The sequence below is a fragment of the Lethenteron reissneri genome, chromosome 38, assembly GCF_015708825.2.
Source record: "Lethenteron reissneri isolate LAM-NWPU_2019-01 chromosome 38, ASM1570882v1, whole genome shotgun sequence".
In the NCBI taxonomy this organism is placed as follows: domain Eukaryota; kingdom Metazoa; phylum Chordata; class Hyperoartia; order Petromyzontiformes; family Petromyzontidae; genus Lethenteron; species Lethenteron reissneri.
This window is the reverse complement of record NC_083816.1, coordinates 1,775,694-2,929,126: the sequence shown is the minus strand read 5'-3', so window position 1 is coordinate 2,929,126 and position 1,153,433 is coordinate 1,775,694. Positions and strand designations below refer to the sequence as shown.

The following is a 1,153,433-nucleotide window of genomic DNA, read 5'->3' as shown; positions in this document are numbered from 1 at the left end:
TCCTCGCTGCGTTTCGACATCGCGGAGTGTGGCACTGATTTCGGATTGATTGGTTACCCCAGTCGCGGAGTTAAGTACACCCCTGGGAAAAAATAGTGTCCTAGAAATAAAATATTTAATTGCCTCGGTCATTTTGTATTCAGGATCATATGTTCATAAAAATTATTTATCGATTAGTTTTTTAAAACTTAAACAGTTTTTTTGGAATTGGGCAGTTATCATTGAATAAGAATGTTTTTTTGCCCAGAAATAAATTGAAATTCAAAACGATACTAAATACAGATAGTAAAGTTCGTACACGTGAACCATGTAAATATCAATGAATAAACACTGGAGTAATGAAACGAGATGCAACGTGTGATTGATCCCCCACACAACGGGAGAGTTGCTCTATCCACGGCTTGCAACACTTCGCTGATTGGCAGTGGGGATGAGTGCACCTCCCATCTCTTCCCAAGCAGCCGGCAAGCGTGAAAAAGTATTCGCCAGAGTGACAAATAGACCTCGGCAAGGTAAAAGGTAAAACAACGAGCCTACCTTTACCCTACCTTTTACCCTTGCCCCATACACATTACCCGATTGCAGGGTAATTACTGGGGTACTACTACACATGAACAAGGCTTATAACGGGCAAATGCTAGGTAGAGCGCTTTATTCATATAGAATACACTAGATGATTCTATTTTTAAATGGAGGCCACGGACTGCGCCACGGAGCTTTTAGCGAGCGGTAAACAAAGTGTTTACAGGGTAACACTTTGCGCTACCTTTACCCTACCACCCTTTAACTTACCCCTTGGCATGTCGACTCCCTTACCCTTTATCTTTATCCTTTTACCCGGTAAAAAGGGTAAATTATAGTAGTAGGTTTTTACCCTTTAAACTGGTACAAAACTGACACCTTTATACAAGGCATCATGTTTGCAATAACCGCAACACAAGCAGCCAAAATGCAAACAAAAAGAAACAACTCTGATAATGGTAATAATATGCACTCTCCTTGAAGTTGATTGGTCCACACCCGAGACAGCTTTCCTTAGAGCCGTCTCGGGTGTGGACCAATCAACTTCAAGGACAGTGCATATCATTACTATCAGAGTTGTTTCTTTTTGTTTGCATTTTGACTGCTTGTGTTGCGGTTATTGCAAACATGATGCCTTGTATAAAGGTGTCAGTTTTGTACCAGTTTAAAGGGTAACAACCTACTACTATATTTTGCCACTGGTAAAGGAGGTCTCATAGTGTAAAGGGTAAATTACTTTACCTTGCAGAGGCCTAGTGACAAAGATCCTCTCTCTTCACCTCATGGAAATGCACGTGGCCCACGATGCAGTCTCTCCACACAGGCCAACCACTGTAGACGTATTTATTTTAAGTAGCTCTTCACCCCGAGTTGTTCCCTGACCTGGATGGTGTTGATCTCGAGTTGATGTTTTTGATCCCGAGTAGTTTGTTTATCCCAAAGTTGGATCTGCGACCCGGATATGAACTTACAACTTTGTGAGTTGATCACTCAGATTTCTCACCAACCCAGATAACCTTTTATTCACGGCAGTTGCCTCGTATGCAAATATATTGATGAATGTAACTGCCTCAAAAGGAAATAAATAAAATATTTATATGCGATCGTACTTCCGCGGTGATTTCCGTAACGTGCCGATCAGGCCCATCCCTCAAACTATCACGGTATGCGTGCCACCAGCTATACTGGCTCTAGCATACTTTATTTATATTAATATATACCATCGCTATGGGGTCACAGACTTGCCAGATAATGATCTGCGATGGTCTCTCGCTTCTCTAAGCACGGCACATATACCGTACATCGGCGGCCGCTAGGGTTAGGGTTGCATGCACCCTAGTTACATATTTCAATTTAGTCAGTTCAACACGTAGTAGGCTTTCGCGACCAATATTATCCAAAATAGAGTGTTTTTGGGGGGGGTTAGATCGCATAAATATAAATGTGTCGTTCAACCCGCCAATTCGTTACTAAATTTTTATTTAAAGTTTCGTGACTGCAGGGATTCATATTTTTGGTTCTTTCGGTAAAGTCACGTAGAAGGGAAAAAAAATCTATTTATATATTTTTATTATTATAATAAAAATATAAAACAATATTTTTTGTTTATATTTTCATTATTTTATTATTTCCCTTCTACGTGACTTTACCGAAAGAACCAAGAATATAATTCGTTACTAGTTCAGCACTAACCGGTGTGTTGGAGAGTAAACCCACAACATTTACGATACGAGTACCTGGTGACGTTTTGCCGGTAATTACAACCAGCCTCATCAGGCGGCGGCTAGAGTTGTGGAGATACAGGATACATTTTCCACACGTGACAAAGTGAATATGCGCGAATTCCCCACCGATTGATTTAACTCCTTGTGTAGCTGCCTCAAAGCATGGTCATATCTATTTATTTTTTCTATGCGATTACATATTTGTTTACAAAAAAACCCCCAACTATTCGAATAGCTCCAGTCCACGTGGGTTATTTGACCTTGCCTGCTCTGTGCAAATGCTTTGCCTACATAACATGTTGACTCTGGTTCTCCACTCTGATTGTGAGAGATTTGAAATGCAACAGAGTCTACACTGCCCATGAACACTTGAACTTTTTTTTACAAACATACAATATTTTAAACACACATACATATGTAAAGGAGAGCCGACACTAGGTTGCAGGGGGCTCGTCTTTTAATCCTTTTCTCCCATCCACACCTGTCCCCAGCCGTCCCAATCTCGTCCCCGCTAAAGGCCCCTTCTTCCCTTCTAGATTTGAAGCTTTCGTGACTGCAATGATTCATATTCTTAGGTTTTTTCGGTAAAGTCACGTAGGTAAAACATCAAAATTCTCCCCTCATATCTCCTCGATTACCTCTCCCACTAACCCTCCTATTGGTGGGAATCGTTCCCCTGACACCCCTACACATACATAACCAGCGTGGCAGGTGATGCAACTCTGATTAGCACATTTGGCTAAGTATGGTGCGAAAGAAGTTCAACATATACAGACACATAACCAGCATAGCTGGTGATGCACCTCCGATTAGTACGGTTGGCTACGTACAATGCAAAATAAGTTCAACACACATACCTCCGTGGGTTAATGCTCATGTGAAGAGGCTCCGTTTTCACGGAAGAAATACCGTGGCCAAAGTATTGTGCTGACAGTGCAGAAGTTAAAAAAGACTCTGGACGTTTAAACAAAGCTAAATACCGCACGCAGTATTAATCAACATACAAATATATTTTTTAATATTGCTGTTACGTGTGTGCGCGTGATTTGTTATGAAATCATGAAACATGTAATGCATTCGTGTCATAAACTTAACTTGTTATTATCTGAAGTCATGTACATTTAGCTAGGATGTTTGCGACGTTACCTAATCTAGAAATGGCACAGACCCTATTTATTTTGGGAATGCTATTTCACGCGACTTCCGAAACACTAGATACATTTACAAAATAGAAATAGATAAATAAATAAATGTTCCTTGAGTGGACGTCATCCCACATATCCACAGAGCCACATTGCAGCCTCTTTTGAATTTTAATTTGCTGATCTCGTCATGGAACATAAACCATCATCCTCGCAGCGGCTTTTATCTGACCATCGAACAAAGACGGTCATTGCATCGTGCGCGTTCAGATGCGCTTCTGTGGCCGTCTGGGACGCTCTTCCTTCCGATATTAGGAAGCCACTGGAGCGATGCACTTTTGAATCTGGATTTGAAAACGAATTTCTTTAGAACTGTTTTTTTGTGTTTAGTTTGCTGTCCTTCGTCTGCACCTCTGATTAGCAGGGTAGGCAGGATACGGTGCGAAATAATTTCTACATACATACATATGTTTGATCTAAATACATGTGTTTGGTTAGCAAGAATGTATGGTGTAATTTACCATTGTGTTTGAAAATTAAATATCATGCCATATAATACTTGCGTCGAAAGGGAAATTCCACGTGTACATCCCCATGTCAAGGCAAACAACGAATTCATGAATAAGATTGCCTTCAAAAGAGAGTATACGTAATAATATTTTATTATGTTGCTCTAAGAGAATGTAGTTATCGTAAAGCTGACACCATCATCCTTATTTTTTCTCTTCTTAGTTCTTTCGGTAAAGTCACGTAGAATGGAAACAATAAAAATAATAAAATAAAACATCAGGTGAAGACCAGGTCTGTCGGGGAGACGCTGTCTGCCCGACAGACTTGGTCTTCACCTGATGACGGCTGCTTGCGTTGTGGCCGAAACGTCGTGAGAATTATTTTATTATGTTTTATTCTATTATTTTTATTGTTTCCATTCTACGTGACTTTACCGAAAGAACCAAGAAGATGAATCCCTGCAGTCACGAAAGCTTTAAATCGAAAAAATCCAGCCCTTATTGTGCACGCTCACCCTACCCCTCCCCTTCCACCCCTACGACAACCCAAAGCAGCAAAACTCCGTGTCCGGAAGAAAGGGGAGGAGCCTAAACAGAAGGAGGCGGGGCCTAAAGAAGAAGGCGGGGCTGGGCCTAAAAAAGGAAAGGCGGAGAGCCGGACGGAGGGAGAGACGCTGGGGGCCTAAATCAGCATGGGGAGGGATCTTAATCAGGAGGGAGTGGGGACTACGGAGTAAAGGAAATGAAAGGAGCGAGGCTTTCAGAGGAAGGGGCTGAACTTACAGTTTTGAACATTCCTGATGATTTCAGGTAATCGACACACGTCGAGTCGAATGTGCAGCAGGCAGCAATACCTTCGGTGATGCAGATGCAGTCGCTGGCCAACTCAGTACTGTTACATGTCTGGGATGGGAATGGCGAGATGTTAAATACCTCGCCTGGTATACAGGAGGTTGTGGGTTCGATTCTGAGTTTGAGTGTTCTCCCCGTGGTCGCGTGGACTTTTCTCCGGGTCCCTCGGTTTTCCCCTCCACATTTAACCTACACGCGTTGAGATTATTTGGCTGCAATAAATTTCCACACGAAACGCCACTTTGTTGAGCTATCATTTGTGACCAGGGCGCTTCTGAAAAAGAGCTGTATAGGTCAGTGGGCCTTACCTGGTAAAATAAATAAGTATAACCAGTAAAAACAAAGTTTTTCACTATAAATCCTTTATATGCGTGGCGGCTAGAGTCCTCTCGTCCTCTGGCTTGAGATGGCTGCCAGCTATTGGTCAGATGATTGCATTGCACCATTAAGCAATTGGTAATTAAATATAATATTTTTGTCCTAAAAAGTGTAACATTTAGGAAAAAAATTTGTCACGCACAACGAGTCTGTGTGGAAAATGTCAGCTCGGTTGGATCACGGGAAGTGGGTTAAAAAACGACCGAAAGATTTGCACGGTCCTAAGCAAGCAAGCGAACTTAATATAAAGGATTTAAAAATAGTTTAGTTTAGAGCTAATGAGATGTGAGGTGGGCGAAGCTGTGCTTACCTGCATTACAATAAACGTTTGATACTGAATTATCATCAGGTCCCATGGTGTGAAGTGCACACCGTCTTTAACTCTTAGCCGCTCTATCTCTGACCACTTCAGTTACGTGCTGTGAAGGGCCATTGTCTGAAATGTGTTTTGATGGTGTTGCGTTCCAAAATAACTGAGGTTGATGTTTTATGCTGCCGTTAGCAATGACTTCGCAAAACGCCGTGTTGACAAGTCAATGTAAAGAGCACATGCGGGTGAAAAAGCGTCGTGAAGCCAGCAGTTTAGTTGTGAACCTTAACACAAACTATAGACTCACAAGTTCCATGGCATGGTGGATGGGATCAAATGTGAGTTTCCAAGCCTCTTCCAAGCCTACCTGGCCACTGAGGCGATAGAGAATGGATGCCCCCATAGAAGAGGGAAATTATCTGCCAACGATGACTTTAAATCCGGGCCAGATTCAATAAATGTCATCATCATCATCCCCATCATCGCTTCCTCGATAATTGTTTAAACAAGCAGCAGCTAACGAGATAACATCACTCTCACGAGTTTGAGAACTCAACGGTGGTCTTCCAATGGTGCAGTTCCCTCTTGTTTACATACTGAGCTTCTTATGTAAATGTAAATATCTGAATAAGGAAGCAAGTCACAAAAAGCAACAAGAACGAGACGCCCGAATGCGGAATTTCCCACTGCCGGTTCAAGGCTACCAATAAAAGTAGAACTATGCCATACATATTAAGTACGAGCTCTTTTGTTGACAAAGGGAGATTAATCAATACATATTTTGTTCTCGCTTGATTTAGAGTTAACCTTTGACCGTTGTTCGAATCACACTTTGTCGTTTACTTGGAGCCATATGATGAGTATAACGAATAATTTACTTGTGACCCAACATTTATGAATGAAACACGGTCTAACTTCGTGACAAATTACTTATACGTATACTAACGCCAGAGCTGGACTGAACGTTGGGCTACTTGGCACAGACCAAGGGCGTACACATTTGGCTGCTACAAATGATAGCTGAACGCAGTGGCTTGTCGTGTGCTATAAATGTCCACACGATACGCCACTTCTCTGAGCTATCATTTGTGGCCAAGTCGCTTCTGAAAAAGTGCTAATGGGCTTTCTTAAATGTCTAATTTGTGATTTTCTTTTTCTAATCCACGTGTTCCCGTCCGCGTCTGTCTCTCAGTGCAATTCCCATCTTGTTGCTTACTTATATAATATTAATAATAATTTATTTTCCATGTTCTTTGGTTCTTTCGGTAAAGTCACGTGGATAGATTTTTTTAATAAAGTGAATTAAAAAATAATAAAAAATAAATAAATACAAACCCACTCATGTAGACTGTAGTCTAGTTCTTAATTGAAGTGAGTGTACTGACAATCTATAATGTGGACTGTAGCCTGGTTATTAAGTTTTCTGAGTGTACTGGCAGTCTATAATGTAGACTGTAGCCTGGTTCTTAACCTCTGTGAGCGTACCAGTAGTCTATAATTATAGATTGTAGACTGGTTCTTAACCTTGGTGAGTGTACTGGCAGTCTATAATGTAGATTGTAGCCTGGTTCTTAACCTTGGTGAGTGTACTGGCAGTCTATGTCGACTGTAGCCTGGGTTTTAAGCTATAGACTGCCAGTACACTCACCAAACTTAATAACAGGTTACAGTCCACATTATATATTGCCAGTACACTCACTCCGATTCAGAACCAGGCTACAATATACATTAGTGTTATTTTTTTTCACTTTATCTTTTATTGTTCATTTTTCTTCTATCTACGTGAATTTCCCGAAAGAACCAAAGAATATGAATTCCTGCAGTCACGAAAGTTTTAAGTCGAATTAATTTTTATTTTTCGTGACTTAACATTCGTTTTTTGTTGCACTCCTTATCGTTTTTTGTTGTTTGCTGCTGTAAATTGCTGACCCGCCCATACTGGACATCTGTGAAAAAAGCTTCTTAGCTCATCGGATTCCTCCAGTCTAAATAGTCTGATGATTCTGAGCAGCTAATATGCATTCACTGAATACGCCCTCCGTTGGGCGCATTGGTCTGCTGTATTTGCTCTTAGTGATCAAATTTAATGTCAAGAGTACAGGAAAACTCGCTGTTGCTCATCTCCTTATCGCATCATCTTCGGCGTGAAACGGGTGCAATCAGGCGCGCCGAAGGCATATTTGGGGTCCCTGGCGCATAATGTTTCCTGTGGGTCCCCATCATGCAAATACAAATTTTGTAACTTTGGGGGGGGGGGGGGGGTTGCTGATCTTGGTACAGCCGCACCGTCGCTGTACTGCCTCTTCAGCCCAGGGTGCAATGTGGCACGCGGTGTGAACACAGTGGTGGTAGCCGGTATTGTTTAATTACATAGCGACTACACAGCGAAAGTGTCCGAAACGGGCAGATTCACCCTTTACATATGCATTAAAGTGAGCGCGGATACATAGAATACATACGCGTATCGATAACTTTGCAACATTTTAGCCGCAGACTGCAGATGTCCGTACACAGGCGCGTGTCGTCTGGCGTAGCGAGCGAGATACGGTCCGAGAAAATTGCTCGGTAAGCGAAGCTGAGCAAATGCTTTGCCTACATAACATGTTGACTCTGGTTCTCCACTCTGATTGTGAGAGATTTGAAATGCAACAGAGTCTACACTGCCCATGAACACTTGAACTTTTTTTTACAAACATACAATATTTTAAACACACATACATATGTAAAGGAGAGCCGACACTAGGTTGCAGGGGGCTCGTCTTTTAATCCTTTTCTCCCATCCACACCTGTCCCCAGCCGTCCCAATCTCGTCCCCGCTAAAGGCCCCTTCTTCCCTTCTAGATTTGAAGCTTTCGTGACTGCAATGATTCATATTCTTAGGTTTTTTCGGTAAAGTCACGTAGGTAAAACATCAAAATTCTCCCCTCATATCTCCTCGATTACCTCTCCCACTAACCCTCCTATTGGTGGGAATCGTTCCCCTGACACCCCTACACATACATAACCAGCGTGGCAGGTGATGCAACTCTGATTAGCACATTTGGCTAAGTATGGTGCGAAAGAAGTTCAACATATACAGACACATAACCAGCATAGCTGGTGATGCACCTCCGATTAGTACGGTTGGCTACGTACAATGCAAAATAAGTTCAACACACATACCTCCGTGGGTTAATGCTCATGTGAAGAGGCTCCGTTTTCACGGAAGAAATACCGTGGCCAAAGTATTGTGCTGACAGTGCAGAAGTTAAAAAAGACTCTGGACGTTTAAACAAAGCTAAATACCGCACGCAGTATTAATCAACATACAAATATATTTTTTAATATTGCTGTTACGTGTGTGCGCGTGATTTGTTATGAAATCATGAAACATGTAATGCATTCGTGTCATAAACTTAACTTGTTATTATCTGAAGTCATGTACATTTAGCTAGGATGTTTGCGACGTTACCTAATCTAGAAATGGCACAGACCCTATTTATTTTGGGAATGCTATTTCACGCGACTTCCGAAACACTAGATACATTTACAAAATAGAAATAGATAAATAAATAAATGTTCCTTGAGTGGACGTCATCCCACATATCCACAGAGCCACATTGCAGCCTCTTTTGAATTTTAATTTGCTGATCTCGTCATGGAACATAAACCATCATCCTCGCAGCGGCTTTTATCTGACCATCGAACAAAGACGGTCATTGCATCGTGCGCGTTCAGATGCGCTTCTGTGGCCGTCTGGGACGCTCTTCCTTCCGATATTAGGAAGCCACTGGAGCGATGCACTTTTGAATCTGGATTTGAAAACGAATTTCTTTAGAACTGTTTTTTTGTGTTTAGTTTGCTGTCCTTCGTCTGCACCTCTGATTAGCAGGGTAGGCAGGATACGGTGCGAAATAATTTCTACATACATACATATGTTTGATCTAAATACATGTGTTTGGTTAGCAAGAATGTATGGTGTAATTTACCATTGTGTTTGAAAATTAAATATCATGCCATATAATACTTGCGTCGAAAGGGAAATTCCACGTGTACATCCCCATGTCAAGGCAAACAACGAATTCATGAATAAGATTGCCTTCAAAAGAGAGTATACGTAATAATATTTTATTATGTTGCTCTAAGAGAATGTAGTTATCGTAAAGCTGACACCATCATCCTTATTTTTTCTCTTCTTAGTTCTTTCGGTAAAGTCACGTAGAATGGAAACAATAAAAATAATAAAATAAAACATCAGGTGAAGACCAGGTCTGTCGGGGAGACGCTGTCTGCCCGACAGACTTGGTCTTCACCTGATGACGGCTGCTTGCGTTGTGGCCGAAACGTCGTGAGAATTATTTTATTATGTTTTATTCTATTATTTTTATTGTTTCCATTCTACGTGACTTTACCGAAAGAACCAAGAAGATGAATCCCTGCAGTCACGAAAGCTTTAAATCGAAAAAATCCAGCCCTTATTGTGCACGCTCACCCTACCCCTCCCCTTCCACCCCTACGACAACCCAAAGCAGCAAAACTCCGTGTCCGGAAGAAAGGGGAGGAGCCTAAACAGAAGGAGGCGGGGCCTAAAGAAGAAGGCGGGGCTGGGCCTAAAAAAGGAAAGGCGGAGAGCCGGACGGAGGGAGAGACGCTGGGGGCCTAAATCAGCATGGGGAGGGATCTTAATCAGGAGGGAGTGGGGACTACGGAGTAAAGGAAATGAAAGGGGCGAGGCTTTCAGAGGAAGGGGCTGAACTTACAGTTTTGAACATTCCTGATGATTTCAGGTAATCGACACACGTCGAGTCGAATGTGCAGCAGGCAGCAATACCTTCGGTGATGCAGATGCAGTCGCTGGCCAACTCAGTACTGTTACATGTCTGGGATGGGAATGGCGAGATGTTAAATACCTCGCCTGGTATACAGGAGGTTGTGGGTTCGATTCTGAGTTTGAGTGTTCTCCCCGTGGTCGCGTGGACTTTTCTCCGGGTCCCTCGGTTTTCCCCTCCACATTTAACCTACACGCGTTGAGATTATTTGGCTGCAATAAATTTCCACACGAAACGCCACTTTGTTGAGCTATCATTTGTGACCAGGGCGCTTCTGAAAAAGAGCTGTATAGGTCAGTGGGCCTTACCTGGTAAAATAAATAAGTATAACCAGTAAAAACAAAGTTTTTCACTATAAATCCTTTATATGCGTGGCGGCTAGAGTCCTCTCGTCCTCTGGCTTGAGATGGCTGCCAGCTATTGGTCAGATGATTGCATTGCACCATTAAGCAATTGGTAATTAAATATAATATTTTTGTCCTAAAAAGTGTAACATTTAGGAAAAAAATTTGTCACGCACAACGAGTCTGTGTGGAAAATGTCAGCTCGGTTGGATCACGGGAAGTGGGTTAAAAAACGACCGAAAGATTTGCACGGTCCTAAGCAAGCAAGCGAACTTAATATAAAGGATTTAAAAATAGTTTAGTTTAGAGCTAATGAGATGTGAGGTGGGCGAAGCTGTGCTTACCTGCATTACAATAAACGTTTGATACTGAATTATCATCAGGTCCCATGGTGTGAAGTGCACACCGTCTTTAACTCTTAGCCGCTCTATCTCTGACCACTTCAGTTACGTGCTGTGAAGGGCCATTGTCTGAAATGTGTTTTGATGGTGTTGCGTTCCAAAATAACTGAGGTTGATGTTTTATGCTGCCGTTAGCAATGACTTCGCAAAACGCCGTGTTGACAAGTCAATGTAAAGAGCACATGCGGGTGAAAAAGCGTCGTGAAGCCAGCAGTTTAGTTGTGAACCTTAACACAAACTATAGACTCACAAGTTCCATGGCATGGTGGATGGGATCAAATGTGAGTTTCCAAGCCTCTTCCAAGCCTACCTGGCCACTGAGGCGATAGAGAATGGATGCCCCCATAGAAGAGGGAAATTATCTGCCAACGATGACTTTAAATCCGGGCCAGATTCAATAAATGTCATCATCATCATCCCCATCATCGCTTCCTCGATAATTGTTTAAACAAGCAGCAGCTAACGAGATAACATCACTCTCACGAGTTTGAGAACTCAACGGTGGTCTTCCAATGGTGCAGTTCCCTCTTGTTTACATACTGAGCTTCTTATGTAAATGTAAATATCTGAATAAGGAAGCAAGTCACAAAAAGCAACAAGAACGAGACGCCCGAATGCGGAATTTCCCACTGCCGGTTCAAGGCTACCAATAAAAGTAGAACTATGCCATACATATTAAGTACGAGCTCTTTTGTTGACAAAGGGAGATTAATCAATACATATTTTGTTCTCGCTTGATTTAGAGTTAACCTTTGACCGTTGTTCGAATCACACTTTGTCGTTTACTTGGAGCCATATGATGAGTATAACGAATAATTTACTTGTGACCCAACATTTATGAATGAAACACGGTCTAACTTCGTGACAAATTACTTATACGTATACTAACGCCAGAGCTGGACTGAACGTTGGGCTACTTGGCACAGACCAAGGGCGTACACATTTGGCTGCTACAAATGATAGCTGAACGCAGTGGCTTGTCGTGTGCTATAAATGTCCACACGATACGCCACTTCTCTGAGCTATCATTTGTGGCCAAGTCGCTTCTGAAAAAGTGCTAATGGGCTTTCTTAAATGTCTAATTTGTGATTTTTTTTCTAATCCACGTGTTCCCGTCCGCGTCTGTCTCTCAGTGCAATTCCCATCTTGTTGCTTACTTATATAATATTAATAATAATTTATTTTCCATGTTCTTTGGTTCTTTCGGTAAAGTCACGTGGATAGATTTTTTTAATAAAGTGAATTAAAAAATAATAAAAAATAAATAAATACAAACCCACTCATGTAGACTGTAGTCTAGTTCTTAATTGAAGTGAGTGTACTGACAATCTATAATGTGGACTGTAGCCTGGTTATTAAGTTTTCTGAGTGTACTGGCAGTCTATAATGTAGACTGTAGCCTGGTTCTTAACCTCTGTGAGCGTACCAGTAGTCTATAATTATAGATTGTAGACTGGTTCTTAACCTTGGTGAGTGTACTGGCAGTCTATAATGTAGATTGTAGCCTGGTTCTTAACCTTGGTGAGTGTACTGGCAGTCTATGTCGACTGTAGCCTGGGTTTTAAGCTATAGACTGCCAGTACACTCACCAAACTTAATAACAGGTTACAGTCCACATTATATATTGCCAGTACACTCACTCCGATTCAGAACCAGGCTACAATATACATTAGTGTTATTTTTTTTCACTTTATCTTTTATTGTTCATTTTTCTTCTATCTACGTGAATTTCCCGAAAGAACCAAAGAATATGAATTCCTGCAGTCACGAAAGTTTTAAGTCGAATTAATTTTTATTTTTCGTGACTTAACATTCGTTTTTTGTTGCACTCCTTATCGTTTTTTGTTGTTTGCTGCTGTAAATTGCTGACCCGCCCATACTGGACATCTGTGAAAAAAGCTTCTTAGCTCATCGGATTCCTCCAGTCTAAATAGTCTGATGATTCTGAGCAGCTAATATGCATTCACTGAATACGCCCTCCGTTGGGCGCATTGGTCTGCTGTATTTGCTCTTAGTGATCAAATTTAATGTCAAGAGTACAGGAAAACTCGCTGTTGCTCATCTCCTTATCGCATCATCTTCGGCGTGAAACGGGTGCAATCAGGCGCGCCGAAGGCATATTTGGGGTCCCTGGCGCATAATGTTTCCTGTGGGTCCCCATCATGCAAATACAAATTTTGTAACTTTGGGGGGGGGGGGGGGGGGTTGCTGATCTTGGTACAGCCGCACCGTCGCTGTACTGCCTCTTCAGCCCAGGGTGCAATGTGGCACGCGGTGTGAACACAGTGGTGGTAGCCGGTATTGTTTAATTACATAGCGACTACACAGCGAAAGTGTCCGAAACGGGCAGATTCACCCTTTACATATGCATTAAAGTGAGCGCGGATACATAGAATACATACGCGTATCGATAACTTTGCAACATTTTAGCCGCAGACTGCAGATGTCCGTACACAGGCGCGTGTCGTCTGGCGTAGCGAGCGAGATACGGTCCGAGAAAATTGCTCGGTAAGCGAAGCTGAGCAAATGCTTTGCCTACATAACATGTTGACTCTGGTTCTCCACTCTGATTGTGAGAGATTTGAAATGCAACAGAGTCTACACTGCCCATGAACACTTGAACTTTTTTTTACAAACATACAATATTTTAAACACACATACATATGTAAAGGAGAGCCGACACTAGGTTGCAGGGGGCTCGTCTTTTAATCCTTTTCTCCCATCCACACCTGTCCCCAGCCGTCCCAATCTCGTCCCCGCTAAAGGCCCCTTCTTCCCTTCTAGATTTGAAGCTTTCGTGACTGCAATGATTCATATTCTTAGGTTTTTTCGGTAAAGTCACGTAGGTAAAACATCAAAATTCTCCCCTCATATCTCCTCGATTACCTCTCCCACTAACCCTCCTATTGGTGGGAATCGTTCCCCTGACACCCCTACACATACATAACCAGCGTGGCAGGTGATGCAACTCTGATTAGCACATTTGGCTAAGTATGGTGCGAAAGAAGTTCAACATATACAGACACATAACCAGCATAGCTGGTGATGCACCTCCGATTAGTACGGTTGGCTACGTACAATGCAAAATAAGTTCAACACACATACCTCCGTGGGTTAATGCTCATGTGAAGAGGCTCCGTTTTCACGGAAGAAATACCGTGGCCAAAGTATTGTGCTGACAGTGCAGAAGTTAAAAAAGACTCTGGACGTTTAAACAAAGCTAAATACCGCACGCAGTATTAATCAACATACAAATATATTTTTTAATATTGCTGTTACGTGTGTGCGCGTGATTTGTTATGAAATCATGAAACATGTAATGCATTCGTGTCATAAACTTAACTTGTTATTATCTGAAGTCATGTACATTTAGCTAGGATGTTTGCGACGTTACCTAATCTAGAAATGGCACAGACCCTATTTATTTTGGGAATGCTATTTCACGCGACTTCCGAAACACTAGATACATTTACAAAATAGAAATAGATAAATAAATAAATGTTCCTTGAGTGGACGTCATCCCACATATCCACAGAGCCACATTGCAGCCTCTTTTGAATTTTAATTTGCTGATCTCGTCATGGAACATAAACCATCATCCTCGCAGCGGCTTTTATCTGACCATCGAACAAAGACGGTCATTGCATCGTGCGCGTTCAGATGCGCTTCTGTGGCCGTCTGGGACGCTCTTCCTTCCGATATTAGGAAGCCACTGGAGCGATGCACTTTTGAATCTGGATTTGAAAACGAATTTCTTTAGAACTGTTTTTTTGTGTTTAGTTTGCTGTCCTTCGTCTGCACCTCTGATTAGCAGGGTAGGCAGGATACGGTGCGAAATAATTTCTACATACATACATATGTTTGATCTAAATACATGTGTTTGGTTAGCAAGAATGTATGGTGTAATTTACCATTGTGTTTGAAAATTAAATATCATGCCATATAATACTTGCGTCGAAAGGGAAATTCCACGTGTACATCCCCATGTCAAGGCAAACAACGAATTCATGAATAAGATTGCCTTCAAAAGAGAGTATACGTAATAATATTTTATTATGTTGCTCTAAGAGAATGTAGTTATCGTAAAGCTGACACCATCATCCTTATTTTTTCTCTTCTTAGTTCTTTCGGTAAAGTCACGTAGAATGGAAACAATAAAAATAATAAAATAAAACATCAGGTGAAGACCAGGTCTGTCGGGGAGACGCTGTCTGCCCGACAGACTTGGTCTTCACCTGATGACGGCTGCTTGCGTTGTGGCCGAAACGTCGTGAGAATTATTTTATTATGTTTTATTCTATTATTTTTATTGTTTCCATTCTACGTGACTTTACCGAAAGAACCAAGAAGATGAATCCCTGCAGTCACGAAAGCTTTAAATCGAAAAAATCCAGCCCTTATTGTGCACGCTCACCCTACCCCTCCCCTTCCACCCCTACGACAACCCAAAGCAGCAAAACTCCGTGTCCGGAAGAAAGGGGAGGAGCCTAAACAGAAGGAGGCGGGGCCTAAAGAAGAAGGCGGGGCTGGGCCTAAAAAAGGAAAGGCGGAGAGCCGGACGGAGGGAGAGACGCTGGGGGCCTAAATCAGCATGGGGAGGGATCTTAATCAGGAGGGAGTGGGGACTACGGAGTAAAGGAAATGAAAGGGGTGAGGCTTTCAGAGGAAGGGGCTGAACTTACAGTTTTGAACATTCCTGATGATTTCAGGTAATCGACACACGTCGAGTCGAATGTGCAGCAGGCAGCAATACCTTCGGTGATGCAGATGCAGTCGCTGGCCAACTCAGTACTGTTACATGTCTGGGATGGGAATGGCGAGATGTTAAATACCTCGCCTGGTATACAGGAGGTTGTGGGTTCGATTCTGAGTTTGAGTGTTCTCCCCGTGGTCGCGTGGACTTTTCTCCGGGTCCCTCGGTTTTCCCCTCCACATTTAACCTACACGCGTTGAGATTATTTGGCTGCAATAAATTTCCACACGAAACGCCACTTTGTTGAGCTATCATTTGTGACCAGGGCGCTTCTGAAAAAGAGCTGTATAGGTCAGTGGGCCTTACCTGGTAAAATAAATAAGTATAACCAGTAAAAACAAAGTTTTTCACTATAAATCCTTTATATGCGTGGCGGCTAGAGTCCTCTCGTCCTCTGGCTTGAGATGGCTGCCAGCTATTGGTCAGATGATTGCGTTGCACCATTAAGCAATTGGTAATTAAATATAATATTTTTGTCCTAAAAAGTGTAACATTTAGGAAAAAAATTTGTCACGCACAACGAGTCTGTGTGGAAAATGTCAGCTCGGTTGGATCACGGGAAGTGGGTTACAAAACGACCGAAAGATTTGCACGGTCCTAAGCAAGCAAGCGAACTTAATATAAAGGATTTAAAAATAGTTTAGTTTAGAGCTAATGAGATGTGAGGTGGGCGAAGCTGTGCTTACCTGCATTACAATAAACGTTTGATACTGAATTATCATCAGGTCCCATGGTGTGAAGTGCACACCGTCTTAACTCTTAGCCGCTCTATCTCTGACCACTTCAGTTACGTGCTGTGAAGGGCCATTGTCTGAAATGTGTTTTGATGGTGTTGCGTTCCAAAATAACTGAGGTTGATGTTTTATGCTGCCGTTAGCAATGACTTCGCAAAACGCCGTGTTGACAAGTCAATGTAAAGAGCACATGCGGGTGAAAAAGCGTCGTGAAGCCAGCAGTTTAGTTGTGAACCTTAACACAAACTATAGACTCACAAGTTCCATGGCATGGTGGATGGGATCAAATGTGAGTTTCCAAGCCTCTTCCAAGCCTACCTGGCCACTGAGGCGATAGAGAATGGATGCCCCCATAGAAGAGGGAAATTATCTGCCAACGATGACTTTAAATCCGGGCCAGATTCAATAAATGTCATCATCATCATCCCCATCATCGCTTCCTCGATAATTGTTTAAACAAGCAGCAGCTAACGAGATAACATCACTCTCACGAGTTTGAGAACTCAACGGTGGTCTTCCAATGGTGCAGTTCCCTCTTGTTTACATACTGAGCTTCTTATGTAAATGTAAATATCTGAATAAGGAAGCAAGTCACAAAAAGCAACAAGAACGAGACGCCCGAATGCGGAATTTCCCACTGCCGGTTCAAGGCTACCAATAAAAGTAGAACTATGCCATACATATTAAGTACGAGCTCTTTTGTTGACAAAGGGAGATTAATCAATACATATTTTGTTCTCGCTTGATTTAGAGTTAACCTTTGACCGTTGTTCGAATCACACTTTGTCGTTTACTTGGAGCCATATGATGAGTATAACGAATAATTTACTTGTGACCCAACATTTATGAATGAAACACGGTCTAACTTCGTGACAAATTACTTATACGTATACTAACGCCAGAGCTGGACTGAACGTTGGGCTACTTGGCACAGACCAAGGGCGTACACATTTGGCTGCTACAAATGATAGCTGAACGCAGTGGCTTGTCGTGTGCTATAAATGTCCACACGATACGCCACTTCTCTGAGCTATCATTTGTGGCCAAGTCGCTTCTGAAAAAGTGCTAATGGGCTTTCTTAAATGTCTAATTTGTGATTTTTTTTTCTAATCCACGTGTTCCCGTCCGCGTCTGTCTCTCAGTGCAATTCCCATCTTGTTGCTTACTTATATAATATTAATAATAATTTATTTTCCATGTTCTTTGGTTCTTTCGGTAAAGTCACGTGGATAGATTTTTTTAATAAAGTGAATTAAAAAATAATAAAAAATAAATAAATACAAACCCACTCATGTAGACTGTAGTCTAGTTCTTAATTGAAGTGAGTGTACTGACAATCTATAATGTGGACTGTAGCCTGGTTATTAAGTTTTCTGAGTGTACTGGCAGTCTATAATGTAGACTGTAGCCTGGTTCTTAACCTCGGTGAGCGTACCGATAGTCTATAATTATAGATTGTAGACTGGTTCTTAACCTTGGTGAGTGTACTGGCAGTCTATAATGTAGATTGTAGCCTGGTTCTTAACCTTGGTGAGTGTACTGGCAGTCTATGTCGACTGTAGCCTGGGTTTTAAGCTATAGACTGCCAGTACACTCACCAAACTTAATAACCAGGCTACAGTCCACATTATATATTGCCAGTACACTCACTCCGATTCAGAACCAGGCTACAATATACATTAGTGTTATTTTTTTCACTTTATCTTTTATTGTTCATTTTTCTTCTATCTACGTGAATTTCCCGAAAGAACCAAAGAATATGAATTCCTGCAGTCACGAAAGTTTTAAGTCGAATTAATTTTTATTTTTCGTGACTTAACATTCGTTTTTTGTTGCACTCCTTATCGTTTTTTGTTGTTTGCTGCTGTAAATTGCTGACCCGCCCATACTGGACATCTGTGAAAAAAGCTTCTTAGCTCATCGGATTCCTCCAGTCTAAATAGTCTGATGATTCTGAGCAGCTAATATGCATTCACTGAATACGCCCTCCGTTGGGCGCATTGGTCTGCTGTATTTGCTCTTAGTGATCAAATTTAATGTCAAGAGTACAGGAAAACTCGCTGTTGCTCATCTCCTTATCGCATCATCTTCGGCGTGAAACGGGTGCAATCAGGCGCGCCGAAGGCATATTTGGGGTCCCTGGCGCATAATGTTTCCTGTGGGTCCCCATCATGCAAATACAAATCTTGTAACTTTGGGGGGGGGGGGGGGGTTGCTGATCTTGGTACAGCCGCACCGTCGCTGTACTGCCTCTTCAGCCCAGGGTGCAATGTGGCACGCGGTGTGAACACAGTGGTGGTAGCCGGTATTGTTTAATTACATAGCGACTACACAGCGAAAGTGTCCGAAACGGGCAGATTCACCCTTTACATATGCATTAAAGTGAGCGCGGATACATAGAATACATACGCGTATCGATAACTTTGCAACATTTTAGCCGCAGACTGCAGATGTCCGTACACAGGCGCGTGTCGTCTGGCGTAGCGAGCGAGATACGGTCCGAGAAAATTGCTCGGTAAGCGAAGCTGAGCAAGCAACGTTTCAGCCACAAAATGTTCCAACTCTTGAACAACTTTTTTCTTTACACGAGATACAAATACCCGTATAATTTTAAAATAAATGAAATTAAACATCAAATGTAACACTTATCACGCGTTAACCACAGTGCAAGATCACCCCCCGTATAGTCTATGATATCACCTTCTCTCTCTCTCCACTCAATCACACAGCCCTATCCTGCTCACTCTCTCTCTCTCGCTCTTTCCACATCAAAGATCTCCCGTGTAGCCTTAGCAGACTGTTGGGGCAAGTGCTGTTAGGTTAAGTAGCGCAACCGTTGGGACGCACGACGACGCTCGGAGGGTTGGCCCGTGGGCCACTCGATGTCGAGGGGGGCGAGCAGCCCCCTTGCAAGTGAAATTGTTCAGAAAACCCCCAGAAACATTCCGCGGTCAAAATATATTGACGACGCCGGGTCGAGGGCCGTGGAGAGGATTCTCGTCTTCTTGGTTCTTTCGGTAAAGTCACGTAGAAGGGAAATAATAAAATAATAAAAATAAAACTAATTAAAATAAAATTATCACGACGTTTCGGCCACAACACAAGCAGCCGTCCTCAGGTGAAAAAACAGAGCTGTCGGAAACACAGCGTCCCAATGATTATCGTGTTATGAACACGCGAGACCGCGACCACCACAGGGTTACGATTTTTAGCAAGGTGTTTTTTGTGTAAACTGTGTTACTGACGTGAGGTTAAATAAATAATGATAGTTTGACAGAAAGGTCACGGAAGCGGTCGGGGGGGAGGAGTACCCCACCTGGAAATGGACCTATCGTTGAATGTACAAACTTTGTTCGAACAAAAAAACCCAGCTAAAAATATAACTCTTGAAAAGTAAAATAAAGCAATGGGCTAATTCAAGTTACATCGCTCCACGTGGCGATTTTCAAAGGCAAGCAGGGACACGGATAAGCTCATGTGATTCTACAGCCACATCGAATATGTTTCACTTCATTCGAATTTCACGACCACCGTGACAAAGATCTCAGGAGGAGGCTGTTAACATGAATCCTGGGTCTTGACTTAAAGCTTTCGTGACTGCAGGAATTCATATTCTTTGAGTCTTTCGGTAAAGTCACGTAGATAGGTTCAAAGAAAATAACAAAAAATAATAAAAACAAAACTACGACGATTCGATCGCGAACAGTCGGTATATTGAATAAAAAAAAACTTTAGTGTACAAAATACACACTTTCACGTCGTTAATATGAGAGTGTGTGGCAGGTCAAAAGGATTCTGAATATAAACGATACTATTTTTATTTCACCAGGTAAGGCCCACTGAGAAGCGACCAAGCCACAAATGATGACTCGACGAAACAGCTTATCACGTGGGAATATAGAACAGGCAAATGCTCTAAACGCATTGTTTTTTATATGTGGAGGGAAAAACCGGAGGGTCCTTGAGAAAAATCCACACGACCACGGGGAGAGAGACACGCAAACTCCAAATATACAACAGGCGTCGGGGGTTGGGCTCGAACCCACTTCCTCCTGTATGCCAGGTGAGGTTGTTATCATTTGGCCACCGTGGCGTCCTCTGGCCACCGTGGCACCCATGCTGTGTGCAGCATGTGTACCATGTGTTGTGAAGTCTTAAGAGAAACAGGATTTTGCAGTAATATTGAGCATTTAACATGACCAGGGGTGAAGTGGCAGCCTGTAACCTGGACGTAACATAGCTCGCGGCTGTGTCTCGGGTCACGAGCGGTATTGAGGGCGATTTGCACGGTCACCTGCCGAGATGTCGAGTATTCACGTACGGCTGGTGGTGGTGGCGGCTCACCGTTCTGGTCGGGTGTTTTCTTTCCCGCACGAGAAGCCACTTTGTTGAGCCATCATTTGTGGTCAGGTCTCTTCTGAAAAAAGAAGCTAATAGCTCAGTGGGCTTTACCTGGTAAGATAAAAAAAATATCTTCTTGGTTCTTTCGGTAAAGTCACGTAGAATGGAAATAATAAAATAATAAAAATAAAACATAATAAAATAATTCTCACGACGTTTCGGCCACAACGCAAGCAGCCGTCCTCAGGTGAAGACCAGGTCTGTCGGGGAGACAGCTTAGTTGTATTTGTGTATTTACATTTAAGTGATTTGTTTACCTTTCCTATCGTGTTTGCGCATTGTTTATTGTTGCGTGTTGTAACGTTCTGACTTTGTGCCCCTAATTGGACATTTGTGAAAAGGAGCTTTATAGCTCATCGGATTCCTCCTCCAGTAAAAATAAATATCCCGATTCTGTGTCACGATGCCGTCGGATCTGTTGAATATTCCTCGCACGTGCGCGCATGCTCTTCAATCAACCAGCCAGGGTATACGTAGAAGCAGATGGGACAGGGCACGGGTGATACGTTTTCTTCCGTTTGATCCACATTCTTCTCTTCCTCCGTTATTTCTACTCGTCTCTCTTCCACTTCTCTCGTGGTTGGCACCATCGCCACCTCCTCCTCCAACGGCCCTCTGTTGGCTGCAGCAGGACTTGCAAAGGGTGACGAGCCAGATCTCTTCCTGAGTGAGCTTCTGTCATGACCCATAGCATTCCCTGGAACAGGTTAAAGTCATGGAGGGGTCAAGGCAGGTTTCGCTGCTGTGTCAAAGTGCAACTATATTGAACTCTCATTGTCGTAACAATTGTCTCAGACACCTGTACAGGAATTTCGACCACAGTATGCTCGCATTAGCATCATCATCGTTGTCATCCTCACGTTGCTGGGTTCTTAGAGAAACAACGAATGTGACTTGGCAGTCAAAGACCACCCTACAAATATTTGATACATTAATCGTGACGAAATTGCAAAACTTTACCATGGGACTTTGTTGCATGACACTGGTGAGACGAGGTCATAAAGTTTCAAAGACAATGCAAAAATTATCAGAGCATGTTTGTTTGCATGTTCACCACAAATACGCGTGGTTAATGCAGACTTGATTCCGAGCAAAAAGGTTTCTATTTGGTCATAATATAGGTGTTTGGGTCAGATCGCGTTATTTATAAATGTGTCGTAACCCTCCACCACCCGACACGGCCAAACAGTAAAAAATGTGTCACGTTTTTCAAAGGACAAAATAATTCACGTCTTTAGCCCACCGGTGTGCTGAAGAGAGAATCAACAGCATTTTTAATTTTAAAATGCTGTTGATTCTCTCTAAATTTTAAAATGCTGTTTATTCTCTCTTCAGCACACCGGTGGGCTAAAGAAGTGAATTATTTTGTCCTTTGAAAAACGTGACACATTTTTTACTGTTTGGCCGTGTCGGGTGGTGGAGGGTTACGACACATTTATAAATAACGCGATCTGACCCAAAAACCTATATTATGAATAATATTGGTCGCGAAAGCCTACGTGTTAAATTTTCTATTTGGTGTTTGAACATCTTAAAACAACTCCTGTTTTATTGCTATAAAGGGTAACACCTATTCTTGTTACAAAACTTTGTTGAGAGTATTGGTGTAACGATGATGAGTCAAAAAAGCACATCCACTAATTGTTTTCACCAGCAGCGTAGCTCCTGTATGATACCCGGAGTACTTCTCATCATTCGTAGCCTACCCAAGGCACTGAACGTGAATTTCCACAAGTCCCTCTCTGTAAAATAAATAATTGGATGAATGATCTGCTCAACTGGTTTTTGATTACCACTGAACTGGCAATGTAAAACCCACGAGATAATTGACCTGATGGTGAATTTCCAACCATTCTTGTTCCAGACCATACATTCTATTTGCAGACCAATGTACATATTATTATCAACTGAAGATGATGACGGCTGTTAGCTTGTACAGTCTGTTCACCTATGACGCCGCGTGTTTTCACAACTCGAATTTTATACAACGCAATAAATGTATTCGAGATTTTTTTTGTTTATAGAACGCGGATGCGAATTGGATAAAACGCAATTTCAGTGAACGGAACTACGTTGCGCGAGTAGGAATAAGCGGATGTACGGCTGTCTCGGCGTAGCATCACACGAGGCGGGATACTGCTGGATGCTTCTAGATGCAGCCTGCATACGCATCTCGCGTGTTATCGCGGATGGTGCTTTACCCTATATTAGATATTATTTATCATAACGCAATTTTGCCGTAATGCGGTGTTCTTCGGGAATGCAACTTCTGCGTTAGAGTAGAACAGGCTGCATACAAAGCCTGATGAGATGCATCATTTTTCTACTGTTATGACGGCCCCCAAAACTTTAACCCTGATGGAAGTACGCATTTCCAACTCGCCACAGTTGTTTAATGATAATTACTCGAACGTGGCGAACTGCTCCTCTCGATTGGCAGTCCTGAGGCAGGAGCCATGAGTTCAAGTTCCCCACGTGGAGTCAAATGTATCCTCCTCCGATTAGTACGGTTGACTATGTGCGGTGTGAAAGAAGTTAAATATGTATACATTCACAGCACAGGTCCTGCTATGCTGCTACAGGGACAGCTCGTTGGATTCACCCGGAATGCGCGATTGAATCGCACACTATCTGGCACTTGAACTTCCAACTGCTTGGCAATTACTCTTTGGTTCTTTCGGTGAAGTCACGTAGAAAGAAAAATAAATTAAATAATAGCATACGACGTTTCGATTGCACACACAAGCAATCATCATCAGGTACGAATGAATGAGAAAACAAACGTAGTATACTTAGAAATATAATGCAATACAACACAGAGAGTTGGCTAACACAAAAGTCAACACCCTACTTAGTTGAATACGTTCTTCCAAAGATTGCTAAATTTGAGAGAGAGACAAAACACAGACACGGGGACACATAGACAGACACACAAGCAGAGAGAGATAACACAGAGACACATCGAGAGAGACACACACATAGGCACACAGAGAAACAACGCCTCTATGTCGAGGCTTTAAATATAGAGAGAGGGGGGCAGAGAGAGAGAGGGGGGGGGGTAGAGAAATTAGCATGTTAATGAGAGACTTGGAGCCTTTGTAACTGCAGAAAATACTAGAGCGACAACACACGGACACACACAGAGAGAGAAAACACACTTAATCAAACAAACTTAGTACAATTTGGAAATGTAATGCAATGCAACACATAGAGTCAGTCAACACACAATTAACGCATAGCCTGGTTGATTACGTTCTTCCAGAGATTGCTAAATTAGAAGTTAAGTGTGAAATTTTGAGACAGAGACAAGCCACAGACACGGAGACACAAAGACAGACACACAAGCAGATAGAGACAACACAGAGACACACACAGAGAGAGAAAACAAACTTAAATCATCCCCGTAGAGGTGATTCAAACTTGATTGCGAGCTTTCGTGACTGCAGGAATTACTCTTTGGTTCTTTCGGTAAAGTCACGTAGAAAGAAAAAATAATTAAATATGCTATTAGTATAATTAGTATAATTTATTTATAGAACCAAAGGGTAATTCCTGCGGTCACGAAAGCTCCAAATCAAGTTTGCTTGGCAATTGTGAGTCATTTTATGTAGCTACAGCACCGCTCGCCCAGGGCAGTATTATTCACCTATTTTCACTGAAAAATGTATGAACAATCTCGGAATGAAATATAAACCATCCAGCCCCTTCATCAACCTGCACTGACCAGCATGGGGAAGTATGGCTGAGCAAACAACATGAACGACACGCTTGCTGTATACACCATACCACTAGTTCTGTAACAGGGTAAAACTATTATACGCCACTAAACGAATGTTAAACGAGGGGGCACTTTTAGCTTTTTAAGATAATGGCACGACCCAGGCGACTGTGTGTGTGCCTGATCCTTGCAAAGTGTAATTAGGCAAATTTCCCACCAGATGGTGCAGCCTTTCACACTTGGTGTACACTAGAATATAAAACAATTGTAATGTATTGCCGCCCTGTGTGACTCCACTGCTTGGGATGAAAGCCTCCCTACGCTGTGTTAATCACGGTTTTTTTTTAACCAACCCACAATGTTCAGTGTGGGTTGTTAAGACATTACTCACCCTTGATATTAGCCAAGGCCGGGATTGGATTTAAAAATAAGCAATTTTTTTTTTATTTTAGCAGGTAAGGCCCACTGAGCTATGTAGCTCTTTTTCAGAAGCGACCTGGCCACAAACGATAGCTCAACGAAGTGGCTTACCACGTGGAAATGTATTGTATCCGAATACTCTAAAACGAATGTTTCTAAATGTGGAGGGAAAAACCGGAGGACCCGGAGAAAAATCTACATGACCACGGGGAGAGAGAACGTGCAAACTCCAAATATACAGCAGGTGTCAGGGTCGGGATGGAACCCACGACCTCCTGTATTCCAGGCGAGGGAGTTAACATCTCGCCACTATGGCAGCCCATATGCTTTAACGACTGTGCCACTGCTCCACTGCTCCACCCCCAGAGTATATTACACTACAGTATTTAAAAATATCACCGCATAAAACACTTCAGTTTGTAAAATAGGATTTAATCTATCGGAAATTCATGTGAAAGAAATATACAGTAATGCACCAAAAGGAAAGTGTTATTTTGTTGTTGTTACCTAATTTTAATGCTGCAGCCAAACTTTGCCTGGGATCTTTATCATTCACCGCCCATGTTTTTGCGGGATTTTTCCAAGCTCTGATCCCACGTTCAGCTGGCACATCTGGTACGAACACTTCTAATGCAAAACACACACACACAAACAGCAATGTATATAACTCAGCCGGGCTGGAAACAAACACCAAGCACCATCTCTTATAATGCGCACATATGGTTAAGCTGTACCAAGCATTTGGTTTGGATGTAAAATAATTTGTGTACAGACTGGCAGCACCCACCCCAATTAGTCTTACACCGCCCATTTCCATGAACCACGAAATCAGTCGAAGTGCAGTCATGTCACCCCCTGCCCCAAACGACACGCAAAATAAGCGCGTATCATAGATCAAAGCAGGCTGATTGGGGTTTAAGGCACCACGGTGGAGAGATGTTAACTACCTCGCCTGGTATACAGGAGGTTGTGGGGTTGACCCCGACAATAACGCCTGCTGTATATTTGGAGTTTGCGTGCCTCTCTCCCCGTCGTCGCGTGGATATTTCTCTGGGTCCTCTGGTTTTTCCCTCCACATTTAGAATCAACATCATGAGTTGAAGAGTATCTGGCTGCTATACATTTCCACATGATAAGGCCACTTTGTTGAGCTGTCATCTGTGGTCAGTCGCTTCTGAAAAAGAGCTAAATAGCTCAGTGGGCCTTCCATGGTACAATATTTGTTTGTTATAGTTTTTAGATGATGCTTTGCAAAGTGTAATTTAGTAATTCTCCAGAAGGTGATGCAGCCTAACAACGTGTGCTGTGCATTATATAGCTATACAATGCACAACACGTAAAGTTTCCACGGCTAATATCGTGATAAAAAATTGAATGTTTTGAATTAGCCCACAAAGTGCCGACAACAACACTCTTCTTCGCGTTTGACGTCTGACCTTCTGGATTTTGTCCTGATGATGTCTGACGTAGTTTCAAATGAAACTGCTACGTTTGTTCGTGAGAATTGTTACATTTGTAGCGACATCGTGAATGTCACTGTGTAATGCCGGCTCTAGCGAGGCACGGCGTGCGATGCATTATCATCGCAGACACCCCGTAGGTGGGTGTAGTACCAGCCCTAGAGGGGGCTCGGTGAGCGCTGGGATAGCGCTCAGTGGCACCACGCGTGGCGTGCAGTGCTGACTCCTACAGCAGGGAGTGTGGGAGTGTCAGCCATATGATGAGGTTACCCTAGGCCATGGCACTCTGGTTGACCCCGGAAGGCACGTGACAAGTAAGATCTACACAGGGGCCCCCGGCGGGGGCTAAGGGGTGGTCACGTGTCAGGGTGAGATCCTACGGGAAGGGTCGAGAAACGATAAGAGGTTTCTCGAAGGTGGTCATGGCCAAGGGCGGGGCCGGCCACGACCCGGGAGCATATAAACCGGGTCCCCACAAGAACCGGAGTTCTAGCATTGCTGTTGTCATCTGAAGATCTACGATCTACGTTCTACGTCCAAAAAAAAGTCACCAATACGTGGACGAGTACCCAAGGTCGGGTCCTGTCCAATGTAGCTACTCCCAGTAACTAGCGTAGTTGGCCTGGTGGTCCACCACCACAGGTTATCCGGTCAAAGGGGCAGTGACCCCTTTGTGTTAATGTGTTGGTGTTAATAAATATGTGTTGCCTCCAAGAAGTACGTCTGCGACTCGGTTGAATCTATTACACATTTAAATGCTTGCGCACGTGGAAATTTAATTGCTTTGGTTGTGTCTGGAGGTGGAGGGTGCTGACGACACAAATATGGCGAGGTCGTTTAGGTGGCCGAAACACAGCAAAGAAAATTAACTGATTCAAATATAATGCCAAAAAATGAAATATATATTTTTACCAGACTTCACAGCTTCTTCCAGACCACCGATGGGTAATTGCGCAGTCACTCCTGGCGATGCTGATGAGGCATTTACCCATGCCGTTCCCGTCATTTGAGGATTCTTGATTATCTTTACGTACACTGTGAATACAGACACAATGGCACAGGAATGCAGTTGGGCAGAACAAAACACAGCAAGCACCAGCTCGTAGAATTCACGAATATGGTTAACCATCAAACACCAAGTTGGCCGGGAATTACCCATCGGCATGGATATTACTTTTGCACCCCACTCCTATGAATCGCAGAACTCGAGTAATTATTAAAATTAGTCGCCATCCAAAAACCCTATTTGCATGTCTTTATTGGCTACCAATTAAACTAAACTATTAAATATTGTTTAATTTTACCAGGTAAGGCCCATTGAGCTATATAGCTATTTTTCAGAAGCGACCTGGTCACAAATAATTACTCAATGGAGTGGCTTATCATCATGTGGAAATGTATTGCAGCCAAATACTCTGAACGCATGTTTTCTAAATGTGGAGGGAAAAACCGGAGGACCCGGAGAAAACTTCACGTGACCACGGGGAGAACATGTAAACTCCAAATATACAGCTGGTGTTAGGGTCTGAATAGAACTTCCGACCTCCTCCATACCAAGCAGGGTAGTTAACATCTCGCCACCGTGACGCACTATTTGGTCAGGAGCCAACATTTCTTGCGTGGGTTTCCTTTTGGGGCTGGCTGAGCGGAAATAGATATATCGGGGAAAGACCTGCCCATCTCGCGAAAAATCTTACAAATGCAGCTTTTTTTTTAAACTTCCAAATCGAGTTGGCATATGCCAAAGGACCACTGTTAACTTCCCACTAAGTGGTGCTCCTTTTATCCACCGCAGAGGAACGAAGGGCTGAGTTCTGGACATCATTATAACTTGCAACCTTTCGCTTGTAAGCTGAGTGCTCTAGCTTCAGTTTCAACTAGCTGGATATTATACTGGTAGGAACCTCCTGGTTACACCAGCCCACAGGGGATTATTGTGTCCGTCCGTCGTGCAGAGAGGGGCTGGGTGGGGAGGGAGGGGCTGGGTGGGGAGGGGAGGGTGGGGAGGGGCTGGGTGGGGCTGGGTGGGGAGGGCTGGGTGGGGAGGGTTTGGAGGGGCTGGGTGGGGAGGGTGGGGAGGGTGGGGAGGGGCTGGGTGGGAGGGGTGGGGCTGGGTGGGGAGGGGCTGCTCACCCCGTGGTGCCCTTATAAAACTCAACGTTTAACCTATTCACGCCGACTTGTGCCCGCCCTCACAGTCGGGCATATTTGCGGAATACACCACGCCGTCGTTGACCCTGGCCATTGACCGAGCAACCCAACGTTCCTTCCAGCTCCCTCCGCAGGAATGTGTTTTTTCTTACTGCTGGATTCAAACCACAGGTCTGTGCACTCGTAACCCAACGTCTGCCCAGGTAAGATCACGGGCCTTTGCGCAACACACAGATAATGTGACAGTATAACAATGCTTATAATCATGCGCGCAGATTTTTCAGAAAGTGCAGAGGTGGTACCATTTTCTTCGTGTCCAGAATCGGTTGGATCATCACGGGCATTGTGGATCAGGACCGGAGGGCTTGGGGCGACAGTGTTCGGGGGTCTCAGGGTGCCCATGTCTGTCTCAAATAACAACACGAACGGTCAACATTAACACGATCAGTACTTTGTTTTTTTAATAGCTTTCTTTATTTTAACAAAGTCACTTTGCATTATGCCTGTCAATTTTTTTTATATTTCTGTTGGTTAAGGTTTGCCGCAATATTGCTTCCAGATTCTTACAGCGTGGCCATTCTCATTGTAAGGCAACATCTCAGTGGCGTGATGTTAACTACCACGCCTGGTATGCAGAAGGTCATAGGTTCAAACCCAACCCTGACGCCTGCTGTATATTTGGAGTATCATGTTCTCCCCGCGGTTGCGTGGATTTATCTCCGGGTCCTCTGGTTATTCCGTCCACATTTAGAAAACATGTATTTTGAGTATTTGACTGATATAAATGTTCACGTGATAATTCCACTTCGTTGAGCAATCATTTGCGGCCAGGTCGCTTCTGACAAAGAGCTATATACAGTGAGGAAAACAAGTATTTGATCCCCTGCTGATTTTTTACGTTTGCCCACTGACAAATAAATGATCAGTCTATAATTTTAATGGTAGGTTTATTTGAACAATGAGAGACAGAATAACAACAAAAAATCCAGAAAAACGCATGTCAAAAATGTTATAAATTGATTTTAATGAGGGAAATAAGTATTTGACCCCTCTGCAAAACATGACTTAGTACTTGGTGGCAAAACCCTTGTTGGCAATCACAGAGGTCAGACGTTTCTTATAGTTGGCCACCAGGTTTGCACACATCTCAGGAGGGATTTTGTCCCACTCCTCTTTGCAGATCTTCTCCAAGTCATTAAGGTTTCGAGGCTGATGTTTGGCAACTTGAACCTTCAGTTCCCTCCACAGATTTTCAATGGGATTAAGGTCTGGAGACTGGCTAGGCCATTCCAGGACCTTAATGTGCTTCTTCTTGAGCCACTCCTTTGTTGACTTGGCCGTGTGTTTTGGGTCATTGTCATGCTGGAATACCCATCCACGACCCATTTTCAATGCCCTGGCTGAGAGAAGGAGGTTCTCACCCAAGATTTGACGGTACATGGCCCCGTTCATTGTCCCTTTGATGCGGTGAAGTTGTCCTGTCCCCTTAGCAGAAAAAACACCCCCAAAGAATAATGTTTCCACCTCCATGTTTGACGGTGGGGATGGTGTTCTTGGGGTCATAGGCAGCATTCCTCCTCCTCCAAACACGGCGAGGTGAGTTGATGCCAAAGAGCTCCATTTTGGTCTCATCTGACCACAACGGGCATGTATATGTGCTTTCTTGAGCAGGGGGACCTTGCGGACGCTGCAGGATTTCAGTCCTTCATGGCGTAGTGTGTTACCAACTGTTTTCTTGGTGACTATGGTCCCAGCTGCCTTGAGATCATTGACAAGATCCTCCCGTGTAGTTCTGGGCTGATTCCTCACCGTTCTCATGACCATTGCAACTCCACGAGGTGAGATCTTGCATGGAGCCCCAGGCCGAGGGAGATTGACAGTTCTTTTGTGTTTCTTCCATTTGCAAATAATCACACCAACTGTTGTCACCTTCTCACCAAGCTGCTTGGAGATGGTCTTGTAGCCCATTTCAGCCTTGTGTAGGTCTACAATCTTGGCCCTGACATCCTTGGAGAGCTCTTTGGTCTTGGCCATGGTGGAGAGTTTGGAATCTGATTGATTGATTGCTTCTGTGAACAGGTGTTTTTTATACAGGTAACAAGCTGAGATTAGGAGCACTCCCTTTAAGAGTGTGCTCCTAAGCTCAGCTCGTTACCTGTATAAAAGACACCTGGGAGCCAGAAATCTTTCTGATTTTTTTGACATGTGTTTTTCTGGATTTTGTTGTTATTCTGTCTCTCACTGTTCAAATAAATCTACCATTAAAATTATAGACTGATCATTTCTTTGTCAGTGGGCAAACGTACAAAATCAGCAGGGGATCAAATACTTTTTTCCCTCACTGTAGCTCAATGGCCCTTACCAGGGAAAATAAAAATAATTTAGGTTTAGTTAAAAGTGGTCTCATTCTATTGACTCCGAGCGTTGGGTGGCATTATGTCTGTGAACCAACTCAGTTTGTGATCTCTCCAGCGAGAGATAATGTGCATTGGTCACCTGGTTGAGTCCATTCTTTGATCACCTCCTCATAATCAGAGCTGGAAAGTAAAATATTTCAGATCGTCACTTTTTGTTGCGATTGATACAAGCCGTCTATCCACAACTATTACAGTATTAGCACTGCCCACGACCATTTGAGCATGGAGACACTTTGAACTTAGAATAGAAGAGTACTCAACACATTCATCAATAACACGACGTGGCCTTAAAAGAAGATATATCTAACTCTCCTGTTTCCCGTCCAAGGACGGGTGTATTGCAGTAAATCTGAAACTTGCAAGCGAAAAGCAGACCGCCACGTGATATTCATTGCATCAGTGCGTGTGCAATTTGTAAGGGCGCGGTGACACAGACCTATTTCATTTAAAGGTTATAATCCCTTGTTCATCATGACGTCATTTCTACTTTGATGCCTCAAAATCGTGGCGGAGATCGCGTGACGTGAGGGTTCTGCCTTTGTGGTGAGGGTTGTTAAGTTGACGCCGAGGGGTGGGGAGGAGGCGCCTCGGTCCCCCATGTTGAGTGACGTCAGCCGCTAATTTTATGAATGGGGGGGGTGTCCATTTGGAGGACGTCACCTGTTTATGATCATTAATGAGGGGGCGGGGGTCCATGTGGAGTGACGTCACCTGCTCATGATTATTAATGAGGGGGGCTGGTCGACGTGGAGTAACGTCACAAGCGATACGCACAGGCATTGTGAGATAAAAATATTCTTTTTAATTATTTTATATATTTTTTATAATTTAAATTTCTATCTACGTGACTTTACCGAAATAACCACAGAATATGAATTCCTGCAGTCACGAAAGTTTTAAGTCAAAATTCTTGGTTCATTATAGTAGGTAATAATAATTCGAGGGGGTGTCCATTTGGAGGACGTCACCTGCTCATGAATATGAATGGTCTATGTGGAGTGACGTCACGAGCGTTACGGACATTCCTGGGTGATTATAGTAGATATAGGCAACGTTTCAAGGCAATGGCCCTTCATAGCACATGGTGCCATGGTGGCGAGATGTTAACTACCTCCCCTGGTATACAGGAATTAGTGGGTTTGATCCCGACTCTGACGCCTTTATATTTAGAGTTTGCGTGTATTTATCCCCGTTGACACGTGGATTTTTCTCTGAGTCCTCCCGCTTTCCCCTCCACATTTAGATACATGATTTTAAAGTATTTGGCTGCTATAAATTTCCACGTGATAAGCCACTTCGTTGAGTTATCATTTGTGGCCAGGTCGCTTCTGAAGAATAGCTATAAACAGTGGCTCAGTGGGCCTTACCTGGTTAAATGGAAATAGTTTAACCATTACTCGATTTTTATTTTACCAGATGAGGCGCACTGAGTCATATAGCTCTAATTCAGAAGTAACCTGGCCACAAATGATAGATCAAAGAAGTGGCTTATCGTGTGGACATTTATAGCAGCCAAATACTCTAAACGCACTTTTCTAAATGTTAAGGAAAAAATCCACGTGACCACAGGGAGAGAGACATGCAAACTCCAAATGTGCAGGTGTCAGGGTCGGGATTGAACCCACGACCTCCTGCATACTAGGCAAGGTAGTTGCTTGTACAGAATAGTCACATGGTTAGCGGGTTTGCCAATGAGCCAGTTTTCACAACGTCCAAAAATACCCAAATATATTACTATCAAACATTACAAAAGTGGAATTATTAACAATTGCCCAATGCGTGTAGCTATTGACTCAAATCGCAAATGTTAAAACCCAATAATTCCGACGACCAAAACATCATTGTCTAATCATTTTCGTAGTCTTCGATGTTACAATTGCAGAAGAGATCATTTCATAGCAATGGTCCGTCACTTTATTTTAAGCAATGGAATTGGTTCATGATATGTGAAGTAATAAACACGAAACCAAGGTTGTGTGTAAGGATGCTCACCTCGGGAGCGGACTGCTATGTGGTCTGCTCCCACGTGGCTCTGAAATACCAAAAACATTTTCACCTTATGTAGATGTATATAGCAGCACATTCTTCCAAGGCACTTAACAACAATTCCAAAATTGTACATAAGATGATAGTGGTTGAAATGAAAAGTAGGGTTATTATTAAAAGTAGGTGGTGTAGTTATGGTGACAGAAGAACGGGTGGGAGAGGTTAAGGAGGACGGGTTGTGGTAGTGATAGGGGTTTGTGATAGGGGTTAGTGATAGGGGTTGGGGTAGTGATAGTGGTTTGTGATAGGGGTTGGGGTAGTGATAGGAGTTAGTGATAGGGGTTGGGGTAGTGATAGTGGTTATTGATAGGGGTTGGGGTAGTGATAGGGGTTTGTGATAGGGGTTGGGGCAGTGATAGGGGTTAGTGATAGGGGTTGGGGTAATGATAGTGGTTAGTGATAGGGGTTGGGGTAGTGATAGTGGTTTGTGATAGGGGTTGGGGTAATGATAGTGGTTAGTGATAGGGGTTGGGGTAGTGATAGTGGTTTGTGATAGGGGTTGGGGTAGTGATAGTGGTTAGTGATAGGGGTTGGCGTAGTGATAGTGGTTTGTGATAGGGGTTGGGGTAGTGATAGTGGTTTGTGATAGGGGTTGGGGTAGTGATAGGGTTGGTGAATGAAGGTGTTAGTGATAGGGGTTGGGGGGTTGGGGTAATGATAGTGGTTAGTGATAGGGGTTGGGGTAGTGATAGTGGTTTGTGATAGGGGTTGGGGTAGTGATAGTGGTTTGTGATAGGGGTTGGGTCAGTGATAGGGGTTAGTGATAGGGGTTGGGGTAGTGATAGGGGTTTCTGATAGGAGTTGGGGTAGTGATAGGGGTTAGTGATAGGAGTTGGCGTAGTGATAGTGGTTTGTGATAGGAGTTGGGGTAGTGATAGTGGTTTGTGATAGGGGTTGGCATAGTGATAGTGGTTTGTGATAGGAGTTGGGGTAGTGATAGGAGTTGGCGTAGTGATAGTGGTTAGTGATAGGGGTTGGGGTAGTGATAGTGGTTTGTGATAGGGGTTGGGGTAGTGATAGTGGTTTGTGATAGGGGTTGGGGTAGTGATAGTGGTTAGTGATAGGGGTTGGGGTAGTGATAGGGATTAGTAACAGGGGTTGGGGTAGTGATAGTGGTTAGTGATAGGGGTTGGGGTAGTGATAGTGGTTAGTGATAGGGGTTGGGGTAGTGATAGTGGTTAGTGATAGGGGTTGGGGTAGTGATAGGGGTTTGTGATAGGGGTTGGGGTAGTGATAGGGGTTTGTGATAGGGGTTGGGGTAGTGATAGGGGTTTGTGATAGGGGTTGGGGTAGTGATAGTGGTTTGTAATCAGGGGTTGGGGTAGTGATAGTGGTTTGTGATAGGGGTTGGGGTAGTGATAGTGGTTTGTGATAGGAGTTGGGGTAGTGATAGTGGTTTGTGACAGGGGTTGGGGCAGTGATAGGGGTTAGTGATAGGGGTTGGGGTAGTGATAGGGGTTAGTGATAGGGGTTGGGGCAGTGATAGGGGTTAGTGATAGGGGTTGGGGTAGTGATAGGGGTTAGTGATAGGGGTTGGGGCAGTGATAGGGGTTAGTGATAGGGGTTGGGGTAGTGATAGGGGTTAGTGATAGGGGTTGGGGTAGTGATAGGGGTTAGTGATAGGGGTTGGGGTAGTGATAGTGGTTTGTGATAGGGGTTGGGGCAGTGATAGGGGTTAGTGATAGGGGTTGGGGTAGTGATAGGGGTTAGTGATAGGGGTTGGGGTAGTGATAGGGGTTAGTGATAGGGGTTGGGGTAGTGATAGTGGTTTGTGATAGGGTTTGGGGCAGTGATAGGGGTTAGTGATAGGGGTTGGGGTAGTGATAGGGGTTAGTGATAGGGGTTGGGGTAGTGATAGGGGTTAGTGATAGGGGTTGGGGTAGTGATAGTGGTTTGTGATAGGGTTTGGGGCAGTGATAGGGGTTAGTGATAGGGGTTGGGGTAGTGATAGTGGTTTGTGATAGGGGTTGGGGTAGTGATAGGGGTTAGTAATAGGGGTAGTGATAGTGGTTAGTGATAGGGGTTGGGGTAATGATAGTGGTTTGTGATAGGGGTTGGGGAAGTGATAGTGATTTGTGATAGGGGTTGGGGTAGTGATAGTGGTTAGTGATAGGGGTTAGGGTAGTGGTTAGTGATAGGGGTTGGGGTAGTGATAGTGGTTAGTGATAGGGGTTGGGGTAGTGATAGTGGTTTGTAATAGGGGTTGGGGTAGTGATAGTGGTTAGTGATAGGGGTTGGGGTAGTGATAGTGGTTTGTGATAGGAGTTGGGGTAGTGATAGTGGTTTGTGATAGGGGTTGGGGTAGTGATAGTGGTTTGTGATAGGGGTTGGGGTAATGATAGTGGTTAGTCATAGGGGTTGGGGTAGTGGTTAGTGATAGGGGTTGGGGTAGTGATAGTGGCTAGTGATAGGGGTTGGGGTAGTGATAGTGGTTAGTGATAGGGGTTGGGGTAATGATAGTGGTTAGTGATAGGGGTTGGGGTAGTGATAGTGGTTTGTGATAGGGGTTGGGGTAGTGATAGGGGTTAGTGATAGGGGTTGGGGTAGTGATAGTGGTTAGTGATAGGGGTTGGGGCAGTGATAGGGGCTAGTGATAGGGGTTGGGGTTGTGATAGTGGTTTGTGATAGGGGTTGGGGAAGTGATAGTGGTTTATGATAGGGGTTGGGGTAATGATAGTGGTTTGTGATAGGGGTTGGGGTAATGATAGTGGTTTGTGATAGGGGTTGGGGTAGTGATAGTGGTTTGTGATAGGGGTTGGGGTAGTGATAGTGGTTTGTGATAGGGGTTGGGGTAATGATAGTGGTTTGTGATAGGGGTTGGGGTAATGATAGTGGTTTGTGATAGGGGTTGGGGTAGTGATAGTGGTTTGTGATTGGGGTTGGGGTAATGATAGTGGTTTGTGATAGGGGTTGGGGTAGTGATAGTGGTTTGTGATAGGGGTTGGGGTAATGATAGTGGTTTGTGATAGGGGTTGGGGTAGGCTTACTCGTAGGGAGTCAGAGACAGGGAGTAACAGTCTCAGGATGATGGCCCAGGAAGAAGAGATGGGTGTTGTTTTAAGGGAAGCAGGTTAGTGAAGAATATTGTTGTTTGTGCTGCAGGCGGAGTAGGTTCCAGTAGAGGGCAGCGAGAAGGGAGAATGAACGATGAAGCAAGCCTGGGCGCAGGACGAGGGAGGCACAGAGAGGCACAGCAGATATTGGGAGCGTAGAGTTCGGGATGGGACGTAGTCAATTTTGGGAGAAGCAAGATAAGGAACTGAAAAAAACCGACATTTAATTACGCACTAATGGGCATTGCATTTAAGGGCGGAACGGAAGCAGGTTTGTGAAGATGAAAACATTCTAATTGCACGTAATTTTGTAGGAATTACGAGTATGTTTACCATATTTTGATGGGTGGGTTTCCAGGCGGACCATGGGACCCTGGCCAGGAATTTCTGAGACAACAATACAAGTTAAAAGAAACAATTTGACGTCATTACAATTTTTTATTATTCAAGAAGCAGATTAGGGGCCGTCCATAAATGACGTCACGCGATTTTGGACGATTTTTGACCCCCCCCCCCCCTTCGTCATAAGGCGTCACAAAAAGTCAGACCCCCCCTCAAATATGACGTCACAAAGCTCTGCCCCCCCCCCCAAAACCATATTTCCATTTTGAAAATAAAACATGCTTCAAATTGCTTTAAACTATAGTCATTATAGTGCGTATTTAATGTGGCGCTGCACTCTGATGTTGTAGGAGTGTTGTTATAACAATTAATGTTGTTATAACAATTCTATATTTATTGAAAGTTGCGCATTTTGATTTGACATTTCTCAACCTTCCCCCCTCGTCACACATCGTCAAAAATGTCTGACCCCCCCCCCCCCCCTAGGTGCGTGACGTAATTTATGGACGGCCCCTTAAACACTTGTTATGACATCTTATGGGTCTGAATATGTGCAGTAATCACCTGGTAAAGGTCGAAAAGCCAATGGAAGTGTCCCACAGCCTATGCTCTGACTTCTTGACCTGCAAAGCAACATCATGGACAGTTACCATGACTGGGTATTCCCCAGGTATTGTTTTGCACTTACTATACCTGGGGGGAGCGGTGGTGCAGCGGTTAGCGCTACAAACCCGGTGGCCCGAGTTCGATTTCCCGCTTACGGCCAACACCAGTGATGATTATCCGAACCGGTCATGGGCCTCCCCTCGTTCGACTCAGCCTCAAGGTGCGGAGTGTGTAAACATCGCCACTGGGGAGACAAAGGCAGCCGGGGGCGATTGTTGGCCACCCAACCCCTCGTGTGTCGTGCCGGCCTCCATAGGTGCTCGCTAACAGCACCTTCCCTAACAGTCTGTCTTTGTATTGCACTTGAGTGAATCACCTGCCACCAAAGAGAGACTTGCTTACTAGTGAATAAATGGTGGAATCATCTCAGCCTCGTTTGTGTTCGTTCACAAAGTTCATCCACGGCACCACAGAGGTACAACATACTTCTCTTTCGGCTCCACTTTTGAATTCCCTCCCATCGTCTCTCTTCCCAAGGTTGCTATGACCTTGCTCAGTGAAGGAATGTCTCTCACTCTTTACCCTGTTGCACCTTTGGTGTTTTCGGCCTTTGGGTTTCTGCCCAGCAACCGTCATCAAAATGTAAAATGTATTGGCTTAGCAACTGCAAGTCTAATCCAACTGGACAGCAACAACAACCGACATTCGCCACTAAGTGGCGGTGACGTAACCACGGTGCTTGTGTCATGCTAGCAGCTAGATGCACTTTGAGGCCACTGGACAGGATATTATTGATACGTTTTTTGTTATTCGTTTAACAGTAACGAGGAAGAAGCAGAGCAACTGATTTGCGTGGACATGTTGTAGAAAGTGTCGTATTCACAAATAAGAGATTACATTCCACCCGTGTAGATTCTGGACTTGAGTCTTATGCAGACATCGCCAAGGAACATTTTTGGCCTGATGTTGGCCATAATTTCGCTATTTCTCAGTGGAACGATGACCGATTTCACAAGCACTCGGTCCGCCCCCCTCTCCTCCCCCTCATTTCACATTTTGCAATTCAAACCACGGCTGATTTCACTTCCAAATGAGCCCATTCCATCACCGGAACGTTTACACGTGACCCCGTGTGACCAAATATTCAAGAAGGTAGCAATTGTGTGCTTCTGACCTGTACTTCAGTGTTAAAATGTATCTGTTATCCACAGCAACTTAACAATGAGTTTTTTGCCTGCGGTAATTTCAGATTTTCTTTGTAAAATTACATTTCAAGAAGCAGTCACCTGGTTTTTAACAAGAGAATACAGCATTGTAGGTCTATTGCAGCTTTTACGGCCAACAGCGAATCCATTCCACTGTGTTATTGTAATATCGGAAATTTACCTTGGCAGAGTTGAACCTGATGCAGAATGTCCTGAAATGATATACAGCACAGTAATAATTTGACAAATTGCTTCCAAATATGCATTATTAAACAAATATAATACATATTCTTGGTTCTTTCGGTAAAGTCACGAAAGAACCAAGAAGAATACATTTAAAATGTTCTTGCTGTGGATTTCACACCTGATCATGATTGCTTGTGTTGCAGTCGAAACGTCGTGAGAATTTTTATTGTTTTATATTTATATTATTTTATTATTTCCCTTCTACGTGACTTTACCGAAAGAACCAATAATATGAATCCCTGCAGTCACGAACGCTTTAAATCGAAAGATAATACAATTTATTATACCATTATTTGTTCTAAAAAATTAATTAATAAATGCACAGCTGTTTGCAAATGCACTCTGGATGAAGGCCTCCCCACGTCGTGTTGATCATGGGGCTTGTTTTGGGGCCTTACTCTACTTTACGAAAGTGTAAAAGTTATCTTCTTGGTTCTTTCGGTAAAGTCACGTAAAATGGAAATAATAAAGTAATAAAAATTAAACATAATAAAAGAATGTTTATAATAAAAGAATGTTTTATTTTATTTTTTATTATTTTATTATTTCAATTTTACGTGACTTTACTGAAAGAACCAATAATATGAATCCCTGCAGTCACGAAAGCTTTAAATCGAAATGTAAAAGTTATGTTAAACACTTCCATTCATCGTTCCGCATAACACTACAATATGCCTTTTTTTTCTTCATCCAAACGGCCAAATCTGCTCCAGAGTTTTCTTGCTTTGAGTGAAGGCTGCTGGATAGCGTGCATTTAGAGAGCCACAGACTAAACGGTATTGTAACTAATTGGCTCACAAGTGAAGACATCACATTTATCCCTCGATTTAAGACCGAAACTTGAGGAGTTATCTACAACTCTGGCTGTCCGCCTGATGATGTTGGTTATAATTACGGGTGAAACGTCGTACTCCAATTATAAATGTTGTAGGTTTAATGTCCAACACACAAGCCGTGTGCAGAACTAGTAACGAACTGGCACGTATTGTTTACGTGAAAAACCTTACTACTTGGCTGTGTCAGGTGGTGGCGGGTTTAACTGACACATTTATATTTACACGATTTAACCAAAAAAAAATCTATTACGGATATTGTACTATTACACGGAGAGACCGATTGGAGTCTTTTACTCTGAGCAAAGGGGTTCGCTTAGCATACATTAGCTGAATAAGCCCTACAACTATAGGCCCCAATGTTTCCAATTTCGTGCGATTATCTGTGACGGACATGAGAAGTCAATGTCACATATTGCGCGTGGCACTCTTAAAACTATAATTTGCACTTTCCTGCAAACTTTACGCACTACACGACAGAGGAATGTCAGCTTAAGACAGGTTAAATATCACGTGCCTGTGACAGCTGACTCGGCAGGACACTTCACCACCTAGGAAATCATATGCACTCATTAATACGCGTAAGTCCAGTCACAACGGTAGTATTTAATATACTATATGAAAAAAGGAACTGCATTGTGCCATGTGAATGTGGGAATTCCCATGGCTATCGAAGGCAGCCCTGGAAGATGATATGGCAAGACCTCTTTTAGTGCCACTTACTACTATTTTTATTTTGCCCGGTAAAGCCCACTGAGCTATGCAGCCCTTTATCAGAAGCGACCTGGCCACACATTTTATCTCAAGAAAGTGGCTTATCACGTGGGCATTTTTAGCAGTTAAACTCGAAATGCATGTTTCAAAATGTATAGAAAAAAACTGGAGGATTTGGAGAAAAATCCATGCGACCATGGGGAGAGAGAACATGCAAACTCCAAATATAGAGGCGTCAGGGTCAAGATCGAACCCACGACCTCCTTCATACCACTGTGAAGCAAGACGGCGTGCAATTATGATTAATCCACCTGAAGTATTTATCCGGGGGGGGTGGGGGGCAGCCAGGGGCTTGAACCACAAACGTTCGCAAAAGCGGCAAATCTCGCTCCCGCTGGGCCATGCGACTTGCCCGTGGTGTAGCAAGCAGCAAGCGGGAATTTAGATTTGTGGTGGCGGACACCATGCAAAGCAACCGCACGCGTATTTACCATGAGCTGCTTCTGAAGATCAAATTGATAGTGCTGCAGATGCCTGCGCAGGAAAAAATAAAGATCGGCTGTTAATTGACACCGCAGAACGGTGGAACACCTTTTTAAATGATAAACGGACGATTGAATTAGTTGCATGCAGGAACAGCCATGGAGTGTCGGGGGAGGGGGGGGAGTTGAACCCTCAGTGGGGGCCGCTTGAGGGGGGTGGGTGCTTAGCCCCCCACTACCACCCCCCCCCCCCTTAAATTTTTGCAATAAAGCTTAAAAAAAATATTGACAGAAAAATTAGCACTGAAGCGATGGGTATCCCAGCCTTTCACCTCATTGGCATATATAATAATTTTTCAACGGTTGTTTAACTATTGGTTGTATCATGCCCCCTCTGAGTTTGTATGTGCACCCCCTCTAAAACAAGTCACACTACAGGGATGTGTACGAATATCTGATATAAGTCTTTTGTATAAAACTGTCCATTTCCAGCAATTGGCCTATAGATGACTGTGATTTTTGTTTAGGTATATTGCTGTTGTGAGCTTTATTTTTCCCTTACCCATTTGGCTGTTAATGTCAAAACATGGAGCAAAGCATTTCATATTAATTTTGGAGCCTCCTTCGTTGGGCCACACATGTGAAAAAGAGATACCACTGGTTTGTATTTATGTTGATCTTCTTTCACACCGTACGTAGCCAACCGTGCTAATCGGAGGTGCGTGGGAAGGACAACAAACTAAACACAAAAAGCAGTTTTAGAGAAATTCGTTTTCAATATATATAAGTGTATAAGTTCCAGTGGCTTCTTAATATTGGAAGGAAGAGCGTTTCAGACGGCTGCAGTGACCGTCTATGTTCGATGGTCAGCTAAAAGCCGCTGCTGCGAGGCTGACCGGAGTTCGCGTGATGGTTTATTCTCCTTGCCGAGACCAGCGAGGTGTTGTGGTTCATTTGTGGCGAGCGCTTTGTCTGGTGTAATGAGTTTTACCTGTGATTGCAAAGCATGACCAGGTGGTGGCATGGCAAGAGCGCTCGACTCACTTTCACAAGGGTGTAAAGTTCAAGGTGCGGTCAGAATCTTTATTTATACCGGAGGAATCCGATGAGCTGTGAAGCTCTTTTCCACAGATGTCCATTTGGCCGGGCAGTTGACTCGATGAGGTACCCTTTTTGAGTACCACTTTGAGAGTGAGAGAGAGTCATCGGTGGAAATTGCACATTCCTATGTTGGGGGCGAATATCCAAAGGACAACCGCTATTGGCTTCCCCACAAAGTGGTACCCATTTTATCGACACAGGAGGGATGATGGATTGAGTCAACGCCCAACCAGCATTTGAACTCTTCTACCTTCTGATTGTGAGCCACTACCCTCCACTGCTGAACCATGGCTCTGAATCGGTGGTGGTTCGTTCACTAATCCGATGGTCCCATTGGACCTGTGAGTTGCCGTGTTTTAATGGTAAAATGTGAGTTTGATTGTTTTACTGGAATTCAGTTGGCTTGCTGATGTCCGCGTTTGTACCACCCTTTGGGCGTTTTCTTTCTGTAAAAAACAATATCGACAGTTTTAGCGCGAGCGCGATGCAATTGTTTTCCATCCCTTTTAGTTTCACTCTCAATGACGTACAACAACACAATGGTACGTCATCAGCGCAACTCGTATGGGTCAAGTAAAATGCAAACGTACACTTGGCGCTGTCCAAAATATTTCACAGCACAAGTTCTGAATACGTGTTGCGTTAGCCTTACACAGTACGGTAAAAGCCAAATACTCATTGTAAACGCTGTTGTAATGTTGCTTTCAGTTGATACTTATATTACTTAACAACAGTGTTACTGATAATTGGTTCTTTACCCTTCTATCTGGCAACAAACTGACACCTTTGTTGCCAGATAGAAGGGTAAAGAACCAATTATCATATTTTTACTGGCAAATGAGGTTCCCATAACAGTGTTACTTTGTTAAAAAAGTGGGAATTTAAATGAACATCCGCCAAGTTTGATTTCTGTTTAAAACCGTTACATGGTCACTGGATTATGAACCGCGTGACAATTCCCCCCAAACCAAATCCGTTAGATTTTTCATGAAATCAGAAACCGCGTTGCAGTGACTCACAATCGATTTTGCAAAGCGAGTCTCTCATGCGTAACACCTGTACTGTGGTGCAGTACCTTGCTTCTTCATGACGGTATACTTGGGAAGAGCGTCCACGAACATCTTGAATTCGTTTTTGTGTTCGAAATACAAGGCCACATTCTCACCCTGAAAAAATAAAATCAGTGAAATCGTGCAAGTAAAACAGGACACACAAAGGTTGAATTCAGAACAACGAGAATAAGTTCCTGTATGTCCCGTTGTTAAATAACTTCCGGACGAAAGGCCTGCCATGTCATGTGGGTCATGGGGGAAGTTATTTGTTTGTTAACAATACTTCCCCATGCTGTTCAGTTATCACCTGCTACTCATGTTTACCATCGCTGGGAAGCAAATTCCGGCTTCTGGCTTCATTACACTGTGAATCAAAACTAAACTTCGTTTTTATTTTGCCAAGTAAGGTCCACTGAGCTATATAGCTCATTTTCACAAGCGATTTGGCCAAAAATGATAGCTTAACGAAGTGCCATATCATCACGTGGAAATGTATAGCAACAGCCAAATACTCTAAACGCGTCATGTTGATTCTAAATGTGGAGGGAAAAACCGGAGGACCCGGAGAAAAATCCACGCGACCATGGGGAGAGAGACACACAAACTCCGAATATACAGGCGTTATGGTCGGGATCAAACCCACAACCTCCTTCATTCCAGTCGAGGTAGTTAACATCTCGCCACTGTGGCGTCTACTGCTCCATCCATTTGTACCCATTACATAACTAAAATAACATAGGTTGCTTGTCTATACGATTCTTTAGACGGTATTGTGTTGATGCATGCAGCACCCTCATGAAACACTCATCTCTGTTGTGCCACGTTCCTGTGGCAGGGGCCAGTTTCACTGTTGCCTTGTTCTCCCACAAAGTGGTACTCATTTAATTGACTTTGAAGGGATGATGGATTGATTAATCCCCCAACGAGGCGAGGCACGCAATGAATGCAGATTACATTTTTATTTGAACGGGTAAGGCCCACTGCGCTATGTAGCTCTTTTTCAGAAGTGACCTGGCTATCACACATGATAGCTCAACGAAGTGGGAAAAGCCGAAGGACTCGGAGAAAAATCCATGCGACCACGGGGAGAGAGACACGAAACTAAATAATATACAGGCTGCAGTGTCGGGACCTCTCGTATACCAGGAGAGGTAGTTAACATCTCGCCACCGAGGTGCCCGGTTCATAAAAGAGATGTTGTCTCTTTTATGAACCGAACCGAGATGTTGTCTCTCTCGGCCGAGATCGGTGCATGGAACATAGTCATCAGTAACGGCATTCGCAATGTTTAGAGGACAAGCTTGCTGTGATGCACTTACTCCTTCTGACTTAAATTGCAGGAGTCGTTCGTCTTTTTGGTAAAAAATGTCCTTCGTCACTTGGCAGATGTAGCCCTTGGGCATGTTGAGCTATGGGGTGGAGGGAGAGATGTCACAAAGAATGAGAACGAGGAGACCACGCTTCAGTGCGAGAAAGTATCCATGTGCTCAGACATACATTCGGGAAATACTCGTCTGGTGATAGACTTGAACCAACTGTGGACATTCCACCGTGTCATCATGGGGGCCAGCCTCTCTATAGAACAACCACTGTTCCCACACAGCCGTACTTATTTTATATGACCCCAGTGGAATCAACGGCGTGAGTTGAACCACGACCAAGGTTTGAAATGGGAACTCTATGATATTTCCAAATTGCGAATTTGAGCACAATGGCGCCACGGCACCTGTTGTGAAAATGTATTCATCATCGTCATCGTTGCCATCAGCCATGATCGATCCACTGTTGGATAAACTTTTACCCCCACATCTGGGGGGGTTCCACTTTCTATAACTTTTTGATTTAGGCCTTCTTAAAGGCTCTTATAAGTTAGCTGACGGACATACGTTACGATGGGCTTTTATAATAGAAGTCGGATAATAAAACGGTATTCATCGTAGGAATGAAGAGCTTAAATCACCTTGTAGAGGGCGACGAATTGAAAGTTGCCTTTTTTCAAAAGGCAAATCCTCCCAGAATCCAGTGTGTTCCACTGTCCAGAACATTCATTCAAATATTTACCACATGCCGATTGTATTACCTGCAGAAACAAAACCCAGAAAAATCACCGTTACAATGTGAGGATGACAAGTGCACAGTCTACACTGACACAGATACGCATGCAGAGACACACAGAGATGGAGACAGCGAGACATGGAGATACGTAGACGCACACATAAATACATAACACAAAGGGCTAATATTTCGTATAGCCTTTAAGAGACCGCCGGGGATGGCACGTACTGCTAGCGAGCACGGAGACATAGCCTCGGAAATACACACTGGTGCAGATGTAATAGTGTTCCAGAAGACTTGGACGCCGGGGTTGGAGGCACACGTATTTATTCCGTGTCGGTACAGCACAACACTGGAGGGGGTATCGGCCCCCTCACCCGTTTAACTGGGGATACACTCTCTAGCTACGCCTAGCCTACCCCTGGGTCCTCCACTAACGGGCTAGGGGAGGCTAGCTAGCCCGACACTGGTAAGTCGGGCTCACGGTACCCGGAATCCCAGACCAGCTCTTACAAGAGCACCGGCTCTGGCTCTCGGGACCACGCCGCTGGCTCGATCCTGTTCGGCCCTGATAAGGGCGGCGATCCAGGGGAGTCCAGGGCTCTATCTACGACGATCTTCAGTCTTCACTGGTTAGCTTCAACATCTCTCCCTGAGCCCTCCGGCTCATCCCCTTTTATACCAAAACCCCCGCTGAGGGGTGGGGCCCCGGGGGATCCCAGCTCCGAGTCAGCCCCCCAGGCTGCCCGATGCGGACGTCGCTGGGAGCACCTTCCCGTGCACCGACATAGCCACGCCCACTGTGTTTCTTTCCCATCTGATCCCATTGTATAACAGCCCCTCCGTAACACCCCTACACAGACACTGAGAAACGGACGCACACAGAGACGAAAGGGAAGGTGGCACTCGCTAGGAAGTACGTTGATGCAGAAAGAGGAACACATGGATCAGAGAACTTACACAAGTTGGACTCATCATATTGACTGTTCGGAAAAGTAAGTGGGTTTGGGACAGGAAATGTCAATGGAAGATACGATGGATGAGATTAACATGAATTAGACTAACAATACGTTGGATGAGACTAAGATGCATGAGGCTAACCATGGATGAGATGAACAATGGATGAGACTAAGATGGATGAGACGAACAATGGATGACACTGACAATAGGATGGATGAGACTAACAATGGATGAGACGAACAATGGATGAGGCTAACAATACAATCACTTGCCTCGAACAGTCTGTTGAGGCTATTTGGAGGGGTACCTTTGTTTTTGTACGTGATCGTGCGTCCTGGTGACTTCATGCTGCCCTTTAACGGACGCAAGCTCGGCTCATCTCTACCCTAACGCCCTCCCGTGGCGTTAGTTTTACATTTCAGTGAGCCCAGCCCTTGGGTCAACGTGCTGTTAGCGAGCACCTATTATGGCTTGCTAACAGCAGCAAGCCATAATACTCACTTTGGACACCCAAATAATGATGATCTGAATTGACTCATCACTGAAAATCGAACTCGTAAGTGTGCTGAGTAAAAGTCAAGCGCGTTAACCACAGTGCCATCCAGTGCAGAATACAAGGAGAAACAGTATAGCCCAAGAATAGTACAAAAGTGAAGGGTTAGTTGGGTTAGATTGCATAAATATAAATGCGTTTTTAACCCACCACCACCCGATACAGCTAAAGAGTACGGGTTGTCATGTAAACAGAACATGCCAATTAATGACTACATCAGCACACCGGTGTGTTGGAGAGTAAACCCACAACATTTACAATTTGAGTACGACGTTTCGCTGGTGATTACAACAAGCCAGGCGATTTGCTGGCAGACCTTACTAATTGGCTGTGTCCGAGGTTGGTGGGTTAACAACACATTTATATTACACGATCTAACTCCAAACCCCCCTCTCCCCTTTATTATGGATAATATTGGTCGCGAAAGCCTACGTGTTACAATGAAGAAGAGCAAACTTTAATAATAGGTAACTTATTTTGGTTTACCCACGGGTTAATAAAATCCAGATTCGAAGCCGGGACTCAGGCGGCGTCAGCTCAGCACTCGGCGCTACGAGCCAGCAGGCCACCTCCGCCTGCAGATAGTCTACGAATGCAGTGTTGAATTACACTCACGACACCGCGTTTATGCCTTCTTCTTCTCTTTTACACCCGGGTCAATTACATTACAGTCGTTATAAAGTCACTTACTTTGCAGTCGTGTCCAAACAGAACTTGGATATCTGCAATTTCCACGTGATTGAGCGCCATATCTACTTCGAACTTGCTTGCACTGTGATGTTGCGACTACCCCGGCATACCCTGAGTACTGTTTATGATTTAAATATTTATTTTAACCAGTTTCCTCGAGACGAAAATAGAATAACGTTGGGTTTGGCGTGGAGGATGTTAACGACACATATTTGCATGCAGGTTCGGCCCCATAGTTCAAAATACCCGTGCTTATCTCTCCACAATGTGGGGGTTTTGCATACTCAACAGTATCAATTGATACTCTCATCTTCGATATTTTCAAACGGCACCAATTTATCTTCTTGGTTCTTTCGGTAAAGTCACGTAGAAGGGAAGTAATAAAATAATAAAAATAAAACATAATAAAACAATTCTCACGACGTTTCGGCCACAACGCAAGCAGCAATTTAGTATAGCACAGCTAAAGTCGAGCTCGGTTCAATAGCAGTGAAGCAGCGTCACTGACATTCTGGATTCCAGGACAGTCAATGAAGAGTCCATCGACTGTCTCTGTCCTCCAATGAGCGTGGGGCGGCAACTCGTCTGGAATGATGAAGCTGAACCAGCGGTGGGAATTCGGAGATAAACGTCCCGTCCATCATTGCCATTGTCAGACCAGCGAAGGCAGTCGAATGTCACAACGATCGTTGTTGACCTCCTTCGAAGCTGCCTTCGTTGTATCCACCACCTCAGAGGGATAATGGGCCGAGTTCATCCCAAAGTGGCGTTTGAACTCACAGGGTTGATTGTGAATTGAGTGGTCTAATCCCAGCACCACCATGTATAGCATAGCATAACTCACTGTTAAACATGATTATCACTGAGTTTGACTTCTTTTGTTAGATATTTATTACACTGAACATTGCCCTTTATTGTGTTTAAAACGCTGCTTTCTACTGCCGGTCTCCTTCCCAGAAGAGACCTCTAAATTAGTGGTTTCCCACTGGTTAAAAAAAAAATTGTATCCATTTGGGCAGCCAAACAGAGCTGTTGTGGCGAGTGTTTGACTCAACGATTGTAAGATAGCGATTGCTAATCCCTGGCTATTTCCGGCTCAGCCCATCGCCACCTTTTTGGAGCGGATTTATAAAATAAATGACACATTTTTGGTGAGTCGAGCGGTCGTTCTATGGAATGTGGAATTTTCACAGAGATGAGCACTGCTCCACTGGAAATTTTTTCTTGGACACATTTTAGGTTTTCAGCTGATTCTACACACATACACAATGCAAAATGTGCAATTTACCATCATAGTTAAAAGTCAGACATTTATTTTCAACCACGTCATCAATTATGTGGTGTGGCTATTGTTTGACCACTGGTCATACTGGTTTTGTGACATGCTTGCTGCCGCAAGAATGCTTTTCGTGGTTGTAGTTGTTGAACTCGTTCTTGCTAGAAATGCCAGAATTCGACATATGTATTTCTGGAAGCAGAAATTAGTTAAAATGTTAGATTTCCATGTCTTTCTGTGCTTGTCTAAACGTTCCTATCTATCTCTCCTTGTCTGCCTCCACGTCTTCTGTTTGCCAGTCTCTCTCTCTCCTTCCCTCCCTGTGATCCTCGCTGTGCCTCTGTTTCCCCTCTCCGTGTCTCTTGGTCTCTCTTCCTGGCCCTCTGTGTGTGCCTCTCTGTCCATATTGTTTTATCTGTAACTCTGGCCCCTTCTCCTGTCTCCCTTAGTTGTTTTTCATACCCTGCGCCTCCGCATCTCGCTGTCACGTATCTTTCTCTGCGATCCTCCCTGTCTCTCTCTCTCTCTCGCTTGATCGGTCGTTGCCTCTGCCACGAGCACAGCGTGTGGCAGATTGATGCAATTGGTGAACCTGGACTCTTGGGGGCCTCAGTCTACCACCACATGCTCTGCTCGTGTCAACCTCGCACTCGTATGTGTGTGTTCTTTTAAGATAGCTGTGCTGGGAAATCTGTGCGATGTCCTCCCAGGCAGGCCTGGACTGGCCATAGGGCAGCAGTCCATGGGGCAATTTCCGATGGGCCGGTCTGTGTGGGGCACGGGGGGGGGGCAATGCCCCGCCCAAACTGGACGCCTTAATTAATTTATTTTAAGTCGCTTACAATTAAAAGAACAATATTTTAATTAATTCATTATTCATTATATGCACCCGCGATTCCTCATGTGAGCGACAAATATAGAAGTCAAACTCCGGCTAAGATTAAATCTGTTAGATACAGTGAGTACTAAGTCAGTGTCAAAAATATCACGTCAAATGTTGACATAAGAGACAATAAATATTCTTTCTGAGTGCACAGCCACGACTGTAATGTTTATTGTGAACGAACCTTCGCTTAATCAGAAACATAAAGCGTAGCGTTTTTCAAAATACAACGGTTTGTTTTGCTCTCAAATGTAATAAGCCAGTTTAATTGGAGACGTTGAACATTCAGAACCAAAAGTAGAGGACAATAAATACAGCTGATCATCGATTAACCGGCTGCTTCCAGCATTATCCGGCGGTCCCGGGCCGATCCGGCGAGACCGGCAACGCTTGATTGTTTAAAATATATGGACCCGATTTGAAATCGCTATATCTCTGCAACCACGAACCGCACATGAATGAAACTCGTACCACGTGAAATGGCGGGCATAGAGTTTCAAATGATTACTGCTAGATGCCTCTCTCAGCGCACAAACAGCCCCTAGCCTCAGTCATTCGCAAGACACACTGCCTCAACGTTGGATAGGTCGCGCGGGACCCCAAGACTTGGCGCTACACTCTTGGCCCCCAAGATCCCCAGACATCACACCCTGCGACTTTTTCTTGTGGGGAGACGTCAAAGACCGTGTCAGTTTTTGTGCCACCATTAGCGGCTAATCTGGATGACCTCAAAAACAGAATCACGGCAGCGGTGACTTCAGTGTAAGAAGACACTTTGAGAGGCGTTTGGGACGAATTCAACGATCGTCTCGATTTTGTCCGTACAGCAGGTGGAGGGCACACAGAGCATTTATAAAATGGTAAGACTTGATAACTCATTAAACCGTTTGTAACTTTTTGTGTAATGTTGCCATCGTGAAATATACTGCTTTGAAATTGGGTCCATCATTTTCAACACCCTGTATATATACATTATACACTTCATACAACTTAAACAATTAAAATAATGCACGTATATAGATCACCCCATATACAGTAAATGCAATGTTTAATTTGTGTATATTGTAAGTTTACTTGTGCCAATGTCACAAGTAACAACACCTAAAAACAATGTCATACACGAATGTAAGCGAGACAGGTTTGTCACGTAAACAAAACGTGCCAATTATCTACTGCTTCAGCCCACCGGTGTGTTGGAGAGTAAATCCACAACATTTATAATTTGAGTAACGACGTTTATTATTCTGGCAAATCGCCCGATGATGCTGGATGTAATTATCAGCGAAACGTCGTAGTAGTGACTAACTGATGATGATAGTAACTAACTGGCACGTTTTCTTTACGTGAAGAACCTTTCTGGCTATGTCGGGTGGTGGAGGGTTACGACGCACAAAAACCTTTATTATTAATAATATTGGCCGTGAAAGCCTACGTGTTAAAGCCATGTAAGTCGTATGATCAGGCCTAATGGCCAGGATGGCGCGAACGGCAGGCTGCTTTGGAGCCGTTGTCGTTTTTTTAGATGCGTTAATCTGACATCCGAGTTAAAGGTGGCATTTCAAGAATCAAGTGCAAAGCGCCGGCAATGCTACGAGCCAGAGTGTGTGTGTGATGTGGCTGAAGTTAACATTGGGCAAATGTGCCGTAAGAGCCTGCAAGGAAGACGGTTCATCTCTGTGATGTAGGAGTTATTTTGCTTCGATGGAAAGTGCAGTTGGGCATCATTTAATGCAGAGAAAGTTAATCCCATAGTGGGTGCAAGTATTAACCCCCCAGAACATGCCATTTAGGTTGCGTTCTTTTTTCGAAAAATGCGTGCCAAGTTTGGAAAATGTAGGAAACGAAGTTCCAGTCTACCACCTCTCTGTGGTGATGTCCCGTTTGGTGGTGATTCAACCATGGGCATGTCACGAGGATTGTTTCCTCTGTTGCGTGACAGTGAGTTGTCTCTCGTCAAGATCATGGCAGGTAACTCCAGCTTATGTTCGTATATATCTTCCATGTCAATATATATTGGCTCCTCTTCTTCGAATTGTATATAGATAGTCCCTTTAACAGTGCGAAATCTTAAGGAGTTTGGCATTTCGGACTGTTCCTAGTATAATGTGTAATGCTAACAAATACAATCTATGTATGTTGGCTACATACCGTACGCAGCCAACCTGTGTTAATCAGAGGTGCGGGGGAAGGGTAACAAACTAAACACAAAAAGCAATTCTAAATAAAAACAATTTGGAAGGAAGAGCTTTCCAGACGGCCGCGAGAAGCGCATCTGCAAATGCGCAATTCTTCACGCATCTGAAAATGCGCAATTCTTCATGCTAGTCTGCAAACATAAATAACATTTTTTAATAACAGAGGTCAATAAAAATGTAAACACCCACAGATTATTATTTTTTATCTCCATCGACTTATGATAAAGATGAGCCGTAGTTTTACCCATAGTCATTAAATTATGATCTCATTCATGAAAGACTGCCATCAGCAAAAAAGGCCTTTGGCTGGTTCTGAAAATACCAAAAGGTAAGTGAGTTCAGACGTGTATACAATGCTGCAACAATACATCGAATATTGATTCTCTTTTGAAAGAAAGCTTCCCTTTCGCAAATCGGGGGATGCCTGTACAGCGAATGTGTGCACACATGGGCAACATACACGTGTTAACACACCTAGAGATGGAAATACACGCAGAGATACACACGGAGAGAAGTACACACACACACACACACGAAGACAGACATCCAATGATAAAGACAATCCAAGAAGAATGTTACTGAGCTGGTATAGTCTTAACCAGAGCCGTCCCTCGGGGTACGGCGAATCGGGGCGACCGCCCCGGGCCCCGCGCTTTGGGAGGCCCCTCGATTCGACGTCACGCGATGTCAGATGTGACACCTCTGGTGGGGTTTGCCCCGGGCCCGAGCACCCCGCCCCCCCCTATGGACGGCCCTGACTACGGCTACCATCAGTGGCGAGTGACATCTGAACTGGTTCGGCCGCTCCCACTTCACAAACTGGCATTGCCCAGTGATCCCACGTGTAGCCTCAACAGAAGTGCTGGGGCGAGTAGCACCTATGAAGACCGGCAGAGCACACGAGGGGGTGGGTGACCATCACCATGTCTCCATGGAGGCGATGTTAACACATCGCATCAGGTACTGTACTAATTTGAGGCTGAGTCGAGCTAGGGGAGGCCAAGGATCAGTTCAGATAATCGTCATCGGTGTTTGTGGCTGTGAGTGGGAATCGAGTCGAGACACGGAGATACACAGAGACATGGAGACACATACAGAGCACACGGAGATACACACAGACACGATAACACACACAGAGATACGGTGATACACACACAGACATGGAGACACGGAGATACATACATGGAGACACACAGAGACACGGAGATATACACAGAGACATTGAGATACATACAGACATACAGAGATACACAAAAGACACGGGGGCACACACAGAGATACGGCAACACACACAGACACGGAGACACAGAGACACACACACGGAGACAGATACCACAGTGCCGGATTCTACCAGTAACAAAAGTAGCTACATATGTAGCTACGGGCCCCGCATATTCAAGGGCCCCACGCTAAATGCTTTCAAGCTATCAATTCCGGTTCAGTGATTCTGCACTTGCTCTATTACTATAGTACTATACCGCCTTCAACTTTTATGAACGACTGGGTGTTTAAGGTTAGCGATTTGTCTTAGTATCTGGCTGTATAGCAAATGACAAAATACAATTACTTTACTATGCAAGTAAAACAATTGCCTTTTCATATTAATTTATTGTTTTTATTTAGGGTCCCTTTGTAACACGGAGACACTCGCAGACACATGAAGACCCAGAAACACGGCGGAGACCAAAGTAGAAACACGATCCAGGAAGAATGTTACTCGACTGGTTGATTGAAATGGTGATACGTTACTAGATTACACGATTCAAAAAATTTTCCATCCGAATCGCAGCGCATATTTTGAAAGAAAAAAACCATCGTCATATCACGAAACATGAAATGACAAAATAGCGATCGATAAAATTGAAAATAAATAGCGAGTACAGCCACAAATATACTGCAGTGCTTTCACGCATGTTTTCCGGAGTAATCATATGGCGGTGTGACAAGTGTTATGATTTTATTTATTTTGCAGAGCTCTGTTATTTTTTCGTCATGTGTTGTGTCACGAATGGCAACGTCTCATGATGCCACAATTAAAATACTCACGGGCAGGCTTGTGTTCAGTGAAACCTATTCGTCTTAATCCGAGCTGTTCTTCACTCAACGAAGTACTGCAGAAATAGAGACGTTCCTGGTTATACACGCCGAATTATAATATTGATAACAATACAATCGTAATAATGCAAACGCGTACAGCGAAGCACAACACAGTTCAGTAAAAATTGCGAAAATTTATAGGAAACTGATCATACCACGATAGCCAGCCAAAGCGTAGAACTTAAATGAACATTGTTTTACCAAGTAAGGCCCACTGAGCGATATCGATGTTTTGCAGACGCGAGTTGGCCGCCAATAATAGCTCAACGAAGTGGAAATGTATCGCAGACAAACATTCTAAACGCATGTTTGTTAAATCTGATACTTTCCAGGGTACCGTCTACACAACCATGCATTCCCATTAAAACCTTGTACATTCCCTCTTTGTCTACACCAGGGTTGGGGAACGTCCGGCCCGTGGGCCGTATAGGGCCCGCGAAATAATTTGGTGTGGCCCTGCCAAGGCAACCGCAGGCGGGACTCGAAATTCAATAAATCTGGAAAAGCAGTTGCGAGTAGCAACATCATCAATAGCAGTTAACATCACACGCCTCGCAAAAGAGAAGCAGTTCCAGCCATCACATTAGGGGCGAGTTAATGAAATGTTTGACCAAATATAACAGGCACATTTTTAAGTTGATCATTTTGTATGGCCCGCGAATGATGTTATACATATCCAAATGGCAGAGGTGGGACAAAGTTATTGTTATGCAAGTCCAAGTCGAGTCTGAAGTCATCAAATTCATGACTCGAGTCTGACTCGAGTCCAAGTCACATGACTCGAGTCCACACCTCAGAGGTGGGACAAAGTCATTGTTATGCAAGTCCAAGTCGAGTCTGAAGTCATCAAATTCATGACTCGAGTCTGACTCGAGTCCAAGTCACATGACTCGAGTCCACACCTCTGCCAAATGGCCCTTGGCAGAAAAAAGGTTCCCCACCCCTGATCTACACACACATTACATTCTGCCTGAATCCAAATTGCCACAGACATCCTACAAGTGGTGCTCATTTAATTGACTTAGATACCTGAACCCTCAGAGCACTTGGACCATTTTCACTCCACGGCACATTGCTCGAGCTTGCTCCATCTCTTGCTATACTGTGCGTCTGCGTTGTGCGGATGGTCATGTGGTGGCAGTGTGCGCTGCCGGCCGTTTTCTGCTGCATCGGCCACTGAACAAGCACGGGGAAGAGAGTCCCATCTCGTCCGAGCTGTGTGACCAGTGGACGTTCTTTTCTTTTCCGAGAAATTCTCAAAACGCCGGCTGGGCGCACACTGAGACTTTGGTGTGCAGTGGACAAATCGATCGCGAAGCACCGCTGTAGCCACGGTGCCACAGGCATCATCCACGTGCATCTCTCCTTTCTGATGACCCCCTCTATCTACAGCATCAGCAGCAGCAGTACATATCATGACCATCATCATCAAGTGTCGGTGTAAGCTACACGACTCACTACAAAATGCATTCCGTGCCGACCTACGTGCTGTATACAAATCTTCAACCGACCTGTTTGCACTCGCGCGGTGTCCTCAGTGTCTTGCTTTGACCGATCATCGCTGACTTGAAGCCTTTTTATATTTTTTGTGACGCACTAAGAGCGGTGCTCCGAGGTGCTTTTCTCAAAAATGCATCAAAATATGTCAGCAATGACTGGAGGGAAATCACCATTCAAATAAGCACATGCTGTGATATAGATCACAATTGTTCAATAATTGAGAGATTTTGTCAACGCAATGCTGGGTGAAAGCCTCCCCACACCCGGGGCGTTGTATGACCATAGTTCACCACGCTGGTCAGGATTATGTTGTTGAATAGGGTTCAGATAAGACTTACCACTGATTCTAGCTATCGCCTGAAATGGAACTCAGGTCGCCGGATTATTATTGCAGGGCACCACTGCTCTACCCACATTATCAGCCATGATCAGTCCACTGCTGGATGAAGGCCTCGGCAGGCTCTCGCATGCGTTACGTCCCTTGTCCAGCCCAAGCCCATTTTTATTAATGGGCGAGATGTCATTAATCTGCGCATGTTGACTCATCCAGTGGTTCTCAACCTTTTGTAAATGTATGAATAGTGAACATCAATATTTTAGTTTAACACGTAGGCTTTCGTGGACAATATTATTCATAATAACGGTTTTTGGGTTAGATCGCGTTATTTATGAATGTGTCGTAACCCTCCACCACCCGACACGGCCAAACAGTAAATTGCCCGATGAAGCTGGATGTAATTACCAGCGAAACGTCGTACTCAAATTGTAAATGATGTTGATTCACTCTTCAACACATAGGTGGGCTAAAGTAGTGAACTCTTTGTCTTTTGTAAACGTGATACATTTTTTACTTTTTGGCCGTGTCGGGTGGTGGAGGGTTGCGACACATTTATAAATAACGCGATCTAACCCAAAAACCTTTATTATGAATCAATATTTTAACCAATTGTCCATTTTGTGCGGTATATCCGAAGTAGCTGGTAACTGCAAGCGAATAAAAAAAAACTCTACGGATGCCCGGCACGCGTCACGTAATTTGTTAGCGTTCGCTGCTTACTCTTGCAAACCACATTGTTCACGATCAATGAGTTTAGAAAGGTCTTTTACATCGTTCTTACTTACCATATGGATTTTAATTGTATCGTAGTTATTTTATATTGGCAGATTCATACGTGACTATTCACCGATGACTCTCGTGCATGATATAATTTCACACATTTATAAATCACCTCACCTACCCTCAGGGGATCCGCGTACCACCCCCCCCCCCCGGCTGAGAACCACTGCTGCTGTAAGAACCACTGCTGTAAGAACCACTGCTGTAAGAACCACTGCTGTAAGAACCACTGCTGTAAGAACCACTGCTGTAAGAACCACTGCTGTAAGAACCACAGCTGTAAGAACCACTGCTGTAAGAACCACTGCTGTAAGAACCACTGCTGTAAGAACCACTGCTGTAAGAACCACTGCTGTAAGAACCACTGCTGTAAGAACCACAGCTGTGAGAACCACAGCTGTAAGAACCACTGCTGTAAGAACCACAGCTGTAAGAACCACTGCTGTAAGAATCACTGCTGTAAGAACCACTGCTGTGAGAACCACAGCTGTGAGAACCACAGCTGTAAGAACCACTGCTGTAAGAACCACTGCTGTAAGAACCACTGCTGTAAGAACCACTGCTGTAAGAACCACAGCTGTAAGAACCACTGCTGTAAGAACCACTGCTGTAAGAACCACTGCTGTAAGAACCACTGCTGTAAGAACCACAGCTGTAAGAACCACTGCTGTAAGAACCACTGCTGTAAGAACCACAGCTGTGAGAACCACAGCTGTAAGAACCACTGCTGTAAGAACCACTGCTGTAAGAACCACTGCTGTAAGAACCACAGCTGTAAGAACCACAGCTGTAAGAACCACTGCTGTAAGAACCACAGCTGTAAGAACCACTGCTGTAAGAACCACAGCTGTGAGAACCACAGCTGTAAGAACCACAGCTGTAAGAACCACTGCTGTAAGAACCACTGCTGTAAGAACCACAGCTGTAAGAACCACTGCTGTAAGAACCACTGCTGTAAGAACCACAGCTGTAAGAACCACTGCTGTAAGAACCACAGCTGTAAGAACCACTGCTGTAAGAACCACAGCTGTAAGAACCACTGCTGTAAGAACCACAGCTGTGAGAACCACAGCTGTAAGAACCACTGCTGTAAGAACCACTGCTGTAAGAACCACTGCTGTAAGAACCACAGCTGTAAGAACCACTGCTGTAAGAACCACTGTTGTAAGAACCACAGCTGTAAGAACCACTGCTGTAAGAACCACTGTTGTAAGAACCACAGCTGTAAGAACCACTGCTGTAAGAACCACTGCTGTAAGAACCACTGTTGTAAGAACCACTGCTGCTGTAAGAACCACTGTTGTAAGAACCACTGCTGTAAGAACCACTGCTGTAAGAACCACTGCTGTAAAAACCACTGCTGTAAGAACCACAGCTGTGAGAACCACTGATGTAAGAACCACTGATGTGACAATCACTGCTCCTATCCATGTGATTCTCTTTTTGTATCTCAGTTTAATTCCCAGCATGCATCTCTCCATGCATTAGTTTTTTTTATTCTTCACGAATGCCCGTGCGTGTCTGAGCCATATGGCTTAGCAGGTATTAGACACTGATTAAAAACACTTTATTCTGTATACACTAATTGGTATGTTACCTTTAATTGCCGAGTTCAGCTTTCAAAAAACACCCCAACCTGCTCTGCTCCACCTATTCAGACCTTTACGAACTCGGTCAGCCTTCGATAGCTGTCCCAACTACAATACTCTCCTGATTTTTATTCCAGTTGTTTCAGTTTTGACAGATTGTTGAGTTAACCTGTTGCACAGCACCTTTGGTTTTGCTCATATCCATACTGAGCACCATTTCGCAGCGTTCACTTATTCAGCCCCCGGCTCCATGTCCAGCAGTTTGTTCCCATCGGACGTCACGATGGCTACGTCATCGGCACGTCTATGGTGTTTTTTCTCCTGGCAATATCCACGCCGTTGTTTATCTGGCCCGGTGGTTCAGGGGCTTAGTCAGTGCCGGATTCTCCCGGGAGCACAAGTAGTTACATATATAGCTACGGGCCCCGCACTTTCAAGGGCTCCGCGCTAAATGCTTTCAAGCTATCAATTCTGGTTCAGTGATTCTGCACTTGCTCTATTACTATAGTACTATACCGCCTTCAACTTTTATGAACGACTGGGTGTTTAATGTTAGCGATTTGTCGAATTATCCGGATGTATAGCAAGTGAAAAAATACAATTACTTTACTAGGCAAGTTACAAATTTGTGTTTAAATATTTACGCGATTTATGTATATATTTAGGGCCCCTTTATAACATATGCTACAGGCCCCGCACGAGCTTCATCCAGCACTGGGGTCAGGGTGAGTTTATCGCAATGGGAGGGTGCCAATCCCCTCGTTGGCGGTTTGATTTGCCTGTCCCCACCCCCTTCCGTCATTGAGGATTGCGGAATTTCCACCACTGCCTCGACACAAAAGACGATTGCCGTCTCTGCTCAATACATCACTTGCTCTGAAGACTTCCTGGATAACATTTGTTATCATGTTACAGTGTATCATCCATTCTTTTCCCATTAAAATCGATAGTCCCATATAGTGTTAACATTTTTTTAAGCACGCTGTATATCTCCGATTCCAATGTTTGAATGTTGTCGTGAGTATTTTTGGAATAAGTGTGTCACCCCATCAAGTTCGCCTTTTTTATTTCTTTCCAAAAGCATTTTATTAACAAAACGATCCAGCTACACAACACAGAGGATATGAAAGGGGGTTGACCCGAGTGCAACACATTACAGATTAACAGTGCAATAGAAACATGGTTAAACCGCATGTTTTATTCAAATGTGTTAATAAACTCGACAACCCTTTGGTATCTTCTAAGCTCTGATACCTCTTTAGGAGAAGAAGGGAAAAGGGAGGGGAGGGGAGTGCCTAAATGCCCTCATGAATGCTCTTAAGAATAAATGCCCACTGGAGGAGAGGGAGTGAAGGGCTTCAATGTTTGGTGGTATGCGTCCTCCCGGCGACTTAGTTTGGCACTTAGATGCTCTAGAGCAGCAATTTTTGACAATGTATTGGCCCATTCCTGCATTGTTGGGGGAGCGTGCTCTTTCAAGTCGGCTATAATGGTGCGTTTTTGCCATAACATTGAAATTTTGAATAATGTATTTGCCTCCCTGGAAAGGCCTTGAGGTTTCAACCCCAACAGGCGAGGGTCAGATGGTTGTTTTGTGAGTGTTGTTAAAGTAGCAAAGTGATCATTTGGAAAGAAAACTTGGTAATGTTTGGACATTCCCAAAAAGGCAACGTCTGTGTGTTTAAGGGGTGTCCAGGGGGCACCGTAGGCAGTTGGGGGGACGTTTGTTTCGTAGAATTTGGCTCTTCTTTGGTTCGTTAAGTAAGAGCCATGGAGAAATTTAAGTTGGGTTATGGTTCGCCTTTTAACATGTATGTATTTTGGCACTTTATGCAATCATGGTGCGGCTGTTCCGTTTTTTGTAAGCAGTTTGTATTGTTTAAACATGTTTTTCATTTAAGCTTTGATGTGTGAGTGCTGGAATGACTACATTAATTTCTACGGAGTTAAATGCTTTTTTATTGCTTACAAAAGCAAGGAACATTGCAAATTAAATGAATTAGCCATTTGCAGAATCGGATAAATAGCATGTATTAGGGATGAGTTTTGGATTTAAAAAAATCTAATTTTTAAGGATAATTTCCGATCTTTGCCAGACGATTTCCATCAAGCCCTGATGTGATTTGTCTTTGTGCAAACTTTTTCCGATGTTACCGAGTTAGTGACGTCGCTTTCCGTGTTATGGATCAATCCGATACAACACTTTTGTTTTCCGCATCATCCGAAATGTTGTATCTAGGCTTGATTTTCAAATTTTTCCAATGAATCTCAAAATCTGGAGCACATCCCTAGTATGTGTGGTTGATGGTAGAACTTTTCAGAAACCCTGGTTGCATCTGTGGGTAGTTGGCTAATACATGTTTTTAAAAAAAAATTCTGGTCTCCAGTCACGAGCAATGAATATGCATGTGATAGGAGGCTAAATGATTTGTGGATATTAAAGTCAGTGTCATCACCCCTTTCAATTGTCAATTTGGTCGTTTTTTTTAAGGGTAAAGTCCGTTTTTTTAAGGGTAAAGTCCCTAGTAGGGTATGTTCATATTTCCCCCTCCACCAGTGCATGTTGGGTGATGGTGGCTATTTTTAGGTGGAATGACAGTTTTTTTCCTGTTCAACTTTACAAATGGTCCCACGGGGGTTACCCATGGCTACAATTTGAATGTAATTTATTGAGGTTACCCGATGCCACATTAGCTTGGACAATTGGGAATTACCCTATCGTGATTTCCTCTTCATAAAAATATTTGCATTTTCCACTCGGCTTCCACACAAAATGATTTTTTCCTCATTCATTCTTCCATTAAATGAAGGGATTAAAACCAGCTTACATATCTACAGATCCTTCATCCTCTCGTCACACTCAGATACATGTGTTGATGAAGGACACCTGAACCACAGCCCCGGGACTCCAGACCTAAACCGCTGGAGCCTGAATCCTGGAGCCCAAAATACGGAGTGTGGAGCCCACAGCCCGGAGCCTGGACCTCCCGGATTCAGGTTGGGTGTGAGAAGGCCTTCATCCAACAGTGGACTTACAAAGGCTGTACATTACTGTAACACCTAATATATAATTATTGTCATTGACAAATACTGTACCAAATTTGTTCAGCCTGTGTATTTTTTATTTGTGTTAAAGTAACTCCTGTTTGACAGCTGAGGTCTCACTCCGAATCAGTCGGGCGACATTTTCTTTTCATCGGCTGCGGTATGCTGTGTGGAAGATACCCGGTCTGTTACTCCACACGAAGCTCCGGGTCTTCTTGGCCACAGTCATGCCCTCCCTTCTCTATGCTTGTGAAACGTGGACCTCTCTTGTGCAATATCTGCGCCGGTCAGAAACATTCAGGCTGGCCTGCATAAGATACATCCTGGGTTTAACCAGGCTGGATTGTGTGATGCGCTCACAAATCCTCGAATATCTGCACACATTCCCATCAGTGAGCTCCTCTGGCAGGCAAGGCGTTGTTGGCTGGGTCATGTAGCCCGCATGCCCAGCCACCGCTTGCCCAAGCATCTTGGGCAAACTAAACCGTCATGACACGGGCTGGATAAGAAATATACTGATGCAGTACAGCAGGATGTGGAGCTGAATGGACTTGCTGATGACTGGTACCAGCGGTGCAAGATCGACATCTATAGAGGAGGCTCGTGAAGGACGCTACTGGTCAGTTGGAGGCAGTCGCCTCCGAAAAACAACGGAGGAGCGACGCTCACAATAACGAGCGGAGCGCCGGGTGGCTAAAATACAGCAAGTTGGCAGATTAGGGGTCACATCTGGTGCATTTGCCAGTCATCTCAGTCAGTCAACCCATAAACCCATGGTACCTGGGTCTGTCCCGTGACTTCTTTCAGCGAGCCTTCGACACTGCACGTGGACTCAAAGTGCACCTGGCCTGGCACAGGCGCCGTGGTGACGTCATCGCCACTTAGTGGCGAATGGCAGTTGTTGTTGAGGTGAAAAAAAAGTCAATATTTTTTGAGAGACTGCTTTGTAGATAAATACATTTAAATGCCACCCAGTCCTGTTGCCACGATACCACTGCCATGAGAGCTGAGTAAGGGAATGATGACCAGATAAATGCCAAAACATGGTCATCATCAACCATGATCAAGCACTGCATGGATAAAGACCTCCCCACATCGACATCGCTCCTCGTGGTCTTGGATGCCACCATCCATTTCAAGGGCGTTGTGTTCTCTCTTGGCTGCCCTTACTTGGTGGTGGGTAATTGTTTCCACTGTGGCTAACCACTCTTTAGCCCTCCGGCTAGCGGGACCTAGGGGAGGCTGACCCGACCCAGCCAAGGTTCTCGGGTCTCGACCGCTGGCCCACACAGACCCGGCCCTGAGAAGGACGTTGGGTCGGGGGATGCTCAGGGTCCTAGCCTATTGACCACTGGCCTCACTGAGCCAGGGCCCTTATAAGGACGGCGGGGCTTGGGGTCCAGGGTCCTATCGTAGGTAGGCTTCTGAGTCTTCGGCTTGAGGCGGACTGACTTGAGCCGCTCTGGGTTCGGCTTTTATGGGGCTCCCAGTGTCACCCCGCCCCTGGTCACGCCCATCATCTTCTGGAGGGACCTGGATTGTTGCGCAATCCCGCCCAGCCCCCCACACGGGGGCCTGGGGTGTCCCCCTCCGGTTCCCAACCGTCCCCCCAGGATGCTGACCCACGAGACCTGCTTAGCACAGGCCGGACTCGGTATTGCCCCCAGTTGGCCCCTGACTGGAGGTACCTGCTCAACCATAGTGGTGGCGGCGTATTACGCCGCCACCAGTCAAAGATGATCACACTCAGTATGGTCTGGTAACAATAAAACTCACATTTTACTGGTAGGAACCACCTGGTTCCACCAGCCCACAGGGGATTATTGTGTCCGTCCGTCCGTCCGTCGTGCTTCCAAAAATGGGAGGGGTGGGGCTGCGTGGAGAGGGGAGGGTGGTGAGGGGCTGGGTGGGGAGGGGCAGGGTGGGGAGGGGAGAGTGGGGAGGGGCTGGGTGGGGAGGGGAGGGTGGGAAGGGGCTGGGTGGGGAGGGTGGGGCTGGGTGGGGGGTGGGAGGGGTGGGGCTGGGTGGGGACGGGCTGGTCACCCCGTAGTGCCCTTATAAAACTCAACGTTTAATCTACTCACGCCGGCTGGTGCCCGCCCTCACAGTCGGGCATATTTGCGGAATACACCACGCCGCCGTTGACCCTGGCCATTGACCGAGCAACCCTACGTTCCTACCAGCTCCCTCTGCAGGAATGTGTTCATTGTTTTCTCATTCGCTGGTTCCTCATTTTCCGTCGTCACAGTCACTACAGATGGTGAGGAAACGTATTTGAGTTGAGGGGGCTGGGGGCACGGAAGCCTGCGGGGGTGCGTGACGTTTCGGGCAATGCCCCTTCTTCACAGCATATCAGGGTTGTAGGTAATTTCAAACCTGTGTTAGAATTCACATGTAATATTTATATTTTTTTGTAAGGATCATTAAACGTTGCCTTTTACAGACTTTTATTTTTCAAGCAGCGTTATCGACGACCATGTTGGGTTGTTCTTGTTAATATGTTCTTGTTAATATGTTCTTGTTAATGTTCTTGTTCATATGTTCTTGTTAATATGTTCTTGTTAATATGTTCTTGTTAATATGTTCTTGTTAAGTTCATGTCCACCATTGCCAACGCAGTCAATGCCCCCCCCCCCCCAATTGCATTGCCCAGCCCCAGATGAAAGGCAACCCCGTGGCGTGTGGCACGGTTATCGACAGAGCTCGAGTGCTGTTGACGAAAGAAACTCACTACTCGACGGGACGTCTGCCCAAGAAACATTACCAGGCTGCAGCGTGTAACATTGGTTGGCAGGTGTCGTGACGGGCACAGTAACACCCCTGGCCGTGTCCGTTCCACTGTCGGAACGTGCCCCCCCCCCGTATGTGTCTTTGTGTGTGTGGTTTTGTTGTTGTGTGCGTGCATGCTCCGTGTGTGGGTGTGTGCCTGCGTGCCCCGTGTGTGTGCAATTGCGGTGAGTCATTAAGCACCTTCAGACAAGCAAGCCAGCATCAAGGACTCAAGATAAGTGAAAATAATACTTATTTTTTTCAAGTTACTTTATGTTGTTTTATGTACGATACAGCATTTGTGACAATATAACATGCACATGTACAATATTTCTTCTTTATGAGATTAAAAATTATTCCCCCTTTTTGTCGTACTGTAACACATTTTGTAACACTGACCGTATGCGCATTTCAATTCAGTACATTTTATTGTGTTCCGAGTTACGAACCGTTCGACTTACAATCGGGTCTCAGGAACGGAAACCCGTTTGCATGTCGAGGACTGCCCATTCTCACGCATGGTGGGGATTCACCAACGGTGGAGCAACAGGGTTCTGTCAAAATTCGGGCAATCTATATATATAAAATCGCAAATCTGTCTGTCTGTTTGTCTGTCTGTGTGTGTGTGTGTCGCCGGACCATACGCAGTTTCATTAGACGAAATGTGAGGGATTTGCGAGACGCGATTGGTCCGTTTGGTTTTCCACGGCGGTTGCCCCTAGCAACGGGTAGCGACGCATTCGCTGCGGGGTGGACGCCATTTTTAATTCCCGTTAAAAATATGCGCACGCATTAACACGCGACTCTGAGGTAAATTCATCAAAGTTTCACGTCCTCTTCACTCCCCCCCCCCCACCCCAATGTGTGCAATTACTATTATAGGGTCGGTAGATAATACAATTATAGCGATTAGACAGTATTAGTGTAGCGCGGGGGGGGGTTAACGGCCCCGGTACCCAGCCTCAGCCGGGTGGGCAATCTAGGCGAGGCCGGAGGCTCTGCACGGTACTAGGCCTCGACACCCCACCCGTGTTAAGCGACGACTTTGTGGTATAAACTCGATATACCCAGCATTGCCCGGGGGGAAAATACATTAAAAATCTTCTGAAAACTTTCAAACATTACATACCAATGAAAAAACAACTGTGTAATTACTTTTTAACCCGACGCGCCAAGAATCGATTCTTTAAATGTTCACTGTACAAATAGTCATTAAGCTGGGTGAGCATACTGGCAGTCTATAATGTAGACTGTAGCCTGGTTATTAAGCTGGGTGGGTGTACTGGCAGTCTATAATGTAGACTGTAGCCTGGTTATTAAGTAAAGTGAGTCAATTTGTAACACGTAGGCTTTCGCGACCATTATTCATAAACAACGTTATTGGGTTTAGAGCGCCTTATTTATTAATGTGTTGTAACCCTCCACCACCTGACACGGCCAATCAGTAAAAAAGTGTCACGTTGATAAAAGACTAATAGTTCACTGCTTTAGCCCACCGGTGTGTTCAAGCGTGAAACCACAACAATTACCATTTCAGATGAAAAAACAACTGTGTCATTACTTTTAAACACGACGCGCCAAGAATCGATTCTTTAAATGTTGACTGTACAAATAGTCATTAAGTTGGGTGAGCGTACTGCCAGTCTATAAGGTAGACTGTAGCCTGGTTATTAAGCTGGGTGGGTGTACTGGCAGTCTATAATGTAGATTGTAGCCTGGTTATTAAGTAAAGTGAGTCAATTTGTAACACGTAGGCTTTCGCGACCATTATTCATAAACAACGTTATTGGGTTTAGATCGCCTTATTTATTAATGTGTTGTAACCCTCCACCACCTGACACGGCCAATCACGGCCACCACCGGTGACGATTATTTGAACCGGTCCTGGGCCTCCCCTAGGTCGACTCAGCCTAAAAACGAGTAACTGGTGTGGCGTATGAACATCGCCACTGGGGAGACAAAGGCGGCCGGGCATGGTGGATCCAAGTCCCGGGCGAAGCCGGGTAGTACAGCTAGTGGGTATTTAAAATAATAATGTAAATGGATTATGAGACAAGCTGTATATATTGTACTAGTACGGAATCTAGATTTACGATGTGACGTATTAGTGTGATTATGCCCATTTGGCCAGCGAGAAAAAAATCATTGGGGTTGCCGAATATAAGACTTAACGCGTAAATAGGCAATGAAGCATGCACATTATAGGTAATAACAGGGGCGGTTTCTTCATTAGGGCGATTGGGCGACGCACCACCAATGTCATTCAACCACAGAGTCACGCTAGCCGTCACTGCCAGCCTCTGGATATAGTCCAATCAGCGTCATGCTACGTTCTGTGGAGTACCGCCTCTTTTGGGGCGATTTCACTCCGGCTGAGAATCGCCCCGAGTGGCCCCATAGACTTGCATTCAAAGATGTTTTTTTTCGAACGGGGGCGCTCCAATGCATTCTCTATGGCTTCCGGGAGGGCGAGCCCTAACGTGCTTACGTCATCATACGTGCTTACGTCATCATACGTGCTAACGTCATCATACGTAAGCACGTTTCATCCAACAATATAATTTATCGCTACCTAGTGGAATCTTTAATAAAATAAACTTGAGTGGTTTGTTTTAATAGTGAGTATATAAACAAACAAGATGTATTGTAAGAGTCACTTTATTTTTCATTAATATTAAAGAAGTGAAGTTGCCTTTACATGCTTAAGCTGTTAATTTATTCATTGCATGGGTGGACCTTATCCTTATCAATCATCCAGACATTTGCCCCCCCCCTGAGAGATTTTGCAGGAGCCGCCACTGGGTAATAATATATTTAAATTATTTTTTTTATACTCTGATCACATTTGCAATTTCCCCAAGCAGACCGGCCCAACCGGCTCTCGGAATAGACGGGCCCACCAGGGATTTGCCACCTTGGACTGCTGCCCAATGGCCAGTCCAGGCTTGCCGCGGCGCACCACTTATTTGACGAGGTCGGCAGAGCCGCAGACTCGTGCCTCCTCAATCGTATTCTGTCAAACGAAGACCGCATTCCCTATCCACTGCTTGACCCCCCCCACCAGGGTCAAGAGAACTCGTTACTTCGTGAGCGCGCCTCGTCCCGTAAGACCTCTCTACCAGGAGACCAGCACTGCATTGGTTTGAACTATTATTAATTTAGGTTGCTCAGATAAGGGTTACAACCAATGATATGAGCACTTTATTGTATAAATCAGTACGATCTTAACCACCTCCCTTTCCTTTCACCCCTTTTAACGATGTATTGCTTCCCTCACCAATTTCCCCCGATATATTTTTACTCTTGTATTGTTGAATTGATTTATGCAGCCGCAGTGTGCCCGCTGCTTTTAATCACTTGCGTGTGAATAAACGAATATATATTGTATTAAATATGCAAATGCACAGCACACTCCAAAGGCACAGCCGGAGTTAGACAGCTTAAGTTGCGCAGCAAGAAGCTTGGATGTCAATTTTCCAGAGAGCCCCCATCAACTGTGTTACTTCAATGGTGTCCAGCCACAGCTTGATGGACACGTTCAGCAAGAAGATTGTTGAAGTTCCGCCGTTTCCTGCCTGAAGACGTACAGGTTTTCCAACACAGCGGCTACCTCAAAACAAAAAACACAAGAGAGGGCAGTCCTGGGAAAACCAGAGGAGGTGGCAACCCACGATCTTAGTGGCGATGATGATAATGATGGCTGGCAGTTATAATGTCGATGATCATTGGTTAACAAGGAGTCAAATCATCAGCTTTGGTAAAGTCTTCAGAATCTTGTTGAGGCCACCCCCCCCCCCCCCCAATGTTCTGCCGAGTGGTGTTGAGGGAGTTTCTTGAGGTGAAGCAAGTGGAGAGAAAGAACCACGTGCTTGGTTGTCCCGGCCTCCTCAATGACGCCTTTCATGCTGCACGTCCCATAGTCGAGGTTCGAGGGATACATGTAGATCGCAATACTGGCTCGATTTAGCAGCTAACATCAGAGGGTCTTTAGACACAGTTATAGGACACCATATTAAGAAAGCTGGGCGAACATTTACAAGTGGAGATGAAAAGTCAAACCCCCTCTGAGAGGTCGAGAAGCTATTTTTTTTTATGGTCAGACTTCATGGCACGGCCACGGCCCGCATGTTTGAACTTATATGCGGGAGAAACCGTTTCACTTTCTTCACCCTTAGTGTCGGCATTAACGTACCCGGCAGCGTTCACTGGTATGTTTGGAGAAAAGACTGGGTGTGGACAACCCTTTTTAACGTAAATGGGTTTTTCGTGTCTGCGTGGCGGATAATTGGGGACAGAATATAATGGGGATTCGTCACTGCGTGTGGGTATGTCAAGGCTTTTGGGCTTTTGCTTCGACAAAGGGGCACGTTTGTCTTCGTTTTTGCTCAATTTGTTTGTAGTTTGGGGATTGTATAATTCGTTAGATTTGTCATCTGGCAGCGAAAATCTGTGCTTTAGAAGCAAGTTGCTGTATCTGTCTATTTCCTCATAATCTGTAGTTTCATACATATGGTCACTCACGTCAGAAGACGATGAGTCATATTTTGAAACATTTGCTTTAGCATCCCTGTCAACACCGTATGCGTCTTCTTGGAGTGATGTGGTGGATCTCTGTTTCGCTTTAACATCCACATTTGCAATTAGGGCCGTGAGCGTGTGGTAGCAATGTGTGTTTTCGCTTGGCACCGTGGTGGAAGGCACATGTTTGAACTTGTCTTTTTCCACCACGCCTATGTTTTTCGTCTCACCTGGTGGATTGATATCTGGTTGTGAAGCATTATTATTTAGTTTAGAATGTAAAGACTCCTTTGTGAGCTCTTTGATATTCGTTTGCTTCGCATCAATGTTGTGACCTGTATCTCCACTGGAAAACATCCTGATGTATATAGCATTCTCCACTGTTTCTGAAGAAGTAATTTCATGCAAACTAGCATAAATTGGATCTGAATCCTCTGACAGGTGTAGTTTTTGTACATTGGACGTTTCAGACATGTTGTGGCTATTCACACATGGCCGTGGTGTTCCGAGGGTGTATTATATATCCGTGGAAGGCAGGTAGGTGTTATTATAGGCAGATGGAATATGGTCCGGAAAAAAAAAATCAGACGAAACGTGGCACGAGACTGAATCTTTGGCCAACAGCAATCTTGATCCAAAACGATGAAATTTCTTCAAGGTCAGTCTGAAAATAGAATTCACAGTATGAATATTATTTTAACAAAATCACACGTGGATATGGCAATATTACATTTATCTGATGTATACCTCGCAGCAGTTTTAGTTGATAGGAAAAAAATATTCACCAACACTATACCATTATTTCAAAATGTATGCATTGCTTTGGTCTATTGGTGTGCCATGGCTAGTTTATAAAATGGGTTTGTAAATGGGCATGGTTAAAAACGTTCCGTTTTCTTCATAGATACATGAATGGTCCATCAGCTTACGGGTTTTCCAGCCCAGTGCTCCTCAGAGGTATATCTTTGAATTAGCAAACTTGGATTGCATTTCACATTTTAAGCTTCATCAGCAGATTTTTAAAGCAAATATTGCTGTTGCCAGATGTTTAGACTCCATCTAAACAATGAGGCCCTGAGTCAACACAGAAAATAAAATACCCCCGGTTTACGTTGGAGATGCGTTCCTGTCAGGTGCGACGACTAATATCGAAACGACGTCGATCTAAGCGGTTTACAGGGTAGGAGGGATGGAGGCGAAGGCTGAGCGGCGACACGTAACGAGAAAGGACGCACGATGCTGTCAGCGACGTGAGTGTGAGGTTGAGGGGACGCAAATCGGGTTGCGGTGTTAATAATAAAGAAACGACGTATTTGCGAAATGACGTAAAAGGGGGAGACTTAAAATCGGGGTTTGACTGTCATTTATGAAACAAAGTATAACGAGTAACATACACGCATTACGGGTAGCAGGCATAAAAATAAAACATTTACAAGAATAATTAGAAGACGAATTAGGGGCCGGCCATAAATGACGTCACGCAGCTAGGGGTGGGGGGGGTCAGACATTTGTGACGATGTGTGACGGGGGGGGGGGGGGTGAGAAATGTGGCGTCACATCAAAATGCGCAACTTTAAATAAATATAGACAACACGTTCTACTTAATTAAATATACTTTTTTTAATAAATGTTTTCTCCTACAACATCAGAGTGCAGCGGCACATTAAGTACGCACTACAATGACAATAGTTTAAAGCGATTTGAAGCATGTTTTATTTTGGGGGGGGGGGCAGAGCTTCGTGACGTCATATTTGAGGGAGGGGGGTCTGACTTTTTGTGACGCTGTGCGATTTCTTGTAACGAAATAACAATAGACTGAATGTAATATTTTTACTGGGCAAATCATAAGTACAAGAACTCGGGGAAGACAGGGAATGAAGTACATAATACAATTTAAAAAGTAGCGTGACTAGCATGGCGGCAGGGTGTGCCATCGCCCCCACCTGATGGCCAAAACTGTGATTTGGGGTCTCCTTGACAACCACCGTAAGATCTGTTTTCAACAACAGTGTAAAAGAACAACATGACTTATTTATAACGCGGTTTAAATTTATTTTTTATAAAAAAAATGCTTTCATTCACATTTCACGTTTTATTTTAATTTTATTTAAGCACTAACGTTTGGCTTTCGCAAAGAGAGTGTGTGTTTCTATGTTGTTGTTGAGGAGCCGGCGATATATAATAACCCTGGTGCGACCGTGTCAGACAAATCAAACCCACCTGACCGATTTCCGCAGCCCCTGAGTTGGCAATGTCGTTACCACGCCACTGAATTTGAACAATTGCATGCTGCCGGGAGTGTCTCATTCAAGGTTGTTTGAGTAAATATCATGGAAGTGATCACGAATGTCTTGATAAATCTCTTACACCGCGTCAAAAGCCAAGCAGCCGAGCTCTGTGCATGCATCAGCTTGTTGATAACATGGTGTGGACACTGTAACACCTTGGTGATAAGCGATCGGTGGTTGTCCTACGGGCAGACAGTCCATCATAGAAATGTTGAATTTCCGCTTCTGAGTTTAGGCTGCCAGGTAAAAGATTAGCTCCATGCCAATGTTAGGCTTTTTGTTATCATATTATAATGCACTCTACAGTTTTTGGGGAACAGTGGTGCAATGGTTAGTGCACTGCGTCATGAACCCAGAGACTTGAGTGATATTCCCTGTCACAGCCAACAAATCGTCTTGGCCCCCTTCATCAAGCGGTATGTCTATAAACAACCTCCGCGATCAATGCCTCATGGGTATGCTTTCGTCAAGTTGTAATCCTATAATCCGTGATGCACCGTGGAGCTCCGTCCCAAAATGCAAGGTGACAAACATTGTGTCGACAACGCTGTGCCGCAGATTACGGGAGAAATTAGCTGCGCGACTCCGTTTCTACCGTAAAAAATGTCAGAAGCAAAACCCTTTCAAAACCATTTAAACCAACTGATGCATAACCGGGTCAAGCGGTTTTGTAGTGAATGGGAACCACACACAAAAACCACCCGGTTTGAAATTGTCACCAAAGATCGTGGGTTGCCACCTCCTCTCGTTTTCCCAGGATTGCCCTCTTTTCGTTTAAGGTCGCTGCTATCATGGAAAACCAGAACATCTTCCTGGGATATTTATAGTCCTAGTTTTGACAGTCGCCTAATGATACTATACGATAAGTCCACACTTAACGTGTGGTGTTCACACTATAACGCGTTTCCGCTCTAACGCGGTTCTTCCATTCGGGACCGCTTATCGCACCCAACGTGGAATGCGTACTATTGTAATGCAGAATGCGCCCGTTATAATGCGATTTCTGAACGGTTTGCCGACTAACAACTTTTTATAACTGCGCCGCTGAGCGGTATAATTCAGTACGCAAAATGACACACTAACGCGGCGGCATAATTTCAGTTATTTGTCCCGCCGTCTCACTGTGTGCGTACATCGTATCTTGCCAAACCTTTTCGTGCCACTATTTATGGGGAAATTGTTTTCGCTTAACGTGGACATTTTCAAGAACGCATCTATCACGGTCAACGAGGACTGACTGTACTCATCTCAAGGCATGTAGTTATCCCCTCTTCCTATATCATAAGGCGTTCTTCTTCACTGTTTAATTGTACCTTAAAGGTGGAAGCCCTATTATTACCATCCATAGATTTAGAAAAAGTAGACAAGAATGTTAAACCCCGAGCCAGATGGATTTTTCACATATTTTTCATTTTCGCACTGTGGGATGCATTTTATCCATAAGGAAAGTCCCTGCTGACTTCCCAAAAAGTGGCATTTTTTCATGAACCCCTGAGAGATGATAAGCCGAGTCGATTCTAGCAGCCTTAATCCCATTGCAAATCAACAGCCAGCCAGATACAAGATGTATAATCATGATGTACATACGAAGAACAATTACAATGGAGCGTTCATCCTCGTCGTCTCTTAAAGAAGACGGAGGAGGAACCCAGAGTGTAGAATTACAGTGTTAGACCACAGAGTATTTCGTGTTGTGCAGAACTGTAATATTTGTACCGTACAGCTGTCAAGATGTCTTCGTGACCCAAGCCGTTGATGACAAAACCACCACCTTCATCCGCACCTTGTCAAAGGCCCTCTGCCTTCCACCACATCCAAAAAGCTGCTGTGCAGGAGACACACACACACGACGCATCCAACTCTTGACCTTAGGTCTTCCCATATATTCTACTATGCTTATTATACACTGGACCATAACTCAATTCAGTTGTATAGTTTATACACGAAGATAAAAAATAACGGACAAGGATCCTCCCTATAGCCTTTACAGACTGTTGGGGCAAATGCTGTTAGCGAGCACCTATGAAGGCCAGAACGGCGCACGAGGGGTTGGGTGGTCAGCACCATGCCCGGCCGACTTTGTCTCCCCAGGGCTGATGTTTTTACACCGCACAAGGTGCTCATTTGAGGCTGAGTTGACCTAGGGGAAGCCCAGGACCGGTTACAAATATTTGCCACTGTTGTTGGTCGTGAATAGGGAATTGCCGGTTTCGTAGCAGTGTACTACTCTCTCCGGACACGTGATCACCCCCTAGTCCGCCACCTATGTGGACACTTGTGATCACGTGTCTACGGGGTCAACCAGAATGCCATGGCCCGGGGCAACCCTGCCCCTGGGCTGACGCTCACCCCCTGCCCCTCGGGGGAGCACCCACCGCATGCTGTGCGTGGTGCCCGCACTATCCCAGTGCTCGCCAAGCCCCGCTAGGGCTGTGTCACACACAGCCACCCACAAGGCGCTGTCCCCGCTAGGGCTGGTGTCACACACAGCCACCCACACGGCGCTGTCCCCGCTAGGGCTGGTGTCACACACAGCCACCCACAAGGCGCTGTCCCCGCTAGGGCTGGTGTCACACACAGCCACCCACCCACACGGTGCTGTCCACGATGTAGGAACATCGAATGGAACGACCCTTCCGGGCCAGCACCATACAGTGACATAGCCGATGTCACTAAACATGTTCACCACATATAAACTAACGCATTGTTTTTTTTATTTTAACAGATAGGGTCCACTGATCTACACCTGTATAGCTCTTTTTTAGAAGCGACCTGGCCACAAATGATTGCTCAACGAAGCGGCTTATCAAGTGGAAATATATAATAGTAGCCGAATACACTGAACGTAGTACCCTGGTTTACGTTGGGGGATGCGTTCCTGAATATCGAAACGACGTCAATCAATCAAAGCGATACACACGGGGTAGGTGCTGGAGCCAAAGGCTGAGAGGCGACAGATAGCGAAAAAGGACGGACGGACGACGCTGCCAGCGACGTGAGTGTGGGGTCGAGACCACGCAGATCGGGTGACGGTGTTAATAATAAAGTGGCGACGTATTTGCGAAACGGCACAAAAGGGGGAGATGTAAATCGGGGTATTGCTGTATACACACATAAGTACTTGCAAACAAACACGACTGATGTATTACATGGCACCTGCAGTATGACAGCCAAACGATGTTGTTCATGCTCACGGCCAATACCAGTGATGATTATCTGAACCTGTCACGGGCTTCCTCCCCTAGATCGACTCAGCCTCAAATTAGCACATTATGCGGTGTGTAAACATCGCCACTGGGCGAGACAAAGGCGGCCGGGCGTGGTGTTGGCCACTCACCCCCTCGTGTGCCGCGCCCGGCCGTCATAGGTGCGACTCGCTAACAGCACTTGCCCCTACAGTCTGTTAAGGATACACGGGGTGATCTTCGTCTTTGTGCGCTACGTGAGTGGCAACACTTATCACGGCCGGTACCTTGCGGGTCTCCGGGTCTCCGTGTCTCCGCGTCTTCGTGTCTTTGTTGGTCGGAGCTTCGCAGGAGATGTCCGCCCCCCCCCCCCCCCCCGTGAACAGCACAGAGATTCTTCACTCGCAGTGCCGCCTTAGCGCAGGTGAGACTTATTGCGTTCGGCGTGCGAAGAGTTGACAGATGCGCGTTGCCCACGATGGGAGTCACTGGGCATCTGTCGAGGCTGAGGAGTTGCTGTGTGCTGGTCACGACCCCCCACAAAAAGGAGGATGTAACTGGATTTTTTTGTTTAAAACCGCCCAACCGGTTTCTCGAGGAAAATACCACACGGGCAATTGTTGTGTTTTACCTACGTGACTTTACCGAAAAACCTAAGAATTTGTAACAGACTGTCGGGGCAAGTGCTGCTAGCGAGTAAGCACCCCCTATGAGGGGATAAACACGCACTTAGGAGTATTTGACTGTTGCTATACATTTGCACGTGATATGCCACTCTGTCGAGCTATCATTTGTTATAGCCAGGTCGCTTTTGAAAAAGAGCTATACAGCTCAGTGGCCTTTACCTGGTAACACACAAATAGCAGTCATATATGTTTTTTAGGGTGGCCAGCACCACACCCGGCCGCATTTGTCTCCCTCGTGCACCAGGTACTCATTTGAGGCTGAGTCGACCAAGGGGAGGGCCAGGACCGGTTCGGATAATCGTCACCATTGGTGGTCGAATTGAACCCGGTTGAAATGTCCAAATGATGGGGCTACTTAGGTGAGCTGTTATTTGTGGCCAAGTCACTTCTGAAATATAAGTTAATACCTCATTGGGCTTTGCCTGGTAGGATGGGGATGGTTTAGTATTATTTGTATGTGTTTTCTCGGCCTCGCTTTGCGCTGCATTGTACCACTTATCCCAGTAGTTAACCTCGCATTTAATAAACCTTCAGAGCCAGGGTGAATATCCGCCTCCAAACGTATTTAATGATTAGAACGAGGTAAAACTGATGGAAAAAGACAGTACAAAATACAGCATCTGTTAATACTTGGAATATCAATACAATGAATGAACACTGCAGCATCATAACATTGTCTTAGATAACATGAAACTCAACAATAGGCTACTGGATGGACCAGGCACCTACAGTAGCACTGAATAGCTACACAAGAGAGTAAGCTACTGTGTGAAATAAGGTCACATCGTGCTATCACCATACTGCACTCTAAATATACATGCTGCATATAACACTTGTAGAGTAGTAGTCGGGGACATTACGTCACGCTCACCTTCCGGTGCGCAGTGGGCGGGGGGATGACGTCATGTCTCCCTGGGGTACTTAAGCTGGGTCCCGGGACGGAAGTGGGGTCATTGTGGGAGCCCGGGAACGTGGACGGTTGAAGAGTGGACCAGGGGTAGGGCTCACGGAGTCTGAGATGAAGCCGGCGATAGCGATAGGAGCTGGCTGTTCTCCTCGGTCGGTCGATGTCGGCTGATCCCTGGGCCGATGCAGAGGAGAGAGCCTGGGAAGCTAGCCGTGCTACAGAGCAGACAGAGTGTGGGTCTGGGTGAAGGACCGAGCATAGAACCCCTATCCCTTGGGGACAAGTGTTAATTCCCAAGCCAACTTCAGGCGTAAGCCCTTAATAAACATCTGGCATAAAGCCCCTACTGAAGATCTGCCTCCGAGTCATCTTTTTCACCTCAACATACTGAACTGTGGATGAGATACTTCTTCATCCTTGCTCTCAAGAACGCATTAAAGTTACATGGGCACAAGTCTGGCTCGACTGATCGTTGTTAACTCGGCCTCATATTTATCATAACAATTTAACAGCATCATAAAGGCATTTATAGCATTTTAACAGCAATCCTAACATTATAACAGCATCCCCAGTATTATGAGAACGGACTTACAGACAATGCTTCTTAAAGTCCCACATGGAACAGATGCGCCTGTCTTAACTGAGACTCTATTTGTGCCTCCATTTTGTACTCTGTGTAATGGCTGACATGGTTGCCTCGTGGCTTAGAGAACCTTAAATCGTAACTTCCTGGTCACGTGACCAAACTCAACACCATATCAGGAAGCTCCTGTGTAAACACACCCCCATATCTGCCGTGGGACAGAACATGCATGTTTTGGTGATTTGTTTACCTTTGTATTTTTGCACTACTATCGTGTTTTTGTACTATTTGTTGCGTAACGTTCTTACCCCGTGTCCCTACTGGACATCTGAACAGGAGCTTTATAGCTCATCGGATTCCTCCGGTATAAATACATATTATTTCTAGGGTTTGTAGCACTGTGCGCTGACCACTACACTACTGCTTCCCATATCACACATACTCTTGGTAATATTAGTTTGATTGCAAATGTCACAGACACATCTATAGCAGAGAATGTGAGATGTTCACCACCTACCTATATGTCTTTTGCACGACTCATTGTATTACAGTATTTTTTAAATGGACTTATTCTCCATTATTTCTCACGTTAGCCAAACAGGTTGGATTGAATATATGGAACCTACACTTTACCCCGCCATAATCAATATTTGACCTGTTGGATATGCAAGGGTGCTTATCCAAGTCTCTTTATTTGTTTCAGAATCAAACCTGGTAGCTCTGGATTGTGAGTATAGTTGGCTAGCTTTTGTGATCGGGTGGCTCCAACTAAACACGTGAGAAGCTAGGATGTGCGACAGGACTTTCCACTTATACTTGTGTGGTGGTGTAACGCGTGCCAAGGGGGTAATTGTAAACACGTGGGGTCGTATCGGGACATGCTGGTGTTGCTGGGGGACAACTGGTGAGACGGAGACGGCCCGTTAGGCAATTATGGATGCAGGGCAGTGATTGGCCGGTTGTTGTTGTCAGGGACAAGGTGGCGCCTGTAAGTCTGGGAATGGGAACAGGTGGCGGCGGGGGCCGGGGGCACGGGGCGTTGGGGAGCCGCCAGCTAAACACGTTCCTTCGGAGTGGGCAGGTAGGAACTTGGTTGGACAGCGCATTCGTGCACGACAGACAGACAAATAATCCCTGGTGGGCAGTGTGGAACCTGTTGTTCCTACCTGTATGTATAAAAGATAACTTGACTTTAGGTAGCCAGGCAGACAGCCCCCTTAACTATCGCCCCCCCCCCCTCCTTTAGGCCCCTCCCCCCTTAGGCCCCTCCCCTGACCCCCTTTCCCTTAGGCCCCTCCCCTGACCACCCGCCCCCCCATATTCTCAGGCCCCTCCCCTGACCCCCCTTCCCTTAGGCCCCTCCCCTAACCCCCCTTCTGTTAGGCCCCTCCCCTGAGCACCCCCCCCCCATATTCTTAGGCCCCTCCCCTGACCCCCCCTCCCTCAGGCCCCTCCGCTGACCCCCCCCCTCAGGCCCCTCCCCTGAACCCCCCCCCTCAGGCCCCTCTCCTGACTCCCCCCTTCCTTAGGCCCCTCCCCTGACCCTCCTCCCTTAGGCACCTCCCCTCTCCGTACCCGGCAGTAGGTCTCCACCAATCAAAGAGCTGTTTGTAAGGTCTCCACCAATCAAAGAGCTGTGTGCATTATATATTTATTTATGTACGACAGACAGACAGTCAGACAGACAGACAGCTAAATAATCCCTGGTGGGCAGTGTGGAACATTGTTCCTCCCTGTATTAATTGGAAGTTAATAGGGATGGGGATAAATACAGGAGCATCCGAGTAAGACAGGGAGTTGTGCTAGGAACTGGACGGTCGGAGCAGAAGGAGAAGTATAGGGTAGCAGTGGAGTGGAAGAAGAAGTATAGGGTAGCAGTGGAGTCGAAGAAGTATAGGGTAGCATTAGAGACGGAGATGAGGAAGATATGAGAGGTAGAATAGGGTAGCGGTGGAGCAGGGGAAGAAGATGAGACGAGAGCTCGGAGTGAGACGGAGAAGCCGAGAGAGAGCGACAGTCAGAGTGAGACGGAGAAGCCGAGAGAGAGCGACGGCTGGAGTGGGATGGAGAAGCAGAGAGGAGAGTCGGGAGAGACGGAGAGAGAGAGGGAGGAACGGAGCGAGCGAGGCCGGCGGAGCGTGGCGAGCGAGCGGAGAACGCGCTGGAGAGTGGTGGCGAAATGTGCTGAGTTTGATAAGATAAAGTGACGACAGAAAAGGAAGACGTTGTCCGTAAAGTTCAGCACTACACTTGTACGCAGTATCAAAGTACATATTGCAATGTCTTGGGGAATTCCCAGTGGCTTTAAATGTTAGCATGGAATCACAACTCATACCTCCGCAAGGCTCTCATTGGAACGCCCAACGTTTAAATTGAGTATGCTATGACAAGTTAGTATTCTTTGAATGTTTGACCATGCAAGTGGGGCAATGTGGAGTTGCATTTTACAGGCATGTTGAGTTCCATTCGTTGTAACATTGTCAGGATTGTAGGTCACATGGTATGTTGATCTTCTTTTGAACCGTATGTAGCCAACCATGCTAATCGGAGGCGCAAAGTGCAATCGTATATTGCATCGAGTGCCTTTGCTGAAGGCACTTAACATAACTTCTAAAACGGTATAAGGGCTGAGGAATGAGTGACTGTGATCGAGAGTAACTTGGGAAGAAGTGAAGGGTTGAGGGGAGGGTAGAGGATGGGCAATGGAGAAGAGGTGAGCTTTAAGAGAGGAACAGAAGGAGGTTAAAAGGGGTGGGGGAGAGACTACTTATGTACAGGGAAGTTGATTTCGGTGGGGGGTTGGGGGGGGTCAAGGAGGGAGGGCCGGAAACGAGATTAGGTAAAGCGGGGAGAAGCAGAGAGAAGATGGGGAATGAAGAGGACGCGAGGAAGGGGACGTGGACCGAGATGAGAGAGGCGAGACGAGGTGGAGGAAGGCAATAGATAGATTTAAACACCAACGTTTATTTTTTTTAAAGACTGGTGTAGTAGACGGGAAGACAATGAAGTCGGTGGTGAAGAGGTGGGAATTAAAGGGGGGATTGAAAACCCGTGCCGACGAATTTAGAATGTGTTGGGAGGGGAGTGAGAACGTAGGCAGGGAGACTAAGAAGAAGAGAATTATGGTGCTATAGCTATGAGTCAATATAGCTTCCCCCTGTGCTCAGACTAAGGACCATTACCTGAAACATCTGATGATATATTTCTTTGTTAAAAAAGAGTATTCACGATGCGAGTGGTGAGTTTTTATCTATTTCACAACTCTGACATCTAAGAGTTTACAAGCCACTGGTATGTATCCGTTGTATGGTCCATTAGGTGTCTAAAGGTACACGATAGTGGTGGTGCAGGCTTGTTGCGGTGCTCATGTTTTACTACTTTAAACAGTATACTGTACTTTGTATACACTTTGGTTCTTTCGGTAAAGACACGTAGAACCAAAGAGTATGGATTGTTGCTGTCACGAAAGCTTCAAATCAGTCTACTTTGTCTTTATTATATTTTCTGTTTAACTGTACTATCTTTGACATCTATGCTCCCTTTGATTTTCCAACGCGTACTGACCAGTGTGGTGAAAATATGATCAAATATCTCCCACGATCTACATGGTGTGCGGAGGCCCTCATCCAGCAAGTGGATCGACAAAAAATGGTGGATCGCACAAACTGTTGCGAACTCCCTTCCCGTGGGCGTCATTACAAAAAAGTGCAGACATTATTTGTTCCTATTCTTGGGCCTTTCGGTAAAGTCACGTATTGTATTGCGATCGAAATGTCGTAGTTTTTAGTTATTTTTTTTAACAAATCTACGTGACTTTACCAACAGACCCAAGTATATGAATTCCTGCAGTCACGAAAGCTTTAAGTCATAATTTTTCCCTTCTGTATAGGATAGAGCATTGCCCCCTCGCACGCGGGAGTTTTCTCCAGGTGCTCCGATTTCCTCTCACATGCAATACCTCTCATTAATTGACTGAAAACATCTTAATATACAGAAGACGGTAGAGGCCTGGTTTAATTGTTGATGCCGGCTCACCATCTGGCTGTCACTCAGGTTATCTGGTCCCTCTTCGATCTTGGGACGCAATCGTCATGAACGGCGCTATTTAAAACTAAACACTTATTTTGGACACATAAATCACACATTGACCATGTCACGTATGCACACGATGTGTCCTAATCATCCAGAAAGCAATCAAAGTTTATTTTTTACACCACATCTACGTGTTTTAACACAACACATGCTATGCAGATTACTTGGAGAATGCTAATGAAATATCACGTTTACATTAGTTGTTTCAAACAATTTCAAATGTACGTATGTATGTTGAACTTCTTTCATAGGTATACATCCGTGCTAAGGACAACAAACTAAACAAAAAAAGTAGTTATCAAGGAATTAGTTTTCAATCTAGATGATTTTAAAGTGCATAGCTCCAAGTGGTTTCCTAACATCAGACGGCCGCAGAAGCGCATCTGAAAGCGCGCGATGCAGAGTAAATTAGTGACACGTGATTTGAGTGTCAAATAAAGATAATACATCTAAAATGCTTATTACAGAGCAGCTCGTGTATGTGTGAAACTATAAACGGTAAAGGTTTTGCTCGTGCCAATGCAGGAGGAAGGGCCTCCACGAGGAGTCGTTTGGTCTACTTTCCCACGCTCGCCAGACATCTCGGAAGAGGGGCGAGTACCCACACTTTACGCAACCACGTGCGACCTTTTGACCGACTGACTGTTGTCTACCCAACCGCTGGGTGGACAGAGGCAAAGGGCATTTTGGAAACTTGAACGATCGCTTCAGCTGCCAGGCTGGTAGATGGGAGAGCCGGACCTGTGGACTGCAAGCCGAGTGTAATAACCGTTTACGACGTTAAATATATGAATGCATGCGGGGTATACGGAGGTGCGGGCTATCTGAAATTTGTTTTACACAAAACGCTATTTTTGTGGGGTATATGCACCTGCGGGTTATATGCATATGTGGGCTATATGCGGGAAAATAGGTACATATTTGAAATGAATGGATAGCGTGATGATGCCCCACAACATTGCAGAACATCGCGTAAGCATTGGCACAGAGATGGACATCGAGCAAAATGGCGTTGTTGGGCCACTCGTGCACCAATGAGTAAAACAATATCAGCATAGGATTGGTGGCGATATTACGGCCAGAATACAGCAAAGATTGGGCCAATTAGTCTTTTTTAAGTTTCTGAGCACAGGCCGAAGTTTCGAAAGCGTCAAGGATCCAGCAACAAAAATGCTACACTACACACTATACTACAGTGTACATCGCAGTAAATTCATATTGTTATCCACAGATATTTAGAATAACAGGGACATTAGCGTACAGCACAGTACATTAATCGAATTATATACGATCACCCACAGTTTGTTTTTTGCGTAGATGCAAGGGGTCATTTCTAGGCGTGGCAACTCTTCGTTCACAACATTTGCTTATCCGTTAGAAGGTTCCGCGTCGACTCGGTGGGCCAAGATGAGTCCCCGTGTAGTGGTAGACGAGATGAGAGGAGGGCGTGCGATGCGAATGTCCCTTCATCGTTAACGCGGCAGACAACTTTTCGTCTGTGGGCTCAGGAGGGTTTTGAACGAGAGGCAGCGGGGCCGTACCCATTGCGACAAGTCTGTTTTGACTATTCTCCCCCGACGAACACGTGTTAAGTGCGTCCGCTCTTTCGATCGTTTCTTGAGAATTCGAGACGTTTGTTATTTTGGTTTCATTCTTTTCCCGGGCACCACCGTTGTCGCGCAGATGAAGCTGCCTTGTAATATTTTCATCACGGTTCGTGGAGTAGTGCATTTCTTCTACTTGAGTAGAATTATTGCCATCAAGTGTAATATTAATGTCTTCATTTGACATGCAATTTACATGCATTCTAGTTGTTTTTGATATGTTCCAGATATATTTGAAGACGGTTTAAATCTGTGGATGGCAGATATGTTCTATGTTAGTGGATGGCAACTTGCAGAGTCCAACAATGCGACCAGGATGAAACACTGACCCCTTGGTAACCACTCGTTATGGGGGTAGGGGAGATAAGGGGGATGATGTTTCTTCAGATGTTCTGAAAAGATAAAGATCGCACCACAGGTTGATGATAAGCATAACGTCAACGGACACCAGGGCTGGTTTTAATTCAACTGGCTACCTGAGCAAATATGATAATTGCGTATTGTAATATCAACAGAGTACAACAGTTTGAAAGCTATCAACAGTTAAATGATCGTCATGTTAATTCCGTGCATTCACCCACGACAGTCTCCTCTCAATCTTGATTTGAAGCTTTCGTGACTGGAGGAATCCATACTCTTTGGTTCTTTCGGTAAAGTCACGTAGGTAGAAAAATAAAATAAATTACGACGTTTCGGGCGCAACACAAGCGTCCATCATCATGTGGGAAAGCATGGTCTGCTGCTGAAACGTCGTGATTTATTTATTTTATACCTACGTGACTTTACCGAAAGAACCAAAGAGTATAGATAGTCTCCTCTCTCTCAAGGTGTTTCTTTAGCAAGGAATGTATAACCGATTTTTTTTTATATAGAGTGTTCTGCCACTCATAAATAAAATGTCAAACCATAAAACTACTTGTGGTAGGGTTTCTCCTTCCATTTTCAAGTCGCTGTTACCACTCAGGGTTTTGCACCTTTATTGGCCTCCGCTGTAACTATACCGTGCGTTTCCAAATGTCTCCGCGATCCAAAGGCAATGCTTAACTCTGAGCATATATCTGCTGTGAAATTTTGCTCTGTTGGATTTCCCATGCGGAGGTGGATCTAGAAAGTTCCCAGAGGGATGGGTGGGTGGGGCGGCGATCCAGAAAATTCAGGCTTGTTAAATGCGGACCTACATTAATAATAAAACACTAGCTGTACTACCCGGCTTCGCCCGGGACTTGTATCCACCACGGCCGGCCGCCTTTGTCTCCCCAGTGGCGATGTTAATACGCCACACCAGTTACTCGTTTGAGGCTGAGTCGACCTAGGGGAGGTTCAAATAATCGTCACCGGTGGTGGCCGTGAGCGGGAATCGAACTCGGTTCGCCGGGTTTGTAGCGCAGCGTAGCGTTAAGCACTACACCCACCGCTCCTCACACACCACACACGCACAGACACACACACAGACACACACACAGACACACGCAGACACACACAGACAGAGACACACACACACAGACAGCACGCTAAGCACTACACTACCGCTCCCCACACAACACACATGCACACACACAGACACACACACAGACACACACACACAGACACAGACAGCACGCTAAGCACTACACTACCGTTCCCCCTACACAACACACGCGCGCGCGTCCATAGGTACACATACACGCGCTTGCTGCAGACACACACGACTTTGAGGGTGCTTACGGCAGTAAACGACTGAAATAATAAAGCGGCAATGGTGCGCGAGGAACGCCTTAGACCTGCAACACATTTGTGTAATGCGAGCGTAAACACACAAACACATACAAACACATACACACACATACATACACACACATACACACAAACACATACACACACATACATACACAGAAACACATACACACATACATAGACACACACATACATACACACAAACACATGCACACACGTACATACACACATACATACATACAGACACGCAGACATACACATAAAGACATACAAAAAAAACCACATACATACACACACACATACACACAAACACATAAACACACATACATACACACATACATACAGACACACAGACATACACATAAACACACACACACATACACATGACCCGGCTTCGCGGGGGACTTGGATCAACGATGCCCGGCCGCCTTTGTCTCCCCAGTGACGATGTTCACACACGACAGCAGTTACGCGTTTGAGGCTGAGTCGACCTAGGGGAGGCCCAGGTCCGTTTGAAATAATCGTGAGCGGTGGTGGGCGTGAGTTGGAATCGAACTGGGGTCGCTCAACCAGCTTAATGACTATTTGTACAAAGAACATATAAAGAATCGATTATAATAAGCAGGCTACAGTCCACATTATAGACTGCCAGTACACGCAGTCAGCTTCATAAGCAGGCTAGAGTGTACATGATAGAGTGGCAGTACGCTCAGTGAGCTTAATAAGCAGGCTACAGTCTACATGATAGACTGGCAGTACGCTGACCCAGCTTAATGACTATTTGTACAGTGAACATTTAAATAATCGATTGTTGGCGCGTTGGGTTTAAAAGTAATATTAATTGCACACATTGTGGTGGGGGTGGAGTGAAGAGGACGATAAACTTTGATGAATTTACCTCAGAGTGGCGTGGTGGGTGTCGAGGCCTAGTAGCGTGCAGAGCCTGCGGCCTCGCCAAAATTGTGCAGCCGGCAGAGGCAGGGTACGGGTGGCGTGCCTTCCCCCCCCCCCCGCTCAGCGCTCCAACAATACTGTGTAATGGCTATTATTGAATTATTTACGGAGCCGTTGGCAGGGGCAACCGCCGTTCAATGAAACTGCAGCCCTTGGCGAAGGCGTCGCTAGCCGTTGCCAGGTCCAATGAAAGCGGCGAAGGCGTCGCTAGCCGTTGCCAGGGGCAACCGCCGTCCAATGAAAGTGCGTATGGTCCGAAATCCACACACACACACACAGACGGACAGACAGACATGCACGATTTTATATATATAGATTTATTATATTTTCTACAGTAAATACCAATAATGTCCCATGACGAGGCGGCTCTAAAAAGTTTGGGGTCTCTAAAGTTGTGGTGGGCACGGGGGGGGGTGTAGAGGGGGATTACCCCCTCCCCCTGGGCATACCACTGTTTTCATGTGTACATTGTTGAGCTGTTCACCTGCCAATCATGCCATGACAATCAGCACAACACTAAGTATTCATTGAAGTGGTATTTCCTCTGGAGTTTTATTTATTTATTATAACATTCTCGGAAAATCCGTCATCGACATGGCATCGTAAGATACATTTTCTTGGCCAGTATTGTATCGTGTAACAGTGAATTTGTGATGCCTCGGAACACATTGATTTTTAGAAAAATATAAAATACATTTTGAGAAACCATATTCAGCTTATTTGTTCAAACCAAGGGCTGCTACACACCCCTGTTACATACCTGTGAACCCCTTGTCAGTGCGTACCTTATTACAGACTCATGCAGACCGTATTGGTCACCCCGTACCCTTAGAAATATCAACGTTCATCCTACAAAGTCCCATCACAAGGATGAAACACAAACAAACGTCCGCACCCATCCTGCGTACTGCCCTTGAGCATAGGTCGGGCTCTCCCACTCTTTCAAATGTCTACCTGTCGGCGTCGCGCATGTCGCCTTCTTCGCCGCAGAAAGTAACGCTGCCAGTGTCGCTGTGCTGTACCGTGGCTTGTGTTTGGAAAACCGGACGTGGAAATGTAGCTTGTGCGCATGATCTGTACCAAGAGCCTCTTAATTCTGGATCAAATTTGTTGGCTGCTACGGGGATTGCTACGCTCCAGAGTAAAAAAAAAACGCTGACCCACGATTTTTTTATTTAGTGGTACAATCTTTTTTGCCCTATTGAAATGGCTGTACGCCGTATGGACCTGAGAACTAAATTTCCCTGCACAAAAATACGGATAAACCTATGGGTTGACAGGTATGCTGTTACTAGACCTGAATCGGTATTGAAAATTACATATTCCTATTAAGAGGGCACTTCAATAATGTTGACCAAATTTGTGAATGTCCACAGCATATAACCGATGTTTCCAACCTCATAGGGTTGATTGGCTGAGTCTATTCACAACAGGGATTTAAACTAAAAGTCTTACGATTGAGGGAGATTAGCTCTAACCATGCTACAACCAGCTGGACAATCATCTTGTTATAGGTTGTCGTGGGCAGTAGAGTGCAGCTCAGAAACATCCTTTGCTGTAGTATACCTCTCTGTGTTGCTGACCCGGATTGACCAGCGTGGTGAAGTATGGTCAAATAACACGGAAGACGTGGGGATGCTCTTATCCAGAAAGTGGATTATTGAAAAAGCTGTAAATGCGTCAAAAATCAAACAGACACATACAATATTAGCCTTTTCATTAAAATGTATAAAAGTAATGAAATCACAATTCCCATCTGCCTATCTGTCTTTCAGCACTCTGGCGACCGTAATTCTCAATTTTTTGTTCTTAAATAGAACACTTTTGTCAGTCTAATGAGAATATTGTTTGGTAGATGCCAACCATCTTGAAACAAAATGGCGGCCATTTGGGCCCTCAAATGCAGGAAGGGGTGAAGTCAACTTCGACTCCTAGAAGAGCTTTCAATAAATACTACATTTTGAACGAAGAAAGCCCCCGAGAACTATCTCGTAACTGCTATTCTGCTTTTCTGGTCTAGGCCCCCAAAATACACCTTCATCTATTGTTGAGATAACAATGATTAGAGTATAAAATTAATTGGAGTAGGTAATGCTTGACAACACTCAGAGGAAGTTCCATTCTGGTTACATAAATAAGTACATGCACTTGTTTAAGGTGAAACATTATTTAACAAAATGTTATTAAAATATATAACATATCAGAGAGATTAACACAGCACTTCCTTCAGGATATATTTTACAAATGCCACTTGAACTGGCAGTTGTAACTGTAATCCCGTACAATGTCAACAATGTTAGGTATTGCATCTTACGTTATTAGGTTTAGAGTTATTCATTTCTATACTCGCGTGCAACAAAACGTGACGTCAACGACCAGTGCCTATGTGTTAGCAAGCACATTCGGAGTAGCTATACAAATAACCAGTAACCCCAGTCGGCTTCACATATACACACACACAAACATGATAAACATTATTTCGTGAAGATGTGTTGGCAGTGGTGTACACGTACTTTTATAAAAAAAAAACTCAACATTTTTGTCAATAACCCTGCCTTTAAAGAAAATAATATATGTAATAGGTGTAGTTGGTAATAGCCTTTCTTCATCAGCACTGGACGTATATAAACTACATAAATCATGTGCTTTGAAGAAGTGCTATTGCCCAAAACTTCATATTTATTTATTTAAAGGTCGGGTTATTCACAGACATGTTGAGTTTTAAAACAATATGAGGTTAAGCTGAGATAATTAATTGCACACAAACATTATCATTATTATTAAGCCGAGGTAAAATTGCACACAAAGTTACGCGTTGTGTACGTTATATCTGTAATGTTCAGTGTGTTTATACAATTCTGTGATCAGTATATATTCAAATGTAACACAATGAAGACGTATAAGTAAAAATTAACCCGTAAAAACAAAGTTTTTCACTATGAATCCTTTATATGCGTGGCGGCTAGAGTCCTCTCGTCCTCTGGCTTGAGATGGCTGCCACCTATGGGTCAGATAATTGCCTGGCAGCATTAAGCAATTGGTAATTAAATATAAAAACAAATTTCCTAAAAAGTGTAAAATCTAGCAAAAATTTTCACGAAAATTAATTGTCACGCACAACGAGTCTGTGTGGAAAATGTCAGCTCGATTGGATCACGGGAAGTGGGTTAAAAAACGACCGAAAGATTTGCACGGTCGTAAGCGCGCAAGCAAGCAAGCAAGCGAACTTAATATAAAGGATTGAAATAATAAAAAACGACCGAAAGATTTGCACGGTCGTAAGCGCGCAAGCAAGTAAGCAAGCAAACGAACTTAATATAAAGGATTTAAAAATAAAGACGTACCAAAGTTACATATATTAAATTTCGATTTAAAGCTTTCGTGACTGCAGGGATTCATCTTCTTGGTTCTTTCGGTAAAGTCACATAGGAGGGAAATAATAAAATAATAAAAATAAAACATAATACAATACAATTCTCACGACGTTTCGGCCACAACGCAAGCAGCCGTCCTCAGGTGAAGAACAGGTCTGTCATTCAGACGCTGTCTTTCCCTTCTATGTGACTTTACATATATATTGTAAAACAGCTTGTCAAGTGCAATTTATCACTCAAACCCATATGTATGTTTTCTTTTATACTTCCAGTTGACATTTACAAGAGCACTCTGGATACAGCACTCCTCAAACAACGCGGCGTATAGCCACATTGTGCCCACTCACCTGTCTGCCCTGACTTTATTCTCTCATGGTCGGCGGTGGCGTCTTTGAGGGCCTCACTCAGCAGTGGATTGACAAAGGGCTCGAAATTGTTTTAATTTAGATCTGCTCACCACAGCCGATTGCTTCCCCACGATTTGAGAGGTACGCTTCAATGTGCCACTGTTCTTAGGCACTGCAATACATGGGCACTGGCTCATGCTAATATTCGTATGGCGTGGAAACCAGTGACCAACCAGAAACCACGTCATTGTTTTTTTTTCATTCGGGCAGTGTCAGCCCCCGTCCGCGTGAACACGGCTACGTCAGCTCCATCGCTGTCACTGCCCACGCAGGGAGGGATGGAGTGGCTCCATCTGACATTGGTCGCAACCTACCGCTTGCTCAGGGGTCTCCCACCTACTCCTCTGAGAAGCAAAGTCCACTACACAATAAACAAAAAAATGAGTTTACGCTTCGTCGTCAAGCATACAGCATTCTGGGATTGCATCATTTTCGCAGCATCGATCCATTATGACACGCAAATTCTGGCTTCTCATCGGTAGCCAGGCTTGCTTGAACCAATGCTTCTTGACCGTTTCCAAGGAACATGGGTCCTATTTCAACGCCAAATTGTATAATACATAACGCAACATAATAATTAACATCACTTCAGCGAATATAAGTAACAGAATATATAAAAGCAGAAAACATATATGCAATATATCTATCTAGCCCAGGGGTCGGCAACCTACGGCTCCGGAGCCGCATGCGGCTCTTTACGGGCTGCTTCTTGACGATATGTACGTATGTACAGTATGTACTCAGATGCATTGCGGCTCTTGAAATACTGAATTTTGTACCGAATTGGAAAGAAATGGCTCTTCTTGTTATTTTGGTTACCGACCCCTGTTCTAGCCTTTTGTGAGACCAGGGACTTTCCCGGCATAGCCCACAAACAAAACGTGTGGTATGGTCACCGCCCCCATTACACAAATCGTCTCAGGAAGCCCCTAGACTCCTAGAGATGTCACGTGTACCCACCAGGGGTAAACATAGCACAGGTTAGGAACTTTGGATGACATGAACAATCTCATATGCATGCGTTTAGATTACTTACATCAGTTGACTGCTTTATATTTGAACACGATAAGCAACTTCGTTGAGATATCATTTTAGCCAGATCGCTTCTGAAAAAAGTTCTAAAACTCAGTGAGCCTGACCTGGTAAAATAAAAATAAACATATTTTCTTTTTACTTTACGATGAAGCTCCTACAGATATTGCGTGTAACCTATCGGGGTAAACATACCACAGCTCAGTGGGCTTTACCTGGTAAAATAAAATAGTTTCGTTTAATTTGTATATTTGTTTTAGTGATTCGCTTACCTTTCCTATACTCTTCACTCCTATCGTGTTATTATATTGTTGTTGTTGTAACGTTCTGACCCACCCCATCAAGAGCTTCATAGCTCATCGGATTTCTCCAGTATAAATAAACATTCATATTCTGATAATCTGAACCCCCCCCCCCCCAAGGTGGATTGGTGGCATAAAGACGGATCACACACAGAGAGCAGTAATCCGTGAGTAACAACACAAAGTGGAAGGACAACCATTGTGTGAAAGCACAGAGACAACGGAATCATCAGCATTGGCTCAAAACAGAAAATATGGCTCAAGTAGACCAACGTTTTGGACAGTGGCCCTTTTTAGGGCAGGCAAGGTAAGAGCCATTTCCCTACATTTGTAGCTACGTGTTAATACTGTATATATGAACATATATGTACGTATGTTACAATGACAATGGTTATCCGTTTTTTTCAACAATATAAACATGCAAGTAACGTTTGCATGTTGATCAAAGGAAATGCATACCAAGGTGTTCAAACGTGTGCACTGTCACCCCCTAGAAATGAAATGTGGTAATCCCCCCAAGGTTAAAATAAAGTCATGATAATGTGATCTCCATTCACTCGTCAAACACCGGAGATAGATCAAGATGGAACATTCTCACTCAAATCTAAAGAGTCGTACACTGAGTTCGCAGAGCATTCCAGTCTCTGATAAACAAAAAAAGACGTGACGATCAGTGTCAAGTTCAAGCGAGGGTGTGTACACTATATGCAAATCCGTTTTTGTTTTGGATACACCATTCATGCCCTGTCAGTGCAGGTCGGTGAGTACACACTGCACCATATATTGGCGGGACATCAATCTTTCTGAAAACTCAACGCATTCGTCAATAACACTGTGGCATTGGAAGGACATATAATAGATAATAGGTGACGTTTTGGGGCAATGGCCCTTCTTAATAGCAAATATTGCAAATAATAGAGGCCAGAGAAGTAGAAGCCAGAGAGGAAGGGTAAATATTATGTTTGCATGTTTTGCCACAAGTACGCACAGTTAATGCAGACTTGATGTCTTTCAAAACGGTGTCTAATTGGTGTTGAACATCGTAACACCTGCGGTTTTCACACCTGATGATGATTGCTTGTGTTGCAATCGAAACGTCGTGATAATTTTATTGTTTTATTTTCTATTCTTTTGTCATTTCCCTTCTACGTGACTTTACTGAAAGAACCAAGAATATGAATCCCTGCAGTCACGAAAGCTTTATATCGAAATTTAAATCGTAACACCTGTTTGATTTCCACAAAGGGTAAAGCCTATTCTTATACTTTTCATAATTTTGATACTATCAAAAAGGTCCCATAGAGAGAATATTCTTTGAAGACTGCACTATACACCATGGGGACTGTTACGAACAAGGCATACCACCCATGAAACTTGGCAATCACAAAAGTTATTATTAATTCTCATATCCTAAGGAGTTACAAAGAAGACCTCCAACTTTTTAAAGGAACCACGCCTATGTGTGTTAAACTTTTTTCGCACCGTACGTAGCCAACCGTGCTAATCGGAGGTGCGGGAAATGAGAACAAACTAAACACAAAATAAGCAGTTCTCAAGAAATTAAATTTAAATCTAGATTTAAAAGTACATTGTTCCCAGTGGATTCCTAATGTCGGGCGGAAGAGCGTTCCAGACGGCCACAGAAGCGCATCTGAAAGCGCCACGCGATGCAGTGACCGGTCTTTGTTTGACGTGTGTTCCGCAGCAGCAAACACCTCAGGGATCTGCTGGGGCACAGATCAATGTGAAACACCAGCAACACTTGTTTGTTCACTTAAGCCGATACACCAGATCCTCCTTGTTCATGTTTTTGTTTGTTGCGGTTGCGCCCGAGTCAAGAGCCGCATGGCTCACAGGGCTATCTCCATATATATAAGGCAAAGTTGTGATTATGTGTCTGTTCAAAATGTTTAGCGTACTTCCCGACATGCAACAAACTGCAAATTTGCCATGTGGGTACTCTCCAGACTGTACACCATGCAAAAATGATAAAAATACACTTTTGTTTTGGGGGGGGGGGGGGGGGGCTCAATAATGTATATATTTTTGGCACGGCAAGTGAGCTGTGACGTCAAATCTGTCACGTGACCCGCGCATGTGGAAGCGTCATGCATTGTTGTGTAGTGGCTAGTGCGCCGCGCTACGAACCCCGCGACCCGAGTTCGATTCCCGCTCACGGCCACCACCGGTAACAATTATTTCAACCGCTCCTGTGCCCTCCCCTAGGTCGACTCGGCCTCAAACGAGTAACTGGTGTGGTGTGTGAACATCGCCACTGGGGAGACAAAGGCGGCCGGGCGTGGTGGATCCAAGTCCCGGGCGAAGCCGGGTAGGACAGCTAGTACCTAATACATGAAACTGAATAATTTTGTGGGTGGGGTAGAAGCCAGTGGCTGGGAATCCAAAGGAGATCATCAGGTTCACACGGCGTAGTGCAATAACCGCAGCATCCACACCTTGCCCTGAAACAATGTGTGGTGATGAATGTGTGGCGGCCTTGGATACCAATAACTCTTCTCTCACATCCGTAAACAGTGAAATCAGATATCGAGCGTTGTATTTTCGGGTACTTCCCCTGTTCAATGACCTTTGTAATTGTTAATGCATTAAACATCAGATGCCATTACGCCTCTCATCGATGCGAGCTCCCTCATATGCTCATTATATTGTTTTGCAGTTCAAGTTAACGCAGGAACACCCAAGTAAATTTTCTTTGAGTGTTTGACGATTAATTTTTGGCACATCATAAAATAAATAAATAAATGTCATTAAAAAATGTTTTTTTTACCAGGTCAGGCCCACTGAGCAATATAGCTTTTTTCAGAAGCGATCTGACCAAAAATGATAGGACAACGAAGTGGCTTATCACGTGGAAATGTATAGCAGCCAAATACTAATTTATTTGAGCTAATTTACTCGTACAGTAGAATTGGGTTCATGTCTGTGGGTTTCATGAAATCATGTTTTGCAGAAGCATCTGTTAAGCAAGGTGAACTCTGGGCAGGTTTTGAAATTCTGAGTCAAACCAGCACAGTCAGGCCTGTTGCGTGAACTCTACAGTTATTTTATTTCTATTCATCATTTATTACCCACAATCCACGACAACAGAAATGTCTTGACAATGTCAGAGCTCATCGTGGCTTTATACCGATACAGGTTTTCGTTATCATCTCAGCTGTACGGTCCTAATGACTGTCAGACAGATGAAGTTTTAAGGATTAGTTGAAGAATGGAGCTCAAAGCAAGAAGGTTTGAATGATGATTAATGAATTTGTATCGAGCACCCTGGGCAGATCCCAAGGAGAGAGATCGGAATGATTCGGCAGAATCTCAGGTCACATTGCTCACTAGAATCAAGTGACAAGGGGAGAGGAGAATACCACGGCCCCATTCATAGGAATATGAAAAGCTGAGACCGCTGCTCCCTGTACCATAGTTTTTGTGGTGTGTATATTATCTGTGAATCACCTTCTAGATTCATCTTAGTAGGAGGTTCTGTATCTACTGTGGTAAGTCTAGGTCTCTAGGGAGAGGAGAATACCACGGCCCCATTAATAGGAATATGAAAAGCTGAGACCGTTGCTCTCTGTACCATAGTTTTTGTGGTGTGTATATTATCTGTGAATCACCTTCTAGATTCATCTTAGTAGGAGGTTCTGTATCTACTGTGGTAAGTCTAGGTCTCTAGGGAGAGGAGAATACCACGGCCCCATTAATAGGAATATGAAAAGCTGAGACCGCTGCTCCCTGTACCATAGTTTTTGTGGTGTGTATATTATCTGTGAATCACCTTCTAGATTCATCTTAGTAGGAGGTTCTGTATCTAATGTGGTGAGTCTAGGTCTCTAGGGTCACGATTCAATATTTAAACTGCCAGTTGAAAAGTGTGGAAGTTGTGATTTGAGTTTGTCCTGGGATAACACGTCTGCAGACACTCAAGGTTTACACTGGGAGTGAACAGCATCCCATTTGGCTCTTCTCTGTGTATGCCACGTCAGGGAAGCCTACTGGCTGTGACAACGCGTTATTAACACGGATCTCTTTTAAGATGCAACAACAAAATGTTTGCGATTGTATTACCCACACTCTACCAGCACAACCAGGGCCACCCAGAGAGGGAGGCGATCTGCCTCAAGCCCGTACAAAAGAGGGGCCAACAACAGGCCTATTTTTATTTTGCCAGGGGGACCCATGTGGCATTTGACCCACACTTCTAGCAGTGAATTGAAAATGGCTGAAGTTTTTTTTTCCCCAAACGTTCATCTCAATGTAATTGAACGCATACCTCTCTATGAATATTGCTAACTTTTAAGTTTTTGTGAATTTGTCACACCACTTGATTTCCCGCAAAGTAGTTTTTAAATTACAGGAATTGAAGTCACCTCTATAAGTTAGACAGCGAGTACCATAAGCATGACTCGTTTAAATGGACGAATCATTACATTCCTAGAGAATGATTTTACGTGAATTTTTAAACAGCTAAATTAAAAGTACAAGTATTTGTATAAAGTTTGATCCTAGGTATTTTAATATTAAATGGTGGGGTCGATTTGCCTTTACACGTGTGTAATGACAGGGTGACACCTGCCGGCCTGTAAGGGTAATTACGGTTATAGCTGCATTCCATAATGCCATATGAAGGGGCGTATCTGGAGTAAAGGTCAAGCTCGGAGTCAGTCGAAGCTCCGGAAGCCATCCCGAAGGGTCTCGAAGGTTTTAGAAAAGGAGCGTGGACAGAGGTGGAGCTTAGCCACACCAGGCTGATACAAGGAGCACCAAACCAGAGCTTCGGAGCTGTTAGTGTGGGGTCTGGGTCCTGGTTGCGTCGCTGCTGTCGTCATCTCTTCGTCCTCCACCACGTGGCTGTTCTTCTGTGAGACCAGCTCCGTCACCGCCGCTTACGCTCATCAAACAGCCCGCGTAGCGCATGACGGAGATGGGCTTTGTGTTTGGACAGCCTAGGTGTAGCCGCGTTACGAAGTGTATCGCCCTGTGTGCTCTGAAGAATAAGAAGCCTTCTGCTAGACGTGTCGAAAGTCGCTCACTACACATAGTGTTTTAACACAAAGACGTAGCTCAGAAGGTAAATAACGAAGTGACACGTTCACTTGTTTGTGAAACTTAACAGCAGTCTAGAGGTTGTGACGATGCTCAAGACAAGGATGTCAATTACAGGTTGCTGGAGAATGTGGCAATTGCTCTGCTTTCTCAAGGTGTTGTTCCGTGATTCTGATAGCATAATTGGGATGTAATGGGTAAATATAAAGAAAATGACCGCATATTAAATAAACATAACAAATAAGGCTTTATTTAATATTTTATTCAACATATATTACATGGGTGGGGGGGAAAAAAACCTGTGTATATTTCTGAACAGCTTTTCAAGATAAATGTGCATTTAGGCTGCTTAAACACAGCACATTGCACCGGTACTTTTGATGCGTTAACGAACCATTCGTGAGTTCACCACTCGCTCACAAGTGTTGCAGTACCGTGACAAGAGTCCACACAGCAGCAAAATACTCAACGTTTGCATTATATACACCGAGGTATACACAATTCTGATATGCACACAAATCATTGTCAATGTCGGAGCACGAGAGAAAACGCTTGCCATTTGCATCATTCGTGTTGAACACCAATATTGGCTTTTGAATCGTAGTGTGTTGTACGAACGATAATAAAATATTTCCTTGAATACAAATAGGATTTTTTTTACAATATTAATATATGGAAACTATAGATGAGAGGACATGTTACATTTACAAGAGCAAATCTGTAGAATTCGGATTCTAAAAAAATATTATCCGGAGGCATATTTCCCTGCAACATAAGTGACCAGGGCAAGTGCAGACAATGAACACATGGCCATAAGATTAGATAATGGGATAATATATCAGAAAACAGTCCACTGAAAGTAGCTATTTTTAAAAGTACGGGTGCCCTGAATATTTGCATCTCTTTTAACTTCGGCCGAATACTTAATTTTTCAGTAAACATATGAAAAGCCTTATTTTTGGACGGTGGGCTGCTCTTGATAAACACCAAGGTTTTTGGTGGGGGTAGAACGACGGGAGGAGGTTAGCATGGGGAACAGGAGTTGGGAAAACAATGATCCCTACCATTAAGTCTAGATAAATAAAACAGAGAGATTGAGACAGTGAGAAAACGGCAGAGGCATAGCGACAGAAGGATATAGGGAAACTGCAATGAAGACACAGAGACAGATATAAAGACATGGAGACAGAGGGATAGACAAAGAAACAGAGGGAATCGGAGACACCAAGGGAGATGAACACAAAGAGGGACAAAGATGGAGAAAAGGACCATTCGATGAAGATTGAGACAGAGGAAGTGAGAGACAGAAGGGGTCTTGGAGACAGGCAGTGAGAGAAAGAAACAGTGAGATACCAGTCAAAACAAAAATAGATTTCAAATAGGCCACATACATAACTTGCCATCTGATATTTGGCTAAATAGTAACATGTGCTATTTGGTACATTCCTAGTTCAAATGAAAGCAAGTGGTAGTTTCTTGAAAGGAGTCTCATTACACGATCACAATTAATCACGAGTTAGCAACCTAGTTGCAAATAGAGGCTCAAATTCAATCTGATTTAGCTTATAAAAAAGTGGAAACTTAGTCTAGAAATCAAACAGAAGATATGTTTAATGTTTTAAAACTATTAATGTATTCAAAGGATTACAATCTCTCTTTGACTTTTTTTGGAAAAAAATCCCATTGCAGTTTATGTTTTTACTTCTTTCTCACCGTACGTAGCTACCAGCACGGTTATTGCTCTATTCTGTGGCGACTCACAAGCTCTTCACACAACACAATAACAGCAATGACAAGTTGGGTTTTCACAAGTAGGAACTCGGGTGACGATTGTTCTTTTAAGCAATCAAGCACAAATATCGCAGGCAAAGCACTATGTTGGTCTGTTTCTAAAACCAACATTTCCCTCATTCCTTTATCCCATAAGCCATGAACATGTCTTGAGCATCATGACAATAACATCACATTAGCCTTTTCTATTTTCTCAGAAATTCCTAATCGCTATATCACGAGTAGTATCGGTCTTAATTTATTTCTGAGGAAATGTTGAATGCAGTGTGATCATGTACAGGTTCTTGTGCATTGGCTGATCAGAAAATCAAGTTTGACTGTTAGTGTAATGAAATAGTGACCATTGTTCTATAGCACATACTGAAAGGGGTGAAATCTAAAAAGTGTAACAGTTTGAATGAAACAAATATTGGAAAAATTTTGTCCAACACTAAAATTTTTTGAAATGTTGAACAAATTTTGTTATTATGTGATGTCACATGCCAGAGAGTACAAGATTGTTCCACCGCTGGATGACACTGCAACTCAGTAGTTTGCGTGTGATGCGGAGAGAGGGCAGCACACTCTCTTGCAGCCCATGTGACCAGACCATGAATCACAGTCGTTATGAAGTAACATTCACGGTGAGCACTGCACACTATTCAAGTGAACCATGAAGCTGCTCGTCTTCATTGATTGCCCTGAGCCAGTGATGGAAAATAATCAACTTGTGAAACGATGAATAAACCTGAATCGTTGAGGAAATCACAGTTTGCAACACAACCAACCTTTTATAACTGAGACACAACATTTAAATTAATGTCAAACTTGAACGGTAATGTTCGTGATATTTTGACTTGAACACTGAATTCCAGGCGGTCTCTTGACTGCGACTATGGTGCGTTCACTGGTATTGCCCGTAGCGTCCCAGATCTTGCTCCGAGCTTCCTTTTGATGGCAGCTGTGAAGGGTCATCTACAAACTGGGGAGGCCCTGTAACATTGGAAAAGTATACTTGTACTAATAGGGTTTTCCTCCTTTTTACTGGCAACAAAACTGACACCTTTTGCAGGGAATCATGTTGACATTAACCACAATACTTGCAGTCAAAATGCAAACAAAAATAATACTCTGATAATTTATGCATTGTCCTTGAAACTTATTGGTCCACACCAGAGACAGCTTTCCTTAGAGCCTAGTCTCATACGGTGTTCAACCAGATGACGTCAAAAGGCTCCCTAAGGAAAATTGTCTCTGGTGTGGACCAATGAGTTTCAAGGACAATGCATAAATTATCAGAGTGTTGTTTTTGTTTGCATTATGACTGCAAGTATCGTGGTTAATGTTAACAAGATTACTTGCAAGAGGTGTCAGATTTGTTGCCAGAAAAAGGGCAAAAACCCTATTAGTATATTTTGGTACTGGCAAAGGAGGCCTCATGATATAGAACAATACTTGTTGTCACACATTCCACTGCAACAGAATTACCGCTCAAAGAACTGAGAAGCACACATATGTTGGCATCAGTATCCGCAGGAGTTTTGCAGTCCGAGTGTGCTTGCCCAGCAGGTAGGCATGCCACATTAGAGCAGCAATTCTTAAGCTTTACTGTAGCCTTGCACACCTTTGCTTCTCAATCGTTAAAACATTTATAATGTCAAGAAATACATAGGTTTCATGACACAAATTAGTTGTACTTACGTGCCCAAGCTTAATTTGCATTTTGATTATTTACCTTCTAAAAAAAATCTGGCATGTCTCGCATCCCCAGAAAAGGCATCTCGCATCCGACAGGAGGTGCGTGCACCCGAGGTTAAGAACCACTGCATTAGAGCCTATATCCAAGTTTATAAAACCTGATTTGGATTTGTATATGAATTTTTTTTATATGAATTTGACCTTGTATCGTTTTAATCCTCGTAGAACTTAAAACGAAATCACCAGCTCTTACAAATGATTTTGGAAAATGTGCTGATATTTTCCTCTCTGTGAAAAAGTTGAGCCACATTACTTCGATGAATACTTGGGAATGTACATCATAGACCATCAACTGACACCCTTCAGTTTTCAAAGCTGGCTTCACTAAATTGTTGACACAAGTATCAATTATTTTAAAATAGTGAGGTCATCAGACTAAAGCCACCAAATGTACGCCACGTAAGAATTCCTGTTTTATAATTGTCAAGCTCATTTAGCTTGAAGGCAGGATCACTGCCTGGGCATGCAAGACACCTTCATTAGTATTCGACGTTTGTGACATCTGACCACTTCTTATATTTATTAATATGATGTGGATTGTCAACAAGTATTATTCATTAATTATTATTTATATTCTTTCAAACATTTGGAGCAGTACTATGAAGACGTTTTATTATGTTAAAGCTCCTTACATGTAACTCCAAATTATATTCCATACAGACCATTACGAGAAAGCCATGCACTCCCTCTGCTGGGAAAATATATTAACTGAAGTGCCACCACTAATTCAATGCACGCAAATGCATTGTGTGCAGGTGGTAGTAATGAAGAGCGCTCACCATTTTGGTACTGTTGTGCTGTGTAGCGGGTGAGCATAATGCCAACGCCTTCTATGAGGGCAAGGAGGACGCCTCCCATCACCGCTGAGCCCACCATGGCGACCGGGCCACCTGAACACAAGTCATACAACAAGGTGGGAATTTGAGAATGCGTTTCCCCCTTTTTTCTGGCAACAAAAAAAAACTATTCTCATATTTTGGTACTGGCAAAGGAGGTCCCCATGATGAAGGTGGGAATGTGTATTTTCAGTTTCAGTCATATACTTATAATGGAGTTTGAATTAAAAAAATAAAACTGTGTAGGTGCACCAAAAGACAAACCATGCACAACTATGACCAATTTGTGTATTGACAAGACAATCCTGTACACAATTCTCATACAAGGACGGCAAAGTTTCTCTGCCCTATCATCACTGGACGAGAAGCATTTTGTCTCTCTTTCTGAAGTTTAACAGGGTATTGAGAAAAAACAATGCTTGGCCTTTGAGTATGGCATAGGATGCTAGGAATTTAATGGCATGAAAGAGGAAGTAGATTGGAATAAACCAAGGCAAGGAATGTACTGTTGATGTAAATGAGAAGAACAAGATTTGATAGATGAAGTGCATTTGCAGGATTGGGTGGGGGGGGGAAAGTTAGTGAACCACTATAGGTTTATCCCCTTGAGCTAAAGCCAGCTGGTAGGTTATCACGGGCCAGGTGTTGACCGTATTAACTGAAATAGTTGTGGGGATCTAGCATAAATAAGTTATCGTGTGATTTGGTAAAACCAAAATCATTGACCATGATGACCCACTAAATTTGAACCCTACACAAATGCCTGTGTTACAAAGGTTAGGGTTAAGCTTGGTGTTAGCGAATGTTGCGTGACAGTGACTGTGAGATCCAAATGTAATGTCATGGTTGTGCATGCATTTACCTTACACTGCCACCTCGTGGGGTTTTCAAGAGGCTAAGTGGTATCTGAAAGGGTTGTAGTCTAGGTTCTGGTACTCCAAATATGCAGGTCAACAGCTAAAGGACACTGTCCTTTATTAGGTAATTGTTATCCAAAATAGTGCAATATAGCCCAGGGTAGTCATAGCATTACCAATGGGGGATAATCCTCCAATAATCTAAAGGCGCCCACAAACTCTGGGAGATAAACAGCTGCCGCTCAGTTTTCTCACCTAACCCAATCAAGCTCATCTTGACGTGACTTGTGAGAATGAATGTATTTGGAATTTGCTCTAGAAATAATGTGACCACATAAACCACGTTCCGCATTTAACGGCTTTTTTTTAGGAACCCCTGAATATTGATGAGAAAAAAATGATCAAACATTGCACTCCCAAAGCTCAACAACTGAACAGCATGCAAAGCAAAGTTGACTTGTTGTTAGCTGCATCCCCACGCTGTGCGGAAATGTCAGGCAGTCCCCATTCAGTGGTCTCTTACTCCACTAAACCTCCCAAACAAGATGTTATATTTACCTTAGTATTATGTACTACTTATAGACTACATGAGTCTGAACATTAATTGTTGAGCAGTCAATAGAAAATAAATCCGCAAATAACTTAAATTTGGTCTTGACTTCAAGCTTTCGTGACCGCACGAATTCATATTCTTTGGGTCTTTCGGTAAATTCACGTAGACGACCGCTTGTGTTGCGGTAGAAACGTCGTAGTTTTTGTTTTTGTAATTTTCTTTGAACCTATCTACGTGACTTTACCGAAAGACCCAAAGAATAGTTAAATATGGTCTTCATGGAAATAATTCTGGTTTTGTTAAGAAAGTGGATATACAGTAAACCCTCTCAATGCGAGAGTTCTGGATGCACGAGTTTTGCAAATTCGGGAGTTACTAAATGTATACGAATTTCCTATTCGCGACCCACCGAACTCCGTTATTCACGAGTGTGCATAGTGTCAGACCACCGATACTGGGGAGGTGTGCGCAGAATGTGGTTACATTTGAATCTGTGAAGATTTGCCATTCCACCGAGGCTGCCCGATAGTCCTAAAGTCCTGCAGTAATCCCACTCTTGTGCATGTTTACTTTATACGTGCTACTTACAGCTGACTCGTTCATATATTTTTGTATAAACGAGTCGACTGTGAGGTCCATTCAAAAGAACGCTAATGCAATCAGGGAAAGCGTTGCGGTGAGCGCTCCCCAAAGTGCTAAAATGATAACTGTGCATTGTCATCAAACACTTACAACTCCCGAGGAGTCATCCTCCGAAATTTCTCACCATCACCACCACCTTCATCGTCGTCAAATGATGATCAAAGGTAATAAAACAACATATTGTTCTTTATAATTCATTACTTATTTATTGTAGAAATTGTTTTAAAACATTTTACCATTTCCCCCCTATGTATACTCGTACGAAGAACGTAACCCCATTTTTCCGCATTGCAATGAGGTTTCTGCATTCGCGAGCGTTTTCAAGAATGTAACCCTCGTGGATAGGGAAAGAGTTTACTATACCGGGTCAGCCCTGCCCTGTGAATTAGCCAGATACACTGAGGCCATAATCTTTGTGGGCGGCGGGGGCAAAGCAGCTGCTGCACTCACTGCGGGAGGCAAGCACGGCGCCCGTCAGGGCTCCGCTGGTGATCGAGTTCCACGGGTCCTCCTTGCCTCGCAGCTTCACCAGCCCACAGTCGATGGTGGAGAAGAGGCCACCCCACACTGCGAAGCTCCCTGAGGGCACGGTGGACACATTTTAGGCAGGCCTCCACTGTAAGCAGCCGTATAAACACAATACAATTTGGATCAATAGAGCGACCATATGTGACCCCTACTCGAGACAACACATGAAACACTCAATTGAGACTGAGCGAGTAGAATGTACCGCTGAGAAACATGCTAAAATACTTCGGAGCCTGTTTTATTGTCAGGAAAAATTGTATAATTACATAATCTGACTGGATTGCACTGAGGTTAGAGCCCTTGACTCACTTGGAAGGTTGTGAATGAATTACATTCCCAGCCAGATCTTGACTCGGCTTATCATCTCTCGATAAAAAAAAATCACTTGATGGAATTGTAATAGTGGTCTATGAGAGAGATAAGTGGTCGCCAATGGAATGTCAAGATTTCCAGCACTCGCTCATTTCACCGTCCCATTGCTCAACTGAGTATGCAGACACTTTAAAAATACATTTTCCTCCTTAAGGAAATTGAATGAATATATAAATTCGAATAAACAATTGCACAAATGTTTTGGTTGATTTCAACTGCCAGATAGACAAATTGTTTAACCTCTACCTTGAATGTGGCACTTAGGCAACCAATCACCTCTTCACTCTTATTGGATGTGGAAAACCTGAGCTTATTTTGCTAAAGGTTGGTCCTGCGATTACCAGATGAAACAGGCTGACATTGTATGCTGAGTGGCCGTAATATGACGTATCAAGAGAGGGCACTGTAATGCAATCGGAGGCAAGGGAAAACATGAACGTAGCAGCAGGTAAGGAAGTGGCCAATTCTTCCTATGGCGCTAATGTTTAATTGAGTTTTACATTTACGCATGGATTAGCATTTGGGTGCATGTGTTGGCCCTGTGAGTATTCTATTTAAAGAGCATGAGGGTAAACAAGCTCCTCCCTTGTCATTAAAGCAAATTTGTTGGCTGCCGATATAATACGGATTGAGTTCAAAATCCTGGGCATGGCTTGCATAGCATCCTAACCTGGCACTACGCTTAAACATCTGAATGTGTTGACATCTAACGTTTTGCCCTTAGCAAAGCAACAATAAGTTTGAGGATTTCATATTGCACACCCTCATTAGTCCAGTCCAGTCCATCGCGAATGCACACTAATCACACGTGTAAGTCTTTGGAACAACACTGTTTTAAGCCTACTGCAAAATTGGCTCAAGCTAATTTATACCCGATATTAAAAGGGGTCAGTACATTATCGTCTTGGTACAGCTCCTGCCAGATAGGTGCTGTGGCTCACAACTCACAATTAGAATGTTGCAGTTCTATGCTGTTTGGGGGCTTGTCCCAGCGTATCATTCCCGTGGGTTTATTAAATAAGTAAAATGTTGTCGTAAGTCAAGAATGTATCCCATGAAGTGACTGGCTCCCTCCTAACATCGCATTTTGTTATTTTCTGCCACTGGCTCCAAGCCATGAATAGAGATGAGCACATACCATGCTTGCCATTGTGGAGAAACACTTTTGACGACTGTGATTGGAGGGTGTTATAATGAAAAAGCCATTTACACTGAAAAATAACAGTCACACTAAAAAAAATGGTTTCATATTAAAATTATATTTGAGCAAGTTAACGTCCTTTCCAATATATGATAATTCCCATCCGCCCACCCTGAGACAAAACGTGGGACAGCTGGTGATTGGTCAGATGGTTTTGTGCATGCAAAAGGGTATATTCTGAAAACTAAAGAGTACCGTGGGCAGTGTACTGGCCATTACATTTTGCATAGGTTGTACAAAGAATGTTAAAGACAATTATGTGCTGCTGTTAAAAAGTCCAATCTGAATGAGTAGTGCAACAAACCGTGCCTCTCAACTAACCTCCAATCTGAGGAGCTCTCAGCTTCATGGCACTCATACTGCCTCGCATTCTCTGCCTCATACCCTGCACAAACACACAGGGCACAGCAACAACATTTAACATTTCAATGGTCATTTGCATAAATCGTAGGTCATCCCCATCATTTAATTACATTCACAGAAACTGCAGGCAATTACATTTTTTATGCTTAACTGACCAAAATGGTCATTATAGCAATTAGATATGTTTATCTTTACCATAAACTAAATACTCTTATTTACCAGGTAAGGCCCACGGAGCTATACAGCTCTTTTTCAGAAGGCACCTGGCTACAATTGATAGCTCAATCAAGTGGCTTATCATGTGGAAATGTAGAGCAACCAAACACTCTAAATGCGTTTTTCTAAATGTAGAGGGAAAAACCGGAGGCCCCGGAGAAAAAACCCAGCCCCACAGGGAGAACACGCAAACTCCAACTATACAGGAGGCAGGGTTGAGCCACGACCTCCTGTATAACAGGTGAGTTAGATAACATCTTGCCACTGAGGTGTGATAACCACAGGGAGCCTACTATCCTACTATGACAATTGAATGTTACCTTTGCTTTAGTATTCTAATGGCTCAATTGATGCAAATTGCTACAGCCCCCTGGTAATGTCACATCACCAATTTGCACTGTTGTGCTGTAAAGCACACCTACTTGTAGGACCCTGTGTCATATGCAACAGTAGATTATTGTATACTGGAGTGATGATATACGATGGATACCTTAAAAAAGGAATGCATAATTTATTTTTGAATCAATTTCTTATTTAACATTTCGGCAACGTACGGTGCATAAGAAGTTAAACATATACACATACTCTTTGGTTCTTTCGGGAAAGTCACGTAGGTATCAAATAAAATACGACGTTTCGGGCGCAACACAAGCGTCCATCATCAGATGGGAAAGCACCTGATGATGGATGCTTGTGTTGCGCCAGAAACGTCGTTATTTATTATATATGTTATACCTACGAAAGAGCCAAAGAGTATGGATTCCTGCAGTCACGAAAGCTTCAAATCAAGATACACACATACGTAGATATTTAATGGACCATCTTGAACATGTATACTCTTTAAACACTAGAGGGCAGTCTTTACTCGTCAACTCACACCTGACCGAGGCATTTGCGTGACATTCACTCACAACTCATATTCAAATGACACTCAACGCTCGCACGAACCAAACATGCATCCATCACCTTCAACCAGAAAATGTAATGTCAGATTTAATGCTTAAAGTGGCACAACTATATGAAGTGCATTGACGTGCTTTGCTCTTCAGGCAGCAAACTACTTAGTGCAATAAGCACTTGGTAAAGTGTTTTGCCTTTTTGTCAAAGAACATATAAAATACCATAGGTTCTTAAATTCCAGTCAGAATACACTCAACTATATTACACAAATATATTGCTCATGATCCCTTACTGAGTAATTGTTTTCAGGTCTCCCTGGAAAGTTATCTTTGTCACAACCGATCATTCGATTAAAAAGAAAGGAATGGACAATTTCATTGCAATGACAAAACCGACTGAAAAAAAAGCGTTCATGCATTCATTCATTGTTGCATGTATTCATCACCATCAATTCTTCATATGTGGGGTGGAAATGGAATGATCAAAACCGTGGAACATTGTGAGCAGCGTAGCAATTGTCTACGTTTGCGCTTTTCACCACCTGGTGCCCGCCACAAGGTCAGATCGTTCCGCAGGCAATCCTACTGTTTTGCCGAGGGACGGCACACGTACCACAGGCGCATTTCGGAAGCCCTTGATGCACTGAAAGATGCCTCCCCCGATGGCACCCATCGTGAAGGCCCCTCCGCAGTCATCCACGATCCGCCACGGGCTGCCGATGGCAGAAAACGTCACTCAAACACAGGCACGTGATGGCTGTAACGATGGCAAGGCAATGCGAGGCTAAGGACTGACATGTAAATAAATGCAGCGCTTACACCGTTGCATACAGTCAAATGTACTAAAGTTGTTTGAAATATTTGAATATTTGCCAAAAAAGAATCCAATACAATAGTTTGAACGTTTAAATTAGATAAACATTTCGACAGGAATTTTATGATGTAGCGTAACTATGGTGACAGTTTTATGAGCAGAGTTCACATATCCACATTCCTACAAATATCCTCAATAAAATATGCACATAGTGTACTATTTAAATTATAACTGGCAAACTTAAGACTTTGCATTGTTGCAAAGAAATTACTTTTTACGAATGGAAGCTGGTATACCTTAAGAACATTAACAATCCTCAGTTTGGCTAATGAAATGTGATGAATGCACTTAAAAAGTGATAAACTATAACGCAACTCACTCACATCTAACATACATAATTCGACTATAACTTATAATTTCAAGGTCATATACACTTTCAAGACCATGATCTTACTTTGATTTTGATATTTGATTGCCTTTTGCAAACTGGAAGTAAATATTCTGATGAGGCTGGTCCATGGAATTGAATCTGAAGCGTGAATTCTGGAAGTACGGTGATACAAAGTGATTTTTTGTATCTGCACCGGGAAGGTCAAGTTGGTTTTATCAAATCGCAGAATCGAGCCTTCAGGGGAAAACGACATCAAATTTTGCTCGGAGCCAAGTATTGGGGAAAAATATCTGATCAATGCAAAGCTGGGTCTGGAGACTTCAATGACACTAAGTTAATCCCCTTGCCATTTGGAAGCACAGTCTGTTAATCCGAGTTACGGCACATCCTGATTGCCACTGTCGACCCAATTGTACTGTTCCCTGTCCCCTGAAGGCTCTTGTCGTAAAGGAATTGTGGTGTGATTATAGTTTTTTTGGTCGGGGGAAGAGAATTTCAACACCGAGTGTCAGAGCAAATACGCACTGCTGGTGCTGAAAGATCCCACATTCTATTTTCACTTTGGTTCCCTGGTTCACTTATCTCATTGCCAAGGGATGGTATTATTTCCCTCGATGGAAAAGCTGCGCTTGAATTGATCATAAGTATATATGTTATACATGAACAACACATGGAGGTGAAATTCAATTCCAATGTGTGCAGGGATGCAGCACATGTCGAGCATTTAATGAATAGGCATGCACCTACGTGGCAGCAGGAGTCGACCAAGCATTATCTTTATATATTAGAAAAAGTTTGCTGGCTGGATTTCTAACTGAATTCTTGACTGGCGCATGGCCAAGTGTGCGGTGGTGACACCACCGTTCACATCTGCACGTAGACATCGCCTGCATCCCACAGTGTTGAGCCAGGTTCGTGCGTCGTGCTGATGTCACACCGCCCCCCGACCACCCTCCACACGAGCCGTGTATACCAAGCAAATTGAATAGAGGAGACAGAGGCAGGTGATGGAGGAAAATAGAGGAAGAGGTGGAGAGGAACACAGATGAGAGGGGAGGGGTGAAAGTGCAAGGGCATGAAACGGAGAGGACAAAAGAGAGAGAAAAATGGAAAGAGCGAGGGAAAGCGCCACGCCGTGGGAGGGAGGATTAGGGAGAGGCAATAGAGATTGAGATGGGAAAGGGGAAGCTAGGAATCAGGAGAGGTGAGAGAAAAAGGGAGAGATAGGGGGGAGGTAAGTGGATGAGGTACAGTGGAGGGAGGAGAGGAATACAGAGGGAGAGGTAGAGGGGACAGGAATAAACAGCTATAGAGACAAAGCCAGAAATCGAGATAAATTGGAATATACGGTGGATAGAGAGGGGACTGAATAAAAGATAAAAACAAGTTTTCCTGGCTAACTGGGAGGGATGTGGTCACAGCAATTCAAATTATTGAGCCATCTGCTGTTACAACCACACTTGCCAGTGGCATTGCTCAAATCACACTATGCTGGAAGCGTATCACGTTACACGAAAGCAGGTTATTTTTGCACCTTCACATCGAGCATGTGATGCACGTAAACACACAGCTGACAACAAAGGGTGTGCAAAAAAATCAAGACTCATGACGCTTATGTATCAATTTAAACTTTGCAAGTTATACATTTTTGGATATATCTTACCCATAGTTTTGAACGTCAAGTGACTGTACAACAAATGCAAGTATTTTTAATATTTGTTAAATGTTCCTATGATCACTATACACTTTTTTGTAATACTTCAATATTTTACTTAAATATGGAGGCTCAGAATGTATGTGCTATGAAGATGGGTCATTGCCCAAAACGTTGCATATTATATAGTTTCCTTTTAAGGCAGTGCTATTGACGAATGTCGTTTTCCGACAGCGAAGGTGTCTCACCAATCGAGATGAGCATCCCGTCCATTGCTCAGTTGAGCATGGACACACTCTGACCTTGAATATGTTTGGCTCGTGCTGTTACTGTGGTAAGCACTCCCACTCCCTGCTCTTGCATATTAAGTTCATTACACTTTAGACATTTGTGATTCACCTTGCCAACCGTTCAGTTTGTACTTAAAACCCCTAATTTGCAACAGTATTGACGATTGTATGTTGGGTTCTGGCCAAAGGCACGTTCTCGTCCGCATACAATTTATAAAAGTAGTAATAAAAAAGTGGCGGTCAACAGTCACAGTATATCAGTGTTTCAATCCTACTAACAAGAATTATCATTGTGTTTGCGGACGTGAAAATAGGGGTGTGGTTACATCATCTACTGGTCCAAAAATAACTTAAGTCTAGTCTCCTTGAGATTGGATTTTGACCGAAATATTCGCGAACACAAATTAGGTTAAAACTGATGCTTTACACACCATTAGCTTACAGTGCCTGATAGGGATATGCCTGCCTGCTTGTGTTCACAAGCAATTAAAAATACACAAGATACAAATTAAAAGCTATTTTGGTGTTCATGGTATATTGACCCACAGCCTAAACATGAACAGCATATCAGAATAATCATCCACACCAATTACTGACTTTATATCCCCCTATCCATAACTATAATGAATATGAAAATATCAAAGTTATTTTAAAATCAGTCATCAAATGTTGAGACTTTACTTTGCTAGAGGAATGGGGTTTTCCGATAGTGGCTCTCAGCTTCCAATCGGATTGGGTGCCAGCCCATAAAGTTTAGACTTTTTGAATTTAACATTCCCACAAACTATTTTAAGTGTTATACATAACTGCTAATGACTATTATAAACTACAATAATCAAAAGCCCCTTGTCTGCGATGCACCTGCATTCTATGTTTTAATAAATGTAATGTACTCTTTGTAATTTAGTCATGTAATGGATTTTCTGCCATCTTTTTTAAAACCCAATATGCACTTCGGAGTAATGGTTTTGCAGTTACAGCAATGTCCGACAATACCCAGGTTACGTACTGCCCAGTAATATCTGGGCTTCATTATTGTATAACCTGGAGATTGTCGAAATAACCATTGCGACAAGCTCTTGTCTTTTCATAGTGTGGCACAGATATTTTGCACAGCAAGCGGCAAACTCACCGCTCCACACTGTGTGTGTGAATGCAATTCCTATGGCATGAAATATTATTGTAGTCAATGTGTAATGTAAGACATTGAATGGCTGATGAAATGGCAAAGGTGAGAGTGAGGACGACCAACGTGGAGCTGATATGCACATGTGCAGGAGATAGTGCTATCGTAGGATCATGAAGGATGGTAAGAGTATAAGGAGGCCTTCATCCAGTAGTGGATAGAAAATGGCTGATGATGTGACAATGATCATGAATTAGAAGTACTGATCTCATATTGCTCGTAATGTACATGCTGCCAGTGTTAACAGCCAATTAGTAATAGTTGAACAAGTGTCATGATTTGCTTACCTTGGTGGTTTTATTTCTGAATCTAGAGGATGTACTAATTACGCGGAAGATAAAATGTCTGGGCATATTGGTGCAGGTAGTAAGATATAAAAGACAGCAAAAATAAATAAAAGTATACGTATGAAACCTGGGTAACAACGGCAGGGCTGTATGGACAACACACTTGTATGCTAAGAAAACAAGCTAATATTCTGCTAGTTACGGAAAACAGAGAAATAAGGTTTGACTGAAAAAGAAAGGGAGATATTAGACACAACTTTAAGATGGAATGAACCTCGTGGAAGACATGCGGAATGCAGACTTCTCCAGGATGGTCATGTCCGAACAATGCCACCAAACAAGAATGCAGCGAAAGAAGAAACATGGCAATGCTGGTAGAAGTAATTAGACTGAGGATGAACAAGAAATAGGTGGAATAGAGGGCCAGGAAGAGGTACTGTGATGGAGCAGCAACAGGGAAACATCAGCAACAGATGGGACAAGATCGTGGGTCGGCTGAATCAGAATATGTATTGACACTGGAGGAATCCGATGAGCTATGAAGCTTATTGTTTTATTTTTATTATTTTCCTTCAACGTGACTTTACCGAAAGAACCAAGAAGATGAATCCCTGCAGTCACGAAAGCTTTAAATCGAAATTTATGAAGCTTTTCTTAACAGAATTTCCAAACCCGCGGCTCTTTAAGGACTACTTCGGGACGTTCGTAATTAAGGGCCGTCTCGTATTCACCACACGCATTGCGGCACTTGAAAAATTGGACAGAAATGTCTCTCATCTTTGTTATTTCCATGTTGATCGCTCAGTGGAGGACTGCTGCGGGAACGTCATGGACCCGGACGCCTCCATAAAGGGGCTGGGACAGAGAGAGATTCGTAAAAGTACGACGCGGTCAACCATAGGGGTCGTCCATAAATGACGTCACGGGATTTTGGACGATTTTTGACCCCCCCCCCCCCTTCGTCACACGGCGTCACAAAAAGCCAGACCCCCTCAAATGACGTCACAAAGCTGACCCCCCCCCCCAAAATATATATATAAAACATGCCTCAAATCGCTTTAAACTATTGTCATTGTAGTGCGTATTTTATGTGGCGCTGCACTCTGTTGTAGGAGAAAACATTAAAAAGTCTATTTAAGTAGAACTTGTCTATATTTATTTAAAGTTGCGCATTTTGATGTGACGTCACATTTCTCACCCCCCCCCTCGTCACACATGTCTGACCCCCCTCGATGCGTGACGTCATTTATGGACGGTCCCTGATCATTGCCTTTACTTTTTTCCATTTGCGACTGCAACACAAAAACAACAATCCGACGAACAGCAATTACGCCACAGTGCGTTTCTTTTTCGATTTAAAGCTTTCGTGAATGCAGGGATTCATCTTCTTGGTTCTTTCGGTAAAGTCACGTAGAAGGGAAGTAATAAAATAATAAAAATAAAACATAATAAAACAATTCTCACGACGTTTCGGCCACAACGGCTGCTTGCGTTGTGGCCGAAACGTCGTGAGAATTGTTTTATGTTTTATTATTTTATTACTTCCCTTCTACGTGACTTTACCGAAAGAACCAAGAAGTGCGTTTCTTCTTTTAATTTGGATCGAAAACTAATTTCTTTAGAACTGCGTTGAGGCAACGGCTGGCTACGTACGGCGCGAAAGAAGTTCTTACACGCAACACTGGGCACGCGTTACAAACGTGACAACATGAAACAACGCTGACATCGACCGCACGCCGCTGAACTTGGCAATACTATCGACGGTATCGTAGCTACGACAGCAAGAACACTTAGAGAGAGAGAAACGCGTTGACATTCGCCACTCATTGTCACCGAATTATCCCCCAGCGTCTCATTTGGTACCCCACAGCGCTCAGTGCTGCAACGTGCGAGCGTTTGTTTTCATCGCGACGCGTTAACACGATCGTTGTTGTGTCTTTTTTTTAAACAATCGCCGCTGCTGTTGTTGTTGTTGTTGTGTTTGTCAAAAGTTTCCTCGTTACCACGGCTCCCTAGCGTACTCCTCCATGGCGGCCCTCACGTCGATTCCTCCTTCGCGATTCCCACACAGCGCGAACTTCGTTGAGGAATCGATTCCTTGTTCTGTGACCCTTAATTTGTCTAATTCTGTCTCCTTCGTTACAACGGCCCGCGTGTAATATAGGCATATAATTAGCGTATGTTGTATGCAAGATAAATTATCGATTTTTTTACGCGCACGAGTCTAGACATTGTATGGTGAGCTAAAGAATCGACTTGTTTTGGAATCGTTAAATCGATGTGGCTTGCCCACGGTGACGTCACGATCAGCTGAGCTTGGAGAAATCCGATGAGCTGTGAAGCTATTTCTCACAGATGTCCAGTACGGGCGGGTCACAAAGTTACAACAACAAACAATACAAACAAACAAAAACTATCAGCGTACAAAGTATGGGAAAGATAAGCTCATCACCAAATATAAATAAAGTATATAAGATCAAATTGCATCCAGCAGTGGATTGAACACGGCTGATAATCTCAGCAATGTCTGGGCTCATGCTGGGTGTGTTCGAGTTGGCTGTGAGAGTTTGACCCAATCTGGTGTTCAGTGGCCCTGAGTTGATGGCATGAATGTCGTGCTTCATCATGAATGTGCCATCAGGGTACATATGCAACTCGGAACACATTCCTGCGGAGGGAGCTGGTAGGAACGTCGGGTTGCTCGGTCAATGGCCAGGGTCAACGGCGGCGTGGTGTATTCCGCAAATATGCCCGACTGTGAGGGCGGGCACAAGCCGGCGTGAGTAGGTTAAACGTTGAGTTTCATAAGGGCACCACGGGGTGACCAGCCCCTCCCCACCCAGCCCCACCCCTCCCACCTCCCACCCAGCCCCACCCTCCCCACCCTCCCCACCCAGCCCCTCCCAACCCTCCCCACCCAGCCCCTCCCTCCCCACCCTCCCCTCCCCACCCAGCCCCTCCCCACCCTCACCTCTCCACCCAACCCCACCCCTCCCATTTTTGGATGCACGACGGACGGACGGACAACATAATCCCCTGTGGGCTGGTGGAACCAGGTGGTTCCTACCAGTATAAATATCAACGTTCATCCTGTACACTACACTATACACTACTACACACCTGTCAACCCCTTACCAGTCCCCCCTACCCAATTACAGACCAATTCAGACCTTATTGGTCACCCCGTGCCCTTATAAATATCAACGTTCATCCTACAAAGTCCCATCACAGGGGAGAAACACAAATAGACAAAAACACTTTTCGTTGTTGCCCCTATTGAAACGGCTGTATGCCATATGGACCTGAAAACGCAATCTCCCTGTACAAGATTACGGGATAAACCGTGATGGGTTGACACGTATAATGTTGAGTCAGGCAAAGGGAGTGGGATGTGGTTACACTCGTCTAAAACAATTCAACAAGCAAAATTAAAATCGGTTTTCATAACCACTCAATTTCCTCTACAGGGATGACTCAATTCGCAAACGCGTTTGCGAATTTCCCCGTACCGACCCCCCACATCCCTCTTTGCCCACGCGGCACCCGTAGCCAACCCCGTGGGGCCGAGTTGCCGAGGCGCAGCGCGGTTTTTCATCATCGACGCGGTTACTCTGCATCAGCGCAATGCCTCTCCCGCCCGCGTTACTGGCTCGCCTGGCCAAACGCGGCCTGCTCAAGAACGTGCTGTCAGGTGAGGCTGCAATTGCCCCCGCTGCTGGGGACGTGGCTTTTATTTTTTGGACGCAGGCCTTCACGGGGGTACCGGCCTCGGCTAGAAGGCCCTGCCGGTGGGGAGGCGACTTGGGGCCCAGCAGAAGAACCCCGACCCCCCCCCCCCATCTCCGTTGTCTTGCGGCGCCGTGTGATGTAGGGAAGAGCTCAGTGTTGGATTAATCCAGCGTGGTCCTCAACCCCCGTCAGGCTACGGTTTGGATACCGTGCAGGATAAATTACGAATGCAGGGGTCAAGTAGCCTGTAGGCTTACTCAATGGAGTGTCACGACACCAGATCCTGCACTCGATCAATACTAAGCAGCATATGGAGTTATCATACTGACTTCTCAACACGTTTATGCAGCGAGTGCCGCTATTGTATATATATAACATTTCTGGACTTTCTAACAATGCAGCACATACTGCTACTTTTTTAAGCTTTAACCTATGGCGGATTTTGTCTCTCGTCCAAAAACAGGAGGGGGTGCAGGGAGGGATCGGTGGTCTTGATTGTTGATTGGGGACTAAAAGGTTGAGAGCTGCTGATTAAATCAATGGGAACACACGCTGCTGATGAGACGTTACAACCTTTCTCTAATCAAGAAACGTATTAATTTGTATTCACCGCACCTTTAATATTTCGCTCTGTTTCTTGTCACTAAGGGTTTAGAGCAGCGGTCGGGAACCTATGGCTCGCGAGCCATATATGGCTCTTCTGGTGACGGCATATGGCTCCCAGACAATTTTGAGTTGAAAAAAATAATAATAAAATAAAAATAAAATCAGTTTGGAACTGATTTTAAAATACTTGTGATATTGCTTAATAATACTGTGTCATTTTAAAGTAAACAGAAATTAGTTTTGAAGATAAAATTTCTCGGGTCACGGGTCCCGTGACCAGAAATCGCATTAAAAGTAAGACATTTAATTTATTATACGTTAAAAATACTATATGGCTCTCAATGAAATATATTTAGAAATATTTGGCTTTTATGGCTCTCCCAGTCAAAAAGGTTCCCGACCCCTGGTTTAGAGCCTTTAGCCTGTGCTCAGCATGCGTGATTTTTAAACATCACTGCAGATGGCATTTTTTTATGATGGGACAAAACTATGTTGACGCAAAAAGAAGTGGTTAAAAGTTGACTGTCAAAAGAATAACTTTTAATCGGTAACACCAGATAAAGTAATTTGGTATTAGCATGGCTGGTTTCTATAAAGGAATCATGGCAGTTGATTAAGAGTAATGGAAGTCAATGAATGTAAAGTATCCGAGGTGACATCCACTGAGAATATTGAGTGATGTTGAGATGGTAACGATGTAATGATAATAATTTACAGTTTTTCAAATCCACTATGGGATGAAGAACTTGCGCTTTATAAGTTAAGGGGGTTTATTTAATCATTCACCATCAGCTATCAAGCTGCCGAAAACCACTTTTGCACTTTTTATTGGTAGGAATTTGTCAAAATTTGTGCTGAAAATCTGGGCCAAATTTTATATTTAGTAATTGGACACATTTTTTCACTCGCTCAGTGACTTATTTGATGACGTCTCTGTATTGTGTAGTTTCTGAATATTAAGCGTATTGTATGTTTTGTTTATAGAAGCAGATGAAGAAATTATAGCAGAAGATTACGATGAAAATGAAATTGATTATGAATCTACAAAGAATGAAAACTTACCACTCAACTGGTACAAAGTAGTTGACCCAGACAGGTAATTATATTCGTTCTCTTACCATAATACTATTTATTGCTATAAAATACCTCCTTAATATTAATATTGGTGATAAGCTGTTGCCATGACACTGGTAGATAAGTTCTGCTTGTGTAATTAACAACGATACTGTGCATTTCACATTTCCATGCAATATTGGCTAATTACAGATGCAAACACTAGAGGCAGCATTAGCATTATTGCACAAGCACAACAACAAATGTTACATTCATAATTAAGATTTCCTTTGAAAAGCAAATAATAATACACTGATATTTTATGCTATTGGAGCATATGTTTCTTATAAGGAAGTGGTAATGATGAACACGGAGATTGTTTATTTGATTTTAATTACTCTTATGCTCTTGCGTAGACTTAATATACATCTTCCTTTCATTGCATCCATTTGTTTTACATTGAATAATCTTGAAATACATTTATAGGGTACATTTCCAAATTTTTGGCTCTGGCATTGGAAAATAATGAACTAATAATTGATGTGACATAGTCTTTACATCCACTTTAGGGTAGTAGTAGTAGTAGTTTTACAAGTGCATAACTACTAAGCATATACTTTCTGAAGGCATAGACTTATACATTTTGCAATGTCTTTTTATTGGCAACTCTTGTATATACCAGAGTTATATATAAAACGTACTAATATATATAACGTGTAAAAACCCTACATTATTTCAACAGCATTCCCAATTGCGTCTTGTATCGTGTCCTATGGCAAAGTGTATGTAAATTACCCAAAAACATATCGGGCAAACTGTTTGTTCAATACTTTCGTAAACAACCATTAACAACAGCCAGGATTGCTGATTGGCTTTTTCCATTAACGCTCTCTCTATCGTTTATAATGAAGACATGCTGATAAAAAGACATGTACGTGTGTGCGTTTATACTAATGGGTGTGAACTTGTGCAGCCGCTTGCCGTACTACTGGAACGCGGAGACCGATATGGTGTCGTGGCTGGCCCCGGCAGACCCCCTGGCAGTTATCACCAAGGCAGCCAAAAAGATTCCAGGCGATTGGTTGAGTATTGCATTGCCTACACTCTGCATGCACGCACGGTTATTACCCTTTTGTCAAGGAACACAATCAAACTGAAAGAAAACTTATTATTAATTCTAAAAAGCCACAGGCACATTGTTAAAATGTAGAATAATACATTTTTGTAGGTTAATATATTTTTTTATATATAAATGGAACTGACTTTCCTATAAAGAGTATTGAATCTGAAATTCACAATGAAGAGCAATGTAAGTGTACACATTTTAATTTCGTTTAGGGAGTAATTTTTTATAATAAATAGAAAATTATTTAGGAAGTTCAATGCTACCTTAATTTTTACTCCAGTATTTATTAGCGAATAGTTTTTAAATTGTAGTATGGTAGTTCCACACTATGTACATGTTATTTACTGCTGTGAAATATTTGGATGAGGTATTCTACAATTATATGTTAATTGTGCTGTTGGCATGTATACACAGTCCACATTTTTTTCCACTCAGTATATTGTTGCTAGAATATAGCCACATAATTTCTAATGACCAGAGATAATGTCACATGCATTTCCAGTCTTATACAGTCGTTCATCTCTACAGATTAATGAGTCATTTTCTCGTAATAAGCTCAAACCCAAACCGAGTAAAACCCAAATCTGTGCCGCCTTACACCTGAGAAACTGGGACTGTAGAGCGACACCTCAATGTCACCTGGGGAGACTAGAGCCTCGAACACTAGTGTCACCCAGTGTACCTCGGGGTAACACTGGATCGTATACTCAGCTACAAAAAGCACACTTTAAATACCAAAGCCAAGGTGCAACATACGAAACAACATTCTGCGAAAGCTCGCAAATTCAAAGTAGGGAGCACATTCATCCACTCTACGTACCACTGCCTTAGCACTTTGTTTCTCTGTGGCTGAATATGCATACTCTACCTGGGGATGCTCAACTCACAGTAAACATGTCGATACCACCCTAAATGACACGTGCATAATCATATCAGGGTGCCTGAGAGGCCACCCATTTTCCCTGCCTGTATGCACAATCTGGTATAGCGTCCTCTAACATCAGGAGTAGGGTAGCAGATGACCACGAACAGAAAGTCATGGGGTGGGACGTCCGTCATCCGCTACATGGCCATCAGCCAGCACACTATCATCTGTCATTGAGAAACAGCTTATTGTGCTCCACTGTACCACTGACCACATCACTGGAATCTGCCAGAACTTCCCTCTGGCAAAAAGAATTGGAAAAAGCAGTATTGTTACTCACGCGTACAACTCAAAAACAGCGCACTATCAGAGTATTGAGCTTTCAATACTCTGATAGTGCGCTGTATTGAGCTCTCAATACTCTGATAGTGCGCTGTTTTTGAGTTGTACGCCTTTCGGCGTCATCTGGTCCAACACCAATGGAGACTAGGCTCTAAGAAAAGCTGTCTCGGATGTGGATCAATCAACTTCAAGGACAGTGCATATCATTATCAGAGTTGTTTCTTGTTGTTTGCATCTTGACTGCATGTGTTGTGGTTATTGGCAAACATGATCCCTTGTATAAAGGTGTCAGTTTTTGTACCAGATGAAAGGGTAAAAACCTATTACTATATTTTGCCACTGGTAAAGGAGGTCTCATAGTGTAAAATCTGGTAGTCTGTTTGCTTCGGGTAAGTGATCTGTAATTTTGGTCACTACACAAGTATTCAGCTACGAATAAAAATAAACATGTAGACTACTATCTCTATCCTGATTCTATTTTCCATATCGGTGCATACCCAAGCACATTGTTGGCCTTACCACTGATTCGTCTTTCTGCCTTAACAAGCCAATTGATTCAGATGGGCAGCCAGCTCCAATAATGTACAATTCCTTAAAAAGGAATGCCTACCCTAGGAACCACGTGTCACTGTTTCATAATGATCTATGCCAGCCTGGTTTCCAGTTAAATGGAAGTTTTTCATCAATGCCATGTGACCTCCACTATAACGAAGCATTTCGCACCACGTCTCACCCCTTTGCGTTGCTTTTCATTGTTGAATTTATAATTTCCTGAAATGTTTTTTTATTGTGTTCAACTCCACGCTGGACCGTTTCACTTTGCTATCCTGCAATTGTCGGTACTCAAATTCAGAGTTCAAGATCACATTTAATAAAAGTGTAAATATGTTCTGTAATATTTGGACTTGATATCTGCACTGTAATATGAGTGCTTATTTAGCATGATATTTGCTACTTTATAATCATAGTTTTTCGTTGAGCAGTTAACGAAATTACAGTTAGTTTCGAAGCTAGTCTTCCTCAAATTTGAGCGGCTAATTAGGAAATAGCTGGCAAAAATATATTTCACACAATTAGAATGTCTGGGGCCGCCGAGTAGGTTAATCACATCCTCACAATTTCATGGTTATCGCCACACAAAGGCATATGTGAATAATCTCACGTGATCTGTATCGTTATTTTTACAGCAGGTTGGTATGCCCTTTAGTAAATATTTCCAGTTATTACTGATGGGCTGCAGAAATTGAATGAATAACTGTTGACCTACTCAGTAGATGGATCACCATCCACTATATAACTCTGATAACCTGAAATAAATGAATGAACACAAGCAAACAATTCGGTTGAATTCCATGTTCTTATGTTTGTTCTGGGGATGACCAATGGTTGCATCTCAGAAAATAATTGGTTTATCTACCCCATAGGGATAATTGCACTAGTTGACCCGCAACTGGGCTTTGAAATGAAACTTCTGACTCAAACTAGTATGCTTTTCTCGCTCACCACTAATTTGAGTCTAAAAATTCAAGTTATTCATCGTCAATTCAACTTAATATCTAGTCAAGCACACTTTCGCTTGGCCAGTTATTAAATTAAATTTTTATTTTTGACCCACAAAGATACTTGGGGATAAGAAATATCATATAACCTGTAGACACTGAATTTATTACACTGATCCATTCCAAAGCAGTTAATGTCTATCCCCTTGACCCATTGGAGGATTAAGTGTAGTACAGAAATTGTGCTTTTTTCCAATGTAGTTTAATCATTTAATGACATTAATTAGTCTTTGATATAAAATTATTTAAATATCCTGTCATATATTAATAGAAACTCAAGCACATAGCATGGGAAATAATTGACCCTAATCCTTTTAATCCATTCGAGCCTCTCAAATCACATAGTTTGTCTCCTAATTTTTCATATGCCCGGTTCCTCTTTCCTTGATGATGTACTCTAATATGCCCGCTTTAATGACCTTTGTGTGTTAAGTGGTATTAATTTATCATAGCCAAAATGAAACATGATGTGCGCTCCTCATTTATGAAAGTTAGATTTTTTTTTTAGCTTGGCACTATAAATAAGGCGGATACCTCATTCATCTGTTGCACGAGGAGCAGTATCAGTGGTTTTGTCCACTTTGCTTTGAACCCAGCCACCTGAGTTAGATTCCATGGCTTGCAATATCTGAACCTGTCCTGACCTCCCCTTCACTAACTCACACTAACCTTGGTGAAGTCTGGTCAAAGAAACTCCCATTATGAACAGAGCATGCGGAGGTCTTAATTCAGCAGTGGATTGATAAATGGCTTTTAATTATAAGATGGTAAGCATAAAACAATTATATCTAATCTAGTTAATAATACTCATTTAATTGGATGCAATTACTACCGTAAACACTTGAATAAGTACATTTGAGAGAATAGCGATAGACATTAACAGGTACCAGTAAATTTCCATTAAACCTTATTCATCTCTCTATATACGTAGTGAAACACAATCCTTGTGAAGATATTACCTCGTGTATAAAGGAATTGGCACCACAAGAGGGAACTACAGGGATGAGACTCCAGTCTTATGGTGCTGAATATGAACGCTAACAGCACCAATACATGGATGAAGCCCTAACCCTACAGCTCGTGGGTGTGATGTGAGTGCGATCAGTGGACAGACACCTGGCTGTCGGTTAAGGGCAGTTAAGGTAGTTAAACAAAATATTGAAAATGTTACCGTTTTTTTTATCTTACCGGAAATGGCCCATTGAGCTATGTAGCTCTTTTTCAGAAGCAACCTTGCCACAAATGATAGCTCAACGAAGTGGCTTACCGTGTGAAAATGTATAGCTGCCAAATACTCTAAAACGCATGTTTCATACTGTGGAGGGAAAAACCGGAGGACCCGGAGAAAAATCCACACGAACACAGGGAGAACATGCAAACTCCAGATATATAGGCGTCGGGGTTGGGATCGAACCCATGACCTCCTGTATACCAGGCAAGAGAGATGGCATTTCGCCACCGCGGCATCCAGGGGGCCAAGGGCAGTGAAGGGAGTTAAATTAATTGAAGGGCAGATAAAAAGGAGTGGAAGGGCAGTGAGAGTTCAGTTAAGCCAATATATGCAAATTGCCAATGCTGTGCACTGCTTGGAATTAAACCTGCGTAACCTGGATTGTAATGTCTTACGTGGACCACTTTTTATACCACTTGGCTAACACTCGAGTGCACACATACAACATCTGCCATTCTTGACTAAGTGTCAGTGATGCCAGGATGGAAATCGTGCTAAGTTATTTGCACGTGGCTTGGCAAAGGCCTCCTGACAGGTCACAAAACAAATCCAGCTATTTTGGGCAAACAGACTTCATTGATTGATGGATGCGCTACCCATTCTACCAAATGTCTATACGGTAGACACAGTTGTGAGCATTGCTTTGCTGCCTTGTATTGCTGATTTATGATTGCCATCATTGGCTGTTAATTAGTGTAAGTCATGTCCCTCCTACACAGTCAAACCCACGAGTGGCAGAAAGTGGTAAGTCCACTCTACACCAGTTCCTCCTATACTAAATCAGTCCATCTCTTCTCTTGCCTGTGCCTACTTGTCACCGAGTCTTTAATGTCACCAACAATATTACAGACTAATCAGACTTTGAACCGTGTGCAAACTGGGCTGGTTATTATCTTTCTTGGCCCGTGTTCTCCATTATAGGCTTGATTGTGATTCAACGGTGCTAATATTTGTTGCAGAGGAGAAGAAGGAGGAGGTGGTAGCGATGACTGCTCTTGTGGAGGCACAAGAACGGTCGTCACTGCTCGACTTGGACAGCAGGGACGAGATTCCGAGAGCTGCCAGAGATCGACGACTCCAGCGGAGGGAGGAGGCCGCCCCCTACCAGAAAGGCAAACGTGGTGAGGCTTTGCTGGCACGGTAAACTTCATTTCCCGTGACTCCCCATCCCTCCCCACATTACTCTCACACACCACTCACGGTGTACTGTTAGGGTTCTCAACCCTTGTAATGCAGCAATATCATGTCCCTGTGGTGTAAATTTTACATTCTCGTGATGGTCGCCACCAGTAATTCAGTACGACCGCCTTTGTTATCTTCTCGCAATATGGTACTCACTTTATCAACACTGGATCAATGGTAGACTTAAGTCGATCCCTGACAGGGATTTGAACTTCCAACCTTCCAATTGGGAGTCAAGTGCTCAGCCACGGTGCCACACACCCGGATAGCATTAAGAGTCGTGCAATACATTTCATCATTTCAAACATTTTCCCCAATGCCTTCTGATTATGCACACACATTTTGAAAATAGCCTGGTGTGAGTTGTTAGAAAAAACCATTCCAGTTCCGTCAATGGACTGCATGGAAATCATGAAGCACGAACATTTGGTTAAATATTAATATTTTATTATTCACATTTGATGGTGTTGCAGGTCGGGATAAAAAAGAAAAGGAAGAGCTGGATCCAATGGATCCCAGTGCTTACTCGGACGCTCCACGGTAAGATCCTCAGTGCAATCAATGTTTCGAAAAGCAACTTCACAGCGACACACCCTACCTTAAATTTTGCTGTGGATTTCACACCTGATGATGATTGCTTGTGTTGCAGTCGAAACGTCGTGAGAATTTTTATTGTTTTATATTTATATTATTTTATTATTTCCCTTCTACGTGACTTTACCGAAAAAACCAAGAATATGAATCTCTGCAGTTACGAAAGCTTTAAATCAAAATGTACACCCTACCTTGTACCCAACGATGTCGTCATCATCATTAGCCATGATCTTTGACCAGCTATTTGGCTACTATAAAGTTCCGCATAAGCCACTTCGTTGAGCTATGATTTGTGGCCAGGTCACTTAGAGCTATATAGCTTTTTTTGCTCCCGATGCCAATATGATACAATCCTTCTCGCTCCGGCATTTGAGCCAATGTCATCACTCCATCTCCACGGTAGCCATCCTCTTGGGTGTGTTCTCTCCTTTGGCGGCCGTTCATTCACAAATCTTCCCCATCAGCCAACGTTCCTTCTTTAGCAATGTCCTGCACAAACTCACTAACTCTCAAAATTGCAATACAATGTCTGGTAATGTCCACTGTTCCCCGATCCACACATTTATCTTGCCACCTCTCAGGGTAATCCCAAGCATGCTCCCCTCTCCATGCTTCTTTGTGTAATTTTCAGATTTTTTGTTCAGTATCAATGTTTATGATCCTTGCAATATACAATTTAGGAGTTGGAAAAAGGAGATGTGCTCTCAACAAGGCTATTCACAGTGACATTATAAGATGGCAAACTTACTGTGCGACAGTGTGTTAACCACTTCACCTTGGCTGACAACACAGTCCTCGTAGTAAGCTATGAACTACAGGGTACGATTGAAGAATGTAACAAAGAAGGCTGCAAATTTGTGCTCAAGACAAATGAGTGAACCCAAAGTGATGTACATAAAGTAGAGGCCGACCGAAATTCGGTTTCGGCGCCGAAAGTTGGCAAATGGCCTCTTTCGGCATACTTTCGATTTCGGCCGAAACTCAATTTTTAACTTTCGGTTTCAGCTGAAAGTAAATTTTTTACTTTCGGTCTGGTTTCAGTTTCGGCCGAAACTGATATTGACTTTTAGTCGTCATTCGTCAACCGAAGATCTATTTTTAGAATATACGCTCGTGCTACGTCTATCACTGCCTATCGGCCGGTCAGTCGGCGCTAGGCAATCCTTTGCGATAGGCTGCAAACACACACACGTCAGCAGCAGCAGCTTGGGAGCAAGGTTACAGCCGCAACCATGGTCTGCTAATGTATATACGACCGATCAACAGATGGCAGCCTGCATCTCCATCCGTGGGTGGAGCCTCTTTGGCGGGACGACAACAAAGTGCCTCTGTTGTCTGTTCCCAGCCGCCTGCCCGCCTTGGCTTATGTGTTTTGCGTTCGCTTCAGTCTACACGCGTGTTGATACCGAGATTGGAAATTCGGTTTCGGCGCTGAAAGTTGGCAAATGGCCTCTTTCGGCATAGTTTCTGTTTCGGCCGAAGCCAAAAAGTTAACTTTCGGTTTCGGCCGAAAGAAAATTTGTAACTTTCGGTTTACCAGAAATTCAGTTTCAGTTGGCCTCTAACACAAAGGTTGCTATACAATGCTTGAGCAATTTATTGGGATCAAAATTCTAAAATGAAGGGGGGGAACAAGAGCAGGAATGGAGTGCTTTTGGAAAACCAAAAAATGCAACATACTAATATTCATATTACCTGCTATGTCATATCAATCAGGAACATGGACACTCACAACAATATGTAGGATGTCAAAATCAAAAGCCAACAAGGGGGAATGGCAATATATTTCGTGCTTCATTATAATCACACAGAAACAAAACCAATACCATTGTCTTTCCACCCTTGAATAAAAGACGATAGGCTGTTAATATAATTTTTTCTGCGTCAGTCATGGGAGTTGTTTGACTCTACTTGACCACACTGGTCAGTGCAGGTTGGTGAACTGGGTGCCCATGATCAGTTCAGATATCACTCGTCACTGTTGTTGGCTATGGCTGGGTATCGAACTCAGGTCGTCGGGATCATAGCGCATTGCTTTACCCACCGTGCCACCGTTCTCCCATCCCAAGGGGCTCTTAGCTGTGAGTAACTAAAGGACTTGTATGAAAGATATATGTGGCGGCTGTTTTGTAGATTAATCAGTGTTTATTTTTGTTAAATATAAATTGTGTAAATAGAAAATCGATTGCGAACATAATTTATACGTGTGATAAAACGATCTGCATTGTCGTAATCTTTTACTTAATGAAACGGGGAAGCTACATAATGCAATGAATGCATGTAGTCAATATTATAAAGAACATTTGCGCAAGCTCATACATTTTGCTCAATCTGTTTTTGCTGCCCACGTCAGTTACTGAACACATGAGTAGGAAATAGGTGTATAAATAATGTGCAAAAAAATATTTGACTTCTTATCAAATGGCAGCACTACAATACCAACCCTGACGCCTGTATATTTGGAGTTTGCATGTTCTCCCCGTGGCCGTGTGGATTTTCTCCGAGTGCTCCGTTTTTTCCCTGCTGTATCTTTCCACGTGATGACGATTGCTTGTGTTGCGATCGAAACGTCGTGATTTATTATGAATTTTTCTACCTACGTGACTTGACCGATAGAGTATTTGGCTGCTATGAATTTCCACATGATAAGCCACTTGTTTGTTGACCTATCATTTGTGACAGCCGGGTCGCTTCTGAAAAAGAGCTACATAGCTCAGTGGGCCTTACCTGGTAAAATAAAAAATAGTTTAGTTTGTGTTGGTGCTATTCAAGGCAACATGAAAACCCATTTTTTTTATTTTCAGCACGGCGCGTGTTCGACGCTTTTGTTTGCTTCAGCTAACGATGCCTCCCACGGAGAAGGCGCTTCAATTATTTTTCGTAGAAACAGTGCGCTGTGCTTATAATTGAAAGGACTGATTAAATAGGTGAAAAAATTGTTGCATTGATTTTTTTTCCCAAGATGCCATAGAAATAGCAATTCTGCCACGTATTTTAAATGCTTTGCAAATGCATTATTAGTATACTCACTAGCGGTTCCTAGCTGATGAGATGTTAACGGAATGCGAGACAGCATTATGCTGTGTTTAAACATGTCACGCTCCAACGTGCAGCTGTAAAAGAGACCTACATTTATTTTGGCACGCTAGGCGTAAAAAATATATATTTAAAGAAGTTTGTAATATGTGTATTGTTTTTACATTTTCCTTGATGTGCAATTAATGTAAAACGTGGATTATTTTAAAACGCTACATGCTTATTTTGCTGGTCTTACAAGCACTTAATTACCAGAGCGTAAATGTGAATGAGGCAAGTGTATTTCACTTTGTCATGGTGCATTCATTTTGTGATAAAATATAACCGTGTGTTGGAAACTATTCCCTGGAAATGATATTCCAAGTTATTGCAGCTGTATAGGCCTCATCGTCAGAGGCTAAACTAAAAGTGGAAAGGTTGGACGTTTAAATCCTACTCAGGGTACTACTTGGCCCATTATCTTTCCATGGTTGATAAAATATGTACCACTGTGAGGATAGCACGCTAACTATCCCTGCCATAGAAATGTGACATTTTCCCCAATGGCCCAGGACTGTCAGTAGAGATAAGTCCCTTAAAGGTTTTTAAATGTTGGTTCAATCGATGGGTTGTGATCGGATTGTATTGAATTGCACCCCATCGATCGCAAGCTGTGTTTTAAACATGCAATACAATCGAGTGCCACAGTCGGTGGTAGGGAATTGGGAAAACTAAAAAAGACATACACAAGCATGTATATACACATTCACATGCATTCACATGTGAGCATATACACACGCAAAAATAACAACACTAAATAGCGGCGACATCACCACAACGCTTGTGCTAGGCTAGGTGCACTTTGAGGCCATGTGAAGTGTCAAAGGCTTATTGAGAGGAGGCCAAGGGTTATGGGTTGATTGACTGAGATCCGATGCACCATCTGTGCTCTTTGCTGTGTCACCCTGCTGTGTTTTATCCGCAAGTTGGCACACGTATCCACACACACACACAAAGTGCATGCATACATCCACACGCTTGCTTGTACACACATGCATATAAACTTGCACGCAAAAAGATCCCCCCATACAGCTATACATACTGTTGGGGCAGTTACTGTTAGCGAGCATGGCATGTGAGCGGATGGTGTTGCCAGCACCACACAAGACCACCTTTGTCTTCCTCATCTTGCCACCATGGGGCGCCACGGTTGCGAGATGTTAACTACCCCCCCCTTGCGATATAGAAGGCCGTGGGTTCGATCCTGACCCTGATGCCTGTATATTTGGAGTTTTCATGTTCTCCCCATGGTCGCGTGGATTTTTCTCCGGGTCCTTTGGGTTTTCCCTCCACATTTAGAAACATGCATTTCGAGTATTTGGCTGCTGTAAATTTCCACATGATAAGCCACTTCGTTGAGCTATTATTTGTGGCCAGGTCGCTTCTGAAGAATACCTATATAACTCAGTGGGCCTTACCTGGTGAAATAAAAAATAGTTTAAATGTTTACACATTGCACCAGGTACAATGTGTAAACATTTAATAGGTTAAATGTTTAATAGTTTAATTGTTTACACATTGCGCCAGGTACTCGTGTAAGTCTTGATGTGTTCCTCCTCCTCCTGCCCTTTAGCGGTAACTGGAGCGCTGGGCTCCAGAGGAAAGGGGACGCCAAGACAGGAGCAGACACCACCGCGTCGGGGCCACTCTTCCAGCAGCGGCCGTACCCCAGCCCGGGCGCCGTGCTGCGTGCCAACGCAGAGGCGGCAGTCGCGGAACAAGGCCGCCTGAGCACACCCCCCCCCCTGTGCAGCGGGACGCTGTCACCCCGCCGCAGGTCCCCTCGCTCGCCTCTCGAGTTGTGCCGCGAAGCTTCCGGGCGTGGCAGCGTTCACGGGTTCGGGCTGCTGCGTGTCGAGCGTTTTGTTCGCTCGCGCTATTTTTTTTTCCCACTCGTGCTGCTGCTGCTGCTGTTGCTGCTGCCGCCGCGATCGCTGTCGCCGGAACCCCACCGCCGCCTCGTTACGCAGTGCTGGCGGAAAGCAGTCCGTAGCCAAAGGTCGAGAAGAAAGAAATGCTCAAGACGCAGGCTGACCCGGACAGCATCTGTGAAAAAGAGCTTCATAGCTCAACGGATTTCTCCAGGATAAATAAAGATTCCGATTCTGGCTGCGAAAACTCGCGCGTTACATCGACATTGACAAACCCGAGCGTCGTTGCCATTAAACTCTTTGTGGTGGTCAATCACTGCATGGAGAATTGGCTAGAGGATTTTTTTATCGGTTGGCTGTTTTTTTTCTTTGTAAAGTATGAGTTTTTTCATGATAAAAATTACATTTGTGCATATATTTTTTTATCTTTAGAGTCGGGAGGTGGGGGAAATTGAGTGAATATTTCAAATCTAGTTTGGGATTTCCTGTAACGTATGTTGCACTGTGAAACTCCTGCATGCAGCAGATTTGTCATACATACAAGTAGAGAAAACTAAGTTTAACACAATATGAAGAAGTTCCAGCTCTAAACGTATTTTAAACGTGCTAAACAATAAAAACAGCATCAAATGTATATATTAGGAACTGTTTTGGCAATAAAAAAAATCCTTCATACATTTGTTTTTTTGTGAATGTGTTTTGTTATGGAATAGATTTTGTTTTACCAAAGCAAGGATATGTTGCAAGGATGATAGGCTGGAGTTTGAACCATGATGCAGATTGTATCTTTACTCTAGTAGTCGTGTACTAGGACCACGACACCACCCAGCCAGATCTGATTTGTATCAGTGCATGATAATTAGAACTGGTTGGTGTGTGTGCTCAGAATTTGATTTGTTGTGTTATGTACAAGGGCGGTACAAAAAGTTCTAGGCCTGATCTAAAAGGAAGCGGCAGAGAGCATTTGTTCTTGCAGCTGCTTATTTTACATGTTGAGTATACTCAGGCCACCAGGGAATGATGTTATGTATAAGTTTGTTACTTATTTGTGCAATACTGCAAGTAGACCATAACGGCTTCTGAAAATCAGAAACTCAAGCATCGTACTGTTTGAATTTTGTAGCCAGGGAAAGTAAACCCAAAGAAATGTTAAGAATGCGCGGCTCTGGGTCATCTTATGTTGGCCTGATTTTGTCGAATAGGGTAACAAGAAAAGTGTAACAGGTGATGTAAAAAATGAATGATAAAATATATTTGAAAGAAAGCACCACGCACAGCTCGCTCACACCCACCATACATACATGAAATAAATACTGAGAGGTGAGGTAGACAGAGAGGCACAGAGATGAAGTCAAGCAGATAAAGACGCTGGGTTCACACTCAGGAGCGTCTGGACCAAGCTGGATGTGCGCACACGAGGCCCACACCAACCACCGTACAAACGAGGCTGTTCCATTCTGTTGAAACAAATACGTAAAAAGTAGTACAGGATTTGGCTTCGAGTCAACAATGTCTAGATAATGTATGAGCAGTATTTATCTGAATATCAAAAAGTGCCCTTCGGTGCACACCATATAATAGTTCAGACATTTTGTATTTATCCTTAACTACCTGTTATATTTACCATCATATAATAGTTCACAGACGTTTTGTGTTTATCCTTAGCTACCTGTTACATTTACCCTCCATATTTTTTTCAAGGTTGAACTTCGAAATATCCATCACGTACTCACGTTTTACAGCGGTACATGTGGCAGATTTAGAATGTGTCTACAGCAGTTGAGGCACATTGCAGTGTATGCTGATGTATTAAAAACACTGCACACGACCCATATATATTTTTACAACGAGTCCTTTGTGGTTTTTCTGCTGACCTTACACGCCAAGGTGCTCGCGAACAAAATCTTATCGCGTACCGAGCCACTTTAGGTTGAAAGCGCTTTCATGAGAGCATATTTCTGGCCGTGGCGCGCACACATCACGGAGTCTTACGTAGCCATTTCCCGGCCAATCACAAACTATGTCGCGTCTTAAGTTCCCCACGGATCATAGAAAAAGTGTGGCAATGCGCTTGCAATCTGCGCAATATGTTGCTTTTACACAAGCATGTATAATGGTGGGGAAAAAACCCCCACGTTTCCACCACTTGTCAGGATATTTCAGTATGTCAGGGAATAGAAATCAATCGAAGCTTGTATCGTCGATGTCAAATTGTGATTGCAGCGTTGTGTCTCGGCAACCTCACAAGGTCCGACTGCCGAGGTGCCCGCGGTTGTGCTGCTGTGCGTTTCGGGTTGTGCCGCGTGTTGCTCGGCACGATGTTCCAAGCCCGTGGTCGGAGTTTTCCTCCAGACGCTGCGAGCTTCTTCCCCCACGTTCTGCAGAGAAGCTCTCGCGAAAGGGACAACAACAAAACAACTGCAAATTATACCCCTGAAACCGTGTTCTTAACGGGGCCTGTGAAAGCAGCAGCCGGGGTTTGAGATCTAATATGACGCAACATCATGGCACACAGTGCCGAATTCTCCTCGTAATAAAAGTAGCTACATATGCTACGGGCCCCGCACTTTCAAAGGCCCCGCGCTAAATGCTTTCAAGCTATCAATTCCGGTTCAGTGATTCTGCACTTGTTCTATTACCATAGTACTATACTGCCTTCAACTTTATGAACAACTGGGTGTTTAAGGTTAGCGATTTGTCGTATTATCTGGCTATATAGCAAATAAAAAAAATACAATTACGTTACTATGCAAGTAAAACATTTGTGTTTTAATATTTCAGTGTTTTTTTATATAGGGCCCCTTTATAGCATATGCTACAGGCCCCGCACTAGCTTAATCCGGCACTCATGACACACTTCACTTAGATCGTCCTCTGCACAACAGCAGGTGTTTGGCTCAGACTCCCTCCACCAAGGCCGTAGCCTTGGAGTGAACATCGAGGGGGACCAAATTTTCCAAGAGGTCCCCCCTCCAGAAAAACATCTACGTTTGAAAACTAATTTCCTGCCATTTCCTGCCTAAAATATTACAAAAAATTTCACTAACACATGGGGTGGATTTATTTATTTATTTACAATAATATCTAATTGTATTATTGTATGTAATGGCAGAGATTAGGGATTCATAAAGTCCAGTACAACCATAACTACAATCATATAAACAGAAATATATGCATTGTTATATGAAGACAAGTCCAGATATTGTGGCCAAGGTTTAGCAAATTGTTATTTTTATTTACATAACATCGCAATAATTATTTTTAAAAATATTTTTGAGCATATTTGATTATTGGGGGGGATGTGTCTCCCCAATATATATTATAATGACGGCCTTGCCCTCCACCCTTGCCCGGTATTGAGCTTGCTGCGTCGTTTTACTATCGCTCGGCCCCACTTCCTTCTAGTGGTCAAGCGGCATTTTTTGTTCTCCCTTATGCCTCTTAGCCTCTTTCCCCAAAAATCCGTCCCTCGCTTCCAGAACGTCCTCCGTCAAGATGTCACCTCTATCTGAGAATGTGTCCAAGCAACGCGACTTCTTCTTTCGTACGGCGGCTGATGTAGATGCAGAGCAACGACTACAATTTCACATTCGGGTGGTCGAGACAAGATAACTGCGTCAGGAGCAGCGAAGTGTATCGTCGCCGTTATGTCTCCTTCATATGTGTGGATCCGACATTGCGTCGTTATATGTTGCATGGTCTGCTCTTGATGACCACAGTTGCACACCGGACAGCTTTTCATTTTCAACGTGTGCATCAGGTATCCGCATCTGCCAACTCGAGTTCTCTCCTCCTTAACCTGCTTTAGAACTTCCTCATTAAATTTCGATTTAAATCTTTCGTGACTGCAGGGATTCATCTTCTTGGTTCTTTCGGTAAAGTCACGTAGAATGGAAATAATAAAATAATAAAAATAAAACATAAAATAATTCTCACGACGTTTCAGCCACAACGCAATCAGCCGTCCTCAGGTGGAGAACAGGTCTGTCGAGAAGACAGAGTGACTTTACCGAAAAAAACAAGAAGATGAACTTCCTCATTGCTCTTTCTCCCCACCCTCCTGATTTTCATCGTTTGACACCACAATCCATATCTCTGTGTCTTCGTTAATGTCCGCGCTTCTGCTGTATACAGCACTAGACTCAATAGTATCTTCCATGATCCCAGACCAGATATTTAACTTATCGGTACCACTTGAAGTGATATAACTTTATTTATTTAGGTGTTCAATAACAGTGACTTATGTGATATTTGTTCTTTGGCCCAAAGACCACTTTAGGTCTATATGTGGTGGCGAGCTGTTAACTACCTCGCCTGGTATACAGGAGGTCGTCGGTTCTATCCCGACCCTGACGCCTGTATATTTGGAGTTTGTATGTTCTCCCCGTGGTCGCGTGGATTTGTCTCCGGGTCCTCTGGATATTCACTCCACATTTAGAAACATGCGTTTAGAGGATTTAGCTGCTATACATTTCTACACGGTAAGCCACTTCGTTGAGCTATTATTTGTGGCCAGGTCGCTTCTGAAGAAGGGCTCATAGGTCAGTGGGTTTTACCTGGTAGATAAAAGTTTGGGAAAATAAAATAACGTTGTATTTTGTATGTACACAAATGTTTAAAAGCCATCGCAGTATTCTTTGGGTCTTTCGGTAAAGTCACGTAGATAGGTTCAAAGAAAATAACAAAAAACTATGGCGTTTCGATCATCAGGACCGCTTGTGTTGCGATTGAAATCTCCCAGTTTTTTGTTATTTTCTTTGAACCAATCTACGTGACTTTACCGAAAGACCCAAAGAATATTAATTCCTGCAGTCAACGAAAGCTTCAAGTCAAGATTTCGCCACCGCAGTCATACCACAGTGGTGTCACTGGAGGGCGCTATGACGTCATAGCTGACAGTCCAGTGACGATGATCTTCAGATACTTTGTGCTCACAGATTAATCTTCAAACGCGCGTCGTCTAACGATCAGTGCGTGATTCACAGTGATAGCTGTGTTTACACATAGATCAGAGTTGTCTTTTGGTGAACCGAGCGAGAGCCCAAAGAATGCATTCCCTCTGTTTCAGGAAAACTGGGTACAACACAAGGCAAGGCAGTGTTGATATGTTGTTGTATTTTTGTAGAACATTTTCATACTAAATATCTGCCCTACTACTGGCAGACATTGGTCAGGCCTTTGCAAATTTTTCGCATAGTAGAAGTCTATTATTTGACTTCAGTTTAAATATCAACAGCAGCGCTCCTTGCTTTATGCAGCCGGTATTTATATATTTAATAGTGCTTGAATTGGTTAAATATCGTACATCATTGTTATTGTAACTGCTAATACCTCAATAATTATCATATACAATAAGACATTCACAGTCCCTTGCGAAATCTGCTGCTTGATGATGGCATTTGGTTTAACACGTAGGCTTTCGCGACCAATATCCATAATAGAGTTTTTTTGGGGGGGGGGGGGTTAGATCGCGTAAATATATAAATGTGTCGTTAAAACCCGTCACCACCCGACACAGCCAACTCGTAAGGGTTGTCGTGTAAACGGAACATGCCAATTCGTCATTAGTACAGCACACCGGTGTGTTAGTATGACGTATCACCAGTAATTACAACTCACTTCATCAGGTGACAGCCAGATTTGTGGAGAAGTCTTACTGTTTCCTTCCTTATATATACGCTGGTCAGTGCGGGCCGGCGAAAGCGATGCACCTCAGGATAGTTTCAGATATCACTTGCCGCTGATGTTAGCCGTGAACCAGGAATCAAACACGGGTCGCTGGCTGCCGAATCGTTTGGGGGCACTGCACCCAGAAAACGACATCGCCATCATTATAGTTGGATGTCAAAACATCTTTAATTTGAAATCCAGTCTGCCTTGTGCTCAGTCAGCAGATGGCGCCTCTGGTCCAGTCCTGTACGTGCTCGTTAAGAACATTCTTTGCATCATACCCTGGGTCCGATGCCACTGCTAAGGTCACACACACATTGTTGTGCGCAGTCAAGCCGCAGCCGCTTGGCTTCCACGTGTTCCAGCCTCCTAAATCACGGAGGAACCAACGCGACCCCCCCTCCCCGCCAATATTACTGCCTTCAGATAAAAGTGGTTCCTAACGCCCTGGGGTTGTGGCGGTGAGGGTATCCAGCAGGGATGCTGGTAATGCCATTTTCAAACCACTGAACGTGCGACGTACGTGCCGGACCTAACAATTCTCAATCCTTCCTCGGGGCCCCAGAAAAGAGAGAGGAGGAGGAGGAGGCACACGCAATATAACACAGATAATAATGATTAATACATGTGGAAAATCGTGCTACTCTTAGGGGCCGTCCATAAATGACGTCACGCACCTGGGGGGGGGGGGTTGTCAGACATTTTTGACGATGTGTGACAAGGGGGGGGGGGGGGGGGGTCCGAAATGTGACATCACATAAAAATGCGCAACTTTAAATAAATATAGAAAACACATTCTACGTAATTAAATATACTTTTTAATAAATGTTTCTCTGACAACATCAGAGTGCAGCGCCACATTAAATACGCACTACAATGACAATAGTTTAAAGCGATTTGAAGCATGTTTTTTTGGGGAGGGGGGAGGCAGAGCTTTGTGACGTCATATTTTAGGGGGGGGGGTCTGACTTTTGTGACGCCGTGTGACGATGGGGGGGGGGGGGGGGGTCAAAAATCGTCCCAAATCGCGTGACGTTCATTTATGGACGGCCCCTTATCGCGCAAGGCTCTGAACACGCAAGGGTGCGGTGTGGCACAGACAGGCACAGTCTGTCAGCGGGAGGCGATGTTGCCACGTAGCGTAGCGGTGATCGCACTGCGCGCTATGAACCCGGCCACCCGAGTTCAATTCCTGCTCACGGGAATCGGCCAACACCGGTGACGATGATCTGAACCGCTACTGGGCCTCCCTTAGGTCGACTCAGCCTCAAATGAGTACCTGTTGCGGCGTGTAAACATCGCCACTGGGGAGACAAAGGCGGTCGGGCGTGGTGTTGGCTACCCATCCCCTCGTGTACCTTGCTGGCCTTCATAGGTGTTACTCGCTCATAGCACTTGCCCCCACAGTATGTTACGGCTATAGGGGGATCTATGTTTTTGTACATAATAAGATTCTTACACATCCCCCCACCCGTGTTCAAATGATCGCATAGCATCAAGCGCAGACATCATTTGTATTAATCTAAGAGTTGGGATACAAATTTCCGTATCTCTAAGCACTGCTGGGCTTACCAACAGTTTTCCGTATTAAACCGGAATTGTCTTGAATACATAGGATATATATATTGAACTTATTTCGCACCGTACGTAGCCAACCGTGCGAATCGGAGGTGCGGGGGGAAGGACAAGAAACTAAACACAAAGTTCTAAAGTAATTCGTTTTAAATCTAGATTTAAAAAAACTCCAGTGGCTGCTTAATATGGGAAGGAAGAGCGTTCCAGACGGCCGCAGAAGCGCATCTGACAGCGTGCGATGCAGTTGCTGCTGCTGCAGCTGCAGCGAGGATAACCGAGGGAGTTCGCGTGATGCTTTATGCCCATTCATTCTCACGCGCGCCCGTCCTTCCCGATGCTTAGGGGCAGTCCATCTTCAAGCATGGCTCGCCTGCTGTATCTATGATGCAGTATGACCTTTCGTCACCGATTTGACGGTACCACCAAAGATATGTATCCCGGCGAAGTAAACAAAGCATGGAATTACATTAAAGAGATAAATATATCACCGGTGTATGTGGTGTATGACAAGTCACGGCGCAGCCCTGCAATTGCTCGCTCACACCACTGCCGTAGGAAGGGCCTCCCACTGGAGCGGGGCTCTAGATAGGCCCTCTCGATGGTATTTGGCCTACTCTTCCTCACTGGCCCAGCTATCTTGGAAGAGATGGAAGCAGTAGCCACACTTTACCCACCACACACAACCCGCTGATCGACTTTCTGGGTAGGCAAAAGTGGGGGGTGGGGATTTAATAACCGGCATTTTCCGGCTTTCAAGTCCAGTTTGCAAACCATTACATCACGATAGCACCCTCCTATATAATACACAGTGCGTGTACATTCACGTGTCTATACTCTGTTGTACTTTACAATGTTTTCCAAGTGGATTTTGACTGTAATGCTGGAATGTCCCCGAGGGTTTACTATCGTGCGTTCTCAAATATGGAAAGTTGTTGTTGGCAAGAAACAAGATGTTCCTATATTCACTTATCTCAGAATTTAAAGTAAATATTGCGTGCTTTGAAGCCAACTCAGGCAGAGCTATGTCCTGTATTGGAACGCAACATTCGCTATTGCCTAACCTCTCATAGTCACTGTTCAACAACAACAACAACAAAAAAGTGGTGGCGAGCAACATTACATCCTTCCCTTAAAGATATTTAAAATATGACCTTTAAGTTGGATTCCAAACGTCTACGGCTTCTAACGTGAGGACATTTCTTGTTCTATCGCATACGCACCATGACTTAAGGCTTTCCACGGTGAACGGCATACACATTTAATATCGATGGAACGAATTTAACATTTTGGGTGAGCCCCAGACTATGGCACACGCATACAAAATACAAGTTTTCAACTCAATATCAACTTCAAGACCTTATTCGACCGAAGTTCATGGTATATCTACCCCCCCCCCCCCCCCCGAGACTTTAATGCGTATTTGTTTAATATAATTCTGGCAGGCCATGATAGAAAATATTGTTTACAACACGGGCCCAGCGGTGTCTGGGGTTCAAATGGTGATCCAGGTCCGACCCATGCCTGCCCTGTCTTCCATATAAATAGGCTCTTCCTAGTTCATCGAAAATCATGAAGCTTTGTTTTCATTTTAATGGTGTATGCCACTTCGGGTTATTTTAGTAATAAAGTGAATTTTTCGCAATATCATTCATCGGCGTTATTAATAGGCTGACACAAATTAGCACCCTCCGATTAGCACGGTTGGCTACATATGGTGTGAAAGACGTTCAACATACACGTACACACATACGCCCTGAGTCAAATGAGCACTATACAAAACTCATCTCTGTTGATGGTGTTGAGTCTTAAGCAAGGGTTAAATCCATTTTTTTCCAGACCTGAACCTGTGGTGAAAAGTACACATTCTTATGGTGGAGGCGAGTCTATCCAAGAGAGAAGAACCACTTTTAACATTGTAATTTTCCCAATGTAAATGTGTTTTGTTTTTCTTTCTTGGAAATATGTCCCCGTCTCCCAAGAGATAACAACCCCCATAATTATGATCAAATTTTTTAGGACACTTGTATAACTTGACAAAATAAAACTCTCTCAACTTAAATGTTTTAAAAGTGTGCAGGAGGTGTGAGATATTTTCCAGTTACATCCACCGTGCACAAATTAACAGCTCCATCGATTGGGCATTTGTCGGACGGATAATAATGGATGAGCTAAAGGCTTTAAAAAAACCACACTGAACATGAAACATGGCCAAAGCCGCTCCTATTCTGTGTGTAATGAATTTCGCTCCCTGGGGCGCTTACTCTGCCCTGTGGGTGCCATGTTACTGCCCTCATGTTGTTATCCAAAGCACGATCAAAAGCACGGCTACACTTCTCGTCACAGCCGCAGACCTCGGATCTAATGCTTCTGCTGTTCACCTCAGACCTAATGCGTCTTCTGTTGACAAAGACAAAATGTTACCGCGTGGAAACTTTTCCGTTAACTTTGCTCACGTGAACGCCACTAAAGTGCCAGTCACAACGGATGTTTTTTTTTTAAGTGTCGATTTTGAAAAAATATATAGATTGTTTAATTGCAGCTGGACTCTAAACTTATTATGTCTGCGCTATTACAGGCCGTCACCAACTTTCGTAGAATGTAATGATTGCAATTTTATTAACACACTATTAACATCATGTATTATTCGCATTTTCTGTATTGTACGGTTTCTTCTTTGCATTTATTTCCAAATTGAAATTAATACATGGTGCTTCAATTATCATCGTCACCATAACCAACTTTGATTTGAACTCTGGTATTTGTGAACAGGAGCATAGATTTTTGGTATTTAATAATGGAGAAAATATTATTATGTCATCTCGTACTGCAAATTTGGCCATGGCATTAACGCACAATATATTACCCTTGTAAACATGGCAATGGAATTTTAAACAAATCACGCAAATTGGCATCCTGCATGCCTATTTGAGAATGTCCCTCCAGGTAATTAAATAGTGCATGATGATGATGTATTGAATAGTGCGAGCCACGTTTTTTTTTCAATCCGATTTTAAATTCGCTGAGAATAATTCTACGCACAGCAATTTTGAGATGAAATGGTGTGCAATAGGATTATAAACTCCAATCGTGCGTTGTGGCGTGTGACGCACTGTCTGCGAGACACAGAGCGCTTTGATCCTTCGTGTTGCAGGGCGCCTGTTTGCGGACAGACCCCATAAGGTTACGAAACTATAACATTCAAATCCTGACAAATCTCACGATCACATTACGGCTCCTCTATTTATCTTTTTTGTGGCCTGCAATCCAATATCATACGATCAAAAGTTGCTGTGCGTGCAAGTTTTACGATGGTAGGTTAGTCACCAATCATTTCATTGGAAATATTTATTTTTTCATTCCATCTTTCCTAACAATCGCCTATGGCGATTTCATCACGTTTATATATTTTTTCGGTGTCGGTGAGATCCATACGTTTGTAAACCTTTTAAGACTTTAAGCATCTACACGGCTTAAAAACCGACAAGGGAATTTCGATTTTATGCTGCTTGTTTACAAACTTCATGGGAGTATGTAAGCTCAAGTTTGAACACACGCAGCGATCCGTCGTTCTTTATTTTCCTGGATATATTTTCCTTCTTACGGATTTTTCCCTTGACAAATTGTGCAAAAATGTACAGTGTGCGACAGTGTTATTGATAACATTTTGCCAAGGAGGTCTCATAGCCATTCATTTTGGCCAGGAATTCACCACACAAATTAGCATTCCCCAAACTTTACAACCTTGGCAATGTATTATTAATCTCATGCTTGGTTTTTCCATTTTAAAAAATACCTTTCCATAATGGTAGTACATCACGTTCCTGTATGTACATATGTATGTTGAACTTCTTTCGTACCGTACGTAGCCAACCGTGTTAATCGGAGGACAACAAATAAAAGACAAAAATCAGTTCTAAAGGAATTATTTTTCAATTAATATGACTGTGAATCTCTTCACATACACTAACAAATAAAAATGTAACAAAAGCCGACGAGTGACTGATGAAGCACGGGAGAGACGTTGCACCGTGAGACGAGAAAGAGGAACAACACGGTGTTAAGAAATGGAAGTGGGATTTAGCCAGAACACGTCGATCAAAGGGATGACGGCCGATTATCGAGACGTGATGGAGTTTCGGCTGCAGAGAGGCAACTATCCTAATAGGATGGCCTCCGCGGAGATGGAGCCAGTGAGAGCAACTCATGCGCAGGAGTCAGATGGATTGTTGCACCACAACATCGGGACGGAAGGTGGCAATTTGGGGAGGCCTTGATCCAGCGGTGGATAAATCGCGGCCGCTGAGAATGCGCGCATTAATATCTAGACACACTTGCAAGGTGTGCAAGTGCTTTGCTAACAATTGTAATGTGGTGAATTATATTATGACTTGGCTATCAATTCAGCCCATCGTAAAATAAGTTATGTTTGGGACCGTTCTTGACTGTATCAAAGTACAAGAATAGGTTTTACCCTTTCTGGCAATAAAACAGGTGTTAAGATGTTAAAAAACCAAACAGAAGCCTTTTGCAAGGAATCATGTCTGCATTAACCACACATACCTGTGGTGAACATGCAAACAAAAACATGCTCTGGTAATATATGGCAATGTCTTTGAAATTGATTGGTCTACACCAGGGACAGCAGCCTTCTTTAGGGCCTCGTCTCAACCAGTGTTAGGCCAGAGAACGCCATAAGGCGAACAGTACATGGTTGTATGCTCACCACAAGTACTGTGTTTGGTTAATGCAGACATTGATTCTTTGCAAAAGGTTTCTGTCAGGTGTTTGAACATCTTAACACATCTGTTTTATTCCCAGAGTGGGTAAAACCTATTATCAGGCTGGGGCCTGCACTGTGACATTGGAATTTCAATCACGGGGCTCAAGGCTGCTAAAAGAGATGAGCACCACCCCATTGTTCTATTGAGCGGCGAGACACTTGGACTCTTTGTACATTTCCGCAAGGAAATGTACAAAGAGTCAAATAGCGTCTGCTCGCTTTGCATCCGAACCAAAGATATGCAGCAGCATCTCACTCATTTGATGCTAAGCTGCTGATCATTTATGATAACTTCACGTGCAATTGCATTTTGATCGTGCTGTATATCCGTGTCTGATAACACGGTGACACAATAGCCACCATATATCTTTAACATTTCCGCATCTTAATTGTAATTGTACTATAATCGGTCTAAAACTAAACTGTCTGAGCCAACTTACACCACAGGATATTTTTATTGAATATTTATAGATGCTCATGCAATATTTTTTACTTCAATTTCCGACGGCTGTTTTCATTCTGATTTCCATTTGCTTCGCGGCTCGACTTATTTTACTTGTTTATACTTTTGTCATTTTGGTGAGCTCGGTCACTCTTGAAAACGAGACTCTCCTTGTCTCTCGAGTCCTAATCTGGTCAAACAAATAGTACTTGCTTTGAATGTTCAAAGTTCCCCATGAAAAACTAATTTATTTTCCAAGTTTTGCTTTGTACATGCCGATTTTTATAGAGCCAAACACATATGAGAGTGAGCCAAACGTGAGCTCACTCAATGCCCTTTAATGATCTATCATACTGGGTACAATAGTACGCATCTACGATGAGCACGGTTGGTTATGTACTGTGTGAAAGAAGTTCAACATACACACAAAATACCCAGACTGCAGTCCCATCAGCTGTGTAGATTAATGAGTGGTTTGTCCTTATTCAGCTTGACCAGCCCTCACAGCTAGGCTTTATGTAAATAAGCATTGCATTGAGTTTTTATTTTATTTAATGTGACGAGTCATGAATGACTGGTCTGAAGTCGTCAGCACACGGAAACCTGGAGGTCCTGGTTGACTGTATTCCAGATTCAAACCCACAACCTCAATGGTTGTGGGCTTTACTCTCCTCACATGGGTATGAATCCCATGAGCCACTTTACCTGCAAACACAATATTTGTACATGTATGCATGTTGCTTAACTGTGAATAACCCAACTAATAAGTGATATCCATTGTCATTTAAATGACTACGTTAACCACCCCCCATCCCCCCTCTGGGCTTTGCACCTGATTGGTTCACAAGTGACAACATCAGGTGTATCCCTCTATTTAAAACCGAATCGGGAGGATTTCTCCACATCTCTGGCTGTCGCCTGATGAGACTGGTTGCAATTACCGGCGAAACATCGTAATGTTGTGGGTTTACTTTCCAACACACCGGTGTGCTGAACTCGTAACTAATTGGCACGTTTAATTCACGTGACAAACCTTGCTAATTGGCCGTATCGGGTGGTGATGGGTTTAACGACACATTTATATTTATGCAATCTAACCGAAAAAAAACCCCTCCATTATGGATATGTACATTTATGTAAAATAAAACAACTGAATTGCTGTCAACATGGGACAAACACTGTCCATCATTAGTTAGCGCCGCTGCACGGAGCCAACAACAGTTCACATCCTGCAGCCAAGCAGCAAAAAATCTAATGGAAATTACCAAATGCATTCCAATCGCTGTCAAGTGGAAGCCAAAAGTGACGTCACATCATTTGTTAAGGGTGGTTCTAGGTATGTGCCAGTGTTATTACTCAAATCCGCGATGAGGTCAGGTGACACAGGGTGTCGGGACACTGACCTTGACACGCTGCTTGAGAAGCCGGGCACTGCAATCGAGGTTATCCAGCCCAGGATTAACCTGGGCGTTCAGGAGTAGCGAGTAGAAAGTTTCAGTCCGTTCAGCAAAGGTTGGCGCTCTGCACGTGATCTGTAATCCAGCACTGCGGACGCAGCAGCGAGCGTTGGTGGATCACCGCATATGTGACGAATGTTGCAAATCTCCCTTTGCGCAGGCCTCAAAGCGCCATATCCTAACTCTACAGAAGACTGCGGTACAGCAAGGTGTGGACTAATAGTGTGGACTAATATCATCTGTTCTTTATGGAATAAAGCGTTGCCCCCTCGCACGCGTGGGCTTTCTCAGGGTGCACGTATGAACATTAATTGGCTGAAGACATCTTAACACATAGAGAACTGCAGAGCAGTTGTTGGCAGTGCTGGCTCCCCACCTGGCAGGCTTCCAGCTCGGTCTGCGGCTCCTCAGCGATGGTGAGATGCAATCTGCATGAACGAAAGCGCTGTATATACGTACAACTAATTACATTACTTTTAAAATGCAATTTGCGTGTTCACTCGATTTTGTTACATTCCAGCTCAGATAATACACATATGGTTTTTACTCTCATTTCACTGGTAAACAAGATAGCTCTGTAACAGGCCATGTGGGAAAGTATGCCCCTTACTGTGCCGATAAACCAAGGTTGGAATTAAGTGATTTTAGAAGTGATTCTGTGATATCGTTTTGTGAGAGGAATACATGGATATTTGGTTTTAGGATACGATGCTTATATCACAAATTAAAATCAAGGGGAAAAAACTAAAACAAACTAATTAATTTTCGATTTAAATCTTTCGTGACTGCAGGGATTCATCTTGTTGGTTCTTTCGGTAAAGTCACGTAGAATGGAAATAATAAAATAATAAAAATAAAACATAATAAAATAATTCTCACGACGTTTCGGCCACAACGCAAGCAGCCGTCCTCATGTGAAGAACAGGTCTGTCGAAATGTCGTGAGAATTATTTTATAATGTTTTATTTTTATTATTTTATTATTTCCAATCTACGTGACTTTACCGAAAGAACCAAGAAGATAACAAATTCATTTGCAACTAAATTTCAAGACAATGTATATCACCTTTCACGTCGTTATTGTCAGGCAGGTCTCATTTACAATTTTGTTATGGATCTGTAGCTTAAACAACACATTGATAGAATGTAGCAGATGGGCTACGGTTGTGTCTGTGAAACCTATTGAGCTGATACGCTCATGTGGAGCTAATTCGAATATTATTCAGGAGCCCATGGCAGTCTCGTGTTTATTGTTAAAGATGGGAACAGCATGCCAAACGATGTCTGTTGAAAATAAAATCCTCAACGTGACCACGTTAACAGTGTCACAACGAACCTTCATTTTTAGTAAAATTCTAAGTCTGAAATAAACATTGCATTGGTTAATGCAATACTCGTGACATATCTGCGTGTATGTGTGTTATGTATGTCGTGTAGCGGTTAGCGTGCTGCGCTAGAAATCCGGCGACCCGAGTTAGATTCGCGCTCACGGCCAACACCAGTGACGATAATTATCTGTACCGGTCCTGGGCCTCCCATAGGTCGACTCAGCCTCAAATTAGTACCTGGTGCGGTGTGTAAAAAACATCACCACTGGTTCAGACAAAGCTGACCAGGCGTGGTGCTTGGCCACCCACCCCGTCGTGTGTCATGCCGACCTCCATAGGTGCTACTCGCTAACATCATTTGTCCCAACAGTCTGCTGTACATGCTTCATGTTTGTACGAGTCATATTGTTTACAAGAATACATAAGTGCCTAACCATGTTGTTTGCCAAATTTATTTCAATAAGCTATTTGTGCATTCTTGATTTCGAATCTTGCACAGCGTGTGCTCCGTAAAACGAACTTGACTCTGCGTTTGTGAATATAACCGTCTTGTGGTCGCTAGAGAAGTCGTGTCCATTACCTCCTAAACCATTGCTGGCCATGTGTTCCTAACCTCATCCCACAGATGTCACTCCTAACCATGAAAACTCTGTCCCTGAACGACAATCAAATCACTTGATTCCGTTTTCCTAACTCTGACATATTCTCCGCATACTAACCAGATCCATAGACCTATTCTCTCACACTAACATTTAATCTGTTTACCTTTCGTATATTATGGCAACGCAGTGGCGAGACCTTAACTGTCTTCCCTGGTATGCGGGAGGTCGTGGGTTCGATCCTGACCGTGTGACGCCTGCTGCTGTATATTTGGAGTTTTCATGCTCTCCCCGTGGTCGTCTGCTTTTACTCCAGGTACTCCGGTGTTTTCCCTCCACATTTAAAAAAACACACGTTGAGAATATTTGTATCTATGTTAAACTTCTTTCGCACCGTACCTAAGCCACCTATCATCCGTCACTTTGTCGCACAGCTGGTGACCAAATGAGGTCAAAGCCAATGCAAAGCCGTTGACGCGTCAATCTGTGATAAACACCCAATGTGTTACTTTATAAACGATAAAATTGACTCAGAGCCAAAATAACGTGCGTTGCTGCAGTTGAACGTTTTTTCCCGGAACTTTAACAAATGGACCAAACCGAGGTCAGCGCTGCTATGAATCTCGATCAAAAGCCATTGCGTTGCGCCGTATTCGAAGCAGAAAATTGTTTCCTGACTGCCAGCTGACAATTACAGTTCTCTCACGTCCACTCAGTGGGACTCCGCGAGTCAAGGATGATGTTTTTGTTGTTGATGCCAATGCCACGTGCTGGGAGGGTTTTGTGCCGAGGATGATCCATAGGTGAGTGCACTCACGGTCAAACCACGACATGAGCTCTCTTAATAGTGGACAACGCCGATGAATTATGTGTTTCATTTTGTAGGTCTACAAGTATGTGTACACGCAGCTTTATGAGCCCATTAAGCTATCTACCCAGATGGTTGGCACTGTAGGAGAATGTTCACCTCACAATAAAAACACGTGCTTCTATCACCGGTTCAAATTCCGATTGCGGCTGTCGACTCAGCCCATCATTGTTCTATGGCTGATAAAATAAGTACCACTTCACGAGAATTGAATCGTGGTTGACCCATGCAGGAGACTGTCGCGCGCGATGGGGTCGTGGGATTTTCACCACAATCGTGCAATGTTCACATGGCCACTAGTAACTGGGCTCGATGGCCCAGGAATGACCCACTTTTTGTTGCAGGATCAGCATCATGGCAAAACACCTCCCGGTTTAAATTTGCCCCACAAGCAATTGATCTGTATTGAAACCCCATCAGAGACATCGCACGGCAGACGGGGCTACCCCCCTTGGGGGCCGTCCATACATGACGTCACGCACCTAGGGGGCGGGGGTTCAGACATTTGTGACAATGTGTGACGACGGGGGGGGGGGGGGTGAGAAATAAATGTTTCTCCTACAGCATCAGAGTGCAGCGCCATATTAAATACGCACTACAATGACAATAGTTTAAAGTGATTTGAAGCATGTTAAAACATAATTGGGGGGGGGGGGGGGCAGAGCTTTGTGACGTCATATTTGAGGGGGGGGGTCTGACTTTTTGTGACGCCGTGTGACTAGGGGTGGGGGGGTAAAAAATCGTCCAAAATCGCGTGACGTCATTTATGGACGACCCCTTACGCTGTGGACAATTCAGAATGTCTTGCGGCGGTCACCACTCGCTGCACAGGAACACCACCGCCCCCACTTGGATCATTCGCCGGCACGCATCTCAGCCAATCGCCGTGAGGGCTTCTCCTGAAGCCCCACCCATTGGGCCACTCCCCAAACTCGACGCGGACACCGCTGATCAACTCCCCGCCGCCACGCAGCAGAAAGAGGCAGCATGACCTGGCTTTGTGGACTTGGCCCCTCCCCTCCAAACTCTACCCCTCTCTACTGTCTATGGCTGGGGTGTCTGGAAGTGATTTAAAAAAATTAAATGTTTCAAACAAACATTAGATCCAGGTTTAGGTTTCGGCTGGGCTATGCCAATCTAACACGCATTAATTCACGTGAGTGAATTTTCCACAGTTCACAAAAAGCTGCACCCTCAAGGTGAACTTACTGGAAGAATGCCCTGACCCCAAACCGTGTGAAGTCATCTACCGGTCTGGAGGTCAACCAGGATTGCTAGCTTTCCTGGGTTTCTCAGCATCGTCCTCTTTTTTTGAAACAGCTGTTCTGGGAAATCTGTAAGTCTTCAAGTCCCCCGAGGAGCATAACGAAAAACAACCCCTGGTTATTGCCAGTTGTATCATAATGCACCGCTCAAGACATTTCATTTGCATGTAGTTCTCCCCTCTCCTGATATTGCGAGAGTTATTCTTCCCACAATATGTCCCAGTTTTTGTTTTAATATACCCCACAGGTGGCAAACCCTATGCCGGCCCAGGTAAAGTGTGCCGCTCCCTTATTCAATTAAGCTCCTGGGCCTAATTCCCGAGCCCACGTGGTGTCGGGTCGGCCGAGTAATCGCCGCTGTGGGAAGGTTGGCGAAGCCAGCAAGCCCGGTTCGCGAATCGAGGCGACACGCTCCCCATCGGCCGTGGAAATGCTGCATCACTCTCATGCGGTTGTCCTTCATTGCAAGGCCCCGCAGGCCACTGGGGGCCCCTGTTGGCCTTTAGTGCGGCCCCTGACGTGCGCCCCCCCTTCCCCCAACAATACACAAAGAATGACAACACCGCCCATCATCATCATCGTGCTGCTGTCAAACCCCAATGGTTTATGGTTTCAAATGTGTGGCGCCCCTCACACTGATGATGTCTTATTGTCAAAATTCCCCTCCCCCCCTCTGAAAATGAGTGAAGACACACTTCTCTAGTGCATTGCCTGTGGTCGAGCCTGTATTCGTTGCACCGTAAGGCAGTGCACCAACCATTATACATCACTGCTCTTTACACGCATAGAACACGACAGAAAAAAACTCTTAAGGTCCCAGTTAAATGTGTAGTGTAATAGCGCTGGCTGGTGGACAACAATGGCAACTGTGGTGGACAGACAGGACACACGCCGGTGAGCGTGAGCATGGGTGTGTTGGCAGAGCAGAGGAACTGGGGCAAGGGTCACAGAGGAGCCCATCTGGAGGCCCCTGGAACCTGCTAGCGGGTTCGAGAAGGTAGGCGCAGTCAGGGCGGGGCCAGGCCGCGCTGGGAGCATAAAAGGAGCTGAGAGCGGGGGGCTCGAGGCTGCCGGTTTTGGGAGTGGACACGTCTCGTCGTCGCTGTCGTCTCGTCGCCGTCGTCGCTTAACGTCCCCGCTAGATATTGCGCTACGAAGGAGAGTAGTTGGCTGTCTCAGTCAGCGCCGTCAATGTTAGACGGCTCGTGTTGTGTACAGGCTAGGCTGAGCTACTGTGGAGAGTGGGTGGACGAGACCGTGAACGTTGTTAATAAAGAAAGTGTTTCCTAGAAACTAAATCTCTGAATCGTTGACAGTACAAATGTATAGATGGACTCTCTTGGAAATCGCTAGAACTCTAATTGGCAACTGTTACATTTTTGTACAGCGCACATGAACACAGAGCTATGCTACAATGCGGATGAAAGATAACATTGGGCGTTGTTTGTTTGTTTAATGCAAACGTTATATTTGTTTTTAAAGAAATAGACTATAATGCAAATTCGTGAACTTGGTTATTCGTAGCGTGAACACAAGAAAATCGCTGGTGAAGAAAACAGTTAACAATTTGGGGGGTGGGAGACCCCTATTTATTGTATAAACCACTTAAATAATCTCTTCCATGTGTGTATACACAGTACTACCGGTATAAATTTCATATGTGTATGTCCCAAGGCTGACTTGCTTACCTTTCCTATACTTTTCACGTCTATCGTATTTTTTTGTATCGTTTGTTGTTGTAACGGACATTCCCCCAGTGCAAATAAATATTCTGATTCTGACATTTCACCAGATTTTTTTGTTTAAAATTCAGCTTCAACAAGCGGCTTCTCCCTCCCTCTCTTTCTCCCCCTCTCCATCTCCGTCTCTAAAGTTTTGAGTAAATCCCAGTGCAAGGAGAGGGACACCCATTCAGCCAGGGCCCTCCCGTCGTAGGCCCCCCAGGAGACATCCTGGGGGCCCACGTGGGGGGGGGGTATCTGCTTTACCGGCCGTTATTTATGGCAAAAATGGTCGCTCGAGTTTTGCTCATACAAGGTAAAAACGCTTGGCCTGAGTGGAGAGCAACAAAAACGCACACACACAACCCCCCCCCACCCCCCCCCCCCCCCGGGGCGGACTTATTTGGAAATGTTGTTTTTGCTCGTGCCGCCGTTTAGCCAAAAGGAGGTGGCTTAAGTGATATGTGTAGGAAAGTTGTTTGGAAGAAAAAAACCGTTCCACATTAGTTCTCACTTGGTATCCATATATAGTCCGCTTTTACTGAGTGAGATTTTCAATATCCCTCGGGTGACTGTCGCTTGCATCGCGATGGTGGGTCCGTAGGTGTGATGCATTTGATCGGCCGATGGAATGGTCCCATCGACCATTCCGTCATTTCTGCTTAACCGCCATGCGAGACCGCAGAGAACCACATCGCTGAATCATATCAACACACCGCTGATGCCTTTTTTTACGTGCATCATTTATCGGAAATATTTTTTCTCTCCGATGCGTTTTCTAGGTTGTAACCGCGTGTTGTTGCGCACGGTGTCCGACGTTTCGCTCCACGTGCTGGCAACTTCTTCAGCGACGCGTAGCACATCCTAAAACACGCGTTCGAAAGCGGTGTAACACAACGGTACAAATCAACGCAGTGGTTCTAGAAAGGTTAACTGGTGCTTGATGAACGCTTTATAAGGATACATTATTTACATTTCTTTGTTATTCTACTCCTGGATGAAGGCCTCCTCGTGTCATTATGGTCATGGGGTGGGGGGGGAATGTGGGGGGGTTGTTTACCAAAACTTCACCATGCTGGTCAGTGAGGGTTGGTGAAAGGTGTGTCTCGGTATGGTTTGGATGTCAATCGCCACTGATGTTAGCCGTCAATCCGTGACCGTATCTTGGATTCACGGCGTTGTGTGCAAGCTACCAAACTGCCTCCACCCACACCACTCCCCTGCCACTGATGACATCTATACACTACAGGAAAAACATCATAACCACCGTATAGCCTAGGCAGGCTGTTGGGGCAAGTGCTGTTAGTGATCGTCTATAAACTAAAGCAATTTTTTTTTATTTTGCCAAGAAAGGCCCACTGAGCTATACAGCTCTTTTTTTTTAAACGACCTGGCCACAAATGATAGCTCAACGAAGTAGTTTATCACATCTATTTTTATAGCAACCAAATACCTATGAAGGCTGGCATGGCACACGAGGGGGTGGGTGGCCAGCACCACGCCCGGCTACCTTTGTCTTCCCAGTGGCGATGTTTACATACCACACCAGGTATTCATTTGAGGCTGAGTCGACCTAGAGGAGCCCCAGGACCGGTTCAGATAATCCTTATTGGTGTTGGCCGTGAGCGGGAGCCGATCTCGGGCCACCGGGTTCGTAGCGCAGCATGCTAACTGCTACACTACCGCTTCACAAAGACAAATATCCCCCATATAACCTTAACAGACCTTTAGGGCAAGTGCTATTAGTGAGCCCCTTTGAAGGTCGGCACGACACACGATGGGGTGGGTGGCCAGCATCACGCTCGACCGACTTTGTCTCCAATGTGGCGATGTTTATACGCCACACCAGGTACTCGTTTTAGGCTGAGTCGACCTAGGGGAGGCCCAGGGTCGGTTCAGATAATCGTAACTGATGTTGGCCATGAGCGAGAATCCAACTAGGGCTGCAGGGTTCATAGCGCAGCGTGCTAACCGCGACCCGACCGCTCCATAAACACACACACGTGTGCACACACAGCAACACCCTCGGCATTGTAAAGAATGCCAGCTGGCCAAAAGGTTGTCTCTACACTTCTCAACCTTCATCCTCTCCCTATAAAGATAATTTAAAACGTATTTCTTTCTTTCTTGCGTGAGCACTGAAGCTACAAGCATTTGCCATTTACTGTGCAAATTCAGGGCATGAAATTCATAAGACTCGATCTTTGACCCTAAAATTACTGATCTGGATGTGGTGTCAGAGGCAGCTTTGGGTCCCTGCAATTCTTGTAGACATAGGGCACTGAATATGGCCTTCTGGGACTCGTGAATAATTCAGATTTCCCTCTTGGTCGTGCCACAAATTACCCAAACTCTCACATCCCTCCATGTCAGTCTCCTACAAGGCACTTGGTGGGATTTATTTCCTTCTTCAAAGTCAAAATGTTTTGGTGGTGCCTATCTCGGTGGCCCAAGCCAAGAGTGTAAATTCCCTTGCCGATGTCCCGCAAAAGTGACACCAGTTTCATTGACTGCAGTAGAATGATTAGATGGTGCCACCCCACATATATGATTGGCACTTGCACTCTTTGTATGTGTAGTGATGTCAAATGGATCACTACGGCGCGTAGCGCCAAGTGCCGTAAACATGGGCACAGAGGCTAACACACCGTGCAGTACCACTCAGTGGGCCACTAGGGGCATGGTACTGGATGCGAGCAGGAGGAAGCCAGATGAGTCCTACCGACAGAGTAGGGGATAGCAGCCTCCGCCAGCGCCGCAGGTAATCGCCACATAGTCGGTCAATGGGAGAGTGTGGTGGGGGCGGCTGGCGGTAGGGAGGCATGTTAGGACGAGTCACCCCGGCACCGGGTTAAGCACGTGATGGGCCGTGGTGAGGAAAGTGGGCCAAGGGTGAACGAGGGGACACGGGAAGAGTAGCTGAGAAACGTCTAGAGAGTTCTCGAAGGGGGCGTGGTTAAGGGCGGAGCCAGAGAGGGAACAGGTGTCGCGTAGCCTGGAACCGTCGGGAATATTCCAGAGGTGGGCGCGGCTGAGGGTGGAGCCAGGCCGCGCCGAGAAGGATTAAAGGGGAGCTCCGATCACATATCGGGGCTGTCTGCAGGTGAAGAGGATCTCAAGTGCTCAGTCTCTGTCTTCGACATCGTGGGTCAGACAGCATGCTGGCTGCTCTGACCAGATTATAGTTATCCCGTATGCGAGGGGAATAGGTGTATTGTGGTCCTGTGTGTAACAGTGTTACGTAACTGTAGAATAAAATCTTGACTTAAAGCTTTCGTGACTGCAGGAATTCATATTCTTGGGTCTTTTGGTAAAGTCACGTAGATAGGTTCAAAGAAAATAACAAAAATAACAAAAACTTTGACGTTTCGATCGCAACACAAGCGATCATCATCAGGAAAAGGAGGTGTCGACCGCTTGTGTTGCGATTGAAACGTCGTAGTTTTTGGTCATTTTCTGTGAACCTATCTATGTGACTTAATCAAAATACCCAAGAATATAATTGTAGAATAAACGTTGTTGCCTCCTAAATAGTGTCTCTGAAATGACTCACTACATATGTACGTGTGTTGAACAAAGCTTCCTCGGCAGGGAAGCTTTCTTTTGTCGGTGTTAGAGAAGTTAGAAGGCGCAGGTAAGACGTTTGCCCAACAGAACTTTGCCGAACTAACCTTGGGCTGTGTCGGATATATGTACGTATGTTGGACTTCTTTCGTACCGTACGGAAGCCAACCGTGCGGGGGGACAGGAAGAAAAACAATAGTGACCTGAAGCACCCAGAATACGGTTCCACCTGGCCAGATTCGTATTCGTATCAGTCAGGGGCGGTTTCTTCATTAGGGCGATTGGGCGACGTACCACCAATATCATTGAACCACAGAGTCACGCTAGCCGTTACTGCAGCCTCTGGATATAGTCCAATCAGCGTCATGTCACGTTCTGTGGAGTACCGCCTCTTTTTGGGCAATTTCACTCCGGCTGAGAATCGCCCCGAGTGGCCCCATAGACTTACATTCAAAGATGTTTTTTTTCGACCGGGGGGCGCTCCAATGCATTCTCTATGGCTTCCGGGAGGGCTCGCCCTAACGTGCTTACGTCATCATACGTTAGCACGTTTCATCCAACAATATAATTTGTGGCCACCTAGTGGAATCTTTAATAAAATAAACTTGAGTGGTTTGTTTTAATAGTGAGTATAGAAACAAACAAGATGTATTGTAAGAGTCACTTTATTTTTCATTAATATTAAAGAAGTGAAGTTGCCTTTACATGCTTAAGCTGTTAATTTATCCATTGCATGGGTGGACCTTATCCTTATCAATCTTCCAGACATTTGCCCCCCCTGAGAGATTTTGCAGGAGCCGCCACTGGTATCAGTATAGCTTAAATTACTGTATTGATTATATGGACTCTATTCGAATATAAGGCTACCTCCCCCTTGCCCCCTCCCCCTCCCCACATATATCATCCCTTGACCACTAGCGCTGGCCCTTGTGAGTTTCTTTGAATTCCGTGGGGTAGAAACCAGCTTGGCCCAAACATTTACATCGTCACTGGAAGCAAAAAGAAAAAATAATTTGGGCAAACACCTACATTTCCAATTTCACGTGTCTTACCACGTTTAAATGTTGTATGAGTATGAACCCCGTATTATCATATGCAATATGTGTGCGTGGCCATGAAAGTAGCTCGGCTGATTAATATTCTAAGAATTGATGACTGAGGTGACTGGGTAGCTTGGATAACGCTCTGCCTGTGCCAGAGCCCTGAGCCAACACTGCTGTCGAAATATTTTTTAACAAAGGCTGACTAAAGACGCATTGTAGACATTTGTTCCTCATCACCTCATACTCCCCGGCCATCCCTGTCTTGTTTCCTAGCCACTCGCCACGTCTCATGCATGACTATTTATGTCCAGAGTAGTTGGGTCCATTATTTATCAACTCTTCCTTTCAAGTCTGACGTTAAATAAGTTTGATTTGTGTCTGATAAGTTCATTTCATATCAGCAACATTTTCACCTTTACACTTATAAACCGTACCGCCAACACCACATTTATACATTACAGCAATCGGATAAACGATGTATTCCAATGCTATGATGGTTAAGAATCTGCAGTATGAATGGTTGATATCCACGTGTCACTCAAAGGCTTATACAGAACCTATGTGTAAATTGCATGAATCCCTGATTCTTTGATTTTTTTCAATAAATGAACACAAATGCAAACGTGGCATGTGTTTTAAATACTTTATTTCTACGTTATTAATAAGTACTTGTGAGATTTCACTCTATCGACAGGGACCCAGAGTAGATTAGATCTAGTTAATAATACTGTGAGTTATAATGAGCATTAGAATTTGTTGGATGTTCGTTTTAAAATACATTCTCAGATAGTCTTGAACTCTTTGGCAACACAGAATTAGTAACACCTTTCAGAATATGTATGGCCATGTTTAAACGGTGCACTTCATATTTATCCACGTAACATATATTATTTACATTAACATTTCATGGCGTATAATATTTACATGAAACATTTGGTTTTTGGCAGGAAAGATGAGTGGTCAGCAAGCATGCCCTTGTTCTTACAGCCCCGTGCGATGCCTTGTGGTGTCTGGTTTTAGATACAAACGAGTGCGTACCGACTTGGTGAGAAGTAAACGAATTGGCGGTCCGATTGGGAGTCACTCCCTGCCTCAGGAACATGAAATTTACGCCGCTGACTCCGAAATAAATACCACCCCCCACACCACCACCATCTTGAGCCGTGAGACAAAATTGTACTTTTAAATGACTTGTCCTCGTGCCACGTTCAAGGTGCGGCCCTCTGAAGTGTCCTGCTGGTGGAGGGGCTGCCACTCGAGGGAGCTCTGGTGAGCCACTCAAGATTACATTTTTGCATGTTTGTACGTATGTTGAACTTCTTTCGCACCGTACATAACCAACCATGATAATCGGAGGTGCGGGAGGAAGGACAACAAATTAAACCTTAAAAGGGCAGTTTTAAATCAATGAGTATTTTTGGCCTACTCTTCCAAGCTGCCCAGACTTCCTGGAAGAGGCAAGAGGAACCATATTTTGCCGCACCACGTGCAAATCGCTCTCCAGAATGAACGTGAAGGCCCTGGGAAATTATCCAGATAATTGAACTGCCCGCAACCGAATGCCATTAGGGGTGGATCAGTGGGCGCAGTGGGCGCAGTGGTTCGCGCTGTGAACCCGACGGCCCCGAGTTTGATTCCCAGGCAAGGCTAACATCAGTGTTGATAGATGTTTGACGTCAAATGCACCGGCGAGTGGTGGTGAAGTATGGTCAAACAACCCCACCAATGGCAAATCCGATAGAAGGCAATGGATTGACAAAGGCGTTGTCATTATATCCACATGGGATCGTTAAACTCCTGGTTGCTTGACTCAATTTGAAAAATGTGAGTTCATATTCTGGGTGAGGGTGAGCTGAACGCACGGTGCTTCCATGGTCACTGAAACTGCCATGTGAATGTGGAAACCATACTACCGTGTGTCAAGGCTACCATCAAAAAAGGATATGTTGAGTTTAGAATTAAAATATGTCGTCTACAGTATGTTCTCCTATACAAACAATTGTAAGGAGGCTGTGAATTGGATATAACACGACTGAGTAAACGGAACTACGTCGCACAAGTAGGAATAAGCGGTTGTGCGGCTGCCTCGGCGTAGCATCATCACACAAGACATTGGAATTCTGCTGGATGCTTCTAGATGCTACCCATGCGCCCCAGAGTATGCATCTCACGTGTTATCGTGGACTGTGTTTTACCGCTATATTATAAATTATTTAATATAACACGATTTTTCCATAACACGGTGTTCTTCAGACACACAGCCGCTACTGCGTTATAGGTAAACAGGCTGTAGCGAGCTGTCGTTGTGATATTTACTCAGCCGTTTATTATAATAGACGTTCTCTTTCTGAATGAATTCTATTCTGGCTCTAAATGAAGGAATATTGGAATGAATGAAGACAATTTGCATTTAACCAAAGGCTGCGTCTCAAACTTGTGAACCAAGTTAACGTTCCAGAGGCCGGATGTTTCCGTACATTTTGATAAAAATCCGTGGGTCAAACTTCATCCTCTTTGACACGGAGCTATTTGCCGTTTGTAGGGCACGAAATAATGTGCCCGCAGGGTCTGGGGAAATGGGTGTGGTTGGGTTGTCTGGTGGCTTGTCAGGATGGGGTGGTTGGGTTGTCTAGTGGGGTGGCTGGTTTGATATATGGGAATTTGGGTTGTCTGGTGGGGTGGCTGGGTGGTGTGGCTGGGTGGGGTGGTTGGGTTGAAATGGGGTGGCTGGAATTGTCTGGCGCGGTGAGTGGCTGAGTTGATATGGGGTGGTTTGGTTGTCTGGTGGGGTGGCTGGGTTAAAATGAGGTGGCTGGGTGGGGTGCCTCGGTTGAAACGGGGTGGCTGGGTTGTCTGTTGGGGTGGCTGGGTGAGGTGGCTCGGTTGAAATGGACTGGCTGGGTTGTCTGGTTGGTTGGCTGGGTAGGGTGGCTGGGTTGAAATGGGGTGGCTGAGTTGACTGGTAGGGTGGCTGGGTGGGGAGAATGGGTTGAAATGGGGTGGCTGAGTTGACTGGTAGGGTGGCTGGGTGGGGAGAATGGGTTGAAATGGGGTGGCTGAGTTGACTGGTAGAGTGGCTGGGTAGGGAGGCTGGGTTGAAATGGGGTGGCTGAGTTGACTGGTAGGGTGGCTGGGTGGGGAGAATGGGTTGAAATGGGGTGGCTGAGTTGACTGGTAGGGTGGCTGGGTGGGGAGAATGGGTTGAAATGGGGTGGCTGAGTTGACTGGTAGAGTGGCTGGGTAGGGAGGCTGGGTTGAAATGGGGTGGCTGAGTTGACTGGTAGGGTGGCTGGGTGGGAAGGCTGGGTTGAAATAGTGTGGCTGAGTCGTCTGGTGGCCGGTTCGTTCGCCACTGCCAACCAGAAATCCTCGGCCGAACTATAGCTGACGTACATTGTGTATCATAGGGGATATTAAAGGTCCAAGTTCCACATATAATGAGATGATAAATAAATATAAGTATCTCCATGGTCGAATGAACACGTGGGAGTGCCCTTCTCTGGTGGACGTTCTGAGAGAATTATGGAAATTCTGAATGACGGAAACTGGTTATAGAGTGCAACCACCAAAGCCGCTAACTTTTATTTATCAATTCATATATTTTTTGTTTGATTGCAGAAAAATAATAATATTATTGTGGAAATTTGGACCTGATAACCTCAACATTCCTCTCGGAGAATGTTTCACGGCTCAAGCCTATATGGAACATGGTTAGAATTAGCATCAAAGATCCCCCGTATAGCTTTAACAAACTGTAGGGGCAAATACTGTTTGCGAGCACCTATGAAGGCTGGCACGGCACACGAGCGAGTGGGTGGCCAACACCACGCCTGGCCGCCTTTGTCTCCTCAGTGGCGATGTTTACACACCACACCAGGAACTCATTTGAGGTTGAGACGACCTAGGGGAGACCCAGGACCGGTTCAGATAACCGTCACTGGTGTTGGCTATGAGCTGGAATCGAACTCGGGTCTCCGAGTTCGTATCGCAGCACACTAACCACTACACTTCCGCTCCCCTTAGTGTCAACACTTGCTTCATGTCGCTCACTGGGTTTATTTCATCCCCCGGTTAACTAAAGGATACAACAACTTGCCGTCAGCTATCACTGTTTAAAATATAAATACTCTTTGGTTCTTTTGGTAAAGTCACGTAGGTATAAAATAAAATAAATCACGACGTTTTGGGCGCAACACAAGCATCCGTCATCAGGTGGGAAAGCATGGTCTGCTGCTGAGGCAGACTTTTTTTAAAGGTTTGAAATGGGCGTAGCCCAAGGGTCATAAATAAGTGGCCAGGACTAGTGTGATGCCGCCGCCACGAAGCCGCTTGGCGGGCGCCCCATCTACAACCTCGCCACCACCAAGCGACGGAGCCAGCCCCGCTTCCCCCTCACCTCACTTCACATAAACACACCCGCACGCATTCCCCCCCCCCCCCCCCATAGAGCTCCGAGGGGAGGTCACCTGGCTGACCGGTTTTCACCCGAGAAGCCCTTACCGGGATAATCTTCATGGTTTCCTGCGGCCAGGGAATTGGACGACCTCCCCCGATGCTGATTTGCACCACGGCGCTGTGACCGGCATTAAGATTGCATGGTCGCGGCGAGGGGCCACTCGGCCACCGCGGTTGAAACGCACCCCACGCACGCACGTATCGACGGGGCAGGCAGAGGGGCATAAGAATAGGACTAATTTGAATACGCGCCGCGCATAAGCATTGTTATGGAGGAGCATAATTAGAATAAGCGCCGCAACACGCAGCACATCTTATTAGCATAACAAAGGCGCCCCGGAACTGCCGCACTGGCGCGCCCATTGTTAAAGAAAAACTGGGAGTGCATAACAACAGGCGGGGCGGCATCTCTTTGATGTAGAGACAATAAAAGGGGGGCGCAAACGGGTAGATATCTCTCTTGCTCCGGAGACAGGCCACGAGACGCTCTCCAGCCCAGCGACTCGGACGTCCGTGCGACGCATCGAGGTACGCAGTGAGGACGGGATCAGCGGAACGCCGTGGGTACCTAATCATGAGTAAATGGAAAGGGGGTATTGGAAAAGAGACTAGAGAGTCCGCAGCCACCTAGAACATATCCCTCCGATAGATCGGGTACAGACCCAGGGACGATAACGTAGGCCTGCCACGCCGATCGATACTGACCCAACAGTAAAGCGCAGTCGCCGAGAATAAACCATTAATAACCCAGCGCAGCCTCGAGTGGTCTTACGAGTGAGTGAAGCGCGTGGTGCTGTGTGCAGGTGTGTGCGCTCGTAGCATGGGGGGGGGGGTCGGTGCGTCCACAGGTACCCGCTCCATCTATCGCCGCAGGGCCTCGCGTGGTGTGAGGGCAGCGTCATTCGCCCTCTGACCCCTGACCCCCGTTCAGAGCGTGTGATTGGTGGAGAGACAACGCAGCGTTTACAGGTGAACGAGAGCGGGCGGCGAGCTATGCCTCTCACACGAGCTCGCGGAGGGGCGGACCAGGGAGGGGAGCCGTCGGGCGATGAGCCCAGCGACGGCAGCAGCTGGTCGCAGACCAGCGAGGGGTCAGCAAATGGCGGAGCCCCTGCCATCGGCACGCAGCAGGGAGAGACCTCGGGGACCAGCGGCCCCAACACTAGTGATTTAATGTGAGAAATTAGCATGTAACTGTAAGATAGGAGGAGAGCAGCCTCCTGGACGAAGGCACGGAAGTGGCTATGTTAATGTGAAAGATTAGCATGATGTTAATGTGAGAAATTAGCATGTAACTGTAGAAAAGGAGGAAAGCGGCCTCCGAGACGAGGGCACGGAAGTGGCTATGTTAATGTGAGAGATTAGCATGAAATAACAGCTGACATAGGCAGGTAGGCTGGAAACATCACAGTCAGTTAAGACTTTACCTGGTAAATAACGTCCTTCCAATGATTGCTCAGTTTGTATCTATCCTCTCGGTCGAAGTTGTGTCTGTGTTTATATATCTGGATGGCTTCATGAACAAATCTCTGAAGGTAGCCAGTAGGTTTGCAGAGTACCTTCGTCTTGGAAAAATCTATTTCGTGTGAGCCCACTGCGTTAAAACAATGATTGGCAACCTCAGAGGTATTGGTCCTGCCGTGTTTCAGATCTGCCTTGTATTCACGGACACATGTCGTTTCGTTTCCCCAAAGTAATATACTGCCACAACCACAACTCAGTTTGTAGACACCAGATGGGATTAAATCACGGATTTTGTGTACTGTGTTGAAACGAACCTGGATCTTGTGTTTGCTTAAGATTTTGGAAATATTTTTGGTAACGCCTGCTATTTATGACAAAGTGATGGTTTTGGTTGGATCCTCAGAAGGTTGTCTCCCCACGGCTGGGAGGCAGCTTTGCGGATTGTACGGTCCGAGTATCCGTTCATCCTGAGGGCTTGGTATACGTGCTCTAACTCGCTAGCTAGGTTGTGCTAGTCGGAGATGCAATGGGCCCTATGGTGTAGTGTTTTGATGAGGGAATTCTTCTGGGCTAGATGGTGGTGGGAGTCAGGCTTTAGATAGGCAACCGTGTGGGTGGCTTTCCTGTATTATATGACCCTTAGGCTACGCCCATTTCAAACCTTTTAAAACAGTCTGCCTCAGCAGCAGACCATGCTTTCCCACCTGATGACGGACGCTTGTGTTGCGCCCAAAACGTTGTGATTTATTTTATTTTATACCTACGTGACTTTACCGAAAGAACCAAAGAATATGGATTCCTGCAGTGACGAAAGCTTAAAATCAAGATTACAATAAAAAAATGTTTGTGAAATTGCTACCCCCCTAAATTGTGAGGCAAATGATCTGCAACAGTGCCACCTAGAGCCACATATCACAATACCTCAGTGTGTTCCAGCGTCATTATCTACGTAAAAAAAATTAACTTACACGACCGAGTTGTTGACGTTCGCCCTTTACAGGAGTGATGGTTTTTGTGACCGCATTGTTCACTACCATTGCTGACCACCTCAATCCCGTTGGGCCCGTGACGCCTTTGGAGGCTGTGCTGTAGAACAAGTGCAAGAAAATGCTTCGACATTCACACGCTTCCTGCCGACTTTGAAATGCACTCTCTCTCTCCTCGTATTTTAGTAACTCAATTTCTGGCAGCCAAACTCCTGCGGTAGTTGCAAAAGCGATGTGCCCAATGCCTAAGCTGTTCTCTAGTTTGTATGAGGTGTCCTATATTCACCAACATTTATATTCCCACGAGGGAGGTGAAATAATACATTGTGCCTTATTACCGCCAAGAGGCTTGGCTTATGAATCCATTCTAGACCCATTGTCACCTTAAGGAGAGTTTAATAATACACTGTATATATTACAGAAGTCATTTCCTCCTCTGGATCCCAGTAAAAGACCTCGGATGATTGGGATACAAAGCACATATCCATACTTTATAGAACCTCCTAATTGCTATTGAAATTACACTATCTCTGATTGATAATCCCACCTCCGAGGCATATAATAGGGCTCAGAAGATAGGCTTGAGCAATTACCATGTAATAGCATTGATTATTTGAGAGAAAGAATCAATTGGCTCCATCATTACATTATTCAGCGTGATAGAATGTATAACATTTTAAGAATTAAGTTTAAATTCACATAATCTCACCGAGACCTGCGAGGGCACTTGACTCACAATCACGAGCGTCTGAGTTCAAATCCTGCTTGGGGCTCAGTCAACCCGGCTGATCGTCAAACCTTCCAGGGCTGATAGAAACGTGTTCTATTCCAGTCGGACACCAATACAAGCTTGCATGGATAAATTGGCTCCTACCATAGAAATATGGATTTTCTTCCACTTGCTTGAGATGAAGACTGCCCTATTGCTGATTTGAGTATGGAGACACGGACGATGAGCCCGAATAAAATGCTCTACATCTAAGTTGCATTAATAATTTGTATTTCTGGATATTAAATTACAAGTGTAATGTATGCAAAGATGGATCTAAGCCTAAAATGCACATCTGCTCACCAATCAGCGGCATAAAGTAGCAGCAAGTACCATCGCTCATGGTCAACAGGTCATCATGGACACAACAACTGATCTCACCACAGCTCATCACTTATTTTTGATAGATCCCACAGCCATCACAAGGTGAACACTCGACCTTTAGCTAACTATTAGCTATTTTTATTTTACCAGTGTAATGCGAGCAAGGATTGAGGGGGGCGGAGTCTGGGTCACGTGAGGAGAGGGAGGAGTTAGGGTCACGTGGGGGAGAGGGTTTAGGGAGAGAACCGGAAGGGGATCGAGGAGTTGAGACGGAGTGAAACGGGAGGAGGCCACGCTGGGCAGTGCGGGGAGGGTGGCGCGATCGCCACGTGTTGGGAGACCTCGGCACCGTCGGCCATCGGTGTCAGGGCGCAGAGGGCTAGCGGGCTGTGGAAGGCTAGCTGCAGAGCGGAGCAGCAGGGTAGCTGCAGAGCGGAGCAGCAGTGAGGCTGCAGAACGAAGCAGCAGGGTGGCTGTGGAGTGATCGTCGGAGGAGACGCGGGCCTGAGCGAGGACGCCGTGGGAGCGAGATTTACACAAACCCAAATAAAGGACAACGGAGATCGACACTGAGAAAGAGTCCTTTATTACACCAGCTAAGGCCTACTTACCTATATAACTCTTTTTCAGAAGGGACATGGCTGCAAATGATAGCTCAACGAAGTCGATTATCATGTGGAAATGTATTGCAGTCAAACGTATGCTTCTAAATGTGAAGAGAAACACCTGAAGACCTGGAGAAAAATTCACGCAACCACGGCGAGAACATATAAACTCCAAATATATAGGCGTCAGGGTTGGGATCGAGCTCACAACCTCCTTCATACCAGGCAAGGGAGTTAACATTTCGCCACCATGGCAGGATGTTAACAAAAAGTAACACTTCTCATAAAGAACAAGGTATTTTCATGTTCTCCCCGTGGTCGCGTGGATTCTTATCCTGGTCCTCCGGATTTTCCCTCCACGTTTCGAAACGTGCGTTTAGAGTATTTGGCTGCTATACATTTCCGCAGCAAAAGTCACTTCGTTGAGCTATCATTTGTGATCGCCAGGTCGCTTCTGAAAAAGAGCTAGGTAGCTCAGTGGGCCTTACCTGGTAAAAAATAGAATAATTTAGTCTTTAATTTTAATAGCTTATAGCTTATTGCTGATCTCTTGGTGCCAGTCCACTGCCCGTCTCAGCAACTTGCCCTCCACTTTCCTAAACAAATGCTCCGGCAATCACAATCTCATGTTGATTACTCCTACACTCGAGGTCATGCTACGTTCGTCCTCCAAACTCCCCGAGCTGCTTGCCCTTGTCTGCGATGATATTCCGAAACATGCCTCCACCCATTCTTAAAGGTCACACACAAGCGTTGAAAACAAAACATTCGGCTACTAATTGCTAAGCCCCAGAAATGTTTTGCCGTCGGCCCACTGACACTTCACAGTCACACGAAAACTACGAAACCCCTTAACCAATTGGCTATGAAATCACACAGGTTGCAAATACTAATCGCCACGTGTGGACCGTTTTTTTTTTGGGGGGGGGGGGGAAATATTGAGAAGAACCAATCCCAACATTTAAAAAAGAAAATACATTTTCGTTATTCTGCTGACAGCGTGATGTCCTCACATATCAGTGCGGGGTTTTGGAGGGAGGGAGGGAAGGGGTGGTGGGTGAAAATCAAGGTCAGGATTTGCACGGTGGGTTACTGTCAAAAGTTCAAAGTCGCTTTCTATATCTTGCCGTGAAGTTTCTAAACATCGTAGTTTTTTGTTATTTTCGAACCTATCTACGTGACTTTACCGAGAGACCCAAAGAATATTTCTAAACATCCTCCAACAAAGCCGGATTCTTTTTTTCCGGTTGCCCCTGCGTCTAATTACGAGATGTTGTCTTATGTCCGGTTTTACTTTCGGATTTACAGAACGGGTCCCAGCTGGCCTCATGCTCCAATCTGACCACGGTCGTTGCAGGTTGTCGCTGTCCGCGCTTTGCGCCAACGCCGCCGTTATACGTCTAAGTTAAACAAACTTTTTCTCCACGGTGCATATCAATGATGTCGTTTGATCTTTTTCATTTCGCTGCCCTTGTTGTGTTTGTTACGCTACCTGTTATATAAATGATGATGAATGCTAGATGATGACCGATATTTGACACTCACGACAGTGGCAGCCAACAGAGGTAACATTCCCAAGAGGACATCCCACACGGAGACGGAGTGATGGAAGCAGCTCGGGTGCAGCTGCCGAACAGATTGTTACATCGCAAAGCCATGAGAGATGGTGACGGCTTGGAGAGGATTTCATTTACTAGTGGATAGATTATGGTTGCTGATGATCGTGAGGATGTTTTAAATAGAGTGTACACGAGGAAATATAAAAGTAATGCGTGTAAAGGGTATGCGTGAATGGACCCGCCACAGCTGTGTTGGGACACTGTTGGCAGGTAGCTCGTAGGGCATAACAATTTACATGTCCCCGGCGATTTGATGAATTGTCGCAATTAAGAGGCGCGATTCAAATTCAAGTCAACATTTTCTTCGCATCGCAGTGAATGGTAGCACCATACCGCTCGTGACTGCACGGTTGACATGAACCCGGTTACCTACAACACATGAACATAATCAGCCATGATCAATCGACTGCTGGATGAAGGCCTTCCCATGCAGCTGCCACCTCTCGTGATCATATTAAGAGGCCACTGGCATCTATGCACTTTTTCAATCGTTTCTTTAGAACTTATTTTTGTTTCTTAGTTTGTAGTCCATCCCACGCACCTCCAATGAGCACGGTTGGCTACGTACGGTGCGAAAGAAGTTCAATGTACATGCACACATGCTGCGACGCAACGGTCCACCTGCACACGAAGTGAACTACATGACCCAAGGTTTGTTCGGCGAAGTGCTGTTGGGCAAACATGTAACGTGCACCTTTTGGCACGGCTTTTAAAAACAAAGCTTCCCTGCCCATACCTGCGAATTATTTGACCGTATGCGGTAAATGCATCCTATTATCCCCACGTCTAAGTGGAGTAAAATCACGGGTAGCTGTGTGAATAACAGGTTGCACGATGTCGCTGTGGATGCCATGTGTACATATGCAGTTATACGTACACACAGTACCTGTAGGGTGCATCTGTATTGAAATACTTTGTTTTTGTATCTCCTTGTTTATATGAGCAGCTGCTTATTCCTTGCAGAACCCTTTTACCGCGCTCACCATCATGCACCCTACATTTCCCAGAGATACCATTGTTGCTTGACACTCGAAAAAACACACCGCCCTTGTATGCAATTCTAGGTAGCGAGGGCTGGCAGTAATACGCCATCCAAAATTCCATACGCTTGGAAAAGCCGCATTGAGAGTTAGTTGCAAAAGAGAAGCTAGTGAGGGATGGTACTGGACTCCATTGAGAACAGCTAGAAGGCATTTGCAGGAGGCGGGGCTGATTTTGTCTACGTTTTTTTATTATTATCCATCTTCCATACGTAAGTTGATCTGCCTTTACAGCGTACGTAGCCAACCATGCTAACAGGAGGTGCGGGCAACTTCCAAGTTTCTTCCGTGCCAATCCTCCAAGTTTCTTACCCGACCCTGCATCTTGCACAAGACCTTCTTCTTGCACCAAAACTCAGAGGCCTGCAGCTTCCTTTCTCGTTGCTTTACTAAAGCCTGGGTGGGCACTGTCATCCATACAGAGTGATTCATGCATTGCTCCTGCCTTAAACACCTTCAACAGCTGTCTCTTCGCACGATAGTTGACCCCACTGTGCCATTTTAAGGTGCTTGATGTAGTCCTTCTGTTTCCTACTGCCCATACATGCGTTGTGTGTTTGTCCTGGCCGTGTGTGTGTTTACATTAATGATAACAGCTTGCAGCGCTTTGTCAGTCCCCTGCTGGACGAAGGCCTCCCCTGCCCAATCCCCCAGCTGTGTTGGCTGTTGTTTGCAGAGCCTGATAATAAATACACAAGGGGAAATGAGAGGGCTCGTCTGCGGGGGATATTGTAACCGCACGTTTGTCGTAACTGAAGCACGCCCATGCCTAACGGGGCACATTTTTCTTAGGCTCTATTTGTTTGACTGACCATACTTCACCATGCTGGTCAACCTGGATTAGACATCGGGTGTTCTAGGACCGGTTCAGATAGCACTCACTGCTGATGTTATCTGTGGCTGGGAAACGAACTCATGTTACAGAGTTCATAGCGCCATATAAAACCTCTGGCCTACCCAGTGCCGGATTACCCTAGTAGCAAAAGTATCTACATATGCTACGGGCCCCGCGCTTTCAAGGGCCCCGCGCTAAATGCTTTCAAGCTGTCAATTCCGGTTCAGTGATTCTGCACTTGCTCTATTACTAGAGTACTATGCCGCCTTCAACTTCTATGAACGACTGGGTTTTAAGGTTAGCGATGTGTCGTATTATTTGGCTGTTTAGAAAATGAATAAATACAATTACCTTACAGAGAAAATAAAAAAAAATGTGTGTTTTAATACAGCTTAATCCGGCACTACCCAACGTTAGAAGGGGCCCCTTTTTGTGGCAAAAATATCGCGTCATATAATCACCCATTGATGGTCCTAACCCAACGGCAAAAAAATCCGCATCCTTTGAAGGACCCTATAATCTCCCGAGGACAATTATCTCCTGACTTCTCCAAAGTGGTCCTCATTTTTCGCTGTCAAGCCCCAGAAAGGCGATGAAGAGCAAAACTGACCCCTGACTTGGATTTGAAACTCCAGACTTCCAATTACGTGTCTGCTGTAGCACCACCCAGCTGAATGTGATTACATCTCGCGTCGTGTGCTGTACATGTAAGTATTCGCGTGCGGTAGATGTTAGTATTCGCGTGCGGTAGATGTTAGTATCCGCGTGCGGCAGATATTTAGTGTGCGCGTAGCATGGACTCCAATTAATTGGCATGCAATTGAGACAAAAAACAAATCGCAGAGCAGAAAATAAACATTCAGGGCCACAGGTACATGGACAAAAAAATAAACCTTCACAAAACATTCGCCCATCAAACGTTTGTGTAACTGCTCATGTGGCCACGAGTGGCTTAATTGGGTCGATTGTTGTTATAGTTCCCATTGATTTGTCAATACACTGCATTTTATTTATACACGTAAACATATTTCTCATTTCAATTCCCCTAATGAGACACTCTCTTAGGTTGTGTTGACGGTGCTATGTGCATAAGTTCGTATCTCCACATCCACATCAATACAAGTCGAGTTGGCGAAGTTTGGCTCAGCCACAGCATTGCGCTTTGGTACATTGTTGAAATACATCTATCATTGTAAATCATCTTCTTTCATCTGGAATTTTATATAGCGCTTTTGTCAAAGCGCTTTACAAGAATTCTGAATTGTCCATTAGTGATTGGCTGATGGGGAAAATGGATGGGGTTTGAGTGTTGGGGAGGGGTGGCAAGGAAGAGTGAGGATAGCAAGGGGAAGGGGGAGGATGTTTAAGGTTTTAAGGATGCGGGCAGGAAGTAGTTAGAGGGATCCGCTATTGAAAAAAGACGAGTCTTAAGGGAGGAACGAAACATTGTTTAGTTAAGTTTCCTTTTGGTGCGGTGTGGGAGTTTTCTCCAATAGAGGGGAGCCAGGAGGGAAAAGAAGCAGAAGCTTGACTGAGAACAGGGAGCGGGGGGGGGGGGGGGGCACAGATCATATTTAATCTTGTTATGATATTATTATCATTGCCCACTATGCGATCGATATAATGAGGGCCATTTTGCGGGAATTCAAACGTGATTTTATGATAAATATACTTGTCTCTGCCATGGGAATGTGGAATTTACACCACTTGTTTAGGGCTGCCAATAGAGATGAGAATTTCGATTAATTAAATTATTTTGCTGTTAGAAATTTCCACGTGATAAGCCACTTTATTGAGATATCATTTGTGGCAAGGTCGCTCCTGAAAAAAAAGTTAAAATCTCAGTGGACTTTACCTGGCAAAATAACATGCAGTTTAGTTTTATTGTTTATATGTTTGTAAGTGATTTGCTAACCTTTCCTATACTTTGCATTCCTATCGTATTTTTGTCTTGTTTGTTGTTGGAACGTTCTGACCCGCCCCTACTGGAGATCTGTGAAAAATAGTTTTATAGCTCATCGGATTCCTCCAGTATGAATAAATATTCACTTTCTGAATAATTTGCTTTAACTTTGACTTGACGTCATTGTCTTTATACTTGTGTAGCCGATGTGAGCTCACCTGCGATTAATCACACGTATAATTATGCACTTTGCTTATTGCTATGGAGAGCCAGCTGCATTTTTATTGCTATAAATCAGTGATTCTTAACCTTTACTGCAGCCTAGCAACCCTTTGATTCTCAATCGTAAAAAAGTGTATTACCTACTATAATCACCCAGTAATGTCTGTCCGTCCCGTGCGTGACGTCACTCCACATGAGGCCCACCCCCTCATTGATATTCATGAGTGGGTGGATTTTTACACGAACGCAGAGGAAGGTCGAGCTGAATAAAATAATTTATTACGCAAAGTCGCTTCAAATATGACGTTTCTTTACAGAAAGTGACGGTAAAAAAGAAATGTATGCAGCACAATGCTACATCCGTGCGTGACATCACTGCATTAATATTCATGCCCGCGTGGAAAATGACACTAACTCACAAGGTCGCGCACTCCACATGCCGCACCCTTCCCCTCATTAATAATCATGCGCGGGTCACGTCACACCACATGCCGCACCCCTCCCCAATAACAATTAGAGGGTGACGTCACTCCACATGAAGCAAACACCTCCATCATTAATAATCATGAGCTGAACAATCTTTCTATTGAATATTTCAGATTTACTGCAATATACATCCGTCCTTGGACGGGCAAACAAGCTAGTAATGTTAATAAACACATAGGGTTTGATGAAACAAAGTTGTTGTACTTAGATACCCGTGCGAAATTTTTCTTTCAACGATTTACCTTCTAAAACATATTCTGCCCATGTCTCGCACCCCCAGAGAGCGCATCTCGCATCCACAGGAGGTGCGCGCACCCCAGGTTAAGAACCACTGCTATAAGTGAAATAAGAATAGATTTGACCCTTTCTGGCAATGATCTATTCTTACGCGTGGTTAATGCAGGCTTGATTCCTTGCAAAAGGTTTCTATTTTGTGATTGAACATCTTAACACACCTGTTTCATTGTCAAAAATGGTGAAATCTATTATATTTATTTTCATACTTTGATACTGGCAAAAAGGTCCCATTTTAGAGATGTTAACTACCTCGCCTGGTATGCAGAGGTCGTGGGTTCAATCCTGACCCTGACGCCTGTAAATTTGGAGTTTCCATGTTCTCCCCGTGGTCGAGTGGATTTTCTCCAGGTTCTCCGGGTTTTCCCTCCACATTTCGAAACGTGCGTTTAGAGTATTTGCAAGCTATATATTTCCACATGATAAGCCGCTCCGTTGAGCTTTCATTGGTGGCCAGGTCGCTTCTGAAAAAGAGCTATTTCACTCAGTGGGCCTTATCTGGTAAAATAAAACGAGTTTAGTTTTACTTTAGTTAACATTCAACTGTGTCTCTTAGGCCGTAAAATATTTCTGCACCTGGCACGCAACATCCAGTTTACTTCTCGCGATGGCTGCGGCTGCTACAGTCAGATGCCGAATCCAGTCTACAAGCGACCTGGAAATTATTGGGTGAGAAAGTAAGCCCTGGACTTCCTAAATATTTGGTGAGGTAATCAAAATTACCCATTTTCGCCCACCCTCTCCTGTCTATGTACATTCTCACCACTGTCTTCATTAAAAACTAAGCCGTAATTAATAGACGTATGCAGTTTCCAGCAGATGTGTGCATAGCCAAGACTGGGCAGCTCTCCAGGCTTTTGATTCACGCTCTTGTTATTTATCTCTCATTTTCCTCAATTATTTATAAACAAGCAAAGCACAACATAAACATACACAATCACCGATGGGCCACACTGGACATGGAAAGCTTTTCCATCATATTTGGACGATAATGAGTTGCCATACAATTTTATTCAGAAACAAAAAGCAAGTGACAATTGATTTGGCTGAACCTCCCAGTCAGCATCTCCCTGTTAAAAAGTCACTCAGTGCAACGTCCCTAAATAAGTACAAAAAAAGTCAGAGCGTACTTCCTGTGATCTGTGCTCATCATCATTGGCAGCCATGGATCAGTGGAAGAAATGTCACATTATGGCAGGAGCAGATCCTTCCATAGGCCAATCAGATTTAACTTCTCACAACGATGCACTTATTTTACTCAAAAAAATATGATGGATTCTAGATGTGAAGCTTTCGTGACTGCAAGGATTCATACTCTTAGGCTTTTTTGGTAAAGTCACGTAGGTAAAAAATAAAAATAATAGAAGTAATAATAGAAATAAAACAAGAGATGATGGAGGTAGTCACGTCTGTACAAGGATTTGAACTCCCCTTTTATTATTATTTAAATTTAGTGCTCTGTCTATTGTGCTGCCCGGGAAGGTTGGCAAATAATGTTTGTAAACCCAAAATATTATCTCATCTCAGGCCCAGTGTGCCATTGATTGAGGTTTGTTCTTTAGCCATCGACTGTAACCACGACGTCAAATTTTACAACCGTTTTGATAGGTCCCAGTGTGGGCTGTTGGACAGCTGGAAGCTTTAATAGAGGAGTAGATGTAATTTGAATTCATCTGGCACGGGCCATGCAGCCCACCTGCTTAGAAAGGACACAGCAATCGCAGCAACACAAACCCAGCAGCTGGCCAGGGCACGACCTTTCTGATTGCAATGACGGGGACTACGCTGACATTTCAGGGCTCCAGAATGTGCCCCCTCGTTTAATAATAATAATAATAATTCACTATGTAACACAATTTTTGTTCCTGGGTACTAAGTGTTATTTTTTTTGGCTATTATTCCCCACAAACGTTGCTTTTGTGGCCAGGACTTTATATGAACGAAAGACACAAATGCACACGCTTTCTCATTGAAAATAGGTAACTTTCAAAATATCACTGCCCTGGTCACAAAAGCAAAGTTTGTGGGAAATAATTGCCATTTTCTGTACTTTTGAGGCATACGCAATTAGGAAACAACACTTACTACCCAGGAACAATTTTTTTGTTACACTGTATAATTTATGCAAATGCTTATTGCGCGTAATGACTTATCGTAATGTTGCTCGCTGAAGCCTTAATGATTCAAAATCAGCGGCGAGTGTGATTTTTGGTTCCTATCGTTGCAAGTTTGAAACATTCAGACGTCCGTAGCTCTCTGGAATGAACCTCCGGCACTATTTGCAGTCTTCTCATTGGCTTCCACGACGTGTGGCGTTTCGCAATCTTAAGGAAAGTATATTGCTCGAGGTGTTCTGGTAATATATCACAGGCATTTTTTGCGCCGGGGACTACTAAGTATATTCAGCCAATGTCAAAGAGTTTCCATGCTTCAGTTTGCATTTTTGCTATGCTTTTCTCTATGTTGTGGCCCAAAACTGGCTGTGGAAATTCCACATTCTCATGATGGAGGCCATGAAAAATACAAACAATTCAATGTATTTCCTGAAGTGATGGACTTATTACAGCCCTGAGCCAATGATGGTAGCCACTCTATCCATACGACAACCAGTGCAAGTGAACACTTTTGTGAGATGTACAACCCTGCCGAAGATATGTGTCAGACGGTGCTGTGGCAGGGTGCTCGGCTCAGTTGTGAGGTCATGGATTTAAATCCTGATTGTGGGTTGACTCAACTGGCATCCTTCTGCGGTAAATATATTCAGTCCCCACTTTGTACTAAAGTCAGCAGTGGCCATCCTATGGAGAAACTGGTCGCTGCCACACGAATGTGGAATTTCCACCACCGGCACGTGACCACCAGTGGGGATGAGCGCCTCACGATGCTTGCTCGGGGAATTCAGATCTGACTTTGACTCGTGGTGAATAAGGCACTGAGAAAATTCACGAACGGAATACAAAAAAAGTCACGAATTGCACATTTCACGTTGACTTGACACATATGGTGCAGCTGAGATCACTAACATTGCAATCCATAAAACAAGCCTGCTGTAAAACCTGAGTGAGTGCTTCATGAGGTAGAATATTTCTTGAATGCAGCGCTGTTATTATTATTTATAAGCCATGAGCCTATACACATTGTGTATATAAATGGCAGTAAACAAAAGCAGTGCTGCAGTATTTAAAGAATTTCTTTACACAGTACTGCACATTGCTGCATTGTTTACATTTCATCTGATGTGTGTATATATATCTGCCAATTATATTGCTTTGCCAATGTGATTCATGTAGGTCTTGACATACTTGGCGGGTATAGATCATGGCTCACTCGTACAGCTCAAACGGCTATTGCAGATTTCTCTTCACTCTTGCACTTGCCCTATTCTCTCTCTCGTCGTAACAAGCTGAAGCTGTCGTGGTGTACGAAACTAAACATTTTATTTTATTTTACCAGGTAAGGCCCACTTAGCTACGTAGCTCTTTTTCGGAAGCAACCGAGGCATAAATGGCTTATCATGTAAACATTTCGAGCAGCAAAATAATCTCAATGCGTGTTTCTAAATGTGGAGGGCAAAAACCGGAGGACCACGGAGAAAAATCCACGTGGCCACAGGGAGAACACACAAACTCCAATATAGACAGGCATCAGGGTTGGGACCGAACCCACGATCTCCTATATACCAGGCGAGGGAGTTAACATCTCGCCACCGCGGTGCCCTGGCTGGCCCACTGGACTTGCAATACCTGGGATCGATCTCGCAACTCGGAAGTTGAAATAATGGGATGAGTATATTTTTGGAATAACCATCCACCTGTGCCCGCCCAGCAGAATGAACGGGTGCACTCGTTGATCAACAGGTCGCATTCGGTGGGTTTAAATGCAGGTACTTCCAACTCTTCCAAGACATCTGACAAGTGTGGAAGAGTAGGCAAACATACTGTCTAGATGGGGCTCTCTAGTGTTCCTTTTAGTGGAGGCCCTTCCACCAGCAGCGGCACGTAACCTGGCCGTCAGAAAAAAACTGTGATCTACCCATTTACACCACTGGGTGGACAGAGGCGGTGGGGGTGTGTGGCGATTTAAGAAATGTGCCCCATTGTTTCAACTGCCGCGCCGGGAGATGGAACCGGTGACCTCAGGACCGCAGAACCCCGAGTGCTTGCCGATGCACCCGCGAGGCCATCCCCTTGCGCCGATCTAAACACTGGCACCGTATCCTCGGGTCGGCAATTGGAGCGGGGGTTCTTCACCTGGCGTGCACGCATTCCCTGGGGGTGCGAGATGCCCTTTCTGGGGGTGCGAGACATGGCCAGATACATTTTTTTTATGGTAGATGGTCGAAACACAAATTAAGCACGGGCACGTAAGTACAACTAGTTTGTTTAATCAAACCCCTATGTATTTATTAACATTATATATATATTTTACGATTGAGAACCAATAGGGTGCAAGGCTGCAGGAAAGGTTGAGAACCACTGCACACCTGTCAACCCTTATTCTTGTACAGGGAAATTTAGTTTTCAGGTACATATGGCCTCCAGCCGTTTCTATGCGGCCTTTGTAGGACCAATAAGTTCTGAATTGGTCTGCAATAAGGTAGGCACTATACTCTTTGGTTCTTTCGGTAAAGTCACGTTGGTATAAAATAAAATAAATCACGACGTTTCAATCGCAACACAAGCAGTCGTCCTCAGGCAGAAAAAATATAATCCAGCAGTGGAACTGCTGAACCAGCGAGAGAGCAGCTACAACAAGGCTATACATGTGGCGATGGGCAAGCAAGCGGGGTTTGAGCTGGAAAGGAATTCCACCCCCGGACGCAAGCACCTCACTGATAAGGGGTTGCCAGGTATGCCACTGGTTTAGGGCGGTGACCGCTTTTCTCGCCGCAGACAGAAAAAGAGCTGGCCGATCGATCTCTCGTGTCAAAGACTACACAGCGACTACTCAGATACAAGACGACCACCCGAGACACCAGAGGACACTCTTACCATCTCTTTCAAATTCTGTTGTGAGGCACGGCGCAGGCGATAAGTGAAGTTGTGCATCACACAATATTTAGTCCCATGCATTTTATGCACGATGTAAACGAAATGCATTGTACAATGCTATTTAATGTGGCCTAATGAAACACGCTGATATTGTAACGAATGAACGTATGTTGAACTTCTTTTGCACCGTACGTAGCCAATCGTGCTCATTGGAGGCGCGGAGGAAGGACAACAAACTAAACACAAAAATGCAGTTTTTCAGCAATAAGTTGTCAATCTAGATGATGATTTAAAAGTGCATAGCTCCAGCGGCATCCTATTGCCGGAAGGAAGAGCGTTCCAGACTGCCGCAGAACCGTATCTGAAAAGCGCGCGATGCGGTGACCCATCTTTGTTCGACGGCTCGCCAAAAAGCCGCTGCGATAAAGGTTTGAGCCTCAGTGAGCCTTAAGTGTAAAACTGCATGGCATGATCGTGTGAGACACACTGACCTGCAGGGCAACAACGTAACTGTAGGAGACAGTTCAGTGAGTGGGTTACTTGACTCTCAGTGTGGGGTTTAAATGCCCTCCCTGTATGAGTAGGTTTCTACTCCTAGTCCAGTTTTCTTAAATCCTCCACATTCAAAATTTTGACGCTAAACGGAACTTCCCAAACATCCTAAACAAAATCATACAGGGGACAAAATATATCGAGTGATTCAGTGCATCTTTCTTGGATTAGAGGCCTATTATTATAAGAGTACATACATCGTTAGTGTAAACGGAATGGTTGAATGCACCGAAGTGAAAATCATTACAAGAATATCTATAGCCGGCAAAATTTCGCGCATTTAGGATTGTATTCTTCTCGAAAATAGCCGACCCGCTCCATCGAAACTGATTGCCAGGCAACGAATGGACTCTAATTCCACCAAGTGGAAGGACAATGCGAACAATCTCTCCATGCCACGGGCACATCGCTTGTCGGGGAAATGTGACGTGGGGAGGGAAGTCAACGGGGGGGGGGGGGGGTGGCTTCCACTCCCGCTGGCACGTGAACCATTCATCACTGTCGAGTACCCGTCTCGCTACCGAGCGCCACGTGCGCATTGAGATATCACTCACAACGAGCGGGCCAGGTGCATCGTCCACCAACAGTGGCGTGAGGAATCCCGCCGGTAAACAGAGAGGGAGGAGGAGGAGGAGGCGCGTGACGACTTTGTGGGGCAAAAAACGAGCGCCCTTCAACCCACCCCGTGCCCCTCGCGTTCGTCACAAACGAGGCGGCGATGCCCTGCCAACCTCCAACTCGCCCACCTACACTCGCACCTACCCACCCCCGCTGCGGAGAGCTTGCCATCACACCGGTGGCATAGAATTTCGCGTGCTCGCGGGGGGCCAATCGCAGGGAGAACATTGGGGTAAGGCAATCGGGTGGCCTCCGCGTTCCTCTCTCTGTGTGGATGTTTCAAAATCCTCTCTCGGATTAAAAATATCCACTGAGCGGTGGTGACTGGTACGATACAGTGTGGGGGGGAGGGGGGGTTGGGGGGACTGTGGAGATGCTTGCTCGTCTTCGTGAAGGCTTGAAGCCTGGTGTCCGTTTGCGGATCGTTGCGACCGATGTATCGTCGTCGACGGAGAAAATGAAAGGCCACGCAGGGTTCCTTCTTCCGTTGCTCGCGTTTTCCTCCTTTAGCTCACGCGGTGCTTAATCGAGGCGTAATGTCCCCTGCAAAGTGGACATCCCAAAAGCCTGCGCGGCATGGACTTACACAAGAGCGGTCATTTTCGTCGCCTAATGTCGCGGGGTCCGGTGCTCGACAGCGCAGTGCCGTGCACTCCTCCTAAAGGGCTTCGGTGAGTGGAAAGGGACATTCTGTGAACTTGGGTGAACTCGGCGGTCGTCCCCCGAGGAGGCAAGGCTCTCGTCTTGCACCGCACAAGGTCCCTCTGCTCACGAGTCTCGTCACGTTGTGGAGGACTTGTGATGTGGATATAATTACTTTCCACCCCCTGCCCCACAAACGAAGTGGTATTTTTCCCAGTTGCCATGTTGAACATAACTCGGGTTAGGGCAGGTGCCCAATTAATGGTCGCCCCCTCTTCCGTCCACAGCACCCCCCCCCCGCTGCCCACCACCGTTCTGCCACCAGCCCCCTCCGCCGCTCCTGACGAAATAAATTGCATTCGAAGATCGATATCGGCTGCAACCTCACATTTATTGACATTCGGTGGTATTTGTCAAAGAGTCAAGGAGAAGGACCTTGAGTGGCCTTTCCATTTTTTTCCCTTGCAAATTGTCACCAACTGACAGACGGAATTCTAATGATGCACTTTGCCGTGATTTCCACACTGCTTATGAGTGTGGCTCAAGCCTAGGCAGAAGGTCACGTGACCCAGTTACTATTCACCAGGAAAGGTCCACTGAGCTATATAGTTATTTTTCAGAAGCGACCTGGCCACAAATGATAGCTCAACGAAGTGGCTTATCACGTGGAAAGTTATAGTAAGAGCCAAATTCTCTAAATGCACGTTTATAATTGTGGAGGGACAAACCAGAGGACCCGGAGACAAATCCACGCGACCACGGGGAGAAAGACACCGCAAACCACAACCCACGACCTCCTGCATACCAAGCGAGGTAGTTAACATCTCGCCAAGCAGCTAGTCCTCTGTATCAATTAACCACTTCCACTTAGCTTCAAATTACCGATGACCATCCACGGCTGGAAAAGGGGCTTATTGAATGGCTTTACGCACCGCAAGATCGCCATCATCATTATCATCATCATCTATGGTCAGTCCATTGCTGGATGAAGGCCTCCCTGCCCCAAGCCGTAGCTACCTATCACAATCCAGCTGCAAGATAAATCCTCGAAACTTCCCTGCAGTTTTTCTGCAGTACGCTATGGACCCAGCTCGATTCCCAGTCACGGATATCATCAGTAGTGAGTGATATCTGAATCAGTGCTAATCCCCCCCCCTCCTCTCCCCCACTGTTCACCGACTGGCATTGACCTGTGTGGTGAAGTATGGTTAAACAACCCCCATGACAAGCCCACCGTGGGAGGAACCTTCATCCAGCAGTGCATTCATGAATGGTTGCATAAAAACAAACATTGATGTAAATTGTTCATTGAACAAGATATGATGGTGCTTCAGCAATCTAGTGGAGCTGTCCATGTAGCTCAGTGGTAGAGCGAGCAGCTTACGATCCTTAGCTTGTGAGTTCACATCCTGGTAAGGCATTGACTCAGCCCATCACCCCTACGTGATCAATAAAATAAGTGGCACGTCGTGTCTAAGTCAAACAGTGATTGAACTATGGATAAACTTGACACCCTCCCCCAGGAATGTGGCATTTCTAGAGCTGGCTCAGTATTGTCAGTAGGTGATGTGTACCTCATCAATGCTCATTTGAGCAGGACATTACTTTGAGGTTTTAAAAATTACAATCCAGGACAGTGATGCTGCGGTATAGGTCTCCACTCTTAACGCTGCTATGTAGCTCTTTTTTCAGAAGTGACCTGGCCACAAATGATAGCTCAATGAAGTGGATTATCACGTGGAAATGTATAGCAGCCAAATACTCTCATCGCATGTTTCCAAATGTGGGAGGAAAACCCGGAGGACCCGGAGAACAATCCATGCGACCACGGGGAGGACATACAAACTCCAAAAATGCAGGCGTCAGGGTTGGGATCGAGCCCACGACCTCCTGTATACCAGGCAAGGTAGTTAACATCCCACCACCATGGCAGACAAACAGTGATGTTTTTCAAACTCCAAATGCGGCCAGCCAACAGTCGTAAATATATCAGCATGCACAAAAAAAATAGGAAACAGCAAACTTTTTATTTCCAGAAACGGACAAATTTGATGTACTGACAAACAGCGTCGGATACACATACTCTGCTGGTGTGCGCTTATTTATTTGCGCCATCGCCATAAAATGTATTCAGAGAACATTATTGAATGTAATAAAATACGAATGTAGGCTCTTGCCCCTGTAGTAACAGCGGGGGGGGGGGGGGGTTGGAAATAATTGCTTCCTTCTGTGTGGTACTTTGAGATATCTGTCACTGGTTTGACAGGCATGACCAACAGCTGTTCCCCTCTGTAGTCTACATTAATTGGCTGACATGTTTCGTGCAAGCCGCCTGCACGTCTAATGGAAAGCTTGCCATATGGAGGTTAAAACACGTGACGCCTCCACATTGTTTTGCATTATTGGCTCGTATAAAAAACGCCTCTAAAAATGTTGTTTCAAAGACCCCCCCCCCCGACACGTATTGATTGATGACATTTTGCACTCATTTTCCTCAACGCAGGGAAAGAGAGATGGGCAAGGGTGCAGCCCTGCAATCGCTTTGCTCACGCACTGCTGGCAGAAGGAATTTGGTCTACTCTACCGCGCCGTCCGGATATCTCTTTAGAGAGAATGGTGCTCTCAGTACAGTTAACAGTTTGTTGTCCTTTACCCCCGATTAGCATGGTTGGCTACGTACGGTGCGAACAAAGTTAAACATATCTCCCTATTATGGCATACACGTTATTGTGTTGTGAATTACTACATTTGGCTATTGGTTGTAATGAAATCCAAATCTTTTACCTCCAAAAAAAATCCAATTATATTCGAATTCACGAGAGGAGTACACTTACAATTCTCTTATGTGAGCATTGCAACATGAAATATTGTCAGAAAACTCTGCAACAATTGTATTATTTTTTCAACACTTGGTGATACACGAACATGTTTGCCCTCGACAGTACTCGAATACTAATGTTGGTTTTTCATTGCGTGTCAAGATTACTATTATTATTCTATGCTTCTTTCGGTGCAGTCACGTAAATAGAAAATAAAGTGAATAAAACATTTTTCCTTAACTTTATTTTCATTTATTATTTCATCGTTATTATTTTTTCTATCTACGTGACTTTACCGAAAGAACCATAGAATATTAATTCCCGCAGTCACGAAAGTTTTAAGTCAAAATGTCAAGATTATTGTTAAGGAAGGAGAGTACTGCTCTGAGATGTTTTGCAGAATTCGTTCACGGGTATTTTGGCACGTGGGGGGAAATTGAAGTACCCAGAGAACGCCGATGCACATGCAGAGGTGCCCACTCCACGCAGATGGATTCGCGTTGATTGCCTAACTGCCATTTGGTCATCTTGAAGTCGAAGCTTTCCACACGTCAGGCGGTCTCCCATCCAAGAACAACTCATGCTCACTTTGCTTACGAGCTCTGGTGAGATTGACGCATTTGTGGGTGCTTCGTGCAGAGGTGGATTGTGTTCATTGTGTGGTGGCATTCAGATTGAAAGTTTTGAGTCTTCAGCGCGTAAAGATGGCGAATTTAAAACAATCAACTGACGATACTTGAGAACCTGGTTTAATAATGGGCATCTGGAATAATAATGGGCATCTGGAATAGATGCAGTTCAATAGACGTGAAATGCGGTCAGTCTACCTGAATTAGTAAAAGTGTGACGTAGTGTTAACCATAATCGGATCTATCCAATGTGTAAGGGTGCCACGGTGGCGAGATGTTAACTACATCGCCTGGTATACAGGAGGTTGTGGGTTCGTTCCCAACCCTAGTCCCTGTATATTTGGAGTTTGCGTGTTCTCCTTGTGGTCGTGTGGATTTTTCTCCGGGTCCTCTGGGTTTTCCCTTCACATTGAAAATCAACATGCGTTTAGAGTATTTGGCTGCTATACATTTCCGCACCATAAGTCACTTCGTTGAGCTATCGTTTGTGATCGCCAGGTGGCTTCTGAAAAATAGCTAGATAGCTCGGTGGGTCTTACCTGGTAAAATTAATGGTAATTGGCAATTGTTTTACTTGGCCAATATTTAAGTTATACGTGCATCATGCAGTCCGCTTCTAAAAGAATATGAGCTCAGGCTTTATGGGCTCCTTAATTCGTTCACCCGCACCTGGCTGAGTTCATTTGATGTATCCAAATGATCAGCATAGAGCATCAACAGCAACTTAATTGCACTTTGAAGTCAACATAAGCTTATTTTGACTTCAACTTTCGTGACTGCAGGAATTTATATTCTTGGTTCTTTCGGTAAAGTCACGTAGATAGAAAAAAACTAAATAAATGAAAAATAATAAAATAAAAAACTTGGAAATTATAAAAGCAAAAAACCACGATAAAAATAAAAAATGAAAATAGTAAAATAAAATAAGTTTAAAAAAAGAATACATTGAAAATAAGACATTTTTATTTTACTATTTTTCTTTTTCACTTTTTATTGTGAATTATTGCTTTTAATATTTTCAATTTTTTATTTTATGTTATTTTTTTTATCTACGTGACTTTGCCGAAAGAACCAAACATATCAATATAAGCTGTTGCATTATCACGTCCTGCTCAAGTTTTCCAATGGCATGTTAACTTCAACACAATGTGATAAGAGATGTTCGCTTATAAATAGCATTGGCATTTCCCTGTCATCATTGCAATCATTTATAATAATGCTTACCAAGGTCACGTTATAAAAAGTGCCCTCATCCAGCTACGTAATGCAAGCTAGCTTATTCACCAACAAGGACCTTATGCTGTTTATCCTTAGATGGCATAACATTGGCGGTGGCTCTGACAAAATAATGGTAGCAACAGAAGTGTAAGAATCAACATAGCTCTCCGAATAAGGCCATGTGCAGTGCAGGCACATTAGACATTGCTCACTTGAATGATGATCATGTCCTCAATCTCGGGCAACAGTATGCCAGACGACAAAGCCAAATCAAATATAGATTTCTGGCTAGAGTGTGCTGTTGCTGGTGCGCTTTGGGCCGTACACGAAAACTGGACTCTTATATGGCAAATTGGTATGAATACAGCTGAGTGGCAAAGTCAGAAGTTCAAATACGGGTCAGAGGTTGACCTCTCTGGGTCAATAAGATCGATACAACTGTGTGGGAAGCCAGCAGCGGCTGTCCCAAGGAAGGCCTGCTTCCCACCAGATGAATGTGGGATGTGGAACTTCTCCCCGGCCGTGCGCCACGAGTAGAGATGAGCACCGGGTAGTGCTTGTGTGGGAAGCGAGACAATTGAAAACGCTTTTAATAAAAAACAAACATTCCAAGGTAGCATTTGTGAATCGTAGCTTACAGTGGAGGTGTCCATGACAAGATTGGCCAATGCAAGGCGACCTGTTGGGGCGCCACGGTGGCGAGATGTTAACTACCTCGCCTGGTATGCAGGAGGTCGTGAGTTCGATCACGACTCTGGCGCCTGTTGTATATTTGGAGTTTGCGTGTTCTCACCGTGGGTGGTTGTGTGGCTTTTTCTCCGGGTCTTCCAGTTTCCCCCTGCAAGTTTAGAAGCATGCATTTAGAGTATTTAGCTGCGATACATTTCCACGCGATACGCCACTTTGTTGAGCTATCATTTGTGTCCAGTTCGATTCTGAAAAAGAGCTCTATAGCTCAGTGGGCCTTGGCTGGTAAAATAAAAAAAGTTCATTTAATAGAGTAGTTGTATTGTGTTATAAAGGAGTAAATCTGGCTAGAGGTGCCACATTGTTTGTTTGCTAGTTTTAAGAATTGAATTGTATTCTGTAGTTTATTTTTAGACCCATGCAATATTGGCCTGGCGCGAACATATTCATTTTACCTGCAACCTTTGCAGGTGTCACTTCTGCCCTGAACTTGTCCAGATCTTTCTCAGACGTGATATTTCGTATGGCACCTACTGCGCGGGCGGGCAGAGGTGGGGGAAACTCAAGAGTTTTTACGCATCGATTGCATCGCATCGAACTTGCGTAAGCTCCCTGCAAATACTGCTTGCCTTTCAAAGTAGCCCAACCGTTTCAGACTTCAATCATCATCATCATCAGGCGCTGTCCACACAACTTCCTCCCACCTCTTCGATCGTTAGCCACCTTCTCTGCCGCGGCTGTCGTTCGATCCCCGATGATGCCGAGTTTCTCTGCTCGCTCTGTCCTCCGATTAGGCTCTCGGTCAGACAATTGCATGTATTACTGTGCTCAGTTATTTGCACGTGGGCAGCTTTACTAGGATTCTCGTGATAATTTGTGAACCATTTTTCCCCACATTAATTTCAAACATTTGACAGAATAGCCATAACTTGTGTCTACGGTTGCCTTCTTCTTCCAAATGGCTGATGTTGATGCAGAGCAATAACTTCAACTTCATATTCAGGTGGTCAAGCCAGATCACCGAGTCACGAGCAAGCGGAGTGGTGTATCTCTGTGATGTCTCCTTCGTATCTGTGGGTCGGGGCATTGCGTCGTTATACGTTGTACGGTCTGTTCTGGATGACCCACAGTTGCTACACGACTGGAGAGTTTTTAATTTTCCATTTTTCATCAGGTATCCGCATCTGCCGCCATGGGTTGTGTCTACTATACAGTGCTGCAATGTTATTGAGGCCTGATATTGCCAGCCGCCACGCACACAGTCACAGGCAAATGCCAAGTCAACGTGTATCTGCTCAAACGAGCATAGGGCAGCGTGAGCCAGTCCTAAGACAGAGTGAGTCCTTACTCAAGCGTGAGACAGTCCTAAGGCAGAGTGAGTCCTTACTCAAGTGTGAGTCAGTCCTAAGGCAGAGTGAGTCCTTACTCAAGTGTGAGCCAGTGCTAAGGCAGGATGAGTCCTTACTCAAACATAGGCCAGTCCTAAGGCAGAGTGAGTCCTTACTCAAGCATGAGCCAGTTCTAAGGCAGAGTGAGTCTTTACTCAAGCATGAGCCAGTCCTAAGGCCGGGTGAGTCCTTACTCAAGCACATCCACTGTTGACTTCCTGAAAAGCAGTTACTTATTTATCGATGCCGAATAGACAGTATGATGGACTGCAACCTTCTGACTCAATGGTGCCCCTTGCCACAGCGCCGCATTCTATTATTTCTTAATTTGTTATTTATTCATTTGTATTGTTCATTTTTTCTCTGATGTGTTACGTCTGTCATGGAAACGGTGTGTGGTTCTTATTGATGAAACCCGACTTAAGTGCTTCTTAGCTCACAGGGTGCTTTAAAATAAACTGAAACTATCAATGACACTGCCTTACAATAAACTTCCAACATGAGAGGGCATGTGGTTCTCAGCCAGTGATGAACTTACACATTCTGATGGCCAGTGGCAGTTCATTCATATAACCGTTGTTGTTGATGATGGTAATGACTACGATATATGACTCACCCACACAGCTGACTATTTTGTGGGAGAGAAGATATGCACAAAACTGCCTCGACCGGGAAATTGAACCCAGTAGTGGAAGTTTGTGAGTCATTAATTTTTATTTTACACTCTGATGGCACAGTAAACTATTTAAATAATAACTCTTCTGGGATGATTTCTTCCTGGATACAAATTAAAGATCACTTTTAACAATGGCAAATTTACACCTTTTGACTTCATAGTCCAAAAGGGAATCATTTGTGGCTGCCTTTACACGAAAAGTCAATGCAGAGAGATCCATTTTTAATGGCACATTGCGGTGTGTGTGCTGCTTCACCGCTGCAAGACGAGTTGTCCTATAATCACATTTGTCTTTCAAATGAAAGAAGGGTTCAACCCCAGGAACACATTTCACGCTGTGCCCTTATCCTAACATTCAGTGTAAGGTGTTCTGTATTTAAACAAAACTAGCTCAACTGGCGAAGTGCTGGTCACGGTTGGTAACTTTGGCGAAGATGAGACATTGGAGACAGTGGTGGTGTCAGCCCATTGCGGGCACTAAGAAATACGTATTCTTGTGACAGAAGACATACAGATGTGGTAAGATAAGCGTAGACAAAAAAATAGACGCGTGGTGAGATAAGAGAAGAGAGATTCAGACAAGATGGAGTGCACAGAGATGTGTTTGCTTTTTTAATGTGAATTAGCTGGTTGCGTTTATTAGCATTTGTATTTGAGCTGATATTCGATGCATCCACATTTTTTCATGAAAGCAGGCACTCTTGAGCTGTTTGAGGCGTTTATCATTTGCTTGTGCCCAGTGCCACCACCGATTGTCAGGTAAGGAGGCACCACAGTGATTTCGTAAACATTTCACCACCAGTGATTTCGAAAAGTTTATTGGTTTAGCCATGTTTGTTTGTTGTAGTACGGAGTTAGACTGATGGCCTTAATCTAAGTTGTCTTGTGGTTGTTGTTGTTTGACTTGCATCCCACTGGGATTTTTGCACACAGTGTTGGTGTACGGTGCTTTTTCTGCAATATTTTTCTGTCTTTTCTTGGATTTTCTGTTGGCACATAGTCACATAGTCACTTTAAGATGCTTTCTTGTTCATGTTTTTGTTTTTTGTTTGTTGCAGGTTGCACCCGATTCAAGAGCCGAATGGCTCACAGGGCTATACCAAATAATTTAAACTAAAACATAATAGGAATTGGTAGTTGTCAAATAGAAAGTACGCTCCCCGCCATAGGAACATGGAATGTCTATTGGCTCAGGAACGTAATTAAGCACTGGGAAAAGCTCAAGGGGCATGAGGGCATTTTATTGGACAAGAATGGAATTATTTAATAGTGGTGTGTGCTTTGTAACTCAGACCAGCCCAAAGTAGTGTTGTAGGATTAAAACGATTTATCAAATGCATGAAAAAATTAACAGACACACACGCATGCACATGCGTAACTGATGATGAATTGCTTTCCAGATGCGTTTTGAAGAGGCCAGCTGTGGTCAGAATGTCAACTCTCTGCTAGCGAGAGGGAAAATAATTGCTCTAAAATATTACTTTTGGTCAATGTACACTTTGGTCTAAAAGGTCCTCATGATTATATATTCCATCAAGACCCATAACATCTTCTGATCTCCAACTGCTCAGCACTCCCAGTTCTAGGTTGCACTCTTATGGTGATCGGTGCTTTTGTTAGCGTGGCACCCAAACTGTGGAACGCTTTTCCACTTGAAATCAGGCAATCGGAGTCGGTGGATATATTGAAGTCTGCTTTGAAACCCATCTCTTTAAAGTGGCCTTCCCTCTTTAGTTTGGTCGGTTGCCCTGGTTCTGTTTTTGTTTCCAGCATTTCAAGCATTGCGCATTGGGGTCCTAGGATGGAATGCGCATTATGCATTCAAATTATTATGATTACCAGGCTTTGGGTGGTGTTCATCTTCATCAGTGGTCCCGAGCGAGCGGTGGAAATTCATCTTTCCTATGGCAGGGACAAGTCTGCCTAAAGGACAACCTCTACTGACTCCCTTGAAAGACGCCACGTATCGACACAATATGCATACACTCACCAAATACTCAGTAGTCATTTAAGTCTGAGTCCAATGTTGGTGATTCTGTAGGCCAGTGTTGGATACCAATGGGCACTGGTGTTTTGCATGGTCAGGAACTGAACTCACAGGACTGTAGCACAGAGAACTTACAAACGAAACTTTTATTTAATTTTACCAGGTAAGGCCCACTGAGCTATATAGCTGAACTGGCTACAAATGATCGCTCAACCAAGTGGCTAATGACGTGGAAATTAATATCAGCCAAATACTCTAAAAGAATGTTGATTACAAATGTCGAGAGAATAACCAGTGGACCCGGAAAAAAATCCATGCAACCACAGGGAGAACATATATCTAACTAGCCTTTTGCCCATCCAAGGACGGGTGTATTGCAATAAATCTGAAACTTGCAAGCGAAAAGCAGACCGTGACGTGGTATTCATTGCATCAATTCGTGTGCAATTAGTAAGGCCGCGGTGACACAGACTTATTTCATTTAAAGGTTATAATCTCTTGTTCATCATGACGTCCTTTTTACTTCTATGTTTCAACAGCGTAACGGAGATCGCGTGACGTAAGGGTTCTGCCTTTGTAGTGAGGGTTGTAAGTTGACGCTGAAGAGGGGGGAGGAGGCGCCTCGCCCCCCCCCATGTGGAGTGACGTCACCCGCTAATTATTATTAATGGAAGGGGGGGGTCAATTTGGAAGACGTCACCTCTTCATGATTACTAATTATTAATGATGGGGGGAGGGTGCTACATGTGGAGTGACGTCACCCGCTCATAATTATTAATGAGGGGGGGGGGTCCATGTGGATGACGTCACCTGTTCATGATCATTAATGAGGGGGGCTGGCCGACGTGTAGTGACGTCACGCACGGGACACACAGACATTCTTGGCTCATCTATATATATAAAATCGTGCATGTCTGTCTGTCTGTGTGTGGATTTCGGACCATACGCACTTTCATTGGACGGCGGTTGCCCCTGGCAACGGCTAGCGACGCCTTCGCCGCTTTCATTGGACGGCGGTTGCCCCTGGCAACGGCTAGCGACGCCTTCGCCAAGGGCTGCAGTTTCATTGGACGGCGGTTGCCCCTGCCAACGGCTAGCCACGCCCTCGCCGCTTTAATTGGACGGCGGTTGCCCCTGGCAACGTGTAGCGACGCCTTCCGCGCGGAGTGGACGCCCTTTTTAATCACTCTACAAATAGTCATTAAGCTGGGTGAGCGGACTGCCAGTATATAATGTACACTTAAGCATGCTCATTAAATTGGGTCACTGCACTGGCAGTCTATAATGTAGACTGCAGCCTGCTTATTACGCTGCCTCAATGTACTGACAGTCTATAATGTACACTGTTGCCTGCTTATGAAGCTGAGTGGGTGTACTGACAGTCTATACTGTTGACTGTAGCCTGGTTCTTAAGTTAAGTTAGTCCATTTGTAACACGTAGGCTTTCGCAAACATTATTAATAAACACCGTTATTGCCTTTAGATCACCTTATTTATTAATGTGTTGTAACACTCCACCACCCCACACGGACAATCAATACAAAAGTGTCCCGTTGATAAAACAATCATAGTTCACTGCTTTACGCTACCGCTGTGTTCAAGCGTTCAAACTGGGGAGACAAAGGCGGCCGTGCGTGAGTGGTGAGGGAGGGAGAGTGGTGAGGGAGGGAGAGTGGTGAGGGAGGGAGAGTGGTGAGGGAGGGACTCAGCCGCAAAACGAGTAACTGGTGTGGCGTTGAACATCGCCACTGGGGAGACAAAGGCGGCCGGCCGTGGTGGATACAAGTCCCGGGCGAAGCCGGGTAGTACAGCTAGTCTACATATATATAAAATCGCAAATCTGTCTGTCTGTCTGTGTGTCGCCGGACCATACGCAGTTTCATTGGACGGCGGTTGCCCCTGGCAACGGGTAGCGACGCATTCGCTGCGGGGTGGACGCCATTTTTAATTCCCGTTAAAAATATGCGCACGCATTAACACGCGACTCTGAGGTAAATTCATCAAAGTTTCACGTCCTCTTCACTCCCCCCCCACCCCAATGTGTGCAATTACTATTATAGGGTCGGTAGATAATAAAATTATAGCGATTAGACAGTATTATTGTAGCGCGAGGGGGGGGGGGGGACGGCACCCGTACCCAGCCTCAGCCGGGTGGGCAATTTAGGCGAGGCCGGAGGCTCTGCACGGTACTAGGCCTCGACACCCCACCACACTATAGGCCGTACATACTACTGCACAGCGGCCGAGGAGATCGTGGCTGGGGGGGGGCAGGGGTAGCAGCCCATCTGTGTATATATGTAAGGTTATTAAGAAATATATGTTTCACCCGGGCAACGCCGGGTACTTATGCTAGTTATAGTAGTAAATATACAGCAGACGTCAGGGTCGGGATGGAACCCATGAACTCCTGTGTACCAGATGAGTGCGATAACATCTTGCTACTGGGATAGCAACCACTATCCACACTTACACAGTCACTGCTCACAAATAACACTTTTCATAGGAGTATGGTATACTTGCATGGCCACATGCTGTGTAATCCATTGCTTCATTATCAATTTAATAGGAGTTAAAAATGCATACAAATCCAAATAAAAGTTTTGATCGCCATATTTTATACATACGAAGTTTAACACACAAAGCGCACGCCGGTAATGCTGCGCTAAATATTTCATGAGGCGATTCCCATTTGCTATTTGCCCATTGTCGAGGAGAATGTCAATGGGTTTGAAACCAAACGTGCCGCAATGGCTTTAGTTAAATTGACAGCGGAGTTATATTTGTCTGCATTTTTAAAGCCGCCGCACTTTTGCACGGGAAAGGTCACGGAAACACCACAACACGGCCTCTCGCTAAGCCTTTGCAAAGTGCAGACTGATCAAGGATTATCCCTCGCTCCCTCCTCCCCAGCACCTCTGAATCTGCACAGTCAGCATCGTCTAATGATCCGTTTGCTTGGCAGCACGCTCGCGTCCAATTAGTGTGGATACGGTGGGAGGAATTCGTCTCGGAATTAATTCAGCGCCCATCCCTGGGAGCTTGTCTTACCGAGACGCTATCTTTGATCATCTGGAAGGAAGACTTGAAAGCTGCTGCCATTTTTTGGGACTGCGACGATTTCTAACACTCCGCGGATGCTTGGGACTTGAATTCACGGGGGGTGGTGTAATGAGAGCTGTCTTCATTTTGTCATTCCCTCGCCGTGGTATCCATCGCTCCTGCTGCTATGTACACAAAGTTAAACACACGTTAAGTTCAGGGCGGCGACTCGCAGGGAGAGAGCTTGGCGGTGCTGCGAAAAGTGCTTGGGGTAGCAGTGTCGCTGGCTTGTACCGCTGTGGGACCTCTCAAGCCAATCTCACAACGTGTGTTGAATGCACAGCGAGTGGGATGTGATTGGACGCCTCGCGGGGATACGGCTCCTTGTCAACGTGCATGATCCAACAGTGCTCAGCATTGCAGTCCACATACAGGCAGCCACAGTGATTAAATGGGGTTCTCAAGTGTGTCAATTTGGATGGTCAGCAATGATGACACGAAAAAAAAAACTTAATAAAATATATTTTTTATAAAGTTTTTTTTTTTCTGAATGAGGCTGAAAGCGTTATATTATTAGTTATGTCGGTCTGTCTGTGTGTAGCTTGGGGTCATAATAACTCTCGCAAAGATGATTAAAAACACATGAACTTGCTTCTGGAGCAATTCAGACATGTTGATCAAAGCATTTTGCACAACTCGGCAATGAAAAAAACCAGTGCTAAGTAATTAGTTTTTGTCCAAGGTGATGACAATGGAGAAATATATGGTGATATATATATGGTGGTTAATGTGACAAAACAATAGAAATGACAATTGGATAATGGGTTAGCAAGATACATTAATTATTCGAGTGGGGCGACACAAAGGGTTTTTTAAATGTTTGCTGTATTTACATAAGTATAATAATCTTTGACGCGTAGGCTTTCGCGACTAATATTATTCATATTAAAGGGTTTTTTGGGTTAGATCGCGTAAGTATAAATGTGTCATTAATCCACCACCACCACCACCCGCACACAGCCAACTTCCTAAGGTTTTGTGACGTTAACAACACGTGCCAATTAGTTACCACTTCAGCCCATCGGTGTGTTGGAGAGTAAATCCAGTACTCAAATTGTAAATGTTGTGCATTTACTCTGCAACACACGGGTGGGCTGAAGTAGCCACTAATTTGCACATTTTGTTTATGTAACAACACCTTCTGGTTGGCTGTGTTAGGGTGGTGGTGGTGGTGCATTAATGACACATTTATACTTACCCGATCTAACCCAATTTTTTATTATTATTATGTATAATAATCTTAGAAACTTACAATTCAGAAATGACACATGCCCGCATAGTACAGTGTGTGCTGAGCATAATCATTGACATGAGTAGTATCCCATTGATAATTTGAAGGTGTAATGTCTTTGGATTAGTGGGGGAGGATATAAGAGATTCTCTATTCATTCTGTATTGATTCCCCGGAGTGACCTGGGTCACTCTTGCAATGAGAGTATCTTGGTCCCTTGAGTTGTCACGTGGTTAAACAAATAAACTTAACCTGATTTGTTTATTATATTGGTCACATATCCAAATCTCTTTCCCAATATGGACCGTGCAATGACATGCAGTCACAACACACAAGTGGAAATCGTAATTTTTCATAGATTTTCTTAGGTTCGTTTTCACAGGAAAGCTTCACTGAGTATCATGACTCTTTTTCAAGAGGGTCCTGCCAAGTTTTTGGAGTAGGGGCCCATGATTGTTATGCAGTAGTGTAACATGCGTGGGGGCAGGGGGTAACTTGCCACCCCCCCTAAGAATGGAGGTCACACAATCCAGCTCTCTCTTGCTAGACTTGCAGGGGTGGCCAACCTGTAACGGACCATGAGCGACAAAGTACTCATGAGTTCTGCAAAGAGCGAAGCGTGTCTATATTTTAGCAGACAAGTACGACGTTTCGCCAGAATATTCTGGCAAATCGCCCGATGATGCTGGATGTAATTACCAGCGAAACGTCGTACTCAAATTGTAAATGTTGTGGTTTTACTCTTGAACACGCCAGTGGGCTGAAGTAGTAACTAATTGGCGTTTTGTTTACGTGACAAATGCCTTACGAATTGGCTGTGTCGGGTGGTGGAGGGTTACGACACATTTATACTTACGCGATCTAACCCATAAACCTTTATTATTAATATATCATACAACTACGTTATGCCCCTTCAATAGAGCCGCATGTCAAAATCTGAATATTTATTTATACTGGAGGAATCCGATGAGCTATAAAGCTTTTTTACAGATATCCAGTCTGGGTGGGTAAGAACGTTACAACAAACAGTACAACAACATGATAGTATGATAATTGGTTTTTTACCCTTCTATCTGGCAACAAACTGACACCTTTTTACAAGGAGTCATGTTTGCATAGACCGCAATACCTGCAGTCATAATACAAACAAAAGAACATAACTATGATAATGGGCACTGTCCTTGAAGTTGATTGGTCCACACCCGAGACAGCTTTCCTTATAGCCTAGTCTCACATGGGTTGGACTAGATGACGCCAAAAGGCCCCAGGCGAGTTATCTGCTCCAGCATGGCGGCCGCTGCATATAGGAGCTCTGCCAGTCGGGAGTGGGCTAACGCCAACTCATCAGCCGACGTCCCGACCCTCTCCAACTGCCCTGCAGGTGGTGGAGCCGGCAGCGGTTGGCCAGGTACGTCGGCGGCGACATCTTGCACCACCTCTCCCTCGCTGTCGTCCTTTCCGGGGTCTTGGGCACGAGTCGTCCGTCTCGTATCCATGCTTTCGACCACTTCTGATGCCAGATGTAGTGAGTTCCAGGGAGACTGACGACGGAGTCGAGGCACACTCTTTTATTAAACTCAAGGACAGTACAAAACTTGAAGGGGTAACGGGCCCCTTCACCCGTACTAGATGGGAAACCACCCCTAGCACTAATTTCCTTGTCCAGTTCCCAGTCCTCCTCTAATAGTGCTATGGGAGGCTGTCTGATCCGGCCCTGGTAAGCACGGATCCCGGCACCAGCTAAGCCGGCCTTGCCCTTACAAGAGCAGAGGTCTGGAAGCTCTTGGGGCCGCGCCGCTGGCTTGCCCAGCTCGGCCCTGACAAGGGCAGCGAGGCAGGGGAGTCCCAGGGCCTATTCTGCCGGTCTTCAGACTTCACTGGTAAGCTTCTTCCACACTGGCCCCGAGCTCTCTGGCTCCCCGCCTTTTATAGGGATTCCCTCCGAGGGGCGGGGTTATGGGGGATCACAGAGCCCCCATGGCCCCCCAGTGGTTAACGGAATGCGGACGTGGGTGTAGACACCCGTGTGTGGGTGCAGACACCCTTATGTTTTCTGTCCGTCCTTTCTCCTCGTAATAACCCCTACACCGATATAGCCTCTTGTTGCAGCAGCCCTTTAGCCCACTTCAGCAATTGTTTCTTGCTGTGGCTGTCCCACCTGATGACGGACGCTTGTGTTGTGCCCGAAACGTCGTGATTTAATTTATTTTATTTTATACCTACGTGACTTTACCGAAAGATCCAAGGAGTAAAGATAAAGAGCTGCATCCTGCTCAGGAGACGCCGTTTGGCCACTGCTTTGCTACAATATCATCACATTCACGTGACAAACGTGGAACATCCACTGCTGGCCTTGAGCTGCTGATGGAGATGAGCACCACTGCAGGATTCATCGAGATAGTAACACCTCGACCTGTGGGACTTTGAACCATTGCATATTGTAATTGCTTATTCCGATTAAAGTTTCTGTTTGCATTGTATCATTATTGACTTGTTTCTGCTTCAGGTGATGAACGAATTGTGGGGAGATTCTCTTTCCTTTGATGGGAATGTTCATATTGGTCACGAGCGCAGGTTGGCATCATGAACAATGTCGTGGCCACGGGACATCGTAATACAGGGAAGCAGTCGCATCACAGGCAGGCACACCTGTCCACAACATCGTGAGCACGTTTAGGTTGACAGGAATCTGCCAGAACTTCCCTCTGGCAAAAAGAATGGGAAAAATCAAGTGACAAAACTGCTGAATGGAGCCGGCGAGGAATCATCCCCCAGTGAAGAGCTCGCGTCTGGCTTCAATTACAAATGGCTCACATGACGGAACCTAAACAGACTGTGAGTGGGTTTCGGCAGATGCAACTCTCTCATTAAATCATGGGGTGGGGGGGGGGGCTTCTACACAACCGACCAATAAACTTGCCAGGAAAAGCAAATCATGGATCGTCTGCTGAGATGCCCTGCAGCGCCAAAATGCACGCCCCAAGGTCTGGCAATGCCAACACCAGAAGCGGTGGCCTGTGCAGAATATTGGGAAAAGACCCATATAGGTTGGACAGGAGACACGACGAAGAAGCTGACCTGTAGGGCAATGGACACCACTGGGTTGGTCTCCTCTCAAGCAAGCTGGGCGACTACGGTGCCATGGCAATTGTGTGCACCGATGCGATGCCCATGAATAAACACCAACAAACATGGCTCTTGAATGATGGGCTCACATCCACTGTAAAAACAAACAAACAAACAGTGGTTTTCATGGTCATAGAATGCACACAAAATGAAGAATAAAAATAATATTTGAAATTAAATAAAATGTTTATAAGAAAAAAATTGAGGGCAAATGTTTGTGACAGAGTAGGGGCAACTGCTACAAGGTGCTGCTGCTGGAGAAACCGAGGCTTCGGCTTGTGTGTAGAGCCATCAAAGGGGATGGACTGAAAACTACTACTAGTTTTTATTTTACCAGGTAAGGCTCACTGAGCTATAGAGCCCTTATCATCATGTGGACATTTATAGCAGCCAAATACTCTAAACGTATATTTCTAAACTAGCTTGTTAGCCCGTCCTAGGACGGAATATGTAATTATAAAGATGTAAGTATACATTTTATTGTGTGATAGCAAATGTAGGTACGAAAAGCTTGGCGTAACATTGTTTTTGTGGCAATTAATAAATGAAGTCAAGGAATTTCTCGGTATACGATATGTTGTGTGAATCTCTTATCACTGTTCTAAAGGTTTCCCTGCAGTTGGCTATCCTTGATGAACACTTTGATCCTCTGAGGATCAACAGAGCGACGTACAACTGTCTATGGGAAAATATGGGTTCTTTGAGATAAATTCCCAAATTTTCAAAAGTATGACCCTGCGACTTGTTGAATTTCATCGCATATGCTGGAATTATGGGAAGTTGTCATCGTTTATAAAATGTTCTTTGTGCCTAAACAAATTCAATTACTTTCGGTGCAGTGCTTTGAGACTTACTTATGTTGTGCTGCAGCTTGCCGGAGTAGCAAACAATTTGAATAGGAAGCAATGGTAGCAAAACAGCAGAGAAATGTTTATTTGAGCATATTCTTGGTTCTTTCGGTAAAGTCACGCTAGAACGGAAATAATGAAATAATAAAAATAAAACATAATAAGATAAAATTCTCGCGACGTTTCGGACACAACGCAAGCAGCCGTCCTCAGGTGAAGAACAGGGCTGTCGGAAAGACAGCGTCCTAATGAACACTAATAAGCTTGGCAGCGTATTTTTAAGCTGGGTCGGAGGAAGAGAGAGCCTTGACAAAGGAATTTACATATCAACAGAGGAATTTAGCATATTGATGACAAATGCAGATATGGGATTAGTCACTACTAGTGGAATGTGTAGGTGGTGGGGGGTCTCAAAGTCATATTATGCTAGTGTATTATATAGCTTAAAATGACTTTGAGAGAGGAGCACTTAACCCAGTTGCGACAGGTGTTTTCGAAAATTGGGACACGAACCTCAAGTTAAAACCCTCCAAGTGCCATCTGGATCGCCCCTTCATCATGTCATTAATGCGTCGGCCCTACCTGTATGGCCGCGACTTCACTGTTCGGACGGATCATGCGGCATTGCAGTACTCACCCCGCATTGACCAGGCGACCGGTCAGATGACCCGATGGTTGGAATGGCTGCAAGAGTTCACGTATCGAGTGGTGCATCGGAAAGGAGTCAGGCGTACGAACGCCGATGCATTGTCCAGACTGGAGGCCCCCGTTAAGTGCCCCTGCGGCGACGGATCCACGAGCTGTAGACCGCCGGCCACGGCGCAACTCGAGATCGTGGCACTGGTTTCCACCAGGGACACGGACCGGGCGGCGCCGCCGGTATCGCATGATAGCGACTTGGGGCTCACCCTGCGGGAATGGAGGGACCGGCAGCAGGCAGATGGGGCTTTGGCACTGCTTGACCGGCTGGTGGAGACGGCACGCGCTGATGATCTCCCCACGTCGGGGAAGTTTTTCCTCATGTAGGAAGGCTTGTTGATGCGCTGGGATGCGATTGTGAACCGTAAAGTCCTGGTGGTGCCCTCTTCCCTGCGGAGTCAGCTATTCTCCGATGTTCATGCCCGACAGTTACTCTATCTAGCATGCTTCTATACTTCATGTAACGCGGTTTGCACTTCACTTTAGTTCAGTAATGCATCTTCTGTGCATGAAGATGTTCACGTATCCAAGTGGGATGTGCGAAGCGGGATTGCGTACACACGGATTTCTGAAGATAAATGTACAAAGATTGCCCATATAGCCTTAACGAACTGTTGGGGCAAGTGATGTCAGCGAGTATAGCACCTATGAGGTAAAGGTGCAAAGACAAAGATCCCCCGTATAGCCTTAACATACTGTAGGGACATTGGCTGTTAGCATCTATGAAGGCCGGCACAGGCACACGAGGGGGTGAGTGGCCAACACCACGCCCGGCCGCCTTTGTCTCCCTATTGGCGATGTTTGCACATCGCACCAGGTACTAATTTGAGGCTGAGTCGACCTAGGGAAGGCCCAGGACCGGTTCAGATAATCGTCACTGGTGTTGGCTATGAGCTGGAATCGAACCCGGGTCGCCAGGTTCGTAGAGCAGCGCGCTAACCGCTACACACAGCCCCATCTGAGCTTACTGTGGCCCAAATGTCCAGAGCGGTTCAGATGTCTTGTGACTCACATTTATTTCACTAAAACGTAATATATATTTTTAAGTAAGGTTTTTTAAAAAACATAAATGAATATGCAAAGGGAGAGAAAAAAAATGTTCGGGGTCGATTAATGGGGGGGGGGGGGGGGGGGTCACCGGACATTCCAACTCCATACACACGGGAGAGAGGAACGTAGCTGGGGCTAGGCTAACTTTGAGATCCTTCAACAAGCTTCACCTGAGGATGGCAGCTTGCGTTGTGGCCGAAACGTCGTGAGAATTATTTTATTATGTTTTATTTTTATTATTTTATTACTTCCCTTCTACGTGACTTTACCGAAAGAACCAAGAAGATGAAGGTAAGGTAGTTTACCCTTTTTACCGGGTAAAAGGGGTAAAGGATAAAGGTGTCAACATGCCAAGGGGTAAGGTAAAGGGTTGGGTAAAGGTAGCGCGAAGTATTACCCGGTAAACACCTTGTCTACCGCTCGCTAAAAGCTCCGTGGCGCAGTCCGTGGCCTCCATTTAAAATTGGAATCATTGAGAGTATATTCTATATGAATAAAGCGCTCTACCTAGCATTTACCTGTTACAAACCTTTTTCATGTGTAGTAGTACCCCAGTAATTACCCTGCAATCAGGTCATTTGTATGGGGTATAGGTAAAAGGTAGGGTAAAATAGGCTAATTTATTTTGACCTTTAAACTTTTACCTTACCTTGATGAAGGGTAAAAGGTAACGGTAGAGTGATTGTATTGTGGGAAGGTAACAGATAGGGTAAAGGTAGGCTCGTCGTTTTTACCTTTTACCTTGCCTTGCCGAGGCCGAGCTGGGGCTGGATACTGTCGCCGCTGCTGCTGCTGCCGTTTCTGATGCGGATGGTGATCCTGATGATGCTAGGCGAGGTATGATGATGGTGGTGGTGGTGTTGTGGTGAGCCTGGGAGTTGTAAATGACAAGTGCACATCGAACCCTGTTGTGGTAGTCCCCCCGATGGCTCGAGGAAGAGAGAGACCCCCTTTTTTTGATGGACTAAGTTGTACTCCTGATCGAATCTGAAGAGCATCATGAAACTATATGATGCATATTTCATGCGGCATTATTGATAAATGTGCTAATACTAGGGTTCGAGAAATCATTTTGCGTTTGATACCCAGAAAACATGGCATCATATTGCACGTGTTACATATTTAGAATCGGTATTGTGTCTTTGAGACCTTGGCGAGGTTCCTGGATTCCTTGGACAGTGGACATGTGGTTTTTAAACGTATGCTTCAAATTCCTGCGGTCTTATCAAATTAAACGACGTTCACGGTTGTATAGGTGGTACTATTGTTGCCAAAGCTTTTCGGTATTAAAATGACAATATATATCCTGAGATTGAGGGGTGCTTAATCCAAATTATACGTTTTAATAACTCAATATTTCAAGTTACTTTTTGTAAGAGAAAGTGAACGAAGCCGCTGCTCTCAGTTACTCTATACACACAGGAAGTACAGTATTTACGTGTGTGTTTAGTTTGTTGTCCTTCCCCCGCACCTCCGATTAGAAGGGTTGGCTACGTACGGCGCGAAAGAAGTTCAACATTTCTGCAGTACTCTTTGGTTCTTTCGGTAAAGTCACGTAGAAATAAATTAAATAATAAGAGAATACGACGTTTGGATTGCAACACAAGCAACCATCATCACGTACAAATGAATGAGAAAACAAACATAGTGAACTTGGAAATATAATGCAATACAACACAGAGAGTCGGCCAACACCACAGTCAACGCCCCACCTGGTTGATTACGTTATTCCAAAGATTGCTAAATTTGAGAGAGAGACAAAACATAGACACGGAGACACAGAGACAGACATACAAGCAGAGAGAGACTCACACAGAGACAAACATAGAGAGACACACACATAGGGGGCCGTCCATAAATGACGTCACGCGACTTTTGACGATTTTTGACCCCCCCCCCCTCGTCACACGGCGTCACGAAAACTCAGACCCCCCCTCAAATATGACGTCACAAAGCTCTGCCCCCCCCCCCAATAAAACGTGCTTCAAATCGCTTTAAACTATTGTCATTGTAGTGCGTTATTAATGTGATGCTGCACTCTGATGTTGTAGGAGAAAACATGTATTAGAAAGTCTATTTAATTAGGTAGAACGTGTTGTCTATATTTATTTAAAGTTGCGCATTTTGATGTGACGTCACATTTCTCAACCTCCCCCCTCGTCACACATCGTCACACATCGTCACAAATGCCTTTTACCCACACTTTATCCCACCGCACGTGACCTGCCAATCAAACTTGCTATGATTGTACGCCCATTTATACTGATGGTTGGACAGAGGTGGGAGGGATTTTCGAAACTTGCCATTGTTTAAATTGCCACTGCAGGAGATCGAACCTGTGATGTCTGAATTGTAAGTCCCGAGTGTGTCAAACATTGCACCGTGGCAGCATCAGACATAAAACATATATATCAACCACTTGTGTATGATGACCTTAAGAATCGATATTCACGAATTGATGCACTGTTTCACTCACAGTCTTTAATTGCCTGGAACTTAGTCTTCTGGAATCATGTTCTAAGCAATAGTGTGGCTCCTTCTTCCTGTAGTGTTTGAGCTGCGTAAGAGTGAAGGTCTCTTGCTAAGTTGAGGGGTGAGGCAGCTCAGAAGGCATGCTTGTCCCTAACGTGGAACAGGTTGTCGGCCCGATGCCAAGATCTGTGACATTGTGCACGAGCCTGAGGATGCTCTGCTGCACAGCAGAAAGCCTGGATTACTGAGAGGGTTTACATCAGGGCGTGCGTGCTTTAACAGCACCTCCGCTTATAACGGTTGGCTACGTACGGTGCGAAAGAAGTTCAACGTACCTTAAATGTGGCTGGTGAGGACCATGTGATGATGATGATGATGCAATTGAAAAGTGCAGACAAGTATAAGTGTCTTTTTAATTATCTTCCTGTTACCTACAACACACCACTCTGGCTCACTGATGAGTGCTCAGAGTACAAATCCAAATCAACAGTCAAGGTATAATTATGTATTGAATCATTGATTAATTTTGACTGTTGAGCTTCACAGTACATGCACAGCTTACGGAGGCCATCATCCAGCAGCGGATTGATCATGGCTGCTGCTGATCATGGTAATCCATCGGATGTGGTGACATTGAAAGGAGATGGTAAATCAGAAGTTTTTTTCCCCCTTACACTGTGGTCCTTATTTCCCTTACAATTTGTTTCAAACTCAAGACCATAATCTGACGTGCCAGATTTGTTTTTTTTTTCTTCTAAAAAGTTGTTTGGCGATGCTGCCGCGTTTTGGCAGCAGTGCACAAAGCATAGTGAACAACAACAAAAACTCAACCCATTCGTCGATAACATTTATTGGGAGCAGTGTTATTTACGAGTGTGAGCTATATATATAATGATTGGCTGCTACAGTTAACGAATATAATCTTGAAAATGGCCTTTAAAATGCAATGTTAACTTTGTGTTCCTTTTAATATTTCATGAGACAACTTGTTTGGAATACCGAAAACAAATCACCCTCCGAAACAAATATCTACACAAACCTGTGACGGTTCCAAATGCAGCTTTCATGAAATATGTTGCCACTGTGCAGCTGGCGAGACAGGAGGTTCGCCAATGAGCCACACGCACAGTCAGTTGTCTGACTCCCACAAAATGCCATCATCGTCCAGCCATGGTCCATCCACTGCTCGATGAGGGCCTCCCCAAAGCTCGTGACCCAGAACCTGCACACGAGCTAATTTCATTGGTCCGTCTCCTCGTTCGGCGCACTCTTACACGCACGCGTTCACTCCAATTAATTATCCGTGGGGAAGAATGTCACGGATAATAGGGGGATCGTTCTGCAAAGCAGGATGAGACAATCCACGGACAGTCTCGAATAATCGCAAGAATCGGGCCACGGATAATGAGAGATTTTGCAAATGGCACATCTTCTTGTGGATAATTGGAGTTGCGGGTAGCAGTTTCGTGCGTGATGGAAGTTGCTGGATATTTTCAGTCACAAGGCAACGTTAATTGTAATGGCCGTCGAGTTTTAACGTCCAAGCTTTACAACTCTTACTCAAGATAAGACATTAACTCAGTGTTATATATAACCATTTTTATTATTGTAATTTACAAAAAGCTAGTGCTACAGGCAGTGCATTTAATATATTTTTAAAAGAGTTAATACAATGAAAGTGTATTGTTTTAAGTACTCTTTAATTTTTACGACACCGTTTATTGCAAAGGTTTTTGCAAATCTAAGGCGCAATGTCAAAATTATACTGTTGGTATTTTTTCTTGCGGAAAAGTGCATTTAGGCGTTGCAAAATAACTACATACGTGCTGTGTTATTGGTTATAAAATGCGAAATGCAATGTATGGCATAACTGCAGCATTAGCTCCAGATACCGATGGAGTTGGCAACATAACACATCAGACGTGAAGGTCAAACGAGAGCAGACGATACAGCCCCCTCGGCCAGAGTTATGATCACAACCACCCCATTCAGGAACGGTTCATTCTGTGTATTAAAACTTGTTAGCGACTGCGGAGCGCGCCATTTTCTCGAAGGCGTGTTGTTCAGCCGTTGGTGCGGAGGCATCGTGGCAGACACGGTGAAACTAAGACGGTAGTTTTTCTACACGAAGCGCATTGCAAATCTATACTGGTAGTAGTGTGCCCTTTGTTTAATGCCAAATAATGTTCCTAAAACTCACGGCAGTTTTGTGGCATGTTTCATTCGGTCTTTAAATGCTGAAAACCTACAGTTCGATGTTCTATTCTAAACAAAAGTGTGAAATAATGGTGAAACGTGTGTACACCAGATATATATAGTATGGATCATAGGCATTTGAATTCACAAAAAGGCTTAAATTTCGGAATATTTATGATGTCGATACATTGTATTCCTACACGTAATACTATTCTTGATTAAAATTATTTGTATCGATGTCTCATACCAATATTTTCCCCCACATCAAGTGACTGCCATGGCCTCGGTGAAATTACTTCACTCCAAATCCGATTTGAAAAGAGGTGAGAATCGAGTTCGTGAACTGAGTTCAACGCTTGCTCTGTGTGGAATCATTCTTGGTCACAGACACGGAGTGACCTTTGTGTCAACATTATCCACGCTAATTTAGCATGAGAACTTAACAACCGCTTACAATATAGCTTTCTAAGGATACCGAAAACAAGCGTGTAACTACATGCAGACTCATGTGGTTAACTGTTTTGACAATCACTGCAGTACATGTCACTGCCGTAGCTTATGCTGCTAACGAGAACGTTTCATCCAGCGGCATTATTATAGGTACGGTAAAAGCGGATGATATTTCTTCAAAAGCACAGTAACATTTAGCGCATATACAAACAATGTACACCCGAAGCTCCTTCAGACGGCTTCGCAGAAGGACATTCGAAAGCTCTCGACCAGATTCAAACGAGCTGGCTTCACGGCGACAACATCGTAACAATGTGTCTTCATTTGGGGTGAAAACGACCCCCTCGACACCGAGTAGAATCACGTGTGCAATAAAACCATCCTGCTTACATTCACGGCACATTAAGCACGACAACGTATCCCTCGTGTGTAAATAAAAAAAAGATTCCACAGCTCTGTCGGGCGGCAACCGAGTTTGAAAAGCGGCAGAGGAGGAGTTTCGGCGTGTTTTGTTTGTTGTACATCATTTTAAAACTTCCACCTTTTTCCCTTTGAGTCTGCTCTGTGGTGCCAGTTCAGCTTCATCACTGCAGAAGTTTGGGTACTTCCACCTTCATGAAAAAGACAAAGAGAGAGAGAAAAACAACGTTATTTGCTGTGTTTATGAACACCTGACATCAGAGGTGCATGCGGCATAATTTTTATTCTTATCAGCTTCAATATATATGGACGTATTGGCGGTACACCGGTGCAGCATAACACACCGGTCCTCATAAAACAGTCTACAATCTAAATTTGAATCGGCAAATCTGTTTATCAGTCTTTGATCGACCCTGTCGCCAAGTTTATTCAGTCTACTGAGACTTGCTAAAAAATGTCAATATTGGCTGTTGATTTGGGTCCTTAAATCGAGGAACTGTCCGACCAAGTCAAGGGCACGAGGAGTCAAATCTGCCTTTGGAACACGGATCAGCCGATCGTCATCAGACTGGGTGCTGCTCAATGGCAACAGACTGCGAAGCGTCGTGTTCACCTGCTCATATAAACCATGGGTGGGGAACCTTTTTTCTGCCAAGGGACATTTGTATTTTTACAACATCATTCGCAGGCCATACAAATGTATCAACTTAAAAATGAGCCTGTTATATTTGGTCAAACATTTAATGAACTCACCCCCTAATGTGATGGCTGGAACTGCTTCTCTTTGGTGAGGTGTGTGATGTTAGCTGGTATTGATAATGTTGCTACTCGCAACTGCTTTTCCAGGTTTGCTTCTAGATATAATTAATTTTGAGTACCGCCTGCAGTTGCCTCGGCAGAACCAGACCAAATGATTTTGCGAGCCTTATACGGCCCGCGGGCCAGACGTTTCCCACCCCTGATATAAACATTCGTCTTCCCACTGCTTCGACATCACGAGAACTGATTTTGACGAACCATCACCACCCCGCAAGATTTTCTGACCGGGGTTGCGAATCGCGGTAACATAAATAATTATTGCGAAAGATTTGCTTTTTTTTCATACAGCACACCACCGGTGTACCGCCAACACCTTCATTTGGAAAACAGGGCAGGAAAATTTTTATCTTGTAATATCCCATTTTTTTTCATGTCCATGTGTCCTCCAATTAGTGCACTTTATTTGCTGGCAATCTGTAATGGTTATTAACGAATGCATGTACATATACCGGTGGTTGATGATCAACGATTAAATGTTCAGCCTAGATAGATGTCCTGGATACTGTGTCCATGCAGCAGGCGTACAACATTTAAATGCATTCTAATGCATAGAAACATCCTTAAAGTTTACAGCGTGAAGAAACATTCCTGGAGAAGCACTCATTATGTTTTCGTATCAATTGGCATAACTTGGTATATCAATAGATACAGGTGCAGCCCTGCAAATGCTTTCTAAACTCCACCGCTGGTGGAATGATCTCCTCTGGAGAGTATTGTTATCTACTCTTCCACACTTTAACACGTAGCCTTTCACGACCAATATCCATAAGAAGGTTTTTTGGGGGTTAAATCGCGTATATATATAAATGTGTTGTTAAACCCGCCACCACCCGACACGGCCAATCATTAAGGTTTGTCACGTAAGCAAATCGTACCAATTCGTTACTACTTCACTACACCGGTGAATTGGAGAGTAAACCCACACGATTTACAATTCGAGTACAACGTTTCGCTGGTGATTAAAACGAGCTTCATCAGGCGTTTAGCCAGAATTTGGTCTTCGCACCTGATAGGCTCACAGCGATGACATCACCTTTACTCTATTTAAGACCGAAACAGGAAGACGTCTTCACAAGTCTGGCTAATCGCTTGATGAAGCTGGTTGTAATCACCAGCGAAACGTCGTACTCAAATTGTAAATGTTGTGGGTTTACTCTCCAACACACCGGTGTGCTGAAGGAGTGACTGATTGGCACGTTATTCCACACTTGCTGGATGTCTTTTAAGAGGAGAGAATGCCCACACTTTTACTCCACTACATGCGACCTGTTGATTCGCTAGTTGTGGTGAACCCATTTACACGGCTGGGTTCACAGAGGCAGGGGAGGGGGTGGAGGTGGAGGGGGGAGGGTGGAGAGGTGGATTTGTCAAAACTTTCCCCATTGTTTGAGCTACCGCACCTGGAGATTGAACCGATGACCTGTGCATTGTAAGCCCAGCGTGCTACCCACTAGACCATGGCAGCATTTATACCAGAGCAGAAGTAACGTACGTCCTTACACCACCTACAAGACGCATTGTTAAGTGTCAGGTGATTTTAATGGTGTTATATTTATACTGAATATCAATCTCTTGCACCTCAGCAAGTCCATCACCTGACATCACCCAATCTCACTGAAGTTCTCATCCAGTACGTTTCACTCGCTTGCGTCATTCTCAATATCTCCTGAAGAAGGCGAGTCAGCTGAAGCATTGCGATCTGCCTTTCCTCTTGAGCGATGGCAAAAAGCACCTGTATATTGTTTATGATTAATCTGGTTGTTCTTTTAATATAATTTGATGCTAAACTACTTTTCTTGACACCATGAACAAATACTGTACCAATATTGCGGTTAACAGATATTTGCAGCAATTTGAGTTAAATCAACAGGAATTTTTGTTGAATTGTATGAAGAATTATACATCTCTCATACAGGATGGTGTTGAAGTCCTATACATTGTAGTTATGCTTAACTGTGTAAATAATATTTATATTTTACGTTACTGGTCATCAAAGATTGCTAGCAAAGTACACCATTGTCAGTCATTGGTGCTGGATCAGACAGGTTTATATGTTTTTTTATGACTTCGGAATGTCTTGCGATATTTTCGCGATATGCTGCCACATATAAAAGATATGAAAAAATCAATTGCAACAGCTCCACTGTCATCTCCGTGACTTGTGGGGCGATTACATAAACACATCCCCTGTTTAACCCTGAGGTGCAACATCTGAGACCCAGAGGTTACTACCCAAATTGGGAAAACAATGCTGCAATAATAAGTTGATTTAAAAAAAAGTACTGAACACAGGCCCCAAGGGCCTATAGTAAGTGCTTAATTTCAGCCGGAACAGTTAGCAACTCAGGCCTAGGAACAATTGTGACACATCGCATCCATCTAGCTTTACACGTTATAAAACTATTCATGATACAAATTCATGATACAAATATAGAGTATAATAACATATAGGATTATTATATACAGCCTTAATTTGATCTCGAGTGGCAGTGACTTATGCTGATAATCCCTAATCCAAGCCAGCTTAACATTAAAATTCCTGCTATTAAATTCAAATTTCTGCCATTAAAGATTTCCCTGCTAGAACGAGCATTGGTGATCGTCTTCAATGATGGGCCTCAGCCAGTGGTCGAAATTCCACAATCGTAAAAAAAAGTGTTTTATTCAGGAAAGGCCCACGAAGCCCTAAATAGCTCTTTTTCAGAAGCGACCTGGCAACAGATGATAGATCAACGAAGTGGCTCATCATGTTGAAATATATAGTAGCAAGATACTCGAATATTTGGCTATATATAGAGTATAATATCTTTCTAAATATGGATGTTTCTAAATGTGGGGAGAACTTGGTAACTCCGAATATACGTATAAACACACACGAGTAGATGTAAAGTTCAGTGAAACGTGTTCATCTGCTTATACAACGCCTGCAGAATGCATTTATTAAATCTCCGCTTTGGGAAGTTAGTGTGGCATTTCACAGCGCAGTATTTGATATTTGCGTTATTCTTTAACACATCCTTGCCGTGTGCCAACATCTCAATTTGCTGATTAAACAGGAGGTGATTGGGCATGGTTGCCACTTTTGCTCAAACAACTTTGAAACTCATTTTTGAAAGTCTGTAAACACTTGAGGAACATCGCATCACAAGTATGTTCGCAGTTACCCTGATTGTTCTTGGAGAATGTGACTTATGTTCTTCATGAATACATGTTTCAAAGCATAAACAAATTTGGCCATTTGAAAATGATTGATAATTAAATGATAAAAAACGAAACATACCAACATTTGTTATTTCAAATAGGTGATGGGAAATTAAGGAACGTTGACATAGTTGGTACAATTTACATATATAACGCGGTACGTAAATGCATGCAAAGGCAGAGATCCACATAGCAGCCTTTCATATACTGTAGTATTGCTGGGAAGAGTGCTGTTAGCAAGCATGGATATTGTGACCAGAATCCTGCCTTTCCACATATGTCTTTCCAATCATCATCATCATCAATCTACTGCTGGATCAAGGCCGAGCTGAGTGATATCCGTCTCTGTCGGCCTTCTCAAGACCAATATTAAATAAGGCGTCTTGCAAGATTGTTGCTGCTCAAGCCAGCAAAGGGGTGATACACATATTTATTGGCAACCCTGAGCCAGTGGTGAGATTCCACATTCCCCTGGCAAGGACCAGTCCCGTCCAGTACAACCAGGGCCAACTCCCCAAATATCAGTTCTAAATGTATCTGCTCCTGATCGAGGATAGGATGGGTCTGAGCCCTGATCAGGATTTGGAGTCCCAATGTTTTGACCATGAGTCAGGATCTATAATTATTGTGCCACCTAACATGTAAAAAAAAATAATGAAATAGGGTAACGCTGCTTTCACAGGCGGTGGATTACTGCGGTTGGTGCAGCTTACAACAGAGAGTGGCTCGCGTACACACCGCAGATTCTTCCAGGAGGCACGTGGATGGTCGGGGGGGGGGGTTCCATAGAGGGTAAAGATAATTGATAGTTTCATTAGTGCTGCGCCAATTCACACGTTATTTTTAGGAAATGTGCGAGGCGAGATGATCGGGCTCTTTGTCAGTGATAAGGTGAACTTAATGGTAGAATTGCCTTTTCCCCATTTTATTTTTTTACAGCGTACGCCTCATTCGCAGTTTTTATTTTATTTTATTACAAAGAAACCTTAATGAGCAGCGTTGGCAATGGTGGACTGGAGGGAGGAAAAATACAGCCATAATGCCACGTTACATGAATACATAAGCAGACAAAGCTGTCTCTCCATGTATAAATATGACATTTTTTTTTACATCCGCCCATCCTTTAGGCCCTTTGGACCAATTGTTACCCAGAACCATTTGTTTAAGCAGGTACATTATGGAACAGTTTCAGCTTCCGAGTCTCATCCGTAGCCAGGCCAGTTCATTTAATTATGTTGCGTTGTCTGATGCTATCGGCAAAAAACATGCACGGACACTTTTTGGCCCGTTCAGTGCAAAAACCTTGTTACGTGCCATCATGGGGTAATGTGCAGTGGTCCATGTTCTCAATGCAATGCATGTATAGGAGCTGCATGCATGGCTCTCTGTGTCGGCCTATGGCTCTCTGTGTCGGCCTATGGGTCTCTATGCGAGTCTATGGGTCTCTCTGTGCGGGTCTATGTGTTTCTGTGTGGGTCTATGGCTCTCTTTGCGAGTCTATGAGTCTCTGTGCGAGTCTATGGGTCTCTATGCAGGTCTATGGGTCTCTCATCTCTAAAGCCCTTCTTATTGCGCCATCTTTGTCTCTTCTCAGCACAAAATAATATATTAATAACATGCCCAAGCCATCTTAGCCTCGACTCTCTTCGATTCTAGTGAGTATTAGTAATCCCCGGCAAGGCTTTCACTTCTGCATTCCACCTCCTTTCCCTTAGAGATATCCCCAACAGCATTCTCATCTGTCCTTTTCAAGCGTGATCGTACGCCTTTAGGGCCCAAACTCAGTCCATCAATAATATAAGGATCACGTTTGTGGGCATTCGGCAGTGGTGATTTTACGGAGAGAGAGATATTGTGGATTATTCTCTGCTGTCTCGGGGTCCCCAATGCAACTGAGCACCATCCAAATTTGGTCTATTATTTTGAGTATACAATGTCGGTCTTATGCAATACAGAACATGCGTTATTTCCGTGACGGCAGCGTTTAATATAAACGTCCGTGCACATGCACACGTTCTTATATCCACGATTGAACGTTCAGCCTTCCGTTGACATAAAGTCACACGTAGAGGATTCGCATGATTTTCAGCTTCAGAAATGTGCACAGAATGTGCTGCGTTTGCGTTATTGCAAAAACGCACTATGGGGGAGCGGCGATGCAGTGGATATGGACACTGCGCTATGATCCTGGTGACCTGTGTTCAATTCCATGCAATGCACGTCAGTAGCAAGTGGTATCTAACCGGTAATGTGTAGGCTTCCCATACATTTAATAAACGCTCTATATGAGTATGCCCCGCGTGTGTATTAACACTGGTCCACCGACGTTGCAGGGTGTCATTCACCACTGCGATAAACTATGCAATTACTCCGCTCATTCTCGACATCTCATTTTCATCGGGCTTTTCTAGCATACTTGGCTACGTACAGTGCAAAAGAAGTTCAATATACATACACACGATACCTCGGTGGCCCTCTTGGACAAGGTCAATTCCTTTGATGCCAATCCGCCACTTTTCTTGACCATTAGTCACCATCCCATCTCGCGACGTTTCCTGCACAAGCTCACTGACTTTTTTGGTTACCAGTTTGGATGATATCTCTGACCAGCATATGTTCTCTAATCCACGTGCTCCCCTTTCTGTCTCTCAATCTAATTTCAACTGTGCATCTCTCCGTGCTTCTTTGTGTGCTTTGCAGTCTCTCTTCCATTGTGTTGTGGCTGTGAATGGCCGTGTTGGTGAACCTTGACATATCAGGTAGTATGCTTGGATTCTTAACATTCTGAATCTTATTTTGTTTATGCCTTTTTAAATACAAACATTGGAATGGATGCATCAGAGATGCGCATTTTTGGGTGAAAGTGTTTCTGTGTTTTGTGTGTATCTTGTGCGCGGTTGCTAATGAACACATTATTGAATGGGCTGTTGAGAATAGGTTACTTATAAGCTGCATTGAATGGCTGAACACGTGTGCCTAATTAGAGATTTATATCAACCAAATGCGTACACATTCACATTGGATCGAGTAAAGTATGGACCAGAGGTCTTCGACATAAATGAGGAGGGAGCTTACCAATGGCGGAGCCAGGATTATCAGGTAGGGGGGGGGGGCAACCCCTCTAGCAATTAAAAATGATAGAGGAGTTGTTTGTCAGTAAGGACTTGTCCCTTGTTTTTTATTCGATGCGTGTGCGGCGATGGCGCAGCCATCGATCGAGGTCGAATTCGAACCGCGTTGTGTGATCGGCATCGCGCTCGCTGAAGCTGAATGCCTTCAGGCAAGTCGTGTACTGTATACGCAACTGCGCACAATTCTGAGTCACTTATAACTGCTTTGCCGTTACTTATTGCCAATTATGGACTCAGACTATTGTCCTATCATCTCATAAAGTCCCTGGCACTTAATAATATGCTACACAGTGGCAGTGGGGGTCGCAAAATTCCGATTTATTACTAATAAACCCCAATGATCCGATCGAAATTAGGGATTTCGATGGGATCATTGGGGGGGCACGTGCCACCCCACCCCCCACCACTGGCACCGCCAGTGGAGCTTACTATGAATGTCCAAGTCAAAGTTCGAAAAAACAGGGGCATGTAATGTGAATGTATGCCAATGCAGTTTAATATTCATTTGGGAAACTTACTTGCAATATTTTTAGTGAATGCAGTTCAATCCAAGTGTAGCATATACACATCCCAGAAAGGGCCAATGATTGAATGTGACGTGGCTTTGCCTTTATAAAAACTGTTTACCTGTGCCGCTGTTGTATGAAATTGCACTCCAGTAGTGTCACACTGGTCAGAATACTTGACCCATAATCTGAAGGTCAAGGGTCAACTCGGCTTAACATCCTTTTGGGGATCAATAAAATGCCTACCACTATGTTAGAAGCCAACAGTGGCTGTGCTGTAGAGAGATCGGTTTGTACCGAATACGTATGTATGCACGTTGAACTTCTTTCGCGCGTGCGTAGCCAACCATGCTCATCGGAGGTACGGTACATGTGGATTCCTAGTGCTGGCTCGGAGCCACCGCTGGAGATGATGAGCACCACGCCACTGTTAGTCTGAGCAGGGGCCCACTTTCGCTCTCTGACATATTTGCTCCCGTAGGGTTTTGCGGTTGTGCCACACAGCTCTTTCGACGTGTTTCTGGGTTTTACCGCGTGTTGCTTTGGCACGTTACCGTGAGCCTGCTCGGGAAGTGAAACAGCTCGTGGAGGGCAACGTCAGACCTCGTGCTGAACATCCACGCAGCACGGCCCATAAATGCACCGGAGGGCTCGATCGCTCTCGGGCTAATATTTGTGACACATGACAACGAGAGGCTTTGTGAAACAAATGCGATATCAAACACATTTTAATACAGCTATATCAGGAAAAAGCACAAAATAATTCAATTAAGTTACCCCACTCTGCATTTGTGTTTATGTATTCATGCTTGCTTTCCCATGAGCTCTATATACCATTTCGTTCTTCAAATATGTATGTTGCTTCTTCCGTCCAATTATATTCCAATTGTGTTTTTCGCCACACAGGCAAAACGTAATGGTCGTATATATGTTCCAAAAACCCCTTTAGACGGCAGAGCTTCTCATGCCTTGGTGGCGACTAACGCCTCAAGAGATATGCTGACTTCACAGAATTATATTCCATCACATTTCTTCAATGACTCCTTTCATCGCAATCCCACGGTGGCACCCTTTCATGGTGTGCAGGTGGCAAGATCACTTTTATTTTATTTTATTTTGCATACACAATTACATTTTGCTACAAATCCGGTGACCTAGTTTGATTCCTGCCCACGGATAACATCACAGGCAAGTTATATCTAAACTCTTCCTAGAACCTTCTTCGCCAACCGTTGCTGGACAGTTGTGGTGAAGTACGGCTAAACACCCCCATAATCAATGACGTGTAATATATATATAACACTTTTTAATTCTTATTATTTGACAAATAACATCAGTTTTTTTTCCACGCTCAACCAAGCAGTGGTTCGTGATTTCCTCCACTATCGTGGTCGGGAAGTAGTGACGAAAATTTTATCAAACAAACTCTCAATGTACTGCCACTAAGCATTATGTGTAAGTAACAATTACATTTTTTGGCAGGCAAATGTTGCTGGCCACTTGGCCTATTTGGGCCTGTGTTCCATAAGTGTATCTGAAAATAAAATAATGTTGTACCTCCACATCATAAAAAGAAAATCATCCATCAGCCTATGAGATGTCCAAGCTCGTTTTTGTCCAGCAATGTTCAAGTAATCAAACTCTAGAGAAAGTTTGAATGGGTCATGAATTACATTAGTTCTGAAGGGCCTCAGGCTAATGGACTAATCATTCTTATTTATGCAGAGTGGTGGACAACAGATAGGTTATAGCTGTTTCAAATCTTATGACTTTGCAATTGTAAGTCAGCTACTCTGGGTATAGTGTAACCCATATTAGCTCGTGTTTGTTCGACTGTCAAGAGTGCTGTTTATTGTCTGGCCACTTGGTGTTTTGGATTTAAGACGCGCACTCGACAACCCTCAAATATTGTCCGTTTTAACTTTGGGTAATAGCCCAACATTCAAATTGGCAAACCCAGCAGTGCTGTTCCATTTACTTTACAATGTGCATGAGCTGTGACCCAGCTATACCCACGCTCACCTTCTTGAGCTGCTTGATGGAGCAGCACTTTATAGCATCCATCAGCTGGTCGTGTGAGTTGGCCTGTGGGGTTGAGGGCCTAGAATCCTCCTGTTGCTCCTTCTTCTCCACCTTCTTCGACACAGGGCGCAGCGAGCCCTTGAGCGAGACCAGCTGTTTTGACTCGCCGTTGCGAGGGTGCCTGCTCTTGTTGCTGCCGCCCTCCTCCGTCTTACTCTTCTTGCCCTTCTTGCTCTTGTCCTGCTCCTTGATGATCTCGGCAATTTTCCGCGTGGGCTTGGCTTGCACCTTCTGCTGCTGCTGTGCAGGCGGTGGCGGAGGAGGAGGTGGAGGCGGTGGAGGAGGAGGAGCAGCAGGAGGAGCAGCAGGTGGAGCAACCCGAGGTGTGGCCGGTGCCCGCACCTCCGTCTTCTGGGCTGCACTCTTCACCTCTTTCTTGGCAACGAGGGGCGAGGGGCACGGAGAGGTTTTTGGGGACGGCAGAGGTGACGCCTTCGGCGACGCGATGTTCAGGTGCTTGTTGACGGGCTTCGGGCTGGCGGACTTGTCCTGCTGCTTCTGCTGCTGCTGCCCTTGCTTCTGCTCCTGCAGCCTCCGCTGCCGCTGCTTGTCCATGTTTCTGCTCAGAATGCCTGTGACGGTCATCCTGGGACCGCCCAACTCGAAGTGGTAGCCCAGCTTGAGGAGGGTGTCGTTCTCACGCAGCACCTTGGCGATCTCCATCTCCGCCTTGCCGCCGAGGATGTGGCGCTGGTTGTGGAAGCGGAGCTCGGTGAGCGTTCTGTTGACCTGTAGGGCCTTGATGATGGCCAGGATTCCCTTTCCGCTGACGTAGTTGGACTCGATGTTGAGGCTTATGATGCTCTCGTTCTCCGCGAGCATGGCGCCGAGCGCGATAGCCACGCGGTCGTCGGCCCGCGTGTTTGCCAGGCTGAGGGAGCGCACGGTGCCGTTTCGTCCGCAACGCCTGCGCGAACTCGATCATCGTCTCGGCCGTCACGTTGTCGACGTTGTTGAGGTTCACCTCGATCGTCTCGGGGTCGTTGTCGCGCACGCGTTCCAGAGCCTCCTCAGCCACCGTGGGGTTGCCGTTGGAGCCACTGGAGCTGGGCGCCTCGCTGGCGGGCAACGGGGCCACCTTCTTAGCTACGCCGGGCTTCGGCGTGGCTGCCACTTGCTTTCTCTCGGGCGTCGGGTCAGCGGTCTTGGCAGGGGCGCTCGCCTGCTGCACGGGCGCTTTTGCATGTGGCTTCACGAACTCTTCTTCCTCGGACGTCTGTTCGCTCGCCACCCCTTCGTCATCGTCGTCGTCATCATCATCGTCGTCATCGTCATCGCTCTCGTTTTTGTCACTGCTGTCTTCGTCCGCTGCGCATTGATCTTCCGCGTTTTCCGCCTGCTGCTGCTGGGGCTGATTGTCCTGTTTCAGTGACATCGTGGGTTTCTCTTCCTGTTTGTGGTTGTCCACGTCATCGTGACTGTCATCGTCATCTTCTGAATTCTGAAACGGGGTGATATGAGAGTTTAGACTTTAGAGACAATCATGATCTTAGACTTTAGAGACATAATCATCATCATCCTCAAGGTGAATCGATATTAAGCATTTAACCATGTATATATTCGTACATTACAATAGTTACTCTTTGGTTCTTTTGGTAAGGTCACGTAGGTATAAAATAAAATAAATCACGACGTTTTGATCGCAACACAAGCGGTCGTCCTCAGGCGGAAAAAATATAATCCAGCAGAGAAACTGCTGAACCAGCGAGAGAGCAGTTACAACAAGGCTATACATGTGGCGATGGGCAAGCAAGCGGGGTCTGAGCTGGAAAGGAATTCCATCCACAGACGCAAGCACGTCAGTTGTGTTAATGGGGGGGATTAGGTAGAGAGGGGTTAGGGAAGGAGATTAGCATGAATGAGCATCCGTCGCCGCATAAGAGTATCATGCCCGCATATGCGCACAACAGCAGTGTTAATGAGAGATTAGCACCATAAGAGTGCAATCCAAAGGCCATGTGAGCATGAGAGTGCGTTCATCCTGAGGGCTTGGTGTACATGCTCCAACTCACTGGCTAGGTGGTGCTGGTCGGAGATGCAACGTGCCCTATGGTGTAGTGTTTTGATGAGGAAATTCTTCTGGGCTGGATGGTGGTGGTAGTCAGGCTTTAGATAGGCATCCGTGTGGGTGGCTTTCCTGTAGACCGAATGTCCCAACGAGCCATCAGGTCTCTTCTATCAAATTCACCATGGAAGTGGAAAAGGATGGCAAGCTACCATTCCTGGATGTTTTAATCGAGAAGAGACCTGATGGCTCGTTGGGACATTCGGTCTACAGGAAAGCCACCCACACGGATGCCTATCTAAAGCCTGACTACCACCACCATCCACCCCAGAAGAATTCCCTCATCAAAACACTACACCATAGGGCTCGTTGCATCTCCGACAAGCACCACCTAGCCAGTGAGTTGGAGCACGTACACCAAACCCTCAGGATGAACGTACTCTCATGCTCACATGGCCTTTGGATTGCACTCTCATGTTCATGTCCTTTGGATTGCACTCTCATGGTGCTAATCTCTCATTAACACTGCTGTTGTGCGCATACGCGGGCATTATACTCTTATGCTGCGACGGACGCTCATTCATGCAAATCTGCCTCCCTAATCCCTCTCTCCCTAATCTCCCCCATTAACACAACTGACATGCTTGCGTCCATGGATGGAATTCCTTTCCAGCTCAGACCCCGCTTGCTTGCCCATCGCCACATGTATAGCCTTGTTGTAACTGCTCTCACGCTGGTTCAGCAGTTCCTCTGCTGGATTATATTTTTTCCGCCTGAGGACGACCGCTTGTGTTGCAATCAAAACGTCGTGATTTAATTTATTTTATACCTACGTGACTTTACCGAAAGAACCAAAGAGTATGTATTCCTGCAGTCACGAAAGCTTCAAATCAAGATTACAATAGTTCCTTTTGTAAATCATATATGCGTGGAATGCATGTGAGAATCGATTATTAACAACGTATTAAAATTGATTGCAAATGATATGTCATGCTTACATTTGGGGTAATTGAGTGAACGAAACTGGGTAAAAAAGATGGACGAGATTATTAAAAACTAAACAAAAAATTATTTATCCCTGAATCAAGTCGCGACCTCAAATTAAAACAATTCACCGGAGCTACCAGGTTGGGCCCAATGAGCTATATAGCTATTTTTCATAAGTAACCAGGCCACAAATTATAGCCCAACGAAGTGGCTTCTTATGTGGAAATGCATAGCAGCCAAATGTTCTAAATGCGTAGATGTTGATTTGAAATGTGGAGGGAAAAAGCTGAGGACCCGGAGAAAAATCCACGCGACCACATGGAGAACATGCAAACTCCAAATATACAGGCATCAGTGTCGGGATCAAACCCACGACGTCCTGCATACCAGGTGATGTATTTAACATCTCACCACCGTGACGTTTCATGTGAAAACGTTAGCTGTATTTACAGTAAAATTTTATTTCAGAAATATAAGTTATTTAAAGTTGCAGTAACGACCATTGGATGGTTGTATGTTAATGGTTTTGTGTGTAACGTGTTTGTTTAACTTATGGCATCTCGTTAATCTGCATATGCTAAATTTTTGACACATTTGCTTTACATTTTCTGTTGTTCTTTAGAGAAAAATGCTCAGTTCGAATAATTAGTTTTTTTATTAAATGACACAAGATAATTGTTTAATCGGTGTTTAATGAATTTCTTCTTTGTTTTAATGAAGGCATACATTTTATTCATTCCATTCCCAATTGTGATATTTAATGCAGTTTTTCATTTCAGATCCAATGCAGTTGTCTCTCCCTGTGATGCTTATTACTTAGAAACATAATCAAAAGGTTGAGAGTTCAAATCTTGGTTGGTGGTTTACTCAGTCCATGATTCATGTGTGGTTGAATCCAGTGTTGTGGGAGAATCATTGCTGTGGAGAATTTTGCATATGTGAAAGAAGAGTAGACTTTACCAATTAACTGGTGTTTTGTGAACATTGCAAATTTTAGGTAATTGCATTTCTGTAAAATGGAAGTTTTTCAGATTTTTTTGGGGTGATACGGGCACACAATAATCCATTATTACCAATACACTTAAATGGATAACATCTAAGTCTTATTAAACAGTGCATGGAGGCAGACATTATAGGGGACCGATAAAGATAAAATATTAATTGCAAACATATATTTGATTCTTATATACATGATACACACATTGAGTAATGCATTTCATGGACTAATTACAATGTATGGTATTGTGACCTCCACATTGATATTCCAGGCTATTTGTAATACCGAGTTGTGACCAAATGATGATATCACGAGACATCCAATTCTGGCTCGGCCAAGCAAGGCGAAGGCCAGGGCTGATGAATGTGGTCATCGCATGTGGCATGAGCCAGTACAATGTGAGGACGGTGTGATCACTTCACCGGCCGAGTGTGTTCTTTACGCACGATGCGCAGTGGAAAAACAAAATGGGGCATCCAGAGGCAGGTTGCCTCAGCACGGCCCAGCGTGGCTCGGTTGTGAAGTGGAACAGAGATAATAATTGTGCCACGGGGAGGTGGGAGAGTTGCATGGCAGGATGATTCTTTACGTATCTAATTAATCCCACTTAATCATTGACCAACCCGTTTCCCACAAAGCAACAGTGGCTGACCTATGGAGGGACTAGTCTTGTTAGCACAGGAATGTAGAATTTACAAACGCTGACTCAGACACTACCAACAGAGACGAGCATAACCTTGCACTTACTGAAGCGTAGGGACACTTAAAAAAAACCCAAGGGTAATATATTTGCTAAATGTTTATATGAAATAAATTTCTGTAGCCTTTGCAAGCTTATGTGTATTTTGTCGGACGTAATCTTGTGGCCAGAGTTGTTGATGACATTTATGAAAAAAAGGTTTGAGAGTAATTGCCCTGGGCTCCAGTCAGCCTGGCACAGCGAGTCCAGTCGAACCTATGTTTTGGTCAGGATACCGCAATGTGCTGTGGCTCGAGAGTTGGCTATTTCCGGCATAAACAACAAATCCAGACCAGCCAAAACCCAAAAGCAGACCGGCCTAAACCGGCCTCGCTTTACGCAAGGGAAACTTTTTACGGCCGACATTCCAGGTTCTGTTGGACATCTCGCTCTGGCTCACGTTAAAAACGGACACCGCAACTTGCCTTTTGAAGGAAAATATTTATCAACAAATTCCTCAGTAATTTTCCAACGACCACGCTTCGTGAGGTTAACACCAAAGTGGGCATCTATTTCATAAAATAATTTAAACCAAGTATTCAGTCTCAGTCAAACGTTTTATTGAGGGGGAAAAGAGTTAAAACTTAAGATTGTTTTTATGTAATGCTACAATGTCACTCATTCAGTGATTTAAAATTAAACAAACCCTCTGAAATGTTTTTGAAAAAAAAAAATGTTGCCTAAAATGGCCACAACACCTTCCAGCGCGTCGCAGAAATGCTTTTTTGAACACTTGATGGGTTTTCGAAAAGGGCTTGTGAAACGAGCGACGTTCAGGAGGATGTGTAGCTTGTAGAGGTTTTAATGGCCAGGGTATATCACGGAGCCAGCACTGCTGTGATCACGACTTATGTTAGGAACACGGTTAAGGCCCAGTGTTATTATTAACATAAGAGACAGCATTTGGGATACTGTTATAAGTGTTAGAGTTATGTATGTATGCATGTCATACGTAGCCAACCGTGCTAATCACAGATGTACGAGTAGTTACGGCAGAATAACAATGACGAGGCCAGTGCTGGATTATCCTAGTAGCATATGCTAGGGGGCCCACACTTTCAAGGGCCCCGTGCTAAATGCTTTCAAGCTACCAATTACGGTTCAGTGATTCTGCACTTGCTATATTACTATAGTACTAAGGTTGGCGATGCATCGTATTATCTGGCTGTATAGCAAATGAAATACAATTAATTTACTATGCAAGTAAAAAAATTGTATTTTAATATAAATGTTTATTTATTTATTTAGGGTCCTTTCATAACATATGCTACAGGCCCTGCACTAGCTTAATCCGGCACGGGAGGAGGCGATATATAAATTATTTATGAATGATATATAATGTATATACAATCGCTGCCTAATTTACAGTTTAACTTTAAAGTATGAAAGCAGAGCAGAAGCAACAGGGCCTGCAGGACACTGCCAAGGAGTAAGGTTCATGGCCTCACACTGATTTATTTCATTAGGCAGGTGACGATGCCGCCAATTCATCACTAAAACAATATCCTTGTGCTCATGAGGCATGCATTGCATTGTGTGTCTAAAGAATTTGTCACTTAAGAAGTATTCAAATTACATTGCAATGTTGCACTTGTGCATGTGTGTACGTTGGACTTCTTTCGCACCGTACGTAGCCAACCGTGCTAATCGGAGGCGCACATTTAGGGTAATATGGCTAACAGAGCGCGGAAAAACAAAACATGAAACACGCGAAACCAGGACGGAACGAGATGGGGAATTTTTTTTTCTTGAATCGAATCATGGCCCAGAATGGTCACTTGTGTTTAATCGCTTGGGAGGGTGACCTGTTACACCCCGGCACTGTATCTTAGCCAGCCCTTTAAAACCTTTCCCTTTCCCATGTTTTTCCCAACATTGATCTTTTCTCCGTGTTTGTTTTTTCCAAAATTAGCCCGCCGTGACACCATACCTCCCCCCCCCCCCCCCACTGAGTCTGTAGCTGAATCTTGATATGTAAATCGCTCTCATAGTCCCTGTACGTGGTGAGGTCCCACCATGCACACAAACAAACAGATGCACAGCTATTTTTATCGAGTGTACACGGGTCCCTGAAGGATGTCAGGAGGCCCACGATATCCCTGCTGTGTGGCAGCACAGTGAGACATGTGCCTCTACTGTGTTGTAGCGGCTTCTGAATGGCATACACGTAATTCAACTTCATCATCGTCCATTATCTATCCACTGCTGGATGAAGGCCTCCACAAGTCGTCGCCATCCCATAGTCACGCGATGCAACAATCCATCAAGGTCCTGCACACGAGCCGATATCGTCGCTTGATCTCCGCATCGGATGTCCCTTCAGGCATGAATTAATTCCAAAATGTCATCCTGCTTTGAATTAGCATTGTTCTTCACTCATCTCTTTTGGGGGGGGGGGGTCCCTGAACTCGATGTGTTATTTCTACGTTTCTATGACAGGGGCAGGTCTGTCCATTTAAGCAACCGCTGCTTACTAACGCCGACTGGATAATTGTTATGTCATTGGTGAATGTAAAATAGCTTTGTTGTTTATAAGCCGAGGTTGGGATGAGCTTTCAGATTGTCTTATATTGCTTCAAATCTGGATAATTCTTGTTTTTCATTCCCTTGGCCATCTACGGGTCTAATTTGATGTCATTTACATTTATTTTACTGTTCCTGCATTTACCAGAGAGCCGAGTAAAATCCATTTCACAGAACCTAAACCCACACAATCAAAACAACGTCTGTAAAATCCAGACGATGTTTGCGGTGCCCGATTTGGTTCTGTAACTCGTTTACATTAACTCTTCCTCAAACAAATGCAACTGGCCACATCTAGATTCAGGTATGTAATTCAGCACGAACACATTCCTGCGGAGGGAGCTGGTAGGAACGTTGGGTTGCTCGGTCAATGGCCAGGGTCAACGGCGGCTTGGTGTATTCCGCAAATATGTCCGACTGTGAGGGCGGGCACAAGCCGGCGTGAGTAGGTTAAACGTTGAGTTTTATAAGGGCACCACGGGGTTACCAGCCTCTCCCCACCCAGCCCCACCCCTCCCACCCTCCACCCAGCCCCACCCTCCCCACCCAGCCCCTCCCCACCCTCCCCACCCAGCCCCACTCTCCCCACCCTCCCCTCCCTCCCCACCCAGCCCCTCCCTCCCGACCCAGCCCCTCCCTGCACGACGGACTGACACAATAATCCCTTGTGGGCTGGTGTAACCAGGAGGTTCCTACCAGTAATATTGTTTTATAGAATGTGTATTTATTAGCTAAGTTGGCGATTAATCTTCAGAGTATCTGCTTTATTTTGTTTCAAATACCGTTTTACTCTTTTCAATTTTAAATGTGAATTTTAACATCCACTGAAGCTCGATTGACCTTCAATTACGTAAAACTATTTTGCAAGCTGGACTTGCATTGCAGAGGTCACCAGCTTAATTCAATCTCCTTCGTTTTGCCCAACCCAGCACTCTAAATAGGTTCAGCACGATAAGTCGATCTACAAGGTGTAGATTAAATGTTTAGGTTACCATAACTAGATGCTGCAGTCGTTAATGTGTATTTTTGTTATCAGTTGCGGTGAAATAGCAATGAAACACAATGTTGGATAATGCCTCATAAGAGTAAACACGATGCCCCAAAATAGTGTCAAGAGTAAACATTTTCTTAATTGCTATTACGAGCATTTTTGCTAATGTTTGAATAATACGCCCGGATGTTAGCCGCTGAAAGTAAACAATTTACACGCAGTGTACACAATGTTTTGTTATTGTTAGGGTGAGGGATAGACAGATGTAACATGTGACCTGAGGAGCCAAAGGATTCCCACTGCCGTCCAGTAATTGTTGCGGCGGGTTACCAAAATGCCACTTGCGCTCGATGTTCCCGTGAAAGTTCGCTAGGAGTAGGCAGCGGAGTGGGCCACACACTGGGCTTGCAATCTAGAATTTGCCCGTTTTGGATTTAATCTCCCGGCTCGGCTGTTGAAGTAACTGGCGAGTTTGTCCACCCCGCAGTCTAAATAGGCGCACCACAGATCGGCACAACACTGGGGGAAGGGCCTCCAACACTGGCGGAAGGACCTCCACTGGAGAGCGCCTCTTAGGGGGTATTTGGCCTACTCGTCCACGTTGGCCAGAACCTCCTGGAAGAGTTGGAAGCAACCACCACACACTCTACTCCACCACACGTGGCCTGCCAATCGTCCAAACTGTGGCGCACCCGTTCATACAGTTGGGCGGTCACCAAGTTATTTCAACTGCCGCATATCAAGTCCACTCGGTGACCTGAATTAAAAGTCTAGCGCGCTAAAAGCATCGCACAGTGGCAGCATCCTTGTCTGTGAACTTGTTGTACAATGAAGTTGAATCTAATACTAGAATGGAAATATTTCAATACACGCATGGTTGATTGTCAGGCACCTCGGTGGCGAGATGTTAACTACCTCGCCTGGTGCACAGGAGGTCGTAGAATAGATCCCGACCTTGACACCTGTATATTTTGCGTTTGCATGTTCTCCACGTGGTCGCGTGGATTTTTCTCTGGGTCTTCCGGTTTTCCCCCTCCACATTTAAAATCAACATGCGTATTTGGCTGCTGTACATTTACACGTGATAAGCCACTTCGTTGAGCTGTCATTTGTGGCCACGTCGCTTCTGAAAAAGAGCCACATAGCTCAGTGGGCCTTACCTTGTCGAATTAAAATAGTTTTTTTAGTTTTAGATAACCAAGGGCGTCTCAATGACCAAGCGGCATGATGTCATTGTCATTTGAGCCTGCCTGGTTTTAACAGCATGTGTTGGTCGTTGTACATCATAGTGAGTATATCTTAAATTAGAATGGAGGGGTCAATCAAAGAATGGATTTTCAGAGTATTGGGTTACGACCCAATGCAATATAACATTTCCAGAAGTACCCATAAACAAATTGTCTTCTTAACTGCAGTGCAAAGAAGCATATATCTTTACAATCAGTACTTGACATGAATATACATAAAGTACGACAATTAATCTAAACCATCTGTTCATGCTGGTTTGTTATGGCATGTTGCAGAGATAAGCAACTGATTTGTGGAACCGCAACACAAATTATGCTTTGATGTCTGGGTACTTCAGACATTCGACGGCGTTTGCTTTCAGAATTACTTAGGTGCCGCCCTTCATTGGTTTTGTTGGGCAGAAGTTAACTGCTGCACTTTGTTAGATGAATGTCACGTATATATATTATGCATGTTTAGACGGAGATTTCAAATTGATAGGAGAGGTACCGTGCTGCTAGTGAGCATTGGTCATCTGTAAAGCTTAGCATCATGGCACACGGATGGGTGTTGGGAATAACAACATTATAAACATTGTCTGTCTTGAGCTGATTTTGACCATACCTCTGCACCAGTGACTTATTTTAGGCTGCATTGACCTAGAAGGGGGCCCCAGGTTACATGAGTTCAGACACCAAACGGCACTTTGTTGTAGACGTCTATATATTGAAGTCAATGAAATTGCAGCCCGATGCATAACCACGATGAAACAGCCGCATACGTGTACAGTATATGGCATGTAAAATTAATGCATGGTAATAAATTATTAAGTTAAATACATTATTAAGAACAATTGCACCAACCATTTTTTTACGTTAGTTTTAAAGTCCCCCGCCTTGTTTTTTGGGTTGTTCGGCGCGCCGAGTGGCGTGGCCCTCCAACGAACTGGAGAAGCTCTCAGCACGTGGAGTAAAACGTCAGACAACGTGCCGAACGGCACGCGGTACAACCCAAGAACACATCAAAGGGACATACAGAGTGACCGCGAAAAGTGCGCAGCCATCATTTTAAAATCCCTTGCTATTACGCGAGTCAGGCTACAGTAGTTCAAGCGCATGGCTCACAAATCAGAAAGTTCAAGTCGCGGTTGAGGATCGACTCAGTCTTTCATCACTCTTCTTCTATCACTCATCCATCGCTACTGCCATGGTTACCATTCCTGCGAACTTCATTCATCGATTCCCTCCTCCCGTGTCGCTCCCTGACACCGCTCGACTTCGCCATTCCCTCCCATCGTTGCTTTGCCTAAGGTCTCACAACCTCGCTCAATTCAAGCAATATAAAGGTTGAACCTTTTTTGGCACAGTACGTCGTCAACTTTGCTAATTGGTGGTGTGGGGGGAGGAGGACAAAAAACGAAAGCTCTTATCTATCACAACTTCGATGGTGATGTTTGTTTTTGGCCGCTTTATGTTTTAGGCTTTGGGGTCTGTACTCAACAAACTGTGTGGATGGGGGGGGTCACCATTTTGTTTGAAGTCAGTAGCGGTTGCCATGTAATTTGACTTTTCTCCGCCATCACAGTTTGGGAAATGCCATCACTGGCTCGAGAATATAAAGAGGAGGAGAGCATGGCTTCATGATGTTTAGAGTGGCAACAACGCCTTAAGGTGACATCGACCAAGCAGATGGGGCAACGAAGTCTGCCCCGTTTGCAGGAGCTAGATCGATCGTTGCATTGTGAGACCATGAGAAAGAGCAACAGCTAGGGCAGCGGTCGGGAACCTATGGCTCGCGAGCCATATATGGCTCTTCCGGTGACGGCATATGGCTCCCAGACAATTTTGAGTTGAAAAAAATAATAAAAAAAAAATCAGTTTGGAACTGATTTTAAAATACGTGTGATATTGCTTAATAATACTGTGTCATTTTAAAGTAAACAGAAATTTGTTTTGAAGATAACATTTCTCGGGTCACGGATCCCGTGACCAGAAGTCGCATTAAAAGTAAGACGTATTTAATTTATTATACGTTAAAAATACTATATGGCTCTCAATGAAATATATTTAGAAATATTTGGCTTTTATGGGTCTCCCAGTCAAAAAGGTTCCCGACCCCTGAGATGGGGGATGCCTTCATCCAACAGTGGATAGACTGTGGCTCATGATGACGATAATGCGTGTTTGTGTGTATATGTATTTTTTACATGGGAGACGGTGCTGAAAGTTGCCGTTAGAAAATGGGTTATGGCTTAGTTGCGCAATAAATATTCTACGAAACAGTGGTACATTAATACGGTGCTTAGTATTACACTGTAAACTTCAGGACATGATTTGTGAATAGAAATTTAATGTGTAATAGATGTTTATAGTCCGGGCTTCAACCTGGTTCACCCATAAGTTATTTCCATATCATTGCTGTGTAATGAGATACTACGTTACAGACATCCAGCTGACCTGGTGTCAGAAGAGAAGTAGCTGTGAATTCAGGGCCCTCCAGCTGTTTGACGCTGCGCTGTGGCCGCTGCCGCTGTCTATTACGTGGGGGGAGGGGGGGGGGCAATCGGGTGACTCTTGACTCTTAGAGCCTGTTAAAGAAGGAGGCTCTAAAGGTGCACAGTGGGCGGCGATGTTACTTTTCTAGTTGCGTTGATTGCATCCCAGGAGCGTTCCCTGAAATAAGGTGCGGGGTAAAAGCTGTTAATCACACGAAGTCCCCTCCAGACAAAAGATCGTCACTTGCAGTGGGGAATGACTCCACTTTGATGAACGGCAGGAACTAATTCTGGGTTTTTTCTTCACTATCCTCACATTACCAGAACTAAAAATACTCAAAGGCCACTTAGGCACTGTGGCTAGAGCGCTTGTCTTACAATTGGAAGCTTTCGAGTTCAAATCCCATTTGGGGGTTAATCCAGCCCATCGTCTCTCAGGGTTCTTGGTGCAACAACAACAAAAAACCCTACTTACCTTTTCATGCGAAGAACAGATGGTGCAAATGATACGGTCTGGGTCACTTAAATCACAATCTCATTAATCTTGTTTGCACATTGAATATAAGCCACGGTCATTAGGATTTTGGTGGCAGGGTATTTCAAGTCCCAGGTGCTCTCTACAAAAAAAGTGTAAAGGTGTCGTCCTTAATTGGCATTCTCACGCCACTGCTGGTGGGAGGGCCTCCACTAGAGGGAGCTCCAGAGAGCCACACTGTTGAAATAATAGTGGTTTGCGTTCTGAGATTAAAGCAGCATCTCAACTCGAGTTTGCCATTGATGTTCATAGTTTAAGTTCCAGATAGTTGTACACACACAAACAGCAATTGCACAATCGTTTAACATGTACAGTAATCTGACTTCTCTACAGATATGAAGGTAAGTTTGCGTTAATCTGGTCCGATTGAAGTATAGTTAGAGCACTTCAAAATTGTAAGTTTGCGATATCAAATCCCAGTGAGGAATCGACTCGGCCCTGATCCTTTTCCAGGATTGATACAATGAGTAACACATTTGCGGGGCATCAACAGTGCATAGAGATTGGTCCCTGCCATAGGAATGTGGACTTTCCATCATCGATTAAGTGCTACCAACATGGATATGCTTGTTTAGGCAGGTAGATACTTTTACGTTGACTTAGCCCTACTGCATTATTATTATATACAGTATGCACAGAAAAGTGGAACTAAAATATGTGCGGAGAAGCATCAAGATATGCGTGCTTGGAATTATAGTGAGAGACAAAGGAGGAATGCATACGTGGATTCGAGAACATATGCCGGTTAAAGACACCATTATGTTAAGAAAAGTAAATGGGCTTTGGCAGGATGCATCACAATAAGGGGTCATGGCCAGTGGTTATGAAAACTGACGGGAGTGGTATTCAAGCGACAGGACACAGATCTGAGAGTACATCCACAGTGAATATACGCAGCAGTGAAATCGGCTCATGCTGGTGCTGGGTGGAGTGTCACTGCGAGGGATCACGGGAAGTGGTGGCAGCTTGGAAGACCTTCATCCAGCAGTGGATTGACCTTGGCTGATGATATAGAAATGAGGTGTGCAACAGCTACACAGGGCCGTAGCATATTAAATTGTCCAAGAAAGGGCTTCATTTAGCAGAATACTGAGAAGGACCGATGAGAGAATGATGTCATCGCGGAAGAATGTAGTTTATACTTAAGCTAAAAATTAAACTTTTTTTTATTTTACCCGATAGAGCCCACTGAGCTCTATATAGTTTTTTTTCAGAAGCGACCTGGCCACAAATGACAGCTCAACGAAGTGGCTTATCACGTGTAAGTTTACAGAAGCCAAATACTCTGCACAAGTGTTTCTACCTCACCTGTACCATGTGCGCTATTCATCAGGAGCTAGCCTTTTGCAGGTTACAAATTATGTCGCTTGATAAAATTGAGGCCGCCCCTCCAGCCCCGAGCAAACGCTTCTCGGAGATGAAGTTACACAAGGAGGGCCCATGAGGTGGTGGGGAGCCGCACTTTGTTGACCTGCGTCCGTGGGTGGCAAGAGCCCGTAGAGCCCGTTCCCTGCCCAGAATAATTGTACTCATTATATCATTGAGTTTGCACCACCCCCCTCCCCCCGAGAGAAGGACACGTTATTTCAGCTCGATGGGCACCCAAGCTTCAAAACACTCGCTCCGCAGCGCGCTCCCTTCACTGCTTGGCAGAGGAAAAAGAAATGAAACCACATGTTTCAAATATCTTACCCTTTTTAGGGTTTAAACAGAAATGAAGCGATGAAGCCGTCTACCACATTGTTCCACAAAGGTGATTTATTCCAAAGCAACCGATTGGCGCTGTACGCTAGTTGTTTTAAAGAAATATCCCCTTTTACTGGGACCCGTTTATGCGGTCAGTGGACCTTAAAATCGCTCCTTTAACTGCCGGCACGGTCCTGTACTTATGGGAGACGATGTGTGTGCTGTGCATCAGCTATCCAGGTGGCACTGTCACAGCGGCATATCGTCTTGCAGCTGGAGGCTGTCTGTGAGGTTTAATCGAGGTTAGGGGTCGCTCCAGCCCATCGTCTCTCCGGTGTGATAAAAAGAAGTACCACTTAAATTGCCCTTGTAAAAATGGTTCCCCTTGCCTTGTGAATGTGGAATTTACACTACTGGTTGGTGCCTACCAATGAATGAGTACCACCTAATGTTCCTTTGATCATGGGGAGGATATTTATAATATTTTCTGTAATAGAGGTTTTTGGGTTAGATCGCGTATATATAAATGTGTCGTTAAACCCGCCACCACCCAACACAGCCAATTAGTAAGGTTTGTGACGTAAACAAAACATGCCATTTCGAGACTAATTTAGCGCATCGGTGTGTTGGAGAGTAAACCTACTATGAGTACGACGTTTCACCAGCAATTACAACCAGCCTCATCAGGCGACAGCGAGAGTTGTGGAGAAATCCTGTTTCGGTCTTAAGAGGGATAAATGTGATGTCATCACTTGTGAGAAAATCAGGTAAGAAGACCCGAAGGGGGGGGGGGGGGGTTATGTATTCATATAAATTACAATGGATCTCTATTATTGGTTGGGTTATTCACAGTTAATCAACACATTTCTAATATTGGCAACACAAAATCATAAGTTGTCAATATCATTAATCATTCTTTATATAACCAGCTGAGAGCCTATTCAGATGAAATATATTTTGCAAGGGAAATGTGGTTAATAGCAGCAATGCATTGGGAGGTTATTATAATAATTATCTTAAGATTGTAATGATTTAAGAATTACCATGTTGGTGCAGTATTTAAACGACAGTTCTGAGGCCATGGCATTGTGGCTCAGTACATCAGATCTAGAATAGCCCGGTGAAGTTTTGTTACACATTCAGTAAATTTTTCATTATCGGTGCCATATTTATTCATTGTCGATTCACTAACTCATGAAAGCCTCCAAACAGTATCACCATCCCTCATGGTCGGTTATAAAATGATATTTGATAGTGATTACTTTTCATATACGTGTATTTAATAGAATTATTCTGAAGGCGATGATTAATCGCACTGAACATTTGGCTAAGGCATTCCAGTCTTGTCTCCTTGGTGTATGTGAACCAACCCTGCCTGCCTGCTGCTGGCTGAATCTTAACAACCCAAGTGAGGGCTCGGCTCATGTGCCATATTGTGAGACTCGAAGCCCACCTGATTGACGACACGTGAATAGATCTATGCGTGTGATTGGTGACTGGATGGCCGCGTATGAAATCGCTCTTGGTTTCATTCCTGCCATTATACAGAGTGGTCCCAGATGTCTTGTGACCCCCATTTGCTGTTTCATTTCTGTTTTCCAACCTATTGGTATGCAAACATTAAGTTTTAGAAGATTAAATGGTGGGGGGGGGGGGGAGTGGGTCACAAGACATCTGGACCAACCTGTATATCTGGCCCACAGCAAACTCAGATGGGGCTGTGTGTGTGTTTACCTTTAATTCATAGGTGCTCGGTAACAGCACTTGCTCCAACAGTCTGTTAAGGCTATACGGAGATCTTTGTCTTTGTACCTTTATCTCATATGTGCTCGCTAACAGCACTTGCCCTAACAGTCTGTTAAGGCTATATGGGGATATTTGTCTTTGTACCTTTACCTCATAGGTACTCGCTAACAGTACATGTCCCAATAGTCAGTTACGGCTATATGGGGGATTTTTGTCCTTGTACCTTAATCTTCGGCAATCCGTGTGTACCCAATACAATTTTGCACATCCCACTTGGATATGTAAAAGTAGAAATATATTTATAAATGATAGTTACAGCATGCACATAGATGTGTAGTGACATATATGGGGTCACTACGGTGCTTGGCGCCAGTTGCAGTTCCAAGGAGAACCAGGGTGTCAGCGGCGTGTGCTGGGGCACCAAGGAGAGTCCATGAGGGACATGGCCCTGGTGACTGCAAAGGGGGGGCATGGGAGGACGTAATAGTCTGGGTGAACCCGAGAGGGCACGTGACCGGACAGAAGAGGAAATGGGACACGTGGTGTAGGGTCCTCGTTCTTCTGGTAAGATCCAGAAGGGGGCGTGGCCGAGGGCGGAGCCAGGCCACGCTGAGGGGCATAAGAGCAGACTCCCGAGAGCGATCTGGGCTGTCTTCTGGGAATCAACTCGCCGTCTACGTCTCTTCGGTCTCCGAGATTCGTAGCTTGTTAGACGTGGACCAGGCAGTGTGTTAACTAACCTGCTCCGGTTATATAGTTACTCCGTGGTGGTTACTACTATGTAGTATCCTGTTGTGTGGTTAGGTAGTGGACCAGAGTAGAGAGTTACCTGTGTTACGTTTATGTAGTTACCCTGTTGGGGCATCAGAATAAACGTGTTGCCTCCAAGAACAAGTGTGTGTCTCAGAGAAACCACTACAGATGCATTACTGAACGATAGTGAAGTGCAAACAACTTTAAACATGGGGAACAGATTTTGCTACCCAGTACTTGACTTTAGAAGTCAGCGAAGTTACGCAAGGTTAATACTGCACCACTGCGGCGGGCGCTGACACAGCCTTTCGGGAGCGAATTCACCACTTGTTGCAGACGTTCACGGTCCGAATTGGGCAGCCGCCCGCGGTTATCACTGCGCGTTTAGCAACCGATTTAATACTCTGCACCGTCCACTTCACAGTGGACGTTAAATCATCCCCTGACATTCGCGAGAGTAGGCCATCGTGTGCCCAGGATGAGTCCAAACTTGCCAGATTCTAAAATTACGCGCGCGCACAATACTCGGCCGGTATTATGCGTAGCAACCTTCAACCCCATCACTGGCAGACTGATGCCCCAGGTCGCTCTTGCAAATTAGACCATGCTGGTCTCTTGAGTTCTCACCTGATTAAACAAATACATCCGAACGTATGTATGCTGAACTTATTATGCACCGTATGTAGCCAACCCGCGGATAATCGGAGGTGTGGGGGAAGGACAACAAACTGAAGAAAAAAAGCAGTTAAAAAATAGTTTCGAATCTAGAAACGTACAAAGGTCTAATTTGGAAAAATCTCTATAGACCCGACAGTTACACCGTGCAGAAATGTTGAACTGGGTGTGGACGGTTAACCGGTTAGGACAGATACGCGATGGTCAGATACATGACCTTGTGCTGTACAGCCAAACCTACACTCATGTAACTCACGTGTCCTGGTAAACAGATGATGTCCAGTTTCAAATGGTCCTGTTCCAAGTCTGGAATCACATAAAACCTATTCGTGTAACATCTGGTTGCTACTAATTAATGTTTTGCTCAAAGTTGTTTTTCCAAGTGTAATAAATGCCTTGACAGATTGGAAAACTAACTGCAATTAATGGACGTAATTAATCTCACACTACAGTATTTGAACCTAAAATAACCGATTGTTGTTTTTATGCCGATTGCTCAAATATATACTGAAGAAAAAATAACGTTAACTATAGTGTCAAATATTTTAAGGTAAAATAAAGTTGAGTGTATGTATGTTGAACTTCTTTCGCACTGTACGTAGCCAACCATGTTTAATGGAGGTGTGGGGGAAGGACAACAAACTAAACACAAGGAATGAGTTTTCAATCTATACTTAAAAGTGCATAGTTCCAATGGCTTCCTCATATTGGAAGGAAGAGCGTTCCAGACGGCCACATAAGCACATCTGAAAGCACGCGATGCAGTCTTTGTTCGATGCCCAGCCAAAATCCGTGTGATTTTGGCTGACCATCACGACACATGCCAAATACTTTTGCACACGATACAGCATTATGGGAAAACCCAAAGCATCATGCAAACAACCTTCAAACGTAGAGGCTTAAAGGGCACCGAATGTATGACAGGGCAATGAGCCAGCACCACCGGGCTTCTGGATTCAAATTCCAGACAGCCATCCATAATCCATCCAGGTTCACAAATTAAGGTGCAGCGTGGTGCTATTTTAAGCACATTCCCGCTGGTTGTTGCGCGACAAGACAGTAGTGTAATTGAGCCCTTCGATTAACTTGACTTAGTCCAGCCTTCGAGGCGAAAACTGAGTAAATATGTTGTGTGACTGAACTGCAGCGAGACCGCTCTTGACAAAGCACGAGGGAGCGCCGTCTGCGTTTGGCTAAGAGAGGGTTATTTTGGGTGGGGGGGGGGGGTCCAACAGGATTTCTGTGGCGTTATTCTCTTGGGCCATTCCGTGATATGATGTGAAGTTTTGGCTGTCTGACGGGAGTTCATTGTGTCCTTTGCTCTGTGATATGAGTCTCATCGCGTGATTATGGTATGAACGGCAATAAAAAAAAGAAAATACTCTGGTCTTATTTGGTAATTATTTTTGCTAACAACGAGAAGCTTCCTGTTATGGATAGTGCCCCCTAGCAGAACGTGTTTAAATGCACTTCGCGTTCATGCCGCCATTTTGAGAAAATCTCCATTAAAACTCTCCATTAAAAGCCCACTCGCGGCAAAGACGCCAATTTTAGTGCATGCCTCCGATGAGCACGGTTACCTATGCACGGTGCCAAAAAAATTCAAGGTACGACCAGCTTAAGGAGACATGATCATCCGAATGAAATAAATTCAACCTTGCTGGAGTGGGGTTCAGACTTTCTCTTGGACAGCCTCTGCTCACCCTCAGCCAAGTGCTAGAGCCTCACCATGAATGTGAAATTCAGAAGAATGATTGGCTGAGTCCAACTGTAGCCAGGATTTGAACTTTGCGATTTCATGACTGAGTTTCCTGCTGCGTGACCAACTGAGCCATGCCTTAGCCTGACACGCTCGGGCACCGTATTCAATAAGCCAGGCTCAAATTTGACACATGTTGGGTGTTTAGAAGAAGTTCAACATATGGACATACGTGCACCTCCTCAACTTTGACATCACCACCATGGCAAAGTGAGTGCCATATTGTGGAGTTGTCATCGATCCTGAGATCCATCGTTATCTTCTCACACATCATGCCTCCACGTGCCCGACCATCTCTCGCATCCATTATTTGCTTACCCCCCAGCTGCCCACTAGTAGCCCCATCAATGCCTTCACCACCACCCCAACTCAACCACTGCAACTCTGCCTGTACAACCTCCCCAATTTCCCCATCTCCAAATTCCAGGTGATCCAAAATGTAGCTGCCAGCCCTCTCTCCCACACACTCTTCAGATTAATAATTAGATTATTTCAATTATTTGGCTGCTATACATGTCCACGTGATAAGCCCCTTCGTTGAGCTACAATTTGTGGCCAGGTCGCTTCTGAAAAAAAAGCTAAAAGCTCAGTGGGCTTGTTTCGTGATTTGTTCACCTATCCTATACTTTGCACTTCTGTCGTGTTTTTGCATCGTTTGTTGAAGCTTTCTGACCCGCCCCTTACGAGACATCTGTGAAAAAGAGCTTCATAGCTCATCGGATTCCTCCAGTATAAATAAAGATTTTGATTCTAAATCGAGACCACATCGATCACCACTGATACTCCGATCCCTTCATCGGCTCCCAATCCAATCCCAGATCAGTTTCGAGTTCCCACATTCTTCAATGTCCTCCACACACTCGTCCACTGCCTACCTCTCCCCTGCCATCTCACTCTACAGTACTGCCCTCTGCACACTCTCTGCTCCAGCAAGCAAGGATTCTGTTAGAGATCCCAGTCAACCTTCATTCGGTGAGCAACACTCGGTGGGAAGTCAATATGTATGTGCGTTGAACTTTTTCTGCACCGTATGTATCCAATCGTGCTAATCAAAGGTGTGGGGAGGAAAGACAACAAACTAAACACAAAAGCAGTTCTAGGGAAATGAGTTTTCAATCCAGATGATTTAAAAGTGCATAGCTCCAGTGGCTTCCTAATATCGGAAAGAAGAACGTTCCAGACGGCCGCAGAAGCGCGTCTGAAAACGCACGCGATGCGGTGGTAGATCCTGTGGTAAGATCGGCTCCCACCATGCGAGTGTTGAATTTCTTCCCATTGACTCAGGGCCACAAATGCAGATGTGCCACTGAATTGCTCTTTTGGAGCAGAGGGCACTTTGATGTTTTGCAGGAAGTGAGCAGTTAACCCCCACTGCAAAAAGTTTTTTTGTTGAGTGAACGGACAAAGAGGCTGCTCAGTCACGCACCTACTCTGGAGAAATGTGCTATTCAATAATCGTATTTGACATGCGCCCCCATTAGTGTGCATGTGCACTGGAGATGTTGAGGACATTAATATTGCTAATGAGTAGTACGTACTGTATGTTGAACTTCTTCCGCACCGTACGTAAGCCAACCGTGCCAATCGGTGGTGTGGGCACTGGCGGAGCCAGTGGGGGGTGGCATGTGCACCCCCAATGATCCGATCGAAACCCCTAATTTCGATCGGATCATTGGGGTTTATTAGTAATAAAAATCGGCATTTTGTGACCCCACTGCCACTGTGTAGCATATTATTAAGTTCCAGGGACTTTATGAGATGATAGGACAATAGTCTGAGTCCATAATTGGCAAGAAGTAACGGCAAAGCAGTTATAAGTGACTCACAGAATTGTGCGCAGTTGCGTAATACAGTACACGACTTCCCTGAAGGCATTCACCTTCAGCGAGCGCGATGCCGATCACACGACGCGGTTCGAATTCGACCCTCGATCGATGGCTGCACCATCGCCGCACACGCGTCGAATAAAAAGCAAGGGACAAGTACTTACTTACTAACAACTCCTCTATAATTTTTCGTTGCTGGAGGGGTTGCCCCTCCGACCTGAAAATTCTAGCTCCGCCATTGGGTGCGGGGATTATAGTCGAGGTGCATCACTCACGTGCTATTTATTTTGTGCACTGTTAAAGCATAGGGGTGAGGGAAGGGACTCTGTTGTGAACACCGAATGGAACATTTCTCAAACTCTAGACATTACATGTAAACATAGACACGGGCAGTAAAATTGTGTCATATTCTGTTTACGAAATGGACGAGATGAGATCCCGGTCATTTCGCATCCATATGCACAATGCAGTTGTGCATCTTATACGTACTGTCGTTATATATTTTAAGCTTTTACAAAAAAAGAAAACATTAAATTGTCTCTTATATTAATGCCCATATTTTCCCATGCGCAAAGTCGTGTGCTCTGGATTGCTCGACGCAAGTGTAGTGCTTCGTTCATGCTATAAGGGACTTCAACATCCTAATCGTGAGTCCTTCCCTAGCGCTCTCTTTTGCTTTAAACAATATATTCTTCCAGGCGGGAGTACCCACACCTTACCCCCACTGCCAATCGATTAACCGTGGTGCACCCATTGATACCGCTGAATGGACAGAGGCGGGGCGTTTCAAGGAACCTGTCCATTGTGTAAACTGCCGCTCTGGGAGATATAACCATTGCACCACAGGAGCAGCATTCGTTTTTATTATGAAGCGTCGATTTCATGTTGGGGAGTCAGGGGACAGTCTAGTTACAAATCTATGAGATAAGAGCTATCTGCCATTGGGTTGCTTCTTCCTTCCCCAGTGCTCCTTGTTGTGTTTGGCTTGCTGTCCTTACACGCATCTCCGAGATTATCACGGTTGGCTACGTACGGTGCGAAAGAAGTTAAACATACATATGTACGACCCAGGTTAAGGAGAGATCAACACCCATATGAAACAAATTCAACCTTGCAGGAGTGGGGTTCAGTGTTCCTCTTGGACAACCTCTGCTTACCGCCAGCCAAGTCCTATCGCCTCACTATGGATGTGAAATGCAGAAGAGTGATTGGCTGAGTCCAACCGTGGCCAGGATTTGATATTTGCAATTTCGTGACTGGGAATGTCTGCTGCGCGAGCAGCTGAGCCATGTCTTAGCCTGGCACGCCAGGGGACCACATTCAATAAACCAGGCTCAAATGTGACACATGTTGGCTGTTTACAAATGCATATATGTCAACTATATTTAGATTTCCTTTTTCGCTAACATGGCCAAACATAATTTAAATATACGGTCGTGCCATATATTTGAACGTGCATGGCACACGCACACTCTCTTTTATTACACAAATAGTCGGTCCAAACAAATACGACACGGAGAGCTGTGCACACAGAGACCCTACGGAATATTAAAATGCAAATTCTGGCTCAAATGCGTTTTTGATATGTCCCAAAGCATTCCGGTAAGCAAGCACACACATGGAAAAGCTAAACAAATGTGGGCGGAGGATTGGTTTAATACATGAGGGGTCGTTGCAAGGTTCTGAGAATAATGTACCAAACGAATGGCACAATGTACGGATATGGTGTCGGGTATATATGTAATCCCAATGTATCCTTTAAAGTAATATATATTTAACAAATGTGCACATTAATACTCGATGTTAACGCCTCGGAAATGTCAGACCACATTCCTCAGCGTACATTTCATGCCCCGTGTTTCAAACAAAACAATGTACTTCCCCTTATATGGCCACTGGATTGTTCAGTGATTGGCAGGCTAAAGAAGTTAACAGCTCGCTTCCTTCTTCTTCCAGCTAACAATATCTGCAGGGAATAACCAAAGTGTGCAAACTTCAGTGCAGAGCACATTAAAGACTCTGTCATGTGATTTGCCGGCACGTGCTCGTTTCTTATCGCTAAATGGCACTTGACAAGTGTTCCTAATTAGATGATACAAAGGCAGCTGCGTGATCCAGAATGGCTGACTCGCAATCAGAATGGTTCGACTTCGAATCCCTTTGTGGTTGGTAAAATCAGTGCCATGTTGAGGACAGTAGTTGTCCATTGACAAGAACGGTCGCGCTGATCAGAGTCTGGAATTCCCATCGCGAACAGGGACAAGCACCGCCGCACGCTCAATTTAAGCACGGTGACTTCTTTACCTTTGAAAGTGAACGTCGAAACTTTCGTTTAGCTCCTTGAAAAAAAAAACGACTGAAACCCCTCTCGAGAGAGACACAGACTTCCATGTCACCTCTCGACGCGACATCTCAACCCGGTCGAACGAGCGCCGCGTCGAGGGGCTTCGCCAGCGGCTCACCTGTCCGTCGAGCAGCGACGCGGGAAGGTGCTCCTCCTCCAGCATCTTCTTGGTCTCCTTCTCCCAGTAGGTGAGGAGGCCCTTGCGGCTGTAGTTGCCGGTCGGTGCCTTGTTGGTCGCGCTCTTCTGCCTGTGGCCCAGGGGCAGAGACTCATCGGGGTCGATGCTGTCCAGCTCGCGCTCGAGCTCCCGCAGCTCCTCCGGCGACAGCGCAGCCAGGAGCTCATCCTCGTCCACCTCCTCGTACTTGTCCAGCTCTTTGCGGTACCCGAACGACATGGCCGGCGCGAGAGTCTCGCGAACCGACGTGGCTGCTGTGAAGTGAGTTGGTTCTACTCCCTGTGCGCGGTCCAGACAAGAGGTGCTCTGCCGTGTGTGTGTGTGCGTGCGTGCGTGAACGCGCGCGCGTTTGTGTTGTCGTCGTCGTTGGGATGGCAGCGGCTAGCAATCGAGCAGCATCTTTCAGGACTGGGATGATCGCAGTGCCCGCCAAAAAGAGAGAGCAGGAAGCACGAGATTTATTTCCCCCCCGTTCGGCAAAATCCGTTCGAAGTTCCCAAGAAGAAATGAGTAAAAGCCACGGGTGTGGCGGGGTGGGGGCTGGTGGCTGCAGGGAGCAGAAGCGCCTGCTCACACTGGGAACTACCGCGGCAAACGTCGTTTTCGTGCAAGGATCTGGGTTCATATACTGCCTGGTTCCTAATAAGGCTGGCAGATGAGGTCATCGCTCTGAGCGTCACTGGCAGTGGCCACGGATCGCACCGTGGAACGCCATGGAACGCTCGTAAGCTCTCCGTAAATAACCCCCTGTACAGGAATGCTCTCTATCCGGCGACCATCACACGCGCATGTCAATTTGCTGACGTAAATGTTTAGACAGCCGTGTAATTTGGTGGGGCGCCAGAGGATTAATAAACAGAGGGGCGCTCGAAGGTGGAGAAGGCCGTTTGTATTCGTTTAGGGGGCACGTTATTTTTTTTATAGTGCCCCCCATGCTGAAGCCGTACGAAGTTGTTCAGTCAATTAGGAGAGGGTTCCCGGGAAACGGTGGCGTTAAGGTAAAATCGTAGTTGATCAATTTCTACTAAAGTGAAAACTTAACTCCACACCTAAGTTTTGGCACACAGAGAATAGTATCAGGAATATAAATTTTACTTAAAAGTGTATTTTATTTTATAAACGTATGTATGTTGAACTTATTTCGCAACGTATGTAGCCAAATCTACTTAATGATGACAGGTTCTTACTGTAGGCTTAATTCCACTTCACAATTGCCGTGTATATATGTGTGCATTTAAGCAGTGATTTATTTTTTACACGTTCACTTCTACTATGCCTTAGCACAAGTCAGCACGGCACATAAGCGCTGCAGGAGAGAGTCTGTTACTCTTTTTAAAAGGGGCTTCAGCCAAGACCAGCCAGGGGCTTTGGAAGAGATGAAGGCGCACACACTTTTCCCAGCTATGAGTGCCCCATAAACCAACTGACAGCCATATCCCTTGCCCGTTCACTCTTGGGGTGGACAGAGGACTTGCTGAATGGAGACACTTCATTGTGTACGCTTGCAAATGATGTGAACGGGAATATAATATAGGACCCCTTAACTTTGGGTCTGAGCGATTGACTTTGGTGTATGATCAGTGATTTCTTACCACACACACACACACTTGTGTGTATGTATGCCGAACTTCTTTCGCACCGTACGTATCCAACCGTGCTAGTCACGTGCAAAGGCACACACAGGTTTATACATCCAAATCGCCCTTTTGCTTTAAACCCTGTATGCAAGTGAACACGCTTTTAGTAATGACTTGTTTAGGTCAGCTAGAGCGCAAATGAGATGGTGTGGTACTGGTATTGAGACCTTCACTCTAGCAGGTGTTAGATTTGATTAGATTTGCCGAGAGGAGGCCCAGGGATGGCTAATAAACAAATCGCCATTGGTGTTCTACAGGGTCAGAAATCACAAACGTTAATGTGATCGTAGCCGAGTGCTCTAATACTCAAAGCTAATGCTGAGTGCACATACACAAACACTACGTCTCTGCTCATTAAATGTACATACTGGAAGTGAATACATTCATATATATTAGCCAGGTGTCGTGTGTTGGTTGAGCATTCCACTCACAATTGGACAAGTTGTTTGGTCAAATCCAACAGGCGGGGTCCACTCAGACCAACATCCCTTTATGGTCAATAACATAAGTGCTACTCTGTGGCAGTCCAAAAGTGGTCATTCTTAGGACGGACCTGTGCTCATTATGGAAACGTGGAATTTCCACCACTGAATACAATATGAAATGAGCACTGTTTTCTGGTACTTGTATGAACCAGAAGACATTCACGTAAAGTATACCACATGTAAATAAAAATAGCATGTATCATGTCATAATACAAGTCTCATGTCGGGCAACACAACCTCCAGGTGAAGTTAAACCATCACGCGAACTCCACTCATCCTTGCAGTAGCGGCTTTTAGCTATCCATCGAACAAAGACGGTTACCGCATCGCACGCTTTCAGATGCGTTTTTGTTGGACGTCTGGAATGTTCTTCCGATACCAGGAAGTCACTGGAGCTATTCCCTTTTAAATCTAGATTGAAAACTCGTTCTCTTAATACAGTTTCTATGTGTTTAGTTTGTTGTCCTTCCCGCCGCACCTCCGATTAGCACGGTTGGCTACGTACGGTGCGAAAGAAGTTCAACATACATATTGAACCCTTGCACCCCCATGGCAGAATGCATACATGGACAATCATTCGTGCGTCCGCTACTTATTTAGTGATCATGACGAGTGCCCGATCCGGGCACGTTTGAGAGCCGAATGTTGAATGCAACGGCTACTCTGCCACCGGCCTTACAACAGCGTGAAGCAGACATTGCTAAAGTTTGTCGATGAGACGTTTACAAGCGCCTCGTTGCACATACATACATACATAAAGAAGATCAAAGTACGTACATAAATACATGAAAGACAACTGCAGGCACAACCTCTGGGCTGCCAAGAGGAAAAAATATAACATTAAAAGTTTTAACCAAAAATGGACTCTGCTGTAATTACAGCAGCTCGCACGAGGTCACACACGCGGGGAATTTGTGCCCAGTGTCTCGACATTCTTGGCTATTGCCTCTTCTCCCACTCTCTGGAATGTCTGCGTGAAGATAAGAATTACATGTTTAGTGCCCTTGTAAATATTTCAACATTAATATGAAAAAAAATATTTCATGGTATTTTACTATTTCCAGTAAAGGCATCTGTCATCTTTTGGAAGCAAGTTATGATGGCTTTTAATGGAAGTGATTTTTATTATTTTTACTTTCAGAATTTAGTTTTATTTGTCAAAAGTTATTTTATTTTTCAATATTTTGTTTTTGTTACTGGCAGTATTTAAACATATATTTTTAATATATATATATATCACAGTGTGAGGACGCCTTCATTCAGCAGTGAATAACAAAGGGCTGTGATGTACTAATCGCCCCTTTAATAATTCTTGTTGTTATTTTCACAGACTGCTGGATATAGCTGACAAGTTTCACACCTGTAATATGTCTCCTGTCAAAAAAAACCTTGTCAGCACCTGGGTCATGATTTGTGGAAGGCTCACGAATATAACTGCAGTCTGCTCACCGCCACGGTGTAATGGTTAAACATAGGTGATGTGTCTTTATCATTATTACGCACGTTTCACGCACGGCAGCAACTTCACAAATGCAGGAGGTAATGTAAATAAGTCATATTTAAAAATGCTTTTTTTTAAACACGTTTTAATGAAATGTACCGTACTCGCAATGGCAAAATTCCACGACTCCATGAAGTGGCCCCGAAGCTTGCCATAACGTGGTGATTTACAGCCAACGTCAGTTGACCCTGGACAATTAGACCCAAGCCGAAACATAACATATAAAAAAGATGGTTTAAAAAGATTTTTTTATTTTAATGATAGAATATAGTATTGTCATGAGTATGACATAAGTCTACCAAGTTTGCAGTCGATACCACATTGGGAAGTGGGTTAAAATTGAGTTGCAAGATTTGAGGATACGACAATAATAACGACAACAACAACAGAGTGAGTGAAATAAAAGCGTGTAATAATAAAAAATATCACCTACAGTTGCTGTATTACAGGCGGCAAAGACTCCCTTTAGCCCCTTGAGCGGATGTGAAACGAACAAGGATGACTGTGGAATGGGGAACTGTCATTCACGTGTAATGAGACGCAACAATTTGAAAAACAACTCTGCTTTTGGGTTGTAGATATATTTTTTTCCCTCTATGGAACTTTAAACGGTATTTTTGTTCGTGTTAATCGTGCCATCAACCAGTTGCGATCCATAAAATTAACGTAATAAAAAATCCAATCCAAGTTGTTATCTTTAGCTCCGTGAAATATTGATGCTTCTCCGGAGAACACCACATTCATCATTGCACGGAACGAGTTGTTACTTTTGCAAAAGCTTTTCACGTCGTGCTGCGCGGCTCTCTGATGTGTTTTCGGGTTGTACCGTGTGATGTTCCGCATAATGCATGAAGTTTTTTTCCCTGCACTCGAAGCTTCTTCAGTGAGGGGACTATTCAGGAAACGTCGGGCATAATGCTAAACAACACGCAGAACAACCCGAAAACACATCAGAGCGTTGTTGTGTGCGTGCTTTGCTGCAGCACGAACTTATAATTATATATATATTTTCATATTACCATACATGCACTTTGGCTTTAACTAATTCTACAAGCACACACATTGTCAACACTTTCGACCATTGCCGTAAAAATCATCACAATTTATTTCTCCAAAACCTATTGTGTAATCCAGACTTGAAGGTCGGATTCGTGGACCACACAGATATATGGTCGAGACGTCCCGCTACAGGCTAATTAAATGTCTGTAGGAGGCAGTACAGCAAGTAAAAATGTGGACAATTATGTACCCAGGATTGCCTCACTTAGTCTCAAATCTCTTTCAGGGGGGAACTGTATTTTATTGTTTAGCCACTTACCACAGTGTTTGGCATACTTACAATAATAATCAGAATCTATGTAAGTCCAGGACAAATCCGATGAGCTATGAAGCTATTTTAACAGATATCCAATAGGGGAAAGTCAGAAAGCGACAAGGGGGTAACCCTCAAAACTCTGCACAGATGGAGGAACAATCCATGTTGGTTCTGCCATCTCCTTGGATGTCTCACAGCTCAATCCTCATCACTGCTGTCCACCGTATTAGATGACTGCTCCACCACGCCCGTTGCTCAGTGTGTCAGGGTGCAGCCCCTTGTCGGCTGAGCAGCCCGACCCTGGAACAGCCGGATCCTCCCACCACTCGTACACTCGTGCCTCTCCATCGGGACCTTCCCAGATTGTGGTGTCGCCGAAGCCGCCTTTCATTTTCGGCCTGGTGCATCCATGATCTCCACTCCAACACCTATATTCTAAACAGACCCAGAAATTTGGCAGCGTTAGCTGCTCCACTTGATGATGGAAATGGTGTTCAAACTTGTTACATACGGGGATGAAATGAGCGATTATTATCGATGTTGTTTTGAAATGTCGGCAAGATTTAGAAATATTCGGTTATATTTTTAGAGATCCTGAGCGAACTTTATACAATCAGTCCACTGAAATGAACTCATTCTGCCTAGGCCCTAACTATGGCCTGGTCTTTATTGAGTCAACACATTGGACAATGCTGCTTCAAAATGTCACGAAAATAAATATTCATGTTTGACTAGGAAGTGCCTGTAAAGTGCACAGATCTAAGCGGCTTCATATTATCATGCCTCCTGATGTGAATTGTTAATTATTTTGCTAAAAATATTTAAAAGTTGTAAGAGCAGGCGATTAGGAAAGGTACAGTGTATACCCTAATCTAAAAATCCAAGATAAGCCCATATGTGGTGAATCTAATTGCCCGAACACAAGGACACATTGTGTTGTGCGTTAATTGCATTTGGATTAAAGATAATTTATGTTCAAGTAGCTCATAATTTTTAGCTGGTCTTAAAGTTAATTAATTTTCACGATCATCTAATGGTAAACTCAGGCTAGTGAACGGCGAGTGTCTCTATTGATAGCAAAGAATAATGCATTTTATTGTCAGTTCAATGTCCTATTCTTAATGAAGTGAAAGCTAAAATGTTAACTAAAATTTAAAATGCTAACATATTGCAAGGTAATGCTCATCTTCACTGAGATACCCTTTGGCCAGTGATGAAAATTACACATTCTTATGCTGGGAACAAGGCTTTCCATAGTAAAAACCACGGTTAACATCACCAAGTGCTTCTACGCATTTGTATCACCCCTGCACAGATGATGGACCAATTTGACCTCTGACCCGAACTGGACTGAATGTAAGATAAATCACTCTGGCACAGTACGATGTAACTGCATTCTATGTAATGTAGTGACAAAATAATGACTTTTTAAAAATAATGTATTTTGATTACCGTAGACATACAATTTTTGTTATTGTATCCTCTGGATTATAAGATTCTTTGGAAAGTAAGTCAATCCTCTGACCTATGCCCAGTGTAAATTAAGTTGCTTAAATCTGGTTACATACATACATACAGCTACCCAGATCATGACGCACTCAATTTTTACTTTGGTTTACAGATGGGGGGGGGGGGGGTGCATCTTCTAATATGGAGAAATATGGTTTGGTTGTTTTTGTTAATGCCCGCTTCACAACAAACAGTGCCATAGCAATTCCTGACATCAAATTAATGCAGATGAGAGTCACACCGATGATATCCGCACGGCGTGTCCCGGGAGTGAGCGTCGCGATCTCTAGGCGACCGCGGCTACAAAAACAAAAATATTAAGAGATCCCCCATGTAGCCTTACCAGACTGTTGGGGCAAGTGCTGTTAGCAAGCACCTATGAAGGCCGGCACGGCACACTAGGGGTGGGTGACAAACACCACGCCCGGCCGCCTTTGTCTCCCTAGTGACGATGTTTACTACACACCACACCAGGTACTCATTTGAGGCTGGGTCGAACTAGGGGAGGCCCAGGACCAGTTCAAATAATCGTCACTGGTTTTGGCCGTGAGCGGGAATCAAACCCGGGTCGCCAGGTTCGTAGAGTAGCGCACTAACCGCTACACCACCGCTCCAACAACAACAACCGCCATTCGCCACTAAGTGGCGGTGACGTCACCACGACGCTTGTACCAGGCTATGTGCACCCTGAGGCCACGTGAAGTGTCAAACGCCCGCTGGCAGGAGGTCACGGGGCAGACCCAGATGCCACAGGTCGACTGACTGAGACGACTGGCTGATGCACCACCTGTGCCCCCTACTGTGCCAACTTTCTGTTCTTTAGCTACCCGGCGCTCCGCTCGTTGTTGTGAGCGTTGCTCCTCCACCTTCCGTTGTGGTTGCACCCGATTCAAGAACCGAATGGCTCACAGGTCTAAACCAAATAAATGAAAACTGAATTAAAAAAAAAATGTTGTTAAAGGGCGACTGCCTCCAACTGCCCAGCAGCGTATTTCGCGAGCCTCCTCCACAGGGCTCCCTACACACAGACACATACACGCATTCGCACTCACGCGCGCGTCTCAAGGTTCTGTCCAGTTCATCTCTCTGCAATCGGCCGTTCCCCGGCAACGATAAAAAATAAAAAATAAACAAATATCCCCGTACAGTTCGGTGGTCTGTGTAAACTATGGAATGTTTTTTTCTTTTAACCAAGTAAGGATTGATTGCACGAGAACATTAGTTTTAATGTACTTTAGAGTTCCCTGTTAATGTAGCATTATCATTATTTTAATTTGTTCATGAAGCCATCCATATATAGACACAGACACAACCGACAGGATGGGTACAACCTCAGCAATTATTGGAAAGACGTCATCAACCAGTTTAAGTCATAACTGGCTGTGACGTTCTGATCCTGTCACCTTCCGATGTCAGTTTTTTTACTTTTTCCCCATGGCTTCGGCTTTCCGATTTTACATTAACAGGTTGAATTTCTCGCGCCAACGTGGTCACCTCCGTGCGCCGACCTCGACGTGGCGGTGGCTCTGCGATCTTACATTTACATGCTAATCTCTCACATTGACATGCTAATCTCTCACATTAACATGGTAATCTCTCACATTAACATGCTAATCTCTCACATTAACATCACTAGCCCCGCCCACTTCGTTTATGACCCTTGGACTACACCCATTTTAAACCTTTAAAACAGTCTGCAGTCAGGAGCTTTCGCCCTCTATTTTCCTCCTGATGACGATTGCTTGTGTTGTGATCGAAACGTCGTAGTTTATTTATTAATTTGAACCTATCTATGTGACTTTACCGAAATACCCAAAGAATATGAATTCCTGCAGTCACGAAAGCTAAGTCAAGATTGCATGTATTATCAGCCGTTATCAATCAACTGCTGAATGAAAGCCTCCACAAGCCTAATCTAACCTGGCTAAAGATGCATCGAAGAAGCTTGGTGTCCTATCCGTGCTGAAGCCTCGCTCACTCTGAACAATGATTTCTGCTGCTGTATAAGGCAACACACACACACATTTAGCAGAGGTTGGCATCCTACTGCTGTCACAGCCTGGGGTGGGGCCCCCAGCCCCTACCTCTCGCTGCACAAGAAAATTGAGGGCAAAGCGGCCAGGGTGATTGATGATCCAGCACTTGCCAGTTCACTCAAGGCACTCGGTGTCAAGATGCTAACCTCCTCGCCGGGTATAGGGAGGTCGTGGGTTTGATCCCGACCCTGATGCCTGCTGTTATATTTGGAGTGTGCGTGTTCTCTCTCTCCCCGTGGTCGTGTGGATTTTTCTCCGGGTCCTCCGGTTTTTTCCCCACCAACATTTAAAATCAACGTCACGCGTTTAGAGTATTTTGCTGCAAAACATTTCCACGTGATAAGTCACTTCATTGGGCTATAATTTATGGGCATTTCGCTTCTGAAAATCAGCTATATAGCTAAGTGAGCCTTACTTCGTCAAACAAAAATAGTTCAGTTTAGTTTTTACTCGCTCGCCGGCTCACCTTATCACTATGCTATCCCTACTACCATGGTTACCGTTCCCATGAACTTCATTTATTGATCCCTCTACCCGTGTTGAGGACTCAGCCTACCAGACACCGTTTCATCTCACCCAGACTGATTTTAACCACACTCCTCCTCTTGGAAATCTTCTTCCATCGTCGCTTTCCCAAATCTCGTATGCACGTACGTATGTTAAACTTCTTTCGCACTGTACATATCCAACTGTGCTAATCGGAGGCGCAAGAAATGATAATTATGATAACCTCATTACAACTTCAATGGTGCAGTTTGTTTCTGGTCGCTTAGCGTTTTTGGGGGCCTTTGGGTCTGTGTTCAGCCACTGTGTTAGAAAACAAAAACAGAAAAACAACCCATCCCCATATTCACGATCCTGCAATCTCACGATCCACCTCATGCCTGCGGAGCACTCGCTGATTGAATTGCTCGATCTCCCCTGGTTGTCCACTCTCAATAGGTGCTCCCCCTTCCTTCGGCCGCATCGTCACCGCACCGCGTTTCGCTGGACCGCAGCTCTGAGAATGAACACACATGTCGGCGTGACTCCATTGCGGCGGACGGCAGTCTCCGTGCAGAACACGTGGGGAGGTCGAATCCCCGTTGCGCAGTTGCGCTCCGGTGTCCGAAGTTTCGGATCCACGCGCCGTGACAGGTCGGACGTCGTGCCAAGCGGCACGCGGTGCAATCCAAACGCACGACTGTGAGACCCAACACGGCGGTGTTGAACTCATGCTTTGTTAACTCGGCAGCCACACGATAATTCTCCTCCCTGTCCACCCTCGCACAGCATTCAGTGGATTCCCTCAATTCTGGAGGAACATGATTTGATTCAAGAATCGATCCTTTTTTTCTCGTCTCATTCCTCCCGTCACCTTCGCAATGTTCCCTCATTCACTGGCTCGTATAATTTCGTTCCTTCAGTTAGCCTATATGTAACATTGGCATACCATTTGCAAATAATTAGCTTAGAAAACACAGGTAACGGATTCTCTCGCCTACGCGTCGATGAGTTCGGCGTGAGCGAGGGAATTGATTTTGATGCATTAATCAAAGCAGACTTCCACGCCTACTCCCCCTTGTCCTTGCTTCCCTGAATGTTAACACAGAGTCTGCAGTGAGCATACGCGCTCGTTACCGTATTTAAACATCACGCATTCATTTGCTATACGGGTATTTGCGTGGGCAGAGACACACAGCGGCCGGGGGGGGGAGGGGGGGTCAAAACGCGTTCTGGCTCCACTCGTCAATTTGTTGAACTATCATTTATGGCCAGATCGCTTCTGAAAAATATCTCGGTACTCTTTATCTGGTTTTAGTTGTATATTTTTTTCAATGATTTGTTTACCTTTCCTATTCGTTGCACTCCTATCGTGTTTTGTTTTCAACAAACAAAACAAAACTGAGTTTTGTTTGTTGTTGTAACGTTACAACTAGGCCCGACTGGACATGTGTGAAAAAGAGCTTTATAGCTCATCTGATTCCTCTAGTACTGTATGCACACCTGTCAACCCCTTATCAGTGCTTGCCTCATTACAGACAATTCAGACCTTATTGGTCACCCCGTACCCTTATAAATCTCAACGTTCATCCCACAAAGTCCCATCACAAGGGAGAAATCCCAAAAATAGATGTGTTTCTCTGAATAAGAAATACGGGTAAACCGTATGGGTTGACAGGCATGTGTTTACATATTCAGATTCTGACATGATCTCGGGTGCCAAGGTATGTACGCACGTATGCATGTAGAACTTCTTTTGCACCGTACGTAGCCGACCGTGTACATCGGAGGGGCGTGCAGGGGAAGGACAACAAACCAGACGTGTGTGAAATCTTGATTTGAAGCTTTCGTGACTGCAGGAATCCATACTCTTTGGTTCTTTCGGTAAAGTCACGTGACTTTACCGAATATGTGTGTTGAACTTTTTTCGCACCGTACGTAGCCAACCGTGCTCATCGGAGGCACGCGGGGAGGACAACAAACTAAACGTGTGTTTAACTTCTTTCGCACCGTACGTAGCCAACCGTGCTCATCGGAGGCGCGCGCGCGCGGAGGAAGGGTAACGAACTAAACGCACGCGAAAAAAAAGGGGTGAAGAGAGACGCTGCAAAGTGGCAGGAGGTAGGGCGTCGAGAAGCGCGAGGATGAGACGCGCGCGGAGTGCGGGCTGCCGGGGTTAAATGAGGTTGCAGAAAAGTATGCGAGGATGGTTTCTTGGCGGACGTGGGGAGTGGGGGAGGGGGGTTTGCTGCTGTGGTTCACGAGGTCATTTGTGCGAGAGCGTTTTCACTACCTCTGACTTATCAAGCTCGACGCGTAGCTTACGCGCACGGCTGCGTCTTTGGTTCTAGAGTTCACGCGAGGGCATGGAGTGCTTGCTGTAAGCCAGGGGCAAGCGATCGCGCTGCCAGCCAGCTCCGATTTCAACTCCAGTGCTCTGCACTGATGGCTGCCCCTGTATATACGTACGCACGTCTTTTGCACAATACGTAGCCGACCGTGTTCGTCCTCGTGTGATCTCTACAACCAAAGGCGCAACGTGTGCACGATGCCATGCCCGTTAGCAACAACGCATCGGGGGGGCGGGTGGGGGGTGCTGGCAGTTTTTTTTATTTCTTCTTCTGAACGTGATGTTTTATGCAGCCACGTGGCCTTGCGGTCTTGGCAATTTCAAGTGGACCAGCCTGTTCAAAGCTTTGGTTTGAGTCCCGTGAACGTGCGGTTAAGGTTCAGGTGCAGACCCTGCAATAGCTTACTGCAAGCCAATGCTGGCAGAAGGGCCTTCCCTAGACGGAGCACCAGAGAGCCCCTGTAGGGCTTAGTTATTGTCTCAACATTCTGAGCCGCGCTGTTGAGATCATAGGGGGATGAATTCTGAGAAAAAAATTGCTTTTCAACTCGCGTGTGCCAATTGATGTTCATTGCTTGGTTCCTAATGCCTGCGCGCACACACATCCATAATTTCACGATTGATATCTTACACGCAGCAGATGAAGAGGTGAGACTTTTTTCAAATAATTTCATTGTTATCCGATTTGTCGAATAATAAAACAGCTAATCGGTAGAATAATCGATAGTGTAAATCATTGCTCATCTATAAATGGATTACTACCGTTATCCAATTGTAACTGGGCTTTCCAATGCTCCACAAACATGTGACTCAATCAATCAATTATTATAGATTTGAAGCTTTCGTGACGACAAGGATTCATATTCTTTGTTTTTTTCGGTAAAGTGACGTGGGTAAAAAAGATGAAAAAATGAAAACAACTACATTTTCATTTATTTTATTTTATGTTTTACCCACGTGACTTTACCGAAAAACACAAAAGAGCAAGAACCAATCAATACTTTATTTATAACCCCTTGATAGGCATGATTAACTTAGTGTCTCGGTTGCCAATTTGACCTGAGTAATAAATAGTCGCCTTTTATTTCATTATAAAAAAACAACAACCCATAATGGCCTGTTGAGAGACATTTTCTCACATAATGGAGGAGAGCTGAGGCTCGATCAACAGCAGCGTGGAAGCTGAGAAGTTTCTATGACACAATCCAGACTGCCATTGTCACATTCCAACCCCTAACTTCGTGAGGTGGAGGGCAACCTCTTTGCCAAGACGGTTTGACATGATGTATTGTTTTCAATATTTCTATTCATCGGCACACATTTATGTTTCACAAGGCGGACACTTGCAAGCTATTAACGGCAGTAGTCCTGTGAGCACATCAGATGCTTGTGGGCTTTGTTGTAAGTTACACGCACTTGTCACAGTGTGTTGTTTTTGTTTAAATTGGAGAAATGCGTGGCAGTTGCTGGGCACGCCTCCTCCAAATTTACCGATCTGTTTGGAGACGCGCGAGTGGGGGGGGGATGCGGGATAGGCCGGGCCCGGTGGTGCAGTGGGTCAATGAACTCGTCTGACATTTGAGCAAGCGCCATTGAAATCTGGGTGAGAATACCAAGCGCCTACCCGCTATTGCACTGCAGTCTCAAGTGTAGCAAGTTAAACTATTTAAAAAAACTTTTTTTTCTTTTACCAGGTAAGGCTCACTGAGCTATACAGCTTTTTCAGAAGTGTCCTGTACACAAATGGTAGCTCAAAGAAGTTGATATTTAAAAGTTGGTGGTCTCAGCCCAGGTACCAACGACTACACCCAACAGAGATAATGTCAGCACTGACATTTTGTTTTTGGCTTATCATGCTTCTAAAGGCTTGACACAAGAGATGGTTGACATTTGATGAATCGGGACCGTTGTTTAAAATTGGTCTCTTTAAGAGACAGTTTTATATACAGTATGTATTAAAAAGTGCAATGGCAGTTGTGCATTTGCACACATAAAAACTCGTCAGACGCATCAATTATACTGCCCTAAGAGAAGAACGTATAATAGGTGATGTTTCAGTACATATTTAGCAAATATTTAAGAGACACAGTAATTAGTCTCGTGGTGAAATGTGTTTGCTCGCCCCAACCTCCAATGTGCTTTGACTCTCCAATAAGTTCACAGCAACGGGATACATTTTACACCTGACGCCTCGACTCATGACGTCATGAATTTGATTCAATAACCATTCACGACAATCTTATCTGCCAAGTGAAAGAGTAGGTAGACTTGTGTTGCATTGTTTCTCTGCTTCCGTTCCCGACGGTTGACCATAACGAGACCCAATTCCTGCTACTTTTGTTGGTGCTCGGAATGCGTTGGCAGCATCGCCCAGTGTTGGAAGGGTTTCTCAATCGCGACTTCCGTTTTTGTTGCACTGCGGGATGAGGACTTGCTGTACCAGGGTCACAGTTAAATTCTGTCCGTCCGGTTCATACATTTACGGTATTTGACGCCGCAATAAAAGCACGCGTCTTCATGGTGATGGCTTGACTGCATCCCGAACGCTCCTGTGCTGGAATGTACCGAATGCAGAGAGGCAGCACACATTTAATTCAATAAATCACCCCTCAGATGTTTGTTGTGACCTCATTTGGAATTCGGAGAGCTTCTCCTAACTCTTAAGAGTCTGTCGTCTTTCTTACCCGAGTTATTGTGGTTGGGTCGCATCTGAAAAGAGGGTTATAGCTCAGTGGGCTTTACGTGGTATATAATAAAAAATATATAGTTTAGTTTATTCGAAAACCACACTCATTCGCCGCATTTCACACACGCAAGTGCACATCCCAGAGGTCGCAACGGGTACCCGATACCCGTACCCTACCCGATACCCGGCTACCCGTACCCGGCCGGGTACGGGTATCGGTTTGCGACCCTGGTGGGGCCGAGTACGGGTACGGGTAGGCCGTGAGTCACTGGTGAGTCACCGTTTGTCACTCATTTCGGGTAGGGTACGGGTAGCGTACGGGTACTCGTACCCGGCCGGGTACGGGTACTCGTTTGCGACCCTGGTGCGGCCGGGTACGGGTAAGGAATCAAAACCCGTTTGCGACCTCTGGCACATGCACGATGATTTGTCAACTAGTCCTAAAGAACGGTGGGTGGAATTTCGAATTGTTCTCGGCGAGGACGTATTTAGGCCGTAACGGCACACAGGAGCGTGGTGTGTTCCGGCGGTTTGTTTTCCCAGTGCTCGTGAATCGCACGACTTGCTAAATGTTACACTCACTCAAGACCGAGTCGACCCAGGGGAGGCCTCAGTGGATGGGTTCACGCACCACGTGCCACCTATACCGGAACGTGTCCTGGCGTCAAACGCAGGTGGTCGGTGTCCGTACTGCCCGGCTACACGCGCGGACGCCTACGCAGATGCGCACATGGGCATGTTCTCCATGGAAACGTAAAATCGCCTACCGCGTGCTTGTGATAAATACAAATCTATTTTAAAATGTGCCGTCATTTTGATAATAAGACCCCACACCATGCAATAATGAAGAAGAATATGCATTGCTACCTAATGAGTAGATGCTTGGACTAAATTGTGCACCGTAAGACAGCCTTTGATATATATTGTGTGACGATGCTTTGCACACATAAACAGGTTGAATGCACGTAGCGTAAAGCTGAAGAAAAAACATTTAGTTTTATTTCAACATTGATTTCCTCTTCTAAGTAACAAGTATTGTAACTTCTTGCATGAGTGCTTGCCACATTTACAATTGAAACTAAACTCTTCAGCTGCCTTAATGAGCTCTCACCTGGCTGAATTATAACTATAAGTTCTGAGGATGATATACCGTATTAGTCATTCTACTTTGCGTGCAGTTTAATATTAAACGACGAATGAAATCTGGGGTTGTCTGTCTAGTATTTGATGTCGTCATCGCAGTTGAGCAATTATTTCGATATTCTTGCTTTACCGCTTTTTAGCATTTGTTTTGTAAAAGCGTGACATTGTAGAACTCTGCAAAGTAGGTCGGGTAAGGTCAAGTCACGGGGAAATCGTGCTCCGGCATTGTAACTCGTATTTGAAACCCTCACTCCCAGTTCCTTGTTCATTGTTGACGGTGAGACATTTTCACGGCTCCCCATTTTGTAATTCACGCCTGCACCAACATTGGTTCTGTCACAATTTGAACGATTCACGTTGCTATGACGACTTTAACAACTGCACCAAACACTACTGGATTGCCATTAAAGCACTTCTACATCAGAGTGTGGCGCATCTGAGAGCACGCAGAGGAGATGGAGCGATGAAATCCGTTGATGTGAAGGTGCTGGGTGGATTGTTAAATCGTAGGATCTTGATATGTAGTGGTGGGTCGGGGAGTCCTTCATCCAGCAGTGGATTGACCATGCTCCATGCCGATGGTTTTTAAAGAGTGGAGTTCAGCAGGTTATATAGTGTATGTGTTGCTTCTGTCCAGTTTTTTTTTTTTGGCTCCGAATGTTTGCCCTGTCCCGTGTTGTAATGCCAGTGATGGGAAAAGGCTCTTCCTTGTAAAGCCACGGGAACACACAGGGCCACTTCATATCTTCAAAGTTATTTGGTAAGCGCTTTTGATTTTTTTTTGCAAGTCGTCGTAGTGCAGGATTGCAGGACATGCCATGGGCTTAACAAGGGAGACTTGTGTTGCAGTTGCGCAGCACAGCAGAGAAAAAGCGTGGCATGTGTCTTTCCCCGCAGCTCACTTGCGAGTCAAGTGCCGCTATACGGCTTGCAGAATTTTAACGTTCTGCCCAAAATATGTACATATATAGTATCTGCGCCCGTTTTGGATTAAAGTAAAATGATAATACTATACATTTCTACTGTCTGTCAATTTGAGTTACTTAAGCGGAGTATTTATAAGTACTGTGTAAGAATACATTGGCCACATCACAAAGCAGATGTTTTTGTTTTGTTTTTTAACCGGCCAGACAAAATGTGTTCATAATCAAAAGGCTCTGTTGCACGCATCAATGAAGAACAGAATCAAATCAAAGTGCCTCCCTGCTCCTATTGCGTCTGTTCTCCTATAATGCGGTAGTAGTTACGTTCCTGAGGGCAAAACACTGTCCGCGATAAACGTGAGATGCATACGCAGGCTGAACAAAGATTGAGGTGCGTGGGTAGCATCTAGAAGCATCCAGCAGCATCCCACCTTGTGCGATGATGTTTCGCCCGAGGCAACCGCTTATTCCTACTCGCGCGACATAGTTCTGTTCACTTGATCGCGTTATATCAAATTCGCATCCAAGTTACACAAAAATGTGTTACCGAATACATTCCTCACGTTCTATCCAATTCGCGTTATGAAAACAGGCGTTATAGGAGAACAGGCTGTACATGCGGACCACTGCTAACCTCCCATTTTCACTCTGATTCAGTGGTGGATATTTCCACATTCCTGTGGGAGGCCAATTTCTTCATTTGACAACCATTTTACCTTATAATGGCGATTGTATTTGTTTGGCTATGTGGGGTGGCGGGGGGGGGGGGTGTCTCTTGCGACGGAAATGTGACTGGATTCAGTACGTCGCCTCACCCAAATCATCTATTATGAATCGTGACAACTGCTGCTGACTCCCCACATAGTAGTTGCTCGCTTTGTTAACTCTGGATGGATGGACGATGAGCTGGGTCTGCGCTGACCAAGAGATTTCAACTCGCCCACGTCCCATTGTGAGTAGAGAGGGATATGGCCACAGCGCCGCCCCCCACACTCACGTGACACTGAAATGGACGGGAATAGTCCATAATCCTGGATTCAAATTGATAATCCACCAATGACCTGGGATTTCCATACAGAGAAGGAGCATTGAGACACTACGCAGGGTTTAAAGATGATTTTGTTTAATTTGGGGGGGGGGGGGGAGAAGCAAAGCTGGATTATGAACATGGCCAGTGGGGCCAGTGCCCCGTATCCTCAGACTGCCAGGGGCCTCCAAGCTTCAGGCCACGCGCGGTGCGTGGCCCAGGATTTCCGAAGGAAGTTGAATGCCAGGGCCCTCAGTGCGCACAGAGCAAGCTGACCACTAGGCCCCTGGGTGCTTATAGCGTGAACTCACCACTAGGGCCCTCCCAGACCCCTCAGCGTTTACAATGTGAGGGCCCCCAGACCCCTTGGTGTTTAAAACGTAAGCTGGCCACGAGGGCCCCGAATCCCCTGGGGCTTAAAACGTAATCTGACCACTAGGGCTCCCGAGCCCAGCAGTGCTAACAATGGGAGGCCCCTCGATGCTTAAAGCGTGAGCTGACCATTAATGCCCCTGGGCCCCTGGGTGCTTACAGTGTGAGTTGACCACTAGGGCCCCCAGGCCCCTCGGTGCATACATCGAGCGTAAAACCTAGGCCCCTTGGTACATATGTAGTGACATATGACGTCACTGTTTTGTCGGGTCTGTATACACATGACGGCACTACTATGTCGGGTCTGTATACACATGACGTCACTACCCTGTTGGGTCTGTATGGGTGACGTCACCGCCTGTTTGCTATGGAGGCTGTTGATGGGTGCCACGGGGGTTGTGTCGGGCCATGGCACTCCGAGTGACCCCGGCTGGACACATGATCGGATCCAAGAGAGGGGCCGGGGGCTCTGGGGGATCCTGGGGGTCATGTGGTCAGGCAGTGGAGCCTTCTCGATGGTTCGAGAAGGGGGGCGGGGTCAGGGCGTGGCAGGCCACGCTGGAGAGGCTTATAAGCGGGCAGAGCACAGAGAGCGGGGCTGTTGGTGCCTGGGATGAAGCCGTCTCACGAAGACTCTGAAGAAGCCTCCAGCCGTCGTGGCCAAGCAGAAGGCCTCCTGGCTTGGCCACCTCGAATAGTATCCGAGTGTAGGACTGTGGTCACCACCCTAAGTGTAGTTGTGTTGCAGTTGGGCTGCAGCTGTGTTAAATACATAGTGTTGCCTCCACACGAGTGTGTGCGCTTCATTCGAACCATTACACATACAGTGCATGCTTAAAACGAGAGCCTCTCGGAGAGTGCAGTGCTTCTGTACAACTGAGCCACTGGTTGGCACGCTACAATATGCTGTGACATGATACAATATTCACCAACAAGTCAGTTCATTCTGCATAACAGGACAGTTTGAAGGGCGTCATATGGCAAGCCATTCGTTATTTGACTTAGCGTAACTAGCTATCCCTTTATTTTAGCAGCTGTCCATTTTCCCTAGCTAGCTGCCCATATGATGCAGCTTGTTAGCAGAAGTTAGTTAGCTAGCTACCATTTTTGCCAGCTAGCTGCCCTTACAACCAAATTAGCTGCACTAAAAAAGCAAGTTAGTGAGACTGAGGGCTCATCGTTTGTTGAGAGCTTAGCCGTTGACAAATTATGAAAAATACACTACGGTTTTGTGAAACTATAAAAAATGCTAAAAGCTATATTTTTTCATACACTAACGCATATATAAGATACCCAATCCATACTTAAATATGAAGGAAACCCCCATTCGTTTTTTTCATAGACCGTCTGTTTTTAGATCCACGGAAGTAGATCATGCTAACGTTGACATACAAATTGTCGACAGCTCTTACAAGGTCTTTTTTTCCCCTCCCCATCGATGGGGTGTGGCCTATGTGCATAGTCTCCACCAAGTTACTTCACTAACTTATCAGACACCTTTGTTGGTTGTTGAAAAAAAAGTTATCTTTTGAATTTCAAGCTACATAATTCTCTCTATCAGGCAGGTATATAAAACATTTCTTGGTAGGAAAAGCCACAGACATGCCTGTTTTCTTGCTTTGATACGCTACAGTAATATATTCAGACTTTTTTCATCTTTTTCTAAAACAACAGCCTTTTTAAAGGCTATTTCACCAATCCCTCCTATGGGCTATTTTCTAACAGCCTTTTAAAGGGTTCGGGTTATTTTCTTTTAAGTGCTTATCTATTTTTCTTTTATCTACTCAAAGCTGCCTTTATATACAAGTAGACTATAAAATACTACTGTAATTGGTTCAACTGAGTCGCAGATGTAGATTTGGAGGCAAAACATTTATTCAATTGCAACACAAGGAGTAACGTTCCCCTTAACAGAATAACAACTTATGGTGGTGACCACCAGGCTAACTACACTAGTTACAACGTAACTGCTACTACAAACCGGGACCAATAGCTTAGGCCCGGGTCCACGTGTTGGAAACTCGTTGAACAGAGAACGTAGATGAAGAGTTTCTTCCAGGATGAACAACAACCCTGGAGCCTCTCGGGACCCGGCTTATATTCTCTGTCGCGTGGCTGGCTCTGCCCTTGGTCACGTCCACCTTCCAAAATTCCCGGGAAGGGTCTGGGTCCCAATCACGTGACCACCCCTAGCCCCCTCCTGGGGCCCCTTAGTAGATTTAACTGGTCACGTGTCTTGAGTTAACCAGAGTGCCATGGCCTTCGGCCGGCACCCACACACCCTGTCTTGTAGTGTCGGCACTGCACGCAAAGCGTGGTGCCATCTAGAGCTATTATTCATTCTAGATTTGAAGCTTTCGTGACTGCAAGGATTCATATTCTTAGGTCACGTAGGTAAAAAAATTTAAATTAATAAAAGTAAAATAAAACAAAATAAAAATCACGACGTTTCGGAAGCAACACAAGCCTCCGTCTTCAGGTGGAACCGTCACAGCCACGACAGCTGTATCAAGTAAATGAGAGATCACAAGAAATACCACCCCGTATATATAATGGTTGAGGGGGGAAGGGCCAGGAACGGCGCACTTTTTATTAATATGGTAAGGTGAGGCTCAAGCCTAAGAATAGACTGCATAACAGAGGACTGAGCCTTTCTAGGGCTGGTACTACACCCACATTACTGTTGTATCTGGCGATGTCGCTACACCGCACGCCGTGCCCCTCTAGGGCCGGTACTGCACCCAGCACGTTGACATCCAGTGATGTCACGACACTACCTCTTGATTGTATTTTCCAACAACAGTATTTGAAGGGTGTTGTCATTATTATTATATATTAATTCAGTTATTATGAAATAAGTATTAAGATATGCTATAAATATATTCATATATATCGCATACTAGTTCTGAAATATGGATACTAGTTCTGAAATATGGACCACAAACTTTGGAATAGTGCTGCTTCCAAAAGGAAAGCCAAAAAAGAAAAGCAGGCAAGAGAGGTAGTTTTGCTTCAAAGTGTTCCACTCATTGCCAACTTTCAAAAACCATATGATAGTAATAATGATGACAGCAGCACTATTGTCAGCTATGAGGAAGGAACTAGCTAGAGGAAGGAACTACTAGTTAGGTTTCCAGTATTGTTGTCACTCTCCCAGAGCCATCCTTTTAACGTGAACCCTCAACCTGCTAATGGTATACAAAAACCATCATTTCCATCCCAGGAGCAGTTGGGCAGTTCACATGAATCAAATCAGCAACCAAGCCATTCCTGGTGCTATGAGATCACTGACCCTGCATTATGGCAAAGTACTTCCAGTGACATTGTTAAGTCAGTGCTTATTGAAAGAGGAGCAGTCCTCTTCCAAAACCGCAGTGAAAAATACCCAGCTTCAGTCCGAGGTAGAGCGCTTGTTGGAAAGACTAGAAGTTTCAACAATGAACTTCTGAACTGTAAATTGCCAAATGGGCAGAAGGCTTCTAGACATGGCTACTGTACTCGCCCTCAACAGGTTGTGTGCACTGTTTTGCATGCAAACTGTACTCCAGCAAGCTCAGTGGCTTTAGTCAGGGGTTTAGTGACTGGAAGCACTCTGAAAGAATAGGGGAACACGAAAAGAGTGAGAACACAGATCACGCATGCTTGCCTTGCACGAGCAGACAAAGGGCAGTGCTTTTGATGCAGATCTTATGCAGCAACTTGATGGGGAACGTAAAAAATTGAGGGACATTTTGAAAAGAGTTGTAGCAGTGATCAAGTTCTTGGGTGAAAGAGGACTTGCTTTTTACTGGAGATGATGAACGGTTTGTGGCAACCCATAACGGTAATTTCCTTGGCATCCTAGAATTGCTATCACAATTTGCTGAACATATTAAAAAGTTTGGCGGAAAAGGAAGAGGCACAATGTCCTATTTGTCATCGACAATATGTGAAGAACTCATTGAGATAATGGGTCAAACTAGCCAAACAATCGCAGATGAGATTCGGGATGCCAAATATTTTTCAATAATTGTTGACACCACCCCAGACCTGTCACATGTGGACCAATTGACGTTCATATTCCGGTTTGCTAACAGCAGCGGGAATGTGGCGGATCGATTCCTGGGCTTTGAGCCAATTGAGAACCACACTGGTAAAAGTTTAGCAGACTGTGTGACTTTGATGGTGGAGGGCCTTGGGTTTGACCTCTCAAACTGTAGAGGTCAGTCATATGACAATGCAAGCAACATGTCAGGAAAATACAATGGGCTACAGGTCCACCTGAAACAAACAAAAAACTCTGATAGAGTATGTGCCTTGCGAAGGGCATTTACTTAATGTAGTTGGTTCAAGTTTCATTTGTTAGGTATAGCCTTGTGAGCCATGCGGCTCTTAAGTTGGGTGTAACCGCATCAAACAAAATTTGAACACAGAATATTCAAAAGCGACAACGTGCAACAGAAACATCCTGGAATAAACCAGCAAATATTCCAAAATTTAAACGCTGTGTGCAAAAATCACAATGTGGTGCAAGCCAACAACAACCATAAGATAATTTAGATTAACCATATGTTTTCGAAGCACCAAAATAAAGCTATAAAAACAATGTAACAACAGTAATCATAGGAACTGTTATTTAAATTTAACAATGAACGATATGCATAGCACGTACGATCAAACCTGCAGCCATAGCTGGCAGCACGACACTCCCAGTGTATGATGTGTGAGTCAGCGGTAGCGTGAGTGAGTGTATAATGTGCGAGTCAGAGTATGATGTGAGAGTTAGCGTATGATGAGTGAGTCAGTGTATGATGTGTGAGCGAGTCAGCGGCAGTGTGAGTGAGTGTATGATGTGCGAGTGAGCCAGCGCACGATGAGTGAACCTGTGTATGATGAGTGAATGGGTCAGTGGTTGTGCGAGTGTATGATGTGTGAGTGAGTCAGTGTATGATGTGTGAGTGAGTATGATGTGTGAGAAAGTCAGTGTATGATGTATGAGAAAGTCAGTGTCGGCTCCCTCTGTTTGCACCGTCGGCCTCTCCCCGGCTCCATCGCCCCCCCCCCCCTGGCTCCGTCGGCTCCCCCCCCCCCAGCTCCATCCGCCCTCCCGGCTCCCTCGGCCCCGTCGGCTCCATCGGCTCCCTCGGCTCCATCGGCTCCCTCCGTCGGCTCCCTCGTCCCCCCCCCCCCTGGCCCCCTCACAAACGGCCCCGCCAGCCGCTGCTGTGAGTGCCCCGGGAGCGCCAGCGCCTCAGGCGGCCATCTTGCTGAGTGTTACTCGAATTATGGCCGCTGGACTATGTGCTAAATTGGACACCTTAGAGATGGAGTTCATGGTACATTTCTGGGACGTCATACTTGACCGGTTCCACGCTACAAACATTGACATCTCTGTAACAGTACAGCTGTTGTCTTCGTTGAGAAATTTTGTGGCAGGACAGCGAGACCAGTTGGAAGCTTTTGAAAGGGCAGCCTTAAATGTGACAGGTGTCTCTCAGTCATATGAGCACGATCTTCAGCGAAAGAGGAAACACAAAACATTTGCAGATGAGAGCTCAGAGCCAGGTGTGACACTTGAGGGGAGGGAGAAGTTCAAAATATTAATATTTTATGTGGTCATTAATAAGGTAGTAACAGGGGCGGTTTCTTCATTAGGGTGATTGGGCGACGCACCACCAAAGTGTGAAAGGGACTTTTTCAATCACATTCAAAATCTCATTCAACCAGAGTTACGCTAGCCGTTACTGTGCCTCTGGATATAGTCCAATCAGCGTCATGTCACGTTCTGTGGAGTACCGCCTCTTTTTGGGCGATTTCACTCTGGCTGAGAATCGCCCAGAGTGTTCCCATAGACTTACATTCAAAGATGTTTTTTTTCGAACGGCGGGCGCTGCAGTGCATTCTCTATGGCTTCCGGGAGGGCTCGCACTAACGTGCTTACGTCATCATATGTAAGCACGTTTCAGTCAACAATATTATTTGTCGCCACCTAGTGGAATCTTTAATTAAAGAAACTGAGTGGATTGCAATAATAGTGAGTATAGAAACAAACAAGGAGATGTATTGTAAGAGTCACTTTATTTTTCATTAATATTAAAGTAGTGAAGTTGCCTTTACATGCTTAAGCTGCTAATTTATCCATTGCATGGGTGGACCTTATCCTTATCAATCATCCAGACATTTGCCCCCCCTGGGAGATTTTGCAGGAGCCGCCACTGGGTAGTAACATGCCTTGAACATCGCTTAGATGCTTACAAGCGTTTGACCAGTCTCTTTGGAGTTCTGTTTATGTCAGATCAGGTGTCTAACAGTGATGTCAAAGTGGAAAAGGTAAATGCACTCTCCGCTGCATATCAATCAGACCTGGACATGAACTTTGCCAACGAACTCATCCAATTAAAGTCTTTCATGTCTGACTCTGTGGGTGAGAAGTGCCCAACTAAATTGCTTGAGACGTTGCAGGCACTTATTCTGCAGTCAGTGTTACCCAATGTTTTTGTGGCACTTCGGATTTGTCTAACTTTGTCAGTGACAGACTGCCAGGGTGAGCGGACATTTTCCCTTTTAGGCAGAATAAAAAATGAGCTGCGGAGTAGCATGTGCCAAACACGTCTCAGCTCATTGTCACTCATGTCAATAGAGTCAGACCTTGTCAGACAGCTCGATTTTGACGATCTAGTGGATTTTTTTGCGAGGAGGAAGGCAAGAAAGACACCAATATAGGAAAGCGGGGGGGGGGGGGGGGGGACTCCAAAAGACATGTGCCCAGGGGCCTCACGGGTCCATGATCCGGCCTTGGGGAGAAGGCAAGAGACCAGCAATAGAGTATCAGTCAGAAGAGTGATTCGGGTCACCAAAATGACAAAAGCAAGAAAATAAACAGAGCAAAGTACGGCGAAGGAGCAAAGTAGCGCCGAGAGCGTGTCTGCCGCATTGGTATTGTTAAATATGTACCCATGTAAAATCCCAACCTTCACATTGTGACCATTAGTCACATTCTATTGCTCTTTCCTCTGAAAGGCCATTACCAAGAAAATTATCTTATTATATATTTTTCTCAGTTATAATTAGGTACGTAACAATGCCTCAATTTATCAATTTAAATTAATTCTTATGCTCATGATACATCCATTGAATCATGCGTGCCAGCATACATTATGTGCAATTCATGTAAATGTGAGGCAAATGATATGCTAATGCTATATTTAGGTTGATGGAGAAGACAAAACTGCACCAATGAAACATAAATAATGACAAGCTATACTTGTACATGTAGAGCCCTTTGTCAATCCACTTCTGGATGAGAGTTCCCTCGCAGATGTTTCCTGCTCATGTTGGTTACGTGACCAAATGTCAAAATGCAGGTCAGTGTGGGTTGTCAAGGTAGGGAGCATAGGCATGGAAGCATAGAAGTATAGCACAACAGTGGATTTATTGGCACTGCCCAGGATGCAATCCAACCGCACAAGCCGTGCAGCAACCTGCGTGCTCCGTCAACCGGTCACGCACTCTGCAGGTTTTGAACCCCTCTGCTAGGGCTTCTGAGACCTGATGAGATCCGAGTGATTTCTGGGTGATTTTTCTCATAAGATACATGACACTAAACATGAAGAATGTCATTGACTTTTGAATCGTGACCCTGAATTGTGATAATTCATCCAATTTGCTCGGGAGGTGAATCATTGCACGACTTCTAATGAGGTTTTTATTTTTCACCATTTGTGGGAGAGACTTTGAGGCCACGCTTTCACACTTTTTACCAATGCAATCCCGACAACTGCATTTGATGCTTACACATAATTGTTTCTCTGCGTTCCCCTACATTTTTACCTGAGCTTCCATTTTGTTAAAATAATAAATTAATCTTGCGTTAAACACAAATAAGCCGCATCTCAACGTTAAACAACGTATTGAGCAGTGCGCTTCAAAAAGCATTCTTTCGTGTAAATACTCTGTGTAGATAGCAGCCATCGTTAATGAGTACAAAGTGCATCGCTATAATCTGGAATATATTCTAAAATACTTAACAAAATATATATTTTATTTTACCAAGTAAGGCCCACTGAGCTATGTAGCTCTTTTTCAGGAGCGACCTGTCTATCACAAATGATAGCTCAACGAAGTGGCTGATCACGTGGACATTTATATCAGCCAAATATGCTAAATGCATGTTTTGAAACGTGGAGGGAAAAACCGGATGACCCGGAGAAAAATCCACGCGACCATGAGGAGAAGGACATGCAAACTACAAATATACAGGTGCCAGGGTTGGGATCGAACCCACGACCTCCTGCCTACCAGGAGGGGCGAGATAACATCTCCTAGAAACCCACGTAGACGCATAGCCTCACAGAGACCCATAGACCCACAGAGTCTCATAGACCGACAGAGACCAAAATAGATCCATACTCATAAAAACCCACAGAGACCCACACAACAGGCATCGTCAGGGTTCGGAATCCAACCCACGACCTCGTGTATACTAGGAGAGGGAGACAACATCTCGCCAAATACACAAAATTACAAACTCAATATTCTACCGACGTGGCTCGTCCTTTTACAAAACCTAAGGATATTGCGGCAGACGAGTGAATTCTCGCCGTGAGGGTGGCAGCTCCTACTTTAGAATCTCCATTCACGTCATCAGCCTCGCCAGTGGGTAAGAAATATCGCGCGTCACCACGCTTTCCCCCTGGTAATAAATAAAGGTTTTAAAATATCCCACAATTCACCCTGTGGTGTCAATAGAGCAATGCTGACAGGCAGTTGATATCGGGCACATTAATTCGCCATATGAATGTGTGGCGGACCAGCGACAGCGGGGGAGTTGGCAGAGTTGTGCTTAATGCACTGCGCTCTGATCGCTGATACCCAGGTTCGTTTTACTCGTCAGGCACATCGGTAGTAATCGTTTTGCGAGTCTAAAAAGAGGATACTTAAGATTTATCCAGTCCCAGAATGAGCACCCGATGGAAATCTGTTAATATCAACACTTGGGAGACAAAGTCAGCCAGGAATTGTGCTGGATTTAACCCTTTCACCTTTTCGTGTGCGATGCAAACTTTGTACATTTATACAATTTGTAATTATATATCGCAGCAGCTGCATCTCAATAGGTTTTTGCTAACAGCAACTGCCCAATGAAAAATGTATGGACTAGCTGGTGTGTCCTTGTGTGTGCGCTTTGCAACAATGGCACCGTATAATACATTTAATCAGAGACGCTGAGACGACTGCTTGTGCTCGCCGTGTGCGGTACACATAGCTGGGAGGTGGTGGCTATGCACGTGGCCTGTAATCCAGCACTGTGGAAGCAGCAGCAAGGGTCGGTGGATCACACACATGTGAAACTCCCTTCCCGTGGGCGTCGAGATGCCATACCCTGGCTCGCCAGAAGAAGGCGGCACACAGCAAGTGGACGAATCGCCATCTGTTTATATCTGTGCGGGGATAGAGTGTTTCTCTCTCGCACGTGTGGTTTTTCTCTGGGCGCTCCGGTTTCCTCATACCCGTATGATCTATCGTTCAATATGAAAATGTCTCAAAAAGAAAACCTAATGAAGGACCCTCCTGACAAGGGTTCTACGAGTCAGTTTGGCTTTCCCATATAGTATAAGTATTAATATATATTATACAATCCTATGGACACCGCATAACCATGGCAGATTCAAGATATTGGTATTTACCAGATGAAATATGTGGTTTTTGTTTACATTTCGGGACCACCACCACTCCACTTCCACCCTGGGAAGTTTCTCAATCCGGCTTCTGCTGCAAAGTCCCCACATGACTGTTGCAACTGTTTATTTTGCCGATGCCAGATTGTGATATGCATGCAAAGAAAATCTCCATGCACAGATGAGCTGACAAGATGTGGTGCGTTGTTACTGGGAGGAGTGGATTTCGCTATCCTGCCCGTGCTCCCTACCCAGCGTGACGGGACGACACATTCCATTTCACGTGGCTAGGTAGAGCTAACCATTTAACACACACACACACAATTACAATTTACTCTAATTTACAAATGTCAAAATATTATTGCTAGTGCCCATTAAAATAACATTATATTTTTTTATCTTGTCCAAAAACGGTAATTGAATTTCAGGATTTTTTTTCCGGATAAATGTATGTTCGGAATGTTGGGAAACTTCTCGTGTTTTAACGGATTTGCATGTAGGGGACAACGGAAGTGTGTAGAGAAAGGGCTTAACAAACTCAAACACCTACCTTGTAGTTGTTGTCATCGTCATGCATGATCTATTCACTGGTGGATGAAGGCTACATAAAGTTGTCGCCATCCTTCAAGGTCTCATGATGCAACGATCCATCAAGCTCCTGCACATCAGCTGATCTCAGTGCTCCATCTCAACGATGATGAAGGGATGGGACCAGACGTGGTTCCCTTCTTCAGCTGCCACTCTGTCATCACTATCGACCACAACCACCATCCCTTCTGACAATGTGCCATGACCAAGCCCACTCTCTTTTAATGGCCAATATGATGTATGTGATTGTATTTTTTATCCTCAGGTAATTGCAAGCATTCTTATTTGTGCACTTTTCAAATTTGGTTCTATTTTGTTTCTTGTGTAAACTGAAAAAAAGCCAATTTTTATATTACCAAGTAAGGCTCACTGACCGATATAGCTCGTTAGCAGAAGCAACCTGGCCACAAATAATATCTCAACGAAGTGGTTTATCGCGTGGAAATTTATAGCAACCAAATACTGTGAACTTACGTTGACCCTAAATGTGGAAGGAAAAACCAGAGGACCCAGAGAAAAATCCACACAGATACCGAGAGAAAACGCAAACTCCAAAAATACAGGCATCAGGGTCGGGATCGGGATCGGGATCGAACCCACAACCTCCTTCATACCAGGCGAGGGAGATAACATTTCGCCACCGCGGAACCCCAAAGGAATCCCCATCCCCACCATGCCTATAGAAACCCTTGTGCAAACCCCAAATTGTCGGATAATTATTAAAGCAGGGGGCATTTCTGGAGGATGGCCACTAAACATCTCCCGCTAGTGGAGGCCCTTCTGTCAGCAGTGGCATGAATAAGCACTTGCAGGACTGCAACTTTACCAGAAGCCATTAAACATCATGCGACATTTACATGAGAAGGTTCCCGCCAATATGTTGGTTTCCCCCAAATTGGTACCAATTTTATTGATCCCAGAGGGATGATGGGCCGAGTCAATCCCCCGACAGTATACAGATCGCATCGAAATAATGGGAACAGTTATGGTACTTCCCTTTCAGGGAAATAATTGCGCTGACGTAATTAACGTTGGCAAAAGAAAGGAAGTTATTATTGGTGGACACATTTATCAGTGGAGTTTTAATTACCGTGAATGGCAGTTAAACCGACCACATTTTTCACGGTGCCGTATGCATAAACTCGACGGGGTCTTCTTCACGACAAATAAAAAGTAAAACAAAAGGTTGGAGAGAACCAAGGAAATTGGAAACCATAAAGCAGCCCTCAGGCCGAGCTCCCCAGCACAGAAGATACGCCCACGGCCGTACCGTGCGTGTGCTCATCTACCTTTGAAATGGCACACAACAGATATAAACTGCAAATTTTTCCTCTAGTCATCGTAGTGACGGCGTCATGTGTAATTATAAGCAAGATAGTGGTTATTTAGGCTATGTGGAGCAAATATAACTACTCGGCAATTAGCGTATGTGAGCGAGAATGACTTTTTACATATGCTTGGTGGACATTTTACGCTGTTGTAATTACAAGTGAGGACATTTGTCGCAGTTTTACGTCGACACAATGTATAGGTGACTTTTAAAACAAAGTGTGGCTTCGTGTTAATGCACGAAGCTCAGCGGGTAATTATTTCGGAGGCGAATGAGCACACAGCCAATAATTAGTTCGTTACTATTTTTCAAAGGGTGTAGCAGAATCTTGGATGCATTAAGTAAGTAAAACATTAAACTGATCCGATTTGGAATCTGACACCAACATGCCTTGTGATGTACTCCCTTGCATAGAAATTTGTAATTTACCCCAATAAATTTTTTCTCCCCCTCCTCATGGCCATTGAAGAACAACTGTTAAGAGATTCAGGTCTAAGTGATGCAGCCATGCAGTTGCTTTGTTTGAGAGTTTTTTTTTTATGGGGTGCAATTGTGAACAACAGTAATATCAGACATCAGTACATCTCATCGGCGTGATCATTGGTTCACTGCGGCTCAAAGACGCAGTCCGTTACAAGGCGTGCGGTGAGGTTCAGGAGATGTCCATGTGCTCGGCATTTGAAGGCCCGAAGACCAGAATCGGTGATTTCGCCGACAATGTGTTCAGGGAGGCAGCTCCATATCCGTACAGCGGAGTGAAGGGAGCTTCTGTCCAGGTAGCATGTTCCGGCGAATTGCAGATAAGACCACGAGTACACATTGGCCTACTTTTCTCGAAAGACGTCACAGGCTCTTGAACGTCCACTGTGAAGAGGACGGCCGTTGAATTTATGGTGATAACACCTGCAGCGATGATATACCCACTGTGGTGCTTGCCGCTGCTGGTGCTGTAATGTTGTGCAGTTTGTATTATTCACATCAACGATATGTCTTGGTTGCGTGTTTACTCTACGAGAAGCAATTAAAATGTCACGTTTCTCTTGTCTGGGCTGTTATTGCTTGTTATGTAAACGTGTTTTATATATATATTCTGCTTTTGTTATTTTGTGACCAATGTTCTTAATAAAAAAAAAAACACTTCTTACAGACAGCAGTGTCTTGTTCATTTCACTTTGAAAAACAACCCTGGGAGGGACACCCCCAAAACTGTCTGCAATAAGAATATTTGATCACAAACGCCACACCGAGGCACGTGGCTTGTGCCTTCAAAGTGATCAAAGTGCATATCAGTACAACCCTCTGAATTGGGACTAACACTGGCATGAAGCACGGTCTCCCTGAGCGATTTGGTCCACCGGATTCTGAAATCGTTCTCGTCGCACCGCTCGGTATGTGGCTGGCAAAAATGAACAATCCCTTTTGAAATGACACTTTCAATCTCTCAATTAGTGCTGCGGTGCTGAAAGGAAACAAAAGCAATTTGTTTTTGGCTGATTTTAAAAAAAAATTGTTAATGCAAAAAATGCCAACGTGACTACGGTCATCCTAGTGCAAGATTATCCCAGTCACGTATATACTGTACACGCGCGTCGCAATGCTGATTCTTTCCTTCACAAGTCTCCGTGACAACAACGCCTCCAACCGCATTCCCGGCGCCAACTCACAGCAGGCGACGTTTAAGTTGTCCCTGAATGGAAATGCAGCATCTGTCATTAGTGGCCTTTAAGAAATACCAAAGCCGTTTACAATGAACGTAAATAAATTTCAGCCGTTCCCAATCCAACCGACGGATGAAGGCTTCGCGCCGCGGTGGTCATGTGCTTTTTTGTTTTTAATCATACTTCCCCGCGCTGGGCAGTGCTGGTTGGTGAAGTTGGGGGGCGGGGGGGTGGTGGCAACTCCTGTTCTGATATCACTCACCATGACGGAAGCCGTGGCTGGGATTTAACTGGGCTTGTCAAGTTCGCTTACCGCTGTACCACCACTGATTGCCAATATATTACAGGCATTAAACATATAAAGAGAACAGATTCGTGGTTTAGAAAATGTGACCTTGCGCCGTGCTGAATATGTATCAAAGTGTGCGCGTGTGAATGCTGATTATCATTTTTTAAGAATAAAAATACCAGGACGAGAAATATGAATAAATTCATTCACAGCAAGTGTCCGCATGAGCTATGAGCTGCCGCAAGCTGACTCGCTCGAGTCATATTTCATATTCAGAGGATTCAGCGGAAAATCGCAAGGCTCGAGGTGCCACACCAGTGTCGTATTATCCTTGTCGCAAAAGTAGCAGATCCTACGGCCTCCGCACTTTCAAGGGCCCCACGCGAAATGCTTAAGACCGGGAGCAAGAGCAGAGCCTCACCATTCTGGCGAATTGCCCGATGATGCTGGATGCAATTAACAGCGAAACGTCGTACTCAAAAATTGTAAATGTTGTGGTTTCACGCTTCAACACACCGGTGGGCTAAAGCAGTAAACTATTTGTCTTTTGTCAACGTGACACTTTTTTGCTGATTGGCCGTGTCGGGTGGTGGAGGGTTACGACACATTTATAAATAACGCGATCTAACCCAAAAACGTTGATTATGAATAATATTGGTGGCGAAAGCCTACGTTTTAAACTGCTTTCAAGCTATTAATTCCGGTTCAGTGATTCTGCAATTGCTCTAATACTATAGTACTATACTAGCATAAGTACCCAGCGTTGCCCGGGTGAAAAATATATTTCTTAATAACCTTACATATATACATAGATGGGCTGCTACCCCCCCCCCCCCAGCCACGATCTCCTCGGCCGCTGTGCAGTAATATGTACGGCCTATAGTGTGGTGGGGTGTCGAGGCCTAGTACCGTGCAGAGCCTCCGACCTCGCCTAAATTGTCCACCCGGCTGAGGCTGGGTACCGGGGCCGTTACTCCCCCCCCCCCCCCCCATCGCGCTACAATAATACTGTCTAATCGCTATAATTTTATTATCTACCGACCCTATAATAGTAATAGCACACATTGGGGTGGGAGGGGGGGGAGTGAAGAGGACGTGAAACTTTGATGAATTTACCTCAGAGTCGCGTGTTAATGCGTGCGCATATTTTTTACGGGAATAAAAAATGGCGTCCATCCCGCAGCGAATGCATCGCTACCCGTTGCCAGGGGCAACCGCCGGACCAATCGCGTCTCGCAAATCCCTCACATTTCGTCCAATGAAACTGCGTATGGTCCGGCGACACACAGACAGACAGACAGATTTGCGATTTTATATATATAGATAAACTGCCACGATTTCTGTCTGAGACCCTGCTTCCATTGACTGGCAAGACCACCTCTTCTTCTTTAGTGCTGCCTAACGGCTTGTGCGACTTCACGATGATATTGGTCCCGGTCTAGCACGGCGTGTAGAGTTTGTGCTGTTGTTAATTGTAGCCATGTTTTGATGTTACTGAGCCATGTTGTTTTTGGCCGTCCTGGTCGTTTTTTCCCTTCGATTTTTCCTTCCAGGATTTGCTTTAATAGCTGGTATTTGTGGTCGTTTCGGGCAATGTGGCCTAGGTAGTAACACTTCCTGCTAATGATGGTCTTCAGCAGTTGCCTGTCAGTGCCCATATCTTGCAGAACTTGTGTATTGGTGGTTTTGGCTGTCCATGGGATTTTCAGCATTCTTCGATACAGCCACATCTCGAAAGCTTCGAGCCTTTTTGTTGCTGTTGTTGTCAGTGTCCACGTCTCTACTCCGTACAGCAAAATTGACCAGATGTAGCATTTCAGTGTGCGCAGTTTCAGTGATGTACTCAAGTTGCGGTCTGCAAGGAGTGTTTTCCATTTAATAAATGCTTGCCTTGCTTGTTCAATTCTGCTCTTGATTTCGACTTCATGGTTCAACTGATCGTCAATGATTTCACCAAGGTATTTAAATCGGTGTACTTGTTCCAATTTTTCGCTGCCAAGCTTGATTGTTATTTCGCTTGTAGTTCGGCTGACCTTCATAACCTTTGTTTTCTTTTTATTAATTCGTAAGCCCCATATTTGACTCTCTGTGGCAACCTCGTCCAAGATTTGTTGTAGGTCTTGTTCCGAATCGGCCAGCAGTGCAGTGTCGTCGGCATACCTGATGTTGTTGATGTATTGTCCATTGACTTTAATACCAATGTTTTTATCTGCTAGTGTTCGATCAAAAATCTGCTCTGAGTAGATGTTGAAAAGACTGGGTGAAAGTGGGCAGCCTTGTCGTACACCTTTTTGTATTGGTGTTGGGTCTGTCAATTCGTTGTCATATCGGAGTTGGGCTGTTTGCTTCCAATAAAGAGCAATGATGAAGTTGATGTCGTTTTTATCTAGTCCCAGTTGTTTTAATAGAGCTGCTAGTCGGTCGTGGTCGACTGAGTCAAAGGCTTTCTCGTAATCTATGAAGCAGATGTACACTTCTTTCTGATGTTCGTAGCATCGCTGTAGTAGTATCTGTAGACAAAAGATTGCTTCTCTTGTGCCTAGTCCTTTGCAGAAGCCAAACTGTGTGTTCTTCAATGCATTTTCGCATGTGGAGCGTATGCGCTGTTGGATCACCTTCAGGAAGAATTTCAGCACGTGGCTCATCAAGCTTATCAGTCTGTAGTCCTCGCATTTCCGGCTTGTTGCTTTCTTTGGTATGGCCACAAAGATGGATTGTAGCCAGTCGGATGGAATTTTATTGCCATTGTATATTTGATTGTACCAATTAGTCAGTTGTCGTATGTTGTTACTGTCTAATAGTTTGAGCAATTCTACATGGATTGTGTCGGGCCCGCACGCTTTGCCTGACTTAGCTGTTTTGATTGCATGTTCTACTTCTGATGTTAAAATGTGTAGAGCGTCTTTCGACATCTGTTGGTCTTTATCTGCAGGTGTTCTCGCGGCGCCATAGAGCTTGTGTATATAGTTTGTCCAGGTGTCCATTTTTTCTTGTTTATTTAGGATTGGTTGGTTGTTGTCCGCATACAAGATAGCTGTTGGGGCTGGTCTGTAGATGTTACCAGCTTCTTTGAGCTTCTTGTGCAGAGTAAAATTGTCATGTTTTTTAAATTAGTTCTTCAATCTTGGTGCATTGTTCTTCCATCCACTTTTCTTTCACCTGTCGGATTGCTTCTCTGATCTTCTGTTGTATTTGTTTGTACTTCTCCAAGTTGTTATTTTTTGTACATTCTTCGTTTGCTCATTAGATCGAGAATACAATGTGTCATCCATCGTTGTTTCTTTTTCGGTGGCTGATGTCCCAGCATGACTTCTGTTGTTTCTGTGATGCATTGTTTGAACGAGCGCCAGTACTCCTGAACATCTGCTGTTTCTGTTGTTATTGAGCGGATGCTATCATTGAGATGTTGCTGTACTTGTCTTTTATCGGCGCTGTTCTTCAGTTTCTCCAGGTCTGCTTGTCTCGTCTTTGTACATGGTGTAATGCGGGCGTAAACGACCTCCCGGATGTGACGTCACGGGGGGAGGAGTTACGTCACGTGGGGGAGAGGGTTCAAGTCTAAAAGGGGAGAAACCGGAAGAGGAGGGGGAGTTGTTGGAGACTGGGATAGAGTAAGGCCATGCAGGGCGGAGGTTGGAGGGGTCGCGAGATCGCCACACACACGGAGTAGGGCTCGGCACCGTCGGCCAGCGGTGACCGACCCTGGAGAAGCGGGGAGCAGCGGTGGGGCTACAGTGAGGGCAGCCGGGGGTCTGCACAAGAATATCAGCAGCGGGACTGCTACGGAACAGAGAGAGGCTACGGGAGCGACGGCAGCCTCGGGCTGCCAAGCGGAGAGTCTCTGGAGGAGAGCCGTGTGGGAAAAGTATACGAACCCGAATAAAGGACACCAAGACAGACACAGTGGTCAAGTCATTTATTACAATTGTATTGATCGCAATTTGAGTCTTATTGTAGCTGTTACTGGGTTATGATCTGACGATATATCGGCTCCAGGGTAGGTTTTTGCTGTAATCACACTGGACTTAAAGCTGATGTTAATTAGGATATAATCGATTTGGTTCCTGACGATGTTGTTGTCGGAGTCTTGCGGCGAGGTCCACGTGTACAGTCGTCGAGGTGGTAATTAGAACCACGTGTTAGCAATACTGAAACGTTCTTCTTGGCAGAATTGAACCAGTCTGTCGCCTCGTTCATTCCTTGTTCCTAGTCCGTGTTCTCCGACAATGTTCTACATTCGACCGTGGCCAACCTTGGCGTTGAAATCGCCGAGGATTATAGTGATGTCTTGCTTCTTCAGCGGCTTCAGCGTGTTGGTTAGTTGCTCATAGAACGATTCGATTTCATGATCTTGTTTATCTGCTGTTGGAGCATAAACCTGTAGAATGTTCACGTTGACTTTGTTGCCTGCTAATTGTAGTAGTGCTATTCGTTCTGATACTGGGGTAAAGTTGTTGACTTTATTCGCTAATTTCTTGTGTACTATAAAGGCGACACCATATGTTTGTTTGGTGTTTTCTTCTCCTCTGGAGCAGAAGATGTGGTGTTCGCTCGATATAAACTTTTTTGTTCCAGGCCATTTAGTTTCGCTTAGACCGATTATGTTGATTTTAAGTCGATCCATTTCTTGTATGACATTGGCTAGTTTTCCTGCTTGAAGTAAACTTCTAACGTTCCAAGTTGCTACTTTGAAAGGGTTCTTTGACACAAGCTCGGAGATTCTTAGCACCCCTGTCCTATTTAAAGGACGCCGATACTCAGGGCCTTTGTTGATTTTGCTTGTCATCATTGAAGTTTTCAAGGGAGAAATAATCCAAGTAGTTTCCCGTTGCTTTCTTTGATCACAATTTATTTGAAAAGGTCATGTGGGGACCTTTCGAAACGGGTTTTGTCTGACGTCTCCACTGAAGTCTTCCCGCCTTGGGTGACCCTTCTGAGAGCACTAGGCTCTCGACGGTATAGCAATCAGCTTCTCAGACGTACACAAACTCTCTCGCCGCATTAAGGCACCGTTTCTCGAGACCACCTCAGCTGCACTTAACTCAGCTCACTTGGTTTCTCTAATCAAAGACATCTCACTGTCTCCAGAGGATTTGCTTGTCAGCTTCGATGTAGTCTCTCTGTTCAACAAGGTACCTGTGCATGACACCATTGCGATCATTGAAGACTTGGTCCAACAGGGATGTGCCACCTTTGGTGAGGTACTGCCTTACCAATACTTACTTCACCTGGAATGGTACATTCTACAAACAAGAGGAGGGTACCCCAATGAGTTATCCCTTATCGCCAGTGGTAGCAAATGTTTTCATGGATAAATTGAGACAGATGCCATCCAGACATCCATCCTACGTCCTTCCTTGTGGAAGAGATACGTAGATGACACGTTCGTCATCTGGCCACATGGCCAGCCAGCACTAAACCAATTCTTCAACCACATCAATTCTATATACCCAACCATCAAATTCACCATTGAAATGGAAAAGGATGGGAAGTTACCATTCCTGGATGAATTTGATCGAGAAGAGACCTGATGGCTCGTTGGGACATTCTGTCTACAGAAAAGCCACCCACACGGATGCCTATCTAAAGCCTGACCCCCACCACCATCCAGCCCAGAAGAATTTCCTCATCAAAACACTACACCATAGGGCCCATTGCATATCCGACCAGCACCACCTAGCCAGTGAGCTGGAGCACGTACACCAAGCCCTCAGAATAAATGTATATTCTGACCATACAAACTGCAAAGCTGTCTCCCAGCCATGGGGAGACAACCATCTGAGGACCCAATCAAAACCATCACATAGCAGGGGTTACCAAAAAGATTTCCAAAATCTTAAACAAACACAAGATCCAGGTTCGTTTCAGCACACGACACAAAATTCGTGATTTGATCCCATCTGTAAAGGATGTGATTCCTGACATGCAATATCTTGGTGTCTACAAACTAAGTTGTGGCTGCGGCAGCATTTACATTGGGGAAACGAAACGACATGTCTCGGACCATGTTCGCGAACACAAGGCAGATCTGAAGCACGGTAGGACCAATACCTCTGCCGTTGCGGGATCATTGTTTTAACGCTGTGGGCACACACGAAATATATTTTTCCAAGACAAAGGTTCTTTGCAAACCCACTGGCTATCATCAGAGATTTGTTCATGAAGCCGACCAGATCTATAAATACAGACACAACTTCAACCGATAACATGGGTACAAATTGAACAATCATTGGAAGGACGTGATTAACCAGGTACAGTCTTAACCTGCTGTGACGTTTCCATCCTTCCTGCGATTTTAGCTGACTCTCTGAGTTGCATTATTAGGTTGGATGTCTTTGTATTGACGGGCTGGATGTTCTTCTCGCTCAGTCACGAATGCTGCGACATACTAGGCAAGTCACCGATGCTGCAACATAATAAGCTCGTGCATTGACATGCTAATCTCTCACAATACAATAGCCACTTCAATAGCCTCAGGCAGATCATATCAAGCCCCACCCTCTTACCTTGAGGCTGCACCCATCTCAGGCCTACATAAGGCATTGTTTCAGTAGCTTTCTCTTTCTCACCTGAAGACGATCGCTTGTGTTGCGATCTATTAATTTTCTATTTACGTGATTTTTCCGAAAGAACCAAAGAGTATAGTACTATACTGCCTTCAACTGTTATGAACGACTGGGTGTTTAAGGTTAGTGATTTGTCGTATTATCTGGATGTATAGCAAATGCAAAAATACATTTACTTTACTATGCAAGTAAAAATATGTGTGTTTTATTATTCATATGTTTTTTTTTAATTTAAGGTCCCTTAATAAAATTTGCTACAGGCCCCACACTAGCTTAATCCGGCACTGTGCCACACTAGTTGCAACCAGTAGATAATTCTTAGAGTAGTGGTAGGAAAAATCCCAAGCCGCCTTGCTGATCTTCCTTGTTAATAGCCAAAGTCAACGTACACTCCGTGCCTTGAGCACACATAGCGCATTGCTCGTCTGCACTGGTGGCCCTGAGCCAGTGTTGATAATTCCACGTTCCTGTGGTGGTCCCCACGGGATTTTGCACGGGATAACCACCGTTCGCTCTTTATTACAAAGCGATGCTAATTTCATCGGCAACAAAAGGGATGATGTACCCGAGTCAAACCCCCCAGCGGAGATATAAACTCAACAACCTTCCCTTTGCGAAGCGAGAGCTCTGCCAAAGTGCCAGTCTTGTTCAGCGCCACTTACATTAAACGGAGACGAACCATTTCACCGGATGAAGCGAAAACAACTTAAACGACACGCGCTCGGGAAAACGTATCGCCGTTGCCCAATGTAGCGTGGCCACAGAAACAAAACTAAAGCTATTGCTCATGCAGAGCACATTGCGGCCCTTTCACAACCCCTCAAACGGTTCCGCTTGTAAACATTACCCGGGCGATAATTGGGTAACAATAAGATTAATAGCCTGCAAATGAAATTTGGCACGCGGCTCAATATGCACGGAGCATTGCAAAGGGGGCCCATTGATTGCATTGCAATCTGCGGGGCCATTGCTGCCCTCCGGTCGGGGGGGCGGACGCTTGAATCGCCCCTGCAGGTCTCACCCACCGCAGCAATCACGGGACGACCCCCAACGTGACCCCCCCGCTCCCCTCCCCCCGGTTTCCTCAGCCCTAGGCCATACCACTGGGAGATTTACTTTTGAATTCCGAATATATTTGGCCCTCCTCTTGCCAAACACTGCATGCAGTCTCCTTCCTGCGAGGCACACTCGCAATACAGATGAGTGAATTAAGAGCGTGTCCGTGCGTGCACGTGTGTGCGTGTGTGGTGATGGTAGTGTAGCGGTTAGCGGCCGCACTGCGAACCCGGTTACCCGAGTTCGATTCCTGCTCACGGAGGACACCAGTGAAGATTATCTGAACCGGTCCTGGGCCTCCCCTAGGTCGACTCAGCCTCAAAGGAGTACCTGGTGCGGTGTAAAAACATCGCCACTGGGGGAGACAAAGGCGGCCGGGCGTGGTGTTGGCCAACCACCCCCTCGTATGCCGTGCCGGCCTTCATAAATACTTGCTAGCAGCACTTGCCCCTCCAGTCTGTCCAGACTATACAGGGGATCTTTGTATTTGTGGTGGTGGCGCCAAACAGTCAATGCCGCGGTTCATGCGCTACATTCTGAACCCGTTGACCTGAGCCGGTCTTCCAGTAATGGTCAACATCAGTGGCAAATATCTGAACCAGACCTGGGCCTCTCCTAGGTCGACTCGGCCATATACGGGTACCTGCTGTGATGTATGAACGTGAGCACTGTGGAGACAATGGTGGCCCGGCGTGGCGCTGACCACAACACCGCCTCGTGCGCCGTGCTTTCCTTTATTGTGGCTCGTGAACAGCACTTACTTATGTTAGGCTATGCGGGAGATATGTCTTTGTTTGTGATAGGGAGCAGTGGTGTCGTGGTTTGTGCACTATACTAGGAACCCATTGACCTGAGCTTAATTTCCAGTCATAGCTGACATCAGGTGGTATAATAACCTGTCTCGGGAATTCCCCTTATATAGACTTAGCCTTAAATTATTACCTGGTGCAGTTGGGAGACACCAACAGTTTACGCAGACAATTAGGATGACCATTATTTGTAACAACAACAAAAGTTAATGCTGTAAATAAGTGTTGGCTTGGCCGATATCTCTATTTCCACTGCGTATGGCAGAATCATTACAAAAAGTGCCTGCAGGCATTACGAAGAGTGTCTTCAACGCGTATGTGAATTTGGGACCGGTGAGAGACGTGGCGAACTGACATCGTTTTTTTTAGGTGCTGGCCATCGAACGAAGACGGTGGTCACCGCATTGCGTGCGCTTTCGGATGCGCTTTTGTGGCCGTCTGGAATGCTCTCTCTCCCGATATAAGGAAGCCGCTGGGGTTATGCACCTTTAAATCACCTGGATTAAAAACGATTTTCTTTAGAGATAGTTCTTGTGTTTAGTTTGCTGTCCTCCCTCACCTCTGATTAGCATGGTTGGTTACGTACGGTGCGAAAGAAGTTGTACATACAGTGAGGGAAAAAGTATTTGATCCCCTGCTAATTTTGTACGTTTTACCACTGACAAAAAAATTACCAGTCTATAATTTTAATGGTAGGTTATTTGAATAGTGAGAGACAGAATAACAACAACAAAATCCATAAAAACGCATGTCAAAAATGTTATGAATTTATTTGCATTTTAATGAGGGAAATAAGTATTTGACCCCCTCTCAAGCAGAAAGATTTCTTTCTCCCAGGTGTCTTTTATACAGGTAACGAGCTGAGATTAGGAGCACACCCTTAAAGGGAGTGCTCCTAATCTCAGCTTGTTGCCTGTATAAAAGACACCTGTTCACAGAAGCAATCAATCAATCAGATTCCAAACTCTCCACCATGGCCAAGACCAAAGAGCTCTCCATGGATGTCAGGGACAAGATTGTAGACCTGCACAAGGCTGGAATGGGCTACAAGACCATCGCCAAGCAGCTTGGTGAGAAGGTGACAACAGTTGGTGCGATTATTCGCAAATGGAAGAAACACAAAAGAACTGTCAATCTCCCTCGGCATGGGGCTCCATGCAAGATCTCACCTCGTGGAGTTGCAATGATCATGAGAACGGTGAGGAATCAGCCCAGAACTACACGGGAGGATCTTGTCAATGATCTCAAGGCATCTGGAACCATAGTCACCAAGAAAACAGTTGGTAACACACTTTGCCGTGAAGGACTGAAATCCTGCAGCGCCCGCAAGGTCTCCCTGCTCAAGAATGCACATATACATGCCCGTCTGAAGTTTGCCAATGAATATCTGAATGATTCAGAGGACAACTGGGTGAAAGTATTGTGGTCAGATGACACCAAATGGAGCTCTTTGGCATCAACTCAACTCGCCGTGTTTGGAGGAGGAGGAATGCTGCTTATGACCCCAGAACACCATCCCTATCGTCAAACATGGAGGTGGAAACATTATGCTTTGGGGGTGTTTTTCTGCAAAGAGGACAGGACAACTTCACCGCATCAAAGGGACGATGGACGGGGCCATGTACCGTCAAATATTGGGTGAGAACCTCCTTCCCTCAGCCAGGACATTGTAAATGGGTCGTGGATGGGTATTCCAGCATGACAATGACCCAAAACACACGGCCAAGGCAACAAAGGAGTGGCTCAAGAAGAAGCACATTAAGGTCCTGGAGTGGCCTAGCCAGTCTCCAGACCTTAATCCTATAGAAAATGTGTGGAGTGAGCTGAAGGTTCGAGTTGCCAAACGTCAGCTTCGAAACCTTAATGACTTGGAGAAGATCTGCAAAGAGGAGTGGGACAAAATCCCTCCTGAGATGTGTGCAAACCTGGTGGCCAACTACAAGAAACGTCTGACCTCTGTGATTGCCAACAAGGGTTTTGCCACCAAGTACTAAGTCATGTTTTGAAGAGGGGTCAAATACTTATTTCCCTCATTAAAATGCAAATAAATTTATAACATTTTTGACATGCGTTTTTCTGGATTTGTTGTTGTTATTCTGTTTCTCACTGTTCAAATAAACCTACCATTAAAATTATAGACTGATCATTTCTTTTTCAGTGGGCAAACGTACAAAATCAGCAGGGGATCAAATACTTTTTTCCCTCACTGTACATACGTACATGAAACACATGTCGTGGTAGATGTCAACCGGGTCATTATTTAATAACCAGTTGAGATTCACTATGAGGTCTCCTTTACCAGTGGCAAAATATAGTAATAGGTTTTTACCCTTTCAACTGGTACAAAACTGACACCTTTATACAAGGGGTCATGTTTGCAATAACCACAACACAAGCAGTCAAAATGCAACCAAAAAGAAACAACTCTGATAATGATAATGATATGCACTGTCCTTGAAGTTGATTGGTCCACACCCGAGACAGCTTTTCTTAGAGCCTAGGTCTAACACCAATGGACCAATCAACTTCAAGGACAGTGCATATCATTATAATTATCAGAGTTGCTTCCTTTTGTTTGCATTTTGACTGCTTGTGTTGTGGTTATCACAAACATGACCCCTTGTATAAAGGTGTCAGTTTTGTACCAGTTGAAAGGGTAAAAACCTATTACTACAGTTGAGATTAAGTTGAGAATTTTTTTTTTTGCAAAGGGAGAACTGGAACTGCACATCCCCAGTTTACGCCAGGGATCCGATCCTGAAATGTGGCATGACGAATATCGGAAGGACGTCAATCCGAGAGATTTTTTCCACGACAGCTAAACAAAGACAACGAAGGGTATGGTGAAACTGTCTCTTAACACGCGCATCTTCATCCTAGACGTACCTACAACGTTCTATCAAATCACTAAAAATACTGTACTCAACGCAAGCGTAAAGCAGCTAACTGGGGTACAATAATATACAGTGCACTGAACATAATAACTAAATTTCCGTACGTAAATAATATATTGTGATCTTCGGTGCAGTGCATGCACGACACCAAGTGGTTCGTGTACAGGGTAGGGGATGGAGGCGAAGGCAGAGAGCGACGGATATCGAGAAAGGCTGTGCGGACAACGCTGTCAGCGACGTGAGTGCAGGGTCGAGGCGACGCAGATCGGGCAGCGGAGTTCATAATAACGTGGAAAACACTCCTTGCAGACCGCAACTTGAGTACATCACTGAAACTGCGCACACTGAAATGCTACATCTGGTCAATTTTGCTGTACGGAGTAGAGACGTGGACATTGACAACAACAGCAACAAAAAGGCTCGAAGCTTTCGAGATGTGGCTGTATCGAAGGATGCTGAAAATCCCATGGACAGCCAAAACCACCAATACACAAGTTCTGCAAGATATGGGCACTGACAGGCAACTGCTGAAGACCATCATTAGCAGGAAGTGTTACTACCTAGGCCACATTGCCCGAAACGACCACAAATACCAGCTATTAAAGCAAATCCTGGAAGGAAAAATCGAAGGGAAAAAACGACCAGGACGGCCAAAAACGACATGGCTCAGTAACATCAAAACATGGCTACAATTAACAACAGCACAAACTCTACACGCCGTGCTAGACCGGGACCAATATCATCGTGAAGTCGCACACGCCGTTAGGCAGCACTAAAGAAGAAGAGTACTTGTGAAGAGGCACAAAAGGGGGAGAAGTTCATCGGGGTGTTACTGTATTAATAATGCGGCAACATTGCACATGCTGTAATATATGTATATGTAATGGGTTCAACTGAGTTGCAGACGTAGACTTGGAGACGACATATTTATTCAGTTCCAACACAGAATAACAACCTAAGGTGGTGACGACCAGGCTAACTACACTAGTTACAATGCAACTGCTACTACGGACTGGGACCCATGACTTCGGCCCGGGTCCACGTGTTGGAGACTCGTTGAACGGAGAACGTAGACAAAGTTTTTCTTCCAGGAAGAACAACAACCCTGATCCGTCTCGGGACCCGGCTTATATTCTCTGTGGCGTGGCCAGCTCCGCCCTTGGCCACGTTCACCTTCCGTAATCCTCGGGAAGGATCTCGGTCCCCTTGCCTCCTCTTGGGCCCCCTTTGTCAACTTAACCGGTCACGTGTCCTCCGGGGTCAACCAGAGTGCCATGGCCTCACACAACCTCATCCTTTGGCCGACACCCACTGTCATGTAGGGTTGGCACTGCACTTAAAGCCTGGTGCCATCTAGCGCTATTATTCAGCGCACACCGCACCCCTCTAGGGCTGGTACTACATCCACATCATTGTGGTATCCGGCGATGTCACTACACTGCACGCCGTACCCCTCTAAGGCCGGTACTGCACCCACAGCCTGTTGACATCCAGCGATGTCACTACATATATACAGGGTGCTTAAAAAAATGTTAACACTTATACAGGGCTATCGTTTTAATGGAAAAAGAACAGATAATACACTGTAACATGATAACAAATGTATACTCTTTGGTTCTTTCGGTAAAGTCACATAGGTAGAAATGAAATAAAATAAAACAAATCACGACGTTTCGATCGCAACACAAGCGAACTTCATCATATGGGACAACCACAGCAAGAAAATTCTGAAGTCGGCAGGAGAGCTGCCATGGCAAGAGGTTATATAGGTAAGAGAGGGGGGAGGAGGCAAGGGGGGAGAGAGAGGGGGGGGGGGTAAGGGGAGGGGGGGCCGCGTTAGCGCTAGGGGAAAAGGACGTGAGGCTGGGGGGGGGGGGGGGACGTGGGGCGTGGGCAGGGCTAGCAGTAAACCGGCAGGTACGATGGAAACAACAACAACAACAAGTTAAGGCATTACTTGGTTGATAACATCCTTCCAATGATTGTTCAATTTGTATCCATCTTCTCGGTTGAAGTTTTGTCTTTGTTTATATACCTGGATGGCTTCATGAACAAACCTTTGATAGTAGCCCGAAGGTTTGCAGAGTACCTTAATCTCGGAAAAAACAATATCATGCGAGCCCACAGCGTTATAACAATGGTCAGCTACGGCAGAGGTATTGGTTCTGCCATGTTTCAGATCTGCCTTGTGTTCACGAACACGGTCCGAGACATGTCGTTTCATTTCCTCAATGTAACTGCTACCGCAGGTACAACTCAGTTTGTAGATTCCAGGGTATTGCACGTCAGGAATGACCTCCTTCACAGATGGGATTAGATCACAGATTTTGTGTACTGTATTGAATCGGACCTGGATCTTGTGTTTGTTTAAGATTTTGGAAATGTTTTTGGTAACACCTGCTATGTATGGTAAAGTGATGGTTTTGATTGGATTCTCAGGAGATTGTTTCTCAATGGTGGGAGAAACAGGTTTGCGAATGATGCGGTCCGAGTACCTATTCATCTTGAGGGCTTGGTGTACGTGTTCCAGTTCACTGGCTTGGTGGTGTTGGTCGGAGATACAGTGGGCCCTATGGTTCTAGATTTGAAGCTTTCGTGACTGCAAGGATTCATACTCTTAGGTTTTTTCGGTAAAGTCACGTAGGTAAAAAATAAAATAAAAATTAATAAAAGTAAAATAAAAAATCACGACGTTTCTGAGAAAACACAAGCTTCCGTCTTCAGGTGGAACTGTCACAGCACGATTGCTGTATCAAGTAAAGAGAAATTCCAAGAGACCCGACCTTGTATATATACTGGTTGAGGTGTAGTGTTTTGATGAGGAAATTCTTCTGTGCCGGATGGTGGTGGGAATCAGGGTTTAGATAGTAATCTGTGTGGGTGGCTTTCCTGTGGACAGTGTCACAACGAGCTATCAGGCCTCTTCTCAAACAGAACATCCAGGAATGGTAGCTCACCATCTTTCTCCACTTCCATGGTGAATTTGATGGATGGGTGTATGGAATTAATGTGGTTGAGAAATTGGTTCAATGCTGGCAGGCCATGTGGCCAAATGACGAAAGTGTCATCTACGTATCTCTTCCACAAGGAATGATGTAGGGCGGATGTCTGGATGGCATCTGTTTCAAATTTCTCCATTAAAATATTCGTTATCACTGGTGATAAGGGGGAACCCATGGGGGTACCTTCATTTTGTTTGTAGAAAGTACCATTCCAGGTGAAGTAAGTGTTGGTAAGGCAGTGCCTAACCAAAGTTGGTTTAATGCCTCGACACAGAGGCGTTGTCTTTCTGTCTATGTGTGTCTCTCTCTGCTTGTGTGTCTGTCTATGTGTCTCTGTGTCTGTATTGTGTCTCTCTCTCAAATTTAGCAATCTTCGGAAGAACGTAATCAACCAGGTATGGTGTTGACTGTTGTGTTATCCAACTCTCTGTGTTGTATTGCATTATATTTATAAGTTTACTATGTTTGTTTTCTCATTTATTCTTACCTGATGATGGTCGCTTGTGTTGCAATCGAAACGTCGTATTCTATTATTATTGAAGTTATTTTCTTTCTACGTGACTACCTAAAGAACCAAAGAGTAATTTCTGCAGTCACGAAAGCTTCGAATCTAGTTGTAGTCTCAGAAGTGTTAACACTTTTTTGAAGCACCCTGTATAAAATGCATAATTACCAAGACTGCTACATAATGGTATACTTTTACAAATTATCAACAATGGGTCAACTAGGCGCTCGTAAACATCTTATTGACACACTTTAGCAATGCGCGTAATGTCTGCTTCACGCTGTTGTAAGGCCCGTGGCAGAGTAGCCGTTGCAATCAACGGTCACTGAATAAATAGCTGAGGCACGAATGATTGTCCATGTATGCATTCTGCCATGCGGGTACAGGGTTCAATATATAGTGTATGTATGTTGAACTTCTTTCGCACCGTATGTAGCCAACCGTGCTAATAGAAGGTGCGACCGAAGGATGACAAACTAAACACAAACAGCAGTTCTAAAGACATGAGATTTCAATTGAGATTTAAAAAGTGCATAGCTCCCAGTGGCTTCCTAATATGAGAAGGAAGAGCATTCCAGACGGCCGCAGAAGCGCATTTGAAAGCGTGCGATGCAGTGACCACCTTCTGCGAAGGTGAGCGGTGTTTGTGTGATGGTTTATGCTCCTCGATGAGATCAGCAAGGTGTTGTGGTTCATTTGTGGCAAGCCCTTTGTGTATCTATAATAGAGGATTTTTGGGTTAGATTGCGTAAATCTGTAAATGTGTCGTTAAAACCCACCCGAAACAGCCAACTAGTAAGTGTTGTCACGTAAACAGAACGTGCCAATTCGTCACTAGTACAGCACGTCAGTGTGTTGGAAAGCCAAGCCACAACATTTACAATCTGAGTAGGACGTTTATTTGTGTATAATGAGTGAGACCTTATAATGTATTCGTTCGATAACTGAAAGCACGATGTATTTCGCTCTGAAATTACTATATCCCCAGATGAAGATGTTTCCCCACTCTACAATTTCTTGGCGTCTCATAATACCTGGATGTCAAGCTGTGGATAATGAATAATAATTACCGCATGTTATATACTTAAACAGTGCGTCATTTGTTTTATGCTGCACGAAGGCATTTGAATTAATACACTTTTTGCTTTGAGTAATTATTTCTCTTACGTAATTGACAGACCCTTGTCGATTAGCTCAATTCAGTCACGTGTAGAAGGCTTCCCCATGCTGTGTTGGTCATTGGGCTTGTTGGGCCATACTTCACCACATTCGTCTGTGTGGGTTGGTAAAGGGGGAAGCCCGGATGTCACTCGCCACTGATGTTGACCGTAATTGATCTCGGATTGCCGGGTTCGTAGCTGCTCCACCAGACTATCTTGCAATGCAGAAACAAGGTTAATTTATACACATTTTACGAGCGATCAATTACTGCTTAAAAGTTATTCGTTTCTGTGTACCTGAAAATATACACAACAAATTTTTATTAACGGTAAATAAGCCAGTGTCGATATGTTTAAAACATTGGCGGTAACGTATACAAATTCTACGCCAGCCATGGATGTTCCACATTCTTTAAACATCTAACCAGTCCATTCATAAGACACCCGCCCACCTTTAACTTATCACAAACTGGTACTTCTCGAGCCTGGAGAGATGATTGGCTGTGTCGATCTCCAACTGGGATTCTAAGTCAGGCCCTTGTGCGTGCAAATGCAAGTATTGTATTGCAATAAATAGTATCTATATCAAATATCATGGTTCCATTGTTTTACAACATGAATATTAATGCTTTGAAACATTGCAGTGCTTAAATGTGCCTGGGTGCATCTTATTTAGGGCTCCCAGAACTCCATGTACTTAAAGCTTTCATATTCAAACTCAACAACCTGTGAAAGTAAAATATTCCTGCGGCTGTCTCAGCACCATTACAATATTAACTTAAGATGTCAAACGTGATTGGTAAAACCCACACTCTCTCCTAAGTTCACTTCTCCATGAGTTATTTCCGAGCGCTGCACGAAAATGCTCAGATGAAGGTCATGGGCTCCATTTATGCAGCTTTTTCAGTCTCGAAATGAAATTGACGATTTGAGTAAAATGTATCAAACTATTACAGTTACAATGAACACACCGGCTGGCACATCTCCACGTCTTGCACGAGAGGGGTGCACGCATTTGTCCAGCTCTCGTGTCAAATACATCGGCTGGATGAGGGGCCTCCCCATGCCACATCGGTTATTCGATCATACTTCACCACGCTGGCCAGTACTGGTTGGTGAAAGTGGGGGCATAAATGTAGGAGCATAGTGGAGTATGACAATCGCTGCCCACAGCAAACAGATGAACAATGCAAATAGTTTGACTTACATTAATGACGGTCTATATATCTATCTAAAGTCATCGTCATCATAACTGAGGCCTGATGTCCATGCCAGACACGTTCTGTCTTTCCTCATCTGCAGTCTCTCATGGAGATGTCCCGTCCAACTGCCCACCGACTGTCTCACCCCTGTCCCTTCGACTCATCCCCTCTCCCTCCTATTCCCTTGCAGAATCACGCTCGCCACGTCTCCAGCTGTAAGTGTGACCCTCTTAGGATATGTCCTGCTTATGCCACCTTTCCGTCTCATCAGACTTCTCAGTAATTCCTTCTAATATATAGTGTTGTGGTCCTATTTGAGGCGACGGTGCTCTCTTTTCAGCGAGTTGAGAGCAAGACTACACTTATGGAGGTAGAACTTAGGGTGAATGAGTCATTGCCTTTTTTTAAATGTCTGCTGGGAACTGCGAATGTGTGCTGTCTGCTCTGAGTTGTGCATTTCAGAGCCAGAAAAGGCAATTCTCAAAATAATTCCATTGTGTACCAATTGCTCAACTCCAAACATTTCTTTATTACATTTCACTTATTTGTCAAAGCAAATATTTGCCAATGTATAACAGTGGTATTTCGGTCACCTTTTAAAAATATATCATGCATTTCAATGGGCTACTTGGTTAAAGAAAGGACATTGATTTAATCACTCGACAATAATTTTGTGTCTTTATCCGGGAATGCCTTACCTAGGTATTTTTCACGATGGTTGGTGCATCACGATGCTTGGGCGGTTTCCTTTTTAATTACTTTTTAGTGTGAGCGTTATTTGTTTGCACCTAAGGCCTCTCATATCAGAATCAGAATATTAATTTATACTGGAGGAATCCGATGAACTGTGAAGCTATTTTTCACAGATGTCCAGTCGGGGCGGGTAAGGACGTTATTTTGCAATGTATTGCACGTAATTCTTATAATTACACCTATCATTGATCTTTAAGAAAGCCTCACCGAGTCTCACGACTCCTTTTTTAGGAGGATCCTGGCAACATTTTTGTACAGTAGAGGCGATGAACGCTAGGTTCGAGCGCTACGTACGAGCCAAATTGAGTAATCTGTGGGTACATTTTTTTCGATGCCAGCACAGAACGGCCTACTCTTGCGAATGTCGCCAATGGAATCTTTAACATCCCCTGTGAAGCGACGGCATTATTAATGAGGGTAGCCGCTGGATTAAAACCTGTGAAGTGGCCTGGCCGCCGATCCATGTTATTCCTCACTCGATGATAATGAACTTTATCATTTGAAATGTACTGTACATAAGTTTAATTCCCCTATGACTGACACCCAAATCATAACAATAACAGACATTGAACCACTAAAAATACAAACACAATATTAGAGAAATGGTAATAATCTGGCTGTGTTGGTATTGACCAATAGTCCCCAACAATTTGTCAATGCTGTTTCCCTGCACCCGATTTCAAATTCCAAATGTTCCCTTTACCAATTCCCCAACCCGACTCCAATCTCTCCTCCAAGTCTCTCAACCTCTATCGTGTCCCCCCCCCCCCACCATGAAAATTATATTACGTCGAGAAGTGTAAACGATGTCATATTTTCGACGCTCCAAATACAACACAATTATGACAGTCTTAATACAATACACGAGCGTAAGTGACGTCACGATTATAACAATCAGAAGTTCGTGAATTCAAATCCCGTGTCGAGGTTGGAGGGGGGTGGGGGGGATGGCCCAATCCATCATCCTACTGGGGTTAATAAAATCAGTACCGCTTTGTGAAAAGTCAGCAGTGGTCATGTGGATGACTGCTTATGTCATGGGAATGTAGAATTTCCCCCAATGACATCATTGGGGATGAGCACTGCCCCATTTTTCAGTTGACAAAGGGAGGTACTTCGTATTATCACGTCAAAATGTATCCTTCAAGCAGTGGATCTTAACTTGCGGTGCACGTAACCCCCTGGGGGTGCGAGACGTGGCAGATATTTTTTCGAAGGTAAATAATCGAAAAGACAAATTAAGCACTAGCACGTAAGTACAACTACTTTGTTCAATTAAAACTATGTATTTATTAATATTTTATTTTACGGTTGTGAACCAAAGGGGTGCAAGGCTGCAGTAAAGGTTAAGGACCACTGCCTTAAAGTCAGGCATTAGGTTTTTTTCCTCCCTTGATTTCAAATGACTTGGTATAAAGTAGTCTGATAAGTTTCGTTAAGGTGACCTCATCATGAAGGATAAAAATAAAAACAAACACAAACAATATAACCAAAATCAATAAGTGTATCCAGTCGGGGGAAGTCATAGGTTTTATGAATGGTGTGGGCTCTGAGCTCATACAAGACATGACAAAACTCCTGCAAACCACTCACTGGCAAATGAGTAAACTAGTTCCACGAACCTTAAAAAAAAAGACAATCGCGTTTTATTGTTGAAAATATCAATGGCATTATACGATTCATAGAATGATAATTCCTCACGTTAAAATTATGTAAGCTGCCAAATACTAACTCTTGTACACTAAATGTAATATGTAAAATTTAGCACATTATCATAGCTTCATCAAAAGTAACCTTTTCAAACCTTCCACAATACTCAAGCATGCATGAGTTGTAATTTTAATTAAAACATATTCTCAAAGTTTCAGATTTGTTATATGGCACCACACACAATTGCCCATTCTTTTTAGTGTCAAAGTCATAAACAGTGCATTCAATAATCAAAATAATTTACGTTGCTGTCACGACGCCATGCCATTGCTTCCTTCTATTTGCTAGATCTCACACTTGCTGGACAATTGACATATAATTTCGAAGGTGTGCTCGTCCAGAATTCCAACATCTGCCTTGAGATGTTTTATTTTGTTTGTGGACATTTGGGTTCCAATTACATCGGCTGTCTGGGTGACCTACTCTCCTTTATTCCGCATGTGTGCTCCATGCTGTGCCCCACAGAAATAACAGGATATCTGTGAAATGAAATCTTAAAACATTGTACAAAATGTGTTCAGTGGTGGCTGTGCTAACCACTAAACCACCGAGCAACCTTAATATGGTAAAAATCCCCAAAGAAAAAAACTTCTACTTTTAACAAAATACCTTTTTCTTAGCGTTTCTAGGGATATATATCAAACACAATGTCATGGAAATTAAATTTTAGATATTCATTTTTCAAACTTTGCAGTTGCAATGCCAATATAAAGTTAAAATGTGCACTCTCAGAACATTCTTTAATGTATTGGCGTGTGTGGGTGTTTTTTGGGAAACAATAACACAATCAGATTTTTTAGAAAACAGTCAATATAAAAATATTGAAGTTTTGCTTTTATTAAGAGCATTCGTTTTGTGCTCAGGGTATTAAGTGAAAAAAATATTTTCAAAACCAAAAGGTAAACACTAAACGCGTTCTAAATCTTGTATATTCGATAAATATATATCCTTTTACCATTGCATAATTAATGTAATTGCATATATTTTCTTACACTTAAACGTCAATGGCTTAGAATAACTGTTTAATATTAAGAAGCTGTCTCCATTTTTACGGTTCTGATTCTTCTTACAGGATAGCAGCTGAATAATTGAACACAAGGCAATGGGATTTTATCACAATAAAAAAATAAATACACGTTGAGCTGAGCTGGCAGCGTGGCTCGGTGGAGTTACTGCTCTGTCAGGCTCATAGAGAATCAGCCACAGCTGCGGTGCTTCCACCTCGACTACAAGAATGACCCCCACGCTGGGCAAGCCGATTGTCTTAGCCTGATGTCCAGCGACGATGCAACAATACACACGTGGCCTGCATGTGGAAACGTGGATTCCGACACGGAAGTATGCATGCTGGGAATTCAACGGAGAGACAGAAAGAGAAACGCGGGAATCATGTTGATCTTGCTGACTATTAAAAAAAAGTGGGCCTCGGCAAGGCACATCATGGAAAGGATTGAACGTATGTTGAAATTCTTCCGCACATTACGTAACCAACCGTGCCAATCGGAGGTGCGACCGAAGGTCGAGGCTGGTGACAGAATGGCAGCCAAAGAACGAAAAACATCCAGGAGGATTTCCATCGCAGAAGTGGCGCTCTTGGGCATCAGCTCATGCGCAAAAGCGTGACGGATCATGGCATTTCAGGACCGTTAGAGATGGCGATGAGTTGGAGAAGAAGTGGATAATGAACGCTGATGTAATGGAGTAGAGCCAAATCAGGGCTGCACTGTCACTGTAGAGGTTCACGCGAGGCTGTGGGCATCACCTTCCAATGCCAGTTGTAGTTCCCGCGCACACACACACGGACACGTGGGAACAAAGCAGGGAAAGCTGCCCCCTCGCCTGCCAACTTCGGATTTTGGACAATATGTTGTGCCCCCTTGGTTAATAGCCTTCGTGAACCACCTCGCCTTCTCAACATTGATCCCACAAATGGCTACTTGCCACCCAAACTTCGAAACGAGTCTCGCGGGCACGCAGCGACGTCAAAATGCATCTCTATTTAACGGGCGCTGAGAAATAAAAGTGGATTTTGTGATGGCACCGAGGGTCGTTGCCAGGTTCTCGCAAAATTGGCAACAGGGATAAATTGACAAATTTCACGTTAGGGCTGCGAAATGAGTGGCCAGTAGCTTGCGGCAGACGGCCCGCTTGGGCATTTCCCTGTATAACTTGCCTGGCAAGATCATAAAAAAAACCAACGTAATTACAGTTGTATCCGGTAAACACACAGAGTGCTGTGAAATAAAAATTCAACTTCTGCTTTGTATGTGAACCCGGCATTTAGTAAGGTCTTAATTTCAGCTGGAGCTATCCAGGACTGAGCTGCAGAAAATAATACCCCGACCCACGCCACCTCCGATTAGCACGGTTGACTACGTACGGTGCGAAAGACGTTCATCATAATACTTGTACCTCCGCACTTTCAATCAGGGTTTTTGTGGCCGCAGGAAATTTTCCATGATAAGTTAAGCTCCGGTAATTATGAACCCTGAACCCATTGCAAAATGTTTGCAATCGAATCATTCCCAACATTATTCTGCATTAGGCTATTATCATACGTAGCTATTATGCATTGGGCAAATGTTTGTTCGTGGAATGTAGTTGCTGTGACTCGTAGGCAGTGGCCATGCTTGTATTAGCAAGGCTCTGAACGAGTACCCAGGAAAGTAATTCACTATCCGACCACTGTAATGCATTAACATGCCCCGTAGCTACAGCCTGTCCATGGGTTGCTCTCTTGCTTGTTTGTTTTATCCAGTGGCTCAACAATTATGATTCGTGCATACTCTTAGGTTTTTTCGGTAAAGTCACGTAGGTAAAACATTAATATAAGTAAAATAAAAAATTACGACGTTTCGGAGGCAATACAAGCTTCCGTCTTCAGGTGGAACCGTCACAGCACGATTGCTTTGTCACCCCGAGTGCTGTGACGGTTCCACCTGAAAACGGAAGCTTGTGTTGCCTCCGAAACGTCGTGATTTTTAATTTTACTTTTATTAATTTTTTTACCTACGTGACTTTACCGAAAAAAACCTAAGAGTATAAATCCTTGCAGTCACGAAAGCTTCAAATCTAGAAATGATTCGTGCAACCAGCTGAAATCGGCAATTTGCAATGTAGAGCCCTTTGTCAATTCACTGCTGCATGAAGCCCGAAGCAACAGCCAAATCGCCCCGTGCCATGTCCATCATGGACAAGTGCACTGGAGAACAACGGGACGATCAGAACATCGTATTTACTGTTATCACATCACAGTGCAACAACTACACTATTTACTAATATTCTTTTAACCAGGTAAGGCCCCCTGAGCTATGTTACTCTTTTTCAGAAACGACCTGGCTATTACGTATGAAAGCTCAACGAAGTTGCTCATCATGTGGAAATTTATATCAGCCAAACACTGTACACGCACGTGGATTCTAAATGTGGAGGGAAAATCTGGAGGACCCAGAGAAAAATCCACGCCACCACCACGGGGAGAGCATGCAAACTGATGGCCTCCTTCATACCAGGCGAGACAGATAACATCTCGCCACCATGGCGCCCCTATGGTTTGGAAATGCATTGTTGATACCGATCATAAACTGATTTTAAACGGGGAGTATATAAAATATGCCCCCTTTTTATTAACTGCACCGCATATGCATGTATTTATCCATAGGTATACATTCTAAGCATTTGAGCTCGCCTTGATGTACCTTTTCAGCTCTAGCTATGTTATTGTGGTTTAATGAGAGGCATGTTATCTAAATAAGACAATTCAGCTTTTTCCAGCAAACAAGAGAGTTGGAAATCCCGTATAATTTTACAGGATTGTGACGAAGTACTTACCGTATAGTACAGGGTGGCCCAGATGTCCTGTGACCTTACAATATATGAAGTTTTAGAAAATTAAACATCTAGACCTCCGTGGACAATCCTTTGCTGGCATGTTGAAGATGGACCTCACTTGTGCACTAGAGGGCAATGCTGTCACCATCCTGGTCTCGAGAACGAATAGCCTGTCGGGGAGTTTGAAGAGCGTTTGCTTTTCATGGCCATCATGAATGGCCTCTCTCTCTCTCTCTGTGTGTCTGCAAGTGAGAGAGTCTGTGGGATAGTCGAGCACGTGGTAAGAATTAGCCCAGGACCCTATCAACGCGATTTTCCGAATTATTAACAATCCAGCAGCAGGTCATAGCCAGTGATATTGTCAGAGTATGTGGAGGAGTGTCAAGCTGGTGGGCAGCATGCAAGGTGAGTACGAGAGGAGTGTCCGGTGAGTGCACTGACTGCACATTGAGTTTCACGCTCAGAAGCGTGCACGGTACTCCCCGCTGTTCGCCAACACGATCTCCCCCTGTGCACCAGCGCCATCTCTGCGCACTGGTGGGGTCCACCCACCGTGAGTTGGTGTCACTGTTTCGCATTGCGCATCCGCCCGCCGTGCGCTGCCACGACCCCCCGCTGTGCGCGAGAAATATGTCTCCCGATATGTGCTTGTGTGGGTCTCCCCCTGTGCGCTGCCACGTTCTCCCGCTGTGCGCTAGCAAAGTGTCCCCGATATGTGCTCGTGTGGGTCTCCCCGCTGTGCGCGATAGCAATTGCATTGCAAATTCATCCGATTATTCGCATTTGTCTGCAGAGCTACCCATAAGTGGTATCCCAGAAGCAGTGTACATAATTCATTAATCCTAGTACTGTACATGCAAATTGTTCACGGAATACAGAAATTGCACGGCAAACTGATCCAGTTATCTACATTCACGGATAAAAGGAATAATTTATGTGGATGCTCACGGATGATAGAGTGTGTGGTGTGCGTGTTGGGGAGCGGTAGTGTAGCGGATAGCGCGCTGCGCTACAAACACAGCGACCCGAGTTAGAGTCCCACTCACGGCCAACACCTGAACCGGTCCTGGGCCTCCCCTAGGTCGATTCAGCCTCAAATGAGTCCCTAGTGCGGTGTCTAAACATAACCACTGGGGAGACAAAGGCGGTCGGGCGTGGTGCTGGCCACCCACCCCCTCGTGTACCATTCCGGCCTTCATAGGTGCTCGCTAGCAACACTTTCCTCTAAAGTCTGTCGAGGCTACACGGGGGATCTTTGTCTCCGTGGTGGTGGTGGTGCCGAACAGTGAATTCGGCAGTTCATGCGCTACACTATGAACCCGTTGACCTGAGTCGGTCTCCCAGTCATGGCCAACATCAGTAGCGAATATCGGTCTTCTTATTTGGTGTGTGTGTGTGTGTATATACAGGGCAGGCTTATTACAACATTGGGGGTGGGGGGGAGGAGAAATGGCCGGGGCAGCTCGGACACGACCACGCAGATCCACGTCACATTCATCTCGATGCGACCTCCAGCGTGTTTACTCTTCACAGAGCACGAGGCCGATCACAGTGTTTTCCGTTCTGGGGCAGACGGCGTTAGTCCACAGCTCATCGGGACGTGAGAACGACCAAGCAGGACGGAGAAAGCCACCGCACGGCGAGGCGTGGAGTATCCGCGACTGCGAATTACTTATTCCGCCGCATTTACAATGAATATGCGGATTGTGTTCGTGATGTGTACGCTGGACAAGCACACACGATGCTCAGCTGGATCGCACGTCGGGTGAATTTACAGAAATGATGACGAGCTACCTGGAACATCAGTGCCGGGATTGTGTATATTTTAAATAAACCACGAACAAATACTCCTTGGATTAGACGTGTTCACCCTTTTAGTGTTGTATCAATGTGGGAGTGTGCATGCAACTGATTGACTGATCAGGCAATTGCACATCAAAGGAATACGCGTTGTAAACTAGAAATATGTATTTCAATGAGCAGTTCTACTACGGCTGCAACCTGTAGAATGACATCTTTTTTTAATCAAAGTGCACGCCGTGTCTATTCTATACAAATGAAAAACGTGAGAATCCTACCCGCTAATTTAGGTATGCATACGTGTTTCTATTAATCATGAGTGTGATGGGTTTTACTCTTATAAGTCAACTCTGCTCTGATTTGATTCTCTGATTTAGGGGTAGGAAAATATGTTTGGGAATGACATTTGAGTTTCAAATATGGCATGAAAACCTTTGCATCAAAGAACATATAAATGTACCCGTGTTAATTTACGGGCGCAAGGACTGTATCGCCATTCCCAATTATGTAACTTTAAATTCGAGGAACCCATTAAACACGCAACGTTGGGCCAATGTCGTTCGACAACATTTGCCCAACTTTTGCATGTTTACTGCGAAAGCGCTAGAAACGGCTAAATATTTTTTTACGAAATGAGTCTAAATTGAAATATCAATACATAAGAGCCCTAAATATGTTATATCAGTAATGTTGAAAGTGTTTACAAGATTCTGTGCTCACACCTTAAAATGTAACTTGATGAAGACTTATGGGAGCCTTATCAATTGCAATAAAGCACTTGACCCGACTCAGATTTTTCACAACTTCACTTATACAGAAGTACTCCACCCTGCTGCCATTCACCTATTCACTGTACCAGAAGATACGGATACAGTCTTATACATATGTACACTGCATTGAGGCATTGACGAGACTCAATTGGAAAATAAATTGTTGACTTCCCCACAAAGTGGCTAGTCGTTGTATGGTCCCCAGTAGAATGATGGGCTGAGTCAATCTCCTGACCAGGAATTGAACTGGTCGGCTTTCCGATTGCGAGCCGCTCACTCCGCCACTGAGCTGGATGAATCCTCCCTAATATATATTTACGAAACTAAACAATGTTTATTTTACCAAGTAAGGCCCACTGAGCTATGTAGCTCTTTTTCAGAAGCGACCGGGCCACAAATGATAGCTCAACGAAGTGGCTTACCACGTGTAAATGTATAGCAGCCAAATACTCAGAACGCGTGATGTTGACTTTAAATGTGGAGGGAAAACCCAGAGGACCCGGAGAAAGATCCACGCGACCACGGGGAGAGAAAACATGCAACACAGGCGTCAGGGGTCGGGATCGAACCCACGACCTCCTGTATACCAGGCGAGGTAGGTAACATCTCGCCACCATGGTGCCAGTACGCCCATGCGGGAGGAACTGAGTGAGTTGAGTGAACTGGGAGTCACTCGGCCCCACCTCTTGATGCCAGACACCTTGGCTGTAGTTCCTGATGGCCCGTGAACATGCAGCAGCAGCAGCAGCGGAGACTGAATGGGTCGCCGATGCAACGTGCGTAATATCAGTCTCATTTCTAGTCACGCCAAAATAGTTGGATCTTTTTATGCAGGCAGCTCTAACCCGTTAGTGGAGCATGCGGGTGAAATATTTTTGCGGGTTTCAGCGCTCATCTCGTCGCTGCGTACATGTGCCCGCACGTGCCGGCGTGTGACTACGCACGCTGTTGTGCCTCTGCGTGCATGCGGATCCCAGCTCCGTGTGTCCCTGCGCACACATCCAATGTCATCCTTGCAGCTCCAACAAGTAGAGCTGAGTTTATTGCATTCCCTTTGTTTATACAACCTTAGAGGGCAAACATGAAAAAAACCCGCTTGGGTGCATGCTGCCCCTAGCTAAGACGCGGTGGAGCCTCCCTTGTCGAAACTCGGCAATAGATGCACGTTCCGTGTGGTTTCGCATTGGCAATGCAGGGCAGTGACGAGCTGTCAAATGATGGAGCTGACAAGCGTTTCACATACCATCCGCGCGTCCGTGTCTTGCCGCTTGCAGAGTTCACGCCATGAATTCTGCAAAATGTGCGCGGTGGTTGTGAAAAATGTATGACTTCACCCGCTTGCGGGACGTCCTCCAGCGTAGACGACATTAAGAGGTTTGACGAATGCAAGTAAAACAGATCTCCCCCTCCCCGCCCCGCTGTCTAGGTGTAGTTTGACTCGTGCCCATTGGAGAGGCTTGCGAGTGTTGCAAATTGCTCGCGTCGCTAGGGGTCATGAAATGTGGTTGATCTCAGCAACGGGTGCAGCACACTGTCATGCTCTCGGCGCCTCTGGTGAATACCACTCAGAGGTCTCTGGCAGGGTAGTTAGGGATGCGTTTCTGGTTGGGGTTAGGGCAGAGGAGAAAATTCATGGTTGTACTGCACTCCTACACACACTGCCTTCGCCTACCCACACTGCCCCGCGTGGCGAAGTTACGGTAAAGCAACCCCCACGGTGTGCGTAGGTGATCGAGCGCTGGATTGTACACATTCACACGTGCCGCCCACTCGGTATACATTTGAATCGAGTGAGCCCTCTAAAAAGAAGAACTGTGACGATGAGAGTTCGACGAAGACACGATGTACGCACACGCAGCGACGTGGCGAGACAAACAATTGGAGTGTATGCCGCCACGTTACTGTATCATTCCGCGTGCAGTATTGCACCGCTTCAGCCGTGCATGTCCAGAAAGTAGTTCTTCGTCGGCGCGCGTTCCGCGTTATAGCGATCACGCGTGACAGCGTGAACACCGCCACGCGTTAAGCGAGGACTCACCGTCCTGTAGCGCCATTCACATTTAACGTTGCAATGAATGCAACGTATTGTAATTGTGTTTGCCCATTCCATTTTGATGGCTGTATTACACATCGCGCTTGGGCCTGCCCCTGGCTACCTTTGGCCACCTACCTCTCTCGACTCGTCTTCCTCGACGATTACCAACATCGTAGATCTTTGTAAAACGTGCCTGCTGTTCATTGTCTGACCTTTTTTTCTGTTACCTTTCATCAAGTACAGCTGTGCGAGATGCCAGAAATGTTAGGAACTTGCATCGTGTGTGAGCGTGTATACCGTGAACGTCGTGATCAATGAGTTAAGAGCAACCAGGTCCGAAGGCAAAACGATGTCCAGGTAGCACCTCCGGTGCGTGTCGCGCGGTGGCGCGATTTGTTTTGTGACGACGTTCCGTTCCACGTGCCGAAACCGAAGTGAATCCCTGCAGAAGCGCTCAGCACGTGCAGCGAAACGTCGAATATTATTCTGAACAGCAGACGTCAGGGTAGGGATTGCAACTACAACCTCCTGCATACCAGGTGAGGTAGTTAACATGTCGCCACGACTCTACACCTATAGAGTGTGTGGATAAAAACATTAAGATAACTTCAAGGGCTCTGAGAACTAGTTCTATGAAACCAACATTATCGGGCCGTTACTCAACACCCGGAGTTATGCCACACCCCCGTGTGTTGGGGTTCCCCATGGCCACTCCGTCTTGTCACATTGACGCAGATAGCACCAATGGAATGAAATTTGGAAATATATATTTAACGTCAAAACGACTAGCATCTCAAATTAGCGATGCTCGTTTCCATTGTCAGTGGTGGAAATTTCACGTTCATTTCGTTCGGAGTCATTCTTTGTACGATGATCACAGTTGACTTCTTATAAAGTGCCGCTCATTGTATGAACTCCGGAGGATATGATAGTCTGAGTCAACTCGTGGCCGAGATTTGAACTCTCGTGACTTGCAATTGTCCCAGGCTAGATAAGCGCTGCGCCACTTTGCTGGAAAAAAAAACATGAACAGTGCGGCGCGTTCTAAATATTAAAATGTCAGGTTCCATTTCAGCGATGAGACGTGATGGATAGAATCATCGGTCGAGTATACGATTATTAACACTGCATTGTTAACACTAACACTGTACTTCGATAATTGCGAAGTCAGTCACTCATCGGCTTGCATGGCTCAGATTTAAATGATCTTTGAAGATGTTAAGATAATAAAATGAGAGGTGCGATATCTCACCTTTCGAAATGCAATCACGTATCTATATATGTCTGTCAATATACAGTAGACGATTATAGATCATAAATAAATTATTAATTCATTTATTATTTTGGTTTAGAAATATGAAAGAAGCATTTGAAATAAAATTGTAATTCCATATTATCTCAAAGACAATCGAATTTTTGGGATTTTTTTCCACCCAACAAAGGATCAGGGCTGCAAATAGAGAAAATTTGGAAAAAAATCACCGATAATAGAAATACAATCACACATGCAATGGGTCACAAGTTCAAATCCTGCTCTGGTGTTGACCCAGCCTATCGTTTAATGACTACCGCATCATGGGAATTCAACAGCAATCACGACAGACTCGTCCCCCCAACGTGGAATTTCCGCCACTGGCTCAGGTCTACCAACATAGATGAGTTGTCACCCCACGACTCGCACGAGCAAGGAGACAGTCACCTTGACTTGACTCTCACGTAGTTCCTGTTAAACTTCAATGTTCAGATTACCTAGAATATGAAACATACACAATAGCAAGTTATTTATTGAAGCTTTGTGAGAGAACCATGTAGACAACATATATCCTTTAAACAGGGAGAATTGGGAAAAATATTAAACTACTGTACTGTATAACAAGAGACCATTAAACATGTTTTGGGATAAAGGAAAAAACGGTTTGGGAACAGTAAATTTAAATGCTGGTTTAAATTAATTATTTTCAAATATAAGCTGTCGTAATGGGTGCATGATAATAAATTAATATTCTTCATTGAGACTGGAGGAATCCGATGAGCTGTGAACGTCCAGTAGGGGCGGGTCAGAAAGTTCCAACAATACCAAAAATGGTAGGTGTGCAAAGCATAACAAAGAGAAGAACGTCACTCAAAATAAACAAGTAAAAATGAAATTAAGTATATGAGAACAATACTCTTTGGTTCTTTCGGTAAAGTCACGTAGGTAGAAAAATAATAGATCACGACGTTTCGATCGCAACACAAGCAATCGTCATCAGGTGGGACAACCACAGCAAGAAACAAACTGCTGAAGTAGATGATGATTCCGAGTCGCTGAACAACACAAACAATTTTGATTTAAAGTGTTTTCTTGCTGTGGATTTCACACCTGATGATGATTGCTTGTGTTGCAGTCGAAACGTCGTGATAATTTTTTTTATTTTTTATTTTATTATTTCACCGAAAGAACCAAGAATATGAACACAAACAATCTTTACATGTTAGACTCGGCCACCCTAAGAGAGGCCCTGAACACGTTCAGTTGGCAATTCCATTGGTAATTTGCAATTGTGAGGAATAAAACATGCGTGATACACGACCACAAGACAAGACAAATATCCCCCGATAAACGACCACAACGCACGCTCACACAGACACAAACATTCCGATACAATTAAATGCCCCTCACGTGCAATTATTCACAATCTTCTGCCCTCTGGTTTGCTCAAAAGGCGGGCCATTGCCCAAATGAGAGCTAATTGCAGGATAGACTCAATTTTTAAGTCACTGGTTGGCAATGGTTACAGTGGCGAAGCACAACATGCCTCTGTTGATGTATCAGTAGTGCCCACTGTAGTATGTTGTAATGCATCTGCAGCAAGTGCTTACTATCACGTTCACGTCGTATTCCTTAACTGCATTCAAAAACAACTTTGTGCTCCTTTGTATACAACCGCATTGGAAAACAAATACCCCCCCCCCCCAAAAAAAAAAAATAACAGTGTCCAATTCGATTAGATTCTATTCTCCTTTTCATCACAAAATGAAATATTTAAGTGTCTATATTACACGTGGGCAGCATGCCTTTCCCTTATAGGGCCCGTCCTCAGGACCTGTTATTCACAAGGACTCAGAAGAGTGGCAGAGTGCCGCTCATCCATAATGCATCGTGCAATATTATCTCTTTATTAACAGGGGCTTACACTTTGTCATTTCCATCACCTTGTACGTAGCCACGGATATCTGCACACTTGTTCAATTATCACGAGCGATCCGCGGCACGTCCGGAAGATTACTGGGCAAAGGAGGCACTTGGGACACCACAAGCCTGCGCACAGAAGTAGTGCAGGTTACAGCCCCTAGACATCCGTACGGTACCAACATCTGCACTCAAGCTTGAAGTGCGGCAGGGTGATGGGCAATGAGAGGAGACTGAAATGTGAACGGGCCTTCTCTCTCTGCCCCTTCTGACGACAGTGGCGTGGGCAGGCACTCGCAGGGCTGCGCCTTTAACCACTCACCTACAACATCGGCGGTGGGCACTGTGGCAGAGAACTTGTAGTCAATGAGCCGAGAAGGGATATTCCGCCCGTCGGTACCACCTGAGGTGGCTTTCACGAGTCTCTTTTTGTGTTTGTGTGGCCAATAAACAGCGAATTGTGTAATAACCACTTGAAATGAGTGGGGTTGTCAAGTAATCACTCTCTGATTGGTCATGCATACATTGGTGCTACTAATGGTTCTACTACCTTAGGTGGTATACATTTCTTCTCTGGCCAATGGACTATTATTTAAAACTAGGGGTTGTTCGGGTGTGCCAGTGGTGCCCCTCACAACCATTTATGGCCTTCAGCCAGGAAAGTCACTAAAAAAATTGCACAGGAACGACGCATTTACGCAAGCACCCGCTGCTCCGTTTAGAAGTTTTCAAATGGAACATCTTTGAATTGTATCATGTTTTGAATTAGATAATTGTATTTCTTCATTAAAAGCTTATATAATGTTACATCTGGAAGACTTCATTGAAAAGGACATTTCGGGGTTCGGTTCGATGCAGACTTTCACCTGTTTGGGATTGCGGGATCGAGATAAGGTGACATAGAGCTGGTCGTGCGAGAAGACCGCCGTCTGACGATCAATCCCAACGTAATCGAACGTCTGTCCCTGCGCCTCCGTCGTTCATGCAGGGGGCACGTAGGTTTGCAGCGCCCCCTGCATGAAAACGATGGAAAGTGCAGCGTTCATCACAGATAAACAAATGTGTGCGCTTATATAAGAGTATAGGAAGGTAACTAGTTCTCAGGCCAACATCCCTCTGGGGTGCATAAAACTAGTACCACTTTGAGACTTAATTTCCCACCCACCACCCACCAGAGAAATGTGGAATTTCATCACTGGCTCGCTTTCTATCGACGGTGCATGAACACCGCCGCTTGCTCGATTGAGCGAGGAGATGTTCTCACCCGGACTGGGCTTCGTTGAAATGAAAAATAACCTTTGTGGTGGAAATGCCTTCATTAGTGGATTTTGTAAGGGGGGGGGGAGGCGTTGGGGGGGGGGGGCAGGGGAGGGCGGTGGGGGATGAAGCAATCCAAATGATGTGTTAGCTCCCCCCCGCCACCCAACTCTCCAATCGATGGAGGAGGAGACCCTTTGACTTGTGTAGGCTGGTAAAGCACAGAATTAAATGCCATACGACCTTGCAAAAGGTTGGATTGCTTGGGGCCGACGCGTCACCACTGAGCCGGTCGGCACAGCCGTCGATGATTCGAGTCCAACAACTCATTTCACGCGAGGACTTACTAAAGTGTATCTGCCCGCTACGAGGGACATTACAAACCAATTGACGACGTTTTCAAGAGGAGGCCGTTCATTGTGTTGTTACGTCAATCTAAATTACATATCAACCTGCAGCCAAATTATTAAATGTATTCTTTTCAGGTTAACGTGAATTATTCAGACGGTTCGTCTGCGATCATGCTCCCAACTGCCATACCTGAGCGCCTCTCTCTCTGGTTGGCTAGAATGCTCTGATACCTGAAAGCACAAGGTCCTCTAATACACATTTAAATAAAGATGGTAAATATGATGTGCTGTAACCTGGACACATTGGTGGCTCCAACCTTGTACAAGCTTGGGTGCTTTTCGATTCCGTTGATCATTTAGACGAGACGGAGGGTGAGGGGGCATGAGATCTATGGTGTAGGCGATGGTGTGAATATGTCTGGAACAAAGAGGCAATTGTCAGCAAGGGGTTGGCCATTCGGCGGCCTGGCACGTCACGTGAAAGATAACCGGTTCCCATTATCTTGCTCAAGATTAAAACATGTCGACTGCAATAGTTATTAACTCAGTCTCAATACTCAATATGATTGTCCAACACTGGGATGCTTGGCCGACTCCAATCATGAGTGCGAGATGTTAACTACCTCTCCTGGTAGACAGGAGGTCGTGGGCTCGATCCCGAACATGATGCCTGTATATTTGGAGTTTGCGTGTCTCTCTCCCCGTGGTCACGTAGATGTTTTTCCGGGTCCTCCACATTTAGAATCAACATCACGCGTTTAGAGTATTTGGTTCCTAAACATTTCCGCATGATAAGCCACTTCGTTAAGCTATCAATTGTAGCCAGGTCGCCTCTGAAAAAGAGCTATACAGCCCAGTTGGCCTTATCTGATAAAACAAATATTTGGTTAAATAGTTTAGAGTGGCATGAATTGAGCGCCTCGAAGAAAGCCCCATACGTATGATGGAGGAACAAACAACACTGACATCTTTATATGGCCACTCTCATTTCCAGTTGAAAGCAACTTTTAGTTTGCAACGAATACTGATTCATTAACGCATGTGTAGTACTGAGACCAGTTTAATATTTTAAGATTCCCAAATTGTTTCTCAAACCATATAACCGACCACGTGTCTCTTCGTGACAAGAGATGCCCCCTAGTGCACAACCAGCTTGACTGCAGCGTCCAATGACTGGCCAACGCCAATTGAACTGTGAAAGTGCGTGGTAACATTTAACCCGTAGCGGGCATTCGCCACCAGCGTTATGCTTCCGATTAGCACGGTTGGCTACGTACGGTGTGCGTAAGAAGTTCCACATGCACATGCATACATACGTACTTGATTTTTTATAAGATCGTGTGTCGTAAAACCCTCCTCCACCTGACACGGTCAATTAATAAAGTTGTCACGTGATAAAAAAAAAAACCGTGCCAATGTATTACTGCTTCAGCAGCACACCACCGGTGCGTTATTGGTGAGCAATCTCACAATATCGAATAAGTTATTGCGGACGTTTAACTAATAATTACAATAATTAAAACCAGCATAATCAGGCAGTTTTTGTTTAATTTACTTTAAATATATTTTTTAAACAAGTTAATCGGTTGATATTTATAGTGGAGCGCCTTTAATGTTATTATTTAACACCCACGACTCTCCACTCGAGGCTCTCAGGTGGTGCTGCCCGTTTCTGCAAGTTAGGATTGAAACAAGTTAGGAGCACGAGCGTGAATCTCATTTATGCCTTGTCTAGAATCAAGGTTCCCAAGCAGCTGTAAAATTATAGACAGTCGGTGAATATTGGATTTTGACCACGTTCTTAAATATGTAAAACAAAAAGGAGCAAAAGTATTGGTGGGTGGTACGCATATGAGCCTGTGGTGGAAATTCTACATGATCATTATGGGAGCCATTTTATCTATTGAGAGACCCACCATAGCACAAACGGCATTGTGTTTCCACAAAGCGGTTCACATTTTATGCACCCCAGAGGGAAGATGGGCATAATCAAACCCAAACCAGAATTTGAACCCACAACCTTTCAATGTATGAGCAGCGCTACCCAGCCATATAAAGCACATACTGTATGTAATTCTTCGTGGAAATAACACAAGTGATATTTTATTTTTTACTGGCGGATTTCCTGTTTGCTCGAATGAGGAGTGATTTGAAATTGATGTCTAAATGGGATTTTTTTTTCTTGATGCCTGCGCCAAAAATGCATGCTTGATGATGTCATCAGTAACATCTTAGCCGCATGACGCACAGTCCTATTATTAAAGTTATATTTGAAAGAGAAATTGCTTTTTTTGTCAATTATATTCCAATTGTGCTCTCAGGGAGACGAGGTGAATGCAACGCTATTCGGAGCTCTGCAGCAAGCAGTGCATCGCGCTGTGGCAGAGAATTACACAAATTGATGGAGCCATAGAACCAATTACGAAGTCACCGCTATGTCTGCACCTGTGCTACACCTTGTAATGCCCAGTAGAAGATTATTTGATGATGAAAAAAAAATCTATTATTTTAAAGCCAATTTATAGTTCATGAAAAACCAAGTTTACTGTGATAGTCTGTATGTATGTTTGTTGAACTTCTATTACACCGTAGGTAGCTGGCCGTGCTAATTGTGTGTAGTCAAATGTGATTGGGCTGTGGCCATGGACTCTTCAAACTTTAAAATCAGTTTTTTTATCGGGATTCAAACCAAGAATCCAAGTAGGGCTGCTTCAAAGATATCACCTCTGATCCTGCCAGCTATTTAATTCCATAAGGTCTCCATGTTCAAATGAAGCCTTTGTTTGACAAATAAAATTACGTGGCCTTACCCAAAAAAAATCTACTACGAATCATAATAGCGTCTGCGATATGCTGCGTGTTGCGCATTTGCTGTCCCTGTTAATTTATTTCGGTCCTCTCGGATATGGGGTGGAGGTGTTGGCTTGGGGGACAATCTTCCAAGGACAACCGTTTTTGACTTCTCATAAATGGGTACTTATTTTTATAGACCGGCAAAATGATGGGCTGAGTGCAACCCCTGACCGAGATGTGAGCTTGGAACTTTCCGGTCAAACCACTTCTCTTTCTGCTTCTTCCCTCGCACCGCTCCACTTTGGAATTCCCTCCTCCCACCGTCTCATTTCCTAAGTTCTTACAATAACTACTTTTCAATTTACGAAACTTATTAACTGTTATCTATAAAACAATTCAGTCGTGCTGTTTGTTGCTGACCTCTTCGAGGTCTGGGCCTTTGGGTCTATCCTAAGCAACCACGATTTGTTTGTGTGTGTGTCACGTGCAGACCTAGAGAAGGACAAAACCCGGCAGCTTTGCATTCAACCAGGAGGCCATTCAATGCGCGCTGAACGAACGCGCCGGTCATCTCGCTTTGGTCGCGGTGAGCGGAAGCCGTGCGTCGCTGGCGGGGCTGAGCACACCAGCTGCGTTGGCCGAGGGCGCTGGTTCACGCGGCGCTGGGTGCGCTTTGGCACGCAAGCCCCACCGCGCAGGGGCGTGCGCCTAGCAGCGCCCGGCTATGCTCTGCGAGCTCGCTCCGTGCGAGGTCCGCGAACATCGCCGCCGCGTCCTCTTCTCGCGCCCTTCGTGTCGAGCCATCTTTTGAATGCGCAGGAACGTGGGCTATCGCGAGAGTAAGCCGTAGTGTGGCTGCTGCTGCTGCTGCTGATTCATAGGCCAGAGCCCAAATCTAAGAACCCCACAATTATACTCTTTGATTCTTTTGGTAAAGTCACGTAGGTGTAAAATAAAATAAATCACGACGTTTCGGGTGAAACACAAGCGTTCGTCATCAGATGGGAAAGCATGGTTGTGCTGCTGAGGCAGACTGTTTTAAACGGTTTGAAACCTTTTAAACCTTTCAAAGGTTTGAAAACCTTTTAAACCTTTTAAAACAGTCAGCCTCAGCAGCAGACCATGCTTTCCCACGTGATGACGGACACTTGTGTTGCACCCGAAATGTCGTGATTTATTTTATTTTATACCGACGTGACTTTACCGAAAGAACCAAAGAGTATGGATTGCTGCACTCACGAAAGCTTCAAATCAAGATTGAACCCCACAATTAAAAAATAAATCCCGAGATCGCCGGTTATGATTTCACGTCGCGGCGTGGAAGTTGAAACAATGGCAACGTTTCTTATGTTTTCCACCCACCGCTTATAAGGTCTCCACTCATTACGCACAAAGTGCTTGCCACAAATGAACCACAATACTTTGCTGATCGCGTCAAGGAGCATAAACCATCATCACGCGAACTCTGGTCACCCTCGTAGCAGCGGCTTTTGGCTAACCAACGGACAAAGAAGCCACTGGAGCTATGCACTTTTAAATCTAGAATGAGAACTAATTTCTCTAGAATTGCTTCTTGTGCTTCGTTTGTCGCCCTTCCCCTCCACCTCCGATTGACACGATTGGCTACGTACGGTGCGAAAGAAGTTCAGCAAATATACATACCTCTGTCCACCCGGGCGTGTAAAGGGATTACGCCACAGTCAATTGGCAGTGGTATGTGCAGGTAATTTCGGCCTGCGTTTTTACCCTTTATATTTTACATACAAATCACTGAAAGACCTTTGTATAGGTATGTCAGGCTGTGGGATGTTTGCCAATTTCTTTGTGGGACAGTTTGACTTTCATATGGAGTGAAACACGATTTTATTCCTGACCGAGACGCAGATATGGATGTTTCAGCTGACTGGAATGCCTCAGGAATTACAGGATACGAGGCGAGTGGTTGCATAATATAAGGCACATTTTCTTTCTGCAGAAGTGAGGCTGATACTCATCGCCATTGTCAGCCCCGAGCCAGTGTCGGAAATTCCACATTTCTATGACACGGCCAGTCTAACCAAAGGATAACCAATTTTTACTTCTGAACATTAGGAAACATTTTATCGATGGTAAATAAGAAGAGTATGCTAGTACTCAGTCCAATTGAACACATCTCTGATTCAAACTGTTTGTAATTGAGATACACTACAATTTAATCTTCTATACAGTGCACACACGATGAAGGTATGCAAAGTATTATCAACACAACACTCGATTAGATAAACATATTAATAGTCTAATACTGCACGGTTAAAGTTGTGCTTTCAAACACACCAGCGGTGCACTCCCGACGTTAAACCAAAGGATGCCCACAGGGACCAGGCTCGTGGTGACTTCAGAACACCTGGCAAGGTCATTGTCTCCTTGCTGCAGGTGGCAGTTCAGTAGGAATGTAACGTTCATCAAACGTTTTCCGTGATGCATACGACCGAGATGTTTCATGTGCATGTGATTAGAGTGATGAGACTGCTGGATCGGGGGGGGGGGGGGCAGTGTCTTTAGCAGGAGCAGCTCTGCCCTGAGATAGGACTTGAAACTGACAGGATACTTGATGAGGATGTTTTTTTTTTATGAAGATCAATTACAAGATCGCTGTATTGTTAAGGTCTTGGTATTCTCGTTTTATTCTAATCTGCTTTCCTGCACCCTCTGTGACAACAATAAAGGCCTGTTCTTGACACTTCTTAATACTTTAAGTGTTAAGAAGTGCCATGGTGGCGGGATGTTAACTACCTCGCCTGGTATGCAGAGATCGTAGGTTCGATCCCGACCCATGGCCTATTGTATATTTAGAGTTTGCATGTTCTCCCCGTGGTCGCGTGCTTTTTTCTCCGGGTCCTCCGGGTTTCCCCTGCACATTTAGAAGCATGCGTTTCGAGTATTTGACTTGCGAAACATTTCCACGTGATAAGCCACTTCGCTAAGCGATATCATTCGTGGCCAGGTCCCTTCTGAAAAAGAGCTATATAGCTCAGTGCGCCTTACCTGGTAACATAAAAGTTTCGTTCAGTATGTGATCTTACACTCAAAGTCAATGTTTGTATCTCCTGCCCATAATGCCTGGAACTTACTTCCACTTTCTGTGTTGTATTGCACAGTCATTTTGTTCCTCTGCTTATATTCCTTTAAAAAATACTCCCTCCTGATAAGGCACCTCCTTATCACTCTGCTATTGCTATAATCATGGTTATTGTTTACATGAACTTCGTATGTCAAATACGTATGTTGAACTTCTTTCGCACCGTGCGTAGCCAACCGTGCTAATCGGAGGTGCGGTGGGGGAAGGACAACAAACTAAAAGCGGTTCTAGAGAAATGAGTTCTCATTCTAGAAAGTGCATAGCTCCAGTCGCTTCCTTATATCGGAAGGAAGAGCGTTCCAGACGGCTGCAGAAGCGCATCCGAAAGCACGCGATCCGGTGGCCGACTTTGTTCGATGGCCCAGTCAAAAGCCGCTGCTGCGAGGATAACCGGAGTTCGCGTGATGGTTTATGCTCCTTGACGAGATGAGCAAGGTGTTGTAGGTTCATTCGCGGCAGGTACTTTGTGTGTGCAACGAGTGCGACCTCAAAATTGATTCGTTCGGCAACCGAAAACCGATGCAGCTGAGCGAGAACTGGACGGACACGGCTCGGGTCTTGCTGGACACACCACGTCACGAAACGTGCCAAAATAATGTTGCCCACGCTGCAGCTTGCTAACGTTTGTGTGACACACGTCCCGACGCAAAGTAGGCGAGTTGCAATTAGCCAGCCTCGTCGATAACCGTGATGTGCTTCATACGCCGCCGTGTTTGGCTGTGTCACGAGGACTTACCCTATTGATCCCTCCACGTGTGTCGAGGACTCAGCCGACCAGACACTGACCGCTTCGTCTCATCCACCACACCGCGTTCACCCACCGCCAAACAAAGTGCAGGTCAAAGAAACTCCTCTCTCTCTCTCTCTGCTTCTTTTCTCGCACTGCTGCACTTTGGAATGCCCTCTCATCATCTCTGTTCCCCCATCACGCGTAACAACCTCGTTATATACTTAATCGGTAAAAACGGCGAGAGTGCCACTTGTTTCTGGCCGCTCGATATTTTGGGCCTTTGGACCTCTGCTCAGCATGTGGTGTACAAGAAAACTGTACGTACTGTTTCCAGTGACACCACTAGTAACAATAACTACAGTACTGCATTTACAATGTACTTAATTGATTGAGTCATCTGTTCAGACCAAGTTTGTTTTTGGAAAGTAGTCAAGATGGATACAATTGTAACCGTCCTTAGCAATTTCTTTTTAACCTGCTCTGAACAAAATACACATGTTTTATATATATTAAACAAATGCATTTAAGGGCACAGTGAACGCATCTTAAGTTTAAACATTTGACAGATTCCATCCAATTGACAGATATGTACAGGAAAATATTGCCCAATAAGAAGAGCACAGTAGATCATGACAGTAGTCACTGTCAAAAGATAAACAGTTATTTTTTAGTAACCGGTAAGTTCCTAAATAAAAAAAACAGAGCAAATGTTAATAAGTATTTATCCAACTGTTTGGTGGAAATGCAGTTATTGTTTATCGGGTCTACATTTTAAAATAATGTAAATTTGGGAGTGTCTAATAATTAAATTACAAACAAAATTGTAACAATAGTCGTTACCTTGTGCAGATAACCGTGTTCCGCTTGTTGTTAAAGATCGTGTACATTTCCTTTCACTCGGGCTGATTAATTTAAATTTAATGACCACATATTTTACATATTTTTTTGCAATAACACTGACTCAGGAACTCGTTTTCTATAAAATCCATTAATAACAAAATGTTACATGACCCAAGTGGTATTTATGTTTGGATATATATCCTGTCATCATGTGTAATACACCAGCTCTTGCCAAAATACTCCCTCTACTTTGATATATAGTTTCACACTTGTTCTCTATTCCACTAGGCTGACCCACACACACATGCTTACCCAGACACTTGCAGTCCCATGAATTTAAATTGTAATGTTTCCCTTCATTTCCTATCAACACTGCAAATGACGAATTGAAGATGTCATACTGATTTAATATATATTAAATTCACGCATCCTTAAGAAGAAAATATTAGCGACGAGGCCACAAAACCAGTGTTGGTAATGTAATACATACCACTATTATTATCTGGCAATGAGACAGCACATTATTACTAACAATAAGTATAGAGAAGGTAGATACGAAAGCATCATTATCCACTGCTGGATGAAAGTATCGTCACCCAATTCCTCATGGCCCAGTGATGCCACTATCCATCTCGATCCTGCTTATGAGCCGATCTCATTGCTCCAACTCCATGGTGGGTGTCCACGTGGGCATTTCGTCTCCTTTGGATGCCATTTTGTCACCTTTTTTCTGTTCCCATTCTGAGGACGCCACGGTGGCGAGATGGTTACTACTTCGCTGGCATGCAGGAGGTCGTGGGTTCGATCTTCTATTATGGCCTGTTGTATATTTGGAGTTTGCATGTTCTATCTGTGGCCGCGTGGATTTTTCTCTGGGTCCTCTGGTTTATACTTCCACATTAGAATCAACATCACGCGTTCAGAGTATCTGACTACGATACATTTCCATCCGGTAAGCTACTTCGTTGAGCTATTATTTGTGGCTAGGTCGCTTCTGAAAAAGAGCTATGTAGCTCAGTGGGCCTTACCTGGTAAAATAAGAAAAAATTATAGTTTTGGTTTACCTTTCTCATCCGTCGACCATCATCCCTTCCAGCGAGTCAATATTCTTAAAAATCTTCTTAACAATCGCCACGTCTGGTTGCCAGTTGCTCTCTGACCTGTGCATTACTATTCTTTGTCTCGCAATCTGGATTTCCAGCTTGCATTGTCCCTCCATGCTTCTCCGTGTAAGTTTAAGCTATTGTTTTTTTATTTCCTTTGTCAGTGTCCATCTTTCTAATCTATATGCCAAAGCAAGTGATGTACAATTTTGAACATGTTTCTGTTTAGGCACATCAGTACTTTGCTTTTCATTATAAAATTCAATTTCCAAATGCAATCCGATTATTTGATCCCATTCCGACCTCAACAACTGTCCGAGATATCTATATATATAGTCCGTGTATGTGTTTTCCAGCTGTGTCCCTCCAACAATTATATTATTTTGTTGAGTGAACTTGTTATTATTTTGTTTGGCTCGTACGCTGTGTAACTTCAGCCCTACTTGTTAATTTCCGGCGGTTGATTTTCACTTATTGTTGTGAAGGCTGTGTTGCCAGCGAATCCGAGATTCTTAATGTTACCACGTTTACAGTTATGTTTATGCCTTTTTTCCCTCTATTCCTAATGTTCAATTTATTCAAACGTTATCTATATTTCTCAAAGTCAAAAATTGTGGGTTTGTATGTTTGTGTGAGTTTGTGTGTGGTCGCGCGCTTGGCTCTCCAACGGTGGGGTTTATGGAAAAAAAATATCCAGGCACCACAGCCATAAGCCCCGCGGTTAGAAAGCGCTATTCCTTTTTCACATCAGTCAACTTTAAATTAGTTTAATAAGCGATTTACTGCGATTTCTGTGCGCTTCGCTTTTATTTATTTATTTATGACGCGTGCACAACCATACCAACTCACGTGCCTTTGGTGGGGAGGATGGTCCATGCCAAGTCACACGCCTTCGGTGCGAGTGAGGGTTGCGTTAAAAATCCTATAAAAATACACTAAATGCTCAGTCAATTCTTCACTGTCTCATGTGTCCCCCACCACGATGCATGCAGTTATTACTACTATACAGGTGGTAGATGCTACCACTATAGGCTGTAGATATTACTGCAGAGCGGCCGGGGATATCGTGCCTGGGGGTGGGAGGGGTAGCATCCCAGCCCCAGACTGCCAAGGTGCCACCTCGGCCGGCTGGGCAATCTAGGCGAGGCCGAAGGCTCTGCACGGGGCTATACCTCACCACTCCACTCTGTCAGGTGAGTATTTTGTGCTATAGAGTCGATAAATACTGCTATAGAGTCAGCATGTACTACTCTAGTGATAGCAGGTTCCACCACAGTCGGTATGCACTGCTGTAATAATTTCAGCTACCACCACAGTATGCACTGCTGTAATCATAGCAGGTACCACTGCACGGGACTAGGCCTCACCACGCCACTCTGTCAGGTGAGTACTTTGTGCTATAGAGTCAATAAATACTGCTATAGGGTCAGCATTAACTACTGTAGTGATAGCAGGTACCACCAGACTCGGTATGCACTGCTGTAATCATAGCAGGTACCACCACAGTCAATATGCACTGCTGTAATCATAGCAGGTACCACCACAGTATGCACTGCTGTAATCATAGCGGGTACCACCACAGTCAGTATGCACTGCTGTAATATAGCAGCTTACACCACAGTATGCACTGCTGTAATCATAGCAGGTACCACCACAGTCGGTATGCACTGCTGTAATCATAGCAGGTACCACCACAGTATGCACTGCTGTAATCATAGCAGGTACCACCACAGTCGGTATGCACTGCTGTAATCATAGCAGGTACCACCACAGTATGCACTGCTGTAATCATAGCAGGTACCACCACAGTATGCACTGCTGTAATCATAGCAGGTACCACCACAATATGCACTGCTGTCATCATAGCAGGTACCACCACAGTCAGTACGCACTGCTGTTACATTTTAAAGAGTAGTTTTGAAATATTTGTATGACACGGGCAACGCCGGATACTTCCTGCTAGTTGTGAATAACCAGAGGTGAATGTTCTCCTCCTTGGTCTTGTTGCTCTTCCGATTAGTATTTTGTTACTTTCGTCGTGCAATCTCAGCGCATTTGTAACATTTTAATACTCGTTATAATAATCTCTGCATATTTTTGTAAAGGCATTGGGTTTGTGAGAGCGTGGATGGCTGCATCAGTTTTCCTACTGCATCACATTAATTTCCATTGATCACATACTGCCACACATAACGGCATGTTACATCCATTTGTCGTTTGGAGAAACTTGCGCGTACGTTAACGTCACCAAGATACGTTTAAAGGGGGGCTCGGAAGAACTCCCCTCTAGTGGAGGTCCAACCACCAGCAGTGCTGCAAACAAGCAATTACAGGGCTGCACCCTTACCTAATAAAATTTCCACCTAATTATTATCTAACACATTTCATTAACCACTTAATGAAAATAATAACTATTGCATATTGAGATTGTAAAATTATGCAATGAACTTGCTTCTTTAACATTAAAATGTACGAAAAGCCTCTTGAGATTTATTAAATCGGAGCGTGTGGAATCGGTGCAAACAACGGCTTTTCATCGAAAGCGTAAGGGATATAAACTACACATAACAAGTGGATGAGCATTTTTCTAACACGCTTGGGTAATGCCATATGGAAATGTTATTGGATCCAAATAGCTTAGTAAATAGATGTACGTCTGGGCCAATAAGGATAATGAGAGCGAGAGGAACAGTCAATACCCATGCGGCTTTAATCTCTGTACAATGTCGCTTTCAACATTTCATTTTTTTGCCATTTGCTTTTATCCCTATGTTCCGGTTATCGTATCACGAAGGCCAAAGACGTCTACCCAGAGCTCTCACTGCCTTCAGAACTTGTGTGTGGCATCGGGGAACGGGGCTATGATGCGGGTACCTAATGCACGCATGTTAAATCAAAGGCCCTGTATTCCAAACCACAGACAAAATAAATTTGCACCGCCCCGAATATACACGTGAATGGCAGTGGGTGCGTCTGCAATTCACCAACTCTCAGACAAAGCAATTTAATGGCAAACATAACTCACGCGTGAATCTCTGACAGTCGCTCTTCATCGACCACACAAAAGAAGAAAGGAGACGGGAGAATGGCCTCCAAAAGATGAAGCCACAACCTTAGTGTGACCTACATAGAGCTATAACACGAGATGTTAAGGGTGTTTGTCATATTGAAACCGAAATATTCGCACCTATAGCTGAACACCTACGTTCAATTTCGACTTTTTCGCACGTTTCTTTGTGAACGGAGAGACTGTTTTCAATTTTATGTTATGATTTTTAGGAGCTAATGTCTTAACATTAACACGTTTTTACCCTCCCACACTTTGTTCAACCCGCATTTCTCCCCACTGCACGTGTCCTAGAAATGCACCTTCACGATTCCACGCACTTGTTACAATTATGCGGTAAATGCTTGAGCTGCAGCGGGAGGTAATTTATCACTTAGGTAATTTTGAAGTGGTCCAAAAGTGCAATCAAAGACAAAAAACGCATTATACAGCTGTCTGGTGAAAACACAGCCTGGCGCTCCCCCCCCATACGTGTGATTTACAGCAACAAGGTGCGCATATTATTAATTTTAGTCTCAGGTCCGTTCATAGCTATTGTAACCAAAATACGCAAGTTCGGAGTCTGTTTCACTGCTTTATGTACTGCTTTATTTATCGCGCACATTCGAGGGTGATGAATGCACCAGGGCCGTATTATCCAATAGGCCACAGCAGGAACTGTGCCTAGGGCCTACGAAACCTAAAGGGCCTACGAAAAAAAATGTTGACCACGTGTTTTTGTGTATTGATAACAAAAACGATTCCCAAGATATGCTCTTGAATAAATAGATTTACATAGCAAGGATAGGCACAGTGTGTATACAAAGAGGCAATGTCATGTCATTGTCAATCGTTTTTTTTCATAAGGTGAGAGAAATTAACACCGAAGAGTTACTTTTCGAGATGTTTTCATTGCAAAATTAGCAATAATATCTTCAAATGGTGTTTGTCGCACAATCTCATTCTCAATAGAGAGTAGTTCAAGGGAAGACAAGCGTTATTATCCTATGACAGTTTTTAAAAAATCAGCTTTAGCTTCGAAAAAGAACGGTCCCGTTCACAATTCGTTGTCGTGAGGCATATTACACCCTCAATTAGTCAAACACATATTTAAGCTTATACGAAAATAAAGCGACATGGCGCTCGCCATGCGGTCGTTCTGTCAGAACGTTGACATCCTTTAAAATCTGTGTTATCCGATATGATTATCATGGTAAAAAATAGTTGAAGACAGTTTCGCTTGTAATATTTGTAGGCATACCTTGCTGTTTTTTTCTCTCAATAATTTCACATTAAATCAGATTTTCTGCGGCACAGACTAAATAATGAACGTATAGGTAACGACATCTGTCCAGCGGCTGGACGAAGTCGGCGTGAAACAAGCGGAGTGACAGGAGTGGTAGTAGTGACACGGGGCAGCAGCAGTACCGACTGTAGAGAATGATCACTGAATGCCTCCGAAACGGAAGTGCCTCTAGCCTACAAGAACCTTAATCTGGCTCTGGAATGCACACACATATATAGACTCTTGTTATTCATATTTTGAGAGGTTTCAGTCTTCAATTATGAACATTGAATGCTAATAATTAATAAGAGATGGGTGTGCCGAGAACACGTGTATTTGTTGTAAGACGTACCACGTGATCAGAGCACTTGGACACTCGATTGTGGCAGGACGCGTGTTCTCTTTTGCACTAAACTGTGGAAATCAGTGAGAGTCTCTTGAATAAATAGATGACATATACATTATTGCATAGACCCACCTGTTCTCCCTGGCTCATCACGAGGTACCCCCCTAATTCCCATATCCACTAAACCTCCCTCCCCATACCCCATCCCTCTTCACCACATCACTTTTAGCTACCCTCATTGTACCACTCATAACCATTGTAAAGCGCCTTGGATAAAGGCGCTATATAAATGTAGTGGGTTCAACTGAGGCGCATACTCGAACTTGGAGGCAACACGTTTATTTCCAACCCAACGGGGTAACTATATAAGCACTCACAGGATAACGACATAAGGTAGTCACCACCACTGCTAACTACTAAACCACTCGATGGGATACTATATAGTGGTAACCACCATGGGGTAACTATACAATTGGACCCGGCTAGTTAAAATCTTGTCTGGTCCATGATGTTGTGCGCGTAGACCCAAGACCGAAGAGCCAAGAATTACATTCCCAGAGACAGCCACGATCGGGTTCGGGTCTCGGCTTTTATGGGCCATGGCGTGTCCGGGCTGCACCCCTGGCCACGCCCCCTTCCAGATCCTTCTCGAAGATGCTGGCCCCTACATCACGTGTCCCTCTCACCGCCTTCTGGGCCCCCCTTTCCACCTCGTCCGGTCACGTGCCCTCTCGGGTTCACTCAGAGTGCTCTGTCCTCGCCCGACCTCTCTCTCACCGTCACCAGGGCTATACCCCCTAGAGAGCCCTTCCATGGCATACTCATTCTGGTGCAAGAGAGAGCCTCCGCACATTCAGTACCACTCTTCACTCGGTACTGTCGCTACACTATAGTGACACCATTTATGCCACTACATCACCCCCCTCTTTGTAAAACATAGCCCTCCCGGCTGTTAACCAACCGTAAAAAAACAAGAGTGTGCCTCCCAAAAATTTTACAAAAATGAACAACCGACGACCGACCAATAAATACAGTATATACAGTTTCCGAGAAGGGGGAGAGAGAGAGGAGGAGGAGAGAGAGAGAGGAAACAACAATAAGAAAAAATAAATGTTGGCAATGTACACAACCCGGTTTCCCCTCCCACTAACAGCACAGCCCTACCCGCGTGTGTGTGTCAGCAGATGGCGCAGGGGGGAAAAAATAGCACGGTGGAGGAGAGTCCTTTAAACCGGACAGTCTTTGACAAGTCCATGTTGCCGAGCCCCCAGGTGAGGTGGGCACGAACTCCCTGGAGGTCCTGGGGGGAAGCCGAAAATGGCCCAAAGGGTGTGGCCCCTCCCCAGGAGTCAAACATCAGGAGGAGCAGGAGTGGATGACAGATGCTCCACTCCCCCCCAATCCACATCCGGTCGGTGCAACCGGCGACTCCAAGGGTGTCAGTTGCTGGGATCCTGTGATGAGAAAAAAAACCCGGGCACAACCTCCGCAAACACACGCCTCAGCTCGTTGGACACGTCAGCCACCCGGCCCTTGGGTAGTGGAGATGAAAGGATCTTGCCCGGCGGGAGAAAAAAATAAGACGGATTCCAACGTGGCGGATGCACAACTAACACCGGCGATCGAACTGAATCCGCACATATCCATTAACACAACATGGATGTCAGGGTCCCCTGCCACCCTGCAACCATCCCATCAACCAGGTGGTGAGAGGGCGAAGACTGAACTGTCTCGCGCCCATCCACTCACATACCACAAATTATATTTTGGACGTCTTCCGACATCCCTGGTTAAAGAAGTCGTGCTTCAAGGTCGACCCATGTACCAGGGCAAAGAAGTCATGCTTCAAGGTCGCCCCAGTATTCTGCACCCCAAGGTGCAGCGTAAGTAAATTTTGGGTGTCTTCCGACATTCCGGGTCAAAGAAGTCGTGCTTCAAGATCGACCAATGTACTAGCTCAAGGAAGTCGCGCTTCAAAGTCGAGACAATATGCTGCACCCCAAGGTACAATTTGGATGTCTTCCAACATCCTGGGTCAAAGGAGTCATGCTTCAGGGTTGACCGATGTACTGGCTCAAGGAAGTCTCGTTTCACGATCGAGCCAATATGCTGAACAGAAAGGTACAGCAACGAATTTGGCGGGAAACCCATCCTGCTCGTATACAAAATGGCGGCTGCACGTGTGGACCGCATCTTCGTGGTTTCCTGTTCTCGCAACAAAATGGCGGCCGCACGCGCAGACCAAATCTCCGCGGTTTCCCGCGCTCGCTCAGGTAACAGCCGCCAGCGCGCAGCCCGCACAACTTTGCCCCACAGAACAGTTGGCACCACAAAGTCACGGCGTTGCACTTTTCCCTCGCACACATCAGCAGCCCTCCTTTGAGGACCACTATGGACATGTCATGTCACCCTTTACCACCCCTCGCCTTTCCGATGTGGCATCACAATTCAACAGTTGCACGCGTCGGCCGTATCGGAGGGAATTTTGTTTTAAACTGTCTCTCTCCCTGGCTAGCACTACAGCATTCAGCTGTACCCAATCGAGCGGAGAAGACACAGCACTTACCCTCTCCAAGACTCGCAAGTCAGCATTCGGCTGCACACTATCGAGCAGAGAGAGCAACGCTATTTGACGGGCAGATAACAGTCCAACGCACCCTCAATTCATTAGAAACATGAGGGGCATTCTCGCACAAAAAAACAATTCTGTGCAACAACGGACAGGATACAACTAGTGAATTCGAAACAACACCAGACCTGTCGTTACAAATTCCCCCTCAACATCAACACAGGATTTATCCGGTACTCAGAGCACTCGCCTCTCGACAATGCACCATACACAATGCTCCCAATAATCGACGATACCGAGCTATGCAGTCTGTGCACAATTGACGATCCCGAGCAATGCACCATATGCAGTCCGCACATCGTGAACCATCTCAGGCAATACTCTATACAGTCCACACATCGTCAACACTCTTGAGCAATGCTCCATACAGTCCGCACATCGTCAACAATCTTGAGCAGTGCTCCATGCAGTCCGTGCATTTAGATGATTCCGACGCCGTAACAACAAAAAAACGTTACAACACGGACACCAGCACAGACGCTGCGTCCATCCGCTACACAACACACCCCGATCGACATGCTCTGCAACCCTGCGAGTAAAAAACACAAACCCTACCGACACGCTCTGCAACTCGGCGAGTAAAAAAAACACAAACCCGACCCGGCGCACAAACGATGAGTGATGTGTCTGCAAGGGCCGGGTATGGGATGTGTCACAACTTGCCTGATGGGTCTGAAGAAGCGGAGGGCGCAGGGAGGAAGCTGACAACGATGTGAAAATTCTTGCTTAGCAAGCGCGGCATCCTCTTGCGACGTGATCCGGTTGGCCGCACTCAAACAGAAGACGGGGGTGCTCCTGGGATGGTCTAAAGTCCCCCTCCACAGGCGTTGGTTTTGACGGGAACAACACTTTGGTGGGAACCACGACCCGGCTGGCCGACAAAATGGCGGCCGCACGCGCCATTCTGGCCTACACTAGAGACAACATTCTTTATGTCTCAGTCTCACCAATGTCAAACCAGAGAACGCCAAAAGGCGAACAGTACAAAGACAATGCACGTAGCAGAGCATCTATAACTTGGGGTGAGCAGCTATGTCATGGGATGGAGGCAGTAAAGGGAGAGGTGACTGGGAGATATAGGGGGGAGCTGGGTGAGACAAGGCCATAGCAATGGAGTCAACATTGGGGGGGACCAAATCCTCCAGGGGGTCTAGGGGTCCCCCCCCCCAGAAAAAAAATCTAAATTTGAAATGTATTTCCTGCCTAAAATATTATAAACTTCACTAAAACATGGGATGAACTTTTGTATTTATTTTTTATAATAATGTCCAATAGTGTATTGTATTACATTGCTCTGTTTTTATCTTTTTTACCTTTTCTTGTTTCATTGTATGTAATGGCAGAGATTAGGGATTAATAAAGTACAACCATAACCACAATCATATAAACAGAAATCTATGCATTGTTGTATGAAGACAAGTCCAGATATTGTGGCCAAGGTTTAGCAAATTGTTGTTTTTATTTACATAGCATAGCAATAAAAAAAAAAGTTGTTTTTAGCAATATATTGGGGGGGGACATTTTGAGCATATTTGAATATTGGGGGGGGGGGAATGTGTCCCCCCCCCAATATATATTACAATTACGGCCTTGGGGTGAGGTACAGTGGAGGGGGAAGGAGAGGGGACAGAGGGATAGAGAAACAGCTAGAAACAGAGACAAAGCAACACATCGAGATACATTGGGATATACAGAACAGAGGAGGCAAGAGACAAGAATATAAGTTTTCTGGCCGGCTGGGAGAGATGGACGGTTACATCCAAAGGACGCACGGGTTGCGGGTATAATATATTTCAAAATATACTTAAACGTATAAATGACAGGTATTTTATAATTGACAAAGTGTCATGAAAACGACTATGGCCATGTGGCTTTTGCTTGTGAAGTGCGTGGGGGGGGGGGCTACTCTGTTGTAGTCATGCTGGCCGAGCTCTGAGAGGCCGTCTTGTGTGTGAGCTTTGTCGGAAGTCACCAGGGGTCACGGAGACAAGGCAGCCAATCGCTCCGGGATACGCGCGCACACACAGGTCGATAAACGCAAAGACGAAGATCCCCCGTATAGCCTCAACAGACTGTTGGGGTAAGGAATAATACTAATTTCATTGCACACGGCGTCATTCGTGCAATTGCATCCCACAACGCTGCGACATCAATTAGCCAGTCCCTTACACGTAGGCCTCGGCAAGGCAAGGTAATTTACCATTTTTACCGGGTAAAAGGGTAAAGGGTAAAGGTGTCGACATGCCAAGGGGTAAGGTAAAGGGTACAGGGTAAATGTAGCTCGGAAGAATTACCCGGTAGGGTAAAGGTAGCGCTAAGTATTACCCAGTAAATACGGTACCTTGTTTACCACTAAAACTCCGTGGCGCAGTCCGTGGCCTCCATTTAATAAGTAATATAAAACAAAACTTTTATAAAAACACGCTTTTATGAAATGTACGAGTAATGGCATAACTCCACGACACCAGGAAGTGGACCCGAAGCTTGCCACAACGGAAGGGACCGTGGCCAATTACAGCCAACGTCAGTTGACCGTGGATAATTAGACACAAGCTGAAACATAACATAAAAAAGAATATTTAAAAACAGATTTATTTTTAATTTTTATGAAATAATATAGCGTTGTCATCAGTATGACATAAGTATACCAAGTTTGCAGTCTATACCATATTGGGAAGTGGGTTAAAATTGAGTTACAAGATTTGAGGATATGACAATAACGACAACAGACAGTTCAAAGAAAGCGTGTAAAATTGGAATCATCGAGAGTATTCTATATGAATTAAGCACTCTGCCTAGCATTTACCGTTATAAACCTTGTCCATGTGTAGTAGTACCCCAGTAATTACCCTGTAATCGGGTAATTTGTATGGGGCAAGGGTAAAAGGTAGCGTAAAGGTAGGCTCGTTGCTTTTTACCGTTTACTTTTTACCTTACCTGCTACAGGGTAAAAGGTAGGGGAGAGTGATTGTATTGTGGTAAGGTAAAAGGTAAGGTAAAGATATGCTTGCTTTTTTTACATTTTAACTTTTACCTTACCTTTCCGAGGCCTACTTACACAGATGATACAAAAACAAAGTACTGCTAGCTAGCACCTATGAAGGCCGGCACGGCACACAAAGGGGTGGGTGGCCAGCACCACGCCTGGCTGCCTTTGTCTCCCCACTGGTGATGTTTTTACACACCGCACCAGGTGCTTTATTTGAGGCTGAGTCGACCTAGGGAATGCCCAGGACGGGTTCAGATAATCATTACCGGCGTTGGCCGTGAGCGGGAATCGAAGACAGGTGCCCAGGTTTGCAGCGCAGCGTGCTAACCGCTACACTACCGCTCCCCAATACACAGACTACTTAAACTCATACACATGCACTCTAATCTGTGTTTAGAGTCAATACATTCATCATCACTGTGCTTGCCGTGCCACAATTTTTGTTCTGATTTCTATTTGCTTCATTACTGTACTTAACGGAATGTGTAAAGTTGTTTAATTATTTTGTCTTTGTCGTTTTGCTGACCACGGTCACTGGCAAATTAGACTATCCTGGTTGCTTGAGTTTATTTCAACTGGTTCCATAAATGAACTTGGACGAGCAAACACAATACACGCAAACAAATGTACGTTGCACATTCACACTTACATGTGTATGTAACGTGAGTGTATGCAAATGCATATATTGCACGTCTGCAAGAAACACCTCTCTGGATGTACGTATGTTGAACTTCATTTGCATCGTACGTATCCAACCGTGCCGATCGAATGTACGGATGCATTAATATACCAATGCAAAGGTAACCCTCAAACATTTCTCCTGAGAGTGTTGGGGGGGGGGGGGGGCAGTTGTTGCCTTGTGGGCACGTGCCAGGGTGGGGGCATCTGGTACACGTGGTGTTGCTGTGCTGCTGCCAGCCAGAACACGTGGATTATCTTGTGAGAGAAGCGAAGGCTTGGGCTTGTTGTTGAGTCGTCACGGAGATTTGCTTGCAAGCAGGTGAATCTACTCGGTCTTTGGGACTGATTCGAGAAGAACAATGTTGCTCACCTGATTGGTGGTAAGGAGCCGTCCATAAATGACGTCACGCGATTTTGGCCGATTTTTTACCCCCCTTCCCCCCCTTGTTACACGGCATCACAAAAAGTCAGACCCCCCCCCCCTCAAATATGACGTCACAAAGCTCTACCCCCAAAAAATATATATATTTCATTTTGAAAATAAAACATGCTTCAAATTACTTTAAACTATTGTCATTGTAGTGCGTATTTAATGTGGCGCTGCACTCTGATGTTGTAGGAGAAAACGTATTAAATAGGCGTTGGAAAGCTGAAATCTAGCATAAAATTCACTGGAAAATATTCAACGTCTAACTAAAACTGTAGATGTTCAGAATATATTGAAATTATCTTATAATTATAAAATATTAAAAGTAATTATAACTATAAAAATACTTGTAACTTTGTAGTAGAACAAAGCAAAATGGACAGTACAATTATACCAATCACATAGTCATTCCACAGAATGAAAAGCCCTGGTAGAATCATTAGAATCAAAATGTTTAATAACAATCATTCAAAATTAATGTGTTTTAACCCTCCACCACCCAACACAGCCAATTAGTAAGGGATTTATCACGTAAACAAAACTCCAAATAGTTACTACTTCAGCCAATTTGTGTTTTGGAGAGTAAATCCACAACATTTACAATTTGAGTACGACGTTTCGCTGGTAATTACATCCAGAATAGTTTAGTTTATCCCCCCCCTCCCTCCCCGCTCTGATTAGCACGGTTGGATACTTACGGTGCGAAAGAAGTTCGACAGTCCATCATCCCCTCGGGGCTCCATAACTAAGTACCACTTTGTGATTCTCCCATGCTTTTACTTGGTCCTCACAACTAGAGTGAGAAATGTCTACGTTTGGTTCAAGAGCACGTGCAGAGATGAGTACCGCTACATGCCGCTCGCGTGAGGAATGAAGACACTCTCGGACTTGATAAAGAAACACTACTGTTCTGCCTCACGGCAGGTATGGGGGTGTGCGTACACAGGAATTTCCTGATATGGTGTTGAGTTTGGTCACATGACCAGGAAGTTACGATTTAAGATTCTCTAAGCCATGCGGCAGAGTGTCAGCCATTACAGAGTACAAAATGGAGGTACAAATAGCGTCTCAGTGCATCTGTTCATTGTGGGACTTTAAGAAGTTTTGTCTGTAAGTTCGTTTATTTCTTATAATACTGAGAATGCTGTTATAATGTTAGGATTGCCGTTATAATGCTGTAAATGCCTTTATAATGCTGTTAAATTGTTATGATAAATATGAGGCCTAGTTAACAACGAAGCCTGCCACTTGCATTATTGTAAATGTTACTTATAGTTGGATAAGTTGAGCCAGACTTGTACCCATTTAACTTTAATGCGATCTTGAGAGCAAGGATGAAGAAGTATCTCATCCACAGTTCAGTATTATGTGCAGCGCTGTACATTTATGCTGCATTTTGGTGATTACACGATGTGACCTTATTTAACGTAGTAGCTTATTCTCTTGTATAACTATTCAGTGCTAATCCATCCAGGACCTATTGTTGAGTTTCATGTTATCTAAGACAATGTTATGATGCTCCTTGCGTTCATTCATTGTATCGATATTGCAGGTATTAACAGATGCTGTATTTTGTGCTGTGTTTTCCCATCAATTTTACCTAATTCTATTCATTAAATACATTGAAGTAGGATGTTCACCCTGGCTCTGAAGGTTAGAGGTGCAACACAGCGCACAGCGAGGCCGAGACAACAACCAATGTCCAATACACAAAAGGGAGTCTTGCAGGTTTTCGCGTGAACAAACAGGCAGCCCCCCAAAAAGCACACAAGACAAAGATCCTCCATTTAGCCTTAGCATACTATTGGGGCAAGTGCTGTTAGCGAGTAGAATCTTGAAGGCCGCCACAGCACACGATGGGGTGGTTTTGACAGCACCACGCCCGACCGCCTTTGTCTCCCTAGTGGCGATGCTTATACACCTCACCAGGTACTCATTTGTGGTCAAGTCGACCTAGGGGAGGCCCAGGACCGGTCAAGATAATCGTCACTGGTCTTGGCCGTGAGCGGGAATCGAACTCTTCGCCAGGTTCGTAGCGCAGTGCGCTAACTGCCACACTACCGCTCCACACACACACAAACACCGACGTACTTAACCCACGCGAACTTGACAAATAAGCAACCCGCAGCACTGCTTATACAGCACCCATCCTAACAACCGCACCACACTCCCTGCGGTGCCACACAGCCTTAGCCCTTCCATTAGCCCCTTAAGCATTGATTTCCCTCCGCTCATTCTTCCCGCTGTAAACCCTCCTGGCTCGAGTAAGCACTGCGCCTCGAGAATGCCACGAGTCATGGTTGTTTTCTGTTCAGCTGGAAATTCCCACTCCAGTTCCCCATGTTTCCCGCTTCTAGACCACAGTGCCACTCTTTCATGTTTACAACCGCGAACGTGAATAACACACAACGATCCCCCCTTGTAGCCTCAACAGACTGTTGGGGCAAATGCTGTTAGTGAGTAGCACCTATGAAGGCCAGCACGGCAAATGAAGTAGTGGGTGGCCAGCACCACGCCCGGCCGCCTGTGCCTACCCAGTGGCGATGTTCAAGCACACCACACCAGGTACTTATTTGAAGCTGAGTTGACCGAGTGGAGTCCCAGGACCAGTTCAGATAATCTTCACTGGTGTTGGCTGTGAGCGGGAATCGAACCCAGATGCCCAGGTTTGCAGCGCAGTGCGCTAAGCACTACAGTACCACACTGCACACGCACACACAGGCGTCATGGTGAAATTATTAAATGCGAAAACCTTCAATGTTATGAGGCGTTACGCTCGCTGAGAAACATTATCCTAAGTTGGCATTTTAAACTCTACGGATGACGACCCTCCCCCACCTCCAATGAAGACTGTACCCCCACGCCCTAATGTGCAGCAAGTGCTGCACGGCAGGACCCAGAGTTGTGTTTGGTGCGAGATTCGATTAGTTTCCCTAACAGGCTCATAACGATCTCCTCCAGGGCCTACATATAGCAGTGATAGTCCTTTAAATATACTGGCCCTGGCCATAATAATATGGAATCTTGACCACTTTCACACAGAGACGGATCTTGAAACTTCCCAGTCGGGGGCAGTCTTGAGATGGTTCTTTCGGTAAAGTCACATAGGTAGCAAAATAATAGATCACGACGTTTCGATCGCAACACACGCAATCGTCATCAGGTGGGACAACCACAACCACCTATGTGACTTTACCGAAAGAACCAAAGAGTATGGATTCCTGCAGTCACGAAAGCTTCAAATCAAGATTAAAACTATCATCGCTGGAAAATAAGGATTCGCCACTGCTTTCCGTACATACTGCCTTCTGAGTTGCACGTGCCTTTATTTCATCTTCCTGAAGTGTTCTCGTATCTCTTACCTGCTGGTAAAGTATTCAGGCACCTGCCTGTCCCTTAGGTGGGGCCCTTTTTCAAAGCGTACTTCGCCACCTTTCCCATGGAATCCTGATGCAGAAATGGGAGTCAGGTGGGGTTGTAGCTACTCATTGTTAGCCGATTCGCGCTCACGCGATACAACTTTGAGGATAGCCGTATGTTTATGCGTGAACTATAGCAATGGTTCTTAACTTGGGGTGCACGTACCCCCTGGGGTGCGAGATGCCTTTTTTGGGGGGTGCAAGACTTGGCCAGATCATTTCAGAAGGTAAATACAGTGGTACCCCGGAGATCGAACTTAATTCATTCCAGAAGGTCATTCGAACACCGATTTGTTCTAACACCGAATTAATTTTCCCCATAAGAATTAATGTAAATGACATTAATTGGTTCCAGACACAAGAAATATCTCATTATAAAGCATTTTTACACGAAGTTTACAGTAATTACATGCATAAAATCGTACAACAAAACAAGAAACACAATAAATAAATGGAATAAATGAATAAATACATGAAATAAATTAACATTGAACTTCACTTTACCTGTAGTAAGGATAGTTGTTGGCTTGAGTGGAAGGTGGTGAGGAGGAGGTGGTGGTGGTGTTATTGTTTGGAAGGGGAGTCCCCTTTGTCTGGGCAAGTGTCACGCACGCTGGCCATACGCGTCTCAGCCGTACAGGTTCTTTCAAGTCGCGATTTGCCCGTTCGACCTCCGAATTTCGTTCGGTTTCCGGGGCAAAAAATGTTCGGAAATATCGTTCGAACACCGATTTATTCGAGTTCTGGTGCGTTCGATCTTCGAGGTTTTACTGTAATCGAAAACAAATTAAGCAAGGGTACGTAGGTGCAATTACTTTCTTTCACCAAACATACGTATTTATTAACATTACAGTATATATTTTTACGACTGAGAACCAAAGGGGTGCAAGTCTAAGAACCACTAAACTATAGGAACAGTGCTTGTATCTACCATTGTCGAGTATACTCACTGTTGTGTATTTGAAACGTACATCGGCATTATGGGTTTTTTATAATTTGCAGCGTCATTCTGAAGCCTTATAATTCCACGTCCATAAATTCGCCCGATTGAATTGAGACCTTGACTTGGGTATTTGTAGAAGACTTTCAGCCGTACGAATGCGGTAACTCGTGCCTCAGTACCACCCCTGGACGCAGTAAGGGCAGCGTCGTGTTCTGCAGGGGGTTTGTCCAGAAGCCGTCCTGGGCCTAATCTAAGCTTTGTAAGCACGCTTGCTTCCAAGCTGCCTTTGCTTTCTCAGTCTTATGAGCCCTCACTGAGACCGTCATAAAAAATAAAAACCCACACTTGCTCTGGTCAATGAATCATTTGTGCTATTAAAAAGATTAGGGAATGAACACTCTGTTGCAGGCAGGGGGTTCTATATTTGAATCCCACGATTTATTATAGCTTCCCTATACAATATATGTTGTGCATGGTGGTCCAGATGTCGTGTGACCCCCCAATTATTGACACCTAACATTTGTTACCCTTTGCATATTAATTTCTGAATTAAACAAACCTTACAGAAGAAAATATATTTGTATAATTAAATGGGGTCACAAGGCATCTGGACTACCCTATCTAAATTGAATGTCATTTGCAAAAAAAACAATACTGTAACGGTGATTTCCAAGCAGGTATACACTTAAAATACGTGGCCCGAATGTGTCCGTATAGATTGAGCCAACCGATGAGCACCCTGCTGCATATGTAGACATCTTTAAAGTGTGTGTGCTTCAACAGCTACGCAATGTATTTGTTTTACGTTCCATGCATCCTTATACCATAATAAACCAAAATAATTTCTTCTGGAGGTAGGGTAGGCACAGACTTGCATTATTACAGCAAATAGTTAACATTTCATCCGTGCTCTCAATTTAGTTTTGTATCATTGATTAATTAATGCAATCTGTAAGCAGAACGCTAAATATTTCATTTCAAATGAGGCAAAACCGTGAGTTCCAGAAAAGCAATCTTATTAAACGCTACGTATTTAACACAATGGAAGGCGAGCTGCTGCGATGGAAAGAGCGGTCGCGTGCCTCGTTCATTACGAGAGACTGATAGGCATCTCGTTGCGAACACGGGCAATGAGAAACCCTTCAATAGCACACCCACAAGTCGGGCGATATTCATTTGGAGCGAACACACGAAGCAAGTGTGACTGGTACTCAGTGGGGATCCCGCACGCAATAAGCCCCGTAACTACAGAGTGCCTTGACATCAACTAATACACCTGCTGTAGACGGCACGCGTCTCTCAGGGGGCCCTAAGTGCTTTTTGGCTGAGAGCTGGAACCGCTGAGATTCGGCGGGAATCCGTGTAGCAAACTGTGATTAAGTGGAGCTCTCGAGTCAGGCGAGCGGATGGAGGTCTCCGTCCTGATACCACGACGATAAGGAGGTGGGTTGAGGCACGTGACGATGCTTCGATGATCCTTTGATGGATGACGCCGTTCGTTTTGCTCGCGGTATATGCTTCAAATCGCGTACGTGAGAGTCAATTACGGTTTATGAAGAAAAAGATGCGAATTAAGTGCCGATGTTTTATGATAATGAGGTTAATACAATTTGACAAATGAGACAGAACAACTATATATAATTGCCTCCCCAATTGTGCACGTTTAAATTGTTGGAGGGTGGGGGGAGGGGCTAGGGTGAAATGTTACACTCCGATGACGCAATAAAAACTACTGCATTTAGAGTTGGCTTTATGAAACCTATATTCTCACGCCCACGTATATAGCCAGCCCAAACTCCACGTGGTTATGCTGGGCACGAGTGTATCCATCGGACAATCACCGTTCACTTCCCACAAAGCGATACTCACTTTCTCAACCCCGGCAGAATGATGGGCTTTCAACCCCAGTGACCCGCATTAAAGCTCACAACCTTAACATTGCAAGCTGAGTGCCTCTAACCTCTGTGCTACTCGGCTGGATGCTTAGATGGATGATGCATAAGTAAATATGCAGAGGGATATGCTCCACAGTAGGCTTTTTGCAGGCTAACACTGGGGACGACTTGAGTGCAACCCATTGCGTTGTGCATTTTGATGCGAAAGCCTACTCATCACAGGTTATCACCGACAGACACTGCAGCTTCTAGGGTATTCCAGGACCGGGAAATCACTGTTCACCAGTTCTTATAACCCTAAGGGATTAATAGTGTAATCAGCTAAAGAGCCAGGGCTCTCTGATCATGTGTTTGAACCGTGGCCCCTTGGAATTAATATATATATTTTAGGGACGTCATCTGCTGGCTCTTAAGGACTTAGGGACAAATGCTGATCTGCCACCTATTTTAGGGTGCTTCCTTGCGGCATAGAAATGCATTGTTGCGTCACCATTATCAGCAGCAGCAAGAGTACAGATTCTTGAGTTTCATTAAACATTTTCATGTAAATTAAGGTAATTAGATTTATGAATTGAACTACATTGTTATTTGAAATGTTTTCTTTTTACAGCTGGGTGAAATGCTTTATTTAAAAATTATTTATTTACAAATCCTTATTTCAGCTTATTACAACACGTGCAGATATTCCTTTGGCTCAATCTTGTCCCCTCTCTTTTGGTTATCCGTGTGTATCCGTGTGTGTTTGTCCTGTTCATATCCAACATGTGTACACAGTGGAATTCCTGTTATCTTTGATGGATTGGGAGGGGAGGATCTCATTGTAGATTAGGATGAGGATTTGCATTTGCGGGGCAGTTAAATGTCCTTGCAACTCAGTGTGACTTCCATCACAATCTCCAATGCCCTCTGGCAGTCTAGCCAAGGGGGATCCCCGGTGGCAGCTGCCCCGACAAGGCATAGCCTGCATGCAGCACTGGTCTGCATGTGGGCATTAGTTTACCAATAGAGGGGCGAGCTATTATTTTGTGGTTTTACCTAATTAAGTAATTTTCAGATTCTCTGTTTTAAAATTTGCTGAGAGTGCTTTTGATTTTATATCTGCAAAAAAAATCTATATTTTTTAGAAACCACAATATTGAGATTGGGTGAAGCTGAAATCGGGACTTGAGAGTGAGACACAGTACACGCTTATCATCTATGCCATTGAAAACGTTACTCCTTTTTATTTTGTTTACTATTTTTTTATTTCATCAGGTAAGGTCCACTGAGTTATATCTCTTTTTCAGAAGCGACCTGGCCACAAATGATAGCTAAACAAAGTGGTTTATCGTGTGGCAATTAATAGCAGCCAAATACTATTAATGCATGTTGATTCTAAATGTGGAGGGTAAAAACGGAGGAACCGGGGCAAAATCCACGCGACCACGGGGAGAACATGACAACTCAAAATATACAGGTGTCGAGGTCGGGATCGAACCCACGACGTCCCTTTATACCAGGCGAGGTAGTCAACATCTTGCCACTGAGTCATCCTATTATCTATTTAACAGATTTATGGATATATAATACATTTTGCCATGCATATTATAGGAAATGGTTTTTGATTCCACTTTTCACAGTGGTATCCATTATACGTGAGAGTGGGTGCACAGTTTTAAAATTTAGACGTGATTGCTATTATGCCATTCAAGGCACAATCGTGAAAGATGTTTCAGGCAAGCTTTTGCAACAACAGAATAATTTCATCACATTTCACACATGTATAGTAAGTTACACACGTGGAATTCGGGGGAGGGGTTATTGGTCATATTCCACACCCTGAAAACACGAGAAATCTAAGCGGTAATTGGTGCGAGTGCATATTTTTCCATGATTCTGTTTCGCTTCGAATTCGCCGTAAGTAACCATAATTTACACAGCCATTGCATGGCAACCGTTGATGAGAGCAGACTGAACTCGCGCATGCCGACTTGAGACCGCAGCTGTAGAAATGTAGCATTCAGTTGGGCGGTCTTTACGAATTCGGTCTTTTATACTAACTTTTATGTACACCCAGCAAGGGCTTCAAATGGGAATGTGATAGAGTCCCCGCAGACTCAGACGAACATTAAAAATAAATCTCCTGCACGGCCCTTTTTTGCCGCCCAGCGCTCACTTATTGGTCTCCAGCACACGTTTGCGAGTGAGCCGAGGAGACGGTCCAGCGTGCATTATCCACCATTTCTCCATACATATGTGTAACCACAAAGCGCATTTGGACAGGGTAATTGTTTATAATGCGCTTTGCCCTTTTTCCAAGACACGGTCATGACACCGTTGTGAATATGTAACAAGCCGGGGTTTCCGTTGCATTAGAACACCCTGTGGCATGGTAACTCTTAAGCCCCCAGCAGAATAGCAAGCAACCCTAAGCTAAGCGCAAACATCATCAACCTGTGTAATGTAGCTAAATGGTGCAAAAATAATGACGATATTAATTGCAGATGTGTGATATTTCAAAGATAGATAACGGATCATTCTCCCGCTGCCGCTATTCCATGATTCAGGTCTAACTGCTGTGTCACACTCCACCCCTGTGATATAATATGCAGGAAAGGTGTATGCTGTATATAGACCGTTTGCTTATCCGAGCCGCCACTGTGTTTGTTATGGAGCCGGTTTAAGGGGAGTTGACTGCCGATTCTATTCATGCAATAGTGTGCAGTTTGGTTTAGGTTGGTCATAAAAGACAACGTGACGCTATTTGCCATCGTTGGCTACTGTGTGCTGGTATTCATATATCTTCCATACGTGTTAAACCTTCATATATCTTACATGTACAAAATGACTCACAAATTATTAATCATCTTTTCCTACCATTGTGGTTGCACAGGCCTCCTGTGCAAAACATACTCGTTGGGCTCTGATGCAGTATGGTGTGATGTGAAGCTTGTGCTAGGACTAAAATAGGTGTTACATATTGTTTAAATAACCCGACTTGCTGGGAGAAAATACAATTCAAATCACATTCTTTGTGGGAATATAGTTATAATTAAAAATAAAATTCTTACACAAACTGCATACATTTGAAACTGCAGTGGCTTTCGTGCAAAGGTCACCTTTACAAAATTTCCAAAGGCAAAGGCATTCATAGCCATATCTTATGGTTGAGTTCAGGCATCTTATATATCAGCCTTTTGCTGACCTGCAATTCGCAGGTTCAACCAGTTTTTGACACCGCATTTGACAAAGCTAGTGACCTGTACATAAGTGAAAGAAAACACAGACACACACACGCCAACAAACATGCATGCTAATGCACGTTGTATGCACCCTTGCACAAACTCAATACCGCAGCTTTGCCCATTAGTGCAAATATATATTTTTAATATCATTTACACACGCTTCAAGCCACGTGAAATGTTGGAGCTATCAAATATGTTCAGATTCAATAGTTTTGTCAGAGAGTTTTATGTAACCATCGTTGCACAGTGACGGTTTAATATATTTTCCAAATTAGTTTTGAGTTATAGTCAAACGTGCCATTTCAGATAAGATACTAGTACATAAGTGGCCTAATTCCTGAGGCCCGTATTATAAATACTTAAATGTTAGATTACAGTATTTCGTTTATTTACCAAGAGGTGTCATGGTTGCAGAGACCATAATTTTCAGAAGAGTCTTTGGGGGCATACTACTTGGCCATCATACTTTCCAAAAAAATAAAATGTACAACAGCACGATACAATAAAATGCATCTAAATCTGTTACAATAGATTTACACCCCTCTACCCCCCACCAAATACAACAATAATGTACTGAGCAAACACGGAAATATTTTAACTGGCTGCAAACTGGCTCTAGTCGTGATTGTGCTGACCACTGAGCTATCTCGGGACCAGGAGTAAGTGCAGTTACAGGCTCTCGAGGGGACCATTCAAGGGATAGTACAAGGTTTTAACAAAATGTCCGGAAAGAGGAGGAAGCATACCACAACTAATGGTCAATGTTCAATTAACAGTGGATTACTTTGGATAGCAATTGACATACGTTAATGTTGCCATATTTACATTTATAATCCACTAGTGGGAAGTACCCGGCGTTGCCTGGACGAAAAATATATCTCAAGAAAATGTATCCTGGGAACGTTGTGGTCCAATCACAGCACGCCGTGTCATTGGCAGCGGGCAACGCCTACAGCCCCAGCCAATCAACGGACGCCGCGTCATCACAGCAGCGACCCGCTACAGTGGACGCCATCGGACAAGCGATCGCCGATTTTCAGATAGATTCCGAACAGCTCCCAACAACGCTTCCCGATCCTCCGGGAATTTGCGTCAACATGAGGTGACCGGGCGGCGTTCCAGCGTCGCTTTCTCAGCCACCAAGAGATGGTAGGCTGGACAGACATGCAGGCGCTACGGGTGCTTCCAGCCACCTTGGATGACGACACTCTCGCCGCCTTCATCACCGTTCCCAAGCGGGACAGGGCGACGCTGCAGTCGGCATTTCGGCGGATGTCCGACATTTACGGACGACCTTCACACGTTCGATATCACTTCTCCGAGCGACAACGCAACTCTAAGGAGTCGCCACTGGCATTCCGCAGCGCTCTGCTGGCCATGGCAAGGGCTGCCTATCCGAGGATGGACGACGAGGCCATTGATGCCCTTGTCCTCCAAAAATTTCTCGAGTTGGCACGTGAACTTCGCATCGTCATCCAGGCAGTGGATGACAAGAACACGTGCTGCCCGGTGTATCTACGCCCACCTGTTGCTGCATAGGTACTCCACCATCGCCGCCTCGGCTTCGACGTCGGAGCCTGCCTGTATGGACGACGGGCCCTCTTCCGACAAAGCCTTCGCACGACCCGGCCTTCGGGCTGGAGATCGTCCGACCGCGCCGGGCGCCGTGACGACCAGCAGTGGGGATGGCTTCCTCCTCGCACCGACGTCTCCTGCTTCAACTGTGGCCGGCGGGGCACATATCGACCGACTGCTGAGCACCCCGACATCGCTCTTCCGGACCGCAGGGCCAGGACCAGAGGATGTCTACGGCATGGCGGCACACTCAGGCGAGTCGCGACACCTCACACACTCGGCCTCCACTCACACCACATGCTCCCCGATGCACTGACGTTCAGGTTCGAGGGATGTTGCGGGGTGTCGGGGGGATTCCGCGTGAGTGCTCCAACCTATTCAGTGGTCGGAGCTTGCCCATAGGGTTGTCGCAGCGACCACAGGTTCTTCGGTGATCATCGGTTCGATTGAAGGGGTGCAATTCTGTGTCCTCGTCGATACCGGTGCGTCCGCCACTATTATTTCCGATTTTATTTATAATATCTTGCTTGTTCGATGTCGGCCCTTACAATGGGTCTCTGTCCCCTGTTTTGACGCAAATGGGGGCTCGCTGGGCATTGTCAGGCAAATTCACGCTCAAATTTCAATTGGCGACATCAAATTGGTGGGGCCTATTCTGGTTTCATCATCTCTTGCGGTGCCGTGCTTGCTGGGCACGGATTTTCTTGCCAAAATGTTGATTAAAATCCTTGTTGACCAAGAATGTATCGAACTTCCATCGGCGTCGCATGGCATTTTTGCCTTCCTCCACGCATCCACACACCACCAATGCCTCCGCCGGGGACGCAGATGCTCGTGTCCCTTCGATTGCGAAAACCGCTCGCTTCGGACGCCTCGTTGCATGGCGTTTTATTTGGCTCTTCCAACATGGCAATCAAGGGCTTCGAACTGGTGGCAGCACAGACTCTCATAGCGGCAGACAGGGAACCGTTCCTGTAGGTCTTGAATGTCGGCCTGTCCACAACCGTCGTTCCACAGGGGATCGTGCTTGCTAACGCGACACTGGCACCCTTGGGGACCGAGGTTGTAGGGCACGTAAATACCGCCCCACAAAGTCAGGCTCCTCCCAAGTCGGATGAGAGTTGGCTCGATTCACTGTGTGCGGACGCCGGTGACTTATCCGCATCACAACGCGCAACATTGCGGGCTCTTCTGCGTGAATTTTCTGATGTCTTCAGTAAAACTAAATTTGACATTGGCTGCACCAAACTACTGCATCACCACATTGATACCGGTGATGCTGCCGCAATCCAGAAAAAACCCATTCCGGCTCAGTCCAGTGGAAAAGCAGCATGTTAAATCAGCAGTTGACGGCATGCTCGCTGCAGACGTAATTTATCCTTCGACTAGCCCCTGGAGTGCTCCCATAGTGTTGGTCAAGAAACAAGATGGCAGCCTCAGGTTTTGTGTCGATTTTCGGCGGTTGAACTAAATCTCCGCAGCCGACGCTTACCCTCTTCCGCGTATGGATGAGTCATTGGATGCCCTGGCAGGGGCACATTACTTCTCCATGCTGGACCTTTTGTCGGAGTTCTGGCAACTCTCCCTCGACGCAGCATCAAAACCAAAGACTGCTTTTTCGAACGCCTCAGAGGCTTTTTTAATTCAATCGGTTGCCCATGGGTCCCCAGTCGGCACCAGCGACGTTCCAACGTCTCATGGAACTTGTCCTCGCTGGGCTCCAGTGGGACTCATGCCTCATTTACCTTGATGACGTGATCGTCTTTAGCCGCACGTTCAACGAGCGCATTGAACGTCTGCGAGCTGTTTTTCTAAAGATGTGTGCTGCTAACTTGAAGTTCAAGCCACAGAAATGCCGTCTTCTGCGTGAGTCTGTGCAGTTTTTGGGCCATATAGTCAGCCGCTCGGGAATTTGCACCGATCCCGAGAAGACAAACTGTGTCAGCTCATGGCCGACCCCCACCTCTGTAGGGGACGTTCGCAATTTTATTGGCTTTGCGTCTTACTATCGACGATTTGTTGCTGGCTTCACGGCCATCGCCAAGCCACTCCACGCCCTCACATCCAAAGGGCTTAAATTTCAGTGAGGGGAAGCAGAACAGGCCGCGTTTGATTCCTTGCGCGATGCCCTCGTGAAGGCACCACCATTGGCCTACCCCGACTTCTCGGAGCCATTCATACTTGACACTGACGCCAGCAACACTGGGATTGGTGGGGTGCTCTCCTAGGTTGTTGGTGGCATCAAAAGAGTCATCGCCTACGGTAGCAAAGTGTTGTCTTCTGCTGAGCAATGCTACTGTGTAACCCGCCACGAGTTGCTGGCTATTGTTTTCTTTATTCAGCAGTACAGGCCGTATCTATATGGCCGGCATTTTACTGTCCGATCCGACCACTCCGCGTTGCAATATGCTTTGCGAGTAGACCAACCATATCTGGCCAGCTTTCCCAGTGGCTCGAAGTCCTTCAGGACTACGATTTCACCGTCACTTACCGTAAAGGCACCCAACACACTAATGCCGATGCGTTCTCTCTCCTCTCGCCGGTTAAAAAATGCGCTTGTTTTTTGGGGTCATGCTGTTGCAAGCTTCCGCTGACAGAGGTGGCTGTCGCTCTTTCCGTTGACCCGCTTCCGCTTGACGGCACCATCGACGTAACGGCCTGTGATGACCTGCTTGGTCTGACACTGGCGGAATGGGGTCGCCACCAGTTGAAAAACCTGTCTCTGTTGGCTTTGCGACGTCGCGTCAGTGATCCGGCCAAGCGCCAGAGCCGGTTTGCTTCCGTCATTTTGGGACAGGGTCTTCTCATGCATTGGGACAGCGACTCCTGTCAGTATAAAATTTTTGTGCCCTATGGTGTAAGACCGTGTGGGCGGCGCACGAACGGTTGCTACACTTGGGCGTCCACAAAACTCTTGGTATGCTGCGCCTGCAATTTTTTTGGCCGGGTATGTTGCATAACATAACCGACATCCTGAAGGGCTGCACCCAGTGCGCACGCCAGAAACCGCCAGTGCTGCCTACGTGTCCCCCCTTGCAGCCCATTTCCGTATCTCGCGTGAACAAGCTCGTGGCGTTAGACATCCTGGGGCCTTTTCCTACTACGCCGAGAGGTAATAAGTACCTTCTGGTTGGGGTGGAGTATTTCACTCGTTGGCCCATGGCCTGAGCTCTCCCCAACCAGTTGGCAGCATCCGTCGTGGACGCTTTTGTTCAGGGCTACGTCTTGGACAAGGGTGCTCCCGAACGGTTGCTGACCGATCAGGGAAGGAATTTCTCGGGTGCCCTTTTGCGCGAAGTGTGCAGCCTGTTGGGCACAAAGAAGGTGCGCACTTCGCCCTGACGACATCGTAGAACGCCTGCATAGGACTCTCACCTCTATGCTGTGCCACCAGGTTGATGAATCCCAGCTTGACTGGGACTTGCCAGTCCCTGGGGTTCTCGCCGCGTACCAAATGGCGCCACATGCGGCAAACGACTTTTCGACATTTGTCTTAATGTATGGTAGGGATGCTGTTTCCCCTGCCGACGTTCGCTTGCACATTGACTCACCGACGCAGAAATCTAAACTCGCAGACCATATGCGTTTTAACCTCCGCTAATTTGCGGTTGCGTGCCCCTGCAACATCCACGCACGCATGGATGGTTGGGGACAAAGCCTGGCTTCATTGCCCCCAGGTGCTGGTGTCCACGTCCGCCAAACTCCTTAAGCCATGGAGGGGTCCTGTCGAAATTGTCTAGGTTGTTCGGCCCCAGTGCATTAAGATCAGATGGGGAAAGCGTCACTGGTTCGTCCACCCATCCTGGTAAAAACCTTTCATCGCGCCGCGCGTTCCCACGTCACACACACAGCACGGTAGCCGAGCATGTGATGCGTCCGATGAGCCGAGCGATGCCTCCTTGATGCCTAACCCACAGCGCAGTCGTGTGGTCCTTCCTGCAGATAACGCAGGAGTAATCGCGCCATGCAATGCAGGATCGCCCGTTTCGGACGCCGTGTCATCGCGAGCCTTCCCGGACGTACCTGCCGACTCACCCGCCCCGCTTGTACCACCAAGGAAGCCACCCACCCCCTACGATGGGCCAGCAACACGCACTTGCACTAAAACTCGGGGGTTTTCATGAGGGCCTCGTTTGTTTCCTCACACATACGCTGTTTTGTCAGGTGATGCCTTGCGCTGCGTTCTACTGTATGTTGTGGAGAGTACTTACCTTCTGCAGCACAGTGATCCTTTCGAAATTCGGTTCCCTTCTCTCGTTGCCCGTTGGCTTGTTGTTACCCCATCGCGCGTTCTCATGGGTGCGTGTTCGCTCGGGTTTCTCGTGTTAATATGTATATATGGTGTGTACTTGTTGGGGGGGGGGGGTATTTATGTCGGGATGTTCTTGTTGTGTTTTGCGAGGCACACGTGTTCTTTGCATGTTCGTGTTTTTAAAATGAGAAAAAAAGGGGTTATGTTAAATTGTTCTGTTGGGACGGCTGTGGCTTCTGAAGGGGGGGGGGGGGGTGATGTAGGATTAATGTAAGGGTGTTGTCACTCATCGTTAAACAGCCTGTAGTTCCACTTACCATCAATAGGGTGCAGAGCCGTAACCTTGCTAGAGCACATGCCATGGGCCAGAGAGGCCAACGGTGGATTCCAGTAAAACTGATCCTGGGAGACATTCCCCAGGTGGGGGGGAACCGGGGGAATGATGTCACCTGAGAGTTTTCCAGAAGGAAGGCGTGGCCAGGGCGGAGCCACCCACGAACCGGTATATAAGCCAGAGCTCAGAGAGCTCAGAGAGAGCTCTGGCTTATATACCGGGCTGGAGAATAGGACCCTGGACCCCAGGCTCTACAGTCCTTCTAAGGGCTGGAGCTCAGTGAGGCCAGTGGTCAGGATCCACGGACCAGAAGGTCAGGGTCAGTTAGCCTCCCCTAGGTCCCAGCCGGAGGACGATAGGGAACGGGTTACCAGTGTAGGTCCCGTAAAGTTTGGAGGCCATAGCTCCCTAAGAAGCGGGTGAAGGGACCGATATACCCTTCATGCTAGGGACCCTGTAGTAAAAGACAATAAACAACGTGTGCCTCATAAAGAAGTTTATTCGTCAATCTTTACAACACTACACATTGTTGACTTTCATTATAGGTCACCAGCATGAAGGAATTACTTTGAAATACTGGCCTTTATTTATTTTTTACTGCAGCTGTGACTTGTGTAATGCTGATAAACTATTTCTAGACTTAACAAGCACACAACTACAATTACTGTCCTAATCACTGTAATTGCTGTTTTGACTTCCAGCCTATTTTTAATAATCTAAAAGAAAATCTGTTCATAAGAAGCATACAATGTTCTCATGCTAATGAGCGGTACATATAAAACATGAGCTGTTTCCGTGTGTTACATCCTCTTTTATTTGGCGTAGCTTCTTAAGACAGTTCATGGGTAGAACACCATGCTTATGATTGCAAGGTCATTGATTTAATTTCTGATCCTAGTAGGCTGAATACATCGGAACCCTAATGTCAGTAAAAAGTCCTGTGGAGCAACTCACCACCTGGTTAGGCTGCATCACTTTGGGCGTCACTATGGCGAGATGTTAACTCCCTTGCCTGATATGCAGGAGGTCATAGGTTCCATCCCGATCCTAACCCTGACACATATAATTGCAGTTTGCATGTTCCCCCCGTAGTTGTGTGCATTTTTCTCCGGGTCCTCCGGGTTTTCCCTCCATATTTAGAAACATGCGTTTCAATTATTTGCCTGCTATGAATGTCCACACGATACGCCACCTTGTTGAGTTATCCTTTGTGGCCAGGTCGCTTTTTAAAAGAGCTATATAGCTCAGTGGGCTTTACCTGGTAAAATAAAAAATAGTTTCGTTTTAAGAAAGGTTATCATGGCAGTTATTTTGAGGTGCCTGCAACAGGATTTCCAGCAAAATGTATTTGTTTACAACATAGTCCCTTCCTTACATTTGACTGTTGAATGAGTTGTAGAGGGCAATATATTATGGATGGTATACGCTTGTGGAGCTAATCTTGCTCTCCTGCATTCAGATGATTGCGATGATTTATAAAACTATCGATAGCAGTCTCTTTGTCTTGCCTCACGGCTGTAAGTATAAGTAACCAAGGGAACATGTTTGGGATCGAATCCTTACCATCCTTGTCCTACTGTTAATTAGTTATGGACCTAGGCTTTCCTTTCATGAGTACATGCAATTAATTGCTCTTCTTTGCAGACTTTAAGTTACAATTAAATTTTTGTTGTGATATTCATTTTTAGCCTTTTATATTTTTGCGTCGGTTGTATCGTGATGTTGATGCACCTCCTTGCCATACGGAACTTTACCCTGTATACAGTTGTTTTAGGATTGTATTGTTCATGTTTTTGTTGTTGCTGCAACCGCTTCTTTGTAACCAGGTCCCCATCGAAAATGATCACTTATTTCCCGATCGATGTTACCTGTGCTAAAAATAGAACCTCAATAGAAAAAAAAACTACTTTAGTAAAGCCGCAGTTTTAAGATACAGCTCAACTTATCTTGTACACCACTGTACTATTACTTAATTATGTAAGTTGGAGGGTTATGGTGTGTGATTCTTCCATCCCTGAATTGTCAACAGAGATGAGCATCACCAATTGCTTGAAAGAACACGTGGACACTTCGATGGTAAGATATTTTTTTTTGAGGATAACTAATCTAGTGGTGCGATTTCCACACTATTGTGACGTGGGCCAATTTGTAAAAAAACCTTCCAACCAAATTCGTATACATTTTAAAACCCCTGAGTGATGAGACACTTAGCTGACAAAACACTTGTGGCCCTTGAACCCACAACATAATCAAGGACTGTCAGAAGTGTCACATGGCTGGATAAAAACACTTTTAGATGCTGCCCATTTTTGTAGGCACATTTGAGTAAATTGGGGAATATCAAGTTGGGCTAAACTCTGATGGCTTTAATACAATTTTACGTGTTGCTGAACATTTTTAAATAATCGACTTTAAGCTTTCGTCAGTGACTAGCTTAATCTGCCCTGCACGCTTTCCCACTTTAGCACAGCCTGCTGTACAACCCGATTGTTGGTGGCGTTAGCCTATGCTATTTGGCACGATGGAACTTCACATTGAGTGGAGACATTGCACGAGAGTCTTGCAAAAGTTGCACGATTATCAATGCAGAACACGCAAGCAGCACCGTATGCCCAGTGCCAAACAACAATCCATTCATTGGTGTCCTTCAAGTGGCTTTCTCGCTGTGAACCCAGGCGTTGGCTCTCTCACGGGACCACACGGTGAAGGGACAACCTAGGGCAGTGCTACAAAGTGTACCTTTGCTGCTTGAATTCATTAGATTTTTTTTAGATATATAAAATGTATGGCTTGGAAAATAATTTGGATTCTCTGTAGAACCATTCCTCAATTCGACCTTTGCCAATTATTATTTCTTGAGGGCATGGATGCAGCAGTGCACATTTCCCTTAATTTGGACGTCATATTTTTATGTAGAGAATATTTCATAAAAAATCATGTAAGAGTATAATTACAGAGTCAAGAAATTGGATGTGATGTGATGACTAATGTGCAGGTGGAGAAATTAAAAATAAGGGCGCATCTTTGAATCAGGATTGCTTTTAGACAATCAAAAAGATCCCCCCGACCTTTGTGATTAAGACCGTCTTAAGGAAAGGAAAGCTTATTATGAAAAAATTATATAAGAGTTTGAATGTTTGAGCAATGCTCCTCATTCATTTTTTGTATTTCACAAGGCAGCCGTTAATGATGACGATGACATACACTGGTGCTAACACAATCCCTTCGTTTAAATTTTGACTTTTTGAATTAGTTGCAGATGGTCACAGATTAGAAATCTGGGGATAGGTCCTCTTGCTGTGCACTATTTGAATGAATCGTGATGATGATGATGATGACAACGACAATGATGACGGTAATTTCCTGGAACCATAGATCGCGGTCTTACCTTGTGGCTGCAGAGAGTAAAACATGTCAGTTTTAAGACACAGTCTAAATTTTCTCATATTATCTTTTAATCATGTTCATTGAAGGGATATGGTATGTCATTCTTCCTATTACTGGCATATCAATTCTGCCAATGTCCGGTTTTGGAAATAATTAAAACAAATAATTTGAAGTGCCTCATCATCTTTTGCTCTGTCAGAATTAAATATACCAAGCAGTTTCTATTCATGGTATCCGCAATCTTGCAGTTAATACTTTAACTAAAGTTGGCAAAAGTAGACTACAGTTTCATTATATTTTTCATTTTGATGCATATATGTTCTGTCGCAACACAACACTTTGTTATTATGAATATCAAATTCCTCCGAGTAACAAATATCCAGCTTCTTGGTTCTTTCGGTAAAGTCACGTAGAATGGAAATAATAAAATAATAAAAATGAAACATAATAAAATAATTATCACGACGTTTCGGCCACAACGCAAGCAGCCGTCCTCAGGTGAAGAACAGGTCTGTCGAGAAGACAGAGTCTGAATGACACAACCCAGGCTTGGAGCGTCTATTTAATCTGGTTTGGAGGGGGGGAGAGCGCCTTGACAAAATAATTTGCATATCAAGAGGAATTTAGCATATTTATGGGAAATGCAGATATGCGATTAATACTACTTGTGAAATGCGTAGGAGGTGGGCGGGGGGTTTAAAGTCATATTATGCCCGTGCATTATGCAGGATTAGCAGCACACTGGTGAGTGTAGGTTGTAGGGAGACAGTTGAGGTCCCACAAGTGGTGTCAGCCATGGCTGGATGTTGACTTGGGTTTCCAGGTGAAACTCCCTTTGGCTGCCACTTAATTCTTCTTGGTTCTTTCGGTAAAGTCACGTAGAAGGGACATAATAAAAAACAAATCTCACGACGTTTCGGCTACAACGCAAGCAGCCATCCTCAGGTGAAGAACAGGTCTGTCGGAAAGACACCCTTTTATGTGACTTTACCGAAAGAACCAAGAAGATGAATCCCTGCAGTCATGAAAGCTTTATATCGAAAAAATGCCACTTAATTGTTATTCTTATCCTCTTGCCATCATCCCTTACTAACTATTAATTAGGTAAGGCCCACTGAGCTGTACAGCTCTTTTTCAGAAGCGACCTAGCCACAAATGATAGCTCAGCAAAGTGGCTTATCTTGTGTAAATATATAGCAACCAAATACTCCAATCACCTCCCGCCGGCACGCGGTTCCTTGTAGCGCCGCCAGACGCGCGCGCCCCCTTGGAGATTGAACACACGGCCTTCTGTATACCAGGTGAGGTAGTTAACGTCTCGCCACCACGCCACATCCATCGATGTGGCCAGCCCAAGTTCACTTCTCTTAACAGCAATAATTGCGTCTTTACCCTGTGTGTAAGTCCCCATATTCAGCGGACCATTTGTTTTTGTTTGGACCAGCTCAAAACGGGCCAATGAGATCGCATGGAAAAATCATGCTAACAAGTCGTCACGTCGCAAATCTAGATATTAAGTAATTCACAGTGTGAAGCACAACAACCATTTAACACAAATACCAAAAAATATATAACTGCCTGGGCCGATTTTTAGCCCTAGTCTGTTACTGCCTATACATATGTAGTGACTGAATCGGAGACACGAAGAGTTGGAGGAAGTCTGTTTATTAACACGCACCAATGGGTTCACATTTCCAAATAATCCGTCTATAGTCGACTACGGTTCCCAGTTAGGATAGTTGGTAGACTGCCTGACTGGCGACGCCGAGATGGTGAAGACGGAGACGACGAGAAGAACGGTGAAGGCTCCGGCAGCACGACTGGGATCTCACTCCAAATGACAGCCGCGAGGTCCCCCCTCGGGGCCCCTCTTATACTGTCAGCGTGGCCTGGCTCTGCCCCTGGCCACGCCACCTTTATAGAACCTACCGGCGGGTTCCTGGTTTGTCCCTTCCGTGACCTTTCCCCGAGATCCCCCTCTGGTGTATCACCTGGCCTGTGGCTGTCAGGGCTGCTGCAAGCTGCAGATCCCCTTCCCCACCAGCAGTCAGCACTATGCTGCTACATAGCTAATTCTATGTCACTACACATACATCAAAGAAGGGTTTCTTTGTTTATTTTACGTGAGCATTGTGGTGACTTGTAAATCATCACCTGTGATGGCTGGTTTGTTTATCGCAGTTTGTTCAGACATCCGTTGTTGTTTTTATTAATACTTGTTGACGTGGATTAGTAAACGTTCAGCCTGTAAGCTGCTTTGCAAGATTGACCCGTGGGGAACTTGGGTGTTTTTCAGTCTCATGTCTCTGACCTCAGACTCTTGTATTTTATATTCAGTGTTCTCTGTAGATAATTTACGCTCTTCCATTGAACCACCCCTCCAACATCCTCCCTCCACAAGACCCTCCCAATTGTTTTGAGTAATTTAACATGGACGTAAAAAGTATGATGCTGGAATGTTCTGTTGGAGAGATCCTCTGCAGTGGAAATGCTACGTGTTCAATCTGGTGACACTTTGTAGATTCGTTGATTTTAAATGTAGGCTATGTACTACCATTCTTCAAGGGTGGTTAGTAACGCTGAAACGTCTTTTGCAATGTACGGTCACAAACTCACTTTGGTTAATGTTTACAATCTGTGCCCTGTTGACACTGTGATGTCGAAAGACGTCAAATGCCTACTCATGAATTGGCCTCCAGACATCATAATTGTCGGATTGAGACTATAATTGGATGTGTCCCCAGTCGTTGACAAATATTCCAAGCCAAGAAAAGTTACCAGCCCATAGAGACCAATAAAAATGTTTATTTGTCCAGTTCCAAGTGATCTTAACACTTTATTCACTTTCTAAAGCCTACAGAATAGCTTCCAGAATAAATTTTGTCCTTATTTCTAAAAAAATCTGATTTAGGATATCTTTCCAGCTAAAATGTATGGTTTACAATCACATGCTCATGCACCCATTTAATTGAAATTTAGGGTGCCGCAGTGGTGAGATGGTTAACTCAATCGCCTGGTATGCAGAACGTCGTGGGTTCGATCCTGGCCCTATATATTTGGAGTTTGCGTGTCTCTTTCTTCTTGGTCGAACTGATTTTTCTCCAGGTCGTTTTGTTTTTCCCTCCAGATTTAGAATCAACATCCATTTAGAGTATTTGGCTATTACATATTTCCACATGATAAGCCACTTTGTTCAGCTATCATTTGTAGCCAGGTTGCTTCTGAAAAAGAGCTACTGAATATAGCTCAGTGGGCCTTACCAGGGTATTTTATTTCTATGCGAAAGCAGACTCGCTAAAACATTGTTGGTGATTAGATGGCAGTCTGCTCAAGGATTAGAAAACACTTTGTCACATTATGGGAGAAAGCCAACTCTCCTTGAAAAGAATCAAACTTCGGGTACCACGAACTTGCTCATGCAGTTTGGGAAAGAATCATTTTTAGCCACCTCACATATCTCCAGTCATCTAATATGTAGATCATGGTAACCGTTTTGTGTAACTGCTATAAATTCTGATGATGTTCTGAAAGGATTATGAAGCAGAAAATTGACACAAATATAGTGCAGTCTAGTCTATTTTTGTAGTCCAGTCTATATTTGTAACGATACAAGTAAAAAAAAACTAAAAAAATCTACTTTGGTTTGCCAAAATATATGGCTAAGAAGTCAGTTAGTTTAACTTAGAGTTAGCCGAACACGTAGAGTTCTACATTGCATTGTCCTATGCTATACATATGTAGTGGGTTCACTTGAGAGACACACTAATTCAGGAGGTAACACGTTTATTCTATGACCACCACGGGGTAAATTTATAAACGGGTCAGGTCAGTCGGCACACTGCCTGACCCACGATGACGAGCGCGAAGACCGGAGACGTAGCACGGCGGGTTCCATTCCAGCAGACAGCCCCGATGGGACCCCGGGACCTCCCTTTTATGCTCCCCAGCGTGGCCTGGCTCTCCCCGGCCACGCCCCCTTCTGGAACTCACCAGAAGATTCTGGGCCATACACCACGTGTCCCTTCTGTCACCTTTGGCCCACATCCTTACCCTGTCCTGTCACGTGCCCTTGCTAGCCGACCAGGCTGCTACATCCTCAGATGCCCCCTCTCTGCCAGCCACCAGATTCATGCCTCCTAGGGACCCTTTTCCATGACAGAGATGGCTACTATAATCCCTGTTCCCCTCTCTATTGGTAACTGGTGCTACGTGCCGTAGTGACCCATTATATGTCACGACACATATATACATATGCTCCATATAATCAGTAAACCAAGGAATTACCCGTTCGTGCAATGTGACACTAAAGTCTAAAGAAAGCAGGCAAATGCTGCTTTGGATAACTCGCGTTATATAAACTATACCGGTTGTTTGGTGAAACAAATAAATAAATATATTTTCCCCTGTTATCCTGAGCAAACTTTGGATATACTTGCTCATTAATAACATTGACTTTCATTTACAGTTCTGAAGCTATGGACATTACCTATTTTATTTTGACAGTCAAGGTCATGCTGTGGGTTAGGGGTGCGATGTTTTATTTTTATCCGAGTTAAGGTCAGACAGCTGCTCAATTACCTGGCATGCATATTTTTAATTGGGGAAATTATACCATGTAATGGCTCTAAATCTTTCCATTGCATCCATTGTTTTCACAAAGCCTTGGCTAATTGCAGTTAAAATTAATCATTAAATCCCAACATTTCATAAAAAGCCAAGAAGCCTTTTCATCAAACAAAATACTTTTATAGGCAATAAGTAGAGACTCCGTATAAATACTGACCTATATAGTTATTTATTTCAGAAACGGCCTGGCCACAAATGATAGCTCAACAAAGTGGCTTATCATGTGGAAATTATAGCAGCCAAGTACTCTAAACGCATCCTGTTGATTCTAAATGTGGAGGAAAGAAACCAGAGGACCCAGAGGAAAATTCACGCGACCACGAAGAGAACATTCAAACTCCAAATATAAAGCCGGCGTCAGGGTCGGGATCGAACCCACGACCTCCAATATACCAGGTGAAGTAGTTAACATCTCGCTAACGTGGCTCCCTTAGTCCCTTTATACAGAATCCTACCTTCTGCATTTAGATCTCCTCCTTGTCCAGCAATCTTTGGGTGCTGATCGAATGCTTGTCTCCCTTAGCTGTAATCCTCCGTGCTGCACACAAAGTCCTCGCCCAGCTCAACGTCCTCATCTTGCTTAGGTCCACAGTGTTCTATGGCCACATTCTATCCCACACCTCCAAGCGGTATACTCTATCGTACCACGAGAGCTGAGATTCAAAGGCCAGACGATTATTTATAGTTTGTCTTGTTAAAGTCAAGCTCTGGCCTGTACAGTAACATACATGAATCCTGCTTGACACCCAGGGCTTGTTTCACTGAGCTATAGACTATTCGCCATCATTGTATTCAACACTGGAGGTGATTTTCGTATTGAAGAGAGTGAATTATTTAAACTAGACCCCACCAAACACGCATTCTAACGCGCCTCATAATGACACACACAAGACTGGGATGCAGTTGAGAGAAGTTGCATTGTAGAAGTTGGTTTACCTTTCTTCGGATGCTCTGGCAACCTTCGTCATTTGCCAGAGTTTTTCAAAGACCTTCTGACTGCACACTTGGGATACGTCTAAAGAATGTTTAAAAAAAAAGATTTACCTTTTGGCATTTGAAAAAAATGTCATTGGAAATAATTTGATCTGGAAGCCCCGTATGCCGATAGATGCTTTTTTTCTTCCTTTTTTTATATTTGAAAATGTATTCCACGAAGAGAATATGTTGTGAAAGATGCTGAAAAAACACATGGCCATTGAGTTGGGAGATACAACTGGCCTTCCTTAACGTGTTTGGACAAGTTAATTAATATAGCTATTGATTATATAAGTGTTATTAATATAAATTCCACAAGGACATTTGGTGTATGTGCTAGTTTCCCTACAGGCATAGATCAACCAACAAACCCATTTAAATGGCTTCACGTCGCTCACAATGCTGAATCAATAGAACTGTGTTCTTAATTTAAATGCAGATGAGTACTGCTTTATTCTACTCTTTTGTGCATACTACCCTGAGGTAGTTAAACCATATGATACGTTATTAAAGGGACGCCATAATGTACATGCGGGATCTCGTGTAAGGCATCTTTAACATATACGGCGAGGTACTCTTGCAAAAGACACGTCCGCACCTGGTTAATCAAACTCACATGACACCATGAGACCTCCTTTACCAGTGGCAAAATATAGTAGTACGTTTTTCCCCTTTAAATTGGTACAAAACTGACACCTTTATACTAGGCATCATGTTTGCAATAACCGCAACACAAGCAGTCAAAATGCAAACAAAAAGAAACAACTCTGATAATGGTAATGATATGCACTGTCCTTGAAGTTGATTGGTCCACACCCAAGACAGCTTTCCTTAGAGCCTAGTCTCCATTGGTGTTGGACCAGATTACGCCAAAAGGCATACAACTCAAAAACAGTGCACTATCAGAGTATTGAGAGCTCGGGGTAAGCATTTACACTATGAGACCTCTTTTACCAGTGGCGAAATATAGTAGTAGGTTTTTACCCTTTAAACTGGTATAAAACTGACACCTTTATACAAGGCATCATGTTTGCAATAACTGCAACACAAGGAGTCAAAATGCAAACAAAAAGAAACAACTCTGATAATGGTAATGATATGCACTGTCCTTGAAGCTGATTGGTCCACACCCGAGACAGCTTTCCTAAGAGCCTAGTCTCCATTGGTGTTAGACCAGATTACGCCAAAAGGCATACAACTCTAAAACAGTGCACTATCAGAGTATTGAGAGCTCGGGGTAAGCATTTACACTGATACCTCTTTTACCAGTACCAAAATATAGTAATAGGTTTTTATCCTTTAAACTGGTACAAAACTGACACCTTTATACAAGGCATCATGTTTGCAATAACCGCAACACAAGCAGTCAAAATGCAAACAAAAAGAAACAACTCTGATAATGGTAATGATATGCACTGTCCTTGAAGTTGATTGGTCCCCACCCGAGACAGCTTTCCTTAGAGCCTAGTCTCCATTGGCGTTGGACCAGATGACGCCAAAAGGCGTACAACTCAAAAACAGTGCACTATCAGAGTATTGAGAGCTCGGGGTAAGCATTTACACTATGAGACCTCCTTTACCAGTGGCAAAATATAGTAGTAGGTTTTTACCGTTTAAACTGGTACAAAACTGACACCTTTATACAAGGCATCATGTTTGCAATAACCGCAAAAAAACCTACTACTAAACTCACTTGAAGTTTAGTGTTGCATCTAAAAAACATCGATGTTCACGTTCTTGCATTGTGCATCCTTTTCTTTTGAAAGTAGAGCCAAACACACATTTTGGAAAGAGCCATGCGTAAGATCACATCGGTTCACCCAATGTGCTTTTGTGCTCTATCATAAACAGGTCCCCCAGACTGCAATGCCATCATCTTTGCAGACGAATGAGTGCTTTGTCCTTTATCAGCTTGATCAGCCCTCAGAGCTAGGCTTTATGGAAATAGGCACAAACACATTTTAGACACAGGATGGCATAATGCTACCTCATTCCCGTGGTACAACATGCATAACTTTAACCACTTCATCACCCAGACACCTCTTTTTACCTCTTTCGCCTCTTCAAACTTAATTTTGACAGCTAAATCAGGCCTGGCAAAAAAAATAATCCAGTTCATGAAGCATCTCCAAAAGAAACTGTCTACGCCATTGTCTACGAAAGTAGCTTACTATTCTCGGTCTTTCAAACTGACCAAACGATCGCCAGGAGGCCAGCATCACTGTCCGGCCACGTCAGACGGATACTGAAGAGCACACCGCATTGAGTCGTGGCGTGGAGTATGTGTGTGAGTATGTTGCACTTCTTTCACACGGTGCATAGCCAACTGTGCTAATCGGAGGTGCATCACCAGCCACGCTGGTTATGTATGTGTGTATGTATGTTGAACTTCTTTCACACCCTACGTAGCCAACCGTGCTCATCGGAGGTGCGAGGGGAAGGAGAACAAACTAAACACAAAAAGCAGTTCTTAAGAACTGAGTTTTAAGTCTAGATTTAAAAGTGCATAGCTTCATTGGTTTCCTAACATCGGAAGGAAGAGCGTTCCAGACGGCCGCAGAAGCGGATCTGAAAGCGCGTGATGCAGTGATTGTCTTTGTTCGATGGCCAGCCAAAAGTTGCTGCTGCTACTGCTGCGAGGACGACAAGAGTTTGCGGTGGTGATGGGTTATGCTCCTTGACGAGGCCGGCCAGCCTCGTCTCCCCTGCTGCAAGATGGTGCTGCTAGTACTGCTGCTTGTACTGCTCCTGCTGGTGGTGTGAGTGCTGCTGCTAGTACTGTTGCTAGTGCTACTAATGCTGCTGCAAGTACTGTTGCTAGTGCTGCTTCTGATAGTGCTGCTGCTAGTACTGTTGCTAGTACTGTTGCTGCTAGTGCTGCTGCAAGTACTGCTGCTAGTGCAGATAATGCTGCTTCTAGTACTGTTGCTCGTGCTTCTGCTAGTCCTGCTGCTAGTACTGTTGCTGCTAGTGCTGCTGCTAGTACTGCTGCTGCTAGTACTGTTGCTAGTGCTGCTACTACTGCTAATGCTGCTGCTAGTACTGTTGCTAATGCAGTGACATCGCTGGATGTCACTATGTGGTAAGTGCAGTACCGGCCCTAGAGGGCACGGTGTGTGTCGACATGAAGGGAAGGTCGGGTAAGGCCATGGCAGCCTGGTTGACCCGGGAGGACACGTGACCAATTAAAATGACAGGGGTCCCCCGAGAGGGGGCTGTGAGGTCACGTGATGGAAACCGAGGTTCTTCCTGAAGGTTCTGGAAATTGGGTGTAGCCAGGGGTGGAGTCAGCCACACCGGAGAGAAATATAAGCTGAGTCCCGAGAGGGAGCTTGGCTGTCCGTCCCGGGGAAGAAACCTTTCGTCTACGATCTCCAGTCTTCAAGTCTTCCAGCAAGTGGACCCGGGTAGTATGCTGTTGGTCCCGGTCAGAAGTTGATAGTTATCCTGTAACTTGCGTAGTTAGCCAGGGTGGTCACCACCCTAGGTCGTTGTCTTGTTAAGGGGTAAAGTTACCCCGTTGTGTTGAAGTAATAAATGCTCTGCCTCCGAGTCTAAGTTTGCGATTCAGTTGAACCCACTACAACTGGCGTCAGAAGTGGCCAAACTTTATCGAGAGATAGGCCTCGTTAGATTAAATGTTTATGCAGTGAAGACAACCTACCACGATGTTGTCTGGTGATGAAGACGACGAGGACATTATTTCCCAGACAGCCCCGGGGATGGTGACCACAGAAAAAAAGAGCGAGGCGCCACCGGGAGAGCAGCGCGATGATCATCACAGCAATGCCTCACCGCCTGCAGGGAGAGAGCACTGATCACTCCGTGCCCGCCTCGCCGAACTTCTCGAGGCTGTGACCACGATGGTCGCCGAGCTCGACCGAGGAGAGCCGTTGGTGGAGGAGAGAGTGCTGGAGCTGCATGGAGCCGAGTCCTCCGCCGCTGATTCCCGTGTGGGGGAAGGTTTGGTTGCGCAGCCCGTGCTCGCGGCCGCCATTTTGCTCGTCAGGCGGGAAGGAAAGCCCGCCAAATCTGAAAGCTCACCAAGACCGCCTGTCGAGATCCCATCGATCAGGCGCCGTCTATATTTCATGAAGGAGTTTATGGTTGCGGGAGGCGATTGGGTGACCTTCAAGCATCGCTTCACGACGAATTGTTACTTGGCGGGATGGACGGAGTCTGAGGCGCTGAGAGCGCTTCCCGCCGCCCTTAACGATGACGCCTTAGCAGACCTTTTCCCAGATAGCGGCGATCTACGACCTGCCGTCAAATGTTCGCCAGAAGTTCGCTGCGTGGAGGAGGGGGGAGACCAAGACGCCCCTCTCCTTCCACAGTGTCCTGCTGGTGATGGTGAAGGCAGTCGTTTAAAGATGGACCATGCTGGAGTCGACTATGTGGTCCTTGAAAGGTTGTTAACGCTGGCGAACGATCTCAAAATCGTCCTGCTAGCTACGGGGAAGGATGATTTGTCGTCCCCCAAAAGTTGCGAGATGCATTCAGGCGCACCTGCTTTTGAAACAGCATATGGGGTTGGTGGCGTGCACCGCGCCTCTTGAGACCCGAAGATGCGGAGCCCATCCAAGCCTGTGCTTCGGTCCACAGCGGAGGCTGGTGGGGCGGCAGCATGAAGCGACGGGAAGGACCTTTCCTCATCCAGGGAGCGACCCTGTCGTATGCTACAACTGCGGCCTGCCGTGACACATCTCGTCGGGTTGCCGCGCCCTACGACGACAACTCCCCTTAACGCCACCGTCATCCTCCCGACCATCCTCAACTCTGCTAGGTCCCAAGGTGAGTTAAAACACACCACACACTCGGCCCTTGCATCCACCTCACTCATCGTGTTTGGACGTTTTTCATTCCCATCGTGTCATAGAGTGTAAGGGTTCAGTTTTGGCAGGGGTCGGCTGGCCACTCATACCGGGTCAGTGGTTGGCTCATTGGGTTGTTGCCGCGGCGGTTGGATCGTCTGCTGTTATCGGTATGATACAGGGGATAGAAATTAGGATGCTCATCGATACCGGTGCGTCTGCTACCATCATTTCTGAATTAATTTACAATATTTTGTCCCGGAAGTGTCGTACCCTGTGTCCCGTCGGGATTCCGTGCTTTGCCGCGAATGGCGGCTCATTGGGCATCATTGATCAGATAACAGCTGAAGTGTGCATTGGTGATATCAAATTGATGGGACCAGTTCTTGTTTCAACATCCCTTGCTATTCCCTGCTTGCCAGGGACTGATTTCTTGGGCAAGATGCCCTTGAAAATTTTAATAAACCAGAGTTTCCATTGGGCCATCGCATGGCCTTTTTGTCTTCTCCCACTCGATTGTGCAGAGCCAATGCTACTGTACAAGCGCAAGCAAAACTTTAAAGATTCCTCCCGGTGCGCAAATGCTAGTTCCCTTGCGATTGCAGAAACCGCTTAACCAGGAGGCAATGGCAGGAGGAATTCTGCTAGGCCCCTCAAACAAAGCGGTTTGTGGGTTGATGTTGGTTGGGGCCCAGACTCCAGTGTCCAATGAACAGGAACTGTTCATTCAGGTCCTCAATGCGGGGTTGGACACGTCGATTATACAGCAGGGCACCGTGCTAGCCCACGCGTCGCCCGCGCTTCGCGAGGGGAATATCATTGGTGGAGTAGGGGCCGCGTCGGTTACGGAGCCACAGCGGCATTGTGATGATAAGTGGATGGATGCGTTGTGCTCCGAAAACCCAGATTTGTCAGAAACCCAGAGGAAGTTGCGGATGCTTTTGAGGGAATTCTCCAACATAGAGGCAAATTCGACATTGGCCGCACTACCCTGTTGAGTCACCACATCGATACGGGTAATGCCGCCCCCATCCGTCAGAATCTCTATCGGCTGAGCCCCAAAGAGAAGGACCACCACGACTAGTGATTGATGAGATGTTGGCCGCTGATATTATCTCGCCGTCCACTAGTCCATGACGGTAGTTTGCGCTTCTGCGTCGACTTCCGCAATCTTAATAAAATTTCAGTGGCTGACGCGTATTCCCTCCCAAGAATGAAAGCTTCCCTGGATACTCTTGCAGGAGCATATTATTTTTCAACTCTTGACATCCTATTCTTTGGTCTTTCGGTAAAGGCACGTAGATAGATTCAAAGAAAATAACAAAAAAATAACAAAAAACTCCGACGTTTCTTGACCTCATATCGGGATTTTGGCAATTTCCTCTGGATGAGTCTTCTAAGCCCAAGACCACCTTTCGCACACCGCAAGGCTTATTTGAATTCAATAGGCTTACGATGGGTCTTCACTCGGCCCCAGTTACATTCCAGCGGCTAAAAGAACTGTTTCTAGCGGGTCTCCAGTGAGACTCGTATTTGATATGTCCTGACGATGTTATTGTTTTTAGCCGTACGTTTAAGGAGCATCTGGAATGGTTTTGTGCTGTTTTTCTTCAAATGCGTGCGGCGAACCTCAAATTTAAACAGCAGAAATATAATCTGTTTAAAAAATAGATTCGGTACCTCGGCCACATAGGCAGTAAGTCAGGGATAGCGACGAACCCGGATAAAACTGCGTGCATGCGTTCTTGGCCGACCCCCAAGTTGGTGGGTGACGTGCAGAGTTTCATCGGGTTTGCGTCCTACTATGTTTTGTGTCCAGGTTCGCCACTATCGCAAAGCGTCTCCACGCCCTGACGGCCAAAGGTCAGAAATTTCATTGTTGCACTCCAGGATGGCCGGGTAAACGCCCCTCCCCTCAGATACCCAGATTTCTCCTTGCCTTTCGTCCTAGATACGGACGCTAGTAATACTGGAATTGACTCTGTTTTATCTCAAGTAGTGGATAGGGTGGAGAGCATTGTGGCATATGGCAGCACAGTGCTGTCTTCGGCCGAGCAGCGATACTGCATTACACGCCGAGAATGTCTGGCTATAGCCTTCTTTGTGCAGCAGTATCGTCCCTACCTTTATGGCAGGCTCTTTGAGGTGCGCTCTGACCATGCAGCCCTACAGTACGCGCTGCACATTGAACAGCCGTCTGGTCAGCTTTAACGTTGGTTGGAAGTTCTGCAGGACTATTCATTTACTGTTTCCTATTGCAAGGGTATTCGATACACGGATGCACTGTCGCGTTTACCATCGAGCAACAGGTGCGCGTGTTTCTTGGGTTCGGGGCGCTGTAAGCCGGCTGCCGAGGCCTTGCCTCCTCCCGTTGTGGCGTCAGTAGATGTTAAAACCCTCAACAATACCGAAGGTCCTGATGCACATGATGCCGCTATTGGTCTGGAGCATGCAGAATGGGGACGCCTCCAGGTGGAGAATGCTTCCCTATTGAAATTGCGACGCTGTGTCAAGGGTGCTAAGGGTGGGGAGGATCGACGGGGGGTAGCCTTTGTCATCCTCAAAGGTGGCCTGCTGATGTGTTGGGATGGGGGGTTGCTCCACTAAAACATTGTTGTGCCCACTGCCCTGAGGGGTAAAATATTTGGGCGGTGCATGAGCGACTGATACACCTTGGTGTGCACAAAACTCTTGTTACCTTCAGACTCGACTTCTTTTGGCCCGGCATGGTGGAGGATGTCGCTAACTTGTTGAACGGCTGTGTACAGTGCGCTCGGCAGAAACCACCGTCTAAAACTTAGATATAAAATATAATAACAGGGTTTTCCCCCTTATTATTATATTTTGGTACAGGCAAAGGAGGTCTAATGATGTAGATGCTTACCTGAGCCCTCATTTCTTTGATAGTGCATTGTCTTTGAGCTCTACGCCTTTTGGCATCCTCTGGTCTAGCACCAATTGAGACGAGGCTCAAAAGAAAGCCATCTCTGGTGTGGACTAATCCGTTTTAAGGACAATGCCATATATTATCAGTGTGTTTTTTTTGCATTTTGACCGTAAGTATTGTGGTTAATACAGACATTGATAATTGGTTCTTTACCCTTCTATCTGGCAACAAAACTGACACCTTTTTACAAGGAGTCATGTTTGCATAGACCGCAATACCTGCAGTCATAATACAAACTAAAGAACATAACTCTGATAATGTGCACTGTCCTTGAAGTTGATTGGTCCACACCCGAGACAGCTTTCCTTAGAGCCTAGTCTCATATGGGTTGGACCAGATGACGCCAAAAGGCGTCAGAGTTATGTTCTTTAGTTTGTATTATGACTGCAGGTATTGCGGTCTATGCAAACATGACTCCTTGTAAAAAGGTGTCAGTTTTGTGCCAGATAGAAGGGTAAAGAACCAATTATCATATTTTTACTGGCAAATGAGGTTCCCATAGAATACAGACATTATTCCTTGTAAAAGGTTTCAGTTTGGTGTTTTAACAAATACCTGTTTTGTTGCCTGATAAAAGGGGAAAACCCTTTTATTAGGAAAGAGTGTGTTAAAAATCGCTTCGGTCGGCAACGCTGGTTTGTTCACCACTCACACCTTAAACCTTTCATTGCGCCTTGTGAATGCACCTCATCGCCAGTACACAAGGGCCGAGTGTCGGGTGTGTCGGGCGAGCTGGGGCGTGCGGCCACTTAGGTTGGTCTTCAGTGGAGTTTTTTGATCCCGCACACAGGATCCGAGCGTTTAACACCCCCAATGCCGCAGCCTGCGCCGTCTCCAGCTGGCAGAGTGCCCGTCTACCCTACTGCCTGCGCTGATGCTGAGTTTTCCTCTAGAGGAGCCGTGCTCATCAGGACATTTTCGAATTCCCCCCGGGACCCCCAGGGAGCTCAAGCCCACTTCGCCTGGGGGCCCGTCTACAAGGACTCGTTCCAAGACTGTGCGGTTCTCGTAACCCCCCCACACACATATTCCCACACCGTCAGTTGATTGTCACACCCATCAGTCATATTGGTCATTGACTGAACCTCGCTTTGATTGTGCTCAAAGGTGCTCTAGGCAGCAATACAATGATTTCCTCAGCATCATAACCATGGGGCTACATTAACAGATTGACATGCTAATCTCTCGCGATACAATGGTCGAGGTATACCTAGCTCTGCGATCTTACATTTACTTGCAAATTACATCTCTAGCCCCGCCCACTTACCCTTGAGTTGTACCCATCTCAAACCTTTATAACCTTTGGCTGCAGTAGCTCTCTCGCTATATTTCTTCCTGCCTCAGCAGTCTGCCTGCTGTATTTTTTCACCTGAAAACGATTGCTTGTGTTGTGATCGCAAGTTATGATTTTAGTTTTTACCGCGCACTGGCATAGACTCGTCGTGTCAGTGCTGTCTAAAGTAATGTGGAGTTTGACAGGCGCTTGCCGAGATGCTTAGCTGGCCCAGGGAGCCAAGGTTCAGCTTACCGAGGCAGCAGCACTGAGCCCCCCCCCCCCCCCCCCCCCCCACTGGGCTCGAGTTGAGTCTCCCAACTGAGATGTAGAACACAAGTCAGATCTGAAACACGGCAGAACTGATTCTTCGGCCGTTGCCGATCATTGCTACAACTCTGTGGGCTCTCATGAAATTGTCTTTTCCGAGACCAAGGTGCTCTGCAAACCTCCTGGCTACCATCAAAGGTTTGTACACGAAGCCATACAAATATACAAACACAGACATAATTTCAACCGTGATGATGGTTACAAACTGAGTAATCATTGGAAGGATGTGATTAACCATACAAAAAAGATTTAACTACACTTATTTGGACCATCTTATTTGACAGACAACTATTACAGGTTACTGATAGACAGCCAGTTTTGTTTTACCAGGTTTAGCTTCTTTTTTCACACTTTGTTGTGTAGGCTAAGCGTAGTCCCAAACCGAACCTCTCCATAATAAAGGCTCAGTCATTTGTTATGCAGTCTATTACCATCTACATGGCAGAGGCTCGGTCTCATTTGCAGCATTTTGTTATGTAGGCTAGGCGTAGTCACAAACTGCACCTCTCCATAATAAAGGCTCAGTCATTTGTTATGCAGTCTATTCATAGTCTCAAGCCGCACCTTACCATAATAATAAAAAGTGTGCCGTTCCTGGCCCTTCCTCCCCCCTCAACCATTATATATACAGAGTGGTATCTCTTGTAATCTCTCATTTACTTGATACAGCTGTCGGGCTGTGACGGTTCCACCTGAAGACGGAAGCTTGTGTTGCCTCCGAAACGTCGTGATTTTTATTTTATTTTTATTTTACTTTTATTAATTTAATTTTTTACCTACGTGACTTTACCGAAACAACCTAAGAATATGAATCCTTGCAGTCATGAAAGCTTCAAATCTAGAATGTAGCCAAATTGCCACATCGCTGCAGGTTTGATGGTCGGTGGCGGTGTGAAATCTCGTCGTGTGCATTTGGTTAATCGTTAGATTCCGCCCAGCTACTGCGGCTGGCTTCATCTGCAGGTAGGTGCAGGGAGGGGGGAAATGTTAACTTTGTGTGCACGGCCAGAGATACATCTAATGGTTGTGTCAGACTGAACGATAAAGGAACATTAACATTCTGCTGTAAACGGAAGTTCTAAGAAAAAAATGCAAGCTTGCTTCACTCTACACCAAGAAGTTAGATTTGCCTTTCTGGTTAAAGTGATAAAAACATTTTTTTAAGTTATTATCATTTTCGTCGAAATATGCTTATAATGCGAAATTAATGTCAACACAGTGAGACAAGAATGCACAAGGTCCTGCGAGAAGTGTGATCGAGGCCACCCGTCGCTAACGATGGGTTAGTGTGCCCACATCAATGCGTACGCGCGGTGCACCCTGACCCCTGCGCACAGTTCTCGTGTGTGTGTGTGTGTCCCTTGTCAAAGTCCATATTTGGTGACATTTTAAATTGCACGGGGCAGAGCACAATATCCCTTGCATTGTTTTGGCTTGACGCTTGCCCACCGGTTGGAGTTTTTGACTGTGGCAGTAAATTCCTTATTGGGGTGGAGTTGTGGCGCATTGGTAAGTACAATGCACTATAAACCAAGATATTTGAGTTCGATTCCCAGCCACAGCTAGCATCAGTGGTGATACCTGAAACGGTCCGGAACTTCACTCCCCTCCACCAATGTACACTGACCAACGTAGTGAAGTATGGTCAGACAAACCCCATGTCTGACACAGTATAGGGTGGGCCTGCATACATATGTAGTGACATCGAATGGGTCACTACAGCACGTAGTGCTTGTTACTGACAGAGAGGGGAATTGTGGGTGTAGCAGCCGATCTTCCAGCAGAACATGCAATGCCATGGAATGGATCACTAGGGTGCGTAGCGCTGGTTGCTGGCTGGGAGAGGGCATCTGAGGACGTAGCAGCCTGGTCGGCTAACAGGGCAAGTCATAGGCCTGGTTAAGGATGTAGGGCAAAGGTGACAGAGGGGACACGTGGGGTTTAGCCCTGAACATTCTGGTAGGTTCCAGAAGGGGGCGTGGTCGAGGGCGGAGCCAGGCCACGCTGGGGGGCATTAACGGGAGGTCCCGATGCTGAATCGGAGCTGTCGTTTGGAATGGAACCCGTCATGCTACGTCTTCGTCTTTGTCTCCTCGGCGTCGTGGGTCAGGCAGCGTGCCGGCTGTTCTGACCCGTCTGTAGTTATCTCGTGTGTGAACAGAAGTGTTTAAGTGTAAAATAAATGTATGTCCCTCCTACTATTAGTGTCTCCGAAGTGACTCACTACACATAAGTGGATTGACAAAGGGCTTTGAAAGCTATTATTATTATAGCGAGGCAAATATTGCACGAGGTCTCTGGTAGTGTGTGTGAAATAGCCCGCAGCTAATGACAAATTGTTAGTGTGCCCACAATACGTACTACATGCAGCCTAACCTCCGTATGGGGACCGTGTGTTCCTTGTCAAATATCATAATTGGTGACATCCAAAATGCTACTAAATATTCACGATACGCGATTATATCTCGTTCCATTTCGCACAGTTAACAGTATATACCAGCGTAGTAAACACAGAAGAATTGTACAGTATAATTGTAAAAGAGCATTGCACTTTTTATATGTACATAGAATATGACAAACGATGTGAATAACAAGCCCCAGGTTTTTATTTTAAATGCGAAGACATGGCACCAACCTGGTGTTTTTTTTCTTCTTTCGTCCACTTTTAAAAGGGGACAGCCACAATGGCTTTGTGCATTACAGCCGACATTTTTTTGGTTTGTCCAAATTCAGCGTGAGCGCTCTCGCGTTCGGTCTGGCTTAATCAACTTGAAACGGTCTAAATCGGTCTCGGTGGTCAACTGCTGCGGAAGTTATATAGCCGCATAATAAATATAGCTGTATATCCACATTGAACTATCACAATGTCCTAAGGGAAGGGATCTCCTGTTCAGTTTGATTGTTTGCGGTACTCCTTCGATTGTCCGGAAGAAGAAATGTGTCCCTTGGAATTTACGTGAAAGCATGATCTACGAGGCTACTTGTTTTACAGGGGGACATTTTAATACAGAGCACCCTAAAAAAAGTGAATGCTCAGTGCAGTCTGTCCCTTCTCAATCAATGCCATTTAAATTTAGTGCGCTTAATTTCCGAGCAGATCTGTTTAGAATGCATTATGCGACTTGAATGAAGAAGATCTCTTGCACAGGCCAAACCACTGTAATTACTCCGCTCGAACGCTATCAGCAACCTCTCTCTATCTACTGCTACTTAAGAGCTTCTTGGTACTAATACCAGGTCAAGTCAATGTATGTTTGTATGTATGTTGAAGTTCTTTGGCACCATACGTAGCCAACCGTGCTAATCGGAGATGCGTTCAAGTATCACCATCTTTATGCGAGCTTGATGCAGCATTCATCTCAGTTGGCAGCTGCGAATTAGTCATGTAAATATTATTTGGGTCTTTCAGTAAAGTCACGCACAGTGAGGGAAAAAAGTATTTGATCCCCTGCTGATTTTGTACGTTTGCCCACTGACAAAGAAATGATCAGTCTATAATTTTAATGGTAGGTTTATTTGAACAGTGAGAGACAGAATAACAACAACAACAAATCCAGAAAAACGCACGTCAAAAATGTTATAAATTGATTTGCATTTTAATGAGGGAAATAAGTATTTGACCCCCTCTCAATCAGAAAGATTTCTGGCTCCCAGGTGTCTTTTATACAGGTAACGAGCTGAGATTAGGAGCACACTCTTAAAATGAGTGGTCCTAATCTCAGCTTGTTACCTGTATAAAAGACACCTGTTCACAGAAGCAATCAATCAATCAGATTCCAAACTCTCCACCATGGCCAAGACCAAAGAGCTCTCCAAGGATGTCAGGGACAAGATTGTAGACCTAAACAAGGCTGAAATGGGCTACTAGACCATCTCCAAGCAGCTTGGTGAGAAGGTGACAACAGTTGGTGTGATTATTCGCAAATGGAAGAAACACAAAAGAACTGTCAATCTCCCTCGGCCTGGGGCTCCATGCAAGATCTCACCTCGTGGAGTTGCAATGGTCATGAAAACGGCGAGGAATCAGCCCAGAACTACACGGGAGGATCTTGTAAATGATCTCAAGGCAGCTGGGACCATAGTCACCAAGAAATCAGTTGGTAACACACTACGCCGTGAAGGAATGAAATCCTGCAGCGCTCGCAAGGTCCCCCTGCTCAAGAAAGCACATATACATGGCTGTCTGAAGTTTGCCAATGAACATCTGAATGATTCAGAGGACAACTGGGTGAAAGTGTTGTGGTCAGATGAGACCAAAATGGAGCTCTTTGGCATCAACTCAACTCGCCGTGTTTGGAGGAGGAGGAATGCTGCCTATGACCCCAAGAATACCATCCCCACCGTCAAACATGGAGGTGTAAATATTATGCTTTGGGGGTGTTTTTATGCTAAGGGGACAGGACAACTTCACCGCATCAAAGGGACGATGGACGGGGCCACGTACCGTAAAATCTTGGGTGAGAACCTCCTTCCCTCAGCCAGGGCATTGAAAATGGGTCGTGGATGGGTATTCCAGCATGACAATGACCCAAAACACACGGCCAAGGCAACAAAGGAGTGGCTCAAGAAGAAGCACATTAAGGTCCTGGAGTGGCCTAGCCAGTCTCCAGACCTTAATCCCATAGAAAATCTGTGGAGGGAGCTGAAGGTTCGAGTTGCCAAACGTCAGCCTCGAAACCTTAATGACTTGGAGAAGATCTGCAAAGAGGAGTGGGACAAAATCCCTCCTGAGATGTGTGCAAACCTGGTGGCCAACTACAAGAAACGTCTGACCTCTGTGATTGCCAACAAGGGTTTTGCCACCAAGTACTAAGTCATGTTTTGCAGAGGGGTCAAATACTTATTTCCCTCATTAAAATGCAAATCAATGTATCAAAAATTTAACATGCGTTTTTCTGGATTTTTTTGTTGTTATTCTGTCTCTCACTGTTCAAATAAACCTACCATTGAAATTATAGACTGATCATTTCTGTTTTAGTGGGCAAACGTACAAAATCACTAGATAGGTAAAAAAAAAAACGAAGAAACTACGACGTTTCGATTGCAACACAAGCGACCATGATCAGGTGGATAAAAGGGAGTATAACACTAAAAGTCAAGATGTTTTAAAGGTTTTAAATGGGCGTAGCCCAGGCGTCCTGATATCAGAACGGAGTGGGTAGGGCACAAGTGCCCTGGAGCCTGTGCAAGTACGACGTGGGAGCGGCACAAGTGCACTGGAACCTGCGCAAGCACAATGGTTATGTTAATGTGAAATCGTAGACAGGAGAGGGGGCGCCGCATGAGACGTGGAGAAATTAACAACTTGTGGTACGCCCAATGCAGTGGCGACACAGCAGGAACTGGGATTGCTTGTCCCATCTTGGTCAAATAAAACGAACATCCACCTGATGATGATCACTTGGGTTGTGATCGAAACGTCGTAGTTTTTTCGGTTATTTTTTTTATTTTTTTAACCTATCTACGTGAATGTACCGAAAGACCCAAAGTATATGAATTCCTGCGGTCACAAAAGCTTTAAGTTAGGATTTTAGTTTTTGCCACGCGCTGGGGTAGACTCGTCGTGTCAGTGCTGTCGAAAGTAACGTGGAGTTTGACAGGCGCTTGCCGAGATGCTTGGCTGGCCCAGGGAGCCAAGGTTCAGCTTACCGAGGCAGCAGTAGTGAGCCCCCCCCCTCCCCCCCACTGGGCTCGAGTTGAGTCTCCCAACTGAGATGTAGCCAAATTGCCACATCGCCGCAGGTTTGATGGTCGGTGGCGGCGTGAAATCCCGTCGGGTACATTTGGTTAAGCGTTAGATTCTGCCCAGCTACTGAGGCTGCATTCATCTGCAGGTAGGTGCAAATTCAAGATTCCTATGGCAAGGAGGCCATTTAACCATACAAAAACTACCGTTGACGTTGCACAAACACGGACCCTTGAGGGGAGGACACAGATATAGTTAATAGGTAAAGTTAACAGGTAAGTTAACAGGTAAAGTTAACAATAGGTAAAGATAACACCGCAATCCACTTCTAAAACGGATCATCGTCAAAGTAAATAATAAATGTTCTACTGTTGGCCCACTCCTTATCATAATGAACTGTGCGCAGTCCCATTTGTACACACGTGTGCCTCCCACTTAAAATGCCATGGATGTCACATTAGTTTATCCCCCTTGTGTGTATTCTGACTCTTAGCCATGATCAATAGCCTGTCTACCAGATTGCCTGCCTCATTTTCCAGCCAGCATTTTTAGGCGAGGCAATAGGCTTCATTATCCGCCATGCCCTTGAAAAAGTGCCATTAATATGACAGCATAAATTACATATCATTCGAAAATGTAAAGGAGAGTCATATTTGTCCATGACTGAGGTCACAGCCACTTACGCTTACGGTAGTTATAATTTCCCCACAGGTTTGTGCTATGAAGATGGTTTGAAAAAACAATAGTTCTTTACCTCATGAAATTTATTTTTAGTGGTGACCTCTGAACTCGTAGATTTAGTCTCACTGCCATCATCTCTTCGGCTGTTTTCCTCTGCTCCTCTTCCCTTCTCTCGACCCCCCCCCCCCCCTCCAACGTCAGTTTTCTCTCTCATCTCTCATCAGTTGTATGCGTGTATGTTGCTATTCGGAGGTGCATCACCAGCCATGCTGGTTATGCATGCATGTTGAACTTCTTCCACACCGTACGTAGCTATCTGTGCCAATCGGAGGTACGAGGGAAGGATAAACTAAACACAAAAAATAGTTCTAAAGAAATTAGTTTTCAGTCGAGATTTAAAAGTGCATATCTCCAGTGGCTTCCTAATATCGTTCCAATTGGCCGCAGAAGCGCATCTGAAAGTGCACGATGCAGTGACCGTCTTTGTTCGATGGTTAGCCAGAAGCTGCTGCGAGGATGACCGGAGTTCACGTGATGGTTTATGCTCATTGATGAGGTCAGCAATGTATTGTGGTTCATTTGTGGCAAGCACTTTGTGTGTAATGTGCTCATGATGTGACCCGTTCAAAACAACAACATCCTGAATAACCCACAACTCCCAATACACAAGAATCTCAAACGTGCACTGCCAAGCTGGATGAAGCCCTCGAAAACCTTTCTGGAGTCACTTCTGTGTTTTGAGTTTCGTATTTCTTGAAACACAATTCACACCACGGCCGGCAGCTCTTACCAAATTTGTGCCAGTGCAAATTTTACCTTTTGAAAATGAAAGGCTTTGGGCAAAGTTGCATCTCCATAAAATCAGTTTTAAATTATTAATTTCATTTATTAGGTATAACCCTGTGACCCATGCGGCTCTTGACTCGGGTGCAACCGCAACAAACAAAAACATGAAGAAACATCTTAAAGTGACTACGCGCAAACAGAAAAATCCAGGAAAAAACAGCCGTCTAACAGAAAACACACCGTATATCAACGCTGTTTGAAAAATCTCAGTGGGATTCAAGTCAAACAATAACAACCATAAGACAATTTAGATTAAGCTTATCAGGCTAACTCTGTACTACAACAAACAAACATGGATAAACAAAAACTTTTCAAAATCCCCAAAAAGAAATATATAAAAACAATGTAACAGTGATCATAGGAACTGTGATTCAAATTTAATAACAAACGATATACGTAACATGTACAACCAAACGTTGCAGCCATTGCTGGCTGCATGAGTCACTCCACAACAGCAGGAGTATCAGTAGCACTATAAAAAATTTTAAATACACCTTTAAAGATCAGCACACTATAATAAAAACTCAAGATCATACTTTGCAGCGTTCATCCGGAACGATACATTTGATTTCAGGCCATTCTAAATAGCAGTGGCAGCTAGGGGTGTACAACTCCTCTAGAGCAGTTTTGAGTGAAGATTTCACAGGCAGTGATCGAAGTTGCAGTGTATTGGCGATAGCATTCCAGACCCTGGGGACATCAATAGAAAGGACCCTTCCTCCAGTATTGGTACGGCAATAAGGAATGTGAAGCTGGTAAATGAGGGAAGACCTCAGGTCACATTTGTTATTCGAAGATGATCCAAAAAACAAGTCACCTTGTAAATGTGTACCTTTTTTTTGGGTCGACACTCGGTGTATGTTTTAACAAAAACGGTTAATATTCTTAGGTTTTTTCGGTAAAGTCACGTAGGTAAAACATTAAAATTAATAAAAAATAAAAATCACGACGTTTCGGAGGCAACACAAGCTTCCGTCTTCACCTGAAGGTTTTTTCGGTAAAGTCACGTAGGTAAAACATTAAAATTAATAAAAATAAAAAATAAAAATCACGACGTTTCGGAGGCAACACAAAACCTAAGAATATGAATCCTTGCAGTCACGAAAGCTTCAAATCTAAAAAAAAACGGTTAAATCAGACCCATCACGTTGAATCGACCAAATAAATGCCCCCTCTGCATCTAGTTAAAGATTGAAACGTTTTATTTTTTAACAATAACCTCGCGAGTTAAAACGCAACTTCACGGTGGCAGTCGGAGAACAGTGCCCGTGCAGCATTTCTAAACTGTAGAGCTTACATCCTGGGTCGGTGGCTCAACATTTCCTGGTGTTAGAGACGGAAGGCCGGTAGACCCCCCGGGTGTTGAGATGCACGTCGTGGTCGGCAACCCCTCGGGGTTCGATGATGACGTCCGTCAGGTTTGGTGGGGGCTCTTGAGGTCGCTGAGGAGACCAATTCTGGATCCGCAGATTTTTGGGCATTGAGGGGCACACCATACGATCCAAGGGGGTAGTACTGTATGCTGTCACTTGATAATTGTGAAACCGTAATGCTTAATAATCTATTCTATTCTGAAAGGGGCATTATCTATTCATAAATATAATCGCATTAACTATTTATAACCACGTACACTATTACTTTAGCCACCGATGTCATGAGATAAACATTTCAAAACTCGTTTGTGGGTCCGGTCTGATATCTTAGTAATAAATGTAGGCAGACATTCGCCGAACGTGGGAGTTACAGTACGTTCCTGGAAAATGCCGTGTTGGGTAAAACTGCGTTCGACAAATAATCTACCTTGATGGAAAAATAAGGTTGTGTTCCTGGGTGATCAATGATGACCCTCTCCTTCTTTGTGTAACACATTCTACACGACCCCCCCCCCTGTTATTGGATTAAAGGATGCTGAGTCGTTCTCCATGTCTTTTGCGTGTGTGCGTGTTTGCGTACACTTTTTAAATCCTTTATATTAAGTTCGCTTGCTTGCTTGCGTGCTTGCATGCTTGCTTGCTTACGACCGTGCAAATCTTTCGGTCGTTTTTTAACCCACTTCCCGTGATCCAATCGAGCTGACATTTTCCACACAGACTCGTTGTGCGTGACAATGAATTTTCGTGAAAATGTTTTCCCCAAATTTTACACTGTTTAGGGATTTTTTTTAAAATATTTAATTACCAATTGCTTAATGCTGGCAGAAAATCATCTGACCCATAGGTGGCAGCCATCTCAAGCCAGAGGACGAGAGGACTCTAGCCGCCACGCATATAAAGGATTTAGAGTGAAAAACTTAGTTTTTACGGGTTAATTTTTTCTTTTTCAATTTCACTTCAACACAAAACCTCCGTCTCCATGACTCTTCCCACACCGCGGCACTCACGCCCAACGCTTGCCCCAAAAAGACAAAGATCCCCCGCATAGCCTGACAGACTTTGGGGGAAAGTGCTGTTAGCTAGCACCTATGAAGGCTGGCACAGCACACGAGGGCGTGGGTGGCCAATACCATGCCCGGCCGCCTTTGTCTCCCCAGTGGTGATGTTTGCACAACAGGTACTCATTTAGGGGGGCCCATGGCCAGTTCAGATAAACGACACTGGTGTTGGCCGTAAGAAGGAATCGAACTCGGGACACCGGGTTCATAGCGTAGCGCGTTAACCGCTCCACCACCGCTCCCCACAACGTTCGCTCGAACGTTAAATTGTGTACGTTGCACTTTTTTCGCACCGCACGTAGCCAACGGTGGTAATTGGAGGCGCATTAACGATTCTCCGTCAGGGCGTCCGTCTGACCGACGTCCTCAACGACTCGACGGCTAGATGCATGCAGGCAATGTGTCAACTTTCGCGTTGTTCCCGTTCCCGTTGATCGTGTCGACGATTCGCCATCTCGGCATCCGAAACTGCGAGTCTCTGGCAACACATTCCAAACCCTCTACTTGCTGGGCAATTTTCACTGCCACGAAGACTGTAGTTCAATTTCGCAGGGCTTTAAGGCTCCCCAGAGAATGTTGTCTGCTGTAAGCTTAAAGGCCCTTTGGCATCAATGATGCACGGTGGTCAATCAAGGACTGGCCATCATGCATTAATCTTGTTTTTTTGCTAGTATGGTACAGTAATTGAAAATGGATAACAACTCAACTTGTTTCTTCATGTCCAGGTAATCCCCGGTCTCCTTTGCGGAAGAGATTGATGTCCTTGACGGGGTTTCCCCTTTTTTAAAGAAAGGGATATAAATTGCATTTCACTTCATTGTCCAGTCTAATGAAGAACTGGTTGGCTGTTTTGTTGCTGGTACAATGTATTGTGTTCTATTGGTTGGAGATTGTGTCATAGCGGCACGTGAGACGCATTTTTTTGTAGATGACGGGACACAAAGAGTGAAACTAACTACAAGTATTACAGCTCGCGATGTTGCCATGGTATGATGGGTTTCAATACTGGACTGGCGGTTGAGAGGTCGCCAGTTCGATCTCCTGGTGCGGCAGTTGAAACAATTGGGCAAGTTTCTTAAATCTGTAATGCGAGCAAGAACAGGGTGTTTGCTGGCCTCCGCGCCGCTCACACGCGCCGGGGTATTGGGAGGCGGATCATGTGGGAGGAGCCACTGCTCACCTCGCTCCAATGGGAGCGGGGTGAACGGGGGGGGGGGGGCAGGAGAGAAGGTGGAGTTTGGGTCACGTGAGAGAGGGGGATATAAGGAGAGAGCCGGAAGAGGAGGGGAGGGGAGAAGAGAGTGAACCAAGGAGGGAGCCACGCTGGCGGTGGAAGGAGAAGTGGCGCCATTGCCACGTGGTCGGGGGTCATAGGCGCACTGCGGTCCAGCGTGCGCGGGGTGCGGCCAGGCCAGCGGAGCGTGCGGGATCGCACGGAGATAGAGAGAGTCAGCGGAGTGTGCGGGGTACCCGAAGGGCGGTGTGGCCAGGGGCGGGTGAGGAGAGAGCACACGGAGGGGCCGGCAGAGACGGCGTGGCGAGAGCCACACGGAGCGTGCGCGGGGCGCACGGCGACGGAGACGGCGAGGGTTGGAGCGAGGACCAGCGGGTGCGAGGAAAGAACCCAATAAAGGACCAACGGAGAGCGACATCTTGTGAAGGAGTCCTTTATTACAAATCCACCCAGCACCTCTGTCCACCCGGTATCTAATACTGGGTATTTCCAGGCAATTGCAAATGATGTAATTGTTTTTTCGTCTATTCCAAACGTATGCATATCTCTGCAGACCTCGTAAGTTCATAAATTAAACTGTGCAGAAGTGCTCTGCTCTTTGTCCGAGGCTGTCGAGAAGGTAATATGTTAACGTCAGTCATAAGTCACCTCAATTTACTACAAGTAGCTGCATGGAGCAGGTAATGAATGCATCGGGTAGAAGACGACATTATCTCCCCAATGGCGGACTTGTGGCTGAACAAATCTGAAGCACTGCTGTCACACACATATTAATGGCCTTTTGTGTGACTGTTTCAATACTCCATGGACACTTCAATTTGGATTCAAGTCAAAGAGTTAATAAGCCCAAACAAGCACTGGGCTGTGCTCACGTCGATTATTTGGCCATCAATACCACGTGACACCACGTGAAAGTGGCACACTTTGTGATGTCATTTACGGTAACGTCACACTTTCGGATTAATCCGAAAAAAGAGACACATCGAATGATACGAAATATTGTATCTAGACCTGATTTTTTTTATATATAATTCTGATCAATCCGAACATTAGGAACACTTTCCAGATACATGTGTTGGTAATGCAAATACACATGTGTTGCACTCTTAACGCAGTGGTTGAGGGGATGGCTAAAATAATCCTTCGAAGGCTCTTAAAACCAATGAACAGGGACTTTACTGAAAAACACGGATCACAGGATTACACCGGCGTAGTATGTCCCTACAGCCACACACTGGACCGCGACCATTGTTGTGCTCGTGTTTTTTGTTTAGTTGTTGCTGTAACCAGGTTTCGAATCAGGTGCCCAACAGAAATTAGCATGGAATGCCCAATTGGGTTTATCCGTGGCAAAATAACACCTAACCTAACCTAAAAAAAACACAAGCTACCGGGAGCTGCACGCAGACACTGCCAGTGCTGCCTCCTCAGGCCTGAGGCTGCATCACAACCACCACCATCATCCTGGACCAATGATTCTGATGTGTCCCGGCTAACAACTGATTTAAAATCGGGTGTCTAATTTGTAATCCTGGATATGAATATATAAAAAATGTATGTACCGTCCATGTATTTATTCAAGGTAGCGTCTCAGTTCTCATCACACATTGAGTGTGCTTCTGCATATGACCCGATTTAATCCAAAATTAACGTTTTTCTTTTCATACCACAACACCTGACAGACCTTTGCAGAGTGCTGAAATGAAACTGATTATTTTAAATGAGTGCCAAATGAGGGTTTCAGGTGTTGTGCCTCAAAGCTATGCTCTGGAGAAATACTTAATTTTTTAAAGAAGCAGGGGCTACATTCAAAGTTCAAGCAACACAACTTTGATGTCCGTCGTGTCAGATTCATGGGCAATCCAGCTAAATGAGATTTGTATTCACTCTATATGCCCTGGTATAGGAAGGATAGAATAGTAATTAATGGTGTCGCTGAGCAGTTTATGAACACACAGAAAACTGTCCTGCTATTGGGCACAGCTCCAATAATCTGACCTCATCAGTTTGTATGAGGGATATGCATGTCATTGCCCTGTTTAAAATGTAGTAAACATCAGACTGGATGAGACTGAGTCAGCTGTTTTCTGTTTTTCATATTGCTCTGCTGAGTGCCACAGCAGTGGAACCGTCCGTTGCCTTGCAAGGGCATACATCAAATGTGCAGCCCTGCGATTACTTGCAGAAGAGCCACCACGAGATGGTATATTGGCCTACTCTTCCACATGGGCCCAGATGTCTTGGAAGAGTGGGAGTATCCACACGTTACCCGACCACAGTTAGCAAATCGGCAGGCCACGTGTGGTGGGGTAAAATGTGAGAGTACTAGGCCAACAGCTCCTCAACATCAATACATTTTGTTGAGGTCTGGCTTCCAGTTGCCGAACGAATATATTTTATGAGGTCGCACTCATTACATACAAAGTGTTTGTCACAAATTTACCACAATGGCTTGCTGATCTCGTCAAGGAGCATAAACCATCATCACGCAAACTCCGGTCATCCTCGCAGCAGCAGCGGCTTTTGGCTAACCATCGAACAAAGACGGTGACTGCATTGTACACTTTAAGATGCGTTTCTGCAGTCGTCTGGAACGCTCTTCCTTCCGATATTAGGATGCCACTGGAGTGCACATTTATACTGCTGGATGGATAGAGATGGAAGGTGGGAGGAGGTGGGGGTATTTAAGAAATGGTCCCGATTGTTTCAACTGTCTCCACCACGAGGTTATTTGATGGATATGATCATTGTTACAATTTGCATTGTCCCATTTCTCATTTTGGTGGGATTGAGACACTTTCACTTTCACTGAATGTTTAATAAGTGGATTTTAAGTGGTTCAGTCAGTGCTGCTGCCTGGACCCGAGACAAACTCACAACACTCGAATCTTGCCACGAGCTTCCAGGACCTCATCCAGAATCTCATTTGTGCTGGCTCGGTGGATCGTTATTGATATCAGCATTAGCACACAACTCTGGCCTGGTGCTGCTGTTGGCAGAGAGCTTGACTCACACTTGGAATGCGTCAAATTGAAACCCTGGTTGGGAGTAGACTCAGTCCAAGACACTAGCCCCTGCCATGGGAATGTAGTTTTTTTTTTTTATCATTGAATCAAGGCTGTCAGTAGCAATGGGCCACTGCTGCAAAGATAATCTGAGCAGAGATGGTATCTGTCTCGCCTGCTATACATGAGGCCATCGGGTTCGGTCCCGACCTGCATATTCGATCCCGACGCCTGCATATTTGGAGTTTGCATGTCTCTCCCTGTGGTCATGTGGATGTTTCTCCGGGTCCCCCGTTCCCCCCCCCCATATTTAGAATCAACATCACACGCTTGGAGTATTTGGCTGCGATACCTTTCCACGCCATTTTGTTGAGCTATCATTTGTGGCCAGGTCGCTTCTGAAATATAGAAAATATAGCTCAGTGGGCCTTACCTGGTCAAATACAATAGATAAAAAATAGTTTGATTTAAAGCACATGCATGAAGCCACTCATCGATTGAATTGGCCTAACATTCCAATGTGGCACACTCCTGCTAACAAAAAAAAGATTCGTGAGATTCAGCGTGGCTTTCCCGGACGAATAAATATCTATATCATCGTCATCATCATCGCTACTTTATCGCATTTGCGTGCGTATGGTTACTGGCGCGGCGTGACGGCGACGTCACAATATCGCACGTCACAGATGACCCCCCCCCACACCCCCCACCAGAGCTGGTGGAGGCGCCATGTTCATTGACAATAAACAGACCGCCAGCGCCGTGTACAGATGGCGATGGCAACGCAGTCGGCAGCGCAGCAGCAGCAGCAGCGGTGGCAGCATCCCACTGCGTTCTACCCAACACCCGAGGCCCGAAACTAGGTGAGGCTGGTAAATTGCGAACATTGCTATCCCCCACGCAACGACAACATCAACACCTACAAACTCGCGCGGCCACAGTTGTTTTGCTGCTGCCGTTCAATTTGATGCTGCACGCGTCAAACTTTGATGACATTTGGTTCGTCCACTTTTTAATGAGGTCAAGCGTCTGTAATGCTGCATCACGGTTGGGTTAAATGGCGTAAGGATGGCATAAAGCAAGAGACGTTTTGCATCCAGCTTCTGTTGCCATTCGTTTTGGGCATAAAGTGTTGTAATTCAACCTGTGAGATGAGATCGAAGAACAATAATTATATACTCTCACCCTTGAATTCTATTCCAACAAGGTGCCTGTGAAGCAAGGTCGAATGTTTGGTAAAAATTTACACGTTATTGACCAGGTATTAATGATTGCTTTCCGTATAGCGTCACCACTTCTGTATATCAGTGCTCTGAGACTACATCTAAACTCAATGAGGGTATCCGCAGAGGGATTTTGTTAAAATTGCCAATTACACATACAACTGCGTATAAACTAATATGCAATCAATCCATGCCATACATTGAAAGGCACACGACAAATTTTATTATTATTGTTGAGTGCATAGTTAATGACAAAATACTCTATGGAACGGCACTGGCTGTAGTGCACAAAAAGAAAGCCACAGATGAATCGCCACTCTGGAAATCGTCACTCTGGACTCATTAGCATATACATAAAAAACAATGTTAATAGTAGCAAGTGCAGAGTAGCAGAGGCGACCAAGTTTTTATTTAGGACTCGAGTCCCAGGCTCCTATACGATCTTCCCTCCTGGTCCTTAATCCCCAAGGTGCTGTGGAAGATTGGGGTGATAGGCATCAACTGTCACCCTCATTGCCCCAAAGTGGTGCAGGAGGCCAAGAACAATTTTTGTTAAACTATTTACTATTTTCATCTTAGAAGAAAAGGCCCACTGAGCTATAGAGCTCTTTTTCAGAAGCGACCTGGCCACCCCAAATGATAACCTCAACGAAGTAGCTCATCATGTAGAAATGTATCGCAGCCAAATACTCTAAACACATGTTGCAAAATGTGGAGGGAAAAACCGGAGGACCCGAATAAAAAAATATACACGCGACCACATCCAAACTCCAAATATACAGGTGTCAGGGTCGGGATCGAACCCGCGACCTCCTCTATATCAGGCGAGGTAGTTAACATCTCGCCACCGTGGCTATTCTCACAGCCCAAGACTATACTCTCTCGTTTTCCCAGACGGCTTCCCATCAAATTGGGAATCGGGATCGATATTCTTTTTCCTTCCAAGATCCGAGTGCATTGAGTGTAAAATGTAATTGGGGAGGCCAAGGTTGTCACGTGTCCTGTATTTACGTGGCATCTAAAAAGTACATGACGCAAGCGAACGTGGCACTCCACTCAACCGATGGCCCTGAGCCATTAACGGTGATTCAGCATCCGCAGCGTAGGGGGGGGGGGTCAGACCTATTTGATCGACTTTCCACAAAGTGATTCTTGTTTTATTGGCACCCAAGGGGATTATGGACCGAGTCGATCCCCTCACCCCAACCGGTGTTTGAAATCGCAACTTTCCCATTGTGAGTCAAGTAGTCACGAAGTGAACACCTCAAAGCACGCTAAAAGGAAAAGTTCATACTCGGTGGCGTATCTGGAAATGGCCCTTCCTCGCAGCACATGGAGACAAGTGCCACCCAGCCAGATGAGTGGCCATTAAGAGCAATATGATATTGAACAGCAAACAATATTGAACAGCAAAAAAAAAACTCAAACTTGTGTGAATAATTATAACATCTTTACACCTCTGCAGAAGTGGACACCTTCCTTTAATTATGAGTCATCGCTACCCACCGTCGTTGCGATGCCCTCCCCAAAGCCAACACGAGAGCCAAGTCTATTTTCATGCTTGATTCTCAATCACGAATTCCCCCCCCCCCCTTCAAGGTCACGGCAACGAGGCAAAACAAACGTGCCACAGATCCTCGTCGTACATCATTCTGTCCGCGTCCCAGTGTGCCCTGCTATTTTCTGTCCAATTTTCTGACCACGCCGTCCATAGGTTATTATCATCCCACCCAGCGCTGCGGGGACTGGAGCAATGCGTGCACTCGCCGTTTTGACTTTACTTCTCATGATGAAGGGTTTTTGTTGAGTTAGATTGCGTGAATATAATTGTGTCGTTAAACCCGCCAACACCCGACACAGCCATTTAGTAAGGGTTGTCACTTTAACACGTACGCTTCCGTGACACGAATTGCCCGATGATGCTGGATGTAATTACCAGCGAAACGTCGTACTCAACAATTATAAATGTTGTGGATTCACTCTTCAACACATCGGTGGGCTAAAGTAGTGAACTATTTGTCTTTTGTCAACGTGACACTTTTTTGCTGATTGGCCATGTCGGGTGGTGGAGGGTTACGACACATTTATAAATAACGCAATCTAACCCAAAAACGTTTATTATGAAGGGTTGTCACGTAAACAAAACGTGCTAATCAGTCACTACTTCAGCACGCCGGTGTGTTGGAGAGCAATCCAAAAACAATTACAATTCGAGTGCGACGTGTTTACAACCAGCATCATCAGGCAATTTACCAGAATTGTGAAGAAGTTCCCCTGTGTTGGTTTTAAATAGAGTAACGGTGATGTCATCACTGTGATCCTATCAGGTGTAAAGACCGGGGGGGGGGGTGGTGGTTAATGTAATTATTTTATTTATTTACGTGTTCTTTAGGTGCAGCAGACCCAACCAAGGTTTTCAAATGTATTAAAACAAAAACCCAGCAACATCTACAGTCCACCTCACGTATCCTGTAGGAAATAAGGAGTTTTTTTTTCTTTTTCTAAATTGGGAGAATGTCGGCGGTCAGGCGTGGCACTTCAGGCGGAGAGCGTTCCAAATCTGAGGGCCGAGGACCCTAAAAGCCGAAGCACCGGAACGATGCTCTTGAAGGTTTGCACAAAGTGGTGATTTTTTTTCAAGTCACTTCGAATTCATATATATACATATCTATATAAATCGAATCTCCATTCTCGACTGTTATGTTTTGAACGCCAGCCTGGAGACAACCGTGAGGTTTTATAATGCCCCCTCTAGCCTCGGTACAAAGGCAAACTAAATATTTTGCATTGTAACTTATTTGATATGCACAATGGCGAGACCTGGCCTTGCCACAAAAATATTAAATTTCCACAACTGTGTGAGAGCCGTCTTATCATTGTTTTGGTTATATTAGCGCTCAAAAGCACTGTTTATGTTCATTTCAAAGCAGTTGTCATTTTCTCTTGATGTCACGTGTTTTAATGTGCAGTGATTGAGTTAAAGAAAAAAACACGTATTCACAGCATACCGTGTGATGGCATGAATCGGAAATATAGTCATTAACAATGAACAAAAACTGAGAAGTGTGCAAATAGGCATGGGGAGATGCATGCTCGGAATTACACTGATGGACAGAAAGAGAACAACGTGGATTAGAAGACATTTTCAGGTTAGAGACATTATTCTCACTGAAAATAATTGGGCTTGGGCAGGAGACGTCGCGAGAAGGAATGACGGACGATCTTCTTTCGTGTGGCATGGGGGCGAGGGGAAGAGAAGCAACAGTCTGTATGGATGATGTCATAGTTAAATGTTCAGGTCCTTCAACGAATCCGAGGCGGCAGTAGATGATGCTCTGTGGGTTGCAGCAATACGGCCAGGGTGTGCGTGGATGGCGCAGTCATTGGTGATGTGTTTGATGGTTTGGGCTTTATCACAGTCGCAGTTTGGCGATTCTTTGATTTTTGCATTTGTGGAACGACGTGCACGATGAGCATCTCCCGTGCTGCGTCCGAGATGGTTCAGCGTGGTCCACAGACGTTGAGAGAGAGAATCCCGGTACTTCCATGGTCGGGTCCTGAACGATGTTTTGGTTTTGCCATGTTTGTAGCGGCCCACCATTCAGACCACCGAGTGAACGATGGTCGAGGATGCCGACAGAATAGAATGGTACCCAAGCAACGGAATGCACGCGAGAGGACGTGACGAACGGGAGATGGAGCGATGAAATCGCCTTTTGTGCAGGATGGGTGCACCGTTGTATTGCAGAATTGTGAGAGATGGTAATTTATGTATTATGTTGAACTGTATGTAGCCAACCGTGCGAATCGAAGGTGTGGGGGATGGACAACAGGTTAAACAAACAAGCAGTTTTAAATAAATAAGTTCTCAATCTAGATTTGAAAGTGCATAGCTCCATTGGCCTCATAATTTCGGAAGGAACAACATTCCAGATGGCTGCAGAGGCGCATCTGAAAGTGCGCGATGCAGTGACCGTTTTTGTTTGATGGCTAGCCAAAAGCCGCTGCGAGGATGACCGCTAATGATGGCTTTGGGATGCCTTCATCCAGCAGTGGCCTGACCATGGCTGGAGTGGGTCCAGGCAGCCAGCCGTGACAAGGCCGAGTTCTAGAGGCTGAGCAGGTGAACGATCACGGCCGTGTCGCTGACAATGGCAACCAGCATGTCACCTCTCACATTACCATTTTTTTTCGTCATTTTGTTTGGCCCTGCTCAGCTGCGCAGAGTAAAATGTAGAAACATTGTATGTTGGACCCAGAGTGAACAGCTCCTTAGAGGGTACATCTGAGCACCATGAAGTGATGCACAGGGGAGGCCGATTGAAGCGACTCCAGGAGTATTTCAGTGGTGACATCATCGCCATTCCTTATAGTCTTGCGAGGCCAAAATTACATCTTGCTCCTTCGAGTGAACTGTCAGTGGCTCCATATCCGTGGTGGTCGTACTCTCGTGTCCCCTCCATTGGCTGCCATTCCATCACTAATCTCACCATTTGACCAACATCTGACCCAGCAAAGTTTCTTTGCCAGGTCCATTTTTTTAAATTAACTATCACCTTCTTGGTTCTTTCGGTAAAGTCACGTAGAAGGGAAGTAATAAAATAATTAAAATAAAACATACATTTTATTTATTTTTATAAATAAATAAAAATAAAAATACATTTATTTTTATTATTTTATTACTTCCCTTCTACGTGACTTTACCGAAAGAACCAAGAAGATGAATCCCTGCTGTCACGAAAGCTTTAAATCGAAAATGAACTATCACCTTTGATTAGCACGGTTGGTGACATATAGTGCGAAGGAAGTTCAACATACATAAATACATGGATCTAAATTTAATTTATTTTCTGATTCACGTGTTCCACTTTCTGTCTTTCATTCTATTATTCATATACTTATTTCCTTTTTATTGCGCTTTTGTTCCACATTTTTCACCATTCTCCATATTTCCGATCCATATGTTCCATAATGAAATACTTTCTTCTTTAGGCATACTGGTAAGTTGCTTGTCATTACATTTACAAAATGTACTCGAACCCACTCTCGCTCGCCCCTTTATTTAATCAATGTAATCCCAGTCCGCCTTTTAACAATTTCTCTGGACTCACACGTCCTGGATCTAGTGCCTGGCCGTTTGTGCGTACGATCGTCCGACCTGTCCTGGCGCTTCCTCTACGATTAAACACCACATCAAGTGCACGTCAGCTTTGGCTTGTGCAGACAGCGTCGCATGTGATGAACGCCACGACTTAGCACAGTTAATGCTCAACAAGATACATCGTCGAGCCTTTTACTCACATTTTACATGGTATACGTAAACATCCTCGCCAAAATTAAGGAGAACATGTCACGGGAAAATTCAAATATTTTCCAACAAAATGTTTTTACTCAGAGCATACTCGCAAACAACTATTCGTTTACACTAAACTTAAAATCTCTTCTTATGTTTAGTGCCTGCCAATGCAGCCACTTGACATTGTTTGTGTTTAATTCCAAACCATTATAATTCTTTAAAACAATCATTTGCTGGATTTGAACTTTGACCGCACTTTTACGTCTTTATTTTCCGACAAAAGACAACAAACTCATCCCTCTCGACCATAACGAAGTTTCCGTGCATTTGAAGACCTGCACGGGTCTCACCGTGGACCATTGTGTCCTGGAACGTATCACCTTCCCTGAGTATTTCCTACGAGGAAAGTATACTGTATTGGGCGCCACGGTGGCGAGATGTTAACTATCTCGCCTGGTATACAGCAGGTGATGGGTTCGATCCCGACCCTGGTTCTTGTACGTTTGGTGTTTGCGTGTCTCTCTCACCATTGAGAATCAACATGCGATGAGAGTATTTGGCTGCTATAAATTTCCACGTGATAAGCCACTTCGCTGAGCTATCATTTGTGACCAGGTTTCTTCTGAACAAAGAGCGATATAGCTCAGTGGTGGGCCTTATTAAATAGTTTTTTTTAATACGTTCAGTCAACCGATCCACCCTCCTCCCTAAGCTGCGCCCCCCCCCTCCTCTGCGGGTGCGATCACTTTCCTGACAAAGTCCATTACACCCCTATAGAGGAAAGACGGTGACAAGATTCACAGCGGGAACACGATGGAAACATTTAGCCGCTCATCGAGTTCCCCCGCACCCACCAACACCACTCGGTTATCTTGAGTTGCGTGCAAAGTTCCGTCGCAATCGGTGGGGAGTGCACGAGACCACGAGGCTGGTAAAAGAAAAAAAAGTCAAAGTCTGCCTGCCAGCAAGCGAATGCGTTTAAATACATATTAATATTTGATCTATTTTTTATTTACCCATTAACAAAAACTTCGCAGAGTCTCAAGACTCCCTTCCACAAGAGTCCTGCATTGAGCTATTTTAAAAGAAAACAGCTCATATGGAGAGGAACACAAATAAAAATACTGATACTAAGTAAGAACAATTGTTATTGCGCACTCTAATGAGTTCATTCTATCACGACTTCGCATTGATCACACAATGAAGTAGGCTCTCTGAAACAACGCCGTTAAGAGTGTGTTGCAGAACTGGCTCAGACTCAGGGATGGATCCCGAACGTGAGCTGGCAGCGGTATTCCAGCGCCTTTGGGCCGGAAACCCCAAAACTGCGCTGGCCGTATCTCGCGCGAGGTTTACACGCGGCAGGTACAGCAGCGGATCGCAGTTGGAGTCCATTCGGTGTCTGTCGAAGCTGGCACGCACTGCGTCGGCGTACAGGTACGAATGCGTCGTGTCATATTCGAATGTAACACTTCTCGTAGGGAAAACATTCGGGCCTCACTTGGTAAAATACATTCTTAAATGTAAATTTCTATCGGGGTGCCGTCATTGCGTGTATGGTGCAGCTTTTAACAATGTTTCACTCGATATCCGTGGCCTCCCCATCTCTCTGCTACGAAAAAGGACACTGTCAAAATCATCACCGACATATTGGAATTTATTTTTCCTCCTTTGGTAGGTGTTATTGTGAAATGTGTTGCTCGACTGTCATCTCCTGCTCAAACCAACAACCCAGCAGGAGTCGCGGAAAATTTAGAGATCTACGTGATCCACTTACTGTTCCTCCAATGTGCTGGATTATGGACAAGTTTTGAACACATGCGGCTTTGAGCCAGTTCGCGTTGACGGTTTGATTGCGGCAGCCTCTCAGTAATTGCTGTTACGAACGTGTGTTCTCTCGTAGACTGCTAGAACCTTTACTTTATTCACAAGAGTATGCCGTCGCGTGCTCGTATTGCTGATTGAAGTCGTGCACGAACATCTACGTGAATAGCCCCTCTGTTGATTAGGCAGCTCTGAATTGATTATCACTATGTAACACAATTTTTGTCCCTGGGTAGGAAGTGTTATTTTTTAATTGCTTATGCCTAAAAAGTATAGAAAATGGCTGTTATTCCCCACAAACTTTGCTTTTGTGACCAGGACAGTGATATTTGGAAATTGACATTTTCAATTAGGAAACGGGCGAATTTGTGTCTTTTCGTTCACATAAAGTCAGAAAAAAACATATGAATAAAAATGTACATGTATTTATACTAAAGTAAAACAAAAATTACTATAAAGATTTTTAAGTGAGTAGTTTTTCGAGATTTACGATTATACTGTAAATCACTTTCACGAATCAGCCCGCAAAAGTAGTCTCCCATCATTATACTGTCCTTGGTAGCGGCGTTCAAAGTCCAGTATATCCTGGTGGAAGTGCTCGCCTTGCTCCTCTGAGTACGATCCCATGTTCTCCTTGAATTTATCAAGATGAGCATCAAGAATATGGACTTTGAGGGGCATTCTACAGCCCATTGTGCCGTAGTTCTTCACCAGTCTCAACCAGCTCCACAAAGTTTTCGGCCTTGTGATTGCCCAGGAAGACTCGAACCACTGCGATAAAGCTGTTCCAAGCCGCTTTCTCCTTACTAGTGAGCTTCTTGGGGAAATCATTGCACTCCGGGATCTTCTTTATCTGTGGTCCGACGAAGACACTGGCTTTGACCGTTGCCTCAGACAGCTTAGGGAAGAAGTCTTGAAGGTACTTGAAGGCAGCCGACTCTTTATCTACAGCTCTGACAAATTGTTTCATAAGGCCCAATTTGATGTGCAGTGGTGGCATCAGCACCTTCTGGGGGTCGACCAGTGGCTCCCACTTGACGTTGTTCCTCCCCGCAGAGAACTCAGTCTGCTGTGGCCAGTCCCACCTGTGGTAGTGTGCATTGGTGTCCTTGCTGTCCCAAAGGCAAAAATAGCAAGGAAACTTGGTAAAACCGCCTTGGAGACCCATCAGGAATGCCACCATTTTGAAGTCTCCGATGACCTCCCAGCCGTATTCATCATACTTCAAGGCATCCAGCAAGGTCTGGATGCTGTTGTAATCTTATTTGAGGTGCACTGAGTGAGCCAGGTGAAGAGATGGGTACTTGTTACCATTATAGAGCAGCACGGCTTTGAGGCTCCTGGATGAGCTGTCATTGAAGAAGTGCCACTCATTCTGGTTACAGGTGATTCCGATTGCCTCAAACAGACTGGTCACATTGTGGCAGAAGCAGAGCCCATCTTGATGGGTGAAGAAGCTGCAAAAAGGTTGGTGACGCTTCCTCTGATCTGCGACTTGCACACTTGCATCCAACAAGTTTCACTGCTTGAGCCTAGATGTCAAAAGCTCGCCATTGGACTTGGTGAGACCAAAATCTCTGATCAAGTCGTTGAGGTCTTTTTGGTTGGGGTAGTATGGGTTTGTCTCCTCAGCTCCACCTCTGAAATTGTCATCTGGATTTACGTCTTCCTCGTTCTCTGACTTGCTGCTCTCTTCTAAAGATGAAGGAAGGTCCGTATACATGATAGCAGGTGCATTCTTGCCAGTCGGACGCTTGGAAGGGTCCACCATGCAGAAGTAGCAGTTGCTTGAGTGGTCAGTGGGTTCCCACCAAATTCTTGGGATAGCGAACTCCATGGCTCTCTTTTCCCATCTGTACCATCCTACCAAAAAAACATGTATTTCACCCATGACTAATGTGTAAGATTCTTGCAACATTTTTCATATATGATATATTTTTTCAATAACATTTTAAAATTAAAAACTTTTAGAATCTTATTTTTTTTGTTACAAATTTTATAACTTAAAATTCCGAGCAACAATTGTCCATCTTACCTCCAGAGTTTTTTTGCATTTCTCACAGGTGAAATGAGATGCCCAGGATTTGCCTTGATCCCCAACAGGCATGCCAAAATATGCCTTGTAGGCCTCACACATCTTAGCAGATGCTTCCACAGAGTATTTTTTCACTCTTGTCTAATGAATTGGTCGCAGACATAGCAAAATGCGTCTGCTGGATGATTGCAGCCTCTTCATGCCATCTCAGAAAAATGCAGATATGTATCCACTTAGGCAGGTGGAACTAAACTGAACTGGTGGGCTTAAGTCCCCTGTATTTATACTACTTTTTATATTACTGGAAAGTTATAGAATGTTCTAGAAGTTACTCCAAGTTTACTCAGCACTAAATCTATCTCGGACGTTCTGGAAAATAGGTAAATTTAAAAATAAACTGTCCTGGTTTCAAAAGCAATGGTTGTGGGGAATAATAGCCATTTTCTGTACTTTTGAGGTATACGCAATTAGGAAATAACACTTACTTGACCTGGGACAATTTTTTGTTTTTAATTTGTTACGCAGTGTTATTTAAAGATTAAATCAAGAATTATCCAAAAACAATTACCTGACCACATCTTCATCTTGTAACCACACTGGCATATGCTATGTATAATAAAATGGGAAGCCTCATTATACCTTATGTGACACGTACATTTTAGTAATATTTTTGAGATTGTAACACACATGTGTACATATTTACATCAGCTCATGCCTCCTGTAAATCACGTGACTTTTGCGTGGCCACCCCCACTCTGAATCCCTCCTCTCTCCCTGCCCACTGTGAAAACTCACGCCATTCCGTAAAACAGCATCAGGGCCCTCGCGTAACCTCTTCCTCCCCATCCTCATCTTTCCTGACCCTTTGGTCCCATTTTTCTGTTCCTTTCCCGTCCCCTTTTCCTTTTCCCTTTCCTATTGCTATCTCTTTTTCCAATAATTCCGTCCTTAACCCTACTCCTCTTTCCCTGGTGTGACATGGTTAAAATGTCCAGAGAGAGCTTTTGGCCTCCTGTCCTTCCCAGATGTATTGGAGGCGGTGGGAGTACACACACTTTACCCTACCACACGCAACCCCAATCGATTAACCGTGGCGTACCCATTTATACTGCTGGGTGGACAGAGGCGGTGAAATTTGAGAAACTCACACTGTCGTTTCCGCAGCCGCGTTGTCGATGGGCGACCTCCACATTTTGAGTCCGATGCGCCGACTGCGAGCACGTGTGTTGATCTTCTTTCGCACCGCCCGTAGTCAACCGTGGCAATCTGAGGTGCGGGGGAAGGACAACAAACGAGCATCACGGCAGCATCCAACAGTTCTTGTTTAAATCGCCACAATTTGGCTTCCCTTTTGTGTAGTGCTGTAAATGCGGCGGCGGCCTTACAAATGTTGCGCCTTAAACTTAAGATTTCCCTCGTGATGAGCGGTAATGGGCGAGCAAGACTGTGAATGCGCACACACGTGCGCGTGTGTGTGGCGGGGCTTGACACGGTCACAGCGGGGGGGGGGGGGGCTCACCCACACACTCGACGCAACGTGGTTGTCTCGCGATCCAATCGTGCTGAAATTGCAGGCAATCAGTCCCCCCACTCACTCCCCACACTCACCCCCCACACTCACCCCCCACTCACCCCCCACACTCACCCTCACACTCACTCAACACTCACTCCAGACTTCCTTAATTTATTTTGGAACGTAATTGCTGAATATTCAACGGAGCGTGTTATTTCAAAATCAAAGTTTGAGCTTTATTTTTAGATTCTTAGGTTTCATTATAAGTGTATATAAATGATGCCAGAATGTTTAACTTTTAATTGCATATTGACTGTTATATATGTAGTTACGATGTAATTATTACTGTTATATATGTAAGTGTGTATGTTATCCACCATTGTTAAAAAAACGATTCGATTTGAGATCGAATCATTGCATTTTTTTTTAAATTAACCCAAAACAATTCGTCAGTTACACTTTTTTAATACACTGTGATCTATCGTATAACGCCTCCACTAACTAATTACAACGTTAGTTTTTCACACACGAGTGTACATCACTACACTATCACACATCGAGGCCTACGTCGAGGCCTACGTCGGGGCCTACGTCGGGGCTTACATCGAGGCCTACTTCGAGGCCTACGTCGGGGCCTACGTCGAGGCCTACGTCGAGGCCTACATAGAGGCTTACATCGAGGCCTACTTCGAGGCATACGTCGGGGCCTACGTCGAGGCCTACGTGGAGGCCTACGTCGAGGCCTACGTCGGGGCCCACGGGGGCCTACATAGAGGCCTACGTCGGGGCCTACGTCGGGGCCCACGTGGGGGCCCACGTGGGGGCCTACGTGGAGGGCGCTCGTAAATGGAAGCAGAACAATGAAGCTGATGGGCCAAACATCTCGTCTCTCCACGTCCACATCACGCAACTATTCAGCCTCGGCGCCTCCAGGCCGCACGGCCGCTGCTGCTCTGCTGTAGTACACACAGCTGCTGCTGCTTCGTGTATGACTCCTGCAACTGCAGTTGGGTCGGCTGCAGCTGCTACAGCAGCTACAACAACAACAACAGCAGCTGCAACAACAACAACAGCAGCTGCAGCAACAGCAGCTGCAGCAACAGCAGCAGCTGCAGCAGCAGCAGCTGCAGCAGCTGCAGCAGCAACAGCAGCAGCTGCAGCAACAGCAGCAGCAGCAACAACAGCAGCAGCAGCTGCAGCAACAACAGCAGCTGCAGCAACAACAGCAGCAGCAGCTGCAGCAACAACAGCAGCTGCTGCAGCAGCAACAACAGCAGCAGCTACAACAACAACAACAGCAGCTGCAACAACAGCAGCAGCAGCTGCAGCAACAACAGCAGCTGCAGCAACAACAGCAGCAGCTGCAGCAACAACAGCAGCAGCTGCAGCAGCAACAGCAGCAGCAGCAGCTGCAGCAACAACTGCAGCAGCAACAGCAGCTGCAGCAACAGCAGCTGCAGCAACAGCAGCAGCAGCTGCAGCAACAGCAGCTGCAGCAACAACAGCAGCAGCAGCAACAGCAGCAGCTGCAGCAGCAACAGCAGCAGCAGCAGCAGCTGCAGCAACAACAGCAGCAGCTGCAGCAACAACAGCAGCAGCTGCAGCAACAGCAGCAGCTGCAGCAACAACAGCAGCTGCAGCAACAACAGCAGCAGCTGCAGCAGCAACAGCAGCAGCTGCAGCAACAGCAGCAGCTGCAGCAGCAACAGCAGCAGCTGCAGCAGCAACAGCAGCAGCTGCAGCAGCAACAGCAGCAGCTGCAGCAACAACAGCAGCAGCTGCAGCAACAGCAGCAGCAACAACAACAGCAGCTGCAGCAACAACAGCAGCTGCAGCAACAACAGCAGCAGCTGCAGCAACAACAGCAGCTGCAGCAACAACAGCAGCAGCTGCAGCAGCAACAGCAGCAGCTGCAACAACAACAGCAGCAGCAGCTGCAGCAACAACAGCAGCTGCAACAACAACAGCAGCTGCAACAACAACAGCAGCAAGATGGCGGCGGCGTGTGCGGCCACGTGTGCGTTGTGCTGCATGGGTGTGGGCTGTGCGTGAGAGTGGGTGAGGGTGAGCTGCGTGTGAGTGAGCTGTGTGTGTGTTTAAATTTAGTGTTTTAAAGATGTCAATTCACCTGCTGTGTATCTTACTACTGTCCCTCCCGGCCATATCTAGTGCCACACTCAACTCTACAAATGGCTACCCGCGTTACTTCGCGTCAATACTTGTTGCTAAATTTGCAACTACACCTGCTAATGAAACAACTTATAGACACTTCTACACTCCATCATTATATCCTTTTAAACCCTATCTTTGTCCCATTACTTCACCAGCACTCCTTCCAAACTTCATTCTGCTCTTAAAAATAACACCATCTGCGAGCTGCTGCTATTCGTCCAAGGTTCGTCGCTCTTCATCCTTTCACAGAAAATACCTGTGCAAACTATTAATTCTACTTTTCTTATTTCTGGGTGGTATTGAGCTTCATCCTGGACCAAATGTAAAGAACTCATATAATTCTGTAGATTTTTCTGGCAGAAAAGGTGTTGGTGTTCTACATGTCAACATCAGAGGGCTTTTGATTAAATTAAGTCAACTAAAACTAGAAGTAGCAAATCTTGACCCGGACATATTTTGCCTAACAGAAACATTTCTCACTCCTGCCGTCAATGACTTGCAGATTACGATTGACAACTACAATCTTTTTCGGCTTGACCGAGGATCTAAAGGAGGTGGAATTGCCATCTATGTTCGTAATACTATTGCATGTTCACCAGCTCACTCCTTGTTTAAAAAATGTTGCTTTGAAGGTCTGGCTCTCAGAATAACTCTCCCTAATAATCAACACATATTGGTAGTGTGCTGCTATAGACCGCCTAGTGGGAAGGATGTTGAAGCTGCATCTGCACTGAGAGAGCTTCTTGGGGGCCTCCCTAAAGGTGAAATAGTTTTAGTGGGTGATCTAAATTGGAATTGGCTAAACCCGCCGGCCGTGGCCACAAATTTTGCAGATGAATTTAACCTGTTTCAATTAATAAATGTCCCCACAAGACCCAACCTAAAAAATCCGGGACAGTCATCTCTGCTTGACGTCCTATTGACAAATGCCCCTCACAATTTCGCACTGACTGGTGTTCTAGGTAATAACCTTAGTGATCACTCCTTCATTTTTGGGGTGAGATCATCAGCCAGACCCAAAGCCCCCCCTAAATTGGTTGAGAAGCACTCCATGAGACACTTCAGCACTCAGGCATTTACTAATGATGTGCTTCACTCGGATATTGACAAGGTCTGTGATATTCCAAACCTGACTACGGCTTGGGAGACCTTCAGGTACACGTTTCTCCAAATTCTTAACAAACATGCTCCGTTGGTTAAATTTAAAACTAAAGGCAACCGTCCACCATGGTTTGATCCTGTGATTACAAAGCTCATGAAAACTAGGGACAAGGCTTGGGCATGTGCTCAGAAAAGTAATTTGGTCAATGACTGGCTAGAATACAGGATTTTAAGGAATAGATGCGTCAAAAAAATACGGCATGCAAAAAATAACTACTTCTCTTCCACTCTCCTTGAATCTCATGGAAATGCCAGGATTTTCTGGAAAACAATCAAATGTATCGAAAAGGCATCCAAAACAGATCATCTGCCCGTTCAGCTTAACCGAAATGGGGAATATTTTTCAGATCCCCAAAAAATAGTTGACAATTTAACCTTCATTTTTCTGAAGCTGGTACCCTATTTGATAATGTATTGGGAGTCACCCCTGCTCATGCAAATTCCTACACTCCTGTCCAAACATTAAGCGAATTTAGTTTTCAGCCAATCCACGAAAGTAATGTTCTGAAACAACTGTCCTACCTCAAAGGGTCCTCCTCTACCGGAGCAGATAGTATTCCCGTCTTTGCTCTACTAACTGTTGGTCACCTAATATACAAACCTATAGCCCATATTTTCAACCTGTCCATCAAAGAAGCATCAGTTCCTCTAGAATGGAAACATTCCTATGTTCGTCCACTTCACAAAGGGGGCCCTAAAGATGATCCAAATAACTACCGACCTATCTCAATTTTGTCCCCGTTGATGAAAATTTTTGAAAAATTATTGACCTACCAAATTAGCAGTTTCCTGTCCGCCAACAATCTATTACATCTAAAACAATCTGGGTTCCGAAAAAAATACAGCACCACATTTGCTGCATTAGACTCTCTGAATCACATTTACAGTAGCCTTGATAATAAGCAGTACTGCGCCTGTCTTTTTCTTGACTTGTCCAAAGCTTTTGATACAGTAGACCACAACATCCTGCTTAGTAAAATAAGTTGCCTCGGTTTTTCCGAAAACACAGTAAAATGGTTAAAAAATTACCTCTTTTCTCGCACCCAAACTGTATTCACAGATGGTTGGAGGTCAAACAGTGTTAAGATAACAAAAGGGGTTCCACAGGGTTCCATTCTCGGCCCCCTCTTGTTTTCTCTTTATGTAAATGACTTGGGCACTGAACTGGATTATTCCAGGGTAAATCTTTTTGCAGATGACACGGTACTAATTACTGCTGGCCGCTCTCCGGATGACGTGATTGCTAAGCTCCAGAGTGATTTCAACAAACTACAACATCAGCTAGTTGCTCTTAAACTAGTCCTAAATCCTGCCAAAACCAAGGTGCTATGCTTCTCACCAGGACTAAAGCGGGAAGTTATTTTTCCCCAATTACATACCTTAAATAATGATCAAATAGAGCAAGTCAAGATCTATAAGTATCTTGGGGTCATCCTGGATTCAAAACTGAATTTTGAAGATCACATTGATTATATTGGGAAAAAGACAAAAATTAAAATTGGTTTTCTATATCGACACAAGCACTGCTTCCCTCCTATGTTCCGTTTGGAATTGATTAAAGCTACCGTACTGCCTCTACTTGATTACTGTGACATTGTGTATAAATCAGCCCCAAGTACTGTACTGAAGAGGCTTGACTCAATGTATCACTCGGCCTTAAGATTTGCATTGAACTGCCCATATAGGACTCACCACTGTGATCTCTACATTGGGTCAAACTTAACATCTCTGAATGTTCGACGGCTTGTGCACCAGATCTTATTCATGATGTACTTGCAAAAAAATCTGCAGATTACCTGCTGGATCTCGTCTCTGTTTCAAAGAACAAATTTGACCTAAGGTCTACACTCATTTACCAGCTTAATATTCCCTATTGCCGTACATATACTGGAGGAAGGGCCTTTGCTATTGATGCCCCCAGGGTCTGGAATGCTGTTGCAAATAAATTGAAACTTGAGTCACTACCTATGAGATCTTCACTCAAAAATGCTTTAGAGGAGTTGTACACCCCTAGCTGCCAGTGCTATTCAGTGACCTAAAATAAAATGTTTCGCTCCGGATGATCGCTACAAAGTATGACCTGTGTTTTGATTTAGTGTGCTGATCTTAAAGGTGCATTGAAAAATTACAATACTCCGATTGATGCTCCTGCTGTTGTGGAGTGACTCATGCAGCCAGCTATGGCTGCAGGGTTTTGGTAGTACATGTTGTTTATGCCATTTATTGTGAAAATTCCGTCAGTTCCTATGATTGCTTTTTCATTGCCTTCATGGCTTTATTTTGGTGATTTCGAAAAGTGTATTGGTTTAGCCATGTTTGTGTTGTTGTAGTACAGAGTTAGACTGATGGCCTTAATCTAAGTTGTCTTGTGGTTGTTGTTGTTGTTTGACTTGCATCCCACTGGGATTTTTGCACACAGCGTTGGTGTACGGTGTTTTTTCTGCAATATTTTTTGCTGTCTTTTCTTGGATTTTCTGTTTGCACTTAGTCACATATTCACTTTAAGATGTTTTTTTGTTCATGTTTTTGTTTTTTGTTTGTTGCGGTTGCACCCGATTCAAGAGCTGAATGGCTCACAGGGCTATACCTAATAAATGAACTTGAACTTGAACTTGAACCCACTCGTTCAACGATTGGCTATTTTTAAGTGAGCGCACTATAGGATTTCACTTACTGAGCTTAAGCCTGCACGCATCTATGCATCTGCCGGTCTGCCCTGTACACTTCCACGCGTTCTGCGATAATGTGTTTTAAAAAAGTCATTCACAGATACAATTACCTGGATACAATTGCCTAGACATTTACTACATTCAAGACGCAATTAAAATGAAACGAGCACACACTTAACAGATAAATTATAAATGTAGGATACAAGCAACCCTTTTACAATTAACGTGGTCCACGCACACAATTCTCCTTTTTGAGTACACATCTGGGAGCGAGTGTGCGTGTTCAATGGCCCCACGATAGGTGAGCTGGATATGCGGTTGGTGCTTGGTGCAAATGCAAGTTGATGAAGGGAGGAAATCCAGATGAGTGTTCACACACACACATGCTGGGTGGAGGTTTATAAGTGCACACTGTGCAGCAGTCCATGTAGAAATGGTAATCATCGATGCATCACTCCCACCTTTAACAAATTGTCACGTGAAAACATTACATTTCATTCACCCAGTGCCGTATTAAGCTCGTGCGGGGCCTGTAGCCAATGTTATAAAGAGGCCCTATTTTTTTTTACAAAAAACATACATATTAAAACACGCATTTTTTATCTTCTTGGTTCTTTCGGTAAAGTCACGTAGAAGGGAAGTAATACAATAAAAAAAATTTTAAAATAAAAAAAACAATTTTTTTATTATTATTTTTTATTATTTTTTATTATTTTATTACTTCCCTTCTACGTGACTTTACCGAAATAACCAAGAAGATGAATCCCTGCAGTCACGAAAGCTTTAAATCGAAACGCATTTTTTACTTGCATAGTAAAGTAATTGTATTTTTTCATCTGCTATACAGCCATATAATACGACAAATCGCTAACCTTAAACACCCAGTCGCTCATAAAAGTTGAAGGCAGTATAGTACTATGGTAATCGAAGAAGTGCAGAATCACTGAACCGGAATTGATAGATTGAAAGCATTTAGCGCGGGGCCCTTGAACGTGCGGGGCCTGTAGCATATGTAGCTACTTTTGATACGAGTATAATCCGGCACTGTATTCACCCAGTTCTTAGGGTGCATAACTCGGTGGTGAGATGTTAACTACCTCGCCTGGTGTGCAGGAGTTCGTGGGTTCGATCCAGACCCTGACGCCTGCTGTATATTTGGAGTTTTCATGTGCTACCCGTGGTTGCGTGGATTTTTCTCCGTGTCCTCCCACATTTATAAACATGCGTCTCGAGTATTTGGCGGCAATACATAATCCACTTCGTTGAGCTATATTACCAGGTAAGCCCCAATTATAACTAATTGGGGCTTACCTGGTAAGATAAATCTAGTTTAGTTTTTTATCATGGGACCTCCCTTGCCAGTATCAAAATATAAGAATAGGTTTTACCCTTTTTGGCAATAAAACAGGTATTAAGATGTTAAAACACCAAACAGAAGCCTTTTGCAAGGAATCATGTCTGCATTAACCACACATACTTGTGGTGAACATGCAAACAAAAACATCCTCTGGTAATATATGGCATTGCCTTTGAAACTGATTGATCTACACCAAAGACAGCTTTCTTTGGAGCCAAGTCTCAAACACTGTTCGACCAGAGGACGCCAAAAGGCAAACAGACAATGCATACATTACTATAGCATGTCTTTGCTTGCATGTTCGCCACAAGTACGTGTGGTTAATGCAGACATGATTCCTTGCAAAATATTTCTGTTTGGTGTTTTAACATCTTAACACCTGTTTTATTTCCAGAAACGGTAACACTTATTCTTATTTGATAGTTTAGTTTTTAGTTAATAGTTTGGTTTTAGTTTAGACTCACTAGTGTAAGGTTGTTAGTTCAAAGTCTACAATTCCGCGGGCCCAATCAAATGATTATACGTATCAATACGTAGCAAATCAGTCAATCGGGCGGCCGCATGTGGTGAGGTAAAGTGTGCGTACTCCCACCTGTTTCAGGATGCCTGGTGAGCATTGAAGAGGGAGGCCAAATCCTTCAGCAGTAGCACGTGCCAACAATTGCATAGCTGCAACTTTGCCGATGTACTTACCTACTCTTCATCTGCTCTGGGACATATGGCTACAATGAGCTCTGATGATGCGAGTTGTAATTACTGGCGAAACGTCGTACTCAGATTGCAGATGTTGTGGATTTGCTCTCCAACACACCGGTGTGCTGTCCTAGTAACGAATTGGAATGTTTACGTGACAAACCTTACTAATTGGCTGTGTCGGGTGGTGGCGGGTTTAACGACACATTTATAGTTACGCAATCTTACCCAACGAAACCTATATCATGAGCTCTCTTCATATGTTTCAGTCCTTGGCCGCATGCTGTGCCTCTCCCCATGAGAGTTTCACCTGACCAAGCTCTTCGGTGACGGTTCAGAGCAATTTTAGGGATGCAGTTCTGTTCCATTTTGCCGATGTACCAGAGCAGTAGTGGTCTTCCTAGTAGACAAACTTGGCTTCCGCATTGGGGGTGTGGAATTTTCACGACTTGCTCACGGCCACCAATGGAAATGAGTGGCATAAAGATAATCGCTTTGATCGAACAGGGCAAACACTTTAAAATGTAAAAAAAAAACACACCGCCGGACATCTTAGTTTGTCATTGTGAGCAATCAGAATTTGCAAAAGAACCCGTCACTTGCTAGGCCGGCTTGTTGGCGCCCCATTTACAAACTATTGCGAAATACAGAGACGTCCCTCGCATGATAACCCCCTGGCTTCAAAAGTCGCAGACACGTCGCATTGAATTAAGCTAAGAAATATGTAATTGGCTATGTTTTTTCATGAAATGCCATGGTCCTTGAAAACTCTTCTCGAGAACTGCTTGTTGATGTGTTTAGCTATGACAGAAGTTCAACATATGTATACGTATGTCCTTGACTGGACCACGAGTCTTGAATCATTCGGCCCAGCCCGCGTAGTGCGACTTTGGCGGCGCTCAGTGCGCTTTACCGCGCTGATATCTGCCTCGTGACAATCTCGCTCTTACCCGTGGACAAAAAAAATACTAAACGGATCGATCGCTCGGTGTTAATTTCAGTAGGGTAGCCGCTTTATCGCAATACTACGATATATATCGTACAATATAGAGTCCATGTTCTTGTGGGTATCGCTGCTCATTACATATAATACATAAACAAATAAATAACATAATTCACCAGGTAAGGCCCACTTACTTGTTTGAAATTGAATGGGTTTCAGTGACCATCTTTGTAATCATCACCATTGGTGTACCTAGTATTACATACATGTTTATTGGAAAGATAGTTTGTGTGTTCAGTATCATTTGTCCCGTGGTAATTTTTCCACATAATTTATGAATGCGCACCATCTGCTGTGGAGTGGCAATTTAAGGTCATGTGGCATCATTCCCAAGACACACCCGCATGTCAAATGTGTTAATTACTTGGTATTATATTCAAAACAAAATGATAACTGTGTACCAAACTGAAGTACACGCTTAATTATATGCTGTTGTGTTGGATGGTGAATGATAAATTAAACAGGCACGCGTGTGTCTCATCCCATATATATAAATAAATTACCACACTCCAATCCATAATATAAGTTTTTAGGTTAGATCGCGAAAATATGAATGTATCGTTAAACCCGCCAACACCCGACACAGCCATTTAGTTAGGTTTGTCACGTAAACAAAACATATCAATTCGTTACTAGTTCAGCACACTGGTTGTGTTGGAGAGTAAACCCACAACAACACTTACATATTAGAGTGTTTTCCAGCGGCGCTTGTTTAAGCAGACACAATGTTAATCTTCCGATTTGACTCTCTCTGAGTCTCATCAGTAGTCGTGGCCTGTTTAACGAAATGCCGCTGGCGTTGATATATTTTGGAAGCAAGAGGACATCACAAAAACACAATGGGGCGCATTTAGCTTTAGCAGCATTTTTTGTACAAATACTCATTATGTGCTGCTGCTGTGGTGGATTGTGGTTATTAATAGAAAGACGAGGTCCGTCTCACCACATGAAACGTAACATAATTCCATTAACGTCTGGGCCTTCCAGACCGATGTTTTCGAGCAGCATTTTTAAATCAACCGTAGCCTCTCAGTAGGGTTGAAAACATTATTATTTTGGGAACATTTTTGCCAGTATCAAAGTATGAAAAAATAAGAATAGGGTTTACCCTTTCTGGCAAATAAAACAGGTGTGTTAAGATGTCCAAAAACCAAATAGAAACCTTTTGCAAGGAATCAAGTCTGCATTAACCACACGCACTTGTGGTGAACATGCAAACAAACATGCTCTGATATAATACATGCATTGTCTTTGAAACTGATTGACCTACACCAGAGAGAGCCTTCTTTAGGGCCGAGTCTCACCAGTGTCAAACCAGAGAAGGCCAAAAGCCGAACAGTACAAAGGCAATGTACTATCAGAACATTTATAGCTCGGGGTGAGCAGCTACAAAATGGGACCTTTTCCTTATATTATTTTTCACACTGCAATACAATACGAAATAAATGTTAATGCTACGAGTATTTTTTCGATGTAATTTTCCAATAACTCTGCAATTACACTTAAACATGTGAGTAACGTTCGTTGTTATTTGCTGCACTTGCAGTACAAAATAAAAAAAATTGAAAGTTAATCAACTGCAGCTTGCTCAACAAAAGCCTGCAGTCACATAACCACCATTTTAACGTGTAATGGTTATTTAGAACTTTCATTATTGTTGTTTTCTATTTGTATGTACTGTATGTTGAAATTATTTCGCACCGTACATAGCCAACCGTGCTACTCAGAGGTGCATTTATGAATGTTGATTAATAACACGTACATATCAGCGAGGATAATAACCAAATAACGATACTTTGCCAACTGGATGATGCGATTATCATGGACCTTATATTCTGTGACGTGCCATTGGGCCGTCGCCTGGCGGTCACCTCTCAGATCGCCTCAGAAACATTAAGATTATGAATTAAGAAATCTCACCGGACGTTAAATGTTGTTAACCGTTGCTGCTGATAAAATTTAACAAATTCATAAACTGAGGTAAATCATTCATGAACTGAGGTAAAAAAACGATTGCTTGTGGGGTGATTGAAACGTCGTGATCTATTATTTTTTCTACCTACGTGACTTTACCGAAAGAACCAAAGAGTATGTAAATAAATTCTTTGCTGGTAGGAAATAATGCCTTCTGCAAATAATGAAACCCTTTTATTTTTAAAACTTTTTTTCGAACTGCTTTTTGTGTTAGGTTTCCTGTCCTTCTCCCGCATCTCCGGTTGGCACGGTTGGCTACATACGGTGCGAAAGAAGTTCAATGTACGTACATACAAACAAAACAACTCATATACACGAGTCAGTAGATGGCTTGATGTTAGGGCATTAGGGCACGTTACGCCTCAAAGAACAGTAACTGAGGAGCATTCGTGAACTGGCAATGCAGTGGCCAAATGTTGAGCGCAAGAACTCGTTTTGTGATATACAAGGCAGTGATTGAGATTCACAAGGAGGAAATTGTCCCTTAGGGGGAGAGGGATATGTGAATGCATAACAAGGAGGGTTTATCTGGAGCCGTGTTCTTTAGGTGAACCTGAAATTGAGTGGCAATTTACAGAATAATAATGAGTCTATTAGCTGAAACTGACAAAAAAACAATTGAAACGTAACTTTAGTTAAATGCGAGCCAGATTAAATTTAAAGTCCCATAGCCTTTTGGCGTCCTCTGGTCGAGCACCAATTGAGACGAGGCTCAAAAGAAACCCGTCTGGTGTGGACCAATCAGTTTCAAGGACAATGCATATATTATCAGTGTGTTTTTGTTTGCATTTTGACCACAAGGTATTGTGGTTAATGCACACATGATTCCTCGTAAAAAGGTTTCAGTTTTTTTGCCAGAAAAAAGGGGAAAACCCCTATTATTATATTTTGGTACTGGCAAAGGAGGTCTAATGACTATGACGGCACTTTTGCGGGAGAGACTGTGAGGGCAGTTCCTGGAGGTTTGCTTGCACGTGTCTTTGCGCAGCGGAATGGGAGGAGGCGTAGGCGAGGTGTGGTGGCGTCAACGGATTTGGCGAAGATGACGAAGCTTGATCTTGACTCGGCGAGAGCCGCGCCGAGACCTAGGTCTCCGACCCACGCTTCAGCAGTCCCTGCTGAGTTCCCAAGTGTAAGCAATAGGTCATCAAACTTGGCACAGCCACACAGAAAACTACAGTACTTTCAATCACAGTATAACCTCCTCTTATCTGTCGTCCAAATTTATTATGAATGTATTTTATCCATCCCGCGAGAGCCAGGGCAATCTGTAATTCTTCCCATTTCCCATAGATCCCCATGGATTTGAAGTAAATACGGATGATGGATTCGCAACAACCTAAATAATCTTGAACAGCAGCAGCAGCAACTGTGACATTTTGGCTGCTCTGGTGTGCCGCTGGCGTTGCTGGGCTCTCGCTCGCCGAGCCAACCCCCATCGCGTTAAGAAACGAAAGCGGGTGACATTGCCCACTTTCCTTTTTCATTGTTTTCAGAACGCATTCCACTCTCAACGCCTCTCTATCTCTGTCCAGCGACAGAGGCGAGACAGAGCAAGTGATTGCTCCGCTCCGTGGCAAATCATTTACCAGGATGCACAGCCGAGGTGCAACGTTCTCATTGACGCCTTATTGGAGTCGTGCGTTTGCTGACGACAAGACCGCTGCGTGCAGTTGAACTTTTTTTGCTGGGGCGAAAAGCAACAATGCGAACGACGCAACAGACAGAAGAAGGCATCCTCTTGAAAGTAGAGTGCACAATCTTAGCCAATGGCACGAATATAATTGTGATGATTCCAGAAAGAAGTGGCTCACAATGCACAGAACATGCAAACTCCAAATATATCAGGCGAGGTAGTAAACATCTCGCTACCACGGCGAGATGGTCCTGGGCCATTGATGGAATAATCCACGTGGGGGCCATTCTCTCCACAGGACAACCTTTTCTGACTTTCCACAAAGTGGTATATATTTGATCGAATTGTAAGGGGTTATGGGCCGAGTTGGCCCTCAACTGAGCTCATTAGTATTGTGTCAGGATCACAAGCTCGGGATATATTGGGATTAGTTGCATCTCACGTTGCTCTTCCATCTATGTAATATCAAAGCATCCCCCTCCTGTCAGGCATTACCTATGACTAAGCAACAAAAATGTCAGTGTAGCAAGATTTGTGTTGTTCTATGAAATTTAACAGTGTTGATTTTTTTTTATATATGCCACTCAGTCATTTCAACGAGTAATGCTGGCAATTGCAACAATAAGTGTTATTTCTTAAGAAACCCAGTAACAGGCCGATACCCGCAATGTTGACAGGATCACGTCGTTATATTGAAAAGTGTAGCCTGATCTCTCGCGATGCCCGGCACCCGGGATTGATTCGCTAAATCAATCATACGTGGTTATATATTTGAAGCTACGATTTTGTTGTTGTTGCTGCAACACGCATTTTCACAATGCTAGAGCTGTGACAAATCATCCATGAAGTCAATGAATCGACTGAAATTGAAACCGACAATTGTTTTAGATTTTCGTGGTCAATTACTCGGGCCAAAAATACCCCTAGTTATATAGAGGCGGGGGGGGGGGTTGCTAGCACTCCCTGGAAGTGGAGGAGGCCCTTCTTCCTCCAGCCAGCAGTGGCGTGAGCGGGCAGCTGTTTGCAGGGCCTAGGCCTTCACCCCCCTCCCTTCTTTTCTCTCACGTATGGCTCTCTTCACTTGGCTGTTTTAGAAAATTATTATAATGGCCGCGCGTTAAGAAAAAAAAACGGGAGATGCAGGCAGGGTAAAAAAAGAAGCTGCCACAAATGAAACACCTTCTTTAATCAGCCCGCAACGGATTTCTACATCCATGGGTTTTGATTTGCATGGCCAGTTTGATGATTTGGCAGTGAGTTGACAGTTGCGATTATTGGGAGAACATGTTTTCAACGTGATATATTATATGTAATATATTTTATTTATTCTTGCTTTTTGAAGAGAGTGAAAGAATCAAAAGGTACTATATGCACTGGGCGGTTTTAAGGAACATTTAAATTTCTTGAATAGAATTTAAAATTAGTTTTTAATACGCTTCCTGCCATGTGAGAAGCAAGCCAGCCCGACGTGACGTTCTTATTTGCAAATAAATTACGAAAGTCACGTTCATTGATCAAGGTGGGGAATTGGGATTTAAAGTGATCATGCCCAATTTAGTGACGTGTAAGGAACACGAGTGTCTTGCTGAAAAAGCCAAGGCCATTAATCTGATCTGGACCAAATTAGCATACTCACTACGCATGACCACAATCACATTTAGCAGGCATTGGTATACAGTTAAATGAAATTCGGTTTAATCACACATACACATTGAGGTTTTATTTCTCATTTATATTCATGAACACTCTTTCTCTCACTCTCACACACACGCATGCATTACAAGACAAAGACCAATATCCACAGTTTACCCATAGGTGGTTGTTGGTGGCGGTGTGGCCAGGGGATATTTCTCCCTCTGTCGTCTCCCCATTGTTAATGCTAACTGCACCACATCGTTTTACGCAGAGAAGACTTCGAGAAGAGTGCAGGCCAAGGACACTTGTCATATACCGCCCGGCAGTGCTGTGTGCGCAGCTGGAACTCATAGCTGCGTAACCTGAGCATGGACATCTGTGAAAAAGAGCTTTGCAGCTGAACGAATTCCTCCAGTGTAGATACATATTCTTTTTCTGAACCTGGACTATCGTGCAGTGTGCGAGCTGCTACGGCCTCGCTCCCCACATGTACGGGGTGGTCCAGATGTCTCGTGACCCGCCCCCTCCCTCCCCCATGTGATAACTTCCTGTGGGGATTTATCAAAGGACTAGCTGTACTACCCGGCTTCGCCCGGGACTTGTATCTACCACGGCCGGCCGCCTTTGTCTCCCCAGTGGCGATGTTAATACGCTACAGCAGTTACTCGTTTGAGGCAGAGTCGACCTAGGGGAGGTTAAAATAATCGTCACCGGTGGTGGCCGTGAGCGGGAATCGAACTGGGTTTGCCGTGTTGGTAGCGCAGCGTAGCGTTAAGCACTACACCCACCGCTCCTCACACACCACACACGCACACACACAGACACACACACAGACACACACACACAGACACAGGCAGCACGCTAAGCACTACACTACCGTTCCCCCTACACAACACACGCGCGCGCGTCCATAGGTACACATACACGCGCTTGCTGCAGACACACACGATTTTCAGGGTGCGTACGGCAGTAAACGACTGAAATAATAAAGCGGCAATGCTGTGTAAGGAACGCCTTAGACCCGCATTACACATTTGTGTAATGCGAGCGTAAACACACAAACACACACGAACACATACACAATACACACACACATACATGCAGACACACAGACAGACACATAACACACATACATACACACACATACAAACACAGAAACACATACACACACATACATAGACACACACATACACATCCACAGACGTACATACACACATACATACAGGCACGCAGACATACACATAAACACATACAAAAAAACCCACATACATACACACACACATACATACACACAAACACATGCACACACATACATACACACATGCATACAGACACACAGACATACACATAAACACATACACACATACACAAGACCCGGCTTCGCCCGGGACTTGGATCCACCACGCCCGGCCGCCTTTGTCTCCCCAGTGCCGATGTTAATACGCAACACCAGTTACTCGTTTGAGGCTGAGTCGACCTAGGGGAGGTTCAAATAATCGTCACCGGTGGTGGCCGTGAGCGGGAATCGAACTCGGTTCGCCGGGTTGGTAGCGCAGCGTAGCGTTAAGCACTACACCCACCGCTCCTCACACACCACACACTCACAGACACACACACAGACACACACACAGACACACGCAGACACACACAGACAGACACTGACAGACACACACACACACAGACACACAGACAGCACGCTAAGCACTACACTATCGCTCCCCACACACCACACACGCACACACACAGACACACACACAGACACACACACACAGACACAGACAGCACGCTAAGCACTACACTACCGTTCCCCCTACACAACACACGCGCGCGCGTCCATAGGAACACATACACGCGCTTGCTGCAGACACACACGACTTTCAGGGTGCGCACGGCAGTAAACGACTGCAATAATAAAGCGGCAATGCTGCGCGAGGAACGCCTTAGACCTGCAACACATTTGTGTAATGCGAGCGTAAACACACAAAGACATACAAACACATACACACACACACATACACACAAACACACACACACATACACACACATACATACACACAGACATACACATACACACAAACACACACATACATACACACAAACACATACACAATACACACAGACATACATGCAGACACACAGAGACACACATAACACACATACATACACACACATACATACACAGAAACACATACACACATACATACACACACACATACACACATACATACACACACACATACACACAAACACATACACACACGTACATACACACATACAGACACACAGACATAGACATAAACACATACAAAAAAACCCACATACATACACACACAGACATACACACAAACACATACATACACACATGCATACAGACACACAGACATACACATAAACACATACACATGACCCGGCTTCGCCCGGGACTTGGATCTACCACGCCCGGCCGCCTTTGTCTCCCAAGTGCCGATGTTAATACGCCACACCAGTTACTCGTTTGAGGCTGAGTGGACCTAGGGGAGGTTCAAATAATCGTCACCGGTGGTGGCCGTGAGCGGGAATCGAACTCGGTTCGCCGGGTTGGTAGCGCAGCGTAGCGTTAAGCACTACACCCACCGCTCCTCACACACCACACACGCACAGACACACACACAGACACACGCAGACACACACAGACAGACACAGACAGACACACACACACACAGACACACAGACAGCACGCTAAGCACTACACTACCGCTCCCCACACACCACACACGCACACACACAGACACACACACAGACACACAGACAGACACACACACACAGACACAGACAGCACGCTAAGCACTACACTACCGTTCCCCCTACACAACACACGCGCGCGCGTCCATAGGTACACATACACGCGCTTGCTGCAGACACACACGACTTTCAGGGTGCGTAAGGCAGTAAACGACTGAAAAAATAAAGCGGCAATGCTGTGCGAGGAACGCCTTAGACCAGCAACACATTTGTGTAATGCGAGCGTAAACACACAAACACATACAAACACATACACACACATACACACAAACACATACACACACATACACACACATACATACACACAGACATACACATACACACAAACACACACATACATGCACACAAACACATACACAGACAGACACATAACACACATACATACACACACATACATACACAAAAACACATACACACACATACATAGACACACACATACATACACACAAACACATGCACACACGTACATACACACATACATAGAGACACGCAGACATACACATAAAGACATAAAAAAAACCCACATACATACACACACACATACACACAAACACATACATACACATACATACACACATACATAGAGACACACAGACATACACATAAACACAAACACACATACACATGACCCGGCTTCGCCCGGGACTTGGATCCACGATGCCCCGCCGCCTTTGTCTCCCCAGTGACGATGTTCACACACGACAGCAGTTACGCGTTTGAGGCTGAGTGGACCTAGGGGAGGGCCAGGTCCGTTTCAAATAATCGTCAGCGGTGGTGGGCGTGAGTTGGAATCGAACTGGGGTCGCTCAAGCAGCTTAATGACTGTTTGTACAAAGAACATATAAAGAATCGATTATAATAACCAGGCTACAGTCCACATTATAGACTGCCAGTACACGCAGTCAGCTTCATAAGCAGGCTAGAGTGTACATGATAGAGTGGCAGTACGCTCACCGAGCTTAATAAGCAGGCTACAGTGTACATGATAGACTGGCAGTACGCTCACCCAGCTTAATGAGTATTTGTACAGTGAACATTAAAGTAATCGATTGTTGGCGCGTTGGGTTTAAAAGTAATATTAATAGCACACATTGTGGTGGGGGTGTAGTGAAGAGTAGGAAAAACTTTGATGAATTTACCTCACAGTGGCGTGGTGGGTGTCGAGGCCTAGTAGCGTGCAAAGCCTGCGGCCTCGCCTAAAATAGTCGGCTTGGAAGAGGCAGGGTACGGGTGGCGTTCCTTCCCCCCCCCCTCAGCGCTCCAACAATACTGTGTAATGGCTATTATTTAATTAAATACGGAGCTTATGAAAGTGGCGAAGGCGTGGCTAGCCGTTGGCAGAAGCAACCGCCGTCCAATGAAACTGCAGCCCTTGGCGAAGGCGTCGCTAGCCGTTGCCAGGTCCAATGAAAGCGGCGAAGGCGTGGCTAGCCGTTGCCAGGGGCAACCGCCGTCCAATGAAAGTGCGTATGGGCCGAAATACACACACACACACACAGACAGACAGACATGAACGATTTTATATATATAGATGTGTCTCAAAACAAAAGAGACGGGACAAAAGAATAATTAAAAGAGTCAGTGAAGAATGCATTTGCTCAAGTGGACCTGCAAATGTTGCGTAACATTCTCGTCCTAATCCAGACTTACTTACTAAAGTTATGAGATGTAATTTTTATATTGGCTACATTACATTACACACTAATTGGTATTAAGATGTATATTAAGTTCTAGAGAATTAAATGGAGGTCACAAGATATATGTACCACCCAGAACATTAGCACATATCGTGAGTTTAAGAATCAATATCAATCGACAGATCATTGCATCATTATACCTGCAATGATACTATTGGCAGAGCATCTGGCTCACATGAAGAATGTTACTGGTAGGAACCTCCTGGTTACACCAGACCACAGGGGATTATTGTGTCCGTCGTGCAGGGAGGGGCTGGGTGGGGAGGGAGGGGCTGGGTGGGGAGGGTGGGGATGGGTGGGGAGGGGCTGGGTGGGGGGTGGGAGGGGTGGGGCTGGGTGGGGAGGGGCTGATCACCCCGTAGTGCCCTTATAAATCTCAACGTTTAACTTACTCACGCCGGCTTGTACCCACCCTCACAGTCGGGCATATTTGCGGAATACACCACGCCGCCGTTGACCCTGGCCACTGACCGAGCAACCCAACGTTCCTACCAGCTCCCTCCGCAGGAATGTGTTGTGAGTTCAGATATCGGTCAAATGTCAACTCAGCATATCATCTCATTGGGGTCAATCAACTATAAACACGACATCTTTGTAAGTTAACAGTGGCTGTACTAATGAGAGACTGGCTTCCTCTCCATAGAAATGTGGAATTTCCACGACTGCTCAGGACTGCCAATGGAGATGAACACTTCCTGGCACTTTGACTTGGATTCTATTCCGCCTCAGGCTGGACATTGAGCTCACTGTGGGAGAGATGGAGTCTTGAAGGATGGGGCAATCAGGGGAAGGACGGAGGTGAAGTCACTAGGAGCTAAATCCAAAATTAATTTCACATGCAAAGTCTCTAATAATAATAATCATCATTGTACAAATGTGTTTGATAAAAAATGCGGTGATAGTTTATTCTGGAATTTGTGCGGAATATTTTTGTAGGTGCATTCATTATTGTATTTTTTTTTCATTGGTTAGTACCGTAATCTCCAGATTACACGATACCATTCACCTCCCGGCCGCAAAGCACGTATTTAAAAAAAAAAATTGGGGTGCATCTTAAAACCGGAGAACACATCGTCTTGTGGAAAACGTGTTTTCAATCTTGATGTTCAGAATCGTCTCCCGCAAGTTGACTCACCACAGCGATACACGGCCACCCAGAGGCACCGCCACCAGCCATCGAGAATCATATTCCTGACGACGTCCCTCTCCCCATGATAAAGCAGTGTGTTGCTCACTATCGTCTTCTGAAAAAGGGCTCTTCATTATTCCGTACGTATTGCCGTCTGGAGCGTCTTATAATCTGGAGAATGCGGTATATGTACATCGATCAATTCAAGTGAGAGAATAAGGTTTTCGAGCATGGAAGGCTCTTTTTACAGTATACAGATAGTATAGCAGAATGAGAATATGTTATTTATACTGGAGGAATCCTATGAGTAATAAAGCTCTTTTTCACACGTGTCCAGTATTCATTATACAATTTATTTTAAATACTGTGCTAACAGGCCAAAGGTTGCATTTTTTTATTTGAAGAGGAAGTTTTGACATTTCAAACTTGGATTAATATAGCGTTGATTTTCTTTTTTACAATGATGAGTTGTAATAATTGTTCCGTATAAGTGTTTAGTGTCTTCATCTGAGAATAGTTATCAATCTGGAATCAGCAAAAAGTCGGCAAATTTCGCTCCAATTAATAAAACCAGTATATATAATAAAGTCACAGTAATATATATGCAATGCATTCACAGTATAATTATTCTGGTGTATATTTCTGAAACCTATTCCACTTCTTTTTTCTTCTAAAAACAGATTATTTTTTAACACAAGGCAACATTGATTGTAAATGTTTCTTCACAGTATAAGCTATTAATACTCTGCGTCATTTAAGGCCATGTATATATTTAGAACTTTAACGTGTATAACATGGGTAGTATTTCAAGAACCTTCCAAAGACCAGTGGAACAATCAATGCTGGGGCATATCGCCGAGTGGCAGGATAGAAATTGAAGCAACGGAAATGAGGACAGGAGCGTAAGACTTTTCAAAATATAAAAAAATAAAATGTTCAAGGAAATTAAAGAGACATGGGTAGATTAACGAAGTGATAAGAAATTAGTAAATATGGGGGGGGGGGGGGGGGTCGCTGCAGTTAATTAGAACAAGGAACAAGGAAAGGATGTCAGCTGCAACACAGACCGTGGGGATGCTGCTGCTGCTGCTGACGCTGCTTGCTGTGAGGCTTTGCGAGAAGACCCAAGTCTGGTTGAGGGCAGTTCGACACGGGCGAACGTTGGCGGTGTCATTGAAAATGCCTGCGCGGCGCTCGTGGGTCGCTCGGGCACGGGATCAAAATATTTTAAAAAGTCACACGGTGTCGCATACTGTATGTACGTACGTATGTTGAACTTCTTTCGCACCGTGCGGAGCCAATCGTGCGAACACAAAAATCGGTTCCAAATGAATGAGCTTTCAATTTTTATTCAAAAGTGCATAGCTCCAGTGGCTTCCTAATATCGGAAGGAAGAGCACGTTCCAGACAGCCGCAGAAGCGCATCTGAAAGCGCGCGATGCGGCGACCGTCTTTGTTCGATGGTCAGCCAAAAGCTGCTGCGAGGATGACCGGAGTTTGCCTGATGGCTTATGCTCCTTGACGAGATCAGCAAGGTATTGTGGTTCATTTCTGGCAAGCACTTTGTTACACTGGAAACCGATTGCATTTTCACGTTGCCTCTGTACAAAGGTTAAGGGGCAGCCCCTGCTATTCTTGCTTGTGTAACACCTGGCGTTTGGGACTCCATGAGAGGGAGAGAGGTGTGGGGGGGGGTTTAGCCTACTCTTCACTATTGGCCATGCATTTGGGAATTAGTGGGATTCTCACACTTTACCACAATCAACCCTCAGTGGTGTATCCAGTTACACTGGAAGGTGTCCAGAAGCGGGGATATTCAAGAAACTTGCCAACAGTTTCAGTTGCATGCCGGGAGATGAAATTTAATTAGCGACTTGCGAGTCCAGTGTGCTAACCGTCGCACCATGGCAGCGTTGCCTTTGTCTCTGTACCTGTATGTCAGTGAGTAACACGCAATGCAGATCTCCATTGATGGCGTTGATCCAGTGGTGTATATTCTACATAGCTGCAGTGGAGACTAGTCTGCCCCTGCAGAAAAGAAAAAAACATCGTGAAATTACCATGAAGTGTCAGTCATAAGGATGCGTTACTTTGAATGCCCCAGGCTAAATGATGTGGCTGAGTTAACCTTAGCCAGGATTTAATGTCATCATCTCGTGATTGACAGGCTGCCATCAACCGAAGCAGTATTCCTTCTCCTCACTCCGTGTTGCTTTGATTACAAATATGTCCACTTGAACACGACCAATATTATCCATAATGGAAGTTTTTTTGGGCTGGATTGCGAAAATATAAATGCGTCGTTAAACTCGCCACCACCTGACACAGCCAATTAGTAAGGTCTATCACGTTCATAAAACATGCCATTGAGTTACTACTTCAGCACACCTATGTGTTGGAGAGTAAACCCACAACAGCAACAACTCAAGTACGACGTTTCGCCGGTAATTTCAACCAGTCTCCTCAGGCGGCAGCCATGGAGAAATCCTCCTTGTGTTTCGGTCTTAAATATGAACAACCATTTAAATTTTAGACTGGTAAAACACTGCGGACAGGAGGTCCTGGAAATGTATCCAGGCCACCTGCTGGCTACCCACGGTGCGAAAGAAGTACAACATGCATACAGATGCACACCATCCCAAAGGTCATGCCAAAACTCTTCTATGACAAAGTGGCATTGATAAGCAAGCTGGTGATGTTACCACCTCTATAAACAAGCAGCGACGTGTGTGTGTTTCTAACTAATCATGGGGCTACATGGTGGGTGTGGGGTTTGGGTTAATGTTTCATCCGACTCGCATGGGTAATTGGGTGGCACTCCGAATGTTTTTTCTCCAGGTACTGTTTTTTTTTCCTTGTTAATAAAAACAACTAATCAGTGGCCAAACATCTAAGTATTTTGATTCAAGTTGGGCTTTTATGGGAAAACAACATTTTTTGCGATTATCAAACACATAAAGCATGTAATCTTGGCACAAATGTTTAGACCCTTCTTTAAAACTTGACAACATTTATTTTTACAAATAGTGATTTCACAAACAAGCTTTTGCCCACAAACGACACCGTATCTAAGTCAATAACTAGGCTTCAGGGACAAGCTAAATGAAGGACTATGGGCACAGCATTTTTGCAGATGTCGATGAGATTATTGTTCTTGGCTGGCCTGCCACGGAGTTACAATTTTATTTAATGGAGATCTGGGAAGTGTTTTGTTTAGCATTTGCAGTCAGTGGTTCACATGTAACTCCCTTGAGCCTTTAATGCATCACGTTACAATAAGCAAGACATATTGTTTGTTGTTTTTATAGCTTGCATGGTGATTATTTCCCCGTTCAAATTAGGGTCTCTTTGTTGGCCAGCTTTAAAAACTAATATAATTACAATGTTACGCAATGTGAATGCAGTTCCGTATCTCTGCATACACACGATTGCTCTGTTATGTGTTGTAATTACTAAGTTCTATGAAGTTGTACATCATAAACACAACATAAAATGCCAATGTTAATTGCAAAGCAATCTGGGGCGCATAGAATGTACTCGATGTATAATTTTCACGCATATTTTGTTTCCAGAGTTAAAACCCACGTGGGGTGTTAGTGCGTCTGTTGGAATGGTGGTTGGAATTAATGTGGGATTTTTTTGGGTGCAAGCTATGTTATTTATGTAAAAGTTGGTCTTATGGTGTACAATTGAATAATACTAATGATAATACTGAGCATACAAAAACATACATTCTATTTCACTCATTACTCTTAACAAGCGTCGCTGTAACATTTAAGCAGATTTATGAAGTTTTAAGAAGATACCATAATTAAAGTAAAGACGTGCAAGCCATATGTTTTCATGATCTATGTATACCTACGCATAGAATTTTATTGTATTTAGGTGGCTTAGATATGGACTTAAAATAATTCACGCCATGCCAAAAAAATTAACTGGGAAATACTTATTTGGAAATACTGAAAAGATTTAGCAATGTACAATAACAAAAAAAAGCTCAAAATAATTTTTTTGTAATTCTCTAATGCATTTACACGTGACTTTCACACAGAGCACGAGATAGAGAAGGAAATAAATAAGTATAGACATAATGACGCCAATGATTCACCAATAACACTGCCAAAAAGGAAAAAAATACAGAGTAGGCGACGCTTCGGGTAGTAGTAGCCCTTATTCTTGGGTCTTTCGGTAAAGTCACATAGATAGGTTCAAAGAAAATAACAAAACACTACAAAAAACTATGACATTTTGATCGAAACACATGCAATCGTCATCAAGAGAAAAAATAGCGGGAAAGCTGCTGAGGCAGGATATTTTAAAGGTTTGAAATGGGTGTAGCCTAAGGGTCATACGCGACGTGGGAGGGGCTAGTGATGTTAAAGTGAGAAATTTGCATGTCAATGTAAGATCGGAGAGCTACCTCCACGACGACGAAGCTTCGGAGGCGGCCATTGTATTGTGAGAGATTAGCATGTCAATTTAAGATCGCAGAGCCACTGCCACATCGAGGAAAACAAGCAACGGTGGCTGTGTTAGTGAGACAATGAACCTGTTAAAATAACTACTAACATCGGAAGGTAGGATGGAAACATCACAGCCAGTTATGACTTCAACTAGTTAATAACGTCCTTCCAATGGAAGAACTATTAACATCGGAGTTATTGACGAATGTCGTTCAGTCAGTCTTTGTTCATCTGTGCCTGTTGCACCACTGCAAAGGCAGCCTCAACAAACCAAGCGTTGCGACTTATAGCGAAGTAAGGCGCTACGTTACTAAGACACCACCCGTGCCACCGTTGCCGCGAGGGTGCCACGCCGTCATGCAAGTTGACTTTGCAGTATCGCACCCACCCCTCCCCACCATTGCAACTGAGCTAATAGCTCTGTTGCTCTTCACAGACCCGATCACTCTCAATGAATGACTCGGGGAACATCGGCTTGACATCGCACTCACCCAACGTGACCACGATAGACTGAAAATGGCATCGCCAAGAGCCGGCATTCATTCGCGTCGCTGGTCTTTTCGCAACCTCGCCATGAGATTCTCCGTGCCAAGTTGAAACATGTCTTGCGCGTGAATTGAACAATACAAGAAAAAAACCCCAACAACACGTAGCCGGCATAACGGCGGCGCACAATGGCAGGTTTGCAGCGCCTGTTGTGCACCTGTGTCATGTATTGTGAATGACACATGCGTTCCTTGTTATCACATTTAATCCATCTCTATGTGTTTGGTTCTTTCAAAAATAATAGGGGCATGTATGTACATAAAAAAATTCGAGGCCGCCGAAATGATGCAGCAAAAGATTATTATATCCATCTGTGCAGAGCTGTGAGCTTTACCCCTCTCGTATTTGTAGGGTTACTCTCAAATCGCTGGTGACTTCCCAAAAGCCAAATTCTCAAGAAAAGTATTGGTCAAGCGTCCCAATGCAGCACGCTCTTGGGAAGGGTCTTAGCCAGGCATTTATGGGTAAATAAATAGGACTGTAAATTCTTTAGCTAATATTTATGCCAGCTGATGAAAGTCCACACCATCTGAATTTTTTTGTGAGTTGTAACATACCAGCAAGCTGAAGTTGAGAGCATATTTAAATGTTGTATGGAGTCATGCCTTTACCATTTTTGGCAAAGTGCTTTAGAAAAACCCATATATTTACTTTTAGTATTCTAGCAATTTTTATTTTTATTTTACCAGGTAAGGCCCACTGAGCTATAATCCCTTTTTTAGAAGCAACCTGGCCATAAATGACAGCTCAACGAAGCGGGTTTTCACTTGGAAATGTATAGCAGCCTAATTATCTAATCACATGATTATAAATGTGGAGGGGAACACCACGCGACCACGGGGAGAGAGACACGCAAACTCCAAGTATGCAGGCGTCAGGGTCGGGATCGAACCCACGACCTCCTGCATACCAGGCGAGGTAGTTAACATCTCACCACCGTGCCCAGGCTGTGTGACACCAAAGTTCCATAACAAGGACACTACTAGTATATTCTTTCCAAGTTGCATTATTACAGACACACATTTCAGGTGGCCTCGATGCCTGCTCTTTCTCGGCTGAATAGATCTCCATCTCATGACGCAACTCCAATGGCGTAATTGGAACACAATTGGCAATATATACTTATATAGTTATGTATTCACATATACTTACAGAGGTGAATCGTGCACGTGTAATTGGTGCCCAATGGAGTAGCCTCTTTGATTGGCTCTTCACGATCATATGAACAGATTTCTCGCATCTCTGAACAGACCACTTTTGTTTATTTGGTTTGCTCCCTACTGTGCAGTCCACTGCCAAGTCAACTGCAGCCATGTGCTTTGCATCTCATTGCTTTTATTTTCACACCGTGCAGCTGGGGGAGCAAATGCCAGCACACATTAGCACCGTCTCTGTTGGAACGTTTCAAAGCCTTAAACACAAAATTAAACTATCACGTCACGGTTGAGGTACAAAAGGCTCAACGACAAACAAAACCCACGATAAGGATGGGTGATGCCAAGGTAAAACAGACATTCGTGTGCGGTATAGAGCAAGCGGCTCGCAGTCGAATGGATCCGAGTTCAAATCCGGGTTGACTTAGCCCATCATCAGATTCAGAATCTTTATTTATCTTGGAGAAATCCGATGAGCTATGAAGCTCTTTTTCACAGACGCCCAAGTAGGGGTTGGTCAAATGAGTAACCGCTTTTTGGAGAGACATCAACACTGGCTGTCCTATGGAGAGGCTCATCCTCGCCAGAGGAATGAGGCATTTCCGCCACTAGCTCAGGGTTGTAAATTAGGAGATGAGCATCGCCTCGATGCTCATTTGAGCAAAGAAACCACTTTGATATTTTTCGATGGCATTACTTGGAGGCTACAATCGTTTATTGTCAGCATCATGGGATGACAGTTAGCGAGGAAAGAGACTACTAAAAAAAATTAACCCGTAAAAACAAAGTTTTTCACTATAAATCCTTTATATGTGTGGCATCGGTATTATTTTATTACTCATTTCTGTTTTTCTTGAGTAAGAGTTTCATTTTTATCACATTGGTATTTTTCCAAAAAGTGGAAAATTTTGGAAACATTTTTTCACGAAAATAAATTGTCACGCACAACGAGTCTGTGTGCAAAATGTCAGCTTGATTGGATCACGGGAAGTAGGTTAAGAAACGACCGAAAGATTTGCTTGGTCGTAAGCGTGCAAGCAAGCAAGCATGTGAACTTAATATAAAGGATTTAAAAAACTAACCCGTAAAAAAAAGTTTTTCACTATAAATCCTTTATATGCGTGGCATCGGTTTTATTTTATTATTCATTTCTGTTTTTCTTGAGTAAGAGTTTCATTTTTATCACATTGGTATTTTAAATTAAATATGAAAAAACATTTTTCCAAAAAGTGGAAAATTTTGGAAACATTTTTTCACGAAAATAAATTGTCACGCACAACGAGTCTGTGTGCAAAATGTCAGCTCGATTGGATCACGGGAAGTGGGTTAAAAAACGACCGAAAGATTTGCACGGTCGTAAGCGCACAAGCAAGCAAGGAAGTTAACTTAATATAAAGGATTTAAAAAGGCTACGCCTGTGAGTTGGGTGAACCAATTGTTAATATATTGATTTGAAGCTTTCGTGACTGCAGGAATCCATACTCTTTGGTTATTTCGGTAAAGTCATGTAGGTATATATACGTATGTATATATATTATACCTACGTGACTTTATCGAAAGAACCAAAGTGTATCAATTCTTAATAGTTTACATTTTGATGTCGCAATTTTTTTAGTTTTGCCAGTCATAGTCCCACCCTCCCCCCCATTCTGTTATTGGCATATATGCAAAGAGTAGGGTGATTCTCCTTTACCCATAGAGGCTTGTCACAGCAGATGCCACACACATCTAGCAAGAAACAGCCTGGAATTGATATCACAGGTTTAAGCCCGCCATCCTTCAAGGCTTTATCTCACGCAACCACTCAGACGGCGTTCTCTTTATCTCTGCATTTTGTGTGAATGCGTTGTTCTGCGCGCCTCTTCTTCGTCGCGAAATCTCCCGTCGGGGCTTTTGGCTTCTTCAAAATTAAATACATATACAAATGTCCGCAATGGGGGGGATTTCGTGCGCGTGTTCGTTCATTGTGTATAAAAATCAGTGCCTGTTGCCACTGCGTGGGGTCAACGAGTGGCGAGGCGTATGTCAAACAAATAAGAGCCATCGACGGCCGTCTTACTCTCTGCTCAATGTGCGGCTGAATATTGCTAATAACTCAACGAAAACTACTTTTTAGTTTTAGACGCAGGGTTTCGCGACCAATGTTACCCATGATAAATGTTGTGGGTTTACTCTTCAACACACCAGTGTGCTGAGCTAGTAACTAATTGGCATATTTTGTTAACGTGACAAAACATTGCTAATTGACTGTGTCGCGTGGTTGCAGGTTTAACGACACATTTATATTTGCGCGATTTAATCGAATTTTTTTTTTTATTTTACCAGGTCAGGCTCACCGAACTATATAGCTCTTTTTTAGAAGCGACCTGGCCACAAATGATAGCTTAATGAAGCGGCTTATCACGTGGACATTTATAGCAGCCAAATACAGTACCATCACCGCATGTTGATTCTAAATGTGGAGGGGAAAACCGGAGGACTCCGAGAAAAATCCACGTGACCACGGGGAGAGAAACATGCAAACTCCAAATGTACAACAGGCGTCAGAGTCGCCTATATATTGTGGAAACTTCAAATATTGCGAAAGCGATTGCTCCACCTTACAGAGGATGAAGATTCTCTGGTCTGTGACACACACACATGCAGCGTCTATTCCAGTAGAAATGTGGGCGCGAGTCGCCGCGAAAGAAAACTATTTCTGAATGGTATCGCCAATTCCGCGGCACGGGCTCAATTAGAAGTTATAGAGAATAACAGCAAATACTGTAAGAGCTACGGAGAATGCATCCTCTGTGTGCACGATGGCATGCGTAACAGTCCTCCATCACAATCTCTGTATATAATTTATCCCTCTTATTTTAGTGGAGCATCAAATACATTTTATAATTTTATATATATATCTCACTGCATGCCATGTCCTTTCTCAAACACAGTGGTAATCTTGGCCTTTTAAATGAGCTCTGTCTCTGATTTTACTCAACAACTCTGCATGAATTTCGATTTAAAGGTTTCGTGACTGCAGGGATTCATCTTCTTGGTTCTTTCGGTAAAGTCACGGAGAAGGGAAATAATAAAATAATAAAAATAAACATAATAAAATACAATTCTCACGACGTTTCGGCCACGGCTGCTTGCGTTGTGGTCAAAACGTCGTGAGAATTGTATTTTATAATGTTTTATTTTTATTATTTTATTATTTACCTTCTTCACGACTTTACCAAAAGAACCAAGAAGAGGAATTCTGCATGAGCCAAACATATACTGTCGATATTTAAGAGAGGAAAAGGGATGGAGGTGAAAAGTAGTGGATATGATAATTGTGTTTTTACGTTTTAATCTGGCAACAAAACTTACACCCTTTTTACAAGGAGTGGATACCTTAGCAACGGGCATCGGAGCATAGATCCACATCGCGACAATGAAGTTGATGCCTTGCCTTTCGCTGCCCACGAAGTAGTCCCTATAACAAACCGCAGCACTATCCAGGCTCAAGCCTGCCTAGTGTCTGAGATCTGACGAGATTTGGCGCATTTCCGAGTGTTGTACGTGTATTGAACTTCTTTTGAACCTTACATAGCCAAACGTGCTCATCGAATGTGCTGTGATGTGGTCACGGTCTCCAAATTAATTATCGTCCTATCGCAGTGGAATTAGAATTGTCACAATTCAGGCGGTGATTCGATTCAAGAATTGATTCTAGTTTCACATTTTGGTGAGGGACAGTCAGTGCACATTGTGGCTTCAGGGGTCATGTCAACCCTTTGCATAAACAAACATATCGTAAAGGATAGCCCTTTGTTCATCCACTGCTGGATAACGGCCAGTCACAAATATATATTTAAAAAAATTATTGCATGCATATTTCTATGCATGTATCATTAGCGTGAAAATATTTCGATACATGTAGGAATTGTTACGTGGTAACTCATTGGTTTATAGGCGGGCATCAAGAAACTATTTTTAATACATTTCAGAAATTGGTTTAATCAGTTCCCAAACTATATTCCAGCATCATTGTAACGTAACTAATTTAATTTTTTGTTAAATGCTTATTGAAATTTAAAATTTAAACAGATGGTTCTTTATTTACATCTGAATCATTTTGTTTTACGTTTGCTATCTATAATTAACTCCAGCAGTTTTTTCGTATTTCTGATTAAATATTTACGTAGGTTTATTTAAAGCCTCTGTGCCAGTTTCTTTGATATTCCAAAAAAAGAAAAAGTTGCAAGCGTTCAGAAAGATTTTTCTCAAAGCTTTTGAAAGAAAATGTGTGATATGGGTGAATTAATTATGCATTGCGGTAGGAGACAGATTACGGTCTATGAATTGTCAGTGCATCATCAATTATTTACGAAGATTTATATTATGCCAATCCTGCCAAAAAGTACGTTTGATTGTGATTAAAATATGTGGGTGTTATTGAATAAGTTGAAGCGATCTCAATTTCGTGATCATTATCATCACTAAAACTAGTTTCACAGTCTGCGATATAATTTAGAGTACAGTGACATTGGTAAGCTGTGGGTGTGCAATTGCAAAAGTACGAACACATTAAACAAATCCTTCAACAGTTGAGCAAAGCTTGACGCATTGAACGCGGCTGATGAATGTGCGTCTATTATCGGCATGATTTTGCGCATGTTCAAGGCCTTGCTTATCGATTATATCCAGTTTTATGTGCTGTTGTGGCTCTCCTGTGTTATTTCACAGATGGTTAAGACTGGATCGACTGCAATTCGCGAATATGAAATGTATATATGCGGAAATTAATTTGCGTAAGTGCCACTATGCCTCGTATCAACCTCCTTTGTCCCAACTGTTTTGCCGTCTCTGGGAAATGTAGAAACAATGGAACACTCTCTCATCCTTGACGCATGGGATGGGCGATCTCGGTGGACGAGACCTTTTTCACCAGAGAATCCGAACACATTTACTGCTCTCATTCCATAATAAAAAAAATCCTGAATATAAATGTGCGTGTGAGATGACGCTAAAATGGGATACGGTATAGCAAGGATCCTCCCACTGTCATTGTCAGCTGGTTCGACCTTGCAGCACAATTGCAACATTGTGCTAATTTCTTAAACGCCCTCCACCTCTGTTCACCCAGCAGCTCTACTTGTGACTCAAAGTGATCTCAAAAGTAGTTATGTGGTGTCTACTTCCGTCCTGTACTGCTGCGTGAGTCTTCTGGATGAATACTAATAACGTTGACACCGACTGATTGCACGATTTGGATAAAACTGGGGCGTAAAGATAATAACAAACATTGAGAGAAACAAACAAACACTTAATCTGTTCTTGACCTGGCTATCACACAGAGAAAACTATAAGAGGCCAATTAAATCATATTAATTATAAGTATTGTTATGTTAAAGGGACAAAACATGTTATTGTTGTGAGTAGTGAGTTTTAAAACTCTCAGTTACTGTGGGCCACCTTAATTCATCTCCACGGAGGCAGTGGAGAAAGAGTGCCCCAGCAAGTGTCACTTTACAGTCGGCGTGTCTCTTGCCAGACGCGCTGTGGTTTGTCGCACCTGCCATCACTCCATTTTGAGCGCAGTTAAAGTCGTGGCTTGGCGCGATCTCGTTGACAGTCAATCGACATCAACTCTGATGACATATCAACAGCGATCCGCCGCCCAGGGATGACGTCTGTCATGGCGAAGTCGCGGTAAACATCACGGTATCTTCGCTCGATTCTTCTCGATGCTAACAGAGAAACTTTGGGGCGGCTGAGCAAATAACCCTTTCGAAAAGGCAACATTTGAGATGACAATCGCCCCATGTTGCTATTGTGCCACTGTGAACTTCTCTACGTGTAGGTCACACTTTGAAGCCCCAAAAAAAAACATTTTATATCTTTTGTGATCCAGTGGAAACATCCCAGGCGCAACTAGCCACGTGAAGCCAATTAAGGATTATAACATGAGAAACCTTCCAATTCTGCTTATTCTTCTGGTGTATGGTTCTGTAAAGCAACTCTTTAGGGGCCGTCCATAAATGACGTCACGCGATTTTGGACGATTTTTGACCCCCCCCCTTCAAATATGACGTCACAAAGCTCTGCCCCACCCCCCAATAAATAAAACATGCTTTAAATTGCTTTAAACTATTGTCATTATAATGCGTATTTAATGTGGCACTGCACTCTGATGTAAGAGAAAACATTTATTAAAAGGTCTATTTAATTAAGTAGAACGTGTTGTCTATATTTATTTAAAGTTGCGCATTTTCACGTGACGTCACATTTCTCTAACACCCCCCCCCCCCTCGTCACAAATGTCTGACCCCCCCCCCCCCCCCCACTAGGTGCGGGACGTCATTTATGGACGCCCCCTAAGCCCATGCCCAGGTCTGATAACCAAAGCACAGCCTCGGGGAAAGCTGACTGAATGTCTTCAATGAATTTAAGCACCGTTCATATTGGTTCACAGTGTGGTCCATGGTCCGGTCAAAATCTCCAGTCACGTGCTGGTTTAACAACCTAAAAATGTCGGCCTAAATTACCACATGATAGAAATAAATTGGCCATTTTATATATATATATTTACATCAGTGTGAAGGGCATTATATTTCAGATGAATACTTTAAATCAATGAAGCCCTTTGCAAATATATTTTTACGATTAGATTTTGAATGGCTGGTAAGGGACCACATATCACGCTGTGTGCACCCATGTCGTGCTCTTAAACCCAATCAAGTGAGACTTGTGATGCACTTACACGACTATTAGGAAGCAGTGCTAATTTAGTGCTAGTCTAGTCCACAAAAACCCGCGGAATGTTTAGTCAAGTCTCAAGTCTGTGGAGTTCAAATGAAAGATGCTATGGTAAACAGTGAGCACGCTGTAAATCGAGTCACCATTTTGTTGTTGTATTGTAGTGACGAAGTGAAATCCACTGACGTAGACTCGAACAATGTCCCGTGTGTTGTCATCCATGAGACTACAAACAAAATGGCGACTAACCTAGCTATGCACGGATGGGTGCTGGCCTCAAATCGCATACTGGGCGTGCGGGCTAGGCCAGTGTTGCGGCAGAACTAATGGGCTAACACTACACCAGGTGAGTTGAGAAAGTGGTCCCCACTAATTCCCCGTCATGAGGAACCGCGCGTTTTCATTTGAGCCTGTCTCATGGAACCAGTTGTGACACCATGAAGTCGCAACATAAGCTTGAATGCAAAGTCACTGGCATACCTTCTTTCATTCAAAATCCCATCCGTTTCTGGTGAAGAAAAAACATGGGGTAGAAGTATGCAGAATAACTCTATTCCATGCTTGGATTAACTAACTACTATTTTTATTTTACTAGGTAAGGCCCACTGAGCTATATAGCTCCTTTTTAGAAGTGACCTGGCCACAATTGATAGCGCAATGAAGTGGCTTGTCACATGGAAATGTATCACAGCCAAATACGCTAAAAGCACGTTGATTTTAAATGTGGAGGGAAAAATCCACACAACCACGGGGAGAACATGCAAACTCCAAATATACAGGGATCAAGGTCGGAATCGAACCCACGACTATCCTGTATACCAGGCGAAGTAGTTAACATCTCGCCACCGTGGTGCCCCCTCCAAATGTAGGCCTAATTCAACACGGGCTACTGTGTGTTAATAATGTTGCATTGCACACAATTGCCTCCAACCCGGCTGTGGAGGATACCGAGGGACACAGGACATGGAGGGGTGGATTAGGGTGGCATGAGCCTACCACGGTACCTCGCGCCTCAGGAAGTGTGGAGACATGGATCCGGTCCATGTTGCTGATCCTAGAATGCTAAACGGGTCATTCCTAGGCTGCCGAGACCGTGTAACCATAGCGATAGATTTCCAACCATAAAGTGACTCCCAGAAGGCCGTGGGTCCAATAGGTTGCGCAATAAATACTTGTATATTTTATGTAGAGGGACAGCTATGTAAAGGAGATCTATTGTCCGAGTATCCATGAAGTGACCGCTTGCTCTCTACAAAGTCGTTGGGCTAATTCCAACCCTAACCCCAACTGTAACTCCTAAACCTGACCAGAGAGCTTGGTCACGTGCATTTTAAAAGGTTAAATGATGTGACGATGTTATCGATGTGCCGTTGATTATTGAATGTGGCTGCAGATTCACGACCTCTGTCTGCTCAGGCTGCACTGCTTTGTTGTACCCAAATAATCAATAACTTTACCTGGCAGCGTTATTATTGTCATGACCTTCGCATAAGCAGGTGAGCAGTCATTGCAACATGTATTTATATCCAAGGTGAGAAATCACTGATGGCAATTCATTCCCCATCGAGTGGCCTCCACCTATTGTTGGCACTGCGTGCACTTGTACAGAAACAGTGCAACTGCAGACTACTTTTGAACCTGCCCACACGCACATACATAGAGCCCTTATGTAAATCCACTCCTCGAATGAAGGCCTGGCTTCTGGTTGGGTCCTAAACACATTATTATCATTTCACATCAATAGCTTACTGTAAGTATGCACATTGTTAAGTCATTCATTCACTCATAACCAGGTAGGAGTCATCAAAGTGCAAGAGCAATTCACGTGCTGCGATTCCTCCATGTTGATTGGATGACCACTGGTTGATGCTCACTTGACCCATTTCTGTGTAGCGTGACCTCGTTTAAAGAGGGGAGGCACACAAACAAATGCAGAGAGCGGGCGGGGGGGGGGGGGCATAACGCTGCCATTGCTAAATTAACATGAAACTGATGTTAAAACCTAAACAGAATGGGTCTTCTTTTGTCGCTCGTGCATTCTGCTCTAGCTCTCAGCCTCTGACTTAAAGTCTACAACGCCCTTTGCCTAATTCCCAACGTTTATTTACTTGACCATTTAAAACAAATTATGTGGGTTGTGTATAATATTAATCTCGTTAAAGTGAAAAATAAAAATAATAATAAAATAAAACTTTTGCCAAACTATGAAGGAATAAAAATCATGAATAATTAATTCATTTAATAAATAATATTTTTCCGCATCAAACATGTACCGCGGAAGCCATGTCCAGTCAGTGGTTGTAAAAATTTCAGCAACATTAGAGACATGGCAAGAATACATTATTTAAATGTGCATCAACTCACAACCAGGGTCATTGAATGGCTAAATAACTGAAGTTATAGCGTGTGTTGCCTTTCGACATTGCAGTAGCGTATCGATGTAACACGTCTTATGAAGTAAGGAAGAGAATGTGCATCGACAACATGGACTGGCTGGACCGTTCTCGCCGCGACTCCTATTTTGATCGAGTGTATATCTATGTTTTTTTCATTCAGGACTTGTTGTTTGGTGTCAACGTAAATTGTGCTGGCCTTAAATGAAGCACATCCCGATGGTTTGGTTACATGGCACACATTTGTGCTCTCATGGGGGGGGGGGGGCGGCTGGAGGGCGTTTATCTGAGGATGTTCATCCTCTGGAGGCATGATGAGAATCTACAGGAAAAGGCTTGCGATGGGTCAGCCTTTCTCAGCAAGGGATGATTTATTGCCGTGACAAAATGCGTTTTCCGTAAGCGTGGTGGACTAACCTTAACTGGAGTGGAGGTTTTTTTCCCCTCCGCAGATTTCTAAAAATCTCTCGCCCTAAATATTTGGTTGGAAGCACACTGAAAACGGCGCCATGCTTCAAGTCCCTGTATTTATAGCCCCAGGTTTTCACGGCGGCAGAATCTCATGCAAGCCTGCGTGAGTCATTTCATAACCAAAAATAGAACGACGGTTATTGTAAGCCGTCTAACGCACCCCACGGTGGCATCTCACACATCCAACAGAGTTTTTAATTAAACACCGTTTGGGGAAAGAAAAAGCGTCTGCCAGTCCCTAAGAGTACGATTATAATTTTCACCATTTCTAAAAACGCAATACTTTTTTTCCTAAAAAAAATGTGCATTTACAAAAAAAGAAAATTACTCTTTATACATTGGCGGTGGTCACAACATTTTGCTAATAGGGTATCAAAAGCATGGAATATAGTTTAATTTACCTAATGGCATGTTACTAATCTGGCCAGATGGGGGCCGTAGCAGTGGGCTTGACTCATATCCAATGGTTTATGAATCCAAATCCCATTTGGAGGATGACTTGGAGCATCACCCTTCCAGGGCAAATGGATGATTGAGTCCTGCCTTGTCAGATGTCAGCAGTCGTCATTCTGTTTGAGAGTTGATTTCTGCCAAAAGAATTTGGAATGTTTACTTCTCACCCAGGGCTGCCAAATGCAATCACCAAATGCTTGTTTTGAGCATTAGACATTCACTTTTATATTACACCAATGCACAATTATATTGTATGTTATGATGCGATTACCCGCACGGCGAGGTGAGGCCTTCATCCAGCAGTGGATTGACAAAACGGCAGTGCAGGCAGTCCTCGACTTACAAACGGGTTACGTTACTGAGACGCATTCGTACGTTGATTTGTTCATATCTCGGAACTCAAGAGTTAGTTGTACATCGGGTCAGTGTTATAAAATGTGTTACTGTTCAACCAAGAAGGGAAACATTGTTAAATTAATAAGTGAGAAGAAACATTGTACATTTGCATGTAATACTGTAATAAATACTGTATTGTAGATAAACAAAATACATTTCCAAGAAGACGATTGCTTGTGTTGCGATCGAAACATCGTGATATTGTTATTTTGATTATTTTTTTCTATCTACTTGGTTTTACCGAAAGATCCAAAGAATATTAAAAAAACAGTTTTATTTTCACTTGCCTTGAGTTGAACGGTTTACTGTCATTACGCATCACGCGAGATGCTGGGACTCATTACATCTCGTGTAGGATCACGCCACCGAACAAAATAGTTCCACGTTTCGGCTCGTAAGTACGGCTGAACGTTCGCGAGTTGGATGGTTCATTTGTAAGCAAAAAATACGCAGGCACTCGTATATACTACAAACATGTCCTATATTTGAAATGTGTCTATACGTGTGCCAATGTTCATGGTGATTCCTCACGGTCTTTGTACTTGAATTTTCATAATTCAAAAATATTCAACGTGTGGAAATAAAGTGTATTTGCTCAAATGACCAGGGAGACACTTTGACGTTTAAGTGCAAATTAATAACCGTGGATTTTAAAAAAAATTAATCAGGATTGAGGGTCATCTGGCGGTATCGACAGCATTTGCCGATGCCACCACACCTTATCATCGCTTCCTTTTGCTAAATCAAACAGCTGTTACACAGTCACCGACTGATCCGCATGTCCAATTTTACTGTAATCCGACCATCTGGCCTCATGAATTCCCCTCGGTTGCCGACTTACCAGTGCCATTGCTGTGATTGTCTCGGTCACCTGCCCTCCATCCGGCACCATCTCAGCTTGCTCTCCCTCTGATTACAACGACAATGAGGGTTGCCACCTTTTCCAATTCGAGGCCAAATCTGGACATTTCTCAATCAGCCTCGGTCTATTATCAACACTGCGCAGTGTACTATAATACAATTTCAAATCAATTCCTGCCACCGGAACACGGATGCCAATTTTTCTGGACTACTCAGGTCAAACCCTGATAGGTGGTGGCAGGCAACCCTATCTACAACACCATCTGAGTTGCACACAATTATAGTATCTACACAACACGTATTATCCCACAATCATGATCGTCTGTAATTTCACGGATTTAATCAATGATTTGCCCACAATAACGTTTTTTGGGTTGGATATAAATGTGTAGTGGCATAACGCGCGCAGAGTTTGCAAACAGCAGTTGCATTCATGTACAGGTTGCAAACAGGTCAGCTCAGTATAAGCAGATGCAGGCGGGTGGCCGGGGTGACAGCAGACAGAGATACGCCAGCAAGCAGGGAAAGAGGCAGTAATTGGATGGCTGCAAATGCGGAGTAGGTGCCACAGAGGCGAGAGATAGATCTGATAAGGGGGAGAACATGTGCAAGAGACGCCGGAAAGATGGTGGCTTGATGAGGGCCATCTGAGGTCACTTAATGAGGAGGGGGATATAAGGGGAACGTGTGAGGCAGTTGGGTTGAGTTGGTTGGAGATGAAGAAGTGAATAGATTCAAGAGAAGTCCGGGACCTCGCCGTCCACACCTCATCCTCCCCAGCGGTGTTGGCTGAACCCCCGCTGGGGGAAAGGGCGAGGTTGGAGGTGCGGGTGTAGATAAACTAGCAGTGGAGAGGCTAGCGGAATCTTTAGTCTAAGTGTGATAAGCTAGGGGGGTGAGAAGCTAGCAGAGTATACAGAGAGAGTCTGTGACAGGTTTGGAGAGCGGGGGAGTAACAGGCTAGCGGAGCGAGAGAGTAAGCTCAAAGTAGCAGGCTAGCAGAGGATGAGTTCGCGACAGGAGTGCGTGATGTTGAACAAGAGGAGCATCAGTGTGGGATGCTCTGAATAAAGTGACACAGGAGAAAAGACGAAGTTGTCCGCGTGAATAAACACCACACTACAAATTGAAATGTGTAGTGAGTCCAACCGAGTCGTAGATGTTCTTTAGAGGCAACACTTTTATTGTAACATCAAGCCGTTAACACAAATGGGTATCTGCCCCTTCACCAGATACAGCCTAGGGTGGTGACCACTCAGCTAACTACTCTATACGTAGGAGTTACAGCTACGAAGGGTCAGACCCTCACTCAGGTCCCCATCCACATGTTGATACCTCGTAGGATGTAGAGCTTCCAGCTTGTAGACGTGGAGCTTCAGCTTGTAGAATTGTAGCGACCCCGGACCCTCTCAGGGACCCACCTTATATCCCCCCGGGTCAGGGCCGCTCCGCCCTTTGCCCCGCCCGACTTCGAGCATTCTAGCTCTTTCTTGATCCCTCTCGAGGGCTCTCCCCGGACACGTGATCACCCACTAACCCCCCCCACCTGGGGCCTCTCTGTGGACACTCCGGGTCATGTGTCAACGGGGTCAACCAGAGTGCCATGGCCCGGAGCAACCGTATCCTTCGGCTGACACTCTCCTACTCCCCCTGGTGGGATGTCGCACTACACGCTATGCGTGGTGCCCGCGCTATCCCAGTGCTCACCAAGCCTCGCTAGGGCTGGTACCACACCCGCCCACAGGGTGTATGCGATGACAGTGCATCGCACGCCGTGCTGTGCTAGAGCCGGCCTCACAGCAACCCACCCTGTGATGTCCGCGATGTAGGGACATCGCACGCCATGGCCCTCTCAGGCCGGCACCATACAGCGACATCCCCGATGTCACTACAAATGCATTAAGTATATCTTTACCATGTGGCCAGGTTTTAGTGTACTTGAAGCGGGTGCTTTTGCTTCAAAGGTTGCCATGTAGAGATTAGCAATAAAAAAACACCAGTTCATCTGCCGTGCACACAACACCAAAATAATTAGACAACACGAATACTACACACACCCAGCGCATACAGGGAGGGAAAAAAGTATTTGATCCCCTGCTGATTTTGTACGTTTGCCCACTGACAAAGAAATGATCAGTCTATAATTTTAATGGTAGGTTTATTTGAACAGTGAGAGACAGAATAACAAAACAGATCCAGAAAAAACGCATGTCAAAAATGTTATAAATTGATTTGCATTTTAATGAGGGAAATAGGTATTTGACCCCCTCTCAATCAGAAAGATTTCTGGTTCCCAGGTGTCTTTTATACAGGTAACGAGCTGAGATTATGAGCACACTCTTAAAGGGAGTGCTCCTAATCTCAACTTGTTACCTGTATAAAAGACACCTGTTCACAAAAGCAATCAATCAGATTCCAAACTCTCCACCATGGCCAAGAACAAAGAGCTCTCCAAAGATGGCAGAGACAAGATTGTAGACCTACACAAGGCTGGAATGGGCTACAAGACCATTGCCAAGCAGCTTGGTGAGAAGGTGACAAGAGTTGGTGCGATGATTCACAAATGGAAGAAAAACAAAAGAACTGTCAATCTCCCTCGGCCTGGGGCTCCATGCAATCTCACCTCGTGGAGTTGCAATGATCATGAGAACGGTGAGGAATCAGCCCATACTACACGGGAGGATCTTGTCAATGATCTCAAGGCAGCTGGGACCATAGTCACCAAGAAAACAGTTGGTAACACACTACGCCATGAAGGACTTAAATCCTACAGCGCCCACAAGGTCCCCCTGCTCAAGAAAGCACATATACATGCCCGTCTAATGTTTGCCAATGAACATCTGAATGATTCAGAGGACAACTGGGTGAAAGTGTTGTGGTCAGATGAGACCAAAATGGAGCTCTTTGGCATCAACTCAACTCGCCGTTTTTGGAGGAGGAGGAATGTTGCCTATGACCCAAGAACACCATCCCCACCGTCAAACATGGATGTGGAAACATTATGCTTTCGGGGTGTTTTTCTGCTAAGGGGACAGGACAACTTCACCGCATCAAAGGGACAATGGACGGGGCCATGTACCATCAAATCTTGGGTGAGAACCTCCTTCCCTCAGCCAGGGCATTGAAAATGGGTCGTGGATGGGTATTCCAGCATGACAATGACCCAAAACACACGGCCAAGGCAACAAAGGAGTGGCTCAAGAAGAAGCACATTAAGGTCCTGGAGTGGCCTAGCCAGTCTCCAGACCTTAATCCCATAGAAAATCTGTAAAGGGAGCTGAAGGTTCGAGTTGCCAAACATCAGCCTCGAAACCTTAATGACTTGGAGAAGATCTGCAAAGAGGAGTGGGACAAAATCCCTCCTGTGCAAATCTGGTGGCCAACTACAAGAAAAGTCTGACCTCTGTGATTGCCAACAAGGGTTTTGCCACCAAATACTTATTTCCCTCATTAAAATGCTAATCAATTTATAACATTTTTAACATGCGTTTTTCTGGATTTTTTTGTTGTTATTCAGTCTCTCACTGTTCAAAAAAACCTACCATTAAAATTATAGACTGATCTTTGTCAGTGGGCAAACGTACAAATTCAGCAGGGGATCAAATACTTTTTTCCCTCACTGTAGCTCCCAAAATGACGTGCCATGCATCACAACACAAAACCACACCAACACACACACTACAGTTCCTGCATCCAACACAAACATTGCATGCCTATTTATGTCATATTGATTAACTGTGGTTAACCCTACCGGTAACATGTGCTGCATAATTTATATTAACATAATGCATTGATATATATATATGAATACATTAACCCCGCTGGGTTCATTGCACTTGTAGGCACACAGTGATGACATCACCTTGCTATATTTAAGACCGGAAGCAGGCAGACTTATTCACAATTCTGGCAATAGCCTGATTAATCTGTTTTTAGTCACCGGCGGAATGTCGTACTAAAATTGTAAATGTTGTGGGTTTACTTTGTAACACCGGTGTGCTGATGTGGTAACTAATTGGCATGTTTTGTTCACGTGACATACCTTACTAATTGGCTGTCAGGTGGTAGTGGGTTTATGACGCGTTTAATTTCACCAACATTTTTTTTTATAATATTGGTTGCAGAAGCCTGCATGTTAAATTCAATGATTGCCACTTGTGCTTTTTTAATGTTAACTTTTTATGAATAGTGCTCATCGGAAGTGAGGGGGAGGACAACAAAATGCAGTTCTAAAGAAATGAGTTTTCAATCTAAATTTTAAAGTGCATAGCTCCGGTGGCCTCCTAATATCGGAAGGAAGAGCATCCCAGACGACCGCAGAAGCACATCTGAAAGCACACGATGCAGTGACCGTCTTTTGTTCAATGTATCCTGACTTTTGGGCCACCTTGTATAATAATACTATCCCTATGTGTCTTGTCTGTTGGGCCACTGTATAATACACCAATGTGTCTTGACTTTTGAACCAACCCTGTCTAATAACCCTATATGTCTTGTCTGTTTGGCCACCCTGTATAATAACCCTATGTGTTATGACCTTTGAACCACCCTAAATAATAACCCTGTGTCCTGACTTTTGAACCACCCTGTATTTATATAATGTTCACTTTGTTCGGTGGTCATGTGGCCGAGTGGCAGGGCGTTTTCCGCTTGTTAGAGAGGTTAACACTCGGAGGCCAGCAGTCGCCCTGGTTAATACCCCTGGTTAATACTGCAGATGTATTCACTAAACATGTCCATGGTCTGCTTCACAGTGGACATTAAAGATCTGGTGACATTATTTGAGCAGCCAATGTGTGCTGGCATGATGGGCCAAATTAGCAAAATGTGAAAACTATTCACAAATTAGCTAATTTCATTTTAAAAAACGACACACTTTCATTGCCTTGTACTGTTCAACTACTTCACACTCTACCCAGCTGCGAAACGTAGCTCCTTCGCGATAGCTTCCCACTTTAAGAATGGTTGCGAAGAGTGAGCGTGCTAATGATTTGACCTTTGGCACGGAGTTTGTCCCTTTACAATGGCTTTCAGAGCAGGAAGAGAGCCCTGACTCCCATCGGAATAATGGATGACATCATGACTTCGTATTTTATACATCTGGGGCTATATAACCTCAATGTGCCAAACCCAGGATGTTGCGTTAGTCACCCTCCCACTCACATCTCCCAGGTGTGGCGCAGACATCATGCAAAGGATTCCTTTCATAAACTCTTGCCCCATCACAATGATTGGCCAGATCTCGAAACATACGCCCGGTGACCACAACAAAAAAATATACACACAAACAGTTGATATTGCAGATAAATACACGTGCGGTCTATACACTTTTATCACCACAGGCTGGGAAATATCAAATAGCAAAAGTAGATGGAGAGAGAGAGGTAATGACTGAACATTGAGTGGGGGTTGAGCGCCGATTTTAGAAGAGGACCTTCACTGGAGGAGTGGGGGTCATAAGGAGGAGAGTAAAGAATAAATTGAAATGAGATCATACCAGTTGGCAGAAGTAAGTCCATCCAGATCTGGCAGTCGGTCCAGGATTGTAGAGGGATTTCGCTTCTGGATGAAAATGTATCAATGGCAGGAAACATCCTTGAATCCTTTGATGGCGAGAGATTTTGGAAGGCCATAGAAGACCGACTCACAGTAGTTAATCTCCATATATATGAAAGGCAAAGTTGTGACTATGTGCGTCTGTTCAAATGTTTAGCTACTTCCCGATATGCAACAAACTGCAAATTTGCCATGGGGGTACTTTCCAGACCGTACACCATGCAAAAATTATAAAAATACACTTTTTTTTGTAGCTCAGTAATGCATATCTTTTTTGCACGGCAAGTGAGCTGTGACGTCAAATTTGTCACGTGACCCGCGCATGTGGAAGCGTAACATATTGTAGTATAGCGGTTAGCGCGCTGTCTACGAACCCGGCAACCCGAGTTCGATTCCCGCTCACGGCCACCACCAGTGACGATTATTTGAACCGGTCCTGGGCCCTCCCCTAGGTCGACTCAGCCTCAAACGAGTAATTGTTGTGGTGTGAACATCGCCACTGGGGAGACAAAGGCGGCCGGGTGTGGTGATTCCAAGTCCCGGGCGAAGCCGAGTAGTACAGCTAGTCCATATATATAAAAGGGAATTTTGTGAATATGTGTGTCTGTTCGAAATGTTTAGCATACTTCTTGACATGCAACAAACTTGAAATTTGGCATGTGGGTAATTTCCAGACTATACACAATGCAAAAAGTATAAAAATAGACTTTTGTATTTGGGGGGGAGGGCGGAATAATGGATATAATATATTGCATGGCAAGTGAGCGATGACGTCACATCTGTGATGTCACCCGCATGCGGCAGCATTACGCAGTGTGACTGCTGACGTCACGCACCCCCCCCCCCTAACCTTCCGCATAGGCCATATATTAATCCAAGACAAGAATCCAAGTCCCGGGCGAAGCCGGGTAATAAAGCTAGTAGGTGATAAACAGTGGTCACTCATTTAACAATGTTAATTGGTTCCACGAAGACCATTGTTAATTTAAATTATCGTGAATCGAATATAGAAAATACATGCTAAAGGCTTAATTTGTTGCAAAACGGTCGGAAATCGACATGTTTGACCCTATAAACATTGTTTATAATATTTTAATACGCAATTTTAATAAATAAACGTTATGAGAACATATTAAAGCATTCATATTTATAGAAACATGGATAAATGACTAAATCGAGCATTAAAAGGAGCACAAATAGAGCATGTAAAAATGCTTATCTTTTCCTAAGAAGATGGATGGCTCAAGGGGTTGCTGGAGAAGTTGAAATTGGCGGAGGTCTGCCGAGTCCACTTATAGCACTCGGACTAGTTGAAATTGGCGGGTCCGCGTGATATCCTAAAACCGTATCATTAATTAAAACAATGGGGGGACCCCTATGGGAGGCGGATCGTTAATCGAAATATCGTTAATCGATGGCATCGTAAACCGAGGGACCACTGTAGATGTTTATATCAGAACAGTGATGGCTGTTCAACATTCCAGTGAACTCTGTGTAAGCAACGCACCACACCAGGTACTAATTTGAGGCGGAGTCGACATATGGGGGGCCCAGGACAGGTTCAGATAATCGTCACTGGTGTTGTCCGTGAGCGGGAATAGAACTCGGATGGCCGGGTGTGAGATGCACAAGGTTTAGGTCATGCTCACCGGAGGAGTTCTGAGAGATGGGAAACTTCTGAAAAAAGAAATGGGTTTTGGCAGAGTAATAATGTCGGCTATTTGTAGTGTACTAATTCACAGACACTAGTAGTAGGTACTCTCTCTCTTTTATTCCGGCCTTCACAGCCTTAGGGCATAACCACATACCGGGTCAGGACAGCCAACATGCTGCCAGACCCACAGCCTTAAGAGGGCGAAGATCACGACGACGACATTACGAGTTCCATTCCAGATCGCAGCAGCCCCGATTGTGAGTCGGAACTCGCCTTTTATCCTGCTCAGCGTGGCCAGGCACCGCCCTCGGCCCCGCACCGCTCTGGATCCCCCAGAGGGCTCCGTGCCTTGCCCACAGGTCCAACTGGTAGAACGGGCTGCTACCCCTAATTTAATTGTCTACTAATCTCCCAGCGGCACCCGCGACAGTGACTCATTCAATGTCACTACATATCGACCCAGCCTTTACTGGTCAGACAAAATATAGTAGCAACATCAATGAATCACCACCCTCCCACTCACCCCTCGGAGGATGCGGCGTTCTCTATCTCGCCCTTCCTCGCCGCTCTTAAACTCAGAGCCCACACCTACCTCCTCCCCACGAGTAACGTGCCCCCCCCCCCCCTTCTTCTTGATATTGAATTTCTTGAACGTTTTTCTCCCCCAAAAAATATTTTAATTCATGTTGATCGTTTTCACGTCTTCGGGGGGGGGGGGGGGGATGCTGCTGCTGCAGCAGTGTCATTTTTAGTTCACTGCATTTCCAAATAGATTCAACCTTCCGGTACGGCAGTTGAAATAAAAAAAAAACCCACCCGCTTCTGTCCACCCAGTAGCTTTTAATGGGTTGGCCACGGTGGGTCAATCTGCAGGTCACGTGTGGTGGGATAACTATTTATTCTACTTTTTTTTATTTTACCAGGTAAGGCCCCACTGAGCTACTGTATACCCGTTTTTTCAGAAGCGACCTCGCTATCACAAATGATAGCAAAATGAAGTGGCTTATCATCACGTGGAAATTTATAACAGCCAAATTCTCTGAAATGCATATTTCAACATGTGGAGGGGAAAAAACGGTGAGCCCGGAGAAAATTTCACACGAACACGCAAACTCCAAATATACAGGCATGCAGGATCGGGATCGAACCCACGACCTTCTGTATACCAGGCAAGGTAGTTAACATCTTGCTGCTGTTACTGTGAGGGTACTCTAGATGAAGTGATAATACTCTCACACAGTGGCGGCTCCTGCAACATCTCTCAGGGGGGGCAAATGTCTGGATGATTGATAATGATAAGGTCCACCCATGCAATGGATAAATTAACAGCTTAAGCATGTAAAGGCAACTTCACTTCTTTAATATTAATGAAAAATAAAGTGACTCTTACAATAAATCTTGTTTGTTTCTAAACTCACTATTAATACAATCCACTCAAGTTTATTTTATTAAAGATTCCACTAGGTGGCGACAAATTATATTGTTGGATGAAACGTGCTTACGTATAATGACGTAAGCACGTTAGGGCGAGCCCTCCCGGAAGCCATAGAGAATGCATTGGAGCGCCCCCCGGTCGAAAAAAAACATCTTTGAATGTAAGTCTATGGGGCCACTCGGGGCGATTCTCAGCCGGAGTGAAATCGCCCAAAAAGAAGCGGTACTCCACAGAACGTGACATGACGCTGATTGGACTATATCCAGAGGCACAGTGATGGCTAGCGTGACTCTGTGGTTGAATGGCATTGGTGGTGCGTCGCCCAATCGCCCTAATGAAGAAACCGCCCCTGCTCTCACAGCTTCCAAGGTATCTGGCCAGTGTAGACGAGCAGGCCAACTGCTCTCTCGAGATGGTCACTCTTGAGCTCTGTCCAACGGAGACCGTTCCACCAGCAGTGGCCTGAGCAAGACGTAACAATGGCACTGCGTATTCTCAGAAAGCAGCATCATTGAATTACTTCTGAAGTCCTTTCAACAAGCCTCTAAAGAGGTACCCACCATAGATCGCATATCCCTACGAGCTCATCCAATGTATTCATCCATAATCTAATATAGATATACAGGTCTGCCATTTTCGATCCACTGCTCGATGAAGGCCTCAAGATTTCATTGATTATTGGGGAGGGGGGGTTCGGTAACCCAAACTCCGCCACGCTGGTCAGTTTGGATTGGCATCAGACTGAAGATGAGTGAGAGATGACTTTTGATGCCTTCATGCAACAGTGGATTCATCATTGGCTGATGATGACTGACTGCCAAATTCTCTTAATCAAACAAACATGCTCTATGCTTTTGTACAGCGTTTTGAGATGCAGTCACTTTTAGGTGCTACACAAACTCCAATTATATTATATCGCAATGTTTAGTACTCTCTATACACAGAAAGACGCATTATAGATTGGCTATTGTAATGATTCAATTCCATTGTGGTGGCAGGATTCCCTGATGATTGACCACATTTCAATAGATTAGATCGGCAAGTCAATAGTCGAATCAATCAGATGGGAGTCAAACTATTGATACGACCGGATGCCCATTCATCCAGCACCCGGGGAAATCGACTACAAGATCGCTCTCGCCATCTCCAAGATCCTCCATGGACTTACCCCCTCTCCACCTCTCCGCCTCTCATCTCACTCTGCTCCTCCACACTCATACTCCGTTGTGGCGACCAGGGCCTTCTGTTTTTGGACTATTTAGGAAATGTTTTCTCAGTTGAAGGTCACGCCTTCTCTGCTGTGCCCACAATGTCGACTCCCCGGCCGTGTTCAAGTCCAGGCTTGAGACCTCCCTATTCCCCACCCCCCTAGCCTATGACTGATTATCTGGTCCTTTGCATTTGAGATGGACGTGGATTTCAATATTCAGAAGGCAATATACAAATCAAGATGTTGTATACACTAAAGCAAGTCCACGTGTGTAAACACACATGCGGCAATGGGGAGTAGTAGTGTAGTGGTTAGCACATTGCGCTACGAACCCGGTGACTGTAGTTCGATTCCCGCTCACGGCCAGTACCATTGACAGTTATCTGAACCGGTCCTGGGCCTTCCCTAGGTCGACTCAGCCTCGAATGAGCATCTAGTGCAGTGTGTAAACTTCGCCACTTGGGAGACAAAGGCGGCCGCGCGTACTGCTGGCTACCCAGCCCCTCGTGTGCCGTTCCGGTCTTCATAGGTTGCTCGCTAACAGCAATTGCCCCAACAGTCTTTAGAGGTTATACGGGGGATCTTTGTATTTGTCTTTATACACACATGCACAAGGAACCGAATACAAATGTAGTTGGATAAAATTGAATTCCCCATTCTTTTGTACTGAAATGTTTACGTGAAACACATAACACCCTCATCTATATGCTCTGACAAACTTGGCATTCAATTTCAGGATATACTCCGTAGATGCTATGTATAGAATATGCTTCAATCGCAAAGATATCCACACACCCATAGGTGCAGTGCACAAGATGCATCTATGTAAAATGGGAGTTATAGATTCACATTTATCAGGAAACTAGTATGACGTGTAATAGTTGTACAATGAAATGTCAGTTTAGAATGTTAGTTCTTTTGAACTAAACTATTTTGTTTTGCCAGGTAAGGCCCACTGAGCTATGTAGCTATTTTTGAGAAGCGACCTGGCCACAAATTATACTTGAACGAAGTGGCTTATTGTGTGGAAATGTATAGCAGCCAAATACTCTAAATGCATGCTTCTAAATGTGGGAGGAAAACCCGGAAGACCCCGATAAATATCCATGCGACCACAGGGAGAACACGCAAACTCCAAATATACAGGCATCAAGGTTGGGATCGAACCCACGACCTTCTGCATGCCAGGTGAGGCATTAAACATCTTGCCATCGCGCGCACCAGAGTTTATGTGTTATGTATGTGTTACGTATGTGTTTTACATATGTAGATAAGTAAAATAAGCGGCGTGCACTGTGAACCGAGGGCAACCGAGGGCAAACAGGTGCGCGTGTGCAACATGGGGTTGCACGAACAAACGGCCACCTAATTAAGGGGCTAAGCTGGTGCAAACCGGGTCGACCGGATGTGCACGCTGACACCGGAGGTGTTGCCAGGGAGACGGGAGATAAGGGTTGATTAATGAACTGACAGGCGCCAGCCTGGCAAGCCTTAAAGAGACACACAAGAGCTCTCGGATAATTGGCAGGATGATATAAGGACGTGTGCGTGAGCGGAGCGGGGTTAGTTGTTGCTGGGGACATTAGTGAAGACATCTCGCCACTCAAGCCGTCAACGGACCTCAACCCTCACGAGTCGCCGGGCGGGTGATGGTTAATCCTCCCGCCCGGGACAGACGAGTGAGTGGGTCTGACGGAGTGTAGCCGCGGGCAGCGGTGGAGTGTGAGACGCTGCTTGGTGCTGAGGCGCTGTGTGCGTAGCCTCTGTGTGCAGAAGGAGCTGTGTGCGAGGCCTCTGTGTGAGGAGCTGCTGAGTGCAGATTAAGTGAAGTGGAATAGCTGAGAGTGGGAAACAGGTTAAACAAGAAGTGTCCGTATAGATAGTTATAGGAGTGCCTACAACTTGTGCAAGAAGAGGTTAATAACGTGTAAGCAGGTGGCTTGTTACAACGTGTCAGTCTGAGTGATACTGATAGGAACCTCCTGGTTACACCAGCCCACAGGGGATTATTGTGTCCGTCGTGCAGGGAGGGGCTGGGTTGCAAGGGAGGGGCTGGGTGGGGAGGGTGTGGAGGGGCTGGGTGGGGAGAGTGGGGCTGGGTGGGGGGTGGGTGGGGTGGTGCTGGGTGGGGAGGGGCTGGTCACCCCGTGGTGCCCTTATAAAACTCAACGTTTAACCTACTCACGCCGGCTTGTGCCCGCCCTCACAGTCGGGCATATTTGCGGAATACACCACGCCGCCGTTGACCCTGGCCATTGACCGAGCAACCCAACGTTCCTACCAGCTCCCTCCGTAGGAATGTTTTACAAAACGCTACAGGATATGTCGAACATCCTTTTGGAGGGACTGACGGCATGGGAATATTACATTTCAGAAACTGGCTTTGGTCTCTCGATTGTTCATTTGAGCGTGCTTATATGTTGAATTCTGATTAGTAACACTGAATTGCGACCGAGTATGATGTTTCAATTTGTCAGATTATTACGCAGCTCTGCGGTATAAATCAAATGTCGAGTCTAATTATGCATCTTAATTTTCTTTAAGCAAGGGATTTTGTTGATCGATAAATGTTTACACTCGAATCGTTACTTTGAGGACCCATAGACCACACACACAGACACGCGCGCACACACATTTATATAATTTCATTACACCGGCGTATTGATTTTCCAGTTCCCTTTTATTACGCAAGCCATGCATGTGAGTATTTCATTAAATTATTAGGTAATTTGCTGTCCTTAAAATAGCTGAATTGTAATTTCCAGAGGTTGTCCCTTTGCTCGCATGTGCGCCTGGCTGATATCGTGCAAGGCGGCATCGTGGGAGCCGACTTCACGACGCCGTTCGGTTTAATGGCAGGGCATATTGTTTTAGGCAAGGCACCACGAATGCGTTTTGAAAGGTAGTGTGTGGAAAATTCAAGGAATTGTCACAGTAAATATAGACAGCCAGTTGGCCATAAACCAGAACATCACATTCGCAGTACTTTGAGCCACGTGGCACAATGGCAAAGTGCTGGACTCAACATGGGAAGGTTGCAATTTTTAATCTCGGTTGGGAGAGTGGGGGGGGGGGTGGCGGTCGACTCATCCCTGGGTCATAACGTGGAGTGCCTCTTTGTGGGAGGTCAACTCTCTTGTAGATGCAGAATGGGAAGAAATAAAAACTCGTCTCTGACAAACGAATGTGAAATCTCCACCAGTGATTCAGGGTCACCCGGAGAGAAGCAAGGCAGCGTAGCGGAAGGGGGGGGCCCTTTCGGGGGGTGGGGTCCTTTCAGTGGGGGAGGTCCTTTCGGGAGGGGTGGGAGTTCTTTCAGGGGGGTGTCCTTTCAAGGCGGGGGTCCTTTCAGGGGGTCCTTTCAGGGGTGGTCCTCTTAGGGGGGTCCTTTTGATGGGAGTCCTATGGGGGGGTCCTATCAGGCGGGGGTCCTTTCAGGGGGGGGTCCTGTCAGGGGGTGGGGGGTCCTTTCAGGGGGTGTCCTTTCAAGTAGTGAGCGACAGACTGCACTTCCACAACGAGGCGAGTCAAATTCGTTGGATGGTGCAGTGGCATTTGTGTGGAAATGAGAACGGAAGGCACGTGTGCTGTTTTACTTTTAAACAACTGTTGTATGAAGATTGTCAAACCTATTGAATCGATCTTTCCATATCAATGCAACGCCTTTTAAAATCCTGCTGTTGTAAAAATTGAGACGATTCTCATTTGAGGAATTAGATACCCATTCGCTTTCTGTCACTTGTATGCAAATCATTCACAAAGAGTACATGAAATTGCATACTTATGGACAATTGAATCATACTATTGTTAATAATAATCGATGCCTCGAATTTCTTGGCTGGTTGCTGTCTAAGCACCTCTCTACACCCCAACAAACACATTCCTGCGGAGGGAGCTGGTAGGAACGTTGGGTTGCTCGGTCAATGGCCAGGGTCAACGGCGGCGTGGTGTATTCCGCAAATATGCCCAACTGTGAGGGCGGGCACAAGCCGGCGTGAGTAGGTTAAACGTTGAGTTTTATAAGGGCACTACGGGGTGATTAGCCCCTCCCCACCCAGCCCCACCCCTCCCAACCCCCACCCAGCCCCACCCTCCCCACCCAGCCCCTCCCCACCCTCCTCACCCAGCCCCTCCCCACCCTCCCCACCCAGCCCCTCCCCACCCTCCTCACCCAGCCCCTCCCCACCCTCCCCACCCAGCCCCTCCCCACCCTCCCCACTCAGCCCCTCCCCACCCTCCCCACCCAGTCCCTCCCCACCCTCCCCTCCCCACCCAGCCCCACCCTCCCCATCCAGCCCCTCCCCATCCAGCCCCTCCCTCCCCATCCAGCCCCTCCCTCCCCACCCAGCCCCTCCCCACCCAGCCCCTCCCTTCACGACGGACGGACGGACACAATAATCCCCTGTAGGCTGGTGTAACCAGGAGGTTCCTACCAGTATAACTCTGTTGTTAGTGGCTGCGGGCTGTTACCGCCGAAACTAGCTGGGTAACTAGCTACATGGGGTTTTTTTAGTTGTGCAACAAATAAACATTGAATCAAGTAAAAATGTTGGAAGAACACCTTTGGGAGACGTTTAACAACAATAATAATCAGGACTAGCTGGCGACACTGAAGCAGTGGGAGAACTGAAAACCAAACACTCACACGGTCAATTTAAAATCGCTAATTTCTCAATGTGTGCTCCTATTAATGCCATTATTTCAAGAGATAATTATTTAAATCCTAGTGAATATAAAACACTCACAATACGTATTATCTTGGCGTTGTATTACGTCAAATGAAGATTATTTGTCGTGCTCTGAGTGAAGGATTTGTGAGGAGAGCATACATATAACAGAGAAATAAGTTCTATTGCAGTAATAGTTAACATCAAATTACAGTAACTAAGGTCTGCACAATGCATCGAGGCTGTTCTCTCAACTGCGTGAACATTCAATGATCACTTGTGTGCCATACAATAGGGTACACAGCATTTAAATTTCCATCACACTGGGTAGGGACCGCTTGAACAAAAGGCGTGAATTAAGGAGACAGTCAGATGAGACGTTGCATTTGAAGAAAAAAAAAACTCCACTGGTATACACATATATTGCGTCCTTAAAATATAAACAATGAGTACAGTTTTCATTTAAAGCTTTCGTGACTGCAGGGATTCGTATTCGTGGTTCTTTCAGTAAAGTCACGTAGAAGGGAAATAATAAAATACAAAATATATAAAACAAAAAAAATTATCACGACGTTTCGATTGCAACACAAGCAATCATCATCAGCTGTGAAATCCACAGCGGTCGGTGTCTGTGGATTTCACACCAGATGACGATTGCTTGTGTTGCAGTCGAAACGTCGTGATAATTTTCATTGTTTAATATTTTCATTATTTGATCATTTCCCTTCTACGTGACTTTACCGAAAGAACCAAGAATATAATGAGTACATTCTTTAATTCCATAGTAAACCGCAGCTCCAAATGGCAGAGTTGGGGAAAAGAATCGGCACTCGCCAAGACCTGCCATCACACATGGCTAAGAAACAACTAAAGCAGCACGATTGCAATTAAGCATCGTTGTCACTCACAGCTGCCAATCAGTGGGAGGAGGGACGAGGGCAGGAGGCGACGGGTCAAGCGGGGAAATAGAGAGGTCATTCTTCGACTGATTGTATGCGCGCGTGTGTGTGTATCTGTGCATGTGTTTGGGGAGCGGTAGTGTAGTGGTAAGCGCACTGCGCTACGAACCCGGCGACTGGAGTTCGATTCCCGCTCACGGCCAATACCAGTGATGGTTATCTGAACCGGTCTTGGGCCTCCCCTAGGTCGACTCAGCCTCAAAATGAGTACCTAGCGTGGTATATCGACATCGCCACTCGGGAGACAAAGGCTGCAGGGCGTGGTGCTGGCCACCCCACCTCCTCGTGTGCCGTGCCGATCTTCATTAGTGCTCGCTAACAGCACTTGCCCCAACAGTCTGCAAAGGCTATAAGGTGGTGGTGGGGGGGCATCTTTGTCTTTGTGAGTCTGCGTGCATGCAGGCACCGTCATTATCATCGCCTGCATAGATGTGCTCCTAATCTCACGATGGAGCGCGCCGTTTAACGACGTAAAGCCTCCAACCCCCCACCACCACCCGCAACCTTTAAAACGTTGGCAGCAGTGTGTTTGTTCTTGAGACAACCCCAGCCAGCACCGGGTCCTTCTTCTCATTAACCACCTGTGCCCACGCGCAGTACACGAGGCCATTATCGAAAGGAGATTATCGCATCCCATTATGAGATATTCTGAAATCCGCAGTCAACATTGTTATGATCATGATGATGATGTTCGGTCATTTGCATTGCATTATTAATGGACAGCGTTTATTTCGTAGTGTAAGGTTACACGTGTTTGCATTATAGTGGAGAGTGCTTATCTGATCATTTGATGAGTTAGGACCGTGGCTAATGCGTGAGGTGGGGCGACACGGTCCAGCTGCTTGCAGGCCAAGGTCGTGGCTCTAAGGAACCGACTGGCAGCCCTGGTTAATACCTCCTGGACATCCGCGAAATCTAAAAGAGCTTCATAGCTCATCAGATTCCTCCATCAGCGCGTGAACAAATATTTAGATTGTTAAACATTGCTGGATGTGTTAACTGCACCAATGCACGCCGTTAAAGATCCTATGCCGTCATAAGTAGAGAGGGGGGCCCATTGCGTGCCGGCATCGTGGCGCAAATTTCGCCTGCAAATTACTGAGCAGGGGATTGCACACAAAGCAACATTCCCCCCCACCCACGATACATAGACATAGTCTGTGAGACGCGGCGGTGTCTGTAAGACGCGGCGGTGTCTGTGAGACGCGGCGGTGTCTGTGAGACGCGGCGGTGTCTGTGAGACACAGTCGGTGTCTGTGAGACGCGGCGGTGTCTGTGAGACACAGTCGGTGTCTGTGAGACGCGGCGGTGTCTGTGAGACACAGTCGGTGTCTGTGAGACACAGTCGGTGTCTGTGAGACGCAGCGGTGTCTGTGAGACGCGGCGGTGTCTGTGAGACGCGGCGGTGTCTGTGAGACACAGTCGGTGTCTGTGAGACACAGTCGGTGTCTGTGAGACGCGGCGGTGTCTGTGAGACACAGTCGGTGTCTGTGAGACACGGCGGTGTCTGTGAGACACGGCGGTGTCTGTGAGACACAGTCGGTGTCTGTGAGACGCGGCGGTGTCTGTGAGACACAGTCGGTGTCTGTGAGACACAGTCGGTGTCTGTGAGACGCGGCGGTGTCTGTGAGACACAGTCGGTGTCTGTGAGACGCAGCGGTGTCTCTGAGACACGGCGGTGTCTGTGAGACGCGGCGGTGTCTGTGAGACACGGCGGTGTCTGTAAGACACGGCGGTCGGTGTCTGTGAGACACAGCGCTTGATAGCGCTGCGCTTATTTGAATGCGAATGTGCTTTTGATTTGCAGCATCGTGAGGGTGACCTTTCACACCCTCCAGTGCATTCCTCGGGAAGACCAACGAGGCAAGCAGAACAGAGGGAGTACAAGTGGGGTGCATACTGACAAGCACGATCGTCAAAGTAAGGTATTGTAAAGGGTGTTGTAGAGTTACTTTCTTTTTACGTAGTCAGCGGAATTTGCTGATTTGTTTGAGATTTATAATTTATTCTTTGCGTAATTGCTATCATCCAAGTAACTTAATTTGCCTACTTGATTATTTCTCAATGATTGCATTTCGACTGTTAACGCACGGCTAGAAAAGTCTCTGCAAGCCGTTCTCTCGCACGCTTGAACACAATGCTCCGAGAGAGATCCGCTCGGATTCTTGACCTCAAGGCAATGATTACCCACAGCACAATCGGGATTACATTTGTTTTTGTTTGGGGGGGAGGGGGGGAATAAATAAATAGAATAAATAAACAAACAATCACATACATTTCACATCCCGTTCGTCATTCCTCTGGGTAGACAACATGAGTACCACTTTGTAGAAACTCCACAGTGGTTTTCCTAAGGATAGTAGGCATGTAACAATGCATTGAATAATCAGTTAAATTTAATCCCATTCCTGCGAAGTGGGCATTAAATTGGGTGCGTCAGAATTCATTATTTAACATTCATGCACTCGTGCAAATAACACAACCATGTTTCATTTAAGCTAAGGGAGTGATTAGAACAATACTAACGAGACAAAAAAGGAGAACGTAAAACAGAGATGAAAACATTTGACGAAAACAATGTTAATAATAATTAATTATTTAACCTGAATTGTACCACTCCATCAAACGCATACCGAGTTGATGAACTGGCACATGCCATGGGACTGTCGATTTTTCGTTTCTGGCACAGGACCGCGAGCAGACACGAGCACCAGCCCATGCTCGTTTGAGAAGGGCACACAGCAGCGCTCTTCATTGCAAGGCCCGCAGGCCACTGGCGGCCCCTGGTGGCCTTCAGTGCGGCCCCTGATATGCACCCCACCCCCTCCGACAACACACAAAAAGTGAAAACACAGCCCATCGCCATCATCATCGTGCCGCTTTCAAACCCCCGATGGTTTCAAATGTGTGACGGCCCTCACACTACTGGTGATGTCTCATCGGCGAAAGTGCCCACCCCCCCTCTGAAAATTAGTGAAGAACACTGGGATAATAGAGGTTTTTTTGGGTTAGATCGCGCAAATATATAAATGTGTCGTTTAAAACCCGCCATCACCCGACACAGCCAACTAGTAAGGTTTGTCACATAAACAGAACACGCCAATTCGTCACTAGTACAGCACACCGGTGTGTTGGAGAGCCAAGACGCAACATTTACAACGTTTCGCCAGTAATTACAACTAGCTTCATCAGGCGACAGCCAGATTTGTGGAGAAGTCCACCTGTTTCGTCTATATATTTGAAGTATTTGAATTGACGGCGGAACTTCTTGACGGGTAACACACTTTTATTAAATCTTGACGTATCACAATACAACGGGTGGTCTCTATCTTTTGGACTATACACTCCACTTAACTCGTGTAGACTCTATGCCTCTAGCTACACACAACACACTTGACTCGTGTAGACCCTATGCCTCTGGCTACACACAACACACTTGACTCGTGTAGACCCTATGCCTCTGGCTACACACAACGCACTTGACTCGTGTAGACCCTATGCCTCTGGCTACACACAATGCATTCGGCTCGTGTAGACTCTATGCCTATGGCTACACACAATACACTCGCCTCTGGGTTACACAGAGTCCCGGTCCCGTTAGGACTGCGGGACTAGGTACCGCAGGGCCCTAGGTCTTCATCCCCGTCTTCATTCTTCGCTGGTTACATACTGCCCTTACGCCTGTGTGCATCCCCTTTTATAGCCCCTGCTCACGAGAGACGGAGCTGATGCGGACGTCGATGTGAGCATCGCTCCTTAGTGAACCAATCACGACGCACTCTCTCTACGATCCGTTTTCCCCAGCGCGTGTTAACACTACTCCACCAATCACACCGCGCTGCCACCCGGTCACTCCCTCTCAGCGCGTCACCGGCCCACAGCCAATCATTACCCCGTAACCCACGACCCCGCGCTGACCCCTGATCCTCCACCGTCAGCGCGTGTCACCACATACACAGCCAATCATTACGCGCTGGCATACGATCCCTAATCCCAGCGCGTATCACCACTACATCACCCCCTCCCACATAGCTTGCAGCCGGCCCGGCTGTTAACCAACAACACAACCTAACGTCAACGCAGTAATAACGAAACTCCACCCCCCAGTGTGCCCCGTAACGCAACAACAACAACACGACACTTAAATAAGAAGCAATATACAGCCCGACGAACAACACAATAAAAGCGAACACCCGAAAACGAACGCGCCAAGTGTCTCTGTGACTAAACGCAGTGACGAGGCGCTCCGGCTGCCTCGACTCCTCACGTGGTAGGTCATAAAAAGTAGCGCGACCTAGCGCAAGTCCGTCTGGCCGGTCCGTCGTATGGGACGGGACGCTGGCGACCGTTCGGCGGCTTCGGCTGCTCTAGACGGCGCGGATCGGGCCCGGAAGGACCGGCCCCGCCGCGAAGATCCGGCCGCCGGTGGTCGGCAGTTGTCAGTTCCGAGACACCTGGGAGCGGATCAGGCGGAGACATGTGAGGATCAGGCAAAGACATTTCCCCCTTAGGGTCGTCGGTCACGTCACATGCTCGGCCCTCACGACACAAGGGGAGGCCATATGGAGGCGAGAACGGTTTCAGTCGGGAGGGGTGGACGTACCAACGGCGTTTTCCCCATTTTATCTGAACGCACTGGGGGCGTGCAACCCGCACGACCTCCACGGGTCCCCGCCATGGCTTCAACAATTTAGGCGACGTAGCCAAAGGTGCCTGAGGGCAATGCAGCCAGGCCCTGTCACCTGGTTCCCAGTTGTGCACGGACACCTTCCGTGCACGCAACCGCTCGTTTGCAATTTGGCGAGCCCGCGAATTAAGCCGTGCGGCCTCCCTTGCCTCTGTCAGCTTATGAATATTAAATTTAATATGCTCTGCCAATTTCGAATTAGTTCGCGATGCGGGCAGGCCCAGCTGCGTTTCCATGGGCGGGTCGGCTTCCCGACCGTACATCAGATAAAACGGGGAAAACCCCGTAGCTGCATGGGGGGCCATTCTATACGCGGCGAGGACCCCAGGGACCTGCAGGTCCCAATCAACATGTGCCTCACACACCTGCTGGCACAGCATAGAAGTCAATGTCCTGTGGAGCCTCTCCACCATCCCGTCCGTCTGCGGGTGGTACGGGGAGGTACGCACCTTCTTAGTACCCAACAGGTCGCACACCTCTTGCAGTAATTTACTCGAAAAATGTTTCCCTTGGTCGGTCAGCAAGCGTTCGGGAGCCCCCTTGTCCAGGACGTAGCCCTGGACAAAGGCGTCCGTCACAGCCGCCGCCGACTGGTTGGCGAGTGGCCACGCCATAGGCCACCGGGTAAAATATTCGACCCCCACCAACAGGTACTTATTACCCCTAGGCGTGACTGGAAAAGGCCCCAGAATATCGAGTGCAACGAGCTCGTTAGTGCGCGAGACCTGAATAGATTGCAGCGGTGGATTAGCTGCCACGGGCGGTGGTTTTCGTCTGGCGCACTCAACACAACCCTTCAGAATATTCACCACGTCACTCCCCATTCCCGGCCAATAATAGTCACGCTGAAGCAGGGCAAGCGTTTTGTTAACTCCCAAATGCAAGAGGCGTTCGTGTGCGGCCAAGACAACCTTCCCCCTCACAGCAGAAGGCACCACAATCGCGTGCCGCCGGGACAAACTGTCCCATCTCATTAATAGGCCTTGCTTAAGTACGTAGGAGCCAGTTCGTTCATGGTCACCTTCGGAATCCCCCGTCCTGCGGCGCAATGCTAGCAGGGAGCTGTCCGCCATTTGGAGACGGCCCCACTCACTCAGCGACAGTGAGAGCAGCGAGTCCTGACCCCCTGGGGTAGCGGGAACATCCCCAATTGGTGTGCCCGCGGTCGCAACCAACGCCTCCATACCTTCCGTAACTGGCGGTTTACAGCGCGCCGATCCCGATAAGCACGCACATTTGTGACAAGGCAACAACCGCGACAGGGCATCGGCATTTGTGTGTCGCAACCCCTTACGGTATGTAGTCGTGAACTGATAGTCCTGGAGGACTTCCAACCACCGCGACAATTGGCCCGAGGGCTGGGCGACCCGCAATGAATACTGGAGCGCCGCGTGGTCCGTCCGGACCGTAAAGTGACGACCATAGAGATATGGTCTGAACTGTTGTACGAAAAAAACAATGGCAAGCAGCTCGCGACGGGTGACGCAGTAGCGCTGCTCTGCCGGCGACAACACCCTGCTACCATAGGCGACCACCCGTTCGACCCCTCCAACGACTTGGGACAGCACCCCCCCAATGCCGGTGTTGCTAGCATCCGTGTCAAGCAGGAAGGGACTCGCAAAGTCAGGATAGCGCAAGGGTGGGGCCCCTACCAAGGCGTCCCGGAGGGAGCAGAATGCAGCCTCCTCCTCCGGTCCCCATCGGAACTTCACTCCTTTCGCCGTTAGAGCGTGCAAGGGTTTAGCAATGGTGGCGAAGTGCTCAACGAATCGGCGATAATAAGAAGCAAAACCGATGAAACTGCGCACGTCCGAAACTGACGTGGGCGTCGGCCACGAACTGACACAGTCCGTCTTCGCAGGATCGGCAGAAATCCCCGAAGAGTCGACAATGTGACCCAAGTATCTAACAGATTTACGAAAAAGGTGGCATTTGGCCGGTTTAAACTTTAATTTAGCCGATCGCATTCGCAAGAACACCCCTCTCAATCGCTGTAGGTGTTCTTCAAACGTTTTACTGAAAACAATGACATCGTCAAGGTAAATCAGGCACGTATCCCATTGCAAGCCCGACAAAACCAACTCCATAAGGCGCTGAAACGTCGCAGGAGAGGAGTGAAGTCCCATGGGTAACCGGTTAAACTGAAACAGGCCCCCTGGAGTCCGAAATGCAGTCTTAGGCTTAGACTCTTCGTCGAGTGGCAACTGCCAGAATCCGGATAATAAATCAAGAGTCGAAAAGTATCGCGCACCAGACAATGCGTCGAGGGACTCGTCCATCCTGGGGAGCGGATACGCGTCGGCCACAGAGATCTTATTCAGGCGACGGAAATCGACGCAAAATCTCAAGGACCCGTCCTGCTTTTTAACGAGCACAATAGGTGCTCCCCAAGGACTGGAAGAAGGCGAAATAATGTCGGCTTCTAGCATATCGTTAACGGCCGACTGAACATGTTCCTTCTCAGCAGGACTCAGTCGGAAGGGATTTAGCCTGACCGGTGCCGCATCGCCCGTTTCAATGTGGTGGCATAGCAGGTCCGTGCACCCAATGTCATACTTATGTTTACTGAAGACATCCGAAAATTCAATCAGCAACCCGCGCAGCGCACCCAACTGTACCGCTGACAAATCGTCAGAGCCCGCGCACAGCGAATCGACCCATTCGAGGTCCTCCTTCGGTTTTACGTTTTGCGTGGGGCTCGGATCAGCCTGCGCAACCAGCCGCTCTTCCGCAGGGACCCGCGCCGCGTGAGCTAGCACGGTGCCCTGCTGAATGACGGCCGGCCGCGACCCAGCGTTTAAAACCATCACAAACGGATCCCTGTCAGCCCCAACCAAAGTGTGAGCCACCGACAAATCGAGACCTCCAACAGCCCTATTAGAAGGACCCAAAAGCATGCCTTGTTCCGAGGCCTCCCTCACCCATGGTTTCCGCAACCGGAGGGGAATTAACATTTGTGAACCCGGGGGCACATGCACGGTCTGTGTCGCTAACGCTTGTATCGTAGCGCACGCCGTCCGAATTTCAGTAGGGCTCGTCAAAAATGAAATACGGCGACCCGATGGTAGTTCAATGCAACGCTGATCAATGAGAATTTTGATGGGCATTTTTGCCAAAAAATCAGTGCCCAATAGACAAGGAACCGCCAGGGAGGACGAAACGAAAACGGGTCCCGACAATTTGATATCTCCAATGCAAATGGACGCCCTAATCTGACCGATAATGCCCAACGATCCCCCGTTAGCGGCGTAAAATGGCACATCCACCGGAAGCAGCGGACGACATTGTAGAGGGAGAATGTTATAAATGAGGTCCGATATAATAGTCGCCGATGCCCCCGTGTCCACTAACACCCTGACCTCGACCCCATCAATAGATCCCGTAACGACGGATGAACCCGTTGAGGCAGCCACTATTCTGTGCCCCAACTCCGACCATTTAATGTCTCCCCGGTCCCGGCCAAACCCCCCTCGCCGAACCGAATCCCCGAACCCTACTCGGCTCTCCTCCGCCGCAACGCGACGGCCCATGCGTGTCGAGTATGCGGGCCGAGCATGTGAGGTGCCGCGACTTGCCGGGGTTTGCATGGATGACTTGGGGCCTTGGTCGTCGTCCAGCCGAGGTCCCATGACGCGCTGACGTGGGGCGCGGCAACCGGAGGCCACATGGCCCCGGAGGCCGCAGTTATAACACGTGATGACAGTCGTCGGAGATCTCGGTTGCTCCAGCTTGCGGGCCGATCGCAGAGGCGAACGACCCCCCGACCTCCAGTCCCCCGGTCGTTCCGCGATGAACGCCTCCTCTCGTGGGCTGACGACCTGGGGCACGGTGACTACCGGGCCCGGAGCTGAGGCCACGGCAGCGTTGCAGACGACCCCCTGTTTACGTTGAAGGACCTCGTGCGCTTGTATGCTCGTAGCGACCCGTAAGGAAGAAATATCGGTCTCGTCGGCCGTGTTGATGGGGACCCCCAGGTCCTGCGCCAACTTGAGCAGTTGCTCCAAAACCATCGCATCTTGGCCCTCCTCGTCCATACGAGGGAACGCGGCGTCGGCGAGAGCCAGCAACGCCGTGCGATAGGCGAGCACGGTCTCCGTGTCCGCCTTCCGTCTTGCATAAAAATGATGGCGACACGCCGAGGGAGGACCATAGACCTTGGCCATGAGAGCCAGCGCATCCTTGAGTGTGGAGCGGTCCGACCTGCGTGCGGACGTGAAGGCCGCGAGCGCGTTGTCGTCCAGCATGGCAGGCAGTGCCCGCAGTGCCGTAGCGTCGGACCAGGCGGACATCTCCTGATGCGCCAAAAACCTGCGCTGAAATTGGCCCCAGTCCCCGCCTTCCGCCTTGAAGGCTGACAACGTGGGAAGGCGCTGTTGAAAGATGAAGTCGTCCTCCTCCTCGTGCTTCCTCTCCGCCGCCCCGTTGGTGTGTAAGATGGCGGCCCCAGTGGCGGGTGTTTGATGGCGGCCCGCAGCGCGCGTTGGTGACGTAAGCGGGCGCGCTTGGAGAACCGCCGCCACGTGGTGATGGCCGTTCCCGCCAAAAGTCGGCGCAGATGAAATGGCGGGAATCGCCAAGTCATTTTGGCGGGAATCTGCGGTGCGACCCTGTAGAACGTCCGCCGCCGTCCCCGCTCCTCCCGACGAGCTGATCTCCGCCAGGATGGACGCGGCGGCGAGCAGCAGCTCCGCCAGACGGGAGTGCGCCTCGCGGAGCACGGCGTCGGTCCCCCGTCGCTCGTCCGGCGCCGTCGGCGGATCCTGCAGCGTGGGCAATTCCTCGTCCTCACCCCCCGATGCCAGCTGGCCCGAGTCGTCGAGGTTGTCCCCGCGGTCAATCCCGTGGGTCCGACCCCACTTCTGACACCAGTTGAAGTATTTGAATTGACGGCGGAACTTCTTGACGGGTAACACACTTTTATTAAATCTTGACGTATCACAATACAACGGGTGGTCTCTATCTTTTGGACTATACACTCCACTTAACTCGTGTAGACTCTATGCCTCTAGCTACACACAACACACTTGACTCGTGTAGACCCTATGCCTCTGGCTACACACAACACACTTGACTCGTGTAGACCCTATGCCTCTGGCTACACACAACGCACTTGACTCGTGTAGACCCTATGCCTCTGGCTACAAACAATGCATTCGGCTCGTGTAGACTCTATGCCTATGGCTACACACAATACACTCGCCTCTGGGTTACACAGAGTCCCGGTCCCGTTAGGACAGCGGGACTAGGTACCGCAGGGCCCTAGGTCTTCATCCCCGTCTTCATTCTTCGCTGGTTACATACTGCCCTTACGCCTGTGTGCATCCCCTTTTATAGCCCCTGCTCACGAGAGACGGAGCTGATGTGGACGTCGATGTGAGCATCGCTCCTTAGTGAACCAATCACGACGCACTCTCTCTACGATCCGTTTTCCCCAGCGCGTGTTAACACTACTCCACCAATCACACCGCGCTGCCACCCGGTCACTCCCTCTCAGCGCGTCACCGGCCCACAGCCAATCATTACCCCGTAACCCACGACCCCGCGCTGACCCCTGATCCTCCACCGTCAGCGCGTGTCACCACATACACAGCCAATCATTACGCGCTGGCATACGATCCCTAATCCCAGCGCGTATCACCACTACATATTCATGCGATCTAACCCACAAAACCTCTATTATGGATCATATTGGTCGTGAAAGCCTACGTGTTAAACTCACACTGGGATACACTGCGCATTATAAAGGTGGCAAACGTGCAGCTCTGCAATTCGTTACTCATCACTCAAGGGAGCTCTTGAGAACCCTTCTGAACGTCCACGCTGGCCAGACCTCTTGGAAGGGATGCGAGTACTCACATTTTGCCCCACCGTATACAACTTGCCAATCTGGATTTGAGAAACTGGCCCCATTGTTTCAGCTGCCCCTCCAGAAGATCAAGCCAGCGATGTCTGGACTGCAAGTCCGGTGTACTGACCATTGCATCATGCAGTATCACCTTTGCAATGAGCACCACGGTAGCGAGATGATAACGACCTCGCCTGGTATACAGGAGGTCGTGAATTCCATTCCGACCCTGACGCTTGTAAATTTTGAGTCTGCGTATTCTCCCCGTGGTCGAGTGGATTTTTCTCCGAGTCCTCCGATTTCCCCCGCCACATTATAATCAACGTGCATTTAGAGTATATTTCGTTGAGCTATAATTTGTGGCCAGGTCGCTTCTGAAAAAGAGCTGTCTAGCTCAATGAGCCTTACCTAATAAAATGAAAATAGTAAATTGTAGTGGTCCAAAGATTACAATCCAATTATTTTAAAAAATGTATTTCTTGAAGTATTTTTTTCTAAGTACACCCACGGTATGTAATTTCAGCGTTTTTGTGTTTGTAGTTGGCAGAAGGCAATGTGGGCACGATGAGAGGCGTGTGAAACACGTGACGTCATGTAAATAATGCAACTGTTCCTTTAACAAAAACAGATCTAGTGTCCCTGTATAGAAGCTGTCCTACGAGGGGGGGGGGGGGGGTACAGTATTGTAACTCTAAGAGCAATACGTACAGGTCCAGTAGCAAAGTGAGACGTTGCACCTGAATGTATTCGTCCTTGAATAACCATGACGCAAACGTCGAAATCTGATTTCCTGTACATAATCAATTGTATCCCTACAGCCCAGGGATTGACCGCGTCCCAGAGTTATCAACCGAGGGAGTTAGAGCGATGAGATCAACTCGCGTGCAAGCGGCTGCTTGGTGGGATGAAGTGAAATTGTAGGATTGCGAGAGATTGGCGGTCACTTGGTGAGGCCTTCGCCCAGCAGTGGATTGGCCATGACTGATGCCATTGAGCATTCATCTCACTACATGGTGTCCACCCTTTACTGGTAGGAACCTCCTGGTTACACCAGCCCACAGGGGATTATTGTGTCCGTCGTGCAGGGAGGGGCTGGGTGGGGAGGGTCTGGGTGGGGAGGGGATGGTGGGGAGGGGCTGGGTGGGGAGGGTGGGGCTGGGTGGGGAGGGGAAGGTGGGGATGGGCTGGGTAGGGAGGGTTGTGGGGGGCTTGGTGGGGAGGGTGGGGAGGGGCTGGGTGGGAGGGGCTGGGTGGGGCTGGGTGGGAGGGGTGGGGCTGGGTGGTGAGGGGCTGGTCACCCCGTGGTGCCCTTAGAAAACTCAACGTTTAACCTACTCACGCCAGCTTGTGCCCGCCCTCACAGTCGGGCATATTTACGGAATACACCACGCCTCCGTTGACCCTGGCCATTGACCGAGCAACCCAACGTTCCTACCAGCTCCCTCCGCAGGAATGTGTTGTTGGGAGAGTAAGCCGAGTAGCATTGAACATTGCAAGCCAGTTGTGCTATTCTCACATTTGCAGTATGCATTGTTTGGAGGTCTTGAGCCAATGGTTTATTAAGTTTCATTTATTTGTTTAGCCATGAAATATTTTTTCGGGAGTGTACTGCAATTAGTCCGTTTGGTCAATACCATTAATGAGTGTTTGGCATGTGGGAGAAATCCAGATTGCCCAGAGAAAACCCACGGGTATGAGGTGGTGACTGCATATATTCAATACAGAAACAAACCCAACAAATTACATTGCCCATAACGCTATTACGATATCCTTGCTGCCTTACGCCCTGCGCCCTCATGCTTAGAACACGTGATATGTACTGACGGTCATCCATTCAAGTATGTGCCATGCTAAAACCTGCTCAGCTTCAAATGTAAATGTGCAATTTCATTTGCAGACGACATTGCAAGTGAACTTCGACAATTGTCTCCATTGAACAAACAATATGAACTTACTCTTTGGTTCTTTCGGTAAAGTTACGTAGGTATAAAATAAAACAAATCACGACAACACAAGCGTGACTTTACCGAAAGAACCAAAGAGTATGGATTCCTGCAGTCACGAAAGCTTCAAATCAATATTAACTTACCACAAAGTAGTAGTGATTGTATTGACCACCAGATGTATGATGAGCCGCCGCATTAACTCCCAAACAATGTATCACTTATAGCCTTATAACCTTGCAGTTGTGAGCCAAACACTGTTGCTGTTGCAGTGGCAGCAGTAGCACTTGGCTGAATTTGAAAACATGTTTCAATTTACCGTTATCATAAGTTCTATAACCATCGTACTCTCAGGGTTGTGACGTAAAATAGAAATGAGCTTTGAAAAGACTCGGAGATAGCAGAGCAATTACATAATGGTACGGAACTAGCCCTGCAAGACGACAGCTTCAAGTGACTACTCCCTAATGTCACTTCAATTGCCATATTTCATCAAATGAAATGTTAGCCCCTAAGAACGAGAATACACTGAAATGACTAAAAGCCATCGACTCCGTTACACCCGAGAGCCTTGCTTGGCCATTGGTGTCTGCCAGACATTCAGATTCAGTGCATCACTGATGATGGTTCAGTGTTCCGACATGATAATTATTCGTACATTGAGCCATACGGACACCTCTCCCGTACTTGAATCTTCAAAGTGACATTACATCGCGTCAAGGAGCATACATCATAACGCGAATGCCAGTCATCCTTGCAGCAGCTGTTGGCTGCCTATCGAACAAAGGCGGTCACTGCATCGCGTGCTTTCAGATGCGTTTCTGCGGCCGTCTGGAATGCCCTTCCGATATTCGGAAGCCACTGGAAGCTATGCACTGTTACATCTAGATTGAAAATATTTTTTTGAGAACTGCTGTTTGTGTTTAGTTTGTTGTCCTTCCCCCGCACCTCCAATCAGCACGGCTGGCAACATGCGGTACTGAAGAAGTTCATCATACATACGTACATAAATGGCAAATCAACTCCGTGCTGAAGGTGAACATTCCTTCTGGTACTCACAGAATGCACCTTGTATGAGGCTGTGGCAGGGCTTTGTGCATGCAATTTTGCAGATAAGCCTAAGATGGCAAATGAGGGATTATGTGTGGTGGCGTGTGCTGGAAAAGCATCTGGATGAACTTGCATTCTCGTCACGTCCCGTGCCAAGCCTGAAGCCTGTACGGAGAAAATGCAGCGCCGTATTTTGGTATTCACTGCCGTGTATTTGTCCGTGTGCAATCGAGTTCGTGAAATTGCTGACATGGGGAATTGCAGGGTTGGTGAAATTTTAGGATGCAGTTCTTTATTTATTTCTTACCTACATTGTTATTATTTTCAACCATTTATTTATTTCATACACATACGAGAACATAAGAAAATTGACAAAAGTGGCAGCTTTTACAGTCACCATAATTCATACTGTATGACAATTTAAGGTTGCATTTTAGATCTCTTATGGAGGATGCCAATCACTTGTAATGCTCGTGCAGCGATCACTACACTATCCCACAAATTCATATTCATCATAATTTACAGCCTTTGCCAATCCACTGTTGGATAGATGCTGCCTCGTGCTGCATCTGTTGTCGGGATGTTTGACTATACTTCACCGCACTGGTCAGTGGTGAATATTGCTCGCCACTGATGTTGGCCGTGGGAGGAAATAAAACTCGGGTAGCCAGGTTCGTAGCGAGGTGGACCAACCACTGCACCACCACTCCACCATAGCCTGCTCAAATATCTTCAGTCACAACATGTGCTCATGATTGCTCTTAAATAGTTTAAATAGTTATTGATCATGTTAGGTTAATGCATACTTGTCTAACAATTCCACCGGTTAGCATACGTTGACTCCACTGGGCATTTAATTTTGGCTTGTGTCGACATGGTCACGAGAAATACGATTTGTTTTAAAGTATTGGGTTCATGAGTCATAGAGCGGCCTTAATTAACTCAATTTTTCTGGCTGATTAACGCAAGACCTTAGTCATAAGACCTTAGTCTATATATTACCAACATCTCACATACTCTTGCGCATTCAGCTTAGATGGATGTGCGGTAGTGGTGTAATATGTGGCCCATTGCTTTTCTTTTAGACTGAGAATGGCAAGTCCAAAGTGGCACTACAATAATTTCGGGAAAATGTATTTTTGGTTTAGCACGTGACCTTTGTCATGTCTACATCTGCCAGCACAACTAAACTGTATTATGAAGCAATACAATCTATTAAAAAAAGGGTTGCTGAGCACAGGCCCAAAGACCAAAATGTTAAACGGCAAGTAACAAACGGCACTTTTAAAGTTATAACATAAGTAAACATGTTCATAGATTTGAGAGAGGTTATAAGGGGTTGGCAAGAGAGAGAGAGAGACGATGAGAGGGATTTCCAGAGTTGAGCAGTGGGAGGAAAGTAGCGGAACTGGATGGTGTTGTGACCTGCAGTGCTGTGGTTGAACACAGTAGGGATTAGACCAGTGGTTCTTAACCTGGGGGTGGACACAACAATTTTGCGAGATGCCCTTTCTGGAAGTGCGAGATATGCCGGATTTTTTTAGAAGGCAAATCATCGAAACACAAATTAAGCACGGGCACGTAAGCACACAACGACTTTATTTCATGAAACCCGATGTATGTGTAATGTGAGGATATATCCGGGTCGCTGACGGATCACAACTCGTCAAGATGATTGGCTCTGCTGGTCCTGGTCCATAGCCAATGGGGGGAAGCCTAGGGGCGTGGCCCTGACGTAACGGGAAGGTGACATCTGTAAGTAGAGGATTGGTTCTGCTGGCTTTAGCCACAGCCAATGGGGAGACGAGTCAGGGGCATGGTCCCGGGAGCCTACGATGGAGTCTAGAAGATTCCATAGAGGCTAACCAGGATTGGTGGAAAGGTACCACGTGACCCGGGTATTAAATAGGGGTGGAGACGAACAACACGTGGTCAGAACTGGAATGAACGGAGGGAGAGGCCACGCGGGAGCGGAGGTCCAGGCAGCCACGTGGCTGCGCGCGTCTCTCTCTCTCTATCCCTCTCACGCTGTCTGTCAACAGCGTGAAGGAGTGTTGTAAAGAAAGACAAATAAAGACCGGATTCCAGAAGTCGCTTCCACGACCTTTATAACATTGGTGACAGAAGTGTCTCTTGAGACCGTTTGGACGATTATCAGAAAATATCCAAGCACCTCAAGAAAAGAAACCCACCGAACCCTTCGTCGGAGAAAGATGTCGATGCGGACAAGGACGAGCTGCTGGGAGCCGCGGGTCCTTTACCGCCATCTGCTGCTCTCCCCGACGCCGTGCATCGCCGACAGGCCGGTAACATGACGTCTCTGGCTGCGGACGAGGGGTGGCGTCGGTTGGCGGAGCAGATAGAGTCGCTCCGTGCGATCCTGCTAAATCTTGTAATGGCAGTCGCGTCATCAGCGGCCCTCGGTCGGCCGCGTGGAACTTTCCCAAGGACCGATGACCAAGATCTTCAGCGGGAAACGCCGTCCGCCATTACTCCTGCAGCGGAGGAAGAGGCCTCCATCTTGGGCGGGGCTGCTGCAACGGAGCCGCCCGACGCCATCTTGGGCGGGGCTGCTGCCACGCGGCCGCCGGACGCCATCTTGGGCGGGGCTGCTGCCACGCTGCTGCCGGATGCCATCTTGACGGAGCCGCGTGCTACGCGGGGAGCGGGATCGGAGACGCCCAAGGCCTCGGATATTCACCGCGGCCATCGCCTTCCTCAAATTAAAGAATTTGTCGCCGGGGGCGACTGGAGCACGTTCACATGGCGGTTCAAGTCAACCTTTCGGTCGGTGCGATGGACGGAGGCAGAGGCACTGGAGGCTCTGCCCACGCTGTTGGACGATGTCTCCTTGGCAGTCTTCCGATCCATCCCGGCGAGTAAGAAAAAGACGCTGCGTGACACTTTCACGGAAATGGCGGAGTTCTACGAGCCGCCGATGGCGGCTACCAGGAAATTCATGCAACGCCGTCGAGGAGCGGAAGAATCGCCCTTGGCCTACCGAGGGGCGTTGTTGGTGCTTGCCATGGCCGCCTACCCCGATTCGTCAGCCGATCTCCTGGATCCTCTCATCCTTTCCAGAATGATTGAGTTAGCCCAGGAACTTAACATTTCATTACCGGTGTGCGGCCACAAACCGCTAACGTCTCGATGGGCGGCGCGCTGTTTGGACGCCAAGTTCAACTTCAACGCTGGGATCAGATGGCTGCATGGACGGCAGATCCTGAGATAGACGGGCCACCGTTGGGATGGGCTCCACGTCGGGTCGCCCACGGCTCCAGCGACTCCAGCGACGACGAGGTGATGGCTGCTGTTCCCCGCTGGGTTCCGAAATGCCGGCCACGCGAGCAGCGTGATGGGGCCGGACGACCACGAGCGGGGACCGGGGCGACCGACCGCCGGGCGGCGGCGGCCACGTGTTTCAAGTGTGGCCGACGAGGCCATTTCGCCCGGGATTGCCGCTGCCGACTTCAACCTCCTCAGCTCCCGTCGGGCTGACTTCCATCTCCTCCACCGGACGCGGATCCTCGGTACCTTCGGGCAAGTCAATACATATCGGACACCCGGCAGGTCTTGACACATCACCCATCCACTCGCACACATGTTTGCACTCCGGAAGGGAATTGTGGGTCACCTGTGTCGATGCCACACTCGGTTACACAATGAAAAAAATTGGCTCGAAGGGTGGTGGCAGCCACGTCGGGGTCCTCGACGGTACGGGGTACCATCGATGGGATCGATGTCCGTATTTTGGTGGACACAGGCGCGTCTGCAACCATCATTTCCGATGTTGTTTTTCATCTCCTGTCCATTCCTACATCGCGGATCCGACCGGCTAACGACGCATTCGTTGCTGCAAATGGGGGAAGCACGGGTATTTTGGGGCGAGTAGATGTGCGCATTGCTATAGGAAATATCACCTCGGAGGGACCAGTTTTGATCTCGCGTTCATTGGCCGTCCCATGCTTATTGGGCACCGATTTCCTTCGCCGGATGCCCGTTAAAATACTCGTCGATCAAGGTTGCTTGGAAATGCCAGGGGGCCGTAGAATGTCCTTCCTGCCGTCCCTGCTGGGCCGTTCGCCCAAAGGAAACGCTGTTAACGCGATTGTTGCTGTCACGGTAGAAGTACCATCAGGCTCATAAATGCTTATTCCGCTGCGTTACCGGAAGTGGTTGGAAGCCGCGGACGATGCGGCGGGTGTGTTCCTGTCCCCGTCGAACTCTGTGGCAAAATACTTTTCCCTAGTGGCGGCTAAAACTATCATTTGGCCTGGTCAGGCCCCGTTAATACAAATGTTGAATGGGGGCCCAGACCGGGTCGTCGTCCCGGCTGGCTCGGTGTGGGCTCACGCCACTACTGATTTCACCAGCTTTGAGAGTGACCAACCCACAAAAATGGCCGCTGGCGTGCCACGATCCGATTGTTCCGACGATCGATGGATCGCAGATTTGTACGGGGAAAATACGTCCTTGTCGGCCACACAGCGGAGTGCCTTGCATTCACTATTGTCGGAGTACGTTGACGTTTTCAGTTAAAACGATTTGGATTTTGGCCATACCTCGCTCTTGTCGCACCATATCGACACCGGTGCGGCGGGACCGATTTGTATGCACCCGCATCGCATGAGCCCTGCAGAAAGGGAACACGTGCGTGGCGCGGTGGACGACATGTTGGCGGCCGATATAATTTCGCCGTCCAACAGTCCTTGGGGCGCGCCGGTGGTGCTGGTTAAAGAAAAGGATGGTAGGACGAGGTTTTGTGTAGACTTCCGCCGATTGAATAAGATATCCGTGGTGGACGCATACCCCTTGCCACGAATGGACGACTCGTTGGACGCTTTGTCGGGGGCAAATTTTTTCTCAACCTGTCGTCTGGGTTTTGGCAGCTTCCTCTCGATTATGCGTCCAAACCGAAAACGGTGTTCCGCACGCCACAAGGCCTCTTTGAGTTTAACTGCCTACCTATGGGCTTGAATGCAGCACCGGCGACGTTCCAACGCCTGATGGAACTGGTGCTAGCGGGGCTGCAGTGGGAAACGTGCCTCATATATTTGGACGATATCATCGTATTCAGCCGCACCTTCAAAGAACACCTCCAACGACTGGAGACTGTCTTTCAGAGGATGCGGTCGGCTGACCTAAAATTTAAACCAAAGAAGTGCCACCTTTAGCAACGGTCCGTCCGATACTTGGGTAACATCGTCAGCTCGGACGGTGTGTCCACGGACCCTCAGAAAACGGCGTGTGTCCGAGAGTGGCCACTTCAGTGGGCGATGTACGGCAGTTTATAGGGTTCGCATCCTACTATTGCCGATTTGTTACTAATTTCGCTATGCTGGCTAAGCTGCTGCATGTTCTGACGGGGAAAAATCTGAGATTTAAATGGGGCCCGGAAGAGGAGCACTCTTTTCAATCTCTCCGGGATCGCCTGGCCACCGCTCTGACACTCGACTACCCAGACTTTTCCCAGCTGTTCATCCTTGACACGGATGCTAGCGATATCGGCATAGGAGCCGTTTTGTCGCAACGGAAATACGGGGTCGAGCGAGTGGTGGCATACGGCAGCAGGGTTCTGTCTCCTGACCAGATGCGATATTGCGTGACGAGATGGGAACTGCTGGCAATCGAACATTTTGTTCGTCAGTACCGGCCGTACCTGTATGGAAGGACATTCCTTGTGCGCACTGACCACGCTGCCTTGCAATATTCTTTGAAATTGGAAAAACCGTCCGGTCAATTGGCTCGGTGGTTGGAATCGTTACAGGAGTTTTCCTTCAATATCACGTACCGCAAGGGTACTCACCATGGCAACGCGGACGCTCTCTCCAGGTTGCCCCCGACTCCTCCCTGAGTCTGTCTGATGGGTACGCAGCACTGTGCGGCGCTGCCTACCTCGCCCTGTCCGGTCATGGGGGCGATGTCGAACGATGATGGCCAGGATGTACCCGTTGGCGCCGACGATATGCTGCATTTGCCGCACTCGGTGTGGCTACGCGAGCAAGAGGCTGATCCCTCTCTGGCTCCACTGCGGGAACTGATCGGGAAACCGAGATCTCATTTGGCGGGATGGAAATGGCAGTTGTTTTGAGGCCAGGCGGGATTACTGATGTGTACGGATGGGTTGTCCGACCGTTCACGCCTGGTTGTGCCGACGTCCCTTCGCCACGATCTGATCTGTGCGCTGCACGCCGACAAGCTGATGCACCTCGGCGTGCAGAAAACATTAGCCGCGATGCAGCAGGATTTCTTTTGGCCTGGCATGACAGCGGATGTCACTAACTTTATCCGGTCATGTCATGATTGTGCGAAGCGGAAACCGCCACGTCAAAATTATGTCCCGCCCCTACGATCGATCGAGGTATCCCGTATAAGTGAGCTGGTTGCTCTGGATATCCTGGGCCTGTTACCTCCATCGGCTAGGGGAAATAAATACCTTTTGGTCGGGGTCGAATACTTTTCTCGCTCGCCTATGGCCTGGCCTTTGGCTGACCAAACGGCCTCATCCATCACCGAGGCTTTCTTGAATGGGTACGTCATGGATAAAGGAGCACTCGAAGGGCTGCTCACGGATCAAGGACGTAACTTCTCCTCTAAATTGCTCAAAGACGTGTACTCTGCCTTGGGTACAAAGAAAATCTGCACTTCCCCTTACCATCCGCAAACGGATGGCATGGTGGAATGATTTAACCGCACCCTTTCGGTCATGTTTTGCCACATGGTGAGTGAGAAACAAAATGATTGGGACTTAAATACCGGGCATCCTGGCGGCATACCGCATGGTTCCGCACGTGTCCACAGGATATTCGCCATTTTTCCTCATGTATGGCCGTCAGAATGTACCCCCGATTGATGTACAACTTGGTGCAGCGGGGAAGCAACCGTCCCCTTCCTTGCCTGACCACGTGCGGGACTCGCTTAAATGGGTTACGGAGGCGCGAGAGACACCCAGATGTGCGACGGCCCGTACGCAGGCAAGGAACGAGAGGTATGCGCGTCGATCGCGAACTGACATGCCTTGGTTGGTGGGCGATATGGCATGGCTCCATTGCCCTCAAGTGCCAGTGGGTACGTCCCCTAAACTGCACAAGCCTTGGCGGGGGCCTGTGAGGCTGGTGGACATTCGGAATCCCCAGAGTGTTCGCATCCAGTACGGCCAACGTCGTTGGTATGTCCATTCGTCGCAGCTCAACCCTACGTTGACCCACGTGCTGGCCCTTCATCTCCACTTGTTGACCTGCCGGGGTCTGGCATGCCGAATGTGCCACTTGCCTCGCCGATTGATCCCCAGCGGGGCTGTGTTATACCCCCCGCAGATGAACAGGTTTTGAAGGATGACGAGACCCCAGACGTTCCACCTCCAACGGGGCCTGTCCCAGACACAACGGAAACCGAAAATTCTTCTTCTTCTCCACGGCAACCACCTCCTGCTGAACAGTCGGTGAGGCAACCACGCGTTAAGGGAGGAGAGGGTCCGGCGTCGCCTACGCGGTCGAAGTCTCTCCCATTTCGCTAATATTGTTTTCCTTGCGGTCTGTCACCCTGGTGTTTCTGCGCTACAGGGGCGCCCTAATGTATGTCTGTTATTTTAATGTTTTAATTCCTCTACGCGTTGGCGCCTACTCCCCTTACCTTGTTAATGCGTCATGGACGCCCTAAGATGTTATTCAAAGGGATTCGGGCTGTCACTCCTTTCCCAGCCGAGACGGCTGACTTTTTACACCGGGGGGGGGGGGGGGGGGGTGGGGTGATGTAATGTGAGGATATATCCGGGTCGCTGACAGATCACAACTCGTCAAGATGATTGGGTCCTGGTCCATAGCCAATGGGGGGAAGCCTAGGGGCGTGGCCCTGACATAACGGGAAGGTGACATCTGTAAGTTGAGGATTGGTTCTGCTGGCTTTAGCCACAGCCAATGGGGAGACGAGTCAGAGGCGTGGTCCCGGGAGCCTACGATGGAGTCTAGAAGATTCCATAGAGGCTAACCAGGATTGGTGGAAAGGTACCACGTGACCCGGGTATTAAATAGGGGTGGAGACGAACAACACGTGGTCAGAACTGGAACGAATGGAGGGAGAGGCCACGCGAGAGTGGGGGTCCAGGCAGCCACGTGGCTGCGCGCGTCTCTCTCTCTCTCTATCCCTCTCACGCTGTCTGTCAGCAGCGTGAAGGAGTGTTGTAAAGAAAGACACATAAAGACCGGATTCCAGAAGTCGCTTCCACGACCTTTATTACATATGTATTAACATTATACATAAGAATATTGGTTTTCCCCTTTTTTTTCTGGCAACAAAACTGAAACCTTTTTACAAGGAATCATGTCTGCCTTAACCACAATACTTGGGGTCAAAATGCAAACAAAAAACACTCTGAAAATATATGCATTGTCCTTGAAACTGATTGGTCCACACCAGAGACGGATTTATTTTGAGCCTGGTCTCAATTGGTGCTAGAGTGTGTTTTTTGTTTGCATTTTGACCGCAAGTATTGTGATTAATGCAGACATGATTCTTCGTAAAAAGGTTTCAGTTTTGTTGCCAGAAAAAAAGGGGAAAACTCCTATTCTTATATATTGGTACTGGCAAAGGAGGTCTAATGATGTAAACATTATAAATGTTTTAACGATCGGGAAACAAAGGGGTGCAAGGCTGCAGTAAAGGTTAAGAACCACTGGATTAGACAAAGCAGTCGATCCCGTACATGGATAGAGAAATCAACGTAGGAAAACGAAAGCGACGCTATTCCAGACTAATTAATCATCTGTAATTGCCCAAGGTTAAAAACACATCAGTGTCGAAAGGTAGCCAATGAGGGCTCCATTGGCCAAACTGCCGCAAGGAAATAGTTGACGCACCAAAAACACGAAGCATTTATATTTTATTGTAACCAGGTGAGAAGCGGTTAAGATGAATGTTGCTAAGACGGGTCGTCTAACCGTTGTTGTGGGTAAAGCCCAAAAGTGTTCATTTGATGAACGATGCAGCCGCATAGTGATCTGCAGAAGAGCTGAGAGGAGCAAATTGTTTACTTTGCTGTCCAGAAGGAAGTTTAACATATGTGCACACTTACTTTGCTGTAACAGCAAAGTATGTCTGTATACATGTTGAACTTCTGTTGCACCGTACGGAGCCAATGTTGCTAATCGGAGGTGCGGGAATACAGCAAAGTCAAGGTGTCTCCTTGCTCAGTATCTCCAATGGGGTTCTCCGACCCAGCAGGGGAAATTCCACGTTCCCGTGGCCGAGGTCAGTCTCTCATTCTGAACGACCACCGTTGTGTGTCTATGGAAATGCACAGACACTCGCATATACTGCACTGGACAAGGGTTATCTTGTATGCTGGGCATAACAAAATAGTGCATTTTATTCACAAGAGTATTGGGAAGTGTTTCTCTTCAACTGGCGATCCTGCGCCAGTGGGAGAAGTTCCAAATTCCCATGGAGGGTTTCTGCCACTGCGTTGGACTCGTGTCGGTTACCCATTAAGAGCGGTATTTATTTTACCGACCCTAAAATAATGATGGGCTGAGCTACCGTTGACTTGGGACCAGGATATGTACTGGCATTCCTGGCACTGTCCGTCGAGTTGTCTGACATCAGCACCTGGTGAGTAAAGTGTATTCTTTGATGAATAGCAATCACATCGTCGTTAATATAAATCAATCCAACTTCATCATTCAGCTTGTTTTTTTACAATTAATGGTTATTTTAGCGAGTCTGGTAAATTACTTCCAGAAACGTCTGCTATATAGCCTAAAGGTGAATAATTACAGCTCTTTACCAATCCATATGCTGTATGCATGCTGCACTTCTTTCGCACCGTACATAGGCAGCCATGCTAATCGAAGGTGCATAACTCCATTGGCGCCCTAATATGGGAAGGAATATCGTTCCAGACGGCCGCAGAAGCGCATCTTAAAGCGTGCGATGCAGTGACCGTCTTTGTTCGATGGTTAGTCAAACGATGCTGCGAGGATGACCGGAGTTTGCGTGATGGTTTATTGCTGGATGAAGGCGTCCCCTTGCCGTGTCGTTAAACGGTGTTTGTTTGACCATACTTCACCACACTGGTTACACTCGCCTCTATTGCTGGCAGTGGACATAAATATAATTTAGGTGGCCGGGTTCAAGCCCGATGCGTGAATCACTACGCCACCGCTCCTGTATTAATTAGATTTGGGTTTTGTAATTAAAAGTATCAATTACTAATGCAGCATCATTGGCATTATTCCTGACATTTAAATAAATTCCAATTGACCTATTCAGTTCAACAAATGATTTGAAATAAAGCCGTGCATTTATTATTATTATACGACTCTTTTAAGACGCGTTAATTATGCTCCATTCTTGATTAAATCTTACTCCTGACATGCGATGACACTGTTTTAAAGGTTTAATCGTGCAAAGGTACACATTATGTATAGTCTGTAACATGCAGCAGTACGTATCATTTTATCAGCCACGCTCAATCCACTGCTGAATGGAGGCTTTCCCTGCACACGAACTGATGCCACCGCTCGGTCCGCTCCTCCGGTTCGCGCGGTTGGCTGCGTACGTTTCGAAAGAAAAGAAAAAACATGCATACAAAGACAAAGATCCCCCGTATGGCCTTAACATAATGTTGTGGCAAGTGCTGTTAGCGAGTAGCACCTTTGAAGAACATACACATTTAGACGTCCCACGACCACACTCGCACTGCATCTCTTTCATGTTTCAGTAGCTGCACTGTTATTGCGCCACGGTTAAATATCATTCGGCCCAGCCGACTTACGCTCATGTTAATTTATAGCTTGACAATTCATCAACGGCAGTGTACTATTTTCGATGCCTCATGCGATGCTGGTTTTTTTTTGCTCCCAATTTCTATTTGCCCCCATTATTGCGAAACATTTTTTTTTGCCTTTGAGTGACCCGGCTCGCTCTTTCAAATGAGACTCATCACTGGCCTTTCGATATTCGCTCCACCTGCTTGAGGCGAAATAAACTTGAAAAACTTGGTGGGGAGTCCTGACATTGAACTTAGCGCCACCCAGTGGCTGCGATTAATACAATAAAATGTTCAGTCGGACGAACGGGAAGTGTGTGCGGTGTGTGTCCCTGATGCTCTTATACTGCGAGTGGGAGCGGTGGAGCAGCGGTTAGCACGCTGCGCTACGAACCCGTAGTTCGATTCCCGCGAACGGCCCAAAAACAAGTGGCGATTATCTGCACCGGTCCTGGGCCTCCCCGAGGTCGACTCAGACTAAAATGAGTACCTGTTGCGGTGTGTTAACATCACCACTGGGAAGACAAAGGCGGCCGGGGGTGGTGTTGGCCATCCACCCCCTCGTGTGCCGTGTCGGCCTTCACAGGTGCTCGCGAACAGCACTTGCCTCACAACAGTGTGTTCAGGCTATACAGGGGATCTTTGTCTTACCGGGGTCATTCCCATAATATCACCTTTCATCTACAGTACTTCATACGCTCCGTGCGTGTGTGTAGAATACGGGACTGTTGTTGATGCTTGGTAGATGAGACGTGCGGTGAAACGAGCCAGATGCGTATGCGATGCGCAGACAACGACTGCCTGGATCATGCAGTAACATCTATAAGAGGGATTTTTTCGTTGTAAGACGCATTTATATTAATGCGATATAACCCCAAACCGCCCCCTGTGTTATGGACAATATTGGTGGCGAAAGCCTCCGAGTAAAATGCATCTCTTCAAGTAACAGACGAAGTCGTGCTATTGATCGCGTCGCGTTGTGGTGACCAATGGTCAGGAACAGTGGACGGGAGTGGCAGGCGCGCTTCCGATTATCACGGTTGGCTACGTAAGGTGCGAAAGAAGTTCGACATACAGTAACACACGTACGGAGGAGAATGGAAATCGTCTCGATAGCACACGTCCACGGAAGAGATGGAGCGATGAAAACAGGACCCTCTGCAGGCACTTGGCTGGATCTTTTTTTTTTTACATCACAGACAGGCCTTCATCCAGCCGTAGATCGAGCATAGCTGCTGGTGGTGGTGCACTGCAATATTGATAATGATCGATCATGACGGCGTGGTTTGTGCTCGTGTATGAGGCATGAGCGGAGTGTCGCGGCGCTGGTGCGGGAGGTGTAATCGCGCGCGCCAGGTGGCGCTGTGATGGGGGCACGGCTCATCATTTGGGAAGATTCATTTGCGAGTTCCAGGACCAAGGCTCGGCCCGTCGTTCTCCTCGGGATAGATACCAAAAAAAGTACCAATTTCGTGGGAAAGTCAACGGCCCTCGTTCTATGGATTGACTGGCCCCGCCGTTGGAACGTGGAACTTCCTACGCTAACTCGGCGTCATCAAAGGGACCGAATAAACGAGTGGCTTGCCCGCGCCGCAGTGCTTGTTTAGAGATGTTTTTATTGTTGTTTGTTGAGGCCCTTTAGACTTGGACGCGGATTCCACGACGAGACGCGCGTGAAACTACGGAAAAAAATAAACCCTTCCCCCCAAATAAACCGGCCTCAAATGCGTAACACGACCCCCACTCCTTCCTGTCGCCAATCCGCGAGCACCGCTCTGTTGACTCCCTCGGCCCCGTGGATGATTTGGATAATGACGACGGATGACTTGGCCTCCCGCAGGATTACGCCGGCGGCGATGATTGTTCGCTTATTATTAATGTCGAGCGTGTGGGACGCGGGGGATCTCGAACAAAACAAAAAAAGGGGCGTCCGTTGTGTCTTTTGCAAGGCTCAAGCTGTCGCTGGATTTGTGCCGTTAGTTTATCCCGTGGCCTAACCTGTTGAACTCCCTTGCCCACTCATCCGTGTCGTATTGTACCGTCGTGTTATCAGCCGGTTCAAGGTTAAATTCCTGCGTATTATGTGTGTTGTTTTTGTGGTGTGGAATTGGGAGCTTTGTGTGGGCGAGACATGCGTCTGGTTGGGTTGGCTCAACTCGCAATCGGCGGTTTCCCAGTTCAAATCCGTGGATGGGGTTTGACTCGGCTCCCATCATCGCTCCGTGGTCGATACAGTCGATACCAATTTGTATGAACGTTAATAGCGGTTATCCTAGGAATATACTCACCTCCGTCATAGGAATGTGGAATTCCCACCACCGGTTCAGGGCTGTAAACCACAGATGACCACCACCACCGCAGAATCAAAGACAGCGCTTTGAAAATCTTGGAAGCTGCACTGGAAAAAAAAGAATCCCTATCACCCAAGAAAATGAGTCTTAAACATTGGTAAATTCCACATTCCAACGGTGGGGCCCGTTGGTTCCACGAGACGAGAATCGTTGCCTTGCCACGCATTTGGGCTGATGCCTGCCGTGGAGAGTCGATCGACGGAGCCAATCCCCAATCAGGACTCGAACTCGCAATTGTCCGATTGGGATTCAGGCGCTCTCACCGCAGCGCCACCAATCCATATTCACATTAAGTGTCTGCAAACATACAGGCTATAATATAAACCACAGACGGTGTAAAAAAAGGTGAGTTAAAAGAGGGAGAAAAAAACCCACATTGATATGAAACGACTGTCACAACACACGATATGCGCTCTAGCAGCAGCTCAGGGTCCCGTACTGACGAGCCAGAGCAATCTCCCCTCCTACCACCCTCCCTCCCTCCCCTGAGCCCACCCGTGCAGCCACCCACCCACCCAGCAGCAGCATCAACCGGCGCAGCTCGCATCAGCAGCAGCAGCACAGCGGAATGAGCGCGCACGGCGCATCTTAATCACCTCGGCTAGCCGGGTCCGCCCGCCAGCTCCGCCCGCCCGCTCGCTCCCCGCGTTCACGTGCACGCATTGTGCCTCCCGTGCGCGCGCGCGCACACACACGCACGTCCACGGCAACCCGCGTGCATCATTGAAGACGCGGAGGAGAGCGCGAGCGAGCGAGAGAGTGAGGGGGACACGGAGAGAGAGGGGGCAAGGGACGAGCGAGAGAGAGGGCTCCGTAAGGCGCCGACTCGCCCGCATCTGGTCAGGCCCGTCTCGTGTGGCTATCGTTTTTCTTTCTCTCTCTCTCTGCTGCAGACGGATTTGGCGAAGGTTAGAAAGTGCAACAGCGCATAGAGGAGTCGGTGGGGGTGGCTCGCATTGCCTCTCTTTCCCTCCCGCGTCTGCCCGGCTCTCCCGTCGCTCGCCGCTGCAAGCGCTCCCGCGCAGTACACGCTGCGTGCGTGCGTCTGTGCGCGCGTGTGAACACACACACACTCAGGCGCGCCACCACGCACACACAACAACAACAACATTCGCTCCCTCTCCGGTCGCTCGCCGAAAGTGGTGGGGGGGGGGGGCATTCCGGTGATGCTGCCCTAAGATAATAAGAGGTGAGCTCCGGCTATTCGGTTGTGGCAGAGAGTGAGTGCAGGACGCGTCGTGCGACCCACCAAGTCCCGGCGCTGTCTCCCCTCCGTCTCTGACCCCCCCCCCCCCCGCTCGACTGCTTCTCTGCCTTTTTTTCTGCGCGTGTGTGTGGGGGTATCTCTTGCGGACCAAGATAAGTGGTTCTTGCCGCAGCGAAATCAGTGTGGTGTACTCTACCGCGCCTTACGGCCAGACAAGAACCCCTTGCATCGCGCCGTCGGGAAAAAGCGAGCGGCATCGTCTGCGCTTCGCGGAGCAGCAGCAGCGGCGGCGGCAGCAAGCAGCAGTTGTCTGGCGGGTGAAAGCTGGCGGGATTATGCGCCGAACCTCGCCTCGGTCGTCACATTGACGCCTCCAGACATCCCATCCCCGCGCTCACTCGCTGCCGGCGGCGGCGGCGGTGGTGTGCACCACCCCGAAGCGCAGCGTCTATCGGGAACGTGCCTAGCGGTGGTGGCGGTGGTGGTGGCGGTGTGCACCACCACGAAGAGCAGCGTCTATCGGGAACGTGCCTAGCGGTGGTGGTGGTGGCGGCTCGCCGCGCGTGTCCGGGCTGCGCGCACCGTCCGCTTTCTCGCCGTTACCACCGTGAACTGGACTTTTGCCATCGCTGCTCGTGAATGACAACACCGTGAATTGAGATTGCGCAGGCAGCAGCAGCAGCGGCGACCACGAATAAGAAGACGACTGAACGAAGCAAGGAGAGGGAGAAAAAAATTGGGCAGCGTGATCGCGTCTGGGACATTGCCGCACACACAGACACAGACAACCGACTCCCACCGCACTGAGTGAGCGATTCGGCGAGCCAGTTGCACCGCCGCTCACTTCACGACTCTTCCGGATGTTGTGATTTGCGCTCCGACAAGTCAGCTGCTATTGCTGCCGCTCTTCCCCGCGTCTCTGCATCGCTCTCCAGACTCTGGTCCCTCGCTTACCTTTCCTTTCACATCTTGTACCCCCCCCCCTCCACCACCACCCGCACCCCCTGGGGCCTCCGCTCCCGAGAACCTAACCCCTGGTCACCCCGTGGACTCCCGCCGCCGTCTTTGACCGCCACTCTCAATCGCTCGGAGATGGCAGCCGGGGTGGCAGCGTGGCTCCCGTTCGCCCGGGCGGCGGCCATCGGGTGGATGCCCGTGGCCACCAGCCCCATGCCCCCAGCTCCGCGCGAGAAGAAGCACCAGGACGAGCTGATGGTGCTCAACGTGAGCGGCCGCCGCTTCCAGACGTGGCGCAACACCATGGAACGGTACCCTGACACCCTGCTGGGCAGCAGCGAGCGCGAGTTCTTCTTCAACGAGGACACCAAGGAGTACTTCTTCGACCGCGACCCGGAGACGTTCAGGCACATCCTGAACTTCTACCGCACGGGCAAGCTGCACTACCCAAGGCACGAGTGCATCATGGCCTACGACGAGGAGCTCGCCTTCTTCGGCATCATCCCCGAGATCATCGGCGACTGCTGCTACGAGGAGTACAAGGACAGGAAGCGAGAGAACCAGGAGAGGATCCAGGACGACATCGACTCGGAGATCAATCCGGACAGCCTGCTGCCGAGGACCAACTCCCGAGAGCGCATGTGGCGCGCCTTCGAGAACCCGCACACGAGCACCCTGGCGCTCGTCTTCTACTACGTGACGGGCTTCTTCATCGCCGTGTCGGTGATCGCCAACGTGGTGGAGACGGTGCCGTGCGGCGCCATGCCGGGCACGGTGCGCGACCTGCCGTGCGGGGAGCGATACGCGCTCGCCTTCTTCTGCCTCGACACGGCGTGCGTCATGATATTCACCGTCGAGTACCTGCTACGCCTCTACGCCGCGCCCAGCCGCTACAAGTTTATACGGAGCGTCATGAGCATCATCGACGTGGTGGCCATCATGCCCTACTACATCGGCCTCGTCATGACGGACAACGAGGACGTAAGCGGCGCCTTTGTGACGCTGCGCGTCTTCCGAGTCTTCCGCATCTTCAAGTTCTCGAGGCACTCGCAGGGGCTGCGCATCCTGGGCTACACCCTCAAGAGCTGCGCCTCCGAGCTCGGCTTCCTGCTCTTCTCGCTCACGATGGCCATCATCATCTTCGCCACGGTCATGTTCTACGCCGAGAAGGGCTCCTCCGCCAGCAAGTTCACGAGCATCCCGGCCGCCTTCTGGTACACCATCGTCACCATGACGACCCTGGGGTGAGTGAGACGAATGCGTCAGACAGCACCCGCAGCACCCCCCCCAGCGAGGTTTCGTGTCTGTCTGCGTGTGGGTTTGGGTGCTCGCTACACAGCACTTGCCCCGACAGTCTGTTGAGACTATACGGTGGGGAGGGGGATCTTTGTCTTGGTGTGTGTGTGTGTGTCTGTGCGCACAAGCAGTCTGCCTGTGTCACACTGTGGGCCACAGGAGGAGTTGGCGCGCCTCGAAGAGAAACAACTTGAATAGTTACCAGTTTCCTTATGCCACATCCAAATCATACATGTTCTCGATTCTCAACAAAACTAACACGTTTCTTTAACTCAGTTGGTTACAAGTTGAATGTCTGATACCAATGATTATGCCAAGCTGATTAGCCCAACCTGTAAGACCCCCACGCGCGCACGAATTGTAAAATGCGATCTTCATTGGCTGGGTCTTCGCGGATTGTCTTTAAAGTTTAATGAGAACCGTCACGTGTAATTACCCCGTGCAAATGCACAATCTTGAAATACAATGCATAACCCCCCCCTCTTTATATGCAATTACTGCTAACCGGAACAACGTGATTGGAAGCATGGTGAGCGCGTGCGTCAACGTGGCCGCGAAGTGAGCACATTCGATGGCTGCAGTCAATCGAGCAGGGCTGTCTGATGCCCGGCCGTGTAAAATCTAGCTGCCCGGCTTACACGTATTCTCTCTCTCACACACACAGACTGCATACGAACAATAATGTCATATGTCCATCAAGGTACAATCTTTTGTTATTACGGATGTATTCGCGCGTCGATGATGTTGGTGATGCACGTTGATATATTCATCACGTGTTCAAGACGCACGCGCGCGCGCGCGCGGCGACTGCTGCTGATGATTGTTGCTGATCGTCGACTGTGAGGTCACGCACGCGCGTGCTAAATCGAACCCCGCCCGAGTTTTGCGGAGTCATTCCACCTTCGCCTGATCGCCCGTTTGGGTGTAAGCGAACCATAGAGCGCGGTTCAGCATGGAAAACCCGCTTTACAATTCACCCACCTGGTGGTGAACGTTCATTAAGCGCGGGGGGGGGGGTGTGGAGGGTTTTTGTGGCACCGTCACTCTGGTGATTTCACGTGTTATGAATTAATAATACAGCTGCGAATACTACCTCTAACACATATGTGTACTTCCCACCGGCAGAGCGCCCCCCCCCCCGTGACCCTCATGCTTCTCATCTTCATCCCATTAGCCGCCTTCCATTCATTCCCGGCTCTGCGTTAATCGATAGCCATTTCAAATGCCACGTCTAATATTATTAGCTGCCTGTCATTGGCTTGTTTCTTTTTTTAAATTCTCCCCTCCCCCCCTTTACTCCTTCTCATCCTTTTGCTGTTTAAATATGCCATTCATTCAATTCGATGCAATGTGAGATGGGGGCGGGTGGCTTTTTGTTGTTATTGTTGTTGTCTGCCTTTGCTGCATTTTCCATTTTTGTTTTTTTGCTCATCCGAGTCGGTGAGTCGCATTCCACCGACTTACCGCGCCTCGCAACAAAGACGCATTCGCATCGTATCAGGGAATGTCGTATGTAGAGCAGAGCAATTACCGCCAAGGACGAATCCAACTGCTGAGTGTATTGCAGGCAGCCGCACTGCACGCACTGACACGCATCGCGTGCGCTATGATGCGTGCGCGATGCACATCAACCCACTGTTATGTAGAGGAGGCTTGTTGGTGTTGTTGATCTGTACACACATCGGAGTATCTATCAAGCAATCTACACGTGTATGTAAAACCCAACCCCATGGTGTGTCTGTACATTTAGCCCATATAAAATATCAAGTCTAGGGCATATGTCAAGAGCATATGGAACGTCCTGTTGATAACACATGCACTCGATTCTATACACACACAATGGATGTATGCATATCTGTATACGTGTAGGAAATGATACAGAAGGCTGAATAATATATTGCAGCATATGCACCACTGAGAAACTATCCGTTACTGTGAAACTGCATGTGCATTTTTGTCTGTGATATAGCATATGCCAAGCAGCCTATGTAAGCAAGGGAGAACGACACAATTGACGTGTGGCCAATAAAATATACGTGAATGAGGGTTATGCCGCACGGAATATCGGATTGGGCTAAATACGGTAATGGGCAATGGGGAAACGCATAAAAGTGTCCACGGCAAGTTTAACTGGAAGGTTGTCTTCAGATTAAATGATGGCTCTCGCTAATCAAAAGAGAGAGGTCTCCTGGCATCCATCCTCGCAACATGCCTGACATCGGTGTGCACCGTGGAATGCTTTGGGTGATGGTTTTTTTTTAAGCCAAACATTTTTTTCTTTCACAAAGGGAATTTTGCAAGGACATTGCATAAAATTGCATACATATTTCACGCTGCTCCATCAACTTTTTCGGATAATGTAATTCATACATCATTAACCCAGCAAGATTCAACCAATGATGGGATTTTTTTTCATACATAACGCAATGTCAAATAGACGTGTAACTCTATTACGGTTTTTTTCACTTTGTGGGGAGAGACAACATTTTTTAAGAATTGCGGTTATCGCAATACTGACTTAAAACGGGATGCACCGTCATTGTGAGAGGCAGCCTCATTACGGTCCAATGCATTTTACAATGCGGCATCTGCTCTTTGTGTTTGACAATCTACAGCCGTGTGGCCTGCGATGGAAAGATGCCGTCCACCAAATGCTCGCACACGATTTACTAACTGGTCTATGGTGAAAGTAACGAGTGAAAAACAACAATAAATCACTTGTCGCATGTTGAATTTTTCAAAGGCATGTTTTAAAATATATACATCGATAAATTATACCCAAATTACCGGCAGTAAAAGGTACAGGTGCAGCACTAAAATTGCTTGCTGTCACCGCTGCTCATTGAAGAACCTCCACTAGAGGGAGCTCTAGGCAGACCCTCCCAGTGGGTATTTGGCCTACTCTTCCAAGTTGGCCAGACGTCTTTGGAGAGGTTGAAGCACCTAGGCTTTACTCCACCGCACACAATCTGCCAATTGCCTACCTACAGTACTGTTAGCTTTAAACGCGTTGAATACAGTTATTATTGGAAACATATTACTCCTGTGCATACAGCAATAGGCTTCATGGGGGCTGGCGTGTAGGTTTTTGAGAAAAAATATGCTGAAAAGTTATAGTATACTTCTAAGTTAGAGTATACTTCATATTAGCGTGAGTGGTTACCGTGTTACAACAACATAAAGTAATATGTCTCGTAACTCTCAGTCTGCGAATGCGTTTAATATCAAGAGCAATAGGTCGTAGCAGCCAACGCCATTGCGGCCACTGCCTTAAAAAAAATCTAAACATATATTTCCCAAATAACATCTCCCAGGCTCTCTTGCTTGTGTGAATATTAAATATAAAAACAACCTATACCCGTTTAACACGTTGGCTTTCGCGATCAATATCGTCTATAATATAGTTTTTTTTGGGGGGTTAGATCACGTAAATATAAATGTGTCATTAAACCGACGACCACCCGACACAGCCAATTAGTAAGGGTTGTCATGTCAACAGAACATGCCAATTCGTTACTAGTACAGCACACTGGTGTGTTGGAGAGCAAATCCACAACATTTACGAAACAGGAGGATTTCTCCACAAATTTGTCTGTTTGCCTGATGATGCTAGTTGTAATACTGGTGAAACGTCGTACTGGGATTGTAAATGTTCTGGATTTGCTCTCCAACACACCGGTGTGCTGTACTAGTAACACAATGGCACGTTCTGTTTATGTGACGAACTTTACTAATTGGCTGTGTCGGGTGGTGGCGGATTTAACGACGCATTTATATTTACGCAATCTAACCCAAAAAACGTCTATTATGAACATATAGCCGCCATGGGCTTCTATTGGGTAGTGTTTTACAGCGCGAGTCAGAACATTCCAAAAACGCAACGCCATTCCCCGCTAACGAGCGGGACCATTGCCCAACACATTAAACTGTAGTACATGTCTCTGTAGAGTGTCGTCGTTAATGTCCAACTGTGGCAACATTTTATTTATATTTCACATTTTTTTCTGCCATCACGTATTTTTATGTACGCGGCGGTTTTCTGTACGTCGGGTTCGTACTACGCTGCACAGTGCTAAGATGTTCGCAATGGAAATGTCTTAAATTTGTACTGCATCCGCTGTTGTCTTCCCCTATGCTTAAAGTCATTTATATTTCACGGAAATCTACTTCGGGACGTAAGCGCAGATTTCCATTCATTCAATCACGTTCGCCCAGTCAGTGCAGTTGCCCCTCACAGCCAGGCAAACGTCCATCGTACAGCTGAGAATTGTGCCACACGTGGAGTTTTTTAACGTGTCGCCTCCATCAATGGCGCCACAGATCTAAACAACTGTAAGAGTTACAACCACATACAACATTTGTGATGGTTTAAATATATATAAATGCATTTTTGCTGAAAATCTGCAAATGTAAGTTTGGCAAGGTTTTAGCCTTGCTATAATCCAATTTAATTTCAGACAGCATGTTTAAGAATCATGTAGTGTACAATATTTGTTTACAGAAGAAAAGTAATGCTTTTATGCTACACAATTAATTTCAAAGGCCTACCACGAGAGTAAATGCAGATTAAATTGAATCTTATTTTTTTTTAAAAAACATGCCGTTCATCATTTAGGTGGCCAAGTGGATCGCACAGGAAGCTTAAGCTTGGGGCGCTGTGAGGCATCACCGCTGAGATCTTGGGTTTGAAGCCACGTGTCCAGAAAAGGGAAAAAAGCCACTTCACATTTTCACAAACGTCGACGTACTCAGTTCAGTCGCCAACAGTTGCCTGAATAAAAAAAAACACAAAAGCATTCCGTGAAATCAGTTAAAGCATCCACAATTCGTTCTAGATTTGAAGCTCCACAATTTTTACCATGCCCAGTTTCATTCGCCAGTGAAATACACACAGCACTTTGGGCATGGAGGTGGTTGATCTCACAGATCACTTCCTATAAAAACTACACTAAACTATTTCATATTTCAACAGGTGAGGCCCACTGAGCTATATAGATCTTTTTCAGAAGCGACCTGGCCACAAATGATATCTCAACGAAGTGGCTTATCACGTGGGAATGTAGAGCTGCCAAATAACTCTAAACGCACGTTGATTCTAAACGTGACCACGGGGAGAGAGACACCACAAACGACACTTACAGGCATCAGGGTCAGGATCAAACCCGTCAATCTCCTGTATAGCAGGAGAGGTAGTTAACATCTTTGCACCGTGGCGTCTTTGTGTAAGACTCCCAACCTGCAAGGTTATGACGTGGCTAGTGGATGGCAGCGCTGAAAAGTGAGTTTCTTGACCTCCCTAGACTAATGGGTAAAAGCCTCCGCGCTGCAAATACTTGCGACGTCACGGCTGGTGGAAGGGCTTCTCCTTCAAGAGAACTCTAGAGAGGCTCTCAAGGGTAATTCGTATTCTTAGGTTTTTTCGGTAAAGTCACGTAGGTAAAACATCAAAATTAATAAAAATTAAATAAAATAAAGATCACGACGTTTGATGCAGCTAATCTGGCTGTGACGGTCCCACCTGATGACGGAGACTTGTGTTGCCTCCGAAACGTCGTGATCTTTATTTTATTTTTATTAATTTTGATGTTTTACTTACGTGACTTTACCGAAAAAAACCTAAGAATATGAATCCTTGCAGTCACGAAAGCTTCAAATCTAGAATTAAGGGTATTTTGGCCTGCTTTTACAAGCTGTCCAGATGTGTCCTGGAAGAGGTGGGCGTACCCACACTTTATCCTACCAAGACGTGACCTTGCCGCTCGACTCGCTGTGGCTTATCCATTCATACTGCCGATTTGGAAAGCGGTGGGGACATTTACGGATATTGCACCGTTGTTTCCAAGTGCCGCGCCAGGAATGGAATCGATGACCTCTAGATTGCAAAGCCTGGTGCGTTAACTGTTACACCAACAGCAGAATAGCAACGTGTGCCGATATGTGAGTGTCATCCCCACGTATCTGTCGGTGCCCTCCTGGTACTCTTACCTATCTCATGATGATGTTTCCCAAGTATCACCCAAACCAACGCCTTCCTCATTAAAAGGAGTGCTGAGCCTTATTGAGGTCCCCCCCCCCCCCTCCTGGTTAAATAAAAGGACGAGTATTATTATTTCATCAACCACAACTCAATTATAAAAACAGACCGCTTCCTCTTTCACATATGTAAAGGATACGACCAAAAAAAAACTGTAGCTGTGGCAAGATGTTGCGAGAAAATGTGGGCTTTAAAGTCGTTACCAATCAAGAATGCTGGATCATTTATCCTAATCGTTATGCATGTATGGTGCGGCATCTTGCAAAACGTTACAGGGCCGTTGCACGTTGTCTCCGAGAGGCCTGGAAGGGTTGCTTGTTGCTTCGCGACGTTCTGTGGCATCGTTGTAACTTGCCTCCACTGCTTGGACAAAAAAAATGAGGGATTGCCTTTGTCACAGATGATGGATTGGGTCATCCCTTTATAAATTAGAGTCATTCGCATATATCGAGTGATCAAGGGGCTGCTTCAAAGACAGTGGCATGGTCATAATCCAGTCAGATGACCTCGGGATGAGTTTGGTAAAGGGACGGTGATTCAATTTCTCCATCCTGGACTTTATTTGCCACCGTAGTTTATTTGTAGCGTACACACAAAAAAACCCAGTTGCAGTTCACACTGCTTCTGCTAATATAAGTATATCTCTGAATCGCGTCACACGCGATAGAATATTTTGTGCGACAGGGCATTTCGTTCTGTGCCAGCCAAAGGCGAAACCATTATACCCATTGTACCGTCACTTTTATCACCAAGCTCCATGAAAATTGTACAATCAGGCTGTAGGCACATAGCAAAGAAATATCATTTCTTGAACATCCTGCAATAATGCGATGGTTCAGAACAGGTCAAATGAGGGAATGGCACCACAATAAGCTTCCACGGTGCGTTCAGTTTAACCTTACTCCCAGCAACGAAGAGAACAATGCTTCATCGTGCTGATTCAATCAACTCTGCGCTGTATATCTAATATATAGTGCGGTATGTTTTATATATTATATGCAGTGGTTCGTGCGCTATACTATGAACTGGGCAACGTGAGTAAAATTTCCGGCCATGGCAAACATCAGTCACAGGTGATACCGTAACTGGTACTGGGCCTCCACCCTCGCGAACCCAAGCTAGACCAGTGTGGTGAAGTATGGTCGAACAACTCCGACAAGTTACACAGTGTGGGGAGGCCTTCATCCAGCAGTGTATTGACAAAGTACTGTCAATTATTATTTCATGCATTATTATACACACGCGATTGTGCACAGAACATTTGACTGCAATTTGGAAAGCTGCAAGTTGAAATACCAGTGAGAGGTCAACTGAGCCCATCATTGTTTGTGGGTGAATAACATCAGTAACAATTTGTCAATAGTCCGCAGTGATCTGCCAAGTCAACAGTTACTTGTTTCCACTACAGGCTCAGCAATAGGCCAATGCTCGTTTGAGTGAGAGACATTTTGTCTTTGTAGAGCTGTGATAAGGGAACTCAAATGAATAACAAACTTCAAACACACAAAAAATGTTGGTCTACTCATTGATGACCATATGCTTCAGAATATTGTTTATTCATGGGTTAATCCCAAGATTTGCACCTAGGATCTTCCATCGTTCTGGCTAAGTCCTGGCATGCACGTAAGCACCGAGGGTTACGCAGCCACCTCCTGTAACCGATGGTGATGGTGATTATGAGAAGGAAAAGGCATGCATTTGTAAATAATTGGACAGCATTTTAAAGCCAGCTCCGATGATATTGTTGCCGAGAGCACTCTCGTGGCATCAGCCGTGGTTTTGGACAAACATGTCACTCATGCGCTTATTCTAAAACCTTTTGCTGCTTATTTCTTACGTTGTTTATTGCAATAAGGTGGAAATGGAGTGAAGGAAGGGAATGTTGAGAAGATTTGTGTGCGTGGGTGACACTTGTCCTCCGTACCCCTGCACCAACTCATGCATTTTTTACTCGATTTTAAATATGGCTCAGGTGGCTGCGTAGCTCAGGGGGAAAATACTGAGCGTGAATCCTAGGCTCACACGTTTCTTTACGGGCAGGGATTTTGTTGCTTTCAGACTCGTTGCAAGTGCTCACATTGGTGTGCAAATGGGGTTTGCATTTAATTGAAGTCACCGCAGTCCAGCGTTGGGAGGCTTATTTGGCAGATCAGCGTGGAATGAGCCGTTCAATCATACGGCTAAAGAATAGATGTGAAAGATGCATCCTTAAAGTATATTGAGGAAATCCATCCACAATACAGCACATTATTTCCCCTGTTGTTCCGGTGTAAAGAGGAAATAACCTTAATAGTTATTTACCCCGAAACGCATGGAACAATTCAGACAGAGATTGTGAAAAATGCAAAATCATTGTAAAAAAATGGAATTCTGAACACTGGTGTTTGGCTTTACGTTCAATGCCACACGAACTACACTTTTTGGGGACTACAATTTAACGTGAATATGACATACGCACATTTCAGCATTTGCATGATGTAATGTATTTGCATATATTCACACAATATTGGGTCGGTCATTTTCATAACAACTTTGCCAGGAGAAAATTGTACCAGTTGGAAGCACAATTTTACTGCGAGCTGCACGGGAGGGAATTAATTCGTTCGCACGGTGAAAGCAACCTGATGTCTGTTTTTGAATATTTGTTTTGGCGCAGTGCATTGTACTGATTTAATATCGTACTGCACAAAGCTGTGCCCTACCTGACATCCGACAGACAATTTAATTTTGGGGGAACCATAGCCACCCGAGCCTCTGTCATTTCACCATAGCGGTGGATATATTCTGGAGATTATGAGATTATTATAAGAATGATATCGCTTCAACAATTGCATTGCAGTGCAATGGTGTTTTGTGGATGACATATATGTATATATACCAGGGTACAGAATACACCAGTGCATTTTCGTTGTATTGTAAGTGGCTGTACATGATGTGGGTTAGCCATTAAATACTTGTATCAATCTTAACAAAGAGCTGCAGTGCTTCACATTTCAAATAGACAGCTGTAAACATGCAAATGATTTGCTTGTGTTTCTCTTGCTACATCCTCACTTTGAAAGATTGACAGCAGTAACAAGACCTGATATTGCTGATCTGTATAATCTGGTCGAGTCCCAAAACTAATTGTTGTAACATATCAATAATGATACGTTAATTGTAGCTTGCAAATTTGTCACCCAACAGTAGATTGACGATTGCTGATGGCTGATGCTGATAGTCATAGCGACTGCCTTCTTGAATATTGTGATACCATAGTGATATTCACTACGATGTTCTCTATTAGTTACTCTCGGTGACACGTGTCTGCATTGATTGACCAACGCACAAGCGTACAGCCCGTGCGTTTTCCTGTGAGCATTGCACAGCTTTTGCAGCACGTGAACCGTTCGTGTTTTCATGAAAAAAAAAGCTCAGCGTGTTGAAACATGGCTTCCAAACTCAGGGAATGGACCCTTTCACGATAATTCTGTGATTGTGAGCCAGTTTTGTGTCTGGCCCTGGACAGCCCAACCTTGCTTTGCTTCAACAGTGCAGAATTTGTGTGAATAAAACCGTGGCATTTCGACCAAGGCAGCGGTCTGCTTGGCTGAGCTCGGCCAGGCTGATCAGCATCACTCTCAAGCTTCGCTGGCACTTTCAAAGTTAGCAAACTGACACACGGACTGTGACCCACAGGATACACTCAAAAGTCTCTCCTCTGCTTCCATTGATCACATCATAAAGCACCGCTTTTATTATCGCCTAGGGTCTCACGTGCAGTTTATTGGAAGTTATTAATAATTAGAATGTTCGTGTTTCCTTTAAAAGACTCGGTTTTCCACATATAAATGAAACACCTCTGAACGCGCGTATGGTGGGTGTAGCAATTACTATATATATTTTTTTGCCATCAAAAACTTTTTTAACTGCTTTTTGTGTTTAGTTTGTTGACCTTCCCCTGCACCTACGATTAGCACGGATGGATATGCACGTTGTGACAGAAGGTTTCAACGTACATGCATACAAGTTGTTGGGAATTTTGTTGTTGTGTTGTTGTCTGTATAAACTGGTCTGAGGCGTGCTCATTTCGATCTTTTGGGAACGGTAAGATGCGCGTGGGTTTGATATGTAGTCTTTTAGTATTGGTTGGAGGTTTAGTGAGACCGCGCCAAAGCGGTTGTTTGCAGCATTGTAGAGCAACATAATTGGGCCAAAAATCCCTGCGCGAAGTTCAGAACAGGCTTTTGTTGAATAACTCCCGGTGCGGCAGATTGTAACTCAGAATAGGCCACAAGGTTCTATTCTTCCAAGCATCTGTCAAGGAGTCGTTTGAGTGGTTGATGTTTTTTTTAAGTGCAGCCCGTTTCCGGCTTGTTCTTCAAAGAGAAAATACAAAATAAATTACGCACAATTTGGAAAACCACACTGTACTCAATACTGTTTAAGCACTGCTTAGAATTGCATTTTACAATATGGGGTATTTATCACGATAATGTGGGGCCTACATAGCGATCACATTCTTGCGCATAAATAGGAGTTGGGATTTTGACATCGTGAGCTCGGCACGTTCTGAAATTATTATTTTTAGGCCTAAACAAAACGTGCTGACGTTATGGCCACGTGTCTATTATCGGCATCGGTGATGCACGGACAACTTGTACAGGATTATCCAAGCACCTTAATATAATGAGCATATGCATCCAGTTCTAGCCAAAATATTTCGGCAAATCGATTAAATTTACACTTATAAAAAAGATATATATATAAATACACAATTGACCATATTCGTTGCTCGCAAATGAATCAGGCCCCATACTCTTTAAAGTGATACTTTTATTAACGCTGCCCTGTTGTGGAAAGGTGTTATTTGCTGAACATCTCACAGAGTTGGCGAGAAGGAGGTTACCTGCGATCCCTCTTGAGCATGTGAGCACTTGCATGGTTCATGCTGTTCATGTGTTCACGATAATTCATCACTACTACTCCTGCATATGTGGCGAGATTTTAAAGACCTCACCCAGTATACAGGAGGTAGTGGGTTCGATCTCGACCCTGACGCCTGCTGTGTATTTGGAGTTTACATCTCTCTCTCTCATATCATCATCACGGTGGCTAGGAGATGTTAACGCCCTCGCCTGGCGTACAGGAGGCCGCGGGTTCAATGCCGACTCTGACGTTTGTATATTTGGAGTTTGCGCATTCTCACACGTTTAAAGTATTTGGCTGCTATACCTTTCCACGTGATAAGCCACGTTGAGCTATAATTTGTGGCTATATAGCTCTTACCTGCTAAAATAAAAATAGTTAGTTGACGAGGTATATTGAGGGTGTTGTAGTTCAGGTTTAGGATAGTGCACTGCCCATCACTACCATCTGGGCACCAGGCAGGTGTATTAATGGTGTCCAAGCTTCACCTCAGAAGTCATGGCATGGGTATGCATGGTGACTCAACTTGGCTACCTCAGAACACGGCAGGTGAATTGTAATCTGCATTGCGAGCGAATTATATAAAAGCACTTTGTCTGCACCAGCATCCTGGACTATGGATGCCAGCATTTTGATAAAACATTGTAACGTTGTTCACGTCTTTATTTAGACGACAGTCAGTCTGCTGAGAACACAGTGAGGTCTTAAAAATATGCAGTGACACCTGTGAAACTGCCATGGTTACTCGTAGCGATGGCGAAATATTATCTTAAACTCTTGTTTCTAAAAACAATTTCTACATTAGAAATTTTGCAATATTTTCCAAGTACAGTGTATAGGTATATGGCTGGGTACTGATGTAGATTGAGTTAATTATCTCTGGTTGCATGCTCAAGTCCCCGATTCTGGATTGACTCGCTCCAATCTCTACGGGTCGTAAGACGCACACTGCTCTTGTAGGATGTCAAATGTCATTCTGCTGTCGGGAGGGTCGGGGGGGTAGGGGGGAGAAGGCTGGCCCCTCATACACAGCATACCGACTTGGGCGCTCGCTCAGAATAGAGCGAGGCAAGAGAGATGGTGATCGTGAGCCGGACGAGGAAGCGGCATGGAGTGGAGGCCTCGTGTGGAGGAGCGATGAGGGCAGATCACTGAGGCAGATGACGGAGGGGTCAGCGAACAGGGAAGTCCGGCTGGTCGGGAGACCGTAAGCGTGGACGTGAACGGTCAGGCGTAGGCTCTGCAGTATTGGACTATGTGTTTATGAATATGGTGGCATAGCTCCAGTAGCTTCCTAATATCCGAAGGAAGAACGTTCCAGATGGCTGCAGAAACGCATCTGAAAGCGCCGCACGATGCGGTGACCGTCTTTGTTCGATGGCCAGCCAAAAACCGCTGTAAGGATGACCGGAGTTTGTGTGATGGTTTATGCTCCTTGACGAGATCAGAAAGATATTGTGGTTCATTCCTGGCAAGCACTTTGTGTGCGGTCTTATAATGAGTGCGACCTTATAACGTATTCGTTCGGCTACCAGAAACCAATGCAGCTTGGCGAGCGCTGGATGGACGCGGTCGGATCTTGCCGTACCCATCACAACACGTGACAAAGAATTGTGTACACGCTGCAGCTTGTTTTTTTGCCAGACATCCTGTAGAGTAGCGAGTTACAATAATCGAGCCTTGTCGATACTATGCTACATAGGATGCTACATATAGTAGTAGTGATGACAAGTTGTGGTGGCATCAATGTGCATGATGACCTCTTGACCTTAATGTTATGAAAACTTGAAACGGGTCTTAAGCTAGCTTGTGATGTTTAGTGTTTGTTTTCATATCCAGGGCCGAAGCACCCAAGTGATGCACAGCGAACCAATTAGCTGCTTTCTCTGGGCTTGCATTTGAAGAAAAGTGAATGTCTGATCCTATAATTGAAACGGAATTATGAGCTCATCCTTTATGCCACAGCTGCTGTCGTTCTCCTACTGCGCGCTAATACACATTTTAACAATGCGAACAAATAGAATACGGTGCTGACAAAACTTATATCTGTGAATGAAAGGATCAGGTAATGCCATTAAATCTTGGAGAGCAAGAAACCTCACATCTACTTCCAGCCCCCACTAGTTAAGTAAAAAAATGCATGAACATTTCTAAAGTGAGCAGCGAAGTTTGTTTTATTTTTGGCCTCTAGTTGTGGTATAGCTGTTTGTAGTAACACACGATGCTTCACAAAAGCTTCTTTGGGTTGAGTTGTCCAAGGCTGAAGCAAATTTACTTGGAATGAATGGTAACAAAGAAAGTGTACGCACAAAGATCCCCCGTATAGGCTTAACAGACCGTTGGGGAAAGTGCTGTTAGCGAGCATCTCTGGCAGCAGGAATGGCTGGCCAACACCACGCCCGCCTGGCTTTGTCTCCCCAGTTTTGATCTTTACACACAGAACCAGGTACTCATATGAGGCTGAGTCGACCTAGGCAAGGCCCAGGACCGGTCCAAATTATCGTCACTGGTGTTGGCCATGAGTGGAAATCGAACCCGGATAGCGCAGCGCAAAAATACACACGTGCACATGCAACCACGAACGCACTTTTATTACAATTGCCAATATTTTATTTCACGGCCGAAGGTTTCGGTTTAAGCCATGCGTCGTATTTCCTTTGACACAACAGTTGCATTGCAAAATGACGGCGGACTTGCACACCTTTGAGCGTGGGTTGATTGATCTCCAGACATCGCGTGTTGCAGGTACCTTAAGCCTCTTATTCCACAGTCTGTGGCAATGTGATCCAACTCAAATACACGTTTAAGGGCGTATCTGAGCCGCAGCAAAAATAGTTGTTCCCAGGGGTGGCTGGCCGACTCAGATGGGCAATGTCTATGTCAAGGCACCGAGCCAGCATCACCGAGATCCTTGATGCAACAGCATGTGGTGATCCGACATCAGAGCACGCCACAGGTCGATGTCCTCGGCTTGGTCTCCAATGACACTACAAAAAAAAAAGAAACGACCGTTTGCTTTGATTTAAACCAGTTGGACTTCCCATCCTTAAGGACCCTTCGGGCAGATGGGGATGTTGCTGTTGTGTAATGGTGAGCGCAATGGACTTGCAATCCAGAGGTTGCCAGCTCAGTCCAAAAGAACAGGAAAGATTCTTGAATCCCCCCACCACCACACCGGCTCTGAGCAACCAGCAGTGTGGAGGGGTAAAGTGTGGATATTATCACTGCATCCAACGTGTCTGACCAACTTGGAAGAGTAGGTCAAATGCCATATAGTGCGGCACTTTCATGCTCCCTCTAGTGGAGGCCCTTCTTCCTGTAGTGGCGGGAGTGAGAAACGTGGGTAGGCTTCACTTAAGCAATAGGCGTGCAGCAAAGATGCCACTTGCCTGTACTTCCAAAGAGCGCAGTCTACTGCGGGAGGTAGGTCAGACTCGTGTAGGATATCAGATGAAGGCTTATGATGTCACTTCTGGGTGCAGTGAGACATGTGGTATGTGATCTTATTGGAAGGTCTAGACATATGATTTCACTGTGTTCCCGTCTCTCATAGCCCTGGGAATATAACGAAAGACCCCATAAAAATATAGGGCTTCCTAAAATATGGAAGACATGACCCCATTGACAATAATTACCCATGGTGCCATTCCGTTGAGTAAAGCCAAAAGTATATTTTCAAAAAAATGACAGTTTTTTTGTACATGTCTGAAATAAGTAATGGGGTGATGTTCATTTCCATTGGCAGCCCTGAGCCAGGGGCAGAAAACCTTCATTGCTTTCGCAGGGGCTCTTCTCCTCCATAAGGCAACCACTTTTCATTTATAAATATATGCTACAAATTGTATCGATTGTGGAGAGTTTATAGGCTGAGTCAACCCCCAACTGGGAATTTCTCTTAGTGATTTCCCCCAATTGTATTCCTCTTGCGCTATTGGCAACACATAATGAGATGAGGAATACATTAGGATTCATTGCAGAACAGTGCATACCTTCATATTAGAGAGGAGCCCACGGAAGCGGGTATCACAGATCTACCTCTGACATACCTTCAAGTTGTTTCTTGTCCACACGGTGAAGGGCATCACTTTTTCACCCATCCACTGATAGGACCACCTAATTTCAACTGCTACCCCATATATATATATATTTCCAGATGAATAGCAAAGCACGCAATTTCACGTACCAAATTTAATGCCAGCATCAGTCCACTATCTTAAATTGTCCCCGTCCAGACGCAAACTGGGAAAATTGCTTGCTGCTTTACATTACACAGTGTCTCTTCTTGCCTAACTCTCTTGGGCCTTTAGTACAAGTGTGAGTGTATCTCATTTGAAACGTGGTTCTAGCCACGCTCGCACTGCTGAGCATTCTTGTTGTAAGCGTCTCGTCAAGGCCCACTTTTCCCAGCATGCTGATGAGATCACACACCCACGTTGGTGTGAAGTCAACAATGGGGGTCACAGAGAAATGTGGAACGATCCACTGCTGTCTCAGGAAACGAAAATTGAGCTAAAGCATCATCCGATGGTTAAAATACCATGGGAACACTTAAACCTTTTGTAAAAATCTTAATATGCTGTCATCTGCTTAAATCAAGTACATTGCATTTAATTGATTTGCTGCTTTCATGGGCTGTGCTTATTGACTTACGTCTACGTAATGAACAAGGAGCACCTCCTGCATTTGAACATTGTAGGCATTGCTGCCGAGATAAGCAGATGAAATCGCACTGATGTAATTATGAACAACAATTAGGTTGGTATTAGTTTTATAAAACCATGATTATTGTTAGTATTATGCCAATATGGCTTTGAGTAGAATAATGAACTGTCTACTTTGATGCATCTTTCTAAGAAGAATATACATCTTCTGTGAGGATGGACGTCACAGCTCAAAATAAGAAATTACAAGCAGCATTACATATTTTAATAGACCGAGAGCACATATTTTATTCACACGCTTTCCTTCCCTCGACTTTGCAGCGCAGCATTTGATGAAACTTCACTTTATAATTCATTTGAACGATGTGCGTTTGTTCTATAGGGGAGAAGAAGAACAAGAAAAAACCCTGCGCCTTTTCAGCATTGTTTTGTCTGCGGTAAAAGGACATGGGTATAGTTTCCATGAAATTCTACCAGTAAATCAATTTTATTTTCATTCTACCCTCATTGTCTTTATTAAGAATGCAAAAGAAAATGCCACGGGGCTACAACGTAACTATGCGTGTGCAAGGTAAGATCGAGCATATGGGACGTGCTAAGCAGCTGCTGTCTATTCATAGGAATGGAAAGTAAAACCGCCCAGGGCCAGAGTGAGGTCAATTATTTTAATGTGTTTTTTTGTAAAACATAAACACCTATAATGTGGTGTGCATAACTAAGGCTTCCTGCACAGAGCCATACAGAGGTAATGGCAACGTTAACTGGGCAGCAATAGGCATCGACTGTCGGTTTTTGACGCAATTAGCGTCGCGTTTACGATGGTCAAATGAAGGAGGCCTCGTAACGGCCGCGTTACTTCCAGCTGAACAGTGGCTGCTACTCTGCGGCGACGAACAGGCAGTGTGCATTCGCTATGAACATAAAACACGGCGGCTCGCTGAGCTAAAGATCTGCAAGGTGTTCACAGCACACGCACAGCCCGTAAACTGCCGTCTGCCCGCGATAGAAGAAGGCACAACATTAGGAAATGCAATTTAATTCAATGCACCCTTCTTCTCAAAACGCTTGAAGAGCCCATTGGAATCGTTGGGAGAGAGTTTTGTTTTGAAAGGTCATGATACCACTCAGTCGATGCTGTAACTTGACTTGAAGAGTTTAAAAAATAATTTCACACGTCGTATTGTACTTTCCACAGCTGATGCAGCCATTCATTGTCATTCCCCCAGCATCAGAGGTTTGAGCACTGAGTGCAGAGTAACCAGTGGCGGCGCTAGGCAAAAGCAAACTAAGCAAAGGTTAAAATGAAAACCCTCATAATTTTAATAACACTACAAATATACTTAATTAGGAATATTTTATTTTAAGTGTGATGTAATTAAGTTACATCTTTTTGGGGCCCGTCCCGAGTGCGTACTACTTCGTGGGTAGATGCGGTGCCAACATGTTAACTCCCTTGCCTTAGTATGCAGGGGGTCGTGGGTTCGATCCCGATCCCGACCCTGACGCGTCTATATTTGGAGTTTGCATGTTCTCCCTGTGGTTGCGTGGATTTTTCTCCAGGTCCTCCTGTTTTTTTCCCTTCCAAATTTATAAACACGCGTTTAAGGTATTTGCCTGCTATAAATTTCCACGCAAAAAGTCACTTGGTTGATCTATCATTTGTGGCCAGGTCGCTTTTGAGAAATAGCCCCATAGATTTGAAGTTTTCGTGACTGCAGGGATCCATACCTATAGTCATTTATTACACCTACGTGACTTTACCGAAAGAACCAGAGTAAAGAGCTACATAGCTCAGTGGGCCTTACCTGCTAACAGAAAAAACAGGAAATACGTAATAGGATCGTGGCTGTTGCATGGAGAGACCAGTCCCACCAATGGTAATGTGGAACGTCGATCACTCTATTGGAACCACCAACAGAGATTAGCACCACTTTCCACTTGTAGTGTGCAAAAAGGTTACCGTTGATTGCATGAACACTGTTTCCATTTCCATTTAATTACACGTACCATGATTCATAACTCTCCTTTCATAGTGTTCATACTTGGTTTGCCTTCGGCTTACAATACATGCTGCATGAATACACACACCACAAATCTGTTTATCTGAATCTAGCCAAGCGGGATGATACACGATCGAAAAGTTAAGAGTTCAAACCCCTCTGGGGGGGTCAGTCAAAGGATACACTACGATTGTAATTATTATTTTTTTTTGATACAGAGTGCCCTTGAAGCCCAGCATGTCGGACCACTTTCCACGTGACAAGCGACTTGCAAATTGTGGGTACTGTAACCTCTCCCAAGACGTCTGGCCATAGTGAACGAGTATATGGAGGTTCCTGTAGTGGAGACTCTTATGCCGGCAGGGGTATTAGCAAGCAATTGCAGGGCTGCACTTTTATGTAAACTCTTCAACGAGACGACAACTTACCCTTCCTATACTCTGCACTCCTATCGTGTTTTGTTTTGTATTGTTTGTTGTTGTAACTTTCTGACCTGCCCCTACTGGACGTCTGTGAAAAAGAGCTTCATAGCTCATGGGATTTCTCCAGGATAAAGAAAGATTCTGATTATGAACTGTGGTCGTCCTACGGAGAGTCTAGCCATCACCGTTTGTAAAAAAGAATCAGAATATTTATTTATACTGGTGGAATCCGATGATTTATAATCAGTGCCGGATTATCCGAGTAGCAAAAGTAGCTACATATGCTACGGGCCCCGCACTTTCAAGGGCCTTGCGCTAAATTATTTCAAGCTATCAATTCCGGTTCAGTGAATCTGCACTTGCTTTATTACTATAGTACTATACTGCCTTCAACTTTTATGAACGACTGGGTGTTTCAGGTTAGTGATTTGTCGTATTTTCTGGCTGTATAGCAAATGAAAACATACAATTACTTTACTATGCAAGTTAAAAAGTTGTGTTTTAATATTAACATATGCTACAGGCCCCGCACTAGCTTGACCATGTTTGTTTGTTGTAGTACGGAGTTAGAATGATGGCTTTAATCTAAGTTGTCTTGTGGTTGTTGTTGTTGTTGTTTGACTTGCATCCCACTAGGATTTTAGCACAGCGTTGGTGTACGGTGTTTTTTTATGGAAGACTTTGCAGTTTTTTCCTGGATTTTCTGTTTGCACTTAGTCACTTTAAGATGTTTTCTTGTTCATGTTTTTGTTTTTTGTTTGTTGCGGTTGCACCCGATTCAAGAGCCGAATGGCTCACAGGGCTGTAACAAATAAATGATACTAAAATAAATAAATAAACCTGAAACTGAAAGCTTAATCCGGCACTGTCTATAATGCTTTCTTTCACAGATATCTAGTAAAAATTCAGAACTTCTGCCTCTGGCTCACGTCCGACAATGGTAATAAGCACAATCACTCATTTGAGTGACTAAAAATTAATCCCGTAAAAACAAAGTTTTTCACTATAAATCCTTTATATGCATGGCGGCTAGAGTCCTCTCGTCCTCTGGCTTGAGATGGCTGCCACCTATGGGTTAGATTATTGTCTGCCACCATTAAGCAATTGGTAATTAAATATATTTTTTTCCCTAAACAGTGTAAAATTTAGGAATTTTTTTTCACGATAATTAATTGTCACGCACAACAAGTCTGTGTGCAAAATGTCAGCTCGATTGGATCACGGGAAGTGGGTTAAAAAACGACCGAAAGATTTGCACGGTCGTAAGCAAGCAAGCAAGCACGCAAGCAAGCAAGTGAACTTAATATAAAGGATTTAAAAAGAGCTGTCTAGCTCAGTGGGCCTTACTTGGTAAAATAAAAAATAGTTTAGTTTAAATTGCATAACCTTTACTTTTTTTTAAATCCTTTATATTAAGTTCGTTTGCTTGCGTGCTTGCGTTCTTGCTTGCTTAGGACCGTGCAAATCTTTTGGTCGTTTTTTAACCCACTTCCCGTGATCCAATCGAGCTGACATTTTGCACACAGACTCGTTGTGCGAGACAATTAATGTTCGTGAAAATTTTTTTCCAAAATTGTACACTGTTTAGGGAAAAAAATTAAATATTTAATTACCAATTGTTTAATATTGCAGACAATCATCTGACCCATAGGTGGCAGCCATCTCAAGCCAGAGGACGAGGGGACTCTAGCCGCCACGCATATAAAGGATTTAGAGTGAAAAACTTTGTTTTTACGGGTTATACTTATTCAGAAGCAAACTGGTCACAAATGATAGGCCAATGAAGTGGCATATCATGTGGGCTATCATTTGTGGCCAGGTTTTCTAAATGTGGAGGGAAAAAACAAAGGACCCGGAGAAAAATATACGTGACCACGGAGATACAAATATGCAGGCTTCGTCAGGATCGGGATCGAACCTTCTGTTATACCAGGTGAGGTAGTTAACATCTCGCCACCGTGGCACCCTTTTGCACGCTCGCATCATTGCTGATGGAAGGGCCTCCACTATATGAAGCTCAAGAGCTCCTCTCTAGAACACATGATTTGCCTAACTTAACTTTGTTTGTAACAAACTTGCTTGTTACGATTGCAGAAATAATAATATCTCGCTAAAAGCGCATTCCCAGATAAGCTAGCGGTAATTAATAATATTAGCTGTTGTATTACCAGCATTGACATTAATGTGTTCAAAGTGGATGTCCCTTAACAACTGTTCATTGCGTATTTGCACAACATATGTAATCAATTACTTAAAACAAAGGCAATCCATTTTGACAGTCGGTGCACGTTTTACCACTGATTGGTCAATGCTGTTCTCTTTTTTAATCTTTAAAAAAACTCAGTAGACAGCATCAAGTAATTTCCTCCTGATGTATGAGCATATCATTATGATTTAATAGACCTGATCAATTATGGCTGGGTCATGAACTTTCTGCGGTGCAGCACTTTCAGCACTTTCAAGAAGTCGCTTCTTGTAGACATACGTGTGTGCAGCTTGGGTAATATTTGGAGAGAAAAGTATGATTTTGTTAATGCATTATTTAGCAAGAGCAACGTAGTGAGCATTTGAAACGCATGCAGCCAAAGAGTGCGTATTGTGTTCAGTAAACGAGAAGCGAAGGAGGGGATATGTAATATATATGTAATTTTTCGTGTTAAAAAACAAGACAAAGAAATTGCCAAAGCCCGAGGCATAGCTGAGACCGAGACCACGCGCTATTAAAGCGAGCGGGCGCGTCTGACTTGCGAGGACTGCACACATTGAAACAAATGCAATATTCATGCACACCGTAGGGATGGAGTCAGCGCAAGAAAGTTGGTAACAAGGAGGCGAATGTTTGCATGAGGAAAAGGGACATTAAAGTCTCTGAAGGGCTACATTTCAGCATAAATGTCTTACCCAAGGACACTTACTTAAACATGTAAAACCTGTCTGGGGTGGTGATGTGGTGATGTCTGAATATGTTTTTGCCAACTATGTCCGTCACGTGGGAATACAGTTGTTTGTATAGAATTTAGTCCGTGTTTATGTGACGACGTGACGTTCAATCAATCAGACGACCGGGGGTTGAGCGGCGGCGCATTTTTTAGCACACGGCACTCTTAACCCGGTGGCCTGAGTTCGATTCCTGGTCATGGCTGTCGTCAGTGACAAGTGACGGGTTCTGCGCCACCCAACTACCATCCTCTACACCAACGCTCGGCGCGGTGATAAGCAATCGCACAATCTCCGTGGCCGACACGGCGTAGGGAGGTCTTCATTCAGCCGTGGAGTGACAAAGGGTTGTAAATTATTATTGTTAATGTAAAATGGCGGGGTAATGTGGTCGTCGGTCCACTTGCCATTGAGCCAGAGAGCCAGTTAGTAATTGCATGGGATTATTGGTGATATTATCGGTTGAGGCAGATGCTGAAACGGTTTTGCTGTGTGGGCAACATTAAACATTCCAGAGACATCTTTCACAAAAGCAGGTGCTCTTTATGTGAAAGTGTCAGAGCCATTATCTGAAAATGTTAAATTATTCTTTGAATCTTACATTTCAAAATAACGACGACGTCATTACAACTGTCCCTTCTCAACCATGGTTGCACAGGCCTCACTTGTGAGAGCGATCATGACTCTCAATGCACTGTCATCCAGTTCATTACGGATATTGGATGGAATTTCAACTAATTAGATTCCCCTTATCGGTATGTTGTTTGTTTGTTTCCGGAGCTGGCAGTGTCACTATTGGCGATCATGAACGGAGGAAATAAATAGCATAGACCATTGTGGCCATTATAGAATGTGCGCTCGAAATTGTTTGACCTTTTTTCGCGTGAATTTCTCAAGGCACATATAATAAAATGCATCGAAATATGTTTAGCCCATTGCTCAAGCGACTACATTAATTTGCCTTACTATAACGGTTTTGTTTATTTGCATTGTCGTTCTCTAATATATGTATCCTGTTTTAGTGTCAAAATAATGCATTATTCGCATCGGGGACATGGGCCATTTTATAAATATATACACACATACATATAAAACAGCATACATGGATTTATGAACAAATGAATCGCAGGTATGAATGTGCAACCAAAGATGTCAGTGTAACTGGGTAACCTTGAATGCAGATCAGAAATTCAATTTGCGTCACCTCTGCAATTCAAAGTTAAATTTGAGGCATTATTCTGGACACATTCCATCTGCGTGCATTTTGCCAGTAACGCTAAGACATCGACATCGACAATATAATCGAGTCTTGAAGGTCTTTTCGTGTTTAAATCTCATTTACGACCGCTGCATTCCCACGCGACGTGTCAATTTTGTCCGTTTCCAGACGCCTGAGATGGATTCCTTGAATCTTACATGACCAGGACCTCACCTTCTGTTGAGGAGAGGCGTTGGAATGCGTCTCAGAATTGACCATTGCCATTGCGTCATTATCAATTCATAGACATCAATTTTTGTTGGCCGCCGTTGGGAATTATATTGTGGAAATGCAAATTTAAAATATTTAAATGCAAGCATTTTTGCTAGCCTTTTACAATGTGGCTATGTGAATCTCAGTACAGGGTGAATCCAGAATTTTCCAAACTGCATTGCTCTAACTGCTACCCATCCAGTTTTCCATTTCAGCAATCATCAAATTCATGCCAAGTGGTCTGATATCGTTTTAATTTGCAAAGAGAGTCCTGCAATATGAAGGACACAAAAATGAAAAAAAAAATGAAAAGGTTTTACGCCAAATGGTATATTTTTTCAGTATCAAAGTATGAAAAAATAAGCATAGGTTTTACCCTTTCTGACAATAAAACAGGTGTTAAGATATTCTTGGTTCTTTCGATAAAGTCACGTAGAAGGGAAAATAATAAAAATATAAAACGATAAAATTCTCACGACGTTTCGACCGCAACACAAGCAAATATTTTATTATTTTATTATTTTCCCTTCTACGTGACTTTACCAAAAGAACCAAGAATATGAATCCCTGCAGTCACGAAAGCTTTAAATATAAATTTAGGTGTTAAGATGTTCAAACACCGAAATGGAAACCTTTTGCAAGGCATCACGTCTGCACTAACCACACATACTTGTGGTGAACACGCAAACAAACATTCTCTGATAACATAGGCATTGTCTTTGAAACTGATTGGCCTACACCAGAGAAGCCTTCTATATGGCCTCGTCTCACGAGCGTCAGACCAGAGAACGCCAAAAATCTAACAGCACAGAGACACTGCAAGTAACACTTATAGCTCGGGTCGAGCAGTTATATCTATAGGACCTTTTTGCCAGAAAGCATACAACCTATTCTTCTTTTCGATGGACATCTTAACACCTGTTTTATTGCTAGAAAGCGTAAAACCTCTTTTTATATTTTCATTATTTTTGATGCTGGCAAAAAAGTCCCATTAGATATGAGGGACACAACCAGAAGAGTTTGTGAGACAATCGCTTTGTCTGACTAGCAATGGTGTCCAAGTTCAGGGACGTGGAATTAGCAGGTGATCCGTTAATCAGGATACTATGCATGAATGTTGAACCTCTTTCACACCGTACATAGCCAACCATGCTCACCGGAAGTGTGGGAGAGAAGACAAGAAACTAAACACAAAAGCAATGGTAAAGAAATCAGTTTTCAATCTAGATTTAAAAGTGCATAGCTCCGGAAGGAAGAACATTCCAGACGGCCGCAGAAGTTCATCTGAAAGCGTGCAATGCAGTGACTGTCTTTGTTCGATGGCTAGCCAATGGCCGCTGCTTGCGAGGATGACCGGAATCCGCGTGATGATGGTATATTGCTTATTGACCAGAATCAGCAACGAATTGTGATTCATTTGTTGCAAGCACTTTGTGTGTGTCGTGAATAAAGTGGAGGCAATGCTAAATGCCCGAGTGGGTGCTGGGCTGTCACCAGACCGGTTCTGCTGGGAGGCTGCATGGTTTTCCGTGCTTGACAACTTTGGGGTGGTACTCACCACCCTGCCCTTCCTCACCTAGAGCCCAGTACATCCCGGGCCAGGTGTCTCAGGGTGCCACGCTGATCAGAGCAGGCCCGGGCATTGCTCACAGGCCGGGTTCAGCGATGATTATGCCGGGGTGTACAGAGTTCATACTTTCATTCTGTTAACCTAATTATCATCATCATCAGCAGCAGCAGACTTGCTCAATTTCCTGCTCGATGAAAGCCTTTCCAAGCTATTACCATCTTTCACAATGCTGCAATGTAAACATCCAATTAGCACCTGCACATTAACTAATTTCACTAGCAGGTGCACAGAATACCCCACGATACATATATGTAAAAAACTTTTTTTTTTGCAGTTCTGAGGTTATATTTCCACGTGACAAACACTATGTCAGGGCATGTCTGAAAGTGCACTCCTATAGTGAATGAAAAGGCAATTGTGGGATATTTTGACACACCGTTTGCACAATTGAAATAACATTTTGAGCAAAAATAGGGAAAATAAGCCAAAAAAAAGCACAACTGATAATTTGGATGGGGAAAATAATAATACAAAAATAACTGAGTCTATGCTTGATGCCCCTTTTATGGTCCTTTTTTAAAAAACGAAAAGTTTGCCACGAGGCCTACATTCAAGCTCCATTCAGAAGAGCAAGTGGCCAAACTGTCACAGACACAGGCCAGTGATGAATGGACCAAATTAATTCTAGGAGAGCCACAGGAGTAACCGGCGCCTGCCTGGACACGTGAAACGTCCGAAGGCTTAGTGCTGCCTACAGCATCCAAGTGCTGCTGCCGTGTCGGGTGTTTGAGCAGAAAAACACTTCGGCTTTGCCTCCACTTTCTTCTTACACTCCTTGGTCGACTGAGCTAAGACCGCCAAACCCCCGATACATGAAAGCCTGGTTTAATCCCAGGTGGGATCCTGGGATTTGAACTTGGTGTCTCAGCAGTCTTGGTTCAGTGCTCTGTCAGGGCAATTTCGCCATGAGTTACACAGACAGTTTTTATTTTCAAATTAAGAATACTCTTTAATGAGAGTGTGAGTGTGTTTTCATAATGTTAAACTACAGTACTCACCTTCAACATCCCACACTGATCAGCGTGGTTAAAGTATGGTCAAATCGCCCCCATGACTATAATCCAGCGGTGGATTGAGTGATTCGATTAATTGCCAGGATTAAGATTAACTCACCCACCCACTCACCCACCCACCCATTCACTCATCCACTCACCCACCCACTCATCCACTCACCCACCCACTCATCCACTCACCCACCCACTCATCTACCCACCCACCCACTCATCTACCCACCCATCCACTCACTCACCCACCCATTCACCCACTCACCTATTTACCCACTCACTCACCCACTCATACACCCACTCACCCACTCATACACCCACTCACCCACCCACTCTCCCATTCACCCACCCACTCATTCACTCGCCCACCCACTAACCAGCCCACTAACCAGCCCACTCACCCACCCGCCCGCCCGCCCGCCCGCCCGCCCCCCGCCCGCCCACCACCCACCCACCCGCCCAACCACCCACCCACCCGCCCAACCACCCACCCACCAACTCACCCGCCCACCCACCCACTCACTCACTCACCCACCCACTCATCCACCCACTCATTCATCCACTCATCCACCAACCCACTCATCCACCCACTCACCCACTAGGCCAGTCTCTCCACAGGATAACCACCGTTGACTAGACACAAAGTGTGACCTATTTCATTGGCCCAGGAGGAATGATTTGACAAGTCAACACCTGATTGGAATTTTACCTTGCAAACTTATCATTAGTGAGTCGAGTCTGCTAGATTTCCAGATGCATGATTGTTGAACTTTTTTCACACCGTACGTAGCCAACCGTGCTCACCTGAGGTGTGCGGATGTGGACCATGGAATTATGGAAGGGTGATGCAGCGCCACGTTGGAGAAAATTGTGCTGCTCAGACTCGACGATTGGCGGCAGGAATCTGAGCATCGCCTTCACACCTCCTGGATCACCAGGAGCGGGCAGAGGCACAACGACTGCACTGGCAAACACCGGAACGCCAACGCTGCCAGTGTGGCCCATGAGGGCCCCTTGTCGGGGAAATCCAATCGTAATCCGAGATGTCAGGATTGGCAGCCCTCATCGCTGTGGTTGCCGGCATCGTTTTATATCACACCTGATGTTCGTCATGAGTGCAGGTTCAATTGCATTCGCTTCATCAGTTGACAGCCCTTGGACACAATGCCTCTGTTGCAAAGGAGACCTGGGATAAAAATATAAATGAATGAAGGAATTAACGGAAAGGAAGTTGCAACGCGAATAGCCGTTTTAAATGACGAATGTTGCATTCTTTATAATACTTATCAAGTATGCAATATACAGTGATCGATTTAAAAAGTGCACGTGAAAAGTGCATTGCCCAATTAAATCAAACGCCACAAAGTACAAAACAATCCCTTGGCAGTGTCTTTCATGAGAGCTCTCTTGTGGCTGCCCATCAGCCACGATCATACTTTGTATATTTTAAGTGCCTGCGTATTATCGATTAAACATTTTGAAGTTGTTTGCGGTGGTGTTAGATAGGCAGTCTTCTAACATTACAACAAAGAATATCGGGTCGTTAATTTTCCATTACTTTGCTCAGCAATCTCAAGGACATTCTTCTGTTTACATCGTGCAGACAGAACAACTCTGCCCTCCCTGCATAACACGTTCCATGTTATATACTTATTGTGAACCGAATTAAAGCTCAGTAGCTAAACACTTTGACTATGTAGCAGGCACACATTGGGAGGCCTTTATCCAGCAGTGGATTTAAGGCAATATCCCACATGGTTTATTTCATTTTATAGAATTAGCGCAAAATAATGTCAGTTTGATACCAGTACCTGTTCAGGACTGTTTTGACCGTGTGTCATATACTGCAATATGTATACAGTAAATTTTTATTGCCTGTGCAATATATAGAAACATAAGCTACATAAGATGTGGGGGAGTGTTGGCATATTGGTGAGCCGACTGTAATTTACAGCAACCGTAGTTCCTTTCCATGACCATATATCAGCACGTGAGCTGCTTACAACTGATATTACCCGTTGAGGTAATGAATGCTGTTTCATTGTCAGTATAATTAATATGATATGATTAATATTGTATGGCTGTTTCAACGTCAGTCCTCTCCGTCAGCTCGTTCGCGGCGATTGGCCCAAGCGCACGTACGCTACGGCTCTCCTACTTTAGCCACCGTCAATGCCTCACTCAATCTCAACAACTCTTCTTCCATTTATTCTACCACTGCATCTATCCCCACCTGGTTCTTTCGGTCTTCCCCTCCTGCTGTTTCCTTCGAACCGTGCTAATCTTTATCTCCAGTAAGCACAGTGGGCTACAAATACGGTGAGAAATAAGTTAGACATTCATACAAGGGTATCCTGTCCATGCTCGTTCTTGTATCGTATCCCAACCGTTTAAGCTCTTTAAATGAATGCCCTGTGAAACTATTAAAACAAATTTGTATTTTAACAGGTACTGCCCAATCAGCTATATAGCTATTTTTAAATCCTTTATATTAAGTTCACTTGCTTGCTTGCTTGCGCGCTTACGACCGTGCAAATCTTTCGGTCGTTTTTTAACCCACTTCCCGTGATCCAATCGAGCTGACATTTTGCACACAGACTCGTTGTGCGTGACAATTTATTTCCGTGAAAATTTTTTTCCATAACTTTACACTTTTTAGGAATTTTTTTTTATATTTAATTACCAATTGCTTAATGGTGGCAGGCAATCATCTGACCCATAGGTGGCAGCCATCTCAAGCCAGAGGACGAGGGGACTCTAGCCGCCACGCATATAAAGGATTTATAGTGAAAAACTTTGTTTTTACGGGTTAATTTTTTTCACAAACTACCTGGCCACAAATGATAGCTCAAAGAAGTGGCTTATCGTGTGGAAATGTATCGCAGCCAAATACTCTAAAATCATGTTTCTAAATGTGGAGAGAAAAGCCGGAGGACCTAGAGAACAATCCATGCGACCAGAAGGAGAACATGCAAACTCCTAATATACAGGCGTCAGAATTGGGATCGAACCCACGACCTCCTGTATACCAGGCGAGGTAGTTAATGTCTTGCCACCGTGGTGCCCCTGCAATATAAGAAGACATGCAATAGCCTCACGCTCTATATTGAGTGAATGATGCAATTACCTTCCGTTACCCAGTAATGCGGCTCCGAAGCGACGAGTGGAATCCAGTGGGGGGGGGGGGGGGAGGTGTTAGCTTAGGGTGATGTGCAGTCACTACGTTGCTGTGCGAGGCACAGCATTACTACTGTGTGGGAGTAATGGTACAGGACACATTTAGAATTTTCATCCGAGGCAAAGTGTCGTCCTTGCTTAAACAATTAATGGGACACCGTCCGTGTCGCCTGGTGGCCCTGAGTGAGTGGTGAAAATTTCACATTCCCGTGGCAAAAGTCAGTTTCTTCATCGATTGACCTTGGCCGACCCTTCCAAAAAGTGGCACTTATTTCATCAATCACAAAAGGAATGATTGGCCGAGTCAATGACCAGCTGGGATTTGAACTTCGGAGCCTTAAACTTGTGAGTGTTGCACTGCAACCACTTGGCCAGTTGTAAGGGCCCAAGGCTCAGGAAGCCAGTCTCAAGAGTGTCATAGCCTACAGCTAATATCTAAATAGCCCACAACAACATATTTTTTTGAATAATAACAGGCAGTTTATGTAAAACAGCAGGTGGCTCTAATGGTTAATGAATAAATTGTAATGCTTCCAAATGCCATCAACATTATTACAAAAGCAATTACTTTCGTCTGCATTATTTTTTCCCTTCAGAATTAGTCGCGGAAAAATACATTTAAAACATTGCATGTCACATTCAGAGAGCATAATTATCCGTCTAAAGCTGGTATCTGATTCGTTTAAACGAGGGACACGTGGTGTTTGATGGCTTTATGATTGCCGAGAGTGAGTTCGAGAGAGATTATACTACCATGGGGTGTGTTTTACACTTAAGTAGAGGTGCAGCCCTGCAATCTCTTTCGCATACCACTGCAGGAGGAACGGCCTCCAAAAGAGGAAGCTTTATGGAGTTTGTCATAGGGGCATCCTGGTCTTCTCTTCCACGCTGGCCAGGCATCGTGGATGATGTGGGAGTTCCCACACTTCACACTACCGCAAGCGGCCTGCCTATTAACTAACTCTGGTGTGCCCATGTACATCGGAAGGGCAGCGTGTCCAAGTAACTTGCGCCATTGTTTGAACTCAGAAATCAGAATGTGTATTTATACTGGAGAAGGAATCTGATGAGCCATGAAGCTCTTTTTCACAGACGTCCAGTCGGGGCAGGTCATGAGGTTACAACAACAAATAATAATAAACAAAAACATGGTAGGAGTGCAATTTATAGTCAAAGCAAACAAATCACTTTAAAAACTGCCAAGCCAGAAGATCGAATTTGCAACCTCTGGATTGGAAGCCTAGTGTGTTAGAAATATTCTTTGGGCTTTTTGGTAAAGTCACGTAGATAGGTTCAAAGAAAATAACAAAAATCATCTCGCTTAATAATAAAAATAACAATAAAACATATTAGCTTTCTAATTAACACTTTCTTTCATTTATATATTTTACTAAATACATGTGTATGGGACAAAACAATTTTCTCCATAAGGATCTGGTGAAGTGGCTTGGAAAATGAGGCTGAGCCAAAAACAGGCAGGGCAAAACAGTTCACCTGAGTGCCTGCACTGGGGCTGGCATCGCATTCTCTACATTTTAAAATTTATAACAGCCCTGAGTCCTCACTCACATAATGGCTTAAGGCATAAATCCTTAGCACCATTAGAGCGAGCGTGGCCTGGGCAATCACCTAAATGGTTTTTATGCAGATGGTATGGCGCTCTGATTTAAACAATATATATACAGTTTATATACTTGTATACCAACATTGTACAAAAGTTTATGCTGATGCAAGACACAAGAAGACAATGTTTAAGATCACAGGCATTTTCTTTCAAATGAAAAATTATTGTTGCTATCAATATGCTTTTCCCCAATAAGGTATTTTCGCTTTCGAACTTTCCATTTGTCTAAAGATAGTACAATCCCCTTTACTGAGATGAATGTTTTTGGCATGTCGGCTTGGATTTTTTTTAAAACCTATTTACGGTGTGCTGTGTCAGATCCCAGCCCTCGTGAATTTGCTCAACTAAATGCAATGCACCTGGTATGAAGGCCTAGAGCACGGTGTTTAGAATTAGACAATTTACAAGGACATCGTGCTATGGTGCAGCATAAAATCTCCCTTTGGCGATACATGCAGTGCGCAATGCTTGGCATATGGGCATTTGAAAACATGATTCATTTTACCCTGCAGAATGTGACTTGGAGCTCTGGCGTGGTCATTGGTAATGCTTGTGTGTAGCACCAGGAAGTCCAGCGAAATGTAGTTTAAGGGCCACCTTGCTGATGAAATCAATCAGAACTAGCTCTGGGATTTGCCTTTTTTTTAAACAAATGTCTTAAAACATAAATGAACAAAAATTGCATTGGGATGTCCCGTTGGTCAATAGATTCTTGTTTATCAAAATGTCTTCATTTAAAATAATTGTTTATGATGCCATTTTACCTCGGGGTCAAGCCCTCCTGCTCCAACCACATCTCTGCCACTGCCCGCACTCGCCGCTTTCACCGATTCAATATCCCCAAAAATCCATGCCCTCATCTCATGCTCTGCTGCTAAACTCCTGGTTCACTCCCTCGTGTTCACTTTACCTTGACTATTGCAATTCTCTTCTTCTCGGCCTTCCTGCCTACGCCTTCACTCCTCTTCAACAACAGACACAAAACTCCTCAGCCCGGATCGTTTTTAACCTGCCCCCCCCCCCCCCCCCCCACAATTCCCATACATCTGCGCGACTTTCTCAACTCCGCTGGCTCCCTGTCTTTACATTTCTCACTCTCGTCTATAAATCCCTCCGTGGTCTTGCCATGGAGGGATGGCCCCATCCCGTCCTCTACGCTCCAAATCTCTTCTGTTCCCCTCTGTGCCTCGCTCGTCCTGTACCCAGTCACGCTTCTGTTCATTTTTCCCTTCTTGCAAAGCGCCCCGGACTTAAGGTGCCAAATAAATCTATATATGATAAGACCTAGCGCTCGCACTCATTTCACCGAGTGTCCACCTGTGTATGCGGACTATAAATTGCGACCAATGGGGCGGGAGAGAAATTTATCCCGAATCTACGATGGAACTCGGCGCAATTATTGAAATGGGAGCGAAGTTAAAGGAACTGGTCTTGGTTGCCAGAGCTCTGGGGCTAATGTAATATAAACAACGAAGGAGGCAACGAGGTTGGATGCCAAACTTCTGTTCATGGCACGCCACTGAGATGTCGTTTGCCGAGGGCGTGCTTATTCGCGCACCCTCCGCGGGACATCATTAACCTCGACTCACAATCCCCCGGTGCCCAGATGTGACTGCTGCATTAAACATTTTGATTGCGGTTACATCATTACGGCGTCTTGTATTTAGCATTTGCTCTGGCCCAAATTGCATTCTTGGATCGTCGCCATTGCATCGCAGAGCTGTGATGTAGCCACGGTTTCACTGTGACCGTTTTGGCCATCGGTTGTGTTATTGTCTTCGAGTGAAGTCATCACCATTATCCATTCTCAGTCACCTGCTGGATTAAGACCTCTCTCTCTCTGACAAAATAATTCTCGATGGTACTAAACGACTGCACTCCATCACACTTGCATGTGTGCCATGCATTCAGCACTCTGGCTCCTCATTGGTTGATCCTTTGTTTGCGCTCTGCCTCTGGGTGAAACGATTGATTTTGTTATTCGGTTTATCCATTGAATTTCAACCTTTTTTATTATTTGCCCAATCATATTTGTTTTTTTTTGCCTTATAGCCAATGTGCCAGCTCGAATTCGTATTTCCTCTCTAATCCATACGATTGTATTCTCATCCCTTCGGGCTTTCTTTTTAAATACTTATATATAGCACGTTACTGATCTATATTAAATTCAAAAGTCAAAGGTCAAATTGTATTGTATCCGTGCTCAAAAAAATATGAGCAGTGCTTATATTTTTTTGCATGTATGCACACATGATTTGAGCAGTGCTCATATTTTTTTGGACTGGTAAGAGCCAGTGTGGACATTCCACGTTCCTGTATTTGGAACTATACTTTTCAAAATGTCTGATGCTGAAAACTTCCAACTACATGGTATACCTAATTATATCAACCACAAAGGCATTATATCATATGAAGAGGATGCAAGTATCATGTGTGTAAGAATCGATTTTAATTGATGAATCAGAACATTATTATATTCCTGAGATGCATTCCTATTAAATAGCAATGTTGTTATGCTTGGAGTTTTACAGCTGTACACTGACCTCACAGCATGCACCGGTGGTAGCGGCGCCTTTGCAGCCGTTAACTCCATGGGTGATGCTGAATGCTTCAAGGAGACCCTGGATTTGGTCCACGTGGTTCTCCCTGTGATGGATGAGATGATGGAGCTGTCACATCTTGAGAACATCCAGACCAAATCTGAAGCTTCGAGGTGGTCAAACTTCAGATGGTTGCTTGCACCCACAAAACATACAGCTGGAAAGTAGGGGAGTGAATGTCACCCTTTTTTCCAGGTTTGCAATGTTGCCTCTCTCTGCAGAGCAAGTTTTTTGGCACTCGGGGTTCATGCACCTGGACACCAAGAAGTTACCGTGCAGTCACGTGACGGGGCTCTGTGGCTTTGCCCGCCGCTGATGGTTCCATCAAGAGTTTGTGACTCATCCGTGCGTGGCTCTGCCACAGCACGAACACATAAATCATGTGTGCATACATGCATGAATAAATGAACGAGGAAAGAGCCCGAAATAGATGTTTAAATCCTTGCCACACCGGTATGTGGCTTGCACGACGAGCGCATTGCTGCCGCTGGCGCCGCTGTGCGCATTCGTTTCTGTGCGTATGCGTTAAAATGCGGGCCTGTAGCGGTTATTGGATTGCGCGACGAACCCAGGCCCACCCGAGTTCGATTCCCGCTCACAGCCAAGACCAGCGACGATTACTTGAACCGGTTTCCTGGGCCTCCCGACGCTTCTGGCTGAGTGGCTGAGCCGCTATTTGAGCCCTGTTGCTTCATTGTGTGCCGCTTCCTTCGCACCTGCCACAAGTGCTCCCCCGTTGTTATCCCGAAATTGAATCCTTACGAGGAGAATCCATGCACTGCGCACGATTCGTCTTCCTCGTTCCCGTGTTCCGGTGGATTTGTTAGGCATTGTTTACTCTCACACGATGTTATGCCACCAAAATATCTGTCAAATCAGCATGTATGCCATGTCCACTATTTTTGTTGCTTAGTGTGTGTTTGCCTGCTGCAATCGTAAATCATGACCACTACTTAACGTGGCTTACCCGATGCTGTTCTAAATTATAATTCTGGTGTTGCAAATGTTAGTTTAGCACGTAGGCTTTCGCGACCAATATCATCCATAATAGAGGTTTTTTTGGGTTAGATCGCGTAAATATATTAAATGTTTCGTTAAAACCCACCACCACCCAACACAGCCAACTCGTAAGGGTTGTCACGTAAACAGAACATGCCAATTCGTCACTAATACAGCACTAACCGGTGTGTTGGAGAGCCAAGCCACAACATTTACAATCTGAGTACGACGTTTCGCCAGTAATTACAACCAGCTTCATCAGGCGACAGCCAGTTGTAATTACTGCCGAAACATTGTACTTAGATTGTAAATGTTGTGGCTTGGCTCTCCAACACACCTGGTGTGCTTTACTAGTGACGAATTGGCACGTTCTGTTCACGTGACAACCCTTACTAGTTGGCTGTGTCGGGTGGCGGTGGGTTTAAACGACACATTTATATATTTACGCAATCGAACCCAAAAAAACCTCTTTTGGTTGCAAATGTTATTTCCATTAAATATATAAATGACATGCTCATGTTTTGTGGGAAAGGGTTATCTATGTTAGGTGTCGTTTCCAAAGGGCTGACTAGCTAGGCTCGTTTATAGGACACGTGCAGGTAAAATAAGAGAGATGGATGCAATTAATTTGCTGAAACAATCCTGACCACAATGTGGTTAATGTCGAGTTTCCCTTGAAACATAGCCACAGGCATCTTGACAGCATGGCAAACGTGACGATCGCTTTTTCTTCTATCTAAAAATCTTACAGCATGATTCCAATCCACTCGCAGTACGGATTAACCATTAGTTAGCTGCAACCACAACGTGGCCATTAACACGATTAGGACAAACATGCTCATTGTCTTTTACGGTTCAGTAATACTGGGAATTAATTCTTGGTCAATGATGTTAGGTTTTGGGTGTTCGCGAACGCAGGCCGGCCCAGATGCACTGCGCTCGGCAAAGTTAATTGAGGTCGTTGGGTGGGTGGAAGAGTTTGGTGACATAACCCGTGACGTGTGAAGCCAGACGCTGGTTGCGTGGCTCCACTCAGTCTGCCTTGCACAGCTGGGGGGGGGGGAGCGCGTTTGTCGGAGGTGCTGGGACGAGCGGGCTAAACGTGCACGGTTTACCCGGTGCGCTCGTGTGCGTGAGCTCATGCAATTTAAAATTTTGTTTAACGCTGGGGTGCACAGCCAAAGGCGCCGCGAGACTCGGGGGGAAAATGAACAAAAACACAAGTAAAAGTCCCCGTGGGAAGATTTCGGAATGTGAAAATGAAATATGCAATCATTATTTCACTCATTGTGTCGTGCCATACGTGTCTCACGTGTCTCATTTGTGGAACCAAGATGTAGCCTTCTATTCTAGTTTGTATTTATATAACGCCCTTTCCTTTCATCGGGTTCTCTGTCATCTGGTTGTACGTAGCATTTGATTGATGGAATAAAACTGTAATAATGTGTTTTTGGAACTCAAGAGGCTGACGCAATGACTGAGTAATGTTGAGCTGCTTGGTTTGAGTCAGCAGCTCTCAATTAAACCTGGTTCTTGGTGCAGTGAGTTCTAAAGTCTCAGTTGGATGACAAGTGTCTCAACAAAAACGCTTTGCCATTCATGTAATTTCATTCATATACTATATTGTAATGTTTGTTGTTGTAACTTTCTGAACTGGCCCTACTGGACATCCGTGAAAAAAAGCTGTACAGCTCATCCGATTGCTCCTCCAAGATTCTGATTCTGATATCACCCACGACCAACGTTAGTGACGGCTGTAAATTTAAACTCAGGTTGCAGTGCGCTAAGCACGGCACCGCCGATCCACTCCAGGTATATATCAATAATAACAACGAATAATAATAGCAGCAATAAATGCAGTCGTGGTTGAAAAAGTAAAACTTCTGTCATGCATAAAGAAAGGTTGGCGTTGGCACGAAACCTTGCCGTTAGCATCCTATTTGCAAGTCATGAATAAATAAACAAACATTAATTTTCGAGGTACACAAAGTGCTACGCGGAGTTCGTTTCTGAGTACGGAGGACGTCGTAAAGTCACTTGGTGATGGACGCCTTCGCATGCTGATGTGCCTTGAAGGGGCGAGGCGACCGCAATGCATCTTTAATTGTTATGTTGGGGCCCTATGGCCGATAATACCTCCAGTGTGCGCGGGGGGACACCGTGACCTGGTGTGGATTTAGTGCATTGGCGGGGTGGGGGGTAGTGCGGTTTTAGGGAGCATCTCTACTGGAAATGGACTCTGGTCATTATGTCGTTACGTTGTTGAGAGTGGGTGCGCGTCCCATGGTCCGTGCGAGGATAGGAGAGAAATGTTAACCTCTGAGCCGAGTGCTCTTGCAGCGGAAAGACTCCGCACGGCTGCTTTGCGCTCGTGCGTACGCAGTGGGAATTGTCAGCCGTGGCATCACGGGTAACGAGCGCGCCGCTTTTTACCAAACACTGCAGGTCGCTTTTTCTACGTTCATCTTCTACATCGTTCTTGTAGACCAAGAGTAGCGCTACCGTGGCGTCACGTCAGCACACTGGACTTGCAATCCAGCGGTCACCACTTCAATCTCCTGGCGCGGCAATTGAAACACATTTCAGAATTCCACCTGCCTCTGCCCAGCAGTCTAACTGGAATAAACCAGAGTTAGTGGGTCGGCAGCTCACGAGTGGTGGGGTAAAGTGTGGGTCGGTATGTTAATGAGACTTAATGAAACAACGTCAGGAAGCAGTCGCATGTGGCTCCAACCCCTGGCCTAGCCGATATAGAAGAGAAGGCCAAATACCCTCTAGATGGACTCTTTAGAGTTACAATGCCCTGTGGCAGTCTAAACAAAGGGGACACCCAGTGGCAGCTGTCTCTATGAAGCACAAGGTGCAGGCAGCACCAGCCTGCAAAGGGGCCTTAGTCATCCAGTTGGGGGCGTTGTTGATTTGTGGTATTTTCCAATTGATGATAATGAGAGCGATGTCATTATTGGTGATGATGATTTTATTGTGGTGAACAGACGATGGCAGTTGAAACAAATACATTGCTGACCTATTCGTGCATATTTTGAATTATCACCTCATACACGTGGCCTTTCGCCGGGCACTTACATTTCATTTGGCGTGCAAAAATATTCCAAATTAACCGTAATTTGGTGAATATCCATAAGCACGATCCTCCTCTTTGGACGTATCGAGACTCGGTGAGGCTTTTATTTGTAAATTATTGAAGTGAACGGCTTCCAACTACCAATGGTGCCACACGGTGTGTAATGCCCTCTCTGAACAGCAGCGTACACTTGCAGTTAATGCCTCGTGATACTAATCGGCCGAGTTAGGATTCACATTCAAAGCGTCACACTCCAGCAAACTGGCTTGGTGACAGGCACTTTAGTAATTACTGGGCACCTGGTGGAATCTGGGCCACCAAAAGCTGAGTTTGTAATTTTCTGCTTCGGGTGACTTTTTTCGATGTCGGTAGCTTTATTTGCAGTGTGTCCTGCTGGGCACGCTTTCACAACTTGTCCACCTAAATGCTTGAGCCGCGCAGCTTACTGTCCAAATGAACAAATATGTTGGCCACCAAATTCCACCGAACAACATTCACAGGACTAGGTCATTGTTTGTAGGTGGATTGTAATAAAACATCGTCATAATAAATATATACCTCTTCATACTTGTCCATAAGTACTAGAACAAAATTTCTCATGTACCTCAATGGGTTCTAAATTGATTATGGTAAAGGTCATCAATCAATCGGTCTTTTGTTTTGCTGGTAATTTGAAAATATTAGAATGTGGTTTTTGACACTTGCAGTTAATAGTACTCCCTTGCAAGATAATGTCACGTTGCAATTGACATTCATTAATACCATCATTCTGGCTCCTCGTTCCTCGTGAGTTGATAAAAAAGTAATGCAATTTTGTCATAAGTTGATATTGGTTGTCTTATGGAGATCCATGAAAATGTAAAACTTCCACCACCTGGCTCAACAAGGTCCTAAACAGAATCGCCGCCATCACAGTGTCCAATTGTGCACAAATAACTATGGATTTTCAAAATTACCAGCTGTCCTCTGGAACCAAAAACAATCTTTTCTAATCTCTTTTGCAAGATTGTAACATGAATGTGGTCATTGGACGATGTGGCAGAGCCTCTGTAAGCAACTCTCACGAGCTGACCTCCCTTTGAAATAGAAATGTGAGTAAGAGGTGACCCAGTCTGTGAAACGTCCCGCATGTATGGCTCGAGACCACAATGCCAGCAGTAAAAACACGACATCACATTTAATGAGACTGTCAAAAGCACTGCCTGGCAGATGGACACTTAATTGATCAACATTTCGCTTATGGAGGGATGCGTTGGCCACATGCAGACGCATCGCTGCTATGATCGGCATGGATTTGCTGCCGGTACTTGGTGGTCCGTCGGCTTTCATGAGCTGGAGTATTTCAATCTTGACACGCAGCTAAATGCGCAATTTGGTTGTTTTTTGTCCCCCCTTGGGGAAGCGTGCAAGTCGGGGAGAGCTGGGTTAAAGTACATGGGACGGCATGTTGCGGTTCAGCTGCACACCATTCTCTCTTTTGGCATTCACGTAGAATCGGTGAGCAAGAAGGCTTCCCATTTAACAGGGTTACAGTTTGGGAAGCAACTTGTTCGCAACGAAGTTTTGTTGCGTGTGAACTGCAGCGTATTACTTTGGGACTTTGTGTGCAGGCGTGCTCCATTACAATTACCTTGAGAGCTATCTGCCTTCTTGGATTGAAGAGGGCAGATTTAAAAACAAATATATATATATACAAATCTCAGTTTGCTAAAACGCCTAGGTAGGGCAGTGGGCTGGAAAACAACCCCATTGTGAAGCCACAGCAGGGAAGCCACGATGTATTTGTCGTCGTTGCATTTTATCTCTCTGCGAACTACTCAATGTTATTTCCGCATTGCAGGTGGGCCATGATCAGTCCAAGAAACGTGCGCTTCATTTCAAGCAACAAAAAAATATTTTCTTCATTTAACCAGGCGGGAGACCATTGGGGGATGGGGGAACGTTGTTAAAAGATTTTGGTTGATGGGTATCTTGGGTTGATACCTATTCGGTACAATAAAACCGGGACATGTAATTGGCAAGAAGAATATTGTAGAATATCGGAAAGGGGAAGATTTACGTGGACATTCGTTGTCTCAACTCGTGTACCTTGGCTAAACCCGGGACTTTTCACGTCCTGGGCAGACTTACAGATTAACCAGGACCGCTACCTCGGCAAGTGGATGACCCTACCTTTTGCCAACTCTGTCAGTGGCTATCATGATTAACGTCTCATGATCACTACGAGATATGATCACCGCTTGACTATAACCACTGGACTCTCCAGCCACCTCGTGCTGTAAATACCTCATTTTTGCCTTGAATAATATTGTAGGGTTAAGGTGCAGCCCTGAAATGGCTTGCTCACGTCACCACGGTGGAAAGCTCTCTGCCAGAGGGAGCTCTGGAGACACCTTCTCCTTTAGAGGGTATTTGGCCTACTCTTCCACGCTGGCCAGACATCTTGGAAGGGTTAGCAGTACCCACACTGTACCCCACCACACGTGACCGACCAATTGATCCTGTGAGGTGGCTAGAGCCAGGGGGTGGTTTAGAATCTTGCACCATCATTTCAACTGCCGCACGACCGGGAGATTAAACCGGCCAACCTCTGGATTGCAAGTCCATTGCGTGTATTATGGTCTTCATCTTCTTTCGTATGGCTGATGTATATGCAAAGCAACAACAACAATTTCACATTTAGGTGGTCAAACCAGATAACTGTGTCAGGAGCAGCGAAGTGTATCGCTGCGATGTTTCCTTCGCATTTGTGGATTGGGAATTGCGTCGTTATGTTGTACGGTATGTCCTGTATGACCACGGCCGCAAGCTACTGGGAAGTTTTTCATTTGTGCATCAGGTATCCACATCTGCCATGGTTCGTGCGGATGTGGTTGGGGTGGACCATGAGGTTCGTGGAAGGTCATTATGGTAACTCCACTGCACTAGTGACCAACTCATTCCCCCTCGCTTGATTGCCATTCGTCCACAGGTGCAGCATTTAATTTGTGTCAGTGATTCCCCCCCTCCGTCACACAAAGTTGAACCGAACGTGGAAGCAAGTGAGATGGATTCACGACGTGTTACAAAATGCAACGTGGCATTCCACAATGCGATCGCCAACTTTATATAATAACAGAAACAAACTGCAAAATCTCAGAATGTATAAAGACATGTATTATTCATGGCAAAAACTCGGGATTCATAATAAGTTACATTGAAAATCTCTTTGCAAGTCTGCTGATGTTTTTTTTTTTGCATTGCTTTGCAGAAAAAAATATTCCAGAGCAATGGGTAACACTGCATTTGATGGAAGACATGCTCGATATTTTGACAAATTGTTTACTTGCCTGATGAATGTTCGGCAAACACTTGTGAGTGGAGCCAACACGCAGCGTGACCTTATGCGACACTGCGTCTTGGCAGAGAGCTGCTTCCACTGGGTTCCCGTTTAGTGTGGGTATAACGCAGTCTGTAAGTGAACCCAATTCCACCTTCATCGGAGTCATATGTGGCCCAGGAGAAAGAATGCTTTACAGCAAAGGATTACCACTCTATCTTTGGGACCTTTTTGTTGTTGTTTGAACATCTTAACACCTTCTGTTTTATTGCCAGAAAGGATAAAACTGATTCTGATTAACACTTTCCCCACAGCTATTTTTTTTAAGTGCAACTTTACAATATCTGGGTTGGTAGCACTATGGCCAGAGTGCTCGGCTCATAGTTGGGGTAAACAATTGCACTCGGGATGACTCCAGCCCTTTCTTTGAATCTGGAATTGTTCTGCTCGCGACCACTTTGTGGGAAGTGAAGAGTGTTTGTCCTTTGGAAAGAACAAAAAAACTGACTCCGGACCACCGATCGAGCCGAGCGCTGTCCTGGAGCTTGCTGCTTGAGCGTTGCCTTTTACAACGTCTCGAAGCACGCCCGCATGTGCATGGGAATGCTCGCTGTTGAAGAATACATCGTAGAGAACAAGTATTTTATGCAACGCTACCCTTCTCTGGGGACATCTTTCCGAGGCCAAAAACGGCCTAACCAGATTCTTGAGAAATGTCACACCCGGGCACCTTGCATAATAGTTGTCCCACTGTGCACAGGTTTCCGCAGTTGTTCGGCGTGATGACTGATGTTTTAGCTCCACGTGTTGGGAGCATCTCCTGGACAGCTGACTGTGCAATACAAAAACACGATGGAGAGAGAGAGCTAAAGAGAATCATCCTCTCTTTGAAAGCCCAAGGTGCATAGGGGTGTAGCTCTGAGTTGGCATGAGTCGCAGCCCAAATCAAGTTCATGGCACAATAAAAAAAAAACTGCGGCTTACGTGGCTGGGTTCAATTATTGGAAATGGTGACGGGCGAGACGGACACGGTCGTTGGATATTTTGCCACCAAACGGAGAGAGGGATTTGTTTTTAAAATTGTCGTATGGAGTTTTTTTTTTCTTCTCTGTCCACTGGACCGGGTGAGGCTCGGGGGGGGGGGGGGCTGTTGGGGTGCAGGTCAGCACTCCGCCTCCCACCTTGCCCCCTCGAAGGGCTAAATGAGGCAGGAGGTCGGTAGCCCAATGCATGAGGTCAGGAATGACATCGATTATAGTTACTGAGTGCACATTATGTGATTTCTGTACTTACTGTGAAAACCATTAGCACGGTTGGCTACGTAGGGTGCGAAAGAAGTTCAACATACATTTAAAAAACATTTCGGTGTGGAGAATTGCATTAAATAATAGAGTTACTGCAGAAAATCGCAAGTCTTAGGCCACTCCTCATGATGTGTTTCAACGGAAAGCCAGACTATCCGTCCAAACCTCCCCACTAAAATCGTTACCATTTTCAATTTTAATTAAACATATCTGCTAACTATATATCAATCACTCTAATTAGAGGGTCTAATGTTCGGAAGCATTTAAAACGGTTTGCCCAGAGGTGCAATATGTAAGCATGGGTAAAAAAAGAACCCATAATAATTTCTCGGTCGCGATGAGATGATGATATGTTGGCCTTGTTTGCAGTCATTGGCTAATTATTTGACAGGGGGGTAATTGGGCAGATGCCTCGCTGGTGGGCAATAAACATACACGCCATTCGCCACGTTGCAGTCTCGGTGGCAAGTGACGAAGCGTGCGCAAGCGCCGTCGCTTGTTTTAGAGCAGGGGACATTGAGATGCAGCATAACGACAAGGAGAATATACTGCGCACCCTACGAGTCTATTATCATCATGCACACGATAGACCTGAACTCTGTTTGCTGATAATTAATAGGTGCTCTCCCAGTCATCACTGTTACCTTATTACTGTGTTTTTTATCAAGTGTCAGCCCCTTCTGCTAAATTGGTTGTAAATGTGGGTCGAATTTAACAGATTTTAATCCATTCCATTTTAATTATTAACAAGCTAATTCCACAGTTTTCTAGCTTATATTCAATCACGGTTAAAATGCAAATGCGCGAGCGTTGTATTAAATCACGTTCCCTGCGTATTGTGCTCTGTTCAGCATGCTAATACGTGCATTTTCATTTGCTTATGAACGATTGCCTGAAATTTATTTAATCATCCCGTGGCTGCCACTAATTAAAATTTAACACTCTGAGTATTAATTTTGAGTTCGTCAAGTTTACTTTATTCATTATGAGTGCCATCGGTGAGAATATGCCAGTCATCAGTAATAGTGAAGCTGATACAGGTGCTTATAAGTAGAAAATACAAAAATACGTCTCCTGCCATATGCACGTGGAATTTGCACCACCGGATAAGGCTTGCAAATAGCGATGGACCCTCTGCCATACTCCTTTGAGCAGGGAGGCACGTTGACTTGGCTTGGTCGGTACAGTTTACTGCATATAACAATGATCAACATAAACCCTTGCCCATAAGGAGATAACACTCAATCTACACACTGATAAGTTAGAAACCTACTTGATGTTGCTACCTGCTGTAGACACTTTGTTATTACATCATGTAAATTATCCCAAAATCCTCCGTAACATACTCTATGGTTCTTTCGGTAAAGTCACGTAGATAGGAAAAAATAATACAAATAATGAATAAAAAATAAAGTGAATAAAAATATCACGACGTTTCGATCGCAACACAAGCAGTCGTGATCGCGCGTACATACGTACGCGTGTCAAAGATAAAGATCCCCCGTAAAGCCTCAACGGACTTCTTAGATAAGTGCCTTGAGCGTGCACCTATGAAGGCCGGTAGGGCACACGAGGGGGTGGGGTGGGTGCCAAGCAACCACGCTCCGCTACCTTTGTCTCCCTAGAGGCGATGGTTACGCATCGCACCAATTACTCATTTGAAGCTGAGTCACACGCGTAACACGTACACACACATAAATATCGTACAAAGGCACGGTATAAAAAAGAATCGGAGAAAAGGGTCACATGTAATAAGCTTATCACATTTACCCCCGACAGGGAAAGAGTGGTTTTTAAAGCGCTGTGATGATCATGTTGGGTGCTGGGTTCCTTTGCTGACGTTCATCCCAACGCACGTATATGTTGAACTTCTTTCGCACCGCACGTCGCCAGCCGTGCTAATTGGAGGTGCTAATCATGACAAGTGATGACGTGGCGAGGCGATGGGGTGGGGGAGGAATGCCTCGCGGTTCTTTACTTGGCACTAAATCCGACACCGGCGCTCCACGTCACGAACGCGGCGTGTATCAGACTTCGAGCCGCTGGCAAAACGCCGCGGCGTGGTGCTCGATTCGACACCAACCTTTGAGCAAGAAAAAGAACAACACACCACTTTGTGTGTCCATGCTCACGGTGAGAAGTGTCATCATCATCGTCGTCGTCGTCACAATCCACAGGCAGATAGGCCGTAGGGTGTCCACTGCACAATTTCGTAATTTTTTTCCACTTTCTTTTGTCTTGTGCCAATCTGCTCAAGTGGTGCCACACCTTTCTGGCACAAATCTCACATGATGTCATCGTCAAGCCATTCTCTGCGAGGTCTTCCTCTCTTTCTAGTTCATTCCATTGTTCCTCACAACGCACCTTTAATGTGCACGTTGTTGCCCGTCCTACATGTGTGTCTAAACAGTGCCGGTTTCCTTCTCATCACTTGCCTGCATCGTCAGGTCGTCTTTTTTGTACGCGCAAACATCCTCTCTACCCTCTGCAGTGGAGAGGTTGTGCAGTGGAAGGTGGTGGGGAGAGAGGTGGGCGTTTTAGGATGTTTGCGGGATCTCAGAGGGAGGTGGTGTCGGATTAATCTCGCGCGGGGCCTGTAGCATGATGTTATAAAGGGGCCCTAAAAAAACTACATAAATATTAAAACACACATTTTTAACCTGCATAGTAAAGGAATTTTCTTTTTCTATACAGCCAGATAACACGACAAATCGCTCACCTTAAACACCAAGTCGTTCATAAAAGTTGAATGCGGTATAGTACTAGAGTAATAGAGCAAGTGCAGACTCAATGAACCGGAATTGATAGCTTGAAAGCATTTAGCGCGGGGCCCCTGCAAGTGTGGGACCCGTAGCTCCTACACATGTCGCTACCACACATGTAGCTACTATACAGGGTGACCCAAAAAAACGGGCCCCAACTCTAATAGGCCCCGTGTGCACGGGGCCCGTTTTTTTTGGGTCACCCTGTATATGTAGCTACTACACGTGCAGCTACTTTTGCTACTCGGAGAATCCGGCACTGGGTGGTGTGTGCTCACCAATCCAGGAGGCCGTATGGCGAGCAATGGCTGGTGTCGGAGTAGAAATTATTTTGAGCCCCCCCCCTCTCTCCGCTCCCCCCCCCTTTTCAAGCTATAATATCTTAGTGAGATAACAGACGAGATATATAAGTAGTGAGATAAGATTGACGTAGACAAAACACGAAGATGGGAGATGAGAGATGCATACCAGATAGAGATCAGATAAATGAATTGGCTCTATTCTATTTTGCTTTTTGTATTAACTGGGTTAACAATCTGAGCTGATATTTGATGGGGGGCCCTATATGTGTTTAATGAATCCAGGGGACCTTGAGCTGCTGGGAGCTCCAAGCTTTTTTTTGCTTTGGTTTGCTTGTGCCGAGCTGCGCCACCACCCCTCGTAAATGGGGGCACTCAACTGACGTTGAGGCGGCTGTCGATTCAAATTTTGGTCGACGGTTGACACATCCCCATCATTTCCGCGCGGGGTCATTAAAGTGAGTGCAGCACCACTCCGCAGGAGTAGTCGTTCTCAGGGCAGGAGCCAGTCTCTTGCGAAGGACACCCAACTGTTGACTTTGTCACGGAATGGCACTTAACTTTTTTTTATTGACCCCAGTAAGGTACGATTACGCCGTGTCAACGCCCCCACGCGGGTTTGAATTCATGACCGTAGTGCGGGACTTTCGGGTGGAGCGCGCTGCCGCAGCCGGCAGCACTGACGTGCCAGGGTGTACGTCATGGGTACATATGAGGGGCTCCCGTATGAACGTAACATTAATCAAATCTGTTGTTTGATAAAAAAAAACACAAACAATCTTTCACAGCCTTCACACGCTCGCTCATGTTCATGCCGAGAATGCATCTGCGGGGGTTTTTCACCCGTCGTCACGGCTCTCGGCTCCATCGCTGATTTGTGCGCCAGCTTATTTAATCATCTCTCAACGATGAACACCGATGTCCAATCTGGAAATGTCAAAACGCCGGCTATATATGAAAATGAACGCGCGCAGAGCATACTTTATAGGAAATCTGAAATGATTTGAGTGCAGATTCGGCCATTTTTATGTTAAATTACGGCTCTATTAATAACACTCTTTGCTGTCAACATGGCATTTACTCTGATACGTCAGTGCAGGTAGTCGTGACGTCCAATGCTGCGAGGCCTGTGTACCTTTGGTTTTTTCAGTAAAGTCACGTAGGTTAAAAGAAAACAAATAAATTAAATCACGACGTTTCGGAGGCAACACAAGCTTCCGTCTTCAGGTGGAACCGTCACAGCAAAATTACTGCATCGAGTGTGTTTTCTTTTAACCTACGTGACTTTACCGAAAAAACCAAAGAGTATGGATCCTTGCAGTCACGAAAACTTCTAATCTAGAATTATTTCAGCCGAGTCTAAATTACCTTTACAGCCTGTGGTTTTTTATTTATTTATGATAATGCTTGACCCACAACATGATATCTGCTGGTCGATACGTTGCCTATAAAAATACATCAACAACAGGCTGCCTGAATGGAGGAAAAAGAAATCAATCATAAGCTGAAGGAAAGAGCTAGGATTCTAGGTCTATATTTAAATGCGCAGATATACAGTCCGATGTACGGGTTAGAAGGGGACAGTGTTTTCTCGGACAGTAAGAGCAGCAGAAGAGAATGAGTGACCTCTTTGTGTGGAGTTGAAAAGAGGTCACGTGATTCGGAAGCGAGGGGGGGGGGTGAGCAATGTGCTGCCCCCACCCTCCCCAGCATGGAAATGTGGAATGCCTACCACATCGAAAATATTGCATTGTTGGTTTGTTGAAATTTAATAATCCTTTGAGAATATATATAATTATATATGTTAAGGTGGATATGGGAATCTTTATTTGGACTGCAGGAGGAATCTGAAGCTCTTTTTCACGAATGTCCAGTCGGGGCAACGGGGGTCCGCAAGTTACAAAAAGGAAAAAAAAGATGTACATACATGTCTGTATATGCTAGGGATGACTGAAAGGTCCATCGCATGATATGGAAGGCATTGACTGACCTGCATGAAAACTATCGTCTACGTTCTCCCTTTGGGGTTCATCGCTTCCACGCGGGCTTAATCCCCGACGAAATACTCCTTTGCCCTGCTCCACAAAGCCGCGTGTTCACCGTTCGATGTCACAAAGGCGCCGCTAGACGTGCACGCGATTCGGTGAAACGACGTGTCGTCGTTGCAGGTTTCCCGTTTTCTTTCCCTACACATTTAGAATCGACATCTAGAGTATTTGGCGGCTATACATTTCAAAGCAACAAGCCGCTTCGCGGAGCTATCATTTGTGGCTAGGTTGCTTCTGAAAAAGCTACATTGCTCCATGGGCCTTACCTGCTTAAAATAAAAATAGTTCAGTTTAGTTTTAAGCAAATTAACATCTGGCCTCATGTCTGCTCACCGCGACAATGGAGGGGGGGGGGGGTGAAAGTTGTATAACTCAAGATTTGTATTACAGAAACAAGATGATTGCAAAGTATGCATGAAAAAGGATAAAGAGTTAAAATGTCAGCGTGAAATATCGCAATCCTTCAAAGCAGAGTACAGGATGGAGTACCGCTCCTTCCGTCTGTGCCAGGACCAAAGACATTTAGAGCATCCCTCATATAGATGGAGCAAGCTGCAATTTCTCCAGAAAGTACACGGATTGAAATTCAGACTTGACGTGGAGTTAATGTAAAACCATTTGCATTAATGTGACAGTGTTTTTATGCAGCTTAAAAATGACATACTCGTTCTCAACTATTAATAGAGCGAAGATCCTTTTCAATGTCATAGCCATTGAGTTTTAAACGTATGCAGCAACACTGACGTCAGTGGGTGTAACCTTTGGAAGACTTAGCCTAACATTTTCACGAGAGTCTAACAAAGCCAAAAGGGCCCCATTCACGTGGTGGTTGATTTCAGCGCTTTTGCGCAATTTTCGAAATAGCTGGAATATTCCGCAAGTGTGCGATTTCATCAAATTCGTGAGCCAGGTTTTGGTACAAATCCACTGGGCCAAGTGGGTCGAATCCCCTTTGCGCATGGAACCCCCGTGGCCGATCAGTTATTGGAGAGCGCTGAGGGGAACCGGGGCGATGCATGACGTCAGAACGCTCGCCACACTGACGGACCGAGCCGACCAATCAGGCTTTGTTTGTATCACACGCGCTCAGCTCCCTCCCGAATTGCACAATTGTAGCGCTAAGCCATATTTTACTTTAGCGTGACCGACAAACAATGATGGTGATAGACGATATGGAGTTTGATTATTATTATGGTCATGACAGCAATGACGATGTAAGATGATGATGGATAATAAGTGACAATGATGATGGTGATGTGATAATGATGTTAAATATAATGATGATAATGTTGTTACTACTGATGGTGATAATGCTGCCTCTGCTACAGATGATGATGATGATCCTGCTGCTGTTGATAATGACGTTGCAACCACCCTCACTCATCCAGCGCCACCCTCCCGCTGGGGTGATAGCGCAGTGCTACGCGGATACTAAAAAAGGACCCGAAAAAAAGTGGTTGTTTAAAAAAAAAAAGAGAGAGAAAGCAGTGCAAAAAAACCTGGACATCACTATGTTAAAATGTCAATCATTTCACAAACACTTATTTCTACCAGTGCTTCAAAGGCAACGTCAATAACCTCGGTAGTGCACCCCGTGAAACCGGGACGTTCCGTAACCTTGGGAAAAGCGCTGTTGTGTGATGTTTACCCCACGCACGCCTTTGCGCGGCAGTAACGCGTCGCCACGTGCTGGGGGCTGGGGACACGAGGCGTGCTGCTACTGCTGCTGCCCAGACGCAATGAATGATTGAGGAGTAGTGTCGGCTGGCTCTGTGAGCTGGCGGCCTGGTCTCCGGCTGGGATCTGAATTCCCAGTGCTGCGCTGCGACTGCAGTGGTTAGACGCTAACTACCTCGCCTGGTATACAGGAGGCCGTGGGTTCGATCCCAATCCTGACGCCTTTATGATTGGAGTTTGCATGTTCTCCCCGTGGTGTGTATTTTTCTCAAGGTCCTCCGAGTTTTCCCTTGAGATTCAGAATCAACATCACGTGTTTAGAGTATTTGACTGCTCTAAATTTCCACATGATGAGCCTCTTTGTTGAGCTATCATTTGTGGACAGGTCACTTCTTAAAATGAGCTACATAGCTCAGTGGGCCTTACCTAGTAAACTAAAAAGGTTTGTGACGTTCTCACGGCATATTGGCCACGTTCATTCCAAGGGCTGGAGTTTTTTTTTATATTGTATTTTTTTTAAATATTGTATTTTTTTTAAATTGTATTTTTTTCTATTTCATGTTATTAATTAGACAATGCCCAGGTGTGTACATTCACAGCGGTGGTGCAGGAATGATGGACATATGCCGATGGCAGTGCACCTCACTTGAATGTACTTGTGAGTGCCTTCATAGTAAAATGAGCTCGTCTCTGTTGCTGGTCGTGAGCCATGCATGTGAATTCCACATTCGTATGGTAGGGATTTGTATTTCCAACCATTTAGGGATGGTGTAATGATAATCACACTGGACTTTGAATCCAGAGGTCACCCGAATGTATTTCCCAACAGCAGTTGACACAATGGGATCTTTTAAATGGGTACACCATAGCCAATCTATGGTTTGGGTCAAGTGTGTGTATTTCTCCTGGAGAAATCTTATGAGCTATCAAGCTCTTTTTCACAGATGTCCAGTAGGGGCGGGTCAGAACATTACAACATGACAAAAACATGACCGGAGTGCAAGGTGTAGGAAAGGTAAACAAATCACTCAACAAAAATACGAATAGAAACTAAACTATTTTTTTATGTTATCAGGTAAAGCCCACTGAGCTGTTAGCTTCTTTTTCAGAAGCGACCTGGTCACACATGATATCTCAACGAAGTGGCTTAACATGTGGTAGAGTAAAACAATATATCCTTCAGAGAAGTGGTTCTCAACTGGGGTTCGCAGACCCCTGGGGGTACACGTGGCAATGTCCCAGAGGGTACGTGAGGTGATTTAGTAATGTAAGAAATTACATCATACTGTACATGGGAGTCATTGGTAAATAATCATGGATGAATCTGGTAATATAAAACAACTTTGATACAATTTAAATCCAGATGGTAACCGAGAACGATATAAAACACTTTTCTAAACTCATTGATTGTAAACAAAGTGGTTTCCAGGAGTAACCGGGGAGTAAGAACAAAATTACGTCACGCGTACAGAACGCCCATTGACTTTGTTTTTATTCGCTTGCAGTTACTAGATAGTTAAGGTACCTCACAAAATGGGCATTTTTGTTGTTGTCAAATTTTAGCCCTTTGGTATTACTTATACTTTGTAACGTTAGTATAGTTAGAGTGTATACCTTTTATATAAGTTAAGATTCCTACTTGTTCAATGTATGCACCGTCCCGCCATAGTGAATTCCTTGTTTGTGCAAACTTACATGGCGATTAAAACCGTTTCTGATTCGCTGTTCATCATTCAAACATTTATTTCTCTGGAACAATGTTGGGTCAGGCAAGGGGGTACTGGGTTGAAACAAAATTCAACAGGACGTGTAGAGTAGCCATCAAAAGGTTGAGAACCACGGCTTTCGAGGGGATTCTCTGGAAGCTACCTCGAGTGCAGGCCCTTCTACCAGCAGTGGCGTGAGAGAGGAATTGCAGGGCTGCGTCTTTACCTCTCTATATGAGAATCACTGTTGCCGCTGCTAAAAGTAAAACACGTTTTCACCAACTTCCACGGACCCTGTAGACCCAGATATTCCTATCGTCAATCGGTTCCTCTGCCACAGTACCACCTGGATAGATTTAAATAATATAATCGAACTACTGTAAGGCGTTTTTTTCAACATCAATTACCGCAGCGCATAAAATAAATGCAGCACAACGTGGCGTCAAATTACAGACTAAACAGATGGTTGGTTGCTGAACAAGCAGATGGAAAGTAAGCAACAGCTTGGTAAAAAGCAATACTGCTCGCATGCTATTAAATTAGGTATCAAACCATTGTTTGTATCCTCCAAAACTCCGGCATCAACTTTCATCCCATAAGCTCATCAAGCTCAATTACATGTACGCTTTATTTATTTATTTTAGTTTCTTTGGCTATTGGAAGTGGGGCACAATTAATGCATGCACGGAGCTGGCCGGGCCTCACTGTGTCACAGCGCTTGACTGACAATAAAAACGCTGCGAGTTTAAATACGGATTGGGGGTTGGCTCAGCCCATCGTTGGCCTGGATAGGGCTGACAAATCAAGTAACCGCTTTGTGGACATTCAACGGTTGTTGTCTTACAGGGTGACTTGTCCCTGCCATAGGAATGTGTACATTCCACAACACACTCAGGACCACCCATTGATGATAAACACAAACCATTGCTTATTTTGAAGAAACACACTTTTAATGCATAGAGCTGTCTAATTTAACGTGAGTTGACGATGTTATTATACAGGGCTAATGTCCATTTATGCGGCTAAAACAAAGCTATCTGTTGCAATAGAAACCAAAAACATTGTTGGCATATTCATGTATTTATGTATTTATACTGGTAGGAACCACTGGTTCCACCAGCCCACAGGGGATTATTGTGTCCGTCCGTCCGTCGTTCATCCAAAAATGGGAGGGGTGGGGCTGGGTGGAGAGGGGAGGGTGGGGAGGGGCTGGGTGGGGTGGGGTGGGGAGGGGCTGGGTGGGGAGGGGAGGGTGGGGATGGGCTGGGTGGGGAGGGGCTGGGTGGGGAGTGGAAGGTGGGGAGGGGCCAGGTGGTGAGGGTGGGGCTGGGTGGGTGGTGGGAGGGGTGGGGCTGGGTGGGGAGGGGCTGGTCACCCCGTGGTGCCCTTATAAAACTCAACGTTTAACCTACTCACACCGGCTTGTGCCCGCCTTCACAGTCGGCCATATTTGCGGAATACACCACGCCGCCGTTGACCCTGGCCATTGACCGAGCAACCCAACGTTCCTACCAGCTCCCTCCGCAGGAATGTGTTGTATTAGGGTAGCTGATGCAGTGGTTCACACACTGGACTTGCAATCCAGAAGTTGCAGGTTTGGCAGTTATATTAGCCGAGTTGGGCAATTAGAGAAATGTGTGCATGCCTCCCTGTTTCATATGAGGTGAAGTTTCAACAGCAGCAGCATTTGGCTGCTGCTGAAGATCATACTCAATAGCACGTGGCAATATATGGACCAGAATTAGCCCATTCAGTACATTAGCCAAGGTCAACTTCAGGCCAAATTCCTTTTTATTTCAGTTTCACGCTTGTTTCTTTTTTTCAGGTTGAATGAAATTTCACTTTTAGGTCTCCAGTTAATTTTTTCACTTTCGGTCGATTTGAATCACACTGATCGCCAGCATTATGTTCGGATGGCACCCTGTTCAGTTGTGCAAGTTGCAGGTTATCTGATCCACCGTGGTTTCCATGGCTCCTCGTGTCAACTCGGCACAGGAAACAACTGCGGCTGTCGGGGCGTTCGCTGACAAGCATCTGCATGCGCACGGCCAGTTGCCTTTTGCCACCAAGTCTCACGTTTCCGTGGGGGCTAGCCCGGTGTGCACGACTCACATGCGCTCGTCAACTACAGTGCAATTACAAAAAAAAACATTTTGGATTAATAATATTTTAATTGTTAATCATTATTATTAGCCTTGTTTACCCAAGAAGGCCTTACACTGAGCCTGAGCTCATTTTCAAGAGGGTGCTGCCAAGTGATTTTGCATTCGGGAGCAGTTTCGTTACATGTAATCGTAATTGAGTAATTTACAAACTTCATTTGGAGCTTTCGTGACTGCAGGAATTACTCTTTGGTTCTTTCGGTAAAGTCACGTATAAAGAGAAAATAATAAATTAAATACTAGCATACGACGTTTCGATTGCAACACAAGCAATCATCATCAGGTATAAATGAAATAGAAACACAAATCTAGTATACTTATAAATGTAATGTAATACAACAGAGAGTCGGATAACATAACAGTCAACACCCTACCTGGTTGATTACGTTCTTCCTGAGAATGCTAAATTTGAGAGAGAGACAAAACACAGAACCAGAGACATATAGACAGGTTCTGTGTTTTATCTCTCTCTCAAATTTAGCATTCTTAGGAAGAACGTAATCAACCAGGTAGGGTGTTGACTGTTATGTTATCCGACTCTCTGTTGTATTACATTACATTTATAAGTATACTAGATTTGTGTTTCTATTTCATTTATACCTGATGATGATTGCTTGTGTTGCAATCGAAACGTCGTATGCTAGTATTTAATTTATTATTTTCTCTTTATACGTGACTTTACCGAAAGAACCAAAGAATAATTTACGGGAGATTTTTCAGCATTGCAATGTTTTTTGGGTGATACCAGCTAGACACTGTGTGTGTTTGTTTAGCTGTAGGAGTACACCTGGCAGAACCTGGAAGAAACCACATGCAGAATAAGGGGAGAGAGAACCTACAAACTCCAAACAAAAAGATGCCCGAGTTGGGAGTTGGTACTTCTGGTTGTGATGCGCGAGTGTTACCGCCGCGCCACCCTGCCACCACTGTCCAAGTGTGACGGCTTCCCAAGGCGCTGCAGAAAGAAAGGGGATATATCTGCATCTTGGGATGTTAGGAAGAGAGAGGTTTACGTGGTGAGTGGGTGAGGGGCAGGATGAGAATTGAGGCCACAGAGGAGAGAGGAGACAGCAGGACAACAGTGCAGGTGAGGATGAAGACACTTGATACAGAGAGACGGTCAGTCAAAGTCAAAGGCCCATAAATAGCATGAGTTATCCTGGGCTATTGTGAGATACAATCGGTTGCTTCAAGAGTATCGCTTACATTTTTTAGGTGAGCTGGGTAGGGTTACTGGTATATCTGAGTTGAGTATTGCTCGCAAGGATATCCGATATTCATCTCGCTACTGCCATAGGAATGTGGAATTTCCACCACATGGCTCAAGGTGACCAAGGTGATTGGGGAGATGATCAGAATAAACTTGAATTCAGGTCGAGGGTTAGTTGGCGTGTAGCGGTTACACTCCTGTGACTGCCAGATAATTGATGTCATCTTGCTGTGATCTATGAAGTGAATGTTAATGACACTGTGCTGTCGTGTAACAAAAAAATGGATAATTGCGTGTTGTTATTACTCAAATCACAAACTTAGAATGTTTTTCATTCTTCAAAGGTAAATGGCCCTGAATGAGCCGCTTTTGCAAAAAACGGCATGAACGGCAATAGATTCTAACATGCATGGAGAAACCCGAGTTCATTTTCAATTAAAATTAACGTGTATTAAATGAAAAAATACAACATTGCTTCTAAGCTGAAATGAGCATTGTTGTGATGCTCCTCACCTCTGGTAACCTTAATCTAGTTTTCTAAATTCCACATTTGCTATGGCCGGAACCAGCTTATAAGATCTTTCATGTTTCCACTAATGGTTTCTAATTTTTTCATCTCCAGAATGGAGGATGAAGCCGTTTTGAGCCCTGACCATTATTTAAATCCACCACCTTGGCAATAGCCAGAGGAAATGTGTCAAGTTGTCCTGCGCAACTTGTACTCAGATCAGCGTGTTCATAACACAACACTCTATACATATTTTTATTTTACCAGGTGAGGCCGACTGAGCTCTGTAGCTCTTTTTCAGAAGCGACATGGCCACAAATGATAGCTCAACGAAGTGGCTTATCACGTGAACATGTAAAGCATCCAAATACTCTAAACGCGTGTTTCTAAATGTGGAGCGAAAAACCGGAGGACCCGGAGAAAAATCTACGGAATCATGGGGAGAGAGAGAAAGAGAAACGCAACCTCTAAATATACAGGCGTCAGGGTCGGGATCGCACCCACAACCTCCTGTATACCGGGCGAGGTAGTTAACATCTCACCACCGTGGTGCCCCTCATCCAGGTGAGCCACAGAGGTTTTTGATGTAAATGATTATTTTTACAAAATCACAAGTTCTTAAAATTATATTGGCATGCTGCTTCCATTTGTTTTGTTGTGGTGTCCTCAATAGCATGCATTTGGTGTAGTCAACTTAAAAGGCAAATGTTGATTCGTCGTGGAATACATGAACGTGCTTAAAAATGTGTGCGGGCTTAAACCCAGTTGAGTGAGATCATAAGATTTTCATTGGGAAAAAGAAATCTAATCTGGCACACATCCATCGCTACTATCCTCCCGGATGAGTAAACCCCACTGCGAGTGGCATCAACTCTGAGCGTCAGCACAAGCGAGTTGCACGTTCCAGTTTTGGCCGAAGACACCTGCTGAGAGAAGTAATATTTTCATGGAGAAAATAGAGCTTTTCCTAGAAAAGTAAATTGAAATCGTAGCTTTGTCAAAGATGCACAAGGGCCTGCGTATAACAGGGTATGTTTTCTCTTGGATATGATAGATGTTAGGGTTCGGTAAATTACATCGGGTTTGTAATTTTTCGACTTGGAACGTGGATTGCACAAACGGAAAATTGTGCGATTAACTTGGGGGGACATTTGGGCCAACTTTTCACGTAGCCATTCTGACAGATGCTCAGGAAGCATTAAGAATTCTACACGGTTACTCTATGTAATGGGTTTCATGGCTTAATGACCCACATACTTGTTTGATTTGAGTTGATATTTTTCAGTTCCTGCAAAGACAAATGATCCTTATGGCGGTTTCCCGGGGTACCAAATAATATCAAATGACCGAGGCAATGAAATATTTTATTTCTGGGACACTATTTTTTCCAGGGGTGTACTTAACTCCGCGACTGGGGTACTGATCAATCCGAAATCAGTGCCACACTCCGCGATGTCGAAACGCAGCGAGGACGATTGCGCTGAAACCCTGAACGCTCGCGGTACGCACCGTGGCGGTGCGTCGTGCACAGCTCGTCGAGATGAGTCGATTGCCGCATCGCTGACCATCAACAGACTAAAAATAATGTTTAACACTTAGGCTTTTGCGACCAAAATCATCCATAATAGAGGTTTTTTGGGGTTAGATATGCGACCTAACCCAAAAACCTCTATTATGGAAGACTAAAAATTACTGCATCACGGACATTATGCAAGAGCCGGGGTACCGCCATAAGGTTCAAATGCAGGAAATTAGCAAAGCACTCCTTGCTGTAAAATAGACTGTGTTGCATTTTCTCAGAGATCATATTTGATTCGTGCTCCGGTGTGGGGTGAAGTTCAACCGAAATGTTTTAATTTCTGGCCTTTAGGAATTGTTTTTACTGCATCTGTCATGGACATTTTTGAGACCCAGATTGGATCTCTTATCTCTGTTGCTACCACATTGATGGCGTTTTTTTATTTTTTGGTGTCTACTGGCATTTGTATACGTGTTTAAGAAATAAATAACCACGAATACAATTAGTAATTCAACTTTAGCATTATCTATCAAAGCAGAGACCAGTGGGTAGACTAATTAAACGCAGAGATAAAAATCCTGAAGCATAGTCACTTGGTGATAGATATTTTTTATAATTAATAAATATCACATCAAAGATATCACAAAATAGACAGAATATTTGCCCAGGGAATTTTTTTTGCAATAGTAGGCTAACGTATAATTTGCGTACAAGATCGTTTTTTTTCTCTCATTAGATGGCCAACGGAGGGTTTTGTTGTTGTTGTAACAATTGATATTTCCAGAATGGTACATGTTTGTGGAAGGGCCCCATTTCAAAAACTTTTTGGGCCCCAATCAAATCCTCACTCCATCTCTCCCAACCAGAACTGACTATTTCACTCACGTTATCCTTTGTAACCAGTATGCTCCTTCGAACAAATCGTGAGACGAATTGCAAATTCAAGCTCATTATTTTCAAAAGCACGAGAGGGCCCATTGAGATGGGACATTGCTGCTGCAAATGAAATGTGGGAAGTGCAGAAAATGATAAACAGTATTGCGGTGCAAATCAACACATAATTACTGTATATCTATATATACACAAATGCTAAATTAACTATCCCTCTAAGCATCGTCATTTTTGCGTGTAGATATATATCATTAATTATTTGAATAGTTATTTTTTAATCTGAACCGCTTTTATGTATGTGTCTATTTTTGAAGCACTCAGTCTGTGTTTGGAATGATTTTGTATTCTGAAACACACTTTGCATGTCGTCGCCTGTCTTCATTCAGCCGATACTATTCTTTTTCATATTTCATAATACTCTGGTTTTTTTTTGGTCACATAACCATCACTCACTTTCTTTTAACAAGGTCACAGTCCATTGCATTTTCAAAAGGAGACCTGATAATTGGTTCTTTACCCTTCTATCTGGCAACAAAACTGACACCTTTTTGCAAGGAGTCATGTTTGCATAGACCGCAATACCTGCAGTCATAAATACACACAAAAGACATAACTCTGATAATGTGCACTGTCCTTGAAGTTGATTGGTGCACATTATCAGAGTTATGTCTTTGTGCACATTATCAGAGTTATGTCTTTTGTTTGTATTTATGACTGCAGGTATTGCGGTCTATGCAAACATGACTCCTTGCAAAAAGGTGTCAGTTTTGTTGCCAGATAGAAGGGTAAAGAACCAATTATCATATTTTTACTGGCAAATGAGGTCCCCATAGAAAAGGAGACCTGTTAAATATATCATTTAAGTAAGGATGCAATGTGGGTAAAACCCTGTTTTCGCAAAAATAAATGTAAAACTCCGTAAAGAATGTCACGCACAATGATCTGATAATTTCCCTCAGCATTCACGTATTTAACTTGGTACTGTATCACAGTGCAATGTTCCCAATCCCCACGATGTCATTCACAAGACGAGGCCATCATTGTTTTTCTAACGTCAGGGTCTAAATTTGCCAAATTTCCAAAGATCCTGGCAACTTTACTCAATTGTAATTGTACGCAGCAATCATCAACCCCCCTGCTGGCAGACCAATGCACCAGGTCGCTCTCACAAATGTAACTATCCTGGTCTTTTGAGTCATCACCTGGTTCACCAACATGAACCGAAATTACTGTATCCCGACTACAGATGGGGTTGCTGATGAACTTACGGGACACTGAAAAAATGGGGGGGGGGGGGGGGGGGGGCGCTGCGGCCAGGTTTGTGTGCCCAAGCCACCTTTGTCGATGTTCTGCACAGAAAGGTACAGATACAGCGGTACCCAGGTTTACATCAGGGGTTGCGTTCCTAGAAAAACGACGTCGATCGAAGCGGTTTAACAGAATAGGTGGTGGAGGCAGAGGCTGAAAGGGGACGGATAACGAGAAAGGACGGACAATGCTGTCAGCGACGTGAGTGTGGGGTTGAGGCGATGCAAATCAGTCAGTGGTATTACTCATGAATTGACGACGTATTTGCGAAACGACGGAAAAGGGGGAGGCGTGAATTGGGATATGACTGTACCACATCACTGATTTTTAATCTGTGACCGGTAACCAAACCCATGTTACCGGGATGTAAACGTGGAGGTACAAGAACCTATCAACCCCTTATCAGTGCCTACTTATTACAGACCAATTCAGACCTTATTGGTCACCCCGTGCCATTATAAATCTCAACGTTCATCCTACAAAGTCCCATCACAAGGTAGAAACACAAACAAATAGATACAAAAAAGTGCCCAAATTGAAACGGCCGTACGCCGTATGGACCTGAAAACTCAACTTCCCTGTACAAGAATACGGGATAAACCGTATGGGTTGACACGGTATGTGAGCCATTGTGCCACTGCCCCTTTAAACTCAGGCGCACGCAGACACAGACGATTAAAGTGCAACGCGGCCGATGGCCACTCCAGCGGCAATTTCACAACGTTACTCATAATTAAATATCCGACCAATTTTTCCACCCTTTTGCTTCCCCCCATCTCCCACCCCCCGCGAGTAACTTGCATGGAGGTGTCGGCGCGAGCAGATAACGCAGGCGTCGCGTGACATCTGAACGCCCCCGCTCACTCGTTTGAACCTCGGGCGTGCCGAGAAATTGAAAAACAACGGGGCCCTCGCTCATGGTCCTCCATCGTCACACTGAGTGGCGGTCGCAAGGAAACAAAAAGTATTGCCCCCACCCCCCATTGCTTCAATCGATTGACAAATGGATAATCCATAGCGCGAGTTGGGAGATTGATCCTCCTCACCGCGGTCCGTCACGTGGCCATCCGCGTGCTGTCAGCTTCGCTTACGCTCGTGGTGACCCCTCTGGCTGCAGGGGCGCAGCGAGAGGCTGTTGGCGGACATGGGGGGGGGGGGGGGGGGGCAAGACTCCAATGTTACAGGTGTTCCGCTCTCCGTTTATTAGGTTATGCCCATTATCGCTGACAATAGACGCCACCGGCTGATGGTCGCTGTGCACAACGCTTGCCCGTCTGGGGTTAGTGGGCAAATCTCACTCCCTTGTCAACATCCGAAAGGATTGGATTCGTGATCTGCACGATTCCCTCGTTGTTCGCGAAAGACGCGTTCCGCAGATGCTCGTGAACAGCAAATTTCGCGGATAATAATATTGCCCTACAAAATACGTATATTTTATATATCATAAATACATAAATAAGTGATTAAATACATGATCATTTTAACAATAACACAAAGTAAATACAAATACATATTCAAGTAATGCTTTTAATAAACACAAAGTAAATAAAAATACATATTCAAGTATTAAATAATGGTTTCTAAATTAACTTACTGTACCTTAAATTTTTACGATGCTATGCATCAACACTTTATCTCATCACTTTATTTCTCATCACTTTATTTCTCATCTCTCTCTCCATACAGTGGTGTAGAGTTCCAGATGCAATTCGCAGACAGCCAAAATCGCGGAAGGCAGGTTCGTGAATAAGGAGAGAACACCGTATGTCATACTTCGATTTAAAGCTTTCGTGACTGCAGGGATTCATCTTCTTGGTTCTTTCGGTAAAGTCACGTAGAATGGAAATAATAAAATAATAAAAATAAAACATAATAAACTAATATAATAAAATAATAATATTATTTCCATTCTACGTGACGTAGAATGGAAATAATGAAATAATAATAATAAAACATAATAAAATAATATGATAAACTAATAATATAATATAATAATATATAATTATTTTATTATGTTTTATTTCAATTCTACGTGACTTTACCGTATGTCATGTCCAATGCTCGGTTTTACAGTCGCGCGTGCTCCGCCGCAATGTGTTACAATCATAGTTTATAGCTTACCGTAAAAGCTCTTAATCCACTGCTGGATGAAGGCAATCCTCACACTGTGTCGGTCAAGGGGGATGCTTGCCCATACTTCACCGCGTCTCGTCATTGCCGAGGAGGTAGAGACGTTATATCAGCCCACGTGTGGCTTTATTGCAAAGGTAGGATCGCGAGAGATGGCAGTGGTTTGGGTAGGTCTTTATTCAACAATGGATTGACCACGAATGATGATGATGACGAGCTTCATTCAGTGGGGATGCAGCATTGGTTGTGCTACATATACGTGTGCACTGCTCCATGCCATCATACACTCCAGTACAGTAAAGTGCATTTGCCACTTCTGTCACCAGTTAGCCTTGTGCACCAAACACCAGTCTTGAGCAAAAGTATTCTTTGACTCAGACACTTTAAATGATATATAGTGGATTGTTAGCAAGTGATATTTCATTGTTCACTATGTGACGGAGAGCACACTAATAAGTCAAAATGTGCCAAATATTGGAAAGATCTCGACTTTTCACATTTGACCCCATGGAAGGCGTTGTAATGGCTATCGTGAGTGATTGATGTTAAAGCTCTCGTTATTCTTGAGAAGATGAATAGCCTTTTTGGGACACATCAATAGATCAAAAAGTGTATATTTTTGGAAAACCTTGACTTTTGATGTTTGAATCAATCCAGCAGGTCATAATAACAATACATTGCACAGGGTAGCAAAGATCAAAGGGGCGAGTGACAGCCTTAATTGGTTTAAACACGTCTTCGAATCATGTGTCTAGTATATTAAACTGGACAGGTTTCCACAGCTGTGCAGCTGTTGATACTAATCGGTCTAAGTTTTGCCCATTTATCATAAACCACATCATTCCTAAGTGTGCTGAAGTCTTGCTCTAAGAGCCTCGGGCCATAACGTTGCTTTGTTATGAACGGCAAGAGGGCTCGGGCAGCCGATGGATGAGATTGTGGAGAGAGTGGCAGCCAACGGGTGGCATTGCACCCCAGAGGATGACCGCAACTTCCACCGCACGCTCAGTGAGGGGTCATAAAGGGTGCGGTTGAGATATCAATCGTGGCTGATGTTAGCCGTGGCTGGGAATCGAACTCAAGTCTCTGGGTTCACAGTGCAGCAGATGTATTTGTAACGTGGTTTAATTGCACACGCCGCACTACCACTTTTGATCTAGACCCTTACATGCCTCTTAAAATACAACGAATAACAATGTTTGAAATATCTCAAACGGCAATGTTATTTTGTGTTGCATTATTAGCTATGTATTTATTCATTATAAAAATGCTTTTTAAAATTATTCTCATTTGCCTGGAATGATTGAGGCACAGGGTTTAATGAGCACAATGTTCAAATAGCAAACAGTGTGAATTAGTCGCACAGCCTATACAATGCATCTGCAATGCATGCTATGAAACACACACACCTTTTAGAGACCCATCGCCGTCTGGCAGAGTTCGCATTCACGGTCGAAATGCGAGAAAAAGAGTTCTTTCAGAAAGTATGCGAGTTCATGGCACATCGGTTTAAGTCAATTTTAAGTTTGTTGCTGAAACACATGGGCACCTTTCTGACACATCCCATTACTACTTCGAAACATGAAGATAGAACAATCTCATTAATGACAAGTTGTGGCTGTGAGTTAGTTGTTGTTCAGTGAAGCTATACAACAATAACCAGGGGGCACACACGAGGCACCTCGCGATACAGGACACACTCATTTAAGGGTCAACCCAAGGGAGGTCCAGGGCCAAACTTGAGATCCAATTTCCAATGGGGCGCTTGGCTGCAGATTGGATGGGACATAACCTGAGCACAACACGAAGCCACTGCTTCTGATGTGAATACAAAGAGCCCCCATACAGCGGAGCCATCGACAGACAGCAGGGGAAAGTTACGTTTGCGACCACCTATGAAGGCCGGAGTGGCAGAGGTGGGTGGGTGAGTGTCCAGCACCACGCCCAGCCACCTTTATATCCCTTAGCTGATGTTTATACATCATTCCAGGTACTCATTTAAGGCTGAGTCGACCTAGGGGAGGCTCAGAACCGGTTAAAGTATTCGGCACTGTTTATTCGGGTCGCCGGGTTCGCATACGCTACGTATCATCGTGTGCTGACTGCCCATGGTCCCCATATATGAATGCAAATACAAAGATCTCCCGCACAGCCTTCACAGACTGTTTGGGCAAGTGCTGTTAATGACCACCTATGAAGGCCGGCACGGCACACGAGGGGGTGCGTGCCCAGCACCACACCCGGCCGCCTTTGTCTCCCCCCAGTGGCGATGTTTACACACTGCACCAGGTACTCATTTGAAGCTGAGTCGATCTAGGGGAGGTCCAGGACAGGTTCAGATAATCGTCACTGATGTTGGCCGTGATCGGGAATCGAGCTCGCTAACCACTATGAATACAATAACTGATAGCAGCCTCCATAGCATACAGACATTTTCCTGATTCATTAACAACACACACACATCCAACTACAACCGAGACAATAATTTATATATTGAATGCTAATGCATCGTGTGCATGCTTAATTCAATGACTATTTATGGAGGGTTTTGATATGCATGCGCCCCCTCTCGCACAGGATGGTATGGTCGGTCAACGTCTCCTTTCCTGAAATAGGATCGGAAATGTGTTTGGAATGTACCATGTTGCCAAAAGAGACAGGGTAAAATGATCTTCCATTTGTCTGCTTGCAGCCAGGGTAATATGAAAATCTGTTCCGTAAGTCAAACCTTCATTAAATTAATCCACAGATATATTTCATCTTGACAGCCTACTTTTTCACTTATGAATATTTAAAAAGGCAAAATTACATTCAAAATGTAACGGCATACCCTGCCAACGTTTGAGATTAATTCAGGTCGGACACCACCACAATTCATGCCGCACACCTTTTCTCTCACAGAGAGGTTGATGCTGATGAGAGAAAACTAAAATCAAAACTGCAAATTGTAGTGGATGGCACAATTAAATGATGACTCCAATAATTTAATTCTACCAACAGCAACTCGATTAATCTTGTTAACATGGGAGCTACCCGGGCACGCAGTACACAATGCATACAAGTCATGCCCGTGTGGCGCAGTGACATCACTTGAGCCTCACAGAAAGTAGCACCTGGGTTCGATCCCTCAAGGGACTGCCTCTCTGTGTCGAGTTTGTATATTCTTCCTCTGTTCCACATGGGTGGCATCCCGGGTTCTCCAATTTCCTCCGATAGTCACAAAAAGTTCAATTTAACCGCAATTGGCCAAAATATCCCAATGCTGAAAAAATATTGTGATTACGTAATTTGGTCTGGTTTATTTTTGGCACTGGTAAATCAAATCCGTTGGGCAATGACTGGCCCATGTTTTGTTATGAGGCCTGGTTACACAATAAATAACCTGGTCAAAGCAACAACAACGAAACACGAACAAACACAATCCACAAACAACTGTACATGCTCAAGTTTCGAATGGCAAAGGTCGAGCGTCAACGCCACTGTAAAACGAGCACAAAAAATACCATCCCCGACTGCGCAAAACTTAACAGAACCCTCCTGAAAAAGAGTCTTGAGACTCTGGATAAACAGGTTTGCTGGGTAAACATTTGGAATAATAATAACGATAACAGAGGAGTTTTTTGGGTTAGATCGCGTAAATATAGATGTGTCCTTAAACCTGCTACCGCCCCACCCGACACAGCCAATTAGTAAGGTTTGTCACGTAAACAAAACGTGGCAATTGGTTACTATTTCAGCACACCGGTTTGTTGGCGAGTATACTCACAACATTTACAATTCGAGTACGACGTTTTGCCGGTAATCACAACCAGCCTCATCAGGCTGGTTGTAAGTTTATCAATGAATAACCTGACTATTTTTGTTTAATGTAACTAATGTCTAAAAATCGAAATGTTTTAAGACAGTCCAAGATTAAAGATGATTTTATTATTTTTAAAACAAAAGAGCATTGAAATACGACTGAATTATGTTTTAACATCCAATACAACTAGAACACTGTGTGCCTTTTACATTGACAATCCAGGTATGTAAGTGTATGTTTAAACGTTAATTTCAACGTTGAGTATCATCTAGAAGAGTTGAAACCTGAATAGCTGTTTTTATTAAGAAATATATCGCACTTTCCATGAAAACAAGTTCAACCTCATCCTTGATTTTGGAGGCATTTTATGCAGATCAGCACTAATCTTCAATCCAATATGCTCCTGTGCAAATGTATATGAAATATTCATGAGCATTGTTTCATTGAAACATATTTAAATGTCTTTCATATGGATTTTACACAAAAATGGCTTCTTCTTCAAGATGTGAAATACTATTCATGATGCTTATAATTTGGTACCTCAGTGGCGAGATGTTAACTACCTTGCCGTGTATGCAGGAGGTCGTGGGTTCGCATAAGACCCTGACACCTGTATATTTGGAATTTGCATGTTCTCTCCGTAGTCACGTGGATTTTTCTCTGGGTCCTCCGGTTTTTCCCTCCACATTTAGAAGCGTGCATTTTGAGTATTTGGCTGCTATAACCTTCCACGTGATAAGCCACTTCGTTAAGCTTTCATTTGTGACCAGGTCGCTTCTGAAAAAGAGCTATACAGCTCAGTCATAGTTTACATTAACTTTTCCAAAACAATATTACTGCACCCCTAAGCATTCTCTTATGCTACCCTGGTTTTCCCATGTGTAGTGACATAGGATTGGTCACTACATAGCATAGCGCTGGCTGCTGGCAGGGAAGGGGATCTGCAGCTTGAAGCAGCCCTGACTGACAGCAGGCCACGTGATAGACGAGAGAAGGATCTAGGGTAAAGGTTACAGAAGGGACACATCGAGAGCCCGTTAGTAGGTTCCAGAAGGGGGGCGTGGCCGGGGCGGAGCGAGGCCACGCTTACAGGATAAAAGGGGACCTCAAGCGGGAGCTCGGGGCTGTCGTTTGGAGTGGGATCGTCGTCGTCGTTGCTGCTGAAGATCGTCACCATCATCGCTGTCATCTCGCTGCCTTCATCGCTATCGTCGTCACTTTATAATTGCGCTGCTAGACAGTAGTTGGCTGTCTCAGTTCAGCGCCATCAGTGTCAGACGGCTAGCGTTGTATGTAGGCTAGCAACCAGTGTAGAGTTGCGTATAAGTGGGAGACAAAGAGTGTGTCACGGTATAGGGTGTGTATTGTATAATTTGTACAAAGTGTGCTCGGTGTTTAATTAAATAATTGCCTCCAAGAAGTTACGTCTCCAAGTCAGTCACTACACATGTATACATGCATTTTTTACATGAAGAGGTGAAATTGGTATCAATTAAATAAATTACCTGAAAGGCTTGTGCAATAAAATCACGGTTCACAAAGAATATAAAGTTCATTTATGATTTTATTCAGTCTCCCTCCAGAAAAATGTATGTTATTTTCATGAAATAAACTTCAATTTTGCCATTTTAATTTTCATTATAATTGTGAATAGATTGTTTTGGGACATTGAGGTTTAACATTCAAGGCTTTTTAGATTTACAATTTTCAAAGGATAGACTCAATAAAGCTTAAATTAATAATGTGTTTCAGATGGAGAGAACAAAATCTTCCGATAGTATTCTGTAAAGTGAAGCAACGTATCTACAGATGCTGCAGTCTATAAAACTACAACAGCCCGTTTGCTGCTCGTTCATAACATCCACGGGGCTTGTGTGGCTGGGTTGGAGCCACCTTCGAGTGGGGGGCGGTGACCATGCCGAGTGGTCGCGAGTTCACCGCTCCTGCAGAGAGTTGCGGTTTGATGAGCCCAGTGTGGCTTGCCCTGGTCAATACTGCTGGTGTATGAACCATGAACACTACGTACATGCCGTCTGCTTCACAGTGGATGTCAGAGATGCCCGTGATGGAAACGAGTCGGCAAAGTTCGTTGGTGTCACGGTCCAAGTTTTGCCGAATTTGAGAACACATTCCTGCGGAGGGAACTGGTAGGAACGTTGGGTTGCTCGGTCAATGGCCAGGGTCAATGGCGGCGTGGTGTATTCCGCAAATATGCCAGACTATGAGGGCGGGCACAAGCCGGCGTGAGAAGGTTAAACGTTGAGTTTTATAAGGGCACCACGGGGTGACCAGCCCCTCCCCACCGGGCCCCACCCCTCCCACCCCCCTACACAGTCCCACCCTCCCCACCCAGCCCCTCCCCTCCCCACCCAGCCCCTCCCCACCCTCCCCACCCAGCCCCTCCCTCCCCACCCCTCCCTGAACGACGGACGGACACAATAATCCCCTGTGGGCTGGTGTAACCAGGAGGTTCCTACCAGTAAAATTACTTAACTATCCCCTCCTGGTGGACTATCCCCATGTGTGAATCACAGCGCTTCCATTGGTAGCCTTGCACTATTAAGAATGGCGCGATTAGCAATTGTTCTAATGGTTCGATTTTATTATTTGTTCGTGCAGTGTTTATATGAATTCCCAGGCCAAAGCGGTTTAAAACGTCATTTGAGTTGCTTCTGTCCTCAATTTTCCGGTCAACTTCGTGGCAAAAAATGGCAACAACCACAGCGCGAGGCAATTAGCGGTTCGCATGTAAGCACGGGACCCCTCGGTCTTGAGGGAATTAGATGAAATGACATTTCCTTCAAGGGAAAGCCCCTTTATTCACAGTGATGTAAACACTACGTGTCGAGGTGACCTTCCTGTAGATGTCGGATAACGTACCTCAGTTTCACCGGTTCCCAAAAATTCACCTTTGCCGTGCCCCAGTGAACGGTGCACAGCGGCGGGCGTGAAAAATGATCATTACTTTGCTTTTCGAGCGATCGCACACCATGAGCACACGGTAATGATGGCGCTCATTAATGCGTGCTGCGTAAATGCCGACGCGACGGTGACGAGTTGCCGCGCTGCGCTATGTGGCGGCCGCATCTCACTTCAGTTTACAGTCCACAGTACTCGTGTAAATTCGCGTTTGATTTGCCGCAATAAACAAATCGGTCAGACCTTTAAAAAACAACGCGGTTTTTGGTTAAATATCACTAAAATTAATAATATTATTAAAATTAAAAACTAAATCGCTTGTGTTGCGATCGAAACGTCGTGAGTTTTTGGTTTTTATTAAATTTATTTAAATTTTATCATTTTTATTTTATTATTTTCTATCTACGTGACTTCACCAAAAGAACCAAAGAAGATGCATTTCTGCAGTCACGAAAGTTTTAAATCATCACTTGCATCGTTTAACACTTCGGTTTTCACGAAAAATATCATCCATGATCGATGTTTTTGGGTTAGATCGCGTAAATATATAAATGTGTCGTTAAACCCGCCACCACCCGACACAGCCCACTAGTAAGGGTTGTCACGTAAACAGAACATACCAATTCGTCACTATTACAGCACGCCTGTGTGTTGGAGAGCCAAGCCACAATGTTGTGGGTAGTGTTGCTGTTGTGGTTTGGCTCTCCAACACACCACTAGTGTGCTGTTACATGACACCACTTTTGTTGACAAAGTGTCGTTGTTGTGCTACTTATATTGATGACAATCAACCAGGTGGGTAGTGTTGCTGTAGAATACTATGTAGCACAGTGTCGACAAGGCTCGATTATTGCAACTCGCTACACTACGGGATGTCTGGCAAAACATTACCACGCTGCAGCATGTACAACATTCTTTGGCACGTGTCATGACTGGCACTGCAAGATCCGACCATGTCTGTCCGCTGCTTGCCGAGCTGCATTGGCTTGGGATTGCCGAACGAATACGTTAGGAGGTCGCACTCGTTACACACTTGCCACAAATGAACCACAATACCCTGCTGATCTCGTCAGGGAGCATAAACCATCACTCAAACTCCGGTCATCCTCTCAGCAGCGGCTTGTGACTGGCCATCCAACAAAGACAGTCGCAGCATCGAGTGATTTCATATGCGCTTCTGCAGACGTCTGGAACACTCTTCCTTCCGATATTAGTAAGCCACTGGAATTATGCACCGTTAAATCATCTAGATTGAAAACTCTTTTCTTCAAAACAGCTTTTAATTTTTAGATTGTTGTCCTTCCCCCTTCGCGCACCTCCAATTAGAGAAGTTGGCTGTGTAAGGTGCAAAAGAAGTTGAACATACATACAACATACAAACAACATACAAACAACATACAAACAACATACAAACAACATACATTAAGGGGTGCTTGGGAAGCAGGGCCATGGCCACTGTAGATGCCGGGAGAGTCCTACTAGCGACCGGTTCCCCAAAGTTGTTGGTTAGATTACAGACGGACTGGGACCCAGTCCATGCCCATTCGAACACAGACTACTCTTGTCACACTATTATTTGCGCAAAAACAGTCTGTTGCCCTATAACGCTGCGTGCTTTCATAACGCGAATTGGATATAACGCGAATGTATAAGGGAACACATTTTCTATAACGCGGATGCGAATTGGATATAACGCGATCAAGTGAACATAACTACTTCGCTCGAGTAGGAATAAGCGGTGTACGGCTGCTGCGGCGTAGCGTCGCACAAGACGGGATACTGCTGGATGCTTCTTGATGCTGCACTTGCATCTTACTTGTTATCGTGGACTGTGATTGACCCTATATTATTTATTGTAACGCGATTTTAACATAACGCGGTGTTCTTCAGGAACGCAACTACTACCGTGCTATCGGGGAACAGGATGTATATTACCGATCGCTGTTTGTGGCTGGACGTTTGACAGGTTTGTGCTTTGGTCTCGTGCTTAGCTGTTGTGTTCTGACAATTCCTACTTAACACATGTTTAACTTAATTGAACAACAGTACAATCATATAAAAGTATGGCAACTACCGGTTACTGACGTTCGTATGCTACTGGGTATTTAAAGCTTCCATCATCCGCACAATCAACATCTACGTCGCAATGTTTAAGCGAAAACAAAAAACACTCCGATTTAAAAAAAATACACTGTCGTCATTTACGTCCAAACTCCAACGAATCTCGAGTTCTCAGAGAAACAGTAAGGGGGGAACATTTAAACCTATGCTCAGGATGGGGCCATAAACCCACTTGCTGTACTGCCATCTCGTGGCCATCTCGCAGCCCAACGGGTGTAGAATTTTGACAAACATGTGGTCCCAGTGATCGTTCTCTTGATAGTGCTGGATCACAGCTGTGCACCGCCACCACCACCAGTGAATGCCCTGAGGTTAGCAACTGATGCATCAGGTATGGCAACTGTGAAACGTTTCCAGTGCATCGTTAGTATTAAAAAGTCACGCCCTTAAGGGGGCTCCCCTTATTCTCGTGTCGAAAGACAATCTTTATCTTTCCAGATTGCAGCTGCATGCTGTGTGTATACGTGCATCTTCTCCCATATGGAGTTTCATTTTCCAAAAATAGAAAACCCTCCAACAGCTCTGCATGTAATACCACTCTGCCAATTCTCAATGCATGATCATCCCAGATGCAATTTGATTTGGCAGCAGCAGCGGCAGTAGCTGACTCACTAATCAGAATTGTGGAACAGGCGTACAAGATATAAAGAGGCTTGTTCAGATTGTATCTGTGCTATACGTGTTATATACGTGGGCGTGGAGCAGTGGTGCGCAGTTGTTATCGCACTGTGCTGTGCACCCGGCGACCTGCGTTCGATTCGCTTGCATCATCATCAGCAGCAGGTGATATTTGGGACCATTCAATTGCCACCTCCAACTCCTTCGTCTTCACCAACTTGCGTTAAAAGTGTGGTAAAGCACCATTGGAACCTCCTTTGCCAGTAGCAAATTATCAGTGTGATAAAGGCCCGAAAATAGTATGGTTGGCTACGTCCGGTGCGAAAGAGGTTCAACATACTGTACATCCAGTATGGACATGTGTGAATAAATCCAATGTGATTTGCTTTCCACTGAGACATGTTACAGGAATCAATGGAACTCTATTCCCAAGGCCAGTCAGTCACTTACGTGCGGATCACCAAAGTGCTGCAATGATGTGAAGACAAACGTCATGAGTTCAAAGTCAAAGTGTCTCCCCCCACCTAAATTGAGCATTGCAGTCGTTTTGAAATGTCATGGTGGGATGGATGAAGACGCTTTGAAGTTCACTACAAAATGTGGAAGGTACTTTACAGTGGCGTATATGGAAATCGGGAAGAGGAGGCTGTGGTTGGTGATGGAGCACGCGTACAGTGTGGGAGGCAGGCAGGTTACGCAGACTAGACTAACTTTATTTTATACCTACGTGACTTTACCGAAAGAACCAAAAGAGTATGGATTCTTGCAGTCACGAAAGCTTAAAATCAAGATTAGACTCACTAAACTAAGCTTTTTATTTTACCAGATAAGGCCCACTGGGCTATGTAGCCCTTTTTCAGAAGCGACCTGGCCACAAATGAAAGCCAAATTTAGCGGCTTATCACGTGGGCACTTACTGCAGCAAATTACTCTAAGCGCACATTGATTCTAACTTTGGAGGGAAAAGCCGGAGGACCCGGAGAAAAATCCACGCAACCATGGGGAGAGATAACGTGCAAACTACAAATATAAAGAAGCCGTCAAGGGGTCGGGATCGAACCGGCGACCCCCTGCATATGAGGCGAGGGAGTTAGCATCAGGCCACGGCGGCATCAGAGAGGCATTGCAGTGGCACCCAGATGTCAGCGACCGAAGGCAGGACCTTAATAATCCAGATGTGGGGGATTCTGTGAGAGCAGCGGCACGAGTTCGGGAATATTCAACAGCTGCGGCATCTTTAACAGAAGAGGTTGCAAGGTGTTGGTGGAAACTTCTTCAACACCACTGGCGATGGCCTCCTTTTCCCGGCCATCAAAGAGCATGCACATTTAACAAATGACTTCTTGGCATTTTGCTACATTAATGTTTGTGTGTTTTTTTTTAAACGTTTCAATTTGTTTGGCAAATTGAATATTGCAGGAATAATAGTCGTAAAATAAATGAGCGACAATTATAGATTTGTTCATTTTAGGCTAATGGTTGTATTAAATAAATACTCTGATGAATTAGAAACAAAAGTGATTGTGTTTCATAGTGACAATTAGAAATGCTCCCTTAATTGTTAAAACAAAGATTAAAATTGGGAATTACATTTGTATATCCACCGCTGTAATTTAAATGTGTTCACAGTTAATTGCTGGCTTTAGGTACATAGCTGGTTAACCCTGAGTCTTATGGCAGAGACTCTTTTTTTCCAGCACACATCCCTCCTGTTCCAGCCCTCAAATGCAAGTTAATAAAAAAATATATAAAATATTAAACAGCGCCAATGTTTTTTTTTATTTTGTAATGCGAGGTACATTTTTTGAGGATGCAAAGCAATGCTTGTCGGAGGTGGCAGTTTTTCAGTTTTAGTTTCATATATTTGGTATAGCCCAGTGAGCCATTCGGCTCTTGAATCGGGTGCAACCGCAACAAACAAAAAACAAAAACATGAAACAAAAACATGAACAAGAAAACATCTTAAAGTGACTATGTTACTATGTGCAAACAGAAAATACAGGAAAAAACAGCAAAATATTTCACAAAAAGCACCGTACACTAACGCTGTGTGCAAAAATCCCAGTGGGATGCAAGCCAAACAACAACAACCACAAGACAACTTAGGTTAAGGCCATCAGTCTAACTCCGTACTACAAAAAACAGTCCTCTGTGATTCAGAGGACTGAGGAATGTGTTAAGAGTTTTGCAGCCGGAAACTCTGCAGCCCGAGGTTTAGATTCCTGGGTTACCTGCATCAGGATAAAAGGTGCTTTGCTTGTCTCGGCCTGTAATGTTGTTCCCAAACTTACTTTATTTTGACTGCGCTCAGTCAAATAAAAGGTGCACGAGTGTCTCATTGGGAGCGATGTACACAACATGGGGATGGGTGACGTAGTGGTCAGCACGCTGCCCTACGAACTCAGCGACTCGCGTTCGAGTCCTGCTCACGGCCACCAAAACCAGTGAGAATTATCTGAACCAGACCTGGGCCTCCCCTATGTTGACTCAGCCTCAAATGAGTACCTGGTATGGTGTGTAAACATCAGCACTAGGGAGAAAAAGGCGGCCAGGCATGGTCCTGGCCACCCACCCCCTCTTGTGCTATGCCGGCCTTCATAGGTGCTCGCTAAGAGCACTTGCCCCAACATTCTATGAAGGCTACACGGGGGATTTTTGTCTTTGTATACAATTGCCATCACTGCCTTCTGCAGCACAGGGAAGAGAGGTTTTATAAATGGTGGTATGTCTATTTATATACAGCTGCAGAACCTCATGCTAACTACAGAGCCTCATTTGTTTGTGTTATTATCACTAAATCCTTCATACATTCCACACCATGGGAGTCACAAAGTTATGTTTATCAATTCGGGATTGCAATGTGATGGTTGATATTAATTTTTTTGTCTCGTTGAACGTGCAGTGATTAAACCTTGTACAGTATCTTTCTGGCAAGCAAGTGTTATAAAAGACATGCAATTTACAAGGAAAAGTGCCCTTTGCACGAAACTTTTTTTAATTACACTCCATCAGGAGTTGGTTCTTCCCCAAGTACATAACAAATTGCGTGGAAATAAGCATTTATATTGGAAATAATAAATAAAGCGCCATGCTTTGTGATCCACTTACTTGCACTTTCCGTGAAATTATTTAAGTAATTCATACTGCCAGTTATTCACAACTATATCAATTGCAGGAACTCAGGATTTTGTTTTTATATTTTTTTAAATTATTATTGGATTTGAGCTCACGTCTGAAGACCTGCAATGCAAAGTGCACAGCAAACTCAGAACACGAATGATGGCGAAGCCGCTGATCGAACAAGGTTGGATGAACTTGGGGAAAGTGACAAAGGGAAGAAGTCAAGAGGCATAAGCAGGGAAATAAATGTACCGTTTTTTTCCCAGCCTGAATCGCAATGGATAATGGTTCTGGTTGAATTAATGAGCAAGTGGCTAGAGAGGTCACTCACTTGCATGTGCTATTGCCCAGCTATAGTGCAGACAGACAACAATGTCTTTACTTGACGAAGGTTAATCAGCGAACTGATTGTTTGGAGCCAACTATACTATTTCATTTTAAATATAAACTACGAAAGTAGTTGCAACTTACTTGAAAATCAGAGTGGTTGGCTGACCATGTTGGAATGCATTTCCATAGTCATATTAGTTGAAGAGTCAGTGAAGATTTTACCACATTCAAATAGATTTTAGGCTAAAGATAAAAACAATAATGAGAGAGAAATTAGATTGGAAATGGAGGAAGAGATTAACTTGTAATATGTGGCCTAGCGAAACCACCAGAGACCTGGGTCTTGCCTAGCATACGTCGCACATTGATGTCTGCTGGATATATAAACCTCATGGCGGGACCCGGGCTCCCGAATAAACGGAAGTCAAAATCGTAATTTATTTATTTTTTGGCAACTCCGTCCCACCGCACACATAAACGCTGGGACCCACCTGACGTGGATCATTCTGTTGTCGTGTCGTCCAAGCGCAGCAGCGAGGATGAATGCGCAGAAGAAGCAAAACTTTGAAACTTTGATTAGCGCATCGTGTAGAGCTCGTGGAAAGGTATGGATTGCGTGTCGTTTGCCTTCAACAGACATAAAATGATGTCGCAAAACAGTTTATGCGAGAGCCGGGGGCTTATGGGACCCCGGGGTCCCACCATAAGGTTAATATATCCCTGTCCATACACACTCACAAAGACATCAACACTTAACTTGACTGTTGTCTAGCCTGAAAGGTAAATAGTTCTTTAATGCCCCAGTTTAAAGTCAGATTACTTGCTTCGCACTAGAACCCAGCCGCATATAGAATGAGCACCCAGGTGCCTTTGCTGAAGTGGGCATGTGGACAATCACGAGTGGGAATTTCATCCACATGAGACTGGCCTTCCAGTTAGGAAGCACATTTTAAGGAATAAGCTGAGTTGAATCAACCTAACCCTTTTTTGTAATCCAACAACTGTAGACTAATTCCACAAAGCAACCCACAGGCCAAATGAACATGACCTAAATGCAGTGCTGTACTAAATTATTGAATTAAATTATCGATATAGAATGTTCAATTTGTAGTACAGCAATTAGGAGCACTCATCAATTACATCAGGTATTAATGAAGTTCACTCCGAAAGTTTACCATCGCAATTTTCTCCAACTCCGTGGCGCAGTATCGGAAGTGTAAAAACTCCCATGGGCCTGGTAGCAGGACCAGCTGCCACCTTCCAATATGACCTTGATGGGGGGAAAGAGAGAGAGAGAGAGAGCGCACTACTTTACCAACTGACAATGTGATCGCATAAACAGAGCCATATAATGAATACGACCCTAAAGTGCATTGACGTGTGCGCCGACGAGTAGGGCCACGTGGGAAAAGCAAAAGGATAATGATAACCACATGACAATTTGGAGCAAATAGTTTGATGCCAAACGTTTGATTGGACTGCAAATACCTTTTGGAGTTGTGTTCCTCACGGGCTCCCAGTGGGAGCTTGTCCTTAATACCCGTAGATTTTGCTAATTAGTTTTATTTCACTTGACTATTATTATTGTTATTGTCTGGGAATTCTCCTGTGTGGGAACTTTGCATTTTAGCATCTGCTCGCAGTCAGATGCTAGCAGGACTGTACACTTCAAAATCTACTGAGACCAGAAGTCATTGGGCAGTTGACGGTGAATTCGAGATTATTGTATGAATCGGACATTAAGTTACTTAAAATGTGTACGCGATGTATTTCTATATTTATCGACTTGCACATATGCCAAAACACATGCTCCAGGCTTGCACGCAAATATCCATATAACAACCATGGGGGACTAACATTTTCCACGTTGTACCAGCATACGTCTAAAATACCACCTCATCATCTCTTTTACACTTTACTTGCAGTTTATTTCATCTGCGCTATTGCCATCGCGAGAAAAATGAATAAATGTCCCATTCGGAACTCTAACATCCACTCGGATGTGTGTTCTCTCACAAGCCAGCTCGCTTCACTGCCATCCCCTCACCACCTCGGAGCCCAGCACGTTTTTTTAAGCGTTTTACAAAAGTCTGCACGATCCACCAACGCTTGTCTGCAAAGTGTTGGACACCAGGTGCGTTGCCGCAGTTGCTTCTGAGAGTGGGTGGGTGGAAAAGCATGTTCGGTCGGTGCTAAGAAAATGAATAACGAAATAAATGTTTAAAAGCATCGCCATCATCAGTCATGGTCAATCCACTGCTGGATGAAGGCCTGCCCAAGCCGTCACTGTCTTCTGTCTTGGTTTTCCTGGGATGCACCGATCCACGTGGTACATCGACGCTAGCTGAATTAATTACTCCGTGTCCTCGGGGGACGTGTTAAGAATGAGAGAAACATCCTTGCAATTATTAACTGTCATTCCATCCCAGATTTAAACACAACGGGAGGAATAATAAGTATGAACACTGATAACAAATAAAGGGGTGCTCTAATGGACTGCAGAAGATTGTGGAGGAGGAGGAGTGACCTCCCATTGTGCAGAAATTTATGGGAGTCTATGAGGAAGGGCAGTTTTTTTTTTCGAGGCACAGTGAGCGAGGGTGAGAGAAGCTAGAAATTAGATGCCGAAGATAAGCAGGAACAAGGCCATGCAAGGCTTTTGAACCAGAGAGAGAGAGAGAGTTGATGTGCAGGCCAATGGCACAACTTCAAGTTATGTGTAACATGATTCCTTTTACGGGTATAAATTAGGAGTCCTGAGAGCAGCTTTCTGAATCATCTAAAGTGAGTGCTGCTGCTGCTGCTTTTGTTGTTGAGAAAATTGTCAGTGTGATAGAATGAATAACATTGACTACTTACATCACGATGATTTAAATTTTTGATCATCCAAATGGCTTCACGAGTAACTTGAAGTGACCTAGCCGATGCTAGATTAAAGTCGGATGGCATTATAAACTGCTCGTGGTGAGCTGTAATGAAGGGCATTGCGAAGCAAAACAACGCGCTTACAGGGCAAGTGCCTGTAATAGGATTTAGAGCGGATGAACTAAGAGACAATAAGCAGGGGGACTTTGCGTGTTATATGCCCACGCACACAAGGATCTGGGAGAGGCTTGTGTTGGGATCAACGATTGAAAGTAAACAACAGTGGATTTGCGTTGCTACATTCGGATTGAACGAGCGTGTTCCGTAATGGGCACTGACTTAAATATTAAGCCTGAAATGTCTGCCTGCTGAAATTAGCATCAGGGCAGCTTCTTTGGTGGCCATAAGCCAGCAGTGGAAATTCCACACTCTCATGGCAGAGGTGCGGCTGCTATTGTATCCACAAAGTGGTGTAATTTTATTTCCCCCAGGGGAATGATGGGCTAAGTAGCTTAATGAGTGGGATTTTAGATATATATGTAAAGCCTAAAGTGGAGTGTATTTGAACGTCCGAAAATATGTTTAAATAAAATTAATGTTAATTGTGCCAGGACTCAATTTGTTGATTGCAAGGGCATGTGTCACTGCTTTAGTGAACATGCCAAGGGTGTGTAAGGCCACTTGGCACACAGAGGGCTGTGGACTTGAGGCCAAGTCTTGTCTTTCACTTCATGGGAAACATGACCTAGGGACCCATACATCTCCAACCTAGAGAAGTAGTTTTCCATTGAAGGCCTCATTGAAGTGTTCTTGCATAATTGTCTCAAACGAATCCTCCCCCGCCGCCCGGTAGAAAATTCACGAATATAAATTTGAGCAGAAATTGACGAATGGATAAATATCGGAGGAGAATATTGTAAGTTGAGCTTGTTTAACTTCTGTCATGCAAGTAGGCAACGTTCAATTAAAACACTGTCTGCAATACAATTCCTGCACATTTTTTTTGACGGTTGATGGCACGCGAGTCTTTCACATGTGCTCGTCAACTTTTACAAGTGAATAAAATGGCAGGCATGCTGCCCCGATGCAATGGCTCGAAATACTGGCCAAGCAATAAATCCAAAGGTCACCAGTTAAATTCGATCTCCTGGCGAGGCAGTTGAACAATGGGAAAGTAGGTGTTCGCGATGATCGAGAAGCCGGTGACCATTTGCATTGGCTTAACCTATGTCGTGGTGATCTACAACAGCTTGCCAGGTGTCACAATCGTTACCTATTCTGGAGTTAAAGTCACCCATCTTATCACAGGGGGGGGGGTACCTTCCGGACGACTGCAGATAAGTTGTCGTGAAAGGCGCCGTTGACTGCATCGGCTTTGCTGCATGGTAGGAGTAACATGTGCACCTAGGAGGTTGAGAAAGTGCCTCCCCGATAGAGAGAGTCTTGAGTGTCAAAAGGCAATCATTGGCCCAACAAACCCCTAGATTGAGGGGCACAAGAAACGTGCGACAACTGGCAAGGCTGTGGTTGCAGGGAGAGGCCGTCGGCACCGGCGTTTGGTGAGGGGCCTCAGCGTTTCCGACAGTACGCACTGGTAGGCGATTGTCAGCGGGTACCTTTTCCATAATAAAGGGTTTTTTGTGGGGGTTAGATCGCGTGAATATAAATGTGTCATTAAACCTGCGACCGCCCGACGCAGCCAATTAGTAAGGTTTGCCACGTAAACAAGACGTGCCAATTAGTTACTACTTCAGCACACACCGGTGTGTGCTCAAGTAGTAGTAGTGAGTTGGCTATCTCATGATGAGGCTGGTTGTATTTGCCAATTCGTACTCGAATTGTAAATGTTGCGGGTTTACTCTCCAACACATCGGTGTGCAGAACTCCTCATTGGCTGTGTCGGGTGGTGGCTGTGGCGGATTTAATGACACGTTGAAATTTACGCGATCTAACCGAAAAAAGCTAACAGCCCTACCATCATAGCGATGAAGAGCGCGAGCAGCGTGCTGGGGTTCACAGCCACTACCATCATAGCGATGACGATCACGAGCAGCGTACTTGCAGAGGAGAGGAAGGAAAGGAAAGGATGTGGGCGTCATTTGAATTGCCCTTAATGCGCGGCATGACGAGGGGCCTCGAGTGAAAATGACTCTCGTACGCATGAGAAGCTGCCACCTAATTAACCTCGTCACCCATAGAGCTATCTTGACTGCCGTCTCTACTCCAATACTTCCGTGATTAGTGTCTCCTGCAGTGATAAAACGTCAGCCTGTCTGTCCCGTCCGTGCACCCGTGTCCACCGCTCCGCACGCGCATGTCACCGTCGCAAACCCACCTGTCATTGTGCTGCTGCTGCTGCTGCTGCTGGATGAAGAGTCCTCCTCCTCATGCCTTTTTAGTTTATCGTAGGTTTTTTTGCAACCATACTTCACCGCACTGGTCAGTGTCGTTTGGTGAAGAGCATCAGTTCACTTATCACTCGCTGTGGATAATCGCCATGACGTGGAATCAAACGCTGGTCGTCAGGCTCACAGCGCGATGCATTAAGCACTGTCCAATACTACAACAGCCGTGGTAATAACAAATATTTAGACGCAGTACGCGAGTTTGTTGAACGGCTGAAAGTGAAATGTATGTCTCGTCACCAAATGACCAACGAACCATCCATTGTATTTATCCCCATCAGCATTTGTTTTAAAACGCATTCTTCATACTGGCTCTGATTTCGCCGTATCTCATCAGCCGGGCATGCGCCTTCAAGTCAGCGGCCACTGGATAGCCCTCATGCTTTGGGGTCAAAGCTATTCATGGCTTAAATTTAAATTGCTCGTGTAACAGAAAGCTCGGAAAAATATGTTCATCCGCATCGTCAAATCTTCGTAACGATAAATATCAATAGAAAAGAGGCAGCGTCTCAGGGGTCAGAGCACTCGGCTGAGAATCGGGGTTTGAACCCAGGCATCTGCCCGTGATTAATCTCGGTTGTCAAGTGTAGGTGGCTCATCGTCTCATTCCTTTCAGCAATTAATGCACAAGGACATACAGTGGTACCTCGGTATACGTCGTTGATTCGTTCCAGAAGGTAGGACTTGTACCGAAAATGACGTATACCAAACGAATTTTTCCCATAAGAAATAAAGGAAAGGAAATAATCCGTTCCAGAGTATAAGAAATGAAATTTTATATGGCATATTATACATTAATGGGGTTGTATAAAATAATTTAGACACTACTTATTACTAAACTGCATACATAAATTTAAATAAATGCATAAATAAATTAAAATAAATAGAAATAAAAATGCAATTTTACATCTCTTTACCTTGCTGAGAGGAGTTTAATGAATTCGCAAAACATTCACGTGAAAATGACAAAAAAACACGCGAAAATTCACAGAGAATTATAGCAAGGGTTGTGCACTGAACGAGATCTACTGTACAGGAGTATATGCGGGTATGCGGTGACTCATCCCAACCCATACAAGTTCTAGCAAGCGCGTCGTATCCCAAGCACGATGTCGTATGCCAAGACAATTTTTTCTCGTCAAAACACGACGTGTACCAAACTCGACGTATTCCAAAGCGGTCGTATACCGAGGTATGACTGTATGTAACTTTTGTTACTCACTTTGGCAACATTTCAGCTCTGAGAGTTGTCATCTGGTTCATAGTACTACTGTAAAACCTTTTTTGTGGTAATACTGTAATATTATATTGTTTCATATTATTGACACTCAATAAATGGATCCAACAAAATACATTTATGACGTGTACTCTTTCACTTTTCACACAATTTGTGCCAATTGTGCAAGTCGAACTGAAAGCGTGGTGTAGTAACACATCTTACCACGAGAAAAACCACAGAGAGTGGAATAAACTAGACGTAGCATCATAGGCCATTGATTGATATCCTTCAATGATATATCTTACACAATCTCCACCAGGCACACTTTTTAGCTGCGGCATTAGACAGTGCCCTCCTTGCCTATCTGCTAAATAACCCTTTCGAACTCGACTCGGTCAAATAGCATGCATTTCGGGCAACAAATTGGTAACCAGTCTGTCATCACGGTACCCACCGTCTTTCGTTACCTGACTTTAACTGAAATAGAATCCTGGGATATCAACCTGGGATCCCAGCGGCTATGCCTCTGACACAGACAGTAGCCCCCGTGTGCCCCCAGAGGCCCGGCCGCCTCTGCACACGTGTAATTTTGACGTGGAAGTCAAATCAGCTCCACTAAGCTGGCTTGGGCATTTGCTTTTTGGGATGGCTTGGGGGTGGGGGGGGTCAGTGAAACAAACTGGAAATGAGTTTGGTTGCAATTGTCTTCTTTGGCCACTCCCAGGGTGCGTGACGCTTTTCGAGCATCCGCGCGACCTTGAGTCTTGACCTTTAGTCCCCTTAATCTGTGGTGCAAAATTGGTGAGCCCCGTCCAACCGTGCAATTTCATCACGCTCGCTTTGACAGGTCGGGAGATATCTCGCGAGTATAGGCCAGCGTTTTGCACTTGCTGTGTCGGCGTTTCACGCGGGCAGTGTACAAAGGGTTCGGAGAGAGAAAAAAAAAATATATATAACGTGCATTTAGAGAGAGAAAATAACGCGGTGAACGTTTCTGCTGATATCACGGCATCGGTGAACGTAACACGGAGATGAGTTACACGCCTGGTGACTCACCACTGCGACAGTTTTTTTCCCACCCAGCAGTTATAATTCTCTTTTCAGTTCAAATAACACCGTCTCTTGCGTCACTGCTGTGTGCGTTTGAGATCTTTCACAATAAATATGAAGCGACGCCATCACCTTAAAAACGTTACTGCTTTGCACTTATTACAGCACGGGTATTTTTTTTCCCTTCAGGCTAGGCAATTGAGATACTCCACACACACGTCAGCATATGGAGCAAGATGTGTGCCCTACTTGAATGACCAATCCCATCACAACGGTGTGGAATTCGTTCATCATTTTATACCGTTTAAATTAACAGTTTTACATATCACTGGAGTTCAGATTGTCATTTAATTTCCAGGTTAATTCAGTTGATAGTGTCTGCATTCCTAATTACACACCGAAGTGATGAGTGAACAGGTCATGGGCTCTTCCTCTGTTCATGGAAAAATTTCTACATGTTTTTTGCTGCCAAAGTGAATGTTAAATACATTTTTAAAAAATCCAATCAGCACTGTATCAAGGCAACTAGTTGTGATTACAAACTAACATGCTTTGAATGAATGGAGACAAAATGCATGTATGGACAGATGCTAGTATACCAATACTCTGAATTTTGCATGCACATTAGATCTGGGCTATGCTATTATTTAAGTAATCAGTTACTCTATTAATTTGTACCTATCTACGTGACTTTACCGAAAGACCCAAAGAATATGCTTATGACATCGTTAACAGAATGAGCTATGTCACGCTGGGCGTGGCTTCTAGGGGGTTTCCAGCCTTCGAGAGACAGGATGTATGAGAAGCTGCCATTCATAAAGAGACCCAAGTAATCCACCACAAAACATAGTTGATGACATTTGATGGGCTAATCAACTAGATGTGCCATCTATTATATATACATGAATCTACATTACTTTGCATGTACGTCTTCACAGTATACATTTCGATGTGTTTTAACCATTTAAACATAAAATTAAAACATTTCTATGGAGTTATTCATAAATGATCAAATGCACGTGGGGTTCAATCTGATCCAAACTTTTGCTTAACGTTGCGATGAAGGCAACATTGTGTAGAATCCCCAGTGCACCAATTGCCCTCAGGGCCTTCGTTGTGCGTGAAATTGCGTCAAAAAGCGTGTCAGTGGTGGGACATGGGGGCAGTGTTGGAGTCAGGGGAGGGGGCAACTGGAGAGGAGCGACAGCGCCATTACAAAGGGGGCATGGCGAAGACACGTGCCAGTACATGAGTGAAAACCGCAGGTCACCAAGCCCAATTGCAGTGGCACCAACGTGCACTCGTGATGCCGAGTGACGCGCTCGCAGCACTCCGTACCATTCTGTGACGCGTGTTGCTCGCACAAGTGACGTGAGCATGACACGTAGCGTACACGCGTAAAATATTGTCAATATAGTGTAACACTACAACGCCTTGTGTACAGTGTAACACTACAACGCTTTGTGTACAGTATAACACTACAACGCTTTGCGTACAGCATAACACGACTACGCGTTGTACCCAGACGGTGCGCACTCCAGATAGTAAATGTTTTGCTTCACCAAATAGCATTGCTCTTGTGGGGTTCCAGCGGTGAAAATTCCCAAGAAGGAGGTGGGGCAGCCTATCCATAGCACAGCCAATGCTGAAACCCCACTTGGTGGTACTCAATGTATCGGCCCCAGGGGAATGATGGGCTGAGGTGATCCCTCACCGGAATTGACTTGACCTTCCAATTGTGATTCAATTGCCTTGCCAGCAGCAGCATCCCCTGGTAACCACGATATGAGTGAGCATAATGTTTCTAAAACACTTTATTTTCTGTTGCAAGCTCAATGCATTTTTTTAAATTCAAGAACTTCACACTTTGTGCATGGGGGTTTGATAAGCTGTCAAAACAGACATAAACTTGAACAATAAAACACTGATGTGAGAATAGCTGTGGCAGTTACGGACATCTCACAACAGGGAGCGCCCATCCGGGGTTGGCTCTGACAATCCATCAAAAGTTTACAAGTTATCGTTGGACAGTGTCGGTTGAAATGGCGTGAAAAGTAAAATGTTCCTAGCAAAGAGGAATCTCTATGGAGGGATTCAGTTAATGCCGATTAAGCAGAGACCTCCAAACCAAGGTGCTGGCAAAGGTGGCTCCTCAGGATAGATGAGATTGACGGTCTAGGGCTGCCACCTCTCCTTGGTTTCCCCAGATGGCTGCCCTGGGACATCTGTAAGTCTTCACGGGTTTTGTTAGTTGCGTAATAATTCACCTCATCGAGACAATGATATTAAACTAAACTAAAACAACCATTTTTTTTTATCTTACCAGGTAAGGCCCATTGACCTATATAGCTCTTTTTCAGAAGCGGCCTGGCCACAATTTGACAGCTCAACGAAGTGGCTTATCATGTGGAAATGTATAGCAGCCAAATACTATGAACACATGTTTCTAAATGTGGAGGGAAAATCCGGAGGACGTGCAGCAAAAACCACGCGACCACGGTTAGAACATGCAAACTCCAAATATACAGGTGTCAAGGTTGGAATCGAACCCACAAGCTCCTGTATACCAGGCGAGGTTAAAGGAAGGTCTGGTGCCTGGACTTGGGAGTCGAGAATGTGGATGGCTGGGATGCTGTATGGTTGGGAGTAGAGTGAAGTGAGGGGGGGGGGAGCTAGGAGAGTGAATGGTGGGAAGTAGAGTGAAGTGAGGGGGGAGCTAGGAGAGTTAATGGTGGGGAGTAGAGTGAGGTGAGGGGGGGGGAGCTAGGAGAGTGAATGGTGGGGAGTAGAGTGAGGTGAGGGGGGGGGGAGCTAGGAGAGTGAATGGTGGGGAGTAGAGTGAGGTGAGGGGGGGAGCTAGGAGAGTGAATGGTGGGGAGTAGAGTGAAGTGAGGGGGGGAGCTAGGAGAGTGAATGGTGGGGAGTAGAGTGAGGTGAGGGGGGAGCTAGGAGAGTGAATGGTGGGGAGTAGAGTGAAGTGAGGGGGGGGGAGCTAGGAGAGTGAATGGTGGGGAGTAGAGTGAAGTGAGGGGGGGAGCTAGGAGAGTGAATCGTGGGGAGTAGAGTGAGGTGAGGGGGGGGAGCTAGGAGAGTGAATGGTGGGGAGTAGAGTGAGGTGAGGGGGGGAGCTAGGAGAGTGAATGGTGGGGAGTAGAGTGAGGTGAGGGGGGAGCTAGGAGAGTGAATGGTGGGGAGTAGAGTGAGGTGAGGGGGGGGAGCTAGGAGAGTGAATGGTGGGGAGTAGAGTGAGGTGAGGGGGGGGAGCTAGGAGAGTGAATGGTGGGGAGTAGAGTGAAGTGAGGGGGGGAGCTAGGAGAGTGAATGGTGGGGAGTAGAGTGAGGTGAGGGGGGGAGCTAGGAGAGTAAATGGTGGGGAGTAGAGTGAGGTGAGGGGGGGGAGCTAGGAGAGTGAATGGTGGGGAGTAGAGTGAGGTAAGGGGGGAGCTAGGAGAGTGAATGGTGGGGAGTAGAGTGAGGTGAGGGGGGGAGCTAGGAGAGTGAATGGTGGGGAGTAGAGTGAGGTGAGGGGGGGGAGCTAGGAGAGTGAATGGTGGGGAGTAGAGTGAGGTGAGGGGGGGAGCTAGGAGAGTGAATGGTGGGGAGTAGAGTGAGGTGAGGGGGGGAGCTAGGAGAGTGAATGGTGGGGAGTAGAGTGAGGTGAGGGGGGGAGCTAGGAGAGTGAATGGTGGGGAGTAGAGTGAAGTGAGGGGGGGGAGCTAGGAGAGTGAATGGTGGGGAGTAGAGTGAGGTGAGGGGGGGAGCTAGGAGAGTGAATGGTGGGGAGTAGAGTGAGGTGAGGGGGGGAGCTAGGAGAGTGAATGGTGGGGAGTAGAGTGAGGTGAGGGGGGGGGGAGCTAGGAGAGTGAATGGTGGGGAGTAGAGTGAGGTGAGGGGGGGGAGCTAGGAGAGTAAATGGTGGGGAGTAGAGTGAGATGAGAGGAGAGGGCTAGGCAGGTGAGAGCCAGTAGAGAATCTTAAAGACAGTGGGTGCGATCTTTAAAATAATCCGGGATTAGATAAGGAGCCAATGGATGGCTTGGAGTATTATGGTGATCCGGTCCCATTTACAAGTGTGTGTGTGTGTGAGAGAAGTTTGGCAGCTGTGTTTTGGATCATCTCAAGTGTGGAGATGAGGGATATTTGGGGAGGGGGCTGTAGAGGAGAGAGTTGCAAGATTCAAGTCGGGATGTGATGAAGGGATGGATGAGGGTTCGAGCAGTAGATGAGGTACGTGAGTGACGGTGCGAGAGACGTTACGCTGTTAGAAGTGCTGCTGTTCCTGCAGAGTTGAAATATGATGATAAAGGAGCAAGAGTTCGGGATCAATGGCAACTCCAAGTTTCCGTAACACTCTCTGCCAGGGTGATGCCATTGCTTGAACCCAAGATCTTGGGAGTGTTGGGTCAGGACATTGTGACAGACGTCAGTGTCCTTGAGCCACCGAAATACCTTTGCACATCCGACTTCTGTGAAGTTAACTAAATATTTGCAACCCCTGCACGCCTGCGATACATGCATAAATGAAAGTGTTATTTTTTTAATCATTTATGTCCATCAATGTACACTTACATTTCGTGCTTGTTCGTCTTTGGGGATCATTTTTTATCACCTCTGCTACACTGTGCCAATATTATACGTATTTAATTGTATAATAAATTGTAAGCATGAAATCCCATTGTGCTTGCAGCTTCACGTCGCAACAACGCACAAACGTTTTCATTCAAGGTTGCATGTGCGGTGTTTGCGTCGGGTTGGATTGCGGCGGTGTTTTTGGCAATGTCCTTGTGCTTATGACGTCCAAGGTAAGGGGCATGGGGGAGTTAACATATGTGCATGCATAGGAAATAATAAAATAGTAATCACCAAACGTGACGTTCTGTTATCGATCCTAACACCCACACTCTCGTGAGCACGATGCGAGTTGACAATGTCCTCGTAGAAGATTCTACTTATTTGTGTGGAGTTGTATTTAATGTCCCCGATATAACCAGATGAGAGGCCATTAATATTCGTTGCCTATTTTGCACGGGAGAACGGGGTATTGCATTCACGAAAGGGCCACTGCACATCCATTTTATGAGTGAAAAAAGCTTGAAATTTTTGCTATTTCAGGACTCAAACATCTCCGCTACCTTCTCACAAACGTTGCCTCTCTGTGCACACTACTACCCCCTCCCCCCGTGTGGATACTCAGCTTAGTGTGTCATTCTTCCCCCCCTGCGCACCTCCCATTCACCACGGTTGGCTATGTACTGTGCGAAAGAAGTTCTACATCCGGACTGACACCACCACACGAAGCCGAAATTTTGCAAACCTCATTCAACAAAAGACGTTTTTTTAGTGCAAGAAAATCGGCTGTGGTGGGAATTGAAAAGACAACTGCATGCAATCTGGATCAGCTGTGAACACGTTAGACACTGGGCTATATCATCAGCTGACGCACACCTTCGAGGTTTTGAACTTAGCCCTCAAACCCCATTAACCCACACATCACTCCCAGACCCATGTGAGGAAAATGCAGCCCCCTAACCTTCATATAGAATTGTACCATTGATTTCAGGTAGAATATATTTTTTATACAGATTAGCAATTAGAGGCCCTACTCATCGCTACCGGTGACCTGAAGCAAGTGGTGAAAACTCCACATTCTCACGGTATACTGTAGGACATCATCTCCTGTAGGGCAAATGCTGTCAACGTTCCACAAATTGGTACCATTTTTTTTATTGATCCACAAATGGTGGATTGGTTAAATCGACCCAAATTGAGATTTGAACTCACGACCTTCCAATCATAAGGCAGGTACTTTAAACTAGTGACCTACCAACCGACACACGCATTTAACAGCTGACACGCCTACCTACCCGTCCAAATTGTAAATGTTTTGGATTTACTCTCCATCACACCGGTGGGCTGAAGTAGTAAACTAATGGACACTTTTAGTCTACGTGACAAACCTTACTGGCTGTGTCGGGTGGTGAAGGGTTACGCGACACGTTAATATTGCGATATCTAACCCCAAAAAAATCCTATATTATGAATAATATTGTGCTGTTATTATTGTCCCCAAAAACACACAAGAACAGACACGCTACGCAATCACGTCACCTATTCGTAGATCCATGCGAATGAAATTAAGAACGATTTTGTGACAATTGGTAAATCACTTCACGCTTGTGGCCCCTTGCGGCCCGGATGAAGACCATGCTGTGGAGATGGGGTGGCGGTCTCGCTCCGACAGACCGTGAAATGCAGTCCCCGGCGCAGAATTGTCACCGCGCCATCGCGCCGTCGACTCCGGACGACGCCTGCCGCGGGTGCGTGTCCAGGTGCCCGAGAGAAAGTGGGCCAGGCGGGGGGGCGGGCAGGGGGAGTCGAGCTGCATTGAGGCGGATTCCAAGAAGCTCTGCCCTTTGATCGCAAATGCGTGGCGTGCGCACGCGCGTGCGTACACATGCGTGCACGTGCGTGCGTACACATGCGTGCACGTGCGTGCGCACGTGCGTGCGTACGCATTCTGTGTGCACACCACTGGAGACCGGTCACTGCATTCGTGCACTTAAAAGTTATTTTTTGAAGTTATTTTTTTTTTGTTCACGCTCGCCACGCTTTGAAAATGGAATATATTCTGAATGATTGATATGTACCCCTTAAAACAAAGCCGCAGTGTAGAAAATTCTATAAAAAATATAAGGAGCTAGCTGTAAAAAAAAAACCCGCTAATAATTACGTACAGTCATGAACTGTCCAGACGCATTCAGGTTAACTGACTGAGATTACTGGCCCATGCACCACCTGTGCAAACTTGCTGTGTTTTATACGCCTGGTGATCCGCTCGTTGTTGTGAGCGTCGCTCGTTGTTGTGAGCGTAGCTCCTCTGCCCGCTGTTGTTATTTGAGTGTGACTGCCAACAACTGCCCAGTAGCAGCATCCTTCACGAGCCTCCTCCACAGAGGCTGATCTTGACACCGCTGGTAGCAGCCATCGGCAAGTCCACCCAGCTCAGTAAATATCCCTCCACTCAGTATGGTCATATATCCCCCATGACCAACATGGCATGGGGGATGCCTTCATTCTGCAGTGGATTGACATAGGGTTGTAAGTTATATAACTAAGATGTTTCAATACATATATACTCTCACAGGCATATATTATCATAGCATGTTTGTTTTGCATGTTCACCACAAGTACGTGTGGTTAATGCCGACTTGATCCCTTGCAAAAGGTTTATATTTGGTGTTTGAACATCTTAACACACCTGTTTTATTGCCCGCAAGGGTAACACCTATTCTTATTTTGAATCCTCTCCCACGTCTAACTATGACTGTCTTAGTTTCATGGACAGATGTGCAGTAAATATTAAAATGTTTGCAGCAAACCTCATGTTCTAGTTAAATATCCAAACACATAGTTGGGTATATGCATTAACACACAGTCTGAGCATTTATGCTACTCATTCTTGTGGGGAATTACCGAAGCGTTCCATCCAGCTGTGATGATGTCAATACAGACCCAGTGATGCTATCCCTAAATAGCGTGTCATAGCCAGCTCGTGAGGAATCGCAAATACCAAATGTCAGAGAGATAGCAAATTATATTGGGCTCTCTGCTAGAGATATAGAGGGCATGGGGTTTAAATGTAAGTTTCTTACAATCGTCATCTTCTTTCAACTAAATAACATAGACGTATAGAGAATAAATCTTTAATTTGTGAACAAAGGGCCATTCTCACAACCAGGTGTTTGAAAGCAGAGGGCTATAAAATGGAATGAAGTCAAATAAATAATGCAAATGTACCATTAAAATATTCAGTACCAATCGCATACTGGTTGGATACACGGACAACGCAGTATCAATCGAAAAGTTAAAAGTTGAACACATTGACTTTGAAGACCCCCTTGTGAGCATTACTCCGGTTCAGATTTATGCAGAAATCTTTACAAATTCGATCTCAGATCAGTCGCTCACAGATTACCGTTGACGTCTAATGTTCTGCCTTAGGGCACAGGGGGGGGAGCCACGGCAGACAGGTGGCACCGTTAGCGTAGCGCCACGTGCTGTTGCTACTCCAGTGACCTGGGGATCAATTTCCAGTGTCTCTTCCTAAGTGCGTCTCTCTCAGGGTTAACTCAGCCTGGAACAATTATCTGGTTCTGTGGCACTTACCTCCAGGATCCTTTAGGGATATCAGGCCAAGGGTCCTTTATTTTTGCTGGTTTTTTTTTCTTCTTCTTCTTCTATATAGGCACAAGAAAATTGGGTGCTCCTCCTGTCAGATTCCTCCGGGGGCCAATAACGCTGCGGGTCAACAGAGGCTGCGGTCCTTGAAAAGGAACCTCAATCAAGAAACACACACCCTTGCCGTCCCCAATTTGGTAGCCTACAGCGACGTTACAAAAGCACATTTATGCCCAGCAGAAATAGGATTACTCTATAATAGTGTGTCCAAGTGTGGGATCGCTCGGTGCTTTGAGACTTCATATCCGGGGGGCCGAGTCTCAGGCTGCCACGTGGGGAAAAATTAGCGCGCTTTTTTGACTGCTCTCTCAATAAAGCACTTTCGAATGGAGTGTAGATCGCTTCACGGTTTAATATATACCCGAAGCTGATGTGAATGGTGTATTATATTTGTTTCAGGAATGGCGATTAAAATAACGCAATTAATGCTGTTTCTTTCAATACTGCGACGAGTCAATAACGAGACGGAGGTCTCCTTTGCTCGTACGAGTGACAGCGTGACGCAGCCATCGTCACTGGCAGCTCTGAACCGGCAGTGCAAAATTCCACATTTCAATGGCAGGATCATATCAGGGTCCTCCTATTCAATGAAGTTTCACTTCGTTGGGGAGGCGCCAATATTGCCAGTCTGAAAAACTGGTGTCTGCCATGGGAATGAGGAATTTGCACTCCTCATTCAGGGCTGCCAATGGAGATACACACTACCTTCATGGGCATTTGAACACAGATATTTTGAGTTTTGAATAAAAAATATTATTTTTTTGATGCTCAAGTCTTAGCTGAATCCAGAATCAGAATATGTCTTCGTACTGGAGGAATCCGATGAGCTATAAAGCTATTTTTGACAGATGTCAAGTAGGCGTGGCTAAGAACGTTACAACAACATACAACACAAAAACACGATAGTCGTGCAAATTTACAATAAAGGTCAACAAATGATCCAAATACATACAAATGAAACTAAACCATCATCATTGGTAATATCTGTGCACGCATTGTAACATGTCAAACAGTCCGCAGGTGATGCATTGTTGTCATGCGCTGCCATAAACACAACAATTCCGCGTCATGCCAAGTCAATTAGGCAACAGTACAATCATTGTAATGCATTTCTCACTAGAATTTGCACCATATTCTGCTGATCTATCAGCAGAAATGTTGTGGGCTCGTTAGATGGTCAGAGTACATTTGATTTGCAATATGTTAGGTTTTCTTAGTAAAAAACAATCTTTTAAGGGGTTATTAATTAAATTACGTGCTTCATTATTGATTTTTTGTTGGGCGCACAGGTAGTGCATTAGGTGATTTGTCAACACTACTGTAGGTGAACAACCTAATTCAGTGCTGGCATTACGTTTCGAGATTATCTGCTATTGAGTACATTCATGCAAATGACCATGCACGTGTGTGTGTGGGGGGAATGCTTAGGTGTGTGAATTGTGAACGATTACAGCCATGGATTTTTGCAGTGTGCAGGTCGAATTCCTGGTGTTGCACAACAAAAGCGGCATTTGCGATCTCAACTTTGGCTTGAGAGTCCTCTTTAGGGTGACTTAGCCTTAAAAACAAATTTAATCATCAAGGTTTTTGGGTTAGATCGCGAACATATAAATGTGTCGTTAACACCACCAAATCGCCCGATGAAGTTGGTTATAATCACCCCCGAAACGTTGCACTCAAATTGTAAATCTTGTGGGGTTTACTCTCCAACACACCGGTGTGCTGAACTAGTAACTAATCGACACGTTTTGTTGACGTGACAAACCTTCCTAATCGGCTGTGTTTGGGTGGTGGTGGTGGGTTAATGACACACTTATATTCACGCGATCTCACCCAAAAACCTTGTATTATGAATTATGTTGCTCGTGAAAGCCTACGTGTTAAACTTAAGAAGATGTGATGGCCCCCGGTGATCGAGATTCTGCCGTGACGTATTGGTTCGCACACTGGAAGTGCAATCTAGAGGTCTGCATTTCAAATGCAAGTTTCACAATGCGGCAAGTTGCTTACACACTCCCCCTCCATCCTTCCCCACCTCTGTCGAGCCACCGGTAAAACAAATGTATACACTACAGTTTGTCCACTGGCAGGTGGCTTGTGGTGAGGTACTCCGAATTCTTCCTCGCCATCTGGCCAGCTTGGAAGGGTCGACCAAATACCGTATAGATAGGCTTCAAAGAGCTCCCTCTAGTGGAGGCCCTTCATCCGGCAGTGGCGTGGACGAGTAATTGCGGGGCTGCGCCTCTACAATGCTGGCATTAATAGGAGCTCACCAACAGTGCGTGTCTTGAAAGTCTGCGACGCAAAACCAAACTCCTTTGTGCGCGTATGATTGCATGCGTGCGTGTGCATGCACATAACAAATATTCGTGTGTGTGTGTGTAAATGTGCAATTTGAGTGCACGTGAATTAGTGCATGCTTTTTTGAGTGTACATACCACCCTTGCAGGGGTGGAAGGCCCCATCTGACTCCTTACAATTCCCGCTCTTAGCATTGCTACGACTATGGAGGTCTACGAGGTTGCGCCGTATAGCCCTCCAATTCGTTTTCAGTTCGTACCGCTTGTTGTTCGGCCTTGATGTCCGACGTTTCTCTCCGCATGGTGTTCACTGAAGAAGCTCTCAGCATGTTAAAAAACACATCTGAGAGCTCTTGGCATCGTGCGCAGATTGTACCATATTACTTATTCTGAAGCCATTGTACCTTAACTCCTGAATCGGTGGAGTATCGTCGGTTAGACCATTTAGATTATTGCCTTCACCTGACCATCACCCATTCTGCAGAATCAGCACCAAAACCAGCTCCTTATCGTGGATCCTACAGTCTGTCCGCCCAGCTTCACCCTGCCACGCCGTCCGTGGCCATTGCTGAACAAGTTCCGGACACAGGGCGAGGTCTCTGCGCAGGCAGCCTCAACACGATGGGGGGTCTTCATGACAACCCCACACTGCAGCTGTGGCTCCGTGCAAAAAACAACGTCACGTGTCCGTTGACAACTGTCCACTGTTCAGCGGAGGTCTACGGGCACTAGATGTGGCCACCGCAACTACGACGTGGCTCGGCGATTATATTATGCGCACGCTGAATGGATGACCACGGTGCTGGAGCTGAGGCACGATAAAAACGGTTACGTTTTAACGACGAATGTTGGGAAATGTTATTTTCTTTTGTCTCCATAAAACCACCATTGATTTAAATGTGGCCCATGACAACTCGTCGCATGAGAGAAGAAACTCGCTCTGGGACAAGGATATGCCACTTCAATCTAGATTCGAAGTTAGCAGCACTTCTCTTCCCCTACCCCACACCCCCCTCTCTATCTCTCCTCCCTGGCTGCTCCCCCCTCTCTTACCTGTATAGCCTCTTGTTACAGCGGCCCTGTTTCCCACTTCAGCAATTGTTTCTTGCTGTGGTTGTCCCACCTGATGACGGACGCTTGTGTTGCGCCCGAATCGTCGTGATTTTATTTATTTTATTTTATACCTACGTGGCTTTACCGAAAGAACCAAAGAGTATAGATATGCCACTTGCTTTGTGTTTTGCCAGCCGCCGGAGCTCCAGCCCAGGTTTGTGAGAGGCAGTGGCTCTGTGCCCCGCACAAGCACGGTGCATTGGATGCCCTCTGACAGCCACTCATGGCACAATGAATGATTTAATGCAGGCAGTGGCTACAAACACACAATGCCACCGGCCAATTTAACGAGTTAGAGAATGGAAAGATTTGTATATTGAGGCTGTAATCTATTTATGGCATTTATTTAATCAAGTGTGTGTCGAAGTGCATATGCCCGGGTGGCTGTATGTCGTTAATATAGCTGGCCAGTTTTTACGTGGCTGATGGTTCAATTCCCGTTGCTGCCAGTTCATGCATCACTTGACTTGCTAATGTGAACGAAAAGGTGTTGAGTGGACGTCCAAGACTGTCATGTTTTGCAAAATAAGATGCCATGTAATATCCCAAATCCAAATTGTAAATGTACCTGCAAGTATATTATAACATTACGATGATATAATAATATACCCTGTAAAGCGATTAATATCCAGGTTTGTATTGCTTGTGAAATAAAGAAAAGACGACACGTATGTTCATTTGGGCGTTGAACTATTTGTGATTTGAAAAAGATGGTTGCATCAGGTGGGGGCATGCATGCCTGATGGGGAGCGGTGGTGTAGCGGTTAGCGCGCTGCTCTACGAATCTGGCGACCCGGCTTCGATTCCCGCTCACGGCCACCACCAGTGAAAATCATTTGAACCGGTCCCGGGCCTCCCCTAGGTCGACTCAGCCTCAAATTAGTACCTGGTGCGATGTGTAAACATCGCCACTAAGGACACAAAGACGGCCGGGCGTGGTGCTGGCCACCCACCCCTCGTGTGCCGTGCCGGCCTTCACAGGTGCTCGCTAACGGCACTTGCCCCAACAGTCTTTTGAGGCTATACGGGGGATCTTTGCCCTTGCCTCATGGACGAGGTCAGGTTATCTGGACATGCATGGCGGGGCACCGAGAGGTCATTGACCAATGGGAAGAGCCTAAGCCAGATGGTGGGATGCTGCGAGAGCAGTCCTTGGTTGAAGGTCGGGTGTTAGGGACCCCGCGGTGGCAAGATGTTTACTCCCTTGCCTGGTATGCAGGAGGGTCGTGGGTTCGATTCCGCCCCTGACACATGTATGTTTGGAGATTGCATGTTCTCCCCGTGGTGGCGTGGATTTTTCTCCCCGGGTCCTCCGGTTTTTCCCTCCACATTTAGAAAGATGCGTTTAGAGTATTTGGCTGCTAGAAATGTTCACAGAACAAGCCACTTCGTAGTTGAGCTATAATTTGTGGCCAGGTCGTTTCTGAAAAAGAGCTATATAGCTCAGTGGACCTTACCTGGTAAAATAAAAAAGGATAGTAAATAGTTAAATAGACTGTTGAGAAGGAAGTGGTTATGAGATTTTGAGCCATCAACATAATTGGTAGTGATGGCCTCCTAACCTTCACTTGGCCGAACAAGATACAATTATTTTAAACAGTTATTTTTAATTAGGACAAGTGGCTGGGACCAAGATCTAACTTTTACTCTAACGTCTCATCATCTTACCCCTCTCTGCGCCCTACGAGGACACGTTTCAATCGGGGATATGTATCGTGACAGCGGCTGTGGGCATGATCAGATTACAAATTACTTTCGAGGAGAAGGTGACTTTTAGAGAACAAATCAGTAACTATGGAAGACAAGTTTTCCCGTGACATTGTGAGGGTGCATCTGACAGATTAATCATTAATGTATTTTAATATATTCTCTGAAATAAGATTGATTCGTCAATTTCGAATTCATATGTGTGTTACATTCACAGTGTTTCTTACCACAGCTGCCAGTGATGATGATGGGGTGGGTTGGGATACACCAAAATATCCCACATTAGTGAATTGGTCTAAATGAAAGCTCAGTGAATGAATCAATCAATGACCCAGTGAGGTGAGCACAGATTGAGGTACGGAGGCAATTTCCCAGGGGACTTGGGAAATACGACTCGCTATTTTTAGATACTGTGGATTTAGATATGCAGCAAACCCTGACTGTAACATCTCATTGTTCAGTCTCACCAACATTCCAATTTGCATATCCCTCACTCCTTATCAGCTGCTGCCTAAGACTCTTTGTATCATTCTTGTTCTGTTGTTGTTGATGAAACCATAACGGTTTTTACAGTAGCATTATCATCATCTAGGGTGCCACAGTGGCGAGATGTTAACTTCCTCGCCTGGTATGCAGGAGGCCTTGGGTTCGATCCCAACCCTGACGCCTATATATTTGGACCTTGCGTGTTCTCCTTGTGGCCTTGTGGATTTTTCTCCGGGTGCTCCAGTTTTAACCTTTTTTAACATTTAGAGACACGCATTTAGAGTATTTGGCTGCCATCAATTTCTGCACGATAAACCACTTTGTTGAGCTATCATTTGTGGCTGGGTCGCTTCCTACACCCTTACCGCCAAGACCTCTCCTTCCTCTCAGTAGACGCCGTGTCTGCCTCAGTTCCGCGTAAGACTGGTTTTAATCACAGACATGCGTGGCTCATCAAGATGAAGACAAAGCAGTTTGCACGATTAAATCTTCGACCAGTGTTTTTGTGGAGTTCAAAGCCATTATCTTCATGGCCTGAGCTGCTGACTACTCTTAAACAGAAAATTTAACTTATTGACTATTTATAATCTAATCACACAGCTAAAATTGTGATTTTTTTTCTTCTTAACGTAAGTAGATTGATGGCTCACGTGCCCTATTACATTCCCCCCAGGAGGTACTGGAGCGTGCTGTCTGCGCGCACAGAGAGAACGTGGAGTCGTGGGTGAGAGGTTAGCATCGCGCCGCACGCCGCATCGCTGCGTGCTCTGTGGCAGTGGTGGTACGCTGGGCAGGAGCGAAGCGAGCGCAGGCTGAGGGCCCTCACAAGTGGCTAAAGAGGCTCCCCCGGATTCGTGACAAGAAACAATAGAGGTCCGCCAAATATCAGCTGACATCAAAATTGGAATAAACTTAACAACCTAGTTTCCATAAAATTAAATATCTATTTGATCTGAACCATTGTTCTTTCATCCTCATTACATCACTATCGCTTGTTTATATATCTTCTACCATGGACTGGGATAGAAAAATTGAAAGACGGAGGGGGGAAAAATAATATCCGCTTCGATCCCAACGTCTACCTTATTTATGATCACTTTTTAATGGGAGATCAGATAATGCAACCCCTTCTACAGGGGCAGTTTTTTTTCAAAGCGAGTGGAGGGGAGAGTGGTTTGAAATATGTTGCCTGGGATATATTTGCTCCGATGTCACTGCATTCCACCGTTAAACCTATTTTTCCTATACAACTGGCACTATACCCTTACATACACATTGTACCACTGCAGGCAATCACATTTGTCTCATTCAACATTGAAATTGCCATTTAACCAACCATTTAGAGACAAAGTATCCTTTTCATTCTGACCCAGCCACGGCCTTGACAAACCCTGGTGTACCGACTCCAGGAAGCCTCATTGTGAATGCAAGATTTACTCCACAGCGGATCACTTTGACGCTTGAGTTTTTTTGAACAATTAAAACCAGTTTGCGCAACAGAACGTTAAATATATGACGCTTGTAGTTTATAAAAAATTATAATTAGTTGCGACTTTCAAACCCAAGCGAATCACGGTACACTTAATTTCCATCGCGTGTTTTGAATAGTTTTTTTCTTCCGTTTTTAAATATTAATTTGAATTCAATTAAAATTGATTAAGCTGGATTCACATGAATTTGGTTACAGGGAGCCACGGCGCAGTGGTTAGTGCACTGTACACACACTTGTGAATTGGTTGAAGTTGTTTAAATGTATAAAACATATCATTTTCTAAAAGTATATAATTTTACACTTGACTGTTTGGGCTATTGTTGGCGCTGGCTCACTGCCTGGCTGCCTTCCAAGCTCGCCTGTGGTTCCTCGCGATTGTGAGATGCAAATTGCATGACCCTAACCCTATATAGACCTACACATTTTTATTATTGTGTAGTTTTACCACGAATCCGTAGACCTGAGATTGATTGTCAGCAACGGCGAACGTCAGTGGCTAGTGGAATCTCACCAACGTGGTGATGTATAGTATGGATAACCCCCAAGAGGAATACTGCATTGGGGAGGGCCTTTACATTTTTTGTGGAATTGGCAAACAATATCATGTATTGTTCCGTATATATAAGCCTACTTTATCTGGTTTAAATTCCCTAAGTACCATCCGCAGTGTATGGCATCATCACCAGTGCGGTTCCTGAAGAAGCTGTGAACATGCGGAGGAAAACGTCGGATATCGTGCCGAGCCACACCCGATCCCACCCAGACGCACCTCGGATTAGCACGGTTGGCTACGTACGGTGCGAAAGAGGTTCGACACACATGCAGGCAACGTATATTGCAGAAATAAAGTGTGGCCAGTTGAACTCATGGTACAGTTCCACTCATTCCTTTGCATAATCGAATCAAATTTATATTTATAAGTGTCATTTATGATCACTCGAAGGTCCAGAAATTAACTTCCAGTCTTATGTAATGTGATAAAAAAACACATTTTTACATCAACTGGTATGAAGTTTATCTCTAAAATAAAATGTCTCACCACACCCTCCCTACAAAAAAATCAACCGTGCAATTGTTTGTTTAATGTGCCAAGCAAGGCATGGCAAGGTGGTCTCGGCCCATTCACCAATGAGTACACACACCACAGAATTTTCGTTAACTTTTTTTTTGCATTTTATTTGGCTAAACTCCAGCTGCGACAATTCAATTAATTGACTTGACCACGATGCGTCAATCTCATAATGGAGCGAATGGCAAAGTGCATCACCTGAAAGTATAAAGGGTAAAAAAGGGCATACGTCTGAATAATGATTTTACAGGCGAGGTCCTACGAAAAATCACTTCCACAGATGTTCTCTGAGATACAAGATCACACCGCTCTGCGAGATATCCAAATGGATTCTTCATCTGGTGACACGTTGGTAATGGTGCGCCGAAAATAACATGGGGCAGGAGGAGGTGGGGTCGGCGAGGGGGGAGAGAGATGCATCATAAATCAGAGCTTTAATCAAAAGTCTCGAAAGTTTGAGGAGATTGACATTGTATGCGTCTGTTCAATGTTGGTGATTTTGTTTGTTGGTAACAAAAGCCTCAATACAGTAACAGTAATTCGTGTGGCCAGACATATACATGGCATGATATTGCAAGTGTGACAGGTAATTCACTGCATTAGCCAATAGGCTTAAACTCTGTTTTGCCATTGCTAAGCTCAGTAAAAAAAATTACGAGAAGCAACCAACATTCTAACGTTTGACAAGAATTGTGAATTCCAGTAGAGGTAGATTCAGAAGCTAGGCGGGAGATGGTGTCACAACAATCAAACATGGGCAGCCTGGTGGCATTAACTTTATTCGCATGGAGTCGAGGTGGGAATACTGTACCGTGGTTTTCATAGCTGAGTATTCTTGACATTGAGTAGCCTCACGATGACAGGAGCCGAATGTGAGGGCTGTCAATGCACAAAGAAAGGTGCACAGACAGCAGCAAGACTCACGGAGTTCCCATCGTGGGTGTAGACACGTTCCGCGGTTACAACGGCCTTATCTTGCCGCCGTGTTGTCAGGAGCAATAGGGGCGGGAAGCTCAATCTTGTGCGTGTGTCTGGGTGAGTGTGGTGGTTTCACCGATTTCTACTTGGATGCTCCATCGTCTGCGTGTGTCACAGAGCACAGTGCCCACCCCCGCCACCCTCGCGCCGTGATGCGACTGAGAGGTTATCCGTGTACACTTCACTGACGATGCTTGCAACCTGCGTCAGGCAGGCCAAGATGCACAACGTAGCTATGCCCCTACTACGACAACCATGGCCACACTGTTTTTGTTGTACCTGCCTCTTGCTTGAGGAATCACACCGCGAATAATAACATCGATACGGTATGCATGTGTGTGTATCTATATTGAACTTCTTTCGCACCGTACGTAGCCAACCGTACTAATCGGAGGTACAGCTGGAATGTTGCCGGTTATTAAACTAAACTAAACTTGTTTTTATTTTACCAGTTAAGGCCCACTGAGTTATATAATTCTTTCTGAGCAGCGAACTGGCCACAAACGATAGCTCAACGAAGTGGCTTATCATATGGACATTTATAGCAGCCAAATACTCAAAACGCATGTTTCTAAATGTGGAAGGAAAAACCGGAGGACCTGGGGAGAAAAATCCACGCAACTACAGGGCTAACATGCAAACTCCAAATATACAGGTATCAGGGTCGAGATCGAACCCACGACCTCCTGCATACCAGGCGAGGGAGTTAACATCCCACCACCGCGGTGCCTAACGTTGACATTGGTGGTAATGGTAACGGTGCAGTCCAACAATGACTTTCTTACGCCACTGCTGTCTTGACAAGGTGGGAAGTTACCTACACTTTAGTCTTTGAAAATGTTCAACCATCAGGCCTTCATCCACGACATCACGAATTCTGACCGACCTTACGCCTTTAAGATTTTTATATTGGACACAGCTTGGTATTTCTTTGGAAAGACCTTCCTTTCTATACTTGACAAACATAGCCCCATTAAAAATATAATCTAGAGTCAGGTGAAAGTCCTAAGGAACCACTCTACAAAATTAGTCTGGCAAATCATATACCATCAATTTCAGGATACCTTTTTGGATTCAAAAGATGATCGCAAAATTTCTGGAAAGCAATTCAGACCCTTGAAGGTAAAATGTCTGAATATGGAGTTCTGCCGAGTGCTTTTTGCTCAATGACAGTTGCCTTTCTGATCAAACTTCAGTTATAAATGGGTTTAACTCACACTTTCCATCTTCAGGCTGCTCCTTCAACAATGACTCCAAGCCTTGCGACACCGCTATTCATACCCCTCTTGACCCAGCCCTCCTCACTCCCCCCCTATTCAAACTATTTAATTTCCTCCCAATCTCAGAATTTGACATCCTAACCTTGCTCTACCCACTAACAAAAACATTTCCTGTGGCGATGGCGCCCTTGACCAGCCCGCCTTTGCCCTCCACCTTGTAGAAGACCTCATTTGCAAAACCAATATCCCATTTGTTCAACCTTTACTTTCCTTGTGAGGGATCCGTGCCTCCTGAATGGAAAACAGTTGTCGTGCACCGTAAAGGTGGCACTCAACCAAGGTTTCTGAGAAGATTTTTAAATCGCAAATCACAGATTTCATCTCAGAATAGACCATATTCCTATCCTAAGCAATCTGGCTGCTCATGCACCACGGATCTTCCTTGTAACACAGCCAGCTAAATGGCATCTTCCATGTAACAAATCAAATAAACTCAAACTAGTCACATTAGCAATATAGAGGGATGAAAGATATCGACCAAGGATTTGAGGATCTGAAAAGTATGATCAGGACAAGTTTGGAAGTTGAGTTACTATTGTGTACCAATTTCTGTCTGGGAGATAGCACATGAAGCATGCTGCAGCTTTCTGGCTGATTTTGTTGGATTGCCAGTGTAAATTGACTGTCATGGTCAATATTCTTGGTTCTTTCGGTAAAGTCACGGAGAAGGGAAATAATAAAATAAAAATGTTTCTTTTGATTCTTTTACTATTTCCCTTCTACGTGACTTTACCGAAAGAACCAAGAATATAAATCCCTGCAGTCACGAAAGCTTTAAAATGTCATGGTGAACTTTACTGAAAGTGTTTGTTAGACACAAAATGATGAGCACACGCACAAGTACATTTTTCTAATATTTCTACAGCAACGCCATTATTGTCTAGTACAAGTGTCGAAGACAGGAGTGTTCATTTAGGTAGCCAATGCTATTTCCTTGAGGAATGCCACTAATTGATTATTGACAAACTTTTACAGTGTCTTGGAAGGTCGACAGATGTTTGAAATCGATCCGTTATGGTTGCATCCATCCCTTTTGTGAGGGTGTGCATACAAATTCCAATTTTCAACCTGGAGGAAACGCATCTGGGCTAATTGAGATATTGGAACTGCGTGGGGGTAAGAGCAGTGATGTTATGGATCAACCACATTAATGGATGACAGTAGAAAACAATTGGTTACGTTTGGGGATGTGTGGAGGCTAAAACACTTATGTAATGAACGTCACCATAAATGAACATGTCCAGATATAAAGTATGTTGAACTTATTTTGCGCCATACGTAGCCCAACCACGAGAATTGGAGGTGCGTTTGTTGCCTCTTTTGCAAAGTAAAGCTGAGCGACTGTGCCAGTCTGAGCAACCTATTTACAACAATGCGCTCGCGGTTGATATCATAACTGTGAGTTGCGATAGACATTACGTTATAGTCCTGCAGCTGCTCATATGGCAACGAGCATCGCTAATTCCAACACAACAATTGCCGGTTAACATGGCAGGGCTCAAATCGTGGATGACATGCAAACGGCTAAACAGCAGGTGTGTACACCTCTCAACCAGCCACTGCCCTGAGATAGTGACGGTCTTGACTCAATGTAAATAGCTTTCCTCCTACAAGTGGATGTATGTACGTTTAACTTATTTTGCACCGTACATAGCCAACCGTGCTAATCTGAGGTGCGGGGATGGCACCTTTGAACGGTATTACAAGTGTAGTGTCAGTGAGTCGGAGACGAGGTTTGCGAAAGCACCTTCTTTATTGAACACTCACAATCTCGCCTGCACACATTATACAGTCGCTTAGCCTATACACAACGCTAGCCGTCTAACACCGACGGCGCTGACGGAGATAGCCAATAACTATGGAGCAGTACAATGTCGAGCGAAGACGGCAGCGACGATGGCGACGAGACGACAGTGACGACGAGATGATCTAATCCCAGAACCGGCAGCCTCGAGCTCCCGCTCTCGGCCCCTTTTATGTTCCCAGCGCGGCCTGGCTCCGCCCTGGCCGAGCCTCCCTTCTTGAACCCACGAGCAGGTTCCATGGGCTTCAAGATAGGGCCCTCCATGACCTTTGCCCCAATTCCTCCGCCCTGCCAACACACCCGTGTATACGCTTACCGGCGTGTGTATTGTTTGTCCACCACAGTTGCCATTGCTGGTCACCAGCCGACGCTATTACACTACACAAGTAAAGCACTGAATTCAGTGATGGCCAACACAGACGGGTTGGTGAGCCACGTGAGCAGCCATCCTTCACCTGAGTGGGCCGCAAGCTTGGCATCCCGTTTGTGCACTAATCACGACCACACATATCACCCTAGGCACACCTAGACCAGGGCTCCGCGCGGGGCTCCACGGGGCACATGTTGCCCACCACTGATTTAATAGATTTTACATTCAGGCGCACGAGAAAAGAATGATCTTACCGTGATAAAATGTACAGTCTTAAATTTAGTAATGGAATGCATCCTTATGGCACTTTCATTTTTAATGAAAGTCAAAGGTCGTCATGTGCAAGAAAGTGTTTAGCAGCGCTCATTGCTGTTCAAGGCAGTAAACCGGGAGATAAAATCTCATGCCTCCAAAGCCGGGACAATTCTTGATTGAATGACCAGTGCCAGCTTCTCACAAAGTGGTACCTATTTTATCTATCGCTGAGGAACGATGAGTTCAGTCAAACCCCCAGCCAGGATTTGACCTTACGCATCTCCTATTTTTCGAGCTGATCACTCCAGCTACAATGCCACTCGGCGACATTTGTTTAAAAGGGTGAAAAGGTAAATGTGCAGCCCTACAATTGCTCGATCACTCTGCTGCTCGTGGGAGCGCAGAGAGAGCCCCGCTTTACAGTATTCGGGTTTGAACTTAGTAGAATGGCAATCATTTATATTTTTCCATTAAATTAAAAAAATCTAATCCTGAATGACAGAACGACAGCAACAAAAAGCAAAAACTCAGCGATAGGCGGTGGCAGTCTGCGTCGCCAAACGCCAGTCAGGCGCGCGAGTGTTTTCACAGCTACCAAAATGACAACAAGCAGGAGGGAGAGGCTAAAGATCGCTTACAGGCGCACTAACGCGTCCCGACCAGGGGCATCAACAATTCCCTGTGCCAGGTGTGCTCACTGGAGGTAATTGAACAGCCGATGCATTCCGCAAGCGCGTAGGTCGACATTGCGGCCCACGCCAAGGCCAATTATGTTTTCTCTCCGCCTCGAGTCACAGGGTTGTCTCTCGTTTCACTCGGCATGCCAAAGGATCTAGCCGCGCTGATGGCCAACCTCGAGGTTGCCTCATCAGCTGCCAAGCCCAGTGATCGGCATAACTTGTCATCGGGGTCAGTTTACGGTAATGTTTGCATTCCTGCGAGGTTTTGCTGAAGCGAGCTTATAGCAGGAAGTGGACTCGAAAGATCGTCGAATGTCAACTTAATTTGCTGTGTCGCACAGATTTTAGTATTAGGAAACATTGACTGATATATATATAAATACGTTTTGTTGTAAAATATACATTAACATTCCACGTATTGCCCCATTGGTGAGAAAATAACGGAGTTTGTCTATATACTGTTTACATTATAATACAGAATATGGTCCATATATAATTATTATTGTATACAAATTTGCTCAATTAGAATGCGCACAACGATCACCCACTCCCCCCTCCCTCCCCTACTGCACAACTTGGCAAGACCCCTCCTGAAACAGAGCCACGACCCTCGGTGAGGCTGCCCCTGGTGGAACAGGTGCCGCGATAATAAAAGTGCAGCTGCACGAGCATATGCAAGAGGAAAAATAAAAGAGAATGGGGGGGGCATATTAAGCGAGAGACATCTTCAGTGCCCTGTTATCGCATTCCACAACGCTACTTCTCAATGCCTGTGGGTAATAGAAATGTACAGCCGAGCTGCCAACAAAATTAATGACTTCGGAGTCGGAGATTATTCGGTGATGTAAGGGGATGATTACAAAGGAGGATTGTAAGAGATGGTGGATGGCTCGGGGGGGGGGGACGCTTTCATCGAGCGGTGGAGTGAACACGGCTGGCGATGGTTACGATCTTGATAAATACAAGAGACTGGTACCCATACTAAACAACAAATTGTGATCTCCGTGTGGGCAGGTGAATTAATCATAAACAGAAATAAACCTCTTAATTATATTTTAATGGCTATAAATGTAATGAAGGGCTTGTGGTTAAATTCATCGCGATTGTTTTTCTTCTGTCACCGATATTGTATATTTGTGGACTCGCTCAAAGGCAAGTGTGCGCGGATTGATGCATGTTCTCGTGGAAGTCATTTGCATAACGTTGTAAGATTTTTATTAAATTGTGTTTGTTTACCCTGCCATGAACTATTAATGCGGCGATGTGTTACGTTCGTGGAAATGAGCTGAGAATGCATGCTGATTTTGTTTTTGATGTTCATGGCTTTATCCATTAGTGAATTGCCTCCGATTAGCACATTTGGCTACGTACGGTGCGAAAGAAGTGCAACAAATATATGTCAGTGTCATTTATGCATTTGGTCCGAGAGAGTAATATGTATTGTGCTGGCTAACAAATGGCGCCACGGTGGCGAGATGTTAACTAACTCGCCCGGTATACAGGAGGTCGTGGGTTCGATCTCGACTGTATATTTGACGTTTGCGTGTTCTCCTCGTGGTCACGTGGATTTTTCTCCGGGTCCTCCGGTTCTTCCCTCCACATTTAGAAACGTGCCTTTACAGTTTTGGCTGCTATACATTCCCAAATGATAAGCCACTTCGTTGAGCTATTATTTGTGACCAGGTCACTTCTGCAAAATAGCTACACAGGTCAGTGGGCCTCACCTGCTCAAATAAAAATAGTTCAGCTTCATTTATATTCACATTCTTTGCCAACGCAATATCAGCGGCCATATGTCTGTAACCATATGGATACATTAATGCAGTCTTTGATCTATCCATCCCATTCGTTCGTTTCACCACTCATTCCCATGTCGACGTTTAGCTGTGCTGGCTGGGCTGCATGCAAACAGCATGGAAGGCCACCGCCCCTCATCGTGTTCCCTGCTGGATGTTCACATTTGCCTAAGTAAATACACAAGCGGCATATTCACCTTTAAAACACACACCGTGGGCTGTTCGTAGGATCACTCTCCGAGGCCGTCGCTGGCTCACGTGCCTTGTGCTGCATCTTTAACGACCTATTTCTGCGCGAGCGGCGCACCAATAATGAAGACTAACTGCGGTCCTTTGCACTCGCCGGAAACAAGCACGCTTACGGCCGAATATAATCGCGCTCGCCCGATGTCGGCGGCTCTTTGGAATGTGTGGAGGGGCTCACGGTTTGTCGACCTTTGGACGTGCGAGCTAAAGGGGCAGCCCCTGCAGGTGCTCGCTCGTGTCACTGCCGTCCGAAGGGGAGCTCCAGATAGCCCCAATGGGGAGGGGCATTTTGGCATTGCTCTCCACGCTGGCCAGACATCTTGGAAAAGGTTGGGGGTACGCACACTTTAATCCACCGATTGCACCCTGCCGATCAATTAACTGCGGTGGCGTCCATGCGAACTGCTGGGTGGACAGAGGCGGAGGGATTTAAGAACCTTTTTTCTTCGCTAATACACATGCAATGCAGTGCCTGTATTGTGTTAACATAAAGTGATGGACCTCAGTTCATACAGTTAACATTAATGGTGAGCGATAGCTAAACCGGTCATGGCCCCCAGCTTCACGAACCTGAACTGACCAGCGTGGTGGTTCATGATCAAACGTGGACTCATTTATCTCGCAGTACTGTAGCTTGACAAAAGGGATGTAATCCCAACTTCTTGTCTATTTCATTGCAAAATTCGTCTTCAGCTCAGAGTCGCTTGAAACACTTATCCGAGAGCACTTTGGAACCTAGCCCTTTACTTTGTTCTCGCTTTTCTTCTTTCGCTCCAGCAGACCGCAGCCGAGCGTATAGTTTGGTTTCCATTGAAATGATCCTTCACGTCCCCGGGAAGTGCGTGAATCTGGAGCAGGTATTTGCAGCAAATGGAGCAAAGGGTTGTTTGGAGGCCGCGTTTGGATGACCATTATCTCCGTTGCCCGCAGTGCGAAGGCACGCATCGCAGTGCTGTCGCATTAAGTCGTAGCTGAAGGCTGTTGAGAAGTGCCGCTACTGCTAGGGCCATTGACGCAACCACTCCACCGAGTCCCAGGGAATTATTCCACGAGGCCAAACGTGCCAAACAGCGCGTTATGGAGAAAATCCACGGATACGCCTTCGTGTGGCTTTGTGTTTGCATAATGGGTGTGTACAATGCACAGAGAGCTCTTACGAGGGCCTCCTTCTCACCTTGTGGGCCATAAGAGTTATATTTTCACGATACGTCTGGTTCAATGAAACATTGATTGATTGATTGATTTCATTGATTGAACTACAGGCTTGGTGTGTAAAGCCGAGGATGTTGAATGTCTTCTGGATAGGTAGACCTCTTTGTTCAGATTATTAGAATGGCAGTCTTCATCATGGCATGCACGAATGCTACCCATTGATGCATTTTAAATAATAGGGAAGCAGCCAGTAGGCAATTCAAATTACACATGCATCTCAACCGAAAATATAAATTGACTCGTGCAGTGTTTTGTTCATTTGTTTGGTTAGTTATTGAGTGCTTTGTACCAAGGTGACGTTGACAAATTCTATGAACATTGCAATTACATTGATGTTGGTTACTTTCAACGCAGTGATGTTTGTTGTATGGACATGCGTTGGGCAAGAAAGTTCATCAGTGTGACACATCTGGGCACAGGTCTGTTGCAACCGAAAAATAAATTCTTACATGCATTAAGTTTCCATGTATCAACGCCACATTCAAACACGGTGATATGATTATGGAAGACGAATAGTAAAAATTAGATTTTTTTTCAATGTTGTTTAATTACCGATGACTTCAATGATATTTTAAGTCTATGAGTATGACATACATTAGCTTTTAATTCGGTTAGGTTCGTGTGTTTAGCAACACAAATATATCAGAATGTGTACGGGCTTTGCATAATGTCGGCACGGAGAATAAATTGTCTTTTTTAAAATCCTTTATATTAAGTTCACTTGCTTGCTTGCTTGCGCGCTTACGACCGTGCAAATATTTCGGTCGTTTTTTAACCCATTTCCTGTGATCCAATCGAGCTGACATTTTGCACACAGACTCGTTGTGCGTGACAATTTGTTTTCGTGAAAAAAAAGTGCAAATTTTACACTTTTTAGGAATTTTTTAAATATTTAATTACCAATTGCTTAATGGTGGCAGGCAATCATCTGACCCATAGGTGGCAGCCATCTCAAGCCAGAGGACGAGAGGACTCTAGCCGCCTGTTTCAAAGACCAATGTGGGCTGGGTTGTGGCCCATTGAACACGCATATAAAGGATTTATAGTGAAAAACTTTGTTTTTACGGGTTAATTTTTTTAATCCAACGGAAGGTTGTGAGCCTGTGTCCCACTTGAGGTTCGACTCAAACCTTCATCCTTCTAGGGTTCGTAAAATAAATGTCACTTTGTGGGAAGGCAACAGTGCTTGTGCGGTGGATAGACTGCCTCCTGCTATGGAATGTGGACATGTGGAAATTACCCCGCTGGATCAAGGTCACGAATGGAAATGAGAGTTGCAATAACACTCGTGTGTGCATTGGGACACTTTGGTGGTCAACATTTCTTACTTGCGATGCATTGTATGTGTAAGCGCCAAAGTATGTGGTGGTAAAAGTGTACGTAACAATAGTTACGAATCTTTGTGATCAAAGTTCACAGTTATTATGAATGGAGGGTATCCCATAATTTTCATCATTTGATTAAGTTACGAATGGAAAATTTTTAATTCATACACCGAACTCATTCTCAAAATATTTTCGCTGCACTACATGTACTATTTTACTGGTGTGGAACAGTGGTGCAGCGGTTAGTACAATGCTCTATGAACCCTGCAGCCTGGGTTTAATTCCTGGGCATGGCTAATATCAGCAGCCACACAGATACATTAAAAACGAAACTATTTTTATTTGACCAGGTAAGGCCCACAGAGCTATATCGCTCTTATTCAGATGCGACCAGGCCAGATATGAGAGCTCAACGACGAAGTGGCTTGTTGGGTGGACATTTAGAGCAACCAAATACTCTAAACACATGTTTCTAAATGTGGAGGGAAAAACCGGAGGACCCGGAGCAAAATCCACGCGACCACGGGGAGAGACACGCAAACTCCAAATATACAGCAGGCGTCAATGTCGGGATCTCAACCAAGAGGTAGTTAACATCTCGCCAGCGTGGCGCCCTCAATAGAGGCCCGATGGAAGGCCTGATCAGTATACAACAAACGTCTTGTTGCGTTTTACAAATATTCAAAATGAATGTGTCGCTATCATCGATCTGGAGCCCCCCGTCACTTCGTTTAGAACGTGCGACATATAACGTTGTCACCTTGCGTAACAAAGTGTCTGCTGAAAGTGTGCAATACGTTCACGCACATCAAGCGGTAGAGTGCAAATTGAACGGAAGGAGTGTTTTTTTTTGCGCCTAGTATGTAATTATCAAGAGAATGCTCCTTAGAAAAAAAATATAAACACCGTTATTAGACACTTTTTTTTGTAAAGAACCCAATAAACATGACAATGTTATGGACAGCAGTTGTAGACATGGGTCTTCGTTGAAAAGATTATGTATTATGAACAAACGAGGATTCTAATGAGCTTATTGATTTGCGCTGACTGGTGTGTGTGTGTGTATGAGGCGCGTAGAGCAGTAGGATAGTGGTTTGCACACTGCATCAGTTACGCACTGACCTGGGTTCAATACCCAGCCGTGGTGAATATCTGAACCAGTCCTCGTCCTTGCTTAGGTCGACTCGGCCTTAATCGTGTACCTGGTGCAGCATTTAAACATTGGCATTGGAGAGACACGGGCGGCCACATCATCCCCTCTAGGTGTGCCGTGCTAACAGCACTTGCCCCAGTCATATGTATGTACGTATGTTTGAACTTCTTTCGTACCGTACGTAGCCATCCGTGCTCATCGGCGGTGCCCATCAGTTGTGGAGATGCACGGTGTGCGGTGGTTAGTGCACTAGTCTGATCAAGTAGCTCGCTATGAAAAAATCTAATTCTCGGACAACCTTTCCTTCAATTACGAAGTGACGCAGAAATTTGATTCGCAGTCTGTTCCATCCATTGTACTTCCAAAAGTCGCATCCTGGCCCTTGAGCTTGACAAAAAAAATATCATTGGAGTCCCACTCCATCTCGTGCGCTTCCAAAAGGATTAATCCATTTCGCGCCATCCCAATCCCGTCCGTTCCCATGGGCGCCATTCCTCTCGCCACCTATTCCTTTACGCTCATTTACCATTCCCGTAGGATTCCCGCGGGGGTCCGGCGGTGCCCGTGGGAGTACCGTCGCGATGTCACGCTCCGCTTGCGATCACCCATCATCGTGAAGTCCCCAGCATCGTCACCGCTAAGTGAATGTGTTTATCACTTTGTAATCTATTGCCTATTATTAATCAGCAGCCATAGATGCATGCACTCTGCAGCAAATGGAGTTCAGTACGGCAATCCCTTCTCCCCGTCTCTCGCACTCTCATCCCGTGGGTCTAATGCTGCCACTCGTCAATGCTGGCTACACCTGCCATACCGACCCTGCTAAGCACCTCTCTCTCTCTCTCTGTTTCTCTTACTGCTAATGATCTCTTAAGTTGTATTTCTGATCCAAGGAATACGTTGTGAGCATGTATATCCAAAGTAAGCCTCCTTAAATCTGTGCTGTACCAAATTAAAAGTTTTCGTCGCTGTATGTCTGAGGCTCTTCGTACGAAGCTTGGGTATCCAAAAATAAGAACTTCAAATGATTTGAACGTTAAAATGTGGATTTACCTAACACCGAAGCCATGGCTCTAACATTGCCGAAACACATCACTGATAGTCCTCAACATAGACTGTGGTAGCCTTCGTGAAACAGCAAAGGTGGAATACTAGAAGTGAAAACGTGAACAAAAAAATATGTGAAATAAATAGGCTATTAAAAGTAATGACATGCAAATGAACTTGAACGTAAATAAATCAACACGTTATGAAAGAGTGTAAGTTGTTTACCGATTTTCTTTTGTCAAAGAATAAGCAATACACACAAATGAAAGGACGGGCTGAATGAGAAAACACGTGTTTCAGCTCCATCCAGGTTTCGCTGCGTGCAATTTTAATGGACTGATTGCAACATTGTTGTTAATAATCAGGAAATATGCCAAGAGAGCCCGTTTAGATGTCTCTTAGAATTAATTTTTGTGCTTTTGCAGAGTTCCGAGATTTGGCCAGACATGTTTTGTTTGCACAAATCGCAAAAAGTTCGTGGTCTCGGTACATTTATGGAATCGGTTTTGTTTTTCTCGTTAGCCGTGGCCTGCTCGACGAATGCATTGCTGTGGCATTTATTGAAACAAAGGAAACCGGTAAAAGGTTATTCGTTTTACTGAGTCATCATCGGCAAGTGGTGTGGCCTTTAAAAAAAATATTCCTTGGCAGCCTCTTGTCATGTGCCCGGCAAAGGCATTCAAGGAATAAAATCTAATTAAATTTAATACAGCGTTTACATGCACAGCCCTTTGTCAATCCACTGCTGGATGAGGGCCTCCCCACGCTGTGCTAGACACCACGTGGCCTCATATCCCTACGACAACGTGTTTGTGCGCCGTGGTCGACGCCTATTCGCCCTGCCTGCTTGAAGCACGCTAATTAGGAGCTAATGGTCTGACCAATACAATGGAATATTATGTATTGCACTAAAATTGGTAACACTGCCATTTTAAGGAGCCATGAAGTGATTGTTTGTATATTTATTTCCAACACCGATGGACTCATCTGTCTCTCCCACGAAATGCTCAGTCATCAAACACTAATTGAAAAAATGCAATAAATCAGCCCCACTCTAATTCAAAAGGTGGCCCAATATTCATAATTTAACTCTGCTCGTATTTGTCCGTGCGCGCGTTTGTGTGTGGGGGAGCGGCAGTGTAGCGGTTAGCGCGCTGTGCTACGAACCCGGTGACCCGAGTTCTATTCCCGCTCACGACCAATACCAGTGACGATTATCTGTACCGGTCCTATAGCCTCGACTCAGTCTCACATGAGTATCTGGTGCAATGTGTAAATATCGCCACTGGCGAGACAAAGAGGGTCGGGCGTGGTGCTGGCCACCCGTGCCGGCCTTCATAGGTGCTCGCTAACAGCACTTTCCCCTATAGTCTATTAAGGCTATAAGGCGGAGTTTTGTCTTTGTCTTTTGTGTGTGTATGTTCCTACGTCTTTGATGTTGGCCAACCATCTCATCGTGTGCCCTGTCAGCCTTCATAGGTGCTCGTTAAGAGCACTTGCCTCAACAGTCTGTTAAGGCTATACGGGGGATCTCTGTCTTTGCATGTGCATGTGCGCGCGTCTGTCTTATGGTTCCTGGATGTTCTTTTTTCTCATCACGTTTGAAGTCCCCAGAGACGCAATTGCTTGGCCATTGTGTCGAGAATTTATATAATAAAGCATGTCCTAGATTCTCATCTGAAAAGCGTATTATCCTTAATGCCGATTATACTACCTTGATGTCACAGCTAATGCGGTATTGACCCAACATTACCATAATTAGCATTCAGAATATCGGGTCAAAACAGCAGTGGGATACGTGAGCTTGTTATACACTGTTCATTCAGCAAGTGTTTTGGCATCAATTGAATTCCAGAAAGGCTCATTTTGTTGGTGTAATTAAAGGAAGGTTGTGTTTTTGTGTAACGTTAACCTATGGCTCACGTCTGCTTCGTTACGAGAATCCAGACCAGATAGTGTGTGTTATCAGACAATTCATCCCCATGTACTTAAAGCAATTTCACTATCAATGGTCCCTCGGTTGCATACTTAGCCTGAACATTACTGTGAACAGGGATTTTAATCTCTAACTCTATAAACGGCTATTCTTTTTTCCCTCTCTCTTCCAATACGCGAGATAATTGTGTCGCCAATGCAATGTCAATATGACGGAAATATTTGAAAGTTTTGAGCAGGCAATTCAACTTTTCAAACGAATACCATCTCTCGTGGCCGATTTGTAAGTGCTACAATAAGGATTGAAGGTGTAATATATTAAAAACAAAAATGCAGAAAAAGGTGAGAGTGGTGCGCGACACACGTGTGAGTTCAATCCCGATACAGGGTGAGTGGGGTGGACCACGTGTTTGAAATGAGAGGGATGGTGAACTGTCAGGGGGAAGAGCACGTTCTGTGTTTGCCAAGGTGATGACGAAATTGACGAGGCCCTCGTTCAGCTCGCCGATCCATCAGCGGCGCAGCACCGCTGCTTCGAGTTCAATAATTATTAGCGGAGGAGCCGCGTGCGTTGGCTTGAGATTAATTCAGAACGCGCGGAGAAAAGCGCGTGCATTGTGGTATTCACAATAGGCGCCGGGGCTGAGTTTTATCATCAGGAAATAAACCAACGGCACTTGCCAAACCCAGCTCAAATTTCAAATATACGACCACAGCAGCAGGACAACCAGCCCAGAGCACCGTTGCCCAACATCCAGCAGTGGAGAGAGGAGCAGAGCACGGAGTAGAGCCCAGCTGAATGCTCTAAATAATGCCACAGCATCACAAGATGCTGAGGGGGTCATAGTTTCATCTGCGAGAATTCGGACGTGATGAGCAAGACCACCGTGCGAGCACCCAGCGGGAACACTGCGGTATAAGGGAAGTTGTCCTGATCAAAGGGGGCTGTTGGAAGCCCAGAAACTTCCAGAACCCTGAAGACTCGCAGAGACGAGGATGCGATAGCGACGGTACGAACCCCGGCGTGACTCAGATTACATGTGGCGGATGGTGTGAACGTCTCCATAATACGGACGGATGGGCAAAACGGCTTTAAGGTAGCCTTATCCGAAAGTGTGCACGCGTGGGGAACGTGCTCGGACGTGTGTATGTTGACCTTCTCTCGCACCGTACGTAGCTAATCGTGGGTGTGGGCAGTGCCGGATTAAGCTAGTGCGGGGCCTGTAGCATATGTTATAAAGGGGCCCTAAATACAACGTAAATCTTCTTGGTTCTTTCGGTAAAGTCACGTAGAAGGGAAATAATAAAATAATAAAAATAAAACATAATTAAATAATTCTCACGACGTTTCGGCCACAACGCAAGCAGCCGTCCTCAGGTGAAGAACAGGTCTGTCAGAAAGACAGCGTCTGAATGTAAATACGTAAATATTAAAATACAAATGTCTTAAATTGCATAGTAAAGTAATTGTATGTTTTCATTTGCAAAACAGACAGATAATACGACAAATCGCTAACTTTAAACACCCAGGCGGTATAGTACTATAGTAATAGAGCAAGTGCAGAATCGCTAAACCGGACTTGATAGCTTGAAAGCATTTAGCGCGGGGCCCTTGAAAGTGCGGGGCCCGTAGCTACTACATGTGTAGCTACTACATGTGTAGCTACTTTTGCTACGAGGATAATTATCCGGCACGGGGTGTGGGGGAAGGACAACAAACTAAGCACAAAGGGCATGGACGTGACGTTTGTGTGACGTGTGTGTGTGACGTGTGTGTGTGACGTGTGTGTGTGACGTGTGTGTGACGTGTGTGTGACGTGTGTTTTGGTGCTTGGTGAAGGTGGCAGCCTTCACGTGGCCCCTGATGTATTACGACGAATACTATCAACGTGGCGACCGAACATCGATCATCGATTTTTTTTGCCCCAGTCCCCAGAGCAGCAACGCAAGCAGAATTGCCGTTGTTGCTCTGCATCTACGTCGGCCGTACGGAATAAGAAGCAGAAAAAGCAGAAGCGGTGCTTGGTTCTCGCAAGATGCTGCATGCGCCTCGCTGCTCGATGTTGCACTGTCGTGCGGGGCGACTGGCGTACGAGGGTTAAGTCGTTCGCACGGCTTAAGCCTCTCCATACGAGCACGAGGTTGACCTGGCGAACCAAACCTACCGTGGTGACGGAGGTAACGGTCTGCATAGTTATCCACTACGGCGCACCGGATTGTTATTGTTGTTGTTATTTTGTAATGTATCGCAGACATTAACGTGGCTCTAATGGGCTTCGAAGATGTCTGCACAGTCCACCCCGTGGCAGTAACACAGGGATGCTTTCAATTCTGTATTCGTAAACGCAGACGGCTAATCGGCGTCTGCCATGGTAGCACTTACAATGGTATTATAACTTCTGGAGCTAAAGAGAGCCACTGGACAAATTATACAGTAAACTAGCAGGAAATATTTTAAATAGTTTAATTAACATTTGAACTTTTAATCATGGGCATCTGCATAATACATTCATCTTCGGCTGAAATTGAGGCTTTCCAATTCATAAATTAGCACATCTTATTCTGACTTAATTGAGCTAAAAGATTCGATCCGTTGGAGCAGATATGTGCTCAAACTGCAGTGTGTGTGTGTGTGTGAGATGATTCACGTTCAGGCGTCATCGATTAAGCTTGCGTTTCCACGCTGCTTGCAAATGCTCCGTCCCTGAACACGCAGTGGCACGTGTGCATCTCATGCTTGTTTTTTACTCCCGTGTATAACCTGGGTGGTTTACTCACTCTGCTGCTCTTCAACCGACTCGCTTCGCTCCGTTCCTCCGTCCTGTCGCATTCACAATCAGAATATTTATCTATACTGCAGGGATCCGATGAGCTTTGAAGCTCTGTTTTTCACACATGTCCCGCGTAGGGGGCTAGAGGGAGCCGAGCCCCCAACCCCCCCCCCCCCCTGTTGAAGACTGTCCACCCCCCTTTTAAATTCTTAATGAAGTGCAATTAAGCCACAGCGCGATGGGAATCGCACGCTTTCATCAGTCGCTAGAGCGAGAGCAGAATTCGCGATAGAGAAGGATAAGCGGTACAGCAGTTCACGTGTGTGTAACATTGACTGTTGACGTCGGTTAACGTTCGTCAAAATTGACCTTGATGCTTCCCCCACCCCACCACGCTCCCCACCTTTTCTAAAACAAGTTCATGCTACAGGGGCGTTGCACGTGGACTCCAAAGCACCGAAAATAGTTCTAATTGTGCCTTGACTTGCGTTTCCATCATCTGTAAAGAAATGTGAAGGTACAGCTTCGTGTATGTGCGAGCCTCGAGAATTGGCATTGAAACTTTGGAATCTATAGGGACGTCTACCATAGCCTTTCAAAATCCCCTAGTCATTAAAGGAATGAATACAAAACCTAACAATCCTCATGCTGGCTCGTGTTATCCTCTTAAATGGTAACAAATTGTCATTTGTCGCAGGCCCTAAAGCTCTTTCTCAAGCTATTATAGGAATATGCTTCAAGGATGTGGCGCCAAGGCATTATGTCACATCATTATTTACTGTCTTAACTGCACCCATGCAATTGTTAGTGTTTACGCACTATGTAGAATTTTAAAAAAAAATATGTAGCCCTTTGTCAATTCACTGCTGGATAAAGGCCTCCCCATGGCGTGTCAGTAATGGGGGTTGTTTGACCATATTACGCCAGTTTCAAATGTTCAGGCTAGCCTGACTACGATCCATCCTGGGTTTTAGCACAATGTATTGTGTGAGTTGACAGGTCCTTGAAAGATCTGGACAATGCGAAGCGAGGCTGCGTTGTCTGGATCACCACATGCTTCTGTTCGGCTGGATAGATGGAGCTAAACGGACGTGGCACGTGCTAGAGAAGAGATGGACTGATGTGGTTACAGAAAGATGTGGAGCTGATTGGGACTTGCCAGGAATTGGTACCAGCAGTGTATAGATCAACCTCTGTGTGGAGGAGTTTCATGAAGGACACTGCTGGGTGAAGCAGTGGCCCTCCAGCAACAACGGAGGGCAGAGGGGCGACGGCCTCCTGCAAGCGAGCCTTCGACACTTCAAGTGGCCTCAAAGTGCACCTAGCATGCCACAAGTGCCATGGTGACGTCACCGCCATTTGGTGACATCACTGCCATTTGGTGGTAAACTGATTGTTCTAGATTTGAAGCTTTCGTGACTGCAAAGATTCATATTCTTAGGTTTTTCGGTTAAGTTATTTTATTTTTATTTTGATGTTTTACTTACGTGACTTAACCGAAAAACCTAAGAATATGAAACTGATTGTTGACTCGGGTCACTGGGTTCCAAGTGTAATGGGCTAACCACAGTACCACTACTCTACGCACTAGAATCTTATAGGTGACCCATTAAACTGGTTGGGAAAATGCGGATGGAACCCTATGCAACTCTGTTGACTGGTGCATGATGCCTTTATATTTGGGGTTTGCACGTCTCTGCCCGTGGTCGTGTGAAATTTTCTATTGGTCCTCCGGCTTTTTCTCCTCCATTTAGAATCAATACACGTTCAGAGTATTGGGCTGCTATAAATTTCCACGTGATAAGCCACTTCCTTGAGCTATCATTTGTGGCCAGATGACTTCTGAAAAAGAGCTGTATAACTCGGTGGACCTTATCTGGTAAAATAAAAAAAATAGTTTAGTTCTAATAGTTTATCAGTTGATATGAATATGATACCGATATGTGCAGACAAATGTTGTACTGTCCGGTTTATATAATATTTTTAGTTAAACCGTATATAATTTTTCTTTACGTAAAGTCACCGTAAAATATCGTACAAACTGAAAGTCTGTTTCGATTTAAAGCTTTCGTGACTGCAGGGATTCATCTTCTTGGTTCTTTCGGTAAAGTCACGTAGAAGGGAAGTAATAAAATAATAAAAATAAAACATAATAAATCCTCATTCTTCACCTGAAGACGGCTGCTTGCATTGTAGCCGAAACGTCGTGAGAATTATTTGATTTTATTATGTTTTATTTTTATTATTTTATTACTTCCCTTCTACGTGACTTTACCGAAAGAACCAAGAAGATGAAAGTCTGTTTTGCGCAATTTCAGAGAAATTTTGCTACAATTCACACGGCCCAAGAAAGTGAATTGCCATGATCGGCAACATCTTGGGTTGGGAGGCACCAAGAGTCTGCAGAGACCCTGACGGCAATGCACTCTCGACATCTACCACTGGGCCAAGTGGTTACTTGGAAACCCTCTCGTCTCCATTTGCAGAGACTGTGAGCTCGATGCCACATCATTGACCACATGCAATTGGCGTTCTGCTCAATAGCAGTGCTGAAGACATAGTCCCAGGTAAAGCAGTTATTGAGCCAAGTAATGAGCTCTTAGCATACAGGATAATAGGAGTAATACTAATTCACAGCGGTATCACTGCTGGATGAAGGCCTCCTGCCTAAATCGGTCACGGGGGTTGTTTGACCATACTTCATCATGCTGGCCACTAAAGGTTTGTAAAGATAGGGGTTTGGGGGGGGGGGTAAACTCATTCAGATACCGCTTGCCGCTGATGTTAGTTGTGGTTGGGAATGGAACTCCCAGGTTCATGCAGTTTGTATAACATTAGATGTAAACAACCTGATCTCGTGGGGCTGTGGCAGAATTCTGTTCTCTCAATCTGACGGTCCCGAGTTCAGTTCCCAGTTAAGAGTCGACTCAACCTATCACTCATTGAAGGCTGATTTCAAATAAGTGGTTTTAAGGGAAGTCAAAGGTGGTTGTCTTCATCGTACACTCATCACCACCATGTAAATGTGCGAATTCTTTGGGGCCGCCGAAGGAGATGAGTTTCAAAACCTCATTTTTCCCACGTGATCAAGGGGCCATTCTGATATTGAGAGTGGATCATGAAGGGAAGAGAGAATGGTAAGCGGTGCAGGGACAGTGGGGTGGGGCGGTACAGAGTGTGTAGGCGGTGCAACTGCTCTGGGGAAGCATCAGCCAGAGAGACCCGGGTGCTGGGCTACATACAGGTGAGAGGTGAGGGGGTAGGAGATGGTCAGGGAGCCATAGCAGGGCCGTATGATCCAATACAAAACTAAAGGGCCTACGAAAAAAAAAAGACCATGTTTTTTTTTGTATGATAAAAAAATATATCTTCTCATAATGTTTTTAGGCGTACCTTGTTTTTTTGTCAATAATATCAAATTAAATCTGCTTATCTGCGACACAGTGCGCTCCCATCGAATTAGGGCACAGACTAAATAATGAACGTATCAGTAACGACATCAGTCCAGCGGCTGGACGATGTAGGCGTGAAACAAGTGGAGTGACAGGGGCGGTAGTAGTGACATGGGGTAGCATCAGTACCGACTGTAGAAAATTATCACTGAAGGTCTCCGGAACAGAAGTGCCTAGGGCCTACAAGAACCTTGATCTGGCCCTGGAGCCACGTTTCATTCCTTGCACCGGGGGCGTTTCCCAATCGCACTATACCGGTGGGCGAGGATAGACATCTGGCTGTTCTAATGTTCTGAGATCATAAGAGCACAGGAAGTCTACCGAGTGGATGCCAACAGTGTGTATGTCTCTGTGTGCATCGGATGTGTCAGAGAACTGGCATTCGAGGACATTGGATAATTAGCGGAACCAGCATTGGCTTTTGCGGTTGCCCTTTTGTCCTTTGCAGCAGTTAATATTCTGAATTCCATGACTAAAGAGAAATAAGGCATTTGCAAAAAAAGGGGTAAATTAATATTAAAACTGGCTAATGGTACGTCTATATATAATGTAGAGATATTTACTATTTAATGATATTAATAGTAACCGTGAGTAAGTTTTTTGTAGAGCTTTGCAGGCATTAAATACTGTTTGTTCTATATGTAACCAGATCACTTTCAGAAATTGCAGTAGGCCTCCGAGTCGGTAAAACCCGAGTTCATACACCAACCCGGTACAACTGTGCACTATCATCATCATCAGCAGCAGCTTTATCAACCCCGTGGAGTGGATGCAATCTGCATTATCCAGAATATTTTGTGAGATGTTGACAACAGTTGCATTATCAGTGGACGCGCCTAAACTATAGGAATTTGGAACGTTTGCCACTGGCAAACACATTTATGTGAAGGAAAAGCACCACCCAACGCTCGGTTAGTCGTAAAAATTACTTTTGACATGTTGTTCATTCTGACATCTTACGACAATTACATTATAATCAAAAGAGTATTGTTTTAGACAGCCCGTGGTTATTATTTGGATGAATACTTATTTGTTTTTTATGTAGTTTTCTCTCTGGGTGGTGCAGTGGCTGAGTCTGTCTCACAACTGGAAGGTCAAGAATGTAATCCAAGTCAGCGGATTACTTGGCTCATAATTCCTCCAAAGCCAACAACATTATTTTCTTAGGATCTCTATAATCACCACTCTATGACTAGACTGACCGCCACCATGAAAATGTGGAATTCCCACTCCAGGCTTAGGAATACCAAGAGAGATGAGAGATGAACATTATTTTATTTTATATCTACGTGGCTTTACCGAAAAAACCAAAGAGTATGGATTCCTGCAGTCATGAAAGCTTCAAATCAAGATTACCAAACTATAATTTCAGTATACTTAATCATTTAAGTATTAAATGTAGTTATTCAAACTATTGACTGGTAGCATAATTTTATCAATTTTCAACTGTCAATCCACTGCTGGATTAAGGACTCCCCCACACTGTCAGCTATGGGGTCTGTTTGACAATACTTCAGGATGCTGGTCAGTAAACTTGGGTGATGAAGCAGTTGGTACAATGTATGGATAAATGGTCACACATACGGGCACTTGCTCACGTTCTGAACCCTCTTACGTAACATTGCGTGCAACAGGATATATAAATCAAAGCACAGTACTATGTTCTGCAGTCGCACCTACCTCTCCTGTATGTTTGTATACTTGGTTATGCAGGAGTCTCATTTGATAATGACGTGTCTTGTCGACGAGTTGTCTTTGGCACGTTTGTACGTGGTCATGCAATATTCACGTTTGGGGCGTTTGAGTAAAGACGGTTGTGGTGCTTGCCGTTCTAAACGAGGGCCCAAAACCCCCACTGTTGTTTGAGCACACTACGGAATCCAAAGAAACGTGTAATGATGATAATGAGCTCACCTAAAGACGACGCGAATTAACTCGCTGGCCCCCAAAGTAGTCGTAGCAAAATCAAACGCATGCCCGCAAAGCACATTGAAAAAGCACGCACGATATGTGCACATGATCGAGGCTTAAAATAGCCACACCGGCGCAAGCTTCTGCTCTGCTCCGTGTCCCGTTCACAAAGGCCCCCATGCATAATGCAAGTTACGGTGTGCCGTCTTGCATCAACGTGTGTGTAGATTCTGTGCGTCGTCAGTAAAACTGTCTCGCCGATCAAATGACCAATGGGGTGGCACAAATTCAATGGCCCCCCTCGGAGTCGACGGTGCAAATTCTACGAGTGGTCGGGCTATTAGATCGCTCAAGTAATCGATTACTCTTCCAGTTATCGGTTTGATTACTCAACTAATCCGATAACATAGTGGGGTGGGTGGTAGGAGGTTGGGGGGGAAGTTTTGGCCCTGTTCCATCTGTGCCACTGAACAGGAGGTAATGGACAGGGCTTGGTAATGTCGGCACCAGCAGCCTCGCCATGCTGGGCGTGGCTCATAGGGGGGGTTTCCTGCCTTCAGGAGGCATAATGTGACGACTGTTGTTTACTTCAAGGGACCACGGGCAATCGGCCACAACAAAGTAGTTGATTACAATTGTTGTTAGGTTAATTGACTAAATTTACTTATTTGTGCCACCAATATTTCCACCATTTCCATCGCATGATGGCCACTCTAGTGACTGTCTACCGATTGGTGTTGATTTTATTGACCCTGGATTTTGGGATTCAACCTCTTTTGAGTTGACCCTGACCAGATTTCAAATGGATAACATTCAGGTTGTGGGTTTAATTACACGCAAATCATGGTGCCATTTAACTGCGTAGTTATAATATCGCGTGACGTGGCACGATCTACCCCTGCTTTAGTCGCCAGTGCCTTGTGACTATCTGGTAACTAAGCTCGGCCGTTCCGTCAGATAATTAGCCTCTAAAGTTCTCGGACGTATTATTCTGGATGTAAGCAGTTGTTCAGCTAGACTTGCGCCTAATGTACTGCAACTTAACCTGGTGGTTTGTGGTTTACACGTGTCAACCCAAGGAGCGAGCGTTGTTGCCGCGTCGGCGTATCGGCCATGTCCATTCTATCATCGAGTAAACCGAAGCTGAAAAGTGGCGGCCACGACCCTCGAATATTCTCTCCTCGCTCTCTTTGGTGCACGTCACCTGGCCACCTTGCAGGGTTGTACGAGGTGGCCGGCGCGTATCGGTAAGAGCCAAGCAGGATCGCCAACCTATCTGAACAGATGTTTGAGCATCGTGTTCTCCCCCCCCCCCCCCCCCCTGCTATGATGGGTTTTCCCCCAGGGTCATCTGACGAACACAATACTCAAGGAATGTATCCAAAAAGCGAACAATGCATGCGGGAGGTGGTTGGGGGAGGGGGGTTCCTTCTGAAAAGTGTCCTTGAGACTCGTCGAGGCTTTCCCTGAATTTAAAGCGGGCACATTGTGGTCAGTCCGCACAAGTTACAAGAAGTTTGCGTTTCTCTAGCCTCGAGCCTCCCTTAAGTCGCGCGACATGGTGCTCTTAACGTGAAGTGCCATGCACGATGGCACGTCCCCCGCATGCCGTACCCCGGGCACTCCGCTAATTTCTCGAGACACAGCGTTAATATCCACCCCCCTTGGTTCGGCGTAGGCAGGCAACAGGAGCCGATGGGAGCAGATGCTTTGAAAGACATCGCCCCGCTCGCATCGCAGCGTGCAATTATCGCTCGCGGTGGGCACGTTTTGCTGGATGGGGGCCGTGCTACTCGGAGTGGCCAAGGTGCCCGTGACAATTGCCCGCCGTGAGCGCTTGAAGGCTCGCAGATTCCGCGAAAAACAATGTCTCGTGTTCCCGCGGCGACCTCCTTCGAGCCGCTCCCAATGCCCGGTGAATTTTTTCACTCTGAGGAAGGCGTGAGAGGTCGATGTCATGGGCTTAATGACTAACCCATCAAGGAATGGTTCGATTTATTGCCTTCGAGCACACTGCAGTGTTAGGCCTACTCGGTACAATGTTCCCTTTATTTTTGCCTCCTGCCTGTTGAAATACGTGGGGTAGAATTTTCCTATGAAATTGTTTTGTATGGGCTGAGGGTATAACCTGTGAAACCAATACCTTGTTATCCAGGAGAGCCTCATGGAGTCTCAAGGCTGGTTTGTTGTTAGAGTCCTGCATTGTCCTGTTCCACCAATTCCTTTGAAAACTATTGTTTCTCCATGATATGTTTAATCGTGGAACACCGACGCATGCGAGGAGATAACATTTGAAACGATCCGTACTGGAAGGTCAACACATTACTTGGTGTAGTGCTACGAGCTGACCTCTCTGCCACGCAGCAATTTGTGAATTTTCATTGCACGCGATGGAATCGGCATGATCAGACCAACCCAAGCTCAGAGGGCCACCCACCCACCAGCAAAGCCCTTTGTTTGATTTTTTGCCAGAACATTTAGATCATTGCCTGGGAGTGGTGATTGCAGCAGTTAGAAGCCGGCCAGCCAGTTTCGATTCCTGGCCACTGCTAGCATCAGTGACAAGTGATATCTGAACTTATCCCAGGTCCTATCTCTACCAACCCACACCGATCAGCTCGGTCAAACAACCCCCATGATTGACCCTATTCAGCGGTCATACATCAGTGGATTGAGAGCTGTAAATTCGAATGAGTAGTAGTATCATTTAGAATGAAGGCATTGACAGTATATATCGCCTTATAGTTCGGGCGTGCTTGTTGTAGAAGGTGTGCTGCCAATTGGTGTGATGCAGGAATGCACAACAGTCACCTTGTGTCTTGAAACGCTACTTCCAGTAGACCAAAATACAGGCCAGCATACGGACGCATGAAGGGAGTCTTGTGGTAATTCAGGGGTGGAGGGAATTCTATCCATTTATTAATTTTGCCGTGGGTCGTACATTCAAGGTGAGGAAGAGAATCAAATCAAGATTGAAGCGTATCAACTTTTCTCGCCGTTCAAAGTCCTTTTTAACTTTGGGCTTAATACAAATTAAAGTACATCATGTCTTCTACTTGGCAACTCAAGATATTTTGAAATTTGATACTCAATTGAGGGTGCTTTTTTTCTTCTTCACACCTGTAGACACAATTTATTAACCCGTTCGCACGTCTAGACCGATGACTCAATTTTGGTGTTCCCCTGGCTGAGACACGGCTTTGGGAAATGTTCACATTGCAGCGTATTGTAAGAGTTGGTCCTGGGCCAGTGGTGGATATTCCACATTATTATGATGGGGACTTCAAACAAAGTGGTACTCAATGTGGTCTACCTCTAGAGATTTGATATGCTGAGTAAATCCCTGACTGGGATTTGAGGGCATTTACTTCAATTTATTTAACGAGGGGTAAGCTACATAATAGGCTGAGGATATGCTATTGAAATTCATAATTAAATGTTAGAGCACGGCAGATAGGCTCCACTAGTGGATGGCAAAGTAAAAAAAGGCCAAGGCAAACATTCTTACTTGGAAAGCATACAGACTGCCACCACCACTCATCATTGCAGACAGAGCATGGTGATCCTATAAATTCTCATCGGCGCCGTCCTATCGAGTGAGGAGCTAAACAACAGGTAGAGGCGGGGGGAAACAGCACGTTCTCCAAGTGGACATGTGCAATTTGCAAATAGCATGCGTCTGTGTTTCAAGATACAATAGCATATTGTGTAAAGCATTACAATCGGTGCAGCAAATAAGAAATTACTCCATTATACGGTGGAAAATTTCGACAATTGGGAACCTTATACGTGGAATATGCCCGCTGAAGTTGTACAGACAAAGAAAGAGCTTGTTTATGGCCATGTTGTATGTTCGTGGAAACGCATTTGTAGTTTCATTTGAAGATCTCTCCGTATTGTTTCATCGTCTGTAGTCCCACAACAACTCCGTCACACGTTCATTCCTCCGTTCACATGTGCGCATTTTTATTTTTAAGGCTAAGAGGAAAAAATATTACTCGCTTTTGTTGTCATGGATCCTGTATTTACGGGACAAACACAAATGTTGCACGAATAGGACGATTACCGCACACTCTCCGATAACACACCGCATTCAATTAAGCCCGATAATACGGCACAAATGTGACGAACAAAGATAACATCGTGGCATTCAATTGTCACAGCGTTTATCTATACATTTTTAGTGCTGTGTTCCTATGCCAATAAAATGGCGATTAATTTTTGGGGATAGAAGGACCAATGTGTGAGGCGTGTGTCACCGGTGGGGGGGGGGGGGGGGTGGAACATGCGAACAGTCTGCCATGATAACATGTAGCAGGCTTTCGCAACCGGTATTATTCATTATAAAAGGTTTTTGGGTTAGATCGCGTTATTATAAATGTGTCGCAACCTTCCACCACCCGACACGGCCAATCAGTCAAAAATGTGTCACGTTAACAAAACGCCAATTAGTTACTTCTTCTGCCCACCCATCGGTGTGTTTGAAGAGTGAATCCACAACATTTAGAATTTGAGTAGTACGGCGTTTCTCTGGTAATTACATCCAGCATCTTCGGGCAATTTGCCAGAATAGTTAGACTATAGTTAGACTATTCTGGCAAATCGCCCAAAGATGCTGGATGTAATTATCAGCGAAACGTCATACTCAAATTATAAATACTCTTTGGTTCTTTCGGTAAAGTCATGTGGATAGAAAACTAACGAATAGATCACAACCTTTCGATCGCAACACAAGCAATCGTTTTAAAGCTTTCGTGACTGCAGGGATTCATCCTCTTGGTTCTTTCGGTAAAGTCACGTAGAAGGGAAATAATAAAATAATAAAAATAAAACATAATAAAACAATTCTCACGACGTTTCGGCCACAACGCAAGCAGCCGTCCTCAGGTGAAAACCAGGTCCGTCGAGGCGACAGAGTCTGAATGAAACAGCACACGAGCTTGGAGCATATATATAAGCTGGGCGCATTGACAAAGGAATTTGCATATCAAAAGGAATTTAGCATATTTATGGGAAATGCAGGAATGTGATTAGTAGCAGGATTAACAGCATCAAAGGGAGCTGCAGTTACTGCTGCTGCAGCAGTTGCTGCTGCTGCTGCAGTTTCTGCTGCTGCTGCAGTTGCTGCTGCTGCTGCAGTTGCAGCAACTGCAGCAGCAGCATTTTTTTATTATTTTATTACTTCCCTTCTACGTGACTTTACCGAAAGAACCAAGAGGACAAGCAATCGTCTTCAGCTGAAAGAATACAGCAGGCGGACGGACTGCTGAGGCAGGAAGAAATGTAGCGAGAGAGCTGTCAAAGGTTATATACATTTGAGGTGGGTACAACCCAAGGGTAAGTGGGCGGGGCTAAATATGAAATTTGCAAGTAAATTCTAGATTTGAAGCTTTCGTGACTGCAAGGATTCATATTCTTAGGTTTTTTCGGTAAAGTCACGTAGGTAAAACATCAAAATTAATTAAAATAAAATAAAAATCACGACGTTTCGGAGGCAACACAAGTCTCCGTCATCAAGTGGGACCGTCACAGCCGCATTAGCTGCATCAAGTGAGGCAATGATTCAAGATGTAATCCCTTAAAAGCGAGTTGAGGGGGGAGGAGAGGGGGGGGGGAGCTCATCAGAATGTGGTAGCCAATGAATGGAACGTATCGGGAGGGAGGGGGGCGGGGCTCAAAGACGGCACGGAGTGCCAAGTACAACACATCGGGAGGGGGAGGGAGGCGGGGCCAAAAGAATGGACGACGGCTTGGACGCGGTTGCTGCTGCACACGCCAACGCATTGGACAGAGAGGGGGAAGGGGGGCCTGATGTAAGATTGCAGAGCTCGGCATCCCTCGGCTAATCCTGGGGGGGAGGGAGGGGAGGTGGAGGGGCTGCCGTAACGGGCGAGAGGGTGGGGTGAAATTCAGAGAGGGAACAGGGTGAATGTTGTAGATTCACTCTTCAAGTGGGCAGAAGAAGTAACTAATTGGAGTTTTGTTAACGTGACACATTTTTGACTGATTGGCCGTATCAGGGTGGTGGAGGGTTGCGACACATTTATACTAACGCGATCTAACCCAAAAACATTTATTATGAAGTCTGCCATGAGGTGCTTTTCGCATTATAATGGGCAAATGTTGGCATACCCACAATGGGGTGATCGAATATTTGCCACATCTCTCTTGGCTGTGCACTATAGCTCAAAGCTCATTGTTGTGATAGAATGAGCTCTTTTTTTTACTTGGTGTCAGATACATGTAAGATATAATTCAAATTATTTAACTGAAATCTAATTCACAAATATTACTTTGCGTATGAAGTCAGAGCCTGGGTGATTTGACTTAGGAAATGTTAAATATTAAAGTTTTGGAAGTGTGGCCTATTGCAGTATCACGCACGGCTTTGCTCTTATTAAGATAATGGCACGAGATTTTCAACATCTTCAGGAGGCGTCGTGCACTTCGAAACATGTTGCGGATATAACCCTGTTAATCTAACGCTACGATGGGTGGGGCATGTGTGCAGCATGGAGAAGGGCAAGTGGCAGGCATTGGCGTGGCTATCCAAAGTTCGGTGACCAAGGGGGAAGTGGGATAGTGTTACGTTTTTTTTTCCTTTGGAGGTCAGGTGTCAACTGGGCGACACCTGTGAGACCGAACAGTACGAAGGAAGAAGCAATGTTATACTGCCTGCACCAACACCACTGGCCACGAAGATTACCACGTGGCTTGAGCTATAAACCAATTTTTAAACGGGCTTGGTAGCATCCATGCTGATGGTTGGCCTTTCTGGACTCTTGTGCCCAAAAGACAAATCAGATGCTCGTTAGTTGAAATCCCAGTCGGTGTTTGACTCAGCCCATCATCTTCATTGGGTTGAAACATGTTCAACTTTCACCAGGAAGCCAACAGTGCTCATCTTGCGGAGCGACTTGTCCCCAGGTTATACGCAGTTAACGTGGAATTTTCACCACTGGCTGAGTACTGCCTGATGCTCGTCAGAGAGTGACGTCCAACTTTGGAGATTACTTTTATGGAGGCTTTTGACAGTGGTGTTCATTAGAAAAAAAATGTACCGTAGAACGAGAATGCACAAATGCACAGCGGTTGATGTCATAACATTTTCCCCCGCCCCCCACCCATGACTAACTGTGCTTAACACACCACGTAGCTGCAGCGTCCATTCCCGAGATGCGCTCGCATCGCCGCCGGTGAAGCGGCAAGGCAGCTCGGACCCATTGTCGCAGCATAAATTCTCGCTGAAGACATCGCGCTGCGCAGCGTCCGCTGGTGGCGTGGCATGGATCGCGGCGGCGCTAATTGAGCACTTCGGCAGCAAGGCCACTGCACATTGTAGCTCACTTTTATCATCCCCATTGCCGTGGCAATGAAACGCAGAGCCGTGTAGCGCACACGGCGAGGGCTGACGTGTTTACAGCCACAGCAGCTGAACGCCCGGATTGGCTCGATTACATGGAGCCCCAACCAAGAGTCTGCAAAGTGAAATGGTTGGCGGAGTGTTTCTTGAACGCTCGGTGGCAACGCTATGTTATAGCGTGTGGCCGGAGCGCCTGGCCATATTGTGCGTTTCCTAATACTCCCTTACAATTAAACTCGCCGCATTTGCTGTGAATTGTGCCAATGCTTTGAAGCGACGTTCACCCTGATGTGATTATGCTTGGGTGTTTTGAAGGCAAAGTTGGTGGAACACACACAGATGGAGCCAATGTGAAAGAACCTCCTTCAATTTCGTCACAGTATGCCTGTAGGAGGCATGACCGAAAATAGGATTGTGATCTGGTTTCAGATTTTTGAGGTGTTTTTTTATCTATCGTAAAATAGTTATCTCGTCGGGACCTCCAGTTTCTTACTAACCCCAAAAATACTAACGGGTAATATTTTACCACATCCCCAAGAAGAACCTTCCTGAAAAAAGGGCCTTGAGACTCGGTGATGCTATCCTGAGCATTAAAAAAGTTTAACAAAAATAAAGTTTAGAACATTTTCGATGTGTGATTATCGCTGCATATCAGTAATTTTGTTTTACCCTGGATAATGCAGGAAGGCAAATAAACCTTTCAGCCTTCTTCCACTAAAATATTTTATTTGTTTCTATTAGGTTTCGGGGTTTCTGGAATCAAGAACACAGATAGAGCAGAATCATGACTTATCCCTAAGTTGCGTGATTAGTATCTCACACGCGTACTGTTCCGTGGGGGACACTGTGTTAGTAATTAGGAGTTGTGCAAATTGCTCCAGGCAAGTGTCCTTCATGACTGGCTCATTGTGGCACTCAATCCCCAGCCACCTCGAGCTCAGTCACACCACCTCATTTTTTGTGTTTTCGGCACGCTGGTGCTCTTACTTGCTAAGCGATGATCAGCACAATCCTCAAAGATCAATCGCTTACATATTGAGTGATGCAGACGTCCGCGGAGGCGATGGTGGTATTTAATTTGCTTCGTTTGCAAAATCGGGTGCTTTGGGTGGTTGATTGCATTTCGGAGTCTTGAGAGATGACAGTGGATCTTGGGACCCTTCAGCAGTGGCTTGATCATGGCAGCTAATAATGGGATTATGTAATCCTACAAGGAATACGATGCAATTTGTGTGTGCACATGTATAGTCCTCTGTCAAGCCACTGCTTCCCATACCGCGTGGACTGTGGGGTTTTTTTGACCAAACTTCACCACACTGGTCGGTGTCTATTGGTGAAAGTTGAAAGCATGGATTTTGGAAGTGTACAGTGCAACAATGGGTTTAGTTGCCTTGCAGGAGCTACGCCTGCAGTGCATTGTGGTCGCCAGTCCAAGCACTGGCCAGGCTCAACACGACTTATCCTCGGATACTCGGGCACGAGAGGTTCTTTCACCATGTATGATACCACACCGGAATGCAGGTGTCATTTCCCCCAAATATTAAAATTAATTGTCTCCGGCACAGTTCAAATGTTCTTTCTAAAGCGAGACGCAAGGCCGGCGTGTGCAAAAGATGGCTGGGATCTAAAGCGATGTGCAGAAGAGACGTTGTAATTTCTGTTCCTGTGAAAAAAAAATATAGCTGAATTATAAAGGCCCGTTCAAATTGTGTATACCTTTGTGGAAAAGCCAGAGATTTAAATTAAACCTTTATACGGCGGGAACATTTATTTCTGGGGCATGTTAGCCTGTGCGGTGAATTGTGGGCGTAAATGGTTGTATGCAGCCCTTTGCCATAAGCAAGTAAATTGCATTCACTATTGTGTCCATTTTAAATGAATGTTCCATTATAACTCTTATCCACCAACAATACGGTTGCTTCTCAGAATAAATGTATAACAATTCCATGCTCCCAAACTTCGTGATGCCAATTAAATGAAGTTAGCGGGTTTTATGGGCAGGACAAAAAATAATGAGCACTTTGAGACTCAAAGCTGGAGAATTGGGAAACAACTTCACGCGAGCACGACCACGCCAATTGCAACATCGCACCAGCTGACACGCAAACAAAGCGCGTTCATTTCTCTGAAGGTGCTTACTCTGAGAATAAACAATCTTTAAAGTAATCTTTCATTGTACACGGCAAACGTGTAAATAATGCAGCCCATTTCATTCACGTGAGAAAAGTTTTTTAAAGATTCTCAATTGCATACTGAAATATTTAAAAGGCAATAACTGCCATAGCCCTACAGTTCTCTCTCGGTGAAGTGATGGACATTTGTTGCTTTTTATTGCAAAAATTCGCAACGTCGTCAACTCGAGCTCCTGGGACAAACTCCACGTCTTTATTCATGAAGATTTACGCTTGTTTGTTCTGCGTGCATCGGTTCACAATGTGCTAATGTACATTTTCATTTTTGTGATTAAACACCCATCCTATGTCCTTTGGCTTAGAATGACACGCATTGTGCCTTGATGAATGTTACATATTCATAAGATCGGGGCGCGCGGGGGGAGGATATTTAAGTTTCTTGTAACGCTGATTTTTCTATTCGCGTGCAATTATTACACTGGCACCTCAATCCCGAACCACTGCAACGGCCAGTTTTTCATTAATTATGTTTTAATTTTCTTGGCTTAGAATGAGGAGAGACCAATTTGGAGTGAAGGACTGTGTGGTGTGGACATGAAAAAACATATCACAGGACAGGAATAAGTGGAGAAGTGGACCAGGAAGGCTGACACTTTTTTTTAAGACTTGAGCAATGGTAGCGGCACATAGTAGAACCATGCCTTGTGAACGACATCACAAGATCATTCGTGTCCCTATTCGTGGTGAATGGCCGTAGTCGGTCGGAATTTCAAGGAGACCCAGCTGGGCAGCTGTGAGAACTGGCTTCTTTATATCACTCGTCTGCGTTTGCTAAAGCTGCCCAACATTTAAATGTAGCTGCGTTTTGTTATGTACGTGTGTGTGTGTATGTGTGCCGAACTTCTTTCGCACTGCACATAGCCAACCGTGCTAATCGGAGGAGGTGCAGAGTTCGGTGGCATGTGGGATTGCATGTCAGAGTTTGCACTATCAACTTGGCACATTGTTGCTTCACAAAAAAGGCCATTAAATCCGCTCCAGCAGCAGCAATACGATTTTTGGAGGTGGTCAGAGTCTAATCGCAAACCCTGGCAGTTTATCATATTGACAGGTACACCAACCGTCATTGTGGTGCTTCCTGATCGTAGTCGCTTTTCTTACATAGCAGGCTTGCTGTACGTTGCTGCTAGGCTAACCACAACGCGACACTGTCATGCCCATGTACTTTCACTGAGAAATGACTGCATTAAAAGTCAACTGCCCAATACTGTCCATTAGGCTGAGCTATTATGAGGAATTATGAAGGGGAAGTGGCTGTGTGGATGGTGGGGAGACATAATGCCCCTATAAAACCACTGAGCCAGCACTGCTTAGGCCCTAAGTTCGAGTCTCATATATATTGCCCACAGGTCATCAAGATGAATGTTTGCCATCAACAATGTTGTGACGGCACCGGTATTGGACTGGCTTCATGCTCTCGGCGTTCATCAGGAAGCCAACGGCTGGTTACATAATTGCCCCGTGCGTTCCCATACAACGATCCCAGTTCACTGTCAAGAACGGCAGAGATTCGCCGTGGAGCAGGACCCGGCCATCAACCTCGGTGCACGTGGTCTCGACGCCAACGCACGGAAGGATACGACGGCGACTTGTTACCGATAAGAAGCGCGTGAATGAACGGGCGTTGCGTTTGGCCCCCAGTGGCCGTAATTAAAGCAAAGGGATGGTAGCAAACAAAGACAAATCACGGCAAGCTTAGTTTGCACCGGGGAGCTTTTGAGAGGAGCTTCGATCCAGTCTCGTGGGAGCTTCTTTTCTTTCAAAGGCGTTGTTTTGGCTACAGGGTTAGTCACTGGTGTACACCGAGGTGTATCAACAGAACTGTCAACCGCTTTGGATGGGAGGGCGCTCGTACAGTTCCTCCTCCATTCGGGTTTTGTGAGCACCTTTGCGCCCCTCACCCAACACCGGTGTGCCCCCGTGTCTCTTATGTGCTTCTCCGTGCTTGTGCAACGGTTTTCATTACCCAGTGCTCCAGCTCCAACGCATTTTGGGGATGGAGAGTGGCTGGGTTACAAAGGGGGTGGTTTAATGTGCGCTAAAGGGGATAGCAGCCGTAATCGGTGCGTTCACCTTCACACTCCACGGCAGCTTTCATTAAGCCCCTCGTTTGCTCGTAATTAGCTGCAGAGAGCAACTGTTTGCCGTTCTGCATTCACTCCATCCGGCGAGCAGTCACACTAAACCTACGAGCCGTGCTGGCTTTTTTTGTCCATGCCAACTTAATTGTATTTGATAATTGCTTTTTTACCCTTCTATTTGGCAACAAAGCTGACACCTTTGTTACAAGGAGTCATGTTTGCATAGACCATAATACATGCAGTCATAACGCAAACCAAAAACATAACTCTGATAATGTATGCACTGTCTTTGAAGTTGATTGGTCCACACCCGAGACAGCTTTCCTTAGGTGTCAGTTTTGTTGCCAGATAGAAGGGTAAAAAACCAATTATCATATGTTTTACTGGCAAATGAGGTTCCAATGGTGTTAATTGTATTTGTTTTGTTTTAGAGACGTCCTATAATGCAAGACGTGTGGTGTCACGTGAGGTTTATTCATGTAATGGGGTGGCTATCATCTCTGTTGGCAGTCCTGTGCCAGTGGTGAAACATTGCTTTGACAAGCGCCTCGCTCTCCCTCTGGAAGACAATCACTATTGCATTCTCAGAGTGATACTTCATTGGCCCTGGAGGGATGATCGGCTGAGTCGAGCCCCGAGTGGAATTGTAACTCGCATTGTTGTGTTGAGAGTTCTGCCACGGCACCCTCGGATTACACAGTGGTCGCTTGTGAATCACTGCCGGACTCACGAAAGGCTCTGTGTAGTGGGGACACATTGTTGGTATCGAGTTTTTGTTTTCAAATTCTAATTGTAGATTTTATTTGACATATTCCTGACTTTGCACGAATGTATAGGCCCCCCGTATAGCATCTCGAACAATGTACAACAGTCTTCGTAAACGCTCCTTTGCAGAAGCCAATTTAAATGCCAGTACATTGATACTGGTAAACGGAAATGAAACGGGTACATTTGCAAATAGAAAATAAAGGGACCGGAAATATTTCATTTTTATTTTCATGAAATGACCTTTGTGAAGAAATCAGCAATACAAAGTCTGCTCACGTGTTTGGCGACTATTACATGTTGGCATTAATTTTGATTTTTAAATTCGCCTCTCATGGACAAGCGCAGTAGCTGATTTTTTTGTATTAAACGGATAACTTTATGCATTGCTCATGATTATTGGAAAAGGGGCTATATATTTAAAATATGAGACATTGAAAGTGCTGAACACAGTGTAATTCTTTTTTTTTTACAAGCGCTAACGAGCTCGGGGATATTTAAGTGTTATCTTTAATATGGAGAATCCAAACCAAAAATGTACTTCTAGATAATCGCTCATCAGCGGCAAGTAATCTAATAATGGACTTAGTCTCACTGTGGATTTATATAATTTGAAAGGCTTAACTACAGCAAAAGATTACTTCATGCTGTTAAATCGTCTGCACCTGAAGCATAATAGGCTATGTACTATGCCGACAAGCAAGAACTTTTAGCTGTAATGTCAATTATAATGTAACTGATTATTTTCCATTACTATTTTTACCATGACACTAATATCTTGTCAACTAATCTTCCATGTTGAGATATAATGGAGCTCAATATATTAAGCATGAGTTCAAACCCTGGCAATATTCAACACGTCCCTAAAATGAGTGCCATTGTCGATGGCAAGTCAACATCATCCTAAGAAAATGATTGTCCCAAACGCAGGAACGTGGAATGTCTGCCAATGGCTCAACCCCGCAATGGAGTGATAATTGTTTTTTTACCCTTCCATCTGGCAACAAAACTGACACCTTTTTTACAAGGAGTCATGTTTGCATAGACCGCAATACCTGCAGTCATAAATACAAACAAAAGACATAACTCTGATAATATATGCACTGTCCTTGAAGTTGATTGGTCCACACCCGAGACAGCTTTCCTTAGAGCCTCGTCTCACATGGGTTGGACCAGATGACGCCAAAAGGCGCACATTATCAGAGTTATGTTCTTTTGTTTGTATTATGACTGCAGGTATTGCGGTCTATGCAAACATGACTCCTTGTAAAAAGGTGTCAGTTTTGTTGCCAGATAGAAGGGTAAAAAAACAATTATCATATTTTTACTGGCAAATGAGATTCCCATAGTGTACCCGCAACGGAGGTTACCGTTAATCATGATCTAGTCGAAATATTATCTGAGTGATCATTCGGTGATCATTAGTTTCATTTAAAATATTAAATCTTTCAGGTCGTTCAAAACAATTTGGAACAAATTCTATTTTTACAGATGCCATCCATGTAAATGTTGTCCCTTGTATTACTGATAAGGCACCCCCGGCCTCAAAAACAAGCAAATGTCGTCATAATTGATGACATCCGGCCAGGCAATGTGATCCTCTGATTAAGTGTGAGACCAGGGCTGCACACAAACCAGGCAGGCCCCATCTCTCCAAGTCGCCCGCACAGCTAGAATAAACGTCGCCCCCTGAAACAGCATTAACCCCCTGACCGGCACTCATGCATGCATATACGCGCGTTGTTTGTGTGTGTGCGTGTGTGTGCGTGTGTTTTCTGTCCCTGTGTTTTTATTCGCAAAGTAATTGACACTTAAAAAATAGCGTGGGGAATGTCCAGTGCAGTGCTACACATTTGTGCCTAATTCATGAATATTCTTCTTGGCCCCAAGGTGAGGGTGTAGGGTATTCGAGTGAGGGGAGGGGGGGGGAAGAGTGCCCAAGGCTGTGTACATCTCCTCTCGGTATTTTAAATTCCATCTGGCAGATATGCTGAGCAAGGTTAATGTGAAGTGATTAGGCGATTATCGTTACATTATTTGTGAGTACCCTGATGTGGGCGACTAAAATTAAAATCTGTGGTGTGATTATAACCGAAACTCTTGCGGTTCACTCGAGCTGTCATTATCCTCCCCGCAGTTTGATTTCAATTTGGCATAATTTTTATTTAAGCATTTGACAGCCGACTGAGATTCATGATCAGACCTCCATAATGCCCGCCGCCCCACCATCTCATCCCCCACACTTAAAGACACGTTGCGTGACACATTCGTGAGTTACTCCTAAGCCGTTGCTGGAAATTTTACATTCCTAAAGTGGGTGACCAGTACGTAGGGAAACTACCATTGACTTACCCACAGCGGCTACTCATTTTGTTCGTCCTGGATGAATGATGTGGCTGAATCTGCCCCACCCTGAGTCGAAGTGAAACTGATCCAAAGCTGCCCTGTTCATCCAAATGCTCTGGGGAGAGAGAAACAAGAGTCCGGTTTGCCCAGAGGCGATGGAGGAATGTGTTGTTTCTTTTCGCTGGCTAAACTAAGGGTCTAATGTTTTTAAGGAATTGGCAAGACATCACAATGCAGGACCCTCTCTTGAAGCATGTCTCGCTTAACTTTCATCATCATCATCATTGTTGTAGAATGTATATGTTTGGAAAACAGTTAAGTATTGCAGTAGTCAAACTGTTTTTTTTTTACTTTAAATGTCATATTTACATATCTACATATTTTTTCCTATTCTTTGGGTCTTTCGGTAAAGTCACGTGGATAGATTCAAGGAAAATAACAAAAATGATGACATCATGATGACGACCGCTTGTGTTGCGATCGAAACGTCGTAGTTTTTTGTTATTTTCCTTGAACCTATCTACGTGACTTCACCGAAAGACCCAAAGAATATGAATTCCTGCAGTCACGAAAGCTTTAGGTCAATAAAATGTTCCTGTTCTTTCTCGTTTTTGTAAAACTTTTTAATAAACTGTGTTTAATTAAGTTGGATTGTTTCGACTGGGACTTGTTTTTCGTCAGAAGGTTTCCCATCTTCGCCGAGTGAATGTTACATTGTGTGTCCGATCTTTGAACGTGCAACACATTTACAACTGTTTTTGTAGCGAATGTGCAGGCAAATGTAAGCGTGTCTGTTGCTTAACCAGCGTTCTTTCTATGAAAATTCGCTCGAACGAACAATCTGAATTTAGACCAATTTGGTCGCAAAACGAGCAAAATGTTCGCTTAACGAGTGGAGACCGATCGATCAAATGCATTCCGTGGCGGCAGCAAACTTTCCGCCGCCCGCAGCTGTTTGTTTACCAGCTGTGCTATGAGAATCGGTTTTCCCTTTATTTCTGGCAACAAAACAGCTGTTAAGATGTTAAAACACGGTTTTGAGACGCCAAAATGCGTCCTCTGGGGTCTAACACCGTTTTGAGACGAAGCTCAAAAGAAAGATGTCTCTGGTGCGGACCAATCAGTTTCAAAGACAATGCATATATTATCAGAGTATGTTTTTGTTTGCATTCTGAGCATAAGTATTGTGGTCAATGCAGACATGATTCCTTGTAAAAGGTTTGGTTTCAGTTTGGTGTTTTAACATCTTAACACCTGTTTTGTTGCCATAAAAAAGGGGAAAACCTATTCTCATATTTTGGTTAATAAATTATGTTAATGTTTTAAGCCCATATGTGGAGTAATTGGGCGTGGCTTTGTCGATATAAGTAATACTGGAACCTTCCAATGCTCGATCAAACGGGGTACGTGTTCGAGCATGGATAAAGCTATGACATGCTTTTTTAAATCGTTAAATCGGTAAATTGATTCCTGTCATATTATTTCGGGATCGAAAGCAACGATTTGTGGATCGCACATGATTAGAGGATATAAACAGACGATTTGTGGATCGAAAAAGTTAATATTAGGCCGCCCCTTGACGCTGAATTGGCTTCTTTGAACATTAACATAATTTAATATTCAATCTGTCGCGGATTCATTATGTCACTTTACATATAAACATAATATATAATTCATTATGTCGCTGATACATTATATCACGTTATATATTAACATAATATATCATTCATTCTGTCGCTGATACATTATATCATGTTACATATGAACATAATATATCATTCATTATGTCGCTGATACATTATATCATGTTATATATTAACATAATGTATCATGCTGTCGCAGATTCATGACATCAAGCTACAGAGCGCGTGATTCGCCGTGTGGGGGAGGGGGGCCCCTCGTGGTGGCAATGCTAATTGGAGGGGTGGTGGCGCTAATTAATTGCAGAAGCTGAGGACGGGCAAACTGCAATCACTGTAGTTCTTTAGCGTTGCGTGTGTTGTTTTATCACTTTATGAAAAAAAAATTCTCACGTAAAAGTTGTTCAAGAGCGAAGCATTTGAGGGTTGAAACGTGACTCGGGTTTTAACGTGGGAGTCGATGGGAAAACGACGATCGTTTAACGAGTTTTCGAATGACGAGCAATTTTCGCCAAACGCGAAGTGTTACACGCGTGTGAAGCAAATTCGGCCGTATTTTTTAAAATATTTTCACTTCGTGGTTATTTCCGAATGTAGGTTGCTTTATTCCACAATTATTGGGTAAGGTCCGAGATTTGAGAATAGGTTTTCACCTTTTTTTCTGGCAACAAAACAGGTGTTGAGATGTAAAAACACCAAACTGAAACCTTTTACAAGGAATCATGTCTGCATTAACCACAATACTTGTGGTCAGAATGCAAAAAAAAACATACTCTGATAAACATACTCTGATAATATAAACTGATTGGTCCACACCAGAGACAGCTTTCTTTTGAACCTCGTCTCAAATGGTGTTAGACCAGAGGACGCCAAAAGGCGTACAGCACAAAGACAATGCACTATCAGAGTAATGAGGGCTCGGGGTGAGCATCTACAAATATGAGAATAGGTTATCCCCTTTTTGGCGTCCTCTGGTTTAACACCTTTTGAGACGAGGCTCAAAAGAAAGCTGTCTCTGGTGTGGACCAATCAGTTTCAAAGACAATGCATTTATTATCAGAGTACGTTTTTTGTTTGCATTCTGACCACAATTATTGTGGTCAATGCAGACATGATTCCTTGTAAATGGTTTCAGGTTGGTGTTTTAACATCTTAACACCTGTTTTGTTGCCAGAAAAAAGGGAAAACCCTATTCTCGTATTTTGGTACTGGCAAAGGAGGTCCCATGATCCGAGATTAGATTACCAACATTTGTATTTTACCATCGCTTATTCCTTTTAAAGCATTCAAGCTCAGAATTTTATAACATTATACATTGTCATTTAATTTGGATATGTTTTGCCATTCTTTTGTTATCATTCATCTCTTTGTAATTTTACATTTCCATGACTCTTCAAATGGTATTTTTCTTTTTACATTTTCCCAGAAAATGCCACATTGGGTGCATAAAATCGCTGAGGAATTTAAGCACCCTAAGAACGCAAATCCTTTTTGGGAAGAAAAAAAACCCCACATTTTTCTAAAAATACAAACTGGGCTTCATGGAGGGATTCTGGATATGATTTTCACGAGCAAATCACTGTGGATTTCATGCTGCCCGTGGGTATTGCTGCTGAATAACAGCTTGCATGTGGCTTGGCATAACTGCCTTGTTAAGTTGTTCACGTTACACAGTCATGACAGCGTGTGGCTCACCTGGAACATAATTTGTTGCTTGGGGCTGCTTTGTAAATACCATAAGAGTGCGCAAATTAGACAACGCAATATGCTACCCTGCAGAAATATAATTTCAATACTTTTTGGGGTTCGGTCGCGTAATGCTCCAGCCAAAGTTGTGTCGTGAAGACCCTCCACCACCGAATACAGCCAAACAAATAATTTGCACAAATTTGGCCAGATCATTTTGTGGCGTATCCCCGGAAATCAACTGGAAGTCATAATATCAGCGGCAAAAACCTACACGTTAATAAAAGTGTAATACTTTTTCAAAATTTTCAAATATTAAATGGTTGATAGGATGCCTGCTATGCTTGCTGTGGCATTGCAGGAATGAGCAGAGCCTACCTCGAGCCATACTTTGGACTCACAAATACAATCTCTTAGACGTTTTACGATTGTGGATGACAATATCAGCATTGTTTTAATTTGACATGAAAAATACAACGTCAATAATCACGTCTTGTGTTCGAAGAAAACCATTGCAGTGCAGACTCTCTCGAGACTTACTCGAGGGTATGTTTTGCAAATTAATATGATACTTATTGCTATGGGAGGAAACCAGAGTGCTTATAGAAAACCATTCCATTTGGATACTGATTTGTAAAGGAAAGAAAAAGTTATATTATACGACATGTTCATTACAACTGTTATTTACACTATTTTCTCTATATGAATCGGTACACGCACCTTTGGGAATCTCTCACCCCCGAGGTCTCATACGAGAGGGCAATTTGCCTTCTGTGCATTGTTGTATCTTATGAGACTTTCCCATTCAGTCATTGCTGCAGCACCCATAATATGCCCACCCAGATACACACGATATGTAGAACATCATTCATTCACGAGCTTGTGTATTATATGCCACAACGTGTGTTTAGTTCATGATATTTTAAGTGGCCATAGTACCAAGATTGTCTTGTTGAAAAGTGGCCTTAACAATAGGAATGTGTAATTCTCATCATTGTATTAGAGCCAACAGAGGGGATGAACGCGCCCTATGGGTACAGCGTGGAGCCTCTCGCGTTAGGACAGTGATCTCTGAGGCCGTGTGGTTTGTGGAAAGCTGTAGGAGAATTTAGATAATTGTGCTGTGGCCATTTTATGTACAAAATGCATCATCCCTCTTAAGAAAACAATTGCCAGGGCCACTGAGCGAGGAGACTGCACAGTTATCGCCCAGTGGTTAGTGGCACTTTCGAGTGAACCGGATTTCAAAAGGTCACTCCTTACATTTCTGGAGCCACCTGGTAATTTCAGAAGGGCACTATCAGAGCAATCCCATCTGTTGAAAAGTGTTTTTTTTTTTCATAAGCGCCTGTGATAACGTTTGAGTGAGCTGGGAATGTTGTGTTGCTGCAATTGGCCATGTTTGAAAAATAAACTACAACTGCTCATAAAAAGAAACCCCTGGAATCCTCTTGGCGAAGAATAGATGTGGAAATAATAGCATGTGGGTGGGTGTATGTATGTATGTTGAACTTTTGCATCGTACGTAGCCCACCGTGCAAATTGGAGGTGCGGGGGAAGTACAAGAAAATAAACATAAAGCAGTTACAATGAAATTAGTTTCCTAATATTGGAAGAAAGAGCTTTCCAGACGATCGCAGAAGCGCATCTGATGCAGTGGCGGTCTTTAATCGATGGTTATCCCAAAGCTGCTTTGAAACACAAGTACGAGATTTGATTGGTAAAAAAGAAAAATATGTGCGACAGTATATTTTTCAATCACCTCTAGCTGGTAAATATAAACAAGCAAGTGAACAAATAAAATACTAACATCCATGAATCTGATTTTATTCATATTTTTGCTATCTTTAAAAATAATTACCGATGAAGGATATTCAATTGATGTTGTGGAAAAAGGGAAGTGACGCTGAACACATCACACTTGTTTGTGATTGGCGATGGCTGATGGTGTAGGAAATAAAACAAACCGGCACAAATTGGAAACAAAATTGATTTTGAATGGTGTGCTAGGGCCAACAAGTGGCTGTAAGGAGCATGCAATAATTATAAGCCTGACATTTCAATCAGTTAGGCGTAATTGGTCTCCTGAAAGTCTCAAGAGAAACTCCAGCATAACCTTATTGTCACCGCCTACCCAACACATCATCAATCCGGCGCATCCACCCGCAGTAGGATGCGTCGAAATTGCTGACCCTATGCTAGCATTCTAACAAGTGGAAAGCACGTAATGATTTTTCGCATGTGGCACAAGGTGTGCAAGGCCACTAGTCTAGGTGTTTATATCCATATTCCTTAGCCTGTCATTCCTCTGGAGCAGAGAAGCCAATCCCAGTGTTGAGCAAGTCGATGGCAGTCGCCCTCAAACCCCCACCATGAAAATGTGGAGTTTCCCTCACTTTTGCAGAGCCACTGTTAAACAACACATAATGCGATACTCCATTGGCTGTGATGCATGGGGCACAAATAACAGAAACTAAACGTATGTGCCAATAGCAATGGCTTAAAAGGAGAAACAAATATTTATCAAAAGCAATCTTCTCGGGCAATAAGCTAGCTCCATCCACAAAAGGAACATTGCATGTCTATGGGCTCTGTGACCAGGTGAAATAAAGGCATGTGATTGATTGATTTGTCACTCCTGCTCGTGTAAAACGCCCATAGTTCGCAACGGTTGACCAGGAGGACGCATGTTTTTGGCAGGATAGTGATGGGGTCTGGAGAATTGCTGAGTTTAGCCCAGTTTTCAAGGAAAATGTTCTGTATATAGCCAGTCATATTTCAGAGCTCAAATACCAATTGCACATATTTATGAAGGTGTATGATTTTACAACAACAACAGAAATAGTTTTACCAATTATATCTCAACTATGCCTTCGGGAGCTCTATCAACAAATGGCATTTCATTTTAAAATCGATTTTCAGAAAGGGAATTAGTATCGTCAGCCATGGTCAATCGCACCTCCGATTTAGCACAGTTTGCTATGTACAGTGCGAAAGAAGTCTACATACAAACACGTAGACTGCCCGCTCCCACCGAAACCACCATCATCCCTCGTGATTCTGCAATGCAATGACACACCTAGCACCTGCGCACAAGCGGTTTTCGTTGCTCCATCTCAGTGAATGTCTTATCGGACGCATTCCATTTGTCGAGCAATGCGTTAGATGAAGAAACGTTTTGAAATTTCACATGTTTTCAACTGACATCCTGCTGCGCTCTATCTTACTCCACCCAGTGGCAACAACATGCTGTGCAAGGAAGAGTGGCTCAAATAGCAGAGGTGCTGAATTACTTTTTAGAGTTGCACTTCATGAAAACAATATATAGTCCCTAAAGTATACGCATTTTTTTAAAGTAGTCATTGTGACGCAAAATACATGGACAATTTAGTCGATGGCTTGGGCTTTGAATGCCAGATCTCAATCGTTCTGGGGTAGTGCTCTGGCAAGCACTTTAGCATTATTCCCGAGAGCCACTTTTGGTGTTCAGATTGTTTATTGGAGTTCAGCACAGGGCATGTTTGTAAATGAGGCTGCACACAATGCAGGGAATGCTGTGTGCACTATGGGCTATAAAGTGAGTACACATTGACTCAAGAGATGTGCAGTTCATAGAGCCAGCTTTCAAATATGGACATGTTTAATAAATTAAGCACGTTTTCCCAAGCATAGAGCTGTGTTGTCGTCCATTTTAATTCAGAGGGGAATCTTGAAATTACTCTCAGGCTTTTGGTGGCTAATACGTTGCGTTCATAACTACTGAGCCAGCCAGCACTTCTGCGATCCTAGCTTCAGGTGGCCACCTAAGATGAAGCATGTTCTCATGGGTGGCATGGTGGTGCAGTGGCAATATTTGTTTCCTCACATCAAGAAGGACTTGGGTTTGATTCCTGACTCAGGCACGTTTTGTGCGTCGTGCATTGTAAATTCTCTCCCCCGTGTTCTACACGAGTTTCCTCTGGGTTCTCCAGTTTCCTTTCATAGCTTTACAAAACAACATAATCGAACACAGTTTGAGTGGTGTTGGCCATACATACCAATGATGAAAAATTGCCTGCAAATTTCTCAATTGGGATTAGACTGCAAAAAAGTCTCGAGTCTCAGTCGCTAGGTAAACAAATGTAAGCATGAATACTTATTCAATAATGATGTGGATGTAATCCAGCAACCAATAAGCTAACGGGATGGTGAGATGTGTCTGTGGAATTATGAGTTTTTCCTATTTTGCGTGGGTTTTCTCTGGGCATTTTGGCTTCCTCTCCAGTCAACACTCCAGACAGAATCAGTCAAATATTCCTGGATAAAGAACTGTTACATTTTTATTTTTACGAGTTGGATTTTGGTACCAAAATATTTGGGCTCTACTATTCGCTGCTCTGTTTTTCAACCAAATGTTAGTGTTGTCACTGCTTCATTATAACGAAAGTTAGTGTATCATCCAGACGGGGGTGGTGCTTACCGCTGCGCACTTACTTAACAGGAACAAAACATGTGTTCATTACACAGTTATTATAATAATATTCAATTATATTCTTGCATATGGCAATATATTCAGGAGCTCAATGCCAAATATAATATTAAATAAAGCTGCAGAGTAAAATATATTGATAATGCAAACGCATTCCTGCAAAGTAACTTTTTCAAATGTGTTTCAAATTTGTGTCGAGGTTATTTTAAAAAAAATTAAGCAGATGAGAAATAAAATATCTTAACCCCCAAGATAAGCATGCAGAACATCTCATTAAAGGCAGTGCTCTTAAAATGAGAAACAAAGTAAACCCTGGAGACCATGAGTTAGTTGATAGCGGTGTATATTATATAGTAGCCACATAGATGTCTAGGAGCATTATCATGCAAACTCCTAACATGACAAAACAAGAGTTTTAAATCCAATAAGAGCCTTCATTCACTGGCAACCAATACATTTAATCATGAACCACAAAGGATGTATCCAAAATGGGTTTGAGTGTCAATTTCTCACAAAATAGGTGGGGAATTGGCAATCTCAAATCACATGCCACGGACAAAAAAGAAAGCGTTCTTTAGTGTTTAGCTGAGATTAGGTTCAATGGTTGCTCTCTCGATGTCCTGAACTGAAATGTTGGTTTAAAAATAAAAGCGCAAACCATCCCCACTTTGCGGCCGAGCTTGCTATAAAAATACCCGTGAGTTATTTTTAGAAAAAAACAATTGTAACAGGAATCCTTCCCAGTTTAGCCGGATCAAAATGTAGAAGACGAGAGAGGTCGCAGGCACGGCGATCAAATGAGCTGGCCCATTTATTTATTATTTTGTTTTCCCAGTTTCCTGGCACCAATTATTGTCCCACTTGCGCAACTGCTGTCAAGGCGCAGAGCACTGGAGCCATCCATCACAGACAGAACTCTCCACCGGCTTGCACACGGGGGGGGGGGGGGGGCGGCGGTGTCTCACTGGGAAACGACCCTGCCAGGGACACCACAGAACTATTTCTAAAGTCTCTGCCAATAGCCTTTCTTTTATACCACGGGTGCAACCGCGCGACCTGAACGGTTCCTGCTGTGGCCACACGGCAAAATCAGGTCAAATAAAAGCATCGCTGTGCTTAGGCGAGCAAGGGCGTGTTGCTCATCGCCATCGGTGGCCCAAAGCCACAAGTGGAAATTCCACATTGCTATGGTGCTGAAAATGTCATGCAAAGTGTTATTTAATTTGATTTACCCCGGAATATGGTGGTACGACTCATCCCTCCCCCCAATGAGGTTTTGTTCCTGGCTAGTAAGTGTTATTCCCCACAAACTTTGCTTTTGTGACCAGGACAGTAATATTTTGAAATTTATCTATTTTCAATGAGAAAACGTGTGCATTTGTGTCATTCTGTCACACAAAGTCGTGGTCCCAAAAGCAAAGTTTGTGGGGAATAATATCCATTTTCTATACTTTTTAGGCATAAGCAATTAATAAACAACACTTACTACCCAGGGACAAAAATCGTGTTACATAGTGAATTATCAATGTGTCAAAATGTGCTATTTTATTACGAAGACACGGATAACGTAGAAAGCTGCTTGTGTAAAATGCAACGATATTAATTGGGGGATTGTATTTGTTTTTCAATTTGAATTAATTTTAAAAATTTACCACATTAAAAAAATTACTCTCAAATTACTTGGTTGAGAAACAGCACAATGTAACTGTGACCTCCTGCTGCGACAAACTCAGCAGGGCCCTCATGAAAAGGCCTTGAGAAAATTCTGCTGGGTAATCAAACGTAACAATGCGTGCACGTTTTGTGGTGCTAATCCCCGTTGGTGGTTCTCATTTCTGGTAATTCTACTTTCATATGGAAGGGGAAAGTGTCTCCATATGACAATCACTGCTGGTGTTAATGTACTGACCGGAGGAAGTTGATGATGGTGATTGGCTGCTTTGTCTATGGTCGTGATTTAGACTCGGCTCTCGATTGGGATAACGAACTGAAAGTAGAAGCATTGTGTCATATTAAACGAGGCTTGTTGTGTGTGTTTGGTTATTTGGAAATATAAGCAGGATACAGTCATTGTTTCTCAAGCTCCTCCGAGTGGATACACTGTGACCTGTCAAACATGTCCACAGGACAACTTGCGGTGCACTCAACACGGAGGTAGGCCGATCACTCGGCATCACCCTGTTGTGCATTCTCTGGCAACCGTTGCGTTTTCAGAGCACTTTCATACAGCGCATTACACGAGTCAATCAACATGGATATAGCAATCGGTGTGAGTGGTGTATAATTTCTACGGTGCTCTCTCATGCAAATCTTTAGAAAATACCATGGACTTAAAACATTCGGCTCAAGTGGGAAAACACGGCAGAAACTGCTGCCAATTGTAAAGTTGCAATCTCAAATCCCGGTCAGGGGGTCGACTTGGCTCGTCAATCTTCGAAACTCCGCAAAAAAAGTGCCACTTCGTGAGAAGTCAACAATATTTACTGGGTCCAACATTATGAATGTAGAATTGCCCCACTCGCTCGGGGCTAGGAACAGAGATGAGTTAATATAGGTACAAAAAAACTATTATGGATGATGTTGGTCGTGAAAGCCTACGTATTAAACAGAGATGAGTTGAGTTTATTGCTCAGTTGACCATGATGACCCTTTTACTTTATTTTTTGGAAAGACATCATAAGAGGTGGGAGAACCCACGCTTCATCCCATCACACGTGACCTTACAATCGACTAATTGTGGCGTACATATTTTATACTACAGGCTAGACAGAGGTGGGGGGAATTTAAGAAACGTACTCATTCTTTCAATTGCTTATATGGGAGATCGAACTGGCATATTGCTAATTATATTCACATGAGAGGTAGTCCATGTTTGCTGTATGAGAACCAGCACAGCCATTGTGCAAATACATCATGACTGGCATGTCCTACTAACCAGGTGATTACTGAATCGCTGCTTCTTGTTTAACCTACTTTATATTGGCTCAGTGCCGTAATGAATAGTTGCTGCTGAAGAAGCACATTTGATGAACGATCAGTCTGCGAAAAACACGTGGCAGCACACTTTGCGCAACGCTACTAAACTAGGTGAAAATGTGCTCATTTTAACGTGGCAGTAACTGCAATGTCCCATGCACGATATGCGTGTGCAGCATTGGCTGTCCGATCGTGTTGAAAGTGCATGTCGCATGAAATATGATGGGCCTTGGCTGCCCTGTCTGGGCTACTTTCCACGTGAGGTGTGGAGCGAAAAGGGGAAACGTTAAACAAAGACAGATATTTCCCCACCCCTCCCCCCACCCCCAAATACGGTAACCATGTAGACTGATGGTGTCAGCCAGCGCTGTTAGCGAGCACTTGAACCTCATGGCGGGATCACGGGGAAGTGAAAATCGTAATTAATGTATTTTTGGCGATTCCGTTCCACCACGCACATTAACGCCGCGACCCACCTGGCGCGGATCATTCTGCTGTCTTCTCGTCGTCCAAAGGCAGCAGAGAGGACGAATGCGCACAAGAGCTGAACAAGCGAATGCACTCCATGCTCGGGTATGGGCAGGATCATAAGTCGTATCCAAAGCTGCTCAAACTGCCTACACGACTTAAGTTCTTTATTTGTCATCACGGGATGCATAATACAGTGAAACTGCTCTCTTATCTTCTTTGTTATTTGTGACCTACCAATGTCTGTAGCCAGGATCAATCGATGACAATCCTATTACCAGCAGATATTTAACAGATGAGATGCGTTGAACCGTTAATTCCTGATGTTTGATAATACTTCTCTTGTCCGTATGCATCTGTGCAGATAGGTTTGTTTTGCGGTTAAGCCATAGTCCCCACATACCGCTAGTATCAATTGCGGATAAGAGGAGCGACGACCCACTACTCTATAGAGTAACATTGGTAGAAACGCTTGTTACAATATGAACAGCGCATTGAAAACGCGTACTATTGTATGTACTGTTTACAAAGTTTGTTCACAAATCCACACTGAGAAACACGATGATTGACAGAGGGGTGTCAATTAATTTTTGGATAGTGCATTTAAGTAGTTTTCAGTTTTAAAGGCATAGTTTAACAAGACAACAGAGAAACGTAATACAATACACTATTAGACATTATTGTAAAACATATCTCATGTGTTAGTGATTTTTTTTTATTTTAGGCAGGAAATTCGTTTTCAAATTTAGATATTTTTTTCCTGGATTGGGACCCCCAGACACCCTGGAATATTTGGTCCCCCCCCCCTCCCCCCCAATGTTAACTCCTTTGCTACGGCCTTGTGTTGGACCACAATGTTTCACCACCAATAGGGGCAGGCCTAGAACCCGTTCAGGTGAATCAGTCGCCACCTGACGATAGCCGTGGCCGAGAATCGAACACAGGTCACCAGATATATAGCTCAGTGAGCTAACCACTGTTGTAAGTAAATTGTCATGTCATACTGTATAATAATCATAACAACGATGTTTAAACCATTTAATCGTTCAGTGTAATAAGGAACTAATAGATTGGCTATCACCAGCCTCTAATTATATAGCAGTCATTGCCCGTGAATGCATCCTTGTGATTTGATGACGTGGAATAATTGTGCCATCCATATGACAAACACGCGGCCATTGCAGGTTCTTAATTGTCGCTTTCGCTCATTAATGCACATTTATAAGCATGTCAAACTATCATAAAGTGCAATTTAAAGATAAGTACCAATTTATACCTTAATGGAATGCCAATACTTATTATGGCCATACATCTTAAAATAGTATAAGTGTTGCATTTAAGCCTCAATGAATTTTCCTACATAGCATCAACTCATGTACACCGTGAAATTAGCGGTAATTATCGATGCATTACAGTACTCACATTCATCTAAAGTTTATACAATTAGCTCTTTCTATTTAATAAAGAATTACCAGATAGCTGGTACCGTATTGGGTATAGGCTGGATATATATAGGCTAAACTAAAACTAACTATTTTTTATTTTACCCAGTAAGGCCCCAAGGAAAGTGAGTTAACATCTCGCCCCCCTCTCCCCTGTGAACTCCTACAGCCAACCCCCCCCCTCCCGTGCCTATATAAAGCCACAACAGCAGATCATTTTTCTCACCTGAAGACGGACGCTTGTGTTGCAACCGAAATGTCGTGTTTTCTTTCATTATTTTTTCTATCTACGTGACTTTACCTAAAGAACCGGAGAGTATATTGTTCCTTTTCACAAGCGATCTGGCCACAAATGATAGCTCAATTAAGTGGCGTATCATGTGAGAATTTATAGCAGCTAAATACTCTCAACGCATGTTGATTATAAATATGAAGGGGAAAACCAGAGGACCTGCAGAAAAAATCCACGAGACCACAAGGAGAGAGACACGCAAACTCCAAATATACAGGAGTCAGAGTCTGTATCAAATCCAGGACATGCATACCAGGAGAGTGAGTTAACATCTCGCCACCGTGGCTTGTGTAACTCACGAGCCATTTTATGTGGTTTTGACAATTCAGTTTGCATATTCAGTGATTTTTGCCATAAATTTGCAAAAGTGTGGCATCTTCTGTGAAGTAGATCCTAAATACGTCATCACATCATTCCCGAGGTTATGGTATTGGGTGAGAAATAGCCCAAATTGCCGTATGTCTCAAAATATAATGCAGTTCTAGTAAAACAGTGTAAATGCATGAATGGCACGGTTTGGATTTTAAAAGATTCGGAGCGTGAAAAAAAAACGAGCAGCAAGAGAAAAGCCTACTACCTGAATTTGGGAGAAAATGTACTTGCTACAGTGACATTAACACACGCAAGCATACGACGTGAGCGGGAACAAAGCCATCACTGCTCGATCCACGGGTGAAAGGGTAGCCTGATTGAAGATTCAAGGAGGTTTTATATTATTTAGTCCCATATCAAGAGTTTGATCCCAGTCACTGGTTATATCCACCCATCCGAGCCTGCACAGTATGTAGATGGGTGACCACCATGCACAGAAAGTTTTCTAGGCTATCAGTTACGTGGTGGGTAGCAGAGGGCAATGGAGCAAACGTAGTTGTTCCGTACGGTACTTTATATGCTCCCTGCCTTCACCAACCCTCATTGACGGGCGTCAATAAACCATGATAAGCGACACAGCTTGGTGGCCATCATCCGGCGGTGGTCCTTGTACACGAAGCATAGTGACGGCGGTTTAGTATGGCCGTGTGTTTCTAGCTTGGGGAATGTAAATGATGTGTGCACAAGGTGAGAGATCTGGAGGTTGGCAAGCCTCGGGCATAGGGGCCTAGTGGTGCATCCTTTGAGTCTCGCTCATCATTATGATGCAATTATGCCGCAATACAGGAGGTTGGCTTTGTTGTGAACGCGGTTGTGTTATATACGTGTGCCACATAAACTCATGGTCAAAACATTTTTTTTAGAAGATTACCTCTTAATTGGGTTGCTGGTATAGTATAAGAAATATTTTTGTTTGTATTAAGTGTAGCAGTTTAACAAATGAAACAGTGGCAGAGGTGAAAGAGTCGCATTTGGGGCACAGCGAATGAATATTCGATGGTATTTGTGCAAAAAAAAATGTTTAAATTGCTTTTGTAAAAGCAATACGAGATAAGAGAGTTTGAGCGGCGTATTTGCCACTTCCTACGATTCGAAGCCAGCGGATGTCCTGCGGTTATTCCCATGGTGTGTGTGTGTGCCCTGAAAAAAAATACTCACCCGCCTGCGGTACAGGAGACGTTAAAGATCCCGTGATGTCAGGCTTCAGAGTGCGCCACTGTGTGCTGGCATCATGGTCCAAATCAGAAAAAAAAACTACACCGCAAATTACACCGTTGAAGTATACACGTAGGAGTCGTCGCCCTCGTCGACTGCGAAAACTCGGCAGCACCCTCCTGAAAATGAGTCGTGACACTCGGTGTGAGGCTTTGCTGGGCAAACAAGAGCACGTGTAATCATAAATAGCATAAGCGCAGTGGAGCACTACAGAGTTTCTGCGTAAAAGTGGTACATGCAAAGGCTGATCCGGAGAATGTCGTCGGTAAAAAATAAACTCAAATTGCCTTGTGTGCCCTGGTTGACTGGCAAATAGAAAGATTTACACGCGCACGGTTCCTAATGCGTTTGATTTGCATCGCACACGTGTGCCACGCACTCATGCATGGGCATGCACGCGTGCGTGGCAAAGCGCGCGTGTTCACGCACGGGCTCACATGGTTGCGGGAAAATGTGGCTAATCTCCAAAAAAACACCCACAGGAGGTGGGGAAAAGGGTGGTGGTGGGCTGTGGAGAACGGTAAACCCAAGTCCAAAAATAGGAGGTGTTAATTACCTGCTCTGCAGTGCACGCTTTGTAACGCGCGCTTCCAGTTTTAGAAAGCTTGCGTAGCGTTTGATTTGCACGTGCGGCCGAAACGCCGGAATTAATAGAAGCGAAATGTCAACAGAACGCACGCCGCCTCGACACGAGAGTTATTGTTTAATTCGTTTTATTCCACCGCCGCTTTCGCTCACAAATGATCGCGCGTGCAGTCCGTGCGCGCGGAACGAACGCACGCGTCCCGCCCGTCTGTCCGTCCCCGGCACGTGTAGCCACCCCGGGCTGTTGTATTAAACCGCCTTAGCCCCATGGCTGGTTGAGCCTGAAATTACGTGCGGATATTTGTTCGATAATAACTTACTCTCGTTTCTTTTTTTTTTCCACGGCGGCACCCGCACAGTTTGATAGAAGGAAAAAGGAACAACAAAAAAACAAATCGGCTGCCGGCAATCGATGATGACTTCTCGTGCTGCGGCAGATTGAACCTCTCACCGACTGCGCTCTGCGTGGCGACAGCAATCGTCGCCGGTTGTGAACGTAGCGACTCGGTGCCGGATTCTACTCGTAGCTAAAGTAGCTACATACGTAGTAGCTACGGGCCCCGCACTTTCAAGGGCCCCGCGCGAAATGCTTTCAAGCTATCAATTTCGGTTCAGTGATTCTGCACTTGCTCTTACTACAGTACTATAGCGCCTTCAACTTTATGAACGACTGGGTGTTTAAGGTTAGCGATTTGTCGAAGTATATGGCTGTATGGCAAATGAAAACATACAGCTACAGGTCCCATACGAGCTTAATCCGGCACTGCGACGACTGTAACAGACGACGGCGATTCTTCGTGGCATCCGTGGCAAATATCTCGGGAATGTTTCTATCGTCGTGTGCATGTCCGGTGGTGTCTCCGATTTTACGTGTCTCCGTTTCGCACGGTTGGCTAGGTACGGTGTGGAAGAATTTCAACATGCGTGCATACGTACATATATCTGAAGGGTATAAGCAAAATACTGTTTGCGGTCAAGTTGGAAAAAATAAATAACAAAAATATTAACATTACCATGCGTGTTGGTGATGATGATTATAATTATAATTATTGCTTTGACTGGTGAGAATGATGATGGCAATGGTGATAGAGACTATGGAAACCGTGGCATTACAGGGGCACTACAACGCGATGTCAAACGCCGCAGCATCTGATGCTAAATGTTTCCTCGGGTAAGAGGGACGGGCGGGGAGTAATATCTCGACAACATGACCGTTACCTCTCCTATCGGCTTCCAATTAAAGCCAGCATGTTTTGCTTTCCCAGCTCAGCAAAGGCTCTACTCGGCCGGTTGTGGTGAGCTTTGGAGTGGCCGGGTCAGTCTACGCCGCCACCATCCTCAATACACAGCCTTGTGGCAAGACTGCAACGCTTCTTATTTTTTTTTTCAAAAACCGTGGCCACGGCTCGATGTATTTTTAGTCGCCCCACGTGACACGAACGTCTGCCGCTGTCGTCTTCGGCACGGAATCGGCCTCGTGACAAAACGCGCGGGCGAGCAGCGCGCAGCCCCAGACAGATTCCATCGCCCGTGAGCGATGCGCCATTAATATACCGCCCAGAATAAATGAATCAGGTTGCAATAGTTGGATGCAAGCGTAAAATGTTTTTGAAGTGTTTATTTATTTTCAACATGAAATGTCCAATGGTTTTGTTGTAAAATTGCACAGGGCACTTGTGTTCGCGATTTGTCATAGCCCCACCTGTGCTGTGCGCGTTACAGCTTTGAGGGTGAAACGTGAAAGCATCCAGCACATGTTTTTATTTCATGCCGTGGGGTTTTGATATGAGAGCGGGTCCTCCACACGTTAGACTTAACGAATCGTGCATTTTAAATTCTAAAGGGGAATTGCGCGAGGTTTTTTTTTTAAAGTCTATTTCACATTGCACGTTCCTTCACTTGCAATGTTTGAGCCCCACAATTGCCGGCAATCACTGATCTTTCCTGAAAGCCTCTGAAAAAAAAAAGATCTGCAATTTCAATGTCAACCGCCTTTTATTCGTCTCACAATAATCGTGCTTTATCCAAATGTACCTATTTGCTCGGCTCTTCTGGCTCCAAACATAATAACGGATTCTCTTCTCTCGCGAGACAGAGAGTGGGACGTTTAAGACTGCTCTTCTTCTTCGTGGGTTTGGATGAAGGATGAGGCTTTGGAGGGATGAGACATAGGAAGCCCCCCCCCCCCCCAACACACTTTTTTTTCCACAGTTAATGACTAATGCATCAAGTCCGCTGCCGTCGACCAGCGCGCGCCACTCGTTTCATGCCGCCGCCGTCCGTTAGTGGGCCACGCACTCTGAAATCGCTCAGGGTGATGTTAATTGGCGGCTCCATTGCGCTGTGTGGGGCGGGAGGGTGTTGCTTAATTGGGTAAAATGGGACAATCTTTGCCGACGACAATGATATTCATGCCGCGGATTTAAAACGGAAGTGGCAGTTCTGGATGAAATGGGGAACACGGAGCTGCCAGTTTAACGCGTAGACTTCCGTGATCAATTGTATCCATAATCGAGGCTTTTGGGTTAGATTGCAAAAATATGTGCTATTCAAGCACCCCACCCTTCATTATTGCATATTGGTTAATTTCGACAAAGCGTCTCGTAAAAAAAAAATCAATCGTGCTGAACAAAACTAGACGGGTGACTGATAACATAACACGGTATACATTGCATTACAGATCCAAGATTATAAACGCAATCCTCATGTACGATTGCTCGTTAATTGTACACGTACAAGTGTGCGCGTACAGCCCTTTAAAAATACACGACTCAATTAAGCCCATACTTCACCACTATGGTAAGAACGGGTCTAAGTCGGGGAGGAACCCATGGCAGGTGCTGACGACGAGCGCCAACCATGTTAGCGTCGCCGCATTTCTGGAACGAGGAGGCGGGGTCCATTTCCAGACGGGTCACACCTTCACCGAATACGTCCGTAAACGATTGACCGCATTTGTGTTCAGCGTACTGCTCGCAGGAGCACGCTCTGGGAAGAGTGTCTCCTGCTGCTCAACTACTGGCAGGATTTGAACTCTGCACTCATGTGCACACTTTTGGCAGTAGTCCTCCTCTTCTTCGTCTTCTCCTTTGGCATGGCCGACGTAGATGCAGAGCATCAACTACAATTTATATTCTATTCTTTTTAAAATGTATCTTTACAACGCAAACTGATGGCGGTACACAGAGGGTTCAAAGGGGAGGAACGGGTAGGGGGTGGAGCGGCTGTCAGTGAGGGAGGTGACGGGACGCATGGAGGGACAAGGGCTGGGAAAGGAGCTGATGTTGCAGGGGTAGGGAAGGAGGAACAAGGTGGAGCGTGTGATGGTGATTGAGGGTGACAGATGGGAGCAATGTGAGAGGCAAGCAGGGTATGAGGCACACGCGTGAAGTGATAAGATAGATAGGTGCTGTTGCTGGGCATGGATGAGGGTAGGTGAAGGGTGGTAGGGGCAGAGTGCATGATAGCTACTACAAATTGATCAAACATTAATAACTCTTTGAAAGGGTCTAAAACGGCGGAGGTGGGGGAGGGGGTGGTCTTATGGCTCCCGTTTTGAGACGGTGTCACTTTAATGTGACCGAGACTCTAACTTGGTCCACCGTAGGTGCAGGAATTGAAAACGTCTTTAAAATGTCAAACCCAATGCCGGACCCACGTGAAAAGGAGTCGTTGTATGGCTTTCCTGGATACATAAATAAAGAAAACTAAATAATTAACCATGCTATCGCAGTATCCTGCTCCAGAATTATTCCCTGCGTGAAAATAAAACGTGATTATTTTTTTAAATTATCTGAAAAAAACATTTTCCGTTAAATCATTTTTGTTCGGTGTCGTGATCAGGCATGGGGTTGAGATGTATCAACTGGGAATCTGGTTTGATCACCACGGGGGGGGGCTGCTTGAATTCAATCCCAGGATCTCGGCAGCACTGGATGAACTCTGAACCACTGAGTCACCAGAACTCTCCCTAAAATCCTATGTTTTTTTGTTGAAACAAGATAAACGTTCAATTAAGTAGTTTTTTCTTCGGAATGTTCATATTTTCTGTGTGAATTTTGAAGGCGCAAGACAATCGGCTGCACCAGGTAATGTCTTCAACGTCAGGGTGTCTGTGTAACAGCTGTATCAAATCCTCGATAGTGTAATTGGTATCAAAGGAATTGAAAGCTTATTATGTTTGCAGCAGCTGGGCCATACTGTTTAGAATAATTGTTTTTGAACAGTTGGGAGTCCTTTGTTTTTTCATAATTAATACATTTACATATTAAATAAACTCACTAAATATAAAACAACGTTTTAAGGGAAAGCTAACCACCCAAGAATGCAAATCCTGAGTTGTCCTTCGCCAGCATCGTCTTAAATGTGTATTCCATGACGATTAACACACTGGTGGAAACAGGCATATTATAGGCAATCCTTGGCATTTTCATGAACTTAGAATAGTGTGCCAACAGTGCAGCATGACACATTTGAAGCAAGGATGATGGGCAGCATTACTTGCGGTCATCTGAGAGAAATAATTGAGAGAAAATTGACGCAAGCCACGTGAAGCATTGCTGACAAATGCTCCCTCGTCATCTTTCTTTTGCTTCCCCTTCTTCCTCACCACGCCTCCGCCGTACCGCGATTGCGTTTGGTATTCTGATCCCGTGTGTGATCCATGCCCGGGCATTCAGAGGGACAGTCCCTGACTCAACAGAGCCATGCAGACTGTCCCCCTCACCCACCCACCCACAAACAGCATGTGAACAGGGATGGCTTTGTCTGTTAACCATGGCAGATCCACACGAGATATGAGATCAACCATTTTGGGGGAGAGGGGTGGGGGCTATTCAACTCTGAATAGGTTCATGAATAGTAAATCGTGAGCAAGAAGTAAATATGACAAGGCTTCAGAAACCATTAACATGGAACCCCGTTATACCTCAGTTATGTTGGCTGTCTCCTCACGGAGTTTATTTTCTCGTCGATTTATCTTTTACCGTGGCTTGTTATGAATATCATGCTTAAATATATATTGTCAGTCAATGCTGAGATCTATGTGGCTAAAAAACGATTAATGGAGAGTATTGTTTCAGCCCAGCAACCCTGTCGGGCCTATAATTGGTTCCAGTGGTGGTCGTTTTCAATACTGCCCTGAACATAGCCATATGGAACTTCCAACACTTGCTTAGATCAGGCAGTGGACGTATACTACTCTATGCTAATTTGAGTGTGAACATTCACTCACTCAATGCATATTTAATACAAATGTAATAGCCTCAAGATGTGTATTTTTGGAAAGAGCCCGTAAGAAGCACCATGGGCTTTGTTACCATCGCGACCTGATATAAAAGTAACATGCAAACACAGGTTTAAATCAATCTTTACTTCGGCTAAAAATACTTAAACATCTTTTCGTGAATTTTTTTTATATTTTCAGGATTTATTGTGACCAAACTAAGGGTAGAAATATAATAACTAAAACCATATCCACACATTTTTTTATGAACTACTTTACATACGAAATGTTATTCCGTTAAATATATGTATTACAAATATGGATGCATTCATGCAAAATATATGCAATGCTTTGTTTAACCCATAGTCTCTTGTTGCTGCTAAGGAGCCAATTTTCCCGATTTGCAACTGGGATATGAATCTAGGACATTTCGGGATAACATTTCTATGCATGCACCAGATATAGGATATTTGGTACTTGTACTCAATAATGGGAACCCAATTGCATGAAACCTAGCTCATTGCAATGCTTATCGCGAGGCTATAGAACAGTCTAATAGCAGTATACAGTGACATGCATAGGCCATTTACATAATTCATATGCAAGCTTTGTCCTCAGGACAGTGCGAGTCCAAAGCTATTCCTTCCTCCAAGCTCTGCACTCCGGCATTTGTCCATTACAAACAACAAATGCACCAAAGGAATTACACCCCAAAGGGAGTGTAGTATATAGAGGTAGTCCAATTGTTGGCATACCATCGCGCATTCAAGCAACATTTGCCCCAAATAAAACGATCGTGGGAACATTTACATTGTCAAAAGTTAGCAGACAAATATAGTTAAACTGGGGTCAACGTGCATATATGTTAAGACATGGCATAGCATTGAAAAAATAGAATAAAAGTCAAAGGAGAGTACTACTGCCTCCTGGTTGAAACAAGTGTTTAGAACCTTTTTTTGTATCTCGATTGGCTTCTCTGCTCCAGCGGCATGAATTCCAACAGTGGACAAACCATACGTTTATTGACCCCGGAGGGGCCGATTCACTTAATATGCCCCAATCAATTTGGATGCACAAATCTGCGATGGTGAGTGACCTCACGCTGCCACCCATCTGGTTAAGCTCGAGCACAACCACAGCGGCTGAATTGTGAATGCCTGAGTCACTTAATTGCTCTTCATTGGCCATATGAAAGGAAATAGGCTGGAGGAATGCATTGACAGGTCGGCAATTATGCAAGCTTATCCTATTCAACAAATGAGAGTGCTCATCGGTTATAACCACACACATTAATCCTGTCATACGCCCCAGCCACTGAGAACTGACCAATTCTTGACAAACAAGCAGCGATCCTACCAGGAAAAGCCATTTTCTGAATTTCAGCTTTGTGCTTGATGGTATTTATGTCGCCAGCACATGCTGTGGTGACAATTTTTAAGCTTCGAATTAAACATATTGGTTACCAATGATTATATATTTTTGTTCCCCGCCACATTTAAAATCCACGTACGATTCTCTTATTTAGGCTGCTATAAATGTCCACATGATAAGCCACTTGGTTGAGCTATCATTTGCTTCTAAAAATAATTGCATAGCTCGGTGGGCTTTACCTTGTAAAATAAAAAAGTAGCGTTTTATTTATTTATAGTTATTTTGCTTACCTTTCCTATAATTTCCATTCCTATCGTTTTTTCTATATTGTTTGTAACTTTCTGACCCGCCCCTACTGGAGTGTCACAGCTCATCGGATTTCTCCAGGAGAAATAAATATTCTGATTCTGATTTCCAGTGTCACGCAGAGATGCACACAGTTTAGCGAGAAACGGTTCCCATGCTGGACTCGCAACCCCGGAGGTCACCGGTTTGATTTGATCTCCCGGCGCACACAACCGAAACAATGGGGCGAGTTTCTTAAATCAACCCCGCCTCTGTCCACCCAGCAGTATTGATGGAAACACCACAGTTAGCTTGTGTGTGTGTGTTGGGGTAAAATGTGGGTATTCCCACCAGATGGTGGGGGGGTGCATATGTTGAGATGTCGTTTTGAAACACTGCAGCAGAGAAGGCCCTGCTGTCCAGTGCGACTTGTGCTGTGATTGCAAAAGTCTCTAGGAGTTCCGGAAAGTCTCGTTTGATGTCCGACCATGAAAAATGGCCTCGGCGGTGAAAGAGGTGGACTCGCCCGCACACTCTCGTGGGTTGCCGCGAGAAAAACTCTCCTCTGCTGGTCGTTGCTAATGGAATTCGAGTTAATGTGGAAATTTAAACTTCACGTGCACGCGCTTTTAATTCCTGCATATGCCCAGGAGTTAAAATATTTCAAGTTATTTTGTGTCAACCGGGTGAGAACACAAGGGACCAGGATAGCCTCATTTGCGCTTTCAGATGTGCCCACGCTTTCGGATGTGTTTCTTGGTCATCTGGAACACTCTTCCTTCCGATATTAGGAAGCCACTGGAGCTATGCGCTTTTAAATCGAGATTGAAAACTAATTTCTTCAAAACGGATTTTTGTCTTTAGTTTGTTGTCCTTCCGCCGCACCTCCGATTAGCACGGTTGGCTACGTACGGTGCAACATGTGAAATAAAAAAGATTCAACATATGAAAGAAGTTTAACATACTTGCATACAAGAAGTACCTGGGTCACCACAATGACAAAAGCAAACGGAAAACAACCGGGAAAAAGCACTGTATCACATTCAAATGTAAAAATATTGCAAAAATAATTCCCTGCAGTGCAAATTGCCTAGTTAGGCAGCCTTTTGCTTTCTTTATTATATTTGGAAGTGAAATAACACAACACTGTGTGGTGCCTGCTTTGAATGTTGCGAGTAACATTTTATTAAAGGTTACTATTTATTATTGTTATATGGTAATTTCAAAAAAAAAAGCTGTGTTCAATGGCAAAACATAACATGCTTTTGCGTGTCAAAGAGGTTGTCACCACCCTTGCATATATTAAGCACACAGCCTTGTAGCCACCAGCTCAAGAAGACAAATATAATTAGCAGGCAACGATGGCTTTGCTCACGCATCAAACGTGGCGCTCGGTCGCTTCATTGAGCCTTGCGGTCGTTTCAACTCAGAGAGCCAAACGTGACTCGTTTTTTGAGCCGGTCGCCATCACAAAGTCTGTGTGCGACAATGATGACGCCATCTTGCGTTGTCTGAAGACTCCTCGAGCTCGTGAAACCACGTTGTTTTCCGTCCTCGGGACACTGAAACATTTTGCGTGGATATTGAGTTGCACCCCAATGCGGACGATATTATTTCAATGCAGCCTCCGTAGCAGGTTGGTGGTTTTGCTCGGAACATTAGGCTCGCAATCAAAATGCTGTGAATTTAAATGTCGTGTCTGGGGTCATAGATGATTCCGATCTCCAATTAAATAAATTCCACTTTTTCGGAAGTCAACAGGGGCCGCCATATGGACAGACTGGCCCCTGCCATGGGGATATGGGATTTCCACCACCGACTCACAGGACAAATGCGTGACTTTTTACTTTTATTTAGATGAATCGTCTCTTGGAGATTGTGAGGACCGCTTCTTGAGAAGAGACGTGTGGTCCTGAGTGAGCCATGGTAGAAATTGAAACGTATCCATGCAACCAGTATATAAACATGATCACAGTAAGTGTGCTCAGAGTCTTACTGTCTTTCTGACCTACAGCTTTAAAAGAGATAGTTTGGGATATTCTTGTCCAATTTTCAGGATCACATATGGTTTGAAGAACTATATTTAACATAATTGCCATTCTGAGAATGTAACTGTAACGGTTAACACTTCGTTCTGAGGGCTTGGGAATTGTGGAAGAGGCTTTTGAAAAAGGGAGATGATTCAACAATGATATCAACTAAATGGGTCGATTATTATCTATCCCTCAAAATAATGAAGCACAACATTTAAAATGTGCCCAGGGCCTTTTTTTTCAAATTTGTTTCCATCACAGTCAGACACAATACAGGAAAACATTATCCGGTAACGATCCAGAATTGTGTTGTTACTTTTGAAGCACTTCAACAATTTTTTTGTACAATGTTTATTTTAAAGTAACGACAAAAGGTGAAACAGACAAAATATGTCAATCGAAACAAATACAGTTTTGGTTGTCGTGGTTCATTGTGGTAAACCCCGAGTCTTTGTGTTCGTATTTTGGTTGTTGTGTAAGATATCAATACATTTGAAAAAAGGCTGTAAGAAAAGACCACGGTTATATTATTGAGGCACGTACTATATCTGCCAATGCTTCGCAAAAAATGTGGCTCATTTTAAAAGCAAATAGTAGTGTTTGCACTGCTAAATCAATTCAGTGAGACATGCATTAAATCTGATGTAGAACGTTCTACCAAGTGAAAGGGGGAGCATTTTGATGCTATTGTTTAAAACGATGTGCTGTAAGGTCACTGTGTATCCTGTTGTGATTACTATACTGCATATGGACAGTTTGTCATCTACATTGAGATTTTTTTTTCATCTTGGGTTTTCTAATTCATAATAAAGGTTTTTGGGTTAGATCGCATTATTTATAAATTTGTCGTAACCCTCCACCACCCGACACGGCCAAACAGTAAAAAATGTGTCACGTTTACAAAAGACAAATAGTTCACTACTTTAGCCCACCGGTGTGTTGAAGAATGAATCAACATAATTTACATTTTTTAGTACGACGTTTCGCTGGTAATTACATCCAGCATCATCGGGCAATTTGCCAAAATAGTGAAGCCCTCCACTTTCACATAACGCGATCTAACCCAAAAACCTTTAATATGAATAACATTGGTCGCGAAAGCCGACGTGTTGAAGTTTATTATAATTGTTTGCAATATGTACTTTTTAAGTAGCGTACGTATGTAGACATATTCTGCACTATAATACACTGTATATATTGAGCACTAATAATTATTGAATGCTAATGTTAAGTATGACAAAACTCCATGAGTTCTTGTGCCACATAAGGAAATGTTATCCTGTAATTCTGATACTGTAATTTGTAGTTTTTTGACATTCGATGTAACATTTTACCTTCCTTGGAGAGTATACACCTCTGCTTTAACTAGCATGAGCAAATCAACATTTCTACTGTTACAGATGAAGGGACACTATTCACACTGTCATTATCAAAATCCAGGAAGGCAATGTTGCTGACTAATAATGAAAATTATATGAATACAGTTTAATTTCAGATAAGTGTCCGGCTTGATTTCAGTCATCGCTTACTTCTTTAAAATATCACAATATCCTCGGTTTGAATATTTACCGAGCATTTACACAAAATATCCAGTGAAAACGCCCCCTGCTCAAATGCAATGTCACTTTTATGGTGAAATATGACAAGTCATGTGACCATTTTGATCTTGGTCAAATTATGCTCCTTTTTTCGGTTGGTATTTTTCTACATTATTGGCCGATAATGTTTGAAATGTATATTGAGTCACACTTGGACACATTTACTGCGAAAATTCGAGTCGACTTGTGATGTAAAGTTATCTCCCACACTGGTTATGGTTTGACAGAAATACCTAAAATCAGTATTAAACGGTATTTTATAAGTCCTAAGTAATCTTCAGTCACAAACACATCTGAGCAGAGATGTGTACCTATACAATGCTATGTGTACCTATACACATCACACAGGATGCTCAACCTTTTACATAAATACACAGAACCTACAGATGTGCTTGCACACCAAAGTGCTCTCTCTTCATTGTAAACAAGTCCTATAAAGCACGTGTCTACAGCCTTAAAACAAAGATGGAGTGATAGCGACGTGGTGAGTGTGCTGCGCCACAAACCCAGTGACCATTATTTTAAATTGTTCTGGGCTTCCTCTAGGTAGACTCGGCTTCAAATGAGGACCTAGTGCGATGTTTAAACATTGACACTTGGGAGGCAAAGGCGGCCAGGCGTAGTGCTGGCCACCCACCCCCCTCGTGTGCCATGCCAGCCTTCATAGATAATCACTAATGGTCATCCTCGCAGCAGCGTTTGTCTTGCCATCGAACAAAGATGGTCACTGCATCGCACTCTTTTAGATGCGCTTTTGCGGCCGTCTGGAACGCTTTTCCTTCCGATATTAGAAAGCCACTGGAGCTATGCCACTTTTAACTGCGTTTTGTGTTCAGTTTCTCCTTCCACCGCACCTCCAATGAGCGTGGTTGGTTACATACGGTGCAAAAGAAGTTCTGCATACATACGTACTTGCCCGGACAATGTGTTAAGGCTGTACGGCGGGTCTTAATATATCTTTACAGGCACATATAATCAATTTAAATTATTACACATTGCATAAATGCAAAGTTTTATATATTTATTACAACATGAAATAATTAAATAATGCATTAATAATGCATTTATAATTCACAGCAAAATTGCGGGGAGTGATGTACTGCGGCAATTAATAGGGTCATAAATGAGAAAGTGCCCCCTCGAGGGGCACGCTGATTGACCCTGTGCATTCCAATCATGGCCCCCTAATGTCTGCTCACGCTCTTTGGCGCGGCCGCGGCCGGCGGTGGCGGGCAGGAAACCAGGCGCGATGAAAACGTTTGCGGCCTGTGGACAAAATGACGCTGTCTACTCAATCCGATAGCATCCCGTGTGCGTGGGCGAAACACTTCGGAGCCCCAAAATTAACAAGAGCTACCGTCACCATCGCCAGAGGAACCCCCCCACTCCCCCCCCACCCCTGGATATGGCCAATTTTGAGACTCATTATTCCTGAAACGCCAGGGAGTAAAACATCTTAAATGCATGCGTGCTGGAAGAAAGGTGCCGCTGGTAATTTTGTGACTGTGGTTAATTCCCACAATGATCGACCGCCAGCTTTAAAAACCTACGGTGTAAAGTGCAATTACATTTGGTTGCCCAGCAACCAGCCATCACATGTGTCTGTCGCCTAGCAACAAGGCATGTGCTATTTTTACATCACTTCGCGGCTCATTTCATTTTGGCAAGTATCAAGCACAGCTATCTCTTTTTGAGGGGCCCACGGGCCGTTTATTACGGATACATCTGCTTGCAGTGAAGCCTGTGGGAGCAGTCTTGGGATCTAGTCGTGATATATGCCACTACCTGCATGCACTGAGTTTCGTTTGAAATGAAAAAAGATATTTAGTTTCGTCTGAATGTAACAATCGCTATTCTGGCAGACGTGCACATATTGCAAAGTCTCAAAATTATTTTCAGCTTTAAGTCTATTTATCTTGATTCGCGTGACATAGATTACACAACTCGTGGCTAATTAATCAGCAATGCAATGGGGCCCTTTCAATACCCTTCCACTGCATCTTCGCTCATAACATTCTTATGCAAATGCATTCACCCATTCATTAAATCAGGTCAGAGCCCATTGAATTAATGGATCTCATTTCGCACGAGAAACCTTCACAGCAATCTCTACATCTGGGTCAAAAGGTCGTCACGGCTAATGCTGCCGCTGCCATTGCATCAGATGCTGTAACTGTTGCACAGTTTGACATCCAACCTCCAAGCTCTGCTCTGACATTATCCCACCATCTGGCCCTTACATCTTTCCCTCGTTTGCCAACCTCGAGGGCCTATCTTGGTAACCTTTACACTCTTCTATCTTCGGCGTGCCCCCCCCCCCCACCTATCACAACTGCTTCAATTTTGATTACATTGGGAATGCTCCCAAAACGACGTTCTATCGCCAAATTCCGAAGTTACCGACTCTATCATGTCGTAAGTTCAGCATTCACTGCTGTGACCTTGAAGGCCAGGTATTTTTGCTTCTGGTTTTTATTTGCTCGGCTGTAATGTGCCAGCGAGCCATTTTCAAATGCGCCAATTGCAATAGGATGGCACACAGTGGTTCAAGACGGTTTGTGTTAGACCACTGATTGGGCGCCACTCTACAGCAGACGGTAAACATCGTTCGACTCTGCTGCAAGCTGACTCTGTGGAGGAGATATCTCTTGCTCCCACGTCTATCCAGCCTCTGTCTGTTTCTTTTGTGTGAATTCTTCACGTTCTTACTTTGTGGGGAAAAAAACACAGTAACATCATTATTAGTACATTTATTTTCTTTAAATGATATGTTATTACATATTTTGTACCAATGTAATAAGTCTTTCCGTTGACGGTATATTAACTTGAACGTGGAGAGAAACATTTTTTGAATTACGAAACATGTTTTATTGATTGATTATTTTCACTTAAAGAATATAGGATACAATCTCACCTGAGTATAGTTATTTAAATAGTATATATTTCAGAACTTTGGGTGGGATGGGGGTTAATTTATTTGTTCTTTAATTAAATTTAATTAATTGGAGGAAGGATGGAGACAGTGGTGAAAATGTGCCGAATGAGCTGTATTGGTATACATGTTTTACATTAACCTATGTGATCTTCACTCATCCTATCAGTGGAGATTGCTATGTGCAGTGTTAAATGTTACATTGTCAACTTGGTAAATTTTAAATATGTACTTGTACCAAACAGATCAATATCCATGTCTTGCAGTATTAATAACTTCAGCTCTTTTTTTACAATCTTAATTTTTTTTTACAAAACAAGTTATAATGAGCGACCAATGCATGACAATTGTAAACAAGCAAATTTGCGTGCAAAATTATGGTAGAAATTCAATTGTGGACTAATATTTGAAGGCAAAACGTACAAATCCAAATATAACATCCCACACGATGAATGTTTTCAGATATGATTAATGAATTCCCATCGAGTAAAGCACGAGGAATTTTACTTAAATTTTGATTTAAAGCTTTCGTGACTGCAGGGATTCATCTTCTTGGTTCTTTCGGTAAAGTCACGTAGAAGGGAAGTAATAAAATAATAAATATAAAACATAATAAAATTATTCTCACGACGTTTCGGCCACAACGCAAGCAGCCGTCCTCAGGTGAAAACCAGGTCCGTCGAGGCGACAGAGTCTGAATGAAACAGCACACGAGCTTGGAGCATATATATAAGCTGGGCGCATTGACAAAGGAATTTGCATATCAAGAGGAATTTCCTTTGTCAATGCGCCCAGCTTATATATATGCTCCAAGCCCGTGTGCTGTTTCATTCAGACTCTGTCGCCTCGACGGACCTGGTTTTCACCTGAGGACGGCTGCTTGCGTTGTGGCCGAAACGTCGTGAGAATAATTTTATTATGTTTTATATTTATTATTTTATTACTTCCCTTCTACGTGACTTTACCGAAAGAACCAAGAAGATGAATTTTACTTAATATTGTTCGTGTGCATATCCATTCATATGCATTAGATGCTCACATTTAATCCATTATTTGACTGCATCAAATATCAACCGTGGTTGCAGCATCTGGCAGGCCAGCCCTGCATTCCCCAGCACACCTTCACATGGACTCTTCTACTTACGAACGAGTTAGGTTCCAGAGGTCTGTTCGTAAGTTGATTTGTTCGTAAGTCCAACTTTACTCCTGTCGATTCCAAACATGCTGTACGGCATGTGCACGAAACACGGAGGATGGCTTTAAAAGTTGCATAATCTCCTGTAGATGTAGATGTCACCACCGCCCTCTATTGCACGGCGGTTGAACTTACGACTCTGGGTCCGAACAGGCAACTGGACATACGCACAGGTTTGTTTGTATCTCTGAAAGATCGTAAGTCGAATGTTCGCAAAGCTGGGTGAGGAGGGTGGGGAGGGGCTGGGTGGGGAGGGGCTGGTCACCCCGTGGTGCCCTTAAAACTCAACGTTTAACCTACTCACGCCGGCTTCTGCCCGCCCCCACAGTCGGCCATATTTGCGGAATACACCACGTCGCCGTTGACCCTGGCCATTGACCGAGCAACCCAACGTTCCTACCAGCTCCCTCCGCAGGAATGTGTTTGTCTTGGTTTGTTACAGTGGCAAATATGAGAGAAATGCAGTTGCAAAGAATCTCTTTGATGAGGACAATTGGTGACAAGTGGTTGGCTCACTGTGCAGTTGACCGGGCAACTGAACCGGTCTCAGTCCTGCCCACCCTTAACCAACTTGTATTGACCAGCGTGGAGAAGTATGGTCAAACAACCACCCCCATCGCCAACGTGGCATGGGAAGGCCTTCGATGCTGCAGTGGATTGATAAACGGTTGAAATGATAAATTACATTTTGTAAGCATTCATACAACATCGGTGTATCACTGACCACTTCATACTCTCGATGTTTACTCTGCATGAGCGTTGTGAATTTTGTTTGTATGCAACAATAGTCCACATTAATGCGAGTAAAGCAACGAGTCCCTAAATAAACAATATTGCCGCTATCAGCAAAATAATTTCTCCTTGAGATGCATCTAAGAGCTGGAGCGTAAATAAATTCACCAAAGTCACGTTGTCTCGCAAGTATCGTAAAAATAGATATATAATTGCATGTAATACACTTCAAATGTGTTGTTCTGAGCAATCCATTGAAAGTGCTGTCATGCCTATTCGTTATTCCTCAAGAACAAAGCGTTTATTGCTGCCGAATGCATACATGGCGTGTCCAGATTGGGAATAATATTTCATTTTTTATTTCCTCCGTGAAGCTGTCCCAATGCAGCGCTAAAGCGCGAAAAAATATGTCAGGGAATTGTGCCTCCCCCCTGAATGTGTTTTCCCCGTTCCCGCAGCATGATGCCTGTGCTTCGCACGCCGCATCCTACGGTTTGTGAACACCTTCACATTGAAGTGGCGTGCACTTTTGTTGCGTAGCTCCGATACCCGTGCAAGTGAAGTCGGCCCACGTGGTCACCGTCGCGCGCTCACGATGTGCAAGGTGGTTCACTTTGACAACGAATTGATATTAGCCGAGCAGAGAATTAAGTAGGAATGGAGGCGTAAAGAGAGTTTGTAATTAAAGCGTGTAACAACAAGTTGTTATTTTTAAACATCCATACCTCGGTGGGTTTGGTACGTTCCGTGTTTCTTGCACGCTCGGGTTTCACTCTAAATGGGTTCCACATTAGTATTGCCCAAGGATAGACAACCCGTGACTTTACTGGCACTGCAGCAGTAGAAATCGGCTTATATTTAATCACATTTAATGTCCGATTTGAATATATATTGGACCTAAAATAGGAAAACTACAAGTGGCTCAACAGAATGTGTGTCAGGCTTAATTTGATTGTGATAATCAAATCTATAAGCAGGTAAGAAGCCTGCTTACTCCGAGCATGCCTGCTTATTCTGTGGAACAAACACAATACTATGGTTATTTATTGATACAAAAGCTAATTTGCATAAAACCCCTGCATGTTTAATTTTATTGTTACCCAAACATCACCGCGATAGAAATGTGCGGATTCATTTTGCGTCGATGAATCCATCCAAGTCCACGCAATTTTTGTGATTGTGAGATGATAGAATTCTACTTTGATAGCTTTGGGTACACTCGTGTTTTTTTATGTTTTAAAATACAGTCCAATCAACCATCGGCTATGAGAATGTACGACCTACAAGTTGTGAGGCCAGTGGCTAGCGTGCTGCAGGTGCTTGTTTTAACTGTTACAGCACTCGCAGCAGTTTCCTTCATAATGAGCAACGTGCTTGCTGCTGCACACCAAATACACACACGTAAAATAGGCATTTGAACATACATTTATGTGCCCTAGATTTGATTTACATCGCCTGAAGCTATCGTGGCAATAGTGTTCCGATAGATACCCCCCCCGCACCCCATCATAGGAATGTGGAATTTCCACAACTGGCTCAGGGTTTGAATGGGAGATCGGCACTCGATGCTTATTTGAGCGGGACATAACGTTGGCTTTGTTCTGAGATTAACGCATCATTGTGCTTATAATAACGTGAAATAACATTATCAGTTAAAAGTAATGGCACGATGACCTTTTTCATCGGAGAGAGAAAAAAAAGGATATCGAGCTTTTCCTGCAGATTCGTATCCCCCATCTTCTTGTCCTGTGAGCGATGCTCTGTACCGGGCTCGAGTTAAGTTGAAATAAAAACAATGTGACACATTTCCCGTGAAAGTGGCGGCTGTGAGGCACTGGACAGCTTTTCAAAGTCCCCTCCACCTCTGCCCACCCAGCAGTGTGATTGGGCATCGCTGCGGTCGCGTACGGTGGGGTGCATTGTGGGTAAGCCCACCTTTTCCACGATGTCCGGCCAGCGTGGAAGAGTAGGCCAAATACTCTCTAGTGTGGCTCTAGGGCTCTCTCTAGTGGAAGCTCTACTGCTAACAGTGAACACTCATTTTGTCCACCTTTCAATTCCCTATTGGGGGAAATAACCTTTATTTAGTTAAGCATTCAATAAACCACTGCTTAGACCTTACCAAGATCGACTTCTTGAATCCGTCAAAATCAGACTCCAAAGTGGCACGGCTGTGGAAAAAACCATTACGAAGTTCAGGATCAAAGCGTTCGGGAACCCGTGCCCTGGTTAATCCATTTTTAACAAAATCGCTCTTTTTCGATTGTTGATGTTGCAGCAGCACAGAAAGAAGCATCGTTTAGGCAAATCCTCTTTAATACTTTGTTTAAATCTGTTCTAGTGCACGCACTCGGGTGCAGGCACGCGCGCACGCTACTTCCGGTCACGCAATCTTGTTTACGTGTGGAGCAAGCCTCCCGTAATCTATACGCAAATGTAAACGCTTATTAATCCTCCTCTTCTTGAACTACTGGACCAATTCACTTGTGGAATAGCTAGTTTGATAGCTTTTAGCCGGAATAGAATTAACCCTATGAGCTCTGACATTTATGCATTGTATTAGTACCAAAACTTAAAATGCCCCACATTTTTCCATTTGTACTGTCTGGAGAAATGTTGTTAGTGAACGCTGTTATGGCCGCCGTGGTCACCGCTTCTCATTTGCTTCTTTTCCTCCCAAGGTTCCTTTCCCCATTTTCCAACTTCTCATAAACCTCGCTCAGTTCAAGAAACGCCCTCATCCTCCTCATCCATCACAGATTCAACGGTGCCGTTTCCTAGAGGAAACCCAGATCAAGATGACATGGAAATTACCTCCTGATGGTATAAGCGATCAGAAATTAAGTCCGCTAGTGGTAGTCCAGAACGCTATCCACTGATCCACTAATCCACACCTGCCTCATTAAGTCGCCTTAAAGGCTACCAGGACAAATGTTAGTAAGGATCTACTCATATGTTTGCATTGGAACTCAGAATACAAATGTACACAAAGATAACGATCTCTCCATAATACAGGTTTTTTTTGGGTTAGATCGAGTAAATATTTAGATCGCGTAAATATTTACACGATCTAACCCCCCCAAAAAACCTGTATTATAGATGATATTGGTCGCGAAAGCCTACGTGTTATGACGATCTTCATTTTTTCCCTGTAGAAGGCAACAGGTTGTTAGCAAGCACCTGTTTAAGGCTGGGACGAAAAATGAGGGGGTTGGTCTGCATAGCCACCGAGAGCAAATGTTGTAACACACCACATGTGCATTCATTTAATGTTGAGCCAAACTAAAGGGTGGTCCAGGATGGGTTCAAACAACATTTCACTGGCACCTCCTAATATACCCACCCACACACCAATTTTCGTGTGTGCCAAATGTAACACACATGTGAGCAATATGCCCTCTGTTTGGGTTATCAGTCATGCCAAGCCAATGCGTTCATGTAATTGGATGACACCTGTCCTATGTAATGCTTCTCCTCAGAAAAATCCCATGATATCCGTCATTCCGGCTTCAGTGACAGTGTGTGTGTGTGTGATTTGTTTGGAGGCCCCATGGGCCAATAGACGCTCCTCCGCAAGTGGGTTCGTGGACTTCCCCATACAGCTCGACAGTCCGATCTTAAGTGGCGTGGGCTATACTTGCTCGTAACCTTGCTTTGAAAAAATCAATGGGGTGACATTTCACACTGTGCACCCGGCTGGTCCGCCCCAGCCCTACCCTCTTCCAAACCCATCCCTCTGGCTCCCAGCCTGCTCTCTTGGGGCCACGCGGCTCTCTGGAGGCGGCTGCGAAGTTGGACACGTGACACGTGAAAGGGAACAAAACCTGCCCTTGATTTGCGACTGCTCTGAATTGTATCATCGTCGTCATCATCGCAAGCCGTCACCGCCTCTCACGCGCATAAACCATCATACAAACGTCCCGTCATCCTCGCAGCAGTGGCGTTTGGCTAGCCATCGAACAAAGATGGTCATCGTGCGGTTTCAAATGCACTTCTGCGGTCGTCTGGAACGCTCTTCCTTCCGATATATAGGAAGCCACTGGAGATATTCACTTTAAATCTAGATTGAAAACTAATGTCTTAAGAACTGCTTTTGGTGTTGAGTGTGTTGTCCTTCCCCCGCACCTCGGATTAGCATGGTTGGCTACGTATGGTGCAAAAGAAGTTCAACATACGTGTGGTACTCCACCCGGCACCTTCGCACGAGCTGCGAATTGGAGCTGTGAAATGTGCCCCTTGATGTTTTGTTCTGGGCCTTACTTGCAAAAGAGACATAACCGCAAAGGGCTGGCACCTTGCTATAAATGGAGGGTCATTGATTGATTGATTTTTTTATCGAGGTTTGAAAGCAAGGCTATGAACATGGTAATTAAACACGCGAATATAATTGCATTTTACCAATTATTTTTTGGGGGGAAAAACACGAATGGAAAATTAATTATAAACAAACGAATCATGAGCACTATCTAAACACCTTTTACCAGATCGTGTTTTTTGTTTCTTTAAATTAACCAAATTCTACTTGATGACTAAAAAAACCTATCTATTTTATTTTCATTTAATTATACATACATTAGGAAAGTCTCAAAAGTTATCCCTGCTTAGAGTAGAGTAGTGCTCATCTCCACTTGGAAGCCTTGACTGAGTGGTGGGAATCCAATGTTCCCTGGGGCAGAGAGAAAATCTATCCATACCACAATCATCGTTGCCTTTTCACAAAGTAGCACATGTTTTATCAGCCTTTGTGGGGGGCGGGATAATGTGTTGATGTGAGCAGTGTTATTTATATGTGTGTGGCATAGTGGCTGGAACACCATCACTATCCCAGTGACTAGGAGATCGTAGTGTTGTTGACCAAGAATAATGGCTTGCTATCAGAACCTGGTCTGGCCCTACTTTAGGTTGACTCAGCTGTTTTTCACATAGCAGTGCGTTACATAAAAGTGGGCTTTATGTATAAATGCCGTTTTGGAATGTCTCCACTCAGACCCACGCATGTGCTGTGCTGGCATTGATAGGCACTTGCTAATAGCACTTGCAATAACGGTGATGAATATGTGTCCCTTAAATTGAATTATGTTGCTCATTTAGCTTTAAGTTATGTACTTAAATAAGAACAATTATATTTTGTATCTCTCTGGAGGATAAGAAAAACGATCATTAATTACGCAGCAGGTAATTAACTAAATATACTCTCACCACCTAGAATGCAACCTTCACTTCAGCATATCAGCTGGAGTACGTATATGTTTATTATGTGATTCTATAAAAAGAGTCGGCTCCTCTATGATAAACCGCTGTTAGATTCTGAAATTAAAATAGATATGTACGCATATTCCATTGTGCTGAAACAAGTCACAGGTTATGAAATACTGCTATGTGTTTCATTAATTCAAACACGGAGGCCGAGACATTGTTTATCCCAATTTTCCCATCAAATTTGAATTACAACCTGGAACTTTAATCTCTTGACATTTGACACATGCCAAGTTATCAATAAACTACAACTGTGTTGCATTTAATTGTCGTACTCGGTTTATCTGAATCCCTGGGGCAATAAATGAGCAACACCGTAGGAATGAAATGTTTCTAAGATAATACCAGTTGATCAACAACTTAAACTCTTGTTTTTTTCCCGTATATCACTTTTAACCGACCTATCGTCAATGCTGAATGTTATGTAAGCACTTTACTACAGTGTCGCCAATTCAAAATTTTATTAAGTGAATACACAAATGTAATTCCCTTTCGTGAGTTATTGTTCAAGCACATTTCTTATGGAATTGTAAACCAAACAAACAAATGCATTCTGTGGGAACAGACGAGTGCTAATATACCACCCACCCCACAGCTCCACCACCAACCACAACACCTCAAATTGTCGCTGCCCCTTCGCTTCCCCCCCCACAAGCTGCTGGAAAAGTAATGACCAATTTTCCTCTGAGTGATGACTTGGCCGCTGTCACTAGTGATAGGTTTTAGTGATGGGTTTTCCGGCAATGTGGGGGATGGCGCGTCAAGGTTAAACTGGCTCCCGCATGCCACAGACCCCCTGGTACTTGCCGCTTGGATTGATGTGAGATCTGCTGGACCGTGTAACCATGAGCAGGTGTTCTCATGCTGTGATCGGTTCAAGTCTGTGGCCGGTAGTGGCGATCGGCGTACCGATAAGAGTTCCGCTTGTGAACTGATCACGGGGGCGCCGCGGTGGCGATATATTAACTAACTCGCCTGGTATGGAGAAGGTCGTGGGTTCGATCCCGACAATGACGCCTGCTGTATATTTGGAGTTTGCGTGTTTCTCTCCCCGTGGTCGCATGGATTTTTCTCCGGGTCCTCCGGTTTTTCCTCCACATTTAGAAACATGGCGTTAAGAGTATTTGACTGCTATAACTTTGCACATGATGAGCCACTTCGTTGAGCTATCATGTGTGGCCAGATCACTTCTGAAAAATATCTATATAACTCAGAGGGCCTTACTTGGTAAATCATAATAAAATATATATACAGTTTTGTTTATTTTATACTGCATTTACACCCTTCTTTTAAAATGTTTTTCCTTTTCCGAGCGGTCAAAGTGTCTCCTCACTTAGAAAAGATCACTGACATTGTACTCATCCATGCTGGTTGCTCCGAGCCAGTGGTGACAACTCCACCACGTCCCAATTACTTACTGCAGTGTTTCCACGAAACGGTCACCGTCAACTTCCTCCCGAGTGCCACAGTACTCCTTTTTTTTGTTACACCAAAGTGGCATAATGGACTGAAGAGACGATCCACCAAGATGGAAACTCACAACTAACGGTTGTGAATGGAGGGCTCCTGTGATTAGGCGCACACACAGCGACACATCCGTGGTTTCGATTTTGCCTCTGGATTGCAAGATGTCGATGCACAGGTGTTAGGTGTGGGTGTTGCAGTGGCAGCTTTTGCCTGTCGATGAAATGTGGCCACAGGGGGGGGGGGGGGGGCCCTTGTGACTCGGGAACACGGGATATTTGGAAGGTGGCACACACACACTCTCAAGCCGGGCCGATATTCACACGAGCGCTCGTAACGTGTGACCACTCGTGTATGCATTCACGTGCGAACTCTTACGCGCACACAAAAGACGACTACAAAGATCACCCCCCACCCCATATGACGCTGGGATGATTGCTGTTGTTGCTGACCACATGGCTCGGCGGTTGGGCGAGTGGCTCAACGATGGGAAGGTTGCGAGTTCTATACCCGAGTTGTGGAGTCGATTCAGCCCATCTTCACTCCAGGGTCAATAAAATAAGTACCACTTCGTGGAGAAGTTCACAGCGCTCGTCCGACTTTCACGCTTGCCATTGGAATGTGCAGTTTTCGCACGTGCACAATCATTCACGCACGTTTACACATGGTGACATGTCCACATGCATTCATATACCTCATATGCATACACGGTATGGCACTCAACTGTATTACAACAATCGGCGTATCAGTCAATAAGACATGTGCATGTAAAATAATCCTTCCACTCCTCACCATCCCAAAATGATGCAAATATTATTGAATATTCACACATTTACCCCAAACAGCGAGGACAAATGCACTTGAGTTGTCGCGATAACCGCATTGAATAAATCTGTGCGGGGCTTTGAACGTTACCATTTTGTATGCATCTGAGAAGAGAGGACGGGGGGTGATGCAGATGTAGCGATGAGACGCGAGAGGTGTAGACAAGGAACCTGACGTATTGAGATGAGATTAGAGATGCAGACGGGATGGGGCTATTATGGGACGTGAGAGATGCAGACAAGGGATACATGTAGCGAGGTGATGAGTGAAGAGAAATATAGAATCTGGACAAATGTAATGTACGCACGCGTGTTGAATTTTTTTTTGCACCGTACGTAACCAACCGTGCAAATCGGATATGCAAGGAAATGAGAGAGTAGATGGCGGTGGGGTGGGGGGGTTGCAGATGTAGTGAGGCAATGAGAGCCATGTAAGCCAGTGAGCTGACAATGCACAGTTGGAGCATCTTACAAGAGGATGCCTTTACAAATTACCCACAGCCACTCCTGTGTGCGTGCGCTCACCTACTCCCCCCGCAAATAATGTTCACATTTAAAAAAAATGTTGGTGGTGGTGTCTGAGAAGTGACGTGCTCCTCTTTCCGTGAGAAGGTCGTCGCAGGCTCTTGAACGCGCGAAGTACAGTCGTGGGGGGCACGTCTCCGCAATTACCACCCCCCCACCACCCCACCCAAATGAAATCACCGGGGGTGGGCGTTGGAATGAGACGGCCAAAGCCCGTGCACAGTGGCTCGGCGGTCGAATTCGCCGTCCACTCGGCTTACCCCAGGCCCCTTCTCGCCTGTGGCTCCATCGCCACAGCATGGCCAGACGAGCTGGCGCAGGGGTTAGAGAGACCCTTGTCCCCCGTCCCCGTACCCCCGCCCCCCTTTCCATCGCCCCTCGCCCCCCACCCCCCGTCCCCCGCCCCCCGTCCCCCCCGCCCCCCGTCCCCCCCGCCCTCGTCCCCCCCGTCCACCCCGCCCCCGTCCCCCCCGTCCCCCCCGTCCCCCCCGTCCCCCCGTCCCCTCCGTCCCCCCCCGTCCCCCCCCGTCCCCCCCCGTCCCCCCCCGTCCCCCCCCGTCCCCCCCGTCCCCCACTGCCTTCCCTAATTGTGTCACTTCGCTAATTTAACGGCAGGGCTCCTAACGAGTCACAGCTGGAAGTTGTATTATTCAAGTTAATCGTTTAACCGCAGTGGCGGCAAACTTATGCCCATCTGTGAGGGTTTCTCTCTTCAGATACTCGCAGTTTCCTGCCGCATACAACACTCATTAGGACCAATGGTTAAGCTATTAAATATATAGATATTTTTTTGTTAATTCTACAAATATTTTTTTTTCGTGAAGAAGGGCCTCTTTTCAAAACGTAACCTCCTGACGTATTTTGTTTCCATCCAGATAACCGTTATTCATCGAGTTGTTATCCGTGCTTATCTATCAATGCCAGAGCACTCACTAATTATATATTTGTATACATAGTCTTGAAAGCGTGCTTGTCATCATCATTCACAAACAATGCATTCAATGACTGAATGTGCTTAAATATATCCAAACTTGGAAAGGGGAAAAATATATTTTTTCAAATGTGTCAAATGTTCAACAACTCCCATCTTCTGCAGTCAGCTGCCACATGCCTCAAATATGAAACAATTTAATGATTGGATAATGACCTTTTAAAGCAGGTGTTCAGTGCATGGAGCGGGGGTGATCGTATTGGTGAATTCCGTGGTATAATTATAGGATATCGGATTGAAATATGTAATGAGAGCCTTCCAAACTGGTCCCCATACTAAATTGTGCTTCACTTCTACAAAACTGCATAGCCTAAAGTTTGCCTCGACATCGTTCATAAATCCATAAATGATGTCACGCGATTTTGGACGTTTTTTGACCCCCCCCCCCTCGTCACACGGCGTCACAAAAAGTAAGAACCCCCCTCAAACATGACGTCACAAAGCTCTGCCCGCCCCCCCCCCCCCCCCCACAAAACCATATTTCCATTTTGAAAATAAAACATGCTTCAAATCGCTTTAAACTATTGTCATTGTAGTGCGTATTTAATGTGGCGCTGCACTCTGATGGTGTAGGAGTGTTGTTATAACAATTAGTGTTGTTTTAACAATTACATATTTATTTAAAGTTGCGCATTTTGACGTGACGTCACATCTCTCAACCCCTCCCTCCTCGTCACACATCGTCACAAATGTCTAACCCACCCCCCCCTAGGTGCGTGACGTCATTTATGGACGGCCCCTAACATGGCCTACACATAGTACATGCGTTTCACTCGAATATTTGAGTTCACATTCAATGCATGTATTAATGCACGAAGGCGCTTTGAGGTCACGCAAGGAGGGAATGGCTGGGAAGCGGGACAGGTCGAAGGTCAGGATATGGAGGGTGACCGCACCGGGGTATTGATTAAAGCCAAGAGAGGCGCTGCGCCCAATGTGAGTGCTCGGGCTAAAAGCAACGACGCTGGACTTGGGGAAGCACATTTCCTCATGTGGCCACACGCGAACGCCCCAGGTCGGTCGTAATCGTTTTTTTAAATCATCGATGCGAGCAGACGGTCCCGCACACAAAATATGAACTTTTTTTTTTATACCCGGTCAGGCTCACTGAGCTATATAGCTCTTTTTAAAGAAGAAACCTGGTCATAAATGATAGTGTAACAAAATCACGTGGATTTTGTTTAGCAGACAAATACCCTAAAGGCATGTTTCTAAACTTGGAGGGAAAAACTGGGAAAAATTCACGCGACCACAGGGATAGAGACGCGCAAACTCCAAACATACAACAGGTGTCAGGGTCGGGATCGAACCCACGTCCTCCTGTGTACCAGGCGAGGTAGTTAACATCTCGCCACCGCGGCGGCCCCCTCACTCACACACAGACGCGCCACGCCACGCACACGTCGTGCGAGCTCGGCGCGCTTGCGCAATTAACGCACGGGCACGCGCGCCGCATGCCCGTGCACGTTCGTCTGCCGAACGCGCACTCGCTCGCTCGCTCGCACGCACGCACGCACGCCGACACGTCTCAGCCCCTTTGCACGCGCGCACTGATGCACGCGTGCGTCGTGCGCGCGCACTGCGAACGCTCGTTTGCCACCTGCCTTCAGCTTTCCCCGCGGATTTTGGGGGGCGCGGGGAGGGTTGGGGTGTTTACGTGGATGCCTGCAGCAACCCCCAACCCCCTTCCCTCCCTAAACTCACGCAGTCTCTGGCAATCGCGGGACGTCCCAGTGTTTACATTCGCAATTAGGGCCCTCGGCCCACCGCGTGAAAACTGTCACTTGCTTATGAGTTGCCACCCAGGGACTCGCCTCCAGAGTTTCTTCCTCTGTGGATACCCCCCCCCCCCCCCAGTCGCCTGCTGCTCTCGTTTGTTTTGCGGTGTCGAGACACTCACCGGGCCACGGCGATGCCTCCCCGCCCGCACCACTCCCCGAAGCGTGCGACGCGACGAGGGTGTGCCGTGTCGCCTGTTTCACTTTTTTTGCCGGCGTGTTTTTGTTGTTTGTTTTTTTGCATTCGCTCAGCAGCTCGTTGAAACGGCGACGCTTTAGTTGGGATCGCAACTTCCGGCGTCAAGAGTGTACGCGTGCTTTTTGTTTTTATTTAATACGTTGTAGGCTTTCGCGACCAAATATCCATAATACAGTTTTTTTTTGGGGGGGGGGGTTAGATCGCGTGAATATAAATGTGTCGTTCAACCCGCCACCACCCGACACAGCCAATTATTAAGGTTTGTCACGTGAACAGAACGTGGCCAATTCGTTACTAGTACAACACACCGGTGTGTTGGAGAGCAAAGCCATAAAAGAAATGTAGATGGAGTCTTCCGATACACAGATGATTGACATCACATCATCCCCAATCCTAAGATCCCCGACTATAACATAATCCTCGCTGTTTGAAAGATCCTTCAATAACTTGTTCCCAGCAGACTTCTAAGAGATAGATTTTTTTATCACTCCTCTCCAATCCCTTTGTCCTAGGCTGGAGAAACGAGGTCGCTCCTTCTCTTGTTGATGCACCTGGGGTTTGGAGCTTTGGAAATCAGACCGATACTTTTGACTCCTCCATCCTGTGGACACCCACATACACTTTTATTTACGCTTCTTCCCCAATACTGCCCAGCTCTAGAATTCCCTCCCAAAATCGATTTCCAAAGATCTCACAACCTTGCTGAATTCAAAACATTACACATTCAATGGTGCTGTTTGTTGCTGGCCATGAGGCGTTATGGGCCTGTTCAGCAGCTGATCCTCGCCTATTGATTTGAAACTTCTCTTTTTACATGCACACAGATGCATCTCCATCCCTGCAAATGTTTCCAGTAAACATTTTGAAGCATATAAACCCCTCCCTATTCTCTCCTGTAACACGGTTGTTTATGTTCAAAATGTTATATTTGCTTCATTGTTCGACTTTGTTTTATTATCTTTGTCATTTTGTTGGCCCCAGGACACCCTTGCAAGTTGGATTCGTCCTGGTCTTTTTAGTTTCTCACCTGGTTCAAACAAAATCAACCTGACCATAGACCTATTCTTCTCAGGCTCTCCAATGCCCCATCATACGTCTTCTCGCGTCTTGAAACAGTTGTATGTAAATGCATTACCAAAATTCTGCGAGTGCTGAACATATGCATGTTCATAATTTATGGTTGATATCTCTGATAACATGAAAAGCCTCACCCGTGCTCTTCCGATGATTGCTCATTTATGCATTCACATTGGCAGAGGAATTGTGTATTTACAATGGCCGAGGCATTGTTCACTTGCATTGACAGTTGAGCCGTTGGAGGAAGAAATTCCATGTGCCTATGACAAGGAGCAGTCTTCCCTAAAGGACAACCCCTTGTTGATTTTCCATCAAGTGAGTCGCATTTCACCACGGATGCAAGATGGGCTGTCGACCTTGACCACAATATGATCTCGCTCATATTGCAATTATTTCGATATGGGGGGGGGGGAGGGCTGATTTTCTTTTTTCTAAAACCTTAAGGCATTGGCGTGCTCGTACCGGGAAATCAATCAAATTAGTCAGCGTAGCTTTGTCCCAATTCTAAAGGCTTTGTTTAGATATTTTTTTGTCAAAATACAAAGGAAGGGAAACCAATGAAAAACAAGACCCGTCCTACAGCAGTGCTATGGAAAGAGCTTGAATGGCCATATCACAGATTCAACACATTTTTGCTCGTATAATTTAATGAATAGCATTTCAAGTTGGGTTAAAATAAATTAGAGGGGGTTATTCTATTATATAATTGATTCAGACATTTTACTTGGTAAAAAAATATATTTCTATTGATGACGGCTTTCAGAAATAAAACATATTGGTATATGTAAGTGAGAAAAAAAACATCCAGTTGTTGGGAAAAAAGTGAGATGTAAGAATGTGCATTGTTTCCAAATAATGCAATGGTAAAACCGATCATAGCTCATTGAAACACAATGTGCTTAATCCTGGGATAATATGGGCCATCATTCAAATAAGGCATGTGTATTGTGAAATTTTCTACAGTATTTGCATTTTCAGTTTCCGAGGGGGAACCAAATGCCATTATGTCCCCATATGGCATTGCAATTATCATTCAGATGTTATACGTTTGCAGTTTTGGCTGGTACACAATCAGTTTTCTTTTGATAATTTTCGTAGGGATATCATTTGGTCACCTATGACCAAGTCGCCTGATTGACCAAATGCACCTGATTTTAATCAGATTTTGGGGGAAATGGGCAGGTTTGGATGCTGCTCGGAGAATAGCTCTGTGATTGGCTGTGATTACATGCATTTGATGGAAATCTAAAGGGCAGCAACTTCATTCTCGAAAAAAAAACGAAATGCATATTTACGTGGCTAAGCAGCATAGAGCTTCAAATGAAAGAAAAAAACAATCGCTTGTTTTTAGTTTTTTTTATAAAAAAATTTAATACACATCTTATTTACCCACAATAAATAATAATTAAAATGTATTATGCGCATGCCATCGTTGGATCCCAATGCGCAATGCATGGAAAGCAGGAAAAAAAAACCAGGGCAACCGACCAAACTAAAGAGGGAAGGCCACTTTAAAAAGATGGGTTTTCAAAGCAGACTAAATATATATATCTACCGACTCTGCCTTATTTCAAGTGGCAAGTCGTTCCATAGCTTGGGTGGCACGCTAACAAAAGCTCGATCACCAAAAGAGTTAAACCTCGACTTGGGAGTACTGTATACATTCCATATAACATGTTTGCTATAGAACTCCTGGAGTTATGTTTTCACACGCTGAGTAGGTCTCATCAAGCCAGATGTCCTTGCCTAGGTCTGCTGCTTTGATTTCGTGATTTCTTCTTCAGGGCTGGTCTTCCACGCGACAAGAGAGGGAGGGTTTGAATATTCTATGGGCATTCTGATTAAATATATCCACATAATCCGGGCATTCTGGTATTAAACGTATGATAACATATATATTTATTTAGTAAGTGACCTATATATATATACCTTCTATATATAGTGTGTTATGACTCTTTGCCACATATCTAAATGCCTTCGTATTTTCCGACTGAAATGTTGACTCCATGAACACTGGGTCAGCAGTGGGCACACTGATCGCCCGACTGGTGCACCACCAAACCTTGATTCAATGCCCCCGTCACGTTTCCCATGAATTGTTCTTTTTTGCCCTCTAATACAAGAGCCGGTTGGTTTCTTCTCATTTGCTTTGATGATCAATGTTGCACGAAAGCTCATTATAAACGAATGCTAATTGAAGCCAATTGTTATGCAATATTAGGCTCAAATGCTCATGGGGATGTAGGGGTTACATTTCACAGGTATAAATATGCGATGGTTGTTCGCTGGCGGGCAACTGGTTGTTTTAGCGGTCCATGCTTTGGCCTCTGGGTGCATGGCTTACTATTCTGAAGCTAACATCAGTACCCCCCCCCCACCCCCCGGTAATGTTGCCTGAGAATGCTATTGCTTAAGCGTAGCAGCTGCTACTTCATATGGATATACAATATCTCATGATGTTCACAAGAGTAGGCCAAATGTGTCGAATATATTATAGCCAAGTGTGGAAAATACATTACCATATTAGACCGTATCTTCCTGGATGTTTTCTGAACTGGATAAATATCTCTGGCACAAATAACTCCAAGGGACTGCATTGACATGGGAGCATAAATAATGATGCTGAAATAATATGGGCACAACGTTCTGTATGCGAATAAAATATATATTTGTATATATTTATGTAGAGTAACGTTGACCTAGTTAAATTGTGTATAAGAACTGCGCACTTTCACAAGCTGGCCTATTTTTAAATTGCATATCTCAACTATGCAGGACTGTTAACCTCTCTCTGCACAACATGTCTTGAATCCACCTTTTCCTCGACCCAGCTGCTGTTGCGACCCTCATCCGTGCCTCCATGACATTCGAAGACTGCTGCAACCGTTATCTCTATGGCCTCCCCAAATCCCTCATCTCCAAATTTATGATGATCCAAAATGCCACTGGAAAATTCCGCACCCATGAACGAGATCACATTGCCAAATACCCAACATTATTCCAGTTTAACTGGCTTCCATGGCAATCTCAGATCAATTGCGGAATCATACCCACCACCTTAAAGATCCCCCATGGACTTGCTCATGCAAACGTCTCCCCTCTTATCTCACTCTTTTACCTCTCCCCTCTATACTCTTGCAAGCAAGGCCCTCTGTCAAAGCCCCCAGTTGACCTTCGCTCAGTGGGAGGTAGTTTGTTGTTGTTTGCTGGCCCCTTCGTTTGTAACTTCTTTCTTTCAGCCATACGTGCTGTCGGCACGGGACCTTCCTCTGCCTATGGCTCTATCTCTCCACTGTTCTGTAGAGCACCATGAGATGTTGTTGCATGTCGATGTTATACACAGCCTAATTGAAACTGTAGTCGTTCTGCTTGAGTGAGAAATGGTCGTGAGCATGTTATGAGTGTTTTTTTTGTTTAAATTCCACATTACCATGGCAGGGCACAGTGTGACCATCTATTTACCTTCCAAATTGTCATGCTATTCCTTTTGTCTTTCCCTTGGTCGTGTATTCTTTATTTGTTTTATTTTATATATTTTTTTATTAATTCTCATGACACCAGCAACCATGTCCCGTTTTCTATTCCGCACAACGATTGTGGCGTCTTGCACCCCTGATTGTTCTCATGTATGTTGGCAGCCATTCCAAAATTACTGTATGCTCTCGTTTCATCTGCTTCATTTGCTCTCTGGCGAAATCTTGATCTGTGATCATTTTCATGAAATGTCACGCTCGGAATATACTCGCTATTTAAATGCCTTCATCTCTGTGGAGCAGTAGCCACAGTGGTTAGCGCGCACCATTTTACGAACCCGGCCACCTGCAGTTTGATTCCCGGCCACAAGCTAACATCAGTGGAGATTGAAATCTAAACCCCCCTTCGTCAACCCACGCTGACCGCCATAGTGAAGTATGGTCAAACAACTGCACGACTGATACGGGGGGTGGGGTAGGAATTCTTTAATCCAGCAGTGGATTGAACATGGTCGGTAAAAAAAATCTATATTTATGCAGTCACATTTTGCTCCTCGCGGTTTAATTGAATGTTCCAAATAGTATTCACTTCAATACTCAGCAAGGCACTAATGCTGTGAGCCCTTGACCGTACTTTAATGGGCAATTTTAGTTTGGCACTGAATTTGTACCTTGTGAAAAAAATCGTTAAAAAATTAGCATATCCCAAATGTACCTATTCAAGACTTTTTACAGGCATTTGTAAGCCTGTTATTTCAGTTGAAGAGGGTCTGATGTAAATTTTTAATTGTTTCTTTCAAATGCAAATTGTCACTATAGCCAGCCATGTGCAAACATCCTGTCTGGTTTTTGAGTCTTCAGTCTGATCTCATTCACATTCATGCATACATTTTCCCCATCTCGCTTAATTTAAATCTCCACTGAATGTAATTAATGCAATATTAACTTTGTGCGGCATTTAATTTCCATAATGAAAGATGTACGGAAAAGTTGCAACAGCAGTGCACACAACAGCAAAACATTCGCCCTGTAAATTATTCTCACTTAACAATTCTTCTTGCATTTTTATTCCCCGCGATACAACAAAAGAAAATGGGCGAATTTTACCCAATATCATAACAACAATATCTGCTCTAAAGGCTCGTGCAGTTTTAAGGGCGCCTGTAAATGAAACATAGGAAGTGGCTTGCTCTGTCGGAGACACACTGATGTGTTGTTCACTCTAATGAGTAGGCTCATCATGGGAGTGGATAATGAATGCAAATGAGGAAGGAGGCACTTTAGGTTTGTCTCTATGCAGGATACTTTTCTCCCTTCCCTCTCCCTCCAACTATTGTCTCATGTCACCCTTCACGTCTCTTTTTTTTGGTTTCATGACCGTAAAAACAAAAGCGTGGTCACCACATCTACGCCTCTATATAAGGAACGAAACAGTAAAGACTTCTTCACAAATCTGGCTGTCGCCCGATGAAGCTAGTTATAATTACTGGCGAAGCCTCATACTCAGATTGTAAATGTTGTGGCTTGGCTCTCCAACACACCTGTGTGCTGTACTAGTGACGAATTGGCACGTTTTGTTTACGTGACAACCCTTACTAGTTGGCTGTGTCGGATGGTGGCGGGTTTTAACGACAGATTTATATATTTAAGCGATCTAACCCAAAAAACCTCTATTATAGATTGTCGTTTGCTCAGCAGAAATATCCGAGGGAGGGGAGGAAGGATGATAAATGGGGGGGGGGTGATTTTTTTGCCCAGCAAGTGAAGTTGCAGTTTGACAATAACGCCAACAACAAATAACAGCTGATTTCTTGTAATAACGTGTTTTTGTTGCTTAATAAAATATACTAAACCGGGACATTGATCTCTTGTCAACAGGTTGGATTAACGTTTTCAATCCGTTCCATGAAAACTACTGTTAACCGAAATAGCTGTTCATCGAATGTAGAATTACACGTGTCTGCAAGGGAGCTGTTTTTCCACTGCCAAAACAGAAAACGTAATGTCAACAAAGCCAGTCGAGCTCGAAACACTCATGAATGGGTGTCGCTTTTTGGCTGAGGGCAAGCCTCACTTAATCAGCGCTCGCATTGGCCGAGATTGGCGCCCGCGTGTATAACGCAAACCATGGGGTTCTATGGGAGGCGAAAGGTTAATCGAAAAACCGTTAACCGATGTCACTGTTAAAAAACGAAACCATTTTTTATTTTACCAGGTAAGGCCACATGAGGTATTTAGGTCTTTTTCAGAAGTAAACTGGCCACAAATGACAGCTGAACGGAGTGGCTTATCACGTGAAAATGTATATTAGTCAAATACTCTAAACGCATGTTGATTCATAATGTGGAGGGAAAACCCGGAGGACCCAGAGAAAACCCTCAGGATCGAACCCACGACCTCCTGTATAGCAGGCGAGGTAGTTAACATCTCGCCACCATGGCGCCCTGTTAACCGAGGGACGACTGTAATTATTCCAGAGTGCCACCTACTGTAAAGTAGCCGTCAGAGCCCTCGCAGCATAATTCGCAAAGAGTGCGGGGACATCGCGTGCCGGTGTCGTGATCTACGCTCCAAATCACCCACGCTAGTCGTGAAGATTCTACTCTCTTTCTTTCCCCACGTGCGCTCGTTTTGTGTCTGCCTCGGTGACACGCCTGACCCACGTGCTCCACTTAGGGGTTCGAACGCCAGAGCTCCTGTGCAAAATAACGAGGGAGGGAAAGTGTTGGGGGGAGGGAATCATATGCCGGTGATGGATTGGCACTGCCGCTTGATTTGGTGAGACGTGAACAATTCTCCCTTTTCCTCTTCGCCTCCGTTCGTGTGACCGTGGAGAGAGGTGGGGCGGTGCGACAACCCACGTGGAGGGCTTTTAGTGGCATCACCAAAGTGTCGCGCCACCCACCACCAGCCTTCAAACATAATTGAGCAATTTTTGCCTGGGTTTGAAAACGAACTGTTCCTATAATACCGTACGCTTTTTGTTGTTGTTGATATGCCCCCGTGCAAAGGCGACAATTCTGCAAAACTTTAGCGACACGTCAACAAAATTTCCCAATTTACTCTCCGTCCCACCGCAAAGTCAACTCTGCTTTGTGGCGGAATCGTCACAGTGCCCCTGTATTGATGGAAAATGCGGAGTGCAATGCTCATAACAAGGCGGCCCTTTGCCTCTGCTTGCCACCTGCTGCTATAAATTATTAAACGCTGTGGGTACAGCGACATACATTGTGACTTCCTGCGCACATTACTGTGACAAATGTATCAGCGCGTACAGTGGCGATACGGAATATGCGCGCCTTTGGAATTCTTTATATTTTTTTAATTCCTGTTTTTAATCATTTTTGTATTTTTCTGTTGGAAGGGTAAAGGTGCGTGGAATTAAATCAGTGCCGTTTCGCACGCTACATTTTCTGCAGGTTTATATGAAGAAACAGTTCAAAACAGAGTACACATTGTGCAAACAGATGGCTGCAATTTCTCTGCTTAGAAGCGCTGAGGGTAATTGATTTAGGAAGTAAGTGAGAGGGTTTTTTTGCGTGCAGTTTCCTGAGCGTGAAACTGGTTAGACCATCAAACAATCATTCCACATTGAAAATGGTCCAATGCATGAAATGTCATTCATCTATAAAACCGCAACGGGTGACACACCACGCGAAGTGGTTCTCGTAATTTCTTTGTGCCCGTGTTGCTGTTGTGTCTCGTTTCAACTCAATGCTCGCGTTAGTATTTTTATTTCTCTTTCACCCTGCGATGTCCTGTAACTTGCAAGCCACTGCTGACAGTCTTGGGCTGTGGTCGTCTTTGTAACAAGGGGCTGCTTAGCTCAATGGGGGGCCTCTCCCAGCTGAATTAACAAAGTCTGAGTCTGGTTACATGGTCGGGTTGGTGAAATTGGGTACAGGTGAGGCAACTTTTGTTGTTGGCGATTTAAATATTTCAGTCCTTTGACGGGGCCTTCTGAGAATATGACATATTCAACGATGTACAACGGTTAAACACGTAGGCTTTTGCGACCAATATTATTCATAATCAACGTTTTTGGGTTAGATCGCGTTATTTATAAATGTGTCGTAACCCTCCACCACCCGACACGGCCAATCAGCAAAAAAGTGTCACGTTGACAAAAGACAAATAGTTCATTGCTTTATCCCACCGGTGTGTTGAAGCGTGAAACCACAACATTTACAATTTTTGTACAACGGTTTATTTTAGATACATATTCAACCCAAGCGTGCGACATATTTATTGCTTCATGAATGTATGTTTATTTTAAATCGGAGACGGGAGTTTTCGTGGATGGCTCCGCAGAAAATCCTGCTTTTCGGAATCCTGTCCATTCGATACAAGATTCTCGGATCTGAATAAATATGCATTAGGAGCCCGTGTCGGGTGTGAGGTGCGTGCGTGTATGGAGAGGGGCGACAGTTTAGCAGTTGGCGTACTGCGCCATGTGCCTGTTGCCCCAAGTTGGATTTGTGACCATGGATAACATCTAGTAGTATTAATCTAAACCAATTCTGGGCCTCCCCGAGGTAAAACTTGGCCTTAAATGAGTACCTGATGCGGTGTGTGAACATGAGCACTTGGGTAGACAAAGGCAGTGGGGCGTGGTGCTGGTCGAACAACCTCGTTGTGTTTGGTGCTGACCTTACTAGGTGCCTTCGAACAGCACTTACCCCAACATCCTGCATAGGCTATATGGTGGATCCTTTGTCTTTGGAGTGGGGGGTGCAGTCTGTAGCCCAGCACCCTATGAGCATGACATCAGCAGTCAGCGATATCTGAACTGCTGCGAGGACTCCCTTCGATTAACTCGGCCATAAATGAGTGCATAGCGTGGTGACTATTCGCACTTGGGATAGGAAGGTGGCCGATGAGGTGTTTGGTCCACCAGCCCCTCGTTGCGTCATTATAGTTTCAACCCGTTCCAGCACCTGCCATGGGTCCAAATGGTTATACTAGGGCGTGATTTCCATTCTGTGTGGGCATGTGCATATGAGTAGGAGGAGGTGGGGTGGGCATAGTGATTCGTGCTTTGTACTTAAAGCTAAAAACTATGTTTTCATGGCCAATCTGATTGGAGACAAAGTAAACTAATCTAAACTTTTGTTATTTTACTAAGTAAGGCCCACTGAGCTATTTTGCTCTTTTGCTCTTTTTCAGAAGCGACCTGGCCACAAATGTTAGCTCAACGAAGTGGCTTATCACGTAGAAATGTATAGCAGCCAAATACTCTAAACGCACGTTGATTCGAAATGTGCAGGGAAAAACTAAAGGACCCTCCAGCACCCCCAATGCTAGAGAGCCAGTACCACTCACACTCATTTGGGCAATACGGCACTTTGGCTGTTTGTAATGTGTGGTATTTTAAATACGTCCGTAATAATGTTTGTGTGTATTTGTGTATATATACGCACTTAATAAGTGCGCTTCTGCAGAAACACTGCAGGGGTTTCCAAGTTGCACTACAAATGATCTTCTCAATGCCTGAAACAAATACAAGTGTTGGGGTGTAATGGGTGATGCAATCCCGTGTGCAGGGTGTGTGTGTGTCTGAATATACCACCAGCAGCCGTTCTCCATGGGCTTTGCTTATTTATTTTATGGGATTTAGTGTCAAAATCCACAGGAGGTGAATTACTTGGTCCACTGATGATTGTGTATTTTGCAGGCTTTAGAGTCATGAATGAAAAGATTTGGATTTTTAGGATTGACCCTAGGTCATGAGTAAAACCATGACCATCCCAGGCATAATTACGAGGGCCACGAATGTAGCAATGTTAGTGTTGAATTTTTCCAGTAGACATTTGTTTAATCCGTACAGGACTTGATCTATGCAAAGAAGATAAAAGCGAACACAAGATTTTTACATTTTCAAATCTATACTATTTTAGTGAGGATTGCATTTACACCGTGAAGTGTCTTATGCTGCTCTGCATTACGTTTGATATGTTGTAAATTGATGTTTTTCGTGGATATACGTTCTTTAGATTTGTGACATTTGAACGGAACAATAGGACTTCTCACAAGGCAGGAGCAAATGTAATATTCTCATGAAACCTGCTTCATTTCACACTCTTCCCTTTCATTATAACTTCGTCAACATGACCACCACAGCTACTGTAAGCAAGTCCAACTATGAGCCAAGATAAATATATATAAACTTAATAGTAATAATCGATAAATCATTTGCATCTAAACATAGGTTATGCTTTGAGCACACCACACAATCAGATCATTCCCACCACATTGTCAATGTCACATTCATCAAGGCCTTCCCAAATAGATGAGCCACCCTTTCAAAAAAACATGACTCTGGTTTGTGTACAAGTGGGAATTAGACACCTCCAATACACAAGGTGGGTCGTTTGCAGGAATAGACGTATAGAGAAGCCTTGTGGGTTACCTTGCGAGCAAAGTACAATGTTGATTTATTCGATCCTGATCATGCTGTCAAGATATGGCCTGGTAGCTCAAAGGTCAGAGCCCTGAGCTGGCACTTGAGATCCTGGGTTTGAATCCAGGCAGATGCCTGTGATTTAACCACATCCTCAAGTGCAGCAATTTGATGGCGTCAGCTCGGTCACCAATGAATGCAAGCAAAACAATAACGCCAATCAAGTTGAATTTGTTTCTGCATGTACTTTTATGAAATGCCACCTGAGAGAATGAAACGGAATGTTGGTTTGACTCTAACGCAACGGACATTACTCGCGTATGCAAAGTGTTTAGGAACGTACTGCCTTCGAACGTGTGAGCCAGATGTCATTTGAAAGGATCTCAAAAGGAGCTCTGTGATATCCGGTCGCCATTCTCTCATATGAAGGGATGCATTGTTCTTTGAGATATCTGAACGGATACTTGGTCTCTTCGCATGATGTTGACAGCATCATCAGGATCGAATTTGGGGGGAATGGCAAATATTAGCAAGTATTAATATGGACAGTTACATGAATGTTTACTTTTTATGAAAAACTTAGATCAGGGAAGTGTTTTTCCCCATAAGCCATTGTCTTGCTACAATCATCTACAATTAGGGACTTAGATACATATCCATCTGGGCGGTGCTCTAGCAGATTACTTGACCCCCAATGAGGATATTCTGAGGATCAGTCCCAGTCAAGGTTCAACACACACACACACACGGCACAATCCGCCGTCCCAACGAGGTTTATCAAATGAGCACCGCCTTGTGGGAATTCGACAGCGATCTGGAGAGACTGACGACGAGCAAAGTAATGTGGAATGCACGCCCCTGGCTCAAGGCCACTTGCAGAGACGAGCGCCCTCCAATGCCCGTTTCAGGGTGGACACGCTTTGACTTCGAGTTTAAAACGCTCGGGTGCGCACGGTAGGCCAGCCAGAGAAGTTGCGAAGCGTTCGGCCATTGTGTACGTGGGATGTGAACAATGGGCTCAATTCGTATTCACAATGCGTCTCCAAAGCCCATGCAGTGGTTATTAAAATTACATCGTGCCACCGCGCAGAGGCGTATGGGCTGCAGTTGCTTCTTCTGTGTTCATTATCCCCACTAGTTTTTCTCTCTTAACAATTGCAGTCCCAGTCCACCCCACAGCTCGTGTTTTTGTTGTTCTTTCTGAGTAAATAGAAATCCCATTTCTCGACGCAACGGTTGCTCTCTTGTTTTTTCGAGCGTCATCCTTTTTCTTTTTTTATGGCGACAATCATTCGCATGGACTCGAATGACTGTCACCCTTGCGAAGTCACTCGGACACCTGTTGTGGGAATGAGCCTATCTGAGAGGGCCTTAGCCACAGGTATTTACTCGGGCTAATGCCTCCTGCTACGCCCGAATCGCTGCCTCCGATCCTCAGAGCATGTTCATGTTCACCAAATCGCAACTGGAGTGGTAAAGCAATGGGTTTTAAAATAGCACGGGGCAAGCGAAGCTGCTTTGCCGAGCCTCCATATTTCAGCCCTGCCCTCGCTCGCAGATTAACTGCGCCGTTTTGGCAGCTGTGCCTGCTAACGTATTGGCTTGCTCGCTCGCAAGGGCATCGTGGGACACCATTGCAGGGGGGGGGGGGGGGAAATAAAGGCAAACGGCGCTGAGGAAAACTCGGGGCCTCCCGGTGGGAGGAGCAAGAATGATGCCCTGCTTTAATGAGCCGACACCGATGGGATTTTTTTTGTTTGGGTGGGAGGGAGGGAGGTCGCGCTGCATCACTGCGTGTCTTTCAGCGCGACGTCCATGTCGCCGCACGTGCCGGGAGTTTTCTAAAGTTCTTGAGTTTCCTGACGAAGCTCCCAGTGCGTGAAGCGAAGCGTCGGACATCGTGCCGAAAGCGCATTGTAGCTAGCTGCCTGCCTGCAAGCGCAGGTTTGTGACTCACGCATGTTTTAGGGTTGTGTTTAAAATAAAATAACCTTTTGTTCCTCCAAGAGACATCCACGTTAATCAACAGACCAGTGGAGGACGACGGAATCCTAATTGTGCATATTAGCACCGTGTTCACGAGTATTGTGAATGTGTACTCAGAGCGGGAATCCTACATTGCATTATTCAATTCAAGAAGTCATGCCCCATAGCAGACTGCGTGGTCCTTACCTCTCCTGCCGACTTTGAGCTTGCCGTGGAAATTCCACATTACTGTGGAGGTCATCCTTTTCACTGGGCAACGGCTGTTCACTTTACACACAGTTGTAGTTTGTTTATCGACCCCCTGGAGGCATATTGGAATGAGCAGTGCTATCTGACCAGACATTTAGTTCAGTGCAGATACGTCGTATATCCAACCGTAACATATCCGCCCTGACCAACTTACCACCCAGAAATTCCCATGGATGTTCACATGTATGACCTTTTTCATTAATCTGCCCATGCCTCAATACCCTGCGAGTCGGATATGCGACGGTGTAGTTGACAATGAATTGTTTTACTGTGCACATTTTATGTATTCTGTCAGCGCAGAGCTCCTATACTGAGGCTTGACATTCTTGTATAGGGTGTGACTTTCTGGTTTAAATTGGTCGAATCGGTTTCTCACGCTCCTAAAGGAAAATATACAATTCTATAAACCTGCTATGCTGAAAAAATATATAGTGGCAATGTTATGCTATGATAGCCAGCACTATACGATTTAACTTGAAAACCAAGTGCTCAGTGCCACATGCCAGTTCCAGTTGGCAATTAATGAAAAAAAATAGTCACAAAAAATATTCAGAGACTTTTGTTATTCCACTGCAAGATGAAGGCCTCCTCATGCCATGTCTGTCACGTGGCTTGTTTGAACATACTTCACCACGCTGGTCACTGCTGTTTGGTGTTAGCCAGGGCTGGTTAAGTGATTATTTCTCACTTCGTATTTATTCGTACGGCTGCCGTGGATGCAGAGCAACCACTATGATGTCACATTCAGGTCGTCAGGCCAGATTTGTCACGGCTTGTTAGCTGTGGCCAGGAATTGAACTCAGGTCACCCAGGTTCATGGCACAGAACACTGTAACCCCTGTGCCACCGCTCCTCTTGACAGTTCGTATCATATAATAAGGAATTGTTCAAAATGTTCTCAATAATAATGTGGTAATATTCACTTTGCAGTGAGAGTCATGGTGATAGCTATAGAATGACAGTTCAAATCCTGTATATATCACCATATCTCATGCTGTAGAATGAATATTAATGTATATGTGATGCCTTTCACAAGACTAGGTCATTGTGTAGCCTACATATCCCAATTTCTGCATGAAAAAAAAGAATAACCCACAACTGTCATTGTAAAAAAAATGAATAGTAACCATCACCTTAGATCACCTTAGAGTTAAACAAGCCTCCTTATTTAGCAGAAGAGATATTGTATTTCCTCAGGCTCTCACCTGGATATAAATATATTCATTGATTGATACTGGTCCCCTGAGCACTCTGCAGCTGACACCTCCGATGTGGCAGCGATTATATCGACGTATGCAAGGTGAAGTTATCTCATATTATTGTTCGTACACTTACATTCTAATTAAATTATCTTTTCAACTCTCTGCTCGAAAATGCTATTTTCATGACATAAAATCTTCAAAACAATGTATATTCCATAATCGACGTTTTTGGGTTACTCTACAACCCACCGGTGTACCGAAGTAGTAACTATTTGGCATGTTCTGTTTACGTGACAAACCTTACTAATTAGCTGTGTCAGGTGGCGGCAGGTTTAACTACACATTTATATTTACGCGATCTAACCCAAAAACTCAGATTATGGATAATATTGGTCATGAAAGCGGACGTGTTAAACAATGTAAACTGTGTGCTGCATAGGTTGCATATCCTGGTAGGTGACAAAATTACCCGCAAATCATAAAGTTGCGAGTTAAACTCGCGATTTTATGGACGGGTGTGTTGGAGGCAAAACGGTTTGGAGCATCGATTTGGCACGCGTGAGATGCTGGGTTTGAATCCAGGTCGCCGCCACCATTGCAACGAAGGCTGTTCAGGTGCAGTGGGTTCTTGGCCTTAGTTCGGTCACATTTATGACACATAAAAGTGTACAGTGTGGGTTTGCAATAAATGTAGCCACATTGAAGCTTCGAGAATCACATACCTGTTTGACTGCCATGTGCCGGCATTCATCTGTAGCAGAAAGTGTCGGAGAGGTTTATCACCACCTCCGAGTGTGTTGATTATGGAACATTTTTCTTGAAATCAGAAGTCGTTTTTATCACATAATGGGGTTATGCTCTGGTCTGGGAGAGGTTTTGAATGGACGCTTTGTCTAATGATATGACACGCATTACACAATTGATTAACGTTTGGGTAAAAAAGAGATGAAGACTGTAAAACGCAAATCCTGGTTCCGTGGTCGACTTCAGTCCGTGATCATTCTTGATTTCATAGCATGATGACCAATGTGGTAAGGGAGTTGAATTAGGCATAGGCTTCCTCCTCCCATAGGAATGTGGGATTTCTACTGCCGTCTCAGGGCACTCCATTTGTAGATCAGCAGTGCCTCGTGCTGATTTGACCTTTTGTCGAGAAATATTGCGATACAAAACTTTTTCGTTCCCTGATTTATGGAAACAAGGCTTAGTTGAGGCCTGTTTAAATATGCATGCATGCACCCCTGCGTCTATTCGTGCACGTGTGTCCATATATGCATTCATGGAAAGCGGTAGTGTAACGGGTTGTGCACTGCGCTATGAACCTGATGACCAGAGTTCGATTTCCCGCTCACGGTCCACACAAGAAACGATTGTCTGAACTGGTCCTGGGCCTCCCCTACGTCAACTTGGCCACAAATGAGTACCTGGTGTGGTGTGACCATCGCCACTATGGCCAGAGATGGTGCTGGCCACCCACCCCTCGTGTGCCGTGTCCACCTTCATAGACACTACTCTCTAACAGCACTTGCCCCAACAGTCTGTTGTCATACAAGTACGTGTGTGTGTGTGCACCTGTGTAAAATGTTGGCATGCACTTGGAAGATTCATAAGTATAAAGTACGGAGAAATATTTGATGGATGGAGGGGCAGACTTATAAATTTGCTCCATTGAAAATTTACCAATGCTTGACCCCCCAGATTTCTCAACACGTTTGTCACGAGCACTACTCCTACTGCTGTCAGGGTGCGATTGTTTCATCCATCAATGGTCAGCATAACTGTAAAAGTTTGAATTTGAAATCAGCATTCTTTTAATATATATATTTATACGTATAATAACTTTACTGCTGTTCTCAGCCACTTGTGAAAATACATAAAAGTCAAGGTCAAGATGGCAAAATAATCCGACGTCAATGATTCCGCAATGTCTCATCATCCCTCCCTTCTGCTGAATCTCACAACTCTTACAGAACTGGAGGCCAAGCACCACTAAGCCTGCTCTTCTAGTGTCGCACCTTCTGGCTTTGTGTCACCTTCAGGGGCTCCCTCCAGTCTCTGTAACCTGCTCTCCTCCACCTATGCTCCACCAGTCCAAAACATGTGGCGTTTCCTTGTTGAATCCTTATCGTTGTAAATCCGCCTGCTGTAAATATAATCAACAACCAGATGCTTGTTTTCTCGCTATTTATAGTGTACGTTTAAAGAGGCGTGATGGTCACCGACGTGCAATGGGAAGGCAGTAAAACAATACAACGCGGTGAGAAATGGCGGTGATCATTTAAGCAAATCCTCATGTTGATGTCAGCCATTAACTTCCCGCTGCTGGGGCAAGACCTCCTATCTTTTCCTTGTATGTATGTTGAACTTCTTCTCACCGTACGTAGCCAACAGTGCTAATCGGAGGTGTGGGAGAAGGACAACAGACTAAACACAAAAATCAGTTGTAAAGAAATTAGTTTTCAATCTAGATTAAAAAAGTTAATTGCTCCAGTGGATTTTTTACATCGGAAGGAAGAGCGTTCCAGACGGCCGCAGAAGCGCACCTGCTAGTGCGCAATGTGGTGACCGTTATTGTTCGATGGCCAGCCAAAAGCCACTGTTGCGAGGATGATCAGAGTTTGTGTGATGGCTTGTGCTCCTTGACGAGATCGGAAAGATATTGTAGTTCATATGTAGCAAGTACTTTGTGTATAATGAGTGCGACCTGTCCAGTCGTAGCTTCTGAACTCTGTCGTCTCGTTGCTACCGCCTCTTCCGCTGCCTTCCCGCTCCTTCTGTCGCCTTCTCTCGGTGTCCACTCCACGGTCAATTTTGGTCTCCGTCTCTCTCGCCAGTTGCTTTCCTCCCGGCTTCACAGAATAAGCAGTGTTGACGTCAGCGCGAGTTACACCCGAATAAGTATGCTGGGTGTGTATGCCGAGATGTCGCCATATTATTTATTTATTACTCTACATTTTTCAATGACAAGCGAGACAGAGCCCATTGTGGCACCGATGATTGCTCGACTTTTAAATGAGCCTATATTTTTTAGAGCGAGAAATCAATTATTCATAGCAGTCAGTCTCGCTCTCCATTTCTCGGACATCGCATTGTCCCGGCGGGTAGTGTCTGCGCTTCGTCTACGCAATGCACGTGTATCGGTAAGCCGGTCTCATATCGGTTGACGGGTGTGTCTGGTATTGTATGCCGCTGTGAGATATTGGTCCTGGAGCCGAAAACCATTGCTTTTGGAGAATGGTTGTTTTTTGCCGGCCAGGCCATAACCATAACCCCTGGGCTTTGAAATATAAGATGACCTCACGAGTGTGGCCCATCTATTGCTGGTGCATTCGGATGGCCAAGTGACCTATTTGTCAAAAATGTACACCCGCGTGGGAGCATGGGTGAGATATAGATTGCTTGTTAACGCTCCTGCGGGACTGGGCTGACGATGGGAAGGGCCGTATAATTGGGTGTAACGTTCGGCTTGTTATTCTGTGTATACGATGGGGTGGAGCGGGGGGGGGGGCGTGAAAGACATTTTTCCGGGCATGTAGACAACTAATTACGTCACAGGGTGCTCCCCAAAGATCAGTCGGGTTTTAAAAAGGCAATGCTGCGATTTATTTCGCATCACAATTATGATTAACGTTTGAACGCACGAAACATGACCTTGAAAAAATGGAAATACTGTGCAAATAATGTGCTTGCAGAAGTTGTGCGCCAATTTAGTGGAGACTTCCGTAAAAAAATACGAAAACAATCGCCATATCCCTGCGGTTACACATCAATACTGGATATCCCAAGCCACTGAGAGAAGTTCCACATGTCTTGGCTGACTTCCCACAGTTGGGTAAGCGTAAAGGTGCAACACTTCAATCTCTCGCTCGCACCACTGCTTGCAAAAGGGCCCCCACCAGTAAGAGCTCCCGGAGGTATTTGGCCTACTCTTCCACGCTGGTCGCACGTATTGGAGGGGGTGTGAGTTCCCACACTTTACCCCACCACGAGCGTACTGCCGATCGAGTAAACTGTGGTGGACAGAGGAGGAAGAATTGAAGAAAATTGCAAAATTGTCTCAACTGCCACGCTGGGAGATGAAGCCAACGGGACCCTCTGGATCGCAAGTCCAGGACACTAACCGTGGCGCCGCGGCGGCGTCCCACAAACGAAGGAGAGCAGGAAGCAGTGCTCGTTGCACGGACCCTCGTATCGGCATGATGGAGCGCGTCAACGCTGATATACATCGAGTTCAGTAGACGCAACTTAAACATCACGAGGGTGATGCGCGTGGCTGGCGGATGGCCACCCAAGCGTGGCAGATTACTCCATCTCCGCGGCGGAGCTGCTCATGGGGAGGGAAACGCGTTGACTGAGCGTTCCTCCCAGCTTATTTGGCCCTCCGCCAAATGTTGCCGCTCTTCGCAACCCCGTGGATTGTGTGTGGTCGGTGTCTCGTGTCACCTGCGCGTCTTCGTTCTGCGGTGTCGCACTCGATTCGAGCGACGTGAACGTTGGGGGCTGGGCCCATGAGCTGTTGCGCCCTCTCAAAAGCACGGACCCAGAAGGGTTTATAGATGCGGAGCATACATTCCACACCCCCCACCCCCATCTGAATGAAGCCAAGCTGCACCGTGCTGCCTGTGAATAGCTCTCTCAGATATACCAAGTAAACAATGACTGAACAACTCCGGTGTATCTTCTTGGTTCTTTCGGTAAAGTCACGTAGAAGGGAAATAATAAAATAATAAAAATAAAACATAATAAAATACAATTTTATTATGTTTTAGTTTTATTTTAAATAAAACATAAGAAAATAAATGTTATTATGTTTATTTTTATTATTTTATTATTTCCCTTCTACGTGACTTTACCGAAAGAACCAAGAAGATGAATCCCTGCTGCAGTCACGGAAGCTTTAAATCGGAACTCCGGTGTAGTTCGAGTTCGTGTATGAACTCGGTTCCGCCAAGCCCTACTCTCAAGACTTGTTCTCCATTGTGTTGTATTCAGGCTCAACACCTTCATATTTTCATTTTGCCGATGTCCGACTGGATGCCTCCTCTTTATAAAATAATTGAGCCACCGCTGCAGCGCAACATCTTGAGATGTGGACACGTGTATGTACAATAAACTCAACAATACTATTTCCATTTCACCAGGTAAGGCCCACTGAGCTATATCGCTCTTTTTCAAAAGCGACCTGGCCACAAATGATAGCTCAACGAAGTGGCTTACCACATAGAAATGTATCGCAATACAAATACTCTAAACACGTGTTTCTAAACGTGGAGGGAACAACCGGAGGACCCGGAGAAAAATCCACGTGACCGTGGGTAGCACATTCAAAATTCAAATATGCAGTAGGCGTCAGGGTCGGGATCGGGATCGAACCCACGACCTCCTGTATACCAGGCGAGGTAGTTAACATCTCACCACTGCGATGCCCCAGTAATAACCAACAACCTGCAATGCTATATTCAGAGGTGTTATTTGTATGTCGCGTCAAGACGTGTGTAGCTCGGCTGTTGTGCGAGGTGAGATCTGGAATGGAATGCTTTTGTCTGTGCTTCGAGGCTGGTCACGTTGCAGAGACGTCAGACCAACTACATCAGTCGATTTACTTTTTAAACTATAGAAGTACAACTTATTTCTGACATGTTATCATCATCATGTCGCAGATTGATATGGCCACTCAACGCGGCTTGGTGTTGCTATGTGTATTATGATTTTGGTATCGGTGTCTGAGAAACCGCTTCAGACATGTCAATAATATCTAAACCATTAAAAAAAACATGACAAATACAAGCACTTACAGTTTGCACAAAATAAAATCATATTTGTGGAAATGACGTGGTGCTGTCAGTCGTCAGTACATTTATAAATGCTGAAGTCACACAAATATCAACGAATGCATCGTGAGTGATATGTTATTCATTGTATATCTCTTACTTACATATTCAATCTGCCCAGGTGGTGTTGCAGTTAGAATTTTCGTCTCACCATTGGAAGATGTAGCCAATCACCCCTTTGGGGTTAATAAAATCTGTAATATATTGCAGCAAGTCAGAGACAGCACGTGCCATGGTATTGTGGAACGCCCCAGTGATGAACTAAGAAGGATCTTCCAAAAGGGAAACTGGAATGAAAGCAATACATTCATACATGGCATAAAGATAACGTTATATATCAATGGATTAATGGATGTATTTTAATTTTATTTTTGTCATCGGTTCACCATTACAAAAACACGACCATCAATACAAGGCTGGTATTTATTTCAATGATAGCTTGGACGAATTTGTTTCAATGCGTCGAGATTGACAGGCGGCCAAGTTGGCTGTAGCCTTGCCTCTTGTGTCGGCATTCGTGGGTGGAATCAACAGTGACTTGTTCCGATATCTCCACGTGGTCATTTCTGACGTACATTGCAACCAAATTACATCTCCTGCCGTAAAAAAAAGCTATGGTTTAATCAGTATTAACTGAAACCAGAAAATATATCTCCAGTAAAAACTTCTGGAAGAGGAGGAATGGCACTGCCTTCTCGCCGAGGTAATTAATGGATGTTAACTGATTGATTTTCAAGTGTGGGTCTTCATATAAGAGTTGCGTGTGTGTCCTGCAGGAACTTGTACACAGAAAGCACGTGACCCGTGGATGTGATTTGGAGATGGGCTTTTACCCAAATTGTGCATTTCTGGCTTTTATTTAAAAGGCCATTAATAATAAAAATAAAAAACGTGTGATTTTTATGAACCTAAGAATTATATATAGTGTGCATTTTGTTTTACGCTGCAGCATATTTACGGCAAAGTTTATAGTCATGCTTGATTTGCGGTGCTGTCCGTGTGTTTAATGGGCAATAAAAAGTCAGAAGTTATACACAACCATTTAAATTAGTGTTTGCCCTTAAATAGAGAATCTAAAACAAACCGAGTAACAGATCGTAAAACACCCGGAGGTCAATAAAAAATGAGATCGTTTTCAAAACACAAATAATAGCAAGCCTCCACTCTGGAAAAATTGCACGGTATTGTTTGCAGATTTATCACGAAAGCGCACGAATAAAAATAAAGCATTTGTCCATTATTGTCTCTCATGCTTACAGATGGTGTAGTACGGTGAAAAATGAACCACTATTACCATAACCAATGAAATGCAAACTGCCAATTCACGTAGACAAATGTTTCTTAAAACCTAGAACATGTCAGCCTAAAGAATAGCATTCACCCTGATATTATATTCCAAGGGACCCTCTTGAACCACAACTGTGTGTGTGTTTTTTGGAGGGCTGCAATCGAGAAAGATATGAGTGATTCTAAATTACTGCATATGATTTACAGACGAATGGGTTTGTAATGCTAACGGCGCTGCACGTGTGAAAATTATACAGAAGGTACGCCGAGTCTGGGATATGTTAATAGTATATATTTTTGGAAATAAAATACATTCTTTACAAGAGGTTATCAAAGGAAGTTGATGATTTTGACGTAAAAGAATACATGGCGCTGAAAATTGGATCAGCCTTTCACTTCACCCCTCCCCTTATTATTGTGGCTGAGGCAAAGACGTGCAGTTATGGAGACAGACGTAGATATGCGGACATTGAGACATGGGGACAAAGTTGAGCATAGGCTGGCTCCAACTGAAGCGTCTTTGCACTTCATAAGGTCACTGTGCAGCCAATGAGGCCAGATGGGGCTTCCAGGATGGCCCAGAATGTGACATACACACACATATACTGTGGAGGATTACTCTCCGAGCAGATCAGATGGAGGACTAAGTACTGAGCACAGCAAAGGATGATGCTGTGGACTGTTCTGGCCAAGTACTAGAAGGTAATGTGCCACAGAATTGAAATGAAAGACGCGGTGGTGGTGGTGGGTGTTTTGTTCCAGGTATATTTGCAAGAGTGAAGTATGTCCTGTATCTGTAACATTGCTACCTCATAGCCCATAACTCGATCTGAGCATTTTTCCGCCGAGGCTTTTAATTCCTGAGCGGCCGCTCTATTTTAAATTGCACACATTTCCACTGCTTAGCAAGATCATGTTTCGGAACAAGGAATTTGTTAATAAAATTTAAATCAAACAATCGGGCTCCGCAATGAGAGTAAATGCTTTCGGGGGCTAGAGAGAGAGAGAGAGAATCTTTTATTATTCTGTATGCTTTATCTGTTTGTAAGTAAATAGGAAATGGTACAGCCCTGAAATTCTAGATTTTAAGCTTTCGTGACTGCAAGGATTCATATTCTTAGTTTTTTTCGGTAAAGTCACGTACGTAAAACATTAAAATTAATAAAAGTAAAATAAAATAAAAATCACGACGTTTCGGAGGCAACACAAGCTTCCGTCTTCAGGTGGAACCGTCACAGCCCGACAGCTGTATCAAGTAAAAAAAACGTCGTGATTTTTTTTTTATTTTATTTTAATTAATTTTAATGTTTTACCTACGTGACTTTACCGAAAAAACCAAAGAATATAAGCCCTGAAATTACTTGCTCATGCCACTGCTGGCGGAGGAGGCTACACTAGAGGGAGCTGCAGAGAGCCCCCTCTAAAGGGTATTTGGCCTACTCTTCCACGCTTACCAGATCTCTTGGCGAGATGGGAGTCCCCACACTTTCCCCACTGCACACAGCCTGCTGATCGGCTGGGTGGAGGGCGATCAAGAAACGTGCGAATTGATTCAATCGCCACTCCGGGAGATTGAAACGGTGACCTCTGAGGGTAACGGGTATTTTTTTTTCGGTCGTTATTTTAGATTTTTTTTTATCACACCAAATACTTGGAAATGTAACCACCTACATTTGGGCGCACTGACTGTTTTCTACATTTTGGAATCCTCAATCACAGTCGAGCCATACATCATTGTCTAGAATGAATTGACCTCAAATGACTTTGGTGAAATCCCTCAAGGTTTTTTTTTTGGACCACCATTAGACTTACGCTCTCTCTTTGGGCTGTACAGGCAGGTTGACTGCTTTAATTGTGCATATATTGCCCAGTAAGCTTTCAGCTTGCAGTCACAGGTAGCCGAGCGATTTAAACGATGAATCCACTGCTGGACAAAGCCCACCCTCCCCAAGCCATCGGGCCATATCTCATGATTCCGCGACGCAACACTCCACCCAGCACTGGCGCAAGAGCTGATTTCCATCGCTCCGTCTCCTTCGATAGTCGTCGTCTAAGTCTGCTTCCACTCCTTGGCTGCCACTCCTGCGTCACAATTTTCTTGGCCATCGCCCATCATTCCCTTCCAGCAATAGACAGAGGGACGCGAGGATCACACAACGTGTGCAAGGTTGAATGCATCATTCTAATCGCTCGCGTAAAAGGTAACGAATACAAAGAGGCGAAAATCCCGGTGTCAAAAACGTTGGTCCTGCAAAATGAAACGCAGTCAACCTTGATGCACTCGATCCAGTGCCCTCCTGCGGCCGTCCGGAATGCTCTTCCTTCCGATGTTAGGAAGCAAATGGAGCTGTGCGTTTTTTTCCAGTTGTAACACAAATTATACACTTTTATGCAAACACATTTGCAAACTCATTTGCATGAAAGTGGATATGTCCTTTTGGAGCTATGCACTTTTAAATCATCAAGAGATAAAAACTCGTTTCGTTAGAACTTTATTTGTGTGTGTTTAGTTTGTTGGCCTTCCCCTGCACCTCAGATTCAGCGCGGTTGGCTACGTACGGCGATAACAATTTGCTGACAAAATGTCGTTGTTGTTGTGCAACTCATATTGATTACAATCAACCAGGCGGGTAGGGTTCCAAAGACATTGCTTCTTTTTAAATCTCGATTGAAAACTCATTTCTTTACAACTGCTTTTTGTGTTTAGCTTATTGTCCTTCCCCCCGCACCTCGGATTTATCACGGTTGGCTACGTACGGTGTGAAAGAGGTTCAACAGACATCTTTCGATTTAAAGCTTTGGTTACTGCAGGGATTCATATTCTTGGTTCTTTCGGTAAAGTCACGTAGAAGGGAAATAATAAAATAATAAAAATAGAACATCCTAAAATACAATTCTCACGACGTTTCGGCTACAACGCAAGCAGTCGTCCTCAGGTGAAGAAACAGAGCTGTCGGAAAGACAGCGTCCTTTTTTTCCCCTTCTACGTGACTTTACCAAAAGAACCAAGAACATACATTATCTTGATTTGAAAGCGGCGCTGTTAGCCAAGTATCGTGAGCCGGTGCTGGCTCTGGACCCTGTTTATAACGTCTACTGTGAGTCGGTCATGCCGGTAGATGAATATATTGGAGTATTAGTGCTGCCTCTCCCGAGCTGTGCTGAAATTAACCCCCCGTGATGAGTCAGCTACCTGTGTGGCTTAGCCCGGGGGATTATCTCTACTCTCCAGCACTCAACTGCCACTTGTGTGAAATCATGGGAGGGAACCCAAGAGAGAGGGGAAAAAAGTAGATTTGTCTCGTCTGTCAACGTTTAAATGTATAAAAAAATATATATATCGGTTTGCCAGAGACTGCACAAAATAGTCAATGCATTTCAGTTCAGCGCTCGTAATGAAGGTTACGTGGGTTTGATAGCGTTCATCTAAATGTGTTGTTAACTCACCACCACCCGATACAAGCAATTGTCTTCGTTTGTCACGTGAAAAAAACACGTGCCAGATAGTTACTACTTCGGCACACCATTTGGTTGTAGAGTAAACGCACAAGATTCGCGACAGTTTAGTGCTGAAATTTTATATGTTTTTTGTTAACTTTTATATATATTTTATTTAAAGCTTTTGTGACTGCAGGGATTCATATTCTTGGTTCTTTCGGTAAAGTCACGTAGAAGGGAAAAATAAATAATAAAAATCTAAAACAATAGAATTCTCACGACGTTTCGACTGCAACACAAGCAATCATCATCAAGTGTGATAAACAATAAAAATATAAAACAATAAAATTCTCACGACGTTTCGACTGCAACACAAGCAATCATCATCAGCTTGTGTTGCAGTCGAAATGACTATAATACACGGTATTATAGTCATTCCATGAGAACACTTTCCTGATAAGAGTCTAATGTCTTCCTTGCCTCGTATTGGTTCAACTCGTCAGGTGATGCCTCTGGCCCTACCATTGTAGGTCACCACTAATGTGACCCCAATGATGTCTTGCACAACAAGACCGCTTTGATGTTGTACTCTGTCACCCTTCTCTCTTTCAAAATGCAATATGTCACCTATTTGGTAAAGTTTCTTTAAGAACAGTACGGTACTGTTTTGTATACTAAAACCAAATTATCACCTCGGAATTATTATTATTTTTACTTAAAAGTTGCAGTCCTTAAATCCACACGGTTGTCTGTACCGGCACTGATATGAACGTCAGATCAAATTAAGTATTATTGCCTAGAGACTGTTTTCAATATAATTTGAACTTAATTCATGTACTGCACTGCCTGAAATTATTTTTGCATCAACAACTTGTGAACGTTACGTCGAAGAATATTTCACATTGAAGAAAATGCAATCGCAGTAAGGTTGATTCCAAGTTTAGTGGGAGACAGCGTGCTAACGTGTTTGAATCATTTTTACAAATATACTTAATGGCTCCGTCGACAAGTAAACTCCACTTTTTGGCTTCTGAATGTGAGTTTGTTATACGTGAAATGAACGAGCTAATTTCGGAAAGGTTGAAAACTAATACGATTTGTGAACAGTTTGTGAAGTGCTCGCCCAGTAAACGTGAAGAGATGTTTGCTTTCGAAGTGCGCGTCTATTTGCTCCGAATGCAAGCGCCGTTCTGTACGTGCGAAAATGAAAATAAACTATCGTCACTATCATCCATGATCGATCCACTGCTGGATGAAAGCCTCCCCAAGCCGCCACCGCCTATCGCGATCCTGCCATGCAGCGACCCATCTGGCACCTGCACACCTGTATACTCTTGGTACGCGTTACAATCCTCGGCTGTCACTCCGTCATTATTATTCTTCACCGTCATTCTTTCCAGTGACATGTCCTTCCCGAGTCCACCTTGCTTAAAATGTTTAAATGAGGTCATTAACCTGCACATTTTCTCTTGCCCAGTGAATGTCAACCCTTTTTTTTGACCACTGTACCCCCTTGTTGAGTTTTGTTTCAAACGAGGCCCAACCAACGTGGTTCTGAGAAATAAATGTACGAATAACGAACGTCAATGTTTAGACCAAGTGTCCATTTTGTGAGGTCTATCCTAACTAGCTGGTAACAAATCCAGCGGATGATCTGCATGCGTCACGTAATGTGTTTCCACTCGCAGGTTACTCTTGCAAACCACATTGGTTAGGATCGATGAGTTACAGAGGTATTTTATATCGTTCCAGGAAACCATGTGGATTTAAATGTAATCGTAGTTGTATATTAGCAGATTCATACACGATTATTCACCAGTGACTCATATATATGTGATACAATTTCACACATTTAGAAACCACCTCACGTACTTCCCGGGACATTGAGACATACCCCGTGGGGTCCGCGTACCCCCGTTTGAGAACCACTGCTCTCTAATCCATGTTTTCCTCCTCTCCGTCTCTCAATGCGATTGCACGCGTGCGCCTCTCCGTGGCTTCTCTGCGCACGTTTCAGTTTTTTATCAATATCTTTTAATAATGACCACATGTCACAGCAAGTAGTACACATTGATTGAAACATTTTTCGCGGGTTTCTATTGTTTTAATTAGGTGCCTGAGCTGCCGAGTGAGTGTGTGGATAGTCGGTTTATTCACCACAGAGGCGTTTTGCCGGAGGTGAGCTTTTTGGATTCCGGGAGCTGTTCAGTGAGGTTGTAGAGTGCCATTAGTTTCGGGTGTCTTTGTTCCCATTATATAATACCAAATGCTGCCTTCCGCTCGGGATATACAAGGCCCGAAAGCATAATTTAAAAAGAATAGGCCAATGTGAGCGAGTAAATAAAGCCAGCGTCTCTCTCCTCAGTTAGAATCTCCTTTGGCAGTCCTGCTCCACTGATGGAAATGCATCATTACTATGGCAGGGGCCAGTCTCGCCACAGAACAAACACTGTACATTTTTATTAATTTTTAATGACCCCGGACGAATGAGTCCCTGGCTGGGATTTGAAAAATCAATGCTGCTGTTGTGAGTCTAGCGCTCTGTGATGCCATATCTCAACAGGTTGTCAGATGGCTATATAAATTATATAAAATAAAAATTTACCCTAGAATATAACCTCTTGAGCCACAAGCCGATCAAATTCATCAAGCGAAAATTAACGTCAATGCCACCAGTCCATCACATCCGGCCCTTGCACCACTAATCTGCTGGATTGTTACAACTTGTGTTTCGTGGTTTGATTTCAAGAATATATTCTCTTCGATGATTATTTTTTGTTTGAAAATGCTTTTTTTTCTGCTCTGGTCTAAATTTAACGTGACGGTGCCATTCACAAAGTCGTGACGCGTTTCTCCCTGAGTTATTTGATGCAATGCATGCATCATGAACACAAGGATTCATTTTTTCCAGCAATTAATTATTGCATCATTGCATGCCCAGGATGGACTCTCGTATTTTTTCGTGTCATTCCAAAAACAATTTGACTGCCATTTCATGATTTGCAAAATAAATAAAATCCGAGATTGAAAACTCCTGAATAAAAGTAAGGTAATAAATTGCTGTACCCTAACGAGCATTGACTTGGTGGCCGTTTGTGTTCGCAGTCCATCACCAATTCTAGATGTTATGTTCATTGCCACATTCCCGGGATCGAGACGATTCAAAATCAATTCTCATGCGCACGATGCACACATTGAATTGTGGACAAAACGTTACAAATGAGGTTGAGAAAAAAATACAATAATAAAAGACCGATAAACCAAGACAAAATGATCAATTATTGGATTGACTCATAATGCTGAATGGAGATCATAATTGATATAATTATTGATTTTCCATAGGGGGTGGTGGGGGCTAGTGTTTGCTGGGGGGGGTGGGAGGCTATTTTACCACTGCTGAATGGTGTTTGGCTGACTTGGCTCTCGCCGAGATGTGGCGGGTATGTCTCATGATCAAGGGCCATTCAGCTTCACTAACTGGGCTAAATACAAACCGTGTACTATGGAAACTACGATGAAAAGAGCTAATCAAAGCGAAACTGTGACAATACTTTCAAAGTAGGATAATGTTCGTGAGTCCCCTAACCAAACAACATTTTTTTGTAGAATGCCACGTGTGCTTTGTTGTACTGTTGAGACACTTATGTAAATTACGACCGGCGCGGTATGTTGTAAATCAGAAGAATTATAATCAGTATTGACGAACAAACAAACTTCCGTCTTTCATGGAATCTACAAAAGGTTATACAGTGTTAGTAGAGGTTTTTGGGTTAGATCGCGTAAATATATAAAAGTGTCGTTAAAACCGGCCACCTCCCGACACAGCCAACTAGTAAGGGTTGTCACGTAAACAGAACATGCCAATTGGTCACTAGTACAGCACTAACCGGTGTGTTGGAGAGCCAAGCCACATCATTTACAATCTGAGTACGACGTTTCGCCAGTAATTACAACTAGCTTCGTCAGGCGGCAGCCAGATTTGTGGAGAAGTCTAACTGAAACGTGAAAACCCTTACTAGTTGGCTGTTCCGGGTGGTGGTGGGTTTTAACGACACATTTATATATTTACGCGATCTAACACAAAAACCTCTACTATGGATGATATTGGTCGCGAAAGCCTCCTACGTGTTAAACAGGTTATACGGTATTGAGCAGCTCTGCTTTGTCATTGCAGTCATTTATAACAAACATTCCCTTGATGCACTTCTCGCCCACTGAACCTCAGGTTGAAGTCAATAATGATTATCTCAGCATGTCTCTTCACCGTATAGTGCCCGCGTACAAGTAATATACAGAAGCAAGCACGACTGCACCCACACACTGCTCAGTGGTGATGTAGGAGGCAAGTCAAGATAGAAGGTTTACACCGTCGTGCTATCGTGGGCAATCTGATTGGAGACAAGGTAAACTAATCTAAACTATTTTTTTTCCTTTTACTAAGTAAGGCCCACTGAGCTATGTAGCTCTTTTCCAGAAAGCGACCTGGCCACAAATGAGAGTTCAAGGAAGTGGCCTATCACGTGGACATGTATATCGGCCAAATACTCTAAACGCGTGTTGATTCTAAATGTGGAGGGAAAAAGTGGAGGACCCGAAGAAAAATCCACGTGACCACGGGGAGAGAGAATATGCAAACTCCAAATATAAAGGCCTCCTGTATTCCAGGCGAGGTAGTTAATATCTCACCAGCGTAGCACCCGCGGTATGAGCAACAGTTTAAGGTGCTGCTGGTGGACATGCGTTCATGGCCCATTGTGGCAACGGGAACTAGTCACACAACACCCGATATGGCTCTGGACATGAGTGACCCAGCGCTCATCCCTGTTCGTGGCCCTGATCGTGGCCCTGATCCCATGGTGGTTAATGATATATTCCTATGGTGGAGGACAGACGACCACCGTTGACTAACAAGAGGGCTGGCTCATTTTAATGACCCCAGAGCGATGATGGACTGAGACGACTTCTGACCTGAACTTGCAAACCTCTCTTTGTGAATTTAGCAAAATTTAACCACAGTGCCACCTGGGGGAAGTCAGCAGTTAGATCTCATATTTACTAGGCGAAGGTACATGGATACAATTATGAAAAGTAGAGAAATGTCATAAACATCAAGGAATAAACTGTTGAGCTCCTTGGTGTACTCAGGAGCGATTTACGGATGTTAAAATGTGGACCCTTAACACAGATGAAGAATCAGCCCCTTCGGAAGGAGAGCCTCGGGAGAATACTGAAAATGTATTGTAAGGAGCAGCAATGTGCATGGAAGTGTGGGAAAGAATTGACGCAGACAAAGAATCAAGGACACAGAGTCGTGGTCAATTGCAAGAAGCTGCGATATATTGTATAGGTGGCCAGGGTGAATGGTGACCAGCTGTAGAGGACGGTGATGGACGGAACACTGCGAGGTGCTCGGGGAAGAAGGAGACCGTGATCTGACTGGACGTCAAACATCGAACACTAGACGGGATGGAAGTCGTCTCAATTGAGAGACGCAGCGACATATAGAGAAGCGGAGAGACACGGTGAAGGAAAAGGTCATTGTCTCAAAAACCGAAAAAAAACATGGAATGAGAAGTAGGAGATGGTGCATAGTGCAGCAGGTTGAGTGGCAGCCGTACAGGGAAGCTAGGAGCACTGGCAGGGCTTTGCCAGCTCTGTTAAAAAAAATAGGTGAGCACCAGTGGGGGGGCAGCTATGAGAAACGAGTGGAAATGTGCATGGCTCCCCACTCCACTGCGCCATGGCCAGGCATCAATATAACATTTGTGATGCGATTACGCACCGATACAAAAGCAAACAACGACGGACCATGACCTGCGCATGGCGTGAAGATTCTTACATGCTTCTGACTGCCAGAGTGTTAGGAAATGCAAAGGCTGGCTGGTATGAAAGCCATGAGAGAGGGGTTTGGGAGATGGGGGGCGCTGGTGTAGGGCACGTGGGCTACAGTGGGCGTGGCGAGGTTCAAATGCCCTTAATGGGAGAGATGTTTTCACTCTGAGCCACCGAAGGTCACGAAGATATTTGGATTGGGCGCGCGGGCGGGCTGGCAGGAGGCGGTGCGCACGACGCTATGCCTCGTTCATGCGACGTTGACTTGTGTGGCTAACCTTTTGAAGAAAGGTTGGGGACCTGTACCACGAAAAAAATGTTTATTTCCAACCGGAACGAAGTAGGATTTGTGTGGGTGTTCCGTAAATGGTTATGGTTCAATGTGCACACTGCCGCGAACAGAAGCATTCGTTTCAAAGAGAGCGCACGCAAGAGGTGAGGACAATCTCAAGGATGCATTCTTGTGATAATGAGGTCGCTGGAGTGACACGTGTTCCGGCCTTCATAGCCACAAAAGAGGCTATTCACAGCAAATCTGGAAGTTTCATGATGAATTTTTATTGCAGCTTGCTGCAATTTACCTGCCTGCCCTGGCAAGTACGGTTGTTGCATGCTAAGTAGAGTATATAATATTTTGTAGTGGAAATTCTTAACGAGATTATCTTGGCCTTCTCATTTTCATGGGTGGGTTAAATTTTTGACAGCTCCAGATTGCACATAAAATACCTAGAGACATATTATTACGATTGTTTTTTGGGCAAGGTATGAACGCTTTTTTTTCGTATGCAAAATAGTTTGCATTTAAACTTCAAGTTACAGGTTTGAATATGATTTGGCTCATCTATGTGAGATGCTCGAGAGACCAAGGATAAGTCTCATTTGCAAGAGTAGCCTGGGGGGTTAGTCTGCCGACAGGGGGTGATGATTGCTGCGTATAATCCCAATTTAATTCATTTTCTAATTTGGCAAATTTGGACCCTGACACCGGCACGCAATTGGCCACTCTTGCGAAATGATGTTGGGAGTTAAATAATTCCACGTCCACTGGGAAGCAGGCGGCACATAGTGTCACCGTTGTTATTGTCGGGATGACCACTGGATTTGAACCGTGAGCCTCTGCAACAAACGGTGAAAGCGCTACCTCTGGGCCATAGCACTGCCCATATTGTAACATCTTGCATGCGCAGCGCATGTCTAAGACATTGCTTATACATGAACACTCATTACTGGCCCACTCGGCATGACACTTACACTTGGTGGTGCAGTGCATACCTAAATAAAACATGCATTGCTTAAGACACCCACCTGTTTTGCTACAAATTTGTATTTCAAGGTTAGTGCAGCAAGTAGGATTTTCAACCATCCTATATGGGTTTTTGTTTTGCATTGTACTCATACACATGTGTTTTCTCTGGAAATTCTTGTCTCTTTCTATACTCAAAATTACTCAATGAAGAACCATTAAAACAGAAAAGGTTTTGAGTATAACTTGCTGCTATCCTGGGTGAAAAATATATTATTATATTAATAATAATACCATAATATGAAATGTACAATTGCATAAGGCATTGCATGTGTGTTTCATTCCAAGTACTGTATGTGCAATCCAAGTTATGCAATGCAGTGTAATTCAGTGGCGTGCTTAGCTCCAAATGCCATGCTTAATGGATTGGCAGTGCACTTATCTCAATCCCACAATCATGAACTGAAATCCTAATCCCACTTATGTGTTGCTAGCCAAGCTCGCATGCATTGTAACTTGCAGTACCGCATCAAGTCCTCAAAATATCAGCTTAATGAAAGCTTCTAAATATGTGTGTGCGCGTTTATATATCTCCAAGCACCACTCGAACTGTATTCTTTACTTTGACTCTTTGGTTAACCTTTTTAAATATGAAGCCAAATAAGGTGTGCCATTTTACTGAAAAGATATTGTATCTGAGAGTTAAAGGTTATTTTAATTGCTGAGAGAGTTTGGAATACGGTAATTCCAGAGTGGTTCCAGAGATGAAGGCACTTACCTCCAATTCCAACGCTCAATGGTTCAATCCCCGCCTTGACACGTTGGCGCAGCATCAAAATGCAGGTCCCATTAAACCTGATTTTCTGCCGAGCAGCGAATGTTAAATATCGCCACAAAGCTGCTTCACAAAGCTATACCATTGTATGCTAGAGGTGTCTTAGCCGAATTAATGTGCCACCTGCAATAAATTAGTAAAAAATCTCAAAGAAAAAAACAGGGGCCATCTTGTAAATAAGCTTTTACCTGCAAGAGTGGCCCTGTTGAGAACACATAAACAAATATCCTATTCTATGTTCTTCAAGTTAGTTTATTTAGTGTTATTATTCAGGTATTCCTGGTTCACGAAAGTTTGTTTTGTCAATACACCGCTGGATGAGGATCTCTTCACAGCTTGCTGGCATTGAAGGTTATGTAAACATACTTTACCATGCTGGTTACTGCGGTGCAGAAGAATCACAATGCACCTCTCAGTTACGAATGGTGGTCACCCACCCAAGCCCTGTTCATGCTGTAACCTGCTTAGCTTCTGAGATCGGAGGTAATCCCGGCGATTTGGTCAAAGGATTAAAGTTGCATAGGGATGGGTATTACGAATGATATCCTCCAAATTCACATATCGTGCCACGTAAACAACTTAGAATGTCACAAGATCAAGTGTGTATGATGCATGAACAATCTATGATTTGTTGATGATGACAATCGATGTACATATATTATGGGGAATTATTTAAGAATGAGCAAAACAATAGTCACGTGCAGGAAGTTTGCTCAACAGCAAACAAAGGCGACGGAGACCTCGTGTGTACTGTTTGGAAACGTAAGCGAGCTTGGCGAGGAGACGTTAGTGAAACGGATAATGGCCATTGGATACTTGGCGGTCAAGGGAGTGAAGCACACCCGAGAGGGCGACCACCGCAGAGGTGAAGCGACGGGAAAAGCTCACAGAATCAGGAGCGATATAGATGGTCGACGCATCGCAGGACCACGAGGAACGGCGACGACATGAGGATTCCCTCATCCAGCAGTGGATATATCATGGCTGCTGCTGATGATGACGACGACAATACTTAAACAAGTCGTAAAATGCAATTTACTGATTGGTGGAGGAACAGTTAACCCTGGCAGAGAGCTCCATCTGTGTTTTTTTTTTTCCATGAGCTCTGCCAAGACGGAGCAATCTTGCCAGACCGACCCAGGTCCTTGCCAAATGTTTGTAATTGCACCCAAACCCGTACAATTCTGCTCGAGCGAGGAGACCCGAGACAGCCGCAAAATCTCCACTGGTGGGCCTGAGGCGATGGTGGGGACGGGTTACATTCCAGTGGCCAGGAGCCCAGGCTGCTTCTTCACGGGCGAAAGCACTGTTTGACCTACCGTGAAGGCGGGTCCACTGCTGATATGGGGGTGGTGATCCAGAGCACAGCACATTGTCAGAGGTTGTCAACTTTTTGTCAGCAGTGGGGAAATATCTCGCAAAAATAGGTGGCTCTGGGTGGTTGCGAGTGCCAGGCTGGCATCACTGAGGTCCGATGCTTGAATCCAGGTCATTGCTTGGTCGGTTGTCTCAGCCTGGGCGCCAATGACTGCATGAAAAGAAGCAGCCACACAAATAAAAATTGGTTCTGCATGAATCTGAGAAAATTATAGCTCTGAAAATAGCATGTGATAAACATACAATTCGGGTTAAATTATACAATAGTTATGAAAAAGGTAAAATAATAACTCCATATCATTGGATATAATGTATTTATGTAAATATTTTCTTCGTTGAAGACCATCAGATTGAGCAAAAAATGTAAACATTTGACAATGACCTTAATGAGCTGATGATGTATGCCACTCACAAACAATGCTGTGTATTAATTTGCAGAATTCCACAGAGTGCATTTCATTCGAAAAGTTTCAAGGCACACTTGAAACCGACCTCGCAGCGCATTGCTTGTGTGTTGTTTACATTTTTTCTTACAGCCTACGTAGGGCACAGGTTTACCCAGCATTAGATACCAAATGCCTTCCGAGCTGTATTAATATTGAATAAGTGGGCATCAATAAAAGTGAGCTATTACACCGGGTATGCTAACAGAAAGGAATTGGAATAATTAGAGGTGAGATGAACACACAAAAAATCCTGCAATAATGTTTACTTACCTCGTATCATGCTGAATCGACTGTTGGATGAAGGTCTCCACATGCCAACGCCATCCCTCAAGTGGTCATCATTGAGCTATGCTTCGCCAAGCTGGTCAGTGAAGGTGGTTCAGTGATTTCCGAAACGTATATTTTAATCGTCTCGAGTCGCGCGTTGTTCTCCCAGCGTGCCCACATCATGGGGCTCTACGTCGCAGAGGAACCCGCCTTGTTAGAGGTCATTGAAGACCACTTTCACCCACGGCTGGACAACATCTCTTCACACTTTCCCATTCCGACGACGTACACGTACGTCATCGGTTCGTCTTCCGATTCAGAAAACTAAAATAAAATAACTGTGTCGGTACCGAGGCTCCCACAAGGCCATGCGGGAGGGCGTGTGGCAGGCACAGTTTGTTGCCAGCTACCGTGGAGTGCGGTGCTGGTCGTGTTCCTACGGTTCTCTGCGGTGAGTACAATATCTTGAAAAACAACGGCGCTATGCCTCTATAAATAAAATAAAATTCACAGTTGGCTTTAATCTCGAGTGGCTTTGCACTTAAGTAGGCGATTCCTTAATACACTGTTCATCTTCATTTAGCTGCTCTCCATTTATCTAATTTTCATGTCTGTCTCTTGTTACCATAAATGGTTTGGCACCTTTTCTTTTTCTACTGACGTTTTTTACATCATTCTCATGTTCCCACAGCGTTTATTTTTCCCATTAAGACGCCCGTGCAACATCACGCGCATTCAGTGCGTGTCTGAATCTGATACTCAATCTACACCTACTTGTGGTAATTCAAAGTAATACATCACCCCAAGAGTTTGTAAACTTTTAAAAGCGCATCTTCATTTAGCTCTGGTGCAATAGAGAAACAGAGTGAAGTAAGTGGGTGAAGGAAGACCCAAGTTAGCCGATAGCACATTTGGTTGATGGAATACTAATTTAGTATTCCACACCTCTGGTTATCACGGTTGGCTATGTATAGTGTGGAAGAAGTTCAACATTCATCATCATTATAACAATCGAGTCATGGGCAGATAGTCCCGCAGGTGTCCACTGCACATGTCGTCATTTGTTTCCGCTCTCCTCATGTCTTGTGCCAATATGCTCAAGTGGCGGCACCAATCTCTTGTGGTGTCGTCGTCAAGCCATTCCCTGTGAGGTCTTCCTCTCTTTCCGGTACCTTCCATGTTTCCGAACAACAACAACACTTCTAATGTTCCTGTTGTTGTCCATCCTACATATGTATCCAAACAGTGCCAGTTTCCTTCTCATCACTGCCTGCATCATCAGGTCGTCTTCTTCTGTGCGCAACCTTTTTCTTGTTCGTTGGTCACTCTTTGGTTCCAACTTAGATGCAGTATCCTTCTATAGCAATACATTTCGAACGCCAACATACATGCATTAATGCAGATCAGCAATTCTGCTTATTAACGTTGCACAGTAAGTCCACTTGTTAGGAAAAGTGGGTGCTATTGTGTTGAATTGTTTTTGACTTGAAAAGCTAAGCATGCTGCTCCACATTGTAGAGCGCGTGGTGCTTACATACACGAGGCCAATGTTCAGTCCCACCCATGTTCCTTATGTCAGTACAGGCCGAAGCCTTTCCACGAAGTGTCATCTTCTGGCATGGACACTTCCCATGGTGGACTCTGCCCATGGTGGACATTTCCCATGGTGGTTATCGGTCGTATTTGCCACCTCAGGCGGTGCTGACCAACCCTTCGTGGGCTATGTAGAGTGTAGTTACAGGCTAATATTTTGAGCAACGGCCTTTCCTAAGAACATAATGGAAAATGTGTAATTACAGACGGCAGCAGCATTCCTGTTCGTACCACTGAAAGATAAGCTTTTTCTCCGATGATATTAACGTCACGAGATGCAAGTAAACTCTCTGCTGCCACCTTTCTAGTGGGGTGATAATTTATTTTGCAGAGAACATTAGAGTCTGAATTGATGCTCATTCAGTTGCTACTCTAAATGCTATTCATACATAAAAACACAACCATAATATTGAAATGTAGGAATAAAAGCAAGTTGTCTATTTTTGGAACATTGAACGTACAAAACAACAAATGTGACGAGTTACATTAACAGCTAGATTAATATATTCGTTTGCACTGCAGTTTATTGTTGTAGTGCTAATTTATCATGAACGAGTGACAGAATGTGTCAATGGAGTGTGCTTTTTATTCGTCAACAGAGACGACCAGCGAATAGAATACGCTTGCCGATGACCGGAACCCACTAACGGCCTATGCATGGCCGTGACGAGATGCAATTAATAAGTCTGAACGAAGACACGGATGAAGGTGATTAATAACGCTATTAGAGACAGCAGTGCACAGAGGAAGACCAGACGTGGTCATTAGTTTGATATGCATATATATGTATAACTGAGTTCAACTGATTGGCTGACCTCATTCTGTTGGGTACTAGGGTGGATTGCATACTCCTCACACCAACATTGAATGACTCGGAATAAACGAAATGTTTGGCTGCTTAGCTGACTAGACTTAGAGATAAAAATTCTAAGTGAAATCCACAGACTTGACTCACATTCCACAGATAGTCATCGACGAGACTATGACTTCGATTTGCCGTGGAGAGTTGCTGTTGCTTGTGGGAGGAAACTTGGGCTGCTCTGCATACATAGCAACGAGGAGGACTCAAACTTCACACCGTACTATACTGCCTCCTACAGACCCATCCTGTCTGCAGATGGGCGTTTCATTCACGTGACCTCGCCCCGATTCACCACAGCCCAGGCATCTGGATCGCAGGCGTAGTGCTCGCGTGCTATAGAATTGCAGGAGCGCAACTATATTATCACTGCCATTTTTTCTGATGTGTCACGCAGGGTTGTTGTTGTTGTAAAGGTTACCTCCAATCCAACATTAATAATACACCATTCAATAAATGCGTTCAGAAGTAATAAAATAACCGGTAGTCACTGCTCTGCTGTGGCATTATGAAAGTGTGAGTTGTCACGGTGTGTGCGTGTGTGTGTCTAAATGTGAGTCTGTGTTCTGAGGTCGGTGATACAGAAGTGAATAATGCCCCTAATATTTGAGTGAGGAGATCTCCCAGCTGGGGTTTTTTCCCCCTTCTGTGGATGGACAGCCGTTCACGCAAAGGCTTCTCCAGGCGAGACGGCGAGGGGGCCCTCCTTTTAGCGCGCAGCGGGGAACAACCGCGGGCCCTTTGTGCGACCGTCCTGGCTTGTCAGGCGTGGCCGACGAACGATGAACTCGCGTGGGGAAAATGGCCACACGTCAAAAGGTAGCCTCATCAACGGTGCAAATCGGGAGATTTTCTTTCGCCTTTTCTTGGAGCTCCTCTTGAGACAGCAGGTAAACGAAGCGTCCGCTGACAGCAATTCCTTTCAATTTACTCTGGGCCCCCGATACCAAGGGGAAGCCACTCGATCCTTTTTTGGTGGTGGTGGGTTTTTTTTTCTCCCGCAGCCGAGGGAAATTTCCGATGTAACACAATCTGTAGGATGGCGCTGGAGAGGAATGCAATCTGTGGAAAATCGTGGACATGTAAGGCAATCCGTGAGGCCCTTGCCAGGCACGATTAGTCCCCCCTCTTCGGTGTAAAATAAATGTATATATTAAGAATTAACAAACAAAAAAACCTGCACAAGCTGGTAAGCCAGGCTATTAAACTACAACGCACTTTGCTATTTGTTGCTCTGTGAAGTCAGATTCAATCCAACCTGAGTGGCAGTACGTGCCGTTCATATCGATGGGCTTTATTGTTCGCGGCAGGCGCTGACACGTAATGGCTATGATTGGTCGCTCTAATTGTCCAGACGTTTATTTATTTCGCGAATGCAAAGTCCCTAAGCCAAGCGGTTGTTTCCCGTCCTGCAGTGTTGAGGGTGAGTCGTCCTACGCTGAGTCTGTGGACTGAGCAGACTGCTAGGATGTGGTAGGCACAGTTTGCTCCACCCCGCAGGCACATAGGGGGGCTTGCTCTTATGCCCCATCGGTGGAGGTTGGCAAGGCATGTGCCGTGACCAGTCCTGCACCTGTTGAGGGTGGACCACTCCACACATGGGATGTGTGGAATGCCGCTAAGGAGGCCGTCATGGGCACCAGCCTATGGTGGTCCAATTGAGCGTCGAAGCAGTGACACGGACGTGGTTTCACCATGGTAATTCTAAACACACGGTACATGTTTATACTGAACATTATTAGTTTAACTTTTCCGAGTTCGAGGGGAAGACGGCCGTGTCACTTTGTGGACACGTCGCCCCGTCTTTACGCGCAAACTCCAGCAAGCAAATTGCGCTCACTTCAGTTGGCGGTCGACGTTCGAGTTGAGGACTGCGACCACTCAAAGGAGTGACGCTGCTCCCGTGATCACACCCTCCAGCCTCCCCCAACATGATCCGAGGATCAAACATATCACTCGAGACATCAGTAGGGCAGTGAGAGCAGTTTACGCAAATGCTGTCGCAAGCAGTCATGCGTTTGACGCAAAGGCCCTTCGCTGACCATGCGTCATGAATGAATGAATGCCATAATTTGAGTTGCGCCCAAAATGTAATCGGTTCTGGGCATTTATGTGGGTTGAACTACACGATGGGCTTTGCTGCATTCAATAGAGGGATTGTTATTGTCTCGTGGAACCCAAGAAAATGCGTTCACAATGAGAGATAGGCCAATGTGCCCAGGGTAAAAACCAATAAGCAAGATAAGCGAGGTTATCTTGCACTTACACCATTGGAAGGAGAAAACAAAACAGATGGCTGAAGTTATTTTATCCCCTGCCTTTATATATATATATAAAGTCCTATATCTGTTATAACTTTCACCAAAAACAGCGTGTGGGTGGACTTGGGGCGTACATTCCTTTGAAGGAGAACCTGTCAGCAGACGCTGGTGGCAGCATCAGTTAAAGGGCAAGAATAAATATGGTCACGTGACCCGTTCTTGGAGCCAACTAAAAAGAGGGGCGTCTGCGTCACATCGATCACGACAGTTTAAATTCATAAGCTCTCCGCAAGCCTCCACTGTGAGGAGTGGTACATTGAGCTCCCGGCAATCTCCTTGCCCCACCCTCGGCTGTGCGCGTTTTGTGGGACAAAAAATCCTGGGTTCCTTCGCGAGCCCGCGAGCCTGTAAAATTAAGGGATGTGATGGCGATGGCGTCGGCGGTGTGTCGTGGACAAGATTGGTTTGTTTCGCAGTCAAACGAATGCCTTTTTGTTCGTCTGCTCGTACGTGTGATTTGAGCCACATTTGTATCACATCTCCAAGATTCTGGACGTGGGAGCTGGGGATGGGATGGTTATAGTAAAGTTAGTGTTCAGTTGGTTGTCCTTCCCCCGCACCTCCGCTTAGCACGGTTGGATACGTACGGTGAGAAAGAAGTGCAACGTACATGCCAGAGGTGTGGACTCGAGTCATGTGACTTGGACTCGAGTCATGTGACTTGGACTCGAGTCATGTGACTTGGACTCGAGTCAGACTCGAGTCATGAATTTGATGACTTCAGACTCGACTTGGACTTGCATAACAATGCCTTTGTCCCACCTCTGAGGTGTGGACTCGAGTCATGTGACTTGGACTCGAGTCAGACTCGAGTCATGAATTTGATGACTTCAGACTCGACTTGGACTTGCATAACAATGACTTTGTCCCACCTCTGAGGTGTGGACTCGAGTCATGTGACTTGGACTCGAGTCAGACTCGAGTCATGAATTTGATGACTTCAGACTCGACTTGGACTTGCATAACAATGACTTTGTCCCACCTCTGAGGTGTGGACTCGAGTCATGTGACTTGGACTCGAGTCAGACTCGAGTCATGAATTTGATGACTTCAGACTCGACTTGGACTTGCATAACAATGACTTTGTCCCACCTCTGAGGTGTGGACTCGAGTCATGTGACTTGGACTCGAGTCAGACTCGAGTCATGAATTTGATGACTTCAGACTCGACTTGGACTTGCATAACAATGACTTTGTCCCACCTCTGAGGTGTGGACTCGAGTCATGTGACTTGGACTCGAGTCAGACTCGAGTCATGAATTTGATGACTTCAGACTCGACTTGGACTTGCATAACAATGACTTTGTCCCACCTCTGAGGTGTGGACTCGAGTCATGTGACTTGGACTCGAGTCAGACTCGAGTCATGAATTTGATGACTTCAGACTCGACTTGGACTTGCATAACAATGACTTTGTCCCACCTCTGAGGTGTGGACTCGAGTCATGTGACTTGGACTCGAGTCAGACTCGAGTCATGAATTTGATGACTTCAGACTCGACTTGGACTTGCATAACAATGACTTTGTCCCACCTCTGAGGTGTGGACTCGAGTCATGTGACTTGGACTCGAGTCAGACTCGAGTCATGAATTTGATGACTTCAGACTCGACTTGGACTTGCATAACAATGACTTTGTCCCACCTCTGAGCTGGTGTGGACTCGAGTCATGTGACTTGGACTCGAGTCAGACTCGAGTCATGAATTTGATGACTTCAGACTCGACTTGGACTTGCATAACAATGACTTTGTCCCACCTCTGGTACATACACACATAGTGTGTTATGGGTAAAGTTTACAGGGCAGAGAAGAACGAAAATAGTTGACCGTTTGGTAAATGAGTAGAAAATGGAGACAACTCACTGAAACGAGTTTAACATGTAGCCTTTCGCTACCAATATCATCCATAATATAGATTGTTGCGTTAGATCGCGTTGCGTCAACCTCTAATATGGATCACTGAAGCGAGACGGTCAGTCCCAGGCCGAGGAAGAGAGGACTTTTTTTTGCCCTGAATGTGAACCGAGAAAGAACCCCCAGCAGTGTCGATGACCACAGGGGTAAGGTTCTCCAGACACAGAGAATGACACCGGTTGGGAAGAGATGACCACCCGTTGAGCGCCAGTTGACCGGGTGGTTTGACACAGGGCTTTGCTTAGTTGGGTGAAGGGCAGTGCAGAGAGGAGTGAGATGACAACGAGGGGAGGATAGCCGAGCTTCAAACCGATTACGGTGACAGATTTCAGAAGTCACTCCCAAGGATTTATGAAGCAAGAGGGAATATGCAGACGTGAACATTACAGCTCGACATATGGGTCCTCCCGAATAGTGTCAGAACCAGAGCAGACTGCAAGGTGCATGACGCATACGTTGTTAATTTACTTCATGGCTGCAATATTGATTGATTGCCTCATCCCTTATTCTTTAAAATTATAATTGAAACAATAAAAATGCAATTGAGATTTACACATGTTAACGTGTGATTTAGTGGCAACCCCCTCCAAAATTACAGCCGAGGCTGTCGCCCCAAAATATACCGCCAAAGCAATTTGGTGGCCCATGACATCACAGCAATGGTGTATTTTCATGACTTCATCTCAACGTGACAACACTGGACCAGAATTACACCTCTGTTCCGCTACCTACAGCAATTCCACAGTGCTGTACACGTGGCTCAAACGTGATACTCAACAAAAGAAAACCACGGCAAATATTCAAAGTTTGATCGCAACACCGCGAAGCATTGCACGCAGTGCCTGGCGCATCGGACATCGAACGTGATGCCAACCGCTGATCTCCCGTAATGGCTGGGGGCTTGCACGATTCCACTGGACGATGCTTGCACTTGGAGGAGCGGGAAAGAAACGTGTGAAACCATATAGGGACGCGTTACTAAACTATGCATTAAGGATGAGTCGCCGTTGTCAGATCGCATTGGCTCCTTGCATCCCACACAAAGCGGTAATTACAGCCTACCGGGTTTCACGTGGGGTAACCATCACTCAGCACAGCCGACTGTGTCCGGTGTCCTGTTTATATTAGAGACAACCGTGAATAAAGCCGTGGCAGTGTCAACCGCAAAGCACTGGTTAAGGAAGCAACCCTCTCGTGAACGCCGAGTCTCTTTCTGCTGCCATGAAAACATATGATTTTATTCCTAACAATTGTAAACCCGCCGCAATTACCCACCTGCTCAATAGATACAACGCATGTCAAAGCAGTTAGTTTTATTGCCTCGTGTGTATAGATATTGAATAGCTTAAAATCATAATAATTAAGTGCTTGTGTCAAGGCTTGTAATTGTCGTGACAGAAGGTGCAGTGTATAATGGTACTTTTGTCCAGCCTCTGAATGCATGAATTGCACATTGAGCCATTGCTGGCTCAAGGTCATTGGATGTGTCCAGTATCACTATGATTGGCATTCCTTATAAAAAAATATAAAGATTTTTTTTTATATTCTTGGTTCTTTCGGTAAAGTCACGTATAAGGGAAATAATCAAATAATAAAAATAAAACATAATAAAATAAAAATAAGTATATGCATTCCAGCATAGCGATTTGATTATTTCCCTTCTACGTGACTTTACCGAAATAACCAAGAATATGAATCCCTGCAGTCACGAAAGCATTAAATCTATTTTTTTATATTTAAGAATATATATTTACAGTATATGCATTCCAGCATAGCGATTTAGCCCGAGATGGTTGGCATTGCTGAACTTTGCCACAAGAGTGAGACCCTCTGTTTTCATCTCGAGGGACAGATGGCAAAATCAAGAGTGTCACTGAGGCACCGTGCCACTGTGACAATGCGCTGAAAATAGAGCCGATACTCACGAAGAAAAGAAACGCAAAATGCACACCATTAGTGACCATTCCAAAGAGTTACCTGCGGATAATCTCACTCAACCGTTAAGTGCTGGGTTTGTCATTTCGTAGAATACACTCTCCCTCCCCCTAACTACCTCGAATGAGTAAGCACGATAGCGCGGGGCGGAGGTGGAGGCGTTTGTAAAGTGACAATCCAACGTGTAAGCGCTATGGTGCACTGATGCAGCATCGCGATCGTCCAAAATGCGTGTCCTCGGCGGTTGCCTCAATGGGTGATTTCAAGGGTCCTGTGGAAATGTTTGTTCGTCCAAAATTGATGAAGCGTCGAAGAGAGCGAGGGCTGAGTGGCAGCAGCGTAGGAAGTTGGGGGCAGGTCCTCTCCTGCTCCATGGGAGGGTCAAGGAGGCGTTGAGTGTCACTGTGTTTGGTCAACTCGACGGCGCTCGGCTCGCGAGCGAAATTTGCGCAAAGGATACACCGCGTGCCCGGTTATCACGTCCCTGGTACGTCCTGACGCCCCAGTTCGGGCTCTCGGTGACTCCTCCGTCCCTCCAGGCACTCGACGAAAAGCACTCCATAATTTGCCCATAAATATTTAATCCGTGCGCCTGCAACACTTGTTTTACAGTAAACTTACCTGCAAAAATAATACTCCCCTTTGAACTCACTTCACGGTGTTGCGGCTTGCCATCCGATGATGTTTATTGCATACCGTATTAAAGTGATAAACAACAACGGCAACAACAATTTGGATTTAGAGAACGTCTACATGCAACGGCATCGTATAACACTTTACAAAACATTGGAACGCGTACATCGTAGCGAAAAGGAGGTGTGCGCAGCAGTGATACATAAATTAGGAAAGACAGTCAGGCATAGGTGAAGGAGAACAGAATGGTTGTGGAGCCTGGATTTTTAACAGTGCGGATGGCTAATGGGATGGAGTTCCTCCAGACCGTAGGGTCAGTACAGGAGAAGGAGCGACCGTATAAACCCGATTATGATCGCATTGAGATTAATAACATTTTTGCACAAAGAAAACCTGGATGGCCATGATTATGGTGGTACAGTATAGTTATGATAACCTGGGTTTCATTCCTGGCCAGGGGCTAATATGAGTACTGATGGTGAGCGACCATCTGAACCACTCCTCAACCGACACTCACTGATCAGCGTGGAAAGGTTTGGTCAAACTGAGACAGCATGTCAATGGTTTGGAAATTATGAATTAATAGTTTGTAATGTGACATTTCAGTTTGCACTCATTATTAAAATGTGTAATTTGCCAACGTGACATTCGTCTGCTTTTATTCATGATGATGACAGAATTTGTAATTGTCTTCTTCGAAGCTATATTGATCCTCTGCATTCTTCGTCGTCATCATCATCAGCCATCGTCAATCCACTGCTGGATGAAGGCCGCCACCACCTCGAACAATCCTGCGCTGTAACAATTGCAATCCTCTGCAGTAAGAAATACAGTTAAACGAAACACAATCCCCATTCATATAAACATCTGAGAGCCCATTCCTAAAGATTGCTTTTTACAACGGAGACCAGGTAATCTGTAGCTAATTGTGCTTTTAACTTTCTTTTAATTGTAGCTGCCGCTAAACGTTCAAATGTGGAACATTGGATATAACAGCAGCACTCAGCGGGCCCTCCCTTGTGAATTTAAGCGGCTAATTATGCTCAACAACGCAATGCTCTGCATGCGATGCACCAAACAAAACAATCTCACATCTGCCTGCAAAACAATGATATGCGAGTCGCCCCCCATTTATATTGCAACGCCGAATGAATATGTCAGTATGCGTGTAGGTGGGGAGCCGGTAGGGTAGCGATTAGCGACACTGCGCTACGAAGCCGGCAACCCAAGTTCGATTGTCGCTCACGGCCAACACTGGAGACGATTATCTGAAAAGATCCTGGGCCTCCCCAAGGTCGACTCGGCCTCAAATGAGTACCTTGTGCGGTGTGCAGTAAACATCGCCACTGGGGAGGCAAAGGCGGTCGGGTGTGGTGTTGGCCACGCACTCCCTCGCGTGCCGTGCCGGCATTCATAGGTGCTCACTGACAGAACTTGCTTCTACAATCTGTTACAGGCTATACGGGGGATCTTTGTCTTTGGAGGTGGGGTCAAGTCTCAGTGCCACTGGGGCACGCACAATAACTTAAAGCAGTGCAGGGAGCGAGATGAAAACTGACGACGGTGGCTTTGCTCCGTTCCCCTCTTAACAGTCGCATGGTGACCACAGCCACACAACGGGGCTCGCGACTCCAACAAAAACGCATTACATTGTAAACACCGCCACACAATTTGCTTTCCTGCCACTGCCCACGAGCATTCTGCTGCAGGTGGACGCTAAGGAAATATAACCGCCGTGTGCTATAGTTAAAAGTATAATTGGGTTTTGTTTCAGCATTGATTCTTGTATAACAAACGCTAAATCCAGCAGCGTACAACTGGCACGATAGATTGCGTGCCCGACACTGAAATGGTTGTAGCAGCAATGAGCTTTGTGAGCGCATTCACAAAACAACGTCTTATATTCGTTCCGTTTCTTATTTATTCGCTTCGGAAACGTGCGAATCACGCATAACCAGACCGCGAGGTGCAACAGGTGCGCTGCATTATGAATATCGCTAAAAGTCAGTGCGTCCATACCAAAAAAAGGGAATATGCCGGTGCACGTTTTGTGGAGTAGTTCTGAGCCGTTGGTATATAGTTCACCGTTTCATGACATGAGCCAGTTAGGGACCGTCCATAAATGACGTCACGCGACTTTGGACGATTTTTGACCCCCCCCCCCCCAGTGACGCGGCGTCACAAAAAATCAGCCCCCCCCCCTCAAATATGACGTCACAAAGCTCTGCCCCCCCCCCTCCAAAAAAAATAAAACATGCTTCAAATCGCTTTAAACTATTGTCACTGTAGTGCGTATTTAATGTGGCGCTGCACTCTGATGTTGTAGGAGAAAACATTGATTAAAAAGTCTATTTAATTAAGTAGAACGTGTTGTCTATATTTATTTAGAGTTGCGCATTTTTACGTGACGTCACATTTCTCAACCCCCCCCCCCCCTTCGTCACACATCGTCACAAATGGCTGACCCCCCCCCCCTAAGTGCGTGACGTCATTTATGGACGGCCCCTTAACCCATAGCTATGAATACTTTCAACGAAATTTGGTGGATTTGCTTAGTCTGTCTTCAGACATATTTTGGGGTTTTTTTTCATAAATCTCACGACGTCAAATTTTGATTTAAAGCTTTCGTGACTGCAGGGATTCATCTTCTTGGTTCTTTCGGTAAAGTCACGTAGAAGGGAAGTAATAAAATAATAAAAATAAAACATAATAATAATAATTATTATTATGTTTTATTTTTATTATTTTATTACTATTTTGATGACTCACGACGTCAGTCCAGCAGTTAGATGGCATGTTCATTATTTGTATTGTTGTATCTCGGTGGGCTCTTTAACGTTGTTCAATGGAAATATGCTTTTTGGTGCTCGTGTTATCACTGTAGGGGCTCGCTTACAGAAACTCAGCATCAGTGTATAGAAGACAACTGTAATCGTTGCGCAGACACGCATGCACGCTCGTTTATTTACATCCTTCACTTTTTGTTTGCTTCAACCGCGCATCTCCCATTACGCCGTCTCTCCGCCAGTGACACAATGGGCTGGGTGGCGTTTTTGTTTTACACTGTTGGAAGTGGTCTCCGCATCTGCTGGAAGGATAGATTACAGGATGAGCGCTCGCTCTGTACGCAGGTATCTTTCCATTGAAACGCCGTTTTACTCCTCTCATCTCTCCAGCCGCGATTGGGCTGGCGTTGTTACGGCGCGCGCGTTCTTCTGAGCCGGGATGGTTTCACGTGATAGAGCTTGCAACTTCAAGTCACGAGCGCACCTCGAAGTCGGGAGTCAGCATAGCTCATTATTCCTAGCAAAGTCAAGAAAACTATCGCCGTGTTATCTGCCATGTAAGTGGTGAGTGGTCATACAACCTCCACATGACCATGCAATTGATGGTTATATTTGTTTATGCTAAATGAATGCCTTTTTACATTCGAAATGCTACTATTATGCACACAAGTGCTTCACAAATTCAAGTATTATTTTTGTCCTATATAACATTTCATTTGATCCATATATTAAAACTTTTCAAGCAATATTTATATGAACAGTAGGTCTTCCCCTTTAAAAATATATAAATGCTCTCCTTACCAAAATAATGTTGGTAATGATTGGTGAATTCCAATCCCAATCGGATCACATATGGTCTAATAATGCACGAGTCTGAGTGGCAATCTGACATTATAACAACCTATTCTTTGATAACAACAACAACAACACTTCAAAAATGTTAGGAAAGTATATAATGTTCAAGAAAAATAAACTCAAAACGCACTACTTGTAAACACTTCACAGTACTCATTAATATGCGACTCAATGCTTTTTTCAAAAGGCGCAGCTCCTCTCCTTCGAGAGGGGCAAGGCCCGATGCACACGGTAACGAAACATTTATAAAATATATCACTGAGATGATTCATCCCATGCGAGCAATGTTTCCCCTCTAAAGATGAATGCATGGCACAATATCTAACACAGTACGTTCGTGCGGCACTATTTGCCGAGTGTGAGTCTCGCTTCGGAGTCGGCGATTCGATTGTGAGCATTGCCTTGAGCGGGGGCTGGACGCGATGGCCCAAGGGATTGATGCCGTGTCAGGCCACTTAGCTGGCAACTTCTGAGATCCTGGGTTTCTGTTCTTGGCAGCCACCTGCCATTAAACTGAGTTCTCAAGTGCCATAAGTTTGTGATTTCAGCTCGGTCACTAATGATTGCACACCAACAAAACCACCCATTATATTAAATTTAGTTTTTGAGTTTGTATAAATTCCAGCTTCAAGGACGAGAAATTCTGGTTTGCCACATCCATGTGACAATTGCCTTCTGGAGAATAGAATCGTGCCCCTCCTACCATAGATTATGGTCTTTGAAGAAACTTCAGAAATACTTTCTATCACATTATCCCCTGTGTTCAATTCCCCCAACATGATGTGGTTTGCTGCTCGTGGTGAGTTGCAATTGCATGTTTCTTCCTGTCCTCATGGCTTGACACTCGGGATGCAATTGGAGTAGATTTGGGGATATAAAAAAACTAAATGGTGGGGGAGGGATGGCACAGTGGTGAGCGTTGTGCTTAGTGAGCATTGTGCTTAGTGAGCGTTGTGCACAGTGAGCGTTGTTCTTGCATGATGAATTTGCAGTGGCATTTATAATAGAGTACATTTTTGGGTTCGATCGCGTAAATATAAATGTGTCGTTAAACCCGCCACCACCAGGCACAGCCAATGAGTAAGGTTTGTTACGTAAACAAAACGTGCCAATTAATTATTACTTCAGCACACCGGTGTGTTGGAGAGTAACCCCACAACAATTTACAATTTGAGTACTGTGAGGTTTCGCTGGTGGTGGTGATGACAACGACCAACTTCATCAGACAATTTGCCAGAATTGTGAAGGAGTCTTCTTGTTTCCGGTCTTAAATAGAGTAAATTTGATATCATAATTGTGAGCCTATTAGGTGCGCAGATTCAGCGGAGTAGAGGGGGGTAATCAAATACATTCCAGTGGATTATGTGAATCTTAAGAATATGCTGTACATATTGCGGGTTGGGTTAGTCACAGTTAATCAACGTATGATAACTTGCATAGGAGACATTCGCCGGCAAGATAAATATCTGAACTATTCCTGGTCCAAGTTGTTCAACAACCTGCCACTGACCAACACGGGGAAGTATGGTCAACCCCCCCACCACCCAACTCGCACAATTATCGACGCGGCATGGGGAAGCTTTTGTCCAGCAGTGGATTGACAAAGGGCTGTAAGTATATGTTTACTTTTTTAACAACTTAGTTCAGGGGTGGGGAACGTCCGGCCCGCAGGCCATATAAGGCTCGCGAAATCATTTGGTGTGGCCCTGCCAAGGCAACTGCAGGCGGGACTCGAAATTCAATAAATCTCGGAGCAAACCTGGAAAAGCAGTTGCGAGTAGCAGCAACATCATCAATACCAGCTAACATCACACGCCTCGCCAAAGAGAAGCAGTTCCAGACATCACATTAGGGGTGAGTTAATTAAATGTTTGACCAAATATAACAGGCTAATTTTTAAGATGATAATTGTGTATGGCCCGCGAATGAAGTTATAAATATCCAAATGGCTCTTGGCAAAAAAAAAGGTTCCCCATCCCTGACGTAGGTCAAACAACGTGTGCCAAGAGGGGGATCCAAGTCCCACTAGCACGGTCGGCTACGCACGAAGCGAAATAAATTTGACATACACACATACAAAGAGAGAAGTTCTACACATACACAAAGACAAAGATCCCCCGTATAGCCTTCACAGACTGTAGGGGCAAGTGCTGTTAGCGAGCACCTATGAAGGCCAGAACGGTACACGAGGGGGTGGGTGGCCAGCACCACGCCCGACCGCCTTTGTCTCCCTAGCGGCGATGTTTACACACCGCACCAGGTACTCATTTAAGGCTGAGTCGACCTAGGGGAGGCCCAGGACCGGTTCAGATAATCGTCACTGGTGTTAGCCGTGAGCGGGAATCGAACCCGGGTCGCCAGGTTCGTAGCGCAGCGCGCTAACCGCTACACTACCGCTCCCCACTACACACACACAGTCACACACACACACAGTCACACAGTCTCAGACACAGACACACACACACACAGTCACACACACACACAGTCACACACACACAAAGTCACACACACACACAGTCACAAACACACACAGTCACACACACACACAGTCACACAGCTGTTGAGGTGAGCGAGGCGTGTGACGCTCCACCCCTGCGCATGCAGCGCGACACTCACGCCCGCTCATTAGGGCCCAGCTGCAGCAAGCGTACACCTCCGGGCAGCAAGGTCAAGCTCTCGTTTGACTGACATCATTATTACGCATATTATTGTGCAGAGTAGAACGGAACGATTGTGAAAGTTTGAATAGATATGTGTGTGTGTGTGTGGAATACTAGCGTTTCACAATATTAGATGTGTGCAATAATGACATTGGGCCAGACATTTACTGGAACAAGACAAGCCTCTGCCTCTCGATGAGAGAATAAATATTTTTTTCGATTACAACCTTGAAGCAGAGACACAAGTGCTTTTGTTTTTGTTATCACTAAATCATCATGATGAGCAGCAGCAGCCATGGCCAATCTAGTGCTGGACAAAGGCCTCTGAAATTGCCACCGTTTCAAAATTATCCTTCAATGTAATGATCCACCTATCAGCTGCACATGCCCTGATAATATTGCTCCATCTCCTTAATAGAACACGAAATGAGACATCCCAATTAATGTTTGTCCAGGAGCATTACCAAAAAACATCCTTACCTTTAGCCAATCTTATAATTCACTCGGTCTCATCAGCAAGGCGTGGCCATACTAAACACAAGCTTGTGATGCCCTGTGGACTTTATACAACTTGTATTTTATTTTAAACTAGCTTGTTTGCCCATCCTAGGACGAAAGCTGTAATATCTACGAACAAATTTAGCAAAGTATAATTGTATCTTGTGTAAATTTAATGCCAGTGAATCTTGCACGAAAGTATGTCATCAAACACTTCACTGCATTTCACTGTAGCACTGTATTAATGGTAGTGAATCTGGCACAAAACGAAGTCATCAAACACTTCACTGAAGTTCACTGTAGCACTGTATATAACTGACCTTCAATTTGTTCAAATTCACTGCTCTGATACTTTGTTCTCTTCTGCTTTCGGTCGCTGGGGTTGAAATAAATTGGAATTCGATACAATATCTGGAAAATCACCGAGAAATGTCTATTTTACCAAAATGTAGAAGCATAAATTAGACTTACCTTTTGTCTCAAGTGCTGAAGAAATAAATAAAGACACCAAATTCACTTTGTTGCTGCGCATAATTATTTATTAGATTCACTTTTAATAACGAAACGTCAAACTTAAAGCGAATTTGCGGAAAAAAAATATTTCCGCTCGGCCTTCTTCTGCGTGAGTGTAAAAATCCACCCGCTCATGAATATTCATGATGGGGGGGGGGCGACATGTGGAGTGACGTCACGTGCGTTACACACAAACAGACATTCTTGGCTCATTGTAGTCGTAATGAGTGCATTCTGAAACAGCACGGTAATTAATGGAATATTTATACATATAATACACACACAATGCACGGTATGCAGGAAAACCTTGCCCAATGCGGTTTTATTGACGGAGTGTTGCGGCTCTACGCAGTTTAGCCAATGAGGTCTGTCTTGCCGAACACGTGGGTGGTGTCCCGGCTCTTTGCGGTTTACCCAATGAGGTTCGTCTTGTCGAACACGGGGGTGATGTGTTTTGCGTTCTAATGTAACACGTACTTAACATGCACAATGCAAACGTTCACACCTTGCCGCATACATCCATATTACAGGGTTTTTATTGGGTTAGATCGCGTAAATATATAAATGTGTCAATAAACCCGCCACCACCCGACACAGCCAATTATTAAAGTTTGCCAAGTAAACATAACGTGCCAATTCGTTAATAGTACAGCCCACCGGTGTGTTGGAGAGCAAAGCCACAACATTTACCATCTGAGTACGACGTTTCACCGGTAATTACAACTGGATTAAATGACACATTTATATATTTACGTGATCTAACCCCAAACAAAACCCTGTAATATGGATGATATTGGTCACGCAAGACTAAGTGTGAAAAAAGGCGTAAACATCTAGCCGTCCAGTCTTTGAGGATGTTAGTCATACGGACGCTTAGATGGCGAATCATCAACGTTCGAGTGACAAGTGTTAGGGGCGAGCACTCGGTGTGAGTTTGCCGCGGTGCGGGAACAGGAATGAAGACGGGGCTCTTGTGTTGAGGTGAAATTGAAAATTAAACGTTCTCCACACATACACACAAGAAATGGAAACCTACTCAGCATCCTTTAGGATACCAACAAGGGGAAAAAATCTTATTCGCATTTGTCCGACAAAGAGGGGAGGGGGGGGGGTGATTATTACGGACCCAGGAACACAACCTTACATTTCCTTTAATTTTCATTAATTATATAATCAACCTTCAGGGATATAAGAATAGGCGTTTCCCCTTTTTTCTGGAAACAAAACTGAAACCTTTTTTACAAGGAATCATGTCTGCATTAACCACAATACTTGTGGTCAGAATGCAAACAAAAAACACTCTGATAATATATTCATTATCCTTGAAACTGATTGGTCCACACCAGAGACAGCTTTCTTTTGAGCCTCGTCTCAAACGGTGTTAGACCAGAGGACGCGGTTTCGCCCAACGCGCCATTTTCCAGGAACATAACCCCCCCTCGTTTGGCGAGGTCTGCCTGTCCACACATTGCAGTTGGCGTGCACACAGTATCAAAAGTATAGGGTCATGCATTCTTTACCATCGTGATAAAATAATACATATGGGACGTAAGGTATAACCAGACAAAAACTCAATACATACAAATGTGATGTAACTAGGATATACATTATGAAGTGTGAAGGGAGCTCTTACAAAAGCAATCATAAATCAATGTGTGTATATATCGATCACATCTCAGGTGGATAGCAGCCTCTTTGAAATCGGTGAGGTCCGAGCAATGCCAGGGGAAAGGCAGTCAAATTTCAGGGGTGGAGCGGTGGCACTGTGACCTGACTTCGATTGCCAGCGACATCTAGTGTCAGAGGTAAATATCTGAACCGGTCCCCAGTTTCTCCCCTAGCTTGACTTATCGCTAAATCAGTACCTGGAGTGGTGTAAAAACATCAGCGCTCTGGAGACAAAGGTGGGGCGCTGCACACACCACCCCATCATCATGTGCTGGCTGTGCCGGCCTTCATAGCTGCTCGCAAAACAGCACTTGCCCCAACAGCATGTGCGGTTATTGGGGGATCTTTGTCTTTATTGGAACATGTCAAATTTGGCACTGCCAGTTCTGCAAGGGCTGCACATGCGAGTGCTTGGTTACAAACGAGCGTTTGATAGTGCACATCTGCATCCTGAGTCGGTGATGAAAATGTCCACATGCCTATTGTGGGGACCAACCTCTCCATAGGAAAGGTGAGTCGTGATTTCCAACAATGTGGTACAATGTTTTATTTACCCCCCAGATAGATGATTTGGCTGCGTGATGCGAGTGTAGACATGCATAGAACTCTCGTACACGAAATACATTTACAGTGATTCGTTTACAAGATGTGGGGTTAAACTCTCTCGTAACAGTCATTAAATCTGGCACAATGTAAAGAGCAGTTTGGCTGGTACCACATTTTGCTGCAATTAAACCCTCCACTAATCCTATATTTATCAACGTGTGCCTGATAGCTTTATAGGTCGAGAACTTTTCCAGGATTCCATCACATTTTCCACTGGCGTTCTACTTGACCAGGAATCGAACCTGGGTTGCTGCGGTTTTAGTGCGGTAATCAAACCACTATACCTCTGTTCCCAACACATGTGTACTGTCGGTAGCACAAGGCTTCACACACTGCACCGTGACTCCGATTACCGGAGTGCGATGCCGAGACACAGCTCACATCAGTGGCAAGTGATATGTGAACAGGTTCCAGACCCACCCATTCACAACCCCACACTCAACCAAGTTGGTAAAGATTGATTAGAAACAACAACTGCATCAGGAGTTGTTCTAAATGTGTACGCAAAGGCACACGATGTTAGTACCAATAATGAATATAAACATGTTCTACATGTATTTGTGGTGTACGGCAAGAGCATTGCTATCTTTCTTCATGTCGAAATGAAAAAAAATCTCGTTTGTTCAATAATAATCGCCATCAATATGCCAATGGAAAGAGCATTATTGACAAAACAGCCGCGCGTTAATAGCAACACCACGCGCATTAATCATCCCGCCGGCGATGATGCTTCTTCAATGCGATGCAGGCATTCCCTGTGATGTGAAAGCGCAGCAGCATCCCGTTTTGGCTGTGCTTATTTGAATAAATGTGGAAGCGACTCCCATCAATATGTCATTTGTTAACCGGATAGATCCGTGTAAATTGAGCAACATTGTGCCCTCACACAAAAGTCCACGTGAAATAATGGAACCCTCTGGAATTGCACTCACAAGTCAAAAGAATGCGGAATGTCAGCTCACCAAGCCAGTCAATGAATGTCATTTAATTATTCATCTACCTAAATTGGTTAACGGTGGGGACGGCATCAGATAATGTATATTGTGCTTGACCGATAATGCACAGGAAAGATTCAAAGCTGTGCACTTCAATAACCCCATCATGCCTGCTTTACATAAAGTAATAATATGAATTAATGACCATAATCTTCTCCTGCCCTTTTTTTCGATCTCCTTTTTCACCAGAAGCAGAGGGGTTTTTTTTTTGTTCAACGGTGGCGCACGAAATAGATGAGTAGGCAGGCTGCGTTGTGAAAAATTGAATTAAATGTGAGTGCCGAGAACAAAGCTTCCCCCTTGTTGGCATTGCCTTTGAGGCCAATTATGTGCAATTTCTGACGCAGGCATTCACTTTCTGCGCATTCATAGAAGTTTATGTCCTGTAAGCACCGCTGGCATTATACTAATATGCAACGTGTTTATCCGTTGCTCCCTCAATGGAAGAAGAGCAAAACGACACAAACTCTCTCTCTCTCTGCTGAAGCCCTCTCGTCATTACCTCTCTTAGACTTCGACATTGGGGGCCATTTAGCTCATCTGAACCGCACTGCTGCCATCATGCGCAAGAGTAGAATAGAAAGAGAAGAAGTAAGTTCACAATTATATGTGCTTCCAGTCATCCTCGCAACAGCGTATTTTGGCTGACCATCGAACAAAGGCGTCTGGAACGCTCTTCTTCTCGATATTAGGAGGCCTTTGGAGCTATGCACTTTTAAAACTAGCTTGAAAACTCACTTCATTAGAACTGCTTTTTGTCTTTCATTTGTGGTCCTTCCCCGCACTTCCCATTAGCACGGTTGGCTACATACGGCGCGAAAGGAGTTCAACATACATACACACATATACTCGGGTTGAGTTTCAGATTGAGTTTTAACAGATGTAGGATTTTCAGATTTTTTTCGTCCCACAAATTGGAAATTTTTACATTTTAATCCGAATGAACTACATGTAAACATTTTGGTCATCTTCAAACACAACAAACGGCAAACCTCTGGGGGGGGACGTGGGGGTGGCGCTGGCTCGCCACATGACCTCTTCCTTTTCCACCTGCCTGGCTCCTGGATTTGTTACCTCTCTTAGAGTGAGTGAACTACCACGTAACGCATTACAAATTCGTAATTATTAGTAGTATTACTACTACCATCGTGTTCCACAAAGCAAGGTGAAAAGCGGCTCGCCTAGTTTCAAGCATGCTTGCGTTCATTTTCTATATCACAGATACCGTACATTGTACTGAACTGATCAGCCGAGTGATTTATTACAGGGTCGGTTTGGGCTGACTTGGAGCGGCTCAGTAAATTCTGCATAAAGCACCACTCGCATTGTAATGTGAACATTCATGACACTTGCAATTTCATTCAGATCACTTGGCCACTGTATGTCAATGCCAAACAACAAATAAAACAACGGAACATTATTCATGGTCATGATGATGATTGTGGTCCTGGTGAGCGAGGATCACCACAGTGGCGAGATGTTAACTTTCTCGCCTGGTATACAAGAGGTTCGATCTCGACCCTGACGTCTCTACGTCTGAAGCTTGCATGTTTTCCCCGTGATTGCCTAGATTTTTCTCCAAGGTCCTTCAGTTTTTCTCTACACATTTTAGTATTTGGCTGCTATACATTTCCGCACGATAGGCCACGTCTTCGTTGAGCTATCATTAAAGACAACCAGGTCGCTTCTGCAAAAAAAGTAATATAGAGCTCAGTGGGCCTTTCCTGGTAAAATGAAAAAAACATAGTTTCGTTGAATCTGTCCCGTGCTTGGCGCCGGTGCGAGGTTATCCCGACTCTGTGAAGGAAGCCTCTTCCGCAGATGTCACGCACAGGTGGCAGTTGGAGGGCGATTTGCCCCTAGCAGGTTTGGTGTTGGATTCTCTGCATCCAGGCCTCCTCAATTTGCTTCATCCCCTGGCGGATTTCGCTTCTCCAGCGCAAGTGATCGCGTTAATAATGCAATGCACACGAGTAACTGTTCCTCACGTAGCAATTGCCAATTTTTTATATGTGCCCGCATTTCGTATTTCCACTCAAGTATTAATAATTGCTGTATCCACGTATGCTAATCTATATATGTTGTCTACATGCATGTTCACGTATATATCCCGTTTTGTTATTCCACTGCTGGATGAGGACGACTCGATCATACTTCCCCACGCTGATCAGTTCCGGTCGGTGGAGCTGAGTGGAGTGCAAAGCAACAGTGGATTTATATAAACTGCCTTCTGCTGTCCACATAGCCAACTGCACAGTGATCACCCATCCAAGCAGTATCCAGGCACGATCCAGGCTCAACTCCGACTTAGCTTCCAAGGTCTACTGAGTTTGGGTAAAGTCTGGGTCATTTGGTCATAGACTGCATATATATTTCACCACCATCGTTGCATCAGGTGTTGCTGTTAAATACAGGCTGGCGTAGATAAAAAAATAAGCGTAATGATTCAATATATATCCGGTATATATATACACACATGTGTGTATACACTAAACATCTTTACATTTATTCTCATTTTTATTTTCAAAATAAGGGCGGTTGCAGTTGAGAGGGCGTTGTGGCCCAAAGGAGAAGGATGGACAGGGTGTCTGTTTGTAACTATATACGGTGTGTAGTGTATATATATATGGATGTGCTAAGGAGTGACCTTTATGCTGAGCACCCCCGTGGGGATGATTATTTTGGCAAATGGGCTGCGGAACCGTCCGATTTTTGTGGCCGATAAATAGACCGCCTTGAGTGATAGTCTCCTTTTTTATCGGATGGCTTGCGCGAAGCCACCCAGAGAGACTGGAATTTGGCGGGAGTGGAGCCAATCGCTCCGCGGCTGCGGCGAGAAATGCCCACGCCGACGCAAACGCTGAACATCGACGCGGGGCCAGTGGCGTCGACAAAATAGATCGGGCGGCCCCGCTGTGCTCGGCAACACTCGCACAGACTCCCCCCCGCACAACCGAGCAACGTCATTCGGCATTTGTGTGATTCAAACTGTTGTGCTCTAACGCTCAGAGGGCCAGTAAACAGCAATACAGAGCCATGCGTGTGTTATCTGGAACCATCATATTTGTTGTGGCTTTTATTCACTTACACCAGATTATGATTTTGTTTGGGGCAATTATATAGTGAAATATTTATCCATGTTGTTTTGAGCACCTGGGATATGTTGTTCTAATCCACTGATGATGATAGATTAGTGAAAGAAATGGCATGCACAAGCATTATATCTTCAAAAAGATAACCGCTTCAGTGTAAACTAGGTGGTATGGTTTTGCCCAACCCCTGTAGGACGTTTGGCTGAGATGACCATTCTATACTCCATGACCTTTGAACCACCCCAGCCACCACCTGTCTGGAAATTGCCATTGTCATCACGCTATGTTAAAAGTACGTTTTATACAAAAATAGTATACTTCATAAACAAAAGAGTACATGGCATGCTGTATATTTTAATTAATTCAAATGGATGATGTTTCATTGAAGCTTTAACGTAATATCCATTTCATAGTTAGACTAAATTATCATTGTGGTTATTGTCTATACATTGATGTAATGTATGTGTATCATTGATATCTGATTGTGAAGTGACACTTTTGCCCGCTCACATATTTCCCTCCATTTCACAAAAAGAGTGATTAGAAACATCTAAATGGCACACTCCTAGCCCCATTCCCACTCATAATTACATGTCAATATTGGAAGAAGATTAAAATATAATGCGCTGTTTGCACAATATTATCATCCGAAGTTTGATTAAAGCCGTGTGCACACATTACCTTGCCTGCTATGTCCCTTCTCTGCTCTGGGATTGTGCGCGGTTTGGCATTTTGCCAACTCTGCCAGTATGCGTACAATCGGTGGGTGTTTTTATATATTCCTATAACTTCCCAGTAATTCCAGCAGGAATTGCCCCACTGGGGTTGCAATGGTTTCACGTTCCCGGTGACTGCGATTTAATTGGTCACAATTCAGAATCGTCACACGTTTCAAGAGTACAATTAGTCTCTTTTCATCAGATATTCACCATCCATACATTATTGCTTTTCCGTGCCGGTGTCTTCTCTGATCAGCTTTTTTTGCTTCAATAGCCTAAACGCAATACTGTACTATTAGCTAAGCGTGCACGTCATTTGCATACATTGTAAATAACCTCTTATCAACGTGTACGTCCAATGTGTGCATTGTGGCCAGTATTATGTATGCTAATCAATGAATCTGCATCATCAAGTTTAATCGGTGCAACTTGTAACGAAGTGCTTTGGAGGTGGATTTCCTGATCGTGCAGATTTCACCTTGTGCTGCGACTCCCAACTTCATTGGGTTTACGAGGGCACCGAGGGATGACAGTACAGCAAGTTGGTTCTGAAAGGAATGCGTGCACACCTTTGCCATCCCCTCTCACGTGTTGCTATTTTCTGGGCACTCCAGAGAAACACACAAAACAGGTATTACAAAAAAAAAAACTTTCAATGATCATTGGAAATATCTCAATACAGGGACTCCCACCACAGAAGAGGGTTGTGATTTTGATGCTTTCGGTGACAAATAAAGGGCATTCGTTTACTAGTCTATTGTTCACGTTGGCTGTTAAGACCCTGGTTCTTTATTCAAGAGGGCCAGGCCCATTGTTTGTAGATATCACCGCCCTTGTACAAATAAAAACAGTTTTCATTGTACGCATAAAGTACCGAAGAAAATACACATCTCTAATCAACTACAGTTCCTTAGGTCTCTTTGGAATATTTTTTTTTATCGAATCTCAATGGGCTCTCATCGTGTTAATCAAAGAGCACTGAATACAGGTTAAGCCGCATCAATGCTGGGGTTGAGAAAACGCGGCTTGTTACCAGCCTTCGGAGATCATGATATTGCTGCTCTAATGATATTCTGGTAAGTTTTGATGTAATTTCTCTATTCACTAAGGTTCCAGTTAACGAGTCACTTAAATTACTTGATACACGAGTAAAGAAGACAGGTTCACCAGAAGATATTCCAAAACTAGTTGACCGACCATAGTCTAAATAACACTTGTTTCTTATGGAGAGGTGAATTTGTCTGCTGCTATTGCAAATCTGTACATGGGAAACTTTGAAACAAGAGCACTTGCCTCAAGTACATTAAAACCATCTTTTGGTTTAGATATGTCGATGACACTTTGGTTGCTGGCCACATGGTAAAGATACACTTGATGGATTTTTAAATCATCTCAATGCACAAAACCCAGTTCACCATGGAAATGGAGGTGAACAACACACTCCCCTTCCTGGAAATGTTCCTTGGACGCGGTCAAAATGGTAAAATAACACACAGCGTCTACCCAAATGGGACACACACTGATGCCTATCTGAATGCAGATTCGCATCATCACCCAGCACAGAAATCCTCTCTCATCAAGATGCTCATACATCGGGCAAAAACAGTGTCAGATGGTGAATGTCTAAGGAGAGAGATTAAACATGCTAAAAGAAGCACTACGACTGAATGGCTACGATAATGCTCAAATTAACAGAGCATTGAATGCCAAACCAAGACCGAACAACAATACTGCTGAAAGTGATCCGATTATATCAAAGCAATTAAAATACCATATATCTCGGGAGTTACTGACAAATTAGCCCATGTTTTGCAAAAGCAAAACATTAAAGTAAGATTCGGTACGGTACACAAAATTCTAAAACTCCTGTCTTGTACTAATGATGAATTACTGAAGTTATCAACAGAAGGTGTATATCGGATCAATTGCTTATGCGGTAAATGCTATATTGGACAGCCGGGACATAACATTAGCGTAAGACTAAAATAACACCAAACGAACATTAAATTTTCTCAAACACAGCTGTCAGCTGTGGCAGAGGATGCTTGCCAACAAGGGCATTCAATTGATTTTGATAACGTTGAAGTGTTATGCAAAACGAATTATTACTGGCCAAGATTAATTAGAGAATCAATCTAAATTGCGAAGAATACAAATCATTTCAACCGCTGTGATAGCTACAGACTCAGCGCAGCCTGGTAAATCGCCCAAAGATGCCGGGTGTAATTACCAGCGAAACGTCGTACTACTCAAATTCTAAATGTTGTGGATTCACTCTCCAAACACACCGGTGGGTGGGCAGAAGAAGTAACTAATTGGCGTTTTGTTAACGTGACACATTTTTTACTGATTGGCCGTGTCGGGTGCTGGAGGGTTGCGACACATTTATAATAACGCGATCTAACCCAAAAACCTTTGTTATGAATAATACTGGTCGTGAAAGCCTACGTGTTAAACTGCTCTGCACACATGTCCATCTCGCTGAGTGGCAATTGCTTTGAAGGTTGTTCAAGATTAACTGTAGTCCTCAGTCTTCACGAGAACATTGAAGCATCTGAAGCTTACCCTGTCATTTGAGATCCCCCCCCCCCGCATAACCAAAACCGACTTCTCACCCATGTGCAACTGCCCGTATGCCAGCCATCATAAACATCTCAAGGGCATACACACAACTAACTTCTGAACATCTGGTTTTGACACCATTATCACTTCGAAATTCACTGCCACTAAAATGTTCCTTAAGAATGTGTTTTTCAAATATTGTGACAAGGCCGTATTGTTTGGAGGGAGAGCTCTCGTTTATGACATCTGGTAAACCAGCAGTTTGACATTGAACAACACTGACAGAGATAGGATATCGGCATTCAAAATGTATTGCTCCAGAAGGACCCAACTCATCACTGCCTGACGATGCAGGCAGTGATGAGAAGGAAACTGGCACTGTATTCTTGGTTCTTTCGGTAAAGTCACGAAGAAGGGAAATAATAAAATAATGAAAATAAACAACGCGTTGTGGCCGAAACGTCGTGAGAATTTTTATTATAGTTTATTTTTATCATTTTATTATTTCCCTTCTACGTGACTTTACCGAAAGAACCAAGAATATGAATTCCTGCAGTCACGAAAGCTTTCAATCGAAACTGGCACTGTTTGGACACACATGTAGGATGGGCAATAACAGGAAAATTCTAAGTGTGTTGTTTGCGATAAATTTAAGGAACCGGCAAGGGAGGAATACCTCATAGAGAATGGATTGACGACATTCGTGATTCGTGCCAGGAAGGTGTGGCACCACTTGATATATTTGCACAAGACAGAAGAAAAGTTGAAACAAATGATGACATTTTCAGTGGACTATTTGCCTATGGGCTACCTGACCATGGATCGTGATGATGAATCATTCTAGATTTGAAGTTTTCGTGACTGCAAGGATCTTTGGTTCTCTTTGTTCTTTCGGTAAAGTCACGTAGGTGAAAAAAAATTAAATCACGACGATTCGATTGCAACACAAGCAATCATCATCAGGTGTGACAACCACAGAAATAATTTTCTTTTTCACCTACGTGACTTTACCGAAAGAACCAAATAGTCGTGATGATGATGAAACCAGCAATATTTGTTTAACACACCTGGCTGCCGAGATCCAGAACATCACAAGCGGTCCATAGCATGTATTTTCGTGAAACAAGCACTGTTGGTTAACAATGGTGTGCAGCTGGAAAGCTGATAAACTAAAACATATATTGTTTTCACGTAGATGTATTTCTGTTGAATGTAATTACATGGATTCTCCCCATCGCGTGCTGGATTTAGTAGTCCTGAGAGACGTGATGATGTGACGCCTCGTCACGTGATGCACGGTTTTCCAAGGGGATGTTCTTTCTCTCCGAAATGTTTCAAGAGGTCAAAGGCAAGCATTACACGTGCTCATGGTGGCTCTGGTTTCACTGTGGGATATTAATTCTAAGTAAAATGGGGCCACCTTGTGGCTTGAATCTTAGTTTCAGGAGACCAGATTTCATACCACAGTATTCGTTCAAAGATTGTGCACTTTTCCTGGCCTGTCAAAAAATACAATTACATGATTAAATATCTCTTGAAATTGTCGGGAAGAAAAACCGTGTAGACTTTTTAGTTATAAGGCAGTATTATTGACAAATATGAGTGTTGTATTGTCATTTACAATATGCACATTTAGCTTAGTCATCCATTAAGAAACACACTCTCTTATATTCTTTGGTTCTTTCTGTAGAGTCACGTGGATAGAAAAATAAAACAATCAAATGAAGTGAATAAAAAGAATAGGAAAAAAAACACTAATGTAGACTGTAGCCTGGTTCTTAATCGAATTGAGTCTACTGGCAATCGATAATGTAGACTGTAGCCTGGTTATTAAGTCTGGTGAGTGTACTGGTAGTCTATAATGCAGACTGTAGCAATGGTTATTAAGCTGGGTGAGTGTACTGGCAGTCTAGAATGTAGACTGTAACATGGAATTTGTGTGAATAATTGTTTTGGCACTTCCATTTTCTTTTACAATGGCATTGGGATGTCATAACCATTCGTTGCTGATGGGCATGTGCATCGTCTGTGACAGATTCACAGCCATCCTCCGAGTGTTTACACCATTCCAAGTGCAGTGCTGTGCAAGTGGAAGATGCTGCATCACCGAACTGCATAGCTAATCCCCTGTGCATTGTCTCAAGACTCGATGACCCGCCTGATTTAGACAGTTAACCTTCGGGGTGCTGCACGTGACACCGTGTTAGATGTCCCCAGAATGCTTCTCTTCACAAGCACGTGAGCGTAGCGGGTTCCACAGTTGCCGGAATATGTCCTTCCGTACTGTGCCTCGCTCGCGCCAAGGTGAAGGTGCAAAACCCTGTAAAATCCTGCTCGTGCCACCGCTTGTGGAAGACCCTCCCCGAACCGGGGGCTCTAGAGGGTCTCCGATGGAGGCCTTTATTGGGGCTTCTTCTTCCATGCTGGCTGTACATCTTGGAAGAGGTTGTGCCCACACTTTTCCCCCATCACACGCGACCTGCTGGGTGGATAGGGGCCGGTGGGGGGAATTGAAGAAACTCATCCCATTGTTGCAGCTGCCAAGATGGGAGATTGAATCGGCATCCCCACTGGCTCCTAAATGTGGTCATGTAAATAACAGCCCTGCAGGGCAGATGCAGCTGATCATTCCGTGAAACATTTCTCGTCAATTCATCGTGGAAATTGACAATGGACATTGTGAGAAAACGTCTTATTTGTTAGTATGGAAATGTGGAGTGTAGTTTAGAGGCGAGAGTATTCTTCTTTCGTAGAGCTGATGTCGATGCAGCGGAACGACAACACTTTCACATTCAGGTGCTTGAGCTAGATAACCGCGTCAGGAGCAGCGGGGTGTATTGCTGTGATGTCTCCTTCATATTTGCGAATCGGGCATTGCGTTGTTATGCATTGTATGGGCTGTTCTGGATGTCCACAGTTAGAGGCTAGAGTTGTCTTCCACTAGTACTGTAGAAAGTGCCATTGCATCGCATCAATGAAAGTCAAAATCACTGGAATATTTGAAAAAGGAATCGTAGCGATACACGCCGCTACTCCTGATGCATTTATCTGGGCTCAACCACCTCCGTGTAAAAAATCTTAGCTGTTGCTCTACACCGACATCAGCCATACAAAGAAGCAGAAGTGCCCTGTGTTTGAATGAGAATTTATATTTGTACATTTGTTAAGATGCACATTTTCATAGTTTATATATTATCGTTCGTGGAAATCTTAAATTCGAAAGATATTCATTGCCATTGAAAATTATCAGCGTCTCCCTGCACAAAGAGTCTGTCACTCCTCTCTCTCGGCAAAGACAGTTTTGAACATTCCACATTCCTATGGTGGGAGCTTTTTTCACGATGAAACTATTTTTTTATTTTACCAGGTAAGGCCAACTGATCTATATAGCTCTTTTCAGAAGAGACCTGGCCACAAACGAAAGCTAAACAAAGTGGCTTATCACGTGGAAATGTATAGCAGCCAAATGCTCGAAAACACATGTTCCTAAATGTGGAGGGAAAAAACCGAGGACCCGGAGAAAATCCACACAACCACGGGGAGAACGTGCAAATTCCAAATATACAGGCATCGTGGTCGGGATCGAACCCACGACCTCCTGTATACCAGGCGAGGTAGTTAACATCTCGCTCCCGTGGCACCCTTTTACATAGGGGAAGTCACTGCTGATTTTCCAATAAATGGTAGTGATGTTATGAACCCGAGAGAACTGATGGGTGACTTCAACGCTGACTAAGCGTTGAACTCCCTGGCTTTAAATTTCGAGTGAAGCGCTCGTGCCTCTTCCACCCTAACAATTGGTGGCTCCTGAGAAACCAATTTCACTTCCCACGCAAGGAGATAAAGGGTTAATCCCAGCCATCGCTACGGTACCCTGTTGTGCATCACGTGTTCAAAGGTTTTATAGACAACCACTGACCGAAACAGCGTTCTAGAGAACTGCTATTGCACATTTTGAAGTAACATAGCTTTCGTGAGATTAAGGATTGCTTACAAAGACGCGTTATAAGTATGCTATGAACTGGAAATGTTTCAATTATAGATTTAAGTAACATATCATGTCTCTACAACATACTGATTGCCAATTATCAATAACCATAAAATAGCCTTTAAGCAATGATTCATGGTGTAATTTAACAACGTACATTGTCTGCGACGTCACTTTGAAGGGACAGATTTATATAAAACTGTTGGGTTGGTTGGCTTTTGTGGGCCCAAATAAACACGGGACTGGATAATTTTAAAAAGACGCCTGCGAAATGCCAATCGTCAGGTTGCTATGACAAAAACGACATTGGGAAATTCCCTGAACCCGGCAACACATTTTTAAAATGCTTTCTAGTGAATAATGACGCAATCTCCTTTATGTAAACGCATAGCAATTTGCAAAATATCCTTTGTTGTGCAGCTTGTTGTGCAGTTCGAACTCGCGCTACATATATTTCAAAAAGGGCATTGCGACCAACAATGCGCGCATGTTTGTTATACCACCCCCCCCCCCCCCAGTATAAAAATATAACAATAAGTTTTACCCTTTCTGGCAATGCCACAGTTGTGTCAAGTGCTAAAATACCAAACAGAATCCTTATTCAAGGAATCCTGTCTGCACATTAACCACGCGCATACTTGTGGTGAACATGCCAACAAAAAGCATGCTCTGGTAATTATATAATGCATTGTCTTTGAATGCATGCTTGCTTCTTTGCATGTTCACCACAAGCACGTGTGCTTAATGCAGACAGAATTCCTTGAATAAGGATTCTGTTTGGTGTTTCAACATCTTGACACAACTGTTGCATTGCCCCCCCCCCCCCCCCCGCTTCTTCTCCGATTCCCAATTGCACTCTGGAAGGCTTGGGCAGCCGTAGGTGGCTCAGTTGTGTCCCCCCCAACCCCCCTGACCCTCCCAGCTTAGCGGTGAGTGGCAACCGGTGAGCGAGCGAGCGAGCGGGCAGTGGCAATGTGCTTGTTTGCACCACACGGCGCGCGAGAGAAAACAATAACAACACGTTTCGGAGGCGCTCCCCCTTGCGTGTTCACTCTTCGCTCACGGCCTTTGCCGTCGGAGGTTTGAGTCCACGCGTGGGTAAGGACCTCCGAAAGTCCTTTAATGTGACTTGCAAAGCTTCGCCGTTATACGAAACGTGAGTGGCAGGCTGGTCTATAATGCACCGTTCTTCTTGTGCTTTCAGCGTCTGTGCCGATGGGTGTACTTTTAATAATTAATTGATGTATTTTTTTTTTTGCCAGATGCATTGGGAATTCGTCGAGTTTGTATTCATCGTTCAGTAGCTCATATCGCACCTTGCTCAGAAGAGTTTGGCTTATTTAAAAATGCATAGTTGCTCGTTCAATATAAGAAAGAGCGCTGATTTCCCTGAAAGTGAATTTTTTATAAATCTAATATGAAAAATGCACTGAATAATAAGTTCTGAATCTGTATGATGTTAACTCCCAGATGCAATACTCTCAAATGTATTAAATACTCGAAAATGTGTCAGCTTTTAAAAGTAATATTTAATTAGCGAATCGGGATGAATTGAAAAAAAATTAACCCGTAAAAACAAAGTTTTTCACTATAAATCCTTTATATGTGTGGCGGCTAAAGTCTTCTCGTCCTCTGGCTTGAGATGGCTGCCACCTATGGGTCAGATGATTGTCTGCCACCATTAAGCAATTGGTAAATAAATATTTTTAAAAATTCCATAAACAGTGTAACATTTTGGAAAAAAAATGTCACGAAAATTAATTATCACGCACAACGAGTCTGGCTGCAAAATGTCAGCTCGATTGGATCACGGGAAGTGGGTTAAAAAACGACCGAAAGAAGTGCACGGTCGTAAGCAAGCAAGCACGCAAGCACGCAAGCAAGCAAGCAAGTGAACTTAATATAAAGGATTTAAAAAGCCAACGCATATCAAAAGAATATTACTCTCTGTCAGGCCATATACCTTTTGGTCGCCTACCGTACGTTTGTGTGTGTGTGTTTGTATGTTGTGTAGCGGTTAGTGCGCTGCATTATGAACCCGGCGACCCGGGTTCGATTCCCGCTGATGGCCAACACCAGTGACGATTATCTGAACCGGACCTGGGCCTCCCCTAGGTCGACTCAGCCTCAAATGAGTACCTGGTGCGGTGTGTAAAAACATCGTCACTAGGGAGCCAAAGGCGGCCGGGCGTGGTGTTGGCCACCCACCCCCTCGTGTACCGTTCCGGCCTTCATTAGGTGCTCGCTAACAGCACTTGTCCTTACAGTCTGTTAAAGCTATATGGGGGATCTTTGTCTTTGTTGTTGTATGCTCATGTGTTTTCATATGCCTAGAGGAGATGTGGTGTAACGATTCGTGCACCATGCTCTAATTCTGATGACCCAGGTTCAATCCCTGGTGCCAGTTGGTGTCAGCAACTTTGCCCTGAGCGTAGCAGGGCAAAGTGCGGATACTCCCCATATCCTCCGGGACGTCTGGCCAGCAAAGATGAGGACGCCAGGAATACCATCCAGAGAGGCTCTCTGGCGCTCCCTCTAGTGGAGGCCCATCCACCAGCAGTTGTGGGAGAAGGACATTGCTGGGCTGCACCTGTACTGTTTACAAGGCCATCATTCACCAAGAAGTAATAATGATGTCACCACCTGTGCCAGGCTAGGTGTCACACATACACATGCATTCACCAAGAAGTAATAATGATGTCACTAACTGTGTCAGGCTAGGTGTTACACGTACACATTCATTCACCAAGATGTAATAATGATGTCACCACCTGTACCAGGCTAGGTGTCACACGTACACATTCATTCATCAAGAAGTAATAATGATGTCATCACCTGTGCCAGACTAGGTGTTACACATACGCATGCATTCATCAAGAAGTAATAATGATGTCACCACCTGTGCCAGGCTAGGTGTTACACGTACACATGCATTCATCAAGAAGCAATAATGATGTCACCACCTGTACCAGGCTAGGTGTTACACATACACATGCATTCACCAAGATGTAATAATGATGTCACTACCTGTGCCAGGCTAGGTGTTACACGTACACATTCATTCATCAAGAAGTAATAATGATGTCATCACCTGTGCCAGACTAGGTGTTACACATACGCATGCATTCATCAAGAAGTAATAATGATGTCACCACCTGTGCCAGGCTAGGTGTTACACGTACACATGCATTCATCAAGAAGCAATAATGATGTCACCACCTGTACCAGGCTAGGTGTTACACATACACATGCATTCACCAAGATGTAATAATGATGTCACTACCTGTGCCAGGCTAGGTGTTACACATACACATTCATTCATCAAGAAGTAACAATGATGTCACCACCTGTGCCAGGCTAGGTGTTACACATACACATGCATTCATCAAGAAGTAATAATGATGTCACCACCTGTGCCAGGCTAGGTGTTACACGTACACATGCATTCATCAAGAAGTAATAATGATGTCACCACCTGTGCCAGGCTAGGTGTTACACGTACACATGCATTCATCAAGAAGTAATAATGATGTCACCACCTGTGTCAGGCTAGGTGTTACACATACACATGCATTCATCAAGAAGTAATAATGATGTCACTACCTGTGCCAGGCTAGGTGTTACACGTACACATGCATTCACCAAGATGTAATAATGATGTCACCACCTGTGCCAGGCTAGGTGTTACACGTACACATTCATTCACCAAGAAGTAATAATTATGTCACCACCTGTGCCAGGCTAGGTGTTACACATACACATGCATTCACCAATAAGTAATAATGATGTCACTACCTGTGCCAGGCTAGGTGTTACACATACACATGCATTCACCAATAAGTAATAATGATGTCACTACCTGTGCCAGGCTAGGTGTTACACGTACACATGCATTCACCAAGATGTAATAATGATGTCACCACCTGTGCCAGGCTAGGTGTTACACATACACATGCATTCATCAAGAAGTAATAATGATGTCACCACCTGTGCCAGGCTAGGTGTCACACGTACACATGCATTCATCAAGAAGTAATAATGATGTCACCACCTGTACCAGGCTAGGTGTTACACGTACACATGCATTCATCAATAAGTAATAATGATGTCACTACCTGTGCCAGGCTAGATGTTACACGTACACATTCATTCATCAAGAAGTAATAATTATGTCACCACCTGTGCCAGGCTAGGTGTCACACGTACACATTCATTCACCAAGAAGTAATAATGATGTCACCACCTGTGTCAGGCTAGATGTTACACATACACATTCATTCACCAAGATGTAATAATTATGTCACCATCTGTGCCAGGCTAGGTGTTACACGTACACATTCATTCACCAAGAAGTAATAATGATGTCACCACCTGTGTCAGGCTAGGTGTTACACATACACATGCATTCACCAAGATGTAATAATGATGTCACCACCTGTGCCAGGCTAGGTGTTACACGTACACATTCATTCACCAAGATGTAATAATGTCACCACCTGTACCAGGCTAGGTGTCACACGTACACATTCACCAACAGATATTAATCATATCGCTACTTTTACTGAGTTTGCATACCTTGTACATTTTAAAGGGAGAAAAAAACAATAATTTATACTTCACATAAACATACATCATATTTATACGTGAAGAAATGACACACGCTGTACATCTATGTTGACAGATTACCTGAAATCTGAGATGTATCAACATAATTTGAAGTATTTCCTCCCTCAAGCGAAATGTAACGGAGCCGAACTTGTAAAAAAAATGATAGCTTCCAATTGTATACATGAGGTATATATGCATAATAGAGGTTTGTTGGGTGAGGTTGCATAAATATAAATGTGTCGTTAAACACCCCAACCACCCGACACAGCCAAGTAGTAAGGTTTGTCACGTGAACAGAACATGCCAATCCGTTACTCGTACAGCCCAGCGGTGTGTTGGAGAGTAAATCCACAACATTTGCAATCCGAGTACTCAGAAAGCCGCCTACGTGTTCAACCGAGGTATTTATCGTCGGGGACTTTAGCGACGCTGCGCGTGTTTAAGAAGCGTGCGGGCCCAATCCCGTGTATTTACATCACAATTAAGAGCCCCCGACAGACAAGAATCCCGAAGTTACGCGGTGTAGAGACTCTGCGAGGCAATGTACAAATCACAAGTGCGGGATGGTGGGTGGGGGAGACCCGTGGGCTGCTTGGACACACCCTTGGGGGGATCTATACTTAGAGGTGTGTGTGGGACCTTCTGCCAATGCCATTTTTTTTAACACTGGCAGATGTATGAGGCTATTAGGACGTTGTATGGGGCCATCGGGAAGCCAACTGTGTGTGCGTGTGGCGGGGGTGGTTTGTGGGAGAGTCATTATTTTTTTCATGGCTCATTAACGTGTTTTTAAATCTGAGGAGCGGTCGTTCACTTGTAGCTATGGTTACCGGCGGCTGTCTTTATATAATAAGAGAATGAATCTCAATGAGCTCTGCTTGGTTACATTTGGGACGTCAATCAATCAATCGTTGTTTACACTCACGCCTATGACAGGCTGCGTTTATAATTGGTCAATTAAATAAAGAGTTGGTGTGTGTGTCTGCGTGTGCTGTGAAGGGTGACCCACATCTCTGCATTATTGACCTGGTCAAGGCCTATGATACCATAAGTAGGCCTGGGCCCTGGGTTTGTTGTTTCACAATCATTAACTACGTGGCTGGGAGTCGGAGCCATTCCCTGTTCACCTTGGGGTGCGACAGCGATGTCCTCTGGTTCCCACATTTTTTAACATCTATTTCAACCACGTAGTTTGTGAAGCCTTCGATGGCTGTACCGGAGGAATTCCCATCTAGTACAGCTACAATGGGAGGCTGATTGGTGCCCGGTTGCGGTCAAGGGATGGTTCTCTATTGGTCAAACATGTTATGTATGCCGATGATCTGGTAATTGCTGCTCACTCAGAGGAGACGTTGGAGGCGCTGCAGCTGAACCTGGAGCTTGTCATTAAGAGGTGGGGCCTTACCATCAGCCCCACCAAAACTAAGCACCTGCCTGGGTATGTTGTACAATCAGACACTCCACCCCCACAACTCCTAGTTGGTGATGGGCAGTTGTGGAGAGATTGGATAGTTTCCCATACCTGGGCAGTGTGCTCATGACTGGCTACGGTTTGACAGCAGAGGTCTCACTCCGAATCAGTTGAGCGGCATTATATTTTCATCGGCTGCGTAACGCTGTGTGGAAGCTACCTGGTGTGTCGCTCCACACGAAGCTGTAACGGTCTGTTAAGGCTACACGGGGGGTCTTTGCTGTGAAGGGTGAAGCGTGAGAGCAATAAAGCCGCGCTATGATGACACAATCATGGGTTCGACTCCTGAGCTATGAAGAACATCAGCGATGTGTGGTTTCGCTTAAACCTTACCTTCGCCTTCACGATGTTGCCTGTGCCCTCGTGAGCATTGCCTGCAGTGGGTAAATTTATGAAGGTGGGGCGTGTCTGGACATAGTTCTGGCCACACTATGCCCGTGTCAAAATGAAGGGATGCTCGCTGACACTCCGCCCCAAGGGTCGACAGGATTCCCTCGTTATTCGCGAGGGACACGTTCCGGAGATGCTCGTGAATGGAATATTTCGTGGATAATTATGTTGGTTTATGAGTACTTCCCTTTTTTCCAATGAATTACCTATAATAAATACACAAGCTATTACATACATTACAATTACCATAACAACATAGCGCAGATTATCGAGAGTCTGCTCTATATGACATATAATCGATAGTCTGCTGCATATAGTATATAATGGAGTTTGTTGTATACAGTATATAATAGAGAGTTTGCTGTATATAGTGTATAATCGCATGACACATACTGACATACATCACCGAGCCAAGCGGTGCTGCTTAGCACTCAACTCATAGTTGGAAGGTTGCGAGTTCAAATCATGGTCAGGGGTCAACTCGGCTCATCATCCTTTCTGTGCCAATAAAAAAAACACATTACGTTGTGGGGTGTGAACAGTTATTGTCCTATTGAGAAACTGATCCCTCCCTGCCCTAGGAATATGGAGTTGTTTTTCCCCGCGGCTGTTGGGCCTCCATGGCTGCTGCCCAATTCAAACTGGGAGACATGTGAGCACCATTGATCAGAATCATCAGAATATGTATTTGTACTGGAGGAATCCGATGAGCTATAAAGCTCTTAAATCTCGACTTAAAGCTTTCGTGACTGCAGGAATTAATATTATTGGGTCTTTCGGTAAAGTCACGTAGATAGGTTCAAAGAAGATATCAAAAAAGAACAAAAAACGACGTTTCGATCGCAACACAAGCGATCGTCTACAGGAAGAAAAAAAGACGACCACTTGTGTTGCGATCGAAACGTCGTAGTTATTTTTGCTATTTTTTGTTATTTTCTTTGAAGCTATCTATGTGACTTCACCGAAAGACCCAATAATATATGAAGCTCTTTTTCACAGATGTCCAGTAGGGGCATGGGGTAAGAACGTTACAACAACAAACAGTACGAACACACGATAGTAGAGCAAAGTACAAGAAAGGTAAACAAATCACCCAAACACAAACAAATACAACACGAAACCATCCCCATCCTACCTGGCAAAGCCCACTGAGGTATTAACTTATTGTTCAGAAGCGACCTGGCCACAAATGTTAGCTCAACTAAGTGGCCCATCATTTGGACATTCTCTGATTCACATTTATTTTGTGTTTTTACCAATTAATATGCACGTTAGGCTAATATCGGTTTTCTTGCATAATACATGACAATGGATGGGACACCATTGTTAATGCAGTGATTCAATGGCATAGAATATGTACCCTGGTTACACCGGTTTGTTGTTTTTCAAATTAGAGGCATTCGTTATACTTCTAGATTTGAAGTTTTCGTGACTGCAAGGATTCATACTCTTAGGGTTTTTTCGGTAAAGTCACGTAGGTAAAAAAATATTATAATAAAATAAAATATTAATAAATGTGATTTAATTTAGTTATTTTCATTAATTATTATTTTATTTTATTGTGATTATTTTTTACCTACGTGACTTTACCGACAAAACCTAAGAGTATGCATTCGTTATACGTTTGTCCATGAGATCAGCTGTCACAGAACACGGGCCAACATTCTACCGGCCTCCCGCGGCAATTCATAGCTGCCTCTGCTTCCTGTTGAACAGAACCAGGACGAAAGTTTAATGGAGGCAACGTTGCGAAGATTATCTTTTTCTTACGGTGGCATATTCCAGAAGTTTTCCCTTGGAAAAGAATGGGGCCCCCACTACGGGACTGGCATCTCGACCACTCACTGAGGGCCCACCATTGCCCATTAAGCGAGACATGTGTAAAAATCTTGCCCAGATTTTTTTAAATCTGACGAGATTCACATCTCAAAAAGGGTAAAACCTACCACATATGCTGGGCCAGCGACAGTGGGCGGTCGCGGCAGCACTTGCCCTGATGGTCTGGAATGAGAAATGGACAATATTTCATGGGACCTTCCTTGCCAGCATCAAAATATAATAGGTTTTAACCTTTCTGGCAATTAAACTTATTCCTATATTTTGATACTGGCAAGGGGGAGGGCCCATGATGTAGCTGCTCACCCCAGCTCTCTCAATATCCTGATAGAGGCATTGCCTTTGTGCTGTTCGCCTTTTGACGTCCTCTCGTCTAACACTGTTTGAGACGAGGGTCTAAAGAAAGCTGTTTCTGGTGTGGACCAATCAGTTTCAAAGACAATGCATCATAATGGTTTGTTTTTGCATGTTCACCACGAGTATATGTGGTTAATTCAGATATGATTCCTTGCAAAAGGTTTCAGTTTGGTGTTTTAACATCTTAACACTTGTTTTATTACCAGAAAGCGTAACACCTATTATTATAGGCATTAACGAGTTGTAATATTTGTAGGAGCAGTGGGTGGAATCTGAAAGCCTTTTAAATTTCCACGGTCTGGGTCACCGTGCGCAAAATGTGTGTAATCACTGCGCGTCGAAGTCTTGTCTTAACACGGTCATGGTGGCAGTGCTTTGGAATCCACATCGCGAATAAAAAACCCTCCTATTGAGGTTCGTGGATTTACATCGTCGACTTGAAGGTGTCGTCGCGCTGATTGATTCTGCAAATCCGCTCGGTTTGCCGTGATATTCTTGCAGGGGGCTTTTTCCAGCGCGGGGAAATGTGGCGGAGAGAGCTGCACATTTGATGTCAATAGTACCCCGGGGGACGGAGCCTCTCACGCTCCCGTCACAACCATGGGGCACGCGCGCGCACGCCAGGGCTGTGACAGGCCGCACGTTCAAACCCTCACATTGATCACTTTTTTAAATTGCTATAGTAGCGGCGGTTGCCTTGAGAGCAATGCAAAGTTTTTGAACGATGCATTAGCAAAAAGTGCACTTTTGAAAAACCTACGCAGTACTTAGAGAACGTTAGGTCAGTTTATCTGCCCACAGGCACAACCCACTTGTGACTTAATGCATTTATCTCTGAGTTTCAGGATTCTTGAAGGATGCTCCTTTGCTGGGATGTTTGGCCAATTCCTGAGAGAAGTGCTTGGCGTGTGGAATGAGAGTGGATGACTGAAGAGAATCGCACTTACGCACGGGGAGAGCAATCCAAACGGAAGAGATGGGGCCTGGAACACATTTGATGTAATTTCTCTTCTGGCCTCATCCCAGCTCAGCGAGTATGGGTGAAACACGTGCGATTCACCAACCCTCGCCTTTAGAGTGCCGGATTGTAGGCAGGCGTGTAAACTAAACTGAACATACTAATTCTAGATTTGAAGCTTTCGTGACTGCAAGGATTCATACTCTTAGTTCTTTCGGTAAAGTCACGTAGGTAAAAAATGAAATCAAAAATAATAAAATAAAACAATGAAAATCACGACGTTTCGGAGGCAACACAAGTCTCCGTCATCAGGTGGGACTGTCACAGCCAGATTAGCTGCACCGAAAGAACTAAGAGTATGAATCCTTGCAGTCACGAAAGCTTCAAATCTAGAATTAATACCCTCTACAGGGACGAATTTCACCTATCTGTTAGAATTTTTAACAGACAACGAGACAAGAAGTCAGCTTCTCGAGACGCTGGCCTTCCTCAAGAGATGATGCAGCTAATCTGGCTGTGACGGTCCCACCTGATGACGGAGACTTGTGTTGCCTCTGAAACGTCGTGATTTTCATTCTTTTATTTTATTATTTTTTATTTCATTTTTTACCTACGTGACTTTACCAAAAGAACTAAGAGTATGAACATACTAAACTGAACAACTTTTTATCTGACCAGGTAAGGTCCACTGAGCTATATCGCTTATTTTTTCAGAAGCGACCTGGCCACAAAAGATAGCTCAACGAATTGGCTTATCGCGTGGAAATGTAGAGCGGCTAAATACTCTAAATGCATGTCGATTCTAAATGTGGAGGGAAAAACCGGAGGAGGCGGAGAAAAATCAACGTGACCATGGGGGGAGAACATGCAAACTCCAAATACATCGGAGTCAGGGTCGGGATCGAACCCATGTACCCCCTGTATGCCAGGCGAGGTGCCACCAGACGTGCCATCATAGGTAATACCTCAAAGGGGACAGGAGAGCCATGCCCCTCCACCCCCCCCCCCCCCCACTTAGCAAACTGGGAGATCAACACTGTCCTGAAAGTCCCCGGATTAAAGTTGAAGCCATTTAAATTACATTTCATCAATGACATGTATGTGTGAAATATACACACGTTTCACCATTCACATTATAACTATAGCGCATTAAACATGCATTTTTTTATTTCAGAACGTGGCACAGAGCAAGTGAGGTGTGCCGAGGGAGAATAGCTACAGGCGAGAATCACTGAGAAGTTTGACGAGAAGGAAGGTGGCATGTGCGGGAGACATCCTCAGAGGGTCACAGCTGCAGCTCGGAGGAAGATGAGTCTGCAGGGGAAATGGAAGAGGGGCAGAGGAAGGAAGCAGATCAGTCGGTGGGGGCAGTGTGACACTGTTGGTCGTAACGCTCCGTGAGAGATGAGAGAGGATTGTGAAGATTGGAAAGCGCCTGGCATGGAACTGAACCCTCTGTTATGACGATGGCTGTAAATTAATATAATATTTATTCTATTGTCCAATTTTTTTGTTATTTTTTATTTCGGCTATTCAAAGAGTTGTCTTTTTTTCTTTTATCCAAGCTCATGTCAGTTTCAGCAAACAAAGAGTACTGGGTACCGTAGAAATCCAAAATTTTCCAAAACACACAGACACATTCCAGCCACATTTTTTTTTTCTCTCCGAAACTTTCCCCCTCCGCAGTGCAATGACACAACACAAGGATCGAGAAAGACATGTTGAAAAGCTCCCAGCGAGAGAGAGAGAGAAAACAAGTTAAAGCCGGGACTCGTTGATAATTTCAGAAATCGAGCGAATACAATGTTTGCTGGGGTGTTCGGGGGGGGCAGTGGTGCAACAATGGGGGGGGGGGGCAGCGTTATACGACACATAGGCGCCCAGTTGGGCACAAGGGGGGCTCAGAATCAACAGATAAACGAGAAGCAAATTGCCAATAAAATTTGTTTTAAGTATTAATTAAAAATGAGCTGCGGTCTACGATGGGCCAAGCCCGATTAACGCATCTGGCTGTCATCATATTGACAGAGCAGCATCAAGTTGCACGATCCACCCCCTTTGAGGAAATCCTAGACCGATGGTCCAGCATGAAAGCAAGACGAACGATAACTTGATTTTGAGTATTATTACCTGTACATTGGTTTTGTATCATACTGTCACCGTGCGACTGTCTTCCTCTAAACCCAATACACGGTGCAAACCAAACTCGCATATATACATTACGTTTTATAGCCTGCGTATTATTGTACACGGGTCAAAATCATCCATAGCTATTTCAGTAAAAGTGAGTCGGGAGAAAGGAGGAGGGGGTGGGGGCACAGTCGTTTCTTGTATATCCCCCGTCGAGATAGGTAGCTACGCCCCTTGGGTGGGAGGGTGGGAAGGAGTCTTTGATTGTCCCCCACCATTTCTGTCGGTCGTGCCAACCGAGCATCACACGATGGGCAGCGCGGCGGCACCAGCTGATGTCTGGGCCTATTTCTGTCGCCTCGCATTATTCATGACGGGGGGGGGGGGGGCGTGTGGAGGCTTTTCCCTGGGGCAGCCCTCCCCCACCACTCCGTATTAGCCGGTCGCGTCCCCCGCTCCCCGGGTCCCCCTTCTTTGATTTGAGCCCTACCCCTGTGCAAGACGTGGGAGCGCACGCTGGTGAAATGGCATCGATTCGATTTCACGGGCTGCTTGTGGAGAACTGGACCACCCCCCCCCCCACGATTCCGTGTAATTCCACGTGACCCCGTTTGCCACGCTCGCCTTCGTCCTGATGAACCTGAATTCATCAACGCGTGGCCAGAAATGCGTGACGTGACCTTCGCTGCGGAATGCCATGAACGAATCCGCACCAAGACCTCGACGTGTGCCTTTCCTGTGTGTCCGTCATTGTCCGATTTTTAATTAACACTTCGTCACCGTTATCATAACGAATGAGCGTGGACAGATGGATTCAAGAAGCTAAGCGGGGCTTTTGAAGCTGGATTAGGTGACTGCCCATGCATAACGCAGATGCAGCAGTTAATGCATTGCAGTAGAGGGCAATGCAAAAATAAAGCCCTCGTTGTCCTGTACGTAACCCCAACACCTTCATCAACTTGCATTGATCAACGTGGCGAAATATGGTGAGGCAACCCTCACTGCTTGCACGGCACGGGGAAGACCCCCCTTCATTCAGTCTTGGGTCGACAATCGAGATGCACGTGTACACCCTGCGCTCAACATTGACCACGCATCATCGGCTGACGGGGATATTCTCCGCACAGCTCGGTCGGGGCGGTGACAGACAGAAAGGGGGAGCCGCTCCCTTCGTATAATTTGTCCTCTCATCACTTGCTCGTTTGAACGTCGTCAGGATTACCATGCTGATTGCATTAGTCCGCCCTTTTTCTCAAGCCCGCACAGTGATTGCACCAGCTGCAGAATTCATCTTCACGCAAATATTTGCCTTTCAGATGAAAGTTAATTTAATACGCCAGGTAAACCAGTTCCCACCAGTTAAAATATAAATGCGCAAATTACATTGACTTAAGACCAAAGGCAACCCTGAGAAATGACAAAAAGAAACTGCAAAAGTCACACGCTCTTTAATAATTGAAGATCAAACGTACGCATTAAATGGCTATATCTGATTCATCACTTTTATCTGTAAAAGTAGGGAACTTAATAGTTATTAGATGCATAATGCGACATCAATCACAAATATTGGTTTCATCTCCAGTACCTTACTCATTAATCACAGTTAAAGTTTTCCATTCTCAACCAAAACTTTTTCATCTCGATGAAATGTTGTAGAATGTAGCTAACATTAAAATAACTATAATTTTACTTGAAGATGATTGTACATCAATTACAGCAATACTTTAATGAAAGAGAAATTAATTTTAAAATTGGCTCCATGCAGCTAAGTGAACAGTTTTCTCTCTCTCCAGTTTTATTTAATTATGATTTAATAATAACTCTTGTTAAACATTATTTGCTTTGTAATATATTATAATCACCATTTTCACAAAGCTTTCCATTTACATTCTTATCCGCCACCCACACTCCCAATCCGCATCACCAAAGCAACCTCTGCAAATGTGAAATCTCGTCACTTGTGACTCACTCTGGAATCCAAAAAAACGTGCAGAGTGCTGCTCGTAGCGATATTAATATTTTACTTTCAGCGCAATGAAAGAATTCTATAACATCATCGGGGAGAAGGATATCAGACAGAGAGGATTGTAGATTTGTCCAGCGCTGTCTGTAAAAATAAATTACCCAGGCAGCCAAAATACGATGCACATACCAATTCACCACTACTCCCCACAGACCCACAAGCCTCTAATATTTTGGATTCTTCAGAGCTGTGGTTTTATTCAATAATGTGTTTTTTATCCTATAGTTGAGACTGACGCGAACTGTAGTAGCCGCGGGGTTCACATGAACTCATTACATACAGGATATGCGGATCGAAAACAATAAGTATTTCCCATTCGATTCGTTGCTGGTATCGTGAACTTAAGAATCTATCAATTGATGCGTCTGCACAATTCCACTCATACTAAATATTATAGTTGATGCTTGGGAGTAGTGCCTGCTGTGGAAATAATTATGCCAAAACGAATGATTACATTTGTAGATGTACCTCTGAATACAATAAAAACATATTTTGAGAGAGAAATCAGATTGACTTGTTTTTGCAAGTGTTGTGAAAAGCTGTAAAATTGTTTATATCTCCCAACTCAATAACCACAATTGTTTGCGTTGCCTCTGCCAGCCAACCAACTGTGGTAAGGGAATCATGAATGGCTATTCTTTAGCGCCGATTCCCACAAACCACCATACCCAAATTAAGTTGTTATTTTTTCGTAATTTAATTTGTGAATTCAAGGACATTTGTATTCGTTTCGTTTTATACGGCGTCGATCATTCAAATTGAATCTCACAGTCGCCGAGGAACAACAGATGAGCAGGGAAAGGCAGCAGCGAGTCCGTGAACTTCCACTACCAACATTTGCCCAAGCTCTGTGGACCTCTCTGTATATAACAATCAATGATCGTTTAATACATTTTGGATATAGCATTTTGGATAAACATATTACACGTACTTTGAACTTCTTTTGCACCGTACGTAGCGAACCGTGCTAAATAAACAGCTGAAAACACAGCAGGGACCATACAACAAAAACACGTACGTGTCTGATTTTATTAGCTCGTTTTATTGCGGACCAATATCTCACAATGAATCGGAGAAATCTGTGTAAGCGTCATATTAGGCATTTCCGAACAATATGTAGGAAAGCACTTTTTGTATTGCGTGATTTTGGTACACGGGAGGCCCTTGAATATTGCGGCTTTATCGTTCGCGATGTCGACATATCGCGAGCAACCTCTTTGTATGCAAATGTAGCTATCGCGGGGGTTAGTTTTGGCCTTTTGCGGGAATACTGGACCTGGAAGTAGTGTATCATTTGCTGATGTTGTGGGTGAGGGACGCGAGGCCGTGCAAGCATCTCGTGGGCAAAGACGAAGACCCCCTGTGTAGCCAATTGACAGACTTGGGACAAGTGCTGTTCACGAGGACCTATTAAGGCCGACAAGGCACACGAGGGGGTGGGTGGCCAGCACCACGAACGGCCGCCTTTGTCTCCCCAGTGGCGATGTTTACACACCGTACCAGGTACTCATTTGAGGCCGAGTCGACCTAGGGGAGGCCCAGGACCGATTCAGATCACCATCACTGGTGTTGGCCGTGAGCGTGAATCAGACTCGGGTCACAGTACTTATTTCATTCGTGATGTGTTGCCGTATACCTAACCCCCTTATAATTTAGGTCAGGCTTAAGCTTTCCAAGGACGTAACCCGCGCGATATTCATAGGTCTCCTGTAATATAAAGAATGCAAAATAATGTCCTGGGAGGATACTGATGGCATGCCCGGCATCAATTATGTCAGGGTTAGGGCTTAAATGTTACCACGAGGACTATGCACAGCATTGCACACCTGTTGGCTGATGGTGAGTTGCCGTACACCTGTGAGAAAGATTGCCCTTTTGTCCAACTGCACACTGGTAATCAACGCACAACTGTTGTGCAAAATGGGTGTGCTAATCAATTCTCAGAACATCCATTAATTAAGATTGCGGCCAGCGGCGTTGCCGGTATGGGGAAAAAAAACCTGCATTATTGCAAGTCCTTAAGGAGGGTTAATCAGCGCTGCCGTGTACACACCTGGCTCTTTGGCCGCCTTGCGATTGGCCTGGAGTGCCTCTTGAGCTGCCGCGAACTGATGCGAACCAGCTCCCCAAACAAAGAGAGATGCTTCTCCAGTGTCCGCTCAGTGCCGCACCGCTCTCTCAACCATGCGGCGAGATCGCCGAAGCCGAGCCGACTAAAAGCCCCAGTTATCGTTTGGGCGGCCTATGATATCGCTTCTTTTCCAGAATTGTAACTATCAGTGAATCGTCAACCTTGAGCCAGATTATGACGAACCCATTGCGATTATCTCGTTTTCGGTGCGACCCATATCGTTGTAGATTTGGAGATATCTACTGTATATTTGTAGCACTTTTTAGTCGAGAGTGATGTTTTTTGTGGGTAGGAATATGCACATGTGTATGTTGAGCTTCTTTCACACCGTACGTAGCCAACCATGCTAATCGAAGATGTGGGCAAAGGACAACAACCAAACACAAACATCGATCAATATGCATCTGATAGGCCTAGCAAAATATTGTGTCATTCCGATACATCTTGTCCAGGAGGTGGGTTAAATGAGGCACATGGCATCGGAGTTTGATATTCCTCGCGCATCTTGTACTGTCTGACCTGATGCTTAATTATCACTCCTATAAGGGACTTCGTTCATCTTGTTGTGCAAATCCCGTGACATTGTTAATGTTTAACATTCATTTCCTCGTTCAAGTTCAAATTACATTTCTTGCAAAACATACCAGAAATCCATGACGACAGGAAGCCAATTGATGTGGACAGTGTCACACTTCACAAAGATAAGAAGCCCACTTTGACCGCAGCGTAGATTGATGTGTGCTCTGCGTCTTTGCCTTGGTTACTTAGCTGAATGGCCGCGTCTGGTTTTAAACGAGTGATATATCATTGCCAAGGATGCTGCTATGGCGTAATGGTCAGCACACTGGACTTGCAATCCAGACATCGCCGGTTCGACTGTATCCCAGCACGGTAGTTGAAACAACGGGCCAGTTTATTAACTCCCCACCTCTGTGGGGGACCTCGTGGGTGTTGCTGGAAGTGGGGTCCCGTCGTGCTGTTCAAGATAGTCGTCGTTACAGTAATAGTGTGTACCCACGTAAAGTATGCGTTATCCCGGTGGTGCTCGTTAAAGAAGTGCCTCCAAGTCTTACTGTCTCCGAGTTAGTCACTACACATGTACTACGGGAGGCCACGTGTGCTAACTTTGCACCACATTCCCACGTGCGAGATCGCATTGGGTGTAGCATGTGAACATTTCGCGTTGTTTTAACTACTGACCGCAATTATTTCAAGTGTCGCATGCGAAAGTGTAAAGCGCGCAATCTGTGCCACTCTGAAACAACAGAACAACAACAAAATCATCCTGCAAGGAAAAAAACCATGACATGATTGCTTTTTCAGATTATTTTACAATTATTACTGGAGCGTGCATTTGGACGTGTATGATGGGGTGGTAACACATTCCAAGTGTGGCGTGATGATAGTGGGAGGTGTGTGGGCGGGGTGGAGGTTTAAAGACGTGCGCTAATTCCATAAGAGTCTCATCAATTGTTTTTGTTCAAAACCGTGCCCGGTCCTCGCAACCCCTTGTAGAGAAACGCAGCCTCTCTTTGCTGTAAGATTTCGTTAGAATTTCGGATAACTTCACGCCCCATTAGCGCCGTGAAATGCCACGCGTTCGCGAAGGAACCCGAGCCTGAAGTCTTTGCACGAACGCCTTTCAGATTAATGGCCACGCTGCTCTGATATTGCCGCTGCCTTTTTCTGCGATGAAAACACACAGATGCGAATGCATTCCCATGCCCGCGATGTAACATCCTTGATTAATTGATTTCTTTGAATTTCATTATTGCGTTTCATGCAAATGGAAAAGTAAGTGATATGCATGTACAATTCGGTTGTCCCTTCGCTGTTCAAAGTGTGCCATTAGTACGTACATAATCTGGAAAATATAGCAATTTTGCGATGAAGAGTTGCACTTTAAAACTGCATTGGTGGAGAACGAACACAATGTATAATTTAACAGCAAGCGCTGGGAAATGTAGACATTTTCCAGAAAGCAAAAGTTGTACGCTTATTTAAATACGGCAATGTTTTTTTTATATTTGCTAAATATGTTATGACCACATTATGTTAACGTATGGCGAGATGTTAACTCCCTCTCTTGGTATGCAGAAGGTCGTGGGTTCGAGCCCGACCCGAATGCCTGCTGCATATTTGTAGTTTGCATGTTCTTCCCGAGGGTATGTGGATTTTTCTCCGGGTCATCCGATTTTTTCCTCTACATTTAGAAACATTCATTTCGAGTATTTGGCTGCTATAAATTTCCATTTGATAATAAGCCACTTCGTGGAGCTCTCATGTGTAGCCAGGTCGCTTCTGAGAAAGAGTTGCGTAGCTCAGTGTGCCTTACCTGGTAAAATAATGAATACAATAGCTATAGTCCGTTCTGAAACTGTGCCTACAGATAGGCATTCAAGATGCAGAAAAATATTTATTTAGACTGGAGAAATCCGATTAGGTATAAAATAATGTTTCACAAATGTCCATTATAGGTGTGTGAACTCGACAAGCATGCAACAAGCAATACTTTATCGACTGTATTTATATTCTGTACAAGTCCTGCGGAGACGCGGGCGATGGGGCGTGATGTTGGCCACACCACCCCCTCGTGCGCCATGTCGGCCTTCATAGGTGCTCACTAACAGCACTTGCCTCAACAGTCTGTTCAAGGCTATAAGGGAGATATTTGTGTGTGGCTCTGTGTGGTGTTGTATTGGCAAAAACCTGGACCAAATTCTTAGAAAGGCAAGTCAACACGTTGGAAGCCCACGTTATTTGAACATAACATGGGCCTCCAACGTGTTGACTTTTCCTAATATAATACCCAATGCGGTATCAGCAGTTTCATCGCTGGAGGAGGATAGGCAGCAAGGTGCAGTGCTCGGCATGAGTGTTTACATCTTGCGACCTATCTGCGGAGTAAATTACGTAACAACATTTTATTCGTGGTTGCAGAACACTTTTTTTGATGTAAAACTACAACTGTTGGTGCAAACGTGTAATGAAATGCTTAAACTTATAATGTTGCTTATGTAATGGTAATTTCCACATTAGAGTGTGGGTTGTTAATGTCACATCCATTTCTTTAATATAAAAGTACCACAGTTACGTGTTAAGAAGCCCTACTATCTAGGTGCCATTCTAACCTCTCGAATAGCCCAGCAATTGAATTCAAATCAGTTGTTCCATAAAATACTTACACTGCAGCTCATGACACAAATGTTTACTTAAAATAACATTAACATGTGTTTAATATCTCCACATACACTGGTAAAGCTTTACTCGGCTCTCACTTTTGCAGTTGTATTGGTTTGGGAAATGTGTTCGATTAATAAAAATGCTGAAGAATAAATAACAACGTAAAATTATCAAAACAGTCGCCCTTAGATTGTTTAACCTTCTTTAGATGTATGGAATTCTACACGATCCTAGCGTTCATCATTACTCTGCCTCATTAGACGTATGCCTCTATCAATATAATAATACATGCACATTGCAATAGAGAGTTAAAACCTTACAACAATACACATATTCTAAATACAATAGAATTGATTATTGAGGTTCCAAGTCACTTTTTAAAAGTGAACACGTATCATTTATTCAAACTAAAGTTTTTGGGAAAACATTTTTGAATAGATACAACTGTAAAGATCATTCCCAAAACGTATCATATTTACAATTGCAATACAAAATTATAAGAATCAGAATATTTATGTATTCTGGAGGAATCCGATGAGCTATGAAGCTCTTTTTCACAGATATCCTCTAGGAGTCTAGGGGCAGGGAAGAACGTTCCAACAAATAGTACAAAAACATGATCATAGTGCAACGTACAAGAAATGTAAACAATACACAAGAAGACATTCAAATACAACTTAACCATCCCCATCCTCCCACGCAAAGCCCACCGAGGTATATTTATGGGGATTGTTTTTTCCCTAAAACTATAACCACATGTGTGGTTGTAGTTTTATGGATATTTTGATAAATTCACATTTAATTTGAAGAGTGGGGAAATGCACTGACTTTAATGCAATAGTTCTGAGAAACGTAGGAATGGATTTATGGTCCTATCCACTATGCACATTGAAAACGCGTTCAAAATATAAGTTGTGTGATAATGTAATTAAAATTCCACAGCTGTGGGGGGAATTTTGCCTTCATTGTGCAGCATCTTCGGATGCATGTTTAATCAGACAGTGGTTGGGAAAAGCGTGAAATGTAAAATTTATTGAGTTGAGCTTTTTGGATGATCAACTTTACTTCCGCGGCTATCAACCGTTTTCACAAAGGTGGGAATATTTCTGGCATAATGCAAAATGATGCACTCAAATTATTTATTACGTACGCATTGTGAGTTGAGTTGCGAATTGAGCAGTCCGCAGCGCACTCACAGTAACGGAAGATCATAAGTGGCAGTACGCTGCACCCTGCCACTCACACACGTACTCGGGTCTGGTAGACACAATTCAAACTGTAACCTGTGTGCAGTGCTATAAATCAAAATAGATGTTTCTTTTTATTTTCTTTAACTTTTGATTGGAGAGAACATTGTTTAATGGAAAAATGGAGCCATTATTCCAAAAGTCTAAACTTAAACAAAAATGGTCGGCACTAATTTAGACATTTATCCACTGTATGATATCGAACTCGAACCAACAGTGTTAGAGGTCTCAGGCAAATGTGTCTGTTGGCAAACACCAATGAAGGCCGGCACGGCACATAAAGGGGTGTGGGATGGCCAATGCCACACCCTGCCATCTTCGTCTCCCCAATTCTGATATGGTGCTAACCACTACACTACCCACTCCCCATTGACTATACAGACTCACAGCTATTTTTTTTGTGGAGGCTACAGTCATGAAAATGTTGTTGCAAGCATCTCTTGATTTTAGTCCCAAATATGAATGGCAGACCTAAGTAATGAAGTATACGATAGTTTCGATTTAAAGCTTTCGTGACTGCAGGGATTCACCTCCTACGCATTTCCCATGAATATGCTAAAATCCTCTTGATATGCACATTCTTTTTTTAAGGCGCTCTTCTTCCACCTCCAACTCAGCTTATATATAAGCTCCTAGCTTGGCAGTGTCTCATTCTTCACCTGAAGACGGCTGCTTGCGTTGTAGCCGAAACGTCGTGAGAATTATTTTATTATGTTTTATTTTTATTATTTTATTACTTCCCTTATACGTGGCTTTACCGAAAAAACCAAGAAGATATACGATAGTTGCTCAACAGTCTGTCAGCTCATTGTTGTGTTCTTGTTTTACAGGGCTTACCATTTCCGAATAATGATGGGATTATATTTTCCACATGAAAAGCAGGAGTAATATCCAGAATCTAAATGTAACATGTGAAAGAGAACATGATGCATGGGTCCCCTTAGTTTTCATAATGTTGTCTGAATTGTATTTGAGTATCAGACAAATCATTGTGCATATCTTACAAAGGCGAGTCTGTACAACAAAGGAGGCATCGTCAGTTTGTCATGAGAGCCCCGAATCCACTCAATGGACGAACAGCAAAGTAGTGACGTGAAGATTGTCACGTCAAATTATAATAGCACGGTTCTCTGATAGCTTTCACTTTCTTTGCATGAAATTACAACTACCATCACTTATTTAGGGGACATTATTGAGAGTGAGGGAGGCTGGTGGCCGTCTCTAGTTTCAGTAAAAATAGAACACTGCATGTTTCTTTTTTTACGAATAGCAAGTGCTGCAATATGCAGTTACTGACTCACCAATTATAAGATTTATTTTGCAAAATAAAAAAAGTCTATGACTGGGTGTCCAGAGTGCTGAACGAGCATCGCTGTAAACTTGGGCTCAAATCTGCCACCTGAAATTAAACCGTCAGTGACCAATAACTCCATAACACAGTACAGCCATTCTCTGACACTGAATGTGTGTGTATAATGCATTGAGGAGACAGGACTGGGTTCAACTACTCTACTCGTCCCTCTTCATAGCTGAAGACTGCAGTCTAATGGACGTGTAAGATGACCTTCATGCAGAGCTTTTAACAGCCCCATCTGGTATAAGGGCGACAGACATTTCGAAGTAACTCTCAAAGCAGGATAAACGTGTCTTCCTCAGGACACCGTTACCTGAGCATGTGATGCTCCACTGGCTCTCGAAGAACGAAATTTGTTTTCCCCTCTAGTGACAGGAACCCATTAGAACAATTTGCGATATTCTCTAGTTGATTATTATATCGAAAAATGAAGCTTATAAACAAGAGCGCACATTTACAATACTCTGTACACGTGTGAAAAGCAAACTTCTCGGTTATTCTGGTTTATAAGGTCAAACGTGTAGTCATCCATTTTCCAAACTTTAATCTTAAAGTTTCGGTTGCCGAAACATAATTTCCTTATGGTGGGCGGTGATGCGGCCCGGCGGTGACGGGTCCACCACTTGTTGTTTGCAGAAGCTCACAGTTCGGTCCCAGCGGCCGCCCTGGTTATTACTACGATGTGTAACAACAGCAACGATAATACTTACTTGTGCCGTCTGCTTCACAGTGGACGTCAGAGATCCCCCGGAGACTTCATTCATGACAGTAGGCCATTGTGTTCCGGCGTTAGGGTCTAAATGGTACGAAGATAGGAAATTTACCCTGCAAATTACTCAATTGGGATTGTGCACAGAGAACATCGCCTCCTACTGATAACCTCATGACAGAGGCCACTCTTGCAAAGGAGACCATCTTGGCATCTTTAATTATTCACCCTGTTTAACAAAATTAACTTTAAACTTCAACAAACATCATTTTTGGAGTTGTGTAGCACTTGCTTTTCTAATACACGTGTAGTGTACTAATTCACAGACACTAGTAGGAGGTACTCTCTCTCTCTCTTTTATTCTGGCCTTCACAGCCTTAGGAGATAACCACATACCAGGTCGGGACAGCCAACATCCTGCCAACCCACAGCTTGAAGATGGCGAAGATCACAACGACGACGGCACGACGAGTTCAATTCCAGATCGCAGCAGCCCCGACTGTGAGTCGGAGCTCGCCTTTTATCCTGCGCAGCGTGGCCAGGTTCCGCCCTCGGCCCGCTACCCCTCTGGATCCCCCAGAGGGCTCCGTGCCTAGCCCGCAGGTCTAACTGGTAGAACCTAATTCTATTGTCTACCAATCTCCCAGCGGCACGCGCTACAGTGACTCATTCAATGCCACTACATCACCCCCCCCCCCCCCCATAAAAAAACAGCCGTCCCGGCTCACTTCCATACGTTACATAGCGGGATGACAAACACCGCAATATCCACGCAACATTCGCAATGCATGGCAACAATCCAGCCCCCAAAATAACAGCAACTCAACGACGAGCAGGGGTGGTCATCTGAACTGAACTTTCTTGGAATGAGTCCTTTGCCGCTGGTTCCTCGTATGGGCCCAACACGGGTCACCCAGGGACCCCGGGGGTGGCTCGCAGTTGGCCCAATGGGCGCGGTCCCCCCTAGGACGAAGATGGAGGAGTGAAAGAAGTGGGTGGCGGTTGTACCGTCCCATCCTGGTCCGCCTGTGGGCGGCACCGCCGGCGGTTCCATGGGCGTCAAGCCCTGGCATCCTGCGGATGGAGGAACAGAGTCTCGCAAAGGCGCAACCTCCGTATAACGTACGCCCGTCCCCGTCGGACACATCACAGACCCGGCCATCAGATCGTCATGAAACTGCAATGAAAAAGCACCAGGGGAGGCAGCTATCACATCTGCCTCACTGAGGGGGGTGTGTCTAACACACCCCCCTCAGTGAGGACACGCCCCCTCAGTGAGGCCACGCCCCCCTCAGTGTGTGAATCTGGCTCTGACACTCGCCAGTGCCTCACCAGCCATTGACCTCACCGCACGTCACTGCTCCACATGTTTTTACTTGTGGGAAGAGTTATCCTGCTGAGACCTCTCCTACTCGGTGGTTGGCATTGCAGTACACGCCTGGTCTGGATAATGGGATGTCACAGTACGTACTATACCCTCCGGAGAACACGAGATGGAAGTTTCATATATAAGAAGTCTCAACTAGTAAAGGTGCTGTGGCATTGTTTTAAAGTATACACTGACTGATGATGATAATAATAATACAACATGAACATTTTTACCCGTTGGTCAATACACTGCTGGATGAAGACTATCTAAATCTTGTCTTAAATTTAAACGGACTAAATTGATCAAAAATTTTGTTGCACAGAAAGAATGCATATCAGCGAGGTTATGTATTGTATATATAATCAATGTTTCCTTCATCACTGAATCACAGCACCACTGATTTGTACAATTCAAACACACGTCTGTTTTGTGTTCGACAACAAACATTTTAATCTCTAAAAGCAATCGCATTCCAGTGCCTAAAATGCAACCGCAATCCAACGTGAGTTACAAAAAACGATGCAACTACATCATGCTTGAAGGACGTGGGTGACTGGTGGGGGAGGTTGGGTGGCAGAGGCGGTCAGAGAGAGAAAAACTCTTGCATAGCCTGAGCCAAATACCCAGGGCACGTGAATGTCAACAACGATCCCCAGGGACAGCTGGAGCAGCCCGGGGACCAGCAATGAGACTCGGGGTACACGTGGTGGGGCCTTTCATCACCAAGGAGTGTTGGGCGGGGAGGCGGGGGGGGGGGCTGTTACCCATGCACCGAAGAGTCGTCGCAGTCATTTATTATTTTCTAATATTGGCGACATTTTCCATTTTTGTTAAAACCTTAAAAACGTTGCCTCGAAAAACATCTGAGTGCCAAAAATGTAAGGGGCAGGAAGAAGGCCTACCACCAAACCGCTTCTCCTCCAGTTGAACATAGATTTTTAACATCATTCATTCGGGTATCTAGGCAAGCCCCTGCCCCTCCCCCTCTGACCCCCGCCCCCTACGTTTTCTCCCCCCCCCCCCTCATCCATGGTTTCGAAGGTTATCCGAGTTAAGGAATTATACTCGAAGGATGTAGAGTTTATTGAAACAAATGGCATAGACAGGTTATAAAATGTTGGTAATACTCCTTGTGGTTCGCTTTGTGTCTATATACAAGTGTCAATTCCCATACAATAAAATAAAGTCAAGTTGCCCCCAAAGCATTTGGGATTTTTTTTCTAAAATGTATCAAATCAGCAACATTTTTACTTGGTCATTGCTTTTAGAAGTCATCTTGCCTTAACTGTGCATCCATAAAAATGCCTACATGTATAGTTTATGCCATAGTGTACCTGTACACATGTGTCTTCCCAGTTAAAGGAATACCCTAGATTTATGACAAATGAACATGTTTCGGCAATATCAACATTTCCACTAGGTAGACTTTAAAATATGATTTAATAACGAAGACGGACAAGTGATGAAGGCTGTAGAGCTAATGTACAAAATGATCACCGCTAAGAATGTCTATCTTTTTTGTTGGTGCCGAATAATGGCCTTTTGTTTTTGCTCCATCCTCAGTCAAATGGAATTTAATGAATTCGCCTATTATCAGCAAAGCGCTCTTAAAAAAAAGCAGATGATGGACATTCCACTAATTTATCCACTTTGAGTGTCCCAGTGTCATTCATGCTGTGTTATTGAGCACCATGGAGAGCAGCCTCCCTGAACAAACATCTCACATAAGCGGGGCAATACATCCTGCTGGTGGCCCTCAGGTGAACTTAGCCGTGGGAATAACAGCTTAACCAAGACCAGCAAATAGCACCGCATTCTTTAATGTTCCCGAAGCAGGCAAAATACACCAACAACCACAGCCCGTGGGAGGTCCAGCAGCCGATTATTAATCCTTACCAAGGAAAGCCACAAGCGCTGAATTGCTAGCAGCGTTGCTCAGCAATACGTGGCGGAGAGAGTGTGAGGAGGCCACTCATCGCAAGGTTCTGTTTAAAGAGCCAGCAATTCAACGTTCGCGTAATGTGCATCCGAAAAAGAACACGTTTTGATTTGCAGGAAGGGATATCAATACTCCCCGAGAGGCAGGCCAAGTAATGGACACTGTGACAATGTTTTTTTGGGGGGGGAGATCGATGCAAACGAAAAAGTTTGTGTTTCTTACACATTTAAATGAAAAATATATAGCAGTTCTTTTAATTTATTTCACACTCTCGGTGAATTACACCCTCAGCGGATGCGTAGTTTTGTTTTTTGAAGTGGCCCCCAGATAAAAGCGTGAAAAGAAAAAATAATGGTTTTGAAAAAAAGGATAATGAAAAGTCACGATTTTCCAAATGTAATGGATTGTCCTTACAGCGTTTCAGTTGTGAAAATGATCATTGATTACCTGTATTCACACACAATAGTAATGCTCCTGTGGTTTATGAAACTTTAAAAGGTTTTATGTTGGGCTTGGACTATTCATCCAATGTCCATCTTGCACATACAAAAAATATATACCACACAATAGAAGGCCAGCATCGCAATGATAAATAATAGATTAAGTGAACGGGTCTTTTGTGGAATTTCAAGGGAATGCTTGATGTGTGGACATTAACTCTTCTGCTCATCGTTTTTTTATTCATTGTAGTCACCACTATAGAAAATCACTTTGAGTGCACATTTTAAATGTTTTGTACGTGTGCATTTGGAAGTACATGGCCATATGGATCAGAAATATGGACATTGACAAAGAGAATGCGCCAAAAGCTGAAAAGTGCCCTAAAAAGCAGAGAAGTGCACGCTTCGAATTCTAGCGAGAGAGGAATGCGTGGACTCAAGTACGTACGCAATTTAGAGTCCTCATTTTCATTTTTCTAAACATAATTTGGCCGTAGACAGGACATATCACTAGAAGGGATGATGGCCAGTGGTTGATACTGATGGTGGAGTGGCAGCCAAAAGAGGCCTAATGCCCAAGAGAATGCCGACTGCAGAGATGGAGCGAAAACCACAGCTTGTGTACAAGTTCAATATGGAGTATTGCCTTGAAAGATCATGATGACTAGGGGAGACCTTTATCCAGGAGTGGATAGATTTCGTCTGATGATCTGGAAGCAGGCGTGTTGTGGTTAACACACTGTGATATAACCCTAGTGACATGGGTTCTGGTCCCAGCCGTGTACATACGTGTTAAAAGGGATGTCACCCTGCCCTCGGTCACTTCCATATTGATTCAACTGAAAATGAATTCCGGACTGATAATTTGTGAATGCCAATGCTGCTCACCAACAGCACTTACCCATACAAAAAGCACGGTTTGCTACGCACGGTGTGAAAGAAGTTCAACATATATACAATCTAAAAGGCTAAATGGGTGCTCTTTGTCCTTTTTCTGTACATGACAGTACAATATCCTACAATAAATATCAGTACTAGTTCAACAGATGTTAACTACCTTGCCGGGTATGCAAGGAGGTCGTGGGTTCGATTCCGACCCAGACACTTATTGTATATGGAGTTTGCATGTCTCTCTCTCTCTCTCCGTGGATTTTTATCCCGGTTCTCTGGTTTTTCCCTCAACACCACACGTCTGGAGCATCTGGCTGCTATACATTTCCACGTAACAAGTCACTTAATTGAGCTATGATTTGTGGCCAGGTGACTTCTGAAAAATAGCTTTCTAGCTCAGTGGGCCTTACCTGGTGTCTTCCTGTTAAACTCGATTGAGCCACCAGTTTAAACTCTATACTGTATCAATTCTTTACCTTATAAATGTTTCACTGTAAACATTTGCATGTTTAAAAGCTAATTGGTGATTTAAATATTTAATCAATTACAAATTGTTTAATACTATTATTATATTTACATACCACCAGTTATTAAACTCTATTCAGGTTAACGAGCAGTCACCCATGTATCTTTTGCAACATGCGTCGAGTTTTAGTTTAACTTTTAAATGAGGGCTTAATTTGATCATGCCTACACGCAAAAATTATAAGTCATCTACATTGAAAACCAATGTCTTTAGAACTGCCTTTTGTGTTTAATTTGCCCTCCTCCCGCACCTCCGATTATTATGGTTGGCTACGTACGCTGCTAAAGAAGTTGTGCTCGGCATTTGAAGGCATGAAGACCAGAATCGGTGATTTCGCCGACAATGTGTTTGGGGAGGTAGTTCCATATCCGGAAAATGCAGCTTCTGTCCAGGGAGCAATGTTCTGGCAACTGGGGGGGGGGCAAGGGCGTGGGCTTGGCAGTGTTGTGCACAATTAGGTGGCACGGCGTCTTTCATAGGGGGGTGGAGTTTTGACAGATCCTTTGTTTTGACTTACCAATGTTAGGTAGATTCGACTGATGACCGATGTAAATTATATTGGTTACAAGCTCGTGAGAATTGCTGCCTGACAGCAACTTAAAGTGCCTACAGTTTGATGGCATGCATCTGACGAGCAGCAGCCAGTGGTAAACTAGTGCGCAGCGAGGTATATGTTACATCAGGCTGCCCAATGGGCACTCCTTGACACCAATTCTGAAAAGCATTCGGGGTGCAGTGTGCAGACCGGCGAAACAATTTTTTTTTACCAAGAGCCTTGAAGTCAAGAAAATCGTTTCGAGGAGATAATTTTCTCGGCGCTCCCAGATGCACCCCAGCGTCTGTCGTGCTTCCTTGCTTGTGGAGAGGCCAAGCGATCCACCCGAACCGTTCATGCAGCAAGACGAGAGAGTTGGTTCACCATCCGCTGTGGACGCTGCGCCGTGGAATTCACCTGAGTGGATGGGGGGGGTGTTTGCTGTATTACGGAGAATTTGCACACCTCGAAAACGCAGCCAAGTAATTGCAGCCAAAAAATCGCGAGGCGCAGGTCCGCTTGAGCTGCGCAAGGGAACGGAAAGAAGATACAGCGCTTGCATTTTTTTTAAAAAGGAACGTTTCATTTCTGCAATGAAAGAGCCATGCTTAGATATTACCCCCGAGCTTGGGAGTTTATTTTTCTTCGTCTTCTCATTAATAAACACACGATTATATAGCACAAGTGCATTTTCACTGAACTATTGTAATGAAACGCGTCATTCGTTTTGTAAAAAGTCTAAACGTCAAGAGAAATGGGGTGGCGCACGTCGATTTTGGTCACCCTGAACCAGTGTCACAAGCTCCACATTCCAGCACTGGGCCAGAATATTCACTCGCCACAGCCGTATCCTTAATATTGTAGTACGGTGACTGTCAATACATTTGGTGGCGGGTTATAACGACACATTTATATATTTCGCGATCTAACCCAAACACCTCTATTATGGACATTTGGTATGTTTCGTTGTTTGGGTGGAATTGTCCGTGGTCCCAAACGTTGTCAAGCTTCGCCCGGAGCTATAAAGGACCACGATCCCCGGGGCTTGGGACCACTTCCTAGAGTCATTCAGTAAAGTGCTCCATTGCTTCCCTGTTTCATCTCAATGGCCAAACGCTCCAGTAAGAAGAGGCATTTTCACTCTTCCCTCTTTATTTTCACGTTTACAAGTAAATTCCTTTTTTACTCGTTTACAGCCTGTTCATTTATAATGCCGCACAAGTCCATCAAACCTTCGTCGCCACTTGTTGTGTCTTGACCCTCCAGAGCAACCCCGGACTCACTCCTTAATCAGACCAGAGGCAGAGAAGCTTCAACATGAACGAGTGCTTTACTGAATAACTCCAGGAAGTGGCCCCCAAACCCCAGGGACCGCGGTCCTTTATAGCTCCTAACGAAGCTTGACATAACATTAGAGACCGCGGACAATTACACCCAACAACAGAGTGATTTAGTCCGGGATTGGCCTGCCCTAGGTCTAGTCACCAATTATTGCCCATTGTGATGTGTGTGGCTTAGAAGTCTCGCAGATATGTTCTGATTTAATTGAAGTGCAACTACAATGCCATTTCCCATTTATGCTGCAAAACAAATATTCTCTATGTAAGAATAGATTTTACCCTTTCTGGCAATGTGTGTTAAAACACCAAACTGAAACCTTTTGCAAGGAATAATGTCTGCATTAACCACATACACTCGTGGTGAACATGCAAACCAAAAACATGCTCTGGTAATATATGCATTGTTTTTAAAACTATTTGGCCCACACCAGAGGCAGCTTTCTTTAGAACCTAGTCTCAAACAGTTTTAGACCAGAGGACGTTCAAAGGCTAAGAGCACAAAGACAATGCACTATCAGGACATTTGAGAGCTCGGGGTGAGCATCTACATCATGGGACCTTCCCTGCCAGTATCAAAATATAGGAATAGGTTTCATTGCCAGAAAGGGTAAAACCTATTCTTAGATTTTTATACTGGCCAGGGAGGTCCCATAAAATAATCTCCTTTTTGCCGCGAGTGCCCATTGTCACTGGCACAGCATATGGAGGGGGTGGTAGGGCCAGAGCCATGCCTGGCCACCCTTGCTGATGTTCCTGCACCTTGCCAGGTGTTCATGCTAGCTTGAGTCGACCTAGGGAATATTTGGACAGATTAAGATACCACTTGCCGTTGACAATGATGATGATGATTATAATCATAATGTAGACTTGTAACGCCCCAGTTTTCACTTGCTCTCGTAGAGATAGAGAAACTCAGAGGTGCAGGGAACCACGTACACATGAGGAAGCAGCCGACACCAACAATTGCCCAACCTCTGGATCCATTGATATATATGTATATGTTTTCAGCCTATTGATGAGTGTTATACGTGTGGAAGGAAACCGGAGCACCTGGAGAAAACGTGCGAAGGGACAACACCTGTTTCCATACAGATGGAAACAGATGTTGAACACATTCCTGCGGAGGGAGCTGGTAGGAACGTTGGGTTGCTCGGTCAATGGCCAGGGTCAATGGCAGCGTGGTGTATTCCGCAAATATGGCCGACTGTGAGGGCGGGCACAAGCCGGCGTGAGTAGGTTAAACGTTGAGTTTCATAAGGGCACCACGGGGTGACCAGCCCCTCCCCACCCAGTCCCACCCCTCCCACCCCCACCCAGCCCCACCCTCCACACCGAGCCCCTCCCCACCCTCCCCACCCAGCCCCTCCCCACCCTCCCCTCCCCACCCATCCCCACCCTCCCCACCCAGCCCCTCCCCACCCAGCCCCTCCCCACCCTCCCCTCCCTCCCCACCCAGCCCCTCCCTGCACGACGGACACAATAATCCCCTGTGGGCTGGTGTAACCAGGAGGTTCCTACCAATATTACTCCACACTTGCCACGAACCAGGGGGATATTGTGACCTCGACCCCCCATAGAAGGGAGTTACCGGACATTTGTGCGATCCACCAACCATTGCCTCCTTCGTATTGGAATGCTCATAGTGAATTTTCTTCATCCCCTATGGGACATAAGGCCGCAATTGGAATGGCCATGCATCGGCGATACCGTGCATGGGCATTCATGAGTCACAGGGACTCTGGGATCAAAGTTAATGCGAGCAATTCAAAGACGCCCCCCATGTCCCTTAACAGACTGTTGAGCCAAGTGATGTTTGCGAGAACGCACCTATGAATGCCGCATTGGCACGCGCCGGGGTGGATGACCAAATGGTGGCAACCACACCAAACAAACACACACACCACACAGCATTTTTTGGTGAAGGGCCCTAAAATTAAATCAAAGGCAGTAGCAAGGGGAAACAATATAGAAGTTATTTAAAGCAAAACAAAATAAACACCATATGTTCCTCAATTACATCAGTGGCTACCAAAACGCAATGAGCACCTAATCTTAAAATTTTATGCAACAGCTGCCAATTAACCGGTAAAATCTGTCCACAATATCAGAAGCATAGCACTTATTTATTTATATTTGTCCTAATTTTCTGTTGGCATGTGTACTGATTTATAACACTGTGTAATTTACTGGTGAGAGATGCGTATGATGAATTAGCATCATTGGGTAAACAGAGATTTACTACATAAGCCTGGTTTGTGTTCGAGCATTCACAATCATGCAGCGCTTGCAATGCAGATGCGCCAGTGTACCTGTTAAAAAAAAACGGTTGGTCTCGGTAAACTATTCAAAACTAATTATCCATTTCACACAATTTAATAACTGTTCATTGGGAACTTCAAAAACATGTAATTCTGCACCATGGCGTAAAGTGCATTCTCCAACTTGTACCCCTTCTGCCTCTGTTGTTATGTGCTCTGAAGAAGGGCCATTGATCAAAGGATTGCCTAATATATATTATTTGTTACCTTTAATGCCACAGTGGTATTGATGAACGCGCCCAGATGTTTTCTTACTTTACACAGGCTGTAGAAAAAATACTGCCCATCTCCTTTTTAGCAACCGATTTCCACCCTATGGTAGCTACGGTTGAAATCAGTGAAGGCTTGTTCTGTGGTGTTGTTGTTCCTGTTGTGGTTCCAGACGACTGTTAGATATTTTTCCCCCAATGCTAGATGGCCTCGCCGTGCTGACAGCCCCGAACAAGCCGTGTACACCCGCATTGATTCTCCCTTTCTCACACACGTCCCACCTTATTCTCAGCACAATGTCTCTTACTTGTTATCATAATGATAAGCATTCCATCTATGTACTCAGGAAAGCCTTGCTGCTGAACTCTCAATACTTTTGTTGGCAGCAAGGTCCCTTTGATCAACGTTTTTTTGGCCATTCTATGAATAAGTGTGTTTTTACTGTTATCCCTTTGTTAAGCACACTGAAATCTGACCATCGTTTTTTGTTATTATGACAGCTGACCTCCAGCTTTCTTTTCAGGCCAGTATTTTGTGAAAAGGGCTTTCATTAGGTGGTGGGAAAAAATAAACTCTGTCTGCAGCTCGTTCAAATGTCACAGCCTTGCCCATTGAAGTAAATTGAAGGCTCAAATTATCTCTAAATTGGTGAAAAAACAATTAATGTGCTTTTCCAATATATTTTTTCTACGTGACTTTACCGAAAGAACCAAAGAATATGTTTTCCAACATAATTTTCGATGTAAACACATTTTTCCATGGTCCATAAGCTTAGAGTCCGTCTTTCTCGACCGAGATGTTTATATCGTTTGCTACACTCATTGTGTGCAAATGTAAAAATTGCTAAAGGTGAATGTTTCTATATTGGGAACGGGAGGGGGGTAGGGAAATAATGTAAATAACTCAATATTATACGAGCCAAGAACACACGTGACTTATCCTGGCCAGTAACCTTTAAGCTGCAGTACTTTCACTGCACCCTTTCCAGATGATTGTTCATATCCTTGTCAAGAACAAAATTCTCTCCTAAACAAATCACACTTGGCCATTGAGCGTTTACTGTAAATTTCAGGCCCTTTAATCTTACCCTTATTAAACAACCATTTTGTATTCATTAAACCAACACGATGGAATTATGGCCGTGGGGTAAACAGTATAGATTACTTTTTGCCCTCTTTAGTGATTAGAATAGCAACTCATGACGCACGTGTTAATTAAAGTGGGATTGATGGACGCATGTCATTAAAACAGGTTAGAAGAGGGACTTTTACCATCGACTCAATTTTTTTGCAACGCGGAAACTTGTCACACAAATTTGTTGCATCTGTTACAATCCAAGTGGGGCCTCTTGGATTTGATGAAACACTTCAGCAGGTTGTTCCGACTGCCAATTGAATTACACCCCTTAGCTCCAGTCTCCGTGGGTGTGTCTGTTTGTGTCAAACACCTAAACCATTCCTTAACGAGATTTTTCTATTTTTTCCCTTCAGGAATTGATGTAACAATTTTTTTTGTTTTGTTTTTAGTTCTGCAAAAAGTAATATTTACTAGCACTTGGTTACCAAACTTCAGGTGTTGAGTTATGATATTATCTGCATACAAAAGGTCCGTTAGAATAATCTAAAAATCGTTTCATATGCAAAAGTGTTCATATTCTCAGCGCTCTGATAACATATGTAAAGCTCCTTTTAACCATAAAAGGAAATCAATAGTTTTATATGGCGCTATAAATGAAACGTTTTGTGTAGAATATTAAATTTTCCTTTTATTTATTTTCTCGGTAACTGGTGAGCAAAATAGGCTACTATATATTTCTTATTTGGTAGCTTTCCTCCAAGAAGTCATGGATTCTTTTATTGATAACAATTGTAAAGAAATCAATTGCTCATCACGATTTAATTTCTGTGTATAAAATAAAGCATCAATAACACGAGTCGTTAGATTGTAATGCGGTAGCATGGGGTTCAATAATCTACTTCATTTTCAGGAGGCAAAGAAAATATTTATATAAAGGAATGCATGCAGAGAGCGGGAATACATAAACTAGAACTATTTTTATGTTACTAGGTAAGGCCTACTGGGTGATTTAGCTTATTTTCCGAAGTGATATGCCAGTGCCTGAATTGCCACCCGTTATGTGTTCGTTCAAGGCGGCGTTGTTGATGAATATGGAGGTGCGTTTATTGTTAACTCTGCTTGTGTACCACTGGAAATGCAGTATCACCAAAATAACTCCATCTCCAGCTGTAATTTGTGATTAAAGTTTAGTGATACAAAGAGGAATGTACTATGCATTTGGAATTGATGCACAAAATAAAAAAAGTGTTCCATGACCTTGTATATATGCACATATTTAAACAAAGGATATATCGAATGTAAACAATCGTGCATTGTCGGTGGATATGGGATGATCAATCTCATATGCTCATTTAATTCCGCAATACATTGGATGGGGGATATGTCGATAAAAAATAAATAGCCTTGATAGATATAACCTTCAGAGATGTCATATTGCAGAGGTCTAGCTTGCTGAAAAATAGGGATACTATTGTTGAAATCAAATCAATTTCAAAACTAAAAACTATTTTATTTCACCAGTTAAGGTCCACTGAGCTATTTACATAATTTTAAACGATGACCTGGCCAAAAATAATAGCTCCACGAAGTTGCTTATCACGTGGAATTAATAGTTGGCAAATTACTCGAAACGCATGGTTCCAAATCTGGAGAGTAAAACCGGAAGGAACCAGAGAAAAATCCTCGCATACCACGGGGAGAATGTGCAAACTCCAAAAAATGAGATGCCAGGCTCGGGATCGAACCCACGTCCATCCTGCATACCAGGCGAGGTAGTTAACATCTCGCCACCGTGGAGCCCAACTATCCAGATTGAAAGCTATGAGGAAGGGTACCAAAGATTTCGGCAAGATGTTCAAGGTGATCAAGCACGATAGCGCAGTTAGTATTGTCAACGCCAATATCAAGGTGAAAGAAGACGCGCATTTAAAAAAAAAGCCCACGATCAGAGAGGACAGGGCGGTCATGCACAACACACAGAAGGGCATTCTCAGTCGAATGGCCAGTTCAGATACTTGTGGCATGGTTATGTGAAGGCCATCAAAGATTGTTTGCTGTAATGCGTATGTGCCACTAGCATACTGTATACTGTGCAGCTTAAAAAGGTTTACTCCAAAGCAATGCCTGCTATAGTTTTCACATAAATGCTGTGTAGTAAAAAACGTCACGTTTCTATGGCAGGGCATAGAAACATCCCTCCATCCATCCTGGTTGCTACATTCAGTCAAATGGAAGCTGATGGGTGGTAAAGTACTGTGTTATATATTTCTCACCGAGCAATGTTATGCATATGAACCATCGGTTCGAGATTGAATTCTTAACCATCTGCCTATTTTACTGCAGGAAATTACCAACATATGCCATTGCACTTGGCATTTAAGTGAATGCTAAAGATCCTGTGGTGCGACATTTGGTCATTTTGCAGTTTTTTTTCATGAGCTCAATTCCCCGATTAAAAAAAAACTGGCAAGCACAGTTGAAATGTAACCCATCTGTTACTGTGGTGGCGGCCGGTCGGCATAACAGGTTTTCTATGGGTAAAAGAAGCTTCTGTGTGTGTGTAAAGCCATCAAGGGAATGGACTGTTTGAAAACTCGGTGAATCCAATCAGGTTAGGGGGTGGTTTGGGGGTGGTTTGGGGGGGGGGGGCGATGATAAAATAGAGATAAAGCCCCTCGTGATTGGTGGGAGGCTGTTCATTACCCAAGTTGTACCTGGCCAATTGGCCTCAGCTGCTTCTTCTTTCCGAAGGGGGCTCTGCAAGCCAGAGAGAGGTAAGGAATAGTCAGCTGTTGCTGCATACTGCTGGCGTTTCTGCAGGGTAATGGGGTGATTGTGTGTGGTGCAGCGTGCTGTGAGCCTGAGAGTTTATAAAGAAGAAGTGGGCAACCTAACCCTGAAAAATAAGAATGTTTTACCCTTTCTGGCAATAAAGCAGGTGTTAAGATGTTCAAACACCGAATTAAAACCTTTTTGCAAAGGAATCAAGTCTGCATTAACCACGCGTACTTGTGGTGAACATGCGGACAAACATGCTCTGATAATATATGCATTGTTCATAATCAACGTTTTTGGGTTTAAATCGCGTTATTTATAAATGTGTCGTAACCCTCCACCACCCGACACGGCCAATCAGCAAAAAAGTGTCACGTTGACAAAACACAAATAGGTCACTGCTTTAGCCCACCGGTGTGTTTAAGCGTGAAACCACAACATTTAAAATTTTAGAGTACGACGTTTCGCTGGTAATTGCATCCAGCATCATCGGGCAATTCGCCAGAATGGTGAGGCTCTGCTCTGGCTCCCGGTCTTCAATAGAGCAGCAGCAGCAGCAGGGTGACATCATCATTAACTCATCAACTCATGCATTGTCTTTAAAACGGATTGGCCTACACCAGAGACAGCCTTCTTTATTGCCTCGTCTCGCCAATGTCAGACCAGAGAACGACAAAACGCGACCAGTACAAAGACAATGCACGTAGCAGAGCATTCATAACTCGGGGTGAGCAGCGATGTCATGGCATATCCTTTAGCCAGTGTCAAACCTAACCCTGTTTTGTATCTTGCCCTCACCGTGCTAGAAAGACCCCTTTTTGTTGACGTGGTGCAACTGCAACCCAGGATTGCCAAGCCTTGTGGGGCCCTGGTACCGTGGTGTGAAGAGATGGGGAAATTGGAGATGGGGGGGGGGTATGCCCTATTTAATTATTTGCTGTGGGCCCTATTGACTATGGTCAATTAAATTACCAGGTTACCGAGGTCTTCCCTGCACAAGGAATCATTTTTATTGGCAATGAATCTCAATGGACTGCCTCTTGGGTAAATAAGATTTAAGTGTGTGTGTGTATATTCAGTATGTGGGAAGCGGTAGTGTAGTGGTTACAGTTATCTGAACTGGTCCTGGGCATCCCCTAGGTGGACTCGGCCTCAAATTAGGACCTGGTGCGGTGTGTACACATCGTTACTGGGGAGACAAAGGCGGCCGGGCGTGGTGCTGGCCACCCATTCCCTCGTGTGCCATGCTGGCCTTCATAGGTGCTCGCTAACAGCACTTGCCCCAACAGTCTGTTCTGGCTACACAGGGGATCGTTTGTCTTTATACAGCATATGATATTGTGCTGTGGTTAGCCACGAACCGTAATGACTTTAGATAAATTCCCTGCCACTGCTAACATCAGTGACAAGTGGTATGTGAACCTGTGCTGCGCCTCCCCCTAGGTCAACTCGGACATAAATGAGTACCCGTCCCACTGAGTGGCATCACCACCAGGCATGGTCCTGGCCGCTTTACCTGCTTGAGCCATATTCCTAATAAGTGCTAATAAGTGCTCGATACTGCCTACTCACACTTTCCCCAACAGCTTAAATGCAAAATTTGGGATATTTATGAACAGTGTATTGGTTTTTTTTATTCAGTGAAATTACTTCTCGAAATGCATGTATTATTAACGTTTTCCAAGTGCATGAGAATGCGTTAATGCATTATCTGTGTCTGTTTGTAATTTGGTCACAACTCTCGTGAAGGTGATCTAAAACTAATTAAAATGTAGTATGAAGCTGTTTTGCCCTATAGAAAACTTTTTTTAATTTACCTGAAAACAAAAAGGTAGTTCAAAACTTAAACTCGCAAGTCGGCGGTAAAGGGCCTCTTTGCAAAGACTATATTTCGAACTAATTTGGCACTAACAGCTATCTATCCACTTCCATACTGCTAATGAATATTTTTCAGGACAAACTCGTGTTGGAGAGCACTTACAGAATATACATATGCAGCATTTGTCTCCCTTGTCTTGTATGTACACGTGCAAAATGTGCATTCACTTGGCGATGATAACAATGAGCAGGAATCTCATGATGATGATGATAACACACTAACTCAGCAGTGAGAGGAGCTAGCTCTTGGAGCAATATGCACAGCGGTAATTTCAAAGTGACATCTTTGACATCGAATAACTTGTGCAGCAATACCAGGAGAAAAATAAATAAGTAAATAGTTTTATTTTTTTACAATTTGGTTGCTCGTTCTGAAATCTGAACGGGGAACGAGTCCAGAATCTTTATTTAGACTGAAGGAGGAATCCGAAAAGCGATGAAGCTCTATTTTTCACAGGCGCTCAATAGGGGTGGGTCAACAAGTTACCACAAACAGTGCGAATACAGACGAGAGGAATTCCAAAAAGATCAAACGGTAAGTCACTAAATATAAATAGCTACATTTATTATATCATTCCGTTTGTATCAGACTTGGGCTAGGCAGCAAAAACGACAAGAAAACAGTCCGAGACCACACCAAGATAACACCAACAGTAGTCCTTCAACATAATGGCCCATTAACTATCGATACACAGGTAAAGCTACAAATCACGTTGGCAAATGTGGCCGCTACATCCAGCACTAATCTTGTGCTTCGGGATGTGTGTGTGTGTTTTTTTAAGGAAGATTTACGATGTTAAGGCTTTTGGCAATCAACCAAGACATTTTGGGAAGCTCTCGCATCGCAAAAATTCACACGGTCGTGCATCGGTTTTTGTTCTCGAAGTTGCCATTTGCGGGAATTTGATTATCGCGCACCACGAAACGTTCTTGGAAACGCGCTAAGCTGCAGATAAGAAAGAACTCGCTGTGCGAGGAGTCGGTTTTTCAATATGCACGCGCGCTCACACACGCGCTTTACGGGGTTAAGTTATACTTTCCGACATAGTTATTGTGCACGTGGTCGAAATAACTACGTGCTGCCTTTGTATTGTTGAGCACTGGAAACAGCCCCATCTCTTATTGGTTAAAAAGCACCTAGGACCTCGATTCATTGCATGGAAATCCACGTTACTATGGTGGAAATGGGTCTCTGTGACCACGGATATTAATTAATCAACATTCGGCCTCGTTAATTTTATGAATCCCATGAGAGGATGGGAGATGTTGAACCGGGCACATTGAGACGTGGTGAGGAATTCTGGGTTGAATTTTTTTTACAATTATGCAAATACTGTCATTTGTTTTAACACTACCAACACTTGCCCTTCAGGTTCATAATTAGCACGGTGTGCTATGTACGGTGTGAAAGAAGTTATCCATACATATAGTTTATTAAGAATGAAATATTCTATAAAATACCTGTTATTTAATCAGTCTCCATCTCACTCGTGTATACGAGACGTATGATGTGTAATTCTTTATACCTTAGTAAAAATAAATATAATTTAATACAATTAAAATCATGGCATCATTAGACCTTGAGTTTATGGATGGTGCTGTTTCGTCAGTCTCCCGGCTAATTTAAACGGGAGATCTGTGGTGCAACAAAAACGAATGACAAAGCATAAATATTGCAGACGAGTAACAGGCTCCTTAAGGAATATCGCACAGCCACCAACGAAGGCATTTAAAACTAAACTATTGTTATTTATTTTACTAGGTAAGGCCGTCTGAGCAATTCGCTTTTCTTTCAGAAGCGACCTAGCCACAAATGTCAGCTCAACGAAGTGGCTTATCATGTGCACATTTCTAGCAGTACTCTAAACGCGTGTTTCTGTAGGTCTTAAACAAATGCTAAAATACGTGGTTTTATTCTCGGTTATCAGACATTTTTAAGTTTTCAATGAGGTCGATTCTTTTATTTTGTTGAAGTGTTTTTTTTATCTTATTTGTAGTAAAATTCAGTAATATTATGTTTTCCGTGTTTAATCGTGATTTCTGGTTATATAAAATATTCATGTCAATACTATTTTGGAAAAGATGTATGGATGAATGTACATTTCACATCATCATTTAAATATTGCAAATAACTATATTTTTGGGGGTAAATAATTTAACACATACGTATAGTTTCATATGATAGATGCAACTGCAAGCCATATCATATACAGTGTTTACGACATACAATAGATGTGCGTGTTACTCCATACAAAATTACCTTCATGTCATTGAAATGACAACCTGCCCCGGGAAGCCCTCGTTAGTTCAATAATCTGCCCCGGAGCAAAATTCGGCGCAGGGCAGCATTCGTTTAATGGCCTTAAAGTACCCATCAAGGGCTCCAGGTAACGTTCAGTGGAGCTGAACAATTGGGTCACCGCTCTTGTGCCAAGAGAGGGGAGGGAACCCGCAGAGCAATGGGAGGTGGGGGGAGGAAAATTGATCCCCGATGGTTATGAATGTATGTTTTCGACCAACAAAAAGCCATGGAGAAAATGTCAACATGCCTCGTGTTGGGCAACGGGAGGACGCAGAATTTCAGCTCGCGATGAGGAAACAACTGATTAAACCGAAGGTGCACAAGGGCTGTGAAGTCGCCAAATTTTTTTTTTAAATACACGTGACTTTGAATGAGCCGCCCCTCCGATTTAGCACGTACGGTGCAAAAGAAGTTCGGCGTGCATGCGTACAATGCATCAGTGTAACTTCGTCGGATAGAGTGGTGCGATTTCTTCTCCTTTTGATACGGCGTTGGAATGCAAAGGCGGTCTTGCGCGTGCCCAACAGCCCATCTTGTAAATGTAACAGCGCTCACAGGTCGGTTTTAATGCGGTTATTTCTGCTGAAGAGCGTGGTCTCCTGCTGTTTTAAGAGGAAATGTGTGAAAGACAGCTGTTGCGCGTGTGTATATATATAGACAGGATATCCGTATACAATCTCCACCGTGACGGAGTCAGCGAGATTACATTTAACGTGGGGTCAGCCAAAAGCTGCAAATGGAACGACTTTATTGCAAGCTCCCTCAAGTCTTTACATCTTTTTCGGCGTGTCCAGAGAGTTACCCAGTACAGCCATGAAGCCATACGCACGAGATTGTCTTCGTCATTCATTGTTCAAGACACGTTGCCATCTGGGTCACGCAATCATTATACCACAACTCCGAAACTCGACTTTGCACAACCGTGAAACGAACTGGGTTCCTTAGATTTTACTCGAAGGCAACTGTAAAAGTGACTTAATTATGAGTCTCAAAAGTCTCTCGTGCTGCACAATTGCCAATGGGATATTGGAAATTGAAATGCATTGGTTACATGTTCCTTCCAGCTAAATGTATGTACAATATTGAACTTTTTTCGCACCGCACATAGCCAACCGCGGCAAAAAAGCAAATAAGTTTGTCTTTGGAAAAAAAAAAATTTCATGTTTTACGTAACAGTTACATATTTCAGCACCACTATTATAATGGGGATGCAGTGTTCATGTGCATCCACGTGGTGTGATTCTCTTGTATTGCTGCATTTTTCACACGTTCACTTCTCATAGTTGTGAATGAAGTGAACACGTTGATAGATGCCCATCAAGGTATCTTTGGCTTCAAAGCAGCATTCACTTAAAAGAGCAATTTCAAATAGACATGTATCTTTGCAGTCTAGCTGTCTTGTATTCGACATGTTGAGGTGCATATCTATTCTTTGTTTGAAACAAATTGGCTAATCTTAAGATACATAAATACATCTCATACTAATATATATGATTGCATGTATGAAATGTATGAGAATTGCCTGGCCACAGCTTTCTAAATTAAAACATAACACCTGTTTTGTTTTTCAACATCAATAAATGAAAGTACAGGAAAAACCTCGCTCAACATGGGGGTTGCGTTCCTGGAAAATGCCAAAACCGTGTTCGACAAATAATAGACCTAATGTGTGTATGCATGAACTTCTTTCACACCATACGTAGTCAACCGTGCTATCGGAGGTGTGGGGGAAGGACAACCAACTTAACATAAAAAGCAGTTCTAAAGAAGTGAGTTTTCTATTGCAGTTTAAAAGTGCACAGCTCCAATTGCTTCATAATATCGTAAAGAAGAACGTTCCAGACGGCCGCAGAAAGGCATCTGAAAGCGCGCAATGCAGTGACCGTCTTTGTTCAGGAAAACAGGGTTGCGTTCCTGTATCCGCAATGATCACCCCCTCATTGTTTAACTAATTCTACTCGATTTCCCCCTTGTTATTGTACTAACGGATGCAGAGTCGCTTTCCATTTCTTGTGTGTCTGTACACTATTTTTCAACCTCAACACAAAATCCCTGTCTCCGTTCTTCTGCCCGCACCGCGCCCAGCGCTCGCCCCGAACTAACAACGTCACTTGAACGTTAATGAGTCGCCATCTCGGCGTCCGTATGAGCACTGTTACGTCAGCGACTGGATGGCCCAAGATGCATGCGGCCATGTGTGAACATGTGCGCTGGGCCTGCCGGTGTTCGTGTTGAGTGTCTGTTTGAATTTATCACGCGAAAAACATACACGCACAAACAAGTACGTGCTAAATAAATAATTACCTCATTCTCACAGTCGATTCCTAATTCTGGATGCCTTCCCAGAAATGTCGTGCGGCTGTGTGAAAAATACGGTAAAGGAGGCGTTATTTATTTATTTAGTTTTTAACACTAAAAGCAATGACTCCTCGTGATTTGGGTCAGAGCATTTAAGATCAGTATTGCTCTACATGGAATATATGAGGTGAAAATTAATATTGGATTATTGCACATTTCAGATATTGATGATGCTTTTTCTATTTCAAAGTATTATTGGGCAAAACATTGCGATGCACTTTACTCTTTTTTGATCAAAATGTTTGGCATTTACAACCACTAGGCTCTGGATATTATATGTAAGCAGCTAATTGCTTTCGTATTTTGAACAGTGATTGCTCTTCATTAAATCGTAATTAACATTACAGCAAATCAAAATCAACCAATGTGGATAAAAAGTATGCGTGGCGGTCGAGAAACTAAGACAGCTCCGCGTTGTATTTATTTCGTGTGGATCTTCGAATAGCTTTGCCGTAGCATTTTAATGTTACTCGGCTCAGCGATTCACACTGCAATAGGTCCACACTCAAATGCTCTGGTTACAAAACAACCTTAGCAAAAATTTCCACGGCCAGAGAGGTCTGCATTAATTCATTAAATTACTGTCAAATGATCCAACCAAGATATCAGTTCCTTGGAAGAGAGGCTTGATGGGCAACACCAGTTTTACAGACAAATGAAAGCGTGCAGATGTTAACGGATGAGAGAATCCATTAATTGTAGCACAAGGATCAATCCTACTTAACTGACGCACACTGCATGTGCAGCTCACGAGCTCAGCAGCAGTTTTGTTGCATAACATTGCACGTGTGAAAAATGGATTAAGGTCATAGGACTACAAAAAAACATTTCTTAAAACAAGCGTATATAATATGAGGGATGCTGCAGTTGTGTAATGGTTCGAAGGCTTACTTTGCAGTCCAGAATTCACTGATTCAGTCGCCTGGCATGGCACTTAGAACATTGGGCAAGTATCTTAACCCCCCCCCCCCATCTGTGCATGCAGCAGTATAAATAGGTAGAACACAGCTTTATATATGTATTTTGAACTTCTTCCACACCCTACACAGTCAGCCGTGCTAATCGGAAGTGCGGAGTCGATGGGCAGGCCACATGTAGTCAGGTAAATGGTGGTGTACTCCCATCTATTACAAATGTCTGGCCAGTATGGAAGAGTAGGCCAAAATGCGCTTTAAGGGCTCTCTAGAACTCTCTAGAGTGAAGACCCTCTGGCCAGCAGTGGCATGAGCAACACATTTCGGGGCTGCTCCTTTGCCTTTGCATATACCGTAACAGATGTTCAGCGGTGGTGCGGTGGTTGGCATCCTGTGCTCTTACACCGGTGGCTTGAGTTTGATTCGCAGGCTTAGCAGTTATATGAACCTACCGTGGGACTCAGCAGCCCGCACTGACCGCCGTGGTGAATTGCAACTTCCCCTCTCTTTATGTGGTAGTAGAATGCATTCCAATAAAAGGCTGTGCAAAACGAAATCTAAGCGAAACTATTTTATTTTCATTTTACCAGGTAAGGTCCACTGAGCTATGCAGCTCTTTTTCAGAAGTGACCTGGTCACAAATAATAGTCCAACGAAGTGGCCTATCATGGGGAAATGTATAGCAGCCAAATACTCTAAATGCGTGTTCATTCTAAATGTGGAGGAAAAAACCGAGGGACCCGGAGAAAAATCCATGCGACCACGGGACAAACATGAAAACTCCCAATATACAGCAGGCATCGGGTCGGGATCGAACCCGTGACCTCCTGTCGACCAGGTGAGGTAGTTAACATTCTTGCCATCGCACGAGGAGCGCTATCTGCCGAGTCGCATGTATAGCGCACACAGCACACACGATGTTGTCCCACAGCCAACTACATAACCGCATATAGAGTGAATACAAACCGCATTTATCGGATATTTGGGTATAAATAGGTTAGCCGCGTATAGTACGCTAAATCGGACAAACCCCACCCACATAGAGCGTAGGAAAACCTGTACTGCTCACACACACATGGCTCTGCGGCTCATCTCTGTGTCCTTAAGTCAGCGGTGGGATTGTCCAGGGATGAGGAACCTCTTCAGATCTTGAACCGGGTATGGTAAACAACTGCACGTGTTGTAACATCATGGGAAATATTGATCCCCATAGATCCATTGAAGCCAAAACAAAATGTAATATGTGTCTTAATTTAGGTTTGTGTTTGCTTCCCAGCTCCAGAAATTGTAATCGATGCACAATAGTGGGATTGTGTGTTGATATCAGTTGATAGTTTGTGTGTGTGTGTTTTTAGGCCCTGTATTTAAATTGGCTTTTGTTAAGAATTTTGCTATTTGCTTATTTAATGAGCTACACATCAGCTTTTGCAAAGTTTGAAAAAGTTTGTCTCCAATATCTGTAATCCTTTTTGGAGATAATTGCCTCCTAATGTTTCTCTCAAACGTATTCTTCAGCAATTTATAAACACGTCCTTTCGTTGTTTTAAGTCAAGATTTGTTTTACATGTTTATAATTAATTGCGCTGCGTTTGTATTCCTCAACCAGTTTTGCTACGATGATAATTCTCTGCCCTATCCCTTTGATAGTAACTACAGCATACAAACTGTAAAGGGTTACAATTGTCATTGATTATATTGCACCGCCATTTACAGCTCTGTGCTTTTTTTTACTTTCAAATTTAAATGTCAAACAAAGTTTTCCTCCGGTGGTTTTTTTGCACGTTTTAATCCAATTTTTTAAAAAGTTCAAGTTTGAAAATGTTACTTTAATGTTTTACATCTGTCTGTTCTCCACAATGGTAAAATATAAGGGTGGTTAATTGAATTGTACTGGTAAGAAATGAATTAAATACGTCTGTCTATATCACACATTATAGCCACACCTATTGAAAGTATTCTATGCAAACATGTAGTCAATGACAGTGCATAGCTGCCACGCCTAAATAACAACCAACTCGTCCACTACACAGAGGCTTATAACTCGAGGACCATTTAGGATTATTATGGTTCAAGAGTTAATGCCTGAGGCTCATTCAGCTGCACTGTCATTATGGGATTCCCATGGGTTATAATTAATCCCCAAGTTTCAGAGCCAGACTAAGGCAGCCTTCGGATTCTTACCATTCTTTGTTAATGGCTGAGATTCATGATACCCAGGATAAGACACGTTTAGAGCTCAATGTCGATGCACGTGGCTCACAGAGATAGATGCTTTCAGCAGATACTTCGCTGTGGTTGGGTAACGATCTTTCGGCAGTAATTGCAGCAGACTTGTATTTTGTTAAAAATGCATTATAACATTGTTTCCTTCCGATTGGGTCATTTTACTATAATCAGATTTTTTTATTAAACGCGGCTGCACATACCTGCCCAGACACCTGTAATTATTACGTGCGCTCTCCATTTTACTCGCAGCACCATGGGATGCTTAACCATTTCCCTTTCCGATGGCATACGTACGCGTACGTCATCAGTTTTTCTTCCGATTCCGTTTTGATAAAATACATATACGTCATCGGAACGGAATGAAATTACTTTATCAGTACCGAGGCTCCCACAAGGCCATGCAAGAGGGCGTGTTGCACAGTTTGGCGCCAGCTATCATAGAGTGCGGTCATGTCGCTACAGTTCTCTGCGGTGAGTAAAATGTCTTTAAAAACAATGGCGCTGTGCCACTATAAATCAAATTAACGATGAACCGTTTGCGCTGTACCGAGATTCATCGGTGAACAGCACCCCCACCCTGCAACTTGCAGACGTCTTGGAATAGGAAAGGGTTAAGAGCTGAGAGCAGGTGACACAGCGCCAGCCTCGGCATGGCGGGCTCGGTGATTCTTGAGCACGGCAGAGCTCCGGGTGCCGGGGCTCTGTGTGGGAGCCGTGAACCCTGACCTGGAGACACGCCGGCTACACAAAACCAATCCCACTCTGGCAGAGCACAGGCTGCATGCAGTCATCCATCGCTAAAACTAAACGAAAAACTGATAGCTCAACGGAGTGGCTTATCACGTGGAAATGTACATCAGCAAAATATTATAAATGCATATTGATTATGAATGTTGAGGGAAAATCAGAGAACCTGGACATAAATCCACACAACCACGGGGAGAACATGCAAACTCCAAATATAGAGGATCGGGATCGAACCCAAGACCTCCTGTATACCAGGCGAGGTAGTTAACATCTCGCCACCGTGGCAACCTAAATTTAACCCCACCACTGGCTTTACTCTGCTTCCATTTGTATTCACAATAATTTCAAAAATGTAATCTGTCAAATGTGGAAGAGCTGTTTATGTTATTTTTTGCATTTTTGTTTAACTATTACGCAAGGAGTAAATGCCAATTTAGAGTAGTTGCATTTCTTAAATTGGGATTTCAGGGTACATAGCAATCACAGCCCCCCCTACTTGTAGATGAATGGCTTATTTTTAGACCAGGTACTGAGTTGCCTTGTACCCCTAGGGACAGCTGCCACAGGGGGTGTCCTTTCAAATGTGTTAAGATGTGATGTGATTACTTTTTGGTTCTTTCGATAAAGTCATGTAGAAATAAAATAAATACATTTAATAAAGTGAGTAGTTTTTCGAGATTTACAATTATACTGAAAATACACTTTCACGAATCAGCCCCCAAATGTAGTCTCCCATCATGTTCTCGTTATATTATCCTTGGTAGCGCTATCTAAAGTCCAGTATATCTTGGTGGAAGCGCTCACCTTGCTCCTCCGAGTACGCTCCCATGTTCCCCTTGAATTTATCAAGATGAGCATCAAGGATATGGACTTTGAAGGACATCCTACAGCCCATTGTGCCGTAGTTCTTCACCAGTCTCAACCAGCTCCACATAGTTTTCGACATTGTGATTGCCCAGGAAGCCACAAACCACTGCGACAAAGCTGTCCCAAGCCGTCTAGTGAGCTTCTTGGAGAATTCATTTCACTCCAGGATCTTCTTTATCTGTGATCCAACGAAGACACCGGCTTTGACCTTTGCCTCAGACAGCTTAGGGAAGACGTTTTGAAGGTACTTGAAGGCTGCCGACTCCTTATCTACAGCTCTGACAAATTGTTTCATAAAGCCCAATTTGATGTGCAGTGGTGGCATCGGCACCTTCTGGAGGTCCACCAGTGGCTCCCACTTGACGTTGTTTCTCCCCACAGAGAACTTGGTCCGCTGTGGCCAGTCCCACCTGTGGTAGTGCGCCTTGGTGTCACTGCTGTGCCAAAGGCAAAGATAGCAGGGAAACTTGGTAAAACCGTCTTGGAGACCCATCAGGAATGCCACAATTTTGAAGTCTCTGATGACCTCCCAGCCATACTCATCATACTTCAAGGCATCCAGCCAGGTCTTGGTGCTGTTGTAATTCTCTTTGAGGTGCACCGAGTGAGCCAGGGGAAGAGACGGGTACTTTTTACCATTATGGAGCAGTACGGCTTTGAGGCTCCTGGATGAGCTGTCAATGAAGAGGCGCCACTCATTCTGGTTACTAGCGATTCCGATTGCCTCGAACAGACTGGTCAAAATGTCGCAGATGAAGAAGCTGCAAAAAGGTTGGTGACGCTTCCTCTGATCTGCGAAGTACACACTTTCATCCAACAAGTTCAACTGCTTGAACCTAGACGTCAAAAGCTCGGCATTGGACTTGGTGAGACCAAGATCTCTGATCAAGTCGTTGAGGTCTTTTTGGTTGGGGTAGTATGGGTTTCTCTCCTCAGCTCCACCTCTGAAATTGTGATCTGGATCTACAACGTCTTCCTCGCTCTCTGACTTGCTGCTCTCTTCTAAAGATGGCTGCTCTCTCTCCGGAGGAGTGGGTACGGGGAGCTCATGGCAGTGTGGCACCAAAGAAAGCTGTCTCTGGTGTGGACCAATCAGTTTCAAAGACAATGCATATATTATCAGAGTATGTTTTTTGTTTGCATTCTGACCACAAGAATTGTGGTTAATGCAGACATGATTCGTTGTTAAAGGTTTCAGTTTGGTGTTTTAGCATCTTAACACCTGTTTGCTGCCAGAAAAAAGGGGAAAACCTATTCTTATATTTTGGTACTGGCAAAGGATGTCCCATGAAGATGTTACGCAGGTTCAATAAGTGAGTTTTCTACTTTAAGAATGTGGTGCCACTTTCTCCAGGATGCTGTCGTGGTGTATTGGTTAGCACACTGGACTTGTAAGATATTAACGTTTGCCGGCTCAGTTTTCTTGCGCGGCAGTTGAAACAATGGGGCAAGCTTCTTTTTTTAAACCCCTCCGCCGTTGTCCACCCAGCAGTGTAAAGGGTTTACCAAAGTCAGTCTATCGGCAGGTCCACGTGTGGTGGAGTAAAGTGTGGGTAATCCCACCTCTACCGAGACATCCGGCATGCCAAGGAGGCCAAACACCATCTAGAGGTGCTCCATAGAGCTGCATCTCGGAGAGGCCCCTTCTCCCTCGCAGTGATATTAGCAGGACATTTAAGGGCTGCACCTTTACCTAGTGTCGCCAGAAATCCAAATCGGGTCACTGGTCCATAGCACAGTGCTCAAACTACAGAGTACAACCTCAGGGCCGTGGATTTTTCAATCTTTATTAACTCTTTCGTGTGCGTTAGACTAAAATAGAGAGCTCGTACCTGTATCTAACATTTTTTGGCACCTCTGGCTGTCATATTTGCCTTAAATTTGTTGTTGTTTTTGCATGGCGATTCATTTACAAACGTTAAATACCTCGTTTGTCAGTTGTGCAATATTCATGAAGGACCCTGCACTCATTCTCTGCACCGTCGGTGGTTTTGTCTTTTGTTTTTTTTTCATCCTCACACCACCGATTTATTTTGCTGGTCAAATGGGGTCATCCGTGCAACACGTCAAATGAACTCAAAAGTAAACTCAATGTGAAAATAGATATATATATAGATGATTTATGGGCCTTTAGTCCCCAATGAAAATCCCTGGAGAGGGGACGGAGGTATGAGAGCCAATTGATATTACTTTTAATGGTAAAAAAATACGTATTGCTTTTCATGCATTCACGTAACATTTATGTTACATTACAAATGTAACTCTTCATTAATGGTGAGATTAGCATTTACTCTGGCACTTGCAATGATATTCTCAGTAAGACACTGGCTTTTACAATGACCATGTTTGAACATTTTTCATTTCCTACCACGGGAAACGGGACATATCCACCGTGGTTCAGCAACATCGGTGGCGCATTCATGCTGGGCTCGTAAGAAGTGCCAAATTGGATGCAATTTTGCGTGCGTAAACGTGCATGAGCAATGCACGCGTGATAGGAATTTTAATGATGCCAACATTTCTATGGGGTTTTTTGTTTTGTTTAGTATTTTATGTCCAGATTTTGTTCTGGGCGTTTGTATCCATCAGTCGGGTGGAACATTGCAGCTTCTAATGTAGGATTGTTATGTTTCCTGTGGAAGAAAAAAAAGTGTTTAGTGAGACCCACACTGGGTATTTGGAATAAATAATACCCTTTAGAACATTGTACAATTAATCATTTATGGAGAGAGACACCTCGACTCGACTTAAACCCCTTGCTTCAAGTTATTTTTTTGTCTGCTCACGCAAAAAAAATACACACGTGTGCACCCATATGGGTGGAATTGAATACATTTTTTGTATCTGTAAAAATATATATGTATTAATAATCGATTTTCTAGAAAAGCTCATCAAGTGAACAATGATATACCATCCAGACAGCAGTATGAACAGTGGCCAATCAAATCAGCACACTGCCCCTGGCCCGTCTCACCAACGTAGTTCACCGATCTGACCTGTCCTGGCTGCTTACTGCCAATGCGGTCAAGACCACCTCACTCACCTCCACTGCCCGGCTTTCGAGTGACACTGAACTGCGCTCCATGCCTCAAAGAGTTGCGCTCATTAATGTCCGTGAAATATCGTGCTCTTTACAAATAGCATGATCATCATCATTGTTATCATGCGCTGTGCACACTCAACATCGTTATATTAGGCAAGTGAGAACACATTCCTATTCATTACTTCCAGTCTTTAACAATTGAGGAATTAAGTTACTTAACCAACAATGTATTTTTATAATTTAGTTTAAAGCACTTACCAGGTTCTGCATGTGAGCGAGGAGAGTATAACAGCATTGGCCTAATGTGCAAATTATTTCAGAGGGTCTTTAATACTAATATTTTTTTTATTATTAGAACAGTCTCTATTTCAGGGCATCTCAGAGCGCTCTACATCACATCTAATCTCACCAAGCAGTATCAGGGCTGCACCTTTACCTTGGGATCAAACTGTGTGATGACTATTAACATGAGGTTTTAACACTACACGCACCTCCGATTAGCATGGTTGGCTACGTACGGTGCGAAAGAATAGGTTCAACATACATACACACATACATACACCCACCCTTCCTAGCCCCTTGGCAGGAACAGAACATTTAGGCCACAACCTCAAGGGCGGGGAGCGGAAGGTTCGATGCCAAGATGGTTCCCCATCCCTACGGAGTCTCCCGCGAGGTGCGCATGCAGGGAGGTCTGGGGGAGGGGGCGAGCGTTTGGGGTACCCCCCCCCACCCTGGGGATAGACTGAGGTTAGTCGCTGCTCTGCGGGACTTATGCCGACATTAATTTATCTCACTTGGCGCGTGTTGCTTATTTTGTTTGGTAGGTGATGTTACGTGCACCCCCCCCCCCCCACGCCTTGTTCCCATGACTTTTGTTCCTCTTCGCTCGTCTCGCCTTCCCCATATACAAGTCCCCACGCTACAGCTGCTCGCAGTCCCTACTTGAGTGGGGGAGGGTCAGTGAGCCTTACTCTTTTCCTGCTTCCCAGAGCCCAGGAGCACCGGACCTGGGCTTTGGTCTGCGAAATTTCTACCCCACCGCTCCCTAATTACGGTGTGTGTAAGTTTTACCAGGCTTTTGTTAAATTAATTTTTTTTAACACACACGCGCAATGGCACGTTTATTCAAGCACACAGGTTGCCCCCAGCCTAAGGGGCAAGTCAGGGGAAAACTCGCCGGGGAGTGTGCCGGCCACCACCACCACCGAGCTGTGAAACCCGTGATCCAAATTTCCTATTTAGAAAAGTGGCGAGACATTCAAGCTCGCAGAACTTGTCAAGACAAAGGTTGCGATCGACATTAGCGTGATTTTGAAATGCCACGGTAGGTTTTTTAAACGTCGTTGGAGAATAATGTTTAGAATGTAATGAGGACGTAAGCATGTATGAGTTTCATTTTTCAAATACATTTCCGACAATGTTTTACGTTTGTTTTTAATGTAAATAAGCATTAATTTAGAAAGTAGCAAAATACCAAAGTGTCTCTGTGCCCCAACTACAAGTGCTCATCCCCATCAGCAGCCCTGAGTGAGTGGTGTAAATTTAACAAGCTTATGGGGTCGGGGATCAATCTCGATAGGACAACTGGGTTTTGACTGCCCACAAAGTGAGCACTCGTATTTATTGACCTCGCAGCGATAGTGGGCCGAGTTTCCCCTGACCGAGAATTAAACCTTGCAATTGTGAGCCACCGAACACTGCCACGAAGCCACCTGGGCAGCTGAGCCGTAAATAAATAACCGCTGAGCGTCGGGAACAACAAGCCGCATATACATATTCCTTTATTTTACGGTCCAAGAGAGCGGCACTGATGGCTGTTACAAGGCTGCGCACGTAAATCGGTGCCTCACAGATGTAGCCAGATGGCAGTGCGGCCGCCAAAAGCAGTGATTACGGCACTTAGCGAGTGACTTGCCCAACTGGAATCCCTCGAGAAGGCGCACAAATGACCACCGTTCCAGCAGACGGGCCAGTTGAGGCAGCCCATGCTGCTAAAGCATCGGCTTTTCAAGTTCGTCGGCGCCAAATTGGTTTTAAAATGAACAACAACAAAAAAACCAGCCAACAATACCAACAATAATTAAGTGTGTTTTACCAAAAAATGTCACGAGCATGATAAATTAATGCTTTTCGTCATTTAATTGTAATCGTGATATGCAAAATAAGAATTAATATTGATTGAGGGTGTTTTTTTTATTCATGAAACTAAATAAATTGGCATGGTCTGAAAGATCAGCATAAAAACATTATTTCAGATTGCAATTATAAAACGTGTCTGAAACACCTTATGTCAGGACAATTCTATAAAGAGTATGTGTGTGTAGTAGTATTATTATTATTGACTAAAACAAAGCAGATGTTGAAAGAACAATTTCAAGCACAAGTTGGCCGATCATTACTATGCGGAATCGGCCGAAGAAAATCGTTCTGTTGTGAAGCCAATAGCAGAAGGCTCGTTTACATCATTTCATTTTCAAGCATAGGCCGTCATTTTCAAGCATAGGCCATCGTTTTCCGGTGCCGTACGTAGCCCAGTGGCTTTGCTCGTCCATGACACTGGACCACGAATTGCGATGTCTTTGTGCCGAGTAAAACAATGCCCCGTCTTCAAGTGACATTACTGCCACTCACCGTTGTCAATCGCAGCAACTCGAAAAGCAGCTGCCGGCCCTTGGGATACACTTGCATTTTGAAGGATGCTAGGAATTGCGTGGCAATACAGGGTGAAAGGTAAATGTACAACCCTGCAATTTCTTGCTCATGCCACTGCTGATGGAAGCGGTCTCCACGAGCTCTGTCTAGAGAGCCCCTCTCGAATGTGTTGTTGGCCTACTGTTTGGGAAGGTGGGGCCACCCCACACCTTACCCCGTTTGGCGGTGGTAACCCCATTTAGACTGCTGCATGGTCAGAGACGGGGAGATGTGAGATTGTTTTTACCAGGCAAGGCCCACTGAGCTATGAGCTTTTTTTTTCAGAAGCGACCTGGCCACAAATGATAGCTCGACGAAAGTGGCTTATCACGTGGACACTTGTATTGCAGTCAAATACTCTAAAACGCATGTTTATAAAAACCAGAAGGACCCAGAGAAAAATACACGCGACCACGGAGAGAGAGAGAGAGAACACGCAGACTACAAATATACAAAAGACGTCAGGGTTGGGATCGATCCCACGACCTCCTGCATACCAGGCGAGGGAGTTTAACATCTCGCCAACAACCTGCGCCATTGTTTCCACTGAGAAAAGAGATCGAACCCAGTGGCCTCTTCATTTATAAAGTCCACAACTGGAAAACAATCGTAATTGAATGTGGCGGAGTGAGCATTGAAAGATGTAATAGGGAAGAGGAGGTTTGCGATTGGTGGGACACATGCAGGATGGAGGAGGACAGGATACCACGTGTTGGAGTAGAACCCACAGGGTGGTGATCAAGAGTATGTTTGGATATTATCAGTGGATATCTTGTCGGGATGTTGTCAACTCTGCAGGAGCGGAGGGGGTCTATCAAAAGAAAGGAAGAGATGGCGAGATGCAGTGAAATCAAACAGCGTTGGCCATGACGACTTATTGACTTTACATTCGTGCCTCATCCTATTGAGTGACATCATTACAAAATGAAACAGTATTTACTGTAGTGCAGTGCATTTTTTTCAACGACATCTTAAAACGTAAATTTTTACATTGCCTTTTTATTAGGATGCCCTAATTGTGTGCGAATTTTGCTTTTTATTATCATTTTAGTTCACTGCAATGTTACGTCTTTTTTATGTATTAAGCATACTGTTGTTTAAATTGTGTCAGTCGCTTTTAAATTGTCTTGTAAAGCACCTGGCATGGCATTTTATGCACAAATTCTGCTATGTAAATAAAGTTTGATTTGATTTTTGTAATAAAGACCATAGATATGCATGAAAAAAGCCTCTAAATTTGCCACTGCATAGACAGTCGCGTCCTCCCTTGATTGGTTTCTGGGTTTTAGGAAAGAAAAAAAAAAACGTCTCCAAACTTTCTTGAGATCGTTTTCTTTTTACAGTCGTGACAGCACTGTAATTAAATCACCACGAGCCTGCCAAGCCCATTGGCAGGGCACGAGGGCAAACTGCTCTATAGCATTTTGGGGACAGTTTGCTGCAAAACACAACCTTCTGCCAACGCAAAGCTCGCAGGATCGTCTCAACGTGAGTAAAGTGTCAGCAGTGTTTATAAGCAAGCGTCTGTCAGCATGCATGACTAACAACAAAAAACACATTATCCTAATCGTACTATAGCTGGTTGGATCGCACAACCGGAATGTCTCCAGTTCAAACCCCAGTTCTGAGTCAAAGACGCCGCTTGTTTTTCTTGAATGAACGTGTCCCTGCCATAACAATGTGGAATTTCCACAACTGGCTTAGGACTGTAAATAAAGAGTTGAGCAGCGCTCTTGGCTTAATAGGGTAGAAAACCACCGAAGCACTAAGGTTTTTGAAAGGAAAAAAAAAGATGCATTTTCAAATTGTACCACATGTAGTTTGGCACAAATATCCGACGTTTCACTCTGGAACCGCATCGGAAAGCCACTCAGCACGCGCAGGGAAACTTCCGCAACAGAGGAGTGATCTCATAAGTCAACGCCGTACAATGGTTCGGCTCTTATTTTCCCTCCAAACAGAAAATGAACCAAAGCGAAATAAATCCCGAGGTCGGATCAGGACAAGGAGGTGAGTTTCGTTAACCAAGCACGCCTACTTTACCATTTGTTGTGTGAGCATCCTTGTGTAGACACTCAGCCTGATTGTCTCTACCTCAACAGCCAGCAGCAGGTCTGCCCTTCATGTAAACAGCGCGCCCGGGGGCGAACAAACGCATTATTGCCCCTTGACAGTGACCCTCGGGTAATAACCCTGCCGTTCGCGATCCGTCATGCCACTCTGCGCATGCTGTCCCATACGTGCGCACCCCATGACGCGTCTGTAACGTTGAGGGGGTGAGAGCTGTACCGTTCTCCGTGCACGCACGTCTTCATCCGCCCCTCGCAGCTCTGCTTCGTGGGCGGCCGCTTTACCATCACTCCTGTTTTCATTTTACCAGGTGAGGCCCACTGAGCTATACAGCTCTTTTTCAGAAGCGGCCTGGCCGCATGTGACAGCTCAACGAAGTGGCTTATCACGTGGAAATTTACAGCAGCCAAGAACTCCTAAACGCGCGCTTCTAAATGTGGAGGGGAAAAACGGGAGGACCCGGAGAAAATCCACACGACCACGGGAAGAAAGACACGCAAACTCCAAATATGCCGACGTCATGGTCGGGGTTGAACCCGCGACCTCCTGCATGCCAGGCGAGGGAGGTAACATCTCGATACCATGGACCACTTTGGTTGCCCATCCCCAAGAAAGATGCCTAGCTAACAAGATTGTCTATTGCTAGGTAAGTGTTTTAGGCACTGCGGTTCATTAGATCGTACGTCTCGATCATCAAAGCTCAACCTGTGTTATTACCAAAGAAATAACCCGAGCACTTGGCCAATGTGACAATCTAAAATATGGCAGAATAGCTCCTGGAAAATGAGCTTCATCAACTCGGTGAAGCTGCACTCGTTGTGCGCCACGGTGGTGAGATGTTTACTACCTCGCCTGGTATACAGGAGGTCGTGGGTTCGATCCCGAGCCTGACGACTGCTGCTGTATATTTGCAGTTTGCATGTCTCTTTGTCTCCCCGTGGTCACGTGGATTTTTCGCCAGGTACTTCGGTTTTCCCTCAACGTTTAGAAACATGCATTTAGAGTATTTGGCTGCTGTCAATTTCCACGTGCCCAAACCTGCAGACTTTATTTTAGAGTCAATGAAATGCATATTTTACGTTATTATGATGTGATATATTTACATGATGTACTTTGTGCCGATTAGGGTTAATATTGAATGTTGCAATGCTTAATATCAGAGTATTGAATTCCATCCCTGTAATAGGCAGCTCAGCAGGTAAAAGGGAATTGCAACCAAAGTGAAAATCTGGTGGCAGGGTATTTCTTTTCATGCTTGCCACTGAGACACGGGTTGAGATTATTCAAATCCCAGCATTGTGTGGTAAATTTAGGGGACATTACTAAATCTAACCATCCACTCTTAACGTGGACATAACTCGCAGCAGTTTGACATTACATGCCTGTCATAGCCCACATGTCACTGATGAAAACTGCCAACAAAGTAATTTTTTGTCAAAAAAAATCAATCAAGTGAAAGCGTTTCAGAGCAAGGGACCTTTCCGTGTGTCACAGGTCTCCCTTACAAAGTAGACATTGTTTCTGAGGTCCTAAAAACCTTGTTGTAAAGCGAACAGCGTTATAGATATTAGCGTAGTGCTGCATCAAATAGAACATTGTCCATTAAACCAAGCTGGCTCTTAAATGGTCAATGTCGCGAGGTATGGTGAGATGCATTGCAGTTAAGACCGGGGTTTAAATCGGACTCAATGCCACACCGTTCTCTGCTGTTTGCAGGCGTGTCCCTGTTGGTTCACACCAACCTGGGGGATTTACAGAAAAAACGATCGCTGCCATTGAGCTCATTACGCCCACACAGTGGGATTACGGAACCCAGCAGGTTTCTGGATGTCTGTGACCAAGCACCGTGCGCACTTGTTAGTGAACTTTGAACCCTCGTCGTTCTCAGAGTGCGGCCCCCGGTACCACCAGCGGACTGCGACGGTCCACCAGGCGGTCCATGAAACGCAGGTTGATACGGAAATAATGACGACGTTTATACTTTTTGTTTTTCGGACATTAATTCATATTTTAATAATGATATTGAATTTTTTTTAAAGATTAAGTTACGTAAACTACCATTTTTAAACTACACTAACCCTAAGATCGAAATGCCACCCCTGAAAAAAAACCTCATAGCTGCGTTGAAAAACAATGTTGTGGTTAAATTCGTAATTTTGCATGAGTGGCATTTAGAGACAAAAGTAAATTCATTTTTTCACCTGGGGTGGGGCAGTAGGGGCTGGGCTGAGTAGCCCACGGGCCAACAAAGTTTAAGAAACACTGCTTTAACCTGAGCAAAACATTGCTTCAACGACACACATTTACGTAACATATTTAGCCGAGTATGATATACAATCGTAATTATATGTGATAATATATATAAAATAGGAGTCAGAGGTTTTGGAGACGTTGAGTTTGTGCATTTATGAAAGTGAGTTGAGATTTCATTTGAACCCTTTTACTAGTTTTAGTGAGGGGTCTGCAACTGCTGTCTTTATTTGATCAACGTGCCATTCTTAGATTGCGACGTGTAATTTAAGACTGACATGCGTATGGGTTGCAAGGTGGCCAAGAGATGTCGGTACAGCATTGGATTATTGAAGCCAACTTGGCAGAGCTTTACATGTGAACCCTTAGAGCAGTGGTCGGTGATCTGGGCCCCGTGGAGCCCCACGTGGTGGCCTGGTCTCGGTGTGTCTAGGGTGGTGCGTGGGGTCACGGTTAGTGCACAAGCACCATGTCAAGCCTGCAGCCCACTGAGGTGGAGGGCCGTTCACGTGGCCCACCAACTCGCCCGGGTTGCCCATCACTGCCTTGTGAGCATCAGTTTTCTCCAGCTGCTTTGATTTCCTCGCATATTCCAAGAGCCATCCGAGGAATTGGCCAAATTGGCCAAACGTCCCAATGCAGCATCTGCCTGAAAATAAGCCCTAAGCCTCATTGAAACTCCTTCCCTGGAAGAATGAAGGGCATTACCGCGTCATGGATCTTATAATTACATTAAATCGATAGCTGTATTACTGGAGTGGGGAGTTGTAAAATTCACATTAAATAAAAGTGAGCTTGGCAATTATTGTTATTTTAAAATGGATTCATACGGTAGTACTGAAGGAACAATAACAACATTATAGGGAGGGGGGAAGAAACAGCCTTCCAACTGCAATTCAACACCGTTGCTAAATAATTCTGCAGATGTTGTGGCTCACCTGCAGGCCGAGGGCACTTGCGCAAGAGCTCCAAATGTCCTGTAAATTATTTCTCCTTACCCCCCCCCTTCCCCCCAGGTACCTGTCCCAAATGTTCCAATTCGGCTGAAAGAAAACGTTCTGCCAAGCCACCGGCGCAGCTGGTGGAGGATCTGTGCTTGTGCGTAGATCGAGGAAGAAGCAATCGCACTTCTTATATTATATCAAGAAGAGTGTCAGCGAATCGTGAGCCTGAATTCGGATGTTTTTGGCCAATCCCATTTAATTGAGCGTTGGCTTCATGTGGCAGCAAACCTGAGAAGCTGGAGGAAACCCATGCATACGGGGAGATAACGTGCAAAAGAGTCTGCACAGGCTGGACTCAAGAATCAATTGCTGTCCTGTCATAGTCTGGCGAGAGGGCACCTGCATTTCACAGGGGCGTTTAATCTAAGACTTACCACGCTGCTTATCTTTCGAGATCCAATGACATTAAGCTTATATTCTTGGTTCTTTCGATAAAGCCACGTAGAAGGGAAATAATAAAAAATATAAAACAATAAAATTCTCACGGCGTTTCGACTGCAACACAAGCAATCAGCTGATGATGATTGCTTGTGTTGCAGTCGAAACGTCTTGATAATTTTACTGTTTTATATTTTTATTATTTTATTATTTCCCTCCTACGTGACTTTACCGAAAGAACCAAGAATATGAATCCCTGCAGTCACGAAAGCTTTACATCGACATTAAGCTTGTCCGTGGTGATTTTGTCGTAGGTTACAAGAGTGTGAAATCGCAGATTTCATATTGTGAGTCGAGGTCTAAAGCGTTGGAATTTAGCTCTACTACGCCATCCACACACAATGTTCCCGATGTGTTCTGGTTTTTTTTCCTTCCCTTGATGTTTCGTCAGTGCGTCAAGGTGAATTGCTTTACAGTCGCTTTGTCACGTGCGCGCCAACGCCAGATCAGCGGACAATAAGATCGGTGCGTCATGCTGTTGCCTCGCCGCACATTCATAACCAAAACCTTCACAGCAAATCTAATGTGACATGAAGCCGTCGTGCAACGTGACTAGAGGTAAAGGTGCAGCCCTGCAACTACTCGCTCAAACCTCTGCTGACGGAAGGAACCTTTTTGACAGCGAGATTTCGAGAGCCCTTCTGGAGGGTATTCGGCGCACCCATCCACGCTGGCCAAACAAAAAAACTTGTAATAGGTGGAAGTGCCTGCGTTTAAACCACCTGACGTGACCTCAACTGAAGAGGAATTCAATGACCTGTGATCAAGATGCACACTTGTGTTACAACCCCATTGTTTTATAATTGGATGTGCCAGACAAGCTGTTAATTGGCATTACCATCAGTCTTGTACTATAACATTAGTAGTTTTTTCTTCGCCGGTGTACTTTATCTTCAAATGAACGAGCTTGTTGTTTAGGTACCTTTGCAGCATGGGGGAATGCAGTGTGAGAATATGTGCATTATTACAGTGAGTATCAACTCTTATCAATAACAAAAGTAACAATGTCATTTATTTATCGTGAAAAGCCTCCACAAGTTTGAAGACTTTTTTCAGTGGGGGACCCTGCGTGGGAATTTTTGGGAAATGTTTTCACCACCACCACCATGATCATCATGATGTATCATCTATACTGATGTATGATCTATATTGATCACGATTTGTGATCTATACTGTGCCTCCCATGCGGTGCATCTCAAGCCGCGAGAGCCACGGGACGTTTTGAGATAATCACCCGGCAAGGAAGTTATTCCAGACCAAATGCGGTGTTAAAAACATTACATAAACGTAAAAACAAAATAAAAAATGAAGATTGATGAACTCGGCTGTTCTTGAGACTACTCTCCAATATGACGACTTAATTTAGGGTTATTTGGGAATGTTTTGCATGGCGCAGGAAACCAAAGCACCCAGTGAAACCTCGCAAACGAGGAGGTGACACATTTTTTCGCAAACCCACTTTGCTGTACTATCATCTCTTGGGCCATACTTCATGCAGCTCGGCGCATTTGAGAATATGACACATCTGCGTGATCCACAAATGCTCATATACAAAACACTGGATCACAGTTGAGCACCCACACTGCCAATGACCCTTCACCTGCATGAGAGTACGTCTCGGACATTAGAGTACACCTCAGACAAGGGTCGGGGAAATGGAAATATGATGCTTTGAGCTGGATCCAAGGGGGGTGGAGGTGATGGGTGGTGAGTGGTATTGTCGGGTTGAGAGGCAGTGTAGTGATTAGCGCGCTGCACTACGAACCCGGTGACTCGTGTTCCATTCCTGCTCACGGACAACATCAGTGATGATTATCTCAACCGGTCTTGGGCCTCTCCTAGGTCGACTCAACTTTAAATGAGTACCTGGTGCGGTGTGTAAACATCGCTACTGGGGAGACAAAGGCGGCCGGGCATGATGCTGGTCACCCACCTCCTCGTGTGCCGTGCCTGCCTTCATAGGTAATCGCTAACAGCACTTGCCCCAACAGTTTCTTAAGCCTATACGGGGAATCTTTGTCTTTGTCGGGGCACAGATGGGTGCAGGGCTTTGTGGTTGCGGCCCCTCTCCCCTTGCCTGACCACAATGGTGCGTGTATGTCCCCTCCCCAGAGATCTGACATGGATATGAACTAGAAAGACGGTGTCTAAACTGGGGCTTGCGGTGGAAACGTTACCTTGGCCATGGCCACCGCGCACTGAATGCGGCGTTTGTTTCCCGTTATTACGATCACTGCCTCCCTCCCTTTCCTTGGGTCCCAACTGCGAGGCCTCTGGACATGATGCCACATCTGCTGTGGCCATTGGTTGACCGTTTGCACTATCTTGGCTCACGTTGCTGAATGCCCAAGTGCACCTGCTGTATATTTGGAGCTTGAATGTTCTCCCCGTGGGAGTCGCGTGGATTTTTCTCCGGGTCCTCCAGTTTTTTTCCCCTCCACATTTAGAAAAATGCATTGAGAGTATTTGGCTGCGAGACATTTCCACATGATAAGCCACACAAAAAGATATATATATAGCTCAGTGGGCCTTACCTGGTAAAAATATATATAATAACTATCATAAAATAGGAAGAAGTGTATTCATTGTGGGTTGGTGGATGACCGAGCAGTCTGACGGCTTGTTTTGCAAACAGTTAAAAGCTAAAGGTCAAAAGGTCGTCACTGATCATTGTTGCTGATGGCACGACACTTCACGTCTCTGCTGTCTGAGATGATCCTGCAGGTATTGCAGAGTCAACACTTCATCTCCAATGTCTCATCTCACGATATTCTACCAACAAGTCTTTAGGTCTTGCCCTTTACTGTCTGACCTCTGGGTAGCATTTTTCGATTTAAAGCTTTCGTGACTGCAGGGATTCATCTTCTTGGTTCTTTCGGTAAAGTCACGTAGAAGGGAAATAATAAAATAATGAAAATTAAACATAATAAAATACAATTCTCACGACGTTTCGGCCACAACGCAAGCAGCCGTCTTCAGGTGAAGAACAGGTCTGTCGGAAAGACAGCGTCTAAATGACGCTGTCTATTTCCCTCTGGGTAGCACTCTAGTTCCTATCTCAGTCACCTGCTCCCCCCCCCCCATCCTCATCCTGCACACCTATTCTATAGAGGTGCAACCTCTGTTTCCATTCTGAACACACTTGAGTGACACGTTGTTTTCCACGTTTCCGATTTGGTTTTCCTATCATTCCATGAAATTCCCTTGTATCCTTCATTGTGTCCCCTTATGTCGGGAATAACCTCGCAAAAATGTTTGGCATCAAAACCATACCACAGTTTTCCTACTTTACATCACTTTTGGACCTCAGATTTCCTTTAAAGTGTACATGTAATTGTTTGTGCGTTTTTTTTTAGTAATTTGGCTACAAGACAATGCATGCATGTCGGCTTTAGGGATTTATAATAACGAGCAAGGCAAGCTTTTTTTTCTACAAAAATGTGCTCCACTGCATTGCTTGCCAACCTGGCCTCCCTGTCTTCATATATGAATGGGATGAATTCCTAGGTCTCTTAAATTAAAGTCAAGTCATAAGCCCCTCCCTTGCTCAAATAGTAGGGTGACATTGACTGTCTGAATAGCAAGGCCGTAATAATTATAATATATATTGGGGGACACACATCCCCCCCAATATTCAAATATGCTCAAAATGTCCCCCCCAATATATTGCTATAAAATACATTTCTGTTTATATGATTGTGGTTATAGTTGTACTTTATTAATCCCTAATCTCTGCCATTACATACAATAAAACAAGAAAAGGTAAACAAAAACAGAGCAATGTAATACAATACACTATTCGACATTATTGTAAAAAAATAATAAAAAGTCCATCCTATGTTTCAGTGAGTTTTTTTTTTTATATTTTAGGCAGGAAATGGCAGGAAATTAGTTTTCAAATGTAGATTTTTTTTCTGGGGGGGGGGGGGAATCCCAGACCCCCTGGCAGATTTGGTCCCTCATAATATTGACTCCAAGGCTACAGCCTTGCTGAATAGTAATATACAGCCCTCTGTCAATCCACTGCTAGATGAAGGTCTCATACCATGCCAGCCATTGGGATTGTGTGACCATACTTCGCCATGCAGGCCAGTGCAGGTTGGGGAAAGGGACGTCACCTGTTACTGACGTTAGCCATGGCCAGGAATCGAACTCAAGTAGTTGAGTTCCATAGCACAGTGCACGGACACATTTGCTCTCCTGGCATCACATGCTAATGCACAACCGAGAAGTTCAGTACAGAGTTGTTCCTCTACTCTACAGCTCAGCAAGGCACAAATCTTTTTGCGTAACGGTCATATTACATGAAACCAAAATTTAAATTTAACTCAAAATTGGAAAAGGGGTAAAAAGACCCACGGAAATTAAGTTAATATCCCTAAATCATCTTTATAAGTTGTTTGAAATGGGCAGCATGGAGAGCTGTCAGTAAAAGTGTCCCCGTGCCCAATCGGGTGTGGAGCAGTGCCCCACACGAAACCCACCGGCAGCCGAGAGCAAGTGGTAGAAAATGTTACACAGCTCTCCTGGGAACCAGTCTCACGGTGGGGTAATGCCAATCAAATTCGCCCACCACATGAGAGCATTACCTGGCATGTGCGGCTGTGCAGTGAAAAACGATTCTGCCATGCATTGATCATTGCATCAGGGGCATAGCCAAATGTGGGGGGTGGTCAGACAGGCAAGGCCCTCCCCCCACCACCGCTGCTGCAGCGGACAGCCTCGAGGTTCAATTGACAATGCGGGCGCAGCCCTGCAAAATCTGTGCTCGCGCCGTTGTTGTCAGAAGTGAATCCATTGGAGAGAGCCTGAGAGAGAACCCCTCCCGAGGAGGAGTTCTTATTATAATACTTTCATTTTATATAGCGTCATGCATGTTAATAGCATCCCATAACGCTGTACATGAATTATATGTAGGGACCAAATCGCATAAAACAACCACTACCAAGAAAATTAAAAGCCCCATGCTGCTAAGCAAAATCAAAAAAAAATTCGCAAATAAAGAAATGGCACAAAAAAAACGAAAAAGCACAAACAACAACAAAGTTATCACAACCAAGAAATGAGTCCGTGAGGTCCACTATACATCCCAGGCCACACTCCTAACTTCCCAACCAAGCCAGGACATCTTCACAGGGGAGGGGGGTGGTGGTGGAGTGGCCAAAAAAGTTAAGTCGTCCAAGTGTGTGTGTATATTAAAAAGTAAGAACTGAATGAAAATCATATTTAAACACAATCCTGCTGCTGTGTTGTTTTTTCTTTGTTTGTTTGTTGAATAAACAGTTTGCAGCGGTGTTAATTTCCCCGAGTCCCGGAACTCGGTGTAATGTGCACATCAGTGGAGTCGGTGTGAGGTCACCTCGGGGAGAGGTGGGGGGGGGTCAGCGGCTGTCTGGTTTTGCCGTCTCGTTAATGACCACGACTTGGCTGCCCGAGTCCGGCCTCCCTGATGCCCCCCCGCCCCCCCGACGTTCGCTCGCTGTCAAGCGCCACAGATGGCGGGGTGGGCTTCGTGCAACGCCGCTCTGGCAGAATGAAACGGTGACGTCGGCCGTTCGCAGGCGCGCGCGCGCGCACACAAGCCACGCCGGGTAGTGCCGAGGCAGGGTGGATGATGTGCACGGCCGCCACCAAAGGGACACGTGGGCAGGGTTCGCGTCGCAATTGTCACCTTTTCCCTACAATGTATTTGGCTGCCTGTCAGGCAATGTGATAAAGAGACAGGGTTACTTTAATACTGGTACGATTGTGAGTTTTTTTTTTGATGTTGTCTGCTGTCCTGCTAATGTCACCATCTATGGAGACCGTAGGGGGGTTGGATGTTAACTACCTCGCCTGATATGCAGAAGGTCGTGGGTTCGACCCTGACCCTGACGCCTGCTGTATATTTGGAGTTTGCATGTTCTCCCCGTGGTCGCGTGGATTTTTCTCCGGCTCATCCGGTTTTTCCGTCCACATTTAGAAACAACATACTTTTAGAGTATTTGACTGCTATAAATGTCCACATGATAAGCCACTTCTTCGTTGAGCTATCATTTGCGATGGCCACGTCGCTGTAAAAAAAGAGCAATATAGCTCAGTGGGGGCCTTACCTGGTAAAATCAAGATTTGTTTTAGTCAGTAGTAGTAATAGTAGGGGCCAGTTCACGCTGCTGCTGCTGCTGCTGCTGCACACAGAGCTGGCACGCGCGCTGTGCATCGCCTGTTTCTGCTGCCTCCTGCAGCCGTGGCAGCCAGAGTGGCACGGGCACGACAGAAGCTGTTTCCGCGCAGGGTCGTGACGGCTCAGCGTGACGGGTGACATATCAGCCCGAGCATAGCACCAGTGTCACTCCCCGTGTAATCTCGAACGGCAAAAAAAGGAACAGCTTGTCGTGCAATCAATGGACGCGCCAAGGTGTACATCAATATGGCAGTGGCATATTCATGGATTATTAAACAATTCGGGGCCATGTGGGTTTACTGGGGGTATATTCAAAATGGAAGCGGTGGAGACGATGATGGGAGGTCGATAGTCAATGAATGCTAAGAGTCAATTAATCAGAGTCCAGTCAGAGTTTCAGAATCAATTTGCTACGGTGCATTGTGTTGGCCTCGCATTTGTCGCGGTGCAGCACTGAATTCATCGGCTGCTTCGAGGGCTCAAATCTTCTGGGCTGTGAAAATATGAGAGATGCATTGAAATGTGCAGGAGCATTTTGAGCCGTACTTAATGTGGCAATAAAAAGTGGGGCGTGCATCGTCAGCCCTTTAAATTAATATGAAATCGCTCAAGCGTGTAAGTAAGCACAGCAATTCCTGCTTTGCAGATCCCTCCTGTTAGGTTATTGGAATTTAGGCTCTAATTTTTTATGACTCCCCGAAAGTCCAGATGCCGGACATCTTCTATATCCACGCAATGTTCACGTGCAAATCGGACAATGGACATTTGCACTCGCATCGATTCGCTGACGTGAACATCTGGATTGTGGAGTGTCAAAGAGTGGGATTTTAGGATACACTGGATTAGAGTTTGAGGTGAGGTTAAAAGTGGAAGTTCTGCTGTCAATCACGACGCAGGACATTAATTCATTACCGACCTTTTGTCAAAATGTGACATCAGCGTTTGGCATCCTTCACGGAAGATTTCTGTGCGTGGTTATGGGTTGGCGGAATTATTGCCAGATCATCATTTCAAGCTCCAAAATGACACTGGCCTCTGACAGACCCCTTCCCTTCACAGTTTAGCCCAGGGCTGTATAGCTTCATGTTGTGTGGCTATAAAACTGCATGGCTACCTTAATAATGATACTCACGATTAATGAAGGGTAAGTCATTGGAGTGATCTTGTTGCGTTATCTGTACACTCTTCAACAACCTTAGCAAAATTACAGTGCGATCCATTTTCTCTTCTTGATTGCTTTTAAAAGTGACTTATTCTTGCCCATTGTTGAAGACAATGGGACATTGTATGGCCTTTGAAAGAAGAGGAACCCTTTAACATAGAAACAGCCGCTTACAGAAACTCAGGATAGTGGGGGACGGGGCTGGAGTCATTGATCAGTGTGTCATCAATAAACACCTACCCTTCAACGCATGCATGTGTGCATATGGTGCAGTGATTTAATTCAAGGCCGCCTCTTCTCATTGCCTGGTATCATGTGCCCCCTTCTGCCCGCACGTAGTCGGTGAATTGTTTGACATTGAGCCACGAATACCAAAGGGTCCCTGTTGATCAATATGCATGTGTACGTAAAATATAACAAGACCAAGGTGGGAAGCTAGAGGCGGTTATCAAATATGAAAGAGTTCGAAGGCATAGAATTGCCAAAATCCTTTTCTCAGCACGTCGAATGAAGACTCTAAAGAGAGTTTTTATCAATACGGTACTAACATTATGCTGCTTTTGATTAAAACATTCTAAAGAAAGGTTTTTTTACTTTCTAAGATTATTAGAACTCTCATGCTGGCTCACAATATTAAGAATAAGGATGTATTATGTTGAGTTGTGTTATTTTCAAGCTTTTAGTTTCTATTAAAAAATTATGAAAACATTTGTATTTTTTTTATTCACTAATTTCCTATCGAAAATATTGCACCATTTATTGGCCGGTCAGTTAATAACTTTTGTTTAACTAGGTGATAATCCACTGAGACCAGTATTTGCTTGCAAAGAAGATTTGGAATGAATTAAATACAGAAACAAATTAACATGGAACAAAAATTGATTCAATACTCTTCACCGAATTTGAGATGTTTGATTATATTACATAAAACTGGTATTTGATTAACTTTAGCGTTTATATATGTTGAATTAGATCGTATTAAAGTGGGGCTTAAATTGTACTCATCTACTCTAAAGAAACCCGCTTCTTGGCTCACGGGGTAATTCAAAATTAACTGAACTGAAAGTTAGGCCACATTAACCACAATTTGCTTTCATCACGATACAGAAGTAGGGTTTTTGGATAGTAAACATTACTTTAAACATTACTTTTCCACCGCTGCGCACAAAAATCTTCTCCAAATATGTAACTGTACACGTTCGTCAACAACAAGCGTGGTCCATCATTTGTGCCACTGTAATTTTGCTGCTCCTTGAATTAGAATAATACTCTTGACGCTTATTGAACTTGGTTTCAACCTAAGTTAATCGTTTACAATTCCACGACCATATTTTGTTGGTATTTTTATCAAAAAGTATGTTCCATCAGTTTTCAAGACTGATTTAGTTCTATATTATTCTTGGAACCTTCTGTAGACGCCACCTGATAGCCCTTCCATGGCACGTCACTGCGAGTCGCTATAATCCACTCAAATCGGATTATTCGCATATTTAGCTCTCCAATGTGTGTTCGTATTGCACCACCTCCTGTTGTTGGGCACGATGTCCGATGTTTAGCCCCAACATGCTGGGAGCTATGTAATTCAGTTCCTGAAAAAGCTCCAAACCACGTGAATTTAAATATTAGACGCCGCGGTACAACAGCGTACGCTACAATCGGAAGGAAAAAAACGCATCGGAGAGCTGATCAGCACAACTGTGAGCCTACGCAGTAGCTACTTAAGTATGCGTGGCATGCACAGGTAAGAGCAGACCTTGGAGCGTGGATGTCAATGGTACGACAGCGGAGGGATCTAATAGAAAGAAGGTGATGATGGCAAGGTGCAGTCGTAAGGTCGGAATGACCTTTTGACCTGCATTAACACATTCATAGTTTACCTATCTATTCGTGAATATGTATCGCACACTCACAACTAAATGTTTGTGGAATTAACATCTGCACGTGAGTGTGTGTGTGTGTCATCGGCGAGCGCAACATCGCATTTCTGACAGGTGGGAATGTTCCGCTTAGTTTGGAAACTCACATCCACATAACAAAAAGTTATACATTTTTCCCTTCCCCCCATGACGATTGAGGTTACTAACATTTTTGGACAGAAATAGCATTTGAATGTAAAAAAAACACATTTTTACAAGAATTCTATCACGAACCCTTGGAAAGACCATTGCCCCCTGGTGGTATGAAAATGTTCCTGGCACTGCCACCACACCGACTCCCCTGCGCATGCCCCACGGAAGGACAACCACATTTGGAAACTTGGATAATGAATTCGACGGAAACGTGGCCCGTACACAGCCTCCATTCGTTCAGCACACTTAATAGGTTCCTGCCAGGTGGAAAGTAATCGAGGAGGAAACTTTGACAGATAAGCAGAGAAAACATTTTCCATTGCTGCTTACTGCATAAGTGGAGCATTTTTTTGCGTGAAAAAAATGGCTTCTGGGAAACACATACATTGGGCCACAGGTTTTCATGTTTGGCTGATCTAAAGTAAGGTGGAAGCCAAGCTCAGACCACAATTTCTACTCATGTGGCATTGACTTTGAGGCTCAATAATTGTGATTTATATTTGTCTTCAATGCTACTGCTTTCCAGCCACGTCAACACCCAATACGCACGCGCACCACAAATAAAACATCTGCACCAATGTGTGGTGCCTGTTGTTGACAGTGATAATTAAATTGTAGTCAGACGCTTGGAGCAAGTGTTATGGAAGAGCACATATATGGCAGTCGGGGGGGGGGGGGGCACTATGATTTACAAGCCTGTGCACGCAGATTATTTGATTGGTGTCAAGGCCAAGGGATGCACTCGATTCATGCTTACATATGAGAGTAGGAATCGTAAAAGTACCAAAGTGCCTCTTTCTCAACAGGAACCTGTACATTGCTTTCACTTGTGAAGAGAAAAAATGAACGATTCTTATTTGTGGCTTTTATTTACAATTCATCAACTGTAGGCCTTGACAAGGTTTTCCTTTTCACAGTAATCTGGCCATCAAGAGGCTCCGTTTGATGGATCACTCGGGAAAGTGTGGGATGTAATTGTAATGCTCTGCTGGCTCGTGTCTGAGTCACAGATCACAAGATGCGATGACACAAACCTCTAGCGACAGGACTGATTCTTCAGAGAGAGAAAGAGAGAGAGTCGTATGCCGTCAATGGTACCTCTGAATTTGAACCACAACGTTATCTGTGCCTTGCTTCAAATAAGCCACGGTCTTAAAAAGAGTTTCCGCCCATATTCTTTGATGATATATGTACAGTGTTTGTGCTTGATCAGGTAATTGTATTTTTATTTGTGCCCAAAATCAAAACGATGAAGCAGCATTGTAGTATTGTTACTCGCTTGCCTCCGAAACACACGTGAAAAAAAATTGGTCGGAAATATTCATATGGTTTATTTTGATAAATGAGTCGAGGCTCTGTAACACGTTCCTGTATAAATAAAGAGAATCGTTGTCATCCAACCTCTTATGAATCTACTAGGCTCACAGGTGTCGCCCTAATCGAGATACTGGATAATTGGGCCTCAAAGGGCCAGACAAGCTGGGTCGGGAAAATGACAAACAGCAACGAAGTATAACGTGGATAAAAAGCTTGCCCGAACAAGCGAGTGTTCGGGTGATATTTAAAAATCATCGCTGAATCGGAATGCCTGATGTGTCTCGGCAGAGGCTTTCATAGCTTTGTAGCAGCAACGCAAAAGCAAAATCCGTGCCCTCACCCCCCGCTCTTAAAGATTAGCGCTTCAATCTCAGGACAGTGAGAAGATCTCCAAACTCTCTGATCTCGGACATTTCGAGGGGATGTATGGTTGAAGTAGCTCCGGCATGTACCCCCTGTTGATAGGTCATCAAGAGCCCTGTAGGTCAGAAGAAGTTTAAACGCCACTGCTAGCGGCCGGTGGAGCCAAATCAAAGCGGGAACGCAATTGCCTCCAATCGTCTCTCTTCCAAAGTTATTATCACCTGCTCAATTCAATAAACGCGTTCACGTTTATCTATTACACCTCCATTAATGGGGTGTGTTGTGGGCAGCTTGATGTTTCTGGCCTTTAGGCCTGAGCTCGGCAACCATTATTTAAATCAATCTCTTGTGCTTCCTGAAGCAGTAACCCATCCAAACTCTCCACGGGTCCCATTGCAGTGGTGGCGTTGCAGAGGTCTGCTGATAAAGGAATGTGTCCCATGCGCTGCTGAAAATCGCAGGCTATAGGTAGTATCACTGTGAGGCAGCCTCTGGCCCCTGACCTCTGCACTGTGAGAATTTAAACAGATTGTCGGGGGGTCGGCGTTGGTTTATCTTCAGTGTGGCGTAATGGCACAACTGGAAATTCAAATGATCGAGGCATCTCGCAATGCAGGCGTGCGAGTGGAACACGAGGCACGGGGGTGCACGTTGCCCATCCTTACCGTTATTTTACTTTCAGGAAAAACCCTTTGTGATACAAGTATAATGATTAAAACCTTGATTTACCCATGAAAGCTTCAATGTCAAGAATATAACGAGAATCCCGTTGCGAATGTTAGCCCAATATATTTTAGGGAAGAGCTTATGTTGCTCATTCAGAGCAGGGAAGTAGCGACATGATTAGCAAGCTGTGCTCTGCACCATGCGTCTGGCATGAGATGATTCCTGACCACGGCTAACATCAGTGGCCAGTGTTTCTCGTTCCAATGACGTACATGATCAGTTTTCCTGCGATTACGTTCAGATGATATACTCCGTCATCAGAAAGCAAACCGAAAGAAAAACGAAATTAAATCAACTTTATTGGTCCCGAGGCTCCCACAAGGCCATGCGTGAGGGTGTGTGGCACAGTTTGACACCAGCTATTGTAGAGTGCAGTCGTGTCGCATCAATTCTCTACGGTGAGTAGCAATGTCTTCAAAAGCGAGGGCGCTATGCCTCTCCTATTAAAATTAATGCTGAAACGCTGGCGCGTTCCGAGATTTGGCGGTGAACGTGACACCCACCCTGCAACTTGCATATGCCTCGGAACCGGAAAAGGTTTACTGGTCTTGGCCCCCCTCTTCCCCCCTCCCCTTCCCAAACCCACACTGACTAGCATAGCGAGTTGTGGTCAAACAACCCCTATGTCCCCTATGGTCAACACCGTTAAAGTAACCACCATCTTCAAGTGAAAGGATAGCGAATATTTTGAGGATCGACACCACTGACTCAATCAAGGCATGGGTGTGTCAAAGACTGGCAACAGAGATAACGTCGCCTCTCCTCTTAATATATGAATGATGACATCCTGCAGCCAAAAAAATCCAATTTCAGTGTGAAGCATTTACTAACGAAATTCATGAATTTTTAAATCTACTCAAAGGACACGGTCAGCAAAAAACGTCCCAGTGACTCAGCACTATTTTCACGCGAGCAGGGTGGTTAAGCTTGAATAGTTATGGATTTGAAATCACTTACGGTATTTCAAAGTGGCCAGAATTGCTTTAACATGGAACATTAATTTAAATTACGCTTAGCTCATTTGAAGTGAAGTGAAAAAAAAATCTATTCATAAAATAATGAAAAAAATATTTTTCACAAACCTAAACACTTAAAACATTGGCTCTGGTAATATAATTTTACTATCAACAACCATTTGAACATCCCAATTAAACATTTCATATAAAAATGTAATGTTTTTTAAACCACAGCATTTATTTTTGAATCTCTGCATTCATGTACAATGTTTGCATTTGGTGCTAACAGAGTCACGTCGAAGGTTCAATATACTTCTCAGTGGGTGCTGTAAGACACGTTTGTATGTGAAATACTCTACACCCTCTCTGGGAAATGTTGAATACCGTTGTAGCTAAATGTTAACTACCTCGCCTGCTATAGAGGAGGAGGTACATCAGTTCGATCCCGATCCTGACGCTTATTTGGCGTTTTGCACTTTCTCCATGTGGTCGAGTGGATTTTTTTTGCCAAGGTCATCCAGTTCTTCCCTCCGCGTTTAGAAAAACGCGTTTAGAATGTTGGCTGCTATATATTTCCACGTGATAAGCCACTTCGTTGAGTTATCATGTGTCGCCAGCTCGCTTCTAAAAACGAGCTACATAGCTCCGTGGGCCTTACCTAGTTAAATCAAATAAAGTTTAGCTTAAATCGAGTGACTGCAGTTGTCATTTGCACTGCATGGGACTTGCAGAGAGTAACGGATTAACTGCACCTTCAAAGCAAGGCATGGCGCACTGTTGTTCCCCACTCGGGGAACTTGCGTTGCTTCTTTTTAAACTGCCCGTACACATTGTTTGATGGGGGCTCGAACCAGAAAACCTGGGGCATGTTACCTCTGTGGCACCAGCTTAAGATAGAGCAGCTCCCAACAGGAATAAAATATTAGGCTGGCTGCCAGATGCGAAAACCATCGAGGTTCTATAATATATGCTGGTTGTATAAATAATAATTGTAATAAAATGTATACCATCCTGTGGAGGTTTTCGCAATTGCGCTCTATGGCTCTGACGTGTTTTGAGTTGTACCACGTGTTCTTTCTGAAGTAGCTCCTAGCATGTCGAGAAAAACGTCAGACATCGTGCTGTGCAACATTCTGTACAACCTTGAAGCATGTCGAAGAGTCTCCTTTATTAAATCCTTTATATTAAGTTCGCTTGCTTGCGTGCTTGCTTGCTTGCTTAGGACCGTGCAAATCTTTCGGTCGTTTTTTAACCCACTTCCCGTGATCCAATCGAGCTGACATTTTCCACACAGACTCGTTGTGCCAGACAATTAGTGTTCGTGAAAAAAAATTCCCAAAATTTTACACTTTTTAGGTAAAAAGAATATATTTTACATATATTCAAATATAACTCATTCATCGCTTTGGCTGAACGTCACAGTATAAGAGCCCAGAGCGTAACCCCTCCACAGGCCGTGGCGGAGTAGCGCAGTTGGTATCGCCCTCGCTTCCCATGCCAAAGGTCGCGGGATCGATCCCCGCGTCCTCCACAGGCGAATATATTTTTAAATCCTTTATTTTAAGTTCGCTGCCACGCATATAAAGGATTTATAGTGAAAAACTTTGTTTTTATGGGTTATACTTGTTTTGTCTTATGTTACTTTATTTCAAATCCGCTATTAAATGCCGCTTAACGCTCGGGGGGATAACATCGTGACCAATGACCCATACCCTGTGAGCAGTTGGCTTGTCTCTGTATTTATATGTCGACACTTTTACGTGCTCTTCCTGAATGTTAGAGCCCCATTACCAGATGCAGTAAAAACAAATAATGACCACAATGGCAGGTGATAATACCGCCCTTCAATGGTTTTGTTATTGACATGACAAATAACAATTGAGTGTAAATGAAAAAGATGACAAAAATACGATCATTTAAATGATTGTTAACAATTTCCAATATGCCGTACATGACCAATTGATTTAACGTTGTGCATGAATGTCATAAACAATCTCACTTAATGTACTGGCTTGCCACCTTGTTTGTATGAAATCACTGTCAAACACAACACCAAGACTTGTCCCATGTTATCGGTTTCAAATTCATTGTCAGTCAAGGAGAAACGTACAGGGTGGAGCTCTGCAACGACTTTCTCACACCGCTGCTGGTGGAAGGAATTCAGAATCGTATTCGCAACATTACGGCAAGATAACGCCAATGCGCTACAGTGTCCGGAATATTATTTTTGTTCTCTCTGTGTTGAGCCCTGCGTCAGTGAGCACAATGGACTTAAGAGGGGAAGTTTTGGCAACATACAAGCTTCCACAGTGATGTTCACAACAACAGCCTGGAGTGCAATAGGGCATGAAATTCGTGTTATTAAAATGGCACATCATGTGCAGTGCGCATCCACAAAGGCCCCACCTGGAAGAGGGAGCTTTCATTACACAGTAACAAATCACTTTTAGCCCTGAAACAACACAACCTTGAAAGCCTATAGGCTGTAAACTCATTATAGCCAACTTAGCAACGGCTGTCGGACACGTATTCCTCACCGCTACAAACACGCTACCTGTAACAGAATTCCAATTGGTCACTTATAAATACTCAATTAGTTGTCGTGGCACTGTGTGGTTCGAGCATTTCTTCATGTCATCACGTGGCCACATCTCCTTCGTGTCTATTATTGGACACTTAGAATTGGTGCGCGAAATTGATTTTTAAAAAACGCGAAGCAAATATGTGGATGGATGGGATTGATATGCTGGTAATGAATATAGTGGTCAGGAATGCAGACGACTTGGGCACAATTAGAGGGGGCCTTTGACAGATGGACTTTCGCTTACGAATGGATTTTTTTTCTTCACATGTCTGTTTACTATTAGTATTGTTCAGTCAAGTTTTTTTCATTACGTTAATCATAAAGTCTGAGAATTAACAAGTATGTTGGTGAAATGTTAAACTTGACAGCAATGTGTTTATTGTAATCGTCGAATAATCTCATTGTCATTGCATACATTCTGTAAAAGCTGTGTTCAGTTGCACTTTTTTGTTTAAATACACTGGTCAACACACGTTTTCTGGCATAAGGTATTCCAACGGGTTTAAGGTAATTTTGGGGTGCTGATTCCAAATCCGGCATCAGTTTTTGTCTATCACATCAGGTTTTCGAGATATCAAATATTGCATTTTCAATAAAAACTGCAGAAGAAAAATATTAAATAAATGTGGATATCTACATAAAATGATATTATAAACACACTATCCTAAAAATACAGCACCATATTTTAACACTAGAGCAATCACTGACTCGCAACAACTTGCAATCATAAGTGACAGAGTTAATTTCGGGTAAAATCAATGAAAATGGGGTATGCCGATGGCATAAATATGAGATGTGATAGAGCAAATCTGAGATCAGATTTGGAATCAGCACCCTGAAATTAGTCTAAAACAGCTGCAAAAGTCCAGGCCGTAATTTTTTTTTTTGTTGATCAGTGATATATTCCCGCACATCAATATCCATTAATAACAACAATATTCTACTCAACTTTTGCATATGGGGCCTTGATTTGAGGCCCAAGAACAGAAACTAAATTGGAACATTGTCTCCTTATCCCAATTTATGGCCCCTGTGCAGAGATGTATTGCCTCGGTGGAGTCACTGATGACTGCAAAACAGAAACATCCACGGAAATTCGTGTGCAGCCCACCCTTTTTATCCACTCGTGCTCAGTCCTTAAGGAACAAGCGGTTATCAGATGTACGGAGTGGAAATGTCTGGTTTGTCCAGCGAAGGAAGACAACCTCAGGAGGTTTGCGATAAAGCGAGTTTATTGATTGGGTATTGGCATGAAGTCCTGTAATGTCTGGGAGTGACCACCCCCCCCCCCCCCTAAGTGAGAGTCGTGCATTGCGTTGTAACCGGGACGTCCTGTAGGGAAATCGTGTCGCCCTATGATTATCCTTCATTGCCACACATTTTCAAAGTCAACTTCGTATTTTCGACGGGCAACCCCTTCCCAGCTCAGCTCTTGCCCAGCTGATCGACGCTTCTTCTCTGCACACCCACCGCGTGAAGGCCGCAGCGACGATGACGACGTAACAACGATAACAACAAAATAATAACCACGCCGCGAAATGGAAGGACGCGGACAAATGTGGGGCTATTCATTTATTTTCTCGTAGCACTGCATGAAGCATGCATGGAACACTGTGCCACTCCGTTTGGGGAAGGAACGTGTTCTCCGCTAAATCGATTGACCTTGTTTGCAGACACTGGGGCATTCTTAACAGTCTGGGTCTTTTGCTTTGGTCTTATCAGCGGTGGCAATCGTTACTTAATAGGTACAGCGTGGCTAAAAATACCTGTCATAGGACACAAGAATAAAACAACCAAGGTTGTGTTGTGATGGAATGTTAAGTCAAAGTTTTAGCATCGTTTTCAAATGGCTGATCAAGTATTAGAGTTTATGGTTTCTCAGAAGGCTACACAATTGGATATAGTAGATGCTTGGATAGACTCAAATGCGATTAGCTGCCTGTTTAAAGCAATGATGCTCATGACTTACAAAGCTTCCGTTAAACAGGGGAAGGGGAAAAATGCATGCAATTACAAAATGTAAATTCAAGGGACGGATGGCACACGTAAGATAAACATAATATGATTTTCTCACCACTAATGATTTTTTTAATCATACCAAGCAATTGCTTTGGATATTTCCGAATTTGGAATGAGAAAAAAATAATAAATCTCTATGGTTCGTGTATAGATATGTACACACGGTTATTAAAATAGCATCATAGTGCAATTACTAGTTCAAAGTGTTGGGCGTAAAAAAAGACGTTTGCTGAGAGGATTCATATACATTGTATTGTTCTGTCTTTAGGCTCTGAGGGTCTCATTAAATGTTGCTAAGTTTGATGTCACAGTTTAGAAACATATAAATATAGGGTGAAAAACCCCTACAAGGTGCTTCACTACCATGTTTAGAAATAGAACATCCGATGTGATTTGCAATACCTCTGCAACGCATGAATTAGCGTCGCTGTCATAAATTACAACACCCATGGTGGCTAATGGAATACTAATTTGGATTAGTCGTACACCTCTAACCTTTCCACCGTCGTTCACTGACGGCACGATCCCTGGCTCCGTGTCATTCTCGGCACGCCAACACGGGCACGTTAAACCCAGTGCACAGCTGCGTATTTGCACTTCTGTGCGCGCACAGCCGAAAATCTGTCCGTCACTGGCACGCTTTGAAAGTGTTCGCAGGTGCACGTGCGTGCACACCTTCTTGCGAGACAATTTATAACTCTACGGATCTTTTTGCATTTACCAGCACTGAACTTTGAGGGACGGTGTCGGCTTTGGCCAGCCTTCATCCGGCCGTAGATAGACAATGGCTCATTATGGTGTTGAACTGAACTTTGATAGGAATGTAAAAAGAGGTGCTAGTGTTTTTTATGACTTATATAGAGCTATACAAATTTTGTCTGGACAATGTAATGGCAAATAATGTTTTACATATTTTACAGTATTTTCCCAAAACCTTTTCCACTGTTGGCATTGTGTCAGGCGTTGAGCAATCTATTCAGAAATCTCAAAAAGCACTTTGCCCACGTTTCAGAGTGGCTGCAGAGGAGATTTTTCATTGGACATCTGAAAAATCATTTGAGTGGCCTTTTTGTCTTTTCCACACTAAAAGGCGTCACACTTTCCAATAAATCCCGTTATTACATTGCCAAATGACAGCAAAACTGATTTTTTTTAATCCTCAGAACTGTAATGTATCCAAACGTGGTGTAAAATCAAAGTTAATATCGAGTTTAAAAACATTCAATGGTGATCACACCCTACAATTAACAATATGGTTTAATCACCAGTGGCTGCCATATTCGAACCTTGGCTCTTAGCAGTGCCGGCTCGGTGCTCTGGGCGTACGTAACCGATTAGCGCAGTTGGCAACATACGGTGAGGAATACACATTCTTCCAGTATAAATACATATTCTGATCCCGACTTACGTAACCCAGCCGACTGCCTCGACGTGAATTTGTTGGGATGGTGTGCAGCCCTTACAAAGCAAACTATTTAGCACATTGACTTGTGACACACTTTGATTTATTTCAGCATCAATATGCTTTAGACGTGCGTGTTTAATATGTTTCTTTAAAGACGAAATTGCATCTGCTTTAAAAGGATGTCCATCAAACATTTTGGGAAATTACTTTTACTTGCGGGTTAAGTTGTCGTGGGTACTATCAAGAAAACGTTGCCAAAGTTTATCATGATTCTAAGGTGGCGAGCAGGCCACGTGCAGGGTCGGAGAAAGCAGCAGCAGCAGCGAGAGTGGCGCTGTTCATTCCCTAACTCCGCCATCCGCGCGCTCTCCTCACCGTGCGCCCGCGTTATTTTCCCCTCGGGTTTCTTTCTGACCAGGGAGTCACATTTAGGTCTTGAGAGCCCTTCGATGCTTAGTTGGTGTCACGCGAAGCCCTCACGCGATCGTTTTTTTTTTTCATTTTATCACGATGCTGGCACGTAAACGTAATTTTTTCCCCCCGTAATGTCATGAGACCTTTAACGTCCATTTTGGGGCAGATGGCATAAAGATTGCTGGGCAAGCTGTCAACTCGACACGTCACGATGCATCATCTCCTAGATTAGAATGGATGCAAACACTCACGGTAAGCATGGATTACTCACAATTTATGCAAAATGTGTGCCAATTATGCCCTGTGTGTGTATATCGCTCACAGCCAACACCAGTGACAAACAGCAACACCACATTAAAGCCTCTGCCAATACGTGTCAATGCCTCGCTCTGAAGAGATTATCAGCACAACATCCAGATTGCACCCTATACTTGCCAAAACAGCTAAATAGTGCCTGCGTAGTGCAAAGTCTTTCAAAAGACCTTGACAAGTATGTCCTGTCGTACAGTATATTATGTAAGTGTTCTGCCCCTGGTTTCTAAAATGTACTTAAAAGTAAAAAGCTGTCTCATTGGTGACATTATTGGGCTGTGAATGTACCAGATATATGCCCAACCTGATATTCAATTTTGAAACACAACAAATATGCCAGCCGAATGCTTGGTTTTACGGTATTTTACATTGCCGTCCAGTCAATAATCTAAACGGGAGAATTTGTTCCTTTTTAAAATTGTCAACAAATAATACCCTGTAATTTTTCTTCCATAAAAAAATCTACTGGTTTAACCAAGCAAGCAAATTAACCCCTGACGATCAATTTTATTGGAATAGTTCTCCACCTTCCAATCAGATTGTGTTGCCCTACGTCGGCTCCTGCCCCTGTGATAGCTTCTCGCCAATGAGAGTCGAGCGTCGCTATTTGAACTCGCAAAGCCTTCAGAGCAATAAACCATCCATACAAATCCATCCTCGCGGTGGCTTTGAACAAAGCCTGTGGTTACACTGCATCGCGCGGCGCTTTCGGATGCGCTTCTGCGGCCATCTGGAACTCTTTTCCTTCTGATACAGGGACTCCTCTACTTACAAACGAGTTAGGTTCCAGATGTCTGTTCGTAAGTCGATTTGTTCGTAAGTCCAACTTTACTCCTGTCTATTCCAAGCACGTTGTGTACGGCATGTACACAAAACACGGGGGATGGCTTTAAAAGTTGTATAATCTCCTGTAGATGTAGATGCCACTGGCTGTTCATGTTCTGCAGATGTAGATGCCGCCAAAGCAATCTATTGCGCGGCGGTTTAACTTACAACTCTCAGTGCGAACAGGCAACTGGACGTACGGACCAGGTTTGTGTGTATCTCTGAAAGTTGGTAAGTCGAGTGTTCGTTAGTAGAGGAGTCCCTGTATTGGGAAGCCACTGGGAGCTATGCACTTCTAAATCTAAATGGAAAACTAATTTCATTAGAACCGCTGTTTGTGTTTAGTTTGTTGTCCTTCCCCTGCACCTCCGATTTACAAGGTTGGCAATGTACGATGCGAAATAAGTTCAACATACATACATACAGATCCAGTGAGTGAATATTTCTGTAGTTCTTAACAATGTTTGCCTCTCAATGTCCCTTACACATGGACAACAAGCCATGAGGTGCATTGTGACATCACGCACCTAGGGGGGGGAGGGGGGTCAGACATTTGTGACGATGTGTGACGAGGGGGGGAGGGGTGGTGTGAGAAATGTGACGTCACATCAAAATGCGCAATTTTAAATAAATATCAACAACACGTTCTACTTAATTAAATATAATTGTTATCACAACACTCATTTTTAAATCCTTTATATTAAGTTCGCGTGCTTGCTTGCTTAGGACCGTGCAAATCTTTCGGTCGTTTTTTAACCCACTTCCCGTGATCCAATCGAGCTGACATTTTCCACACAGACTCGTTGTGCCAGACAATTATTGTTCGTGAAAAAAAATTCCCAAAATTTGACACTTTTTAGGCAAAAAAAAATTATTTTACATATATTCAAATAGAACGCATTCATGTATTTGGCTGAACATCACAGTGCAAGAGCCCAGAGCGTAACCCCTCCACAGGCCGTGGCGGAGTAGCGCAGTTGGTAGCGCCCTCGCTTCCCATGCCAAAGGTCGCGGGATCGATCCCCGCGTCCTCCACAGGCGAATATATTTTTAAATCCTTTATATTAAGCTCGCTTGCTTGCTTAGGACCGTGCAAATATTTCGCTCGTTTTTTAACCCACTTCCCGTGATCCAATCGAGCTGACATTTTCCACACAGACTCGTTGTGTGTGACAATTAATTTTCGTCAATTTTTTTTCCCAAAATTTTACACTGTTTAGGGAAAACAAATTAAATATTTAATTACCAATTGCTTAATACTGGCAGACAATCATCTGACCCATAGATTGCAGCCATCTCAAGCCAGAGGACGAGAGAACTCTAGCCGCCACGCATATAAAGGATTTAGAGTGAAAAACTTTGTTTTTACGGGTTTACTTGTTATTCATTTTCATTATTAAGTTTTTGATTATTAAAATGTATTACGGTCACCTATTATTTTTAGTATACATTATGTTATAATGTTAAACATAAGAACCGGAAGTAAAACTACGTCACACTTTTATAGAGAATAATACTTCGTCAGGAAGAGGAAGTGCAAATACAATTTTAATGCAGTCGTTATATTAAAAACGCTTGATAGTTTCGAATAATAATTTTATAAACGTAAGTACTATTATTCCTGTCATATCAATCGACAGAATTTTAAATCACACACATTTGTTTATTAAATATTAATTTTTAATATCAGTATTACATTTTTAAACGATTATTATGTCATTTTTGAGCATGGAGGGATAAGTAATCATGGAGTACCGACTAAATATACGTCATTCGGCAAGCGTACAATAGCCAACGCGTCCCCCATGATTAATTATTCCTCTATGAAATTTTAGTTCTTTGTACCCAGAAAATGGCGTCATGCTTCTTTTCGCCATTGGCCGACTATGAACCATGAGTGACTGCATTTAAGCATTTAGGATCTTTAATTTAACTACGGAGTTCCCTTATGTAAATTATTTTTTTTTACCGCTCACGATTCAGTGTTATTGTGTGCAAGATTTAGTATTTTACGCTCAAAAAATAAAAATATTCCATGAAGGAGCATTTTGCTTCTCCATGGGAGAATGTAGAAGCATACATTTTGTAAATTTTATGAATGATTGTTATTAAACATTTTGATTCTACCAGGGCTTTTCATTCTGTGGAATGAATATGTGATTGTTATAATTGTACTCTCCATTTTGCTTCGTTCTACTACAAAGTTTCAAGTATTTTTTTTTATAATTACTTTTAATATTTGATAATTATAAGTGAATTTCAAGATAATATTCTGAACATCTGCAGTTTTAGTTAATATTTTCAAGTGAATTCATGCTAAATTGAAGCTTTCCATCGCCTCCTTTTTAATAAATGTTTTCTCCTACATCAGAGTGCAGCGCCACACTAAATACGCACTACAATGGCAATCGTTTAAAGTGATTTTAAGCATGTTTTATTTTCAAAATGGAAATATGAAGTCATATTTGAGGGGGCTCTGACTTTTTGTGACGCCGTGTGACGAGGGGGGGAGGGGGGGTCAAAAATCGTCCAAAATTGCGTGACGTCATTTATGGACGGCCCCAAAGGTGTATAAACACCCTTGGTGTGCGCATTTACACAGACCTCGGTGTATTGTGGGTTCGGATTTTGCGTGCAACTTACATTAATTTCGCTTTCATCAGCGATGTGGTTGTGTATGCCAAAAATGCAATTCACAATATTTTCTTTCATCTCACAATAATTCCATTGCAATCCAATGCATGTGTTCCCCGTGCTCGCATGTACGAGGAATGATGTATTACGGGGTGCTTGGAAGCCTTACAAAAAAAATGTTTTGAAGCCTCATTGCCATCTCACCCACAGTCAGTGAATTTATAACATTGGAAAATGTTGCACGTAATTTAAATGGTGGCTTGGTTTCGATTAGCGAACAGTGTTCTTCTGTTAATGCCAGCAAACCCAGATAGGATTTCAGGTTCGGTGCACCGTGGACAGTTGCTATCGAAAAGTGAGCCTCGGACATCCCCGGGTCAACCCAGACTAAATTAGTACCTGGCGCGACGTGTCAGCGTTAAGCCCCGAGGAGACAAAGGTGGCTGGGGGGTTAAGGTGCCCCACTTTAATGTTGTGCCAGCATTTATTCACAGCACCTGGCGCAAGGGCACTTGCGTAAATCGTCTCTGCGTGCGCAGATGCGTGTGCAGTATGTATACGAGTGGTTTTGCAAGTGCAGCATTAGAAGAGGAGATGCATTCATGTCGTTTGTGTGAATATATGTGGGTAGAACGGCTTCAGCACCTACGTAGTCAACCGTGATAATCGGAGGTGCTGGGGAAGCACAGCAGTTCTAAAGACATGAGTTTTTCATCTAGATTTAAAAGTGCATAGCTCCAGTGGCTTCCTAATATGGGGAGGAAGAGGGGTTCCAGACGGCCGCAGAAGCGTATCTGCAAGCGTGACATGCAGTGACCGTCTTTGTGTTATACGTAGCAAATCCTAAACATCAACACGTGGTGAAATAACACGATTGGCAGCACAATGGATTAGCCCTCTCACACTGTTGAGATTGGTTCACAAATGCAGATGCGTGCTAAGGCTATATAGGTAAAGGTGAAGCCCTGTGATTTCCTGATAATGCCACTGCTGGTGGAAGGGCCTCTAGAGAACCCTTCCACATTGTGTAGGGTTCATCTTGCACACTGCCTAGACATCTTGGATGTGTGTGAGTACCATCCGCACTTTAGCCCACGACACACGACCACAACTGACTGTGGTGTGTACCTATTGAACTTCTGGGTGGACAGAGACAAGGGAATTTAAGAAACGTTTTCAACCGTAAAAGTTTCAACATCCATGCAAACATTGCCAGTGAATATATATTTCCGTTGTTCTTGCATCTCGGTGTCCCTTACACGTGGACGGAAAGCCATGAGGGCACGGTTTAGAGGTTTGCACAAAGGGGTAGAAATACCCTTTGTGTGCATTTTACACAGATCTCGCTGTGTTGTCGGTTCTGATTAATCGTGCAACTTACATGCAATGTGTTTGCATCAGCGATGCGCCGCGTGCCAAAATGCAATCCACGATGTTGTTTTTCATCACGGCAATACCATTGCATCATATTGGCAACCTCTGGATTTGCTAGTCCAGTGTGCAAACCACTCCGCGATTTAAGAACGGAACACGAGTGGAAGTTTTAAGCATTTGTTGCTCTGGTGCAGTCGATGGAATCAGAATCTGTATTGAAACTCCAGGAATCCGATGAGCTATAAAGCTCTTTTTAAATATTGTCCAGTCGGGACAGCTCAGAACATTACAAGAACAAACAATACAAGAACACTATATGAGTACAAAAAATTAGAAAGGTAAACAAATCACTTAAATATATATATATACAAATCAAACTAAACTATGTTTTTTTCTTGAAAGGTGAAGCCCATTGAGCTCTTATCTTCTTTTTAGAAGCATCCTGGCCACAAATTGTAGCTCAACAAAGTGGCGTACAATGTGGACATTTATAGCAGCAAAATAACCTAAATTAACTAGACGCAAGGCTGCATGGGTGCAGCAGTGGGGAGATGTTAACTCCCTCGCCTGATATGCAGGAGGTTCGCGGGTTCGATCCCGACCCTGACGCCTGTGTATGTGTTTGTTTTCCCTGTGGTCGCGTGGATTTTGCCCCAGGTCCTCCGCGTTTTCCCTCCACATTTAGAAACACCCGTTTAGAGTATTTGGCTACTGCTATACATTTCCACGTGGTAAGCCACTTCGTTGAGATATAATTTGTGATAGCCAGGTCACTTCTGAAAAAGAGCTATATAGGTAAGTGGGCCTTACCTGGTAAAATGTAAAAAATAGTTCATAGTAAAATTGTTTAGTTTAAGTCTATTGGAGGGGGGCAACGGTCTCCCGCCCCTTGTGCCACCACAATCACTGTCACAGCAACCGCAATCTGCTTTGCAATATCCCTGCAAAGAGCCCAGCGGAATATTTAATCCGACCATTTCTAACGTTGATGTGTACGTGCGCGCGCATGTATGCATGGATTCGTGTGTGCAATACGGGGAGCGGTAGTGGAGTGGTTTTAGTGCCCTGCACCACAAACCTGGCGCCTCGAGTTTGATTCCCGCTAATGAACAATAACAGTGGCGAATATTTGAACCGGTCCTGGGTCTGCCCTAGGTCGACTCAGCCTTAAATGAGTACTGTATTTTGTGCGGTGTGTAAACACCAGTATTGGGTAGAAAAAGGCAGCCAGGCATGGTGTTGGCTATCCCACCCTCTTGCGTGCCGTGCCATCCTTCATAGGCGCTGTGAGCAAGCCTGGCCTTAGGTCATCTCTGTGTAAAATGACCACCTTGAAAATCTAGAGACAAACGTGGACTGAGGGGGGGGGGGGTCACGCCATCATGGCACCCCCTCGACTCCTCGGTTGTGCTGTCCTTGTAGACAGTGAACAAATACGAACTGCATTTCCCCAAACAGCCGACTCAAAAACTGGTATTCTCTTTATTTGTCCATGTCATGTTCATTTGTACGTATGTTGAGCTTCTTTCGCACCGTACGTAGCCGAGCACGCTAATCGGAGGTGCATTTGTATATGTGCGGCACGCGTTCATTTGTTTGTTGTGTATTTTTTTTTAAATGTGTAATTAAGCAAAAACACGATTCTCAAAGGGAGGCTTGCATGAATTTGGCGACGTGGTGCGGCGCGTCCCATACGGATGTTGTCTTTTGCACCGCTCTCTGTGCCTGCAAAGCTGCGCATGCAACGTGCGGAATAACAATTAGCTTTAGATTCGCCACAAGGAGTCAATTACACACGTGGCGCATGTGTGACCTTTAATAAATAATTCTCGTTGGGATCGGACAGGTCAGAGAAAAAAAAAACAAGTTTACAAATACGTTCTTTAAGCATCAAGTAATTGCATTAAATGGCGAGGGTTTACAGATAATGCAATTACGTTGCCTCGTGTTGAATGCATTAAGCTGGAGAAATCTCTATTCCCACTCGCTGGGTTTTGGCAGTGATACGGCATTTAAGTAGTGCATTGATTGCAACGTAATGTATTTAATAATTGATTTTACAACAGCAATAAGTTCCATCGTGGGCCAAAAGTAATTTAAATATGATTGACATGCTCAGAATTTACTGTTTTAATCAAGTGTACTAATTCACTTTCTCCATGGAAATTAATCCATTGGTTGATGCGGGGCAAGAATATGTGGACCTTCAATTGAAGTCAACCGAACTCCCATCTGTGTCCCAAAGCAGACCTAGGAATTAACCTTAAATGCATTTAATACAACATCAGTTTTTTTTTTTTTACCAGAGATGTAGTATGTACACGCGTGTGACACAATAGCTAGCTTTAATCATTAGTTTAGCATGCTTAGTGTAATATTGATGTCAACATTTTTGGCTGATACAGGCACATTTACAAAACAAATATATTTGCAAGGTAAAATCCAAATCCGCTTGAAAGTGAATGGTAATTTTGAAATCTGATTCATTGGCGTCTTCAATATTTAATATTTTTTACATGCTTTCAAACAAAGGACTTGCTGTCCCTTTGGAAAATGTCCCTAGAGAGGCAATGTTATTACTATAACTTCTCTCCAACGTGTAAAATAAAATAAAAAATCGCATTTCAGTTTCTAAATTAAACTAAACTGTTTGTTGCACGTAAAAAGGCTATAAGATTGCCAATTTCACCTGAGCAGAGAGCAAATCATCGCTCTTTTTAACGTCAAAGTTGCCCTACTTGCATTCACCCTCATTCTTGGGTCGAGACCACAAGTCATGCTTCGACAAATTAATCAACTAACGAAAATAAAAAAACTACTTTTGAGTTTAACAGGTAAGGCCCACTGAGCTATGTAGCTCTTTTTCAGAAGCGACCTGGCTATCACAAGTAATAGCTCAACGAAGTGGCTTATCACGTGGAAATATTTATCAGCCAAATACTCTTTAACGCATGATTCGGAATGTGGAAGGAAAAACCGGAGGATCCAGAGAAAAATCTGCACGACCAAGGGGAGAGAAACATGTAAACTCCAAATGTACAGAATGTGTCACGGTTGGGATCGAACCCACGACCTCCTGTATACCAGGAAAGGTAGTGAACATCTCCTTGCCACCGTGGTGCCCTTTCTCTTCAGATCAGGCTGGGGTAGTGCTGCTGGATCACACCCATCTCACGATTAGAAAGGTTCAACTTTGTCATCCCTCTGGACTGTATAAAATGAGTACCACTTTGTGGGAAGTCCACAGCGGTTGAATTATGAAGGGACTGCCCCTTAAATTCGATTTAAAGCTTTCGTGACTGCAGGGATTCATATTCTTGGTTCTCTCGGTAAAGTCACGTAGAAGGGAGATAATAAAATTATATAAATATAAAACAATAAAAATCCTCACGACGTTTCGACTGCAACACAAGCAATCATCATCAGGTGTGAAATCCACAGCAAGAAAATTTGAAAAAAGTGTAGTTTTTTTCTTAAAGTCAGCACCACGGAACATAGATGGACTCGTCCATCTGACCAACTGCCAAATCACTGTCCGTGGTGCTGACGTAAAGAAAAAAACACCACTTTTTGCAAAATTTCTTGCTGTGGATTTCACACCTGATGATGATTGCTTGTGTTGCAGTCGACACGTCGTGAGAATTGCATTGTTTTATAATTTTATTATTGAATTAGTTCCCTTCTATGTGACTTTACCGAAAGAACCAAGAATATGGACTGCCCCTTGTCAAATAAATATCTAACTGTTTCATGTCGGTGATCGATTACATATTTCTATACAACGAAATAGTCAGTATCATCATCATCTACGATCTATCATCTGCTGGATGAAGGTTTCCTCACACTATTGCTATCTCGCATAGTCCAAATGATGCTACAAATTCCATAACGTATCTGACTTGTGTACATGGGTAGATCTCATCTTTACATGGAGTCTCCAGAACATTATGGATTCTGTTTCCGTACGATGCAATGAATAAATGCAGACCGTCGGCTTAGGGCCAACAGCTGAGGTTAGCACTGCCTCATGCTCATTTGCACAAAAAACGTGTCTTCTTTATTAAGGGTGGCTGGGCAGTAGCTAAACAGGGGCAGGATGGGGAGGATTGATCTCTTGCATTACTATTTGTCTCGAATTCCCACGAGCCCAAGAAGAAAAAAAGTAAACGATACCAGACTCGAGGATCCTGCTCCGGAATCTATTTTGCATAAATTGTTCCGTTTTTCACTTTGGGTCTTGTGTAATTATTGTGTGCGAAAATACAGAGGTCACAATTGGAGGTGACGGGACATTGACATGGACGCCCATCTCCGCACCCATCAGCCACTTTGGGATTTGCTTAATTTTCATGTAGAGCGTGTAGCCGCAACACTGCGCTAGCGAGCACGTGAGACATCCTAAGCAGATGTGGCAGAGTTAAACGGCACTGTCCATTCCTCACTTTAACCACTTCGTGGTAGGAAAATGTCTAGAGACAATTATTGTTATGTTTTGCTAATTATCCTGCTAATGGTATGCGTGATTGTGTTTTAATCGATCATTCACTAAATGTGAACAGGTTTGTGATGGTATCATTTTGTGTTAGTGTGGCCTAGCACGCTTAAAATGAGTTTAATGTACGAACTGGATGTTCTAATGTTGTTGCCAACAACCATCCTGCACAATTGTTACGGTGTCTGTCAACGCGCATCAGGCAAGTGCCAAAGTTCATTTACAGCAATATTGAATGAATAAATAAAAACGTTCCACTTTGTTAGAACATTAATTATGTCACGTGACTCAGTGACTTTCACCAGTTTTTTTCAATATGCGTGTAAAGTTTCTCCCATCTCTGTATATTTCCGTGCTTCTTCCAAGACGTCTGGCCAGTGTGGAAGAGTAGGCCAAATAGCCTATAGAGGCGGATTCTTTAGAGCTCCCTCTAGTGGAGACACAAGCGAGCGATTGCAGGGCTGCCCCTTTTCCTGTCACCTCTTTCTATTTACCTGCCGGGTGGTTGTAGAAAAACAAATCGAAAACGCTTGACAACAAATCTTAAACAGGGCAAGAAATATCTTTAGGAGTTTAATTTAAATTGCAAAACTCACGTAAATCGCACAGATGCTGTGCATTTAATGCGCGGGGTTCTCCTTGAGGGCTTACGCTATTTAATGATCACTTCTTAGTCCAAACCCTCCCGTTTAGGACAAATTAACCTCCCGTTGACAAAGCAAAACCCGATTCACAAATCAAATTACCCACAGCTCGTTTGCGGTACCTGTGCCGTTCATTAATGACCACTGTGGAATGCAGATGTGCAAGCGGCGAATACAGCGCATACCTGCAGAAGCCTATAAGGCCAGTTTACATGTGCCCACGTTGGGTCTGTGATACAATGGCCCTCTGCAAGTTTAAATGCTGAAAACCTCAATAAATCCTGGCTCACCAGCATGTCTATGACAAAAAATACCCTGGATGTGGTCCGACCTTGTCAGATCTGGGAGGATAGGCAGGGTTGATATTTTTTAGCACGTGTATCGGAGGCTTGGAATACCGGGTGTTCAAGGCCTGGGCTGTGAGGTCACCAGGTGATGGCAGTACACGATTGGATTCTGGAATCTCAAACACTCGTTGATGTAATTGGCTACACAGTCCAATGTAGGACCCTACTAAAAATTACCCTTGAGCTCGGTGAAGCTTTAATTTATAAATAATAAATCGCATTATGTTTTTTCACTGTGCAATTATTACAATCATTATTCACGCTACTTCACTAACATTACGTCTTAATCACTGCAATGAAATGCGAATGGGTGAAGTGCACAATTAACTGCAACTAATACTACTAACGGACTGCCATACCCAAGGCTTTCCACCAGTGCTGGTGTTTGCTTTAATATCGACAGTACAAGGTATCCCTCTGTAAAGTCACGGAGAAAAATAATCATAGATTACGACGTTTCGATCGCCACACAAGCGATCGTCCTCCTGAGGTCCTCCTGAGGACGATCGCTTGTGTGGCGATCGAAACGTCGTGATCTATTATTATTTTTCTACCGAAAGAACCAAAGAAATATGGATTCCTGCAGTCGCGAAAGCTTCAAATCAAGATATGAAAGTTCAGTTTATGAAATTTCACGTTAGCGCAATAGACAAATCATGTAAACTTTTCCACGAACAAGATCACATTTCCGCGTTAACGAAATTTCACTCCGGCCACGCGCCGTGAGATCGTCAAACGAGAAGCCACCCAGGTGACTGCGTCGTCTTCCATCGGTGGCGGCTTCGTCGTCACGGTGTCCCTGCAGTGCAGCAGTAGCGACTTCACATCACCTTGACAGTCATCCCTATATGCAGCACATCTTTTAGGGAGTTCCCTGAAAAGGTTAACTATTTTGGTTTGAAATGAATTATTATTCAATCGTTTGAATGTTTTTTTGTTATTTTTTGTTTTTGGATTTATAAAAGTGATATAGGGGTGGTTTATATTTTCAGGCTCGAGTAGAGTTGGAGTGGCTGTCTGAAACACATCCCTGATTTTCAATATTAACTTAATGGGAGAGCCGTTGCGAATTACGAAATTTTGTTTTACGCACATTTGTCAAAGAACGCATCCCTTTCGTAATTCGAGGGATGGCTTTGTATTGTAAATATATCCCTTGTTGTCATGCACTGCCTACATCACCCCAGAACTGGACATTGCACTCGCGCTAACTTGGTGAGCATCTTCACTATGAACTGCACACTTCGACGGCGAGCTGCTGCCATCAATGCAGATTTAAATTTTCACGCGTTAAATCAGTAGTTTCCCCGCTCAAATTGAGGGTGTGATATTGCAAAGCTCCAGTTTACAACACAAAGCCAATGGTGGAAACTCGACATTCCTATGGCAGAGGTGAGTCTTTTACCAAGACAACCACTAAATTTCGATTTAAAGCTTTCATGACTGCAGGGATTCATCTTCTTGGTTCATTCGAGAAAGTCACGTAGAAGGGAAATAATAAAATAATAAAAATAAAACATAATAAAATAATTATCACGACGTTTCGGCCACAACAGACGGCTGCTTGCGTTGTGGCTGAAACGTCATGAGAATTATTTTATTATGTTTTATTTTTATTCTTTTATTATTTCCCTTCTACGTGACTTTACCGAAAGAACCAATAAGACAACCACTGTTTATTTCCCAAGTAAGCGGCACAAGTGGTATTGCCCTCCCCACTTCGCTTGACAATAGCGATGTTGGTGTTTTTTTATTTTATTATTTCTATAATTTTTATTTTTTATTTATTTTTTACCTACGTGACTTTACCGAAAAAAGCTAAGAGTATGAATCATTGCAGTCACGAAAGCTTCAAATCTAGAATTAATAGCGATGTTGCCCTTTTAGCCAGAGGCCTGTTTATATGCATTGCCTCTCTTGCAAGCTCAAGCCGCAGAATTACAGCTTTCATGAATGTAGGATATGGACGACGATGCACAGCGTTCCTAGTTTGATGGATGTTACAAGCTCCGTAATAATCTCGTTACTGCAAATATCGTGATGGTATTGATGATTCGCTCTGGAGCCATCAACTCGACGAACACGAGTCGAGCATTAACGCGTCCAATTTTTTGTACCGAATTAAGCTGTTCTGTTGCAATACATTAATCAGATGGCCAGTTGTGATGACCTCGCTTTTCATTATTTTCTCGTATAAATTCCAGCAGGGAGGCTGGATGTTGTTTGGACACGTATTGAGAAGAGACAAAAAAGATGCAATGATAAGGGCTATGGAGATTAGAGACCCATAGACTCACACAGAGGAGAGCCGTAGACTCACAGAGAGAGAGCCACAGGTGAGAAAGGACGTATATATGCCACCGGTGCAGGGCAGGTGGAGTAGAGGGAGAGCGAGGGTGAGATGGGAGGATGCAGTGGAGCAAGTTGTCAGCACAGTGGATGCGACTTAGAGAAGAGGGACAGAATCGGAGCTCAGGGAGAAAGGAAATCCGAGCTGCTGACCCCATGCAGTAATGGGACTGTTTGTCTCAGAAGAAGATGAAGGAATTACTGCAAGATTGTCAACATTGAAGCATATTCTCCGTAGAAACTGGCTCATTGAAAAGTGTGCTAACCACTGGGCCATCCAGCCACATAATAAAAAACATAATTTGCAGTTCAGCCTCAGAAGAAAAGGACAACTATCCAATTATATAGAGGTTATGTGTAACACCTTGGCGACTCAATTCGCAAGCTTGAAAGTAATATATACGTTTAAAAATGAGAGCGAGATCAAAAAAATGTTTCAAATAATGAGCCCCAGTGAAAACGTATTTTGCTCAAGCTATGTAGGTGTGTGTTTGGTCACAGCAAAACACTTGTGCAGAAACACATAACGATTGTCGGCTTGTGTTTTGCACAAATGTGTGCGAATCGTGGTGAGGTTTTTATTTTATTTTCTATCTACGTGACTTTACCGAAAGAACCAATAATATCGGTTTCAAACAGCATCAGGTCCAGAGGCATCCGGAAGGACCCACTCTAGGCCGTCCCTCCTATACAGTGCCAAAGCTAATGGGGCGAAGGCTTTTCATTTGCTAATGTGCTAATGACACCTTTTTGCTGCGCAAAATGAAATCTTCTCACTGTGGCTCATGTTAGATTACATAATGTGTCTGCACAAAACCTGCAAGGATAAATAAAACGTTCGGCGTTGGAAATGAAGGTGGTATATTTGCCACAATATACAGGATTCCTGAATAGGAGGTAAGTTGGGAGTTCTTTGCCTGAAACGAATTGAAGCAAGGGCAATGGCGAGGTTGGGGCGGAGAAGTTGGAAAGAGATCAGAGTGGTTGTGAGAGATTTTCTTTCCATACCATTGCATGCCTCATTATTTTGTGCAGAGTGATTTTTTTTTTCAGAAGGGCGAGCGAAAATTATACTATTTGTATGCCGATGGAAATCGTGGCAATTTTCAGGAGGCACGGATGAATTTAGAAGCATAGCAATTCAGAGACCTTTAGAAAAGCCACAATGCCACGACTATGATCAATAATCCCCCAATGTCTGCAACTCAGATTCACAGCATGTGCTGTCTATTTTAATGGTTCATTGGCCTGAATAATCGCACCTTTCCCTTGAAACTTTATACACCAAAACACATACACTACTAAATCTTAGCATATGTCTACTTAGCATACAGAATATTCTTATTTGTATGCTTAATAAGAAAAACAATGGCAAAAATGTATTCCTGTCATTAATCTCCAATGCTACATTTTCATGAACAATGTAAGTGTTGCTGATGAAGTTGACAGTTACTCCTGCTGTTCCTAATTATAGTACGGCGCGTAGCAAGGTGTGCGCGTGTGCACGCAGCAAGGTGTGCGCGTGTGTGTGCACCCATGTGAAGGATGGCCGAGTGATTCGTACACACCCCGTGCAACAAACTCGGCAAACTGAGTTCGATTCTCAGCCACGGCTAAGATCAGTGGCGGGGATATCTGAAACGGTCACGGGCTCCCTTCCTCACCAACTCGCATGATTGCCCATATGGTCTGGGGTAGGCAACCAGCGGCTCATGAGCCGCGTGCGGTGGCTCTTTAAGGACTGCAGAGCGGCTTTTGAAATTCGAAAAAAATGGCTCTTCATGTTGTTTTGGTTGCCAATCCCTGACCATGGAAGTTCAGTTTACCATGGGAGTTCAGTTTACCACGGATGTTCAGCTCACCACTGAATTCCACATTACCATGGGAGTCCAGTTCAACATGCAAGTCCAGTTTACCTTGGAAGTCCAGTTTACAATGGGCAGGGGTCATCAGCCTGCGACTCCGGAGCCGTAGCACCTCTTTAAGGACTGCTTCGTAACGGTATTTATTGAGGACCGCCGTCTCGTGTTCACATCGCATCGCGGCTCTTGAAATATTGTGTTGTTTACCGAATTCGAAAAAAAAATGCCTCTTCTTGGGGTTTTTGAAATATGGTCAAACAACCGCAATGACTGACATGATGTGGGAAGTTCTTCTTTCAGCAGTTGATTGACAAAGGCTTGTTTATAATTATTCAAATTATGATTTGTTTACTTATGATTTAGTCTCTGTGGTATTTTCACGAACCTTGTCCCAGCCCCCCCCCCACCAAACCTCTCATTGCCGTGGCAATGTGAATACTCACGCGCCACACTGTCCCCCGTGCCCGTGTCCCGGCAGATACGGAGACATGGTGCCCAAGACCATCGCTGGCAAGATCTTCGGCTCCATCTGCTCCCTGAGCGGCGTGCTGGTGATCGCTCTCCCCGTGCCTGTCATCGTCTCGAACTTCAGCCGCATCTACCACCAGAACCAGCGTGCGGACAAGCGGCGCGCCCAGAAGGTAAGGCTCGTCGCTCGCGTTTGCACCGCGTCCCACGGGCCCGAGAGTGTCGTACGGCAGTCCGGTGAAACCGCCACCACTCAAGCCGTCGCCCCGCTTGGTGCCCCGCCTGGCATCGTCTGGACGATGTGCATTGAATTGTATTGTTTATTCCACGAACGTACATACATTACTCGTCTGTTCACGTACTGGGGCAAAGATCACCCTTAATCTATGTTGATGTTTTTGTAATTGAATTTTACTATGAATGGTTGTTTAATGTAATTTCGTAACTTTTTGTTTGTGGAAATATGGTTCATAATGATTGTTTTTGTGCATTTTTTTTTCGACTTCTCTCATTTGGATGTTCAGCGCCGATTTCTAATTGCTCAGTTGTTGTTCTTGTGTTTTTACGTTTTTTGCTTTTGTATTGTTAGTGACTCAGTTCACCCTTGCTAATGAGACTCTTTCCTGGTTAAACAAAACAAACTTGAAACATTGGTGAACTTTATTAATAACGGAACATCGCCCTCCTCCGGTGTGTTTTCAATAAACAAATTTTAAAAAAATGTTTGCAAAACGTGAAGGATTTCACCCGTCAGTGGATTTATTTCACTGAAGTGTCCGTTGACCATGCCGACAGGGTCAGACCCGAGACACGGCACCAGTTAGTTTGTGAATCCTCTTCATCCCCTTCGGGACATAAGGCAGCAATGAGTTCCCTCCACTTCTTCCTGTCCTTGGCAACATGTTGCGCCTCGCCCCACGAGAGGTTGGTCAATGCTGCAAGCTCGTCCTTCACTGTCTTGCACCACGTGGTCTTGGATTTCCCAGGTTTCCTTTTGCCCAGTGGTGTTCATCTTAGGGGCATTTTTTGGTGCATGGCACCAGTTAGATTGTCCCTCAAAGGCAACTTAAGCAACAGTCTTGATGCAGTGCCCGGCTCTGTATTGCTGATATCGCATGAACGTTTGTACATATCCATATTTGCATGTTTTAGAAGAAAGGTTGTTTCGGTAATTTTTGTGTCTTTTTATGGAAAATTTAAGTTTGGGTGGTTTTGATGGACAATAATATGGACGATTTACAAAAAGAATAACTGAAAACACATTTTGCATTATTCGTCCATATTTTTTCCTGTATATACTAGCCACCTACAATTTATATTTGTAGTGGTGTTATTTCACACGGACAACTCCTCGCGTTCAACACCATGCATCTCTGTCGCAACTCTTCCTCTTGTACTGCTCGTCCACCACGCTCCGCTCGCTCTCTCTCGCTCCGCTAGCCTGCTATGTTGCACTCTGCAAGTTCCTCCACTGCTAGCCTCTCACTACACACTCTGCTAGCTTCTCTACTGATAGCCTCTTACTATACACTCCGCTAGCTTCTCTACTGCTAGCCTCTTACTATACACTCCGCTAGCTTCTCTACTGCTAGCCTCTTACTATACACTCCGCTAGCTTCTCTACTGCTAGCCTCTTACTATACACTCTGCTAGCTTCTCTACTGCTAGCCTCTTACTATACACTCTGCTAGCTTCTCCACTGCTAGCCTCTTACTATACACTCTGCTAGCTTCTCTACTGCTAGCCTCTTACTATACACTCTGCTAGCTTCTCCACTGCTAGCCTCTTACTATACACTCTGCTAGCTTCTCTACTGCTAGCCTCTTACTATACACTCTGCTAGCTTCTCTACTGCTAGCCTTCTCACACTCACTCTTAGGATTCCGCTAGCCTCTCTACTGCTAGCCGGTCTCACACTCATTTCTCCAACCTCGCCCTTGCATCCAGCGGGGGATCAGCCAACACCGCTGTGAGGACGAGGTGTGGAGAGTGGGGACTTCTTCTCCCTGGTCTTCACTCCAACCCACTCCGCTCCCGTTTCCCCGCACATCTGCTCATATCCTCTCACTCATTAATTGCCCTCAGATCGCCCTCATGAACCCGGCGTCATCCCGACGCCTCTCGCACGTGTTCTCCCCCCTTATCGCCACTATCGCTCGCCTCTGTGGCGCCTACTCCGCGTCTGCGTTTGCAGCCAACCAATCAAAGCTATGCATCTTGATTGGTCGCCCCTTTCTGGTTGCTCTCCTCTCTGCACCTGTTCGCCCTGGCGTGACCTCACTGTCCGCAGCTCACACATGCCGTGCACACTGTTTGCAAACCCCCGCGTGCGTTACTCCACTACATATTCATTATAAGCGATATACAGTTATTTCTCAGTTTACGATGCCTTTGATTAACGATATTTCTATTGACGATCCACCTCACATAGGGGGTCCCCCATTGATTCTATTCACAATAAATGTTCGATTAACGATATTTTTACGATATCACGCGGCCACCAATTTCGGCCAATCCGAGTGCTCCTAAGTGGACTCGGCAGACCTCAGCCAATCAGTGACGGCCTTTTATGAGCATTTTGAGAGTAATTGGCCGCTAGCTTTTCAATGTTTGATGTGATTGTTCTCTTGAATACTTAGTGTTTTTTTTACTTAAAAGTTAAATAAGATCAATACCAATGGTACGTACTATGAATGTAAAGAAATCTTTTTTTAAAGTGAGAAAAACAATGAATGTGCAAATTATGCAGGAAATTATTGAAAATACGAAATAAATGTAAAAACAAGTGTTTCTAATTATATTAATGCTTTAATATGTTATAATAACGTTAATTCATTAAAATTGCGTGATTAAATATTACAAACTATCTTTTAGGGTGCAAAAGGTCCACTTCTGATTGTCTTGGAATAAATTAATACTTTAACATGTATTTCCTATATTCGATTCATGGTCATTTTAATTGGCGGTTTCGTGGAGCCAATTAATATCGTTAACCGACGGACCAATGTATTGTATGTCCACATTCATTATTATTATTAGGAAAGCTATCTTGAAATGTTGGCATTACATACGATGTACATTATAGTCACTATTGATCAAATATAAATTCTCAACAGAAAATCCCGGTAATTTTTTTTTGATGATTATAGAAATATTTGTTGAAAATATATGTTCTATACCAATGTATAGAACATAACCCTCTTTAATTGTACTAGGAAAGTTATTTAATGTATTCCCATTACATTGCTATATATTCATTAAAAAAACACATACATAAACGTCATTCATTTTTACTTTCCTAATTTTGTTCAGCTTGTAAAATGTAATTGAAGCCACATCTCCTTTGGACAAGTGACATGTTTACTGATGAAACCTGACAAGTTGGGCGGAGATAGAATTGGGTTCAATATCTCGTTCAATTTGCATGCAACATTCAGTGATTTGGCTGAGGAAATTATATTAACTAACTGCATTCCAGAGCCAAGTTTGCCTCGGGCACTCAGAGCTTGAACTAAGAATGTTACCAGACCTCAGCACCATCTAACTACTTTATCTTAATGTTCTTATGCACAACACATTATACAATATTAAGTTCTAAAATACGTTGTTGATGTTCTACTACATGTATAATGTATGCATACAATAACACAAATCCATACTACAATGTTCCGTTTATTGCCAACTAAAACTGTATAAAATTACATTTGAGTCCATCATCCAAATGGACCTTTTAGAACAGTGCTTTTCAGCAGCACTTGTTTATAAATGGCAACTTGTTAACTGGTTTCAACTTCTTTGAATCTTGTGAACCGGTTTCAACTTCCCTGAATCTCAACAAATGTTGTTGGATTGCCAGCTGTTTACAAAAAACTATGCAGAACCATTCAGTGTAAGCTTGTGGGTTCAAAGCCCAATCAGGGGTCACTTAGTCCCATTTCTTACCATTGGGGTCAATACAATGACATTCACGTGGGCAGTCCAGAGTGGCTAGTTGATGGTAGAGACTGCCACCACCATGGGAATGCGAAATTTCCCACCATAAGCAGATATGAGCAACGTGCCATGGTTTGATTGAGCAGATCAACTATCACTGGCAGCAATGATGAGAGCATTGCATGGCACAAATATATATATATATAATACTCTTTGGATCTTTCGGTAAAGTCACATAGGTATAAAATAAAATAAATCACGACGTTTCGGGCGCAACACAAGCGTCCGTCATCAGGTGGGAATGCATGGTCTGCTGCTGAGGCGCAGACTGTTTTAAAAGGTTTGAAATGGGTGTAGCTCAGGGGATATAAAGAAGTGGGCGGGGATAGTGATGTTAATGTGAGAAATTAGCATGTAACTGTAAGATAGGAGAGCGGCCTCCTCAACGAGGGCACGGAAGTGGCTATGTTCATGTGAGAGATTAGCACGATGTTAATGTGAGAGATAAGAGGGCACGGAGGTGGCTATGTTAATGTGAGGGATTAGCATGATGTTAATGTGAGAGGTAAGAGGGCACGGAGGTGGCTATGTTAATGTGAGAGATTGCCATGATGTTAAAGTGAGAAATAAGAGGGCATGGGAGTGGCTATGTTAATGTGAGAGATTAGCATGATGTTAAAGTGAGAAATAAGAGGGCACGGAAGTGGCTATGTTAATGTGAGAGATTAGCATGATGTTAAAGTGAGAAATAAGAGGGCACGGAAGTGGCTATGTTAATGTGAGGGATTAGCATGATGTTAAAGTGAGAAATAAGAGGGCACGGAAGTGGCTATGTTAATGTGAGGGATTAGCATGATGTTAACGTGATAAATAAGAGGGCACGGAAGTGGCTATGTTAATGTGAGAGATTAGCATGATGTTAAAGTGAGAAATAAGAGGGCACGGAAGTGGCTATGTTAATGTGAGAGATTAGCATGATGTTAATGTGAGAGATAAGAGGGCACGGAGGTGGCTATGTTAATGTGAGGGATCAGCATGATGTTAAAGTGAGAAATAAGAGGGCACGGAAGTGGCTATGTTAATGTGAGAGATGAGCATGATGTTAAAGTGAGAAATAAGAGGGCACGGAAGTGGCTATGTTAATGTGAGAGATTAGCACGATGTTAAAGTGAGAAATAAGAGGGCACGGAAGTGGCTATGTTAATGTGAGAGATTAGCACGATGTTAAAGTGAGAAATAAGAGGGCACGGAAGTGGCTAGGTTAATGTGAGAGATTAGCACGATGTTAGTGTGAGAAATGAGAGGGCACGGAAGTGGCTATGTTAATGTGAGGGATCAGCATGATGTTAATGTGAGAAATTAGACGGCACGGAAGCGGCTATGTTAATGTGAGAGATTAGCATGATGTTAATGTGAGAGATAAGAGGGCACGGAAGTGGCTATGTTAATGTGAGAGATTAGCATGATGTTAAAGTGAGAAATAAGAGGGCACGGAAGTGGCTATGTTAATGTGAGGGATTAGCATGATGTTAAAGTGAGAGATAAGAGGGCACGGAAGTGGCTATGTTAATGTGAGAGATTAGCATGATGTTAAAGTGAGAAATAAGAGGGCACGGAAGTGGCTATGTTAATGTGAGGGATTAGCATGATGTTAATGTGAGAAATAAGAGGGCACGGAAGTGGCTATGTTAATGTGAGGGATTAGCATGATGTTAATGTGAGGGATTAGCATGTAACTGTAGAAAAGGAGAAGAAGAGCGGCCTCCTCGACGAGGGAGTGCAACCCAACAAGATTTTGGGAATCTTTTTGGTAACCCCTGCTTTGTATGGTAAATCGATGGTTTTGGTTGGATCCTCAGAATGTTGTCTCCGCATGGCTGGGGAGACAGCTTTGCAGATTGTACAGTCCGAGTATCCGCTCATCCTGAGGGCTTGGTGTACGTGCTCCAACTTACTGGCTAGGTGGTGTAGTGTTTTGATGAGAGACTTCTTCTGGACTGGATGGTGGTGGGAGTCAGGCTTCATATATATGATGTTTGAGATATTTCTGACAATAAAATTGGCTAAAATAATATACCATAATTATACACTCTCAAATTGTGAAACACTTCAGTATGCAATGAAATACAAATCTAACGATAAACGGTTTATAAGGCATTGCAAAAAAAATGCATTACTAGAATACAAAATATTGAAGCAACAGTGCAGAATGAGAGACGGGAGTTAATTGTGCAAGTATTAAACTGAAACATTGGTGCTGTATATTGTACATACGAGTGTTACAGGGACATCAGATGATGTGCTCGTATGCAGAAGATCAACTCATGCGTTCATAGACCATGAATAACTGTATTTGGGTATTAGGTGGTGTGATATTGACTCTCATTATTTAGTGTCCACACGAACCATTGTGGACTACGGTAATGTCACCGTGATTACTTTTATAAGTTGTCACGTTTTTCGTGAGCCTATGGGAGAGAGGTGTGGGAGTTGCTGATGAGATTGTGCAGGTAATGTTTATACAAGCCGTGGAAACTAAAATAATTTAGAGGTATTTATTTACGTTTGTATTATTTCTCTTTGGGGAGAATGCCTTTGGTGGCACAGATACAAATGCAATATTAAAACCTTTAGAATCATTGCCGTAGAAGTTTGGGACTAAAACTAAAATAACTATCTTACAGTTTGATTTCGGATTTGTAACATTCTAATAGCATTGTTTCTCGCATTACACGGGTTGCTTAGATTATGGATTCAATAGGGAAACTGACAATCTGAGATTTTCATAGTGTCATGTCGTGCAGCATTTCCAGAAATGAAAATGGATGAACCCACAGTCCACTTGGAGAAAATTACATTCGTAGAACTCGGGTCCTTGAAATAGTCCCTACAATTACTAGGTTCAAAGTGGACTGTGGATTTTAATCACCCCGACTGCTTCGTGGAAACCTGTACCATCTCAGTGTCAAGTTGATAATTATATATATAAGATTATGATGATGATAATAATAATGTACAGCCCTTTGCCAATCCATTGTTGGATGAAGGTCTCTCCGTGTTATATCGGTCATGGGGGAAGATTGAGCATACTTCACCACACTGGTCGATGCAGGTTTGTGGAGAGCGTGGGGTGGGAATCAGGGTGGAGGTTCCAATCTCACCCCCCGCCATGGCCAGGAATCAAACTTGGGCTCCGGGTTCAGAGCACTGACCACTGTGCCACTGTTTCTCCCAATTATTTACATAATGTATACAAGTTACTGTGATTAAAAAAAATTGTTACATTATGCCATATATAATTTTCGTGAAAGTAGAGTTGACAACACTAATACGAACGTTTCATTGTCAATGTTGTTTTCTAAACATGATAAATAATTGTGAGGAAACTATTAATGAAATTGGCAAAGCCAGAAAGAACAACATTTTCCTCGTGGGACATTTAAATTAAACATTGTATGATAATGAGGTAACAGCTCATTTATTAAAAGTACCTTATATCGTGAAAATGTTATAATTTTGACTCCACACAATGATGTAAATCTGCAGTGATAACGAGCAGTGAGCCGAAATTCTGTAATCCACCGAAGTTGTATTGGATGCAGTTTGAAAAGGGAATCAATGCAAGTGGACCATCATGGACATCTGTTAAAAAAGAGCTTTATAGCTCATCAGATTCCTCCAGCATAAGGAAATATGCTGATGCTGTTCGAGCTCTCGACCGCTTCTGTTTTGCCAGCTCCTTTAGGGATTACGCCCCCCCCCCCATCAACACCAGGGCCTCCAGCCCCCTGCAGTAGCGCTCCACCCAGCGGCAGGTCTTGCCCTTGGCCCCCATCGTAGGTGACCCCCAACAACCCCGGGCGAAGATATTAACGCCAGGTTGTCACTTGAGTATGTCATCAACACGTGAATTGTTCACATTTTTGGTGAACCGTTGCATGCACAGATAGATGGATGGATAATAACATTTACAGTCATATTGGAGCCTGCTGACGACAGAAACAAATACTGCATTTCAAAATAAATTCTTCACATTCTGAGTTTTTCCTGTGTTTATTCTGAACATGCCGGGCCGTGGTGGCTAAGCGCATGGTCTACAACCCAGCGCTGTGGACGCGAGGGCTGGTGCATCACACAAATGTTGTGAAACTCCCTTACCGTGGGCGTCCAGCTGCCATACATCACCCTGGCTTGCCAGGAGAAGGCAGTGCAGCAAATGTAGACTCCATCTATTTCATCTGTATGGGGTAGAGTGCTGGTCCCTCGCAAGCGTGGGGTTTCTCTGGGCGCTATGGTTTCCTCCCACTTGTATGGACACTCCTTACTTAGCTGGAAACATCTTTATATATGTAGAGGGCCGCAGAGCTTGGGCAAATGTTTGCTTGTCTGTGGTTCCTCACGCTTCTGAGTCACAATGTCTCTCTCCCTCTCTCCTTGAGAGCGATCGAATACTGTGCAGTGGCACAATAGGAGTTCACGTTATTGTTCCATTATGAATGAATAAAGTATTTACACAATAAGTATTTTTTTTTATTTACTGGGTTTTTAAAAACTAAATAAATGTAATAGACAAGCAAATGTTTTGTAATGGACTGTATGTACATTTACTTGAGGTGTCTAATTTTCTGCGAAGCTGCACCAAACAGATTGGCGAAGCATCGCCACCCCCCCCCCCCCCCCCCCAATGTTTGAATGGCGTGGGGAGATCTTTATCCACTGGTGCATTTGGAATGCCTAGAATACATTTCCTTGTCATTTTTAGTATTGCAGTTGCAAGCACTGTTTGAACGTTAATGACAAAATGCTGCATTTGGTTACAAACCGAAAGTTTGTAAGCTCTGGCACAGTGAACCAGGGCCCATCGTGACTCGGGTTATGAAACGATGGTCTAAAAGGTGCCTATTGGTGCCGTGTCAGCTTTATTAATCATTTATGCCACCTTTGCCCGGCCGAATATAGTTCTGTCTGGATTAATCAACCCTACACCAGAATAGCAACATCGTGCCTTAGGGCTTTTCAAACTCCATCCTGACCCTATTTTTTTGGCAATTACTTGACATACACATTTAAATTAATAAAATATACTACATACATACGCACTGTAAAAGTCCACAATCGTCTGCCCCCTCATTATAGGACTTATGCCAAAATAAAGATTAGGAGAGTGTAACTCGAAAAGGGCTCCTTATGAAACATTTCCATGACCCGATGCACCCTGCTAATATGAAAATAATGGCACTTAATGTACTTCAATGAAACTTTTGAAGAAGGTGATTGCAGCATTATGTGTGTGCCCTTCTTGTGGAACAAGTGCTATTTAGTATTTTTCCCCCATTGGCAATTGCTGTGTTTAAGAACAAAACGAACCAATAAGCCATTATTGGAGAGTATGTGGATTTTTCACAAAGTGGGGAAAATTACCAATGGCAGCCTTGCTATTGAACGGTAACGGTCTACAAAAAAGAATACCTCAGGTATATTCCATTTCAATTACTTACACTCAAGAGTGTTTATGTAAATGGCCGGTTAATAAAATAGTAAAATCAGGACAGGTTAGGCCTCGCGAGGGAGAAACTCCCAGTGCCAGCATTTCCATGATGATTCTCCTTGGAGGCGGGGAAAAAATGAGAGCTCGGAATGGAGACGACAGCAAATCTGTGTGCAGTGCGCTGAAGTGATGCGATCTCTATGATGTAGTGCATTTTATTTTGCGAAATAGGCCTGCATGTCTCGAAATAAAAAGCCCGTTTTGCATTTTCCTTCAGGAGATAAGAATGCCAAGCCTCTTGAGCCGCAAATCACGTGTGTTTTCTGCACGTGACGTGACTTGCTAGCCTGCCGTCCTGTGCGCGGTCGGTGCCACGGCGCAGGTCTGATGGAGTTTGAGTGCGTCCAGTCCAATCACAGCCGAATCCATTTCTGGCAAATTGAATGCAATTCACGTAATTTCTTTCGATTGTTTCGAAAAGATGGGGAGTGTTTTTTTTTGTCAGCAGCAAAACCCTGCCCGGATTAGCCAATGAGGATCAGGTCTGATTATTATCGAATATATTGTGGAATACTGTACCCGGATTAGCCAATGAGGATCAGGTCTGATTATTATCGAATATATTGTGGAATACTGTGTTACTTAAAACGATAAGAGGTAAACGTTTTTGTTGTCATTAGTAGTGATGTAAAATTACCCAGAAATAAAGCTTATTTTCTTCTCAGTAGCGGCACGAGGTGGGTCTTACCTGGTTGCTATGGTCTTACCTGGTTGCTATGGTCTTACCTGGTTGCTATGGTCTTACCTGGTTGCTATGGTCTTACCTGGTTGCTAAGGTCTTACCTGGTAGCAATGGTCTTACCTGGTTGCTATGGTCTCACCTGGTTTGTATGGTCTTACCTGGTTGCTATGGTCTTACCTGGTTGCTATGGTCTCACCTGGTTTTTATGGTCTTACCTGGTTGCTATGGTCTTACCTGGTTGCTATGGTCTCACCTGGTTGCTATGGTCTTACCTGGTTGCTAAGGTTTTACCTGGTTGCTAAGGTCTTACCTGGATGCAATGGTCTTACCTGGTTGCTACGGTCTTACCTGGTTGCTATGGTCTTACCTGGTTGCTATGGTCTTACCTGGTTGCTATGGTCTTACCTGGTTGCAATGGTCTTACCTGGTTGTTATGGTCTCACCTGGTTTTTATGGTCTTACCTGGTTGCTATGGTCTTACCTGGTTGCTATGGTCTTTCCTGGTTGCTACGGTCTTACCTGGTTGCTATGGTCTTACCTGGTTGCTATGGTCTAACCTGGTCGCAATGGTCGAACAACAAATCACTTGGGCGGAACGGTGAATAAGCGGTTAGCACACTGCTAGCTACAAACCTGGTGACTTGAATTCGATTCCCAGCCGTGGCGAACATCAGTGGCAAGTAATATCTGCACCAATCCGAGGCTCCCCGTTCACCAGCCTGCACTGATCGCTGTGATGAAGGATTCTCAAACGAACCCCATGACTGACAGCAATGGATTGCCAGAGGGCTGTAAATCATCCTTTGTTTGCTTAATGTCGGCACAGTGTAGTAGGTTGAGACGTCCACAATATTGAGTTTTAAATCATATTTGTTTCATTTCTAGGCTTGTCAAAATCGAAACAAAAACGTATATGTGTTTAATTTATTTCGCACCGTACATAGCAAACCGTGCAAATCAGAGATGCGGGGGAAGGACAATAAATTAAACACAAAAAGCAATTCTAAAGAAATGAGTTTTCAATCTAAATATAAAAGTGCATAGCTGCAGTGAATATTGAAATATAAACGCACGCAATTGTATTTCAATTATATAGGCCTGTTTGTTTTCTTGAAAGTGTCCAATGAAAAGATCCACATGAATTGCGAGCATAACCACCATTATTAGCACTGCAGATCTGAGAGTGGTCGTACGTTGAATTATTTTGTGGGCAGCAGAGGGGCAGCGCATAAAAATGTAGTCTGGTGCTCTACTCTGCTCTCACATCTATGCTCCCTGCCATCATACCATGCTGAACAACTTTGGTGAAGTATATAACGTCCAATAGGCAAGTGTGGGGAGGCCCTCATCCAGCAGTGGATTGAAAAAGACTGCAAAAAACAAAGATCCCCCATATAGCCTTAACAGACTGTAGGGGCAAGTGCTCTTAGCGAGCACCTATGAAGGCCGGAATGGTACACGAGGGGGTGAGTGGCCAGAACCACGCCCGACCGCCTTTGTCTCCCCAGTGGCGATGTTTACACACCGCACCAGGTACTCATTTGAGGCTGAGTCAACCTAGGGGAGGCCCAGGACCGGTTCAGATAATCGTCACTGGTGTTGACCGTGAATCGAACCCGGGTCGCCTGGTTTATAGCGCAGCGTGCTAACCGCTACACTACCGTTTCCCAACAAATATAAACACACATTTCGATGACCCAATATAGCCATACTGCGGCAAACCTAGCCAAACACGTTTGCATCTGCGTGTAACATTATTCATACTTCAAAGTAACGACAGCATGTGTATGTGTGTTGGAGGTAGTGTAGTGGTGAGCGCGCTGCCGCACGAACCCGGCGACCGGATTATCTGAACTGGTCCTGGCCCTCCCCTAGGTCGACTCGGCCTCAAATTAGTACCTGGTGCGGCGTGTAAACATTGCCACACAGGAAACAAAGGCGGCCTGGTCGTGGCGCTGGCTACCCACCCCCTCGCGTGCCGTGCCGGCCTTTACAGGTGCTCGCTAAAAGCGTTTGCCCCAACAGCTGTACGAAGAAGCTTTCTTTTGTTTTGTGTTGGAGGTATATTTTCCATGTATACAATCAATCCCAGGGATCGAACAGGCAGGCTGAGCAGTACGAGTGGTGGGTGTTGCCGCTGTCTAATATGTCTACTGGACATTTGTGAACAAATGGACATCTGCGACAAAAAGCTGCGTGGCTCATCGGATTCCTCCAGTCGAGATTTAAGATTCTGATTCTGATTCTGAAAAGCCACGTGGACCACTTTACCATCGGCTCATGGCACACTACAGGGCAAGGTGACCGGTGACCAAGGGGCTTGCATATTGACTTAGGAGGGTGAGGGTTAGGGTGACGGCAAGGGGCAAGGGTTCAATTGAAACTGGGCAGAGAGAAACGGGGATCAGTTTTCATCTTCAAGTCATTTGCCAGCCCAATGTGTAGGCAATGCTTGAAGTTATATTTATTTGTTATCTATCAAATAACTTTACGTAATCCTCATAGTTCTGCTATGATTTGGAGGGAGGGGGGGGAGCTTGTTATAATAATTTCATGATGAAAGTTGAAAAAAAGCTTAGATTTTGAGAGGCTTTTCGAAATGTACATGTTCATATGCTTGGTTCAGACATTTTTAATATCTCCCAAAGAATGTTATTCCATCGTAGATGAAATAAATATGCACTGGTATTTTCTAGAGCATTAATTCATCTAAGGTTTGGTAACCCTCAATTAACATTTTTACTTTAAAAAATATATATATGACGAATAACACCAACGTTTAATCCTTTATTTGAAGTCTCCAGTACATTCTGTTTTGATGAAAACAAATATTTAATTTGGTTAAAACACAAGATTAACATAAACATAATGTTCAATCTCACCAAAATACTAAGGAAAATTATACAGTTTGATTTTAAAGTAAATACCAAGAAAGTTCCTAAAATTCTTAAGTTTTCTCCTACAATCTTTCACGAGGGCCTGAGGAATTAATGTTTAAACCAACTGGGGAATGATTACAAGTGGCCATTTCGTATAAATTAGCGTCAGCGCTGAGTTTTCAAGATGTAGAGAATGAATGCTGAACTTCTTTCACACCGTACGCAGACAACCGTGCTAATCGGAGGTGCCAAATGATTGTGGCCGGGAGATATGTTCCTATGTTGTCTCAGCCAGGGGTAATTCCTGGCCTTTTGCTTCTCTCACGCTGGAAGAAAACCAGCCATTGAAAAGACTTAAGGGGCAACGCTTCGTGTACCACACGGGGACAATTGCATGACATATTAATCGAGACAGCCGCACAAGCGGGTGCTCGATGCTAATCCCCGGCACTTGCTGTCACTATTAACTGATTCTGCTTCACCGCGTGCACTGACAAAGCGGTATCCGCATTGACAGCGCCCACGCAGGTGCAGATGCTGCTGCGTCGCCGCGTGCCTGTCTCTTTTGGCGTTCGGGCCCCGCTTACACAAACACAATGGCATTAATGTGTTCCTACTGGGATGTTGAAGTTCATTATACATTTTTTTCGTATTCCTCTCCTTCGCCTTACTAATGAATCGAGCAGCAGAACAATCTGCCACAGCCAGTGGATGGCAATTCATATTCTTTCGGTAAAGTCACGTAGATTTATTCGAAGAAAATAACAGTCGTTTTTTGTTATGGGTTCAAAGTAAATAACAGTAGTTTTTTGTTATTTTTTTTGAACCTATCTACGTGACTTTACTGAAATTCCCAAAGAATATGAATTGCTGCAGTCACAAAAGTTTCAAGTCGAGATTTGGATGGCAATTGTTAAATAAAATAAGCAACATGCTACCGTCGTGAAAAATGTCCTGTTTGTGTGCACACTGAGCATGAAAGAAAACACGAAGAGCGTTGAATATGAAACGAAATATTAATCGAACTTACAAACAATATAACAATTTTAGCCCAATATGAAACCAAACCATACGTAATTTTCTCTGCACGTATAAATACTCGGATTCTGTGAGTGCTTGTAATTCACGCTACAGTCTTTGTATATATATTTCTATCCCCACTTCTAATTCTACGGCAGTATTCCCAGAATTTGCTATGCTCACAATACAATCGCCTTTCCATATTTACAATATTAGATGGGTCGTAAGGAAAACTGCATACTCCTCCAACAAAATGAAATACAATTTATACGCAATATTGCTTTCCTTAATCGTATTGCATGCTTTTATCATCTTTGCTATTTTAAAACTTTATTTAAATCCGCAAAAAAACGTATCAAAACTCAACGAGGCACAGATTGTTTTGTGAGCTTCAAAAACAACCGGAGGCTAAGAAATGGAGGATTGGCAAGGGGAAGTCAGTGGGGATGGCAGCAGAAGAAACGCATATTAAGCTCTGGTTTGAGGCTGCCAAAGAAGATACTTTTAGCAGAAAGGTACCCCTTGGGTAAGGAAACTATTCTTATTTAAGCTTGCTGCCTGGATGAGACGCGATGACAAAGAATAAACTACTGCACGGTATGTATACACACGTGTATGTAGACTCCGACACTTATCCCTTGCAAGGCCTTATATTACATCCCCCATGGCCTAGATTCGGCTCCACTGCCTATCCTTTACCTGTCAAGCTTTTAGACGTTACGTGAATTTAAGTAAAATTAAACATCGGCGCCTGTATAATTTTCCCTTTTGAAAATGGATATGTAAAGTGAATGCTATCAACGGTCTTAGAATGTATTCCAAATTCCCATGTATTGTACAACATTTTGATGAGTTCATTGAGCAATGGATACTTTTTCCAAAGTATGCACACACATGAACAAGAGCGCAATACATTATTATCGTGAGAATTGTCACAGCTCATTGGCATTTGATAAAATATTACAAAACTGGTGGGAAACTAAATATTACCTTGCTTTACCCACATGTCTTTGGGGAGCTTCCTGGAAATGTAAACCCAACACAGTAATCAATACATATTTATTTTATGTGTCAATAGCGCCCTCAATAAACTCAGCATCGGTGGACATTGCAGCGGAATTGGACCCGGACCGGGGGCAGATAGCAAACAGGAATTTAAAAAAAGAAACCCGTCACGACCTCGGCGGCTAACACTGAATGAGCAGAGTTTAATTTCCACCGCGCGCAGAGTAAAGTGCAACCGTGCGAATCGAGTCGCGGTAAGGAAGGTGAGTAGTAACTACAACACAAGATATTCTGCCAGAATGGCCCCATGATGCTCGATGTAATTAGCAGTGAAACCTCACAGTACTAAAATTGTAAATGTTGTGGATTTACTCTCCAACACACCGGTGGGCTGAAGTAGTCGCTAATTGGCACGTTTTGTTTACGTGACAAACGTTACTGATTGGCTGTGTCGGGTGGGTGTGGGTTAAAGACACATCTATACTTATGTGATCTAACCCAACAACACCTTTATTTTTTCTTTTTTTGTTAATGCTACTCCCTGCACCCTCCCTTGGTGCTGCTGATCCTGCATAATGCATGGGCATAATATGACTTTGAAACCCCCCCGCCCACCTCCTACGCATTTGCCATGAATATGCTAAATTCCTCTTGATATGCACATTCTTTTTGTTAAGGCGCTCTTCTTGCACCTCCAACCCAGCGTATATATAAGCTCCTAGCTTGGCAGTGTCTCATTCTTCACCTGAAGACGGCTGCTTGCGTTGTAGCCGAAACGTCGTGAGAATTATTTTATTTTATTATGTTTTATTTTTATTATTTTATTACTTCCCTTCTACGTGACTTTACCGAAAGAACCAAGAAGATGATTCCCTGCAGTCACAAAAGCTTTAAATCGAAATATAACACCTTTATTATGAAACAATGAATGAAAAGTTAACAGAGTTTTACTTCGACATGCGAATATTCAATACACAAAGTTTCAGTGTAACGAACTTTGGATTTATTACCATTATATTCATGGTATACATTTGATTAAATAATACATAACCACACTCAACTGTATAATTAATTAATAAAACTATCCATCTACAGTGCGATACAAATACGAATACATTTATACTGTTAGGAACCACCTGGTTCCACCAGACCACAGGGGATTATTGTGTCCGTCCGTCTATCGTGCATCCAAAAATGGGAGGGGTGGGGCTGGGTGGAGAGGGGAGAGTGGGGAGGGGCTGGGTGGGGAGGGTGGGGAGGGGCTGGGTGGGGGTGGGAGGGGTGGGGCTGGGTGGGGAGGGGCTGGTCATCCCGTGGTGCCCTTATACAACTCAACGTTTAACCTACTCACGCCGGCTTGTGCCCGCCCTCAGTCGGCCATATTTGCGGAATACACCACGCCGCCGTTGACCCTGGCCATTGACCGAGCAACCCAACGTTCCAACCAGCTCCCTCCGCTGGAATGTTTTATGAGGATACGGGTTTCCTGAGCGTTGCACATCGCGATGGGTCACAAAATGTGTGTTTAGATTCGTCTCGGCCAATTAGAGCACAGCAACGCAACTACGTTGCACACCTGTGGTGCGTGGTGGGCAATGCGACCTTATGACTGACTGTACCGAAGATGACACTGGCGAGTGTGAACATATTTTTCAGTGCAGTAGACTGTGTTTCTTTTAAATATAATATTTTCAATATAAATTGTCTTTATTTACAAAATGAATAGTTAGTTATGAGGTGTTTACAGTATGAAACGGCAAATGACGAAGGCTGGGAACGTATCCTCACAGTACTAATGTTCAAAGTTATTCAATATACAACGTTTCAATATACGAACGAAGCTCCAGGAAAGCATCTACGTCGAATTTCGAGGTATTACTGGAGTCATTTGTCAATTGTCACCAGGAATAAAAGTAGCATGTTGTTTAGAGTACTGTACACCTGTACCTACATTGGTAGTAGAACAAAAGTATCCTAATCCTTTCGTGTTGTTTCTTTACACCATATGTTGTTGTTTTGTAAGCTTTTAATACATTTGTTACACTACATTGTTTTCAAAGTTGCTGCTGTTAGTAAATGTTGCACTCCCTTTTCAAAGCTTGTCCCTCCCTTTGTGCACTATACTTGTCCTTGTACTCTGTGTTTGCTACCCCTTCCAAAACAGAGACACGTTATGTCAACTGCCTCTTGTGTGCTATACCTTCATATAAAGTGCCTACATACAAACAACATCGGTATTCTGAATGTGGATGCTTAGCGTAGACAAATGGGATATGATTATAACCAGAATATGATGCAAACCTTAGGCTATGGAGAGGTGGGACAGAATTATTTAAAATGTAAGGTCCTATTGATCTGCCAGTGAATCGGAGTGAAACAACATTTTTCCTTCTGTGAATTTAGTTGCTGTCATTGTGTCATTTATTAATTCATTCCGCTGCTCACTTTTTCGTTATACTTTCTGGCATCCGATGGCTCATTGGAGTGGAAACTCTCGGGAAATAACTCCCCGTAACGATTGTGTAAGCCTCGTCGCATCGTGTGTAATGTTTAGAGAGGACGTTTGTGTTCAATTGGGAAATGAAATATGCAGTGAAGTAGGCTGAGAGAATCGACTTGTCACGTGTTAAGCAATGTTGTAATTCATTCTAGATTTGAAGCTTTCGTGACTGCAAGGATTCATACTCTTTGGTTTTTTCGATAAAGACACGTAGGTAAAAAATCAAATGCAATACATGTTAACTAAATTAAATCACGACGCTTCGGGCGCAACACAAGCGTCCTTCAGACACACTTAAGTGGTTGTGCTTTCGCTACGTTGTCCCCACCTGAAGAAGGACGCTTGTGTTGCGCCCGAAACGTCGTGATATAATTTAGTTGTTTTCATTTATTTTATTTTTTACCTACGTGACTTTACCGAAAAAACCAAAGAGTAGTGTTGTAATTGTGCTGCGGTTTGGAGTTACGAGGTCTCAGTGATGTGCTCCTGTTTTTCGGATTAAGCCAAATCATCGGAAAATTGGGCCAGGATAGGTCATTTCAGATGATCAAACTAAAATGTTTTCAGATTTACGAAATAGATAGCTATTCGCCTTTAAATTAATGGGGGGTTTTAACGGTGTCTGGAGTAATTTCCGGTATGGTGGTTATATAAAAATATTTTTAGTAGTTAATTTAAGTTAATAATTATTTTTGGTGTGACAGCATTGTCGTTGTGTCATACATTTTAAACTGCTAATTGCCCAATTAGGATTGCACATAGCAAACACCGCCCGCCCCCTACTGGCAGACGAACGCATCCAGGGCACTCTTTCAAAATGAGACGATCCTGCTCCCTTGAGTTCCCTCGCGGTTAAACAACAACAACAAAATAATACTCGAAATCTGTAGCGGTGCAGGGTCTGCAGACTATCGTGCACAGGGGAAGAGCAAGCAAGCCCCTTTTGTCCCCGTGGGAGATGGGGCTGTGCAAACCATTGGCAGGGGCCTGTCACTCACAAAAGACGGGGGGTGGGAGTGCGTTTTTTAGCTGGTGTCCCAAGAGCCTCGGTGCAGATACCGCGGAAGGCCGAAGATCGTGATCGTGCGTGTACGTGGCCGCTGCTGTTGCGTTGCTCGGCGTGGGGGGGGGGTCACGGGTGGCTTGGGGTGGCGCCTGGCTTGAGTTGGCTCGCAATAGTCGGGGGCACGGGGTGGACGGGGGGGGGGCAGGGTGGGACGGGGGGGGAGGGGGACAGGGTGGGACGGGGGGGGTGGGACGGGGGGGGAGGGGGCCAGGGTCGGATAGGTGGGGGGCGGAGGGGGCCAGGGTGGGACGGGGGGGAGGGGCTCAGGGTCGGACGGAGGGGGCCAGGGTGGGATGGGGAGGGGGGGCTAAGCGGGGAGGGGGATGGGGGAAGGGAACGGGGGGGGGCAGGAGGGGGCTAGCGGGGGGAGGGGGCATCAGAGACGCATGGGGGCGCATTAAGTGTGGGCGAGTGATCTGGGGCCTGACTGTTGATTCTGGAACGAAAAACGCGTTGTTTCCTGGGCTGCTGACTCTTTACATTGCTTGTGGAAAGGTAACAATCGACACCAATGGGGGAATCGTCTTCAAACTTTGCAAGGGTTCTCGCTGTGTTTGGGACTAATCTGTGAGGAGTGAAACACAGTGCTGTACAAACACTTAACTTAAAAAAACGAATGGTCAAAAGATTGCGCCAGGCAGCAAATTTAAGTCCATGTGTGAAAAATGGTTAGAGGTGTCTAATGGATTAATGTAAGTAGCACTTATCCGTTTATGGAAATGTAACATTATATTTAACCGTAACGTGTATTTAAATAAGGCTGCCTTGGACTGCTCTTTACTTCAGCGAGTCCCATCAGAAAACCGTGGCCTGTTAAACCAACGTCCTCATGATTTGTGTATTTTTTTTATTCAATATCTCACCCGAATTGCAGTTGTGCGAGTATATTGGCCTCCCTGCTGCCAAATAACCCACGTGAGGCGACATAGGGAGGGCCTTCACCTCGCAGCAGATTGACAAAGGGCTGATAGTCATCAGCACTATTATTATGAATGTGCCCTCGGTGCTATCCCTACGTTATGTGCTCTTGTTCTGAATGCTGCCGTCCCATGTCCTGCAACTCTGTGTGCCATGCTCCGTTCCATAATTATGAATGCCACGTGCCAAATGTATCGTGTGCCATGTCCTACGTGCTGTGTGCCACAGTGCTGATTCACGTGATCCGTCTGTATGATCCCAATGTTATTGGCACGGTTGGCTGCGAAAAAAGTTTGACATACATAACACATTCCTGCGGAGGGAGCTGGTAGGAACGTTGGGTTGCTCGGTCAATTGCCAGGGTCAACGGCGGCGTGGTGTATTCCGCAAATATGCCCGACTGTGAGGGCGGGCACAAGCGGGCATGAGTAGGTTAAACGTTTATACAGGTAGGAACAACAGGTTCCACAATGCCCACCAGGGATTATTTGTCTGTCGTGCAGCCCACCCATGCCACCCCACCGACCGCCGAGCAGGGCCGCGATTGGTTGAGGATGTCGGGGAGGGTGGGGGGGAAGGGTAAACATGCCCACTCATCCAACTACCCCCCCCCCCCCCCGAACGCCGCGCTGTCCAACCAAGTTCCTACCTGCCCACCCCGAATGAACGCGTTAAGGGCACCACGGGGTGAGCAGTCCCTCCCCACCCAGCCCCACCCCTCCCACCTCCCACCCAGCCCCACCCTCCCCACCCAGCCTCTCCCCACCCTCTCCACTCAGCCCTTCCCCACCCTCCCCACCCAGCCCCACCCCTCCCACCTCCCACCCAGCCCCACCCTCCCCACCCAGCCTCTCCCCACCCTCTCCACTCAGCCCCTTCCCACCCTCCCCTCCCCACCAAGCCCCACCCTCCGCACCCAGCAGCTCCCTGCACGACGGACAAATAATCCCCTGTGGGCTGGTGTAACCAGGTTACTACCAGTACTATTTGTAGTTTATCTAACCAGGGAAGGCCCACTGAGCTCTAGAGCTCTTTTTTTTCACAAGCAACCTGGCCACACATTATAGCTCAACGAAGTAGCTGATCACGTGTAAATGTATAGCAGCCAAATACTCTCAACGCGTAACATTGATTCTAAATGTAAAACAAAAACATGCAAACTACAAATATACAGGCGTCAGGCTCGGGATCGAACCCACGACCTCCTGTATATCAGGCGAGGTAGTTAACATCTCCTAGCCACCCTGGTTGCAACCGTGGCTAGATGTCAATTCCCTGTCACGGCGTGTGAAGCCATACAACGCGACTTCACACGCATGGCACATGTAAATCAAAAACGAATCCTCGAATACCGCTAAATGTTTACGTCTGCAAGTAGGCAATTACATATCTTGATGGCTGGCAAGGTAGTAAAAATGTAATGCTCTGCTTGGTGCAGCAAAATTTCACATCGACAGAGCACCTTGAGCGTCAGTCATCTCAAAGCGAACAGCTTTGCTCGAGGTTTTCGATTTGCATAGCAAGCATTTGCGGTGAATATTACCCGCGTCCTAAAACACCACCTTTTTTGAAGACGCTTCACACTTTCAAATCGCATGCGGTGGGAGGTTCGTAAATATGGTATCTCCTCGACATGTTGTGCTGACAGTGATGGAATGGCAACAACAACGAAAAACTGTCCATCACGATGTCCGTGTGAGCCCTAGAATGCACCGAGGCATTTTTTTTCTCAACGCGGCGCTTTCTAACGTTCACAACTTAGCCACGAAACGCTTTTTTTTTTTGCACAAAATTCAGGACGCCAGCCCAAATGGCTTTTTGTTTTGTGTTTTGCTCGCCAACCCTTCCCTGTTTTACCGCAAACTTAATTTTACCTCTTTAAGTGTCTCCTATATAAATATATAAATCGTTTATTCACGCACTCACACTCACGTGGGTCAGAGCAGCCGACACGCCGCGGCTGCGTTCATCACTTTAGAAATACGTGATAAAATATATATATAGGGGAATGGTGGTAAAGGCTACTGCACATTGCCAAAAGGGGGAGGGAAGGGGGGGGTCACGTGGTGCAGCTCTATACAATAAAATGCAAACATCAATGGGTGTTGCCACAATCGATAAATCGAGATTAATAACAATTTCAAATAACTTTAAAGTGCTAGTCTCCTCCCAGGAGCAGTAACTTTAAGATGTTCGATTGTCTGAATATTTTCACTCTCTCTCTACCGTTCCACTGCTATATATCTTGCCCCTTTCAGTGTGTATTAAACACGGCTTTGCGTGTTGTTTTTCCAGGAACAAATGAATGGATTTTACTGGCCCACACCCACAAAAGAGTTCTAGGAACCATCGTACGTAGCAAATGTACCGCATTAATGAAAGCAATGCTCTGATTTTGTTGCTTATTCTTGATTATCAATATCTTATAAGATATTTGCAGAGATATAGAACACACATTATCGAAATGTATGTGTGTGTGTGTGCAAGTGAGCATACTGTCGGGAACAGTCACACAACAGTAAGTGCAGTTGCGCTACGAACCCGGTGACTTGAGTTCCATTCCCTGCCACAGCTAACGTCAGTGACAAGCGGTATCAGCTTCCTCTAGGTTGACTCGGTCTTAAATCATGTGGCGTGTAAACATAAGAAAATGGGGAAACAGAGGAAAAACTGTGCATAGTTATCGCCACACCCCATCCCCGCTTGTGAACCATTCCAACCATAATAGGTGCTCTCTAACAGCAATGCCCCAACAGTCCGTATGGCTATACAGGGGATTCGTTTTAAGTTTTGATTATACTCTACCTGGTAACACACAACATCGGGCACTTGGCCAAGTCCTCTCCTAGGATGACTCAACCACGGAATGAGTAACAGTTGCAGCCACCGCAAACTGCTGCGCAAAGGCTGTAGTCACAGACAAATAAATGGATTGCCAACGTTTCACTGTTTGTGGGGCCTATTTTGCCAATGGTGGCAGTAAACAATCTCGATTGTTTTCGGACATTGTCTAGAAATGAGGGAAGGTGGCAGCAGATGGAGCTCTTTTAGGAAGTCGTCACCCATGATCAATCCACTGCTAGATGAAGGGCTCCGCACACCACGTGATATTTGTGTCATCAACCTACACTGACCAGCATGGAAGTATGGCATATATTAGAAATTGACAACTTTGTATGCTCTGGTACACATGTATACGGAAACATTTGCACAGTATACCTAGCCCTCCACTGCTAAGCCTGCAACTGTGTAATCAAAACAGTCCAACTGCCTTTGACCATCAAGTTCATTGCGTTTGAGAACCCTGCTCTGTCACAGGTCTCCACAGTACTGAATGACCACTAGCACGGAATTAGGTCAGCAGCCACGGAGTCCTTGCATCGTTGCTTGGCATTGAAAGTTCCGGGAATCATCGGGACCAACCTCACACAGTAGCACACACATTGTTAATACAAAACAAAAATCAGAGGAAATTGCAATGGGAAGATTGCGTTGCCATAGGATATTTGTTTCATGGTTTGGCACACAAAGGGCTGTTTGATACGGTGCTAACGCAAATGTATTCCGCCCCAGTGCCACTAGCTCTCAACTCCTGATAACAATCCTGATTTCAGTGGGGGGGATCGATCTGCAAAAATGCTTCATCGGTTACGAGGGTCAATTTTAAATTGTTAGACTCGGGGCCTTGGGGCCGGGTGATCGAGCGTGGGTCTTCGGAGTTGCACACTCGGGCAGAATCAAGGCAACCTAAACAACGTTTACTCTACAGCCGTTGCATGAATACATCTCGTCATTACTCAACCAATCAAGACATGTACTCATTTATGGAGACCGCAACAGACGAGGATATTTACTTGCACAATGCAACCGCGTCAATGAGTGCACCCTTAAATAGTTGATAGAAGATGTAATTCAAATAGGCAGGATCCATTGGCCCTACTTCATAGCATAAGATGCATTTGGCTCGATGTACACAGCAATTGCCCTCTCAATCCAGGAGGATATCAATTTCAAGAAACGTAGACGTGAAATGGAAGCATCGATTGTGTCACGTTTAAATTCACACTTACACACTTTTTTTTTCTCCCAGACACACCTAAATGTGAATCTTGCACTTTGACACAAATGCAATAGGTGATGCTCTTTTGAACACATCCACTCAGCTTGTGACTCATTCACGTGTCACGGACTAAAATAGAAAAAAATATTTGGGGGGAAAAAAACTATAAAAAAATACTTTTCGTGAAATCACGATGATCAAATATGATTTTAACTGTTTGCTATTATCACAACGTGTGCAGGCATGCAACCATTCAAATACAAAAAAAACAATGGGCGAAGTTTGAGCCATTGGCCCTTCCACAAAGCACATACAACAGGGAGGGGCAATTTCTCTGAAGGTCGCCTATTATACATTTCATTTTTAGGCAGTGTTATTGACAAATCTAAGTGTTTTTTTATTAATTGTTCATGTATGTATGTAGAAGTTTTTCGCACCGTACGTAGCCAACTGCGCTAATCGGCGATCCGGGAGGGGAAGGGCGACAAATTAAACGCACGCAAAAAGCAGTTTCTAAAGAAATTCGTTTTCAATCTAGATGATTTCAAAGTGCATAGCGCCAGTGGCTTCATAACAACGGTATCCTTGTGCATCACCAAATAGTGTTGAGCTATTCCGAGAGAATCTAGATTTGAAGTTTTCGTGACTGCAACGATCCATACTCTTTGGTTCTTTCGGTAAAGTCACGTAGGTATAAAATTAAATAGATTAAATCACAACCACAGCAAGAAACAATTGTTTCTTGTCCCACCTGTTGCGCCCGAAACGTCGTGATTTAATTTACTTTATTTTATACCTACGTGACTTTACCGAAAGAACCAAAGAGTTATTCCGAGAGCCTTGCTGCTGAACACCTGCAACGGTCCCCTTGGCCTCTGGTGGCTGTCACACAGTGTGCAGCGCACGGTCAGATCCCTCAGCGCAACGTCAGGTTGGTTCGTCAAGCGCACGGTGGGTTTCCTTCGACCTAAGCTGTGAGTCTGTGACTGGTGAACGAGAACGTCGTGTTGCGGAAGCATTTATACCACGTGTCACGTTGGCGTTACAGTGATAGACACCGTGCTGACATTTCAAGAAAATACTATCCTGCCCACTTGTCTCTTTGGTTATCTGTTAATTTTAATACTCACGGGTTGATTATAGCAAAGCACACAAGGCGAATAACATTTCTAACGATACCAATTCAATTTCGTTGATTGGATTTGCGAAAGTGAGAATTTCGTTGTTGTTATCGCCACTGCTATATAATGTGTGTGGTATTGGAGTCATGCCACGAGGTGAAGAAACTTCCAGGCGGCACGCAGGCTGCTAGAACACCGTCTGCGTGAGATTGGCCCGGTGAGATGACAACACAGAACCGTGTCGGTTCACGAGGTCTCTTTTTACCCAGAGCTGTATACAAAACTCCCAGCGTTCTTCTCTTTGCTGATTAAACAGGTGCATGCCAATCATCTGATTTTTTTTTTGTGTTTTGGTCTGCAGGGATAAGCGAAATGTAGTGAAAAACTTTTTTTTTTAATGAGCAGTCATTGCCAGTTGGAAAGAGAATTTGCTCCCTGAATTCAAACCCAAATTCTCAGTCCCACCCCCATTTACTCCACAAGTCACCCAATAACCTCATAAGCCAGAAATCAACGTGGTCCACTGTGGTTCCATCTTTCTGACCTTGGATTGGATGGGAAAAATGTATTCGTAATGCAAATTGAGCCAATTCATCCGAGACCTGGAGCCAAACTTTCACGAAAGAGCTCGAGGCATTTTAACACAGGTGACCTCTTGGAAATAACGACAGAGGGCAATAGGAGCACCTTGACCTATTTCCCCAGAACAACGATTCAAGAAGAGACTGGGATATGTCTTGAAGATTTTAGACATCGAGTAATGTACAGTAATTCCATTTTTGCCCTCATAAAACGTTGCATTTTGACGAAGCTTCAGGAACAACTTGGCAGCAGAGAATTCCACACTTGGCAATATGTCGGTGAGCATCATATTAGTCCGTTGGGTCTTAAATCTGGACATGGATAGATGATCCCTGTGGGTATTCGCTCCCTCACCATAATTGCGCATGGATGGATGTATCTGCAAAGGCAGTAAAGAGAGCATGACAAAAACCTTACGCAGAGGAACCGGGTGTGCATGGACCGTCTCGAGGGACTGGCGCTTGTTAAGAGAAGGGTCCCAGTTCGTCACCAGTAATCTTTCTGCTGTTGAGATGTTGGAATTGAGGAGACCATAACACAGTGGCTCATTTTGCGGCGTCTGTAATATGGTCCACTGCATGCTGTGTTGATGCATCTCCTCCTAACATTACGATAAGTCACTCGTGCTGGAGACGAAACATCGGGCATGCGGTAGATCTCTTAACATGGCATTACACAGACCATGTCAAAATAATATTACAGTAATACTGCACTGCAATATTAGCAATAATATTGGAGGGAAGTGGTGGTGCAGTGGATCCCACTATGCACTACGAACTCACAACAATCTAATTTTATATTTATAGAGCGCCTTCACTCAAGGCACTTCGCATGGTTTCAAAAACGGTGGCAGAATACAAATTATTTGACTCCCGGCCACCGCTAACATCAATGGCAAGTGATCCCAGGAATAATTGTGTGCCTCCCCTTCACCAACCAGCACTTACTATCCCTTTGTTTGATCATACTTCAGCCTACTTGTCAGGGCAGGTCAGTGGAGAATATTGACCCGGGCAAGGCTGGATTATGGACCCGGCAGTGGAGCCAGTCCCCCGGGGCCTCGGACTGCCAGGAGACCTCCAAGCCTCAGGCCGGGCGCGGTGCGTGGCCCAAGACTTCCGAAGGAAGTTGAATTCCAGAGCCCTCAGTGCGCACAGCGCAAGCTGACCACGAGGGCCCTGGGTGCTGATAGCGTGAGCTAACCACGAGGTCCCCCCAGACCCCTCAGCACTCACAATGTGAGGGCCCCCAGGCCCCTTGGTGTTTAAAGAGTGAGCTAACCCCTAGGGCCCCTGGGCCCCTCAGCGCTTAGAGTGTGAGGGCCCCCAGACCCCTTGGCGTTTAAAGAGTGAGCTAACCACGAGGTCTCCCAGACCCCTCAGTGCTTACAATGTGAGGGCCCCAGGCCCCTTGGCGATTAAAGAGTGAGCTGACCACTAGGGCCCCCGGGCCCCTGGGTGCACACATCGAACACCTGGGTCCCTTGGTACACACAGTGCATGCTTAAAACGAGAGCCTCTCGGAGAGTGCAGTGCTTTTGTACAACTGAGCCACTGGTTGGCACGCTACAATATGCTGTGACATGATACAATATTCACCAACAAGTCGGTTCATTCTGCATAACAGGACAGTTTGAAGGGCGTCATATTTTGGCAAGCCGTTGGTTATTTGACTTACCGTAACTCGCTATCCCTTTATTTTAGCAGCTGCCCATTTTCCCTAGCTAGCTGCCCACATGATTCAGCTAGTTAACATAAATTAGTTAGCTAGCTGCTATTTTTGCCAGCTAGCTGCCCTTACAACCAAATTAGCTGCACTAAAAAGCCAGTTAGCTAACGTTGACATGAAAATTGTCGACAGCTCTTACAAAATCTTTTTTTCCCCTCCCCATCGATGGGGTGTGGCCTATGTGCATAGTCTCCACCAAGTCATTTCACTGAATTATCAGAAACCTTTGTAGGTTGTTTAGCCAATGAAAAAAAGGTTATCTTTTGAATTTCAAGCAACATAATTATCTCTGTGTCAGGCAGGTATATAGGACATTTATTGGTAGGAAAAGCCACAGACAGATGCCTGTTTTCTTGCTTGGTATGCCACAGTAATTTATTCAGAGACTTTTTTCATCTTTTTCTAAAACAAGAGCCTTTTTAAAGACTATTTCAACAATCCATCCTCAGGGCTATTTTCTAAGAGCCTTTTTAAACGGTTATGGTTATTTTCTTTTATGTGCTTTTATATTTTTTCTTTTATCTACTCAAAGCTGCCTTTAGGTACAAGTAGACTATAAAATACTACCACTTGATTGTATTTTCCAACAACAGTATTCGATTTCGATTTAAAGCTTTCGTGACTGCAGGGATTCATCTTCTTGTTTCTTTCGGTAAAGTCACGTAGAAGGGAAGTAATAAAATAATAAAAATAAAACATAATAAAACAATTCTCACGACGTTTCGGCTACAACGCAAGCAGCCGTCTTCAGGTGAAGAATGAGACACTACCAAACTAGGAGCTTATATATAAGCTGCATTGGGGGTTGAAGAGCGCCTTAACAAAAAGAATGTGCATGTGAAGAGGGATTTAGCATATTCATGGAAAATGCGTAGGCGTTGGGCGGGGGGGTGTCAAAGTCATATTATGCCCATGCATTATGCAGGATCAGCAGCAACCAAGGGGGGTGCAAGGATTAGCAGTAACAAAGGAAAGGAATGTTAATGATATGTAGCTGCAGTTACTCAACAACCACGTAGAAAACTAAAGTATAAACTACATAAAAAACTAAAGTATAAACTGCATCGCACCATCAGTATACTTACTATACTCTATAATAAGCTGAGTTACTAACAGCAAGTAATACATTACAATTTTACCTCGTAAAAATTCTATAATATGCTTCCATCTAAACCTTATTCTCTTACATCACACGAGCATATACCGTACTATATACTGCCATAGATAAACCCAACATTAAATTATATACTGTATTGCTGTAAACCAACCTATATCTTATACATTTAATATCACACTATGTATTATTCTACACACCCTAATGTGTATCGAAATGGTTTATTACGTCCTTCCAATGATTGCTGAGCCAGAATCCATCTTCTCGGTTAAAGTTGTCTCTGTGTTTGTATATGTGGATCGCCTCATGAACGAATCTCTCATGATAGCCAGATGGCTTGCAGAGAACCTCTGTCTTGGAGAAGTCAATATCATGTGAGCCCACTGAGTTGTAACAGTGATCTGCCACGGCTGAGGTGTTAGTCCTACCGTGTTTCAGGTCAGCTTTATGTTCACGGATGCGGTCCGAGACATGTCGTTTGGTTTCCCCAATGTAACTGCTACCACAGAGGCAACTTAGTTTGTAGACGCCAGGGTACTGTATGTCTGGAACCACATCTTTTACAGACGGTACCAGATCACGGATTTTATGTACTGTGTTGAATCGGACCTGGATCTTGTGTTTAATCAGGATTTTGGAGATCTTTTTTGTGACCCCAGCAATGTAGGGTAAGGTGATGGTCTTGAAAGGCTCCTCAACAGGATCCTTCTTGATGGTTGGAGTGATGGCTTTGCGGATTGTATAGTCGGAGTAACCATTTGCCTTAAGAGCTTGGCGTACGTGTTTGAGTTCACTGGAAATGTGTTCATGGTCGGAGATGCATTGGGCTCTATGATATAGAGTCTTGATGAGGGAATTCTTCTGAGATGGATGGTGGTGGGAATCCGGTTTTAGATAAGCATCCGTGTGGGTGGCTTTCCTGTAGACAGAGTGGCTCATTGAACCATCAGGTCTCCTTTTGATTAGGACATCCAAAAAGGGTAGCTTGCCATCATTTTCGACTTCCATGGTGAATCTGATGGCTGGGTGTATGGAATTGATGTGGTCGAGAAATTGGTCTAGAGCAGGCCGGCCATGTGGCCAGATGACAAAAGTGTCGTCTACGTACCTCTTCCATAAGGTCGGGCGTAGAGTGGCAGTCTGGATGGCGTCCGTCTCAAATTTCTCCATGAAGATGTTGGCTACAACCGGAGATAGGGGGGAGCCCATTGGGGTGCCCTCAATTTGCTTGTAGAAGGTTCCATTCCAGGTGAAGTATGTATTGGTTAAGCAGTGTCTCACCAGGGGGGGTACCCCAGCATTCAGTCCTTGATGAACCAAGTCTTCAATGATTGCGATGGTGTCAGGCACAGGTACCTTGGTGAACAAGGAAACCACATCAAAACTGACAAGCAGGTCGTCTGGGGACAGGGCAATCCCCTTGATTGTCGATACCAGGTCAGTAGAGTTTAGTACTGCAGAGGTGGTTTTTCCAGTGAAAGGCCGTAGGATTTCGGACAAAAAAAAAAACGAGCCAGTTTGTAAGTGGGGGAGTTGATAGTAGAGACAATGGGACGAAGAGGTGTATCTTCTTTATGTATCTTTGGCAAGCCGTACAATCTTGGTGGTCTGGCTGCAGAAGGTTTCAACGAGAACTGTTTGGTCTGATCAATTAATGCGGTTGAAGCAGAAATGATGTTGTTGGTTTTGGAGACGAGGCTGTTGGTGGGGTCTCTTTTTATTTTTGTATAGCTGCCATCGTTTAGTAGTTCTTGAATTTTGTTGTTGTATTCTATTTTGTCCATGATGACAGTGGCATTGCCTTTGTCGGCTGAGAGGATGACAATGTCATCCCTCTTTTTTAATTGAGCTAATTCAAAACGCTCCTCTTTGCTGATGTTGCTAGCTGGCATCTTAGCGTTTTTGAGGGTTACAGAGATTTCGGATCTTGCTACGTCTGCAGCGATGTGACTCAAGCCCTTGAGAGCTACATCTACTCGAGCAATTATATCATTAACTGGTATGTGTCTAGGTGTGACTGCAAAGTTTAGTCCTTTAGCTAAAACGGATTTCAAACCTTCAGAAATAGGACTGTTACTGCGATTAATTACGACTTTGTTAATATCTAGCTTTTCAATGTGTGGGTCCGGTTTCTTGTTTGAGAGGCGATTGAATTTGGAAATCAAGTTGTCCTTAGACCTCGTGGTTAGCTCAAAGTCGTAATTAATCGCAGTAACAGTCCTATTTCTGAAGGTTTGAAATCCGTTTTAGCTAAAGGACTAAACTTTGCAGTCACACCTAGACACATACCAGTTAATTATATAATTGCTCGAGTAGATGTAGCTCTCAAGGGCTTGAGTCACATCGCTGCAGACGTAGCAAGATCCGAAATCTCTGTAACCCTCAAAAACGCTAAGATGCCAGCTAGCAACATCAGCAAAGAGGAGCGTTTTGAATTAGCTCAATTAAAAAAGAGGGATGACATTGTCATCCTCTCAGCCGACAAAGGCAATGCCACTGTCATCATGGACAAAATAGAATACAACAACAAAATTCAAGAACTACTAAACGATGGCAGCTATACAAAAATAAAAAGAGACCCCACCAACAGCCTCGTCTCCAAAACCAACAACATCATTTCTGCTTCAACCGCATTAATTGATCAGACCAAACAGTTCTCGTTGAAACCTTCTGCAGCCAGACCACCAAGATTGTACGGCTTGCCAATGATACATAAAGAAGATACACCTCTTCGTCCCATTGTCTCTACTATCAACTCCCCCACTTACAAACTGGCTCGTTTTTTGTCCGAAATCCTACGGCCTTTCACTGGAAAAACCACCTCTGCAGTACTAAACTCTACTGACCTGGTATCGACAATCAAGGGGATTGCCCTGTCCCCAGACGACCTGCTTGTCAGTTTTGATGTGGTTTCCTTGTTCACCAAGGTACCTGTGCCTGACACCATCGCAATCATTGAAGACTTGGTTCATCAAGGACTGAATGCTGGGGTACCCCCCCTGGTGAGACACTGCTTAACCAATACATACTTCACCTGGAATGGAACCTTCTACAAGCAAATTGAGGGCACCCCAATGGGCTCCCCCCTATCTCCGGTTGTAGCCAACATCTTCATGGAGAAATTTGAGACGGACGCCATCCAGACTGCCACTCTACGCCCGACCTTATGGAAGAGGTACGTAGACGACACTTTTGTCATCTGGCCACATGGCCGGCCTGCTCTAGACCAATTTCTCGACCACATCAATTCCATACACCCAGCCATCAGATTCACCATGGAAGTCGAAAATGATGGCAAGCTACCCTTTTTGGATGTCCTAATCAAAAGGAGACCTGATGGTTCAATGAGCCACTCTGTCTACAGGAAAGCCACCCACACGGATGCTTATCTAAAACCGGATTCCCACCACCATCCATCTCAGAAGAATTCCCTCATCAAGACTCTATATCATAGAGCCCAATGCATCTCCGACCATGAACACATTTCCAGTGAACTCAAACACGTACGCCAAGCTCTTAAGGCAAATGGTTACTCCGACTATACAATCCGCAAAGCCATCACTCCAACCATCAAGAAGGATCCTGTTGAGGAGCCTTTCAAGACCATCACCTTACCCTACATTGCTGGGGTCACAAAAAAGATCTCCAAAATCCTGATTAAACACAAGATCCAGGTCCGATTCAACACAGTACATAAAATCCGTGATCTGGTACCGTCTGTAAAAGATGTGGTTCCAGACATACAGTACCCTGGCGTCTACAAACTAAGTTGCCTCTGTGGTAGCAGTTACATTGGGGAAACCAAACGACATGTCTCGGACCGCATCCGTGAACATAAAGCTGACCTGAAACACGGTAGGACTAACACCTCAGCCGTGGCAGATCACTGTTACAACTCAGTGGGCTCACATGATATTGACTTCTCCAAGACAGAGGTTCTCTGCAAGCCATCTGGCTATCATGAGAGATTCGTTCATGAGGCGATCCACATATACAAACACAGAGACAACTTTAACCGAGAAGATGGATTCTGGCTCAGCAATCATTGGAAGGACGTAATAAACCATTTCGATACACATTAGGGTGTGTAGAATAATACATAGTGTGATATTAAATGTATAAGATATAGGTTGGTTTACAGCAATACAGTATATAATTTAATGTTGGGTTTATCTATGGCAGTATATAGTACGGTATATGCTCGTGTGATGTAAGAGAATAAGGTTTAGATGGAAGCATATTATAGAATTTTTACGAGGTAAAATTGTAATGTATTACTTGCTGTTAGTAACTCAGCTTATTATAGAGTATAGTAAGTATACTGATGGTGCGATGCAGTTTATACTTTAGTTTTTTATGTAGTTTATACTTTAGTTTTCTACGTGGTTGTTGAGTAACTGCAGCTACATATCATTAACATTCCTTTCCTTTGTTACTGCTAATCCCTGCACCCCCCTTGGTTGCTGCTGATCCTGCATAATGCATGGGCATAATATGACTTTGACACCCCCCCGCCCAACGCCTACGCATTTTCCATGAATATGCTAAATCCCTCTTCACATGCACATTCTTTTTGTTAAGGCGCTCTTCAACCCCCAATGCAGCTTATATATAAGCTCCTAGTTTGGTAGTGTCTCATTCTTCACCTGAAGACGGCTGCTTGCGTTGTAGCCGAAACGTCGTGAGAATTGTTTTATTATGTTTTATTTTTATTATTTTATTACTTCCCTTCTACGTGACTTTACCGAAAGAAACAAGAAGATGAATCCCTGCAGTCACGAAAGCTTTAAATCGAAATTTAACCGCCTCTACGGGGAGGGTTTCCACATAACTTTGAGATCCTTCAACAAGCTCCGGGATAAGAAGGCTCAGCTAATCGAGTCTCTCACCTTTCTGAAGAGATGCCGCGACTCTAAGGTAATACCAAACGCATTTACACTAACATCTGCTGCTGTAACTTCTTCTAATGCGAAACGAATTCTGTCTAGAACTAGCTTAGCTCTTATCTCAGAGAAAATCAGACTTACGCGCACCGAACTAGATCAGTTAGACAAGACACTCTACAAATCACACTTATCTTTGAGTGTAACAATGTCCACATCGGATTGGGAACATGTGGAGAAAAAATGACTGCCTCTTCAGCTGCCGCTATGTCGACTAAATGTAAGGACAACTTGATTTCCAAATTCAATCGCCTCTCAAACAAGAAACCGGACCCACACATTGAAAAGCTAGATATTAACAAAGTCGTAATTAATCGCAGTAACAGTCCTATTTCTGAAGGTTTGAAATCCGTTTTAGCTAAAGGACTAAACTTTGCAGTCACACCTAGACACATACCAGTTAATGATATAATTGCTCGAGTAGATGTAGCTCTCAAGGGCTTGAGTCACATCGCTGCAGACGTAGCAAGATCCGAAATCTCTGTAACCCTCAAAAACGCTAAGATGCCAGCTAGCAACATCAGCAAAGAGGAGCGTTTTGAATTAGCTCAATTAAAAAAGAGGGATGACATTGTCATCCTCTCAGCCGACAAAGGCAATGCCACTGTCATCATGGACAAAATAGAATACAACAACAAAATTCAAGAACTACTAAACGATGGCAGCTATACAAAAATAAAAAGAGACCCCACCAACAGCCTCGTCTCCAAAACCAACAACATCATTTCTGCTTCAACCGCATTAATTGATCAGACCAAACAGTTCTCGTTGAAACCTTCTGCAGCCAGACCACCAAGATTGTACGGCTTGCCAAAGATACATAAAGAAGATACACCTCTTCGTCCCATTGTCTCTACTATCAACTCCCCCACTTACAAACTGGCTCGTTTTTTGTCCGAAATCCTACGGCCTTTCACTGGAAAAACCACCTCTGCAGTACTAAACTCTACTGACCTGGTATCGACAATCAAGGGGATTGCCCTGTCCCCAGACGACCTGCTTGTCAGTTTTGATGTGGTTTCCTTGTTCACCAAGGTACCTGTGCCTGACACCATCGCAATCATTGAAGACTTGGTTCATCAAGGACTGAATGCTGGGGTACCCCCCCTGGTGAGACACTGCTTAACCAATACATACTTCACCTGGAATGGAACCTTCTACAAGCAAATTGAGGGCACCCCAATGGGCTCCCCCCTATCTCCGGTTGTAGCCAACATCTTCATGGAGAAATTTGAGACGGACGCCATCCAGACTGCCACTCTACGCCCGACCTTATGGAAGAGGTACGTAGACGACACTTTTGTCATCTGGCCACATGGCCGGCCTGCTCTAGACCAATTTCTCGACCACATCAATTCCATACACCCAGCCATCAGATTCACCATGGAAGTCGAAAATGATGGCAAGCTACCCTTTTTGGATGTCCTAATCAAAAGGAGACCTGATGGTTCAATGAGCCACTCTGTCTACAGGAAAGCCACCCACACGGATGCTTATCTAAAACCGGATTCCCACCACCATCCATCTCAGAAGAATTCCCTCATCAAGACTCTATATCATAGAGCCCAATGCATCTCCGACCATGAACACATTTCCAGTGAACTCAAACACGTACGCCAAGCTCTTAAGGCAAATGGTTACTCCGACTATACAATCCGCAAAGCCATCACTCCAACCATCAAGAAGGATCCTGTTGAGGAGCCTTTCAAGACCATCACCTTACCCTACATTGCTGGGGTCACAAAAAAGATCTCCAAAATCCTGATTAAACACAAGATCCAGGTCCGATTCAACACAGTACATAAAATCCGTGATCTGGTACCGTCTGTAAAAGATGTGGTTCCAGACATACAGTACCCTGGCGTCTACAAACTAAGTTGCCTCTGTGGTAGCAGTTACATTGGGGAAACCAAACGACATGTCTCGGACCGCATCCGTGAACATAAAGCTGACCTGAAACACGGTAGGACTAACACCTCAGCCGTGGCAGATCACTGTTACAACTCAGTGGGCTCACATGATATTGACTTCTCCAAGACAGAGGTTCTCTGCAAGCCATCTGGCTATCATGAGAGATTCGTTCATGAGGCGATCCACATATACAAACACAGAGACAACTTTAACCGAGAAGATGGATTCTGGCTCAGCAATCATTGGAAGGACGTAATAAACCATTTCGATACACATTAGGGTGTGTAGAATAATACATAGTGTGATATTAAATGTATAAGATATAGGTTGGTTTACAGCAATACAGTATATAATTTAATGTTGGGTTTATCTATGGCAGTATATAGTACGGTATATGCTCGTGTGATGTAAGAGAATAAGGTTTAGATGGAAGCATATTATAGAATTTTTACGAGGTAAAATTGTAATGTATTACTTGCTGTTAGTAACTCAGCTTATTATAGAGTATAGTAAGTATACTGATGGTGCGATGCAGTTTATACTTTAGTTTTTTATGTAGTTTATACTTTAGTTTTCTACGTGGTTGTTGAGTAACTGCAGCTACATATCATTAACATTCCTTTCCTTTGTTACTGCTAATCCTTGCACCCCCCTTGGTTGCTGCTGATCCTGCATAATGCATGGGCATAATATGACTTTGACACCCCCCCGCCCAACGCCTACGCATTTTCCATGAATATGCTAAATCCCTCTTCACATGCACATTCTTTTTGTTAAGGCGCTCTTCAACCCCCAATGCAGCTTATATATAAGCTCCTAGTTTGGTAGTGTCTCATTCTTCACCTGAAGACGGCTGCTTGCGTTGTAGCCGAAACGTCGTGAGAATTGTTTTATTATGTTTTATTTTTATTATTTTATTACTTCCCTTCTACGTGACTTTACCGAAAGAAACAAGAAGATGAATCCCTGCAGTCACGAAAGCTTTAAATCGAAATTTAACCGCCTCTACGGGGAGGGTTTCCACATAACTTTGAGATCCTTCAACAAGCTCCGGGATAAGAAGGCTCAGCTAATCGAGTCTCTCACCTTTCTGAAGAGATGCCGCGACTCTAAGGTAATACCAAACGCATTTACACTAACATCTGCTGCTGTAACTTCTTCTAATGCGAAACGAATTCTGTCTAGAACTAGCTTAGCTCTTATCTCAGAGAAAATCAGACTTACGCGCACCGAACTAGATCAGTTAGACAAGACACTCTACAAATCACACTTATCTTTGAGTGTAACAATGTCCACATCGGATTGGGAACATGTGGAAAAAAATGACTGCCTCTTCAGCTGCCGCTATGTCGACTAAATGTAAGGACAACTTGATTTCCAAATTCAATCGCCTCTCAAACAAGAAACCGGACCCACACATTGAAAAGCTAGATATTAACAAAGTCGTAATTAATCGCAGTAACAGTCCTATTTCTGAAGGTTTGAAATCCGTTTTAGCTAAAGGACTAAACTTTGCAGTCACACCTAGACACATACCAGTTAATGATATAATTGCTCGAGTAGATGTAGCTCTCAAGGGCTTGAGTCACATCGCTGCAGACGTAGCAAGATCCGAAATCTCTGTAACCCTCAAAAACGCTAAGATGCCAGCTAGCAACATCAGCAAAGAGGAGCGTTTTGAATTAGCTCAATTAAAAAAGAGGGATGACATTGTCATCCTCTCAGCCGACAAAGGCAATGCCACTGTCATCATGGACAAAATAGAATACAACAACAAAATTCAAGAACTACTAAACGATGGCAGCTATACAAAAATAAAAAGAGACCCCACCAACAGCCTCGTCTCCAAAACCAACAACATCATTTCTGCTTCAACCGCATTAATTGATCAGACCAAACAGTTCTCGTTGAAACCTTCTGCAGCCAGACCACCAAGATTGTACGGCTTGCCAAAGATACATAAAGAAGATACACCTCTTCGTCCCATTGTCTCTACTATCAACTCCCCCACTTACAAACTGGCTCGTTTTTTGTCCGAAATCCTACGGCCTTTCACTGGAAAAACCACCTCTGCAGTACTAAACTCTACTGACCTGGTATCGACAATCAAGGGGATTGCCCTGTCCCCAGACGACCTGCTTGTCAGTTTTGATGTGGTTTCCTTGTTCACCAAGGTACCTGTGCCTGACACCATCGCAATCATTGAAGACTTGGTTCATCAAGGACTGAATGCTGGGGTACCCCCCCTGGTGAGACACTGCTTAACCAATACATACTTCACCTGGAATGGAACCTTCTACAAGCAAATTGAGGGCACCCCAATGGGCTCCCCCCTATCTCCGGTTGTAGCCAACATCTTCATGGAGAAATTTGAGACGGACGCCATCCAGACTGCCACTCTACGCCCGACCTTATGGAAGAGGTACGTAGACGACACTTTTGTCATCTGGCCACATGGCCGGCCTGCTCTAGACCAATTTCTCGACCACATCAATTCCATACACCCAGCCATCAGATTCACCATGGAAGTCGAAAATGATGGCAAGCTACCCTTTTTGGATGTCCTAATCAAAAGGAGACCTGATGGTTCAATGAGCCACTCTGTCTACAGGAAAGCCACCCACACGGATGCTTATCTAAAACCGGATTCCCACCACCATCCATCTCAGAAGAATTCCCTCATCAAGACTCTATATCATAGAGCCCAATGCATCTCCGACCATGAACACATTTCCAGTGAACTCAAACACGTACGCCAAGCTCTTAAGGCAAATGGTTACTCCGACTATACAATCCGCAAAGCCATCACTCCAACCATCAAGAAGGATCCTGTTGAGGAGCCTTTCAAGACCATCACCTTACCCTACATTGCTGGGGTCACAAAAAAGATCTCCAAAATCCTGATTAAACACAAGATCCAGGTCCGATTCAACACAGTACATAAAATCCGTGATCTGGTACCGTCTGTAAAAGATGTGGTTCCAGACATACAGTACCCTGGCGTCTACAAACTAAGTTGCCTCTGTGGTAGCAGTTACATTGGGGAAACCAAACGACATGTCTCGGACCGCATCCGTGAACATAAAGCTGACCTGAAACACGGTAGGACTAACACCTCAGCCGTGGCAGATCACTGTTACAACTCAGTGGGCTCACATGATATTGACTTCTCCAAGACAGAGGTTCTCTGCAAGCCATCTGGCTATCATGAGAGATTCGTTCATGAGGCGATCCACATATACAAACACAGAGACAACTTTAACCGAGAAGATGGATTCTGGCTCAGCAATCATTGGAAGGACGTAATAAACCATTTCGATACACATTAGGGTGTGTAGAATAATACATAGTGTGATATTAAATGTATAAGATATAGGTTGGTTTACAGCAATACAGTATATAATTTAATGTTGGGTTTATCTATGGCAGTATATAGTACGGTATATGCTCGTGTGATGTAAGAGAATAAGGTTTAGATGGAAGCATATTATAGAATTTTTACGAGGTAAAATTGTAATGTATTACTTGCTGTTAGTAACTCAGCTTATTATAGAGTATAGTAAGTATACTGATGGTGCGATGCAGTTTATACTTTAGTTTTTTATGTAGTTTATACTTTAGTTTTCTACGTGGTTGTTGAGTAACTGCAGCTACATATCATTAACATTCCTTTCCTTTGTTACTGCTAATCCTTGCACCCCCCTTGGTTGCTGCTGATCCTGCATAATGCATGGGCATAATATGACTTTGACACCCCCCCGCCCAACGCCTACGCATTTTCCATGAATATGCTAAATCCCTCTTCACATGCACATTCTTTTTGTTAAGGCGCTCTTCAACCCCCAATGCAGCTTATATATAAGCTCCTAGTTTGGTAGTGTCTCATTCTTCACCTGAAGACGGCTGCTTGCGTTGTAGCCGAAACGTCGTGAGAATTGTTTTATTATGTTTTATTTTTATTATTTTATTACTTCCCTTCTACGTGACTTTACCGAAAGAAACAAGAAGATGAATCCCTGCAGTCACGAAAGCTTTAAATCGAAATTTAACCGCCTCTACGGGGAGGGTTTCCACATAACTTTGAGATCCTTCAACAAGCTCCGGGATAAGAAGGCTCAGCTAATCGAGTCTCTCACCTTTCTGAAGAGATGCCGCGACTCTAAGGTAATACCAAACGCATTTACACTAACATCTGCTGCTGTAACTTCTTCTAATGCGAAACGAATTCTGTCTAGAACTAGCTTAGCTCTTATCTCAGAGAAAATCAGACTTACGCGCACCGAACTAGATCAGTTAGACAAGACACTCTACAAATCACACTTATCTTTGAGTGTAACAATGTCCACATCGGATTGGGAACATGTGGAAAAAATGACTGCCTCTTCAGCTGCCGCTATGTCGACTAAATGTAAGGACAACTTGATTTCCAAATTCAATCGCCTCTCAAACAAGAAACCGGACCCACACATTGAAAAGCTAGATATTAACAAAGTCGTAATTAATCGCAGTAACAGTCCTATTTCTGAAGGTTTGAAATCCGTTTTAGCTAAAGGACTAAACTTTGCAGTCACACCTAGACACATACCAGTTAATGATATAATTGCTCGAGTAGATGTAGCTCTCAAGGGCTTGAGTCACATCGCTGCAGACGTAGCAAGATCCGAAATCTCTGTAACCCTCAAAAACGCTAAGATGCCAGCTAGCAACATCAGCAAAGAGGAGCGTTTTGAATTAGCTCAATTAAAAAAGAGGGATGACATTGTCATCCTCTCAGCCGACAAAGGCAATGCCACTGTCATCATGGACAAAATAGAATACAACAACAAAATTCAAGAACTACTAAACGATGGCAGCTATACAAAAATAAAAAGAGACCCCACCAACAGCCTCGTCTCCAAAACCAACAACATCATTTCTGCTTCAACCGCATTAATTGATCAGACCAAACAGTTCTCGTTGAAACCTTCTGCAGCCAGACCACCAAGATTGTACGGCTTGCCAAAGATACATAAAGAAGATACACCTCTTCGTCCCATTGTCTCTACTATCAACTCCCCCACTTACAAACTGGCTCGTTTTTTGTCCGAAATCCTACGGCCTTTCACTGGAAAAACCACCTCTGCAGTACTAAACTCTACTGACCTGGTATCGACAATCAAGGGGATTGCCCTGTCCCCAGACGACCTGCTTGTCAGTTTTGATGTGGTTTCCTTGTTCACCAAGGTACCTGTGCCTGACACCATCGCAATCATTGAAGACTTGGTTCATCAAGGACTGAATGCTGGGGTACCCCCCCTGGTGAGACACTGCTTAACCAATACATACTTCACCTGGAATGGAACCTTCTACAAGCAAATTGAGGGCACCCCAATGGGCTCCCCCCTATCTCCGGTTGTAGCCAACATCTTCATGGAGAAATTTGAGACGGACGCCATCCAGACTGCCACTCTACGCCCGACCTTATGGAAGAGGTACGTAGACGACACTTTTGTCATCTGGCCACATGGCCGGCCTGCTCTAGACCAATTTCTCGACCACATCAATTCCATACACCCAGCCATCAGATTCACCATGGAAGTCGAAAATGATGGCAAGCTACCCTTTTTGGATGTCCTAATCAAAAGGAGACCTGATGGTTCAATGAGCCACTCTGTCTACAGGAAAGCCACCCACACGGATGCTTATCTAAAACCGGATTCCCACCACCATCCATCTCAGAAGAATTCCCTCATCAAGACTCTATATCATAGAGCCCAATGCATCTCCGACCATGAACACATTTCCAGTGAACTCAAACACGTACGCCAAGCTCTTAAGGCAAATGGTTACTCCGACTATACAATCCGCAAAGCCATCACTCCAACCATCAAGAAGGATCCTGTTGAGGAGCCTTTCAAGACCATCACCTTACCCTACATTGCTGGGGTCACAAAAAAGATCTCCAAAATCCTGATTAAACACAAGATCCAGGTCCGATTCAACACAGTACATAAAATCCGTGATCTGGTACCGTCTGTAAAAGATGTGGTTCCAGACATACAGTACCCTGGCGTCTACAAACTAAGTTGCCTCTGTGGTAGCAGTTACATTGGGGAAACCAAACGACATGTCTCGGACCGCATCCGTGAACATAAAGCTGACCTGAAACACGGTAGGACTAACACCTCAGCCGTGGCAGATCACTGTTACAACTCAGTGGGCTCACATGATATTGACTTCTCCAAGACAGAGGTTCTCTGCAAGCCATCTGGCTATCATGAGAGATTCGTTCATGAGGCGATCCACATATACAAACACAGAGACAACTTTAACCGAGAAGATGGATTCTGGCTCAGCAATCATTGGAAGGACGTAATAAACCATTTCGATACACATTAGGGTGTGTAGAATAATACATAGTGTGATATTAAATGTATAAGATATAGGTTGGTTTACAGCAATACAGTATATAATTTAATGTTGGGTTTATCTATGGCAGTATATAGTACGGTATATGCTCGTGTGATGTAAGAGAATAAGGTTTAGATGGAAGCATATTATAGAATTTTTACGAGGTAAAATTGTAATGTATTACTTGCTGTTAGTAACTCAGCTTATTATAGAGTATAGTAAGTATACTGATGGTGCGATGCAGTTTATACTTTAGTTTTTTATGTAGTTTATACTTTAGTTTTCTACGTGGTTGTTGAGTAACTGCAGCTACATATCATTAACATTCCTTTCCTTTGTTACTGCTAATCCTTGCACCCCCCTTGGTTGCTGCTGATCCTGCATAATGCATGGGCATAATATGACTTTGACACCCCCCCGCCCAACGCCTACGCATTTTCCATGAATATGCTAAATCCCTCTTCACATGCACATTCTTTTTGTTAAGGCGCTCTTCAACCCCCAATGCAGCTTATATATAAGCTCCTAGTTTGGTAGTGTCTCATTCTTCACCTGAAGACGGCTGCTTGCGTTGTAGCCGAAACGTCGTGAGAATTGTTTTATTATGTTTTATTTTTATTATTTTATTACTTCCCTTCTACGTGACTTTACCGAAAGAAACAAGAAGAAAAAACAGTATTCGAATGGTGTTGTCATTATTAATATATATTAATTCAATTATTATTTAATACGTATTGAGATGTGCTATAAATATATTCATATAAATAGCATACTAGTTTTTAAATATGGACCACAAACTTTGGAATAGTGGTGCTTCCAAAAGGAAAGCCAAAAAAGAAAAGCAGGCAAGAGAGGTAGTTTTGCTTCAAAGTGTTCTACTCATTGCCAACTTCTTTCAAAAACCATCTGATAGTAATAATGATGACAGCAGCACTATTGTCGGCTGTCAGGAAGGTACTAGCACTAGTTCAGTTTCCAGTAATGTTTTCACTCCCCCAGAGCCATCCTTTGAAGGCGAACCCTCAACAGCTGATGGTATACAAGAACCATCATTTCCACCTCAGGAGCAGTTGGGCAGTTCACAAGAATCAAATCAGCAACCAAGCCATTCCTGGTGCTATGAGGTCACGGACCCTGCATTATGGCAAAGCACTTCCAGTGACATTGTTAAGTCAGTGCTTATTGAAAGAGGAGCAGTCCTCTTCCAAAACCGCAGTTAAAAATATCCAGCTTCAGTCCAAGATAAAGCGCTTGGTGGAAAGACTAGAAGTTTCAACAAGGAACATCTGAACTGTATATTGCCAAATGGGCAGAAGGTTTCTAGACAGTGGCTACTGTACTCGCCCTCAACAGGTTGTGTGCACTGTTTTGCATGCAAACTGTACTCCAGCAAGCTCGGTGGCTTTAGTCAGGGGTTTAGTGACTGGAAGCACTCTGAAAGAATAAGGGAACACGAAAAGAGTGCAGAACACAGATCATGCACGCTTGCCTTGCTCCAGCGGACAAAGGGCAGTGTTATAGATGCAGATCTCATGCAGCAATTTGATGGGGAACGTAAATATTGGAGGGACATTTTGAAAAGAGTTGTAGCAGTGATTTTGGGTGAAAGAGGACTTGTGTTTTGGGTCAACCCATAACGGTAATTTCCTAAGCATCCTCGAATTGCTATCACAATTTCACCCATTATTAGCTGAACATATTAAAAATTTTGGCGGAAAAGGAGGCACAGTGTCCTATTTGTCATCGACAATATGTGAAGAACTCATTGAGATAATGGATCAGAAAACTCGCCAAACAATAGCAGATGGGATTCGGGATGCCAAATATTTTTCAATTATTGTTGACTCCATCCCAGACCTGTCACATGTGAACCAATTGACGTTCATATTCCGGTTTGCTAACAACAGCGGGAATGTGGTGGAGCAATTCCTGGGCTTTGAGCCAATTGAGAGCCACACTGGTAAAAGTTTAGCAGACGGTGTGACTTTGATGGTGGAGGGCCTTGGGTTGGACCTCTCAAACTGCTGAGGTAAGTCATATGACAATGCAAGCAACATGTCAGGAAAATACAATGGGCTATAGGCCCTCCTGAAACAAAACAAAACCCTCTGATAGAGTCTGTGCCTTTCGCAGCGCATTCACTTCACGTAGTTGGTGTTAACACCTTAGGCGGCAGTAGCCCAGTGGCTGGCGAGTCTTTTTTACAATGTTGCAGTCACTGTAGACATTTTGCTCTTCATCCACACACAGATGAGGGAAAGTCTTTCGGAAAACAGATGTCAGACTGACATTAAAATCGCTGTCCAATCCTCGGTGGAGTGCTCGGGCAGAGTCAACCAAGGCACTGTGGAGAAATTACACCCACATTAGAGAGGCCTTCGGTAGTATGTGCAATGATGATAATGAGAAAAGAGTTACTCAAATTATGGCCGCTGGACTATGTGCTAAATTGGACACCTTAGAGATGGTGTTCATGGCACATTTCTAGGAGGTCATACTTGACCGGTTCCATGCTACAAGCATGCACCTACAGAAAAGTGACACTGACATCTCTGTAACAGCACAGCTTTTTGTCTTCATTGAGAGATTTTGGAGTTGGACAGCGAGACCAGTTTGAGGCTTTTGAAAGGGCAGCTTTAAATGTGACAGGTGTTTCTCAGTCATATAAGCACGATCTTCAGCGAAAGAGGAAACGCAAACCATTTGCAGATGAGAGCTCAGAGCCAGGTGTTACACTTAAGGGGAGGGAGAAGTTCAAAATAGAACCATTTATGTGGTCATTGATAAACTAGTGGCATGCCTTGAACATCGCTTGGACGCTTACAAGCGTTTGACCAGTCTCTTTAGAGTTCTGTTTATGTCAGATCAGGTATCTAACAGTGATGTCATAGTGGAAAAGGTAAATGCACTCTCCGCTGCATATCAATCAGACCTGGACATGAACTTTGCCAACGAACTCATCCAATTAAAGTCTTTCATGTTTGACTATGTGGGTGAGAAGTGCCCAACTAAATTTTTTGAGACGTTGCAGGCACTTAATCTGCAGTCAGTGTTCCCCAATGTTTTCGTGGCACTTCGGATTTGTCTAACTTTGTCAGTGACAGACTGCCAGGGTGAGCGGACATTTTCCCTTTTAGGCAGAATAAAAAATGAGCTGCGGAGTAGCATGTGCCAAACACGTCTCAGCTCATTGTCACTCATGTCAATAGAGTCAGACCTTGTCAGACAGCTCGATTTTGACGATCTAGTGGATGATTTTGTGAGGAGGAAGGCAAGAAAGACACCATTGTAGGAAAGCGCGGTGGGGGGGGGGAGGCCTCCAAAAGACATGTGCCCAGGGGCCTCACAGGATCATGATCCGGCCCTGGACTCGGGGCTAGTTCTGATATCACTTGCCACTGATGTTAGCCATGGCCGGGAATGAAAACAGCGCAGTGTTACATCATTGTTGGTAGCACAATGCGTGGACTGTGCTACAAACAATACTCGCTAACAGCACTTGCCCCAACAGTCTCTTAAGGCTATATAGGGTATCTTTGTCTTTTCTTTTGGGCCTCCACCACCACCGCCACCGCCACGGTCGCTTGTGATGGCTATCGCTGTGAGCGATGTGACACTGCCTCGCTGCACAAGTTGCTGGGGCTCAAGGAGAGTTAAGATCAAGGTCGTTGTTGCAAGTACGTGAGTCAACAGCGCCTTGGCACGTGCGTAATTTGTGTTCACGCCAACGTTTAAAGGGTTAATGATTTCACATGTGAGTACATGGAGGTGAGTGAATGTATAGATTGTGGTACTATATATAACTCAGAGTCTTATTTGGAGACCATTCCTCCAGGCAAGGTACTTGAACTTGCAGTCTCCCTCATCCCCATACCTGCATACACACATTTGTGTTCTTCTCTTACATACATATGAGCTTAGAGTGTCTAAGTTGTCAGCGAAGAATGAAAGTGCATTCCTACTTGAAGTGAACAGTGGGCACAACCCTGGCTTGTGTGTCTAACGAGTCTGTCATTTAAGAGGAAAGCCTTCACAATCTGGTATGCTTGCCACAATCTTCAATTTCATTTTCCTTCATCTAAAGGAGTCACAGTACTACTGCATTACCTCCAAAGTGCACATATATTCATAGGGGTCCTCCAAATCCACTTTTGCAAATCTGGAATCAAAAAGTCATCATTATGAAAAAGAAAAATAGGTTTTACCCTTTTCCCGGCAATAAAACAGGTGTTCAGATGTTCAAACACCAAACATGCTCTGATAACATATGCATTGCCTTTGAAACTGATTGGCCTACACCAGAGACAGCCTTCTTTAGACTAGTTTGCATGTTCACCACAGGATCGTGTGGCTAATGCAGACTTTATTCCTTGCAAAATGTTTTTTATTTGGCGTTTGAACATCTTAACACCTGTTTTATTGCCAGAAAGGATAAGACCAAGTCTTATTTTTCATACCTTGATACTGCCGAAAAGGTCCCACGATATCAGTCATCCTCAATAACATCAGGCATACACTGTGCATCAACCGGTTTTTCTTCAACGCAATCGACCAAGCATGAGATGATGACTTGTCCTTGTGAAACAAGATAAAAACTCTGCAAAGGCTTTCCACAAACAGCATTTGTGAATTACTTTAAATGTATGTTGTACGTATGTATGAGTGTTGACAATGCCCAGTGACTTACAATGCATGGCAAAGCAAGTTTGTGTTTCAAAATTCTCTGCCACGGAGAAGATTCTACCTGTACGAAATAACAGACGAGGTGTATGTATTCATAATCAACGTTTTTGGGTTTAGATCGCGTTATTTATAAATGTGTCGTAACCCTCCACCACCCGACACGGCCAATCAGCAAAAAAGTGTCACGTTGACAAAAGACAAATAGTTCACTGCTTTAGCCCACCGGTGTGTTGAAGCCACAACATTTACAAAAATTGTAAATGTGAAATATTTGTCTTTGTCAACGTGACACATTTTTACTGATTGGCCGTGTCGGGTGGTGGAGGGTTACGACACATTTATAAATAACGCGATCTAAACCCAAAAACGTTGATTATGAATAACATTGGTCGCGAAAGCCTCACACGTGTTAAACTGAGGTGCATGTATGTTGAACTTCTTTCGCACCGTACATAGCCAACCACGCAAATCGGAGTGTGGGGGGAAGAACAAAACTAAACACAAAAAGCAGTTTTAAAGGAATTATTTTTCAATCTAGATGATTTAAAAGTACATATCTCCAGTGGCTTCCTACTATCAGAAGTGCGTTCCAGACGGCATCATGCGTGAAAGCGCTGTGCGATGCGGTGGCCGCCGTCTTATGAAGACAAATACGAGCGAGAAACTGCCGCGTGTTCCTCATCACAAGACGCACCGACACCACGGACCCCCTCCCCTTTGTTGTTCTGAAGCAAAGGTTTTGATTCAGGGTGCCGTCATATTCCCATGCCTGGTAAGACCGGATTTCTATAATTGTGACCAATCGTGCACTCCGTAGCCAAACGCCACAAACCAAACACAGTTGCCCTTGGCCAAGGACAAGCCAAGCCCATAACCCAATGCTCACGTACAGGAAATCCAGATGCGTGATTTATACACGGTGAAATGATCTGCAGTGCACGAGGGTTTTAAAAGTTAAAGGGACTCATTATTTCTGTAACCCTCGTTAGTTATTGAAACTTGTGTAGTCAATATGGTAGTGTTGTGCATTTTTTGTTGTTTTACTTTGTTATTAAATAACAAACGTATCACTTCACGATAGATGGTGATGACCTTGGACACCTGCACATAAGAAATAACAGCCAGCTCCTATTGTTCCAGTGAGGGTGTTAAATGAAGTAACATCTCTTGAAGAAAGACACTGCAATATGGTGGCAACTTTATCACAGGTTTGCAAGTGGTAGGAACTGCTTTTTGTGTTTAGTTTGTTGTCCTTCCCCTACACCTCCGATTAGCACGGTGCAAAAGAAGTCCAACATACGAGCGCACGTAATCGGGAAATGAGTGCTTGCGATGATGACAAAGGTTTCCAGGCCAGCCGATGCTTCAACTCCGGCGAGCATCAGTCGTGTCGAGAGGTCGAGTTTGGATGAGTCTTGACATTCGACTGGAGTGCCATGGTCTGTTGAGAAAGGGAGTGACGTTTCAGCAACAATGAAGCACACACGCATGCACGCACTGCAATTACAACGGTGACTGTTTCGAACACATGGATGGGATGTTTTTGGTACATCCAGCATACGTCCCCTGTGAGATGTTCATCTGTTCGGACCTCTGAAAGTTGCTCTCCTCGGTATGCAGTTCCACAGTGATGAAGCTGCGAAGGAAAGTGGTGCGTTCATGGCGGAAGGACCGACCAATGGACTTGTGTGCTGTAGACACTCGGAGGCTTAAGGGCTCCTGGAACAAATGTGTTTCAGTGGAGGGTGACTTGCTTGAGAAATAGTTGGTGAAGTCAGATGATCTCTGAACAATCTCTTTTTGCCTCTTTTACTTATCAAAACATCCTTGCGCATTACGTCAGCCACACACACTGTTGTGTACTTATTTGCTTGAATGCCTGGTACTCTTTTTCCCCGATTTTGCGTCTGAACTTAAGAAACAATAATGATTTGCCGGATGACGACCGCTTGTGTTGCGATCAAAACGTCGTGATTTGTTTAATTTTATTTCTAACTACGTGACTTTACCGAAAGATCCAAAGTGTATGGATTCCTGCAGTCACGAAAGCTTCAAATCAAGAATAATTATTGGAATTCGTGCATACATGCACTGTATACATTTCACATTGTAATGTTGTGCCATATATTTGAGTAATGCATAGATTTGGTTTCAGGTTTGTAAAGGAAAGGGAAATAGTTGTACTGTAATCAAGTTTAATACGTAAATTTCGTGAAATAAGAGCCACTGGACCTTCTAGACCTTGGGAAATGCAAATACATAGGGACATTGACTTTCAAATTGTGATAATAATTATAATCATGACATATTGGACTCGCCGGATATTTTACATCCTCTTCAAACGTACAAAATAACTTTCTAAATTCTGAAACCTATTCTCTATATGTAGTAACAGGAATCAAACAGTCACACATATTCTAACAGGCTCGGTGGTGAGTGTGATAACCACTAAGCTCCCGAAATCCAACACGGATTTATTTTTTTCAGTTCTCATGACATACACTTTGAAGCGCACCCTTCGTATAGCGGACCACTATTCGTCTCTTTATTTGTATTATATGTACTGGTATTAAACAAATAAATGAGTAAAATATTGGACTTTAAAGAACCTGAACAATCAAAATCATAACAACGTAACTAATTTTTAAAAAAGCATCTGGGAAATTATCGGCTCTAAACAGTGGAAGTCCCACACTATGACGGGGACCAGTTTCTTTAGATTGTAAGTCAACCACTTTCATCACAACAGCCATACGAAATAATTGCTGTGCATATTGCATAGATTATACCCTGAAACATTTTCAGTATGCCTCATGAAAAGTGACTATACACATTGTCAAGTTTGAAAAAGAATCTGCAAACCGCTTACACTTTCATGGCAAATTGGCATTAACAGTTTGTATTCGTAACTTGTAAACCCCTTGGGGATGATCCTTCATGTTCTTTAGTTGTCATCTCAGTTTTTTATGGAATTATATTGCTGGACTTTGATCTACGGTCCACTTTGAAGTTACACTTTGCACTTTCTTGCACGTGTACATTTTTTTATAATGGTTTGGACTGACAGATGGAAGAACTTGATGACTTGGAGTAGTGCAATATTTTATTCATAAACTATAAGCTCTCGACACTTCGCCAGCGAGAGGTGTCTGTCTGGCTCGCCAAACTAATGCCTATGCCTGCACCCTGAGCAAGCCCGTTGATTTGAAACCCAGGCCTTTACCTGAGATTGAAACGTTCTCATTTCCGCTGAGTTTGAGGGTCACAGCTCAGTCTCCTACGACTTCGTGCGGTGAAAAGAATAAAGTACCCTCTTTTCACTTAAATCGTTACGTGCCAGGTGTAAGGTCTTCCCTGTATCATTAGAGACAACGTCATTTTGACTCGCATGATATCCCACTAACACCGCCTATGTTCCCATGCAGGAATTGCCGTGTGTCTCCCAACACGAAAGTGGTGGCACACATGCGAGTGCATTGCACTTTGAACCCGGTGACCCACGTACCGTATCTGGCCATGGCTGCCATCGGATGGGGATTGGCATCTGAACCAATCCTGGTCCACCTCACAGCCCCGATCCAAACTTGACAAACCTGCGGTGACCAGCGTGGGGAAGTATGGTCAAATAACCCATGGCCTACATGTTGTAGGTAAGGCTTTCATCCAGCAGTGGATTGCCAGTGTTGTAAGTTATTATTGAAGCCAATGTAATTACACGTTTTTTTGAGTGCTCGTGTAACTTTAAACATATATTTTGCATTTCCTTAATATTAAGTATTAAGATTTAAAATAATAAGTACCACTACTACAAAAAATTTTACTTTCCAGGTAAGGAAGGCCCAATGAGCTTTTCACTCTTTTTCAGAAGCAACCTGGCCACAAATAATAGCTCAAAACGAAGTGGCTTATCACGTGGAAATTTATATTAGCCAAATACTCTAATCGCACGATGTTGATTCTAAACGTGAGTGGAAAAACCGGAGGACCCAGAGAAAAATGAATGTTACCACGGGGAGAACATGCAAACTCCAAATATACAGCGGGTGTTAGGGTCGGGATAGAATCCACAACCTCCTGCAAACCAGGAGAGGGAGTTAACATCTCTCCACCATGGTGATTTTTCAGGAAGGCAACAGTGGTTGTCCTATGAAAAGACTGGGCTCTGTCATAAGGCAGTGAAATTACTATCATCGGCTTCGAGTCAGAAATGGAGCTAAGTCCTGCCCGATGCTGTTAAATTTAGCTGGAAAACTTTTCCCTCAACTTCATAGCTGCTGCTTTGCAAAAAAGTTCCCTCCCAACTTACAAGTCCCAGTGGGTCACATGCCCATACATACAATTCTTTTCTGTGAACGAAAAAATATCTATCTAAAAAGTTTGCGCACGATTCATCTGTGAGGTAATATTTGATAATGTCGTCTGAATGAGCACCATCGTGTTGTTTGTGGAAGATGGATGACGGGGGGGGGGGGGTTCTCTTAGATATACTAGCAGTCGTTGTTTTAGTCTCCTTCAGGGTCATTCACCAATGTGACACAATGTTCTCTTGTCTGCAGCTAGTTCTGTGATGGACTATGTAGTGTTGACAGCGATGGCGCGATCATCGTGTAACTGATGAGACAGGAAAAATGGAGAAAAATTTCTGTTCATCAATGTCGGAGCTCATTATTCCTCAGGCCCGAACTTCGGTTCCTGTTCCACGAACTTCATCTTCTCTCCAAGTGTCCCCTCCCTCCTTGTGCTATCCCCCTTTTATACCCCTCGAGAGAGGCCCCCCCCCCCCCTTCTCGAAGGTTCGCACACCCCATGTCCCTCAGCTAATCCCCATCCTCCTTCTCCAACGGTTGTTACCCCGCCCCCCCCCTGCCCCCCGACAGTCCACCCTCGTTTCCCGCCTTTTACCTTTGAATTTGCTCTCTCACCAATCATTTTAATTCTGTTCCTTTAGCCACTCCTCTTTGAGGCCTCCGTGCGCCAATCAGACGCCTTGTCCCACACACGCGCGCACCGTGTCTGGTAAGTGTAGTCTGTCGTCGCCGGTCTCTACTCTATGAAGACGACGTTCGTAATTCAGGATGATCTTAGCCGGCAGACCCGAGGGACACTGATACAAGTGGACACAACAACAACAAAAGCCGCCATTTTACACTAAGTGGCGGTGATGTTACCACAGCGCTTGCGGCCAGGCCAGGTGCACTTTTGAGGCCACGTGAAGTGAGCCTTATGGCGGGACCCCGGGGTCCCATAAGCCCCCGGCTATCGCGTAAACTGCGTTGCGACGTCATTTGATGTCTGTTGAAGGCAAATGGGACGGAAGTCTATTCCTCTCGACGAGCTCTACACGATACGCTATTCAAAGTTTCAAAGTTTTGTTTATGACTACGGCAATTTTGGCAATGACGGGTGCTTGGTGAAGAACGAGAGGATTGATTTCTGGTGGGTCGCGGCGTTTATGTGCGCGGTAGTATTCGAGACCCTGGGGTCCCGCCATGAGGTTCATTAGTGTCGAAGGCCCCTTGCTTGCAGGAGGCTACAGGGCAGACACCCAGATGCCATCGGTTGACTCCGATTGATTGGCAGGTGCGCCAACTGTGCTCCCTCCCGTGCCAACTCACGTTTTAGCCACTCCTTATGAATGTCGCTCAAGGGCGACCGGACTGCATCACGGCACACACTGTCACATTGTCTTTGCGGCGGGGGTGTACGATAAACAATCACGCAACAGATGAAATACTCAAATGATAAGATACTGCCTATTTAGAAAGAAAAAAAGCGGATAACTGGATTATCTCTTTCCCTGCTCACTACGACGCTCGCCGTTCTTTGTGCACTCGTTTTATTCAGCAGTTACCCCCCACCTCTCGCCCTCTCTACCAAAGCCTCCTTGCCCTTGTTCGCCACCAGCTACCTGTCTGCCTCCGCGGCAGCGTTTGCGAGAGTTCACCACTCGCGCCGCCCCAGTGATTGGTCACTCTGGTGGAGCATTACAGATGACTTTAACTCGTGTACACTACAGCTCTGCCCCTGGGGACGATCATAATCTTACTCGTGGTGGAACAACCGTTGATGTCTTTTAAAATAATATATGGGATGGTGTATCCCCTGTAGTCTTGTCGTGAGCTCTGTCTCTCTCCCTCCTGGGCCACCCTACATGGATTCACTTTCAGTTGCACAGCTTCCCTGGGTTCCAATGAGGGCTCTTGTTCAACTTTCTTAATGTTCACATAGAATGTAGGATGGTGATGCTGGAGGCTACCTGTTCAATACCATAAAATTCCAATCCGCTTGCACATACTCCGTTCACTGACTCATGCGTGTTGACCATGCATTAATGTATGAGCCTCTTCATGAAAGGTGTTTACATCGATTTCGCCCAGCATTGGAGGCTTTGTACGATTTACTCTGCATCCTAATCCAGCCGTGGAACATTCAGCATTAACATTTTAAGAGTATGAAGGAATCTGTCTGGCGTTGGGTAAGAAACACTGTATAATCAAATTTCTTTCCCCGTGTTTTTTTTGCAAAAGTTGGGGGTGCGTCATTTAATTCAGTCGAATACATTGGCTTCCAGGAAGACGGGTTTTAAATCCACTTGTTCAGAATCGTCTCATGGAGGCATCTCTCGCCGTTATCGGCACGGTGGAGTGGAGGGCTTGTTTGGAGAGACGATAATATGGCATCCGCGCACAGTGTCCAGTTCACCAGAGTTGGTGCAATGAGGATCAGTGGCTTAATGCTGGTGACATTGGCTTCAGCGAAGACACCGGCTTGACGCGAAGGATCTTCTAGAGGCATCGTTGATGGTGGTACCTGGGGCGCTGCAGTGGTGAAATGTTAACTACCTCGCCTGGTATGCAGAAGGTCGTGGGTTCGATCTCGATCCTGTATATTTGGAGTTTGCATGTTCTCCCCGTGGTCGCATTGATTTTACTCCGGGTCCTCTGGTTTTTCTCTCCACATTTAGAAACATGCATTTAGAGTATTTGCTGCTATAAATTTCCACATGATAAGCCACTTCATTGGGCTATCATTTGTGGCCAGGTCGCTTCTGAAAAAGAGCTATATAGCTCTGTGGGCCTTATCTGGTCAAATAAAACATAGTTTAGCCGTGTATAGTTTATTAAACTTATCCACACTCTTAATGCTTTGTCAGTAGGTCACCCATGTCTCTCATCCGTAGAGGAGTGTCGGGATTACGACTGCATTATCGACATAGATCTTGATCTCCTGTCCGCAACACCACAGTCAGTGAAAACGCATCAGAGCAGTTTCTCAAAGGAAGTGCTTGTGCACTGGATCCTGTGCCGAATCTCATTGGCGATGTTCTCGCCTTGAAAGGGGTCGCTACCGAGGTAACACAAGTGCTCAAACTGTCTCCAAGGTATGTCCCTCGATGGTGACCAGTGGTGGGTCTTGAGGCAGGCTGACAGAGCACCTTCGTTTTCTCAATATTATGTGTGAATCCTAGGGTTTGCTATGCGTGTGCAAATAGATCCAGTGTGTACTCAAGGTCATTCTCATTGTGCACGAGGATGGAGCAGACTGATCGTGCGTGGAAGTCTCTGCTACGAACCATGACTGACTGTGATTGACTTTTTTCCTAAACAGAATTCGCACTTTGTATGTTCGTTCACGTGCGTAAAAATCATCCCGACATCCATTCGTTCGAGTATTTGACCACAGGCATATAAATCATTGTGTCTTTAGCACACCCTGTCACCTCCACAGCCACCACTACTGTCCGTGGCAATGTAGGTGACGACTAAACGAAATCCAGTCGACGTCTTTTAAATGGCTCAGATCCGTAGGGTTTGGCTTAAATACCCACGGCTAATGGAGCTCAACTAATGTACTCTGCCAAAAAAAAAACTCTTAATTATGGAATGGACAAGTGGTGTCGAATTACTGACACAGTTTTGTTTCATGGATTGCAGTCTGTCTTCCCCTTTCACCGACATACACATTTGGGGGGGGGGGGTGTGATCGGTTCTGTTATGATCTGGATCTAATCCAGTTTTTTCTCTGTTATTTGTAGAAACGGATTTCAATGCATGGTTCCCTTGGGGCTTGCAATCGAATTGTTTCCACGTAAGCGGCAACATCAAGGAACAGGATGGTACATTTGACTGCCCCTCTCAGAACATGCTATAGAACCCACTATGGTAGCAGAAGGGATCTCACCAGGCGACTGTGTTTCCAACAATTCTTCAGTGGACCATTTTCATGGATCTAACATAAGGGAGGGGAAGCAATGGCAGAATGTGGCGACATCAGTGGCATTGGCCATGATAACCCTTTGAGACCTCGTCCTTGGGCTACTTTCGCTGTGCAGATAAATGAATTGTCCTCTCTCTATCTCCAAGGTCAGTTGAAATGTAACGTGCATCGTTTTTATTTACTATAAAGTACAGGTTACGGTCGGCTATAATTTTACAGCCCTTCAATAGAGCGCCTGTTCTTAGTAATCATCGATTGCCATCATTGTGTTAGCTTCTAAATACCCTCCGCTAACTCTTCTCCATTGTCAGCCCTTTTGTGACTGCTAATGGCTTGTCGCTGATTTTCATGTTTTGAAAACCCCTCTCACTTTGGAGGGTTATTTTAAAAAGTCGAACCAGGTCATAATCAGAGAGATTTGTATTGAGATATCGTTTTGGCATAGCCATCGGCTCTCTGAGTCACCCGGCAACACGCTAATAACCTGATCTGGAATGATAACCTCGTGTCTCCAAGTTGCCATATTTAACATGAATTTGACAACACGTCCAGGGGAAGAGAAAAAAGTGAAGAAAAACAATGTTACTTCGGGTCAGCGGCTAATGAAATGTCTGCACTCGATGCCATTCTCTGTGAATGTGTCCACGTGCACTTAATGAACTTTTATCGCTCGTGTAGCAAGCCACTCGTACAGGCGGCTTGCCCAAAAGAAAAGGCACTCGCCTTTTCAATTAAAAAGAAAACATTTGAAGGTTGTTCCATTTCCCTCGCAGCGTAGTTCAACTGGATGCTTGCTGAAGCACTGAGTCCTTAACGGCCCATTATTTGAAATTGTTTGTGGTGTGGTCATGGCTTAGCATTGAGGCTGGCTCCTGACTTCGACAGGCCAGTCCTTGTGTTTGGTAAATGTGCACCTCTCAATGGCAAATTAGATAAAGAGACGAATCAATATTTTGTCTCCTCCAAAGAAATAAAAAAACAAATTTTTTTACACACAGCCCATTCGTCCAACGACTCTGGGAATGCCAACTATCAGCAAGCATTGATTCAATACAGGCAAATCGTGGACCGGTTTCGACACAAAATGTCTGACAGCTGCACTTATATAAAAAAAAATCCATAGCAAATTGCAGAGTACAAAAAGTGGGTTGTAACCTGAGAAAATTACCCATTGGTGAGATTTAGTTCTCTCTGTGAAGAGCACACAGCCTTGTCTTCCCTTTCAACCAGCTATCTGCTTTGTCACTACAGTTCATGTTTGGACCTTGTTTTGTGTAAAAAACATAAAGACACATTTCTAGCAGAGAGGGTGATTCACAGAGTTTTTTTAAATATATATAATCAGATAATATTCTCTTGTTAGGTAAGGAGAATGAAGTTGGACATTCCAATGACAGAAAATGTAGCCTTGTAATGTACAAATAAACAATCAAAGGTATGAAAGCTAATGGGAGCACATCCAAGGGTACGACTACTGAGGAGAGTGGAGCAATGAGACCAAGAGTGAGGTGGATGATGACAACGCTGGACCATTTTGGATGCTGGCGGCATATGAGAGAAGACCCTCATCCTGCAGTGGATAAACTGTCTGATGATAATGAAAATACGTGTGAATAAACTAGCAGAACACAACAATCGCGACGATTTGGAAGCTATTGTTCCCCACACTTGTTTCAGAATTAAACCTGTGAATAACTTTCACCGTTGAGTCCTGTTTCGGAGGATACTTTTTCGGCTTGAGTTTGTGATTCCGGTTGACAAAGGGAAGGGCTTTTCCATTGATCACGCTGAATGGAATTCACCTATATGTTAATTATCATGCATCGCACACGTGGGCTCTCACAAAGTCGCGGAGAACAGTGAATATTGACCTTGGGACGAGGAGGCTGCCTCTCTGGCAAGGTGTATCAACGCTGTCAGGCGGATTTTTCTTTAATCGTTGGATTCCAGACTCACGTGCTTTTTCGATCACCAACATTCTTAATGTCATTGCAAATCCAATAAACAAGCTTTCATTAACGTAATAAAATTACAGATTAAAATTGCTCGAATTTTGTGAGACTATTAAGAAAAAATTTAAACAACCTCATATCCTTCTGAGGATCCGTGATTATATTAATATATTATATTAATATATTATATTAAGGGTCATATTGTGAATTTCCACCCGCTGCGCTTCAAATTAGTTTGAGTCGTCCAAGATCAGCACGTGTACGACTGCATTACATGCGCAACCAGCCCACATACGTACACCGGTACACTTAACCATTTGAGCTTTCCGTCACCCTCACCACGCATTGTGCGTGCTGCGCATCGGAAATCATTCGCCTATGACTGAAAAAAGGATCAAATGTATTTGTGCAAAGGGGGGTGGGGGGGTAGTGGCATGGTCATGAGCACACTGCCCCCTGCATCCGTTTGATGCATGGACACAGCTGACATCAGTGGCGAGTAACTATCCAAAGAAGTCCTTGGCCCCCCTCTTCACCAAACTACACTGACCATTTTCTTGTTTCTTTCGGTAAAGTCACGTAGAAGGGAAGTAATAAAATAATAAAAATAAAACATAATAAAACAATTCTCACGACGTTTCGGCTACAACGCAAGCAGCCGTCTTCAGGTGAAGAATGAGACACTACCAAACTAGGAGCTTATATATAAGCTGCATTGGGGGTTGAAGAGCGCCTTAACAAAAAGAATGTGCATGTGAAGAGGAATTTAGCATATTCATGGAAAATGCGTAGGCGTTGGGCGGGGGGGTGTCAAAGTCATATTATGCCCATGCATTATGCAGGATCAGCAGCAACCAAGGGGGGTGCAGGGATTAGCAGTAACAAAGGAAAGGAATGTTAATGATATGTAGCTGCAGTTACTCAACAACCACGTAGAAAACTAAAGTATAAACTACATAAAAAACCAAAGTATAAACTGCATCGCACCATCAGTATACTTACTATACTCTATAATAAGCTGAGTTACTAACAGCAAGTAATACATTACAATTCTACCTCGTAAAAATTCTATAATATGCTTCCATCTAAACCTTATTCTCTTATATCACACGAGCATATACCGTACTATATACTGCCATAGATAAACCCAACATTAAATTATATACTGTATTGCTGTAAACCAACCTATATCTTATACATTTAATATAACACTATGTATTATTCTACACACCCTAATGTGTATCGAAATGGTTTATTACGTCCTTCCAATGATTGCTGAGCCAGAATCCATCTTCTCGGTTAAAATTGTCTCTGTGTTTGTATATGTGGATCGCCTCATGAACGAATCTCTCATGATAGCCAGATGGCTTGCAGAGAACCTCTGTCTTGGAGAAGTCGATATCATGTGAGCCCACTGAGTTGTAACAGTGATCTGCCACGGCTGAGGTGTTTGTCCTACCGTGTTTCAGGTCAGCTTTATGTTCACGGATGCGGTCCGAGACATGTCGTTTGGTTTCCCCAATGTAACTGCTACCACAGAGGCAACTTAGTTTGTAGACGCCAGGGTACTGTATGTCTGGAACCACATCTTTTACAGACGGTACCAGATCACGGATTTTATGTACTGTGTTGAATCGGACCTGGATCTTGTGTTTAATCAGGATTTTGGAGATCTTTTTTGTGACCCCAGCAATGTAGGGTAAGGTGATGGTCTTGAAAGGCTCCTCAACAGGATCCTTCTTGATGGTTGGAGTGATGGCTTTGCGGATTGTATAGTCGGAGTAACCATTTGCCTTAAGAGCTTGGCGTACGTGTTTGAGTTCACTGGAAATGTGTTCATGGTCGGAGATGCATTGGGCTCTATGATATAGAGTCTTGATGAGGGAATTCTTCTGGGATGGATGGTGGTGGGAATCCGGTTTTAGATAAGCATCCGTGTGGGTGGCTTTCCTGTAGACAGAGTGGCTCATTGAACCATCAGGTCTCCTTTTGATTAGGACATCCAAAAAGGGTAGCTTGCCATCATTTTCGACTTCCATGGTGAATCTGATGGCTGGGTGTATGGAATTGATGTGGTCGAGAAATTGGTCTAGAGCAGGCCGGCCATGTGGCCAGATGACAAAAGTGTCGTCTACGTACCTCTTCCATAAGGTCGGGCGTAGAGTGGCAGTCTGGATAGCGTCCGTCTCAAATTTCTCCATGAAGATGTTGGCTACAACCGGAGATAGGGGGGAGCCCATTGGGGTGCCCTCAATTTGCTTGTAGAAGGTTCCATTCCAGGTGAAGTATGTATTGGTTAAGCAGTGTTTCACCAGGGGGGGTACCCCAGCATTCAGTCCTTGATGAACCAAGTCTTCAATGATTGCGATGGTGTCAGGCACAGGTACCTTGGTGAACAAGGAAACCACATCAAAACTGACAAGCAGGTCGTCTGGGGACAGGGCAATCCCCTTGATTGTCGATACCAGGTCAGTAGAGTTTAGTACTGCAGAGGTGGTTTTTCCAGTGAAAGGCCGTAGGATTTCGGACAAAAAACGAGCCAGTTTGTAAGTGGGGGAGTTGATAGTAGAGACAATGGGACGAAGAGGTGTATCTTCTTTATGTATCTTTGGCAAGCCGTACAATCTTGGTGGTCTGGCTGCAGAAGGTTTCAACGAGAACTGTTTGGTCTGATCAATTAATGCGGTTGAAGCAGAAATGATGTTGTTGGTTTTGGAGACGAGGCTGTTGGTGGGGTCTCTTTTTATTTTTGTATAGCTGCCATCGTTTAATAGTTCTTGAATTTTGTTGTTGTATTCTATTTTGTCCATGATGACAGTGGCATTGCCTTTGTCGGCTGAGAGGATGACAATGTCATCCCTCTTTTTTAATTGAGCTAATTCAAAACGCTCCTCTTTGCTGATGTTGCTAGCTGGCATCTTAGCGTTTTTGAGGGTTACAGAGATTTCAGATCTTGCTACGTCTGTAACCCTCAAAAACGCTAAGATGCCAGCTAGCAACATCAGCAAAGAGGAGCGTTTTGAATTAGCTCAATTAAAAAAGAGGGATGACATTGTCATCCTCTCAGCCGACAAAGGCAATGCCACTGTCATCATGGACAAAATAGAATACAACAACAAAATTCAAGAACTATTAAACGATGGCAGCTATACAAAAATAAAAAGAGACCCCACCAACAGCCTCGTCTCCAAAACCAACAACATCATTTCTGCTTCAACCGCATTAATTGATCAGACCAAACAGTTCTCGTTGAAACCTTCTGCAGCCAGACCACCAAGATTGTACGGCTTGCCAAAGATACATAAAGAAGATACACCTCTTCGTCCCATTGTCTCTACTATCAACTCCCCCACTTACAAACTGGCTCGTTTTTTGTCCGAAATCCTACGGCCTTTCACTGGAAAAACCACCTCTGCAGTACTAAACTCTACTGACCTGGTATCGACAATCAAGGGGATTGCCCTGTCCCCAGACGACCTGCTTGTCAGTTTTGATGTGGTTTCCTTGTTCACCAAGGTACCTGTGCCTGACACCATCGCAATCATTGAAGACTTGGTTCATCAAGGACTGAATGCTGGGGTACCCCCCCTGGTGAAACACTGCTTAACCAATACATACTTCACCTGGAATGGAACCTTCTACAAGCAAATTGAGGGCACCCCAATGGGCTCCCCCCTATCTCCGGTTGTAGCCAACATCTTCATGGAGAAATTTGAGACGGACGCTATCCAGACTGCCACTCTACGCCCGACCTTATGGAAGAGGTACGTAGACGACACTTTTGTCATCTGGCCACATGGCCGGCCTGCTCTAGACCAATTTCTCGACCACATCAATTCCATACACCCAGCCATCAGATTCACCATGGAAGTCGAAAATGATGGCAAGCTACCCTTTTTGGATGTCCTAATCAAAAGGAGACCTGATGGTTCAATGAGCCACTCTGTCTACAGGAAAGCCACCCACACGGATGCTTATCTAAAACCGGATTCCCACCACCATCCATCCCAGAAGAATTCCCTCATCAAGACTCTATATCATAGAGCCCAATGCATCTCCGACCATGAACACATTTCCAGTGAACTCAAACACGTACGCCAAGCTCTTAAGGCAAATGGTTACTCCGACTATACAATCCGTAAAGCCATCACTCCAACCATCAAGAAGGATCCTGTTGAGGAGCCTTTCAAGACCATCACCTTACCCTACATTGCTGGGGTCACAAAAAAGATCTCCAAAATCCTGATTAAACACAAGATCCAGGTCCGATTCAACACAGTACATAAAATCCGTGATCTGGTACCGTCTGTAAAAGATGTGGTTCCAGACATACAGTACCCTGGCGTCTACAAACTAAGTTGCCTCTGTGGTAGCAGTTACATTGGGGAAACCAAACGACATGTCTCGGACCGCATCCGTGAACATAAAGCTGACCTGAAACACGGTAGGACAAACACCTCAGCCGTGGCAGATCACTGTTACAACTCAGTGGGCTCACATGATATCGACTTCTCCAAGACAGAGGTTCTCTGCAAGCCATCTGGCTATCATGAGAGATTCGTTCATGAGGCGATCCACATATACAAACACAGAGACAATTTTAACCGAGAAGATGGATTCTGGCTCAGCAATCATTGGAAGGACGTAATAAACCATTTCGATACACATTAGGGTGTGTAGAATAATACATAGTGTTATATTAAATGTATAAGATATAGGTTGGTTTACAGCAATACAGTATATAATTTAATGTTGGGTTTATCTATGGCAGTATATAGTACGGTATATGCTCGTGTGATATAAGAGAATAAGGTTTAGATGGAAGCATATTATAGAATTTTTACGAGGTAGAATTGTAATGTATTACTTGCTGTTAGTAACTCAGCTTATTATAGAGTATAGTAAGTATACTGATGGTGCGATGCAGTTTATACTTTGGTTTTTTATGTAGTTTATACTTTAGTTTTCTACGTGGTTGTTGAGTAACTGCAGCTACATATCATTAACATTCCTTTCCTTTGTTACTGCTAATCCCTGCACCCCCCTTGGTTGCTGCTGATCCTGCATAATGCATGGGCATAATATGACTTTGACACCCCCCCGCCCAACGCCTACGCATTTTCCATGAATATGCTAAATTCCTCTTCACATGCACATTCTTTTTGTTAAGGCGCTCTTCAACCCCCAATGCAGCTTATATATAAGCTCCTAGTTTGGTAGTGTCTCATTCTTCACCTGAAGACGGCTGCTTGCGTTGTAGCCGAAACGTCGTGAGAATTGTTTTATTATGTTTTATTTTTATTATTTTATTACTTCCCTTCTACGTGACTTTACCGAAAGAAACAAGAAGATGAATCCCTGCAGTCACGAAAGCTTTAAATCGAAATTTACACTGACCATTGTGGTGAAGTATGGTCAAAGAATGCATGAGGAGGCCTTCATCCAGCATTAGATTGATAAAAGGTTGGAAATAATTTGCACATATCCATGTTTGCATGAGTAAACGTGCTTGTGTGTTTTTGTGAATGTGTACTGTTGTGAACATATCTCTACGTGTGTGTGTGTGCACATGAGCAACATTTGTGTGTGTGCTCTTTTCACGGCATTAAAAAGTTTTGGTGAAAATAGAAGAGCAGGGTTAACCCTCCAGCTTTTTTGAGAATGGATATTTGAGCGTAAGACCGTTCTGTAGCTCGTGTTATAATAGGCGTACTGGGAAGGTGAGCGCATTGTTTGACGTCAATAATTCCCAGCCGTACCGGCCGGGCTTAAACGTCGGGCCTATCTCAGGCCTCCTTTCACCGTAATGAACTTGCGGGGGTGGCTCAAGGCTAGCGCACTTGATGGATTGCCTTCTCTGGGACCTGCGCCGAATTATTTCGCCTGGCGAATGCGGCGGTCCACCCAGATAAGGTGGTACACACGGCCAGAGATCTGACGGGTTAAGGATGCCGGCTAGCATTGAAGCGGAAGCGTGTGCGCGCCGCTCAGGTTTGGAATGTAGTCGTGGCTTTGCTCAAATGCAATAAGCTATGGTTGAGATGAATAAGAAAAGGAATGTAATGAGGTACGCACTTTAACAACAACAGAAAAGAAAAAAGGCCACCTGACATTGTTTTCTAGGTCAAGGGTACGGAGAAAAATGGCGGACACTCAAGGGGGACGTCTGTGCTTGGGCTAAAAAAGCTCGCGTGAGCCAGCCATAGCTCGTTAACCTTGTTTTCGATGCCCTCGTGTCGCGGTGCGATCGGCTGTGGCTCTGTGGTAAATGTCCGAGTGGAAGAAGGAGGCGTGCCAAAAGTTTGGAATTTTTGGGGAGTCATTTTTTTTCCCCATAACCATTTAACGGTCATTTTTTTCACGCTATAATATTGATCTTGAACATAGATTTTTACATTTTTAAAAAGGCATCAATACGCTTCGGGCCTGCTTTGTCAAGGACACAATCTGGGCCAAAATGTAAAAAAGAGCTTCAAGCGAATCAGGATATAAAGTGTTTTTTGTAACTTATTTCTTTTCTTGAAATACACAGGTGAGAGACATCACCTTGGTTGCAAAACTGATCCAGCATTTTGTGTGTTAAGATTCAAAGTTTCTTTGCTGCCGATTTATTGTACATCTCAAGTTGTCTCCTTAATCCATATCATGATGGCGGTTGTGTTCACATTAAGAAAACAAGCAAAATTATTTTTCTCGAAAATTGTCAAGAGGCTTTAGCGATGCATGTATTTTTTTTATTATTTCTTCAAAGTCACCTTACACCTTGTATGGCTGGATACAGCACATGCTGTAATGCGCCAAGCACATATTAATCCAACGCCCTTCCTTATGGGAATGAAAATGGCAACAGCGAAGTATTACTACAGGTAATTTATTTGCAATGTGCTTACGGGTGATATATAATAAGCATGCAATTAAAGCTAAAATGCTTGCTAAATTGTATCCAGGCAGATTTTCTCATTTAAATGGGGTCATATAAAGGTTAGTCTTGGGTGGCCTTTCCTGTAATTTGTATTTTGTCTGCTGTTGGCGGATTCTCATGAAATGTATTTAGCTTTGCAAATTGGCAGAGATAAGTAGATAAAGTATACCTCCACCATAAAGGCACTGACTTTTATACCATCATTACTGCAATGCAGAAATTGACAAACACAACCATATAAATATATATTTTGGGTGGATTCAATCACGTGTATCGCTTGTTTTCGATCCCTCTGTACCCGATCAAACACAACGATGCACCTCTGCCAATGTTCTTGATGCAACCTTTTTGAACAGTGTGCCATGAGCACATTGCATTCCCACCTCCTTCCTGGCCCGTCTTTTTAAACACTCTGTTCACACGCGTTGTGCCAGGTGCGCACAGCTGGATGGCGATCATGGGCAGCCACGGTGGTGAGATGTTAATTCCCTCACCTGGTATACAGGAAGTCATGGGTTCGATCTCGATCCTGACGCCTGTATATTTGGAGTGTGCATGTGTCTCTCCCCATGGTTGCGTGGATGTTTCTCCGTGTCCTCTGGTGTTTCCCTCCACATTTAGAATCAATGTGCGTTTAGAGTATTCGGCTGCTATAAATAAGCCACCTCGCTGGGTTGTCATTTGTGGCCAGGTCGCTTTTGAAAACGAAGCTATAGAGCACAGTGGTCCTTACCTCGCGACCGACTCCCTTGGAGGAACATGAGGGCCCCATTTTGAGCCACGTGGTATTCACCCTCCTCCCACCTCCCCCACCCACAAATTCAAAGTGACAGCTACAATACGTATTGCCCGTGCCGTCTGTGAGCACTCATCACCTTCCCACTACACGCGGCCCTGATACATCACACGGACTCAAAGGGCACGATTCCACATTGGCTCCCCCTTTGTAGTTTTGCACATCACGCCCACGCAGGCGCAGCTTTCAAACTTTTATTTTCCGCATAAGGTGGGTGCGGTGAAATCGCCCTGCAACAGTTTATCGTTTGAGAAGATAATGACTCTTTAGTTGAACGTTTTGAAATGCTTTTGGTCCGTCAACGTTTCATAAAAGAAATGGAATCTAACGCTACCGTCGCGTTCGCAGCGACGATATCGCGAGGGCTCGCACTGGCTGTGCCAAGGGGGATATTGGTCCGCGCTGCATACTTCTGCCACTACACGATTGTGGAAAAAAAATCCCAGTGGCATAGTTACAAATGAAAATGCATAGCGATTTATTTTTAAATTACGGAGCAGTGCCTTGCAGCTGTCTGCACAATCAATTTGCACGCACTAATGTCTGTGCGCACGCACATTATGGGCGGACTGCAGGGTAGTCGGTAGGAGCAAGGCGATTTGAAGCGAACACACGCGATAGCTGCTAATATGCATGGGCAAGACGAGATGTACTCGGGGGAGGGAGATGTTGTCTAACCCTTGAATATAGCTTCTCAAAAACCTCCTGCTATCATCGCATGCTGCACTGGCTGCGCGCACACACACACACCTTGAACTTTCGGCTTTGTTGCTCCACCTTGGCCGCCAGATGCACACTTTAGAATTTCATCGAACCTCACGGGAAGTGGTGAGCGACCTCGTCGCTGATTCCATACCTATGCAAGTAGTTTTGTTTTTTGTCGTCGCTATTGATGCGTGGTACTTTTTCAATGGTGCTTTGTTATGCTGGAAAGTAGTATGTTATCAGTGGCCCTGAATCAAACCAAATGAGTCCATTTGAGATTATCATGACATTGATAAAAATTCCCCGTAAAATTTCAATTATTCGGGGAAAGTTTTTTTACAATAACGATAGGGTTAATTAAATTTTCGATTTCTCTCATGGTACTGGTAGACATTGCCAACAGAATCATGGATCCGCTAATACACTTGTCAGAAAACGGTAGACTCTGTTAATTTTCTGCTAAATTAGAGTGTGGCTGCCGGTCTAGGACTTCTGAATCAATATCAACTGGCTAAGTGGCAAGAGTGCTAACTACTGAACCATACATCTATCCGTGTGTAGGAAAGCCCATATGCTCTCGAGTGATCAATGCTTTTTAAGAGGTTGCCACTTTGATGCCACAGCCGAGCTAGAAGTATCCCAATCAGATTCCACGATTCGACAACACAGCAGGCAACACTGTGTATGTAAAATAAATGTTTTTTATTAAGTCTGCTTAAATCACCGGAAGGAACAACACTTAATCGGTTGTTCCAAATTGCTTAAACAAGAAAATACAAAAACCTATTTTTTTGTAATTTAGTGCTTTGCCATTAGGTTAACTCACTGAATATGAAATGAATAAGCAATGCCCTTGCAACAATCTTCAAAAACAAACATTTGCCCACTTTTTATTCGACAGACTCACGGTGCCAGCACACCAGCATTAGCGATCACTGTGTGTGGGCCCGATGAACGAGCTGGCACGGGTCCGACCTGATCATCACAGACATTTCGCCACGATGTGAGAAAAGGCTCCAAACATTACCTTGCCATATCAAGGTGTCAGAGGTGTCAAAAGAACCGAGGCAAAAATTTCAAACTATTCTGCGGCTTTCGACGTCTTTGAGAAGACACAAATGAAGTTGCCTAAAGCTGAAATGTGGAAAATCTCCACCAAGGGCACCGTGATGAACGCTCAGTATGCACCTTGAATGTGCTGACAAAATAGCCGACCTCGGGGCTCGTTAACGCAAGAACGCCATCGTCCAAGGCACCGAATATGCTTTGAGTGAAAATGCATTGCCAGAGCACGAGGGTTAGAGTTGTAGCCTCTTGATGCAAAGCCATTCATTTAATTGTAAATTATTTTAAAAAACAAATTGACATTTTTCTTTTTGTATTCAACAAGGCAAGTTCCCGGTACAAGGGGGGTGGCGGGGTACCAAGAGTCTTGCGGACTGAGGCCCAGCCTCAAATCCATTTCTTTAGTTTTTTACATATTCTGTGCTTACAATCCCTGGGATGTTTTCATCATGGGGGGGGGGGGGGATGCGGGGGGAGTGCTGACCAAGTGGTGAGCGCGCTGCGCTATAAAGCCGGCGACTTGAGTTCGATTCTCAGGCGTGGACGGTATTGGCGGCGAGTGATGTGAACTGTGGTGACCAGGATGGTGAATTCGTGTCCAACAACGCCCCCCACCACCCCATTGCCAGCACAATACGGGGAGACCTCCATCCAGCAGTGTATTCTAAATCCATGAATATAGTGACAAATAATAATCCTGCAACGTTTGGTTGAATTTTCATAGCTTCCGCTCATGGTTGTTAAATGCACATGTGTCTGGCACAGCCGGCGGTGACTTGATTTCATTTTTTGATTCAACTAATTCATTCGAACGTATGGGGGGCTGCGGTCTTGCGACATGAATACGATTCGAGGTTTTATTGCCCCCCTCTTTTCTTTTGCAACACCTGCAATGGAACCAACAAGTGGCAAGTGGCCCACGAATGGGACTTTCGCGCGGGAGTGCGTGCGAATTCACCGGGCGAGCAATCGCTTCGCGTGGCAAGAACCCAGGTTTGGCCCATCCCCTCTGGAGGGTCGTTAGCCCCAGAACACGGTTTAATGTGCTCGATTACTACATCGGGGCAACACGAGGTACTTCTCACCTAAAGACCATGAATAAGCTACAATAGCTGTCTATCTGCATGCGTGCGCGTGTGCCACATGTACTGTATATATATAATTCCGCGTGTGTGTGTACACAACCATTTGCGTATGGAGTATGTGTGTATGTTGAACTTTTTTCGCACCGTGCTTCGCCAACCATACTAATTAGAGGTTATGGGGGTCGAGTGAAGACAACAAACTAAACACTAAAAGCAATTTTAAGGAATTTAGATTTCAATTTAGATGATCTAAAAGTGTATTGCTCCAGTTGCATCGTAATGTCAATAGGAAGAGCGTTCCAGACGGCCACAGCAGCGTATCCGCGCGTCGCCAAGCATGCTAATTGGAGTCGCGTGTATGCACAGCAGAGCAACTGGGGGTTAGGGAAGGTCTGCGGAGTGCAAATGTTTGTGTGCAAACAGCGTGTTTCTGAAGGTGCACGCGCGGGTGTTTGTGCCAGCAATGCTAATGACCACGATATGGATGCCTCACAAGAGGGCCCAATTACTCTCTGGTGCTATCGTGTTTTCGTTCAGCATTCATTGTTACACACAAGTATAAATAATGCCCTTGTCAGATGTAAGCCTGAAGAGGGTTTTGAGCCATGTAATGCGAAGTTAAATTAGACTGCTCAAACCTTGATAAGTAAAAAAATATCACCGCTACGCACTTGGGGGTGCATGCGTGCGCGCCCGTTCTTTGTAATGTTATTCAAGGGGGACGTTCACAAAGCAGCTTGTGCAGTGTTCTCCAACCTGATAAACATTGAGTAGCAGTTACATTTAACTCGTACCAAGCAATGGGGGCAATGTGCATCGCGGATCCTGTTTACAGCTCTGGGTCAGTGGTGGAAATTCCAAATTCCTGTCGCAGGTTCGCGAGTCTATGCCATAGGACAACCGATGTTGATTTCCCACAATGCGCTGCTCGTTTTTGACTTGCGAGGTTGAATCGACCCTTGACCCTGGATTTGAATCCGCAAACTTCTGAGTTGAGAAATTGCTCTCTGGCCACCGCTGGCGCCCGCCACCTGAGCCGATCCAAGCAAGATAGCAGCCTCTGCATTCCCCCTGGGCTGACTTAGCGTAACATTACAAACCAGTGTTTGTGTTTGTCTGCATTGTATAGGGTGTGAGGGTGGCTTATTGTGATGCACTCGTCCAAACCTCATTGTGGAGCGACAATCGCAGCCGACACCAAATGCCACGATGCACTTTAGTGGGCTATCAATAAATACAAGCCTGTGGATTGTACAAAGACGAAGCTGTTAGGCGAGTAGCGCCTATGAAGGCCGGCACGAAATGCGAGGGCGTGGGTGGCCAGCACCACACCATGGCTGCCTTTGTCTCCCTAGTGGCGATGTTTACTACACACCGCACCATTCTTACGTGGTCATGACACTCGCAACTGGGACAGTTTTCACAGGGTCAGCAGTTGTATTCTCAAAAGCGATTGGCCGCGTATCAAAGTAATTACCGAAATAGTTGTCTTGCTAAAGTTTATATGAAAAAAGGTGCATCATTCATTAGAAATTCCTTTATATTATTTGGGTCTTTCGGTAAAGTCACGTAGATATAAAAAATAATAAAAATGCAAATAAAGTGAATAAAAAATAATAAAAATATCACGACGTTTCGATCGCAACACAAGCAATCGTCATCAGGAGAAATGACGATTGCCTGTGTTGCGATCGAAACGTCGTGATCTTTTAATTATTTTTTATTCACTTTATTTGCATTTAAAATTTGTATTATTTTATTAGTATTTTTTCTATCTACGTGACTTTACCGAAAGACCCAAACAATATGAATTCCTGCAGTCAGGAAAGCTTTAAGTCAGGAATACCTTTATAATGGGAAATATGCACAGTGGGCTAACATTGCATGCAGTAGCCCATCATTGGAGAAGACACGGAGGGCAGCGACACTGACCCTTCAGTGATTTTGTCTCGCCATTACAACGTTCCAGACACATTCACTCGCGCATTACATCGAGAATTTCAGGAATGTAGTGATCGTTTGTGATATAGCAGAAGCTCCCCTCCAGCACACCAAAGAATGGAATGAATGCACAACAATGCTCACGTAACAATGCCAGACGGCACACACAAGCCGGGGAGTGGGGGCCCAGAATTGGAGTGCTCGGATGTGAAAACCTCGCCTGTTCGACCCTCTCTCTGGTTGATGGCGTAAATAGGCAACATTTGAAAATGTTACAGTTAAATTTCGATTTAAAGCTTTCGTGACTGCAGGGATTCATCTTCTTGGTTTTTTCGGTAAAGTCACGTAGAAGGGAAGTAATAAAATAATAAAAATAAAACATAATAAAATAATTCTCACGACGTTGAGAAGAGGTACGTAGATGACACTTTTGTCATCTGGCCACATGGCCGGCCTGCTCTAGACCAATTTCTCGACCACATCAATTCCATACACCCAGCCATCAGATTCACCATGGAAGTCGAAAAAGATGGCAAGCTACCCTTTTTGGATGTCCTTATTAAAAGGAGACCTGATGGTTCAATGAGCCATTCTGTCTACAGGAAAGCCACCCATACGGATGCCTACCTAAAACCGGATTCCCACCACCATCCATCTCAGAAGAACTCCCTCATCAAGGCTCTATACCATAGAGCCCAATGCATCTCCGACAGAAACACATTGCCAGTGAACTCAAACACGTACGCCAAGCTCTTAAGGCTAATGGTTACTCCGACTACACAATCCGCAAAGCCATCACTCCAACCATCAAGAAGGATCCTGTTGAGGAGCCTTTCAAGACCATCACCTTACCCTACATTGCTGGGGTCTCAAAAAAGATCTCCAAAATCCTGATTAAACACAAGATTCAGGTACGATTCAACACAGTACATAAAATCCGTGATCTGGTCCCGTCTGTAAAAGACGTGGTTCCAGACATACAGTACCCTGGCGTCTACAAACTAAGTTGCCTCTGTGGTAGCAGTTACATTGGAGAAACCAAACGACATGTCTCGGACCGCATCCGTGAACATAAAGCAGACCCGAAACACGGTAGGACAAACACCTCAGCCGTGGCAGATCACTGTTACAATTCAGTGGGCTCACATGACATTGACTTCTCCAAGACAGAGGTTCTCTGCAAGCCATCTGGCTACCATGAGAGATTCGTTCATGAGGCGATCCACATATACAAACACAGAGATAATTTCAACCGAGAAGATGGATTCTGGATCAGCAATCATTGGAAGGACGTAATAAACCATTTCGGATCTTAACTGATTGTTGTTCACGTTTACGGTGACTTTCAGACCGCAGTCCACTCACTGGCATTGACTGTGTATCTTGTGTTCTCCACAGGGAATGCATTATTTGCTCCGCTGCGGGTCTCCTGCCACCGTTCTCCCATTCACATGTTTCATTGCTTCTACATACTATTAACATGCCCTCCCTTTGTTAATGCTACCCCCCTCCCTTTGGTGCTGCTGATCCTGCATAATGCACGGGCATAATATGACTTTGAAACCCCCCCGCCCACCTCCTACGCATTTCCCATGAATATGCTAAATTCCTCTTGATATCCACATTATTTTGTTAAGGCGCTCTTCGTCCACCTCCAACTCAGCTTATATATAAGCTCCTAGCTTGGCAGTGTCTCATTCTTCACCTGAAGACGGCTGCTTGCGTTGTAGCCGAAACGTCGTGAGAATTATTTTATTATGTTTTATTTTTATTATTTTATTACTTCCCTTCTACGTGACTTTACCGAAAAAACCAAGAAAATGTTACAGTTGTACAGGATGCTTTTTGCTCATGGTTACGTGACCCTGAAGAGTTTTTTTTCCACCATATGAGGGAATGCTGTCCCTGCTACCACATGTGCACAACCGAATGTAGCTTAGGTTATCCTTTGAAAAAAATACATCTCATTGGGCAGTAATCTGACTTAATAAGGGGCAATGATATATTGAGTAAATATATGTATCATAGTGTTATGGATATTGTCATTTCATCACAGCTGTTCAAGATGTGAATACCAGAAGTACGTGATTATTTATTCATTTGATCCTTAAAACTTCATAGCAGGGTGAAATGGTGGGGCAGTGGTTCACATGCTGCACTATAAATCTAACCCCCTAAGTTCAAATCCCAGCCAAGGCTTGCATCAGTGGTCAGTGACATGAACAAATCCTGGCTCGCCGGCTGTCACCAAAGTACACTGATGTGCGTGGTGAAGTATGGCCAATCAAATTTCATGATTGCATGACATAGGGTGGCCTTAATCCAGCAGTAGATTGACAAAAATACCGAAGATCATTAAATTCTGTACAAAGTGAATTCTAGATCTGTTGCATAGATGTGTAGTGCTCTAGTCATATGCCACGGCGTCGGCATCACAAGATGAATACAAAGCGCTTCATGCGGCAATTGAGCTGCTGCTCTTCTAAGTGTCCTTCATGGCCAATATTTACCAAATATGTCAAACATATGAGGAAATATCAAATCATGCTGCAGCTGAGGCGTGATTACCAAAGGCTTGAAGCATATCGTTTTGTCTGTAACAAATGCATCGTGTCTCATTTGTAGTCTGGCTCGGTGGTGTGGTCGTTTGAGCATATTTTGCTCCCAATTGGAAAGGCTTGAGTTGAAATCCTGTTCAGGAGTCAATGCAGCATCTAACTTTGGGTCAATAAACAGATGGAACCAAGTGCTCACTGTCAGCCATGGAATTGTGGCATTTTCTTTCGCTGATTCAGAGATGAGGATTACAGGATTTTAGTTTTAATTTAAACAAGGAGACACTCTGACTTCAAATTGCAAAATATACACCCATTGTGTCAATATAAATCAATATGAATCAATATTCGTTTCGAAATGAAGTGCAATTACCAGAGTATCAAAGGGGTTGTACACAAAACTAAAATCAGAAGAAATGTATTGTAATGTTTGATACATGTCAGCTATCTTGCACATGTTCAAACTCTTGAGTAAAAAGTTGGGCCTTGGGTGCAGATTTAAAGAATTTTGGATAGTGGCCAGTAATCAAGCGAAGGTAACTGGATTCATCGAGCAATGCCCTAACACAGCCCCAGTGAACATATGTACGAATGTTGAACTTCTTTCGCACTGTACGTTACCAATCGTGCTAATTGGAGGTGCGGGAAATATCCACTTGTTAGGCCAGGGGTGCCACGGTGGCGAAATGTTTATTGCCTCGCCTGGTATACAAGAGGGCGTGGGTTTGATCCCAACCCTGACGCCTGCTGTATATTTGGAATTTGCATGTGTCTCTCCCCGTGGTGGCGTGAATTTTCCTTCAGGTCCCCCAGTGTTTCCCTCCACATTTAGAAACATGCGTTTAAAGCATGTGGCTGTTATAAATGTCCACACTATAAACCACTTCGTTGAGCAATGCTTTGTGATAGCCAGGTCGCTTCTGGAAAAGAGATGTATAGCTCAGTGGGCCTTACCTGGTAAAATAAAACAAGTTTAGTTTTAGTTATTAGTTTAAATACCCTAAAAAGGCAATACATTGTCATAAGCGAGTTAAACTTTGACGCCTTGAGCACATTTACAGGAAATCACAGTCGCCTTTTTGTCATTGCATTTGCCATTGAGCCAATGTTCAAATGATCGAGCAATTCAGTGTCCCCATTAATATGATTGCTGCTTGTTTTTGGCTTAAGCAATGCCTTACAACGAGAAGTGGAGCCTCAAAAGGACCAGTTGCATCATTCTTTCTCAGCATCCTATTGTTTTACCGGTGTCAAAGCCCTAAACAGCAGACATGAAAAATACCTTTTGATCAGAGGCTTGGCCACCGGGCGTAATGATAGAGATCATGCCCAGGGCTACCCCAAAAGGTTACTTCCTCGTGACCAGCACACAGCGCGAGGATTTGTGAAGAAGCTCCATTTGTAACGGGGGAGAGTTATCCTAGCGTGACGTCGCGTGCACACACACACAAAGACAAAGATCCCCCGTGTAGCCTTAACAGACTTTAGGGGCAAGTGCTGTTAGCGAGTAGCACCTATAAAGGCCGGAACGGTACACGAGGGGGTGGGTGGCCAACACCACGCCCGGCCGCCTTTGTCTCCCTAGCGGCGATGTTTACACATCGCACCAGGTACTCATTTAAGGCTGAGTCGACCTAGGGGAGGCCCAGGACCGGTTCCCACACACACACACGTGCACACACACACGTGCACACACACACACACACGTGCACACACACACACCTCGCGAGTGGCCTTTTGCCGGCGTCTCGATTCGGAGCCACTGCAATCACCCAGGCGAAGGTCACGGCAGTGGCAGCCGTTAAATCTGCAGGAGCACGGCGGGTAAGGCGCGCCTTCCCGAGGGAAGCCGAGCATCATTCCACGAGCGTCCTCCCCATACGGAGGGGCGCGGGGGACTGGCCTGCATGGCCAGAGGACCGCACTGGCCCTCAACCCCCAACCGCCCACCCCCCCGTTTCATCACAAGCTGTGGAACGCTCCTCTGTCAACGTGTGCAGAAAACACTCAGCGGCTTTCTCAGCGCCTGCAGTATTGCCAACGAATTTGTGTTACACGAGGCTACGCAGTCATCGATTTTATCATGGCCATTATTATTATGATTAAACATACACACAAACTCCATTCGTTTGTCAATCTATTCCCCATGTCCGTCGCAGGGGTTGTTTGACCATACTTCACCACGCTGGTTTTTGCAAAAGATATGCAGAACTATGTTCTGTCTCCACATATAAGTAGTGTTTAACCCAAATATATTATCCCCCAGAATTTGTTCAAGCAAGCAAACTTTGGACTGGTTTATACGTTCTGCGTCTCATCAGCAGGATGAGGCTTGTTAAATAATTGCTGCTCAGATACCAGATGTTAGTATAGACAAGAGTACTCGATCTAAACTATGGAGTCGTGTTCTATGCTGAAGCAGTTTGTATACAGGGACATTTATAGTTTATTTATTTTCATTTCAATTTTTTACCTACGTGACTTTACCAAAAAAAAAACAAAGAATATGGACCCTTGCAGTCACGAAACTTCAAATCTAGAATACATTTATAGTTGCATATCGAGTGGGCCACGCACATCCCGTATAAAATCGTAAGGAGATGGGATCATTTTTTCATCATGAAGATTGATACTTGGTGTTATGGTTCTCAGCAACAGGGAAACCTATTTGTGTGCTATTTGTTTGGTCCAAATGAAAGTTGTTGGGGTTTTTAATGAAATGGTGGAATTGCAGTTATTTCAATCCAGGACGTAGTTGTATTTCATCAGTTGTGTGTAACCTGTCTTCCTGGGGGGAAATATTATATGTATGGTTGTGAAAAATACTGAAATAATTCTAGTCAACTGGGGAGTTAAATTAACAGCATTTTTTTCACTGTCATCTGAAATATGAAATACACAATGAAAATAAATAAATTTCCTCTATGTTTGTTTTTTTAAAGCCTCGCTGAGTCTCAAGACATTTTCAGGAAGGTTCCGTATCGTGCTGCTGGGCCAACTCGTTCTTTTTTGAATGAGTGCTTTTGCATGTGACAAGAGAGAGGAGCATCTCACGAGAACACACACGCACGAAGAAGGGACAACAATCGAGAGTTACAAACCAATTTGCTCTTTCCCGCATCCTGCAAGCGCAAGCTCAGCACTCGCTCAAATCCGGCCAATCTAATCTGCCAAAAAAACGACTGGAATACAGGCATGCCTTGCTACGCCTGGCAAACACTACACAATACATTTTCGTTGCATTTCATATCGATAATTCAAACACGACCAATGTGTCTAAACTTCACCTGCAATGTCGACTTTTGGGTGGTTGCTGCTACCTTGTGGTGTGTAATGGTCAGCACACTGGACATCATCTATTTTAAAAAATGGTAAATCCCGCTGAGCTGTTAGCTCTTCTTTCATAAGCGACCTGGCCACAATGACAGCTCAACGAAGTGGCTTATCACTTGGAAATGTATAGCAGCCAAATACCATAAACGCATGTTTATGCATCTGGAAGGAAACACCTGAGGACCCGGATAAAAATCCACACGACCATGGGAAAAACACGCAAACTCCAAATGCACAGGCGTCAGGGTCACGGATCGAACCCACGACCTCCTGCATACCAGGCGAGGTAGATAACATCTCGACACCACGGCGCCCCATTCTCATTATTTTTTGTTTTTAAGTCAGTTGGCTTGGGCAAGACACATTGCGAGAAGAGACGGTGGCCAACGGTCAATAATAGTGACACAGTGGCAGTCAAGGAATGGAAAGTGTCGAAGAGAATCGTCTATTGAGGAGATGGAGGAATACAATTTGGCCCGTATGTAGGCGCTGGGTGGATTGTTACAGAGCGGGAGATAGCTGCGGCTTAAGGAGGCCTCCATCCAGCAGTGGATTGACCGTCGTGGCGGATGGAGATGAATAAAAAAAACGTACATTTTTGAAGATCGCATCACGTAGCCAACTGCGCTATTCAGACATCGTAGCTGTGGATGTTAGCAGGAGGTCAAGGGAGGGGAGAAGGCGTGGGAGGAAACAAACATGCAACGTAGGGACCTGGACCCAAGCCATTGTGCTGGTCGAGCGCCAGGAAAGAGCCAATAGTTAGCTGGCAGCACAAATGTCAAAAAACCGTAGGCTAATTCAAGACCCTACGGCCCAAACCTCCTGGCGTTTCACGATCCCAGCGGCGGTGCGTGAGCGTGATCCGCATTCAGACTTCTGACTGGTGATGCGAACCATATCCGATGCACGAGCAGCGACGGTCGAGACGGTCCGCACCGCAGCTGCGCAGGCGAACTCCACGCAACGGAACGCCGGAACGCGTCCTGAACAGTCGCCCCATTTATTCGCTTCCCGGCGGGATGACAAAAAGTTCACTCCCTATCCAATAAAGTTCACTCCCTATCCAATAATGCTCTTGACCATCTCATTAAATGTGATCTACCCTTGTAAATGTTGCTCCGTCCATAGGATGGAAGGAAACTGCGCTGGCAGAAGTCTGGTTCCCAATGTGGTCATGGAAATGAGGCATGAAAATACAACTCGGAGTACTTTGATTTCTGAAGATGTGCCAATGTAGCACTGATTAATTTTTGTTCGTATTATTTTTAATATAAGACGTTGATTATAAGCAGTAGGGTTTTTTGGCTGTAAAGCTCTCCGTCACATCAAGGCTACAAAAGTAAAGAGGCTACTGGGAATATTTACATTGCACGTGCTACTCTGCATACTAGCATCACAATAATGCCTTTAAATAATGTCTGTTCATATATCAGAATAATTGCTGGCGAAACGTCCTTCTTGAATTTTAAATGTCGTTGGTTTGCTCTCCAACACACCGGTGTGCTGTACTAGTAATTAATTGGCATGTTTTGACAAACCTTCACTAATTGGCTGTGTTTGGTGGTGGTGGGTTTAACGACACAATTATATTTACGCGTTCTAACCCCCCCCAAAAAAACCTCTATTTTAGACATGCCTTGACTCATTATCCACGTGATTACTATTTTCCTTGTGGCAATGTAGCCAATTGGAGGGCTCTCCCCTTTTTGGCACTGGGGCTTGTTGCCGTGGCAACTTACACAAGAATAAGGACCCGGTGCTTGTATGCTGCAAGCAATTCATTGCAAAACAAAGGGATGCAAATGGACTATGTGCATTATGTCTCAGGGTCCTTAACATCCGAACTCATGAATAGCTGCCACATCCCATCGTAAACTTCTCAATATGCTCAGCTTGGGGAAGAGGAGCCGTGCTATTGAGCTGTGGTTATCTGACTCTTAAGCCTGAGGTACTAACGACCGAGATGAATAAGTGAACTATCACGTGGAGCAAAACGTCGGAGATCGAACGGGCTCGAAAACGCACCAGAGGGCCATGCAAAAAAGCCACGAAAAGCCACGCGGTGAAAATAATTTGCAGATTTAATTTCATCGTCAAATGTTGCACTTTGATGTGTAAAACAATGTTTTTTTGAGAACTTCCACGGGATGATTTTTTCATGAACTGAAACGTTCACTGAAAATCGTTCGTGTGCACAATGTACTTCAGTGCAACCGTTTATTTAAATTCAGAATTTAGATTTTACTTCGTGAAAACAATGACCGAAAGTGCATACCCTGCCTTTATACACATCTTTTTTCCTCACGTTTCACATTTAATACAAATTGTTATAATTCCAGAATAAATAATAAATAAAAAACAGAAGAAGAAACTGAGAATGGTTCTTGAGGCTATTTCGACAATGCCTATTGCTCCCTCTCTCGTTTTTCCGGTGATGTCAAAATTTTACTTGAGCGGAACATTGCCGAAATATATATATGAGAAAAAATATCAAACATTATGGAAGACTGCCGCTGGGACGGCCTTTGCCAGAGACAAAGAGCCAAATCCTCGGCCTGGGACAGCGTGCAAGCAAAAGAGGCAAAGTGGCTCCGTAATGGAAAAACCGTGAGCGGCAGCTGCGGCGAATACACAATTTCAGCGAACCGCCGGTCCGCTCAAATACCCGATTCGGTGAATATTTCATAATTTTCCACGAGTTGGGGGGGGGGGGGGGGGAAACAAAAGCAGTAATTTTATTTTTGTAGGACATATTTTGTGGATTTACAAAGAAAAAACGAATTTACAATTCGGAATTAAAACAGGATTTGTTTGCAAATTGGCAAAGCATTTTGTTTAATTCATTTATTTATTCTTGTCCTCCAATTTATTTCCCAAAGACACAGGGAATCACGAAAGCAATTTATATTTTTGAGTATGTAGGATAGTGAAAATCACTACACAGACTGAATAGTGGCTGGGATGGATTACGGCTTATTTCAGAATTCCTAGGTATATTTCACAAGGAGCTTCTCCATCATGTGAACAAATTATTGTAAATAACATATGTTAAATAGGCTGAAGGCGTAGCCCAGCAATAGCCGGCTTACGCCACTGCTGTAGTAAGGACCTCTACTAGAGGGAGTTCTAGAGAGCCCCTTTTAGAGGGTCACTTGGCCTACTCTTCCACACTGGCCAGCTGTCTTTTGAGAGATGGGAATACCCACACTGTACCGCCGTGTACACATTCACGTCGCTGGGTGGACAGGGGGCTGTTTGTTCAACTGCTGCGCGAGGAGATGGAATCCAACCAGCGACCTCTGGATTGAAAGTCCAGTGTTCTGTATGTGCTGCATGTTGGACTTCTTTTGCACCGTACATAGCCAACCGTGCTAATCAGAGGTGCGCGGAAAAGACAACAAACTAAATACAAAAGCAATTCTAAAATGAATGAATTATCAATCTAGATTTAAAATTGCATAGCTTCAGTAATAACCATTAAACTATGGCAGTATGCCTATTTATTTATTTTAAAAATTACCATTGCAAACAAAAAATGTGTTCTCTGCAAGCCTATCCAGCTAGCACCGTGATTTGAGTGCTCAACTCCGAAGATTGCAACTTGAAATCCCATTCTACCTCTGGGTCGATAAATGATTACTATTTTGTGAAATTAACTGCGAAATGGGCTCCTGCCATGGGAACGTATAATTCGCATTGTTGGCTCAGGATCACCGGTACAGATGATTACCACCTAATTTGAAAGTTACCCACAATTACTCAATTGGGATTATCAGAGCAATCGTCGCTCCCTGCTGGCAGACTTATCCCCCAGGTGACACTTGCAAATGAGACGATCCTTGTCCCTTGAGTCCTCACCTGGTTTACACATGACTTGCAACATGCTTTGAGGGAGGGGGGCAATTTGGCTTTGGCTGTCATTCTGGCTGTGGTGGCTCCACACGCCGAGATCTAACAGCTATCAATCGTGTACAACAGTCTAAATATGCACGCAGGTAACACCAAAGGAGAGTGAAGCTGTCACTGTAATTTAGATACAGCAATGTTCACCTTTGTACGTGGTGTCAATAGAGATGCATCGTCTAAAACGGTGCATCTCTGGCATCATAGGAGTTAAAATAGCAGGTCATTGTAACGTGGTTGCTAAGTGGGGACACTGTAGGAAATTGGAATATATTCTGCTGCCTCAGGGCCACCAGTGGAGATGAACACCTTCCAGAGCAGAGACACACTTTGTCTCTTGATATAAACAAAAGAGTCACAGTATATATGGCAGTGTTATTGTTATGAAAAAATATTATATATATCGTTGAACGTTTTATTGGTAATGAATTGCTGTGTTTGCAAATAGTAATCTGCATGCAGAGCATTGATTGTACAGCATCACATTTTCACATCCAATTAGAAAATGCAATATTTGTGAATTCAATATTGGAACACATTATCAGATATTGCGGACAACTGATGTGTAAAATGGTAACTGTGTGCAAAGGCAGTAATTGCATTTTACGCCTTATCATAATTGTTTACGCAGCACTTTGCATTCCCATACCTGCTACGGATAATATTACATGCAAAGTACACTTATTAAATAAGGTCTGTAGAGTGTGTTGTTTTCCATACTTATGGGAAAAAAAATTATATAGAAAATAGTAATTCAGTTTTAGCAATTGTGCTTTAAAATTGCGCTGGGAAGATTCATGTAAAGTTCTGCAATTAACCCGGGTGAATTTTTAGGCGTGCAGGTTATTGCTGAAGGGTGTTTAACTTTCGTTTGTCGTCAAAATATTCACTGGCATCGCCATAGCATGCACTATTGCACAGAAGCCTTCGTTAATCACAGGTCAAAGTAGTTCACCGTTAATAAGCGTGCAACGATATTGAGTGTGCATCTGAGTCACGTTTCTCTGCCCTCTCGTGATCACCACACCGCCCTGACACAAATGGGAAGCCTCACTGTTTATCTTGTCCATACTCGCGTTGGGCGGAATGCTAATGTGAGTGATCCCATATGAAGTTTTAAAGATGAATCTGAGACATTCTTCCCCCGCACCTCCGATTAGCACAATAGGCTACATATGCTGTGAAAAAAGTTCAACATACATACCGATTTACATTCTTAGCCCAGGAGGAAATGACACAATTAATGAGACGCTCCACAATTCAGTTTTGTGTCGGTACAAACCTGAGGAAGTCAAGAATTACTGACATATATTACAACAAACGTTTAGTAGAGCTTGACAAAATTAAACCTCACAATTATTTCCATCGACGATACTTTTTTTCAGAAGAAAAAAACCATCCAGTCAGAAAATGCTCCTGGCCTTGGCCCATCTTTAAGAGCAGAGAAGTAGAGCAGTCAGAACATTGTGACTGACTTGTAATTGGAAAATCCAATATTATTTAATGTATTCATAGTATTCATAACCTCCCCCCCCCCTTATAAAATGTATACTAATCATTACTTCATTTAAGAAACCAGTTCATGAGGTCACACCTAAGGTAATGTAAGTCAAAGTTTGACAATTATATAACCAGGGGGATATTAGTCGAGTGTGAATTTAAGCAAACAGCAGGATCTTCTTTAAATCTTAAAACTGCATTTACCATCATGCATATTATACATAATAGTGTTGTACATTACAACATTGATTATAGATTTTCATGTACACGAAGATGTAATTTGCTCGGGCAGGTTCTTGCACAAATATTTTTCCAGGTCAACGTTTTCGCCAAAGCATCTTGGTACCAATTGAACACCCAAACTAACCCTGAATGAAGATTAGTTTGCGCTCGAAGCCCGGGCCATATTTATGGCCTCGTCCTTTGCATATGGCCATGCCATCACCCACTCTTTGTGAACACCTCAGGTCAAATACCGTGCTCACTGAATTCCATTTGACAGGGTAGCCAAGGGAGCAGAGATTACACTGGGCAACAAAAAAAAAACATTTTTTTCTGGCCCGGACTTTTGCAGCTGTTTTAGACTAATTTCAGGGTGCTGATTCCAAATCTGATCTCAGATTTGCTCTATCACATCTCATTTTTATGCTATCGGTATACCCCATTTTCATTGATTTTACCCGAAATTAACTCTGTCACTTATGATTGCAAGTTGTTGCGAGTCAGTGACTGCTTTAGTGTTAAAATATGGTGCTGTATTTTTAGGATAGCGTGTTTATAATATCATTTTATGTAGATATCCACATTTATTTAATATTTTTCTTCTGCAGTTTTTATTGAAAATGCAATATTTGATATCTCAAAAACCTGATGTGATAGACAAAAACCGATGGAATACCTTATGCCAGAAAAAAGTGTGTTGAACAGTGTTATCTTGGATGAGAGCACTGACTGTCTCCACACAGTGGTACATACTCAACCTCTCAGATTCGTTGGACATAGTGTCACACACATCCTCGCAATTTGAGGGCAAGAGTTAGGGGATCGTGAACAATTTTGAAACTCTCAAACCCATTGGGCTGTGAGGTAGCCACGCGAGGGCAGTACAGCAAGCGGGTCCTCAAATTAGCATCACCTCATCGGTGCAAGTGGTGTGTTTTTATATGTACTTCTGGTTTCCTCAACAGGCAAACTTGGAATTGGCAGGACATCCCAATGGACAACCCTCCCGAAAAAAGTTTTGAGACGTAGTGAAAGTTCTCCTGCATAAATAAATGGCATCGTTGTTGTGATGAAGGAGGACGCCAGAGAGGAAAATTGTCTCGCCAATGTCCATTCCCCGAAGAGGGCCCTGCAGCTGACAACCCTCTTGGGCAGCGCGGCTCCTGGCCAGGGTTCTCCGGCTCGGTGCTGCTGGGCTCATCGCGAGCGATGACGAGACCCCCAGAGCTTTGCTTCAAGGGCTCCCCTTTGGAGGAATGGACCTCCTGCCAAACCAAACCTGCGCATGTAGTAGCAGTAATAATAATACACAGATGATGATGGGGTTGCTCTGAAAGATGATACATTCCCCAATACTGAATCTCGATTACAAATCAGTATTTAACAATTCTCACTGTTTAAACCCCAAATAGATTTGCTGAATGAGGAGCGATTCGCTGTTTTTGCGTCATTTACGGGATGATGGTCATACTGCTTCGTAGTGTGGACGTGAAATATGTATGGTGACTCACGTGTATTGCGTGTTGTATACATACTGTGTGTGTCTGGCTAAAACAACATAATCCTAATTTCCTGGTTGTCTTTAAATGGCATCGATTGGTGTAGTTGGATGACACAGTGGCTTAATCGTATTGGCCTTGTCAGAGCACTGAGCCACTGAGTACTCTGACAAAACAAGTGTAGTGAGTCCAACCGAGTCACAGACGTTGTTCCTTTGAGAGGCAACACATTTATTTGTAACACGTAACACAAAGGGGTAACTTCCCCTTCACCAGAGATAGCCTAGGGTGGTGACCACTCAGCTAACTACCCTATACAGAGGAGTTACTGCTACGAAGGGTCGGACCCTCACTTGGGTCTCCGACAACGTGGTTGCCTCGTAGGACGAAGAGCTTCCACTTGTAGACGTAGAGCTTCCCGCTTGTAGGTGTTGAGCTTCCAACTTGTAGATGTTGAGCTTCCAGCTTGTCGATGTTGAGCTTCCAGCTTGTAGACATAGAGCTTCCAGCTTGTCGATGTTGAGCTTCCAGCTTGTAGATGTTGAGCTTCCAGCGTGTAGGTGTTGAGCTTCCAGCTTGTAGACGTAGAGCTTCCAGCTTGTAGACGTAGAGCTTCCAGCTTGTAGATGTTGAGCTTCCAGCTTGTAGACGTAGAGCTTCCAGCTTGTAGACGTAGAGCTTCCAGCTTGTAGGTGTTGAGCTTCCAGCTTGTAGATGTTGAGCTTCCAGCTTGTAGACGTAGAGCTTCCAGCTTGTAGACGTAGAGCTTCCAGCTTGTAGGTGTTGAGCTTCCAGCTTGTAGATGTTGAGCTTCCAGCTTGTAGACGTTGAGCTTCCAGCTTGTAGATGTTGAGCTTCCAGCTTGTAGACGTAGAGCTTCCAGCTTGTAGACGTAGAGCTTCCAGCTTGTAGGTGTTGAGCTTCCAGCTTGTAGATGTTGAGCTTCCAGCTTGTAGACGTTGAGCTTCCAGCTTGTAGATGTTGAGCTTCCAGCTTGTCGATGTTGAGCTTCCAGCTTGTAGATGTTGAGCTTCCAGCTTGTAGACGTTGAGCTTCCAGCTTGTCGATGTTGAGCTTCCAGCTTGTAGACGTAGAGCTTCCAGCTTGAGACGTAGAGCTTCCAGCTTGTAGACGTAGAGCTTCCAGCTTGTAGACGTAGAGCTTCCAGCTTGTCGATGTTGAGCTTCCAGCTTGTAGAATGCAGCGACTCTGGTCCCTCTCAGGGACCCACCTTATATCCCCCTACGGTCGAGGCCGCTCCGCCCTCAGCCCCGCCCGCCTTCTCGAGCATTCTCGTTCTCTCTCGAACCTTCTCAAGAGCTCTCTCCCCGGACACGTGACCACCCACTAGACCCCCCACCTGGGGCCCCCTGTGTGGACTCTCCAGGTCACGTGTCTACGGGGTCAACCAGCATGCCATGGCTCAGGGCAACCCTGCCCCTGGGCTGACGCTCACGCCCTGCCCCTCGGGGGAGCCCCCACCGCATGCTGTGCGTGGTGCCCGCACTATCCCAGTGCTCGCCAAGCCCCGCTAGGGCTGTGTCACACACAGCCACCCACACGGCGCTGTCCCCACTAGGGCTGGTGTCACACACAGCCACCCACAAGGCGCTGTCCCCGCTAGGGCTGGTGTCACACACAGCCACCCACAAGGCGCTGTCCCCGCTAGGGCTGGTGTCACACACAGCCACCCACAAGGCGCTGTCCCCGCTAGGGCTGGTGTCACACACAGCCACCCACACGGCGCTGTCCCCGCTAGGGCTGGTGTCACACACAGCCACCCACTCACACGGTGCTGTCCACGATGTAGGAACATCGAACAACACAGTCCTTCCTGGCCGGCACCAGTGTCACTACACAAGGATTGTTTCATTGAAGGTCGCAGTGCAGATAAGAATGCTTTTTTAAATGGGTTATTATCCTTAACAATGTCAGGGCTCTGAACGATCACTGGACAGTTACATTCCAAGCAAACTATTCTCGTTTGTGCAACTGAAGAGGGAACATGGTGGTTTCAGTGAGATTGCACTCTTGAACGACTGGCAAACAAAGACCAATTGTAATGTTTTTTTTTTATATGATTCAGCTTGTTTGGGCTATGATAGTTTTTAAAGGGATACAATTACGTCTTAACTCAATTCTCGAGTACAGGTAGCATTTAAACTAATAGAAAACAATTCGTTTTGCCAGGAAATATTGCTCACAGACACGGCATGATTGACAAATAATATTCACAGGACTATGTTCTCAGTTGAGGAATAGATACAGAGTGGTCCCTCGGTTTACAATGCAATCGTTCGTTCGTTTCTCAATCCGATTGTCCTGGTGAGGGTCGCGATGGCAGCATGTTGAGCAGCAGTGATCCAGACCTTCCTTTCCCTGGCGACAGACTCCAGCATTACTATACTATACACGACTATACATGAATATACACTACGACACTCTACACGACAACACTATACAGTAGGGCTGAACGATTGATCGATTTGAAATCGAAATCGCAATTTGAAACACTGCGATTAGTAAAATCGCAAAGGCTGCGATTTTTTGCGATTTGAAAAGTCAAATTACTTTCTTATTGGAATTGTTTTATTTTGTATTATAACTTTATTTATTTAACTTAACAAGTGTTCTATGTTTGATTGTTCTAAATCAATTACAATGTTTTATAAATACATGTTGAAAGCAATTCATATATTTTAAGTTCTCATCTTTGCATTAGAATATATAGAGCAGTTCATATTTTGATGGTATCATGTGGTAATGCTCCATCACATGTTTTAAATCTATTACACAGAGAATATTTAACTGAAGCTTGACTTTAAAAAAATATATAATCGCAAATCAAATCGCAATATCTGTCAGAAAGATCGCAATTAGATATTTTCCCCAAATCGTTCAGCCCTACTATACACTACAACACTATACACTACTACACTGCATTACTATACAGAGCTCCCAGTGTAGCCTTAACAGACTGTTGGTGCAAATGCTGTTAGTGAAAACCTATGAAGGTTGGCACGGCACACGAGGGGGTGTGTTCAGTTCAGTTCATGTATTAGGTATAGCCCTCTGAGCCATGCGGCTCTTGAATCGGGTGCAACCGCAACAAACAAAAACATGAACAAGAAACATCTTAAAGTGACGACGCGCAACAGAAAAATCCAGGGGAAAAAAACAGCAAAGTCTTCCAGAAAAAGCGCCGTATATCAATGCTGTGTGCAAAAATCCCAGTGGGATGGAAGTCAAACAATAACAACCATAAGACAATTTAGATTAAAGTTATCAGAACTAACTCTGTACTAGGACAAACAAATATGGCTAAACCAAAACGTTTTGGTAATCACCAAAATAAAGCTATAAAAACAATGTAACAGTGATCATAGGAACTGTGATTCAAATTCAACAATAAACGATATACATAACATGTACGACCAAATTTTGCAGCCATAGCTGGCAGCATGAGTCACTCAATAACAGCAGGAGTATCAGTAGGAGTATCAACATTTTTCAATGCACCTTTAAGATCAAAAACTCAAGATCATACTTTGCAGCAGTCATCCGGAGCGATACATTTGATTTCAGGCCACTGAATAGCAGTGGCAGCTAGGGGTGTACAACTCATCTAGAGCAGTTATGAGTGAGGATCTCATAAGTAGTGATCCAAGTTGCAGTTTATTGGCAATTGCATTCCAGACCCTGGGGGCATCAATAGCAAAGACCCTTCCTCCTGTATTTGTACGGCAATAAGGAATGCGAAGCTCCCCACATCATCCATTACATTATACACTGCACTCTACAGGACAATACTATACACTACAACACTGTGCACTACTACATTATACACTACTACACTACATTACTATGCAATACTATACACAAACCCTAGCTCTTCCTGGGAAAAAAGCGTCAAAATCAGTGCTGTGGTTAGTGAATATAGACTGCCCCAATCAACCATTTCCACGATTATTCAACAGAATGACACATTTTAAGATTTCAATGTGACGGTTGCCTTTACCAGGAATTTTAAAGGTAAGGAAATGATTGTGGGAATGGAGAGACTTCTTATGATATGGATTCGTAAAAAGCAAATGCTTGGAACAAATTAAGCCTTTTACATGTTTTTTCCTATTTTCGATTAACAATCACTTCAACTAACGGTGGTTTTCGTGGAACCAATTAATACTACATGGCAGATCCTATAACATACGTAATAAACATTTTGTTCATCACAATTATATACGAAAAAATAATTACCAGAATGACAAACACCCCGAGTGCATTACCCTATAAATGTATTTATATCCCCTCTGCCCCCTCGCCAACACTCATTAGAATAGTCTTGGTTCTTTCGGTAAAGTCACGTAAAAGGGAAATAATAAAATAATAAAAATAAAACACAAAAATTCTCACAACGTTTTGATTGCAACACAAGCAATCAACATCAGGTGTGAAAACCACAGCAAGAAAATTTGAAAAAAATGGCGGTTTTTTCTTAACGGTAGCACCGCAGACAGCAACTGGCGCTATTTTTTTTTTATTTTCTTGCTGTGGTTTTCACACCTGATGATGATTGCTTGTGTTGCAATCGAAACGTCGTGAGAATTTTATTGTTTTATTTTTATTATTTAACTTTTTCCCTTCTACGTGACTTTACCGAAAGAACCAAGAATATGAATCCCTGCAGTCACGAAAGCTTTAAATCGAAACTTATTAGAATAGTTGTGCAAAAACATGAAACCGTAAGACGTAGTTTTTTTTCATGAACCACTCTTTAAAACATGCACAGAATTGACACTGGTATTAACCAGACGACATTTTCTCAACATATCAACGATAAAAATAAAATCTACTTTTAAAGGTCTGTTTGCCAGGGCTGAGGCCTATTTATTTTGTTATCCTCTGCTGTGGTGCTTTGGCGCTCGGCCGTTTTTCATTTCCCGCCCGTATTGTGAACCGAACCCTGAAGGACATGGGCAAAATGACTCCCGGCGACAGACAACTTTAGCTGCTCGCTGTATTTGTTCCCGAGATTACCTTGCCCCGTCCGCCTGCCCCGTGCCCATCCTGGGTGATGCGTGAGTGAGCCACATTTCTCATGGCCTGGGTCACCTCAGCTGAGAGAGTTTCATGATTCTGTACTTTAAAGGTTCACTTCAAATGCTGCCAACCAATTTACATAATTTACAGACTCTTCATTTAAAGAAAAAAAAATCCTGTAAATTTCCCATCATTTTTTTTAAAGGGCAAGTCAAACCTAATTTTCTTTGAAAATATTACTTTTTTTACTTGAACATTATGGTAATGAGGAAGCATTTGGTTCAACTGCAGGTTTTTTTTAAATGCATTATGTCAAGGTTCGTTCGTTTCTCAGTCTGCTTGTCCTGGGGAGGGTCCTGGCAGCAGCATGTTGAGTAGGGCAGTCCAGACCTCCCTTTCCCTGGTGACAGACTCCAGCTCTTCCTGGGGGAATTCTGAGGCATTCCCAGGCCAGCCGAGCGACATAGTCCCGCCAGCGTGTCCTGGGCCGGCCCCGGGGTCTTCGCCCAGTGGGACGTACTGCCCGGTAGAGTTCCAGGGAGAGTCTACCGGGGGGCATCCTCACCAGGTGCCCGCACAATCTCAACTGGCTCCTCTCGATCCGGAGAAGCAGAGATTGTTGGTGTGTTGGTTTGGTTTTGTAGAATTATATTACATCTGTCTGTTACTTATTATTTCCTAAGACATTTAATTTCACAAATTTTATCAGGAATTAGCATTCATAACATTAACCATTATAATGCCTTCTGGTGTAGGAAAGTGCAGTAGATGAATAAATCCAAGTATATTTGGTTACAATTCAGAAAATATCTGACATGATCACATTCATGCAAAACACGTTTTAACATTTCCAATAATCTATTATTGTTTTGTCATTATAATCATATATCAACAGTAGATGATTATAATTTATAGCCTTTTTATTGCATTGGCTTTTCCATTATTTCACTTATTTTTTTATTACTGATGTTTATATATATATTGACCAATATTGCACCGTGATGTTTGTTAAGGTTTGTTAAGGTTATTTCCACTGTGACAGCATCCAGCTGGTATTATTTGCGAAGTCATGAGTTCAAGCGGCATTTGGGAGATTGACTTAGTCCATCTTTCCTCCTGGGGTAATAAAATTAGGACCATTTTGTTGGAAATCAACAGTGGTTGTCCTATGCAGATGCCAGTCCCAACTTAGAAATGCGGAATTTCCACTCCTGCCTCAGGACTGCCAGCCAAAAATGTAACAAATAAATATAACCCAACACATTTGTCAATATCACTGGTATCCCCTGAAAAGGAAAATAATATATAATGGTGACGTTTTTCGGGCGATTGCAGTTCTTCAAAGCACATATTTACCTTTGTGCTATGAGGAGTAGCATTGCCCAATAGGACACACAAGCGTGTTGGGTTTGTCGTTGTTTGTGCTTGTGCACCACTGCCAACGCAATATCGTCAAATAATTTGTTTCACCAGAATGGGTAGCAGCTTCTAATGCTCATTAGAGCGTGAAAACACTTTGTCTTCCCATTCCGTAAACCCCAGAGGGCTCTCTTGAAAAGGAGACGTGCGGTGTTAGTGGTGGTGTCTCGTGTAGTTTTAAACACAGTGCAGTATCTTCTTTTATTTGAACTCCTCAGTTTGATTTGAATGAACTCCTTGGCTGTGAAAATTGTCTGGAGGTTTTATTCTTCTGCAAGTTGGATGTAATATTAAAGTCACTGATGAGGTTCATCCCAAGATGTCATTAATAACATAATTTTGAAATCCCATATGACAGCTTGAGTTTGGTGATGCCAGTTGATTATTATTAATATTAACACCATATTACAATCGGCAACTGGTTTGTATGTTGATAGGAAGGCAATTTCTGCCAATTATTTGGAGAGGAAATTTGCCAATTTGGAAATAAAATCATAAGTATAAAAATTATATATTGATTGCTTTTTTCCCCATACTAAAAACACAAGAATCAGGCTCTGCTTTAAAAGTAGATATGAATGCCCTGATACTGTAAATATTCACATTCTCTCATTGTCGACTAAGCATCCACCCAGCAATAAAAACTGCATACGCAGCATTGTAAAACACAAATGCTCCAGCAGCCTGGCCTTGATTACACTCTCAGAAGTGTGAAACATTTTAGCAGTTAACTGCAGGTCATATCTTTTGGCCTTCTCTGGTGTAACACTGATGAGGCAAGGTCATAAAGAAGGTTGTCTCCGGTGTAGGCCAATCGGCTTTCAAAGTCATTGGCAAAATTACCAGAGCATGTTTGTCTGCATGTTTTGCCACTGTGTGTGGTTGCCTTGCAAAATGTTCGCATTGGGTGTTTGAACATCTTTGCAACTGTTTTGCAGACAGAAAGGGTCAAACCTATTCTTATTTTTTTATTACAGGTCACTGCATCTTGTCAATCTAGATTTGAATCTAGATTTGAAGTTTTCGTGACTGCAGGGATCCATACTCTTTGGTTCTTTCGGTAAAGTCACGTAGGTATAAAATAAAATAAATCACGACGTTTCGGGTGCAACACAAGCATCCATCATCAGGTGGGACAACCACATGAATGAAGATATATAAACTCTTGTTACAGCAGCCCCTTTTGCCCACTTCAGCAATTGTTTCTTGCTGTGGTTGTCCCACCTGATGACGGGCGCTTGTGTTGCGCCCGAAACGTCGTGATTTAATTTATTTTACTTTATACCTACGTGACTTTACCGAAAGAACCAAAGAGTATGCATCTTGTCAGTTCAACAGAGCCTTATGTGATGCCTTCTGACCCCACCGTTAAGAAGCCTTTGGATTTGTTGTCACAAGCTTGTAAAAGTCGTGTTTAGTTTGTGTTTTTGCCTCTTTTTGGTTTATTGCTTAGACTCATACTCTTTCCGTTTGGGTGACGGTATATATTTTACAATTCATCGTGGTAAATTGTGGGTACTTCTACCACTACCGAGAAGCTTCCTGTAATGGAGGCCCCTCTGCCAGCGGTGCTGTGAGCAAGCCATTGCGGGGATGCACCTTTACCCTTCCTTGAGCAACACATTCTGCATACACGGCGCATTTGATGGAGAGTGGTAATGCTGCCACCTACCAAAGTGCTCACTTAAACAAATCTTTGACTTCAGTTTAAATGCCATGACTCCACTTTTACCCCATTATACCTCGGTGCCTTGGCTACGTACGGTACGAAAGAAGTTCAACATACATACGTGTGTGCGTAAGGTGTTTTGTATTGAAATGAGATTAAATAAATAAAAATCCATTACCACTTCGCTAAGCTCTTGGGTGACGCTCATCTCCATTGACGGCTCGCCTAAAAACGGATGTTGACAACTCCACATTCCCACATCTTGGGTCAATATATTCAGGTACTTGTCACCTTAAAGTAGTCATTTAATTTCGCGATACAACAACGAGCATTTATCTCTCGCGTGGCTGGATAAGCACGAACAGATTCTGCATCAGAGCTATGATTCGGAATCCAGATGGCTGTGTTTCACAGGTGAGGTATAGTTTACCAGTAAGGGGAGTGATATGACCCAATTCACCCATTCCGTTTTCGAGACGGCTGCAAGCTGCAGGGTGGGTGTCCCGTTCACCAGTGAATCTCAGAACGCGCAAGCGGTTTAGCGTTAATTTTATTTAGAGAGGCGTAGTGCCGTTGTTTTTGAAGACACTGCTACTCACCGCAGAGAACTGTAGCAACACGACCACCGCACTCAGTGTTATCTGGCGCCAAGCTGTGCCACATTCCCTTCTGCATGACCTTGTGGGAGCCTCGATATCGATACAGTTAATTTATTTTTTATTCCAGACCATCATCGGAACAGGAAAGGGTTTTTTTCAGGGAAAATGTCAAAACTGGGTGGTTTTTAACTTTTGCCGACAAAACTGGATCCCAAATGTCAAAACTGGGTGGTCTTGGAAAACGACAGGCAAAACAGGGTGGTGCTTTTTGATATGACAAAACTGGGTGACGTTCAATGTGGACAAATGTCAAAACTGGGTGAAGAAGGTGTACGATTTAATGTATCATTTTGTACACGTTTAGGTCCTTGCGTTATTCATCCATATGTCGCCACAGATTTAGAGCGTTCCAAATGATGTTTCTCGTGGCTCATGTTCCATACCTTGCACCACAAACTTCCCGTTTGCATACTGGCACAGTGTGCCAGCTCGCTTACTTGCCGTTTGTATACTGGCACAGTGTGCCAGCTCGCTACTACAGTAACACTTACTTGCCATATGTATACTGGCACAGTGTGCCAGCTTGCAACTACAGTAACACTTTCAGCTCGCGAACATACACGAACTTGCCATTTGTATACTGGTACAATGTGCCAGCTTGCATGCTACACCTACTACAGTAGAACAACGGTAGATAGTGTTTGCGTCGAGAAGTATGGTGCTGCACACTTAGAACAAAACATGTTTGTTACATATATATAACTACTTCGACGGGCAAGAGCGCTTGTTGTGGCCCTTGGCGCGACAGAAGGAGCATCGCGTGAGGCCCAATGGGCCACCTTCGCCACGGTTGCGAATCCGACCCTTCTTCGGGCGGCCAGCCTTCTTCTGGCGAGGAGGTGGCATCATGGTATTGTCGCGTTGCAGCTCCTCGGCAATGGGCAGCTCGATACCGGCAACCGAGGTCCATGTCGTGTTGATGGCAGAGACTTGGTAACACACCGCACATGCGTCGTAGAGCTCGGGCATCCGCCCAAAACGCCATTAGGGCACGAATGTAGTGCCGACACGGCAAGCCCATCTGCTTCATGTACCCGCACGTGCACGACCGAGAGCTGAGATCGACTCGGCGCTTGGCAGAGGCGTAGGCGTCTGGATCCTTGACGTATGCACGCGTCGAGGTACTCTCGTAGACCTTGTACCTCGGGGCCAACGCCTGCTGAGCGTCGATGAGTCCTTGAACGTACGGCGTAATGACACGCCCTTGAGCGGCCCACTTCTCGGCGTCGCTGCGGTGGGCAAAGGCCGTCGTCATCATGTCTTCCATGTGGTGCATGAGGAAGTGGAAGGGGTCCATCTCGCGAGCCGGCAGGGCCTCGCTGTTCGTGGACTCCACAAAGTTCGTCGTGCGCCAGCCGTACAATGGCGTCGTGTGCAGGTGCGGGTAGAGCGCCTACGTGTGGGGGTCGATCTTGTTGTAGTACGTGGCCGCCGCAGGCAGAGCTACGCCCAAGCAGCCCAAGCAGCTGCGGAACGCGGCCTCGGAGGCGCACCCTTGGGCATCGTAGATGATGCCTTGGAGGTCGGGCGTGAACGCGGAGCCGATGTTGTCCACGCCGTTGCAGATCAAATGCCGCGTGCAGTGGATGAGCATGAGGTCCTTCCAGTCGGAGGCTAGGATGCCCATGCCACGATCGCAGAAGACCGGCGTGCCGTCGAGCTCGATGTCGTTGGTCGTGCAGCAGTTGAGAAACCAGTCGTAGGCCGCTGCCGTCTCGGACGGCACCAGCGCCACGCCGAGAAGGACGTTGCGGTTGTTGCCGTCGCGCCCAACGAGGACGAGCATGGTTCCGTTGTAGGCGCGCGCCTTCATGTGCGACCCGTCGATGCCGACGACGCGTTGAAGACTTGGCTGCAACGAGCGTGCGATCGGGTTGCAGATGAATGCACCCCAGAAGATCCCCGCGTCTTCTCGCACACTGCAGGTCGTCGCGTTGAGCTTGCCGAACGTCTCCACCAGCGAGTTGATGAACTCGAAGCCTGCATGGGCCGCACTCTCGTTCGCCGCGATGCACGTGTCCTTGGCGCGGTACATCATCCGGGTCGGGACAATGACGCGAGCAACGTCGGCGACCTGGGCAATAACAGTCGGTGCGGAGGTACGGGGGTTGGCGCGAAAGGCCGAACGGGCTGTCGTGTTCACCTCCACTTGGCGCTGCGTGATCTTGGTAGTGCCCGTGTAGCCGTGGTGATCCGTGCACAGCGCCGAGACGCGGAATCCGCGTCGTTCCCCCGTGAGCTTCGTCAGCTTCACCTTGAAGGAACAAGGTGTTGAACTAGAGCAGACGATGGCAACGTGCCGTCCGCCGTTTCGCTTGAGGTCAAGGACCGCGCGCTTGCCTTGTTGCAAAGCAAAGTCTTGGATGCCGTGGATGGCCTCGCGGCGCGTGGTAAAAGTCTTCTTGGGGTGGAGGGTTGCCATTCGAATGTGAGCCGCTCCTCCACCTGTTTCGTGAAAAATGCTTGTGAAAAATCACGTTTCTACGTCTACTTTCAATTTTTCACGAGACAATATGTCTATTTTCATTGCCAGCAATTTGATTTTTCACACAATATTTCCGCCAATCACCGTAACGGTGGGCCAAAGGATTGACCAATCAACGAGATGCGCATTCGTTGGTTTGTTCCGCACCATTGGGACCATGGTCAGGAGCGTCAAGCAGGCTGGTCCATCTCCCAAGGACGTCGCCTTTGTCTCTGTGCTTGGTCGTTTGGCGGGCTATGGTCGAATGCATGGCAAATTTAAGGGTGTACAGTAGCGCGTAGCATCAACCAACAATCCAAAAGTTTGGTATTGACGCGAGTCACTAGTCTAGGTCATCACGCAAAGTGGCAGTGCGCCCGCCTGGTCGCAAGCCCACCCCGAGCTCACTTCCGAGTCCGAGCCGTAGCTTGAAATGTTGGTCGTTGGGGTGCTGGCACACTGTGCCAGCGTACAAATATCAAGTGTGTGTAGTTATATGGTGCTGGCACACTGTGCCAGCATACTAATACCAAGTGTTTAGATGAATGGGGTGCTGGCACAGTGTGCCAGTATACAAATACCAAGTGTTTGGATGAATAGGGTGCTGGCACACTGTGCTAGTATACAATTATCAAGTGTATTTGACAAATGTCAAAACTGGGTGCACCCTGAGTGTCCAAAACTCAAGTTTTTGGCCACCCAGGGTGCACCCAGTTTTGACATTTGGGATCCAGTTTTGTCGGCAAAAGTTAAAAACCACCCAGTTTTGACATTTTCCCGTTTTTTTCATTTGGCAAATGTGGAAAAAAAATGTTTTTTATATATAAAACGTCACGTGGTCTCGAGCGTCCACCACGATGCAAACGGACATGACGCAGTCCCCCTGCTTCACCTTCTTGCGTCCCCCTCTCCAGCCTCACCTCTTCTCCACCGCCCATTCACTTCCTCTCCCCTCGGCCCTCCACTCCTTCACGTCCCTCCTCCTCGAGACCTTTCGTGGTTACTCATTCCTCGAACCTTTGCCATCTAAATCACTCGATTTTTGCTTCCCCTTCTTGAACTATGTTTATAGAGAGCGCCTTGAGCCAAGGTGCGCTTTATAAATGTAAAAGATACGCCACTTTATATCGTTAAGCAGGGCAGCCGCGGGGCGCAAACCGCGAATTTCTGCAACAAGTGAAACACTCGCTCGGCCAAGGCGCGCTTCCTCTGTGCCTGTGTGCGCGCGTGAGTGCGGGAGCCCAGGAGGGGTGTACAGAAAGCAGTAAGGAACAGCGGGGTGTAAACACACAGGATAACAATGATAGCGGGTGAGAGTGGCACACGGCGCCCTGGGCAGCGTGTGCGCGCCCTACCCTAAAACAACCACCGCCATCAGCCCAAACTGCCCTCCTGACTCCCGCTCGCCCGGCAAAAATGTTGTTAAATGACGTACAATCACAAACGCCATGCTAATTAGAAAAGTTAACTCATTTTTATATTGTCTATATTAGACACATTATGGTCTGCTTATTCATTGAAAAAAAGTTTATTTTTAATTGTGAATTCTTCGGAGCCAGTGATGACAGATTACTTTCATGAGCCTAATGGTGTTAAGAAGGTTATAAAAATAGCATTTATGTTTGGTTCACAGGAACGTGATGTGAAATGCACATTCCGTCCAGAAAATTATTGCTCAGAGAACCTTCAAAGGTAATTTTATAGTTTCTCACCAATATGTATTTTTGTATTTCATAGGCTTGCTAATAAATACCATTCAGGTTGAAATTATATTTCTGAAAGCTAAAACGTTAAAGTTGCAGCCCTGCTATTGCACGTTTTACACCACTCCCAGCATAAGGGCCTCCACTAGAGGGAGTTCTATGCAGCTCCTCTCGAAGGTGAGTGGCCGATTCGCCAACCCAACGTCTTGTGTGAGTAGCTGTGAGTACCCACGCTAGATCCCATCAAACTCGACCTGCGTATCGACTAGAGCGTACCCTTAACTTTTCAGGGACTCCACTAATTACCACATTCGACTTACGACCTTTCAGAGATACAAACAAATCTGTTCGTATATCCAGTTGCCTGTTCGGACCGAGAGTAGCAATGGATGGCGCTGGTGGCTTTTACAGAAGATTATACCATTTTTAAAGCCATTCCCCCTATTTAGTGTACATGCCGTACAACATGTTTGGAATCGACAGGAGTAAGTTGAAAAAATCGACTATCCGAACAGACCTAACTCGTTTGTAAGTAGAGGAGTCCCTGTACTAAACCAGGTAAGGCCCATTGAGCTATGTAACTCTTTTTAAGAGGCGACCTGGCCACAAATGACAGCTCAACAAAGTGTCGTATCACGTGGAAATTTACACATCAGCCAAATACTCTGAACGCATGTTGTTGATTCTAAATGTGGAGGGGAAAACCGGAGGACCGGGAGAAAAATCCATGCGGCCACAGGGAGAACACGCAAACTCCAAATATAAAGGCATCATGGTCGAGATCGAACCCACGACCTCCTGCATAGCAGGCGAGGGAGATAACATCTTACCACCGTGGCGCCACCCATCTTAGTGGACAGAGGCAGGGAGATTTGAGAAACCTGCTCCCATTGTTTGAAGTGACGCGCCAGGAGATGGAACCGGCGACACCTGGATCGCATGTCTGGCGGTCGCTAGCCCATTGCATGTAGCAGCGTCCCCTATTTTATTTCGAGCAGAATATCAATAGTATTCTATCTTCTCTTTGAAATGCCCATGCGAATTTCTGACAGGTCTCATAAGGAGGCTTCTTGCTTAGGAATTTACATTAGGAAATCAAACACTGTAGAAGAAAGCACACGGTTTGGTGGCATATATTTCCTCGCCCCCGGTGGGAATTGATTTGGAAATTGCCACCACTATGGAAGAAAAAAAACGTTTAGGCAAAAAAATTCTAATCTGAGTCGGGCAGTAGTTGTTCGGCATTATTGTGGCTTTGCGGTCCCTGCCTATAAACCACTGTGGAGGTTTTTTTTTTATGGAATTTATATCACTGCTAGCGTGCTGGCAGTTATCCACTTTCAATTTCTTGATAGTCAGCAATGGGCCCAGGGAATTCCATTTAGCGGTGCAGTCGTGAGGACAGGGCTGGTGTTAGTTGAGGACACATCTTTGCCACAGTATTGCACCTGAAGGGTTCACGTGGGACGACAAAGTGTTGTGCACAGTGGCCCATAGCTCACACCTCTGGGCGTGCTACCCGCTAATGGCATAATTCCTGACTTACACGCGTAATTCCTCCTCAAGCGTTATGTCGACCAATGAGCTGAAGAGGTCCATAAAAAGGAGAGTCAAAAGGAAAGAAATAAAAAAATGAAACAAAGCCTGCTTATGGACAATGGTGGGTCATAAACGAAACACGCAAGCTGTTATAAGCTGATTAGGTGAATGGCAATTTGTACATTACGATATGTATAAAACCACTTTACTGCTGTCCGTATTTAAGATGAATGAACAGATGCTTGGCCTTTCTTTATTTGGAGCCTCATTTGAGCAATAAAAATGCTTGGCAGCAAGGCTTGGCACATTTTAAATTAAACTTTGCTGAATGGTACTTTTTTGTGTTCCCCAATGCAATCGCAATTAGATGTTACGCTTTTTTATAATGTTCCTCCGCAGATTTTAAAACTGTCTTGCTCTGCACTTTTTTTGCGATTGGAAAATCTCTTTAAAGTCTGATAAAACAACCGAGCAAAGCCTCTCGCGTGAAAGTGCAGTGCTCCCTCGTTATTCGTGGAGGATACGTTCCAGAGATTCTCGTGAATAGCTAATTTCGCGGATAATGATATTGGCCGATGAAAACCTATTGTTTTAATGAATTGCCTTAAATGAATACATAAATGATTAGATACATGAAAATGATCATAACACAAAATGAAATAAAAATTTGTTCAATTAAGCACAAAGTAAATAAATATTGAATAATAGTTCAGCGAACTTACCTTAAATTATGATGATGCTGTGCAGTTGTGTAAGCATCGCTTTGTCTCAGCACTTTCTCTCTCTCAATGCAGCTGGGTCGAGTTCCAGATGCAATCCGCTGATCGCCCAAATCACAAGTTCGCAAGATCGTTAATAATGAGGGAATACTTTAATGCTGTGTCTTAACACGCACCAAGTCATCCACGGCCGTGAATTCCACCTTTCTCGGTTCCATTTGGGCAACTGGACGAGTGCTTGGCCTGCTTGCCTCTGGAGCATGTTTAATCGCGTTCCATTGCTCCAATGATCACGGACTGCCAGGAATGGTGATGGGAGCCTTGCCATCCAAGTGCACCATCTGCCGGGGAAGTGGACACTTAAACACCATCGGACATGCTCAGCCTCTGCAAGGCATTGTTCGCACATTGCCACGCATAATACGGAACAGTTGCAGGCCCTGCCTTTTGCTTTCTGACGCCACTGTCGGTGGAAGGGTCTCCACTGGAGACAGCTTTACAGAGCCCCCGTCCAGAGGGTAATTACGCCTAAAGGTTGTGTGTGGTGGCGCAGAGTGTGGTTACTTCCGCCTCTTCCAAGATTCGTGGCGAGTGTGGAATGTGAAGTCGGCCAGTGTACCATCTAGAGGGGCGTTCTCTTGAGCTCCCTCGAGTGGAGTTTTTCCACCAGCAGTGGCCTGAGACTGCAGTTGCTGAGATGCACCTTCACCTGTCTGTCTGGGGGTAGAGACTCATCTGAAGAAGGAGAGAGGGGGAGGAGCGCCACCCTGATGACCAGTGAGATTGATCAATAGGAGCAACTTGTAAGGAATGAGGAGGGGGGGGGGGACACGGCGTTGGTGATGTGGGATAGACAAATGGCATCCCCTGAATAATGCCACTTGGCAGTGCCAAGATACCCATCTTAGGAGTTTACGGACGCAGACGCTCCGTGATGCTGCCGACGACGGTCGCTGGTGTGGGATTAGCCCGGTACACGGCCCGGGCTCCCGCCCCCCAACCCCACCACGACACACTGAGCCGCGCTCTATCTGATCATGGAATTCGGCACGTTAAATTTTAATTATTAGCCTATTACACCCGTAGATTACCTAATCTTGCTAAGTGTTAGGTCGAGCATTTAAAATCTTTGATAAATAGACACAGAGTTGAACGTTTTATTTTTAATTTTGTCCCGCAGTAGACGCGAGTGTTGACGTGTTTTGCATTTAGATTTTGTGTTCTCATTTTAATAGATTCCATATGCTGCCAAACCAAGCTGAGCCTAAATATAATTTAATGATTTTGTCAATTATGCTACCCACCTGTTAAGGGTGTGGAACAATGCAACACTTCCTCAATTAATATCAAATCATATGCTTTGGATTTAACCAAAACAAAACATCAAAGCGTGCATAAAATATTGACTTAAAGCTTTCGTGACTGCAGGAATTCATACTCTTTTGGGTCTTTCGGTAAATTCACGCCGAAAGAAAAATAATAATAATAATAATCACGACGTTTCGATCGCCAACACAAGCAATCACAACACAAGCAATCGTCTTCAGGTGAAAATACACAGCTGAGGCAGTTCGCCTGCTGTATTTTTCCACCTGAAGACAATTGCTTGTGTTGCGATCGAAACGTCGTGATTTATTTATATTTTTCCATCGACGTGACTTTACCGAAAGACCCAAAGAGCGTTCATATAATAATCTATTATTCTCATGGAATATTTTCTGCTTGTAATTGCACTGAGAGAGAGGAAGAGGAACGCGTGGATTGGAAAACGTACGCAGGTGAATGATGTCATAGAAAACAACTATAAAGAAAAGTGAGTGGGCCTCCATAAGTTGAATGTAGTCCCCCTTCTTCCCTTATCACCCCTTCCCTCCCCCCCCCCCATAAAAAAGCACATCAGGTCCGCGACGCAATTCCTTTGTGTGAAAGAGGCGATCGATGTACTACGCCCGTGGTTAAATTCCCCTGTCTTCTGTAGGCCGGTTGGCCGCGTCCCGTTTTTCAGTCACCTAAAGCGCCGGTTACAGGGCCTACCTTGTTGTTGTTTGATAAAATCCTTACTCTTTGGTTCTTTCGGTAAAGTCACGTAGGTATAACATAAAAAATAAATTAAATCACGACGTTATTTATTTTATTTTCATACCTACGTGACTTTACCGAAAGAACCAAAGAGTATGGATCCCTGCAGTCACGAAAACTTCAAATCTAGATTGATAAAATCCTTAACAACAACAAAAGTGAGTGGGGCTTGGGCAGGAAGCGTCACGACCAGAAGGGATGATGCACGACGATGGTCCGGAATGATACAGCAGTGGCAACCAAGCCACGGCAAGCACCCAAGTGGGTTACCGCTGCAGAGATGGAGCGATGAGATCAGTTGATGCGAAGGTGCTGGGTGGATATAATCTTTTTTTTTATCGCGGGGTCCGTGAGAGGTGGGCGGCTGCTCGGGGAGGCCTTCATCCAGCAGTGGATTGATCATGGCTGACAACGATTCATTGTATGTAGTGGGTTCACATCACTCCTGCGGCCACTGGAGATGCTCCGCCCGTGTGAATATAATAATAATAGTTTAATTTATAACGCGCGCAAATTTGCGGACGTAATGGCCGCAACTCGGAGGCGCGGAGCCGAGCTCAGAGTCGCTCGAAAGCGCGTGGTTATAGAGGTGAGTTTTTAAGTCTCTCTTGAAGGAGGCGATTGAGGTGATGCTGCGAATGTGCAGAGGGGTGACGGCGTTCCAGACTGTTGGGGCTGCCACCGAGAAGCGGCGCATAGACACGATGACCATCCTGGATCTTGGTATCAAGAGGAGGTCGTGAGTCGCGCTGCGCAGGCATCTGCCGTGTGCCGAGCTGCAAGTTGTCAATAATGAAGAAAGGTACGGCGGGCAGGCGGATATGAAGGCATTGTGGCAGAGGCAGGCGATCTTGTATGTGACCCTACTGGCGATGGGTAGCCAGTTGAGAGCGCGGAAACAGTCCACGGGAATGAATTTTTGTTATCCACGTTTTCATGCATAACAGGAGAAACGCGCTAAACGTATCCAGTTACCCGTGATTTGCTGCAGATAGAATTCGTTTTATAGAAGGGTTGAGGCCCCTAGTTTTATAAACACCACTCCGACGTGTGCTTGCTTATGTGGCCACTTGCCAAGGTCACGTGCAGTTGGGAGTCTCGAATGTCGCACAACGCACGCTGCATCTTTTCAAGGGCTCTCATAAGGGCGCCACGGTGGCGAGACGTTAACTACCTCGCCTGGTATACAGGAGGTGATGGGTTCGATCCGGACCATGGCGCCTATATAATTGGAGTTTGCATGTTCTCCCCGTGGTCACATGGCTTTTTCTCCGGGTCCTCCGGATTTTCCCTCCACATTTAGAAACACGCGTGTAGAGTATGTGGCAGCTATAAATGTCCAAATGACGAGCCACTTCGTTGAGCTGTCATTTGTGGCCAGGTGGCTTCTGAAAAATACCGATATAGCTCAGTGGGCCCTTACCTGGAAAATAAAAAAAATATTTTATTTTATTTTACGTTGCCAATGGAAAATCTCACACATTTCCAGAACGTGGCGATCATTACCAAATGCATGTAAGACCATGGCAATCCCAATGTCCTCGTATATTAAATGCCCAACAGAGCCACGTGTAAACGACGCAATGACAGCACCACCCCGACGCTGGCACCTGCTCAAGCTGCTCCTACACAGCGAGTGGCCAAGCCCACATCTCCCGCTGGCCGCTTACACGAATTGGCTCTGTTTGACGCGTAGGCTTTCACGACGAGCCCCACAAAAAAAAACCTTTTATTATGGACATTAGCTCTGTCCAAACGTGCAGCTTGTGTGCACCGTTGTGCCGTTACCTGACTCCTCCTTGCGCATGGGGAGGGTTTAGTTTCACGTGTATGTTTTTGGGTGATTTGTTTTCCTGTACTTTGCACTCCTATCATGTTTTTGTATTGTTTATTGTTGTAACGTTCTTACCCGCCCCTATTGAACATCTGTGAAAAAGAGCTTTACAGCCCATCGGATTCCTCCAGTATATATAAAATATCATGATTCTATATCCAGGTCTGATAATAGCAACAGCGCAGCCTCCAGGGGGAAGCTGACTGTGGATGTCTTCAATGCCTCTGCTGAATGTAAGAGTGGTTCACAACGGGTCACAGCGCTGTGGTTAGGCTCTCCGCAGTCGCATGCCACCGGGAGCTCGTCTCCGATTTTACGCTTGAGTAGATGTTTTGGCCACCTCCGCCGTGTTTGCAATTCCTTGACTGCACAAAGTTCACGCTCAGGCACGGAGTCGGTTTATGGTCAGGCGTAGAGCTTTAGTTTATGTTGCACATTGCAAGACCTCTATGTATGCGGCGTTTTGCAATGACCGAGTGTGGTGAGGAGGTGTACGGCATTCCCTCGTCATTCACGAACTTGGCTGTCCATGATGGTGGTCATCCACGGATCGCATCTGGAACTCGACATGACTGCAGAGAGAGAGAGTGATGAGTGAGAATGTGAGTCGAGAAAGTGATGGGATAAATTAATGAGATAATAGCGATTACACGCAACATCATCATAATTTAAATGTAAGTTCATTTATAAACTAATATTTAATACTTGAATTAGTATTTTTGTTATAACCAACGTTTTTTTATGTTATGGTAATGGTCATTAATTGAATACCTCATTCATATATTTATTTAAGGTAATTCATTAAATACATAGATGTTCGTGCGCCAACATCATTATTGTCTGCGAAATTTGCTCTTCACGAGCATCGCCGGAATGTGTTGCCAACGCTCTGCCTCACCGCAGAGCACGATGCGGTAGGCTACCTGTGAAGGAGGACGATGGCCATCCTCCAGAGCAGGACCCAACTCTCCTCCTCATACTTCTTGTGCCTTGCCTGCCGCTGTTCACGGCGGAATTGGGATAGGAAGCGCTTCACGGGAAGAGTTTTCCACGACTTTTTTTTTTTACAAAAACATTGCATTGTGTGATAGATTACCCTCCCATTGATGATACAGCGAAATCAAACCTCATGGCAAAAAGAGAATGTCCCATGGTGGAAGGATTTGACCCACCAATTTGTCTCTTCAGAAATTGAAAACGTGCAGAATTGTTCAAAAAGGTTGCTGCTATCAGATGAGATATTACAAATTACTCTTTTGCGTGTATTTTTTGCAGTCAATGCACACTGGCAGTATTAACCAGGGCGGCCACTAGATTTGCACCTCGAGCCTCTGCAACAAGCCGCTCGGGCGAGTCGCCACCCTCGCCCAAATGCTCCTCCTTAAATTTTCTGCTGGTAGTGCTCTGCGCTCAACATTCTGAGGTCAAAGCCACTTCTCTGAAAAAATAATGCCCTGGACTACTGACCATCGGGGGGGAAATTTAATTTGCTCACAGATGCCACTCGGTCCAACTGTCATGTTACATTTGTTAAGGCTCAATATATAGAAGTGTCTTTTAGGAGATAAATTGCACGTAGCTTTTCCAGCATGTGCAATTTACTTGGTTTGAGACAATATGCCCTTTGTAGACCGCAGAAAGCTGCAGCCACATCCTGCAAGCGTTCGCTCCGCTGACTTGGCTCTGTGACATCGGGAGTAGCCATCCATGCAGGCCACTCAAATGAGTTTCTCCAATATCTGTTCTGTTCAGTTTGTCACGCACGTTAGTCCTGTAAGGGACGAATGTTCGAAGTGGGAATTGAGCGAAATGAGGAGTCACGTTTTGCTCCACTGCCTTTCCATGAGAACACATTCTCACATTTTGCAGAACCTGTTGTATAGGAACAAACAAAAAAATCTATTCTTACCAAAACCTGACATGTGCTTGAACCTTGAGTGGGTAATGCAATTACAGAATCGGAGTACTTCTCTTTCCACTAATCCCACATTCCTCACCATTGTCAGGGTCTTTGAAAAACAGACATTTGTATTACAACCGTTATGGGTTAACTATAGAGATCCCAATTCGGGTCTGCAATGAGTAATAGATGCGGTAAAATTGGCATGGCATTGTCTCGTGTGCTGCACATTTCATAACATATAGAGGTACGAATGACTGGAAAATAATCATTATAATCATGTCAATATCTTATGATTATCAAAACATAAGGATAACTCTGCACCACCGTGCCACCTAATCTAGCAGAGGGCATTATGTGGATTCTCAGAGTTCATTACTTTTTATCCCATTTGCTGAGCAAACATCCAAAGCCTCCAACCACCGGGAACAACGAGAATGACTGAGGTTGCAATAGATGAGTGGTTAATACATTTCTAGAATTGAGCGAGGTTATCTGGCTGGCGCGGTTATCTGGACTTACCCACCTGAATATGAAATAGTTCTTGCTTTGTGTCTCCATCAGTAGCCGTGCGGCAGGAGGAGGGGGACAGGTTTTGAGAGATTGTGGAGATAGACAACGGTAGGGAATTCCAGAGTTGAGCAGTTCGAGCAAAGACGCAGCAATAGATGTTGTTGTTACCTGCAGTTGTAGTGAGTGGCGGAATGAGTGGGTGGGTGAGAGTGTGATTGTGACCTGCAGTGTGGTAGTTGAACACAGTACGGATGAGAGAAGATGGCCTGTCTGGAAGAACAGGTCTTCAACATGGATGGAGGAATCGGTGAGTGAAGTTCAGTTCATGGGAACATTAACCGTGGCAGTAGCGATAAAAATAGTGATGGTGCTATGCTATCTAAATATTTGCACCATTACCCTGTTTTCCACAGAACACATTTATTCAAGCTGTTAGTGGTACATTAGTGGAGGAAATTAGGTTATTTCACATTTGTAGCTACTAGTGTGTTTTGTGTGTGTTTGTGTGTGTGTGTGCTACCTGGTTTGTTGCTCTGCACGAAGCTTCAGGTCTTCTCGGCCACAGTCATTCCCTCCCTTCTCTACGCTTGCGAAAGTGGACCCCCCTAATGGAACATCTTCGCCGGTTATAAACATTTAGGCTGGCCTGCCTACGATGCATGCTGGGTTTAACCAGGCTGGATTGTGTGAGGAGCTCACAAATCCTTGAAAGATCTGGACAAAGTCCCATCAGTGAGCTCTTCCGGCAGGCAAGGCTGCATTGGCTGGGTCATGTAACCTGCATGCCCAGTCACCACATGCCTAAACAGCTTTTGTTCGGCCAGATAGAGGGGGTTAAACGGGCGCGGCACGGGCTAGAGAAGAGACGGAGTGATGTGGTACAGGAGGATGTGGAGCTGAGTGGACATTCCGATGACTGGTACCAGCAGTGTCAAGATCGGCCTTTGTGGACGAGGCTCGTGAAGGACGCTACTGGGCAGTTGGAGGCAGTCGCCCTCCAACAACAAAGGAGGGCGGAGGAGCGACGCTCACAACAACGAGTGGAGCGCTGGGTGGCTAAAGCACAGCAAGTTGGCACAGTAGGGGGCACAGGTGGTGCATCAGCCAGTCGTCTCAGTCAGTCAACCCGCTGCACCTGGGTCTGCCCCGTGACCAGCCAGCGGGCGTTTTACACTTCACGTGGCCTCAACGTGCACATAGCTTGACACAAGTGGTAAAAGGCGGTTGTTGTTGTGTGCCGGGAAAGGTCCTGACAATGATTATTCAACACTGCCTTGCCAGGCACGCTGACGAGAGGCTCGTGGTTTGAGGCCAGAGCGGTCCTGCACACATGTCATATGTTCTGTCCTGCTACAGCAGAGGTGTAGGGAATCTCTTCTTTATTGACTTGGTTAAGGTCTATGGTACTATCAATAGACCAGGCTCTGGGTTGTTGTTTGTGCTTTCAGGGTCCCCGACTCTGCTCACAATCATTAAGAACCTTCATGACGGTGGGCAGGCCTAGGTAAAGCTGTGTGGCTGGGAGTCGGAGCCATTCCCTATTCACCTTTGAGTGCAATAGGGATGACCTCTGGCTCCAACATTATTTCACATCTTTTCAACCACATAGTTCGAGAAGCTTTCCATGGCTGTACCAGATTCATTTCTATCTGCTACAGATACAATGGGAGGCTGATCGATGCCCGGTTGCGGTCGAGGGATGGCTCCCTATTGATAACCATATTATGTAATTGCTGCTCACTCTGACATGAAGTCTGCTGCTGAATCTGGAGTGTGCCACTAACCAAAACTATGCACCTGCCTGAGTATGTTGTATCAACAAACACCCCACCCCTCCACTCCCCATGAATTGCTGATGGGGCAGTTGTGAAGATATTGGAGAAGTTCAACAGAGATCTCACTCCGAATCGGTGGATCATCATCTTTTCATCAGCTGCGTAATGCTGTGTGGACACCTGGTCTGTTACTCTATGCTCACGAAACATGGACCCCCTCGAAAGCAACATCACTGCTGGCTTGAAACATCAGGCTGGCCTGCCTAGAATCCATCCTGGGTTTAACGTCACCACGAGGGAGACAAAGATGGCCAGGATTGGTGCTGGCCACCCACCCCCTCATGTGCCATGCTGGCCTTCATAGGTGTTCTCTCAGAGCACTTGCCCCAACCATCTGTGAAGGCTGTAAGGCAGATATTTGTCTTAGTATACGAGTGTGTGAAGATGTGTCTTCTTCCTCTTCTACATGGGATTCCTCTGGGTTATCCGGTTCCCTCTTGTAACTAGAAAAGACAATATGACTTGGCATTTGCCATACATACCAAGAATCCAAAGTGACCTTCAAATTACTCATTTGGCATCATGCAGAGCAACATTTCCCCCCGGCAGGACCCGCCTGAAAAAGAGTCTTGAGGCTTTCCTGAATAAATAAGTTTGACAAAAAAAGTGGCTGGATTTCTAACCATAGCAATTAACATCTGTAGCACTACCAATTAAGGTCTTCACCTGTGTCTGCTGTGCCTGAAGCGATGCCTGGTGCAATGCGTCATCGCTGTAACGGGGCAGACAGCCATCGGTGGCTCTGCTACTCCCTCTTGCGTTGCTGCAGCCTCAGTAATTAGCACTTTCCGCCACGTGCGTTTCTCCTGCACGCGTGGAGTATCTGGGGCATAACCCAGGAAGGGCAGCAGTGCGTGCGTCATCGTGACCTACTGCTTCAGTGCGTGTCAAGGTTCCCTTAGTTCGTATAGATTTTATTGGAAGCAGAAATCTATAATATTCAGCACCCTGTGACCTCTTGCATTAAAACAAAATGCTACATATTTCAGGCTGCAGTCCTGTGCAATTGCTTGCTTACGTCAATGCTGATGGAGCTGCTTCGACTCGGGGGAGCTCTAGAGAGCCCCCTCCGGAGGGTATTTGGCCTTCTCTTCCATGCCGGCCAGATATCTTGAAACAAGACGAGAGTTACCCACACATTATCAAACCACCACCACCCCGACCTGCCAATCGACTAACCGTGGTGAACCCACGTAACGGATACTGGTGGTCGGAGAGAATTGGGGTGTGAAATTTGAAAAATCTAAATAGATTCGAACAGCCTCACTTGTAGAACAATAATAATAACCTCTATTTTATAAAAGCGTCTTTCATATTGTAGTATCTCAAAGTGCTGTACGTAAAAAAATACATTCCTGCGGAGGGAGCTGGTAGGAACGTTGGGTTGCTCGGTCAATGGCCAGGGTCAACGGCGGCGTGGTGTATTCCGCAAATATGCCCGACTGTGAGGGCGGGCACAAGCCGGCGTGAGTAGGTTAAATGTTGAGTTTTATAAGGGCACCACGGGGTGACCAGCCCCTCCCCACCCAGCCCCTCCCCACCCAGCCCCTCCCCACCCTCCCCTTCCCACCCAGCCCCACCCTCCCCACCCAGCCCATTCCCACCTTCCCCTCCCCACCCAGCCCCTCCCTGCACGATGGACGGACACAATAATCCCCTGTGGGCTGGTGGAACCAGTGGGTTCCTACCAGTATAAAGCTACACTCACTAGTATAGGTACAATCTCAGGCAGTGTTCTTCATTGCAAGGCCTTCAGGCCACTGGCGGCCCCTGGTGGCCTTTAGGGTCCCCCCGAGTGAAAATACCGCCCATCGTCATCGTGCTGCTGTCAAACCCCAATGGTTTCAAATGTGTGGCGGGCCTCGCGCTGATGATGTCTTATCGGCAAAAGTCGGCCCCCTTTGAAAATTAGTAAAGAACACTGATCTAAGTGAAATAGAAAGCTGATGTAACAATATCAATGACGACACTCGAGATTCCAATTAAATGAAGAACTATGATAAAAGCGAACAATAGTAATCATAATAATCAAAATAATAACAAGGCAGTGACATCTGTATTTGCAAGTCTAGTGTGGCGACTGTTACCCCACGACAACATCCCCGTGGACTGAAGGTATGTTTAGTATTGCTGTATCGCACGTGGTGGATTGCAACTGCGTTCAAACAGTAGACCTAGGCAGTGCAAATTAATTGAGAGTGTTAACCCTTTGCGGATTAATCATTTATTTAAATCGCAATTTTTCGTCTCTCAACCGTGCGTGAATAACGTTTGCGTGTTTCTGCGGCTTGCCTCACAAACGCCGGCCGGCGTACTGCGCGCGCGGACGTGTCACTCACGATCTCACGCCGTTTTTGTAATCCCGCTTGGGGATTCTGAAATGCTGCGTTACAAGCGGCGTTGGCGTGGACGGTCCCCGGTCCCACTTTTCAGTATGTAATTACAACCAGCATCATCAGGCGGACAGCCTGATGATGCTGGTTGTAATTACTGGTGAAACGTCACGGTACATGAATTGTAAATGTTGTGGGTTTACTCTCCAACACACCGGTGTGCTGAACTAGTAACGAATTGGCATGTTTTGTTAACGTGCTTGGGGTGCTGGCGGGTTTAACGACACATCTACATTTACGCGATCTAACCCAAAAACGTCTCTTATGGATAATATTGGTCGCGAAAGCCTACTCGGTGTCAAACTTCCAGAGAGAAGATCTACGCTCTGCGTTTGGGTGCACAAGAGCTTCACAGCTCATCAGATTCCTCCGGCCCTAAGTAAAGATTCTGGTTCTGTATAGGGGGTCCCCACTTGGCTGAGGCAGCGAGCCCAAGACCCAATACGTAGGTGAGAACCCATTTGTGGTCTCATCGCGCCCAATGGGAATTTTCTCTGATTTTCTGTTACCCTCTTAATGGTCACAGGCACGTTGTACCGGGTCTCGTGTTTTCTTGCAATATTAAAAAAAAATCTGATTCTGATGCTGTACGCAGGTAACCGGCTCATGCCGGTACTTGTTTGTGATACCTGTGGTTTACAAAAAGCTTCCAAATGCAATACTCTGCTGCGGAGTGAAATTCGCATAGTCCTGTGCGTGCGCAGAGAGTGTTACGTGCAGTATGTGGTTAGATTAATGCAAGTCAGAAATGACGTGCAATTATCCATTGTGTTTATAATGGTCACATGCCAAATTAGATCACGATGTTTTTGCAGTGAATCAATTTATTCCTGTAATGATAATAATTATTTTATTTTATGTAGCGGGGGGTTCATGAAAATTGCGTCTCAAAATGCTGAACATTGCGCACCGCATATTAGCATCAGAATAGGGGCGAGAACGCGACCGAGACACAAGAACACGAGGAAGATCAAGGGAAGGAGGGGGGACATGACACGGACGAGGCAGGGCATCAGTAAGCAACGTTGACCGTTAATGAGTATCAATAACATGAACATAACCCTTCTTAGTAATGCTAAAACGTACACATTTAAGTGGTCTGTGCATGAACTTGATATGTGCCTTGGTAGGAAAAAATGCAACTAAAAAAAAGCAAGTATGAGTCACGTTGTGGTAACATTCTTAGGTTGTGTGTGTGGAGGAATGGTGGCGTCGTGGTGAGCGCACTGCACGATGAATCGAGCCAAACAAACTGGCGGCCTTCGTTGATGCTGCTGCTAGGTGGGCGGGATGGGGGGGTGATGGATTTTTAGAACGAAGGCCATTGTTTAATTGGGTGCTGGGAGATTGACGCAGCAACCTCCTGATTAAGAGTCCAGTACGATAACGCTAACTCTACCGCAACATGCACTGCCATAGATTAATATTGCTTTGATATTAAAACAAAACCATGCCCCATTTTTGTGCTTTGCATTTTCCGTTCAGTGAGGTCGACCGTGCGTGGATGAATACAAATGCGTGTTGGCTTTGCAAGAGTGGAATGGGAAATAGAATTCGTTCTCAAATAAAATACTTACAAGTAAATGTTTGAATTTAAAGAACAAAAAAAACATGGATTATGATTCTGTGGACGAACATGTTGCGGTGAATGTGGCACGCAAACTGCCATCGCCACCACTTGGCATTGCACGTCAAACCAAGAAGGACGCGTGTCTTATTGAGGTGTCTTATTTTTGCTCGTAATGTTCGCCGTTGCTTTTTTACGGGTCGTGGAAATGCCGCGGCAACCACGGGCAAAATACACCGCGTGTCATAAAAGGTGCATAAAGTGAATGACAACGAAATAAATCACCAGCAGCAACCACCGAGCTGGAACCGGTGCCACGTGCGCTGATCTCCACACATCAAAAGCGGTGCAGCTGGAAGTATCAACATTGCAGTAGTGAACGTGCTTTTAATCTGACGTAACGAGGTAATTGTTGTCATTTTAACTGTTCACTTTATTTTACATTTCATTTGTATTCAAATTGAGCACCACGCGGTCACGAGCGTCGTGATGTCACAGTCGTCATATTGAAAAATAGAGTAATGAGGTCTTTGTAATTCTCACGTGACGTATGTTCGCAGCATTTACCTCTCTCAAGTGCAATCCTCAGTGTGTCTTTGTTGTACGTACGTGTGTGTATACAATCTATACAATGTGTAATCAGCCGGGGGGGGGGTGAGGGGGTGGAAACCAGAGAGAGGGGTAAGTTTTTGTCTTATGTTATCGTTGATATGTGCCGGACAGAATGTTCAGTAAAGTTTCTCGTGGTATCCGCAGCTAAAAGGTTAATCATGCTGATCATTTGTCTTGTGCCCATTTCCCTTCCACCCACCGCCTGTCCCCTGTGCAGAAAGCAAGATTGGCCCGGATCCGCGTGGCGAAGAGTGGGAGCTCGCACGCCTACCTTCAGAGCAAAAAGAACGGCAAATTAATGGATGCCATTGAGCAAGTACGCCAAGAATTATCAAACAATGCGGTACAACGCCAACCACACCACGCACACCAAATGCCATCACACACGCACGCGCACGCGTGGCTGTTGAGATGCGCCGCCATCTGTGCTCCGTATAAATGTGTCTTGAAGGTGCCATGAACGGGATGAAAAGGGGAGACGTGGTGGATTGTTTAACCACTTCCCAGTTCTGAGAGGTCTGAAAGTTGCAGGAGGGTTTGGGGTCCAGCCACACCGCTGAATCTGGGATCGGTGCAAACGGTTCAGCGTTTATTCTTTTCAAAGAGGCGTAGCGCCGTTGTTTTGTAAAGATATTGTACTCACCGCAGAGAACTGTTGCGATACGAGCACACTCTACAATAACTGGCGCCGGACTGTGCCGCACGCCCTCCCACATGGCCTTGTGGGTGCCTCGGTACGTCTTCCGACCTGACGACGTTCCTTATACGTCTTCGGAATGGGAAAGAATGAAAAGGTTTCACTTTGGTCAAATGCATGTGCCAAATTTTCACCTACCCCAAACTTCATTCATTTCACCCTGCCGCTTCTCAATTTGTAAGCAAATAACTCCTTAATTGCGAAAGAGAACAACGTCAGGATATTCACGCAATACGGTATTTTGTTTGTTGTAGACATTGAGCCACGTCGATATGTTAACAGGTGCTTTTCAGGACGAAAAGCCAAGCAGCAAAAAAAGTCAAGCGGCAGTGTGTTAAAGCATAATCAGTGTCATTTTTTCTCCCACACAAAGCTGCTGGTGTAATTTAGCCGTGGCAATCTAATTACAGCGAGCGGCGCGTGGGTGCGACGTGCGAAGCAATGGGGGAGCGATGGGACGGGTTGTGGAAATCCATACATTGTTTAATTAAGCCTGTTTTAACGGGCTGCCCTAAACCAAGTGGGCTGGTCGGGCGCGGTGGCGGTGGGCCGGGGGGGCCTCGGGGTGTGTCGTTATTAAAGTGATGACTGCACACGCGCTCTTGGCTATTGCAGAGTTCTTGTGATGAAGGTCAAGCGCTCGTGGTCAAATCCCCGTCGTCCTTCGAGATGCAGCATCACCATCTGCTGCACTGCCTCGAGAAGACCACGGTAAGCGGAGGGGGTAGGGACATTGTTTACGCTATCCGACGAGGCTTCATATGTTCCGTCGCATGAGCTTGTTTGTGACCCCCACCTGAACCAAAACGCCACTTTGCTAATTGCATCTGAAGCTATACATGATCTCCCCTAGGGTGGCTCGGCCCAAAATGAGTACTTGGCGCAGTGTGTGAACATCAACCAGTGTGGAAACAATGGTGGCCGGGCATGGTTCTGGCCTCATCCTCGTAACCCGCCGTGACATCTTCAATATATGCTCACTCACATCTATGTTTCTGACATGTCATATTTGTCTGTGTACGTGTACATAGATTACTGTGTGCCACATTAACTAATATGATGTGCTTTGTTGCATTTTCATCCACCCGATTATAGCACTTAATCCACTAATCTTTTATTTCCAGGAGAGGCTGCACCTTTACTGCGGCACGCATTCATTATCGTACAAGAGGTGTACGCTTTTCTCATGATGAGTGCATGAAAGTGTGACATCTTATCCAACGCAACACATGCACCCAACTGTCATCCCGCAACCCTCGTTTGGTCCCAGCTCCCTCCCATGGATATGTGCGTATGTGTCCGTCAGCTGTGCGTGCACCAGACCCCCCACTCGTCCTCTTCACATGAGCGCAGTATCACCGCCAGGGCACGCAATACTCAACAAACACGCCGCCTATCAGCCAGCAGCAGGCAGCGATGACTCGGCCACGATCTGCGGGGGAAAGGGCCATTGTGACCGACGTCCCATTGCCTCTGAACAACCACGCACAATCCTCATTGCCAGCGCTTTTGCTGCGAGGACAAATTGGCATGCTGTGTTGTATCGAGCGGGTGTCTGACGTGTGTTTCCCCAGTGCCGTTTGTTCATTGTCCACCTGTGGTGAGCACTCATTGTCAATGCTACCCAACCCAACCCTCCCTACCCCCCAGTTGTTGTAGGCAGGCGTAAGCGCATTGTGCGTAGCACTTGGCCGCTGTAGCCACTAAAGATTGGCACTTTCGCTTTTCCGTGTTGATCAGAGCACAGTGTCAGCCTAATTCCCTCGTGTCACGCTTGTTAACCACTCTTCTCAGACTGCACAACTTTCTATTTTTTAAACACATTCTCGAGGAGGACAAATCGGAACAACCGTGGCAGATATGAGGGCCCAAGGCAGGGATTGTCTCGCTTGTGTCGCTAATTAGCAGCTGGTGAAGTCTGTTTTGGAATGCAGAGGTGATATAATGCATTAGACAGCAATAGGAGCTTTCCATATTTAATAATAATAATAATAAGGATTAGATAACCCCTCCCCATAGACCCCTCTGCTGGAGACCCATCGTTGCACAAGACAAGGCCAGGATAAGCCTTAGACGTAATTGGCACTAGTACCTGTCTTCATAGTCGAAATTTGCTAATGCACAGTTCAACAGATCCTCCTTCTGAACAAATAGCACGCAACATAACTAATCGACTGCATTATACGAATGCAGTTTTACATTAGCGGTGCAAGTTTGAGGTCGCTAGGTAGCTCAAACAGCTAAGCCAGAACAGTTGTATACTTGTAAATGTTTGAGTCCACAATTGCCACCACTGGTAACACGGCTTGTGGAGCGAAACGTCGGACATTATTCCACGCAATGCGCAGCGCAACTCAAAAGCATACCCGAGGGATGTACAGCCCCACCGTAAATCCTACTTGAACTAAAACTAAACTATGAACTTCTCTTAATTTTACCAGACAAGGCCCACTGAGCTATTTAGCTCGTTTTCAGAAACGACATGGCCACGAATGACAGCTCAACAAAGCGGCTAACCGTGTGGAAATGTATAGCAGTAGCCAAATAATCTATGCGCATGTTTATAAATGTGGAGGGAAAAAACGGAGGACTCGGAGAAAAATCCACTTGATCACGGGGAGAACGACACGCAAACTCCAGATATACAGCAGGTGTCAGGAATCCGCATTGAACTCACGACCTCCTGCATACCAGGCGAGAGAGTTAACATCTTGCCAACGCGGTGCCCTCTACTTAGTAGCAGTGGTGGTGTGAAAGCTTTACGTTTGGCAGAAAACTACATCATAGAGCAGGCACTGAGTGGCAAGATTCTAAGTTCAAGACGGGCCATTGAATGAGTGGGTACAGGCAGATTACACACCTCTCATTTTTCAGTATGTGTCTTTGCTGTCATTAAGGTATCCTGTGTGGATTTTTTGTTATTCTTTAACTGGACAAAACACAAACAACAGACCAGAATGGTCTCTTCATGAGTTTAGGCTGCAATAAATGCCAATTGACCCAACATTTGCGAAATTTTCCCTTTACGTTCCAGATTTTTTATTTGGTTAGGGCCATAAGGAATGGCGTATACCATGCATTATGATCCTGTGTTTTGAAGATAAAATAAAACCATCCAGTTTAAGGTAAATCCATCTTAAATAAAACCATGGTTTTTGGGCACACTCACATTTAAGTGTGGTCAGACTAAAGTCGTTGCTACAGTGCATAGCAGCTATTCCACTTCTGAGGGCCTCGGATATCAAAGCTGAGTCTGAGGCCCTGCAGTCGAGTGCCAGCAACATCCCACCGCTTCGCTTCCGAGCAGGAAGGCCACCTCTGCTGCAGTTTATCTTGCATGCATTTCAGTAAACATCACATTTCCCACAGAGTAAGACGAATGTGCCAATAAATGCACGATCCACATTCATTGAGGTACATTAAATGTGAACTTTTCCGTGTAAAAAATAGTACGCTTAAGTAGTTGAAAGTTAATGGGAATTTTATTAACTTATAGAATTATATAGGTGGTATGACAGTTTTCTAAATATTCTTGCAACTCTCCTTTTTTGCTTAAAAGTTTCCATTTGAATCGAATGTTTTTTCTCCTCTCTCTTGCCATTTTTATATTTATTTACACACTTACGCACGAAGCCTATCGCTTCAAAACATTAGGCCTCCCTTCGATATTTGGCCCAAAGGCCCCTTTGGCACACGAGAAGCACGCGCGGTCTGGTGCAGCTGCGCCGCTCCAGGTACTGCCGGCGTCTTCTGAGAAATGTCACCATATTCCACCACCACCACCACCGTTTCCTCAGGATTAGAGTCTGCGTTGCATTGAGATCACATTGGATTAGGGAAAAGCGTGTGCTCTCTCACGATGCATATTGAAAAGGTGGCATTGTCCCTTCAGCGAGTCGAGGTATTAATATCTTTCCTGCCCAAAGTTATTTTTCCCTTCAATGTTTTCTTCAAGAATTACAGATGGAGAATGTCCGAAATCTATGGATATTTATAATGCCCCTTATACTTTATTATAAGACTTTATTAAAATGAATGCCTACGAAGTCACATTCACAGCTACAATTAAAGTGTGTTCTCTGGGCATTATCTAGCATAAGCTTCATGTAACATACATTTTCTTTTTATTTCCCCTATAGACAACGCGTATAATGCCCATCGCAGCACAAGCCCAATACGTGTGCAGAACACGCGTGGCTGTACTCAAACGCAGTGAGCACCAAAAAGTGCTAACCGGTGTAATTCATCCGCGAACCTTTGCTAAATATTCAACGGCTCCAATTGCACACGACCAAAAGTCTCGCACACATTTTAGAGTGTGCAATCGAGCCATTTTCAAACACTTTTAAAGGGCCTCACGAATGCAGGCAAAGAGAGAGGGGGGGGCCTCTGTGTGAGTATCTTGATGCTGGCGCCTTGGGACAAAACTTGTCACGCTTCTACCCCTCACTTTTTGAAGTGTTGTGGCTTCTGGACTTTTGAGGCCAGTTCACAGATGTGGAGTCGGAGTTATTTACTTTGAATCTGATGCCCGTAGATGTAAATTCGATCGCGCGACATCTGAAGCTGTGCACTGCGGCACAAGTGGCACGCAAATAATTTGGAAACGTAACACCGAATGATACACCGACGCACCATCATGCCTACGGTTTTGCTTTTCGTACGTCTTAACATGTGAAATTGTTTACTGTCACGTGTACTATGGGTATGATGTAACTAACAGCATTCACATGTTTGCCCTTTCAAAGTAATGTTGATCATTTCCGCACCAACAATGTGTAACGGTGTTCCAAGCTTTTAACAAGTTAAAGTGGCTAATGGTTGTGCGTGTGTTGCATCTGAGTATGTGTGTCTATGTTTGTTTTGTCTTAATCTCCTCTGTGGTCATGTTATAGAGCTCCACAATCATGTTCCCCGTTTGTTTTTGGTTTGTTTAGTGCCTGTCATCTTATCTGAATGTTTTCTTTATTCATATCATATTCCTGAATGGTATCTTTTCAAGCTATATATCATGGACGTGTAATTACAGGAATGCGGACTGTTTGCATGATTATAATGCACAGGTTGCTTTGCGAAGGCTCGTGAATTTATGTCCATCCAAAGACTTGCATTAACGTAACCGGTTTTTTTTATGGATAATGCACAATACATTCCGAGTATATCCTTAACAATGTGGCAGAATTTGGTCAAAGTATTTACATCACAGAGTAGTGATCCATTATCGGACACTCCAGAGGAAAAAGGATGTACTCAGTAGCTATTGTGTATTTCTGTATGTGGTGATTGCTGTATCTTCAAAATAATGAAAAGCTAATGTACAACGCTTCAACCTTCTACCATCAAAAGAGAACAGAATGCGATTTGATGTCATTGCGTCGATATTTAACGCATTTATAAACACCCACAAGAAGTCGCATCAACTAAACTAGATGGCGTCGGCCCATGCCAGATCACCCACATAGAAAGTCTACGTCGAGTTAAATAACTGATAAATGATTGCAAAAAGGTTCAGCGGCAGAGCTCATGATTCTTTTGTTCGTAAGCTTTCTCGTGTGAAAATGCACTGAAACCCATTGGTAGACAATTTACCCTTCCCCATGTGTGAATGGTTATTCGGGCTGAAGTGGCCGGCCTCTGTAAGAGCTGACACGTGGCGTATGGCCTCCATTGTGTGTGACTAAAAGCCGGCACAATCGGAGAGAAAAGGAAGGCAGTGATACTGGAATTCGGAGGGAAAACTGACTTGAAATGACCCAGATATAAGATGCTGCAGATGTGTAAACCTTCTCCAAAGATGCAAGTAACCAGTCTACTTACCCACGACAGTGTATGACTGAAGGATAGTGCCCGACTGGTACATTATTCCTATAACCAACATCTTAGCATTTTTATTTTACGATTTATCTTAGCCATTGATGACTTGCCTCTTTAATTGCACACATCGCAATTCAACGAAAAACTACTTCCAATTCATGAAAATAAGTGTGCTATTATGGGGAATTGTGGGTAATACAATGAATAAATAATCAGGCAACAGTCCATATCGCCATGCTAAATACACATTTTATTAGGCCTTTGACCTATGAGTTCTTTGGACAAATGTTTTTCCAACAGTGCTTGTTCAAGCAGGCAAATTTTGAAATTGGCTCTGACTTTCTAAGTCTCACCAGCACCCAGGCCTGTTAAATAAATACTGTTGGGTTGTCAGATGTTATTGGAAAAAGCTATCCCTGCAAACATGGATGTCTGTGCTGCACTAAATTATAATACGGCAGCAAATATCACCTGGCGATTAGCATTCTCTTGCATAGCCCTTGGCGGTTAAATCCTCAAAGTCGCTTAATAATCAGAGCAATTAATTATCAAAGTGTGCTGTCTACCGAAAACTGGACGTGCTATTTACAAGAGTCTGTCATCATCGCAATCTGGGGTTTTGCCTACGCTCGTGCAAATTTTAAAATCATTCTGGATAAAAAAAAATGTCGAAGAAGAGAATAGAAAGTCACCTTCGCTGTATGATTTTCTTAGGTTTTTTCGGTAAAGTCACGTAGGTAAAAATTTTAAATTTATAAAAGTAAAATAAAAATAAAATAATCACGACGTTTCGGAGGCAACACAAGCTTCTGTATGAACCTGAAAAACCATGACGGATATCTCAGCGATGTATCCGGCACACATGATCACAACCATTTGGTGTCTCCTTGCAGCCTCTGATGCCACCGGTTCATTTAGCTTTTGCTAATTTGAGAAGCATATTATTTACACTGAACTAAAATATGATTGGCTTGATACAGGAGTTGCCATGGCTTCATTGTACTATATGCAACTAGTTTTGTCCACTTGAATTGATATGCATTAAAGATCCACTGGGCACAACTCCTCCAAGTCTTGATATTGTCCAATTCTTCGGAAACTCTGCATGATTATAAATAGTCTGTTTGGTAGCTGACAAGTTGAACACAAATACAGAAGTAGCCACCGGCGCTCTGAATTTCAAGAGGGTACAATTTTCAATGTGTGAGAAAAACAAAAGCACGATTACAGCTGAGAGGCACGAAAAGGCAGCATGGATATGAGGACAGAGAGAGAGATAGACAGCCCGATTTATTTTTGATCAGCAAAATGTTTCGTGGGCATATCACCAACCTTGTTTACCCGTCATTCAATGAGCGATATAATAAATAAATAAAACTGACAGCAAATAGTTGAAGCCCTGTACATTGTGCTATGTTTACATGAAGTATGTTTTGTTTTATTTATTTATTTATTTATGAATACCAGTTTTTTTTGTGTGACTAATTTCGGAGTTGATAGATGCACACGTGTGCTGTATCTTTTGTGGTGCTCCCGAAGTTCGCTGATCCGTTATAACAACAAGTAGCCCGTCGACATATTGTTTTTCTCGGTAAAATCGGGTGGCAGTGTTCCTTAGCCTGACCCCTGACCCTTGCAGAGCACCACAAGAGCTGCGGATCACAACTGTGCAATTATGGATCGGATAATATTTTGTCATGTGACGATGATGTTTGTGGTTTCAAAGTGAGTCGAATATAGTTGGATTTGAGTTGGTCATCGCGGAGTCCCAGAGTGTGCTGACGTAGGGAACCCGCCACATGGACAATTTGCTTTTGCTGCTGTTTATTTGCTTGACCGACTCACTCTGTCTGTAAATGTCTCTGCCTATAAGTAACATGACTTCCTGCGTGCTATAGAAGCAGACAGCACCACTCCAGGACTTGCCTTTGCTCCGCTGACCGTTTTGCTGCTCATCACCGATGCTGGCTTTTTCCAGCTTCGCTGATGAGCAGAAAGACTGTTGAGGTGAAGCAAATCCATGGCGTGTATTGTACGCCGCATCTGCGCTTACCTTCATCTCTCGACGCATTGATAGCATCATGTCCCTCTTCCTATATACTATAGAAATGTACTGTTCCATTCTGCGTACTTTGCAGTGGCTCAAGTACATTTATTCAGAATATTCTTTGTGCAAATGGGACCAAAGAATGCATTTACATTTCAGGGAAAGGATTTTCAAGAGCCCCCTTACGTAGGAAGCTTCCAGATTCCAGACAAGAGTGCTGTCTAAGATTTCGAAACTCCACACTATGTTATTGGACACGGACATCACTCATCCCAAATTAAAGTCACAGCAAAGGATCTACATGCTCGAACGAGCGAGGGCAGTTTTCATCACCAATGAGGAAGTAATTTTCCCAGCATTTGGATGGAATTGAGCCCAAGAAAACTGCCACAGGTTATAATGTGGTAATAATGCTGAAGATGAGTTATGCTGTAAAATTGGCATTTTACCACCCTGGGTAATTATTTGCCAGGGTGGCCCATTTTTGTGGCAGTTTCACACCTAAAACTTGTTGAAAATCACCTCTAAAGTTAAATGATTCAACAATCAAAACGTAGCATGGCTTTTTTACCTATGTTTTTCTAAAGTCTTAATTGCACGAAGAACAATAATGGTCTGTTGCTTCTCGCATAGTAACATAAGCTCTGCTAACCTCATATGTCTAACTATTTTAAGTTATAAAATAGACCGTACTAAGCATATCCAATAAGCCATTTGCTTTCATAGCTATCAACAAAGCTGTATCCTGCTCACGTATAAGTCTTCTCCTACCTACCTCCTTGCCTGTCAAAACAACCATTTCTGATGCTCAATCCACTCACCTGCCCCATCGCATGTGTCTTATTTCATAGTAAAAGTGTGCAGATGGTATATCGTTAACTGTGCGAGCAGCAAAGCAAATTGGTATTTTTTTTTAAAGAGAGAGAAATGTGTGTTAACTCAAACAAGCCACGATCGAGTGCTGCTCATAGCCTGGGCGGTTTCGTCAGCGATTCTCTGGGACACGAAAGACCAAAATGATAAATTAATTACAAGGAGAGTGAGATGCACGGTTACTTGGTGGAGAGAGACCTCGGTCGTTAGATCTTCACAAACAAATGCACGTGCGTGACCTGTAAACGTATCGTGACAAACGAGTCTGAGTGTTGGAGCGTCATCTCCGAGCGGTAGTGTGTACAGGGACCCCATTGCACACACACACGCACAGGGGGAGAGAGAGAGAGAGGGAGGTGCAAATTGAGCGGTTTTTCAACTCGGCTTGGAATTTATTTAGCGCTCATCCGCGGCGCGGGGTTCTTTTTTTTTCTCGCACGAGTGTGAGCAAAAGTGGCCGTTCACCTTCACTCCATCTCCTGTCAAAAGGGGACACGAGGTGTCGGGGCGCGGGTAAAGTGTCGTCCAACTAAACCCCAACGACCAACGCGGCCCGTCGAAGGTCATCGTCCGGCAGCGGTTTTGACAGCGGGGCCCGTCCATCTTTATGTGTCACGGATTGCATCGTGCGGGGTGGCTGTGAAATGCATCATCCTGTGTGAAAGAATTATAATTGGACGGCAGTTTGATCTGATGTTTTAACCATTCCAGGACACACCCCCCCATCCCCTCCCCCACTTAAAAAAACCTGCATTGACCGGCGTGGTGAGGTATGGTCAAACAACCCCCCAGAACCAACACATTGTGGGAAGGCCTTCATCGAGTAGTGCAAAATAATTATTATTTCATAGGAATATTTCAAATAATAATGCTCAATGCATTAATTGCATTCTGTTGGGCTCATCTATATGAATTGTAGATGAAATCCAAATCCAGACTGGTGACACTGCTCTATGTTTGAGTTAAGCAGGGCTACATCTGTAAATACTTTCATGAGGACACAGTTATCAAATACAAAGGAGACGTCATCACAGCGATGCACTCCGCTCCTGCTGACATCGGCTATCTGGGCTTGACCGCCTGAATCTGAAATTGTAGTTGCCGTTCTGCGCCCACCTCAGCCGTACGGAACAAGAAGTTATCATGCAGGCCGCAAAGACTGACGATGAAGTTAGATACGCACACTTCCGCCAGATCCGACATGGACACGCTACTTGCTCCTAGGTGGTCCTTGAATAATTCAGACGTGCCACCTGCATTCGACAGAAATGTAATAGCCGACGTGTTATCACGCAATCTAATTGAAATCCTTCACTGAACCTAATTATGCCTCGGCTTGTACTTTCAAGGTCGTTTCCACTCTAATACCCATCTTTAAAAGCCCTCCGCTCACTCCACTGACAAAACATTTAAATGAGATGACATTTCTGGAGCGAAGTGGGGAGGAGGTCAAAAGGATGTGAAACTGAACGTACATCGCAGAGGCCTAATCAAAACATGTATTCGCTTCGGCGCTATAAACTTACCTCTGTGCCACGTGCGGTGCATCTGGTTGTGAACCTCTAAGACGACAAAAATGTGTATCTGCATGTCGGCAAACGTGAATGACAGGATATCTGTTGAACGGATATCTGTTTAACTCTAACACGCGTATGCTGTGAATGCGACTGCTCTTCCCCCTTTCCTCCTCTCTATGTTTATTATTTTCCCGTTTGTTCTCTGTTCCCCTGATGCATGTTGCTTGCAGGGGTTGTCCTATCTAGTGGATGATCCATACTGTTCCATCCCTGCTGCACGGGCTACAAAGGTACAGGATTTGTGACTCTCTGTTGTTGCGTCCCGTGTTGTGCTCGAGTCTTTGTCGTCTCCGCAGTCTTTTCAGTTGCCTTATGCAGTATTTTTATTTGAGTCCTTTTCGCCGTATTCCCTTAAATGTGCTTTGTGCTTCCGACTGCGAGTGTTTTAAAGCCAAAAATCCGCACCTCCGGTTAGCACGGTTGGCTACGTACGGTGCGAGAGAAGCTCGGCATACGTACGTGCATACAAAATGTGATTTGCCCTGTGCTTGGGGATGACAGGCAGATATCAGAACACACACGTTCGTTCAAATGGTTCTCTTGTGCCGAGTAAATATTTAATTATTTAGCACTCGGATTGAAGGGAACATATTGCCAATAATGGTTTCAGGCAATTTTACGACTAAGCTTCTCATGTCACACTGATATACTAATTACGGTGGGTGATTTAAAGATAAAATAAAAAAATATATAAGCATAATAAATCTTTTCAACTATGAACAGCCTACCTAAATCTTGCCATTTAGTATACTGTATATGCATTGTAACAACAGCTGCATACAAGAAGGGTGGCATGTCGTTTTAATATCTACTGTGACATAGTACACATTATTACTCCAAATACATAAGCACTAACGTATTTACAAATCGTGTTGTTTTCATAATTCTCTCAATTTGCAATTTTCGAAAACTGAATAAATATATGTTGCAATACAATCATACATATATACATTGCTTAAAACAATGATACTGTGTAAGCTAAATTAATAGTAGCAAGCCTCAAAGTTCTTAAAATATCTAAATAAATCACAATACAATCCTATGCAGTGAAGAGGGCATTCCCTCCTTAGGTAATAAGCGTTGAGTTATCTGCTTACAGGACCACTTTATTTGCGTAAATTCATATTGAGACATTCTCATACAGTGTAAATATTACCGCCGAGTAAACCCAGCCATTGCACAGGTGACGTTATTTTGAATACGTTCTGTTTCCACCCAGATGGATGCAATGGTAGTCGTCAAATGATCACAGCGACAGGCGTGCACATGGGCCTCGTTTAACATCGCTTCATTTTCTTCCGCATCCGGCTGTTTATTTGAAGACACCGATGAAAAAAAAATCACCCTCGCGATCAATTTGTTACCCATCACGATAACAAATTCACACGAATTCAAACACACACGCGGTCGAATGCTCTCTGTGTGTGGTTTCATTTGCAGGGTGGGTGACCTGGTCTTGTCGATGTATTTCGCGTAAACCGTCATGTTCAAAGTCTTTGCGAATGTCTGTCCAGCAGGACATGAGTGGTAGGCACATGCTGTATATTAACACCATCTGCTCTTTCCCTTTGGAAGATCTGAAAGGCACTGCAAGGGAGAATCTGATTTTATTAATTACTATTGATTAATCCTGCTAATGTAAGTTATTGCCATGCAAACAACACCGGCATCAAGAATGCCAATATTTCGGCTATTAGTTGTTTTCTGTCCGTACAACTCTTGTTCTCTTCCTATTCACTGTTAATTTCTGGCTAAAACTAAAATGTTACATTAGCATTAAAATCCCGTGTTTGTGTAAATTACTGCCACCCTTGACAATCAAGTTTATAAATGTTCGCGTCCTTGAGCCTTCTCAAAAGGTAGGTTACTACGTTTATGTCAGACACTCGCAAGAAAAAGCGTAACTATATACTGTTTAAAGCATCATTATTTGAAGGATAGCTCTCACAAATGATAATACGTATCTTTGAAGTGGCATTTTCACATCACGGAAACAAATTATATGTCCACGTCATTAGCACCAACACGTTACAATATACCACAAATTACCAGAGCATTTTCTTCTGAAGTGTGTACAGGTGTGCCCTTGACTTGTGTGGTGTCTGAGCCGCATGCGTTACCGTTGTAACGCAGCTGAACAAAAATCGGCGGCTTCAACCCAGTGACTTGTGCCCGTGTTGTGCTGGGTGTAGTCTCAAAGCACGAGTGCCGTGTAAAGAGGATGTCTCACTGGATATTGCAGATGGCAGACACACGTGCCCATTTATAAAGGAGAAGAGAAAAGTTTACGCTTGAGAAGCTCGTGACATCCTAATTTCATGGTGTCAGTGCACATCATCCGAGATTTATACAACTTGCATCTGAGCCTGATAATGCCGCTTGAAGTAAATTTTATATTTTCGTTCGGGCTCATTGTCCACGGAATATATTGTACGTATATCTATGCTATGGATTTAGGACATTTAACTACAGTATTTCATCAAGTGGACTGGTCCTTTTTTGCGATCACTCTCAATTTGGATTACAGTACATACGAAGAGGCCTATTCAACAAGTGTAAGGGAACTGGATATTATATTTATTCCACATTCCACTGCAGACAAGGATTAGCACAATAGTCTTCTTTGGGATGCTGTTCCGGGCATCTGGCATCATATTGCAGATCACTGGATCTGGTTCAATGACGATGATGAACTCTCCGGCTGTGTAGTGCAACCTTTGTGAATTTCGAATCGAAGTGGCTGCTGGTGCATCGCATTACCAAATGTTTCCAACAATTTTCATGGGTGGGAGGGTGAAGGGGGGCACGGAGGGGGGGCCGAGGCATTGCTGAAATGTTCGGTGCCAGGATCTCCTGGCAGGGCTGATCCATTCATTAATTTATGAGGTCACCCACATATTTTGGTGGGGCTCCTGCGCTTACCAATGAGCCAGCTCGTACGTACGTACGTATGTGCTTGACGGGTCCTATTCTCAGAACCGATCCGGTCATTTCTGTGGGGAATTACCAAAGGCATCTGTCCTCCTGTAAAGTTGGCAATTGGGGACTTTTGTGGTACTATTTGCAGAAGCAGGATGTTGGGTGCCGATGTAAATCCACAAATGTGTGCAGGATTTGAAAGTTAACGGCAACTAATTTGGGAGCAGAGAAACTCATTCACCGTAAGGTATAGATACATAATGACTTCACTTGCCTCTGCACCCTAAGGGATAGATAAATAAACAATTGGCTTCACTTGTCTTTGCACCCATTCAGTGTTCACTTCAAAGTAGTGTTTAAATCCTCAAAAACAAATTTGTTGCAATGCAATTATTGAAAACGCTACACAATAATTGGACTGAAACCTAATTGAATACCAAGTTAATAAAATGCCAAGATAACTTAATACAAAGCTAATGCCAAGGTAATTGAATGCCAAGACAATTCAATGCTGACCTCACTGGAATACCTTCCTCCTCCGGTGTGATTGCAATGCATAATTTTCCCCCTAAAAATCGTACATCTTTATCTTCGCGATCTATAAATTTGAACTCTGAGATTTCCCCCTTGCTCGTGTATGCAATGTTAGTTGTGCCAGTGGTTGCGCTGGTACAATTACTGGTCCCCTCGTCCTGCACTTTACTGGCACGAAGGCGCAGACGTTGCCCTCATAATTTTGGTCCCCACCAAAAACATTTTACAATATTCCTTTTACTGTGTCTCACTATACTGTAATTAGTTTTCTTTTTATGTTCTTCGAAACAGGACATGCCATACATCGCTGGACCTTCATAATGCTCTGACCACTCTTGTAATTCTCTGCACGTAAATCTAATATATATTCTCTCTGACCAGATAAGCTGTCATAAATGTCACAAATGTAATCTCAGATTGGTGTCAACTCGGTTCTTCCTCTTTCCCCACCCATCCGATGAGTACCACTCTGTGGAAAGGCAACAGCAATTGACCTTCAAATTATTTTGTCTCTGCCAGACATAAGAATGTGGCCTACAAACAGAAGGAGATGAGTCCCTCCCCACACTGAAACCTAAACGCGTTTAGATGTTTTTTGCTCACAACTCCCAAGATATTTGTAGCCACACAACCAATATTTGCCTCCTACCATCCCACTTGTTGTGCCCTCATTGCTAACACTGTCTCCCTGAGAAGAGATAGTCAATACTGTAGTGGTTGGAAGCGTCCAGCCGGCCCGCCCCTCGTCTCGCGTTGCCTACGCCAGATCGAGACGACCTCTCCGCTCCTCTGGAGACCCGGACTCCTCCTTCTCCTCCCCCTGCTGCTGCTGCTGCCGCTACCGCTGCAGCCCCCCGGAGTGGAGGGCACTACAACCACTTACCGGTCACGTGCAAGAGTAGTGGACGTAGCAGGAATTGCCCACGAATATTTCAACCTGATCTTTTGTTTGAAAGTGACACCGCAACCACTTTGTAACCGCCGTGACACAATGACTTTGGTAAAAGCCATGGAAATGAATGCACGCATATGGACGGATATGAATTATAAGCATTGACCGATCCCACACTTTCGGAGCCTTTCAGAATGTACTGTCAAGCGGCAAACTGCGCGATAATGCGAGGTGAATTCCAAGCGCTGGTTTAAATGTGTTCTCACGCCAGGCGTTTAACGTCTGTGACGAGCCGTCTGGACTCGAACATTTCGGCTTGCACACGTGTCGTCGGTCATTTAAATTCAGTGATGTACCACTGTGACCTTCCATCTACCCCAGCCAGGGCCTCTTCGCCTCAATGTTCGAGGAGGGCACAGTCTGACACACTTAAAAGCCTCTCTTTCACTTGACCCCCCCTCCATCCTGGATTTTCTGTGTGGAGCATATGGCAGAAAAATATAAATTGATATCGAAAAAAATGAGAATTAATTTATCCTAAATCCAATAGGGGGTCTGCAAACTTCAGTGCACGCTGATGCACAGTATTACAGAGACACATTTTTATATTTAGTCTTCCAGGCAGGAATTAGTTATAGCTTTGCCCATTTAAAATTGAATATGCAACGGAACTTGTTAAAAGCCCTTCATAATTGAATAAGTATTGTAGTACCTAAGATCGAAACAGGAGGAGGATTTCTCCACAACTCTGGCTGTCACCTGATGATGCTGGTTGTAATTACCGGTGAAACTTCACAGGACTCGAAAGGTAAATGTTGTGGGTTTTCTCTCCAACACACCGGTGTGCTGAACTAGTAACGAATTGGCATGTTTTGTTTATGTGGCAAACCGTAATAATTCCCTGTGTCGGGTGGTGGCGGGTTTAACGGGATCTAATCCAAAAACCTCTTATGTAAAACATTGTCTATCACACACTGTGCATTACATGTACAGTAACGTAGTATATTCAACATAAGTTACTGCACTAATAATAAGAAGAATGCATTTCTGAAATATTTCAACTTCGTACTTTTCAGAAAAAGTGTCAGAACTTGTGAACAAAAATGTTTTCGTTATTAAGTATTGTTTTTGGAGAGAAGACGAACGAAAGATACAATTGTTGATCCATAGCCCTGTACATCATGAGCACCGCCTCCTCCACTTGCAATGTTCAGAACAATTTTATCTAGACGTTGGCATTCTGCCGTCTGCTCTTGTGTTGAACATATCCTGGGAGCTTTTTTCCCTCAATTTCGTTACTACTAAAGCTGTGGAGGCCTTGATGGGCCGGCTACAGAGCTCCAGTGCTACGAGCCGCTGTCGATTAACTGCGAGTCACACCAAGTGACTCCGTTGATAGTTACTTTCTTATGCTCCTTTACCATTCTCTAAGAGGGCCACAAATACTGAAGCCGTAAGAAGTTTGCAGACGTACATTTTGAGCGACTGGAATATAACCCGGCATCATCTTCGCAAGCTTTGAATTGTAAAGTGTGCCGATGACTGGAGGCCGGACGCAGTTGAGAGTTGAAATATACCCAGAGACCGAGTATTCTGTTCTATTTGGAAATTTGAAAATCGGCTCTTGTTCACCCCGGTGCAGGACGTCCTATTTCCTCCAAAGTACTATATAATAGTGTTTGCAAAATGTCATCGCATTGTAAAGTTTTATCATTCAAGCGGGGCAAGAAAAATCGAGAAAGTTAAATGCTAGGCCAGTTTGCCGCCCTGAATTTAAAACTTTTCTACGATAATATATGTCCACAACTTCACTACGCAACGGCCTATGCAATAATACCCATGTTACCACAGCAATGCCCGAGGGGTTATTGCTTATTAAACAATTAAGCAGCAATGTTTTCATTACAGGTGTCCTCTGGGTCAGAATTTCACAATCCATTTACGTTGTAGCTTCAGGATACAGGACCCCAATATTGCCTACACATACACTAAGCCCCGATCTGTAAATCCACTTTATGACCTTATTGGGTAAATTGTAGGCATTGTGGTTAAGGAGAAATGCAGTAGTTAATTTGTGTAAAGAGGCACAGTTCTGTTTAGCACGTAGGCTTTCGCGAACAAAATTATCCATAATAGAGGGTTTTTTTTGGGTTAGATCGCGTAAATCTAAATGTGTCGTTAAACCCTCCACCACCTGACACAGCCAATTAGGATGGTTTGTCACGTAAACAAAACATGCCAATTCTATAATAGTTCAGCACACCGGTGTGTCGGAGGGTACTTAACGCACAATTCAGTTCAACGTGTCCACCGCACTGCAGCATTCTGCAATGAGCTTCAGTCTCATGGTTGGCAGAGCGTGAAGTCAGCCGCGCGGCCACATTGCGGCAGTAGAAAGAGCTAACGAGGCAGGAAAGGACAGCAGGTCGTACGTGCTGGAATTAAAAAACACATTTAACCCCCCCCCCCCCCCTCCAACAAAGTCATCTGTGAAAGAAAGGACAGGGACATTTAAGTGCAGAGAATGCCACCGGCACGACGGAGCCGTGCGAAGCGTGCGCACTGAAGTTCGGGGAGAGGTTTTAAAACAAAACACACAACTCCAAAAGCTTTTTTAGCCGACAGCTGATCGGGTGGCAAGAACATACACTAAGTGCCTCCTCAAGAGAGCGGCTACATTGAGGAGAGATATTTCCAAGATGTATTGTGGGAATAAGTACGTTTATCGGGCATCGTTATGTGCGGTTCGATGTGTTAACCAAGAGCGTTTGTTCTCGGTATAAAATATTCACCGCCCCGCAGAATACGGTGAAACAGAGCGATGCATTTCACGGCGCTTGGCACGCGCTTTTCAGCGGCAATCCGGATATCGGTCAGCCTTGACGCATCGGCGCGCCGTGTTAACTAGCGGGGTGAGCGGTCCCTCTGCGTGCGTGCAAGCAAGCTACAGCTCACACGGGGATTGCCCCATCTCCCTCTGCCCTCTTGGTTAAAGACGTTGCTTGCCCTTCCCAATTGTTATTTCACATCTCACTTGATTGTCTCACTGGCTTTGGCCAATAGGCGGTGTAACACTTCCCCCCCCCCCCCCGTCCGCCAGAGTGGAGAGTTAGCCCGCTTCAGAATGCCACGGGCGTGCTGCCGATTCCGTGACGTTTGGCGCCGCGTGCGGTAAATGTAAATCGTCGGCTGTGTTGCCCACTGCACGGTCACCGGCGCCGAAGAAGCCCGTCAATAGCACTGGTCAACACACTTTTTCTGGCATAAGGTATTCCAACGGTTTTAAGGTAATTTTGGGGTGCTGATTCCAAATCTGGCATCAGTTTTTGTCTATCACATCAGGTTTTGAGATATCAAATATTGCATTTTCAATAAAAACTGCAGAAGAAAAATATTAAATAAATGTGGATATCTACATAAAATTATATTATAAACACACTATCCTAAAAATACAGCACCATATTTTAACACTAAAGCAGTCACTGACTCGCAACAACTTGCAATCATAAGTAACAGAGTTAATTTCGGGTAAAATCAATGAAAATGGGGTATGCCTATAGCATAAAAATGAGATGTGATAGAGCAAATCTGAGATCAGATTTGGAATCAGCACCCTGAAATTAGTCTAAAACAGCTGCAAAAGTCGAGGCCAGAAAAAATGTTTTTTTTTTGTTGACCAGTGTAGTCTAACAAATTCAGCTCTTCGTGTTTTAACGTCAAAAATGAATAGCAACAAAAAATTAAAGAAGAACTCAGGAGGGTTATCTGCCCAGCGTGGATGAGCGAGCGTTTGACAGATCGCTTTCTCGAGCGTGGTGGCTGCTGTTATCAGGCTGCTCTTGCAGTTGGGTGGAGAAGCCTCGGCCATGGGTCGAGACATCATCATTATTATTTTTATAAGCTCGGAGTGATAGCCATCAGGACATTTTATAGAAACAGTGTTCATGTGCAGGATACAGCAAGGGTTACGAGGAGGTTGAAGGATAATGATGCCAACTGACAAATCAGATTCACATGCAAAGTATCGTTTTACGTGTCGTTTAAATGCATATTTCCCTGAACTCCTGACAGAATTGCACTCCATTTGGTACGAAAATAATAACGTTTAGTTTTATACGTAGCGTCTTCGTTCATCCAAATTGCATCTCACAATCGCCGAGGAACCGCACACAAACTAGAAGGCAGCTAGGCAGTGAGCCCGAGACCACAATTTGCCAAAACTCCGCAGTCCTCTATGTATTTGGACATTTCCATCGTCAGCTACATTAGGGTGAAAAGTGACTTTAATAATAATGATCATTTATTTCATTCACGTCAACCTTGGGTAGAGAGATGATAATTCAAACGACCTTTTTTTATGGACTCTCACTTGCTTCCTGAATACACACAACGCATTCAAGCCTATTGACGAGTGTGAGATAAAACCAGACACCTCCACACCCAAGCGAAGGGAGCTTCGCAACGTTTGTGCGATCCACCTACCCTCTCAATGGATCGATCGCAGTCTTGCGCCTCCACCGCCCAACTGGATTTATAGCACGCACAACCAGCAATGTACCAGCCTTGTAAGGTTGAGGGTTCCAGCTTTCCAGATTGGCAATGTTATCTTTCGTTATGATTCGCGCATATTTAAGTCTCGAGATATATAAATATAGAAAGGAGTAGTGGAGAGCACGCTTTGACTGGTTGCCGGTTGTATTTGAACTGGAAAAACATAGTTCTGGCGGCAGCAGCAGCAGCAGCAGGGAGAGGAGTGATTTTGCGAGAGAACGAGAATGATGACGGAATTATAAACGGAGCACACAATCCATACCACTCGTGCAATCACTGCTCACGTAATTTGACTTTTAGTTGATGTTGAGTGAGGATGCTGCTGGTGCTGATGCTGCTGCTGAGGTGTAATGGCCCGCACGCTGGCGTTGCAATCTCGATTCAAATTGATCTTCCGGCGCGACAGTTGATATGATAGTGCAAGTTTTTTTTATATTTTAAATACCCCCCCACCCCACCACACACCCAGCAGTATTAATGGATCCACCATCACAGCAGGTCGTGCCTGATGGAGCAAAATATGGGTGGCATTGTGTTTTAGTAATGAGAAGCCATGCGCTGAAAACCCGGTGACCAGAGTTTCACTCCCGGCCATGAGTGTGGTTCATGCAGACTTGATGCTTTGCAAGAGGTATCTATTTGGTGATTGGGCATCTGAACGCCTGTTTTATTTCCAGAAAGGGTAAAACCTATTCTTCCTTTTTTATACTGGCAAAAAGGTCCCGGAGATAATATTTGCATCGTCCGTTACGTTATGTTGAGAAGTCACTTCGAAGATAATTAACATTTAATGGGTATGGAAATGATCAATCAAATTACCTTTTTTGAAATTCACAGGCTAAATATTTTAACTTACACTGCAGTAACGAAACGAGATTACTTTTGTTAATTAAAACGCCAGCATGAAACATTTATTTCTGTGAAGATCAGCTTTATTTTTATTTATTAATTATTGAGCATCCTAGCCATTTGCTGTCAGGTGCTGTTAAACACAATCTTAATTTAGGAAGGTTTATAAACCTTATAGTCTGAGAAACGCAGAGGCAGAATACAGCAGATGTTGCAACTACAGAAGGAAGTGTATTTCAATGCACTTCTAAATCACTGGACACAAGATTGATGCCGACTGTCTAATGGGATGCTGACTGCATTACCACGCTACCCAGGCACATTTAATTGATTTTTTTTGTTCCAGTGCTGCCAAAATATCCCATCGCTCTTACAGTGCCAAATATGATTGTTTAAAAGGACCTTGCATTGGTTGTTTTCGATTCCATTTTCTCAAGTTGTAAGTCGTGACGGAACTTATTCATCACGTCCTTTCCGAGTTTTCTCCACAATATTGTTAGGGGGAAAATTAACTATTTTGGTTGCGTTATATTTTTGTAAATGCAAGATCCTTTTGAAATGGTGGTCTGTTGAATGCTACGTTGTTGACAATTATTTAACATTATTTTGTTCGTGCTCATATTTCCATTTTTATAAAGTACATTACATTTTGCAATTAGCACAACTTGAAAGTGATAAGAATTAATTATCCACAGAGGGACACTATAATACAAAAATAATGTTAACTTTAATACATTTTGTACTCGTTCAACTGGAACATTACCAACAGGCACAATGACATGTGAATATTTATTTTAACAAGATATCATTCTCTAGAGTAGACCATAATGTGCTAGTGTTTTGCTGTGGTTTATACAATCCGCCTGGTTTTAAGTCTTTAGATGATGATGTCGAGGGTGATGGTGAGTATGATAGTGCTGATTGATAGTGCTGACATTTAGAGAACAGTGGTAACGCTCTTATCCTTGTACGGGATACATTGCACAACTATCAAGGAAACGTTGAGATTTCAATACGGTTTACTCAACTCGTATGTTATTGTTTGATAAGCAAGAACGTTTGTGTCAAAATGGGCGTATTTATTTCAGTTAAGTCTTGACGTTGCAACGGTTATTTCACCAATCTTCTTACGTGACCATGGTAAAGACTGCCCAAACTGGAAAGAGGTTTTAACGATTACGAGTATCCAACCTGATCGGGACATTTGATTTCATAGCATCACTTTGGAACGTGGTCATCCCGCGAGGCCCTGATCGGTGTGAAATGGCGGTCCAGAAGATGTATATTTGAAATAGGTTCATTTTAAAGTAATTTTTATCCATGCCCTATTCTCAGTGGTTATGTTCAATTCATATGCACACTCTGCGAATTCAAACATTTGTATATTTTTACAAACGGTATAAATCGAAAGAACGCGCGCAAAACGCACGCGTCGTCACATCCCATGCGGCGAGGGATCCACAGCTGGGCTCTTCTTAAGGCGTAAACAATGACCGCGTCCGCGTGCGCCGTGCACAATTTTCACGAACCGAGGTTCGCCCGCCCGCACGCGCAAGCACGCGCAAGCACGCCACGCGCCGTCACCGCTCACGCCCGTGTCCCGTGTGCACGCGTGTACGCCGGCAGAACCACGAGTTCGTGGACGAGAAGGTGTTCGAGGACAACTGCCTGGAGGGATCCGTGGGACACCGCACGCCCAGCCGCAGCCCGTCGCTCTCCTCCCACATGCACAGCCTCACGGGCACGTGCTGCTCCCGCCGGGGGAACAAAAAGGCCTTCCGTCTGCCCAACTCCAACATCTCGGGCAGCGGCGTCGGCAGCGCGCAGGAGCTCAACACCATCCAGATCCGCTCGCTGGAGCGAGCCACGCATTTGCCCAACAGGTGAGGGTGCCACTTAGAGGATTGGCCAATTGCCCAGGGGGTGGGGGGGGGTAGAGATGCCCGCTCGGGCGTAGGGAGACGAACATCTGAGCGCAAACCACGGGGCGCGAGCTTCGCCAGCGAGGCGTTAAATCTGACGCTCCCGCCCAGGGAGTTTGTTTAAGTGCAATAATTAACGGTGATTAAATCTGGTGCCACGTGTAATTCACGTAATTCCCTCGGCGGTATCCGTTTATAGCCGAAACTAAAACAAAATCTGCTTAGTAGATTGAGTACCACCGTTTTTGCTCGGTGTTCGTCAAACGGTTGAGCTAAGCATTTCACGCTACGTTTATATTTTTGCCTTGAATTCCTAACATCAACAACAATAATACAAACTTCTTTGCTGAAGTGGGAGAGAAAAAAAAATGTATGTGGTTTTCCCACCTGATGATGATTGCTTGTGTTGCAATCGAAACGTCGTGATTTAATTTATTTTATTTTTTACCTACGTGACTTTACCGAAAGAACCAAAGAGTATGGATCCCTGCAGTAACGAAAACTTCAAATCTAGATTAAAAATAATAAGAGTTACAACTTCTACAGCGTCTTCCATAAAATCTCAAGACGCTTTACATCAATGACCTTTGGGCCATTTGGGTAAGAAGTGGCTGAGTTAAAATAGCAAAGACCTTCTGAAAGAAAGACCTTCTTAGGCTGGGACTTGAAGATTCTCAACTGAGCTGGACTCCCTGGACAGACTTCGCCAGAGTGGTCTAGCTTTGGGGGTGCCTTAATGAAGACATCAAGAGAACACATGCCTTAGCCACCATGCTGGCAACATGTTATCTCCATTGCCTGTCATGCAGGAAGCCGTGGGTTCGATCCCGACCCCTGCATATTTCAGTTTGAATGTTCTCCCCGTGGTCGCGTGTATTTCCTCTGGGTCCCCCAGTTTTTCCCTCCACATTTAGAAACATGCGTTTAGAGTATTTGGCTACTGTTTTAAATTTCCACGTGGTAAGCCACTTCGTTGAGTTATCATTTGTGGCCAGGTTGCTTCTGATAAAGAGCTGTATAGCTCAGTGGGCCTTACCTGGTAAAATAAAAAATATATTTTATCGTGTTTATATATAGGTGTGGTTATGCCTCATGCTTAATAATACCGGCACAGAGCACTGTTAATATTCCCAAACGAAAACCTTGCCCAAGCGAGAGATTAATTGAACATAATTAGAAAAAGTGAGCCAACATTTTTCAGCCTGAACCTTTGTTTCATGCCTGTAAGGTTGCGTTTCAGCTGTCAATCTTAATGTGCCTATCACGTGTTAGCCAGCAGTGTCAACACACAAACTATGCCAAGCAGGCAAAATTATATTGTATGCAATCATGGCCAATGTTAATCAGTCCAGATTATTATTTTTTATTTAAAATAAAGCACAATGAATCGTGATTTCAGGTTCATATTTTGAATTTACATTGTTATTTTTTACGTATCAATTCGTGGGCTGTCAGAACATCCTGTCCACAATTTTTTGGTGAAAAAAATAGACAAAATTGCTAAATTATGTGTCACAGTTGCTGTGACGCATAAGTGGAAATTGCTATTCTGCCAAACATGAATTATGAGGTTTCTCGTAGCATAAATGTGATGTCATGTTTGAGAGAAGCTACCGTGGCGTCATGGGTAGCACACTGGACTTGCAATCCATAAATCGCCAATTTGATCTGGCACGGCAGTTGAATGAAATGGGAAACTCTCAAATCCACCACCTCTCTCCACCCATCAGTAGCAATGGATTCACCTACAGTTAGTTGGTCAACAGGTCATGTGTGTTGTGGTAAAGTGTGCGTACTCCCATCTCCTCTTCCAAGAGCATATGGCCAGTGTGGAAGAGTAGGCCAAATACCATTTAGAGGGGGCTCTATAAAGCTCACTCTCGTGGAAGCCCTTTCACCAGCAAGGGTGAAGAGCAAGGTTTTATCGGTCTGCACGTTCACCATTGATCTTGTTCATGGAGCAATAATAGGACATCACGACCCAGACCCTGAGCCTGAAAGTGGTGGAAATTCCACATTTCCACGTAGGTATGCAATATATCATGAAACTGTCAATTACCCTCGGAGTGTATCATTTTTTCCCCATGGCCAAATGGTGAATGCCATTCCCATTGAGGCAGTTCACAATGCGTTAATAGCCACCGCTGTGAGGCATCGCGGGAGGGCACTGACAATTGTAAAAAAAGGGGTGACGAACACTTTGATTATATTTTCAAGAATGGGACATTATGTTTCAGTGGCATGACAAAAACATTGTCATGACGGGCCGATTTATTTTATGAAAGAACCTGGTATGCAGGGCTAGATATCACTGTAAATAGTATTCATTATAAGCTATCCATAGATATATTTATCAGGAAAATGTTAGAATTATTCCTGAATGTCCAAGGACATAGGTACATCAGTCGATGTAAAGTGCGCAAGTTAAAAAATTATAATGTGTGTGTGTGCATGTACACAGCATAGTGGGGAGCGGTAGTGTAGCGGTTAGCACGCTGCGCTACAAACCCGGCCACCCAAGTTCGATTCCCGCTCACAGCCAATATCGGTGACGATTATCTGAACTGGTCCTGGGCATCCACTAGGTCGACTCAGTCTCAAATGAGTACCTGGTGCGGTGTGTAAACATCGCCACTAGGGAGACAAAGGCGGCCGGGCATGGTGTTGGCCACCCACCCCCTCATGTGCCGTGTCAGCCTTCATAGGCGCTCGCTAACAGCGCTTGCCCCAACAGTCTGTTAAGGCTACAACGGGGGATCTTTGTCTAGGGGAGCATTGTCACAGTGGTTCACACACCCCAAGCTCTGAGTTTGAATCCCTAGCCATGGCTGAAATCAGTGATGAGCGACATCTGAACCGGGCCAGGGGGCCCCCTCTGCTTTCACCAACGCGCGTTGGCCAGCGTAGTCACTGCGGTCGATCAACCCCGTGACCGATTTGGCATTGGGAGGCCTTCATTGAGCAGTGCGTTTTAAGAATGGGCTGAAATTATTTTTAATTGTTATTCTTATTCAGGCATATATGCATTGGAAATGGGAGACTATTAAAATTAAAAAACAGAGGCGTAAGTGTGGCAATATGGTGAGGTGCCAGCTACTACAGTCAAAGTATTATACTGGTAGGAACCTCCTGGTTACACCAGCCCACAGGGGATTATTGTGTCCGTCCGTCCGTCGTGCATCCAAAAATGGGAGCGATGGGGCTGGGTGGAGAGGGGAGGGTGGAGAGCGTCTGGGTGGGGAGGGTGGGGAGGGGTTGGGTGGGGAGGGGCTGGGTGGGGATGATGGGGCTGGGTGATGGTTGGGAGGGGTGGGGCTGGGTGGGGAGGGGAGGATCTGGTCACCCCGTGGTGCCCTTATAAAACTCAACGTTTAACCTACTCACGCCGGCTTGTGCCCGCCCTCACAGTCGGGCATATTTGTGGAATACACCACGCCGCCGTTGACCCTGGCCATTGACTGAGCAACCCAACGTTCCTAGCAGCTCCCTCCGCAGGAGGAATGTGTGTCGGTGGTGTGATAGCCAAGTGATAAATGTTCCTAATGCTTGAGTTTTCTGGAATGTTTCCAAATTCACTGAATGTGGACGCGATTTGGACCAATGCGTAAGCAACTTCTCTTGAGTTGAGAACCATCAGAAGCGATATCCCTGATGTTTCAACCCGTGAGCACAAAATTTGGCCTCAACATTAAACCCTTCATTGCAGTCAATACAATCAATTGCTTTGAAGGGCATCCTTTAGCAAAGGTTACTAAGGGATATTTTATCGCATTGAATCATTTCAGCTTAGTTTAATTGATTCACACATCAAAAATGTTCAAATATCTAAGCCCTCTTATGGCATGGGCTGAGAACTATTATTGTTGCGATTATTATTTTGGCATGTCAATATATAAATGGAAATCGTTGAAAATTTCAACCCTTACAGGAAAAGTGTTAAAGGTGATGTATCTATTTGGATGTTTTGCTCGTGCTTGAAATTTTCATTCATATTTCAGAATATAATGAAAGTGAATTAAAGACCGTGGCTGTGAATATGTTAAGGGTCCTTGAGTTTAGATTCCCAAGGATTACATGCCAGATGTGAAAACCTGCCCGCTAATGTTTATCGTCAATATTTAACCTTCATTTAAATCGGTCAATGAAATCTATTTACTTGTAAGGTCATCCTATACCAGAGGTTACAAAGGGCGATATTATCACATTGCACAATCTCGGGTTAGTTCCGTTTCACATCAAAACATTGACAAATCTATCAGGAAAATGTTGTAAATAAAAGTAATAATTTAATAACGGTTATATGTATTACCATATATCAATAGCCTCCTATATCTGTAACAAAAACAGATCCTACAATGACTTCAGATCTGTCTTAAATATATGAACATTATTCAAATTCTTCAGACTAATAACGAGGGCATTGCCAAACAAGCCACAGAAACCCCGTGGCAATTGAAAACAAAATCTCGAGCTTTCAGGACGTAGTACAGCAGTGGAGCCATCGTTCCATGGGCATCACACTCCACTATGACCTATAACTTCAGTGGAAATCTAACAGCTAAACCGGTTCCGAGACTACCTCTCATTCCCCCCTCACTAATCTGCACACATCAGCGTGGTGAAGTATGGTCAAACAACGCCAATGGCCAACAAGGCATGTGGAGGCGTTCAACCAGCAGTGGGTTCACAGATCTGTACGTTATAATATTTGTACTGCTTCAATTCAGCACTTCAAATGTCGATGTGGCTGGATGGGTTGTGTGGCTAATGCCCATGTCAGTGCACTGAACTGGTGAGTCAATGATCTCAGAGTAATCACCAGTGGCTGCACAAAAAGGAAATCAAATTACATTTGCTTTATTTATTTCGGTTATCGCATTTTAGTGTAGAGGGATTTTAAAAAAATTAGTTTGACTACCAAGCGATGAACACTCTTTACAGGACAGATTAAAATGACAATTGGGCCACTGAGTTGCGGGTAAGGGGCCCATTAACGTGGCTTTGGAAGAATTCTGATATCATTTTCTAAGGTCCATTCTCTTGACATGAGCACTGCCCACTGTGAAAGATAACGGTGCAGCCCTGCAATATCTGCTCGCACAACTTCTGACAGAAGGCTCTCTCATAATATAGGTTTTTGGGTCAGATCGCGTTATTTATAAATGTGTCGTAACCCTCCACCACCCGATATGGCCAAACAGTAAAAAATGTGTCACGTTTTTCAAAGGACAAAATAATTCACTTCCCTCTTCACTACATTTTGGTCGACTTTTTCCACAATGTATGTTTTACTCCGTACGTAGCCAACGGTGTTAATCGGAGGTGCAGGAGAAGGACAGTAACCCCTCCACTTTATCTCACCGCACACGACCTGCCGGTAGCCTGTTGATGTCCCCCACTTATGCTGCTGAGCACACAAAGGTGGGGTGGGGGGGGACTTTAAAAACCTGCCTATCGATTGACTTGCCATGCTGGGAGATCGAAACAGTGACCTCTCAGTGCGAGCTAACAATTACAACCGTGGGAGCATCCTCTTTGATCGATGAGTGCAGAGCCTTGTAATAATTATTTTCGTGATAAAAAGATGCGACATTTGACACGGTTTGCTGAGAGGAAAGGAGGGCGGGACGCGACGTGAACTCCTCCGCCTTCACCTGTCCGCAGGCGCGAGAGTCTCAACGCCAAGCTGGAGGAGACGGCCAAGCTCAACTGCGACCCGTCTCACATGACGACGGCAATCATCAGCATCCCCACGCCGACCACCACGCCCGAAGGAGAGAACCGGCCCCCGTCCCCCGGCGCTGCCCACCACCTCTCCAGCCAGGCCAGCCCCAGCGTCATCAAGATCTCCGCCTTGTGAGGCCACCGATACATAAAGTCGTTCATTTTTCGGGTGGTTTGATTTCTTTTTTTTGGTTGCCTTGCGATGGGCCCTGGAGGAGGAGGAGGAGGAAGAGGCAGAGTGGCGAGGAAGAGGAGGAGGGTGGCTGGGAGGAGGAGGAGGGTGGCTGGAAGCCCCCCGGTGCTCCAGCACGATGCAGAGGGGAGGCCACAGGCGGGTTTTACTGTGCGGAGGGGTCGCGAGCAAGAGCCGACGGGAGGAGGAGCAGGAGGAGGAGAACTCCCGTTCGCAAGCACGGAGACGGTGCGGGGAGCAGAACTACTGTGGCCGGAGGCTCCGTCGGGGTCTGCGCACAGAGAGGAGAAGAGAGTTTCGGTCTGGTTACGGTTTTTTGTGCTGCTGCCGATGCTGTCTCCAGACTGTGTCCGAGAATGGAATATTTATTTAATTTTACGCAGAGAGCACGTGGAAGTAAATATATATATTAGCTGTTTATATTAAGCTTCACGGAATTTTAGTCTTGAGTTTCACAATGTGAATACAATGGAATGAGGCTAGTTTCTCAAGTTTCTTACTGTGTGTGCGCGCGCACAGCTCCCGTGCACCTGTATATTCAGTCATCTGTGCATTTTGTTAGTTTCGTCGTATGCATGATCACTCGTCCGTGCACATTTGAAAGAGGCGCGTTTCTCTCTGAGTGTTTGGAATTCGGTGCAATTCAGGTTTCACTGTTGGAAGGGTTTGAGGAATCGTAACAGTTTTGTGTATATTACACAGATAATGGCCAGCTTTATGCATGTCATCATCAGGACGTTTTGTTGGTAAGCAAGAAAGATTTATATCAGGTACTGCAAAGTTACAGTTACTGTTTTATTTTGATAAAATTTTACCTTTATCCTTGCACATTCTTTGTTCGTGTGTACATTAAGGGAATTGATTGCGGAGGAATTTTTCTGACTTTTCAAGATTGCACCGAAACAACATTTTCACGAGCGGAGGTTTGAGAATGTTGTGTTTTGGGTTTATGATGATGATGATTATTATTTTGAGATGAACACAAACCCAGCTCGGCTTCCTTCATGGTAAGCAAATGGCTTCAGCAACAATTGCTGTTCGAAAATGTGACATCTTTCAACCATCGTATAATATAAACAAGCGGTGGTTCTCTCACCCATGACAATGTTACAAGACATCTTAGTTTTTAATTGTCCAGCCTTGTGTATTTATAACGGATAATGGAAATGCTGTAATTTTATGGACAACACGTATTCCGACACATGCATGGCTTCAAAAAAAGAAATGCTCCAGTGTTATCTTTCCTAGGTAGTAACTTTGTGTTAGTACCATAACCCCCTAACCTTTTACATGTGTTGTTGATGCCAAATATGTTTAAAAAAATTAAAATGTATTTTAAAAAACAGGCATTTTTTTCCATACGGTAGTGCTGCATAGAGTTTAAATGCTTCATTGCAGCATAGCTATTAAAAGGACGGAGGTTAGGTAGAACAGACACCTGCAAAACACGTGCTTGGATTTAATGAAGTTTGGCCACATTATCACTGCAGCGGTTTTGCTGTGACCTGATCAGAAGGGAACCCCACACGGGGATGATGATGGATTCACTGAATACAGGGTAGTGGTATAATACATTCGCATATATGTATATGTTCATGCTGACTTCGGACCAGACACTTCCAAATCACTTTGTTGTTGGAGGTTTATGCAATAATAAAAAAAATCAATAAGTTTAAAAAAATGAAAACATTAAAAAAAACACAAAGCCAGCAGTTTCCGATCACACGCAAGCGTCTAACGGCAGTGGGTTTCTTACCGCAAAAGTTGTTTTTTGAAAGGGAGTGTACAAACGGTTTAGGGCCTTCTGATTTTGAAATGGAATGTACGGTGCATTGCGTTGCGTGGACTAACGCGTTATTGTCGTCGTGAACTTATTTTATCTGTCTACTTGTCTGCTTCGGGTTTCGGAGGTCGTGAAAGTGGCGCGCTGAAGTGACTCGCTTTGGAGGATGGTTTGAGAAGGAAAGAGACAACTAACTATAAGTCCGTACAAAAGAAATGTTTTGCCTGGCTATTTGTTCTTACAGGACCGGGACGTGACATATCTTCTCTAGTTTTTGGTGTGTGAACCTCTAGAATTGCCGTTAGCACATTTGGTGAAATAAACCAACAGACAGTTACTTGCATCGTTCACTGTGTTAGGTCTCACACATGTCTGCGTTGTTATACGTTCTACTTTATTCCAATTGGTTTTGTAAAGATGCACAAATCTGTTATAAAATCGCTTGTGCAACACTGAGCAAATAAAATGAATCTTTGCATGCTTAATATGCATTAAGTGCAATGTATCTAACGCTCATGTCCATCACCATATAGAGTAGATCCTTATTTTTGCGCTCTCTTTGAAAGAAGTTTAATATATCGGACAACATCCATTCTCTTTCTCTGTTAAATAAACTAGTTTTAAGTGGATATGCGCAAGAGAAAACAGTTCAATAAAATTTGTGAATTCATTTAATTGCGCTTCTGATGAGAATCGTTAAGGTTTTGCTGTGTATTTACTCCCAAACGCGACGTCTTAACGTGCAATCTGAACGCTATTTATTCCCTCTCGTGCAGATGGAACGATTGTTTTTTTCTCATGCTCCACCAGAATTAACTTCATATGATTTGAATGTGGTGTGCATATGACTGCCAAACTATGTAGTAAAGCTACTGCTTCGAGACTTCAAACATTGTGTGAGCTACGTCTTGCATCTGAGCACCGGAATATCTGTGAATCTTTATCAAAAGGGCGAGAGACTCCTTTGAGATGGCGTGCACATTGCAATTGTCCTTTTGTTGGCAGTCCCAATGAGCTCGTGGTAGGGTAAAGCCAAGGAATATTGCCAAGCGTGGGTTTATACACAGATAACACTGGTCAACAACAAAACAATTCTGGCTCGGACTTTTGCAGCTGTTTTAGACTAATTTCAGGGTGCTGATTCCAAATCTGATCTCAGATTTGCTCTATCACATCTCATTTTTATGCTATCGGCATACCCCATTTTCATTTATTTTACCCGAAATTAACTCTGTCACTTATGATTGCAAGTTGTTGCGAGTCAGTGACTGCTTTAGTGTTAAAATATGGTGCTGTATTTTTAGGATAGTGTGTTTATAATATAATTTTATGTAGATATCCACATTTATTTAATATTTTTCTTCTGCAGGGCGTGATCTAACAATGGCTATAACATCCGAAAGAAGGAAATGCAGTAATGACCCAGATATCTTCTGCTACATCTGTGGCAGCTTCACTTTGCAGGATCAAAGGCGCAACATCAATACCTATGTCAGGAAGGTTTATCTTGCCTACTTTAAAGAAGACTTGGAGACCAAGACAAACATTTGGGCTCCTCACAAAGTGTGTAAACCTGTGTTGAAACTTTGCGATCATGGTCTAAAGGAAAGAATGCTAAGCTGAAGTTTGGAGAGAACCTACAAACCATTTGGATAACTGCTACTTCTGCCTTGTCAATGTAAAAGGTTTCAATAAGAAAAACAAACAACACTTACAATACCCAGATATCCCATCTGCCAGACGACCAGTTGAGCACTGTGAGGAAATACCTGTGCCTGTATTTACTGAGCTACCAGAGATTGATGTTGAATCCCTCAGCTTACCTGCTTCTACAGATAATGATGATGCTCAGATCGAATATACGCCATCTGATGCAGATTGTGATAAAATGTCTCTGTTTAGTCAGCCTGAATTGAATGATCTTGTAAGAGATTTGTATTTGCCAAAGCAGTCCGCTGAATTGTTGGCTTCCAGGCTGCAAGAGAAAGGACTACTCAGACCTGGCACTAGTGTCTCCTTTAATCGTAACAGAGAAGCAGCACTGCGAAAGTACTTCCATTCAGATGGTCAACTTGTTTATTGGAATGATGTTGAAGGGCTTCTTCTCAATATGGGACTGCCCGCATATGATTCAAGTGAATGGAGACTTTTTATTGACAGTAGTAAAAGGAGTTTGAAATGTGTGTTACTTCACAACAGAAATATATACGGTTCAATCCCAATAGGACACTCTGTAAAAATGAATGAAGAGTATGCCAACATCAAGATTGTTCTGGATAGATTGGGATACCATGTTCATGGATGGCTAATTTGTGTTGATTTGAAAATGGTAAATTTTCTGCTGGGTCAGCAAGGAGGTCACACCAAATACCCTTGTTTCCTGTGCTACTGGGACAGTAGTGCTACATTAGAACACTGGGTTCAAAATAACTGCCCCACCGATAATCAGTTTGACGCCTGGTGACAAGAACATCAAGAATGAGCCTCTGGTTGATAGGAATAAAATTGTATTTCCCGCACTGCACATAAAACTTAGGTTAATGAAGCAATTCGTCAAAGCTCCTGATCACACTGGAGACTGCTTCAGTTATATATGTTCAACCTTTTCAAATCTCAGTGCCGAGAAGAAAAAGGCAGGAATATTTGATGGCCCTCAAATAAGAACACTCATCAGGGATTCACACTTTGTTACAACAATGACTGCGGCAGAGGCTAGAGCTTGGAATGCATTCTTTGATGTGGTGCGGAATTTCCTTGGGAACAGGAAAGCGGACAACTATCGAGAGATTGTGGAGGAGCTGCGCTTGAGTTTCCAAGCACTTGGATGTAGAATGAGCATCAAGGTTCACTACTTACATAGTCACGTGGCCCAGTTTCCAGAGAACATGGGTCACGTGAGCGAAGAGCAAGGTGAACGCTTTCATCAAGACATTCAAGTTATGGAAGAACGTTACCAAGGCCGATGGGACTCAAACATGATGGCAGATTACTGCTGGTCCTTGATGAGAGACATTCCACAAGCTGTACATTGGAGATCGTCAAAGAAGAGGTCGTTAATGCAGATGTAACATCACTATTGTGAATGACCTTTTTGTACATATTTTTCTTATCTTCACAATTCAATTCTTACATGGTAATATGCATTTACTCACATTGATATGCAGTCACTCTCACAACTTTGTGCTACGGCTCATTAAATGTTTGTTTCATTATTATTGTATATTGTATCTTATCTTATTCTTGTATGGATGTCTGTTTAGCTATTCGTATCTGAGCATACATTTGCTGTTTTTATTGAAAATGCAATATTTGATATCTCAAAAACCTGATGTGATAGACAAAAACTGATGCCAGATTTGGAATCAGCACCCCAACATTACATTAGAACCGTTGGAATACCTTATGCCAGAAAAAGTGTGTTGATCAGTGTAATTGTAAATGTAATTACGCACATTACCATTCATGGCGGTGAATGTGGTCCATTCTAAACTCTGCTTCGTTTATGTTGAAATGTGACTAAACATTGATCCCATTGGGTTTCTCTTTTAGTCGATAATTATTTGGAGATGATACAGGTTGGGAATTGGCCAGTCATTATTAGTATATTTGTATCAGGATTTTATATATTGTTGAATTATTATTAGTTATATATTATGTAAATTATGTTTACTATCAAAGTGTAACAAATAGGTGGTAAATGTAACACCAAATACTTCTCAGCCAACCAAAAAATACATTCCTCTTTCAAGAAGGGTTTCCTAAAGCAGCCACAGCTACCATATATCGCCATGATTACGTCCAAACATATAACCAAGACCTTAAACTGTTGTAAATTTTTTAGATCTTTTTTACAGTATATCCCAAGCGCACCCAAATAATATTTTAATCACTGCTCACTACCTGCTAGGAGATATAGTTCAGAAAACACAGTCATGAACAAAAAAAAGAATAAGAGAAATCTGAAAAAGTACGAAGAAAGCGCGGAGAGAGATGCATCCTGGGAATTGCACTGAGAGACCGACGGAGGAAGACTTGTATGAGAGAACACACGCAGGTGAATGACCACATCCCAACTACTCAGGAAAATTAGTGGGCTTGGGCAGGATACGACGTTAGGATGATGCAGCGGTCAAGAATAGTGGTGGAGTGGCAGTCAACTGCATTCGGATGGATGTCCACAGAGAAGATGGGAGTGATCAAGTCAGCTTTGCACTTTTACATCCAGATTGAAAACTTACTTCTTTAGAACTTATTTGTTGTGAATATCTAGATTTGAGGTTTTCTTGACAGCAGGAATCCATACTCTTTGGTTCTTTCGGTAAAGTCACGTGGGTACAAAATAAATGAGATCACGACGTTTCGGTCGCAACACCTGATGATGGGCACTTGCGTCGCGCCCGAAACGTCGTGATCTAATTTATTTTGTACCTACGTGACTTTACCGAAAGAACCAAAGAGTTATTATTTGTTGTGTTTAGTTTGTTGCCCTTCCAACGCACCTCCGATGTGCACGGTTGGCTCCGTGCGAGGCCCCAAAGAGGTTCACCATACAGCTCGTGTGCAGGTGATCGGTCGACTGCTCCATCGCGGGATTGTGAAAGAGGTGTGATGGTGGCTTTGGGAGGCCTTCATCCAGCAGTGGATTGTTCACGGCTGATAATGATAGATCATGCCATGAGGTAAATTCCCTCCCTGCAGAGGAAATATCGCAGGCAGCAGAGACCACATGCGTCGTGTCAAGGAGCGGTTCTGGGAAGGTGACCACCCACCCCCACAACGATGCTCGAACAGCCTTCTGCAGCAATTCTATAGCGCCCATTGCATTATTAAGTTAATACTTGTTGCAAATCATTCGTGCTGTTTATTGCTTCACTGCGGAAGAAAAAAAATTACTCCCTTCCGGGGATTTTATTCACAGTTGCTGAGCAAAGGCCCAGAACGTCAAGCAGCCAGCAACAATCAGCTCTGTCAGAGTTGCAATAGACCGAGCCAGCTTTGTACCATCTAAATACGGTACCATACGAAGTCAATACGAACGAGTTTACAATTTGTGGAGACGGGGGCGGTAATTGATGGATAAGCTGAGAAGCGTGTGAGAATGTTGTTGATTCTTGGCCGTTTGCTGGAATTCAAACCAAGTATATGAGTGGCGTGAGCTTGGTTTGCTGCTAAAATTCTTCTGATGAGGCAAAATAACCGCCTCTGTGCATATGCAGAAACCCGTCAGCATTGCCTGAAGAATTGCATTGTGATTAGTGCCGGATTATCCAAGTAGCAAAGGTAGCAAATGCTACGGTCCCCGCACTTTCAAGGGCCCCGCGCTAAATGCTTTCAAGCTATAAATTCCGATTTAGTGATTCTGCACTTGCTCTATTACTATAGTACTATACCACCTTCAACTTTTATAAACGACTGGGTGTTTAAGGTTAGCGATTTGTCGTATTATCTGGCTGTATAGCAAATGAAAAATTACTTTACTATGCAATTAAAAAATGTATTTTAATATTTGTGTTTTTTTATTTATTTAGGGCCCCTTTATAACATATGCTACAGGCCCCGCACTAGCTTAATCCGGCACTGATTGTGGTCACCTTTAAGTAAGGTCACCGTCAAAATACAATTGACCAAATCTGACCAACAGGCAGCCGTTATACAGTGATAAACATCTGTGGACCCATCAGCACAGTGCAACCACCAATGCTCACCGCCGCAAAGGCTTCAGGAAATGCTGATGGGGTTTTCAGGGCGCTGGTTACACATTTGTGCGGGTTGTTTGCAACTTACACTTTTCCGGGCCTGCACGGCTATTCTGGGTGTTTTCTTTCCCAATTCACTGGTCAACAACAAAGACATTTTTTTCTGGCCTGGACTATTGCAGCTGTTCTAGACTAATTTCAAGGTGCTCATTCCAAATCTGATCTCAGATTTGCTCTATCACATCTAATTTTTATGCTATCGGCATACCCCATTTTCATTGATTTTACCCGAAATTAACTCTGTCACTTATGATTGCAAGTTGTTGCGAGTCAGTGACTGCTTTAGTGTTAAAATATGGTGCTGTATTTTTAGGATAGTGTGTTTATAATATTATTTTATGTAGATATCCACATTTATTTAATATTTTTCTTCTGCACTTTTTATTGAAAATGCAATATTTGATATCTCAAAAACCTGATGTGATAGACAAAAACTGTTGCCAGATTTGGAATCAGCACCACAAAATTACCTTAAAACCATTGGAATACCTCATGCCAGAAAAAGTGTGTTGACCAGTGAATTTTCAACATCGTACATTGTTCGCAATGACATGCAACGCTTACTTTTGTAACCGACCTATTTTAATTAGCGGTACACATTTCTCCCCGCCCCCCTTCCCCCCCACATCTAATTTCCTTTCCTATTATTGGGGCGACTTGTTTGGACAAAAAAAGCAAAGCCTCATGGCACCGTCTGTGGTAAATATAAATATTTTACGGTGAGTTCATGAACACGTGTAATTGCATTGCAAAACATGTCAACATATTATTGCACGTGTGTATTGATGGAAGAAAATAAGGTGACGAAGACAACACGTGCCCCAACTGGTCAGGTATGATATTTTATTTACAATATACACACACATTCTAGTGAGCGTTGCAATGGCATTATGTCGCCTCATAGCATATGACCTAAACACCTTTGACTGCAGCACAAGTTGAAAGGGCACGTGGAATTATCCAATGCTAATTATGATTTAATTGGAACTTTAAGATCGCCATTGGGATGTGATCTTACGAGTAACCTAATTCGTCTTCCGCTAATTGCCGCTCCGTCTAATTATACAAAGGGACCGCGCGAAACAATTTCCGAAACATTGCTCCGAACAAAAACAACACGCTTGAATTTTAAAGCGATATTTCAACTATATTTGCTGTCAAACAACTGCAGCTGCTGAAGTTAAAGGGCGAGGCGTGGAAGTCCGCAAGCTTTTCAAGCAGCCTTATTCCTGCCAATGTCCAAGCACTCGGACCTCGCGATCTCTACAGGACATCGAGAGAAAGCCCTCTAAATATAACCCCACGTGTGACACAAGACGGCACAGCAACTACACAATCATCATCATCATCTCTCTGGGTGCTTACAGCAACACGGTGGTAAGCATTTCAAACTATACAGTGATACGTAAAAACAACTACTTTGCCCGTTAAATTACATTCTATTCGCTTCATTATTGTATTATAAACTCGTGATCAATTCGTTCCGGGCGTTGTAATTACGGAATTCACGAAACACGACAAAACTGAGGTCATCAGTTTCGATACAGACAGTATTTTCTCAATGTTTAAACATCTCTCATTAAAGGCGTATTCTTACACATTGTTACCATGGTAACGAAGTGGTCCACTAGAATAGAATAATTAATTATTGTCGCAAGAGAGAGAGAGAAAGGAGATCCTCTCGATAAGAAGTGTGTTCTCTTCGTATCTGTCCGTCCGTCACCAACAAAAGCATCATTCCACAGAGTGCGCGTCTCTGCCAAGACGTTCCATTCACCCCGGCACAAGATTCGCTGACATTGTGTCGTGGTAAATGAGAAGCCGTGCGCAGAAAAACCCGGGTGACCAGACGTTTCACCAGGGGCGGTTTCTTCATTAGGGCAATTGGGCGACGCACCACCAATGTCATTCAACCACAGTCACGCTAGCCGTCACTGCAGCCTCTGGATATAGTCCAATCAGCGTCATGTCACGTTTTGTGGAGTACTGCCTCTTTTTGGGCGATTTCACTCTGGCTGAGAATCGCCCAGAGTGTTCCCATAGACTTACATTCAAAGATGTTTTTTTTCGAACGGCGGGCGCTGCAATGCATTCTCTATGGCTTCCGGGAGGGCTCGCACTAACGTGCTTACGTCATCATACGTAAGCACGTTTCAGTCAACAATATTATTTGTCACCACCTAGTGGAATCTTTAATAAAAGAAACTGAGTGGCTTGTATTAATAGTGAGTATAGAAACAAAGTTGCCTTTACATGCTTAAGTGAAGTTGCCTTTACATGCTTAAGCTGTTAATTTATCCATTGCATGGGTGGACCTTATCCTTATCAATCATCCAGGCATTTGCCCCCCCTGAGATATTTTGCAGGAGCCGCCACTGCGTTTCACTCCGGGCCACTGCTACCACACGTGGTGCAGTCAGCCCCAACGCACAACCGAGGGCCCGCTGCCTGCCCTCCAGGACATTTACACCACTCGGTGTCGTAGGAAGTCCGCGAAGATCATTAAGGACCTCAGCCACCCGAGCCACGGACTTTTCACTCTGATGTCGTCTGGCAGACGGTACAGGAACATCGGATCTAGGACCAAGAGACTCCGAGACAGCTCCTGTCATGTCAGACCATCAGACTCTTGAACAGCCATCACTTCGTATTTACATACTGTATACTCGACAAAGCTCACTCTAATATATATTGTTGTACATATCATGCATGGTAGATTTTTGTGTTCATTCATGCCATGCATATGTAGGGGTTATTACGGGAGAAACGGCGGACAACAAACACAGGGCTGTCGGCACTCACATACACGGGGGGTCACACCGACGTCCGCATCAGTTATTGCCCACGCCCCCAGCCCTCGGAGGCGATCCCTATAAAAGGTGGAACCCAAAGAGCTCGAGGCAGTTCGACACGAAGCTGACCAGTGAAGATCCAAGACTCGGAGATTAGGCCCTGGGACTCCCCGGTCTCGCCGTCCTTATAAGGGCCGAGCCGGGTAAGCCAGTGGCGCGGCCCAAGAGCTTCCAGACCGCTGCCCTTATCAGGGCAAGGCTGGTTAGCTGGTGCCGAGATCTGTGCTTGCCAGGGCCAGATCAGTCAGCCTCCCGTAGCCCAGTAGAGGAGGACTGGGGGACAGGACAGAGGGCTTAGTACTAGGGTGGGTTTCCCATAGTACGGGTGAAGGGGCCGATACCCCTTCAACTATTGTATCTGTCCCGGAGTTAATAAACAGTGTGTCTCAACTTCCTCATCGTCTCCTCATCAACTTACTACATCTGGTGTTGGAAGTGGTCCAAGCATGGATACGAGACGGAAGACTCGTGCCCAAGACCCAGGAGAGGATGACGACGAGGGAGGGGCAGTGCAAGACATCGCCGCCGACGTACCTGCACAACTGCTGCCGGCTCCGACATCGGCGGGGTCGTCGGAGAGGGCCGGGACGTCGACTGACGAGTTGGCGTTGGCTCACTCGCGGCTGGCGGAGCTCTTGTATGCAGCGGCCGCTATGCTGGAACAAATAACTCGCCTGGGGCCGGGAGGAGCGACGCGGCGGGAAGATGGACAACGCCCGCCAGAAACTCCCGCCTTTACAACAGCGGGGCGACTCGAAAATCCCGCCACGAAGACAGTAGGGGCGGAGGGAGGAGTCCCAGCTCGTCACGCGGGAGACGGTGCCCAGCCAGCAGCCGCCACGTCATCGGCGGAGGCGGGTCGCGGTGGCGGCCTATCAGGGGTTGAAACGTCACCACCAGCTGACGCCAGCACCGACCATACAGTACGGGGACGCGCTACGGATGCTGCAAGAGACGCTGCAAGAGGATCGGAGACGGAGCCGACATTCCAGCAACGCCTGCCGGCCCTGCAGGTATTTGTTGCAAGCGACGGCGATTGGGGGGGGTTCCAGCGCCGGTTCTTGGCCCACCAAGAGATGGCAGGCTGGTCGGACAACGAGGCGCTGTGTGCTCTCCCGGCGTTATTGGACGGCGACGCCCTGGGCACCCTCACTGCTGCACCCAAGTCGGCACGCTCCACCATTCAGTCGGCGCTGCAGCTGCTGGCCACCGTTTATGGGCCGCCCTCCGATTGTCGCCAGCTCTTCTATGAATGGCAGAAGGGTGATAAGGAATCGCCACTCGCTTATCGCACGGCCCTGCTGTCATTGGCGAAAGACGCTTTCCCGCGTATGGATGAAGAGGGGATCGATGCGATGGTGGCCGAGAAAATTTTGCTGCTGGCTGACGATCTGGACTTCACCATCTTAGCGCAGGACGATGCGGATATGTCATCACTGTGGGCTGCAAGGTACATTCACGCCAATCTCATCTCCCAGCGGAGGAAGGCGAACAAAGCTGCTGCACGACACACCGTGGCGGCAACCTCTTCTGGAATGGAGGGAGCCTTCGCTGCGGATCGTTCTGCAGGATGGCGATCTGCCGAGCGACCGGCTCGGGACGTTCCAAGCCACCGAGATCAGCCCAAGTCCTCTGGAACGCTCGTCGTCTGCTATAATTGTGGCCTCCGGGGCCACGTGGCGTCCGGATGCCGGGCTCCTCGACAGCGCGGTGCGAGACCTGGAGCTGCGGACGGCCCTCCTCACAAGCCTTCGCAACATCCTCGGGCAAGTCATGGCACCCCACATGTTCGGCCTGCACACACACCCACTTTCCTATCACATGGTCCGATACACAATTCTCGGGGGTTGGGTGCTGGTGCGTCGGGTCGCGGCATGTCGGGGAGGGCGCTCCAACCGGGCCAATGGTCCGAGTTGGCTCACCGAGTTGTGGCTGCATCAGCGGGGTCGTCCGTTGTCGCGGGGCATATTGACGGGGTGGAGGTACGGCTATTGGTCGATACGGGAGCTTCGGCAACTATCATTTCAGATTTGATTTATAATATCCTGCCCGTTCAGAGTCGCCCGTTGCTCCCTGTCGATATACCGTTTTACGCTGCGAATGGGGGCTCGTTGGGTATTATCGGTCAAATTCGAGCGCAAATTTCGATAGGGGACATTAAACTATCTGGCCCGGTGTTCGTCTCCTCCTCGCTGGCTATTCCGTGCCTGTTGGGGACAGACTTTTTGGCCAAATTGCCCATCAAAATTCTGATTGACCAGCAATGCATCGAGCTTCCATCGGGCCGACGTATGACGTTCCTGCCTGCCACCCCTGCCTTGCGTGTTGCCTGTGCTACGGTACAGGCGCTTGTTGCTCGGACGGTGCGTGTACCCCCGGGGGCACAGATGTTGGTACCCCTGCGCTTGCGTCGACCGTTCGATAAAGGAGTCTCTGACCGGGGCGTTATTTTGGGACCATCTAGAGCCGGGGTGAGTGGGCCAGATCTGGTGACGGCCCAGACTATTGTTAAAGGGGATGGGGACCCGTTTATCGCGGTCCTCAATGTCGGGACACGGACGGCAGTGGTTTCGCAAGGTACCGTATTCGCACATGCGGTTCCGGTACCTGCGGAAACGCCGATCATTGGCCAGGTGGCCACCGATTCTCAAACGCGATTAGCCTCAGACGCTGACGAGGTTTGGTTGGATGCGTTGTGTGCTGAGTCACCTGACCTGTCTGACGCACAACGTGCTAGATTACGCGCCTTATTGCGAGAATTTTCCGACGTCTTCAGTAAACACAAATACGATATCGGATGTACCAAATTGCTACGCCACCATATTGACACCGGTGACAACGCTCCTATCCGCCAAAATCCTTTTCGGTTAAGTCCCGCCGAAAAGGATCATGTCAAATCGGCTGTAGATGACATGTTGAAATCGGACATCATTTCTCCCTCGACCAGCCCTTGGGGTGCACCCATAGTGTTGGTCAAAAAGCACGACGGGTCCCTAAGGTTCTGCGTTGATTTCCGGCGATTAAATAAGATCTCGGTGGCCGATGCTTATCCGCTTCCTCGAATGGACGAATCGCTGGATGCCCTCGCGGGATCGCGATTCTTTTCCACTTTGGATTTGCTCTCAGGATTTTGGCAACTTCCCTTGGACGACGAATCTAGGCCCAAAACAGCTTTCCGAACGCCGCACGGCCTCTTCCAATTCAATCGCTTACCCATGGGATTACACTCTGCTCCCGCGACGTTCCAGCGCCTGATGGAATTGGTCCTCGCTGGCTTGCAATGGGAGGTGTGTTTGATTTACCTGGATGACGTTATCGTATTCAGTAAGACGTTCGAGGAACACCTTGATAGGCTTCGGGCCGTCTTTCTCAAAATGCGCGCTGCTAATTTGAAATTCAAGCCACAAAAGTGCCATTTGCTGCGCGAATCTGTTAAATATTTGGGTCACATCGTCGGCCGGTCAGGTATCTCAACCGATCCCGCCAAAACGCGTTGTGTCAGCTCCTGGCCTATTCCCACCTCGGTGGGGGAGGTTAGAAGCTTCATCGGCTTTGCTTCATATTACCGCCGGTTTGTTGCGGACTTTGCTTCCATCGCTAAGCCACTACATGCCTTGACGTCAAAAGGGGTCAAATTTCATTGGGGGCCGGTGGAGAACGCCGCTTTTGTCTCTCTTCGGGATGCCCTGGTGGGGGCCCCGCCGTTAAGCTACCCCGATTTTTCCATGCCGTTCGTGCTCGACACGGACGCAAGCAATACCGGGATTGGAGGCGTGCTGTCACAAATTGTGGGTGGCGTGGAGCGCGTTGTGGCTTATGGTAGTAGAGTACTGTCCCCGGCCGAGCAGCGGTACTGCGTCACCCGCCGCGAACTGTTGGCTATCGTGTTCTTTATCCAACAGTACCGGCCATATCTGTACGGCCGGCATTTCACCGTCAGTACAGATCATGCAGCGTTGCAGTATGCCCTACGAATTAACCAGCCATCGGGGCAGTTGTCCCGATGGCTCGAGATCATGCAGGAATTCGATTTTGAGACAACTTACCGGAAGGGGATTCGCCACACCAACGCCGATGCCCTATCACGCCTGCCGATCGCCCCGGATTGCACTTGTTTCTTGGGTTCGGGCCGTTGCAAATCGGCAAGTGACGGCCGGGATCGGGTTCTTGCGGCCGCAGTTGATACTCCTTCGGACGCTGGTCCTATTTCGGAGGGTGGGAGTGATTCCCTACTTGGCTTGTCAAGTACTGAGTGGGGTCGCCTCCAAATGGAGGATGCGACCCTCCTGGCGCTACGACGTCGCACGGAAGGATCAGGTCAAGGGAAGTCGGGCGTTGACTCATGGGGGTGGTGCCAGGGCTTACTCATGCATTGGGACGGGACGATCCGCCGTCACAGGCTGGTGGTGCCTTCCACGTTGAGGGGTAGGGCTGTATGGGCTGCTCATGAACGGCTCCTGCACCTGGGTACCCTCAAAACACTTGCCATGCTCCAGCTTAATTACTTTTGGCCGGGCATGGCAAGAGACGTGGACGATCTGCTGCGGTCCTGTACCCAGTGTGCACAACGGAAGCCGCCGGCGAAGGGAGCCAGTCCACCGCTCCAGTCCATTTCGGTCACCCGGGTTAACGAGCTGGTTGCCCTTGATATTTTGGGACCGTTTCCTTCCACGCCGAGGGGTAATAAGTACCTGCTGGTTGGCGTGGAATATTTCACGCGATGGCCTATGGCTTGGCCCCTCGCCAACCAGTCCGCAGCGGCCGTTGCGGAGGCTTTTGTTCAGGGCTACGTCCTCGACAAAGGCGCTCCGGAACGGTTGTTGACCGATCAGGGAAAGAATTTCACTAGTACCCTTTTACACGAGGTATGTGGCCTTCTGGGTACAAAGAAAGTTCGTACCTCACCTTACCATCCACAAACGGATGGGATGGTGGAACGCTTGCATAGGACTCTTACGTCCATGCTATCCCACCAGGTATCTGCGTCCCAAAACGATTGGGATCTACGGATCGGGGGAGTCCTGGCGGCATACAGGATGGCTCCTCACGCGGCGACCGGGTTCTCGCCATTTTTTTTGATGTATGGTCGCGAGGTTGACCCGCCTGTCGCGACTCAGCTGACGATTGCCGCGCCTCATGCTAAGTCGAAAATCGCCGACCATGTTAAATTTAACATCCTTCGCTTGGCGGAGGCACGGCAGGCGGCCATGCAAAACTCTGACTCTCGCCAGAAACAAAACGAGAGATTGCGGTCGCGCCGGACTCACACGCACGAATGGCACCCGGGCGACCGAGCATGGTTGCACTGCCCTCAGGTGCCATTGGCCACCTCGGCTAAGTTGTTGCGACCATGGAGGGGCCCCGTTGAAATTGTGCAGGTTGTGCGGCCTCAATGTGTGCGCATTAAGTGGGGGAAGCGTCGGTGGTTTGTGCACCCTTCACGGTTAAAGCCATTTTTTGCTCCGCACGCTTTCTCCCACGTAAATGGCCGAACATGTGGGGAGTCCTCTGACTCCGGGGGGGCGGGATCCATGCCAGCCTCTGATCCACTAATGACTGTCCCGTCTTCAGGAGCCCCAGGACTGAAGCCCTCTGGGCTGCCAGCCTCCCCCGTGGGGGGCGGCGCTGGCACGTCCGGGAAACCGGACGACCAGGCACCTGCTGATGCGACACCTGCCACTGACTCTACCAAGCCGGCCCCTTGTGACGGGCCCGCTGCACGGACTCGCGCCAAAACGCGCCGGTTGTTATGATTAGCTTTCCGCGCGTGTTCCGTTGCTGCGGAACCCGCTCATTGTATATATGTTTTTTTTAATGGTTGTATGTGTGTGTAATAACGATGACCACGCTATCTGCTTGTTGCTTGCTGTCCATGTAAGTGTGTGCGTGTGTTGGGAATGGACGGAGAGTCTGCTGTGGTTGCTGAGTTTCAAAGGGAGTGTGTGCGCTGCTGCGTGGAGTTGTTATCTTGATGGTAAAGTTAATTATTAACGTGGGAGCGTCGGGTATCCTGTGCTGTACCATCTCGTGGGTCACCGTGCGCGATGGGCTTAATTGAAAAAAAAAAAATTTTGGGCTGTATTATGCTGCGAGGTGCTGTGTGCGATGCGGTCGTTGCATGAGAGGGAATAACTGTGTTGTGGTTGAAAAGTTACGACGGGATTGATGGTGTGTTGGTCGCCTGCAGATTTGCTTGCTATTGTGCTTCAATGTACGCGTGTGATCGCGATATGCTGATTGCATGTGCTGTTATACCGTTCTGTATATGTGTTGCGGTTCCGGGTGGGGGGTTTTTTTTTTTAGGGAACCATCGGTTGATGTTACGCTTGTTCTTGTTATTGTTACTGTTACGAGGCACACGTGTATTGACGGTGTTAATCTTTATTCTTGGGGGTTGAGGGATTGTTGCAGCCGGGACGGCTGCGAGCTGTACAGGGGGGGGTGATGTAGGGGTTATTACGGGAGAAACGGCGGACAACAAACACAGGGCTGTCGGCACTCACATACACGGGGGGTCACACCGACGTCCGCATCAGTTATTGCCCACGCCCCCAGCCCTCGGAGGCGATCCCTATAAAAGGTGGAACCCAAAGAGCTCGAGGCAGTTCGACACGAAGCTGACCAGTGAAGATCCAAGACTCGGAGATTAGGCCCTGGGACTCCCCGGTCTCGCCGTCCTTATAAGGGCCGAGCCGGGTAAGCCAGTGGCGCGGCCCAAGAGCTTCCAGACCGCTGCCCTTATCAGGGCAAGGCTGGTTAGCTGGTGCCGAGATCTGTGCTTGCCAGGGCCAGATCAGTCAGCCTCCCGTAGCCCAGTAGAGGAGGACTGGGGGACAGGACAGAGGGCTTAGTACTAGGGTGGGTTTCCCATAGTACGGGTGAAGGGGCCGATACCCCTTCAACTATTGTATCTGTCCCGGAGTTAATAAACAGTGTGTCTCAACTTCCTCATCGTCTCCTCATCAACTTACTACACATATACGCACAGCTTGTTATTTGGAGTATTGTTATAGTGTTATTTGGTTTGTAATTTCGATTCGTTTGGATTTTTCGTGAAATGTTTTTATTTATTTTTCAAATTTTCGTTGATTATCTGTTAGACATTGTTGTGGAACTGACAGCTCAAGCATGTTTCTGCACCCGCTGTAACACCAGCTTCGCTGTGCGTGCGACCAATACACTTTGATCGATCGATATAAATGGGATACCCACGATCGATTGGGGGGTCGCTTGTAGTGGAGCAAAGTGTGGGTAGTGCCACCTCTTCCAAGTCGTCTGGTCAGCGTGGAAGAGTAGGCCAAATACCCTGTAGAGGCGCTCTCTAGAGCTCCCTCCAGTGGAGGGCCTTCTGCCAGCAGTGGCACGAGCGAGCAGCTACAGGGCGTCTCCTTCATCTGTAATTTGCAATTGAAAGGAGCAGCAACAAAAACAATCACGTGCAGTTCTCTGGCAAGAGAATGTTTTATTGAATTGGTTGCAAAAGGCCTCCCCTTTGCGTTGAAAGTCACTCTATTTTGTTCCGATGTTTATTTTATCCCAATTCTGCGGCTGCATCTCCAAACTTGCGTCTCCCCCCCCCCACCTCTCTCTCTCTCTCCACGCGGCGCTCACCGTCGTGTCTGGATCAATGGGTGGCGTGAGGAGATCAGACAGTGTCATTACTGTTTACATCTCAGGCGCAGCGTCGGCAAACACCCCCTGTGTGCCAGGAGAGAGAGAGAGAGGAGAGAGAAAATAATGACCGTGCATCAAGGTGTTTTGAGAGCACGCTCAATAAGCTGAGGCAGGTCAAGCTTCAGATTGTTGGGCCGTCGAGACGGCGTTTGTAACGCGAGGTCAACGCTTTGCATGGGCAGCGGCTTAAAGTGCATTTCCAGAAAGAAAAACTAATCTTGTAGCTTAGTTGGCACAGTGGTTTTGCGGCACGGGTAAAACAAAGAAAATAATCTTCGTCTGTGATAAACTCCGCCGAACAATAATTTACAATAGACTTACAATTTGATAAACTCCGCCGAACAATAATTTGCAATAGACTTACAATTATGGCAATGGTCCTATAAATAGATTGTATTTATTATGTTAGTTTTCAGATGATACAACGTACTTTAAAAAAATTAACCCGTAAAAACAAAGTTTTTCACTATAAATCCTTTATATGCGTGGCATCGGTTTTATTTTATTATTCATTTCTGTTTTTCTTGAGTAAGAGTTACATTTTTATCACATTGGTATTTTAAATTAAATATGAATTTTTTTTTTCCTAAAAAGTGTAACATTTTGGATTTTTTTTTCACGAAAATAAATTGTCACGCACAACGAGTCTGTGTGCAAAATATCAGCTCGATTGGATCACGGGAAGTGGGTTAAAAAACGACCGAAAGATTTGCACGGTCGTAAGCGCGCAAGCAAGCAAGCAAGTGAACTTAATATAAAGGATTAAAAAAATGTGGAGGATTTTCAGATGTAACCTGAAACTGATCTCGTGTTTCAAAATCATCTTCCAGAAGACATCATCTTTCCCTATTTCAAAGCATCGCGCTCATAATCATCTTCCGGCAAATATCCCTACATAGTAATAACCATCAAAGAAATACGGTAACTGCATCGCGCACTTTCAGACGCGTTTCTGTGGCCGTCTGGAATGTTCCTCCTTCCGATATTAGGAAGCCGCTGGAGCTATGCGCTTTTAAATAATCTAGATTGAAAACTAATTTCTTTAGAACTGCTTTTTATGTTTCGTTTGTTGTCCTTCCCCCGCACCTCTGATGCGAAAGAAGTTCAACATACACACATTTTATCTTGCGGAAGACGTGTTTTAATTAAGTTCAGAATAATCTTACAGAAGAAGGAAACGCTCTTCGTTTTGAAACAACCCATGGTCATTATCTTGTAATGACTCTGCATCGTTCTGGGTGATACGTTGCGCGTATTTCCCAGGGTCCACCTCTACATTTCGTTATTTTATATTTTAAACTTTGTCCGGGATGTCGTGTTTTCTATTATAACAAAATCAAAACGACTCCAGGGTTATGGGTGCGTATTATTTTCCAGAGTAAGATGCACACGCGTGACTGGATGCGTGCTTAGGGTGCATCATATGGTGCCATCTGATGGGGATGTCCCATCTGGATAGCTAAATTCATTCTATATTACCTGCAGATTTCTGCTCAGGCGAGTGATTTGGAAGTGGCATGAAAAAGTTAATCCTTTTCAATCTGCGTTTATCTAAGTGGTTGTGCATAGATAAAAGGGTAAATCTGTGTGGATCGACACGGGTTTCACAAACATCTGTTCATGTTAACCCTGACAACTATCAACGAAAAAAATGGAGCATCAATTAAATTTCAAAGTACTCTAACAATTGAGTCAAAAACAATCAACCTAAAAGATATAACGCTGAACTGGCAACGTGTTAGATTGTACGCCAGGCATCTGTCGTTATTTGTGAGAGGTGAACGCGAGTGACGCACTGGGTTTCGTGGTTGTCCACATTTGAAATGAGGGGGAAGGATATGTCTCCAATGTCACAAAAAGGGGCACACGCCACCATCCACACACATTACGAGCACTCGCAAATAATACTCACGGATGACATTTCATGGGTTTAGCCGGCACTGGCAATTGACTGCGTACACACACACACACAAACAACAACTTATTTCGCGTATCGTGTGTCAAGTAAAACCGCCACAAAGTGTATACACTACAGTCCGTAACCATACGGTACATATATATCGGCGTTTTGCGAAATTGCTTTTCTCGATAGGTGGACCCAGCATGCGCGTGTGTCAGAGTGTGCGTCTTAAAGGCGGCCGGGCGTGGTGCTGGCCACCCACCCCCTCGTGTGCCGTGCCGGCCTTCATAGGTGCTACTAGCTAACAGCACTTGCCCCTACAGTCTGTTAAGGCTACACGAGGGGTCTTTGTCGTATAGTGTAGGCAATAGGGGAAGCGGTAGTGTAGTGGTTATTGCGCTGCGCTACGAACCCGGTGACCTGAGTTCGATTCCCACTCACGGCCAACATCAGTGACGATCATCTGAACCGGTCCTGGACCTCCCCTAGGTCGACTCAGCCTCAAATGAGTGTGGTGTGTAAACATAACCTCTAGGGAGACAAAGGCGGCTGGGCGTGGTGTTGGCCACCCACCCCCTTGTGTGCCGTGCCGGCCTTCGTAGATGCTCACTAACAGCACTTGCCCCAACAGTCCGCTAATGCTATACGGGAGATCTTTGTCTTTGTTGTCTTATAATAAATACTGCAATGCACCTAGCATGTGGAAAACGGCGGTTGTTATAGTATATAGCTATTGTAGAGAATAGGTTCTACCATGTAGAAGTGTCATTATCTTAAACTTAATCGCTTAACTAAATGCAATATGTTTAAATTATTTAGAGAGATTTGTAACGAAATAACGATTTCAGCCTTGGCATTGCAGCCAACATTATTTGAAGACCTTCAATCGCGACTCGGACCCTTTGATTACGAACACGCGTCAAGGTGGATCGCCATTCCGTGGACTGATGATGCCACTCGCTGGAGAGCACAACGGGAAACACAAATCGCGTGGAGTTGGTGCGAATCAAGGACACGCGTGCGTGTGTGTGTGTCATTCCATGCTTTGAATGGTCGGCGCAAACCCCACTGTGTGGGTCCCCCGACGCAGTTCAATACCAAACCGAAAGTATCCCATCTGACACCGTGAGGTTGAAGCGCGGGACCCCCCCCCCAAAGCACGGGGCGCGGGGCGGTCGCCCTCAATCGCCGTACCGTAGGGACGGCTCTGCCGTTGTACGAATGCATGTTGAACTTAGTTCGCACCGTACGTTGCCAACCACGCTAATCAGAGATGCGGGGGGAAGGATAACAAACTAAGGGGCCGTCCATAAATGACTTCACGCACCTTACGGGGGGGGGGGTCAGACATTTGTGACGATGTGTGACGAGGGAGGGGGGGTTAAGAAATGTGACGTCACATCAAAATGCGCAACTTTAAATAAATATAGACAACACGTTCTACTTAATTAAATAGACTTTTTAATAAATGCTTTTCTCCTACAACATCACAGTGCAGCGGGACATTAAATACGCACTACGAATGACAATAGTTTAAAGCGATTTGAAGCATGTTTTATTTTCAAATGGAAATATGGTTTGGGGGGGGGGGCAGAGCTTTGTGACGTCATACTTTGAGGGGGGTCTGACATTTTGTGACGCTTGTGTGACGAGGGGGGGGGGGGTCAAAAATCGTCCGAAATCGCGTGACGTCATTTATGGACGGCCCCTAAACACAAAAAGCATGTTTCAATAAATGACTTTTCAAACCAGATTTAAATGTGCATACCTCCAGTGGCTTCCTAATATCGGGAGGAAGAGCGTTCCAGACGGCCGCAGACGCGCATTTGAAAGCGCACGATGCGGTGACCGCCTTTGTTCGATGGCCCAGCCAAAATCCGCTACTGCGAGGATGACCGGAGTTCGCGTGATGGTTTACGCTCCTTGACGAGTTCAGCATGGTGTTGTGGTTCATTTGTGGCAAGCACTTTGTGTGTGCAACGAGTGCGACCTCAAAATGTCTTCGTTCGGCAACAGGAAGCCAATGCAGCTCGGCGAGCACTGCACAGACACGGTCTCGGGTCTTGCAGGTCAACATCGTCGGATCGTACGTGACCAGTCAACACAACAACAACAACCGCCATTCGCCACTAAGTGGCGGTGACGTCACCACGACGCTTGTGCCAGGCCATTTGCACCTTGAGGCCACGTGAAGTGTCGAACGCCCGCTGGCAGGGTCACGGGGCAGACCCAGATGCCACGGCTCGACTGACTGTAGATGACCGAGGTGACCAGTCAAAGCACAGTATGATCGACACTCACTCACACTCACGTGTATTTACTTACTCGATTCACACCCCGTCCACCCCAATTTGTGTGTCCATTGTGCTGTTGGGATCATCACTTCATGGATGTTCCTTGGCCCAGTGCTCTGAGCGACGAGTCACCTGCCCACATTGACACCCAGGTGTGTGCCTGTGGTCATTGGTTCAGCTGCTGCTGCTGCTGTACCACAGGGGCAGGAGAAGCCAGAGAGGGGACAGGAAGACAGCTCTGGTTGCTGCCGCTGGTGGTGCTGTTTCTACTGCGGATGGTGATCGTGACGACGCTAGGCTAGGTATGATGGTGGTGGCGGTGCTGTTGTTGCGAGCTTGGGAGTTCTAAGTACACAGCGAGCCCTGTTGTGGAGTTCTGATGGCGCGAGGAAGACCCATTTTTTACAAACCCTCTGGATTGTCCAAAGGGCTGAACTGCATTCGACTGTAACACCCCCTTCAAGTCAGAATTTGGGGTTACCTGGAAATGCTACTAATATATGTACAGGGCGCTTCAAAAACATGTTAACACTTAGGAGAATTTGCAACAATACCACAAGAAATGTGCCTCCTGGATCTGGAGACCACCTGGAGAAGATTCGAGACAACGTGTTGAAAATGATGGCGAAGAAGTGGAGACTTTGACTTTTTGAAGCTATTAACATACATTTGTTATCTGTTGTTTTTCCGTTAAAAACGATAAGTCCCATGTGAGTGTTAACTTTTTTTTGAAGCACCCTTTATTGCTACGTATACTCCAACTGAAACACTGCTCACACAAAATTAAACTGTGCTTGATAGGAGACGCCTGCTGCGTACTCGTGTAGTGATAGACTCAGAGACACTAGGAGTAGGAGGCACTCTATTTATGACAGCCTTCACAGGGTACAAGGGGTAACTACACTTTCAGTCAGGACAGCTAACAGACTGGCTGACTGACAACGCCGAGAAGGTGAAGACGGTGACGAAGACTCCAGCAGCCCGACGAAATTCCACTCCAAGCAACAGCCCCGAACCTTCGCTCGGGGTCCCCTTTTATCCTCCCGGCGTGGCCTCGCTCCGCCCTCGGCCGTGCCCCCCTTCTAGAACCGGGCTCACCTCACGTGCCCCCTCTATCACCTTTGCCCTACATCCATCTCTCTGGTTTATCACGTGACCTGCTGACAGACAAGGCTGCTGCAACCGCAGATCCCCTTCTCTGCCAGCAACCAGCGCTATGCTCCATAGTGACCCATTCCATGTCACTACACTTGCATTCGTATTTCTAACCTGCGTGCTTTAACTCCACATCCATGTGCTTTACTCAGGTATTATCTCTTTTATTACATCTACTATACTTTATGAAGAAACAAACTCTGCAAGCGGTGAGAATAATCTTCTATTTCTTGGGTTTAATAATCTTCCTTCCATGTCTGCGGATTAAACTGCACTCCCAATTTTGAAAGTGGTATGACATTCCAAATATTTAATTATTTTTTATTGCATGTCCCTTAATGTTGGATATTCATATATGCTAATATGATGAGCCAAGAATGTGTGTGTCCCGCGTGTGACGTCACTCCACATGAGGCCCACCCCCCGCGTGACGTCACTCCACATCAGGCCCACCCCCTCATTAATATTCATGAGTTGGTGGATTTTTAAACTAACGCAGAGGAAGGTCGAGCTGAATTCAATAATTTATTACGCAAAGTCGCTTCAAATATGACGTTTCTTTACAGAAAGTGACGGTAAAAAATAAATCTACGCAGGACAGTGCTACATCTGTACGTGACGTCACTGCAAGAGAGCCCCCCCCCCCCCCATTCATTAATATTCATGCCCGCGTGGAAATGTAGACTCACGCACAAGGTCACGCACTCCACATTAGAGGCCGCCCAAAATTCGGATTCGGTTTCGGCGCCGAAAGTTGGCAAATAGCCACTTTCGGCATACTTTCGGTTTCGGCCGAAAGTACATTTTTAACTTTCGGTCTGCTTTCGGTTTTGGCCGAAACTGATATTGACTTTCGGTCATCAACCGAAGATCTATTTTTAGAATATAACACTCGTGCTAAGTCTATCAGCCGGTCAGTCGGCACTAGGCAATCCTGTGCGATAGGCTGCAAACACACACACGTCAGCAGCACCAGCAGCAGCTTGCGAGCGAGGTTACAGCCGCAACCATGGTCTGGGGCCGGTGACGATCATTTGAACCAGTCCTGGGCCTCCCCTAGGTCGACTCAGCCTCTAACGAGTAAGTGGTGTGGTATGTCAACATCGCCACTGGGGAGACAAAGGCGGCCGGCCGTGGTGAATCTAAGTCCCAGGCGAAGCCGGTAGTAAAGCTAGTATTTCATAAATCTTGTGTTCAGTAACTTCGGTTATATACCTTTCTGTTTCGATTTCGGCCGAAAGTGAAGTTAAACTTTCGGCTTCGGTTTCGGCCAAAAGTAAAAATTTTGGTTTCGGCCGAAATTAAATTTTTACTTAGTACATTTTTTACTTTCGGCCTGGTTTTGGTTTCGGCCGAAACCAGAAATTCAGTTTCGGTCGGCCTCTACTCTACATGCCGCACCCCTCCCCTCATTAATAATCATGAGCGGGTGACGTCACTCCACATGGGGCAACCCCCCTCATTAATAATCATGAGCGGGTGACGTCACTCCACATGCCGCACCCCTCCACAATACCCATTGCCGGGTGACGTCACTCCACCTGGGGCAACCCCCCTCATTAATAATCATGAGCTGAACTATTTTTCTATTGAATATTTCAGATATACTGAAATATACACCCGTCCTTGGACGGGCAAAAAAGCTAGTTAAATATTAACGTAATTAAACATTCGTAATTCTAGATTTGAAGCTTTCATGACTGCAAGGATTCATACCATTTGGTTTTTTCGGTAAAGTCACGTAGGTGAAAAATAAAATAAATTAAAACACTAAATCACGACGTTTCGGGCGCAACACAAGCGTCCTTCTTCATGTGGGAACAACGTAGCGAAAGCACAACCGCTTAAGTGTGTCTAAGAGATGGCTGTGACGAGGAATTATATAGTCGCGGGGGAGTGGAGGGAGGGGAGGGGCCATGGTGAGTGTGTGGGCGGGACGATTGGGTTGCGCCCGAAACGTCGTGATTTAATTTAGTTGTTTTCATTTACCTACGTGACTTTACCGAAAAAACCAAAGAGTATAAACATTCGTCCATATCCACCAATTAATTATTGTATGTATGCCGCACATCCCTCCGTAACTGTGGAGGCTCTCCCACAGCAAGTCTGCCTTTTAGAGATTTTACTGCAATTATTTTTAATACCGCAGTGTCTCCTGTAAAAAAGTGACTTTTTCAAGAAGACGAACATTACTTCCAAAGAATCTCATTGGGTTCCGTTACCAAAGCCAAATATATATCTAAAGTTTAAGAAACACACCTTAATATTTGGACACTAAATGTAATGTTTAGAACTTGCCATACCATGCAGGTGCCTTGCAAAATTGTGTCAGTGTAACGTATGCAGTTAAATAGAAACCCGTTTAATATTTGCATCAGACATCGGCCACAATAAAAACAAATCAATGTGCAGGCCAGGAATACGATGTGTAACATTCGCTTGTGTACTTTTTTCTTTTTAAGCAATCATATCGACAAGGCCACGTGAATGAAACCTCTGCCGGCTGTCGTAGCAACTCAACTATCAAAAGTTCCCCCCCACCCCACCTCAAAGTGTAAAATCAACGTGCCCTATGGCTGAGAATAGGGCCCACGCACAATCCACCCCACTGCCGCCGGCAAGCTCGCGTGGCGGGCAACACGCAAGGGCCCTGTGATCAATGGCAGTGCACCGTTTAAGTCTTTGGGCACAAATTCCGTTTTTAGCGAAACAGCCTCTGGCTCTGCAAATGAGTCGCACGCGGTGTCAGCCTCACATCGCGGGCTTCGTTTCCCAGTTGGCACCGATAACGATGGCACTGTTAGGAATGTGGTAAATTGCTAATAATTGCCGTCAAAATACTCTCTCGTGTTCACAAAGGCAGCTGCTGCAACGTGCGCGCATGAACGGAATGGTATTGCATGACAAAACGTGCGTGGGTCCTCAGCATTAGGTATTGAATCCGCGCAGGCGCATTTACCTAATTTAAATTGTTGGCATAAATCTCAGAATTAAGTCGTTACCACACAGTGCAAAAACAACCAGTGTACAGTCACAACTGCATGCCCTGGTGAAACTAGCAGGGTTCTTTCTGAAAAAAATGCTGATGAACATTAATGTTCTCTCCAACTTTAATAGCAGGAGACTTTCAATCACAACGTGAAATAAGTCATTGTTAAATCCTTTATATTAAGTTCACTTGCGTGCTCGCTTGCTTGCTTACGACCATGCAAATCTTTCGGTCGTTTTTTAACCCACTTCCCGTGATCCAATCAAGCTGACATTTTGCACACAGACTCATTGTGCGTGACAATTAATTTTCGTGAATTTTTTTTTCCAAAATGTTACACTGTTTAGGGAAAATATATATATATTTAATTACCAATTGCTTAATGGTGGCAGACAATCATCTGACCCATAGGTGGCAGCCATCTCAAGCCAAAGGACGAGAGGACTCTAGCCGCCCGTTTCATGATGACGCAAATGTTGACTAACCACATGGCATGAAATCCCTGCCCCCACGCTGTACAGTGGAGACTATTTATAGAGCAGTTAAATTGAAGCCGCCAGGTTCTTGAAAGTGGTAAAACGGGTCAACGCTAGTGCCCTCGGGAATATACGGGGCATGTCAAGAGGTGATCTTTCATTTTTAAATCCTTTATATTAACTTCACTTGCTTGCTTGCTTACTCAAGAAAAACAGAAATGAATAATAAAATGAAACCGATGCCACGCATATAAAGGATTTATAGTGAAAAACTTTGTTTTTACGGGTTAATTTTTAAATCCTTTATATTAAGTTCACTTGCTTGCTTGCTGGCGCTTACGACCGTGCAAACCTTTCGGTCGTTTTTTAACCCACTTCCCGTGATCCAATCGAGCTGACATTTTGCACACAGACTCGTTGTGCGTGACAATTTATTTTCGTGAAAATTTTTTTCCATAACTTTACACTTTTTAGGAATTTTTTTTTTATTTTAATTACCAATTGCTTAATGGTGGCAGACAATCATCTGACCCATAGGTGGCAGCCATCTCAAGCCAGAGGACGAGAGGACTCTAGCCGCCACGGATATAAAGGATTTATAGTGAAAATTTTGTTTTTAGGGGTTAATTTTTTACCGACTGATGAAATCGGTTCGGGCGCAGGTGCTGAGTGTATTATTTCATCGCTGGTCCGTGAGAGATGACGGTAGCTTGGAGAGGCCTTCATCCAGCAGTGGATCGACCATGGCTGAGGATCTATCTTGGGAGCACCCAGCCAGGGGTGGTGTTGTAAATGTAACAGCAGCAACTCAATCATCAGACTTTTATTCATATCGGACTATCAGCATCGTGCCCTAAGATGAAGAAATATGCTCTCGCAACTCTCCCACAACAGCACGATTCCCTAATGCTACGGAATATTCTGCAGCAGGTGAACTCGAACGGCCGTATTTGTCCAGCAGTCACCACAATATCGCTCTTATCCACACTGCATTAACAAAAATATAGCCTGCAAATAATGCCCATTGTATAGTAATACATCTGAAATGTTGTAAGTCTCAGAGCTGATACATGGCAAATTTCAAATGTGGGTTTTAAATACTGAAAAGATCTTCCGACGGGATGTTATCACGTATTTATTATATTTTACTACGTTGTGTGTTTGTAGGATGCATGGCAAATTAATGGGAAAAGAGAGAGAACGCCCAGACCACATGGATGGCCATCGTGCCCACGTGCGGGGGTTTGCTAAATTCCGTACAATAAGTAAGTTAATACCTTTTATAATTACTAATGCACACACGCAAAGCAGTGCTGCTTGGTAACCCCATGTGATGTTAACTCGGTGGTGAGACGTTAACTACCTCGCCTAATATATAGGAGGGCGTGGGTTTGATCCAGACCTTGATGCATGTATATTTGGAGTCTGCATGTTCTCCCCATATTCGCGTCGATTCTTCACCGGGTCTTCCGGTCTTTTTCCTCCACATTTAGAATCAACGTGCGTTCAGAGGGTATTTGGCTGCTATACATTTCCACACGATAAGCCTCTTCGTTGAGCTAACATTTGTGGTCTGGTCGCTTCTGAAAAATAGCTACATAGCTCAGTGGGCCTTACATGGTAAACATTTACAAAATATTTAGTTTTGAGTATTAAAATTTCCGGCCACTGTGTCAATGTTCTCGCATACCCCTCGAGAGAGGTCATGCATACCAAGAAAGACACGTGTCCCGGTTCGGGAACCACTCGTCAATGGCCACGCATTGCATGCTACAGATGATGGTGCACACGCCGATTCCGGCGATGCACGCCGCTGCTTGTGTTGGAGTCAATGGAGTTTTGCTTCCAATGCAGAGGAATGCGTGGGCTACTTTGAAATCTATGGTAAAAGTTGATTGATTGGAAAATGTATTTGCTGGTTGCTATTATCCAGATATACGCATGTAAACTAAATTAAAATTAAATCTTTTATTTTACCAGGTAATGAGCACTAAGCTATACAGCTCAACTAAGTGGCTTATCACGTGGAAATGTTTAGCAACCAAATACTCTAAATTCACGTTTCTAAATGTGGAGGGGAAACCCGGAGGACCTGGAGAAGAATCCACGCAAAATATGTGGAGAACATGCAAACTCCAAATATGCATGCATCAGGGTCGGGATCAAACCCACGACCTCCTGTATACCAAACGAAGTAATTAACATCTCGCGAATGACTTTGTCTCCTTTGACTTTATGTAACAATGATCTTTTATTTATTCCATTATATTTATTTAACTGTCACTTGGCCTGGGGGTAAATGCTTTGATGCGAGATGTGCATTAAGGAATGGAATGTGTAGTTGTTATTGCTATAATAAATTATTACAGAGCAAAGCCCCGCAGGTTCTATTTTAAAGATATGCTTACTACTGCTCCACTAAAGATCAGAGATTCAAGGAAATAATGTGAAGGGAGTTTCTGTAATTATGCCTCATAGCCCCTCCTGTGCCATGAAGCAAACAATAAAATAATAATTATAAAGAATATGATTTGTTTTGTTTCCCCATACAAATATTTTATGCTGGTTTAAAAATAATACTCTGGAATACACCTCATCCTCAACATATCCTTTGTAAGCTTATGGATATGACGCGAATTAAACATTTTCCTTCATCATTGGCATCATATATTATTTAGGCTTTGGAAGAAACCTCATCACATTAGCCTCTTCTGGTCATGAGAAACCCCTCAAAAGTAACAACATATCTTGCGTACATACCAGCTAGGGTTGCCACGATATGGCAATGCTACGGTATATCGTACGATTTAGAATGCATACTTCTATCGTCTATTTTGAAAAAGATCATAGTGATTTTATATGCTTTAAAAAAAAAATTGAAATATTTATGAAACAACAACCTTAAAAAATGTGAGTTGTAAACATATGATAATAATCGGTATTTTAGATCAAATCATGTTTTTTGTTAAACGTTTCCCGAAGTATTTAACGGCATGGTATTGCCTGTGTATGATGTAATCATTGTTTTAGGTTGTTGCATTTCAGTGTAACTGGCAGAGTGTGCGTTTAACTTAGACAGATTGTAATGATGACAAAGACTCATGTCTGGCTCAAATTTAATGCACTGCATTTGAAGCCCTTTCATCTTTTTTTACTCGTACTCAAAGGACAGAAAAGCACAAAAAAAAACAATAAAAATGTGAAGTTACTGTATGGAAAACTGGCATTGCGATAATCGCACTGCCCGACATTAACCTCGTATCAAGTTACAAAAAAATCGCAGTAACGCGAGCATCAGCAGCATGTGTCATTGTTTAGTCAAGCTGAGCTGAGATTTGATGCATACATGTTTGAAATAAAGCTGCAGGTCATTTTAATTCGCCCAACATCTTTGTGTCCGAAGTCTCATTTAAGCGCCACGAAGGTGGAGATGGTCACTGGAACAGGAACAACTGTGCTTGTTTTAAATCTCAAATGTCATGGTGCGAAAGAAGTTCAACATGCAGGGACTCCTCTACTTACAAACATTCGACTTACAACCTTTCAGAGATACGAACAAACCTGTCCGTATGTCCAGTTGCCTGTTCGGACCGAGATTCGTAAGTTCAACCACCGCGCAATATTTGGCAGTGGTGGCATCTACATCTGCAGACCATGAATAACCAGTGGCATCTACATCTACAGGGCATTATACAACTTTTAAAGCCATTCCCCGTGTTTAGTTTACATGCTGTACGACATGTTTTCAATCGACAGGAGTAAAGTTGTGAGCAAATCGACTTACGAACAGACCTCTGGAACATAACTCGTTGGTAAGTAGAGGAGTCCCTGTACGTACATACATAGAGTGAAGCACATGTTGCCCGAAAGTGAATGGAGCATCGGGGATAGGCTGGTGGGGGGGAGTGGATGGAGGGGTCCAAGCCACCCACCCCCATCCTCGCTGAAGGATCACCCCCCCCCCCCATACCCCTGTCTGTAGTCCACAGTCAATAAATGTTTGAAACAATATTTAACCCCAACGGAGGTTTTCTTTTAAAGTTCACCATTTGGGCCAACAGCCATAACTGGGCACAGCCGTTCCTCACACACAGAACCCCTGCCAAGCCGCACCCTTGCCCCCCCCGCCCGCCATGCCCCCGCCCCCCGCCATGCCCCCCCCCCCCAGTTGCCAGAACATTGCTCCCAGGACAGAAACTCCCTTCACTCCGCTGTACGGATATGGAGCTGCCTCCCTGAACACATTGTCGACCAAATCACCGATTCTGGTCTTCGGGCCTTCAAATGCCGAGCACATGGACATCTCCTAAACCTCACCGCACGCCTTGTAACGGACTGCGTCTTTGAGCCGCAGTGAACCAATGATCACGCCAAAGAGATGTACTGATGTCTGATATTGCTGTTGTTCACAATTGCACCCCATCAAAAAAACGCGACGGTGAGCTGCACCAGCACCGGTCGCATCGTTGCTCCTCCTGTTCAGCATTCCACGTTTGTTTTCGAGTTTGTATAACGTCGATAGTTTGTAAAGCATTTTTGAAAATGAATTTCTTTTTTTAACTGCATTAACCATCACGCAAACTCCGGTCATCTTCACAGCAGCGGCTTTTGGTTAACCATTGAACAAAGACGGTCAACCGCACCGCGCGGCCCTTTCAGATGCGCTTCTGTGGCCGTCTGGAATGTTCTTCCTTCTGATATTAGGAAGCCACTGGAGCTGTGCACTTTTAAATCATTTAAATTGAAAACTAATTTCTCGACAACTGCCTTTTGTGTTAAGTGTGTTGTCCTTGCCCTGCACCCCCGATTAGCACGGTTGTAAACGTACGGTGCGAATGAAGTTCAACACACATACACATACGACAGTGTTGTGCTCTGTTAGAATGCCTCCCCCACCCCCCTCTAAAACAAGGTCGCACGTTAGAGGCTTGTGAAAATCACAACAAGAAGGATGTTTACCCAGTGTATGACACATCCATCATTAGCCTTTAATCACGTCAGTTCCTCCGTGTGAAGGCTGGCACGCATCTTGCAAATGCATAAATTACAACGAAACAGCAATTACCACCGATGATAATTTACACCACCCTGCACAGGTATAGCTGCCAATTAGGGGAGTGCACATTTTGATTTAAAGGAATCTTTTTTGTGTGCTACATTCATTATCACCGGCATAACACTGAGACTTGCATAAGAGGAGAAGGATTAGAGAACATGCGACGAGACGAACAACGGATTTGCAGCTAAAGGTGTGAACAGACCCGGGAAGAGTTCCAGCGTGGAGATGGCGCGATACAAATACATTCGCGTGCAGGAGCGAGATGCACCGTTGCATCCTTAGACCACGAGAGATGGTGATGGCTTAATTAGGCCTTCATCCAGCATCGGATAACTCATGATTTAAGACGATGAGTCAAAATGGGTTGACACAAAAGTGGGATTCCAGCAGTTAGTCGGAAGCGTTGTCGAGATTCCATGGAACCCGGTCATTGGCCGTGATGACCTCTTTGAGAAGGCCTTGAATTCAGATGATGCAGAGGATGTTGCAACAACAAAAACATCCAGAGAATGTGGCTCTGCAGTACAGCGAGTGGCTCGCAATCGGAAGGTTGCTGGGGGTTGACAGCATAGCATCCCTCTGGGGTCAATAAAAATGAATACCACTTTGTGGCAAAGTCAACAGTCGTTGTGCTGCACGGCAGGCTCACCCACTCCACAGGAAAGTGGAGTTCTCCACTCCCGGCTCGGGGCTGTACAGCGGCAGATGAGCACTGGCCTCAGTGAAAAACTTTGACGGGTAAACAAATTGTCAATGGTGATTTCAACACAACATCGTGAACATATGCTTCCAGCTTGCAATGCGCAGTAATTAGTATGTGCCGTAAAGCTCTCGAGTCATTTACAATGCGGCAAGCAAGCCGTGATTTACGTGCACCACGATCCTATATGCCCGTTACCGTCTCTGTTGTCTAAATTGGAAATTTATGTTGCTTACCGATGCGGTGGTTATATCATCAACAAAGTGCAGTGCATCTGGACCACCTTCCAGCCGGCGTGCCGTATTTCCACACCATCCGATCAACACATTGATGAAATTACTGTTGTTCAATTTGCAGGCACATTGATACGTCTTGCAAATTAACTGCTTCTTCTCGCCTTTCTAATTTCAGGGATTGGGTAATTGTACCAATGAAAAAACTTAAGGATTGTAGAAATTGTCAATTCAAATTCAGTTTTTTGTCCATGAGTAAATGTGCGCTCGTAGATACAAACCAATAAACAGTCAAAGATTCACAAAGCTCCGTGTGTAATAGCGTGGGGAATTTGCTCCATTTCTGCCAGCATAACTGGTTATATTCATATACAAGTGGAAGGCCTCCCCTTGTGTAAAGCCATGAAGTGCATCGACTGTTTATAAACAAACAGGTGGGGTCTTATTCAATCAGAACAATGCTAGCTCGTCTGACTGGTGGGAGAGGGCATTCATTACCCAGGGTTCGCCTGGGTAATTGGCCCAGCGGCTGCTGTTGCTGTACACGGGGGCAGGGAGGGGGGAGGAAAACAGCTGTGGCTGGGTACTGCTGCGGATGGTGATCATCACGACGACGACGATGATGATGATGCGAGCCTGAGAGCGATGCACGTCGTCACATCTACCCCTCTATTTAAGGAACGAAACGGGAGGATTTCTCCACAAATCTGGCTGTCCGCCTGATGGTGCTAGTTGTAATTACCGGCGAAACGTCCGACTTAGATTTAAATTTTGTGGATTTGCTCTCCAACACACCGGTGTGCTGTACCAGGAACGAATTGGCACGTTCTGTTTACCTGACAACCTTACTAATTGGCTATGTCGGGTGGTGACGGGTTTAACGACATATTTATATGTATGCGATCTAACAAAAAAAAAACCTCTATTATAGAGCTATACACGTTGAAATTCAAACTGCATATCGAACGAATTTTGGGAAGAAATAGGCTAGCCTCATATATGTTCTATCGCACCAACAGAACTCGTATGAAGCAAGGGGCGCCACGGTGTTGAGACGTTAACTACCTTGCCTGGTGTGCAGGAGGTCGCAGGTTCAATCCCGACCCTGACGCCTGCTGCTGTATATTTGGAGTTTGCATGTTCTCCCCGTGATCGCGTGGATTTCTATCCGGGTCCTCCGGTGTTTCCCTCCAAATTGAGAATAAACATACGTTCTGAGATGTATTTGGCTCCGATACATTTGCACGAAATAAGCCACTTCGTTGAGCTATCATTTGTGATAACCAGATCGCTTCTAAAAAAGAGCTAGTTCGCTCAGTGGGCCTTACTTGGTAGAATAAAAAGTAGTTTAATTTTAGGTTAGAAATATGTAGTTAAGGAGTGCTCAACGAACCCTCGAGTTCAACATGATAAGACTGGCCCTTTTATAACGTACTTTAAACTCTAGGCTTTGATTGTGCTGTGGTCCATTTATTGGTTTACTGCCCACATATATGTGTACTCGTATTTCACTTCGTCTGGCGAATAATTACAATGAATGCGCTACATCAAGTACTAATCTTAATCAAATGTAATTCCTGATTTGTTGACCTTTTCAGCATTTTAAATACCGCCACAATGAAGCTGAAATTATATGCAAAGTTAATGTTTAAAATGTTCTACTTCAAAATAACTTTTCTAAAGATGATCTATAATTCACAAGGTTAAAGGAATATTTGTTCATACTATGTCATTCTGTGCGATGGAATTCGATGTAAAGTTTATATTTCACGTGGTCTTTTTTCATGCAGATCGTTATTGCTGGTGATTATCATATTTTCTTTGTCCAAAAAAAACCACTGAGACGTGGAACTGAACCCAAATTCCCATCTCGGGTTTCCACGCTTGGTTGAGAAGTCGGGATTGTGGTCTGGGATGTGTAAACAGAATGGACTAATTTATTTGTTGAGAACTTTTTTTCGTTGTTTGTGTTTTTTGTTTTGGTGCCATTTTTTTGTTCATTTAAGATTTTTCTTGGTAGCAGTAGAGGTTTCGCTCGCTTGGTGTGTATGTGTCTGTTGGGCTTCTGTTACGCAATGCGTAGCCAACCGCATATATGGGATTTGGTCCTTAGATATAATTAACTTACAGCGTTGTGGGATGCTGTTGACATGATTGACGCGATATAAAATGAAAGGATTATTATTTATAAACGTGTCGGTGTATTTAAAACGAAAAACCAAAAGTTAAGATGAAAAACTTGTCTTTCTAAACATGTAAAACTGTCAAAATAAACTAATGTAAACTCTTGCTCATCATGTCCACGATGGTGGAATGGTCGAGTCCAATGCGACCGCTACGAAACTGAAAGGGTTGGGGTGCAGACAATTCTTCCTAGATCAGGGAACTCTGTTGCTCCATGTTGTACAACAATGCACACTGGAGGACCCTTAATCTCCAGTACCCCCACAAAGCCCTGGGCATACGTCACACATCATTTATATACCCCCCCCCCCCTCACTCCCTCTGGAACCTTCCAAAAAGGTTCCGCAAATCTCCCACTCCTCCTTTCCACAAATCCTGTCCCTTGGCATCCTCCGCCTCCCACTCTCTCCCCCCCCCCCCCCCCCCCCCATTGATCTTTCTCTCCATGAAGCTCAGATGACTCGTTTGTTCCATGCTTGCACAGCAACACACCTGGAGACCCTTAATCTCCACGCAGTACCCCCAAAAAGCCCTGAGGGTACGTCACCACCCCATTTATAAAACCTCCTTCTCGCTCCCTCTGGAATTTTCCAGAAGGTTCCTCAAATCTCCTCCTACTTTCCCCTCTCACTCTTTTCCCTCTCTCCCTAAATCTCTCTTCCAAGTCCTCGACCAATCCCGTGCTTTGCCACTGTCTCGCCCGGCCATGCACTGGGCGTCGTTCATTAATTATTGTGCTTAACGTGACCCCCCACCCCCACACACATCACCCCAAGGTGTCCTCGCATGACCCTTAACAAAACTATGCACGAATGATTTTCAAGCGCATGCGTGGGTGCCGTCTGACCATACAATCACAGTTGCCAGTTTTTCTTGGAGGTTTAACACAGCCGAGTATTTGTGCCTGTGTGGTACTATCTTAAATTCCACCACATACCTCTACTCCAATTTCACATCGGGCCCTCTTTAGGTAACGCGAAGGGAAGCGTGGTGCGAGGTGATGACGTTACTGAATGTGTCATTCAGGACACGTCCGCCGCAGTTGGAGCATCCTGTCCTTGCCAATTCGCATGAAACAAATTGCAGAACATCTGGAATGATTGCCTGATGTGCAATTTCCACCGACAGCAAAGCTGTTCTGCACATTCGATGTCTGCATTCGACCTATTTACCTGGTGCACACATCTGTCCTCGGCCTGATGTTTTAAGAGCATTTAATTATTCATTAATGCAGTTATTCGTCACTGCAGCTGGCACCAGAGCACCGGGTTACTGAAACTCGTGCTGCAACAAAAGAACAGGAACGTATTTTTTTGTACCCGTTCAGTGTACAACTGCTTAACTTTGCTTTGGATGTGTCATTTCGGACTTTAATATGTTAACAGGAGGTCGTGGGTTAGATCCCGACCCTGACGCCTGTATATTTGCAGTTTGCACGTTCTCCCCGTGACCATGTGGATTTTTTTCTCCGGGTTCTCCGTTTTTTGCATCCACATTTAGAAACGTGCGTTTAGAGTATTCTGGCTCCAGCTATAATTTACCACGTGATAAGGCGCTTCGTTGAACTATCGTTGGCGGGCAGGTCGCTTCTGAAAAAAATATCTATTTAGCTCCGTGGGCCTTACCTGGAAAATAAAATAAATAGGAAAAAAAATAATTTTGACTAAACATTGTTATTGATCAACATATACAGTGGGGGGAAAGGGTATTTGATCCCCTGCTGATTTTGTACGTTTGCCCACTGACAAAGAAATGATCAGTCTATAATTTTAATGGTAGGTTTATTTGAACAGTGAGAGACAGAATAACAACAACAAAATCCAGAAAAACGCATGTCAAAATTTGTATAAATTGATTTTGCATTTTAATGAGGAAAATAAGTATTTGACCCCCTCTCAATCAGAAAGATTTCTGGCTCCCAGGTGTCCTTTATAGAGGTAACGAGCTGAGATTAGGAGCACACTCTTAAAGGGAGTGCTCCTAATCTCAGCTTGTTACCTGTATAAAAGACACCTGTTCACAGAAGCAATCAATCAATCAGATTCCAAACTTTCCACCATGGCCAAGACCAAAGAGCTTTTCAAAGATGTCAGGGACAAGATTGTAGACCTACACAAGGCTGGAATGGGCTACAAGACCATCGCCAAGCAGCTTGGTGAGAAGGTGACAACAGTTGGTGCGATTATTCGCAAATGGAAGAAATACAAAAGAACTGTCAATCTCCCTCGGCCTGGGGGGCTCCATGCAAGATCTCACCTCGTGGAGTTGCAATGATCATGAGAACGGTGAGGAATCAGCTCAGAAGTACACGGGAGGATCTTGTCAATGATCTCAAGGCAGCTGGGACCATAGTCACCAAGAAAACAGTTGGTAACACACTATGCCGTGAAGGACTGAAATCCTGCAGCGCCCGCAAGGTCCCCCTGCTCAAGAAAGCACATATACATGCCCGTCTGATGTTTGCCAATGCACATCTGAATGATTCAGAGGACAACTGGGTGAAAGTGTCGTGGTCAGATGAGACCAAAATGGAGCTCTTTGGCATCAACTCAACTCGCCGTGTTTGGAGGAGGAGGAATGCTGCCTATGACCCCAAGAACACCATCCCCACCGTCAAACATGGAGGTGGGAACATTATGCTTTGGGGGGTGTTTTTCTGCTAAGGGGACAAGACAACTTCACCGCATCAAAGGGACGATGGACGGGGCCATGTACCGTCAAATCTTGAGTGAGAACCTCCTTCCCTCAGCCAGGGCATTGAAAATGGGTCGTGGATGGGTATTCCAGCATGACAATGACCCAAAACACACGGCAAAGGCAACAAAGGAGTGGCTCAAGAAGAAGAACATTAAGGTCCTGGAGTGGCCTAGCCAGTCTCCAGACCTTAATCCCATAAAAAAATCTATGGAGGGAGCTGAAGGTTCGAGTTGCCAAACGTCAGCCTCGAAACCTTAATGATTTGGAGAAGATCTGCAAAGAGGAGTGGGACAAAATCCCTCCTGAGATGTGTGCAAACCTGGTGGCCAACTACAAGAAACGTCTGACCTCTGTGATTGCCAATAAGGGTTTTGCCACCAAGTACTAAGTCATGTTTTGCAGAGGGGTCAAATACTTATTTCCCTCATTAAAATGCAAATCAATTTATAACATTTTTGACATGCGTTTTTCTGGATTTTTTGTTGTTATTCTGTCTCTCACTGTTCAAATAAACCTACCATTAAAGTTATAGACTGATAATTTTTTTGTCAGTGGGCAAACGTACAAAATCAGCAGGGGATCAAATACTTTTTTTCCCTCACTGTACTGCTGGGTGGAGTCTCAATCGGGGGTTTCTGTGAGCCTCCCGTGACAGGTCCACCAGCGTGACATGCAGATACTCGGTCAGGAGAGGGCATTTTGTGAGTGAAGTGTGGAAATATTATTTGGGTCTTTCGGTAAAGTCACGTAGATAGGTTCAAAGAAAATAACCAAAAAAATAACAAAAAACTACGACGTTCTGATCGCAACACAAGCGGTCGTCATCCCCCTTTTCCTGATGACGATCGCTTGTGTTGCGATCGAAACGTCGTAGTTTTTGTTATTTTCTTTGAACCTATCTACGTGACCTTACCGAAAGACCCAAAGAATATGAATTCCTGCAGTCACGAAAGCTTTAAGTCAAGAAGTATGTAAACTTCCACCCCTCCCTCTCCCCCAAAATGTGCTAAATAAGACGAAGGTTAGTAGGTAGAAGTGAGGTCACAGCACATCACAGCGCCTTACCATATATCCTGCAATGAAAAACATTTTCAATTTGCACACGGGTGCAATTATTGGTGAATTTTATGGGGGAGGGAAATGTATCTGAAATGATCATACCTTTTTTTTTAATCACTCCAGTGCAATGCCATTCTATGTAAAAAAAAAAATATATACGGCTGAAGGAAATAGCTCTCACGTAAAAAAATCCTTATACATGCAAGGTCTTTTCGAATATGAGGACTAAATTCCTATTATTAACTATCTGAAATGTTTTCTTGTCGATAGGCGGGTTAAAGTTGGGGATGACCCTGCAGATAATATGGATCCGTGATATTTATCACTTGCGTTACCGTGGATGAGAGGACTTATCTACGTCACCTCGAGATAAGTTTCTACCGTTTATATATATATACAGTTATACTATACCATCCACAAAAATATTCTCAATTCCAAGCTTCTCACGAAATGTGGAAGTGTATGCATGATAAAGCTGTTTTTGGAGGGTTAGATCACGTAAATATAAACGTGTCGCTAACCCACCACCACCCGACACTTTGTAATCTTTGTCAAGTAATCAAAACGTGCCAATTAGTCACTACTTCAGCTCATCGGTGTGTTGGAGAGTAAATCCACAACATTTCACAATTTCAGTACCGTGACGTTTCGCTCATAATTACATACAGCTTCATCGGGCGATTTCGCCTGATAATAGTAGAAAAAAATACTTCATCACGAATAATATTGGTCGCGAAGGCCTACTTGTGAAACCGAAATATATGCAGCTTTTTTTGTTGTTTAGTTAGAGGCTTGTGTAATGAGACCGTGACGAAAGCGTGCCGTTCGACCTGTAAGGGGCCTTTTGAACAGGTCTCAAGCGCAGCCTGACAAGTAGCAGCGGGTTATCGTGACCAGCACGTTCGTGCGGCAAATGATGATAAACAGAGGCTCTCTCAAGCACAGCTGTTTCACTGCATGAAATGACATTACTTTACTGAAAATTACATTTTCAGTAAGTATACCCTGAAAATAAATTCTACCTAAAGTGCATTTGATAGGTCATGGAGGCAAAGTATAAGCCATTATCCTGTTTTATGGCCCTTAAAACCACCCATAATATCAGCTTTAACCATTTACTATTTTCATGATATTAAGCAGAATTCGGGCAATCGTACAGCAAACCAAACTGCTAATTAGGCAGTTTGATGTGACCTTACCGAGGTGAAAACAAAACTTCAAGTTTTATTTATTAGGTATAGCCCCGTGAGCCATGCGGCTCTTGAGTCGGGTGCAACCGCAACAAACAAAATATGAACAGAGAACATCTTAAAGCGACGACGCGCAACAGAAACATCCTGGATAAACCAGCATATCATCCAAAAAAAACGCTGCGTGCAAAAATCACAGTGTGATGCAAGTCAAACAATAACAACCATAATACAGCTATGCACAAATAATTTACAGAATATTAATAATTTCTTTAAAAGTCTGGTATTTTTTGTCACCAATATTTTCGACCCAAGCTGACACACTTAATAATTAAATTAATCTGCTTGTGAAACGTTCACTTTCAGACTACAGCCTTTGTTAACCTCACATAAAACAACCTCACGTAAAACACCGTTATAAGTTACTGAGTACCTGCCAACACAGGGGCAAATGTATAAAGATGTTTTGCTTAAAAACATGTTTTTTTAAGCATTTCGTATTTTCATTCCCTCCATTCGTCACAACGCGAACAGATTGTATGGCAATATTGTACATTCATCATCAGTGTTTCTAATACATTGTAATTACTACGTGGAAGGCAATATTCAATCTTGATTTACAATTCGCTTCACCTTTCTAAAGAAATTTTGATTCAAATCATCGTTTAGTTTACTCATACTCACAAATAGTTGTAATAGTGTTTGGCACAACAAATGTGAAAGCTACTGTCATACATCTGTAGTCATATTGGCATAAGGCAGCAAATGGGGACATCTAGTGGAGGAAAAATTCCTGTCACGATTCAGATCAGTTTCAAGTAATGTTAGATTGACATTTCACGGGTAAGCCATGTGGCTTAGGGATCTGAAAGCCCTCTGGAGCGCACCAAGCCTGCAACAATGCTGAAATCCCTGGCTCTGAGTCCCAAGTGCGTGCATGAGCAGTAGGTTGGGTTCCCATGTGAGGTTTGATGGGCTCAGCTGTGGCATCCAACGATTGCACAAAAATTTCAAACTAAAATTACGGCAATCGAGTTTGTTCGAGATGTTGTTGCTGCTTTAGTGTGTCATTGTTGCTGGTCAATTTGGCATCAACAACTGATGACAACCCTTCGTACAAACTGCCCCATGGGTGCCTTGATCTTATGAGATAACGAACCACACTCCGGTATCTCAACAAATGAGTGAGAAGGGGAACTGAAGGACAAGGAAGAGCAAGCCAGCGGTATCTCTTCGCCATCGTTTCACAGTATGACGCGTGGCTCTGATGAGGCTGATAATGTGTAATCTGGATGCGACTAAAGAAACAATTACATCTACACAATGACACAGTACGATGGTGTCATGTTATTAGGAATAGGCCAGCATGAGGTGCCTGTGATTTACCGTGTATTCACATTCTATTAAACAAGTTATAATGCTGTAAGCTCCATGGGCCTCTCTGCTCCATCCAGCTTAACATATCTACCAATAAACAGAAGCTCTGTTTACTTATTTGCCTTGATGTCCAATTATATCCCAATTCTCCTATTGGCATCCAGACACGGGGAGTTATCTTTCGCCTCTTCACAAATCTCCACCGCCCGCATAGCCACCATCAATTTGGAGACTCAATGTAGTAGAATCTGTCGCAAGTCTCTGCCTAGCACTCTTACAGGGTCTTGCCACAGCCTGTCGGCAGCATCGCTGTATATTTCCCGGTGTCATCCAATTAAGATTATCAGAGCTGAGAAAAGTCACTATTTGTTCATGCTGGAGGAATACAATGAGCTCTAAAGCAATGTTTTTTCACAGATGTCCGTTAGGGACAGGTCCGAACGTTACAAACAACAAATATTATTTTTAAAAACACGGTAGGAGTGCAAAGTATAGGTAAAGAAATCACTTTCAAATATATACAAATACAACTAAACTATGTTTTGTTTCACCAGGTAAAGCCCACTGCGCTATTCGTTTATTCTTTAGAAGTGAACTGGCCACAAATGATAGCTCAACGAAGTGGAAGTTTATTGCAGCAAAATAATCTAAATTATATAGATGCATGTTTATAAACGTGTAATAACAAGCCAAACGAGACACATACGATGCTTATTATATCCGTACAGCATCCTGAGGAGTAGTCTTCTTTAGACGCTATGTATTCCCATGTTGTTATGTACTATTCGATCATATCATTTGTGTACCATCACTCATAATGGGCATGTTGTTCCGCACCTCCGATTAACACGGTTGGCTACATACGATGCAAAAAAAATCCAACATACATAATTCTCAGGAAGTTGCCTGAAATTTGAACGAATGTTTCTGCAGTGCTAGATCATTACTCTTACATTTACATATATAAAGTGGAATAGCGAGTGCGTGTGCAGTGGTGATGATGTGGGGAGCGGTAGTGTAGCGGTTAGCGCACTGCGCCACGAACCCAGCGACCCGAGTTCAATTCCTGCTTAAAGCCAAAACCAGTGACGATTTGTTGAACTGTTCCTGAGCCTCCCCAAGGACGAAGTGGCTTATCATGTGCAAATGTATAGCAACCAAATATTATAAACGCGTGATTTTAAATGAGAGGGGGGAGGGGAAACCGGAGGACCCGGAGAAAAATCCACACGACCACGGGGAGAGAGACACACAAATTCCAAATATGCAGCAGCAGGCGTCGGGATTGAACCCGTAACGACCTCCTGCATACCAGGCAAGGGAGTTTACATCTCGCCAACCACGGCACCCATTGCCACTAGGAGACAAAGGCCGCCGGGCGTGGTGCTGGCCACCCAACCCCTCATGTTCTGTGCCAGTCTTCATAGGTGCTTGCTCACAGCACTTTCCCCAACAACCTATGCAGGCTATACGGCCCATCTTTGTCTTTGGTGATGATGATGATGAAGGGGCTTGGGAATGACAAGGCTGGGCGACATTGGGGAAGGGTTGGCAGAGAGGGGACCTCTCGTCTGTGGGTAGATGGAACTGGCAATAATAAGTTGTGAACAAATATACCAGCACCTCATTTAAATGCAAATACATCTGTGATTTATGTACGTTCTAAAATAAGCAATATGTGTTTTGGCTTCTTTCACGTGATTATGTGTTTAATAACACTGAATGCCTCGCGCCCATTTCACGTTTCTTTTGATTTCGGCGTTGGATTTGACCCAAGTTTGCGCTCACAACATTTTCACTTTCATATTGAACAAAAACTCAAGGTCAGTTGGAAAAAAAACCCTTCAATCTCCTCTGCACGCTCGTTACCTGTGAACAGGGTACTCGGGCTGGATGGAACTGCAGTGATGTACACATCTCAATCAAATATGTGATATTTTATATTTCTCCTTGTGCATGCCATGGTGTCTCCTTTAGTTCTAACAAGAATCTTCCATACTCTTTGGTTTTTTCGGTAAAGTCACGTAGGTAAAAAAAATCACGACGTTTAGGAGGAAACACAAGCCTCCGTCTTCAGGTGGAACCGTCACAGCAAAATTACTGTATAAAAAAAAACAAAGAGTATGGATCCTTGCATTCACGAAAGCTTAAAATCTAGAAATAATCTTCCCTTTGCTTGATGACCAACACCGTTGTTCAGCCATAACAGCCTGCAACAGTGGTTATCTCAGGACACTGTTTATACTCTCAAGTCGGGCAAACAATCCACGTCAAATTTGAAGGCATTGCCACCGACAGCCCTTCACGCATGACCAATCCACTGCTGGATGAGGGCCTCCCCAAAGCCATTGTTATCTCTCTCGTGTGGATCAAACTTCTGCGCGAAGGTGAGACTTCTGCATGCCCTTGTGTGGCCAGTTGCTGCGTATGGTGGTGAAAGTTGGACAATCGAGAAGAAAGGGGGGCACGGATAAGCGCCTTTGAAATGAAAGGACTCGAGGCGGATATTACTGCGTGTGTGGCAGACTGAAAATAAAACAAATTAATGGGTTTTGGAGAAAGCTGGTGTTGAAAGAAAACCGTTATAGGTGGTAAAATCAAGAAAGCTACTCTACTATGGTCATGTCATGAAGAAAAGAAAAAAACTTGTTTGGAAAAACAAATTATGCAAGTCACAATAGATGGGTAAGAAGACCAAGGATGGCATGGATAGATAACATCAAAGCATGGACGGGGCTCACGCTGGAACAGACAATGAGGATAGCAGAAGACAGTGATGAAGGATTGCTCATGGAGCGGCCAACCCTCGGATCGAGGATAGCTGAAGACAAGACAATCTCTCATTTATTCGTTCTATTTGCTGCCATTTTTTTTGGTATAACACCTCATTGTTCATGGCACTATGGGTTTCTGCATTGCCGTGTGTACATTTCGCATGGCCTCCCTTCAAAGTCTCTCCAGTATCGTCGCCTCTCTTCGACCCTCCCCGCCGAGTCATAACGATCCCCACGCTCCCACGGGCGATGTGGCCCACAGGCTTCAGTTAATGAGGCCACAAATGGCATCTCACCTATTCATATAATCTCTATTCTACCCTGAGGGAAGTTTTGTAGGACTTGTGTGCGGTCCTCACCACTGGAATCACACTGCATTGTGTAGCATGTGCACCCTCTCCGTAAGCCCCAATTTACCAAGGTTTGCGATGCACGTAATGCACAAATTACTCTTTACTGAACGGCGCAATACTACGACGAATCTAAGAAGCTTTCTCAGCTGGCAGTAATGACATTTTAGCGATATTACCATCGGTAGTTGTACAGGTTTGATTGTTTTACATTTGTGACGGCACGAGCTTGAAAACGGTGAATATGGTTTGAAGCGAGTTTAATTGCTTTTCTAAACTCGAGTTCGCTTCGTTATACGTGTCAGGTGTTAATGCATACAATAATGTAGTTTCTTACACACTCGAATACATACACTCCAGCTTAATTTGCATAATAATAGATCATGCTGGTTATGTAATTGTTATTGCACATGTTGCTCGTTCTTAGATATTTCATCGAGTAAAACCATGCTGGAGAGATAAGCACGCAGCTATCCTCGCGATAAATGAACGTGTTTTGTTTTTCATTTATTCTAAGCCTAGCTAAAGCACAGCAACATTTTTGTTACATCTTTTTAAAGAACACACAACGTCCGAAGGTCGACCCGATCTTTTGGTGCGGAAGTTGAGACCGCAGTTTAGACATCTAAGTCGCCCTTCCCACCAAACTCCGTACACCAAGCAGGACAAATGGGTACAGTTCCACCAAAGTTAGTTGAATTGATCGGCAGGTTGCGTGTGTAATGTGCGTATGTACGTTGAGCTTCTTTCGCACCGCACGTAGCCAACCGTGCTAATAGGAGGTGCGAGGAGAAGGACAACGAACTAAACACAAAAGGCAGTTCTCAAAAAAATAGTTTTCAATTTAGATGATTTAAAAGTGCACAGCTCCAATGGCTTCCTAATGTCAGAAGGAGGAGCGTTCCAGACGGCCGCAGAAGCACATCTAAAAGCGCCGTCCGATGCAGTGACCACCATCTTTGTTTGATAGGTTAGCCAAAAGCCGCTGCTGTGAAGATGGCCGGAGTGTTGCGTGATGGTTCATGCTCCTTGAAGAGATTAGCAAGGTATCGTGGTTTATTTGTGGCAAACACTTTGTGCGAAATTAGTGCGACCCTATAATGTATTCGTTCGGCAACCGGAAGACAATGCGAAGCCTGGGTTTCCCACCTCTTGCAAGATGTCTGACGATAATGGAAATGTTGGCCAAGGAGTACCGCCGGTGGCGAGATGTTAACTACCTCGCCTGGTATGCAGGCTGTGGGTTCGATCCCGACCCTGACGCCTGCTGTGGGTTCGACCCTGACGCCTGCTGTGGGTTCGATCCCGACCCTGACGCATGCTGTATATGTGGAGTTTGCATGTCTCTCTCCCGGTGGTCACGTGGATTTTTCTCCAGGTCCTCCGGCTTTTCTCTCCATATTTAGAATCGACACGAGTTTAGAGTATTTTGGCCTCGATAAATGTCCACGTGATAGGCCACTTCGTTAAGCCATCATTTGTGGCCAGGTCGCTTTTGAAAAAGAGCTGTATAGCTCAGTGGGTCTTACCTGAAAAAATAAACATAAATAAATCTTGACTTAAAGCTTTCATGACTGCAGCAATTCATATTCTTTGGGTCTTTCGGTAAAGTCACGTAGATAGGTTCAAAGAAAATAACAAAAAGACTACGACATTTCGATCGCAACACAGGCGGTCGTCATCACTTGTGTTGCGATGGAAACGTCGTAGTTTTTGTTATTTTCTTTGAACCTATCTACTCTTGATCTTAAGCCTCACCTTACCACATTAATAAAAAAGTGTGCCGTTCCTGGCCCTTCCCCCCTCAACCATTATATATACGGGGTAGTATTTCTTGTGATCTCTCATTTACTTGATACAGCTGTCGTGGCTGTGACGGTTCCACCTGAAGACGGAGGCTTGTGTTGCTTCCGAAACGTCGTGAATTTTGTAATTTGTTTTATTTTACTTTTATTAATTAAAAAATTTTTACCTTCGTGACTTTACCGAAAAAACCTAAGAGTACTATCTACGTGACTTTACCGAAAGACCCAAAGAATAAAAATAGTTTAGTGCTAAGTACTCTCCATAGGGGCTCTCTCGAGCTCCCTCTAGTGGAGGCCCTTCCATCAGCAGCAGTGGTGCCAGAAAGAAGTTGTGGGGCCTGCACCTTCACCTCTTAGTCGGCGGGACCTGGCTCCCACACCCACACCGGCGTTCTTCGACCGCTGCCACAGGAGTGACGGAGTTGCAGTGAAAGTCAACCCGCGGAACTTAATAACGGCAAAACATTGACTGACTTCGCGTCACAATTTTGGCCATTCAACATTTCTTTGGGGCGAGGATCAATGCTAAAAATGATCAATACCTTCAGTAGAGACAAGACGAAATGAAACATCCATTAATGTACGAAACTATTGGTTACTTGTCTGCTCTGCAAATATTTGGGAATCGCACGAATGCAGTGCTCAGCAAGGGTGTTTTATTTAGAACTTCAATTAAACTATGTAACACAGTTTTTTTTCCTGGGTAGTACGTGTTATTTCGTAATTGCTCATGCCTAAAAAGTATAGAAAATGGCTATTATTCCCCACAAACTTTGCTTTTGTGACCAGGACAGTGATATTTAGAAATGTACCTATTTTCAATGAGAAAACGGGCGAATTTGTGTCTATTCGTTCACATAAAGTCAGAAAAAAACAACAGTATGAATCAAAATTAACATGTATTTATGCTAAAGTACTACAAAAATGACTACAAAAGATTTAGAAGTGAGTCGTTTTTCGAGATTTACGATTATACTAAAATCACTTTCATGAATCAGCCCCCAAATGTAGTCTTCCATCATGTTCTCGTTATACTGTCCTTGGTAGCGGCGTTCAGAGTCCAGTATACCCTGGTGGAAGCGCTCGCCTTGCTCCTCCGAGTATGCTCCATATTCTCCTTAAATGTATCAAGATGAGGATCAAGAATATGGACTTTGAGGGACATCCTACAGCCCATTGTGCCGTAGCTATTCGCCAGTCTCAACGAGCTCCTCAGAGTTTCGACCTTGTGATTGCCCAGGAAGCCACGAACCACTGCGACAAAGCTGTTCCAAGCCGCTGTCTCCTTACTAGTGAGCTTCTTGGGGAATTCATTGCACTCCAGGATCTTCGTTATCTGTGGTCTGACGAAGACACCGGCTTTGACATTTGCCTCAGACAGCTTAGGGAAGAAGTCTTGAATGTACTTGAAGGCTGCCGACTCCTTATCTACAGCTCTGACAAATTGTTTCATAAGGCCCAATTTGATGTGCAGTGGTGGCATGCAGCACCTTCCGGGGTCCACCAGTGGCTCCCACTTGACGTTGTTTTTCCCCACAGAGAACTCGGTCTGCTGTGGCCATTCCCGCCTGTGGTAGTGCGCCTTGGTGTCCCTGCTGTCCCAAAAGCAAAGATAGCAGGGAAAAAATATGCTAAATTCCTCTTGATATGCAAATTATTTTGTCAAGGCGCCCTTCCCCCCTCCATCCCAGCTTAAATAGTCGCTCCAAGCCTGGAGTGTGTCATTCAGACTCTGTCTACTCGACAGACCTGCTCTCCACCTGAGGACAGCTGCTTGTGTTGTGGCCGAAACGTCGTGAGAATTATTTTATTATGTTTTATTTTTATTATTTTATTATTTCCATTCTACGTGACTTTACCTCTGATCAAGTAGTTTAGGTTTTTTTGGTTGGGGTAGTATGGGTTTCTCTCCTCAGCTCCACCTCTGAAATTGTCATCTGGATCTACATCTTCCTCACTCTCTGACTTGCTGCTCTCTTCTAAAGACGGCTGCTCTCTCTCCGAAGGAGTGGGTACGGGGAGCTCATGGCAGTGTTGCACCAGGGCGATGGACGAAGGAAGTTACGGATTGGTGATAGCAGGTGAATTCTTGCCAAGCCGACGTTTGGAAGAGTTCACCATGCAGAAGTAGCAGTCGCTTGAGTGGTCAGTGGGTTCCTGCCAAATTCTTAGGATAGTGAACTTCATGGCTCTCTTTTCCCCTCTGTACCATTCTACTTAAATACATTTAATTCACCTATGACTAATGTGTAAGAAATTCTCGCAAAATTTGTCATACTTGATATATATTTTCAATAACATTGAAAATAGTGAAACATTTTTTTATTAAAAACTTTTTTAAAAATTACAAATTTGATAACATAAAATTCTGAGCAACAATTGTCCATCTTATCTTCCAGAGTTTTTTTGCATTGCTCGCAGGTGAAATGAGGTGCCCAGGGTTTGTCTTGATCCCAGACAGGCATGCCAAAATATGCCTTGTAGGCCTCACACATCTTAGCAGATGCTTCCACAGAGTACTTTTTCGTTCTTGTCTTGATAAATTGGCCGCAGACATAGCAAAATGCGTCTGCCGGATGCTTGTAGCCTCTTGATGCCAGCTCAGAAAAATGCAGATATGTATCCACTTAGGCAGTTGAAACTAAACTGAACTGGTGGGCACAAGGCCCCTGTATTTCTACTACTATTTATATTATTGGGAAGTTCTAGAATGTTCTAGAAGTTACTGCAAGTGTATCCAGCACTGAATCTATCTGGAATGTTCTGGAAAATAGGTAAATTTTAAATTATCACTGTCCTGGTCACAAAAGCAAAGTTTGTGGGGAATAATAGGCATTTTATGTCCTTTTGAGGCATAAGCAATTCGGAAATAACACTTACTACCCAGGAATAAAAAATAAATAAATAAAATGTTACACAGTGTTATTGTTATTTAAGGAATATTTTGTCAGGAAATTACATTTTTTACATTAGAATCCAAGCAAAGATAACCATGAAATAATATTTCTCAAAATAGACCGTGTGTTTTTTTTATGTGGATCTTATATTGTACAATATATCGTAATAGTAGGAGTGGTATTATAACTTGTGTACCTAGGAAAGCCTCCGTCTCAAGACATCATATTGGAGGGTCCTGAAAAGTTTGCACCACAGGGGGTGATGCTGCTATGTGTAATCCAATTGAATCATTTGCAGATAATTTTTCTCCATTGGGACGTCTGTCCAATTCCAGTTACGTTATATTATTGTATTTAGCTTAGGGGTGGAAACTGGAGAATCCAAATTAAACCCTTGAGAACGTGAAAAGAAACTCCACATAGAAAGGCGCCCAAGTCGCGAATCCAACCCAGGGGCTTCTTGCTGAGATGAATGTTTTGGCTGTGTACGAGCGTTGATGATATTCGTGGGTTTAAAACCAGGGATAACCAAGCTATTGTGTGTAGCAAAGTGACAGTCTCAAGCCAATTAGCAATCAACACTTTCTGAAAAAAAACAAGTAAAATATATATTTCCCACAATATATTATGCACTAGGTAAAGCCTAGCATCTGAGATAAGTTGAATTAAATATGAAAGCAAATCAATTACATGTGTTCTGCTGTAATTGGCGATCAAGCCGAGACCTTCAGCCGAGCACAGTAGTAACGCACATGGGACAATATTCACAGCATGTGAAATCAAACACAACGAATCAAATACTGGACATCTGTGAAAAAAGACCTTCGTAGTTCATCGTGATTCCTCCAGTATAAATGCATATTCAGATTTTGCTCCTAATTATTTACCAGTGCCGTAGCAAGAAAACAATGTAGACATGTGCTGCTGTGGGGTAAATTGTGCCCCCCCCCCCATCACCCACGTGGAGAGAGGGACCTCAGTAGACCACGCTGCGCAGGCGGCTTGGTGAAGAGAGAGCCTACGACTGGTGCAGCTCACGACTGATGAGGTGCCATGATGGCGGCATGTTAACTGCCTCGCCCGGTACACAGAAGGTCGTGGGTTCGATCCCGATCCCGACCCTGACGCCGAGCTGTATATTTAGAGTTTGCATGTCTCTCTCCCTGTGACGGTCCCACCTGATGACAGAGGCTTGTGTTGCCTCCGAATCGTCGTGATTTATTATTTTATTTCTATTCTTTTTATTATTTTTATTTTTTATTTTACCGAAAAAAAACCTAAGAGTATCTCTCCCTGTGGTCGTGTGGATTTTTCTCCAGGTCCTCCGGTTTTTCCCTCCACATTGAGAATCAACGTGCGTTCAGAGTATTTGGCTGCTATAAGTTTCCACACGATACGCCACCTCCTTGTGCTACCGTTTGTGGCCAGGTCGCTTCTGAAAAAAGCAGCGATATAGCTCAGTGTGGGCCTTAGCGGGTAAAAAAAAACAATAGTTTAGTTTGATGAGAGCTGTGACTACTCTATCGTGTTCAAGGTATGACAGTCGTTTATCACGTTGCCGCGGAATATATTTCGTGTTATTAAAATCTATCCGTTTCCTCCCGATCAAAGACGCAAGAAGCGTGCGTCTTCATACTCTGCTGCATCGTCCATCCAGCAAGTGAGTGTCTTGTGGCGACTTAGCGTGTGGCTAGCCCCAACCTTTTGCAGTCCATCTCACAAGCATTTGAAGAATAGGGTAATTGCTTCTTTAAAAAAAAAACAACGGAAGATCTGCAGTCGCGGCGACATCAGTTACTGGGATGACCTTATATATTCACCTACGTGAAAAGTGAGCAAAAACTAAAATCACTCGGGCAAGGACACAGGTTGGGACAACTCGAGATAAAGGACTGGTTATGAGAGAAAAATAACAACAATAATAATATGCAGCTTACAAGGACAAACAATTGGTCGAGGCAATTATCCATGAGCGAGATGGGGCAAACGAAAGGTTGCTCAAGTAAAAAGGTTGCAGTCGCGCAGACCGGATGCAGCGGCACCAAACTTGAAATGTCAAGCGACCACAAGCTGGGAGGGAATGGTTGCAGCCGCCGGAAGTATCAGCCGCAACTCCTCCTGTTGATGTTCATCGTGCACAAGGTTGACCACTTGCATGACTTTGCACAGGTTAAAGATTTTGCGCGCATTTTGTTCCCGCCGTCGACTTTTGAGAGTAACGACAATTTTAACTATCCCAGGATGAAAAAGTAAATTGCCACTCCGGCTGCACTCACTGGGCCAGAGCAGCGAGTCTGAAGCACGCCTGTCAAGAGACAAGACTGAAGCCGGCAAGGATCAACATCTTCACGTAACACTTTCACGATCTCCACATTGTGTAATTATGTCCTGGCAAAGGCCGGAATTAAATTCCGCCGGCCTTCCACACTCGCCTGTTCCAGGAGCTAAAACTGTTCATTTGTGTTGTCACGAAGTGTATACTCACGTGGCAGCCTGTTGACCACGTGATACTGGAGCGCAACTTCTAATGAGACAAGCTGAGCGTTCATCACGAGACGATTTGAGCTTTTAGCTTTTTCTAATCAACGGTACTACGTAAGTTAATCCCCAATCGGGACGTTAACGCTCTCTGACCCACAACCATTGCTGTCATTGGCCCTGCCTCTCTTATGCAATGTCGCATTGTGAATGGTACTCTAAAGGCATTTTTACAGCGAACAAAAAAAAGTCCTATAACTTGCTAGCTTGTAAAGAAAACAAGCTGATGTATAATTACAATGTTGTTGGATAGTAAGTTGTTCTTTCGATATGTTTAATTTTACTTATGCAAGCCACCCACTTTTATTCAGCACATCAAATTTGATTAATTCTGGGGTCAATCGAATGTATTGTCTACTTTTGAGTGCAAATAAAAGTGTGTGTATTTAAAAACTACCGTTGTGCTGTACTAGTAACGAATTAGAATGTTCTGTTTACGTGACAAACCTCACTAATATGGCTGTGTCGGGTGGTGGCGGGTTTAACGACACATTTAAATTTACGCGATCTGACCCCCCCCCCCACCCAAAAAAACTCTATTATGGATGAATCAACCCAATTAAATTACTTTTTCCACCTACCTGAAAAAACACACACACACACAAGGGGGGCTGAAACATCTGCATTTAATTGGTGTCCTGTCGCGATCGTAATTTGCTGAGGGAACGCTTAACGATTCAGTTTCCTGACATGACATTGTAATGGAAGGGCATTGCTTTCGCGTCAAAGCCAACTTTACATGCGCCGCATGCGTACAACCGATAAGTTGTGGTACGCTATGCACAGCGCCACTCCGCTTTTCCTGAATGCTCACTGGGGGATTATTAATCTTTGACGCTGGAGGTGAGATTTCTTCAAAGGAGAGTTGATTGTATTGGGGGACGTTGTTGTTGTTGTTGTTTCCGAATCCCAAAACTGTGTATCGCGAGAATAAATGCTCTCCTCTAGGAGAATTTCAGAGTATTTCTCATTGCTCTTGCTTTGCTCTCCGCGTGTCGCTTTGCTCTCCGCGTGTCGCCACCTCCTCCCCACTTTTGAGGCATCCTCAGGGCTCGGGCTGAACGGTTTTTGGGAAAATATCTAATTGCGATTTATCTGACAGATATTGCGATTTGATTTGCGATAAAAGAAAATGTTTAAGCTTCAGTGCAATATTCACTGTGTAGTAGATTTAAAACACGTGATGGAGCATTTCCACATGATACCATCACAATATGAACTGCTCTAATGCAAGGATGAGAACTTAAAAGATATGAGTTGCTTCCAACATGTATTTATTAAAATGTTTTAATTGAAATAGAACAATCAAACGTAGAAAAATTGTTAAGTTAAATAAATAAAGTTCTAACAATAAATAACATAAACAATTCCAATCAGAAAGTAATAGGACTTTTCAAATCGCAAAAAAATCGCAGCCTTTGCGATTTGCTAATCGCAGTTGTTTAAAATTGCGATTTCGATATGAAATCTATTACGGTAATCGTTCAGCCCGACTCAGGGCAGCCTGGCCTCAGCTGACATTCTTTCACCACCGCTTACAATAACGCCTGGCGAACTCACAGCACAATGTGTGTTCGTTATTGATTGGTAATCTCCCGCGGTGCTATGGATGTGTAACAACTGTACGTTGTTAGTCTCCGACACTTTTGATCCGAGATTAGTTGTAACGCCGATTTCCCGGCGCTGATGATTTTGGCTCCTTGTTTTGCAGTGAACGCGTCTCGCGGGGCCCGGTGAATGTCCGATGGCTTTCGCGCAATTCTCACCACGGTGGCCCCTCGCGGCAGACTGCGGTCAGCGGTCGCACCCGGACACCGCGCCGGGAGGGCTGCCGCATGTTGGAGTGTTGCCAGTCGTCTTCACTGCTTTCCCAACACGTGAGAAGCCACTGCGGACCTCACGCTGTGTCGCTGGAGGTTGCACCGCAGCTTCACGTTCTTGCTTTCTCGGTGTACGTGTGTGTGTTGATGTTCTTTCACACCGTGCGTAGCCAACCGTGCTAATGGGAGGTGCGGGGGTAAGGACAACAAACTTAGCACAAAAAGCAGTTCTAAAGAAATTAGTTTTCAATCTAGATCATTGAAAAGTGGGGACCGTCTTTGTTCAATGTTCTAGCCGACAGCCGCTGCTGCGAGGATGACCGGAGTTTGCGTGATGGTTTATGCTCCTTGACGAGATTAGCAGCGCGGTGTTGTGGTTCCATCGTGGAAAGCACTTTGCGTGTAATGAGTGCGACCTCATAACGTATTCGTTCGGCAACTGGAAGCCGATGCAGCTTGGCGAGCACTGGACGGACATGGTCGGATCTTGCAGTATCCGTCACGACACGCGCCAAATAATTTGATGTTCTGTCCGTCTGACCGATGTAAACCCCGTCGCATATTCCGTATGGGACATGGTAGACGCCTTCTATTTGTAGTGCTAGTTGGTATTTGGGTGTTTTGATTACTCCTGCTCTCAATCGTGGATACAAGACACCAGCGAGACCACATCGGTAAAGCGCTATACCATACACACCCACGCTTGGCAAATACTCTCGCCAATGACACGTAACCTCTAAAGGAGCAGACAACAAAGGAAATATCAGCAACTAGCCGCACACAAGGAGGAGAAATGGGAATATCTTATGGGACCTTATTGCAAATATCAAAATAATGAAGAAATAATACGAATAGGCTTTACTCTTTCTAGCAATCAACAGGTGTTAAGATGTTCAAACACAAAACACATTCCTGCGGAGGGAGCTGGTAGGAACGTTGGGTTGCTCGGTCAATGGTCAGGGTCAACGGCGGCGTGGTGTATTCCGCAAATATGGCCGACTGTGAGGGTGGGCATAAGCCGGCGTGAGTAGGTTAAACTTTGAGTTTTATAAGGGCACCACGGGGTGACCAGCCCCTCCCCACCCAGCCCCTCCCCACCCTCCCCACCCAGCCCCTCCCCACCCTCCCTACCCAGCCCCTCCCCACCCCCTCCCCACCCCCTCCCCACCCCCTCCCCACCCTCCCCTCCCCTACCAGCCCCTCCCTCCCCACCCAGCCCCTCCCCACCCTCCCTACCCAGCCCCTCCCCACCCCCTCCCCACCCCCTCCCCACCCTCCCCTCCCTACCAGCCCCTCCCTCCCCACCCAGCCCCTCCCTGCACGACGGACACAATAATCCCCTGTGGGCTGGTGTAACCAGGAGGTTCCTACCAGTAGTATATACATTTGTACTGTTCGCCTATAGCAGGGGTCGGCAACCTACGGCTCCGGAGCCGCATGCGGCTCTTTACGGGCTGCTTCTTGACGATATGTACGTGAGTACAGTGTGTGTACTCAGATGCATTGCGGCTCTTGAAATACTGAATTTTGTACCGAATTGGAAAGAAATGGCTCTTCTTGTTATTTTGGTTGCCGACCCCTGGTCCTATAGGCATTCTCTAGTGTGACACTGGTGAAACAAGGCCACAGTGAAGGCTGTCTCGAGCGTAAGCCAATTCGTTTTCAAAGACAATGCATTTACAGTATCATCAGAGCATGGTTTGTTTGCATGTTTTGCCACAAGTATGTGTGGTTAATGCAGACTTGATGCCACGCAGTAGGTATTTATTGAGTGTTTGAACATCTTAACGCCTCCTGTTTTATTGCCAGAGAGAGTAAAGAAATGGGAATACCCAAGTCACCTCCGAACGTACGCCATCAACCAAAGTTCTAGCAGAAACCTTTCCATCGTTTGGATATTGGACATAAAAAAATCATTTGGCATTATTTGCTAGAGTAACGTTTTACGTGGCCTGTTGTTATATACACAACACATATGTATTGATTCGAAGCTTTCGTGACTGCAGGAATCCATACTCTTTGATTCTTTCGGTAAAATCAAGTAGTTAGAAATAAAATAAAACACATATTTCTCTCGTAAAAATATTAACCAACATTTAAGTTGAAAAAAAAAAACCGGCAACTCTTACAATGTCGGTAAAGATAAGCAGCCCCCCCTCCTCACCACGGAGAGAGAGTAATGTATCCCGAGGGCTCCAAGCGGGTTAAAGGTCACAGTGCTGATGCACGTTCGTCTTATCGTACGACAGCAGCTGTGAACACACGTGTCCTCCTAACTCCAGGACGCGCAGCCGCTATTACATGGACCCTGGCGTCTCTATATCGCATCCATTCATTCGCCGATGCAGATTCAAAAGCATATACGGTATGCCTCTAGAGAAAGGATTTGGTTCTATCTCTGGATTTTATACAAACACCGATGAAGGCCGGTACGGCACGCGAGGGGGTGGGTGGCCGACGCAACGCCCGCCCGCCTTTGTCTCACTAGTGGCGATGTTTACACACCACACCAGGCACCGTACTCATTTGAGGCTGAGTCAACCTAGGGGATGCCCAGGGCCGGTTCAGATAATCGTCACTGGTGTTGGCCGTGAGCGGGAATCGAACTCGGACCGCAGAGTTCGTAGTGCCGCGCGCTAACCGTTGCGCCACCGCTCCCCGCAACTCACACATTACAATGCCACCACGAGGCCCCTACCGGCCACCCCCACCCCTCCCCCGCCACCCACGCGCTTACGCAGCACAGCACAGCTGGTAAACAAACATCTGCGGGCCGTGTTGAGGTCTCTGCTCGTTACGCGAATATTTGCTCGTTTTGAGAACAAATTGGGCTAAGTTCAAATTTCTCGTTAGAGCGAATTTACGTAAAAACGCTCATTAAGCGAGACACGCCTGTAAAGCATATTTATTTATTTATTGGTTGATTGACCTGTCACTTAAGCAGTTACCTTCTGCACAATACTGCATTGTCAAGTATGCACGTAGGAATCTTAAGAAAAGTGGCATTACATTTACCTTGTGACCATAACGTTGCCACGTGGGTATCATTGGTTGCATCACGATACGGTGTTGCGCAAGATGTTGCTCTATTCTGCCAAGATACTTTACTGCCGCAACGTTGTTATAGTTGTACACGGTGAGTCAGCCGAATTGTTATTCTCTGAAGAATTTTTACGGCGGTTTAGCCGTTAGCGATACAAGAGGTGAAAATATAGACCCCGTTCATAATTCCCTTAACGTTATCACTGATGTTTGTGCTCATTGCTCTTCGATGTTGTTGGTGTGTGCGTGGTTGGATGTCTGATATGTATGCCGTTCTGGCATTCAGAGGTGCTCGCTAACAGCACTTGCCCCAACAGTCTGTTAAGGCTATATGGGGGGTTTTGTCTTTGTTTGGATGTCGTGGGGAGCGGTAATGTAGCGGTTAGCGCGCTGCGCTACGGACCCGGCGACCAGAATTCATTTCCCGCTCACGGACCACATCAGTGACGATTATTTGAACCAGTCCTGGATCTTCCCTAGGTCGACTCAGCCTCAAATGAGTACCTGGTGCGGTGTGTAAACATCGCCACCGGGAAGACAAAGGCGATCTGGCATGGTGCTGGCCACCCACCCCCTCGTGTACCGTTCCGGCCTTCATAGGTGCTCGCTGACAGCACTTTCCACAACAGTCTATAAAAGGCTATACGGGGGATCTTTGTCTTTGCTTGGATTTCTGATATGCATGCAGAGGATGGTCACACTGGGGATTTCCACAAGCGTTGTGAGTAAAGCTGTGGGTGCCAAGCTTTGCAAGCACAAGCTTTGAAAATGTAAGTAGGAGATAAAGACCGAGAAGACAAAGTCCATTTAATGATAAAATAACAAAAGTTATTCAAAAGCATTGTAAACGAACGCCCACTGGAAGCCGCGAAACTGTTCAAATATCTCAGTAGATGCTGGAAGTGAAAGCAATGTAAACATGAGACTAGGTTTGGCAACAGCAGCCTGGTGGGGAACTGGAAACAATCTGGAAAAGTAGATATTTGTCAGTAACAGAAAATAATGAATGTGTCCCTTGGTGTATTCATTAGCGACGCGTGGATGTGGAACGTGGACCCTTAGCAAAGAATAGGGAAGGACAATCAGTCCCTTCGGAAGAAGAGCCTCATGAGAATTCTTAAAACGGCTTATAAGGAGCAGTAATGTCGAAGGAAGTCTGTGAAAGAATTGACGCGAACAAAGATTCAGGGCCAAAGAGTCGGGGTCAATTGCAAGAAGCTGCGATATATTGTCCAGGTGGCCAGGGTGAATGGTGACCAGCTGTAGAGGACGGTGATGGACGGAACACTGCGAGTTGCTCGGGGAAGAAGGAGACCGTGATCTGACTGGACGTCAAACATCGAACACCGGACGGGATGGAAGCCGCCTCAGTCGAGAGACGCAGTCACGACGAGTCGAAGTGGAGAGACGCCGCGAGAAGATGCTGAGAGCGACAGAAATGGTGATGGTCCCAACAATCCAAAAGACCGAGGAATTGGAAGAGGACATTTTTTGTTAAATTCACTAACAACTCAATTCGTAACGATGTGTTGTCATACACAGGTAGTTGATCCGTCATGGCAGTAGATCTCGTGTGTCAACCGCGGTTGTTTTCAGGAGATGCCACTGCTGTCTTTCGGAGTAAAGCGAATTGTGCCTGTTTTTTTTTTACCCGTATAACGCACTGAAAATAATTCCCATACCCAACTGCTGAACCTAAAACAAAACAAACACGTTCGAATTCACGAATCAATTCGTACATTTCAACCCAAACTTGAGACTATTAATGATGGATGGTGTTTACAAAGAGGATGCCTGTGGTGCGTGATTGTTATGTAATATATAAATGATTGAATAATAACACAAAGCCAAGAACCTTGAAATAAAAGTTCACAAATGCACAAAGACTCGCTCATTCATTCGGTTACAATTGCAAACCGTTATATTTTGGTGCAGTGTGCTAACTGCTAGGCTTTCGGATACGTTTTATTAAAAGTTGTAAAGCAGATGTAATGTATCATAACACGGACTTTTACTGGTGACCGACCCTGCATTTATTTACGCACCAGAATAAATCCCACCGCATGCCCTGACACCAAAGACAAAGATCCCCCGTTTAGCCTTAACATACTGTTGGAGCAAGTACTGTTAGCGAGCACCTATGAAGGTCAGCACGGTACACGAGGGGGTGAGTGGACCAGCACCACGCCCGGCCGCCTTTGTCTCCCTCGTGGTGATGTTATACACATCACACAAGGTACCAATTTGAGGCCGTGTCGACCTAGCTGGAGGCCCTGGACCGGTTCAAATAATCGTCACTGGGTGTTGGCCGTGAGCGGGAATCCAACTCGGTTCGTCGGGGTCGTAGCGCAGCGCGCGAACCACCGCGCGGACGCCTCTGCTGCAGCCCCGTGCATTGCATTGCTCAAGAGGTGCACAAGCACACATCTGTCTGGCGAAGAACGCTGCTTCGTATTACAAGTAGTTGTACGTTAAAATAGTTTTCTCCAGGACTTTAGGCACAGCATTAGTTGTCTTCTTTTCTCGAGTATTACAACAACAAAAACAACAAACATCAACGTACACGTTGCTTTCATCGCCGTTGATGAAAGGCAACTCTTGCACTGGTGACCTTGCAATATCTGAACGCTCACAGAAATGCACCCGCCGTGCACAGGTTTGATTTGCTCGTCAACAAGTGGCCCCTAATAATTACTTGTCAACATCGTGTGTTTTTCGCTTGCTCGATTATTACGTGGCACGGTGCTTGGCAAATCACCTGCGCCTCGAACCCAGGTGAATCACAGTTCGATTCTCAGCCACAGCTAAACATCAGTGGCGAGTGATTTCTCAGCGGAAATTGTTTATTTTGGCCACCCTCGCAATGTAGAACATTCCAGTAAGGTGACATAAGAGATAGAGACAAGAGATAAGGAAATTGTAGGCAATAATAGAGATGTCGTGAGATGAGACGAAGCGATGCAGAAAAGTGGGGGCGGGGTGGGGGTGAAAGAGACGAATTGGCATTGATTGTAATAAGTTTGTTGGCTTTATTATTTGAATTTGAGCTCACAAATTGATGCACCCAAATAGTTTGGTGGATCCAGGGTCCCCTTGAGCTACTTGAGGCCCTTGGCGTTTACTCGCTCTCCTCGTGTCACGCCACCACTGAGTAGTTCAACATCCCGGAATTACTAACAAAGTGTGCGTGGGCCTTCATCCAGCAGTGGATTTAAAAGTGGCTACGAAGGTATTAATTTGCTTGAAGGCAAGAGCATCTCATATATCATGTCGGAAATCGTAATGAGCATGTAGATGAAATGATTTGTATTACACTCGTATTGATTGGCAGGCATGAAGAGCCATGGTATGAACATGGATTTTGGAGGGCGACTAACCTCAACAATTATTCCATTTGGGAAGGCACTCGTCAGGATCATTCTCCATCACATTTGTTGTTTTGATTTTAATTGAGCTTTGGACAGCCGATATCCATCTTAAGCTGCACGGACACTTTGAATATCCTTGGCATACTCCGCATTCTCTGCAATCCCACTCTTGTTTATTTAAATACACACAGACCTGACGCAGCTGTTTCCCCACATTAGTCACGCTTTGTCCATCCCAATTGACGAGCAGCAGGCTTAAGATATTAACTGGGGAAAAATCTGATTACAAAGCCAATCAAAGATTCCTTCCCAATGGATCTAGGGGCTAAGCCCTTTTCGCCAAAAGCCATTGACTTGGCTGGTCGATGTGGATGTTTTGAAGGTTGAATTTGCGCCCTCTTAAGGCTCAACATTAATTTAAGTGTGGTCTGCAGAGGAAACACACGGTGCCATTACCTACACCTGTGCCCCACCTACACCTGTGCTCTACCTACACCTGTAACCTACCTACACCTGTGCCCCACCTACACCTGTGCCCCACCCGCACCTGTGCCACACCTACATCTGTAACCTACCTACACCTGTGCCCCACCTACACCTGTGCCCCACCCGCACCTGTGCCCCACCTACACCTGTAACCTACCTACACCTGTGCCCCACCTACACCTGTGCCCCACCCACACCTGTGCCCCACCTACACCTGTAACCTACCTACACCTGTGCCCCACCTACACCTGTGCCCCACCTGTGCCCCACCTACACCTGTGCTCTACCTACACCTGTGCCCCACCTACACCTGTGCCCTACCTACACCTGTGCCCCACCTACACCTGTAACCTACCTACACCTGTGCCCCACCTACACCTGTGCCCCACCCACACCTGTGCCCCACCTACACCTGTGCCCCACCTACACCTGTGCCCTACCCACACCTGTGCCCCACCCACACCTGTGCCCCACCTACACCTGTGCCCCACCTACACCTGTGCCCCACCTACACCTGTGCCCCACCTACACCTGTGCCCCACCCTACACCTGTGCCCCACCCACACCTGTGCCCCACCTACACCTGTGGTGCCCCACCTAACTACATTTGTGCCTCCCAATTCTACCTCACATCCTCTGAACCCATCTAGGCACTCTATGTTTCATCTCCCACAGCCTTTATCCATCCTTGAAACAATATTAGTAATAATTTACAACCGTTTAACAGCTGTTAAAGTAAAGAGTTATCAGTAAGACATAAAAGCCCGCATGACACTATATATACTAAGTCTTTCCCACTGAGATGCTGGTTTAGAATCTTGTTCTCGGCACTCTTGTGGAGTGCAATGGCGGCGTGAATCTCGTCAACACCGACCTGCTTGCAAGCCCTCATCCACATTTGGATTTTCCCATTAATTCCACCGACCACGTGGACTAAAACTTGCCAATGTGCCCCACGTATATCGTGCGGTGGAATGCTTTGGGACGTGGACATTACCTTGAGCTGGAGGAACCCGATGAGCGATGGAGCCTCCTTCTTCACCGGTGCCCAGCCCAAGCTGGGGTCGGCAGTGCTGTGAAATGAGACGCCATGAAGTGGCACCATCAATTTATTTTTTCATTTTACCAGGTAAGGACCACTGAGCTGTTTAGTTATTTTTCAGAAGCGGCCTGGCAAATCACAAATGATAGCTCGACGAAATGGCTTATCACGTGGAAATGTATAGCAGCCAAATACTCTAAACGCGTGCTTCTAAATGTTGAGGAGAAAAATCCACGCGACCACGGGGAGAGAGAGACACGCAAACTCCAAATATACAGCAGCAGGCGTCAATGTCGGGATCGAACCCCCGACCTCCTGCATAGCAAGCGAGGGAGTTAACATCTCGCCATCTAGCACTGGGCAAGACAGTTCTATTGACGTAACACTGGCCCAGGTGAAGTGGCATTATCTATCCAGACAGTTCCCCAACGTGACATGGTGCTATGGCAACTATAGAAAGCATTTGTTATACCACCTGCCACAAAAAAGGACAAAACCGTTACATTTTTATTATGAATAGACTCATGAAGAAGAGGATAAGAGGGTGAAATTGGTCCATGCCAACTATGCTAAAGGCTCATTATGTGGATTTGAGTCCGCTTGTCAGTAATATCTGGCAGATCAGCAGCATTTGTGTTAACTTGCCTGACTCCTGATTGCTGATGAGACCCAAAAGAGCGAACAAATGCTGAATAATATTAGGCTGGAAAGCCAATAGATTGATGATGGACTAAAACATAATATTATTATTATTTAAACTAGCACTGTCCTCGCACATTTGCGCTGGATTCACAGCCAGGGTAGAGGGTGAGTGGGGTGGGGGCGTGATGACGTCGCCAGGGTTGCGAGTGACGTCAGCAACAGGCAACAACAGCACTTGCATGCCAGCCAAAGTTGTTTATAATTTTAGCACGTATTGTAATACGTGTATAGTATATAATGTGGGCATCCAGACCAGAGTTCTGCTTATATCTGCTTTATGCTATGGCAATTCGTCAAAGTTTCAATAGTCCTTCCAATGTCCCGTATGCTGCATGACAACAAAATACCCTCTATTATTTTTGAGGGTCATGGGATTCATATCCCAGGCGATGAAGCCATCTGTAGACAATGCAAATACACAGAGAGAGATATGCGGTCCAGTTCAATATGTTTGTGTTCATTTCAACCCGATATATATTACTTATCAATGAAGTCACACCTGCTCCACAATCTTGTGTGTGTGTTTGGGGTAATGCGGTCAGCAAGCAAACAGCATATCATCTCTTATCTCTCACAACAACATAGCTTCGCAGAGATATATTTGGTGACAAATCCTCGTAAGTTGAGCAATATTCTAAATAAAGCACACGGTAAATATACTTCTCTCGTGGCATGTGTTTCAGTGAAGTGAATCACGACTTTTAGCACTGTAGCGTGAATTGTTTATAAAATTTGTATCTTTAGCATTTATTTCGCACCTCCGATTCACACGGTTGGCTACGTACGGTGCAAAAGAAGTCCATCAAACATACATTTCAAATATTTCTCATGAAAACAACAAAAACATGAATGGTCTTGTTTATATTGTTAGGCTTTGGAGGCGCGCTGTTAACAACCGATCATGTATGACCTGCATGAAGTGTGCGATGACATTGACACGGACGCCTGCCCCGTAACTGGGAAAACTAAAGGCTGATTCAATCTAGGGCAGGCCTGCGAGGTTACACTTCTGTCCTGTCGTATGCCGGGGAGTCGATCGGCACAGTTCCCACGTTCGTGTTGAGGTTGCCGAGTGCAGGAAGCGTGTATTATGGCTGAACGATTAATCGATTTCAAAGCGCATATTTGAAACAATGCGATTAGCAAATCTCATTGATTTAAAAAGCCCTATTACTTTTCGATTTAAAGCTTTCGTGACTGCAGGGATTCATCTTCTTGGTTCTATCGGTAAAGTCACGTAGAAGGGAAATAATAAAATAATACAAATTTTACATTTTACATAATAAGATGTCTTATTATGTTTTATTTTTATTACTTTATTATTTCCCTTCTACGTGACTTTACCGAAAGAACCAAGAAGATGAAGCCCTATTACTTTCTTATTGGAATTGTTTTATTTTTTATTACTAACTTTATTTATTTAACTTAACAAGTGTTCTATGTTTGATTATTCTATTTCAATTAAAACATTTTAATAAATACATGTTGGAAGCAATTCAGTATCTTTTAAGTTCTCATCCTTGCATTAGAATATATTAGAGTAGTTCATATTAAGATGGTATCATGCGGTAATGCTCCATCACGTGTTTTACATCGATTACACAGTGAATATTAAACTGAAGCTTGACTTTAAAAAATGTAATCGCAAATCAACTCGCAATCGCAATATCGGTCAGAAAAATCGCAATTAAATATTGTCCCCAAATCGTTCAGCCCTAGCTGCAGCAGTAGCCTCGTGGTGAATATCCAACATCGAATTGGATCACGTGTGTTGTTTCAAATTGGCGCAGGTGGCCATGCATGGAGTTTGAACCAAAGCTCCAGGGCATTGGCTGCACCAGCGTATGCCACGTGAGGGGGGCTACATGACGTCACAATAGGAGGGGTGGAACGAGGAGCAGTGTGGCGGGAGCCCAGGGGGTGACTTGAGAGCCGGGGTGGACAACCTGTAGCAGACCAAGAGGCAAACAGTACCCGTCAGTTCCGCACAGAGCCAAGTGTATTTATATATATAATAGGTTATCATACAACTTATCATACAACTTTAATTCATTATTCATTGCTAGTGTTGATAGCACGTTCTACGTTATGCCCCGTCGATAGAGCCGCATGTGGTGGAATAAAATAAGTGAATATCTCAGAAGGCTCTGCCTGGTAGGATTGGGTTTCGTTTCATTTGTATGTTTTTGCGTGCTTTGTTTGCCTTTCTTGTACTTTGCACTGCTATTGTGTGTTTTGCATTGTTTGATGTTGCAACGTTCTTACCCCGTGCCCCTTCTGAACGTCTGCGAAAAAGAGCTTTATAGCTCATCGGATTCCTCCTGCAGTCTCAATAAAACATTCTGATTCTGAAACATTCCGATGGAAGAGCCGCACGCGGCTCGGCAGACGCCAATTGGCCACCGCTTGCTTGAGGGTCATCGCCCTTTAGGCCTTGCGCGTTGGACGTGGCGAGCAGGCCACGTGCAGGGTCGGAAACAACAGCAGCAGCGTTCATTCCCTAACTCGCCATCCGCGCGCTCTCCTCGGCGTGCGTCCCCTGTGAGGCGACGGGTTTCTGGCGAGGAAGTCACATTTAGGTCTTGAGCGTTCTTCGGTGTCTAGTTGGTGTCACTCGACGACGACCTCATCCGATCGGGTTCTGCCCCTTGAAAAAAATGTGCCTTTTTTTCGGCATTTAGCTCTCCTGCTCATACCTGGGATTCGAATCAACGGCGTCCCTCTTGCCTAATGACAGTTTCAAGTGACACGAAAACACGCAGCAGGTCGGCCACGAGAAGGCCAGGGTTTGAGTCTGTGCAGGGACAAAGCAGTCCGCAGACAACGCGAGATTGGACCCGGCCGCTGCCAAGTGAACAAACAGCTTCATGACCTTTGACCCTCAGGTGGTGTTGCAGCCATGAAATGATGACAATGCAGGCGGCAATAGCCTTCGCTTCCATCCCACCCTCTGTAGGAATGTGCGTGCTGTGAGTGTGTCTGGGGAGCGGTAGTGTAGCAGTCAACTGCTACAGTTGACAACATTATCTGAACGGGTCCTGGGGCCTCCCCTAGATCGACTCAGCCTCAAACTAGTACCTGGTGCGGTGTGTAAACATTGGCACTGGGGAGACAAAGGCGGCCGGGCGTGGTGCTGGCCACCCACCCCCTCGTGTGCTGTGTCGGCCTTCACAGGTGCTGCTCGCTAACATCACTTGCTCACAACGTTGCAGGCGACGCGGGGGATCTTTGGATGGGGGAGAGGTGGCGTAGTGGGTGAGCGCACACGACCATGCTGCCTGGCGGCCCCGTTTATTATGTCGGCGGCGATTCATCTGAACCGGTGCCGCCAAAATAAACCTTGCCCATCGCGGTTTGACGGCGAGATGTCCCGGTTATGGTTGTGCATCGTAAACAAGTGTACTGTTCGGTGGTAACTCGTGACTGCACTCTGCTCGCAGCGACGCTGCCGAGCCATCATACATTCGTATCAAGTAAAAGTCATTTTCAGTTTGTTCTTTTTCTATTTTTTTAACTGCATAACATTTACTGTATCTTTATTTTCAGTACAGCACTTTGACGCTGCATTATTCCCAATCGACATCAATGTGTAATCTGTTGCAATTCAACACCGCAGGTAATTTTATCGTGTTTTATATATTTTCAAAAATTCTTCCCATTTCATGTTTGGGTTAATGTAGGGTAACATAAAACAAAAGAAAAGAAGGGGGTGTATCGTATTACGAACTGGCAACCAAACCCTAGTTTTGGTTTTATTTTGGCAGGTAAGTCCCACTGAGCTAATCCCGTTTTCACAAGCGACCTGGCTGTCAGACATGATAGCTTAACCAAAGTGGATTATCATCACGTGGACATTTATAAGCAGCCAAATACTCTTAACGCGTGCTGTTAATTCTAAATGTGGAGGGGAAAACCGGAGGACCTGGAGAAAAATCCAGGCAACCACAGGGGAGAGAGACACCGCAAACTCTAAAAATACAGCAGGCATCAGGGTCGGGATAGAACCCACGACTTTCTGTATTAGGCGAGGTAGTTAACATCTCACTACCGCGGCACCCCATTTGCCTCTTGAGTTTTCGGATCGCGGATGTGCCGATTGCGGCTATTTTCAAGGGCGCAACCACCGCGATGGGCAGTGCTTTGGTGTACTGTACCTGGTTCAGTGCTTAAACGTCAGCACGAGGGAGACAAAGGTGGCCGTGGGTGTGCCTGGCCACACCGCCCACTTTTGTGCTGTGCCCGGCCTTCGTAGGTGCTCGCTAACAGCACTTTCCATAACAGTCTGTGTCGGCAATAAGGGCCTTTCGTCCAGGTGTCTATTGTTCAAGCCAGCACGAGGTAGAGGGCTCATCTCACTTTGAGGCACTGAGACAGTGGTTTAAATTCAGCATTTCCATGGCAGGTGCCAGGCTTTTCAAATCAGTTAAGTTCAGTGCCAGACACTGTCGGCATTGATTATATGGATATATTTATAATATTATAGTCCGGTATGTTGACAAATGTGTGGAATGTGTGCTACGTTCTAGAGTAGGAAAACCACTAAAATATAAGCAATGTATTTGTGGTCAAAAATCCTGGCTGTTAATACAATGTGGCGTCCACATGGTTTAAGGCACCATGGTTATTATAGCCTTTGGTTACTGTCGACATTGTCAACATGTATACCAGAAGCTCAGAAATGTGCACGTGTGAATGCATGAGAGTAATGTTTACACAGCTTGGAAGGAGTGCATGCGTTATGAAATCATCTTGTCAATATCAAATTCATATTTGTGATTGTGCAAACATCAGCCCGAACTCAAGTCGACGAAAGCAGTCCGCCTTCGGTAATCATTAACCACAGTGACGTCACCCGCCAGGCAGCAGTGGGATGTCTGGCAATCGGGGCTATTTGTGTTCCGTCTAACACTCTGACTTGCACACCTATGCCTTCGCAACACGAGGATGTAGGCACGGTGATGCTTTGTTGAAACCTTACCGTGCGAGCATCTGTCGGCAATGATCGTGGATGTACTTATGTTGACTTATTATCTATATATATGAATCCCGACTACATTTACAGGAGGCGGTGTTACGCACGTTTGGCCAGGACTCATGGGACTTTGTTGAAAGTGAGTAACGACCGTGTTTGCTCTGCGTGGGGTGGGAGCACTGCTCTGTGAAGCTGACGATCTGAGCAGTTGATTGACACGGAGCTGTGGGTTATTGCTGTTACAGTGGAAGTAACTGCGCATTCGTTTTGCTGTTCATGTACGTATGTATGTTGAAGTTCTTTCGCACAATATTAGCTGAATGTACTTTTTACATTACCAGTTCCAGAGTATGTGATTTCATATGACAAACTTGCTTTTTGATTTTGTTCTGTAAATAAGCTATGTATATAAACAATTTGATAATGAATAGAAGTAATATATTTCAAATGCAATTTGAATAAAATAAAAAATTCGGAAATAATTGTTGAAATCGCTCTAATTTAAAACATCTGAGGACTCAATCAAAACCATCACCTTGCCATACATAGCAGGGGTCACCAAAAATATCTCCAAAATCATGAGCAAACACAAGATCCAGGTTCGATTTAACACGGTACATAAAATCTGTGATCTGATCCCATCTGTGAAGGATGTGATCCCTGACATGCAATACCCCGGCGTCTACAAACTAAGCTGTGTCTGCGGCAGTAGTTACGTTGGGGAAACTAAGCGACATTTCTCGGACCGTGTTCCTGAACATAAGGCAGATCTGAAATATGGTAGGACCAATATCTCGGCCGTGGCTGATCATTGTTTTAATACGGTGGGCTCACACGAAATTGATTTCTCTAAGATGAATGTACTTTGCAAACCCACTGGCTATCAACAAAGATTCGCTCATGAAGCCATCCACCTATACAGACACAGACACAATTTCAATTGAGAAGATGGGTAACACTGAGTAATCATTGGAAGGACGTTATCAACCAGTTTAAGTCGTAACTGGCTGTAATGTTCCCATCCTACCACCTTCCAATGTTCGTTGTTATCTTCGACTCTCTGATTTTACATTAACAGGTTAAATTTTCCACACCAACACAGCCACCTTGCTCGCCGAGCTCGACGTTGCTGCTCTGCGATCTCCCATTAGCATGCTAATCTCTCACATTAACATGTCAATCTCTCACATTAACATGCTCATCTCTCACATTAACACGCTCATCTCTCACATTAACACGCTAATCTCTCACATTAACACGCTAATCACTCACATTAACATGCTAATCTCTCACATTAACACGCTAATCTCTCACATTAACACGCTCATCTCTCACATTAACACGCTAATCTCTCACATTAACATGCTAATCTCTCACATTAACATGCTAATCTCTCACATTAACATGCTAATCTCTCACATTAACACGCTAATCTCTCACATTAACATGCTAATCTCTCACATTAACATGCTAATCTCTCACATTAACATGCTAATCTCTCACATTAACATGCTAATCTCTCACATTAACATGCTAATCTCTCACATTAACATGCTAATCTCTCACATTAACATGCTAATCTCTCACATTAACATGCTAATCTCTCACATTAACATGCTAATCTCTCACATTAACATGCTCATCTCTCACATTAACATCACTAGCCCCGCCCACTCTGTTTATTACCCTTGGGCTACACCCATTTTAAACCTTTAAAAAAAGACTGCCTCAGTAGCTTTCCCCCTCTTTTTTCTTCCTGATGACGAACGCTTGTGTTGAGATCGAAACGTCGTAGTTTTTTGTTATTTTTTGTTATTTTCTTTGAACCTATCTACGTGACTTTACCGAAGTACCCCAAGAATAATCATGAGCTGAACAATTTTTCTCTTGAATATTTCAGATTAACTGCAATATACACCCATCCTTGGATGGGCAAAAAAGCTAGTAATAATATGTTAGCCCTTCATCAACCCACTATTAGATGAATGCCTCCTCGCACTTGCGTTGGCCAAGGAGGTTCACTGAGCACACTTGACCAACGCTGCCCAGTTCAGGTTCGAGAAAGGGAAGGTTCAGGACCAGCTCAGATGTCACTTCGGAACTGACGTTAGCCAGGGGCCTGGAATCAAGCCCAGTTTGACACATTTATAACGCAGTGTGTTAACTAGTGTGTCACCGTCCCGAGCTTCTGATTAAAAGTGCAGATTATTTTTTTCAACATATTACAGCGAATTTCGATTTAAAGCTTTCGTGATTGCAGGGATTCATATTCTTGGTTCTTTCGGTAAAGTCACGTAGAAGGGAAATAATACAATAATAAAAATAAAACATCATTTAGGACGCTGTCTTTCTGACAGCTCTGTTCTTCACCTGAGGACGGCTGCTTGCGTTGTGGCCGAAACGTCGTGAGAATTTGTATTGTTTTATTTTTATTATTTTATTATTTCCCTTCTACGTGACTTTACCGAAAGAACCAAGAATATATTACAGTGAAGCTAGTGTGTTTCTTTCATTCTAAATGGGTACATACACATTCGTCTCTTGTCGTTTTAATCAATTATAAACAAGACACATCATTGCTGCTGCATGAGCACTTGAGAGTGTGCATGAATTGTATGCATTTTCAAGGAAATTCCCCTTAATGGCTGAATCCACTGTGACGACACGATTACACTGTGGCTGTACGAATTCATTCACTGCAAAGTCTGATCTTCGTTTGCGCTCTGGAAGGAATTACATCATGTCTTATTCCTTTAATAGATACTTGCTGACAATTGCCCCGATAAGTACACAAGGCTCAAATATATTTGCGTGTGTGTAAACATTCTGTGTTGCCCTTTCAGTCTGAAAAAACTGAAAAGACTGCATTCCGACCGTAGGTATTGTGGTCAATGCAAACATGACTCCTTGTAAAAAAGTGTCAGTTTTGTTGCCAGATAAAATGGTAAAAAAACAATTATCATATTTTGCTACTGGCAAAGGAGGTTCCAATGGTGTAAATGCTTACCCCGAGCTCTCATACTCTGATGGTGCATTGTATTTGAGTTGTGCGCCTTTTGGCGTCATCTGGTCCAACACCATGTGAGACCAGGCTCTAAGAAAAGCTGTCTCGGGTGTGGACCAATCAATTTCAAGGACAGCGCATACATTATCAGAGTTGTGTTTTTTGTTTGCATTCCGACCGCAGGTATTGTGGTCAATGCAAACATGACTCCTTGTAAAAAAAGGTGTCAGTTTTGTTGCCAAATAAAAGGGTAAAAAAAACAATTATCATATTTTGCTACTGGCAAAGGAGGTTCCAATGGACTGATGAAGTCATTGATATATTTTCACCGATGAATACTACCGTGGTGTAATAGTGGCCAGTTCGACCTCTAGCCGCAGTCATGGACACAATGGGGATGTTTATTAAATCCCTCCATCTTTCTCTCCACCCAGCAGTGGAAATGGGTTTACCACACTTAATCAATCGCCTGGCCACATAGTGTCGGGTATGTAGGTCGACATTCTTTCCCAGCGTACATAGCCAACCGTGCTAATCGGAGGTGTCTGGGCAGCGTGGAAGAATAGGCCAAATACTCTCTAGAAGAGCTATCTGGAGCTCCCTCTAGTGGAGGCCTTTTCACCAGCAGTGGTGTTAGCCAGGTATTTCAATGCTGCACCTTTACCCTTCTTAGTACTGTACTGTGATTGCACCTAATCCTCAACATGCTACGAGCCACACACAGTTGCTTTCTCTTTCAACATGTGTACAGGCTCTTTACAGCTTTTATAGCTTTCTAGCAGACTGCATTATTTATGGATTATATGTATAGCTCATGTATAAACTCCCAGCGAAGGCCACACACAAATGCTTTACAGCCATATATTGTACGTGCCTGCATGTATGTTGAACTTCTTTCGCACCGTACGTTGCCAACCGTGCTAAGCGAAGGTTCGGGGGAAGGACAACAAACTAAACACAAAAAGCGGTTATAAAGAAATGAGTTTTCAATCTTCTTTTAAAAGTGCATAGCTCCTGTGGCTTCCTAATATCTGAAGGAAGAGCGTTCCAGACGGCCGCAGAAGTGCTTCTGAAAGCGCGCAATGCAGCGACCCCATCTTTGTTCGACGGTGGGAGTCGCCCTGCAAAGCCTCGCCGAGTCTCTTGTGTGACGGTTGACCCACTCGGACTCTTACACCAAATACCTTGCCCTGGGTGGGTGAAGTCGTATGGAGGAGTTGGCGGAGGAAACCGGAGTGTGCGGAGAAATGAACTAGAAACTATTGTTATTTGACCAGGCGAGGCCCACTGACCTACACAGACGTGTTTCAGAAGCGACCTGGCCACAAGTGGTAGTTCAACCAAGTGGCTTCTCATGTGGACATTCATAGCAGCATGTGGAGGGATAAGTAATTTTTTTTTTAAACTTAAAAAAAACACGCTTTAATGAAATGTACCCTACTAGTAATGGAAGAACTCCACGACTCCTGGAAGTGGCCCCGAGGCTTGCGACAACGTAAGGGGTCGTGGCCAATTACAGCCAACGTCATTTGAGCGTGGACAATTAGACCCAAGCCGAAACATAAGATATCAAAAAGAATGTAAAAAATTATTTATGATAGAATATAGTATTGTCATGACATAAGTATACCAAGTTTGCAGTCGATACCACATTGGGAAGTGGGTTACAATTGAGTTACAAGATTTGAGAATACAACGACAACAACAACAGACAGAGTGAGTTAATAGAAAGCGTGTAGAAATAAAAAAACGGAGAAAAATCCACACGCCCACGGAGAGAGAGAGAGAAACACAAACTCGAAATACACAGCAGGCGTCAGGGTCGGGATCAAACCCTCGACTTCCTGTATACGGGGCGAAGTAGTTAACATCTCGCCTCCGTGGTGGCCACGCGGCCACGCGGCCACGAGACGAGCGTTCGGCCGCGGTGCACTCGGAGACGGCAAAGTTCGGCCTGCGGTGCTTCTCTCGGACACCCCCCCTCCCCCCAAGCAGCCACCCGGTGGGACGGTTTCCGTGTGCCTGGTGGCTCCTGCTGTCATTGGAAATTGAGGAGCTCCACTGGATCATGGGACCTCCTTTGCCAGTACCAACATATGAGAATAGGTTTTCCCCTTTTTTCTGGCAACAAAACAGGTGTTAAGATGTTAAAACACCAAACTGAAACCTTTTACAAGGAATCATGTCTGCATTAACCACAATGCTTGCGGTCAGAATGCAAACAAAAAACATACTCTGAAAATATATGCATTGTCCTTGGAACTGATTGGTCCACACCAGAGTCAGCTTTTTTAGAGCCTAGTCTCAGAAGGTGTTAGACCAGAGGAAGCCATAAGGCGTATGTGGTGCGAATGCACCACAAGCGGGCTTCACTCGCTTGTGGTGCATTCGCTGTCAAATAAACAAACACGTACCGCACATGCCGTCTACTTCGCAGAGGACGTTAAAGATTCGAAACGACGTTGTTCGAAACGAGCAGGCCTACTCCTTGTGTGCCGGCGTCACAGTCCAAACATCCCACTTTTGTTCAAGTGTAAACGTGCCACGTGTAATTTTGGCGTCTATTTTAAGAACAATTTGGTCATTCCTAACGTAAATAACGTGGCCGGCGGTGGGGCTAAGTGGTGAGAAAGTGATGCCACGTGTGTTTACCAAGCCACTGAACCCATCGCGGAAACCATTGATCTCGCCTGCCCAATGTCAAGACAAGTGTGGGACTTTCGTTATTCCCCGTTGCACGCGGGATGCCGCTGCGGCGTGACGCTCTGCAAACTGGACTCGCCATCCAGAGGTCGAAGGTTCGATTTCCCGGAGTGGCAGCTTTAGCAATGGGAAAGACGTTTTTAGTTTCCTCCAGCCTCTGTCCACCCAGCAGTATAATTGGGATCGTCAATAGGTATAGGTCGCGTGCGGTGGGGTAAACGTCGGGTTTCCCACCTCTTCCAAGATGTTTTACCGGCGTGGAAGAGTAGGCCAAATTACCCTCTATAAGGGCTTTACAGAGCTCCCTGCTGTGGAGGCCCTTCTGCCAGCCGTGGTGTAAACAGGAAATTGTAAGGATGCACCTTTGCCTACCTATTACATCAGGGGTCCTCAAACTTTTTAAACAAGGGGCCAGTTCACTGTCCCTCAGACCTTTGGAGGGCCGGACTATAGTAAAAAAAACTATGAACAAATCCCTATGCACACTGCATATATCTTATTTTGAAGTGAAGAAAGAAAACGGGAACAAATACAATATTTGAAATGAAGAACAAGTAAAGTTAAATCAACAAACTTGCCGGTATTTCAATGGGAACTATGGGCCTGCTTTTGGCTAATGAGATGGTCAATGTCCGGTTCCATATTTGTCACTGCTAGATGTAACAAGTGATGCAAGTGTGCATCCGTTAGTCTAGATCTGGTTGGAGATTTTAAATGTTTTATTCTGGAAAAGTCTGTTCACAGACATAAGTGCTGCCAAAAATGGTTGCCATTTTGAGTGCATGGTTCCTGAGATGAGGATATGTCTCAGAGGGGAGAGATGCATAAAAATTATGAAGGCTGCTTGACTTGAATGCGTCTTTCAGAGAGTCACAATTCTGCAGTTCAGCCAGTTCCATTTGGTAAATTGTATCCACATTTTCAATGTCAATAGAAAATGGGTTACGGAAAAGCTGTATGTCCTGTTCAGATGAAGCTCTTTAAATCTAAATTGGAACTCCTTTTGCAATTTTTCCAGTGAATCCACACGTTTTGTTTGGGAATGCAACCAATGGTTTTTCCGCTAACAGATTTTGAGTTGTGGGGAGATGGCAGAAGTTTTCCTCCTTCACTTGTTTGATGAGGAGGCCTAATTTTACTTCAAATGCTTTGACATGTGATTGCATATCACAGATGAGCTTCCCCTTTCCTTGAAGTTGCACATTGAAACTGTTGAGTAGCTCTGTTACATCTGTCAGAAAGGCAAGGTGCCATTTCCATTCTGCATCATTGAGCTCTGGTACTTCTTTGTTTTTTGAAAGCAGAAAAGCTGTAATCTGTGGAAGTAAGTCATATCAACGTTTCAAAACTCTCCCTCGACTCAGCCAACGGACTTCTGTGTGGTACAGAACATCTTCATAGTCAACATTTAGCTCAGACACAGAAATTCCTGAAATTGTCTGTGGTTTAGTGCATGAGCTCGAATGAAGCTGAGGGAGGGAAAGCCAGTCAAGCGCAGCCAGGGGAGGGCTGGCAACCTTATGCCTGGGGGGCAATTTCAGTCAATTGGCCCATTGAACCATTCACCAGCGCAGCCCAATGAGTGCCCATCGCCGCAGCTAAATCAGTGCTCACCAACGCAACCAAATCAGTGCTCACCACCGCAGCCCAATGAGTGCTCACCAGCGCAGCCCAATTAGTGCTCACCAACGCAGCCCAATTAGTGCTCACCAGCGCAGCCCAATTAGTGACCATGGGCCGGATAAATGTCCTCGGTGGGCCGCATGTGGCCCGCGGGCCGTAGTTTGAGGACCCCTGTATAACATGATCAATGTGTAGTGAGTCCAACTGAGTCACAGACGTTATCTTGGGAGCAACACTATTTATTCCGCATTAACACGCAACACAACACGATCTACACTCGGGTCTCGAATGCCCATCTAACCACACTACGGCAGAACTAGACACACTTCGCTATCCCGGTCCGGACCACAAACTGGGTCCCGGACCGCGTGGCTAGAGGCTTGTTCTCCCCGACGTGGATCTTCTTGTCACCAGCACACGAAGAACCCCCAGCTCCTCACGGAGCCCTCGTTATATGCCCCCCGGGCTGGGGCTGGCCTCGCCCTTCGCCCCGCCCACCTTCCAGGCCCCTCGAGCTCCTTCTCGAAGGTTCCCGAAAGCTCCTTTGGACCACGTGACCGCCCCACGGCCCCTGTCCACCGGTGGCCCCCCTCCAATATTGTCCGGTCACGTGTCAGCAGGTCAACCAGTGTATCGTGCCCTAACGTCACCCTGGCTGGCCGATGCTCGCTCTCGCTCCCTCACCGGGAGCCCGCACCGCACACTGCTCGCGGTGCCTCCACGCGAACCAGCGCTCACCCAAGGCCCGCTAGGGCTGGTGGTACTACATCCCGTCACCCGGGCTGCCCGTAATGACAACACATTACCCGCCGTGGCTTCGCAAGCCCCGGCACCATACAGTGACAAGCACAGTCACTACAAATTCACAATCGGCCTGAGCCTTTCATCATATAAACATCATTGGTATATCCGCCACTCGTGGGAGTTATATTTGGTGGTTTTATGATTCTATTCATGGAGATAAACCGCTCGCATTGAGCTGCCATGAGGTTGCAAATTGCTCTGAATAACAAAGAGTTGGCTGTGAAATGTCACCGCTATCCTGTGCTTAATATAATTGCTAGCACGAAAACGCCACTCATCGTCTTTTATTTAAGATGATTCAGACAGCTCCCTGTCTTCATGATATAAATATATATATTTTTATACATAATCTTTTATATATTTGCCCCCGTGTCGTTAATAAAAAGACAAATCTCTATTCCATCGCTGAAACTCTGACTGACAGCTGAGTTAGACATCATGCTGGATCACTAATTTTGTTTTCAGTTACTTTCTCAGTCTTACTTGCCCCAGCCCTGTCAACAGCATCAGCTCTGCGATCAGATAAATGTGCCGACCCACCCCCAACTTTGTTGTTGATGTACCATGCAGAGCCAGCGAGAGGTCAGGTGGGCCGTTTTGCGTTGGGCCTTTGATTCAAGAGGGCTTCATAGGGGGGGCTGAGAAAGGGCAGAGGAGGGGCCCCATCTTGGCATTTTGCCCCAGGCCTCCAAAAAAATATTTCTAGAACCCTGTCGCTATGCTGGTCCAATGATCACGATTACCGTGGTAAGACGGTGCTACACAATCCTGTACATTATAATACAGTATTTCCCTCGTTATTCGCGAGGGACACGTTCCGCAGATGCTCATTAAGAGCACATTTCGCAGATAATGATAATGGCCTTAAATGAAGAAGATATTAAATACGTGAACGTTATCATATTAACACATGACGTCATAGAATCACTTCATCTCTCATCATTTTATCTCATCATTTTATCTCATCTTTTTATCTCCATCACTTTCTCTCGTGTAGACTGTAGAGTCGCGCATAGCCAAATTCGTGAATGACGAGGGAAAATTGTATCCGCAATAAATCGTATCACACATTTTGCTGAATATCGTTATGTCATGATTATCGTCGCTGCTCATTCACATTGGTTTCAATATTTTGCTTCCTGTAAATATATGTATACAGTAACAAAGGCACACTGAATGCAGTTCTACATTAATGGCTATAAATCCATAAAATTGGTACTCTGCAAAACTATTTATAGAGCTTTTGACAGCATAGCAGTCGTAGATGTGTGCATTTAAGTAAAAACTTAATTTGGAGCTTTCGTGACTGCAGGAATTATTCTTTGGTTATTTCGGTAAAGTCACGTATAAAGATAAATAAAATTAAATACTAGCATACGACGAATTTAAATACTAGCATACGAGGTTTCTTTTTAATTTATACCTGACGACGATTGCTTGTGTTGCAATCGAAACGTCGTATGCTTGCATTTAAGTAGTTGAATAATGTTCTGCATGAGTGTGGTATAGATTGTAAAGTTGCAATGAATAGAAGAGCTAAGTCGAGCGAAGTGCAGTTTAATGCACTGGGAGTACAACAAAGCACAAACACAATACGAGGAAGATGCAAAATGCAGTTGCAAAGTTACGATGGGAAAATTATGTCGCATTAATCACAATGAGGTGAAAATGTCTATCGGATCATGTCCCGAAAATTTATATCTTGAAAATCTGAGCAATTATAAATCTGCGGTGGCACTTTAACGCACAGTGTAAACTGCCCTGGCATATCTCGTCAAACCTGCGACACACGAGAAAAACCCTCTACGTGCCCTGGAGACAACCCAAGAGTTTGAACTCGAGATCTTATGGGCGCTGGCTCAACACACTGACATTGATTGGGTTTAGTAACCAGACACACTCTGCCGACGCTCGTAGGGCAAGGTCTACTCGATGTTCACGTCAGCAGTCACCTCTGTGTCATGATTGGGGCACCACTGAGTCTCAATGTTTGTGATTGGCGTTATCGAATCAAAGCACTTGATCACAAGGAGCTAATAACTGCTCTCCCGTTCGCACTAGCCGTGTAGACCGCGATGTTTGAGCAACAGAAGGACACAGGGAAACAGCTTTTGATACGGTGTGCAGTTTAAATGGAGATGCATGTCACAAAAGTAATTCAGAAATGCAATCTTTTGGTACAATCAATCATTGATTATTTCTCAAAAAGTGCAATTCACAAAACGTATGAATGCGCCTATCACAAAAATTATAATCTAAGTTGACACATAAGCACGTTCTTGAGTGCCAATTATACGTTTTTGACAGCATTTATGCCTCCTAAACATAAGATCCGACAACATATTTTGGAAATATCAAGAGGTGACTTGAAGCAAGCCGAGGGCCCGACTGTAACTCGAATGTGTCCTGTACTGACAACACAAACATCAACAACAAACAAACAACAAACAAACAAACAATGTTGGCTTCCCCCCCTCTCCCTCTCTGATTCCGTGAAATGACTCCACAGGGCTTCTGCGCGCGCCCCGCGTTTAGCCAATGTTGACGACACCCGCGACGCGCCACCGATGAACGTGAAAAGGAACCCGCAGCAGTATCAGCACCAGCAGCTGCTGCTGCCGCTGCTGCTGCTACTGCGCTTGTGCCTGGCGGCGCTGTGCGTGCGCCGCCAGGCACCACACGGGCACGCCACGGCCTGCGGGCGCGGCGTTCACCTACGGCACAGCAACTGCTCACAGCCGGTAAGCCCCGGGGGGCGCAGCGACGCGCAACTCATCCGTGCCGGCTCGCAAACGACACCGTGGGACGGCGCGCTTTGTTTGGCATGGCGCGCGTTGTTGGCGAAAGGGGCGTTTGGCCTTCGATCTCCGACTGGCAATAAATCTCAGCTTTTCAATTTGCCCATTTTAAAGCGGTAAAAAAAAGTTGTTGTGTGTGCTTGTGTGTGTTGCTTTGCAGGGAATTGTTTGTACAATACGAGAAGGTAAGGGACGCTGTTATTGATCACATCTTTTCTTATCATTTGCGCGATAAGGCACACGGGTAATGAAATTACCAACAGTTTATGTATTATGGCTATGCAGTACAAACGTTACACAATACATTACTGTCTATGATTTTTATTTTTGCAAATCTTTTAAAATATTGAAGCATTTACGTGGCCAAATCGGCGTTTATGTTTAACTATCATTCTAAGAGGGATATGAAAGGGGGAAAAAGCTTAATTACATCATTGATTTTGTTTAATCATAGCAATGTTACAGGTGCTATGTCACTCATGTAGAAGGCTGCCAAGTTTTCCCCAGACCAAACCCAGACATTTCTCAGAAAAATGTAATAAAGTTCAACACAACGCCACCAGATCTCGGGAAAGGATCAATTCCTGCCGCCAGACACACAGATGCCAGACGCCAATGCACAGACTGCCCGAGTAAAACCTGGACAGGTGGCTATGAGATGTTAACTACTTCGCCTGGTATACAGGAGATTGTGGGTTAGATCCCGACCCTGATACTTGCTGTATATTTGGAGTTTGCGTGTCTCTCTCCCCGTGGTCACGTGGGTTTTTTATCCGGGTCCTCCGGTTTTTCCCTCCACATATAGAATCAACAACACTCGTTTAGGGTATTTGGCTGCTACAAATGCCCGCGTGTTAAGCCACTTCGTTGAGTAATCACTTGTAGCAAGGTCACTTCTGCAAAAGAGCTCAGTCGGCCTTACCTGATACAATAAAAACAAATGTCAGTTTAAATAATTTCAATTTATATTAACACTCTACTTTTGCAAGGGTGACCTAAATAGTGGACTTACACAAGACTCAAACACAAGTGGTGACAGAGAGGCAGCTCGGTCGGTACCTGCCACGAAATCCTCTCTCTGGTTTCCCCACAACACGAGGGAATGACTCACTTGGTGAACAAATAGAAAACACTCACTTAGGGTTACACAGATTACTCTTTAATTCGTGGATTAAAGATGTTCTAAACAGTATAATTACTGCCATGATGATTGTTTAAGAAAGATTTTTTTCATGTTTTTGAAATCTGAGAGTATAAAAAAATTATCTTCTGCTTTAACCCAAATCCAAAACACACGTGTGTCGTTGTATTGTTTTTATTATAAGTATCCGTGACTTTATGTAACACCTTGAAATTAGTTTCATGAATAACTCAGGGGTCTAATGCCTCCTCCCATCAGAATATCAGGACACTAGGTGGACACTGTAATTATGCTCCAGTGCCACACTGTAGATATGAACTCTACTTCTTGATGATTATTATTTTTGTACAGGCAAATAAAGCAGCAGCAAACCGCAATGAATAAGTCTGTTTTTACTGATGAAAAATAACAATATGTTTTAGCTTTCTGGCAATAAAGCAGGTGTTGTGATGTTCAAACACCAACTATATACCTCTTGCACGGAATCAAGTCTGCATTAACCACACATACTTGTGACAAAACATACAAGCAAACATGCTCTGATAATACACGCATTGTCCTTGAAACTGATTGGCCAACGCCAGAGACAGTCTTCTTCATGGCCTCGTCTCACCACCAGTGTCAGACCAGGGAACGCCAAAAGGCGAACAGCACAGAGACACTGCACGTAGCAGAACACTCAGAGCTCGGGTCGAGCAGTTTTATCGATGGGACCTTTTTGCCAGTATCCAAAACGATTAAAAATAAGAATAGGTTTTACCCTTTCTGGCAATAAAGCAGGTGTTACGATGTTCAAGCATGAAACAGATACCCTTTTTTGTATGTGTGTACTGCTTGATGAGCAATCAACGTTGGCTGTCTGATAAAACTACTCAAATGCAGGAAAGGGACGCTTTGACCTGAATCACGAGGGTTTCATTTTGAATTTGTTTTCGAGCGCCGGCGATGCTGATGATGACGAGCAAATCGTGACCCTGATTTAGTCTGCAGAGTTTATGTCTCTCGCCTTGGCAGTCGGCGCAGTCCCCACCGGACCACCGTTTACCGATGCCACGGTCGACATTGCCACTTGTCTTTGTCCGTTGTGAAGTGGCCATTGAAAAAACACACCGCAACATCCGTCGTGGGTATTATTACCTGTTGAATTTTCAAAGCTGTCCACGAATTGCTTTAAAATGCCACGAATTCTCTCAACCTCGATGCACATCTCATTTGCAAAAGGCATCGGTTATTATGGCTGGGTTCCCACCCGGCTGGATCTTTTTCGTATCGAAACGTGGCAGGCAATGCCGATAATTGACGCACGTTTTGTTTTGCTATCAATCTCTCAGTGGCACTATCTTTATTGGTGTTCAGGCAGCATCTGCCGCCCATTTCTGTGGGCCGTGTTGGTGTGCTGTGTGTGCCGCGTGGTCTCACAGCAGCGGCCAATCACCACAGCTGGTTCACGCCGGCATCGTGGACACCCTCTGCCCCACGCTCCCTGAGCCTGAGCGTGGTCGTCGCTCCGGGAGCCGGTGGACGTCGCACTCCTTGGCTGCGCGCAAGCTGGGAGGTCAATCCAGACGGTGAGGAATTCACGAACGAGTCACAGCACCGAGCGGCACGCTTGGCTACGTACGTACGTTGAACTTCTTTAGCACCGTACGTAGCCGGCCGTGCTAATCGGAGGTGCGGGGTGGGAAGGAATCAGAGGTGCGGGGGGAAGGCGACATACGGTGCGAAATAAGTTCAACGTACATACAGAATGTGCATTACCTCATGGTTCACCATCAGCCATGGTCAATCCACTGCCGGATGAAGGCATCCCCCAAGCCACCGCCACCACTCACAGAGCTGCGATGTGATGACCCACCCGAAGCACACGTGCAGATTTCACTGCTCCATCTCCACAATGGATGTGGTCTGGGTTGCTTTCAATGTTTTGACTGCCCAAGCAGTTTGGGAAAGCGCTCTACGTGGGCTTGTGAAGGCAATAGCTGTTAAATGGAGAATAACACCAATGTAAAATCTCTTTGACCCGGACAAATTACATATTCCACGGGAACTGAAACTTCAGAAGAAATGTAAAAAAAAACATGAAAGCAGTAATTACTTTACGAATAACACACCTGCTACTTAATTCATGAATCACCGTGACTCAATTACGATCTTTTCTTCACAGTATCAAAGGTAAGTTTAAGCAATCATGGCAATCACGTGAATGTATTCCATCGCGTTTGCACCATGCTGGTTACTAAAAGCGTGGCTTCAGATATCCGTGCGTAAAACACACTTCACTGTGGTTCACGGGTGACCGCCTTATCAGAATAAACAACATTTAATGAAAAGGATGAAAGGGTGAAACTGATGTTTACTCGGGAGAGCCAAAGGTGGCGAAATTGTAATGAGTTGAACCAAAGGTCTGTTAGAGTTGAGGTTGAAGATAACTCGTAAATGTGAGTTTTAACACGTAACAAAACCAAACATATTGTACGTTCCACGTCCCTTCACCGCACATCTTGATCGCCTCCTAGGAGAGCGTCACTGAACGATGCGTGACTGCTCGCACACAAAGCACAAGCACAGCTCAAGTTGTGATCCTGTGGAGGGTGGAGCACTGAGTTGCGAGCCCACAACACTTGACAGACACCAGCGTGATGCAATCTGGGTGGTTAATTATAATCCATCACGCACTGATTCACTGTCGTCTCACTTAACACTCCTCTATTGCTGCTGCTGCCACCGTGTACTGCTCCTGCGCCCATGCTGCTGCCTCGGCGTGGAAGGCCGCCTCTCTCGTCAATACTTTGTTTAAACCTCCACACTGCAGGAGAAGTCACGTGCTCAACTTTGGAATTCACTCCCATTGACTCGTTTTCCAAGTACTTAGACACCACACAGAGACACAACACAGAGACACAACACAGAGACACCACAGAGACACCACAGAGACAGACCACAGAGACACAACACAGACACGCCACAGAGACACCACACAGAGACCACACAGAGACACCACAGAGACACCACACAGAGACACAACACAGAGACACAACACAGAGACACAACACAGAGACACAACACAGAGACACAACACAGAGACACAACACAGAGACACCACACAGAGACACCACAGAGACAGACCACAGAGACACAACACAGACACACCACAGAGACACCACAGAGACACCACACAGAGACACCACAGAGACACAACACCGAGACACACCACAGAGACACAACACAGAGACACACCACAGAGACACAACACAGAGACACCACACAGAGACACAACACAGAGACACAACACAGAGACACAACACAGAGACACAACACAGAAACACAACACAGAGACACAACACAGAGAGACACAACACAGAGACACAACACAGAGACACAACACAGAGACACCACAAAGACACCACACAGAGACACCACAGAGACAGACCACAGAGACACAACACAGACACACCACAGAGACACCACAGAGACACCACACAGAGACACCACAGAGACACAACACCGAGACACACCACAGAGACACAACACAGAGACACACCACAGAGACACAACACAGAGACACAACACAGAGACACAACACAGAAACACAACACAGAGACACACCACAGAGACACAACACAGAGACACAACACAGAGACACAACACAGAGACACACCACAGAGACACAACACAGAGACACAACACAGAAACACAACACAGAGACACAACACAGAGACACAACACACAGAGACACAACACAGACACAACACAGAGACACAACACAGAGACACAACACAGAGATACCACAAAGACACCACACAGAGACACCAGAGAGACAGACCACAGAGACACAACACAGACACACCACAGAGACACCACAGAGACACCACACAGAGACACCACAGAGACACCACAGAGACACCACAGAAACACAACACCGAGACACACCACAGAGACACAACACGAACCAGCGAAAACACTACAGAGAGACACAACGTGTACACGATCAAGGGTACAAAGGTGGCAGTTGGCGGTTTGGTAATGTTGAACCAAGATAAAGGACTCTCCGATTTGTAAGTGGGTGGATTTCTTTATCATTTTATGCGTATTCAGCGCTTATCAATTCCAGTCAATAAAAACAATTAAATGCGTGGAACACTTTGCACCAAGGGTTTTGCGAATCGCACGTAGAATCTCACACAGTGTCTACTCCATTAATCCCACGGTTAAGGTCTTCTGTCTGGTCTCTCAATTGAAAAATGCGTTTCAAAATCTCGGATTTCCTAAAAGTCAACACTGCCTTTTTTTTTTAAATATAGAATCACGTTTGCTGACATCTTGCTCGACACATTCACTCTCGGACCACTGCTAAGAGGCGGAGTGAACTTTGAGAAGCTATCGCTGTTAAAGCGCCTCATTTTCACTCGTACAATACAACAGCAGAGGCCACACCACGCCAGCTTCTGGCTGTGTTGCTCAGGCATCTTGCCAGGCCAATTAAGGGAATATCGGAGTGCACGTGTCCCCTTGTTCAGCAATCACTGTAGTGCAATGGCCTGCTCGGGTTCCAAGCTGAAAGAACAAAAAAACGATCGCTAAAATTATTCGTAATAATTATCTTTTAAAATACTTTTTTTTAAACACGCTTTAATGAAATGTACCGTACTAGTAATGGAAGTGGCCCCGAAGCTTGCCATAACGTAATGGGCCGTGGTCAATTACAGCCAACGTCAGTTGAGCGTGGACAATTAGACCCAAGCCGAAACATAACATATAAAAAAAGATTGTTTTAAAATATATATTTTTTTTACTTTTAATGATAGAATATAGTATTGTCACCAGTATGACATACGTATACCAAGTTTGCAGTCGATACGACATTGAGAAGCGGGTTAAAATTTCGTTACAAGATTTGAGGATACGACAACAGGCAGAGTGAGTTTATCAAAGCGTGTAATAAAATAATGTTTTAAAATATATGTTTTTTATGTTTCATGATAGAATATAATATTGTCATCAGTATGACATAAGTATACCAAGTTTGCAGTCGATAGCACATTGGGAAGTGGGTAAAAATTGAGTTACAAGATTTGAGGATACAACAACAGACAGAGTGAGTTAAATAATAATAAAAAATCGTATAAAATGATACTCTCCTGGGCGCTGCTGTGGTGTAAGGTTGGTGTCACACTGGACTTACATTATTTATATTATCTTGTTATTTGAATGTCTCGTCTGCAGTACACACATTACAACAATACTTTTTAGACTTTTGAAATACTGTTCTAGCCACAATGTTCTTGAATTAATTAAACGTTCATGAGTGTGGTAGGGATCGTAATGCGACATTTTCTAATACTCTGTGTTTATGATGCCGTGTTTTTCTATCAGGAAGCATAAATCATTTGGATGGTGCAGAGCTAATCATCACCCATGGCTCAAAAAGTCACCACATCATCTTCAACTTTAGCAAAGTCCCCTTCCCCAGGCGAAATAATCATCTGGGACAAAATGTAAGACCATTGCACAATGCCCATCTTGTAGTGAGTTCTTGCTTAAAGTCCATGCGTTTTTATTATCTGTTAAGTTCAAAGGATGATGTTTTACTTGTATCTGATTAGGTGCACATATAACCCTTTATGACGCTAAGACTTTGTCTTCCCAGGTGTCTACCCAACAGTCTGAAGGATTTCTGAGTTCACTTATCAGTGAGTGGCAAACTCAGCCCATCACCCCTCCAGGTTCAATAGAATAATAGTAACAATGCTCTGTATTCATCCAGGAACACCTTACTGAGACTCATGTCTCTTTTGCAAGATGGTCCTGCATTGGGATGTTTGGCCATCTCATTATGTTCTTTAACTTCTTTCGCACCGTACTTAGACAACCATGCTAATCGGAGTGTTTTGCATGTAGGAGTAAACTGGTGTGCCCACATACATTGCACATACAGTATAATGAGGGGAAAGGTCACAAAGATGAATTTGAGAACCCGTTTGTTGTTCTGCCATCTCCGGGCCATTTCAAACCAGCAAGGTCTTGCGAGCTTCAGCAAGCCTTGCCTCCAAAGTCATGGATCGCAGGCGTGCACTACCAATACCTGGCTGTTGTGGGGTGGCAACAGTAGTTGTCCTGTGGACAGATTGAGGAATGTGTAATTCCATTGCTGGCTTAGTTCCGACACTAAATATATGCATTGCCCCAATGCGTTGTTGATGCCGGCATCAAATCTGGCCAACTTCACCCCCCGCACTGACCAGAAAGGGTAAAACATATTCTTATTTTTAATACTTTGATACTGCCAATAAGGTTCCATATATATAACTGCTCAACCCAAGCTATAAATGCTCTGATATTTGGATTGTCTTTGTGCTTTTCGGCTTTTGGCGTTCTCTGGTCTCACACTGGTGAGACAAAGCCATAATGAAGGCTGTCTCTGGTGTAGGCCAATTCGTTTCAAAGACGATGCCCATATATTATCAGAGCATGTTTGTTTGCATGTTTTGCCACAAGTACGTGTGGTTAATGCAGACTTGATGCCTTGCAAGAGGTATCTAGTTGGCGTTTGGACATCGTAACACCTCCTGTTTGATTGCCAGAAAGGGTAAAACCTATTCTTATGCTTCATACATTATCAAAGGCTTCCATCATAAATTCTGCCTTGCCATTCAGAACAGCATTGACTTGTCTCTGAGCGGAGTGGCCGTCGCGTGTTGTATTTCAGTGGGAATTTAGCTTCGACCAGTACGAGGTGGAGCCCTCGGACTACATCACGGTCACAGTGTACCACCTGCCACGGCCATCCACTGGGCAGGACGACGCTCACGTGCAAGATAGCATCAAGGTGCCAGGTGAGTGACGTAACCATCAGACTTGCTTACAGGAAGCTCCCTCCGTCCTGAGCCCAGTTGGATGTTACGCGTATTGATGAACACAAAAACACAAAACGCAGCCGGTGCAGTTTATACATGTTGCGGTTGCGCTGCGCGACTCTCTGACGACGTGTTGATGGGTTGTACCGTGCATTGTTCGGCATGACGTCCGACATTTTTGCTGGGAGCTTCAGAATCGATCGCAGTGAAACTGCAAATAAAATGGGATGGTAGATCCCTGAACCCTGAGTAAGTTGGACAGAAAGTAGTATAACCTGTGGCCTGCATGATAAATGACCAACTCTAGATCAAGTGATTGTATCTGTCACATTTGATAAATTGCAGTATTTGCAAATTAGAAATTTTAAAAAGCCGCATGGCAACATCGTCCCCGACTGGCAGACTCATTCCCACTTACAGGCCCGTGCTGCATTCACCTTGTGCGGCACAGGGACAGCTGCCACTGGGGGTTCCCTTGGCCGTGCTACAGCAGGCCATGGGAATGCTTGAGATGAGATCACATAAAAGGAGAATTCACGATGCTGATCCATTTAAGCAGTGCCCTATAAATACTATTACTCATCCTGAATTCCACGTGACCTGCAAACCCAATGACCACTGCAACAAATTGTCTCTGCCCTCCGTGATCTCTACACCGAACGACGAGGGCTTCCTTGAGGAGGTGTGTCTGTGTGCAGAGCCGGCCCAGCCACTAAGCGACCCTTGCAATTGCAAAGGGCCCCGTGGCCAGCAGAGGGCCCCCTAGAGTCACTGCTAGCTAGTGGGTGAAAAAAAATCATACATCAAAGGGGCCTCCAACCAAATTTTGCTTAGGGCCCCCAAAGGTCTAGGGCCTGTTCTGTCTGTGTGTACACATGGGTCGCAGATGCGCGTGGCAACGCGGTTCTGCATTTGTCGTTCGCACTGAGGAAGCCATCCAAATTGAGCCCCACTTAATCGTGTTCGGACAGCTGGGTGATGCACTTACGTTGCGCATGACTTGGATGTCACAAAAGTCGGGTACATTTTCAGTTATATCGAACTCAAAACACTTTAGTTGAAGAAGCAATTCAACGTTTCGAGCTTCATCATTGCGTCTTCAGCTGGACCGCCAACACAAGCTCCTCGGGCACAAGCGGCAGCAGCAGGAGGCCAGTGTGGCGATACGCTTGTGACGAGTCTTAATGAGTACGAAACCGGTATGCAGTTGCCATCCATTTATTTTTAAAATGCCACGATCATCAACCGTGTCACATGTTAATCACACCGCTTTATGAATAGTTTGAGGATTTCTAACTACATTTTTTCTTTCTAAATCGGTATACTGCAAAAGTGTTTCATACGTTGGCAGGCAGCCACTTAAATCAGGATTGGCAAGCATGAGAATTACAGAGACCAAAAATAAATGTGCTCGGTGGCTTGCATGGCAGTTCGTGAATTGTATGCAATTGTGCAGTCTTAGGCATGCTGGCCACTTTAAATAGAATCCTTGCAGCATTTGTGAGTGGATCAATCACCTGTTGGAACGACAAAGCGTGCCAAGGGCTATTTCAATGTAATTCGTTTTGCCTTTTCAGATTGCAAAAGTGAGGCGATGAGAAAGACACACAAATGCATCGTCAGAGGTGTGTCCGCTTTCCTGGTGCAGCTTCTGTATACACTACGATGAGCATGGTTGGCTACGTACAGTCCAAAACAGTAGCCCACAATTATTCATGATAATAATAATAATGCAATTTATAACGCGCGCAAATTTGCGGACGTAACGGCCGCAACTCAGAGGCGCGGAGTCAAGCTCAGAGTCACTCGAAAGCACGTGGTTATCGAGGTGAGTTTTTAAGCGTCTCTTGAAGGAGGCGATTGAGGTGATGCTGCGAATGTGCAGAGGGATTGCGTTCCAGACTGTTGGGGCAGCCACCGAGAAGCGGCGCGTAGACATGAATGCTTGATGCACCTTGCAATAATATTGTTGCTTGGTGTTCCGTTGTCCACTTTGTCAAAAAGCACTTGTTCGCCATAGAATAACAAGCGCAGTTAATGAGCACGCAATCGGCTATAATCAATCATTGAAGCCAAGTGAAAACACATTAAATTACCGTTTCTCTTTTACAACGGATAGTGGGGCCCGATACAAGATGAGCAACGTTCTTAATTAAATGTATTCAACAGAACATTCTCCACATAATACACTTCCATGCCATAGCTTGTGAAAGTAGTTTCGGAGAAATCAATATATGCTGATGTAGGCCAAACTAGAAAAGTGGTTACATTTTAATTTTTTAAAAGTCGTATTGAGGACTCAGTGTGGCCGAGTGGATCATTAATCACGAGTTTCATCGAGGGTCTATTGGCTCGACAATTGATGATCTTGTTTTTTTTTCTGTCAGCGCGCATTGGTTCTCCTTGTTATTCTGAGCAGATACTCGGCCAGGAATGTGCCAACGCATTTGTTGTACTGCAGACGATGCTTCTCAACAAGATGCTGTCGTGCTGTCGTATTGTACCGCTTATCACACTGGACTTGCAATCCTCCGATTAGCACGGTTGGCTACGCACGGCGCGAAAGAAGTTCAACATACATCCATTACATAGAGAGGTCGCACGTTCAATTCTGTCCAGCGGTTGAAGTAATGCGCAACGTTTCTTAAAATGTCCCTGGTCTCTGTCCAGCCAGCGGTATAACTGGGCACAAGAGAAATAATCCATTGGGCAAGTCGTGTGTGTGGTGATGGGTTAAGTGTGGGTACTTTTGCCTCTTCCAAGACATCTGGGCAACGTCGTAGAGTATACACAATCACCTCGAAAAGGGGCTCTCTACTGACGCCTCTGGTGCAGGTCTTTCGATCAGCATCCTCTTGAGCAGGACATAAGCTAAAACTAAACTCTTTTTATTTTACCAGGTAAGGCCTCACTGCGCTATGTAGCTCTTTTTCAGAAGTGACCTGGCTATCACAAATGACAGCTCAACGAAGTGGCTCGTCACGTGGAAATGTATAGCAGCCAAATAACTCTAAACGCGTGATGTTGATTCGAAACGTGGAGGGACCCAGAGAAAAATCCACGCGACCACATGGAGAGAGACATGCGTCAGGGTTGGGATCGAACCCTCAACCTCCTATATAGTGGCAAGGAAGTTACATCATGACAACGTGGGTCACTGGGTGCCATTACTTTCACCTCCTTATCTTGCGGTTTATATTTGTACTAAATACAGCCAAGCGTTGTACGGAGATTCAAAGTCAGTATCTCATTTGCAGTTTTAACTTGTAACCAAAATATATGGCATCGAACCTACGACCGCCTGTATACATCAGGGCTGCCCCTTTAACCTTTTACGGTTTTTTTCTATTTCTGCACAATACAATTGGGACGAAGATCTAATTGTTTTCAAACCTTTATTTAACATTTCAGGAATAAATTGGGACCCAAAGATGAACATCACTCTGGCTTCAAACAGTCTACGTGTGTTCTTCAACACAGCACCTTACTTTGATCACTACACGCTCGCTGTTGTCTTCCGTCGTGAAGATGACAGGGACTGCTTCAAAGAAATGGAGATGAATGTAATGAAGGTAAGACCACACATTCACTCGGGATTGGCGACTTTGCACGTGACCTCCGCATGCAGGCCTGCTTTCAACTGTTTGGCTCGATTATATCAAGCAAAAGCGCAAAGAGCTGTTGTGGTATTCTTGGTTCTTTCGGTAAAGTCACGTAGAAGGGAAATAAGAAAATAATATGAATATAAAACAATAACAATTATCACAACGTTTCGACTGCAACACAATCAATCATCATCATGTGTGAAATCCACAGCCAGAAAATTGTTGTGGTGTCGATAATAATTACCGTACATGTACACATGTGTCTTCTGCCGCCGCTGCTTATGCACTCAAGACATGAGTCAGATCATCAATAAAAATTCAAACATTCAACGTAATTTACTCTCTTTTATATCAACATAAAACATGTTTGTATTTTAATAACTTGGGTGCAGTTGAATTATGAATTGTCTCCACTGGTGCTGGTAACCGTGCTTTCATTTAATCGTCTAAAAATGTAAACAGAAATTAGAATAATTAAAATAGTACAGTAAATGTAAGCTCGATCGAGCTTACATGCGCATCATGTACGTGGCATGATAAGTAAGGAAGTAAAACTCAGTTGTATATAGCACCATTCACACAACGCCTCACAGCACTTTACAACACAACTCCAGTAAAAAAAATAATTAAACATTAAAACTAATAGACGGATATGCAAGAGAAACAACGTGTTTTCAGACGAGCCCGAAAACCTCGACTGACGGAGCTTCCCAAACGGACTGGGGCAAAGCGTTCCGCAAACGAGGTGCCTGAGGACTGAAGAAGGCTCTATTTCGATTTAAAGCTTTCGTGACTGCAGGGATTCATCTTCTTGGTTCTTTCGGTAAAGTCACGACGTGAGAATTATTTTATTTTATTATGTTTACTTTTTATTATTTTATTACTTCCCTTCTACGTGACTTTACCGAAAGAACCAAGAAGAAGGCTCTATTTCGCCACTGAACGCAGAATGTGTCCGAAGTGTATTCCAGGGTGCTCGGATTCGGTGGATCAAAGTTTGCCGGACAGCGGCAAACGGTTTCAGCAGATCACCGCAATATAGCCGAGCTAACCAATTCAGGGCCTTGAAGGTCAAGACGAGAACTTTACATTTGATCCTGTATTTCACTGGAAGCCAATACAGGGATACGACTTAGTTTCCCTCCTCGATAATTCTCAGTTCAACAATCGTCCCAAGTGGCATTCAAAACGATGCTCCGCAAATACAAAAAATTTCACGCAAAAATTTCGACACCTGGTATGATGAGCGGAACATCTTTACCCATACGCACAAGGGCACTCCACACTCCGTGTCTATGGCGCAGGGAATGCCCTAGATGCGTGTGTGCGTGCAGGCGGCGAGATTTTAAATCTCTCGCCTGGTATGGAGGAGGGTTTCAATCCAAACGCTGACGGCATATTTGGAGTTTGTGTGTCTCTCTCCCCGTGGTCGCGTGGATTTTTTTCCGAGTCCTCTGGTTTTTCCCACCACATGTAGAAACACGCATTTAGAGTATTTGATTGCGATACATTTTCACGTGATAAGCCACTTCGTTGAGTTATCATTTGTGGCTGGGTTGCTTCTGAAAAAAAGCTACATAGCTCAGTGGGCCCTACCTGGTAAAATAAAAAAAAATTAACCCGTAAAAACAAAGTTTTTCACTATAAATCCTTTATATGCGTGGCGGCTGGAGTCCTCTCGTCCTCTGGCTTGAGATGGCTGCCACCTATGGGTTAGATGATTGCCTGCCACCATTAAGCAATTTGTAATTAAATATTTAAATAAAATTCCTAAAAAATGTAAAAATTTGGAGAAAAAATTCACGAAAATTAATTGCCACGCACAACGAGTCTGTGTGCAAAATGTCAGCTCAATTGGATCACGGGAAGTGGGTTAAAAAACGACCGAAAGATTTGCACGGTCGTAAGCAAGCAAGCAAGCGAACTTAGTATAAAGGATTTAAAAAAATTAACCTGTAAAAACAAATTTTTCACTATAAATCCTTCATATGCGTGGCATCGGTTTTATTTTATTATTCATTTCTGTTTTTCTTGAGTAAAAGTTTCATTTTTATCACATTGGTATTTTAAATTAAATATGAATTTTTTTCTTAAAAAGTGGAAAATGTTGGGAAAAAAATTTAACGAAAATAAATTGTGACGCACAACGAGTCTGTGTGCAAAATGTCAGCTCGATTGGATTACGGGAAGTGGGTTAAAAAACGACCGAACTTAGTATAAAGGATTTAAAAATATCTCCATATATATAAAAGGCAAAGTTGTGATTATGTGTCTGTTCAAATGTTTAGCGTACTTCCTGACATGCAACAAACTGGAAATTTGCCATGTGGGTACTTTCCAGACTGTATACCATGCAAAAAATATGAAAATACACTTTTGTGTTTTTTTTTTGGGGGGGGGGGGGGGAGCTAAATTATGCATATATTTTTTGCACGGCAAGTGAGCTGTGACGTCAATTCTGTCACGTGACCCGCGCATGTGCAAGCGTAACGCGTTGTAGTGTAGTGGGTAGCGCGCTGCGCTACGAACCCGGCGACCCGAGTTCGATTCCCACTCACGGCCACCACCGGTGAAGATTATTTGAACCGAACCTGGGCCTCCCCTAGGTCGACTCAGCCTCAAACGAGTAACTGGTGTGGTGTGTGAACATCGCCACTGGAGAGACAAAGGCGGCCGGGCGTGGTGAATCCAAGTCCCGAGCGAAGCCGGGTAGTAAAGCTCGTAGTTTATAGGAATGGAAAGTGTAGCACTTTCGTTCGAAAAACTGTAGTGCTTGTCACAGGCAGAGAGGGGTGATGCTTGCATAATCGCATGTCTATTGACCCACGGAACGTTCCCTCCCGTAAGGCTGACAGCCGTGGGATTGGCGGGGCCGCAGTGTAGCTGCACGAGGTGCCGTATTTTCTAATACGGTCACAGTGACCTCACCTTGGGATGAGACTGGTGTACCGCGAAGTGTGACGAGTTGGAAAACAAATATCCCATTCGGAAAAAAAACACTTTTTGAAGCCCCCTCTTGTCACATCGCACTGCCCGAGTGGCTGAGTGTCCTGGTAACTTGGCCCCAAAACATGATTGCTGCAAATGGTTCGTTCTCACACTGCGGCTAAATCGTCGTGCCAATGAGGGCAATTTTGATGGGCTTCTTTGCCTCTGAATGTTTAGTGTTAAGTGACGTTTTGCACGGCTGAACAGCTATCTTTGGTGAAATCTGAAAACAGTCTGCCTCAGCAGCTGTCCCCCTCTTTTTTCTTCCTGATGAGGAACGCTTGTGTTGCGATCGAAACGTCGTAGTTTTTTTGTTATTTTTTGTCATTTTCTTTGAACTTATCTACGTGACTTTACCGAAAGACCCAAAGAATATAGCTCTTTTGGTGGTCGCTTTGTTTAAAATTTAACTCTGTTTACAAATTCTGGGTTTTTTTCCCTCTAAAGCAGGGGTCCTCAAACTTTTCAAACAGGGGGCCAGTTCACTGTCCCTCAGACCGTTGGAGGGCCGGACTATAGTTAAAAAAAAACTATGAACAAATTCCTATGCACACTGCATATATCTTATTTTGAAGTGAAGAAACAAAACGGGAACAAATACAATATTTAAAATGAAGAACAGTAAAGTTAAATCAACAAACTTGCCAGTATTTCAATGGGAACTATGGGCCTGCTTTTGGCTAATGAGATGGTCAATGTCCGGTTCCATATTTGTCATTGCTAGTCGTAACAAGTGATGCAAGTGTGTATCCATTAGTCTAGATCTGGTTGGAGATTTCAAATGTTTCATTCTGGAAAAAGTCTGTTCACAGACATAAGTGCTGCTAAAGATGGTTACCATTTTGAGTGCATGGTTGCTGAGATGAGGATATGTCTCAGAGGGGAGAGATGCATATCAAGAGGAATTTAGCATATTTATGGGAAATGCAGGAATGTTATTAGTACTACATATGCAGCACGGGCATATGTAGTACTAATCACATTCCTGCATTTCCCATAAATATGCTAAATTCCTCTTGATATGCAAATTATTTTGTCAAGGCGCTCTTTCCCCCGCTTCCAACCCAGCTTATATATGCTCCAAGCTCGTGTGCTGTTTCATTCAGACGCTGTCTCCCCAACAGACCTGGTTTTCACCTGAGGACGGCTGCTTGCGTTGTGGCCAAAACGTCGTGAGAATTATTTTATTACTTCCCTTCTATGTGACTTTACCGAAAGAACCAAGAAGATGAATCCCTGCAGTCACGAAAGCTTTAAATCGAAAGATATCCTCTCCTGTAGTTGTTCCTTTGATGCTTTGCAGTGCAGCAAGCTTTTCTGTGACTTCGAAATAGTCATTCGTCCCACGAATAAAAATTTGAAGTTGTGCAGAATCACGAACATCATTGCTTTCGTCGAGTGCCAAGGAAAAATAGTAAAGTTTTTTTGTGGAGTTTTGCAAATGCTGATGCAAATTGTCTCCCATTTCTTCAATCCTCCGTGTAATTGTAGGTCCTAAAAGACTCACTGTACTAAATAAATCGGCCTTCTCTGGACACATCTCTTTGGCAACAGAAAGAAGGCATTCTTTAACAAATTCTCCCTCCACGAATGGTATGCCAGTGCACGCTATTAGCTTGGCAACTTGAAAACTTGCTCGCAGTGATGAAATATTTAGCTGCTTCTGCTTCACAAAAGTATTTTTCTGAGTTGTTAATGTATTTTTCAGTTGGTGGCGGTGGTTATCTTTATGTTGAGTTTCATAGTGTCGACGTAAATTGTATTCTTTGAACACAGACACTATATTCTGGCATATCAGACACACAGCTCTTTCCTTGTACTGCATGAAAAAGTAATCATAAGTCCACTGTTCTTTGAATATCCTACACTCCGAGTCAATTTTTCTCTTTCTTGACATCATTGTTTCCTAGGGAGTCAAAATTGCTATTAGTAAAATACCAATATATATACAGCGCTACAAAAACAATATACCAGCAATAACTTTGCCCACACAGAGACATACAGACTGTACTGCCCATCAATGCAGTCTGATTGGGGGGAACTCCGCCCCCTCTCCCTCTTCCACCAATGACCGTCCTTCTCATCTAGAAAAAAAGTAACAGACAGGCAGCGGCGGCAAAAACACCTGGCGGGCCGGATAAATGTCCTCGGCGGGCCGCATGTGGCCCGCGGGCCGTAGTTTGAGGACCCCTGCTCTAAAGCGTCGAACAATGCTGGTGACAAAACTCAGCCCTGCGTAGAATGCCAGTCTCTGTCTCAAACCACTGTCGGTGTATTTGTGTACGATTTACTGTTCATGCCTGTGATGGTGCAATGCAGTGCGCCGATTGCAGCGCGTACATGTGTAGTGACATGACGTCACTACTGTGTTGGCTCTGCACGGGTGCTGTAGGCGGGTGTCACAGAGGTCGCGTCAGGCCGTGACACTGCGTGAACCCGACAGGACACGTGACCGGATGAAGGGGGGGCTAGGGGCCCCAGAGGGGAGCTTGGTGGTCACGTGGTAAGGGGCCCAGATCTTCCCGAAGGATCTGGAAGGGGGGCGTGGCCGAGAGCGTGGCCGGCCACGCCGCAGCAGTTATAAGCGGGGTGTGAACAGAGAGCGCGGCTGTTCAAGTTCATTTATTTCAAGTTCAAGTTAATTTATTAGGTATAGCCCTGTGAGCCATTCGGCTCTTGAATCGGGTGCAACCGCAACAAACAAAAAACAAAAACAAGAACAAAAAACATCTTAAAGTGAATATGTGACTGAGTGAAAACAGAAAATCCAAGAAAAGACAGCAAAATATTGCAGAAAAAACACCGTACACCAACGATGTGTGCAAAAATCCCAGTGGGATGCAAGTCAAACAACCAACAACAACCACAAGACAGCTCAGATTAAGGCCATCAGTCTAACTCTGTACTACAACAAACAAACATGGCTAAACCAATACACTTTTCGAAATCACCAAAATAAAGCCATGAAAGCAATGAAACAGTGATCATAGGAACTGTGACAGAATTTTCACAATAAATGTCATAAACAACATGTAACTACCAAAACGCTGCAGCCATAGCTGGCTGCATGAGTCACTCCACAACAGCAACCCCAGGATGAAGACGCAAGTTGTTTGTTACGTTGTGAATAAATAGTTTTGCCTCCAAGTTGAGTGTGCACCTTAATCGAACCCATTACACATGGGTTTGACCTTTTCGCGTTTTATGCATGTGTATGCTTGATTGAGATGACAACAACATACCCCCACTTGAACCTGCATCTTTGTATTTGGCATTCTACCCAGATAGTATATATTTTAAAAAGAGCAGGCATAAGCCATTTCAACAAAAAAAAATGTTTTCCAATGAGCACAATTGTCTATGTATGGTGCGAAAGAAGTTCAACATACGCCCGTATTCCCGGCCACGCCTGGGCTTGCCCGCTTTAGATTTGTATGCCTCCAAAGTACTCCCACAGTGATCACCCAAAGTCTGATGCTCATAACTGTGAATCATACCTCACTCCCACAGGGTGCGTACGATGCCACGGAAAGTGCCGTTTTTATTATCTCATCTTTAGAGCGACACTGCGACCACGTTACAGTAAAAGTAAGTATTTTGGTGCCACGCGGGGCTTCCGCGTAATGAAACTGGTATCGGATATTAGATCTCGTCTGGCAATAAAATGATTCCCACCCACCACATGAAGCGTAATTGACATCGTAAAAATTGGCTCCATAGCACGCCACTTGAATGTACTGCCACACTAGAGCAACTTAAATTGTACGCTCTGTAATACCTGGAATTAAGCGGACAATGCCTTATGCCGTGCCAGCGTTCAAATGCAATCAATCACAGGGTCAGCGTTATCTACGTGATTTTAAGGCAAAAATAAAAATCAGTTTTTGTATCGACGAGATGCGCACGCTGCTTCATTCAGAGTATTCCTCCTGTGGCCATGCCTCCGAAATTACCCAGAAGTAAGACCAACGCCGCATCGAATCTCACAACCACGCGCACCCCGGAGATGTATATTTCTTGTATATTTTGTAGTACAGTCATGGCACATGTATGTTGTATGGCCACGTGTGATGTAGTAGTAATTGCACGTGTCGTAGTGATGTAGCAATTTGTTGCATTGTATTAACGTATTTGTGTGATTCTTCGTCTTGTCCGTCCAGCATTTTGCTAAATAAAGTTTGGTTAACGTATTATATGGAACTTGTAAATGATAGATAACAGGGCATTAGCAACATAAGTGGCACAAATAATAAAAAGGGATAAACGATAGCTTACAATAAAAAAGTAAACTAAAAACATTGGGTGTTGCATGTCTCCATTTGTTTCACATTCCTAGAGTGGGGATCAGTATCTGCAGACCACAACTGCTGTTGATGTTCTATAAAGCGATAGCGAATTTTATTCACTCTGGAAGGATGATGGGCTGAGTTGTTCTTTGTCCAGGATTTGAACTTGCAATCTTCTGATTGAGTCAAACATTCGGACTGCAGCGCCACTCAGCCATATTCTCTCATAATCACTTAATTTAATAACTACCAATAAAATACTGGCTTAAATGTTTGATCAGTACGCCTGGGGTAGCATGTGATTGTTTGGACATTTCGTACTAAGCAATGTGGTTAAACGTGGAAGATTTGAACCCAGTATTCCATCTGTGAGTCAGACACTGCTATAACATCGGCCAGATCGATTAGTACTGGTAGGAACCACCTGGTTCCACCAGCCCACAAGGGATTATTGTGTCCGTCCGTCGTGCATCAAAAAATGGGATGGGTGGGGCTGGGTGGAGAGGGGAGGGTGGGGAGGGGCTGGGTGGGGAGGGGCTGGGTGGGGAGGGGAGGGTGGGGCTGGGTGGGGGTGGGAGGGGTGGGGCTGGGTGGGGAGGGGCTGATCACCCCGTGGTGCCCTTATAAAACTCAACGTTTAACCTACTCATGCCGGCTTGTGCCCGCCCTCAGTCGGCCATATTTGCGGAATACACCACGCCGCCGTTGACCCTGGACATTGACCGAGCAACCCGACGTTCCTACCAGCTCCCTCCGCAGGAATATGTTTATCTCGAAAGCAGTTCAAATATCTCATCCACTAACCTGAGCTTTCTTCCAGATCCGTCCATTCAACACTTGCTGCAAAAGCCTGTGCAAGGGAAGGAGGAGCAGCTTTGTTATAGGTAACGTCTTCAAACCTCGCGGTCGGAACTTTCGTCCATTTCATTTCACACAACACAGCGCGAGTTAAGTCACAGACACGCCACTCCGACTACTTCGTAGAATGTTCCAGCTGTGGCTGTACACCTCTCATGATTATTCCCATTCCGTTCTGCTGCTGCGTGTTAGGGATGATGTCCGTAAATTTCGCTCCACATTCTGATAGCTTTTTTAGGAACTGATGCCGAATAGAATTATTAACTGAATATGCAATCAGTGCCTGAAGGTGCTCCCAGCATGTGGATCGATGTGTCATGCACCGTGCCGAACAACGCGCGGCATGACACCAAAACACATCGGGCGGCTAGACAGCACACCGCGAAAACCTCGGGAGCAACATTACTCACTGGGACCAGTTCACACAGATGTAGTGGGCTCAAACGGAGACTCAGACGTACTTTTGGAGGCAACACATTTATTAACATCGGCGCGTTAACACGAAGGGGTAACTGCCCCTTCACCGGATAGTACGCTGTGGTGGTGGACCACCAGGCTATCTACACTAATCACACGCAACTAGCTACAACGGACCGGACCACAACTCGGGTCCGGGTCCTCGTGTGGGAGACTCTGTAGAACGTGGAGCATGGAGCAGGGACGTGAAGTCTTCGGGATGAACAACAACCACCGGTCCCACTGGGGGCCCGGCTCCACTCCTCGCCACGACCTCCTCGAATCCTCAAGGAGGATCTCCAACTGGCCAAGTGATCACCCTAGCCCCCCTTTGGGGGTCCCGGGGTAGACACCTCCGGTCACGTGTCCTCCAGGGTCAACCAGAGTGCCATGGCCCCTTTGAAACCCTGTTCCGAGGCCGACACCCTCGTACCGTATCCTGTAGGGGCTGGCACTGCACGCAGCGCGTGGTGCCATCCATTGCTGCCAGTCAGTGCTCCCTGAGCCCCGCTATGGCTGGTACTACAGCCACCCTCAGTGGTGTTTGCGATGTCAGTACATCGCGCGCTGTGCCTCTCCCAGGCCGACATCACACAGTCACATACACAGTGACATCCAACGATGTCACATCCAACGATGTTACTACACATACATTAGGGAAAACGGGACTTAGCTATGCCCCCAATTCGCAGCTTGTTGATTTCAGATACTTCTTAAAAGGTCCAAAAACAAATGGCAATGTACCCAGCGACGTTGTTCCGACTGGGCATCACCACTCCGTTTTCCGTGCCCCACCTTTGTAAAATGAAAATGTCAATTCTTGTTTATATTTATTGTCTCAAACGAGGTTTGGAACACAGACCTGGAAGCTTTGTAAAAAAAAACAGATTGTACACATCAATCAAAACTGATTAGGGATTGATTGAAATGTAAAATGAAAAATGTAATCTAACTTTACCATCGAGGCTTTAAAGGAATGACAACTAATTACTTTGTCCATACATCCCCGTACACGACTTGTGCATTATTCAGAGGCACCACAATTTCTCTGTCTCGCATCTGCCCAGGTACTTAACTCAATTGCATATTTAGATGCTATATAAATTCTAATTGCACGGCGTTGTGTCGTACCCGCAAACCCAACGAGAAAATATCAGAAGAAGCTACATATTTAATATGTACGATACGAAGTTCCCTGTTTTGGTTCTTTATGACTGAGGACGGAATTCATTACTATAAAAGTGAGCGTTATTTGCAGCTCATATCATGCGTGCAAGTAGAATGTTCGATTCTAGATTTGAAGCTTTCGTGACTGCAAGGATTCATACTCTTAGTTCTTTCGGTAAAGTCACGTAGGTAAAAAATGAAATTAAAATTAATAAAAATAAATAGAATGTTCGAGCCAATACAGAGACATCGCAACTTGAATCGCACGTGTAAGCAAGTTTTTTTTATTTTACACGTGTTTTAATGCATGTAAATGATGATGCAATACCCTATGTGCAGCAGTGTGACCTTTGTATTTTGTGAAACTAGCAGAAAGCTATCAAACATATTAACATTACTAATTTAACTTGTATAATGAAAGAAAGCCTGTTGGCAATTCCCTCCGCAATGTGTATAGTTTTGATGTTTTCGATTTGACATTACATCATTATTATTTTCCCCTCGAAAACTGTGTTGCTATTGTGTTCACATTGTCCACACTGTTGTTTCATTTCATCGGAAGGAACTATTTTAAGCGTTAAAAAAGATTGACTGGCTGGCGTTGACGCTTTGGCTCCGGCGCGTGTCACTTCCTCTGAAACAACGCTGTCTCCGTGCCAGGGGGGCTATCGGCGCCGCCTTGGGGCATTAGAGAATTGCAGCGTTCACAGATGCGTCGTGGCCCCCGCCACGTTTCGTTGCAGATGCCGAAGGGGGACCTCGGTCACCGCTGGTCTACGCCTCGGTGGGAGGAGCGCTCGCGCTGCTCTTCGTGGTCACGCTGATCGTGGCAGCGCTGCGCACCGCGCGTCCGCAGGCGAGAGGCGAGTTACGCGGACGCAGAGCGCACCTCACGTGACCCCGCGCGGTCGCACACCTGCTCATTACTCGCGGAGAGACGAGCACGGCTACAATGCTCGTTGGCAATCAGGACAAAAGGTGTAGAATTGAATGCGCGTTCTATTGTGTTGCCTAGATTCTGTAAAAGTAACCCACATTGTAAAGCACTGACAGCTTCCAGTGTTGGCTGCAAATATTCGTGACAGCTCAAAGGTTTAATGACTGCAGCCTATGAATGGCCTGGAAGCTATGCGCAGCCACTAAGCGATAAGCGTTGAGTCATTGTACAGATCGGTGGCTGAGAGGTCAGAGGGCTGAGCTGGCACCGTTGAGGTCCTGGCTTCGAATCCAAGCAACCATCTCTGATTAAACCAGATCCTCATATATATTTTTTCCCCCAGGAATCTTCATCGAGTCCCAAGACTTTTCTAGGAGAATTTTGCGTTCGGGGGTGTTTGGCGAGTTGTCCTCATAAGGAGTGGTTTACATTTGGCAGGAAAAATAACGACCCAGAGAAAGTCTGCTGAAGTGAGGGGATAGCGCTCAGGAAAGTTTACTAACCCAATTTCTGTACTGCCATCTCCTCGCTTTGTCACAGCCTATTTGGGTTTACGAGCTTAACAAACTGTGCGTGCTCCACCACCCTTCCTTGTAAAGCCCTGGCTTACAGGCATGTGCCACTATGCCAGGCTTAATGGTGATACAGAAATGTGTGTCTCTATATGCATTTGTGAATGTTCGTCATTGTGTCTTTGTAGAGTTCCACAAATTCTGTTTACCCTTTTTAAATACATACAATCATAATCAGAAAAACGGCGAGCACTTGATAAACAATCCTTGATCGGTTTTCAGAACAACAAAAAACCTCAGAAATGTAATCAAGATGCCCTATTGTAACATAATAACAGAACATTAATGCCATAATTGTGTTGTGTAGTGCAGAACAGCTCGAAGACGGAATTCTTAGTTATGGTATAAAATAAATTAATTTAATTTACTTTACCGAAAGAACCAAAGAGTATGGATCCCTGCAGTCACGAAAACTTCAAATCTAGATCTTCGTAAGGGCTTGCGCCGGTTTATTAACACAAGGGATAGCGGTTTACACCAGAGGTCGGTGTCCCTACACTCGGACCTCGGGCTCTATCTCTTCCCAGCCTCGGCTATCTCTTCGGCTCTCTCACTCGAGTCGGGACGGGGGTTCAGCCAACACCGCCCGACCGAGGAGAGCAGCACCCCGCGTAACCTTAGCCGGCTCTTACAGACTTCTCAGAGCCCTGCCCCTGGCTATATCTTCGGCTCTCCTACTCGTAGAACCCGGACGGGGGATCAGCCAACACCGTCCGGTCACGAGCAGCAGAGACCTCCTTTCAGACGCTCTCCATCCCGGGCTCCCACAACGGCCCCCTTAAGTATGTCACGTGACATGACGTCATCGCGCCTCACAGCGCTCATGACGTCACGTCGTCATGCTACGCCTCGACAATTGTAGCAGAAGACGTTTTATACTGGGGTAGAATCATCTCTTACACCGAGTATTCTAAGTGAAGTATGGGAATTGATGGCAGGAACTTCTTGACGGGAACACACTTTTTATTAAATCTTTACGTGTCAAAATACAACGTGTAGTCTCCTTCCTTCCGACTTCACACTCCACTACTCTCGTGTAAACTCTAGGCCTCTGGCTACACACGATACCCTTCACTCGTGTAGACCCTACGCCTCTGGCTACACAATACACTCGACTCGTGTAGACCCTATGTCCCTGGCTACACAATACACTCGACTCGTGTAGACCCTATGTCCCTGGCTACACACACTGCATTCGGCTCGTGTAGACCTTATGCCTATGGCTACACACACTACACTCGCCTCTGGGTTACACAGAGTCCCGGTCCCGTTAGGACAGCGGGACTAGGTACCGCAGGGCCCTAGGTCTTCATCCCCGTCTTCATTCTTCGCTGGTTACACACTGCCCTCACGCCTGTGTGCATCCCCTTTTATAGCCCCTGCTCACGAGAGGCGGAGCTGATGCGTACTTCAACGTGAGCATCGCTCCTTAATGAACCAATCACGACGCACTCTCTCTACGATCCGTTTTCCCCAGCCCGTGTTAACACTCCTCCACCAATCACACCGCGCTGCCACCCGATCACTCCCTCTCAGCACGTCACCGGCCCACAGCCAATCAGTACCCCGTAACCCACGACCCCGCGCTGACCCCTGATCCTCCACCGTCAGCGCACGTCACCACCTACACAGCCAATCATCACGCGCTGGCATACGATCTCTAATCCCAGCGCGTATCACCTCTACATAAGTAACACATTTCAGAAACGGCTGCAAATAAGTTTTATTGCATTTGCCGTGCAGAAGTCTGATAGATTCAATTTTATCAATTGTGACAAGTTATATAATTCACGAGGCAATAAGTTTAGGTGCGAATTTAAATTAGAAAAAGTAAACTTTGTTTCAACATTTTTTAAAATAAGGCAATTTTTGTCTTTTAGAGTTGACATGTCGAGTTTTACCTTACAGGCAGTGAACTACAATACTTTACCTAATACGTGATAGACCCTTTACCTCGGGGGTGTTGCTATCTCGGCATCTGTGTGCCAGTTAGACAGAAGCAGGAGGTGTTGGCACCAGCCAATGAGTGAGCTATTACAATTAAAATGCTGATTTTTTTTAAACTAAGGAACAGCATAATTAGTAGGTGGTGTGGTGGCGCAGTGGTTTGCGCATCGGCGACCTAATCCGGGCCCCCCCCGCCCCCCTCACCCAGATGGTCAGATGGTAAAATAACCCCCGTGACCAGAGGTCAGCAACCTGCGGCTCCGGAGATGCATGCGGTGGCTCTTTAAGGACTGCTTCGTGACGTCATTCATCAAGGATCACTGTCTCCTATTCGCATGCATTGCACTTTTTTTTTACCAAATTCGAAAAAAATGGCTCTTCTTCTTATGTTGGTTGCCAGCCCCGGCCCGTGACCAACGTAGCATGGTGTGAGCCCTTCGTTGAGCATTGAACAGTTTCGGTGTTTCACCGCACACCTAAATGTAAAGCGGTGCCCGTAATCGAATCGGCTGGGCCTTTCCAGGGATAGGATGCTGCCCATATCACAGGCGGCTCGTTCTCAATCCCTAGATGGAGGCCGTGATGTGCTCAGACTCGCGCAATACGAAGCGGCATTTTCCAAGCGGAGGATCCCAATCCCCGGGGGGAGATCGGTACAGCTTGCCGCAAGGGGTGCGAGGCCACAAATAAATGCTCGGATAAACATTGTGGAACCCCAGTGGGACGGGCCTAAATAAACTATATATTTTTATAATTTTACCAGGTAAGGCCCACTGAGCTATACAGCTTTTTTTCAGAAGCGACCTGGCCACAAATGATAGCTCAACGAAGTGGCTTATCACATGGGCATTTATAGCAGCACATCGATTCTAAATGTGGAGGGAAAAACCGGAGGACCACGGCGAGAGAGAGAGACATCCGAAGTCCAAATATACAGCAGGCGTCAGGGTCATAATGGAACCCACGACCTCCGGTAGTTAACATCTCGCCACCGTGGCGCCTCCCGTGTGGGTGGTTCACATGACCCTCACGGGCTCCTCCACGCACGCCGTGCTGCTTGGCCCCCACTCGGGGGGCTATCGGCAGCCACCGAGCCCGGCCTCGACAGCGGCAACGTTGAGCGCAGGAGGGGTCGCAGGGGAAAAAAAACTATTTAGGAAAATAGTTTCCGGTGCTATGGAAGTGTGTAGGTATGCTTGTATGTTGAACTTATTTCGCACCGTACGTAGCCAACTGCGTTAATCGGACGCGCGGGGGGAAGGATAACCAACCAAACACAAAAATCCGTTTGAAAGAAATTATTTTGCAATCAAGATGATTTAAATGTGCAGAGCTGCAGTGGCTTCCTAATAGCGGAAGGGAGAGCGTTCCAGACGGCCGCAGAAGTGCATCTGAAAGCGCGCGATGCGGTGACTGTTTTTGTTCTATGGGGAGTGTGTATGGAGAGGGAAATTCATTTAAGCTGATATTGCAAGATCAGCAATTACAGAATAACGTCGCATTTCAAACAAGACAGTAAAACACCAGAGTGTACAGTTGTGGAGTCATCACTTTATTATTTGCATAGTACAATGTTGTATTTTGCAAGTGTAATGTTGCACGGTTTAATATTTATTGGCTGTACTGTGTAATGCTCGACATTAGGTGAAACTTTACAATTTTAGACAAACGCTAAGAGGAGGGTGTGTGTTTGTCCCTTGCTCTTGCTAAGTTACATATAAAAACGCAAATAAATGTGCAGTGATCATGCCACTTATCCAGGAAAAGCCTCACTTGTTTTAAGAAACATGTTTCATCACGGTCTGCACTGGAATATTTAGCCAATTCATTTAAAGTGAGTTTTGTATGTTTTGGCCCATGATTTCAATTTGCATGTATGTTGAACTTCTTTCGCACCGTACGTAGTCAACCGTGCTAATAGGCGGTGCCATTGTATTAAACAAGGTGGTAGAGGCTGCCTTGGCCATGTCAGAGTCACGTGACGTTGTCACTGAATATTTTTTGTGGCAATCCAGGCATTTGCCAAGCAGCAGTTATTAGATAAGGGTTTTCTTGAAATAGGACTGTGGTTTACTGTGATTCCACTGGTAATGCTCATCTAATATATCGAGCTATTTGACAAAGCAGCCCTTTGTCAAAGTTGAAGATTGCCCTCGTGAATGACCATGTTCACAAATAATAGCACCACCGCCCTACAAAGCCACAATCCTCAGAGTCAGTATGTATCCTTTAGAAATCCGATGAGCTCTGAAGCTCTTTGTCACTGATGTCCAATTCTGCACACAGCAGCACAGTCTGTACAAGCGCTCCCACTAAGTGGCACCTTTTCCCACAAAAAAACCCAGTCTTTATTTATTTTGTGTTATATTTAGCACAATTTGAGGTCTCTTGTAATGGTAATCCAATTTTAAATTCAGTTTAAATTAAAATAATATAAGCCACTCTCGGTTTACCTTGCTGTTACAATAAAATAGCATTTACTGTAATTACACGTCTGAGTTGAGTTGCCTTGCTATTAAATTGGCATACGATTATAGTTCTAATTTGTAGCATGGAGAAAACGTAGTCCAATAAGCATAACTCGATACCAGACAGCACAGTTGATGTGTTTAGATTATTGTTGTAAATATCATTGTCGTATGCAGATATATTACAAATGTTAATGATTCATATTTCCCGATTGGAACTTACCATTTAACCACGTTTGTTTACTTTTTAATCATTCCACATTTTAAAAAAATTACTCTTATCATTACATTTTTTATTTTTGTGTATGGCATATCCAAACTGGTAATACTTTCACACATTGCACTCTTATCGGTAATTGGATTTTTGTTTATCTTGCATTGCGTTTCCCGAAATTGAATTCACCATACTATTTTCCCACTGTCACACGTACAGAACGGAATAGTTTGCATAAAACTATGGTGGTTAAAATCGCGTTTTTTTTATTAGTAAAACCCGGTTTCCAGTGTGCCACACACAGATATTTCTAGAGCGACCAACACATTCACGTTGTGTTCAGCTGAAACAACAGGAGCCGTTACAGTGGTGCAATGGTTAGCTCGCCGGAGCCACAACCTCTGGACCTGCAGGTTCAATTCCATCTCCTTGGTGCTCGGCAGCTGCAACGTCGGTTCCTGACTTTCAGAACCGATTTAGACAACCCCTGGTCTGTGCCGGGCTGCAAACGCACACGGGGCCTGATCACGAAGGTCGATACTGGGGGGCGACAACAGGCACGGTCGACCTGGTGCCGCGCAGAGAGTCGTGGGACAACAGTACAGGGTGGTCCAGATGTCTTGTGACCCCCAATTCATTGACCCCCAATTCATGGACCCCCCAAAAAATGTCCCACTTTGCATATTCATATTTGTTTTAAATTAACCTTAATAAAAAAATACATGAATTCCTGCAATCACGAAAGCTTTAAGTAAAAATACTGTATATTAAGTTTAACAGAATTAAATGGGGGTCACAAGATATCTGGACCATATTGTGCAATAGCCTCAACAGCGTTATGCTCAACCACCAGTTCCTGAAAAACTGCATCGTGGTTACCTTGCCTTGAGTCGCACATTATTAATTAATGAAAAACAAGATCAACTGACAGGCATCAGAGGCTGGTATCGTCCTTACAGGTGAAGAACCGGTGAGGACGCTTGACACCGAGGTTGAGGCACACGTGTATTTATTTTACAAGTCGTCACGACAGGACAGCACTAGAGGGGGTATCGGCCCCCTCACCCGTATAACTGGGGATACACCGCTAGCTATCCCTGACCTACCCCCGAGTCCTCCACTAACGGGCTAGGGGAGGCTGTCTGGCCCGACACTGGTGAGTCGGGCTACGGTACCCGGAATCCCAGAGTGCTGACTCTGGTTCACGGGACCACGCCGCTGGCTCGGTCCTGCGCGGCCCTGACAAGGGCGGCGTCTCAGGGGAGTCCAGGGCTCTAGCTACCCGGGTCTTCAATCTTCCCTCCTCTGTTCTAATACTCAGCCCCGAGCTCTCTCTGTCATCCCCTTTTATACCCCCTCCAGGATCACAACCCCGGGCAGCCCTACCCCCAGGCTGCCCGATGCGGACGTCGTTGCGGGCACCCCCCCCCCCCCCCGTTTACTCCCGGAGCTCCGCCCACTGTGTTTGTTCGCCGTTTGATCTTATGTACAAACAGCCCCTCCATAACAGCCCTACACAGGGACTCAACAGAGTCATTGATTGCTCACTGCTGTCAAATCTGCCTCTGGGAGCCTCATGTGTATAGAGAACCCACTTCTACACCACGGGAAAGCTTCTGGGTAGAAGCTTTCCTGATGGGGTTTTTCGTCATTTACAGATTTTAATGATCCGTTGTCATCAACGGGAGATGTGATATCACGACGCCACGTTATTAAACAGTTACGACTTTCCGTATCCCATTCAGCCCGCCGCCAGTTTCTTCAGAGCTTCGGCGCTGATTATATATCTTGCAAGGGGCCGCAACTAGGCAAAGATCCCCCATATAGCCTTAACAGACTGTAGGGGCAAGTGCTGTTAGCGAGCACCTATGAAGGCCGGAACGGTACACGAGGGGGTGGGTGGCCAGCACCATGCCCGACCGCCTTTGTCTCGCTAGTGGCGATGTTTACACACACTAATTTGAGGCTGAGTCGACCTAGAGGAGGCCGCAACTAGGCACCCCGAACGTGACACGCATTTTTAAAGTGACGTGCCATACGTGCCTGCGTACGTACGTTGTTGTTTGACCGGTATAGAGAGAAAAACAAAACGGCGCAGATAACCCTTCCTACGTGTGCCCCCAGCTGGGAAAGCGTGGACGGTGCACCGAGGCGGCTCGAGCGAAAGCGACCAACGTCGGCAGCACCACGCGTCTCCTCCCCACACCACGCCCGACCACCAGCTGGAGCGGCCTCGAGACCCCCCGACGCTGTTGATCCTTTACTCGCTGGACCACGCTCTCTTCAAGGACGTGATCCTGTCCTTTGCCTCGTTGGTCCAAGCACACTGCTCCGTGAAGGTCGCCCTGGGCCTCTGGAGCAGCGTGGAGGTCGCGCGCCGCGGGCCACTCGCGTGGCTGGCCGCGCGTCGGCAGGCGGCGAGGGAGACGGGCGGCCGGGTGCTGCTGGTGTGCTCCAGAGGCGTCGCTGCCAAATGGGAGGCCCATCGGGCTGCTGCCGCTTGTGCCGGAGAGGAGGGCGCAGCGCTGAGGCTCGGAGCGGAGTCCCACGCCGGTGACCACTTCTCGATGGCGCTGCCACTGATATGCGGCGACTTGGGAACGCCGTCCCTGCTGGGCAAGTACGCGGTCGTGTACTTTGACGAGGTCAGCAACAAGAAGGATATCCCCGACGTTTTCACGCCAGCCAAGACGTATAAGCTCACGAGCCAACTGGGAAAGATGTGTCAGATGTTGTCAAACTTGAACAGTGCCACAAGGAGACACAAACAAGTGAAGGACTGGAATTTATCTGCGAGTGGGAAAGCGCTCTGCGATGCCATTAAACAGTTTAAACTCTATCAAAAACTGAACCCCAAGTGGTTTGAAGATGAGTGTTTGAGATGAAATTGGTTATACGTTAATTAATGAAGTGAAGACTTTCATTTTCATCAAAGTAAAGCTCCGTTGGGCCCTATAAAGACATGTTCTCATTTTACTGGAAACTTTTTTTAATAAACAAAGCTGATGTTCTGGATGATTATGCTGCATTGTCCCAAGCAAGTGCAGTTTTGTAATCTCGAGCATTTTCACTCTCCAAACTCACAAGTGTGAAGATTCACAATGTCTAAAGCCTCAGTAATCATTATTTATAAATGACCCCCTTTTCAATATCTTCTTTAATTGTTGCAGCATTTTCCTTGTCACAAGAAACCCGATGCCATCTGAATGCAGGTAACAAGCACAAGTGCCTCCGATGGTTTCGTTTATTCACCGACCCATCAACAACAAATGTTGTCTCCGTGTCTACTTAGTTCTTACTGATCTTAAATGTACGTATGTACGTTGAACTTCTTTCGTAGCCTACCATGCTTATCGGAGGTGCGAAATATAAGTACATGTATGATCTGAAATACAGATGCAATTGTGACATTTGTAGGCAAAACAGAGCCTGGTAAGAGCAGATTTATTCTTCAAGAAGGGAAACCGGAATTTTAAGGTTCATTGTGCTCCTTTGGCCCGACTTCTCCACTATCGGCTCTGTGTTCTGTCTGAATCTCCCATCAATCTCCGTGCAACCTCCAAATACTCCAGAAGCACCGCTGGGAACATGCTCTGTATCTTCTGCTTCTGTGGCTGAGTGTTTCCTGCTGTATACGGCCAATATTCTTGGTCACAGCTCGTCAAGGAGCATAAGCCATCATGAAAAATCCGGTCATCCCTCGCAGTAGCTTTTGGCGAACCATCAAACAAAGATGGTCACTGCATTGTGCGCTTTCAGATGCACCTCTGCGGCCATCTGGAACGCTCTTCCTTCCGAAACTAGAAAGCCACTGGAGCCATGCACTTTTAAATCTCAGTTGAAAACAATTTCTTTCCAACTTTTTGTGTTTAGTTTGTTTTCCTTCCCCCGCACCTCCGATGGCTACACATGGTGTGAAAGAAGTTCAGTATATGTACTCTGGCTCAAGTGAGCCGGCTCCCGAGCCACGCTCAGGATTTTCCACGGAGGTGAGCCGGAGACGTTCACGTGGTGTACCGTTTATGAAAGTATGTAGCTTCAACCACAACGGATCCGAGTTAGAAGCTAAACCAGAGCCAAGTCATGAGTAAGAATACGGTGCCCCCCCCCCGACCCTAGGTTTACCTCATTAGGTTGGTTATACTCACCCCTCCCCTGTTATCCCATCCCCATTTGAAGTTCCATCTTCTCCCCGAGTGTGGTGTCCGCACTTGGTTGAGCCAAGGGGGCCACTCTCCTCCCCACCTATCATCTCCCCTCCTGTGTATGGTTCGGTTGCCGTCGGGACTGCGTCCTCCGTGCGAGCCTAGCGGCGTGCTGGCTGTATCGGGGCTCTCGCGTTTTTTAAACAATAAAAGAAAGAACAGCAATAAAGAATAGTACGGTTCCATCCCTTTAACTCGGCGGACCGGTGTCCATTAAGTGCATCAGATTTTGTTCAGTCGCTCTTCATTTTGACTTCATAAAGAATACTCAAGTCAAACCTTTTTAAAACAGTCTGCCTCAGCAGCAGACCATGCTTTCCCACCTGACGACGGACGCTTGTGTTGCGCCCGAAACGTCGTGATTTGTTTTATTTTATACCTACGTGACTTTACCGAAAGAACCAAAGAGTAATACTCAAGTAAGTCACGTGTGGATTGGTCATCCGCTCGTTAAACCTGTCCTGGAGATAGAGCGCTGCGAATTCTCGAGTTTTAAAACGCGCGTGTTTTATTTGAGAAAGGGTTATTGTGCCACTGGCGAACTTTAAGCTTCCAAATTTTGATTTAAAGCTTTCGTGACTGTAGGGATTCAAATTCTTGGTTCTTTCTGTAAAGTCACGTAGAAGGGAAATAATAAAATGATATAAATATAAAACAATAAAAATTATCACGACGTTTCGACTGCAACACAAGCAATCATCACTGATGATGATTCCACAGCAAGAAAATGTAAGCTTCCAGTCACCTCCGCTTTAGATCGCTTGGCCACGGTACTGTGCGGAAAATGTCTCAACATTTCCGTAACATATGTAGTGAAATACAATAATAAATAAAGCAATTGAGAGGCTGTATGATAGAGGGAGGTGACACCACAACGGGGAGCTGGGTGCTGAATGTGAACGCTTTCAGCACCACTGAGTGGACAGAGCCCCACTCCTACAGCTCTTGGGTTGCGAGGTGGAGTGGGGTCGGTGGACAGCCCACGAGGGCTCTCAGTTGGGGCAGTTAACAAATGTAAACACACATTCTGTGCTCAAGAAACCCGCATCTTATAATGATGTAATTCTTATTATATCGTTCTATAGATGATTCGTTTAATCATTCATTCATTGAGTTGGATTTGTAGGGTTTTTTACCATTAACAAAATGGTAATACATCCAAAGTTTGTTCGACTGAAACTTTGCATCTCGAGTATTCGCCTATCGCGGTGTTGCCGTGAAATTCTCGCTGTCGCCTGTGTCACCTGCGTCGCCTCTAAATGCGCTGTGTGCACCTGTGGTGAGCGGGTGACGGCGTGGCCGAGTGGTTACTTCCTCCGTCTGACACGAACACTAACACGGGTTCGCGCCCGCGTTGCACCACTGGCGCTATCCGCTGCCCTTTTATTATCTTGCCGTGAGACGATATGAGACATACGTTAGCAAGACAAGCCGTGAGACAGCCTTGAGACGGAGGAAAATGTCTTCTCTGAGTTGGGACCGAGCCAGACGCGAGGAGCTACTGCGGCCGCGCTCTGAGCTCCATGAAGCGAGCCCCGATGCCCGCTAGACGTCGCTAGAACTCCCCCCGGCAGCAGCTTCTACTGCACAGCGCGATGCGATTCTACGCGTTCGTCAATGACAACTCCGTGCGGCCTTAACAAGAGAAACACAACAATAATGTGTGTGCGTGTGTTGAACTGATTTCACACACCACGTAGCCAACACACATAAAAGCAGTTCTAATGAATTGAGTTAGGGGGCCGTCCATAAATGACGTCACGCACCTGGGGGGGGGGGTCAGACATTTGTGACGATGTGTGGCGAGGGGAGGGGGGAATTTGAGAAATGTGACGTCACATAAAAATGCGCAACTTTAAATAAATATAGACAACACGTTCTACTTAATTAAATAGACTTTTTAATTTAAAAAATGTCTCCTACAACATCAGAGTGCAGCGCCACATTAAATACGCACTACAATGACAATAGTTTAAAGCGATTTTATATTTGGGGGGGGGGGGGGGCAGAGCTTTGTGACGTCATATTTGAGGGGGGGGTGGGACTTTTTGTGACGCCGTGTGACGGCGGGGGGGGGGTGAAAAATCGTCAAAAATCGCGTGACGTCATTTATGGACGGCCCCTTGAACTGCTTTTGACTGCCAGTTAACGGGGAGCCACGAGGCTGTCAGTTTGGGCAATTTAGTGAGTCTCAGAGTCGATCTACCAAGGGGTGAATAGTATATTCTTGGTTCTTTCGGTAAAGTCACGTAGAAGGGAAATAATCAAATAATAAAAATAAAACATAACAAGATGAAATTCTCACGACGAGGTTCATTAGGACGCTGTCTTCCCGACAGACCTGTTCTTCACCTGAGGACGGCTGCTTGCGTTGTGGCCGAAACGTCGTGAGAATTTTATCTTATTATGTTTTATTTTAATTTTTATTTAATTATTATCTTATTATTTTATTATTTTATTATTTCCCTTCTACGTGACTTTGCCGAAAGAACCAAGAATATGAATCCATGCAGTCACGAAAGCTTTAAATCGGCTGAATATCAGTTGGGGGCAGTGGAGTCTCGAGAGAGGACAGGGAGTGGCTTTGGTTGTGAGAGCTCCATAGGAAGTGAGGGTAACGAAGTTTCCGAGTGTAAAGTTCATCGTTAACGATCGTTACGCCTGTGAAGTAATATATTTTATTAATTGCGTTACCCAATCTAGGTACAAAATATACGCGATTATCAGCGTCTTCTCTGTTTAAATATAACAACATTTGGGCGACATTACACACACACACATTCCTTCACTTAAGTGGGAGATGGTTCATCCGAGGAGGAATTGCAAAACTGCACGAACTCTCTCTACTGAAGCCCTCTCGTCATGGATAGTAGACATCGACATTGCAATTTATCTCATGAACATATTGCTGCTGCTGCTATCTATGTGCAAGACTAGAACTACAGGAATACCTCGATATACGAAGTAGATGCGTTCCTGCAGCTTCGTTCCTATATGGAAACATCGTATGTTGAATAACTCGTAACATTAGTGCTGTGAGGTTGCGTTCCCAGCGTTCGTAACTTACCATTTCATACTCGAAACACTGCAAGACTCACTATTCATTTTGTAAACACAGACAATTTTTTATTGAAAAGAATTATTACACGTTGTACTTCTGCAGTATTATAATTAAAAACTGACAAATAAAATAAACAGTCCACTATACTGTAAAATACGTAATATTTAAAAAAAAAAATTTTTTAAACACGCTTTTATGAAATGTACGAGTAATGGCAGAACTCCACGACTCCAGGAAGTGGCCCCGAAGCTTGCCATCACGTAAGGGGCCGTGGCCAATTACAGCCAACGCGAGTTGAGCGTGGACAATTAGACTCAAGCCGAAACATCTAACCTATAAAAAAGAATGTAAAAAAATTATATATTTTAATGATAGAATATAGTATTGTCATCAGTATGACATAAGTATACCAAGTTTGCAGTCGATACCACATTGGGAAGTGGGCTAAATTTGAGTTCCAAGATTTGAGGATACAACAACGACAACAACAACGACAAAAACAACAACACACAGAGTGAGTTAAAAGAAAGCGTGTAGTTATATATTCACACTCGCCAGTGTCGTCTTCGGTGCATTCACAAACAAACATTTTGTGAAATTTCAATTTAAAGCTGAAAATTTGCTGTAGTTTTCACACCTGATGATGATTGTGTTGCAATCGAAATGTCGTGAGAACTGTATTGTTTTATTTTTGTTATTTTATTATTTCCCTTCTACGTGACTTTACCGAAAGAACCAAGAATATGAAACATGTGCTCAAGAAAGCCGCATCTTAGGGGCATCCATAAATAACGTCACGCACCTAGGGCGTGTGGGAGTCCGACATTTATGATGATGTGTGACGAGGGGGGGGGGTGGTTGAGAAATGTGACGTCACATCAGAATGCGCAATTTTAAATAAATATAGACAACACGTTCTACTTATATTCTTGGTTATTTCGATAAAGTCGAAAAAGATGGCAAGCTACCTTTTTCGGATGTCCTAATAAAAAAGAGACCTGATGGTTCAATGAACCACTCTGTCTACAGGAAAGCTACCCATACGGATGCTTACCTGAAACCGTATTCTCACGACCATCCATCCCAGAATAATTCCCTCATCAAGACTCTGCACCATAGAGTCCAATGCATCTCCGACCAGGAACACATTGCCAGTGAACTCAAGCACGTACACCAAGCTCTTAAGGCTATTGGTTACTCCGACTACACAATCCGCAAAGCCATAACTCCAACCATGAAGAAGGACCCTCTTAAGGAGCCATTTAAAACCATCACCTTACCCTACATTGCGGGGATCACAAAAAGATCTCCAAATTTTTGAATAAACACAAGATCCAGGTCCGATTCAACACAGTACATAAAATCCGTGATCTGGTTCCGTCTGTAAAATATGTGATTCCGTACATACAGTACCCTGGCGTCTACAAACTGAGTTGCCTCTGTGGTAGTAGTTACATTGGAGAAACCAAACGACATGTCTCGGACTGCATCCGTGAACACAAAGCAGACCTGAAACACGGTAGGACAAACACCTCAGCCGTGGCAGATCACTGTTACAATTCAGTGGGCTCATATGACATTGACTTCTCCAAGACAGAGGTTATCTGCAAGCCATCTGGCTACCATGAGAGATTCGTTCATGAGGCTATCCACATATACAAACACAGAGACAAATTTCAACCGAGAAGATAGATTCTGGCTGAGCAATCATTGGGAGGATTTGATAAACCATTTTGGGTCTTAATTGATTGTGTTTACGCTTACGGTGACTTTCAGACCGCATTCCATTCTCTTCCTCTTCCCCCTCCTCTTTTCCTAACATAGATGAACTCGTCCATCTGACCAACTCCCAAATCGCTGTCCGTGGTGCTAACATTAAGAAAAAAACGCCACTTTTTTCAAATTTTCTTCCTGTGGTTTGCACACCTGATGATGATTGCTTGTGTTACAGTCGAAACGTTGTGAGAATTTTATTGATTTTTTTTATTTTGTTTCCCTTCTACGTGACTTTACCGAAAAAACCAAGAATACGAATCCCTGCAGTCACGAAAGCTTTAAAACACGTTCTACTTAATTAAATAGACTTTTTGATAAATATTTTCTCCTACAACATCACATTAATGACAATAGTTGAAAGCGATTTGAAGCATGTTATTTTTTGGGGGGGGGGGGGCAGAGCTTTGTGACGTCATATTTGAGGGGGGGTCTGACTTTTTGTGACGCCGTGTGACGACGAGGGGGGTGGTCAAAAATCGTCCAAAATCGCGTGACATCATTTATGGACGGCCCCTTATATCGTTCTGTACATTAATCGTTTAATTGTTTATTAATTGAGGTGCATTTATAGGTGTTTTTTACCATTAACAAAATGGTAATACATCCAAAGTTGATTCGACTTAAACTTTGCATTTCGAATATTCGCCTATCGCGGTGTTGCCGTGAAATTCTCGCTGTCGCCTGCGTCACCTGCGGCGCCTCTAAATGCGCTGTGTGCACCTGTGGTGAGCGGGTGACGGCGTAGCCGAGTGGTTACTTCCTCCGTCAAATACAAAAACTAACACGGGTTCGCGCCCGCGTTGTACCACTGGCGCTATCCGCTGCCCTTTTATCATTTTGCCGTGAACGAGACAATCCGTGAGACAAGCGTCATACGACGTGAGACGGCCGTGAGACCCACAGCGGGAGACGGAGTGGAATGTCTTCTGAGTTGAGACGGAGCCAGACGCGAGGAGCTACTGCGGCCGCGCTCTGACCTCCGTGAAGCGAGCCCGATGTCCGCTAGACGTCGCTAGAACTCTCCCCGGCAGCAGCTTCTACTACACAGTGCGATGCGATTCAACGAGTTCGTCAATGACGACTCCGTGCGGCCTTCAGAAGAGAAACACAACAATAATACGTATCATCATTTATAAATGCTCCGTGTTAATGTAACCAAATGTCACACGGCACCCGGGGACGATCTGAATGCGGCTAACAAGCACGAGTCCCTCCGATGGTTGAGTTCATTCACCGACCCATCGACAACAAATGTTGTCTCCGTGTCTACGTATTTCTTACTCATCTTAAATGTACGGATGTTTGTTAAACTTCTTTCGCACCGCTCGTCGCTAATCGGTGGGTGCGGGGTGGAATACAAGCTAAACACAAAAAGCAGTTCTGACGAATTGAGTTTTAAATCTAGATTTTAAAGTGGCTTCCTAATATCGAATACTGGATATATAAGCGACGTTTCGGGAAATGACCCGTATTCATGGAACATAGAGAGGCCAGAGAAATGGAGTGGATAAGAGTTGGAGACTGCACGTTTAACACAATGATGGTCTGATAAAATGTATTTTTTTATTCAACATTGGCATGGGAACAGTGAGCTATGAATAGTTACCAATATGATCACATTGCATTATACAACAACCATCAACATTTCATGAAGGACTACATTGTGATCTTCATGTCTGAGGTCACCATAAGAAAAATTAATTGAACAAACGTAACCGACTGACAACTGTAGGCCGATGACATCCTTGTTAGGACTCATCAGTGCTGTATTGTTACCAAATCCTCACTACTGCAGAGTCTGCTTCTGGTACTGTAACCATATACGTACAGGACAGCATGCGGACTCCACACTCAACGCTATTAGGGCCCATTAGCTTCGCTTCATCTCAATGCAACCTCATCCCAAGACTGCAGGAGGCCAGTCAGAGGTCTGTAACTCGATGTGAGTCTTGGTGTCTTGTCTCTTGAGTACTGCACTGCAGCTCACGGTGGAACTCTCTAGAGCAGCAGCAGCAAAGCGACTCACAACCCCCCCCCCCCCCCCCGTGCTGCTCTCGACACCGAGAGCCAGGAACTGTGGTCCACTGCAGGGGGTCCGAGTCTCCGTGGCAGCCCCTCTGCCATGAACGCGGCCATCATCATCATCACCATCATTGTCCCGCTGCTGCTGCACATTCACAGCAGCAGCAATCAGCGTTCAACTTACACAGACTTTTAAGATAAACGTAAAGCTCACCCCCCCCCCACCCACCTATGCCCCCTGTATGTATGTTGAACTTCTATCGCACCGTACATAGCCAACCGTGCCCTGGCTTTCGACTGATACTGGAGCTAGGCGGTGACTTTTGTCCATGAAGTAAGTATTGTGCGCGTTATAACATGGGCATACAAATGTGGAAACAACAAAGGCATCTTCATCTGATGTACGCTTAGTTTTACAGCTTAATTAAGTGCACCATGGATACCATCGTCAGTGAGTGAATACATTCTTCAACAGGGTAAATGTATTACTGCAAGGTTGGGCTTTGTTTGATGCAAAGGGATTTTGGCAACAGCGCATCATCTGCGGCACTCCGTTTAAACACATCCAGCTTATGATTACACTTCGGCGTGAAAGCTTTCCATGACGAATAACGTTCGTTTGTTTCTCAGTCCGCTTGTCCTGGTGACGGTTGTGGAGGCAGCATGTTGAGTAGGGCGGTCCAGACCTCCCTTTCCCTGGTGACAGACTCCAGCTCTTCCTGGGGGAATCTGAAGCGTTCCCAGGCCAGCCGAGTGACATCGTCCCACCAGCAGCAGCGTGTCCTGGGCCGACTGCTGCCCGGTAGAGTTCCAGGGTGATTCTAGATTTGAAGCTTACGTGACTGCAGAGATTCATATTCTTAGGTTTTTTCGGTTAAGTCACGTAAGTAAAACATCAAAATAATTTTATTTTTATTTTTATTTTATTTTTATTTTGATGTTTTACTTACGTGACTTAACCGAAAAAACCTAAGAATATAGTTCCAGGGTGAGTCTACTTGGGCCATCCTTACCGGGTGCCCGAACCACCTCAACTGGCTCCTCTCGATCCGGAGGAGCAGCGGCTCAACTCTGAGGCTCTCCCGGGTTAGCGAGCTGCTCAGCCGATCACGGAGAGAGGTGAGCCCGGCAACCCTGCGGAGAAACCTCATTTCGGTCCCTTGTACCCGCGATCTCAGGGGCCGTCCATAAATGACGTCACGCAATTTTTGACGATTTTTGACTCCCCCCCCCCCCTCGTCACACGGCGTCACAAAAAGGTAGACCCCTCCCCCCTCCAATATGACGTAACAAAGCTCTGCCCCCCCCCCCCCCAAAATAAAACATGCTTCAAATCGCTTTAAACTATTGTCATTGTAGTGCGTATTTAGGGTAATGTGGCGCTGCACTCTGATGTTGTAGGAGAAAACATTTATTAAAAAGTATATTTAATTAAGCAGAACGTGTTGTCTATGTTTATTTAAAATTGCGCATTTTGATGTGACGTCACATTTCTCACCCCCCCCCCCCCCTCGTCACAAATGTCTGACTCACCCCCCTAGGTGCGTGACGTCATTTATGGACGGTACCTCATCCTTTCGGTCATCACCCAAAGCCCATGACCATAGGTGAGTGTGGGAGCTTTGTCCGAGAACTCAGCTCCCACTTCACTGGCAGGAGTCATTTTAAAATGTGGTGTCTACTTGTAAGTGGTGTAGTGTAGTTATTGTTAAACGTGTTCTGTATCAACATATGCAGTGGTGGTGGCGTTATGTATTTTGGTACATTTGGGCACCGTGAAAGAGATGTACTCCAGGATTTCATATTCTTTGGTTCTTTCAGTAAAGTCACGTAGATAGAAATATAATAAGTTAATAAAACTTTTTTTTATCAATGTGACTTTTTCTATCTTTCCCGAAAAAAATTATGAATTATTTTTCTATCTACGTAACTTTACCGAAATAACCAAAGAATATTAATCCCTGCAGCCACTAAAGTTTTTAGACAAAATGTACTCCAGGATGCGTATTGTTGTTGTTGTCTGTGTCAATGCAGTCCAATCGCGGTTGTGGCCAGGCATTACCAACGTAGCGTCACCAAATTTTATGTTAGACACGATTGTTTAATACGAGCGGAGAAGTGTTACTAATAATAATTGCAACGACAAAACAACTTTTAAACAACAAAAATGAAACGTCAAACATTTTACGGCAGAAGCTCCGCGGTTTCCTGCTAGTAACGATTGCCACGACCTTGCTGCGTGGTTACCAGGATGTCACCAATTTCTCAAGAAGTGTTGTGTAACTTTTAAACCACTCATGCCAAGTTCTGGAATCTTCCGTCGGGGCATGAGAAACCTATTTACAACAACTACAGACTACTCTTAGCTCGTGTTTGACTTCGTAGCTGTGGCTTTGTTATTTTACGACGCAGTGGCGAGATGTTGACTACTTCGCCTGGTGTGCAGGAGGTCGTGGGTTCAATCCCGACCCTCACGCCTGTATGATTTGGAGTGTGTATGTTCTCTCCGAAGTCGCGTGGATTTTTCTCCTGGTCCTCCGGTTTTTCCCTCCACATTTAGTAACAAATGTTTAAGATTATTTGGCGACTATGAATTTCCGCATCATTAGCTACTTCATTGAACTATCATTTGGGGCAGGTCGCTTCTTAAAAAATGTATATTGCTCAGTGGGCCTTTCCCGATAAAATAAAAGATAGTTTAAACTAGTCAGTTCGTTCGTTTTGTTATTATTTACCTACTCTGCTCGTTTAGTGATGCAAGTACTTGGTAATTGCTGCTGCTGCTGCCATGGCAATAGTGCACACGCACACGTAACACAAATAAACCCAACACAGGAAAGGCAGAGTTATTGTCTGTATGTTGAACTTCTTTCACACCGTATGTAGTCAACCGTGCTGATCGGTTGTTGAATGCTTTGGGTGTTTTCTTGATTTAGAGATGGGGCCATGGAACTTAACGGCCGAGTTCAGGGCTAGACAATTGAGGCAGAGGGAATATGAATGCAGCTCAGGGGGAGACAGATGTTTCAAAACAGTCTCACGGTGAAGGTCGTTTGAAGTTCAGTGGTGCACATGCACACACGTGTTCATGGAATGTGCGATGACGAATATCGAAACGACGTAAATCAAAGCGACGTACACGGGATAGGTGGTGGAGGCGAAGGCTGAGAAGTGACGGATGGCGAGAAAGGACGGACGGACGATGCTGTCAGCGACGTGAGTGTGGGGTTGAGGCAACGCAAATCAGTCGGTGGTATTAATACTAAAGGGACGACGTAATTGCGAAACGCCGTAAAAGGGGGATACGTAAAATCTGGGTATTCCTGCACTTACAACGCATGTACTCTCTCTCTCTCTCGAGTGTAAACATTATATCGGTGAATTAACACCCGTTAAATCTTCTGTTGCTCATGTGACTGGGTGTATTTAAATCGATGTATTGTTTAAACCATTTAGCCATCATTTGAATTTACATTTGCTGCTGTTTAGTTATTTACGAGCCTGATTCACGTGACTTGATTATGGAGTTTCCGCTGATACTGCACACGGCTAAAGTAGAACTTAATCTGTACTCAACACCACACATGACCCCCCCCCCCCCCCCCGCAGCTCTATGTACTGCTTCCCAATCCGTAGCGGTCTCTGTTTGAGTATACTAGTGGTTGCATCATATACTCGGCCTTGTTTAAATAACACTGAAATTCACTAAGTCGTGGTTTGGGATGTGACATAATGGACTAATGTCTTTGTTGTGGTAACGTTTGTTGTTTGTGCTTTTTCGTATAGTGCTATTTCTTAATTTGTGTATTCGTGTTTTGTTTTGCTTGGTAGAAGGGTTTTCATTTGCTTGGTAGTGGCTGCATTTGGGATTTGGTCCTCATGTATAATTATTGTACGTAGTTATGTGATGCTATAAACACGAACGACGCTTTATACAATGAAAGTACTATTGCAGTATTTTAAAACTCTGCCCCAATTTGGTGAAGAAACGAGCTGCTCTGTAAGATCACGGGGGCCGCCAGTGTCTGCGTCTGATCGCCAGGGGGCAGGAGACCACCTGGTGGGGGCTGAGAGCGAGCAGTGGGAAGTCTCGGCAGCAGCGGCAGCTCACCGATTGGAGGAATCCGATGAGCTATGAAGCTCTTTCTTTCACAGACGTACAGTATGTTTGGCAGGTGTCCAGTATGGGCCATCAATAATAAACCTGCTGTGGAAATCACACCCTGACAGTTAATGCACAAACTTGACCCTGCCAGTTAATGCACAAACTTGTTATCCGTTTCCATGCAGCCTTTGATTGGCAAAACGCGAATCATGATATTTGTTTTAGCCCATCAGCCTATTGGCTTTCCAGACGAACATTATCGAGCAGCACGCGTTCAAACAAGACAACTTTGGAACCGGCTTCGATCTTCTCTTCAAGAGAGTCAGGCTTGCGCATTGTGCGGCTGAATTTGCAAATGCTGTTCTATATTCTGCCTTTACAAGCACGCTCAAACAGAAACCCCTACAGAAAAACAGTGGACCCCACCTGTGGCATCTGTATTTTATAGAGTTGTCCCCCCTCGTACACACGCGTGGGTTTTATCTGGATGCTTCGGCTCCCTCCCAACAATACACAACACGTGACAACACCCCACCATCATTGTGTGTCCAAACCCCCAATGGTCTCAAATGTGTGGCGGGCCTCACACTGATGATGTCTTATCGGAAAAAATGCCCCCCCCCCCCCCCTGTTTTTTTCTCGTTTCTCAATGAATCCCCCTGTGGAGCGTTACCACCGAAGACCGGAAAACCCGAAAGGGAGTCTGTCGTCCGTCTGGAACTGGAGCCAGAAAGCTCCACCGTTCCCGTGCTTCTAAAGCTGGCATTAGCATTTGAGATGCTCTCTATATCAGGCGTCGAACGATGGTGGACATTCCACATTTGATTTGAGGGCGTAGTGTTTATTGAAGCAAATTATTTTAACGGCGTGGGGGGGGGGGGAAATTCCCCTTTGCAGCGCGTGCTGCCATTACAAAATATCAACTCATTAAAGCACGTGGTAGTATATTTGCTGAGTCTGTTTACTTCATAGCCGGACAAAACCGTGTTATTGTACAACACAAACGAGAAATACACGACGCGTGCCATTGCCTCTCACCGCCAATACCAGTGGCTTTGTTGCATACCCAGCACTGTCAATGTCCAGTTGCGTTTGTGTTTGTGACATCAGCGGTAAAAATAAGGGTACATGGCCACCTTATCAGCATCGCTGTGACTCTTTGTCATACACATTTCGCACGTAGCAAAACGTGCTTTGGTTTGAAACAAGGTCGCAAATACCTTATTGGGCGCTCACGGCCTTAACTTTGAGATGGCGTAGCGGTGTTGGCCATGCGACACACTTGGGGGTTGTGTGCACTCTTGGTTTATAATTAACTGCTTTAATTTGCTTCCCAGAGAATTCATTTGAACCTCCACTGGGCATCTTCAGGAAGCCCATTGCTACCCAACACCGTTTCGTCCAAAACTGCTCAATGAATATCACAGCAATTAACCAATAACACGTTTAATATCCAGCTGTTTAGTGCGTAAATGCTATAAACGTGTCTTGTGAATAGACCATTTTCTCAACAAGACCCCATTATTCCCATGAAGATCCCATTTACATCTTGCAATGTTATTTATATAGTTTTTGTTTTATTGTAAAAGTGTACATTTCATAAATCAACATTCCAGAAAAATAAAACGTAAAGACAAATAACACCCATGGAACCACTTGGCAATCACACATGAATTCTGGAACACAGTCCGATGTTGCGAGGTAATGAGTGCGGCACTCAGCTGGGAGTGCGTGGCAGCAGCAGCAGCAGAATCAGAATGTTTGTTTAAACTGGAGGAATCAAATGAGCTATAAAGCTATTTTTTTACAGATGTCCAGTAGGGGGCAGCTCAGAACGTTGCAACAACAAACAATAGAAACACGTGACAGGATTGCAGAGAACAGGAAAGGTAAACAAATCACTTTTAAACAAATATAAAGAATACAACTCAAGATTTTTCTCATACTACCGGGTAAGGCCCATTGAGCTATTATCTTGTTTTTCAGAAGCGACCTGGCCCCAAATGAAAGCTCAAGAAAGTGGCTTAGGGGCCGTCCATAAATGACGTCACGCGATTTTGGACGATTTTTGACCCCCATCGTCACACGGCGTCACAAAAAGTCAGACCCCCCCCCCCTCAAATATGACGTCACAAAGCTCTGCCCCCCCCCCCCCAAAAACATGCTTCAAATCGCTTTAAACTATTGTCATTATAGTGCGCATTTAAAGTGGCGCTGCACTCTGATGTAGGAGAAAACATTTATTAAAAAGTCTATTTAATTAAGTAGAAAGTGGTCTATATTTATTTAAAGTTTCGTATTTTGATGTGACGTCACATTTCTCACCCCCCCCTCGTCACACATCGTCACACATGTCTGACCCCCCCCCCCCCCCCATGTGTGTGACGTCATTTATGGACGGCCCCTTACCCCACGCTGAAGTTATTTCTGTGCACGCTGTTCACGTGTTGAGCTTTGGGAGTGCGATTTGTTTCGTTTAGGATCCCCCAATGAATTTAAAAAATTACCCCGTTATATAGGGTGCACGGTACATCCACCACGGCGTTTGGCATGGTCTCTGTGTGTCACATGCAGCTCCCAATCAGAAGGCAGCGCTTTACAACCCTTTTTTGTGTGTGGGGGGGGGGCTTTAACTCAGCTGTTCATCCCTCCAAGGTTGACTCGGGTGAATGTCGTCACAATGGATGTGTTGGGGCACGCAATGATGATATACGTGGCCCCACCCAAAAGTCAATTATGCCTCGCATTGGCTGCGAAAACCCCAACATCCTGAGGTTCCTGGCACAGCCAGACACTCTGCAATTATCCAAACCTAACAACCTATTCGTTGTGCAATTGTTCCTTAATAACCCTTACCCTCTGCTACACTGATGTTGCTGCTGCTGCTGTGCTCACACACCAAGGATCTACCGTGCAAAATTGCCGGGCAATTGGTTAAACGGGAACCATCAACCCGTGTAACAATTTTTAAAAAAACTCAGAAACTGAGCGTCACCTCACTGCGCCTGCGTGTGGCGCATGTAGAACGAGGTCCGTCGTCGGTTAACTCGAACCTTCTCGCCGAGGATGGAATTCGCGCGCCCCCTATCGGCTTGCCGTTGTTGATGTGCAGGGGAGGAGGAGGGGGGACAACAATTGCTCGGGTATGGCCTCCCCCCATTGGTTCCAGCTACGTTAACCATCGTTGTGGTCTTGTTTACCACCTCAGCGCTCGAATAAGACTCGGATACACAATGCATCATCTTTAAAATGTGCGGGTATGGGGGCTTTTTTTTTTTGCATGGCTCTTTTAACAGCCAGCCCGGCCACGCACCGCCATACATGGCCCCTGTGGGTTGACATCCATAGGAATGTGGAATTGCCACTGCTTGCTTAAGGCAATACACGACCTAACCCTAAGGTCATTGCCATTTGCTGCTCCGAATGAGCGTCGAGGCAATGCTCATCTTTACAGCTCCGAGCCAGTGGTGGAAATGCCACGCTCGTTAGGGGAAGTCTTCTCCATGGCATCGTTGGCTTCTCACAGTACCAATTTAATCGACCCGGGGGGAGTGAAAGAGGGATGATGGGATGAGGAAAATCCCCAAACAGGATTTGGGACTCTCATTATCGATTGCGAGTTGCTTCCTCTCCCACCGAGCCACTTGGCAGGAATCCAACTTGGCCCGGTCGTATTGTGTTGCTTTGACCTACTAAAATATTCCGCGCGAATAAACCAAGAAAAACACGTAAATATGGGATTCCATTCAGTTGTTTTTATTACAAACCCAACGCAGAGTACATCTCTTGTTAAGTAGGAATGATTGGGGTGTCAAAGCCCTTCAATATTTACACAGCACAAATACAACCACGAACGTGTTCGACTGTAGTAGAACTATCCACAGGCGCGCTCAACAAAATACACCACGGCGCGCATCCAACTCCTCATCTCCCCGCCGGATTCTCCTTTTGCGCCGAGCGCGAAATCACTTCTTCTTTCCTCCTATGAGCCAAAGGGAAATCAGCAGGCACACCACAAAAACCACGGGTTAACGGGCCGCTCAGTACACAGAGGGACTTCAACACGCAGCAAACATTGAATTTGACTGGCCGCTCAACGGGATGTTGCGAAACGTGAGGTGCGTTGCAATGGCGTTGGCGGAGCGCATGTCCCCCCGTGTGAGAATGATTGGCGTCACGTACCCTCCTTCTTCCCCCCTTCCTTTTTCTTCTCTCCCTCCTTCGCTGGCTCCTTTGTCGTCACGGCGGCAGCCTTGTCGGTTCCCTTCTTCGGGGCAGCACCTAAACACACACGCACATTTACGTTTTGACATCTGCAAATTTACATGATCGGTGCATTTTTCACCGATTTCTCTCTCGCCACAACAAATATTGCTCCCGTAGGAAACGCGGCAGCCCAGACGACGACCTCCAGAGACGGCTGCGCATCTTAACAAACAAAAAAACCCACCGTGCATCGTTTTGGATGCGCGGTTTTTATTCGCGATGCACGGATCCCTCATTGCAACCGAGAAATTGGCACGCGGAGTTGCCCCTCGCTCCCAATGCAATTGCACAGCGCCGCTAATTCACGCGCCGTCTCGTCAACGTCGCTTCACTACGAACGTGCAACATGCGCGTGTGGTGCCGAGCTACGTGACAACCACGGTAATTCATCAACAAGAGAGATAATCACCTTTCCCAGACATGTCTGTCGATGCGTAGGTTGGGCTTTGACGTTGAAGTTGGCTCTCGTGCAGCGCAGCAGCAGTAGACAGGACACGAGGTATGATGCGGACCGAGTGGATTGGAAGTGCGTAGCGATGCTAACTCGCCACGCTCACTTATATAGGCGAGTTCCAGCTCCAGCCAGTACGAACCAGATGAGCTCCTCCCCGCAATCTCCCTCTACACAGCCCCCCGCAAGCCCTGCCTTGCCCTGCATTGCAGCCATGCCCAGCGTCCCCCCACCACCACCTCCCTTGCCTGCCCGCTTCACTCCGGCGTCAACAAGTGAATATGGGATGGCGGTGGGGGTAATGGAACGATCCAGTAGAAACGATGACATAGCCCCGCCACCGCACGATGTGTGTGCACACGCGCGCGTGCGTGTGGTCTGTTGCATACGTGGTCGGGATTTGCGCGCAATAAAACGCAGTGGTTACCACGGGGCGCGATGACTTCCCCGTTGGTGCGACACTTTGTTTGCGAGCGCCTATTGGCACGGCGCGTATTGCGCGGTTAACGTGGCTCTCGTCGGCGTGCGCCCCGTGCTCCAACAGGTTTACTCTCGGAGAGGGTTTCGGTGCCCAACGTTGTGTATTCGTATCAGCCGTGCCATTGCGTGCGATGTTTTATTTTTTTGCGGTTCCCCCATCACCATGGCACACGCGCACGCGCTCTGCCATATGCATCGTGCGCACCTGCGCGCAAAGGCACGCGTGCATTTACAGCCGCGGATTGGAGGTGGCGCAGTGGAGAAGTCCACGGCTCGCACATCATCAGTACGGGGGGGACTTGCAATCCTTGTAGGCTCTGAACGCCTCTCACAAACATGCACTCATCGGCCGTGGGCGCAGTATGGTGGGTGAAGTATGGTCCGCGCAAGCCGTCGCACGACACACGAGGTGACCAGGACCTTCATCCAGCGGTGGATTGACAAACGGGACTGCCGTACAGGTATACACATGGCATCGTGCACACACACACACACACACGCGCGTATAGGAGGATAAAGCGCACACTCGCACGCGTTATGCTATGTATATATTTTGTGCACACGGCGCGCAAGCTTACACGTACACATCCTCACACACACATAACCCCCCCCCCCCCTCTATACAAAGCCGACAGCGGAAATACCGAGTCGAATGTTCTAGAAGGATCGGGCACGGCGGTGCAGACCGCACATAGTGGCCACACGTCCCGCAGCAGCACAAAGGGGGTGGTGGCGTTCGCTAACCGCCAATCCGTGGTGCGTGGGGTGTGTGGTGCGTGCGCTCTCTGCTGTACACACCACCACCACCACACTCCATCCGTGGTGTGTGGTGCGTGGTGCGTGCGCTCTCTGCTGTACACACCACCACCACCACACTCCATCCGTGGTGTGTGGTGCGTGGTTCGTGCGCTCTCTGCTGTACACACCACCACCACGCTCCATGTGTGGTGCGTGGTGCGTGCGCTCTCTGCTGTGCACACCACCACCACCACCACACTCCATCCGTGGTGTGTGGTGCGTGGTTCGTGCGCTCTCTGCTGTACACACCACCACCACGCTCCATGTGTGGTGTGTGGTGTGTGCACTCTCTGCTGTACACACCACCACCACCACGCTCCATGTGTGGTGCGCGGTGCGCGTGTGTTTACTGTTGTACGGGGAGCGGTGGTGTAGTGGTTAGCGCGCTGCGCTACGAACCTGGCGACCCGGGTTCGGATTCACGCTCACGGTCAACGCCAGTGACGATTATCTGAACCGGTACAGGGCGTTCCCTAGGTCGACTCAGCCTCAAATGAGTACCCGGTGCGGTGTGTAAACATCGTTGGCACTCGGGAGACAAAGGCGGCCGGGCGTGGTGTTGACCACCCACCCCCCTCGTGTGCCGTGCCGGCCTTCATAGGTGCTACTCGCTAGCAGCACTTGCCCCACGCAATGTGTGAAGGCTACACGGGGGATCTTTGTTTACCGTTCTGGGGAGCGGTCGCGCAGCAGTTTCGGCGATGCGCTTCGGGAAAACAAAAACACCGACAACGCCGGTGACGATTGTCTGAAACGGTCCGGGGCCTCCCCTAGGTCGACTCAGCCTCAAATGAGTACCTTGGGTGCGGGGTGTGCAGTAAACATCGCCACTGGGTGAGACAAAGGCGGTCGGGCGTGGCGCTGGCCACCCACCCCTCGTGTGCCCGTGACGGCCGTCACAGGTGCTACCGGCTAACATCGCTGCTGTAACAATCTGTTAAAGGCGACATGCCATTGTGGGTAGCGGCAGCGTGCTGCGATTAGCGCACTGCGACACCAGACCGACGTTCGAGTCCCCAAACTCGCAACCTACATCAGTGGCGAACGCTGCTCCAGGGCCAACTTCCCTAAATCGACCCGTGGGGTGGTTAGGGGAGAGACAAAGGCGGCCGGGCGTGGTTCTGTCGATCCACCACCCACCCACCTCGCTCCCCGTATGCCGTGTTGGCGTTCATGCGTGCTCCGCTAACAGCACTTGTCAGAGTCCCCGTGTTAATTCATCGTGGGTGATGGTGGTGGAGGTGATGATGGTGGTGGTGGAGGTGATGGTGGAGGTGATGATGGTGATGGTGGTGGTGATGATGGTGGTGATGGTGGTGGTGGAGGTGATGGTGGAGGTGATGATGGTGGTGGTGATGGTGGTGGTGATGGTGGTGGTGGAGGTGATGGTGGTGGTGGAGGTGATGGTGGTGGTGATGGTGGTGGTGGTGGAGGTGATGGTGGTGGAGGTGGTGGAGGCGTCTCGCGCGATTGTGGTCCTGCGTAGCACGAGTAGAGAGGCATGCTGACGATGTTGTTGCTGCAACCACCATCACCACCATCACAACAACAACACGAGGCTCCAACGCTCGCCCACTCGCTCGCGACAACTCGTTGATCGCGGTCGATAAAGGGGCCATCCATTGAGTACGCAGGGGGTAGGGAGTAGGGGGTAGGGGGGTTAACACAAATGCGTAGCTTGTGTATGGTGGGGGGGTCTACTGACAATGTGCGCATAGCAATCGGGGGGGGGGGGGGGGTGAAGCCTCGATAATAATGATGCAGCCGGCGGTGGACTGTTAGCTTAACGCGTTAATATTATTAATCCTTAATCGTTTCTGCGTGGATTAAATATCGGCCATTCTATAGGATTTGGTGGTGGGGGGGGGGGGTGCGTCAAGCATACGTACGCAGATGGTGGGGGGGGGGGTAAAAAGTTCGCGTGCGGACAGGGAGAGACGGGCGGGAGGGGTCAAGTTTTGACGAATTTTCGTGCGGAACGACTCAATGGACGATCCCCGCACCAACATTCTCTCGCGAGGCGGCGGTCACCGCGTGCCGAGCCCCGCGACGTTGCCGCTCACGACCCCCCATACACCCCCTACACCTAGACCCCCCATACACCCTACACCTAGACCCCCCCTACCCCCATACACCCCCTACACCTAGACCCCCCCTACCCCCATACACCCCCCACACCTAGACCCCCCCCTACCCCCATACACCCCCTACACCTAGACCCCCCCCTACCCCCATACACCCCCTACACCCTACACCCATACACCCCCCACACCTAGACCCCCCTACCCCCATACACCCCCTACACCTAGACCCCCCCTACCCCCATACACCCCCCACACCTAGACCCCCCCTACCCCCATACACCCCCTACCCCTAGACCCAGACCCCCCCTACACCCCTACCCCTACACCCCTACACCCCCTACCCCCATACACCCCCCACACCTAGACCCCCCCCTACCCCCATACACCCCCTAGACCCAGACCCCCCCTACACCCCTACCCCTACACCCCCCTACCTCTAGAGCCCCCTACCCCTACACACCCCTAGACCCCCCCCCTACCCCCCTACCCCGACCTCGTGCGTCTCCACCGCCCCGTCCAGCCCACCCCGCCGGGGTTATTCGAGGGCGGTGTGCGTGGAGCCCCCCCCCCCCCCCCACGTAACCTGGTGTAGCAAACAGCATTGGGGTGTTGTACAGCGTGGGGGTGAGGGCGTGTAACAGCGTGCGTGGTGTTTACAGCCTGTGGCGTGTCGCCTACAGCGGGGTGTGTAGTCTACACACCGCGTGGCGTGTCGCCTACAGCGGGGTGTGTAGTCTACACACCGCGCGGTGTGTCACCTACAGCGGGGTGTGTAGTCGACACACCGCGTGGCGTGTCGCCTACAGCGGGGTGTGTAGTCTACACACCGCGCGGTGTGTCACCTACAACGGGGTGTGTAGTCTACACACCGCGTGGCGTGTCGCCTACAGTGGGGTGTGTAGTCGACACACCGCGTGGCGTGTCGCCTACAGCGGGGTGTGTAGTCTACACACCGCGCGGTGTGTCACCTACAACGGGGTGTGTAGTCTACACACCGCGCGGTGTGTCACCTACAGCGGGGTGTGTAGTCGACACACCGCGTGGCGTGTCGCCTACAGCGGGGTGTGTAGTCTACACACCGCGCGGTGTGTCACCTACAGTGGTGTGTGTAGTCTACACACCGCGCGGTGTGTCACCTACAGTGGTGTGTGTAGTCGACACACCGCGTGGCGTGTCGCCTACAGCGGGGTGTGTAGTCTACACACCGCGCGGTGTGTCACCTACAGTGTTGTGTGTAGTCTACACACCGCGTGGCGTGTCACCTACAGTGTTGTGTGTAGTCTACACACCGCGTGGCGTGTCACCTACAGTGTTGTGTGTAGTCTACACACCGCGTGGCGTGTCACCTACAGTGGTGTGTGTAGTTTACACACCGCGTGGTGTGTCACCTACAGTGTTGTGTGTAGTCTACACACCGCGCGGTGTGTCACCTACAGTGTTGTGTGTAGTCTACACACCGCGTGGCGTGTCACCTACAGTGTTGTGTGTAGTCTACACACCGCGTGGCGTGTCACCTACAGTGTTGTGTGTAGTCTACACACCGCGTGGCGTGTCACCTACAGTGGTGTGTGTAGTTTACACACCGCGTGGTGTGTCACCTACAGTGTTGTGTGTAGTCTACACACCGCGTGGCGTGTCACCTACAGTGTTGTGTGTAGTCTACACACCGCGTGGCGTGTCACCTACAGTGTTGTGTGTAGTCTACACACCGCGTGGCGTGTCACCTACAGTGTTGTGTGTAGTCTACACACCGCGTGGCGTGTCACCTACAGTGTTGTGTGTAGTCTACACACCGCGTGGCGTGTCACCTACAGTGTTGTGTGTAGTCTACACACTGCGCGGTGTGTCACCTACAGCGGTGTGTGTAGTCTACACACCGCGCGGTGTGTAGTCTACACACCGCGCGGTGTGTCACCTACAACGGGGTGTGTAGTCGACACACCGCGTGGCGTGTCGCCTACAGCGGGGTGTGTAGTCTACACACCGCGCGGTGTGTAGTCTACACACCGCGCGGTGTGTCACCTACAACGGGGTGTGTAGTCGACACACCGCGTGGCGTGTCGCCTACAGCGGGGTGTGTAGTCTACACACCGCGCGGTGTGTCACCTACAGCGGGGTGTGTAGTCGACACACCGCGTGGCGTGTCGCCTACAGCGGGGTGTGTAGTCTACACACCGCGCGGTGTGTCACCTACAGTGGTGTGTGTAGTCTACACACCGCGCGGTGTGTCACCTACAGTGGTGTGTGTAGTCGACACACCGCGTGGCGTGTCGCCTACAGCGGGGTGTGTAGTCTACACACCGCGCGGTGTGTCACCTACAGTGTTGTGTGTAGTCTACACACCGCGTGGCGTGTCACCTACAGTGTTGTGTGTAGTCTACACACCGCGTGGCGTGTCACCTACAGTGTTGTGTGTAGTCTACACACCGCGTGGCGTGTCACCTACAGTGGTGTGTGTAGTTTACACACCGCGTGGTGTGTCACCTACAGTGTTGTGTGTAGTCTACACACCGCGCGGTGTGTCACCTACAGTGTTGTGTGTAGTCTACACACCGCGTGGCGTGTCACCTACAGTGTTGTGTGTAGTCTACACACCGCGTGGCGTGTCACCTACAGTGTTGTGTGTAGTCTACACACCGCGTGGCGTGTCACCTACAGTGGTGTGTGTAGTTTACACACCGCGTGGTGTGTCACCTACAGTGTTGTGTGTAGTCTACACACCGCGTGGCGTGTCACCTACAGTGTTGTGTGTAGTCTACACACCGCGTGGCGTGTCACCTACAGTGTTGTGTGTAGTCTACACACCGCGTGGCGTGTCACCTACAGTGTTGTGTGTAGTCTACACACCGCGTGGCGTGTCACCTACAGTGTTGTGTGTAGTCTACACACCGCGTGGCGTGTCACCTACAGTGTTGTGTGTAGTCTACACACTGCGCGGTGTGTCACCTACAGCGGTGTGTGTAGTCTACACACCGCGTGGCGTGTCACCTACAGTGTTGTGTGTAGTCTACACACCGCGTGGCGTGTCACCTACAGTGTTGTGTGTAGTCTACACACCGCGTGGCGTGTCACCTACAGTGTTGTGTGTAGTCTACACACCGCGTGGCGTGTCACCTACAGTGTTGTGTGTAGTCTACACACCGCGTGGCGTGTCACCTACAGTGTTGTGTGTAGTCTACACACCGCGTGGCGTGTCACCTACAGTGTTGTGTGTAGTCTACACACCGCGTGGCGTGTCACCTACAGTGTTGTGTGTAGTCTACACACCGCGTGGCGTGTCACCTACAGTGGTGTGTGTAGTTTACACACCGCGTGGTGTGTCACCTACAGTGTTGTGTGTAGTCTACACACCGCGCGGTGTGTCACCTACAGTGTTGTGTGTAGTCTACACACCGCGTGGCGTGTCACCTACAGTGTTGTGTGTAGTCTACACACCGCGTGGCGTGTCACCTACAGTGTTGTGTGTAGTCTACACACCGCGTGGCGTGTCACCTACAGTGTTGTGTGTAGTCTACACACCGCGTGGCGTGTCACCTACAGTGGTGTGTGTAGTTTACACACCGCGTGGTGTGTCACCTACAGTGTTGTGTGTAGTCTACACACCGCGTGGTGTGTCACCTACAGTGTTGTGTGTAGTCTACGCACCGCGTGGCGTGTCACCTACATTGTTGTGTGTAGTCTACACACCGCGTGGCGTGTCACCTACAGTGGTGTGTGTAGTTTACACACCGCGTGGTGTGTCACCTACAGTGTTGTGTGTAGTCTACACACCGCGTGGTGTGTCACCTACAGTGTTGTGTGTAGTCTACACACCGCGTGGCGTGTCACCTACAGTGTTGTGTGTAGTCTACACACCGCGTGGCGTGTCACCTACAGTGTTGTGTGTAGTCTACACACCGCGTGGCGTGTCACCTACAGTGTTGTGTGTAGTCTACACACCGCGTGGCGTGTCACCTACAGTGGTGTGTGTAGTTTACACACCGCGTGGTGTGTCACCTACAGTGTTGTGTGTAGTCTACACACCGCGTGGTGTGTCACCTACAGTGTTGTGTGTAGTCTACGCACCGCGTGGCGTGTCACCTACAGTGTTGTGTGTAGTCTACACACCGCGTGGCGTGTCACCTACAGTGGTGTGTGTAGTTTACACACCGCGTGGTGTGTCACCTACAGTGTTGTGTGTAGTCTACACACCGCGTGGTGTGTCACCTACAGTGTTGTGTGTAGTCTACACACCGCGTGGCGTGTCACCTACAGTGTTGTGTGTAGTCTACACACCGCGTGGCGTGTCACCTACAGTGTTGTGTGTAGTCTACACACCGCGTGGTGTGTCACCTACAGTGTTGTGTGTAGTCTACACACCGCGTGGTGTGTCACCTACAGTGTTGTGTGTAGTCTACACACCGCGTGGCGTGTCACCTACAGTTTTGTGTGTAGTCTACACACCGCGTGGCGTGTCACCTACAGTGTTGTGTGTAGTCTACACACCGCGTGGCGTGTCACCTACAGTGGTGTGTGTAGTCTACACACCGCGCGGCGTGTCACCTACAGTGGTGTGTGTAGTCTACACACCGCGTGGCGTGTCACCTACAGTGTTGTGTGTAGTCTACACACCGCGTGGCGTGTCACCTACAGTGTTGTGTGTAGTCTACACACCGCGTGGCGTGTCACCTACAGTGGTGTGTGTAGTCTACACACCGCGTGGCGTGTCACCTACAGTGTTGTGTGTAGTCTACACACCGCGTGGCGTGTCACCTACAGTGTTGTGTGTAGTCTACACGCCGCGTGGTGTGTCACCTACAGTGTTGTGTGTAGTCTACACACCGCGTGGTGTGTCACCTACAGTGTTGTGTGTAGTCTACACCCCGCGTGGCGTGTCACCTACAGTGTTGTGTGTAGTCTACACACCGCGTGGCGTGTCACCTACAGTGTTGTGTGTAGTCTACACACCGCGCGGTGTGTCACCTACAGTGTTGTGTGTAGTCTACACACCGCGCGGTGTGTCACCTACAGTGTTGTGTGTAGTCTACACACCGCGCGGTGTGTCACCTACAGTGTTGTGTGTAGTCTACACACCGCGTGGCGTGTCACCTACAGTGTTGTGTGTAGTCTACACACCGCGCGGTGTGTCACCTACAGTGTTGTGTGTAGTCTACACACCGCGCGGTGTGTCACCTACAGTGTTGTGTGTAGTCTACACACCGCGCGGTGTGTCACCTACAGTGTTGTGTGTAGTCTACACACCGCGTGGCGTGTCACCTACAGTGTTGTGTGTAGTCTACACACCGCGCGGTGTGTCACCTACAGTGTTGTGTGTAGTCTACACACCGCGTGGTGTGTCACCTACAGTGTTGTGTGTAGTCTACACACCGCGCGGTGTGTCACCTACAGTGTTGTGTGTAGTCTACACACCGCGTGGTGTGTCACCTACAGTGTTGTGGCGCAGTCGTTGTACGGAACGGATGCGCGAGTTGCTGCAACCCGGACACGGGCAGGCATCGAGGTCATCGCTGCTGTGCGCACGCGCGGCGGTGGTGGCAGGGCGAGTGTGAGCACTGCGCATGTTCACACGTGTGCGTGCTCACACTCACTGCGCGTGCACACGTGTGCTCACACTCACTGAGCGTGCACACGTGTGCTCACACTCACTGAGCGTGCACACGTGTGCTCACACTCACTGCGCGTGCACACGTGTGCTCACACTCACTGAGCGTGCACACGTGTGCTCACACTCACTGCGCGTGCTCACGTGTGCTCACACTCACTGAGCGTCCACACGTGTGCTCACACTCACTGAGCGTGCACACGTGTGCTCACACTCACTGCGCGTGCACACGTGTGCTCACACTCACTGCGCGTGCACACGTGTGCTCACACTCACTGCGCGTGCACACGTGTGCTCACACTCACTGAGCACACTCACACCGTGTGAGCATGCACATGTGAGCTCACTGAGCATGTTCAAACTCACTGAGTGTGCTCACGTGTGCTCACACTCACTGCGCGTGCACACGTGTGCTCACACTCACTGAGCACACTCACACCGTGTGAGCATGCACATGTGAGCTCACTGAGCATGTTCAAACTCACTGAGTGTGCTCACGTGTGCTCACACTCACACGGGTCCATGGGGAGCGGTAGTGTAGAGGTTAGCGCGCGCTGCGCTACGAACCAGGCGACACGAGTTCGATTCCTGCTCACGGCCAACACCAGTGACGATTATCTGAACCGGTCCTGGGCCTCCCCTAGGTCGACTCAGCCTCAAATTACTACCTTGGTCCGATGTATAAAACATCGACACTGGGGAGACAAAGGCGGCCGGGCGTGGTGCTGGTCACCCACCCCCTCATGTGCCGTGACGGCCTTCATATGTGCTACTCGATAACTTCACTTGCCCCAACAGTCTGTTACAGGCTTCACGGGGGATCTTTGTGGACTGGTCCCAGCCAGTGCCACAAGCGTGTTGCTATATCCATGATCGAGGTTTCTTTGGGTTAGATCGTGCAAATATGTGTCGTTAAACCCGCCACCACCCGACACAGCCAGTTCGTAAGGTTGGTCACGTAAACAGAACGTGGCAGTTTGTTACTCGTGTTGTGTGCTTAATGACGACGCGGAGGGAAGTCTTCATGTAACTTTCACCAGGGGTAGGTGCCCTATACTGGGTCCTTCACGTGGACCCTCGGCTCTGTCCCTAGCTCGGCTAGTTCTATGGCTCTCTCCCTCGAGTCGGATCGGGGGTTCAGCCAACACCGACCGACCAGGGAGAGCAGCACCTTCCACAACTACCGCCGGCTTCTCTCCAGACTCCCCGAGCTCTACCCCTGACTGTCTCTTCAACCGCTCTCCATCCCGGGCTCCCACAATAACCCCGCTTTCGTCACGGGGCCCCCCTTAAGTCCCACGAAGAGACATGACGTCATCGTACCGCACAGCGCGTATGACGTCACGTCCCCATACTACTTCTACACTAGTACAGCACACCAGTGTGTTTGATTGTAAAGTCACAACATTTACAATGGATTGTTTACAATCGATTCTAAATGTTGTGGATTGTTTACAATCGATTGTAGATATTGTGGATTTACTCTCCCAACACACGGGTGTGCTGTACTAGTGTAGTGTCCTTCCTCCTGGCGTGTGTGTGTGCGTGCGGCGCACACTCAGTCGGAAACGAGGTAGTTGCAGGAGGCACCGTCTCTCTTTATTATCTCTCGTTCACACCACCAACTCCGGCCTCCTCTCTCACGACCACGCTGCCGTACGGCCCGTCCCAGACACGACCCCGTCCGTGTTGCACCGACGGCGTCGACCGAGACAGCCAACCGCTGTCCGGCTGCGCGATGATCGGGCGAAGGTGGCGGCGACGACGACGAGACGAGTCCACTCCCGGAACCGGCAGCCTGGAGCTCTCGCTCTCCGCTGCTTTTATTCTCCTCGGCGCGGCTTGACTCCGCCCTGGCCACGCCTCCCTTCTAGAACCCACCAGAGGGTTCCAGGGGCCTCCCCACGAGGTCTACCGTGACCCTTGACCCAGTTCCTCCGCCCTGCCGGCACACACACCGTGTAATGTGCTCAACGGCGTGTGCGCTAAGTGTCCACCGCAGTTGCTGCTGCTGTACAGCAGTCGGCGCTGTGTCACTACACTAGTAAAATAATTGGCATGTTGTTTACGTGACAAACCTTACTAATTGGCTGTGTCGGGTGGTGGTGGGTTTAATGACGCATTTATATATTTACGCGCTATAACCCAAAAAAAACCAGTATTATGGATACTGATCGCAAAATCCTTCGTGTTAAGCGTGTTGGGAGATCTTTGCTTTCCAGCTCGCCGCTTGCGTGACTCAATGAAGTGTTCGCGCGAGGGCGGTATTCAGTTGAAAGAATTATCACGGATTAAAAATATGTATACTTCCTATAAATATAAGTATCTGAGCCATGACCCGCATTAAAGCCGCACGTATTTTGTCCACGCCAAGTTAAATGTGATGTATCTGCACGCTGGACAGTAATTGGGATAATTATTCTTAACTTCTAATTGGGAACTCGGTCTGCATGACCCCTGCGAGGTTGTGTGTGTGTGGGTCAGTGTCTTTATCTCTGCGCGCGTGTTTAGGTGTGTTGGCGTGTGTCCTGCCTAGTGTGTGTGTCTTTGTGTCAATGTGTGTCATTGAATGTGCCTCGTGTGTGTCAGTAGGTGTTGATGTGTCACTGCATGTGTCCCGTGTGTGTCAGTGGGTGTCTTGATGTGTGTGTGTCAGTGGGTGTGTTGATGTGTGTGCTGATGTGTGTTATGTATGCCGATGATTTGGTAATAGCTGCTCATTCAGAGGAGGAGTTAGAGACGCTGCTGCTGAGACTGGAGCGTGCCACTAAGAGGTGGGGCCTTACCATCAGCCCCACCAAAACTAAGCACCTGCCTAGGTATTTTGTACCATCGGACACTCCACCCCCACAACTCCCAATCGGTGATGGGGCAGTAGTGGAGAGAGTGGAGAGTTTCCCATACCTGGGCAGTGTGCTTATGACCGGCTCCAGTTTAACACCAGAGGTCTCACTCCGAATCAGTCGAGCGGCAATATCTTTTCATCGGTTGCGTAACGCTGTGTGGAAGCTACCTGGTCTGTCGCTCCGCACGAAGCTTCAGGTCTTCTTGGCCACAGTCATTCCCTCCCTTTTCTACGCTTGCGAAACGTGGACCCCCCTAATGGAGCATCTTCGCCAGTTAGAAACATTTGGGCTGGCCTGCCTACGATCCATCTTGGGTTTAACCAGGCTGGATTATGTGAGCTCACAAATCCTTGAAAGATCTGGGCAAAGTCCCATCGTGAGCTCCTCCGGCAGGCAAGGCTGCGGTGGATGGGTCATGTAGCCCACATGCCCAGCCACCGCATGCCTAAACAACTTTTGTTTGACCGGATCGAGGGGGCTAAACGGGCGCGGCATGGGCTAGAGAAGAGATGGAGTGATGTGGTACAGGAGGACGTGGAGCTGAGTGGACTTGCCGATGACTGGTACCAGCTGTGTCAAGATCGGCCTCTGTGGAGGAGGCTCGTGAAGGACGCTACTGGGCAGTTGGAGGCAGTCGCCCTCCAACAACAACGGAGGGCGGAGGAGCGATGTTCACAACAACGAGCGGAGCGCCGGGTGGCTAAAGCACAGCAAGTTGGTACAGTAGGGGGCACAGGTGGTGCATCAGCCAGTCAGATCGGTCATCTCAGTCAGTCGACCCGTGGCACCTGGGTCTGCCCCGTGACCTCCTGCCAGCGGGTGTTCCACACTTCACGTGGCCTCAAGGTGCACATGGCCTGGCACAAGCGTCGTGGTGACGTCACCGCCACTTAGTGGCGAATGGCGGTTGTTGTTGCGTGTCAGTGGGTGTGTTGATGTGTGGGTGTGTCAGTGGGTGTGTTGATGTGTCAGTGGGTGTGTCAGTGGGTGTGTTGATGTGTGGGTGTGTCAGTGTGTCAGTGTGAAGCGTAGCGGTTCTCACGCTGCGCTATGAACCCGGCGACCCGCCCAAGTTTGGTCACCACTGGCGACGATTATCTAAACCGGACATGGGCCTCCCCTAGATCGACTCAGCCTCAAATAAGTACCTGGTGTGGTGTAAACATCGCCACTGGGAAGACAAAGGCGGTCGGGCGTGGTACTGGCCACCCACCCCCTCGTGTGCCGTGCCGACCTTCATAGGTGCTCGCTAACAGCACTTGCCCCTACAGTCTGTTACAGGCTACACGGAGTATCTTTGTCGATGTGTGCCATTGCGTGCGTCTCGTGTGTCAGTGGGTATGTCGATGTGCGTCGTTACTCGTATGTGGATGTGTGTCTCGTGTGTCGTTACGTGTGTGTCAATGTGTGCCTGTGTGTGTGGATGTCTCGTGTGTGTCAGTGGGTGTCTCGTATGTCGTTACGTGTGTCAATGTGTGCCATTGCGTGCGTCTCGTGTGTGTCAGTGGGTTTGTCGATGTGTGTCGTTGCGTGCGTCTGGCGTGTGTGTCGGTCACGCCGAGTGGGAGGGAGGGAGGGAGTGATGGGGCAATGTGTCCGTGTGGGTGTCCGTGGCGTGATGAGACGCAGGGCGTGCGCATGTCGCCGTGAAGGTCGCCAGCACTTGTAAAACTTACCTGCTGCACCTACGGCACCTCCTCGACGCGCTCTCTTCACCCGTGCTCATCACGTGCGGCGATGGCGCTGCTGTCATCATGCTCGGCCACGAATCAATCCACCGGCTGGATGAAGGTTTTCCCAAGCCGCAGCCATCCCTGCGTTGTAGTAATTCGCCAGAGCTGCACACGAGCCGATTTCATTACTCCATCTCCTCAGCGTACGTCCTCCTGGCGGACGCAATTTCAATTGTCTGCCACTCCGTCACCATCTGACGCTGCGTGGCCAGCCGGACACGTGGACCGTTAATAATTCGCCATCTAAGGCGTCCGTCTAACGCCCTCAATGAGTGGACACGCTCGGTACATGTGGCAATGTGTTGTGTGTCTGTGTGTCTGTGGGTTGGTGCTGGCCATCCACCACCTCGTGTGCCGTGCCGGCCTTCACAGGTGCTACTCGCTCACAGCACTTGCCCCAACAGTCTGTTACAGGATGCACGGGGAATCTGTATTGTTGTGTCAATGTGTGGTGCGGAGTGGCGGTGTAGCGCTTAGCGCGTTGCGCTACGAACCCGCCCACCAAAGTTTGATTCCCGCTCACGGCCAACACCAGTGACGATTATTTGAACCGGTCCTGGGCCTCGCCTAGGTTGACTCGGCCTCAAATGAGTACCTGGTGCGCGGTGTGTAAACATCTCCACCGGGGAGACAAAGGCGGCCGGGCGTGGTGTTGGCCACCACCTCGGTCCGGCCTTCGTAGGTGTTCACGAACAGCACTTGCCCTTAAAGCCTGTTAAGGGCTATATGGTCGTTGTCCGTGTTGATGATTTGCCATCTCGGCGTCCGTCTAACTGACATCCTCCACGACTGGACAGCGAGATGGGAAATAAATCGTTCTCACCGTTCTCACAGTCGACTCATTCGCACCTTCCCGGCGGGTGCAGCATTTTCATGGCGCTATTCAACGCGGAGATGAGAATCTCAGCCGCTTCGAACCGCGTACAGCCGAGAAAAGTCAGGCCTCATTGGGTAAACGGTGCAGAGCCAAATCACTCGCTCGACAAAGCCGCGTTGGGCACGATTGTCCTCTATTGGGATACATTTCCATAAATGTACAGACGGGCATTTGTCGTTTATGAAAACGCATTTAAGGAAAATAGCACATTCTAAAGACTCGCCACCTTCATTCTTGACTCTTAAGAGGGGTAATGGCCCTTATTCAGAGCGGCTTGAAAGCAGATTGACTTATAGTTGTAGATTACACTTCATAGTAATAAGACGGTGTTAGTGAAGAAGGTGGTGAGTTGTATTTGTTCCTCCGTCTTAATTTTCATTTTGCATTCAAACATTTAATCCGTACTGCAGTCGTGAAAAGAGTGACCACTTTTGTCCCACACTGTGCGAGATATTGGCCTTGTGCATCATCAGGTGACCTCAAACCGCGGAATGCTTTTCCCTGTTGGAATTTGGCAGTTTATCATGAACCAGCGATTGAGGAGCTGTAACTTGGTGACCACTGGATTGGAAAGTTGCATAATCGCGAGCAATGAACGAGGCCAACGTTGCCTCAAGAAATTCAAGTAGCGAGTGGACTCGGGAATGTAACGCGCTGGAACAGGGGTCTCGCGTGGTCCCCGAGTGTGTGGGATTGAGCCCTGGAGTGGACAAACCCAGTGACGATCATGAATGGTTTGTGTGTGCGTTGTCCACTTTGCCATCTCAGCTAAGCCAGTGAAGTTTACACACGTGAAAATATGTCTGGCTCCAATCAATGTGATTTGACTACTGCATGGAACGTCCTGTCTCCCCCCCCCCCCCCCCAATGCTGTGTCAGTCACAGGGTTTGTTTGACCATACTTCTCCACGCTGGGGAGCCCATGGCCGGTCCACACACCACTGGGCACTCATCTCAGCCGCGGCAGGGAATCGGACTGAGGTCGCAGGGATCATCGGGCAGCGCACAAACTGCTGCCCCACTGCTCCCCACACCATCGCTGGCTGCCGTGACCGATTGGCTTGAAGGTGGTGGTGGGGCTGCATCGCTAGTGCAGCTCTAGCAGACAGTGCTGCATAGGGCGCCACGGTGGTGAGATGTTAGTACCTCGCCTGGTATACAAGAGGTCGTGGGTTCGATCCCGACCCTGACGCGTATTTGGAATTTGCATGATTTTTATTCTAGGTTCTCTGGTTTTCCACTCCACATTTAGAAACATGCGTTTTGAGCACTTGGCTGCAATGCATTTCCACACAATAAGCCACTTCGTTGAGCTATCATTTGTCACTAGGTCGCTATTGTTAATAGTTAAACGGTTACTTAATGTGAAAAAGAAAAAACCTTGAATAGAACATTTCAAAACGACGTGATTTGGGCAGCAATTATTATTTCTTATTAAAGGCTCCTGATAAATATTTTATTTCCACGGTATTATTTATACATTTTCTAGGATATTCCACAATGTGAAAATAAAGCTAAAAAAAGCGGCGTTCGACCGATTGGAAGTAATCTGGGGAATGCCGTCATTCCAGAAAAGTCACAGAGTTTTACGGGACCCAAATAGGACGGCAAAGGAAGAGCCTGCTGCGAGCGATCTCCGAGGGCACGAGTGGCATTCACTCGTCCTCTGAAGCCAGCAGCTGGATTTACAGCCCAGACATCGATTTATACTACACTGGTTACTCCGTGCGTACCCTATGAACGAAAGTGAGGCCACAACAACAGCCCCCTAAGGTCCATGGGCTTTTCTGTAAGCAAGACTGCCCCGACACATCGTTGACCACCTTATGTAAGGGGGACCTCGCTGAGAAGAAGAACATTTGCAAGTGGGATGCTGCCACCGTGTTGATAATAGTTTGCACTTGCAATCCAGAGGTCACCGGTTCGATTCGATCTTGAGCAGTAGCGTCTCAAACAGTGGGGCAGATTTCTCAAATCTTACCCCGCCCCTCACCTCTTTCCACCCAGATGTTTAAATGGGTACCCACGTCAGTCGATTGACATATCGTGTAATCGTGGCGCAAACTGGGCACTCCCACTCGGGCCAGCGTGGAAGAATACCTCAAATGCCCTCTACAAGGACCCTCTCGAGCTCCCTCTAGTGGAGGACCTTCGACCAACAGTGGCGTGAGCGAGCAATTCCTGGGCTGTGAACTGTAAGGCGGTGCCCGGGGTTCCAGGATGTTTTTGTGCTGAGAATTTGCCGAGCGCCAATGGCAAATACCAAGCGATCTGTCCGTGCCTAACCCACCCGTCTCGCGACACAAACATCTGTCGCCAACTGTGATTGGAGTTGTCACTTGCCTGGGAGTGAGGCTTGCCAAAGTGGTTTTGCCAAAGTGTTGCCAGAGGCACAATGAATGGCAAATGTAACAAAATCAAACTGGTTTGCCACTGAATTGAGCGATGGGAAGTCCACTTCCAATGGTCTTTCCGTACGAAACAAACTGGTGACTTCTCCACAAGACGGTACTGTTTTGTATGTTTCACCCTTGAGAGATGGAGTGAATCGACCCTGACTGGGATTTGAACTAAACAACTCATCGATTGCAAGCCATGCACTCTACAGCTGCATCACCCAGCCACATATGCAAAATAAAGAAAATTGCTAATACGTGACATTGTTTGTGTCACTTTGTTTAGGTGTGGAAGTGTGAATTTGCCATATGTAAAATTCATTTTTGTTAATTCTCAGAGCTAGAATAAGCCACATGCTATGAGCATCCAAATGTAATATGGTGTTTTATTGTGCGGTCATTGGCCACTTAGCCGAGATCATCAAATCACTAGACTTGTAGAACCTCGGATGCTTGTCAGGATCTCAACGACGCCAGCTCAGCAGATCTGGGTGATCTCGGTCTGGCCCAGACTGTTGGAACGTGAGATCACTCTCCAAGGTCAACGACCTTCACGGACCAACCGATCTTACCAACTTAATGGCTTTGCACTGCGGTGCCTTGCACCACCCCCAGCCCTCCGGCCTTCCTATACATGTTGTGAGAGTCAGCACGGTCACAACGCTCCAAGCCTGGGGCGTGCCATTCAGACTCTGTCTTCTCGACAGACCTGTTCTCCACCTGAAGACGGCTGCTTGCGTTGTGGCCGAAACGTCGTGAGAATTATTTTATTATGTTTTATTTTTATTATTTATTATTTTCCTTCTATGTGACTTTACCGAAAGAACCAAGAAGATGAATCCCTGCAGTCACGAAAGCTTTAAATCGAAATTGAATACTGCAGGCATGTGTGTATGTTGAACTTCTTTCGCACCGTACGCAGCCAACCGTGCTTATCGGAGGTGTGGGGGAAGAAGAACATTCCGAGGTAGATTCGGCCCAGTCGTAAAATGCATGGCAGATTCAAAGGCGTCAGTCTGGTGGCTCGATCGCTCCGGCCGTGGCCTGGCGACACACACCCAGCGCTGCTGCTCAGTCCTCTCATGCGGATTTGGCCCTCGTTTGTCCACCTGACCGACTGACCCCGTGAATGTAGAATGCATTTTCCGGTCACACGACCTCCTGGTTTATTATAAAAGCACCATGGCACGTTTCATTTACATTTTCAATATTAACTCATTGAGGCACGGTTTTGCAACACAGGTGTCCTCATGGACACTTAGTACACATTTGTTTTGCTTGTGACCTGCATTGCACCTCTGACTTGTGCCTGAATATGTTACTCGTAACTAGCTTGTTGAAAACCAATTTAGAGAAAAAAAAACTGTCCAAGTCATTGAGGTACATTCATATTTAGTGTTATTCAAAACTTTAATTTGTTTCAGCTCAACGATATATAAGACTATCCTTGCAGATGTATATTGTAATTTCAATGTTCTTATTTGTAAGTTTTAAAAAAATGTCTTACCATTTAATTATGCTAATATTAAATATGTAATTAGAGGTTGATAAACGCAATGCGGCATATAAAATGCATCGATACTTTTCCACACGGACCACATTAGACCTTCCACTGGGTGTTTATCACTTAGCCAACCACCTTTTAATTAGTTGCTTGATGAGCATTTATAAAAGAGGGAATTCAGGGACAAAGTCATGAATGTAAATTACACGGTATAAAACAGCCCTTTATCATGGGGGTTGCTTAACCGTCCATACTTCACCATGCTGGTCAGTGTGGGCTGGTGAAGGGGGGTAGAACCCAGAACTGATCCGGATATCATACATCGCTGATGTTGGTCATGGCTGGGAATAAAACTCGATTCTCTGTGTCCGAAGCGCTGCTCCACGCACTGCAGAGTAGACCTTTGAAGTGCATTCCACTGAAGCCCAATGCGCTTCGCTTGACCTCACCACGGTTCACTTCAACGATTTGGTAATTGCGGTCTAAATTGGTTATGCGGCAATTAAATGTAACCACAATTACCATTATTCCAATATTCAGCGATATGTAATGCTTAAAAAACACGTGGGTTTGTTAAGCTGGAAATAATGCACCAAGACGTTCCGTATTTGCATTCCCTTAATCAAGGATAGGGTAACAACAACAACATCTGAAGCATTGCTTCTCTGCATTCCCAGAGGACATGCTCCCGTAAACTTATTTTTTTCCCCCGTGCACTGCTTTGGGGAGGAATACGTGTCACCGACAGCGTCTCTAAAAATACATCTTGAAATGCTTCTCAAGGACGATGAAGGTCAAAAGCTGTAACGCGCGCTTAGCTTAGCCGCGCGTTGCAGCTACGCGGCGTGCAGCATATGGGCCGCAACCAAAGCGATGTTGAATTATTGCAACGGGTGGAATGAGTGGGTTACGTTGTCCGTTGCCATTAAAGGGACAGGGCATCTCAACGAGGAATGCGACACGCTTGAAATATTCAGAGGGTTTTTTTTTCGCTGCTTTAATTCACAATGCATTGTCCGCATTGTGGAGCCTACAAAAATAAATATCTTGCGTTTCTCGACGCTGCATCTGTGGCATCACTCAAATTGCCCACCATTATGTACTTCGCATGCATTAGCCCCTCGCGAACTCGGATTTCTCCCGGGGCTCTTCGCGAATAATGTTCGAGACACTTCTGCAAGTCAACAGCTTCTTTCTCAAAGCCCTGGTTGCTATAACGGAGGGTAGCTCTCATCAAAATGACCTTTGAACACACCGCGTACTCATTCAGATACAGAACTCATGCAGAACATTTCAACCTTTCGTCGAGCGTGAATTCCATTGTTAAAGAAGAATATTGTCACAACAAGTATCAGCTTCTTTCTGACTGTTGTTCATCAAGAACACCAATCGAGTTATGGAATTGATGTTGTAGAAATGCCTTTCTGGGACACCTGGCACTAAAAGCTGGTCTTGGCCTACATGATCAAGATTTGCCGCTGTAGCAAGGCCGTAATTATAATATATATGCTCAAAATGTCCCCCCCCCCAATATATTGCTATAAAATAGATTTCTGTTTATATTATTGTGGTTATGGTTGTACTTTATTAATCCCTAATCTCTGCCATTACATACAATGAAACAAGAAAAGGTAAAAAAAGAAAAAAAACAGCAATGTAATACAATACAATATTAGACATTATTGTAAAATAAAAAGTCCATCCTATGTGTTAGTGATTTTTTTATATTTTAGGCAGGAAATTCGTTTTCAAATTACATTTTTTTCTGGGGGAGGCCCCCAGACCCCCTGGAAGATTTGGTCCCCCCCAATGTTGACTCCATGGCTACGGCCTTGCGCTGTAGGATCCACAATTGGGACTGATAACTCGTTTCGTAAGAAATATTTTTTGTGTGTTTAGTTTGTTGCCCTACCCCCTCACCTCCAATTAGCATGGTTGGCTACGTAACGTGCAAAAGAAGTTAAACATGCAGACATTGCTACGTGGGGTTCGTAACTGAGGCTGTAGACTTAATTGTCAGTATAGCATAAAACTGACCCGTGGACACCATGGATTCTCACCTTAACTCACTAAAAACACTTTAAAAGAAAGGTGTAATATCCCAAAAAGAACAGCGATCGTGTGCTCATTTCGATTTGGCCCGGACTGCTGATGCGACAAGACCTTGATATCACTTCCTACTGCTACAAAACCTCGCACACATGTACCTACATTTGAATACTGTACTTAAAAAAAACACGTGAATTTGACTTTAATAATAAGTCCAGTATGGGAAGCTAGCTGTGATGGAAACAAATTAGTTATGAAGAACGTAGAGTAATCTGCAATTTGATATCTTTGAAACTGATATCTCGATATACGGTATTTTGATACAAGTGTAACGACATATGACGTCACTGTGTTGGCTCTGTACGAGCGTAGTGACATGACGTCACTACTGTGATGGCTCTGTACGAGCGTAGTGACATATGACGTCACTACTGTGTTGGCTCTGTACGGGTACCGTAGGCGTGGTGCCACAGAGGTCGCGTCAGGCCGTGACACTCTGCGTGAACCCGACAGGACACGTGACCGGACGAAGGGGGGGCTCGGGGCCCCAGGGGGGAGCTTGGTGGTCACGTGGTAAGGGGCCTGGGCCTTCCCGAAGGATCGGGAAGGGGGGCGTGGCCGAGGGCGTGGCCGGCCACGCCGCAGCAGTAGGAACGTTGGGTTGCTCGGTCAATGGCCAGGGTCAACGGCGGCGTGGTGTATTCCGCAAATATGTCCGACTGTGAGGGCGGGCACAAGCCGGCGTGAGTAGGTTAAACGTTGAGTTGTATAAGGGCACCCCGGGGTGACCAGCCCCTCCCCACCTAGCCCCACCCAGCCCCTCCCTGCATGACGGACACAATAATCCCCTGTGGGCTGGTGTAACCAGGAGGTTCCTACCAGTATAAGCAGGGTGTGAACAGAGAGCGTGGCTGTTCAACCCCAGGATGAAGATGCCATCAGTGGTCCTCGAGTCTCCGATCTTCGTCCGTGACCAGGCAGCCCGTTAACCTGCCCTGGTCACGTTATGTAGTATTCCCCCCGAGTGTTAGTGAGATTAGGAACGGTGGTCACCACCGTATGTGTAGTGTTCACGTTGTTATTCTTGGTTCTTTCGGTAAAGTCACGTAGAAGGGAAATAATAAAAATATAAAACAATAAAAATTATCAGGACGTTTCGACTGCAACACAAGCAATCATCATCAGGTGTGAAATCCACAGCAAGAACATTTCTAATTTTCTTGCTGTGGATTGCCCTGCTGATGGTATTTCTTGTTCCAAAAAAAATCCCACATGGATCAGTGTTTAATAACTGCTGTAGTTTGTTGTCCTTTCCCCGCTTAACACGGTTGGCTACGTACGGTGCGAAAGAAGTTCAACATACCTACGAAGCCTGCACACACACAGCCATTTGAACTCGTCAAGGAACATAAACCATCACGCGAACTGCGGTCATCCGCGCAGCGACTTTGGCTCGCTATTGAAGAAATACGGCCACCGCATCGCGCGCGTTCAGATGCGCTTATACGGCCGTCTGGAACGCTCTTCCGATATCAGGAAGCCACTGGAGCTATGCACTTTTAAATCATCATATAGTTTGGAAACTCATTTTTTTCGGGCTGATTTTTGTGTTTAATTTGTTGGCCTTCCCTCGCACCTCCGATTAGCACGGTTGCCTACATACGATGCGAAAGAAGTTCAACATACGTTGACCTTATTTCAATTTCACTTACTGCCGCTGCGTCTGACACAGGGGGCAGTGTGCACGCCGCTGCAGTCGACGGGCGAGCGCCTTTAGAGCAAAACACACGGAAGCACGTGCGGGTGCCAAGATAACAATTGTTGCTACTGTGCAGTCTGGTCTTGCGAGGCCCTTGGCCCTCTCTGGATGACTTTGTGAGCAGACGGGGCCATCGAGAGGGCAGGGAGAGTCAAAGGAATAGAGCAGCACAACTTCAGAGGCTGCCCTTTTGAGGTTGCTGGGAGACCGGATAAGTATGTTTATCTACAAGGGGGGGGGGCAAATCTTACCCCCCCCTTTGTGATTATAATCCAAAGTCACCAGTTGCCAATGTAGCCAACCGGTTCAATGTCGCTTTACAACGAGCTCAGTCCCGAGGCGGAGACGTTACGTGATCACTTGCAACAGACGTGCCACGTTAATTAGAAATTCTCGGTTCGGTTTTTCTGAGAATAATGTAGTGGCGACGTCCTCCCGAGGTCATCACTCCTGCAGGACAAGTGGTCTTTACAATTAGCCACAGGCTTACAGCGGCATTTATTTTGGTATTTCCAAGCAGAAAATGCATATATAACCGGACAGCTATTAGACTCAAACCGTCATCTCCATAGACACTGGATTCACGGGTGAACGTGCATGCGGAGGAGTTTCGAAATGTCATCGTGAAATAGGGTAAGCAGCTGGGAAATTCTGAACAGAATGCGACAGGCAAGAGTTGCGGTAGTAATCAGAAGAGGTTGGCAGCAAGGCAGCCATTGGAGTGGTAACAATAGGGGAAGAGCCAAAGCCTGATGTTTAGTTTTTTAATGAAAATTCCCCTCACGGTAAAGACTCCAGTTTTATTGTGCACCTCCTACACTCTGACCTTAGACTGGCACAGCGTGAGACACCTTGGAGCCCTTACTGACGCTTGAACCCCTATTCTCTTACGAAACTAAACTATTTTTTTTTATGATAATTGGTTCTTCACCCTTCTATCTGGCAACAAAACTGACACCTTTTTGCAAGGAGTCATGTTTGCATAGACCGCAATACCTGCAGTCATAATATGCAAACATGCAAACATGACTCCTTGCAAAAAGGTGTCAGTTTTGTTGCCAGATAGAAGGGTAAAGAACCAATTATCATATTTTTACTGGCAAATGAGGTCCCCATAGTGTAGATGCTTGCCCCGAGCTCTCATACTCTGATGGTGCATTGTCCTTGAGTTGTGCGCCTTTTGGCGTCATCTGGTCCAACCCATATGAGACTAGGCTCTAAGGAAAGCTGTCTCGGGTGTGGACCAATCAACTTCAAGGACAGTGCACATTATCAGAGTTATGTTCTTTTGTTTGTATTATGACTGCAGGTATTGCGGTCTATGCAAACATGACTCCTTGCAAAAAGGTGTCAGTTTTGTTGCCAGATAGAAGGGTAAAGAACCAATTATCATATTTTTACTGGCAAATGAGGTCCCCATAGTGTATTTTTTTTATTTTCACCAGGTAAGGCCACCACTGAGCTGTTTGGCTCCTTTTCAGAAGCGCGACCTGGCTACCGAAAATGATAGCTCAACCAAGTGGCTCGTCACGTGGAAATGTAGAGCAGACGAATACTCTAAACCAGTGGTTCTTAACATTTACTGCAGCCTTGCACCCCTTTCGTTCTCAATCACAAATAAATGGACATGTTAATATAGGCATAGGTTTGATGAATCAAAGTTGCCCTACTTACGTGCCCGCGCTTAATTTGTGTTTCGATGATTTACAGTCTAAAAAAATATGGCCATGTCTCTCACCCCCAGAAAGGGCATCTCGCACCCCCAGGAGGTGCGTGCACAGCAGGTTAAGAATGATTAATCTAAACGCACGTTGAATCTAGATGCGGAGGGAAAAACCGGAGTACATCAGATCTATGGTGCCTTGTGATCTCCTCTACGCAATCTCACCCCGCATCCGCTATTCCCTTACACCAGCCATCGCTGAGGCCTTCATCTCAGGCTTCACTACTTTATGTCCGACCACTGATTGAAATATCAACACAATATTATTAGAATTGTTTATTATTAGAATCACCACTGAAAGTCACACGATATGTATGTTGAACTTCTTTCAGACCGTACGTAGTTAACTGTGCTAATCAGAGGTGCGATATGAAAATGATTTTCTTACAAGTTATAAGTTTCATAGCACCTACGCCCGGTTGAATTTTATTGCTTAATAATACTGTACATTTCTGTCCACTTCATTTCAATTAATAAGCCGCACGAGAGGGAATTTGGCCTACTCTTCCACACGGGCGACGTTTTGGAGGGGGTGAAGTTCCCCCACACTTTATTCCACAACACGTGACCTGCCGATAGACTTAACAGCGGTGTTCCCATTATACTGCTAGGTGGACAGAGGCGTGGGGGTTTAAGTAACGTTCCCATCACGCCAGGAGATCGAACCAACAACCTTGTGACCTCTTGGATTGCAAGTCCAGTGTGCTAACCATTACACCACAGTGGCAGCATCCACCTTCAACAAGTAGTGAAATGATTAATTTACCTACTTATCTTGTTAGCGGGCACCAAGATAAGAAGCACTCGTTTGTTGTGCGTGGAGATGCAAGGTCCAAAACCAAACACGAGTTGAAAAAAAAATGCAAAACAGTCTTGAACTGTACAACAGGTAGTGAACAACAAAACTGAGGGCAGCTGCCACTAACTGCCAAGTAGAATAATTCACGAGCCTCTGCCACACAGACACATCGTGACACCACTGGTACAAATTATTTAGCAAGTCCACTTAGCTCCAAGTCCAGCCCATCTCTTCTCTAGCATCTGCCGAGCCCATTTAGCTCCCTCTATCTGGCCAAACAGAAGTTGTTTGTCCATGGGCATGTGGGTTACACCATACGATCCGCTTCGGAACAACTTCCATACCTTCCAACGCGTCAGTACCTGGGCTGCGGATTGCCGCGTGACTTTACCAATCACCCATGCCATCCCGATCCCGCCAACGGCAAACTTTCATTCAGCAAGCGGCCCATCCCGGCATCGGTGAATTGCATCCTGCCATAACCCACCCAGCTGGCGGAGTGCACGCACGCGTGTGTGACCAGGGTGCTGCAAGGGTCATGGTCCAAACAAAGGGTTGAGGCGTTTAACACGCAGTAGTTATTTGTGGTAGTAGAGTTTAAGTGACCAAAATGATCCACAAAGGTTTTTTTTGCGTTTGATCGCGTAAAAGTAAATGTGTCGTTAAACCCGCCACCATCCGACGCAGCCATTCAGTGAGGTTTGTCGCGTGAACAAAACGCGCCAATTAATTACTACTTCAGCACACCGGTGGTGTTGGGAGAGTAAACCCACATCGTTTACAATTTGACTACGACGTTTCGCCGGTGATTGCAACCCAGCTTGATCAGGCGATTTTCCAGAATTGTGGCCAACCTTACTCAATGGCTGTGTCGGGTGGTGGCGGGTTAGCGACACATTCACGCAATCTGACCCCAAAAAAAAAACTTTATTATGGATAAAGGTTGCATGTATGTATAACTTCTTTCGCACCATACGTGGAATCTGAGGCGCGGAAAGAAATGTGTCTGTGGGCTGTACCGCGCGTTTGTGTCTTGAACATCTCTCGCTCCACAAGCCGACGCCTCAGGACGCTCCCAGCACGCGGATCGAAACGTCGGACGACATGACGAACAACACGCGGGGTGACCCGAAAAACAATTGCAAGCGCTTGCATCCGTAAAACTCCTCGTCATCAGTTGTGTGGCTAGAAGAAAAAAGCCACAAAAGAACATTTCGGTCTCATCCTGGTGGGAAGGAGGAGTGCAGCTGCGTCTCCCTTCGAGGCAGCCCCCCCCCCACCCCCCCCGCTTGCTCAGGCCTCAGTGCGTTCTGCCACATTAAGGCCATAACAAAGACAAAGATCCCCCATATAGTTTTAACGGACTGTTGGGGAAAGTGATGTTTGCGTGCACCTATAAAGGCTGACACGGCACACGAGGGGGTGGGGTGCGAGGGGGTGGGGTGACCAAAACCGCGCTCGGCCGCCTTTGTCTCCCTAGTGGCGATGTTTACACACCACACCCAGATACTCATTTTAGGCTGAGTCGACCTAGGGGAGGCCCAGGACCGGTTCAGAGAATCGTCAGTGGTGTTGGCCGTGAGCGGGAATCGAACTCGAGTCTGCGGGTTCGTAGCGCAGCGCGCTCACCGCTCCCACACTACCGCTAAGCATAGGCTATACACACACACACACTCCCACACTACCGCTAAGCATAGGCTATACACACACACACACACTCCCACACTACCGCTCCCACACTACCGCTCCCACACTACCGCTAAGCATAGGCTATACACACACACACACACAAACACGTATGTGTGCGAGTATTTGTAAATATCCCCAAGCAGTTCGACTACGTGGTGGTGTGTGTATTGATGTCACCACGGGCACTTGTGCCAGGCCGCGTAAAAGTGCCAAAGACTCACTGATAGGAGGTCATGGAACAAACCCAGGTGTTATGTGTTAACTGAATGTGATGAGTGGCAGATGCGCCATCTGCGCCCCCCCACTGTGCCAGCTGGCTGTATTTTAGACCCTCGGAGCTCTGATATACTGAGCATTACTTCCGTTGTTCATGGAAGGTGGCTGCCACCAACTGCCAAGTCACATCTTTCATGAGCTCCCTCCACAGAGACCGATATTCGTACTCCCGTTACAGGTCATCGGCAAGTCCAGTAAGCTCCGAGTCTGGCTGTCCAAGCATAAAGGGGGGCATGCGGGTTTACATGACACAGCCAACGTATCCTCCACCTGCCAGAGGAGTCCACGATAGGATCGTTTCAGTATCCGTGAGCTTCTCGCACACTCCGACCTGCTTGGACGTAAAGTGCGCTCTTGAATTCTGAAATCCGCCCAGGCGGGCAATTTCTTGGCAACAAGACTGCCTGCCTCTGGCAGATGTGTATCAAATTGCATGTGTATCACATGTTGGCCTTGTTTCTGCAAAAGTTGGAATATTAAAAAAAAACACGCACTGTGGATGAAATCACCTTCCCTCCAACAACCTCCACCCACGAATGCGTAAACACAGCGTACGTATTTACATCGGCTAATGAAGTGTTTCATATCGTTGGTGGATGAGTTTGTGGTCGTGCATCGATTCGTTGGCAATAAATAAAACCCTTTGTCTTCAATGCGTAACATCGAAGCCTTTGTGCGTGAGAACCAATTATTTTATGTTTCATGCAAATTACGGCGAAACCTCGGCTGACCGCATTGTCCACTTAGCCGAACGAGGTAGGCTGGTTAAACAACAACAATAATCTGAAACGTATATGAAATGCAAATAATTAGTGAAACAACGATGAAAATGTATATGCTGTGCGCTTTGTAAACATGGTGTGCAATATATAATTGCATAACGGATTGTAAATGTTGTGGGTTTACTCTCCAACACACCGGTGTGCTGTACGAGTAACGAATTGGCACGTTCTGTTTGCGTGACAAACCTCACTAATTGGCTGTGTCGGGTGGGTTTAACGACACATTTATATTTACGCGATCTAACCCAAAAAAAAACTGTATTATGGATGATATTGGTCGCGAAAGCCTCCGTGTTAAACTAACAAAAATGACCCTCGAACATGCAACCATGTGCAAAACGCAGTGAAGAGGGGACACAATATATTCGTGTGACATTCAGGAGGGGCGACTGGGCACGGGACGGGACACCGAATGGACGAGACGAAACGGCACAGCCGCGTACGCCTTTTAAGAAACGCGCGTGTTTGTGTGCAAAACAATGCAGACCGCAATGTCCTCGTATCCTCCACCTCCAAGCTGGGGTTTGAGCCCCTTGCCCTCGCTTGCCGGACTCTTCCCCCATCATCGAGCCCCCACAACGAGCCAGATTCCGAACCGGCCGTAGCTGCCACTGCTACTGTTGCTACGAACAGATCGTTGCCATCACCACCCTCATAGAAACTGGTTGCTCGCGTCGACAGAACGCTGGCGCTGCCTATATGACACTGTTTGGCACCATGGCCTGCCGCTGAAGATGGCCAACAATCGTCAGTTGCCATCCTACTTGTACGCCTAATCGTCGCGATGCTCAGCCAGCTGTACGTACTCTCAGGGTGAATGCCTTGTTGGTGAACACAGCCGCAAGAGAATTGTACAATGGTCTACCTCAAGGCTTGCTACTAGCATCGTTACTGTTTTATATATATATTCGTGACCTGCCATGTATTTCATCTCGCAAGAGTTAATTTAACACGTAGGTTTCGATTTAAAGCTTTCATGACTGCAGGGATTCATCTTCCTGGTTCTTTCGGTAAAGTCACGTAGAAGGGAAATAATAAAATAATAAAAATAAAACATAATAAAATACAATTCTCACGACGTTTCGGCCACAACGCAAGCAGCCGTCCTCAGGTGAAGAACCTAAAGAAACAAGAAGATTAACACGTAGGCTTTCGCAAGAGTTAATTATGCACATGGCATAGCCCTCGATGCACAGGGCACACACCTCTAGGTCTCGTGACCTCACTTTATTGGAGGCATATTTTCTTTGCTGGACACTGCGACAAAATCCTTCCAAAACCACCACAAGTACTTTCCACCTCAACAATCGAGCAACGGACGCCACCCCTTGACGGGCATTCCTACGGTAGCCCGGTGTGCCATGACCCCCGCCGCAAGACACCTTCGGGATTACGGACGGAAGGCCAAACCTTCAAGCCTCACGTACAACAGATCTGTGAAAAGAGTGAAATCGAGTATCGCCCTGCCACAGAAAGTTTGCAGGAACAGTCTGATGTGCTCCAAACTGCCACCTTCTCACCGATCGACTCGGCGGCAGAGTTCCTGCGCTGCAGCCGGCTCTGCGAGCTCACTAACAAAGCTGCTCCATGTGCAGTGTTCTCTCGTTATTCGCGAGTTATGAAATGTTCCGGAGATGCTCGTGAATAGCTAATTTCGTGGATAATGATGCCGGCCTACGAATATCTATTTTTATTATGAATGACCTTAAATAAATACGTAAATAAGCTATTACATACATGACAATTATCATAATGCAAACATACACAAATACTATGCTATAATAAATATAAAGTACAAATAAACATGAAAGTATTACTTTGTCTCGTCACTTTCTCGCATCACATTCTGCCTCATCACTTTGTCTCATCACTTTCTCTCTCTCGATGCGGTCGTATCGCGTTCAAGATGTAATTTGTAGAGACCCAAAATCAGAAGCGACCTCGCCACAAGTTAGTGAATATCGAGGGAATACTGTACAAAGTAACGCAATGCGCTATCGTAACCGGAACACCGAGGCCGACACCAATCCCTGGATCCCTGTTTTGCAGAACATTCTACCACTAAATATCCACAGAGACACCGTGCAAAGTGCAAAGAAGTTTACAGTTTGCATGCCAACGACAACCACCTACCCATCAACCAAGACCTCAACGATGTAAGCGTGATTCCTCCCTTCTGGGAATGCGCTACTGCTGTCACCGTTATAGAATCTCACCGGATCCGGCAGAACGCTGGCGAGCAGAGTGGGAACGCAGAGGCCCAGAATAGACACCTCGTGCGAAACCCAAACATCTCACCTCCCTGGCTGTGACACGCCGTGAAGACATCGGTGCAAATCACCAATTGCATCAGAACATCAACAGGCCAATGCGCTGCATCTCCTTCTTCAATGTGTAGTGACACTGAACGAGTCACTGTTGCGCGTGCCGCTAGATTAGTAGACAATGGGATTGGGGGTACTCTTAGGTTTTTTCGGTAAAGTCACGTAAAGTAAAAAATAGAATAATAAAAGTAATAATAAAAATAAAATAATTATTATTTTATTTCTATTAATACTTTTATTAATTTTAAAAGTAAAATAATAATTTTTATTATTTTATTTTTATTATTGCCTTTATTAATTTTTATTTTATTTTTTACCTACGTGACTTTACCGAAAAAACCTAAGAGTATGAATCCTTGCAGTCACGAAAGCTTCAAATCTGGGATTGGGGGTAGCAGCTCGTTCTACCAGTTGGACCTGTGGGCAAGGCACGGAGCCCTCTGGGGGATCCAGAGGGGTGCGGGCCGAGGGCGGAGCCTGGCCACGCTGAGCAGAATAAAAGTCGCGCTCCGACTCAGTCGGGGCTGCTGCGATCTGGAATGGAACTCGTCGTGCTGTCGTCGTCATGATCTTCGCCATCTTCAAGCTGTGGGTCTGGCAGCATGTTGGCTGTCCCGATCCGGTATGTGGTTATCCCCTAAGGCTGTGAAGGCCAGAATAAAAGAGAGAGAGTACCTACTACTAATGTCTGAATCAGTACACTACAAATGCAAAATTAAAGACAAGCGACAATGTGACTGTGTAAATTTCGATTTAAATCTTTCGTGACTGCAGGGATTCATCTTCTTGGTTCTTTCGGTAAAGTCACGTAGAAGGGAAGTAATCAAATAATAAAAATAAAACATAATAAAATAAAATAATTCTCACGACGTTTCTGCTACAACGCAAGCAGCCGTCTTCAGTGTCTCATTCTTCACCTGAAGACGGCTGCTTGCGTTGTAGCCGAAACGTCGTGAGAATTATTTTATTATGTTTTATTTTTATTATTTTATTACTTCCCTTCTACGTGAGTTTACCGAAAGAACCAAGAAAATGTGACTGTGACCATGCAAATCCAAACAATCGACCAGAGAGTGAAACACTGTAGTCTGCACTCCATCAGCAGAGGAAACAGCAAAACTACACAAACTCTCTCCTTAAGCCCCTCTCATTGGGGCTCGCAGACCGCGACATTGGCATTTAACGTCTGAACATTGCCATGAGCAATAGAATAGTCTGGAATGAATGTTTTAATACAATCGCACATATTTATTGAGTTGAACGGGACATATATTCACGCAAGCGCTGGAGGCAAGGGCATTAGGGTGTGGTATGAACACATCCAGCAAGCGGGCACTTGCGCAATAATATTTTGTAAAATAACAAGCTTGTTTGAAGAGGGGATTTTTTTATCTCCAAATAACTTTGTTGACGAATGTCAAAAAATTGTCAACGGGGAACTTCAGTGACTCTCTGGATACTATCCTTGTTCATTTGTCCGGTTTGGCGATCTAGTCGGTGGCTTCCTGAGATGCCAAGAGGAGAAATGAAGCGGCTTTCGCAACCGACCTCAGTGGTCAGGTCAATGCGATACGTTTGAGATGTTAACTACCTTGCCTGGTATACAGGAGGTAGTGGGTTCGATCTCACCTGTATATTTGGAGTTTGCATGTTCTCCCCGTGGTCGCGTGGATTTTTCTGCGAGTCCTCCGGTTTTTCCCTCCACATTTCGAAACAAGCGTTATAAATTTCCACGTGATAAACCACTTTGTTGAGCTATTATTTGTGGCCAGGCAACTTATGAAAAAAGAGCGACAGTATATAGCTCAGTGGACCTTATCAGGTAAAATAAAAAATGGTTTTAGTTGAGTTAAAATTTTACACGGTTTGGGACTCATGGCCACAGTCGTACTTGGGGTCACATCCCTCATCTTCCACTCGTGAAGCAGGCGGCCTGATCATGGCGCGTGCCCTGTTGTGCGCGTTCCGTGGAGTGCTGTCCAATGTCTTCGAGGGAGGTCGAAGCCAGAGAACCTCCGCTGTTGGGTCAGCGATGAGGCATTGGTTCTTTTGCTTGAAGTTGACTTTGACAGGCACTACGCAATGAGCGCTGACCTAGCTTTAACGCTGTATTTTGCTCGATCGTTATTCTAAGTTACTTCCAAAAACGGGTTGGCACGACAGCACTACGTGTTAGGATGGGGCAGGTCTAACGTAGGTTCGGCATGCTGCAACACTACAGTGTTCATGTAATTATACTGTGCTTTATATACTGGAATTTGTATTAACTAATTTCTAAAATCCTCCCCCCTCCACCCTGCCCCTGTCCACTCAGCAGTGACGTCACCACGCTTGTGCCAGGCTATGTGCACCTTGAGGCCACGTGAAGTGTCAAACGCCCGCTGGCAGGAGGTCACGGGGCAGACCCAGGTGCCACGGGTCGACTGACTGAGATGACTGAGATGACTGGCTGATGCACCACCTGTGCCCCCTACTGTGCCAACTTGCTGTGCTTTAGCCACCCGGCGCTCCGCTCGTTGTTGTGAGCGTGGAACACCTCTTCCAACACGGCGGGCCAGCGTGGAAGAGTTGGCCAATTACCCTCCACATGAGCTCTCTAGAGCAGTAGTGGGAACAATAACCTTTCTCCCATTTTTGTTTTCCGCATTTCACACACAGTCTATGTTGTATTCAGCCTCTACTTGAGCAGTGGAGTTCCCATTAAACTCGTGCGGAACGAAGCTGACATCCACCTGGCCCCTGCGTAGAGATTACGTTTCTGAAAAGAAAAACCTTTTCATGACTTGTTAATCCAATGGCGGATTCGGAATGAGATTTTTTTATTTAAAAATATATCTTCTGCTCAGAGGATCTATGGGGCCAGGAACAGCTGTGCAACTTTGACAAAGGCTCGTGAACTCCATATCTGAAATGACCTTTTCTGAAACCTAAACCGTACAGGTATATATTTCCACTGCATACAAATGTACAATAAAAATGCACGTCATGGCATCATATTATATTCGGCACAGCCAAGGGAAACTATCTAGAAAATAAATCTGCAGTTCATACTATCACAGTAGTCAATTTAAATAATAAAATATAATAAATAAATTCGTACTTAACTGTTAAAATGAAACAATAGTAAAACGGTATTTTATGTTTTGAAAAAACTTCTAAATATTACCTCGAGCTATAAAACGGAAAATGACAAGAGAGTGGTGTCAACACTCAAGCACCGAGCATCATTACCAACTCCACAACGAAATAAGCGCTTCAGAGGTACAAACATGACCGGAGGCTTCACTCTGGGGTTAAGGATTCACTCTGGGGTTAAGGTTTCACTCTGGGGTTAAGGCTTCACTCTGGCATTAAGGTTTCACTCTGGGGTTAAGGCTTCACTCTGGGGTTAAGGCTTCACTCTGGGGTTAAGGATTCACTCTGGGGTTAAGGTTTCACTCTGGGGTTAAGGATTCACTCTGGGGTTAAGGATTCACTCTGGGGTTAAGGATTCACTATGGGGTTAAGGGTTCACTCTGGGGTTAAGGGTTCACTCTGGGGTTAAGGATTCGCTCTGGGGTTAAGGTTTCACTCTGGGGTTAAGGATTCACTCTGGGGTTAAGGATTCACTCTGGGGTTAATGCTTCACTCTGGGGTTAAGGCTTCACTCTGGGGTTAAGGCTTCACTCTGGGGTTAATGCTTCACTCTGGGGTTAATGCTTCACTCTGGGGTTAAGGATTCACTCTGGAGTTAAGGCTTCACTCTGGGGTTAAGGATTCACTCTGGAGTTAAGGCTTCACTCTGGGGTTAAGGATTCACTCTGGGGTTAAGGTTTCACTCTGGGGTTAAGGCTTCACTCTGGGGTTAATGCTTCACTCTGGGGTTAATGCTTCACTCTGGGGTTAAGGATTCACTCTGGGGTTAAGGTTTCACCCTGGGGTTAATGCTTCACTCTGGGGTTAAGGCTTCACTCTGGGGTTAAGGATTCACTCTGGGGTTAAGGCTTCACTCTGGGGTTAAGGTTTCACCCTGGGGTTAATGCTTCACTCTGGGGTTAAGGCTTCACTCTGGGGTTAAGGTTTCACTCTGGGGTTAAGGCTTCACTCTGGGGTTAAGGATTCACTCTGGGGTTAAGGTTTCACTCTGGGGTTAAGGCTTCACTCTGGGGTTAATGCTTCACTCTGGGGTTAAGGCTTCACTCTGGGGTTAAGGATTCACTCTGGGGTTAAGGCTTCACTCTGGGGTTAAGGATTCACTCTGGGGTTAAGGTTTCACTCTGGGGTTAAGGCTTCACTCTGGGGTTAATGCTTCACTCTGGGGTTAAGGCTTCACTCTGGGGTTAAGGATTCACTCTGGGGTTAAGGCTTCACTCTGGGGTTAAGGATTCACTCTGGGGTTAAGGTTTCACTCTGGGGTTAAGGCTTCACTCTGGGGTTAATGCTTCACTCTGGGGTTAATGCTTCACTCTGGGGTTAAGGATTCACTCTGGGGTTAAGGCCTCACTCTGGGGTTAAGGATTCACTCTGGGGTTAATGCTTCACTCTGGGGTTAAGGATTCACTCTGGGGTTAAGGATTCACTCTGGGGTTAAGGATTCACTCTGGGGTTAAGGTTTCACCCTGGGGTTAATGCTTCACTCTGGGGTTAAGGCTTCACTCTGGGGTTAAGGATTCACTCTGGGGTTAAGGTTTCACTCTGGGGTTAAGGTTTCACTCTGGGGTTAAGGCTTCACTCTGGGGTTAAGGTTTCACCCTGGGGTTAAAGTTTCACTCTGGGGTTAAGGTTTCACTCTGGGGTCAAGGTTCACTCTGGGGTTAAAGCTTCACTCTGGGGTTAAGGTTTCACTATGGGGTTAAGGTTTCACTCTGGGGTTAAGGTTTCATTCTGGGGTTAAGGCTCCACTCTGGGGTTAAGGTTTCACTCTGGGGTTAATGTTTCACTCTGGGGTTGAGGCTTCACTCTGGGGTTGAGGCTTCACTCTGGGGTTAAGGGTTCACTCTGGGGTTAAGGTTTCACTCTGGGGTTAATGTTTCACTCTGGGGTTGAGGCTTCACTCTGAGGTTGAGGCTTCACTCTGGGGTTAAGGGTTCACTCTGGGGTTAATGTTTCACTCTGGGGTTAAGGTTTCACTCTGGGGTTAAGGCTTCACTATGGGGTTAAGGCTTCACTCTGGGGTTAAGGTTTCACTCTGGGGTTAAGGATTCACTCTGGGGTTAAGGCTTCACTCTGGGGTTAAGGTTTCACTCTGGGGTTAAGGCTTCACTTTGGGGTTAAGGTTTCACTCTGGGGTTAAGGTTTCACTCTGGGGTTAAGGTTTCACTCTGGGGTTAAGGTTTCACTCTGGGGTTAAGGCTTCACTATGGGGTTAAGGCATCACTCTGGGGTTAAGGTTTCACTCTGGGGTTAAGGATTCACTCTGGGGTTAAGGCTTCACTCTGGGGTTAAGGTTTCACTCTGGGGTTAAGGCTTCACTTTGGGGTTAAGGTTTCACTCTGGGGTTAAGGTTTCACTCTGGGGTTAAGGTTTCACTCTGGGGTTAAGGTTTCACTCTGGGGTTAAGGTTTCACTCTGGGGTCAAGGTTTCACTCTGGGGTTAAGGTTTCACTCTGGGGTTAAGGATTCACTCTGGGGTTAATGCTTCACTCTGGGGTTAAGGCTTCACTCTGGGGTTAAGGCTTCACTTTGGGGTTAAGGTTTCACTCTGGGGTTAAGGTTTCACTCTGGGGTTAAGGATTCACTCTGGGGTTAAGGCTTCACTCTGGGGTTAAGGCTTCACTCTGGGGTTAAGGCTTCACTTTGGGGTTAAGGTTTCACTCTGGGGTTAAGGTTTCACTCTGGGGTTAAGGCTTCACTTTGGGGTTAAGGTTTCACTCTGGGGTTAAGGTTTCACTCTGGGGCTAATGATTCACTTTGGGGTTAAGGTTTCACTCTGGGGTTAAGGTTTCACTCTGGGGTTAAGGTTTCACTCTGGGGTTAAGGTTTCACTCTGGGGTTAAGGCTTCACTCTGGGGTTAAGGTTTCACTCTGGGGTTAAGGTTTCACTCTGGGGTTAAGGTTTCACTCTGTGGTTAAGGCTTCACTCTGGGGTTAAGGTTTCACTCTGGGGTTAAGGTTTCACTCTGGGGTTAAGGTTTCACTCTGGGGTTAAGGTTTCACTCTGGGGTTAAGGTTTCACTCTGGGGTTAAGGTTTCACTCTGGGGTTAAGGCTTCACTTTGGGGTTAAGGTTTCACTCTGGGGTTAAGGTTTCACTCTGGGGCTAATGATTCACTCTGGGGTTAAGGTTTCACTCTGGGGTTGAGGCTTCACTCTGGGGTTAGGACATCCTCTCCAACGTAAACACGGCCATTACCACACAGGGCGCCAGGGGCATTAAGCCATCGCCTCCAATGCCACCGCACAACGCCCCTTGCAACACACCATCGTTGAGCCCATATAAGGATGCAAACTGGTCAATTCAGGTGATAGATTAGTCCCTGCATTCCCCGTCTGTCGATGGCCTCTGCATGCTCGGTGTTTGTACTCAAGGAGAGGAGACACAGCAGAGGGGCGGGTCACACATAATTGTATGTCATTCATATTTACCAAAATACATTGAATGTATATAATTTGAATGAATGTAGGACATATTTTAACAGCTTTAAATTTCAGGACCTTACCCCCTTGGGAAGTTTATAGATCCACATCTGGCATAGCACGTGGTGATACAGTAAATAGTTGCCCAGCATTGCATATTTACAACCATAATGTGGCACTCTGACCTTATTGTAAATGTCCTTCTTTAATCAAATACTGTATTGTATATGGTCGTTTTTTGGCCAAATACCAGGTGTTGGTGACGACCAATATTGCATTAAGGTCAGTAATATAAATAATATATATTTTACCAGGTAAATTCCACTGAGCTATTTAGCTATTTTTCAGGAGCGACCTGGCCACAAATGATAGCTCAATGTAGTGGCTCATCATATGGAAAGTTATAGCAGCCAAAGATTGTTGATTTTAAATGTGGAGGGAAAAACCGGAGGACCCGGAGAAAAATCCACGTCACCACGGGGGGAGACACGTAAACTCTAAATATACAGCAGGCGTCAGAGTTGGGATCGAACCCACGACCTCCTGCATACCATGCGAGGTCGTTAACATCTCCCTGCCACCGCAGGGAGATGTTAACGACAAATGTGGAGGGAAACACTGGAGGACCAGGATAAAAATCCACGCGACCACGGGGAGAACATGCAAACTCCAAATATACAGGTTTCAGGTTTGGGATCGAACCCACTACATCCTGTATACCAGGCGAGAGTGTTAACATCTCGCCACTGTGGCACCAATAACGTGCTTGAACGTTACCACGTGGTAATGCGTGACTTTGATGGAGAAGTATGTGAGAGGTGTGCAGACGAGAACATGACCGTATGTTTGGCATCGGACTGAGGGATGAGGTCGGTGAGCATCCATTGAGTTTGCAGCCAGACAGACGTGAACATAAGGGCCGTCCATAAATGACGTCACGCGATTTTGGACGATTTTGACCGCCCCCCCCCCCCCTCGTCGTCACACGGCGTCACAAAAAGTCAGACCCCCCCCCCCCAATATTCAGACCCCCCCCAAATATGACGTCACAAAGCTCTGCTCCCCCCCCCCAAAAAAAATATAAAAAAACATGCTTCAAATCGCTTTAAACTATTGTCATCGTAGTGCGTATTTAATGTGGTGCTGCACTCTGATGTTGTTTAATTAACTAGAACGTGTTGTCTATATTTATTTAAAGTTGCGCATTTTGCCACCCCCCCTTAGTCACACATTGTCACAAATGGCTAACCCCCCCCCCCCCCAGGTGCGTGACATCATTTATGGACGACCCCTAATCAACACTTTTAAAAAATGCTCTAAAATGACAATAAAGGCCAACATGAAAAGATGCCAATAAACGTTGCACATGACCTGTCACAGTGGTTGTCATCTGTTTTGTTTCTACTCTTATGGCTTTCCACTGCTGAATGAGGGCCTCCCTACGCTGTGACGCTCATGGAAGTTATTTGACCATACTTGACCACACAGGTCAGTGTGGGTTGGTGCTAGATTCTATCCGTTTTAAACCGAGGAAACCTTATGTATATATTAACCCACCTCCCCAACCCTAGTCCTTCCTCACGAACTAAACTATTGATTGATCAAACTAGTGCATATTGCGCTGTATAGCAGCTACATCGTGGTGAAACTAAGACCCAAGCGCAAGGAACATTTGCTTTACCAGCTGATATAAAACTAAACTATTTTTATTTTTGACAGGTAAGGCCCACTGAGCTATACAGCTCTATCTTAATTTGGAGCTTTCGTGACTGCAGGAATTATTCTTTGGTTCTTTCGGTTAAGTCACGTCTAAAAAAATAAAATAATAAATTAAAATAATAGCGACGTTTCGATTGCAACACAAGCAATCATCATCAGGCATAAAAGAAATAGCAATAAAAATCGAAATAGAAAACTATAGACAGACATAAGTAGACAGACATCACAAGGACACACAGAGAGAGGACAAATATCGGCACAGAGAGAGGGGTCGTTTCTGTGACGGTCCCTTAAATATAGAGTGGGGGGGCGGGGACGGAGAGAGGGAGGGGGCAGAGAAAATTAGCATATCAATGAGTGTACGGCAACGTGTTGCTGCTGCGCAAGTAAGATGACGACGTGGCGCGGCACACAAGCTTGAAAATTAGGAGAAAGGCACACTAAAATTAAATAACCTCGCAAAATATCGAAATGTGATGTAACACAACACAGAGAGTCGGTCAACACACAATTAACGCATAGCCTGGTTGATTACGTATTTCAAAGATTGCTAAGTTAGAATTTAAGTGTGAACATTCCAAAAGAGAGGACACAGGCAGAGAGAACAAATAGCCAGAGAGAGAAAAAAGATAAGCTTAAAACTTACCCGTAGAAGTGGTTCAATCTTAATTTGGAGCTTTCGTGACTGCAGGAATTATTCTTTGGTTCTTTCTTTGGTTCTTTCGGTTAAGTCACTTAACCGAAAGAACCAAAGAATAATTCCTGCAGTCACGAAAGCTCCAAATTAAGATTGAACCACTTCTACGGGGAAGTTTTAAGCTTATCTTTTTTCTCTCTCTGGCTATTTGTTCTCTCTGCCTGTGTCCTCTCTTTTGGAATGTTCACACTTAAATTCTAACTTAGCAATCTTTGAAATACGTAATCAACCAGGCTATGCGTTAATTGTGTGTTGACCGACTCTGTGTTGTGTTACATCACATTTCGATATTTTGCGAGGTTATTTAATTTTAGTGTGCCTTTCTCCTAATTTTCAAGCTTGTGTGCAGCGCCACGTCGTCATCTTACTTGCGCAGCAGCAACACGTTGCCGTACACTCATTGATATGCTAATTTTCTCTGCCCCCTCCCTCTCTCCGTCCCCGCCCCCCCACTCTATATTTAAGGGACCGTCACAGAAACGACCCCTCTCTCTGTGCCGATATTTGTCCTCTCTCTGTGTGTCCTTGTGATGTCTGTCTGCTTATGTCTGTCTATAGTTTTCTATTTCGATTTTTATTGCTATTTCTTTTATGCCTGATGATGATTGCTTGTGTTGCAATCGAAACGTCGCTATTATTTTAATTTATTATTTTATTTTTTTTGACGTGACTTAACCGAAAGAACCAAAGAATAACTATACAGCTCTTTTTCACAACTGACCTGTCCATCACGAATGAGAGCTCAACTAAGTGGCTTATCACGTGGAAATGTATACTGGAGCAGCCAAATACTCTAAGAGGATGTTTCTAATTTGGAGAGAAAAACCGGAGGACCCAGAGAAAAATCCACGCGACCACGGAGAGAACATGCAAACTCCAAGTATACGGCCGTCAGGGTCAGGATCAAACACCCACCTCCTGTATACCGGGCGAGGTAGTTAACATCTCACCACCCTGGCGACCCAGAGCTGAGCTTACAGTTGTCGTGCCGTGTGTGCTGGCCCTGAAAATAGCGGGACTCTCTCTTACCCTGAGAGCCCTCAGCCCCAACAGCCCTTTGACAATGTGATTCTCTCAACTCACGCTACAGAGAACCAAACCCTTTATATATCTGGGAGACGTCAAAATTAACCGGGACCAACCTCCTCCATCATTATTAGAATACAGCACACTGCACATGAGCACTTGTTTAAAAAATTTTAAATCAAAATTTAGCTTTTCATCAAAAGCCGAATAAGTACGTTAGTTTTGATATGTCGTGCGTTTACATTTTGTTGAGATCCGAATGTGAACACAAAAGCTATCGTACAAACTTCCCTTGAAAAATCCGCCGTGCAAACCACCAAGGAGGCAGATGGGCCGTGTTTAATAACCTTTGACCTCAGGCAACAAACCGCCGCCTGATGGAAATCGCATTGAGCGGTGCGCCCCCTGGTGAACAGAGCGCCCTATTGCACCTCGTGCCACTTTTAGAATATAATTCTTAAAAGCGTTGCCTCTGGCCAAATCACAAGGGACTGCTGCACCCTATCCTCGTCAGATCTCAGAAGCCAAGCAGGAATTTTTGAGCCTGGATAATGCTTGGATGGGCGACCACCATGCATAAACATAGGTGTTGTAGCATGCCATATGGTGCTACGTTTCCAGCAAAGGGCATCGAAACCAAAATCCATTGGCATTGTATTGTTTTGTACATTGATATATCGATGCGTTTGTAGCTGGCTGGAAGTTCAACTATCCGGACTGCTCAAGCAATTTGATCTCAAATGAGCGCTGGGGTAGCGATTGTCTCCTGCCTACAGATCTGAGCGCGAGGTGGAAATTCCTATTGTGTGGACGAGTCTCTCCGCAAAGCCGTGCTCACTTTATCGACCTCGCAGGATGATGATGGGCCGAGTCATCAACCCCGAGTCAGGATTTGAGCTCGCAAGCTCCTGATTGCAAGCTCCTAATTACAAGCTCCTAATTGCGATCTCTGCGGGTGAGCCACATGGCCCGTTATGCAAACGAGGACTCCGTTCCCAATTAGACGGAGCCAGCTGAGGCTTTACTGTTCATGCGTACACAACACAGCCATTTAAAACAATATCCAAGCACATATACATTAAACATACAGTGTGTGCATATATACACACACAGACAAAGATCCCCCGTATAGGCTTAACAGACTTGGGGTAAGACCTGTTAGCGAGTAGCAGTTAAGAAGGCCGGCATGGCACACGAGGTGGTGGGCGGCTAGCACCTCACCCGCCCGCCTTTGTCTCCCCAGCGACAATGATTTTACACTCCGTACCAGGTACTCATTTGAGGCCGAGTCGACCTCGGGGAGGCCCAGGACCGGTTCAGATAATTGTCACGAGTGTTGGCCGTGCACATTGAACAATAACACACACACATACACACATATAAACATATCCGCTCTCAAATACAAAACATGCATTTAGTTCCACCTTGCCTCGCTTAGTAACAGACTGGAGGGTGCTGGCAGGGTTACCATGGTTACATTATCACATGTGCCTGACTGGATGTTGGCGTTTTCATTCTAAATTTACTTATGCTGTCAATTGCCCTAGCCCTATCTTTTTACGAAGACTTTTTTTTGTATGGGAAAACTGCATTGATTTGAGAGTTAAGAATAGTATGTCGTTCCAGACGAAAGTCTGATGCCAAAGTTGTTTCTGTGGTTGCCGAGGAAACGTGGATACAAATATGTCTTGCGAACCCAAACATTTGGGAGACCTTCCGGTACACGTTTCTTCAAATTCTTGACAAACATGCTCCATTGGTTAGATTAAAAATTAAAGGCAACCGCCCACCATGGTTTCATCCTTTGATTACTAAGCTCATGAAAACTAGGGACAAGGCTGGGCATGTGCTCAGAAAATAAATTTGGCCAATGACTGGCTCGAGTACAGGATTTTAAGGAATAGATGTGTTAAAAAAATAAGGCATGCAAAAAATGCATACTTTTCCTCCACTCTCCTGGAATCACATGGCAACGCCAGGATCTTCTGGAAAAGTCAAATGTATTGAAAAGGCATCTAACACAGATAATCTTCCCGCTGTGCTTAACCGAAATGGGGACAATTTTTCAGAGCCCCAAAAATAGTCGACAATTTTAACCTTCATTTTTCTGAAGCTGGTGACCTTTTTGACAATGTATTGGGAGTCACCTCTGCTCATGCAATTTCCTACACCCTTGTTCAAACATTAAACGAATTTAGTTTCAAGGCTATCCACGAAAGTAATGTTCTGAAACAAATGTCCTACCTCAAAGGGTCCTCCTCTACCGGAGCGGATAGTATTCCCGTCTTTGCTCTGCTAACTGTTGGTCACCTAATATACAAACCTATAGCCCATATTTTCAACCTGTCTATCAAAGAAGCATCAGTACCTCTAGAATGGAAACATTCCTATGTACGTCCACTTCACAAGGGGGGCCCTAAAGATGATCCAAATAACTACCGGCCTATCTCAATTTTGCCCCCGTTGATTAAAATTTTTGAAACATTATTGAACTACCAAATTATCAGTTTCCTATTTGGTTCTTTCAGTTTCCTGTCCGACAACAATCTATTACATCGAAACCAATCTGGGTTCCGAAAAAATACAGCGCCACATCTGCTGCATTAGACTCTCTAAATCACATTTACAGTAGCATTGATAATAAGCAGTACTGCGCCAGTCTTTTTCTTGACTTGTCGGAAGCCTTTGTTACAGTCGACCACAACACCCTGCTTAGTAAACTACGTTGCCTCCGTTTCTCCAAACACGCAGTGGAATGGTTAAAATTTTACCTCTCTTCTCGCACCCAAACTGTATTCATAGATGGTTGGAGGTCAAACAGTGTTAAGATAACAAAAGGGGTTCCACAGGGTTCCATCCTCGGCCCCCTCTTGTTCTCTCTTTATGTCAATGACTTGGGCACTGACCTGGATCATTCCAGGGTAAATCTTTTTGCAGATGACACGATACTGATTACTGCTGGCCGCTCTCCAGATGACGTGATTACTAAGCTCCAGGGTGATTTCAACAAACTACATCAGCTAGTTGCTCTAAAACTAGTCCTGAATACCTCCAAAACCAAGATGCTATGCTTCTCACCAGGACTAAAGCAGGAAGTTATTTTTCCCCAATTACATTCCTTAAATAATTATCAAATAGAGCAAGTCAAGATCCATAAGTATCTTAGGCTCATTTTTGATTCACAACTTAATTTTCAAAATCACATTGATTATATTGGTAAAAAGACATTTTTAATTGGTTTTCTGTATCGACACAAGCATTTCTTTCCCCCTATGTTCCGTTTGGAATTGATAAAAGCTACCGTACTTCCTCTACTTGATTACTGTGACATCGTATATCAGCACCCAGTATTGTACTGAAGAAGCTTGAATCAATGTATCACTCTGCCTTAAGATTTGCATTGAACTGCCCATATAGGACCCACCACTGCGATCTCTACATTGGCTCAAACTTAACATCTCCTAATGATCGACGGCTTGTGCATCAGATCTTATTTATTCACGATGTACTTACAAAAAAATCAGCAGACTACCTGCTGGATCTCCTCTCTGTTTCGAAGAACAAATGTGACCTAATGTCCTCGCTCATTTACCAGCTTCACATTCCTTATTGCCGTACAAATAATGGAAGGGCCTTTGCTATTGATGCCCCCAGGGTCTGGAATGCTATCGCAAATACACTGCAACTTGGATCACTACCTGTGCGATCTTCACTCAAAACTGCTGATGAGGAGCTGTACACCCCTAGCTGCCACGGCTATGTAATGGCTTGAAACCAAATGCATCGCTCCGGATGACCACTGCAAAGTATGATCTTGAGTTTTGATTATAGTGTGCTGATCTTTAAAGGTGTATTGAAAAATGTTGATACTCCTGCTGATACTCCTGTTGTAAAGGAGTGACTCATGCTGCCAGGTATGGCTACAAAGTTTGGTCGTACATGTTATGTATATCGTTTATTGTTAAATTTGAATCACAATTCCTATGATCACTGTTACATTGTTTTTATAGCTTAATTTTGGTGATTTCGAAAACGTATGGTTTAGCCATGTTTGTTTGTTGAAGTACAGAGTTAGCCTGATAACTTTAATCTAAATTGTCTTATGGTTGTTATTGTTATACTTGCATCCCACTAGGATTTTGGCACATAGCGTTGATATACGGTATTTTTTTCTGGAAGACTTTGCTTTTTCCTGGATTTTTCTGTTGCGCGTAGTCACTTTAAGATGTTCTTCGTTCATGTTTTTGTTTGTTGCGGTTGCACCCGAGTCAAGAGCCGCATGGCTGACAGTGCTATACCTAATAAGTGAACTGAACTGAACAATTCTAGATGGTGGTCTAAACAGAAAAAAGGCCACACGTTCAGTTCTATTGGAGCTCGTGGACTGGATAAGGCTGAGAGAATGTTGTACATGCAATGCTACACACCTTTGTGCGTTGATAAATGTGTCTGTTTCCAGCCCACTTTTATGTTTCTGTTGCAAAGGGTATCCTCGTCATTAACAGCTGTGAAAGGGTACGATTGGTTATCTCAGTATCATCACCCTGCAAGCAGAGATTTTAAGCTGTTGACCGTTGTGAATGACCTCAGCCATGCTATATACACTCTGTTCGGCCGGATCGAGGAGGCTAGGCGGGCGCGGCACGGGCTAGAGAAGAGATGGAGTGATGTGGTACAAGAGGATGTGGAGCTGAGTGGACTTGCCGATGACTGGTACCAGCGGTGTCAAGATCGGCCTCTGTGGAGGAGGCTCGTGAAGGACGTTGCTGGGCAGTTGGAGGAAGTCGCCCTCCAACAACAACGCAGGGCGGAGGAGCGACGCTCACAACGAGCGGAGCGCCGGGTGGCTAAAGCACAGCAAGTTGGCACAGTAGTGAGCACAGGTGGTGCATCAGCCACTCATCTCAGTCAGGCGACCAGTGGCATCTGGGTCTGCCCCGTGACCTCCTGCCAGCGGGCGTTCGACACTTCACGTGGCCTCAAGGTTCACATAGCCTGGCACAAGCTTCGTGGTGACGTGTTGTTGTTATAGTGGGGAGTGGTAGTGTAGTGGTTAGCGTGCTGCTCTTTGAACCTGGCGATCCAACTTCGATTCCCTCTCACGGCCAACATGAGTGACGATTATCTGAACCGGTCCTGGGTCTCTCCGAGGTCAACTCAGCCTCAAATTAGTACTTGGTACAGTGTGTAAATATCATCACCCACAAGACAAAGGCGGTAGGGAGTGGTGGTGGTCACCCACCCCCTCGTGTTCTGTTCCGGCCTTCATAGGTGCTTGCAAAGAGCACTTGCCCTAAAAGTCGGTTATGGCTATACGGGGATATGTCTTTATAAAGTGTGAATTTCAACTGGAAGGAATTTAGCAGATCTCTGCAATTTGATACCAACGGTTCGCTACAGATGTCGCATACGTGACAGAATGTTGCCCTCACCGAGGTCAACAAATCAGCCCCTATTTCTGAGCCGCCTAAATTCCCATGGACTGTTGTGTTGAATCTCTGTGTAAGGTCATGTTTATTGCCGTAGCTTATTTTTAAACCTATCAGCACCCATACCAGAATTAGGGTACAGTAGCGCGTCTCCCTGCTGCAATGCTGCCGTTAAAAACAATGTGGGTCAAATAAACTAAACAATGTTTATCTTACCAAGTAAGGCCCACTGAGCTATACACCTCTTTTTCACAAATGATAGCTCAACTAAGTAGCTCATCACGTGGAAATTTACAGCAAAAAAAAATACTCTAAAGGCATGTTTATAAATATGGAGGGGAAAACCGGAGGACCTAAAGAAAAGTCCAAATGACTACGGGGAGAGATAAACTCCAAATTTACAGCAGGCGTCAGGGCTGGGATCAAGCCCAAGACCTTCTATATACCCTGAGGATGCAGCATGCGACTAAGATGTGGCTGACATTGACCGATGCACCGCAGAGACATTTTAAGATGCGGCTGACACTAAGATGCGGCTGACACTAACATGCGGCTGACATTGACCGGTGCACCGCAGAGACATTTTAAGATGCGGCTGACACTAAGATGAGCTATAAAGCTATTTTTAAGAAATGTCCAGTTGTGGAGGGTCAGAACGTTACAAAAACAAACAATCGGAGTGTAAAGTAAAGGAAAGTAAAACAAATCACTCAAAAAACATACAAGTAAAACTAACGATGTTAATCTTACCAGGTAAAGCCCGGAGATATTTATTTTACAGAAGTGACCTGGCGACAAATGATAACTCAACAAAGTGGATTATCGCGTGGAAATTTATTGCAGAAAAATAATATAAATGCATGTTTCTAAATGTGTTATGTGTAAATGCATCGTATGGGCAGAATGGACATTTTAAACACCCACAGAACTACAGCTACAACTATATCTGTTCAAACAAATGTAATGACAGTAGAGTCAACCTACTGTGTGAATGAACTATGGCCATAGGAGGTAATGAAAGGGGAGTCAGCTTGCAGTACGGATGGACTAGTGGCGATGCGAGGTAATGACAGGGTAGTCAGCTTGCAGTACGAACGGACTAGTGGCCATGGGAGGTAATGACAGGGGAGTCTGCTTACAGTACGATTGGACTGGTGGCTACAGGAATGATCGAGAATAGGAGTGTGGTCAGGTGACAGAAGAGGATGGTAGAGTCTGCTGGTAGAGCGAGCGTCTAGTCTCTAGAAGGTTCGAAAATGGGGGCGTGGCCTCGGACCGGATACAAGGGAGATGCGGGGGAGACTCGGGGCTTTTGCAGTGGGGTCTCCGCCTGTTCAAGTGAACATACGTTTTTGGGCAAGTGCTGTTAGCGAGCACCTATGAAGGCCGGCACGGCACACGAGGGGGTGGGTGGCCAGCACCACGCCCGGCCATCTTCGTCACCCTTGTGGCGATGTTCACACACCGTACTAGGGAATCATTTTAGGCTGCGTCGACCTAGGGGAGGCCCAGGACCACACACACATACACACTACTCAAACAACACACAACTGCTCGAACACAATACGCAACTACAGTACCACACGCAACTGCAATCAAATGCAACCGTAACCACTGAAACACAACGGCAACCACACACATCTGCAACTGCTCAAACACACCTGCAATCTGCTTCTTGTGTTTAGTTTGTTACCCTCCCCCTACACCTCTGATTAGCACGGCTGGTTGTGTACGGTGCAAAAGAAGTTCAACCCACACACAAAAAACAGCCGTCCTTACACACACGACAAACACACAATAACCGCCATTCGCCACTAAGTGGCGGTGACGGCACCACGACGCTTGTGCCAGGCTATGTGCACCTTGAGGCCACGTGAAGTGTAGAACGCCCGCTGGCAGGTCACGGGGCAGACCCAGCAGGTGCCACGGGTCGACTGAGATGACCGAGATGCCTGGCTGATGCACCACCTGTGCCCCCTACTGTGCCAACTTGCTGTGCTTTAGCCACCCGGCGCTACGCTCATTGTTGTGAGCATCGCTCCTCCCCCCTCCGTTGTTGCTGGAGGGCGACTGCCTCCAACTGCCCAGTAGCGTCCTTCACGAGCCTCCTCCACAGAGGTCGATCTTGACACCGCTGGTACCAGTCATCGGCAAGTCCACTCAGCTCCACGTCCTCCTGTACCACATCACTCCATCTCTGCTCTAGCCCGTGCCGCGCCCGTTTAGTCCCCTCGATCCGGCCGAACAAAAGCTGTTTAGGCATGCGGTGGCTGGGCATGCGGTGGCTGGGCATGCGGTGGCTGGGCATGCGGTGGCTGGGCATGCGGTGGCTGGGCATGCGGTGGCTGGGCATGCGGTGGCTGGGCATGCGGGCTACATGACCCAGCCAACGCAGCCTTGCCTGCCGGAGGAGCTCACCGATGGGACTTTGCCCAGATCTTTCATGGATTTGTGAGCGCCTCACACAATCCAGCCTGGTTAAACCCAGCATGGATCGTAGGCAGGCCAGCCTAAATGTTTCTAACCGGCGAAGATGTTCCATTAGGGGGGTCCACGTTTCGCAAGCGTAGAGAAGGGGGAGGGAATGACTGTGGCCGAGAAGACCTAAAGCTTCGTGCGGAGCGATAGACCAGGTACAAAGACAAACATTCCCTAGTATACATCACGAGACCCCCAGTATAGCCTTAACAGACTGTTGGGGCAAGTGTTGTTCACAGTGAGCAACTATGAAGGCTGGTACGGCACAGGAGGGGGTGGGTGACCAACACCACACCCGGCCGCCTTTGTCTCCCTAGTGGCGATGTTTACACACCGCACCAGGTACTCATTGTAGGCTGAGTCGACCTAGGAGAGGCCCAGGACCGGTTCTGATAATCGTCATTGGTGTTGACTGTGAGCGGGAATCGAACTCGGGTCGCTGGGTTCGTCGCGCAGCGCGCTAACCGCTGCACCACCGCTCCCAGGCACACACACACTGGCTCACACACACAAACTACAACACACGTGGGCGGGAGGTCACGCAATGGACCCAGGTGCCACGGGTTGACCGAGATGACAAATTACAGTGCTGTGCAACCGCACAAACTACGACTGCCAACACCGCGTACACCCGGGCCACTCGTAAAATCTCCCACCCTAACCTTACCAAGGGTCCTCTGTTCACTTGGGAAGTACTTCCTCGTAAGTCGAGATGGTCTGCCCGGGTTTAACACGGAGTAGGCTTTCGCGACCAATATCATCCATCATACGGGTTTCTTTTGTTTTGGGGTTAGATCGCATAAATGTGTCGTTAAACCAGCCACCGAAAATCTGGCTGACGCCTGATGAAGCTAGTTGTAATTTCTGGCGAAACGTCGTACTCAGATTGTGGCTTTGCTCTCCAACACACCGGTGTGCTGTACTAGTAACGAATTGGCCACGTTCTGTTTACGTGACACACCTTCACTAATTGGCTGTGTCGGGTGGTGGCGGGTTTAACGACACATTTACATATTTACGCGATCGAACCCTCAAAAAACCTCCGTTATGGCCTACCCGAGTCACCGAACACGTGCGTTGCGCATCTTCCGGAAGATGTCTACCGTCTTCCGGAAGTTACTTACCGTCTTCTGGAAGTTGCCTACCGTCTTCTGGAAGTTGTCTACCGTCTTCTGGAAGTTGTCTACCGTCTTCTGGAAGTTGTCTACCGTCTTCTGGAAGTTGTCTACCGTCTTCCGGAAGTTGTCTAACGTCTTCCGGAAGTCTCTTCTGTTTTCCGGTAGTCCAACAAATAAAACGCGCCGCTCCTTTCTGCGCGGTGACGCGTCCACTGCACCCAAGTCGGCTGCGTTCCTCTTCGGACGATACCATTACACTCTGGGGGGGGGGGACGATTTATTTAGATCGTATGATACGACGCTGTCATATTAAACTTACAAACAATTATGTATTTTTCAGTTATAATATTAGAAAAATAAATTCTTAGCTGTTACTTTTAAGCGTTTTCACAAAATCTATTTTGTTTGAACGAGTTAGTTTTATTGTGCCTATGACGCCCCTATCGCGTAGTGGACGAGTCCGCGCTCCCCCTTAATCACGTCACCGACACACCGCCGCCATTACCTCGATTGCGGAGCCGGTGAGCGCAACACTTTCACCGTATAGCCTCGTAACATTCTTTTACAAACGTCGGGGACTTGGTTTATGTATCTTGTTGTTCATACAAACTCGACGTCATGCGCGACCGATGTGAATGCGCGTGTGGTCGTGTCGACGCGTCTGCGTGTGCCTGCCGCGTAGGGCCTAGGCGGAGGGCTTTTACACGGGGCGAATGGCATTACGCACCCAACGCCTCCGCCACATTTGCACAATAACGCCCGACTCGTACGCTTAAACGTGTGGTCAACGACGATCGTGGTTACGTGTTGACTTTATTCTGGTCGTTGTAAATGCGAAGCTCGTGGCTGTGGCGGTCGCTAGGAGTTGATGGAGGCGTTGGGCCTACCACGCCCGGGCCTCGGCTTAATGTGAATTCGCATTCGTCGTCGTCTCGCGTTGAGTGCGGCTTGTTCGTTCTTCACGCCGCAGCTCCGCTCTTTAACCTTCTCCCGACGTCCGTCCGTCGCCACGTCGCGCACCGTAACACCGTTCGGCTCCACAGGACCCGCGGAATCAACCCGTTTTTTTTAATGTTTCGAGTGCCGCTGTTTAAAATGGATGCTGCGCCGCTCCGGGTGGTTGAAGCTTCGCAGCAGCGCGCTGGAGTTGAGCGGCAAGCCCAGAGGTCACCGGTTCCATCTCCCCGGCGCGGCACCCTTTGCAACAATGGGACATTTTCCTGCTGAATTGGCTAAGCCCGCTTGCAATTACACCGCGTGATCATAGTTTTGCATGACAACTAAGGTCCGATAACACGAGAATTTGGAAGTACCAACTTGACCGACGGTAAAGGAATTAATTGTATGTAGACGTCCACGTAATAAGAAAAAACTATAAAACGTAGACGGTGGATTTAAATATTTTTTGTGAATTGTTCGAATCATTGTATCGTTTTAGGGTTCTTAAATATTTAACAGGATAAACATCCGTTATTGAACAGCCATGCAACGCACATTTTATAAGTGGTTCGTTTGCATGGCCTACGCGTGTGAATAACGTTGCAAGAGACGGTCACGTTTTGTTGAAAATGAGCACCGATGTGCAAAGAACACCCAGAATGTTGCAGTTGTGCAATTAAATCCGCACCTGCGCATGGATGGCCCAACACAAAAGTGCGCTTCATGCGTGAATTATCTTGCAACGGCATCAGCTCGTGTTGAGCAGAGTGAATTCACATTGCAGCAAATTCGTATGGATTGTCTGAATCCAACACAATCTGTGCACGTGGCAAGAGGAAAAGGCCATTGGACATCATGCCCTGGAAATGTTAAAGCTCTCGCAGAAAAGCAATGGTTCAAAGTGCATTAAGTCCACCGAACTATGTTTATTTAAATGAAGCTGAGCAGTTAAATGTGCTCGTAAAATTACTCATTAATTAACACTTTGCTGAATAAACAATAATACTGTAACACTTAATATTTTCATTGCAGATTTATTTCCACATCAGAAATTGCAACACCAGTGTCAAGTATGGATCGGAAAAAGCGGTAAGATTTTTAAACGTCAGTCTTGTCAAACACCAGTGTTTGCATGCTATATCAAATATTTTGGTAATATCTATAAAGAATGTATTAGCAATTGTAAACCGGGAGGTTAAGTTGTAAGGTTTTAAAAAAAAAAAATTCATTTACGAGCACGAATGTCAATGTTTATTATGCAGTAAAGCTACGTTGGTAATGTAAATCTATATAATATCTGTTGTTTGTTCTTAATAGCAGCCGAAGTGACAGGAGTGGACGTTATCCATCTGATGGTGACCGAGATAAGTGGTCTCGGGATGAGGAATGGAGTTCCAAAGACGATCGACAAAGTGATGACTCGCTCAGTAAGGCATTTAAAAATAAAACTGGATATGGAGTGACATGCAAGCCAGATTTTGATTATTACATAAGCTCCTGGTTGTCGCTGACTTATAAATGTATGCTTTGCCCACAATGATTTTGGTTGTTAGGAAAACCCTGCGTCGACACTTAATTTCTACATTTTATTAACTGCTTGTAGGCTCGTTCGTTTGGAGTTTAGCTTTATAACGGCACACGTATGCCAATTGTGTGCAGGTCTTCTCGGGCCTACCATTAGTGTTTTTCAAAGAGAAAACCGTCCAATATTTAATCCACATGGGGACTTGATGATGCACAAATTAAGCACTTGCAGTTTTGGCACAATCTGTACTAAAGCATATTTCTTAAAAAAAAATAATTGGAACGTTACACACAGTTTCTGAACGATGCTTATGCTTCGGGGGTTTCCACAGGTCCGAAACGAGATGATGGTCGAGAGTCTGACCGCAAAAACTATGACTACAAAGATGTGGACTATCGCAGTGGTCCAGGATACAGGAGAGATTCGCGCAGTTCAAGGAATGGTGGCTCAGAGGTGGGTTAACAATGAGGCCTGAACACATGTGCCTATGAAATGAGTATAAGTTAATTACCTGAAAAAGATTGTTATCAGGAGTGTAGTCAATATGCAGTAAAAGCCTCGACTAATTTTCACTCGGTTCCTGCATTGGTCTTTTTGGCCACTTTCAAATCATTTTTTGTATGTGGGATGAAGCCAGACTGCCTTGATACAAGCCGATGCTTACTAAATGGGAACACTTGAAATGTGTATACAGAAATACTGTTGTCTTTTTTCCACATCACAACCCAACTAGTTTGTAAATTTCACTAATTGGTCATGTACAATCCCTTGACTCCAAATTACTGGATTAGAGATTTGCAGACTTGTGCCACTGTACAGCACAAAGCGGGGGTAAACACAGATCGCAGACGGTTTACTGAATGGCAATGTTGAATTAAGACATTCTTGTTATTCGTTTAAGTATTTCCAAACATGCTTTTGCTTAAGGGCAAGGAATGATAATAGTACTGTGTTATAAGTGCTCTTACATTATTGAGATTTCAATTTATATAAAATAAAATGTAATGGCATGAAATAAAAAAAATAACGCCAAGGATTTGTCGTGCTAAATTGAGTAGCCAGCATTATGCATCCATTGTGCATACTAATGTATTTAATGTGCACAGCCCCTGAGGCATGTAAATAATAGACATGGCCAATGACAGTGAAACTGCAAACAAGCTGACAAACCTAAATTTATATAGATTATACTAGCAGGAAGTACCTGGCTTTGCCTGGGGGGAAAATATATTTCAAAACTTGTTTTCTCTTAAAAACTTAACATATACAAATACTAAGTTATTGTGTAAGCGTTGCGTTCCGTTTGTCTGTCCATTTGTCCGTCAACAAAATTATAAGAGGCTTGCAGAAGGTAATAGAAAGTGGGGGGTAAATAGTTGATCTAAAAGGTTTACAAAAGTTGTCGAACCCTCTCTTCCAAAAATACTTTTACCCCCCCCCAGCCATATTTTGTCGGCATAAATACATTACACACTACATATAATAGTCTAGTATCTAGTGATTCTATAGTAGTATCTGGCTCTATAGTATTGTAATAAAGGACTCTTCCACTGTGTCTGTCTTCGTTGTCCTTTATTTGGGTTCTTACAACTTTGCCCCACACGGCCCTCGCTCAGAGCCTTCCGCTTGGCAGCTTGAACAGCTGCCGTCGCTCACGTAGCCTTTTCTCCCCGCTCCCGATGCAGCTCCGCTGCTGGCTTCCCTCTTAGCCTCTCTGCCTTTGTGCAGTCTCTCAGCTGCTCTCCGTTCCCCCGTGCCCAGATACCGCTGGCCAACGGTGCCGAGTCCCGTCCTGTGGCGATCGCGCCACTCTCCACCCTCTGCCCTGCGTGGCCTCCTCCTGTCTTTATTCTTACACTCTCCTCCCGTCTCTTCCGGTTACCGCCCTTAAGAGCTTACCCCTCTCCCCCACGTGACCTAACCCCTCCCCCTGTGACGTCATATCCGCGAGGCCGTTTACGCCCGCATTACAGTATTATCACTGACTATAGTAGTATCGACTGACCCAACAATAGTAACTACTGACTCTCCAGTACTATCTACTGCCTGTATAGTAGTATCAACTGACTATAGTATTAACTACTAACTCTATAGTAGGCTCTGCTGGCTATAGTAGTATCTGCTGACTTTATAGCAGTATCTGCTGACTGCAGCAGAATTTACTGACTGTAGTAGTATCTACCGACTATGGTAGTATCTACCGACTTTATAGGGGGGAGAAGAGGACATCACACTGTTCAGGATTTACCTTGGCGTGTGGTTGTGCAGCAGTAACAATGCTTGATTATTTCTTTTTTGCATTTTTTGACTCCGAAGTTCTCCAGTTGCCACTCAGCACGCTCATGTGCGTTGCGAGGGGCAATCGCGAGTCAGCCTTTCCGCGCATGCGCAGATGGCGCCACGATCAGCGTAAAAATAAATTCTTATAAAGTGTGATATTACTAGTTAACATTGGACCAAGCGGAAAAACAAATAGCACATTTTCATCAGTAGGCTTAGTGTGTTGTATCTGTGTACTTTGTTGAAACGTAAACCCAACAGTTTGTCAGTTAAAAGCGTTGCAAGGATAGGCGTGCGCACAGAGACACAAAAAATACTTGTATAGGTAAGGTTCATGAGATGATATTAATCTGGCTCTCAGAGCCCTCAGTTTTTTGTTTTGGTATAGAGAAAGCCACGGGAAAAAAAAACCACACGTGATAGAATACAAAGGTAAAACCTTAATCTTGCAGTGGATATTGTCTGGCATATACTATACTCTGGTTCTTTGTAACTAGCCTTTCGCCCATCCGAGGACGGGTGTATTGCAGTAAATCTGCAACTTGCAAGCGAAAAGCAGACCGCGACGTGATATTCATTGCATCAATTCGTGTGCAATTTTTAAGGGTGCGGTGACTGAGCTATTTCATTGTAAAGGTTATAATCCCTTTTTCATCATGACGTCCTTTTTACTTCTATGTCTCAATAGCGTTACGGAGATCGCGTGACGTGAGGGTTCTCTGCCTTTGAAGTGAGGGTTGTAAGTTGACGCCAAGAAGGGGGGAGGAGGCGCCTCTGCCCCCATGTGGAGTGACGTCAGCCGCTAACTATTATGAATGGGGGGTGGTGTCCATTTGGAGGACGTCACCTTATGATTATTAATGAGGGCTGTTCTATGTTGAGTTATGTCACCTCATGATTGTTAATGAGGGGGGCTGGTCGACGTGGAGTGACGTCACGAGTGATGCATAGTCATCCTTGGCTCCTTATAGTCGGTAATAAGGGGGGTGGGGGTCCATTTGGAGGACGTCACCTGCTCATGAATATTAATTAAAGGGGCTGGTCGACAATGAAGTGAAGTCACGAGCGTTAAAGACATTCCTGGGTGATTTTAGTCGGTATTTTCATGTTTAACATGTGAATTTAGGCAGTTATTTTTTACGTGTTCACGTGTAATACATTTTTACGTGCACATTATTTGTTTGGTATATTTAGCAGTGTTTTTCTAGTAATAGGCTAATTATTAGACAAGATGGTCTGATGCTGGTGAAGAGAAGATTGTTTTATTAGGACAATGGGTGGGTTTGAGGAGACAAACTACAAAATGGTTGAAAATTAAAATGTGAGATGGAATGAACGAGTCGGTCATAGGCGGAAGAGAAAATAGCTTTTTTCGATTTAAAGCTTTCGTGACTGCAGGGATTCATCTTCTTGGTTCTTTCCGTAAAGTCACGTAGAAGGAAAATAATAAAATAATAAAAATTAAACACTAAAATACAATTTTCACGACGTTTCGACCACAACGCAAGCAGCCGTCCTCAGGTGAATAAAGAGGGCTGTCCCTTCTACGTGACTTTACCGAAAGAACCAAGAAGAGAAAATAGCTGTCTTGGATCTGAACAATAGGAATGAGTCGTGGTGCAGGCAACGAGGGATGATTATTTTATAAACCAAGTGGCATTGAAAAGCAAGTGGGCCCTCTAAATAATACGAGGATATGACGGCTTTGATTTCTGGAGCAGATTTTGCACCTCCGATTAGCACGGTTGGCTGCGTAGTGTGAAAGAAGTTCACACACAAGTGGAACTTTAAACAATGTATCCCACTCTGTATCAGGAACGTGATGACAATACGGAAGACTATGGCTATGATGCTAAAGATGGAAACCGATATCATCCGGATGGAGGATACCATGACCAGGACTACAGAGGAAGCCATTCTGAAGATGTGCAGCCCAGCACTGTCATAATCTTGCGCAACCTGCCTCTGTCTCTCACCAAGTCTGAGGTAGTTTCCCTTTTCATGCTTTATGGAAAAATATTTTATTTGTTGACCAGATTAAGTCGTTTATTTGAATTGATGTGTACTTCTAAAAAGTGGGCTAACTTGTTTGCACTCCATGTGTGTATTGAAAGTTAAACATTCGGACAGTGATGAGCTGTAATTTTCCTTCTCTACAAGAATACAATTCTTTGGTTTGCCCTCAGGTGTTCAAAGGTCAAACCCATATTTTGTGGATTATGCAGTCAAATTTTTTTTTGTTTTTGTAGATTGTATCAATATATTGCATATGCTTATATTTTTTTAACAAGACAATTTGTATTTATTTGGCATCAAATTGCTACCACAACTCTTACATTTTTATAGGCCGTCAATGCAATCGATAAATCATTAACTGTTTAACTTGTTTTGCACTGGTGATGGAATTCAAATAATCTTTTGAAGCTGCTTTTTAAGTGGTACATACTGTTTTTCAGCCTAGTTTTTTCCCTTACACTAGTATGCAAACAGTAATATTGTAGCGTGTTTATTAGGACGTGGAAACCTTGTCACTTTTATTGCAGCTTGAATCTGAGATGCAGAAGGTTGGACCTCCGCTAAGGGATGTGAGGCTGATCCAAAACAAAGTGACAGGTGAGACAGCTGGGGTTCCAGGCTTGTTCCATGCTCATAACCCCATGGCGCCCCTCTACTCAGTGGACCCACGTGTAACGCCGGCGGCGATGGTAGTTTTTCCTGGCCAAGAGCCTTTCCAGATTTTCTCTCCCTTGAATGCAGGCTGGGAATTCGGTCGCACTGTCGTGTAAAATATCTGTGCTCTTGAGCTAATATATTCACCTGCTGAATAGTGACCTATAATTTTTAGTTGTAATTGTTTAATTGTTAGCTTTGGGTGATTAACTTAAAAAAAAAATTGACAGCCATTGAAAGCAAGTTGTAATTGCATAACACATATTTTATTCTGGCTCGTGCTTGAGCCAAGGACCTTGCGTTTGCCACAAGGGGTGGGATGGAGATCCACACTGACAGCATCTCAACAGGAAATGACAGATGTTCACACCAGGAACGCAAGACCGGATGAAATGTTGTGATTGATTGTAGACCAGGTTGAGCAATGTTGTTCCTATGCAATCCTGCCAACGCAGTGATGGGCACTGGCACATTTATGCGAGTGGCAGAGCGGCATATGATGGTGCCGACTTGTTTGTACCATTTTACAATATAAAACACTTGTTAAAAATTAATGAGCAAATGTTTATACATTTTGTAATTATTGGACAGATGTATTCACTTAACTAATATTCACTTTAATCACCCAATCTTTAAACTTAAAAAAAATTGAATGTTAATTGGCAGTTAGAGGTGGCAAAGTTGCAAAATTGTGTTCATACGCTATTGAGAGCATGTTGTGAGCACTTATTTGTCAAGGAGCTGTAGCTTTTACAGCCAATGATTCTACTTTTGTTCAATGCCTGGGAGTAACTTGTTCATTTTATTTATAGGCTGTGCTTGTTAAAACCTTAATTTTTTGGCAGGTGGAGAAAACGTCGATGTTAACATTAGATGTCAATAGTGACTGCATTAACGTATACAGGGCACATGTTAACCATGACTTAAGAGATCAAACGAATGAACAAACAAGACTAATAGGCCGTAGCTTATTTTCCATTCGCCAAATAGTTGTATTTGCGTAGCTGTTGCCGTGAATGTGCAGGTAAACGGTAAGTGTCCAGAATGGTTGCTGAAAAAATGTTTGTTATTTCTTAGCCTGCATTTTAAATTCTAGGATAAAATTTTAATTTGTGGTGACTTAAAAATTATTAAATATTTTTCAGCATTCTGTTCAGATCCCTCTTGGCCAGGGCAAACAATTCCTGCCTGCTCAACAGGGAAGGAGTTTCTGATGTTATGCAGTGGTAACTTGGAATTTGGCTGTTTGAATTTATAATACAAAGATATCACGGTGCCTTGGCCTATTTTGTTCCTCTTACATTTTAGAGAATTGTAAGAATATAATACTTCGTAAAAGTGTTCAGTTGCAACCTTTTCTTTCCACCAAAACTGACGCGACGGAGTCGATGCACTTGAAACGCATCCTGAAATATGAAGCCTCCTTCCCTTTTGAGCTTTGTGCCGTGGAGCGATGTTGCTGTCGGTGTTGTGTCCACGTGATACAAGTCCCAAGACTAACACCGATCCGTGTATATGTGAATGCCACCTCTAGGTCAGAGCCGAGGCTTCGCCTTCGTGGAGTTTATACACTTGCAGGACGCTACCAGATGGATGGAAGCCAATCAGGTTGCTTTGGTGTAGACTCCGATCATTGAGCCAGTCTGCCGACGTTTGAAAACGTGCCTTGCCTTGCTCAAAAAAACCCTATGATTTATTTTAAAAGGAAACTATGGTCATGGCTGCGAGATGTTAACTATTTGGCAATTCTATATTGCACAACTGTGAAAAGGATGATAAGCACATTGTACAATTAAAAGTAATGTATCAGTATGCAGCAGTCCCATGACTTTCATTTGAAGGTTATTTACAAAATTGACCAATTGCTGATATTTCCGAAAAGATTTATTGTGCATATGTAAATATAGGAAAATGTGTTGATAGATTCATCGTGCTAAAGAATTGAAAAAATAGAGTTGTGATCACCTCATCATTATTGTGGAGGCATTCATGGCCTGAATCGGGAAGACTGCTGTTATTATACTTCATATGTTTGACGGTGCAATGTTAGCACGACTAGAACGGTATTGAGCCTTAACGAACCCGCGTCGCTTTAATTCACGTCAATTAATTTAAACGTAGCCGTTTTAAAGGAGTCCCAACGTGTTGGAAGCTATGAAAATAAAATACCTTGTACAGGTTGCTGTTTGACCAGGTTAAGCTGCAGTTCGTAATGTATTATTTGTCTGTGCTGAAAATGAAAGTCACAGGAACGAACAATTTGCAGACTTTTAACACGCGTTGACAGGAAAGGAGGGGGCACTGTTTACCTATCTCTTCCTCTGCCATTGGCCCGGCTGGATTAAGTTTCTTCTGCTTTTTTTAATTTATCCGTAACGCCCCATGGTTCCCTGGTCGCCTAGCCTTCCCTTGGGTTCAGAAGCCTGCATGTACTCGGCACACCTTTGCTGAGCTTTATCAGGCAACTGGCCCTGTGTCTCGCAGCACGGAGTCTGACTTACAACTTTGTGTGTTTTGTATTTTTCAGCACAACTTTACCATGCAGGGCCAGCGAGTGTCTGTGGACTACAGTCACATGAAGCCAAAGCTCGCTGAAGACTGGATCTGCAGCACGGTATTGTGGGGTTTTGTATCTGCTCATTCTGCAGGACGTATTGGATAAATGTTTAAATATGGCATAATTTTATGGTTGCATAATTGTAAATGTTTTTTTTCAGTGCGGCTATCAAAACTTCAGCAGAAGAGATCATTGTTTGAAATGTGGCATTCCAAGATCTTGTAAGTACTGTGATTGGTGTGTATTTACAATTACTCATGTAGCATGTTAAATTGTCCAATATTGGCTGTTCTAAAAACCTTTTATTGTCAATTGGTCAATGGCATTATCTTTTGTGGATAATTTTAAGCAGTCCTAACTAATGAAAAATGTTTTTTGCAATAAGCCAGAGCCTATTACATGTTCTTTGTGCCTTTTTGTTGTTTAGGAAATGTGATATTTTCAATTTTTTTCATTGTTTTCCAAAATATGAACACCTTTTTGCTTACAGCCTATTCAAAGTAATACAATTATATATATTCTCACATAGTATGTTGGTGTGTACCTTCAATATGCAGCCTAATAGGTTAATTGTGTTCAGCTCCTCATTAATATAGCCATGATTCTGACACCATTATTTGAGTGTCGGCATAACCCCTGTCTCAAATTGTATTCGCCCAGTGCTTGGAGATGCGCTTCTTCCTTCTCCGTCTTCGGCGGCTCGCGATGGAACAGATGCAACAAGTGAGTGCCAGTAAGAGTGCGTTATGTGGCTTTGAAAGGTGAAGAGGTCATCACGACCACTGCCGTTGATGCACCGGAACCTCGCCGTCACGCCCTTTTTGCCAGGTCCCACAGCTGTTTCACAGCTGACAGTCCCGCATCCAGAGTCCGCTCTTTGGATGATTCCCATTTTCCGGCTCTAGGTCTCTGACCTGTGATGGCTCAGCAAATGTACTTCACTCATCGCAACATTATCTTTGTGAAAATTTGCACCATTTCTTCAGTGGTTCTTGGAAACGTTTTCCAAACCAACACGTTGCTTACTTTATTCTGTCCTTAAATTAATAGAATTCTCTGTATACACCCATAATGTAATAATAATTCCTGATGTTTGTCTTAGGAGATGGACAACATGAGCATTAGGTGTACTGCCTATGTTTATTGGATCCCTAATGTAAACTACAAATGGCAGATGAGCCTCCTGTATTTAAATTATTCCCACAACACCATAGTTGGACCCTTGATTAACACGTTCCTTCGGAGTGGGCAGGTAGGAACTTGGTTGGACAGCGCATTCGTGGGGCGGCGCGTCACATGGTGCTGAGCCCGCCTGAAGCGCTTTGAAATACAAATCGAGGGCGTGGCTATGCACAACAGACAGACAAATGATCCCTGGTGGGCAGTGTGGAACTATTGTTCTTACCTGTATTGCATTACAAAAAGACAAGTGTTTCTACGTTTGGTTCATGGCATCCACAATGGGAAGGGGGGGGGGGGTATGGCCTCCATCTATTGGTTCAAACTGAAAACGCTGCGCCATTGTTGAAGCAATTACTGAATAGTGTTCAGATTTTCAAGCTGTTCCTATGATGGTTTTCGTCTTCTGTGCCCCTAACAGCGCTCATCATTCGCAACCTGGGTGCACAGACAACAGTGGAGGCCATCATTCAGGCTCTCCTGCCGTACGCCATGCTCACGCCCACAAACATTCGTCTCATCAAGGACCGAATGACCAACTACAACCGTGGATTTGCTTTTGTTGAGCTTGGCTCTGTGCTGGTGAGGTTCCTCGGATAATAGTTTTTTTTCACAGATGTTGTGGGAGTAATCTTACCAGCAATGGCAATTCAAGGCTTCTCGTGAGACAGTAGATGCCCGAGCACAGCCTTTCCCAGCTGAATATCGTCATCCCTCCGTTAATTGTGACATCGGTTAATGCTTTTTGGGTTCACGTTTCGCCTCCCTTAGGGCCCCATAGTTAACGCTAATATCGGCCAATCAGAGTCCTCGTAAGTTATAAGCGTTTAAACCTCGACTGGCTTTGTTTACATTACGTTTTCTGTTTTGGCAGTGACAACTGCTCTCTTGCAGACTCCGTGATTTTTACCTATTCAACTTATAAGTGAATTCGATTAACAGTTATTTCGGTTCACGGTGGTTTTCGCGGGATGGATTAAAATCGTTAACCGAGGGACTATTGTGTACCCAGCTTATAAAAATTGCCTTCAATCGCATTGTTCCTTTCAGGAAGGCTGCATGAAACACATTTGTTGAATATTTTATGCTTGTGCACCCCAAGGTCAAATTTTCAAATGTCGTGCACTGTTATGTTTTGCAGGAAGCCAGCCAGCTGCTGCAGATCCTCACAACTCTACAGCCTCCCTTGAGGATAGATAATAAGACAGTCAACGTAGATTATGCCAAGGGAAACAAAAGGTGAGAGGGGGAGGGCTCATCGCTGGTCTGCAGTCTATGGGTTTTTTTTATTATATTTCTATTTGTCCATCTTGAAACACATTTTCAGCCAAACCCTTTCTTTACCATACGAAAACACTTTCCAAAAAGCGGCCTTTGCACTTCATGCAGCGAGTGCCTTTTGTTTTATCGCTGCAATACATTGGACTGAAAAGACAGAAACGTTTACGTCAGCAGACTGAGAAGCACTCTGTGAACAGGACGATATGAACTCCAGGAGATGTCCTGTGGTGTCTCATAGAATGGATCCTAGTGACAGCGTGTGCTGCGTAGTATTTGAGGTTCCCCTTTAGACTGCCAAAGACAGCCCGTGTAACTGCAATAACAATTGGGATGAAGAAACAATTGAGTAAAGACACCTTATCTTTAAGGAGGTACCACAAATACATTCTGACCTACAGGTTGGCTCTCAAGTACAGTTATTGCCACAAGTGTGGAACACGCGGCTATCCTTTGATGTTTTGGCATCATCGACGTCCATTTCTTCATCACCAATTGTAGACGATTGCAGTGAACTAAAAAAAACTACTTTAAAACATTCTTTACGGCTACTCTGACCATGTGGTTTTGATGCACGAGCGTCACGTTCACAACCCACGTCTGTACGTCGGTGTGTATATTTTGCGGGTCATCACCGTGTTGACAAATGTGGCACTTGCGATACCGAAGAGATTTTTTTTCTCCCCCCCTCCCTAAGTCCCAGACACAAAACATGTAAGGGATACGAATGTTAACATAGCTCTTAAACACATCTTAAACACAACTGCTCGTTATTTTAGGGAAGTGACTACTACATCCGTGGCAAGCCTGGCCATTGCTGCTGCTCACTGGTCTGCCACACAGGTAGGCCTGCACCACCTCGAAGATCTCCGCCGCACCTGTAACCTTGCCCACCGTTGCCCTCGGTTACAGGGTTGTTTTCCTTATGCCTTTTGGGTAATTAAGACGGTTGCTGCAATATAAAAAAACAAATATGTACGCAATCACATTTTCACGATATGGCAATTATTGCTGAATGAATTTCCCAAAACTTTGTAATTGAATTGTTTAGATTTTGTGCTACGCTGTACAAATACAGTTTTTACTATGGGTTTTCGACTGGATTTAACTCTATATGTGCCTCGCGTAAGGCTTGTATTGCATATTTGCAATCAGTATCACACATGCTGTGATGGAAATTCAATGAACTGTGAAAATTTATGCTTAATTGTCAAGCTGCCAATTACTCAGAAAAGTTTTGCTATTTAGTTCCAGCTTTTTTTTTCACTTATTCAAGACTTATTTTATGAGGAAATAAAATATTTCGGAAAAAATAATCAATCTGAAGACTATTAAAAAAAAAATGGACAACAGAAATATTGCAAATGTTACATTATATTATATATCATCGCTATATCGTGGCAACTCTAGCAATAAATCAACCAACAAACATGGTCGTTAGTCTCTCCACATTAAAGTGTGTTGTTAGTCCATCATCCTATGGGCTTCCAGAACAGATATTACCCATCTGCATTTGGTTATGCAAGCACACTGGACTGGCTTAGGACATTTTGGGTTTCATCATCATATGCTCTGTAAGAAATGCAAATGGGGTGCTTTACTCCCAACTTCACAATGGGGCCTATTCAACCCAGTAATATTGTATGTGGAGAATTGTGTAAAACTATAAACTAGTACAGAATTTGGTTGCTTAAAACATATGCTGCTGGATAATACTGCTCCAAAGGTCCATAACGGTCCATGGGGTGAATAAGTGATTTAATTTGGTGTGGAGAGACCCAACGGATGTTACATTTCCCAAAAACGCTCCAGAATACAAATGTAGGTTTTTTTTCTTGTGTTTGTGTTAATTTCTTGTCACTTAATAAAATACATCGAGAAGCAGTGCAGCTCTTGAGCTCAACCAGAGTAAAGATTTACTTGGGCCATAACTAATATTTGAGCATAATATGCTATTTAGCTTTAAATTGCTTTTGACGCGAGGTTTTTACGTGTTCAACCGTGCTAATCCAAGGTACATGCATTATTTAAATGCCAGATACATTCGCGTTGGTATGCGTATTTAGTATCTAAACATCCTATTTTCAAAGAACCTATCTACGTGACTTTACTGAAAGACCCAAAGAATATGAATGCCTGCAGTCACGAAAGCTTTAAGTCAAGATTTATCTAAACATCCTATAAACTGGGTTTTATTCAACCCTTTCGTGTGTGGTGGGACTCGGAGAGAAAAGGAGTAGAAGCCGGGAATCCACTCTCCTTGGGCACAAGTATTTGTGGGAGTGTCTACATTAAAACCCTTTCATACTTGTGTGACCATTTACTTCAGCCATACAACTCTTTTTTTTTAGTAAAAAAAAAATTTCCATGTTTGCTTTATCTTATTCCCGATTTTTCAAACGTTGCTCCCTGGTAAGAAGGCATACAAAATTAACTCGAGTAGAGGTGACGGGGAGCGGGGGGGCAGCATTTTGTTTGAATCGCAACTATGCATCATTGATTGGAGGGAATGGTCTGTTTATATTTTAAGAGGGTAAGCCCAACCTAAGCAGTTTGTCATTTAAAGTGAAGGGGTGTGTGAATGTAATTCGTAATCTTAATTGCTCATGATGAATGACTCGTTTCACTCAACCATTATGTAATGCTTAGAAAATAACTAGGTCCCAATCCTCAGAAATATTTTTTATTGCCTATAATACTCTTAGCTTATGAAGTCAATACAATGAGTTATTGGACCTTATTTAAACGCTAACCTGCATATGCCTTAACCTATTTGTCTTGCATTGGCAATAAAAAATAAGCGTGATTTTTTTTTGAGGTGGAGCTGTGGCACGGTTATTATTGAACTGCAACTATAAGCCCAGCAATTTATTTCCAATTCCCAGCCCCAGCTAACATGTGACAAGAGTAATCTGAACCAGTACTGGGCTGTCCCTTACACAAACCTGTACTGACCAACGTGGTGATGTATGGTCAAACAAAATCCCTGTGACTTGACATGGCATGAGGAGTCTTTATCCAGTTGTGGATTGACTTCAGGGCTGAACATTATTTTTGTTATTACATGGTTAGTGATTTCTTTCCAACAACGGATTACACTCCACAGGACACGTGTAACTATTCTATTTTTTTTCCTTTGTGCTTTTTTACTGTTATATTTTCCTGAGCAAATCAACCAGTTGCAGGCTTGACATTCCCAAAGAAAAACTGCCGCACCCTCTTCCTGTATCCTACCGTTGGTGAAGTCTGCGTCTTGCTACAACTGCGCAAATGCTAATCGTGCCTAACTGTGTGTGCTGCTGTGTTTAAGGCTCCGCACGGCTCTGACACAGCTTGGGCAACACCTGAGGCTCAGCAAGCAAATTACGCCTTGTTCCTGAACGGGCAGCACCCCAACTACATGCAGTATGGGGAGGTATGGACACTCGGCAACAACTCGCGAGCACATTCCTCCTCCGCACGTAGTTTCGAGAGGAGTGGGCGGTAGCGGTGAGGCACAATGCTGGAAAATTAGCTGCAAATGATTGATTGGAATTGCAACGCAGCAAGTTCGACCCCGACTGTAAAAACGTGTCCAAGGGACACTCCTGTTCAACACTCTTGGGACACTTGCGAGGCTCACTTGGCAAACGGTTCTAATAAATCAGCAATTGACATAGATGGAAACAGTCCGTGACACAAACGTGTTGATTAAAGATTATTTTTATTGGTGTCCTTAATTATTTTTATACCAGAATGGTTTTGTACGTAACTAAGACTGTTTTTAGTGCTTACATGAATCGCTCCTAAACTATTGTTTAAAATGTGTGTTTTTGTGTGCCTAATTAAACAGGCGTACGGAGATTACAGCCAGTACTACCAACAGGCAGCAGCCGACCCGAGCCAGATCGTCGCAGCAGCTTTGGCGATAAAAAATGCTTCTGCAGCCAACGGTAGGAATAACAACACTTGCGCAGCAGCCGCCTAGCACGTTGGTGTCTGTTGTAATTATGTATGTACATTGAACGCCTTTCACACCGTACATAGCCAGCCGTGCTAATTGGAAGATGCAACCCAAAATACAGGCTGTAACCCAAAATACAAGCGATCCCAGGCTGATTGCCACTAGCTTGAAGGGTCTTCAGTGATGCGTGGTCTAAAGTTAGTCTAAGCACCATGATAGCTCGTTGGTGATGTCACTTGATCAAAACTATTTTGGTTTTGTTGTCTTTTGAGCAATTCTCGTCTTTGTAATGAATGATCGAAAAGCAATAAAGTTATTACTACACATCTAATATACATGATTTTGTATACTGTGTACTTGCATAAATATATGCACAGCGTATAGTTAACAAATAGAGAATTGAACAAACATTTCCTATAAGCTCTGACAATCAGGAATCCCAGACTTCTATGATAATGTTGTACCATATTTGATACATATATATCTCCTGTTTTGCTTTTTGTGCTTATGCTACTTTGGTAATTATTATTGTAAAGTGTATTGGCGTCCATTTCTAGTTTGCAAACGTAAACTAATTTGTAGCTTTTAATGCGTTTGTAGCAGTGCTTGGCACTGTCGCAGCGGGGATTGCAGCTCAACAATCCGCAGCAGCACAGGCAAGTGGTGCGGTAAGTCAGATCCTGGTTTACTTGAGCCTGTTGCCCGACAATTCTTCTCTAGAGGCTATATACATTTTCTATAGGTAAAAGAGATAATATGCTTTCTACAACAAAAACTGCGAATTTAACTCATTTTTAAATGTTTCAATATTATTGTGGGTTTGCATTCCAATGCCAATTTTGCAGCATAGGGATGGCTGCCACTGGGGGTTCCCTTGACTAAACTGGGGTTGGGTGCGATGATGGTTGATGTGATGTAAGGGCCTTTTATATGCTGGAGGCATTTTCAACACCATATAAATATTAAATCCTTATACTTCTAGTTGTTGACTAATGAACAAAATTCATTTATTCTGGCACTGCAAAGGGTACACTTTGGTAGTGCTGTCATTGCATTCCTTACGTGACTGGAAACTTAATCATTCTGTGTGATTTCGGGCACATGAATCGCTGCCTAACACCGTGAGTTTGTGTGTGCGCCCCTTTCTTAGCGCGTGGCTGCAAGCACGGCACAGGAATCGACCTCCAGTGCGGCAGTGGCGGCAGCATCCATGGCACAAGCGAGCACCACCCATGCGACTCCCGCCGTTCCCGCTCCCACAGGAACGCAGCCTTACCAGAAATACCGTGAGTGCCCTCAGCTGCCATGTGTCCGATGCTGGTGTCTAACCAGTAGGAGTGTATCAATGTACCCATCTTGGAAGTCAAGTCACCATATCTCCCGATTTAGCACAGTTGGCTACATTACGGTGCAAAAGAAGTTCAACACGCGTACAGGATCGCGATTCGGGTCAAGAATATAGTTTTTGCCGTCATGTTGAATGTAATGGCGTCCAGTGACTTAAATGCAGGGTTTACATGAACCAATCGCATTTAATATCCCCTCATCATCATCAGCCATGGGCAGTTCAAAGCTAGATTAAGGCCCTCGCCAAGCCGCTTGGCATCTCACAATCCTGAAACTGGACATGACTCAAATTGTTTCTTCCCACGCCTGAATCAATGGATTAGTGCTGAGTGTAAGAATCGGTTTTAATTTAATTGTTATATGCCTACTAAACAGCGTTAACATTTGTGTTGCAACCAGTCAACGAGCAGCGTAGTTACACACGTGCTTTATATGCCTGCATCTGTTCTGCGTCTGATTCGTGAGCGTCAACTGGCGATTGGTGGCCCACTGCTACCATTGTCTTCTTGCAAAGTAGTCTCCATTTGCCCTGGAATAACGATGTTCTGCTTGTTTGTGATTGCCTGTGTTTGTCATTTCAGCTGTCCCTGATGTGTCAACGTATCAGTATGACGAGTCTTCTGGCTACTACTATGATCCTCAGATCGGCTTGTACTACGATTCCAGCTCCCAGGTAGAGCACTCTACTTTACCTTGAATTTATTTTATTGGCCTACCCAACTTGTCACTCAGCCTTGTAGCGCATATTGGTATCTGCTTGTTAAGTGTAATTAAATAAGTATAATGACGTTTCATGTTCTGTAACTAAAAACTATGCGCTGAAGTTTGATTAAACGTATACCAAGTTTCTGTGTAATCTACAAAAGCATGAGTTGATTTTTACAGGGAGATTATTGTAAATATTTAACAAATGCAACTTGCTCGAGGCTAAATTAGCGAACAGGCTCTTGCAGTCCATCCAGGAGTGGTTTTCCTGTATAATGCTTCCACCTGCTGCCTGAACTTGGAATTTGCACGAGATCATTCAGTGGTACAGTACCTTGGGCAAAGCTGTGCTCCCCTTTTACTGAGAAGCAATTTTACAGAAGCTTTCGTGACTGCAGGAATCCATACTCTTTGGTTCTTTCGGTAAAGTCACGTAGGTATAAAAATGAAATAAAATACAAAATTATATTTTTTTCATTACATTTTTATACCTACTTAATATTTTTTTTTCAACATACGTGACTTTACCGAAAGAACCAAAGATTCTGTAAATGTATATATGGAAGTTTTGAATCGAGGGCTGTCGCAAAAGCCTTGACGTGACTCCCATACATCGCTTTCCATTCTGTGTCGCCATGTAAAAGTAAATATCTTAGGATATCAACCTATTGGTTTTCCAGGCTTGAGTTGACGTGTGCTGAGCTAATGGACACCTGTAGGGGGCAACCACATGAAACAGGATGTGTTGTTTTGGTGGGGGTGTGACACGCTTGTGAAATGTCTTGCAGTATTACTACAACTCGCAGACGCAAGAGTATCTGTACTGGGATTCGGAACGGCAGACCTACCTGCCAGCTTCGCAGCAGCAGCAGCAACAGCAGCAGCAACAACAACAACAGCTACAACTTCAACAAAGCACGGAGGAAGGGAAAGACAAAAAGGACAAGCCAAAAACGAAAACTGCACAGCAGGTGCTTTGCTTTTTTATGTTTACAAAAAAATGTGGTGCTTGATGGGTATAATTTTAGTTTGCCATTATTTGTAATGCCCAGTGACATTCTTATCGTAGTTAGGTGATGGTATCTGTCATACATGCTCATTCTCTGCATATGTTTTACTGTGGCATTATCATGTCCGGTTTAAAACCTTAGTCATTGGTTTGTACACTCGCAAGATAACATTTTATATTTTATTCCTATAACGTATGGATATTTGACATGCATTGTAATTGTTAGCCTGATGAAGGTTTCAAAATGTCAGGTGATGGTCGATACTAAATAGTTGCCTTTGTGGAGTTAGACCAGTTAGTTTGGAATGGGGTTTGATTTGCAAGTTGCTGTCATACCGGATCCAACACACACGGTGTCTTTGACCTAGCGGCGAATAGACCATGGCTAACCTGCATTCCGACACTTGCACAGATTGCCAAGGACATGGAAAAATGGGCCAAAAGCCTCAACAAGCAAAAGGAGTTCTTCAAGAACAGCTTCCAGCCGGTTGGGGCGGGCGGCAGAGACGACGAGAGGGAGTCTGCCTCTGCGGACGCGGGCTACGCGATGCTGGAGAAGCGGGTGAGGAATGACGCAGTGGAGGAGCTCACTCGCTGTGCGGTTAGATTGTTAACTTACACCTGCAGTGTGGAACTAAACTTGGGATAAAAAGGATCATTTCAGATGTTATATTTTCCGATTTTTTATTTATTAATTATATGTCTTCGTGCTAACACGTGTCGTCACCTGAAGCAACATGACGCACGGAAGCGACGTGGTTGGTTTAGTTTAATGATAGAACCTGATTCTTGTTTTGAAAAAAATGCCACGTTGCCGTCATCACATCGGCAGAAGCTATCGTTCCACAACATCTCCATTAGGTCTATTGGGCCTCCTGCTTATCTGGTTTTAATTACAGTAAAGTGAATATGGTCAGACCTCTCCCATTACTAACAGTGGGGAGGCCATGATACTGTAGTGCAGGCGTGGGGAAGCTTTTTTCTGCCAAGGGCCATTCATTTGGATATCTATAACATCATTCGCGGGCCATACAACATTATCAACTTACAAATTTGCCCGTTATATTTGGTCAAACATTTAATTAACTCGCCCCTAATGCGATGGTTGGAACTGCTTCTCTTTGGTGAGGTGTGTGATGTTAGCTGGTGTCGATGATGTTGCTACTCGCAACTGCTTTTACAGGTTTGCTCCTAGATTTATTGAATTTCGAGTCCCGCCTGCGGTTGCCTTGGCAGGGCCACACCAAATGATCTTGCGGGCCTTATAAGGCCCGTGGGCCGGATGTTCCCCCACTCCTGCTGTAGTGAATTGACAAAGGGCTGTGAATTCCTTTGTAAGAATTCGTTTCTTTAATATTTTTTTTATACAGTAAAGGATTCATACTTTCCATGAACTTAAGTTCCCGTCAATGGCTAATACATTTAAAATTTCTGTGCAGTTGTAGTTGATCTTATTAAGGTTTGAAACTACATAGATCCCTCCTTTTTATCGCTCCCTTCCTTACTCCCATTCTCGCGAGATAAGAAATCGCTGTTGGCAGGAGTCTGCGAAATGTGTGCTTGGTGTTGTGTGCGTTTGCATTTTTCAATGGGAATTAAACATGAAGGTGACCTTTGTGCCGTGTGATGGTAACTGTTTACAGGCCACACAGAATGACAGGCAGCTTGCTGTTTTGAATCAGCTTCAAAAAATTATCGAGAAAAGAAACGATGAAGACACAGAACCGGTAAGGGTACATTATACATTACTCTTCTCTAAATGTGAAGTTTCTTGTCCTTCCCCCCCCCTCACACCTCCGTTTAGCGCGATTGGCTACGTACGGTGCGAAAGAAGTTCTACATACATAATTACAGAAAGGCAACCTTTAAATATTGATAGCACTGCGAAGAAAATTTTATACAAATTTGTGCTGTTATTATTACTATTGTTTAAATAAATACAGGAAAACATTAGTTCTGCTAAGATAACTTTTATGGAAAATGTATTCTATTAAAAACATTTAAAACTGCTGTGCATTTTATCACAACAGTGCATTGTAAACCACTTCTTTAAATAATGCTTTAGTTTGCGTTTCTGAGCCTTGACCAGTTGTACCGACTCCCAAAGATCTGCTCGTATGGTCCAATGTAACTTGTGGTTTAGCGGAATGGATAAAATTCTGGGAAATCTAGTGCTGGGCATAAATTGTTTCATATCTATAAAGAACCATTTTGACTTCAGGGATTTTTCTCCATAAAACAAAATATTTTCACACCAGGAAGAATAATTTTGAAAGTGACAATCCATTTTTTTCGGGTTTCATGCATTGCATGGCTTCAATTTAATAATGAAAAATCTAGTTTGTATACATTAAAGCATGCGTGTTTTGCTAGTTGCGTCACGTGAATATAAAAGCTGCTGAGTAATTTATAAATTGATATATTGTGCAACAGTTGTGCATCACAAATGAAATAAAGAAAAAATATTTAGATATCAGGCAATGAGCTTTGTCGATAAATGTATTTTTTTAACCATGTTTACCAATGTAAACCTTGGATTTGGGTTGCAATTAATGGACTGGAAATCCAAATGTTTAATTGCACTACTTTTTTCTAAGCCGCCTTTGCAAAATACCAACGTGGGTGTTTGAATTACGAAAATGTTAAAGATGCTGGCATGATATGGTTTGGGGTGAGAACAGGCATGGAATGAAAGTCAAAGTTATGTACATGGCTAAAGCAACATTTTTGGCGTTGGTAATTGTTGCCATTTGGTAATGGCAAAAACATTGCCAAGCTGCAGCGTGTACAAAATCCTTTGGCATGTGACGGGCTACTGCAAGATCCGACCGTGTTCGTGTGCAGCGCTTGCTGAGCTGTATCTGCTTGCGGTTGCCAAACTAATACATGGCAAGGTTGCAGTCATTGCACACAAAAAGTGCTTTCCACAAATGAACCACAATACCTTGCTGATCTTGTCAACGGGCATAAACCATCGCGCAAACTCCGGTGGTCCTTGCAGCAACAGCTTTTGGCGAACCATCGAACAAAGATGGCCACTGCATTGTGCGCGCTTACAAATGCGCTTCTGTGTTCATCGTCTAAGAACGCTCTACCTTTCGATATGAGGAAACCACTGGAGCTATACACTTTAAATCTAAATTGAAAACTAATTTCTTCATAAGTGCTTTTTGTATTTAGTTTGTCCTTCCCCCTCACATCTGATTGTCACGGTTGGCTATGTACGGTGCAAAATACATTCTACATGCAGCCCAGGGAACAACGATACAGATGTCACCAGTTCGATTCAGTTTCCTGACGTGGCAGTTGAAATAATGAGCATGTTTCTCAATACCCCCACCTCCGTCCATCCGGCAGTATAAATGAGGAACACCAACAGTTGATTGGTGGTCATGTGTGGTCCGTTAAAGCGTGGGTTGTACCCCCTCCTCTTTCAGCTTGGAAGTTGTTGCCCAAATGGTCTCTAAAGAGGCTCTCCATCGTGTGAGCAAACACGTTTGGTGATACACATTTTATACTCCTACAGCAGAGGCCAGCAAACCTGAGGCTCCGCAGCCGCATGTTGCTCTTTAAGGACTATTTCCCGACTTCATTTATTAAGGATCACCGTCTTGTATGAACGTGCATTTCGGCTCTTGAAATATTGAGTTCGTTACTCGATTCCAAACAAACTGGGTCTTGTTATTTTGGTTTGCCGACCCCTGTCCTAGAGCAGCACAGGATCGACATGAGGCATTGAAGAAGGACGTTGTCCTCCCTGTTACAGCCCCACCTGTTTTTTGAAGGCACCGCCGTTGTCCCTCCACAGGCGGATTCGGATGCAACGCTCGTGGCATCTTACGGCGGTGGCAGCGACAGCGAGGAGGACAACTCGGCCGAGGCGCGCGAGGAGAAGCTGACGGACTGGGTGAAGCTGGCGTGCCTGCTGTGCCGCCGCATGTTCCCCAGCAAGGAGGCTCTGCTGCGCCACCAGCAGCTCTCGGACCTACACAAGGTGACGACAGCCCCGCAGGCGCCTGCTTGCGTGCACGCAACGCTTCCTTTCCCAGTGGTGCCGTGCCCTCTGGTTTTTGACCGCCGTCGCTCGGTATCCCTCCCACCACAATTTGTTACGTACAAATAGTATTGTGTGTACGTATGTTTGAACCTCTTTCGCGCAACGTGCCTAGCCCAACCGGGCTAATCGGAAATGCCGGAGGGGGTAGAACAGTGTATTGAAAACCCCATTGGGATCATTCCACATGAAAGTTACTGACAATGTGATTTTGTATGCGTGTGACAGTGACTACAGCTTAATGAGCCACACCATTTTTTTACAGATCAACAATAATCATTCTGACTGTGAAATTCTACCCAGCCTCTGTTGACCTTTCATCTAATTCACTTCCAATTTGGAAGGTCAATTCTAGTTTGTTTCTGTTTCTGCTGCACAGCGTTGTGGGCATGATTCTTACAGTCCTCTTGTCATGTGATCTGTTCGGTGGCTCCTACAGCAAAACTTGGAACAACACAGGCGATCCAAAATGACTGCTGCTGAAATAGAAGAGATGGAAAAGAAGGAACGCGAGGTAAGCCTTTAGCACAGGGATGATCCCAACGAAAGCCAAATGAGAGAACCCATCCGAGAGGACGTAGCAGCGCGGAGATGGAGCGATGAGATCAGCAGCTTGTGAAGTAGCTAGATGGTTTGTTGCATTGAGAGATTGTGTGAGGATAGAAGATCCGTTTGTAGAGACCATTTAGAAGTGGGATAGATATGGTTACGGATGAGTTGAGATGAAACCAGACAGCATATATGAGAATTCTAAAGTTGTAGGAAATGCAAAGTATGTTCATGCTTCACAAAATGTAATTCCATAATTTTTAAATAGCAACATGTTTCATACCTCGCCAGATTTGTTCCATTAATGTTACATGAATGAGTTTTGTAATTGGAAATATGTGGGAGTAGTAACTGCAAGGCAAGAATAAACACAACTTTATTAAACAAAAGTCAGTGCTTGATCAAATACATGATGTGAATTTTAAACACGGTGTGCTATTTAAAGGGAATACATTAAATTGTAGAAACCTAATTTAGGCTCTGTATTCTAATAAAGGCAACAAGAGTATTTCCACAATAGTTATGCTACATGCTGTTAACACTGAACTGTGTAGATGTGTCATACCGACCAGTTATGCCTTTGTGCTCCTTCATAAATACTCTGCAGTCCTACCCGATAGGCAGTTGACCGTTCTATTCCTGTTCACGTAAGAAGTCAAACCCGTTCTCTGCACAGGCTGGACGTTTCTGTAAGCAAAAGCTACACGGGCGGTGTCTATGCAAGGACGGAGATTGAATCATTGTGTTTTTTTCTGGTAAATTTAAAGGCAAAATACCGGGACCGTGCAGCTGAGAGGAGAGAAAAGTACGGGATTCCCGAACCTCCTGAGCCAAAGAAGAAGAAAGTGGTCCCAGAGCCCACGATGTAAGAACAACATCTTGTGCCGCTGTAATATTCTACGACTATTCACTCATAACGGTGGTCCGCTCTGGCGTTCCTTCAGAAGTTGGGTCGGCTGACACGATCACTCGGACTTCTCAGGTCTCGTCCTGAACACGCGTGGCATAGTTTCAAGCGAAATGTCGCATCTGATTGCCAAAGTTGGTTGACAATTGTTATTAGTTTTACCAGTAAGCTCAATTAATATTAGTTGAGTTAAACACTTAAATGTGTGACACATTGCTTGGCTATGTCGGATAGTGGGGTTGGGGGTATTTCAACACAAATTTGGCTTTATCAATTACGTTCCCTCGTTCCAAATTAAATTCACTCGATCCCTTGTGTATTCACTACACGCTTATAGTAACGATGGTGATCGCTGGGTGGCACATGCACTGGATGTTGCTTATGTAACTTAAACGCTAACAAAGCCAGTAAGGAGGGGAAGGGTATTGCAACAGAGTAGCTGTTTCCTTGTGAGCATGGAAAGAGCAATATAAGTGAACAGTGTGGAGCTTGGCACGTGTATATTTTTACTTACATATTTATGGGTATAGGTGGATCGTCTCTAGTTGTTTCAGAACACTGGCAAAATAATGCAATGTATAATTTTCATGAAAAACCAGACTGACTTGCATAAGGAGACCATCATGCAGCATGGTATTGGCAAAGTGCTGTAAAAGAGCATTGTGCCTGTACAGTGTTCATTTGTCATTGTGTTGTAGAAGTAGCAAAGTACTGAATGTGTTATATTTCTAATACACAATGACTACAATCATTGTGGAAGCATTCAACCGCATATTCATGTTTTAAGGTAACAATTGACTATTGTATGTATGTCGAACTTGTTTTCCACATTACCTATCCAACCGTGCTCATGTTGGGACATCTCTTGTGAACAGTTCACCACTTCATCCACCAATGCTTGATGCATTAAACCCCCATCTAGCATTCTTGCCACATTTACAGTTTTCAAATAACTCTGTTAAGCGTTGGTCAGCATTGGCAAGGCCGATGTTGACGTAATTGGTCCAATTCTCACTTGGCCGCAGTGACTACGAACAACCAACCAAAGCTGGCATCGGTGGTGACAATATTGGCAGCAAGATGCTGCAGGCTATGGGCTGGACGGAGGGCAGCGGCCTGGGCAAGAAGCATCAAGGCATCACGCTTCCCGTCGAGGTAAGGACCTTGCACTTGCTACACCAGTCCAAAGTCGAGAGCGATTTCCTACCCATATGCACATTGAGGTGGTGATCTACTGTTCCTAAATCCATGAGCCTAGTGGTGGAAATTCAGCTTTCCCGTGGTGGAGGTGAGTATATAAAACACATTGTTGATTTCCCCACGAAATGGGATGTATTTTAATTGACCCCAGAGGCATGAGCTGAGTCAACCCCCAACCAAGATTTGAATTGGCCACCCTCGAATGTCAGCCGCTTGCTGAGCTGCCTAGCCAGACTCCCAACTGGGCATAATTATTGACACGTTTGCTTTATTTTAAACCATTTTTTTGGTCACAGCATCAGGTTCACCGATCACTTCAGCTACCTCGGTGTCATCCTAGAATCAACTTTATCCTTCGACCGTCAAACCAATCATCATCAGTTCATGTAACTCTTACCTGAAGGCTCTCAGACACCTACGTCCTCTCATCTCCACTGAAACTGCCAACACATTAGCATGTTGCATAGTTGAGTCTCGCCTCGACTATTGCAACTCCGTCCTAGTCCGGTCCTGCTCTGGCAACCTAAAAAAACTTCAAAGACTACAAAACAACCTGGCACGTGTCGTCATTGGCCACACTCATCCCCGTCTCTACTCACTTGCCTGTCTCCGTGCCCTCTGCTGGCTACCCTTTGCCAGCAGGGTCACATACAAGATCGCCTGCCTCTGCCATACCTCTCTTCATTATTGACGACTTGCAGCACAGCACACGGCAGATGCCTTGGCAGTGCGACTCATGACCTCTTGATACCAAGATCCGGGATGGTCACGGCTATGTGCCGCTTCTCGGTGGCTGCCCCAACAGTCTGGAACGCAATCCCTCTGCACATTCGCAGCATCACCTCAATCGTCTCCTGCAAGAGACGCTTAAAAATTCACCTTTACAACCACGCTTTCGAGTGACTGAGCTTGGCTCCGCGCCTATGAGTTTCAGCTGTTACGTCCGCAAATTTGCGCGCGTTATAAATTGAATTATTATTATTAATTCAGGAGACCCGGTTACAGAACATCACCTGGAAATGTAAGGGGTGCCGGCTTGTGACATAATTGTATCCCACTCAAAAAAAATATATAACTAATTTTGTCCTAAAATTCTAGATGAATTGTGATCCCCTGTACATACTTTTAAAGGTGCTGACTCTGTAAAGGTAACGTTGCTGCTCGGGCTTGCTGCCTACTGCATGGCTGGGTCTTAACTTCCTGTGGGATGTTTGTAATCTCGATGTTCGTTTAGTTGGCGCGACTGCTCTTTATACGCTTAAGTTGGCAAGCTGTGAAGGCTTTTAAGGTCTGTAAAAATAGGAATATAATCGAAAGCTGTGCTTGTCCTCTTGAGGAATTCTGTGACTTATAAATGTGTGCCTCTTTACCCAGAGCACCCACTGCATAGCTTGGTATTATTACTCCAAAAGCAGAATTTCACTTTTAATAGCTGTTATGTGGAATAGCAATTTACATTTGAATCCAATGTCATTACCCGGTTTGTGTATCAGCTGATGCACAACTATGCTTGAATATATTGAGGATTTGCAGATATGGAAAGTTAAGTCGTGGGTGGCTCGCAGGGATTGAGGTTAAAAACCACTGGCCAAGATCGCCGGACCACTCACGCCCAAACATTTCCTAGATGGAGTTGATACTAAGTGCACCAAATGGTACATATTTTGCCCTCAACGGCTGGATAAGAATGCAAACGTGTTTATTTTGAGGCATTTGTAGATTAGTTGACTGGCTTTTCACAATCGTGGTCCATTTTTAATTGGTGAGATCCCATTTATTTTTATTTGCAAGGAATACCATTTTTTTTTTTATCTTTGTTTGAAGTACGTGCTGCGATGGACCTCAAAAGTGGCTTTTGTCCATTTGGTAGCAGTCTACTATTTACTTAAACTCCTTTCCGGTAACGCACTTTCTGTGGGAATACAAACTGACTGGGGGTGACCTTGCTGACTGCCAAGCACTCCAGCCAGATGAAAAATTGCCGATTAATTATTTCACCAGTCGAGGTGACATGTATCCTAGGCCGAGGCAGTCTTAGACCGGCAGAGCCGACGCTGCTCTCTTTCACTTGAATGCCCTTGAGAATTGTGCAGCAGCTGCTGTTGTAAGCAAGATTGTGTGTTCACAGCGTCCGTGGAGGTTGGTGTGTGGGTGTGTAAATGTGATCGCACGAGATGCGCCCGCACGCGCGCGTGAACTTGTGGTGCTATGTGCCTGTGTGCGTGCCTGATGCCTGTGTGGTTTGTCCAGATGTAGAAAAGTGAGAAATTTCACGAGGCCTTACATTGCCCTGTAGTCAGCAATCTGAAAAAAACTAAAACAAATATGTATTTTACTAGGTAATGCCCATTAAGCTATCGAGCTCTTTCAAAAGCAACCTAGCCATAAATGATAGCTCAAATAAATGTATCGCGTGGAAATGTACAGCAGCCAAATACTCTAAACGCATGTTTCTAAATGTGCATAGTTAACTTGCGTTCAAAAACCTTGAACCATCATACATTAAGCTAATATATTGTAATAACTTGCAAAATGAACAAGTTAGAAACTTTAAGCAATTCATTGTTATAAAATGTCTGAAGCACAGATGTGGTATGCCCATTAAAATAAAATGACTTAAATTTTAGCTATTAAATAGAATCAAGAAGTCTTTATTTGTATAATTATTTGTGAAAACCGTAGCATACAGAGTCCATAGTGCTTTGTTAGCATTGTGCATTAGATTTGTTTATTCCGTATGTTTAAAACCGCGTTATATCAAATGTGTTTTCAAGAAAAAAAGGTCATTGTGGTTGTATTTGCGTTGGCAGTCGTGGGAGAAGGCGTCCGTACGTGCTGGTAACGTTTGAGCCGTATCAGTGACTGCACTTTGAAATTAAGTTGCAATCGTACCCCGCTGAAATTAAATTGTCAACCGCAAGCCTGATGTGTACCCGTTAAGGCGTTGTTTTTACCTTCTCGTTTGTAAACAATTACCCTTGGCATGTTTATTATAACATGCTTATTTTAACATTAGCAACGCAGACGTTCAGGGTTGGAAGTTATATAAACGGCACTTAAGAAATATATATTTTTTACACTTATTATGAAACTGAGAATTATTCCCCTTGTATTAGGAAATTAGCAAAAGCAAAACAACATTGGTGTGAATAACAATGACTTTTTATGTTAGCCAATCGACAAAATCATTGCAATAGTTAACATATGCTTCATTTTAAAAGTTCCTTTCAGTTAAGCACTGGTAGAAATGGGATTCACACAAAGTTTGCCAGTTTTGCAATGCAACCATGCAATTGTCTATGCAGTAATGGTCAGTGCATTCCGACATACTCGTACTGTTCATACAAAATTGCCACAGTAATGACTACAAGAGAGAACATGTATTTACAACATTTTTGTTCAAACAAAATTCCGTAACATTTAATTTGGAATTTGTGAAGAAAAATAATACAATCAAACACGACGTTAAACATAATTGTTGACTCGGGTCACCGCAGACACTTGTTCACACAGATCACCGTTGCCATCTCCCATGGGTAATATCCAAATATACAGGGCACCAAGGTGGTGAGATGTTAACTACCTCGCCTGGTATACTGGAGGTCGTGGGTTCGATCCCGAGCCTGAAGCCTGCTGTATATTTGGAGTTTGCGTGTCTCTCTCCCCGTGGTCGCATGCATTTTTACCCAGGTCCTCTGGTGTTTCTCTCCACATATAGAATCGACATCACGCGTTTAGGGTATTCGGCTGCAATAAATGTCCATGTGATAAGCCACTTCGTTGAGCTGTCATTTGTGGCCAGGTCGCTTCTGAAAAAGAGCTGTATAGCTCAGTGGGCCTTACCTGGTAGAAATAAAAGTTTATTTTTATATCAGCTGGTAAAGCAAATGTTCCTTGTGCTTGGGTCTTACTTTCACCATGATGTAGCTGCTATACAGCACAGTATGCTCTAGTTTGATCAATCAATATAGTGCCTCTGAGAAACAAACGTCCATATTGCTTCTGATGCACACCACAGCCTTGCTTCAATACCAAGTCCCACCAGCCTGTGCTTTATTCGTATTGCAAAAATATTCTGCCACTAATATACTCTCCATTGTCGGTAACAGTACTGATTGTAGTTTATTCAGAAAAAAATCCGTATGCATGTGTTGGCGATACACATGAATGTGATGTTAATACAGAATATAAGTGTTATAGCATTAGAAAATGTTAGGGTTTTCACCCCATTTATCAAAATCCAAATTACCACTGCTATATTTTATTTACATATGTCTCGGCCACCCCTAATTACACTTTCCAGTTTAGTTACATTTAGTATCGCCAAAGGACCCCACGATGATTCGCCGGAATGCTCGCGTCCTAACGGCAAGCACGCTCGGGCATCACCGTGCTTGAATGTGAACGCGACTGCTTTAAAATGTCTGACGGGCGGTTGGGGGGGTGGCGGACAGCCTGTGCCATTTGCGAGCTTGACGTGTTCCCATAATTCGTTACCAGTACAGCACACGGCTGTGTTGGAGAGTAAACCCACTACAGCATAAAAAATCGAGTACTGTGACGTTTCGCCAGTAATTACAACGAGTAACGAATTGTCGTTTTCTTTTCGTGAAAAACCTTACTAACGGGCTGTGTCGTGTGATGGCGGGTTTATATTTACGCGATCTACTCAAAAGAATCTGGATGATTTTGCTCGCGAAAGCCTTCGTGTTAAATTGACGCGTGCCCCCTCCGCCCTTGTTCCACCGCAGGCCAAGAAAAGAACGCAGGGCGCTGGACTCGGGGCGAGGGGCGCCACCTACGGCGCCACTGCAGCGGACACTTACAAGGATCAAGTGCGCAGGGCCATGATGGCGCGCTTCAACGAGATGGAGTAGTCGACGTACGGGCGCCTGGAGCCGTTGCCAAGGGCCTGAATGTTTGCTCCGTTTCTTCTGTGTGGTATTTATCGCCAGGGAGCATTCACGACGGGATGCTAGAGATCAATAAGATTGAATTCCAACACTTTACGACGTTTATCAAGACGCCGTGCAACAGCGTATATCGAGGGGCGCAGAACGAAACCTTGTGTGCATGTTGTAAAAATAACTTGAAGGGAGAAAAAATAACACCAAATGCCAATGTAAGTTTCTGAATCGGCATTTCGAATTTGCTTTTGCGGGGGCGTGAAAGGTTGGGGGAATCTTGGACAAAGCGTACAGACTGCTTTTGAAAATGTCGATATTGAATGATGCCCCTGAGCAAGTGTCGGCATATTCTTTTTCATAACTTTGACTCATGGGTGGTATATAAATTAATATAATACAATCTAAAACAATTCAGGTAATCGGCTGATGCGAGCAATGTTTCGTTACCTGTTTAAATAAAGTTACACATTGTGGTGTTCGCATAATTATTTTCCTCCAATAAAACCTTGGTTGAAAATGTACCATATTTTTTCGTCAATTATAGTTTATGCATCTGTTCTTCATCTTGTAAAATGTACCGTGTACATTTTATATACGTTGCATTTGTTAAATGTTGTATATATGTAAATTACCATTGTGTTCATGCCGGTTAACCATTCTCTTTCCTTTGCATTTTCTGTAATTTTCCTTTGCGAGTTATGTCCAAGTCTGTTTTTGTTCAACGTATAGAAGATTGTGCACGTTATTGCCAGCACTTAAGGTGGTCCGGCAATGTGACATTGCTTCGAACTGATGTCTTGAAAACAAAAATGTGTTTATTGAGTTGAGGTGACACTGGTGTGTTTACCAAGATGTGCTGCGTGCGTAGCATGTCAGGCTAACCTGTTTGTAACTTAGTAGTCGGAGATTTTTTTTTTATTTAAAACAATACCCACAACTGCTTTTGATCTTTAATCATGTTCCTCTAGTTCTTTGTCAGAGTGCTAATATAATGTCTTAGAAACTCCAATACAACTTTTTACATGTTCTTTTTTAGTCCTGTTAACAAAAATGTTTGTTTTGAATAAATTTCAATGTTTGAAAAATAAATCCACAGTTGTGTATATTTGTTTTTTAAGAGCTTGACTCTTGGAATTTTGCCTCACTTGAGACGGTAAATCTAGCTGTGACGGTCCCACCTGATGATGGAGACTTGTGTTGCCTCCGAAACGTCGTGATTTATTATTTTATTTCTATTATTATTTCAATTATATTTTTATTTTTTACCGAAAAACCTAAGAGTATGAATCCTTGCAGTCACAAAAGCTTCAAATCTAGAACTATATTTTACTTTTTTACAATTGTTTTATCTTACCAGGTGTAAGGCCCACAGCTACTATGTAGCTCTTTTTCGGAAGCGACCTGTACACAAATTATAGCTCAACCACGTGGTTTGTGTTGAAATTCATGGCAGCCGAATACTCTGATACACGTGTTTCTAAATGACGAGGGAAAAACCGGAGGACCTGGAGGAAAGCAAATTCCACGCGACCACAACAAGCAAATTCCCCAACGTACGAACAACTTGCTTGCAGCAGCAGTGTGCAGACGAAGCCTGCAGTGGGCACGTGATTGTTGCGCTGTTCTGCTTTTGGATGCTCCCGAGTGCTTGCTAACATCGTTGCAGGGCCCTTGCCAAATGGTCGCGCAGTCACGTGCTGGAGTAGATTTGGTTGCGATGGTTTGAAGGAAGCTGGCCCTCGTGTAGGCGTACGTGGCAGATGACCTTTCCACAGGAAGTGTGTTTTTTTTAGAGCAGGAACGCGTCGGTGGGGCCACACGGAAGGACAAATATCTCGAAACAACACTGGAAACATTTTTCGACGCCCACACTCGAGACTCCGTTACTTTGCTTCTTTAATTAAGCTTACCGAGCAGACTCGTTGCTTTGGTCCCAACTTGAGTGTTGGCAAATTCTGTAATGTTTGTGCAGTGCTTACGTCAATTGGTTGAAATTTTAGGCAAGTCATAACCTTCCGTGGTGTCGTGGCATTTCGCCTTCGTACGTTTTAATGTTCCGTATTTTCTCATCGAAAGTTTATATTAAGTATTTTTTTAGTTGTATCAATTTTAAGGGGGGGGGGGGCATTTGGAATGTTCTCGCCAGTTTTGGCGTTGCATTTGTGCCGTTCACGTCCTAGATCGAGCTGGTTGGCGGGTTTGAACGTGCACGTCTCTCGACCCTGGCAATCCACTGCTGGATGCGATTCCCCCCCCCACACCACGAGTCTATTATAGCGCATGGCATGTAACATTGCTGGTAATTGACAATGACGTTTTAAAAATAAAGAAATCGCTATTAAAGAGATGCTAACGGATTGCGAGTGACGTCCCCTCCCCCCCAAAAAAGTGCTGTACGTATTGTATTATGTTGTGGAGTAGTGATCATTGAAAAACAGCTCATGGCCGTACTCAATTATGCAGTTTTAAAGTGCATATTAACAACCTCCCAGTAATGGAAACGCCACGCCACACTTGAGCGACCCAGAGAAAAATTCACACCAATCGCATCGAACCATATCTATACACACGCGCAACTCTTCTATTTGTACGTATAATTTTTAAAAAGCGTTTTAATTAATCCGCCTATTGTTGGCTTTCAAGACTAGTATCCCGCAGCGTCCGTTTCGCACGAAAACACTGCACTATTTTGACCTCTGTCTAATCAGGTCTTCAATACATTCATGATCCGGCACAAGATTCTGCTGTGACAATGTTTTATTTAAAAAATATGAACGGTTACATCCAAGCGGGTACATTTTCACGTACGCTTCTGTGGCCGTCTGGAACGCTCTTCCAATATTACAGCTCTGCACTTTTAAATATAAATTGAAAACTAATTTGTTTCGATCTGATTTTAGTGTTTAGTTTGTTGTCCTTCCCCCGCACCTCCGATTGCCACGGTTGGCTACGTATGGCGCGAAAGAAGTTCAACATACAGTGGTACCCTGGAGATCGAACTTAATTCGTTCCAGAAGGCCATTAGAACACAGATTTGTTCGAACACCGAATGAATTTTCCACATAAGAATGAACGTAAATGACATTAATTGGTTCCAGACACAAGAAATCTCTCATTATAAAGCATTTTTACACAAAGTTTACAGTAATTGCATGCATAAAATCATAGCACACAAAAACAAGAAACAATAAATGAATGGAATAAATGAAATTATTAACATTGAACTTAACTTTACCTTTAGCGAGGAGAGTTGATGGCTTGAGTGGAAGGTGGTGAGGAGGAGGAAGTAGTAAAACCTTTGGGCAAGTGCCATGCACGCTGGCCATACGCGTCTCAGCCGTGCAGGTTCAAGTCGCGTTTGCCCGTTCGACCTCCGAAATTCGTTCGGGTTTCCAGGGCAAAACATGTTCGGAAATATCGTTCGAACACCGATTTGTTCGAGTTCTCGTGCGTTCGATTCTCCGAGGTTCTACTGTACATCGGAACATTCATTTAGAAGTATTTTAGCATTTGGCAGTTGTCGGTGTTTGACTTGGGGTTGGTTGTGCGGTGGTCACGAGTTGCTGCTCCATGTCAGACGAGAGTGGCTGCCACTGTCAATAGGGCAGCGTGTGAAGTGGAGCATCGCAAGCATCGCACATCACAACACAGACCTATAAACAGGGGCATCCAAGCGGGCACATCTGTCGTGCTTTGTAAAGCGTTACAGAAGTTAATTGTGTCGGGCGGTCCATTGGTTTCCAAAGGGGATGACGGGGCCGGTGGTGTGGAGAGTGGCCGAGTCGCAGCCGAAGAAGAGAATTTGGCCAAGAATTAACTTCCGTAGGAGGAGATGGAACGATGAAATCGGCTCTGGCGTGCAGAGTTGCTCGGTGGATTCTTGCAAATCGGGATCACGGCAGATGGTGACGGCTTGATGAGCCCTCCGACTCGCAGTGGAATGATCTTGGCTTATTGGAGGTTTAAGATTATTTTTGGTTAACCGAGCAAAAACAACACGGCATGCAGGTTCAATGATAACGGAGGTCGTCTAGAATGTTCGGAATAGTGTCTGCTGTAGTCACGATGGGCAACTTGTGATCTGCCACGGGAGAGTTATTGTTTTTTTGTGTTATAGCCCCCAAAATCTTTAAATTTTAAAACTTTAAGAAGAGTTAACATTTCCCTTAATTCCCAACAAAAAAAAAATTGTCAAAATATGATTGCAATAGCTCTCTAAACATGTCTCAGGCTGATATTAAATTATTATGTGGATGTCTTTGCCGAGTAGAGAAATGTTGCATCGGGTGTCTGGATATGTCGTCACAGCCTATGGATGTTTAATTGCAGACGTAATCCTTGAGAGTGGAATATGCCGGACAGATATTTATAACTCGGGGTTCCTACCTGAACAGTGTTGCTTTTCGCCACGTTCATTGCCATCAGTTCCAGACAATGTTGGTTTCCATTCAGCGCATTATAAATGTTGCGCATTTTATGATCGTTTGCCGCACGTGTTGATAGTAACTGCTGCATTTTCTTTCTCCCACCGTAATGCCGAATAGATGGACCCGGCGTCCGTCTTCATGTGAAAGCAATGATCATGAACGGTGGTGGTGAAGCGAAAATGAGTGGAATATAAAATCCCTCGTTACTCCACAACAGCGGAATGTGGATAAATATTTGACAGTGGCCAATTGATGGGCCACCAGCGGACCTGATCTAATCATTTCACACGATGCTCGGCAGCATGCCTCCCAGCCACGGGAATCGAACGTTGGTAACCTATGCGTGTGTCCCGTGACGAGAAGCTGTGTGACGTTTAAAAGTGAGCCGTGACTCCTTCAATCATCGCTACAGGTGTATCTGCAGACCCTGAGGATCGGCAGACTTAAAATATTCATAAGGGGTGGCAAAGCAGGATTTGGAATTGCTTGAATGTTGAAACCGTGACGGCAATGCCATGCCTGCCATAACACATTCCTGCGGAGGGAGCTGGTAGGAACGTTGGGTTGCTCGGTCAATGGCCAGGGTCAACGGCGGCGTGGTGTATTCCACAAATATGCCCGACTGTGAGGGCGGGCACAAGCCGGCGTGAGTAGGTTAAATGTTGAGTTTTATAAGGGCACCACGGGGTGACCAGCCCCTCCCCACCCCTCCCACCCCCCACGCAGCTCCACCCTCCCTACCCAGCCCCTCTCCACCCAGCCCCACCTCTCCCATTTTTGGATTCACGACGGACGGACGGACACAATAATCCCCTGTGGGCTGGTGTAACCAGGAGGTTCCTACCAGTAACATGAAGGTTTACAACTCCCTTTTGTTGGATATGAACGTACAGATATTTGTATTGAAATTGACTCCTCGATCATGATTGGGTTTGTATTATTCGATAAACGCCAGGCTATCGGTGTATCTGAATTGAATACAATCTCACTTATATAATAGAAATTTCAATTCTTTATAACTTATTTTTGTGTTTAGTTTGGTGTCCTTCCCCCGCACCTCCGATGAGTGCGGTTGGCTCGTACGGTGCGAAAGAAGTTCAATTTATACTGCGTCATGCGAAGTATTTGTTTTCGTTTTTTTCAAAGCATCAACAATTTAAATGTAAAATATCCTGTTGTGGAAACATGGTCTTGCCACATTCATCTCAAAGTTTCAATGCGTCTTTTTGCTTAACATCATCGCTCGGCAAGCCGCTCGATTGGAACGGCACGAGCGGAAGAATTGGTGAAGCGCTTGGGAATTGTTGCATTCGGATCCCGCTGCGTAGAGGATGCTTTTTAAAACAACTTAAACTGTGTTTTTGTTGTTAATTTTACCTGGTAAAGCCCTTTTTCAGAAGCGACCTGGCAAACCGCAAATGAGAGCTCAACGAAGTGGCTTATCGCGTGTAAGATGTATAGCAACAAGCCGTGTACTCCTCAAAGCGTGATGCTCATTTTAAATGTGTCGGGGGGGAAAAAACCCGGAGAGACGTGAAGAAAAATCCACGCGACCACGGGGAGAAAGAGAGAGACATGCACTTTGGGGGACATCCTCGTGTTCAGGTGTTCCCGATTACTTTAGTCCATCCAACTGTAACGCAACCCGCACCGTTACTCCGAGCCGCTGCTAAGCTGGTTTTCCACTTAAAGTAGTCCTCATTCTGCTTTTACGCTGCTGCTGCAAGTTTTTTCACAACTATCGCTTTTGTCAGTTTTGTTGTTGTTTTTGTACCGTATCGTTAAGAATAACGCTGTTGTGGAATTCAAAAGAACAACACAAAATACCAGACAGCGTTGGCGGTGGTGCACAAACACAAATAGCAACACAAGTCAACACATTTGTCAATAAAACACTGCCACACAAGGCACGTGTGCCACATTTCCCTTCAACTTTATGAAGAAAACTGTTGCCCAAATCGTCACTTAACCCCCCCCCTTCCCCCCTCCTTTTAAGGCCACACTCATCTTGAGGGATGTGTTGAGTTGTTTTGGTTTGTTTAGTTATTAAGATATTACGGGGGAGGCTGTTGTTTGCGTGGCGAATTTCTGCGTGTGGTCGGTGGGTTATTTATCAGCGCTGCCCATCAGGGGGCAAAGAAATATCGACACGTTTTTCAGGGCAGCGTTCACAGTGAATGTGTCGAGCTTATGATATTCTGCAATGAGTCATTACAGCATTCACATGTGCACTACAGTAACTAAAGCAGGTGCTGTAACGCTGTAGCCAGCTGAGGGAAAACTTTAACCAGATGGGCTGAAAATATTACCGATGTAAAATAACTATTATCGCAATTTTATTTATTAGACTGGTTACAGAACACAGCGATTTGCCTGCTTTCAGAGGCCACCTGGCCACACGATAGCTCATTATCGAAGTGGCTGATAGCATCATCATCATCATCACACGCTAGAGTTTATAGTAATATCCAAATAATCTAAATGCGTCTTTTTAAATGTGGAGGGCACAATCCACGCGATCATAGCGAGAGAAAACGCGCCGACTCCAAAATATTCAAAAGGGCATCGTCAGGGTCGGGATCGAAACCGCATCCTCCTACGTAGCGGGCGAGGCAGATAACATCTCACCACCACTGCACCCCAATCAGCTTCAAGTGCAGAGTTTCATGGTGAAATCTTCATCCATTCGTGGGTGTGGAATGATTGCTGCTGCTGCTGCTGATGATGATTGCACCTGCACAAGAAAACAAAAACAATGGCGAGCCATTCATCCATCAGTGAACAGAGAATGGCTCAGAAAACACATTCCTGCGGAGGGAGCTGGTAGGAACGTTGGGTTGCTCGGTGAATGGCCAGGGTCAACGGCGGCGTGGTGTATTCCGCAAATATGCCCGACTGTGAGGGCGGGCACAAGCCGGCGTGAGTAGGTTAGACGTTGAGTTTTATAAGGGCACCACGGGGTGACCAGCCCCTCCCCACTTAGCTCCTCCCCACCCTTCCCACCCAGCCCCTCCCCACCCTCTCTTCCCCACCCAGCCCCACCCAGCCCCTCCCCACCCAGCCCCTCCCTCCCAACCCAGCCCCTCCCTGCACGACGAACGAACACAATAATCCCCTGTGGGCTGGTGGAACCAGTGGGTTCCTACCAGTATAACTCTTACATATTATTAACGATACGCCCAAGGAGTAAGTCTCAGAAAGCCAAACAAACGCCGCTTGCAAGTCACACGAAGTCGTACGACCTTCCCCCCCTTCTTCACACGTGTACGCATGTCACATGTATCTCGGCTGTGAAGAAGGGCCATTTCACGTGAACGTCACCTATTATTTATTCTTTTGTCCCTGTTGGGGCAGCATTGTTTATTTTTTTTATATAAATGAGTTGTGTTGTTAAACGGTCGTCCGTTTTCTCTCCGCACGACGTGTGCATTGCGTGCGTGTCACGCTGGATGCAGACTTGGCTTCATACATCTCATACACACGCACACGACAAAAAGGTGCTGATGCCAATTCATGTAAAACTGGCTCATTTCCGCCCATGACACATGCCACGTCGGAACGCACGTGGCGACTGACCCACGGCAACGAGGGGACGAACGCAACTGGCTAAAGCTCCGGCGTAGACGACGCTGAACCGATTAGCCAGTCGCTGACACTGACATCGGCTTGTTTGTGTTTTTCACGATGTGTTGTGTCCGTGTTTAGAAATGTGCATGTCAGGGCGATTTGCCGCTATACATTGCCACACGATACGCGGCCACTTCGTTGAGCTCTCATTTGTGATTGACAGGTTGCTTCTAAATAAATTTCGATTTAGATTTAAAGCTTTCGTGACTGCAGGGATTCATATTATTGGTTCTTTCGGTAAAGTCACGTAGAAGAGAAATGATAAAATAATAAAAATAAAACAAAATTAAATTCTCACGACGTTTCGGCCACAACGAAAGCAGTCGTCCCCAGGTGACAGCCGTCTTTCCGACAGCTCTGTTTCTTCACCTGAGGACGGCTGCTTGCGTTGTGGCCGAAACGTCGTGAGAATTTTATTTTATTCTGTTTTATTTTTATTATTTTATTATTTCCCTTCTACGTGACTTTACCGAAAGAACCAAGAATAAGAAGAGAATCGCTCACTGGGCCTTGCCTGGTAAAATTAAAAGAGCTTTTTTTATTTCTTCGTAATTAGTTTACCTTTACTATACTTTATACTCCAATCGCGTTCGTTGTTGTTGTAACTTTGTGACCCGCCCCTAGTGGCCGTCTGTGAAGAAGAGCTTCATAGCTCATCGGATTCCTCCCGCAGTATAGATTCTGAGAGGCGTATTGCGACGAAGCAGACGTTATTAAAGTTCCGTGCGACGAAGCCAAACCAGCGATATCGGGTGAACTTAGACCCGTCTCTACGCACCGCGTGTGCTGCACGTGTAGCACTGTGATACATTCCCAATGTACTAAATGTGACTTTCAGTCAAATCATGTCGGTGCACAATGACTAACCATTGAATCATTGTAACGTTAGTTTACGGTAACTGCTATTTTTTTCTACAGCTCGCCTTCTGATCGATTGGAAAATGTTTTTACTTGAAATCCAGCTGCACAACTCTTAAGCATAAAGAGCATCCACGTTTTTGTTTCCATTACACCAGGATACGCATTGGCTTGTTTAAATCATTACAAACATTTCCCCACATGACTATTGAATTACAGCTTCAAGGTAATCCATTTGTCCTTCTGCCAAACCTACCGAGTGACTTTAAGATTATGCAACAATGCAAAGGCGATCCATGTATAGCTATCCCATTAATTTACTCAAATTGGGCAGACGCAGCCAACAACATTTTATTTCAAAGCCTCTGCGCGGCTACCACCAATCTCCATACTGCGATGCACACTGTGAGATCTTTTAACGCTCTCGTTCGGACGACGTGGAGCCATCTACTTTCACATCGTTCAATCCACGCATTAATAAGAGGAGAGTGAGAGAGCGAGTCATTGGAAACCACTGAGATATCTATACATGGGTCACCCTACAATCAATTCTGATGCACTCTGGAAATGTAATTGTTTCATTTGCGTAGAAAGTAGATGTGAGCTTTCCTATGAAGTACGACACCGTTTGTTACAAAATAGGGCGACTATATAAACTTTAAAATCAAATATAAATGTTGTTATGCAGTCTTCTCCCCAACGCACGTGTTGGCAACTGTTGCTGGTGTTTTGTCATCTCTGCTGCACGCGTCAGTCCAGCACGCCATTGTGAATGCCAACGTGTCCACTACGGCTGTACAACGTCTCGCTGAGTGGTCACGCTTAGACGGCACATCAGAATCTTTACTTATCCTGGAAAAATCCAATGATTTCGGACACACTTGGACGGATCTAAGTTTGCCCTACATCGCTGGGGTGGCTTAGTTTCACAAAACCCCAATAACGTCTGCTTCGTTGTAACAAGCCTCTCAGAGTCAGTATGTACACTGCAGGAGGAATCCGATGAGCTGTAAAGCTCTTTTTCACAGATGTCCAAATAAGGAGCGGGTCAGAACATGACAACAACAAACAGTGCAACAACACGATAGGAGTGCAAAGCATCTGAAAGGTAAGGCAAATCACCAAAACATAAATACAACACGTGGACTTATTATCCATAAGAGATTTTTGGGTTAGATCGCGTAAATATAAATGTGTCGTTATTTAAGATCGAAGCAGGAGGATTTCTTCACAACTGTGGCTGTCCGCCTGATGATGCTGGTTTTAATTACTGGCGAAACCTCGTAGACGAAAAGTAAATGCTCCGGGTTTACTCTCCAACCACACCGGTGTGCTGAGCTGGTTACGAATTGGCACGCTTTGTTGACGTGACAAATCTTACCAATTGTCTGCGGCGGGTGGTGGCGATCTAACCCAGAAACCTCCATCATGGAGTAAATAACCTGGGTTCACGTTGCGCTGTGAATCTGTGCAGGGGGCACTTTGGGACTTGCGAGGTGCTAAAGGCGTTTGTAGTATCATCGGCTCGCGGTGCCCGGCTGCTGTCATTCACCGGCATTCATTTCGGCCGGCTCCCAAGTCACCCGATCAGCGTCCCAGTCAACATTGAAGCGCTTCGCGAAGTCGATCGACGGAAGAAGCCGCGTGACGCTGCGCACGTGGCAGCGAGCGACAAGAGGCGGTCGAGGCTCCGCGACCCCTCATCACCTGGACTGTCCAGGGCTCCCCGCCTGTTCTGCCGCCCGCCTGCCCACCGCTCACCGCTCCCCTTCCCCGCCTCTCGACGCCTTCGCCGACCCGAGACTCGTCCTTCACGGCTCTCGGTTGGCAAGGGCGACGACAAATACTGCCACCGAACCTCCCGCCCTACCATGCCCTGCCGTCCTTGGCCACCCCGGATCTGTGGCCCTCGCCGTTCATGTCACCCCGCGGCCGTGTGCCGTCAGCGGCGTTCCTCTGCAACGACCGCTCGCTGCCAAACACCATTAGCCCCGGGGGTCCTCAAGCCTCGGCTCTCAGACGTGAGACCCAAGTAGATCGCCCTGAACGTGGAACGAACTCGAGGCGGCGAGGTGGTGGTGTGGGTGGTGGTGGTGGGGGTTATCCGTTTAGATCTGGGGGTCGGCAACCAAAACAACAAGAGGAGCCGTTGGTTTCGAATTCGGTAGAAAGCTCAAAATGTCAGGAGGGGCGATGCAAGTGGTGAATACGAGACAGTGGTGGTCCTTAGCGTTTGACGTCACGAAACGGTCCTTAATGAGCCGCATGCCGACCCCTGCCCATGGTAAACTGGACTTCCATGGTAAACTGGACTTCCATGGTGAACTGGACTTCCATGGTGAACTGGACTTCCATGGTGAACTGGACTTCCATGGTAAACTGGACTTCCATGGTGAACTGGACTTCCATGGTGAACTGGACTTCCATGGTGAACTGGACTTCCATGGTGAACTGGACTTTCATGGTGAACTGGACTTCCATGGTAAACTGGACTTCCATGGTGAACTGGACTTCCATGGTGAACTGGACTTTCATGGTGAACTGGACTTTCATGGTAAACTGGACTTCCATGGTGAACTGGACTTTCATGGTAAACTGGACTTCAATGGTAAACTGGACTTCCATGGTAAACTGGACTTCCATGGTGAACTGGACTTCCATTGTGAACTGGACTTCCATGGTAAACTGGACTTCCATGGTGAACTGGACTTCCATGGTGAACTGGACTTTCATGGTGAACTGGACTTTCATGGTAAACTGGACTTCCATGGTGAACTGGACTTTCATGGTAAACTGGACTTCAATGGTAAACTGGACTTCCATGGTAAACTGGACTTCCATGGTGAACTGGACTTTCATGGTAAACTGGACTTCCATGGTGAACTGGACTTCCATGGTAAACTGGACTTCCATGGTAAACTGGACTTCCATGGTGAACTGGACTTTCATGGTAAACTGGACTTCCATGGTGAACTGGACTTTCATGGTAAACTGGACTTCCATGGTGAACTGGACTTCCATGGTAAACTGGACTTCCATGGTAAACTGGACTTCCATGGTAATCTGGACTTCCATGGTGAACTGGACTTTCATGGTAAACTGGACTTCCATGGTGAACTGGACTTTCATGGTAAACTGGACTTTCATGGTAAAATGGACTTCCATGGTGAACTGGACTTCCATGGTGAACTGGACTTCCATGGTAAACTGGACTTCAATGGTAAACTGGACTTTCATGGTAAACTGGACTTCCATGGTGAACTGGACTTCCATGGTGAACTGGACTTCCATGATCAGGGGTCAGCAACCAAAATAACAAGAAGAGACATTTTTTCGAACTGCAGTCCTTGACGCCTTAAAGATCCACCGCATGCACCTCCAGAGGAGCAGGTTGCCCATCCCTTGTTGAGATAGTCGTGTTGAGATGAATACAAATAAGAGTGTGTTCCTGTGATATAGGGCAGGATGACTTCCCTTCAACCGTGTGTAAGCCTCTTCATTTGTTTAAGGGTGTGGAGTATTATTTACATGAACGGTAAGCATGATTAACAGCCCTTTGTCAATCCACTGTGGGATTTGAATATATTAAATTGCAAATTAAATGTGCCTGTGTTCGTATGTTATAATTTTACACGCGTGTGAACATAACTATAATTATAACCACCCTTTTCCTCTAGTCATTAAAATATTCTTTGGGATGTACATAGAGATCCAATCAGCCTTGTTAATTTTATATTATTTATCTCATGAAACACAACACATTTGGAAAAAAAACACTTCCCGAAGAGTGGTAAAAAACAAACTGGGTTCTGCCAGAGGAATGTGAAATGTTCATCAAAGGCATCACGTGAGCGCAAATGGCCTCTTCGCCATTCGCACCACCGAATTCTAGCTTAGGGGAAAGCTGGCGACTGATGGGCAACAACAGCGTCCTTCGATCACGACAGACGCGATATTTATTGCGTGACTTATTTTCCAAGTCACGTTCATTGCGTGCGATTGTTTGTTAATCAGTTGATGTATCTTGCGCAGCGTCACCCCAAAGGCGCCGTCCCTCCAGCAGCATCGTCGCCCCCCCCCCACCTCCTGCAAAATGACCGCTTTTTGCCGCTGCTATCGGAGCCGACAAACAGATCGGCCGGCCCGTGGGCCCTGTTCATCCGCGGGCGTTGTCACGGCCTCTCGCGCGATCCTCCCCGAGCGTGGTTTTATTTTTCCAGGTCGCGCCGCGCGCCGATCGTTCCTTCTCTCGGCCTTCTCCAGCGGTGTAATCGTGACCCAGTTGGGGCCCCAAATTAAGGCCTCCTATGGCTACAAGCGGCTGAGAGTGCGTGGGTGCCAAAGAGGGGTTTTGTACAAATGTTGGGGTTTGTGCCCATGTCGGACAATTGGGTCAACACTACAAGTTCACGCGCCCAGAGGCCACACGTGGCCCCCTAGGGCCAAGGAAAGTTTGGTTGTGAACATTCAGGAGGATGATGAGGTGACAGATGACATTGCTAATGTTACTATTAGGAAGCCACTGTAGCTATGCACTTGAAATCATCGAGATAGAAAACGAATATCTCGAGGACAGTTTTTTGTGCGTTAGTTTGTTGTCATTCCCTCGCACCTCCAATTAGCACGGTTGGCGACGTACGGTGTGAAATAAGTTCAACACACATACATTTAGGCTAATTCGGTGAAAGAAACTTGCACAGCTGAGATGAAAATAGACCTGAAGGAAACGATAAAAGCATAGAGGAAGCTGTTCCTTAACTCAGTCACAACTCCGAACGATGACAAGTCACAGCATCGCTGGGAGAGACGGGCGGCCGTGACTCACTGCGTGCCTCTGACTAACGTTGCCTCACTGACACCGTCACGGCCGATGGGAATGTGCAGGGCAATTGCACTCCCTCACTCTAACCCAGTAGTATACGAGACGGCCACCGCTTTGCAAAATGTTGACGGGCTACACAAGCGAAAGGCTACATCGTTACTCTGCGCCGTCTAATGGAATATGGAATTCCGTGATTATGTATATAATCTGATGGGCTGTGCAAAAACATTAATGAGTGCGTAAAAACGCCAGCGATGTGGAGTTGACTCACCATCCCAATGTAGGATCACAGAGCTTGGGCAATCGGTGGCGCCGGTTCTGGCTGCCTTGCCCGCTCGCCTGTGGTTTCATGTGGCTCAGAATGATTTTCTCTCTCTCTCTCCTTCGCTCTCCGTGAGAGGGAAGAAATAAAAAGCGTGGTCGTCACGGTTTTAATTTCTCTCTGCTGCCAAATCTAAATATGCGCGCACACACACGTGGATTTAGCATGTTTTCATGGCCTGGCTGGTTTGCTATGGGAGATGGCTTTCCCTGTTGTATGTACATTGAACGTATTTCTCATCGTGCATAGCTAACCACGCTAATCGGAGCGACGAGCGAGGGCAGAGGAGGAGGAGGAAGCCACTGGAGCTATGGCACTTTTAAATCGGAGGTGCGAGGGAAGCGCAACAAACTAAAAAGCAGTTCTAAAGAAATGAGTTTTCAATCGAGATGATTTAAAAGTGCATAGCTCCCAGCGGCGTCCTAATATCGGGAGGAAGAGCGTTCCAGACGGCCGCCAGAACGCAGCGCGATGGGGTGATCACAATGGCGGAGCCAGGATTTTCAGGTAGGGGGGCAACCCCTCCAGCAATGAAAAATGATAGAGGAGTTGTTAGTAAGTAAGGAGTTGTTAGTAGGTAATGACTTGTCCATTGCTGTTTATTCGACGCGTGTGTGGCGATGGCACAGCCATCGATCGAGGGTCAAATTGGAACCGCGTCGTGTAATCGGCATCGCACTCGCTGAAGGTGAATGCCTTCAGGGATGTCGTGTGCTGTATACGCAACTGTGCACAATTCTGTGAGTCACTTATAACTGCTTTGCCGTTACTTATTGCCAATTATGGACTCAGACTATTGTCCTATCATCTCATAGAGTCCCTGGCACGTAATAATATGCTACACAGTGGCAGTGACGGTCGCAAAATGCCGATTTATTACTAATAAACCCCAATGATCCGATCGAAATTAGGGATTTCGATCGGATCATTGGGGGGGCATGTGCCACCCCCCCCCCCTACTGGCTCCGCTAGTGGGTGATCATCGTCTTTTGTTCGATGGCTGAGCCCGAAGCCAGTCCAGAGGCCTGCCTCTCCCTTTGCCGGCGCGCGTGTAGGGACAGATCTCGGTGCCACGTCCCGCACTCGACACCCACGCGGGCTCCTCCGCGTGACTCTGAATCGCTCCGTTTGGGCCGCAGCGTCCCTCTTGAGCTGACGCGAGGTTTGAGCAAAATCACAAAGGAGAAGAGAGAAACGCCAAGCTTGGGGCGCGTGTATTTTTAGTTGGTTGTGTCAGGTCCCACGTCTAAAATTGGATTCAAAAAGGGGGAACACGAAGGCAGAAAGTGAGATATGAGATGCGCGTGTCTTCAGCAGATCCTCAAAATGCTCTAGTGCGAAACGTGGCGGGGGGGGGGGGGGGGTATTTGTTGGTTATCGTTTAAAGTTTTTGATGCATGTATCATGCACTTAAGAATCGATTGTTGGTAGATTAATCTGTGCATCGTTACACCTCCAACATTCAGTTTTGGAACAGTCGTTCCCTCCGACTAACACGGTTGGCTACGTACGGTGCGAAAGAAGTTCTACATACACACATGCAGCGAGAAAGTATTGAGTCGCGCAATTATTTTAGCGCGCATTCATTTCCAAAGTTTTGGACTGCGTGTGTGTGTGCGTATGTGTCTTTGTGTGTGCGTGTGTGTCTTTGTATGTGCGTGTGTGTCTTTGTGTGTGCGTGTGTGTATTGTTACGTGTGTGTGTGTGCGTGTGTGTCTTTGTCTGTGTGTGTCTACGTGTTTCCCTCTGTACGTGTGGCATGGGTGTCCGTGCGTGTGCTATGAGACACGTGTCACATGGGGTTTTCCCCAGATACCAGGAATTGTTCACACATTCACTCGATTCCAAATATGGTGACACATCCACCCCACTTCCATCACTTCTATAGCATCTATAATGTCAAAAGTAATGGGATCTACAACAAGAGCGATATTTCTGCATTCTAAGCCAGCTGCAACATCCGAGCTTCGATTGTTCTTTTATGCCGTCGCAGTAAAAGGAGAGAGAATATTATGGTATCACGAGTTGAACTGATTAAAAAGCGCTCTGCACTACTTCTCGTTTTTAGACATCATATTTTTTTGCGGCCGTGTCAGGGTCACGTGTGTCATTGTGCACTGTGTTCATGATTAACATTGTTGTTGTTGTTGTTGTTATTTATATGATCGTGCCTGTTTACCCATGAAAGCCTCACCGAGCCTCAAATCTCTCCTACGGGAGGGCCATGCCACACGTGGGGTGATGTCTTCAAGTGTCATTTCATTTCCGTGACTTGCAGGTGGGATTTTTGTTTTAGCATTCCAATGTGTTGGCCAACACCAGTTACAATGGATGTTTATTTATCATATAGCGATGAGAGGAAGCCGGAGAGCCCGGATACAACCCCATGCAGGCAGCGCTGTTCGCCATTTGGAGTTCTCTGGTCTAACACCGGCGGTGAGACGTGCCCATACAGAAGGCCGTCTCTGGTGTAGGCCCATTAGCTTTCAAAGACAAGGCATACATAATGATCAGAGCATGTTTGTTTGCATGTTTTGCCACAAGTACGTGTGGTGAATTGCAGACCTGATGCCTTGCAAGAGGCATCTATTTGGTGTTTGATCATCTCAACACCTTCTGTTTTAATTGCCAGAAAGCGTAAACGCCTATTATTATCGTTATTTGTTAATCATTTTGAAAAGTACCGGCAAAAAGGTCCCAGAGATATCCACACAACAAAAGGTAACCATAATCAAACCAAGGCCCTTCTTGCTGTGAGGCACGAGTGTGCCACACCCAGGCACATAATCATCTGAATGTTATATTCGTACTGTATGCTTTGTTTTTATTGTGCCATCTACAGCTGTGCATCTGTGTCCCTGTGCTGTGCTCAGCTCAACGTTGCAAGATAACTGAGGGTCTCAATGAGCTCTCACCTCGTGAAAGTAACATCAGTGGCTACAACAGCGTTCTTCACTCATTTCCAGGGTGGGAGGGGGACTATCGCCGATGAGGCATCATCAGCATGTGAGGGCCGCCACACCATTTGAAACCATTGTGGGGTTGACAGCAGCACGACGATGACGGGCGGTGTTGTCACTCTTTGTGTTTTGTCGGGGGTGGCCGCACATCAGGGGCCGCACTAAAGGCCACGTGGAGCCAGCAATGGCCCCTCGTGGCCTTGCGTTGAAGAACACCTCTCTATGAAGTCAATAGCCATGCCTGGCTAAGCACCTTCGAGTACATTTTCTCGTTCTCCCATCAGTGGTGGCATCGGTTCCACCACAGCCATTCTGCAGACTCACGACGCGAGTCAAGCAACAAATGTCAATGATTTACCCGGCTCGATTACAGGTGCAGTGCCCGAAGCGATTGAATGCAAACAAGCAGAATCTCATGCCTGTTGGGACTTTAGTTTGGCGCTAAAGTGGGCAACTACTTTTCCGCACTAACGAGACTAAAACTAAAAACGAATCTCTTGTTAGTTTTACCGGGTAAGGCCCACTGAGCTGTGTAGCTCTTTTTCAGAAGCGACTGGCCACAAGTGATCGCTCAACGAAGTGGCTTATCACGTGGAAATGTATCGCAGCCAAGTAATCTACAGATGCTTGTCGATTCTAAACGTGGAGAGAAAAACTGGAGGCCTCGGACAAAAATCCACGCGACCACGGGGAGAGAAACACGCAAACTCCAAATACACAGCAGGCGTCAGGGCCGGGGTAGAACCCACGAACTCCTGCAGACCAGGCGAGGTAGTTAACATCTCCTCTCCTAGCCACTGGAAATCCCTGATGCTGGAATCCATCTGCAGCGACGCTGCCGGAGAGGAGCTGAGCGGTTCTCACGGCGGACACATCCAGCGACTGCCGCATTTGGTCGTGAGCGACGAGGCAGCAGTTAAACGGTGGCTAGGCGATGTTAACTACCTCGCCTGGTATGCAGGAGGTCGTGGGTTCGATCTCGACCTTGACACCTGCTGCTGTATATTTGGAGTTGGCCTGTTCTCCCCGTGGTGGTCACGTGGATTTTTCTCCGGGTTTTCCGGCTTTTCCCTCCACATTTAGAAACACGCGATGAGAGTATGTGACTGGTCGATATTTCCACACGATAAGCCACTTCGTTCACTTCTGAAAAAAATATCTATATAACTCAATCGGTCAAAGTCAGTCACTGGCAGCAACTTTTGGCTGAACATCGAACAAAGACTATCAGTGCATCGCGCACTTTCAGATGCGCTTCTGCGGCCGTCTGGAACGCTCTTCCTCCCGATATTAGGAAGCCATTGGGAGCTATGCACTTTTAAATAATCCAGGTTGAAAAATAATTTCTTTAGAAGTCTTTTTTGTGTTTAGTTTGTTGTCCTTCCCCCCCACCTCCGATTGACAGGGTTGGCTACGTACGGTGCGAAAGAAGTTCAACATTCATACATACAGACATGCTCTTGTTAGGTTTTTGTAACGGCATTGTGTCCTTAGTTTATTTTATTCGTTTACAGTATATTCCAAATCTTCCTTGAAGTAATAGTTCACCGTCGCTTTGTTAGTCCACTGCTGGATGAATGCCTCCCCAGCCCGTGTTGTTGGACCATACTTCACCACGCTGGTCAGTTCGGGTTCGTGAGAAGGGTGGCCCAGGACTGGTTCAGATTTTACTCGACACTAATCCGGACTCTGGCTGGAAATTGAACTCGGGTCACCAGGTTCATAACACAGTGAGTGCGCTAACCACTGTGTCACCGACTCCTACCCCGTTACAAACAAAGGATTTACTAGCCCAACGCATTTACACGCAATTGTGTATAACCTGAATTGTAGCTGTTTTTACACGCTTTTATTTAACTCACTCTGTTGTATCCTCAACTCTGTCTGTTGTCGTATCCTCAAATCTTGTAACTCAATTTAACCCACTTCCCAATGTCGCATGGACTGCAAACTTGGTATACGTATGTCATACTGATGACAATACTATATTCTATCATTAAAAACAAAATATTATATTTGTAAGCAATCTTTTTATATGTTATGTTTCGACTTGGGTCTAATTGTCTTCGCTCAACTGACATTGGCTGTAATTGGCCACGGCCCCTTACGTTCTGCCATTACTCGTACGGTACATTTCATTAAAGCGTGTTTTTTTAAAGTATGTTTAAATATTACTTATTCTGGACACTGTGGAGGACAATCGTGGTTCTAAATAAAAGTTGGAGGAAAAATGTTGCCCTAATAAAAAAGACAACTTTTCTCCGACACACCGCGTGAATTTTTTGAGCAGGGGGCCCATTGAAATGTGTTTATGATAGTTTAGTAAAGTAATTAGGCCATGTAATATGCGACACAAATGCCAAAGACAAAGATCCCCCCCCATGTAGCCTTTAATCGGCTGCTGGGGGCACGTGCCGTCAGCGAGCACCTACGAAGACCGGCTCGGCACACAAGGGGGGGGGGGGCGGGTGGGTGGCCAACACCACGCCCGGCCCCATTTGTCGTACTCATGTATTCATGTTGAACTTCTTTGACACGCAGCCAACCGTGCTAATGGGATTTGTCTCCCGAGTGCTGATGTTTTACACACCGCACTAAGTGCTCATCATGTAAGGCTGAGTCGGCACAAGCTAGCCACCCATTCCATTGCACTCACCTACAGAGCCTGGCTGTGTGAGGTTCCATACGTTGAGGTGGACTATCATGGCTATCATCATCATCATCACAGGTCAGGTCGCACAAAGTGCTTGACGCAAATGAATCATCACGCAAAACTACGGTCATCTTCGCAGCAGCGGCTTTTGGCTGCTGGCCGTCGAACAAAGGCGGTGGTCACCGCCCCGTGCGCTTTCAGACGCGCTTCTGCGGCCGTCTGGAACGCTCTTCCTTCCGATATTAGGAAGCCACCAGAAGCTAGGCACTTTTAAATCATCGGCATTGAAAACTCA

General features: G+C 44.9%; 8 protein-coding genes and 5 long non-coding RNA genes across 29 annotated transcripts; 4 read left to right on the top strand and 9 right to left on the bottom strand.

Annotated features, from left to right (window-relative positions):
- Nucleotides 1–18,773: 18,773 nt before the first annotated feature.
- LOC133351657 (uncharacterized) lies at nucleotides 18,774–47,117 on the bottom strand. Of its 3 annotated transcripts, none has more exons than XM_061567027.1 (16): nucleotides 46,983–47,117; nucleotides 44,685–44,804; nucleotides 44,044–44,133; nucleotides 42,748–42,838; nucleotides 42,061–42,118; nucleotides 40,581–40,623; nucleotides 39,893–39,926; nucleotides 38,478–38,508; nucleotides 37,050–37,108; nucleotides 36,477–36,530; nucleotides 33,037–33,076; nucleotides 31,124–31,164; nucleotides 28,930–29,031; nucleotides 27,389–27,511; nucleotides 25,524–25,643; nucleotides 18,774–21,575 (listed from the first exon to the last, which is right to left on the bottom strand). In XM_061567027.1, exons 1-16 carry the CDS (start codon nucleotides 47,040–47,042, stop codon nucleotides 21,277–21,279), a joined length of 1,365 nt encoding a protein of 454 aa, XP_061423011.1. In that variant the 5' UTR covers nucleotides 47,043–47,117; the 3' UTR covers nucleotides 18,774–21,276. The 3 variants fall into 3 exon arrangements, with proteins under 3 accessions (XP_061423011.1, XP_061423012.1, XP_061423013.1); XM_061567028.1 differs by having other exon boundaries at nucleotides 25,524–25,640; XM_061567029.1 differs by lacking the exon at nucleotides 25,524–25,643.
- A 2,064-nt stretch (nucleotides 47,118–49,181) lies between these two features.
- Nucleotides 49,182–55,490, bottom strand: LOC133351716 (uncharacterized). The gene is made up of 3 exons (XR_009756215.1): nucleotides 54,945–55,490; nucleotides 53,383–53,447; nucleotides 49,182–51,467 (listed from the first exon to the last, which is right to left on the bottom strand). It is a non-coding gene; the product is annotated as an uncharacterized LOC133351716 (long non-coding RNA).
- Nucleotides 55,491–63,714: 8,224 nt separating this feature from the next.
- LOC133351651 (uncharacterized) lies at nucleotides 63,715–73,942 on the bottom strand. Of its 6 annotated transcripts, none has more exons than XM_061567016.1 (4): nucleotides 73,732–73,942; nucleotides 71,981–72,084; nucleotides 69,915–69,964; nucleotides 63,715–68,635 (listed from the first exon to the last, which is right to left on the bottom strand). In XM_061567016.1, the coding sequence occupies exon 4, from the start codon at nucleotides 68,443–68,445 to the stop codon at nucleotides 67,534–67,536; it is 912 nt and encodes a 303-aa protein (XP_061423000.1). In that variant the 5' UTR covers nucleotides 68,446–68,635; nucleotides 69,915–69,964; nucleotides 71,981–72,084; nucleotides 73,732–73,942; the 3' UTR covers nucleotides 63,715–67,533. The 6 variants fall into 6 exon arrangements, with proteins under 6 accessions (XP_061423000.1, XP_061423002.1, XP_061423001.1 ...); XM_061567018.1 differs by having other exon boundaries at nucleotides 71,981–72,081; XM_061567017.1 differs by lacking the exon at nucleotides 69,915–69,964 and having other exon boundaries at nucleotides 71,976–72,084.
- Nucleotides 73,943–79,451: 5,509 nt separating this feature from the next.
- LOC133351703 (uncharacterized) lies at nucleotides 79,452–87,880 on the bottom strand. 2 transcript variants are annotated; one of them, XR_009756212.1, is made up of 4 exons: nucleotides 87,705–87,880; nucleotides 85,550–85,652; nucleotides 83,928–84,190; nucleotides 79,452–81,708 (listed from the first exon to the last, which is right to left on the bottom strand). It is a non-coding gene; the product is annotated as an uncharacterized LOC133351703 (long non-coding RNA). The 2 variants fall into 2 exon arrangements; XR_009756213.1 differs by lacking the exon at nucleotides 83,928–84,190.
- A 6,547-nt stretch (nucleotides 87,881–94,427) lies between these two features.
- On the bottom strand, nucleotides 94,428–110,832 carry TIMM17B (translocase of inner mitochondrial membrane 17B). Its single transcript, XM_061566939.1, has 6 exons — nucleotides 110,777–110,832; nucleotides 104,765–104,864; nucleotides 102,995–103,058; nucleotides 101,023–101,151; nucleotides 98,464–98,574; nucleotides 94,428–96,919 (listed from the first exon to the last, which is right to left on the bottom strand). The coding sequence occupies exons 1-6, from the start codon at nucleotides 110,800–110,802 to the stop codon at nucleotides 96,831–96,833; spliced, it is 519 nt and encodes a 172-aa protein (XP_061422923.1). The 5' UTR covers nucleotides 110,803–110,832; the 3' UTR covers nucleotides 94,428–96,830.
- A 1,458-nt stretch (nucleotides 110,833–112,290) lies between these two features.
- On the top strand, nucleotides 112,291–127,504 carry PQBP1 (polyglutamine binding protein 1). The gene is given in 8 exon segments (XM_061567002.1): nucleotides 112,291–112,464; nucleotides 114,093–114,204; nucleotides 115,135–115,235; nucleotides 115,347–115,352; nucleotides 120,244–120,405; nucleotides 120,940–121,006; nucleotides 125,709–125,844; nucleotides 125,846–127,504. Coding segments are annotated over 8 exon segments (672 nt in total). The 5' UTR covers nucleotides 112,291–112,397; the 3' UTR covers nucleotides 125,867–127,504.
- A 68,125-nt stretch (nucleotides 127,505–195,629) lies between these two features.
- Nucleotides 195,630–230,987, bottom strand: LOC133351626 (leiomodin-2-like). Its single transcript, XM_061566965.1, is given in 4 exon segments — nucleotides 195,630–197,308; nucleotides 206,797–207,750; nucleotides 207,752–208,297; nucleotides 230,262–230,987. Coding segments are annotated over 4 exon segments (1,806 nt in total). The 5' UTR covers nucleotides 230,541–230,987; the 3' UTR covers nucleotides 195,630–197,281.
- Nucleotides 230,988–450,767: 219,780 nt separating this feature from the next.
- LOC133351597 (uncharacterized) lies at nucleotides 450,768–454,114 on the bottom strand. Its single transcript, XR_009756204.1, has 3 exons — nucleotides 454,022–454,114; nucleotides 453,363–453,467; nucleotides 450,768–450,856 (listed from the first exon to the last, which is right to left on the bottom strand). It is a non-coding gene; the product is annotated as an uncharacterized LOC133351597 (long non-coding RNA).
- KCND1 (potassium voltage-gated channel subfamily D member 1) lies at nucleotides 453,957–930,912 on the top strand. 4 transcript variants are annotated; one of them, XM_061566911.1, is made up of 7 exons: nucleotides 453,959–456,833; nucleotides 789,886–790,048; nucleotides 899,819–899,944; nucleotides 900,914–901,009; nucleotides 910,780–910,839; nucleotides 921,981–922,237; nucleotides 927,941–930,911. In XM_061566911.1, the coding sequence occupies exons 1-7, from the start codon at nucleotides 455,725–455,727 to the stop codon at nucleotides 928,134–928,136; spliced, it is 2,007 nt and encodes a 668-aa protein (XP_061422895.1). In that variant the 5' UTR covers nucleotides 453,959–455,724; the 3' UTR covers nucleotides 928,137–930,911. The 4 variants fall into 4 exon arrangements, with proteins under 4 accessions (XP_061422897.1, XP_061422898.1, XP_061422895.1 ...); XM_061566912.1 differs by having other exon boundaries at nucleotides 453,960–456,833; nucleotides 899,819–899,917; XM_061566913.1 differs by lacking the exon at nucleotides 910,780–910,839 and having other exon boundaries at nucleotides 453,957–456,833; nucleotides 927,941–930,912.
- A 64,397-nt stretch (nucleotides 930,913–995,309) lies between these two features.
- On the top strand, nucleotides 995,310–1,038,154 carry LOC133351708 (interleukin-17 receptor A-like). 2 transcript variants are annotated; one of them, XM_061567120.1, is made up of 13 exons: nucleotides 995,310–995,506; nucleotides 1,006,011–1,006,242; nucleotides 1,006,460–1,006,484; nucleotides 1,008,862–1,009,008; nucleotides 1,012,814–1,012,935; nucleotides 1,014,147–1,014,273; nucleotides 1,015,872–1,015,919; nucleotides 1,017,706–1,017,866; nucleotides 1,022,012–1,022,059; nucleotides 1,024,398–1,024,475; nucleotides 1,025,994–1,026,057; nucleotides 1,028,398–1,028,517; nucleotides 1,035,917–1,038,154. In XM_061567120.1, exons 2-13 carry the CDS (start codon nucleotides 1,006,069–1,006,071, stop codon nucleotides 1,036,675–1,036,677), a joined length of 1,875 nt encoding a protein of 624 aa, XP_061423104.1. In that variant the 5' UTR covers nucleotides 995,310–995,506; nucleotides 1,006,011–1,006,068; the 3' UTR covers nucleotides 1,036,678–1,038,154. The 2 variants fall into 2 exon arrangements, with proteins under 2 accessions (XP_061423104.1, XP_061423105.1); XM_061567121.1 differs by lacking the exon at nucleotides 1,022,012–1,022,059.
- A 14,540-nt stretch (nucleotides 1,038,155–1,052,694) lies between these two features.
- LOC133351588 (uncharacterized) lies at nucleotides 1,052,695–1,053,828 on the bottom strand. The gene is made up of 3 exons (XR_009756199.1): nucleotides 1,053,637–1,053,828; nucleotides 1,053,144–1,053,242; nucleotides 1,052,695–1,052,943 (listed from the first exon to the last, which is right to left on the bottom strand). It is a non-coding gene; the product is annotated as an uncharacterized LOC133351588 (long non-coding RNA).
- A 10,341-nt stretch (nucleotides 1,053,829–1,064,169) lies between these two features.
- On the bottom strand, nucleotides 1,064,170–1,102,391 carry LOC133351589 (uncharacterized). 3 transcript variants are annotated; one of them, XR_009756201.1, is made up of 3 exons: nucleotides 1,101,970–1,102,391; nucleotides 1,067,165–1,067,421; nucleotides 1,064,170–1,064,584 (listed from the first exon to the last, which is right to left on the bottom strand). It is a non-coding gene; the product is annotated as an uncharacterized LOC133351589 (long non-coding RNA). The 3 variants fall into 3 exon arrangements; XR_009756200.1 differs by having other exon boundaries at nucleotides 1,067,165–1,067,374; XR_009756202.1 differs by having other exon boundaries at nucleotides 1,067,165–1,067,326.
- Nucleotides 1,102,392–1,102,846: 455 nt separating this feature from the next.
- On the top strand, nucleotides 1,102,847–1,134,558 carry LOC133351659 (RNA-binding protein 5-like). 3 transcript variants are annotated; one of them, XM_061567033.1, is made up of 26 exons: nucleotides 1,102,847–1,102,941; nucleotides 1,104,392–1,104,448; nucleotides 1,104,677–1,104,786; nucleotides 1,105,216–1,105,337; nucleotides 1,108,980–1,109,150; nucleotides 1,109,708–1,109,777; nucleotides 1,111,369–1,111,442; nucleotides 1,112,362–1,112,448; nucleotides 1,112,552–1,112,612; nucleotides 1,113,052–1,113,114; nucleotides 1,113,980–1,114,152; nucleotides 1,114,712–1,114,809; nucleotides 1,115,628–1,115,691; nucleotides 1,118,159–1,118,263; nucleotides 1,118,681–1,118,780; nucleotides 1,119,392–1,119,459; nucleotides 1,119,942–1,120,077; nucleotides 1,120,720–1,120,811; nucleotides 1,121,632–1,121,814; nucleotides 1,122,265–1,122,414; nucleotides 1,123,496–1,123,579; nucleotides 1,125,661–1,125,846; nucleotides 1,126,346–1,126,420; nucleotides 1,127,223–1,127,320; nucleotides 1,128,388–1,128,517; nucleotides 1,133,314–1,134,558. In XM_061567033.1, the coding sequence occupies exons 2-26, from the start codon at nucleotides 1,104,432–1,104,434 to the stop codon at nucleotides 1,133,437–1,133,439; spliced, it is 2,643 nt and encodes an 880-aa protein (XP_061423017.1). In that variant the 5' UTR covers nucleotides 1,102,847–1,102,941; nucleotides 1,104,392–1,104,431; the 3' UTR covers nucleotides 1,133,440–1,134,558. The 3 variants fall into 3 exon arrangements, with proteins under 3 accessions (XP_061423017.1, XP_061423016.1, XP_061423015.1); XM_061567032.1 differs by lacking the exon at nucleotides 1,102,847–1,102,941 and adding an exon at nucleotides 1,103,501–1,103,586 and having other exon boundaries at nucleotides 1,113,992–1,114,152; XM_061567031.1 differs by lacking the exon at nucleotides 1,102,847–1,102,941 and adding an exon at nucleotides 1,103,501–1,103,586.
- Nucleotides 1,134,559–1,153,433: the final 18,875 nt, after the last annotated feature.

Coding starts and splice junctions, on each gene's coding strand:
- LOC133351657 (XM_061567027.1), bottom strand. CDS start 47,042: ATGGCGCTCAATCACGTGGAAATTGCAGATATCCAAGTTCTGTTTGGA. Junction 31,165..33,036: donor CATAGCAGTCCGCTCCCGAG/GTGAGCATCCTT, acceptor TTTACTTTCCAG/CTCTGATTATGAGGAGGTGA. Junction 25,644..27,388: donor GGAAGAAGCTGTGAAGTCTG/GTAAAAATATAT, acceptor GTTTTGCATTAG/AAGTGTTCGTACCAGATGTG.
- LOC133351651 (XM_061567017.1), bottom strand. CDS start 68,445: ATGTCTGAAACGTCCAATGTACAAAAACTACACCTGTCAGAGGATTCA.
- TIMM17B (XM_061566939.1), bottom strand. CDS start 110,802: ATGGAGGAGTACGCTAGGGAGCCGTG. Junction 104,865..110,776: donor GAGTACGCTAGGGAGCCGTG/GTAACGAGGAAA, acceptor TGCCATCGGCAG/CCCGTGGCGGATCGTGGATG. Junction 101,152..102,994: donor GAGAGCTCCTCAGATTGGAG/GTTAGTTGAGAG, acceptor CCGTGCCCTCAG/GGAGCTTCGCAGTGTGGGGT.
- KCND1 (XM_061566911.1), top strand. CDS start 455,725: ATGGCAGCCGGGGTGGCAGCGTGGCTCCCGTTCGCCCGGGCGGCGGCC. Junction 899,945..900,913: donor AAGAATTATCAAACAATGCG/GTACAACGCCAA, acceptor TGGCTATTGCAG/AGTTCTTGTGATGAAGGTCA. Junction 922,238..927,940: donor GCCACGCATTTGCCCAACAG/GTGAGGGTGCCA, acceptor ACCTGTCCGCAG/GCGCGAGAGTCTCAACGCCA.
- LOC133351708 (XM_061567120.1), top strand. CDS start 1,006,069: ATGAACGTGAAAAGGAACCCGCAGCAGTATCAGCACCAGCAGCTGCTG. Junction 1,009,009..1,012,813: donor CTGGGAGGTCAATCCAGACG/GTGAGGAATTCA, acceptor TTTTTCTATCAG/GAAGCATAAATCATTTGGAT. Junction 1,028,518..1,035,916: donor CGCGCGTCCGCAGGCGAGAG/GCGAGTTACGCG, acceptor GTGTGCCCCCAG/CTGGGAAAGCGTGGACGGTG.
- LOC133351659 (XM_061567031.1), top strand. CDS start 1,103,516: ATGGATGCTGCGCCGCTCCGGGTGGTTGAAGCTTCGCAGCAGCGCGCT. Junction 1,114,153..1,114,711: donor TTGAGCTTGGCTCTGTGCTG/GTGAGGTTCCTC, acceptor TATGTTTTGCAG/GAAGCCAGCCAGCTGCTGCA. Junction 1,128,518..1,133,313: donor GCATCACGCTTCCCGTCGAG/GTAAGGACCTTG, acceptor GTTCCACCGCAG/GCCAAGAAAAGAACGCAGGG.